The sequence below is a fragment of the Neofelis nebulosa genome, chromosome 6 (assembly GCF_028018385.1).
Source record: "Neofelis nebulosa isolate mNeoNeb1 chromosome 6, mNeoNeb1.pri, whole genome shotgun sequence".
NCBI classification, from domain to species: Eukaryota; Metazoa; Chordata; class Mammalia; order Carnivora; family Felidae; genus Neofelis; species Neofelis nebulosa.
Window position 1 is genome coordinate 65,261,866 of NC_080787.1, and position 1,153,433 is coordinate 66,415,298.

The window sequence follows — 1,153,433 nt, forward strand, 5'->3', positions numbered from 1 at the left end:
AAAAAAAAAACAAGAACCACTTTATGCTGTCTAAAAGAGACTCATTTCATCTTCAATGACACACACAGGCTCCAAGTAAAGAAATGGAAAAGTACACTCCATACAAATTGATATCAAAAGAGCAGGGGATACTATATTAATATCAGACAAGATAGACTGTAATCTAAAACTTGTAATGAGACAAAGAAGGTCATTATATAATGACAAAGAAGTCAGTTCATCAAAAGGATACAACAACTGTATATGCACCCTACATTGGAACACCTAAATATATTGAGCAAATATTAACAGGTCTGAAGGGAGTGATGGAAAACAGGATGCATCAGTAGGGGACTTCAGTATCCCACTTTCAACAATGTATAGATTGGACAGAAATAAAACATTGGACTTGAACTATAATTTAGGTCAAATGGGTTTAACAGAAATGTACAACACATGCCATCCAACAACAGCAGAATACATGATCCTTTGTGAACATGAAACATTCTCGAGGTTTGATCATATGTTAGGCCACAAAATAAGTGTTCTCAAATATCAAAGATTGAATCCTATAGCAGATATCTTTTTTTCTCTGATCACCATAATACAAAAGTAAATATCAATAGCAGGGGAAGGCTGGGAAATTCACAAATACATGAAATTAAGCAACACATTACTGAACAACCAAAGAATCAAGGAGATCAAAAGAGAAAGTTTTTAAAAATCTAGAAAGAGGAATGCCTGTGTGCCTCAGTTAAGTGTCCAACTCTTGATTTCAGCTCAGGTCATGATCTCGCCATTTGTGAGATAGAGCCCCATGTCAGCTACTGACAGCACAGAGGGGGTTCTCTCCTGCCCCCTCTCTCTCAAAATAAACATTTGAAAAAATCTAGAAAGAAAAAAGATGGACAACGTACCAAAATGCAGCAAGCAGTGCTGAGAGGGAAGTCTATAAAGGCCTCCACTAAGAAAGAAACATCTCAAATAACAACCAAATTTTACAACCCAAGGAATTAGAAAAACAAGACCAGGTTAAGCCCAAAGTTAGCAGAAGAGTTGAACAGACATTTCTCTAAAGAAGACAGACATACAAATGGCCAACAAGTACATTAAAAAAATACTCAACATTGCTAATCACTTTATTACTGTTAGCATAGCATTATCAAAAAGATAAGAGATAATAATTGCTGATGTGGAGAAAAAGGAATCCTTGTGCACTCCTAGTAGGAATGTAAATTGATACAGCCACTATGGAATACACTATAGAGATTCCTAAAAAAAATTTTTTTTTAAATAAAAAAAAACTAAAAATAGAACTACTATGATAAAACAACCCTACTTTTAGGTATATATCCAAAGAAGATAAAATGATTTCTTGAAGCCATCTGTGTATTCCCATATACATTGCCACATTATTCACCATAGTCAAGACGTGGAAATTAAAATAAAATAAATTAATTAAATTAAATTAAGCCACTAAAATAAAATATAAAATCATGAAAAATCTGGTTTAGTTGATTTGGTTCAAACAATTTTAAAGACTTTAAAAAAGTAATTAGAGCTTGAATTCCCCCACTAAAACATATCATGTAATTTTAAAATAAGATATGCAAGAACTATCAGCACTATTATTTAATAATATTACTTACATTCTCATCATATTCTACTATAATATTATGCATGCTTTTATATTAAGAGAGGAAAACTAAAATTTATCATTGTTGGTGGTCTACTCTAAACTATTCTTTTACAGTTCTTGCAACAGAGGTTAAAAAATCAATGCAACATGAAGAACTTAAACATTTGTCTCCTACTGGGCTGTGAAAGAAAGAGCTTTGCTATATGTTTATATTTATTTTTATCTCACCCTTTTGAAACCTCTGCTTTTATTTTATATTGTGAAACTTTTTAAAACAGAGTACATTGATGTAATTCATAAATATGCATACATTTAGAAAGATGAATACTGAAAAAAATTAACTGATAGGAATGCATGCTTTAAAAATTTAGAACTCTGGACTAAATAATTGTACATTTATTTCTAGAAAAAAAAATTTTTTTAAAGTGGATGGTTATGTTTTGTTCCCTCTTTATCTCAGTTTTATTGCCATTTTTCTCTAGCTCCCAGCTAAGGTTTATATTCTACACCACAGAGGACTGAGAAAATCTCTTTAGTGGAGAGACCGAGCATTACTTTATTGAGCTATGGTCTACAGTTCAAACGGACTCGTCAAACTTTCGACGTCCCAATCTATAGTTTTAGGATACTTTTTGTTTAGAGACTTCATCCATTTTAGATTAGAAACTAACCTGCATATCTATGTTTTGGTTCAATAACTTACTCTTTGTAGGAAGCAAAGCTGTTTTCAACAAGAGGAGATTCTGGAGAATCAACGCCTTCATCTTTGTTTCTCCAATTTATGAGGAGATATTCAGCAGGTATGTTTAGGGAGAAGGAGGTACAGTGGCATGGAGGCACTCCTATTTCCTCCTAAAATTTTTAAACAAAGAAGATCCACTTTTATTTAATATTAGGAACTCCATATAAGATTTTGTTTTTAAAAATGATGTCACCCTAAAAAATGATATAACACTTGCCCTAGTTTTATAAAATAGAACTTTACCTCAATAGGCAACTCTAACTTGACTCTATATATTTTTTTCTGTTTCATATAAGTAATAAATTTTCTAAATTTATATATTATTCTTCATTTTAACATTAAAATACTTTATTATACATTCTAAAAAGTGTATTCCCTGAGTTCAAAAATTGTTAATATGTACAAATCTAGCCCACATTTTGGATAGTTTATGTGGAACAAATCTAGCCAAATGTTTTACTTGTCTACAGTAAACCTAAACTATTTTCTTATATCCATGGCTGATAACCACAGAAGTAATAAATGCACATAATACATTTCTTCATACAAAAAAAATTAGTATATAATGCTAAATGTTTTTTGAGTGTCATAAATTTATTTTCAAAGTTCTCTAGAAAATGTTTTTTTTTTTTTTTCTTGAACATGATAGGTTTAAATTCAAGGCCAAACATATAGGGTAAATTCTAGAGACAAAAGACATACTTTTCAGTTTTTTTATATCATGAAAATATTAAAATATATCTAATTATCACACAAATTATCCACCTTCAGAAACTGTTTTCAATATTTCTTTTTTTTTAAGTGTGCAATAGCATTATGTTTTATTTTTTATTTTTTTTCAATATATGAAATTTATTGTGAAATTGGTTTCCATACAACACCCAGTGCTCATCCCAAAAGGTGCCCTCCTCAATACCCATCACCCACCCTCCCCTCCCTCCCACCCCCCATCAACCCTCAGTTTGTTCACAGTTTTTAACAGTCTCCTATGCTTTGGCTCTCTCCCACTCTGAACTGGAGAGTGTGATGCTAAGTGAAATAAGCCATACAGAGAAGGACAGATACCATATGGTTTCACTCTTATGTGGATCCTGAGAAACTTAACAGAAACCCATGGGGGAGGGGAAGGAAAAAAAAAAGATGTTTTCAATATTTCTATGTATTTTCTCTGCCTCTTCTTGCTGCTACTGAACATTGGCCACCTCTTCTAAGAGGGAAAACTACATAGCCTTGTGGGACTCCTCTTGTTATCCCCATTTTATACATTAGCAAACTCAGGAAACAAGAATGAGAAGAAGTTCACTAAGAATATAACAACCAGAAACTATAATAACTGATATGATGCAAATCCAGACTGTCCAGTTCAATGATAAAAATTTTCTATTATAGCAAAATGACTCCTATATTGGTAGTTCAATAAATTGTTTGTATTCATAAATATCTAGTAGGTATTTTCCTACCTTATACCTACAACTAAATAGTATTTTCAGACAGAAAATAATATTCAGTAAAAATATTACAATGTTTGAAAATATTAGTGGGGAAAAAAAGAAAATATTAGTGGGTGATATGTGTAATTCTGAAGTCTGAGTCACCAGAAAAGATAATAATATTTTATACAGTAAAGGTGTCAGGTTTCTGAAAAATTACACTGGACAATACCAGGCTTATGGATATATTCTACATTTCTCTATTCATTGTCTTTAAAAAATTATTCTATGAAATATATCATACCTACAAAGAATATACAAAATAAAGATATAATTAAAAGAATATCAAGTAAAAAAGACCCAGGCATCTATCATAGAGATTAAGAAATAAAACAATATCTATGAGATATAAATCTATAGATTTATGGATATCTGTAAATATCTATATTTATGTTCCATCCTATGAAAATTCTATTTCTCTCCACATAGTTGATTGTTATTCTAAAGATTCTTATTTCTTTGAATTTCTTTTAGGTTTGCCAACTATGTATGTACGCATAAATAATGGTTTTTATTTATGTATAACTTGGCACTTCTATAAACTGAATATTACTGTATATTTTTTCTAATTCCTTTATTAATTCAACATGACTTTTCTGAGATTAAGACATATTCATGTATTGCTGTACTTCACATTGTATTCTATTATGCCTTTATTTAATGTTCCCCTCCTAGTAGACATTTATATTGCTTTCATTATATTTGTGATTTAAAACAATGCATTATTTATGTTTCGTAATATATATTTTTCAGAAGTACACCAGGAGATATCTTTAGGTGTACTTTTGAAAAATGTATATCTTTATAAATATATATTGATTATATATCTTTACTTGATATTCTAGAATTTCTAGATGGTTGGTATGTACATCTCTAAATTTGTCAGTTTTCTAAAGGAATTGTGTCAGTTTATCCTCACATTAGTAGCAGTTGAGCATTCATGTTGTTCCAATATTCATTTAAATTTGGTAATATCAGACTTTTAAACTTTTGTTACTCTTGCAGGTTTATATATTATTATGACTTTAATTTGAATCTTCCTGACTATTAAAGATATTCAACAGCTTTTCATATATTCACGGGTCATTAATGTTTTATCTACTGTGAAATACCTACTTACATATGTTTTTTTCTTATTTTCCATTTGCTTCTTTATCCAATTCTTAATGATTGATTTTTAAAGAAATTCTTATAATATTTTAGATAATAAACTCTTACCAGACATAAGAGTTGAAAATATCTTCTCACAATCCTCTTATGGTACCCTTCAACAGAAATTCTTATTTCTTACGAACATGTTACTTTCTTTAGTTTTTTTTTTTTTCTTGAATTAAAGACTGTCCAGCTTATATGTTTGGTATAATAGTATGTGATATAAATCTTCATATCCCTCCAAGTGCTCCAGCTTTGTCTAAAAGTTTTTTCACCTCTCTCTTAAGTTACAAATTAATAAATGTATAAAGCAGATGCCATAGTAATATATTCCTGAGTCCTAATTATATTCCTAATTATATGCCTAATAAATAAATTTCTTACCCTCTTCTCACTAACCTCCTTCTCATAAACTACTCTCACCATTCTCCTTTTCTTCCTTGCTAATATCTTCATGGAATAGTTTATTCTCAGTTCCCTACCGGTCACCATGCTTTTTTTTTTTTTTAAGCTTATTTATTTTGGTGCGGGGAGGTCAGGGAAGGAGAGGGAGAGAATCCTAGGCAGGCTCTGCACCACCAGCACAGACCCTGATGTGGGGCTTGAACTCATGAACCATGAAATCATGACTTGAGCAGAAACCAGGAGTTGCATGCTCAATTGACTGAGCCACCCAGGTGCTCCACCATGCTTTCTTTAAAATCTGAAAGTTTGCTTCAGCTCTCAGTACTTGACTAGGTTTGTAAAACTCACTAATCAACTACTAGAATTTAACAAATATATTAGCCTTTTCTTGGAACCCCAACTTTTTCAGGCACTATTAAGACCTTCCTGCATGGAGGAATCACAGCTTAAGGTGTCCATGATGGGGAGTCTTTCTTCATTGTTCCTGTTTTATCTCTATGTCTTTAAAACTGTCCTGTACCTATATCTATGGTCCTTTTTCCTCTATTCAAATCTTAGATGTAGTTATTTTGCAGGGATCAGTCTTTGTCCTTTTTTTTCTCTCATTGAACATTGCAATTTCTTTGGAAGTTTTCTTTACTTATTTGATTTCATCTGTCAACTTTTGTGGTTAGAGCATATGGAGAAGCTCTTGGCACATACTAAGCCATAAAAAGTACTTAATAAATAAATGAATAAATATTGAATATATCTATCTCCAGCCCTGACTACCCTTTTTCACTAAAAGCAAACATTTCTATCTTCCCAGTTGAATTTCCAAAAAGATACTACACAAAACTATCAAACTAGTTAGTCAACAAACTGAATGTCATAACCCCCTACCTCCTTTTCTCATATCTTAGCTGCTATAACGACAATTATTATATTTGGTCACATGAAATCAGAACTTAGAAATCAGTACTAGAATACACTAGTACTCATGACAGCTATATATTAGGCTATTTTATATTAGAATTAAAATAAATTTATTTAATTCTCCAAAGAGCCCATTATTTAATTTCCTGAACTTCAAGAAAGCTGAAAAAGCAGCCAGCTTGAAAAGTTTTTGACATTCTTTATCAAGGATTAAACACTGGCCTATATGACTCTAGCATATAAATAATAACCATGAAATATTTACATGAATTTACAATTTAACCATTACATTATTTTAATACAATACACTTTATTGCACGTATTTTTTACTAAAAGACCAAAACAAGATATAAATATTTTCAACTTTGAGGAGTTGCAACACTTACTCTATATTTTAATAACAGAAAAACATTTTCAAAGTAACCATTTTAAGAGTTTTGTTACAATTTCTCAGTTATTGTAGATGTATTTTTCTAATAGTCTGGAATCAAGAAAAGAGTACTAAAGATAAGCACTTAGTAAATATGTTTATTGAATTGTCTCCTACAAGAAGTGTTCATTCACATTTTCTTTTTCTCTTTACTTACTAAGAAACAATATATATACAAGCAATTTTCATTAATATATAAAATTACCCCACACATTTAATTAAGATATTCTTTTTCAACAAAAATATTTTTGCAGAAACGAATTTCTTAACAATTATTTTTTGCAGAACTTGTTATTCATCAGCATGTGCAACAATTTATTTTAGAAGCATACTAGTTAGAATTTTTTATTTGGCCTAGAGACCTTCTCAAACATCTTTTATGTGATTAATTCCTATTAATGCAACAGCTCATTGGATTATCTCTCAGATCAAACATGTTCCTAAATGAAAATTGTTATAAGGTTTTTATTCATCATTTCCACATCATATGATTAACATCCTAAATTTGTTATTATCTCTAGTCTGAACCTTCTTTGATTTCTCAGCTTTGAGTGTACTGTATAGCACATAATATGTTCCCAATAAAATTGTAATAATTTAAACTGAAACCACTAAATCTGGCTTTTCTCTTTTCTATGTTTCTAACCTTTCTGGCACAACATTAACAAAATGAAAGACACAAACATACAATCATCTCTTAGATTCTGAAAAAGAATTGACAAAATTGAACACCTTTCATAATAAAAACTCTCAACAAAGTGACTAATATACCTAATAAAGGTCATATATGAAAAACCCACAGCTAATAAAAGTGAAAAACTGAACACTTTTCAGTATGTACACATTGCGACTTTTATTCAACATAATACTAGAAGTTTTAGCCAAAGCCATAAGGCAAAATAAATATAAAGAAAGAAAGAAAGAAAGCAGGGAGAGGAGCTCAGATAGCAGAGTAGTAGGATGACCCTAGGCTTGTCTCATCCCTTTGACACAGCTAGATAAATGTCAAATCATTTGAATACCCAATAAATCAACCTGAGGACTGACAGAACAAACTGCACAACTAGAGGGAGACAGGAGGCCGCATCATGGGAAGTAGGAGGTGTGGAAACGTGGTTTGCAGGAGGAACTGATTGTGGGTGCTTTGGAGGGGAGCAAGCTCTGGACATGGAGCACAGAGGGAATCACACAGGGAAAACACTTCCCTAATGCCACTGACTGGGAAAATGAGAGGGGCTGATTTCTGTGAGTTTTTATAACCAACAGAGCTCAAAAACTGGAGTTTTATAGGTCCACGGCATGGCCTTTATAGAGTCCTGAGGGCACTGGAGTGCTCCTGTAGAGAAGGTAGGCAGGTAACCTGAGGGCAGAAGGTGCCACCTGAGGAGCAGCTGAGAAGCGATGGGAGAGATCTTTTGGAGCACATCTAAAAGAGGTAGCATTGCCTTTCTGGGGACAAAGGAGCTTGCAGGCACCATTTTCCTCCCCAGCCCTTCAGCATAGGTGAAAAGACACCTGGGCACTGGCTTTTTGGTGCACTTTGCTCTAACACCCACACTCCGGCACTGTGGAGTGACTTCCCTTCTGGGTCAAACCTGCATCAATCCCAGTACAGCAAAACCTTTACCCAGAAGACCAGCGGGTCCTTGCCATACTAGGTCCCTAAAGTTTGGAGTTTTAAAACACAGCTGGCCTGGTTAGGTCAGAGCCTAAAATCCACTGTGCTCCTCCAGCAGGAAAGCAACCTGGACACAGTGTGAAAATCAACAATCTGAAAAAAACAAAAAAAAAACAAAAAAAACAAAAAAAACTAGAGTGTTCAAGGGAAATTGTTTGCTCTTCTGGGAGGTCTTCTCTGACAGTAGCAAGAAGGAAATCCCCTCTCCAGGGACAAAGGAGCTGTCTAGCACCATTTCCCTCCCCTGCCCTCAGCAGAAACTAACTTTAGTAAACATCACAGCACCAAGACTGGCTGCCTAATCTGCTTTCACAAAGCCCTGCCCCTTTGCTCTCAACTGGAACTGCTTTTCATCAGCAAGTGTGGTGGAGAACAAGTGCAGTGGTCCCCTCCCCCAGAAGACCAACACAAACTCCTGCACATACCATGTCTACTACCACAGAGATCTGCAAAGCTTCTGATTCAGTGGAAAAAGCATCAGACTCTTATCAAGCAGACCAGAGCACACCTAGTTAAAACTCACCACACTCTGGCCAAGGTCTCAACACTCCCCACTGCAGGCAAAGAGAAATTCTGCAGAGGACTGACCTGAGGGATAGAGCAGCATTAACACAGCAGCAGAGTCCATGCAGCACACACCGGAGACACTTCCAGAAGTGCCCGGCCTTGGACATTATATGTCCATCCATTACTCTTAGGAGCAGGAAACGTAACTAGCTTTCCTAACACACAGAAGAGACCTACACGAAATGCCAAGATGGAGGAATTCATCCCAAAAGAAAAAGACAAGAAAGGGTCATGGCCAGGGATCTAACCAAAACAGATATAAGTATTATGCCTGATCTAGAATTTAAAGCAACAATCATAAGGATACTAGCTGGGCTTGAGAAAAGCATAGATGACATCAGAGATACTCTTACTACAGGCAATAAAAGACTTGAAATCAATCAGACCAAAATAAAAGTGCAATAACTAAGATTCAAAACTGATTGACTGTAGTGACCACAAGAATGGAAGAATCAGAAGAACAAATATGGAATATAGACGATAGAATTATGGAAAGAAATGAAGCTGATCAAAAGAGGGAAAGAAAAATCTTGGATCGTGAAAGTAGACTTAGGGAACTCAGTGACTCCATAAAACATAATAACATTTGTATCAGAGGAATCCCAGAAGAGACCAAAAAGGGGGTGGAAGGTTTATTTGAGAACATTCTAGCTGAAATATTCCCTAATCTGGGAAGGAAATAGCCTTCCAAATCCAAGAGACAGAGAGAATTTGCATTAAAATCAGCAAAAACAGGCCAACACCAAGACACGCTGTATTTAAATTTGCAAAATAGAGTTAAAGAAAAAGTCTTAAAAGCAGCGAGACAAAAGAAGTCCCTAACTTACCAGGAAAGACAAATAAGGTTAGCAGAAAGTCTCTCCAGAAAGGAGTGGCATGATATAATCAATGTACAGAATGGGAAAAATCTGCAGCCAAAGAATACTCTATCCAACAAGGCTGTCATTCAGAACAGAAGGAGAGAAAAACAGTTTCTCAGACAAAAAAAAAACTAAAGAAGTTTGTGACCACTAAACCCACCCTGCAAGAAATATTAAAGGTGACTCTTTGGGAAAGAAAGACCAGAAGTGACAACAATGGGAAAAGAACACAGAAAAAATGACAAGTAATAAAATGGCACTAAATTCATGACTATCAGTAATTATTCTGAATGTGAATGGACTAAATGCTCTAATCAAAAGATATAGGGTGTCAGGATGGATTAAATAAAAACACCAATCTATATGCTGCCTACGAGAGGCTCATTTTAGGCCTAAAGACACCTGCAGATTGAAAGTGAGGAGACTGAGAAACATTTACCATGCAAATAGACATCAAAAGAAAGTGCAAGTAGCAATACTTATATCAGACAAGCTAGATTTTAACCAAAAACTGTCACAAAAGATGAAGACGGGTACTATGTCATAATAAAGAATTCTATCCAACAAGATCTAACAACTATAAATATTATGCCACCGAATTGGGAGCATCCAAATATATAAAATAATAACAAACATATAGAAACTCATTTATTATGATAAAATAATAGTAGGGGACCTTAGCACCACACTTTTTGCAATGGACAGATCATCTAAGCAGAAAATCAACAAGGAAACGGCTTTGAGCAACACACTGGACCAGATAGACTTAGGTATATTCAAGCATTTCATCCTAAGGCAGCAGAATACACATTCTATTCAAGTGCACGTGGGACATTTTCCAGAACATATCACATACTAGGTTGCAAATCAGGCCTCAACAAGTATAAAACGGTTGAGATAATACCATGAATATCTTTCTGACCACAACGTTATAAGACTTGAAGTCAATGACAAGAAAAAAAATTAGAAAGATCACAAATACATGGAGGTTAAAGAACATCCTATTAAAGAATGAATGAGGGGAGAGAGGGAAGATGGCGGCGTAGGAGGACGCTGGGCTCACCGCGCGTCCTGCTGATCACTTAGATTCCACCTACACCTGCCTAAATAACCCAGAAAACCGCCAGAGGATTAGCAGAACGGAGTCTCCGGAGCCAAGCGCAGACGAGAGGCCCACGGAAGAGGGTAGGAAGGGCGGCGAGGCGGTGCGCGCTCCACGGACTGGCGGGAGGGAGCCGGGGCGGAGGGGCGGCTTGCCGGCCAAGCAGAGCCCCCGAGTCGGGCTGGCAAAAGCGGAGGGGCCAGACGGACTGTGTTCTGACAGCAAGTGCGACTTAGCGTCTGGGAGGTCATAAGTTAACAGCTCTGCTCAGAAAGCGAGAAGGCTGGAGGACAAAGGGAGGGAGAGCTGCTGAGCACCCGGACAACAGAGCTCAGCTTGGCGGGGAACAAAGGCGCTCGCCAGCGCCATCTCCCCCGCCCATCCCCCAGCCAAAATCCCAAAGGGAACCAGTGCCTTCCAGGGAACTTGCTCACTCCGTGCAAACACCCAACTCTGTGCTTCTGCGGAGCCAAACCTCCGGCAGCTGATCTGACTCCCTCCCGCTGCCACAGGGCCCCTCCTGAAGTGGATCACCTAAGGAGAAGCGAGCTAAGCCTGCCCCTCCTGCCCCCGTGCACCTTGCCTACCCACCCCAGCTAATACGCCAGATCCCCAGCACCACAAGCCTGGCAGTGTGCAAGTAGCCCAGACGGGCCAAGCCACCCCACAGTGAATCCCGCCCCTAGGAGAGGGGAAGAGAAGGCACACACCAGTCTGACTGTGGCCCCAGCAGTGGGCTGGGGGCAGACATCAGGTCTGACTGCGGCCCCGCCCACCAACTCCAGTTATACACCACAGCACAGGGGAAGTGCCCTGCAGGTCCTCACCACTCCAGGGACTATCCAAAATGACCAAACGGAAGAATTCCCCTCAGAAGAATCTCCAGGAAATAACAACAGCTAATGAACTGATCAAAAAGGATTTAAATAATATAACAGAAAGTGAATTTAGAATAATAGTCATAAAATTAATCGCTGGGCTTGAAAACAGTATAGAGGACAGCAGAGAATCTCTTGCCACAGAGATCAAGGGACTAAGGAACAGTCACGAGGAGCTGAAAAGCGCTTTAAACGAAATGCAAAACAAAATGGAAACGACGACAGCTCAGATTGAAGAGGCAGAGGAGAGAATAGGTGAACTAGAAGATAAAGTTATGGAAAAAGAGGAAGCTGAGAGAAAGAGAGATAAAAAAATCCAGGAGTATGAGGGGAAAATTAGAGAACTAAATGAAACATTGAAAGGGAACAATATCTGTAATAGGAATTCCAGAAGAGGAAGAGAGAGAGAAAGGGGCTGAAGGGGTACTTGAACAAATCATAACTGAGAATTTCCCTGATCTGGGGAAGGAAAAAGGCATTGAAATCCAAGAAGCACAGAGAACTCCCTTCAGACGTAACTTGAATCGATCTTCTGCACGACATATCATAGTGAAACTGGCAAAATACAAGGATAAAGAGAAAATTCTGAAATCAGCAAGGGATAAACGTGCCCTCACATATAAAGGGAGACCTATAAGACTCGTGACTGATCTCTCTTTTGAAACTTGGCAGGCCAGAAAGGATTGGCACGATATTTTCAGTGTGCTAAACAGAAAAAATATGCAGCCGAGAATCCTTTATCCAGCAAGTCTGTCATTTAGAATAGAAGGAGAGATAAAGGTCTTCCCAAACAAACAAAAACTGAAGGAATTTGTCACCACTAAACCAGCCCTACAAGAGATCCTAAGGGGGATCCTGTGAGACAAAGTACCAGAGACATCACTACAAGCATAAAATATACAGACATCACAATGACTCTAAACCCATATCTTTCTATAATAACACTGAATGTAAATGGACTAAATGCTCCAACGAAAAGACATAGTGTATCAGAATGGATAAAAAAACAAGACCCATCTATTTGCTGTCTACAAGAGACTCATTTTAGATCTGAGGACACCTTTAGATTGAGAGTGAGGGGATGGAGAACTATTTGTCATGCTACTGGAAGCCAAAAGAAAGCTGGAGTAGCCATACTTATATCAGACAAACTAGACTTTAAATTAAAGGCTGTAACAAGAAATGAAGAAGGGCATTATATAATAATTACAGGGTCTATCCATCAGGAAGAGCTAACAATTATAAATGTCTATGCGCCAAATACGGGATCCCCCAAATATATAAAACAATTACTCACAAACATAAGCAACCTTATTGATAAGAATGTGGTAATTTCAGGGGACTTTAACACCCCACTTACAGAAATGGATAGATCATCTAGACACACGGTCAATAAAGAAACAAGGGCCCTGAATGATACATTGGATCAGATGGACTTGACAGATATATTTAGAACTCTGCATCCCAAAGCAACAGATTATACCTTCTTCTCGAGTGCACATGGAACATTCTCCAAGATAGATCATATACTGGGTCACAAAACAGCCCTTCATAAGTTTACAAGAATTGAAATTATACCATGCATACTTTCAGACCACAATGCTATGAAGCTTGAAATCAACCACAGGAAAAAGTCTGGAAAACCTCCAAAAGCATGGAGGTTATAAAACACCCTACTAACAAATGAGTGGGTCAACCAGGCAATTAGAGAAGAAATTAAAAAAATATATGGAAACAAACGAAAATGAAAATACAACAATCCAAACGCTTTGGGACACAGCGAAGGCAGTCCTGAGAGAAAAATACATTGCAATCCAGGCCTATCTCAAGAAACAAGAAAAATCCTAAATACAAAATCTAACAGCACACCTAAAGGAAATAGAAGCAGAACAGCAAAGGCAGCCTAAACCCAGCAGAAGAAGAGAAATAATAAAGATCAGAACAGAAATAAACAATATAGAATCTAAAAAAACTGTAGAGCAGATCAACGAAACCAAGAGTTGGTTTTTTGAAAAAATAAACAAAATTGACAAACCTCTAGCCAGGCTTCTCAAAAAGAAAAGGGAGATGACCCAAATAGATAAAATCATGAATGAAAATGGAATTATTACAACCAATCCCTCAGAGATACAAACAATTATCAGGGAGTACTATGAAAAATTATATGCCAACAAATTGGACAACCTGGAAGAAATGGACAAATTCCTAAACACCCACACTCTTCCAAAACTCAATCAGGAGGAAATAGAAAGCTTGAACAGACCCATAACCAGCGAAGAAATTGAATCGGTTATCAAAAATCTCCCAACAAATAAGAGTCCAGGACCAGATGGCTTCCCAGGGGAGTTCTACCAGATGTTTAAAGTAGAGATAATACCTATCCTTCTCAAGCTATTCCAAGAAATAGAAAGGGAAGGAAAACTTCCAGACTCATTCTATGAAGCCAGTATTACTTTGATTCCTAAACCAGACCGAGACCCAGTAAAAAAAGAGAACTACAGGCCAATATCCCTGATGAATATGGATGCAAAATTCTCAATAAGATACTAGCAAATCGAATTCAACGGCATATAAAAAGAATTATTCGCCATGATCAAGTGGGATTCATTCCTGGGATGCAGGGCTGGTTCAACATTTGCAAATCAATCAACGTGATACATCACATTACTAAAAAAAACGAGAAGAACCATATGATCCTGTCAATCGATGCAGAAAAGGCCTTTGACAAAATCCAGCACCCTTTCTTAGTAAAAACCCTTGAGAAAGTCGGGATAGAAGGAACATACTTAAAGATCATAAAAGCCATTTATGAAAAGCCCACAGCTAACATCATCCTCAATGGGGAAAAACTGAGAGCTTTTTCCCTGAGATCAGGAACACGACAGGGATGTCCACTCTCACCGCTGTTGTTTAACATAGTGCTGGAAGTTCTAGCATCAGCAATCAGACAACAAAAGGAAATCAAAGGCATCAAAATTGGCAAAGATGGAGTCAAGCTTTCGCTTTTTGCAGATGACATGATAGTATACATGGAAAATCCGATAGACTCCACCAAAAGTCTGCTAGAACTGATACATGAATTCAGCAAAGTCGCAGGATACAAAATCAATGTACAGAAATCAGTTGCATTCTTCTACACTAACAATGAAGCAACAAAAAGACAAATAAAGAAACTGATCCTATTCACAATTGCACCAAGAAGCATAAAATACCTATGAATAAATCTAACCAAAGATGTAAAAGATCTGTATGCTGAAAACTATAGAAAGCTTATGAAGGAAATTGAAGAAGATATAAAGAAATGGAAAGACATTCCCTGCTCATGGATTGGAAGAATAAATATTGTCAAAATGTCAATACTACCCAAAGCTATCTACACATTCAATGCAATCCCTATTAAAATTGCACCAGCATTCTTCTTGAAACTAGAACAAGCAATCCTAAAATTCGTATGGAACCACAAAAGGCCCTGAATAGCCAAAGTAATTTTGAAGAAGAAGACCAAAGCAGGAGGCATCACAATCCCAGAGTTTAGCCTCTACTACAAAGCTGTCATCATCAAGACAGCATGGTATTGGCACAAAAACAGACACATAGACCAATGGAATAGAATAGAAACCCCAGAACTAGACCCACAAACGTATGGCCAACTCATCTTTGACAAAGCAGGAAAGAACATCCAATGGAAAAAAGACAGTCTCTTTAACAAATGGTGCTGGGAGAACTGGACAGCAACATGCAGAAGGTTGAAACTAGACCACTTTCTCACACCATTCACAAAAATAAACTCAAAATGGAGAAAGGACCTGAATGTGAGACAGGAAACCATCAAAACCCTAGAGGAGAAAGCAGGAAAAGACCTCTCTGACCTCAGCCGTAGCAATCTCTTACTCGACACATCCCCAAAGGCAAGGGAATTAAAAGCAAAAGTGAATTACTGGGACCTTATGAAGATAAAAAGCTTCTGCACAGCAAAGGAAACAACCAACAAAACTAAAAGACAACCAACGGAATGGGAAAAGATATTTGCAAATGACATATCGGACAAAGGGCTAGTATCCAAAATCTATAAAGAGCTCACCAAACTCCACACCCGAAAAACAAATAACCCAGTGAAGAAATGGGCAGAAAACATGAATAGACACTTCTCTAAAGAAGACATCCAGATGGCCAACAGGCACATGAAAAGATGTTCAACGTCGCTCCTTATCAGGGAAATACAAATCAAAACCACACTCAGATATCACCTCACACCAGTCAGAGTGGCCAAAATGAACAAATCAGGAGACTATAGATGCTGGCGAGGATGTGGAGAGACGGGAACCCTCTTGCACTGTTGGTGGGAATGCAAATTGGTGCAGCCACTCTGGAAAGCAGTGTGGAGGTTCCTCAGAAAATTAAAAATAGACCTACCCTATGACCCAGCAATAGCACTGCTAGGAATTTACCCAAGGGATACAGGAGTACTGATGCATAGGGACACTTGTACCCCAATGTTTATAGCAGCACTCTCAACAATAGCCAAATTATGGAAAGAGCCTAAATGTCCATCAACGGATGAATGGATAAAGAAATTGTGGTTTATATACACAATGGAATACTACGTGGCAATGAGAAAGAATGAAATATGGCCTTTTGTAGCAACATGGATGGAACTGGAGAGTGTGATGCTAAGTGAAATAAGCCATACAGAGAAAGACAGATACCATATGGTTTCACTCTTATGTGGATCCTGAGAAACGTAACAGAAACCCATGGGGGAGGGGAAGAAAAAAAAAAAAAGAGGTTAGAGTGGGAGAGAGCCAAAGCATAAGAGACTGTTAAAAACTGAGAACAAACTGAGGGTTGATGGGGGGTGGGAGGGAGGAGAGGGTGGGTGATGGGTATTGAGGAGGGCACCTTTTGGGATGAGCACTGGGTGTTGTATGGAAACCAATTTGACAATAAATTTCATATATTAAAAAATAAAATAAAATAAAATAAAATAAAATAAAATAAAATAAAAATGGAAAAAAAAAATGAATGAGTCAACCAAGATATTAAAGAAGAAATCAAAATATACATGGAAACAAATGAAAACAAAAAATACAATGGTCCAAAACATTTAGAAAGCTTCAAATGTGGTCATAAGAGGGAAGTATATAACACTGCAGGCCTATATCAAGAAACAAAAAAAATCTCAAATACGTTGCATATTTGGGATAGAAAAAGAATAAAAAATGAAACCTAAACCCAGTGGAAGAAGGAGAATAATAAAGGTGAGAGAGCAAGGGTGCCTGGGTAGCTCAGTCAGTTAAGCACCTGACTCTTGATTCCGGCTCTGGTCATAATCTTGTGATCGTGAGATTGAGCCCCACATTGGGCTCTGCATTGAGCATGGAGCTTGCTTGGAATTCTCTCTCCCTCTGCCTCTTTCCTTCACTCGCTCTTGCACATTCTCTCTCTCTCTCTCTCTCAAAATAAATAAACATTTATTAAAAAAGATGAGAATATGGTGTAGAATAAAAAAACATAAAAAAATAGATCAATGAAACCATGAGTTGACTCTGAAAAATTAACATTAATTAATAATTATGATAAACCTATAGCCAGACTTATAAAAAAAGAAGAGAAAGGAACCAAATAGACAAAATCATGAATAAAAGAGGAGAGATCATAACCAACACCACAAAAATATAAACAATTATAAGAGAATATTATGAAAAATTATATGCCAACAAATTGAGCAATATGGAATAAATGGATAAATTCCTAGAAACATATAAACTACCAAAACTGAAACAGGAAGAAATAGAAAACTTGACCAGACACATAACAAGCAAAGAAATTGAATCAAAAATAAAAATTAAAAAATGTCCCAAAATACCAAAGTCCAGGGCCAGATGGCTTCTAGGGAATTCTGCCAAACATTTAAAGAAGAGTTAAAACCTATTCTTCTCAAGTTATTCCATAAAGTAGAAATGGAAGGAAACGTTCCAAACTCACTCTATGACGCTAGAATTACCCTGATACTAAAACCAAAGACTCCAACCAAAAAGAGAACTATGGGCCAATATCCCAGATAAACGTAGACGTGAAAATCCTCAACAAAATACATTCAAATTGATCCCACAGTACATTAAAAAAATGTTCACCACAATCAAGTTGGATTTATTCCTGGGTTGTAAGGGTGGTTCAATATTTGCAAATAAATCAACATGATATACTAAATTAAGAAAACAAAAGATAAGACTATATGATCATCTTAATAGATGCAGGAAAACATGTGACAAAGTACACCATTCATTCTTGATAAAAACTCTCAACAAAGTAGGGATAGAGGGAGCATACCTCACCATCATAAAGGCCATATATGAAAAAAACATAGCTAATATAATCCATAATGGGGGAAAACAGATCTTTTCTTCTATGGTCAGGAACAATACAGGGATTTCTACCCTCACCATTACTATTTAACACAGTACTAGAAGTCTTAGCCTCAGCTATCAGAAAACCAAAAGAAATAAGAGGAACTCAACTTGGCAAAGAAGAAGTCAAACTTTCACTATTTGCAGATGACATGATACTCTATGTAGAAAACCCAAAAGACTCCACCAAAAAATTGCCAGAACTAATACATGAATTTAGCAAAGCCACAGGATATAAAATCAAGGTACAGAAATCAGTTTCAATTGTATACACTGATAATGAAGCTGCAGAAAGAGAAATCAAGAAATCAATCCCATTTACAATTGCACCAAAAACCTTAAGATACCTAATAAACCTAACAAAAGAGGCAGAAAACCAATACTATCAAAGCTATAAAACACTAATGAAATTGAATACTACACAAAGAAATGGAAAGATATTTCACGTTCATATATTGGAAGAAATATTGTTAAAATATCTTTACTACCCAAAGCAATCTACACATTCAATGCAATTCCTATCAAAATACCACCAGCATTTTCCACAGAGTCAGAACAAAAAATTCTAACATTTATATGGAACCACACAAGACCCTGAATAACCAAAGAAATCTTTAAAAAGAAAAAAACTGGAGATACAACAGTTACAGACTTCAAGTTATATTACAAATTGTAGTAATCAAAACAGTATTGTAGTAACACAAAAATAGATACAATGATCAATGGAACACACTAGAAAACCCAGAAATAAATCCACAATTATATGGTCAATTAATCTTCAACAAAGGAGGAAAGAAGCCAATGAGAAAAAGTCTCTTCAACAAATAGTGTTGGGAAAATTGGACAACTACATGTAAAGAATGAAACAGAACCAGTTTCTTACACTATACACAAAAATAAATTCAAAATAGATTGCGGACTTAAATGTGAGACTTGAAACCATAAAAACATTAGAAGAAAGCAAAAGCAGTAATTTCTCTGACATTGGCCATCACACTATCTTTCTAGATATGTCTTCTGAATCAAGGAAAACACAAGCAAAAATAAACTATAGATGCTACATCCAAATAAAAATTTTCTGCACAGCAAAGAAAACAACCAACAAAACTAAAATACAACCTACTGAATGAGAGAAGATATTTCCAAATATTATGTCCAATAGAGGGTTAGTATCCAAAATACATAAAGAATTCATAAAACTCAACACCAAAAAAAAACCACTCCACAAATAATCCAATTTACAAACTAGCAGAAGACATGAACACACATTTCTCTAAAGACATACAGATAACCAACAAGCACATGAAAAGATGCTCAACTTCATAGATCATCAGGGAAATGCAAATCAAAACCACAATGAGCTATCACCTCACTTCAGAATGGCTAAACTCAAAAACACAAGAAATAACTAGTGTTGGAAGGATGTAAAGAAAAAAAAAAACTGTCTGCACTGTTTGTGGGAATGCAAACTGATGCAGACACTGTGGAAAACAGAATGGAGGTTTCTCAAAAAAATTAAAATAGAACTATCCTATTATCTAGTAGTCACATAGGGTACTTATCCAAAAAATACAAAAATGCTAATTTGAAAGGATACATGCAGTACTTTTTTTTTATTGTATAATTATTTACAAAGTCTAATTATGGAAGCAAGCTAAGTGTCCATCAATAGATGAATGGCTAAAGTAGAAGTGTTATATTTTTTCAGCCATAAATAAAGAATGCAATCTTTCCACTTGCAATAACATGGATGGATCTGGAGAGTGTGATGCTAAGTGAAATAAGCCAGAGAAAGACAAATACCATATGATTTCACTTATATGTGGAATTTAAGAAACAAAGCAGATTAACCAGGAAAATAAAAGAAAGAAAGAAAGAAAGCAAACCAAAAAGCAGACTCTTAACTGTAGAGAACAAACAGATGGTTGCCAGAGGGGAGGTGGGTGGAGGGATGGATGAAATAGGTGGTGGGGATTATGAGTACACTTATCTTGATGAGCACTGAGTGATGTACAGAATTTTTGAATCACGATATTGTACACCTAAAATATAACGTTATATGCTAACTACACTGGAATTCAAATTTTAAAAAATAAATAATAAAAAGATAGCACAGCATACTAGATTTTGTAGGATGCTGACAATAATATTAGGGTAATATTTATAATTTCTTCGTAAAAAACATATCTTAATTCAATTAGCTCAGTTTCTACCTTAAGAAACTTAAAAAACAAGAACAGGTAGTCAACTATACTAAACAGCAAAAATGATAATAATGATCAAAGAGAAAAAATTCTAAAAAATGGAAAATAATAGAAATAATATGGAAATCACAGTGTGCTCTTTTGTGGGAAGAACAAAAACTTAATGAACCTTGGTTCATATCTGAACCAAAAAATAAAGGATAAAACACAAATTATTTCAGGAATAGGAGAGGTGATATTACTACATATTCAATGGATAGTAAGTGGAAGGTAAGTACAACTATGCCTATGAAATTAAATCACACAGATGAATGAACAAATGTCTTATAACACAAACATTCAAAGCTCATTCTAGAAAGCTAAACAAAGAAATGACAAAACACTGCTGAAAAAAAATTAAAGATGACCTGAATAAAAATATACACCTCAATGATGGATTAGAAGACTTATTAATATTAAGATATAAATTCTTTCCAAATTTATCTATTGATTCAGTGCATTCCAGTGAAAATGCAAGTAAACTTATTGGTAAAATTTGATAACCTGTTTCTAAAATCCATATGAAATGAAAAGGATTTAGAATAGTCAAAAAAAATTTTGATAAAAAACAAAAAAGTTAAAGCACTAATAGTGATCAAGACAATGTATTACATTAAAAATGACAAATAAAACAATGAAATATATAATAGAGCCTAGAAAAAGACCTTCATATTTATACACAACTTATTTCTACAAAGATTCAGAGTGAATGGCTGTCTTTTCAACAAACTTTCCTGAAACAAATACCCAAATCCAAGAATGAATAAATAAATCACCAAATAGTAAAAATAACTCAAAATGGAGCATAGACCTAACTGTAAAACCTATAAAACTATAAAACTTTTAGAGGAAAACATAGGAGAAATTCTTTGCAAAATTGAGTAGGCAAAATTTTTTTAAATATTACACTGAAAACACCACAAAAGAACAAATTGGTAAATCTGAATTTCTCAAAATTAAAAATTTCTGTTCTTCAGAAGACTAATAAAAGAATGAAATGACGAGCCACATACTAAAAGAAAATATTTTAAAATCAGAAAAAGCACTCCCTGGAAAGTAGCTGGAGAGAAAGAGAAAGAGTGAAAACACTCACGAGGGAGTGAATAAGAAATCTGTTTCCGAAAACCACTGACGGGGGGAAAAATCCTAATACCATTAGGATTCTATAAACAGTGGAGTTCAGAGTCAGAAACTCCAGAGCTCAGTACCTGGCGCTGCAATGGTGAGGGAAAAGGGTAAATTCCCATGCAGGCAGCAGAGGCTGAGGGGTCCATGTGCCACATGGGGAGAAGTGGTTTCCCTGCTTGGAGAGCATTTGGTAGAGCCCATACAACCTCCCCACAGGTAAAAGTCCTAGCAGACCCTGGAGAACTGCCAAATTTGCTGGTATTGGGACAAAGAGGCCAGAGTGTGGTGAAACCTGGCACCAACTGTGTGTTGTGATTTGCCATAATCTCTGAACCTTGGCCGCTGCAGGATCCCATGATCGATTTCTGGGGCAAGCCAGTACCTGGCCACTGCTCAGTGAGTCCCTCGCCTTGAGAGTCAGCAGGGGTCCAAGCCACAGGCTTCTCTTAAGTCAGGGGTTTTGAAACACAGCCCCATCTGAGATAAAACTCTTGAGGGAGGTGCCACCTGGCAGGCTGATGGCTTGGACACAGACAGGGTAGAGGCAGGGAGTGGAATGAAACCTGAAACAAGGGATGGGTGTTTGATTGTGGGTTAGTAAGAGGGCAAAGTTCCTCTGCCAGAGAGCCTAGAAGGCTGGGTGAAGCCAGTTCTGCCTCTCCCACACACAATCATACATACCCATGAGCAGTGTGCCACCTATCCACCTCAGTAAGCTAAGCAGTGCCACCTAGTGGAGAACGGAGCCATCACACAAAGTCCTGCCCAACTGTACCCTCCAAGCACATCCCCTAGAAGACCAGCACAAGTCTCTCTGCCTGCTTAGTGTATGGACTATAGAGTGCTTCATAGTTTGAGTTCCAGGGGAACCTGGATATAAATTTACTTTGCTTCCATTCTGTTAGCTGGTTCATCTATTCGGTTTTTGTTTTTGTTTTTGTTTGTTTAAGTTTTTGTTTTTTGTTTTTGGCTTCTGTATTTGTTTGAATTGTTTTTTTTTTCTTTTTGTTTTCCTTCTTTCTTTTCTTTTTCTTGGATATAGAAAGAAAAAAATTATTTTACTTTTCTTTTTTTTAATTTAAAAAATTTACTATGTTTTTAATTAATTTGTAAAAATTTTTATTCTATTTCACTTTCTTCATTTTATTCTATTTTATTATATACTTTTTTTAATTTTTAAAATTTTTAGTACCTCTCTTTTCCTTCCCTTTTTGTTCTTTTCTTTCCCTGTTTTCTCTATTCTATCAAGTTGGTTTCAAGCAAGCATATCAAAAACACACCTAGGATCTAGCTTACTTTGATTTTGTTGTTTTTAATTCTTAATTTTTAATTTTTTCTTCCTCCAAAATTACAAAACAAAGGAATTTATACCAAATGAAAGAACAAGAAGATATGACAGCCGCAGGATTAATCAACACAGATATAACCATAGGACCCTCTCAATAGATGCAGAAAAAGCATTTGACAAAATACAGAATCTTTTCCTGATAAAAACCCTCAAGAAAGTAGAAATAAGGATCATACCTCAAGATCACAAAGGCCATATATGAAAGACTCACTGCTAATATCATCTTCAATGGAGAAAAATTCAGAGCTTTCCCTCTAAGGTCAGGAACACGATAATGATGTCCACTCTCACCACTGTTACTCAACATAGTGTTGGAAGTCCTAGCCTCCACAATCAGACAACACAAAGAAATAAAGGCATCCAAATCCGCAAGGAGGAAGTTAAACTTTCACTCTTCTCAGATGCCATAACACTCTATGTGGAAAACCCAAAAGACTCCACCAAAAAACTGCTAGAACTGATCAATGAATTCAGCAAAATCGCACAATATAAAATCAATGTACAGAAATTGGTTGCATTTCTATACACCAATAATGAAGCAACAGAAAGAGAAATCAAGGAACCAATCCAATTTACAATTTCACCAAAACCCATTAAATACCTAGAAATAAACCTAACCAAAGGGGTGAAAAATCTACACACTGAAAACTATAGAAAGCTTATGAAAGAAATTGAAGAATACACAAAAAAATGGAAAAATAGTCTGTGCTCATGGATTGGAAGAACAAATTTTGTTAAAATGTTGATACTACCAAAACAAATCTACATATTCAATGCAATCCGTATCAAAACGACATCAGCATTCTTTGCAGAGCTAAAACCAACAATCCTTAAATTTGTATGGAACCATAAAAGATGCTGAATAGCCAAAGCAATCCTGAGGAAGAAAACCAAAGCTGGAGGCATTACAATTCCAGACTTCAAGATGTATCATAAAGGGGTAATCACTAAGACAGTATGGTACTGGCACAAGAACAGATACATAGATCCATGGAACAGAATAGAGAACCCAGAAATGGAACCACAAACTTATAGCCAACTAACCTTTGGCAAAGAAGGAAAGAGTATCCAATGGAAAAAAGAAAGTCTCTTTAGCAAATGGTGCTGGGAGAAGTGGACAGAAACATACAGAAGAATGAACCTGGACCACTTTCTTACACCATACACAAAATAAACTCAAAATGGATGAAAGACCTAAATGTAAGATAGGAAGCCATCAAAATCCTAGAGGAGAAGACTGACAGCAACCTCTTTGACCTCAGCCACAGCAACTTGTTACTTGACATGTCTCCAGAAGCAAGGGAAACAAAAGCAAGAATAAACTATTGGGACCTCAGCAAGATAAACACCTTTCTGCACTGCAAAGGAAATAATCAACAAAACTAAAAGGCAAATGACAGAATATGAGAAGATATTTGCAAATGACATATTAAAGTGTTAGTATCCAAAATCTGTAAAGAACTTATTAAACTCGACACCCAAAAAACAAATAATCTAGTGAAGAAATGGGAAGAAGACATGAATAGACATTTTTCCAAAGAAGACATCCAGATGGCTAACAAACACATGAGAAAAACCTCAACTCACTCATTATCAGGGAAATACAAATCAAAAGCACAATAGGATACCACCTCACACCTGTCAGAATGGCTAACATTAACACAGGCAACCACAGATGTTGTTGAGGATGTGGAGAAAAAGGAACCCTTTTGCACTGCTGGTAGGAATACAAACTGGTGCAGCCACTCTGGAAAACAATATGAAGGTTCCTAAAAAATTAAAAAATAGAATTGCCTTATGACCTAGCAACTGCATGAATAGGATTTATCCAAAGGATACAGGTGTGCTATTTCAAAGGGCCACATGCACCCCAATGTTTATAGTAGCACTATCAACAATAGCCAAAGTATGAAAATAGCCCAAATGTCCATCAACTGATGAATGGATAAAGAAGATGTGGTATATGTATACAATGGAATATTACTCGGTAATCAAAAAAGGAAATCTTCCCATTGGCAACAACATGGATGGAACTAGAGTATATTATGCTAAGCAAAGTAAGTCAGTCACAGAAAGACGAATATCAAATGACTTCACTCATATTTGGAATACAAAACAGGGGCGCCTGGGTGGCGCAGTCGGTTAAGCGTCCGACTTCAGCCAGGTCACGATCTCACGGTCCGTGAGTTCGAGCCCCGCGTCAGGCTCTGGGCTGATGGCTCAGAGCCTGGAGCCTGTTTCCGATTCTGTGTCTCCCTCTCTCTCTGTCCCTCCCCGTTCATGCTCTGTCTCTCTCTGTCCCAAAAATAAATAAATGTTGAAAAAAAAAAAAATGGAATACAAAACAGATGAACATAAAGGGGGGGAAGCAAAAATAATATAAAAATAGGGAAGGGGACAAACCATAAGAGAACATAAGGGGACAAAACATAAGAGACTCTTTTTTTTTAAATTTTTTTAATGTTTATTTATTTTTGAGACAGAGAGAGACAGAGCATGAGCAGGGAAGGGGCAGAGAGAGAGGGAGACACAGAATCTGAAGCAGGCTCCAGGCTCTGAACTGTCAGCACAGAGCCCGACACGGTGCTTGAACTCACAAACTGTGAGATCATGACCTGAGCTGAAGTCAGACGCTTAACCGACTGAGCCACCCAGGCGCCCCCATAAGAGACTCTTAAATACAGAGAACAAACTGAGGGTTGCTGGAGGGGTTTGGGGTGGGGAGATAGGCTAAATGGGTGATGGGCATTAAGGAGGACACGTGTTGGGATGAGCACTGGGTATTTATTATGTGTAAGTGATGAATCACTAAATTCTATTCCTGAAATCATTATTATACTATATGTTAACTAACTTGGATGTAAATTAAAATAATAATAATAGTAAATTAAATATATATATATATATGTGTATATATATATATATATATATATAAAGTCACATAAAATAAAATACAGGGTATCAAATTGAAGTGAAAAAAAAAAGAACTGTCAAACTCAATAACAGGAAATCAACCCAATTTTTAAAATAGACAATATATTTAAACACTTTACCAAAGGTAAAGTTTATATACACACACACATATATATATATATGTAAACATATATATGTGTGTGTACATATGTATATATGAAGATGGCCAACTTAGTCATTAGAGAACTAAAAATTACAACCACGAGATACATACTTATTAGAATTGCTAAAATTAAAAAGACAGACCATACCAGTTTTCCAGTTTTGTTAAGAAGGTAAAAGAACTCAAATTCTCATACACTTTTGTGGGAATAAGTTATTACAACAAGTTTGGAAACAAATTTCCTTAAATGTTAAACATACATCTATTATATGATGCAACTATTATACTCCTAAGTATTTACCTAAGAGGAAAAAAACCTGTATGTCCATGCAAAGAGCCAAGCACAAGTGTTCATAAGATCTTCACAAAATGGCCAAAGCCAAAATTTCACTGCAAAATGGGCAGCTGCTTCTATTATTCTTCTCTTATCTGTCTTCCATCTACAATTACTTTTTACTCTTGAAAGTGATTCTAGATTCTAAAAAATGTAGGATATGTTATCATTTTACATCTATGCTTTCAAACGGTTACTACTCTACACTAATAGAGGTTGAATTTTATGTTCTTTTAATTTTTTATGACTGGAAAAAATATACTACATTAAGAAATTGCCTTCAGTTTTTCAAAATACAGTTCAAATATATTTATACATAACTCTTTTTCCATTTAACATTCCCTACTTAGTGCCCCTTTGTCTTCCCCCTCCAGTGTTTCCTGTCCTCCAGAAGGATATTAGTTTGTGAAGAGTGAGTAAAGAACTTTTTTTGTATTTATTACCAGTTGTTGAGTCCCATCTTTTTAGTGTAGTATAATTGCATATCATAGGGGGCATTACTTATTTTAAGGGGAAATGCTAAAATGGAGTGTGTCTGTGGCTGACAATGTAACAGAAATAACAGTGTGAATATTACCTTATAAGCAGTGCCTGCACTCAACTTTCAAGTGAACTGAAAGAAAAGAGTAAAGATCTATTTTATTAGCTTTGGCTTCTCCCAACAATTTTGTGTTTTATTTTATAAAATCATAATTTTAGCCAGTATGATGTCCACATTTTCGGGACCAAAGGGTTATTTTAAGGTTTCTAATATGCCTTGTTCTGATTTCTGCCAATTATGAGCCTTAAGAGTATTATTATGGAAAGGATAAAGAAAGCTGAGAAATGGGGATTGTGTAAAAATTCAGTGTAGTATTGTTTACCTCTATACTGAAATATATGCTTTTCAAAAATTATATGCACGTGTGCATTTACTTATTTTAAGTAAAAAACAAAGCATCTTAACATTTAAGTTAGTGAAAAGTTACTAGGGTGAATTTATAACTGATGCGGGACACTGTTGATAAGTTGAGAAAAATGTTTCCAATTTTTCCCTTTCTCTTTATTCTATTTATTTCTTTTAAATTTTTTTTTTTAACATTTTTTATTTATTTTTGGGACAGAGAGAGACAGAGCATGAACGGGGGAGGGGCAGAGAGAGAGGGAGACACAGAATCGGAAACAGGCTCCAGGCTCCGAGCCATCGGCCCAGAGCCTGACGCGGGGCTCGAACTCACGGACCGCGAGATCGTGACCTGGCTGAAGTCGGACGCTTAACCGACTGCGCCACCCAGGCGCCCCTATTCTATTTATTTCTGCCAAACACACACAAATTAGATCCCTAAATATATTTAGCAGATTTGTCTTTGATCATAAACTCTGAAAATCTATATAACTTTTCTCTTTGAATTAAAACTAAACTTTGATTGATTGAAGACAGCTAACTAGGTTCATTAGCATTTCAGACAAAGCAGTTTAAATGCCCCGGAAGTAATCTGTGTTATTCTAAATACTACCACTGAATGTTGCAAAATCACACGTGATCCCAGATTAAGGAATTGCTGTAAGAGTGCTGATTAAATGAGAATTTCAAAGAAGATTATCAAAAGCTTCCTCATTCCCATGTTTAATATTTTTAGGGAAGATATCAAATAGAAAACCAGGCTTATCAATTTTCATTTTTTATTATATGTTTTATACGCCATAAGAACTTAGGTCCATTATCATAAAATGCACTGATGTAACTTATACATTTTCTTCCCAAATTCTAATGACTGAAGTAGTCACTTTTTTGTTTTTACATTTTTCTCAGAATGAATAAAAGATAAAACAAATATAAAGAACATAAAAATTTCTCTGTAATTTATTGATAGTATAATATTATAGATTATCATCTATTAGCCACTTATTGGTCATTGATTCTGCAGCATGCAGTGGAAACATTTTTTCTAGTTAAGTTAAATGAAAATGAAGAGCTAAAAATAAAGCAAATACTTCACACGTAAGTCAAATTAACTTTAAATGACTTGAAGAAAATAAGCTAAACTAATTTAGTATCTGTTTCTTTCCAATATAGAATATGTATATTTCCTCCAATTCTCTTCGCTTGGGATTTAACAGACATATTTAATACATGGGGCTCTTATTAACAGAACACCATATTATGGCATTGGGAAAACCTGAATGTACACTTCCCATAATTTTTCTTTCAGTTGCGACTTAACTTCAGCGAGCTTCACTTTGCACGTGAGTCAAAACTGGTTCACATGCATTATCTCTGACAGATTTCTAATGATTTTGATATTGTCCAAAGTTTATTGGCCTATTATTTAGGAGGCTTGTGGTTAGTATCAGAAATACAAGCGGAATAATATAAGTCACAGAAGGGGAGGAGTTGTATAACTCATTCAGTTTAAAAAAAATGATCAGATAGCCACAGCTGAGGCTGAGGAAAACTGACTCAATTTATAAATCCTTCTAAGACTATCTTTTACTTCCCCGTATTTATCATTCCCTAAGCCTCATTCTCATTAAATACAAAGAGGCTTTATTCATCTAATAGGCATCAGACCTGTCAATAACTCCAACTTTTTAACAGTAGACCTTCACCAATCACAAAAGATTGTCATAAATTTGTTAGTAAGATAATTTATGCAGAATAATGTATCTCCCAGGTTCTTCATGTTGGAAGTTTTTATTGTAGGTGATGATTTCCAGAATTAGTTAATTTGATGCCCAAATCAAAGAGGCAGATTGTTTCCATCTTTATTATTTTCCACTTCAACCCTATTGGCTTGTCTACTCAGTCTGACATGAGCTTTTATTAGATGATGTCTCCTACAGCTCCAGGTATCCTTTCTTAGGCAGCAATATCTAAGGGAAAAGCCATTTCTTCTCATGTATTTCTTTTAATCCCAGAAACAAACCATTCCCAGAAACTTTCAGAGGCTTTCACATCAGGTTTAACTGGACAAAATTGAGTCCATATAACTTACCTACCAATGTGAGAAGGTGAAGTTTTGGGCACCAAGTTAACTAATTCTGGAAAAAAAATATGTGGTATACGCATAGAATGAAATATTGGCCATAGAAACAAATGAAATCTTGTCATTTATAACAGCACAGATGAACACAGAGGGTATTATGCTAAGTGAAATAAGTTAGAAAAAGACAAATACAATACAATTTCACTTATGAGGAATCTAAGAAACAAAACAAAAAAGCAGGATCAGATGCATAAATATTGAGAGCAAACTGGTGTTTGCTAGAGAGGAGGAGAATGAAGGGACAGGCAGAATGAGTGAAGGGGAGTGGGAGATATAGGTTTCCAGTTATGGAATTAATAAGTCATGGAGATAAAAATGTACAGCATAGGGGATATAGTCAATGGTATTGCAAAAGAAATTTATGGTGACAGTAGCTATACTTGTGGTTAGAATCATATAACATATAGAGTTGTTGAATCACTGTGTTGTACACCTGAAACTAATGTAACATTGTGTGTCAACTACACTTCAGTGAAAAAGAATATTTATAGCAGTTTTATTCTAATAGCCCAAATCAGAAACAACACTACACCCTATTAACATGTGAGTGGATGAACAATTTGTAGTATTTTTCAAATAGGACAAACTAATGTAATAAGCAACAACATGGATGAATCTCAAAAACATTAACCTGTGTGAAAGAAGCTAGATTCAAAAAGCACACCATGTTATTCTACTTATGGAAAATTCTAGGAAAGGCAAAAATTAATTTATAATGACAAAAGAGATCAGATTTGCTTGGGGCTGTGCATGAATTTAACCACAAAGGACTGGAAAGAACTTTGGGGGATAGTGGAAATATTTTATATTTTGACTGCACTGATGATGTATATATCTGTCAAAACCCATTGAAATACACACTTAAAATAGGCAAATTTATAATTTGTAATAAAGTTCATTTCCGAGAAACTTAATAAACTTAATAAAGTTCATTTCCAAGAAAAATCTATATACTTGTGCTGAAGTTCTATATAACTTTTCAGATGGTACTGTAAGTTGTTTCAATCTTATAACCCTTTGCTGAAGGCTACAATTACTCCAATGTATTGATATTTTCTTATCAAGTCTGAAGCTAGCTACTTCTTAGAGCTCAAGCCATGTGCTCAGTATCTGATTAAATTAAGTACTTTTCTCTTTTATAATAAGTGCTAAGTTTTCAGTCTAGCTAACGGGGTACTCACTGCCTTCCCAAAACCTGCATCATACAGATGCTTTCTCTCAGAAGCAAGTGACATAGACTTAACTGACATAGACTTAAATGAAATATTTTGGCTTAGGAGACATTAAGAAGTTTAAAAAATGGGGGCACCTATATGACTCAGTAGGTTAAGTGTCTGACTCAACTTCGGCTCAGGTTATGATCTCATGTTTCATGGGTTCGAGCCCCACATCAGACTCTGTGCTGATGGTGCAGAACCTCTTTGAAATTTTCTCTTCTTCTCCCCCCTTTTCTCTGCCACTCCTTTCCTGACTCTCTCACTTTCTCTGTCTCTCAAAATAAGTAAACATTAAAAAAAGAAGTTTAAAAAATAAAACCCTGTGATGGATAGAGACACAATAGGCACTCAGGAATGCCTAGAAGTTAGTGAAATTTACAGAGCTCCTTCATCAATGACTGTGTGTGTGTGTGTGTGAGCTGGAGTATTTTTTAGTTGTTGTTGTTGTTTTCTTTCCTGAACTTGAACACTGCAGACTGACTATCTCTGCTTTTTAAGACACATGGCTGCTGAATTTGTCAAAACAAATGGCAAATCTTATTGTCAGTGTTATTGAGAGTTAGTATTGATGCTCTCTTTGTAATAACACTCCAACGTTCATAAAGGTTAACTTGTTTCAAGTTAATTCTCTGCTTACTTGCTGATCTAAGTCCCTGGATCCATGGCAGAAAAACTACTGGCCTTGAAGAATAAAGGACCAGAACTTTACCAGCCCACAGAGGCCATCAAGTCTGTTTGAAGATGACTTGGCTTTCTAATTAGCCTAGCAAATTTTTTAGCAAAACATTTTTTTTTTCAGGTCACACAAATGATTTTACTCACCTTACTTTCTGTATTATAGACCTTGACCTCCTTTGTAGAAAGAACAGAGTACTCCTGCACATCACAAAACACAAACTGGACCCCCCTCATACAATCCCCAAGCACTGAGATAACATTTGTAGCTGGCATAAAATCAACAAATGTTGCACACCCTTTGCTGATTAACTTCACTAAGCCCCTTTAAAAATCCATAGGCCAGGCAGAAAACTCTTGAGTTGTTTTTTGGAAAAGAGATCATGTACTTCGCTGGCCTCCACAATAAAGCTCAAATTCCTTTCTAATCAAAACTGAGCTCTTGAGCATTGTCCTTTCTAGTGACAAGTGGCTGAACTTGGGGTTGGTAACATCTTCAGCCCTAATTGAAAAAATCTCAAGGAAGGACCTCTGTGGCCTAGCATAGTTCACATAACCACCTATGGTCCCATTTACTCTGGCCAGGGACCATGAGGTCTTGACTTACACGGTATCCCCAGTGATAGTTTTGAGGATACCAGGGTTGAAAAATTAAAAAGAGTATGCTACAAAAGAAGTAAAAACTACTGGGGAAACTTTTATATAGGCTCATGGCAATAAGTATATTGCCATATATTAATATTTATCCAAGTAAGTCTTTATTTATCGAAGTAAGACAAAAAAGATGGGCCCCTTATTCAATTTTGCCAAAATAATAGGAAAATATTTATAAACCTATGCTGAGAAAATTACAAGCATAACAATGAGATAATATTTAAATACATTTTACATATTTAATATAAAATTAATATTTCTAAGTAAAATTTTAAAATAAAAACATTCAGATTTTAATCATATTAGAAATGAAATAGTGAACAACATAAAATAAAACTAACAATCTGGGAAAGCTGTAGAGTAAGTAGAAGTATCTGAAGGAAATGTGCCAGTAGGAATATTGGATTGGGAAAAATCGAGAGAATTAGGATCCATTTTCAACTAAACCACTGGTTTACTTGTTTTTCCACACTTTCAATCTCTGGCAATGCTTCGTATTCCAAATTCTAAAGAACTTGGGAGTGCATAATCTTCAGGATCCCTATTATTGAGATGCTGTGGTTGTCCCCATGCCCCATGATACTTTCTTCACACAAGTAAGGTTACAAAATAGAATGTACTCAGAGTTATTTCCGAAGATTCCTACTAATGTGTTGAAACAGGTTAAAAACATAATATTTTGATTAGATATTCTCTTATAAACAGAAAGAGGCAAGATCAAATTTCTATTCTAAAATACTGTCCAAGGTCCACATTACTACAACTTACTTTTCCATATTCCCCACATCACTTACTGTGCTGAGTGATAGATAGATTTGGTCTATCACTATCATAGAGTATAATTCTACACAGTTTGAACAATCAAAAAATCCCTCATCAATAAACCTTTATTATTTTTTAATATTCCAGCAATATTTCAGATTGGTTAGATTAAAAGACTTGTATCACTTAACTAACTTCTGCATACCATTATTCTTTTATTAAGCAGTGAATATGAGAAACGTACCTTTATTGGAACTATAATAGCAATATGAGATGTTGAAAATTTTTGCTAAAAATTGGATATGTCATGATTTTAAACACTATACCTTTAGGCAAAAAAAATCCATTAGAGACATGTTTCTGTAAGTTTTGGGTTTTATTTTTCCCCAAGTATCTCTATGAAAACATAATACAGGGGTGCTTGGATGGCTCAGTCGGTTAAGCCTCTGACTCTTGATTTGGCTCAGGTCATGATCTCAGTTGTGAGATCAAGCCCCACATTGGGGTCTGCTTGGGCATGGACATGCAGCCTACTTAAGATGCTTTCTCTTTCCATCTCGCTCTGCCCCTCCAGCTCTCAACTCTCCCTCTCTCAAAGAAAGAAAGGAGAGAGAGAGAGAGAGAGAGAGAGAGAAAGAAAAAAGGAGGAAAGAAAGAAAACAAGAAAACATAACCCAAAGAAATTTAAAACAAGTGTGTTTTTTTAGCAGCAATGTGTTTTTGGTATGTTACATATTCATATCCTTTCTGGAATGTGCAAAGATGTAGTAAATATATGCTAACTATATACAAATCATATATTTTGGCATTTATGGAGAAGTTACTTATTTTCTAAACATATATGTACATTCAAAATATTTTCTGATTCTAATTTGAAGAATGGAAACCCCATAGTTTTAAATAAATGCATTATGAGCTTTATTTTAATTGTGCTTTTCAATCTTGATCATATACCAGCTAAAATAAAGCTTATGATTGTATTTTTAAAACACATTAAAGTATAAAGTACCTATCACTTTAAAATCTTCCATCAAATCCATGAATACAATTCTGATTTCATATATTTAATTCTACATTATATTTGGGTTAAACATAGAGAAAATTATCAACTTTAATATCCATTAATTTATTCTCCATCACCTAGAATTGGTTTTTGTCATTCAATCTTTACCCAATTATTTCAAACAGAATTCCCCTGAGTTAAGCATTTTTATAAAGAATCGTGATTTTTAAAATAACCAACATTAAAAATACGATTTGTTGACCCTAAATGAATCATTATAGTAGATATCAAATTTTCAATCTGCTTCCCCCAAATGTTTCCAGCATAACATAGCATTTTAAAAAAGATGTCAGAGGGGCACCTGGGTGGCTCAGTCAGTTGAGCGACCAACTTTGCTTCAGGTCATGATCTCATAGTTTGTGAGTTCGAGCCCCGCATTGGGCTCTGTGCTGACAGCTCAGAACCTGGAGCCTGCTTCTGATTCTGTGTCTCCGTCTCTCTCTGCCCCTCCCCCACTCATGCTCCGTCTCTCTCTGTCTCAGAAATAAACATTAAAAAAAAAGATGTCAGTGAAAAATCAATAGATCAAAAACTTTGTTTACAAGCAACTCCCCAGTAAGAAACTTATAATCAGGAAAACACAACAATCTTTAAATTAATGACTAAAGGCAGTATTTCTAACCTGTTACGTTGCTATTTGAGGGGCATATTCCTCCTACTGGTCTAAGTCAAAAAGTTTGCTCTCAGCTAATATGACTCATTTTCTCATAGTTGGAAGGAAACCTTTTAAATTGCAGGGCAATTTTCTTTGGTAGTTGGTATTTATGGTGTTTACGGATGATACTTCTTTTTTTTTACAGATGGTACTTTAACATTTAATTTTAAATGTTCTGATGACCCAGAAATTACTACTACCGATAAAAAGTAAAGCATAGGAGTGCCTGGGTGGCTCAGTCAGTTAAGCATCCGACTCTTGATTTCGGTTCAGATCATGATCTCACAAGCACAAGCATGCTTTTTCTCTCAAAATAAGTAAATCAACTTTAAAAAAAAGAAAACATACAGCATACAAAAGTTCATGTAAATAATTAGATGTTTGGATCAGTGTTCTATGAGACAGGGGTTTAGAAGATAGCACCCTAGTGATTAAGCATGAGTGTTGTAATCGGGGAAAATCCAGGACTCTTTGATCTTCCAATAACCAATAATTTGCATAGCAGTTTACAAAGCTAAATTGTGAAAATCTTTCTTTGAAGTTGGTAACCAAATACTTGAACAAAATTTTGTTTCCCTATTATATATAGTTTTACAAGTTAGCAGATTTGACTGTGTATTGTAAAATATATATACAGAAATATAGTGAATTAAAGAAATTTAATTCTGTCTTACATAAAGGAAAACTAGAAGGATGTAGTCCAAGGGAAACTCTGTTGAGTAATTATCTCTCTGCTCCATAGCCAAAGGCCCGACTTCCATTCTAAAGATCACTACACAATTCAAGATGAATTCTGAAGATCCAGTCATCAAGTAACAAGTCTACAGGCCAGAAGAAAGAAGTTACAGTGGAGATACTCCAAGTTGAGCTGTAGAACTTGGTTGAAACCAGCAAAATGTTTCCTATTAATGATAATATAATGACCTACAACATCCCCTAATACTACAGAATTGATGGTCATACATCTGAAGATTGATTTCTTTGCAATGATATAAAAATGACAATCTTTATGTATCGAATAATTGCAACACAACTTGACTCATTATCTTATGATATCTTGTATTAGAGACTAAAATCTAAAGTCTTTATTTCTTTCATAGCTAAATTGTTTTGGTTGTCTCCCAGGTCATTTGATAAAATGTTATCTTTACCATTATGAAACAAAATGTCTGTGGAATGACTATATCTTGGCTGCCATGTAATGAGCCATTTTGATCTGTAATTTCAAGACTTACCTCTTTACAAAAATTTTCATGTCTTATAAATTATAATATGTAGTTTATATTTTATGTTTACACATTTGATTTTGGTGGACTAAGATTATTAGTTTGGAACTTTCTTGGAACACTAAAATTAACTCAATCTCAGCAGTAGTGAATTCAGTTCAAATGAAGAGATTTTCATTGTCTACCTTATACTTTTTGTCACCTACAGCAAGTTTATTGTGCCTCCCAAGATAGGTAATGAGATTCTGACACTATTTCTTCTATTTACCTGACATGACACCATTATTATTAAAAGAAAGAATTTCTGAAATCTCCTTCTTTATTGTGCTTAAATTTTGTTCTATTTGCCCTCAGGTTGTCAGAAATACCTGGAACTTTTGGCCTTTAGATTCTTCATAATGTCTTTCATTTATGGTGAAATTATGAGAATCCTGTGTTTATATTTTTCTTTTCCTTTTTTTAAAATTTATTTTTGACAGAAAGAGTGGGGGGGAGGGGAAGAGAGAGAGGGAGACACAGAATCTGAAGAAGGTTCTGAGTTTTCAGGTCTCTGAGTTGTCAGCACAGAGGCCTGATGCAGGGCTCGAACTCATGAACCATGAGATCATGATCTGAGCTTAAGTTGGACACTTAACTGACTGATCCACCCAAGTGCCCTGCTATGTTTTATATTTTTAAATAATCTTTTCAGGTAGGTTTTCAAAATGACATCATTAAACACTTGTGCTTGAGTTTTACCTTGCTGGAAAAACCATATGATCCAGTAATTCTATAATAGTATTTCATGTAAAACAAGAAGGAATTTCTCAATTTTATTATCTGATGTTTATTGACAGAATGTGAAGAAGCTACTCTACTTCATTTTTAAATTATTTTCTCATGATATATGTGGATCTATTTCTGGATTCAATACTGTTCATTTGATTTATTTTTCTACTCTTATTCCAAAATCATACGTAAATTGACTATTACAGCTTTACAGTAAGTTTTAACAAGTAGCATATGCATCTCAAATTTGTTTTTATTTTTTCAAAATGGCTTTACTACACTAGATCCTTGCATTCTCATATACATTTTAGAATTATCAATTTCTGTCAAAAAATCTTGCTAGTATTAGTTTTATTTTAAATCCAGTATAGTTAACATAAAGTTTTATGTTAATGTTAACTATAGGTTTACAATATAGTGATTCGAAAATTCTGTACATCACTCAGTGATCATCATGATAAGAGTACTCTTAATCCCCTTCACCTATTTCACCCTTCCCCCCACCCCTCCACCCTCTGGTAACTATCAGTTTGTTCTTCAGAGTCGAGTCTGATTTTTTATTTGTATCTTTTTTTATTTGTTTGTTTTGCTTCTTAAATTCCATATATGAGTGAAATCATATGGCATTTTACACTGAATGACTTATTTCACTTAGCATTATACTCTCGATCCATCCATGTTGTTGTAAATGGCAAGATTTTATTCTTTTTTGTGGCTGAGTAATATTCCATTGCATATATATACTACAACTTTATCCATTCATCAGTTGGTGGACATTTGGGCTTCTTCCATAATTTGGCTATTATAAAAAATGCTGAAAAAAACATAAGGGTGCATATATCTTTTTGAATAATATTTTCATATTCTTTAGGTAAATATCCAATAGTGGAATTACTGGATTATATGGTAATTCTATTTTTAAGTTTTTAAGGAAACTTCATACTATTTTCCATAATTGCTGTACCAGTTTGCATTCCCACCAACTGTGCAAGAGGGTTTCTTCTCCAAATTCTCACCAACACTTGCTGTTTCTTGTGTTTTTGAGTTGGGCATTATGACAGGTATGAAATGATATCTCATTGTGGTTTTGTTTTGCCTTTCCCTGATAAACAATGATGTTGAGCATATTTTCATGTGTCTGTTGGCCATCTGTTTGTCTTCTTTGGAAAAATATCTGTTGATGTTTCCTGCTCATTTTTATTTAATTATCTTTTTTTTTTTTTGCCTATTTTTAAACTGGATTATTTGGTGTTTTTTGGTGTTGATTTGTATAACCTATACATTTTGGATAATAACTCTTTATTGGATATGTCATTTGCAAATATATTCTCTCCTTCAGTAGATTGTCTTTTAGTTTTGTTAATTTTGATCTCATCCCAATAGTTTGTTTTTGTTTTTTTCCCCCCAAGCCTGAGGAAATATATCTAGAAAAATGTTGCTATGACAAATGTCAGAGAAATTACTGCCTGTGCTCTTTTCTAGGATATTTATGTTTTCAGGTCTCACATTTGAGTCTCTAATCCTTTTTGAGTTTATTTTTGTGAATGGTGTAAGGAAGTGGTCCTGTCATTCCTTTGCATGTTGGTCTCCATTTTTCCAACATCATTTGTTGAACAGTCTTTCTCCCATTGCATATTTCTGCCTCTTTTATCAAAGATTAATTGACCATAAATCATGGGTTTATTTCTGGGTTCTATATTCTATTCCATTCATCTAATGTGTCTGTTTTTGTTCCAGTACCATACTGGTTTGATTAATGAAGCTTTGCAGTATCTCTTCCTATCTGGGATTATGATACCTCCAGTTTTGTTCTTCTTTTTCAAGACTGCCTTGGTTATTAGGAATCTTCCATGGTTCCATACAAATTTTAGGATTATTTGTTCCAGTTCTGTGAAAAGTGGTCTTGGTGTTTGGACAGAAACTGCATTAAATCTGTAGGTAATTTGGTTCATATAGACATTTTGACAATATTTGTACTTTCAACCCATGAGCATGGCGTATCTTTCCATTTGTTTGTGTCATCTTCAATTTAGTTCATCAATATTTTATACTTTTCAGAGCACAGGTTTTTCACCTTATCAGTTCAGTTTATTCCTAAGCATTTTATTATTTTTAATGCAATTATAGTTGGGATTGTTTTCTTAATTTCTATTTATGATGTTTTATTATTAGTATATAGAAATGCAATGAATTTCTGTACATTGATTTTGTATCCTGTAACTTTACTCAGTTCACTTAGCAGCAGTCTGTGGGTGGATTGAATTTAAGGTTTTTAATATACATATTGTGTCATCTGCAAATAGTGAAAGTTTAACTTCTTCCCTATGAATTTGGAAGTGTTTCAGTTCTTCTTATCTGATAGCTGTCGTGAGGACTTGCGCATTAATAAACGTGGTGTAAGTGGACATCCTTGTTTTCATCCTGATCCTAGAGGAAAATATCTCAGTTTTCCCCCATTGAGTATAATGTTAGCTATGGGTTTTTCATACATGGTCTTTACTATGTTAAGGTATGTTCCCTCTAAACATACTTTGTTGAGGGTTATTATCATGAATGGATGTTGTACTTTGTAAAATGCTTTTTCTGCATCCATTAAAATGATCATATGGTTTTTATCCTTTCTCTTACTGATGTGATATATTACAGTTGAATTGCAACTATGTTTTTTAAATGTTTATTCTTGAGAGAGAGAGAAAGAGAGAGAGAACAGGAGCAGAGGAAGGGAAGAGAGATAGGGAGACAGAATTCAGCAGGCTCCATGCTGTCAGCACAGAGCCCAACACAGGGCTTGAACTCATTAACTGTGAGATTATCACCTGAGCTGAAATTAAGAGTCTGATGCTTAACCCAGTTGCCCCTGAATTGTAAATATTAAATCACCCCTACAACTCAGGAATAAATCCCACTTGACTGTGGTAAATTATTTTTTTCAATATTGTTAAATATTGTTTATTATTGTTGGATTCGTTTTGCTAGTATTTTGTTGAGAATTTTTGCATCTACATTCATAAGAGATATTGTCCTCTACTATCTATCTATCTATCTATCTATCTATCTATTTATGTAGTATCTTTATTTGGTTTGGGTATCAGGGTAATGCTGGCCTCATAGAATGAATTTTGAAGCTTTCCTTCTTTCTCTAATATTTGGAATAGTTTGAGAAGAAAATGTATTAATTCTTTAAATGTTTGGAAGAATTTATTTGTAAAGCCATCTGGCCCTGGACTTTTATTTGTTGGGAGACTTGATTTGATTCAATTTCTTTGCTGGTAATCGGTATGTTCAAATCTTCCATTTCTTCCTGATCTAGTCTGAAAAGATTATTTGTTTCTTGGAATTTATCCAGATCTTCTAGGTGGTCCAATTTGTTGGCATATAATTTTTTTAATAATATCCCTCTCTCTCCCTCCCTCCTTTTTCTTTTTTTAAATGATTCTGGCTAAGTTGTATCTATTTTGTTGATCTTTTCAAAGAACCAGATTCTGGTGTCATCGATCTATTCTATTGTTTTTTCATTTCCTCTTTTATTTTTTTCTGTTGAAATCTTTATTCCCTTCCTTCTTCTTGTTTTGGGTTTTGTTTGTTTTTCTTTTTTCTAGCTCCCTTAGTTGTAAGGTTGGGTTTTTACCTGATATATTTCATGTTTCTTGAGATATGCCTGTATTGTTTTAAAATTCCCCCTTAAAACAACTTTTGCTGCATCCCAAAGGATATGGACTATTTTTTCATTTTCATTTGTTTCCATTTGTTTTTTATTTCTTCCTTGATTTCTTGATAGACCTATTCATTGTTTAGTAGAATGTTACTGAACTCACATGTATTTGTGTTCTTTCCAGATTTTTTTCTGTGTTGATTTTAGTTTCATAGTATTGTAGTCAGAAGAGATGCATGGTATAACTTCCATCTTTATGAAATTGTTGAGACTTGTTTTATGATGTTATATGTGATCTATTCTGGAGAATATTCCCTGTGCACTTGAAAAGAATATGTATTCTACTCTTTTAGGATGGCATTTTCTGGATATATCTGTTATATCCATCTGGTCCAGTGTGTAATTCATTGATATAAGTGGAGGCCTCCTATTATTGTACTCCTATCAATTACTTCCTTTATGTTTGTTATTAGCTGCTTTGTGTATTTAGGTGCTTTCATATTGGGTGCGTAAATATTTATAATTGTTATACCTTCTAGTTTAATTGCTCCCTTTATTATTATATGGTGTTCTTTGTCTCTTGTTACAGTTTTTGTTTTAAAGTCTATTTTGTCTAATGTAAGTACTGCTACCCGAGCTTTCTTTTCATTCCATTTGCATGATAAATGCTTTTCCATCCTTTCACTTTCAGTCTGCATGTTTCTTTAGGGCAGAAATGTGTCTTTTGTAGGCAGCATATAGATGAGTCTTGATTTTTTATCCATTCTATCACCAGACGTCTTGATTGATGTTTTGTTCATTTACATTCTAAGTATTTATTTATTGGTATGTCCATCCTTTTGCCATTTTGTTACTTTTTTGTGGTTTTTGGTAGTTCTCTTTTCCTTTCTGCTCTTGTTCCCTTTCTCCCCTATGTTTCAGGTTTATGATGTCATACTTGACATCTTTTTATTTTGTGAATCTCTTGACTAGTTTTTATAGATATACTTAATTTTACTGCTTTTGTGTCTCCTTTTCTGCTTATGGTCTTTCCTCTCCACTCAGAGTCCCCTTTACCATTTCTTGTAGAGCTCATTGAGTGTTCATGGATTCCTTTAAATTTATTTGTCTAGGAAACTATCTCTCCTTCTTATCTGAAGATAGCCTTGCTGGATAAGTTATTCACGGATGCTTTTTTTTTTTTCTTTCATCACTCTGAATATGTCATGCTAGTCTTTTCTAGACTGCAAAGTTTCCGCTGAAAAATCAGCCAATGGCTTTATGGGTTTCCCTTGCATATAACAGTTTTCTCTTGCTGCTTTTAAAATTCTGTCTTTATTTCTACCTTTACCCATTTAATTACTACATATTTTGGTGTGGACTTCCTTAGATTGATTTTGTGGTGACTCTCTGGGCCTCCTGGATCTATATTTCTGATTCCCTTTCTAGACTTTGTACAATTTTCAGCTATTATTTTACCAAATAAATCTTCTTCTGTCATTATGTCCTTCTATTCCCTGAGAAGCTTTTGTTGGTAGCCCTGCAATTAGACCAGATATCTGCCCCCAGCCCACTTCTGGGGCCACAGTTGGACTGGTGTGTGTGTTATCATTCCCTCTTCCTTAGGCAGGTGTCACTTTGGAGTAGTGGTGGACCCTGTCAGGGCTGCTTTCACACTAACTGGTTTGTGACACCACTTTGCCCAGGGCATATTGGAGGTGGCATGGCCACAGCAGAACACAGGGGCAGGGTCACAGTGTTAGCAAGATTTTTGTTGGTCTGCTTTGGGAGGGAACACAGAGGCCTGGCTGGAGGAGGTACAATGCAGGGGTGGGGTACGCTATTAGCAACTTAGGTAGAGAGTGTTGTTACTGTACTGGTTCCTGCAGGTGTCCCTGTGTCGGGGGTGGGGGGTGGGTGAACAGAGGAAGGAAATAGTGCCCAGCAGCTCCTTTGTTCTTGGAGAAGTTTCCCAAGGATCTCTCCCCATTCAGGGCAAGCTCTGAGATTAGTAAATGACTCTCCTTCCAGGCATTTTTCAAACTGCTACTTCTATGTTGTACCTCAGTAGGGTTGTTTGCTGTGCTGTCTCTTTAAGGACAGGGACTCCACCCTCCTGGCTATTCTAGACCAGATGCCTGCTGATTTCTTAAAAAATCCCAAGTGTTAAGCCCCACTAATTATTGGGCCCATCTGGTTTCCAAAGATAAATGTATTGATGTATTGGGATTCAACTTCTCTGTGCAGGTTCCTGTGCCTGCGGTGCCTGGGGTGTCTGGGGTGAGAGTCTGTTTCTTTCCCTTCTTTACACCTTCATAGTTCCTCCCTCCAGGATAGTCCCAAGGTTTGTTTAACTTTGGACCACATAGCCATCCTTCTTACCCTCTTTGATGTGGCCTCTTCTCTATATTTAGCTGTGTAGAGTCCGTTCGGCCAGCCTTTGGATAACTTTCTGGGTTATTTACACCAGTGTGGGTGTTATCTAGTTGTATCCATGGGATCAGGTGAAGCTTAGGGTCCTTCTACTCTGCCATCTCCCCTGAAACTCTCTTGCTGGTATTTTAAATGTGATAATTATGTTAAATCTATAGATCCTTTTAGATATAATTAAGATTGTAAACATTATTGACCATCCCAATCTATGAAATTGTATTGCAATTTTACTTGTTTATTACTAATGTAGAAATATGAATTTGACATTTATATTGAATATGCATTTTTAAATCATTAAATGAATTTATTAATTGTTTTTAAAAATATTTATGCATCTTTATATACATAAATCATGTTTCTGTGAATAAAAATGGTGTTAAGATTTCCTTTTCAAGGTTTATTCGTTTTATTTTATTATGTGTCTTTTTCTTGCCTTCTTGCACTATTGTACTAAGACCTGCAGTATAGTATGCAATAGAAAATATGAAAGTAAACATTGTTGCCTTAGTACGAATCTTGTGGGAAAGCAATCAATAGATCAGAATTAAGTATACTGTTACCTGTGGGAGTTTAGTGTGTCTTATCAGATTATAAAAATTCTTTTCTATATTTTTGAGATTATTTTTAAATCAATAATCATAGTTAAATTTTGTCAAATGTTTACTTCCTTGTCTATTGAGGTGGCAATATAGTTTTCCTCTTCATCATTTTAGTGAAGTAAATTATATTGTTTTATTATAGAAGGTTAGACTAACCACTCATTCTTGTGATAAACCACACACAAACACCATTTGTCTGCCATTATCATTCTTTTATAATCTTATAAGTTTGGAGTATCAATGTTAAACTTTTTTCATAAAATAGTCATAAAGTTTCTCTCTTCCTTTATTTTTTAAAGGATTGTTATTATATCATTATTTATCCTTTTGATGTTTGGAAAGATTTTTAAACGAAGCAATCTGTTGCTTGAGTTCTCTTTGTGGAAAGAAATTTTTTCTTTTAATTTTGAAATGATCACACATTCACAGAAAGTAGCAAAAATAGTAGGGGGGGTTCTCATATACTTTTTAATCTAATTTCCCCCAATGGATAGAATTTTCATAACTATAATGCAACATAAAAACCAGAAAATTGGAACAATGTGGATATATGGTTCTATGACATTTTATCATATCTGTGTATGTATATACATGTAATGACAATCCTATTTCATTATACAACATAGAAACCTATTTGATTACCACAAAGATCTCCCCCGTGCTACCCCTTTATTATTACACCTACCCAATTGCTCCCCACCACCATTAATAACCTCTGTAAACCACTAATCTTTCTTACAACTCTATAATTTTGTTATTTCAATAATATTATGTAAATAGAATCATATAGTATATGACGTTTTCAGATTGACTTTAATCAACATAATGCCTTTGAGATTATTGAAAATTATTGTATGGATCAGTAGTTTTTTTCTTTTTGTTATTGAGCAGTGTTTCATGCAAGGGAAACAAATAAAGTGACCCCATGATTACCCCAAATATTTTCCCAGGGTCGATTCAGGCTATACTGCTCAGAGTAGAAATCCAAAGACTGGAGTCTCACTGAATAGGGGAAATGATATTGGAGTTCAGAGAGGCTGAGGTGCGTAGAATTTGCAGCAAAGCACAAAATCAGCACAGAAGTCATGTCTAGTCTTTGGATGAGTGATGAATGTACATGCCTGATTTAACATTCTCTATGTGTGGAGAAATAAATAGGCCAAAAAATTCCAAGAGTTTACAAAATTCTAATTGTAGTTTGGTTCCCATTACATGGAATGTAGAGATATCACTATACAGGACATCGCATACAGTTCCAAAAGGGTTACACCTTAGTAAAGTAAAAAGGTAAAATTAGAGCCTGAACAATAGTAATATGAATTCAGATTAACAAACAAAACTAAAACTCAAGCTTTAAAAAGATGAAACTGATTCTCAAAAGCTGTCTTAAAAGTTAAGAGTTTTGGGGTGCCTGAGTGGCTCAGTCAGTTAAGCGTCCGACTTTGGCTCAGGTCATGATCTCGCAGTCCGTGAGTTCGAGCCCCATGTCAGGCTCTGTGCTGACAGCTCAGAGCCTGGAGCCTGTTTCAGATTCTGTGTCTCCCTCTCTCTGACCCTCCCCTGTTCATGCTCTGTCTCTCTCTGTCTCAAAAATAAATAAAGGTTAAAAAAAATTAAAAAACAAAAGTTAAGATTTTTGATTCTCAAAAAATTCAAATGTCCTTTTAAAAATACAAAAATAAACCTCTAGTTTTCATATGTAAAAAATTAATACAGAACTCAAATCATATATGAAAGAAACACTACAGCTCATATCGATAAAACATAAAGGACTGTAAGAGAATACTATGAACATACACAAATTTGAAAGACTAGAATAAAAAATTTCCTAGAAACATACAACCTATAAGGACTAAATTATAAAGAAATAAAAAATCTCAATGAACAAATTACTAGAAAGGGAGATTAAATCAGTATACAAAAGTCTCCCTACAAACGAAAGTCCAGAATCAGACAGATTCACCAGAAAATTCTAACAGCCACTTAGGAAAATTAATGCTAATCTTTATCAATCTCTTCTAAAAAGAAAAAGAGGAAACCCACTTCAAAAATTGTTTTAAGAGGCCAAAATTACCTTGATACCAAAACCAGACAAGGATATCACAAGAAAAGAAAATACAGGCCAATATCCCTAATGAACACAGAAGCAAAATATTCAACAAAATGTTAGCAAACCTTAAGATTCAAATCAATCTAAAAATTTAATGCAAAATACCAACAACATTTTTTATATAACTGCAACAATTAAAACTTCAAAAAAATTTTTAAATATTTATTTATTTTTGAGAGAGAGTGAGTGTGAATGGGGAAGTGTCATAGGGGGGCAAGACACAGCATCTGAAGAAACTCCAGGCTCTGAGCTGTCAACACAGAGCCTTATGGGGGGCTCGAACTCATGAACCATGAGATCATGACCTGAGCTTAAGTCAGACTGAGCCACCCAGGTGTCCCTATAACTAGAACAATTAAACCTAAAATTTGTATGAAACAACATGAGCAGGGGTGGCAATATTTATATCAGACAAAATAGACTTTAAAACAAAGATTGTAACAAGAGACAAAAAAAGGATGCTACATACGGATAAAGGGAATAATCCAAGAAGACATAACATTGCAAATATATATTCACCCCAAATGAGAACACCCAAATACATAAAGCAACTATTAACATACATTAAGAACAAAATTAGTAGTAATACAGTAAGAGTAGAGTAATTGAATACCTTACTTACATCAAGGGAAATATCATTGAAACAGAAAATTAAAAAGGTAACAGAGGCTTTGAATGGCACATTGGACCAGATGGATCTAATATATATATATATATATATATATATATATATATATATATATATTCAGAACATTCCATCTGAAAACAGTGGAATACACATTTTCAAGTGCACATGGAATGTTTTCCAGACTAGATCATATGTTAGGCTATAAATATTTTTTTAAAACAAAATTTAAAATTTGAAATCACACAAACAACTTTTCCAACCATGATGCTATGAAACTAGAAATCAACCACAAGAAAAAATATGAAAAGAACACAAATACATGAAAGTTCAGTAGCATGCTACTACATAATGAATAGGCCAACCAGGAAATCAAAGAAGAAATTAAAAAATACATGGAGACAAATGAAAATGAATACACTACAGTCCAAAATCTTTGGGATAGAAAAAGTTATTCTAAAAGAGAAGTTTATAGCAATACAGGCCTATTTAAAAAAGCAAGAGAATTCTCAAACAACCTAACCTTACCACTTAAGGAGCTAGAAAAAGGAGAACAAACAAAACCTGAGACCTTTTCCTCTAAGATCATGATGAAGATGGAGCTATCTTCTCTCACCATTTTTATTCAACACAGTATGGAAAGTCCTAGCCACAGCAAACACACAAGAAAATGAAATAAGAAGAAAATTAAGTAAAACACACAGAAAACACATAAGCATGTTGGTATGGGAGAAGTAAAACTTTCACTATTTGCAAACTAACATGATAGTGTCATGGACCCTAAAGACTCCACCAAAAAACACTAGAACTGATAAATTCAGTAAAGTCACAGGATACAAAATCAATATATAGAAATATATTGCATTTTTATACCTAAATAATGAAGTAGCTGAAGGAGAAATTAATAAGAAATCCTATTTATAAATGCACCAAAAATAATACAATACTTAGGTATAAACTCAACCAAGAAGATGAAAGACCTGTATTCCAAAAATGATAAAAATTGATTAAATAAATTGAAGACACTACAAGGAGATGGAAAGAAATTCAATGCTCATGACTGGGAGAACAAATATTATTAAAATATACTACCCAGAGTTCGTTAAGCTGCCGAACAGGATCCTGGCTGAGTAGCCTCCCAGAACCCAGCACCCTGCAGCCAGGCCAGCCCTCTCAATGGGCCTCTTGCCTTTCCCACTGCCTTTGGTGGCTACAAAGGCAATGCCCCATATGGTGGCAAGGGTGGTCTGCCAGAAGCTGGGGCAGGGACAACAATCTAAAAATCATCATTAGCTTCACACCCAGCATGGAGCCCAATGTGGAGCTTGAACTCATGACTATGAGATCAAGACCTGAGCTGATATGTTCTATGCTTAACCCACTGAGCTACCCAGGCATCCCAAGGGCCCTCTAAGACCCATGGGGACAACCTGGCGGACCATAGGTGCATGACTACCAACGAACTGGGAGAGATAAAATGGCTGCATTGACACAAAGGGGAGGGATCCCCTTCTGTGGATAGACACAGGGAAGAGAAAAAGAAGCTGGGGAAACATAGGACTCTATTTGGACAAGAGAAAAACCTAAGACCAGTACAGAGAAAGATCCAATCTCTAACTGTTGGGCTTTCTCCGGACTGGGGCCGGCTGCCTCGTTTGCACACCTGGAGAGGAGGGGAGCCGGCCCCCGCTTGGGAACTAGTTCAGAGGTATAGTCCACAGTGGGAGAAAGTGATTCTTTCCTTTGAGTGCTGTGGGAAAAAGTTATATAACCATTCAAAAGACAAAGACTGCCTGCTCCAGCCAGCCAGAGACCATATATGGGCAGCACCAAGGAGCACTTTCTCAGAACCCGAGCGCACTAAATGGGACCCTTTAAGACATCAGGGTTTATATCCCAGCCTAGCACCAAGGAGGCACGGGAGTCTGTGGATCATGAAAAACTGCCTCATTCACACCCTCAGCACTGAGGGAACACTGAAAGGACACTGCGAGGAATAGAGTGGTTTGAGACACCCAGTCCGTGAAGAAGAGAATGGGGTATCACCATTTTTCTCCCCATCACCAACAAGGTGGGGTCTCTGGGAACAGACAGCACCCCCACAGTGGAGGTGGGACCCACCTACACCAAACCACGCCTCTCAGTGGCTAGTAACTGTAACTGTATATCCGCCAGAGATTGACGCTGACCAACCAGACAGCCCCTTCTCCAGATCAGCGCTGTCATTGGTTCCAAGACACCTAGTGGTTTGCATTTTCTGATTTAATACATGGACAATTCTTATTATATATATTTTTTCTTCCTTTTCAACTTCTTATTTCTTCCCTCCTCTCGTCTGGTTATTCTGGTTGTTGGTTTGTTTAAGCAGACATATTTAATCTATTCTCTTTATACCTGTTCTATATCTCCTTCTTTATTTTCCTCACTCTATCTCTGGATTAAGACCTATAGTTTCTCTGCCTGGTCAATTTTCTTTTATTTTCTTTCCCCTGCCCTGTTGTTTTGTTGTAGCTGGTGTTTTTAGTGTTTTGTTTTTGTTTTTGTTTTTTTGTTTTTCTTTTCCAGGGCTACTTCAATGAACAAATCAAAGCATACCTGGTGGAGGGTCCAAAACATAACTAAAAGTAGGGAAATAAGCAACCAGAATCACAACAAGAGAGACCAAGTAACACACTCCAAAAAACACCTCTTGAAGGGCCAGGCCCTGGGAAGTGTATGACCCCTCTTTAATATAGTAGTGCTCACAGGTTCAGGACACATAACAAGCTATTAAAACACATACGGGACAGAAAACTAGCCAAAATGACGAAATGAAAGAATTCTCCTCAAAAGAAATTCCAGCTGTTACTTCCTCTGAAACTCCAGAGGAAGTAACAGCTAAAGAATTGATCAAAACAGACATAAACAATACAACTGAACAAGGATTTAAAATAAAAGTCATAAGATTAATCACTAGGTTTGAAAAAAGCAAAGAAGACAACAGAGAATCTATTGCTACAGAGATCAAGGAATGAAAAAAGTCATGAGTTAAAAACCGGCTGTGAGGAGGTTCAAATTAAACTAGAGGTGGTGACAGCAAGGATTGAAGAGGCGAGGGGAGAATAAGTGAAATAGAAGATAAAATTATGGAAAAAGATGAAGCTGAGAAAAAGAGAGATAAAAAAAAATTCTAGACCATGAGGGGGGAATTAGAGAACTAAGTGATTCAGTTGACAGAATAATATCTGTATTATAGGAGTTCCAGAAGAAGAGAGAGATAAAGGGGTGGAAGGTTTCTTGAACAATTCATAGCTGAGAACTTCCACAATCTAGGGAAGGAAACAGACATTGAAATCTAGGAGGCACAGAGAACTCCCTTAAGATGTAACTTGAATCAATCTTCTGCACGACATATCATAGTGAAACTGGCAAAATACAAACATAAAGAGACAATTCTGAAAGCAGCTAGGGACAAACGGGCCGTAACCTACAAGGGTCAACACATCATGGTGGTAGCAAACCTATCTACTGAAACTTGGCAAGCCAGAAGGGAGTGGCAGGAAATATTCAAAGTGCTGAATAGGAAAAATATGCAGCCAAGAATCCTTTATCCAGCAAGGCTGTCATTCAGAATTGAAGGAGCGATAAAGGTTTTCCCAGAAAAATAAAAACTGAAGGAATTCATCACCACTAAACCAGCCCTACAAGCGATCCTAAGGGGGACACTGCGAGCGGAATGTTGCAAAGACCACAAAGGACCAGAGACATCACTACAAGCATGAAACCTACAGATAACACAATGACTCTAAATCCATATCTTTCAATAATAACACTGAATGTAAATGGACTAAATGCTACAATCAAAACACACAGGGCATCAGAAAAGATAAAAAATAAAACCCATCAATTTGCTATCTACAGGAAACCCATTTTAGATCTGAAGACACCTTCAGATTGAAAATGAGGGGATGGAGAAACATCTGTCATGCTACTGGAAGTCAGTATCAGACTTGTATCTGACAAGTCTGCCATACTTGTATCAGACAAATGAGATTTTAAACTAAAGTCTGTAAAAGAGATGAAGAAGGGCATTATATCATAACTTACAGGGTCCATCCATCAAGAAGAGCTAACATTAATAAATGTTTATGCACCCAATTCAGAGAAACACAAATATACTAAACAATTAATCACCAACATAAGCAATCTTATTGGTAAGAAGGTGATAAATGCAGGGGACTTTAATACTCCACTTACAACAATGGACAAGTCATCAATACAGAAAATCAAAAAGAAACAATGGCCCTGAATGATATGCCGGACCAGATGGACTTGATAGATATATTCAGAACTTTTCATCCTAAAGCAACAGAATACACATTCTTCTCGAGTGCACATGGAACATTCTCTAAGATACATCACATACTGGGTCACAAAACAGCCCTCAATAAATATAAAATAATTAAGATCATACCATGCACATTTTCAGATCACAGTGCTTTGAAACTTTAAATCAACCACAGGAGAGAGTTCAGAAAACCTCCAAGAGCTGGAGGTTAAAGAACATCCTACTAAAGAATGAATGGGTCAACCAGGCAATTAAAGAAGAATTTAAAAAATATATGGAAACAAATGGAAATGAAAACACAACGATCAAAACACTTTTGGATGTAGCAAAGGCAGTTCTAAGAGGAAAATACATTGCAGTCTAGGTCTATCTGAAGAAACAAGAAAAATCCCAAATGCAAAATCTAACAAGCACACCTAAAGGAATTAGAAGCAGGGCAGAAAAGAAACCCCAACACTAGCAGAAGAAGAGAAATAATAAAGATCAGAGCAGAAACAACCAATATAGGATCCAAAAAAGAAAAACAGAACAGATCAATGAAACTAAGAGCTGATTTTTTTTGAAAAATAAACAAAATTGATAAACCCCTAGCCAGACTTCTCAAAAAGAAAAGAGGGCCCAAATACATAAAATCATGAATGAAATTGTACTTATCACAACCAATCCCTCAGAGATACAAACAATTATCAGAGAATACTATGAAATTATATGCCAAAAAACTGGACAACCTGGAAGAAATGGACAAATTCCTAGACACCCACACACTACAAAAATTCAAACAGGAAGAAATAGAAAATTTGAACAGACCCATAACCAGTGAAGAAATTGAATCAGTTATCAAAAATTTCCCAACAAATAAGAGTCCTGGGCCAGATGGCTACCCAGTTAATACCTATCCTTCTCAAGCTGTTCCAAAAATAGAAACTGAAGGAAAGCTTCTGAACTCATTCTAGGGAGCCAGCATTACCTTGATTCCCAAACCAGACAGAGACCTCACAGAAAAAAGAATTAGAGGGTAATGTCCCTGATTAACATGAATACAAGCATTCTCAACAAGATACCAGCAAACTGAATTCAACAGCATATTAAAAGAATTTTCCACCATTATCATGTGGGATTCATTCCTGGGCTGCAGGGCTGGCTCAATATTTGCAAATCAATCAATGTGACATATCACATTAATAAAAGAAAGGATAAGAACCATATGATCCTGTCAATAGATGTAGAAAAAGCATTTGACAAAATATATCATTGTTTCTTAACCAAAACCCTCAAGAAAGTCTGGATAGAAGAAACATACCTAAACATCATAAAAGCCATATATGAAAAGCCCACAGCTAATATTATCCTCAATGGGGAAAAACTGAGAGCTTTCCCCCTGAAATCAGGAACACGTCAGGGATGTCCACTCTCACCACTGTTGTTTAACATAGTATTGGAAGCCCTAGCATCAGCAATCAGACAACAAAATGAAATCAAAGGCATCAAAACTGGCAAAGAAGAAGTTAAGCTTTCACTTCTCACAGATGACATGATACTCTACATGGAAAACCCAAAAGACTCCACCAAAAGATGCTAGAACTGATACATGAATTCAGCAAAGTCACAGGATACAAAATCAATGTACAGAAATTGGTTCCATTTCTATATACCAATAATGAAGCAACAGAAAGAGAAATCAAGAAATTGATCCCATTGCACCCAGAACCATAAAATACCTGGGAATAAACCTAATCAAAGATGTAAAATATCTGTATGCTGAAACCTATAGAAAACTTACGAAGGAAATTGAAGAAGACACAAAGAAATGGAAAAACATTCCATGCTCATGGATTGGAAGAATAAATACTATTAAGATGTCAATACTACCCAATGCAATCTATACATGCAATGCAATCCCAATAAAAATTGCACCAGCATTCTTCTCAACACTAGAACAAACAATCTAAAATTCATATGGAACCACAAAAGACCCCAAATAGCCAAAGTAATATTGAAAAAGAAAACCAGAGCGGGAGACATCACAGTCTCAGACTTTAGCCTCTACTACAAAGCTGTAATCATCAAAACAGTATGGTATTGGCATAAAAACAGACACATAGACCAATCGAATAGAATAGAGAACCCAGAATTAGACCCACTAATGTATGGCCAACTAATCTTTGACAAAGCAGGAAAGAGCATCCAATGGAAAAGACAGTCTCTTTAGCAAATGGTGCTGAGAGAACTGGGCAGCAACATCCAGAAGAATGAAACTAGATCGCTTTCTTAAACCATACAAAAAATACTTAAAATGGATGAAAGACCTAAATTTGAGACCATCAAACCCTAGAGGAGAAAGCAGGCAAAAACTTCTTTGACCTCAGCCACAGCAATTTCTTGCTCAACACATCTACAAAAGCAAAGGAATTAAAAGCAAAAATGAGCTATTGGGACCTCATCAAGATAAGAAGCTTATGCACTGCAATGAAAGCAATCAACAAAATTAAAAGGCAACCAATGGAATGGGAAAGATATTTGCAAATGACATAACAGATAAAGGGTTAGTAACCAAAATCTATAAAGAACTTACCAAACTCAACACCCAAAAGCAAATAATCCAGTGAAGAAATGGGCAGAAGGCATGAATAGACACTTTCCAAAGAAGACATCCAGATGGCCAAGAGACACATGAAAAGATGCTCAATATCACTCATCATCAGGGAAATAAAAATCAAAGCCACACTGAGATATCACCTCACACTGGTCAGTGTGGCTAAAATTAACAACCCAGGAAACAATAGATGCTCATGAAGATGTGGAGAGATGGAAACCCTCATGCACTGTTGGTGGGAATGCAAACTGGTGCAGCCACTCTGGAAAACAGTGTGGAGGTTTCTCAAAAATTTAAAAAGTAGAACAACCCTATGACCCAGCAATAGCACTCCTGGGAATTTATTCAAAGGTTACAGGAGTGCTGATTCATAGGGGCACATGTACCCCAATATTTACAGCAGCACTTTCAACAATAACCAAATTATGGAAAGAGCCTAAATGTTCGTCAACTGATGAATGGAAAAAGAGGATGTGGTTTATATATACAATGGAATACTACCTGGCAATAAGAAAGAATGAAATCATGACATTTGCAACAGCATGGATGGAAGTGGAAGGTATTATGCTAAGTGAAATAAGTCAGAGAAAGAGATCATATGTTTTCACTCATATGTGGAACTTGAGAAACTTAACAGAAGACCTTGGGGGAAGGGAAAAAATGGTTAAAAACAGACAGGGTGAGAGGAAAACCATTAGAGAGTCTTAAATACAGATAACAGACTGAGGGTTGATGGGGGGATGGGAGAGAGGAGAAAATGGGTGATGAAAATTGAGGAGGGCACTTGTTGGGATGAGCACTGGATGTTGTATGTAAGTGATGAACCACAGGAGTCTACCCCCAGAACCAAGAGCACATTGTATGCACTATATGTTAGCCAATTTGACAATAAATTATATTTTAAAAAATAATAAAATAAATAAATAAATGAATAAAATAAAATAAAATAAAATATACAAAGTCATCTTCATATTTAGTGCAATCCCTATCAAAATACCAAGATCATTTCTACAGAATTAGTACAAATAATGCTAAAATTTGTGTGGAGCCACAAAAGACTGAATCACTACCTAATCTTGTAAAAGAAGAACAAAACTGGAGGTATCACAATCCCAGATTTCAACATATACCACGAAGCTATAGTAATGAAAACAGTGTGGTACTGGCCCAAAACCAACATGTAGATAAATTCAACAGAATTGAGAGACAAGAAATAAACCCATGATTTTATGGCCAAATAATCTATGACAAAGGAGGCAAGATTATGCAATGGGGAAAGACAGTATCTTTAAGAAATGATGTTGGGAATACTGGACAGCCATATTCAGAAGAATTAAACTGGACCACATTCTTGCATGATACACAAAAATAAACTCAAAATGGATTAAAGCCCTAAGTGGGATACCTGAAACCATAACATTTCTAGAAGAACACATGGGCAGTATTCTCTTTGACATCAGCCATAAAAACATTTTTCTAGATATGCCTCCTTTGGCAAGGAAAACAAAAGCAAAATTAAGTTATTGGGACTATAGCAAAATAAAAGCCTTTTGCATTATGAAGAAAACTATCAAAAAAAAAAAAAAACAAAAGACAACCTACCAAATGGGAGAAGATAATTGCAAATGATACATCTGGTAAGAGGTTAATATCCAAAATATATAAGAATTTATACAACTCAACACCCAAAAAACAAATACTCCAATTAAAAAATAGACATGGGACATGAATATTCTCCAAAGACAATTCTCCAAAGACATATAAATGGCCAACAGACACATGAAAAGACATATAAATGGCCAATACTCAATGTCACCATTTACCAGAGAAATGCAAACTAAACCTCAGTAATGTCACCTCACAGCCATCAGAATTGTTAAAATCAAAAAGACAACAAAATAAAAAGTGTTGGCATGGATGGTGAGGGGGAACCCTTGTGCACTATTGGTGGGAATGTAGGCTGATGTAAGCACTCTGGAAAACAGTATGGAGGCTCCCCCAAAAATTAAAAATAGAATTATCATATGACTCATCTATTCCACTATCAGTTATTTACACAAAGAAAACAAAAACACTAACTTGAAAAGATGCATCCACCCCTATATTTATTGAAGCATTAATTACAACAGACAAATTATGGAAGCAAACTAAGTGTCTATTGACAGATGAATAGAGAAAGAAGTGGTGGGTGTATGTACAATGGAGTATTAGTCATAAAAAAGAATAAAATCTTGATATTTGCAACAACATTGATAGAGTTAGAGTATATAGGCTGAATAAGTCTGACAGAGAAAAATGAATACCATGATTTTACTCTTTTGAGGAATTTAAGAAACAAAAAAAACTAACAAAGAAACAAAGACAAGCAAAAAACCAGACTCTTAATTATAGAGAACAAATTGGTGGTTGCTGATGGGAAGGTTTGAAGAGATGGGTGAAACAGGTGAAGAATACACTTATGATGATGAGCACTAAGTAATGCATAGAATTTCTGAATCATTTTATTGTGCACCTAAAAACTAATATAGCAATTTATGTTAATTATACTTCAATAAAGAAGTTAGCAAATAAAACTCAACAATACATTTAAAAAGGTCATACACAATGATCAAGTAAAAACTATTTCAGAGATATAGGAATGGTTCAACTTCCCAAAATCAATCAATGGGATACACCACATTAACAAAATGAAGGATAATAATCATATGGCCATCTCAATAGATACAGAAAAGTCATGGACAAAATTCAATATCCATTTATGATAGAAAGTGGTCCTAGGGGGAATATAATAATAATGACTATAATGACCATCTCACAGCTAACATCACACTCTAAGATTAAGAGAAGGCAAGGATGTATACTTCTGCCTCTTTATTCAACATAGCATTAGACACCCTAGCCAGAGCATTTAAGCAAGAAAAAAAAAAAAGACATCCTAATTGAAAAGGTAGAGGTAAAACCATCACTCTTTGCTAAACACGTTATACATCCAAAAACCCACAAGATTTCACTAAAAAAAAGTTAGAACTAGTAAATAAATTCATTAAATGCAGGATGCAAAATAAATATACAAAAATATGTTGTGTTTATGCACACCAATAATTATCTGTAAGAGATAATATGAAACAATTATACTTACAATTCCATCAAAAATAACAAAATGTCTAGGAATAAATTTAGCTAAGCAGATGAAAGACCTATATGCTAGAAATCATAAGACATTAGGGAAAGAAATGGAAGAAGACATGAATCAATAGAAAGATATTCCATACTCATGATTGAAATAATTACTATTGTTAAAATTTCCATATTATATATAAAATGTCCATATAATCTACAGATTCAATGCAGTCCCCATCAAAACACCATCAACATTTTTCATAGAAATAGCATCTGAAATTGTGAGGAACCACAAAATCCTCCAAATAGCAAAATAATTTTGAGAATAAAGACAAAGCAGGATGATCATGCTGCCAGATTTCAAACTATATTATAAAGCTGTAATAACCAAAAGAGTATGGTATTGGCATAAAAACAGATGCACAGATCAATAGAACAAAACAGAGACCCCAAATGATGCAAACATGTTTGATTAATGTGCAACAAAGTTGCCATTATACAGTATTTTACACCATACATAAAAATTCACTCAAAATGGATTAAAAACTTGAACATAAGACCTGAAACCATAAAACTCCAAGAATAAAACAGGTAATAAGCTACTTGACATCACTCTTGACGATGATTTTTTGGATCTGACATGTAAAGGAAAAACAACAATGGCAAAAATAAACAAGTGAGACTATATCAAAATAAAAAGTTTCTGCACAGAAGAGGAAACAAACAAATTAAAAGGCAATCCAATGAATGGGAGAAAATATTTGAAATCAGGTATTTTATAATGGTTAATATTCAAAAGATATAAAGAACTTATGCAACTCAACAGAAAAGAAATAATTCCATTAAAAATGGGTAGAATATTTGAAAGACAATTTTCCAAAGAAAACATATGGCAAACAGACATGTGAAAAGATATTTAAAGTCTCTAATCTGATCAGAGAAGTACAAATCAAAACTACAACAGGATATGACATCACACCTGTTAAAATGGCCTTATTAAAAAGACAACAAATAAGTGTTGGCCAAAAATGTGGAGAAAAGGGAGCACTTGTGCACTTTTGGTGGAAATGTAAATTAATGCAAGTCACTATGAAAAACAGAATGGAATTTCCAAAAATTTTAGAAATGGAACTACCATATGATCCAGCAATTCCATTTATGGGTGTTTGTTGGAAGAAAATGAAAACACTAACTCAAAAAGATGCACAACTCACATGTTAACTGCAACAATACTTACAATAGCCAAGATATGGAAACTATCTAAGTGTCCATCAATATATGAATGGGGGAAAAACGTTTTGCATGTGACACAACTTTTTTTGTATGTATACACACACACAGACACATGTATACACACACACACACACATAATAGAATATTATTTAACCATAAAAAATGAAATATTGCCATTTGTGACACCACAGTTGGAACTTGAGGACATTATGTTTAGTGAGATAAATCAGAAAAAGATAAATGCTCTAGGATTTCACTTCCATGTGTAATCTAGAAAATTAAAACCAGGCTCATAGATAGAATGAGCTTATTGGTGGTTGCTAGAGACAGGGGATGGGAGTGAGTAAAATGGGTAAAGGGTTTAAAAAGAAAAAAAAACTTCCAGGTATAAAATAAATTAAGTCATAAGGTTGTTATATACAGCACAATGTCTATAGTTAATAATACTGTATTGCATATTTGAAAATTGCTAGAAGAGTAAATCCTAAAAGTTCCAGTCACAAGAAAAAATAGTGTACCTCTGTATGGTGATGGATACTAACTAGACTTATTGTGGTGATCATATTACAATATATGCAAATATCAAATTATTATGATTTACATCTAAAACAATTATAATGCTATATGTGAATTATACCTCAATAAAATGTTAACAACAATGTCTGGTATCTAGCCAAAATGTAAGAAGCATAAAAAGTCAAGAAAATATGATTCATAACTACAGGAAAAACCTATCAATATTAGTAGAAACAAATTATAGAAATGATAAAATTAGCAGATAAGGAGTATAAGACCACTATTATAAACTTTATAAATATGCTCGAGGAGAAATGAACCTCAAAAAAAAATTAAAAATTATGAGAAAAGGGGTACCTGAGTGGCTCAGTCCATTAAGAATCTGACTCTTGATTTTGGCCCAGGTCATGATCTCATGGTAGGTAGGATTGAGCCCTGATCAGGGTCTGCATTGTGCAGTGCAGAGCCTGCTTGGGATTCTCTGTCTCCCTATCTCTCTGCCCCTCCCCGACTTGTTCTCAAAGAAATTTTTTTAAATGATTAGAAAACATTCTTAAAAATCAATATCAGACTTGGATTTACAGAACAGACATAGAAGAAAAGACCAGAGACCTTGAAGACATAGCAATGACTTAAAACATATAAAGGAAAGACAAAATTGATAGAATAAAGTAACAAATGAAGCAATATTAAGTGGTATAATATACATTTAATTGAAATATGAAAAAGAGGAGTGGGAGAAACAAAAACTTATAGAAACAATGGCAAATATTTTCCAAATTTGATAAAAATGATAAACTCACAGATCCAAGAAATTCTTATGTATTTAAACAGAAGAAATGTAAAGAAAAACACACTAAGACACACATAATAACCAAATTGTCAAAATTCAATAATAAAGATGAAAATCTCAAAAGAACCGTAGGAGAAAAAGATATATACAGAACAATAAAAAAAAAAAATGACAATAGATTCTCATCTAAAATTCTCCTGACCAAGACACAAGGGGAAAAAACCTATGGAGTGCGCACATCCATCCATAGTTAGCAAAAATTTGTTTCAAAAAGCTTAATAAAATCAAGATACTTTTCAGACCAGTAGAAACTCAAAGAATTCATCACTAGGAGGAATAAATTATAAAATATTTTAAAGAAAGTTATTTAGCTAGAGGAATAATTATACTAGGTAAAAATCAATTTATGCAAAAGATTACATACTGACCAAAAATAGTACTATCAGCAATTTTTTACTCAGCTAGTATATTTTAAAAATAAGCTTATATTTTAATAATAAGCTTAGCATAACATATAGAGTTGTCAAACCAGTATTTTGTACACCTGAAACTAAGGTAATATTCTTTATCAACTATATTTCAATTAAATACATAATAATCAATAGTGGAGATAAAATGGAATCTTAAACAAAACGAAATTTATCCAAACGAAGACAAGCAAAGAGAGAAGAGGAAACAAAATATAAAATACATAGCAAAATGTTGATTGAAATTAATCATAGTAGTTATATTAATGTAAATTGACTAAACATTACATTAACTGAAAGATATTATCAGGTAGGAAATCTACTTCAAATATAAAGAAACTTTAAAAATAAAAAAAATAATAAAAAGCATACAAAAACTAAACATAAGACAACCAGAATGACATCATTCATTTCAGAAATTTACTTTAAGAATATTAACAGTCATAAAGAGAAAGTTTCCATAATGATATAATGGTTGTTTTATAAAGAAGACATAATAATTATAAATATGAATGCATGTAATAACAGAGCTATAAAATGTATAAATTATAAATACTATATAACTGAAAGGGGAAATCCAGCAATGCAGAATCATAGTTGGAGGTTTTAATACTCCTCTCTCCATGAGGTAGAGAAAAAGTAGACTTAAAAAAAAATTAAGTAATGAGACCAAAAATTACTTAAAAACCTTATCAACTGACTTGACCTTAGTGACATTTATATAGTACATGTTCCTTTCTAGAGCACATATATTCAACAAGATAGACAGTATTATAATCCATAAAATGAGTCTTAATATATTTAAATGATTTAAATGATATAAAACACAGGTATACCTTGGGGGATATTATGGGTTTGATTCAGACCATCATAAACAAGCAAATATCTCAAAAAAGCAAGTCAAATGATTTTTCGTGTTTTCCCAATGAATATAAGAGCTATTTTTTACACTGTATTGCAGTTGAATAAGTGTGAAACTTTATTATGTCTGAAAATACAATGTACATACCTTAATTAAAAATTACTTTCTTGCTAAACAATGCTAACCATCATCTGTGCTTTTAGTGAGTCATAGTCTTCATACTGATGGAAGGTTTTGCCTCAATGTTGATGGCTGCTGGCTGATTAGAGTTGAGTTGCTCAAGTTGGGGTGGCTGTGACAATTTATTAAAATAAGACAACAATGTAGTTTGTTGAATTAATTAACTCTTCCTTTCATGAATGATTCTCTGTAGCATGCAATGCCAATTAATGGTGTTTTATCCATAGTAGAACTTCTCTAAATATTGGAGGCAATCCTCTCAAACCCTGCTTCTATTTTATCACCTAAGTTTATGCAATTTTCTAAATCTTTTATTGTCATTTCAACAATCTTCACAAAATCTTCACCGGGAACAGATTCCATCTCAAGAAACTGCTGTCTTTGCCCATCCATAAATAGGAACTCCTTGTTCATTCAAGTTTTATTATGACATTGCAGCAACTCAGTACCATTTTCAGGCTCCATGTCTATCTAATTCTAGTTCTCTTGATATTTATACAACACCTGAGTTACTTCAGTACTGAAGTATTAAATCCCTCACAGTCATCCATGAGGGTTGGAATCAACTTTTTCCAAATTCTTATTAATGTTTATATTTGGACTTCTCCCCATGAAAAACACATGTACTTTTTTTTTTTTGAGAGAGAGAGAGAGAGCACAAGCAGGAAAGAGACAGAGAGAGAAGGAGAGAAAGGATACCAAGCAGGCTCCATGCTGCCAGCGCAGAGCCCAACATGGGGCTCGAACCCACAAACCATGAGATCATGACCTGAACTGAAATCAAGAGTCAGATACTTAACCAAATGAGCCACCCAGGCACCCTAAGTCACACATGTTCTGAATGGTCTCTAGAATGGTGAATCCTTTCTACAAGTTTTCCAAAATGCTTTGCCCAGATCCATCAGAGGAATCATCTATGGCAGCTAGAGCCTTACAAAATGTGTTTCTTTTTTTTTTTTATTATTTTTTTTTACTGTTTATTTTTGAGACAGAGAGAGACAGAACATGAACAGGGGAGGTGCAGAGAGACAGGGAGACACAGAATCGGAAGCAGGCTCCAGGCTCTGAGCCATCAGCCCAGAGCCCGATGCGGGGCTCGAACTCACGGACTGCGAGATCGTGACCTGAGCTGAAGTCAGACGCTTAACCGACTGAGCCACCCAGGCGCCCCTAAATGTGTTTCTTAAATAATGACTTGAGAGTTGAAATTACCTCTTGATCCATGGCTGCAGAATGAATGTTGTGTTAGCAGGCATGAAAACAACATTCATCTCATTATATCTCTAACAGAGCTCTTGGGTACCAGGTTCATGGTCAGCGAACAATAGAATTTTGAAATAAATCTTTTTTTTCTGAGTAGTAGATCTCAATTGTGGGCTTAAAATATTCAGTAAACCATATTGTAAATGGATGTGCTGTCATCCAGCCTTTATAGTTCCGTTTATTGAGCACAGGCAGAGTAGATTTAGCATAATTCTTAAGAGCCCTACGACTTTCAGAATGGTAAATGATCAGTCTTCAACTTAAAGTCACCAGCCGCATTATCCTCTAACAAGAAAATCAGCCTGTCCCTTGAAGCTCTGAAGCCAGGCAGTGAATTTTCCTCCCTAGCTATGAAAGCCCTAGATGGCATCTCCTTCTAAGGAAAACTGTTTCATCTACATTGAAAATATGTTGTTTAGTGTAGCCATTTTCATTAATTATCTTAACTAGGTCTGGATAACTTACTGCAGCTTCTACATCCGTACTCGCTGCTTCACTTTGAACTTCTGTATTATGGAGATGGCTTTTTTTTCTTAAACTTCATGAACAAACCTCTGCCAGTTGCAAACATTTCTTCTACACCTACCTTACCTCTTTCAAGTTTTGCAGAACTGAAGACAGTTACGTTGTTATCTGGTTTAGACCATGGCTTAAGGGAGTTTTGTGGCTGGTTTGATCTTCTATCCAATCTTCTAAAAGTTTCTTCCTATCAATAATAAGACTATTTTGCTTTCTTGTCACTTATTTTTCACTGGAATAACACTTTTAATTTACTTCAAGAACTTCTTTGCATTTCCAATTTGGCTAACTGGTGCAAGAGGACTGGCTTTTGGATGACCTTCCTTACTAAGCTTAATTATTTCTAGCTTTGGTTTGAAGTGAGAGATGTGAGACTCATCTTTTCACTTGAACACTGAGAGTCCATTGTAGACTTATTAATGGGCGTAATTCCAATACTGATATGTATCATGGAATAGAGAGGCCCAAAGAGAAGAGAAATGGGGGAAAGGCTGGTCGGTGGAATATTCAGAACACACACATTTATCAACTAAGCTAACCGTCTCATATGGGTATAGTTGTGGGGCCTCAAAACACAATAATCACATCCAGGATCACCAATTGTAAGTAAGCATAATAAATATAATAATAATGAAAAGTAAACTATTGCATAATTTACCAAAATGTGATACAGAGACAAAAAGTGATCAACTACTTTTGGAAAAATGATGCTGATAGACTTGCTTGACACACAGTTGCCATAAACTTTCAATTTTTAAAAAATTAGTATCTTCAAAGCTCCAGAAAGTAAAATAGAATAAAATGAGGTAACCCGCATTAAAGTATAAATCAAAACCAGAAATATATATGGAAAATATGTATGGAAAACAAATATTTGGAATTTAAATAACATATCTCTAAATAATTTGTTTCCAAAAAAGTCTAAGGAAATTTAGAAGATATTTTGAAATAAGTTAAAATAAAGATAGAACATATCAAAAGGTGGGTGAATAAATAATCATGCTTAGAGAAATCTATACCAATTAATACTTATATTAAAAATCAAGAAAGCTAAAACTCAATGATCTCAATATCTACCTTGAAAAACTAGAAAAAGAAGAGCAATTATACAAAAAGTGAACAGATGGAAGGAAATAATAAAATAAGGAGCAGAAATTAGTGGAATAGAGAAAAATCAATGGAGAAAAATCAATGAAACTGAAAGCTATTTGTTTGAAAAGATTAGTAAAATTGATAAGCTTCTAGACAGTCTTATCAAACATACAAAAGTTTTCCCAGTAGTGTCACCTGAATGTAGTTAGTTGACTGAAGGTCATATATGTTATTTGATTTTACATAAATTGACAAGGTAACTTATTAAGTCCATCTTTCATCCAGCATATCACATTTTGTGAAGGAAATGTCAAGCACAGGTTTGAGGAGATATAAAATCCAGCAACAACCAAATAGTTGCGGAAATTGGTGGTTTCGAGCATTACAAACAACAGGTGTTGGGTGGAAATAGTTCTCCCTAGACGCATTCAAGCTGGCTGAGTTGCAGATGTATTAGACCTGCTGTATGACTACTGAGAGCATGAATAATACAAGTGCATGAAAACTGGGTGTTGTATGTAAGTGATGAATCACTGAACTCTACTCCTGAGACCAATATTGTACTGTATGTTAACTAATTAAATACATTTAAATAAAAAAAACAAGTGCATAAAAACTAGAAGAACAAATATGAGCCCCCAAATAAGAGAATTCAGAGTCTTCTGAATTCTTATTGCACACTATTTGATAGTCTTTTGTGGTAGTATTGCACTTACAGCACAATAGCTTGTATACATAACATCATCGTGAGGGGAGAACAATTATTTATTTTGTATTTCCCAGAGCATCCATATCTAACAAAGGTTTACAGTTTGTTACTAAAGATTTATTAAACAATGAATCATTATTAGAAGGAAAAAAAGAGAGGTAAGAAGAGAAATAACGAGAACAGGAGAAAGGGAAGGAAGAAAAAAATAGGATAATTTGACAGTTAGTTATCCTCAACAGAAAAGCTCAGGCAAAGCTGGATGATGTTTCTTTTGATTTGTCATTAAGGTCATAGAAGGAGTGAATGGAATGTTACAAGACTATGGTTCACAAATTGTACTGTGGAAAGCGTTGCTACTTAAAAACTGACCCTTGCAACATTGCCAGTTGACACCTGTGTGTTTTTGGAATATGATGAGATGAAGTTCAAAAAAGGAGAGTAAGCATGTAGGAATATTGATATTAATTGAGTAGGTTAATTTTATGTCTTTTGAATCTAATTCTAAAAACTTGGAACCAGGTTCCTGGGTGGCTCAGTCCGTTAAGCGTCCAACTTGATTCTAGCTGAAGTTAAGATCTCACGGTTATTGACATTGAGCCCCATGTGGAGCTCTGCACTGACAGTGCAGAGCCTACTTGGAATTTTTTCTTTCTCCCTCTCTCTCTGCCCCTCCCCCTGCTCTCTCTCTCTCTCTCTCTCTCTCTCTCTCTCTCTCTCTCAAAATAAACTTTTAAACAAATTCTGAACTCATATTTTGTATGTCTTTATTTATATTGTATTTTACGAAAGTATCAGTTTATACAAAATAGATTTTTTTCTTTTATTATAGAAATAATAGCCTCCCCAAAATATTTTGTCCTGTAAGTATTCCATGATAAAATGAGTTCAGGAAATATTTCGTTGTATTTTTCTTACATTTTTACAGGGCACTTTGAAAGGTTAAAACCTATAAAAAATAAAGCTGCCTCTTTAGTTTTGTCAACCCATTATTTTTTAAGCCTTTTTGAACTCAGAATTATTTTCATAATAGTACTATTGAGGTCCTGGGGAAAGAGGGCTTTGAGAAAGACACTGAGAATTATATGATATGAGAGCTATGAGGAAGTTTCCAAATTTGTGACATTTTAATGATCATGTCGAAATGTTAACTTCCAAATTTCTAACCACACTAAAAAAAGTTTCAGTTATTTATGAGAACTCAGTTGATGTGTAATTAACTGGTGATTTTATCAAATTTTCTATTGCCAGAAATCAAGCGATTCTCCTTTCAAACAATAAAGTTGCATATCATATATAGTTAAATTACATGTCATACATTTTGAATGACAAGTGTAAAGTGAAGTAATAGGTTTAAATAATAATCACCTTAAAAATTAAAAATTGAAAATGAAGTTGATGCCTGAATAGCACCAGAGTTTGGAGTGTCTAACACTAATTCATGTGTAACATTTGACTCCCCAAAAATTTAACTGCTAATAGCCTACTGTGGACTGGAATCCTTACCAATAACATAAACAGTCATTTTAACACGTCTTGTGTCTTACTTGTATTAAATACTATATTCTAACAATAAAGTAAGCTAGAGAAAAGTAAATGTTATTAGGAAAATCATAAAGAAGAGAAAATACATTTACAGTACTATACTGTATTTATTGAAAAAAATCCACATATATGTGGATCTGTGTAGTTCAAACCCATGTTGTTCAAGGATCAGCTATAGCTTATTGACTTTTTTTTTCTCTTTTTGAGAGAGAGAAAGAGAGAGACAGAGAGCAAGGGAGCATGAATAGGGGAGGGACAGAGAGAGAGGAGAGAGAGAGAATCTTACGCAGGCTCCATGCCTAGTGGGGAGCTTGATGTAGCGCTCAATCTCAGGAGATCATGACCTGAGCTGAAATCAAGAGTCAGACGCTTAACCAACTAAGCAATGCAGGTGCCCCAGTTATTGCTTCTTAAATAAATTTTTATCTGGATAATAAGTTTAAAATACAAACTTTCTAGTAATAATCTGTATTCTATCATTTATAATTTAAAATATAATTTTATTTATTCATATTTAAATATTTTATTATATTTCATATTTTAAAATAATTTTAAATAGTCATCACTCAGCTTTCATATGAAATATTTTTTTTAATTTCCTTTGAACAAACCATTTTAAGATCCTTAATACCTACGCTAGCAATAATTAACATCCCTGAGGATAGCATCTTTATTTATTTGATGATTTTTACCCTATATGTTCTGGACAGTTAATCACTAGAAAATCATTTCAATGCCCATTTTCTTTTTAGATCAAATATATATACAGTTAGAGAGGAATAAATTTAGTCAAAGGTATAACATAATCTTCCATAACTTCTGAAACATCCAAAATGTAGAACTATCAGAAATCTTTTTTACCCTCACAATTTTCTTTTCTTTCATGAGATAAACTTTAAAATAAGAGTTATAACGCCTGTTGGAAAATTGCCAAATACAATTAATTAGCAATGGTAGATGTCACATAATTGAAAACAATATTTTAATTTGACCCACTAACCAAACAAAAATCAGTTTCTTCCTCTCATTTTTTTATTTTATCCATAAGATTATTATCCTTTGTGGAGAGATTTTATTTCTTTTCATATTTGCTTGAATTTGGAAATGGCATTAGAAAAGAGAACTCACTCTCATCATAAAATGTGTTATGTTTATAAAATATTCTGTGGTCATTTATGAATTTTAAGATTCATTAAAGTCAGCTTAGGTTCCTGTATATATATTCCAATTTCAGATACAATGACTTATGCCTAAATGGATTAAGCAATCCTGGTAAAATTTTGAAATTTGCCCAAGGAAGGGAAAGATTTCAGAAACTTGGGAGTAAAAATAGCTTTAACATTATCAATTCAGTCTTTTGAAGAAGAAAAAGTAAAAATAAGAATTATTCTCCTTACTACCTTCTTTGGCCACCCTTGAAAGAGGATACTGACAAATAGGCAGATGTCTGTGTAATATCCAAGTGCAAGAACAAGAAAAAGCAGACACAATTGTTTTCAAATATTTGAAGTGTTAGATTTATCCTATATAGTTATAAATCTAAGACCAATGAATACATACTAAAGAATAGATCCCATGATTTTATTAAATACTGTCAAAGCTCTAATAAATTCTTGAGAATTGGAAGTCTTTTTCACATCATAATAGAAAATGTAATATCTAAGTAAATTGATACCTACAGTCAATCTGGCAACAAATAACTCAAATGTACATTTTGTGTTCTTAATTTATTAAAAGCAAAATTTTCTTACAAACCTATAGTAAAAAAAAAAAAGAATTTTTGTAACTACTTCCAGGTGTTTTTTTTTTAATTTTTTTTTTAACGTTTATTTATTTTTGAGAGAGAGAGAGAGAGAGACAGAGCATGAACGGGGGAGGGGCAGAGAGAGAGGGAGACACAGAATCGGAAGCAGGCTCCAGGCTCTGAGCCATCAGCCCAGAGCCCGACGCAGGGCTCGAACTCACGGACTCACAGACCGTGAAATCATGACCTGGGCTGAAGTCGGACGCTTAACCGACTGAGCCACCCAGGCGCCCCAACTACTTCCAGTTCTTAAGGAGCTGTTTATTTAAGTCATTATTCTTTGGCCTCTGGATTTGATAGAAGAGATGCTATCAGAGATTTGATATTCTGAAAGACTGATTGACTAAAATGTATACATTATTGCTTCATAATTGAAGGAAAGGTTTTTTTTTTTCCTTTTCCCTGGGATCCAAATTACCAAAAGGAGTGTTTTCCCCCACCTCTGCAGTAGAAACATAGTTTTGCCTGTGAGAAATACAAGATGTGGATACATTTTTTTTCTTTTTCAAATCTCAGAAAACAAATCCCATTTTATATAATTATGTCATGAGCCACAATTTGCATTAATATATATTTAGAAACTGTAGGCCATGATGACATGTGCAGAATTTGGACTCAGACTTAATCAAATCCTGGTTCCATGAGCCATTATTAAAAGTGTTAAAGTCATATACAATAATTATACATAGAAATTACAAAGTTCATACCAGTTACAGATATTTGACATCTTTATTGACAATCCTAATATGGAGATCAAGTAAGATAATGTATAACAAAACTGTACAAATCATAGTGTATTATATGAAGTTTTTTGTACTATTGTTTTGCCATTAATATTGCCAATATTTATCAATGTTGTGCTAAAGGCCTTATATGTGCTTATCATTTCAGCACCTTGTTATTTTACACAGAATTTCCATATTACGTGATATATATACATACATATGTAATCTTGTTATCTCTTATATAGAAGAATGCATTTGAGGATTGAGGGCCTGCTGCATTTTAATATTAATTATTTTGCTTTATTTGCATTTCCCATAGTTGTATACTGCTGGGCTTGAAATAGAGTTAATTCAATATTAGCTATTGTTTCAATAAAGAATTGTTTTAATAAAGAATATTTAATAAAGTATTGAGTATAAAGTATAAGTACGTAAGTATTGAGTATAATGTGACAACTATCAAGTTGATTAACACATCCATCACTTCAAATAGTTACCATGTGTGTGTTTACATGTGTGTGCTGAGAAAGATCTACTTTTAGCAAGTTTCCTGTATACAGTATTATTAACTATAATCGCCACTCTGCTCTAATAGAGTCCCAGAAGTTACTCATTTTACAGCTGAAATTTGTACCCTTTGGCAAACATATCCTCAACCCCAACTCTGGGCAACTACTATTCTATTATCTGATTCTATGAATTTACTTTTTTAGATTCTACATATAAATGACCATTTACATATGAGTATTTGTTTTTCTCTGTTTGGTATATTTCACTTAATATAATATCCTCTAGGTTCAATGGAAATGGCAGAATTTCCTTCCTTTTTAACACTGAATAATATTCCATCATATATGACATTGTCTTATCCATTCATTTATCAATGAACATTTAGGTTGTTTCCATATCTTGGCTACTGTGAATAATGCTGTAAGGTATATGGGAATACAGACTTTTTTGATACTGATTTCACTTTCTTTGTATATACCCGCAAGTGGGATTGTTGGAAATATATGGGAGTTTTATTTTTAATTTTTTGATGAATCTCCATACATTTCCATAATGGCTGTACCCATTTACATTTCCATCAATAGTGTACAAGAGTTTTCTTTTTCAGTGGAGAAGCTTTTTAGTTTAATGTGTTCCCACTTGTTTATTTTTATTTTTGTTGCTTTATGCTTTGGGTGTCAAATTCAATAACTGCCAAAACTAATGTCAAGGAGTTTTTCCCCTATGTTTTCTTCTAGAAGTTTTAGGGCTTCAGGTCTTACATTTAAGCCTTTAATACATTTTGAGTATGGTATAATCCATTTTTTGTATGGAATAAGGTATTTAATTTCATTCTCTGCACGTCGATATTCAGTTATCCTTGAACGATTTATTGAAGAGACTATCATTGCTTTATTGGGTGTTCTTAGCATCCTTTTCAAAGATTAACTGAATATGAATAGATTTATTTCTGGGTTCTTAATTCTGTTTCCCTGATCTCTATGTGTCTGTTTTTATGCCAGTACCATGCAGTTTTGACTACTATAGCTTTGTAATAGTTTGAAAATCAGGAAGTATGATGCCTCCAGTTTTTTTCATGTTTATCAAGATTGCTTTGGCTACTTGAGATTTTTTTGTGTGTGTGGTTCCATATTGATTTTAGGATTTTTTTCTATTTACATGAAAAATGCCATTTAAATTTTGATAGGGATTGCATTGAATGTGTATATTGCTTTGGGTCGTGTGAATATTTTACCAACACTAATACTTTGAATCCATGAACACAGAATATTTTCTCATTTGTTTGAGTCTTTCAACTCTTTCATCAATATTTAAAAATTTTCAGTGAAGAGATCTTTCACATTCTTGGTTAAATCTCTCCCTCAGTATTTTATTATTTTTAGTGCAATTGTAAAAGGGGTTATTTTCCTAATTTCTTTTTTAATTGTTCATTGTGTATAGAAATGCAACTGATTTTATATATTGATTTTATATCCTGAAACTTTGACAAATTTATTTTCATTTTGACCATTCTTTAGTGGTGCCTTTAGTGTTTTTTATATATAAGAACATATCATCTACAAAAGGAGACAAATTTAACTTCTTCCTTTCTAATTAGATACCTTTTATTTCTTTTCTTGCGAAATTTCTCTGGCTATGACTTCCAAACTTCTATTGAATAGAAATGGTGAAATTAGGCACCTTTGTCTTGTTCTTGATCTTACAGGAAAAACTTCCAGCTTTTTACCATTGATTATGATGTTAGCTGTGGGTTCATCATATATAGAATTTATTATGTTGAGGTACATCCCTTATATACTAATTTGTTTACAGTTTTTATCATGAGTGGATATTGATTTTTGTGAAATGTTTTTTTTCTGTATCTATTGAGATGACTATATGTTTTTATCCTTTACTCCGTTAATGTGGCACATCATGTTTATTGTTTTGGATATATTTAACCATCCTTGCATCCCAGGGATAAATCCTATTTGATCACTGTGTATGATTATTTTAATATGCTGTTGAATTTGGTTTAATATCATTTTGTTGAGAATTTTTTTATCTATGTTCACCAGTGATACTAGCCTGTAATGTCTTTTTTTTTTTTTTTTTTTTTTGCAATACCCTTCTCTGGCTTTCATATGAGGGTAATGCTGGCCTGATAAAATGAATTTTTGAGTATTTATACATCTTCAATTTTTTTGGAAAAGTTTGAAAAGTATAGACAAATTTTCTTTAAGTGATTAGGGGAACTCACTCAAGAAGGCAACTTGTTCTGGGTTTTTCTTTGTTGGGAGGTTTTTGATTACTGCTTCAATATTCTTACTCATTACTGGTCTGTTAAGGTTTTCTATTTCTTCATGATTCAGTTATAGAAGGTTGTAGGTTTCTGGGAATGCATCAATATCTTTTAGGTTTTCTAATTTGTTGGCATATAATTGTCATAGTAGTCTCTTATAATCCTTTGTATTTCTGTAGTTTCAGTTACAATATCTCCTCTCTCATTTATCATCCTGTCCTTTTATTTGTTGTAAGTCTTGCTAAAGATCTGTTGATATGTTTATGTTTTCAAGCAACCAACTCTTAATTTTGTTCATCTTTTCTACTGTCTTGCTAGTATCTATTTCATATATTTATGCTCTGATTTTTGCATTTCTTCCTTCTGCTAAGTTTGGGCTTAGTGTGTTATTCTTTTCTAGATCTTGGGATGAGTTAGTTTTTTTATTTGAGGTTTTTCATTTTTGTTAATATAGGCATTTATCACTATAAAGTTCCTTCATAATTCTGCTTTTTTCTGAATCATAAGATCTGGTGTTTGTATTTTTATTTTTGTTTACCTCAAAACTTTTTATTTCCCTTTGGATTTCTTCCTTGATACATTGGTTATTTAGAAGTGTGGTGTTCAATTTGCCCTTATTTGTGAATTTTCCTGTTACTGATTTATAGCTTTATACCATAGTGGACAGAGAAGATACTTGTATGATTTCCAACTTAAATTTGTTAAGACTTTTTCTATGGCCCAATATATAGTCTATCTTGCAGGATGTTTGGTATGTACTTGAGAAGAATGTGTAGTCCACTGTGTTGAATAGACTGTTCTGTATATGTCTGATAGGTCCATTTGGTCTGTAGGGTCATTGAAGTCCAATGTTTCCTTACTGATTTTCTGTTGGGAAGATCCAATCATTTATGAAAGTGGGATATTGAAGGTACCTCTTATTGTACTGCAATATATTTCTCTCTTTAGTTCTCATAATGGTTTAATATATTTAGGTGCTTTAATGGTGTATGCATCTATATTTATAATTGTTCTATCCCCTTGATAAATTAATCTATTTATCATTATATAGTTACCTTCTTTGTCTCATTAATTTTGACTGAACATCTATTTCATTTGATATAAGTGTAGCCACCCTTGCTCTCTTTTCATTACCATATTCATCCCTTGATTTTCAGCCTATACATGTTCTTAAAGTTTATATGAGTCTCTTGTATTGTTGTAACAAAAAGAAATTGTAACAAAAGAATATTGTTATATACTTTTTTTTTAATCCATTAATCCAATCTGTGGATTTTAATAGCCTGCATGTAACCAGATTTGCCAGTTAGGTGTGGCTCTCCCTAGGTCCCTAGAAGAGCTCAAAACTGGGGGAAAACTAGATAGGCAGCATTAATCCCAGACTGCAGTTTAGAGGGGCTGGAACCAAGTCACAGGGCTGCTTTATAATCTGCATTCAGACCCAAGCCAGCAGTCCTACCTCCAAAGGCTCAGATGAGTGTGTCTCCTTGTGAATTTCTGAGTAGGCAAGACCACTTCAGAACTACAACTGGGTGGGAATAGAGCTGAGTTACAGGCCCATTTCAGAATCTGCAATTGGATTGAACCAAGGTCAGAGGCTTGCCTCAGAGCTTGGATAGGTGTGTCTCCTGCCTGGACTTGGACTGGCAGAACCAGAAGTTAAGAAGGGTTGGAGCTGGGTAACAGGTCAGCTTAGGGTCCACAGCCAAGAACCAGATCTTGGCCTGTTACCCAGGGCATGGGTGGACGCTTCCTCAGTCCCTTGGTGAACGGCACCAGTGGCAGGACCAAAGCCAAATGGGGCTGTAGCCTAGTCCACAGAGTGACAGAGCTGTGTCTGTATCTGGGCCTACAGTCAGTGTGTCTGTCACCTGGGCACAGGTCTCCTTCCTCAAAATACTGCCACTTCACTGTTGTCACTGTCTCAAATGTTTTCTAAGTATTTGTCTTCAAGCTTATAATAAAAACTAGAAAAAGTTACAGTGTAATCTAAGCCAATACGTAATAAGTTCCAAATGTCTGCAGTTATAATTAATTAGGTTTTAGGGTTATTTTTTTTAATTTTTTAAATGTTTATTTATTTTTGAGACAGAGAGAGACAAACTGCGAGCTGGGAGGGGCAGAGAAAGAGGGAGACATGAATCTGAAGCAGGCTCCAGGCTGTGAGCTGTCAGCACAGAGCCCGATGTCAGTCTCAAACTCACAAACCACGAGATCATGACCTGAGCTGATGTTGGCTACTCAACTGACTGAACCATCCAGGTGCCCTAGTTTTAAGTAAGTAAAATATTCATGGACAAAATGGAACTTTACTCTCTGAATGAAATATTTAGTTTGTATAATGAAATTCCTTTTCTTTTTTATTTCTCATCTTATAGTCTCTTTAGATAACTAAAATTATGTCAGCAGCAGATATAAATTTTAGCCATAAAATCAGATTTTTTTTTGCAAAAGGTAAACAGATATTTCAAATTTGTGGCTTTAGCAGCCACACATAGCATTCAAAAAATCTGTGTTCTTTAGATGTGAACAGATTCAAGTAAGCATATGCTTCCCTGAATAGCCCTGCGAGGGAGTCTGGGTCTTCTACTAAAATGGGATTACCATTTGGAGCAGGTGAAGACTGCTATCATTTTAGGCTCCTTTCCTTTCCAGCACCTTTCAGTAATAAGAAATAGGTGAGACCAATATACCTTCCTTATATAAGCGTCTCAATTCTAATTTGAAGGTCCTTGACCAAGTAAGACAAACCATCTTAATATGTGCTCATTTCTTAGAGAACGTCCTTAATCTGCATTTTCAATGAAATGAAAACATCTAAAAAATAACCAGCCATCGAGGGAGGGGTCTAAGATGGTGGAGTAGGTAGACCCTGAACTTACCTCCTTCTATGGACATACCAAATCTGTGCCTACACACAGAGCAATTCCTCCTGAATTAGAACTGGGGGATGATTGAATGCCTTCTGTTTAACAAAGGATACGGGGACCACACAGAACAGCAGGAGAGATGGAGACACAGTAACAATAGAAACCCCAACCCAATGCTGCAAATGCAGTAGGGAGAGTTATCACTGAGTGTTATCTAGGCAGATTTGCCTGCCTTGAGGCACAGGAAAGGAAAAAAAAAAAGGAGCCAGAGTTTAAAAGGAAACTAAACTATAAGTGAACTAACCCTAAAGCATCCACCAAACAGTTTCATGTTTGACACCTGGAACTCTCTCCAAAGTCAAAAGTGTTGGTGAATATTATTGTTTACATCTCCACTATACCTTGATAGTACAGATGGAAGCAGGATCTTGTGCTCTAGCTGGTCTGTTGCCTCAGCAAGCCTTGGGTCCCTAGCCTACACTAGCTTCAGCTATCCACCCAAAGAAGCACATCTGTCCACACCCACCTTAGCTGGAGCCATCCCACCAGGCAGCCCAAATGTGGTGCACACAAGGACACACCAAAGCCTATGCCAACTACAAATCTAGCCATCTAACCAAGGTTGCTGAGGCCAAAAGCATCCATGACACCCCCGCTGTACCCACTTCTGCTCCAGCTGTCTTGCTAGGGAACTGCTGCACAGAGAGCCCCAGGAGCACCTGGCCAGGTCCTGCCACTCTACCATGGTGCTACCTGTGTGAAGTGCCCCAGAACCCTAATCCCATGTAAGCAAGCCTCAGATGGCCAACTAAATCTATCAGGCGTACACAGTCTACATAGGGGATATTCATACAAAATGCTACTCCTTCAAAACTAGGAGAATACTCATGGAAACAGACACAGAAATCAAACAAAGTGAGAAGACAAGAATATGCTCTAAATAAAAGAACAAAACAAACATCAGAAAAGGAACTAAATAACATGGAGATAAGCATTATACCTGATAAAGAGTTCAAAGTAATGTGAAAAAGATGCCCATTGGACTAGAAAGAAAAATGAATAAAATCAGTGAGGACTTCAACAAAGACACAGAAAGCATAAAAAAGAGCCAATCAGTTTTGAATAATACAATAGCTGGAAAGGAAGAATACACTACAGGGAATCAACAGCAGATTAGAGGATGTAGAAGGAAAGATAACCAATCTAGAAGATAGAGTAATGGAAATCACCTAACTGAACAGCAAAATAATAATAAAAATAATAATAATAATAATAAACAATTTTTTTTTAAATATGAAGATAGATTAAGGAACCACTGATAAATAAAGAATACTAACATTTGAACTGTGGGGGTCCCAGAAGGAAAAGAGATAAAGGGTAGAAAACTTATTTGAGGAAATAACAGCTGAAAACTTCCCTAGCCTTAGGAAAGAAGCAGACAACTGGGTCCAGGAATCACAGAGATACCCAAACAAGATAAATCCAAGGTCTACACAAAGACAAATAGTAATTAAAATGTCAAAATTAAAGGTAAAGGGAGAAATTCAAAAGTAGCAAGAGAAAAGCAACTAAATTGCAAGACCAGTAGCTGATTTTTCAGCAAATTTTTCAGGCCAGAAAGGAGTAAAATGATATATTCAAAGTATTAAAAAGAAAAAATTGCAACCAAGAATATTCTACCCAGCAAAGTCATCATGCAGAATTGAATGAGAGAGAGTTCACCTGACAAAATATAAAGCAGTTTATCACCCCTAAACTGGCCATATAAAAAATATAAAAGGGACTTACTGAAATAGAAAAATAAAAGGCCATACCAGAAGAAAATTATGAAAGAAAAATATTTCATGGGTAAAAGCAAACATATAGTAAAGGTAATATATCAATCACTTTAAAAGATAATATGAAGGTTAAAAGACAAAAGTAAAATAAAAATGTTAAAAATTAGAGAACTTACAAATAAAGAGACTAAAACACATTACATCATATATACATATACATATAACTTAGGCGGGGGAGTAAAAAGGTAGTGCTTTTAGAATGTATCTGAATTTAAGTGACTATCAACTTAATATAGACTCCTATATTCTTAGGATGTTTTATGTGAACCTCATGGCAACCACAAACCAAAGAGCTTTAATAGATACACACACAAAAAATAAATAAAGAGAAAAGAATCCAAGAATAACACTAAAGAAAATTATCAAACCACATAGGAATGGAACAAGAAAATAATAAACCAAGACAAACCACAGAAACAACCAGGAAACAACAAAATGGCAAGAAGTACATACCTATCAATAATTAGTTTAAATGTAAGTAGTCTATGTTCCAATCAAAAGACATAGGATGACTGAATGGATAAAAAGAAGACCCATCTTTACAACCTAACAGAGACCTAAGTTCAGACATAAAGATACATACAGATTAGAAAATGAAGTGATAAAAAATCATTCCATGCAAATAGAAATGGAAAATAAAAGCTGGCAAAGAATTACTTATGTCAAACAACATAGATGTTAAAACAAAGATTATAGTGAGAGCCAAAAAAGTGCACTATATAATGATCAAAGTATCAATTCAGTAAGAGGATAAAGCAATTTCAAATATCTATGAACCCAACAGGGCAGTACTTAGATATATAAAGCAAATATTAAGAAACATAAAGGGAGGGGCGCCTGGGTGGCGCAGTCGGTTAAGCGGCCGACTTCAGCCAGGTCACGATCTCGCGGTCCGTGAGTTCGAGCCCCGCGTCGGGCTCTGTGCTGACAGCTCGGAGCCTGGAGCCTGTTTCCAATTCTGTGTTTCCCTCTCTCTCTGCCCCTCCCCCGTTCATGCTCTGTCTCTCTCTGTCCCAAAAATAAATAAAAAACGTTGAAAAAAAAGAATTTAAAAAAAAAAAAAAAAAAAAGAAACATAAAGGGAGAAAATGACTTTGATACAATAATAGGGGATTTTAACACTCTATTTGTATCAATCAAATGATTCTCCAGACAAAAAATTCAATAAGGAAACATTGACCTTAAATGACACATTAAACCAGATGAACATAACAGATATATACAGAACTTTCCATGCAAAACAGAAGAACCCACATTCTTCTCAAGTACACATGGAACATTCTCTAGGATAGATCACATGTTAATTCACAAAACAAATCTCACCAAATTTAAGAAGACTGAAATCATACCAAGCATAATTCCTTACCACAACAAAGAGAGAAAGAAAGAAAGAAAGAAAGAAAGAAAGAAAGAAAGAAAGAAAACATACACAAATATGTGAGAAGTTAAACAATATGTTACTAAATGACTAAAGTGTCAATGAAGAAGGCAAAGAGGAAATCAAAATACTTGGAGAAATATGAAAGTGGAAAAACATTGGCTTAAAATTGGGAGGACACAGGAAAAAAAGTTCTAAGAGGGAAGTTTATAGTGATACACACCTACCTCAAGAGACAAAAAAAGTCAGATAAATAATCTAATTCTAAACCTAAAGGAAGTAGATAAGAACAATCAAAGCCCAAAGCTAATAGAGGAAGGATAATAGTAAAAGTCAGAGTGGAACTAAATGGAATAGAGAAAGAATAAGAGAAAAAAATTCAATGAAACCAAAAACTGCCACTCTGAAGAAAAACAAAATTGGTAAATCTTTACCTAGACTCATGAAGGGAAAAAATACACAAATAAATAAGGTCAGAAATAAAACAGAATAACTGACATCACAGAAATAGAAAGAATTATAAGAGTCTCACATGAATAATTATATGCCAACAAATTAGACAACCTAAAAGAATGGATAAACTCTTAAAACATAATTTTCCAAAAGTTAGTCAGGAAGAAAAAGAAAATTTGAATGGATGGGTTACTAGTAATTAAACTGAATTGACAATAAAAAAATTCCCAGCAATCAAAAGTCCAGGCCCACATGGCTTCACAGGTGAATTATACAAAACATTTAAGAAGAACAAGTATCTACCCTTCTCGAATTATTCTTATAATAAACGAGGAAGGAAAGCTTTCAAACTCATTCTACAAACCCAGTATTACCCTGTTACCAAAGTCAGACAAAGTCACTACAAAAAGAAAATTACCAGTCAATATCTCTACTGATTATAGACAGTGAAAATCCTCAACAAAATATTAGCAAACTAATTTAACAATATATTAAAATGTTCATTCATTATAATCAAGTGGGATTTATTCCAGGATGCAAGGATAGTTCAATAACCACAAATTAGTCAATGTGATAAGCCACATTGACAAAATGAATGTTAAAAACCATATGTTCATTTCAACAGATTCAGAAAAAGCATTTGACAAAATACAACATCTATTCATGATTTTAAAAATCTCAACAAGAAACAGACACCTTCTTGTACTGTTGGTGGGAATGCCAACTGGTGCAGCTGCTCTGGAAAACAGTGTGGAGTTTCCTCAAAAAATTAAGAATAGAATTACCCTATGACCAAGCAATACACTGCTAGGAATTTATCCAATGGATACAGGAGTGCTGATTCATAGGGGCATATGTACCCCAATGTTTATAACAGCACTATCAATAATAACCAAATTATGGAAAGCCCAAATGTCCATCAACTGATAAATGGAAAAAGAAGACATCGTTTATATATACAATGAAAAACTACTTGGCAATAAGAAAGAATGAAATCTTGCCATTTGCAACAACATGGATGGAACTGGAGCATATTATGCTAAGTGAAGTAAGTCAGTCAGAGAAAGACAGATTTCATATGTTTTCACTTACGGTGGGAACTAGAGAAACTTAACAGAAGACCATGGAGGAAGGGAAGGAGAAAAAATAGTTTCAAACAGAGAGGGAGACAAACCATAAGAAACTCTTAAATATAGAGAACAAACTGATGGTTAAAGCAAGGTGGGGGGAGGGGGGAAAAATGGGTGATGAGCATTGAGGAGGGCACTAGTTGGGATGAACATATGTTGTATGTAAGTGATGAATCACGGGAATCTACTCCTGAAGCCAAGAGCACACTGTATACACTGTATGTTAGCTAACTTAACAACAAATTATATAATAAATAAATAAATAAATAAATAAATAAATAAATAAAATAAAAAACAGAATATTGGAGTATGGGGAAAAATTAATAAAATATAATAAAATAAAATAAAATAAAAATCTCAAAGTGGATTTAGAGAAATCATACCTAAGAATAATAAAGGCCAAATATGAGAAACCCACAACTAATAGACTCAATAGTGAAAAACTGAAAGCTCCTCCTCTAAATTCAGGAGAAAGACAAGGATGTCCACTTGAGCCACTTTTATTCGACATAATTCCAGAAGTTCCAGCCTCAGCAATCAGACAAGAAATAAAAGGCATCCATATTGGTAAATAAGAAGTAAAACTGTCACTATTTGAAGGTTACATAATAAAAAACCTGTTAGAACTAATAAATGAGTTCAGTAAAGTTGGAGGATACAAAATTAACATACAGAAATCCATTGCATTTGTACATTAATAAAATAGCAGAAAAAGAAATTAAGAAAATCTCATTAACAATTGCATCAAAAGGAGGCATAAGTCTTATACTCTGAAACTGTTAAACTTTAAGAAATTGAAGATAACACAAACAAATGGAAAGATATACCATACTCATTGAAGAATATTGTTAAAATATGCATACTTTCCAAAACAATCTACAGATTCAGTGTAACCCTTATGAAAATACCAATGGCATTTTTCATAGAACTAGAACAAATAAGCCTAAAATTTGTATGGAACTACAAAAGACCCCAAATAGCCAAAGCAATCTTGAGAAAGAAAAAGAAAGGTGGAGGTATCACAATCCCCAATTTCAAATATATTACAAAGCTATAGCAATGAAAACTATATGGTACTGTTACAAAAATAGACTCATAGATAATTAGAACAGGATAGAGAGACAAGAAATAAACTTAAACACCTACATGGTTAATTAATCTATGACAAAGGAGGCAAGAATGTACAATAAGGAAAAGATAATCTCTTCAACAAACAGTGCTGGGAAAATTGGACAGTTACATGCATGAGAACAAAATTGGACCACTTTCTTATGTCATAGACAAAAATAAGTTTAAATTGGATTAAAGACCTAAGTTTGAGACCTGAAACCGTAAAATTCCTAGAAGAAAACATAGGCAGTAATCTCTTAGATACTAACTTTAGCAATACTTCTGGTATGTCTACTCAGGCAAAGCCAACAAAAGCAAAAATAAACAACTGGAACTATATCAGACTGAAAAGCTTTTGCATAGTAAAGAAAACCATCAACAAAACAAAAAGACAATCTGCTAAATGGGAGAAGATATTTGCAAATGATAACAGATAAAGAATTAATATCCAAAGTATATAAAGAACTCATACAACCTAACACTCAAAAAAACTCAAGTAATCTAATGAAAAATGGGCAGAGGACCTGAATAGATATTTTTCCAAAGAAGACATACAGATGACCAACAGACACATGAAAAGATGCTCAACATCGCTTATCAGTGGGGAAATGCAAATCAATACCATAGTGAAATATCACCTCACATCAGTTATAATGGCTAGTGTCAAAAGAAAAGAAATAACAAGAATTTAAAAAAAAAAAGAAATAAGATTTAGCGATGATGTGGAGAAAAGGGAACCTTCATATGCTGTTGGTAAAATGTAAATCGGTACAGCCACTATGGAAAAGAACATGAAAGCACCGCAAAGAATTAAAAATGGAAATACTATATTAATCGGTCATTTTACTGCTGGGTTCTTATCTGAAGAAAATAAAAAAAATAATTCTAAACTATATGTGGACCTCCTATGATTATTGCAACATAATTAACAATAGCCAAGATACATTGGTGACCTAAGTGTCTATTGATAGATGAATGGATAAGTCAGGATGTGTATGCATGATAAATTTTACTCAGCCACAAAGAAAAGAATGAACTTTTGCCATTTATGACAATATGGATGGACCTACAGATTATTATGCTAAGTGAAATAAGTCAGAGAAGGACAAATATCGCATGATTTAACTTACTTTTTGGATAAAAGCAACCAAACAGAAACAGACTAATAAATACAGAGATCAAAACTAGTAGTGGTGGTTGGGATCTGTGAAATAGATGAAGGGTATTAAGAGGTGCAAACTTTCAGTTATAAAATAAGTAAGTCATGCCAATGAATATATAGCATAGGAAACATAGTTAGTAATATGTTAATAAGAGTACAGAGTGACAGAGAGTAACTACACTTATCATGGTGAGCATGCCTAATGTGCAGAATTATCAAATCACTATCTTGTACTCCTGAAATAAACATTGTATATCAATGATACATCAATAAGATAAAAATTAAAAATCATGCAAACAGTATTTAAAAATAAAAAAAGAGCCACAGCTAAAATAAAAACTGGAATAGAACTCTGTACAGACAGAAAACATCTTAAATATCTGCTTATTCTTAGAACAAACTGTTCATTTTTTCTTAAGAGGGATGTTAGTAATGCAGATAACTAGCTAGATAAGTTATGGGTTGTCTGTAGCATTTGTCAGTGGCCCCTTTAATGGTCACTGTAGATGAATTCAGTCATATGGCTACAGAACACAACATTAATTTCTGCTGCCTTGAGGGTCAGCTTCAGATAAAGTTACAAAACTGGTAGTTTATCTTTAGCCCCTGTGCATGTAAGTGCCTCTTTTTTCCCTTCCGTTATTCTGGAAGATCTCCCTATTCCTTTCCTATGTACTCTTACACATAATTTTCAGTAACTACTAAAAAGTAAACAAAACAAATAATTTCTGCCAACGTAATCATCGATGAGGCTTATGTTCCTATCCCTTTCAAAGTGTATTTGTTTATTACTTGTAAAATGTAAGTAAAATACTTTTTAAGACTAAAGTCTATTTCTTTCAAATAAATATATTAATAACATTTTTATTATCAATTTCTGAGATTTGAGGAAACAGTTTTGGGCACAAAAACATTCTGAATATGCACAAAACCACACTCCATATTTCTTCTATTCATAAATCAAGGCCTAACTATAAGTTGCTCTCTATGTCTCCAAACAGACTATTTATAGTTTTAAAAAAATTCAAATTCAGAGGATATGGAATCCCCTAAATGGTAAACATCTTTTAAAATTGGTATCTTTGTGAACAAATTATTTTCCTTTGTAATTTATATTTCGTAATACACACCTCATACAACTGGAGGAGATTAGGGTGACTTACAGACTGAGCTAAATCCATGAGCTGACGTGAGAAAGGAACGATATCGGGAAATTGACATATGTTAGTGAAGTCCAAGAGGCATTTAGCTTTCAGAGCATTCTGGAAGTGGTTAGCAGAGACTGAGCATAGGACCATTGACTAGACAAAAAGCAGTCTCCTTCCTATCTCTGAAGTAGCTAGAGTACAAAGGAGGAACTTTGGCCTGAAGGGACAGAACTGAAATTAGCTGAGGGATAGAGTATGGGCTTGTTCATAAGAAATAAGGTAAGAGCCAAATACTAAGAACTTTGGTCAGAATCAATAGGTTCTAAATTTCCACTCCTGTCCATGATGTAATGCTGGGGAGCCAGATTTACGTTTCAGTCTTAAACAATAATATATAGGACGAATATAGGAAGCAACAGCTTTCAGATATTGGACAAGTAGCACAAGAAAATTGTCCCTGAGAGAAGCTGCAGGGCTTGATGTCTCATGATTCACTAATTTCTGTTCACTTATATGTGTGCTTTAATATATTTATGTTTTATGTTTAAAGTCTGTTGTTTGGTATAGTAATCTCTTTTGTGGTATTTTAGCTGCTGATAGTCCCACCCAGTATATTTTACATCTAATGCAGTGTACTGGGCATCTCTAGAAGTTTAATTTGAGCCTTTCTTCTATCTTTCATATATATTTGTCATGCTTAAGATTTATGCTTCCTTCTTGATATAAGGATATTCATACATATTTAACATCCATGTGTACTAATCCTATCAAGTGTGTTATTCTGGGTCTGTTTTTATTATATATCTTCCTCTTCGTTGTGTGTTATATTTTCCTCCTTTCTTGAACGTCTATAATTTTGTATTGCCTGTCAGACATCGCAATTATTATACTTCTGAGTGATAGACTATTTAATTTTGGAAAAAAATAAGTTGGAGGAGTTATAATAACTAATTTTAAGATAATATAAAAGTACAATACTCAACAGAATACAGTATTTGTTTAAAAATAGACATATAGAGGGGCTCCTGGGTGGCTCAGTAGGTTAAGCATCTGACTTCAGTTCAGGTCATGATCTTGTGGTTTGTGAGTTCAAGCCCATCATCAGGTTCTGTACTGACAGCTGAGAGCCTGAAGCCTGCTTCATGTTCTGTGTCTGCCTCTCTCTCTACTCCTCCCCGACTCGTGCTCTGTCACTCTCTCGCTCAAAAATAAATAAACCTCAAAAAAATAGACATACAGAAAAATGGGACAAGATCACAAGTCTGAAAATTGATACATAGACAACTGGTACAATAACTTTTTAAAGGTAACAAAGACAAATTTTAATAAATTATGTCCAAAAAGGACCATATTATAAGAAAAAGAGGGAAATTGGAAATCTAATGTTAAACAAAGAACCTCAGCTCTTTACTTACATATTGTGTAATAATTAACTTCTTATGTATCACAGACTTAATATAAGTGCTAAAACTATTAAACTTCTAAAAGAAAATATGAAAAAACTTGGTGATTTTAGGCAAACATTTCTTTTTTCTTAAATTTTTTAATGTTTATTCATTTTGAGAGAGAGAGAGAGAGAGAGAGAGAGAGAGAGAGAGAAACAGAGCATGAGTGGAGGACGGGCAGAGAGAGGGAGACACAGAATATAAAGCAGGCCCCAGCCTCTCTACTGTCAGCACAGAGCCTGACGCAGGCCCAAACTCATGAACCACAAGATCATGACCTGAGCTGAAGTTGGATGCTCAACCAACTGAGCCACCTAGGTGCCCCTAGGCAAAACATTTCTGATACAATAGCACATATATAAAGCGCAAAAGGAAATTTTATGAACTGATCTTGATCAAAATTAAAAATTTCTGCTCTTCAAATGCTAAGTTAATGAAAAATAAAAGTTAAAACATAAAATTAGACAAAATATTTTCAAGACATATCTGATAAACAACTTATATCCTGAATATAAAGAAGGCTTATAACTCAGTTATCAAATGACAGCCTAATTTCAAAATGAACAAAAGATTTGAAAAAAAAATTCCCAAAGATCTGAGGATGGCAAATATGCAAATGGAGAGAGCTACTCACCATTTGTCATTAGGGAAATACAAATAAAATGCAAATGAGGACTACAATGAAAAGCCACCGTATACCCACCAGAATGCATAAATTTCAAAGATTGACCATGCAAAGTGCTGACAAAGAGGTGGAGGAACTGAAACTGTCATAGAGGAAATATAATATGTTACAATCCCTTTGAAAAAATTTAATAGTTTCTTTAAACATTACCCATGAGGAAAAAAGTAACTGTGTAGTACAGGAACCTGACAAACACTGCCTCAGTCATTTGACCAAACTTAACATTATTAGTGCTAAAGTGAATTGAGAGCTGATATGAATATGATGAGAATGGACCTTTAGTGATGTGGTATTTTACCCAAGCCATAGCTCCTGTGTAATCACAAGCAAAACACTAGACAAATCCAAATTAAAAGACATTCTACAAAATACCTGACCAATAAGCCTCAAGACTGTGAAGAACATGAAAAACAAAAAGTCCAAAAAACTGTCACATTCTAGAAAAGATTAAGGAGAGTGATAACTAAATGTAATGTGGTAGCCTGGATAGAATTCTGGAACAGAATAAGACATTAGATAAAAACCAAGGAAATTAGAATAAAGCCTTTACTTTAGTAAATAACAACATATATTCCTTTTCATTCTTTGTGACAAGTGTACCATAGCTATGTATTACATGAGCAATAAAGAAAACTAAATGAAGTGCACACAGGAATCCTCTCTACTTCGTCATATTTTCCAGAAATCTAAACTATTCTAAAATAAAAACCATTAAATATAAAAGTTAGTATATGACCTAGCATATGACTCCTAGGTAGTTACCCAAGAGAAATAAAAGCATATATCTAAGGAATGCCATTAGGTGAATATTCATAGCATCCTTACTTCCAATAGGCAAAAATTGGAAACAAACCAAATATTAATTTAAAAATGAAATATAAAAATATTGTTTTATGTTTATATAATGGAATACTACTCAGTGATACAAAGGAATGAAACATTGATATACACAACATGAATCCAGATCTCCCAAAAAAGAACATGCATTGCATAATTCCATTTTTTAAAAATTCTGGAAAATTCAAAATAATCTATAATGACATCAAACTATTCAGTTTGAACAGGGCATGTCAGATACATTACACAAGGGAAACAACAAAACTTTTCAGGGTGATGCAAATGTTTATTGCCTTGATAGTGGTAATGTTTTCATTGATGTATAAATATGTCAAAACTCATCAAACTATATACAATATATGAGCAGATTATATTTCAATTATACCTCCATAAAGATATGAACAATAAAAGACACAGTAAGTGTTCTTTATTTTATCCAGGTCTTTTACACTCATTCTTTGGCCATTTGTGGCAGACTAATGACTCCCCAAATGATATTAAGTCCTGGAAATGTTAGTTTATTTGTAAAAGTGTCTTTGCAGATGTTAAGGTCTACTATCTTAAGATGGGAAGTTATCTTGTTTTATTATTTTGAGCCCTAAATACAATCATGTATACCCATCTGTAAGGGAGGCAGAGGGAGATTTGAGAGAGACAAAAAAAGGTGAGGCAATGTGACCATGGAGGCAGACATCTAAATGATGGAGCCTCAGGCAAAGCATGAGAAGCTGAAAGAAACAAGGAACAAAGCATCCACTAGCCTCCAGAGAGAAAGCTTGCTTTGATATAGATTCAGAAACTGATGTTGGAATTCTGGTATCCAGAACTGTGAGAGAATAATTTTCTGTTATTTAAAGCCATCAAGTTTGTGATAATATATTACAGCAGCCACAGGAAACACATATAGTAAAACATTTTCAAAGATTTCGATACGCTTTATGTTCAGGAATGTTTATTTGCTTCTGTTATTTTTTGTTGTCGGTTCTTTTTAAAAAGCCACCTTCCCAGCCTTCTCTTTTGAATTTAAACTTTCAAATTTAAACTATGAAGCCTACTGCCCCACAGTTTTCCCATCTCAGTTGATACCAAATCCGTCGATACAATTACTTATGCCAAAATTTTACCAGCATCCTACGCTCTTCTCTTCTCCTCACAACCAACACCCAGTGTGTAGTGGAATCTAATTAGCTCTACCTTCAAAGTATAACCACAATCCAACCATATATTACTATATCTACCACTACTATAGATAGAACTATATCTACCACTGTATCTACTGAAACTAATTCTGGTCTCAGTAGAATTAGTAAAATAACCTCCAGCTTTTCTTTCTTCTATCCTTACTCTTCTCTAGTAAGCCAGAAATAATTATTATCTTCTTAAAACATGAGCAAGATCAGGGGCACCTGGGTGGCTCAGTCAGTTAAACATCCAACTTCAGCTCAGGTCATGATCTCACAGTTTGTGGGTTCAAGCCCCACGTTGGGCTCTGTGCTGACAGCTCAGAGCCTGGAGCCTGCTTCAGATTCTGGGTCTCCCTCTCTCTCCGCCCCTTCCCCACTCATGCTCTGTCTCTCTCTGTGTCAAAAATAAATGAAGCATTAAAAAATAAAAAATACAAAACCATGAACAAGATCAAGTCAGTCATTTGCTTAAAATGTTTCTCAATTTCCCTTAAAGTAAAAGCAATGTCTTTAACATGGCTTACCTAGAAGGCCCTATTTGATCTGGCTTTCCTTTCTTTTTTCTAACCTCCTCCCTATTGTTCTTCCATCCCTCCTTTATTAAATCCCAGCCACAATGATCACCTAGCTGAACTAAAATACCCTGCTTGATGCTTTTGCTCTATTTTGTTGTTGTTGTTGTTTTTAAAATTTTTTTAATTTTTATTCATTTTTGAGAGACAGAGCATGAACAGGGGAGGGGCAGAGAGATACAGAATCCGAAGCAGGCTCAAGTCTCCAAGTTGTTGGGGAGACACAGAATCCAAAGCAGGCTTAAGGCTCCAGGCTGTCAGCACAGAGCCCAACACGGGGATAGAACCCACGATCCACGAGATCATGACCTGAGCCAAAGTTGGGTGCTTAACTGACTGAGCCATCCAGGCACTACTCTATTTGTTTTATCTGGAATGCTCTGGGCCTTCATGGAGTTCCAAGTTTGTGCTAAAGTTTCAAATTTACAATGCAGTCTATCCAGACCACTCTATTTAATAAAACAAACATCCCCACAGCTGCCATGCCTTATTCCCCTTACCTTACTCTTGTTCTTTTCCCATAACACTTAGAACCTTTTTATAAGTTTCCTAATTTTACTTATTCAGTACATGTATTGCTCATTCTCACTGATACTGGAAGGTAAGATCCTTGAATATAACATTTTTTGGTCTCTTTTTCACTGATGTATCTCAAGTGTGCAGAACAATGAATGCATCAGAATGGGCACTCAAATACTTAATGGATAACTTAACAAATATGTTAATTACCATTAAAGTTAAACTGGTTTGCTGTAATTTATTCTCCTTTGAATAAAGTATTATGACAAATGAAGGATCTGACAATATTTCTTGAGTGTGAATTTGTAAAAAATTAATTTTCCTATAGTTCTGGTCAATTTATATACAAATGAACTATCTTATTACTGAACACAATGCTATTTGTATGGATGTCATTTCAAATTATGTGAAAGAAGAAAAGATTTCGTTATTCTGTTGTTTGAATATTTGAACCCAAATTCTCTTCAAACTTTCTAAAATATGTCACATTAGCAAAATTGTTCATACTTTCAAGTCGAAGGACTAGAGCAGCAACTTGCTAAACAATAGTGTGAAGATGTGAAACAACCAATAAACTTCCAAAAAGTTTTTCTTCACTAAAGGAAATATCCTAAAATATTGGAAAACCTGCTGACCTCACTTTCTTACACTATTTACAAAAATGAATTCAAAGTGGATTAAGGACCCGAATGTGAGACCTGAAACCACAAAAATCCAGAAGAAAGCACAGAAAGTAAATAATTTCTCTGATACTGGCCATTGTAATATTTTTCTTGATGTGTCTTCTGAGGCAAGAGAAACAAAGGAAAAATAAACTATTGGGACTACATCAAAATTAAAAGTTACTGCACAGAAAAGCAAATAATCAACCAAAAAAAAGGCAACCGACAGAATGGCAGAAGATATTTACAAATGACACATCACATGGACATCTATAAAGAACTTGTAAAACTCAACACACAAAAACAAACCATTCAGTTAAGAAATGGGCAGAAGACATGAATAGACATTTTTCCAAAGAAGACACACAGATGACTAATGAACACATGAAAGATGCTCAACACCACTCATCATCAGGGAGATACAAATCAAAACCATGATGAGATGCCAACTCACACCTGTCAGAATGGCTAAAATTAACAATATAGGAAACAACAGATGTTGGCAAGGATGCTTACACTTTTGGTGGGAATAAAATCTGGTACAGGCACTCCAAAAAACAGTAAGGAGGTTACTCAAAAGGTAAAAATAGAACTACTCTAAACCAGCAATTACACTGCTAGGCATTTACCCAAAGGATACAAAAATATTGACTAAAAAGAATACAAGCACCCTGATATTTATAACAGCATTACCAACAATAGCCATATTATAAAAAGAGCCAAAACATCCATGGACTGATGAATGGATAAATAAGATGTGGTGTATATATCTACTATGGAATATTTTTCAGCCATCAAAAAGAACAAAATCTTGCCATTTGCAACAACATAGATCAAGCTAGACTGTATTATGATAAAATAAGTCAGAGAAAGACAAATACCTGATGGTTTCACTCATGTGGAATTTAAGAAACAAAACAGATGAACACAGGGGAGGGAAAAAAAAGAGAGGGAAGAAAACCATAAGAGACTTTTAACTATAGAGAATAAACTAAGGGTTCCTGGAGAGGAGATGGACATTAAGGAGGGCACTGGTTGTGATAAGCCGTGGGTGTTAACTGTAAGTGATGAATCACTAAATTCTACTCTTGAAACCAATATTACACTATATGTTAATTAACTAGGATTTAAATAAAAACGTAATATTTATATACATATATAAAGAACTTATATAAATAAACACCAAAAAAAATAATCCAATTAAAAAATGGGCAGAAGACATAAACATACATTTCTCTAAAGACAGATGGTCAATAACACATGGAAAGATTCTTAACAATACTAATCTTCACGGGAAAGCAAATTAAAAACACAATAAGCTATCACCTCACACCTGTCAGAATGGCTAAAATAAAAAACACAAGAAACGATAGGTGTTGGCACGATATGGAGAAAACGGAACTCTCGTGCACTGTTGGTGGGAATGCAAACTGGTGCAACCACTGTGGAAAACAAGTATAGAGTTTCCTCAAAAAGTTAAAAATAGAGGGGCACCTGGGTGGCTCAGTCAGTTAAGTGTTCGACTTCGGCTCAGGTCATGATCTCATGGTTTGTGAGTTGGAGCCCTGCATCAGGCTCTGTGCTGACAGCTCGGATTTTCTGTCTCCTTTGCCCTCTGCCCCTCCCCCATGCATTCTCTCTCTCTCTCTCTCTCTCTCTCTCTCTCTCTCTCTCAAAAATAAACATTTATTTTTTTTTATTTATTTATTTTTTTTTTTTTAATTTTTTTTTCAACTTTTTTTTTTTTTTTTTTTAATTTTTAGGACAGAGAGAGACAGAGCATGAACGGGGGAGGGGCAGAGAGAGAGGGAGACACAGAATCGGAAACAGGCTCCAGGCTCCGAGCCATCAGCCCAGAGCCTGACACGGGGCTCGAACTCACGGACCGTGAGATCGTGACCTGGCTGAAGTCGGACGCTTAACCGACTGCGCCACCCAGGCGCCAACATTTATTTTTTTAAAAAAGTTAAAAATAGAATTACCATTGCCCTACTGAGTATTTACCCAAAGAATACAAAAACACTAATTCAAAAAATATATGCAGCCCTATGTTTAGGCAGCATTAATTACAATAGCCAAATTCTGGAAGCATCCCAAGTATCCATCAATAGATAAATGGCTAAAGAAGATGTGATACACACACACACACACACACACACACACACTGAAACATTTCTTGGCCATAAAAAAATAATGAAATTTTGCCATTTGCAACAACATAGATGGATCTAGACAGTATAATGCTAAGTGAAAAAAGTTAATCATAGAAAGAAAAATACAATATGATTTAACTCATATGTGGCATTTAAAAAACAAATGAACAAAGAAGAAAAGAGACAAACCTACAACAGACTCTTAACTCTAGAGATCAAACTGACGGTTACCAGAGGGAGGTCAGTGGAGGAATGGATGAAGTAAGTGATGGAGATTAAGACTACACTTATGACGATGAGCACTGAGTAACCTATAGAATTGCTGAATCACTATATTGTACACCTGAAGCTAATATAACACTATAGGTTAACTATACTGGAATTAACATAAAATAAAAATTTTTAATTAAAAAAATAAAATAAAGGAAATCTGCTGACCTCTTAAACAATTGCATGACCACTTAGTTGACACAAATACAGACTGAAATTTAAACTCCCCCAGGGAGAACTATTGGAATTAAATAGCAAGTGTATTTTCATGACAGTGAGAAATTGCTCTCAACGTTCTGACAAGTATATTTGGAACAAAGACAGAAGAACACAGTACAGTGCACTTCAAAATTTTATAGTAATTCAATATGAAATTATTAGGCATTTATAAATATTATTCTGCTTGTGAACTAACAGACCTAATTAAAAGTTGTGGGATTGAATGACATGCTACTTTCCATTGAGTTTTTATATTTTAGGTTTTCATATACAATTCATAAGGTATGATTTTAAAATGTTTCAAAAAGGACTATGGAGGCATTATAATCCTTTATAAGTCAGGTTGCTATCACTGGAAATTCCAGGCTACAAAAGTTTCCTCAAGGTTTTGGACTGGAAATATAAATCATATTTTTACTTCCTTCTGTACTGCATAGTACCTATATGGAGCCAAATATATAGTTGATACTTAATAAATATTTATTAAATAATGAAAGAGTAATGATAGTTACCTTGACATATAACTGAATTTCTTAACCTTAATAATACCTTGCATGAATTCTTGAAAAATGAGATTTTTTTTCCAAATAGCTGCTTTTTAAGTGCCTATTGCTTTAGGGCAGTTCTACTTAAGCTACCATTCACATCAGCACACTGATTAATCCCATTAACACTCCATCTATCCTTTTGCTGAAATGGTATTTCTCTTTTATCAAACATATAAAGGCAATTACAGTAAATGGCTCTATCCATTTATATCAGTGATTTTACACATTGTTCAAACCGTATTAAATAAGGTGCCATCTCAATATTTAACATTTCAATAAATTTTAGGACAAATAGACTTACTGTAACTTGAAAGCAGAGGTGAAATCTCTTGATATTTAATCTTCAATGTCTTTTTCCTAAGAATGAGAGTTATAAAAAAAAATGATAAACATTGTTTAGTGCTGGATTGAGCCATATGCACCAAAACTTCATATTTTTCCTGGAATCTCAGAATAAAACCTTATTGGAAATCAAGCCATTGCATATGTAATTATTTCAGTTAACATGAGGTTTCTACTGGAGTAAGGTGGGCCATTACCAATATGACTGCTGTCTGCTATTGTTCTAAGGAGAAAAAAGACACAAAGACACATGCACAATGGAGACAACTATGTGAAGACAGAGGGAGTGTGGAGTGATGCATCTACAAGCCAAAAAAAGAGCAAGAATTGCCTGCAACTACCAGAAGGTAGGATGAGACAAGAAATCATCCTCCTCCAAAGCTTCAGAAAGTGACAGCACCTTCATTCTGGACTTTCAGCCTCCAGAACCAAGAGAATAAATTTCCTTTGTTCTAAACAAACCCAGTTTGTGGTACTTTGTTAGGGAAACCCCAGGAGACTAACACACTTAGTTTTTGCTTAATCAATTTATGTGCAATATAAAAATCTATAATTTACATGACCACCTCACCCCCTCCTACAACCCCCAAGTCAATGAGAAACTGGATGTTTTAACGCTCTCTATTTCAAGAAACATGGCATACATTTTGGAAATGTCTGTGACTACATTTCAGTGATTAGTCACTTCAAATCTGTGACACTAAGGAAATTTATTTTATTTAAGAAAACAGATAATCTTTAAATGTTTGTATAGAAATGCTTCCATATAAGAATATTCATATATATAAAACAATTCAAATTTTAATTAAAAAATATTTGAAAAACTTTTCCTTTTAGCATTTATTAGTCACAGAGACTGAGACACTCTGAAGGTAATGAATTGTCAATAAGTGGCTTAAAAATTGAAAATTCCAATTCTGGATTTAGGGTTTTAATGCAATATTTTACACAATAGGCTCTTATATTAAGAAGTGGGCATATATCTGTACACTATTTTCATAATTTTCCAATATTTATTTCATCCCTCCCCAAATAATGCAGTCATCTCACCTATAAGTCACTTTCCTCCCCTCAAAAACTATGTTTCAGCCTAGAAAGCTGGCTTTGAAAAAAATGGATAAAATATGTTGCCAGACATTATCCTAGTCATGGAAATGTCTTTTTTTAAATTTTTTTTTTAATTTTTTTTCAACGTTTTTTATTTATTTTTGGGACAGACAGAGACAGAGCATGAACGGGGGAGGGGCAGAGAGAGAGGGAGACACAGAATCGGAAACAGGCTCCAGGCTCTGAGCCATCAGCCCAGAGCCTGACGCGGGGCTCGAACTCACGGACCGCGAGATCGTGACCTGGCTGAAGTCGGACGCTTAACCGACTGCGCCACCCAGGCGCCCCATGGAAATGTCTTTTTTAATATACTCACTCCATAAAAAAAGAGAGAAAATGAATTCTACTTTAATAAGATAAACTCTGTGTGTGTGTGTGTGTGTGTGTGTGTGTGTGTGTGTGTGTGTGTGTTTAAGAAACACTGAACAAAAGAGTTTGCTCCCTGCTCTGAACAGAACAGAAATATTGATTTTCCATCACTCAACCCAGAAGATCCAACAGTGCTGGAGAATTTATAGGCTATAGAGGGGAAACTAGATGATTATAGCTATACTACAACTTGCATTGTGTTATTAACTAATAATTACTAATTTCTCAGTAATGTACAAATCTGGGGATCTGTACATTAAAACATCATCTATGTGTCCTTATGTTTATTTTTGTCCTATCAATACACATCTCTGCTACTTCTCCAAGTCTGGACAAAAGAGGCAGTACAATATGCTAAGAAATATGATGAGAGAGTGAATTAGTGAGGACTGGAACTAGAATCCCTGTGGGCTTAAAGACGAAAAACATCCAGGTTGTCATCTTATAGTCATTTTTCTTTTTTATATTATATCCATGGATAGTATTCATCCAATACTCCAAAAAGTTTAAAAAACTTTATTATAGTGTTTAAAAAACACTATAATACATTATTTCTGTTCACAATCTTATATCCTTAACTCATTTTTAAGCAATTTTAAATCAGGTTGAATAACAAGTCATACTTAGCTACATATTTGGTTGTTCGTATTTGGCACAATGACTTTAGACAAGTAGTGAGGAACTCAGAGTCACATAATTCATGCTTTTCTAGTTTATCTCTGATTGATTATGACTTGTACTTTTCTTGGATCTCTTTTAAAATAGCACTGAAATCAAACTAATGCTGTGTACAATTCCTTCCCTTAGGATACTATCTATAACCAGAACAAAAAAAGATTGAGCTGAATTATGATTTTATTTTAGGTACAAAATTGAAATTAGATATAAGTTAAGTAATATATGAGAAAGTGCTATGTGTAAAATTATAAAGTGGTATTTTAGAATTCCCCTAGAAAGCCATCCGGCCCTGGACTCTTGTTTGTTGGGAGAATTTTGATTACTAATTCAATTTCTTTACTGGTTATGGGTTTGTTCAAATTTTCTATTTCTTCATAAGGTGCTAACTGTAAAAGTTCATTTTAGTAATGATTTCAAATACAAAATATATTAAACCTGTAGTTAAAAAAATAGTCTTTGGAATGTGTTGGTTTATCAGCAATTTTCAGGATCTGATATTCATAACCATTAATTAATGAGTTTGTTGATATATGTTATAATTGTCAAATTAATAAAACCTTGTCTATTAAATATGTATGTGCTTTTCTAAACTTTATTTTAGTTGATGCAAAACACTTCATTGGATATACTCTCTTGGTAAAGCCTACTAGAATCTGAAGCAATTCTTTCTACAGAAATGTTTGCTTTTGTTTTTAATCTTGAACCAATACCTCTCCTGTACAATAGAGCTTAAGTCTCTACATATTAAGAAAATTTTACCGAGGAAATTTGGAAAGTGGTAATATAGTATTCTGTATTTTGATTCTGTTGCTATTAAACACATATTTGCTTTAACAGTGCCTTTCTTTTATGCTGGACGAATAGAATAAATATAGGTTGAAGTTTTTACCTAGTGAAAAGTCACATTTCTCCTAATACAATTGTCTCTATATAGTGCAAGTGTACCTCAGTCTAGGAGTCTTAAAACTCAGTGACTTGAGGGAGGGGCCAAGATGGCAGAGCAGCATGGAAGGTTTTTTTGCCTCTCTCTTTCCTGAAATGCAGCTAGATAACACCAAACCATCTTGCACACCTAGGAAACTTACCTTAGGATTAACACAATAATCTGCAAAACCTGAACCACAGAACTCGGCAGGTACGTGGCACGGAGAGGTGAATTGGGAGTGAGAAAAGCCGTGGAGAGAGAAAAGTGAGAGGGCGGAGAGCACAGGAAAAGCACTCCCCATTGAAAGCAGCTGAAGAGAAAGAGATAGAGTGGAAACAGATGCAAAGGGACTGAATGAAAAAGGGAGAAAGGAGAGGGTTTAAATTCCATTAAGATTCTAAATAACAGGGGAGCACAGCTCAGTACCTGGTGGTGCTCTGCTGGGAAGGGCGAATCTCTAGGAGCAGACAGCAAAGTCCGAAGTGTCCCCAGGCCACATGGGGAGTGGCAGTTACCCTTCGCCACAGGCAAAGGTCCCAGCAGACCCCCCGGAGAAGAGCCACTTTCACTGGTGTTGAAACAAGGACATTAAGGGTGAAGCCTCGTGCCAGATGTGTATCGTGATTTACCATAATCTCTGAAACAATGCTGCTACACGATCACACAACTTTTTAGGGGTGGGTTGGCACCCGACCTGCAGTCTCCGGGCATCCACAGCAGCAGAGTCACAGGAACATTCCTGGGGGCAGACAAGCACCCAGCCACTGCTCAGCGAGACCCTCCCCCAGGAGGGTCTGAGTGGGTCAAAGCTGCAGAGCCCTCAGAAGAGAGGGGTTTCGAAACACAACCCCATGTGAGATAAAACTGGGGCAGAAGGTACCACCTGGCAGGCTGATAGCTCGGTCAGGGACAGTTTGGTAGCAGGAAATGGACGGAAGTTGGAGACAAAGGAGGGGTGCTTGCTTGCCGGTCTTCAAGAGCACAGAGTTCTGATACCAGGGACGAGGTAGTTGGGTGACGCCATTTCACTTCCCCGGCCCAAGAGCATACGCACCCACACGCACCACAAAGGATGCACGGCAGTGAACTAAGCAACTCCATCTAGTGGAGAATAGAGCCATTACACCAAGCCCTGCACAGCTGAGCGGACTGCACTCTAGAGGAGCACCATCAGTCTCTCCACCTGCTTAGTTTACAAACTATAAAGTGCTTCACAGTTTGACTCCTAGGGGAAACTGGATGTAATTTCAATCATATTTCATTCTCTTCACTGGTCTGTCTAATCAACTTTTTTCTTTTTCTTTCCTTTTCTTATTCTTCAATACAGAAAGAGAAAAAATTATTTTTATTTTCTGTTTATATAAAAAAAGATTTTTCTTTAATTTTTTCTACTCTATTTTTTACTTTTTTGTAATTTTTTTCAATTTTACTTTACTTTCATCATTTCATTTCATCCTATTTTGTTGCATTCATTTTTTTAATTTGCAAACATTTTCCCTTACTTCCCCCCCTTTTTTTTCTTTTTGTTTCTTTCCCTTTTTTTCTCTATTCTGTCAAGCTTCTTTCAACAACCAGACCAAAACACACCTAGGATCTAGCATCCTTTACTTGATTTTTTGTGTTATCTTTAATTTTTAAATTTTTTTCTATTTTTTTTATTTTATTAAGTATATTTTTCCCTTCAAATGAAATGAAGGAATTCATCCTAAAAGAAAGAATAGGAAGAAATGACAGTCAGGGCTTACTCAACACAGACACAAGCAGGATATCTAGACAAGAATATAGAATCATGATAATAAAAATACTAGCTGGGTTGAGAAAAGCATAGAATCCTTTTCTGCAGAGTTAAAAGAAGAAAAATCTAGTCAGGACAAAATTAAAAATGCTATAACTGTGATGCAATCTTGAATGGATGCTATGGAGGTAAGGATGGATGTAGCAGAGCAGTAAAGCAGATATAGAGGACAAATTTATGGAGAATAATGAAGCAGGAAAAAAGAGGGAACCTAAGGCAAAAGAGCTTGATATAAGAATTAGAGAACTCAGTGACTCAGTAAAAGGGAATAACATCTGAATTATAGAGGTCCCAGAAAAGGAAGAGAGAACAAGGGGTAGAAGGGTTATGTGAGCAAATCATAGCTGAAAACTTACCTAACCTGGGGAAAGACACAGACATCAAAATTCAGAAAGCACAGAGAACCCCCATTAGATTCAACAAAAACAGACCATCAACAAGGTAAATATCATAGTCAAATCCACAAAAGACACAAGCCCACAAGGAAAGGATCGTGAAAGCAACCAAGGGAAAAAAAAAAGTCCTTAACCTACAAGGGAAGACAGATCAGGTTCGCAGCAGACGTGTCCACAGAAACTTGGCAGCCAGAAAGGAATGGCAGGATATATTCAATGTGCTACATCAGAAAAATATGCAGCTAAGAATTCTTTATCCAGCAAGGCTGTCATTCAAAATAAAAGGAGAGAGAAAAAGTTTCCCAAACAGAAATTAAAGGAGTTCATGACTACTAAACCAGCAATGCAAGAAATTTTAAGTGGGACTCTCTGAGAGGAGAAAAGATGAAACAAAACAAAAAGACCAAAAACAACAATGACTAGAAAGTACCAGAGAATGCCACCAGAAATTCCACCTCTACAGGCGACATAATGGCAATAAATTCATATCTTTCCGTGCTCACTCTAAATGTCAATGGACTAAATGCTCCAAATCAAAAGATGCAAATGTCATTTCAGATAAAGGGTTAATATCCAAGAACTATAAAGAACTTATCAAACTCAACACCCAAAAAACAAATAATCCCGTGAAGAAATGGGCAAAAGACATGAATAGACACTTCTTCAAAGAATACATCCAGATGGCTAACAGACACATGAGAAAATGCTCAACATCACCCATCATCTGGGAAATACAAATCAAAAGCACAATGAATTACCATCTCACACCAGTCAGAAGGGCTAAACTGAACAACTCAGGCAACAACAGATGTTGGCAAAGATGCAGAGAGAGAGGATCTCTTTTACACCACTGGTGGGAATGTAAACTGGTGCAGCCACTCTGAAAAACAGTGTGGAGTTCCTCAAAAAATTAAAAATAGAACTACCCTACAAGCCAGCAATGGCACTGCTAAGTATGTATCCAAGAAACACAAGTGTGCTGTGTTGAACAATCAAAAAAAAAATGAAATCTTGCCATTTGCAACTATGTGGATGGAACTAGAGGGTATTATGCTAAGTGAAATTAGTTAGAGAAAGACAAATATCACATGATTTCACTCTAAAGTGGAATTTAAGATCCAAACAGATGCACGTAATGGAAGAAAAGCAAAAATTATATAAAAACAAGGAGGGCAATAAAACATAAGAGACCCTTAAATACAATGAACAAACTGAGGGTTGCTGGAGAAGTGTTGGGTGGTGGTATTGGCCAAATGGGTGAGGTACATTAAGGAAGACACTTGTTTGGATGAGCAATAGGGTTATACATAGGGGACAAATCACTGGAATCTACTCCTGAAATCATTGCACTATATGCTAACTTGCATGTGAATTAAAAAATAAAAATAATAAATAAATAAATAAATAAATAATTGTTTTAAATCAGTGACATATATATTATATATAATATGACAATACATTTCTAACCATTTCCAGTTGTTCATAACTTTAGAATACAAAAGGATAGTGTATTATTGAAGAAATATCCAATTATGTTATAACTGGAAGTCCCAAACATATTATTTACTTATCCATGTGGTTTCTAAAAGATGTAAATATACTTTCAGTAGCCGTGGTCAGGACTAGAGTAACCATGAGAAGTTCTATTATTCCATTTTAAGTAAGGAATCTTCAAAGGATGTTTCAGGAGATAAACTTTATGTGTTTAAAATTTTAGCCTTTGATGGAGACTTGATCCCTGTCCTTGGAAAGGATAACACAGTATTTTGTAAAGTGTGCAGTAAAATTTCTCTCGATTTAACAGATCACTTTTTGCCTCAAACAGTCCACGAATTAACTCTTTTAGAATACTCATCATGTTTGTTTAGATAGAATCAAACTCAATAGATTATTTTTTGGCAATGGTAAACGTAAAGCAAGCAACTGTCATAAAATTAGAAACTTCCAGGCAATAGTTTTAAAATTTTGAGAAAAATATATTTATGCAAATTTGATTACTAAAGAACATGTTTTAAGTGCATATATATATATTTACTTCAAGACCATACAACTTAGGACTTAATTAGGACATAATTAGATTCAGTTTGTTTGCAGGTTTATTTGATAGAAAACTCAGTGTTATAAACTTTTTTTTAGTTTTCACAAACTAAGAGATTTGACTAGTAAGAAGTTGGGATTCCTTCAAGGAAAAAGTAGTGTCTAGAACAAGCCCATTTTTATACATTAGGTTCTAGCCATTAATCTCCTACAAAGCTGACTGTAGCAATTCTCATTAGATTTCCTCCCTTTCCCATGGACTTGATAATTTGCAAAGGTTAAATTGAATCACAATCCCTTGCCCATAGTTTCATCCAATCTACTCTTTTTCTGTCATAACAGTGCTTTTCCAACTAATTAGGTCATTACTCTGCTTCCTATTTTTAATTTGTGGATAATATTCTGCCTTTCCTTGGCAAGTTACACCTGTTTCCCATTATCAATGCCTTCTCTCCCTATACCTAGAGTAATATTACCTCCACTGGCTGACCCAGAATCCTCCATGGATTTCTTACCTGATGTCAACTCTATATTTAGACATGGAATTACTGTATACCTTTATACTTGCTCTTACTCTACATTTTAAATATCAGTGCTTATACCTCAGAACTCTAAAGTTGCTTTGCATTGGACCAATGACATCCCTACCGAATTTTCATTTACCAGGGCATGTCCAACATAGTGCTGACATAAGATCTGCAAGATCTTGAATGAGAGGCTATTCTTATGGCTGTCTATAAATTGATATTTCTTTAAATTTATCTGTCATTAACGTCGATCATAAACCAACTCTACCTATTGTATCAGGAACTTTGTCAGGAGAATGATTTTTTATTAATATTGTGTTCCCAGAAATGCCTACTACAGGGGTTATAAACATTCAAACCAGCAAAATATAGAAAGTGACTACTGTATGTTAGATGTCTTGGGAGCTGTCCTATGGAGTGAGACTACTGGGTGGATACAGGAGTCTATTAAATTGTTAAGGTTCTTAATCATATGACAATGTAACAATAAGCAATAGGGAACTACATAAATATTTTTAAAATATATGAATAATGTCACAGAGTTTATGATTTAGAAATTATCTGTGAAGAATGGATTGGAAATGGAAGAATGAAATAGAAGAGGCTCTTGGAGAAAAGGCTGGAAAACACCTAAGAAGGTTGACAATAATAGATGACCACTTTTATAGACCAAGACCAACAGACAGGGATTAACAGAAAATCATATAGGGATGACTATGTCATTAAATCACAGATTTGAGAAATCAACTTAATTTGGACTTCCTAAATATGTTTCCTAAGGCTACTGATTGTTTCCTTGCCTTAATTAGAATTAGTTTACAAAGAAGAATATGGCTGAATTTGCAGGTGGGAGGAGACAGTAACTCTAGTTCTAGCAAGAGAGGACTGGGAAGGGCAATGAACCAGGCAGAGGCTAACAAATTTTATCTTTAAATGCAGAAGAATATAAAAGGTGGAAAAGATGTAAGGGTGAGAAATTATGATGGAAACAGGCTATCATATAGTTGTTTTGATATTCTGTTGAATTTAAAATATTCTAAGACTTTCAGTTAAAGGGCTAGTGGAAAATTGACATCTTGAATATGGAACCTTGAATAAAAGTGTGGATTAGAGACAATGTGTCACTAAAACAACAGAGAATTTCAAGAAGAGAGAGGCACCATTATCTCTTGAGCTGGAAAGATTAAGTAAGATGAATACTGAAAATATGCCACTGATTTGGCAATTAGGAGGTCATTAGTGATCTTAAATGCTATTTCAATGATGTGCTAGGGTAGATAGTAGACTGCATTGAATAATGGTAAGTGATGAAGTGGATATAGTTGACTCATTCAAGTAGTTTGGCAATGAATACATAGAAAATAGTTTTATATCTGCTTCCCCAAAGAAATAAAGTTTGCAGATTTTTTAAACTGTCTTTTAAACTTAGGAAACTCAAGAAAGTTAATGTGCTAATATAAAAAGTAAGTGAAAGGCAGTTTATTTTCGGGGCGCCTGGGTGGCGCAGTCGGTTAAGCGTCCGACTTCAGCCAGGTCACGATCTCGCGGTCCGTGAGTTCGAGCCCCGCGTCAGGCTCTGGGCCGATGGCTCGGAGCCTGGAGCCTGTTTCCGATTCTGTGTCTCCCTCTCTCTCTGCCCCTCCCCCGTTCATGCTCTGTCTCTCTCTGTCCCAAAAATAAATAAAAAACGTTGGAAAAAGATTTAAAAAAAAAAAAAAAAAAAGAAAGGCAGTTTATTTTCACATTTAATGAGCTTGGAAGTTGCCCCTCTATAATAAGAAAAAGTAAAAAGCTGAACAGACAAAAATCAGCAACTCTTCTTGCAACAATAAGACAGGGAAGGACACAGGGCAAACCACTGAACCCCACAAAACTGGAGAGACAAGCAAATACAAGGAGTTGTGGCTTGCCAGAGCAGAGACTCATTAGACCACTGTGGAATTCAGTGGTATTGTAGGAAAACCTGAACTGTAATTGACAAAGTGCTGGAGATTCAGTATGGACAATGCTTGAGAGTTAAAAAAAAAAAAAAAAGCAAACAAGCAACAACAACAACAACAACAAAATTAGAGAATCCAGTCACATGGTTGCTCTATAATACTGAGATATACTTTCAGGAGGTCAACCAGATTCCTGCAGCATATGTTAGATTTAAAAAATTCCCTCGTTCTTCTAGCAGGAGGAGGGGGAAAGGAATCATTTTGAAATATGCCAGAGCACTCTGTTCTTGACAAACCTATCTCAATGGAAACTAGTTAACCACAGCCTAACCTGTTGGGGTATTATCAGAATCTAACTGACCTGTGGAAAGGAAATACCCAACTTCAGCCAGTTCTAGTCATCTCACTCACTTAAGTGGGAAGGAAAAAACTGAGAAACACTTGTGAAGTTTACAAACCAGAGGCATAGGACACTAAAAGACTGAAACCATAATAGAGAACTAAGGAATGCTTCACCTCTCTTCACATCTCACATCTACATTACTAGAGACCCACTTATAACAATTCCTTTCACCCACTAGATCATGTCTGGCTATCAAGAAAAAATGACAAGGCATACCAAAAGGCAAAAAAAAATTAAAAGACAGAACAATTATCAGAATGAGACATGGCAGGGATGCTGTGCTGGGTTTGATCCACAAACACTCGGGTGGCGGATGACCGATTACTCACAGAAAGGAGAGGGCAAGGGGGCCGAGTGGTGATGGCCCCGAGCAAAACTCATCTCCAGTTTTTATTGAGGATCTTATCAGTACATATCAAGGGGTGCAGAGGAAAGGAATGTGTGGTTTCAAATACAGGAACGAAGCACCCTCATAGATTATCAGGGGAACAATACAATCAGGGTAGTGATGCACAGGCATACATGACAGGGGCAGTGTATATGTCATAGGAAGGGGATTGTTTTACTACTTTAAATTAAGCATTTACATAGGGGGAAAACATGCTGATCCACAGGCAAGTTCAGGCTATCTTCAGTCTTGACATTTCAAAGGAGACCTGCTTTTCCTGATCTGTTTTGCTGCTTCTCAACCAAAACATTTCTTTCTTAAATCTCAGCCAGCCAAGCTCTAGGAGCTCCCACAATGTTGGAATTTAAAACCACTATGATTAATATGCTAAAGGCTCTAAAAGAGAAAGTAGTCAGCATGTAAGAACAGATTTACAATGTAAGCAGAGAGATGAAAATCCCAAAGGTGGAGGGGAGACTGTTGGAGAGAAAGAAAACACTATAACCTAACAAAAAAAAATGCCTTTGATAGATCCATTAGTAGACTAGACACACCTGAAGAAAGAATCTCTAAAGTAGAGAACAGATCATTAGAATCCTTGAAAATTAAAAATCAAAGAGAACAAAAATTAGAAAAAAAAAGAAGAAAAGAATATCCAGGGACTATGGGACAACTAATAAAGATGTAATATACATGGATTGAATGCCAAAGGAGAAGAGATAATGAAGCAATTATGACTGAGAATTTTCCCAAATGAACGTCCAACACCAAATCTCAGACTCAGGAATCTCAAAGAACACCAAGCAGGATAAATACAAAAACACTGTACTGAGGCATCTCATCTTTAAACTATATAAAATCAGAAATAAAGAAAATTCTTGAAAGAGGCCAGAGGGAAAAAAATACCTTACCTGTGTAGGAACAAAGATAAGAATTACACCTGACTTTTCCTCGGAAACCAAACAAGCAAGAAAAGAGTAAAGTGAAATATTTAAAGTCTTGAAAGAAAAAAATAAGAACACCAACCTAGTATTATGTCCCCTATAAAATTATACTTCAAAATGAAAGAGAAACAAAAACTTTCTCAAACAAAAATTGAGGGACTTTATTCCCAGTAGATCTGCCTTGCAAGAAACAGAAGTTCTTCAGAGAAATAATATATAATAATGATACAGATCAGAAACTTACATTTTAATAAAGAACATTGAAGAAGGAATAAGTAAAGGTAAATTAAAAACTTGTATTTTTCTTATTCATAATTGAACAAGAAAGTATTCAAAACAATAATAGCAACATTTTTATCAGGTATGCTTATGTATGTATCTTGTATATTTGTGTTTACTAACAGGCTCATGCATGTTGACACATAAGTGAAATGAATGATAGCAATTACACAAGAGATAGGAGACAGGAATTAGGATCATTTTGTTGTTATAAGAGACTCAAACTACACATGAAGTGGTACAATGTTATTTAAAAGGCGACTTGGATTAGTTGTAAATCTATACTGCAAATTCTAAGGCAACCACTAAAAAAACATCTAAGAAATACAAGAGGCAAAACCGATATGCTAAGAAACAAGAAACAATTGAATCATTTAAAACATTCAATTAAAACCATAAAAGGTAGAAAAAATAGCAGAAGACAAAAATAGTAACAAAGAACAAAAGCAACAAAAAGAATGCACTAATAAATATGGTACATATTAACCCAGCTATATCAGTAATCACGTTGAATGTCAGTGGTTTAAATGCACCAATTAAAAGACAGGGATAGAGTGGATCAGAAATACCCCAACTATATGTTATTTACAAAAAAAAATAATTTAAATATAAAAGCCCATATAGAGTAAAGTAAATAAATTGAGAAAAACATATCATGCTAACATTATTCAAAAGAAAACAGGAGTAGCTTTATTAATTTCAGACAGAGCAGACCTCAAAGCAAAGAAAGTTATCAGGGATAATGTAGGGCATTACAAAATGATAAAGACGTTAATTCTCCAAGAAGATATAATAATTTTTAACATGTAAACACTTAACAGCAGAGCATCAAATAATGTGACAAAAATACTGAAAGAACCACAAAGATAAATAGATGAATGAACAATCATAGATGGAGACTTCAACACCTCTCTATCAGAAATGGATAGATCCAGCAGGCAGAAAACCAGTAAGCACATAATTGGACTCAACATCACCATCAATTAACCGGATTGAATTGACATCTATAGACTATTTTATCCCAGAAAAGCAGAATACACATTCTTTTGAAGCTCTCATGAAATATTCAAAATAGACCACAGACTGAAATATTCCTTAACAAATTTAAAATAATATAAATCCCATAATGCCTGTTCTCAGACCACAATGGAATTACTAGAAATCAATAGCAGAATGTTAAATGGAAAATCTCCAAACACATAAGGATTAAACGGTATAATTCTAAAAACAAATGAATTGAAGAAGAAATCCCAAGTTAAATTTTAAAATGTTTTTAACTAAATGAAAATGAAAACAACTTATCAAAATGTGTGGAATGTAGTGAATACAGGACTTAGAGGAAAATGTATAGGATTGAATGCAAATATTAGAAGTGAACTTCTAAAATCAATATTTTACTTTTACACCTTAGGAAACTAGAAAATGAAAGGCAAAGAAACAATAAGAATTAAAGTAGAAATCAATGAAATTGAAAACAGGAAATCAATAGAGAGAAATCAACAAAACCAAGAGCTAGTTCTTTGAAAAGATCAATAAAATCAGTAAGCCTCTATCCAGGTTAAATAAGAAAGAAAAAAGAGAAAACACAAATTAGCAATATCAAAAATGAAAGAGAAAACAACTGAAAACTCCATGGAAATTAAAAGAACAGAAAAGGAATACTATGAACAACTCTATGCCCACAGATTTGATATCCTAAGTAAAACAGACCAATTTCTTGAAAAAACCAAAACTGCCAAAACTCAGAAAAGAATAGATGATCTTAATAGTCCTATATATGTTAAAGAATTTATTCAATAATTAAAACCCTTTTAAAAGAGAAAGTACCATCCACTGATGGGTTCACTAATTCTACCAAATATTTAAGAAAGAATTGTACCAATTCTCTACACAATCTTTTTTGAAGATAGAAACTGAGGGAATGCTTCCTAACCCAATTTTTGAGACCAGCATTACCTTCTATCAAAACTAGATAAAGATAAGAAAACTATATACCAGTATCTCACGATTATAGAAAAAAATATCAATAAAATATTAGCAAATCAAATCTCAGCAAGTATAAAAACAATTATGCACCATGGCCAAGTGGGACTTAGATACGCAAGACTGGTTTCACATGAGAAAGCAATTAATGTAACTCATAATATTAACAGACTAAAAAATAAAACTTATATGACTCTATCATTGGATGCAGGAAAGTCCTTTGACAATATCCATCACAGAGCTTTCATGACAAAAGCTCTCAGGATACTCAAAATAGAGGGGAACCTCCTTGAATTGATAAAGTGTATCTACAAAACCCTACAGCTAACATTATATTTAATGGTGAGAAAGTTGAAGATTTCCCAGTAAGATCAGGAACAAAACAAGAACATCCCCTCTCACCACTCCTTTTCAACGTCATACTGTAAGTCCTTGTTAATGCAATAAGACATTAAAAGGAATTAGAAAAGGAATTAAAAGGAATACAAAGTGGGAAAAAAGACATAAAGTTGTTTTTGTTCACAGAAGACGTGAACATCTACAGAAAAATCTAAAAGAAAAAAAACAGCTAAAACTGAGGAGACATTATAGCAACGTTTCAGGAAACAAGGTTAATATACAGGAGTTAACTGCTTTCCTATTTACCAGCAATTAATAAGTGAAATATGAAAATAAAAGCAAAATACAATTTACAATTGCATTGAAAAACCTGAAGTACTTAGGCATAAATCTACCAAGATATGTAGAGAGCTACGCAAAGAAAATTATGAAACTCTGGTGAATGAAATCAAAGAACTGAATAAATGGAGAGAAAAATCCATGTTTATCGATTGGAAGACCATATATTGTCAAGATATCAGTTCCTCCCAACTTAATCTATAGATTTAATGTAATCCCAATTAAATCACAGCAAGCCAGTTTGTGGTTTTAAGCAAACTGATCCAGAAGTTCATGATGAGAGGCAAAAGACCCAGAATAGCCAACACAATATTGAGGAAGCACGGAATTGGAAGACCGACACCACCTGACTTCAAGGTTTAGTATAAACTACAGCAATAGAGTTATTATGGTATTGGTGAAATACCATGTCAGTGGAATCCAGAAATGGACCTCGATAAGCATAGTCAACTGATCTTTGACAAGAAGCAGAAACAAAACAATAAAAATAGTCTCTTCTACAAATGGTGCTAGAACAACTGGACATCCACATGCAAGAAAATAAGTCTAAACATATATCTTTGACCCTTCAAAAAAATTATCTGTAAGTAGATCAGAGATATAGATGTAAAAGGCAAACTATAAAAATGCTAGAAAATAACAGGAGAAAGTGTAGATAATATTGGGTATGGTGATGCCTTTTTAGATATAATACTAAAGACACAACCCATGAAGAAACAATTAATAATATGGACTTGATTAATTGAAAACTTCTGCTCTGTGAATAATGACACCAAGATAATTAACAGACAAACCACATAGTGGAAGAAAATATTTCCAAAGACACATTTGATGAAAACTGTTATCCAAAAATACAAAGACCTTTTAAAGAACTCAATAATAAGAAAACAAATAACCCAAATACAAAATGAGCCAAATACCTTAGCAGATACCAAAAAAACATTTTTGGATGGCAAATAAGCATACACAAATTGTTCCACATAATATGTTTTTAGGGAAATAAAAATTAAAACAATGACATACCACTGTACATTTTAGTAGAATGGCAAAAATTCAGAACACTGACAATACCAAAACAGGAAGCAATTAAAATGTCCTCCAGCAGGTGAATGGATAAAGAAAATAACACATCCAGACAATGGAATATTAATAAGAACTAAAAAGAAATGAACTATCAAGTCATGAAAATACATGAAGGAAACTTCAATTTATATTACTAAGTGAAGGAAATCAAGATGACAATTCTATATACTGTATTTTAGCTATACAACTTTTTACACTAGGGAAACATGGAGACAGTAAAAAGATCAGTGGTTTCCTGAAGTTATGGGTGAGATAATAAATAAATAATAACAACAACAACAACAACAACAACAACAACAACAACAATAATAATAGGTGGAGTACAGAGGCTTGTTATATAGCAGAGAAAATACTCTATGATTCTATAATGGTGGATATATATCCTTACACATAGTCCAAATCCACAGAATATACAAACCTAGAATAAATCCTAGGGTAAACTATGGACTTGAGTCAGTGCAGGTTCCTGGTAAAAAATGTACCATTATGGTGAATGATGTTAATAATGTCTATGCAGGTATGGAGACAGGAAGTATATGGGACATCACTATACGTCCCTCTGAATTTTGTTGTAAGTCTACAATTGGTCTTAAAAAATAAAGGCTTATTTAGAAAAATAGTGAAAAAATGAGACTAAAGAAAATCAAAATATAATGGGCAAGGTTTAAAATGTAGGAGAGAAAAATCAAGAGTACAGAAGATACCTATACATTGTAGGTGGGGATACAAACTGGTACAATTTTTCAAAAAAGAAATTATCAATAAGAATCAGAAATACATTCTTAACCGATGTAGAAATCATGAAATTTATATTATACTATACTAAGTAAATTTTATGTTATAGGATTCTCTCATAAATATATAATCAGATATGATAAAAGAAATATATATATATATATAAACATATATGTATACTCATTTTGCAAATGTTGATAAATTGGTAACAATTTAAGAGTGTCATAATTAAATAAGTATATATGTAGTATATAAATATATATGGTGTAATAAGTATATATCAGAAAAAAGAAAAGATGGTGGTGCAGTAGAAGGTCTCTAGCCTCCCCTTGTCCTATGAATACAACTAGATAACTACCAAAATTATCCCAAATACCCCCAAAGTCTATGTGAAGACTTTCAGAACAAACTCCACAACTAAAGGTAGAGAAGAGGCCACATAGAAGAAGATAGGAAGTGCAGAGATGTGGTTTGAGAGAGAAATCGATCATGGCCACTGTGGTGGGAAGGGACTCATGGTCACAGAGACGTGCAGGAAACATACTAGCACACAGGGGATCACACAGGGAAGACATTCCCCATAGAAATTGGGTTGGAAAGCAAGAGTGGTTGAATTTCATGAGTTTTTGCAACCAGTGGGGCTTAAAGCCTGGAGTTCTAAAGGTTGCTGAGTGTGGCTCAGGAAGAGTCCAAAGGCATCGTGACTACTCTAGGAGGGAAGGTAGTGCAAACATGCCACAGGCATATAGTGTGGAAACAACAATATGAAAAGCACCTGAGGTAAAAAGTGGGAGGTTATTTTCTCATCTTGGAGCATGTCCTGGAGAGGCAGCATTCATGGAGAGACACCTCTAGGAACATAGAAATTGGCAGGTGCCATTTCCCTCCCCTGCCCCTCAGTGTAAACACAGGACCATCTGTGGGAAACAGTGCAGCACTGACACTCATTACCTAATTTGCTTACAGCAAGCCCTGTCCCCTCTTCCCAGTCACACTTGCCCCAGTCCCAGTGCAGTGCGCACCCTCCCACAGAAGATTGGCCCAAATCCCTACTCACACAACATCTCCAATCCAGGAGTTTAGTAGTAAGTTGCAGCGCCAATGGCAAGAAGCCTCATTTCACAAGCAGACCAGTGCACAGGTAGTTAAAACTCACCACATTCATGGGGCACCTGGTGGCTCAGTTGGTTAAGCGTCCAACTTTGGCTCAGGTCATGATCTCATGGATCGTGAGTTTGAGCCCCATGTTGGGCTCTGTGCTGACAGTACAGAGCCTGGAACCTGCTTTGAATTCGGTATCTCCAGCTTTCTCTGCCCCTCTCCTGCTTGTGCTCTCTCTCTCTCTCTCTCTCTCAAAAATAAGTAAACATTTTTAAAAAATTTTTAAAAACTCACCACATTCAGGCCAGGGACCAAACATTGCCCACAACTGGCAAAGAGAGTCTCAGCATACAAGTAACCTGAAAGGAAAAATGGCCAGGACCTAAATAGCAGAACAGCAGCAGGCCCTAGGGAAGAGGGACACTACACTGTAGGACTTCTGTTTCATAAGGCCATTACCCTCATGAACAGGAGAAATAGCTGACTTTCCTAACACACAGAAGCAGGCATAGAGACTTAGAAAAAATTAAAGACAAAGGAATTTTTCCCAGATAAAAGAATAGGACAAGGACAATGCCAGATATCTAAAGGAAACAAATATAAGTAAACTTCCTAACAGAGAATTTAAAGTAATGATCATAAAGATACTTGTTGGACTTGAAAAAAGAGTGAAAGACATGAGTGAGACAAATAACACAAAGATGAGGTATAAAATAGCATAGAAAAGGGCTCAATAAACAAACTAAGAAATACACTAAGTGAAATGATCTTTAGGCTGGAAGAAGCAGAATGAATTAATGACCTGAAAGACAGAGTAATGAAAAGATGGGGCACCTGGATAGCTCAGTTGGTTAAGTGTCCGACTTTGGCTCAGGTCATGATCTCACAGTTCTTGAGTTTGAGACCCTAATCAGACTCTGTGCTGACAGCTCAGAGCCTGGAGCCTGCTTGAATTCTGTGTGTGTGTGTCTCTCTCTCTGCCCCTTCCCTGCTCATGTTCTCTCTCTCTCTCTCAAAAATAAACAAACATTTAAAAAAATTTTAAAAACACAGTGATGGAAAGAAATAAAGCTAAACAAAAGAAAGAAAAAAGAACTATAAAAAAGGATTAGACTTAGAGAACTCAGTAACTTCATCAAACATGATAACATATATAATACAAGAGTTCCAAAAGAAAAAAAAAGAGAAAAAGGAAAGAAAATTTACTTGAGGAAAAAAATTGCAGCACTTCCCAAATCTAGAGAAGGAAACAAATATCCAGACAACTGCAAACAAAATCAACAAAAGCAGAGCCACACCTAGACATACAGTAATTAAAATGGCACAATATAATGGGGCGCCTGGGTGGCGCAGTCGGTTAAGCGTCTGACTTCAGCCAGGTCACGATCTCGCGGTCCGTGAGTTCGAGCCCCGCGTCAGGCTCTGGGCTGATGGCTCGGAGCCTGGAGCCTGTTTCCGATTCTGTGTCTCCCTCTCTCTCTGCCCCTCCCTCGTCCATGCTCTGTCTCTCTCTGTCCCAAAAATAAATTAAAAACGTTGAAAAAAAAATTAAAATAAAATAAAATAAAATAAAATGGCACAATATAACAATAAAGGAAAAAATTTTAAAGCAAAACCACAGAAGAAGACAGATACATAAAAGGGAAACCCCTTAAGGTTATCAGGGTACTTTTTAGCAGAAACTTTCCAAGCCAGAAAAGATGGGCATAACATATTCAAAGTGCTAAATGGGAAAAAATCTGCAGCCAAGAATAATCTATCCAGCAAGACTATCATTCAGAATAGAAGGAGAAATAAAGAGTGTCCCAGACAAAGAAAAACTAAAGGAGTTCATGACCAATAAACTAGCTCTGCAAGAAATACTAAAGGGCAATCTGTGTGCTAAGGAGAGACCAAAAGTGACAGTATGAAGGCAGAAAATGCAAAAACAGTAACAATGAGTAATTTTGGGAAAGTGTAAATCAAGTAACTCACAAAATAGAAGGACGTAAAATATGACACCATATATGTAATATGTGGGGAGGAGAGGAGTAAATAACGGATTCAAACTGAAATGAACAACAACTTAACATAGACTGCCATATACAGAAGATGGTACATACAAACTTAATGGTAGCCACAAATCAAAAAACACTAATAAATATGCAAACAATAAAGAGAAAGAAATCCAAATATATCAATTAAAAAAAAACCAGAAAAACATGAAAGAGTGAAAGACAAGAAAGGAGCAGCAAAAATCTTGAGAAACAACTACAAAACAGGTAATAAAATGGCAATATCTATCTATAATTACTTTGAATGTAAATGCACTAAACATTATAATCAAAAGACATATAGTGAAAGAATGAATAAAAAACAAGACCCATCTATACGCTGCCTACAAGAGACTCATTTTACATCTAAAGACACCTGCAGATTGAAAGTGAGGGAATGGTTAAGCATTTATCATGTAAATGGATGTCAAAAGAAAGCCAGAGTAGCAATACTTTCATTGGACAAAATAGACCTTAAAACAAAGACTGTAACAAGAGACAAAGAGGGATAGTATATAATAAAGGACAATCCAACAAGAAGATATAACCATAGCAAATATTTATGCACCCAACATGGTAGTACCCGAATACATAAAAGAGTTAATAACAAACATAAAGGAACTGATCAATAATAATACAATAATAGTAGGGGACGTCAACACCTTACTTACATCAAGAGACAGATCATCCAAACAGAAAAACAATAAGGACACTACGGCTTTGAATGACACACTGGACCAGATGGAGTTAACAGTTATATTCAGAACATTCTATCCTAAAACAGCAGAATATACATTCTTTTCAAGTGCACATGGGACATTCTGCAGAATAGATGACATATTAGACCTTAAAACGAGCCTCAACAATTTCAAAAATATTGAGACCATATACCATGCATCTTTTCTGACCACAACATTATGAAACTAGAAGTCAACCACCAGAAAAAGTCTGGAAACATCATAAATGCATATGAAAACGCAATGGCCCAAAACCTTTGGGATGCAGAGAAAGCAGTTCTAGGAGGGAAGTTTATACCAATTCAGGCCTACATCAAGAAGCAAGAAAAATCTCAAATAAGCAAACTAACTTTACACCTAAAGGAGCTAGAAAAATAACAACAAAACCTAAAATCAGCAGAGAAAGGAAATAATAAAGATTGGAGCAGAAAAAAAATGATATCAAAACTAAAAAAGACAGATCAATAAAACCAGATTATCAATGGAATAGATAGACTCTAGACAAACTTATGAAGTAAAAAAGAGAAATGACTCAAATAAAATTACAATTAACAAAAATAACAACCACCATCACAGAAATACAAACAATTATAAAAGCATACTGTGAAAAACTATATGCCAACAAATTGGACAGCCTAGAAGAAATAGAAAAATTCCTCAAAACATAACCAATGAAACTGAAACAGGAAGAAATAGAAAATGTGAAGAAACGGATTACCACCAAAGAAATTGAATCAGTAATTTAAAAACTCCTAACAAAGAAAAGTCTAGGGCCAGATGGCTTTATAGATGATTTCTACCAAACATTTAAGAAAGAGCTAATGCCTATTCTTCTCAAACTATTCCAAAAAGATAGAAAAGGAAAACCTCCAATTCATTCCATGAGGACAACATTATACAGACTCCAAAAACAGATAAAGACAGCACCAAAAAAGAAAACTACAGGCCAATATCTCTAATGAATATACATCCAAAAATTCTTAAAATATTAGCAAACTGAATCCAACAATGCATTAAAAAATCATTCACCATGATCAAGTCGACTTATTCCTGGATTGCAAGTGCAGTTCAATATTCACAAATCAATTAATGTGATATTTCTCTCACATCAGTAAGAGAAAGGATAAAACCATATGATAATTTCAATAGGTGCAGAAAAAGCATTAGACAAGGTACAACATTAATTCATGATTAAAATCCTCAACAAAGTAGGTTTATAGGTAACATATCTCAATGTAATAAAGTCCATTTATGAACAATACACAGCTAACATCATTCTCAATGGGGAAAAACTGAGACCTCTTCCCCTGAGGTCAGGAATAAGACAAGGATGCCACTCTCACCACTTTTATTCAAAATAGTACTGGAAGTCGTAGCCACAAGAGGCAGACAAGAAGTAATAAAAGGCATCCAAGTCAGTAAAGAAGAAGCAAAACTTTCAATATTTGCAGATGACATGATATAATATGTGGAAAACCCTAAAGACTCCACCCAGAAACTACTAGAATGTATAAATGAATTCAGTAAAGTCACAGAATACAAAATCAATATACAGAAATCTGTTGCATTCCTATATACTAATAATGAAGCAGAAGAAAAATAAATTAAGAAAACAATTCCATTTATAATTGCATCAAAAATAATAAAAGAATAAATCTAATCAAAGAGGTAGAAGACCTGTCCTCTGAAAACTTAAATGCTGATGAAAGAAATTAACGGTAACACAAAGAAATGGAAAGATATTCCTTGTTCATGGAATGGAAGAACAAATATTAAAATGTCTATAGTATCCAAAGCAATCTGTATATCCAATGCAACCCCTATCAAAACACAAGCAGCAGTTTTCACAGACCTAGAACAAATAATCCTAAAATTTGTATGGAAACACAAATGATCCTGAATAGCCATAGCACTCCTGTAAAAGAAGAACAAAACTGGAGGTATCACAATCCCAGATTTCAAGATACACTACACAACTGTAGTAATGAAAACAGCATGGTGCTGACACAAAAATAGACACATACACAATGGAACAGAATAAAGAGCACAGAAATAAAACATGGTTATATGGTCAATTAATATTCTAAGAAGGAGGCACAAATATGCAATGGGAAAAAGACCATCTCTTTGACAAATGGTGTTTGGAAAACTGGACAGCTACATGGAAAAGAAGCGTACTGGACGATTTTATTACCGCATTCACAAAATAAACTCAAAATGGATTAAAGACCTAAATGTGATACCTGAAACCATAAAAGCCCTAGAAGAAAGCACAGGCAGTAATTTCTGACATTAACCATAGCAACCCTTTTTAGACATGTCTTCTGAGGCAAGGAATACAAAAGTAAAAATAAACTATTGGGACTACATCATAATAAAAAGCTTCTGTGTAGCTAAGGGAAGAATCAACAAAACTAAAAGGCTACCTACTGAATGTGAGAAGATTTTTGAAAATAATATATCTGATAAAGGACAAGCATCCAAAAAATATAAAGAAGTTATGTAATTTATATAATCCCAAAACAAATAATCCAGTTTAAAAAAAAAGGCAGAAGACATGAACAGACTTCTCTAAAGAAAACCTACAGATGGCCAACAGATACATGAAAGTATGCTCAATGTCACAAACCATGAGGGTAATGCAAATCAAAACTGCAGTGATATATCACTTCATACCTCTTAGAATGACTAAAATCAAAAGCACAGTAAACAAGTTTTGGCAAGTATATGGATTAAAGGAATACTCGTGAATTGTTGGTGGTAATGGAAACTGGTGCAGCAACTGTGGAAAACAGTATTGAGGTTCCTCAGAAAATAATAAATAGAATTGACATATGATCCAATAATTCCACTATGGGGTATTCACCCAAAGAATATGGAAATACTAATTTGAAGATATATGTACCCCTGTGTTTACTGCAGCATTATTTACAATAATATGAAAGCAGCCCAAGCATCCATCAATAAATGGATAAAGAAATATATACATATAACTGAGCCATAATAAAACTGAAATCTTGCCATTTACAACAACATAAATGGATCTGGAGAGTTTAATGCTAAGTGAAATAAATCAGTCAGTGAAAGACAAATACCATATGATTTCACTCATATGTGGAATTTAAGAAACATAACACAGGAATGAAGAAAAAAGAGACAAACCAAAAAAAAACAGGCTCAAGTATAAAAGAACAAATTAATGGTTACCAGAGGGGAGGTGGGGGGGGTGAAATTGGCAAAGGGGATTAAGAGTACACTTGTCTTGAGCACTGAGTAATGCATAGAATTGCTGAATCACTGTATTATGTATCTGGAACTAACATACTACTGTACCTTAATTCTACTGGAATCAAAATATTTTTAAAATAAATATACAAAAAAAATCTATGCAAAAAATATACAAAAAATCTGGAAGTTTGGTATAATTTTAAAAACATAAATAAAAAGTAGAATATAAAATTCTAGAAGGCTATTTCTATAATTTTGTAAAAGGGAAATATTTAGAATAATTATAACCATGCAGATAATTTACAAATGCAAATATGACTGGAAAGCAACATATCAGAATTATTACACTGAATCAACCTGGGAGTAGTAAGTGAATAAAATGTGCATTTGATTTTGAAAGGATTACTTTGGATGTAGTATGGATAGAGCTTAAAAAGATATAACCACACACACAAATAGAATAGTTAAGAGGCTATTACACAAATATTGGAGGTTGCTAGGAATAGTATGCTGGTCGTGATAATGGAGAAAAGATCCTCAAAATATTTGAAAGTTAAATCAGTGGGATTTTAAGTGGGGGTGAGTGAGTTCAGGCTGTCAATTTCAACTCATAAGAATTTTTCTCCCTTGAATAACAAGAACATTGGAGCCAGTAGTGTCGCCCTGTGCCGCCCACCTTTTTTAACCCATGTGTCTTACTTAAGCACTCAGCATTGGTCAAAATGTTTGCCACGTTGTCCATGGTAGGACTTGAGGACAGCACCTCTTCAATATCTGCTTTTCTTCTCCATCAGTCTGACTGGCTTTTCTCTTGCTGAACTTATAAATATTGCAGTTTTTATTATCATAATGCTAAGCCTCCCTTTTTTTATGCAATACACTCTAATCAACAGCTTTAAAAGTTTTTGACTGTGGTTCAGTGTAAAAACTAAATTTTGCATTGTGACTTAGCATACATGTATGATTTATATTAAATTGAAACAAAAGTATTTTTGAAATGTTTACCTGAACTACGTGCAATGCTGATATTTTGCATTTTGTACTATTTTATTTCATTGTTTTCAAATGAAGTTTTGATTCCTCTAAATTTATTCATGGACCACAAAGAGGTCTTTGCCCATGATTTCATATTACTATTTGACATGTGCTTATCCACAACAATGACTTCAGTTTTATCTATTAGCTGATTAAACACATATGAATCTATTGTAAAAATCTCTTTTCAAAATACAAAATCATAAATTCTTTTTTTAACTCCCCTGGAACATTTTTAATTATCTTAAAACATACATTTCAAACTCAAAGTGACTGAAATTGAGCCTATGAAATTTCCCTTCAGATCTACTCCACCTCCAGAAATTCTTATCTATGAAAATGCAGTAACATATACACATTGTGCAAGCCAGGAACTGAGGTACATTCTTGTGGCATCTCTCTCACTCTTCTCTATATTTCAACCAATTTCCAGTCCCTGTCTATTCTATTTAATATTTCTGAAGTCATGTTCAAGAAGGATATCCACTGAGGATAACTTTAGCCCTATAAATTTTCTCTGAATTACTGCTATGATATCTTGTCTTCTTGATTAAACCAGAGCAATCTTTTTACCATACCACATCTAGACCCATTTTTTGAAACGTAAAATATTTTTGGTGTTTTTCCATTTTTATAAGTCTTAAATAGTTCCATATTCCTAGTAGAATTTCATTAAAATGGGGATAATACCCTTTGTGATCCTATATATATATATTTGTCTTTCCTGACACTTACACTTTGCCTTAAATTATTCTTCCATCCATGGCAGAATTCTAAAGATGTTAATGTCTCACTTAAAATGCTATGTCTTCCAATCCTCAAATAGTGATCCTTTAGATTTAGGGTAAAAGCAACTGGTTTTAAAAGACTTTCCCATTCCCTGTAGAGTGGGTGAGAGATCATTCTAAAAGTTGCCATCTTGCACTTATTTCTAACATAAAATTAATTATATAGAAAATTAATTGCTTGTTTAATCATCTCTTACTTAATACATAGGCCCACTGAAGCAAGGGATATTTCTTGTTCATCACTGAAACTTCAGTACATGGCAATGAATTGCTGACACAAAAAAGAAGAAAACAATCTTTAAAAGTTTGATGATTTAGGGGTGCCTGGGTGGCTCAGTTCATTGGGTGTCCAACTTGAGCTCAGGTCATGATCTCACAGAACATGAGTTTGAGCCCCACGTCAGGCTCCGTGCTGACAGTTCAGAGCCTGGAGTCTGCTTCAGACTCTGTGTCTCCTTCTCTTTCTGCCCCCCCCACCCCGGCCATACTCTGTCTCTCCGAAATATAAATAAACATTTAAAAAAAATTTAAGGTTTGATGATTGAATGAATTAACACATATTCAAATTTAAGATGCAGATGGAATCAGTGCCTACTTTTTTTCCCTACTTTTCATTAAAATACTCATGATGTATTGATTCAGTATGGCGTCTAATTGAAATATCATTTAGATGCCCACTTACACAATCAAAGGATGAAAAAACAGGGAAATATATGTACATTAAGTATGTATATATAGAGGTATATAGCTATACTCACACATATAATAAAATTGATCAGTTCATATAAGATACAGTGCAAATGAGATTGCATTTTAAAAAATAATAAGAACACCTGGGGTCAGCTCACAAAAGATTATGTACATGAAAATAAAGACAGAATTTACTATAATCGTAGAACATTACCCCATCTGAGAGGGCACATATTGGAGGGTGGGTCAAGCATCCATATTAAAGACATCATGTTCTTTCTTAATTTTGGTTATTGTGGTTTTCAGTTATAGAATTTCTATTTGGTTCTTATTATACTCTAATTATCTGCTGAAAATCTCAATGTTGCTTGTATTTCATTGTGCATATTAAGCACAATTATTTTAATGTCTTTCTGAAAACTTCATTATCTGGATCCCCTGTGGTTCTGTTTCAATTATCTATTGTTTGCTATGGTTTAGAATCACATTGCCTTATCTCTTGATGTGTCTGGTTAGTTTTGATTGAGTGGTGGCTATTGTACATAAAAATTGCAGAAATAATTTCAGGCCTTGGATAATGTTATTTTCTTTCACAGAGAACTTGCTTTGCATTTGCCACATGCCTGGGGAGAATCAATCTGAGGAAAATACAATCCAATTCAGGGATTCAGATGATCTTAAATTGAGATATAGTCTCTGTTAGATTATTTTTACTTCTGATTCATCCTTACTCGTAGGGTGCAACTTCTGTCTCCACTCACAGAAAGTATGTTCATTCACATATATCACTTGACAGGTCTTAAACTTTAATAACATCTGACCACTAGTAATTTGGGATTGTCAGAACTGTTCACCAAATTTTCAGATTGTCAGTACAGTCCCTTTCAAAATGGACAAACGTCTCCAGAGTAAAAGACCCAAATGATGTGTTCATGTCCCTGGGTCTCTAACATCTCCTAGATTTTGATCCAGTATTTCTTCACTATCTTGGTATCTTCCCATACTTTCAGGCAGCTATGACCATAGTCTAAGTCTTGGTTTAGATCTATATTTATGCCACTTTGTCACTTGTTCTGAGAAAATGAGTAGTCTACTTATTACAGTTAACCAATACTTGGAATACAGTTACCAATACAAGGTATTGTATATACCAATTGTATATACCAGTACAAGGTATTACAGTTAACCAATACAAGGAATAGTAATCCTTGATCTAAACTTAAGTAAAAATTTCCTATGGACATCCTCTAAGAATTGAGTTGACTCTACTTTCCTATAGAGCATCTTTACATTTGCTTTTACCAGACGCTTCTTGACTTGGGATATATTTTCATCTTAACTTCTCAGCTTGGGGCTTTCTGTCTCACTCAGATAAATTTGCAATCTAAACATATTTAAGATTTAGGCTCTTGGTTACAAATCCATAGGTAAAATATTTTTTTCTGACCTAGAGTCTAAACAGAAATATAGAAAAGTCTTACAGCTCTACCAGTGGTAAATTCCTACTGTTTTAAGGTTTTGGTTCCCTTCCATTACCTTCTATACAACCAAACAAGGTCTTGTTTTGTCTCTCAAAGATGTTATAAACCAAACTCCTTAGATATCAGACTGAAAACCCTCTGGAATGGCCTTAGGATCACTTTAGGTATTCAACCACTCATACTTTGATTTCACCTATTATTATTATTTGTTTTTAGACTCAGAGTTTTGTTTAGTTTCTGGGATGCTCAAGTGGTCACTTAAAAATACATGAGATAAATTTTATTCAGAGTCTATCTATATTTTGTAACAGCAGCCTTTTCATATTAATTTGTCTGATTCATTATTAGAACTAGAAGTCTATTAAAAATGTTTATGTATAGTACCAGTTTTAGTATAAAATAGAAGTCAACTGTTAATATGAATAGCCACAAAGAACCACAAGTTAAAAAAATCAAAATAGCACTGAAATATCAGAACATAAGACAACAGTCTTTCAATGAGAAATCATATTGAAAAGTTAATATTGATCAATGGAAGCTTTGACTGATCAACAATATTACCAGGGTCAAACATGAAACCTGTTATAATAGATTTACCCCAACTCTCTTAAGATTCACCACGATAAAATCTTACAGTTTATCAATTTAGAAACTTCATATTCATTCTTTTGTGGAAATTTCTGAGAGGAGTCCATTATTCTGCCCCCTAATCCCACACTGTTGCTGCTAGTTCTCACACTATCCAATTATCATAGGTACATTTATCCTTCCATCCATTTAGCAGGACATCTCCAGGGTTTTTACTAACCCATCACTAAGTAAGCCTATCAGACAAGTTCTCTTTTTCTTTAGTTTCTCAGAATAAAAAGGTGGTATTAGAAGTGAAGTCTGAGAGTGTCCTTGACACTGTCTACTTAAATTGTGGTGTTTTAATGCATTCTTCCTGATCAGAGAAGGACCAATTGCATTTTATTATACAGGAATACATTTTTCTCCACAGAGATAACCAGTCAATGGGAGCAGGAAAAAGTTTCTTCTTAGCCACTAAAGTTTTTTTTATGCAAATGCTGTAAGGTCATGAGAATTTGTTGTTGTTTGTGTATATACATCTAGGCAGTACAGTTGTAAACTACAAAGGATTCTGCCCATGCCTATCTAAGCATTAACATGAATGCAAAATAATTCATATCTCTCTCTTAGTAAACATCAATCTTATATAGAACCACTCTAATTTAAGATGAATAAATCATTACCAATAACAGAGAAAAAGAGAGAACATTCTGTAATATAATAATAAAAGGGAGAATTTCTTTAAAGATTGACAGACAAATTATACATTTTTAAGTTTTTTTCTAGGAAGCTAAATATTTGGAATGCATCTACTTTGTACAGCTATAATACAAATACAAGATGTAGCTGCTGTGAAACATGAGATTAAAGATTAGATTAAAAGACAATGGACTGAGTGACTCAGGGTACAGAAGTAAAAAAGGATTCCAATAAAGACAGAAAACAAAATAAAAAGTATCTAAAATATTAGAATAAAATTCCCCAGTAAGAGTCCCTAGAAAGGAGACTCAACATTGCAGAGAAATGAGTGACAAAGCTTCCTCAGAATCCAGAGAAAATGAAATATAGATGAAAGTAAAATAGATGATAAATAAGAAGGGCTGAGAATGGAGACCCAACCCATGATTTATAGGTACTGCTGGGGAAGATAGGCAAACAGAAGTAATGAGCATGAGTATAATCATTAAACACACACACACACACACACGCACACACACACACACACACACTGTTCCTGTGAAAGAAAATCTGTCTGCAGATCTTTTTGCTCTTAATATTATGAGAGAGAAACAAATTTAACCCATGATAGGTTTACATAAAAATAGAGATGTCTTAGGAGTGACTAATTGGATTAAGATTCCAACTCTTGATTTTGGCTCAGGTCATAATCTCATGGTTTTTGAGATCAAGACCCACACCAGGCTCTAAGCTGACAGAAGGAAGCCTGCTTGGTATTCTCTCCCTCTCTCTCTGCCCCTCACCCCACACTCTCTCAAAATAAATATATAAGCTTTAAATAAAATAAATAGAAATGCCATTAGCATATTTTTAAATAGAAAAAAGATCTCTGTATCATAGAAAATATGCATACTTAATTCATTGATAAAGAAAATTAAAATAGAATTTCAAACCTCAGCTAACATGTATATTATATGTCTCATTGTTTTCTAAGCACTTTGTAGTTATTGATTCTTATTAAGGTTACATACAAAGCTGACCCTTGAACAACATGGGTTTGAACTCCATGAGTCTATTTAAATGAGTATTTATTTTTTTATTCTAATTCAGTATACTTAATATACAGTGTTATATTAGTTTCAGGTGTGCAATATAGTAATTCAACAATTCTATGCCTTACTCAGTGCTCATCATGATAAATGTACTCTTAATCTCCCTTACCTATGTCACCCATTCCCCCCACCCACCTTTTCTCTGGTAACCACCAGTTTGTTCTTAAGAGTCTGTTTTTTTGGTCTGGGTCTTTTTTTGTTGTTTCTTTGTTTTATTTCTTAAAATCCACATATGAGTTAAATCATATGTTATCTGTATTTCTTGGACTAATTTTACTTAGCACTTAGCATTATACTCTCTAAATCCATCCATGCTGCTGTACATGGTAAGATTTATTCTTTTTTTATGGCTCAGTAATATTCCATTGTATATAAATATCACTTCTTATCTATTTATGCATCAGTGGATACTGGGGCTGCTTCCATAATTTGGCTACTTTAAATAATGCTGCAATAAACAAAGTGGTACATATATCCTTTTGAACTAGCATTTTGTATTATTTATGTAAATAGCCAGTGATTGAATACTGGATCATATAGTAGTTATATTTTAAATTTTTTGAGGAATGTCCATACTGTTTTTCACAGAGGTTGCACCAGTTTCCATTGCCACCAATAGTGCACAAGGGTTCCTTTTAATTCATATCCTCACCACACTTGTTTCTTTCTTTTTTTTTATTTTAGCCATTCTGATAGGTATGAGGTGATATCTCATTGTGGTTTTGATTGCATTTCCCTAATCATGAGTGATACTGAGCATCTTTTGATGTGTCTCTTGGCTATCTGTATGTCTTTTTTAGAGAAATGTCTGTTCATGCCTTCTGCCATTTTTAACTTGGATTATTTGATTTTTGTGGTATTGTAGAAGTTCTTTATATATTTTGGATGCTAACACTTTATTGGATATGTCACTTGCAAATATGTTCTCTCATTCAGTGGCTGTCTTTTAGTTTTATGATTCTTTCCTTTGCTATGCAGAAGTATTTTTTGTTATGATGTTGTCCCAATAGTTTATTTTGCTTTTGCTTCCTTTGCCTCAGAATACATATCTAACAACAGGTTGCTATGGTCAATGTCAGAGAAATTACTGCCTGTGTTTTCTTCTAGGGTTTTTATGTTTCAGGTCTCACATTTAGGTCTTTAATCCACTTGGAGTTTGTTTTTGTGAATGGTATCATAAAGTTGTCCAGTATGCTTCTTTTGCATGTAGCTGTCCAGATTTCCAAACACCACTTGTTGAAGAGATGGTCCTTTTCCCATTGCATATTCTTGCCTCTTTTGTTAAAGATTAAAATTGACCATACAATCATGGGTTTATTTTTGGGCTTTCTATTCTGTTCCATTAATCTGTGTGTGTATTTTGTACCAGTACCATGTTGTTCTCATTACTACAGCTTTGTAGTATTTGTTGAAATTGGGGATTGTGATACCTCCAGTTTTGTTCTTCTTTTTCAAGAGTGCTTTGGCTATTTGGGGTCTCTTGTGTTTCCATACAAATTTTAGGATTATTTTAGGATAATTTTAGGATTATTTTAGATCTGTGAAAAATGCTGTTGGCATTTTGATAGGGATTGCATTAAATCTGTAGATTACTTTGGGTAGGTGGACATTTTAACAATATTTGTTTTTCCAATCCATGAGCATGGAGTATCTTTCTATTTGTTTGTTTCATCTTCCATTTCTGTCATCAATGTTTTATAGTTTTCGGAATACAGGCCTTTAACCTGCTTGGTTAAGATTATTCTTGGAGCGCCTGGGTGGCTCAGTTGGTTGAGCATCCGACTTCAGCTCGGGTCATGATCTCACAGTCTGTGAGTTTGAGCCCCATGTCGGGCTCTGTGCTGACAGCTCAGAGCCTGGGGCCTGTTTCAGATTCTGTGTCTCCCTCTCTCTCTGACCCTCCCCCGTTCATGCTCTGTCTCTGTCTCAAAAATAAATAAAACGTTAAAAAATTTAAAAAAAAAGATTATTCTTGTGTATTTTATTATTTTTGGTGAAATTATAAATGGGATTTCTTTCTTAATTTCTCCTTCTGCTTCTTCATTATTAGTGTGTAGAAATTCAATGGAGTTCTCTATTGATTTTGTATCCTGAAACCTTACTGAATCCATTAATCAGTTCTACTAGTTTCTTGGTGGAATACTATTTTTATGGTTTTCTATATACACTATATATCATTTGAGAATAGTTAAAATTTTACTTCTTCCTTACCAATGCTTTTTCTTGGTTGTTTTTTTTTTTTCTTGTCAGATTGCCATGGCTATGACTTCCATTACCCTGTTGAACAAAAATGGTGAGAGTGGATATTCCTGTCTGCTCTTGATCTTGGAGGAAAAGCTCTCAATTTTTCCCCATTAAGAATAATGTTAGCTGTGGGTTTTTCACATATGGTCTTTATCACATTGAGATATGTTCCTTATAAATCTACTTTGTTGACAGTTTTTATTATGAATGAATGTTGTACTTTGTCAAATGCTTTTTCTGCATCTACTGAAATAATCACATAGTTTTTATCTTTCTCTTGTTGATGTGATATATCACATTGATAGATTTTTCAGTATTGAACCACTTGTGCATCCCAGTGAATTTTTTAAGAGAGAGAGCATGAGCAGGGGAGAGATGCAGAGGGAGGGGGAGAGAGAGAGAGAGAGAGAGAGAGAGAGAATCTCAAGCAGGGTCCATGGTTGGCGCAGAACCCAGTGCTGGGCTTAATCCAGCGGTTCTGGGAGCTGAAATCAAAAGTCTCATGGGCAATGAACTGAGCCACTCAGGTATCCCATGGTGAATATTTTTTTTAAGATAACCTCAGATTTGGTTTGCTACTATTTTGTTAAGGATTTTTGCATCTAAATTTAGGGATAGTGGCCTGTAGTTCTCTTGTTTGTAGTGTCTTTTTCTGGTTTTGGAATCAGAGTAATGCTGGCCTGATAGAGTAAATTTGGAAGCTTTCCTTCATCTTCTATTTTTTGGACTAGTTTGTGAAGAATAGGTTTTAAATGCTTATTTTTTAAAATGAAAGTATTGGAAATATTTGAAGTTTTGTAACAATGTAAAAAAACCTGACAGAGGTGCTAATAGACTAGAAATACTGAGAAATTTAAGAAAAAGGTATGTCATGAATATATATTGTACATAAATACTAGTCTATTTTATCATTTATTATCCTGAAACATACACAAATCCATTACAAAAAGTTAAAATATATCAAAACTTATGCACACAAACACAAACTGTACAGGCCACCACTTGCGGTCAAGAGAAATATAAACAAAGACGCAGTATTAAATAACTGCATAAAATTAACTGTAGTACATAGTGTACTACTATAATAATTCCATAGCTACATCTTGTTGCTATTATAGTAAGCTCAAGTGTTGCAAGTTTCTGCTTAAAACACCGTGTGATGCTAATCATTTCCATGTGAGCAGTTCATCTCCTCCACAAATTGCATATCACAGTAAAAAGTTATCTCTCCTGGTTCTTGTGTATTTTTCATCACGTTTAGTGCAATCCCTTAAACCTTGGAAAATACCATGAGACCCATACAAAGCATCACTAGTGATGTTGGAAGTGCTCCCACGAAATAGAGAAAAGTCATGTCACTACAAGAAAAAGCTGAATTGCTTCTTATGTACTGTAGACTGAAGTGTGTCACTGTGGTTGCCCATCATTTCAAGATAAATGAATCTAGCATAAGGACAACTGTATAAAACAAAAAGAAAATTTATGGAGCCATCATTGGAGCTACACCAGCAGGCCTGAAAACCATGCACTTTTTGCAAAATACATTTTTATGTCATATTTAAAAAAGCAGAGTTTATGTAAGCACAAGACTGTTATAAGAAAGACATACCTATAGATTCTAAATGATTCAAAAAAAAATAAAGAAAGCAAGATGAAGGTAAAAGATCTAAACTGGAGAACTGAATGCCAACAAAGGATGTTTTGATAATTTTAGAAAGAGGGTTGGCTTAAAAAAAAGTCAAAATAACAGAAGAAGCAACTTCTGCCCACCAAGAGGCAACAGATGTTAGTTCCCAGACACCATTAAGAAAATCATTGAGAAGAAAGGATATGTCTGCCTAAACAATTTTTAATGCAGATAAAAGTGCACTATTCTGGAAAGAAAATGCCACAAAGAACATTTATTAGTAAGAAAAAGCAGCAAGCACCAAGATTTAAGGCAGTAAGGGATAGGCTAACTCCACTGAAAAGTGCAAATGTGATGAAGTTTATGATTCGGACTGCCCTTATCTATAAAGTTGCTAACCTCCAGTCTTGAAAGGAAAAGATAAATACCACCTGCCAGTGTTTGGTTGTACAAGGCCTGAACAATAAAAACACTTTTTCTGAGTTGGTTCCATCAGTGCTTTGTCCTTGAAGTCAGGAAGTACTTTGTCATTAAGGGACTGTCTTTGGAACTTCTTTTGACATTGAGCAATGTCCCTGGCCACCCAGAACCCCATGAGTTTAATACCAAAGGCACCAACATGGCCTCCTTGCCAACAAACACAAGATCTCTAATTCAGTCTATAAACTAGGGAGTCATAAGGACTTTTTTTTTTTTTTTTTTAATTTTTTTTTTTAACGTTTATTTATTTTTGAGACACAGAGAGACAGAGCATGAACAGGGGAGGAGCAGAGAGAGAGGGAGACACAGAATCTGAAACAGGCTCCAGGCTCTGAGCTGTCAGCACAGAGCCTGACGCGGGGCTCGAACTCACGGACCATGAGATCATGACCTGAGCTGAAGTCGGACGCTTAACCGACGAGCCACCCAGGCGCCCCAAGGACTTTTAATGCTCATTAGACATGGTATTCTATGGAAAGGAAGATCAATGCTATGAAGGAACCCTGATGGAGAAAACATTGTGAAAGTCAGGAAAGATTATACCATCACAGATACCATCATTGTTATAGAAAAAGCCATAATAGCCATTACACCTAAAACAAGAAATTCCTACTGGAGAAAATCTGTGTCTAGATATTGTACATGATTTCACAGGATTTACAACAGAGTCAATCAGGGAAATCATGAAAGAGATTGTGTATATGTTAAAAAAAAAGTTAGGGGGTGAGGGTTTCAAGATATTGATCTTGAAGAAAGTCAAGAGCTAAAAGATACCATACCAGAGGAATTAACCGAAGACAACTTGCTGGAGTTGAGTGCTTTTGAGCCAATGCCAGATGATGGATGAAGAAGAAGACCTAGAAGTGGTGTCAGAAAACAAATTGATATTATTCAAGCAGAAGGTTCTGATTATTTAAGCCTTATGAGGTGAACCATTCTATGGGACAGACACTGAAACTAAAGCAAACAGCAGAAGAATTGGTATTGTACAGAAACATTTTAGAGAAATGAAAAAGCAAAAAAGCCAGATAGAAATTACAATGTTTCTTTTTTAGAAAGTTACACAGAGTGTGTCTTCCTTTCCTGCCTGCCCTTTCACCTCCTTTATGACTTCAGTCTCTGTGCTCCTGCCACCCCTGAGACAGCAAAACCAACCCCTCCTTTCCTTCCTCCTCAACCTATGAGGAGGTCAATGTGAAGATGCCAAGGATGAAGACCTTTATGGTGATCCACTTGCAAGTAATGAACAGTAAATTTCCTACGGATTCGTCATGTGGAATCATGGCAGAACTTCTATGGAAGTGGGTAGCCTATCCTTATGTAGGCATATTTAATATGAAAGTATAGTATTTTCATCTTACCATTTTATAACTTTGCTTTCAAAGAATTACCTTATACAGTTTGTCTGTCATGTAACTAGAGAATCTGCCTGACTCTCAACACAGTCAACTGATCTGTTTAATGTAATGACATTTCCAACACTGTATTATGAATATGACTAGTACTACATGCCATAAAACTTTTTTAACAATTCATGTATTAGGCTAGACTACCGTGATGCAAGAGTATTGATTACGCTAAGGTATAATAAAGCAATTATATTCCTGTTTCTTCATTATCAATGCATGAGTCATTATGCCTGAAAATAAATACGAATTTCTTTTTCACATTACATTTTCATTTTTGATGTCTATTTTTAGTAATACATATAACATCTACAGTGCTTTATATCCTATAACACAATAACACAATATTGATATAGGTACTGACAATGTATCTTATAACCAGATTATGTAAATTTAGTTTTGATCAATACAATACAGTATTGTAAGTGTATTTTCTCTTCCTTATGAGTTCTTAATATTTTATTTTCTCTAGATTGCTTTATTGTAAGAATACAGTATATAGTACATGTAACATACATAGTATGTATCAGTTGACTATGTTATTGGTAGGGCTTATCGTCAATGATAGCTATTAATAGTTAAGTTTTGGGGGAGTCAAAAGTTGTATGTGGATTTTACACTGTCCAAAATGTTTGCATTCTTATTCCCTGAAGTGTTCAAGAGTCAGCTATAATTTTATTTCTCACAAGAACCCTACAAAGTGGGTGTTATTATTCCCTTATTGTACAGAAATGGATTAACTAAGTATCCATTTTCACACAGCCAGGAAGCCAGAATTGGAAGTAAGCAAAATATTTCCAGAAACTGTGTACTTAACTACTGTTGTATATCATCTAAATATTTTAAATATGTTGAGATATATATAAAATAAATTTTAATGACAAGATATTAAAATGAATATGTTTGTTTAAAGAGTAAACATAAAAAAGATTTTAGTTTCCTAATAAGCAGACCCAGATTGAGATAAATATATAGGTAGATAAATATATATAATAGATAGATAGATAGATAGATAGATGATATAGACATAGATATAGATATAAATGATATAGATATAGGTATAGGTATAGGTATAGGTATAGATATAAAACTTCCTATTTATATTTTAGTAAGGTGTCTTATCTTCTAAAGCAAAAATATAACTCAGCATATGAAATTTATTGGCATATTAATAATGTATTCATTCTTCACACTGCTTTATAACTTATCTTTCAAAGAATTATTTTACCATACTTAATGTCTCTCATGTAATTGGAAAATCTGCATATCAGCCTACCATCACAGGTAAGTGATTTTTAATGTGATGATGTTACATTTTTAATGTTTATTTATTTTTGAGAGAGAGAGAGTGTGTGTGTGTGTATGGGGCAGGGGCAGAGAGAGAGGGAGACAGAGGATCTGAAGAGGGCTCTGTGCTAGGAGTGGAGAGCCCAACGCAGGGCTTCAACCCATGAACTGTGAGATCATGATCTGAGCAGAAATCAAGAGTCAGACGCTGAACCAACTGAGCCACCAAGGCGCCTCCTTTTAAAGTCTATAGTTATGACTTGTTTACATCTTGGTCACAACATGGAGAAAGCTAGCTTTTTAGTGGATGGAGTCAGAACTAGAAAATGAAGTGAAAGATGGAGAGCCCTGGAGTCCCAAGGCTGCTTTTGAAACAGTGGATTCTGTCATATCTGAAATCAGTTGCATCTTTGTACTTCCAAATTGATACATTTAAAATGTAACATAGTTGGGCACCTGAGTGGCTCAGTTGGTTAAGCATCTGACTTCAGCTCAGGTCATGATCTCACAGTCGTGGGATCAAGTAGGCTCTGCGCTGATAGCTGGAGCCTGCTTGAGATTCTCTCTCTCTCTCTCTCTCTCTCTCTCTCTCTCTCTCTCTCAATAAATATATAAACATTTTAAAAATATTAGTAATGAGTGGTTCACAGAGAAAGAAATGACTCTGACTGGCCCACCTACAGCTACAAATACTTTTCTGAACCAATCGCTATCCTGGTGTGTGGGAATCACAGAGCCACCCCTGTGGCAGCAAAGATAGACTATACAGTAAGCCCCACAAGTAAAGCAGGAAGCTTTCACAAAGGGAAGGAAAGAACAGCCAACAGGAACAGTAAAAGATGTCCACAACTGCTCATAAGTACCAAAATGGTATAAAAGTTTTTAAATAGAAATAATGAGGAAAACTCATGAAAAAATAAAGTAAAATTGGAATATTAACATGAAAAAGGAATTCAAATAAAAAGCACAAATGTAAGTAACATTTATTCTGATGAAGGTTAAATTTATAATGAAAACATAAACTGTATAAGCCTCAGTTAAATAATATAGCAAGAAATATAGACTGGACTATTAAAAAAATGGATAGAAATGCAATTAGAATGTAAAAACTAGGGGTGCCTGGGTAGCTCAGTCAGTTAAGTATCCAATTTTGTCTCAGGTCACAATTTCAAGGTTCTTGAGTTTGAGATCCATATCCGACTCTGTGCTGACAGTATGGAGCCTGTTTGGGATTCTCTATCTCTCTCCTTTTCTCTCTCCACCCCTCCCCCACGTGTGCACACTATCTCTCGGGGGCTCTCAAAATAAATAAATACTTAAAAAAATAAAAGAATGTAAAAACTAAAAACACAGTAATCACTTTATGGCACATCATGTACCAACATAAAGACCAGGAGGATTGTATAAAATAAACAATAAGGAAACATGCTAATATGTATTTTGAGCTTCTTTACCTAACATACAATATATGTTTTTAATTTTCCATAAGACATTTTTAGAAATTGGTCATAACCTGAAACACACAAAAGCAATCTCCAAATTTCCAAAACAAATTTTACTGGCTAGAATTACACATTAATGACAAATATTTACATTTGAAAAGTTTCAAACACTTGAAAATGTAAAAATCCTCCCAAATTAATTAGTGGGCAGAATAAGATACTAAGGTTACTTCTAACTCCTGGTTTCTAGGCTTTGATGGTTTGAAAAATAGTCGTATAGGTATATTAAGTGAATAAGGCACATTATTTTTAAATTAAGTGAAAGCATTGTTTATTCATGTTTAAAACTGATGGCCAAATCAGTAGATAAAAATGTTAAACAGTTGTTTTAAACTTAATCTACTCTAATGAACTTAATTGTGCATTTTAAAGCTCCAACTCATTTTATTCCATATCATGACTTCCAATATGTAAAATAACCTACTTCTTCATATTTAGCTCTTTCAAAAAAATTGATGTTCATTAAAAAGTATCATGTGTAATGAAAAGGTCAGTAAAGCTTGATTCAAAAGGTTGTATTCGTTAGGACTATATTCTAATTGAATTTTATGGTAACAACATAAAAATGGAAACATTTTTATCTTACCCTATTTCTAACTTTAACACACTTAAGTTAATCTTTACTCTTAGATACTGATACTATTTTTCTCTCAGATAGCTCTAACTTCCTAAATACACTTCATTTCCCAAATGAATTTGACAAACTCTGTAACTACTAGAGGGCAGTAAAGTCTTTTATATGCCCAGGAGATTACCAGTACAATTAGTCCCTTGGGAAACCACATGGGGTAAGTGTATGATGCAACTTGCAGCTTTATTTATGCTCAGTAGTAAAATCTATTCAAGGAATCAATTTGGTTCTAATATTTGCACTTTAAACAAAACCCAATCACTTGATCCATCCAATCAATAAACACTAATTAGCAAGCCAACCATTGTAATTAGGTTACAAATTATTTAAAGTAGTGTATTCCTTTTTAAGTATCAGATATTAACTCTCTTCCTGTGACACTCTACTCAAATTGTTTTAGGATTTTCTTTGAAATGGTCATTGGAAAGTAAACAATTGCCTCATTTAAGATGACATGACAAATATTTACTATAAAATTATGTATCTAGCAAACTTTTTAACATTTAATTACTCATGGGAGAGAAATACCAAAAATAGAATTTTGGTGCTCTGAGGAATATATATAAAAATGATTTAGTTGCCTAGCAACAACGCCCCCCCCAAAAAAAATAGAAGAGGAGAAACTTTGTATACTGTTTAGCTATTTTTTTTTTTAATGTTATTCCTGTCGTGCAGCGTATTAGATCAGCGTGCCTTGTGAACAGGATTTTAACAGTCAGGAGATGTGACTGTGTTTAAGATTCCTTTTTCCAGTCACTAGTTCATTGTCAGCGGCAGCTACAGAGCAGCTTTATGTGCATTCAGAGACCGCCAGGAAATTAGTTCTGCATGACTGAGTCAGCACTGTAGCTCAGAGAACGGAGATCACCCATTTCCTTAAGCAATTGTTTATTCCTTGTTGTGATAACAATATTAAATATTATAATTCCTGTGAAAAAATAGTTACTCCATTATAAATCATGTACAAACCAAGTCACCCCTAAAAAAGTGACCCACACTATAGACCTAAGGTTTAAACGTAATTTGCTAGGCTTTTCTTTGCTTTTTGTTGCATTCCAAAGTGCTTGATAGCTGTTGATAGCTTATTTAGTGTCTTCAAACCTTCTTCTAAACTACATGAGGCAATGAAGTAAAATGTCAGTGAAATAAATTCAGAGAAAATGAACATTTAGAACAAGCAGTAGCTAAAATTAAATTGATCTTTAAAATTAAGACAAATGTTTTTGTTTCTATGGTTTTCAAAGAAAAAAAAATAGCATGGCATTAAAATTTTCCTCTCTGTACTAATTAGTCAGTAGGCTATATCCCAGAGTAAGTTCACTTCTTCCACTGTGCTTCACTACTAGCCCATTCCTGTCTACATGTACCCTGCACATTCCCAAATCACTCATTTTTGTCCGCTCTGTAACAATGCAAGATAAAATATTCCTATACTTAGTCCTGTAGATTAGATCCTGTTTCCAGATGAAACTCCAATTTACGTATCTAAAGAATGCTTTTGCATATTCTTTCAGATTGAGAAGGATTCTTTTTCCCATTACCACACACTATACATGCAAATGAAAGCCTGCAAATAGTTTTAGGGCTTTTAAACTACATTTCTTAATCCCATATCAAAATATTATATATATATTAAATATATGTAATATGTATATACAATATATATTACATATAATACACATATAATATATAACATATAATATGTATATATGTGTAATTATATTCTACATAATATATATATATATATACATATATATATATAACCCCAAAATATTATACACTTCTGATTGTGCATGCACATGACTTTGAATTTGGATAAAATATCCTTGCTTGAACTCAAAGGTGTAGCTCATTTAGAATTTAAGGCCTAGGAGTTTTCTGGGGGGAATTTCTAGGTATTGTAAAGCAGGATTCCTATTTTAGCTTCCTCAGTGTACACTAAATATATATTTATGTTTCTTTTTAGAATTTCAACAAAATTATTAGCTGTCACTTTTCAGACCTAGGAAACTAGTCTGAAACTATAATCTAGAAAATGGCCAAGAAATTCAATTCAACAGAAACTTATTAAGCACTTACTCAATGGCTAGAACTTTGCAATGGTAAAAATACAGAAGTGCATGACACAGTTCTTATCCTGAACCTTGTTCCTTTAACAGCATGAAAGATACCAATTTTCCCATCTGTCATAATTTTTTAGTTGAAAAATATAAGAACATGTCAAGCAAAACCAATTTGAAAAATTTTGTAATAGCATGAAGAATAGAACAGACTTCTGCATAACCATATTTTTCAAATTGATCCAATTCTATCTTTTTTTATTTTTTTTTAGTCAAGTTCTATTTTATGATGGAACAACAGGTTCCTAAATCAAGGGAATCAAGAGATGTAATATATTGATTTTGCCTAGTCATGAGTACTCACAAGTAACGGGGAATATGGTTTACTGCAAACTGTTTGCTCTAATGTTACAAATAAAGTACTTTAAGAAATAAATTTTAAATAATATATGAGCCCAAGGAAGAGAGAAAAATCCTGGTAAGACCAGTTGTTTAATTTGAGCTTGATAAGTGACAAAGTTGCACGAAGCTACTGGGTAGCAATCACAAGACAAGTTGTAGCCAATACCCAACTAATGAACTGGAAGAGATTAGTGAGTAACAATCAAAATCAGAAAAGGAGATATGTTTATGTAATAAAGGAGTAAAATTCAGAGCCAATAGAGTTTTGCAATTTGTGCCACTTGCTAAAGAGCTGAGTCCTAATTTTTGGTTCATGCTCTGAGAGCATCTAAAGGATGCCCCCCTGAATATATCAGAAATGAAGTTAAATTTTGAACAACTAAAGGACATCACAATTCACTTAATAAAAAATATTACACTTTTTCAAAAATATTAGGGCCAGGCCACAAAAGAATGCAAAAAAAAAAATACCTGACAAGTCAAATTACCCAAGTCTGTAATGATAGTGTTGGGATGTGCAAAAAGAAATGATACCATCAAGCATATTCCACATTTTACCTAGAATACCTGCTTATACATATAAAGCCTGAATGTGAAGGTAGGAAGGGAATACTTCTGATATTCTTTAACTCCTAACACATGCACAGTGGTGATCTACAAATATCATTAGGGATGTCCTTAGTAGGTATGCAGGTCATGTCCTGCACGAGGACACTTGTCTGAGTGGGCTGAAATCCGCCTTTATTCTGCTCTTGAAGGTATAGGTCCTGGCACTGGGCTAGATCGGCCTGGAAAGAAAGGGTAACTTTTTTAGACCTATTTTGTTTCACTCTATGATCAGGGAGGATGGCAAAAGCCTGTGCTCACTCAAAAAATTTTTCTATTCACTTGTGTTTTCTTGACCCCTCCTGCCATTATGCAATAAACAGATATTAGCACATTGTACTAAGATAATTTTTTTGGTGTTTATTATAAGAAGAGGCATTGATACATAATCTGTCCTTTCATAACTTGTTCAATTTTATATTTTTTACACTGAAATTATTTTTAAAATTTTTTAAAGCAAAACCTCTGTTTAGGTAGCTCTAACATAATAATTTATACATAAAAATAATTGTTTTTTTCTAATAATAAAAAGTTGGTTCTACTTTATATCTTTAATAGATATGAAAATAAATACTTTTATTTTTACTTTGTTTTAAAGTTAATATTTTATTTGTTTAAAAAAAACTAGTCAAATTGTAAGAATGAGGATTTCCATATTAGCTACAAAGTTTTATTTTCTGGGGAAGACTTGCATAAGTCTTAGAAAAGGGAAAGAAAAATATCAATTAATGCATATGCAATGTAATGCAGTGTTATTTCATATCACCAACCAGTTGATGTACTGAATAGAGGCATTATGCTAAGAACTGCTCACAATTTCAACTTTAAAATGGCTCTAAGCTCATTAGAAACTGACAATCTGTTGTCATAAGTAATCTCTGCAAGGCAACTGTGTGACAAGACTTGCAAACATATTTACTTCCAAAAACATAATCCAAATTCTAAGATTTTAGAGCTCTGCCTGACAATGTAAAGATTCTAGGGATAATAAGATGGGAATTTTATTGAAAGAAAGGTAAAATAATGGGTCAGGGTGTCTGCAGCAAGTGGAGGTTGACTAAGAGTTGGATTATTAAAGAAATAAGAGACCATAAAAGATGGAAAAATAAAGAGAAATGGTATCTTCACCTACAGGAGTGGACCAAAAAAAAGCCCCCTTTTCTCAATTGAGTGCTATCTTAACTTAATTGTGTTTCATCTCTAGTCATTACTCTCCACCAGCATCTGTTACAAGAAAGCTCAGCAGATAATGATGACTTACAATTCTACCCTGATCTTTTGCTATGCTTTGGTTGTTAACAAAAATACAACCCATACTTAGGGACTCACTCATGTACCTCTTGTCTCTCTAGGAGTGAGAATTGTTAATAAGATAATCCCTTGTTAGGTGTTACTCCCTGATTCCTACCACAGTCATTCTAGTCTTCTGATGACTTCTTTTAGAGAATGGGATCAGGAAGTTCACAAAAGATAGTGAAAGCAATGAAAATTCAGTGACCAAGCTCAAATGTGCTAAGATCTCCAGGAAACTTACTATCTGTAGGAGCCTATGTTTTGGCCCAGAATCATTCCTATGGCCATTTGAGTTTATTACAATATTGCACAAAGCAACAACTGCTACATAGTAATGACACATGCATTTCATTTACAGCAAAGGGAACACATAACACCTTGGGATAACATACACAAATACAGCAAGTAGAAAATGAGCACAATATTGAAGTTATGAAAAAAGGAAGGATGCCTTCATCTCTGACTCCAAAAAAGAAAATAAGGAATATACTGATGTTACTATGCTTATTCATGAAAGAAAAAACTAAATGGACATTTGTCATTGAAGGTATGTTGGACGTGTTTGGAAGTATTGTTTGAATTTGGTCAAATAGAAATCAGTGGATTCAGTTATATAATTTGCATATCTGTAGGATTACACTTTTGGTAGATCAGCTATGTAATGGGGTGCTTCATGGATGGATATTTACTTCCTTGATTTATATTTGTAAAGATCTACTGTTATTCCAAATTAGAGATTTGGTTTTACAGATGTGTAATCGTGGAAGTCAATACAATAATATTAAACAAATGAAGCGAGACTTGCAATAGACCTTCAAGTGTATAAGATTCTTAAGTTTTTTGGTAACCATCTCCATTTTGAAAGACCATATCTCATATAGTTTGTTCATATTTTTTAGAACTAAAAATACTAACAGAATCATATATTACCCAGTTATTTTGCTGTCCATTAGGTTCCTAGATGTTCAAAATCAAAAATTTTTCTTCCCCTAGCAGATTCTTAATACTCCATCTGGAAATTCTTGTAAGTTTTCATCCACTATCTGACTGAACTGTGGAAATAATTCCTTGTTTTGTCTTTGGTAGGTGCAATAATGGACATGTGATAGACTCATAACCCTTGAAGGTAATGGTGTGAAACTGCTCCAAAACTGGCTAGAGAAATAAAGACCCCATTTCAGCTCTGATCTCTTGATGGTTGCAAATCATATACTTTCCCTATCAGAGTGAAACAGACCCACAAAGAATATTCCTTAGTTTTTACTCTAAGGAAAAATTTGAAATATATTTAAACAGTAACTTTCTAGCCAAATAAATATTTTTTGCATGCAAAACTGCTCAAATCTAAATAATGAGTGATCATGAACACATCAGAATTTTTATTCGAATCATAAACTTATAATAGCAATAGCTTACCTAACTCTCTCTCTCTCTCTTTCTCTCTCTCTCTAAATCTCACTAAGCACTATGCAATGTGTTTTACATATATTTCAAGGCCCTGCCAGACAAGCCAGCAAGGTTGGTGTCCCTATTGTATCTTTATTTTAGATACATATAAAATTACTATCTTGCTAAGTAGCTTGCTCAGATTCAGTCAGAGTATATGTATGCTCCATCTTGAGGAAACCTTATTTTTTGAATTGCATAGTGACTTCATATCATATTTTTGCCTTAGTTGAAATTTTATAGAGTTTAAAGTAAGTCTGATTGTTAGCATGGACTGATTCTTAGAAAAGAATAATAAATTGCTGTCATTCAATCACAAAATTCTTAGATATATGAACATTTGAATCATTTTTCCTTTGTGAGAGGTTAGTTGAAGAAAACTTATATGGCAGTGTATATATATATACATTTATATATATATTGGATATATATATGGATATATTATATCCAGTGTATGTTGTCTGCATATCCAGGGGAAATCTGATTTCTTTCTCACCCTAGCAATTATAACTTAATGTTTTATTTTCAAGTTATTATATCCAATAACTGCTACATTTCTTGTTTTCAAACAGCCACATTTCACTTTTAACTATTTGTTTTCTAAGGGCCATGCAGGAAGTTACAATATCTGTGATCTAACTACTTTTTCACTCTCTCATGAGATGGACTGAAGGAGCACATATACATCAAAAAACTGCCAACCAACAGAACATAAGAGATAGTATTTTTCTATATGCCAGAAAGATTTCAAGTGAGTGAAGATATTATAGTGCATCTCTATTTTCTTAGAGGCACTCTCATTTATCCTCATAACACTAACCTTTACAGAGTTAAAAATATGAAGGCATTGAAAAATTATTGGAATAAATGATAAAAAAGATGATTTAGAAAGCCCTTTGGAGAAACAAAATTTTATACTGTGCATAAGAAACAGAAATATGAATTGAAAAGTGGAGAGGGCCGTGAATAAGTCTACAGAAGAATAGGTGCACGAGACAAGATAAAAACTCTTGGAAGTGGATAAATTATTAGGAAGAGCTTTCATAGCACATCTCCAACTCCACATGAAGATCCAAAAAAGAAAAAGTGGAGAAAAAAAGTCATGAGATATTGTTGGGATACCTAAGGACCCTTTGTATGAAGCTTGTATTTTTCAGCTATTAATTTCAGCTCTGTCAGAATAAGCAACTCAAAATTTTGAATCAGAAACATTTAGGGAATAAATTATATAATAATAAACTGTTTCTATGTATAATGGTTAAAAGGGCCTGTTTTTGAGTGACACAAATATGGGTTTGAATCTTGGTAACACTCTTAAATTACTTAAGCCTTCTGAACCCAGTTTTCTTATCTTAACATGGAGGCAATAACATTTACCTCATGAATGATGTTACAGATTGAATAATTAACTAGAAAATGCCAAGGGAATTATAGCACAAAAGAATAATGAAGAGCAAAGCTAGCATCCCACACCATCTTGGCTCCATGTGGCACAGCCAATCCATCCTTTTTTCAATATTTTTCTCCCTTGTGAAGTCCTATGATAAGACATCAACTGTGATTCATGCTGCCTTCTCATGAGGACTTCATGGGCAACCAGTATCCATGAATATGCACAGACTGACTAAAAGTAGGTAGGGGAGAGGTTTTGGAGAGAATAAGTAGGCCTGATAGACCAGTCATTTGTAGCTATTTGGCACCCAGAGAAATCTACTAACATGACATGCAATGATGGCACAAGTAGGTGGCCAAAGGGAGTGAAGCAAAGGTGCCAGGCAAGAGTTTTGAGATACTGCTGAGTGGATAACTTGGTGAAAAGTTGAGGAGCTATGGTAGAAGTGAAGGCAGAACAGGAAGGATCGTCACAAGTAGTCTGAAATTTTAGAAATAAATCTAGGAATGAACATTTTATTTTTACGGTTAAATATATAGCAACACTGCAATTACAAAACTGTATGTAACACTACCCCCCTCCAAAAATGGATATTGTTTGTTGTGGGGATTTATTAGCAGAGACCATGGTGCTGGACAAATGTCCATCATTGCTCCCATTCCAAAAAAATGGAATATATTCATATATGAATTATTTCTACACTCAGAACAAGGTCATCCACGTCTATAGTTACAGACACTAGAGCATAAAAATGACAAGTTGGGCAGAAATGAAAAAATGTATATACAGGAGAATAAAAGTTAAATTATAATTTTAAAAGGGAGAGAAGTGAAAACAGAAATTCTGCATTAAAACTAAAGTGGTTATTTAAGAGACTTGAGTGACCCATCATTTCTATAATATTAATATAAAGATGAATTTTCATCTCAGCAACACAACTTGGAACTCTTTATCCTGCTTTAGACTATGCAAAATTATGAAGTGCACAAACCGACTTTTCACTCCCAACTTAGAGTCTTCACCTTCATCTGGGTAATCAGTGTTTTTACTTCCTACCAAAGTTTCTAAGCAGTATTGAAAACCATCTAAAATGTCACTTCTTATAAGCTTTAAATTAAGTAACAGAAATCAAAGTCTGTTTTAGGTCAAGTTCCCTAGAAGAGCCTGAAACAGAGATTTTTACACCTGTGATGTATAGAAGGCTTATTCTCAGAAGCAGTCGGTGAGAGAGTGAATGGTGCTGCATCAGGAAAGGGGAGACGTGAAGGAAGGATGTAGTTTCGGTGGAAGTCTAGCCTCAGTCTGATCCCATGGGAGCTCTAGAATATAAATTGCATTACTGAGTCTTTCCCATGAGGCAAGGGCTTTTGTAGCCTAGTGCCAGTCAGTCATTTTCTGGCCTCCCAGTGAGTGAGGCAGCTCCAAAAACTAAAGGGAATGCCCCAGGGAAGGCTGCTGAAAGTTAAACTCTGACCAAAGCCTGCAGCTGCATTAAAAAGGATCTGCAGGAATCTGGGTGAAAATCCAATAGTGTCAGCTAGAGCCATTACCAAAATAATCTTAAAAATTATCAAAAGTGATTCTTTTAAAATTAAAATGAAATAATTTTTGTGTGGCTTAGAAAGGGAGGGGCAATGGGTGAGGGGAAAGAAGCAGCTTTTCAGTGTCCTTAACGTTATTTTTCCAGGTTCTAACCTTGACTTCTCAATAGTATGACTTGACACTGTTTGATAAACATTTGGTAATCCAAGCAAAGACAAGGGGTCTATTCCTCAGATTTTCTGGCTTATCTGGCCCTTGTCTATGTGAATTATTTTTCAGGTTTCTGCATATAGACATAGATGTTATATCTTTTAATAATACATATTATTCTTGAATCTTCTAACTATCCTGAAGAATATGTGGGGCAAGTATTTATTATTATTTTACAAACACACAAACCAAGGTCTAGGAAAGCTATTGTGTAGTGGTATTCACACAAGTCCCACATGGAAATTCCAAAACCTGAAGCCAGATCCTTGCATCGTAATTAATTCAGTACTCTTCTTGCATTGCTACAACCTCCATTTCAAAGATGTTTCAACTTTCCAAACCAAGTATTTTTTAAGAAACTTCTGTTGTCTAAATATGTCAAAAACTGATTCTTTTAGCAGAGAGAGTTAAGATGGTGGAGTAGTAGGGGCACCCTGAGCTTGTCTTGTCCATTGAACATAACTACATAAGCATCAAATCATTTTGAACGCCTAGTAAATCCATCTGAGATTTCAGAGAACAATCTGCATAATTAGAGAGAGAGAATGCAACAGGTACAAGATGCAGAGATGAGAATTGGGGGAGAGAAACACCACAGGGCCACAGAGGGGAGCGAGACCTTTTCATGTAGAAAGGACAAAGAGAGAAAGAAAGAAGGAGAGAGAGGGTACTCACCGCGTTCCTGCAATAAAAGCACTACCCCAAAACCATTGACTGGAGAATCTAGAGAAACTATCACAAGTTTTTACAAACAGTGAAGCTCAAATTCTGAGGTTGTAGAAGTCCATGACATTCTCTGGAGTCAAGCCAGACAGGCAGTGGTGCTCCTGTGGAAAAGGAGGTTGCAGCTGACAGTGTGGTGTAGGGATCCCCTGGGTTGCACTTAGAACATCACCCTTCTTGTGGTACATTTGGAAGAAAGTATATTGCCTCTCCAAGGACAAAAGACCTGGTGGGGTCATTGAACAGCCCTTCAACAACAAGAGATGGAAGCGTGCCCAGAGGGCAGATAACCTGGTCTCAACTTTTCTCTGTGCCTCAACTTAAACTCCAAGTACCTTCAAGACCGTGCAACTGCTTTTCTGGGACAACATGGCACCAGACACAACACCACAAGCCTCTCTGGAGATGGGGAACAGGTTCACATTGTGCAGGGTCCTTTAAGATTTGGAGCTTTGAATCCCAGCTGTGCACCAGAGATACAACACAGGAGAACTGTGGTGTCAGGCAGGTTGAGGGGAGGAATCTGATGGAAGCCTGGGACACAAGAGGGGAGATTGTTTGCTTTTCTATGAGGGTTTTGCAAACAGCAGCAGTGCAAACTCCCCATCCCGGGGAGGAGAGAGTGGAGTGATGCCACCTTCCCCCACCCACCAGCACAGTAAGAGTTCAGTGAGCAACATAGCGCCCCAGTGAAGGCTCAAACAGCTTACACCAAACCACCTGCACCCTTCAGGGGCATCTTTACTAGGGAGGTTTGACTGTAAGCTAGCACAGAGGGTCTCTCCCAAAGGATCAGCACAGGCCCCCTGCATGCACCAGGTCCACTAATCCTAGAGTGGTCCAAAACATCAACTGCAGTTCTGGTAGAAATAGGCCCAGGCTTTCCTTTTTTTCCCCTTAGAATCAAGCTTATGGATTTTTTTCTTTGTTTTTTTTTCATTTTCTTTTCTGTTTTTTTAGATCCATCTTCTTTTTTTCTTTCTTTTTCTTTGGAATCAGGCTTTTACACTTTTTTGTTTGTCTGTTATGTTGTTTTGTTCCTTTTTCTCTTACTGGGATCAAGCTATTTTTTTAATCAGGCTTATTTTAACAAATGTATCAAAGCATACCTTGTTAAAAAGGTCAAACACTCCCCACTGCAAACAAGGAGAAACTCTGCAGAACACTGACCTGTGGAAAGAACAGCCAAAACCCAACAGCAGATTCACACAGCATACACCAAAAACACTTCTTGAAGTGCCAGGCCCTGCACAGTGTATCACCTCTTATTGTTTTTTCCTTTATAAGTTTTATGTATTTATTTGAGAAAGGAGGGAGGGGCAGAGAGAGACTTCCAAGAGACTTCCCAATGTGGGGAACTCATGAACCATGAGATCAAGACTTGAGCCAAAACCAAAAGTAAGTAAGTAAAACCAACCAGCTGAGCCACCTAGGCACTCCTGACTTCTTCTTAATTTAGCTATTATTCTCAGGAGCAAGAAACATGATAAGGCTTCATAAGATGCAAAAGACAGAAACCTAGACAAAATGATAAATGGAGGAATTCTCCCCAGAAGAATGATCAAAAAGAAATCACAGCCAGGGATGTACTCAAAAGACATATAAGCAATATATCAGTACAAGAATTTATAACTACAGTCATAAAAATACTACCCGAGCTTGAGTAAAGCATAAAAAACAACAGAGAAACCCTTGCTGCAGAGATAAAAGACCTAAAAATGAATTAGGCTAAAACAAAAAATTTTGTAACTGAGATGCAAAACTGACTGGATGTAATCACAATGAGGATGGAGGAGAGCAGAGGAATGAATAGGTGATATAGAAGATGAAATTATGGAAAATAATGAAATTGAAGAGTGAAAGAAAACTATTAGATCATGAATATACACTTGGGTAACTCAGTTATTCCATTAAGCGAAACAATATCCATATTATAGGAGTCCCAGAAGAAGAAAAGCAGGAAAAAGGTGCAGAAGGCTTATTTGAATAAATTATAGCTGAACATCCCTAATATGGGGAAGGAAACAGGCATTCAAGTCCAAAAGGCACAGAGAACTCACCTCAAAATCAACAAAAACAGGTCAACACCAAGACATGAGATGGTGAAACTGGGAAAATACAAGGATAGAGAGAATTCCAAAAGCACTAGGGACAAAAGTCCTTAACCTGCAAGGGTACACATATAGGTTTAGCAACAGACCTGTCCAAAGAAACTTGGTAGGCCAGAAGGGAGAGGCATGATATATTCAATGTGCTAAACGGGAAAAATATGCAGCCAAGAATCTTATATCCAACAAAGATGTCATACAGAATAAAAGGAGACAAAAAGAATTTTTAGTGAAAACTAAAAGGAGTTTGAAACCATCAAACAAGCCCTGCAAGAAATATTAAAGGGGGCTTTTACAGCAGGAAAGAGAGACCAAATGCAACAAATACTAGAAAGGAATACAGACAATCTGCAGGAACAGTGGCTTTACATGTAATACAATGGCATCAAATTCAGATCCCTCCCTAATCACTCTGAATGTAATTGGACTAAATGCTCCAATCAAAATACATAGGGAATCAGAATGGATATTAAAAAAAAAGGCAAGACCCATCTCTTGCCTACAGGAGACTCTTTTTAGACCTAAAGACGCCTGCAGATTGAAAATGATGAGATAGAGAAACATCTATCAGGTTCAGGGATTCCAGAAGAAAGCTGGAGTATCCATGCTTATGCCAGACAAACTAGCTTTTAAACCAAAGACTGTAACAAGACATGAAAAGGGCATTAAATTCCAATTAAGGGGTCTATACATCAAAAATATCTTGGGGTGCCTGGGTGGCTCAGTTGGTTGACCATTCAATTTTGGCTCAGGTCATGATCTTGCAGTCTCTGAGTTTGAGCCCCACATCCAGTTCTGTTCTGACAGCTCAGAGCCTGGAGCCTGCTTCAGATTCTGTGACTCCCCCTCTCTCTGCCCCTCCCCTGCCACTCTCTGTCTCTTTCTCCCTAAGAAATAAACATTATATATATATATATATATATATATATATATATATATGGCACCTGGGTGGCTCAGTCAGTTGAGCATCTTTCTCTTTCTCTCTAATAAATAGACATTGTATATATATATATATATATATACATATATATACATACATATATACGTATATATATGTATATATATATGTATACGTATATACATATATATAGATACATATATACATATATATAGATACATATATATGGGGCACCTGGGTGGCTCAGTCAGTTGAGCATCAGACTTCGGCTCAGGTCATGATCTCACAGTTCGTGAATTCCAGTCCCAGCTCTGTGCTGACAGCTCAGAGCCTGAAGCTGCTTTGGATTCTGTGTCTCCCTCTCTTCCTGCCCCTCCCCTTCTCTCTTCTCTCTCTCTCTCAAAAATAAATAAATGATAAAAAAAATTTAAAAAAGAAGATCTAACAACTATAAATATTTATGCCCCCAACTGGAGAGAGCACTTAAATATACACATCATTAAAAATAGAAAAAGAAACTCATTAGTAATAATACAATAATAGTAGAGGACTTTACCATCCCACTTACATCAATGGACAGATCATCTAGGCAGAAAATCAATAAGGAAGCAAGGCTTTGAAAGATACACTGGACAAGATGGATTTAAAAGATACCTTCAGGGGCGCCTGGGTGGCTCAGTCGGTTAAGCGGCCGACTTCGGCTCAGGTCATGATCTCGCGGTCAGTGAGTTCGAGCCCCGCGTCGGGCTCTGTGCTGACAGCTCAGAGCCTGGAGCCTGTTTCGGATTCTGTGTCTCCCTCTCTCTGACTCTCCCCCTTTCATGCTCTGTCTTTCTCTATCTCAAAAATAAATAAAAAAACGAAAAAAAAAAAAAGATACCTTCAGAACATCTCATCCTAAAGCAGCAGAATATACATTCTTCTCAAGTGCACATTGAACATTCTCCAAAATAGATCACATACTGGGTCACAAATCAGGCCTCAACAAGTACAAAAAGATTGAGATCATACAATGCATATTTTTGGACCACAACACTATGAAACTTGAAGTCAACTAATGGAAAAAAATTGGAAACACCAAAATCTAACCAAAAAGGAAAAGATCTATACCCTGAAATACATGGAAAATAAAGAACATCCCGTGAAAGAATGAATGGCTTAACCAGGAAATTAAAGAGGAAAGAAAAAAATTACATGGAAGCAAATGAAAATGAAAACAAGACAGTCTAAAACTTTTGGGGTGCAGCAACACCAGTCCTAATAAATAAGTATGTAGGAATACAGGTCCTCCTCAAGAAGCAAGAAAAGTCTCAAATACACAACCTAAGTTCACGCCGAAAGGATCTGGAAAATTAATAGCAAATAAAGCCTAAAGCCAGCTGAAAAAGGGAAATAATAAATATTAGAGAAGAAATAAATGATATATAATTAAAAAAAAACAGAACAACAGATCAATGATACTAGGAGCTCATTCTTTGAAAGAATGAATAAAATTGATAACCCCCTAGCCAGACTTATCAAAAAGGAAAGAGAGGATGCAAATAGATAAAACCATGAATGAAAGAGGAGAGATCTCAGCCAACTCCACAGAAATACAAAAAAATTATAATAGAATACTATGAAAAGTTATATGAAACAAATTGGGCAACCTGAAAGAAATGGATAAATTACTAGAAACATTCAACCTACCAAAACTGAAACCTGAAGAAATAGAAAATGTGAACTGATCCATAATCAACAAAAGTCTGGACAAAAGTCCAGAGCCAGATGGCTTCCCAGGGGAATTCTACCAAACATTTAAAGAAGAGTTAATACTTATACTTCTCAAACTGTTCCAAAAACTAGAAGTAGAAACAACTTCGAAACTCATTCCATGTGGCCAGCATTACCCTGATTCCAAAACCAGTCAAAGATCCCACCAAAAAGGGTAATTACAGACCAATATTCCTGATGAATATGGATGCAAAGACTCTCAACAAGATTCTAGCAAATCGGCTCCCACAGTACCTTAATAGAATTATTCACCACAATTAAGTGGGATTATTTCTAGGCTTCAGAGGTGGCTCAATATTTGCAAATCAATCAGTGTGATACATGACATAATGAAAGGAAGGTTAACCATAAGATCCTTTTAATAGATGCAAAAAAAAAACATTTTGACAACATATAGTATTCTGTCTTGATATAAACCTTCAAGAAAGTAGGGATAGAAGGAACATACCTCAATATCATAAAGGCCGTATATGAAAGACTCAACTAATATCATCCACAATGGGGAAAGTTGGAGAGCTTTTCCCCCAAGGTCAGGAAAATGACAAGGATGTCAACTCTAACCACTGTTGTTCAACATAGTACTGGAAGTCCTAGCCTCATAAATCAGAAAACAAAAAATAATAAATAAATAAATAAATAAATAAATAAATAAATAAATAAATAAGATAGATGATAGATAGATAGATAGATAGATAGATAGATAAAAGGCATCCAAATTGTCAAGAAGTCAAACCTTCACTATTTGCAGATGACATGATACTCCATGTAGAAAACCAGAAAGTCTCCACCAAAAAATTACAAAACCTGATACATTAATTTAACAAAGTCACAGAATATAAAATCAATGTACAGAAATCAGTTGCATTTCTATACACCAATACTAAAGCAGCAGAAAAAGAAATCAAGGAATTGGTCCCATTTACAATTCCACCAAAAACTATAAGATACCAAGAAATAAATCTAACCAAAAAGGAAAAGATCTATACTCTGAAAAGTATAGATCACTTATGAAAGAAATTGAAGAGGACACAAAGAAATGGAAAAACATTCCACGCTCATGAATTGGAAAAGCATATATTTTTAAAATGTTGATAGACCCAAAGCAAACTACACATTCAGTGCAATCCCTATCAAAATAGCACCACCATTTTTCACAGAGCCAGAACAAACAATCCTAAAATTTGTATGGAACCAGAAAAGACCCAGAATAGTCAAAGTAATGTTGAAAAGAAAACCAAAGCTAGAGGCATCACAATTCCCAACTTCAAACTGTATCCCAAAGCTGTAATCATCAGGAAAGTATGATGATGGCACAAAAACAGACACATAGATCAATGGAACAGAATAGAGACCCCAGAAATACACCCACAACTATATGGTCAACTCATCTTTAACAAAGTAGGAAAGAATATCCAAGGGAACAAAGACAGTCGCTTCAACAAATGGTGTCAGGAAAATTGGACAGAAGAATGAATCTGGAAGACTTTATTACACAATAACAAAAATAAATTCAAAAAGGATGAAGACCTAAATGTGAGATATGAAATTGTCAAAATCCTAGAGGAGAATACAGTCAACAACTTCTTTGACCCCAGCTAGATCAACTTCTTAACTGCATGTATTATCAGAGGTAAGGGAAGCAAAAGCAAAAATGAACTATTGGGACTTCATCACGATAAAAACCTCCTGCACAGCAAAAGAAATAATCAGCAAAACTAAAAGCAACCTATTTAATGGCAGAAGATATTTACAAGTGACATATTGTATGGATAAAAGGGCTAGTATCCAAAATCTATAAAGAACTTATTAAACTCACTCCCCAAAAATAAATAATCCACTTAAGAAATGGGCAGAAGAAATGAGTAGACATTTTTCAAAGAAGACATACAAATGGCTAACACACACATGAAAAATGCTCAACATTACTCATCATCAGGGAAATGGAAATCAAAACCATGATGAGATACCATATCACACCTATCAGAATGGCTAAAATTAACAAGTCAGGAATCAACAGATGTTGGTATGGATGCGGAGAAAGAGGAAAATTCTTACACTGTTAATGAGAATACAAACTGGTGCAAACACTCTGGAAAACAGTATGAGTTTCCTCAAAAAGTTAAAAATAGAACTACTCTATGAGTTAGCAATTGCACTACTAGGTATTTACCCAAAGGATATAAACATATTGATTCGAAGGGGCACATGCACACCGATGTTTATAGCAGTACTATCAACAACAAAAGCCAAACTATAGAAAGAGTCCAAATGCTCATCAACTGACGAATGGATAAATATATGGTAACAATATATACAATGGAATATTACTCAGCCATAAAAACAAGGAAATCTTGCCATTTGCAATGACATGGATGGAATTAGAGTGTGTTATGCTAAGTGAAATAAGTCAGAGAGACAAATATATTATTTTACTCATATGTGGAATGTTTTTTAAATTTTTAAGGTTTACTTATTTTCAGAGAGTGAAAGAGAGAGAGCACCAGCAGAGGAAGGGCAGAGAGAGAGGGAGACACAGAATCTGAAGCAGGCTCTAGGCTCCGAGCTGTCAGCGCAGAGCCCGAGGTAGGGCTCAAATTCATGAACCACGAGATCATGACCTGAGCTGAAGTTGCTTAACCAACTGAGCCACCCAGGCACCCTTCATATGTGGAATTTAAGAAACAAAGCAGATGAACACAGGGTAAGGGAAGGAAAAATAAAATAAGATAAAAGCTGACAGAGAGACAAACCATAAGGGACTCTTAACAATAGAAAATAAATCGAGGGTTGCTGGAGGGGAGTTGGTTGGGGCATGGGCTAAATGGGTGATGGGAATTAAGGAGGGCACTTGTTGTAATGAGCACTGGGTGTTATACGTAAGTAATGAATCACTAAATTCCATTCCTGAAATGAATTTTTAAAAATAATGATTGTTTTAAATAACACCTAGTTAACTCTAGATAGATAACTCTAGTGAAATAAAAAGACAAAGTACCTAGAATTAAATCAACATTTAAAATCTACATTTATTATTTGTTATCTACATGACCATTAGTTAATGCTCAGCTTTAGTTTTTTCCACTGAAAAATTAGAGGTAGAAATAACATATACACCCTAAGGTTGGTTGAAGTATATTGGCAAGAGATAAAATATTTGCATATTGTAAAATACTATAAAGTACTATCATTATCATCAACATTATATGGAAAAGACTAGATATTCTTGTCAGACACAGTTATTTCCAGATAACCATTACACCAAGCCTTTAGATCTTGCATTATTCAGAACATTTTAAGATTCAAGATAATAATACTCCAGATCTAGGTTTATCATCAGACAATGTCTTGTCCATCTTAATTATAGACAAACAGGACTCTTCTTTCTTCATCTGAGGCTTAAGGCCACTTTGATGCCACTCAACCCACTGAGACTCAAAGTATGTGCTGAACTTTCTTGATGAATTTTCCTTATTTATTTATTTATTTATTTATTTATTTATTTAATTTATGTAAGTGCATCATTTGCTGCCGAATGAGCATAGTTTGGTGGTGCCATTTAACTCCATTTTTTCTGAAGAAAATGTTCACATTCTGCTGTTTCATTTTTCCTGTGACCTCAATTAAAACTGAAAATAGAACTCATAACCATAGTTTTTGGTCATAAAGTATGGATATCTATAAGAATTTTTCTTCAAATCAAAGCAATAAATTTTGAGGTTTTTAAAATGCAAACACCACCATATTTGCAATGCAAGCCTAGTATTAAGTATTTTCCCCCATGATAGTGAGTTAGAGGTTTTAAAAACTAGATTAGATAGTGTGACACTTCTGCCCTTTTCTCTCCACCAGCAGCTCTAGAGATTAGTAAATAGTTATTCCAGCATTCTGAACTGTTTCTAATCATTATCACAAGCCATTATTGGCTCGAAAAATCCTTAGGTGTGGTAATATATTTAAAATACAGAAATATAGGGGTGCCTGGGTGGCAGTCAGTCAAGCAACCAACTCTTGATTTCAGCTCAGGTCATGATCTCATGGTTCGTGAGTTTGAGCCCCACACCGGGCTGTGCGCTGTCAGCACAGAGTCTGCTTCAGATCTTCTGTCTCCCTCTCTCTCTGCCCCTTCCCCACTGGCGCGCTCTCTCTCTCTCAAAAATAAACAAACATTAAAAGATAATAATATAATAGAATACAGAAATATATTTTGACAAATTGTCATATTCATAAAGTATTTGAATTCAAACACAGTGTTAAAAAGTAATCTAAAACAATCAATCTCAAATTATTTTAACCAAAATAAAATGTACGTTTTGGCTTAAAGAAAGTAACTAGAATAGTCAAATATCTGAATAGTAGAGGAAATATTTTACCCCCACATATATAAAAATAGCCATTTGAAATAGACATAATCTCTCTATTGTTTCCCTATTTGTCTGAAGTGGACTCAGCAGTGGGTGGCTGTGTAATAATGTAAATGACTAAAGATGGCTTAAGTGCCTGCCATCTTAAATGTTATGATTGATCATTCAAACTGCAGTGTAACACATAACTCAGCTTTAGTGAAACAGAGACACAGAGAGAGAGATGGAGAAACGGAGCAGGACACACACACACACACACACACACACACACAGAAGGAGATGTGCAGGCAGACACAGAGACATAGGCTCCCATGCACGTTCTCACACACATGGCAGAGAGAGACACAGAGAGAGAGAGAGAGGGAGACAGAGACTTTCAATGAGATCAAATAATCATTTTGTCATAATATTTTAGTCACTTAAATTTCTGCTGGAATAATTCTAAATATTGCAGCAAAGAGACTAATTCTGTGCAGGATAACTCTGTAAGAACTTTTAAATATTTCAAGTTGATGCTTAGAATCTAGCTTTTATCTGCCCTCCTCATCCATACTCGAGGAGATGATTTAAGAGTGCATTTATATTAGTTTGTTAAATCCTAAGAACAACACAAAGATATCCTAGTGATCTTAGAATCTCCTCTTCTGCTACTAGTTTTTCAGGCTTCCATGATTATCGTATCTTGAGGGGAAGAATATTACTTCCCCTATAGCCTAAACTAAGTCCTTTGTTTTAGTTTGAAATCAGCAAACACAAAACAAGAATTCTATATGAGATTAGGCTTATACTGGTATAGTAGCATTTTTTTAAGTACCATGTCAAACCATAAGACAAAAAATAGTACATTAGGTCAAGCAGGGAATTTTCCTCTCTATCCAATTATTTGCAGTGCAGACTCTTATCAACCTATAGTCACAGAATAGGGTAATTATTCTTTTTGTTTTTCTAACATGCGATGATCACACATTCAGGTGTATTTTGGACTTGCTAAAGTCCAAATTGACTCTTAATAAGGACAGTATACTAGAACAACTATTTAATGATGTAGTTGTTTCCATCATCAAGACATGCTATTAAACCTATAAAATCCCTAGTGGATATTTCTAATTGGTTTGCAGGTCTCAAACAAATACCATTGTATATTTTGATTATTTCCATAAATCAGTAGAAAGAAAAGTTTCAAATGAGGTGACAACTATTAACTCCTTTAGTTTCATGGAATAAAATAACCAAAACATTAATTCTTCTAAATTAAAAGCTAAATGAATATGAATATAATGGCATCACAGGTGGAATACCTAGACAGGAAGAGACAAGCTTCTTGGTACTCAGTTATTTTCTATGGGTCCAAGGAATTATCACTAACATTCCCCCATCCTAATCTCTTTCAATCAGTGTTTATCCAATAAAGGAAAATTTTCTTATCTATTAGTGGATATTGTATATTCTGGGAGGTAGTCCCCCCTTTACTTAGGCAATAATACTACTATTCATACAAATGGCACATGAAAGTTAAAAAGAATATTTTCACTACAGTGTGCTCAACATGGAGATACCACTCCATTTTGTTCAGACTTCTATTTGGAGAAATGCACTTTCATGTCAGTTATAAACCCATGCTTTATCTTCCAATGGGAGATCAAATCCCACACCCAGAAAGTGTATCTCAATTGACTTTGGGCAACGCATTTTCCACCATGAATTTTGGAGACTTATGTTACATTTGTAGTATTGTTTGTGTCTTTTTAAAACATAGATTATAAACATTTTGACAGATCATGGCTTCGTTTACAATTCTACCAAACAGAATAACTCAATTCCTCTTTTTTTAATTAATTCCTCATATTTAAGGCTCCATTCTGTTTTATAAAATCTATAAGATAATCACCTATTCAGAGTCATTTAAGGATTCCATTTATACCACATTTTGTTATTGAAACATCAAAGGAGTTATCTCTTACTTGGTGGTTCTTGATCAATCATTAAGTTTCAATGTATATCACACAGTTGATATAGGGGTTTATTATTTTCCCTTTTTATTTTTTTAAGTTTTTTTTTTTTGGAGAAAGAGAGAGAGGGAGTGGAAGAGAGAGACAGAAAAAAAGAGAGAATCTCACGCAGGCTCCACACTGTTAGCATAGAGCCCAACGCAGCACTTGAACCCACGAACCATGAGATCATGACCTGAGCTTAAATCAAGAGTTGGACACTTAACTGACTAAGCCACCCAACTGCCCCAATTTTCTCTTAATTTTTTAAAATTTATTTATTACATTCTATCCTTTGTTCTTCTTCAAATTCTCTGCATCGGCAAACATTTAATCTTATGTCTACATGTGGTTTTTCAAAACATGGATTATTGTTTTGTATGTTTGTATTTTTAATTTTCATAAGGACTAGTGTGTTGTATAGTTAATTCTCAGATTTTTCACGAAGCACTATGTTTTTAAGATTTTCCTATGTTCCCACATGGACTTCAAATCAGTTGCTTCTAACTGTAGTACAATATGGCATGCACATTTATTATTTATTCCTGTGTAATGGACATCCAAAATGCTTCCAACTTCTCACTTCTACAAATAACTTCCTGAAAGTAACAGACACATACATAATTCCCTATGGATCTGTATAAAAGTTAATCTGGGACTTATATTGAGGAAGGCAATCTACAGTTCCACCAGAGACACCTCACCATTCTCGAATCCAATACAATCACCAATTCTTTCCACTTTGGGTTAGGTTAAGAGAGGTATAGTGCAATCATAAGGTTTTTTAAAGTTTTTATTTAAATTCCAGTTAGTTAACATACAGTGTAATATTAGTTTCAGGTGTAAAATATAGTGATTCAACACTTCCATACAACACCCAGTGCTCATCACAAGTACCTTAATCTTCATCACTTATTAACCCCATCCCAAATTACTCAAATTACCATAAACTTGGCAGATTTGACAGCACAAATCTATTACTTTACCTTTCTGTAGGTCAGAACTCTGACAGATGTCTTACTGAGCTACAATCAAGTCATCATCAGGACTGCGAGCAGGGCTGAATTCCTTTTTAAAGGCTTTTGATAGGTATGTTTCCTTACCTTTTCTAGCTTCTAGAGGCTGCCTACATTCCTTGGTCCGTGGTCCCCCTTCCACTATTTTCAAAGCCCACAAAGGTGAATAGAGTTCTTGTCACATGCAATCACTCCAACCTCCTTCAGAGTCACATCTTCTCTGACTTGGCTGCCTCCTTCTTCCACTTTCAAGTACCCTTCTGCTGCATTGGGCAAATGTGATAATTGAAGCTAATCTTTCCATTGCAAATTCATCTGATGAGCATCCTTAATTCCACTGTAGCCTAAAATATTCATGGGGTCTGGGGATTAGGACATGGGCATCTTTAGGATGTCATTATTCTGACTATCATACCTGTTACATACCTGAAGCTGATATTTCACAGAGTTTATAGCATGTGCTGCAAAATATTGTTGATCCCCATCAATATTGATTAATTCAGCAAGTTTTATTTTAGACTATTACATGATGAGTACTTGATATGCAGCACAAAGCAAAATAAACATGTTATTTTCCCACCCTCTTGAACCTATTGCCTACAACAATTCTCTTCTAAAACAAAACAAAACAAAACAACAAAATTGTATAAATGATTAATTATTGACTGATTATTCTCTCTGGTATATATCTTTGTGTTTAACTTCAAAGAATGCCTGATATTAAGTCTATAATTGGTAAATAGTATTTAAAGCAAATCTTTTTTACTAAACTATATTTCTCCATTTAACTGAGAATACAAACTACGAATAATAAAAGTTTTTCTCTATGTCTCAACCAAGAAGATCAAAAGATACCTGATAGATCATAAATGGACACTATATTTTGTTAGAAATGCTACATCTCCTTGATCTCTCTGAATTCTCTTTTAGATTCTTAAACTTTAGCACTTCTTTTAGTAAATTGGAAATAAACTGTAAAATTTAGTACTTGGAAACAACCTGTAGTCTTGTTCTGAAATTTAAAGGTAGCATTTAATTTCATTCAACTATGAGTTTCCACAGAGATCCCTTTCCTCATCACAATACAAATAAATGACAAATTCTTTCAATGAAGCTTCTAAACTAAGAATTTGTTTTAATATATGTAGGCTATTAGACTAGGTAGTTAGGGGACAAAGATAAATATAACAAAAATAATTTAAATTGCTTCGAAATGAAAGGGTATGGGGCGCCTGGTGGCTCAATCGGTTAAGCCTCTGACTGTGGCTTAGGTCATGATCTCAGTTCATGAGTTCAAGCCCCACATTGGGCTTTGTGCTGAAAGCTCAGAGCCTGGAGCCTGCTTTGGATTCTGTGTCTCCCTCTCTCTCTACTTCTCCCTGACTCATGCTCTGTCTCTCAAAAACAAACATTAAAAAAATGTAAGGGTATATTATTAGGTAGCTATTATATATACAACCACGAAATCTCAATGACATACAAAAACAAGTATTTTATTTCTCATACATCTGGGGATCCATTTTAAGCTATGATTCCAGATGGGTTGGCTCCTCACAGTCTATCCATCTCTGGTCTACTTAATATGTTTTCAAGCAGAGGCCTGAAATGAAGGGATAGCAACTACCTAGGGGATGCTCTTCTCATGGCAATGACAGAAAAACAAGATGCAAGCCCCACTGTGTATGCACATTCCAAATTTTGCTTGCATCATGACTGCTATAATCCATTGGTCACAGCAAATCACATGGTCAAACCCAGAGTCAAGGGCTATATTCAACCTATCCTGGACCAAAAGGACTCATGGCCAAATCCAACATATGTTGAAACAGGACCACATTCCACCTAAAGGGGGAGGAGGAGAAAAGTAAATAGTGAAAAAAAAAAAACTATTAAAGATTTTGAAACAAATACTCAGAAACATCATTCTTACATGTTTTATTAGGCATAGGGAAATGAAAACATGTATTTATCCCTGGAAATATATAAGGTCTGTGACATCATTCTTTAACATAAGATAAGGAACTTCTTGATTATTCAGAATTCCTTGTTTAAATTTGTTTGATTGCCAAAACAAAATATCATAAACTGAAATTACTGGATTATATGATATATTTTTTTAATTCTTTGAGGAACATCTATATTGTCTTCCAGTGTCTGCACCACTTTGCATTCCCAGCAATTGGGCATGAGGGTTCCTCCGCATCATTGCCAACATTTGTTATTTTGAGTGTTTGTTTTTGTGTGTTTTTTCTCAAATCTTTATTTAAATTATAAGTAAAGTTAACATATAGTGTAATATTGTTTTCTGGAGTGGAATTTAGTGATTCATCTCTTACATATAATACCCTGTGCTCAACAGAACAAGTACCCTTCCTAATACCCTTTCACCCACTTGGCCCACCCCCCACCCACCTCCCTCCATCAACCCTCAGTTTGTTCTCTATTATAAAGAGTCTCTTAAGGTCTGTTTCCCTCTCTCTCTTTTTCCCCCCACCCCCCACCCACCTCCCTCCATCAACCCTCAGTTTGTTCTCTATTATAAAGAGTCTCTTAAGGTCTGTTTCCCTCTCTCTCTTTTTTCCCCCTTCCCATATGTTCATCTGTTTTCTTTCTTAAATTCCACATATGAATGAAATCATATGGTATTTGTCTTTCTCCTACTGACATCTTTCACTTAGCATAATACACTCTAGCTCCCACCATGTAGTTGCAAATGGCAAGATTTCATTCCTTTTGGTGGCTGAGTAATATTTCATCGTAAATATATACCACATCTTCTTTATCCATTAATCAGCCAATGGACATTTTGTCTCTTTCCATACTTCAGCTATTATTGAGATGCTGCTATCAACAGCAGGGTACATGTATCCCTTGAACTCTGTATTTTTGTATTCTTTGGGTAAATACCTAGTAGTGCAATTCCTGGTTCATAGGGTAGTTCTATTTTTAATTTTTTGAGGAACCTCATACTGTTTTCCAGAATGGCTGCACTAGTTTGCGTTCCCACCAAAAGTGTAAGAGGGTTCCTCTTTCTCTGCATCATCACCAACACCTGTTGTTTCTTGTGTTGTTAATTTTAGCCAGTCTGACAGCTGTGAGGTAGTATCTGATCATGGTTTTGATTTGTATTTCCCTGATGATGAGTAATGTTGAACATTTTTTTCATGTGTCTGTTAGCCATCTTGATGTCTTCTTTGGAAAAATGTCTACTCAAGTCTTCTGTCCATTCCTTTTTTTTAATGTTTATTTATTTTTGAGAGACAGAGAGACAAAGTGTGAGCATCGGAGGGGCAGAAAGAGAGGAAGACAAAGAATCCGAGGCAGGCTCCAGGCTCTGAGCTGTCAACATGGAGCCTGACACGAGGCTCAAACCCACAAAGAGCAAGATCATGACTTGAGGTGAAGTCGGACGCTTAACCGGCTGAGCCACCCAGGCGCCCCTATTCTGTCCATTTCTTAACTGGATTATTTATTTTTGAACTGTTGAGTGTGGTAAGTTCTTTATACATTTTGGATACTAGCCCTTTATCCATCCAATAGGTCATTTTCAAATATCTTCTGCCATACTTTATGTTGCCTTTTAGTTTTGCTGATTGTTTCCTTCACTCTGCAGAAGGTTTTTATCTTGATGAAGCTCCAATACTTCATTTTTGCTTTTTCTTCCCTTGCTTCTGGTGACATGTCTGGTAAGAAGTTGCTTTGGCCAAGATCAAAGAGATTGCTGCCTGTGTTCTCCTGCAGGAGAGTTCTTGAGAGTTTTTATCAAGAAAGGATGCTGTATGTTGTTAAATGATTTTTCTGTATCTGTTGAGAGAATCATATGGTTCTTATCCTTTCTTTATTAATGTGGTGTATCAGATTGATTGCTTTGCTAATATTGAACAAACCCTGCAGCCTAGGAGTAATCCCACTTGATTGTGGTCAATAATTCTTTTAATGTACTGTGGTATTCGATTTGCTAGTATCTTGTTCAGAATATTTGCATTCATGTTCATCAGGAATACTGGCCTGTAATTTTTTTTAGTGAGATCTTTGTTTGCTTTTGGAATCAAAGTAATACTGGACACATAGAATGAGTTTGGGAGTTTTCCTTCCATTTCCACTTTTTGAAACAGTTTGAGAAGTATAGGTATTAGCTCTTCTTTAAAAGTTTGGTAGAATTCCCCTGGGAAGGCATCTGACCATGGACTTTTGTTTTTTGGGAGATTTTTGATTACTGCTTCAATCTGTTTGCTGGTTATGGGTCTGTTTAAATTTTCTAATTCTTTCAGTTTTGGTAATTTATGTGTTTCTAGAAATTTTTCCATTTCTTCCAGATTGCCCCATTTGTTGAATATAATTTTTCATAATATTCTCTTATAATTGTATTTCTATGGTGTTGGTTGTTATGTCTCCTCTTTCATTCATGATTTTATTTATTTACTTGCTTTCTCTTTTCTTTTTGATACATCTGGCTAGGGGGTTGTCAATTTTATTAATGTTTTCAAAGAACCAGCTCCTAGTTTTGTTGATCTGTTCTGATTTTTTTGTTTCTATATTGTTTACTTATTCTCTAATCTTTCTTATTTCCCTTATTCTGCTGTCTTTAGGCTTTATTTGCTTTTCCTTTTCTAGCTCCTTTAGGTTTAAGGTTACATTGCAGATTTGAGACTTTTCTTGCTTCTTGAGGAAGACCTGTATTCTTGTATGCTTTCTTCTTAGGACTGGCTCTGCTGCATCTAAAGTTTTGGACTGTTATGTTTTCATTTTCATTTACTTACATGTACTTTCTTAGTTTTTCTTTAATTTCCTGGCTAAACCATTCATTCTTTAGTAGGATGTTCTTTAACCTCCATGTATTTGTGATCTTTCCAAAATTTTTCTTGTGGGTTGACTTCAAGTTTCATGGTGTTGTGGTCTGAAGATAGGCATGGTGTGGTCTCAATTTTTACGTACTTGCTGAGGGTGATTTGCAACCCAGTATGTGACCTAGTCTGGAGAATGTTCCATGTGCACTAAAGAAGAATGTTTAATTCTGCTGCTTTAGGATGAAATGTTCTGAATATATCTGTTAAGTCCATCTAGCCCAGTGTGTCATTCAAAGCCATCGTTTCCTGGTTGATTTTTTGCTTAGCTGATCTGTCCATTGATGTAAATGTGATGTTAAAGTCTTTGACTATTATTGTATTATTATCAGTGAGTTTCTTTCTGTTTGTTATTAATGATTTATATTTGGGTGCTTCCTTCCAGTTGGGGGCATAAATATTTACAATTGTTAGATCTTATTGATGGATAGACCACTTAATTTTAATTTAATGCCCTTTTTCATGTCCTGTCATAATCTTTGGTTTAAAATTCTAGTTTGTTTGCATAAGCATGGATACTCCGGCTTTCTTCTGGAATCCCTTTGCATGCTAGATGGTTCTCCACCCCCTCACTTTCAATCTGCAGGCGTCTTTAGGCCTATAATTAGTCTATCATAGACAGCATATTGATGGGTCTTTTTTTATCCATTCTGATACCTTTTGTCCTTTGATTGGAGTATTTAGTCGCTTTACATTCATAGTGATTATTGATAAATATGAATTTAATGCTTTTGTGTTGCCTATAGAGTTGGTATTTCTTGTGATTCTCTCTATTCTTTTCTAGTCTTTGTTGCTTTTGGTCCTTTTTTCCCCAAAGAGTCTCTTAGTATTTCATGTATGGAGGGTTTAGTGGTCATGAACCCCTTTAGTATTTGTTTGTCTGAGAAACGATTTCTCTTTTCATTCTGAATGACAGCATTTCTGGATAAAGTTTTCTTACCTGCATATTTTTTCCCATTCAGCACATTGAATATATAATGCCACTACCTCCTGGCTTGCCAACTTTCTGTGTACAGTTTTTCTGCATACCTGATGTCTTTTCTTTTAGGTTAAAGACTTTTCTCCCCAGCTGCTTTCATGATTCTTTCCTTGTCGTGTATTTTGTGATTTTGATGATGATATATTTTGTTGATGGCCAGCTTTTATTGAATTTAATGGGAATTCTCTTTGCTTCTTGGAATTTGACATCTGTTTCCTTCCCCAGATCAAATAAACTTTCCGCCCCTTTTTCTCTCTCTTCATCTTCTGGTACTCCTATGATATGAATGTTATTATGCTTTAAAGGGTCATTGAGTTCCCTATGTCTACATTTATGATCAATCAATACCTTTCACTCTTCTTTTCAGCTTCATTATTTTCCATAATTTTATCTTCTATATCACTGATTTGCTTCTCTGCTTCAAACATTCTCTTTGTCATGGCATCCATTTGGTTTAACATCTCGGTTATAGTTTTTTAATTTTAGCCTATTTTATAGTTCTCTTATCTCTACAATAAGGGATTCTTTAGTGTCTTCTATGTTTCTTTTTCAAGACCAGCTAGTATCCTTATAGTTGTTGTTTTAAATTCTAGTTCAGACATGTTACTTATATCTGTATTGATTAAATCCATGGCCATTACTTCTTTCTATTCTTTTATTCAGGGTGAATTCCTCCATTTTGTCATATTGTCAAGATCAAAATAAAAAGGAAACTACATCTTAGGTATGTTTTGGCCTGCTTTTTAAATGAAGCCATGTATATATAATAAAAAAAATTCCCTTTTCTGTATCATAAGAAGAAAAAAAAAAGAAAGCTAGATCCTATTTCCCCTAGCGCTGAAGCTTTGAAGTACTCTATGATTAGTAGACTTTGTGTGCATAAGGGGTTTGTACTGGTCTTCTTGGGGTGGGGCCTGTTGCACTGATTCTCAGGACTGACTTGCCTAATGGAGATGCACCTACAGGTCACAGGGCAGCATGACTTGGTATAAGTGGCTCTGGCCTCCACTGGTTGGCACTGTTTTGCTCAATAAAGTGTGTCAGTGCTGATGGGGAGGGCAAAAATGGCATCACCCCACTCTCTCTTTCCAGGATGTTGGAGTTCGTGCCCACCACTCTTCAGGAAGCCCTCACAGAAAAGCAAGCAATCACCTCTCCTGTGTGCCCAGCTTCCGCCATATCCTTGCCTTCATCCTGCTTACATCTGAGCTGTCTGCTTGCCAGGTGGCACAGCACTCTTGTGTTTTATCTCAGGCATGGGCTGGGTTTCAAAACTCCAAATTTTAGAGATCCACATGGCATGCTCCACACTGATCCTCTGGTAGAGGATCTCACTGTGCTGTGGCTGGAGCCATGTTGTCCCAGAAATTAGTTGTGTAATCATGCAGCAGTTCATAGTTTATGGTAAAGTGCAGCAGAAAGCCAGTACCAAGGTTCACTGCCCTCAGCAAGCATCCTCATTTCTATGTTAATGAATGGGGCAACTCAATGGTACCCACTGGGTCTTTTGCCCCCAGAGAAGCCACGCCACCTCTCCCCAATTCACTCTTAGAAGAACTGCTTCTCCCCATACAAGCCAGGGGATCTTCAGACCACACTGACAGCTCCCAGGTCTTCACCCTCTTTCCTCCCTGGAGCAACACTAAGCCTGCTAGGTGTGACCCTAGTGATGGGACACACCTCTGAAATGTCAGAGTCTGTGCTCTGCAGTTTATAAAAGCTTGCAGTATTCATTCCCTCTCCTTTACCTAGTCAATGGTTTGGGGGGAGAGTTTTTCTTGTACAATTTCCCATGTGCACTTTCACTCTCTCTCTCTTTCTTTCTCTCTTGCTCTTCTCTCTATGATCAGGGTTCCCTCCCCATTGCAGCACCCACAGGTTTTCTTATCCCAAATCAACTCTCAGCGGCTCCTACCTTCCATGATGTGGCAGTTTGTTCACCTGTAGTTGTGCATTTTTGCTAAGTTCTCAAATCGATTTCTTGGGTGTTCAGAGTGATTTGAAGTTTATCTAGCTGTGTTTGAGAGACAAGGCAAGCCTAGAGTCTCCCTATTCCTCCACCACCTTAAATCCTCCTCCCTTATGTTTTTTTTTTTAAATTTTACCCAAAGAAAACAAAACACTAATTTGAAAAGATATATGCACCCCTATATTTATTGAAGCATTATTTATAATAGCCAATATATGGAATCAACCCAAATGGCTATCCATAGATGAATGGATAAAGAAGATGTGATAAACAGGGACACCTGACTGGTTCAATCAGTAATGCATACCATTCTTGATTTCAGGGTTTTAAGTTCAAACCCCATGCTGGATGTAGAGATTACTTAAAAATAAAAATATTTGTAAAAAGGAAGATGTGGGGCATCTGTGTGGCTCACTCCGTTAAGCATCAGACTATTGGTTTTGGTTCAGATCATTATCTCACAGTTTGTGAGTTAGAGCCCCATATCAGGATCCATGCTGCCAGTGCGGAGCCTGCTTAAGATTTTCTCTCTCCCTCTTTCTCTGCCCCTCCTCCACTAACTCTCTCTGTCTCTCTCTCAAAATTAAATAAACTTAAAAAATTTTTAGAAAGGAAGTTGTGATATACAGATATAGATATATAATGGAATATTACTCAACCATTAAAAAGAATGAGATCTTGTCATTTGCAACATAGATGGACTTAGAGAATATAATGCCAAGTGCAATAAATCAGTCAGAGAAAGACAAACACTATATAATTTTACCCATATGCCGATTTTAAGACACAAAACAAATACAAAAGAAGAAGGAAGAAACTAAAAAATGGACTCTTAAAATCAGAGAACTGATGGTTGCAGAAAGAAGGTGAGTTAGGGGATGGGTGAAATAGATAAAGGGGATTTAGGGTACACTTGTATTGATCACTGAGTAATGTATAGAATTGCTGTATCATATTGTACATCTGAAACTAATATAACCCTGTGTGTTAATTATACTTCAATTAAAAAAAGAGTGAAAAATTACGTGTCATAAGCTGGGTTGCTTAAACAACAGAAATTTATTTTCTCACAGTTCTGCAGCCTGGAAGTCTGAGAACAGAGCCCAGAATGGCCAGGTTCTGGTGAGGGATCTCTCCCTGCTTTGCAGATGGCTATTTTCTTGCTGTGTCCTCACATGAAGGAGAAAACCAAGCTCTGGTTTCCTTCTCTCCTTATAAGGACACTAATTTGATTATGAGGAGCCCAAGGTCATTACTTCATCCAAATCTAGTTATTCTCAGGGTGCCTGGGTGGCTCAGTAGATTAAGTGTCTGACTTTGGCTCAGGTCATGATCTCATGGTTCGTGGGTTCGAGCCCCACATTGGGCTTTTTGCTGACAGCTCAGAGCCTGAAGCCTGCTTCCGACTCTGTGTCTCCCTCTCTCTCTGCTCCTCCCCCACTCATGCTCTGTCTGTCTGTCTGTCTCTCTCTCTCTCAAAAATAAACATTAAAAAATTTAACCTAGTTATTCTCAAAGGCTTCATTCCAAATACTGTCACATTGGGGTTAGGGATTCAAAATATAAATCTGGTGGAGGGGAATATAAATATGGTGGAGGGGACACAAACATTCAGTCTATAGCAATCCCTTAGAAAAATCTAGAGAAATAGGTATCCCCTGCTTTCCAAAAGTTAATATTAGGCCATTCCAGTGTTAAGAAAGATTTTCATTAGTTTTTTGCTAGCAAAAATAAATATGCAGAGGATTTTCACCTATATGAAAAAAAAGTTACCATACTGATGTAAGTCTTTTGTAAAAGCAAAATGTCATAATGGAGAAAACTGTACTTAAGAAAACTACATATGCCTTACTCCTTTGACCCAGCAATCCCACTTCTAACCATTTATCCATGGAAATATATCTCTACCTATGGTATGAAAAGTCACAACAGAAGATTATTTATTGTGGCATTATTTGTGTTACCAATATTGGAAATAATCTCAATGCCTACACATAGCTAATTAATTAAATAAACTGATATTCATGCAACCAGGTACTATGTAGGTAGATGTTTTAAAAAAGAATGAGTAATAGTCCATTGTATGTGTGTGTATATATCACATCTTTTTTAATCTATTTATAAAAAAGAAAGCAAGGACATGGATGGAGCTAGAAAGTATTATGCCAAGCAAAAGAAGTCAGTCAAAGAAAGACAAATATCGTATGATTTCACTCATATGTGAAATTTAAGAAACAAAACAGATAAGTATAGGGGGAAAGAGAGAAAAGAGAGGCAAACCAGAAAACAGACTCTTAACTCTAAAGAACAAACTGAGGGTTACAGGAAGTTGGGGGCAATGGGTTAAATGGGTGATGGGTATTAAGGAGGGCACTTACTGTGATGAGCACTGGGTTTTTTATGTAAGTAATGAATCACTAAATTCTACCCCTGAAGCTAACATTATCCTATATGTTAACTAACTGGAGTTTAAATAAAAACTTGAAAAAAGAAAACAAAGAATGAGCAAGAGCTCTATGAAGTGATGTAGAATGATATCCAGGATACATCACTAATTTTTTAAAAAAACCAAATTCAAAAAAGTTTACATGACATGTTACTTTTTTTTTTAACGTTTATTTATTTTTGAGACAGAGAGAGAGCGAGCATGAATGGGGGAGGGTCAGAGAGAGGGAGACACAGAATCTGAAACAGGCTCCAGGCTCTGAGCTGTCAGCACAGAGCCCGATGCGGGGCTCGAACTCACGGACCGCGAGATCATGACCTGAGCCGAAGTCTGACGCTTAACCGACCGAGCCACCCAGGCGCCCCGACATGTTACTTTTTGTGTAACAAAGAAAGAGAAATTAGATTATATGTGCACATTTGCTTAATTTTGAAAAAGGAAATACAGGAAGGATAAATCAGAAATTAGTGTAATTGGTTATGATGTAGGCAGTTTGTGAGAATGAAATGGGATGGGAAAAAGAATGAAATATCTTTGATTCATTCATTATATAGTGAATTTTTAACCATGTTGAAATTTTATATGTTAAAAACATTAAATCAACAAAGAATTTTGGTAAAAGGGTAAACATTTAAAATGTAATAGAAACAAAGCCAAATAAACCTAACTACATATAAATTGACATCATACATAGAAGTAACTTTGTACACAAGTACAGATTTTTTTCAATTTTCAATGGGGTTACATCCTGATAAACCCATTGTAAATTGAAGATTCATTTAGTATACCTAGCCTACTACTGCATATCACCGTTTAGCACAACCTACCTTAAATGTGCTCAGAACATTTACATTAGCCTACAGTTGGGAAAAGTAATCTAACACAAAACCTATTTTATAATAAAGTGTTGAATAATTAATGTAATTTATTGAGTGCTATAATGAAAGTGAAAAACAGAGGATTGTATGGACACAGAATGGTTCTAATTGTATTGGTTGTTTACCCTTATGGTCACATGCCTGACTGGGAGTTGTGGGTCACTGCTGCTGAACCCGATCATGAAAAATATCTCACTGTATGTTACTAACCTTGGAAGAGTTCAAAACTGAAAATTCAACATGAAGCTCCTATTGAATATATATTGTTTTTGCAGCATCATTATGTTGAAAACTTATAAGTTTAACCATCATAAGTCAGGTACCATCTGAAATGTGCACAAATACTTTTGGCCACATTTCTCTTACTATACAAGTTTAAGGAAACTAGTCTAAGGGCAAAATGAACTACAGAAATATTTGAACCATACTTAGTGAGTGGGCAGTTGTGTTTTAATTCTAAAACCACTTTGTAAAGAAACTAGAGTGAACGAATAAATATATAATATTGTTTAGAAAAAAATGTTCTCAATATGAAAGAAGAGATATATAAAAATGAAAAGTAGTAAGGAGAGAAAGAACACAGTAAATGGCCTTGGACTTGGAAATATCAACATGAATAATGACTTTGCCCACTCTGATCACTAAAATGGTATATAAGTAATGATATGTCAATAGCAATAAACACATTTAGTGCTCATATTTTGCTCACGAAATGCCTTTCACCAAAAAAAGGGGTGTAGGGACAGAGAAGAATTACTGGATCAATGGCAGATTTCAGGACTGGGTTGTGAAAACTGCAAGGTAAGGTAAGCCTGGAATAACTTGTTGCTATGAAAAGAGTAAGGAAGTACTCAAAACTTGAAGAGGATATATCACAAGATAGAAGCTAGTTTGGTAGTGTTTCTGTTTGGAATACTTTGAGCATCAAAAATAATAATGTCAGTAATGGAGTATCACACACCAAATGTGTGTGTGTGTGTGTGTGTGTGTGTGTGTGTGTGTGTGTGTTGAGTTTTCAGAGATACTCAAAAAATACAATGGAGGGGGTAAGAAGAAGCTGTTCTTTTTAAAAAATTTTTGTAAATGTTTATTTATTTTTGAAAGACAAAGAGACAGAGCATCAGTGTGGGAGAGGCAGAAAGAGAGGAAGACACAGAATCTGAAGCAGGCTCCAGGCTCCGAGCCATCAGCACAGAGCCCGATGTGGGGCTTGAACTCATGAACCATGAGATCATGACCTGAGCCAAAGTCAGATGCTTAACTGACTGAGCCACTCAGGTACCCTGAGAAGCTGTTTTTTACAGAAAAATGATGAAAATTGGAAGGAATGACAGATTAAAATAACCTTTAGAAACATTAAAATAATAAATGATATAGAAAGGAGTCACCAGTTGATACTAAAACCATTAGGTGAATGATTGTTGGGAAATAGGATATTCACATCATTTCAAAGATTTAATATTAATATATAACTTATTAATTAAAAAGAGAAAAGGATACCTTAGCAATGGAAAAATCTGTCAGACACCTCAATCAAGCCTTTGAAATTAAAACTTCCAATAATAAAACCTCCTGACCTTATGTGCCTCCTGCTGTGATCTACTGAAAAGAACACATTACCTATTTAATGTTATTTCCAGAGAATATTTAATCTGAATATCATAAGGTATTCATTAGACAAATTCATATTGAGAGACATTCTGTAAAACAGTTTGTCTGTTGTGTGTGTGTTTTTTTTAATACCAACATCATGAAAAGCACAAAAGGAAAGGAATGGCTCTTCTAGATAAAAAGAGATTTTACGACTAAACTCAGTGCTTTAAATTGCCTTAAATTCTGGATATTTTTTAATTATTAGAAATATGGAATTATTAAAAAATAGAATATATGTTAGATTTCTGTATCTCTCTGTTTAATATTTTCTTCTGACAATGAGGTGATATTATATGATTATATATTCCATCATTATTAAGCATTGTATATTACATATAATATAATATTTATAAATAACTGAAGTCTTAATAATGTCTGCATGTGATCAATAAAAGGCATTTATTTAGGGTCTATTATATACTAAGTCAATAATTGCCACAAGGGAATTTGGTGGCATGTGAAAACCTCTATGCTTGAAAGTTAAGAAATTAGCTCATCAGGAAACAACAGGTAATAATATAGATAATATTTTAAAATGTCAAAATCCATGGTACAAATCAGTGCTTCTTAAAAAACATTATATACCTGGGGTGCTTGGGTGGCTCAGTCGGTTAAGCGTCCGACTTCAGCCCAGGTCATGATCCTGTCATTTGTGGGTTCGAGCCCTGCATCAGGCTCTGTGCTGACAGCTTGGAACCTGGAGCCTGCTTCGGATTCTGTGTGTGTGTGTGTGTGTCTTTCTCTGTCCCTCCCCTGCTTGCACTCTCTCTGTCTCCAAAAAATAAATAAATATTAAAACAATTTTTATGTATCTATGAATCACCAAAAATCTTATTAAAAGGCAGCCTCCGATTAGTTAGGTCTAGAGTGGGATCTGAGGTCTCTAATAAACTCTGGTCTTTGGATCACAATTTAAGAAGTGAGTATACACTGTAAGAGCTATAGAAGACAGAAAGCATTAAGAATTAGAGAAAGTAAGAGAAATAAATTTTGATATCTTAACTCTTTATCAAGAAATGAAGGGTGAAGAGAAATAAAGTTGTTTATAATAGCACTGTTCATTTGTTCACTCCTTACCCTGGGTATTTTCTCAGCATCTAGCATATAAAAGACAGTGTGCAACAGTGAGGGCAGTGTTTGGATCATTTAACATACAGTTTCTTATATACAGGAGGAGCTCAGTGAATATATTTGCTAAACTCATTTTAATTTATGGCTAGAAAAGACCCTGAAAAAAGACTTATAGAGAGAAATTATCATGATCATGATGAAGTTGTGGGTTGGTAAAATAAGTAGTCCTGACTCAAGAGGCGCATAACTGTACCCGGATGATACAGTGAAGAAATATTATGGATCATCTTAAAAGACCAGCAAAAAAGGGTACATTTGATATAGTTAAAATTTCCTGAATAGGAAAATGACATTCTAAAACTAATGTTTTACAACAATTACTTTGACAACAAAAAGTACTCTTGATTGGAGAAGGGCAACGTGGAAGCCAGTTGAAAGCTGTTGCATAATCCGAAGCAATCATTTCTCCTTCTAATTTCTCAATCTTCTCCTGACTTCAATCATTTTCCTTGGCATTTTCTCTTTTGTCTATATCATAAGTTCCAGAAACAAAGTTATTCTAACTCCAGGACAGTAGGGCATTGGTAAATGTGAGAACCTGGTTATCTTTTAATTTCCCATGTCAAAGTTCTTATATTCGCAAGTGAGTTTTTTTAACCTTTAAGAAGATTTCTTTTCAAGTTGACTTTTAGAAAACTTTATCTAAGCTAAGGCACTATGTTAATCATTTTAATCTAGTTCTTTCTTGAATCATTGATAAACTTTAATTAGCTAGACAATTATCGATGTTAGCTTGCTAGGCACTAACATTTAAAAGTCTCTGTGTACTATATTTAAAACTATTAGTAAATATTCACATGCATATTGTGAATAATTTCTCTCTGTCCATGCCTTTCATTTTCATTTTCTTACTGCTATCTTTTGATAAATAAAATTTATCATTTTTTATGAATGATGATCCACTTTTCATCTATATCTAATAAACTTGAAATTTGCCTAGAAAAGTTTGGAAAATAAATGAAAAAGGTGAAATTTTAATTACCAGATAAAAACTATATTATAAAGTTAAACAATTTAAACATGTTGGTTTCTCCAAGAGATTCAAGAATATATAAATATTTAGAAATAGAAATGTAGCATTTTAGATATCTTTTCAGAATACACACACAGTCCTGGAAATAAGTAATAAGGAATATTAGTTATTTATTACTACATAGCAGATTATCACAAATTTCGCACTTTAAAAAACACAAATAAATTATTTCATAGTGTCTACGAGTGAAGAGGCTGGGTACGTGTTATTGGGTTCTGTGTTCAGGATTTCAAAAAAGCTAACTCAAACTGTAGCCTGCTGCATTAACTATCTTACTGTTAGTGGCCATCTTCTGAGTTCACTGGTTGTTGTAGAATTCAATGCCTTGCAGTTACTGGACTGAGGTTGTTCAGTTGTTGTTCCTGATATATTGGTCCTCTTCACAAGATGGCAAATTGTTAACTCAAGGACAATAGGATAATATTTCTCCTCTTTGAGTCTTTCTGCCTTCTTCTACTTCTCACCTCTGGACTTTTTCAAAGGGCTCACTTGAGTCACAAACATCCAGAATGATCTTTTTGATTAACTTAATTGATTAGGAACCCTAATTATGGCCACAAAATACCATCACCTGCTTATGACCTACCATAATCATTGGAGTACTTTCTCATCATATTCATAGAGGTCACTCACAATCAAGGGTTGGGATTGTATAGGACATGTATATGAGGAAGTTGTGTGGGGAGGAGGGGAAATCAAATAATTAAAGAGTTAGAAGAAAATAATGGTGAATATTTAGTCCACCTCATTCTGGGGGGAAAAAAAGGAAAAATCATTTAAAAAGAGGACAATATATTTGTTTACAAAATACTTCTTAATTATCTTAATTTAAATGATAAAAATATTTTTACATTTATCATCTAAATTGTTCATATGCAAATATCCCTAAGAAAAATAATTTCAATGGGAAAATGGAATGATTATATGTATAAGAATCTTAAAACATCAGACAAGCCCATATTCATATTGATTTAATTCTGCTATATTCTGTGTAAATACATGCTATCAATTAATATCCACAATGAGTTTGTGATGAGATAATATTATACCAGCTATGAATTGAATTGTGTCCCCTCCAAAAAGGTATGTTGGAGTTCTAACCCCCCAGTACTTCAGAATGTACACTTGTAAAAAAAATAAAAAATAAAAAAAATAAAAAAAAAAAAGAATGTACACTTGTTTGGAGATAGTGTTTTTATATAGTTAATCAAGCTAAAATTAAATCATTAGAGTGGGCCTTAATCCAATGTGACCAGTAGACTTATAAAAAGGGGAAATTTGACACAGATACACACACACACACACACACACACACACACACACACAGATGTGAATAGACACAGTGAAAACAACCATCTATAAACCAAAGAGAGAGGTTTCAAACAGATCCTTCCCTCTTGGCCCCTTGAAAGGAACCAATTCTGCTGGCATCTAGATTTCAAATTTCTAGCCTTCAAAACTATAAGAAGATAAACTTCTGTTTGTAAGCTAACCATTTGTAGTGTTTTGCCACAACACTCATAGCAACCTTTTATGCATAAAACAAAATGATTCCTTAGATCAATCAACTTGTCCAAGGGAATATATCCAATGATATCAGAGCTTGTTCTCAAACTCAGCTTTCTGTGATGAAGGCCATGTCCTCAACCATTCTACTACACTAAAGATATATAAAGAGTCAATGCATGAAAATAGTTCTACATAGAAATCAAAAGAAACAGTACTTAAATAAGCAATATATCTTGATGAGGGAACATAAGGCAGGCTGAAGTCAAAGTACAAGCTAGCACCCCTCCCAACTCCCAGGTGGGATATGTGTAATATTCCTCAGACACTCCTCACTACCCAAAAACAAGGGAAAAGAAAGAAACAAATGGTTAACTGATGGAGGTCACAGTCATGCAGGACATTAGTCTACATTGGTTTACAAATGTCTTGGTAAATTACAAGAAAAAGGCAATCTTATCAATAGCCTAATATCCCGAAACCTGTAGACTCAGTTTCCTGGAGCCTCAACATCACCCCTCCATAGTGATATGGGGAACAAAGGCAAGAAGAAAATGGCAGGTAAAATTAAATTTCCTTGTAACCTGCTGCCCATTGACAGCTACTTGAGACTGGCAGGAACTCCCTATTGTCTTACTCTTAATGCTTTGCTAGAGGGAAAAACAACATTAGCTTGACAATAGCTTGGACTCAAGTACCCTATTAGTCTTCTTTAGTATATGAAAATCTCTTTTCATTTATATGAAAATTTCCCCTTGAATTTACCTCTCCCAACTCCCAAGTCTATAACCATCTCTCCACAGGGTCCAGGGCAGCTCTTCCTGACCATGGGTCCTATCCCTGTGCTTTAATAAAATCACCTTTTTGCACCAAAGTATTCTTTCTTGGCCATTGGCTATGAACACCACCCCACCATCACCCCAGAACTTCATTATATCTTACTTGCTTATCAATACAAAAATATTTTTAATAATAAGTACTGCAGTGGGAGATGGTTTACTGAGTTTCTCACCCTTGCCTGTTGTTATTTGGTGTGTGAATTAACACAAACTCATTCATGACCTTTGATAACTTGGCAAAATAAATATACAGAAACTCTTAAAAATTGTTATCATTTTTACTAATAAATAATTTATCCACAATTTAATTAGAAATATTATCCACAATTTAATTAGAATTGCAGAAAGTTTGATCCTTACAATATGTCTTATAGTACAAAAATATTAGAAACATTCAAAATGATGAATAGGAGAATGTTTAAATAGCCTATAAATCTTTCATATGATGGATTTTACATAGTCATTAAAAGTAATGATGGAAAAAAGTGATGATTAATAAAATGTTTTTTAAACATTTTTAAAAGTTTTTGTTGAAAAGTTTCAAATATCATGGCAAAGATTGAGAAAGGGATATCAGCAAGAAGGCGGAATAAGAGTTTTCAATGGACATCCCACCACAACCAGGGCATCAATTTTAACAATCACCACAGATGATATATGGGAGTCCAGGAATCTAGCAAAGTAGTTCTAGCATATCATTAGAGCAAAATTTGAGAATTTATACATTGAATAGAGTAAGAATAGTTTCAGTTTACCCACATCATGTCATCCAAGGTAGCAGAGCTAAGTGCCAGGAGAGATTTTTCCCTGCCCATGATTTTTCTCATGGGTAAAAAATGAGACTGAGTGTATGGCCAGATTCCTCACCTGTGCAGGATGTTGCCCACAGGCCTACATATTCCTCACCCCACCCAGAATACTGAGATGACCTACAAAGATAAGTCTCATGGCTTCCATGCTTACACAACTCATCCACAATCTTCTACCCCATCATGGCCAGATCCCAGCATATACTTCTACAGACAGAAAGTATGAGCCCTTGCAGTCGACTATCAAGTAAACACAGAAAGCTTCCCAATTCTGTGGGATTGAGAAAAGATGCACAAACTTGAGGACTTCAAGGAACTCTCCTAGGGAGAACAAATGGAAGGTTTTCACATTCATTTGTTTAACAGGATTGAGGGAAAGCATACAATAGTAAAAATCACCCCCCCATACAAGAGGAAACAAGAAGTACAGAGAAAGCACAGCCATAGGAAATGCCTGAAAATGCCTAAGAATCCCTAACTAAACTAACTGGTGAAAATATTTCTCCCCTAAGCCAGTCAGTAAAATTTGAAGGAAATGAATGCTTCTTCAAATGCAAAGACAACAATGCAAAACTTCAACAAATATTAAAAACCAAGGAAATATAGTACCACCAAAGGAACAAAATAATTTTCAGGTAATTAACACACAAAAATTGGAGATCTACTAATTGCCTGACAAAGAATTCAAAATAATTGTTTTAGGGGCACCTGGGTAGCTCAGTCAGTTAAGTGTCTGACTTAAGCCCAGATCATGATCTCACAGTTCATGAGTTCAAGCCCCTCATCAGGCTTTGTTCTGACAGCTCAGAGCCGGGAGCCTACTTCAGATTCTGTGTCTCCCTCTCTCTCTGCCCCTCCCCCATTCGTGTTTTGTCTCTCTCTGTCTCTCAAAAATAAATAAAACTATTAATTTTTTTAAAAACTAAAATAATAGTTTTAAAGATCAGTGAGCTTCAAGAGGACAAAGGCAACTCAATAAATTTAGAAAAATAATACATAAACAATGAGTTTCAACAGAGAGATAGAAATCATAAAAAATAACCAAACAGAAATTCTAGAGCTAAAGAATATAGTGTAACTAATACAAAATGCAATAGATAATCGTAGAAAACTTTATCAGGCAGAAGAAAGAATATGTAGACTCAATGACAGATTATTTGAAATAATCCAATCAAAGGAGAAAAAAGTGAAGAACTACATGAGTTATGTGAACAAGCAAGAGAACAATATACACATTATGAGAGTCCCAGGAGGAGGAGAGAGAGAGAAAAGGGGGCAGAAAACTCATTTAAGAAAATGATGGCTGAGAAGACTCCTGGGGAAGAGGACAGAGTAGGAGGATCCTAAGCTCACTCATTCCATAGATACAACTAGATAATACCCACATCAGTATAAATAACCCAGAAAATGAAGATTGGCAGAACAGACTCTCCACAGCTAAATGTAGAGAAGAAGCCACATTGAATAGGGTAGGAAAGGTGACATACAGTTGGGAGTACAACAGACCTATGGACTATCCATGGGAGGGAGGAATGCCACAGGCACAGAGAGGACAGAGGAGCAGACACACCCAAGCCAGACACCACAGACAGAAGCGACCTGCACAGGGAAGATGAATCCCAACAATGTTTGGCTTTGAAAACCAGAACAGCCCAACAGCCAGCCCAACTTTAATAATCAGCAGTTCCATGGGGCACCTGGGTGGCTCAGTCGGTTGAGCGTCCGACTTCGACTCAGGTCATGATCTCACTGGGTTTGTGAGTTCGAGCCCCGCATCGGGCTCTGTGCTGACAGCTCAGAGCTGGAGCCTGTTTCAGATTCTGTGTCTCCTTCTCTCTCTGACCCTCCCCCCATTCATGCTCTGTCTCTCTCTGTCCCCAAAATAAATAAACTTTAAAAAAATAAAAATAAAAATCAGCAGTTCCAGCTCTGGGAGAGCCAGGAGATATTAGTCCCAGCCCTTAAAGAGACAGCTGTATCAGTCTCATTGAGAAACAGCATAGAAGCAGCAGATTGAAAAAACACCCAGGGTACACTAGAAAGACATTTATTTACTAATTTCAGAGCATATGCTAGAAAGGCAGGGATCTTTGAGAAACATCTCCAAGAACAAAAGAGTTGGTTTTGGCAGATACCATTTCCCTCCCACCCAGCCCCCAGCCTAGATACACAGACAACTTCTGGAACCAGCTCAGGACAACACTCTCCACCTAGCTAACTAACCATTTGTGCCACACCCTCATGCTTCTGCACATCAGCCCTGTACAACCCAGCAGGCCTCCCCAGGAGTTTTGGGCCAATGTAGCTCTCCTCCCAGTGACCTTCACAGATCAGGCTGGCACTGAGTGCCCACCCCTGCATTTTACTATGGATCCACTCCCCGCAAACCAACAGGCCTCTATAGGATTTTTCCAGACATCTTCAAGTCCTCTTCCATAGCAGACCAGCAGAGACCCTGCCAGCACTACACACCCTGCCCCTATATTCTCCTGCAGACCTGCCAACTCCAATAGGTTCTTGGAGTATTGGCTACATCCAAAGCTGTGCCACAAGGTTGGCAGCATACAAACAGCCCTGACAGGGGTCAACACCACTCCAAAGTGACCCCTTCCCTGCAGAGAAGATAACCACACTTACCAGTGCAATTGCTGCATCACCAATAGGCTGGGGTCAGACAACTGGTCTGACTGCAGGCCCTGCCCACCAAGGAAAGATGCTCAGGGGAGAACACAGGGAAAGTGCCCTGGAACTCAGGGCTACTGCATTTCTAGCAAATGCCCAGTCTGACTCAACTCAAGCCCAAGGAGGCCCAAGACAGGCCCACTAATACCACAGGGAACAAATCCTGCCCACAACAAGCAGATGGTCATTGCAGCTACTCGGGAAAACACAGGGAAAGTTTTCTGCCGTTTAGTGCTACTGCATTTCTGGCAAATACCTGGTCTGACTCAACTCAAGCCCAAGTTACCCTAGACTGACCAATTAACATCACAGGGAACAAATCCTACCACAAAAGGCAAAGAGAGCCATTGAAGATGACTGGACTGAGGGAAAAAGCAGGTCAGCCTATGGACCACACATAGGAGGCACCCCTGAAGGGCCAGGTTCTGATGACCAGGGTATGGTGTACTACAGGGCTCCTTTTGTCATATGACCACTACTTTTAAGTGCAGGAGATGTCTTTCCGACTACATAGAAAGAGACCTATAGAGTTAAACAAGATGAGACATAGAAATATGTCCCAAATGAAAGAATAACACAAAATCACAGCAAAGACATAAGTGAAATGGAGGTAAGTAATATGCCTGATAGAGAATTTAAAGTAATGGTGATAAAGACACTGGACTTGACAAAAGAGTGGAGGACATTAGTAATATCCTTAATAATAAAATAAAGAAGAACCAATCAGAGACGAAGAACACAATAAGTAAAAATATACTACATGGAATAAATAGTATACTGGACGAAGTAGAAGAAAAAAAATCAGTGACCTGGAGGATGAGCAATGGAAAGAAATCAATCTGAGGAGGTGAGAGAAAAAAAATATGCAAAATGTGACTCCACTTAGGGAAAGCAGCAACACCATGAAGTGTAATAACATTTACATTGTAGGGATCCCAGATGGAGAAGAAAGAGAAAAGGAGGCAGAAAATTTATTTGATGAAATAATAGCTGAAGACTTCCTGAATCTGGGGAAGGAAACAAAAATCCAGATCCAGGAGACAGAGATCCCCCAACAAAATCAAGCAGAGGAGGTTCACACCAAAACACCTAGTAATAAAGATGTGAAAAGTAGTGATAGTAACAGAATTTTAAAAGCAGCAAGAGAAAAGAAAGCAGTTACATATAAGGGAAATCTCATAAGGCTATGACCAGATTTTTCAGCAGAAATTTTGCAGGCCAGAAGGAAGTGGCATGATATATTCAATGTGATGAAAGAAAAAAAACATAGCAGCAAAGAATATCCTATCCAGCAAATACTCTATTGATTCAAACTAGAAGGAGAGATAAAGAGTTTCCCAGACAAACAAAAGTTAAAGGAATTCATGATCACTAAACTAGACCTACAGAAATGTTAAAGTGGACTACTTGAGTCGAAAGAGTTTAAACAATAGTAATGAAAGAAGGAGGCACAAAGTAGTACAAACACATATATCTGTAAAATCAGTCAAGGGACTCTCAAAATAAAAGAATGCAAAGTATGATACCATATACCTAAAACATGGAAAGGAGAGGAGTAAAAAACAGGTTCAAACTTAAGTGACCATCAACTTAATATAGATGCCTATATACAGAAGATGTTGTATACAAACCTAATTGTAGCCACAAATCAACAACCAATAATATATATGCAAATATAAAGAAAAAGGAGTCTAAATACGTCACTATAGAAAGCCAATTGTTGATAAGAAAGGAGAGAAACATAAAGATCAAAGAAAAACTACAAAAGAAACTATAAAACAAGTGACAAAATGACAATAAATTCATAACTATCAACAATTACTTTGCATGTAAATGGACTAAACATCCCAATCAAAACACATAGGGTGACAAAATGGACTTAAAAAAAGGCAAGACCCACCTATATGTTGCCTACAAGAGACTCATTTCAAACCTAAAGTCACATGAAGATTGAAAGTGAAGGAATGGAGAAGCATTTATTATGCAAATGTATGTAAAAAGAAATCTGGGGTAGCACCACTTATATTGGACAAAACAGACTTTAAGACAAAGACTTAACAACAGACAAGGAAGGATGTAATATAATCATAAAGAGGACAATCCAACAAGAAGATGCAACAATTGTAAAAACTTAAACACTCAACGTGGTGGCTTAAATACCTAAATACTTATAGGTGTTAGTAACAAACATAAAGAAAGTAATCAATGGTAATACAGTAATAGTAGAGGAATTTATCATCCCGCTTATATATCAACAGACAGATCATCCAAACAGAAAATCAATAAGGAAGTAGTGGCTTTGAATGACATATTGGATCAGATGGATTTAACAGATCTATTCAGAACATTCCATCCTAAAACAGCAGAATATACATTCTTTACAAGTGCACATGGAACATTGTCCACAAAAGATCACATGTTGGGCCACAAGTCTCAACAAGTCTCAACAAGTTCAAAAATAATGAAACCATCCTATGCATATTTTCTGACCACAGTGTTATGAAACTAGAAATCAATCACAAGAAAAAATCTGGAAACAGCACAAATACATGGAAGTTAGATAACATGCTACTAAACAATAAATGGGTCAATCACAAAAGAGGAAATCAAAAAAATACATGGAGATAGGGGCACCTATATGGCACAGCTGGTTAAGCGTCTGACTCTTGGTTTTGGCTCAGGTCATGATATCATGGTTCATGAGTTCAAGCCCTGCATCAGGCTCTGTGCTGACAGTGCAGAGCCTGCTTGTGATTCTCTCTCTTGTTCTCTCTCTCTCTCTCTCTCTCTCTCTCTCTGACCCTCCCTGGCTCTCTGTCTCAAAATAAAGAAATAAACTAATACATGGAGATAAATGAAAATGAACACACAATAGTCCAGTATTTTGGGGATGCAGAAAAAAGTGGTTCTAAGAGGAAAGTTTATAGCAATACAGCCTACATCAAGAAGCAAGAAAAATTTCAAATAAATAACCTAACCTTACACATAAAGAACTAGAAAAAAAAGAACAAACAAAGATCAATGAAACCAGGAGCTGGCTCATTGAAAAGATCAATAAAATTGATAAACCTTTAGCCAGACTTGTCAAAAAAAAAAAAAAAGCAAAAGGGTAAAATATACAAAAGCAGAAATGAAAGAAGAGAAAAAACAACTGACACAACAGAAATATAAAAGATTATAAGATAGTACTATGAAAAATTATATGCTAACAAATTGAACAACCTAGAAGAATTGGATAAATTACTAGAAACACAACCTTCCAAAACTGAACCAGGAAGAAATACAAAATGTGAACATTCTGTCCAATAAGGTTGCATCAGTAATCAAAAACCTCACAACAAAGAAAAGTCCAAGAGCAGATGGCTTCACAAGTAAATTCTAACAAACACTTAGAGAGGAATTAAAACATATTTTCAAACTATTCCAAAACAACAATATAAGAAGGAAAACTTCCAAATTTATTCTATGAGGGCTGCATTCCTTGATACTCAAACTGGATAATAACACTACAAAAAAAAGAGAGAGAGAGAAAAATGGGCCAATATCTCTCAAGAACATAGATGTAAAAATCCTCAAAAAAATATTAGCAAACCAAATCCAACATTACATTAAAAATCATCAAGGCACCTGTGTGGTTCAGTTAAGCATCTGACTCCGGCTCAGGTCATGATCCTGTGGTTTGTGGATTCGAGCCCCACATTGGTCTCTGTGCTGAAAGCTCAGAGCCTTGAGCCTGCTTCAGAATCTGTGTCTCCCTTGCTCTCTGCTCCTCCCCCACTAATGCTATGTCTCTCTCAAAAATAAACACTAAAAATTTTTTAAAAAATTCACCACAATAAAGTGAGATTTGCTCTTAAGATGCCAGCCAGGGTGGTTCAATATTTGTAAATCAATCACTGTGATAGTTCACATCAATAAGAAAAAGCATAAAAGGCATATGATAATTTCATAAGGTGCAGAAAAATCTTTTGATAAAGGACAACATTCGTTCATGATAAAAAAAAAACCCTCAACAAAGTAGGTTTACAAGGAACACACCTCAACATAATGAAGGCCATATATGAAAAAACCCACAGACAACATCATACTCAATGAGAAAAAATTGAGAGCTTTCCCTCTAAGATCAGGAACAGGACAAGGATGTCCACTCTTATGACTTTTATTCACCATAGTCCTAAGTCCTAGTCACAGAAATCAGACATAAAAAATGAATAAAAAGCATCCAAATGGGTAAAAGAAGAATAAAATTTCACTATTTGCAAATAACATGATACTATTTGTAGAAAACACTTAAACATTGCAAGAAAAAAACAACTGCTAGAGCTAATCAAATGAACTCTGTAATGTTGCAGGATACAAAAATCAATCTACAGAAATCTGTTGCATTTCTACACACTATTAATAAAGCATCAGGAGAAATTAAGAAAAGAATCTCATTTATAACTACACCAAAAATAATAAAATATCTAGGAATAAACTTAAGCAAGAAGGTGAAAGACTTCTTTCTAAAAACTATAAAGCATTGATAAAAGAAACTGAAGATTACAAAAACAAATAGAAAGACATTCCATGCTTATGGACTGGAAGAACCAAATGTCCATACTACCCAAAGCAATCTACAGATTTAATGCAATTTCTATCAAAATACCAACAGCATTTTTCACACAATTAGAATAAAAATCCTGACATTCAGGAGAGTTGAGTTAAGATGGCAGAGAGGCATGGAGACCTCGAGTTTGTCTAGTCCCTGAAACACAGCTAGATCAGCACCAAACAATTTTGAACACCTAGGAAACTGACCTGAGGATTAACACAACAATCTGCCATAACTTAACCCACAGAACTCAGCAGGTACATGGTGCAGAGAGGTGAACTGGGGGAGTGAAAAGTCACAGTAGGCAGGGAGCTGTTTTTGCAGAGAGAGGACAGAGAAAGAGAAAGGATGAGATTGCAGTGTAGTGGGATCATGCAAGAAAAGCACCCCTCCCCCACAAAGTAGCTAGAGAGAAAGAGAAAAAGTGAAAAAACTTGCAGGGGACAGAACAAGAAATCTGTTTCCTCAAACCACTGACTGGAAGAAAGGAGAGGGTTTCAATACCACCAAGATTCTATAAACAGTGGAGCGCACAGTCTGAAGTTTCAGAGCTCAGTGACTGGCGGTGCTCTGGTGAGGAAGTAGGGTGAATCCCCAGAGGCAGACAGCAGGGTCTCAGGGGTCCATGTGAAAAGGGGAGAAGTAGTTCCCCTTCTTGGAGTGCATTTGGTAGAGGTCATAGGCTTCCCCACAGGCAAAGGTCCCAGCGGACCCCAGAGAGCAGCCATATTTACTGTTATTGGGACGAAGATGCCAGAGAGTGGTGAAACCTGGATCTGCTTGTGTTGTGTGTTGTGGTTTGCCATAACCTTGGAACCTCTGCCACTATGTGATTGCATGAACATTTTCTGGGGCAAGCTGGCACCCAGCCATTTCTCTGTGAGACCCTTCCCCAGAGAGTCTGGGGTTGTGAAACACAATCCATCTGAGATAAAACTCTGGAGGGAGGTGCCACCTGGCAGGTGGACAGCTTGGACATGGACATGGTAGAGGTGGTGAGTGAATAGAGGCTGAGACAAAGGAGGAGTGCTTGATCGTGGGTTGGGGAGAGTGCAAGTTTCCTATGACAAAGACTCAGAAGCTAGGTGAAGTCATTTCCACCTCTCATGAGCACCACACTGATCCACCCCAGTAAGATAAGTAGTGTCACCTACTGGTGACAAGCCCTGCCCAACTGCACCCTACAAGCACATCCCCTATAAGACCAACACAAGTCACCCCACCTGCTTAGTGTCCAAGCTATAGAAAGCTTCACAGTTTCAGTTCAAGGGGAAGCTGGATATAACTTCATTCAGGTTTCATTGTTTGCTGGTTCACTTATTAGTTCAACTTCTTCACTTCTGTTTTTGTTTAAACTGTTTTTTTTTTCTTTCTTTCTTTTCTCCCTCATTCTTGGATACAGAAAGAGAAAAATTTGTTTTTATGTTTTTACTTTATTTTTTATTTTTAAAATTTTTAATTCTATTTAATTTTATTTATTTCATTTTATTCTATTTTATTACATGTATATTTTTTTAATTTTTAAATTTTTCTTACCTTTTTTTTCCCTTCCCCCCCTCCTTTTTCTCTGTCAAACTCCTTTCAACAAGCTGACCAAAACACACCTAGGATCTAGCTTCCTTTATTTGATTTTTTGTTTTGTTTTTAATTTTTTTAATTTTTATTCTTTACTTTATTATTTTTTCTGCCTACAAAATGAAAAATGAAGGAATTCACCCCAAAAGAAAAAAACAGGAAGAAGTGAAAGCCTGGGGCTTAATCAACACAGACATAAGCAAGGCGCCTGCACTAGCATTTAGAACCATGATAATAAGAATACTAACTGGGATTGTAAAAAGGATCAAGGAAATAAAATCTAGTCAGGATGAAATTAAAAATGCTATAACCTAAATGCAATGTTGAATGGATGCCATGACAGCAAGGATGGATGAAGCAGAAAAGCGAATCAGCAATTTAGAAGATAAAATTATGGAAAATAATGAAACAGAAAAAAAAGAGGAAAATAAAGGCAAAAGATCACGATACAAGACTTAGAGAACTAATTGACTTTTAAAAAGGAATAGCATATGAATCATAGGAGTCCCAGAAGATGAAAAAAGAGAAAAAGGGAAGAAGGTTTATGTGAGCAAATTATAGTGGAAAACTTTCCTAATCTGGGGAAGGACACAGACTTTCAAATCCAAGAAGCATAGAGAACTCCCATTATATTCAACAAAACTCAATTACCAACAGGCATATCATAGTCAAATTCACAAAATATGCAGACAAGGAAAGAATTACAAAAGCTTCAAGGAAAAAAATCCTTACCTATAAGGAAAGACAGACCAGGTTTGCAGCAGACCTATCCACAGAAAATTGGCAGGACAGAATGGAATGGCAGGATATATTCAACATGCTAAACGGGAAACATATGCCACAAAGAATTCTTTATCTAGCAAGGCTGTCATTTTAAAAAGAAGGAGAGTTAAAGTTTCCCAGACAAACAAAGACTAAAGGAATTCCTGACCACTAAACCAGCGCTACAAGAAATTTTAAGGGGGAATCCATTGAGTTGAGAAAAGACAAAGCAAAACGAAAAGACCTAATCAACAAAGACTACAAAAGACCAGAGAACATTATCAGAAACAGCAATGCAACAGGCAACACAATGGCACTAAATTCATATCTTTTAGTACTCACTCTAAATGTCAATGGACTAAATGCTCCAATCAAGAGACATAGGGTATTAGAATGGATAAGAAAACAAGACCCACCTATATGTTGCTTACAAGAGACTCATTTTAGACCTAAACACACCTGTACATTGAAAGTAAAGGGATGGAGAACAATCTGTGATGTTAATGGTCATCAAAAGAAAGTTGGTGTAGCCATACTTATATCACACAATCTATTTTTTAAAATAAAGACTGTAACAAGAGGAGCACATGAATGGTTCAGTCAGTTGAGCATCAGACTTCAGCTCAGGTCATGATCTCATGGTTCATGAGTTCCAGCCCCACATTGATCTCACTGCTTTCAGCCTGTCAGCACAGAGCCCACTTCAGATCCTCTCTCCCCCTCTCTCTGCCCTTCCCCTGCTTGTGCTCTCCCAAAAATAAATAAAAATTCAAAAAAGAAAAAAAGTACTGTAACAAGAGATGAAGAAGGGCATTCTATCATAATTAAGGGGTCTATCTACCAAGATCTAACAATTATAACTATAGATTATAACTACTGTTGTTAGATAACTAACAATTATAACTATTAGATTGATGAAAGATCTAAATGTAAGACAGGAAGCCATCCAAATCCTAGAGGATTGTATTGTATTATATTGTATTGTATTGTATTGTATTATAAAACAGACAACAACCTCTTTGACCTCAGCCACAGCAACTTCTTACTTGACATGTCTCTGGAGACAAGGGAAGCAAAAGCAAAAATGAACTACTGGGACCTCATCAAGATAAAAAGTTTCTGCACAGTGAAAGAACAATCAGCAAAACTAAAAGGCAACTGACAGAATGGGAGAAGATATTTGCAAATGACATATCAGATAAAGGGTTAGTATCCAAAATCTATAACGAACTTATCAAACTCAACACCCAAAAAACAAATAATCTAGTGAAGAAATGGGCAGAAGACATAAATACACACTTTCCCCAAGAAGATACCCAGAACGGACACATGAAAATGCTCAACCTCACTCATCATCAGGGAAATACAAATCAAAACCACAATGAGATACCACCTCACACCTGTCAGAATGACTAACATTAATAACTCAGGAAACGACAGATGTTGGCGAGGATATGAAGAAAGAGGATCTCTTTTGCACTGCTGGTGGGAATGCAAACTGGTGCAGCTATTCTGGAAAACCTATGGAGGTTTCTCAAAAAATTAAAAATTAAAAATTAAAATAGAACTACCCTACAACCACCAGTTGCACTACTAGGTATTTATCCAAAGGATACAGGAGTGCCGTTTTAAAGAAGCACATGTACCCCAATGTTTATAGCAGTGCTATTGGCAATAGCCAAACTATGGAAAGAGCCCAATGTCTACTGACTGATGAATGGAAAAATAAGTGGTAATATAGATATAAATATACATAATAAATATATATAGGTAAATGTATTTATATATATGTATATGTGTGTGTATATATACAGGAATATTACTCAGCCATCAAAAAGAATGAAATCTTACCATTTGCAACAACATGGATGGAACTAGAATGTATTATACTAAGCTAAATAAGTCAGCTAGAGAAAGGCAAATACCACATGATTTCATTCATGTAGAATTTAAGATACAAAACAGATGAACATAAAGGAAGGGAGAAGGAAGCAAAAATAATATAAAAACAGAGAGGGAGGCAAACCATATGAGAACAGAGAACAAACTGAGAGTTGCTGGCTGGTGTTGGGTGGGGGGATGGGCTAAAGGGGTGAGCAGCATTAAGGAGGACACTTGTTTGGATGAGCACACTTATATGTAAGTGATGAATTGACAAATTTTATTCTGAAATTATTATTACACTATATGTTAACTAACTTGGATTTTAACAAAAGCAAAGAAAGAAATAAAGAGGAAAAAGAAAAAACAAATAATCCTAATATTTGTATGGAATCACAAAAGACATCTGAATAGTCAAAGCAGTCTAGGAAAGGAAAAATGAAACTGGAGGTATCACAGTCCCAAATATCAAGATATACTACAAGCTGTAGCAATGAAAACAGTTATGGTACTGTCAGAAAAATAGACAGATCAATAGGACAGAATAGAGGCCAGAAATAAACTCACAATTATATGGTCAATTAATATTTGGAAAAGGGGGCAAGTATATGCAATGGGAAAGAGTCTCTTCAACAAATGGTTTTGGGAAAACTGAAAAAAAGAATAAAATCGGACCACTTTCTTACACCATACACAAAAATAAACTCAAAATTGATTGAGGATCTAAATATGAGACCTGAAACCATAAAAATCCTAGAGGAGAGCACAGGCAGTAATTTCTCTGTTATTGACCAAAGAAACATTTTTCTAGATATGTCCCCTGAGGCAAGAGAAATAAAAGCAGAAATTAATTATTGAGGCTACAGCCAAATAAAAAGCTTCTGCACGGAAAAAAACAACAAAAAACAAAAAAACCATCAACAAAACGAATAGACAACATACTCAATGGGATAAAATACTTGCAAATGGGATATCTGATAAAGAGTTGGTATGCAAAATATATAACAAATTTATACAACTCAACCCCCCCAAAAAAACCAAATAATTCAATTTAAAAATGAGCAGAAGACATGAACAGACATTTCTCAAAAGAAACATACAGATGGCCAGCACACACATGAAAAGATGTTCAACATCAACCAACACCTGGGAAATGAAAATCAAAATACAATGAGATATCACCTCACATCTGTCAGAATGGCTGAAATCAAAAATACAGTAAACAACAGGTATTGACGAGAATATGGAAAAAAAGAAACTCTTATGTACTATTTGTGGAAATGCAAACTGGTACAGGCACTGTGAAAAACAGTAGGGAATTTCCTTAAATACTAAATAGAGAATTACTATATGATGTAGTAATCCACTACTGGGTATTTATCCAAAGAGTATGAAAACATTAGTTCACAAAGATATGTGCACCCCTATGTTTATTGAAGCATTATTTACAATAGCCAAATTATGGAAGCAAACAATGTGTCTTTCTATAGGTGAATGGATAAAGAAATGGTATATATATATTCAATTGCCTCTTACTCAGCCATAAGAAAGAATATCCCAGACAAACAAAAGCCGAGGGGTTTGTCACCACTAGACCTACCTTACAAAGTTGCTAAAGGGAATTCTTCAAGGTGAAATAAAAGGGCACTAGTTTCATGAAAATGTGAAAACATAAAATTCACTAGTAAAAGTAAATGTATGTTGAAAATAGATCCCTCTAATGATGTAATGGTAGTATCTAAATTCTAAACTCTTGGCTAAAGGTTAAAAGGTAAAAGTATTACAAATAATTATAGTTACATTAATTTCTTAATTGATGCATAATATAAAACTGTAAATGTGACATCAACACCAAAATGGAATAGGGTAAGTAGAACAGTAGAGATTTTGTATACAATTAAAATGAAATAATTATCTTAAAATAAACTACTATAACTATAAGATGCTTTATGTAGGCCTCATTGTGACCACAAAGAAAAAGCTAATAGTAGATTTACAAGTAGAAAAAAGTCAACACACACTACTATAGAAAATTATCAAATCACAAAGAAAGGCAGCAAAAGAGGAAAAAAGAAACTAAAAAACAACTAGAAAACAATTAACAAGAGAGCAGTAGGAAGTCCTTATTTTTCAATAATGCTTTAAATTTAAATGCATTAAATTCTCCAAAAACAACAACAGCAACAACAGTGACTGGGGCATCTGAGTGGCTCAGTCAGTTGAGCATCTGGCTCTTGATTTCGGCTCAGGTCATGATCTCAGGGTCGTGGGACGGATCCCTGTGTGGGCTCCATGCTGAGTGTAGAGCCCACTTAGGATTCTCTATCTCCCTCTCCACCTCTCCCCCACTCAAATGTTCTCTCTCTCTTTCTAAAGAAAAAAGATTAAGTGACTGAATAACATGTAAAAAAATAAATAAATAAAAAACATGATCCAACAGTATGCTGCCTACAAGAAACTTATTTTAGCTTTAAGAACACACAAACTGAAAGTGAAGAGATGGAAAAAGATATTCCATGCAAATGGAAACCAAAAGAGGGCAGCTGTAAATACTTATATCAAACTGAATAAACTTTGAGTTTAAAGCTCTAACAAGACACACATAAGGTCATTATACAATAAAGGGTTTAATTCACCAAGAGGATATAACAATTATAAATATATGTGTACCCTACACTGCAACACTTAAATATATCAAAGATCATTAACATTTATGAAAGAAGAAATAGACAACAATGTAATCATAGTAGGGGACTTCAATACGCCATATTCAACAATTGATAGATAATCTAGACAGAAAATCAATTAGGAAACATTGGACTTGAATTATTCTTTTAAAAAAACTTTTTTACATTTATTTATTTTTGAGAGACAGAGTGAGACAGAGCATGAGTGGAGGAGGGTCAGAGAGAGAAGGAGACACAGAATCTGAAGCAGGCTTCAGGCTCTGAGCAAGCGTTCAGCACAGAGCCCAATGCGGGGCTCGAACCCACGAACAGTAAAATTATGACCTGAGTCAAAGTCAGACACTTAACCGACAGAGTCACCCAGGAGCCCTGGACCTGAATTATTATTTAGAACAAATGGACTTAACAGACAAATACAGAATATCGCATTCAACAACAGAAAAATACACATCTTTCTCAAGTGAACACAAAACATTCTCCAGGACAGACCATGTTAGGTCACAAAACAAATCTTAATAAATTTAAGAAGATTGAATTCAGATCTTGCATCTTTTCCAACCACACTGATATAAAACTAGGCATTTCTATACCTAATGATGATGTGTCAGAATGAGAAACTAAGAAAACGATCTCCTTTACAATAGCATTAAAAACAATAAAATACTGACTAATAAATTTGACCAATGAGCTGCAAGACCTGTACACTGAAAATTATAAAACATTAAGGAAGACAATTGAAGAAGACATTAATAAATTGAAAGATAGCCCATATTCATGTATTGAAAGAATTAAAATTGTTAAAATGTCTGTACTACCTAAAAGGATCTACAAATTCAATGTAATTCCTATGAAAATTCCAAAGATACATTTTTACAGAAATAGAAAAGGGAATCCTAAAATTCACATGCAACCAAATAGTCAAAAAAAATCTTGAGAAAGGATAAAGCTGGAGGCATCACACTTCTTGACTTCAAACTATATTATAAAGCTATAGTAATCAAAGCATTATGGTACTAGTATAAAAACAGAATGATATAGTCAAACTTAGCAAATGTTAAATTTTGCAACCCATTTCAGATTATTTTACAAAGAAATAAAATTTAACAGATGCAGTTTTAAAACACTTTTACCACTATCCTTTCTTCTTTACTCCTTATCCACGTTAACCCCTATCTTGAAACTTTTTTGTTTGTTTTCTTATGTGTTGTTTTTTCTTATTATTCTGTGATTACTATATGATTTTTAATTTTTTAAAGTTTACATAAATGGTTTCATACAGTAGCATTAGTTTTCCCTTGATTTAAAAAACCATGCTAAAAATGTTATATACGTGATGACACAATTGTGTATACGTACTTAAATGGACTTATGCACATCAACAATGTGGATAATTTTAAATACAAATTTTATTGTGTTATGAGTATTTTCTTCCTCAAGCTATTAACATTTTTAAAAAATGCTATATTCCTTATGAAATTATATATATATATAATTGCATATTTACATGTAATCTGTAGGTGTCTTTAAGTCTAAAATGAGTCTTGTAGCAGCATATTGATGAGTCTTGCTTTTTTATCCATTCTGACACCCTATGTCTTTTGATTAAAGCGTTTAGTCCATTTACATCCAAAGTAATTGTTGATAGATATGTATTTGTTGCCATTTTATTAGTTGTTGTTTCTGGAGATTTTCTCTGATCTTTTCTTGTCTCTGTCACTTTTGCTCTTTGCACTCAAAGAGTGCAAATAATTTCATATGCAAATAATGTGTATAATTTCATAAGAAGCATTCATAAATCAATGAAAATATATAAGCTGAGAGACTTATTCAACTATTAGTATTATGTAGGTGAGAGTGGGGTCTAAACTTTTAGTCTCTACAAAGTGTTTAATATATAAGCCAAAGTTATTTAAACATGTATGCAATCTGTATGGACATATGTTAGATCATAATTCATGTGAAGGAAAAATTAAAATAAAACACATTTGTCCACTAGAGATATAAAAAATTACAAAGAAAGAAAATATCAGCATAAATATAAAGAAGCAAAGGATGAACATAAAATAAAATTTATGTTCAGGAAAAAAATGACATTGAAATACCTGACCTTTGTTAACAAGGCAGTAAAATTCTTTGAAATTGTCAAGCCATGAACAGAGATTGGAATAATAAAATAAAATGTGCTTAATTATCATGGTATTTGTTAAAATGACATAGTGAGTCCTATGATAAAAACTCAGATGACTATTAGTAAAGTAAAACCTACAGCAATGACCAAGGACAGCTTCAAGAACTCAAGAAGTCCAGAAAGCAGCTATTAGAGCAGAGGACATGTCCTGGAAATCCTGGATATTTTTATTTGTTTCTTTGGAACCTCAATTTTGGTTCATATAGTTCCCACTGACTTTATATTTCATCAACAATCCCTCTCACCTAAACTTTCTTCTTTGTTCCTGAGTTTTGGCTTCCAAAACATTGCATATTTCTATGGCAAAAGTTGATCAACCTTGTACTGCTGCTTCTCAGGATTGATATACAGGCTATGAAACATAATGCCTCATGCTTTAATTTTACTTGTAGATTTCAGGTAATTAAGTAGTTGTACACTGAAAGGGCATCAATACAATCATATCAAATAAAAATAGACTGTAAGGGGGGCGCCTGGGTGGCTCAGTCGGTTAGGCGGCCGACTTTGGCTCAGGTCACGATCTCGCAGTCCGTGAGTTCGAGCCCCGCGTCGGGCTCTGTGCTGACAGCTCGGAGCCTGGAGCCTGTTTCAGATTCTGTGTCTCCCTCTCTCTGACCCTCCCCCGTTCATGTTCTGTCTCTCTCTGTCTCAAAAATAAATAAACGTTAAAAAAAAATTAAAAAAAAATAGACTGTAAGGCTTTTCAGCATTGGAACAGGTGTTTGCTGCTAATATTTATGTGATGATAAAGAGAAAATAACCCTGGACTTAGATTCAAAAGATTTCAATTTGCTTTTGAGTGATTCTATTTGTGCATTGGATTAGACATATTAATATGGAATATTAGTCAAACTTTCTGCATTTCAGTTTAGGTACTTATTTTAAAAAATTAATATTTACTTATTTTTGACAGAAAAAGAGAGAGAGTGGGGGAGAGACAGAGAGAGAGGGAGACACAGAATCTGAAGCAGGTTTCAGGCTCCAAGCTATAAGCACAGAGCCCAACATGCGGCTCCAACCAACTACAAGATCATGACCAGAGCTGCAAAGTCAAATGCTTAACCTACTAGACCAGTCAGGCGCCCCTCAGTTTAGACATTTGTAACAGGGTTGGACAAACTTCTCTAAAGAATCAGATAGTAAATATTTTAGGTTTTCTGAGTTATACTTCTCTTTCAGAACAAACACTTAACTCTGCCCTTGTACTCCAAAGAAGCCATAAATAATACATAAATGACTGACATGGCTATGATCCAATAAAATTTTATTTACACAAGCAAGTCGTTGGCCAGATTTAGCCCAGAGGCCATTGTTTGCCAAATCCAGACCTATGAAGCAGGCAGAATAACGCCAGTCCTAGCTCTTTCACAGGTTTGATATAAGTGATCAAATACACAACAGTGGACTCCTTTGTAAACTATAAATTGCTATTCTCTTGCATGATGTTATTATTGGTAATTTTTTATAAACTTAGAATTCATTCTGTGAGATACTTTTATGTTAAAATATAATATGATCTTTTAATACCACAGCAAATAATTTCATTCACATCCATGAACAATTTGATTATAAAATCTGCTCTATATTATTGAAATACAAAATCCTAGAATTTTAAATATGTCTTTATGTGTAAAATTTTGATTCTTCATCTATGAAAAGTGTATGGCATAAACACACTGCTATATTTTGATTAATGAACATATATGAAAATGTAGGATTAAATTATAAAGGCAAATAAAATTGATGATACCAAATTAAAAGTATATAACATGACACACTTTTTTATGGTGCTACCTTAAAAAGATAGAATATTTGGAACTGGATTTTCATCAAGAGTCCTAAGAGATGATGCTATACATTTAAATAGATTTTAATTCATTCTAAATTATAATTGAAATACAAAGCACATGAGATGACCACATTAAAGAGTCGTTGTTGAGCAAGACGGAGCTTGATGGCAGTTTTGCTGTCTGCTTGGGAATGCTGAGCAGAGACAATGGCACTTCTGCTAGGAAATCTGGAAGAGCACATTTTATGGACATCTCTGAGGAGCAATTAAATTAACTGAATTCAATTAAAAATTGGCTTGATATCAAGAGGATATGAACTTAGCCAGGAGAATAGAGATATGTAATAATTTTTTTTAACCCTAGACTTTGAGGTAGGAGGTAGAGCATTGCACTGATTCTTTCAGATGCTATCTAGAATGAGATTTTGTTGTTACTATGATTGCAAATCATGTTAATAAGCAAGGATCTTTAGGGATTATTTCCAGGTCACTATTTCAAAGGCTACACTAAGGAACTGAGTATGAACCTAGTCAAAGTATTTAGTTAGAAATCTCTTAGACACCAGTGAAATTATTCTGATTACTATTTGTTTGACAGAAGCTGGATATGTCTTAAATTACCTATGTGATATGTTGAAAACCACATATACTTTTGTAAGTCAATCATTTTGATCTAGTGTATTATCATGATTTATGTATTTTTTCTGCTTTACTGCTCCCTGTATTAGCCTCATCAAAGAGCGTGCGTGCGCGCGCGCGCGCGCGCGCGCGCACACACACACACACACACACACACACACACGAAACCATAATCTATGAAGACTTTGCCAAGAAGATTGTCATTCTATTATAAACATCTAAGTGAGTAGATTAAAAGGATTGCGGATTATCCATTTTTCTTAAATTGTTTAAACATTATTTTATTTTATTTTTTGAGAGACAGAGAGAGACAGAACGTTAGCAGGGGAGGGGCAGAGAAAGAGGGAGACACAGAATCCAAAGCAGGCTCCAGGCTCTGAGCAGTCAGCAGAGCCAGATGCTGGGCTCAAACCCACAAACGCAAGATGGTGAACTGAGCTGCAGGTGGACGCTTAACTGACTGAGCCACCCATGTGCCCAGGATTATCTATTTTTCTAATGCAAATTTTACTACTAAGTAATGGTTTGGACACCGAGGACTATCAAAGGGAGAGTATGTGTCTCTTCCTAGGCATTTTTATATTTATCTATTAAATACATGCTAATATTTGACTTTGATTTGTGGACTGAGTAGAAAGGCTTGCTTATAGTGTAGACAATAATAAACTATATGATTTAATATATGTTAAATATTATTAAAATAATATAGATGATAAATTATTATAATTAATTTCTGGATATATTAAATATATATTATGTATAGAAAAATGGTGTTGAGTTACCACTAAGACTGAAGCAACAAAATATATTTTTCACTACAGTTTGCCATGTGCTGTTTACTGTGCTAAACATTTTAGTTGCATTTTTTCACTTACCGCATCACAATAACTTTATGAAACAGGTATTATTACTATCTCCATATATTTGAGGAACTGGGGATAATAATCAGTACTTAACACTCCTTACTATTAATGAACAAGTCTATAAGGTGAACATTATTCTCCTCATTTTACTGATAAAAAAATAGATTCAGAAGTTAAGAAACTCAAATAGGTGGTAGTATTACAAATTAAACCCAGTATTCTTAATTCAGAATTAGCTCCCTTAGCCAATACAATATACAAAATATAATTATCAATATCAGTATCATAGTTAATAACGATTTAGCTATATAAGACTGAAATTATTTTTACAGCTGGTACTGGAACATTGCTTGGGAAGGAAATATCCTTTTTGGAAAAACACATTGGTGAGCTGCTTGGAGGTAAGATTTGAATACATGGGTATGGGGAAGTGATTGCAAACAAGATAATTTTTCAGTCATTGTTTCTGGAAAGGAGGAAAAAAAAGATGGAAGAGGAAGATGGCTATATAATTAAAAGGATTTTTTTAAATACAAATGTCTAATGTCAGATTATGTATTGCGTAGTTTGTAATATAATGACTCCACAGATGTGAAATTAGGGTTTTAAAGCATTCTTATTAAGACTTGGGAGACAGAAAAGACTTCCAATAACATCAGAATGATCTATCTATCTATCTATCTATCTATCTATCTATCTATCTATGTATCTACTCTACCTAATTTACTAAGCAGATTGCCTACATTGACTGGCTCATTTTCATTACTAGGGGGTGCATTCAAATATTTCCTTATCATATATAGGTTTTGAATTTTTAAAAATCTTATCTGGTAACAGTATCTCTCATATAATTTTACAACTGAACAGGTTGAGAAAAGATGGAAATGAAATACCTGTGTTAAAAAGAAAGTAAATTAAAATACTAAAACTGTCAAATATAAGATGTAGGAATTTGATTAAAATTTAGATTTGTTAAATCTAAAATCTTGTTCCATTCCATATTCCAAAGGACATGAGGAGAATATACAAAGAATTGAAACTTCTTTTGATACATTATACCAGATCTGATACACTTTGCAGGTCTCAACATCAATTTTCTTTACATAATGGGCGAGATAACCTGATTCTAAAAGTCTTATTGAATTTCAATGGAATTCTAAGATTTTGTGAACTCCATGGGTATTGATATGAGAATTTGATACCTTGGCTACACAGTGATTATTTCTGGAAGCTCAGAAGTGTAAGAAGAATTGCCTGACCATTTGTATAATGTTCTCTTCAAAAGTTTCCATGAGTCCTTTTCTTATTTTGCATTAAAGTAATTGATAAACTTAACAATTTTTTAAAAAATAGAAATATTAATTATTGTATCAGACTCTTATACCTAATAATTGCTTGGAAAGAGTAATGTAATTTAGTAGCACATAAGGACCACAAAACACCACTTAATACCTTTTAAAAGTGTCAATAACTAATAACAGCCAGAATTTAATATTAAATTAATATTATTATTTATTTAATTTATTAAATATAAACTCCTATGAATTGTTTTCAATGATTATTTCAATCTGTTTTTTACTGTAAACACATGGAAGAAATTTAATTTTCCAATTACTACAGTTTTATTATGGAAGCATTCAATTATACTACCAAAGGCATATTCTTTGAGTGTTTTTCAGGAGATTATGAGTAATTTGACATTAGCTAGAAATATTCATCTCAGAATAAAAATTTACATTCAAAGTTTCTTATAGCAAAGTTTTTAATCACATGGATTGAAAAACATAAAAATTAGTAACATATCTTGGATCCATTCTTGTGCAACCCTTGAAAATAAGATAATCATTAAATAATCAAAGATGAAAAATAAGTTTAAAGATTATAGTACCACTTTCTTAGATGCAGGAAAATTTAAACAGATATTTTGATAGTTTACTATTTCTTCCATTTTCACAGAAATAAGACTAAATTTAAATTTAAAATGCTAACATTGTTCCTGAAAATTTTGATTATATAAAAAAATTTGATTATATAAAATTATTCAACATAATTAGGAATATATCTGCATGGTGCATTATGTCACTAATAAATACATGCTATAGTCACAAATAAAATTTACAAATTTAGGTATATTTACTGCTTAAAAACATAATTCATACCTTATCATGTCAGTAATTTTTTGAAATGAATTTACATATGTTTAGAATGTACTGATAATCAGACTCCAAAGATTATGACCTAAATGTTACTATCTCTAGAAAACTGTTTAATATAAATATTTTTCTATAGAAAGTTTTTTGTTTGTATTTTTTGGCTCTTCATGGAAGGAAAAAAATATATAACCAAATAAGCTTAAATAATTATATCTTAGCAGTTAAACCATAACATAGTGTAGGTAGGTATATTAGCTCTTTTGAACTTTTCTCTGCAGACTGCTAGGAGTATTTGATCGGTCAAAACTTCCTTTGCCTTGACAGCAGGAAAGGCAAAACGGATTTGTACTCATCCTTATATCCCGAGTGCTTGGCTCATATTTATTACATAAATATGCTTGTAGAAGTGCCAAGAGTTACCATTCACCGAGGTCCTTCTCATTTTTTCCATCATATTTGGCACTTCTCATGTTATGCCTAATCTTCTGGACAATGATATAAAGTAAGTGGTATTGACTTAATAACTAATTTTTCAAAATATTAAGTCTGGGTGGCTCAGTCAGTTAAGCATCTGACTCTTGATTTTGGCTCAGGTCATGACCTCACTGTTCCTGGGTTTGAGCCCCACATCGGGCTCCGTTCTGTCAGTGCAGAGCCTGCTTGGGTTTCTCTCTCTTTCTCTCTCTCTCTGCCCCTCCTCTGCTCATATACATACTCTCTCTCAAAGTAAATAAACTTGAACATTTTTTAAAAAATAAAATACTGAGACTCAGATGTGAAGTGATTTGTCCATGTCTACCCAGTCATTAGGAGGCCAAGTCAGAATTCAAACTTTAGTCTGTCTCAAAATCTATGCTGCAGCACTAACACGTTTTGGTTATCTTTGTACTGTGGGCCATGATAACCTTTGAATTATTTACAATACTTCATATTTGCTGTTGGAACAAAGATACAACAAACATTCTTCTTAAATAGATGCATTAATAAATTTTACTGGTTCTATGAATAGCCCTCTTTTACTTCCACGAATTTCCTCCAAAATTTTAATCAATTAATTTCAAAGTGCACCCATCAAAACTGTCAGCAGTTAAAGATGTTCAATATCTCTAAGCCTAGATAAGACAGGTCACCAGCATTAGTTCACATTGTGTGAAAGTTGCCCACTCTCAGCAGCTATAATGCCAGTCCCAGTGCAGAAAGATAAATAATTATCAAGCAAGAGAAGATAATGCTATATATTTTGTGTTGATGCAATCTAATACAATAATAACATGTACTCTGGAGAATTAGATGAATAACTATGTCACTCAGGAATTAAGGTAAAAAATATCAAAATAAAAATCATTTTGGGAATGGTAAGCCTTGACCATAAAAACCTAGCTTCTTATCTCAGCTCTGCCATTGCCTAGCTAGGTAACATTGGATAATTCACTGTTGATGCCTGTGTCTCAGTTTCCTTATTTGTAAAATGAGGACCTTGAACTACACCATTCTCTTCCAAACTTGTCTGATCGTAACAATCACTTGTGGTCATGATTACAAATATAGGTTGGAAAGCCAAGAGAATCAGAATCATTGAGGAATGGTCTCAGGAGTGTGTGTTTTAATGAACACCACCGTTGCCAATGATGACGGGGCAAGTTTCAGAAAGGTAGGAGTGGAGTGTTTCTAGTGTTGCTTACAGTTACGAAGATCTGGAATTCTATTTTATAATTCTGGGACAAAGTCTTATGTGGAAAATGTAGAGTAAATAAACCAAATGATTTATAATTGCCAATATTTGTGCTTAATCTAGATTTTTTCCAGTTTATAAGTTACTTTCTTGAAGAAAATAAAATGTAGCTTCATTTATATTCTGTTGTTACTGGAGACTCTAAATGAGAACCCTGAGAAGAATGAAATTTTGAGTAAAAGAAAGTTGCATGTGTGAAGCATGAAATTTTTCATATGTTTAATGTCTTTGTTTATTCAGAAGGTAATCATTGTTCAGTAAGGATGCTTCATTTTTAGCTATGGGGAAACTGAATAAGCTGGTACGGATCTGCATTTTTATATCTTAATGGTAGATTAACATTAAGTTTTTACTAGTTCTCATTCAGTTTGATTCAAAAGAGGCACAGAGGGAAAAGATTAATATAACCATGTTGAAGCCCCTCCTGCTTCCTATAAATAAACTATTTTCTCTTTCCTATAAGGAAAATATGAAGATACATTTAGATAACTGATATCAAACTAGCAGTTTGTTTTTCTAAGTCACTCAATCATTTCTTTATAGTTGTAAGGATTCCAATGTCACCTAAGTATTGTGACTACAATCTGGATAGCATCAACTCCAAAGCAATACAGGGATGCAGAGAAATTGTTTCAGATGTTGACACCGAAAGAGTCAATTAAGGTTGTTAGGAGGCTTTAAAAAAAAAGAATATTGTGAGAATTGTTTACCAATTTTTCCCTTAGTAGAGCAACTAAGATCACGGAAAGACTGTCGATATGAAAATGGCAAATTTGCCAGAGATTTAACCTCCATAGCAAAATTAATAGATAACTTATTTTTTTAAATGGCTTCTATATAAATTGGAACTGTCAAATTCTTCATGATATTAAAAATCAGGATATATAAAGATAGTTTATCAAATTGCTTTCCAAACAACTTTGAAGGTTTTTTTATAGATCATCTTATCTTTAAGGAAATATATTTTTAAATTATTTAAAAAAATCACCCAAAATGGATAATCTACATAACTCCTGTTAATTAAGGCCAAAATTCTGAGAGACAGTCAGTTGGATCACTAGGAACCCTCAAATTTAGTTAAAATTTTGTAAGGACAAAGATTAAAAACAAAGATGCCCACATAAATAAAGATAAAACAAAAAGGTTTAAATATGTAATAATAACAGTAAGTGCAAAAAGAACTCTATGTTCATGGCACAGAGTGTTTAATGATAAAGAAGACAGAGGGAAAGCAACTTTATTCAGTTCCTATTTTGATTTCATCTTTTACCAAAAAAAGAATGATCCTTCACCTTGAAAGTATGGTCCAGTGATGTTTGAGAGAAATGATACTTGAGCATCCTATCAAGAAAATAGTAAAAGGAATCTTAGATACTTTATGTCAAATGTCCTGGTCTAGAAAAGTTGCATCAGAGTATATGTAAGGAAAGTATAAAAGTTCTTATGAGACCATTTTCAATGATTTTTGGAAAATCTTGGAAAGGAAGTGGGCACAGGGAAGACGCAGTACTAGATGGTAGATATTGACTTTATTTTAAAAGGGAGATAGAACTTATTTCTAGAAATCATAGTTTAATGAATTAAATACTGATCCCTGGAAAAATTATTGAAGAAATCATTTAATAGGTGGTTTGTGAATATATAAAAAACAAAATGGTCATAAATAGAACCAGCTTGGATATACTAAGCTCTGCTAGGGACATTACAAGAGAAGAATGTTATAGACATAATACATATGCTTCTTATTCCAAAATATTTGGCATAATCTGGCATATTCCTGTTAAGGGAGGATTAGCATAGGCTGCTACTCTTTCTCTCTCTGTCACTCTCTCTCACACACACAAATAAAAATTCAATTGTATGTACGTATAAATAAATAATAACTTACTAAATCCATCTAAGTACTGTGATTGACTGTCACTTCAGTATGAGCCAGCAGTATGCAGATTCACTAATAGATGCCCTTATCCAAATCCAGTCATTTTTCCTATATCTAACCACGGATGAATTTTATTGATTTTGCCTCTAAATGTCTTTTGGATACTCTTTTTCCATTTCCACTAATGCCATAATTCTCACTTACATAGCCTCCTAATTTGTTTCTTCACATCCATCTGACTGTCGTCAAATCATTCCTCATACCGAAGTGAGAATGAACTGTCGAAAATGTAAGTCTGAGTGGGGCGCCTTGGTGTCTCAGCTGGTTAAGCATCAGCTCAGGTTGTGGTCTCACAGTTTGTGGGCTGGAGACTCGCATATGGCTCTCTGTTGTCAGTGCAGATCCCATTTTGGATCCTCTGTTCCCCTCTCTCTGCACCTCCTCCACTTGTGCTCTCTCTCAAAAATAAACATTTAAAAAACCACATAAATCTTAGTGACTTACTTCTTTGTGTGCAATCCTTTAATCAATACTGCTATTGAGATAAAGATTCACTGATTTTCATCCTAATCTTTACCAACAAATTCATCAATTGCCACTGACCCTTTCGTTCTTTTCATTCCGCTCAGCTTTTCTTTCTTTTTCTAGAAGGTGTGCTGCTTCCTCCTGCCTCAGTATCTTTGCGTTCTCTATTCCCCTTGCCTAGAATGATTGCTAATCTCTTATTGTCCTGAAGATCTCTGCTCATATGTCACTTCTTAGGTAAATGTTCTCTGCCCTCTCACAGCAAGTTTCCTATCTCGCTTCTCCCACCACATACCTTCCGCACCTCTCATAACATCATATCTTTATCCTCTGAGACATCTGACACATTTGCAGTTATAATTAAGTAGTGGCTAGCTGTTAATTTAGCTATCACTACCAATAGAGGCAATCATCACAAGGGCGGGAATTATTCCTATTATTACTCTCTCAAATGTCTTATAATATGTCTTATACGGAGTATGTCCTTAGTAATTGTGTGTTAAATACATCAGTGATTAGTTCATTTCTGGGAGTTAAAAGCCTTTTGTTTTCATCCTTGTAACTACAGAGTTTGGCCAAGTAGATATTCAATGAATGTTTATTCATTTGAAGTGAACAAATAGATTTTTTTTTGGTATGTACACTGGAAAGTTAAAGTATAGAATACTTTCAACAATTAAGGCAACAAAGGACTGTGACAAACTGAGGCAAACTCAGTGGAAAACAGATATAAAGATTGGAGATTCTGGAGACCATGTCACATGAGAAATGTCTGAAGGAAATAAGGTGCTTGGTCCAGAAAAGAGAGGATTCCAGCTGGGTTGTGATATAAATATATGTTACACAGCTATTAAAATATATATGACACAAGTGGGCATAATTAATATTAAAATGTGGAATTTATCATGTTGCAAGTTTCAACCAACTCCTTCACTAAATATCTATTAAGCACTTCCAATGTGCCTTGCACGATTTAGGCAAGGTTATATAGTAATGAAGTTATAGACCAACGAGGAAAGCAAATAAAGAGCAATTAAAAATTAAAAATTAGCAAGTACTATAAAACAGACAAATAATTACCTTGAAAGAGAATATAAGAGAAATGGCCATAGATTGGTGGTTTAAAAAAGAAAGCTTCCTTAGAGAATTTTCAAAATGTAATCTGAGGAATGAGAAAAGGACAGCCAATAAAAATTATCCCAATAGCAGGAGAAGGGAAGTCTATTCCTTGCATAGGTTGGTTGCAAGGAAGGAAAAAAATTGCTGTCTTTCAGACACAGAAAGAAGATTAATGTAGCTTGAGCATCATAAGTAAGCAGAAGGGTGATTCAGGATGAAAGGGAAAAAGGAATCAGATGATGTAGGACATTGCAAGCCATGATTAAGGGATTGGATTTATTATATGTGCTGTGAGTAATAATCAGGGTTTCAAAAAATGAAACAAAAACATTTTCAAAATTTTTGAAAGGACACATTTTTTGCCTTGAGCAAAACTGATTGGAAGTAAATTAACAAAGAATATTTGATACCAGGTAGGAGGTTATTACATTGGGCTAGGCAAAACCCACAGATTTTAGAAAAGAAAGACTGTGATGAAAAAGAAAAGAATGTTTGATTTGAGATATATATGTTTGAGGTGTGTTATTGGTTTAATTGTGCCACCCCCCCAATTCATATGCTGGTTCTCTACCTTTAGTATATTAGAATGTGATTGTCTGTGGAGTTAAAGTCTTTAAAATTTTTTTTAATGTTTATTTATTTTTGAGACAGAGCATGAGCAGGGGAGGGTCACAGCATGAGCAGGGGAGAGTCAGAGAGAGAGGGAGACACAGAATCTGAAATAGGATCCAGGCTCTGAGCTGTCAGCACAGAGCCCGACACAGGGCTCGAACTCACAGACTGAAAGATCATGACCTCAGCCGAAGTCGGATGCTTAACCAACTGAGCCACAAAGGCGCCCCAGAGTTAAAGTCTTTAAAAAGGTAGTTAATTTAAAATGAGGCGTGGCCCCCAATCCAATCTGACTGATGATGTCCTTATTAAAAAAATGGAGATTGGGACATACAGAGACACCAGAGGTAGAACAGGCATAGTGGGACAACCATGAGAAAAAATAGCAAGAGTGTGGCCATCTGCACAGAGAGAATCAGTCATTCTGTCATGTTGATCTTAGGCGTGCAGTCTCCAGAACTGTGAGAAAATAAATGTCTGTTGTTTAAGCTGCCCAGGCTGTGATATTTTGTCATGGTGGCCCTAGCAAACGAATACAAAGTGGAACAGACAACACTTATGAAAGGATTGAATGTGGGAGTGATTAAAAAAAAAAATGAGGCAGCAAGCAAAATTCCCATGTTTGCAGTATAAATAACTGTGTGGAGAATGGTGCTATTTCCTGTGATGGGAAGACTAAGGAAGAATACATTTCTCTGGAATAGTCAGTTTTGTTTTGATTACTTAAAATCTGAGATGACTATGAGACATTTTTAGTAGAGATATCAATTAGACAATTGACTACACAAGAATCTAGAGGATCAAAAGAGATTTCCTAGCTAAATAAGTACATGTGTGTGTGCCTGTGTGTTTGTATGTAAGAATGCATGCACATATACATTCATTTTATTATTCATTTATATATTTATGTATTTATTTTTAATTTAACTCCAGTATAGCTAATATAGAGTTATATCGTTTCAGGTGTACAATATAGTGATTCAACAATTCTATGCATTACTCAGTGCTCATCATGGTAAGTGTACTCTTTAATCCCCTTCAGTGAATCCCCCTACCTATCTCCATTCTGGTAATTTGTTCTCCAGAGTTAAGAGTCTGTTTTTTGGTTTGTCTTTTTTTTTTCCTTTGTTCATTTGTATTGTTTCTTAAGTTCCATATATGAGTGAAATTATATGGTATTTGTCTTCCTCTGACTTATTTCACTTAGCATTATACTCTCTAGCGCCATTCATGTCATTGCAAATGGCAAGATCTCATTCCTTTTTATGGCTGAATAATATTCCATTTCCAAAGAAGACATAACAGATGGCCAACAGACACATGAAAAGGGGCTCAACATTACTCATCAGGAAAATGCAAATCAAAACTACAATGAGATATATCACCTCCCAACTGTCAGATTGGCTAAAATAAACACACACACACACACACACACACACACACACACACACACACACGAAACAACTAGTGTTGGCAAATATGTGGAGAAAACAAATCCTTCTGCACTGTTGGTAACAAAACCAACTAGTGCATCCACTGTGGAAAACACTATGGAGGATCTTCAAAAAATTAAAAATAGAATTACCATACGATCCAGTAAATACTACTGGGTATTTATCCAAAGAATATGAAAACACTAATTCAAAGAGATATAGTCATCCTTATGTTTATTTTACTGCAGCATTATTTACAATTGCAAAATTATGGAAGCAACCCAAGTGTTCATGGATAGATGAATGAATAAAGATGTGGTATATATATATATATAGATATATATATATATATCACCATGTATATATGTATATATACACCATGTATATATGTGGTATATATATACACACCACATATTATATATATATACCATATATATATATTATATATAATGTGTGTATAACATATACATTATATATATAATGGAATATTACTTACTCATATATACATTCTTCTAGTAACATATGGTATTAGAGGATGTATTAGATCACCAAAGGAGAGATGGGAGAGAAATTAGGGAATTAGATCTAACATTTATCTCTAAGTAACTGGCATTTCATATAGAAGAGAACCAGCAGGAGACTGGGAAGTCAGTGCTAGGAAGGTATGATAAAACAGAAATCAAGATGGAAAGAGTGGCTTTAAAAAATGTAAGGCATAACAAGCAAAATAGTGCTAAAAGTTGGAGTAAAATGAAAAAAAAATTATCTATCAACTTGGTAACATAAAGCCTTTAGTGACCTTGTTCAGAAACTTTTCAGTGGAACACTGAGGGTGGAAGCCAAATTAGAATGAATTGAGAAATGAGAAGGAAGTGAGGAAACAAAGTGAAGTGATAGGCTGCTTTTTGAAGATTAGTTATGAAGAGGAAATGACAAATAGGGAATGTTATTAAAATTGTTTTAGGATGGCCACAGTGCTTTAAAATACCTTTTAAATACCATATTGATAAAAATGATCCAGAAGAGAGGGAAAAATTTTCATTGTGCAAGAGAATCAATAGAAGTAAGACCTGAGATACTTATACATGGGGATGGCTTTTCAGATATGAGCAGTATCTCCTTAGAGGCTAGAAGAAAGGAGAAAATGGGAGAAGGCACAGGTTTAATGAATTTATTATGTAAGAAGAGGGAGTTCCCATATGATCACATCTGTTTTATCAATGAAGAATAAAGAAAGCTATCAGAATTGAAGAATTGGAGGAAAGCTTTAAATATCAAGTAAAAATTATAAAATATTCATAGGGTATAATAGGAGAGTGAGCTTATAATTGAAAGTTTTGAGTTACAGCCTGTGTGGTGAGACCATTTGAACCTGGTGATTATGAATGCATAGGGTGATTATGAATGCATCAGATTACCTAAGGGTGTGAATTTCTACACCACTGTTCTGTTTCATGGGTGCTGGCTCAGAGACAGTATGTGTGGTAATTCAGCCATGAAAATGTGAAGAGAAAGCTGAAGGTTATAAGTAAATTATTTTAATAATGGGCATGGAATCCATGGGGGTATGCATTAGTTATCTATTGTTGTATAACAAATTATCCCTAAACTTAGCAATGGGAAACGTAAACATTTGGTATCATATAGTTCCTATAGATCAGGAAGCCAGGAGCAGCTTAGCTGAGTGGTTCTCATTCAAGGTGTCTCCAAAGCTACTCCCAAGGTATTGGCCAGGAGATCTCAGACTTGACTGGCGAAACTTCTACTTCTGAGTTCACTCACATAGCTATTGTCAGGTCTTGGAAGATGTGCTTCTAATCAAACTCCCATGGGTTTGGTTGTCTCTGTAAGGCTGTCTCACAGCAGGACAAGTGGCATATCTCAGAGTGAGTGTTATTTGGAGAGTGAAAGATGGAGGACAGTCATTTCATACCCTACACTTGGTAGTGACATCCTATCACTGCTGCCTACTCCCTGGAAGCAAGTTTCTAAATCTAGCTCACACTCAAGGGGAGATGGTTATACAAAGGCATGAATGACAGGAAGTAGGGATCACTGGGGGACATGTGAGAGGCTGCCTGCTACAGGGTAAGAGGAGGGAAGAAAAGGTAGGAGAAGAAATTAGTTGGAATGGATTAAAGATCTGAATATTGTGGAAGACTTGGCTCCTTATGGTTATCAAGAAGGTGAGTTTACAAAAGTAGAAGATTGTAAGTACAAAATCGAAACAATACTGGAAGTGGAACAGTCATTATTTATGATCTCTTTAGTTGAAGACTAAAGGAAAATGTGGCTGAGTTGGTATAAAAGAAAATACAGAAACGGAACTGAAAAGACAGTGTGACATATAAGCCGTCTACATGGATGCTGAAAACATGAGAAGACTGGAAATTGGATGGAGAGGGAAGCTTAGCCAGCAGCTAAAGGACTGTATGAATAAAAAGTAAAATTTGAAGTCATTAAAAAGATAGCAAGGAGGAAGAGGTGAGGCTGCCAAAGGGAAATTACATAACCTCTAAGGGAAAAAAAAGGTATTAAAGTGAGATTAGAAGTAAATATTTGAACCCAGCAATGGAGATCAAGGACATTGATCCCATCTACCCATAATCCCTAGTTAATCAGTGTGGAAGAAGCATGCATGTAACTGGCTTCCTCTTGGCATGGTTGCAAGAGATGCCATGTCTTCACAAAAATAGTAGGTTTCAGTCACCAGAAGGTACAAAAAGAACATTCTGCATAAAGGTGTGTTGGAATAGAAGAGCAAGGAGATCTAGATGGCAAAGAGGGAGAATGTGGCAGAAAGAAAAAGAGTGGGTCAGAAGTGGTAAGGAACAGAGCTGGAGAGACACAAGAGTTCAGAAATAATAGGTAATCAACTGACCTTAATCTCTGGTGTTGATTAAGGTCAACAGATATGTTGGTACTCACAACTTTAGTTCTTGTCATCAGTTTTAGTAGGGTTGGAACGCAATCTGAGGAAAAAAAATGATCACAGTGAGGGAAGAATAAGAATGTAATGGGTTGTCTTTCCACTGGCAGATGACAGCAAGGAAGGAAGGGCAAAGCTGGTAAAACTATAGAGATTTTAAAAATTATGGTAGAGTAGAGCATTTCCAATATTTGGAACAATTTTGATTCTTCCTAGCCTAGGATTTTGTTGCATTTTTCTCTCATTGCTTCCATGTCTTGTGAGATACCTTGTTTTATTTAGAAAATATCAAGAAGAACCATAGAAACTACTTGGTCATGCTCTTCCTTTCCTATGAGGAAACTGAAGTCCAGAGAGTGCACAGCTTCTTGTCTATAACTGTCTATATAACCAGTGTCAGCTTCAGGGGTAAAAATGAAGAATCTTTATTTATGGTTCATTTGAAATCCTAAAAATTAAAGATAATAGCATAAACATAGCAACTTTATACAAAAAAGTAGATAAAAATAACTGACAAGGAAAGAATTTGGGGTAAATTCCTATTTAACTGCAAACATGTATTTTGAGCTTTTAAAGTCCCTATTCCAAGATACTTCTATAACACACAAATGTGACATTATGTGGTACCTACCCATGGGATTTCTTGAATCACAAATGAAGCCTTTGGAATCTATGGTCAAAAACTTTTTAACAATGTGAGTGTTTTACATTGTGTCATAGTAGAGGAAAAGAATGGTAAAAATGGAAACTTGATACAAATGAGTTCTTTGATAAAAAGTACTCTGGCTATGCCTGGCATGGGGCAAGTTTGGACTAACCAGCCCAGGATAACCATCAGTTCATGTATCCGTTTGCTCTACTATACCCTTCTACTTTTTAGTACTTTTGTTATGTATTTTCTATTTGGGGATGCCCAATTAGAAGGGGATGCCTTTTTTTTTTTTTTAGATAGAAAACCGAGAAGAATCAGCTTAGTTCCTGAGAAACTTCATTATTTAATAATAAGAATAAAGAAGAGGAGGAAGAGGAGGAGGAGAAAGAATGAGAAGTTCTTTCAGTTCATAGTAAATATGCTAATTTTAAGCATAAAGTAAGTACTTACCCATTTAATCATGTAATATTTTGATCATTTTATTAACACAAAATAAAGCACTAATTGATTAGAGTAAATAATAAGATAGTTAAGGTTCATATTTCTGAAGTTGTTACATTAATTTCCTTTTATTGTGAAATTAGTTGTCAAAAATCTGTGTGTGTGTGCATGTGTGTGTGTGTTGGAGACATTAAGTATTGAAAAGTTAGAGCATACTGAAAAAGAATAATCGATAAACTTATTTGTGCTTCTTAAAGCCTTACTGAAGAAAAGTTATAAAACTTAAAAGTGGTAATATAGTAATACCACAAGGAGCATGAGAGAAAGGCATGAAAGGGAAGAAAGCCCTTTCTAAAACTAGGTAAGCATATTCAAAACATATTCTTATCATTTCAGTCTGAGAATTGTGCAGGTGATACTGAAGTTTAAGAAAGGATCCTGGAGGATGGGATTCTTTTTTTTCAAAGGTAGAAGAACTAAACAGTAAAAAATAAAGGCAATAGAAGTAAAAGAGAGATAAATTATACTTAGAAATCTCATTTCCCTGAAGTGATCTTTAAAAACATATAAATAATAGAAAAGATAAATTTGAAAGACTTTACATGCCTGGGCCAATTTAAAATACAAGTTTATATTTTGATGTGTTAATACTGGCTTCTCAATTGTCCTTTTAAAAGTTGAGAAGGAAACTTAAGTGAAAATTAGTTTATACAATTAATCTGGTAGTTTTGGGGTGAGAACACTTCATACTAAAGAGAAATATAAAGGAGTATAGTGAAACCATCCTCCCAAATACATATATAATAATGGAAATATATGTGAACATATTATATATATGTGTATGTGCACACTTACATATAATACATGCTTATATATACACATGTACATGAAATATGTATGTTAAATATGGATCTGTGTTTGTATCCATACAGACATACACAGATACACACAGGGATTGGTGAGAAGCAAATGAAGGCTGATAATTACAATGTGAAATGGTGATTTTTTAAAATGCATTAAAGCATAAAACCAGACCAATCTCAATAGGGAGGAAAGGACACAGAGAGCCTAGTGTGTAAACTGCCGCTCTTTTCATTGTTGGGTCAATGTGCCAGCGGTGCTTTCACATGGAACATAGTGCAGACATGAATCAGGATGGCTCTTCCTTGGTCTGCCTTTGGAATTGTGCTGTTGTTAGGTCCATAGACCAGATTCTCCATATAGGGTTCTTTTTGTGATTTTTGATTATGACCCCCTGAGGAAGTCAGACCAGCCTGGGGTTACTGGAGATGGTGTCTTGCTTGGCATATTTATCATCCACAAATCATCTGCTATAAATATACCTCAGCGGGATCATCATCAGGCTGGCTCAGTAGCCTGCAATTTATGAAGGTTATGGGAAACAGTGTGAAGGGTGAAGTGCTTTATTAAGGGTGGCTTTCTCCCTGACCCAGTCCCGTGTTCTACTTGAATGCAAATGACCCTGGGAATGAGTGCTCCTTTCCCTTTAGGATTAAGTCTTTTAAAATTATCCCTTTCAGCTATTATTCTTATGTCACTATATCATGACTTCAAGATTTTCTAAGAAACATCAGAATCACAGTGTTCAAAGATAATGTGAGAAATTACTAGGTGCAAGATAGACACAGATCTAAAACTCACATTGTTTTCTTTTTATGTACAAATCATGCAAAACATTCTCCTTTTTTTCCCATTTTTTTAACATGTCATTAATCTCTATTTTTGCTTCTCATAAAATAACAGAACTGACCAAAATGTCTTGCAACTATCATAATTATAATCTCTATGGAATTTGGAAGAAAGGAAATGTAATTCTTTGTATTACTGAATGTTTGTTTTTAAAAGAAAACGTGTTTGCTTAAGACACAATGTTTAGGATTATGTCCTAGACACAAACCTTATTTTCCTTTCACCTTCCCTTAAATGAATAAAAAATATTGTAATGAACCAAAAATGACACAAAACCAAAATGCCACAAAGGCTGCTCTCTCAGCCAGTGAATGTTCCTGGAACATGGTTAAAGCTTGTTGGATGGGGAATGATTAACTGTTTCCCTTACAGGATGTTATTCTGAACACTTGTCCTAGAAGAGAAAGCCTTGAAGAGGGTCACCCTATTAATATGTATTAAGAAGTAAAGGGCCAATTTTAATATTTCAAGCAACTCCGGTGAATAAAAGATCATTGGCACCTTTCTATTTTCACTATAGTCCTATTTTAAAATAATGTTCTTGGCTCTCCATTTGCCCCAGGGGAGAGGAACAACAAGAGGAAGAAAAATGCAGAAAGAGTACAGAGAGAAGATGATGGAAATTTGTTTTATTCAACTTCACCTGCCGCTCAAGCCACTCACCCTCAGGAAGACTCCGACACTTCATAGGAATTACCCATTCTGGTCTCCCCCACCGAATCACCACACTATTTTGCCACTTGTTTTGCAAACCACCAACTGCGTTTACAAGTAGAAACATAATCAGTAGGCGAATGACCTTTTGCAGCATTGTATCTGAAGCTAGTTCATCAAACACTTGTCAGCCAACCGTCCAGCGGGCCAAATAAATAAAGGTGGGGAGTGGTGGAAATTTATCCTTTTTGTTGCTGCTAAATCGAGAATCCGGTAGCTTTTCCTCCCCCTTTCCCTCTTTTTTTTTTTTTCTTTTTTTTTTTCTACCACTGTCCACAAACCTGTTACTAGGGAAACTTAAAGAAGAATCAGATACATTAAGAAAACAAAAGTTTAGACCCCCCACAACCATGATCCCATTGCCATGCAGAAAGCAATGCAAGATGCCCAACCTCGGTCGCCGCACCGCGGTCCTGACAAAGCCTGTATCTAGCCAGAACAAACAAGATGTTAATTGCAGCCTCGCTGAGAAAAACTAGTATTGTTCCAGCCGGAGACACGCAGCATTTCGGGAACTGAGATGTGCCCCGTCCGCTGAGGACTGGATCAATTCATCTGAACCCCGGCGATGAAACGACAGCTCTTCGGCTGCGACAGGTCCGCGCTGAAAGAAAGACAGAGACGATCAAGTCCAGTATTTACTTCCCAACACTCAGAGTCGCCTTCCAATCCTCCGCAACCCCCTAGCTTCGCCTCCCAGTGAGTTTCCCTTACAGTTGGTCGCCGCCAGCCCCAGCGGTGGGAACTGAGGGCGCAAAAACCTCCCAGACGCAGAAAATACCGCTTTCGGGACGTGCTTGGTTTTGAGTAGCCGTGACGTGCAGGCTCACCGCGGCCCTGGCTGGAGCACCGCGGAGCCCCCCTCCCGCCCGCTTCTCTCCCGCCCTCCCGCCGGGCCTCCCTCCTTTCCCACCCCGCCGCTTCCCTCTTCTCTCACGCACACCCACCCGCGCCCCCGGGAGGCAAGAACTACGGGAAGGCACAGCGGCCGCGTAGCGCTCGTCGAGCCTCTGGCCGGCCGCCTGGCGCACCGTACCGGTGCCGGCGCCGGGCGCGGGGCGCTGGGCGCGCGGCGCCCGGAGACGCGCGCGCGCAAGAGCACGCGGGAGTCGGCGCGCACGCGCACCCCGGGGACGCGCACCCACTCCTTGGCGCGCGCCCCGGGGAGAGCGAGCGCCGCGCGCCGGCGCGCACACCCGAGACAGAGCTTTACTATCTCTCTCCCTCTCGCGCCCCTCCTCGCTGGGCATTCAAACAGCTTTCCGACATCACCAGCCAAGGATTTTTTTTCCCCCCTCTCCTTAGTCGCGGTCCGTCCATCAGTACCTGCGGGGGGAGGGGGAGGAGGAGGAGGGAGGAAAGCGGAAAGAGGAAAGAGCATAAGCTTGAGCCTTCCGATCCGACCACGAATACTCCTGTAATAAACCCACCGCCCCAACAAATCTGCCTTAGCAGCCGCTGCTGCCGCCGGTCACTTCTCGTCTCAGCGCTTTCTTTGCTTCTTGGCTCATCGGTTTGTTGGGGGTAGATTTGATAAAAACAAATCCTTGCTTTTAAGCCACTTGCATATTTTTGTTTCTTTAGAGTCTCTCTACGGGGGGCTCCCCCCTCCCTCGGTTGGAGGTTGGATTCAGTTGGCTACGGCGTCAGGCTCCGGGGTCCTGGGGGCTTTTTTTCTCCCACCCCTCCCCTCTTTGATTTTTCTCCCCCCATCTTTTGCTTCTCTTAAGTGTGCATTTAAAAAAAAAAAAATAAATCCTGATTTTTGAAGCTGAGCCGGGGAAAATGGGCAACGGTGATTGGGACCGAAGGGGAGTCTCTCCGTCACTGTTGCTGGGACGCGTGCCTGTGCTGGTGTCTTAGAGCAAGAGCCTCCCTGAGCTTTCGGAGTGGAAGGTAAGGAAGGGGGTCCAGGGGTCACCTTCCCTCTCCCAGGGGTCGCCACCGAGGAGCTTTCGTCTAGGTGTTTGCGGAGGGAGGACAAGGAAAGGAAAGGCTGTTGCTGGCAGATGGAGGGGCTACGACCAAACCCGACTGTCTGCATTTACTTAAACGCCGCAGTTGAAAAGTTAGAGAAGTCTGTTTTTCAAGAGATGTGCATGGTCGGAAGGAACAGGCAGGGAGACCTAGAAAATCTGACGGTTCTGTGTGATTGGGGTGATTTTATGAGGAGAAATTTTTAGGTTAGAAGGAAGTTAAGATAAGGGGAGGCAGTGGGTCTTCTATTGGGGAAAAAATTTAGTGGAGTGATGGCGCCGTCTATGTTCGGCTAAACTAAAGTGTCACCCAGAAAATCAGTTTGGAGAATAGCTAAACTAAATGCCGGTTTGCTTCTTAGCAGGACACAAATAAATAAATAAATACAGCATCCTTGAGATCTTGGTAGCCATCCCTTAGACACCGCCACCCCATTCTTTCTTTCTTAAAAAAGGGAAATACAATTGTTTGAACTGGCCCTGCAGTCGGGGACGGGGGTGGGGGGGCGGCAGAGTTCAGTGATTCATTTTTGATTCTTTAGTATAAAACAAGGCTCCGTACACCAAGGCTTAAGGATTAAAATAAAGAGCATTATATTGAGGGGGCTCTCTTGAGCAAGCTTGAAAGTGAAATCAGAGCTATTTCCTCACTCTTTCTAATCCTTGATGAGCACAGCAATGCAGACATGCACTGTCAAATAAATGGAAGCAAAAGTACTGGATTTCATTAGGAAAAGAAATACGACCTCTTTTTGAGTTACCGATTATAAAATGAAGCCCCTTTCATGGATGGAATTCCTAATTTAGACACTTATTGTCACATTGGCTCTCAACGCCTACACTCTATCCTGAAGAACACTGCGCAGACCTGCATTGCCTGCAAAGTGCAACAGCAAAAAAAAGAGGAAATTATTTCCAGAATTTCCTGCAACTTTCCCAATTTTTAACCTTTACATGCTCATTGGCTTTATTTTCTCAAAAAGAAAATGCATTATTCATTGAGCTATATGCTTGAAACGGAGAACACTGTTTTGATAGTCCCAGCAGTTCTGATGTTATTTTAAACTGCTGCTATATAGAGATTTAGAGTTGGGGCTGTTTTCTCCTATATCAAGACATAGAATTTGAATTATGATCTGGAAAATGCAGATCTATCTTCAGGGACTTCGGTCACTGGTATTTGTGTGCATGCGTTGGTGTGTGTTATGCAATGGGAAGGAAGAGGGTTTTATCCTTTGGTTCCGAGAGAACCCAGGCAAAGACACGAAAACTCTTAACTGTCTATATGTCTGTATGTCTGTCTCTGTTTACAGAACAGTGGAAGAGACTGCAGCCTAAAGACTTTTATAATTAACTTGGCATCACTTTTCTCAGCTCAAAGGCTAAACAAAAAAAAGCAGTGTCATTTATTCTAAGAAATAACTTCTTAAAGGTTAAAGCTGAAAAAAATTCAAGTTATTTTTGGATAACAACTTACAGAGGTAAATATAACCAGGATTACTTTATTATGCAAGGCCAGGTTAAAAAAACATAAAGAAAAGGAGCTTTGGAGCTGTTGTTGGAAAGGGAGCAATTCAGTAACTGAAATCTGCTAGGAAAGAAAATGCTAATGTCTTTTATCTACCATGTATAAATCTTAAATTGCAGTAACTAGAGTTAAATCTTAAATAACTCTAGATAAAATAGCCCTAATTAAAAAAAAAAAAATTAAAAGGCTGAAGCCAGCTGTGGTTCTGGGATTTTTCACCGACATCGCCTTTGGATACAGATACTAATACAGTGATCCACTTTATGTATCCCAAGAGGGCACGTCACATTGAAATGACTGTCTTAAATCTTGGTTCTCAGAGGTGATGTTGAACAACAAGTCTTCCCTATGTATCTACCCATCTATGCCCTTTCTCAGATAATGGGCTTAAAATTCTATTAATCCAAATGAATGTTGGTGTTTTTGCACAGGAATTCCCATCAGTTCACACGATGGTCCCTGCAAAGACAAGTATGGGTATTTGGGAGATGATGTTTCATCTGCAACAAATTATCATTTGTGCTTTTAAAATTGTGGCCATCCTTTATCAAAATTGCTTTTCATATTCAAGGTAAAAGAAGTAATGTGATGACAGCTGTTCCCAGATTATCAGATTAGATTGTGTGTGATGATGTTTTCTTCAGGCCGACTGAGGGAGAGAAAAGGTTGTATAGGTTGCTTAAAAAGATTTCAAAAATTAAAAACTTAGGTTATGATATTATTTAAAAGGTATGTTTTCCTCCTCTTTCAATAGAATCATAATGTACTGGGATGAAATCCTGGTAGATAAATTACAGCGTTCCTGTTAATAATCTATTAAATATTATTTTTAAAGTTAATGTAGAAAATTTGGTCATTGTGAATGACCACGTGAGGGCGCTGTTCACACAGCCACCGATGATTTCCTAGCATTATAAAATAACAAATTACCTGCCCTTCTTTTAAAAAGGGTTTTTTACTGAAATCTTGAAAACAGCTGGCTGTAATATTGGAAGGAGTTTCTTTCTTCAATGCGTGTAGACTCCTACTTGCATTTTACTTTCATTGCCATTTTTACAGGCCAAATGACATAGGATGAAGGCTGTTCGTAACCTGCTGATTTATATATTTTCCACCTATCTCCTGGTTATGTTTGGATTTAATGCTGCCCAAGACTTCTGGTGTTCAACTTTGGTGAAGGGAGTCATTTATGGATCGTATTCTGTAAGTGAAATGTTTCCCAAAAACTTTACAAACTGCACTTGGACGCTGGAAAATCCAGATCCAACCAAATATAGCATTTACCTGAAATTTTCCAAAAAGGACCTTAGCTGCTCTAACTTTTCCCTCTTGGCTTATCAGTTTGATCATTTTTCCCATGAAAAAATAAAGGATCTTTTAAGAAAGAATCATTCTATAATGCAACTCTGCGATTCCAAGAATGCTTTCGTTTTTCTACAATATGATAAAAATTTTATTCAGATACGTCGGGTGTTTCCAACTGATTTCCCAGGATTACAGAAAAAAGGGGAAGAAGATCAGAAATCTTTTTTTGAGTTTTTGGTATTGAACAAGGTGAGCCCAAGCCAGTTTGGTTGCCATGTATTATGCACTTGGTTGGAGAGCTGCTTAAAATCAGAAAATGGGAGAACAGAATCATGTGGGATCATGTATACAAAATGCACCTGCCCTCAGCATTTGGGAGAGTGGGGGATCGACGACCAGTCGCTGGTTTTGTTAAATAACGTGGTGTTACCCCTGAATGAGCAGACCGAGGGCTGCCTGACCCAGGAGCTGCAAACCACCCAGGTCTGCAATCTTACCAGGGAGGCCAAGCGACCGCCCAAAGAAGGTAAGTGCCCATCAGAGAGGGAGAGATGGGAGGGAGGGGCGTTTGGAGATGGCAGTAAGATGTGATGTTTCAACACACAGGCTTAATCATTGCTGTTTAACTCTATCATCTTTGGAGTCATTTGGTTTGTGATCTTCACTAATAAAGGTCTCTTAAGCTAATTTTGGGTTTCAACATTTTTGAGACAGGGTGGTGAGGATGGGATAGCTCTCATCAATATGCCCTGGTAGTGTGTCTGGAATATTCAGGAGGAAAGAGAGGCAAAAACGTGGGGCCAGTTAGCCTTGGAGGTTGTTGAGGGGGGAGGTTCTTTATTGGCTGCAGCCTCTTGGGGAGACCAAGATATATACAGTCGCGCTCTCTCACGCACACACCTGTGAAATGAATTTGTAGGATTTCTACCTTATGCTAGAGCCCTGCAAAAAAGTAACCTTCACTTCCTCTAGCCTTTGCCCTGTCTCACTGTCTCAAGCAGGACCCCTTTAGTTGTACTGCCCTAAGTTGGGGAAGCAGGACAAAATGGTGACACAAATTCAATAGCAAGTCTGTTTGGACCAAATGACTTTCTGACACCTGAAGACAAGGGTATCCCCCTCCCCCACAGGCCCGATATTAAAAAAAGAAAATGCATTGCACAATAAATCCTGTGTGCTTGCTCTTTCGTGGGTCAAGGAAACCCCACTGGAAGCGCAAACTCTGGGGTCTCCTGGCTGTGAAGTCACTTGGAGGCAAGGGTGAAGGGCAGAATTAAAACACATGCTGATCCTGTAAAACATGATAGCCCTCTTGTGTGATTTTTTTTTTTTTTCTCTTCTGGGTCCCCTCTTGGTATACATGAGGAGAGTGGGAGCGTGTCAGAGATGAGCTAGATGGAAAAAATAGTGCAACGGAAATGCAGAGGAAAAAGAGAAAGTACAGGAGTGATTTTCAGCTTTCACCCAATCCCCAGTGGGGGAGCTACCGGAGGATTTCAGATTGTGGATTATGTTTAATAACGCAAGAAAGCGGACATATTTTGAGAAAATGACTTTTCCTGTTTGGAAGGTTAACGGATGTGTTCCATTCGTTTGAGGACAGGCTGATACATATTCTCTCTCACTCTCTGATCCTGCAACTAGAGAGTGTGTTGATTTTTTATGCAGGAAATGTTTTCTGATCTCCACAAAGATCCCTGTCTGTGGAAAGGGACAGCCAAGCTCCAGTCCCTCTTTCCTCCCCCTCCCCCAACAGAAGTTGTCTTTGTGGCCAATATAAAATTGACACGTTGTTGGAGAATTTTCTTTAAGAGTAGCCAAGGCTTTGTAAGGGGGGAGGAGGGAGGGAAAGAGAGAGGGTTTAACTAGCTAAATGCAATTTCTCTGCTGAAAGCAATTTGGGGGCTGGGGATTTATGGAGGAGCAGTGGTACAAGAGGAAAAGATGTGTTAGAAAATAAATGCAGACTAATGGCAATGAGAGAGGGTTGAAAACCTTTTAAGATTTCTGCAGGTCAGTGTTTCACTAACAGCTGTGGCTGAAGAAAACAAAGTGGTTTTAAATTACAGGAGTTCTTTTCTCTAGTAAAAATCCCAGAGAAGCACTTGCAACTGCAGGGATGGTATTTAACACCATTTAAAACTAATTAGTGTCCCCTAGAATAAGAAGCTACAGTACACACACAAAATGTGATGCTACAAGCTGGCTAATAAGACACTTATCACCAGAAACTAGTATTTGTTTGTTTTATTGTTGTTTTAATATAATCCAGAGAATCTGATTTTTCAATGGTTAAATTCCTATCTTGAAACTGACTGCTGATGACAAATGGAAAGTGAAGCCAGTTTTGCAGGCTTTTTTTGGTTAATGTCAGCAAGTGACACAAAGTTGTGTGCACATTAAGCATGATTTTCAGAGATTTTGTTGGTCATGATCATGAGATATGAGTTGAGACAGTGCCGCGATTTATAGAAGTTGGACAAGATAGCCATTTGTTCTGTAAATGAGTAAGAATATGAGTGATTTTAGACATTCGATGTATAAATCATGTGGGAGCACATCTATTTCTTTGGGCTAATTAGCTGGCAAAATGAGAAAGGAATAGCTCCACAGACAAATAAGTGATTGTGTTAAAATTATCATGTTAATAAAACTGAACTAGCAAAAGTTTATATAATAGGGGGCGAATATATGCTGTATCAGTAAAATTGCACAGCCTGTATTCTCTTTATTCTAAATTTGTGTTCTTTAATTGTTTAGGTATTCTGAGTCAGAAAGGTAAGGATAAGTAATTCCTGATGACATAATTGTAGCTGATGCATTTATAAGTAATTCTTATAAAATATATACGGCACTCCTTACCTCATTCAAAGAAGACCTTTTTGGCTATGCTGTGTTGTAGGAAAGGAATGCGAAAATCTGCAGGAATGTGAAAATCTGCAGACTCTTAATTTAGTAAAATTTATACAAATTCTATTAAATCTTAAATATTTTATATAAATGATATATAAAATCTTAGAATTATTTAATATCATTTCAAATAAATTGCCACTTCATGATACTCACAAGGTTAGAGGTTAGCAATTACATATAGTTGTGCTACTCATGTCTAGTTTTATTACAAAATGTCTTTGCTTTACTTAGTAACATGTAATCCCAGCCTTCGAAATGAGGTTTTAAAAATTCTACTTACATTTTCTATTAATGTAGGATTTCTATTTTCTATAGAAAAGACTGTCCTGTAAGTCATCAAAGGAATAAATACAAAATTATTCTCTACAGTGTTTTACTTCTCTTTTATTCACTGTAATAAATACTGAAAACCTTGAGTAGAAATCTCTTCCACATTCATTGCATCATAGAAATGGCGCACATTGGACAGAAGAGTCTTTACATGCAGTAGATGCAGTTCTAGGTTGTTTAGTGTGGTGCTGATGGGGATGGTAAGGGTGTACCAAATGCTCAATGTTTTGAATGCATCCATTGAAATCACAAAATCATATCTAGTTAGTATTGAGGGAACTATAGGCTCACAGGACTGGAATGTTGATTTTGTTGACATTGGATTTCTACTAAAATGTTTGTTAATAATACACTCACGTACTGAAGAATTTCATAGCCAGAAAACAGCAAGAAGAAAACTATCTCTGTTTTTAGTGACACCAACAATTACAAATGTTATTGTGATTACATTATAGAAGTGAATAATTGGATTGATGCTTTATTAACGTGTTAAATATTAGTACATTTAGTCCTCTTTTAAGATCACGTTTGATATATTTGAGGGTGATAGGTGATTATAGAAACTTAGTTGCCATTCCCCAATTTTTATGTGAAAATTTGAAAACAAAGTAAATCAATAAAATGAAGCCTTTAAAAAATAATGATGTCTTTAGGCAATTTAAAAAAAAACTGTCTATATATAATGTATATAACCTTTTTAAAAGGAAACTCAAGTGACATTGCTGTTTACCTGGTTTTCAGATACTGGCATTTATTCATGAGGTCTTTACTATGTTTTATAGTATATATGTATATATACACACACACACACACACCCCATAGATGATTCTGGACCTCAGAGCTAAAATAGAAAATACATGTGATATAGGATACTACTTCATACTATGTCACTTAAAATAAGCAATTAAAACAGTTTTGGTGGAAAAATTCTCCACCAGCGTATCTAAATAACATAATAAGCCTTAATGGAACCTTTGTTTCCTACTTACATCAATGGTGCTACTTATGTGAAGGGAAGTTGGGATCCCTGTATAGATTCCAGGAAATCTGAACACACATACTCATTTGTCTCTCCACTCTGCTGTGCTAATCCTTGATATTCTGTCACTCAAGGGAAGTCTCACTATGTGACTGTGTAAAGTTTAGCCTGGGTTGTGTCTCTAGAGCAATTTGTGTCTCTAGCAGTCTAAGTGTTCTCGTTTCTTTCTACTTTTGCTCTTTTTGTCCTTATTACTGTTCAGCTACCTTTCACCTTCCTCTTTATTGTACTTGGATCTTACTTCCTTTTTAAATGACTGCCATGATCCCACACTCTGTCAGAATGTAAAAAGGCATATTGAGTCCATTGTTCCTTGAACACACAGAGCCTGAAAGTTTGCTCTGCCCCTTGGCTGTATCCCATCGTACTTTGCATGTGCTGTACTTCTGTTCTAGCATTTTTCATATTACAGTGTATTTTCCGCTTGTATTTCCATGTCCCACCACTAGATTTGGGAATGCTGCAAGCATAAAGACTGGGTCTTCAGTTGTCAATGACAGTCTTTTTTTTTTTTTTTTTTAAATTTTTATTTTTGAGAGAGAGAGAGAGAGAAAACAAGCAGGGAAGGGGTATAGAGAGAGGGAGACACAGAATCCTTGAGCTGTCAGCACAGACCCTGTTGCGGGGTTTGAACCCACGAACCGTGAGATCATGACCTGAGCTGAGTCGGATGCTTAACCGACTGCGCCACCAAGGTGCCCCTCTATGACAGTCTTAATAGAGCTTCAGTAAATATTGGTTGAAATGAATGTTAAAGGAACAGCAACAAAAAGATCTCAATAGGAAAGATAGTAATACTTTGATTACCATCAAAAGAATAAAAATACAGGGGCGCCTGAGTGGCGCAGTCGGTTAAGCGTCCGACTTCGGCCAGGTCACGATCTCGCGGTCCGTGAGTTCGAGCCCCGCGTCAGGCTCTGGGCTGATGGCTCGGAGCCTGGAGCCTGTTTCCGATTCTGTGTCTCCCTCTCTCTCTGCCCCTCCCCCATTCATGCTCTGTCTCTCTCTGTCCCAAAAATAAATAAAAAACGTTGAAAAAAAAATATAAAATAAAAAAAAAAGAATAAAAATACATTGTTTGGAGAAAGTGGCCACCTTTTGCTTTTTGTATGTTTAGGGGAAGATGGCTACCTTTTATATAATTTCCAATTCCATTAATGAATTATTTATATCAGCTTCTGATCTCAAAATATTATTTAATAACATTTTTAAAAACAACTAAAGAATGGAATCATTAAGAAATACTCTTAATTATATATATATGTGTAAATATATATTAAAAGATTCATGATCCATATAACTTTCTTTACATGACTATCTACAAAAGAAAATTGGCCAGTTTCTGTCTAACTGTCTTCATTTCTCTCTATGTTCTTTCTTCTGGCTCTTGCATTACTTCTACAGTAATGACATTTCCCAAATCCTTTCTTGCACAGTTTGAAGACAAACATGCAACATCTTTCCAAGAAAGATGAAAAGAGTATTTGCATGTCAAGTTTAGTGCTTCTGTTATTTACTCCTGTTTAATAATCTGTAAATGTAGTAATAGTAGAATACTACTAAAATTGTAGGCCTGATTAAGTAAAGTGCCATAATTCTTACTTCTGCCATTTTAGAATCTTGACAATTTAGGAAGTAGCTCATACATATAATTTTAATGAAAGAAAATTCCATTATATGGCAACATATTTTTTGTAGACAAATTCAAATATTAACATGAAAATTTGTGTCTGTACACATATGTCCCATTCATTCACACATTTGCCAAGATGTATGTTTCAGTGGGTTTTTATGATAGCTGTAGATAAATGTACTGTAGGTTAGTTTTCTTCCAAAATAGACAAGGGAATTTTACTTTACTTAGAGTTCAGCTTTATGCACTACTTTGACTTCATTTCCCAATAGAAGCAATTTTATTGTTAAACTGAATGCTTTTATAAAATATAGCATTGTTTAGAATCACTCTGGTATATATTATCTAAAGCCATCTGACCATTGGGTCTGAAATCATTGTTCATTCAAAACTAAATTTTTCTTACTTTCTCAAAATAACATTGCTGGGTTTTAAATTTTTTTTTAATGTCTATTTTTGAGAGAGAGACAGAGAACCAGCAGCAGAGGGGCAGAGAGAGAGGGAGACACAGATTCAGAAGCAGGCTCCAAGCTCTGAGCTGTCAGCACAGAGCCCCATGCGGGGCTCAAACCCATGAACTGTGAGATCATGACCTGAGCTGAAGTTGGGCTCTCAACCAACTGAGCCACCCAGGTGCCCTAATTAAAATCCTGAATTAGAGAGAGCTGAGTTTGAATCTTTTCTTCTACATTTTAACTGTATTGCTCTGTATTACTACTTTCCCCTTCTCAGATTAGGTTAGTCATGCTTATTTTTCAAGGTACAGGAGAACAGGAAATGACATCATGTATTGAATTTTAAAAACCTAATAAAATTAATGGCTTGGAATATTTTAGTTCCTGTCAGCCCTGTGGAGGTTTCTTCCCAAATCAATTAACTAATAAAAATCAGAGAGGTATGCAATTTTTCTAAGTATATCACTTCATTGAAATGAAGGGTATATTTTAGTGTAAGGTACACTTGAGACCCTAGAGTGACTCAGCTGCCTTGGAGCATCTGACAAGTGACTGAGCTTGACTCATCAATCTTCTGTAGTAGAGTGTTGAATTAAATGAGACTGCACATGTAAAAACACTTTAGTCCATTGCTCAAGTTACATTAGGCCCTCCATTCAGTTTTTGAATGTCTTTTTTATTCTTATCTTTTGGCTATAAATGATAGAGAATTGATAATAAATAATGAAACAGATTGCCATTTAATTATTTGAACTTGTTTAGGAATTTAGGGCATTTAACAAAGGATCATTAAGCATCTTGAATGTATGTCTATTTTGTATTAGTTACAGAAAAGGTAGCATCTCAGTACCTATGTGTTGATGGAGGCATGACTAATACATCAAATAGATCAAACTAGTGGTGTGTGAGTCATCCTAGGCCTAGGAAGATGTCCTTTGGATATCATTGCCGATAGTCTGCAAATCCATTTAAATTAAACAGTTTCATGATTATTTTGCTCTTTGCTGTGTTATGCAAAATTAAGTTCATGTTTTAAAATGTATGCTGAACAGAAATTATCTTGAAATATTAGTCCATATTAAACCATTTGGAAAAAAGTAGGACTATTTTGTATTTTTTTCCACTGGATTATGATCACATACCAGTAAATTCCAGGTTTTTCCCCCAAAGGCTTGTATACTGAGATATTGAAAAGAAAACAAAATTCTTTAGTACTTATTTAAAGATTCTGATATTTTCTTAAAGGAAAATTACAAAATGTCATCTATAAGACTTCATAAAATACTAAGTGCTCTGTGTTCAATTATCTTTCGTCTATCATTCAGGAATTTTGCTCACTTGCAGAGAATAACCTAGCTATCTATCTGCTAAAGGTTAGTAAGTAATGTATTTCTACTGTACACAGTATAATAAATAACATTCACGATGAATACATTAATATGGAGCTGTTTCTCTCAAAATTAATTAGGTAAATAGGAGTCTTTTCTGAAATCTGATGCTTACTGATAAAGCATTTTCTCCATAGCCACATCGGTCCCCATCACATAATCATTAATGCTTAGAACATGTTATAAAATATTAAGGTAAAATGGTTAGTGTTTGGTTTCTACCATGTTAAATGAAATAATTTACCTGGATATTATCAGATGATTTTTCCTAGATAATAAGTTTCTGGGGAGCGTTGTTTGGGAAAACAGAACAAATATATGCATGGAAAAGACATTAGAACACTGACAGAACCAGATTTTAATACAGTTGACCTTTGAATACCAAGGGATTTGAGGACACAGTTGAAAATCTGTGTATAACTTTTGACTCTCCCAAAACTTAGCTACTAATAGTCTGTTATTCACAGGAAGCCTTACCGATTACATAAACAGTTGTCTTACACATTGTGTGTGTGTGTGTGTGTGTGTGTGTGTGTGTGTATGTGTATGTATTGTGTGTATGTGTATATATATATGTGTGTGTGTGTGTGTGTGTGTGTATATATATACTATATTCTTAGATAAACAATTGATTAACATGTTTTGTTTATGTATATGTGTATATATATATACATATATATGTATATATATATACACATACTATATTCTGAAAGCAAGCTAGAAAAAAGAAAATGTTATTCAAGAAAATCATGAGAGAATACATTTATAATACTGTAATATATTTATATAAAAAATCTGTACATAAGTGGACTCGTACAATTCAAGCCCATGTTGTTCAAGGGTCGGCTGATTTAGAATGCAACTTAAATGTGCTTAAGCAGAATAAAAAGCATTAAAATAGTTGTGGAATCAACCAGAGAAGGCTACATTGATGAAATTACTTTTTAGCAATAAATATGTTAAGGTGATAGAAATATCACAGAAATATTATCTTGCCTGGGTAATTTATACTGGGTGGGTATTATAAAGTTTTTCTTTCATGATATTTCTGCTGTTCCTCCCTTTTAAGGTAATTTTTAAACTTCTGATAATTTTTAAACATTAATTTCTATGCTTGCATATCTAAACAATAATTTGTTCTCCAATAAACATTATTAAAGAGAAGCTTTACTTACATATCACTCCTCAGAAAATAAGTAAAGCATTATAATAAGCAATTTATAAATTTAAAGAAGATAGTAACATGTAACATTGAGAAAATGCTTTCCAGTTTGCCAAGCTCTGTTGCATATATTATTTTATTTGGGGAATAATTGTGTGAAGCACATATTCTTTGCCCCATTGATATGTGTTGGTATATAGAACACCTTAAAAACTGGTTTTTCATTCTCTAAAAATCTTAATACAAATTGGTTCAAATGAAAAACTAGAGAATTTATGAGCTATGGGTTTTCTCAGTGTTTCTGGAGTGCTTGAATGTGAATCACAAATTCTCAGATATATGAGGGACTTTAGGCATTATATAGTCCCAATCTTAACCTGATTAATGGATTCCCAATATGCAAACATATTATGGGAACATTATTTCAGCTGAACTTAAATCTTTTTGGAATTTACACTTAATACCATTTCTATAACATAACAGAGGCACAGTCACTTAGGACTGTTTGATAGTTCTGTTTGATATATATATAGATATCTATCTATATATCTATATATATCTATATATATATCTATATATCTTTTATCCAGCCAGGACAATAATCGGAGTATACTTTGCTATACTACTTAATACAGAGTAGTGTTTGCAAATTAAAGCTTTCATTCATTAGATTTTTGTTCTGTTTGGTATATATTATGTAAACAATGTGGTGTTGATCTCAAAAAATGATTTTCAGTATAAGCTCATTACGTTAAAGAGCAGTGTGTTTAAAGTTGAGTCTGTCTGGATTTACTAAGATGATTTAGCAATATCTATCTTGGATTTTCATTTCATTATCATTTTCTAGGGAAATCTCTGTTTTTTGTTTGTTTGTTATTAAGAAATAGCCTATCTTACATTTTTAGTTATTTATGCTACATTGAGAAATAGTGTTGAGGGTAGGAAAAGAGAGAGGGTAGCGTTCCCTCTTCCCGTTGAAAGTCACAGCTTCAGTCAGGTAGGCTTACCCTTTGAGCTCTGGCAGCCACTCTCTCTTCTCAGCTTTTTAGCCTGTGGTGTAGTAATGGCTCCCCGCTGTTTCTACCCCTGAGTGCTATACTCCCTCTCTCTCTGGTTTCTCCAAGCACTATCCATGCCTTACTGTCTTTGCAAATTATCTTAATTAAGGACACTATCTGTTTCTTACTGGAACTCTGACTAGTATAGGGGTGTATAATTTTAGTGGTGAAGTGATTTCTGATTTCTTAAAAAAATTTTTTTAATGTTTTTATTTTTGAAGGAGAGAGACACAGAGCATGAGCAGGGGAGGAGCAGAGAGAGAGGGAGACACAGAATTTGAAGCAGGCCCCAGGCTCTAAGCTGTCAGCACAGAGCCCGATGCAGGGCTCGAACTCACACACTGTGAGATCATGACCTGAGCTGAAGTCAGGCGCGACTGAGCCACCCAGGCACCCCAGTGATTTCTGATTTCTTATGAGATTGGTTAGAAACCAACATTTTAAGTTTCGATCCTTTATTTATTCACTTGTTAATTAACTAATTCAATCCTTTTATTGTGCTAAAGATCTTACATAATTATTAGCCTTTTTGTAGATTAGCTTATAGACCAGCCCAAGTAAACAGGGAAATAAATAATAAGAAGAATTTAAACAATTGAGGGGCTCCTGGGTAGCTCAGCCGGTTAAGCATCCAACTCTTGGTTTCAGCTCAGGTCATGATGTTGCAGTTCATGAGTTTGAGCTCCACATCAGGCTCTGTGCTAACAGAATGGACTCTGCTTGGGATTCTCTCTCTCCTCTCTCTGCCCCTCCCTGATCATACATACTCTCTCTCTCTCTCTCAAAATAAATACACTTAAAAGAATATAGGTATTAAAAAAAGAAGTGAGTTAATGAAAATTAAAATCAGTTGGCCATATTTTTTTTTAGCTTAGTTGAAATGGCATTTTTTACACTTAAATTTAGGCTCCATTGAATTTAGGCTCTTGAAATGTTTTTATATATTTACTTGTTGGTTTGTTGATTGCTTAGCTAATTCTTAAACTACATAATATATATACATTCATATACATCCTGTATGCATTTTCAGTGTTGATGTGACTTGAGAACATTTAAACTGGCCTGAGTATTCAAAAAAGTTTTGTGAATTGATAATTAAAAACAAGTAACTTCAGAGCTCCCATATAAAACTTAAAAAATACTGACAGATTAAGATTTTGCTCTAATTTTATATCATTATGATGTAAATGGAAGTGGAAATGATGGAAAATGTAAAATGAAAATAGAATTTCAGTTGCTAACTAATCCAAGTTTCATTTTGCCTATTGATTTCATTATCCCTCTCAAAGCAAACCAAGAAGAAAACACACAAAAAGCATTTTTTTTCTTTCTTTGTTTCATTACAAAAAATGGATTGAGGCAGCTAAGTTTGCCCTTGTAGTCTCATCTAAGAATTATAGTTTTTTACTTTTACTCTGTGTTAGTCTTTTTGTTGCCTTTCACGTCAAAGAAAGATCCCAAGAGGGGAAAAAAGAAGTAATTTCCAAAAATTATGTGCCAACAATTATGTTGAAACAGAGCTTTATGATTTTTCTGAATAAATAATACATAACGAATATTTATTGTATACTGGATGCTTTTGGAAATGTTTCTTCTTTTGTAGCTGTTCATAATAATTGTAATGTGAAAAAGGGCACCTTGGGAAGAGAAAAATCTGTTTACTTTATGTAATCTTTCTACATAAATCTGGCAAACTTTCAAAGATCTGCTTCTGCCCTGTAGTCTGAGAAATTTGAATTTACTTTGGCTTCTCAGAGAGGTCAGCTTTCTTTATAGATATGTCAGGCTGTGGTCAGCTCTCTTTGGCTGGCCTTGGTTTTTGTAACTTATAGGGCAAACAGTATGTATTTTTTAATACATGTGCCTGAGAAATTAATCAAGCACACTGACTTTTTTTTTTAATTTCTCAATAGGCTTTACTTTCAAATATGATGAAGTAAATAGCTGCGAAGCTTCATTGTCCATTTGCATAACAGAGAACATTTTAATCCTTTTCTGTAATATATTAAAAATTTTAAAATTTAAAACATTTTAAAAACCTATGGCTTTTTTCTGTTTTAGTGATTCCCTGGAATTTTCTGATGACCATATTTTGGTGTTCAACTGGTGATAAGGGCATAAATGAGTTCCAGTCATGATAAATATGTGTGCTTGCCTCTGGCCTCTGCATCAGGAGACCACAGAAACCACAGAAATGAAACAGAGAGAGTTTGGAAGCAGAATAGAAAGAAGTTGATCCACCAAGTAGTAAGAACTGATAAAGGTGAAAGAAACAAGTACATGTAGTCTGTGAATTAATACAACCTTTTTTTCCCCCCTAGAACTGGAACATTTTTTCTAAATAAAAGCCAATATATAAAAATGATTTAAAAAAATGGAGCTGTTTTGTTTGAAGTGGACAGGAGGCCTAGAACCCTGCCTAATCAGTCTCCTTTCTTTCTGTGTTGGCCCCAGAAGCAATTCTGCTTTAAAAACGCACTATAGGGGCGCCTGGGTGGCTCAGTCGGTTAAGCATCCTACTTCAGCTCAGGTCATGATCTCACGGTCTGTGAGTTCGAGCCCCGCGTCGGGCTCTGTGCTGACAGCTCGGAGCCTGGAGCCTGTTTCGGATTCTGTGTCTCTCTCTCTCTGACCCTCCCCTGTTCATGCTCTGTCTCTCTCTGTCTCAAAAATAAATAAACGTTAAAAAAAAAACATTTAAAAAAAACGCACTATAGAACTATAAATTTTAGAAGTCTCTATATAGAACCACATGTGAGGAATTAATGGTGGAAACTTTCTTCCTCCGAGAAACTAAAATTTTTAGTGTTTTGGTCACTAAGAATGTGTAAGAGCTATCATTTTTTTTTTACTGAATTTTGCTTAAAACAAAATTTATAATTTGTCTAGGATCCATATGTCTATGGCCCATTTATCTGTGCTTAATTTTTCTCTATCCCCTGCTGTTCCCTGTCAACCTGGTAAAGTTTGCCTGGGCCAAACCAAACCTCAGGCAGGCCCTCAGCCTATTCCCTCATGCCTTTTAGACATCTTTGATGCTTTGTGGGGAGTGTCTTATAAATGGACTCTGTTATTTTTCTGCCATGCCTCATCCAATCTGATGGTCATTTGCTCAATCTTCTGCCAGCTGTTAGTGTCTCTGCCTTTGCTTTGCAGAGACCTTGGTGTAATAAAGCCATGCTGTGTTTGACTAAAGGTGAGATTCCCCACCCTTTCTCTTCTTTCTGTCACACTCTTTGTATGATGCCTTTTTAGTGCCTATCATGTAAACATTCTTTTCAGAGTTTCTCTGGAATCAGTTAGTCCTGTGGCTCCAAGTAGGACCTCAGGATGAATGCCACAGTTCTTCATTTTTCCTTCTGGTCATCCAGATTCCAAACCTCTTCTATTGAAGGTTCCCAACCCTCCTGCAAATTTGCTTATTCCAATTATGCATGCCTCTTGCTCACATTCTAGTTTGCCTAGATAAAAATGAATATTATTTTAAAATTCTTTTGTATCTTTAACTTTAATTGATAAGTATTCAGAAGCCCCAATTTTAAATCTGTATCAGTGTAATACATTTGGTGCTATTCATTCTGACACTCTTATTGTTTTGTGAATCCCTAAATAGTTCAGTTGCAAACTCTAACTTCTTGGAATAAACTAAAGATACTGGGATAGTGAAAATTATTTTGAGTTCCTTTGATTGTTCACATATAATGGATATCCATAACTGAAAATAGCTTATATTAAAATCTTTTTTTAAAATTTCTTTTAATGTTTATTTATTTTTGAGGGAGTGAGAGAGAGAGTGCACACTAGCAGAGGAGGAGCAGACAGAGAGGGAGACACAGAATCTGAAGCAGGCTCCAGGCTCTGAGCTGTCAGCTTGGAGCCTGATGTGGGGCTTGAACTCACAAACTGTGAGATCATGACCTGAACTGAAGTCAGACACTTAACCGACTGAGCCACCCAGGTGCCCTGAAAACAGCTTATTAAAACAACCAGTTTATTAGCTTTGACATTCTATAGATATGAGTGGATAATTGAAATTTTATTAAGGCTCTTCATAATTCCAGCCTTCTACCGTCCTGGGCACATAAGGAATCATGTTCCTGGCCCACTTGTGGTTGGGTGGAAAAGGGCACAAAAGTCTCTTTACTTCTGGCATGGAGACCTGTACTTAGAGAGAAGAGGCACCCTTGTCATCATCCTGATTCCTTGAATGTCTAAAATGAGAGGAGGCCCCTGCCTTTGCCCTTGCTGATCTGTGATTGTCGTGAAGCACAAGCAAGGAAGAACTTTTTCTGTTATGAGACACTGGGAATTTGGGGTTTGTCTTTGTTACTACAGCCTAAGATAACATATATAACTGATGCAATGTCCAGTTAGAGAGGATAGGAGAGTAGTTGTGCTGATTGGTGTTGCTAAAAGGTAATTAGGCACATTGGTGACATATGTTGTAATTCAAATGTAATGACATGGTGGCCATGTCTGTCAGTGATATTTTGAGAGGAAAAACTCACCTGCATATTCCACAATGTACCCTGGGCAGCTGTATTTGAATTTATTGCTGGTAACAATATGGAATTCATTTTAGGTATTATTTATCAATATGTTACTGTTTTAGCCTAATTTAACCTAATTATGTGTTAGCCTAATTAAAATTAATACTAAAATATAACTCCAATAATTGTAAATTTATATTATAAGAGACCATTCTTTCAGTATTCATCTGAAAAGTTGTTAGGTTTGGGGCGCCTGGGTGGTTGAGTTGGTTGCTCAGTTGAGTTGGTTGGATTTTGGATCAGGTCATGCATGATCTCATGGTTCTTGATTCGAGCCCCACATTGGGCTCCATGCTGACAGTATGGAGTCTGCTTGGGATTCTCTCTCTATCCCTGTGTCCCTTCCCCACTCTCTCTCAAAATAAATAAACGTAAAAAAAAGTCATTTAGAAAAAAATTAAAAGTTCTTAGGTTTTTTTTTAATTTTCAAACATACACAGATTGAAGAGGGTATTGTGGTCTTTTGCTGAGTCATAATTATCATAGAACTAAGTAGAAAGAATTCATGTTAGCATGGTAGTTCTTGATGAAAAGTAAAACTTGTCCTGCTGTCTGCCCTTTCCTCCTTTCCTCCCTTCTTTTTCCCTTCCTCCGGGTTTTTCTCTTCCTCCTATGTTACTTTTATTTTTTCAGATACATAAACTATGATTTATATATGTTGATCTAGATTCGTCACTGCAATAATTTGCACAGACTCTGCTATCGATATATGTGTTGGTGTTTTCGGTAAAAACAAATATTTCTGTGGTAGTTGATAGGGAGCTTGTAATCACTTAGTAAGCACGGCTTCATTAATCTTAACAATTTTCTTGCGAGTTTAATTACGGAGCAATAATTAACCTTCCCTTTGGGTAGGTGGGTTTTGTCACATTGAGAAGTATCCTTACAGGAGACAGGAGAGGAAAAGTAGGCTGCTGTGAGTTCCTTAGTGGGGAGTGAAGAGTTCTTCCCAGTATTAGTGTGCACAGGCAAGTTTTGCTCTACTGCTCTGCTGTGCCTTACATTATTTTTCTGGCTTTTCCATTCTCAAGAAGTTTGGATTATGGTATGCTCATTAATTATAAGAGACGCACTTCAGGATTCAAAGAGGGGTATAGAAGCCATTGAGCAACTGAGAAATTAAAACAGAAGCAAAACAAAAGCTTTCTGTTTTCTTTTTTTCAATCATATATTATGCTGTGAAGAAAATCCAGGGATGAAGTGAATTGTCCATTCACTTCCCACGTCTACGTTGATATGTAGCACACACACATACATGTACTCACTTATACATGAATTTATGATATTAAGTGATCACATGGCATTAAATGATCACAAGCATTGTATATATTATATTTGAAAGGATAAACATTTTTCAGTAGTTTGAGAATATATTGCCCCTTCGGCTACATTTACTAACTAAATATGTACTGAATATAAATCTAGCTACATTGACTCATATGAAGATCAGTGGAATGATACGAAATAAAAATACCTTTTGCAGGGACACCTGGGTGGCTCAGTCGGTTAGGTGTCCAGACTCTTGATTTTGGTTCCGATCATGATCTCACAGTAAGATAGAGCCCTGCATCAGGCTCTGTGCTATTAGCACAGATTCTCTCTCTTCTTCCTGTCTCTGCCCTTTGCCCGCATGTACAAGTGCACACTCTGTCTCAAATAAACAAATAAACTTAAAAAATTTCTTAAAAAAATACCTTTGCAATGGAAGCTTTAAACTTTAATCTGTTCAAAAATCCAGTTGGAGTGTTTTTTTTTTTTTTTTTTTTTTAAATTTTTTTTAACGTTTATTTATTTTTGAGACAGAGAGAGAGACAGAGCATGAACGGGGGAGGGTCAGAGAGAGAGAGAGACACAGAATCTGAAACAGGCTCCAGGCTCTGAGCTGTCAGCACAGAGCCCGATGCGGGGCTCGAACTCACTGACCGTGAGATCATGACCCGAGCCGAAGTCGGCCGCTCAACCGACTGAGCCACCCAGGCGCCCCTGGAGTGTTTTTAATAAATACATTGAGAGCAGTATTCTGTGGATCTTGGATATCAGAAATTAAAGTTTTACTTAGGATTTAAGAGTAAATGATTTGCCAAGCAGGTTTATAAAGTTAAAAACAAATGTCAAATTCAAACGTAAATGATTTCCTTTTACATTTCTGAAAATTCACGTGCATCATGTTATAACAAATTAATATTCTTTTAAATTCTCTTTACTCAGTTTTTATTTTCTTCCTCTGTGACTTTGTTACCTGCTAGGTCCCGCCCATCCTACAACCATAAATTCAGTTTCAAATTTTAGGTATTTCCTCATAGAAGGTAGTTTCATAGTGGTTGGGTCAGACCTCCTGAGTTCAGATCCCATTTTCTCTGCTTTTGACTTTGTTGTCCTGAGAATATTACATACTTCTCTCACCCTCGGTTTCTTTGTCTGTGAAGAGATGATTATTATGGCGAGATGACTGAGCGCTTGAATGAGGTAATTAATGTAAAATACTGAGTGTGATATTTGGACTGTGTGGTAGTGACTCAGTAAATGTTAATTTGCATTAATTGGACAGTTTTGGAACCCTTTACTGCATTAGGTTTCTTTAATACAACAAATAAAAATTTGATTCATGATAAAAAGTAATCCATTTATTTCATTGACCTCAGAGAAATTAAAATGCCTTCTGGATCATTTAGTCTCTAGAAATGTACAGTGTCTTTAATCCTTTATTCCCTCTGAATACTCATGTTCCTGAGAAAAACAGTCTGAGTTAAGCTACCATGTCTGTTTTCCTTTACTCCTCATTTTAAAAATGAACCACTTTGTTCACAACATCATCACTTTTCCTTTTAACATGGACCGGTCAGTGATATTTACAGATTGTCTGACAAAGGGTAATTCCTCAACTGACTTTTTCCTAAAGACCCGATCCACATTAATCAGAAAGCAGTGTTGATTTTTGTCCTCCTAAGCAACTTTATCTTCTGGATATTTTCCTGAAAATATTTATATCCCTTTCGTCTAGTCCTTTCTCTATAATATTATGGTTTAAATGAATTTACATTTTATTGGTAAGTCAAGTTGAAGTCTATATTCTGATTTCTCTCTAAGGATTGATATACACATTAAAATGAAACAAAGTATAATTTGTCTTGGCCTGCAGCGAATCCCTTTTTCCTTCTAAGCAGTCTCAGATCTCCTGGAAAAATGCCTTACTTGTTGCTTGCTTTTTAAACATTTGTTTTAAGGCCCAATATAAGAACATATCAATGAAATAGAAATCCAGACTATATATTTCAAAGATCATACTTTTTTTTACTTCCAGTTTTATCAAACTTTTACTTTTGCCATTACAAATGAGAATTAACAATGTGACATTAGATTTTTTAGAGTTCTTTGTGTCTGACGAGCACTTAGATCAGAAGACTAACTGCCTTCTGGAGGAGATTTGCCATTACTGTCTGAGTAAACTTCAGACAAGTCATGTCACCTCTAGGGAGAGCTTCAGTTTTCTTGCATGTAAGAATGAAAATGGCTGTCTGAAACTCCCAGGATTGCATGGAGAGTAAAACTACTCTACATGAAGGCCATTTAGAAAAGGGGCAGCAGCCTCCAAAAATGTTGTTATTACTGTCAGCGGTAACTTGTAAAACTGATTAGGTCTATCAGTTTACTTCATTGACATGTACATATGTGAAATAATGGTCCTGTCCTATGATGATAAATATCACAAATTGTTGGATAGATTGTTGGGCTTGATATTTTTAGGTAAGATTGTGATATTCCATCCTTGGGAAAATGCTCTATTCCTTTGGTTTTTCTTTTTTCTTTTCTTTTTTCTTTTTTCTTTTGTTTTCTTTTCTTTTGTTTTCTTTTCTTTTGTTTTCTTTTCTTTTCTTTTCTTTTCTTTTCTTTTCTTTTCTTTTCTTTTCTTTTCTTTTCTTTTCTTTCTGTATCAGTGGAAGCAATAACAAGTTTCAGCTTCACCTTCAAACATTTCAGTTTGATTCCCTGCCCTGCATTCCGCTAGCTTTATGACCTTTGGCAGTTTGCTCATGTTTATGAACCACATTTTGTGCATCTGTAAAATAGACATCATCTCTATGCTATTTTTTTAAATGTAGTCTGTACAGAAAACAATATTAGGACTAAGGGGTGAATAGAGTGGGAGTGGTTATTCTCTTAATTCAGCTTAAGTAATTGAAAGCAGTAAGTTTTAGATTGCCCAAAGTAAATTAAAGTATGACTTCAGTTGTATTCAGCTCTAGCTTTCCTCATCTGTAAATGAAAGTTAGAAATACAGTGAATCATTTCATAGTAAGATTCCACTCTTATGTCAATCAGAGAAACAATCTGAAAATACACACATCTTTTCTTCCCTTCTGTTTCTTTGTAAAGTCAAGTGTTAGCATTAGAGGAGAATGAATACAGATAAACGCTGGCCAAAAAGAAACTGGGATAAATTATAATCTTACAGAACTACTTTATTTTCCTCTAGGGGGCAAAGGCTACATATAAATAAGGGTTTCTGTGCCATATCAAGTAGTGAAAAACTAAATGTATTAATCTTGAAGGAATACAAATTAGGTAAAATTTGCATCATGTAAAATATGGAAACATGTTAATAGAGCTTATTTATTTCATGGAGTGTTTTTGTATCTGTTCTAAAAGACTACAGATTGGAATTTATCCTTTATAGGTCATAGGTGGGTATGTTTCAGAGGACCAATGAATTCTAGCAGCCAGCCGTGCAATAGTTCTGATGGGATTACTCATCAGATTTAGTAGGTAAAATGCCTGCAGGTTACTTTCTACTTAGAATAATTCATCAATTTATGAAGAGTTTTGACAAAACTAACACTTGGTAAACACTTTTTAAAAACACTCAATGTTGTGCTTTTCACCAAATAGAGCAGAATTAATAGGTGGAACGATATTCAGATTTTTTAAGAGAAACTTTGCCTAATTTGACTTGTATCAGCCTAAATATTTATTTTGACTTACAGCTTTCTACAACTGGCATAGAACAATTTAACCCCTAATGTTATAAACTTTTCTGTTAACCTAATATTGGTGGGGAATGGCTACTTTAGAAATCCATTAATAGAAATTTACCACAGATGGTGGATATTGCTGTGAGCAATTGTATAAGGAAGTCACTTAGCAAGGGAGGCTGAGTGATAAGGCCCAGTATCACATTGACAAGGGGAAGAGCTGAATTTGAGTCCTCTTAATCCTAACACTATACCACCACTCTGTAAAGGTAAATTCAGTCTAATATTTTTCAGTAATTCAAATGGTGCTTAACTCATGCAATCCTTTGTAACTGCAAGATGGTTTAAAGGAGTGTAAAGGTTTATTTTAAACTCTCCAAAATACATTTCCTTATGTGTACTTAGTACTGTTAATGCTCCTTCCAACTCTTAGTCTTTTCCGAACTGTAGCCTGTGTGTATGTAGATCCTCACTAATAAAGGAGCTTTCTTCTTTAACCAAGTCCATTATTCAAGACCTCTTCAATCTAATCTTTCCCAGGGAATTTCCAAGTGATTAAAACAGGAATATTGATTTTGACCTGCTCTGAGACATACAATGCTTATAAAATACTTTTTACTCATAAATACACATTTTTTGAATCTTTATGTTTGCAATTAATGTAAATATTCATTTTGATTAGAATTTAGTCTGCTTTTAATATATTCTTGCATAAAAATATGAATTTCTTAGGTTTCAAGTGTATAGGTGGTAAAGACTGGTTTAATTACCTTGAACTTCACTTAGCACCACATTAACACAATGAGGTGCTTAATCTTTACTGTAATTACCATCATAGAAGATCAAAATAAAATTAGAATTACAATGATCTTTTCTTGTTTAAGTTAATGATTTTAAGTTGGTAAGATGCCATTTACATTAGATAAAAATAGTTTATAGTTACATTAAGCATCTCTAATACTGGAAAATACAGCATACTTATTAAAAGAAACAGAGGTGAAAAGTTCATTCCCTACTTCAGGGAATATTTTGTTTAATCTTTGTCTTTAAATTAATTTTGATAAGTTATTTTTGATTCTCGACTTTTATTTGCTTGGGCATTAAAATGAATACTGTTCTATTGGGAAAAAGTATAAATCCTGATCTGTTCTTACTAAATCATTCTTCGGAATTTTCTTACTTGTGATAACACTCAAATCCTGAATCAAATCAAGCTGATGCCAGCTTTTCTTTTTGAATGATAGGGATTCAATGTTTTGGAGATGTAAGGCTTTCTTGAGAGGAAGTAATCAAAACAAAATGCTTTTTCTTCATAAAAAGAACAGCTATTCCATTTATTCTAAGGAGGAATTCAGTGACGTTCTTTAGGTCAACGTCAGTCATAAGACAAAAAGAGGAAAAGATAACTGAAAAATAATTATCTGAAAAGGGGATGTATATTAGAAGATTTAGGATTTAGTTCCATTTTCTCTTCATTTATTTTACATATTCTTGAATTTCTTTCACACGTGTATGTGCTAGGAGAACATATTCTTCAATAAATAGAATTTTAGTTTGTGTTTCCTAATAATTCTTATATATATTATATTTTTATTACAACACAAATATATCTCATGCTCTGTCAGCCACTATAATTATTTTTACACTTTATAATTTTTAAAGGTATTGTATTTGAATTATTGCAGAATTTTTATACCATGCTAATTTTGTAGCAGAACTTTAGGTACACGATTGAAAATATTCTGGCATTTGCATAATTTAACAGATTAAGAAGAAGAATTTAGAAAAACATTACTGGGCAATTCACTTGTTTTGAACATCTGGTTAACAGCTGGAATAATGAAAGTTAACACAGCAGTAACCATCTTTTACGCTGATCCCCCATGCACACACAAACACTAGGAAGGATTAACTGCTATTAATTCTTGCTTTCTTTTGCTATAAGGATTTGCTTAAAAAAGGAAAAGAAGGTTTGAGAATTCTTAATTGTACAATAGCAGCTGGAATTTATATGCAAAATGTGAATAACACTGATTAAAATCACATTTCATTAATATTTCATTAATATAAATTGAAAAAGCAACCTACCTCTTGACAGTTGACACAGATATTTATTATAGAATTTCTTCGTAATTCATATAAACACATTTTAGGCAATAAATAGTATTACGATAAGAGTGTCATATTTATACAGTCTTAATGTTGACTTGATTAGTAGATAAAGACTGGGCACACACCTTTTAAGATGTTTAATGTATTTGTTAGATCAAAAATTTCGTTTATGCAGTATATAAGTATCTATAGTATATTTTAATACTGCAAGTTTTTACCTTTTTAAATGAACCCTTTTTTATGTACTAATTATTCTATTTCCATTTAGAATGTTGATAACTTTGGGATGCTTTCAGTTAAAAATGTTAAGTGAGCTTGCCTGCTCATAAAGCAGTGAAATAGTTAATTTTCTAATTTAACTTAAAAAATAAATAATCATTTTATTAGAAATAAGTGGAAAACATCAGAACTTGAGGTAGTGAATTATCCTTCCAAGTTCCTCAAAATCACTCAAATGGATACCCCTCCCTTTGAAATTTTACTCCCATATATCTAAATTTCTAGCCATATGTAAGGCATTGTTAATTAAGTGAAACAAAGGTAAAAATGAAATTTGTGTAAAGTAAAATGTAATGTCTCATCTCTAACTAAAAGCTTCAGTAGCATAGCAAGATATATTGTTTTATAGTTACTCTTACAGTAATTCTAGTTTTTAAGCCCTTGTCAAGGAATAGGATTGAGTTTACCATGTGCTTCTTCTCGTTAGCAAATAGTTAACTTAGTTTGTGGCATACAATGGTTGTAGAGGCAAATACATGATTTACAGGAGATAAGGTCAATAATTCGTTGAAAGCAAATCATGATTCTTGGTGTTTTCTATTTTTGACTGAGATTCTTTTGCAAAAGTTAAATCATATGAAGATGAAGTTTGTATATAACAGTTCACATATATGTAACTATTAGCATATACATAGTACCTCAGGGTTCTGTAGTATCCTAAGTTTAACTATTTTATATACCAAAATGTTTGCTTTAGAACTTTATTTTCCAAGAAGTGTCTTTAGGTATGGTATGGTATGACATGAGTTAGAAATGGTAAACAGGTTGCATACATTATGTTCTTGGCCTTGAAATTAGAATCTTGCAATAGAAATAATGAATATATTTGACATATACCCAAAGTGAGAAGAGTATTTAAGATTTTTCCAATTATTGGGAGAAGCAAAAACTATAGGTGGTCAAAAATAAAAGATCAATATGGCCATAGCCATTAGAATTTAGATGGGCTTTCAAAGATTGAGAATAAATTAATTTACGTGAAGGAAATAGCTCTAACAGAGGTTACAGAAGGAAATGTTTATGGACTCTTGTAGAGATTGGATTTATAAGAAGTATGGGTGCACAAGGACTTAGGTGGGACAGAGAGAGTTCTTTATTTAGGCTAGGCACTTTGGACTTTTATCTGAGGGCAGTGGGAAACTTTAGAAGGAATTTGATGATGGCATGGTGGAAGGCAGACAAGAAGTTATCAGGAAGGAGTAGAGGTTGAATGAAGTGTAAGCTAGTGGAACTAGCCTATCTGGGAAGGGATATAGGGCAATAGACATCTTGAGAGAACTAGTTTCGGGGCTTATGCTGTAATCTGGAGGTAATGTGGCTAAAACAGTAGTAATTGGAAAGCAATGATGAAAAGCATTGTGATCACTCCAAGATATTTAAAATAGCATGAGGTGATAAATTTTCAAATGAAGCACCACAAGGGAAAAAGAAAAGGTCTGAGTTAGGATGATTGTGGTTTGGGCCCAGGATAGGAATTTGCAAAGAGGAGCTGGTTCAAGTTGAGTCAAGTGTGGTTCAGAAAAGAGGAGTCTGAGGTTTTGGCAGAAAATTCAATTGGCAATGTCCTGTGAACAAGCAAACAAACCTTTTCATATTATAGCTCTGTCACCTAATAGCTATGGGACTTGCTACATAAATAATTAAATAAGTGTAAGGAGCTTAGAATAGTTCTTTTAATGTAATGAGTGCTTAATAATTTTGGAGAAAAAATAGTAAATAATTGGAGAAAGTAGCCCAAGTTCATTTTCAGAAGAATAATTTGTTCCATATGATGAAAAATGACAATAACCAAGGAGTGAGATTGAAATCCACAGGACAGGCCAAGATCATTGGGAGGCCTCAAGAGTACTCAGGTGGTGAGAGGTAACAACAGGATCCTGAGGCTTAAGTCTTTGGTGAGAATTTTAAAGCTGTTGTCATAGGACATATATCTTGGAAGTTGTATTTTTTTCCCAAAGCGTTGTAAAATCTAATGTTGGAAGTCAAAATAGTGCTGTGTAAGGCAGGAAAAAAGCCAAGAATAGTAAAAATATAAAACTGATTTGTATGTTTATTTAAAATTTTTTTTTTCCAACGTTTTTTTTTTAATTTATTTTTGGGACAGAGAGAGACAGAGCATGAACGGGGGTGGGGCAGAGAGAGAGGGAGACACAGAATCGGAAACAGGCTCCAGGCTCTGAGCCATCAGCCCAGAGTCTGACGCGGGGCTCGAACTCATGGACCGCGAGATCGTGACCCGGCTGAAGTCGGACGCTTAACCGACTGCGCCACCCAGTATGTTTATTTATATGTTTTTATATATGTTACATATAATGTTAGAATATAAAATTTACTCATTATAGAAAATTTATATCATAATGTATGTAAAGATACCATTTTTAGTCTTGTCAAAAATCTGTTACATATTTGCATTAATGTAAATGGAATTCAAAGGAATCATGAAAATAGTGCTTATTGTCTTTCTTTATTGACTCTTATTTCACCTATTAACTATAAGATCACTATTCTAGAACTAATCACTTGCAGGAAAAATTGAAAAGAGAAAAAATTAATCACTGAAATTTTGGGAATTGATATTATTTATATCATGAAAAAAGTTTCCTTTCTTTTCAGATATGATATAATCTTGTCTGTCAAATAGACAATATTCATTATATCCATTTCATCAGCTTTTAACAAGTTATACAAAACAATAAAAACTAAAATAGATAAAAATGTTTTAAACAACTTTTATTTTCTTTTAACTTGCCTCTGTTATCCCAATTTATTTTTCAAATTTTCATAAGTAGGAAGATTATTTAGCTTTTTAAAGGAATTTTGATGATTTTTTGTAAACAATAGATTATAGTTTGTGAATATCTACATAGAACTTTACCATTTCTCCATCAGTTTTATTTTGAAAAGGTGTTGGAACTCATATGTGGAATGTGAGAAATTTAACAGAAGACCATGGGGAAAGAGAAGGGGAAAAAAAATAGTTACACGCAGAGAGGGAGGCAAACCATGAGACTCTTAAATACAGAGAACAAACTGAGTGTTTGAGGGTATGTGGTGGGGGTGGGGAAAATGAGTGATGGGCATTGGGGATGGCACTTGTTGGATGGGTACTGGGTGTTGTATATAAGTGATGAATCATGGGACTCTACTCCTGAAGCCAAGAGCACACTGTATGTTAGCACACTGAACATACACTGTATGTTAGTTAATTTGACAATAAATTATACTTAAAAATACATAAATGAATACAAATTTAAAATTTAAAAAATAAAAATAAATGAAAAACTGCTGGAAGTAGATTTGGAATCAAATTTTGGGATCAAATTTCTTTCTTATTAGAATTTTAAAATGTATGCTTTACCAAAAATTTGCCTAATGAATTATGCAGAAACACAAATCACATTTTAGTATTTGAAAAAAAATGATATATTTATGAGCCACTTTAGTAATTTTTTAACTTGAGGTTGATAGGATTAAATTGCCATCTAAGCCCATGCAACCAGTTTTGTGCCTTTTAAGTTGCCTGTGTTTGCTCAGATTTGCCATTAATATCCATATATGTTCTGCTTGTAGAAGGAAGTGCTTGTAGGAATTCAGAGTTATGAAAGAAACGTTTTGGCTTTAAAGAAAATAGGATTCAGAATTGCCTACTTGAAATTTTTGCCATCGTTCTTTGTAAGTCATTAATGGCTTTGAATAGAAATACTTTTAAAATAGAAATTCTGCAGCTATCAATGAACAAATTGCCTTGATTTCAACATGAATTAAATATGAAGAGCTGAACAGAGTATTTGGCCCTCCACAATTTCTTCTTCATCTAGAAACTTCATTATCAAATATGTGAAAGCCAAAGATGATTAAAATATTTTAGTATACTACAGATGTGTTCCTTAGAGTTAACATTATCTATAAATTACAAGTAGCCTAACTAAAACATCCGCAGTGTGGCAGTTTCTGTGCAATTTAATTTTCAGTAAAAGCATTAGAGTCAATAGGAAAATCACCCAGTCAGCAAAAGGAACGTAGAAATTTCATTCATGGGATAAAAGGATTATTTTAAAATGGAGCACAATATGCTGAATTGTATTTGTCTTTGGTAATGATCACCATTGTTATTTGTCCTAACTTATTTCCCCTGTGCTCTATATTTATAAAATAGAATAATCACATTTTTTCATATTTTACAATATTTGTTACTGCATAAAGCTGATGGCTATCATTCTCAAAATGTGTATTTTTTGAGTAATATGAGAATGTTTGAGGTATGTTTGATATTTAGGACAAAATATCTATCCTAATTGGTTCCATGTTGTTCTGCCTAAATGAGAAAGCTGAGGACAAGAGGTTCAGTGTGTTGCTCAAGGACTCCCTGTAGCAGAATGGTGGTCTCCTCAGAGGCAGTTATCTCCAGAGCATGTGCCTTTCATCACTGCATTGCCTGCCTCCAAAGATTTGTTAAAAAACTGTGTAGAAGAGGGCATGTGAGAGAGTATTTTGGGGTGAAGACGGTGTGGTTGCTAGTGAATAAGTTGGAAGAGCTTCCTCACATTCCTACTATATCTCTTTAAAAATTCCTTTCTGGTCGTTGTCCGGGGGCACATCTCTTATTTTTTGGTGTTCACATGCCTAGTTGTGGATCAGATTAGATCCTTTAAGTCAAGGGATAACTTCCCTTCCACTTTCACCAGATAGGTATCACCTCTGCCCTCTCGACTGACCAGGATACTTTAGGGAACTCTATGTCCTGTGTGTGGGGTGAGGAATGAAATACCCCTTTCTACCAACACTTTTACATGGTATTCCTGAGTTCCCTGTAGTTGGTATTTAGAGGGTTATGGTGGTTTCATTTCATTGCTGAAAATGGAGAGTTAGTATTTCCCTTTATATTTGTTTGATTGTGCCCATTGGGTTTCAAGGATTGAGAAAGATTAAGAAAGATGCTGATCCTCTGCAGTCTTTAACTGCAGTCCAAAATATTGTTCTCAAAAGCACTTTCTCAAAAGCATATTGATATTATAAGACCTTAGTATAACTTACATACCTCTGAGGATAAAAACATAACAGTATCTATTGCACAGAGCTATGTTGAAGTTTAAGGAAGCAGACAAACATGTGCAAAGTGTTTAACCAAGTACCACATACCATAATAATGATCTGATAGTGTTTGGCTGTCATGAACATATTATCATCATATAGCTGGAGCTTTGGCCTGGGGTGGGTGGGCAAATATTAAGTATATTTTTTGTTTGGATTTCACCTTAAATTTTGAATGAATTCAAATTAAGAACTCTATAAATACTTTATTCTTAATGTAATACTTGGTGAAATAATTCCAGTAATTTATATTTAATATTTAAAGTGGAATTTACTATCAGAATATTCATGGAGTGAGCTTTGACATTATTATAAGCTACAGTAATATTGATATAAATTTATATCACAGAAGCATCAATATTTTAGTGTCTAATCTCTGTGTTCCAGAATTTAGCAAGGCAGCATGATTCTTAGAAGTTTAATGTCAAAAGATAAATAAACATATTCTTAGGTTTGATACAGTGTCATTTAATTACTTATGGATGTATCCCAGCCCAGCTGGAATATACTCAGAGGTTTTATTTACCCCTGACCTTAGATGAGATGCTTACTTTCTGTGAGTCTCATGTTTTGCGTTATTAAAATATCTCACAGATTAGTTCTAGAACCATAAGCGAGCAGATCTGGAGAAATGTTTTGATGTATCAGCATAGTGTTTAAAACATTTTTACTTTAAGTGCTTTCAGTCAGGGCATGCGGTCACCAGTTCTCTTCACATTTTGCCACTCAGTATTAGTTTAGAAGCAGCTGTTTCATACATTTATGTGAGGTGTGTGACCACCGAAGGAATTGGGATTTTTGACTTCTAGACTTATATCTCTTAAGTCTGTTCCAGGTTTAAAGTTTTTGTGTATCCATGAGACTGTTCCTCTTTAGTAGAGAGTTGAAAAACCACATGTCCTATCCATTATATTCTTCAGTGGATACCTGTAACTGTCTTATTCCCCTTGCAGGGAATGACTGTTTCTGTTTTGATCACAGGTCTCAGAGAATAAGATACTGTGTTTTTTTTTAAACACTTGATACTTTTCAGTGCATAAAGAAATCTCAAGAAAAAATATCTATTATTAATTCATTATTAAGAAAGTAGCAAATTTAGATTTTATTATATATTCTCAATTTTGTCATTTGCTATTTTCATTTTATTATATAATAAGCTGTTTTCATTTCCTCTTAGAATAATTTTTGAACACTTAACTTACTTTGAACTTGATAAACATGATTGAATGACTACTCCCCAAAAAAGTAATGATTGATGAATAAAAGATCTTGACATGAAAGTTACAGAATTTTAGTAGGCTAATGATCAAGATAATGAGGTAATTTAAAGGGAAGTGGCCTGGACTCTGAGAAAAAGATATTAGATCCAAGTTAATATTATTTTTACTGTTTTACAAATATCAAGTTGACTGACTACTGTCAACAGGTCTGCTTGGACCTTTTAGAGCTGTGGTTCAGTGGCTCTAATGGATTATTGTATTGTCATACTGCTTTATAACCAATGACAGGCCTTCGTATACAATTGGTCCTATTTTTTCTTTCCTCAGGGAGAAAAGTAATATAACTGATATATGAGGAGCAAACTTGGTCTCATTAGCTGAGAACAGCTTATAGTCTTAGAATGACTCATTACTTAAAAGGAGGGCTTTGAAGAAGCTTCAATGTGATTATCTGCTCCTAGTGCATTAATACTAAAAATTTACTACTATGAATTTTTAAGCAAAACACATCAAACTACATGGTGATTTCACATGCTTACAAAACTGGATTTACATGTGAAAATATGAATTCATAAGTCATTCTGTGCTTAAAGTCATCAGTGCTATATCCTCTGTTTAAACGAAGGATTATAACAGACTCATAAAATAAACTTTAGAAAACTTGTCAATATGAATTTATATCATAGAACCTTAGAGAGTCAGCCAAACAATTCTTAGAATTAATATGTGTTCCAGATAAATATTTAAATCAATATGATAAAAATTGTATTCACAATGGCTATAATAGCAAAATGTTATGACTATAGCTACAGGAAACCTTAGTAAAAGTTTTTTAGGAATATTTGAAAAAAAGTACAACACTTTGGTAAAGAATACAATTTTTTAATGTAGAGACATATTTTCTTAGAGGATATATGTATGAATTACAAATATGTCAGTTTTTCAAAGTCAAATTATCATTTCAGTGAATTTTTTAATGGAAAGTTTTGAAATTTTTATTCTAATAGTTTTTACACTAAGAGCTCTGAGGGGAACTCAATTATTAAGTAATTATAAAACTATAAGTAAAGGTATCAGTATTTACCCAAGAAATAACATAGCAGTGAGATTTAATTTAAAGCCCTAGGACCCTAGGATAAATTGGAAGTTAGTATTTGATAAGGCAAATATAATAAACAAATACAGATGGAATTAACTATTCAACCCATAGAATTGGAGGTCTGTTTAGAAAACTACAACTCAAGTTTAAATTTCTTCTTCTAAATCTTATGCTAAAAGGGAAAAATAAATGTCTGGATTGGTTAAATGCGTTGTTGTGTTAAATATGAATGTATAATTTTAAAATTTGGAGGAAAATATTGACATTTAAATAATTAAGTAATTTCAGGATATTTAGCCATAGGGAAAAAAATAGATGAAAATGCAAATGAAATACTACCAAAAAATAAAAAAAGGAAATGACAATACATATCAGAAAATGTTATAATTAAATTTAAAAGCCAAATTCCAAATGGGAAAAATATTTACAAAAAAACATTCTAATAGTAGATTGATGTCCTTACTGCATAAACAGCTTTTATAAATCAAATCTCTGCTTTTCACTGTGCTTGGAAAGCAATATTTTAAAATAATAATGATTTAACCACAAGAGAAGTAATGAAAGAATAAAGGATATGAATAGAAAGCAAATCAAAAAATAAATTGTGAATGACCACTATATTAGGATACTGAACATCATTGGTAATGAAATACAACTCAAACAACAGTTAGAATGCCTGATTACACTATCAGTTTTTTAATCTATCAAATCAGAAAAAATTTAAGAGGATAATTGTGATAACAAGAGTGAAATCATGGGTGCCTTTTGTTAGAATACAGTTGGTAAAAAAAAAAAACATGTAAAAAGAAATAATGCAATATATACATATACCAAGAGCTTTAAACCAATAATTCTGCATCCTGAGAATACAACTGAATTTTCAGAACAATCTTTATGTACTGTTTTTGCATAATTTTTATATGTGTCAGTGCTTGGGAAAATTCCATGTGCCTGATAAGAAGTAAATGATTAATTCAGTTATGATATGTTTTTATGAAATGAGTATTGAAATTCATGGTTTTGAATATTTAATGACAGAGATGACCATGATGTAATGTTAAGTTAAAAAAAATGTGAATATATAAGCCAGAATTTGGTTTTAAATTATGCATTTATCTGTAGACCATATGGAAGCACAGCTAAATGTTAATGGTGTTACCTCTAGTAGGACCGTGGGTTGGTTTCATTTGCTTCCTAATGTTGGTTTCTAATATTTTTTACAGTGAGTATAAGGAACATATAGGAAAGTACTATATAATCATATTAAAGCTTTCCAATCTCAGAAGATATTATTTATTGCTGAAATGTATTATAATAAAAATGCAAAGTCAAAGTTACAAACCACAGAAATCGTAGCCATTTAAGCGCGAAAGGCTTGATAGGATTAGGTTGTCACACATTTGAAGAGCACTGCAGAGCAGCCTTGCATGTAGCTGCTCTCCTTTGATGTCCGTACTGGGGCTGGCGTATCTAAGGTGGCTTTACTCACAACAGCTGGGTACCTTGGCTCTTCTCCACGTGACCTCAATCTCTGGTAAACTAGATTGGATTTCTTTGCAGAGTGGTGTCTCAGGAAGAGCAATAGCAGAAGCTGAAGGCTTCCTTGTGCCTACTATTCCAAACCGCATGTTATTATTTCTACTATATTTTCTTTGTCAAAATAAATAACAAGGCCAGCTGAGCTTCAAAAGGGTGGGGAAATAGACACTTGATGGGGAGAGCTGTAAGATATTGTTGCCATGTTTCAATCAACTATACTGTGTCATTGGCTTTGGCCAATGGGACATTGAGAAATGCTTGCAGTTAAAACTAGCCTCCTGGAAACTGAAAGTCCATAGGACAGAGGACCCAGCATTTTAGGTATCCCAGTTGTACCCAGCCATCCTTGCCATCCCAGCTATGTTCCCATATATGTGATCACCCAGCCTGAGCTGAAGATCAGAAGAATCACCTGGATAATCCACATAATCAGAAATTATAGTGGGTTTAAGTCACTAAGTACTGTGTAACATAAACTGATGATTCCCTTTGCTACAATTCAGAGAACAGGGAATTACCAGATCAGTATTGGCTCAAAACTGCAGCCACTGTAAGAGGCAAAAACTGAAGCCCTATCTTGTGACAACCATCATTAATGAACCAATGCCATGATAGACAAAATGCTTTCATGGGCATCCTTATGGCAAAGATCATCTCTCTTCCAAATCTTACAGGATGGTGTCTAACAAGTTGAAACTAAATTATATCAAGAACTCTACTTACAAGAAAGTCTGAGTACTCCCAAATCATTAGTACAGGAACTTATATTATGAAGGTATGTATTGTGATTTATAAGAAATATATATTTGGTCTTCTACATCATTCCTGGCACAGAGATTCAAAAGCCCTTGGGATTTCCTATACACTTATATCTTTTGTTGTTAATGAAGTGACTTTTGGAAAGCCTTTAGGTAACCCAAGGAGGGGGGCTGCTTGCCAGGTGAGCCAATTATGTGATTAGTGGGTTAAAACTTTAATTACACGCCCCCCTCCACAACCTCAGGGGAGCAGAGGAGGGCTGGAGGCAACGGCCAATGATTTAATCAGTCATGCCTGTATAATGAAGCCTTCCTAAAAGTCCAAAAGGACAGGATTCAGAGAGCTTTCAGGTTGATGAACATGTGGAGGTGTTGGTAGATTGGTGTGTCTGAAGAAGTTACAGAAATCCTGCTTCCCATAGTTTGTCCTATGCTTTTCTTCCATCTTGCTGTTCCTGAGTTATATCCTTTCATAATAAACCAGTAATCTAGTATGTGAAAAGTTTCTGAGTTCTGTGAGCTGCTCTAACAAATTATCAAAACTGAGATGGGGGTCTTGGGAACCTCTGATTTATAACCAGTTAGTCAGAAGTACAGATAGCAACCTGGGCTTGTGATTGGCATCTCAAATTTGTGTCTGGGGGCAGTCTTGTGGGACTGAACCCTTAACCTGTGGGATTTGATGCTGTCTCTGGGTTAACAGTGTTAGAATTGAGTCAAATTGTAAGACACCTAGCTGGTGTCCCAAGAATTGCTTGTTGGTATGGGGGAACCCCCCACCCCTCCCACTCCGTTGGAATTGGTACCAGAAGCTATTAGGTGTAATCTGCCATATCTACCACAGTATGCATATGTTCTTTTTTTCCTTTTGTAATTGTTTTCAATTTTATGAATTTTAAAACTATAATTTTCTATACAGTTTGATAAATATATCAACACTCATTATTGTTTTGATATAGAAAAGCATGTAATATGTCTTTATTTTGTTTTTAAAGTTTATTTATTTTGAGAGAGGGAAAGCGTGTGCGCACATGTGCATGAGCAGGGGAGGGGCAAAGAGAGAGGGAAAGACAGAATCCCAAGCAGGCTCGGAGCCATCAGCGCAGAGCCTGATGTGGGGCTTGAACCCACAAATCAAGATCATGACCTGAGCCAAGATCAAGAGTGGGACACTTACCCTACTGAGCCACCCACGTGCCCCTGTAATCTGTCTTTAAATTCATGATTGATTAACTCAAATACCAAACAACATTGTGCTTATTCTCTAGGGTCAAAGTTCCCTGAAATTTTCTTAAGTTTGAAATGCTGAGAAAGGCTCATTTTTACTCACTCTATCCCCGTTGTCTGCCTAGCTAACTATTGCCAGATTCCTTTATATACCTGAGGGCACACATGTAAGCTACTCCTTCTACTAGGATCTCTAGTCCCTTCTTCCTGCTTCCAAAGTATAATTAACTTATACTCATCCTCCAGTTCCCAGCCTAAATATCACTTTCTGAGGGAGACTTTCCTTTACTCTCTGAACTTTGTCTGGGTCTCCTGTTGTAGGGTTGCATAATACTGTATCTTTTTTCCCTATGATATGGTGGAAAAGGGAAGGTACATTAATTTTAGAAGAGAAATACCTACCAAAGGGGCTAGCACTAAGAAAATATTTAAGAAAATTTAGCTAAATGAATGGATAAGGCCTGTTTGTATTCTGAGGAGTTTGAACCTTCCTATCTGCCTTTGTCATTGAAAGACTCTGCTGCCTAGTGTACAAGGACATGGGGTTTCTGAGTTGAGCTTGCCTTGGAATGGGGTCATTGCCTGTGCTTTAGAGAATGTGATGGTTAATAGTATGTGTCAACTTGGCTAGCCATTGACAGCCAGTTTTTGGTCAAAACACCTGTCTTGATGTTGCTGTGAAGGTGCTTTTTTAGAGGTGATTAATATTGAAATCACAGATTACGTTCCATAATGTGATTGGGCCTCATCCCATCAGTTTAGGCTTCCGAGAGAAGTTTGAAGTCTCCTGAAGAAGGGATTCCGCCTCCAGATCATCTTCAGAATGGAGATGCAGCATCCATTCTTCCTGGTTGTCCAGCCACAGACATGCCCTGCACGTTTCACACTTGCCACCTCCACAGTCCCATGAATTGATTCCTTAAACTGCATCTCTCAGTGTCTCTTGCTCTCTTCTTCTGCACACACACCCATCCTACTAGTTCTGTTTTTCTGGAGAACCCTGGATAATACAGAGAGAGCAAGTAGAAAGAAGCAAGGGGACCCTTGCTTGGATTTCTACTTACTATTAGCTATTTTAATTCTCATAGAAACCTTGGGAAGTGAGTTTACTTATTACCATTTAACAGAAGAAAAACTCAGTCCCAAAGAAGGGAAGATGTGCAGCAGTATACAGCAAGAAGCCATCCTGAGAATGCAGCCGTATGTGTCCATCTTCAGACACTACTAATCTCAGATTATCTAGCTGCCTGCCCTCCCAGAGAGGAATTGACTATGGACCCTTGATTAACCAGAGAGGGCAGCTGACCTGAAAGAAGAGTGGCTCTGGAATAGAAGAGGGCAAAGGATAAACTCTTAAATGTTACTGGGACCCTAACGTGACTCATTTGGGTTTTACTAGCAGCCTTTTGCCTGTTACTGCCCTGGATTTCAGAGATGACAAAACATTTTCTATACCTTTATTATTTTTTTTCACCCATTGGTGAACCTGGGAAAGGTTTTTTTCTTTTTTCTTTTTTTCCCTTGCTTTCAAATTTATTGTCTCATTCCTCTGAAGCAGGTCCCACATCTGATATTTCAGCTGGCCTACAACAAATCTTTACACTTCAAATGGAGGGTGTTTAGGAGCTTTCTACCTCCTGTTCTACTCTGCCTTTAGTAGGAACAATTGCCTGAAGAGTTGCCAGCATCCAAGTAGCCTTGGGGAAGGAAATGTAAGATAACTGGACTCTTCATACTCTAAAATAAGGGACACACTTCAAAGCTCAAAGTTATTTCTAAACATCTCCATTATCTTGATGTTTCCTGGAAAGCATCTTCTATCTATTTTTGGAACCATTGACTATCATGACCATAAGACACCTACCAGAGGCAGAATCTCTTAGGATGTCTGGGGGTTGGCATCTTATTTATATATAGAAGGGAAGGGTTTTCTGATATGAATGTGCTTTCTTTGATTTTTGTTTGGAATTCTGTAAAATATTTCATTTCATTTCATTTCATTTCATTTCATTTCATTTCATTTCATTTCAGCATTGTTTAATATTTATTTTTGAGAGAGAGCAAGAGCAAGTGTGAGCAGGGGAGGAGGAGAAAGAGAGGGAGACACAGAATCTGAAGTAGGCCACAGGCTCAAAGCTGTCAGCACAGAGCCTGACATGGGGCTCAAACCCATGAACCGTGAGACCATGACCTGAGCCAAGGTCAGACGCTTAACCAATTGAGCCACCCAGACGCCCCATTCTGTCACAAAATTTAGATGAAAATATGCAGTAGGTGCAGAATAACATGATTATAAAAGCAGAATAATTTTAGAAGATGAGAGACATTGTAAGATTTAGTAGAAAGGACTGTTTTTTTTTTTCCCACCTGAAATAGAAATAAAAAAACAATGGCTATAAATTAAGAACTACCATTATACAAATATGTACAAATAAATACTTGGTGTCACAGAGGGGACTCAAGTAAAAATCTTATTTTTGTATTTTTGAGAAGCTTACCATCTATTAGGAATGAAAAAGCAAATACAAAGGACTAGCATTTAAATGCATCTTGAGAGAGCTATGATTGCAATGCAGCTCTTGGTTTATTGCACAAGGGGAAAAGTGCTTTCAAGGTTTGGTGGTGTGTGAAAGACCTTGAAGGACACCTGTGATTTCAGCGTATTTAATTAAGAGAAACTTCTGGGTGGTGGTACAGCTGTTCAAGGGAACAGAGGTACAAAGAACAGAAGGACGAAGAGAACTTCATTCATTGGCACCAGACATGAAAATAGTAGCTCAGGTGAGGAACCAATGCCAGAACTGGTGAAGTAAAAAAGGCAACATTAAAAGCCAAGTGTTTTTAGTTTCAAAAAACATATGCTTTACCAAAACTGTTGGTTAGAGCAGAGGAACATTCTCAGGGTTCATAGGATTATTTAGGTTTTGCCTGGGACAGAAAGTATGGGTCAAGAATAAGAAAGAAGGAAATTTAGTTTGAAATGAAGGTCTTGGACTCTGTGTAAGAAGATGTCCTCATTCTGGTTAATTTTGCAAATGTTAAAATTTAATATATATCTCAGACCTAACTTTAGTGCTGTTTAGTTGTAAGCAATTGATATTGTCAGGTAAAACTTCTGAACCCATGGTTAGGAGATGCTGGGGTAGCAAGAGTAACATAACCTCCATCCTCCTTAGTCTGGACCATTGACATTCCCTCTTCCAAGCTTACATCTTAAAGCTGGTAGTGACTTCAGAAAAGAAGAGGAAATAATAGATGTGAATAATTAATAAAATATTGTTATGAAATTTGAGTTCAGGCTTAAGACAAATAACCAAAATAAAGTATAATGAATGAAATAGGTACACAAAAGATTTAAGGTAAGAGAAAAGAAAAAGAAAAAGAAAATTTGTAATCGGACTTAGAATCTGAAATACAGTATTTAGAGGCTGCCTGGCTGGCTGAGTCTGTAGAGCATGGGACTCTTGTCTCAGGGTTGAGTTCAAGCCCCAGGTTGGGAATAGAGCTTACTAAAAAAAAAAAAAAAAAAAAAAAAAAAAAAATATATATATATATATATATATATATATATATATTTATAGGTCAAATATATATAATATATATAATATAATATATATATTATACACACACACACACACACACACACAGTATTGGGAGCTAAGAAATAAAAGTTAAAAATTAAAAAAAAAATCAAAGTGAAGTAAAAGGCCAAAACATGCATATAAGGTGGGGAGAGTGAAACAATGCATAGGAAAAGTTGAAAACCTAGCTGAAGTGAGATTAGGAACAGAAAGAAACATCAGGAGAAAAGGGATAGAGACAAAGAGAAACTCTGCAGAGATACCAGCGTGGTGGGCTTTCCAGACAGCAAATTCTCTGGTTTATTTTCTCCTAAAGGCACACCCGGACACCTTCCTTGTGGAAAGGCTCTTAGTGACCTAGCCCTTACCTTGTACCCATTTCTTTCCAGAGGAGGAACTTTAGGTGAGGTCTTCATCACTTTGTTACTTGAAACCTTCTGTAACCACCCAAACCCAAAATAAGTAGTATTTAAAGAACCTGTCGTTTTATAAGTCAGCGCTTCTCTTTGATGATTTTCTTTATTTTTCTGGATTCATCCTAATTTAAAACTTAATGTAAAGAATTGTAAAAAGGTGCATTCTCTTTGCCAACTCACCATTTTGTTTTCCACTGGCCAAAACATGTTTATTTTCTTTCTCCCATTTTAGCATTTGTATAAAAATACTTTGTACAGGGGCGCCTGGGTGGCTCAGTCGGTTGGGCTGCCGACTTCGGCTCAGGTCATGATCTCGCGGTCCGTGAGTTCGGGCCCCACGTCGGGCTCTGTGCTGACAGCTCAGAGCCTGGAGCCTGTTTCAGATTCTGTGTCTCCCTGTCTCTGACCCTCCCCTGTTCATGCTCTGTTTCTCTCTGTCTCAAAAATAAATAAACGTTAAAAAAAAATTAAAAAAAAATACTTTGTACATATTTATTCAGAATATTTTGACCTAAATAGTACACTCCTTTAAAATTATTTTCCAACATTTTGTTGTTTGTTCCCTAAATGAAAGTGTGCCATTTTTATGGATGGTGTTATTTTCTAGAATGCTAATGCTGTAATGAAACTGTAATAAAACTAACTCATAGCCAAAGAACTGCTGTTTAAGCACCTACCTATGTTGTGAATCTCTTTCAGGCTATATTATTATGCACTTGCTTTTGTTTTCTATTTCTGTAGTCTTCCATTCCCAGCTAGACCATAAAATCCCCCAGGACAGGGACAGTACCTTCCCACTTTTATGTCCTCCATAGCTCTTGGTATAGCGCTGAGTACAACGTGCTTTTTTTTTTTTTTTTTTTTTAATTTTTTTTTTTTCAACGTTTTTTATTTATTTTTGGGACAGAGAGAGACAGAGCATGAACGGGGGAGGGGCAGAGAGAGAGGGAGACACAGAATCGGAAACAGGCTCCAGGCTCCGAGCCATCAGCCCAGAGCCCGATGCGGGGCTCGAACTCACGGACCGCGAGATCGTGACCTGGCTGAAGTCGGACGCTTAACCGACTGCGCCACTCAGGCGCCCCTATTTTTTATTTTTATTTTTATTTTTTTTATTTTTTTAGGGACAGAGAGACACAGAGCATGAACGGGGGAGGGGCAGAGAGAGAGGGAGACACAGAATCGGAAATAGGCTCCAGGCTCTGAGCCATCAGCCCAGAGCCTGACGCGGGGCTCGAACTCACGGACCGCGAGATCGTGACCTGGCTGAAGTCGGACGCTTAACCGACTGCGCCACCCAGGCGCCACAACGTGCTTTTTAATGTGTGTGTGTTGAATTAATGATACAGTGCTTATGAGCTAATAACTTGAAACATGTGACATCTTTAAATTACTAACGATTTTGAGTTTAGTAAACCTGCACTTAAATCGAAATAGCTTCCTCAAAAGGACAAGTTTTTTCTAAATTCTGATAGTTCCTAATTCAGTTTGCGAAAGTGATGTAGTTACTCAGAAGCCAAGCATTTCAGAATATTGTTTATTCAAATTGCATTTTGCTGTTTAATTCTAGAAATCTTAAATAAGTCCTATTTAGGGCACATCTTTTCTTGCTGGCAAAGAGTATACATAAAGGGTATGTACACCATACGTTAAGTTTTGGCAAGAATGCTTACTTTATATTAGCAAAGCTCTGTTGTTTCTTTTATTCAGATATTTGTATTGCTTAAAAGCCTAACAACAAACCAAAGCAGTGTGTGTATTAATTACATGAAATTGAAAGTTTATTTTTTGATGATGCATACAGATTTGTTAAATAATAAAAGATGTGCTGTCCTCAGTGCGTTTCTCCTGGCTTTGATTCCGTACAAATCTTTAATAACTCTCAGTTTCCTTAAGAATTATTTTTTTTAAATTATTTTCTTCTTGTGTGTACAGGCTCTCAGAATCTTTTTCATGGGACACTGCTACTTTTTACTTTTTATGTCTTTTTCCTCAACTTGAATATTTCAAGGGAATTTATTGATATAAATGGTTACATAAGAAGATGTATCCAGGGACACCTGGGTGGCTCAGTGGGTTGAGCAACCGACTTCAGCTCAGATCATTATCTCGCGGTTCGTGGGTTTGAGCCCCACGTCGAGCTCTGTGATGACACCTCAGAGCCTGGAGCCTGCTTCCATTCTGTGTCTCCTTCTCTGTCTCCCCCTCCCCTACTTGTGCTCTGTCTCTTCTCTAAAATAAATAAACATTAAAAAATTTTTTTTTAAAGATGCATCCAAAGAGTTTTCCTTTTCCTTATTTACTTACATAACAAATAAAAGAAAATGTGATCATGAGGTATAATACTGAAAAAAATATTGATAATCTATCCATTAATAAAACAATCATAGAAAATGGCATCTTGTCTCCTTAGATCATGCTGAATCAAAAAAAGGACCAAAGTATCTTTGCTCCTGAATGATCTTTGCTTTTTATTTTCTTCACCAATTTCTTTCTTTTCTTTCTTTCTTTCTTTCTTTCTTTCTTTCTTTCTTTCTTTCTTTCTTTCTTTCTTTCTTTCTTTCTTTCTCTTTCTTTCTTTCTTTCTTTCTTTCTTTCTTTTCTTTCTTTCTTTCTTTCTTTCTCTCTTTTTTAACATTTATTCATTTTTGAGAGTGAGAGAGACAGAGCATGAGCAGGGGAGGGGCAGAGAGAGAGGGAGACAGAATCCAAAGCAGGCTCCAGGCTCTGAGCTGTCAGAACAGGGCCCGACGCGGGGCTCGAACTCATGGATTGCGAGATTATGACCCGAGCCAAAGTCAGATGCTCACCCGACTGAGCCACCCAGGCGCCCCTTTTCTTCACCAATTTCAAACATACTCTGTTATTTACATGTAGGTAGAAGTTTTAGAATACAGGCCAGGGCTCTGTCCATAGTGTATTTTGTTTGCCTGCCAGTGTTTCAAAAATCAAGTTAACTTCACATACAGCTCTGGATTATTAATTTTTCTGGAAAAAAAATCAAACGATTCAAAAACACTAGATCAGCATTCCCACAAGGCTTTGCCTAGAGCCTGGAGCCTGTATTCCCTTTAGAGGGGCCATATTCCCCTCCATTGCATAACAAGCCCACCACTGTCCGTAGTAGAACCTGTAGGCATGGCCACTCTGCATCCTCTGTGATCCCTGCCGTAGAACATATAAAAGTACATAGAAAAGTATATAGAAGGGGCGCCTGGGTGGCGCAGTCGGTTAAGCGTCCGACTTCAGCCAGGTCACGATCTCACGGTCCGTGAGTTCGAGCCCCGCGTCAGGCTCTGGGCTGATGGCTCAGAGCCTGGAGCCTGTTTCCGTTCTGTGTCTCCCTCTCTCTCTGTCCCTCCCCCGTTCATGCTCTGTCTCTCTCTGTCCCAAAAATAAATAAAAGTTGAAAAAAAAAATTTAAAAAAAAAGAAAAGTATATAGAATAAAGTATATAGAATATAGAAATATATAAATAATATAAAGTATATAGAATTCTATAAATAATATAAAGTATATAGACTTCTATAAATAATATAAAGTATATAGAATTCTATAAAGTATATAGAATAAAACTGTAGTTTAAAACAAGAAGGGTTGAATTCATTTGGACTATGAGTGTGCCTGTAGGAAGAGTAAGTGGAGTAAAAGAAAATCAGGGAATATATCCAGGGTCAGACCATTATTTTAAGAATTCTTGCCTGTTGGATCTAACAAGTTTTGATTCTATCCTTTGTATGAATATCTCATTATTATGATTTTTAATATGCAAGATTATTAGTATTGTAAAAATTTTAACACTCAATTCCAAAATTCAATTAAAATCTATAATTGGCAAATTAAAATGATAAGGTTAATAACAAAATCAAAGGAAAATTATAATAATAAAAACAATTTCAAAAGGATATTATTTCCAGTTTTCTGGTGACTTACTTGACAGGTGTTTTGGTGTTGGGCATACAAATGTAAGTAATAGCTTTTCTCAACTCCATTTCTTTTAAATTTATATCTCAGTGTAATTCATTATTTAGAGTTTTACATTTCTTATGAACCTTCCTTAAATATTTATCCTGGGATTCTTTAATTTTCAAATTGTAGAGGAGGCATTTGTATAAAATTAAATATTTGTTAGATTACTATAAAAATATTCAAGTCTAGACAAAAAAATCCCTGAGATTGATAGTAGAGTAGTTTGGGTAACATTTGCTGTTGAAACAAACTCCAGAGTTTTAGTGGCTGAACACATAAAATTTTATTTTTTGCTCATGTAACACTTCATGAAGGAGTTCTTGGTTTGTGGGTGTCTTTCCTTCAGGAGGTGATACTGGGATTCAGATTTCTTCCTTACGGCTCTGCATCCTCTAGGGATATGGTACTTCTTGCATCCAACCAGAGAAAGGGGAAAGCTTGCAGAGAAGGCACACCTGTGTCTTATGGACTAGAATTGCCACTTGTGCTCACATTGTTATTGGCAAAAATTAGTCAACCCTATCTTCCAGCATTAATGAATCCTTCCATTTGAAAGCTAAGTCTGTACTGATTACAGTGGCTCTGGTAATTAAGGAGTCAACATTTTCAGTAGAGAAACTAGTAAACAAACAAAAAAACCTTCAGGATACGTACAAAAGCCATCATCAAAACACTTAAAGAAATGCTATAACAATGAAAAATAATCTTGATAGGTATATTGTTGTCAAATAAGTATAGAAGAAGGAAAAAAGAATGAAACAAAGAGAAAAATCTTTTCATGTAGCTGCTGGCATTGGTATATTTTCTTTGTATACATATCTGTTCAGGTCCTTAGCACATTTTTTAATTTGGTTATTGATTGATTGCTATTGAATTGAGTTCCTTATATATTTTGGATATTGAGTCCTTATCAGATGCATAGTTTGCAAATATTTTCTCCCAAATTTTTTTTTTTTTGCTTGCCTTTTCACTCTGTTGATTGTTTCCTTTGGTGTGCTTATTAGTTTGAGTCAATCTCACTTGTCTGTTTTTGCTTTTGTTGCCTGTGCTTTGGGTGTCATATCTAAAATGGGCATTGCCCACACCAATGCTAAGAAGCTTTTCCCTCTTTTCTTCTATTGGTTTTCAGTTTCAGATCTTAACGTTTAAGCCTTTAATCCATTTTGAGTTGATTTTTTTATGTATGGTGTGAGATAAGGGTCCAGTTTCTTTTTTTTTTTTTTTTTTTTTTTTTGCATGTGGTTATCCGGTTTTCCCAACATTATTTATTGAAGGATCTATCCTTTTCCCATTGTTTATTCTTGGCACCCTTGTCAAGATCCATTGACTGTAGATGTGTGTTATTTTTTATTCTGGGCTCTCTCTTCTGTCCCATTGGTCAATATATCTGTCTTTATGCCAGTACCGTACTGGTTTCTTTACTATAACTTTGTAATGTATTTTGAAATCAGGAGTACAGTGCTTCCAGCTCTGTTCTTCCTTAACATTGTTTGGGCTATTCTGGATCTTTTGTGGCTCCATCTGAATTTTGACATTGTTTTTTTCTGTTTCTGTAAAGAATGCCATTGAGATTTTGACAGGGATTACGTTGAATATGTAGAGCACTGTATGTAGTATGGACATTTTAACAATATTCTTTCAATTCATGAGCATGGAATATCTTTGCATTTATTTATGTTTTTGTAAAATTTCCTTCATTAATGTTTTATAATTTTCAGTATATGAGTCATTCAGCTCTTTGGTTAAGTTTCTTCCTAAGTACTTTAAACTTTTTATTTGCTAATGTGATTGGAATTTTTTTCTCTTAATTTCCATTTCAGATACTTTGTTAGTGAGGATGTAGAGAAAAGGAAACCCTTGTACACTGTTGGTGGGAATGTAAATTGGTACAGCCATTATGGAAAACTACTTGGAAGTTCTTCAAAAAATAAATAAATAAAATAGAACTACCACATGATCCAACAATACCACTTGTGGGATTGTTGAAATTAGTATCTTTGAGATATCCATTGTTTCCGAAACAACCGAAATGTCTTTGGCAGATAAACGGATAAGAAAATGTGGACTATATACACAATGAATATTATTATGAGTACTATATATTCCTTCTTAAAAAAGAAGGAAATCTTGCCATTTGTGACAGCATGGGTGAACCTTGAGGACAGTATGTTAAATTAAATAAGCTAGACACAGAAAGACAAATACTATGTGATCTCACTTATGTGTGGGATCTGAAAAAGTGGAATTAATAAAAGCAGAGAGCAGAATGCTGGGAAGTGTGGGGAATGCTGGCAGTTGTTGCTTAAAGAGTACAAAGTTTCAGTTATATAGGATGAATAAGTTCTGGAGATTTAATGTACAGAATGGTAACTATAGTTAATATGGTATTATATACTTGAAATTTGCTATGAGATTGATCTTACATGGTCTCATTATACACAAAAATTATAACTATGTGAAGTGATGGATATCTTAATTAGCTTGATTGTGGTAGTCATTTCACAACATATACATATATATTAAATCATGACATTGTATGGTTTATATACAATCTTTATTTGTTGATTTTACCTCAATAAAGCTGGGGGAAAAAGGAAAAACAATAACCTAGAGAACAGAAAAAAAAAAGAAGGGGGAAAGGGAGAGGCAGTAAAAATAGGCTTATAGAAACTAAGCTAAAGGGGAGAACGGGAGAACAAAAGAGGCCAACAGTGGACAGGGTGCAGAAAGGAAGGTTTTGAAATATGTGTGGAGGGCAAGTGAAGCTATGTTCTTTGGTAGTGGGCTGTAAAGCATTCTGGACTCTTAGTGTATTTGAAATGTGGTAGAGGTGGTTAAGCCTCCTGAGAGTGCTTCAGCTGCTTTAATCCTAAACCCTTCAAGGCTCTACTCTGAATGGACTATCTAGAGCAACTCAACAGGGTAGAAATTAATCTCTAAGCCTAGGGATCAGGAACCAGAAGAACTAAATGAAATCATTTGCAATTGGACTCATGGTTAGGTCACTGATCCTCTGAAGTATACACTCATATACCTTTTAACAGGTGAATAACAACAGTGACAATAGCAACAGCATTATATATGTTACATATATATGTAATATATATATATATATATATATATATATATAATACATGTTATATAATTATAATTATATAATATATATACATGAATGACTTGGAAATTAAACCAAATGCTGCTAAATTTACTTCCTATTTCAAAATTGTGGGATTGTAGGGTTACTCTCAGGGACCTCAGACCTATTACACCGTAACTTACACAGAATGTAAGAGATCAGTTTATCAGTTATAATGGAAAATAGCATAGAGGTTAAGAGTGATTTCAACAGGATATTTTTAAGTCATCTAAAAAGGAAAGAGACCCAAGGCTATGAGATAAATGCTTCTGTTTTCTTATCAAATTTTGCAGCTCTTTTTGCTTACCTGTAATAATTGCAGTAAGTTGAATATCCTTTGAAATCTCTAAACTAGTCCATTGAAGAGTGCTATTTCTGTCTTTCCTATTTTCTTACTCTATTCAATTAAGGTTCAGTTCTCAAATTCTGTGACATTATTATTTTATCAGAAGTATATGTTATCTGGGTGATGGAGGTGGAAACATATTAGGACATTTTTACAACTACTGTTTTTTTTGTTTTGTTTTATGTTTTCTTTTTTCTAAGACAAAATCTCTTCAGTGAATTATGTCACTATTCTAAAACATTAAACATCCCAAATCTGTTGATATGCAATAAATTGAAATTAAAATATTTCTTTTAATGAGGTTGAATTTATAGTCATTCCACCCTTTTAACATTTGGATATTTAGATGGAGGAAATAAGTTTCTGATTAGGCTAAAGTGGTAGTCATAGTGGTTGGTACTAAAGATTCCTCAGTTTGTCAGAGGATATTTTCAAGCTGCTTTGAGCATTGATTTATTTAATTAAGAAAAATTCTCATCTTGGTGATCTGATTTTTGAGATATAGTAAAAACCTTAATGATAATAATCTCATGTAATTGGCAGACATTCTCTTCATAGTATCTGAAATCTCCTAATCACCCTACAGTTTGGGGGTAATGCTGTTTCCATAATTCTGAAGGAAAAACTGGGTCATTCCAGAATAAGTGACTTCCTTATCACTTAAGGAAGTGATCTGGAGGTGGATCTGGAGTTAGAACCAAGGATTGTCTGTACCTAGAACCTAAACTTTCCCAGTGATACCACTCTAATTCCTAGTCTCAAAACAATAGTCACATTGCAAATGAGTTCATTATTGGGTGGGTAAAATAGTGACATTAAGTAAAAAGGAAGTATCTATGATATATTTGGTATGCAAAATTCTAAAAACAAAGAAATGTGTTTCCAAAGAACTTTTTTGGAGAGAATAAGTTAAGTGCAATCTCTTGGCACATAAGTGAGAAAATTCCAATTTCTTGGAACATTTATATAGGTGGAAAAACACATTTCATGACTGCTACGTTTATAACCACAGAATTAAAGACTGTCAGAAAAGAAAACAACTCTGCATTTTCTCTATTATTATTTTTTAAATAAACTTCCACGTTGAGTTACTGTTCACTCTATTAGTCTGGGTTCTCCAGAGAAACAGAACCAATAGAATATATAATATAATATATGAATTTTATATAGAATAAGGAATTGGCTCGTGCAGTTCTGGAAGTTGAGAAGTCCAAGCATCTGGCGTCAGCAAGCAGGAGAGCAGATGGTGTAAGTTCCAGTTGGAGTCTGAGTCCAAGAGCAGGAGGGGAAAATGTCCAAGTTTAGAGACAGTAAGGCAGAGAGAACAAATTCTCTCTTGCTCTGCTGTTTTTTTGTTTTGTTTTGTTTTGTTTTTTTAATTTAGGCTTTCCATGGATTGGATGAAGCCCACTAACATTGGAGAAGGCAATCTGCTTCACTTGTTCTACTGATTCAAATGTTACTCTCATCCAGAAATACCTTCACAGACACACCCAGAGCAATGTTTAACTAAGTATCTGGGCACCCTGTGACCCAGTCAAATCGACACATAAAATTAACTATCAAAATTTCTAGAAAAATTTGCATCAGTACTTGTCTTTGAGTCATTGTTAACCTAATATGGTTATAGAAGTATATTAAACATTAAAATGTGTCATAACTATAATTAGCCATCTAGTTTTCAAAGCAAATAAAGGATGGATTGCTGTATATCTGTCACCACTTTTACTTAAAGAATGATTTTCTTTCTCAAAATTTATTATTTTTCTTTGTTTTTTTTTCTTTGTAAACTACAAATCCAAGATCAGAGAATTCATTATAGAAGTACACTAGATTCAGATTGGCCTTATAGCCAAGTAAATAATAGTAATTATAACACAACAATAACAACAGCAACAACAACAATAATCAGGCCATGATCAAACTAGGCACATATACTTTTGCTCCCCATAGGCTTCTTTCTTTTTTTTCCCCAAGTTTTTATTTAAATTCCAGTTATTTAAATACAGTGTGATATTAGTTTCAGGTGTAGATATGAGTTATTCATCATTTACATACAACACCCAGTACTCATCACAAGTGCCTTCCTTAACCCCATCACCCATTTAACCCTACATGCCCCAAACCCCCACCCCTCCAGCAACCCTCAATTTGTTCTCTGTAATTAAAAGTCTGTTTTCTGGTTTGACTCTCTGTCTCTCTTTTGTTCCCCCTATATTCATCTGACGAGTACCATATTTTTAAGCTGGTCCTAGGAAGCTATGTATTTACCCTGTCTAGTATTACAGCTGGATTGAAGTGTTGGTTCTAGGTGAGGAAGAAATAGGTGCTAGTAATATAAAGAGCTAGAGGAGGCTAGCAGGTCAAATACTAGGAGGTTACTGGTCAGTCAAGCAAGGGAAGTTGCATTGTTAGGGCTTACCATGAAACCAAGGATTTAGGGAAGAAATCACTGGACATTGTGGTTGGGGAACCGGTGGCAAATGGGTATCTTTCTGTTCAACACTTAACAGGTAAATCTGTTTCCTGAACCTATTATGGGTCACATATACCCTTACTGACCTTTTATCATCTTAACAAGAATCACTTGAAAGTGATTAATTCAAAAACTTTGAAGATAAAGAAGTACTTCAAGTGTGCCATTCATGAAGTCTGTTTTACTTGAAGTCATTTTATCTTATTTTGTTTCACCTGCAAGTCGGGAATATCCTTGAAGACAAAAGCTGTTATTATATAAATGATGACAATAATCAGGGTGGCTTGAAGATAGAAATTAAACTTAAGAAAATAAATTTAGAAAAATAAATTACTTTAATGTTTTATTTACATTGATAACTTTCTTTCAGCTGTGCAATGTACTACCTAATTGGCAGAAAAAAAAAGTTTAGAAACTCACTTCCTATGATGTATCAGAAGTATTAATGAGTTATTAGTAATAAACATTTATACAGTAAACAGTTATAAACAATAATAAACAATATAATAATACACAATTAGAATCTCTCAAGAAATTTATGTATGTGGCCTTAGTGACAGTGGACTTTTATCATAAAAAGCAAAGGAAGAAATCCTAACAAAATAGTTGCATATATTTGATCCCACAAATTAAAATTTTTGGAGTATACCAGTCACCTTAAGTGGAATAAATGACAGATGACACATAAGTAGTTGACTCAGTGGTTTCTAAAAATCAAATATGTGACATTAGAGAGAGAGACAGAGTTCGAGCAGGGGAGGGACAGAGAGAGAGAGGGAGAGGGAGACACAGAATCCAAAGAAGCAGTTTCCAGGTTCTGAGCTGTCAGCACAAGAGCCCGAAGCGAGGCTGGAACTCACTATCTGTGAAATCATGACCTGAGCTGAAGTCTGCTGCTTAATCGAGCCACCCAGCTACCCCATAAATATCTTTAAATAAAAATACCCAAAGCTGATTAGAATAAGTCCTAAGCTACACATTGCTGGAATCATGCAAATTACTTTACCTGTACATTTTTAAATGAGTTGGTTCACAGTTCTTCTCTCTGTAATTTATCTTAAAAAATAATCTGAGTTATTAATGTTTTTATGATGGTGGTATTTATAATATACTGCTTTGGAAACCAAGTTCCCAAACATTGGGCAATAATTAAATTATGGTATACCATAAGGCAATATACAGCCATAAAAAAGGTGATTTCAAAAACTTTTATTGACATGGTAGATTTGTTTGCATCATTGTTATTAAGTCTTAAAAAGCAGAATAACAGCGGACTCTGGGTGGCTCAATTGGTTGAGGTTCTGACTCTGATTTCGACTCAGGTCATAATCCCAGGGTCATTGGATCAAACCCCATGTAGGGCTCCATTCTGAACATTGAGCCTGCTTAAGATACTTTCTTTCTCTCCTTCTGATCCTCTCCCCTGCTTGCGCTCCCTCTCTGTTTCTAAAAATAGATAGATAAAATTTTTAAAGAATGAAAAGCAGAATAACAAAAATATATCTGTATTAGACCAACATAGTGATTACTTTAGACTGTATGAGTAATTTTTCTTTTACATGTTTTATGTTTATAAAGTTTTCTACAGTGACTCTGAATTACTTCATATTAAGTAAATGTTTGTAGTAAGGCTATTGAGAGGGTTACTGGATTCAAGATTAATTTTGCGGCCTGGCAGCTGGAGTTATATTTATATTCAGGGCTTTTGGTTTCCATTTAGAGTGAGATTTGGCACCAACTGAGGGTCATGAGCAGAGGAGTGATATTATCTATCCTATGTTTATAAACACTTTCCAGTATTTACCTTTAAGGTAATATTTTTCTGTTTGTGAAAACATTTGTCTTCTACAAGGCAGAGCTAATGCAATGACCTGTATGTAGTAGGCAGGTACAGAACTGGGTAAGGGTGCCAGGTGTACATGTAAGGGAATGCCTACACTGGTCAAGTGGTGAGGATACCAATACAGTGTTTGGAGGGGAAATCTGCTTCCCAGCTCTGAATGATTGCTGTTATTTGGAAATGGGACAAGCATTACCTGATCACACGTATTACCAAGAAAAGCTAAAAATTAGATTTTCAGATGAATTAAAAATTTTGCAACATGTGGCAATACAGATGTGGAATAAGTGCAGTTCTGGACTGTTAGTTTTCACTCTTTATCTTGTTATCATTCACAGTGTCTTGCAATTGTTTGTAATGTTACAGTATCATTTCTTGATAGCCCTCATGTCTGCTCTCCAGTTTTCTCTGTCACTCTGGCTTTAATCTACTTCCTTTATCTACCTGTCTTATTTATTGATATGGTTTGTTCCTGAGCCCCTACACAATGCCTTTCCTTACTGTTTGCTTCTTACTTTTAATTCCACTGCATTATTTGTTGCAGTTCACATTAAATCAGTTAAATAAAAAAGAAATTTCATTTTTTTACAATAATCTTGTTAGCTCAGAGGCAAGAAAAAAAAGGCGTAAAAAAGACGTATTTTTTAGACCCTCAACAACCCAAAATACAGAATATGGCCATTTCTTAAGATGTGATCTTATATTTCATAATAGGGTCATCGAAATCTGAATTGAGATGTCTGGCCTACTTTTAATTAGGCCCTTTCTTTTAATATAGCCTTTATTAAGAGGGACTTGATTTCCATTGGGAGAAAAATGAGAGTAATATGATATAAATTACAATAATGAGAGATTCTAATGTGAATATAGGGAAATTTTCCAGAAAAAAATTGAGGATGTGTTTACAATAGACAAGAGACCAGTTATACATAAATAGTTATTTTTTTGGAGTACAGCTGATGCCATATACCATATAGCCATATAGTTTTAATTTTAGGCTAATATTTATCATTAAAATCACCATAAAATTCTCTTTTTAATAATTGTTTTTTTTTAAATAGAAGACTATAATTTTAAAAATAAAGAGTATACTTCAAAAATATGGAAGTATGGAACGAAGGAATGTTGGACTTGGTTACCCAATCATAGGCTGGGATGACATGTTGGACAAATGGGATGAAAATATGTGAAGAAAGAGACCATGTTTTACTCTTTCACTCCACTTGAACACAAATGTTCACACCCATCAGTGAAAGACTAAACAGAAACTGACCTCGGATGAAAGACCTTCACATACTTGAATATTGAATGTCTCTGGTCTGAAAGTTGGATTTGTATTTTTGGGAATCCCATTAATTGAACACCCCTGCATAGGTAGGCAGTGTCCAGTCAACTTATTCAGTGCTTTACTTCTACAAAAGTTAAGGAGTAAACCTCCAGTATTAAGAATCCAAATACAAGGGTGAGAAGGGAACTCAGAGGAAGAATTTCAGAGACAAAAGAAAATGTCAAAACCGTAAATTATTATTTTGAAATTAATAAAATAATATATTGCATCTCTGAAACAAAATGAGAAATATAAAAAAAGTTCAAGAAACAAGAAATAACTCTTAGGAATTAAAAATATGAGAAGCAAATAAAATTTCAGTATATAAAGTAGAAATATGAAGGAAAAGGTGATAGAAAGTAGAAAAAGTATAAAGATAGACAGAAAAAATAATGAAAAATGCATAGAATCAATAAGATGTAATATCTGATAGCAGTTCCAAAAATAGAAAAGTAGCATGGTCAAAAAAAGTGAATAATTAATTTTTTTAGACATGAAGAGTAAAGGACATGGTATTCAGATTTGGTCTCAGTTTCCTGGCACACTAAATTTTGGGGGGTGTAGATGACAGGCATATCATTATTCACATTCCTGAACTTTGTGAATAAAGGAAAGATCTTAACAGTTCCCAGAAAAACAGGTAGCACATAGGCAAGTAGGGATACTAGGGACTTACGGCGTCATTTCATGAAGACATTGTAAGCTAGGTATAAAATAAATTCCTTAAAGTTTTCAGGTAATGATTTTTTGTTGAGAATTCTATACCTAGCCAAATAATAATCCAATATAAAAGTTGACTATAGACACCCTCAGTTCAAAACATTGCAAAAATTTGCCCCCCCCCCCAGTATTCTTTCTCACAAAGCATCTAAGTGGTATCAAGTGATGTGTAAACCATCACCAGAGGAAGATGTGAGATCCAGAAAACAGAGAATTCAGGGAGAGATAAAGAGACTTTCCAGACTAATGATAAAGGGTGGTGCTATATGGTAATCTGTATCACAAGCCTAGCAAGCAGCCAACCAAGAAAGAAACCCCTAGAAGGGATGGCTCCAAGAGAAAAAGAATACCTTAGATATTGGAACAAACCTAAACTGTACAGAATTCCAACTTGAAATTTTGAGACCTAGCTCAAATGTAATTTTCCTCAACTCAGAAACAAATTAATAAACCCTCATCTTTTGCGTGTATTTACTAATTCATTATAGTTGCCCCTATAACATTGGATGGCTTTAGGGTGCTTCTTTGTGTGCATACCTAATCCTCAGGATTCTAAGTCTCCAGAAATAGAAGTTCCATTTTATTTATCCTGACATCTGCAAGATATCTGGCCACTACTATATCTGGTATGATAGGTCTTAAAATTTGGCTACATGTTGGAGACCATGTATTTGGAAAGTCTTTGGCTGTAATTCCAACTTCAGAAAATGTTTTCCTGTGAAATATTTAAATAGAGCTCATTTTATATTCAGTAAACTAATTATAATAGCAAACTCTTTAATATAAGGCAGATTCTATCTTATGGTGGTGACTCAAAATTGAAAATGTTAATAGTTTTCAAGTAGCATATATGTAGTATATGTATATATAAGATATATATGTATAATATAGGTATGTGTATATGGATAAAACTTTCCAAAGAAAAACATGTGATGTAAAATTTAAATGTCTTTAATTAGTAGTCCATAAGTACTACTACTGATAGAATCTTATTTTTCTCTGAATCCAAGTTGATATTCAGGATCTTTTTCATGTATTTAGACTTATAGAAATTTTGCCATATGTATATGGCATGATATAATGCATATGTTACTGTGTATAAGCATATATGTAACCCCAAACTACTAAAAGTCATTGAATGTCCGTAATATTTCAGAAAGTATATACTTTTTTAAAATCATTTTTTAATTTTTAGAGATAGCTTTTTTTGGATGAAGTTATATCCTCCTGAGAACTGGAATCTTTTTAATGAAAGGATATATTACCTGTGGTTCTTATACAAACTACAAATAACTCCTGAAAATTGGGACTGAATAAATAAACAAACTTAGTGTGTGATAGATACAAATTGGATACTTGGAGAGTACAAGAATTGAGATGTAATTAAAGATACATTAAAAGTAGAAGAGGATAAATTTAAAGTTGTTACTCATATATAAGAATTGCTATGTACAAGGTGGAAATGTAACATTTCTGTGCCCCTAATTATAAGGATAAAGAACTTTTTAAAAAAATATTTTTTGTAAAACGATTATTGTGGAAGATTGTAGGAATTTTTCTTCTCTAGGTCTTTGAATATAACATATATTTTCAACCATGTATGTTTGTGAAAAGTTGTGCTTAAGCACACGTGAGCTAGATAAATTCTTGTCAAAGAAAGCAAACAATAATTATACGTTGTTTCTATATTGTTGATGAAAGTCTGCACATTATTACCCAGCATTCATTTATTGATTCATGAGTAATTAACACATACTGTATTGTGTAATTATTGTATACCACTTCCCATGAATCTTATTTTTCGGAGAAGATGTTGAGTACGTAACTTACACGAATCACTACACAAGGAGCAATTTCAATAAATTCTGGGAGGGAAGAAGAGAGTGTTGTGAAAATGCAAATGTACTTTAATTTGCTTGATTTTTGTGTAGAGAACACCTGGAAGTTCTCAAGCTCATTTTTTCCCTGTACTAGCATTTATAAAGTGGCTTTTTTGAGGTACATTGTTCATTAAGGTATACTTAAGTTCTAGTGTAAGAACAGTGTAAATTTTCACCATTCCTGCCAAATACATGCAGATAGAAATATATCCTTATCTCTATTTGGCCCTTGGGGAAATTGAGTCAAGGGGAGATTGAGTAACTTGTCAAGGAAAATTAAGTTGTGAAAGCTGGAGCTCTTAACATCTGGGCACTATTCACAGGACCAAGTTGCCAGGCTTGGTTTACACATAGAGAAAGAACCTAAGAAATCCAACTCGAACCTCATCATTTTGCAGATGATAAAATTTAGATCAATGAACTCTCCTAGTCTCAGAAAAGTACAGTAGCTGAACTAGTACACAGGTGACTTGATTCAAAACTTTATGTTGTCTTTACTCCCTGACCTTATGCTCTGATCCATAAGGTTAACTTTATTTTTTGTTTTTTTAAGATTTTATTTTTTAAGTAATCTCTATATCCAACATGGGGCTTGAATTTACAACCCTGAGATTAAAAGTTGCACGTTCCACTGACTGAGCCAGCGGTGCTCTAGTAAGGTTAACTTTAGCTTAAGTCTTAAGTTTTAAAAGTTTTACTTGCTCTTTAAGATATTCCATACTCTAAGAGGTTATGATTTTCTCTTGACTTACTTATGCTTAATTGGGTCCAATGCTTGATATTCACCAAAACATGAAAGATCTCAAAAAGGTAAAATCCCAAAAATATTCAGTCTGAGTCATGATTTGATCTTTCTCCTCAGGCTGGAATTTCTGTTGGAGAGAAAGAGAGCACACACAACCTCACCTTTTCCAATTTGTTCTTTCCAAAATGTCAAGATATTTCATACTCACTTAAGTTTATAGCTTATATTATCCATTCCACTGATTTTTATGCAATCACATGCTTCACGGTATGATTATAGCAATACATCTTAAGTTTCTGTCTTGATTTTCTATGAAGGGCCTATCCTAAATTTATGTCCCTAATGACTCCCAATAAAGACAATTATATGGTGGGTGTTTATATAGACAGGATGCACTGGATATATGCATTCTGTGTTTAACTTTTTAAAAAACTTTTTCTCTCCTAAGTATTATGTATCCATTCTTTAAAAATTTTAAAAACATAATTGTTATCACTCATCTGAGTTTTATATTACTTTTTTTTTAAGAGAGAGAAAAAAATAAAGCAAGCAGGGGAGGGTCAGAGAGAGAAGGAGAGAGAGAGTCTCAAGCAGGCTCCACGCTCAGCACAGAGCTCAGTGCAGGGCCCAATCTCACGACTATGAGATCATGACCTGAGTCCAGACCAAGAGTCGAATGCTGGATGCTTAACCAACTGAGCCACCCAGGCACCCCTACATTCTTTTATTAACATCCCGTCGTTAGTTGTGGGTTAGACACTAGTGCAAAGAAATATATACTACTTCCTCTTAACAAAAATATGTATTTGTTAATATTAGGGCTAATGTCAATCTAGTTGGCAATCTCTACCTGACCAATAGCAGGGAAAAACAACAAGGAAAAAAACAGGTTTTATGGGATCTGAAACCCTAATCAATTTTAAAGTCCCTTTTAAAAAGAAAGAATGCAAAAATATAGGTATAAATAGAATATTTAAGACAAGGAAACAAACTCATAAGAAGATGCAAATTTTAAAAACTGATAACTATCACAAACATTATGAAATATAAAACACTTTCTTAAAAATGTTAGTAATTAAATGACTGAGATAGCTCTTTAAAATTTTTTTTCCTAAAATTTTGACTGCATACTTTTTGTTTGTTTGTTTTTGGAGAGAGAGCATGAGTTGGGGAGAGAGGCAGAGGTAATGAGAGAGAGAATCCCAAGCAGACTCCATGCTCAGCACAGAGCCCAACATGGGGCTTGATCTCATGATTGGGAGATCATGACCTGAGCTGAAATTAAGAGTTGGATACTTAACTGGCTGAGCCACCCAGGCATTCCTGACTGCATACTTTTTAATCACTTCTTCATAAGACATCAATTTTATATTTTTTCCCCTAAGAAAGAAAGTTATTTCAGTCTTCTCTCTGGCATGTATTTTATTACTGATAGTTGAGATGACTACATACAACTTTGCACAAAAACATATTTGCTGTTTGTGGTACTTCTATAGGTTTTTGTGCTCTAAAAACTCATGTGTTCTGATATATTCTATTTCATACAATCCTAAACTGTAAGAGAGAGGAGAGAGAGTATGGTATGTTTATTAAATAAACACAGCAGAGAACTTCTGTTTTGACTAGGCATTGATGAGAACCAAATCTCCACTTTGAGTTTTATGTAGGCCTGATGAGTGGAATAATTTCCCACAGAACTCATTTCATGCTCTGTATGTAGTTTTTTCTCCTGTACATAGTTTTTTCTCCTCCCCTACCATATACTTCCACTGCTGGGCATGGTAGGAGATGTTCTTATTGTGATAAAACCTTCTTGTCACAAAGCTGTAAATTGATCAGTAGGAGGGCTCCAGGAATCCATTCTTACCTTGGGAAGGATAGCAATAATGGATTGATTATATATGGAAATGACTGTGCCTCCATAAACAGATACCACAAAACCCAAACTAAATGGATTTATAACTCACCTTTACCATATAGCCTGATCTCCGATTGCCCATAGCCATTGTGTTGACACACAACAGAGAGGACAATGTGATAAGAGATAAACTTGTCATGGAAAGAGACAATGGTCTTAATTGATTGCAATAGAAATATTTTATGTATGTAGATTTTACAAAAATATATTACCATATAAACAATTGCTTGGTTCTCTCACAGAGCCATACTAGATTCCAGAAAATGAGGGGCCCCTGAAGTTTAAGATTCTCTGAGTTCATTGCACTGAACCTCTGGCCTTAGAAAGCTTAGAATCAAATTTGCAATCTACCTTTATCAGTAGAAGGAACTGATTTGAATATATTTCTGAAATCTAATATTTTCTCTGGTATTTAATTCTTCCATTAATGATTTCCCATTGTCATGACTGTTGCTTATTTTATTTTGTCCCAATGTATATATATGTTTTTTTGTATTGGAGTCCCAGCAAACACCTTCCAAGTGTTTCCCTGAGGAAAGTTTAAGTAAGGGCTTATTTGCAGAAATGTGGGTCAAAGTTCAGGTAAGTCCCAGGGACTAGCAACAGTGGGAAGTTGTCTACTACCCCAAGGCTGACAGGGAAAATGGAGGAATTTGAACTTTGAAACCTGAAAGAGCAGTGGACTAAGCAAGCCCCCAGTCCCAACCACCTGAGGACTCCTGGAGGTGCCTCCCAACTGGTGGCTGCAAATAGGGAGCTAAACAGGAAGGGCAGCTGGGTGCTGTCGTTCACAGGAACAAAGCAGAGCAGATGATGCGTACAGAGGGGTAACAAACCAAGATGAACCAGCACATGTTCCATATACCCTTAAAATAATATTTGGAACTATGTAGATGACTATTTGATTACCTGGATACATGTTTGTATGAATTTCTAACATTATGAGAAATCTCCTTACCACTAATTAAAACTCCATAAAAAAGAAAGGAAAAGTGCTGTAGGGTTTTGTTTGGTTGGTTTTATTGCTTGTTCTGTTTTTTGATAATGGGGGCTAAAGGAAACAGAACCATTAGAGAAAGTCTATATAGTGCTGTAAAATCCTATAGTTATGTAGTACTTAGGGATTTATTGCTAAACGTGTTTGTGAAGAGTACATATTGTCAAAGGGGGCTGAGTTGTAGTTTAAGCACAAAACAAATTATCTTGCAAACAAAAGTTCAGAAGTTTCCTTGCCTCCAGTATTCACAGCCTGCCAACAGCATTTGCCTGCCTCCTCACCATGTTATTTTGCCATTCCTCATCATTATAGTTACAACCCCTTGTAACGATAGCCCCTGACTTCCCAGAATACTCCTTAGACTTCTTGGCATCGTTCCTGTCCAGTGTGTCCGTGGGAACAACGTATGAGGTTGTGACAATACAGACCTTCTCAGTGAGTGAGAGGTGGCCTTTCCCTTCTTCCCTGGAGTTCTTGGATGCTGCAATCTGAAATGAAGTATGTGATTAATGAGGCTACAAATGGTAGCCTTTACGTGTTACTGAGCTGATAGGAGTAACCGGCAGGACTGACTGGTATATGTGGGGGGGGGGGGGGGGGGGGAAGGTCTGCTGTCCTTAAAACTATGGGGAAATATCACCATGTCCCTTTGTTAGTTTCTGTGGTTTTGAGGCAGGAAAGCACAACTTAACATATGTTGAGGGGCTACCAATTTTCTCCCCTCAAAATTCAAATTGCAAAAAGAATAACTCCTTTCTGTGTGATATAATACTAGGTTTGTTCCTGTCAGGATGAATGTTTCTGCCCATTGGTATGCTCTCCATAAACAGGGTCAAATTCCTTTATATTTTACATTTCTAACCCTAGAATAATTCTAGTTTATCTATTTTCATGAGGTTATGGATAGAAGGTAGAATTTTGATTTAGAAAAGCTTGGCTTTGATTCACTTTACCAGTTCTGTGAAATTCAGCTTAACCTGGAAGTCTAACTTTCCTCATTCATAATATGAGGTGGAAAAACAGCTACCTCATATAAGGAATAAATACATGTATATGGGTTAAATTAATTATAACTTGGTATCTAGCATATGGTTGGCACCCCAAATGTTAACAGTTACCTTCTTTCATCTTTTCTCCATGCTTTATTATTTTATGTTTATTTTCTTATTTACTTTATACACAACCTACACTAGATTAGATTTTTCTGAAGGAAGGGAAGAAATTATTCAAAGAAATTTTTAAAAATGCAAATAATCTTATAAAATGACTAGGACATTTTCCAGACAACTAGTTACCTTATCCAACAATGCCATATAATTTTACACATTTTAAGGATTTCATAAATGTTTGCCAAAAATACTTTCACTGATTTTATTTCATTTGTTATTCAGACGTTAGGATAAAGTAGATTAAAATACATACAGGTTTACGTAGAATCACATGCCCATTTTAGTTCTTGGGGCATCAGTCAGGTATTTGAATATTAACAAAACTGAATGAGTTTTATAGAGTACATGACTTTTTTCCTTAATTAACTGCCTGAATTCTGGTAGACCTAGTGGTAGGTTTCTCATCATGTTTTCTTTCTTCTTTCTCAAAATAGCTGCTGAGTTGGTAAGAGTGCTAAGTCGCAGCTGCATGAACATACCAGAACCTTGAAACAAAGACCTGGCATTTGGTCGATTGATGGATGAGTGTGCAGTGTCTGAGTTTTATCCCTCTCAGGGAAATTCTAAAACTGATGTGACTGTGGCTAGCAACAACTTACACACACTGTTGGAAGCTTCTTTATTACCAAGTGTGTCAATTAGTGGACTCCCAGATTGAAGACATTTAAATGTATTTAAATTTATAATTTGTTATGCACCCACCTAAGTGCAAATTATTTTAAATGCATTGATTCTTTAATTGCCACTCTCTTATCCAACACTTTTAGGTACAATGGCAGTCATTGCAAAGACATTAATCTAATTTAATTCATATTTTCACATCATTAAAATAAAATTGTAGGTCTACATTTCAAAAGCAGATTATTTCAGTACATAACTAGTTACAATAGGTATTAATGTTGACAACTAAATAATAATAGTAAATACTTAAAGTGCCAATTTCTGTTCCTACTCTGCTTGAGAGTACTGTACTAAACCTTAATTTAAAGAACCATGATTTATAAATATCTAAATAAATTTAGCTTCCATTTAAAAATATACACATCTGGATTGCTTATAAATTTTATTCATTTTTTAAAAATTTTTTATGTTTATTTTTAAGAGTGAGAGAGACAGTGTGATCGGGGAGGGGCAGAGAGGGAGACACAGAATCCAAAGAAGGCTCCAAAGCTCCAAGATGTCAGCACAGAGCCGGATGCAGGGCTCGAACTCACGAAATGTGAGATCATGACCTGAGTCAAAGTTGGACATGCAACTAACTGAGCCACCCAGGCCCCCCATGGATTGCTTATAAATTTTAAATGCATTCTTTTCCTAACAGATACTGATGAATTCAATGAAAGAAGCTAGATCTTAATTCACAAGCGTATCTTTAGTGTATAGTGGATTGACAAAAGAATGACTCTATTTGCACAATTATACAACTGTGTATACACACATTCATATACACAACATCTATGATGAACTAATTTCAATATTTAGACCATATTATATGTATGAAAGAAAGAAGATTTAATATCTATTGCTAAAAATAATTTCAAATATATCCCTAGGAAATTTAAAGCAGGATACACATTTTCTAACATTTGAAGTAACTGCAAAATCTCTTGAAATCAGTTTTTAGAGTCCATTAACTTTGATGTCATTTAAAAGGCTGTTTACATATGGAATAACTACTTTGATTATTCTCTAGGAAGTTAATTTGGTGTTTAAAGCAATGAAATCTGCTTCTTCCACAAAAATTGTAAATGGAAAACAAAGAACAGTAGTATAGCAAGCCGAGATACTGAAAAAATAGATGTAACTCAAAGCACATGTGCTCCTGTTTCCCACTCTCTCTCCTTCCTTCCCTCCCTTTCTTTCTTTCTTTCTTTCTTTCTTTCTTTCTTTCTTTCTTTCTTTCTTTCCTGTTTTAAGAAGTGAGACAATACTTTTAAATACTGCCTATGTTACACCATTTCTGCATCTTGGTGAAAGAGAAAGAAAGAAAGAAAGAAAGAAAGAAAGAAAGAAAGAAAGAAAGAAAGAAAGAAAGAAAGAAAGAAAGAAAACAGAAAAGAAAAAGAAAAAGAAAAAGAAAAAGAAAAAAAGTAAAATATACCAGGGGTTACTTAAACCTGTACTCTAGCTACCCAAAAGCCCATGAAATACTCATTCACCAGCAGTGGTCCTTAACTAATAGTAAAATCAAACCAGCAAGGGAAGCCTTAGGGATATTTTGAAGTGGTTGTTTGAGACTAATATTGTCTGTTGGAGGTCGTTGAACATTTCATTGCTGTGTTGTGTTAGTACAGTTTTGAAATTGATAAAATTTTGAAACTCAATATCATTGTTTTAAAGTTTGCCTTTTGACTCTCCTACTTTGAGCTGTGGGAAAATGATTTTTCCTACTGCAAAGGGGGTTGTAAAGAGAAATTAAAGTGGTAGCTATTAGTGTAGAGAGAGTTGCCTCCTTAAAAATGCCCATAATGAAATAATGTTTTCAAAAGAGCTCTTAAAGTCACACACGTAAAAACATACACTGGAAAAAAAAAGTCACTGGGACTTCTATGACTATTCGGCTCTATAGAATCAACTTAAGGAAGCACAGAAGCTGAAAATAGACAGCATGCTCAATTTAAGGGTAACTGTGAGCTTAAGGAAAGAAATAATAGTGGGAAAATGCTTAAAGTCAAATTTTTCCTAATAAAAATCTCTACTCTGGCAAGTTCAATGGATGATACAGTTCATTGACCACATTTTTCCCAATATGTCCCTATAATTCCAGCTGCAGGTTTTAGGCTTATGAAAATTAATTGCACAACAAAGAGAGTGAATAAAATGAATTGTCAGACTTGGGATATGGCCATCTATTGAAACATACCCAAGTGTATCATGAATCTAGTGAAGAGAACATTGCATTGCCATATATTTTAGACATGGTTTTCCACATGTAAGAAATTTCAAATTATTGAAAATATATTAGTAGAATCTTCTATGTTATGTAACATACCAGTTAACTGGGACGTGGCATATCACTTTTCTCTGATTCCTTAGGAAGAATTTTAAAATTGCTTACAAGTAAGTAATGCATGTCTTATATTCTTAGTGTTTTTTTTCTCTCATGTGAACTGGTCTTTCATTTCCATGTATATTTATGGCTATGAATTACCAAAACATTTTTTTTCATCCTGAACTTATGATATCAGCAGGACTGGATGTTCTATACTAATTGACAAATTAGATGGATATTAATCACCAGGAACACATGGCATCTACCCCCAAATTTGGAAAGTACTCAAAAGTATCATTTGCAGATTTGGGATTGTCGACAAAATGGACAGTTTTTCTTTGCACAAGGCATGATGCCAGGGACTTGGTGAATTGACATATTGAACCCTATTTATAAGAAAGTATAAAGGATATGAATATCATTCCCTAACTTATGTGGTAGGGCATATATATCCATTTGGAATCATCATCCATTAGAATGGCAGAAACCTGACATCAGTGAATTTCTGATATGACCTTTCTCCCTCAGTTGCTTGAGATTTATCCAAGTTCAGGGGAAAATAATACCATAGCGTTGTCATGGAAGTGGGGAAGGGGAAAATACGTGTGGGAGAGCTAATTCATCTTGTTTTCAAGTTCTCTGCCTAGGCACGAAGGTGTCTGCTGAGATGTTCATCATCCCATATGGCCCTCAATTTTTTTTCCTATAGGTAACTTGAGAGGCATTCTCTTAAGGTCTCATGCTCTCTCCCTTTTCATGATTGACAATAATTTTGTTGTTTCCAGGCTACCTTGGGGGAAGGAAATAGGTACTTTGTGCTTTCCAAAATCCCAACACCTGCTCACTCCCCCTATTTCTGGATTCTATCTTGTAACCACTCTCTCCTTGCTTCCCAGGCCAGCGTTCCTGTCTCTGGAGAAACTTCAGTCTATTAAACTTCATTCTTCTAGGGGCACCTGGGTGGCTCCGTCAGTTAAGCATCTGACTTTGGCTCAGGTCATGAACTCGCCATTCTGGAGTTCAAGCCCACGTTGGGCTCTGTGCTGACAGCTCAGAACCTGGAGCCTGTTTCAGATTCTGTGTCTCCCTCTCTGCCCCTTCCCCACTTTCACTTTCTCTCTCTCTCGCTCTCTCTCTCTCTCTCTCTCAAAAATAAACATTTAAAAAAAATTAAAAAAAACAACAACTTCATTCTTCTAAACTGGGTTTATGTCCTGGACTCCTCTCTATATCCCTATGAGTTTAGGCTTTTAGAAACCAAAGTCAGGAATACTCCTTTTTTTCTGTGTTGGGCTATTTTATATCTCTTGTTATGAGGCAATAGACACAGTGTAGTCTACTCTCAGTGCTGTCCAATAAAACTTGTGATGAAGGAAATATTCTATATCTATGTTATTCAATATGGTAGCTATTAGCCACATGCACTTAGAATGTAGCTAGTGTGACTGAGAAACTGAAGTTTTATTTTTATTTAGTTTTAACTAATTTAAATTTAAGTTGCCCCATGTGGCTAATGGCTACTGTATTGGATAGCACGAGTAGCTGCTTGGAAGTAGAAAAATGACAAAGGGGAGAAATATGAGGCTTTTAAAAAATGACTATAGTTACAAAATATGAAGTCCTAAAATCATATCTGGGAAGTACCATATGACATGTTAAATTTGAATTTTATTCATTGTAACTGAGATTGCCTGCAAGAAAAAAAAGTTTTAACTTTCAGTGAAAGATTTCTTCTGGGTAAATTTTCAGTGTTTCATGAGAACTCTCACCTTCTCTTTCCAAGATGGCATCAGGATGTAAAAGAAAGCCCATGGATATGTCTTCTGGTAATGGGGAAGAGACTGCTTGATTGCACACCATTCTCTGGGTCTCTTTTGGTCTGCTAAAGACTGAGGTTTGTTTGGCAGTTATGATATTTTGGCAATGGCTTAACCCCTGTATTATAGTCCATGATAAGTAGGACTCCTGGTCTGTTCTTCATGACTCTTGCTGTGGGTGTCCTCTCCCATTTTGACCATAAGGTTGAGAAGATGGCTCTGTCATATAGTACAGATGAATATCTCTGAGAGTCCAGATAGTTTCTGCATAATTTATCAGTGCTTTGGATTCTATAGATGCAAAATAGCTGTCTATGCTATATAAAATGTAGTGGGGAGAAGGAGCCAAATGCTCAGATATTCTTGGATTCTCCATTTACACATCTGGAATTTCTGTTGTGGATTTTCTCAGCCCCTTGCTGTATTTAGCTGAGGCCCAAAGTGGTAGTTTCTTTTCAGATTCTGTTTATCTGAGTCTCCCCTACGTCCCCTCTGAAGGCTTTCCATTTGCCTTCCTTCCTGGGCAGAACTGCTCTCAAATCCTGTTATCAGTGGTTTACAGTAAGCTTTTATGATCCAAATTATCCAGTTTTACATTGAAATATTTAAAAGGAACTTTTAGAATTTCTCATATTCTCTTTAAGCAAAGCCTGGCTTTTATGATTATTGTGTCACTTTGGAATCAGTTGCCTATCTTTGAAGTTAAAAAGTAAATATTGATTTTTCCCTGCATTAAAAATACAAAGGATATATGCAATAATATTAATTATGCCGTCTATGAGTTTGAGGTTTTAAATTTTTCATACTTTGCCGTGCTCTTTAAAATTGGTATTTGTCACTTTTTTTATCCTAACAAAATAAAATCTAAATGGGGAAATTATGAATTTTCACACAACTCATTTAAAGTAAAATACAAATCACAACTGAATTAATGAAAGTGGATAAAGAAACTCTTGGATATGTTATATTGCTCTGGCAGAACAAAAACTCCTCATGAACTTCTTTTAAAGACATTTAAATTTATAAGATAACAAGAGTAAAATATTTCATATTATATGAAAAATTCTGATTATAAACATCTAGGTAATTTTTGCCCTAATGATGATGAGTAATTAATGAACAGTTTCCAATCTGACTCCAAATAGTTGAACATTGAATTGTTTTAGAGATCATAAAGTGGATAGGTCCCTTAGTCTAGAAAATTAGCCATTATTTGTATATTATAGAAGATCTATATGAAGCAAAGTTAGTCAAATTATAGTTAACATTGCTTGTAAAATTGCTCTAAGGATAGCCTGGAAAGCCCCAGATCCTTTTGATTAATCAAAGGGATCTTTCATTCTCCTGTTAAGTGATTCCATTGTGTAAATCTCTTGTAGTGTGGTTCTTCTTACTCTTGGATAATTATCACCTCTTCTCTTTAGTTGGATTACTTAGTAGCAGAAAAATAAAAAGACCTGAGGTGACCACAAAGAATACCATGAAGTTACTCTTTTAAGGAACTGATTGAGGGATGGATCAAACCTTGAGATCAAATGTTCAACCATGATTTTATGTTAAAAAAATACAGCATTAATATTTCTATCTCAAAATTAACACCAGTCTTTTTTGATGGGAGCATCATTATTGAGTTATACTGACAAAGGCAAATTTCGTAAAATCACTTCCATTTTAATTAACAAGTTTCTTCATGGTTCATTTTAGAATGGGCCTTTGAAAAAAGGATTCAGATATTTTTGAAGTTAGAAATTTTGGCATATGGTCTGCTTTTGATCATCTTTTATTGATACCCTTGTTTATCCTAATCTAAGTGGCAGCTGACTGACTTTTTCTTTTTAAGCATGTGAACTACCATTCAATTACATTATTTGTTCTTTTAAAAGCACACGAAATACCTTTCCATCCTGGTTTGCTTTGTTCTCTCGTGTATTTTTGTTTAGAAGGCTAAGTCCTTCATAATAACATTCTTTCATGTTGATTATATATATTGTTTCCTTAATCTTTTTTTTTTCTCTTTAGTTTTTTGAGCAGTTTTAGGTTTACAACAAAACTGAGAGGGAGGCACAGAGATTTCTTAACCCACTGCACCTATAGATGCATAGCCTCCCCCATTGTCAACATCCCCCACAAGACTGATGCATTTGTTATGATTAATGAGCCTATATTGACACATCATAATCACCCAATGTACTTCGTTTACATTGCAGTTCATTCTTGGTGCTGTACATTCTATGGGTTTAGACAAGTGTATGATGACATGTATCCATCATTATGGTATCATAGAGAATATTTTTACTGGCTTAAAAATCTTCTGCCTATCCCTTCCTTCCCCTACCAGTGCTGGCAACCACTGACCTTCCTTCATAGTTTGTTCCTTTGCCAGATGTTGTACAGTTAGAGTCATACAGTATGTAGCTTTGTCAGATTGGCATCTTTCACTTAATGCATTTAAGTTTTATCCATGTCTTTTCATGTCATCATAGCTCATTTCTTTTTAGTGCTGAATAATATTATATTACCTGGATGTACTACACTTTATTCACCCACTAAAGGATATCTTGGTTGCTTCCGAGTTTGGGCATTTATGAATAAAGCTGCTGTAAACATCTGTGTGCAGGTTTTTATGGGGACTTAAGTTTTTAACGTCTTTCAGTAAGTACCAAGGAATACAGTTGTTGGATTGTGTAGTAAGAGTATGTTTAGTTTCATAAGAAACTGCCAAATTGTGTTCTAAAGTTGCTGAGCCATTTTACATTCCTAGCAGCAATGAATCAAAATTCCTGTTGCATTACATCCTCATCAGTATTTGGTGTTGTGAGTGTTCTGGATTTTGGCCATTCTAGTAAGTGCATACTGGTTATTTTATTAACAATTTCAGTCATTCTAATAGAATGATTTAGAGTTTTGTTTCAGTGTAATGGTGTTCACTGTTAAGAAATTAAGGATTCCATCATCCCCTGTCTTTCTTGTCTTCTATTCAGTCAAAAATACTGTACAGCACTGTTACTCATTCTTTTTTTTTTTTAAATATTTATTTTTGAAGGAGAGAGAGACAGTGTGAGTGGGGGAGGGGCAGAAAGAGAGGGAGACACAGAATCCGAAGCAGGCTCCAGACCCTGAGCTGTCAGCACAGAGCCCGACGCGGGACTTGAACTCGCAAACCGCGAGATCATGACCTGAGCCGAAGTTGGACGCTCAACTGACTGTGTTACTCATTCTTGTAGTGGGCAATGCCATTGCTTGCCACCTGTCATTTAATCTTTAACATTTGGTAAGACAAACACCTTTCAGAATTTTCCATATTTCCCTAATTCCTAAACACATGACTAGTTCTTTCCTATTGAATATTTTCAAAGGCCATATAATTTGCAGTCAGAGAAACTTGAGGTTGAATTCTGGCTCCACCAATTAATATTCAAGTATTGTGCAGATTATTTATAATATGAACTTGAATTTATTTTTTCTTTATCTGTAAAATTGGATTAATAATATAATACCTATTCTTCAGGGTTATTACAAAGATCAAGTGCATATTTGGGATTATAGATAGACATGGGTATAGATATATATTGATATAGATTATTAAGCATAAAATAGTGTAGCTATTATAAAATATCATGATTGCAATTTGTGTTGGATTTGTAACTAACAAATGGATTAAAAATTACATTTTAATTTTACTTAATTGTCTTCTAATTTAGAACAGTTTTGAATTGAGTGCTTTTTATTTGACTGGTAGTGAGAAAAACTGGGAAAGGTCAGCAAAACAAAGAAAAGCAAGTCTTAGAGAAAGTTTAAATGAGGCAGTAATCATTTATGAATATGAAAAATTGTAACACAAAAAATAGAAACCAATGAAAAAACACCAAAAAGAGCTTAAATTGCACCATGAAGAACTGAAATGAGTTTTTCACAAGAAATAGAAAACTTCCATTCATAGATAAAATTGTTTATTAATTGCTCTATTTTGTTAGTTTATTTAATCATCTTAGCTCATTTGCTTCATTTATTTCATTCATTTTTTCAGTCTTCTCACTTATTTCATCTGACAGCATTGTTGTACCACATGGCAGACATAAATAATCATTCTTACCTTTCTGAGGAATAGTGATGGGCACAGGGGTATTAACAAAACTCTGGCAATAGAGAGAAATGGGATGAAAATACGTTTGAGAGAGGATGGTAGGAAAGAAAATAGGAGGGTTTGGGTAAGGTTCAGTAGATGTAATCTGCATTTATCATGTCCAGGTAAAACAAAGCAAGAAGGACACAGGTAAACGGCATAGGATCAAAGATGTTGTCTCAGACCTGTTGAGTCAGAATCTTGTGTAGATAGGTCTGAACACATGTATTATATATGCAAAGCTTTCTAGGGGATTCTGATGCTTATCTAGTGCTCTTTTTACTTCAACAAAAGAATCTCTAGCTTTTCAGTATTCTTTTTCTTCCCAGAAAAAAATTAATAAAGTAAATACAAAATAATTGTTTTAAAAAGAAGCATTTATTTATAATAAAACATTTCCTTACACACTACATGTTTTGGGCCACAAATCCTGAAAAGTTGAGTCTTATAACATGAAGAAACGTAAGTTTTCCCATATTTAAAAGCAACTGGGGAAGTTATTTGAATGAACGGTTTATAATTTGCAAATACTTCAGGCTAATAAATCTTTTTAGATGGTATATCTGCTTGTATAAATTACTGCTATATAGAGAAAAAAATAATGATACAAATGAGATAATTCTAAGAGTAAATCCAATCAATTTGTTTCTAGGAATTTTCAGAAATCAGTATGTCAAAAACTTTTATAAAACCAAATAGATATTCTTGAGATGTAATGATTCATTTTGAATACTGACATAAGGGAATGAACCTTCAGAGTTTGATAAGAGTTTCAATATTTGGGATAATTTTATTAGAAGCTGAAAATGTTGGGGCGCCTGGGTGGCTCAGTTAGTTGAGCCTCCGACTTCGGCTCAGGTCATGATCTCACGGTCTGTGGGTTCGAGCCCTGCGTCGGGCTCTGTGCTGACAGCTCAGAGCCTGGAGCCTGCTTCGGATTCTGTGTCTCCCTCTCTCTCTGACCCTCCCCCATTGATGCTCTGTCTCTCTCTGTCTCAAAAATAAATAAACATTAAACAAAAAATTAAAAAGAAAATGTATTGTCTGCAGTAACTGGTGGTGTTAAATCATATTTGTTTTTTTTTAATGTTTATTTATTTTTGAGAGATAGAGAGTACGAGCAGGGGAAGGGAACAGAGAGGGGGAGACACAGAATCTGAAGCAGGCTCTATGCTCTGAGCTGCCAGCATAGAATCCAATGTGGAGCTCGAACCCAAGAACTGCAAGATCATGGCCTAAGCCGAAGTTGGACATTCAACCGACTGAGCCACCCAGGCGCCCCAGATTACATTTGTTTCTAATCAGAAAATCTCTTAACATCCCAAAAGTTCCTTTCAATTAAATGGGCATCTTTCATTTGGAGACCCAAATCAGATCTGCTGGCATGGACACAATCACAAAAATAATACAAACCCCATAAATCAGCTTTAGACTGAAAAAGCCCATCAGCACCCAGAGCAGTTTTAGCAGGACAGTGTGACCAAGAGAATGCTTATTATGACCAGCGGTCCAGTGGCCTCCTACCCTGTGCCCAGCTTTACGCTGTCTTCCTAGATCTGGGACATGGAAAAATAGGACACACCTGAATCCCCCTCTGCAGAGGGAGGTGGAGTCAGCATTTCCAGCAGAGGGCAGTCTTCAGCACTTGCACATGTGAGGTGCCTCTTGTTTTTAAAGGCATCTCCACTCAACTCTGTGACTCACATTGTTCCTTTATCCCTTAATGGGAAAGATGTCCACTAGCCATTAATAGGAAATCTGTAAAATGCACAAATTCATACATACACAAACAAACCATGGATTAGAGGAGATGAAAAGGTAAAAGAAAGAGCAAATGAACATGGTATGATAACCATAATGTAGTCAGATATTTATATAAAGAACACAAAGGCCCATACAGCTGTGTGGGTCAGAGAGCGGGGACAAAGCATGGTCCTGAATGTGGGGTTTAATGTGGAGATGTAGCAAAAGTTCAAATACAAAATAATTGTGCTTAAGGCAAATTTTCAATAGGCCTTTCATAAATATTCCACCAAATAGTAAAACTTTGAATTGTGAGTAACTTGTTCTGTGAGTGTTCTGCAAGACTAGCAAACTGCAAGACTAATACATTTTAACCTGATAAACGAGCAATGTCTTGCAATGTGAGTAGTTTGTGATGCCGAATGTCGCATGATCACAACAGAGCCAATGGTTCTTGAAATTCTCTTTGGTATACAAATCCTTTGGATTACAAGCATGTTTCCAGAATGAATTAATGTTCACAAACCAAGGTTTTACTGTACTTCTTAAAGGCAAACAATACATGTTTTTTTTCCTCAACTAGATCTATTTTCAAAACACTTGTTTTTTCCTTACTGCAGTCAATATAAAAAGAGATTAAAAAGAAAGTGTGTGTTGAGTTGGATTCAATTTAGTGTTTCCCAATCATAGGAAAGTATAAAAGAGATTTGGTGTAATTTTTCTTCTGTAATTTCTGCCATTAAAACCAATGAATTACAGTCAGTGTTACTTTGTTTTTAATGTGTTTGTTTTTTTCCCCATCCAACAACATCTAAATAGTTTCAGTGTAAGAAAAACAAATAGAAAACCATTTTATAAATCAATTGTTGGGGCACCTGGGTGGCTCAGTCAGTTAAGCATCCGACTTCGGCTCAGGTCACGATCTCGCAGTCTGTGAGTTCGAGCCCCGCATCGGGCTCTGGGCTGATGGCTTGGAGCCTGGAGCCTGCTTCCGATTCTGTGTCTCCCTCTCTCTCTGCCCCTCCCCCGTTCATGCTCTGTCTCTCTCTGTCTCAAAAATAAATAAACGTTAAAAAAATTAAAAAAAAAAAAATCAATTGTTATCATGGAATTGGGGAACATTTGTATCTTTTCCTTCTTCAGAACTACAAGAAATAGTTCTAACATCTTTTAAATTTAGTCCAGGTATTCTATAGATCAGATCACAGAAAGGGTGTAGGTATCCTAATTGATATCTTCCATTATACTGAAGAAGCATGAAAAGCATTTCGAAATAATTGGAATAACCAATGGAATTTACCATTATGAAACTGTCATTTATTTTTGTCGGTAAGAGAATGGCCTCTGAGACAAATCTTACGGTGCTGAAAGGGGACAATATATTAAAAATAAGAAATCAGTTCTGCTACTTGAATATTTCACAGCCAATAACTGTAAGGTAATTTTAGATTAATGCTTTGGTCAAGGTTGACAAATAAACATGAATTTCTGTTAGTTCCCTCCAGCCTTTCGAACAACAGTCATCCATCTTCACTCAGAAGTTATTCCCTACCTGGCCCAAATGAGGACCCACAGTCATACTCAGTAAAGGGCTCCAGGCTGAATTGGCACGTGAGATGAAACCTATTCACCGTCCTCATATTAATATATATATGTGTATATATACATATATATACACACACACACACATATAATAAAATAGTTTAATCAGAGAAGAAAACCCTTTTGTATGCAAGGTGCTTGTGAATATGATTTTAGCTCTGGCTCATCTCAAATTAAGAGAATATCTCCTTGAAACTTATATTATTTAATGATCTCATTTTTACCACATGTTGGTTCAGAACCCTTGATTGACAGCTTGCAAAACAACAGGTTCATTTTTCTCCTGTGCTTTCAAAGCCATTTGAATTGGCTGTTCATTATCATTGCTCTGCCTCAAAAAAGGAAATCAGAAGTTTCCCAGATCAAATGCCACAGACACATAGCAACAGGACAATCCTCCTTTTTCACATTTATTCATTGTCCCAGTGTCTTTAAAGATAGAAATAGTGCTTGAGGTCTTTATTTTGTGTTAATTTTTTTCTGAACTACAGGAAGCAAAAGAGGCTAGGGAAAATTGATTTCTGGTTTGACAAGATTGATAGTCTTAGAGTCTGTAACATTTAATTTTGGATATAGTCTTTAAGTGAATTTATTCAATCCATCAAATTATATTTCAACTTCTTGATGATTTGAATGTTGATGAGGTAGTGTGCAGTCCCTCTGCTCCACAGAATAGAGCAGGAACAGCCCAGGAAGGGATCTGAGGCTAAGAAAGAAAACCAGTGAACTGCTTTCTGCCAGATGTTGGACTCTCTTAATATTACAATCTCATTAATAAGAATGAGAATAAGAATATATAAAGCTCATATAAAGCTGAGATAATCTATAATCAGCCAATATAAAAGAACCAATAAATATCTAATAGTAATATTTTGGTCTTTTGGAACCACTCAGAATGGTTTCTGTTTTCCTAATTGGACTCTGGCTGATGCACTTGATTGAATTATAAAACATGTGGGATTTACTTTTATTTTCTGGATACATTTATATGTGATTAGAACCTGCCATTTGTATCACTTTTGGCCGTTATTTCACAGAGTATTGAAAATAGACCTGTGATTTTGAAATATTTTAAACTTGGGCTCTTAGCAATATTATTGAACACGTTTTTTAAGTAGCCATGAGGTTTTTATTTTATTTATTTACTTAAAACATTTTTAACATGTTTGATTCATTTTTGAGAGACAGAGACAGAGCACAGGTGGGGGAGGGGCAGAGACACAGGGAGAGACAGAATTTGAAGCAGGCTTCAAGTTAAGAGCTGTCAGCACAGAGCCCAACGCAGGGCTCTAACTCAGGAACCATGAGATTATGACCTGAGCTTAAGTCAGATGCTTAACTGAATGAGCCAGCCACGTGCCCCAGTAGCCATAAGGTTTTTAAAAATAATCCAAAGAACTGAATAAATGCAGTAAACAGTTATATTTACAATTCAGTATTGTCAATTATTTTTAAATGCATCAAAAATAATTTGGATTGATGATTGGTTAGAAAGATTAATAATGGATAGATATTTAGAAGATAAGTATAGTAAAATATTAATAGTAGAATCAAGGTACTAGCTATGAAATTGTTTACTAGAAATTTCTTTCAGCTTCGCTGTAGGTTTGAAAATGTTCCAAATAAAATTTTGAAAAAATACACAATTTTATGGATTCTAAAACAATTTTTTTGACATTCAAAATGAATGATTCAGAGTTCTTAATATTTTTGCTCTTCCTGATTTGGTATAAATTAACAAGAAAACAAGCTTAAATACAATTTAAATAGTCTCTCCCATAAACTATCATTATTGTGTATCATCCAAAGACTATAACTTCAAAATTTTAGGAGCATCATCTTATAGTCATGAGGGCCAGAATCAGACATGAAACGTAAAAAAATATTATTATTATTCACTTTACTAATTTCCTAAAATAAATTATGATTATAATTAGGAACCTTTCCTATTGCAAAGATTTAATTGACATTTTAACAAAATGCCTAAAATATTAAATACAAGGAGCCTCATGCATTGAGATTAGTATATTGTTCTTGAAATACTCTATTAAAGGAGGCCTTTGCATGAAGCTTATAAGTAGAGTATCATCAATATATAAGTCCCTAATACCTGTTAATTATCTATTTGATCATTTATATTTTTCCATTGAGTAGCATTTCATTATTTTCGGTGTAAATTATTATAAAGCACTGTCTGCATTTACTTTTTTTAAGTTGGCATACAATTGACATATAACATTGTGTAAGTTTAAAGTGTGCAACGTATTGATTTGATCCATTTATATTGCAATATGGTTGCCATTGTAGGGTTAACTAATACTTCTTTGATGTCACGTGATTATCAACTCTTCTAGTGGTGGGAACTCTAAAGATATAGTCAGTTAGCAAGGTTAATGTTAATAATATATGTTATATATATATATAATGTTAATAATATATATATTATATATATATAACAGTTATATATATTCATCCATTCATATTCATCTATTGATAGATTCGTTTTTTTCCATCCATTGACTATCGTGAGTAGGATTTCATTTCCTCTGCATACCTGGAAGTGGGATTGCTGGATCATGTGGTATTTCTATTTCCAAAATCTATAAAGAACTCACCAAACTCCACACCCAAAAAACCAATAATCTAGTGAAGAAATGGTCAGAAGACATGAATATACACTTTTCCAAAGAAGACATCCAGATGGCCAACAGACACATGAAAAGATGTTCAACGTGACTCATCATCAGGGAAATACAAATCAAAACTACAATGAGATATCACCTCACACCAGTCAGAGTGGCTAAAATGAACAAATCGGGAGACTATAGGTGCTGGAGAGGATGTGGAGAAACGGGAACCCTCTTGCACTGCTGGTGTGAAGGCAAACTGGTGCAGCTGCTCTGGAAAATAGTATGGAGGTTCCTCAAAAAAAAAATTAAAAATTGCTCTATTTTTAATTTTTTTTTTGAGGAACCTCCACACTGTTCTCTATATGTAGGCATTTAATTTAAATGTATTCCAAGGTTTTTTTGTATAAGATATAAGAAAGAGATTGCCTGAAATATTGAGGTGAACATAGTATTATTGAAGCATCAGGGTTATTAACCTCATATATATCTTTGTTGTTGTAAAAGTTTTGCTCTGTTTTTAGATTTGGGGCATTTAGAGAATAATGCCAACCTGATTATCATTCTCAAGTGAGCTTTCAAGAGTTCATTAAAAGTGAGGAAGAGAACAGCATGCTCTAGGAAGCAGCTATTTTTAACAGCACCAAATTTGAATTCACCTACTTTAAAGCTTTTCATTGTTTTTACAAAATATTTCTATCAATAATTTTTAGATTACAAGTCTGGTGAGGTCATAGTTTGTAGTCTCATATCGCAATGATCTGACATTTTTGCCTCCTGACAGAATTAATGAAAAACAAATTATTTCACCTAAAGAGCAGTCTAAATAGAGAAGCTGAGTGTACAGGTTTGCTCTAAACAAACAAGCAAAACACCAAAGTGTTCAATTTATTTGGGAGCCCACAAGTATGTATACTTAATGCATTGAATTGATAAATGGCTGCCAAGTATTTTTGCCATTTGAAAATGTCACTTTATTAAAAGTGAAAGTTTAAAATTCCACTAAAAAATAAAATCCTATAACATAAGGTACAATCTGGTTTTAAATATAAGTGAAAAAAATTAGAAAAAGCCCACCAGGCCTTGAAAAATATTACATCTGCTTAGTTAATTTAGCTATATCATAAACTTAATATGTTTTTAAATGTATGTACAACTCTAAATATATTAGTATAAATTAAAGAAACACTGGAAAAATATTTTTACGACCAAAAATGCATTTAAGAATTCTTACTAGACAAAATAATGCTACATGTTGACCTATCCTGTCTGGAATAGTTTACAGATCTCTCGGCTATTGTTTACCTTATCTAGAATGTTTTTGGTCCAGCAACTCTTCACTCTTTGGTACCAGCTTAGCTGTACCACTTCCGTGTACGTGAAGACTGGCTTAGCTCTGTTCCCCCCACTCCAAGCACATTTCTCTTATAATACTAACTACAATGTTTACTTGTATATTTACTAGAATCCAGGATCAAATTGGACAGGGATTGATTTGTCTAATGCTCATTTATTGCTGTTTGCGGCCTCCCATTTTCAATGAATTGGCATAGGTGACTTATTCGCTGAAGCCCTCCTCTCTAAGGATCATTCTAACATAAACCAGCATTTCAGTGGTCTTGATAGGGAGCAGACTAATTTCAAGGACTCCTCTTCTTAATTTTTTCATAATGTGTGTGTTTATTTGAAGAATCATGATGGAATCAATCTAGGCTAATTATTCTAGATCTCTCTGTCAGCCAGATGGATATATTGAAGGTTTCCATTGAAGAACATTTAATGAAGGGGCTATTTAGAGGTGTGGGCAAAGGTTCTGACTACCAGCCTAAGGTTGGAAGCACTCAAGGACTAGCATTAAAGAAAAATAGCTGGATAGCAGTTGAAATGGTGAAATAAGTTTTTGAGGAGTAATTGCAATAAAGGAAGTAAGACCTCAGTATAGAACTGGGCTCCATTTAGAATGCAGCATGGAATTTGTAGCTAAGAAGCAAGGTGTGGCTGTCAGTGGATGGAAAATTACTGAGAGGGAGAAGGGATACTTAGCTAATCTGACTCAACAAGATTTTTGCTGAAGGTAGGCTAGGGTTATCAGATATCACCTGGGGCACCTGGCATGAGGAATTTGATCAGATATCAAGGTGATCAGGGTTGAGGGGTTCTCTGTAAACTGAGATGCAGGAAAATTGGCCAATGCAAAAATAGACACCAAAGTCCAGAGGCTAAGGCCTAGTTGAGAAGAGGGTTCAGAGGAGTCTGACTACAGTTTGATTAGGGAGACAATCTCTCACTAGCAACAGTGAAGCTGTTACTACCCCTAGACCCTAAGGAGCAAAAGGAAGGGACATTATAGGAACTAGGACTTACAAAGTGCAGCCATTACTAAAATTGTGACCCAGTAAGGAGGGAGCTGGACATAGGGAGGATTGGGTAGTGAAGATTAAATACCCCAATTGGTCAACTAACAGGAGATCGGTAAGCAAGGGAGTCCAAGTGTATAGGTTAATCTCTTGGACATAGAGCAAGACAGAGGAGGGTAAATGGAGACTGTGGGGATCAATGGAAAATAATCAGCACATGGCCTAACTGGCAGGTACCCTTAGACAAGTTATTCATTTTCTCTTAACTTTTCTCATAAATAAAATGAGGGTTGATGGGGGGTGGGGGGGAGGGGAGAGTGGGTGATGGGTATTGAGGAGGGCACCTTTTGGGATGAGCATTGGGTGTTGTATGGAAACCAATTTGACAATAAACTTCATATATTGAAAAAAAAATGTGAACACTAAAACCTAATTCCTAAGTGCTAGATTAAAAGAAAGAAAAGATGTAAGCCATATTACACTACATTAGTGTATTAGTCCCCATCATTTCCTTATTCCTGGTGTTTTGGGTATGGACCAAAACAATTACATCTCTCAGGTTCTAAACTTTGAGCTTTCTTCTGATTTGAGAGTTAATTATAAATGGAATATATCAAGAATTAGCTGAAGAAGTAAAAGATATGGCAATGTCGTTAAAATGAAAACATTTACCTTGGTGGATGTAAAATTTTGTTATACCTAGCCTACAAGGAAGAAAAGCTTGCAAGTAATAGAGGTGATTGTATGTGTACAGCAGATATGTATATCTCTATGTCTGTGTGGCAGAAGTGTTTGAATATATGCTGTGAGCAAGACTGGCTATGATAATATTTTGGCTCTGCTACTTACTGGCTTTATGACCTTGGGCAAATTACTTAGTATCTCTGTGCTTAATTTTCACATCTATGTAATGGGGATAACAATATTATTTGTTGTAGGATAATACGAGATATATTACTTAAGTCCTGAGAACGTGTAATAAGTGTTAATATTACAACAGGTAAATGTAATTTTTAATGCATATATAGTGTTATATCCACCCATAATTTCAATTGTATTTATAGTTGTTTTGAGCAAAGGATTTGCTTACAGTGACTATACCAGTGACAAAAAGCTTATCTGTTTGTTTCTGTATACCTTATTTGACCTGATCATCTATTAGATTTTATTATAACTGGTCTTGAAATAAAGCCCAAATAGAGTTCAAATCACATCTTCTTGAATTGATCATGTTCTGTAGATGTTTTCCTTCCTAGTACAATGTCTGCATTATATGTATATAGCTTAAGAAACTCTTTTAATTAAATGTTTTCTGTTAGAATGAGGTAAAATCATTTGTGTATCTGTGCATATGTGTGTATGTGTGTGTGTATTTGGAATAGAAAATATTTCAAATATATGTATAATTTATTATAACAAATCATACTCAGTGAAAACACAAATGAGTTTACTTTTACCCATGTATCAGTTGCTTCCAATTTGACTGTTCAATTAATATAATCCAATCAAATGAGCTAAAGATTAAAATATAATTTCATGTGTGAGCTCAATTGAGTAATTACACTTATAAATTATTAAGAAATAATCTTTGTTCTCATTCAAAATAAGTTCATCAGGTCATTATAATTATATTAACTAGTACAGTAAATGGAAGAATAAAATGAATTATTCTTAGGTGAATTATTTTTAGGAAGAACGCCAGCACTGTAAGACTATAAGAGACTAGTTACTCTGACCCTCCCACCCTCAGCCCCACCTTCACCCTGATTAGAGAATGGGCCTGCCCAGGGCTTGAGGAGGAATGGCCACAGGTAGGGCTGACACAGTGTAGGACAACCAGATTAAGTCAATTATGTGTGGAGATAACAGGAAAGTTAGAAAGCCTCAGGGGCAAAGAATCTGTGCAAGTGGAGAGGTGTGCAAAGATGCTGGAAAGTCAAGTCACACAGAGAAGCAGAGGCAAAGAACCAAAGCAGCCTTGGAGATTGAGCAAGGACCAAAGAGACAAAGAATATTTGGAGATTTTCTAGTTAGTTTGAGGCCAGTGGTACCTTCTCTACTGGAGATCCATGAGATTTTTATGCAAATCTTCAAGGCTGATTTATAAGTTTCCTGTCCTGAGGTACATTTCATTACCTGGCATCCTTACTCTAACAGAATTAAAGAGTAAGGGAGCCATCTCTCTGTTTCTTTCTCTGTCTCTGACAGAGAGACAGAGACAAAGAAATAAAATCCAAGCTAGATTATATTCATTTTTCTCCTTCTGATTATACAAGAAATTAAAACATTTTCATGGGCCCCTAAGTCATGTGCCTCCTGTGCCCAGTGGCAAAGTCCACCCTGACCTGAGCTGTCCAGTATATTCCTATCCCCTGTTCTCCTTTCCCTACCAAAGTAAATGACATTCTTTAAGAGATTTCTAAAGGGCTCAGTTCATGGACACATACAATCTATAAAATTAACAGAAGTTTGTATCATCTTACATTGTTGGGTCTTTAAAACACACAAACTAAAGATACTTCTAATTAAAGTGGTCTAGAATTTAAAAGATCTCAACCCTGACATCTGCTGAATATTAAAAAAAAATATTTTGAATTATTTCAAGAATGGCTAATTAAGAACAAGATAATGACTTGCTGTTGATATATATCAGATTTGAAGCTTCATTTGATTTAATTTTTTAAACAGTTTTGTCTTACAGAAAATTGACTATTTCATACTTGCAAATGATATCTTATGGACTTCTGAAAGTGAACCTTTTTTTTAGAGTTTGATTAATGTCAATTCCTATTTCCAATCTGTACCTAATGTCATTTTCCTGCTTACTAGCATTGAAATCAGAAAAAAAAAATCATTATAACTCACTGGTTGGCACATACACTGGGGTTCTGATGAAAGGAAATGCATTTCACATGCACACTCTTAGCAAGGATTTGTTTAAAATGTGGGTTGTTCTACTTTAAAGCTCAATGCTCTGGACATTTTGAACCTTTTGCTTCATTAACTGCATTCATTCTAAAATACCTTTCAATTTAAAACAGGAGATAATTGTAATACCTTGAAGCAAATGAGATGTTATTGCAATAATTAAATCCAAAATGAGATGCAGATACTTTAGACCTGCCGCTGTTTCAGCTAGTTAATAGCGAATAACATTTCCATTGGTCACACTGATTTCTTTCTTTTCCAGTTGAGATGTAGTACTGCATACTAATCACATTCTAATGTGTTTTACAAGAGGTAAAGTGTGTATTAGCTCTATCACACTATTTTAAGTTAATTTAACTTCACAAAAATTATAATAATTATATGACAAGATGCTCTCATCCCGTACAAATATGCATCACATTTAAGAAAATAATTTTACATAACAATAAGTTTCCTTGAAAACCAAGTGCATGTTTTTCCATTAACGAATCTTTGGTAGAATCAGGGGGCTTTTTATCAGTTCTCTCAAGCTTCAGAAACTTTCAGTGTTTAAGATATGCCTCAGCACTTCAGCTGGAGGTGCAGTGCTTGTTGACATGGTAGGACATGTGGATGGCTATGGAAGAGGAGAGAGCAGCTGTTTTCTTCAAATAGTGTGATTTGGGGGGTGGGGGAGGGAGAGGAATATCATTTCTGTCAAGGACACAACTATATTAAAATATTAAACTGGGATACATTATTTGTGTCAAACTACATACGCAAAGGGAAGTTTCTGTTTATAGAAATGACCTAAATATATGATATCTCTTAAAGAACTACTTCAGGTAGACGGATTTCTTTTCTGGTGAAGATTATTATGCTCTTTGGTATCAGAAAATGCAAATCACTGTTTTTCCTGTCCTTCATTTTTGTCCTTACTTATGCTGTTCCTTATTGCTTTTCTCTTTCTTTTGTCTTAAATTTTACTTTTAAATAATGATGATGATAATAATAATAATAATAACAACAACGTGTATTAACACATACTGAACACTCACTGAGTGCTGGACACTGTGCTTAATGCATTGAAAGATTACTGTACTTAATCCTCACAATAAACATATAAAATGGATGATCTTATCTATATTTTATAAACAAAAATAAAGGTGTAAGTAGTGTGTTTTAAAAAGTATTTTGAATATATCTTTTAATCTACGCTCTTACCAGAAGAACGAGGGAAGCCTGGAAGCCATTTTCTTCCCCTGATTTTCTTTGAATGTTGTTAAACGCTTCTATTCCAAAGCTGGTGCTGTGGGCTTCTGTTTTCTTGCCCTCTCGTTCGCCACGCTTGCCCCTGTACTGCCACATATTTTATTCTGGGTGGTTCTCAGTATTTTTTTCCTGCCTTTACTTTTGTATTGAGTTTGGCATTTTTCAATGACTAGTGCCTTATGTTATTTGGGTTTATCTGATCCCTCTCCTGGTTGCTGATGTGCTTTTGCTGAGTGTTTAAAGAAGAACCAGCTTCTGTTTCCTACATCTACACTACTTTTATAATATTTCTGTTTTAAGGGAGAACCTTCTCCCCTCCTGCCATAAGGAGCTTGAGTGGGTTGATGGAAAACAGTACTAGTACCAGACCCTGGCCCTGAAAGCGTGCATCTCTAGTGACCTTCCTCAAGGTAATTCCTTTGCAGAAATCACTCATGATTAAAGGGTCGATCTGGCTCCTACTCTTGTTTCAGAGCCTTAGACTTGGGGATAACTATTTGTCCAGCGTTTCTCATCATTTCCTTACGTTCAGCAGGGCTACATGAAAATTGAACTCCTAAACGTGTGCATGGGTAGTTTTACATCTTTCTGAGAGCTTGTATCCCACAACAATTTTTTTGCGGGGGGAGAACCCTTTCCTTCCTTCTCCCTTTCCATTTCTTGAACTAACTAAATAAAGGACTTTGGTGGGGGAAAGAAAACTATGCCATTTTCCCGTTCCCATTATCCCCTTTCACCCCTCAAACTGCTCTGACTTGAACCCCAGTAAATCTCCATATATGTCTCTGTATTCTTTGTTTTTCTACCCAGGTCAGTCTCTTCATCGTCATGCAATGAGGGCAATTGATGCTATCTTTGTCTTTCCAGATCCCAGATCCACAACTCAAGACCTTATTTTTTTCCTCCTGCTAAGTGTGACCTGCTTGTATTCCTCTCTCTCTCTCTCTCTCTCTCTCTCTCTCTCTCTCTCTCTCTCTCTCTCCTTTCCCCTTTAGAATGCTGTTTAACTATAATTTCTAATCCCTCTTTTACAATACAGCTTTTAAAAACAGCACATAAAATAATTTCTGATTTGTATGAGTTTTTATGGTTAGTTCATAGAAAGTAAACAGAATTTACAAAATTAGCAAATAATGACAATTATGGAAATGCCAGTCCTCTGAAGGTTTAATTCAAAATGAAATGGGAGCTAAATGTGCTTCTCATATTCCCTGAGAGTGCCTCTTGACTTTCTGCATGGTTGTTCCTCTGCCAGCCTCTGGTTTTTATCTGGGCCTTAACCAGCCCAGCAAAACAGTAAGATTTTTAGCTCCAGGAGTGGGGCTCCAGTAAGAGTGGGGTTGAGGTGGCTCCTGGGTCAGCTGTTAGCCCACCTTGGCCTGAGAGTGCTTGCTGGCCCACTTTTCATTCTCTGTAGCCACTCTAATTGATTAATACACACTCATGGCTTCAATCACCATCAATTTATATCTGCATAGTTACTCATCACATGACCTAAAGAAACATGTTTCTTGCCCCTAGTAGGTTAAACCTAATTAACATGAAAATGTTTTGTGAGCTAAGCACTGTGAAAATACCTTACCTACCTAGGATGAGGTAGGCTTTTAGGGAAACACAATTTGTTGGGAAGGCATAATTATAATTTGACTGTACCTTAAGGATTCTGTCTGTTCTTGGCTTGAAATATGCTTGGAAACAAAGACAAGTTGAGGGTGAGTATTCTTAAAAAGTAAGAATCAAAACTCGAAAAATAATGTTTGAGGCCCAAAATATTATTAATAAATTTATTGACTTCCAAAGTACACTAAAATTTTTATGAAACAGAAGTTGAGCAGAGGCTTAATTTATGTGTGGAACATCATTATTTTGCAACTTATCTGAGTTCAGCAGAGATAAAAATCCTTTAATAAATAAAGAGGCAGCAGTTTTTGGTGACTATGAATAAGAAGGCAAAAGGCATAGCTATATTAGCAATTTTGGTCTTGATTTACACCACAGGCATTTCAATAGCTACTATTTCAAATTCATTTTTATTTTTTTTTATTTTTGCATTTTAATAGCTTTGCTTCTAATACTAGAATGCAAATGTGAATTTCTGCCTGTGGCATGTTTTATTCCTACCTCATAAAAATCACTAGGAATCTACATTCTGATAATATACCCTACACTTTTCAGAAATAGGGTTTAGAAGGAATGTAGGGGTATAGGGAGAGGGTAAGAAAAGGAATCTTGGGAAAATGAGGGCAGAGATAGAGACAAAGAAATAAAAACATAGGAAGAAGGATTAGGAAAAAGGAGACCCAGAGAGAGACAAGAAAAAACATTTAAAACCATGAAAGAGAAGTTCAGTAAATTATGGATTTGGATATTTGAATGGATTTTGTTTTGTTTTCTCCCATTTACTTTGATAATAAACATTCTCAACTTCTATCACTACTATTTGGAATGCTCACTATGTAATTAAGAACACTTCTTTCTTCCATGGATGTAGCTTGCCAGCTCTAATTTTCAGACTTCAAAATTTTAATGTTTTTAAAACAAATCTGATTGAAAATGGATGATTTTGCTAATGAGCGAAATTCATTTTTGTATAAATTTATTTTGGAACTGTACAGATTTTGGTCAATTTATTACATGTTCTTAAATACCTCTTGACATTCAAACACTGGCAGAAAATCGTTTTTGTTTCGTTTTGTTTTTGATTTGGGATTATTAGGGCTTCCTTGTGCTAAAATAGTTGAAGGTTATACTTTGAATCAGCAGATATTTTATATTTCTAAGCCCTTTCTTTCAAATCAAACTTAGTTTATGGTCTATTTAGGGATACATATGATAGGAACAACAATAAAATGACACCTTGATAGAACAAAAAGGCTCAACAAAAAGGTAAACGGATTAGACACTTATCCGTAATTTTCAATTTTTGTGAGCAAATCATTCAAAGGATGTTGTTCTGAATCAGATAATCAGAGTGCCACCGTTTGCCTGCCTGGTCCCACTGTAAACACTGCCTAACTCATATTTGAAAGATTCCAATTTCCTTTTCACTTGTATCCAGGAGTTCATGTTTTTAAATGCCTAGGTATATTTTGTATGGTAATAAAATCATTCTAGAGCAATTTTGTCCAGTAGGCCTTGACCTCTGTTCTGTTTCTGCCTTTCAGTCTTTCTAACTGTCCATTGCTTTCGGAATCAAATAGAAATTTTTAGCCCCACCTTAATGTTTTCATTTGCTTTGCCAACTTTACTTCTACTTTCATTTCCCAGTGTGATTCTTTCATGTCTACCCTCTTGTTAACAGATTGCCTTCTTTTTACCCCTATGTGATAACTTCCCATCTAGTATCTTTTCTGCAGACTGAACACTCTTACTCTAAGAGTAAGGCAGCTCTTACTCAAAAGGCAGCTAGCTCCTCTTTTGGTTACTCACATAGCTTCTCTACTTTTTTTTTTTTTTTTCTTTTTTTCGAGAATGTGTAAGAGAGATGGGATAAGTAAAGTTCAGGCATGAAGTCCTTGAGGAGATGAGAGAGAATGGCATCTAGTTCACCAGGGAAAAGGTCAGGCCGCAGGGACATATCTTTCCATTTTTAAGTCCAAGTTAGAATTGAATTTTTATTTCTAGAAATTTGAAATATCTCTTACCCCAGGATGATTTATCTATGTCTATTTATATATATAGTTAATAATAAATACTGTGTAATCGTTATATATGGATTAGTAAGTTTATTATAAAATTTATATTATAATGATCACTTAATTAAAATAACATATTAATTATATGTATTATTATATATTATTACACATTTAAAATATAAATAGTGTATATTTTCACAGAAGTATCATTATGGAGTAATTTTTATTAATTAAAAGTGGTAAATATTTGCTAACTGATGTTTTAAAATAGTGTTTTCTTTGGCTACATACAATCTAGACACTATGTACATATGTTCTTATGTATAAAATGTAAACAGTTCCTTGGGAATTTCTGTAAAAAAATTGCTGCCTTGGTGGTTTTAATTTGTACTTCAGACACTAATTTCTAATATCTTTTGAATTAAAAAATTACGTTATTTTCAAAATTTATTGAACATTTATCACTGTAGTCTTTGGATAATCTAGGCAACATTTTTCATTTCAAAAGATAAGAACATATAAAAGAAAACCTGTCCACACAATTAAGAAGTTATTTAATTATGCAAAGGGTTTTTATGTCAAGAAATTATTGTACATATTATAGTTTTCATTCTCTTCAAGTCGTATGGCATTATTGACAGTGTTTACAAAAGTTTTATCACCGCATGGTGGTAATAGGATGGCTGGTGCACAGGTGTGCACTAACTACACTGAGGTTCAGTTGTTTATTTTACCTCATGGATAATATGGGAAAAAAATGATGAAAAATATTGGCAAAGTAGGAAAACACAGCTTGGTTGAATGTTCTGTGTACCACAATATTATTGGCATGTTGAAAAATTGTTTTGAAGGTGTGTCAATTTAAAATGTACATGTAATCAGGATGAAGGGGAGAATACTGAAAAGTTTATAAAAAGGCAAGCTTGTAAGGGTGTAAATATTATAGCTTGTTTAGGAATAACAAAGAATCATTCAAAGAGATGGGGAAATATGAAAATATTGTGGAGTTTTTTTTTTTTTTTTTTTTGAGTTGGAAATAGCTCCTAGTATGATGCAGTGAAGGTTTGAAATATATAGACTTTGGAACTAGATCTGAATTTTCTTTTTTCTAACACTCCCAGCTTTGTAATCTTTGGAAAGCAAATTCTCAGAAATTAAGTATTCTCATCTGTAAAATGAAGTTAACATGACCCATGTCACATTCTAGGTTTTAAGGAAAATCAAATGAGGTAATGCATACAAAGTATGTTAGCAATGCACACTCAGTAGTGGTTATCTTTACCATCATTATAGTTTTGCATTAAATCATTGTCTTTTGTTTATTACAAAATATAAAAGACTCTGAGCCGTTTCTTTCATGGCAAAGGGCAGGCACTAGAGAGAAACTATAGTCCGTTAAGAAAATAATTGCAGCGTACTTTAACATTAATAATGATTATAGTTCTATACATTGTTATTGCAGGAGAGACTCGAATGGATTACCAGGAGGTGTAATAGTTTCTATAAGCCTATAGTTGTAGTTCTCCAGATTCTTTAGCACACATGTGCTCTTTATTTTTATCTTGCTTCCATACCCCTTCTATGTAGGGGTTTATAAAGAACAAGTTTACTGATGTTTATCAAGCACCAATTGTCTGTGAGATCTTTTCACTTACTTTTTCTTGGTTACTTCTCACAATAATGTTTTTTAGTTGGCAATTTTAGATCCTTTTAAATAAATGGACTGCTGGGCTTGGAGAAGGTGGTGAGTTTCCCCCAGTCATAGGACTAATAAGTGGTGTACCTGTCCTGGAACTTATTCTCATTGCATAGCCCATTCTTCCACTAATCTTGCATGCTGTTTCAGAGATTACTTTTTATCCATCCTTCTAAATTTATAAAAGGAAGAGAAGAAATGACTTAGTAAGTATGTGGGTAGTTAGCGTACTTTGTTTCAAGCATTCCTCTTGGTGCTTTACATATATCATGTTAAACCTCACCAGGACAGCTCTCAACCTTTTGATGTATCCATGAGGACACTATTGGCTACAATTAGCAGAAAATTGTGTAATAAAAAATGGAAGCTTGTTTATATAACAGTATGTCCAAAAGTAAGAAGAGTGGCTATCAGGTTGACAACCTGTAGGATCACCTATTCTTTACAGCACGTTTTTGTTGAGGAGGACTGACAGTTTGGGATTTAGACCGTTATGAGTTCCAGCCAAGTGCCAACCTCCCAACAAGACTGGTATTATCGAGATTAAAAAAAATAATAATAAACTGAGGTTCAGCTAGGTCAAAAGAACTGTTCATGGTTACACAAATCATAATTGGTAATCTTGGCATCCAAATCCAGGTTTTTCTCATTTTCAAATCTGTGCTTTTTCTGGGGAATATATCACCATTCCTCCATTTGCTTTGGGAACACCTGCAGTTGATCTATCCATCTGCTTCCATTAATGTACAGAGTATATTTTTCACTTGCTCATTTTCTGTATATATATATATATATATATATATATATATATATATATATATGTATGTGTGTGTGTGTGTGTGTGTGTGTGTATACACACATACATGTCATTTTATGTGAAGATATATAAAATATTATATAGATATATTAGTATATATTGTTATAGGGAGAGTATGAATATAAATTATGTAGTATAATCTAGTTGACTAGATTTGAAATATTATTATCCTACCTGATCTGCTGCAACTTCTTAATATGTCCATGTTCATCATGAAAGAACCCTGAAGATAATAAAAATATGAAGTTGTGGGGGCGCCTGGGTGGCTCAGTCGGTTAAGCGTCCGACTTCGGCTCAGGTCACGATCTCGTGGTCCGTGGGTTCGAGCCCCGCGTCGAGCTCTGGGCTGATGGCTCAGAGCCTGGAGCCTGTTTCCGATTCTGTGTCTCCCTCTCTCTCTGCCCCTCCCTGATTCATGCTCTGTCTCTCTCTGTCTCAAAAATAAATAAACGTTAAAAAAAAAAAATGAAGTTGTGGAGCCAGTTATGCTGGTCCTATAATGCAAACTGTTTTTCTACATTTATTTTTCAATGGTAAAATTTTTATCACAGTTTAGTTTTGCTTTCTTTTCTAGAGGTACAGTGGAGCCAACTCATACCAGCTCACAGAGCTAGCATTTTTTTCCCCAAGTACACATTCAGTGACATCACATTGGTAGCTTGAAAATCACACATGGTAGGAGTATCTATACCACAGAAATTAGCAAATACTACATATTAGAGCTTCCTCTTTCCTTCCTTACCCATCTTCTATCTTCTGCTGGCCTAGGAGAACCAGTTGTTAAACTTTTTCAAACTCATCACTGCTTTTAACTCTTACACTAGGAAGTCTGCTGAAGTATTTGAGAGGTTTGTGAAGAGTGTATCTAAGCAAAATATTTTACCCTCCTGTTCCCTAGAGATAAGCTCTGACTTTTGCAAGTTATTTACTTTCTCTGAGCCTGTAAACTTAAGATTTAAATATTTTTCTTTATTGTAGGATTTATTAATTTTCTCATGCTCTTTATTTCCATGAGGAGACCTTGTGATAGAGCTGGCTTCATTTCTCTCTTAGGTGCTTATCTTTCTACATAGGATATTCAGCAGTTTTCAAGTTCTACCCAAGAATGTTTTGTTTGAAAAGGCCCTCTTTAAATAAAAAACTGCCACTATATTTTATAGCATATTTATAGATAAATTGCTTCAATTCGCCTTGAACAACCTTTCAATAAAGGACAATCTTAAAGGGAAATTTTTATTTCTGCCATATCAACAGTTTTAAATGTTAAGTATGCACAGCTCTTAAGAAAGTCCTTATAGCAATAGATCTGTACATAATTCACAGCTTTTTATATTAATTTGAAATTTGGAGTCCCTGTTATAGATGCTATTATTGCCAACTCACATTATACTCAATAAAAGCCTTCACATTAAAAAATGATATATTTTGGAATGCCACATCATAAAAAATTCTGGTCTACAAATATCTTAGATTTTCAAAATGATGAAAATAAAGGTTATTTTATGGAAAGTCTTTCTGAATCGGTAAGATAAATAATGAGTTTTAGTATAGATAGGTGAAGTGCAAAGTAATGCAGTTAGGAAAAAGTGATTCTCTTAGCATTCCACTTGGGTCTAAGAGAGGTCTTGTACTGGGAAAGGACTGAAAACATCCAGTTTTTTTTTTTTTGTTTGTTTTTGTCTTTTTAAGAGAAATTGATACATTTCTATTGATTAGAGAGGTCTTCACATCACTAGCCATATTTAATGAGGATATTAGAAGTAATCTAATTTTTTCTCATGATTTTGTGAATTAATAAAGTCAACATGTCTATCTGCCGTGTTATAGAAACTTCATTGCTATGTCTCAAGAAGAAGTATGGAGAAATTCCATTGGACAGATGATTTGATCAAGAAAATGTGAAGTGAGGGATGGATGTGAGTGAAAGTAATTGTAAGGAGTTATATATTTCATTCCATTCCAGAGGCCTGGAAAGAAGGAATAATTAAAGTATAAAAATTCATCAGTGGAATGGTGTGATGAACATTGGCTCATTCAGTGAATTGAAATAAGTTAGAATGAAGAGGAACTTCCTACAACCACTTGAATCTGTGAGCAGTAAACTTTGGGAAATTTTTACTTAAAGAGAGGATAAGGGCAGCAAACAGCACCAATAAAACTTCTAAGACAGTTCAGCCTGTTTTAAATGTTTAACTTGTTTTAAATGTTAATAGTGTCTAAAATGATTAAGGAAATGTATTTAGAGATAGTTGAACCATGTATGTCACTGGTTCTCAAGTGTTCATGTTCCTCAGAATCACAGCAACACTTGCTCAGAATGGATATTTCTAAGCAGCACCACAGATCTGAAATGGAATTTCTGGTGATTAGGACCCAGGAATCTAAATTTTAGCAGACACCAGATGATGCATCTGAGTATGGGCCACTTCAGGAAATCCTACCTTCCATTGGTGTTTGGAAAGTACATCCTAGTATAGTTTTTGAAAAAATGATTGTCTCCTGATAATATATGTTCTGGTGCCTCTGTCAGCTCCAGTTACAATGATTTACCACTGACTCACTGAACAAGTCCTATGCTGTTTAAGTCTTTTGCCTTTTCTCAAGTTGTTCCTTCTTGCAGACATTCCCTTCTCTCTGTATTTACTTATTAAGGTCATATTCATCTTTCAAGACCCCTTCACTTTACCTCCTCTGGGTAATTTTCCCCAGTTCACTCAGTCAAAATCTCTCTCTCAACCCTGTGTTTCCATAAGGCATTGAACATATTATTGCATTTATCATAGTATATCTTGCATTTACATAGAGTTCTTTACCTATCGTGTAAGTGCTTATCTATCAACTAGAGCAGAGGTTGGCAAATTATGGTCTGTGGACAAATTCAAGCCCACGGCCAGCCCACTGCCTATGTGGGAACATAGCCATGTTCATTCAGTTAAACATTGTTTAAGATGGCTTCTGTGCTATAACAGCTGAATTGAATGGTGGGAGCAGGGACAAATGGTTCTCAACACCTAAGATATTGACCATCTGGTTCTTTACAGTTTGCCAATCCCTGAATTAGAATGTGTGCTATATTAATATGTGCTAATTATGTATTAGCATTTAATAGAATACTTTGTGGGGATTTGGTATCCTGTAAGTTATATAAAATAATTGGTGAAATAATGAAGGAATAGTTGGGAAATATATGTTTAGTATGCTAATAAAGGTAATATAAATTCTTCCCCCATTCTTGCCTTTGAGTCCCTGGTTTGTTTTTTTTTTATGTTTATTTGTTTTTGAGAGAGACAGAGACAGAGTGCATGTGGGGAGGGGTGGAGAGAGACACACACACAGAATCCGAAGCAGGCTCCAGGCTCTGAGCTGTCAGCACAGAGCCTGACATGGGTCTCGAACTCATGAACCGCGAGATCATGACCTCAGCCGAAGTCAGACGCTTAACCCACTGAGCCACCCAGGCACCCCATGAGTCATGTTTTTGATATTATTCAGTTCTCCAGTAGAACTTCCTGAGATGATGGAAAGTGTTCTCCATCTAAGCTGTCTAGTGCAGTAATGGCCACTAGGCCACATGGGTGTTGAGCACTTGACATGTAACTTGTGTGACCAGATAAATGAATTTTAATTTAATTTGATTAATATAAAATTAAAGTATAATAACCAGTAGATACCATATTGGACAATTTAGATAGAGAAAAAATAGATTTATAAATTATTCCACCTAAAGACAAATAGCATGCAATGAGAGTGAGATGGGAGAAAGAGAAAAAAAATCATTTAATAAAATCTGGAAGAGCTCTGATGCCTCTGTTTTGTTAATAGTTATGCATTGGAAAGATATGTAATCCCTGGTCATATTTTGGCTAAGCACTCTAAGGTTTGAATATAAAAAATTAGAATTCAATTCCAAAAGTTAGACTAAAATCTTTATAGCTATAAGCTCTTCGGTTTCCAATTTTTTTCTCATGATCTTTCTGTATTTGCATTGATAAATTGGCATCAATTCAAAGAGTAAATTGTACCGATATACAAGTAAGTGAAAAATGAAAAATGTATAAATTCTACATGTGGGGTGATTTGCGTATGCTGACTTTGGGTATGGAGTAGCCCTAAGGGACAGACAGAAGGGAGGGAGAATCTGGCTTTGGACTTGGGATGCATTATCACTGGTAGTGAAGAAGTGGAGGACTTTGTGTTTCCCCAATTATTTGTATAGTTAACATTGCTCCACTTGTGAACTTTAATTAAGCTTCTTGTGCATATGCACATATTTGACAAGGATGTCACAGCTGTGGACAAGTGCAAATTCAAGGAATTGATTGTGAATTGGTGTGTTTAAGCCTATACACCTGCTTTGGGGCAGAGACAAGAGACTTATCTAGCATATGATGAAATAGAGTAGGGGGTGGTTGGGAAGTTGTTTCTGGTGTTACCTTGAAGAGTCTGAGAGCAATAAAACACTCATCGAATATTTTGTTTCACGGACTTCTTAGAATTGTCCTGTCAACCAGTGTAGACAAAGCCCAGATTAGCAAGATGATAAGTACCTTTTTCTTTGTGGTGGTCATTTTAGTGTCTTAAGTAGTTATTTTAATGTGGTGTTCAAGCTTTCTTAGAGTTTTCCGCTCTTTAAAATGGATGATACATCCACCTAAATTATCAAATTATCACCTCAATCTTAGTATATCTATAGCAATACATGTAATTTCTTTATTAAATATTATTTATGATATATGTAGAGAGAGGGATATTATACACACACATACATATATACATATATACGTATATATATGTATACACACACATACACACACACACACACACACACACACACACACACATATGTATACATAGATATCTTGTGTATATATTTAAAATAAAGTACTCTGGTCTCCTCTGAATTGCCTAAGCAGAACAGAGGAAGGAAAGAAGCTGTTTTTTTAATTAATTAATTAATTTATTTATTTTGGCAAAAAATATTTTAAGACCATATTTCCTGAAGAGATAGCAACCTCTAATATTAGGTGAATTCTTCCTCTTCCAATGCAAAGATCTTTAAATTGGGGAGGGGAGAAAAAGGACAACTGAATAAATTTTAGAAGTGTAGAGTATACATCTCTTTAACTTATGGTATTTAATTTGTTGATATAACTACACAGTAAAATTTTTTCAAATATTTTTCTTTGCTCCCATTTATGAAATTGCTTTCTTCATTCTTTGCATGTGCATTTGTACAGCTGTGACTACATCATCACCAGGGTTGTGTTTTTTTGAGTTATATAATGCAGGCTTACAATATTATCACTTCCTACCAAATTATTTGAACTGCAGCACTTTTTAAATCTGTGTGTGATTTTATTCTAAGCTCCGAGTATTCACTTCCATAAAGCAAGGATTTAAAACATTGAGCCTGAGGTTCATAGGTGCCACAAAACATTATTGCTATTTAAAAGGTGAGGTTATACTGCCTTGAATATGAATGAATTTGTGTTAAAATTTTTCCCTCTTTTTAAACAATCATCTATCAGATGACTTCTATATATCCCAAACCATCATTGCTTGAGGTAATTTCAGGCTGATGTATAGTCCCAAATAGCACTTTATTTTGAAAAATAAAATGATGAGATATTGCCCCTAATATGAGGCACTATGTGAGGGCTCAAATATAAATCAACTCTTTGTTTCCCAGGGGATACTTTTAGGGAGTGACCCCATCTTGTCTATCTACATTTAATTGTTAAATATGGTCTACATTAATTGTTAAATTGTTTAGACATGAGGCTAAGAAAGCAAACAAAAATGGCAAGGAAAGAATTTATAAGTCCCAGGGATAAAAATGTGTGCAACTAAAGGCTTCTGAAGGCATGGTGCTCTCTGGACGGCAACTCTGGGGCCTTCCAAGTCTCCCATATGGCAGCAGTCTTTTGGTGAATTTTTTCCTGTGGACACAGCTGTATTCAAATAACAATGTTTGTGGATATGAAACATTCTGTCATGTAATCAACTTATGTTGTTCTGATTTTATGCTCAGCTGGCAAACTTCTGATAATTCAGCTTCCCATGTAGTTTTCTTGTGAGAAGATAAAGTGAAGATTTGACTTGTGAAAAGATAACATGTTACATGGAGTAACATGGTAGAACCCGTATGGATGGTTAGACCCCATTTTTGCCTCCATGACTTTCCCTTTGTCTGTTTTTCCAAAGTTGAGCAGCATTCCATTAACAGGTGTTTTATTTTTTGAAGTTTATGTACCTTTCTTGAGAGAGAAAGAGAGCATGAGTGTGTGTGTGGGGGGGGGGGGGGCAGAGGGAGAGGGAGGGAGAGAAAATTCCAAACAGGTCCTGCAATGTCAGTGCAGAGCCCCACGTGGGGCTCGAATGCACAAACCATGAGATCATGCATGACCTGAGCTAAAATCAAGAGTTGGACTCTTAACCAACTGAGCCACTCAGGTACCCCTAACAGGTGCTTTCGGTCTTCAAATGTTAATATATTCAGTGAAGTTACAGCCAAGGTCTGCCAATCTCCTAAACATTTGAACCCATTAAGATGACTTTTTATGACTTCTATCTTATCTGTTAGTTGACAGTTTGACAGTTTAACTCTCCAGAGAGTAGTCTTATTTTCCGCTTGGACTAGGAGTTTGTAATCCCTGATGAGGAGTGATTGTAAATTGTGTTCTCTTTCACACACAAAAAAAAAAAAAAAAAAAATTGTGGAACTTACCTATAAGGAAGTCAGATGATGTTGCTATTGTTTAAGTTCACTCAGGAGCAGGGAGAGTGATCACATTCCATCAGTACTTATGAACTGGATATACCTTAGAACTAAGACATATATAATTGTAGGATTGCTGAGATAGACTACAACATATACTCTTAAATATTAACACTCATTTTTTAAAGAAACATTTATTAAATACCTACTATGTTCCAGTTGAGGTGTTATGTGATGAATATATAAATAAATAAAAACCAAGTTGCTCCCCATCTATAGCAGTGGTTCTCAACTAGAGATTATTTGGATATGTTTGGAGAGATGATTGGACATCAGATCTCAAAGAAGATACTGACTTCTAGTGTCATACCATTAAGGGATGTTGTTAAACATTCCACAATACACAGGACAGCCCTCCATATCAAAGAAATATCCAGTCTAGTTGTGCTGAGGTTGAGAAAACTTGACCTAGATGTTAAAACAAATGTAAATAATTTTTTTTTTTGTATGACATGATAGTGTTTCTAATAGAGGTAGATATGGCATATTAGGGGAGCAGCCATATTGGAAATGTTTTTATCCAATTGACATATTTTTAAAAAGTTTATTTATTTATTTTGAGAGGGAAAGAGACCTTGACAGTCAGGGGAGGGGCAGAGACAGAGGGAGAGGGAGAATCCCAAGCAGGCTCCACGCTGTCAGCCCACAGACCATGAGATCATGACCTAAGCTGAAATCAAGAGTCGGACGCTTAATTGACTGAGTCATCCAGGCACCCTCACTGATATTTTTCAATACATTGTTTATAACATACTGCTCCAGGAAATGTTGAAGTCTCTGCAAGTATTTTCAAAAATCATATAGATGTCATGTTATCACATTAAGAAGTCCAGATTCCATACACTGATTCCTTTTAGCTTTTATTGCAAAGATTCCAAATTCCTGACTAGAAACAGATTTTAACTGTAGCATAGAGAATATGAAATTAATTTAGAGGGTCACTGGACTTTTTTTGACTTTTGGGAATAATCAAAATATAGGTCAACTATAGGTTAGTTGTCTAAATCTCAATAGTTTATTGTCCTATTGTCTGAGGTATCTAACTTAATAAAGTCTTGCTTCTGGTAAAAATAAACTTTTCTACTTTCTGTATACTAGCAGCACCTTTTAAAATAATAATAAATCCACTCCACAAACAAAAAATCCCCACAAAATTGTATTTGAAGTAAGCAAAAATAGATAAGTACCATAAAATTTTAATCTGAAATTTGATTTTAATTTAATTTCAATCTGCCAAAATAAGATAATTGACTACTGAATTTGTTCATCCTCTAGATTTATGATCTTGGCATATCCAGGCTAATGCATGTAACAAATAAGCACACATAAATAAGAGTGGATTGTCTGTAAAAACTCATGTTGCTTGATGAATTCTGAGGAAGAGTCTTTCTCCTTCTTCTCTATTTCTTTAAGTTCTGTTGTTAGGAAAAAAAATCCCAGAGCCATTTACTTAATTTATCAAGAAAATTCCTTTTTTTTTCTTCATTTTTTTAAACATTCATTTTTAAGAATGAGAGAGAGCATTAATGGGGGAGGGGCAGAGAGAGTGGGAGACACAGAATGAGAAGCAGGCTCCAAGCTCTGAGCTGTTAGCAGAGTCCCAGTCCCACGTAGGGCTGAACTCATGGACTGTGAGATCATGACCTGACGCTTAACCGACTGAGCCACTCAGGTGCCCCAACGGTGTCATCAAGAAAATTCTTAAGCAGTTTGTTAGGCATGAGGAATAGAAACAAGAACAACAAAGTATATGTACACTTAACAGAAATATAATTACAAACAATATAACAAAAGCACCCATATAGCCACCATATATACCAGAATTTCCAATGATCTCTCTTTTTTTTAAGTTTATTCATTTATTATTTCTGAGAGAGAGAGAGAGAGAGAGAGAGAGAGCGAGAGCACACAAGCAGGGGAGGGGCAGAGAGAGAGGGAGACACAGAATCAGAAACAGGCTCTAGGCTCTGAGCCAACAGCACAGAGCCTGTCCTGGGGCTTATACCCACGAGCTATGAGATCATGACCTGAGCCAAAGTTGGATGCTCAACAGACTGAGCCATCCGGGTGCCCTTTTCCAATGTTGTCTTAATGCGTAATGATTTGACCTATAGTCTCCATGAATATATTTATATTTGTCAGACCTGTGGCTGTGCTACTGGGAGCCAGAGAATTGTGCTGTCAATCACCTTTAGGAGCAAAAGACATCTTCATAGATTAGGAAGGGGTTGGGATATTCTAGGCAGAAGAAATGAGACATTCAAGAGCACTGCAGTATGAATATGCATCACAGGTTTCACAGAAGAGTAAATCTGTGCCTCTGAGGCAAAGATTGGGTTTCACTTTAGAATTTAAAGGATGCTGTAGGATATATTGAAAATTTTAGTGCTTATTCCATATGCAATTTAGATTCCTAAGTTTTTAAAGAAATGGGAATGATGATCAGAGTTTTGCTTTAGAAAGACAATTCAGACAGAAGTTCATTTGATGGATTAGATAGAAGAAAAATAGAATGATGGAAATTAATTAGGGGGCTACTGTGGTATACTGTATGCCAAAGATCTGAACTAAGCCAGAAGGTGATATTACCCAGAAGGGTATGGTTTTCAACAGTGTTTACACCACAAATTGAATGGAATTGATGGCCAACTGGATGTCAGAAGTAAGAAAAAAACAAGAACATGAGAGTGGTGTGATGGTTCTAGCCTGGGTGACATGGAAAATGTAGACTACAAAATTATTTTGAGAGTAAGGATGGCTTTTAGTTGCCTGTGTCACATTTAGGGAGCAGGTGAGAAGACCAATCTGATTTTAGGGGAGAAAATAAATTAGGAGAGCAGGATTTAAGAATTATTAGCCACTACAGATGTTGGTTCCAATTCTGAGAGGGAGTGAGGCTGAATGAGCACAGGGCACAGAGTGAAAAAGGGGACAGTTGACAGAAGTTAAAGGGGACAGTTGAGGAAAGGAGCCAAGAGTCTGAAATTAATTAAGTTGATTAAAGAAATACAGATTCTGGGAAAGTGTTGTCATAATAGTCAAGAAGGAAACAGAGGAAGGCTGGAGGATTAACAGCAGTGTTAAAATTGGCAGAAGATCTAAGAAAGAAAGACTATGAAAGAATTCTGCCTATCCATTTGGCAACTAGGAAACTACGAATAATATCGACTATACATTTTTCTATAACATTTGTGGTTAAAAGCTAGAGTGTGGGGTTAGGGTAAATGCTGGAGGGTTGTTGTGTATTTGATTAGTTCTGGCAAAAATTATTTATCAAACATCGTATGCTATCAAACATTATATTTTCTTCCATGACTTTTTTTTATCATCTTAGAGAATTTGTTTACATCCAAAGGTATGTACACCCACATAAAAAAAAAAAAAAGAAGAAGAGGGATATGGAAAAGGGCTTTATCAATTATTTTACCTACCTATTCAATTTAGAGAAAAGAAAATTAGAATAAAAAAGGTTAAGTGTCTGGGGTGCCTGGGTGGCTCAGTGAGTTAAGCATCTGACTCTTGATCTCGGCTCGGGTCATGATCTCATAGTTTGTGAGATCAAGCCCCACATTGGACTCCACGATGACAGCGTGGAACCTGCTTAGGTTTCTCTCTCTCCCTCTCTCTCTCTCTCTCTGCCCCTCCCCAGCTCTCTCTGTCTCTCTCAAAATATAAATAAACTTAAAAAAAAAAAAAGTTGAGTCTCTTGCCCAATATGTGCACATAATCAGTTACAAACCTGAATCTGGGATTGCTCTGCTGATTCCTGGTCTGCTGAATTATCCATTACTCTGTGAACAGAAAGATAGAGGTCATTTCTGTGCAGAGAAAAACAAATGAGCTATGTCATTGAAGAAATGTTCTGCATGGTTTGCTGCCATCTGTCTTCAAGCTCGATCTGGACTCCCAGGAATTGAAACTGCTGAGCTGCATTTCCACGGACCATGTGACAGGGCGTGGAAAATCTTTTTTGTGTGTGGAGTTTGGTTATTTCCATATATGGAATATGGCAGATACAAAATGTGTAGGACAAGATTAAGACCTAGAGCTATGGAGTTTTTGAGGACTGACTTTGATTTCCTGTTATGTAAGATTCTGGACCTGTATGTCATCTTGTTAGACTTGCTGTGTTTTATGTGTGTTAAAACTCTGTTGGAGTAAAATGATAAACATTGATTTCAAAGGGAAAAATGATAAAGAATACAGAGCACTAGGAAGGAAGTCAGGTAACCTGGAATTTACGCCAAGTAGGATTGATACGTTGTGCCTCTGGATACTTCACACTTTCTGAGCCTCAGTTTTTTATTGGACTTGGTCAGGGTTTGAAATTGGAGGTCTTTTGGAGTCCCTTGAAGACTTGTTTGGTCAAGCCCCCATAGCTTTTGGAATTTTAATGTTCTCAACCAGAAATGCTTCTTCTATGATACCTTAAGTCCTCTTGTAATATGCCATGACCTCTGTAAGCATTTGGGTTTATGTCTAGGTCTCTTTCAGTTTGGCCATTCAGTGATTCTATAATAGAAAAATTCAGAGTTAGCAGCTTCGTGGAGCCAAGTTTTCAAAGTATTAATTTACTGTGTTGGACCTGTCAAAACAAATGTACTGAAGCTATATCTATACAACAGCAACAACAACAACAACAAAAAACAAATATAAACCTAGAACGGTTTTCCTGGCTTCTTATTTGTTGCTTATGATGACATACTTGCAAACTCCTGGAAAAAAAAAAAAGTAACCTTTAGGTTAAAGAAATGTGTATCATTGAATGTAATTAAGGTAATTCAAAGATTATCAGAGGAATTGCACTAAGATGTGATCAATAGGATGTTCTTTCTTAGTTGATTGTGTTTAAACAGCCTTTCCAAATTACTTTCAATACCCTTCTGTAAACTCTGCAGAAAAAGCAAAAGCAGTATACATGGAAATCTGTGGTGGTATACTGTAATTGAATTCACTCTTTCCAAAAGTCACCTTTTCGACTAAGGCACACTTTTCATTATGAGGAGTCACTACAATTCTATATTTTCTTTCACTGGGGCTTTCTCAATTTAATACTAAAGGGCTCATAATATTTGTTTTATATATGGAACATTGGGACTTTATATTCTATAGAGACATTCCTTGAAAATCCAAATGTCACATGAAAAACTAGAAAGTTGGTACTAGGAATTATTTGTGTGAATTCACTTACATGTACTTCATCCAGCCAGTTGACAACAGGTCTATCTGGGTGATAAAATGGTTGTCATCTCAGTCAGATGACAAACAGCAATTCTCTAGAATCCAACTGAACTCCTTCACCAAAGAGGACTGCTGAACTTTTAATAGTTTTTGAAAATGAAATAATCAGGCATTTGTTTGTCAGAAGCTTAATATAAATTTATTTTGTCTGATTTTATCTGGGCATTTTTATTGAATTTTACTTGATTTAATTTTTCTGACTCTTCTACGAGAATGGCTTTTTCCTTGTAAGTTTCACTCAAATTGACATTTTGATGGTTTAACACATTAATGAAATTCCTAGAAGATAGGCTATGTTCTTTGAAAAATAAAATATTGACAGAGAACACTAAAGGGACATTTTAAAGTACATTTTTATTTCCTTTGCAGCTTGATAACATATTTGCTGCTGCTTGGTAGTTCCCTAAGCCATACTTTCCACTACATGTCCAGATGATATTTGACAATGTTGCAGTACATCTTTCTGAATCTAGATTTATGTATGTAGATTGAGTTCTTGGCAATCTGTGAATACCACACAACCCTCATCTCCCAGTCTAGCAATATGGGACCAAAAAAAAAAAAAATCTTTTCTGAAACCATGAAGGGATCTTTTCCACAACCACTGAATCTTCCAGACCACACAGAGTCTAATTAGGTGCACGAAATATTTTATTTTACAAAAAAAAAAAAAATCCCAGATGTGTACATATAAATACTTTCATAGTATGTATGTGCCAGGCACTCTTCTAAATATATATTTATCTATATATAGATGCATCTATATATCTGTAACTATATCTATGTCTGCATATTTCATTTAATGTGTCTTAGGTAGCATCCCTATAATATAGGGACCATTGTTAGCCCTATTTTACAGATGAGGAAATTGAGGCACAAAGCCAGCAAGAGAAGGCAGAGCCAAGGCTTAACAAGATAGCTTGCCCCCACCCCCGCAAGTTGCTAAACCGCTAAACCTAATCTAACCAATAAATAGTGCCGTGTAGCTCTAACTTAAATGGGCAAAATAGTATGTAGGAGTGTATTTCTCAGCCAGACAGTATAATTATCAGAAGTTCTTACTCAAGCCACAATTCTGCAATGTATTATTTTTTCTCATTAAGAAGACATACATAAGCTCTTTCCCTTTCCATTAGTGAGCAACAGACTAAGCTAAGCCACTCTGATATAGGCAAGAAATTCAGAGAATGTAAGCAAGGAATCAAAACATTAAAGTAGTAAGTAAATTGAGAAAATTTTTTGCTTTGTAATCAAGTAAAAACAAAACAAAACAGGGTGGTACTGGTCTATCCACAGGAGTTCTTGTCCCTCTGCCTGGTTTCCCTGCTCTGAGCCCATGCTTTTAGATGGCAGAGCTGTTGTGAAAGCTCTTCTTATTAGCTTTGCTGGTGTCACGGATGCTAAGTCTAGATGTCAAGGCCTGGAGGAGAACTTTTGAATAAGTAATCAGGAAAATACAGAGTCCCCTTTGGAAAGTGTAACCCTGAACTTAAAATCCTTTCTAAATGCTCAGGTTGTCATAAAAAGTATTATCTAAGTGTCAAAATGTTTCTGTTATTAATTGTAAACATTATTTATCCTAATATTTTATTAACCGTGATTATACTAAGGAAGTGATATGCCATCTGATCTTGTGATTATACTAAGGAAGTGATATGCCATCTGATCTTTCATCCCAATAACAGAGATCAGAGTGCCCTGTCTCGTGTTGTAGAGCATGATGGAAACTGTGGATAGAAGGCCAGAGCAGGAGGAAACCAAACGACCAGTATGCAGCAGACTCTGGAAGGATTTCTCTGGCTCTTATAGATCTATAGCCTGAATTTTGTATGGGCTTTTTGTGCTCGAGGGCAGGCAGCTAAGGGCACTGAGCCAGGCTGGGGTCATGAAGAATCCCTGAGAATCTCTTTCCCATGCTAACTACTTACAGAATCAGAGCCAAAGTTTCAATTATTGTTGTGTGGTTGTTGCAATTACTGTTGCTATTATGGTGGCAGTTTTCAGAACAGTTAACATCAGTGCTGTGCTGAGGGAAGCACAGTCAGATAATGGCTTTTCTCCTTGCTTTATTGATTCTCCATTTACAAATACACATTTTTTCCCTATATTCTTACAGTATGGATCTACTTTTAGAAGCCAAAAATCTATTGTGCCAAGTTATAAACTGGTAAAGCACTGTTCTCAGCTCTGGGAATACAAAGATGAATAAGAAACTGCCTTTGCCTTAGAGTTTACAATCTAGTAGCAAAAGAATGTTTGAAAAATAAGGCAATTGGTATTTGAAAATAAGGCTGTGTTTTATTCCATTTGTTTATTTGTCTGTCTCTATGATTAAATAGTGAAATATGGGAAAATGGGCCAGTGTCCTATTCATCTTTATATGTCCAGTGCCTGCACATTTACAAGTCTTTCCAAAACTAAATCAGGTGAACATCTAAGTTCCTATGTTCAGTTAAATGTACAGTAAAATCATATTTAAATTTTTAGTGAATTGTTAGCCATAAGTAATCATGTGACCTCACACAAGTCTTTTTAGTTCTCTAAACTAGACCCATTCATCATAAGAGGCCAATGTACCGTACCATCATAAGACAGAAAATGAAGTTAATTCCTTAAAAGAGTTAACTTCCTCTTCATGTATAATATCTGCCGTGCTACACAGAATCTACACACCATTATGTCTCTTTCCTCTAGAAATTTACATTTTAAGATGGGATTATGACACCCAGCAAAGACCCAAATATAGATGATGGTTCAGGCACTGTAGACCTAGAAGAAAGAATTAGAAAATACAGACACATAAATATTAAATGATCCACATGGAAGAAATTCACATGCAATTGACTCTTAGCTATTAAAGGATTATGGATTATAAAGTTATCTTTTATTCTCCCCAGTTTACTTCTTGCTTTTGGCCACTATTTGGCTTACCATTGTAGCGGGTGAGCAGGAAACAAGGAGGTAAAACTCCAAAGTCAATTCCATATATTTCAACAGCTCAGTTATAAAGAGAAGTAGTAGCAGAAGATGCTAAAACTAATGGTTTAAATGAAACTTTTAAATTATATTCGCTTTCATTGATGTGTAAGCATTCTTGTTTTCAGTTAGTCATAAATCTGTAGGTAGCATTTACTCCAGATGTTAATCTACAGATTGAGACGGTGCACTGCTCTCTAGCACTGCTGCTTGCTTTGATATCATTCGTAGCCCTCCGGGTTATGTAGAACGAAGAAAAAAAAATCTTTATTCAGAAAAGCACGGAAAAACTTCTTTAGGGAGAAAACAAGAAGGAATTCATGATCTTTCTGAACTACAGCCAAATAACGAGTAAGTCAAATGTGTTGTTTCAGCAAGTTACTACAGGTCTATTATATGTTGTATTTTTCTTATCAAAAATAAATTTAACTGCATTGGGGTTTGATTTAAATTATTTCTTTTTAAAATATTTTTTAAAGTTTATTTATTTATTTTTGAGAGCGAGAAAGAGCACAAGTAGGGAAGGGGCAGAGAGAGAGAGAGGGAGACACAGGATCTAAAGTAGGCTCCCGGCTCTGAGCTGTCAGCACAGAGCCTGATGGGGGGCTCAAACTCACGAACTGTGAGATCATGACCTGAGCTGAAGTTAGGCACTTAACCAATTGAGCCACCCAAGTGCCCCTGATTTAAATTATTTCTACTTCAGTTTTTTACAGGAATATCAATGCTGCTTTGATGCAATACCATAAACCAAAATATAGCTATACTTCAGTGCATACCTTAAGCTCTCTTTCAAGATGTCAACATGAGTACTACAGACCAAGTCACACAAAAAAGCTATTGAAAAAAAAAGCTTAAAATATTAATCTATGACATTAGGATATCATCTACAATGCTGACACTTATATTAGAAAGCTCCAAGGTTAGAACATAAATGTTTTGAAAGACCCTATCTTTAAAATAAATACAGTTTGTACTTTCTAGTACAGCTTATAAATATACAAACTCATAATTTTATAGACATTTTAGATTACTGAGATTTTAGCTACAAACATAGTTTATAACATACACTGACATATGCCTAAGCCAAATTATTTTTAATTGCAGTAAAACAATGAATCACATTATCTTAATTACTTTTACGATGTAAAATTATATTTAATTTCAGGGATGAGGAAGAAATGAGATATATTTGGATATTACAAATTTATATACATGTGGATTAAATTATTGTTACGTATCAAAATTTATCACTGTTTATAAATTTAATGGGCTTAATTACATTAAATATTATTCCTTAACAATTTAAATACATGTATTTACATGTATGTGTGTGTAGATAGATAGATACCTACATACATACATCGATTCAATGTTTTCGGGTTGCTTTTCTAAGATTTTGTTGTTTAATGAAGTGAAAATACATGACTTGTACCTACATGGGTATATTTAGCTTATCTACTCATGAACATACTATATTGTTATAAATCAACTTAATTTTATCATTCCTTATAATAGTCAAATAATTGCTTATGATTGGTCATTTGAAAACAATTTGCTAGTCTTAGAATTTTGTTCAGTTCAATTATTTGAAACATTTTAATGTTAACTATTTTTGAAAGAAAGTTTTTTTCTAGTTATAAAAGCTATAACAACTCGGATTTCAGAAATGAATAAAGAAGGTAAAAGCCCATGCTCTCATATGCCCATTTATAAAATTGTGGTGTGGTACCAGAGAGATGATGAGTAACATGGGAACCAAGGAGAGGTCCGAAGAATTGGAAAGCAAGAAGTTCAGGATAACTTTGCAGAGTGGTCCACTGAGGAAGAGTAGGAAGCAGGTTGAAGGGCAGGAGATCTGTGTGGGGAAAGTGGACTGTGAGATTCCACTTTCACTGTATATCACATTTTTTGTGAAATCTGGGGCTCCCGCCCATAGATTTGGATTCACATGGTTTGTGGTGAGTCCTAGTGGGTATTACTTGAAAGCCCCAAGATATTTTTCATATGCATCAGGGCTAAGAAAAATCATTCATGGCTTTCAAATTTTGGAGAGCATCAAAATCATCTGCAAAGCTGGTTAAAACACAGATTACTGGACCTCACCCCAGAGTTTCTGATTCAGTCAGGCTGTGGCTGTACCTAGATTTCGCATTTCTCTTTTGTTTTTTAAGTTTATTTCTTTATTGAGACAGAGAAAGAGAGAGAGGGAGACGGAGACAGAGACAGAGATACAGAGACAGAGAGAGACAGACAGAGAGGAAGAGCATGAGTGAGGGAGTGGCAGAGAGGGAGAGACAATCCCAAGCAGGCTCCGCACCATTGACTCAGAGCCAGGGCAGGGCTCAAACCCATGAACCATGAGATCGTGACCTGAGCTGAGATCAAGAGTAGGACACTTAACCTACTGAACCACCCAAGTGCCCCAATTTTGCATTTCTGATATCATCTCAGGTTATGATGATGCTGTTGATCTGGGGACCCTACTCTGAGAATCACTACCCGCTGTCCCATGAGAATTTTGGTTTTAAGATGTAAGAGTGATGTTCAGTAATTAGGGTACTTTCTCAAATCCTTCATAAAAGAAGTTAGTATCATAAATAGATATATAAACACACACTTGAAAATAAAAAAAGTTTATAGAAATGTTTTTGTGCTACAAAGTAGTTAAGAGGAAGAGTGGGATCTGCAAAAGGAACTATTAATGATGCCATATATCAGAGAAATATAAAATATGTAGGGATATAAAAGATATCTCCTCCACCTCCTCAAGACAGAGTGATTTTGAGCATTTCACTTTTGATCATTCCTTTTCTATTTTCCCTTTTTGAGCACTGCAAACCTACAAATTCTCCTCTGTCAGTTCTTACTGTCTATTCTTAACTAGGCATTCACATTCAAAAATTCGCATTTTGACCCTTTATCTTGACTGGATGTTATCCATGCTGGGGATATCTTTTGGCAAAGGTACACTTGGTGGTATTTTAGCTCATCAAGAAGACCAAGGAATTCAAGGATATGGAGTTCTGTTGGGGCGCCTGGGTGGCGCAGTCGGTTAAGCGTCCGACTTCAGCCAGGTCACGATCTCACGGTCTGTGAGTTCGAGCCCCGCGTCAGGCTCTGGGCTGATGGCTCGGAGCCTGGAGCCTGCTTCCGATTCTGTGTCTCCCTCTCTCTCTGTCCCTCCCCCGTTCATGCTCTGTCTCTCTCTGTCCCAAAAATAAATAAACGTTGAAAAAAAAAAAATTTAAAAAAAAAAAAAAAAAAAAAAAAGGATATGGAGTTCTGTGGTTTTTGAAAACCCGAGGGACAGAGGATCAAAATACTGTGGTGAGTGATAGGAAATTATTCCTCTTACCATAGCAATGTGGGTTAAGTCTTGGGCATGAGTGGAATGAGAAAATAGAAGAAAACATTGAATGAAACTGTGAAAAGTTTCAAGTTCATGAAACTTTGAAAAGGCCATACATATTGGATATTAAAAATAAACTCAGGGTGATGTTAATGTAGAAGAAAAACATATTCTGTGAAAACATTGAGAAGTATCCTGAATACTGGAGGATGGTAATGCAAATGGGTAGAGGTGCATATAACCAGGTTACAGGAATGTTCAAGGCTTTAAAAGGGGGCCCCTAAGCCATCTAGCCAGATAGTGTGTCTGTCTTGCAGAGACAACGGTAAGAGTGAAGAGACTGGACTGCCATTTTAACAAGACATTTGAAAGAAGGTCAATTCTTAAATTTGAAAGAGTTTATAGGAATTTGGTATAGGAAAATCTGGGTTTTGGTTCTGAGTAGGTCTGTTTACGGAAATTTTGAGGGTCAGTTTATCTTGCCACCTGCGAGAGCTCCTACTTCTGCTAGGAAGTTCAGCACTTGAATGAGCAGAATGAAGTGATAAAAATACAGAGATCACACAAGGGCAATACTACTTGTGAAAATGACCAATACTGCTACAGAGATCCAAGAGAAATTTCAAAAATTGTGAGAGATTATATCACTGGCCATGTCACTCCTAATCCAATATCATTAGTTTCCCATTGCAAATAAAAAATAAAGATTAAAGAAGTAAATCTTCATAACTCCACCCTGATCTTCTTCAGCTCTTACCTCATTCGCCATTCTGTATCAAGCCATCTGGGACTCATTTCAGTTTCTAAAAATTTATCTTGACCTTTCCTTCCTCATGGTCTTTGTTGTCTGCACCTTTAATACTATCCACTTCACCTCTCTCTTGAACCCTCTTTAGCTAGGGCCACTGGTTACAAGCTCCATGAACACCTCCTTTATAACACTTCCCATACCTGTGATTATTTACTCAGTGTCTTTTCCCCTTCTAGCCTGCTGTCTCCAAGAAGCAGTTGAGTCTGTATTATTCACTGCTCTTTATGGCATGTCTATTACATACATAGCATGTGATAAAAAATATATTAGTTGAATGAATGATCAAGTTTGAGAATCAAATTTTAGAATTAAGGTGATTAATTAAAATATAGAAAATAGTTGAATCTCAGACACGTCTGACATGAAAAATAGGCTTACCCCAGTTTCTGAAAGCCTGTTGAGTGCTCAGAATTTATGACTTTTCTGTGATGGAGGATAAAATGATAACTTGATGGAATCTGAGGGGAATTAAACTGCATTACCTTTACGAGCTGTGTAAATATATATAGTAGAGAAAAAAAAAACAATAAAACATAGTGTTAGAAATTAGTGATAGAAAACATATCTATTACTTTTATTGAACAGATATTTGGAAAATACCAAGGAGGTTGTGATGATTTTACAGTATAATTGTTTCTCTATTAAAATACATTGGAAACTAAAGATTTGTCTAATGAAATTAATTACAAATTTTGGATCTTTGTACCATGCTCAGTATTGAGATTATAACAAAATCAGAAGGGGTAAATTTTACCTTCAAGCTTATTCCCTGGAAGTGTTCTAACCTGGAAACTAGGCCCTATCACTGTGCCTTTCATGAAACTGTTATTCAATGGACACTTACAGCATTAGACTGATTTAATTTATAGAGAAAAAGAACTAGAGATTGCATAAGCCCATATTAGGGCCAAATTCTTAAAACCTACTTTTTTCCCCCCAAATTTCTGTCTTAAAACAGATGAATGCTTCAGTTTTGGTGAAACATTTTGAGTGAAAGATTTGCAACCCACATAACAGAGCAACCACTCAATTCTCCTCTTCTCCCCAAAAGTATTTTATTACAGTTGTTCTCTCTGAATTTTTCATTTTGGGTAGAAAGATATGACTTTAAATAGCTTATCAATGTTTTATGGTGAAATAGACCCATTTAAATTTGAAATTATTATGGTAATAACAAGGATTAAGGATTACTAGAATCATTATTATCCTTTTTTTTTTTAAGTTTATTTGTTTTGAGAGACAGAAAGACAGAGAGAGTAAAGCACAAGTTGTGGAGGGGCAGAGACAGAATGAGAGGGAGAGAATCCTAAGCAGGCCCCATGCTCAGTCATGCTCAGCATGGAGCCCAATGTGGGGGTGAATTCACTGTGAGATTGTGACTTGAGCCGAGATCAAGAGTCAGATGCTTAACTGAGTGAGCCATCCAGGTGCCTCACATTATTCTTCTTCTTATCAGAGTAATAGGAAGTTGAAATATAATTTCTGAAAAACTTAACAATATAAATAAAGGTGAATATATCTATGAAAATAATATACGGAACTGTATTATTTTGAACCCCACTCATCTGCAGTTGCTGATATCAATTGGTAGCAAGGCTGTTGCCTCACAATTTGAGTGGCTCTACTAATTGGATCTTATTGAATGCATATATATTACTCTTCTGTGTAAATACTAATAAGATTAATTTAATACTGACCCTAAAATAAAGACCTCTGGATGGATAAATACCAGGGAGGGGCTGGGACAGGGAAGACTTGAAAAGTCCCTAAAATAAGACCAGGATGCTTTGTAGAGGGCCTGTGCACTTAGGTGACTAAGGAAGAATAAAGATTGAATTGTATAAAAATAAAAGGCTGGATATCAGGTAAATCATTTTAATTGCTTAGTTAATATTGCATCTTTGAATTCATTTACATTCCTAAGGGGAATGGTCAAATTTTTGAAAATTACTATTGTAGTCAATTTAATTAGTATTTTAATAGTAATAGTAATTGTCATTTTTTTAGTATTACTATTAAAGAAGTCCCAACACTCAGAGGCACCCATTGCTAATAGTTGCTATGTTTTCTGTCAGTCTGCCTCTTTCTTTTAAAAGCATTATTGTGTTATTCATGTTTTATTACTCCAGGCTTTTCAATAAGAATATTCTTGCTTAATACAATATAATAAGCATTTTTCCTATATAATAGGAAATATTACACATGATTAGATACATAGTAGTCTGTGAACAAATAATAATTTATTTAATATTTTTAAAAATTGGTCATTTTTTTTTAACACTTCATTGTAAATGTGATAATGAGTATCTTCATTCTTGAGTCTTTATGTGTGCCCGGATTATTATTGCTTATAACTGAAATTACTGTGTGAAGAGTTATGAATACTCTTGTAAGTGTATGAGTTGTAGCAAATAATTTTCCCTCCACCAGGAGCCAGCTCCTTATAGCCCTCAGAACATTGAATAGAGTATTTTGTAATATGTTATTTACTAGTGAAAAATTATAAAAATATTATTTTTCATTTATTTAATTAAAAGTGATGTAGCACATTTTCCACATATTTAAAATTAATTTATTGTTTCTCAGTGAGATTTCTGAGAACAGTTGGAGAACAACAGTGGAAGCTGGGAGACCACTTAGGAGGGGCACAGTTAGAAGGCTATTCCCATAACCCAGGATAAAAATGACAGTGTGCCTGAGCCGAATGAAGGTAGTAACTGTGGTAGTAGGGAGAAGGCCGTGGAGGTGGTGACAAGTTATTAGAATCTGGCTATGTTTTGAGGGAAGAGCCAACAGGATTTCATGAATGTTTAGACATGGAGTATGAAGGTTGGAGAGTATTCAACAAGGCTGATTCTGAGTTTTTGGCCTGAGCAGCTATAAGAATGGAGTTGCTATTTACTAAGATGAGACAGACCATGGGAGAAGCAGGTTTTTTTTTTAATGTTTATTTATTTTGAGAGAAAGAGACAGAGACAGAGACAGAGAGAAGAGGAGGGGCAGAGAGAGAGGAAGAATCCCAAGCAGTCTCCACACTCAGAGAGAACCCGACATGGGCTCGATCTCATGACCATGAGATCACAACTTAAGCTGATGTCAAGAGTCAGATGCTTAACCAACTGAGCCACCCAGGTGCCCCAAGTTTTGCAGAATTGATTTGATTAATTTGATTTGGCTTATAATAAACCTGAGATTTGTAGTTCACATTCAAATAAAGGCATCATAATATGCTAGTCTGGAGTTCAAGAGAGATCCAAGTTGAGACAAAAATATGGAAGTTATCAGTGGATACTTAAAAGTAATAAAATTGTATGATCTTACCAGAAAGGTTGTAGATAGAGATCTGAAAACTATAACCTGAAGAGGTCTGGTTACTCCAACATTAACCTTTTGAGACATGAAGAGGATACAGCAGACTGAATGGACTAATGGGCATGAGCAAATGTTTCAAATTCTGCTGTCAGGCAAGTAATGAGGACAGATCACTAACTGATGACTTAACAACATGGTGGTCACTGATGATCCTGCTGACAGGTCTTCACTTCTGTACAGTTTAAAAGGGCAGAAATCTGCATGACATAAATGGATTAGGTTTAAGGATGAAAAGGAAGAGAGTGATCGGAAGCAATAAATAAAGGCACCTCTTCCTAGGAACTTTATTGGAAAGCGGAGCAGACAAATGAATTGGTTATTGGCAGGGTATGTTTTATAGGTCAGGTGGTAGTTTTATTTGGATTTGTTTTTAAAATGAGAGAAAGTTTAACATGCTTTAATATGCTGATGATAATTAAACTGAATAGAGGAAAATTCCACGACATAAGGAGCCAAGAGGATAAAAGCTTGCCTTTATGTAGGTGAGAGAGGGATGGGTTCTGGTGCACAATTGGAGAACCTTTCTTCAGACAGAAGGGAGATGAAGGAAACCAGAGTCTTAGGTATGGATACAGATAGATGGTACATATGCAGATCAGAGCACTTGGAAAATCTTTTCTGCTTGCTTATATCTGGTAGTTATAAACGCAGCTGTGAGTGGGGGTGGGTGGTGTTGAAGATCAAGAAAGAAAGGAGAGATGGAATCGTTGGCCAGGAAAGTGAATTTTCCTTTCTTAACTCTGACTTAGTTTTTAAAAATCTATAGTACTGACATACAATTTACATAATGTTTACGTATTAAATACTAGGTTGATGATTAATAGACATTAAGCCATCCCATGTAGTTCACTGTAGTTTAAGCTATCAGTAGTCCTTTAATTTCATGATCTCACCTGGTTGGTTATAACTAACTTTCTTTGCTTTTGTTCAACTTTCTGTATTGCAAAAAAGATTGTAGCTTGTTAAGGAAGCTGTTCATTTGGAATTTTCAAGTAGAAAACAGTATTCATCCATACAGCCAAAGCCAATAGTAGATTAATGCCATTTATGGGCTTACTTTTTATTATTGTGCTTCACTTTATTGTGTTTTGCAAATATTGTGTGTTTTACAAACTGAAGGTCTGTGGCAACCCTGCATTAAGCAAATCTATCCGTGTCATTTTTCCAGCAGCGTCTGCTCACTTTGTGTCTCTCTATCACCTTTTGGTGATTCTCTCAATATTTCAAATTTTTTCATAAATATTATATTTGTTGTGATCTGTGATTTGTGATCTTTGATGTTACTATCGTAATTGTTTTGGGGCACCATGAACGGCAGCCATATGAGACGGCGAACTCACTTGATCAGTGTTCTGTGTGTTCTGACTGCTCCACTGTCTCTGTTCCTCATTTCTCCCTCTCTTATGGCCTCCCTGTTCCCTGACACAAAACAATACTGCAATTATGTCGATAACCTACAAAGGCCTCTAAATGTTCAAGTGAAAGGAAGAGTGCACATCTCTCATTTCAAATCAAAAGCTGGAAATGATTAAGCTCAGGTGTGTCGAAAGCTGAGCTAGCCTGAAAGCTAAGTATCCTGCATCAAACCTTAAGCCAAGTTGCGAATGCAAAAGAGGAGTTCTTGAGGGAAATGAGAAATGCTACTCCACTGAGCACAAGAATAATAAGGAAATGTAATAGATTTGTTGCTGATATGGAAAAAGTTTTAGTGGTCTGGATAGAAGATGAAACCAGCTACAACATTCCCTTAAGCCAAAGCCTAATATAGAGCAGAGCCCTAACTCTCTTTAATTCTGTGAAGTCTGAGAAAGGTGAGGCAGATTCGGAAGAAAACTGTGAAGCAAGCATAAGTTGGATCATGAAGTTTAAGGAAAGAAGCTGTCTCCATGACATCACAGTGTAAGATGATGCAGCAAGTGCTAATGTAGATGCTGCAGCAAGTTATCCAGAAGATCGCTGAACAACAGATTTTCAATGTAGACAAAATAGCCTCCTATTGTAAGAAGATGCCATCTACGACTTACATAGCTAGAAAGGAGAAGTCAGTGTCTGGCTTCAAAGCTTCAAATGACAAGCTGACTCTCCTGCTAGGGGCTAATGCAGCTGGTGAAGTTAAGTTGAAGCCCGTGTTCATTTGCCATTCTAAAAACTGTAGGGCCCTTAGGAGTTAGGCTAAATCTACTCTACTCAGGCTGTATAAATGGAATAACAATACCTGAGTGACAGCACCTATCTTTACAAACATAGTATACTAAATATTTTAAGCCAAATGTTGAGAACTACTGCTCAGAAAAAAAAAGGATTCCTTCCAAAGTATGACTGCACATAATAATGCATCTGGTCCCCCAAGGGCTCTGATGGAGATGTACAATGGAATTAATGTTTTCATGCCTGTTAACACAACAACCATTCTGCAGCCGTGGATCAAGGGGTGATTTTCCTTCAAGTCTAATTATTTAAGGTATATGTTTTGGAAGGCTTTAGCTGCCACAGATAGTGCTTCCTCTGACAGACCTGGGCAAAATCAATTGAAAATCTTCTGGAAAGGATTCAGCATTCTAGATGCCATTAAGAACATGAGTGTTTCATGGGAGGAGCTTCAAATATCAACGTGAGCAGGAGTTTAGAAGTTGATTCCAGCCTTCATGGATGACTTGAGGTGTTCCAGACGTCAGTGGAAGAAGTAAACACAGATGTGGAAATAGCAAGAGAACCAGAATTAGAAGCAGAGCCTGAAGACATGACTGAATGGCTGCAATCTCATGATCAATCTTGAACAGATGAGGAGTTGCTTCTCATGGATGAGCAAAGAAAGTGGTTTCTTGAGATGGAAGCTACTCCTGGAGAAGATGCTGAGAAGATTGTTGAAATGACAACAAAGGATTTAGAATATTGCATAAACTTAGTTGATAAAGCTGTGACAGTTTAGAGAATTGACTACAATTTGGAAAGAAGTTCTGTGGGTAAAATGCCATCAAATGGCATTGCATGCTACAGAGAAATGTTTGTAAAATGAAGAGTTAATTGACAAGGCTAACTTCAGTGTTGTCTTATTTTAAGAAATTGCTACAGCTCCCACCTTCATCAGTCAGTGGCCATCAACTTCCAGGCAACACCTCCCACCACCAAAAAAGATTATGAATCGCTGAAATTCATGATGGTTAACATTTTCTTAGCAATAAAAATTTTTGAAATTAAGAACATTGTTTTTTCAATGCTATTGCATACTTAACAGACTACGGTATAGTATAAACCTAACTTTTAGATGTACTGAGAAACGAAAAAATTTATTTGACTTACTTTATTGCAATATTTGCTTTATTTCAGCTTTATTCTGGAACCTAACCCACAATATCTGTGAGGTATGCCTGTATTCAAATGTAGTAGATCCACACAAAGCATTCAGGTACCTATATTTTATCAGTTACTGTGCATTGATTAGGCCAATATAATGTTTTATGCATGACTTGTTTTCTGTTAATCAATAAAGAATTCCTTTCAAAACAAATTTTAGTGAGTGAAAGTCTTTGCTACTTATAGTAATACATAGTGGTATGTGTTTGAGCCAGCTTTTCTTTTTTTAAAAAAAATTTGTTTTGCATTTATTTATTTTTGAGAGACAGAGATAGAGCACAAGTGGGAGAGGGGCAGAGAGAGAAGGAGGCACAGAATCCGAAGCAGGCTCTAGGCTCTGAGGTGTCAGCACAGAGCCCGACTCGGGGCTCGAACCCACAAACCGCGAGATCATGACCTGAGCCAAAGTCAGACGCTCAACCGACTAAGCCACCCAGGCACCCTGAGCCAGCTTTTCAAAGGGCTCTGGGTATACTAATTCATTAAGTGATTACTAGAAAATGAATAACAAAAAAACAAACAAAATAGATAAGTAAAACACCTTTTAGAAAAGTTTAACTTGTATTATTAACTTCAGGTGGGGATAGCAGAAGGGTGGGTTTAGAATTGGATACAGTGTTTTAAAAACATTCAGGTTGGCCAGTGAAAGTGTATCCTAAATTTCTTGGGAACCATGGCATTACATGAGCCACAGTATCAGTGGTAATTTTTACGTGTACTTTTTTTTTTTAAACGTGTAAGCAATAGTTGCAAAGTTATATTTTCACATATTATGTTGCTAGTAAGACATAATATTTACTTGTATCCATATGTTTTGGAAAACTGGCTTCATTGTATTCAGAAAGACATCAGTAATTTTTATAGAATTTAAATTGGAATACAATCTTTCTTTCATTTCTATTCCCATAAAAAGATTGAGTTTGTGGGAACTGAAACATAACCCGAGAGGCTGTTAGAAGCCAAGTAAATCCTTCATACAACCCCACCTGTGCTGTCGTGCAAATGATGATCTGCATCTTAGCTGAGGGAATTAGCAAATTGATCTGGATTATTACTATATGTGTGTGTGTGTGTGTGTGTGTGTGTATTTTGGTTTTCTCAGAAATACTGTTTTTAGCTACATCTGACAGATTATGAAACTGAGGCAGAAAAGACAAAATAACCTCCCCAACCTCCCCAAGCTGGTATAGTTGAAAGAGAACAGAGAAAAAGGGTAGTTCTTGTTTAATGGGTATAGATTTTCAGCAGGTGGTGTCACTCTTATTTGAACACAAGCAGCCTAGCTTTCTTTACCCCTAGGTCTTACTGGCTTTTCCATCCAAATACATGGAAAGGTAATCCAATATCACACTGGCTTATTGAGGGAGCATGTTGAATTCATGTTCTTAATTCCTTAGATCCTAAAAATGTTTATTTCTGATGAAATGTTCTTTTACATATTCTTTTCTATCTTCCATTTTTACACCCTTTTCCATATAATATTTTAGCTAAGTTGAAAATTCTCCAGTCATCATTTAGAAGTGATTATGTTCCATTAGTAAGAAGGGGAACATGAGAACATTCATAAAAATTTTGAACCCAGATTTCTTCGTCAAAAGTCCAATTTAAAAAGCTGATTATGCATGTATCTTACATGAAGAATTTAGCCTAAAAATGAAGAAAGCAACAAGCAATACTTCCTCTGAAATAAGAGTTGTAAGAGTCAGTGATGTCTTTTCACAGACTACCGTTGCCTTGCAACTGACTTGTGGAGAAATCCTGGGAAATAAATTGCTTGTGTGTATTTTTTCAGTCTTATCATAAATCATTGCTAATGAGGAGCTTCTTCATGATGTAAAATAGTTTAAATTCAGCATACATTGTAGATTTTCCAAATTCTAATTAAACATACTCTTTATGTACTATATAGCAACATCAATGTCTGAATGAAGATTCAAGGCTTTCCAATAACAGGTGATACACATTTGAAAATAAATCTGACTGTTTTCCTACTTTCCCTGGATTTTCTCTCTGACAAAGGAGAAAGAGAAAATAAAAACACCATCTCTACCGTTCATTCTCAGAAATATGGTTTTCTTTGAAAAATAAGTTGGTATAGTTGAAAGAGAGCAGAGAAAAAGGGTAGTTCTTGTTTAATGGGTATAGATTTTCAGAATTCAAAGATGAAATTGTTCTAGAGATGTTTCACACCAGTATGAATATATTCGATACTACTAACTGGACACTTGAAAATAGTTAAGACGGTAAATGTTACGTGTATCTTCACTACAATAAAAAGTATTTTAAACAGTCAGTATGTATCCATCCATCCTTCTACAGGATTTTTGTGCATCACATACATGTATATCAAATATATACATATATATCTCGTATATACATGTATATAATATATATACATATACCTGTCCATGTGTGTTTACAAATGGATTTAGAACATACCTATTAATAATATAAACCTGTTTTTTCCCCAGTGAGGTCTTATTATTTATTTTGTGTCCCTAGCTGGCCTTTTGCATTTCGCAATATAACACAGCTCTTCTATTCTTTTTTTTATAGTTTGTAGTACAGGTGATGTTGCTGATAATGTCACAGTTATTGACAGCACAGCATTGGTCAGTCACTGCCGTTCTTCTACTGATGGACCTTTTTATTATAAAAAGTGCTACAGTGAACAACTATACAAACTTTCTCACAGATACATTCCTGTAATTGGAATTCACAATCACAGATATGTATACTTATATTTTTCTGTGTCTTTTTTTAAAATTAGTCCTGCAAATTAACCTTCATAAAACTTGAGAATGTCCTTTCTGGTATTGCCTTGCCAGCACTGGATAATATCAATTTAATTTATCTAAAAAATTAACAATATGTGCTAATGTAATTTTAATGTGTTGTATTATTGTTTTAATTTACCTTTATTTGATTTCTAGTGAGATGATAATTTTTTCCTATGTTTATTAGTGATTTGTATTTTTTCTCGATACCTCTTGTTCATATCCCTAGATAACTGCTCCCTTTTTATTATGATTATTTATGTATTTTTATTTTTTAACTTTATTAATTTATATTGAGAGGAGGCAGGCAGAGAGAGAGAGAAAATCCCAATCAGACTCCGTGCTGTCAGTGCAGAGCGCAACGCGGTGTTGGATCCCACAGACCATGAGATCATGACCTGAATCAAAATCAAGAGTCAGATGTTCAACCTACTGAGCCATCCAGGCACCCCTGCCTCTTCTTATTGATTTATAAGAACCAATTTGACAATAAACTTTATATATTGAAAAAAAAAAACCCTTTCTGTAACTTTGTTAAGGAAGTATCTGACTATAGGAATGGTTATATTTTTTTAAAAAAATTTTTAATGATTACTTATTTTTGACAGAGAGAGAGAGAGAGAGAGAGAGCGAGCATGAGTGGGGGAGGGGCTGAGAGAGAGGGAGATAAGAATCTGAAGCAGGCTCCAGGCTCCAAGCTGTCAGCACAGAGCCCGAAGTGGGGCTCAAACTCACAGACCAGGAGATTACCACCTCAGCTGAAAGTTGGACACTCAACTGACTGAGCCACCCAGGTGCCCCTAGAAATGGTTATATTTTTTATACAATCAGGTAGATGAATAGATCTCAGTCCACAGTGCTTTGTGACATGAATGCTTTCTCGGCGGCCCTCTAGCACTCTTTTTGGTTGTAGAAGTATTCTTTTTCACTCTTCCTTTCTAGTAGAGCATTTTATTATTTATCCTTGGCTTTCTCTCTTTTATTTGTTCATCTTTACTTCTAAAGGTTTTTCCAGACTCTCCAAAAGCATTCATTTGATTTGTTTTGCAATTTTTTGACTCTCTAACCCTTTTAAGCTAACATTTACATTTTATTTAGTACTCGTTGAAGACAATTTGATTTTCATATACTTTAATATTTCACTCTATGTTCTTGGTCCCAGAGTCCATTTTTCCCCCTACTGTATTGTTGAATTTGCTGTTTTTGGGTTGTTGTGTCTTTTGGACAGAATATATCTGTCAAAAAAACAACAGGCTTAAAGTCATCTTATTGCTTCGTGACTCACTACCTTGTTAAGGCTGCATATACTAGTGATGGTTTACATGATAATAAATTAAATAAATGGTTTATGCACTGTGAATTAAATTATATACTCACATGTAATATGTAAATTTATTTATATATAAGTATATGTGTATATATATTTATATATATATATTTGAAAAATGCTTTGGGTATGAAAATAGTCTATCTGAATTAAGGCTCTGGTTGTGTGGACAGAAAAATAGGCTCATGTACATATGATGCTCAGCATTGCTTCTTAGAGAGCAATGAATCATCCGTACATGTATGGGGAGCAGCAAAAACAGTGAAATCACTCAAAGGCAAACATTTATATAACATTCATATTCATGGCAGAATTTGTGGTAATGGACCCATTGATTAAGAACTCCTTATTGTGGGAGATAACATTTTTAAAAAGAAGGGTTATTAAAACTGCCAGATTCCATTGCGTAATAAACAAGATTATTGTCAACAAACCCAGGGAAGCTGAAACAGAGCACTTTAAACCTAGACCTTTTTTTGGTATCACTTTCTGAATCTCTACCCTGTTGGGCTGTTGAAGTAACACTGGAGTAGCACACTTCTTAAGAATTCTAAACAAGGCTCAGGCTTAAGAGATTTTGGTCTTGGGGTCTAAAAACATAACTAAAGGACCTGGTACAGAAACCCTAAAGACTTCATTTTTCTGAACCATGTCAGCAGAATTGGGCTTTCTTGAGAGAAACCATTTTCTTTTCTTTTTTTTTTTTTTTTTAGTGTTTATTTATTTTTGAGAGAGACAGAGACAAAGCATGAGCAGGGGAGGGGCAGAAAGAGGGAGACAGAATCTGAAACGCTCCAGGCTCTGAGCTGTCAGCCCAGAGCCCAACGTGGGGCTCAAACTCACATACTGTGAGATATGACGTGAGCCTAAGTCAGATGCTCAACTGACTGAGCCACCCAAGGGCCTGGAGAAATCATTTTCAACAGGCACAGACCATAAGAAAAAGCTTGAAACTGATTGATAACTAACAGAATGATTGCTAGAAGACACCTTTCTGTCAGCACTGAGTACTTGCTGGATAAAAACATATATATATATTAAACAGAACATTTAAATCTAATCACTAATGAAATGTAAGTACTAAATAAAATAAAAGAATCATCATTATTTATTCCCCATGCTTGAGAATTCAGTCCTCCCCTTTATTTCTCTTCCAAATACTAATTTTAGTTTTTTTTTTTTAAGTGACTGTCATTGGATTAAACTTAAGCCTTTAGAAAATAGAAGCTTCTGCTACATGCTTTTCTTTAAACACAACCTCTAGTGAATTCAATCTTTTGACATTATTTGGCTTTCCAATCCAGTGAGAAATATTTATTTTAAATAAAGGAGGAAGTCTACTTACCCTTATGGAAAAAAAATCTTTGTAGTGGTCTGCAGTCAGATGGCATGCCTTTTAATCAATTTTTCTTTTTATCCATTAGAACCTATAGAATCCTTTCTCACGCAGCAGAGGGAATCTTCTAGAATTGACTCAGAATCTGAATATACCATTTCCATATACTTAGCATATCTCAGAAATGTACATAGAATCATTTCAATAAATTGCATTTGCAAATTTGGTATTCATCATGGAGTAGGGAAGAAGGTTGATATGAAAATGTGAAATGGGAGAACTTTATGGGAGGTTATGAAACCTAGAAATAGAATTATCTAGTTGAGTTTCTTGGCAACCGAGTGCCTGCAGCCTTTGTATTACCATTTGTCAAAATTTGTCACTAGCAACATTACTGTTTCATGGGTAATATTGCATGTAAATGAGTCCCATATTGTAATGTTGAATAGAAGTGGTTTCAAATAACTGCATTACAATTAAGTGTTATGTCAGCATGAATCTGTCCAGTGACACTGGTTGTTAGGAAAAAAGTGTTGTTACATTTCACAAGTCACCATGGGCTAATCACTGTGGTTACCTATTCGAACATTTTCATAGCAGCAATTGTGAAATAATTGCAAGATACCCAAAAAAAGGACTCTGGTACTTGGAGTCAAAAACTGAGACCACTGACAAATAAATTGGAATGGTGTGTTGGGCAGCATGTCTACACATCTGTAAGGATACTGGGAGACATATAGGACCCTATATATGACACCACAAGCTTCTGAAGCACAATCTGAATCAATAAAAACTTAGATTGTTTGTAATAACAGAGGAGATAACTATTGTAGTATACTTGAATTCTTGGATAATTGGTGACCCATGTACAACATCTGTATGCAAATCAGGATATTCAATTAATGACCATCTACCTAGTGTCCATGCTGGATAATTGAAAACAAATTCCATTAAAATTTCAGCATTAGAAATTAGAAAACTGTATTAGAAAACTGGGGTTATTAAAAGTCAGCAATCAACATTGCTGCCTTAAACATCAGTATCCACATATTTTATGGTTAAGAAAAAGTTTTGCTTTAAAAGGTAGCAATCTTTAGAATATTTTATACTTAAGTTAGTGTTAAAGCAAGGGTCTCTCATTAAACATTGCAATTTCTTGTAATCGCTGAATTGTTATAAAAGCTTTTGTAGGTTTCTGAACTACACAACACTGGGCACATGGTTTCAATCTATGTGACTAGGGGGTAGGATGGATTTGCGGAAGACGGTAAGTCAAAATGAATCATATGCATTATTGGCTTCATGAGAACAGTGTTTTTGTATTCCTATTCTTTTTTTAGTGTTTTTTTTACATTCATTTATTTTTGAGAGACAGAGACAGAGTGTGAGCAGGGGAGGGGCAGAGAGAGAGGGAGACACAGAATCAGAAGCAGGCTTCAGGCTCTGAGCTGTCAGCTCAGAGCCCAATGCAGGGATTGAACCCACGAACAATGGGATCATGACCTGAGCTGAAGTCAGATGCTTAACTGACTGAGCCACCCAGGTGCCCCATTTTTTTAAATGTTTTTTTTTTACATTTATTTATTTTTGAGAGAGAGAGACAGAGCGTGAGCCAGGGAGGGGCAGAGAGAAAGGGAAACACAGAATCGGATTGTATTCCTATTCTTTATAACCCATGAATAAATGAATCCATAAATTAGAATACATTAGCCCTTATTTTTCCACATTATCAAATGTAGTTTTTCTGTGTATTTGCACTGAAGCAAAATATTAACAAGAAATTGGTCAATTAGTTTTTAATTTTATCTTGCTTACAACTTGGTTCAAAACATTTTTTTCTTTCTGGCATTTATCAACAGTTTCTTTATTCTTCAAGCCTTCCATTCATCTCTGCCTTTTTAAAAAAAATTTTAATGTTTATTTATTTTTGAGAGAGAGAGAGAGAAAGAAAGAGAGCATGAGTGGGGAAGGAGCAGAGAGGGAGACAGAATCCAAAGCTGGCTCCAGGCTCTGAGCTGTCAGCACAGAGCCCGACGTGGGCCTCAAACTCACAAACTGTGAAATCATGACTTGAGCTGAAGTCAGATGCTTGACAGTCTGAGCCACCCAGGAGCCCCATCTCTGCCTTATTTTTAACCTCTTTTGCTGTGCGTTTTAAAACCTACCATTGACCAGCAGATGGAGTGGGGGTAGAGGCTGGGCTGAGGAGAGAGGTATGGGTTGGTGGAAGATGTGTGTAATATGGGTCAGAAAAGCAATACACTTTTAAAGCATTTAACTGAAATGTTGCAGCTATCAGACATCAGCCTTTAATACCCAAATTTAGCTACTTGTCTAAATTGCATATGCCTAACTGCAAGAAGTATGTACATTCCTTTTTCCATGTATTTTTGAGAGTCCCAAGGAGCTCTTAATTTTCTGACTCATCTGCCCTAAGTTGCTCAGACTGTTGTCCCACTTTGCTGAGGGTTGTTTCTTGTCCCTCAAGTGCAGCTTCCCTCCCCTAGTATGGCTCTTCTCCACTTGGACAAGTTGCTCTTCTAAGCCTGTCACTCAGAGCATAGCTAAATCCAAGATTGAGTATCTCCCAGTACTTACTGAAAATGCCAGACACAGGTAAGAATGACTACAACTCAGTTTTAGATGTAACTGCTCTCAGGCTCCATAAGACAAAATGTGGTCCCTTGTTGAGCAAAGGTCCCTTGCTTTGCCTTCAATCATGTTTCATAGGCCAATTTAACTCCCCTCAATAAGGCTGTCCTTAACCAGGTCACTCCCAAACAGTTTATGAGCACCTATCCCCACCCTATCCCACTGCCCTTAATATGCCAAAGCTTAGCAGAGGAAAGCAAGTTTGCACCTCATTTCCCTTTTGCCCAGTCACAGCCCAGCCCTCATATTCAAATAAAATGAAATAAAATAAAACGGCAGACTTGTAAGTTCATGGAGACAGGAAGAAACCTATCTAAAAATATATCATTATGCAAAATGGTTGTCTCCTAGGTATTATAACACATTTACATAACCAAAAAGCTTATTAAATTTTCTCCCATATCAAGGAAGCATTTTGCACTCAAATAATTCAAAATGCAACCTGTAGAGAAATAAGAAAAGCTGATGTTTTAAAAAGGAAAACAGAAATATATCCTATCTTTATTCCCTTATCTGTAGCCATTGTCAAAATTGGAGTCCATTCACGGCTAGAAAATCCCATTTCATATGTAGAGAGAACATAAATGGAAGAAGACATACCTCAATTACTTTAAGTATTAAGTACATATGATTATTTATAGAGGACAAACTTTGTGTGTGACACTATTGTAAATCCTCTGTCTACAATAACATAAAGTGCCCTGAGGATGTAATGTAGTAATATGAATGACTGGGTACTAATTATATATTTCCTGTAATTCTGTGTTAATTCAATTCAATTATCATTAGCTGACTATCCCACATTACCCTGTACCAGATACTGTTGAAAATACAGACATTTATAACAAAGGTTCTAGCTTTTCAGAAATCTATGATTTAATTTTAAGGGTAAAAATTTGTGCATGAAAATTTGAAGTGATAAAGCAAGTAATATATAAATAAATTGCAAGGCAATGCATTATAAGTATTATAAGAAATTAAAATTGGGATATGGAATCAGCTCACTAAGAGATTTTAAGAATTGGCATAACCCTAAAAAAGTAATAGCTTTTCAGTTATGGTAGAATATCCCTGAAATATGAAGGCATGAATTGGCAAGTCTCAGAAATATATAGACTAAATAAAGGAAATATGTGAAATGAGAATATGGACCCAGCTGATGGACACTCCTGAGTGTCAAACTGAGCTTTTTCAGTTAAGTTCAACAAGCAACATTTAAGTTCTTACTGCAGAGGGTGTAGGCACGTACATTACACGTTTGATTCTTTTGGGTTGATAAAGTCACATTTTAGTGAGTAAACCTGGTATAGACTTGCAAAATATTTTGATGACAGGAGAAGTTGGGAGCAAATTAACTTCAAGATTCAGGTAGGCCTTGGGCCATAAGAGAATGGAGTTGGCTTTGGAAATCTTTAAGGAGCTTCTGATGGAAAGTCAAGTAATTTTATTCAGTTTTAGCAGAGTTAGTGTTTGAAGTAGGAGACAAGAAACAGAGGTACCTGTGGAAGATGTGAACAGGGTGAGCCTGAATAGATGACAACACATCATCAGCATTTTCATCCGGAACAGTTACTATGGAAAAGGCACCACCTTAGGTGGTGAGGATTGAGTGAAGCATAATACACTATACATTAATTATGGGAGAACAGAATTTGTACACAAAAATGTCAATGACAGTGTAAGGCTAGTATAGTGAAAGTAAAGAAAAATCATTTTCCTAACCTGGTACATTTTAAAAATGGTATGCAATCGACAAAAATAAATAGCCTGGTGCTGGTTGGAGGGGCTCATGAATCCATGCAATGGCCTGAAAAATTTGGTTTGAGGTCTTGGAAGGGTACCAACTTGGAAAGTTTTGCTAGACTATTAGAGATGCAATTTTCAAAAAGCTCAAGGTCATTTTAAAGTGGGATTTAAAAATTAACTGGATGTTATATGTAAGCAATGAATCACTAAATTCTGCTCCTGAAACCAATATTACACTATATGTTAACTAACTAGAATTTAAATAAAAACTTGAAAAAAAAGAAATTAAATCACCTTAACTAGAAGGACTTTGGGAATCAGAAAGGCTATATTATTTGTTTGAGATAACAGCTGAAAATATGAAGTGAGTATAAATCCAGGGGAAATGTGAGTTCTATAAAAGAACAAGTCCCTGGGGGAAAATCTTAGTGTCATATTGTGGTTTGGGTCACTCATTTTGTTAGGAAGCAAGTTTAACTTTTCTCTGGAAGTCAAAGATTAAAGCAAAGGATAAAAAATTTATAAAGTGCTTTCAAGTACAATGTGTATTTGATCCTCTTGTTAATCATGAGGTATGCAGGATAGACAGTGTTATCCCCATGTTGGATTAGTAAAATTAGACTTGGTCTGATTGGTCATTGGTCTGTGAACACTTTCCCTCTCTGCCAGCCCTCTGGTTAGAGAAGGATCTTGAACACCAGGAAGTGAGAAGGGCAGGGAATTTGGATAAAGGTTATCATCAAATGTAATGTAGAGGCCTAAGGCCTTCCTCTCTCCCATTCACTCCCATCACAGGCTGCATTCATACTACTATACTACTCACAGCTTTGTGCCTGTGCTGTGGGCTCTGAAAGCAAGCACTGTGTTTTATTTGTATTCTTTCCTTCTCAGCAGTTAACATAACACCTGATAGAAGATCAGTAAATTTTTATTGCATCTCACTATCTGCGAAGTATTGTTCCAGGAGAATTGAGGAGTAAGAAGTGTATAAAATAGAAAATATGGTTCCTGAGCTCAGAAATCTCATAATCTAAATCTAGAGGAAAATCTCTTCATTTAATATTAGAATGCTTACATGTGGGGTGTTACTTGTGAGAGGAGAATAAGGAAGCTGAAGGAAATTTAAAAAACCACCATTTGAGAATTTGTAGATGTGAACATGGATGGTCTCATTGAGATGCAGAGCAGAAAATTGAGGACTGAGTCCTGAGCAGTATTCTTGACTGGAAGGGGTATGTGATCATGGAAGGAGACATGGGGTGACATCATGACAAGAGCAGCCAGCCAAACAGGCAGAGTATTGAAGGTATGGGAGAAAAACTAGACAAGTTGACTCTAATGGTGTCAAACAGAAAGAGAATCCTTGGAGCATGGGATATGTACATGTCTGCCTGTATGAGTTTGTGTGAGTGAGTGTGGCTGCATGTGTTTGTGGTTGAACAGATCTATAAACATTTTTGCATTTGACACAAATGAGTGGGAGCAGAAGCCAGTTTGTAGGCACTAAGGAGAGAAGAACTGAGAGTCTTGGAATGTCTACATAAATGAGTGGTAGGATCAAGTACATGTTGATGGTAGAGGATGATCTTTCATCCAGGTTATTTACAGATATGATTATCTTAAAAGATATAAAGGAAGGAGACAGACAAATAAGACAAAATATATGCTGCCGTTGATAAGGATAGGTTAAAGGCCACCTCAGGAGGAGGAGACATTGGCCAGGTGTCTAGGAAGTTTTGGCCTGGCTACGCAGAATGGGATGGCTCCATTTTTTGACATTTGAAAGAAGGATAAGAGAGAGGATAGGATAAGGATACAATAAAGAATGTATCTACTGATTGAAGTAGAGAGCAGCTCTAGGAAGGAGCTAATGATAGATTCGATGGTCTATCTGGATTTTTCTTGGAGAATTAGATGGTGGGGTTGCCTGCCAAAGATGAGGTGGATGTAGACCTGAAAGAAAGAAAGTTCAGTTGAGAAGAGCCATGCTGGGGGAGTTGATCATGAAAGATGAAAAAAAGATAATGGGAGTTTGAAGGGAGCAGAGATCAGCCCAGGGAAAATTGAACACTCAGTATTTGAAGGAAGGAGGGAAGAAAAACACAAGGGGGGAAAGATTCAAAATCTTTATGATAGAGAAGAGAAGAGCAGGAACTAAGTGCTTTGTTTGTTAGGCAGTGGAAAGGTTGCAGGCAGGGGAAATATTTTTCTGAAGAATTTACTCAGAACGTTTGCCTTATAACATTGCATCAAAGACTTTCTATTTTCTGATAAACAATGTTTTGTTGTTTTGTGTCAACCCTGAGAGGGAGACATGCTCCATTTATTTAGCTTTCCACTAAAATAAAATTCTTTTAAAAAATAAGCACTTTAAAGGAAGATGATTCTCAGGTAGAGGAAAACCCTTCTGCCTTTTTCCAAGTCCTTTTAGAAAGAGCTTTTAGAAAACATTGATATATGTGTTCTCTAAGTCTAGAGTTCCGATTAATGGGCATGTTGGCATGTTTCCGCTTCCTTCACCTGCTGGCTAACTCAGCTCTGGGAAATCTCTTCAGGTCAAATTAAGGGTAGAGGACAGAGTACTAATGCCCCAGGAGATGGCTGTATATAACTTCCATTTAAATGCCACCAATGAAAAAATTGCCTTGGTATAATTTAAAACATTTGGTTAAGGAGAGAGTTACTCTATAATTAAATAACACTGCTTCCTTCCTATCCACCCCATGGGTATGAGAGTTAAGAACTAAAACAATTTAATAAGATAATATTTCAAGTGCATACAGTACTTCCCTTTCCATATGCAGAGCACTTTAAATCCAAGGGGAATGGTGTGTGCAGAGCAATATAGAAAGCTAGGCTTGTGGAAGAAAGGGATTGCCTAAATAAATACACAAAGTAGCAAAAGCACAGTCTCCTTGTTTTCAAAATCTGTTTGACAGAATGGCCATGGCTTATTTTCCTGTAGTGCAGGTGCTCACTTTACTGCAGGCCATATTCAGTACCCCCCCCCCCCAAAAAAAAATCACTGAGGATATACACAGGCTTCCTGTGCTACACAGAGACCAGATGGGAGCTTGGGGTTGTTTTGTTTATCATATGGCCTCTAACGTTGGAGGAAGTTGCCTCAAGGAACAGAGATTGTTTAATTCCAAAACCCTTGGTTTTCTAATAGTTGCAAATATACTGTTTCTGCACAGAACACATTTTTACGTTCATGGAGTGATTAAAATTGTTTGGGTATAGTTTTTATCACAGTGTGATAATGGGCATTTAATTACATAACATGTGCCTTCCATTGGTGAAATACCATGGGGCATTCAGCCAAGTTCATGGGATTGTTACCAACTTCATTTCTCATGTCTATAGCTTGCCTTAATATCCCCAAATGGCTGTTGTGTAACTTCTGGTTCTTCTCACACCTTTACACTCTCTTCTTCACACTCCCAGGTTCCTACTGTCTGGGAAGTTAGAAACCATTTGTTGAGGACTACTTCAGCTTCTTTCCAGTTTGGCCATCTGTATAGTGTATATAGTCATCCCTCCCTTTCTTTGTTCTTTATCAAAGAAGTATGCAACCTCTTTCAGGCATAATCTCTTTTGACCAGGACCCTGCCCTGGCCTTAATAAGAGTCCTGTTTCTCCACCTGCCCAGATGGTGAGTATTTTCTCTCCTGATTTCCCCATTGCTGTGTTTGGTCCACCTCTCTCAACTTTATATGAACTCTTCATCTGCTTGCACTTTGAAAAAAAAGATTGACTTCATTCTTGGACATTGCCTTTTTCTAAGCAGAGCCTCTGAATTCAGTGCCTGAATCTTGGCAGTTCCCTTATCTCCACCCAATTGCTGTAACTAATTCTTAGTCTAATATTCATTCTCCGTTTATTTGAAAATAAAATGCCTTTAGTTTCTAAATCTGTGGCTTTGGCCAACTTAATTATCAGGGCTTTAATCACACACAGTTTCATTTCCCCAGTGCTGTGCCCCTTCATTTTCCCATATGCTCCTGAAATTTCCTTCTCACCTTACAGCTTTCTCTGCAAGCCCTGAAGATGCTTGAGACTCTCCTGTTGTAATAAGGAAAAGAGAAAAAAATAAAATAATCTTATTTTAATATTTTTCCTCCTTCAAAATTACACCCTGTCACTCCTTATCTCCCTAAAAACTCCTGGAGGCTTACCACCAATGTTTCAGTCCCTAGAAGTCCGCCTTTCATGGTTATTACTTAGGGACCATTGACATCATCAGTGACCTCTAAAGTGATTGATTTTAGCGTATGTTTTTAGTGTTTATACCCTTGTTACTTGATTCTACTTGAAGCTTTGACAGAAGCTGCTCATTATATCCTCTGATGTTTAGAATGTGTGCCCCTTTTCCATCACTAATGGGACTCACCCTGGGCACATGCACCTTGATATTTATAGTAGCATTATCAACAGCAGCCAAATTATGGAAAGAGCCTAAAGGTCCATGAACTGAGGAATGAATAAAGAAGACGTGGTATATATATACACAATGGAGTATTAGTCATGAAAAAGAATGAGATCTTGCCATTTGCAATGATGTGGATTTAGCTACAGTGTATTTATGCTAAGTGAGATAAGTCAGTCAGAGAAAGACAAATACCATATTATTTCACTCATATGTGGATTTAAGAAACAAAACAGATGAGCATAGGGGAAGGAAAAAAAGAGGCAGGCAAACCGTAAGAGATTCCTAACTATAGAGAACAAATTGGAAGTTGCAGGAGGGGAGGTGGGTGGGAGGATGGGGGTGATGAGTATTAAGGAGGGCACTTGTTGTGATGAGCACTGTTATATGTAAGTGATGAATCACTGAATTCTACTCCTGAAACCAATGTTACACTATATGTTAGCTAATTAGAATTTAAATAAAAACTTGAAACATAAAGAAAAAATATATATATACATTCTGGCCTCTGATACTGGGTGACCTTACGAGAACTATTTAATTCTTTCAATGCTCATTTATTCATCTGTGGGATAAATCTGTCCTCACAGATTTGCTATTAGCATTAGGGGTAAAGGAACCAAAAAAAAAAGGTTAGTGATAATATATTAAGTCTTAGCAAGTTAATGAACTCAGTAAGGAGTTACTGCTACACCAGTTCCTGACCACTAACTCCACTGTTACCATCACTGTCACCACCGTCATTGCCATCACCATCACTGTATAACAGTTATCATCACCATCATCATCATCACATTAATTATCAGCCATCAAGGTTCTCTTTTGTCAGGTTTTCACTCATTTATTCCTTTCTTGACACATCTGCTGCCATCATTAGTGACACAACAACTCTCATAGTGTTGAAAATAGCTTCATTGTATCACTTTCTTCCAATAGTAACCCATATCTTAGTACTGTGTCAATTCTTTCATCTGTGATTTGTTCTACCTTCTAAAATATTATCCTATACACCTCATGTGTAAGCCCAAAGGATTTCACATGCTTTCAGTTTTTTACACTTTAATTTTTGTTGTCCAGTCAGTACAAAATGTTATTTGCCTATGCTTCCTACACATGCACTCCAGCTGAATTACTGTCTCCTTCTTAAAACAGTTTTACAGCCCTCATTTAGGAATGAATAATTAAATATTCCTCCTGCTATGTTTATTCAGAACTTTTTACAGCTTTATGGCATATATGTTACTCTGCTTTGTAGTATAATGAGCTGTTTATGCATGTACTTGACCACCTTTCTCCCAGTCCTGAAAGCTGCTGAGGGAAACTGCATTGCTCCATTTAGTTTTGAATTACAGCCAGCTTTATCCCTCAAACAGGGTGATTTCTGAGACTGACAGTTTTACATATACCTGCCTGCAAATATTTTATGCACATGATTTCAAGGGTATTTAAATATAGGAAGTGTCCAGAATATGAAATTCTGGGCCATGGACTCTTGTGGGCTTGAAGAACCTGCAGGATTATCCCGTTAGAAGAGGCACCCATGATAAAATATCATAAAATAGGCAACCTGCCTTGACAATTTACTTACCTGCTGAGAAAATAATAGATACTGAATTATAGAAAATCTGGATAATTTAAACATATGTTATTTAATGGCTTGTGGCCTGCTTATTGTTATGTAGAGTGCATAGTTATTCACAGCCAATAAAAAAACTTTCATTTTTCTATACATTTGAGGAAAAATGAAAAGAAAATATAACTGTCAATCTAAAATATTTAAATTAATTTGCTATTCATTTGTGAGTAAATAAAATTTACATATTACTGTGATTTTTTTTGTTTTAGTTATTTTATTCACTTCTTGAAAGATAATGCACATATCCTTACCTAACAATCCTTACCTTTACCTTACATGTCCTAATTTTATATAAAATGGCTCTCATGAAATCTTTAGATCAAATTGATTCTTTTGTTCCCAAGATGTTTCTAAAAAAGTATTTCCTTAATGTTTTATTCCTTAAACACAATACAACTTAAATATAGAATGTTTCTTATATTAATGAAAATCCTCTCAATATGTAAAAAATAACTTTTCTTTCCAGAAAAATCAAAGAAATTAGGTCAACTGAGAGATGAAAAATGAGGGCTATCATTAAAGAAAATGAATGTTAATAGCACAAATTATTTCATTACATTATTATATGTTACAAAATTTAACCTAAAAAATCATAAATTTTTATTCATTAACTAAAATCATGTCTTAATTGTTTGAAATTATTTCTTTTTCTTCAGTTTGGGTACTATCCTATACCTTTGGTTTCATCTAGTCAAAGTGTTTTTATTGGAAAATTATATTTAATGACATAATTTGATAGCTAGGGCATTATTTTTTATTAAATCTTGATTAAAAGCAAAATATATGTTTTATTAGTGTACTAATAATTTTAATCTTGATTAAAAGCAATTCAGTGCATTTGAGCGTCATATGATGTATATGAATAGCATGTCATTATATAAGTCATTTATTGGTTGAAAATCAGCCAGTTCTTTATGTCATCAAAGTTGAAGGGAAACTTTGGTATTTGAGTTATCTCTGAGAATGGCAGTTACACACACACACACACACACACACACACACACACACGTACACATATCTCAAGGACATTTCTCCCCTAGGGGTGGTTGTCATATGCTTTACTAATGGAGATTAAATTCCTAGTAGTTAGTTTGGATAGGCCTTTTCCTAACAGAGAAGCTAAAATATATTAAAAGCTAATTAGGAATGTATCGGAGGCTAATTTTCCATGTTAATAAGCCTTATTAAAATAAGTAATTCAGAAAGTATCAAAAGATTGTTTTGGGCAGAACTAAATATAATGATGCTACCAAGTATTGTTTCCTAAAAATAAAGTAGAAGCTAGAAAAAGCAAGTCAAGGGAAAAACTCAAGTCCAGCTCATCTTACTTTTGTCAGAAGGAAAACAACAAACATAATGTCCACACAACTCTATTAAATAGTGGCTGCTGGCAAAGGATCTGTGAAGTAGCAGCTGTCCATGCAGGTGGACTGCATCCCTTTTAGAATTCTAGCTAGAAAAAATCATGCCATTTGCCAGGATAAATTTTCCCTCAGCAAAATGTAACTGGGTATGAATTCTAGCTAGATTCAATGTCCAATTACTGAGCCTACCACAGGACATTAGAATAGCAGCATGTCCAGTTCTCTGAATAAATGTGTCAGCTGCATCCAACGTGCAATTTAGATATATGGCATATAGTAGGAACCAAGAGGAAATATTCAAATACTATAATTTTTCTTTTTGCCAAACTTACTATTTCTAAAATATATTAGCATCCTTTTGAATATTGCCTTCTAGCTAAATAGCTTGGGTTATTTCCATGCTGGAAAAATAGAGTTGATTCCAAGGACACCCTTTCCTCCTGCCTCCTACAGTGGGTGTTCCACCACGCCTCCTTTGTGGTCCTATGGGACAGAGCAGCTGCTGCAGCAGCGAACAGCAGTATAGTTCCTGCACTCCCGGTTCAGCTCACGTGCCCTGTCAGGGCAGTGTAGCCTGTCCTCCCCATCTCCACTTGAGACATAGCAGGGAGAGGAGAAACCAGAGGCAGGCAGTGCCCTAAATATTCTCAGACAAGATGCTTTATTTACATATTTGTACAAGTTCCCTAAACCTTTTTCTTTGTTGGTTTCCCTCTTTTGACTCTGCACAGGTTTGCAGTTAGTAACTTCTTGTGGGCAGTCTCTGGCATGCCTAGTTAGTCCCTCAGACCTGAACACCCGCTGGTATTTCTTCCTATACATGCCTGTGTAGCAGAGGTTGTACTTTAGTATCCTTGGCAGCTGAGTTCTGTACCTGTGTGGTCTTTGCTTGGTTTTCTCCCACGATCCACATTCTAGAGAAGCCATTCATTTTCTGTCCTTCATATAGACTATAGTCGGTGCTGTACTGGCCTATTTTCTCATTGTTCTCTTGTTTAGGTTCTGTTAACTGTTTGAGGGGAGTGCAAACTTGTTTTTCCTCAGATTAAGTATTTTAAATCTGAAAATGCTAATGTATTTTACTTCCAGATTTTTTGCTCATCAGTGTACTTTTTTGTCTTCCAAAACCATTGAAAATGGAAAATATTCTTATGATGCCAATTAGATAATGCGTGTGTCAAGTTTGCATATATCAGGGAGGTATTGTACATGACCATTACATTGCCTGATATTTTTACATAAGAATGACAGATTTTCGGGGTGCCTGGGTGGCTCAGTCGGTTGAGCGACCGACTTCGGTTCAGGTCATGATCTCATGGTTTGTGAGTTTGAGCCCCGCGTCGGGCGCTGTGCTGCCAGCTCAGAGCCTGGAGCCTGCTTCTGATTCTGTGTCTCCCTCTCTCTCTGACCCTCCCCCACTCATGCTCTGTCTCTCTCTGCCTCAGAAATAAATAAACATTAAAAAATATTAAAAAAAAAAAGAATGACAGATTTTCATTGTTATTCATATAGTGACTTAAATCATGAAACCACTTAATTATTTAATTTAATTTAATTTAATTTAATTTAATTTAATTTTGAGAGAGGTGCAAGTGAATGGGGGAGGAGCAGGGAGAGAAGGAGAGAGAATCTTTTTTTTAAAAATTTTTTTTAATGTTTATTTATTTTTGAGAGAGACAGAGACGGAGTGTGAACAGGGGAGGGGCAGAGAGAGGGAGACACAGAATCCAAAACAGGCTCCAGGCTCTGAGCTGTCAGCACAGAGCCCAATGCGGGGCTCGAACTCACAAGCCATGAGATCATGACCTGAGCCAAAGTCGGACGCTTAACCGACTGAGCCACCCAGGTGCCCCAAGGGAGAGAGAGAATCTTAACCAGGGGCCATGACACTGAGAGGAGTTTCATGATATACATGCACACATGTGCTTATTTAAGTGTGAAATGCCATTTTAACTTTGTATTTTAATCATCCAAAAGAATAAACTACTCTCATTTTATTTATTTGATGTCCTGTTGGTAGACATTTATATTGCTCATTGATTTGTCCTTCTACAAATATGTTAGCATGAACATTTTTTAACCTCTCTTTTAACACATATTGAAGGATTTCTTCCTTCTAGTGAAATTACTGGATGCTATAGAATATACATTTTAAATATTAACTAGATGTTATTAGAAATGATATCAGATATTCATATATTGTTTTTGACTTTAATGAAAATGTATCTGAACATTGACTGTTAATCTCACTTTAGATTTGTTTGTTTTGGAAGAGGAGATACTTCTTTCTTCAGTTGAGGAAGATACTCTTTTTTAAAAAAATTTTTAAATGTTTATTTATTTTTGAGAGAAAGAGAGAGAGAGAGAGAGAGAGACAGAGCACGAGTAGGGGAGGGGCAGAGAGAGAGGGAGACACAGAATCTGAAGCAGGCTCCAGGCTCTGAGCCATCAGCACAGAGCCCGATGCGGGGCCCAAACTCACAAACCATGAGATCATGGCCAGAGCCGAAGTCAGAAGCCTAACCGACTGAGCCACCCAGGCACCGCAGAAGTTATTCTTTTTTAAAAAAAGTTAATATTTTTAGATATAAACAGGCATTGGCTTTATAAAATTTGTCACCCAATTGTCCTCTCATATGATTCTTACAATCAGTATTTAACACTAATGCAAAATCTTTTTTTCCACAAGATCTTCTAGTTCTATTGAACGAAGTTGTGGAGGAAGTAAAAGATAAAATGGTTTAAATGGGTGAAGGGCATTAAGGAGGGAACTTTTTGGGATGACCACTGGGTGTCATATGTAAGAAATGAATCACTGGGTATACTACTCCTGAAGCTAAGACTACACTGTATGTTAACAAACTTGAATTTAAATAAATAAAAATAAATAATTAATTAAAAAAATAAAAAAATAGAAATGCCATTTGACCCAGGAATTCTGCTGAATAGTTCAAAAAGATATATGTACATCCTATGTTTATTTCAGTGTTATTGACTATATAGCAAGCTATGGGAGCAACTCAAGTGCCCACTGATAGGTGAATAAAGATGTGGTATATGTTTATAATGGAATCTTACTAAGCCATAAAAAAGGAATGAATTGTGCCATCTGTGACCACAGGGATGGGCCTGGAGGATATAATGCTAAGTAAAATAAGTCAGACAAAGACAAGTTTCAATTCTATGTGAAACCTAAAGAACAAGACAAATGAGGAAACAAAACGGAAAGAGACTCAGAAGACAAAGAACAAATTGGTGGTTGTGGCGGATGGAGAGGGATGGGGATAGATTAAATAATGGAGGGGATTAAGAGGTACAGACTTCCAGTTATATAATTAATAAGTCATAGAATGAAAAGTATGTGTTGCATGGTGACAGATGGTAACTACAGTTAGCATGGTGAGCATTGTGCCATGTATAGAACTGTCAAATCACAATAATGTACACCTGAAACTAATATAGCATTGTATGTCAACTATACTTCAGTAATACAATTTTTTTTATTTAAAAAATTTTTTTTAATGTTTTATTTATTTTTAAGACAGAGGGAGACAGAGCATGAGTGGGGATGGGGCAGAGAGAGAGAGACACAGAATCTGAAGCAGACTCCAGGCTCTGAGCTGTCAGCACAGAGCCCAATGCGGGGCTCGCACTCACAAACTGTGAGATCATGACCTGGGCCGAAGTCAGATGCTCAACTAACTGAGTCACCCAGGCGCCCCAATAATACAATTAAAAAAAAAATCTGTTCTTTAAAATTTTGTTCCATTCTTTGCTTTAATAACATTATTCTTGTATCACCAAAATGTTCTTCCAGTAATTCCTCATTACATTTTGATTAGAATTGAATTCAGTGACTAATTTAGGTCAATTAACATCTAAATATTTCAGCATGTTACATTGCTTCATTTATTCATGTCTTTTTTTTTATGTCTTTCAATAAAAATGTGTAATTTCATTTGCAAAATGTTTCACATTTTGGTAAGCTTTATTCCAGTGTATTTTATAAAATTTTATTCCTCAGTTTTTCTTGCTAAAATTTATATTCAATTACTGCTGTTTAATAGAATGTTATTAAATTTAACATGCTGACCTTTTATCCAGCAACTTTTTGAACTCTCCTTATTCTAATAGTTCATCTATAGATTCTCTGGGTTCATATAATGATCATAAATACCTATATTCTGCAAAATCTGTTAATTTTGACTCTGCTTTATGAATCCCATACCCTTTCGTTACTTTTAAAACCTTTCTGCTCTGGGCCACCTAGCTGGCTCAATTGGTTAAGTGTCTGACTTTGGCTGAGTTCGAGCCCCACATTGGGCTCTGTGCTGATAGCTCAGAGCCTGGATCCTGCTTCTGATTCTGAGTCTCCATCTCTCTCTCTGCCCCTCTCCCCCTTCCTCTCTGTCTCTCTCTCAAAAATAAATAAATATTAAAAAAAAACTTAAAAACAAAAAACTTTCTGACCTAAGAGGGCTTCTAGCATAATGTTGAAAAGCAGAAGTAATAGTAGTTATTCATGCATTGGTTCTCATGGAATGCTTATAAATTTATACCATTAAAAGATGATATTTATTTTAGATTTGTCTGTTTTGGGAAGATGGAAAACTATTTTTAATAGATTAAAGAAGTTACTTTCTACTCTTTTTTTTTTATATTCTTTGTAATCATGAGTAGGCATTGAAGTTTATCAAGTATGTTTTTGCATCTACTGACATTGATCATATTTTCTGTCCTTTATGTGATGAAATTACATTGGTAGGTTTTCTAAATATGGACCGTCATTGCAAAAACCCTTCTTGTCTGTGATATATAAATATTTTAAATATACAACTAGAGCAGAAGGTTGGGTTAATTATGCTCCATAGTTCACAGTGTGTTATCATTACTGATCCCTGCAAGGTTCTTGTCTTTAATTCATTTTTATTTATAAGTTTGACAAGCTTATAATTTTATTTACATCGTATGCTTTGTATACTCCTAAGATCAAGGTTATACATGTTTCATAAAATTGGATACCTTTGGATTTTTTTCTATACTATTAGTGTATAAGGATTATCCATTTGTTGTAATTATGAAAAAAAAAAAAATCCCTGTCAATCCTTCTGGACTAGGTACTTGTTTTTATTCCTTGGTCAATTCTGATCATTTATATATTTTCTTATATGCTTACAAATTTCTTGAAAAGTATTGTTTCTTTTAGGTTTTCAAATCTAGTGGCATATTTTAAACACAACTTCTATATTTTATTTTATTTTATTTTATTTTATTTTATTTTATTAAGTTTATTTATTTTGAGAAAGAGAGTGAGAGTGCAAGCAGGGGAGAGGCAGAGAGGGAGAAAGAGAATCCCAAGCAGTGCTGACAGTGCTGAGTCCCATGTAGGGCTCAAACTCATGTACTGTGAGATCATGACCTGAGCTGAAACCAAGAGTCAGACACTTAACCACTTGAGACCCCCAAGCGCCCCACAACTTCTATATTTTAAAATCATGAATTTATATGTCATTATCTCTGTTTTACATTTTTATGTTACGTGAGCTTTTATTTTGTTTGTTCAGTCTTGCCAGATATTTTGGGGATTCTTTTTCAAAAAAAACAGGAAACTATTTTAATTGACCATATCAATCATGTTTTTTATTTGTTAGTTTCTGTCTCGTCTATTTACTTTTTTCTCTTCATTGTTTCGTCTACATTTCTTGTGTTTATTATGGTTTTCTTTTTTAGCTTATTCCATTGAAAGTTCAGATTATTTATTTTCAATTTTTCATGTTTTCTAATATTTTTTGAGGAACATTTTTTGGAGGTACTGGACTAGCTGCTTCCTACATAGTGTGAGCTTTTAAAAGGACCATCCACATACTAATCATTATTTTATAGAGACTATGCCAGTTTATAAATATAATAGCTCCACATATGAAACCACATGGTTTTTGATACCACATCATTTCTAGATCTGGAATTATAGATCTTATAAGAAATTTGCAGTGTAATGAACAAATATGTTATTATTACATTAATGTGACTGCCAAGTTTTCTTAGGTAAGGCTAGTTTGAACATAATATTATGTTTACTTGATTAATGTTTTCCTGATGGTTTTAAAAACTGTTTCTCTTACAGACTATTGTTAACAAGTACATGAAGTGATTCCAATCAGTAGTCATTACATTATTTAACGTTTCATGTCCCATTCCTCTTTACGTACTTCATAGTCACAAGTCGTACTTGAATGGTCTATTTTTTTTAATAATTATTTTTTTTTATTTTGGGGAGAGAGAGACAGAGAGAGGGAACATGTGGGGACATGTGGAGAGAGAGAGAGAATTATATATATACATATTATATATATATGTGTTTGTGTATATATATGTTTATTTAGAGAGAGAGAGAGAGCAGGGGAGGGGCAGAGAGAGGGGGAGAGAGAGTCTTAACCAGGCTCTTACACCCAGCATGGATCCTGGACTCAGAGCCCATCTCCCCACTGTGAGATCATGATCTGAGCTAAGATCAAGAGTCAGATGTTCAAACAACTAAGCCACCCAGGGGCCCCTTGAACAATCTTCAAAAGAGATGTATCTTTAAAAAAAAAAATGTTACAGCTTATTCATGATGCAAATATATCCTATCTGTTAATGATAAATATACAATTCAACTACTGATGTAGAATCAACTCAAAGACATCTGATTAAAGGAAAAAATAACCCATTTGTAATGCACTGGTTTATAACACATGGTTCCCAAGATAAACTGTATCAACACACTCTTCTTCAGGTTTCTCACATATATTTTGACTACACATGGTCATATTTCCTAATGCCAGGTGAAGTACATTCTCTCTGTATTATTTATTTTCTCTGTGACTCTAAACGGTCTTTAAAATAGAAACTTTTTTAAAGGCTTATTTTTAGCTCTTTAGGTGTATGTTTCTAGAAGCATCAGTTATTTGTTTTAGTATCTACGCATCATTGATGTAGAAATAATCAGAGTATGTCAGCCCATTTTTCACATTTTATGAATTAGACTAAATAACATTACAATACTGACTTAATTGCAGTTAAATCAGGAAGTTGCCACTAAAGAGATTTCATGGGCAAAGTTGTACACAATTGCTCCCTTTAAAATAATGGTGTAATATAACTTTTTGCAGAAAAACAAGTGGGTTTTTTTAATTAAAAATTTTAAACTTATATATTTATACTGACAAATTTATTATAAAAATAAATGGCTGTTTTATTTTATATGTGAAAATATTGTAGGTGTTGACAATAAAGAAAAAGAAATAAAATTGCAAAATTTTAGTAAATACAGCAGTTCCATCATGAAGCATATAACATTAAACAAAAGAAAAAGTATTAAAATGTTTTGCTTATTATATTTTAGGATTTCTACCTCACACTAAATTATTTTTCTAGAGATAACATTGAATTTATTCTAGAATATTTCAAATTAGTTTTACTTTATGTAAATATTCTTTATGTGAAAGAAGGTAAAGTAAAAACATGTGTTTTCATTGTCAACACTTAAAAAGCTTCATCTAATTAAACTAAAAACGAATATATAAAACACACATGCCAGTTTTTTGTCTCCATTCTAAATGAAAGCATTTGTATGTAAATACAGTAAAATAACATAATATGTTCCATAAATAAGCTTACAGAAGATATTTCAAGCCTATATTAAGAACTCTAGAAATAAAAGTTCATAATTCGTTTCTATTGGTAAAAATTTTAATCTAATATAATCACAGCATTATTGTTTTGGGGAATATTAAATATTCAAAATTAAGTTTCTTTAAATTTATTTTGCTGTATTTAGGAAATGAAACTGTGACAAAAATTTTGAAATTGTGTTTATTAAGAAGTTCAAGAGAATTGTAGCTATCAATTAGGTAAGAACTTATTTCTAAACTTTTTCTCCTCGTACTCAAGAGAGATGAAACTGAGAATGCACCATTGAAAGAATGCCCTAAATTTTTAATGATTTCCTATTGAAATTAACTGAAGCTCAATCATTAAAAACATGGCATGGCATCTCTTTATGCTTTCAATATTTTGAATTACTCTGGCTGTTGTTCATTTTCAACTGACAATCACTGTCTTTATCATCTAATAGAATGAGAAAAAGAAATCTGCATGCTTTGTTTTCTGCTGTTTTATACACAAACCTCAGTAATTGGATTCTGAGACTCCATGCTCATTTTTATCCCAGGGCTCTTATTGATAATTTGGCCAGTGAAACAGGCACTCTGGAAGGAATATATTAAGGGAACAACAACACTGTCTGATAAGTGTTTGCCAGAATCACTGATGTCGTAATTTTAGTAATGAACATCTCTGTCTTGAGGTATGAAGTTGAGAATATGTAGACCCTTTTCTCATCCATCCCTGTATGTATTATCTGTTGCCTTTTTGCCTCCTATTAACATCTGCAATGTATTGTGTGCCTAAACAAAAGGAAAAAATAACCAAAATGAACTAAAGTTTTTTCATAAAATAGTTGGTAGTCTTTGATATATTTTTACTTGATCCATAACCCTAACATCATACCCGCAAGCAATCTAGATGAAGTAATTAATTTTCTGCCCACATGGGAACTTGTTACCAAACTGGGCTGGTGGTTATTTGCAAGGAGGGCTTACGTTCTGTTCTTCCTGTCATGAAGATATACCTTCATTGTGTTTCTAAAAGAACACATAAAGGTTTGACCTCAATTTTGAGAATGTAATGTAACATTATTCTGTAGATCTCATTTTATTATAATTAGATGAGTGTCTATCAAATATTATCAACCTGTTAACTATAAATAAGAGGAAGCTGAAGTTCCAAGAAGCTGAGGTTAGAAGTAGGGCTAGTGCTGGAACCCATATGTTGTGATCCCTGAGAATGGGCATGGGGTAGTGGCTTCATGGGGAGAGCTGAGTTCTTCCTGTGGTCAGACACACCTGGCTTCAAATCCTTGATTCATTGCTTTGTGACATTGGGGAATTCATTCCTTCAGCAATTATTTGTGTAAGAGTTCCTTATTAGGCACTAAAAAGTTAGTTACTCCTTCTGAGCTCCCTGTTAGCATTCATCTAAATTTAGAGACGGGTTATGTACAGTGTGACTAGCCAACATGGATGGTCAGTAAATGCAATTTCTGTCTCTTGGTCCACAAACACTAAAGTTTCTTTTACATTGATCAAGTGAAGAGTACAGCCATTAGTGGATCATGGTGAATTATCTTAATGTTTCATTTATATTTTTATTATATAAACTTTTCCTTTGAAATGTTTCAGTTTTCATATATCAGATTTTGGTGACTTCAAACACAAAGTAATTGAGCACAGATTTTTTTTTCTTAAGGAGTTGAAAAGTGAGCAGTAATAAAAATCAAATATCCAGTATATGCACATATTTTAAAAAATTTTAATGTTCATTTATTTTTGAGAGAGAGAGAGTGAGGGAGGGGCAGAGAGAGGGGGAGACACAGAATCCAAAGCACGCTTCATCCAGGCTTTGAGCTGCAGCACAGAGCCCCAAATGGGGCTCAAATTCACAGACCGTGAGATCATGACCTGAGCTGAAGCTGGACACTGAACCGCCTGAGCCACCCAGGTGCCCCTATAATTTGATTTGATTCACCATTTTCTGAACATCTCTAATGTGTCAGAGACCACGCTGCATTCTAAAGGGGATATATAAAAGACATGTGACTATGCTTATATACAGATTACATTCTAATTGAAGATATTTAAATGTGCGTATCTGATTGTATTTTAAAGGCTAATGTGATAGCAGTTCTATTCATCCACTTCTCCAATAAATATTGTTTTGGTTCTTAATCTGAGTCTAGGTTCTGAGAATACAGCAGTAAATGAAACAAAGTCTCTCTACTCAGTGAGCTTACATTCTAACAAGGAAAGGCAGACAATAAATAAGCATGTTAATAATATCATTGTAGTTTCAGTTGCCCTGTAGAAAAATACAGCAGCATAAAGAGATTTAGAATGGCATGTCCTGGGCGTGCTAGGCTAGAAAGGATGGGCGAGGAAGGAGTTCTCTGATCACCTTGACTCCTATTGGCAAGGGATGTGAGAGATTGTAGCACAGAAAAGAATAAGTAGAATTTGAGGGAAAAGAGGTTATTTTCCAGGCACAGTTGATCAGACTGTATGGGTTTTGAGTTCTTGATAGAGGAGTGTGGCCTTCAAAGAGAGTGGGAAGCCCTTACCAGCTCTGTTTATTGCTTGTTTCTATTTATAAGCAGAGAACTACTGTGAGGAGAGTTGTACTTAGGGATGGAATATTGCTCCACGGGTACTTTGTGGGAGGAATTGGAATAGCAGAGAACCCAGCTCAGGTAAACCGGTTAAGAAGTAATAGCAACTCCCTAGGTAAGTGAGTAGTGAGGTTGTAATGGAGAAAACTGATGTGAATCATTGCAGAAGCAAAACTGAAAATGTTCACAGCCTAATGTGTGTGCAAGAGGAGGTAGATGGTAGGAATAAAGGCTGGGAGAACTGGAGTTTCTTCTGAAGTTTTGAACCAGGGTGAGTGAAGGCATGGTGAAGCCGTTAAGGGAGATACGGACGGTGGATAGAGGAGCATGTTTTGGGAGTTTTTAGATTTAGTGATTTTAGATTTGAGCTTTTGAGGTAATGATAGAGCTCTCTATTTGAGATATCCAGGAATCCTGTGCAACTATGGGCCAAATTTTAAAAGAAATTGTGAAATTCAAGTTGCAGATTTGGGAATGAAGATGTTCAGCATTAAAAAAAAAGCCTATCTGGAACATATGATCTTTAAAAATTCCAGGAATTATCATATTAGTAATCAGTTCTGAGAGATCTTTACGTCTGTCACTTGCATTAATGGGAAAAGTAAGATACTTAAACTGAATAAAAATAAAATACAAAAATAAAAATGCAGTTCAATAATGTTGGCAAAAATAGCTATATGCAACTTAGTAATTATAAACGCTATATAAGTAGTAGCTTATAGGATGTTAAAAGTTTTTCATTCATTGTCTCAATTTTTTTCTCAACAACAGTCTGTAGATTCAATATTACCATTATTCTTATGTAACAGAGAAGGAGGTTGAGGTTTAAAGACACGATGTAGATTTCCTAAAGTTACCCAGTTTGTATCTGGCAGAATCAGGACTCAAGTCTGGCTCCTCTTAATACTGTGTAGCATTGCCACTCCCACCACCAAAACGCAGATTCTGTCTTGTGCCTGTGCTGGACTCACAGAATTGATCACTGTTCTAAACACTCCCAGCTCAGAATCTAGAGACACAAGTGAAACTGATACCACCTCTTTGTACTGCTGTGCAGTTCATGAACCTTGACAAAACCCATTATTAGTGCACAGTGAGGTCATTTGTGTTCACTAATGCATCCCTTCATTCACCACACATTGACCTCTGCTGTGCTTTGGGCGCTGGATTAATTCTAGAGATCAAAAAATGAGAGAAAGTGAATCCTTTCCTCACTTGCTTGGCATTCAATGAAAGGTACAGTAAACAGGCAGGCAGCTGTGAATAGTTTGTGAAAACTTATGTTATGAGAAGTCTGTGGCACTAGGAGAACTCGGGAAGAGCATGTAGGTTCAGGGAAGACTAAAGTGATGTCTAAACTAAAACCAGAAGTGTGAGGTGGGATGAATTGGGTTCGCTGAAGAGGCAGCAAAGCATGAAGATCTAGATGTGAGGTAGAGGAGGAAAGAAAGGCTGTGGAAAGGCCTACTGAGAGATACATGTTTTGAAACTTAAATGGTAAGGGGGTGGTTCACATGTAAACTCCAAGAGGTATAGGGGGGAACACAATGGAAAGCCTTGATATCATCTAAACTGCACATAAAACCATAAAATTATATTCAGAGCGTTATCTTTAAAGAAGACAGAGTGATGCCTAATACATGTCATGTTTTTATCATTTTTTAAGTTTATAAACCTTATTACTAAGTTTTAATTTTTATGGACCTTGTGTGAACTAAGGATTTCCTGAATAAGCGAGGTAGCCCTGTGTTTCTTTATATGATAATCTGTTAAGTCACAGATTCCAAGAAAGGGGCAGAGAAGTAGTGTACAGAGTAGGGTAAGAGTTGGATTCAATAATTCTGATAAACTATTTCTGTGCACTTTGGAGCCTTCTTAGGTGGAATAATGCTGGGTTTCCACTTCGCCGCCTTTTCTCTTTGGGGGGTACAACATCTCTGAAGTTTTAGGTGAATTTATTTTAATATAGGTCTCCTCAGGATTGCTTCCAGGAATATATGAGTTTAGCTCTAACAACCCCCAAATTAAAGTCGATTAATCCCCCTCCCATTTTTTTATACTTATACACATTTTCAGATATTTTAATTACAGAGAAAGATTATGGGCACTGGGCATGCAGTGGCATGCAGCCTTTTTATGTTTATTACTATTTTTTACCGACACTTCTGTTCAGGAAAAGGTAGTGGTTCAGTAACATTTGTTTCTGAGAAACATTTCTCAAGATTGGAAATACAATAGGAGGCCTAGAAATTCATCCCAGCTGGCCCCCAAAATGTGTTATTTTGAAACAAGTAGAAATTACAATAGTAACATTTTATCAATGAGTCTATTTATCACAGCAGCAAACACCTTTCTTGCAAAAACCTGTTCAGGATTCAACAAACATATTCCAGACAAGAAGCAAAATCCTGCTCTATAAATGTGCCCTTATCCTGTAAGGTTTTAAGAGGAGGAGTTCTGGAAGAGAATAAGGCAAGAGGCATTTTCAGTTGTTTAAGAGAGTGAGCAAAAGACATAGGAGTTCTAGGAATGGGGAGAGGCTCATGATTACTGCCTTGCCTCTAATGTAGGAATAACAGGGGCGCCTGGGTGGCTCATTCGGTTAAGCATCTGACTTCGGCTCAGGTCATAATCTCACAGTTTGTGGATTTGAGCCCACATCACACTCTGTGCTGACAGTTCAGAACCTGGAGCCTGCTTCGGATTCTGTGTCTACCTCTTTCTCTGCCCAACCCCTCCCCCCTCCCCCCCCCCCCCCCCCCCCGCTTGTGCTTGCTCTCTCAAAAATAAACATTAAAAAAAAAAGGAATAAAGTAGGAATAAGAAACTTTCTTTGTGAGGATTAATTAAGTCACATAAACCCTTACTTACATATCTTTCACAGCTAATTGCTGGTGGCAGGGAGAGTGGGGGGGGGATGTGTTAGTTTCTTTTCCTGAACCCACTTCAACTCCAGCCTGCGTTTGTCAGTGGCTCCATCCAGATGACCTGGGGTGGGGCTGGGTGGGGCGGGCAGTGATCAGCAGGAGTCCAAATGAGTAAGGGACCAGGCAGGGGAAGCTAGTGCTGTCTTGCATTTCCTTGACTTGAGAGAACACTACCTGTTGCCCCAGGAGGCTGGAATGTGCTGCCTCTGTGCATCTGGTGACATTTATAGGCCCCAGGTCTCCCTGCAAGTCACTGAGATGGCTTTGGGGAGTGAAAGCCAGACAGTGTTTTCTTTTAGGGAGAAGACAGTAGGACTAAAATAGGAACTTCAGCTCCTTTGTGCAAATATCCAAAAGACAGCATCTAGCCAGGAAAAAATTGATGGCATACACTTTAACAGTAGCCCCCAAGTCTTATACTTACCCTTGATGTCCAAGGTTTAATGAATTAATGTTTATGAAACACTCAGAACAATGGCTGTCATAGAGTGGGAACTATGTAACTGTTTCAAATAAAATAAAAATAAGGAATACAAGGCTTCTTCAAGATTTCAACAATACATAAAAACAGTTATACTCCATTTTGTGCCTTATATCTTATCTTACGTGCCCTAGCGACAACCTTCTCCACTTCGGCCACCACCAGTTGGGACCTAACCATGAGAACCTTTCTCTCTTCTGTCCCACAGTTCATTTTGAATCCAGGCAACCTAGATGACAAAAGAGTTTTTCATTTACTTTTCATTTGTTTCTACTAAAGAAATACCTAGCTGATTTATTATAAAAACAGTTTATCCATAGAGTATTTATTGAATAATATATTGTTGTTTTGAGTGGTATTATAAGTAAAAATTTGGAAGTCGGTGTTGAATTGGGCTGCGTCACTCCAGCATGCTTTAATGTGGCCAAGTATTTTTCTTACGTGCATTAGTGTATACAGAGTGCATATTCAATGATGATCTGGAGATTGAAGCAAACACAGACTCATTGTTCTTCTGATAGCTTCTGTTTATACCACTCCCCCATTTAGTGGCCATTTCACTGCTTAATAGTACTTCAGTTTTGGTTGGATGCAAAAAAATTGGGGGGTAAGGGACTGAGACTTGACATTTTATTCCTGATCGGAAACTCTATTAAGAGCCTTAAGTGCCAAAAGTCATGCAAAGAAAAAATTGCTTGCAAAATTAAGTCAGTCATGCTCTTCTTAACCCTCAGCGATAGACAACTGAAGAAGGATTATATATAATGATCTTTAAAAGTGGGATATAGTTTCACCTGCCTGGAGTGGCTGAAAAATAGACCAGGAACTTGAAGACTGGGCATGGATGCAGTAGTTGACCTCTCTGGCTTCCTTTCAAGTCCCTTGATTCCATAATTTGAATGCATAATTTCACATGCATTTATTCAGAAATATGTGCACCCAGACTACTTTCTGCTAAATGCAGACTCCCACTCTTAAACATTGGAGAGAGAAGCCTGTTAACTGACATTTGCATAGGATGGCAACGTGTGGGAGAGAGAACTGCCAATCATTTCTGCCAACATCATTCTCAAGGGGAGTCTAAACGAAGCTAGCATGGTCCAATTAAAAGAAGCAATTATGAATAATGGAAAGTAAACAAATCTAAGAAAAATGATAGTGCCGGTTATAGTGGGTACTTACAATGAAAGGCTGTAGTCTTAAGTGTCACCTTTGTTTCTAAAACTATTAATCTACTTTGATTTTCTTGCAGGTTTTCATATGAAATAATAAAAAAGAAATTGTTAATCTTCGTTTAATAACTAAGTAAAATTCACAGTAGTGGAAAAATTAAAAACCTCTTTACAGAGCTTTAATTAGGTCAAATTTCTACTTGGCCTTTGGGTTAGGAAAAATATATAAAGTATTACATTGTGACCCGTTTAGCTGCTTGATTATAGAAAATATTGCAAAACAGACTAGTGGACCTACATAATTTTTCCTAAGGTTAAATATAATATGTGAAATCTGTTTTTGTGCTGTAATACAATCCAACTATTACAAAAAGTAGACTTCGATAAGCTGCATCTTTATGCCTTGCCGTATGTGCAGGGGAAATTGAACCTTGCATTGTAATGGCTTGTAAGTGTGTGTTCTTATCTCTGAAAGCATAGTGGTATTTTTACCACACAAACAAACTTTGTGTTAAATTAATTGACTCTCATTCACTTGCACAGTGATGCAATTAACAAATAGCTGCAGACATCAACATTTTGATTGCATTTCCGAAATACAAAAAAAAAAAAAAAAAAAAAAAAAAAAATATCCCTGCCTCCAAGTTCTGGCTGGAATGTAGAAATAATGTTTTTCCAAGTTATTTTCCTTTTCTGAATATCTCTATGGTTGGGTCGTGCAAGATAAATGTATGTTAGACAGCCAAAGTACAAACTCATAGTACCCCCCAGTGATAACCAGAATGATCAGTGATAAAAGGCACAGGAGCAAGGGGAAAATGTCTTTGGACACATGGAAAATGGTAGCAAGTGGCTGAAAAAGAAACTCAAGACTTTTTAATACTGGAAAATTGCTAATGGAACCAAAGGGAATAAGGAGCAGAATAAGGAATAGAGGTCAATTAATTGATCTCTTCAGGAGCTAAGAAAACCACTAAAGGTAAGAATGATATGCTAATATATATCTATGGAAGAGATTTTGAGCCATCTCTTAAAGGTGTTTACGGCTGACTCCCAGTGGAGTGGAGAGGAGGTGATGGTCCAGAACCCTCATGCAGAAATGTACACAGTCCGCTTGAAAAATTCTAAATCGAAAGCTGAAGCTAAATTTTGATTTAGCTGATGTCAGGAGCATGCTGAAAAATGCTCTCTTGATAAGCAAGGTAAAGCAAAATCATCCTGATCTAGTAAGCTAGCACATCCTTAAAGTGGTGAAGCAACAAAGCCTGTTGATGCCAGTTTCAGTAGTTACAAGGCTCCAAGTGTGAGTTTACCCATTCCTGTCTATGGAACTGGCCATTTAGCCCATCATGACCATCACATCAGGCATCCTGAAGTAGATGCTATTTCATTAGCATCACTTACTGCCAGCAAATGACATAGTCTTGGAGCAGAGCCGAGCTACTGGCATGAGAGTTGTGCTAGTGATTCTGGGCTGGATTTCCCCAGGGAATGTGTGAGAGCTACCTAGTCTAGTGTTTGGTGAGAGGTGCTATGAGAGACAGATGGAAAAGCTTCATATTCCACATGTTGTTGGGCAAAACTAGGTCGTCTTCAATCCATTTATTACTACAGAAAGACAATTCCTTGTAGCTTGTTCATGCATGTGCATGCATTCTAACTTAATTCCACCAGCAATGCCTCGTCATGCCCACTTTCCAAATGAAAAACTTGAGGCAATTTGCAGCTATGAAGCAGAGGTATATTTAGAATACTAACCACATGCAGATAGTGACTGTATCCACAGACTTGAACACGTTCTATGTTTTGTGGGTTTGTTTTCAACTCTTGCAGTGTCACGTAGCAGAGCTTAGGTTAGTCATCAAAATATTTTTAATTCAGGCAGTTTCAATTGTTTGCTTTTTTATTTTTGCAGAACAGTTGTGATGAGTTTGTACAAAACACCTACATTTCATTTCTTACTAACCCAACCTGCATATTTATCAGTTTTTCCCATTGCAGAAAATACCAGAATTACATACTTCTATATCCAAAATACTACCAACCACCTCCCCCCTTTTTTTTTCCGTCCTGATGCGGGACTGCCATCTGGTGGAACAGGAAGGCACTTCTGGTTTGGACCTAACCAAAATTGTATAATCATGGTTTCTCTTTTAGGTTTCCAACGATTCAGTATAGCAAATGGGAACCCTGATTCTGGTCTCAAATGGAAATAAGGTTACAGTGAAGAAAGGAGGCAATGATGATTATTACAGCAGCTGAAAGTCTCAGAGCTACACTGATTATAATGGGTAGTGAATTAGCAAGAAGAGATCACTCAATTTTATTAGTCAAGATTTAAAAAAAAATGTGTGTGTATTTACAAACAATGTATACATATACATGCATTTTAAATACATATACATCATGTGTACATGTATGTGTGTGTGTGTGTGTGCGTGTGTATGTGTGTCTATCAGACAAGGTAAGGAAAAAAATTGCAACAGTAACCAAGTGGCCCTAAAAGTTAGAACAGAGATGGTAGAGCCACCATTCTCCCCTTACATTCCCCAAAATATGTACACATCATGTTCATTCTCTAGAGCCCCTGACGGCCACACACTGCCGATGAGACACTGCCTGGGCAATATTGGGTCTCTGAAGATTTAGAAGATTCAGTGATTGCTGTGCTGCAGCTCTATTACTCTTAGGGATAATGTCTTCTTTGCAGAAGACTTACTCTGACCAACCATGAAATACTGCTGGAGGAAATATTTAGCGATATTTGACATACTGTTCTTGAAGTAAAATTAGTGTGAATTATCAGTGGGAATAAAGCAGAGTTGGTGCCCAGGTATTTTTCTGAATAATATGTCTACCTCTGTCTTCCTAGTTTTCAGGAAGAGGGCTTCTTATGTGCCAAAAACTGCCAAATTCATCTAAGCTAATCACAGACATTAAAAATAAGTTACTTTATTTTTTATATGAGGCACAGAGAGGCTAAGAACTTCCTCAGTCAGATAGCATTCATTTATGTCACAGATGGTGCTTTCCCCACAACTCTTTACATATGAAGGAGGAAATAAGAGGGAGAGTCTACTGACTTTTTACTTTCCCGACTTCTTATTCTGTGCCTGTGACAGAAGTAACATTTTTGAAGGAGATAAAGTCCCAGAGTAGACACTTTCCTAGCCTAGAGAGCAGGTGTCTTTTGAGTATGTTTGCTTCTTTGAAAAGAATGTCTTTGAAGTTGACAAATTCTGTTGTCTGAAAGAAAAGAATGTATGCATGTTTTTCATCTGGAGGAAAGTCGAAATGGTTGTGTGAGATTACATAACTAGACTCACTGTTAGAGCTGGGGTTGAGGTATCACCCTGAATAACTGCAGGGATCCCTAGACTCAGGGTGGAATCCATCCCTACAATATCTGCAGGTCCAATCTCAAACATCTACAGAATTAAGAATGGGACTATTCTCTTTGTCCAGATGTTTCTTCTGTTCATACTACTCAAACTATACACATAAACCTAGAGGTAAATATCATGAGGAACCGATCAGAGCCTCTTGTTTGACTGATAGGTATATGGTCTGTTTGTCATTTTGAAAAGTGAGCTGTGGAGGATTTAGTGACTTGTTGTCCTTGGATGTTCCTGGGGGATGACTGAACCTCAAGCAGAGGAGTTTAAATTACTTGAAACCCGTGGACAAGTGAAAGATGGATCAGAAAAGAGGATAGAACATCACCTGAATGATAAAAGGCATCAGAAGGAAAATATGACAACATATTCAATACATAATGGCTTGACAGTACATGTTTGTGGAGTGATTTAAAAAATGCATAAGTGTATTAGTTATATAGCAGAGTAAGAACTGCGTTTCTAATTTCATGCAAAAAGTTATTTTAAGGCTTCAAATTTTGCACTTCAACTTTTTAATGGATTTTTTTCTGCTGTATTATACATCCTCTTGACATTCTAAGCACAGTATTTTTTAAAATTATTTTGAAATAGTTTTGGATTCACAAGAAGTTGCAAAAATAGTACAGAAGAGTTCCTAGCTTCCCCCAATGGTAAAATCTTATATAACCAGAATACATTATCAAAACAAGGAAAGTGACTTGGTTCACTACTAACTACAGACCTTGTTTGGATTTCACCATTAAGCAGTTTCTTCCAAAATGGTATTTAACATGTCTTAGGTTTTACTTGCGGTATTGATTAATTATTTTATTGTGATTAATAATTTTGTCTTAATTATCTTATTAATTTATTTAATATCAGATAGCTGCTCTGTAATATGTATTCAGAACTCAAAAATTTACTTGAAAGTTGGAATTCTTAAGCAAAACCTTGCTATCTGCGTTTGTATTTTGCTTTTGTTTTTATTTGTGTTGTTCTCAAGTAAATGGGTAATATAACCTGCCATTGCATGAATTCTTGTGGAGTTTAATATGGTTGCTCATCTGCAAAGTTAAGACTTGCAGCAAAGTCTCAGGTAGCTGTCATCCAAGTGGTTCCTTGTCTGCAGTAAAATCATAATTTTCACTGTTTCTATCAGTATCTTCTGACTTATGAGCTTATAAATTTCAAACTCAGTTATCTTTTAGACTTTGTCCTTCTCTTTATTCAACCATGTAAGTTACAGGCATGGTGTCACTGGAAGACATCAGTATCGCTTAGAACATCACTATTATAGATCAGTGAAATTAAGTTGTTCCTTTTCAATTGAAAATATTAAGAGCAAAATGTTATATTTGTGCAACATTTTATAGTTTCAAAATACTGACATGTCCATTATTTTCTTTGATCCCATGCATCAACCCTATGAAATAGGCAGGACGAATGTTTTTTATCTCCTCTTAAACTTTGTGGGTCACGAGAACTAAAGATCAGATGCAAAAAGAGAGAGAGAGAGAGAGAGAGAGAGAGAGAGAGAGAGAGAGAAAATCCTGGATTTAGCCAGGAAGACGTATTTGTGCCAGATAAATCAATAGAGGGAATTTAATATGGTCATTAGGATTAGATAGAACAGCTGAATGAACAAGTAGAGGAAAGTGAAGCAATCCTAAGGTTAATAATCCCCACATGCTGTCTCCATGCCTAATGCTGGAGGGACAGAGAAGAGGCGCTGTTGCTGAATCCTAGGAAACAGTGGCACCTTGTTAGACCAGTGCCACCCATTGGCCAAACTTCGCTGGAAGCATAATGGCAAGGAAGCCAGGGAAACAGTTTTACACCCACAGGTGTTACAAGCAACAGAAGAGAGGTGTCAGGAATTTATATGAGAGCCAGTATATTAAATAGTGTTGTGCTGGGCATACTCATTTTTAATAGAAATACTACATGATGGCACGTTGCTGAGCACAAAGGATAAAGATGAAATGGACTGTATCTCTGCTGTGAAGAAATTTTCGGTTTTATAAGGGAAGACCTTCATGTAAACAATGACCACTATCATTGTTACTGCTGCTAACTCTCATATTTGCTACCATGTAACATTTTTTGAGTACTACTTCTATGCCAGGAACTCAATTATTTCAGAATAGGTTCTCATTTAACTCTTTGAATTCAGCTTATTATCACTCCCATTTTACAGATAATAAAATTGAGACTTTAAGAGGTCAAGGGTCACAAGGCTGAATAGCCAAGAGTCTGATACAGACTTTCCAACTCTAAAATCCATGCTCCTTCCCCTGCTCTATGTTGCTTCCTTAGGTGTAACAAGTGTTCAAAGTTCTAGGATTACTTCTATATCTAGGACATAGTGTAAGTACAAAAGAAGAAGTGACCAATTTGCCCAGGGGGCAGAGGAGACTTAGAAGAGACTGTACACTCAAACGAACTTGCGGTAAGAGTGAGGGTTCTTCAGGTGAATCAAAAGGCGATCACAGAGTAGAGCACAGCAGCAGTATCAATACTGTATAACGTTTTCTAAGAGTCTGGTAAATATGGCTACAGGCAGGTAATGTAGAACTATTAGTGCACAGTTTGAGAGGAGGAATTACGAAAAGAGAACAGTCAAGGGAAATAAGAATCATGGCAGGAGACATGTCATACTTTGGAGACACTTCATACAAAAGAAAGTGAGCAATTGTTGATGATTGTGTGGTGGGAGAGTCCTAGCCGGTTTTACTTTAGGAATACTACCCTGCCTGCAGAGTTAGATAGCTACTATGATATGTTTGCATAGCACACGGTCACTGTTTAGGACACTGAGTGAATAGTAGGAGGATGCCCTAAAAAAATGAACTTGAGTTGAAATGTTATCCTAATAAAGTAGAAGTGCCACCAGCTCCATCCAACCACTTAGCATTTTTTCTCAACTTCTCAATTATTGAAAATCGATGTTCTGGAAAGAGGTTGGTGATACCTGAGCGGACTCCAGCTATAAATGCTTCATTGGGCCCTTTATTAATTTACTTTAAAATTAAAGGTATCTGAATAAATGTAGTTACATAGCTTTACACTTCACCATAAAACTTTCCCATATATTTTCTCATATAATCCTCAAATCATTGTATGAGTCTAGTAGCATAGCTGCATGTGCTACAATTTGAAGATGATGGAAGTGAAGAACAGCAAGGTGAAACTTTTGCCACAGATCTACTAAATAGCAGAGCCAAGACCATCAACTGGCCTATTTGTTCAACCCAGTGTTACTTTTGCATATTTTCATGGTTTTCTTGGTAAGTCAAATTATCTCTTGTTACTCTGTCATAGTTATGCTATGTCTATATTTAAAGGAATTAAACTACCTTATAACACCCCCCCCAATTTTTCTGTATATTGTGTTTTCCTTTCATATCCACATACCATTTATTATTTCTCAGTAATAGACTTTGTGATGGATTTAATTTTTTTTCCACTGGCAATAGTCTACCTCTCAGAAATGTCACCTGTCAAGTATATCAATTCCTTCAGTAAACAGAAAGCTATTAAATACTTTTATATGAGCTTTAAACTTAGCTTCACCTGGTTTTCCATTATGTTGCAAGATGCTTTAGAGGTAGAAATGCACTTTTGGTCTGCTCACTAACAGGTGAAAAATTATTTTCCTGCCTTCTTCGATTTTACTTTCTTGTCGGCACTCACTTGAGTTATACATCATCTGCATTAAATGGGGCTAGCTTTGTCTCAACAGCGCAGAAAGAATTCTTAATATTGGAATAGTCCATGTCCTTTTCTTGTTCTCTTTTCCTTCACAGAGTTTAGTAGTGTTCATTTTATTCACTTGAATGTCAACATTCTCTAGGTTACTGTCATGTTTTGTAATTAAAGCAGTCTAGATGGATGGAGTTGAGTAGAGAAGTGGCTGAATTTAATTATGGTTAATAAGCATATGACAAGGGGATGAAATACCATCTGATTCTCATAGAGCTTCATCACCACTGTTTATTTAATAAAAAATTTAGTATTGAAGATGGGGGTGGGGGAGAGGGGAAAATGGGTGATGGGTACTGAGGAGGGCACTTGTTGGGATGAGCACTGGGTGTTGTGTGTAAGCGATGAACCACATGAATCTACCCCCAAAACCAAGAGTACACTGCAATGCACTGTATTTTAGCCAGTTTGATAATAAATTATATTAAAAAAAGAACTTATATTCGAAATTGCCTTGCACCTGATAAAAGAAAAAAACAGAAATCCTTAAATGACAATGTAGTTTCATTAGTATTATCTTCTAACTTGTCAATAGGCTTATTTCAGAGGAAACAGTTAAAATTGTCAGTATCATGATTCTAAAATGAATATTCATTTATGTCTTTCCACACTGTGGTCATGTGCATGTATATACAGTGATTCATGAATGTGCAGGTAATGAATAGAAAATGTTGCTTTAAAAAGAGTAAAGGGATTATGAATATATGTGTGTGTGTATGAAAAACAAATACATGCCATATTAGTATGATGAATATGGACAATACAAAATGTTAAAGAAGTTAGTTGATGATGATTTTTCTTTTTTTCCTCCTTTGGTTGCTTTAGTTTCTGTGGAAATTGACTGTTTCGGAAAATTCAGTTTCCTACTGGGAAAAATTGAATGCTGGGCAGTGTACAGACACTGCAGATTCTCAAGTTAGAAGATTTGAGCTTTGCATCTAGCTATGCGATTAGCTAGCTGGCTGGTTTTGAATAAGGAAACTATGCCTCATTGTCCACATGTGTGAGACTGTGATCATGTCTTCCCAATCTGAAGTGGTTTCTTGAAGATAAATTAAAATATAGCCCAAAAGAGGTTTCGATGAACAAGGTAAAAATATTATTCAAATATATGTTGGAAATGATTCTTTTATGTTTAAATCAGGTAAATTAGAAGTCAGTTAAATGTGACAATATACCTTTGTAGCCAAGCCAAGAATATTAAAATTATGTTCATGAACAAATTTGTGTGATGGTTTGGAAGGCCCAGAAGGACAAGTTCTAGGAATGAAATCAGAGTCCATACTCTGAAAGATCAAAGTGGGTTTGGACAAGTGGTCAACAAGAGCAGGATTAGTATAACCAGAGAAATAATCTTTGTAAAGAAAGAATTTGGTAAAAAGAGGAGTATTGCCTTCCTCCTTTTATCACCTCTAGGCCCTAGAATCTTGGCTAGAAGTGTTATATAAGGTGTTCCAGGGGCGCCTGGGTGGCTCAGTCGGTTAAGCGTCCAACTTCGGCTCGGGTCATGATCTCGTGTTTCATGAGTTCAAGCCCTGCATCGGGCTCTGTGCTGACAGCTCAAAGCCTGGAGCCTGCTTCGGATTCTGTGTCTCCCCCCTCTCTCTGTCCCTCCCCTGCGTGGGCTATGTCTCTCAAAAAAAGAATAAATGTTAAAAAAAATTTTTTTTAAAGTGTTCCTGAATCAGGTGTTTCTAAAGATTATTTTACAAAAAAATATTTTAAATGTCTGTGTAATGGTGAAAGTGATCGACTTCATTCCAGTCTCAGTAATTGATGCGGGAGTACAGCTTATTGTTTGTGAACCTGTGTGTGTCTTCCTCTCTGAGGAGGTAGCATAGAGTAACCTATGAGCAGGAGAGATGAATTCTGGTTCATTGAGTATCCTTACCAGTGACTAGCAGTGCTCCTGTCCTGAAAACTAGGATGCTCAGTCTCGTTTCAGGGCTCTTATTGCTAAGTTATGGGAGGTGTCTAGCTTCTTTTTAAGTGGTCTTTAAATTCTGACTAAGGCCTTGCTTTTCTTTCCCTGTGATCCAAAGTGACGGTTGCCCTGTGGTTCTACAGCCCTCCATCTCTGTGACCTGAATTGTGTCACGTCTGTGTCTGTGCTGTCCTGGCAGCTTTATTTGCTCTTCACAATCAACGTTTCCTCTCACTGTCAAGAGCCCTGGCATTTTAAACCCCTTTTGGCAGAAGCAGTTTAAGCTTGGAAACTGCACTGTAAATATATCTCTTGTTGGGCAGAAACAAGGATACTCTGATTATGCTATTTTCCATCAATAGTCACCAACAACCACTCCCCCTTACTCCCACCCCTTACCCTTGCAGTAGCTCAGATGCAGCACTCCTTGCTCTCTGCTCTCCTTTTATGCATCCATGGCATTTAGGAGGACAGGTCAGATTTCCAAATGGTCTACACGAAGCTCCAAGACCACCAGTGTGGGGAGGAGAGAAACAAAAGTGAAAATACCTCCCTGTATAGTCCATTATAAGGGTCCCCACAGGCTCTCAGCTGAGGTTACCGCTGTCATCCTGTTCTAGTGTACTTCTTCCTCTCATCCTCTCCCTCTGTTTAGGCCCAGGACACCTCCAAAAAAGCCCTTTTTCTGATCTTAAAATGTTAATACAGGAATTTCACATAGAATACTCTTACATTAATAACTAGGATACTTAGCACCCCAGATAGAAGTGTTTACATTTAGAAGCCTGAGAAAACACCTAGACTTACCTAACCATGTGTGTAAGACCTATATCACTGAAACGAGCCAACAAAATAATCCCTGCACAAATACAGTTCTTTACCTCCCCGAAGCACATTTCCAGCCATTTTAGATAGCTGCTTCTTTTCATTTATTCATTTCTGTTCCCTCATTTCTTGTTATCAAGCATCCAGGATTATTTCTGCTGTTTTTTTTCTATTTTCTTTAAAATATTTGGCTTTATGGTTCAGTTGAGGATCTTTAATAAGCCCAAGGCAAGACTTTATGGATACTTACTTGTAACTAAGTAGAGGGAGACAGCACAGGTGTTTGTGCAATGGGTCTTCTAGGCCTTTTTCATATCCTGGTAATATGCTGCTGAGGCACTCCACCCTTGTGGATTGATAGCTGGATTTTGATCTTTAAAATTTACTATATCTTTTGATTTGTTTGTGTGTGTGTCTGTGTGCACGCACGCATTATATACAATATCTATAGCCATGGATTATCCCTTTATCTGCATAGCACAGTATGAATTACTTTCTTACCTCTATGCATGCATTTGTTCTTAGGACATTCATAATTTTCTTCAAGGTTATACTCTGTCTTTTAAATTTTTAATTGGATAAAATTATCACCCTATTTACAAATTAGTTTATGTTAGGTACCATCTCATTCATCATTGACAATCCTTCCTATTTTAAATCTGGTAACTATGTACAGTTAGTGTTACTTAACCGCCCTACCATCCATGACAGAGTGAGCTTTTCCACTTCTGCTTTCTCAAGATGCATGTAAAGCTGTCTCATTAGGACTCTAAGTATTAAAAATTGCCTGTGCAATTTGGGACTTGTATGTGAGAAGCAGTATTTCAGCTTAAATATCTTGTTTCTTACTTTCTACAATATAACCAAACCAACATTGGGACTCCTAGATGGTAAAATTGCTTATGTATATTAGCAAATTTTATGTATCCTTTAAATTTGGAAATGACTCAAAGCTATAGCCAAAGCATATGTGGCTATCAAAATATAATCCCTTAAGGGAGAGCCATGTGACGTTAACTTATCTTAATATTTTGATAGTGTGTGTGCACGTGTCTGTGTTATTTCATACTAATCCATAAATATAGATTAATAAAATATTAGATTTATTAAAGCTGTGGAATCAGTTTGAAATGCAAGCCAATTCATTTTATTCTTCTATAAAACAAGATGCAATGCAGGGAAGAAATTTATGCTGCGGTAATAGCTGCAGCATATTGAGCTCATATCATGTATCACTTTATATGTTCATCTACTTAATATTCACAACAACCCTATAAAGCAAGCACTATTATTATTTTCGCTTTACATATAGGGTGAGGCCTGAAGAAATGAAGTAGTTTACTCAAGATGTGGCAATTAGCATGTCTACAACCTGGTGGTCTATTTTGGTGGCTTTATTTCCTTTGTAGTTTTGAAGGACATAAGTACTACAGTGATGCACCATATCCCTGTTAGGAATGCAACTTAGTAAGAGGCTGAACCAAGGATTGGAAGCTCTTCTCCAACCATTAATCCTCCCTGAGAGGTCTGTGTGCAGAAAGGATCACAAAGGTATTGGAGTTCCGTCGCTTAAATCCGGCTTGATCTTGTCCTCTATATGTCTGTTAACTGTGCTCAGATAATTTAAAAATTTTAATATTGGGCACTATTGGAGTCCTAAGATAGCAGAATATCATATTTCCTCCTTCAATTCACATGGATCAACATGACTGTTCATGATTTCCTAGGAAGTTCTATGAATTTTTTTTAATAAAATCTGTTATTCCTTTTTTTTTTATATTTATTTATTTTGAAAAAAAAGAGAGAGAGAGAGCAAGCAGGGGAGGGTTGGGGTAGGGAGAGAAAGGGAGAGGGAGAGACAGAGAGATAGAGAGAGAAAGAAACCTAAGCAGGCTCCTCACCGTCAGCACAGAGTCAGATGCGCCACTTAAACTAATGACCTGAGCCAAAAGTTAGACACTCAACCAACTTAGCCACCCAAGTGACCTTAAATTCTGTTATTCTTAATTATTTTTGCTAATTTTGAGAATATGTAATTTATTGACTAAAGCCATAGGTACATAAGTGGAGCCCAGTAATGAGAATTTTTGGTAATATGTTCATGAAAGTGAAAGTGAATGCACGTATAGTATTTAAAACTCCAGGCCCCCTGAACTGTCAGGTGTGTTCAGTGATATCATCTATTAGCTGTTCTTTCATGCATATGCCATTGGAAACTCGTCACTTTAACAATCACAGATCTTAAGTCCTGTAATCAGCCAATGGCACTTCAAAAGAAGGCAGATGAAAATAGGAAGTTAAAGTTATCTTTTATAAACTATGGGGAAATTATCATAGAGAGAAAAAAATATATCTTGAAATAAAGTATATAGTATAGAAAAGCACAGAGGTCCAAAACAAAGAAGATATTTTCTTTCCAAACAAAGATTGGTAAGACATGCAAGAAGATAAAAGTTGCTATGAAAAACAGGAGCAATTATATATGTCTTCTTAAAATAATCAGATGCAAAGATACAGTGATAAAAATGCAAATCATAAAATACTCTTAGCCAGCTAGAGGTCAAATCAATGTTTTTCCTCAAATCAAAACATCAGAATTTTTCCTCAGTCAAGTTTTAATTTTTAAAGGTTGAATATTTATGGGGAATCCAGAAGCTGAAATTATTACAAGTCCTTGGAAAAAGGTTAAGATTTAAGTATTAGGTAAACATGAAATGTTCATAAATGAACTTGAAGGTGTCCATGAACACCTTGAATTAAAATGCAAAACATTCTGAAGGGAAATTTTTCATCAAATTTCCAACAGAGTCCAAAAATTCTTAATAATTATTTTCCTAGAGCAGTATTTTTCTTTGTCTTTTCGTTTTTAAAAACCTATCCATGAACTAGACAGGCTCATAGGCTTTATACTTAATGTGTGTTAATGGCTTTATATAAAGTCATAGAATGTTAGATTCATAGAATTTCAGGCTCCGTCCTCATGAATCTCTTCTGGTTTTGCTGCCAAGTAAATGATAAGCCTGTGCTTAAGAATCACTGGTGTGAAAGTGTAAAAAGAAGCTTTGGAGCCAAGGAGATTTGAGTTCAAAGCTTCCTCTGCTACTTGGTCAGGTTTCATAAGCTTCTTGAATCTTATTGTTCTTCACTTGTAATAATGATAATTATATATCATAGGGTTGTAGTGGATTAAATGATGAAATATATATATATATATATATATATATATATATATATATATATATGATATACATGACATATACATGTGATATACCATTTGGCATCTAGGTAGAACTCCCTGTTAGTCCAAGATATTTTATTCTGTGTTTTACCACCTTTTAGAATATTCTTCTATATACTATATTATTGAATAGAATCTGTCTAGATATCATTTTCCCTCAGTTTTTTTGAAGGCTTGTATTAATACAAATCTAAACCCTATTTTGCCTGACAACACGTCCATTCTTTGTATTCTCATTATCTTTGCCATTCTTTTGAGAATTATTCATCTGTTTTATACCAGAGTGTCTATAGTCATTCTGCTGCTAGCCTTTCCAAGTGAATTCTGAGAATTTCCTATTTTGTCTGAAAGTTTTGGTTAAGCACTTGCTGAATGCAGATATTCTGGGAATATGTTTGGCCCATCTTTGAGGTTCACTGCTTAGGACTCAGGTTGTCTTGGTGACAGTTCTACTATTAGGACACAAATTCAGGAAACTGAAATGAAATATTTGCTTCTGTAACTTCTGATACAATCAGTCCAGGAATGCCTTTGCCCATTCATAACAATTTAAGCACAATTCTTTCTGTAAGTGAAATAAAATAGGGTGAGTTGCCAGAAACTAGGGTGAGATTTCTTAGGTACCTATTTGTAGGTAGCCTCTGTGGAGGAAAAATAGTGTAGAAGAAGAAGAAAAAAAAAATATGTAATACTGTATCTGTGCTATATATCCTGCTTTGTAAAATTAAGAGAAGAGAATCTCACAGGTGATGATAGAAGCTGTTTGAAAAATATTTCCAGAGACATAAAGAATATCTGTTTCCCTAATTTCCTTAGGGTTTGTTTGGGAGAAAACATTCTATGACTGGAATGTCTACTTCTCTTTATCTCAAGGCCTATCAGCTGAAGTAAGCCAGCATGTACAAATGAATGAGCCATGAAGATATCCCTTATATTTATCGTTTCTGTACTTATCTCTTCTACACCTCTGCATTAAGTGTCTAGTATCAGTCAAACATCATGATGGAAGCGTCTGGTACATAGAGGAGAAGAACCACATGACTCCTACTCTCTCACTGTCTAATAAGAGGAGACAGACATATGAACAAATAAGTTGTGGACAACAAATTGTGTGCAGAGATGTTCGGTGCTTCCTGAGGCTATAAGGGAAAGCTTTCTAGGAGTCTTATCAGGTGAAGAGCCGGGCCAGAGTAGGACATTTCAAGCACAAAAAGCTATACTTACAGAATTGAAGAGAGATACCTGCACACACTGACACCTATAAGCCATCAGGTCCCACTGGAGAGTAGGGCTCTTGGTCCTTAGAAGTCATTTCCCCATTTTACAGAAGTGAGAATGGAGGTTCAAAATAGTTAAGGGCTTGTCGTAGAGGCTCCTATTTAATAAACTAAAACACTGACCTGGGCTGAAGGCTTCCTGCTCCTGATCTACCAAATGCTTCTGCTTGCTTTGGCTATATAAAGACAAGGAATCCTTCCTTTCATCAAGACCTGCTCCTGAGATTTGTATTTGAGTTTTCCTTCATTCATTTATGCTTTCACCTCTGTTGGACAGTAAACATTAAACAGGGAAGCTGAGGGGCGCCTGGGTGGCTCAGTTGGTTAAGTGTCTGACCTTGGCTCAGGTCATGATCTTGTGGTTCATGAATTCGAGCCCTGTGTCGGGCTCTGTGCTGACAGTTCAGAGCCTGGAGCCTGCTTTGGATTCTGTGTCTCCCTCTCTCTGCTCCTCCCCACTCGTGCTCTGTCTCCCTCTCTTTCAAGAATAAACATCAAATTATTTTTAAAACAGGGAAACTGAAATCAATGTAATATATTTGCTTCCTTAGTAAATCATATAAAATCATTTCAGGTTGACTGGTTCTAACTAGTCACCAATGAATATACCTATGTGCCTTTTCTATTCTTACCATGCTTTCCTTTTTCCTACTTGTACTTTCTTATCGTGATGTTCCCATTGTTCTGATTTCTAGTGTGAAGCAATTCTCTACAAGATGCACTTTAAAGTTAAAGAACATCTTCCTGTTATGCCCTCCTCAGTGACAGACTTACTTTGCAAGTCAAGGGATGGGAGGTTTAAATAAAATTTAAAATAAACTCGTTAAAATGGATGGTTTATTGAAAAACAACTATACATAAGTTTATGGAAGTGTATTTTCGAGTTCAGCAAATATTCATGTATTCACAAGCCTTCTGTGCTTCAAGTCTGTTCTAGGTCTTCATCTAGAGGATTAGAAGATGAATAAAACATTGTGCTCACCTCTATAGGGTTCTCAGATTAGTAGGGGAGGCAAACATTTAAGGTAATGATTCGAACACCGAATACGGAATGCAATCATGGAAGCACATTTAAAATACAGAGATGGAACTGAAGAAAGAGCAACTCTGTCTAGAGACTAAGGATAAGTTTCCTGGAGAAACAAACCTCAAAATTGTATTTTAAAAGCTGCAGGGAGTTTTCTAGGAGGAACAAGATAGTGGGAATGGGATATTCAAAGTAGAAAGAATATTCTGTGCAAAGACGTTGATGGGTGAAAGCTTTAGACACCCACCTGATTGCTTAGATGTCCCTCTGGGCTGCGGGAAGGCTACAGAGGGGTTAGAGCTATGAAGATAATTGAACAGACTCACATAATAGAAAAAAATGAATACTTTTTCATTTTAAAGAATATAGTGATGGTATAAAAGGAGGGGAAAGGAGTGCAAATTTAGGAAGGAAGACTAGTGAGGAAATTGTTACAGAATCCAAAAATAGGTGATAAAATATTAAAAGAAACACACAAACTTAGTGCCATAGAGAATAGAGGAGAAAATTATTTAGGAGGGGGAATCTTACTAGAAACTAGTGGCTCATTGGATTTGAGTAGTGAGGAAGACAGGCCAAAATTACTTGTAGGTTTTGTGCCTTTGAGGAAGAATAAGAAGTGGTACCACCTACCAAGACAGGGAATGTACTATTGTACAGAAATACAATATAATATAATAAATATAATAAATATGATATGATATGAGACAATACAATATAATGTAATATTCAATTCCAGGTAGTCATAACATTTATAGAGAAAACTAAAGCAGAGAAGCAAATAAAGGGAGGTCTTACATTGAAAATGCTATTTTAGATAAGATATCACCTCTGAGAAGGTGACATTTAATTGGAGAAATGAATGAAGCAGATACCTGCACAAAGATCTAGAAGAAGAACATTTTAAGCAGAGTGAACATTGACTACAAACACTGTGAAATAGAAATGGTTTTGGCATGGAATGGAGAGAGTCAAAGTGGGGAAGTGGGGTCAGAAATGAGTTTCAGAGAGATAGGAAGTGACCTTGCAGTAGAGAAGAGTTTGGATTTTCGCCATTTGAAATGGAAATCCTGAAGAGTTTGACCATCAGAGTGACAAGCTCTGATTTGTATCTTTAAAAGGTCATCCTGGCTGCTGGGCATAGAGAATTAAATGCAAGAGGCAAGAGTAGATACAGAGAGACTAGTGAAAAAGGTACATCAGCACTGTAGGAGGGATATCATGGTGTCTTGGACTAGGGGGATGGTGAGAAATTGAGAAGTGTGTATTTTGATACATGGATATACGGATGGATTCAATTCAATGTGTGGAAAAAGAAGATCAAGGAGGAATACTAGATTTTTGGCCTGAGCCGTTAAGGTGTGGGAAGAGCAAAGTTGTGGGGGAATATGGAGGAGGGAAAATTGAGTTCGTTTTTGGATATGTTTAGCTTGTGATGCCTTTTGGACATTTGGTTGGGTGGGTGGTTGCATATCTTCCTGTGGAGTTAGGAAAGAGTTCCAACTGGAGATAACATGGGAATCCTCAGCATACCTGCCTTTGAGATCACCTAGATTAGAGGAGGACAGAGGATGGAAATGGGCAGAAAAGCATGAGCCTGGAGGCATACTACATAATCAGGATCAGGAGGACACTAGCAAGGGGAGTGTGAAGAAACAGGGAGAGATTTGGGGAATCTTAGCCATGAATTTCAGTGATAAACATTTTAGCAGGAAGAGTGTATGGACCAACAATGTCAATTGCTATTGACATGTCAGAGAAGTTAAACACTGTTAATGCAGAGTTTTAAAAACTAACATGATGCTTCCATATTTTATTAAAGATTTTGTTTTTAATTTTTAGAGAGAGAAAGTGCAACCAGGGGACAAGGGCAGAAGGAGAAGGAGAGAGAATACTAGGCAGGCTCCATGCTCAGCGCAGAGTCTGATGTAGAGCTCAATCCCATGACTCTGGGATCATGACCTGAAACAAAATCAAGAGAGAGGCTCAACTGACTGAGCCACCCAGGTGCCCCGTCAGGGTTCCATCTTTGTACTAGCTCAAAAATTATGAGTTAAGACTAGCTTATATGAAATTATTGTACAAAAGGAAGAATATCATTACAGGTGCAAATAGCTGTCATGGGAGCATAAGAAGTATGTCTAAATGGAAGAAGGGAGAGGGAAGAATGAGCAGCTGACTTTAGAGCCAGACGTGCCTTTGGCCAAGTAGGATTGTTTATATCCCACAAACTGTTTAATATAAATACTTTATTCTGAGACGGAAGCAAAAAGGATTGTGTGCTGCAGATGAGATCATAACCAAATTTAATTTCAGTTTTCTCTAGCTCCATTGGTCCATGTTTATAGACATAATTAATATATATATAGCATTAATTTAATTATTTTTCTTGCTTGTTGCCCATGTGTATAATGGAAAAAACTTAGTCTGCTCCTCTGCCCTGTGTTATTTCCAGGAATTCCCAGGGCCTGGGTTCATCGAATGTTCTGTTCTTAACAGAAATGTTTCTCTCCCCTGCTTAGTGTCATGCTTTATTCTTAGAGGCTGTAAGCATCACTCTCCTTCAGTTTGGGATTTCAAACAGATTTCAAAATCAGAAGAAAGAGAGTCTTTATCCTATCCCTTCCATTTTTGGCCTCCCCAATAATTATTAACCAAGAGCACAGTGTTCACCCTTTCTTTGTTAAGCCAAAGAAGGATACTCACATGGAATACATAAATCCGCTCCTCTCCAGTCTGTCCCATTAGGTTGACAAATATGTCCAGACATGTCTGAACCACAGCAGAGGACACAGCCTATGATTAAGTTGGACCTTTGACACATAGATTATGGGATTTACCAGAGATTGAAAGCACACAATAATGAAACAGATTTTAAAAAATGAAGAGTATTTTAGAGCCTCAGGCAAGGAAAGGAGATAATCCAACTCCTTTATTTCTTCCACTCGAAGAAATTGAAATCAAATAAATTTAACCGATACATCTGAGGACACAAAGCTCAATTTTGTAGAACTCAGACATGTACCCAAGTCTCCAAATCTCGAACTATTTCTCTTTCCAATAAAGTAAGACACACACACACACACACACACACACACACACACACATACAGAAATGCCATGGTAACTGAATATTGAATACGGTTTAAGTCCATTGAGTAGTTAGATTAATTTTACTATACTCTTGGAAACAAGAGGACTATTTGAGATGGGAAGCAAACATGGCAATGTGTGGATGTGTCATATTATGGATGCAGACAGAAAAGTAGGACGCTTGGTTAATTTCTCTTTGTGTTACAAATTGCAAATTGTATTCACTTGTAATGTGGTAGTTTTGACCACATATGCTTAGAGGATGGGGAACTCAGTAAATGTTGACAAGGAATGTAACATCTTAATATTCAATTTCTGAATGTTCATGAATCTTGTGGAGAAAATCATAGTATAACAAAAAAGCTCATAGTGATGTGTATTTACTGAAACAACTGGTCACCTGAAATGAAAATCTCTAATTGAACTAATTATTTGATTAATGAACCAACTTACTCAGTTAAACCTATGGTTTGTGTAAAGTATGTTAGTTTTCAGAATTGGTGTTAATGGATGAGAATTAGATTTTCTAGGTAGATGGTTACATAAATACAGTCTCCATCAATCCAGTCTGGGTTTCACATTCCTACCACAGACTTTACCTTTTAAAATCTTCTGTTTAATTCAATCCCTTTATTAAAAGCCTTTTCCTTTATTTTCCAAAGAATGAATTTCAAGCTTCTTTATGTGGCAGTCAGGGTCCTCTCCATCTACCTCAATTTTGTCTCTCTAGTGCTGTCTCTTATTCTCTTTTCTAGCCATAATCTTTTCCCCTTCTTTTTAATATTCTATCATATACCTTTTATTGGACAACCGTCCCCAAATTATTTTGCCCATAAATATGACAGACTTAATCACCTCTAGGCCTTTATGTTTATCTCCCTTATTGAAATGCCCTTGTCATCTTTCTTTACTCATTGAAATCCTATGACTTCTTCAAAGACACAGATCAAATGTCAAGTTACCTGAGAATCCAGCAACTACGTATTGACTCCAATAGAGCTCATGGTCTCTGTATTCATAGGACCTTCCAGGGTACTCAAGTGTCCCTTTTCCTATCCAGAATGCTATAGTTCGTTCATTCCCCAAAGCAGCCAATTCAAATCTCACTACTTTTTTCAACCCTTAAATGCTACTACTGTACTGCTCACTCAACTAACTCAATGAAACCAGTCGCTGGGTGTGAACTCTACCAGATTATATCCTTCAACCTCCAAATATATCCATGTCCTCACTTCTCTCTCTCCCAAAAAGCAGTGTCACCTTCCAAATCTTACACCTGTGTTCTCAGTTGCTTTCCTTTCCTCACCTGGGATTTTGCCATATTTCTCTCTGGTACCTTTGATATCCTCTTTTCCACTGTCTCCTTCCTGTCATCTTACCCTTCGATTGTTTTGCTCTTGTTCATTTTAAACAACAGTGTTTTTCAATATTTCTGCCTCTCTTTCAAACAATTGCCACATGGCTCATTGTTTGTTTTTTATTTGATGAGCAAATGTATGAAAATGTTAATTGATACACATGAATTTACTTTTGTTTATTCTTCAATTCCATGCATTCAAGTTTTAACTTCCATTGCACTACTGAGATGGTTCTGAAGTCCAAATAAATGTTCTTCATCTCCATTCTCAGTTTCTTCACTGTTCTCCAGTACCACTGAGTACTTGTTCTTTCGTGAAATATGACGTTTGGATTTAAGGGTATGGGTCTTCCAGTAATCTCTATTTTTTTTTTTTACTTTTTTTCCTTGTCTGTTAGGAGCTCAAGTTCTATTTGGACAGATCATACCCTTCATGAAATCACGTCAGTGGCTTTCCATTACATGCATAACAAACTTCATGGCCTGTCCCAGTCTTCATACAATATAACTTTAATATAACTTTTTTAGCAGAGACACCAGAAGGCCTCCAAAATATCACACACATTCATACCTTCAGGCCTTGGATTATGCTGTTGCTTTCTGTCTAGAATGCTGTTCACACTTTTCAACTTGAGAAAGTCATGCATATCTTGGAAATCATCTCCCAAATGTCATTCCTACTGTGTCACTTGCTTCCTCTGATTATTACATGGAAAATTAGTAACTGCCTCTGTGTTGCCTTTAGGACTATTTATGTGCATTAAAGTTTTTCAGTAATAGTACATCATATATTGAAAGTATTTTGAAAACTTTTTTTCTGTTTTCCATTACACTATTTCCTCAATTAGGTTAGGGTCTACATTAATCTTTGCGCTCACCGTGCTTAGCACAGTGTAAGTGATCACTAAGTATTGATATATCTGATGATAGTCTTTCCTTCATCAAAGCTGTTGGTGAGGGAAATTCTATAATATTCCTTCATATGACATTCATATAGAAGCAATTAATGAAAGAAATTGAATTAAAAATAGTTTCTCTGCAATTTAAATGGTGATTTGCAGTAATTAGGGGAAATTATTATCATAATTATTACAACAAAATTAAATTTTTTAAATCAATATTTTAAAGTACAGTATTTCTCAATGTTTATTTTGCATGTTAGATCATTCCCAATTCAATTAGTACTAACTGTAACTCTTGTTTTTTCATCTTTAATAATTTTTAATCTTTGACTTTTCTCTGATTTCTCATTCTGTTTTAGTGGGTAGACCATGATTCTGAAAAAGTGCCATCTTAAAATGAGTCTATACTCTGAATGCACACTCTACAAAATAGAATGTGAACATTTTGTAAATTCTTCATCTCCCCAAAACATTGATCACTTATTTAATAGCTTGTTTCTTTTCTCAGTCTATTTTACTTTATTTATGTTATTGAACTCCATCCTGTTAACGAATGTAATTGAATGGTTAAGAAAGCCTCATATGGGCGCTGGAGGGAGGCCGAGGTGGCTGATGAGATCACCAAGGCTCACGTCACCTGGCCTGATGGCGACATGATCTTCTGGAAAGATCATTCACAAGGAAATCCCAGGCAAAATCATTTTTGAAGATGACCAGTGTCTTGCTTTCCATGACATTTCCCCTCAAGCACCAACACATTTTCTGGTGATACCCAAGAAACATATATCCCAGATTTCTGTAGCAGATGATGATGATGAAAGTCTTCTTGGACATTTAATGATTGTTGGCAAAAAATGTGCTGCTGATCTGGGCCTAAAGAAGGGTTATCGAATGGTGATGAATGAAGGTTCAGAAGGGGGACAGTCTGTCTATCATGTTCATCTCCATGTTCTTGGAGGTCTGCAGATGAATTGGCCTCCTGGTTAAGCATGTTTTAGGGATAATTTTCCCTTCTCTAGGCAATGATCAATATTTGCAAGTTCCAATATGTTGAATAGTATATTTGTTTTTACCTGTGTATTGTGAGATTGAGGGAATAATTTTAAAAGCCCATACATAATAAAAGATAATGTTGCATGGTTAAAAAAGAAAGAAAGAGAAAGAAAGAAAGAAAGAAAGAAAGAAAGAAAGAAAGAAAGAAAGAAAGAAAGAAAGAAAGAAAACCTCATATGGAGCAAATTCCATCTTATTTTGCACTAACCCATGAAAGAGCTTCCCCTTCCACAAGGATATTCTGGAATTCTCATTCACTGAAGGCCTTGAGACCAGAAATAAAAGTTCATATTATCTGTGGCCATTGAACTACCAGGGGGTGGGGGGAGGGGTGGGGGGAGGGGGTGTTTGGAGCCCATCTTCACCAACCAGATCATACTGTTCAGTTGGCAGGGACTGTCTTATGTGACTGAATAAGGAACTTCTGTGCCAGATCTTACCACAGTGCCTGTATATCACAGATGTTTGTAAATGAAGGAATGATGCCCATGGTGTTTATTTTCCACACTTAAACTCATATTTCCTGTGTAGTTTTAGGATTCTTTTCTCTTTTCTCTCTCTCTCTCCCTCTCTTTTTTTTTTAAGTTTATTTATTTATTTTGAGAGAGAAAGAGAGCATAAGCAGGGAGGGGAAGAAAGACGGGTCAGGGAGAGAGCCAAGCAGGCTCTGCACTGTCAGCATGGATCCCAACACGGGGCTTGAACTCACAAACTATGAGATCGTGACCTGAGCCGAAGTCAAGAGTGGGATGCTAGGGGCGCCTGGGTGGCTCAGTCGGTTAAGCGTCCGACTTCAGCTCAGGTCACGATCTCACAGTCCGTGAGTTCGAGCCCCGCGTCGGGCTCTGGGCTGACAGCTCAGAGCCTGGAGCCTGCTTCCGATTCTGTGTCTCCCTCTTTCTCTGCCCCTCCCCCGTTCATGCTCTGTCTCTCTCTGTCTCAAAAATAAATAAACGTTAAAAAAAAATTAAAAAAAAAAAAAAAGAGTGGGATGCTTAACCTACTGAGCCACCCAGGTGTCCCATGTAGGTTTAGGATTCTAAGAGTGTTTGCAAATTCCATATTTATGATTGATACATTTAAGGTATTAAGGTTTAGATTAATTACTTTTTAATTCCTGGAATTTGCTTTTTTCCTTTTAAAAATATACAGACATCATGCCATTGTCTATAAGCAAATATAAATAAAACATCCAGCTGATTACACTTGTTAACTTTTAATCTAAAAAGTTAGGCTCATGTAGTCACAGCCCACATTCTACTTTTATAGTCAGTCAGGAACTTACCCATTTACCAGATGTTCAGAAATAAATAACTACTGAATGTGTGAACTCCAGGACAGGCTTTTCATATTTATAGATTATGATTTTGGATGTACACACCTGAGCTCATACTTTTTTTTCAAACAACTTTATAATAGTATTAACATTTAAAATGTTAAAAAAAAACCCTCATAATTCTAGAATCTAGTACTTTTGGCATCAGTGTTCTATGTTCCATTCCAGATAACTTTTATAACACAAAGTTGGAATCTTAGCAGATATACAATTTTGTGTATTCACATATTGCCAAACAGAATTGTTTATGTTGCTAAAATATTTAAACTTTTTATTTTAATTGCAATTATTATAGTCTAGAGATTTGTTATTCTAACATTTACACAATACTGTCATTATTGTTTACTTACAAAATACTCATGTTTATTGTAGAGATATAAATCAACAAGCAGCCTGAAGTAAAAAAGGAAAAGTACTTACAATTCCATTTCCCAGAGACAATAACTGTTACTACATTAGAATATATCTTGAAAATTTTAAATATCTAGCTGTCTTCCTTTCTAACTATTTATACAAACATGTGCGTGTAAATCTGTTATGTGTATTTTTTAAATATGGACATATAATACAAAATAAGAATATAAAAATTATAATCAGAAATTTTATAATAGTACATTTTGACCAATCTTCACATCTGTAAGTCAGAGTTATCTACATAATATTTCCTCTTTGGAATATATAATAGTTTTAAAGTAGTCCTCTGTTATTGCACTTTTATAATATATTTAATTCGTTGCATAATATGGTGACCATCTATATCATTATGCAGTTGTCTTTGTAATTACTCAGAATAAACTTTTAAAACGATGTTAAACGTATGCTTATTTTTAATGCTTTGATATTTGACAGGAAACATCAAGAAAGGTTTATACAGAGTTCTATTCTAACATCAATGATGTAACACAAGTTAGCCTTTTTGACCATTTTTTAAAATAAAACACCATTTCAGGTGTTTAATTTAGTGATTCAACACTTACATACAACAGCCAGTGCTCATCACAAGTGCCCTCCTTAATACCCATCACCCATTTAACCCATCCCCCACCCAACTCCCCTCTGGTAATCATCAGTTTTTTCCCTGTACTTAAAGAATCTGTTTCTTGGTTTGCCTCTTTCTTTTTTCCCCTATGTTCATCTGTTTTGTTTCTTAAATTCCATACATGAGTGAAATCATATAGCATTTGTCTTTGTATGACTTATTTGGTTTAACATAGTGCCCTCTAGATTCATCCATGTCATTGAAAATGGCAAGATTACATTCTTTACTATGACTGAGTAATATTGTATATTATAGATATAGATATTGATATAGATGATATAGATATAGATATATGCATGCCACATCTTCTTTATCCATTCATCAGTTGATGGACATTTGGTCTCTTCGTATAATTTGGCTATTGTAGATAATGGGATGCTATAAACATTGGGATGCATGTGCCCCTTCTAATTAATATTTTTGTATCCTTTGGGTAAATACCTAGTAGTGCATTTGCTGGGTCATAGGGTAGTTCTGTTTTAACTTTTTGAGGAACCTCAATACTGTTTTCCAGGGTGACTGCTCCAGTTTGCATTCCCACCAACAGTGCAAGAGAGTTCCCCTTTCTCCACATGCTCACCAACACCTCTTGTTTCTTGTGTTGTTGATTTTAGCATTTTGACAGGTATGAGATGATATATCAATAGAAAAACTCTTTAGCTTGAGTTGCTGAATTTGCTTAAACATGTTATAAAATACATCAAATAAAACTTACTTTTGGGTATAAACAATGAGATAATGGTTACATTGAAAATGTTTCTTTCATATCACATTGAAATAGTTATAAACTTGCCTTAGCCTGACGTCAGTGATATATTCTGTTTGTCACTTGATCATAAATTTCAAAATAAAAATAGAGACAGTGTGATAATAATGCACAGGCAGCAGCATCCCCATTACCAGTATCTCATAGACAGAGTTTTTCAGATTACAGCATTTAAAAATGTTTATGTAGATTTCACTTAAGTTCAGAAATCTGTGAAACAAGAAAATCAACTAGAGGTTTTTTTGTTTTGTTCTGTTTTTGTTTTTGTTTTATTCTGGGAGATACTCTGCCACTCTGTAACTGGAAACACTGAAATAGCTCAGTGGTTAAACTTGTCCTTAGCTAATAGTTCAGTTTCGTGGACTGAGAGCCATGAAAACATTTATTAAGTATGCTACTTCCATTTGCTTTTCCTTGACTTCAGTATCTAGTCACAATAACTTTTTTGTGCTTTTAAGAAAGCTCTAAAATATTTGTAAAATTAGTTCAATAAGAGTATTTCAAGGTCAGATGGATCTAATTTCCTTTTTATCCCTGCAAAAATAGAGCCAGATAAAATTAAATCAGGCTCCGTGGATTCCAGTATGGTAGTTTCTGACCTGACATTTAGTGGTGTCAAAAGGGAGAAGTGCCTGTTTTGGTGATATTATTCATCACCTTGTCAGCTGGATACAAAGTAAGGGATTTGGCTTCTAGTTCAGATAATGTCATTGGAACAGTTCTCTCGGTCCCACAGGCTTGTTACCCATATACTCTGGTGAGAGAAGAATACCACACATTTCAAGACCTTTCATTTGCTACTCCTAACTAGCATATACATTTAAGATTTTTTCAACGCTAGTTCATTTTCAGTACGATGCAGGTTGTATCTTTTTTATTCTCCAAATAGTCCTTATTTTGCATATAAGTACTAAATGCTACGAATGGATAAAATGGAATATCAAGTTAGACTTCAGCTGTAATAATTATATGTGTTATAGTATCTCTCAGCATGCATTAATATCCAAGAGATACTATACAAGATAACTCATATAAAGTACATGCCATATTTATTCAATGGAGAATATCATCTGGAAGGAAGAGGAGAAAGGGAAGGATGTAAAAGAGATGAGAAGGAGACAAAGGAGAGAAAAAATATGAATGTTTAATGAATAAAAGAAGTTCCTCACATAGGTAGCTGTTATCAGAGAATTAACTACAGCAGCATTTTTCCATGTGTGATGCAAAGACAACCTGGAATAAGTAACATTGTGTGCTTGCTAAAAGTTGAACTTCCCCTATGTTAGTCCATGTCTGCTAAGTCAGATTCTCTTGAGATGAGGCTCAAGGATCTGTATTTTTCATGAGCACCAGAAATGATCTTGTACCAATGATGTTTGAAATCTATTGAATTAAACTGTAAAGTTAATTGAAAATTCTGACCTGTGGCCTGATTGAAAAAATTGTATTGGCTTAGAAAACCTATTAATATATTATGGCTTGTCATTAAGCATTAAGAAGAGTATAGAACACAGAACACTCTAAGAAAATAAACTTTTTATGGGGAACACACTGGAAAGCAGAAGTTCCTAAGGATTTATTCACCCTGTTCTGTTCACTACTTTTGGAAAGTACATCCTTAAAACGCCAGCAACATAATTTTAGGATATGATGAATTTTTACTTACAGAGTGATTTTATTTCAAGAGAATCTACATGATGAGTGTAATTAATGTTTAAGTAACACAGTAATTAAGCTGTATACGTATAGCCTCTCTCTGAATTACTGAAACATAAAAATTATTTTAAGAATTTGAATACCAACACTGTTTGCATGCCAACATATTTGCTATAAATCTTTTGATGTTAAAACATATTTTGTTCAGGCAAATATTGTAAATACAATCCGAATAATAGATGATGGTGCTTGATCATTGTTAATAGTGATTTTCCTTAAATTAAAAAATACTTTTGGGGTCATATTTTAATTATGACTTCTGAGAGTATAATCCTATTTCTCTATTTATATAATTTAAATAAATTTTCTTACTTAAGGAAAGAAATTAACATAAAAAAGCAAGAGATGAATTCCCAGTCTCAAAGGTCAAATGCTAATTTTGGATATTCTTCATTTAAAAAAAATATTACCAATATCAGTGTTGAAAATATTGATTATTAATGAAAAAACACATTTCCTATGGACCTCTTTTTGACAAGTACATTTTAATCTGTGTTAAAAACATATTAATCTCTGCCTCTTTTTCCCTCTAATGTTTGAAGTTGAATTGCAACACGAGGATATTATGCAAATCAAGACAATTCTTTTCAAAGCTTTGAAAATTTAATGTCAAAAAATACATATTTTAGCATATATTATTTAGTGAAAAGTTCATTTTTATTTTTTCTGCAAAAGTGCTCTAAGCTTTGGAGTAAGAGAATTTCGTGGGTCCCTGGTTATACCATATGTTTTAGAAGTTAGCTTCCTCATGGGTATCCAAGGATGTTAATATTTGACTGTTTTCTAGCATTGAATCAATTTCATTTTCATTCTGTTATTATAGTTATTATCTTATTTAGGAGCATAAATTGAAAATCATTCCAAAGATCAATGATCGACAACCATCTTACTTAAGCTGTGTTGGGAAACTGATTCCTGTGAGGAGTAAGACTGAAGTCTGGAAAAATCAGTTGATTTTCTCAGACACTTTGATTCAGAGAAAATCAAATGATTTTTCTAGACTTCAGCTTTCTCCTTTGAGAAGAAGTGGTCCAAATGGGGTAGATGATTTTGAATGTTTTTACAGATGGCACAACATACACAAGGTGATAAGACAAAAATGTGTGGTGATGAGATAGACAATGATTAGATCACAATGAAATTAGGTGAATGGATATTAAGAAAGGATAATTAAGTAAATATTATGAAAAAGTCTAAATATGAAACATGCTTAGGACAGAAACAAAATAGGTAGAGTGATAACAATAAAAAAACAAAGGAATTATGAAAGTATCTTTAAAAGTATAAGGAAATAACGTCTCAGTCAGTTGTGTCCAACTCTTGATTTTGGCTCAGGTCATGATCCCAGGGTCATGGGACCAAGCCCCATGTTGGGCTCCAACGCCCATGTTGGGCTCTGTGCTGAGCGTGAAACCTACTTAGGATTCTCTCTCTCTCTCTCTCTCTCTCTCTCCCCCCCGCCCCTCTTCCCCACTTGTGCTCGCTCTCTCAAAAAAATAAAAAGTATAAGGAAATAGACACTGGTAAAAGGATCAGGTAAAAAAGAAAGAATAGTAGTACTTTCCACTAAACTTGTATATGAGTAGTTAGAAAGCACATTAATAAAATGATATTTTAAAATGTGATTTTTTAGCACATCTGCTTTAGGAATTTTAAGTATGTTTTGAAAATTGTTTAACAAAAATAACAATGTGACTTCATTTTGTAGTTTTTTACCCTTTTCTTTTTATGAGGACTATTTTAAATATAAAGATATCTTCCAAATTGATAAAAAACAAGTATCTCCATTTAACCTCACATGGCCAATAGATATATAATGCATGAATATACTACTCTACCTTAATATCAACTTGAAAGTTATATCTACTTCCGTTCTTTTGAACTGTGCTCTTTTATTTATATAATAGCAATTTGGGATAATTTTAATTCTAGCCTCTTGCATTTTCTGTGTATTGGAAACCTGTTGAGTTTTTTACATTTGTATGTGAACAGACAAACTACCTAAGTTCATATATGGCATAAATATATATGAAATGGACCTGACTAGGGTTTGTATTTCCTGTTTATCATTATTATTGTTGTTATCATTATTGTTAGCGTTGGACTTTTCAGCATGCCACATCAGTTCATTTTTTTAAACAGTTGCTTATGGAGCATCAGAATGGACAAGGCACTTTCCTGTATGCTATGGCATAAATGTGATATAATGTAGATATAGAGAGAGATAGAGGATGGTAGATAAATAGACACATAAAAAACTGATATAGGGGCCCCTGGGTGGCTCAGTCGGTTAAGCGTCTGACTTCGGCTCAGGTCATGATCTCGCGGTCCGTGGGTTCGAGACCCGCGTCGGGCTCTGTGTTGACAGCTCAAAGCCTGGAGCCTGTTTCAGATTCTGTGTCTCCCTCTTTCTCTGACCCTCCCCAGTTCATGCTCTCTCTCTCTGTCTCAAAAATAAAATAAATGTTAAAAAAAATTTAAAAAATAAACTGATATAATATTAATTATATAAATGTTATTTGAGTCATTGAGCCAGTGAATATGAATTTAGTTAGCAAGAGATAATATTTAGTTGTAGTAGATAAAGATTATAATGGGGAAGTTAGAATTGTTTCGCTAGTGCTTTTATGGATTGTAAGATTTGAACATGTGCCAAGAGGTGCAGAGGGAAAGGCATGAATGAAAGTATGAGTTTACAATGTGCAAAGTATTTTGGGGGGACACTGAATAAATTAGTAGACTAACCTAGATATTGCAGAAACCTTATATGAGTAGTGGTGTATACTACCATATAATTGGTTGGGACCCAATTATTAAGATTCTTAAATACCAGACAGGTAGACTTTGAAATTTTTCCTGTGGGTAGCAGAAAGCATACAGATAATAGAAACATTTACATTATTAAATATGCTTGAGAGTAGCATCTGCCTTAATTCTTATTTCTGATTTAACTGTTAAAATAGAACATGTACTTTGTAAACATGTGTATCAGACAGTTTAAATACTTTTGTATATTAGATTATTTTATTAATTTCCAATGGGAGTAAAAGAATTTCAAGTACTTTGATAGTACTTTATAGATAATAGTAGCACTGTCATAGTTCTTTTTCCTTTGTGTCTTGCCTAATGTGACCAGTTCCTTTGGGAATGATTATACACATCAGTGTGGCCTGTATAATACATTAAGGCTTATCCTCATTGCAGTCATTTATTAGGTGCTTAATTGTGAATGTTGCTCCCACCAGGCGATGTACGAAGATTGCTACATAGGGGTTCTTTAAGAATTGAGTCCAAGGAATCTAATTGCTCTTAGCATCCTCAATATAGAACACCACTTTTGTATTCACTGGGCTAAATTGTGCTTGGTGTAGTGTCAGCTAAATATACTAAATAGTCACAGTTATACATAGGCTTCCAAACATAACAGATACTCAACCTGATAATACCATGTAATAGCAGGGATGTAAACTCACATTAGCTTAGAGCATGCAGGAACCAGACAGTGAAAAGAATTTGACTTGCCATGAATAATGGAATGTTTTATTTTTTTCACAACTGTTATCCTGTCCTTCAGGCCCTTTGGCTCAGATGCTTTGAGTGTTCAATACAGAGTTTTAGTTAGAACTTAAATTTCAGTTCTTAATCTTTTCCCCTGTTTATGGTGTTCACAAACTAAATACTGAATCTAGACACATGGGCCTTATTTAGTTGTAAATCTTTATATCAGGTAATTATAGCATTGGTCTAATTAGCCAGTAGGCTAAATTTGTCAAAGTAAACTGAACTTGCCTAAAATTTATGAAAGAAGTAAAAGAGAATTCTGTGTAATTTTATTGATATAGGAGATCCTTCTTATCAACTTCCCAAAGAGAATATTTAGTTTCTTAGTATTTTATTAATTCAGAAATACTCTTAGTACTGAACATTTATCTTTCAAGATACCTACATATGACTAATTTGATTATCAAGAATACATATATATATGTGTGTATATAGTCCCTGTTTGAGATAGTAGGTCCATGAAAACTCTTGAATTGTGAAATTCAGCCAAAGAGGAAAACACTCATAGGCCTTAAACACATTTTGTGTATATAATTGCAAAAAATAGACATAGGTTAAAGATATACAACCAAGAATATTCCACAAAATATTTGCATTGCTTTACATATTTCCTAAAATGATGTAATAATTTGGTTGATATATGTTATGCTATATTCTTTCAAAAATATAATGCACAATATTTGTCATACTCAAATTGATATATTCATTCACCACACTCTTAAAATCATTTTATATACTGTGTTTTAGAACAGTATATAAAATACTGTGTTTTAGAACAGAATTAAGCTTTTCAGCTGTAAAATGTTATCCTCCTCAGAATAAAGAACTTCTAAAATCTTTTGTAGTTTCTCTGAAATAATAATGGCCCACCATGTCATGATTTTAGGCTATAAAAGTGCTTTGGAACAAAATATTTTAAAACTAGGATATGGTAACAGGAGAAAATTACCTTTTGACATTATAGTTTATCTAATACAATTAAGTCTTTAAAATAGGATCCATTCATGTTTTTCAGCTTCCTTTTCTATTTATTGGAGCATGTCTGCTTTGGTTTTAATCTGATTGTGATAAAACTATTCTGAAAGAAAATATTTGATAGTATAGGCAGATATAGGGAGGAAGCCTTCCAGCATCTTTTCTTCTGTTTTTAGCTCTGAAAGGTCTCAAAGAAATCAAACAAGGATCCATGCTTGGACAAAGTGAATAAAATCAGAGATCAAATAAAATTACAGACAGTGAACAAAAGCTTCCACTTGAAAGTACAAAACATTAGTTGGTATTATATAAGGGGAAAATAATGTTATTTCATTGATTTTAAATTTGGAAACTAAATTAAATTGACTTTGAATAACTAATTTAGGTACTCTTTAATATCCCAAGATGTGTTAAATCTGAAATAAACCTAGAAATATTTAGTTTAGAACAAATAGCCAGTGATTATTGAAATAAAAGTTATGATTATTTATTATCATGAAAACTATTAAGAATCTGTATTGTTATGACACTGTTAAAGGAAGAGTTATTAGAAAACATAACAGTATTAATATCTAATTATATAAAATTGATTTGTAATTAGCTCTACAGGAGTGCAAAAATAATACCTGCTGTATTAATGACAACCAGATTAAAGAGGAAAGCTTTTTTCTCCTTGCTCTAATTAGTTTGGTTTGCGCATTCTTATTTATGAAATAAGTGTATTATTTATTTTCCTCTAAATGTTTATGGCTCTCAAGCTACCTTTTCTACTTCATGAAAGGTTCAGTTGTGTTGTCATTACTTTGCCTTAAAATTATTAATGTAATCACACAAAGGGTATGGCAAATGAGAGAAAGAAAGGGGGAAAAAAAAACCAGACCCAACCCTAAACCAGTGTGTGAATTATTTGTAAATGTTGTTTGGTGCTCCCTTTCTTTTTCCCTTTAATTGTGTACCTCAGTCCCCTTCCAGTGTTTTGAGCCTTCAGGGTGACTGGCTGTATTAGCACCCTCACCTCCACTGCACCCAGCCCTCTCTCCTCAGCCCAGACCTGAGCTTTCACTTATCATGACTCCAGTACCTCACCTAAACTCAGCTCTGTTGAATCCATTCCATATGTCTTTCTAAATTTCCTGTTGGCAGCTCACTATTCTGATGTGAAACTGCTAAATGCCATCCTCTCAAATATTATTTGGGAAGTACGTAGAGGAAATTTCCTAACCCAAAGAGACTTGTTAAGATAAGCCTTGGCTTTAATCTTCTCAACACCCAAGATCTTCTAAAATACGTATTTGGATTCCATATCTTCCTTCCCTGCTAGACTAAAATTTCTGAGTGTAGAACATCTGTTTTATTCACCTTTGTGTTCCTTCGAGGCTGATCCAGTAACATTGCCATGTGCTTGGCCACTGTTGGTATTTTATAAATATTTGTTGAATAAAAGAGTGGAAGAAAAACTCAGTAGCTAGTATTAGTATCTCAGTATTTCAGTAACTTGATACAAAGTTTATTCAGTTATTACTGAATTATTATTATTATTAAGTTATTATTCAGTTATTAATAAACACAGTTTATTCAGCTGTGAGGTATTTAATGGTCAAAAGGTACTTTTTCCATTTGTCCTTCTATGTGTGAAATATGTGACTTTGTATTTCACATTCCTTCCTTATAAGGCATTAGTTTTATTATCCTAGCTAGCTCCCCATCCTCCCCACATCTGAATACTCTTTTCCAGCTGGTACTCCTGTACAGTATAAAAAGTATGTTGTAGAACTGCTTCTAGAATGCTTGAAGAGTACTTGTAAGTTAAAGCATTACAAACATTGTGTTTAAATAATACATAGTGACATGCCCAGCAACATCCAAAATACTTCTGTAAAATGGGCCTTCTAATAATCCTTAAGATAGTTATAAGTTTTAGTAAAAATGTTTGTATGGTAACTGGGATAGTGCCAGCTTCCATGGTAGGCCCTAAATAAATTGTAGCTATGCTTATATTTCATGCTGATTTTCAAGAGAAATGCATTTGTGAGTAGCAGAGAGGCAATTAAAAAGAATGATTATGATACATGTAGGAAAGTTATATGGGAGAACTTTGAGAAAAAAATAATGTGGTTTCACAATTTTTGTTGCCATGTGCCTGTTCATTACTGTAAAATAACTGTTGTGCTGGTAGTTTAAATGTTTAGTGTCATGATATGTCTCTTTGGCTGGAGTTAAGGAGGTTAGAAAAGAAAATGAGTCACGGAATTATTCTCTCCCTCTCTCTTTTTCTTTTCTAAAGCAGCCAAACTGAGGGAATAAAATAGCTTTTTGCAGCTGGGACCAATTCCTTCTCCTTTTCTATGTTACGTGAGAGAGAAGTTCACAGACCAGAGACTTCAGAGGAGAAAAAAATGCAGAGTAAACGCATGGCCCTCAGCCTTCTCCATATGCGCACTCTTTGCAATCTGGGTGGAAACAAGCACCGACTCGTTTAGATGCAGTTTAGGAATTAGAGGCAGTTTATTGGCTCATACCTGTAGTGTCACCACACCTTCATGTAGAACCTGAAGCCCCGTGCCCCTTCCTTTAATGAGGATTGAAGGAGCCTGGACTGGGACTGAACATCCAGCGGTATGAATGGCCCACAGCAGATCCTCAAGTCCCTCCTGACTCCTCTTTCCTTTCCCAAAGCCCTGCCCAAGCCGTTGTGCTGTGTGAAAGCGCTGATGGAGAACTTCAATGACGTGCAACACAAGAGAGGAATATTTTAACTTAGACTCATTGGCACAACTAGTGTGAAAGCTTTACTGGAAAAGATGAAAAGGTTGAAGTCTTGGCTATGTCCCACCAGCTATGTAAATCTCGGTCCCTCAAAACTTTTTTGAATCTCATTTTTCTCCCATAGAAATATAGATTTAATTATTTGTCACTTGCGGCTCTAATTATCTGCTGTTCCATAATGAACTATCAAGTCTTCTTATCCTCAGGCAGATAGACCCAAGAAATGTTATGATATTTTGCTAATACAAAAAATTGAAGTACAGAAAATTCAAGGACAAGAAAGCCTCTCCATTCTTTATTTAATCTTCAAACTTTCTCTTTCAAATTCTTAAAGAAAACCAACTCTCTGAGGACAGATACATTTCAAAGAAATCTACAGTGTTTCTATGAAAGATTGATAAGTACATGTTTCAGTATATAAAACATTTGAACTTAGAAGGAACAGTGCTCATGGCAGATGCTTCTTTATTGAGAAATTTCACAGCTGTCATCTGTTGTAGCAATGATGATTGAATGAGTGGAATATTGTTTATTCCACTAAGGAAATTATCCAGCCTTCAGTATATAAAGACTTCTTTCATTTTTCTCACCTTATATCTGAAAGCAATGGAACACACCCATCTTTACTTGTAACCAGCTGCTTTTTACTGGTGAGATGTGCTCTCCCTGACACTCACGCACCCCCTTATAAATCCGGCTTTCACCCGTTTCCCTCCATTAAACTACTCATCCCCATTGCAACGACCATCTAACTGCCTGACCATTTTTCACCTCTCTTCTCCCCAATCTCTGTACTATATGGTGCTTTCTCTGCCCTTCTTCCGCTCTACATGCTTCTTTGAACTCCTTTGCACCGTCTTGCACGTACCCTCCATTCTTTGCCTTCCTGATTCGCCTGCTTTCTTGTGTATACAACCCGATTGCACCCTCAGAAGATGGCTCTTTATATTAACTCTCCTTGGTGTATTCATTCACTCTCATAAATTGAATTTAGTTAGCACCTCTAGGGCCGTGACTCCCAAATCTCTACACGTAGTGCTGACATCGTCCATATATTTCCAGCTGCTGTTAGCTATTTCTGCCTGGAGGTACCACTGGGCCCCTCAAAGTCTCAAGTCCCAAGGCAAAACTCACTGTTTGCCCATGGAGATTTATTTCTTCTTTCTTTTTCTGTTAATAGATATCGGCTTTGAAATTATAAAGCAAAATTTTACTTTCTCATTCCCTTTTGCTTCTTGTTTGTTTTGTGCTATAGAATTTTCCTTCATGAGGGCATCTTTTGGGATGAGCACTGGGTGTTGTATGGAAACCAATTTGACAATAAATTTCATATATTAAAAAAAAGAAAAAAAATTTTCCTTCATGACTTTTTTTCAAAGTCACTATGTTCTTTTTTCCCTACTGTCACCATCCAACTTTTATTACCTTTATGTTAGCCTGAGCTATTGGAATACTCTTAACAGTTGGCTCTGCCTCATATCTTTTCTTATCCCAATCCATCTACATCTCTTCTAGGATAGAGTTATTAAATATTCATATTGATTGTGTAATTTTTCTTCAAAATACTTTCCTTTGCCTTCTGCATTCACCTAGCATTCAAGGCCTTACACAGAAAAGCTGATCTAACTAACTCCCAGCATTCACCCTTCTGTTAATTTAATTTAACCCAATCAATTGTAGCACGACTATACACCTCTCTATACCTTGCTCATGTTTTTCTTTATGAATCTCTTCCTTCATTCCCATTACAATAGTTTATTAAAATAATTCTCTCCCTTTTTTCCTTCATTCCCCATTCGTCCCTTCCCTCCTCCCTTCCTTCCTTTCCTTTTTTTCTCCTCTCTATTTTTTAAATTCATTTGCTTATCCTTTTATTTCCTCATATGTATACCTATTTGACGAAAAAAGATTGAGCACTTATTTCATTGTGTGCCTGGCATAATTTTGGATGTAGAGAATAGAATGTTAGAATAAAACAAAGACCATACATGCCCTGTTATCTCTTACAGTTGAGACAAAGACGTAGATGATGACCAAATAGTCACCTCCATTGTGGTCAGTACTGAGAAAATGCAGTACAGTAGAATGTGGAGCTGTCCTTTAGAGGCTGCTCTCTTGTTCCAGTTTCCCATCAAATGTCACCTTCTTCAGGAATCCCTTTCCAATTACTTGGCCAGGATATAAATTTTTTTTTATGCCCATAAGAGCACAAACTTCATTAAGACAAGGATTTTTTTTTTTCATTTTTGGTTTAGTTTTTATATTCTAAGCACCTTAAGAAGAAGCAATAGTGAATGCTTTATAAATATTAATCAAATGAATAGATGATTGAAGCTTTTAGTTCTTTGTTTTTACCTTGTCTTAGGGCACTTATATTACCATGCTTGATGCAACATTTATTTGTACATTGATTTTTATCCTCCTTTTGTCTATAAGCACCCAAAAGTCAGGGACATATTTTACTTATTTTTCTAATCTGGTGGTAGCTATCCCAATGTACAATACTCTGAAGTGTTTATTGAATTGACTAAACACTATTCATTCAAAACTATCTTAATTAGGTGTCCCTGGGTGGTCAGTCAGTTAAGCATCTGACTTTGGCTAGATTGTGGTCTTATGGTTTGTGAGTTCCGAGCTGTGCATCAGGCTCTCTGCTGTCAGTGCAGAGCCTGTTTTGGATCATCTGTCCCCCTTTTTCTCTCTGCCCCTCCCTTACTCATTCTCTCTCTCTCTCTCTCTCTCTCTCTCTCTCAAAAATAAACATTAAAAAACGATCTTAATTATTTTTTTTATTATTTAGATACAAATATTAGTCAAATAATCTTGCCATGTATTGATAGTGGTCTCATTTTGCCATCTGATAACATATTTTTCAGTGGGATGACTTAATGGCCTGACCCATTTATTCATTTCTAAAAATTATACATGTTGAGTGAAATGGACCATGTGTATAATCTGCATCTTATGTTTTAAAAATATTTACAAAATCCAGCATAGCTTCATATAAACTGAAAGGGCTAGGAAAATAATTACTAATATTAATAAACTCAAATGACAGCAAAACCTCATCATTTTATTTCAACTTTTGTTGCATGAGTGAAGTTATTTATAAATTCCTGGCATTTATTAAGAAACAAAAGAATTTAGTTCCATGATGCAATTGGATATTTGAAAAAGCTGCAGATAATGCCAATACTATGTATGCATCTGACCCTGTTCTTGAGACAGATATTAATCCATTTAATATTTTACAACAACCATCGGAAACGGCACTGTTACTCTTCGCGTTTATAGATGGAGAACCTGGAGCACCCAAGAGTTTATGTAAATTGTCTAACATCAGAGAGCTAGTGAATTCAGGAATTCTGATTCCAAATTCTGTGCCCTGAAGACTGTTGCTGATATACTAGCTCTCCTAGATATGTATGTGCCTGTGACATGAGAAAAAGGAATGCTGACGGCATTTAGAAAATAAAGAGAAGAGAAACTAGTCTCAAGTATGTTCCTAAATATGTTAAATGCAACTTACTAGACAGCTTCTTATGTAACCAATCCCATCATCCCCAAAATGATAAATAATGAAATTAAGAAGAAGGCATAAAAAGAGGAAATTAAGGGAGAAATGAAATAATTATTTATAACTCGATACACACAATTTTAGAATTATCTGAACACAATGATCAAAAGCAGCCTGGTGAGATCTTTTTGATATTAGAGAATGTAGCTCCTTTTTGACTGTTTCCTTCTTTTCTCATATTTTGTTCCATTTGAAATACCCATTATTTAATATATTTGAGATGCATTGTCCTAATAAGAGTAGTTTAAAAGCTTTCTCCAAATAGAGTTATTGTGTCATTTGAAGGCTGATATTCCTATTGTTTTTCTTATAAAAATTCAAAAGCTGCCATTCAGGGTCCATCTGATGTCTATTTGAACCACCAGATCTCATCCTGAAGAAATAATTCATCATGCAGACTTAAAAAAAATGTTTCTTGCATAAAGTTTCAGTTTTAGAGCCTTGGACTATACCTTAAGAAACTCTATAGTGATCTTCAGACGTAAGAATTGTCATCCAACCATTTTATGAGACATTTCATTTTAGACTCTGGTTAAATGGGTCTCTGGTGATTATAGTTAGTGACTGTTGGAAGAGGCTATGCCGCCACTAAGTTAGGAGTATTTGGAAGTATCGCTTCCTTTTATATCCTACAAGAAAGCTTTAGGCACAAAGATAATTGCTACTGTCCAGTAATTTATAGCAACTGAAGAGATCCTCCACAGCAGCAAAGGCAGGCAAGTTTTGTTTATTCACATGGTGGAGTATTATGTAGCCAGTAAAAGGCGCTATCATGTTAGTTGAGAGGCTGACAACACAAAATTCTAGAGTCAATAAGATCATGATTCTGAAAAGTTGTGCACAGGAAGAAAATAGAGCAAATCAAGTATGGATACTTTGTATGTTTAGTTTTTTTTTTTTTTTTTTTTTTGAGAAATTGTTGCTTTATAATAAAAAAAATGGATTTACTTCAAAATGTTATAGCAAGTTCTCCCATCTTACTCTTTACTAGTTTACAGGTTAGATATAGAGAAAGATAAGTAGATACCAATATTCTATGATTTATTTAATAGTGGAAATACTTATTACAGTAATGCAGAAGAAAATATATTTTCCTTTCTGTGCTCTTGTCCTTGTTTTTTTTTTTCTTGAGACACTTATAATAAATAATGATGAGCATTTTTTTCCTGTCACGGAAATGTCTAGTTGTACATGGGAAGATTTTCTTACTACTACTCATATTTTGGTTAGTCTTGATACAAAACTGTCCGTGCGTGGTATGGTCTGTTAGATGATGCACATAGAAGTCTGGAAGATATTTGGAATATGTGAGTCATGTTATGATATAGGAAATAGAATTTAGTTGCTTTACGAAACTAAGTAATCCTTACCTCTTGCATAACAATCTTTCTCACACTTAGAAGTTTCTTCAGTGAGTTCTGTTAGTGGTAAGCTCTCTTAGGTTTCAAATAAAAATGTTAGTAATTTCTTCATTCCTGTATGATCATTTACTTAAATATTCGATTCTATGTTATTTTTCCCTTAAAACTAAATATTTTTACTCCATGACCCTCTGAGTTCTGTTGTTTCTGTGTTGTCTAACAGTTATTCCTTTATAGTATTTTTTTCTGACAGCTTTTAATATTCTTCAAATTGTCCTGGTGTGAAGTTTTACTGCTGGGTGCCTAGCTGTGGAATCTATGTATTTGTCTGACTATGGTAGGTTATGCCTACTACATCTGAGATCTTTCATCAGTTATGAGAAATTTGTATCCATTTTTACCTTGAGCATGCCCGGTCCTGCATTGTATCATTTTTCCCACTGTGAAATCTCCTGTTAGAACTAGGTGGAACTTATATATTCTCCACATCTCTTACACTTTCTTTTGTATTTCCATTTCTTTATATTTCTGTGAAGAATTTTGAGCTATTCTTCAGTTCTATCTTCTAAGTCATTTACTTTCATATTGTGATTAATCTATCATTTTATACCGTCTTTTGCATCTTTATTTTCAATGACTATATTTTTTTCTTTCTATAACTTTCTTTAAAATCACCTTTATGGGGCACCTGGTGGCTCGGTTGGTTGAGTGTTCTACTTCAGCTCGGGTCATGAGTTTGAGACCCACATCAGACTCTGCAGTGACAGACAGCTCAGAGCCTGGGGCCTCCCTCTCTCTCTGCTCCTCCCCCACTCTCTCTCTCTCTCTCCCCCCATCTGTCAAAAATGAATAAACATTAAAATAAGTAAACAAATCACCTTTATTGAGTATAATTTACATAAAATAAACTTTACTAATTTAAAGTGTACAGTTCACTAGATTTTGATATGTATATACAGTCATGCAAACACTACTCTCATGGAGAACATTTCTGTCAGTTCTTTTTGCTTTACTGTCCAGTATTTCTCATCTTTTTTGATAGGATATTATTGCTTTCACATATGTTTGTTCATTATTTTTATCTTTAGCTTTTTAAATGTGTTTATCTTATGATACGCATCCAGTTAGTTTTATAATGTGAACCTCTTGTGGTCTAATTATGATTTAATTTTTGGTTTGGTTTGTTTTTGATAAATTATGCCTATGGTAGTTTTGCTTCTTGTGTGCTTGATAAATGTGCACCGTGAGTGCATATTTTTGCACATTTTCATCTGATGATGAAATGACCTTTATTGTATGTTCTTTAAGGGAAGATTTGCATTTGCTTTTCCTAGATGTTCCACAGGTATCCAAGACTACTTAAAAGTTTTGTTGTGTAGCATTTCACATTTAAACAGAATTTTCCTACATGTAAGGGAATACATACATATATACCTAATATGTTATATGCAAATAAAACATGATAATGAAATTAATACATTTATTCTGTCCCCATAGATAAGAAACAGAACTTCATATTAACACTTCTTACAATTATTTCTTAGGACCTAACTATCTGTTCTGGTCAGTTTTTTTTCCTGATTTTTGTGCCAGCAAAATTTTCTTATGAGGAAACTATTCATTTATATATTCAGCACATAGCTACTGGATGCCCATTATGTGCCAGATACAATCCTAAGTACTAGGAACACAGAACTGGCAAACCAGAGAAAATCCTCTGCCCTTGAAGAGTTCACATTCTAGTGGAAACAGGACAATAGTTTAAAAGAGTAACTAACACATAGTAATTCTGATTGTGATAAATGCTTTGGAGGGAAAAAACAATTAGGGAAAGAGTGTAGATAGTGTTAGTGAGGGCAAGAATCATACTTTGAAAAAGGGAATCAAGGAAGGCCTCTCTGTGAAGAAAAACCTGAAGTTGAGGAAGTGAGTAGTGAAGTTATATGGAAGAATAGTCGAGGTAGAGGGAACAGTAAAAACAAAAGCCCTGAAGTGGAAGGATATGCACAAGGAAAGCAAGAGAGTCAATGTGGCTGGAACCAAGCAATTATGGAGACACAGGTGAACTCAGAGCTGTAACAGCAGCCAGACCGTGCAGACACTGGAAGAAATTTGGCTACAGTTAAAAATGGAACTGGGAGCTTTCGGAGTGCTTTGAGAAGATAAGTGATGTCATCTGATTTGTTTTTAAAGGGATCTACCTGGTTGCTGTTTTGAGATATACTGGAATTGCTCAAAGATAAAGCAGGAAGAACTTCCAGGAGGCTATTGTAGTTACCCAGATGACAGTGGTGGTGGTTTGATCAGAAGTGACATAAGTGGAGGTGGTGATATGTAGACAGATTCTAGATATCTATTTAAGGTACAACCAATAGGATTTGTTGATGGACTGGTTGTGGGCTGTGAAAGAGAAGAGCCAAGAATGTTTTTGGTCTGAACAATTGCAAGGATGGATTTACCTACCATTAGCTACCATAGGGAAGATAATAGGATAAGCAGAATTTGGAGAGGAAGGTCAGTTTTAGAGATGTTAGGATGGAGATGCCTATAAGACATCCTAGTGGAAATTTCAGATAGAGCAGTAGCTCAGGAGAGAGGTCAGGACTGGAGCTATATATTTAGGTGGCATCAATATATAGATTCTGTGTAAAGCTCTGACATTGGATGAGCTCCTTAATGTGGTATGGCTATAAAAGTATGGCTATGTTTGATTCTGAGAGATGAAGAGAAACCAGAAAAGTGGATTGAAATTGAGCAGACAGTTGAGCAGGAAAACCAGGTAAGTGTAGTATCCTAGAAGTGAGTACAGCGATGGAGTGATCAAGAGTACTAAGTGATGTGGACAGTATCACACCGAGGACTGTAAGTTAACCATAGGATTTGTCATTTGGTGGACAAGTTTGAGGCTAATTGGAGTGAATTCAAGAGAGAATGAGAAGAAAGAGAAGTGATTCCTTTTTTTTTTAGCAAAACAAGAAAATGGGGCCATAGCTAGAAAGAAAAGTTGGGATAGAAGAGGGTATTTTTTAGACGGTGAAAATAATAGCATGTTTGTAGAGGGGAAAAATGCTGATACAGGAAAGAAAAGGGAAACTCCTGGGGCTTTGCTCTGAAATGGATGTGAAGGCATGGATCTAATGCAGCATAAGTGGAGTTGCTGGCCTTTGCTAAGTGCCCAGAGTCACTTGGGTTTAAAAAGGATGTTTGTTTTAAGCTGTTTCGTGGGTGGGTTTTCTTTTCTTATATAGTCTACAAGATTGTCAGAAAAGTCCATATATTTTTACAAATGTAATGCATCCTCTTTGTCAGTGTAGCAAAAGTGCCCCACGTGGTCCAGCCACAATGGCCTTTCGTTTCTGAAAGTACCATGCTTCCCTTTACCCTTTGCACGTGTCGTTACACTTGCCTTCAAGGGCACCCACTCTGTGGTTTCATTCACACCTTCAAAGCACTTTGCACAGATATAACTTCGTCACTTTTTACCATTAGGATTTAATCAGTCTTTACCATTAGGCTTTAATGATGTGAGCCTGGGTCCGTATCTCTTAAATATAGAGAGTACACAAGATACTGTGTAGCCAACAATGACATTCATCATTTATGGATTGACAAGCATATTATGAAATAAATATATTTTATTCCAAAAATGTACTCAATTTATAATTATATGATACAAAGTAAATAATTCAGGTGCTTTTGTTATTCAGTTTGTCTGCCTAGGTGGTATATAGATTAAGTAGATAACTGTAATTAGTCTCTGCTGTCTAGATAATATAGTTTAGTGAGAAAAATGTAATCCCCCTAAAGCAGCAAGTAGTTTACATTGGAAGAAGATATTCTAGCACTATGTTCAAAAGAAAAGAATGATTCATACAGAAAATGGTATTTAGCCATCCAAAACTAAGCTTAAATTTAACAACTTTTAATTGTGCTTCTGCAATTTAGAGACAGCACTACCTCCAATGTGTATAATATTTACTCACTAAAATAAAATGTTCACTGGTCTCTAGAAACAAGTTTTTAGCAGGGCATGTTGATGTTGAGTTTGAAGTTTGGGCAGAACTATGGCAGCAAAGGGTTTGGAAATCAAATTTAAACAAAATAAAACTGAATCAGTGGCTCCATGTAGATTCAAATGCATATACAATCAAGAAAATGAGGTTTAAATATGTGTAGCTAAAATATTTTATTGGCACTCAAAAATCAAAAGACTTTCAATAATAATTAAAACCTAGTAGCATAAACTATTGCATCAAATGAGGAAACAAATAAAATGAGTGTTTGGTCCTAACTCTTGCAACTTCTGTGATTAGCAAAGTTTGGGAAATACAGACCTCGATTCTGAAATGAAGGAGGGATACTGCAGACCACATCGTTTTACATGTGCCCACTGGATGACGAGATTACAAGAGAGCAATGGAAATTGCAAGTATGGAGTTCTACAGAAAGACATTGCCTACTATTACCCTATAATTTTTAAAGTTTCCATCAATAAATGTGCAGCCTCAAGGTCCATATTATCCCTTTTGTTGATGTCCCAAGTAGCTCATAGTTCAGGAAGAACAGACAAGGTTTTATGGACCTTTCAAATAACTGTTACAAGGTCATTGCTGCCGTACCAAAATAAAATTTAGTCCTAACAGTTTCTGTCATAAAATGAGTGGAGAATTTTATGATACAAAGTCAAGGGAATGAAGGAATTAAGGTGGGATGATGAATTGTATAAAGATGCTTGGATCTTTAATGTAATACTCTATGTTATTTTAGCATTAATAGAAGCAAGAAAAGAAAACATATATTCTGCAACTTGGAACAATATAGAATTAATTCAGTATTTTAGAAATAATTTATGTTTTTTTTCAAAGATGTGGTAATTTTGGCAAGTTGAGTGTTGTGGTGCATTAGGCGCCAGATTTAATTCTTTGACTTATTTTGGCTCAAAGTGAAGAGCATCAATATTCCAAAATCACCTTGCTTATTTGTCACATCTTGTTGGAAGTTAATAAACTGCAAGTATGAGAAAATATCAATTATTTAGTGTGACCTTAATAGAGCTGTATTAATATCAAATATCCTATTTTTGATGAATATAAAACAGGAAAAACTTTTATTGACAAATATATTTAGTAACTTCAGGTACTCCTTTCTTAGGATCTGCATTTGAATTGAAGGGTAATCAAAAGAGCTTACTCAAAAGTCAGATGATTCAAGTTAATTGTTATTAATTTTCTATATTCATATTTAAATGACTGTCACATAACAGAAGTCCTATTTTGCACGTTGTTTAAAATATGAAATACTGTTCTGAATGGAAATTTACTACTGTTAGAAGATGAAATGAGGTCATCTCATATGAGATCGAACATAATGAGAAGAATGAGTATTTGAAAAAGCTACCTCTGCTTTTCAGACCTATGGAGTTTAAAAAATTATCAGTGAGTAGAATTATACCTTGTTTAAGAGAAGGAAGAAACAGCTAAGATCTTACTATCACAGCAGATGTAATAAGAGCTCTCTAAACTCCCACCTTCAAACAAAATAGTGGTAGATAAGGCTTGTTTTAAAGAAAATCTTGATTTCTTGTGAATCATAAGTATTTCCATAATCAGAGCCAGCTAACAGTATCTATTAACAAGTGTTATTTTTGACATTTTCAGATGTATGATGGTATAGCAACTGAAAATACCTTGCTCTTTACTGTCGCATGGACCAAAAAAAAAAAAGCTAGATAAAAATGAAAAAAAAAAATCAAAGTAAGCAAAGATTCATATTCAGAATTGGAATTTATAATGCAAACCAGCTTTTCCTCTAATCTAATCTTTCGGTTCAAGCTACAAATTCGTTGTCTAAAGGAACTTCTGGCATACTTCTCTTGGGTACATGTTATTTGCTTTAACAGATGTAGCATTAATGTCTTTCAGTTTAAATGAAAACAACCAGTATGTTAAAATTTAGAAAAGTGAGTTCCCTTCCTGAATTTATCTTAATTTCATTGACAATTCTTGTGCCCAGGTGGCCAGAAATTCGTATGTAAAAATGCCACAGAACTGAAAATGTCAGTTTGGGCAGAATGACTTTCCTTGACAGGAAAGGCATATTAGAGAGGGGCACTTTTGAAAACGTTGTAAAGACACAGTAGGAACAATGGTGATGAACTAGGTATGAATATGAACAGGACAATGGAATACTACTTGGCAATGAGAAAGAATGAAATATGGCCTTTTGTAGCAACGTAGATGGAACTGGAGAGTGTTATGCTAAGTGAAATAAGTCATACAGAGAAAGACAGATACCATATGTTTTCACTCTTATGTGGATCCTGAGAAACTTAACAGAAGACCATGGGGGAGGGGAAGGGGAAAAAAAAAAGTTAGAGAGGGAGGGAGGCAAACCATAAGAGACTCTTAAAAACTGATAATAGGGGATCCTGGGTGGCTCAGTCGGCTAAGCGTCCGACTTCAGCTCAGGTCATGATCTCGTGGTTTGTGAGTTCGAGCCCCGCCTCGGGCTCTGCGCTGACAGCTCAGAGCCTGGAGCCTGCTTCATATTCTGTGTCTCCCTCTCTTTCTGCCCCTCCCCTGCTCATTCTCTGACTCTATCTTTCAATAATAAACGTTAAAAAAATTACAAACTGAGAATAAACTGAGGGTTGATGGGGGGGTGGGAGGGAGAGGAAAGTGAGTGATGGGCATTGAGGAAGGCACCTGTTGGGATGAGCACTGGGTGTTGTATGGAAACCAGTTTGAAAATAAATTTCATATTAAAAAAATGAAAATAGGTAAAATTAAGGAAAAAAAAGGACAAAGATACCAAAGATGACCACAAGGTTTCTTTCTCATTTACTCAATGGAAAAATGATGAATGTTAAAGAAGACAGAAGGAAAGACTGGTTTTTAAAATGTTTGAATATGCTGAATTTGAAGCATTCCAGACTTTTATGGAATATTTAAGTGCAAGGTTATTCAGCAGTTGAAAAAAATGAGTATAGAACTCAAGAGGGAAAACTGGGGTGTGTTTATTAGATTACTGAAAACTGATTTTCTGTCTATGGGATATGCAGGTCTATCTTCTTAAGGTTTCAGAGTCATTGAATACAGATAGTATTGAATAGAGCAGTGGATGAGAGATCTCAGGCAGAGCCTGTGAGCTGAGGCAAGAAGACAGTCAAATGTGAAACACTGAGAAAAACATTGGCTGAGAAAGTCATCCAAGAGCTAAGAAGAGAATACGGAGAAAAAGGTAGACTTGAAAGTCAAGGGGGAAATCATTTTAAGAAGAAATAAATAGTCAAAAGGATCAGCTTGTTCAGGAAACCAAATGAAATGAAAAATAGGTTGTGCCCTAAGGTTTGGGGAAATTAGTTATCTTAATTATATCCTAAATTACATTTTCTCACCTCAAATGGAATGCCTATCCACCCATCGTTAGAGTGCCAAACTCTCAGACCACACATAAATTTTAACTTCCACCCTATTTAACTCTTTTGACTCACCCCACAGTGTTCTGAGCCCGAATGCACTTTCGAGACTTACAGAGTCAATGATGACATTGCTCACAGGATTATTGGCAATAATTAAGTATGAACTTAGCAGCTACCTATTTTTTCAAAGTTCCAATATTAAGGAATTTAAATCAGAATATTTCATTTTAATTGCCTATATATTAAAACATATATATATTTGTATCCAAAGTATACAGAATCTACTAGGATTGAACAAAATTAACATTAAAATCCCTAAGATTATTTGACTTAAATAAAATTGTTAAAACCAAAATATTCTGAAAATATTTTATTTTTTATTTTTTTATCAAGTATAATCAATATACTGTGTTATATTAGTTTCAGGTGTACAATATAATTATTCAACAATTCTATACTTCTCTCAGTGCTCATCAAGATAAATGTGCTCTTAATACCATTTTTCTGTTTCACTCATTCCCTGCACTTCCCCTCTGACAACCACCAGTTTGTTCTCTATATTTGAGAGTAAGTTTTTTTGTCTCTTTTTTTCTTTGTTCATTTCTTTCGTTTCTTAAATTCCACATGAGTGAAATGATATGATATTTGTCTTTCTCTGATTTATTTCAGTAGGCATTATATACCTTAGGTCCATCCATGTTGCAGGAGGCAAGATTTCATTCTTTTTTTATGCCTAATTAATATTCCATTGTATGAATACAGTATATTTTCTTTTTTCCGCTCATCTATTGATGGGACACTTGGGTTGCTTCCATATTTTGGTCATTGTAAATAGTGTTGCAATAGACATAGAGGTGCATATATCTTTTCAAATTAGTATTTTCATTTTCTTCTTTTTCAAATACCCAGTAGTGGAATTACTGTATCATATGGTAATTCCATTTTAATTTTTTTGAGAACCTCATAATGTTCTCCACAGTGGCTGCACCAGTTTCATTCCCACCTACAATGCACAAAGATTCTTTTTTCTCCACATCCTCCTCAACACTTACTTCTTATGTTTTTTTTTTTTTTATTTTAGACATCCTGACAGGTGTAAAGTAATATCTCATCGTGTATTTAATTTGCATTTCTCTGATGATTAGTGATGTTAGGTATATTTTCATGTGTCTGTTGGCCATCAGTATGTCTTCTTTGGAAAAATGTATATTCAGATCATCTGTAATTTTTAATCAGATTATTTGGGTTTTTGGTATTGAATTCTATCAGTCCTTTATTTATTTTGGATATTAACCCCTTATTGGATATATCATTTGTGGATATGTTCTCCCATTTATTAATTTGCCTTTTCGTTTTGTTGATGGTTTCTTTTGCTGTGCAAAAGCTTTTTATTTGGTATAGTCCCAATAGGTTCATTTTGATTTTGTTTCCCTTGCCTGAGGAGACATATCTAAAGAAATGTTTCTAGGGCCAATGTCAAAGAAATTACTGCCTATGTTTTCTTCTAGGAATTTTATGGTTTCAGGACTCACATTTAGGGCTTTAATCCATTTTGAGTTTATTTTTGTGTATGATGTAAGAAAGTGGTCCAGTTTCATTCTTTTGCACATAGTTGTCCAGTTTCCCAACAATAGTTATTGAAGAGACTGTGTTTTTCCATTGTGTATTCTTGTCTATTTTTTCATAGGTTAATTGACCATGAAAATGTGGGTTTATTTCTGGACTCTATTCTGTTCTATTGATCTGTGTGTCTGTTTTTGTGTCAGTACCATACTGTTTTGATTACTACAGCTTTTGGTATCTCTTGAAATATGAGATTGTGACACCTCTGGTTTTGTTTGTTATTTTTTTTAAGACTGCTTTGGCTATTCAGTGTATTTTGTGACTCCATACAAATTTTAGGATAATTTTTTCTAGTTCTGTGAAAAATGCTGTTGGTATTTTGATAGGGATGCGTTCAATCTGTAGTGTGGTTATTTCAAACAATATTTGTTTTTCCAAACCATGATGATGGGATATGTTCCCATTTGTTTGTGTTGTTTTCAAGTTCTTTTTTTTTAAATTTTTTTTATGATTTATTTATTTTTGAGAGAGAGACAGTGTGGGCAGGGAAGGGACAGAGAGAGAGGGAGACACAGAATCCAAAGACAGGCTCCAGGCTCTGAGCTAGCTGTCAGCACAAAGCCCAATGCGGGACTCAAACCCACAAACTGTGAGATCATGACATGAGCCAAAGTCAGACACTTAACTGGCGCCCCATGCCTTCAAGTTCTTTCAACAATTTATAGTTTTCAGAATACAAATCTTTCACCTCCTTGGTTAAGTTTATTCCCCTTTTTGGTGCAATTGTAAATGAGAGTTTTCTTCATTTCTCTTCTACTTCATTATTAGTGTACAAAAACACAACTGATTTATATATATTAATTTTCTATTCTGTGACCTTACTGAATTTATTTATCAGTTCTAATAGTTTTGTGATGGAGCCTTTATTTCTATATATGGTATCATGCCATTTGCAAATAGTGAATTTACTTCTTCCTTACTGACTTGGATGCCTTTTATTTATTTTTTCTTGTCTGATTGCTGTGGCTAGGACTTGGAGCCAGTACTATGTTGAACAAAAGTGATGAGAGTGGACATCCTTGTCTTGTTCCTCATCTTAGAGTAAAAGCTTTCAGTTTTTTATCATTGAGTATGATGTCATCTGTGGGTTTTTCATTTATGGCTTTTATTATGTTGATGTATGTTCTCTCTAAGCCTACTTTGAGGGTTTTTTTTTATTATTAAGAATGGATATTATACTTTGTCCAATGCTTTTTCTACATCTATTGGTAATGATCATATGGTTTTATTCTGTCTCTTGTTAATGTGATGTATCACATTGATTGATCTGTGACTGTTAAAGCACCTTACATCCTTGGAACAATCCCACTTGCTTGTGGTGAATGATTTTTTTAATGTATTGTTGGATTCAGTTTACTAATATTTTGTTAAGAAATTTTGCATCTATGTTCATCAGAGATATTGGCCAGTAATTATCTTTTTCTGTAGTATCTTTTCCTGGTTTGGTTATCAGGGTAATGCTGGCCTCATAGAATGGATTTGGAAGATTTCATTCTTCTTCTATGTATTTTTTTTTGGAATAATTTGAGAAGCATAGTTATTAACTCTTCTTTAAATTGGTAGAATTCGCTCATGAAGCCATCTGATCCTGGACTTTTCTTTGTTGGGAGCTTTTTGATTACTGATTCATTTTCATTTTGGGTAATCTGTCTGTTCAAATTTTCCATTTCTTCCTGCTTTAGTTTCGGTAGGTTATATGTTTCTAGGAACTTATCCATCTTTTCTAAGGGGTCCAATTTGTTGGCATATAATTTTTCAGAATACTATCTTACAATTATTTGTATTTCTGTGGTGTTGATTGTTATTTTCCTCCATTTCTGATACTACTTGTTTGAGTCCTCTCTTTTCTATTTTTAATGAGTTTGGCTAACAGTTTCTCAATTCTGCTCTTTTCAAAGAGTCAGCTCCTAATTTCCTTGATTTATTCTATTATTTTTTTTGTCTCTGTTTCATTTATTTCTGCTCTAATCTTTATGATTTCCTTCCTTCTAATGGCTTTGGGCTTTATTTGTTCTTTAGCTCTTTTAGGTGTAAAACTAGACTTTTTATTTGAAGTATTTTCTGCTTCTTGAAAAGCTATAATCTTCCCTCTTAGAACCACTTTTGCTGCATACTAAAGACTTTGGACTGGTTTGTTCTTATTTTCATTTGTCTCCATGTATTTTTTGATTTCCCCTTGGATTTCTTGGTTGACCCATTCATTGTGTAGTAGCATGTTCTTTAACCTCCATGTATTTGTGTTCCTTTCAGATTTTTTCTTGTAATTGATTTCTAGTTTTATACCATTGTGTTTGGAAAATATGCATGATATGATTTCAGTCTTTTTGAATTTATTGAAACTTGTTTTGTAACTAAATATGTGGTCAATTCTGGAGACTATTCCATGTGCATTTGGAAAGATTGTGTATTCCATTGCTTTAGATGGAATATTCTGAATATATCTGTTAGATCTTTTGATTAGAGCAATTCATCCATTTGCATTCAAAGTAGTTATTGATGGCTATGTATTTATTGCCATTTTGTTACTTTGTTTCACAGTTGTTTTTGTAGTTCTTCTCTGTCACTTTCTTCTCTTGCTCTTTTTTTTCCTTATGGTATGTTGGCTGTTTTTAGTGGTATGCTTGTATTTCTTTCTCTTTATTTTTTGTACATACATTACAGGTTTTTGATTTGTGGTTACGATTAGGCTCACATATAATATCTTATGCATATAGCTGTCTAAATTAAGTTGATGATTGCTTAAATTTGAACCCACTATAAAAGCACTAAATTTTGACTGTCCCCCATGTTTTATGTGCATGCTGTCATATTCTAAATCCTTTTATTTTGTGAATCCCTTCACTGATTTTTATATAATTGATTTTACTGTTTTGTGCTTTAACCTCCATAGTGGTTTAATACTTGATTAATCTATTACTTTTATTATGTTTATTTTTACTTGTGAAATTTTTTCCTTTCCTAATTTCTCACTCCTGATTATGGCCTTTTCACACAAATAATTTCCTTGTAAGGCTGGTTTAGTGGAGATTAATTCCATTAACTTTTGTTTAGGAAACTCTTTATATCTCCTTCTATCCTACATGATAGCCTTGCTGGATAGAATATTCTTGGTTGCAGGAGTTTTCCTTTCAGAATTTGAAATATATCATGTCACTGCCTTCTGGCCTGCAAAATTTCTGCTGAAAAATCAGCTGATAGCCTTATGGATTTCTCTTGTGTATAATTGTTTTGTTTCTCCTTCCTGCTTTTAAAATTCTCTCTTTATCACTACTTTTTGTAATTTTAAATATTAGGTGTCTTGATGTGAACCTTCCTGGGTTGATTTTGTTGGGGGCTTTCTGTGCCTTTTGGATCTGAACGTCTGTTTCCTTCCCCAGGTTAGGGAAGTTTTCAGCTATTATTTCTTCAAACAAATTTTCTGCCCCATTTTGTCTCTCTTCTTCTGGGATCTTTATAATGTGAGTGATATTAACTTTATGATTTCACTGAGTTGCTTTATCCATTACTGTTTTCCAGCTCACTGATCTGTTCTTCTGCAAATCCCTGATCTAGTTTTGATTCTCTCTAGTATATTTTTAATTTCTGTTACTGAGTTCTTCATGTCTGATTCATTCTTTTTTTTATATTTTCCATCTCTTTATGGTGTTACTTTGGATCCTTTATCAGGCATATTGTTTATCTCCATTTCATTTAGCTCTTTTGCTGTGGTTTTGTCCTGTTCTTTCATTTGGGACATATTTCTCTGTCCCTCATTTAATCTCTCTGTATTTGTTTCTATATTTTAGAAAGTCAGTTATGTCTCCTGATCTTGAAAATAGTGGCCTTATAAAGAAGTTATCCTGTGGTGCCCTGTAGCACAACACCCTCTGTTCACTAGAATCTAATGCTTCATCGGTATTTCCTATGTGGATGTGTGCCTTATTGTTGTAGCTTAGCCTCATTTGCCTTCAATTCAGTTGGCTGCAATGACCCATTCTGCCTGTTATCAGCTGGGTTTAGTACCTGAGCTGGTAAGGAGCCAGTGTGGGGCTGCTGTGGGCTTGTATTTGAATGGTATTAGTAGTCAGTCCAGATGCCTGCCCTTATCCTGTTAACTGGGCTGCTGGGGCTGCAGTTGAATTGGTGTGTGTGGTTATTTTCCCCTCTTCCCAGTGCAGATATCACTTTGGTGTGGTGCCAGCCCCTGCTGGGACTGCTTGCAGGATAAGACCAAGCAGGAGCCAGTTTAGAAGGACTCTGGCCATGGGGGGCATGTTGAGTGGGGTGGATCCATAGGAGAACACAAATGTGGGGTGCACCATGTTAGCAAGGTACCTGGAGAGTGTTCGTGTTCCTTCCCCCAAGTGTTAGCTATCTAGGCTCTGCAGGGGAGTGAGAAATGGCACCAGCCAGCTCTTTTGTTCTTAGAGAAGTTTCCTAAAGCTCTCTGCCTCTTCAACACATGCTCTGAATTAGTAAATAAATCTCCTTCATGTATATCCCAGGCACTTTTCAAACTGCTGCTCCAGCGCTGTATCTCGGGGGGGTTGCTTGCTCTGCTGTCTCTTTGAAGGTGGGGAGTCAGTTTCCTATGGCCCTCCTAGCCCTTCCAGCTCTCCCAGAGGTAAGTCTGCTGATTTTTTAAAGTACCTGGAGCTAAGCCCCATTAGTTGTAAAAATGCACAAAGTGAAGTCCCACTGATTTTCAAAGCCAAATGTTATGGAGACTTGTCTTGCCAGGGCATGTCCCCCGTGTCTGGGATGCCTGGTGTGAGTTCTGCTTCCCTCCCTTCTGTGTGTTTGTGGTGTCCCTCTCAGTTGTTGGTAGTCTTGCTGGGAGCTTGGTTTCTGACTGCATCTCTTCCCCTCCTCCCCTTTGAATGTGGCCTCCTGTCTTGATTAACTGTGGAATGCCTGTTGTGTCAGTCTTTCGAGCATGTTCTGGGTTGGATGCACTAATGTGACTGTTATCTAGGTGTGTCTGTGGGAGCAGGTGAGCTTAGGATTCTCCTACTCTGTCATCTTCACCAGCAGTCCTAGAAAGTATTTTAAAATAATAATGAAACACTTAAATCTAGCTAAATTACTAAAATAACTATTTACGTGATTAAAGTATAATGCCGATTATGTTTGCATTTATTCTAAGGTCTATATCATTATAGTCTCAGTAAAGACATTTATCTTTTTTTAACTTTGTTTTATAATTGTTTTATTAGCCATTTTACCTCTTCAGCTAAACTCTTATTTTACCTGGTGAGAGAACTCATGTCTGACTCATTCCTGAGTTTCTCATATTGCTTTGCTTCCAGACCTAAGTCCAAAATTGAGATGCAGTAAATATTTTCTCAATGTATCATATCAACACAAATGATATACCACATATCTGGTTTGATGAGATTAATTTGGGGTACTGCCTCAATAACAGCTAACACTGTATTTTACAGTTCTTCAAATTATTTTGTTTAATCTAATTTTCTCATGTCTTTGGCTGATTATTAGATTGGTTAGAGTAACGTGATTTACTAAGGGTTTGAATTTTGTGTGGGAATTTTAGCTGTCTTTCTCAGAGCCACAAATTCACTCTTAGCCTCGGACACATTTGCAACTATACAATATTGGTTTAAAATGAAGGAGCAGTAGGTAGACCGAAGTGGGAAAATCATTTCAAATCCATTTATATCCCTGGAAAATGAGAACAAAGTACATAATCTATTCTGTCTGGATCAGTAAGACGTTTATTCTTAAGGGAAAGCACATTTTCTTTGTCCTGCCCTGAGATCTAAATCCGCTGTATTGATGACCTCCAATATTGACCTGTTAGGTTCTGCCCACCAGTGTACCTTCCTATGTGCTTTTACGAGCAGAGTGCTCAGAAATATAATCAGCCCACACGTAAGGAATATAAGCCTGCCTCAGGAGGACTTTTAACAGACATGTTTATTTCTAAAGCTTATGATTTTAAACCAAAATAGCCATTCTTATTCTCTATAGGAAAGAGCATATGTAGGCAATTTAAAAATCTAACATACCCTACTGTGTCTTTTCTTAAATATTTATTTATTTTGAGAGAGAGAAAGCACAAGCAGGGGCAGGGCAGAAAGAGAGAGAGGGAGAAAGAGAATCCCTGGCAGGCTCCATGCTCAGCATGAATGGAGCCCATGAAAGGCCTTGATCCCATGACTGTGAGATCATGACCTGAGCCAACATCAAGAGTGGATGTTTAACTGACTGAACCACCCAGGAGCCCAATTTCCTACTGTTTCTTGATTCAGTTTTATATTTGTAGCTATTTATGTTGAATTATTTTGAGAAAATTATTTTATAAATGGAACAAATTACTAGATAGGATGCAATTTTTTTCATTAAAAATGAATTTAAAACAAACTAAACAATTAGTGAATATGAGAGAGCAGAGATTGAAAATATTATAGTTATTTACTTTATACTGTAACTCGTACTATAAAGACCTTTCAGTGTCAAAGGAGCACAGTGTATCAGTCATTCAGTTCATGGCTTTGGTCAAGTCTAAACTCAAAATCTAATTGTTGAAATAAAGTGCTATTACACTGTTTGTATTTTAAAGTAGTTAAAAGAAAAAAAGTCTCATCATTTTAATGAGGTAAGTATTCTTATGTTTTAGGATAAAAAGGTATTAAAATTCAGTATTCTCATTACTTTCCTATTTTCCTGAGATCGGTGTGTAAATTAGCTAAATATTATTCAACTTACTAAAACAATAGAAATTCATTAATATTACTGCAAATTTATTTAAAATAGATAACTTTTCTCAACATTTAGTCTTCTAAAAGCAGTTTAGAATTTACAAATGATTTAACTCCAGAATTACTGGGAAAAAATTCGTATTCACTGTCTCCCAAAATTAAGGAAAGTATTTTTCTGGAATTAGAAAATATAATAAAAGAAAATGTCAATTTGTTTGCTAGGATAACCAAACCACGTCTTTCCCTTTATACAAGAAGGTGAGCTTCATGCAGACAAGGATTTTGTTTGCTTCGATCCCTGCAATATCCTCAGCACCTATAGCAGTGCTTATATATACAAGTAATTGATATGAATTCTTAAATGAATTAAACGTGAATCTGATAGTCAGGCGACCAACTCCTATTTAGAAATCAACATAATTGTGCTATGAAAAGAAAAAAAAAGTAAAGTCAGACTACAGAGTAAACTGGTATCATTTTGCACAACTCTGGTCAATATTCTACTCTATACAATACCCAAAGCCATGTGCCATTACAAGAGTATCATGAGGTACTGTTCTGCTCTCTCTAATTCTTAATATATAGACATCAAAATTTGGACCAAATGAAAGTATGTGTGGATGAGCCCAAAGCTAGTGTAAAACCATCATAGATAGATAGATAGATAGATAGATAGATAGATAGATGTATAAATATACGTATATATGACTAGTTGAACTGAATTCAGAGTTTTAGAACAAAGCAACTTCAAACAAACAAACAAACAAACTACTTAGTATGGAAAACTAGGAATCTGGAAGATGGCAGCCAACTTGAAATTCTCCAGGAGAAAACTTCAACCCAATATTTCAGCAGTCATTTATATCCTGAGTTAGGTTTTCTGAATTTATTCATGGGTGTTCCATCTGTTTAGTGTGGAGAGAGCCTAGAAAAACAGGTTTATAGGTGTCCTCTAACTCCAATCTGGTGAGTCTCTAAAGCAAGAAAGTACTATGCCCGAATTCACCAGGGTATGTGAAATACTGTTTATAAAATAAAGTTCAAGATTTTATTTTGAAGAATCTGGGTCAGACCTCTAGCCTTTAAGTTTTGGACAGATCAGGCATAATTATGTTTTCTCAAACTAAAAATTACTACTGAGTTAAACTGAAAATATATGAGTTGAGAAAACCAAAATCTGGGTCATCTAATAATTATTGAACTTATTTATTTATATAATGTCAACCCTTAAAATATTTGACATGCCCTATTAGAGAATTGTAAGAGATTATAATTAATAACATTTAAAATACAATTCAAAACAATTAAAATCACTGTCAACTCCTAAAAGAAAATATAGGCAGTAATCTCTTGGACATTGGACTTGGCAGTATTTTCTGTATATGTCTCCTCAGAAACAGGAAACAAAATCAAAAATAAACTATTGGGATCACACCAAAATAAAGCACTTTTGCATAGCAAAGGAAACCATCAACAAAATGAAAAGGCAGCCTACTAAATGGAAAAAGATATTTGCAAATGAAAAATCTGAGAAGGGACTAATATCCAAAATATATAAAAATTTCTCCAACTCAACACCAAAAACCAAAATAATCTGATTAAAAAATGGGCAGAGGACCTGAATAGACATTTTTTCCAAAGAAGACATACAGATAGAAGACAGATGAAAATAATGCTCAATGTTACTAATCATCAGGGAATGCAAATCAAAACTACAATGAGATACCACCTCACACCTGTCAGAATGACTAGTATCAAAAAGACAAGAAATACAGGTGTTGACCAGGATATAGAGAAAAGGGAACCCTTGTACATAGTTTCTGGGAATGTAAACTGGTGCAACTATGATGGGAAACAGTATGGATGTTCCTGAAAAAATTAGAACAGAAATACTATATGATCCAGCAATTTCACGTGTGGTTATTTACCCAAAGAAAACAAAACACTAATTTGAGAGAAAGAAAGAAAGAAAGAAAGAAAGAAAGAAAGAAAGAAAGAAAGAAAGAAAGAAAGAAAGAAAGAAAGAAAGAAAGAGGAAGGAAGGAAGGAAGGAAGGAAGGAAGGAAGGAAGGAAGGAAGGAAGGAAGGAAGGAGGGAAGGAAGGAAGAAAAGATATATACCGCTATGCTTATTGCAGCATTATTTGTTATAGCTGAGATATGGAAACAACCTAAATGTATGTGTGTGTGTATATAGTGGAATTTTCATCAGCCATAAAAAAGGAATGAGGGTACCTGGGTGTCTCAGTCAGTTCAGTGTTTGACTCTTGAATTTGATTTTGGTTCAGGTCATGATCCCAGGGTCATGGGATAGAGCCCCATGTCAGGCTCTGTGCTGAGTGTGGAACCTGCTTAAGATTCTCTCTCTTCTTCTGCACCTCTCCCCTGCTCATGCTCTCTCTCTCTCTCTTTCTTAAAAAATTTTTTTAAAATTTTAAAAAAAGGAGTAAGGTCTTGCCATTTGTGACAACATGGATGGACCTAGAGGGTATTCTCTAAGAATATGGAGAAAGACAAGTACCATATGATTTCATTTATATGTGGAATGTGAAAAAATAAAGTAAGCAAACAAACAAAAGCAGAAACAAACTCATAAACACAGAGAACAAACTGGTGGTTCCCTAATATTGTAATAACAAGATGGTAACTATACTTGTCTTGGTGAGCATTACATAATGTATATAATTGTCTAATTATTATGTTCTACACCTGAAATAAATATAATACTGTATGTCAACTATACTTCAATAATAAAATTAAAAAAAATTGTCAACATCAGAACACTAAACTCTGACCTTATACAGTCGGACTTCAAGATAAGGTGTTTGTTTTAGTCTGCTAAATTAAAAAGATGTTATTATTTTTTAAATTTTATTTATTTATTTATTTATTTATTTATTTATTTTGAGAGAGAGAGTGTGCAAGAGCACACGAGCAGGGGAGGGGCAGAAGGAGAAGGAGAAAGAGAGAATCCCAAGCAGGTTCCACTGACTCGGGGCTCAAACTTACGAACCACGAGATCATGATCTCAAACTAGTAGATAGATGCCTAACCTGCTGACCCATCCAGGCACCCCAGGAAATATTATTTTAAACACTTTCCATGTATCTACCTACTGCTTTCTGATGCATAGACCTTGCCAGGCAGCACAGAGAGACCAACAATTTGGTCACCATGGACTGATGCAATTTTCCTGATTTAGCTTGAATTTATAACACTGGCACATTTGAAGAGGTTGATCTTCTGTAATTAGAAATGGCCATTCTTTCTGTAGAGTTTATATTTAGGTGAAATGTATGCAAATGATGTGTGGTGCATCCTTGCTCTTATTTTTATAAGCAAGTGTGTATTATGTTTCTTTTTCAGTTATCTAAAAAAATAACTATCCTAAATGTAAGTGAAAATAGTCTAGATGAATTATTAAGGAACCAAACTACATCCCAAACCCATATGAATGTGACGAATGATCCTATTATCTTTTTTTTTTCTTTGTCATTTTTACTCTGGCTTTTCCAGCTCAAATTGCATCTCTTGTTCATGCATTAGAGAAGTCACAACGTATATAATGTCTTAGATTTCAAGGAGTCTGTTTATAGTTTCTTGTCTGTTTTACAACATGAGTTTTCTACTATAGATTTTTTATCTGCCTTTATTTTTCATGTCATTCTCTCTCTCCTTTTTTTTGTGCCTTTTAAAATTATTTTTGGTTTTGGTTTTGGTTAAAATCAGTTTTCTTCCTGAGTACTGTTCATCATTCAGTGGAGGTTATCTTTTTCCGGGCCAGCAATTTTGTAAGTACAACATGGGGAGATGAGCTGGTAAGGTATTAGTTTATTGCTGCTGTGACTGGACCTTCTTAGGCCTCCACCCTGCAAGGAGACCACCTCTTCTCTTGGCTAACAGCTTCCCGGGCTAGCAGTGAATCATGCATTGCATTTCACCATTCCTGGGCATTGCATGTTACTTTTCTCTAATGCACAGCTCACATGTTCTCCAAACACAAAGGTGACATGCTGAATGGCTAAGTTGTATCTGAGAGCCTGTGAATGTATGTTTTCTCATCTGGCTCCACCCTCTTTGCAGCCCTTTGATGAGACACTCACCTGCCCAAACACCTGGATCTTGTCTTTCCAGACAAGGGACACTGGCTGGGCACAGAAGGTTATATGCTGCCTGAGAGCTGCAGTGCAATGGGTTCACTTTTTTTTTCTTTTCTGGACCAGATCCAATTTTCACTCCTTTTGGCAGCCTGTCTTCCTAGATCATGGGTCAGGATTGTGGCCATTTTCTAGTTTTCACCCAAGATGTGTTTTTCTTTCCTGTTTTTGCATTTGGTTGATTTCAGAAGGAAGAATCAGGCTGGGACAGCCTAACTTCAGTATCTTAAACTGGAAGTTTCAGCATTTAAACATGGTCAGTGTCCTTTGAAATTCTGATGAGCTTCTTGCTGCAGGTACTGATGTTTAATCTACCATGGAAGAAATGATTTGTTCCAGTTTGTTGTGAACAACAATGCATAATTTCTTACCTTAACTTCAGGTACCTTACTTTAAGAGTAAAATGTCTGTGAAAGAAGATGTGTGGAGTGAGGGTAAAAGAAGTCATATGTGAAAATATGGTGCACGTGAGTTCAGACATCATTTTCATTTGATTGTGAATTCAGATTATCAAAAGTCCATACATCTTCAAAAAAGTAACCTCCCTTTTGAGGATCCTAATTTAAAGGAATTGAAAAACTGTTTAGCTTTACCTTTCTGCAATTCTCCACTCACCCATCAAACTACACTGACCTTCCCCACCAGCTCTTTCCTACTCAAAAACCTTTGTGGAAAGAAATGCATTATTTCATAGAATCATAATCCATTTACCACAAAACCCAGGAAGTGGATGAAAAATGAAACAACTGAAGAGCTTTTCTCTGTTTGTAACTAACTTGCCTACTGTCTTCCTGGGGTGCAGGAATTGATTTAAGAATTTTGATTCTTAGGACCAGTCTTTTTGATGCTTGCTACACCATGAGACAGGTGTGAATATAAGAATAATAAAGACGGTAGTAATTCATACTATGACAATAACCACAAATATGTGTAAAAGTCAATAATAGTTGATATATTTTGCATTAAAATGAACTTTTACACAATAAATTTATTTTGCAATTGGCATTAACTAGAAATATGATATTTGTCCAGCTATTCAAATATTCTTACAAAAATATGGTGAAATTAATCTGTAATTTGTGTGGCATAAGGTAGATAAATGCAGGAATTTCTGTAAGGTGCATGTCCTTTGAAGAAAAAAGGGTTGTCAGTAAAAAGTGTTGTTTGCTCTTTTTGAAGATTTCACATATGATGGAGACATATCACTCAGGGATGGTTTATGGCCCTAGCCTGCAAAATAGATATGGGCTTAAAGATAGCCTTTCCAAGATGGGATTATAGTCTTCTCATTTGAAAAATTGGTTTGATGACCCAGGGGTCTATTGCATGGCTTGTGAAGGTCTGGTTTCCCTCTGAGTGGACTTATCATTTAGAGAGCTACCTATGTACTTGGACTCCCACTTACTCTCTTCAAAGAGAATGCTGCTGTCTGAGGATTTAACCAGATTTTAAAGCTGTTTGTAGTAGCAACTACAGAACGGTATCTCAGACTGAGCTGTAGGAGAGCAAATCAAAATTAACTTCCATGGCTCTTCTGATAATCATTGCCTTGACTCTGGATCTTAAAATTTCAACATGTAAGTTTTACTTTCATGTGACAAAAAATAATCAGAGGGAAAAAGCAGTATTCAGGAAAAAAAAAAAAAAAAAAAAAAAAAAAAACATAAGGGAAATACCAGCCTGGAAAATGATAGGTAAGGAATGCCAGAAACTCTACAGTAGTTTCCCGGATGCCAGAATCTGGCTTTAGAAACCCATCAGGAGATGTTTGCAGTCAAGGGCTTTGCAGAACCTTCATGCATTATTAGGGCTCATTTCCCAAAGTCTCCTTAAAACCGAAGAATTAACATTGGCTCTGTCCACGACAGTTTTCCTTTCAGAACAGATCAGAAGGACTCCCCAAACTGACTAGATGTGCTGCTCTAACTCTGGTTCCCCTCCCCTGTGGCTCATGTGTTAACCACAACATTTGCAGAAATATAACTCTTGGGAGCAATGCAGCAATTTGCCTCATTTTCTTTTGTCCCTTTTAACAACAAACAATAACAAAACCAACAAATTTCCCTTCCTGAGATGAACTGGCTTTACTTCATTTCTCCTTTTCTTTCCTTATTCCACAATTACCCCCTTTGCAAAATATTACCAATTTAGATTGGATGTAACAGTAAGTAATAATATATGTCTTTTATTTGGTAAATAGTTTCATTAGTAAAATTAAAATTACTGTGGCATAACCAAATGAGATAATGGAAAGAACATCAGTGTAAGTAGGACTCAGGATCCTAAGTTCAGAGTTCTAGATCCCCATCTGCTTTATGAGAGTGGCTTTACTTCTCCATGCCTGGTATGCTGATTTGCAAAGTGGATATGCTGTCTCAGCCTATACAAAGGGATGTTTTGCAGATTATCTCCTCTCTCTGTGTGTTTATTTTTTCACGCTGCTTTATTCCAAAATCTGTTTGAAGTACAATACAGAGGTATGTAAAATATGAACAAATAGGTAAAACAAAATTAAGTCAAGGCATAGAGTAGACCGTGAGGCTAAATTGACTCTCAGTTCCTAGAAATCAAAGAAACACTGAAATGGGTACAGGATATGAAATTCTGTCTCTCCACCTTGCTGTGACTAGTCATGAACAGAGTTGTTCAAATGTGAAATTTGGTCTTCATTCGCGTGCTACTATAAATATGCAAGTACCTCTTCTATCATCTTCTCAGCCATTTCAACACCATCTAGCTTCTCACAAAGTCAGGCTGAGTTATATTATTCTGCTGTCCTACTCTAGTGGCATAGCACATTTTAGTCAAAGTTTATCTGAAACCATGAACTACGGAATGTACAGCTTCTTATATGATGGCTTGATTATGTAGAATGTTAAAAGTCAGCACCATTGTAAAAGGTCAAGTTTACCATTTCAATGTGAACAGTCCTTATTGTCCTGGAAACATTTGCTCTGTCATTCTTTCAAGTACCTAGGAATAAGACTTCTTGATGAACTAACTTTAGATAGATGCTACCTTCTAGGGGGATAGTTCCAATGTCCTCTTGGTGGTTTGGACTTTATTTATAGCCTTATAATCCTACTCCCCACTGACCACTGTTAATGCATATGAAACGAAAAGGTATAACTAAAGTATAAAAGCCGTGTTAAAAGGAACTAGGAGAGGGTTACATTTGTAAAAGAAAAGAAGAAAAACAGGAAAAAAAATGTTAAGAACTTGAAGTATACAACTGAGAAATTAAGTCCAAAAAAGATATCAACATAAAATAGTTTTTAAAAATCTGAGAGTTTTAAATGAGGAAGAGTGAAAATTTATTAAACATATTGTAAAATTAAGTAACAAATCACTGAATAAAAATGAAAAAAAGTTTATAAATTGAAGGGATTAGAACATTTAAAACATAAAGAATTATGGAGCAATAACTATTATAAACAACAAAAATAAAAAGAGCCATAAAGAGAGGTGTTAAAAAACAAAATTAAACTGAATAAACTTGAAAGATCATATTAACTTTATTCAATGATTCATGAACTGGAAAGGCAGCATCTCGTCTAGCGGGTAGAAAGGAGCTCCACAGAGCTGTGCATGGTAGGAAATTTAATTGGCAGAAGGGGGCAGGGAGCCTCTCTGGTGGATTACCCCACCAGTGCTGACCAGGAAACTCCAGACTTCTGGTTTAAGATTATATTCTTGGGAGAGGTTGAAACTGCATTTAGGTTAGGTATTAAGTCTTGATTTGCTGATACGGAGTTTAGCACAAGTGACTCAATTTTGGGCCTATTATCTCTCTCGCTTTCTTTTTTCTTTTTCTTTTTTTTTTTTTTTAACAGAGGTAAGAATAAAAGCATAAATCTTCTATGTTAGATATTCAGTCCAAAGCTCTATTCACTTTACCTTGCACTATGGTAAATACTATATAAATAAAAGACAATTTATTATTCCTATTAACAACAGCAGCGATATAAACTTCTAAAAAGCAGAGGCAGGGGCGTCTTGGTGGCTCAGTCAGTTAAGTGTCCTACACTTGATTTTTGCTGAGGTCATGATCTCACAGATTATGATTGAGCCCCACAATGAGCTCTGTGCTGACAGCATGGAGCCTGCTTGGAATTCTGTCTCCCTCTCTTTCTGCCCCTCCCTCACCTCTCTCTCTCTCAAAAATAAATATTTGAAAAAAATAATAAAAAAGAAGTAATAAGAAGAGGGAAAAATGCTAATCTTCACTCTTAAGAAATACTAACTAGGAAGACAGGTAGAAACTCCAAGTTTTAAATACTTTCATTTAAATTTGGCTTTACCTATGAATATGTTGACTCTTGTGAGTAAAATAGTATTTTTATAAACTATTATTTACATGAACAAAGAGTGACAATTGTTTTGCATTGATCTAAGAAATTAACTGCCAAATATTTGTATTTTTAAAGGGTCTTTTCTTTCTCTGCCTCATGACATTTTTCCACCATGTTTTATATAATTTTACTAAAATATGTTTTTTTTTATATTTTACTAAATCTCAATGTCAAAATCAATAGGGAAAAGAGAAATTCTGTAATGTAAGCCATATTCTTATTTGTTTTGCCAAAATTGGTTTTGCCTTCAAAGTTGTTATTCTCTCAATGATCAATCCTCTCGACATTTAATAAAACTTAACCATTTCACATATACTAACATTTAACCCATTTCCCGAGTTGATAATATCAATCAGTGACCTGTCTGTTGACTTTTTTTTTTGACTTGTTTTATTTTTTATTTTTTAAATATACATCCAAATTAGTTAGCATATAGTGCAACAATGATTTCAGGAGTAGATTCCTTAGTGCTCCTTACCCATTTAGCCCATCCCCCCTCCCACAACCCCTTCCGTAACCCTCAGTTTGTTCTCCATATTTATGAGTCTCTTCTGTTTTGTCCCCCTCCCTGTTTTTATATTATTTTTATGTGTATTCATTTTTTTCAAATTCTCAAATGATTTCCTTCCACCCTCCCTTTTTTCTTCTCTAATCTGTCAAACCACTTTCAACACCCAGACCATTGACTTTTGAACACAGACAGCTCAATTCCTAACCCAATTTTTGATGTTTCTTCCTAGTGAAGAAAAAGGCCAAATCTGAACTTTACTAGAGGAAGACAGATTGCTCTCCAGGGTTGCTTGCTTATTTATTTATTTATTTATTTATTTATTTATTTGAAATGTTAATGCTCACTCAGATTGTGGTGAGTGAAACATTTGAGTTGTTTATGAGGAAGGTTTTTAAAATAATTAATGTTTGTTTTGATCTTTGTGTGAGAAGTTCTTGAATCATGGAAAAGAGCTACTAGAAAACATCACTGTAGTTAAATTAAATCTTTCCAAGTGGGAATATTTTATATTTTATTAGCATCATTTCTAAATCTGTGTCTGGGGATTTTGCAGGAGAATCCAAAGAATGACCAGAATCAGTGACTGACATCTAAATTAAAAAGGTTGAATCAAAATTAAAATGATCTTTTAGTTAAGAAAGGAAATATCAAGGGATGAATAACTAAACTGTATACGCATATGTGTTAAACATACAAATTATCCAAATCAAACCTGTGAATAATCTTCAATTAGGACTCAGCTCTTGAAAATTAGAATATTAAGCTTTTTGTACACATTTGCTTCCAGTTTCAAAGAAGAAATATTTCATTGTTTTTAGCAAAATTAATTATATGATTAAATGAATACAAGTAATACTGAAAATTAAAGATGAAAAATTGAACTCTAAGAATATAAAATGACCATTTTTACTGTTAGCTGAACACTATCCCATATGTCTCTTATGCACCAGTTCCCTTCTGTCTGTGCAGAAACACCTAAAACTGTGGACATATGGGTGGGTAGATGGACAGATAAATACATGGAAATAATGTATAATATGAGAATCATAGTATAGATGCATTTCTAAATTAAAAACTCAAGTTAGGTTTTATTTAAATTTCATCAAAGAAAAATAAATGCCATGAAAATGAAAAAAATTGCACCAAGTAAATGATTCTTCAATGCAATATAATACTTCGTAAATATGCCTCTAAGGTTAAGGGTTGGGGGAGTGGACAAGGGAAGAAAGGAGAAAAAAGGCAAAAGAGAAAAGGACAGGCCAGGATAGAGAAAAAATGTAAATTTTTTTTAAGATAGAGTCATTTTTCAAAACCACCCATTTCAATTCTAACTCCATTGACTCCCTCTTGAAAAAGATGAATATATTAACACTCTCATATCTTTTCATTTTAGTAAGGCACATTATTATTCTTCCCTTGCCCATGTTTATGACATCTATATTCTGTTCTGTAACCTCAGATCCCATGGTATTTCATTAACAGTTCTGTAAGTAACTAGTTTTAGTGTGCCTCTCCAGTTCCTTTAGCAGGGATTCTCAATTCCTGCGTTTATTTTCATTTCTCTCTTAATTGGATGAATTAATCATTTACTTGTTGCCATTTGTTTGTTTCTTTTTTATTTTCTCAAGAAGGGCTTCTGGGCATTGCAATATCTTAACTTGTTCCTGTTTGAGAATACCTGCCTATTGCCTTTATACATTAACGACATCTTGACTGATTATGGAGCTCTTGGGCTATACTATTGTTATCCTAGAACATTGGGGTTTATTAATTATAAAAAGGACTGAATGTTGGAAATTTCTGCTCCTAGCCTAATGTTTTCCATCCTATTAAGTGGTTTTTTTTTGAGGGGAAGGATAAAGGGGTCTGGAGAGTTCAGTAGGTTGACTAGACCATGTCCTGGCTTTGACTGTTCTGTAGTAAATTTATTTGAAACACACTGTATCTTCAATGTTTAGATTCAGCGTATTTTTTTAAGTGAGGGAATTATAGATTCAAATGCATCTTCCCTTACGTTTGTTGAGCCCTGTACTTCACAGACATAACTTATTTTTATGCTGGATTCCTTTCATCTTGTTTCTATATTTTGTTCCAATCATTTTAGTCCCTTATATTAAAAAAAAAAAAAACTTTCACTATATAAACCTCAGTGTTTCCTGTCTCCTTATTTGATTTTTAGTCAATTTTTTTTCCTGCTGTTTCTTAATTATGTACTGTTTTGACCCTATTTCTTTCTTTCCTTCCTTGCGTCCTTCTCAGTATAGTTAACACACAATGTTACATTAATTTCAGATACACAACATTGTGATTTGACAATTCTATACATTATGCTGTGTTCATCACAATTGTAGCTACCAACTCTCGCTGTACAGTAGTATTACAACATCACTGACTACATTGCCAGTGTTGTGCCTTTTATTTCTGTGACTTATTCATTCTGTAACTGGAAGCCTGTATCTCCTACTCCCTTTCACCCATTTTGCCCATATCCCCATGCCTTTTCCTCTGGTAACCGTCAGTTTGTTCTATGTACTTATGTCTGATTCTACTTTCTAACACTCTGTTTTTTCATTTGTTTCTTTATATTACTCATGAGTGAAATCATACGGTATTTGTCCTTCTCAGTCTAACTTAATTCACTTAGCACAATACTAGGACAACGAAGAATACCTAACTGGGTTATCATTCAGCTTTGGAAAGAGATAAAGAGTCCCCTAGACAAACAAAAGTTAGAGTTAGACAAACAAAAAACCGTGAAACCAGCCTTAACAAGAAATGATAAAAGGATTTCTTCGAGTGGAAAAGAAATGGCCCATAATTAGATGTAAGAAAATTACAAATAAAGAGATGTAAAATATGACAACATATACATAAAACACTGAGAAGGGAGTAAAAAATAAAAAGAAAGTTTTTTTAATAATGTGTTTGAACTTAAATGACCATCAACTTAATATGTACTATTATAAACTCAGTTTCTATTCTTACGCCTGTGATAGCCATTTCAATCTCATGTATTTGTTTCTTCTCATCTTTGAGCTAATTTTTGCAGAATGCACATTCTCAATTTTATTTTATATATCATGAAATAATTGTGAAGAATTCTACTTTGTTCCACAAGTTACTTTTCTTCTACATTAAATATTTGGTCTTTCTTTCTTTACTTACATTGGCAATTCCAAAGAGATGTTCTATCTGCTCTGAGAAAATATAGTTGACATATATATAAAGAGTAAATATATAGTTTACTCTCTTCCCACTGTCTCTGAAACCAGTTAGTTGTTCTCTAAAAGCTGCAGATTGAGGGCTGTGCATTTGGTTTTCTATACATTTTATCTATAGCATGAGGTAATGGCAGAACGAGTAGAAGGAAAAGGCTAGGCTGAGGTGGCACAGAGTCATTGTTAGTTGTTTTTTTGTTTTTTTCCATCTGAAATTTTGTCACATGCTCATTTCTGGATTCACTCCTTTTAACTTTAGGGTTGGGGGTATGTATGATTTCTGAAGAGGTAACCATGGAACTTTGAATCAGCCCTCCAATTTATTTCATATCTCCAGAATCTTCATTTTTGCTCTTTTTACTAATATGGATGCCCATTCAGTTTCTTCTACACATATTAAACAGCATTAGTGAGGATAATCAAGATTTGTGATTCTGCAGGGTAGACTGTGGAGGCAAAATTAGATGCCAGTAGTACTGATCTCAACAATACCACCCCCGGGAGCATGTGCCTGGTCAATGGTTTGTCTGTTTGTCTGTCTCTCCCCCTCCTCTTTCCCTCTTTGTTCCCCTACTTCTTTCTTTTTCTAAGTCTGCCTCTGAGCATCCCTCTCTCCCTGTCTTGCTCGCTAGTTTTTGAAAATTATTGTATTATGTTAGCTTATTTCCTTGTCTGTATACCATTGGTAATTTTTTATATGACTATTTGTTGTTCATTTTATTAGGTATCAATGGAGAAAATTCTTATAGTATAAAGATATTTTAGCCATCTTAATCCAGAAGTCCTTATTTAGCATCTAAAGTTCTGCAAATACATTGTCAAATGATTTTTCAAACACCATCTATAATCTTCAAAGATCGTTTTATTTCTGAGAAAATTATGGTACACGAACTGTGGCATTTTTAAAATATCTTGCATTAAGAAAAACAATTGTCATTAATGACAAAATTTATCATAATGTACTGGCATGGTCCTTAAGTATAACCCTGCTTTTATTCCCCTGATGATTTCAGGTAGGTAAATGACTTTTGAAGAGTTTCAGCATGATAAATAGAAGTTGCATTAAACATATGATTTTCATGGAGACATTTTATTCTCTTTTTCTGATATTGTTGACTGATCCATAAATGCATTAGCTATAAATTTAAATTGTGCAATGAGTCAAGTTTTCTTATATGAGCAAGGTACAAACACATGTTCAAAATCTGTTTAAAAATTATTCATTTCAACATTGATTATTATAACCTAATGTAGTAAGTTTTTAAGTCCTTACACTTTAATCCAGTGGTTACTGTGTGACTTCCTAAATTGACAGTTTATATTTCTTTAAAAAAAATAATAAGAGATTAAAAATAATATATCAAATGCCAGGTACTTATAGAGAGGTTCTAATCATAAGGGCCCAGATTTATGTAGTTATTTTGTTGTACTCTTGAACTCTTATTAAAAATTTCATATTTGTACTTTACGTCTCTTAGTTTTAATTATTAAGGGCTCCACAGATGAAAGCATTTTTGTAAAGAGGTTCCAGAGTCTTTAAGTAGCTAAATTAGATACATTAAATACATTAAGTGAAACTAATATAGGAAAATAAAAGAAATAAGGTAATAGATCTGTGATTAAAATGCCCAAATTATCTATATGATTAGTAGAAAACTGAATTAGTATGTACCTAATAACTTGCATATCTTTAAAGACTAGAGAGAAACACTTTAGTTATTGTCAAAAAGTTAATAAAGGCCAGGATTTCTTTCAGAGGTAAATAAGTGCCTTTTGGCTTCATTAAACATTTGATATAAAAGAGATCCACCTTTCAGGATCCCAACCAATATCATCAGTCACACCTTTTTAGTGGTGTCCTTCTAACAACGACAACAAAAAATTCTACATAAGCAAGATTTCTTGTGTGTTTTTTTTTTTCAGTTTTAAGCATACATGTTTCTTTCTATAAAATCACGTAGCTTCCAATGCTGTGCACTGTAACAATGCAGGCTGTCAAAGACTGGAGAACTAATTTAGCTGGAGATGAATTAATGCCATCCTCATCTCACATTAATTTTGTTAGAATTGTGTCTCAAGTAGAAAATCTTGGCTCTGAGGCTGGAATAATGAGTTACTTCTTTAGGCTCAATGGACTCAAATGCCAGGAATGGAAACCACGTCACCTTTGTGACTGGAATACTCCATGATGAGCTATGTGTATTGCTCAGCCAGCAGAAATATGTTCAATGCAGAGTTGATCAATTGGGCCAAATCTGTTATTTAAATTCATCCGTGTAATAATGTATAGTTTGTATTTGTATTGTATACATTCGGTGGCCCAGATACTTTCTTTTTCTGATGGAACAGTTATTCATTAGTGTATATAATTTATTTTTACCCATGGGTAAACTCTTAATCTTTTATGCAATCCTGACAAGCCAAAGCGGAACAAATTATGACATATTATTGTACAACAGTATCTGACAGAAATTGCCCAGAGTAAATATAAAGAAAAATTCATTGGGGAGAAAAACAATTAGCTTATGTTATAATTGAGTGGAGATTTCCTAATCTGTATTGTTTCCAAAAGATTTTAAAGCCTGATATTTAATAACCATATTCTGTAATAAATGAACATTTTCGTTCTTTTTTTTGGCAAAACATTTAACGGTGTCTTCCATTCTGTAGTGATTGTTATCTTTCTAAGTTAAAAAAAAAACCAGTTTGTTATTAGAGAAAATATGAAATCTAAAATGCTCCTAGACAGAGAAAAGACATGTGGACAATGGGGAGAACAACTAAAATCTTAAATATCTCTGTTAATATTTTGAGTAAAAAACATAATTATTAAGGACTTGCTTTGTGAAGCATAGCTCTGTAAGGCGTGCAACACCCCTTATCTGCTCCGCCTGGGAATATTCTCAGCATTTGTCACCTTGAGATCTATCTGTTTCAAATATCTTCATTGAACACTAACTGAAGAGGTTCTTCTCATGTGGACTTGCAAAACACAGCCTAAATGATGTGAGAATGACTGAAATCACACATGGAATATAATGTTTACGATTTATTAGATACTTCGCTGAAACATGAATAAGAATAAGATAGATAACAAGTATTATGACTCTGATGTTTCCTTCCAATCTCAGAACCACAGAAGTGCAGAAATCCTTAACCACATGTGTGCAAAGGGAATTTTCTTCAAGCATGTATTCTGCAGACTTCTTATTATTCATCCTAGTTCTTAATTCTGCACCATCTGCTCATTTCTGGCTGTTTGTTTTGTAGTGATCTATATGAGAATGGCTACTTCCTCCTATCAAAACATATTCTAAAGGTTTTCTGTCTTTGCTTAATCAAAGGTTCTGTGTGCACAGACTTTGTCTACCGTCCCCCTGTAGCAGTTACTGTTTCCTTTTCTTGTGCAATCTCTGCAGATCTCTGGCCTTGGCTGCTAGTTTTCTGGAAATAGGTTTTCTCTATTTAGTTTACATCTTTGCAAGTTCAAGAGCTCAGCCTTTCGAGTTGCGCTGGGTGATACAAATCGGTGATCAGCCTGTATGACATTGTCCTTGTCCTGGCAAAGGGTTTGGCTATGGAGAAATGATCTGCCTGTGCCAGCATTTTCAGATTTAGAGACTGAACTGCCAGATCTTTTCCACTGGATATTAAACTTTATTCTCTTCAACTCGGAGGCTTAGGCACACTCATTTCTGTGTTTTTGTTGCTTTGCCTTTCTGATTTGAATTTGACCCAGTTTCTGCCCTCCTTTGCACCCCTCCCCTCCCGCCCTAGCTGCAGAGCTCAAGGTCTCTCTTAGCTGTGTCTTCATCTCTCCTTCAGAGCAGGACTGTTCATGAAGAATATCCCAACTCTTGCTGGACCCTGCTCCTACACATAGCTTCTCCCTTCTCATTTTCTCTGCCTAAGGAGCTAAACCTAGGGAGGACAGCTTTGGTCAAGAAGGAAACTGCTTCCAAACTTATTTTGACATAAAAGAACATCCTCTGTGCCTCAAGTCTTTTGCTGTGCACTGCTGTTATTAAATATAACCTTAGTAGAATTTTAAGTGTTCTGTTTTAACTCTTTAATGCTTGCCTCTAACTAGACATAAACTTTGAATATTTTTTGAATATACTGCCAAAGTTATTATGGACTAAACTTTTTAAAGACAAACACTCGAATTTTAAATATTTATAAATAGCAAGCTTAGTTTTAATTTGTAGTGTCTCCAAATAGTTCTATGTCCATTGTTGGTATGAGAGTCTACCACAATATGAAATTTGTTATCCATACAATTAATTTTAATACTTTAGGTAAAACAAAACAAAACTAACAGCATTTGTAATTACTAGTTAAACATCTTGATATTATTCATGAATTCTTAAATGTATCATGCTAAAAGTATACCTTTTTTCCTCAGATATTATAGATCGCTTTTCTACATGAGATGTCAGACATTCTGTTTTTCAGTATGTACCATTATTAAACAAAATAATTCTGTAGGAGTGTGTTAGATGATTACAAACCCTACTCTGCAAAATGCAATAGAAAATAACATTTTAATTCATAGGCTTCATTGTATTGCCAAATACTGAGTGTACTGAATTAGTAACAATTCCACAGTGTTTATGCAATTGAGTAACATAGCCATTTAGAGCCCTACCTTCATAGTAGAATGAGAAACCTTTAAGTTGCCATGAGAAATAAAGTTGGCTTCTTTAAAAAACTTTTTAATGTTTATTTATTTTTGAGAGAGTGATGAGCATGAGAGGGGAAGGAGCAGAGAGAGAGTGAGACACAGAATCCAAAGCAAGCTCCAGCCTCTGAGCTGTCAGGACAGAGCCTGATGAGGGGCTTGAACCCACCAACCAGGGGCTTGAACCCACCAACCGTGAGATCATGACCTGAGCCATAGTCAGACGCTTAAGTGACTGAGCCACCCAGGTGCCCCAGAAATAAAGTTTTTAAAGATTAAAACAAAACAAAACAAAACCCTGTAGCTATTATTGACAAAATGAAAGGTGAAGATATTGGCATTTATTGAGTAGCTAATATGGGCCAATTATTCTCAAACTTTGGACTCAGAACTACTCTGCATGTTTAAATATTACTAAGGATCCCCCCAATTTTTTGTTTATGTTGGTTATATTCACTAATTAAAATAAAACTGAGAACATAAAAAAATACATATTAATCCATTTAACAATAAAGATGCTAAATTTATGACATTTTAAGCAATAAAATCTTTTATGAAAAAGAACTGTACTTTCCAAAAAACACCAAAAAATTATGGGACGAGTGGCATTGTTTTGTTTTGTTTTGTAAATATCTTTAATGTCTGGGGTATATGGAAGATAGTTGGATATCCACATGTTTGCATTCAGTATGTATGCAATTTTTACTAAGACTATGATGATACATGCTATATATGTAATATCTAGTCTATGTATAGTCTTGTGTATATTACACATAGTCTTATAAGTCTTTGAAGAGACTATGTATGTGTCGATATGTTATTTTGACTATATAGAAGAAGAAAATCAAGCCTAACAGGTAGTTCAAAAAGAAAGGAGTCTTTTAATCCCCTTTTCAATAACTGTAGGGATTATTTCATACTCCCTTAAAATTCAGTGTTGCACAGCTATTATATCAAAATCCATTAGTCTGTTTTGCACTTCAGATGGATCTTTTACCTGTGCATGATTTTGACTTCATGGACCCCTGAAAATGTCTTGGATGTCCCAGGGAATTCCTGGAATTTGAGAACCACTGTGCTAGTCCTTGTTTTTGCAAAAGAAAAACGCGATATTAAATAAATCCTATTATCCTCTGTTTGCAGATTATGAATCTCACTCGAGTACCGTGAATACCTGGACTTTATATTTCAGTTGTCTTGGGTTTGCAACCCAATTCCACCACTTAGAAGCTGTCTAAAATATTCCGTGTACTCCTGAGGATACCCAGCCATGCAAATATACAAATATGTAGTGTTTCCTTTTCAAAGAGATCATATCAAAAAATCAACTCCCCTCTGTTTCCTTATTAGCAAGTTACTCTATTTTTATTGAACACCATCTTAGGTGGTAATTAACTCAGGATAATTTTTAGACATATGGACTCATGAATACAAAATTTTTTAATTTAACTCCAGATTATGCCATTTTCTATCAGTGTGACTTTCAGATTCCTCATGTACTTTATAAAGTTGCGAGAGTTAAATAAGGTAATATGTATTAAGTACTTAGAACAATGTCTGGCATATTATAAAGCTAGACTACTCTGTGCTAATTTTTTAAACTATTATTCGCATTATCATAATCTACCCTGTAGTCGTTGGCCACTCTTGCTTTCTCAGAAGTGAGTCAAGCACTGTCCTGCCCAGGTTCCCAACCCCAGAGAATTTATTTTGAGCTTTCTAATTTATCCTGTGGCCTACCCTGCACACCCACCATTAGGTTTGAGGAGAAGGGTAAGGGACTCTCACCCCAGAAATACTTTTTCTTGGAGGAATGGGGACCCACTAGGACACCTTCCAGATAAATGTCTTCACAAACCTCCGCTTCACATTCTAGCCATCTTAAATATCCTTGATTAATCCAAAAGTTAGGACATTGGTTTTCAACCATTTCTTGGGGATATGTCTAAAATCTATCTTGGGGCTATGTCTCTTACTTATTTTGGTGTCTGCTCTCTATCCTATAGACATCATGAACGAAATAAAAACAGGAAGTGTCCCATACTAATATTCCATTACACAAATAATAATAATGCAAGAAAAAGGAGAAAGGAATGAAGATACTTTGTGCTTACTGTACATCAAGCAGCGTTAACTATTTACAAACATCTTCACAGGGAATCTGTGAAAAAGATACTATCCCGTTTTACAGAAGTGCAGTTAAGGCACCAAAGCTCAGAGAGACTGAGTAACTTATTGCAAATCACAAAAAGTATCAGAATGTGACAGTGTCTGCCAAGCTACCTTAGCTAAGTTTGCCTGCTTTTATGTATTAAATTTCCCTTCCCTCGCTTTCTTTACCTTTGTTCTGACTCTTAGTTTTATAGGTTGATATGTATAAAACATTGTTCATGAAACAGCAGTCCCTGTCCTCATCCCCTTTCCATTAAGGCTATCACTAATGCTTTTTTGGATGATTCATATACCATTTACTTTCATGTCTTTACATGACGTGATTGTATTACTTCCCCTTGAAACGAAACGATTCTTAGAAATGATTTGTTAACTTTCTACTCCAGAAGATCGGGGCTGGCACCACTTCTTTCCCTGACCCTAATACACACATGCATCCTTCCAATCTTCTTTACTAGGACTGGGCCGTACTTTTGGTGTAGATACCCAGAATTTACATTATTATGACTATGTAAATGCTGTTCACATTTATGATTAGTTTTACTTTTATATACTACTTTTTTGGTTTCCTTGTAGATTAATGATTATTATATTTTCAGCCCCTTCATTTTGTACATACTTACCACCATTTCAATCCCCAAATGTTTACCAGTTATCCAAATTGTCCTACAAGACATTCTATAAGAGGTGTGCAAATTAAGGAATGGTTCTCTTTCATTAATTTTCACATTCTATTTCCCACCTATTTGGATTTTCAGAGACAGTTTAAGTGATAATAAATCCAAATTCATCACTGTCGATGAAAGAAATGATCAGATATATTCATTTAAGAAAAATGTTAATAAAAATTCTCATTCTAAGTATCAGAAGTTAGTTGTTATTAAATTTATTATAACAAATATATATATAATATAATATAATATAATATAATATAATATAATATAATAAAAAATTATATTTATAAAGTAATATACTCTATAATGTTTCTCATTGCATCTTGACTAGAGCAAGTTTGAGATAATCTGGAATATTTTAGCAAGTAAGACAAATCATAATTTCAGGGTACAATGAATACATCTATTAAAATGACTATGAATCCTAGTCACTGATACTCTGTAAAATTTATAGTACTCTTAAGTGAAATACACCCAATTTACATTCTCACCCATTAAAAAAATTTTATCTCCAAATACATAGAAATTGTTTATTGGCGAATGCACTTAAGAATATAAAATTAAACTCTCAACTATCTAGCTGATCTACAGAATGGATTCTCTGGATACCTGAGTTTTCCAAATACCTGGTTATTATTGCCTGTAAGCATAGAAATTAGCTTAAGTCATCCACACCAAAACTGCATCACATTCAACCCTTTCTTCCTTAAAAGATCACAACCTGTTTGAAAGCTCATAGTGAACTTTAGTTACTATTCCAGTGGTACTTGTAGGGTAAAATGATGAGTGAATGGCATGTGCCTTATACTGAATCTTTCTAGATCTTTATGCTGTTTGTATTGTCTCTTTTTCTTAGAGCCCCTTTCAAGTAACCAAAGCTCATCATAATTGTGTTTTCCTTTATCATCTCTTCTACTTTCTTATATTGGTTACTACTTTTTGACTGTGGGCTTTATACCATATAATGAAAATTATTTATTTAGGGTAAACATTGATATGTAGATATGAAACATTTTTCATATTTGTGTGAACAAAGTGCACCAAACTTAGTGCATAAAGTTATAGTATTTATTTAGGCTGCCCGGAAATATTATATATATTATATTATACATATAATATATATACTTTAAAGTTTATTTTATTTATTTTGAGAGAGAGAGCATGCACTTGCACATGCATGGGAGGGGAAGAAGGGACAGAGAGAGAGAGGGAGAGAGCGAATCCCAAGCAGGCTCTGAGCTGTCAGCACACAAAGCTTGACATCGTGACCTGAGCGGAAATCAAGAGTTGGACACTTGACTGACTAAGCCACCCAGGCACCCCTATATTTATTACTTAATTCCTAGATATAACTGTATCTATGTAGAATTAAGCTTGCCGTACAAGTGATGTAATAGCAACTGCTAGTTGCTGATTGTCCCCTATATATTCTCTCCCACAATAACAAAACTTTCACTCTCAGTTGGGGCCATGGAAGCCAGGAAGAAGCAGCTATGTGACTTAGTTCTGGGCGATGAGATGGAGCGAAAGTGTGCTATTTTTAGCATGCAGCCTTAAAAGAAGTAGTGTGGCTTTTCTCCTCCTCTCTCCATGTCGCTGCTCGGCACTCAGAACTCCTTCTTAGACTGGGGGAAGAGTAAGAGTCACACTGGAGAGATGGTAGAGCAGAGAGCTGACAATGAAGCCACTGAACTAAGAGCAAAATAAACTACTTCTCTTTGGTTCAGCCACTGTTATTTGGAGTCTATGTTATGTTTCTGCTCATTAATCCTAATTAGCATTAGTGAATAGCTAATTGTGTGCAGACAGCATCTTCTCTACTCAGGGTCCTGGCCAGTTCGTTTGTTTTGTGAGCCTTCGGTTTCAGTTAAAACCTTGGTACTTTTTATTTAAATCCCATGTACTCAGGCCCTGAGGTTTGAAACGTTAGTTTTCTGAAGATAGTTGATTGTCTTGAGGTTATTAATTTGAAAGGCAATAAAAAAGCAAGCAGTCCCTGAATGCGGTGTTGATTAACGTAGGACTTGTACTCTCAGTCTTTGTACGCTCTGACTCCAACTGAAACATGAAACAGTATATCCTAAATTCTCTTTATTTTGGCCTATTAAAGAATTTGAAAGAATGATGAACTGGATTGTCTTCTATTCTGGTGACTAAATCTTGGTCTGCAAAGTTAATTGTACCTCTGGTTTCATCTACCTTTTCTCCAAATGTACACTCAAAAAATAAAATAAAAACGGGGCACCTGGGTGGCTCAGTCGGTTAAGCGTCCGACTTTGGCTCAGGTCATGATCTCACTGTTTGTGAGTTCGAGCCCCACATTGGGCTCTGTGCTTACAGCTCAGAGACTGGAGCCTGCTTCAGATTCTGTGTCTCCTCTTCTCTCTGCCCCTTCCCTGCTCATGCTCTGTCTCTGTCTCTCAATAATAAATAAATCTTAAAAATTAAAAAAAAATAAAATAAAAACACTAGCACTAACCTCAGTCTTGGTGTAGCCCCACCTTATTGAGGAGTTTAACTCAGCAAGAGGTTTAAATATAAAATAGCTTTTTTTCCCTTTAATCTTTCAATTGTCTTCAGACCCTTTCCTATCCTGTAACAGTGTTTTGAGTACGTTGCTCAGTTTTTCTGTGAATTTTTATTATTAAAATCCCAGTTCAGAGGTGCCTTAGCTCAGTCAGTTAAGCATCTGACTCTTGATTTTGGCTCAAATCATGATCTCGCAGTTTGTGCGATTGAGCCCCATGTTGGGCTCTGAGCTGACAGTGTGGAGCCTGATTGGGATTCTCTCTCTTCCATTCTCTCCCTCTGCTCCTCCCCTTCTCATGCTCTCTCTTTTTCTGTCTTTCTCAAAATAAGTAACGTGAAGAAAAAATTTAAAAACCCAATTCAGGTAAAAATTTTATTTCAAATCTAATCAAACTGTTATTTTCTCCTGTTTCCCAAGCACAAACTTGACCATAATGGGGACCACAGATCATTTTATACATAATAATACAGCTTTTAAATCAAAACACAAAATTGGCTTCAGTAATTATATAGTAGTTTCACAACACACATTTAAAATGAACATTTATTTCCCTTGATCCCCAAATGCCTATTTTTAAGAAAGTATAAAATGCTGCTATTTTTAGGATTTATTTTGGAAAATCTAGTTAAGGGAATTGTCATAACCTCGATAACTATCATTATCTTTCTCTGAGATGTTTTGAATAAATATTATGATACACATTTGTGCACTATTTCTGTATAGGCATATGCCAGATGTGTGATGACATGTAGCCTTGCAGTACAATAATACAAACTCCTGAAAGGGTACTAACTGGGAAGTATTTTACATACTGAATATATAAGCCTGGAGACAAGACTTGCATGTGTGTGTGTGTGTGTGTGTGTGTGTGTGCGCGCGCGCGCGCGCGTGTATGATGAAACTTCATCTCAGTATCTCATTTAGCTGCAAAATTTGATGCTTTGGTTTTGCTGATGCCCTCTCAATGCACAATGAATACTTTCCAGAAGATCTCAATGAAACTAATGAGTTTAACCTCAAAGATTTTATCCTTCTCAGCAGTCAACTGGAAGCTAAAGTACATCAGAGAGAAACTAATTACAAGATGCTTGCATTTCAATTATTCTGCATTTATCATTGCAATTACTAATTCTGTTTATCTTTCACTTGCTAAATATGGGAAATGAAAAACAAAGACCCGCAAATTCATAATCCCTTCAGAAATGTAAATAGTTGATATACACAGTTCTTTGTATATTTATCATTTTAACTATGGCTAAAACTATAGTTAAAATTACTTAGATTTTCTGCATTAAGAATTCAAGGGATATCTTTAGTGGTTTTCAGTGTGCCGAATGTGTGGTTCAAATTTAGAGTGACAATTATATCTATAAAAGCTTAAATTTTCTAGACTAGAAAAGCTGGGAGAGAAACCATACAAGAAAATCAAAGATCAATTTGTGATTTTTGATGCAAAGAATAAAAACTGCCAGTAAAATCTAGTCAACAGTATTTGTATAGTCAATCAGAACATTCAATTCACAAATATGACATAAAAGCAAAAGTAATATAAAGAAAATGAGAAAACAGGGGTGCCTGGGTGGCTCAGTTTGTTGGGCGTCTGGCTTCAGCTCAGGTCATGGTCTCATGGTCTGTGGGTTCGAGCCCCATGTGGAGCTCTGTGCTAACAGCTCAGAGCCTGGACCCCGTTTGGGATTCTGTGTCTCCTTCTTTCTTTGTTCCTCCCCTGCTTGCACTCTGTCTCTCTCATTTTCTCTCAAAAATAAAGATAAAAAAAAAAGAAAATGAGAAAACAATTCATGTTTCAATTTATTTAGAGTTCTGAAATCACTCTTCCACATGGAAAATCATAAATCCAACTTTATGTAAGGGATATATACATGCATAGCTTTATTTTTGGGACAGAGAGAGACAGAGCATGAACGGGGGAGGGACAGAGAGAGAGGGAGACACAGAATCGGAAACAGGCTCCAGGCTCCGAGCCATCAGCCCAGAGCCCGACGCGGGGCTCGAACTCACGGACCGCGAGATCGTGACCTGGCTGAAGTCGGACGCTTAACCGACTGCGCCACCCAGGCGCCCCAACATGCATAGCTTTAAATAAAAGGCAGAATTCTTGTGCTGTGGAAGGCAAACCCATCTCCTTAATATGGTTAGCCACATGGTTTTCAATGTATGTCCTGGGTTTAAAACCAGTGGCATCATTTCCTTAAGTTTACCCTGAGGAATGGGTGTTAAATATATGGCCACTTGTTTTTTTATAGATGAGATTTAGAGCATTGGCTCTGGAAGAAGTCGTAGAGCTCATCTGGTTGAGGAGTGGCTCATAGGAAGCAATCAACCACAGTTGTACTTGGCCTATTTAGCATTTAAAACATTTGAAAATTTCATGGAGAAATCTTGATTCTCAGCTTGCTTTGAAAATACATTGGGCTTGTCTAGCCATCAAGTGAAGCTGAGTTAACAACTAGTCTCTTTAGAAGAAGCACATTTCCTCCAGGTTGCCTCAGATTCCATCATCCCTGTTGTCTTACCAATGGTATGCTCCACTATTTAGTACCTGTGTGACCTCCAAAGACATTTGAGTTTTCAACCCCTGATCTAGCCCATCCTTCACAGGTAAAAACATTGATCTCATTGATCTCCTGAGTTTTCTGAACAATAAAATGCAATGAGTAAGATTGGCATCTCTAGAATTAGTCTGCATGGGTTCAAATCCTAACTCAGCAAGTTATCAGGTCTGTGACTTTGAGCAAGTTATTGAACATTTCTGGGCCTTAGTTTCCTCATATCTAAAGTGGGGGGGTGGGGGGAGGGAATAGTACCTGCCTCATTGTATTTTGTGAGGCTAGATCTAGTCATTATAGTAAATATATGTGGTTTTCTTACAATGGGGCCTAACAAATTTTATACTCTAAGTGTTTGATATTGTTATTAAACCACTCTGTCAAAGTCAAGTCCCAGAGTAGCCTGCTCAGAATATAAATCCATGTGTGGCCAGACACCCAATTCAGGCACTGCTCATATAGCCCTATCCATTTAATTTTTACTTTTTGTCCATCCTATCCCACCTCTTACTATTCGAGGGAATGTTTAGGCAGCATTGGTGTTTGAGATATTCCACTACGATCTTGAATATGAGAAAAGTACTAATGTTGGTGGAAAAGCCAGTCCCAACATACGAAAGATAAAGAACAAAAGTGATCAAGAAGAATTAAGTATTGATTAATTAAGACATTTATGACTTCTACCTTCTGTTGTCAGTTTCAAGGAGGAGGAAGAATTTCCTTTTATCTCATTTTTATTTAATAAGTGCATAATTTATGTTAATAGTTTGAAAAGCCAGAAACAGATCACTCACTGGCTAGGGAAATGGGATGGAGTGGGAAGATTTACATCTCTTCTCTTTCAAAATACTCTTTAACTTGGTTAGATGAATTTAAATTGTCTTTTTTAGAATTGTATTGATTGCATTGGTGGAAAAAAGGTCTTTTTATTTTTCTGACTGTGCATACAATCATTTTCACACTGAATAAAGAATAACTACATGTAATTTTGAACAGATATTTATAGTGTAACATAAGTATTTTTTCTTGTTGAAAGAGTTGTTTGTGGCAGAGTTTTAAAACATGCGGTCCCAAGTGTCCTTTTCCTCTATTGTGTATTTGGGGTTGACTTGACTTCTGAACATCAGTGTGGAGGTTCTGTTCCTCTATAAGAAAGCTGTTCACATGCATTGGTGTATTCTCTGGCAAAATAGCTTAGAAGTCCTTCATGTAAAGGGAAAATTTTTGTATTCAAAAGATATATATTGGACGTACGTCATACTCATCAACATGTGGGACCTCCATTACCCTCCAGTCAAATTGAATTAGTTTTATTACCCTAGAATCAAGAGAGAACATTTTTTAATATTTCATTGGAGTTATGGCTATTCCTTCTTTCCATTGGATCTCTTTCTTAATAAGATCATCTCTGCTGCTTAAACTTGTGCTAAGGTTTTATAGATTAGTAAATTTATAATCTACAGATTAAATTATTTTCACTGATTATAAGTGATTTTTACGATTTTAATTAAATTTTATAAATTATTTTTTTCTTGCTATAGTTTTCATATAAGTAAAATGTGTAAATACCCATATGTGTAAGGCTCTGACATTTGAATAGTGGTTAGAAAGCTTACTGTATTTCAGTTAAAGCAATATTTGCAATATTTGTAAGTCAATGATTTTTGTCAAGTTGCAGAAAATAAGAACCTCTTTGAAGATAAGTCTGTGCCAGCCTTAGGTAGCATTTGTTTGCCTGTGGAAGTACTTTGTAATGACTTAGCCACCTGTTATTTATTTTATATATTTCAATAGCTTGGTTGTTACTGATAGGATAAAAAGAAAGAAAGTATGGGGAAAGTGAAGATAATTGTTAGGAATATATGATTTGAACAGAAGAAACACTTATGAAAATGATTTTTAGCAGGAAATATATGAAAAGAAAAAAGGTAATAGAAGAGCAATTAATTGGTTGGATAGAGTATCTGATTTTATATTTTTAAAACTTCATTTGTATTTAATTCCTTTAAGTTATAGCATTATTATACTCCCCAGATTAGGCTTTGCTAGTGCTTGGTGTATGGTACATAATGTACCAAAAAGATTGATCAAATGCCTTTAGGAATGAGTACTTGAGTAATCTTGTGATTTATTTTACCTTATCATTTCAATTAAGAGTATAATTCTTGAAATATCATGCCCATAAAATCCATAGCACAAGCTAGTTTTATGGTTTATGTGGCTATATTTGCTCTTAAGTATAACCCAAAATACGACTTGAAATGGACTTTTTAGTGTTTAGCTTCTCTGAACAGGAAAGACATGGTGGTTTTCTGTTGATAACCTATTTGGAGACCATTTGACAAGTTCTAGGGTATCAGAATTTTCACATATTGTTGTTTGAGCAAGCTCAAACATTCTAGAATCTTTATATGTGTGTATATGTGTGTGTTATTATATATATATATATATATGTATATACGTGTATATATATATATATGTATATATATATATATAATATATGTGTGATTTTTCATATATATATATACATAATATATTATAATTACACACACAGGTGTCCCCTGCTATTTGAAAGCAGTTTTTTTCTATGCAATGTTTCATGAGCCAAAATAAAGTGAAGAAGCAATTAACATTAATTTATATGGAAAAATATTTGAATGTTCCCAGACCCCCAAAATAACCTCTCTCAGTCTTTTCTGATACCTCAGGACATATATTGGTTTTGGATGCACACAATAAATGGAGATTCAGCACACGGCTGCTTGATGCTGAGATGCTGAGTGTACTTCCTGTGGAAGGAGCTTGGCGGGGCCACTCTTGCTGCTCTGGGTGCACGCTGCCTCTAGAATGGCTCACTGCAAAACAAGCACTGAATGTTAATTTTGATTTTCACCTTTTTTGTAAAAGTGAAAATCTTCTTTGGATTTCCTTCAGTTAGGAAAACAGGTACTAATGTAGGTCTTTTGTAAAAGTAAAAGGATGTAATGTGAACTTTCAAAAAGCAGGGGATAGCTATATACATAGCTCTGTGTGTGTGTACACACACACACACACGCGCGTGACATGCACACACACATACACATCTAAATAAAGGGGTTTGGAACAACATGCATTGAATATTTGGGTGTTTAGACTCATAAATGCATTTACAAAATGGCTACACACTGATCCTTCTCCAATTTCCACAAACTCAAGACCATGTGTGTTCCTCTATGTCCTTAGCTACTGGAAAGATGCTGACTTTTGGAAAATATCACTACTGAAAAATCAAAAGAACTGAAATAGCAATTTATAAATTAAAAGTTTGCAATTACTAAAATTCTGACAAATCCTTCAACATGTCTTAAAATATATAGTATTAATATGTGGTGTGATAAATGGATTAGCTTTGTATAATCTGAATCAGTCTCAGCAAAGAAAATGATGAAAATCATTTCTTTTTTTGTATTTATTTATTTATTTATTTATTTATTTAAATCCAAATTTATATTTTTTTCAGGAATAGAATTTAGTGATTCATCACTTACATATAACATCCAGTGTTCATCCCAACCAATATCCTCCTTAAGGCCCCTCACCCCTTTAGACCTCCCCCCCACCCAACATCCTGCCAGCAACCCTCAGTTTGTTCTCTATATTTAAGAGTCTCTTATGGTTTGTCTCCTTCTCTGTTTTTATATTATTTTTGCTTCCATTCCCTTATGTTCATCTATTTTGTATCTTAAATTCCACATGTGAGTGAAATCATATGATATTTGTCTTTCTCTAACTTATTTCGCTTAGCATAAAACACTCTAGTTCCATCCACATTGCTGCAAAGGCAAGATTTCACTCCTTTTGATCACCAAGTAATATTCCATTAAATATATATGCTTGTCATCTTTATCCATTCGTCAGTTGATGGACATTTGGGGGTTTTTCCATACTTTGGCTACAGTTGATAGTGCTGCTATAAATATTGGGATGAATGTGCCCCTTCAAATCAGCATTTTTGTATTTTTTGGATAAATACCTAGTAGTGCAATTGCTGGGTCATAGAGTAGTTCTATTTTTAATTTTTTGAGGAAATTCTATACTGTTTTCCAGAGTAGCTGTACTAGTTTGCACTTCCGCCAGCAGTGCAAAAGGGATCCTCTTTCTGTTTCCTCACCAACATCTGTTGTTGCCTGAGTTGTTAATTTTAGCCATTCTGACAGGTGTGAGGTAGTATATCATAGTGGTTTTGATTTGTATTTCCCTGATGATGAGTGATGTTGGGCATTTTTTCATGTGTCTATTTGCCATCTAGTTGTCTTCTTTGGACAAGTGTCTATTCATGTCTTCTGTCCATTTCTGAACTGAATTGTTTTCTGGGTGTTGAGTTTGATAAATTCTTTAAGGATTTTGGATACTAACCCTTTATCTGATATGTCATTTGCAAGAATCTTCTCCCATTCTGTCAGTTGCCTTTTAGTTTTGCTGATTGTTTCCCTCCCTGTGCAGAAGCTTTTTATCTTGATGAGGTCCCAATAGTTCATTTTTGCTTTTGTTTCCCTTACCTCCAGAGACATGTCAGGTAAGAATTTGCTGCAGCCAAGGTCAAAATGGTTGTTGCCTAGGGGTGTCTAGTTGGCTCAGTCAATTGGGTGTGCAACTTCGGCTCAGGTCATGATCTCGTGGCTCGTGAATTCGGCCCTCTGTCGGACTCTGTGCTGACAGCTCAGAGTCTGGAGCCTGCTTTGGATTCTGTGTCTCCCTCTCTCTCTCTGCCCTTCCCCAACTCATGCTGTATCTTTCTCTCCTTCAAAATAAATAAACATTAAGAAAAAATTTTAAAAAGGGGCACCTGGGTTGCTCAGTCAGCTAAGCATCCGACTTCGGCTCAGGTCATGATCTCACAGTTCATGGGTTCAAGCCCACATCGGGCTCTGTGCTGACAGCTCAGAGCCTGGAGCCTGCTTCAGATTCTATGTCTTCCTCTCTCTCTGTCTGCCTCTCCTCTACTCATGCTCTGTCTCTCTCTCTCTCTCTCTCTCTCTCTGCCTCAAAATTAAATAAACATTTTTTAAAAAATTTTTAAGAAAAAAAAAAAGGTTGTTGCCTATTTTCTCCTCTAAGATTTTGATGACTTCCATCTTATGTTTAGGTCTTTCATCCATTTTGAGTTTATTTTTGTGAATGGTTTAAGAAAGTGGTCCAGATTCACTTTTCTGCATGTCACTGTCCAGTTTTCCCAGCACCATTTGCTGAAGGGACTGTCTTTTTTCCATTGGATATTCTTCCCTGCTTTGTCAAAGATTAGTTGGCCATATATTTGTGGGTCCATTTCTGGATTCTCCATTCTGTTCCATGGATCTAAGGTCTGTTCTTGTGCCAGAACCATACTCTCTTGATGATTACACCTTTGTAATACATCTTGAAGTCTGGGATTGTTATGCCTCCAGTTTTGGTTTTCTTTTTCAGGTTTGCTTTGGCTATTTGGGGTCTTTTCTGGTTCCATACAAATTTAAGAATTGTTTATTCTAGCTCTGTGAAGAATGCTGGTGTTATTTTGATAGGGATTATCAAATAATCCCTATAGGGTGTTATTTTGATAGGCACTGAATAAGATTTCTTTGGGTCATATCAACATTTTAACAATATTTGTCTTCCAATCCATGAGTATGGAATGTTTTTCCATATTGTTTTTTGTATTGTTTTCAATTTCTTTCATAAGCTTTCTATAGTTTTCAGCTTATAGATTTTTCACCTCTTTGGTTAGGCTTATTCTTGGGTATTTTATGGTTTTTGGTACACTTGCAAGTGGGATTGATTCTTTGATTTCTCTTTCTGCTACTCCATTATTGGTGTTTAGAAATGAAACCAGTTTCTATACATTGATTTTATATTCTGCGACTTTACTGAATTCATCTATTAGTTCTAGCAGGTTTTTGGTGTAGTCTTTTGGCTTTTCCATATAGAGTATCATGTCTGAGAAGAGTGAAAGTTTGACTCCCTCTTTGCTGATTTGCATGGCTTTTATTTCTTTGTGTGGTCTGATTTCTGAGGCTAGGACTTCTGCACTTTGTTGAGTAACAGTGGTGATAGTGGACATCCTTGTCATTTTCCTGACCTTAAGGGGGAAAGCTCTTAGTTTTTCCCCATTGAGGATGATATTAGCAGTGGGTCTTTCGTATATGACTTCTATGATCTTGAGGTATGATCTTTCTATCTGTACTTGTCAAGAAAGGATGTTGTATTTTGTCAAATGCTTTCTCCGTATCTATTGAGAGGCTCGTGTTGTTCTTATCCTTTCTTTTATTTATTTTTTTTTTAATTTTTTTTTCAACGTTTTTTATTTATTTATTTTTTTGGGACAGAGAGAGACAGAGCATGAACGGGGGAGGGGCAGAGAGAGAGAGGGAGACACACAGAATCGGAAACAGGCTCCAGGCTCCGAGCCATCAGCCCAGAGCCTGACGCGGGGCTCGAACTCACGGACCGCGAGATCGTGACCTGGCTGAAGTCGGACGCTTAACCGACTGCGCCACCCAGGCGCCCCTTCCTTTCTTTTATTAATGTAATGTATCACATTGATTTGTGGATATTGAACCAGTCCTGCATCCCAGGAATAAATGCCACTTGATCGTGGTGAATAATTCTTTTATGTATTGTTGGATCCGGATTTAGTATCTTGTTGAGAATTTTCGCATCCATGTTCCTCAGGGAAATTAGTCTATAGTTCTCCTTTTTAGTGGGGTGTTGTTCCGGTTTTGGAATCAATGTAATGCTAGCTTTACAGTGAGTTTGGAAGTTTTCCTTCTGTTTCAATTTTTTGAACAGCTCAAAAGAATAGGTGTTACTCTTCTTTAAATGTTTGGTAGAATTCCCCTGTTTTCAGGAATCTGGCCCTAGACTCTTGTTTCCTGGGAGATTTTGATTACTGACTCAATTTCTTTACTGGTTATGGGTGTGTTCAAATTTTCAATTTTTCCTGTTTCAGTGTTGGTAGTTTATATGTTTCTAGGAATTTGTCCATTTCTTCCAGATTGCCCAATTTATTGGCATATAATTACCAATTATAATATTCTCTTATTATTGTTTGTATTTCTGCTGTGTGGGTTGTGATCTCTCCTCTTTCATTCTTGATTTTATTTATTTGGGTCCTTTCCTTTTCTTTTTGATCAATCTGGCCAGGGGTTTATAATTTTGTTAATTCTTTCAAAGAACCAGCTGCTGGTTTCATTGATATATTCTACTGTTTTTTTGTTTTTTTGGTTTTGTTTTTTTATATCATTGATTTCTGCTCTTTTATTATTTCCCTTCTTTTACTGGTTTTGGGCTTTATCTGCTATCCTTTTTTCCAGGTTTTTTTTTTTATGTTTATTTATTATTTTTGACAGAGACAAAGCATGAGTGGGGGAGGGGCAGAGAGAGAGGGAGACACAGAATCCGAAGCAGGCTCCAGGCTCTGAGCTGTCAGCACAGAGCCCAACGTGGGGCTTGAACTCACAAATTGTGAGATCATGACCTGAGCCAAAGTGGGTCGCTCAACCGACTGAGCCACCCAGGCGCCCCCCCCCCCTTTTTTTAATGTTTATTTATTATTTTCCAGATCTTTTAGGTGTAAGGTTAGCTTGTGTATTTGAGACATTTCTTTCTTCTTAGGAAGGCCTGAATTGCTATCTACTTCCCTCTTATGACTGTATTTGCTGCATCCCAGAGGTTTTGGGTTGTTGTGTTTTCATTTTCATTGGCCTGCATATACTTTTTAATTGCCTCTTTAATTTCTCGGTCAACCCATTATTTCCTTAGTAGGATGTTCTTTAATCTCCAAGTATTCATGGTCTTTCCAAATTTTTTTCTTGTGTTTGATTTAGAGTTTCAAAGCATTATAATCTGAAAATACACAAGGTATGATCTCAATCTTTTTTGTACTTGTTGAGGGATGATCTGTGACCCAGTGTGTGATATATTCTGGAGAATGTTCCAGGTCTGTTTGAAACGAATATGTATTCTGCTGCTTTAGGATGAAATATTCTGAATATATCAGCTGAGCCCATCTGGTCCAGTGTGTCATTCAAAGCCATTGTTTCCTGATTGATTTTCTGCTTACATGATCTGTCCATTGCTGTGAGTGGGTGTTGAAGTCCCCTTCTCTTATGGTATTATTAGCAACAAGTTTCTTTATGTTTGTGATTAATTGATGTGTATATTTGGGTCCTCCCCAATGTAGGTTTGGAGCATAAATATTGACAATTGTTAATCTTCTTGGTGTTTATACCCCTTAATTATGATATAACGTCTTCTTCATCTCTTGTTACAGTCTTTATTTTAAAATCTAATTTGTGGGGCGCCTGGGTGGCTCAGTCGGTTAAGTGTCCGACTTCAGCTCAGGTCACGATCTCACGGTCCATGAGTTTGAGCCCCGTGTTGGGCTCTGGCTCAGAGCCTGGAGCCTGCTTCTGATTCTGTGTCTCCCTCTCTCTCTGCCCCTCCCCTGTTCATGCTCTGTCTCTCTCTGTCTCAAAAATAAATAAACGTTAAAAAAAATAATTAAAAAAAAATAAAATCTAATTTGTCTGCTCTAAGTATGGCTACACCAGCTTTCTTTCGATGACCATTAGCATAATAGATGATTCTCCATCCCCTTACTTTCAATCTACAGGTGTCTTTAGGTCTAAAATGAATGTCTTGTAAGCAGCATATATAGGGATCTTGTTTTCTTATCCATTCTGATACCGTGTGTCTCTTGATTGGAGCATTTAGTCCATTGACACTTAGAGGGAATACTGAAAGATATGAATTTAGTGCCATTGTGTTGCCTATTGAGTTGCTATTTCTGATAATGCTCTCTGGTTTTTTCTAGTCTTTGTTGCTTTTGGTCTTTTTTGTTTTGCTTTGTCTTGTCTCCACTCACAAACTCCTTTAGTTTTTGTTTGGGAAGTTCTTCATCTTTCCTTCAGTTTTGAATGACAGCCTTGCTGGATAAAGAATTCTTAGCTGCATATTTTTCCCACTTAGCACGTTGAATATATCCTGCCACTCCTTTCTGGCCCGCAGAGTTTCTGTGGATAGGTCTGCTGTGAACCTGATCTGTCATCCCTAATAGGTGAAGGACTTTTTTCCCTTGCTATTTTCATAATTCTTTCCTTGTCTGTGTATTTTGTGAATTTGACTATGATATACCCTGGTGATGGTCAGTTTTTGTTTAATCTAATGGGAGTTCTCCGTGCTTCTTTGAGTTTGATGTCTGTGTCCTTCCCCAGATTAAGAAAGTCTTCTACTATAATTTGCTCACATAAACCTTCTGCCCTTTTTTCTCTCTCTTCATCTTCTGGGACTCCTATGATTCAGATGTTATTCCTTTTTTGATAATTCACTGAGTTCTCTATGTCATTTATTGTGCTCTTTTGCCTTTGTTTCTCTTTTTTTCTCTGCTTCATTAGTCTCCACAATTTTGTCATCTAAATCACTGATTTTCTCTCCTTCACCATCCTTGCCCTCATGGCATCTATTTGAGATTGCATCTTGGATACAGCATTTTTAATTTCATCTTGACTGGATTTTATTTCTTTTATCTCTGCAGAAAGGGATTCTATGCCTTTTTCAACCCCAGCTAGTATTCCTATTATCGTGGTTCTACATTCTAGTTCAGGCATCTTGCTTATATCTGTGTTAAGCCCCAGATTGTCACTTCTTCCTGTTTTTTCTTTTGGAGTGAATTCTTCATTTTGCATTTTTTAGGCAGAAAAAATAATAAAGTAAAGAATAAAAATAAAAATAAAAACAAAACAAAAAATAAAATAAAGGAATATAGATCCTAGATGTGTTTTGGTTGCCTTTTGAAAGAAGCTTGATAGAATGAGAAAAGGGGGAAATAAAAATAGTTAAGAAAAAAAAAATTAAAAAATTTATATAATAAAATAAAATGAAATAGAATTTAAAAAATTTAAATACAAAAATAAAAATAAAATTTTCTTTTTCTGTATCCAAAAATGAAGAAAAGGAAAAAAGAAAAAAGAAACAATTTATGAAAAACAGAAACAAATAAAATGAACAAATAAATGAACCAGCAAGCAGAATGAAACCGAATGAAGTTACACCCGTTTTCCCCCAGATACGAAACTATGAAGTCTCCTATAGTCCATACCCTAGGTAGGTGGAGTGACTTGTACTGGTTTTCTAGGGGATGTGCTTGGAGGGTGCAGGTAGGCAGGACTTGGTGTAACGGCTCCATTTCCACTAGGTGGTGCTGCTTAGCTTACTGGGGTGGATCAGTGTGGTGCCTGTGCAGGAGAGAGGTGGAAATGGCTTCACCCAGCTCCCTAGTTTCTGGCACAAGAATTTTGCATTCTCACCAACCTATGATCAAGCACCCATTCTTTGCCTCAGGCCTCCATCAATTCCCCATCTCTACCCTGTCTGTGTCCAAGCTGTCTGCCTGCCAGGTGGCACCTCCTTCCAAGATGGGGTTGTGTTCCAAAGCCCCATGCTTCAGAGACTCCTGTGGCTTAGACCCACTCTGACTCTGTGGGAGAGGGTCTCACTGAGCAATGGCCAGGTGCCAACCTCCTCCAGAGAATGTTCATGTGATCACAGCGGCAGAGGTTCAGAGATTATGGAAAACCACAACACACAGCTGGCACCAGGTTTCATCTCACTCTGGCATCTTTGAAAGTACCAGCAAATGTGGCTGCTCTCAGGGATCTGCTGGGGAGGCTGTATGGGCTCTACTGAATGCTCTCCAAGCAGGGGAACTTCTTCTCCCTGTGTTGCACACGGATCCCTCAGACCCCACTGCCTGCTTCTGGGATTCATCCTGCTCCTGCTTCCTCTCCAGAGCACCACCAGGCTACAAGCTTCGAAACTTCAGACTTTGTGCTCCACTGTTTATAGAATCCTGGTGATATTTAAATCCTCTCCTTTCTTCCCATCAGTGGTTTTGAGGAACAGATTTCTTGTTCAGTCCCCCACTCGTGTTTTCACTCTTTCTCTCCCTTTCTCTCCAGCTACTATTGGGGGGTAGCTTTTCTTGCATGATCCTGGTACGCTGCACTCTTCCTCTTTCCCTTTTTCTGCCCTCTCTCCACACAAAAGGCTTCCTACCTTCCATGGTTTCTCACTCCCCCATTTCACCTCTCTGTACCACATTCCTGCTGAGTTCTGTGGCTTAAGCTACGCAGATTGTTGTGTTAATCCTCAGATCAATTTCCTAGGAATTCAAAATAGTTTGGTGCTGATTGGCTGCCTTTTGGGGATGAGATAAGCTCAGGGTCTCCATGTTGTTCTGCCATCTTATTTTAAACTTTTTTTTTTTTAACATTTATTCATTTTTGAGAGACAGAGAGGGACAGACTGTGAGTGGGGGAGGGACAAAGAGAGAGAGAGGGAGACAGAGAATCCGAAGCAGGCTCCAGGCTCTGAGCTGTCAGCACACAGCCCAACGCAGGGCTCAAACCCACGAACTGAGATCATGACCTGAGGTGAAGTCGGATGTCTAACCGACCAAGTCACCCAGGCACCCCTGCTCTGCCATCTAACTCCTCCCTAATGAAAATCATTTCTAAACAGTAGGTGAACATATTCTGATTTTAGGTTTGGCTACTTTCTATAAGATTGTCGTTTGGTTTACAGCCTTGTTTCATGTATTTCATGCCTTCAGTTGTTATTTTTAATAATGTAAAAGTTGTAATGCGTAAGATTCAACCTTAAACTATTGACTATGAATTTCAACAGTGAAAAGTATAAGATACCATTACAACATCTAAGGTTCATCACCAAGAAGCAATATTAATAAAATATTCACTCTTGGGGAGGGGAATGAGAAGAAAGAAATTTTAATAACTTCACTGTACTAGGAATTTGTATTAAATATTCAAAAAGCTGATATTACATTTCTCTAAAGGTAATTCGATATGTTTTGAAGGACATTTTTATTTTATATCTTAGCATATATTCTTTCTTTATTTTAAATTAGTTAACATAACTCAGAAAATTCCAAATATTAAATGAAAACCCTAAAATTATATTGGTTGTTAAATAGCATAATTAAATGATTTAATATTAAACATCTCTGGATGTTAATATTCCACACAGTACACGGTATGTACTGACTCTGCAATTTGACTTTTAGCTTTGCTGGTTACGTATATTTCTTGTGTCATGTGACATAGTTAATAGTGTTAGGATTTTCCAATATGATGGGATAATATTCCCTATAATAAATGCTATTATTAAAAGTGTGTTTTTGGCAAGCATAAAAATGTATGATTTCACATAAATACTACTGTAACTGTTTTTTTTAAAACATAACCTTCTGGGAAATAGCATGTTATGCTCTCATGATTTATTATTCCATTTCCAGATAACACCTCAAGTTTCTAGGCTTAACTCTTATGACTATAAATTCTACAAAAGTATGAATTATGAACTATAGACTCTTCAATATACTTTTTAAAATTGCTACCTCAAGGAGCATTTAGTCTGGATAACACCCTGCCTGGCCTCTTAGAAAGCTAATAATAAATAAAATTTTCTGTTTCCTGAATTAGCTTTATAGGAATCAATATGTTAAGCTTCATCTTTAGGCAAACTTGAAAATGATTTTTGTATACTTTAAACAAAAGCCATATAATTTTAGGAAGATTGAGTAGGCCAATATTAATATTTTAGTAACTCAAATGGATAGCACCAGGTCCTAGCAGAATTCCATATATGAAATTCAAATAAATTAATTATTTAAATAACTAATTATTAACATTGGATGACTGTGTATTAAATAACTATTAGGGAATTTCATGGAATTTGCTACTAAAATGTTCAATCAATTAGTCTATATATGAATGTGTCCTTATAACTTTGTGGTCATGATTCACATAATACACTTTTTTGGTGTTTACTCTTCAGAAATTTGAATTTAAAGAGTCGTAAGCAAAGTATGATTATGGCTGAACAATGTACAGTGTGGAGAACAAGTGTAAGCTAAAAGCAGGCTTGATCCCATTATGCCTAATATTGCCAGCGCAAAGCCATATATTAGGATAAATGCTCCTGATGCACATGGTAGGCATTTTCTGTTCCTTTAGACCCTTGATGACAACTCACTTCAAGAATCGGTGGGAGTAGACATGAAGTATGTTCTTTTATTCTTTCTTTTTTCTCCAAGATGAAACTGTAAAGAGGACATCGGGTCTTAGCTCTCTTTCTTCTTGATACTTACTTCAATCAGCAATTTGCTGGGGATAAATGGGAAGCTTGAAAGTGAGCTATTGCACAGAAAGCAGGTAGTTCCCCCAAGCTGATAACATGGTCAAAGGATCACAAAGAGCAAAAAATGTACATGCAAACCACACTGAGATATCACCTTACACCAATCAGAGTGTAAAATGAACAAATCATGAGACTATAGATGCTGGAGAGGACATGGAGAAACGGGAACCCTCTTGCACTGTTGGTGGGAATGCAAACTGGTGCAGCCACTCTGGAAAACAGTGTGGAGGTTCCTCAAAAAATTAAAAATAGACCTACCCTATGACCCAGCAATAGCACTGCTAGAAATTTACCCAAAGGATACAGGAGTACTGATGCATAGGGGCACTTGTACCCCAATGTTTATAGCAGCACTTTCAACAATAGCCAAATTATGAAAAGAGCCTAACTGTCCATCAACTGTTGAATGGGTAAAGAAGTTGTGGTTTATATATGCAATGGAATACTACTTGGCAATGAGAAAGAATGAAATATGGCCTTTTGTAGCAACGTGGATGGAACTGGAGAGTGTTATGCTAAGTGAAATAAGTCATACAAAGACAGACAGATACCATATGCTTTCACTCTTATGTGGATCCTGAGAAACTTAACAGAAGACCATGGGGGAGGGGAAGGGAAAAAAAAAAAGTTAGGGAGAGAGGCAAACCATAAGAGACTCTTAAAAACTGAGAACAAACTGAGGGTTGATGGAGGTGGGAGGGAGGGGCAAGTGGGTGATGGGCATTGAGGAGGGCATCTGTTGTGATGAGCACTGGGTGTTGTATGGAAACCAATTTGACAATAAATTTCATAGTAACAACAAAAAAAAGAAATGTAAGAAATAGCTTGATTCAATTAATCCTCTTCCTGACATATGCCTGTCATTTATTGAGATTTTATTTTGTTTCAATTGTGCTGCCACAGCGTTTCTATGAGGATACAGGTATTATTAGTGCCATTTTAAGGATTAAGAAAATTGAGTGTCTTACCTGACATATACAAAAAGGTGGGATTTGAGTCCATGCCTACTGGACTCTAAAGTATTGAGTATTTTAGATATTAACAATGTTGATCTTGTTTTAATCACATTAAAAAATAAACACAAACAAATGACTTCATTTCAAGTAAATGGTTTGGTGTTAAGAAGTGAACATTTTCCTTTAGACATTTATTATACAAGCAGTTTTAAGTTTTTCGTGTTTTTTTAATTCATGGAAAGAATGAGAAAATGCAAGCTTGTTAATGCGTACCAACGTAACCAACAAAATTACAAATCTATAACCTGTATGTTGAAATTAACTTGCTAATGTTTCCTAACCAATTCTGAAGCATAAACTAGAATGAAGTTCAGTCCACGTTATCTTGGATACAAACTTTAAAATTTTTATATTTGAAATATTTCCATTCATACCTAATTTCATAAACAACTATATACTCTTAATTTTTAAATGTAAAAAATTCATTTATTCATTCAATAAATAAATATGTATTGAATGCACCTAGGCGTTGAGCTTAGAGGTTGAATGAACCAAGGGTACCTGGGTGGCTCAGTCTGTTAAAACTCTGACTTCACCTTAGGGCATGATGTCACAGTTTGTGGGTTCAAGCCCCATGATTGGCTCTGCTCTGACAACTCAGAGCCTGGAGTGTACCTCAGATTCAGTGTCTCCCTCTGTCTCTGCCCCTCCCCTACTTGCACTCTGTCTCTGTCTCTCTCTCTCATAAATAAATTAATTAATTAATTAATTAAAAAATTAAAAAAAAAAGAAGTTAAATGCACCAGATAGTCTCTGCCTTCAAGGAACTTCCTGTCTGGTGATTACCATACACATTCACAAGATAAATTACAGCTAGACAGGTATCAAACTGATGGGGCACCTGGGTGGCTCAGTTGGTTAAGCATCCTACAGTTGATTTTGGCTCTGGTGATGACCTCATGCTCCAAGACCGAGTCAGGCTCTTCACTGTGCATGAAGCCTGCTTAAGATTCTCTCTCGTTCCTTCTCTCTACCCCTTCCCCCTAAAAAAAAAAAAAAAAAAAAAGATATCAAACTGAAAGGTGACCTGCTATTTTGTAAGGGGCTCCCAACATAAACTCTCTTCGTGGGCTCTGCAGAACCTTCTTTGTGAGTTCTGAAACTGAACTGTAGGATCAGTCTGCCAGTAGATGATCAGGCTTTGATAAACATACCCATCTTAACTAAACTTACAAGAAAAGGATATAAAAATTAAAGCTGTATTTTATCGATTTCTGGAAGGTAATGACTTCGTAGGAAGTTCTTGGGACTTGAAATTTTTCCTAGAAGTTTTAGTAAATATATAATCATAGCGAAGGGATTTAGATGATATCAACAGATGGATAACTAAATTCTCTCCCCGGTAATTAGCTCCAGTCTCTTCCTAGAATACTTATCAGTTGGCCAAAATACTTACATTTTCCAAATATTGTTACTCTTCATAGACAGTGATGAATAGACACTGAAAAATGTTTATTGCGAACTTTTTTCGCTTTTGCATTTAATGTAATTTAATTGGAAGTTTATATATTTAATTTTTTCCAGTTTATTGAGATATAATTGGCATATAGAATTGTGTAAGTTTAAGAATACTGTATTATATTGTGCATTCTTCTTATGGGTTACTAAAAGCACCATTACACAAACATTGAGTAAGTTAAAGTTACATTTCAGTATTGTCTTTTTCTGGATATACTCAAATCATCTCAATTAGACCTGTCTTTAGCAGAATATTTGCAGACTGAGTGTATTCACTGTTTCTGCACGTGGCTAAGTTTGCTTTTTATTGATGGTTTTAACTAATTTGCATGAATGGCTTTTACTGACCTTTTCTCAAAATTGGAACTATCAGTTTGTATCCAGCCCATAATGAATTGACAAAAATGGATCCCATGTGACCATATCTTAATCTGAAATGTTTAATCAGCAAAAATATTTCAAATCTTTTAATTTTTCACTGGCCTATAAAACATATTTTTTAAATTTGTATCAGTCATAGTAGTGTTAGTATTATGTTTGTACATATTTAAGTCATTCTTCATTTACTTTCCTTTGCTAAGGTCACAGATAAAATATTATTAATAATTTAATAGTTGACATTTACCCTCAGGAAAATTCATATAGGTAGTTGTATATGTAAATTAATATTTGGATATGATGAGAAAATTGGATTTTTGTGTATCTTCAGGTACTGTCTCTTTTTTCTAGACATTATTAGTCTGTATCCAACTTTAACCTTTAGATGGCAGCATTTGAGAACAGTTATATATAGAAAGTGACCACCATTTAGAAAAAAACGTGAAGAATAATAATACGTATGTTCAAAAGAAACAGTTTAGTATTTATCATACTTTTTACTTAGATTTAAAACAATCCCCTATCAAGCCATAGCACAGTGTAATAATTTGGTACATTAAAAAGTACCTACCTATAAAAACCCCATCATGTTTTTCACTGGTGTTTATTCACTGCTTATGCTTTATTAAAGGCAGAGGTACTTGCAAATGGATATTCCCAAGAGGACTTCTTCCTCAGAATATCCCCAGTTTTAATGAATCTTGGCTAATTAATCATATCTGAAAATCCCTTCTGAAGTTATTGAAGATAAAAAAGACATTTTCCTGCTTGCAATTCATTCATTTAAAAATATTTTACAATGGTGTATATAGTAAGCAATAAAAGGGGAAAATACAGTTTAAAACTAATTTATACCAAGGATTCTGGTAAATAATACATCTTAGTTACTAACTAAAAGAATCATTGCAAAAGGAAAATTTTGTTGCATAATTGACAACTCAGTTGATCTGATCTATAATTCTAATCCCTGTTTTCTTTTTCAAAAATTTAGGTCAAGTAATTTTATTTTGTTCAAGCACATCAAGATTAGGTCATTCATGACAAATGTCACTAAGAGATAAAATATTGACTAGAATCTATGGTATTTAGTTGAATTTTTGTATTTAATTTTTATAGAGAATCTTGTCAGCTTTCTCACAATGACTATAATTCTTTTTGGTATATAAATTTTTACTGTATTAAAACGCAAAATTTATTTGACTTTCCTCTATTTAGGTTTTGATATATTCAAGAAAACCTTTCAGGGTAACTTTTTTTTAAGTTCATTTGTATTTATTTTGAGACAGTGATAGAGAGCGAGCAGGGGAGGGGCAGAGCGAGAGGGAGACAGAATCCCAAGTAGGCTCCGCACTATCAGTGCAGGGCCAATGTGGGGCTGGAACTCACAAACCCTGAGATTGTGACCTGAACCAAAATCAAGACTCAAATGCTTAACCCACTAAGCCACCCAGGTGCCCCTTAGGATAACTTTTTATATAATAATTCTTTTTCCTTTCATCTTTGTGTTTTATTAGAAAATGATCTAATATTTTTATCCTGACTTAATTTCAGAAGATTTTATTAAAAGATTATTTCATTATTATACGGATATAAAATTTCATTAAAAGCCAAGTTTATATATAGCTGATCCAGAAGATTAAATAATATCTATGTTTATTTTGTCTGTCTAAAAAAGTAAATAATTTTGTGGAGGGTAAAGCGTTTGTAGTGATGTACATTGATTGCTGGCAGCATTATAGAAAAAATTCTCCGCCTAGTAATTATCTAAAAAATTATAGACATAATCCAAGTTATAGAAAATGCTTCATGTTTTTAGTGTTCACTTCTGTACTACTTATATTAATCAAAATTTGGATGGTACCTAAAGATACAAATACGGGAGAATGGATAATCTGTTAATTTGTATCATGAGATGTATGCAGTCTTGAGGATGCAGAATATGAAAGTATATGTACTTCTTGACTACTTCAGCTTTTATAGATATTCTTTCATTTACATGAGTTACTCAAAATGGTTTAAACAAGAGAAAGGATTTATTCCCTCAATTAACTGAAATTTCCTGGGGCTTGAATGACAGTATCCAGGGGCTCAAACAGTAAGATCAGAAATCTGACTTTTCATCTCTCCCCTTTGTTTTCCTTTCAGCTGGCTTCATTCTCAGTAAATCTCTTCCAGCAAAGGTGTCCACTACTCCTGACAGGCATCCTTGGCAGTAAAAGCGTATATGTGTGTCTTTCCAGTGATCTTAGTGAAAGTTCCAGGGAGGGCTTCATTGTCTCAACCTGAGTTACATTTTCATCTCTGAGATTATCATCATGAAGAAGTATGCTCTGATTGGATGTGCCGTTTCCCAGATCTCCTTTAAGAGGAGAACAGAGTTGGGCGCCTGGTGGTTCAGTTGATTACGCCTGGGGCTTTTGACTTTGGCACAGGTCATTTTCTCAGAGTTTGTGAGTTCAAGTCCTGCATCTGGCTCTGCACTGACAGTGTGGAGCCTTCTTGAGATTCTCTTTCTCTCCCTCACTTTTCCCCTCCCCTGCTTGTGCTCTCATTCTCTCTCAAAATAAATCAAGTCTTAAAAAGAGAGAGAGAGAGAGACAGAGAGAGAGAGAACAGGATTAGCATTAGCTTCATCCAAACTACATGAACTAAAGAGCAGGAGTAAATGTGGTTCTTCAGAGGGAAAATGAGAATCTTTACTAGAAGTTACTAGATGTGTATGTTAGCATTGGGGGGGGGGAGGAGGGAGGGAATATATATATATATTAATATGCAAGAGAACCAAAATAATAGATATCTACCACAGGACCTATAAAAATTAAAAGAGACTATTTTATACCTTGAGAGAGAGAAAAAAATAGAAGCAGCGAAAGAGAGAGGAGAGTGACAGAAGTAAAAAAAAGGTGGGTGGAGTAACTGTTCTTGAATCTCACTGGTATCACACAGTACATAATCAGATATTGATGACTAAAGCCAGTGACAGAAGCAAGCCAATTAACTGAAATCAAACATAAAGTACAATGCAAATTTTTGCATATAACATTATATTAATAAAAATTCTAAAGTTGTTATTCTGCTATCTTTGAAAGTTTTATAATGAAACCTTTGTAACATTTATCAACTGTATCTGTTGGTGTAATAAAAGACATAGCGGAACCACAAAAGGCCCCGAATAGCCAAAGTAATTTTGAAGAAGACTAAAGCAGGAGGCATCACAATCCCAGACTTTAGCCTCTACTACAAAGCTGTCATCATCAAGACAGCATGGTATTGGCACAAAAACAGACACATAGACCAATGGAATCGAATAGAAACCCCAGAACTAGACCCACAAACGTATGGCCAACTCATCTTTGACAAAGCAGGAAAGAACATCCAATGGAAAAAAGACAGTCTCTTTAACAAATGGTGCTGGGAGAACTGGACAGCAACATGCAGAAGGTTGAAACTAGACCACTTTCTCACACCATTCACAAAAATAAACTCAAAATGGATAAAGGACCTGAATGTGAGACAGGAAACCATCAAAACCCTAGAGGAGAAAGCAGGAAAAGACCTCTCTGACCTCAGCCGTAGCAATCTCTTACTCGACACATCCCCAAAGGCAAGGGAATTAAAAGCAAAAGTGAATTACTGGGACCTTATGAAGATAAAAAGCTTCTGCACAGCAAAGGAAACAACCAACAAAACTAAAAGGCAACCAACGGAATGGGAAAAGATATTTGCAAATGACATATCGGACAAAGGGCTAGTATCCAAAATCTATAAAGAGCTCATCAAACTCCACACCCGAAAAACAAATAACCCAGTGAAGAAATGGGCAGAAAACATGAATAGACACTTCTCTAAAGAAGACATCCGGATGGCCAACAGGCACATGAAAAGATGCTCAACGTCGCTCCTCATCAGGGAAATACAAATCAAAACCACACTCAGATATCACCTCACGCCAGTCAGAGTGGCCAAAATGAACAAATCAGGAGACTATAGATGCTGGCGAGGATGTGGAGAAACGGGAACCCTCTTGCACTGTTGGTGGGAATGCAAACTGGTGCAGCCACTCTGGAAAACAGTGTGGGGGTTCCTCAAAAAATTAAAAATAGACCTACCCTATGACCCAGCAATAGCACTGCTAGGAATTTACCCAAGGGATACAGGAGTACTGATGCATAGGGGCACTTGTACCCCAATGTTTATAGCAGCACTCTCAACAATAGCCAAATTATGGAAAGAGCCTAAATGTCCATCAATTGATGAATGGATAAAGAAATCGTGGTTTATATACACAATGGAGTACTACGTGGCAATGAGAAAGAATGAAATATGACCCTTGGTAGCAACATGGATGGAACTGGAGAGTGTGATGCTAAGTGAAATAAGCCATACAGAGAAAGACAGATACCATATGGTTTCACTCTTATGTGGATCCTGAGAAACTTAACAGAAACCCATGGGGGAGGGGAAGGAAAAAAAAAAGAGGTTAGAGAGGGAGAGAGCCAAAGCATAAGAGACTCTTAAAAACTGAGAGCAAACTGAGGGTTGATGGGTGGTGGGAGGGAGGGGAGAGTGGCTGATGGGTATTGAGGAGGGCACCTTTTGGGATGAGCACTGGGTGTTGTATGGAAACCGATTTGACAATAAACTTCATATACTGAAAAAATAAATTAATGAAAAATAAAAGGCATAGCTCAGATTATTTTTTTAAATATAGGTTATATAAGAATTCTATGCAAATATAATTGCTATAAAGGGAAATGATGGCAGAATCAAATAACATCTAAATTAGGGTAATTTAAAGTAGAATATTTAAATTTGCTCTGGATCTACTTTAATTGTAATTGCTATAGAGCCACAATGTTTGCTATAAAACTGTTTCCTATTCAGCAAGATGAGGATACAATAATACACTCCTTTTTTAAAGATTGAGATGTGATTTCAGAACAGAAACTCACACACTGAGCGTTTTCACTTAATGGTTATGATGTAAATAAAACTTCTGTGAGAAAGACTATTGAAGTTAGTAGAGCTACCTTCTAAGAATTTAAATGACAAAAAACTAAATGTTATATATATTATGTATATATATGTATACATGTATATGTATACATGTATAATACATGTATACATGTATTATATATATGTACATATATATAACATTTAGTTGTCATTATATATGTATATATGTATACATATATATATATATATATATATATATATATATATATATATAAAATAACAGAATAATATTAGGATTCAGTACTTTTTTTTCTTTTCCCTTTTTAACTTTACATCCCATGACTTGTTTATTTTATAACCAGAAGTTTGTACCTCTTAATCCCCTTCACCTATTTCACCCATTCTCCCATCCTTCTCTCTTCAGGCAACCACCAGTTTGTTCTCTGGATTTATGAGTCTGTTTGGTTTGCTTTGTTAATTGGTCTGTTTGTTTTTTAGATGTAATATATAAGTGAAATAATACGGTATTTGTCTTTGTCTGCCTGATTTATTTCACTTAACATAATATGCTCTAGATCCACCCATGTTGTCTCAAAGAGCAAGATCTTTTCCTTTTTTGTGGCTGAGTAATATTCCATTGTGTGTATACACCACATCTTTATCCGTTCACCTATCAATGTACACTAGGTTGCTTTTATATCTTGGCTATTGTAAGTAAGGCTGCAGTGAACGTAAGGATCCATATATCTTTTTGAAATAGTGGTTTTATTTTCTTTGGATAAATATCCAGAGGTGGAATTGCTAGATCATACAGCAGTTCTATTTTATAATGTTTTGAGAAAACTACATACTGTTTTCCATAGTGGCTACACCAATTTACATTCCCGCCAACAGTGTACAAGTGTTCTTTTTTTTCTATATCCTTGCCAATACTTGTTATTTCTAGCATTTTTGATACTAATCATTCTGACTGGTATGAGGTGATTCATCATTGTGGTTTTGATATGCACTTCTCTGATGATTAATGATGTTGAGCATCTTTTCATGTGTCTGTTGGCCATCTGTATGTCTTCTTTGGAAGAATATTTGTTCAGGTCTTATGCCCATATTTTAATCAGAATGTCTTTTGGGTATGGAGTTATATAAGTTTTTTTATATACTTTGGATATTAGCCCTTTATTGGATATGTCATTTGCAAATATTTTCTCCCGTTCAGTAGTTTGCCTTTTCATTTTGTTGATAGTTTTCTTTGCTGTGGCAAAGCTCTTTAGTTTGATGTAGTTTCATTTGTTTATTTTTGTTTTTTGTTGCCCTTACCTGAGCACACAGAGCCGAAAAAATATTGCTAAGGCTGATATCCAAAAATTTACTGTCTATGCTTTCTTTTAGGAGTTTCATGGTTTCAGATCTTACATTTAGGTCTTTAATCCATTTTGAGTTTGTTTTTGTATTTATTTTTTTTAAGAAAGTGGTCTAGCTTCATTCTCTGACATGTAGCTGTCCAGTTTTTCTAGCACCATTTATTGAAAAGATTATCTTTTCCTCACTCTATATTCTTGTCTCCTTTGTCATAGATTAATTGATCATTTAAGTGTGTGCTTATTTCTGGCCCCTCTATTTTGTTCCATTGATTTATGTGTCTGTTTTGTGCTAATACAGTACTATTTTGATTACTATAGCTTTGTAGTGTAGTTTGAAATCAGAGTGTCTGATACCTTCAGTTTTGTTCTTTCTGAAGATTGCTTTGGCTATTTGAGGTCCTTTGTGGTTCCATAACAATTTTAGGATACTTGGCACCTGGGTGGCTCAGTCAGTTAAGTATTTGAGTTAAGCTTAGGTCATGATTTCACAGTTCATGACTTTGAGCCCTGTGTCAGACTCTGTGCTGACAGCTCAGAGCCTGGAGCTCCCCTCCAGATTCTGTGTCTCCTTCTCTCTGTGCCCCTCACCCGCTCACACTCTGTTCTCTCTCTCCCTCTCTCTCAAAAATAAATAAACATTAAAAAAAATTAAAAATTAGGATTCTTTGTTCTAGTTATGTAAAAAATGCCATTGGTATTTTGATAAGGATTGCATTGGATCTGTAGATTGCTTTGGGTAGTATGGATATTTTAACAATATTAATTCTTTCCATTCATAAATATGGTATATCTTTCCATTTATTATGTTGTCTTCAATTTCTTTTATCAGTATCTTATATTTTTCATGGTCCAGGTCTTTCACTTCCTTGGTTAAGTTTGTTCCTGGGTATCTTATTCTTTTTAGTACAGTTGTAAATGGGATTGTTTTCTGAATTTCTCTTTATGGTAGTTTGTTATTGATGTATAGAAACACAGCAGTTTTCTGTGTATTAATTTTGTATCCTGCAACTTTAATGAATTTATTTATTAGTTTTAATAGAATTTTTTGGTGGAGTCCATAGGGTTTTCTTTATTTAACATCATGTCATCTATATATAGTGACAGTTTTACTTCTTCCTTACCAATATGGATATCTTTTATTTCTTTTTCTTGTCTGATTCCTGTGGCTAGAACTTCCAGTATTATGTTGAATAAAAGTGGTGAGAGTAGACATCTGAATCTTGTTCTTGAACTTAGCAGCAAAACTTTCAGCTTTTCACCTTTGAGTATGATGTGAACTGCAGGTTTGACATATATCCTCTTTACTATGTTGAAGTATGTTCCCTTTATACCCACTTTGTTGAGAGTTTTTATCATAAATGAATGTTTAATTTTTTCAAATGCTTTTCCTGTACTTTTTAGATGATTTTTATCCTTCATTTTATTAAGGTAGTGTATCACATTGATTAACTCAGCATATTCTTTAAAATATAAACCTATAAGGACTTTTTTAAACACATCTAAATTAAAACCCTTAGCTTTCATCTTATAATTGACTCATTTAGAATAAAATCAACATTAAACGGTGACAGATGGGGTGGAGGAGTTGGGAGGAGGAGAAGGAGGGAGGGGGAGAGAGAGAATGTCATGGAAACACAACTAGGTGGATGTTCCTCTTTCTCAATGACCTTGTCATTCAATACTTGCTTCTTTGTGATTATATTTCTTTTTCTATGTCTAAGAGTCTACTATATACAAATTTAAAATCGTCTCATATGAAAACATTTGGTTTTCTGTAGTATCTTTTGTATATAGGTACTGAAAATATCAGCAGAATGAGATAATTAATCAACATTTCAATATGCATGTTTTCTGAGTTCAATCTGTGATTAGACCTTGTCACAAATTTTAGCTCATGCATTATCTAGGTCATTTGGGGGCATCAGTTGATCTTTGTGTTCAATAAACTTTGGGACAAATGAACCAAAGCAGACATGGAGGCTTTTCATACTCTTTCCAAGGGCATTTTGTACTCAAAGAATGTGTATATGGCAGCCTAACACATTGTTAATTACAAACCAATTTCAATAAAATGAAACTGTATGTGTTGTAACACCTTTATAATAGTAACTAGGTATGATCAGACTGCTGAAATCTGTATAAATCAGGGAGATTTCTAAATCAGGGGACATTGTTATATTATTAGAATGTTAGGTATGCCAAAGATGCTGACTTTTGACTTCCAGATTAGCACAGTCACTGCCTAGGGATGAGGGGATGGTATGGTGGGGTACTAGCTGATAGCTCAATATCATGTGATGTTAAGTATCAGCTTCCTCATCTGATAATAACTCCTACAGTTAATGTGAAGCATGGCAATAAGTTGTAGTGTCAGAGAGAGTTTGCATCATCTGTTCCACGTGAATAGTGTTCTGTTTTCTATACAATTACATAATGTTATCACTTTAACAAAGGACATGCAAGTCAAAATGTTACCTAAAGTGTAAAAATTCTTACGCAGCGAAAGCTTCTGTTGCATTAAAATATATTTTTTGCTGCCTCATTGTCCTAAGCATCTTTTTCCACTCCATCTAATAACACTTATATTTCAAGCTTGCCAGGTATACTGTGAATACTGAGGAAACCATAAAGTTCTTCTAATTCACACTACAGTATAAATAATTACCAAGTGAGTTCTTCTCCAAAGGGTTTGTACTTCATAAGGAATAATTTTAAAGGAGGCACCAGAGAGAACTTTGCAGTTCAAATGCAGGGTGAGACATTTTTTAATGGAGAACCAACAGGAAAAAGAAAATCAAATCATACCCCAAAACAAATTAATATAGTTTATTCATATGCTTATTCATTCTATAAATATGGGCTGCCTATAATATTCTAGGCACTGTTGTTGATGCTTTATTTTTTATCATAAAAATATAGTTCTTACCTTAAAAAAAGACTAAGGATTATAAAGCTAACACTGTATTAGTTTTGTGAGACATTAAAAAATGAGAAAAACAAAAAGATATCTTTCGTGGTTTTTAATTTTTTTTTTCCTAATTGGACTTTTATTTACTGGAAACTATGAGCAGAAGTAATTTTTCTTTTTTCACTGGGGAAGTGCCACATACTAGGAGGGCTAATAGGATGCCACTCTATTGCAAGGTGACTCGTTCTGGGGCAAAGAGCTTAGTAATATGACAGCCCGATTTTTGAACTAACATTCTTTCTAAAATCATTTAAAAGAAATACTAAAAAGTATAGGTTCAATATTTTTACATAGTTGTGGTCAAATCCACAATTTGGGGCTGATATGTTACAAATCCTGCTTCTTTGCATCTTTCTCCATGTTGCAGGGTAATGTCTCTCGAAAGCCAATGTATTTGTTATGTGCCTCCTCTACTTGTCAGCCTTCAATATCTGCCTCTTGTTCTCAGGACAGACTTACTGATGTGTGCTGCCGCTCTCTTTATAATTTCATCCAGGGCTGTTCCTCCAGCCTCATCAGAGATCTTTTCCTCTCTATTCTTATATCCTGTTATTTTACATTTTTTTAATGTAACAAAGCATGGGATCTTTTTTAATTAGGCACCACGCCTTTACCTGCTGACATTCTTCTCATTTAGCAGGGCTCACTTTGTCTTAATGTCTTCCTTCAAAAGGCTTTCCTGACTCTGTAATCATTCACCACCCCCCCACAACATCTCTTGGCACCCTCTTTTCAAGTATCAGAGCACCTAGCACACATTATTACGGTTACTTTATTACTTACTGTCAAGCATTTAACTCCATGAGGGCGAGGACTGTATTTGCTTTGTCTAGTGCTTAGCACAATGCTGGCCCATAGTAGATGTTCAGTTATTTTATGTCGAATGTGTGAAATATGTTCAATCTGCTATATACAGTTGACTCTTGAGCAATTGGGTTTTGAAGTGTGTGGGTCCACTTATACATGGATCTTTAAAAAATAATTCATGCAGTTCTATAACTGTATTTTCTAAATAATATTTTCTTTTCTCTACCTTATTATAAGAATACAGTATGTAACACACATGTGTTAATTGACTATGTTATCAGTAAGGCTTCTGGTCAACATCAGGCTTCTGGCATTTCACTTTTTGGGGAGTCAAAAAGTAATATATGAATAAACAATTTTTAAAGTTATACATGGATTTTCATGTGCAGGGGAGGGGGGGCAAGTGCTCCTAACCACCTACATTGTTCCAGGGTCAACTGTATTTCCTGAGTGAGCATTGGTGTATAAGGCACTATTCTGTGCAACATGAATATGACTAAGACATATTCTTTCTCTTCATGTAGCATTCCATTTAGTATGTGTAGGCACATGGGGATAAGTCATAACACAAATCCTATTATAAGGGAATATTGAAGGAGCCAAAGAGAGTCCATCATAAGTGATTATGGGGATTTAGTCTCAGGGATCAGAGGTCATGGAATCTCCTGGAGAGCAGAGTTCATTGTGGAACATTTTGATTAGTGTTTTGGAAGGTAAACTCTTTCTTTGAATAGGTAGCTTTTAATTAGCTTTTTGGATAAATGAATAAAACATGGCTTTGTTTCCTTTATGCTTGTGTTTTAGTATAAAATGGAAAAAAAACGATTATCATATTCATAGGTTCATACTGAGTTCAACAAAATATTTGATGTATATTTAAGTATTATTGTAATTATGGTTTTTATTTTGTCAGGCAAGTTACATCCAGATTTTGTGTATGCAGGTCTGTGATTATAATAATCCATTTCTAACTGCTTGTGTGAAATCTATAACTCCTTTTTTGTACATTTTTGTATCCTCCTAGGTGTTGATAAACTATATTCATTAGCAATATTCAATGTTGTTTTAAGGTTATTTGACTTTGACTTAGAAATGTTACATTCCCATTCATTTCATGAATATTCCTCTAATGCTTTTTCTAAACCTGGAACATATATGGATCTTATTTCAACAGAAAATTATGGATATTATCAATAATTGCTCTATTACCACAAGGAAAAAATATATATTTAGACTGTAGAGTCTCAAGGTATTTCAAAAGATCTTTTGAAGCAGTGATTCAATATTGGTAATATATGTATTTTGCATACAAATAATAGTTATTATACTTTCATGTATAACATTTAAGCCACAGGATCTGAAGTTCTCATTTCCTGTTGGGAGTTTTCCATGTAAATGTAGTTCTTTAATCTGAAAAGCTATAAATTTCCATTTTATTACATTAAGCATACAGTGGAATGATAATGTTTCGGTGTGATTTTTAAAAAAAGGTCTTAAAAGAAGGCTATGCTTCCTTCACATTGCATCATCTTCTTCTATTCTGTGATAATAGCCTATATAATTGTCTCCCTAACTTGAAATTTACTCTGTGGATGGGATCACTCTCTTTCTTTTTAGTGGCCCATAGACTCCTCCCTTAGCCAGTGACAAAACCTCGCCTATAATAGTTTATACTTCTTCCTTGCTCTTACTATAAATAATTTTATACACCTAAAAAAGCTTTGTGGAATAATGTGATACTAAAGAGGCTCCTAACATTTATTTCCCTGGAAGATCAATTCTGTAAGTACACAGTCCCATCTGCTGCCACTTCTATTACAAGTTTTGTAAGTCAGATGTGAGGAACCAGCTTGCAGACCAAGAAAATGTTCATGATGGCAAGTTTGTCCTTCTAAGGTGCTCTGTGAAGCTGCTCATATAGAAAGGCACATCAGAAGAATTAATTTTAAGTATTTTATTATCCTTACTTCTTAATTGACCATATTATAATTTTTATTTTTCTTATCTTTCTTTTAGGTAAATGATTAAAAGAAAGATCAATCCTCTTCTTTTCAAAGTACTAAAATGAAAAAAAGAAATTAGCTATTTAAATGTATTTTTCTAACCTACTTACTAAGCTGATTTTGTGAAGAACCATCATATTATACCGATGGAAATACTGGGGCAAGATAGCTTTAAAACTATAGACATTTATTTAATTAAAATGAGACTTAGTGAGACTTGATCTCAAACAAGAAGTCAGGCATATTGCCTAGATTGGTGTTCTGTCAATGAATATTTGTTTAATCATATATTATGAATAAAAATGGAAGAATTCAAAAAGAATTTGACTGGAATGCGAAGTGCTCAATTTTAGTCCCTGCCTCTGTCTCTCACTACAGGAGGAACCCAGGCTCCCCCTCCACCTATAAAATGAGATCACTGCTTTGGTTTCCAGCATTTCCAAAGTTCATCTAAATTTAAAATAGATTTCATTTTTGGAATCAATGTGAACTTTTCTATATTATTTCATTTATTCAACTTATTCAAATACCTTCTAAGTACTTTCTTTATGCCAGGCACCTTGCTAGGCACAGAGATGGAACAGTTCCTGTGCTGTGGGGCTCAGGGTCTAAGAGGAGACAAACATTACATAATCACACAAATAAGTAGCCAAGTAGAAATTGTGATAAGTGCTGCAAAGACATTGTGGAGGGTGTCAGGGGAGACAATAATAGAATAAACCTAAGTGAGATTGTGAGTTGGGACTCATCTCTCTGAGAGCCAGAGCTTGAAGCCTAAGCCTGAAGAGTGAGGAAGCTGTAGCCAGGTAAAGAGTGTAGCGGAACCCAGTGTTCTAGGTGGAAGAAAGAGTTCATAGAAAAGCCCTGAGGTGTGAAATCGCCCACGGGTCCAGTACTTGGTCTGAGATGAAGTTGGAGAGAGGGCAGAATGTACATCGTGGGAAGCCTGAGGCAAGCATGGGGCTTTCTTCTTAAATATGATAAATATCTGAGAGTGACAGAGATTGAGAGAGAGGGGTAGGTGTGGAAGAAAGGTGTGTGCAATGCAACAAAGATAAGATTCTAGATGGGCAGGAGGTTTGGCTTTTTTCCCCCTTTGTTTATTTTATAAAGATTTGGCTCTTTTCAAAAGTCTGGGTTCTCAAAGAAATAATTTCAGGCAAGAGTACACATGAAATTTAAGCATCTGAAAATGTTACTTAAAAGGTTTCATGTACCTCCTAGGAGTACTCATACCCCAGCTTAAAAATTACTGATATAAAACACGATGCCTGATTTCAGAGAGTTTGTATTCCAATTGGATAGAAAAGATATGAACATATGAAAAGTTAATTAATCATAAAAGATTTAAATAACAGTTTAGGACAATAATAGAGGACCTATATAATAAGCAAAGCATGTAAAATTTCATAATCAATTAAGTAAACACTGACTTGTAGAAGCCCGTGATGCTCATGGAATTCTTTGGTGATCTTGAAAAACTGACAGAATTTGAATGATTTGAAAGGAGGGTTTATGACATCTCAGGACTAACAGTAGTGGAGTTTATAGAAAGGAAAAAGTGGGGTGATGTATTTGCCATTTGGTGGAATAATCAGAAGTCAGACAATTTGACTGTAAAGAATATGGGATGCCAGCTTTCAGAATTTGTACTTTATTAGAGAAGCCATAAGACCCACTGTAGACTTTGGAGTAGGGAAAGCTAGAATCAAAATGACATATAGAAAATATCTACAGAGAGCCTTAGCAAAGAGATTGGAAAGAAGAAATGGTCATCAAATTTAGAAGTCTAAAGTCAGAATCCTGTCCTAAGTCAATAAAGGGCTGGAGTGATGGAGTGATGGATGTGAAAATAGGGAGGGAGAAGTATTTTTGAGAGATCAAATGAAAGTTCAAAAAAAAAAAGGAAGAAAAGACAAGACAAGACTGGTTATGAAACTATAGGAAAAGCAAGGAGTCCTAGAAAGTAGAAATTTGCGTTTATAAATTTAAAGAATAGTTTCTATGACTATTTAATCAACTAGAATGTTTGAGGAACTATATTTCATTAAATTAATAACAACATTTTCTGGTAAAATGTACAGCTTACACACCAACTGGAAATACTGCCTGTTCTTAGCCTACATTTCACTTGCTTGTTGTGATGGTAGATGAGAGCATCTGTATCTCTACTGTTGTCAAATCCTGATATTTTCACCTGATAGTATACCACACTGGTGTTTACCTTATTTGACATTATTTACTCACCCCTCTCACTATCTCATAAACTGGGAAATACAATAATCATTACTTGTTGGCCATACTTCATTAATGTGACTCCCCACGTAGTTGTCTTCCAATAGATGCAGTTTGGGCAATGATGACCATGTGTAACTGTTTCTATAACTTCTCTCTGCCCAGAAAGTAAACGTGTAACACTTATTAGAAATATGGACTATCTCACATATATTCTCTCCATTCTCTTTTTTCAGTAATAGCTTTCAAAAATCATAGTTTGATCTAACCAAAATTCATTTCCAAGCAAGGAATTATAGTTTAATAAACTGCCTACATTCAAAATATCTTGTTTATTATCAGAAAATTTTCAAAGTGCTTTGTAAAATAAATAGTTTAATAAAATTAATCCAAATTAAGAAAACCGATGAGGCACCAGGGTGGCTCAAAGTTCAAGTTGGTTGAGCATCCAACTTTGGCTCAGGTCATGATCTCACGGTTTGTGAGTTCGAGCCCCTCATTGGGCTCGCTGCTGTTCAGTGCAGAGCCTGCTTCAGATCGTCTGTGCGCCTCTCTCTCTGCCCCTCCCTGACTCATGTTTGCTCTCTCAAAAATAAATAAAACATTAAAAACAATCTTTAAAAAAAATAAAACTTAACAAAAAATATTAGAATTAAAATCAACCATAATCATACCATCCAGAGATAACTACTGTTAATATGTTAGCATATATTTCCCCCAGCTTATTTCTTCTGCATATACCTAAAATATAACTTTTGTTAAAGAAATGTGATTCATATTTTATATAATGAAAATATCATTCTATATATACTGTTGTATGATATGCTTTTCTCAATTCATAATTAGTTTTAATGTCTTTTCAATGAATGACTGTAATCAACATTATCCCTATAAGCTCTTTGAAATTTCATTTCAGTAACTTTCTTGTTTTGTATGTTTAGATGGTTTTCAGTGTTTTCTGCTATAAATATAGTTGTAAAAATTTGCATTGTCACATATTTAGAGATACAGGATATTTTATTATAAAACTGTTTTAATGTATATACACACATATACATATACATATGCATCTATATACGTGTTTGTGCATATTCACACACTTGTCTGATTATTTCTTTAGTGATATTATTTCTAAAAGTGAAATTTTGGGGCCTAAATCTGTGCAGTTTTAAGACTTGCCACACATAATTTCAAACTGTCTTATTTCCCCAAGAGAATATGCAAATATCCATTTCCTCAACAATAAATCAATAATCAATCTACTAGAGAGAACATATATATTTTAGTGTTTTAATTTCCATTTGGAGAGTGAACTATAGGTGAACATTGTAGTCTTGTATTATTGCTCATTTATATTTTTTTCTGTTTGACCTGCCTCTTCATATTCTTTGCCCATTTTCCAGAAGTGTTCAAATCAATTTCTTAAATATTCTTTTATGATCATCAACCAACACAACCAGTTTTAAATGATTATTAAAATAATTAGATTTATTATATCTGTCCTTACATAGCAAAATAATTTTCTGTGCCATGGCAAAAAAACAAGATAGTAAACAGCTGATATTGTTCAACATTAATAATTTAATGCTAGTTTTTATAGTAATTTAGTGCTATTTTACTAAATTCTTTATTCAATATCTGTTTGAATTAAAATTATTAAAGTAGTGACATTTACTAACATTATCTTATATGAGTTATTTTTATTTTATGAGAACTATCTTCATAAAAACACCTAAATATATCAAAAGGCTATATCTTATAAAAGTTAAAAAGTTGAGTGGGAGCCCTACACCACCATTGAGGGTGAACCATATAATCACCAATATATGAACAGGCAGCATATTGCAGAAAATTTCAAAGTTCATTTGCATGAATAATCATAAAAATTAAAATCTCCATTCATACATCTGATAGGCAAAAGGGGGTGAGTTTTTACACTTTTCATATTGATACTTTTTCCCCAGTGTTGTGTTTACTGCTTGCCAAAACAGTGACTTTCAGTTTCTGACAGAAACTCTTAATTAAAGAGTAAGAAAATTTAGTCTTCTCATAACTAGAGTTTAGGTGGAAATTTAGGGATATAGGAACAAGTTGAGATTCACTGTGGAAGATCAGGTTATGATGGTGTTCATGGATCAGTCAGGTGAGAGCAAGGCAGACAGGGAAGGGTAAGAAGAAAATACTGCAAAGCATACATAACCACATTTCTCAAGTATTCACAGGAAATCAATGACAAAAGTACCTTATTAATGCAGCTTAATAATCCTTTATGTATTAATAAGTAGAGATGTGGTAATAGTATGAAATGATTTATTCCACAATTAACAATTTGTTTATGAACATAAATCTTCTATATGATTATGGAAGAGGTAGACCTCATCAGTCTTTGTGCATTTGATCACACAGACTTGAATTGTCAAATATGATAAATTATTTTGGTCTCATTATTTATTTAATTGATGCTTATTTGTCAGGTGTGAGACACATTTTGAGAATTGAATACACGACAAAGAACAAAGTTCCTGCCCTCCCCTTACATTATAATTTGGAAATTGATAACAACCAGTTATAGAATGTAATAAGGGTTAATAATATTAACCCATTAATTAATTCTTATTATTCTATGGATGGTCAGTGATGATTACTTTGAGGGAATGGTGTTTGAGGGAAAGTCCTGGGAGAATTCTAGAGGTACCTGGAGGAAAGAGCATTTAAAGCTGAAGGAACAGCAAATGGGGTGGCCCTCAGACAAGCATATGCTTGGATTTTAGCATGTTCAAATATTATTTGGAAACTTTATATTACTTCCTCATTTTCTTATTGAATTAATGTTTCTAGGATTGTATTATGTAATTGTAGCTGTAGGTGAATTAATAGTAACATCAAATACATTAATTGGTCCAAATGGATAGAAAATAGGAAATTTAAAAATTATGTTCATTAAGGGATTTGCTTTTAGACACATTGAGTTTTTAATTTTATTTTTAATGTTAGAAATGACTCACAAATAAAGATTGATTAATGCAGATGTCAGAGGAAAGACCCAATTAGGATAGGTATAATATTTGGACAAAAATATAATTTGTTAGTATATAAATTTTAGCAAAGGTATTTTATTGGTGCAACTAATAACCTGTAATCACTAAATGCATTAACATCGTTCTGCTTATCCAAATATTGAAGCTGAGATCCTATTTCAGTTCAGCATCTTGACCTCCTTGATTTAAGTTATAACTAAATGTAAATAAATAAATAAATAAATAAAAATAAGCAGTAGCATCTTAGAACAATAACTCTTCTAAAAGTTATATCCACATCTGGTTCTGGGATTTTTATTGATGGCTAATCAAGCTGAGATTATGAGATTATTAGGTGCCCATTACAGGGGGCACCTAATAAAACCAGTTATATGATATCTACATTTTAGACTCTATACTGTTTGTTTCTTCAGACTGAGATCAAATAATTATTTCTGACATGTAAGTGAATAACAATGGCCATGGAACATGGAGCTTGTCAATAGCACTTGCAGATTAATCCAAAATTATGGGATATAATTTCCATATTCCTTTGTCTTTACATATATTTTTGTATATATAGTTATGTATGAACAGTATTAAATTTATATATAGATATGCATAGTAATAAGTATTGTTGGGAAACTCAATAGATGACCTTCAACTAATTATGAATTTTGAAATATTTCAAGTGGTTTCTACAAATGTATATGCAAATAAAATACTTCAATAATATTTTCTGTACAATTTATGATTTAAATGAAATCATTTTTTTTCTTGAAATTCCTTCATTCAATAAAATCCTAAGGAAACAGTAATGCAATTAGTTAATCAAGATGTCAGCTTATCTGTTCTTCATTGTGTTGCCACCCATCAAGAGAACTGTGCTAAGAATCCAAGAGCAAATCATGACTTTTACATTCTCAGGCATTCATCTTGGACTAAACTGAGAATTGAAATCTTGGCAGAGGTTGACTTACAGGTAGGTACAATCACTTGAAAATTTCACACATGATGTTCAATTTATCCTTAGCAAATACTTTTGCCCTGACGAAACAGAACATTTTATGCTTCTTTTTACAGGTAAGAACAATCCAACTGAGTGACTCAAAAGTGACTGAAGACTTCAATTCTCACTCCCAAACTTTTTTAAAGGAACATCGTTATACTAGAAAAATCTTTACAAAGACATTTGACTTATTTTGATACCTAGATAAATCAAGGCAGGATATTTTTTTACAGCCACAATAAAATCTGTAATGAATTGAGGGATGTTGTATATTCCATTTAATTCACTTAAATAACTATACTAGGTTGCTGCCTGGGAGATAAATATTTATAGGCTATTCTTAAATCTAATAACAACTTCAGAGAGCAAAAAGCATTTATGATGGATCTTAAATAAGGAAAGTTTAGACAATCACAAATGGGGTGAGGTGAGGGTGAAATACATAGGACAGGTTTCTGGAACAGCAAACAAGCTATGAAAAAAAACAAAAACTGTAGAATTAGAAACCCAACATTATTTTTTATGGCAGTACTGGGAAAACAGTATGTTTCTTTGAGCAACATGTATCTTTGAAGAGCTTGGTTAAAACTTTAGTTTAAGATTAATCTACCAATGCTGATTTGGAATGAAATTTATCAGGAAAATTATAACTATAGCCTAGGCAAGAATCAATTAAGAAATATTGGAATTAAAAGCATATAAGAGGCATTATGAAAGTAGATTATTTATGATTTAGAACTTAGTAAACACCTTCCTGAATGGGAAAGAAGGAGTACAGATGACTTGAAGTTGGTGGCTAAGAGATTAGTAGCACCACAATGAAAAAATAGGATGAGTTAATGGTCTCAGGGAAAAAACAGTACATTTGTGAACATGGTGAAATTAAGTTGTTCTGTGAAGTTGAAGGCTGCCAGAAAGCTGTGTCTTGAACAGAAGAAGATGAAAAGGGAAGAGCTGATGAGGAAGGAGGCATAGAAGAAATCATAGAAATGGAAGAGTCAGGAATATGAAAAATGACAATGAGGAAGCCAAGAGTAAACTTAGGTGGAGGAGCTGAAGTACAGAGACCATGAAGATATGGATGATGTTCCAGAGCAGAAAACCTGAGAAAATGTCCCTGTACTAATGAAAGTGTTCTCTCTCTGTGCTGTCCAATATGATGACCAGCAAGCACATATGATTATTGAGGAGCCTAATCTTGCTTAATTTTAATAAACTTAAATTTGTATAGTCATATGTGGCTGGTGGCTACTGAATGGATAAGTACCATTATAGAGACTTAAAACATTTGTCTTGCTACAGTCACTTTTCCACTCAGCCACCAAGTGACATTCCTGAAATATAAATTAGAACATGTCCTTCCCCTGCTTAAAATTCTCCAGTGGCCCTTCAGTGTCTGGGAGTAACATCCAAACTACTGAATCATGGCTGAAGAAGGTGTCTCCAATTTCACTGTCCCTGACCAAAGCCCTAGCCACAACAGCCAAGTTCCCCAAATAGGCTGATGATTTTCCAGGTCAAGGCCTTTGTCCTTGTTTCTCCAATGCTTCATGCTATTTCCTTCTGCTTTTTACAGTACCCACTTCCTTTTGGTCTTTCACGTCTCCATTCAACTGTCATTCCTCAGAGAGGTCTTCCTTGAGCTCCTTATCTACGTTAGCCAGATTGCCCCTATTATTTTCCAACCTAACACTCAATTTACTCTTTTTATGCCACTGATCATAATTTGTACTCATTTATTTATTTGTTCCCTCAGCCTCCCTGCTGGATTGTAAATTTCCGAAGGGCAGGGATCATGTGTCTTATAGTTCCTAAACCTATCAGAGTACCTAGCATATAGTATGTGTGCAGTAATTATTGGTTGAGTATTGATAAAATATCAAAACAAAACAAAGACTGCCTGATGATGAAAGAATATGTGATTACTAAACAGAAGTTTCCATAAATAATTTTTTGTTGTTAAATGAATACATTTCAGTGAATACTCAGCAAAGTTTACACAGATGGGTAAAATATATACCTTGAAAAGTCCACTTAAGCAGAAGAAATTAAACTAATATCAGTTGAAAAATACAATTTGGAGAGTATTTAATGGGGAAGGAATTTGCATAACTTTTAAAGCCTCAAGTCTAGAATTCCTAGCCTCTCTAGTTCTTTTTTTTTCCAATATATGAAATTTATTGTCAAATTGGTTTCCATACAACACCCAGTGCTCATCCCAAAAGGTGCCCTCCTCAATACCCATCACCACCCTCTCCTCCCTCCCACCCCCCATCAATCCTCAGTTTGTTCTCAGTTTAGCCTCTCTAGTTCTACCCAGCTTCTTCCTACCCTAGGGGAAGATTGTGTTTCTTAGCTACTCCTCTAATGCCTGCTTCTGATTTATCCTTTGAACTTTTATGACCCTTGAAAGCACCGGAAACTTTTTGTTCAGGGTATTTTCTGGAGTTTCTAATAATAATGGAAGGTTGACACTACTGTTATTAACTATGTAGAAAACAAAATAAAATAAAACCTGTGATTCTCAAACTGGCAGTTTATTAAAGAAAAAGAAAGGATCTGTTATTGCTTGAAAATTCTTGAGAAATAAGGACAATTCATCACCCAGGAAAACAGTTGTGTACTTTCATTGTATGAGTGAAATAAAGCAGCTGGCCTGTTGAACTGCTTCCATTAGTTAAGTAACCAGGAAATAATACTTTCAATAAAATTTTATTTCACTAGGAATGAAACTGATGGTGCAACATTTTTAGATTTTTAAAATAAAAGACCTATGTCTAAGCTATGTCTTTTAAAAGTTAAACCTAAAAAGAATTACATATACAAAAATCAGTATTTTTCCTTAGATTTAAAATGAGGGCTCCTGTCTATTGACAATGAAAAACCGAAACCCTATCTCCAGGGCAACCAGGCGATTGTTTTTTCAGTGTTATGCTTCCATTCGACTGTTATCAATGTCTTAAAAATAAAAATTGAAAAAAGGAGAAAGAAAAGAAAAGAAAAAGGAAAGTGAAGAAAGGAAGAAAGAACATAGTATAAATAAATAGCTTGTATGAAATGGGCAACTTTTTACCTCCAAAGTATGAGTTGAATAAATGCTTAATCTATCCAAATATAAGTTAAAAATTAAATTCCATGTATTTAATTTTTTTATGCTAATGTATAGTCTTTATGAATATTAAGGGTTTGGGAAATAAAGATGGGTTCTAAGAATAGATTCTAACTTTAACTTTATTCGAATACTTTTAGATCTTCCTTCATCTGAGACTTAGTCCCATATCCAAATGGGTGACTACAGGAATCAGTTAGAAAAGCATTAAATTTATTAAATGGGTACAGATAATATAAGTATAGATAACATATGTATTTTAATGGTATTTTAATAATATAAAATTAAGCTTTGATTATTAAAACAAATAGTCCTTAAAGTTGTCCCCAAATTGTAGATAATCTTATGAATAATTGTATAAAATATCTTTTCTTTTGAAATATTTTTTCTAATTCCTTCATCTTCTTATTGAGTTAATACAGTCACCCCTTGACCCTTTACTTCACAGGCTGTGTCTTTTAAATTAGATAATCATAAAACTTCCCCACATGGAAATACTGAACTTTCTGGCTAAAGTCCCAAATTAAAGAGTGAAAGGAAAATGGGTCTTTGTTTTAGCAATATTAATGATAACGTGGGGCATAAAAATGGGACATTTTGTTTGAGCTATGGAAGGTTTTCCTGATATAAACGTGGTATTTCCAGAATGTCTATTCTGGGAAAGGATTCTCATATTATGTGAATTACAAAGTTCATATCATTAATATGTTGCTAAACTATGCTTCCTAAGGTAGAGAATTTGAGAAAATTAAAAGCAGAAGACTCTCAAATGGTGAAAATTACAGCATGAGTCCTCAAAAGACTATGTGTTTCCTTTATTTGCTTCCCTTGCCCAAAGGGAGATGTTAGAAAGTAGATAATTACCTTGTGAACTCATGTTGTATACACAGACGGATTGGTTAGTATGAAAAGAAATTGCATTAATGGCCTGTGAAATGCAGATGAAGTAATTATTTAGATAGCTCCGTCAAAACACTAACTCATTCTGATCTCAAAAATTTAAATGAGTCGAAGGAACATGTGGTGTGCCCCAGTAATTTTGACATAAACATTTCACTTCAAATCATAAGAGTTAAGATACAAGCTTAATTTGTTACTTCAAATAACTATTAATCCACTTGCTATGTGAATTAACATATTTTTTATGTCAGTATTCCTTGCGTGTAATCAGACAAAATTCCGTTTATCATTTGGTAATCCCTAACCAACTTTATGTTATGAAAAGCATCACTTTTGGAAAAAACAAAACAAAAACCTCATTGATGTCAAAATCAAGTTCTCCTAGCTAAAAGGAGTTAGTGGAAAAAATAATTGGAGTGGTATTATATATATGTGTGTGTATATATGTATATATATATGTATATGAAAAAATAATTGGGGTAGTATTATATATGCGTTGTGTGTGTGTGTGTGTGTATATATATATATGATATAAAGAGAGTAATAATTTATACAAACAAAATACATGATTATTTTTATTAAAAGAAATTGTGAACCTGAGGGCAAAAGGAAAAACTATATATACACATTATATGTGTATATATATACACATATATATACATTATATGTGTATATATATACATATATATACATTTAAACATAGGAAACAAAAATTCTGGAAGGCTTTCTCTTCTGCAACAGATCATAGTCATTAGTATGATCCTTCCCCAAATACTACTCTACTTTGGCATTCCCTTTTTCCAGAGTTCGGAAAATATTCTATTGACTTCACAATCTGCTGAATCTGATAAGTCTGATTATTTTCTAAGTTCAATGTTGTGCAGACTACATTTCCGGAAGTGTTGAAACAAGTCACACTGTCTTGAAATACAATGTCTTGTACATTTGCATTTTCCTTTGTGTACATTTTGCAAGTCTTGTGGAATGTGTACTCACTGTGCAGAATTTTGCAAATTTTTTTGATGCTTAAGAAGATATAATTCTGAGTATGGGGTTCTAGAATGCAACCAAGAGGGTAAAATTGAACAAATTGGCCTGTGCACCACTCTACAGATCTGTTGTGTATTCTGTCGGAGGGGAGGTTGTATGCTCTTACTTAAGAAGAATAAACTGATTCTCCCTCACGTGAAAATATTTCATATTTTAAAACATGGTCATAAAGAATATCTCTGTCTTGAAATTTGATATTGATAAAAGATTAATATATTTACACTGTACATCTGTTATTCAGATTAATGCTTCCTAGTGTTTTCTGGTGATTAAAGCCACCAAAAAATTTGTTAAAAATACAAAAAACATCACGACCCACAGCAGATCAATGAAATCTAAATGCCTAGGGGTGGGGGGACCTGAGAATTTAAGTGATACCATTTTTCTGTTGAATGGTCATTAATTTATATATATGTGTGTGTATATATATGTGTGTATATATATATATATGTATACACACACACACACACACACACATATATATATGTATGTATATATATATTTAAGTGTTTATTTTTGAGACAGAGAGAGATAGAGCATGAATGGGGGAGGGTCAGAGAGAGAGGGAGACACAGAATCCGAAACAGGCTCCAGGCTCTAAGCTGTCAGCACAGAGCCTGATATGGGGCTAAAACTCATGAACCAGGAGTCAAAAGTCGGACACTTAACTGACTGAGCCACCCAGACAACCCCTCAATTTATATATTTTTGAAGAAACAGTTTATGTTAGTAACAGATCTCATCTGCACTAGTAGACAAGAAAAGGATATAAAGAATCAGAGTAATAATTTATACAAACAAAATACATGATTATTAGTTATTAAAAGAAATTATGGACCTGAGGGCAAGAGGCAAAACAAATAGCGATGTTATATCTTTTTGTGGACAACAATTCCATATGAAGAACTTAAAGTTCTGATATAAGGACAATAGTCAAAAACAAAGTTAGTACAATATTTTTGTGGATTTAAAAGATTAATGGAACTGGAAGCTTCTTTTAAGAGGAACATATACAATTAATGATGAACAGGTGAAGGGTAGATATTCAAGTACAAGTAATGCTTGAAAGTTATACTTCTCTTATAACATGTTCACCTGACAGCTAATAATCACATACAGTTCTGAAAAAATGAATAAAAGAATTGGAGAGTTTATAATAGTTTCTGAATGTCCTCTATGTCCTGATACATACTATGCAGAGGGAAGACCAGATGAAAAATTCCAAATTACCTTGGGACAGAGAGTGCCATGAAAGGATGTGATAATTTCTGTTTTCCCTGATTATCCTACAGTTGTTCTTAGCTAGTAAAAAAAAAAAAAAAAAAAAGAGAGAGAGAGAGACAGAGAGACAGAAATAACTATTTTTTAATGAAAATTTTAAAGTAATGTAGTAAGCAGAAAATATTGAGAAGAATTTTGCTTTAGCCAAGAACCAGTTCTTCTCTTTTTAATTGACTATAACTTCTCCAAACTATTACCTTACTGCCTTAATTAATCATACTTGCAAAGATAAAATCTCATAAGTGTGTGAGTTTCATAGACACAACCCTGCTTCTTGCATAGCAAACACAAGGTATGTGGAAAAGGAGAAATTCATTTAAGAGGAATCAGGATGGAGATGGGGATTTAAGAATTTTAAAGGGAAGTGATATTTAAAATTGTCACTTCATCCAATTTTATCATCAAACAAAAAAATTCCTGTCTTTTGGCTAGGCACCTTGGTTCTTGTCACCCTCAATAACATTCTTGCTAAGGAAACTGGTTTCTAACACTTGATTTAGGGAATCAGAACCTATAGCTTTAAACAAACAAAGCAAAACACTAATTCTGTTATCTGAAAATCAGTAAATCTCTTGGTCTCCTGGCCACACCCAACAACCACTCCAGGAAGCTCTTTTATGTTACAAGATCAGCCTTAGATTTTTCCCCCCAGTTTTATTGAAGTATTAGACTTTAATCTTAGCCCTGCTTTACCTATACTAAGACACCTTTAGCCATAAGCCAACCAATTGATCTAAATTGGTGTGTGGAGCTAGTGGGAGGGTGGTTATATCCTGGGAAAAGGATTGCAGAAAGAAGAGATGGAGATAATTTTATTGTGAAACAACACTTCAGATTTAATAGGTCTACTGCAAGAAATGTAAAGAAATACATTGTAGCAAAACTGCAGAGTATTTGCTTTCAGACAGAAGTTATTTCTGGCACTGTTTTAAAAGTGGAAATAGAGCATGACTCCTCACCTCTTAGATGCAGACTGTACATAATGAGTTCCTGCCAAAGAATACACCATGGACAGGGGAAAGCATAACCTTACTGTGGAGAAACCAGTGAAACACTACCTCAGACAGGTGATCAAGGTCAACAACAACAAGTTGGTAACATCTATCCTTGATATGATGTGATGAGAAAGGCTTTTTACCTCTGTGACCTTCCTCCTCAAATTCCACAACTCCAGTCTGATAATAAAGAAAATAGCAGGTAAACTCCAACTGAGGGACATTCTACAAAAGACCTAACCACTACTCTTGACAACTGTTAATCTCATCAAAAAAGGAAATTCTTACAAACTATTACAGCCAAGAGGAGGCTTAGGAGACATGGTGACTAAATCTAAGGTGGTATCCTGGCTGGGATTCTAGAACAGAAAAAGACATTAAAATCTAAGGAAATCTGAAAGATATGGACTTTGGCTACTAATAATGTAACAGCATTGGTTCATTAGTGGTGACAAATGTAGCATAGTAAATTGAAAAAAAAAATAGGTTTTTCATTTTAATTCCAGTATAGTTAGCATTCAGTGGTATATACATTGTTTTATACAATGTTATATTTGTACAATATAATGATACAACAATTCTATAATTACTCAGTGCTTATCATAGTAAGTGTATTCTTTAATCCCCATCACCTATTTCACCTATCCCTTTAACCACCTCTCCTCTGGTAACCATCAGTTTGTTCTCAGATTCTGTTTCTGGTTTCTCTCTCTCTCTCTCTCTCTCTCTCTCTCTCTCTCTCTCTCTCTCTTCTTTGTTTTGTTACTTAAATTCCCACATGAGTGAAATCATATGGTATTTGTCTTTCTTTGACGGACTTATTTCGCTTAGCATCATACTCTCAAGCTCCATCCATGTTGTTGCAAATGAAGGATTTCATTCTTTTTTATGGCTGAATAATATTCCATATATCCATCACTCCTTTATCCATTCATCTATTGATGGACCCTTGGGCTGCTTCCATAATTTGGCTATTGTAAATAATGCTGCAATAGACACAGGGACACATATGTACTTTCAAATCAGTGTTTTTATATTCTTTGGGTAAATACCCAGTAGTGTGATTACTGGATAATAGGATAGTTCTATTTTTAGTATTTTGAGGAACCTCCATACCGTTTTCCACAGTGACTGCAACAGTTTGCATTCCTGTCAGCAGTATACGAGGGTTCCTTTTTCTCTACATCTTTGCCAACACTTGTTGTTTCTTGTGTTTTTGATTTTAGCCATTTTGACAGTTGTGAGGTGATATCTCATTGTAGCTTTGATTTGTATTTCCCTGATGATAAGTGTTGTTAAACATCTTTTCATGTGTCTGTTGGCCATCTGTATGTCTTCTTTGGAGAAATGTCTGTTCATGTCTTCTGCCCATTTTTAATTGGATTATTTGTTTTTTAGGTGTTGAGTTGTATACGTTCTTTATATATTTTGGATACTGACCCTTTATCAGCTATGTCATTTGCAAATATCTTCTCCTATTCAGTAAGTTGTCTTTCAGTTTTGTTGTTGTTTCCTTTGCTGTGCAGAAGCTGTTTATCTTGATGTAGTCCATATAGTTTATTTTTGCTTTTGTTTCTCTTGCCTCAAGAGATGTATCTAGAAAAATGTTGCTACAGCCAATTTCGAAAAATTACTGACTGTGTTCTCTTCCAGGATTTTTATGCTTTCAGGTCTCACATTTAGGTCTTTAATACATTTTGAGATTATTTTTGTGTATGGTGTATGAAATTGTCCAGCTTAGGAAACTGAGTGTGGGATATGTGGAAACTCTAAGTGCTAATTGTCCAACTTTTCTGTAAATCCAAGACTAAAATAAAAAGTTTATTTTTTAAAAACTAGTGCACACCTACCTACAACTTGATATTAAAAACTTTTTGAAAAAGAATTGTGACAGATGAAACTATTCCTTAGTTAAAGCTTCTGCCATTCTTATATAATTATGATGATATTTATATACCAAACTGTAGGCTAAATTGAATACAAGTTTAAATATAAAAAAATAAATATAGCAATAATAAGACTAAATATGACTCAGCTAAGTATTTTTCTAAGGTTTAATGTGTCAGAAAGAAAACATATTTATAAATTTTAGTATATAAATGTCTTTTAAACCTTTGCCTAAACAATGGGAAACATTATATAACACAATTAAAACTTAAAAAAAAAGTATATATCTATATATATAGATATATATATATATAGATATATATATAGATATAGATATAGATATATATAGATATATATATAGATATAGATATATATATATATATAGATATATATATATAAAGAAGTCCAATGAAATAATATTTTAAATGTTTTTAAATGTTTATTTATATTTGAGAAAGATAGGGAGGGGCAGAGAGAGACTGAGACAGAATCTGAAGCAGGCTCCTGGCTCTGAGCTGTCAGCACAGAGCCCGTAATGGGGCTTGAACCTCCAGCCATGAGATCATGACCTGAGCTGATGTCAGATGCTTAACTGACTGAGCCACCCAGGAGCCCTGAATTAATATTTTAAAATCAAGAGTTCAACAGATAACTAAGAATAACATATATATATATATATATACATATATATATATGTGTATATATATATATATATATGTATATATATATATACATATATATGTGTGTGTGTGTGTGTATGTTATATATGAAATATATATATTTCATGTGTTATATATATGATATATATATCATGTGTTTTATGTATATATATATATATATATAAATTTAAAAATGTATATAATTAATAAGATGGCAGTGAAGTGAATGTACTCACATATTATTGGTACCAGTGAAAAAATTAAATAGCAGTGTGAAAATAATAACTAAAAGTCATAATAATAATAATAATTTTTATCTTATTATCCAGTTTTTGAGAATTGTCTTAAGTGTATTTCTTATCCCTACATAACCAGAAGTGCAGGTTTACAGAGTTTCATTGCTTGTGTCTAAATGTTTGGCTAGATTGTCAGGGACTTGGGAAAGACATGATGGGAAAATTGGTCAAAAGTGGGTCTGCATAAGACATATTTGAATAGACTTCTCCAGATAGGCAACTAGTTTGAAGATACAGTAAAACCTTGGATCATGAGTAACTTGTTCTGTGAGTGTTATGCAAGATAAGCAAACATTTCTAATACATTTTAAGTTGATAAGAGAGTGATGTCTTGCAGTACGAATAGTACCTGATGCCGGACTTGTGTCACATGATCACAAATGAGTCAGTGTTCTTGAAATTCACTTTGATATACAAGTGCTTTGGATTACAAGCATGTTTCTGGAATGAATTATGCTTGCAAACCAAGGTTTTACTGTATTTGTGTCTCATTTGAATACTCACTAAAGGGTGACTTCAACAGTGAAGGATTTTAATAAACAAGATAGGATGACTCATTCTGTGGGATTCAGTCAGTTTCTTTCCCCCACCAGCCACTCCTATCATTGCCTAATGGGCTCATGAACAAAGTGACCATGGTGACAAGGATAGAGGTTATGCATGGGCTCAGTAAATGGACTTCTAACTCATAGACAACAATCTGGCTACTTCCAATGCTGAATGTCCAGTCTACTAGCAATAGAGCCTAACACTGTGTCTATGATGTGCCATTATTCTCTAAGAGATTGAACCAATTGGACTACTTCCATTATGGAAAGGACAGTACTTATTCTAACTAAAATAGATACTTATTCTGGATATGAATTTCCCTTCCTTCCCTACAATGGTTCTGCCAAAACTATCATCTGTGGGTTTATACAATGTCTAATCCACTATAAAGAACATCACTTCTAACATAGGAATTTATTCCCCAGTAAATAGAGTATGTTGTTTTTACCATGCTCATGGAATTATTAGTCTATGCATCCTACATGCCCCAAGTCTGTATTAGTTATCTATTTCTGGATAACAAATTACCCTAAAACTTAGCAGCTTAAAATAACAAACATTTTTTTTTTAATTTTTTTAATCTTTATTTTTGAGAGAGATGGAGACAGAGTGCAAGCCGGGGAGGAAGAGTGAGAGAGGGAGATACAGAATACAAAGCAAGCTCCAGGCTCTGAGCTATCAGCATAGAGCCTGATGTGGGGCTCAAACTTAAGAACCATGAGATCATGACATGGGTTGAAGTGAGATACTTACCTGACTGAGCCACCCAGGCTCAAATAACAAACATTTATTATGTCACTGTTTCTGGTGGTCAGAACGGGCCTCTCCATAGACCCTCAGGAAATGGTGGCTGGCTTCCTCCAGAGCAAGTGATCCATGAGAATGTGAGTGCACACTCAGTAGAAGAATCCATAGCCTTTTTCTATCCCAGTCTTGGAAGTGACATCCCTCTACATCTACCATAGTCTATTTGGAGGCATAAATCCAAGGGACTACACAGGGGTGTGAATGCCATGAGGTGGAGGTTATTGAGAGTCATTTTAGGTACTGTTTGACACTCCAAGTAAATAAAAATTTGTTAAAACTGTAGATCTCATGTTTAGATCTCATGTTAAATGTTCATGTTACAATAAAGATTTTGAAAAGAGAGAAATATATTTTAAAAATATTCTTTTTATCATGACTTATAATACTGCTGTGAAATTTTAACAACTTAAATGCCAAGCAATTGAGCAACAAATTAATACATTAAAGTACAAGTTTAAAAAAAAAACATACTTAAATAATCATGTACACTGCATAGTATAATGGAAGACTTATAAAATGATCTTAAACAGAAAATCAGAAAACAAAATTATCCAAATATATGTAAGGACAAAGCTTGCAAAGGAAGTCACAAAAGCAAAACAAGGGACGCTTGACTGGCTCAGTAGGTAGAGCAAGATATTCTTAATCTCACTGTCATGAGTTCAAACCCCACATTGGGCATAGAGCCTACATAAAAAAAAAAAGTCAAAACAATATGTCAAGTTAGATTAGTAATATTATGGTTAAGGGTTAAGGGTTTTGTTTTTCAAAAAATGGTTAATATTGTTAAAGATATTTTACATATTTTAAATGAGAGAAATTGTACTATATTGGTAATGTTTGTGTTAATTTTTTTACTTTTTATCTGTAAGAAACATTATTTATAATATATAAATTCATGTTAGGAAGTGTTTTAAAATATGCATGACTCAGTATGGATGACTCACTGCAAATCTTTTATCATTCATGGCATTAGGTTTCTAGTAACATCATTCTGGTGTGTATAGAATCCACAGTTTTGTACCATGTGTTTTCTTATCTATATTCTGACACCAGCCTACACATAATTAGGCATTATTCATACTGCCAGCTCTTATTCAAAATGGCAGGTACAGCCATACATATTTTATTATTTTATCCACTGAAGACCATGTCTATTATCCCACCAAAAAATGTACTAACAGAAAGTGGGTTTGTTCCTTGCCACCTTTCGAGGACACTAAACCAAACCATCTGTAGTAATGTTTTTTTTTTTCTGCTTGGGAAATGATTGTTAACATATGGCAGTGTCAAATGACTTTAATTTATCTTTCATTAAGCAAGAAACAGCATGTCATCTCTTCAGTAGCCTGGAGATTGTTTGCCTTTTTCATTATGAATCACTAATCAAAAGTATTGCCCACTACTTTTCCCCATATGATACCAGAAATTTTCAGAAATTCAGACTCGAAAGAAATAGCCACATCATTCCCAAAGCCAGGGGAGTGTTGTGCAGGTGAAGAGTGAATTTTCACAGTGGTCTCTTACTATGAGAATCCCTCTGTTGGTCACAGTTCCCTAATATTCATCCTTTAAATAATCAGCTTACTGTAGGTGCTAGCAAAACCACAGCCACCTCGTTTACAACTGCCTGTAAGAGACAGAGTCTTCTATGATATTTACTTAGACTTAGAAGGATTAGGACCTTTCTGAATTTTCCTGTACTTGACTGATTTTTTTTTTTTTGTAATCCATTGACTTTTACAAAAACTGTTCAGTGCCAATTTTTAAATTTTTATTAACCTAGATGATACATGAATACACCCACGTTCATTGTAAAAACCCCAAAAGAGTACAAGAGTACATACTTTTCTACTTCCCCCATCATGCTCTCCTACAAAGAGATAGCTGATGTTAACAGTTGGTTGATATGATTCTTCTGAGACATTTCTCTGTGTGTGCATCCACACAGACCTACAGACACAAACACACCCACCCCCACATCCCCCCCACACACACACTTTTAAATGAAGATCTGAATAACTGGAATCCGCTGTAAGTTATCTGACACTTTATTCACGTGACAGTGTGCCTTCGAGTTCCTTCCAAGCCAATAAATACTGCTGAACATAAATCTGCTTCTTACTTTATTTCTTGCAAAATATTGTGTATTTTGTCTGTATCCTAGTTTATTTAGTTCTTGCTTATTGATAAACATTTAAGGTGTTTCCTTGGAAATACTTTCAACCATGGACATCCAGAGACCCTCTGTTTTGACATCCTGTTTTTCACATCTCTCCCTGTTTAAAATACTGAAACTAATCCCCAATGTCATTCCTTCTCCAAACACCTAACCTAATGAACTTTTATTGTGATTTCTATCACTTCAGCAGTGTTAGGACTATTATGAATGTCAATCTTTCTTCCCTCTCAATTTAAAGTGAGACATGTTTATAAAACTGATGATGTTACATGGGAACTGAATTTTACTCCATTTATAAAGATGGATAGGACCACTGTTTTTAGACCACCAATATGAGACACCTCATATTAATGCCATCATAATGAAGAAAATGAATGTTTAGGTCATTGAGACTGTCTCTCATATTTTATATTATCTGGCCAATGTGTAGTGTCATTATGCAAGAATTATATCTATTAATAGTCCCAAATAGGTCCAAAATATTGTTGTGGTTTATTAGAACTCTATTCCTAAAGATAAAAAAACCAAACATTTAGGATACATATACAAGTGTTTTGTAGTTAGTCTTTGGATTTACTTTGTTAATGCTACTCTTATCCTTTCTCCAGCTCATGTGAACTCCACAAAGCCTGTTCTGAGATTGTAGCTTTAAGAGTAATTAATAAGTTAACCCTGTTCCTCACTATATGACATCTCTCCATTTCCTGTCCATAAGAATTGAGCAAAAACACTCTGTATTGTAGACTAAAACTATAAGGCTACTTGTGAATAGATGTATTTTGCAGCAAAATAGGCTGTGATCTCTTTTAATCACAATGGCATTGAGAACTCTAGCAGGCTTCCCTTTCTGCTTGGTTGGCCAAGCAGACAATTACAGGTGTCCCACTTCAGAGACTACCTGCTGCAGGCTGGTCCATGACCTCCATCTTCAACCTCATCATTCCACAGCGCTGAGCAGAAATCGTGATCACCCCCATGTCTCCTTGCTTCACAGCAGTTCTTTGATTGTCTTCAAACTGTAAATGAGTTTTGCAAATTAGGTTAAAAAGTTTCCCAAATATTCAAACTCTAGTCTCCCCTCTGGCTATTGTCCCAATTTACTCCTTTCTTTTCAGCTACAGAATGAATGAACTTGACCACGGTCTCCTTAAATACATGAATTTAGTTTCCCTCCCTATATTTTAGAGAAACTGCTAAACACCATTTTTTTAAAATGCCCCCTTCCTGATTTTTAGAAATATTACATAATCATTGTAGGTAACCTACAAAAGACAATGAATTATAAAGACACACAAAAATTATCTATAATCTCACAAAAATAAATACTGTGGGCCTGTTTTTTTCTTTTTAGTTTTTTCTTCTTTTATTGTGCTTCTAAATGTAGCAAGAATATTTGCCTTTGCCATTAAGATTTCTTTGAAAATGGTTTTCAAGTGTTGCATTAATTTCATTAGTTACTAGTTCTTTAATTTTTAATTGTTATTACAGGTGACTCTGTAATAAACATTTGGTCATACATGTTTGATCACGTCTCTACTATTTTTAATCAGATATATTCAGGAAAGAATTGCCAAGTCAAAGGATATTGACAATTGTAAAGTTCCTAGTAAAAGTTGCCAAAATGCTAAAAGCAAAGTTTTGAGATAGTTTAGATTCCAATAGCATTCTTTGAGCGCTCATTTCATTATGCTCTCAAAAGTATTGTCTAACTTTTAACTCTTGCTAATCTAGATTAAAATAATTATTCTCATTGTAGTTCATCTCATTTGGGTTGCTAGTGGAATGAGTCTGCTTACTAGTTATCATTTTTTTTGGTCTGTTAATTGTGTGCACAGGTAACATTGCCATAAATATCTTCTGTTCTTTTTCAATCTTAGATTATATTTATGATGTTTGTGATACGCGAAATCTTGTACTACATACAGTACATCTCTCACAGTAAAGCCTATCACATCTGTGTGAATATTTGCCTGTGTTATCACCATCTCTTTCTCTCCATCTCTTTTTCCTTCCTCTTTCCTTCACTCCGTTCGTCCTCTTCCTGCCACTTCACTGTGAGACATTAGGCAAGTTTTTCATCTTTCTAAACTTCAAAGGAACATAAAAAGTAAACAAAGGATAATTAAGTAAATAAGATAATAATTTGAAGCACTAGGCACAGTGTCTGACATATTCAATAATTCTGATTAAGATTTGTAGTTTTGCTTCAAATGGCTTTTGAATATTTAGTGTTAAATTAATTGTTTCACACTTTGTTTTTAGTATGCTTTTAAAAATTATAATTTACTGTTGATGTCACAAACCATTAATGTAAGTACTTTTTATCACATATTCAGGCATAATGAACTCTTATTAATTCCACCAGTTATAAAATTGGTCTTTCTAGCTAAATAATTCTGTTGTCTACAAATACGGACAATTTGTTTCTTTTCCCATTATCGTCTGTTGTATAAATGCTTTGGGTCTAACTGTATTGAATCTACTTCCAAACCAGTATGAAATAATTATTGTTTTTATGAGCATCCTTGTTTTGTACTTTTACTTATGAGGATGTCTGTAGAGTTTCATTACCAAGTATGATAAGACTATTGATTGAGACTTGTTTTTCCTAATTATATTAAGGATTACTAGTTTTAAAATAATTTTAATTAGGAAAAGTTGGCAAATTTAATGCTTCTCCTGTTCTATTAAAATGTATTTTTCTCAAAAACTTCCTGATATTAATACATATTTAACTCCTCAAATACCCTACTTAGTTGTGAGAGATACTTTTTTCCTTTCATGCACTAATTTTTATTTAGGATTGTCATATTGTTAGTATTTTATTTAGGATTGTCATATAAATTGTTTTGCTTCATGGTTTTTAATTGTAACCATTTTTGTCATTATTTTGCTATCCCTCGGTTTTCCCAATTTTATAAAACAAATTAGATAGATTTTCATCATTTTCAAGTCCTAGAACATTTTGTATGTATCAGAAAATAAGTTAGTTATAAAAGTTTAAGAGTAAACCTCACCCCAATGTATATGAATATGGTCCTTATTTGCATATTGTTCTTAAACAACTTTTTTGTGTTCTTGGTCTATTGGACAACCAAATTTCTCCTGCTTCTTAAATTATTATTTTTTTCTGAAAATTATTAATTTCAAATAAATCCTAATAATATTTGTAAATAAAATACTATTCTCTTTAATATTAAATCAATGAATTATGTAGTTATTTATTGTCCTTTGAATTTTACATGTATTTTTATTTCCTCATTGGGTTTGGTAGAGTCTCAAACAGACACATGTATTGGATTTACCAATCAATGATCAATTCTAAGCCTTTTCTGTTTCTAATCAATTTACTTTATTTTTATCTTTTTGGAAATTATTTGTTTCTTGTGGGTCAGCAATGACTACCTAATCTCCAAATCTCCTGACCTGAATCCCCAAAAGCATTCCCTCTATTCATTGAATGTTTTCAGCTGGATTTCTCTGATGAAACACTCTCCCGAAATACTCCTAGTTTTTCTGGCTACTTTGTTTCTCTTCATCTTACTTCAAAGTTCTGCTTTCCTCTTCCCACCCCAATTTGTGGGCTTTCTCCAAAAGCAGCTCATGGTCCTCATTTACCTTGTAAACCTCACCTAAATTCCTATCACAGCAAAAAGTCGGTAAAACTGTGTCCTCATATCCACTTTCTCAGCCTGTCTGCTAACATTTCCATTAAGAAGTTTCACTCTCACCTTCAACTCAAAACAGAGCCATAAACTTTTCATAAGTAATTCCATTTGTGACTTGTTGATTGATGACAGAGTGTAACATTTCTGTTGCTTCGAAATCTCTTTATCTTTAAATCCTGAAGGTTTCCAAATCCTTATCCCCTTTCCTTAGCTGAAGATACTAATCCACTCCTGTATTTGCAGTTGACATGGGCTCATAAAAGCATTTCCCACTGCTGCTCTCTCCTCTTTATCTGACAGCACCTGAACTAACAAGCAAGCCTGGTGATTTAAATGAATGTCCGATCAGGAAATGTTTTATTTTCCCCTAAATTTACCAGTGATTCCCTAAGAACCTCCTCTTTTTCTTCTTTTGGAAAAAAAAATTGTCAATATTCTTACCTTGGGATGACTCTCAATGGTCAAAGTTGCCTTTCTGTCGCTAGGAGACATTGGAGTTTTAAATTCAGTAAATTTGCCCTCAACAGTGAAATCTTTGCACTAGTTAACTCGTGGCACAAGTTCTCAAGGGGGCATCATAACATATTATGACATATGCCACTCCCCTCAAATGAGTCTAAAACAGAAAACACTGGTAGTAAGAATTTTTTGGTAGTGGAGTAAGGATACACATATTTTTTTCTGTAATGAGCTTGAATTACTTTTATATGGGTGAAGGATACCCTACCTTTGTGCATTTACTTTTAGTATTGTAAAAGAGAGAACATTGGCTTTGAACACAGACATACCTAATTTTCAATTTCAGCTTTTTTATTTCTAGTGTAACTGTATATTTTTACATTATCCTTCATTTCCTCACCTATCCATAGGATGATGAAGTAAGAATTTTTATTTCACACATAAATAAATGAGGTAGTGAATTTCTTCTACCAAAGGGTAGTGACACGGTAGGTGCTGAAGAAATGTTGGTATCCTCACTTAAGCACAAAAGAAAGGATTTATTGACATACATGAGATTCTGAGTTGAAGTTCATAAGATCACTTTATGTTAATTCTGTTAATGTATTTGTTCATATCACTTACTGGCTGGTCTCAGGGTGGGATTTAAATGCTTTTCCACGTAATCTTCTGCTTAAAGCCTGGAGATTGTTTTTTATAGAATCAGTGTGAGATTTGGAAGGCAAAACCTGGGGTCAAGAGACAGCAAACCTGTCTTTGTTTAGATGTCTAAGTCACTAAATATAGTGAGACACTGTGGATGCTAACATAGGATCTCTCCATCCATAAGGGAGGCTGCAAGAGGAGGAGATTTAAAACTTAAAATTTCATTCATTAGAGTTATCAAAACTGATTCAGCAATGTCAAAAAAAGTTATGAGAGAACTGATGGAGCATTTCTACTTAATCTGGACATTTAACTTCACTAATTTCAATGGTGTTTGCAAAAAAGGAAAGGTTTATGGCTAGTAATTACTTTTTTAGCTGGTGATCTCTTTTCATTTGCAAATTATTTCTGGGAAAGTTTGAACGTTGGCTTTTTGGAAGATGACTTTATTTGCTACACAAAGGTCATTCTTAAATGTCAAACATCATTTGGTAGTTGTTCGTGTTTCATTTTTTAATGTTTGCAAGGATATTTTTTCCAGGCTTGTTTTTGAGGTCAACCTAGTGTTTTGAGGTAGTGGGAAATTCTGGTTCTCTGAAATCATAGGGTTTGAGGAAAACATAGAGCACTGTTACACAGACAAATTAAATTCTTGTGTGATTCAGTTGTGACCTTTATGAGTAATTAACAGATTGCTTGTCTGGTAAAGTAGTTCAGTTCTTTCTCAGCCATTTACTGAGAAGAATTGAGTACTGTTGTGAGAATTTTATCCTTTTATTAGAATTAGACTCAGAAAACCTTTACAGTCTATAGAGGACATGAAAATTCATGCCTTTTCAGTTTCAGTAACTTAAGGATTGAATATATAAATTTCTCTTAAGGATTGAATATATAAATGTCCTCCAGAGTGAATCTAATGTGGCCTGGTACTCACACTTTTAAATCCTTCATTCAAAATATAAATGCATCTTCTTATTTATGCTCAATAAAGGAAATTTTAGTAGAAGCAAAATTAAAAAGACATCTGTTGCCGAGGGTGAAAACATCAGGGAAGAAGCAGTATGATACATTACTCACCATTAACGTATTTCCATTATATCCAACCTCATTTAACGACACTGTAAGATTTTGCTCTTTTTTAGAGCATCTTAATATCAATTTGCATTGTGAGGCTCTTAATTTAGGATATTTTTCTTCCCATGGAGTATCAAGGAAAACCTACAAAGCAGTTGGAAGGGACTCACAGCTGAGATTATAAAAACTCTGAGCATGTGTTAGTCTGATTCTATATTCTACCATGGTTAACACCATAAAACCACATATTCCAATTTAGGGAAGTAAACCATGCAAAGTGCAAGGAGATAAAATTAATTTTAAAGTTGAAAAAGATTCTCGTGGTCCTATTAACTATATGGCCTTACATGTGAGAAAATGGTTTAAGCAACAATTAGATGTGATTTTTTTGAGTCCCAGACCCAACACATCTTAGATGTAAAATGATGGACAAATGCCACAACCTCTTAAAACCTCATACTTTGTGTATCCAAAATGGGTCTAATAATAGAACCTAACTCATAAGAAAGATAGCACCTAATTATAGTGTCTAACTCATTGGAAAGAATTTTAGCAACATGACAGAATGAGCTGATATGAATGGATCTCAGATCTGCTAAAAACTCATGAAAAGTCTGGATAAAATGTCAAGACAGAAAAATAAACCAAACTAAAAGAAAGAGAAATGTATAGGTGTCCATAAAAGACACCTGCAATGATAAAAGATAAAAGACAAAATATTAAGGGTGAGCTGTGGGATGTTAAGTATTTTGCACAGTTATGAGTTCTAAATGGCTAAGAATTAGGATTTCAGTGCTACTTCATAGAGAGGAGAGTGTCCTTGGCCTGTGTAGGTTTGGGGAACTAAATCAATCCAACTACACAAAGCCCGGAGCCTCAAAGACTACCCTTTGTTTAAAAGGAGTTGTAGGGAAATTTCTCTCAATGGCTCTGGGAAGCAGTGGAAAGGAAGCTTGCCTTCATTCAGAAGGTAAAAATGAATCCTCCCCACCACCCCCCCCCCCAAAACAGAAACAAATACTAGCATATACCACGTGAGGGTAAGGTATGAATTTATACATTTATATATTTTTGATGTAGCAACCAAAAACCCAGAAAATTACTGCTATGGAAGGGCATTTTTACACTGAGGCCTGATAGCAGTTTCACAGCGGGGAAAGTACTATGCAAGATGAACCCTCCATAGAAATAAGATGAAATAAAATAAAACAAAATGAACTATCGGAGAAAACAAAGACTATGGAAGAGAATCTGTGTACACAACACAAGGAGCATACTAAGAGCTAGGGAAAAAAATAATCTTTAAGTAAATCGTAAAAGATATGTTTAAAGTGATTTTTAAAAAGAATAGAAATAATAAATAATAATAAAGAGTAAAGAAAAATAAAGAAAATAAATATAGAACATCATGGAAGAAAATAAATTTGGAAAAACTAGAATTATCAAAAATAAAACTCAGTCACTAAAATTAAAAATTCATTAGATTGCTTAGGGACTAACTTGGGCATGATCGAGGAAAATGCTTGTGAATTGAAAGATAAATCTGAGGAATGCAATGAATAAGATTAAGAACATGATGTCATTTAATAAAAATAATGTCTCCCCTTTCTCTCTTTCTCTTTTTCCTCTTTCTCCGTTCCAAAACATTTTTCAGTCACTTAACAAGGTACAATATACAGTGATGGGCAAGACAGACAAGATTGCTGTTCTTTTTTTTTTTTTTATTTTTTTTTAACATTTATTTATTTTTGAGACAGAGAGAGAGCATGAACAGGGGAGGGTCAGAGAAAGAGGGATACACAGAATCTGAAACAGGCTCCAGGCTCTGAGCTGTCAGAACAGAGCCCGACGCGGGGCTTGAACCCACGGACTGCGAGATCATGACCTGAGCCAAAGTCGGACGCTTAACCTAAGTCTGAGCCACCCAAGCGCCCCAGGACTGCTGTTCTTATGAAGGTCACATTTTAGTGGGTTTATGGATACTGTTATTAAACAAATAACAACAACAAAAATAAAACTGATATTGATATATCCTGTGCAGAGAATTAAAATCAGGCCTTAGAAAATAACTATATACATACTTTGTATGTGGTGCCTCTTGAAGAAAGTAAAAGTTTAGCTTAGATAAAGATGACAAGAATAAGTCAGCCATGCAAATATCAGAAGAGTTTCCCAGGTAAAGAAATCAATTAACGCAAAGAAAAAATGAGCCATGTGTTTTTAAGAAACTAAAAGAAGGCCAGTTTGGCTAGCATATAGTGAGTAATGGGGAGAAGGATATGAGATGATGCTGGAGATGTAGGCTGTGACCAGTTGTACAGGGCTTTTCAAGAGCAAGGATAAAGAATATGAATTTCATTCTAAGAATTGGGGACACATAAAAGGACTTTAAGAAGAGGATTTACGTGATGTGTTTTACCTTTTAAAGGATCTATCTGCTATGTGGAGAATGGATTGTAAGCAGGGGAAATGATGGGAGGGGTGGAGGGGTAGACACGTAGGAGACTCTGCAATGATCCAAGTGCCAGAGGTAGTGGGGTTTGGAGGAGAGTGGTGGGATAGAGAGAGAAAGACATTGACATATTTGGAACATGCTGTGGATGGAGATATGACAGGAGTTGAAAATTGAGAGAATATGGGATTCAGGGAAAGAGAAGTATCATAGACTCTAGGGTTCAGGGATAGATCCATGTACGAATTATCTCTACAATATTCATTAGTCACACAGCCACTGCTTAAGCATTTCCTGCAATCCAAAGTCTGGTATTTTGTATGGCTACTCATTCTTTTTATGCATCCCAACTTGCTAGAAGGTCCTTCCTATGGATTTGAGTTCTTAATAAGCAACATAGTAATTTATTTATTATTCTTCTGCCACATGACAAATTTCCAAATAATCAAAGAAAAGTACCATTTCTTCTTTTATCCAAGCTAAATATTCTCAGGCTTTTTTTTTTTATTTAATAAGATCTATTTGTATGGCACTTATAACACTTGTAAGTCTATACTGAAGTTTGATTGTTTTAAGTTTTCCATAGCGTTCCTATTAGATCTGATTCTCTGAAGTGCCTTATCATTGGGCCCTCAAAATTTTATTTCCGAAATAAGCCTGACACTAAACTATAATTTTTGAGATCATTCACCTTCTTTTTTTTAACTTTTTTTTTTTTTATTTTTGAGACAGAGAGAGACAAAGCATGAACGGGGGAGGGTCAGAGAGAGGGAGACACAGAATCTGAAACAGGCTCCAGGCTCTGAGCCGTCAGCATAGAGCCCGACGCGGGGCTCGAACTCACGGACCGCGAGATCATGACCTGAGCCAAAGTCGGCCGCCCAAACGACTGAGCCACCCAGGCGCCCCAAGATCATTCACCTTCTGAGAACCCTTCTTTCCACATATTTTACTTTACCAGTGTTCCTCTTTTTATTTTTTATTATTATTTTTAATGTTTATTTATTTTTGAGAGACAGAGAAAGAGAGAGAGGCAGAATGTGAGCAGGGGCGGGGGAAGGGCAAAGAGAGAGGAAGACAGAATCCAAAGCAGGCTCCAGACCCTGAGGTTTCAGCACAGAGCCGCACGTGGGGCTCGAACTCACCAGCCATGAGATGATAACCTGAGCTGAAGTTGGATGCTTAACCAACTGAGCCACCCAGGCTCCCCAGTATCCCTCCTTTTAGAATAATGACAGCCACAGCTAAGTGCTAAGTAGCCCAAAAGTTCTGAATTCCATGCTTTAAAAAACGCAACCAAAGCTTAAATTGGGATTTGTCACAACTGTTTTACCACGTTGACTCATCAAACTTCATAGTCATCAAAAAACCCGTATATCCATTTAAAATAAATTGTTAAGTCAGGTGTATCCCAGCTGGGAACATACACTCTGATACAAACTTCTGACAAAGGAATAATATATAGAATACATAGATTTAAAGAGAGATTATAATTAACTGGAAAATAGCAGCTAAAACATTAAAAAATAAATAAAAACTGCAATGCAAAAGAGACCTCATTTTCCCTACAGAGAAGCAAAATCTTAATTGTTTCTCCCACGTAAGTCTTGGTGGGAAAATTCAGTAGAACTGGGTAATCAGAGCTAGTGTTACCTGGGAACATTGTGATGAAGGAGGAGGAAAACCCCCACATGGAAATAGGGAAGGATTTAGCATGTGAGAGATGCCATCCTTAACCTCGTTTGCCTATTCTTGGCCACTTGGCCACCAGCCCCATAGAAACCTAGTCCTATGATAATGAGTAAACAACTTTAGATCCCTTGCTAAATTATGTTAGGATTAACATATGGTGCAAACATACAAACTCAGCAGAAGGACTATGTTTAATTGACATTACCAATATGAGCTTCCCAGAGACCAGTTTAAGAATGTCAACTCATAATCCTGGAGTTGTCATCAACATGCTCCCGAACTCTCCAGCCTTCTAACAACTCTCTTTAATATAAATTTTAAACAAGCCCTTGGCTTGTTCTGCCACATAATTTAGAACTAGAAATTTAATATCTCCCTAATATTCTTGGGATTCTTTGAGGGATGGATTATGTGTATTTCTGATATATTTTCCTATCCACTCTTATGTTTATTTTAGCTGTATTATCAACCATTGCTTTGTAGTTTGGTTCTGGGACCATTATTTCTATTCTGTCCCTTGCAAATCTCAACATGAAATTAATCTTCTTTTTCCTTCACCATCTTCTTTGAAATATCTCTAACACAGGTTAAGTAAGCTTTTAATAAAAGCTGGCTCGAGTGGAGAGGGAGTGTATTTTACCCCAGCTTAGTACATACATTAAACCTTAATATCACTGCTATTAAAACTGCTGCTGATAGTCCTTCCTTAAGGGATTTCTGATTTCTCCTCTGGTCTCTTCCACACTTATGGATGGTTCTCTTTATTCCTCTCCCAAGATTTGTTAATTTCAACTCCCCTCCTTTTTCTTTGGTCCCCAGTAAGCCTCACCTTTTGTACTTGGCAGCTTCAGTAAATTTCAAATTATTACTTTCTTGTTATGTTATTCAACTTTCCAGCTCTGGCCCTGGGGCCTATTTTTACATTACCAAACTGGCCTATCAAGATATTTTGATAAGCTGAAGACAGTTTTCTGCATTATTTCTGGTCAGCTTTTAGTTTTATTTTGCTATTTATTTATTCATGAACTATTTATTTGAGCACTGTATTGTTTATTAAAGATAAATTTGAAATGCATAGCTAGGAGCAGCTCTCATAAGGGAAATGATTAGCTTATTTTCATAAATGCTAACTTTGCCAGCAAAGTATCTAGGTGATGTAGTATACATGGCCTGGAAGATGTAGATCAGCCCATGGGAGTAGTTGTTTGCCTAAAAGTGATACTTTAGTCTAGGAAAGGTTGGAACTTCTAAGGGAAAGAATATTGAGGCAGGAGCTGTGGGAAAATTCACATTAGGGAATGAAGCGTAACTAAGGTAACGAAGGAGGCAGAAAAGCAGTCAGGAGGAGGAAGAAGTTCAAATTGTCAGCTTTGAAAGCCAAGGGAGGTGAGCATTTTAAGAAAAGTTGTGGGATACGGGAGGGTGGGAGGGTGTCAAATGCTGAAGGAATCAAGATGAATGTGACAGTTTTTAAGAGGCAGCTGACTTTCAAGAGAGCAGTTTCATTCAAGGAAGGAGGTTGAAGTCAGATTGCCTGACATAGTTGGGTGAGTGGGAAGTGAGGAATTAGAGGGGACTCTTTGGAAAGGTTTCTATAAGTAGGAAAGAGAAGTGGTCAGAGAATGAAATATGTTGTGCACTTCCTCTTTAAAATCAGGGGTTCATGGGTACCTGGGTGGCTCAGTTGGTTAAGTGTCTGACTTCAACTCAGGTCCTGATCTCACGGTTCGTGAGTTCGAGCCCCCCATTGGGCTCTGTGCTGACAGCTCCAGAGCCTGGAGCCTGCTTTGGATTCTGTGTCTCCCTCTCTCTGTGTGTTCCTCCCCTGCTTGTGCTCGCTCTCTCTCTCTCTCTCTCTCTCTCAAAAATAAAAAAAAGATTTAAAAAATAAAATAAAATCAGGGGCTCAATTTTCCCAGAGAAAGTTCTCAGTGAATATGTAGGGGATTGAGATGGAAGCATAGTGTAGCTTGCATAGCTCCCATAATCCAAAACGAACATGGAAGAAAACCAAGAAGAGGGAATGTTGGCTCAGGAGAAAACACTCCTTCAGGACACTTAGCTAAAGTACCAGTCCTTGCATTGAAAGCAAACATGGAGTACCAAGCAAACTGAATGGAAAAGACCAATGTCTAGACATACACTGGTAAAATTTCAGAACTCTGAGGATAAAAATAAAAAATACTGGAACAGCTTCCAGAAAGAAAAGCAGATTCTCTTACCAAAAGACATCTTAGAGGCAATACCGGATCCCAGGATTCAGTGTGAAAGGTATCTTCAAAGTTTAGTGAGAAAAAAAAACAAAACAAAACAAAAAAAAAACCTTCTTGACCTTAAATTTCTAGGCCAAGCAAAACCAAAATTCAAGTGTGAGGGCAAGATAAATCAATTTTAGATACTTCTTTGTTATAGGATATACTGGAACAAAATTAAAAACCAAATTCATATATTGAAGCCTTAACCCCTAATGTAATGGTGTTTGGAGACAGGGCCTTTGGGAGATTTTTAGGTTTAGATGAGGCCTTGAGGGTGGGGCCTTCATGATGACATTATTGCCTTTGTAAGAAGAGACACCAGAGAGCTCATTTTTCCCCCCACAATGTGAGGTTCCTATCTATAAGCCAGGAAGGTTCCTATCTATAAGCCAGGAAGAATCCCTGTGAGTCTAGCCATGCTGGCACATTGACCTTGGAGCTCAACTTCTAGAACTGTGAAAAATGAATTTATCTTGTTTAAAAAAAATTAAGTCAAAGAAAGGAGATCTACAAACAAAATTAATGATTCAGTCTAAATTATTGAAGCACAGTGCATAAATATAGCAGTTGGGAAATAAATGACATATGAGTATCAAAGAAGAGGACAACGGACAGCACACCCAAATTCTTGTCTTTGTTTGGGAAAGAATACAGATACTGATTCACTAAAGATATTGATATATTTGGAAATATTTTTATGTACATGTGACAAAATTTATATAGAATGCTTGAATAATTGAAGTAAGGTATCTATCTAGAGGGGAAAAACATTTCTATTGATCCAAAAATATTAGGAAAGCAGAAAAATGAAAAAATAAGGTACTTGCTTAAGAGAAACTCTAATATAGACAGAATAAATAATTTTAAAATTTTAATAAATTTAACAATAAATGTCAGTGGGTTTAATTTTCTATTAAAAGGAAGAGGCTCAGATGGGATTTTTTTAAATTCAACTATATATGTTATGTACAATATACACACTTAAAACCCATTAGAATGTAATAAGTGCCTATTTAATGTTTGTTGAATTACCTGAATTCATTTATTCCCAAATACCTTTGGAAACATATAATCTTAAAAAAATGCCTTTCCAGTATAGATGTATATGCTTAAATAAATATTAGGCAAGCTGGGACCTCATATACAAAGTAACCTCAGTTTAGTGCTCAGACATGGATTCAGTTAACTGTTCAACATTGCTTGACTTAAGAAAATATTTAGAAGCAACTACCACTCTGTCTTACGTAGACTCCAGTGTACAGGCCCATTAATTAACCTTTGGTCAGGTCCTCTAGACCTCTTTGTCTGCTGAGAGATAATCCATATGTTCATGGGCCAACTTCTGACCTGAGAAAAAAACCATAATTTTAGAGCTTAAAAAGACCTTAGAAATCATGTTCCTAGAATCCCCTTTTGCAAGAAGAGCAAAGAGGCCAAGAAAACTTAAGGTTTGAAGCTCTGAAATAAGAGGTGCACATGTTGGTTGCCCATTTATTGCCTACCCTCTATGTTCAGCTTTAGCCTACATTTTAGTTAAAATGGTCTTAATTGTTTTTAGGTATGTGAGCCACTGCTTTGAAAAGGCTAAACACTAGTTTTCTCTGTAGAGTGCCATTTGGGTTTCAGTAGTAATAATAACTTATGGAAACAAGTTTGAATATATGTTCATTAATTTTAAAGATAATTAATATCCTAGGAAAATGTTAAAAATATTTTCTATGTATCTTTTTGCCTGAGAAATAAGCTAAAATATTAAGGGAGTAGTTAAGATGGAATTATAGTTATTTTTAGAAAATATTATAAACACTATATACATGTCTTAGTAGAATCATTTTCATTATGAAAGTTAGTTTTGATGTTTCTTTCAGAAGATATGTATACGATACTGCTCTAAACTAAAAAGTTCTATAATAACTGTAGACATATATCAGTAGGTAAATTGTAAAACATGACCAGAGGCATTTATTGTGATATTTATAGATTCTCAAAAAAAATTCTGTATGAACATAATAGATAAGCAAAATAGTATAAAAGACGAACGTGCTGGGGCGCTTGGGTGGCTCAGTCAGGTGGGTGTCTCACTTCAGCTCAGGTCATAATCTCACTATTCATGGGTTCAAGCCCCACACCAGGCTCTGTGCTGACAGCTCAGAGCCTGGAGCCTGCTTCGGATTCTGTGTCTCCCTCTCTCTCTGCCCCTCCCCCACTCTCTCTCTGTCTCTCTCTCTCTCTCTGTCTCTCTCTCAAAAATAAATAAAATAAACATCAAAAGAAAAAAAGACAAAAGTACTTCTCTTTTATCTCCAGGTAAACCTTTAGTAAACCTTGAGACCTTGCAACTCAGTTGAATATAAATGTGATAAGGATTTGTCAGAATTATCCGGATGCCAGTGCCTTATGAAAAAAATCAGGCATTTCAGAGATTACCCATTGTTCATGTGTTGAAATGTTTTGGCCAAGCAACCACTTATCTAACCTTTTAATTTCCATTTTGGTATAGAATGCACTCATTATTTTTGTGGACTATCTTTTTAAATTATTTCTTTTGGTAAATATGCATACAGTGATATTGCTTTAAGTTAAATTTTTTCTGTACTATACTGTGATAGTAAATGAGAATGAGCTTAGGCAAGTTGAAAAGTACCATATGAATATGAGCTTTAATTTAAAAACTATAGAGGAATCATTTTTTAAAAAAATCAAAATAAATACATGATAGAGCATATGTAATATAATATGCATAATATAATATATACAAAGGTTAACATCCATCAAAAATACCACGCTAAAAAGTATCACCTTTTTAAAGCATATACTTCCTTATTAAACACTTTTCCTGTAAACTTTTGAGGCACTGAAAATTGCTCTAGTTACCAATAATTTGAACTCAGTGGCCCAGAGATGTACTCAGCTTGCAGTAAGTTGGGACTGGTCAGGGTTCTGTGTATGGTTCTGATTCTTTATCTAGTGGGAGTACCCCCAGCCACCTTCTCACCCAAGCTTACGAGCTGCCAGTGAGCTATCCCTCAAACACCCACCCCCACCAACCCAATCACAAATAGTCTTAAATGAACAATCACAATAGCTTCCTAATATACTGCCCTATTTTGTTTCCCCATAGTCTGCTCTCCGTTCTTCAGTTAATCTCTCTAAAGTTCAAATCACACCATAATTCCTTGATCATTGTTTCTTAGTCCCCTTCAAAGGTTTCACATTTAATAAGATAGAGATACATTCCAGGGTTCTTAGGCATAAGAGAGGTTTCTGATTCCCTCCCCACCAATCCTTTCAGGAACATCTCTTACCCCTCCTCGTCATACTTTATCTACTGTTAATAATGACAACTTGTGGTACTAAACCCTGAATATCCCACTGCCTCAATTCCATATCCCCTGCCACACATTTCTTAAGTTCTTAGATCACTATTGGAGCCTATCATTTTCCCTTCAAAAGAATCTGGCCTCTCATCACTAGATGACTGATTCATTTTTGTCCTGCCAGGGAAGCCTGAAAGAAAAGTCTTCTGTCATTTCCGAAGCAGCAACCCCCTCCATTTGGAAATTCCTATGGAATCTACTTTGCCCACAGGGATCACTCTGCAAGTCAGAAAGTTGGACAGAAACACAACCAAGCCCTGTTCTTGTTAGGAAAATATAGGATATCCAGGGAAGATTTAGTTTACTTTTTTTTAAGACTTTTTAAGATCTTAGGGGCCTGCTTTAGCAATAGAATTGTTCAGAGCCTATAGTGTAAGAGTTTTAGTCGTCTTCCAGAAATGCTAAAGCTTACAGTAAAGCGTCTTACTTTGCCCTGATGTGCTAGTGTGCTAAATTAAATTCGGACATAGGTCAACAAGACACCCAGCTACTAGTTTACTCTTAGAAGTCGAATTGCATTCATCATTTATGTGCTTCTGCATTTATGTTCCTCATTACCAACAACAAAAAAAACATTTTTCAAACAAACCATTATGTCTAGTTTATAAAAAGTCAATAGTTATCTCAAAAAGAGATGAAGTCATAAAATGCAATTGGCTAATGTATAAGAAATATTAACAAATAATTCCTACATGATTACACACATTGATGATTTCTAACATGGAATGGTGTATCCAATTTACTAACCTTTTGCCGAAGGATGACAGAAGAAGAATAAAAATAATGATTTAAGGGTTTTCACCCTAAATGTTCTGGAATTATTCTAAATAAGATGTTTTATTGTATACTTTTCAGATACATATTTGAGGACATCTTAAAAAATCCATCATTAAATGTAAATATTTCAAAGTTTCTACTTTGAATAAAAATCAATTAAAGTGTAACATCATTGTTAAAGAATATGTGCACTAAATATACTTGATAATTGCTTCTACAAAAGATTTTATGTTTCATAACTTAATAACTTAATTGAAAACTGAAAACTCCTGAACATTTAAAATTTCTCTATAAACGTACTACCAGTATACCTTTTGACCAATTTTCTGTTTTGGCACAAAAGTACCCATCTCCTTAACAAAGTCATGTCCAACTATCTAATAAAATTAATTCCTGTAGGGGTATTTTGAAAAGCAAGATTCTACTTTGTTATTATAAGAAATAGTGTCTTGGTCCCTATAACCAGGTATCTAACTATGGCAATGGAACCAAGTAATAATTTGGTTATTATTATTAAAGGAAATTATTAATATATTACTATTATTAATAAATTATATATATAATTTATATATATAAATAATATAATTAATATTAATATATAAAATATATTAAAGAAAAGAATTTCAATTATCCTCTTAAATTTTCAAGATGTAGTTCTCTGATTTCTAATATTTCTTAATGTCTTAATTTACTTTATTTTAAATACATCTTAATATTAATTATTAATTTTCTCAAAAATTATTTTAAATAGTTCCTGATATTTGTTTTTTAATCCAACTCTTATTCTTAAGTTCTTTGGAAGTTGTCTTCTATCCACATTGCTATTCCATGTTTGATTCTGGGGGAAAATAAATTTAGTAAAATTATAATAGTATTTTTAACCGGTGACATTCAGAATGTCAACTAATGATGTCTAATTTTAAAATTCCTTGTTTCTAACAGTTCATCCCAGTTCTAGAAACGTCTTTGATACTGTAGACTTTTCCCCAACGTTTCTATCTTTCATAAAGCACCTGACTGTATAGGCACTCAAATGGTTGAGTGAGAAAATACAATATTTAAGTCTGATCAAAAGTTAAAAAAACATTTTTTTGAAAACCTCAGAAAACAGAATGATATCCTAATGACTGATAATCTGAGCTGCTCTTCACTATCTGAATACCTCCCAGCTATAATATGCATAAAGAATGTGCATGCAAAATAGTTGTACTGACTCTATTTCCAGTAAGTATGGAAATGAATGAACACATTTAATAATGTGTTTCTGAAAACATATGAACTAAGAATGCATTAAATAGAATTATCTTATTTCACAAAATGTCTGTTGCTTCTTAACAGAATTTGTCTATACCACCATAATCCAGTCAGATGATAGAATCTTTATTCTGCCAACAAGTTATACATTTAATATCCTTACTTGTTATGATGACAAATGAAATGTCACCTCAAATGTCCAGTTGCATGGCTTAAAAGATGTATTTTCTCTTTTGAAACATGTTAGCAAGTCATTCTAGTTAAGAGTGATATATTATTTAGGAAGTTAATCTAATAAGTGGGTTTTGAGTGGAGCTTACTATTTTGATTAAAATAAATAATTTTACATATTTGAAAGGTTCGAGCCATGTTTAGTGGATTTCCTTGGGCTATGAGCTTCAGAATATTAGAGACTTGCCTTTGTAGCTTTAGTGCCTAACATGTAAGTAATTAAAAAATGGTTATTAATAAAAATTAACCATTGTTTTTAAGGCATTAAGTTTTGTTTTAAGTCAGTGAGATTTAAGTTTCTTTTTAAAACAGTAACATTGCAATTATTTAAATAAGAACCTGAATGTATTTATGGATAATATTCCTTGCTGACAAAAGAAATACTGAACTTCATGATCATACATAACTAATTTGCAAGTACTTCATGAAGAATTTTACTTTTTTTCCCATCGGACTGTTCACCAAGCAGGTTAAATAAAGGATTCCAGACATCTAGAAACTTGCATTTTAAAGACACAACTCTTGGGGCGCCTGGGTGGCTCAGTCGGTTAAATGCCGACTTCAGCTCAGGTCACGATCTCGCGGTCCCTGAGTTCAAGCCCCACTTCGGGCTCTGGGCTGATGGCTCAGAGCCTGGAGCCTGCTTCGGATTCTGTGTCTCCCTCTCTCTCTGCCCCTCCCCCATTCATGCTCTGTCTCTCTCTGTCTCAAAAATAAATAAACGTTAAAAAAAATCAAAAAAAAAATAAAGACACAACTCTTCATATGAAATGTATTTATAAGATAAATAATGAACTCCAGCTATGTGTAAATCAGGAGGTGATTTTAAAACTCATAAGTCATTTTTCCTTCTCACAGGTTTATAATCTAGTAGGAAGAATTCAATATGAAAATTAAGATGAAAGTCCATTATTGATACAAAATAAAATAGAAGTTTAAAAGACAGAGGCCACTTATTAGTTGATTAAGAAATAGTTCATGGAGGTAGCTTTGGAGTTGGTCTTGGTGAAGGGTTTTACCTCAGGCATGGACAGAAGGACAGATATTTCATATGGAGGAAGATGATAGAAATGATGCAGTGGTTTGACGATTTACATGACAAAAAAATGGTGCAGTTTGATCATAGAATGTAAGTAAGAGATAACTTTGAGAGTTTGTTGAGAAGCAGTGATGGCCTGGGCTAGGGTGGTTTCTGTAGAAATTCTAAGAAAAGTTAGCTAGCAAGTGAAGTTACTATTTATATTGCAAAATAGATTGCAGTGATAACTTATCAGCTAATCTAACTCTCTGCTTGCCTGCACACTGACAAACACATGATAAAATAGCAAATGGTGTGTGTTTTCACTTCTTGATGACTTCAACTTCACATTGTTATAATCCTTGATTTCCAGGAAAAAAAACTTCACAACTGACAATTGACTATCAAGAGGCAGTTTTCAAATCTATTTGCTTCTTCATGATCTACTTATATATTTCTGGATGGGAAAAGAGAAGACATAAAACTATTCTTAACGAATTTTCAAAACTGTTCTTTCATGTAGCTTTGAGTATATCTTACTTTCAGACACTCCTGCTTTTTATCAAGAAGCACATTGAAAGATTGTATGAGAAAATGTGCCTAAATATGAAAGTCATCTCCAGTCATTTGAGTTTTATACATGCATACAGTTATTTACCTACCACTTCATTAATACCATCAATATAAAGATATAGGAAATAACCCTGTATTTTCATAAACCATATACCATATATACATACACAATATTATGCTGTACATTACTTCATTTGATTTCATAACTTGCTTTCCATCGCTTATACAAAGCAAATCATCTTTTTATTTGGTTATGCTATTTTCCTTGTGTAACTAATGTAGTATGTTATCTTTGCCAACTCAGAATCATATGAGTATAAATCAATAACCCATGAAGAACTTTTATTATTCAGAGAGCCTAATATGATAAAGGTTTACCTCAACCCACATTCACCACATAAGAAAATAATAGCAAAATTAATAGCCTAATTTTTTTCTAAGTGTGAATGATCCAACTGGCCTTTATTTTCACTAGAAGTGAAGAAGGTAAAATCATCACAAAAGAGAACACGAATGTTTTGAAAATATCCCTTTGTGAGATATGAATGGACCCATAACATTTGTTGTTAAATCTTACCATTGACAACAACCCTAAAATAAAGATTTCTTTGGCACATAAACATTGGCAAAAGAAATTCACTTGGTTAGATAATAGTTTAAGTGATTCACATACGAATTCAGATTCTTTTAGGTCTGAAACAAGAGGTCTAGAACATTCAAAAAATACCACCATAGTGTTGTTTTTCCACCTGAGAAAAAGAAATAAATTGTGAGTATGTCTTCTATCTTATAGGGAATTTAGTTATATCAAGCCCTCATATTAGTTTCCACTTTTTAGAAGTTATTTTTCAGATAAATTATATTGACAGAAATAATAAAAATTTTCAATTGAAACTTTTAGGTACAGAAAAATATATAGTCACGTTCATAGATGATTGAATAATTTCTTTTCAAATACTGTGGTCCATTATTAAGTATCCCAATGTTAAGTATCAGCACTAATGCTCACACAACAGTAATTATTGATGATGAGTAGAATTGAGCAAGAGTGACGACAGTGAAGAATACTGAAATTTAATTTGTGTTATACTCATGTTTGAGATATTTAATTCACATTCCAGCTAATAATATGAGATAGTTCACATAAATGCGAACACCTCTTTTTAAAGATGAGTACTTGTGTTCAAAGTCCAGAAAGAATTAAAAATTTAATATGACACTTTAAAAATTATTTCAGCAGTGTCCACCAACATAACTAAGAACTGCAGATTTCAAGATTATAGTCCCTGTAACACATAAACTATTTTTTTCTCAGAAAATAGAGTGTAGGCTCTTCTCATGCTGCCAGAGTTGAAGAATTTCTTCTACTAGAACAGGTAATAAAGTTACTTATTAACAGAAGTTGTTTTAAAAAAAAGAATAAGTTGTAGTTATGAAAAATTTCTTTTCTATCCTTTGCCCAGTGCCAAAACTACCTTAGTGTGACAATTAGAGCCTGCAGCTTATTTATGCATACATAAACTCTGACTTAAATGTTCTAAGTGTAGACACACACACACACACACACACACACAGAAGGTAAAATATACTGTTAATAAAAATTACTACTGAATTTCCTTTGCTGTTTCAGACTCAGAAAATTTTCAATTACATATAATACTTTAAAATACTGGGTAGTACATAAGAGTCCAGATACAAACTTTCTAAGTAGTCAGTTTCCCAAATCATTAAAGACATGTGATTAGATATGTCTTATTAGCATAATGAAACATAGCTGAGGTAGCACATCCTGCATAAATGAATGCAATGAAAGGATGTTGGCAGCAATGGAAAATAATGATGGATTTTACAAGATTAAGCCAACTGACATTTTATGAAAATTTCCATTTCCTGCCTTGGATTTTATCTAAACTGACAAAAACAAACACACATTTAGATTTCTCAGATTTCTCATGGGATGTACTCTTGGGTAGAATATCGGGAAAGAATTTCTGACAAATTAATCTGTCAAGTGCCATACTTTAATAATTATGTGGGGATTTGCCGGGATGGACAAAAACATGTGCTAGTCTTTTCTCTTCCCATAAAATTTAAAAAGTTAATAGAATTAGTGCTTACACAATACAGTGTTCAATTATACAAAGTGAGTTGTAATATTTTAGCAGAAGATTAAAGATTGATAGGAGAAGGTAAAATTAAACATTCCCAAATTTTGACATTGGTTCTGGCACTATCATTAGAACATATTTTACTCAATCATCTTTGTCATGTATTAAAGTTCTGGTCTTAAGGGCCCAACAATTGTCTTAATGTAACAGAAACACCATGATTGCCTGCCCCTCACCCTTCAGGAATCCCCTTCCCCTACACACTTCTCTAAGCCAGAATCAACAACTCTTCCATAAATTAGGCATTTGTTTCATTAAAATTATTTTACAATAACTGTACTAGAAGCATGGAACTCTTGCAGAATTCCAAGCATATGAATTTTTCAAAAATATATTATGGAGTCTATCTTTTGTTCAACTTATTTTTTCTTTCCCCATTGTCACTGACTTAGGGCCAGATTTTTTTTTTTTTTTTTTTTTTTTTTTTTTTGCTTTTCCTAGGAGGTACAACATTAAAGGATTAAATCACAGAAACCTGGAGTCATCCATTTCTTTTAAACATAACTTTTAAAAGAAAAAACACTGTCTTACATGTGGTTAGAAAAGGGATGAACAACTATTTGGGGCAGGGCAGGAGAGAATGAGAATTACTTCAACCACCACATATCCATGAGCTTTTAAGGACACCAAGGCCAACCTCATCTTTGGAAAAACACTATATTAAGTGAATGCTTACCTTAGGAAAGCTAGGTTAAGGATTATTTATTCCTCAAGAAAAGTGCTGAAAAACTTGTGGGGTGATTACTATTCAGCAAAGCAGCAGCTGTTATACAGTCAGGATTCTGTCTTTGAAAAACAACAGTTAACACTGTGGTTGTATTTTTTTCCGATGTATTGCTTGAAAACATGATCAGAAAAGAGTACACTATTTGTTAATTAAGCTGACTTAAAACCTGATGTGTCATTCTATTGACTGTTATTATTGTTTCTTGAAAACTTGTTCTTGTTTATAGATTTTTTTTTACTTGAGTTTAGAAATATTCCAAGTAGATCAGCCTAGCAAATTTAGAATTGTAAATTTAATCAGTAACTTCTAGGTATGTGTAGGAACATATTGCATGAGACAGTAATGTAATTTGTGAGAAATGTCTACACACAAGCTTTCATATACCTTTATTCTGTCTTTAGAATTTGGAATGATGGGAGATCATACAATTAAAAGTCAGCGACCTCGATCTGTTCATGAAAAAAGGGTCCCTCAGGAACAAGCTGATGCTGCTAAATTTATGGCACAAACTGGTAATACGTTAGTTACATTTTTCTATTTATTGTTGTTAATTTAATGAAACCACTGCATGTTTTCATAATCTTTTGCTGCACATTTGTCAGTTTTTGGAGCTGATATTTTTTTGAGCCATTTTTTTTTTGTCACCAGTTAAAGTCCATAAATGAAGTAGCTGTGAGTTGAAAAGTGCACAAAAATATGTGTAAGATTTATTTTGCTTTTAGTATGGGACATTTAGGATTTACATGTTATTATTTACCTATGTTAATTAACTACTTAAATGTACCATTAAACTTTTAAAGAACTCAACAAAGTTATTTCATCAATAATTGATTGTTATAGGACTTTTCAGAATTAGAATTTAAATAGGAGTTTAAATGATGAAATTTAATTTAACAATAAGATGTTGGATTTTTAAATGCCATACTTCATATAAATATTAATTATTAAAATGTATGGAAATTAGAAAATTTTTTCAGATTTTTTTTATTTGAAAAGAAGGTTTTGTTATAGAAGCTAAATAATAAAAAGTTGACAATCTTTATTAGTAAGCCATAATATACTCCAAATAATTAAATATCAACAAAGATCACTTTCCGGTTTGTAAAATTTTTAATTCTAAACTCATTAGATTTTTTGCAAATACCTCCCTAAAAAAAAGAAAAACAAATGCATTCATATGTTGGTTCATCATAATAAATGGGCTATAATTCCTTCTGTTTACATTGCATGTAGTACATTCTTAGATGAAAATGTATTTAAAATGTGTTATAAACATTTTCAGCTGTCACTTTTATTTCAGGAAATTGCAAACTAACAATCTTATCTATGTCTTTATATAAAGTTTTATTCATTCCAATCTGGATCATCTGTTTTACCATTAATACAGAAGTTTCAAGTACTCGATCAGCTTTTTGACATGATATTGATTTTGATGAAATTCTCCTGAAGAATGAATATTTCCTTTAGTTTATATTTTCTTAAGATATTTATTCTGAACACTAGATTTGAATCTACAACTTAAAAATGCAAATATTCTTAATGGATTGTGCTCTTTGGTAATTGGTGAGTAATTGGAGAGTTTAACACCTTATTACAAGTAGGTCAAAGAATTCTTTAGAACAAGAAGAGTGTTTACAATAAATTCTACATTAAGGACATATTTTTAGCTTTTTAAATATACACGTTGAGCTAGATCCTGAAATGAACAAAACTTGCTTATCTGGATTGCTTTTGGTGCAGCTTCTTATTTAACAAAAGGTGACATATGTTTACTATTTGCTTGTACAGGTCCGAAAGTGCATTGCCAGGGTCAGGTAAATTTTCAAATTATTAAATGTATTTTTCTCCCTTACATGGAGCAAAATAGTCTCAGTCACTGACCAGAGATTAGGGAATATTTGACTTTACATAGAGGCATAGAACATGATCTAACTACTCAGCCTCCTTCAGATGCCATCTCACCTGGGGCATTGCTGCAAAATTAAAGACTTTCTCCTTTTCTGCAAAAGAGGCCGCAGTCATTGGCTTCCTGAAATTACTTAAAAGTGGGGTCATTTGGAAGTGAAATGGAGAGCCATAGTTTTAAATTTCCTGTAATGTAGTAAAATTTGCTAATGCATAAATATTATGCAGTTTGGCCAGGGCATTTTATATAAATTCAGTTTTTGGATTTGCCTATGACATCAACCAAGAAAATTCAGTTTTCGACCAAAACCTTTTTTACAAATTCAAATCACAAGGAACATTATGTTTACTTAGTCAGAAATTACTAAATTCTGTTTTCATTTACTGGTTCTTTTACAAGCATTGTTTTGTATCTAAAACATATTAACACATGATTTGGTAAAGTAGATGAAACACTTATTAAATAGATCCACAAGGAGCATTAAAACCATTTCCTTATATTGTTAACGATGATTCAGAAAAGGCAATGAACTCCAAAATTAAAGTTCTGAAAATATTGATTGTTCTTAAATATTTATTGTTTTATTTTAAACCAGAAATAGTATAGGTAAATATAAATACACATATAATACTTATTTTAAATTGAAATTACTACAATACTGGTAGAAGACTGGAAAACTGCATTATTTTAAATGGTTTTTAAAATATGTAATTTGATATGAAGCAATTATAAAGTTAAGAGAGGAGCTGTTTATTTTCCTGAGATATTTTCTAAGTTATACTTCCTTTAGGTGTTAAGGTAGTTAGTCTGAATAAATACAAGTGTCACACAATCAAATCTCACAAAAACTAAGTTTTTTCTATAAAACTTTTCTATTTGTCTTTCAAACCAGGAGATTTGTGTTACATATAAACAATCATAGACATTTGCTAACATTAATGTGAGAATGAAGAAAAATGCAATAGAGGTAAAACTGAATGATGAAAGACAATATAATATGTATTTTATATTAGTCATGAGAGAAAACAAAGCAAAACCTATAAGCCTTTAGAATTAAGAATTCTTTCTCAAAATGAATAACCTGGCTTCTTCAACCAGTATGATCAGTATACCCTGTATCTGAAAAGCTTGCTCTCTATAAAGTAATAACATGAATGGAAATCGTTTTTAAAGGGGTAACGTTTGGGAAAATAGCATTACTGATCAAGATAACTTGATCATTTTGGTCAGTCCAATAATTGAGATAGACTAGTTTAAATATAAATGAACAATGCTCAAATAGCCTAGGACACAATTTATGTGTATCGCAATATATATTTCATTTCAAGGGAAATGAAATGAAGTGATAAGATACAGATATTTAATACAGACATCTAAATTAAATTCCAATAAGATAGCTTATGACAATTTAATTTTACTTACTGATGCTTTTTAACAGCATAGTCATCCAATGATCTTATAAACATGTTTATAAAAGTGGTCCTGTATTCCAGTGGTGGAGATAACGTATATTAGAAATATATATTATAGCATGTTATTTAAAAGAGAAGTATAACATTAAAAATGTTTCTAGTATGATTTTAACATACTAGAAAATTTTATATTAATATTTTGTTTATAATTTGAAATGCACTCTTATACATTATCTCATTTAAACCTCACAAATACATTTTGAGGTAGATGTACTACTCATTTTATTGAGAGGTTCAGAGAAATAAAGTGACTTTCTCAAGGTCACAGAGCTAATATTCAATAGCTTTCCATCAAACAGACCTTCTGACTTTAATTACAGTGCTTTCCCAGTCCCCTTTTATATTTTGTGTCAGGATAAAGAGCCTTAATAGTGCCTTAGATACTGAAGCGTTCTACATGGTGTTTAATGTGCCTTCTCTGCTACAAGGAACCAGATTAGTTTGTGCTATCTCCAAAGATACACATATTAAAAATAGTATACTTTGTATTATACTTTACTATTTTAATGTCATTGAGTTTAAAAGTGTATATATACGCATACCTTTCTTTTAAGTATATGAGCTATTTCTTACAGGGATCCAATATGCCTCATTAGAACAGGCTTCACACTTTCTGTAGTAAAGAAGTGGCAGCATGGAAATCATATCTATTTAGTGGAAATGTCACTTGAAACTATACCATTTGAGATATAATGAGGTCATTTTGGTAGGTAGGCTGGTAATTCAGTGGCAAAATTTGATTCATAATTTGAAAGCCAATATAGACTTTATTCATTTATTTATTTTGTTTTTGGTCAACAAAATGAATCATCAGTTTGAGTGAGTGAAGAAGGCCAGTTCTTAGCACTGATTATCAATTTCTTATGATCTACACATCACTGCTTAGCCTGTTCAACATCATTATAGTATACATTCAGAAGGAACCTCGATTTTTAAATATTTGTACAGAAATACATTTAAAAGTAGATCTTGATCCTGATTCATTGTTCAATTTAATAAAAAACATTTTTAATGCCATAATAACAATGCAAGGGTAAGAGAAGGACTGCTTTTGTGGAAAAATATAACTAATTTTATTCATAACCTTTATCATTTTATTTATAGAATTCACTGTTCAAGGTTTCCTAGCTTTTAATTAATAACATACAACCATAATATTTATACTTCACTTACTGTCATCACAACACATATTGAATTATCAAAAGAAAAAGCTTTGCATTATGTTTTTCCTAACTTTACATTAAAAAGTTTCATTGCTAAATATATATGTTCATATATACATATATGTGTGGATATTTTTTAACTATTGCCATATTGTTGGGGTCTAGAATAATGATTTTTTATCTTCAGACTATTCTTTAATGTAAAAGAATATTATGAGGCATGTCTTTAAATATTATTCAAATGGTCATCCAATAACATTTTTAAGAAGTAGTTACAATATAAACTGGTGATGGCAAAAAAGACTAAAATAATCAAGGGTAATTAATCTACAGAGTATTTTCAGGACAAACACTGATCCAACACCCAAAATAAGTCCTATTTAATGTAATATGTCATCCCAGTTAACCACTGTCTGTGCCCTTACTATATATATCTAGTCATAAATGCATTAAAATCTATGCCTCTGGGTGCATAATGCAGATCAATGTAAGAACAAATCTTCATAATAGTGCTACCCCAAGTGTGGTTGGTGGACCTGTGTTTATCTGCGAACTAGTTTTTATGGGCCTCTGTGGAAATAAGAAGCATATACCAGGATGTAAATTCAACTACATTATCAAACACACGTTTAATTTCAGCTGACTTTTTTGTTTGTTTGTTTGGAAAAAAAGAAATTCTCAGTGAAGAAATCAGCAAGTTGAGTTACATTCTGGTTCAGCCTCCTTCTGTCCTGAAGTACCAGTCTATGGACCCGCTGTCTTGAGTAGCACTGCAAGTAATTTCTAAATCATTTACTAACCCTTCAAAAAAAAATAATAAAGATGGACAAATAGATTATCATATTCTATTTTTTAATTATATTCCAAAGGCAAATTCTAAACAGAACTTATAAAGTATAAATTGTTCCTTTGTTTATGTAATAAGTGATACAAAGTGTTCAGAAACACTTCAACCATAAACCTTTCCCACAACTAAATAATTAAATAGTTCCCACTAGCAGGTAAATGCCCCAATTTCGTATTTGGGGAAAAGCAACTGCAAGTTTTCAAATCAGTATTAAGGATCTATCCTGAACATGATATCAGAATAGAATCAAAAGCCCACTGTGATGGACTTAGAAATTCTTGACTTTAAGTCCTTTAGGACATGACTTTAGATAATAATGCAAACTAGACATAATTTTAGTGTGATGCTTACTCTAAGAAAAGTAATTAATTCGGACACTCCTTGGCTTTTTAGGGCCCTATGTTGAATAAATTAATATAAATCCCAGAGAAATTTTCCTTCATTTTGAGTAAAACTCACTCTTCTGCTCTAGATCATGAGGAAAATTGCAAGCAGAAGGCTTTTAAACAAATTATCACAAGATAAATAGCTGTCACAGGATGAAAAAAGTAAGAATAGCACTGGGAATAAATTATAAATAAGTGTCAGTGTTTAACACAATAAAAATTAGATACGCCCAGACTCCCAGGGCCCCACCTCATCCAGCATTAGAAAGACTATGCAATAAAAGATTAGGTAAGAATACATCAATATATTGTGGCTCACCCAAGCCAGAGTAAGTTTAGCAATACATTTTGCTCCCTCTCCCATCCAAAGTACAAAGCTTTAGATTGGCCTGAAGAGAATTGCTTCAGCAACCATTCTTGTTGTAAAATGCTGACTGGTCCCTTCATAGTGTCCACGGCACAGTGTCTTTGTGAAGAGTAGCTTTGCTAAAAAGGTAGTAGCAAACTTGGACCTTGCATCAGTGTAATATGTATCTCTCTTTAAATTTATTTTGCTCTGAAATGTTTTCTTGTACCTTTTGATGTAATGTCATATTTTTACATTTAAATTATTCTTTCATGTCATAGTATCAGTTTGGTATGATGCTTAGTGAATGAATATTCAAAACGGTATTTCATGTTTACTTGTTGTCTTGCACACAGGTGAATCTGGTGTGGAAGAGTGGTCCCAGTGGAGCACATGCTCAGTTACTTGTGGTCAAGGGTCGCAGGTGCGAACCAGAACTTGTGTATCACCTTACGGGACACACTGCAGCGGCCCATTAAGAGAATCAAGGGTTTGCAATAACACTGCCCTCTGTCCAGGTAGTGTTAGCAGCAACTACAACTGTGGATGTTATTGAATTGTGTCATTTGGAAAGATTTGTTATTTTCGTATGAACCGGGTATAGGCATTTTAATTAGAGTGGATAAGTTTAATTCTTATTCAACTGTGAAATTTTGTTATGTAAGTGATTATTCCTGCTTTCAGAGCAGTCAGAAAATTGCATAAGTGACTCCCCTACCCACTGCAGCTAGAAGCTTGAAATTTATCTCTCTGCTTCTAATAATATTTTAAGATTGCAATATCTTTCCTTATTTTAGGTGGTCAAAATGTCCAATTGAATGTTTGAGGAAAGTGTGACTTACAGGCATACTGGAAATGTGATCTGTACCCATTACTAAAGGCAGTGGTTGATATAGTCTTTAAAGCTGGCAGTTGTTTTCCTATCGCTTATCTGACCCTATCAGAGAACATAGTTCCCCTGACCAAAGGAATTCCTGCTCATTTCTTTCACTCGGTTGTCCTCATCAGAGCCATCCACTACATTGTAAACTTTAAAGTCATTAATGGAGGAAAAAATCTTTAATGCTAAATGGTGCACAGCATGGTAGCTTACCCACGTAGGGTGAGATTTTCCATGTTACATCAACATTTTGTTCTCATTTGAGGCCTACATGCATATCACAGGCATTTTGCCTTCTCAAATTACTGGCTTTCATCTAAAAATAAGTACTAAAAGGAATTTGGGCTTTCTTTCAAGAAGTCCAAAGCACATGATACTGTGAATCTCCAGGTTTATATTTTTGCTCAAGTATTTGGTGGAGGGGTGATAAAACCATCAACCACTGCAGTTGACCCTAGACTTGCATTCACAGCCTTTCCATAGGCCCCCAAAGGGGCTGGGCATAAAGAAAGGGACTGGCTCTGCAGCAGCTGTTCAGCTGTAAAAATTTTCTGATGAATTCCGTTTCCAGAGATGGCTGATTTTGCAGTTGCTAAAGGCAAGAGTAGAGAGTGGGTGGCATGGGGGAAGGGCAGAGATAATCCTAATTTCCCAGCTGAATAAGCAAGGGCAACCCATTAAAAGACAGTCTGGAGGAGTTATTGTTTAATGGGTACAGGGTTTTGATTTGCAAACTGAGTAAGTTCTGACGATCTGTTTTACAACAATGGGGATATATTTAACAGCACTGAATTGTACACTTAAAAATAGTTTGGATGATAAATTTTCTGTTATGTATTTTTTTATCACAATAAAAGGAAAGACAATCTGGAAGAAACAAAAGGGAAAAGCAGTGGTGGGCAGAATGTGGAGGAGAGGGCACACTGAGTTGGGAAATCCTCTATAATGAAATTAGGAGATTCAAAGCAGCAGATGAAGGTCGAAGTTAAAGCTAAACAGGGCAGAGAACTATGAGGAAGAGAAGACTGAATTAGCAGGAAACAGCAATAACTCCCACTGAAAACAAGAGAAATCAATGAGAGTCAGTGGGAATTAAACTAGATGAGAAGGAACATCAACTGAAAAGAAAATTCAGAGGGGAAAAATGCTTACGGAGGTCACAGAAGATGTCAATGACAGAAGATGACAAAAACAGGCTAGTGAGCAAACAAAGACTCTAGGTCTGTTAGTCAAGAGAAGGAAAATCTCCAAGAGCTGGAGGTTTTAGGAATTACAAAATTTCTAAATTTTATACATAAAATGACCTCATGAGTAAATGTTTGTGGATTTTCAGCTGGGTGTGGGTAGAGTATATTGTCTCACACTTAAAGCCCACCCCTACTTACAGTATTTATGTTAAGGGTTCTAGGATCAAGTTTCCTTTCCTGAGCAATGAGAAAATTGTCAATAGAGAATTAAGCTGTGCTTGATATATACATTTATCTTGTCAGCATCCCTTGGAAAAGTGAAGTTCCCTTCAGTATGCAAGGATGGAGTCTAATGGCAAATGGATGCCCGAGTGGAAGTCTGAGAGGGTGCTAAAGTGTTCTCCACAATTCTCCATTCAGTGCTTACTCTCCAGCCACTCATTATGCAATTCATATGGTTGACATATGGAAACCTCCATCCTTCTGCCAGACACTGCTGATTAATTCCTTTGCTGGGCAAGGAGAGCATCTGTAGTGGGATCAGAGTGCTCTTCCTTTCACTCTGTGTCTGATGTTTATAGAACACTGAATAATATTCTGATTATAATGTATTTCCTCAATTTCTTAAACCTCCTACCATTATTCCTACTGAAGAAATACATACTAATTATTAGTTCCCCTCTTCACCTTCATATACTATAGGTTTGTCTTTCTAAATTTGGTTAAATAGGACTGATGATAAGAAATAATGTATCATGTAACCATTGTTTTAGTTCAGATGTCAAATTTAAGAGAATGGAGAGTTTTGTTGATTTCTTTTTACTTTTCTAAAACTGAACAATAATTTAGCAACTTCATTATTTTAAAAATGTAGAATAAGTATTTCACTATAGGAAATTGGAATATCTTTTAGATGGTTACTGTATTTGTTATGAAATATTTTGTGTTAAATATTTTGTTCAGTTACTTGACATGCTGCTAAATATGTACCTTTTTTTACATAATATATCTTGAAAACAGTAACCAAAAGTAAATTTATAAACTAAAATAGCACATAACCAGTGTAAATATCTTTGTAAAATAATGCCCTAAATTTCCAAGAAGAAGATTAGCTCAGAAATCAAAAACCCAGTTGTCACACTGTGGATATTCAAGTGTGTTTGGCATTTAATTAATGAAAATGACACAAGGATGAAATGAATGTCAAAGCCACTTTCCATAAAATATATTTAATAATAGAATTTGAGCTCATATTTATTTGTACTACTAAAGCCTAATCAATAGTGTTATAAATTAGTTGCCTTTCACACATATTATTCTAATTTCAAAAGGGTTTTCTTAATTAAATTACATAATGTGTTACTTCTAATATGGATACTAAGACATTCAGCTTTTTGCAAATTATTGCTTTGACATCATAGTCTCTTCAAAAATTCTTTTTACTCAGAGCAGAAAATGATGTAGGTAAACAGATAGTAAATTGAGAAAGTAGAGAGCTACATTGAATTGTGAATTCACTGTCCTGGTTTCTGACTTATAGTTTTATGATCTCTTCCAGGGTTTCTCAACCTCGGTACTATTGACATTTTGACATGGATAAATCTTTGTTGTGGGAGGCTGTCCTGAGCATTCCTGGATGCCAGTAGCATCCCTCCTTGCCCTGAGCTGTGACAATCAAAAATTTCTCTGGACATTGCCAAATGTCCTCTGGGGGGCAAAACTGCCTCTGGTTGAGAACCACTTGGTCTACTCTCTATGTTTTCTAATCCTTTAGAAGTTTATTTGGGCTAAGGAATGGTTCTGATTATTTTGTTTTTTTGTAAATGTCACAGTATCCACATCTATATATTTCTTAAGAAAAAAAGGAGTTTTATTATACATCCCAATGTAAATTATAAGGTAATTCATACACTTATTTCAAAATCTAGTAGTAATATAATTTGTATATGGTATATTCCTCATTTCATCTTTAGATGATACAGCATAGGCATGTGATAATATAGCTAATGTCTAAGTAAAGAAGAAAACTCTAAAAATGGATTAATTTGACTTAATTTTCTTGGTTTTATGAGGCACATTTTTCAAATGGACTAGATTATTTACAGATTTTCATTCTTTACTGAAAGGTAAAAGAATCTATATAACAATTTGCCACTAAAATAAAAATACCTTTATTCTTTAACATAAATTTTATAAATAGCATCTATAAAATCATAATATATCTGTTATAATTTCCTAATTCAATAATATCTAAAATTATTAATAATTTTGTTTCCCCTTCAAATGAAAAAAAATATTTTTTGATTTTTTAAAATGATGAAGGAGTCATGAAATTTCACCATGGGACAATAAAGAGTGTTAAAAAGTAGGGAGTGACATACTATTCAAAGGATTCCAGCTTTATGATTTAATCAAGATTAATTAACATTTCTTTGAGATTAATAGAGAAAAATCTGCCAATTTAGCAGCTTTTTTTTTCAGGGTTTGTTCAATGAATACAGAGAAGTATGATTTGATTGAGGAGAAAATTAACAGAACTATCAATATAAATACAATATAGTCTTTTAACACTATATAGACAATAGAGGAAGAGAAGGTTGTTTTTAAATGGTGAAATATTGCTAATTAAAAATAAATGCAAAAATTAATTAAAGATAGGGTTTATATGGCAAAATACATTTGTATGCAATATTTAAAAAATATTTTGCTATCATTGATCATATATACCTATATATAAATATATGGATATGTGTATTTTTTTCTTGGAGTTAAATACAAACTCATTATTTATTCTTATACCAATGGATACATAGTAGCTTTCGTTTTCCAAACTTAAATGAGAAAGTTTTCCAGCAACTTTCACAGAAACTTGAAGAATTTTTCAGAGAGTATTACTCAAATTTGGGTGCTTCAGTGTTTGAATATATTTTCACAACCAGTTAGGGCGACTCAATAGCATAGATAGAAGAGAATGGGTGCCTCATAATTAAAGTGTCATATATGTGTTTTTAAAGTAACAACTTGGTCAACATATACATGCAAAAGATTCCAGATATGCTATATTTACTCGCATAACACCTCTGACACTTTATATGGATTCTGCTTACCCCTACCAATGTTGAGAAGAAAGTGAACATCTTTTTATCATCCATTATAAATTTCTATTCCCCTTCCTTATTCTAGTGGGTGTCATACCAAACATCTATGCTCATGAGTTTCTAAGAGCATGGTAGGACCAACCTCAAGACAGGAGCTTTTGAACCAAAGAGCACATTTTGCCCAGCTTCTTTTTATTTGTATTATCCACAGAGTGTTTATTTATATTACCTTACTATTCCTTACTATCCCAAATATTAAAAATTGAGAGGAGATTGGTTATTTGACTGTGGCAAAGAAAGGATCTAAACTTTGAACTCTAATGGACTTTATGCAAAAGGCGTCAATATTTGTTCACAGTGACTGTTATGGAGAAGCACAAATTATGTTAATATTTATGATTAGTTTGAATTCATTGTAATGGCATAGTTGAAGTATTGGTACTTGTATTAGATACTTGTATTTTCTAAATGTGACGTTAAAAAGCTATTTAAAATATGTACCATTAATTTCTTATATTTTCATTTTTTGACACCATCAAGGTCATTAATACTGAAATTTTATAATTGTTGGAAGAATTAAGTTGGCCCTTACATATTTAAATGCAAACTTAACTCTAGAAGATCATATCTGTTATAAGAAATTTAGTTTTCTATACTACCTTATAAGTTTATATTACATTTATTTAAAAATAATTCATGACTATTCTACCATGAAGGAGAGGGGTGCATTTCCATTAAAAAAGAAAATATTTAAAGTTTATGACATAAATAACTGTTCAAGTACAGAAAAATGCATACAATTTTGCATTTTTTAATGAATTTTTGAATTACCCTTTGCATTTATTTTGGCAAATAAGAATGTTAACTCAGCTGAACTTTTAAAATATTTTCATACTTGTCTACTAGATGATTTTTTTCTTAATAATTAAGAAAAAAATCATTATGACTTTATCTCTTTGCTTTTGTTGTTGAAGCTTCTTTGCTTTATTACAGTACATGGAGTTTGGGAGGAGTGGTCACCATGGAGTTTATGTTCATTTACATGTGGTCGAGGCCAAAGAACAAGAACAAGGTCGTGCACACCTCCTCAGTATGGAGGAAGGCCGTGTGAAGGACCTGAAACACATCATAAGCCTTGTAATATTGCTCTGTGCCCAGGTGAGCATATTCTGCATTTAGTGAACTTTGTATTTGTGTATTTTGTATATGGGCCCTGGTATACATATGAAATATTAAAAGTACAACCTTTATTCAGTCACATTGGAAAATGTGTCCTTTGGTTACCGTCTCTTGTTTAAAACTGGGTACTTTCACAGATACAATATGGTTTCACTCTTATGTGGATCCTGAGAAACGTAACAGAAACCCATGGGGGAGGGGAAGGGAAAAAAAAAAAAAAAAAAAGAGGTTAGAGTGGGAGAGAGCCAAAGCATAAGAGACTGTTAAAAACTGAGAACAAACTGAGGGTTGATGGGGGGTGGGAGGGAGGGCAGGGTGGGTGATGGGTATTTAGGAGGGCACCTTTTGGGATGAGCACTGGGTGTTGTATGGAAACCAATTTGACAGTAAATTTCATATATTAAAAAATAAATAAATAAATAAATAAATAAATAAATAAAAAATAAAAAAAAAATAAATTAAAAAAAAAATAAAATAAAAAATAAAAATAAAAATAAAAAAAAAATAAATAAATAAAACTGGGTACTTTCCTTGATTCTATCATATGCAATGGTTTATAATATTTCCTCGACTGAGTACCAAAGCTCACTTTTCTTAGGTTTCTATAGATATGTATATTAATTTTTTCCACTAAGATTTTATCTGTACTTGGTTTCCCCCCTGGAAAAATTATAAGGAGTCCCAAAGACTTGAGATTGGCTATTGCCTTGATACTATAACTGGAGAGACTGTTTTAGAGGCATTCCTTCTGATGTTATTGTCTCACACTCATTCAATTAAGGAGTAGGGGCGCACCACTGATATGTATAGAAATGATAGATACTTGCTAGGAAATCAGACTTTATAGATTCACTGCTGGATGCATAAGATGGTTAGCTCATAAATGACATATAACTTCATGTGATTATGAAGACTACATAGTCTGTTCATACAGTATATTTCTTATCTTAAATTTTTCTTTAGTTTAAAATATTCCAATGCTATTTTACCTGAATTTGATAATTGCACCCATTATTACAGAGAGAAGTCTTTATAATTCTGTTATATATTTATTATCTGTTATGTAACTACAAAATAAAAAAAAAGACTGGTCTTCGGTTCAAGGAGCTTGCAACTTATGACAGAAAATACACACAAAGAAATGATAGGATCTCCCAGGACTAGCCAAGGCATATCTTACAGAGATAGACATGAGTAGCAAGTGGCAAAGGCTAAGAAGAATGGCAAAGACCAATATAAATATTCATCTTTTCTTTGGGAGACTTCTTCATTGGGCCATTCGGCATGTGAGCAACATAGCTGGGATCCCGTTAATGTGCTCCAAACATATTATCTATCTTACATTCAGTCCCATTTGTACTTTCAGTTCCCCAAGGTATTATCCTATGTCATGAAGCAATGATTTAGTTCCTCTGGAAATTTTAAGTATCTAAAACATCTTGAACTGTGAAAAGCCACCCAAAATATAGATATGCAAGTCATTTAACAAGCTTCTTGTTCCCTTTGACTTCAGAGAAGACGTCTAGATTCCTATATCACAATATACATTTAAAGATATAGTCATTATATTTACTCCTAGAATTTTATGAATTCTGTGAATTAATATAACTTATATAATTCAATATTCATGTAATTATGAATATCAGGGAGTCAAAATTATGATTCCTTATCTGCAAATCACCCCCAGAAAAAATACTTATGAAATGTTATGTTCTGTTATTTCTGTGTCTCTATAAACATACAGACAAGCATATGGACACATACAAATATATTTATGTACTGTTTTTTTCCTGAAGATTTGGGCCAGCTTATACAAATTTTAGGTATTTTTTTTTAACTGCTAAGCTATGACATTTACAGAAAGTCAATTATAGTTCATTGTTATTTGTCCATGGAATATGAAAAAATAGGTAATGTGGGGAAATGAAAAATAATAGTTAACTATAGATTCTTTTTTAATATATTAGTTTTTATTACATCTTTTACCTCAGCTAATCCCAGAGGTATAAAGAAAAAAGACACTGAGCAGTTAAAATGTTATTAACTATGTTTCTTGTAGTCTACTTTCCATGAGCTTTTCTAGGAGTAAAATGTTTGGGGGTCAGTAAATAGGGATGCTAAGTTGTGAGAATTCAGATAAGAAAACTCATATTATTCTAAGTTGATACAGTTGTTGCTTCATCACTGAAGTAGTAAACAAGTGTTTTCAAGCTAGTTGTGTTTTAGCAGCATCACTCTGTCATTGGAATCACTTTAGGGCCATTAAAATTAGGTCTTTCTTTTGTGAAGGTCTTTAAATTTTGGAAGGTATGTTTGCATTATTTGTAAATCTGGCGTAGCTCATATTCTCTTATACGTGAGCATTATGGATCCATATTGGGTACTTAATGAATTTATTATGTGTTGTTTCTGATTCCTATTATTTCCATTCTTAAACTCAGTTATATCTTAAAAGATGTAAAACTCATACCATGTTGTATCCCAGTTTCCCTACTATTTCAAAGGGAATTCTAATGGCTATTATTTAAAAAAAAGATTTTATACTTTACTGAACATTTTGACATTATGTCTTTGAAATATGTAAGATTTATTTGGTGCAAAAATTTGGAATTCTCCTTAGAACTGTCTTATAGCTAAACTCAGGTGCCTTCATTATATATAAAAGCATCATCATGTGTCAACAAGATGCAAGACACTATTGAGAAGAAGAATCTCAAGAAATTTGCAATCTCTTCAGAGGATACAGACATAAGCATTTGAAAGTTGAATGCAGTTCTGAAAAACACATATAAATACTCAACCTCAATGAAAGGTGATAATTTGAGAACTCAGTGATTTCAAACTATATTTCTAGTAGCCATCCAACCTGAGATCCTAGAGACACCATCTTAAGGTATAAGGCTGTGATAGGTCGTGTATCAGTAATGAAGAAAGTGAGCCAAGACCGACCCTTGGTTCCCTTGGCTAGGCCAATTGTCAGGTGAAGAGCAGAAGAGAACAGAAGAAACAATTGAAACAACAAATTGGGTCTCCACTCACCACCTTTCCAAGATCTGACCATGTGTCTTAGGGTAATGGGCAGTGATATTTTAGTGTTGGATCATGTCATATCAGCATTCCAGCATCATGTTTTTAAGAAATACATATAACCACTATAATGAAGTGGATACTATGATGTGTGTTGTTCACATCAAATAATGAATTATGTTTTACTTTGCAAATTTTTTTATATCAGCTTGAAAGGGGATGATATCCTATTTTCACCAGGTACTTTCCTTAGTCAATGTCCACCTTTCTCTCACTTCTTTTGAGGTGAGGGAAAGCTGTCTGCCTGGAATTCATATAGGGAGAGAAGAAAGAAAGGAAAAGGTAGATATGATATATCCTAGTGTGAGTTATCAGTTACTAATTTGTGTACCATGTCTAAGAACAGATACTGGTGGTGGAGGGAGGTGGGCAAGAGGCATAGAGCAACAAAAGGGATTCACTATGACTCATTCATTGGCTATAAAATAATGTGACCCCTTTTCCCTCCTTTTCTCATCTATTCTAATAATTAAGTGTGATCTATGGAAGGGTGTGTGTATGTATGTGTATGTCTGTCTTTTGGTCTATTTTTCTTATCTCATAAAACTTAGAACTTCTGGCAATCTAACCCATGTTTTTTTTTCTCTTTTCTCTAAATTTTCATTGCAATCCCTAATTGAGCATCAAATTCAGTATAGTACTAATTAGTGTATACAAGGAAATTTGTTTTCATTGCCTATTTATCTCTTTGTGCAACTTTGTACCAGCCATATCTAATACATTTCTATTGAATGGATTTTCTTGATATAGACATATCCAAATTTTTAGTTCTCATCCCCCTTAAAAATTATATGACATCTTCTGGGTCTATTTAATAATACATAGATGTAGTGTAGTGGAACTTGGACTTTCACAAAAGAACACATATTTAAATTTAGGTATCACCTTTTAATATCTGTGTTACTCCCCCAATTATTAGTCTCTTCTTCTATAAGACAGGAACAATAGTATACCCACTTCACAGGACTGTGAGAGGACCTTGTGTGATGCTGTAAAGGAACCAACTTGGTAGACAGCAGATGGTGTACAAGTATCAGTTATTATTCTGTCAGTGCCCTATATATAGTCAAAGTCCATTTGTATGACACTTGTACTTGAACAAGTTTAATTTGTTACTCTTGGCACTGAGGAAAAATTAATATAGGGAACTGTGGACATCTCAGGAGGAGTTAGAAAGACTTACTAAGAGTTTGGGCTTGTTTGGGATGATTTCAAGGAAGGTGTTAGGAAGTGGGACTTTGCTCTGGATTTAAGACTGTCAGGAATGGGGGAGAATTCTATTATTAGGTACCTTAATAAATAATCCAGGAGGAAGGAAAACTTGCTGTAATTGGTGAAGAAGTGGTAGTCAGTCATATTAGCTGAGAGAAGAGAATGTCTAGAACTTTGTGGGTTGCACTGTGACCATGTTTCATTTTATCTCACTTTATCACAGTCTCAGAATGACCTTGTCTACTGTTAATGTTCTTTGTTCTGGTTTTAGATTCACAGACTTGCTATGAGCACCAAGAAAGCTGCTAACAGCACTGAGTCTAGCTGTAAGTGTCAGACCAGTTCCTGGATATCACCTTGATGGTGATTCCTCCTCTAGTGTGATTTAATCACTTTACATGCTTCTGTTTTTAATGTTTTTGATTTTTTATTATTATTCAAGTGGAGAAAGATAAGTGTTAGATTTGATGGAATGTTCACCTTTCTTAGGTAGGCTCTCCACTAAAATTATATAGATGTATGTACCCAAAATAAAATTAGAACCTTCTCCAAAGTTAAGTTTTTTATGGAAAAATAAAATCTTAAATTCTTAGTCCAAAGCCTCAAGGTTAATAGTGATTTTCTGTATACTATGTTACTTTGGAGTAATAGTTAAAATATTTCCCTATGTCAGTAGTTGAAGATGTCAAGTTTGGTCTTCTTTGTTTCAGTTGTGACAATTCTCATTCTGATATAATTTGTATAGTAAAGTGCAAATAATAAAGAGAATAGGGATAAGTAATAATTGAGAGATAGATTGAAGACTAAAAGAAATGAAAGAATTATTGACAAATTAGTTTTCATTTATAGGCTGAAATATATATAAGTACATATGAATTAAATGATTCAGTGGCAACCACAGTGGTCTGGAATTCATAAGACATGGATTAAGATTCAGTCCCAATCTTTAATTATAAGTATTTACTTAAGCAATGTATTCATCTTCTCTGTCTCTCAATTTTCTCATTTGTAAAATGGAGCCAGCATTCATTATTCTGCTATATTAGAGGATTGTTAAATGATTAAAATTAGGTGACAGAATCTTGAAAAGTATAAAACAATATAAAGTGGAGGATATTTATCATGATTTTTATGATAATATTACTTTAAAAGTAAAGGATTTAGAAGAAATGGGTGAAATAAATTCAGAACATTATGATAGTTTTTGTTTCTTATGGACAGCCTTAATCATAGACTCAAAGAGATTTATAAAGGAGGACTTTACATTTTCCCTTCTACCCTTCAAGGTTTTTCAGCTGTTTTAAGAATTAAAAACTCAAAGTTTTATTACATGTACACAGAGGCCCAATAATGAAATCGAGTCCTAAAGAAATGACCAGGGCAGGAAGTTTCTATACTTCTTAGACAGAGACAATAAATCTGTGAGGAATTGACAGGACAAAGAAAATTTAAGTTTGGGAGCTTCAGTCAATAAGGAATTCTAAATAGAATTTGGGCTGGGGTAGTAAATTAGAAAAAAGTAACAAAGAATTATTTATCTAGCCTTCTAGGCTCTAAACTCCCTATTTCAGGTAGTAAGGAATGTCTCTTTACCTTCTAGTATAGAGAGGATACCTCTCACATGGGAGATTTACTTTATGCTTTCTGGAGACAAGAGGAGGGGCATAGTATTCTTTTTTTAACTAACTTTTATTTAAAATAATCAACATACCAAAGTGGCATATTTTGGGGTGACCTGACCTTGGCCCATACAGATTACTTCTGCCTGGTTTGTACTAGGGAGAAGTACATGTATAAGGGCTCAAGCCAGTCTGTGGGGCTGGGGCTGTGTCACACTGGTTGGTCAGTCCTGCATTTAAGAAATGCATTCCTGTGAATCCAGAATCTCCCAGAGAGATCCTGTCAGGTTGTATTTTTCATATATATTCATAGTCTTTTGCAAACCGTAAGAAGAATGAAAGAATCACCCAAGGATAAGTCCTCAGGAACACAGCTAGACCCAAGTATGTCTGTTATCTAGAGCAAGAGGCTTCAGTATCCTGTTGACCTAAAGTTTGATTCCTCAGCATCTATGAGAGGGTCATCTGCCCACAGTCCCTCTGCAGGGAATCCTTTCAGTGAGGGCAATCAGTGGGAAGATGCTAAACATTTGCCTGACCTTGGTTCAAAAGTCCCTGGTTGTCTCTGCATGAGAATGTTATAATTTGTAGTTCAAATGCTATCTCATTAACCTGTTTTTTAATTAATTTACATTTTTGTCTTCTTAACCTTCTAGTCTGTTGTATGGCTGTTGTATTCATTTTGTGTCATTTCAAATTTTTAGCATTACTCTAGTGATCTTTCAGTATTAGCTTATGAGACTGTTAAAAATTGTGTCTTTATTAATCCTGGCTTGCCTTCTTTTGTTATTTAATTTTTTTTCTCATGTAAACTTTCTCTTAACTTACTTCCCAACTATTTGTTTATTCTTGTTGACCTTACCATGATAACTTGCTTCTATTTTTAATTTTAGTTTTTTAAATGATACTTCATTTTTTTTCCCTTTTTGTGATTTATTTGAAAATAGCAAATGGGAACCAAGTTTATGCTCTCTAGCATATGCCCAAAGCAAGAGGTTGGCTTGTGACATTTCAGCCTTATACACTCTAGGGGTCTTTCCAGTTCCCTAGGTAACTCCCAACTCAATAAAAATTGGAGGTTTCCAAATTTACCATTACTAAATCTTATACCACAAGATAGAATTCTTCTCCCCAAATATAGATAGCTTCATTAATCAGCAATAATCAACCCCAAACAGTTGCCAAAATGATAGTTGTATTATCCAAAATAGTCATGACTTTATCTTGTGGTTATTGTTCTCCAACCTATTGTAATTGTCAACAGTTATTGGTAAGGATGTGAAAATATAGTGAAACACGGTATTTTCATTAAAATGTATCACAGAATTTAATTTGGCCTCTGTATGTGGGAGACAGGATTTTCTTCCAGGTGAACACAATAGCAACTCTCTATATATGGCAGGAGGAAGTTCATATAACAAAGTAAACCCCAGGAATCTAGCAATTTAGAGTTTGCAATTTTAATTATTCTGGGTCCAGAAAATCTAGTAATGTATCACATTGCTGAAGCGAAACTTTAACTGTCCCCAGGGTGACATTGTTGTATAAGGAAGCACACTGCATGATGGTAAGACAGGCTGATCTCTCAGCACTCTCCCAGCTTCAAAATACAGCCTTATTATTCTCTATTCTTAGTCACCTTTGTAGGATAGCTCATAAAATAATAGGCAATTGGAGTTTCTAAATTGAAAAATAACACTACAAAAAAAAATGCAACTGCAAATGCTTATGATGGAAATGAAGAGAAATGGAAAAAGCCTAAGAAGGTGTTCTTAACTGAGCTACATATTATAGAAGAAATTATGTAATTTAATGCAATATTTACCAAACAGTGTTCCAAAAAAAGAAAAGAGAGGAGGGATGATTACATTTCAAGTACTTTTGGGAGGCCTAATTTTAAACAGGGTTAATGTGATATAAGGACCCCCTGCATTATGACTATAATGGTATCACAAATTCAACATATTCAAAATAGACATTTTGATATCAGGGCTATATACCCCTGATGTGTTTGAATCCTAGTCTAATACAGTTCAGCATGAGGGTCCACCATTTACCTGTTTCAGTAAGCCAGAAATCTGAAAGTCGACCAGGATTCTCTGTTTTACTATGCTCCCCTGCCAACCTATCAGCTGTACATCTAGACAGCACCACAAGTTCATCCACTTCTTTCTGTCTCGACTGATGGCACTATAATCTAAGCTACTGTCACCTCTGTCTGGGCTACAGCATAGTCCCCTACTATCTCACAAGACTGAAGCTTGCCCTGTACAATCCATTATCATCACAAGTCCAAAATTAAATATTAAAGTATAAATTACATCACATCACTTCTCAACTTTCAAATCCTCTCATGGCTTCTGATATGACCTGGTCACAAGGACTGGAGGGCCCCGTGGATTTGGCTTCTGCACACTGTCGAGCCCATCTCCTGCCACTCCCCCCCCCCTTTTTGTGATCCCCAGAAGCCCCTGCCTTTTCTCTTTCCTGGAATACACAAAATTTTCTTGGCCTCAGGACTTTGTACCTGTGTAAAGATTTTCACAGATCTTCACATTTCCGGCTCCTGTTAATGACTCAGGACTCCGCTCTAATATGTGGGTTTTTGTTTTGTTTTGTTTTGTTTTTCTGAGAGGCATGGCTGAGCATACCCTAACACGTTGTCCTCTTTCATCACATTGTCTTTATGACACTTCTGGCTGAAACTCTCTTGTTCATTTTTTTATTTACTTGTTTATCATCTGTCTTCACTCCCCTCTCAGACTATATGTTCCGTGAGAAGACAGCTTGGTGGGTCTTTATCACTACAGTTTTCCCAGAGTCTAGCAGTGTCACAGTGTACTTTCTTTGTTCCTTTACCTATGAGTGAATTAGAGGACTCCAGGAAGAGGTTTGGAGTGTTTACATTTTCTCTAATTATTGAGACCTCTTTTCTGACCGAATAAGATGTTAATCATCGTTCAGTAGGAACACAATTTTAGAAAGAAACTTTGAAGTATTTTCAGGTTTGTGGATTTGCAGTGCTTCTGGAGTGTATCTCTTAAAAATACTGGAAGTCTGTGGTATACAGGGGCAGGTGGGTGGTGGGGAAAAGGGCTGGTTTCCTCTGCTGCCTCCATACTCACCCAAGTGGAAAGGAAACCTGAATGTAGGGATGAAAGATTCCCAGTAAAGCATCCGATAAAAACAAAAAAGGCAGCCACTTCATTTCTTGTAGTACTTAGATAAGTGGTTATAAAAATAAATATAAAATAGATCATATGGTGAATGGTTTTTATTTTTAAAAATCTTGACATTTATACCTAAAATATAATACATATGTCCTTCTTAGAAATGGCTAAATGTCAGGGTGCCTGGGTGGCTCAGTCGGCTAAGCGTCCGACTTCGGCTCAGGTCATGATCTCGTGGTCCGTGAGTTTGAGCCCTGCGTCGGGCTCTGTGCTGACAGCTCAGAGCCTGGAGCCTGTTTCAGATTCTGTGTCTTCCTCTCTCTGACCCTCCCCTGTTCATGCTCTGTCTCTCTCTGTCTCAAAAAAAAATAAATAAATAAATGTAAAAAAAAAGTAAAAAAAAAAAAAAAAAAGAAATGGCTAAATGTCTAACACAAAACTCTTAATTTCCACCTCTCAAATCCTCAACTTTTTCCCAATTTGGTAAAATAACTCTACCATTTCCTGAAAGGTCTTGAGTCTGATGTCCCTAAAAAGAACACAATTAAATGATTTTTTTTTAATTTAAGGGTATCAAACTGAAAAAAAAATTTAAATAAAACAATGTCCCACACTTGGCACTAAAAGAAATTCTTTCATGTGTATGTCTGTTGTCTAATGCTTTAAATTAAATTGATGTATCTGTCTGGTTCTAACTTGTCAATTTTCCATTTTCCCAATAAATTTGACTTAACTTTCCAAAGGAATATTGGGTTTTCCTCTTTTTTCTCAGTCACTTTGTCAAATCAGGTCTTTCATAATGGTGCAGATAATGTTCAGTAAAAGGAACTAGTTTTCAGTGTGAAAACATCCACTTGATATGACTTCAGTTTCATTGCTTTCTTTTCTGTAACTAACTTTATGAGCAAAACTGTACCTATCTAAAATATATGTTTTGTTGATGTGTTTGGTTGTGTTGAACCTCAAAAAGTCCCTCAGAAGTTTAATGTTAACCCATTCTTGAACTTCAACCAAAACAGAATGTGTACATTGGCAGAAAGGACTGAATGACTAATACTACAAATGTATGAATTTAAAATGTTTTTATTTACTTACTTACTTACTTACTTTATTTATTTATTTATTTATTTATTTATTTATTTATTTATTTACTAATGGTGGTGCAAAGTCTTCTTTTAGGAAAACCCTACTGAGCAAAACACTTCACAAATATTCTCATTTTTCCTAATGTCAGCAAGGTCTTTTCTTATTCCTCACCGATAGTACAACACCCTGCCAAATTATCTTCTCTCTGATTTCCACCTTTGATTTGCTCATACCTGACTCCACATCTTCTTAGCTGGAAAGACTTATCCTCTCTTCTTTGCCAGTGAGTCTGTAACTGTTACATTCATTTAAAAAATAAAGATAACTACAAGTTTACCTCAAACCAGAATTCTCAAGGACATCACATACTCCTTTATTCTAGTCACTCAGCTTTCAGTCAGGTTGAAATCCTCTAATTTGTCTTTGTTTATGTGTTGCTTTCTGAATATTGTCACAAATTTGAATACCTGTACATTCTTTTCCCAAAAGATGATAAGGTGCAGATACAAATCTTATTTTTGTAAACTCTTCTAGGAATGCCTGGTATAGTGAGAGCTCATAATGCAAGCTCAAGAGATACTATCTTTGAAAAGCAAACTTCTGAAGTGAGAAATGCACTCATCTTTAAAGCCAAAATAGAGAGGAAATGGGTAATTTATAACATTCCATTGATTCACTAGCCTTTTCTTTTTTTGTCTGGCAAATGGACTACATAGCCAGTAGGATTGTATCAGATACTTTTAATGAAGTGAAAGGCTAAAATTACATGAATGGGATGATTAAATTGGTATTTCATGATTTTTAATCTCACAAGGGGTTTATTAAGTACAGGTAGATACCTATTAAATAATCTTCTTTTTTAATAGCTACCTGCAAGGCCTGAAATTAGGTTGACAATACTTACTCATATTCTGCCAGTCTTTTTTGTTTGTTTGGATGGGTGGATGAGTTTTCACCGCAGTATTATCTTATGTTGGAATTCTGGATTTATGGTGAATTCTCTCTCACTGCAATGAAACTAAGAACCATGGAATGATATGGAGAAAAAAGCAGACAGTCATATACCAGTGCATTTATAATACTTATATTCTAGTTTATGCATTCTAAATTGGATAAATATTTTTGCCTGATTCCTTTGCTCACTTGTATTTTATGGTCTATAGGATTATGCCTTTGTGGGTGCTGTCTCCTTTGTCTGAATTATCCAGATCTCACCATATCAATCTAACATAATTATCCCTAAGTAGATGTGATAATTTACTTTATGTGCCATGTTAAGATGTTACTGCTTTTAACCTTTTATTTATGTATTCGTGTGCATAATGTGATTCTTCTACTAAATTACAAATTTTTTGAGGGTAGGATTCCTATTCTTTTATTTCCCTATTTCTCGTAACATCTGTCATGTTATTTCTCATTCTTCAAGGCTTGCCTGAAACTTCACTTTGTCAAAGAAGACTCCTCAGGCCCTGCAAACTCTTACAGTGTCTTGAAATTATCCTTTGAGACAATGCTATAAATAAATTAATTAATTTATTTAGCTTTTAGTTAGTTGTTTCATTCCTTCTTTAAAACATGAGCTCTATGAGTTATTGGTCAGGATTTATTTTATTCACTGTTCTGTGTACTCATCTCCTAGCTCGAGATCTCTCATTGTTGAGTAATCAATAAATATTTTTGAAGCAATAGTGGCTCAAAAGAGAAACTGGATACATAAAAGGAAATAGAAATGAGAAAGTAAGGTAATAATAGTTTAGGGGGGTAATAATAAAATCTAATGCCAATGTGACTTTCCATTGTATTCACTTAGAGTTTCCTGGTTGAGATTCATCTCCAAGGTTAATTTTAATTTATACTTTCTGGACAGCTCTCTCTATTGGACCATCTCCTTACACTCTCTTTCTGCTTTGGCAGTTGATGGGCAGTGGCAAGAGTGGAGTTCATGGAGTCAGTGCTCAGTGACATGCTCGAATGGGACCCAGCAGAGAAGCCGGCAGTGTACTGCAGCAGCTCATGGGGGCTCTGAATGCAGAGGGCCATGGGCAGAAAGCAGAGAGTGCTATAACCCTGAGTGTACAGGTGAGGCCTGATCACTACATTTAAAGAATGTCTGCCATTTATAAAATGTGGCAGGACCGTGCCAGACAATCATGGGACAATTAGATGATTATGTATTTCTGGTAAATGATGCCACTTGTACCAGAGCTAATTCTACTGTATGCCATACTCATAAAGCAACAAAATTCTGGAGATTCCTAGATTAAATACAAATTAAGTTGATGAAGTTTATCACTGAACTTGTCCTTTTTACAAGTTTCAATGCCCATTTGAAGATTCTGACAAATTTATATAAACTTATGTTAATCACAGTGCTCTATATTTGACTAGCAAGCCAAATATTTGAATACAGCTTGTTTGTTGTGGTAGCTTAATAAAAAATGAACAGACAGTAATGGTCCTCAGATTTCAAAATTCTTAAAACAGTTTCAGTAGGCTACTGCCATTGACCATGACGCATTTCTTTCAGCCAATGGTCAGTGGAATCAGTGGGGTCATTGGAGCGGATGTTCCAAGTCCTGTGATGGCGGCTGGGAAAGGCGAATAAGGACCTGTCAGGGTGCAGCAATAACAGGACAGCAATGTGAAGGAACAGGTGAAGAAGTGAGAAGATGCAGTGAGCAACGATGTCCTGGTGAGAATGAGCTGAGTTTATCCCAATGGAAATATTTTGTTACCTTAAAAAAAAAAAGGATTAAAAATATTGTCATTAAGGGCAATAATTGCTCAATTGAAGGATTGCTAATGATAAGTGGCAATTTACTTGTTTCTGTAATGTATGTATGAGGTTTCCTCTGTTTATGTGTCATAGACTGTTGCCTCCATGAGTTTTTTAATTATTTGCTGTAATATCACGTTGAAAAATGTGATTATACAAAGGAAGCCCAATTGAACAATAACATGGCTAGATAGGATTTAAATTAGTTTGGGGTACTATATTTTTCACTATGTTCTTGAAGTATTTGTTGACTGAGAACACAAAACCAGTTGCCTTAGATTATTTATGATAGAAGTAGAAAGACATAAGTGTTAGATAGCTGAGTGAGAAAATAAAGAGATGATGTTTGAAATTCAGAAACTTTTAAATTTCTCTGTTAATCCATCCCCATGTAGGACTTCGGGCATCCCCATTAACTTGCCCTGGTTGTCCCATTTTCTGCTAGGAGGAATGCATTTTAAAATGAAAACATAAGGTCTTAATTAGTGGTGAAAGAATGGAAATGTTACTGTATTAAAGGATTTTACATATAAGGATAGAAAAAAATGAAAAGTCAACAATTGCCCAGATTACTGATCATATATTTTAATAGACTATTTTACAACAAAGACTCCTTCTTAATTGTTCATACATTACATAAAATATTATTGACATACTGAGGACTCAATAAATAATTGAAAATTAGGATTTTAGAATGATACCATAGACAAAATTACTGTAAACATACTAAAAAGATGATAGGATGAAATTTTTAAGTTTCATAGCTCTATATAAAGGAAGTGCTGAAAACTTAAAAGAATTTGAAGACCCTATTAGAGGCACTTACTGCTAGTAATGCCTTGTGGGCAAGCTAGCTTATCTCTCTGGCTATCTAGTTCCAATAGGTGTGGAGAGTACAGCTGTTTAAGGTTCCTTTTCAGTTCAGAAAGCAATGGATTTCCAAATGTGACTGCATCAGTTTGGGGAAAAAACAAACAAACAAGGCATTCTAAGAGATATTCATGAGTCAAAGCTTTGTTTTTCTCCATAGTTAGAATTCTAAAGACTTCTCACAGTTCAACACTAATACCAATAGAAACTGGGCTCTAAGAGTAACAGTATGTCAGTAGGATTTTTTTAGAGCTTAGAAAAGATCTAAAATTATCTTCGTTAATTCTTAAGACCACCTGAATTCAGAGTGATAAGTGATAACCAGCAAGTAGAATTTTATTGAGGATACCTACACAAGATTAGTAATGTGAAATTCCACCTGTGCTCCATAAGAATTAAGAAACATTAAACAAAACACTTATTTGCCCAAAAAGAAATTTCATTAGAACAGTAAGACATGATTAAATAAGACCCTTTTAATATTTGAAGTTATCGAAACTATTGTGAATATGTTAAGGACCTTAACCGGCCATTTAAAACTGTCTTTCACCTGCATATGTACAGTTAAAAATGATGTTGCTGCAATCACATTTACAAAGATTGCCACCTGCTGTTTGAAAAACATTTTACATATCTATTTACAAAAAAGATAGTATACCTTATACACTAGGTTTGTCTGCTGGCTTCATGATTTAAGGCAGGTTGAAAAATTATTGTATAAAATTATAGTATTTTGTATTTTATATATATGTGTGTATATGTGCACACACACATGTATATGGTATTAACCTTAGCATTTTCATTTTACTCTTTTCAGTAATGTAATTTGAAATCTCTTGAAATTCCCTCCAAGTGTATAAATAATGTTTTCTTAAAGAAATTTTTTTTTAATGTTTATTTGTTTTTGAGGGCAGAGAGGGGCAGAGAGAGAGAATATGCTGTTAGTGCAAAGTCTGACCTGTGGCTCAAACCCATGAACCGTGAGATCGTGAAGTGAGCCGAGATCCCAGGTCAACTGACTGAGCCACCTAAGTGCCGCAATAATGTTTTCTAATTAAAATGAAGTATTGAAATCAGCTAACTAATTCACAAATTAGTGGTTGTACAGGAGTAAAATAAATGAATATATGAGCCAGGCTTTTGAAAATATCTTAAACTGGTACCTTTATACAAATCAGAGTTATGCCTCAAAAATTATATATGACTATTAATTTCAAATATACCTCTGCATCTGTATAGAGTGTTTTTATCAAAATAAAGGAAGATTTCCTTTCTGAAAGGTTCCTTTCAGAACCCTTTGTCTGTTCTACGTGCAATCCCCTTATTCCCACATTATTTTGTCAAGAGAGCAGGATTGTAAATAAATAACTAAGTTTTCCATAGTGGATTTGATTTCTATATTGGCATTCCAACTCTGCACAATTGCTTCCCTATGGTCAATATGCATTATTTTTGTGTCCAGCATACTGGACTCTAAGAGTAATGATCTGTTAGCAGGGATTTTTAGAGCTTAAAAAAGATCTAAAGTTAGTTTTGTTAATTCTTGAGACCATATGAATTCAAAATGATAAGAAACACTCCTGATTTCCACCATTATATTGCTCCAAAATTAAATATTAACAATATAAATTGAGAAAACTTTCATATTTTCTCAAGTTACTAAGGCATTTTTTTTTCTTTTTGTCAATGACAAAGCCTTAACAAATGTTTCTTGTAAAACAATGTGTTTTTTCCTACTATTATTTTTCCTACTGTTTATCTTTAATTTTTCTTCAGATTGCTGGAAATTACTAGTATTTATTTTTATGCTTCAGTTAATTTGGATGCAAAACAAATTAATCAAGTTTGCCAAGAGACCCTCTGTTGTCAGGAAGTAGAAGTATAATGTACGCACATCTTTGTCTGGATAATTAATGAAAATAATGATTAATCATCTGGATTTAATCAAAAGCTGTTATGATGTCTACTAAAAATGGAAAATGAAAAATATTTTCCCAAAGAGAATACGATTTTTTTTACTAGTAAATACATAAAATACATGTATTAAAAAGAGCATCACGGGGCACCTGGGTGGCTCAGTAGGTTAAGCATCCGACTTTGGCTTAGGTCATGATCTCATGGTTTGTGAGCTTGAGCCCCATGTCAGGCTCTGTGCTGACAGCTCAGAACCTGTAACCTGCTTTGGATTCTGTGTCTCCTTCTCTCTCTGCCCCTTCCTGTCTCTCTCTCTCTTTCTCTCGCTCTCTCTCAAAAAAAAATTAAAAAAAATTAAAAAGAGCATCATTACCAAAAATAAGATAATGTTTTTTGTCTTCATAAGGAAAGAGACTTAGAGGGATGAAAAAATTACATATGTATATTTTAAATACTGTTAGCTGCGGAATAGAGTAGCTACAGAGTGACAATTAAGTTGGTTAATTTTTAAATTGGTCCAATTCACCAACTAGTGATTTCATTGATCTTAATCTCATTGTACATCCCCAGACTTTGAGGATTAAAACAGTTGAAAGGTAATAGCTTCTCTGATTTTTTATTGCTACAATATGAAAATTATTTTTAGCTTTTGTGTTTTTCCCCAATATTTCCGATATTTCTGGTTAATATCATTCCGAAGGCAGATGTTACTGATGTTACTGGTGGATTGGCCTATGTAAACTTTCAGGCTTCCTGGGGACCTCCTTGCTCCGTTCCCAGGGGAGGGGATGGCTATTTCTAGGTCCAGTTCTTAGATCTATTATTCTTTAGTCATTAAGGGTAATGCTAGTTGGGATCTACCATTCACAGGTAGAAGTTATACTTAATTTGTATAAATTTAATAAATTTATTTATTAACTTAATATATAAATATTAATTAAAATTAAAATTTAATAAATAAATATTAATTAATATAAAATAATTAATTTATTAAATTAATAATTTAATAAAATGCTCTTTTTTGGAGTTACCAGTGTTTTGTCTGCGAGTGATGAGTGAAGCCCATAGGTTGAATGTGCTGAGAAAAACTTGGGAAATATGTACACAGTACATTTATGTACTGTGGTCTAATAACTTAGATCAGAGATGTAGCAATTATTGTGATATTTAACTCTAAGTATTCATACCAAAGGAAGTCAACAGTAATGTTCGTAATCCCAAACTTGTATTGAACATTGTAATGCATTCGTATTAGAATTTATGCCCCCGCCTGGGTGGCTCAGTCCTTTGAGCATCCGACTTCGGCTAAGGTCATGATCTCGCAGTCTGTGAGTTGGAGCCTTGCGTTGGGCTCTGTGCTGACAGCTCAGAGCCTGGAGCCTGCTTTGGATTCTGTGTCTCCCTCTCTCTCTGCCCCTCCCCCGCTCATGCTCTGTCTCTCTCTCTCTCTCTCTCTCTGTCAAAAATAAATAAACATTAAAAAAAATTATGCCCTGTAATACCGTAACTATAAGCCCCCTCCCCACTTAGGAGAAATGCCATTCTGCAAACGACTGTTCCTTATCTTTGTTACATTGCTGTCCAATGGGATTATGTCTTCTCTAGAGACAAGAGAGACTTTCATTTGCTTTCTAAGTGATTTTCTTTTAATTCAGCTTTGGTGGAAAAAGGAATCACAAAGTTTGCTTACTCTAAGCTTCCTGACTTCTTTGAGTGCCTCTCCTCATTATCCAATCTTGTGTTTTCAAATTTTAGCAGATCTAAGTATCATCCAGAGAGCTTGTTAAAACACAGATTCCTGGGTTCCTGGGTGACTCAGTCAGTTAAGCAGCTGACTTTGGCTCAGGTCATGATCTCGCAGTTTCTGGGTTCAAGCCCCACATTGAGCTCTGTGCTGACAGCTCAGAGCCTGAAGCCTGCTTCAGATTCTTTGTCTCCTTCTCTTTATGCCCCTCCCCAATTCGTCTGTCTCTGTCTCTGTCTCAAAAATAAATAAACATTAAAAAGATAATATTAAAAACAAAACACAGTTTCCTAAGCCAAACTCCCAGAGAATCAGATTCAGTAGGTATAATATCGGCCTGTGAATCTGCATTTCTAACAAACTCTCAAGTGATATCGATGATACTGCAGATTACCCTTTGCAGATTACCCAAACACTGCCTGTAGCAAAAATAAGTGAATAAATAAAAATAAATAAATAAATAAATAAATATTAGATGATAAAATTACCATAAAGTGGAAAACAGTCCTCTGCCTCAGCTACACTGGTCAAAATTGAGATATCTCTTGAACAAGACTATAGAATTTTATTTTGTTTATATCACTTCCTAAATGATGAGGGGATGGTTCCTGTAATCAATTAATACAGGCAATCCATTTCAAATCTCCCTAGCCAACTCATTCTTCAACCAAAATAAGATCTCTTTATAGTTGTCACTTAAAAAATAGGGCTATTAACTAATCACTGTGGACAAAAAAGGATGATTTAGTCATTTTTTGACTTTCAGTTTTCCAATTGCTATTGTTCCTGTTTCATGGAGAGCAGAAGAAACAACTTGATATAAAGTTGTTTGAACACATTTGCTATAAAGCAGTGCACTTCCAGGACACAGATCTGTAATGCTGCCATCCCAGCAGCTCTCTTCCTGTGCAGAAGTTCATTTTCTTTAATGTTTTTATTTTTTTTTTTACATTTATTTATTTTTGAGAAACAGAATGAGACAAAGCGTGAGCGGGGGAGGGGCAGAGAGAGAAGGAGACACAGAATCTGAAGCAGGTTCCAGGCTCTGAGCAAGCCGTCAGCACAGAGCCTGATGCGGGGCTCGAACCCACAAACTGTGAGATCATGACCTGAGCCGAAGTCGGATGCTCAACCGACTGAGCCACCCAGGTGCCCCAGGAGTTCATTTTCACTGCCTCTTATCCTTCAAGGTTATTAGCTACTACATAATATATGCACAGGTATATAGTATGTGGGGTGGGGGACAAGTATCAGAGAGCAGGACGAGGTCTTGGCTCACATTGACTTATTCTTTACTCAGTTCCAGTTTGGAGGAGTGTTGAATCAATCACTATCACCACATTTATCTCTGTTAGCGACAAGTTTAACAAGTTAGCCTTCTACATTGTGTGGACCACCGCATTTTTAAAGCTAAACGTAATCATGATTAGAAACCCAAATATGTGAGGTAAAATTTACATTTCTAAAGAGAAAAAATATATACTTCTCTGTATTGAAATATTCACATACGAATTGGCACCTACTCTCCCTTTTCATTCCAAACCACAAGGGTAATCACTAACAGTGTATTTAACACTATTTAACACCCCTACTCCATTAGAATTTTTATTATTTTCTACCAAATGCTATGTGTATATCCTATAAGGAATTATATTAATACCTGTTCAGTTTCCAACATTTAAGGCAAATGTCTGCACAGAAGATTTTTGGACACAGCAATGTTGCACCCAAGTGTTCTCTTACCTAAAAAAAAACCACTGAGTTCAGTGTTGACAGTAGGTGGCACTAAGTATTGACTTCTTTCATCTCAGTGTTCTATTTGTTCTTGCCAAGTCACCTCAGATACATTCTAAAAAGCAGGGAAATAAATTAGAACTTGAAGATACTCCATAGGCGAGAGAGATCACCTATTGCTTAATAAATATCTAAGAAAGTATCCAATCCTCCTGAAAAACATGGGTTTTATTACCTACTCCAGTCTGCAGTTCTGCAACAAATCAGCTAAATTTTATAGGCAGAATTAAAAAAGAACCACTGGGGTCTAAAATAATCAATGTGTATACCAGATAGTACCATGTATCCATTATTCAAACCTGTTGCTATGGAGAAAATTATTGTCATAATCTGTCTTATCAGGTTGCTCATCAGATGAGACTTTGGGGAAACTCTCATAGCTTCTGTCACGGTAGAAACCTAAAAAGCAATTTACTGTAATCCTATATTCTCCTACGTTGTCCAATTTAGGACTATCTGGCAATATGTTGATCATTCTCAAACTGAAACAGAAATTTTAAGCAACACTTTTTACTATGTTTTTGTTTCTTCCTTTCATCCCACATTGTTTTTATAGTAAAAATAAATGTATATTAGGAACCACTTAATTATTTGTAGATTAATAAAATTCAAGCAATTAGTAAAACTGCTCTTTGGGTTCAATGTTTACTAAGACACTGAACCTTAATTAGTCTTTGACATTTCTCATCCACTCCTTATATGTCCTGATTTGGGAATGACCCTACGATCGATCATCGATCGTGCTCCTGGTGCTCTTTGGTTGCTCTCTCTCTTCAGCTATCACTTGTGAGAAGCACCCACAAATTTGCATCTCTATGCCTAATTTATTGCAAATACCTGACAGACCTTTCCAATTGGGGTATCAAATCATTCTCCGTGTCAGCAGGAGAACGTTTTTGTCTGACCACCAAATCCTTCTTGTCATCTGAAGTACTTTTTTGTAAGTTTATTTATTTATTTTGAGAGTGATGGGGGAGGGGCAGAGAGAGAAGGGGAGAGAATACCAAGCAGGCTCCACACTGAGAGTGAGGAGCCTGCTGCGGGGCTCAAACCCATGAATCACGAGATCATGACCTGCACTGAAATCAAGAGTCAGATGCTAAAGCAACTGAGCCACCCAGGCACCCCTCATCTAAAGTAATTTCTAATTCTTACCTTTCCTAGTGATGGATTCCATCTCCATCAAATCTTTCCTCATTGGGCCTGCTTTCTGTTTCCCTGGACACTGCCTACTAGTAGGAAGGAGCATTGTGGATAAAGTGCCCCGGCAGGGGAGTCAAAGTCTGGCTTTGGGCCTCAGTGTCCTCATATGTAAAATGGGGCTAATGATATGTGTCTCAGGGGATTGTGTCAAGTATGAAATGATACAATGCTATAGGTAATTAGAATTATTAAATAGCATTCCAGGCCCTCTTTTTCCATTACCCATATTACTACAACAATCACCTTTTCTAAACTCTTCCACACAAGTTCATCTGATTATTCTCCCCTTTTCCTGACCTTAGTCATGTGACTCACTTGCTAAAAAAAAAAAAAAAAAAAAAAGCTGTGGCTACTCATTACTTGCCCAGTTCAGTGCTTATTGGAATCCCTGGTAATATAGTATCTCAGTAATATAGTATCCCAGGTAATATAGTATCTGCAGCTAATAAAGTTAGAATAAAGCTAACTTTATTAGCTTTCCAAGGTCATCACCATCTACTCATTTATAGGTTGTAACATATACATAACATAACAGATCTAGTACCTGGTTCCTGGGTGTGGGGACACATATTCTCTCCTTACTCTTACTTATTCACCTGGGCTCCTATAGGGTCCCTGTTCCCCTCCTTCTTTACCTGCTGTTACTCCATGGGAATATCTTGGGCGTCCAATCCATCAAAAGTTGTCTACTTCTTTAATCATTCTTATTTCTTCTACAATTGTATGAGTGCTTTCTTCTTTGAATCTCTATAGACTTGCTTTGTGCTTCCCTTACTATATATTATTATTATATTGTATTATTATATATGTTATTATATCTCTTAGCTAGAATTCCAGATCATTTACAAATGAATTATTTATATTATCTATATCTATAGAATTATCTGTTTTCAGATTCCCAAATCCCCTCCTCTGCTTTGAACCTAGTTGAATGTAGGCCATTAAACATATGCTCCTTTGAAGTTTTCATTCCATATCATAAACATTGTTACTGAACTATTTGTATAAAGTAAAATATGCAATTCAAAATACAACAATTTGTATAAAAGCATGTGAATAGAAAATTCAAAATGACTATGATCATAACGCCTTACCTTTTATAATCATTTTTTACTCTTTCAAAATTCTGTTAGTTTACCTAAGTAGAATTTGAATAGTAGAGTTTGTGGCATGAGACTTCCTTCTTTAGAAATAAATCATTGAGATGTTAGAATTAAGAAAAATATGTGTATTTGTAGCAAGTTATTCAATTTCTCCCAATCTCAGCCCTGCTAATACTTTTAGGTCAGAGCTCCTCAAGGCAGTCCCATAGCCACCTGTCAGGCTAGGATTGGTCCCAGATATACTCAAATAGGGATTCCTAAGGCCTCGGGGCAGCTGACAGGAGGAGGCTGTGGCGGGCAGTCTCTAGCCTAGCCTAGAGTAGCCTTGCCCATTACCCTAGTGTGCCTCCAAATGTTTTCATTTTCTACATGTGCAACGACCAGGAAAAAGCTATGAAGCACCGTTATCAACAGTTCCTAAGATCATATAAAAAGGCAAGTAAATGCAATTCTCTAGCTGGAAACATGGAGCATACCCCAATATAAAACTTTGTCTCACTTAAAGCTAGTAAATAGTTACTTAGAATTAATCCTTTCTATTAAAGTTAGCTATCTTCTTATTATTAATATTAATCTTGTTAACAGGTTCACACTAGAGTGACCTTGTCCACTAGGTTGAAATAGAGTACTAAAACTAAGTTAATCAGATTTTTTCCTAGGTATGTATGTATAAACACTATCTAGTCCTTGAACAGGCAGTGCAACACGCACTGTCTGCTCATGAATTTAAAGCTTGCGCTTTGCTGGGACGCCTGACAAACTCTTGATCTCAGGTTGTAAGTTTGAGCTGAACGCTGGGTTTAGAGATTACTTAAAAGTAAAATCTTTAAAATAATAAATAAAGTGTGCAGTTTGCTACCTTCAAGATTTAGAGATACACTTTTTTCAAAATATTTAAATACCTTGTTTACCACTACAACAGATGCTTGGAGACAGTGTAAGATTCCCAGAGAATGGACTGAGAGACTTGTTTGATTGACATAGGTCTACCTACCACCTCCTTGCCTAGTGATTTCTCTATGCCTTGGTTTCCTCGCATTTAAAAAGAGAGTAATAAGTTTATCTAACTCATTCTTATGATGAGAATGAAATGAATTAAAAATGTAATGCACTTAGAAGAGTGCCTAAGTCACAATGATAAGTACATATTGCTGTTGTAATTGTATGTTCTTTCAACTCGACACTGATAAAAACCATTTCTGTGTGAGGAATGCTATTACAAAACACATTTGATAAACACCTTTCTTTTTCCCTCAGACCTTAGCAGCACCATGAATTCTTCACTTGAGTGGGTTCCCTTGCTGAAATGAGAGCTGTAAACTGTGTGAGCACAGGGACCGGATCTATCTCATTCACCTCTGCATCCCCAGCATGGGGAATTCCCAAAACATAAGAATTAACGAATTGCCAGCAAGTGAAATTTGAAATTGGGGTCATGTGTAGTACATGTTTTTTCTTTTTCTTTTCTTTCTTTCTTTTTTTCCCCCTGCATGCCAACTCTACAGTGTAGAATCAATTTCTCTTTAATGCTTAAATTCTAGCATAGGGGTGAAAACTAATTTTCCACATCAAATTGATTTAAGCCCTGTATAATTTTGCTATTTTTAAGAGACAGAAAATCAGTTTGAATAGACAGATTAACAGCTAATCACTAGGTAATTGCTACCTTGTTTTAAGACAGCATGCTAACTACATACTTGTGACTTCAAGTACAGTTGTATCTTACAAATGGGTTTGTATGTCATAGCAGGCGGTGGGATCTTTCAGCTGATGAACAGAGTTGCTGTTCCGTTTTGCTAAGGCATAAAAAACAAGAATCCTTCATATGGCCCTACAATAATGTTTTTATTTTGAGCACAGAGAGTTATGTGTACTAATTATGTATTTTCTTTTCTAAAAAACATGTTTATTTATTTATTTTGAAACACACACACAGAGAGAGAGAGAGAGAGAGAGAGAGCAGGGGAGGGGCAGAGAGAGAGGGAGAAAATCCCACGCAGGCTCAGCACTTGCAGGCTTGATCCCATGAACCGCAAGATCATGACCTGAGCCGAAATCAAGAGTCAGATGCTTAAGCTTAACCAGCCGAGTCACCCAGGTACCCGTATGTATAATTCACAAAATATGCATAGGTAGCATTAAACAGGAAAACAAAACTTAACACAAATCTCTCTCTTTCGCTTATGTTTTTCTCCTGAACTTTGGTTTCATACACCAGATGCCTTTGTGACAATATCAAATGTGCTCAGATATCTCAAAGTCAGAACTGTTTTCAGCATCTTCTCTCCCAAGCCCTGTCTTCCTCGTGTGCTCTAACTGACGCTGTAGCACAGCAGGTACTCTTCCTGGAGACCTGAGTTTCATCTTTCATTTCTCTTACTTCCTCGCCTCCTGCACCCAGCCACGTTGCTGAGACCATCCTACATCTTAGATAGATTTTTGAATCCACCTACTTCCAGTTGCCATTTCCTGTGATGCCACACCGCTTCCCTGGTTATTGCGTTTAGGTTGTCACAGGCCCTCCTGCCTTCAGTCTCACCTTCCTTCAGTCCATTCCCCAAACTGCATGTATAGCATTCAGAACACAATAACAAACTTGCCTTGCCCTTAAGTTCAAACTCCTAGTTTATCTTATTATTTATCACCCCTCTCCCTCTAGTAATTACTCACTTCTACTCATCCCCAACTTTATACTCTAGCCATTCTGAAATGCTGGATACAACAAGGTTCTCCTTGCCCCCTGGGTCTTCCGACCTGTGGTTCCCAAGGCACACTTTTCCTTTCCTCATTGGCCAACTCTTACTTATCCTTTACACTTCAACTTGGACATCACTTCTGGAAGTCTTCCACTGACATACTCTCCCCCATAGTACTCCTAGAGGAGCCAGAACTTCTCAGATCATAGTGGACATCCTGCTGTGTTATAATTTCTCCACTTATTATCTCCCTCACCATCTTGGGAGTTGAGAGACCCTGACTATTCTTGTTCATTCTTTTTATGTGCGGTATTTTACAAGGGGATTGGGACATTATGAGTGTTCAGTAAATATCTGTAGAATTAATGAATTCCATAATGGGCACTGAGGAGAGTTCAGAAATTTTCCTACTACTGGGGGCTTCATAAACCTAAGATGGAAGAAAATTAATTTTTGTTAATACCTAGGCTGTTTTGCTCTTGGTATGACCATAAATACACCTATTTTCTGAACTAAACTTTTTAAAGATGCCATCTTCCAAGAATGCCAAATCACCTTTGAGAAAATATTTAAAGCAGGGGCACCTGGGAGACTCAGTCAGTTAAGCATCTGACTTCAGCTCAGATCATGATCTCACGGTTTGTGTGTTCAAGCCCTGCATCAGGCTGTGCGTTGACAGCGGAGAGCCTAGAGCCTGCTTCAGATTCTGTCTCCCTCTCTCTCTGCGTCTCCCCCATTCAAACTCTGTCTCTGTCACTCAAATATAAATATTTTTAAAAAATTTAAAAAGAGGGGCGCCTGGGTGGCTCAGTGGTTAAGCGTCCAACTTTGGCTCAGGTCATGATCTCACAGTTTTGTGGGTTCGAGCCCCGTGTTGGGCTCTGTGCTGACAGCTCAGAGGCTGGAGCTTGCTTCGGAATCTGTGCCTCCCTCTCTCTCTGCCCCTCCCCTGCTCATGCTCTGTCTCTCTGTCTCAAAAATAAATAAAACATTAATTTTTTTAATTAAAAAAGAATATTTACAGCAGATGTGGGATTTGACACTACTACTAAAAGGCTGAAAATCCTGCAAATTTGCAAATCTGTCATCTTCCTTTCTAATTATTTGTGTACTGTGTTTCCATCTACAAGGAGCACGGTGTATCCAAGGCTTTATAAATTTATGGTGGAGAAAAGCAAAGTTTGTTGACCTTTCTAGGTTTAAAAATAACTGTCATTTTATTTGTTTGTTTGTTTTGTTTTTTTTTTTTTGGTTTGGTTGAAGTAGACCATACCGATTGTCTTAAGTAAATGAGTATTAGTAATTGAGGGCTGTGGTTGAAAAAAAAGTTAATCAGCCTCTTTCTGAACTAGTTAGGATATATACAGAACACACTGGGGGATTCTGGACTGGGTCCGAGGACTCTTACCAAGTCAGACACAGCCTTATAAAGTCAACTTTTGTCAATACCCAGCACCCTGGAAACCCAGTTTGGCTAATTTTTAGGAAAACTGTATAGCTAACTCCCTCTCTTACTTTTCCTAAATGAACATTCCTACCTACTGCTGGTCTACTTATACACACACACACACACACACACACACACACACTGTCCTTAGTAATTTGTAGAATCATCCTCGTTTTCTGTCATCTTAACTACTGAGGTATGGAAACAACAGATCTTTTGAAAGTATTTGGTAATTTTGGCTTAAAATATATGTGTGTGTTCATAGGTATCTACCTATCATTTGTGAGATTTGTAAGTACTCTGTGCCCTAGAAATGAAACAAAACAGAAAAATTATTGTCTTCATGATGTACACACTCTAGCAGGAGAAGGCAATAAATAAATAAACAAGCAAACAAAATAATAATAATAACACTGTAAAATAAGAAAGCTAGGGGAAAAAACATAGAAGTTATAAGGAACAAGCCTTTGGGGGAAGAGTAAAACAAAGGAATGTTTAAGAGTGTTTGAGAGGAGTCAGGAAATCCCGGAGAAGGTAAGATTTCAGTAAAGGTTAAAAGCAGTGAAGACACAAACCATGCAGACATTTGGGGAGCAGAGGTAGGGATATCTAGAAAGAAAGGGCAAGTGTACAAGGTCTGAGGTAGGAGCCTTCCTGGAGTACTGGAGAAGGAAGCATCCAAGGGGTCAGTGTAGCTGAGGGGGGTGGGGGGCTGAAGGTGGAGAGGGTGTGAGCTGAGGTAAGAGGCTAGATTGAAGAGCCTTGTAGCTGAGGCTTGTTTTATCACTAAACGTCGTATTTCCTGGGAGAGAAGAAATTTTATTTTTCCCAAGTATTATACCTTTAAAAAAAAAATGAATCGCTGACCCATATTCCCCAGCTGACAGTTACTACTTCTGCCCACCTTAATTTTGAACCTCTTCGGTTTCAGCTGCGAGTCCAGTAAACATTTCACCCTATTGGCCCACCCCTGCCATCTAGTGGTTAACGCTTGCAATTACCAGAGTTTCTGACCACACAGAAGACCGTGGGGGAAGGGCTAAGGGAAGGAGGCTAATTTTTGGCAGAATAACAATAGAAAAGAAACAATAGAAAAGAAAAACTTTCTGAAACCACAACAGGGGGATGAAGAAGTCTAGGGTGCAGATTGCTTCTTCATTGGTTTGTGTCAAGATTAAATCAGAAAGAAAGCCTGAATGCTATCGCACCCCATTTTATGAAATGTATTTCAAATTTCATCAATGGAACTAAAGAAAATTGGAGTTCAAAACATTGAAAAACAGAAAAAAAATACAAGTGAAGTGAAAATGAAAGGTTACAAATGAAGAGTTAATGAGAAAGATAATGAACAGAAGTTGGGTGTATAGATGGAACAAAAACTGGTAATTAATGTAATGGTATTATTAGATTAGTTACTGCTATATCTTTATTAAAAATAGACTAGTTGTTTTACACAGAATTCAGTTATGTAATAAACTATGCATGATGTAGTTTCTCAGTTTTAACATTTATTATGATTTTCCTCTTTTTCATATTTCTGTAGTAGTTTTGGTTGACATTTACAGAACCACAGGAGAATGTGACCTGGTGTAGAATATTTGGAAGATGACAGTTAATTCTGTGTGGCTGATGCATAGGAGAATAAATATGAACGATAACTGAAATGCTAACTTAGAGCTTGCTAGAAGGGTTGTTTTGTTTTTTTTTGTTTTTGTTTTTGTTTTTTTTTTAATCACAGAAAGCATAGTTATCTTTATCCTGTCAGTACTGGAGAACCATGGAAAGGTTTTAAGCAGCAAGTTATGGGATTAAGCTTCATTTTGGAGATTACTTTGTTAATGTGGCATGAAAATTGGATTAAAGGTAGAAGATACTAGGGAATAAATAGTTCCACTTAATATCCAGTTCTTTAGCTCAGAAAGCAGACATCATCCTTAACTCCTTAGTCCCTCATTCCCCCATCATTTTGTATACTACTTTCTAAATTTATCTTGTGTCCACCTTTTCTTCATCTTTAGTCCAAACATCCTACCTAAAGCTACCATCACTTCAATGCTGAAGCACTGCATTAGCCTCTTCAGTTGTCTTGTCCCACCTACTGCTCTCCCATCTCTTTTACCCAGGGAAAGCAAACTGATCTTCTTAAAATTAAAAATTGAATCATGATCTTTTGTTAAACCCTTCTGTGGCTGCCTGTGAGACCCTGCAGGCACCAATGTTAGCCTGTCCACCAGCCTGTCACTCCACACTCCTGAAATTGTTCCCTCCAGCTCCACTGGAGGCAGGGGGGCTGAGGCTAGCCTGGCCCTTTCCTAGGATCCAAGAACAGGATTTGCCGGAGTCGGGCTTGGGAGTGGTGGTGATGAATACAGGTGGAGTCACCATAAATCAAAAACATAAAATAATACTTTTTTTTAAATGTCACAAAAACAGGGTATAACTCAGGTGGAAATAGGGACAGCCCCCTATAAGGGCTCCCTCCTCCAATACTGCAAGAATAGAAGTAACAGAAAAATAAATTAAGGGAAGCAGCCATTACCCCCAGCCACGCACATGCAACCACCCACTTCCACACTGATCACGGAGGTTAGCAAGCTGGGAACCACTTTGTCCATTTTGTCCAATCCCCACCCCAGGAAGAGCAGAAAGTTTCTGGCCCTGCTACCCCAGATAAAGAAAGCATTGTTTCAAGATCAAAAAGTCTCAAATTGTATTCTTCCCCACTAATAATTATAATGTATCCTAATAAATTCATAAATTCTGAAGTAGAATCGGGATCAGTAGATTATGATTAGCATGGATTAAATAGTATATTGTCCTCAAAGGAAGACATTTCTCCCAGGAAGTGGCACTCATGAATATATTAGGTACTTATTATTTTTGGTCCTTATTTATTTAGTAAAGGTATGTATATAATCATATATTGATTCATTTATTTATTCAATTTGGAGCAACTTCTGTGTGCCAAATTATTAGGTACAAGATACAGAGATGAGAAGACAACAAGATCCCAGGAAAACAGTGAACACAAATATGTGAAAATAGAATATAAACGGCAGTGCTGTGTGAAAAGCACAATAGTAGGTGTGTCTAGAGAAAGGACTAGTATGTTCTTTTTAGGAGCACGGTGTGAGGTTTAATACAAAACACAGTACAGATAGACTTCACAAATCCTTTAGCTTTCTATTAAATTATTTCTGGTATACATCTGTTATTCTTGAAATACCTTTTGAGTTTCTCATCTCAGTGATTCAATTGAGTTTTTGAAAATTATAAGGCCAAAAGATCAAGTCAGTTTATTTTTACATGATATAGTATGATTGACATTATTGCCCTTGTATGAAGAATAAAAAGTTATATATTTTTGCCCTGTATGTTTATTTCCTCTTAACACTTAGAGTTAGTAATTCTAATATGGCTTTCAGTTTATTGGAAATCATTTTATTTCACAACATTTCAAAACATCATGAATATTGGAAAGATTTTTGATTTATGTGTTTGAATTGAATGTAATGTTCAATTTATAAGCAAATTCAAACGACTTTTTAAAAAGTCTGAACAGTAAGCACCTTCAAAAGAAAGCACATTTTTGTGAAGATTTTGTAGAAAATGAAATGAAACCTGGTGTTTTTTTTTCTTTATGAAGACACTGCTAACATTTCAGTAAATGATATACTTTAAGGAAAATGAAAGAACTCTGCAGATAGAGAGATGCATTTGAGGACTGTTTATTGCCAATATTTAGAAAAATAAACACTGCTGGCATTCAGTTCCGTCTGTTTTAAATTGCAGCACCTTATGAAATATGCCCAGAGGATTACCTGATGTCGATGGTGTGGAAAAGGACCCCGGCAGGCGACTTGGCATTCAATCAGTGCCCACTGAATGCCACAGGTAAAGTACGAATGACCCACCCAAATCCAAACGATGATTGCCCTCTAAGAACAGCATGCTATGTTTGCGTATGAAGTCATGCTTTTGTCCTATATCCATAAATAAATCTGTGCAATAAGCAATGAGACAATCTTCATAAAGTGCTTCGTAAATGGAGCCAATGAAGAGACCTAGAAATTATTGCTGGTGCAATGGTTTCTCAGTGGCATTAACATGCACTTTAAAGATAATCAACGTAACATTTTCATTTGCATGTTTTCTAAGCAAGAAAACGTACAAACCCAATTCTTCAGCCTGCCTCCCAATTATGTGATGCCTTCTAGCATCTCTGTTATAAAGCTTCTCTCTGTTCTTTGTGACACACAGGCACCACTAGCAGACGCTGCTCTCTCAGTCTTCATGGAGTGGCCTTCTGGGAACAGCCGAGCTTTGCAAGATGCATATCCAATGAGTACAGACACTTGCAGCATTCAGTAGGTGCAAAGCCAGCTTTCGTACTTGCTCTGTTTATTTTTTCCTAATGATCACTGTGTGAGAATTTAACCTTCTGCTTTATAATCAAATCAGCCAAAATCTCTGAAAAAATGCCTGAAGGAAAAAGTGATGTGACAGAAAGCTCATTTTTATAAGTCACTGCTAAACTGTTTTGTTCCTAGGGCTTGGGTTTTTGGGGATCCTGCTATTTACATGAAGGAATTCCTTGTCTAATGGGGACAAGGCCTGAACAAAATTCGTTATTCAGTTTTACCTGGAAGAATTAAACTGTATGTTAAAATTAGCACAGGTCTGTGTTAAATCATATCTAAGACATTGCAAAATACTGTTTATTTCTAAATTATATTTCTTAGTAGTCGGAAAATGATAAGCTGTTCATTTAGGTATCAAATTTCTCACTGCATTTTGACAGTAAGACATTGAAAAAATGATAGTGTTACTGCACCAGAGAAAATTAATTACTTGCAAAAGATTAAGTGGACCAAATTTTTCAAAAATTGCCCCTCTGTTCCCACACATCACTGAATTTCTCACAAACTATGATGTATGAATATTTTGAGCACAGTTAAATTTTGCTTGGTGTTTTAGAAGTGCAAGTCATTGTCATTATTGGAGACTGTTGTCATTTCATCCTGACAATCAAGAGGAACTCTATCAATGAATAAACATTGTGGAGTTTAGAACAAATATGATCATGAGCCAGCTGGAAAGTTAGACATTGACAGGGATGATATTTAGTTAAGAACTTTCAAGTTTTGTTGTGCTTATGTTTTCTTTCATTTTTTTTTTTTTACTGTCACTCAAAACAATGCATAATTCTTTTTAAAAAAATCTAAAGAAGATTCTTGCTTGTGGGTGGAAATTCGGTTCATGCAATAATAACTCCTATTGATGAAGTAAATGTGTTTAGTTCTCAAAAAAACAAAAAAAAAGTCACATTAAAAAAATCTGAAAATGAAATACTAATATGTTTACTTACCAAATCGGTAGTAGTAATTGAATTGATGATTATTTACCATTTAGAGCCTTATTCCTGTTATCTGTTTATCTATGTATCTATTCCTGTCATATCTATAGCTATAGATATAGATAGGAGAGTTACATACAAGTACTGACATACATGTCAATATATGCTGGTTACATACAAATACCTAGATTTAAAAACATATATTTCAGTTAAGCTCATGATCTCACAGTTTGTGGGACTGAACCTCACATCCGACTCTGTGCTGACAGTGCAGACCCTATCTGGGATTCTCTCTTTCCCGCTCTCTCTGCCCACTACCCCCTTCCCTGCTTACTCTCTCTCTCTCTCTCTCTCTCAAAAATAAATAAGTAAACATTAAAAAAAAGATTAACCAAAAATTTCCTTATGAATTTAATTTTAATGAATTTTATTTTTCCCTAATTTTAGACATTTAATTTTGTTTACTTAATAATATCCACATTCAATTCTTGTTAATCCATAGTAATGAATGGGAGTAATTGCAGGGATTAAATAAATCATAAGTCAATCCTTATGAATTTGTTAATAAGTAATATCACTTTTTTACAGAAAATTTTTACTTCCTAAATTCAGTGTTTTGTATACTAATATTTAATGAGTTTGCATTTCATCTGATAATGGAGAGAAACAGAAACACTGTGTGAAATACAAGAATTGATCTTGAACTGTGAATTCCATAGAAATCATTCAGTCAATAATTTCACAACCAGTTGTATATGCCTTGGTTGACTTGCATACATAAATCAGATGCGTGATATTATAGATTAAAAAGCAATCTCAGTGTACTCAGCTCCTACAAAGTACCAGACACTCAGCCTGGACACTTTGATAAACCAACTCCAGTGCTCACAAGAATCTGCAAGGTGAATATCCCTGCCTCGGTTTGCATACAAAGTACTGAAAATCTACAAGGAACAATCCAGTTTTACGAGGCAAAGAGTGAAAGTTGTGTCCAGCTACAGTTGTTCCAAAGCTTAACCTCTTTTCTGGAGGCCATGCCACCTCCTGAGCTTTTGATTTGAAATCATCTGCCCTTAGATTCTGGCACTGAAGACATAATTTTTGGGTGGTGTGTTTTTGGAAAAGTCATGTAATCTCAAATCTTGGCTTTGCAAAAAGAAGTTGGTAGCCTCATTTTAACATCTCTGGAAGTTTCAAGGGAGAGCAGAAGACATACTATACATATTAAATCTTATGAATTGTAAAAGAACTTTGTAACCATGAGGTATTAATATCTACATGTACAGAATATACATTGAGTTAAAATATTATCTCAATAAGAGTAAAATTTTAAGGGGCACCTGGGTTAAGTGTCTGAGTTAGGCTCAGGTCATGATCTCACAATCTGTGAGTTCAAGCCCGGCATCGGGCTCTGTGCTAACAGCTCAGAGCCTGGAGCCTGCTTCAGATTCTGTGTCTCCCTCTCTCTGTCCCTCTCCTGCTCACACTCTGTCTCTCAAACATAAAGAACATTAAAAAAAAATTTGTTTAAAAAAAAAGTAAAATTTTAGAACTCAACCTATTATTAATGTGAACTACACATGTGGAAAAATAATACAGATGGAGGAATAGATAGGTAGATAGATTAATAGAGGGATGGGAGTATAAAATTGATGTCACATGGATTTTTGCACATGAATTATGTTTATATACCTATACAAAAATATACACACACTTACACATGCATATATATACACACATCTAGTATTTGCCTACGGATCATGATCTTTTCCTTTACATGTTTAGGGAAGTATAGGACCAATCTGTGCCTTAAATAATGCTTCCCTAACCCATCAAATTCATCATGTGTACTCTAAAAAGTCAATTGGAGGTGGAAACGAAACCAACTTCCCTTCATACTCTTATTCCTATTGCTTCCCGTGCTTTGTCTGAGTAGCAAAGCTAGATAGTGCTTGTGATATAGAACAGTTTTGATTTCCCACAGATTCTAAAATCACTTTGAAGACTCTGCATCTTCTCCTTTAGTAGAATTTATTATTTCACAATGTAATTGTTCTATTTTCTTTGAAGGATTTCATTCTTTGCCCCCTCTATAATCGGAAAGCTCATTAAAATGTTAATTGTTACCTACTATGGAGAACTATTTTAAATAGGTAGATCTCTGTTTTCCAACTCTTTTACATATGGATTACAATACACGTACATACCCACATAGATTACAATATTTTAAATACCCATTTTGCAAAATTACAGTGATAAACCAAGTTTGTAATGACTTTTTATCATTAATAAACATTAGATGAGTTTTTTCTATGAACTCTCATAAGCCAGTGGAGGTAGACAGAATGGGTTGGTTAAACAGTTTGATATATAAAATCACTAATCCATCACGTTGAACATTTAGTTTGAACTCTTTGAGGACAGAGGCCATGTGAGTTTTTTTTTTATCCTTATTTCTCTAGTGACTAACACAGTACTAAGCATATACTAGCATATACTAAGCATATATTAGATATTCCATAGACACTTATAAAGAATGTCTCTGCCACTTTTCTAATCAGTGGGAGCATACTGGCAGCTGGAGGGTTCTCAGGTGATACACCAGGCTTAATGTTCATGAATTTTAACCACATGAAATTAATAAGTATTATCCCTCACGTGCAATTTTCCTAGCCTCAAAATATCTAGAAATGTGGAGTGATCGATGACATTATTTTATGAAATTATTTGGCCATTGCAGAATTTCAATAAGCTAATAGTCATGAATTTGTTTGAAACCTTATAAGCTCTAAAATTAAACATGATCCAACTGTTATTTATTAAAAATACAAACCACAAACAAATGCACACAATTTTTAAAAATTGAGGAGAGAAGAATAAAGTGTAGTAGGATTCTTGAAATTTTGATATTTTCTCACTTGTTAATATTTCCATTCATATTCTGGGATATTTTCTGAATTTTGTACCAAACAAAGTAGAAATAATTTTACAACCTGTTGAGAAATGGGCACAGGAGTCAGGCAAATTGAGAAAACATTTTCTTGTTACTCATAAAGCTCTTTCAAGAAGAAGGATGAATATTGTGGGCAAAGAGGGCCAGCCTCTCCCTGTATGAAATAGATCACCCTGTATCTAGTACATCTGGGCAATCACAGACAACTTCTTCCTACCTCAGTCATCTCTCTTTTTTTAATTCTCTCCCTCCCTCTGTCTCTTTTACACACATACAAATACATGCTCACACAGGCACGCGCGCACACACACACTCCTATGCTTGAAGTGACAGAACTAGTAGGATATATACTCTCTGCATGTAGAGAGTTCTAAAGCAAAAGTTGAACCACGCATACCAATGCCTTTTCTTAAATTCAGCCAGTATATGTCATTACTCTTTCCCTGGAGAGGAGTGAGTGATGGGATTGAAAAAGATCAAAGATAGATATTACTCTAATAGAAGTCCTTCATATAGACATATGTAGAATTGGGTATAAATGTTACCTTTTAAGTCATTGTACCTTAACACCTCTGTTTCTATTTTTCAAACCTTCATTTAACACACAAATAGGAGTACCTGGGTGGCTCAGCCTGTTAAGCATCTGACTTCAGCTCAAGTCATGATTTCACAGTTTGGGAGTTCAAGCCCCACATCGGGCTCTGTGCTGACAGCTCAGAGCCAGGAGCCTGCTTTGGATTCTGTGTTTCCCTCTCTCTCTCTGCTCCTCTCCTGCTCTCTCTCTCTGTCTCTCTTTATCAAAAATTAATAAACATTAAAAAATTTGGAAAAAAACAAATATGGAAGTAAGATTAATAATCTAAGTCATTGAAAAGTTGACTGTGGAAAGGGCTGTCAGGGAGTTTGAATCCTGATATTAAGACTTTGTTTCTCCTGGTTTTTTTTTTTCTTTTTTTTTTATTTATTTTTGGGACAGAGAGAGACAGAGCATGAACGGGGGAGGGGCAGAGAGAGAGGGAGACACAGAATCGGAAACAGGCTCCAGGCTCTGAGCTGTCAGCACAGAGCCCAACGCGGGGCTCGAACTCACGGACCGCGAAATTGTGACCTGGCTGAAGTCGGACGCTTAACCGACTGCGCCACCCAGGCGCCCCTGTTTCTCCTGTTTTTGTCTACTTTTATGGGTGGTGTATTAAGACAGAGAGATAAAAATAGACATATCTTTCTTTAGGGGAAACTTGAGGGGAAAGGGTAGAGTCAGAGAGGGAAAGAGACCAAGAGGGACAAAGACAGAGAGAACTCAAGATCTGAGTTCAACCTCGTAATTTTGCAGTATTTAACAGGTGGTCCTGAATAAAATTATGAGTTCACTGAGTGTTCAGCAAATGGTAATAATTCACATTTATTGAATGCTATCTACCCTAAAGGATCTGATGGGGGAAAAAATAGAAATAATATGTTAACTAAATATTGATGTTCTAAGAAATTCATATCTCAAAGTTGACAGTATATTTCAAGGAGAAGATAATGAATATCTTAGACTTTACATCCCATATGGCATCTAACTATTCAACTCTGACGATTAACACAAGAACAGTCATAGACAGTAAGTAAACATAACAATGTTCCAGTAAAACTTTATATGAAACTGGGCAGTGGGCTGGATTTGGCCCACAGGCGAGAATTCACTAACTTCTGGATTAGAATATATATTTTTTAAATTGTCTTTGTTTGTTTCTTTGTTTTGTCTTGTTTTTTAATATTTCAAGTCTTTTAGAATTTTCCTTTTTTCCTCCTCTGTTGTCTTAAACACTTTAACCACAGTCATTTTAATTTACTTATCAGTGAAATCTAATATTTGGAGAATCTGTGAATGGACTTATTTTATCAGTCACATCATCTGGCATATCTACTAATTTTTTGTTACATATCAGACATTGTGTAAAACACATATAGGGGCTTTAGACAGTGTTGATGTCCACCAAAAAGCATTCCCCCTTTTCTGTTAATTCAAATACAGTGAGGAGCTGATAATTCAGTGCAATCAAGATTTGAGCTGGGTTAAGGATGATTTGCTGTTTTAGTAAAACTATCTCTGCTTAGTCCTCCTTCCTCCACTGTGTGTCTTAAAGGCTTTGGATAAAGATCCTATTTTGCCTATCCCATCAACCCTTAGAAACTGTAGAAGATTCAGTTCTTTCCTTCAAAGGTACCAGCTCAGTGTTCCAGATTTCTGTCCAAGCAACTTCAAATTTGTTTCTAAATACATACTTACAAGGATGAAGAAAATTTCACTCTGCATTTTAGAAGTTTTCATCTTAATTTCTCAGCTTCCTACATATTTCAAAACTTCAGCCAATGTCTCATGAAGAAAGATTCTAGTAAGGCTTTTAGGGACCATCAGTTTTCCAGTACACTTCTCTAGCCCTGAGCAACTGAAAAACATTAGTTTCTCTTTCGTCACTAGAAGTTTTCTTCCAGGATTATACCTGCCCTTCACTTCTTGCCTGCCCCCCTTCAAATGACTAAAATTGTTGGGTACCATAGAAAGGATCTCCTTTTTCTGGAAATTTAGTTATTTTATCCATAGCTCTCTGATGCTCTAAAGAGTATGATTTTTGTAATTTGTGTGGATTTTTCTAGTTTTAGTGGCAAAAGCATTAGCTTTAGAGGAATTACTATACTAAACAAATACATTTCAATTGTATTATAAAAAAGTCTTAAATACATATAACAGTGTTTCCTAGGGAAATTTAAAGGTGTCTATTATACAGGTATATAATGAAATACTTCTCAAATTACACTTTACTTCATTTTTTTAAAACTCACAATATATTACTGATTATAACTATAAAAGCCAAGGAGGCTTTTAAGATTCTCCCAGATTATGGATTTAGTGTGACTTGGAGAAGAAATGTTAGGGTCAGTTTTAGCCATGGAAATTCACTGACTTGAAACTTCGTCATAGGATGATTTAATAGAATGTACTTTATATAGAATTAAGCTACTGTCAAATGAAAAAATCTTATAAAGGAAAGTGTACTCCATTATTCAGTCATTCATCTATCAATTCAACTACCCATTAACTTACCCTACAAATATCTTCTGACCTTTAACTATATGCAACAGAGTGCAGGGACCTGAGGATACATCTTGAATGTGACACACACAAATACAAGTAAAGTAGACAGGAAAAGATATAAGATAATTACAAATTGTGATATGTTGAAGGAAGTTAACAAAGTACCAACATAGGAAATAAAGTTTGGGGACTGCTTTAGATAAAAAAGTCAGAGAGGTCTCCATGAGGAAATGATTTTAATAGCTTTAAATAGCTGTGGCCTGAAAAATGAGATGAATCTAGGCATTAAAGACTTGAGAGAATGAGTGTCCCAGAGAATAAGAGTACACTCCATTTGAGGCACTAGCATCTGGAAAAACTTTGAAGTCTTTAAGGAAGTGAAAGATGATCTAGTGGGCAGAGGTAGTGAGCAATAACAGAATGTCATGAGATAAAGTTGGAGAAGTCGATAGGGAAAAAATAATTCTGTGCCTTAAAGACCTTTGCTTGGAGTTTGGCTTTTATTCTAAATGCAATGGGAAGCCATTGACAGTAAGGAGTGATGTGATTCAATATAATTGAAGAGTGTTATATGGTGTTCTATGGAGAACAGACTATTGGGTAGCAGGATTGGAAGCTGTCAAGCCCGCTGTAGTAATCCAGATGAGAGATGATGTCATCCTTCATTAAGGCTGAATGAGCAGATTTGGGTGATGGTAGTAAAGTCATTTTCTGAAATGAGGAAGGCAGGACAATAGAGAGTAGTTTGAGGCAGGTGTGTTTAGGGGTAGCCAAAGGTTGTCTTGTACTAAGGTTTGAAATAAAGAACTTAGAGTACAGCTAGCTAGTCAGTTTAGTTGTGATGTTTCTTCAACACAGTTGAGCTACTTGGATGCAGGTGCAGAGAAGGCATTTGGTAGAGCCAAAATGTTTTCTGAAGACCAAAAGTATCAGCAGCACCTGGGCACTTGTTAGAAGTGTAGAATCTCAAACCCCATTCCAGACCAAGTTAATCAGAATCTGCATTTTGAAAAGTTCCCTCTGTGATTCATATGTGCATCAAAGTTTAAGGAGCACAGTGGCAGAAGAATGCAAAGAAGTAAAATGGAAAATGATGTAAAAAATGTAAAATGTAAAGAAAGTAATGTTTTGGTGGGTGACTGCAAAGAAATTAAATGATTGCTAGCCAGTTCCATAGCATCACAAGGCATAACCATATCAGGTGATACCTAATTTTCCTTTTCTGGGCACATGGGAGGATTGTGTTACTTCACCCCTTGAACTTAGGTGTGAACTGTGACTAGAATACATCAGTTGGTTGTGTATGGAAGTGGTCTTTGTCATGTCAGGCCTGAGAATGTCATTGCCAATGCAAAATCTTTCAAACTCCACCACCCCAAGTCCCTCAATGACTATGATGAATACAGCCTTCCTGGTTCCTGTGTTGCGTATGTGGTGTGAGTGAGAAATAATTTTTTGCTGTTTTTAGGCACTAATATTTTAAAGTTGTTTGTTATCACAGCATAACATATCCCATTCTGACTGATGCAATATTACAAGGATTAGGAGATTTAAGTGATGGAAATATAATTGAAAAAGCCATAGAGAAATATTAGGTTAGGTAATGCTCTGTCTCTCATTGAGGAGGTTCCTGAAAAATTTCGGTCCCAGTCTGTTGATTATTATCTGCTTTGAATTCGTAGAACATGCTCTATCTAGTTCTGTCCCCTAGCTCAGAATATTAATAAGAATTTCTAGATTTGTTGTTAAGAAATCCAATCTACCCATGTCTCTTGCTCAGGAACTGTACTTTTGACTAAGTCTAGCCAAAAACTCTGCAATTAAAGCTAATTCTAGTTTTGTTTTGTTTTTACTGTTAGGTAAATTTACTATGCTCTCATTCTTATTTTAGAAATTTACAAGTTAGCATAGTGTATACCTAACTCACTTTTCTTCATCAGTTTTCTTCATGATTTAGTTTATTCTAATAACACTAAATTGGAATTCTGAAATTCATGGCATCCTGTCTCTCATTTCAGGAATTCCTAAGGCAAGAAATTGGGATACCAAATACCCTTTGGCCAAAGTATTTTCATCCCAGCTTCTGTGCAACACATACACACACACACACACACACACACACACACACACGTATTATGTAATTATATATTATATATTTAGTTACATATAATTATGTAATTATATATTATAATTTAGGCAGGAGGCTTCTTTTCAAATTTGAACTCCTAGCCATAGGACAACTCTGGCTTGTGTTTTTATATTAAGCTTTTTATATTAAGTCTAGGGAAAATTAAGAACCATTGGTATAGTAGAACAATGTGCTTTCTTTTCCGTACAGGATGATCTCTTTTTCATGAGATAGATCTATAAATAATTTAATATCATCATCTAATGAATGACTTTGGTCTTAGAAAATGATAGTTATGAACTGAAACAAAGACATATATTTAGATTACTGTTTTATGAAAAGAAGTTTCTCATATAATTATCTTTTAATTGAAGCCACTTAGAGCTGTGAGAACCTTTAATGTAACTTACAGATGGACTGTAGGAGTTGATGCTGAAAATAATATATAAATATATGATGTTTAAAGTGTGTCATTTGCACAAAGTGACTACGATAAATCTTTTTTTAAGATTCACACAATAGAGACAACTGTGGCTGGCAGTAGGAGGCATAAAGTGAAAAGAATAAGGTTATTTCAGAAACACACCTACTCTTTAAAACATGACCCTCACGATATCTGTCTATATAAAGAACAAGAACTATAAAAAGCAATTATTTTTGGACTTCAGTGTTTTTTTTTTTCCTTTCACTGTCGATCTTGTCAACAGTATTAAATGTGAATGACACAGAAACTTTTAAGACTTGCCCTTTGGAGCAAAGATCCTCATAGAGTGCTGCAGTGTGAGCAGAGTAAATTACTAATAATTATAATTTTAAAGGAAATATTAAAATTATAAACCTTTCTGAACTACTTCAGTGACAAAATTAAGAGAATTAGAAAATATAGGCCAAGGGAAATAGAATCCTTGACTTATCCATGGTGGACTTTTTCCCTCCACTTGTATAGCACTACTTACAAAACCTTTTATAGATATTGGTAAATGACTTTAGGAACATTTACACATTACATTCCAAAATAATGACCACTACTCAAATAACTGGCAGTACCTCAACAGTCTGGCAAGTTGCTTCAAGTCTCTTCCTTCTCATATTCTTTTTCATGTGAAAAAGATTTAGTGTCTCCTTAAACATGGTTGAGAATGATTTTTAAATATTTAAGCATTTTGACAGTTTCTAACAAAAGCACATATAAAACCTGAGTTAAGCATGTAGTAGTTAAGAGTAGGAACTCTGAAATCTACTTCCTGAGCTTAAATCTCAGTACAATTCAAGAGCCAAACAATCCTGGGGATGCAGTTCACTACGCTAAGTCAATAGTCTTTTATCCGTAAAATTTGAATAATTATGGCACTCCAACATTTTAAAACTCAAAGGAGGTAATTCATGCAAAAACACTTTGTCCCATGCTTGCCATATAATAGGCTTTCAATAAATGCTTTATCACTGTTGCAATTGTTGTTATTCTGTTTTAAAAGGTAGTAGTTATATATCTATAACTATAGATATTTAAAACTTCTGAAATCTTTTGCCTATTTATATTAATTGGATATCTTTTAAAAGATAATTATGTCAGGAAATGTAGAAGTTCCCCATTATTACATATTCCATTGTATTGAATAATCAGAACTGCCATGTTTTTACCTTGTCAACTAATGAAGTTGATAGTTAAAAAAGGGAAAATCCTCCTGTAATTTCAATTTAATTTAGCACGCCCTTTGAGAAGTTACCTTTGTGTGCCAGGCAATAAGCAAGAAATTACAGGGGACACATAGATGAATAAGAAACTGCAAGCCCTTTAGGTGTTTATGGTCTGGTATAATAGATAAGAACACAAACACTATAATATTATATGATAGAGCAAGATTACTTCTATGAGGCTTGAAAGCAGAGATCATATCATGATTGCAGTTATCTGAAAAGAATTCAGGAAGGAGAAAGGAAAAATAACAATTTTACAAAAGGATTTGGGGAGAACATTTGAAGTTATAGAAGAGCCTGAGTCAGGGAGCAAAGGCAGGATCCATCGACTTTCTTTTAGAAATGGTGAGTAGTTCAGTCTCATTAGTGTTAGGAACCTGCAGCACTAGTGGAACAGTAGGAAGACCAAACTAACACTTCATAGATCGTACTGAGTTCTGTGTAAACTATAAGCAAGAATGTATTTGCAAATATTGCATTGTATCTGGGCTCAAAAGAAAGATGGGGAAATCCTTAGATACCAGAAGTATAGAAAAGAAAAGTCAAACTAGAGCTCTACAGGAGAGTTGATGATTCAGTGACCTATAAGTATTTCAGATTATATGTGAGATTATTATATGGGAGGCTAAGATTCTAAAGCCCTCTTGCAGATACTGATACAACACCCTGCACACAAGCAGTGATGCTATACCTATCCCCTTGCAGTGACCTGGAACTATTTTGACTGTGCTGGCCTCACAGACTAGAAAAACTATAGGTCTAGGATGTGTCTAAGAAATATTTAGTTTATACAAGGTTTTAGAAGTAAGAGGAAACAAATCACTTTTCATAAACTGAAATTTCTAGTCTGAGCTATAAACAGAAGGAATTAATATGAAAATTAGCGTAAAATGGTTCAGCATCATTGAATTGCCTCAGACCACCACCCTAAAAGAAACATACTCAAAACTAGTTTGTAACAACTCTTTCACAAACAAGCAACTTGGGCTCCCAAACAATAAATGCATCTCACTGAATATGAGTTGACAATAATGAGAAATATCCCTGGGAGAATCAGCAAATCAGGACCATTAGCAATGAAAGTAAAGAAGTAAAAATAGTAGAAAATATAGAAGAACAGGTAACTTTGTTTAAACTAATTTAAGAGATTAAAAAAGGAACAGAAAACACAGTTAAGGAATGGAAGAAAATGAAAAAGATTAAATAGAACTTCTATAAGTGGAAAATATTGTCATTAAAATTACAGAAGAGACTAAATAGCCAACTAGACACAATTGAAGAAAGAATTAGTAATCTGGAATTTAGACCCAGAAAAAGGTCACTCAGAAGCCAAAACAGATAAATGAAAAATATAAAAGAGAACTTAGAAAAATAAATAATAGAATGAGAAAGTTTAGTGTGCACTTAATAGAAATGTATATAATGTAATAGAAATGAATTCCAGAATGAAAACACAAAAAGTTATGGGAGAGGCGGCATTCTATGAGTTAGCTTATAAAATTTTTTTTAAAGTTGAAGGCTGATAAGATACTCAGATTGAAAAAAGTCATGAATAAATAAAAGCAAATCCAAATAAATATAATCTGCATTATACTAAGACAAAAAGAAAAAATTTAAAGCTACCACACACACAAAAATAGTGGTAATTTACAAAAGATCAGCACACAAAAATAGTGGTAATTTACAAAAGATCAGCTATTTAAATGCCAAGAGACTTTGCACTTGCAACAAATAGGGCACTAAAATCACATTATGAAAATGCTATGGGGAAAATAAAAACATCCTTATCTAAAAGATCTATTGAAAGTGAATATAACTTTAAAAAAAGTAAGACTAAGATTGAGTTACCATTCACAGAACCCTACCAAAATACTCACGTAAAGATTAGAAAACAAGGAAAATACACTCTGAAGAGGCTAATTCAAGAAACAATGGTTAAGAAGCAATTGTGAATAAATAGACTGGTTAAAAAGTATTACTAGTTTAAAAAATCATTAATAATAATAATAATAATAAATAGTAATTTGAAGAATCCAAAAGCAAAGTGGATTAAATTACTAAACATCAATAGAAATGAAATAATTAAGACTGAAAAAATCACTAACAATAGAAATAATGGGAGAATAGTGTTGGGATGGATACAATAAGATAAAGAGATAAAATATTAGAATTATAGGTTAGGGTTTGGATGGCCTTGCAAGTCGAACAATGTTGAATGTATTTGATTTTGTTTGTGTTTTGAGCAGAGAAGTGACATGTTCAAGATGAGAAAGTAGGATAGGTTAGCATGGGGAGACTGAGTGATATAAGTTGGGAGACTATTGTAATGAGTGTGATGGGAAGTACTGAAGATCTGGACCAGCATGAATCTCTTGCCTATAGGTAAAAAGGATGGATATGAGGGACGCCTGGATGGCTCAGTTGGTTAAGCTTCCAACTTTGTCTGGGGTCACGATCTCCTGGTTCATGAGTTGGAGCCCCACGTCAGGCTCTGTGCTGACAGTTCAGAGTCTGGAGCCTGCTTCGGGTTCTTTGTCTCCCTCTCTCTCTCTCTCTGCCCCTCCCCTGTTCATACTCTGTCTCTCTCTGTCTCAAAAATAAACACTAAAATTTTTTTTTTAAAAAAGGATGGATATGAGAAACAATACATAGCTAGTATTTAGAGGACTTAGAAATTGAAGATGGGAAGATAAGAAGGGATAGCAGTCCCTGACTATCTACTTTTATACTCTATCTTTGTATTAATCCATCATAACAACCATGTAATGACATTTGCTTCTTTTCACAGACAAATCCAATAATCCTCAGGAAGTGACAAATAATTTGTTCACTGACCTATGTAGTAAATAGTAGAACCACAATTTAAATCCAGGTTTTATGACTCCAGCTATTCTTTAAACTTAATATACTAGTAAGATTTCCAGAGACAATGCTTAGTAGGTAATTGTTGAGTTTAACGTGTAACTCAAAGAGTTGTGCGTTTCAAGTCAGATTTGATACTTCTGATTTTGATTTTGAAGAGAAACACAAAGAAGACGTTAACTGAAAGGAAAGTAGCAGTATTTAAATAAGGTATGCTATGTCAGGCTATATTTTTGAGAGATGAAAAGATTGAGGAGGATGGGATGGAATCCAGAATCATAGAGATAACCTTAGTGTTCAGTCATAAAATCATAGAGATAAAAACAAAAGAGGAGGTGGAGTGCAAATAAAGGACAATTTTAAATACAGAACAAGTAAGGTGAGCAAACCCAATCTGAACTCTAATGCTTCATGATCCAGGAAAGAGAAAAACAGTCCAGCAGATAAACATGGATTGGTTAATCTAGAAATAGATAGCAAAAGAGGCGGCAGAAGGTAAGGAGAGACACTTCCACAGTACACTTGTATTGTGAAAGGAAGATCAAGCACTTGGAATTGTTTTTCAACTAAATATGTTCTGAATGGAAACCTGCCTTATCTGAACATTCTTTATACCCTTTATAAATGCTACCAACAGTCTACACTCACGTATACAAACATTACAAGGTATTATGTGCTGGGTGCTTTTCACTGACAATGCCAGGAAGGATACTAATTAGTGCCAATTGTGAGAGCTGGTGGTATGATTTGGGCACCTGTCTGCAAAGAGCTGGACTGAGAACAATTCATTCTACATAAGCCTGCTAAGCAGCTGTCAGATGGCAATGACGTTAATTTACTACCGACTTTTGCTGCATTTGATGCTGACCCAGACATGAAAGACTGCCTTCCCTATCTCTGATTAGTTGAACCACCCATTACCTTCTGTACTATTTTTATTGCAAATAGAATACATGTCTAAACATTGTATTCCTAAAATTTAAGTCAGTGTTGTGATTTTTTTGTTTGAATGGAAGAATATGTTAGATCTGTACCAGTAAAATCTCTCACAGACATAGGTCGGGGTTGCCAAAATAAGAGACACAGAGCTGATCTGAAGTAGTTAGATGATGTTTACCTTGGCAACCGTTGCTACATTCTATTCCTAATGTAGAACATTCAAGTCCTCTGCAGCTTTGAGTATCACAGCTGTGATTTGCACTGCCAGCACAAAACTGAAGACTGAGTTTTATGACTCTTTTTTTTTTTTTTTTAGGTAGACCCTATTAATTTCATTTCTCTTCACAATTTTCCTCACACTCTACCTATTTAACAGGACACTTTTCAGGCCAGAAACTGCACTGTTTCTTTAAGTCAAAAAATTTATTTATTTCATGCTATTTGATACCAATGTTTTCTATGTTTTCAGTGTTTTCCATGTTGATAAACAAACTAGGACAGCTTTCAAGTGTGCCTAACTTAATCCTCTGATCTAACAGAAACGTAAAAGGAAATTAACTTATTCATTCATTCCTTTAATTCATTTGCTCAATATACTGAGTTAAGTCCTCTAGGTGCAGGAAATATAACACTAAAAAAATAGACAACACCTCTTTCTTCATAAGGCTTATATTCTAATGGAAAAGGCAGGAAAACAAATAAGCCAAGAGATAGATGTACAATGGCTGGTAAGCTTGAGCACAGTGAAGAAGGGTAAGTTGGCTGAGAATGAGAGGGAAACTATTTTACATGGAAAGTCAGGTAAAACTTCTCTGAGGAAATGACAACAAACAAACACCACGCGTGCACACACGCACGCGCACACACACACACACACACACGCTCAAAACATATGTGGTTCTCTGTGGGGAGACTATTCCAGGCCAAAGGTAGAGCAAGTTCAAAGGCCCTGAGGCAGACATTTACTTAATATTGTTGAGGAAACTGAAAAATACCAGTGATTAGAGCACAGTGAAGAAGGGGAAAATGTTGAAAGCCTCCAGGGCTTTCACATAGGGCACACAGACTGATGAAACAAGCTTTCCTGTTTGAAGTAACTCGTGCTATCTTAGGCTTGTGTGGGTTCATTTGAAGTTAGTAAATAAATAAATAAATAAATAAAAAGAAATTTTAACTCTTAGATATATTTTTCAAATCTTAAAAGAGACATGGTAAACTGAGTCTTTATTGAGTTAAATTACATAAATAATAAGTTGAAATGTTTAAATAAAAATCTAGGCAGCTCTGGTTCCAAAGCCCCTTCCAGTATATTACAACCCGAAGGTACAGTTAGGACATCATAACTGAATGCACTCTTAACAAACTTTCACTGTAATATATTCTAAGACTGTAAATAAGGCAGGGAACCTACCCTCAAGGTCCAGAAAGACTAGTGAGGCAGAAAGACATATAGGCAACTTATTATAATTCAGTGTGATACGAGCGATATATGTGTAAGATAAGAGAGCACAGAGAATGCTGTGCCTCTGTTTAGAAATTTAGAAGAGCCAGTAATAAATCTTAGTGGTGTATAAACATAGGTTAGAGTAAGGGAGGAGAGTGGAATATCCATTCCAAAAATAGGAAGTATGAAACACATGACCTGGACAGAAAATTGCAAATAGTTATCAATGACAGGACTGGAGTTCAACCTGGTGGTACACATCTTCTTGACAAGCCAGCTGCCTTCTACTCTGAGGGTCAGTGGCCCACGCTGTGTCTGTACCATGGTTAAATATGTTAATGTCACTCCACAGCAAGGCACTTGGAGATTTAAGAGGTATGCAAGGGCTAGATCACTGGTTGATGGCTGCCACTGAGGGAAGATGGGGAGAGTAATGAAAGATTAAAAGAGGAAGAAATAAAATGCCTAAATATGTTTTTTAGCATAACACAGCGTAAATAGAGTATGTCTCTGGAGATATTTATTTTATCAAAATACTTTTAGACAAAGTTTTAGAGCCTAAAGAAAAGGTTCTGAAGTGTCAAGATGATTTGTTACATACTTTTTTTTAGAAAATTCATAACTTTTGGATTAGTTCAGATTGATTGCATACTTTAAAAGATTTGTTGGCATATATCTTAATGGGAAATTGATAATTATAGTTATTATGTATTAACCTTTCTATTTCAATACTTTCTGGTGTGTTCTTTATTATTTCATACCCTTTTGATAATTTAATTTTATCACAAATGTAGCAATAGGATGATAAAGATTGACCTTTTTATAAACAAGTAAAAGTATAATAGATCATTGCTATCTCTTTACCCTTTCTTACTTTGCCATTTTTCGACATTGTAAGATGCTATTCTTCCCTTGAACTGTGAGATAAACAAATATGAAAATTGGTGGCATATTTCCCTAGCCATCAATTTAAGCCTTGCCTCTTACTAGTTCATTCTGCTGCTGAAGATCCAGCTGAGAGATTTTTTTTTGGTTGTTTTATTATTATCTATTTATTTAGATTTTTATTCTGAAGGAGAGAGAGAGTGCAAGCAGGGGAGGGGTAGAGAGAGAGAGGGAAGGAAAAAGAATCCCAAGCAGGATCAGCACTGTCAGCACAGAGGCTGATGTGGAGCTCATTCCCACAAACTGTGACATCATGGCCTGAGCTGATATCAAGAGTTGGACCCTTAACTGACTGAGCCACCCAGATGGCCCTGTTTATTTATTTTAAAAATAAAGCTAAAGTAATCTAGCTTCCATCCATGTCACTGAACATCTCTAAAGTTTAGAGACAACTTCTTAAGCTAAAATGTCCTCATTGAAACTTTTTTTAGTTTCATTTAGCATTATTTCATTCAGCATTATACTCTCTAGATCCATCCAGGTTGTTGCTAATGGCAAGATTTCATTCTTCTTTATGACTGACTAATAGTCCATTGTATAAATATACCACATCCTCTTGATCTGTTCATCTATCAGTGGACGTGGGATGCTTCCATAATTTAGCTATTGAAAATAATGTTGCAATAAACATAGAGATGCATATATCTTTTTGAATAATAGTGTTTTCATATTCTTTGGGTAAATCCCCAGTAGTGGAACTACTGATAATAGGGTATTTCTATTTTAATTTTTTTGAGCACACTCCACACTATTGTCCACAGTGGCTGCAGCAGTTTGCATTCCCACCAACAGTGCACCAGTGTTCTTCTTTCTCCACATCCTCACCAGTACTTGTTTCTTGTATTTTTGATTTTAGCCATTCTGACAGCGTGAGGTGATATCTCATTGTGGTTTTGATTTGCATTTCCCTGATGATTAGTGATGTTGGTATCTTTTCATGGTATGTTGGCCATATATATGTAAGTCTTGAATGTCTGCTCATGCCTTCAGCCCATTTTTAATTGGGTTGTTAGTGGTTTTTTTGTTGTTTAGTTGCTTAAATTCTTTCATCCTTTATCAGATATGTCATTTGCAAATATCTTCTCCCATTCACTAGATTGTATATTCATTAGTATTAATTAGTACATTATTAGTTTGTTTCCTTTGCTGTGCAGAAGTTGTTGGGGGTTGTTTGTTTGTTTGTTTGTTTGTTTGTTTTTTGGTATAGTCCCCATAGTTTATTTTTGCTTTTGTTTCCCTTGCTTCAAGAAACATATGTAGAAAAAAGTTGCTACATCTGATGTCAGAGAAATTCCTGCCTTTGAACTCTTCTATGATCTTTATGGTTTCAGGTATCACATTTAGGTCTTTAATGCATTTTGAGTTTATTTTTGTTTATGGTATAAGAAAGTATCCCCATTGCATTCTTTTGCATGTAGCTGTCCAGTTTTCCCAGCACCATTTTTGAAGAGGCTGTCTTTTCCTCATTGCATATTCTTGCCTCTTTTGTCAAAGAGTAGTCATGGGTTTATTCTGGGCTCTCTATTCTATTCCATTGATCTATGTGTCTGTTTTTGTTCCAGTACCATACTGTTTTGATTACTAAAGTTTTGTACTATATCTTGAAATCTGGGAACGTGATACCTCCGATTTTGTTCTTCTGTTTCAAGATTGCTTTGGCTATTTGTGGTTACATAAAAAGTTTAGGATTATTTGTTCTAGTCTCTGAAAAAAATCATGTTGGTATGTTAATAGGGATTGCATTAAATGTGTAGATTGCTTGGGTAATATAGACATTTTAACAATATTGGTTCTTCCAGTCCGTGAGTATGGAATATCTTTCCATTTGTTTTATAGTTTTCAGAGGATAGGTTTTTTTACCTCCTTGGTGAAGTTTATTCCTAGGTATTTTATTAATTTTGGTGCAATTGTAAATGGGATTGTTTCTTAGGTTCTCTTTCTGCCCCTTCATTATTAGTGTATAGAAATGTAGTGCATTTCTGTATATTCATTATGTATCCTGTGACCTCACTGAATTCAGTTCTAGTAGTTTTTGTTGGAGTCTTTAGGGTTTTCTATATGTAGTATCATGTCATCTGCAAACAGTGAAAGTTTTACCTCTTTCTTACCAATTTGTATGCCTTTTATTTCTTTTTTCTTGTCTGATTGCTGTGATTAGGACTTCCAGTATTATGTTGAATAAAAGTGGTGAGAGTGAATATCTTTGTCTTGTTCCTAACCTTAGAGGAAAAGCTCTAAATTATTTACCATTAAGTATAGTGTTAGCTGTGGGTTTCTCATATATGGCCTTTATTATTTTGAGGTATGTCCCCTTAAACATACGTAGTTGTGGGTTTTTATCATGAATGAATGTTGTACTTTGTTAAAAGCTATTTCTGCATCCATTGAGATGATCATACTTTTTTTTTCCTTTATTTTATTGATGTGATTTATCAATATCAATCAATGTGATGTTGATTGATTTGTGAATACTAAGCCACGTGTGCATCCCTGGACTAAATCCCACTTGATCCCACTTGAACCACTTGAATTATTCTTTTTAATGTATTGTTGTATTTGGCCAGTTAATGTTTTGTTGAGAATTTTTGCATCTATGTCCATCAGAGATAATGACCCATAGTTCTCTTTTTTTGCGGTGTCTTTATTTGGTTTCAGTATTAGACTAATTCCAGCCTCATAGAATGAATTTGGAAGCTTTCCTACCTCTTCCATTGTTTTGGAATAGTTTGAAAACAATAGGTATTAACTCTTCTTTAAATATTTGATAGCATTCACCTGTAAAGTCATCTGGTTCAGAACTTCTGTTTGTTTGAGTTGCATTGCTGGTAATTGCTCTGTTCAAATTTTCTATTTCTTCTTGATTCAGTTTTAGGAGTTTATATGTTTCTATGAATTTATCTATTTCTTCTAGGTTGTCCGATTTGTTGACATATAATTTCTGTAATATTCTCTTATAATCCTTTGTGTTTCTATGATGTCAGTTTTTATTTCTCCTCTTTCATTTCTGATTTTATTAAGTTCTCTCTTTTTTTTTAATGAGTATGCTGAAAAGTTTATCAATTTTGTTGATCTTTCCAAGAACAAGCTCCTAGTTTCATTGATTTGTTCTATTTTTTTCCTTTTTTAAGTTTCTAGTTTGTTTATTTCCACTCTAATCTTTATTATTTCCTTCTTTCTTCTGGTTTGGGGTTTTGTTTGTTCTTTTTTTATTTCAAGATTCATTAGGTGTAAAGTTAGATTGTTTAATTGAGCTTTTTTCTTGCTTCTTGAGGCCTGTATTGCTTTAAACTTTCCTCCTAGAACTGATTTTGGACCATTTTGTTTTCATTTTCATTTGTCTCCATCTTTTTTTTTCCTCCTCTTTGGTTTCTTGGTTGGCCCATTCATTGTTTAGTAGCATGTTATTTAACCTGTATTTGTGTGTCTCCAGATTTTTCTTGTGGTTGATTCCTATTTCTATAGCATTGTGATCAGAAAAGATGCATGGTATGACTTTGATCTTTTTTAATTTGTTGAGACTTGTTTTGTGACCTAATAGGTAATCTCTTTTGGAATGTTCCATGTGCATGTGAAAGACTGTATATTCTGCTGTTTTAGGATGGAATGTTCTGAATATATCTGTTAGGTCAATCAGGTCCAGTGTATCATTACAAGCCACTGTTTCCTTGTTGATCTTCTGCTTGGATAATCTGTCCATTGATGCAAGAGGATATTAAAGTCCCCTACTTTTATTGTATTATTATCAATTATTTCCTTTATATGTTTTTAGCTGCTTTATGTATTTTGGTGCTTCTATGTGGAGTACAATATTTACAATTATTATATATATATTCTTGTTGAACTATCCCCTTTATCATTATATAGTGTTCTTCTTTGTCTCTTGTTATAGTCTTTGTTTAAAGTCTATTTTCTCTGACATAAATATTGCTACCCTGGCTTTCTTTTCAATGCCGTTTGCATAAAAAATGTTTTTCAATTGTTTCACATTCAATCTGCATGTGTCTTTATGTCTGAAATTAGCCTCTTATTGGAAGCATATATATGGACCTTGCTTTTTTTATCCATTCCATCACCCTGTGTCTTTTGATTGGAGCATTTAGTCCATTTTCATTCAAAGTGATTATTGACAGGTGTGTACTTACTGCCATTTTGTTACTTGCTTTATAGTTGTTTATGTAGTTCTTTTCTGTTCTCTCTAGCTCCTTTCTCTTAGAGTTAGATAGCTTTCTCTAGCGATATACTTGGATTCCTTTCTTTTTTACATATTTATTACTGGTTTTTGATTTGTGGTTACCATTAGGTTTGTATATAGCATCTTCTACACATAGCAGTTTCTGTTAAGTGAACTTAAGTTAACTTAAATTTGAACTAATTCTTTACTCCTCTTCCTCTGTTTTATGTGCATGATATCATACTTTACATCCTTTTATTTTGTGAATCCCTTGAGTTATTTTTATAGATATATTTATTTTGGCTGCTTTTATATTTCCTACTTTTCTTACTGCTCCTTATGGTCTTTTATTTCCACTCAAAGTCCCCTTTAACATTTCATGTTGTTTTGGTTGCATGGTCACGAATACCTTTAACTTCTGTTTGTCTGGAAAACTTTTTACCTCTCCTTCTATTCTGATTGACAGGTTTGATGGATGGCATATTCTTGGCTGCTGTTTTGTTTTGTTTTGTTTGTTTTTTGGGGTTTTTTTCTTCAGCACCTTGGTATATCATGCATTCCCTTCTGGCCTACAAACTTTCTGCTGAAAAGTCAGCGTATAACCTTATGTTGTTTCCCTTGTATGTAACTTTTCGTTTCTCTTGCTGCTTTTAAAATTCTCTCTTTATCACTACTTTTTGCCATTTTAATTACTATGTGTCTTGGTGTGGACCTCCATGAGTTGATTTTGTTGGGGAGTCTCTGTACCCTGTGGATCTAGATTTTGGTTACCTTCCCCAGATTTGGGAAGTTTTCAGCTATTATTTTTTCAAATAAATATTCTGCCTCCATTTTCTCTCTGTTTTCCTTCTGGGATCCCTATAATGTGAATGTTATTATGCTTGATGATGTGACTGAGTTCCCTAAGTTTATTTTCATTTTTTTTCTCTTTCCTATTCAGTCTTTCTCCTCCAGGTCACTAATCCATTCTTCTGCTTCCTCTAGTCTACTATTTATTCCATCTTTTGTATTTTTTATTTCATTACTGAGTTCTTCATCTCTGATTGGTTCTTTTTTTATGTTTTCTGTTTCTTTGTTAAAGATCTCAATGAGATTCTCCACTCTTTTCTCAAGTCCCATGAGTAACTTTATGACCATTACTTTAAATTGTCTATCAGCATATTACTTATCTCCATTTCATTTAGGTCTCTTGCTATGATTCTGTCCTGTTTTTTCTTTTGAGACATATTTCTCTATCTCTTCATTTTCTCTAACTCTCTGTGTCTCTTTCTATGTACTGGGAAAGTTAACTACTTCTGTTCTTTGAAAGTAGTGGCCTATGTAGAAGAGGTCATATTACAAGGTCCCCTGTTCACCAGAACTTGGTGCTTCAGGTGTATCTCCTATGTGTGTTGTGTGCATCCTACTGTTGTAGTTGAGCCACTTTTGCCTCAGTCCCATAGTGTGTAATGGCTCTCTTGCCTGTTGTGGGCAGGGTTTGATCCCTGTGTTGTTAGTTGGCCACTCTGGGACTGCCTTGGGCTTAAGTTGATTCAGGCCAGGCATTTGCCAGAGATGCAGTAGTACGAAAATAAAGGAGAATGTAGGAGGAGGCATGTGGTGCCAGCAAGGTTCAAATAGGAGGGAACCTACAGCTGCTGGGGACCAAGGCAGGCTGGGTTCGAGGGGGTACATGTGCAGAAGTGCACAGGTGGAATGCCTGGTCTCAGGAAGGTTTGTGTGGTTCTGCTATGGGAGGAGAGCTGGACTGGAGTCCTGGCTAGAGGTAGAGTGTCTGCAAGAGAATGCATTGGCATGGTGCACTGTTAGCAAGTTGGGCAGTGAGTGTTGTTGGCCTGGAGCTGTTTCCTAAAGGTGGCTGTATACTTATGCTGGAAGGCATGGGAGGAAAATGGAGCATTCCAGCTCTTTGTTCCTGGAGAAGTCTACCAATTATCTCTACCCCTCCAGCACAAGTTCTGAGATTAGTATACAAATTTTCCTCCCGTAAACCCCAGGTGTTTTTCAGACTGCTGCTTCTCTGCTGTATCTCTGTGGGGCTGTTTGTTGTGTTGTCTCTTTAAGGGAAGGAATTCAGTTTCCTCTCACTCTTCTGGCTCTCCTACTTATTTACAGTTCCAAGTTTTAAGCACTGCTGATTGTAAGAACTCACGAAATTCAATATTTGGCCTTCTGGTTTTCAAAGCCAAATGTTATGGGGATTTATCTTCCCTGTGCATGCTCCCTGGTATGACAGTCTCTTCTCCCTCTTCTTCAACTGCAGCTCCTTTCCTCCCATGTACAGTCCTGTGTCTCGATCTTTCCCATCCTCTTTGATGTAGCCTCTTCTCTACATTTAGCTGTGGAAAGTTTGTTCTGCCAGTGTTTGGGTCATTTTCTGGGTTATTTACACTGATGTGGGTGTTAGCTAGTTGTATCCAAATGACGAGGTGAACTTAGGGCCTTCCTACTCCACCATCTTACCTGGAAGTTTGAAAAATGGATGTTTTGAAATGTTTATGATCTCCTGTCTTTGATCACACCTTGCTGAACTATCTCACTTGTTTATCACATGCAAAAGTATCTTTTATTTTTACTTCTGTTAAAAACTCAATTTAATACAGACTTTCCCCAATGCATTCTAATGTGTGTTCTGAGTACTAGAAAAGGCAAGTCTGTCACGCCTGCCAAAGTGTATACATTTGTCAGGTTTTTTCATGCCAGATACTTATCCATCTGAGTGTGGGATACACAAAATTTACAGTGTTGAAATCCTCCCAACTATTGCAATGCTATTTTAAAGTTGACTCTGCAATTTTAAATAAATTTGTCTGGTGAAAATACGTAAATTAATAGTAATGAAGATTCTGATGTTCATTCTGTTCTTTTGACCATCACAGATCAAAGAACACCTTGCTAAGGGGCAAAGAATGCTGGCAGGTGATGGAATGTCCCAGGTGACCAAGACACTGTTGGATTTAACTCAGAGGAAAAATTTCTATGCAGGCGATCTTCTGATGTCTGTGGAAATTCTCAGAAATGTGACAGACACATTTAAAAGGGCAAGTTACATCCCTGCATCTGATGGAGTCCAGGTAAGAGAGACAATCCCCTGAAGGAAAAGACTAGTGAAGATGGTCTCAGGTTTTGGCCCTGAGAAGCCAGTGCTGCAGCTACTTTGGAGACATTCTGGCCTGCAGGGAGAGAGTGCTCACTGCTGCAGGAGACATATTCAGGTTGTGCTTAGTGTGAGCTCTGGAAATGACCTCAATTCCCTTAGCCGTTGTATACCTCAGTGTCCTCAACCATAAAATGCACATAATACACCTCAAGGAGATACTGAATGAGAATGTGTGTAAAGTGGTTTGAGCCCTAAGATAAAAGGCACTATAGCAAATCCAAGGTTGTATCATGGATATTTTATTCCCACATTTAATATCACCATCTTGCCATAGGAGACTATTAAAAATACATTAAGCGTAATGAAAGCACACTAACTATAACATGCAAAGAAGACACAGTTCAAGTTTTGTTTGGGATTTTGCTATTAGAAGGGGAAGGCCATATTTAATTTTGTGGAACCATGGCCTGAAAATCTCAAGCAAACAGAGAATTGTTCTGGATAGGAAAATAAAAAATTCAATAACTCCTCACAGCATGTTTTTCTTGTCATGGAAGACTTCTAGAGCAACATCGTTTATTTCCATAATAAAGTTTAAGTACTCACCCAATTTCAGTACTGCCTTTGCCATTAAAACAAAGCTCGTTGAATGGCAAACAAAGCACATTTAATGCAGCTCCTGTTTGCATTTCAGATTAACTCTTTTTGTGCTATAGGCTAAAATATACTCCTGCCAAGAATGCTGAGTTGATTTCTGCATTTCCAGCATAATGTTCTTCCTGTATCTCCGCATAAAGTTCATTAAAAGAAAAGTTTGGCAAAACTCCCGGATTAGGTAGTTTTCTTTCAGCCTACTCTTCATTTGGGAGTTTTATTTGCATTTCACTTGGGGAATGCAGAGTGTGTTTTTTGTTTTGTTTTGTTGGTTGGTTTTGTTTTGCTTTGTTTTGTTTTAATCAGCTATTTAGGGAAAGAGGAAAAGAAGAGTTTTTGAAATCATGGAATCGTTATAAATGATATTGATGCCCTGATTTGTATAGAGGTACATGTTTTACTTAAATTATATGCATATATTGCTGAAAGTAACTGCCATGAGAATTATTGGTGCTTCGTTTTATATTATATCACCAGTGTCCAGGAATACAGTTTTAATTGTAAAAATATGTGGGATGGAAGATTACCGTCCATCATTTGAGCATTTCAAGCACTTCTTTTTTAATAAAGAATGAAACAGTTTTCCAATTTTACAAAATTAATAAAGTAAGCCAAGTAGATCTTTTCCCTGTAGTTCTGAAATACTTCTATCCATTAGAGTTTACATTAAAAAATGTCTGAAGACCTTGACGCAAAATAGAAGTTGTAATTTCAAAAAACTTCAGACACTTATGTTCATAATTGAAACATCAGGCAAATGCTGAACCAAATAATCTCTAGGGCCTCCTTTAACCTTCAAAGAGTATAGGGCTTTAAGATTTTTTTAGATGCTGAAACTGAAGGAATTAAGATTACCACGTTATATTGGGAACATATTTTGATTGAGCTACTCATTAGACTGCATTGACTCAATGAACAATGAGTTTAACCAGAAGCTTAGTCATGGACATTAGCTGGCTTGACTTAAATAGAGCAGTTTGGCTGATTATTTTGTTGTCATTTTGGCATAGCCAGAAATAAGTCCCTCCATTTCCATCCCACGCTCTCATTAATCCTCGACATTACACAAAATTCTCAGCACATTGGTGTCCTAGTCATCCCTTCACAAACAGGAACTGCATTTTTCTATTTCATTGTCTTTACTTGTGTCTTTTCAGACCCCTGGAATGCCCTCCTCTTCTGGAATTCCTTCTTCTTCCATCTCTGTCTGCCAAAATCCTAGCCCAGATCTAGCAAGTCTTTCTGCATGCCACACCCTCAAGCCACAAACTCCATCTGAAAATGATCTTTCTCTTTTCTGAAATCTCAGACAGCTTTGCACCTCTTTTATTCTACTTTTCACCATTTTGTAGAAATCCTTTATACATACTTATTGTCTTTGTTTGATTATAATCTCTGGTTTATAGCCTTACTCAACATCACCTGTACCTTACTTTAAACTTCAGTCTCTGAAACAGCCCTTCTGTTTCCAAGGGCTCTGGGCATTTCTGATTGGGTGCACCTCAGATTAATATGGCAAAACTAAACTTATCTTGAGTTGCAAGTGTTCTTGCATATTCTACTTTTCTTTGTAGACTTAGCAGTCTTTACACTGGAAATGAAATGTTATCTTGACTTTTCCTTCTTTTCCTTTTTTATAGGTGTGCCTACACAGTGTCTCTTCTAACCATTCCTTTCTCTCTTTTCCCACTTCTGTTATCCTAATTTAGCCATTAATTATCTCAGCCTGTGTTATTTCCATGGTGTTTTTCCTTTCATTCTCCCTCAGATCTTTAACTACATCTCTGTTCATCTTGTATGTAACAGTCCTATTGGTTATCCTAAGACAGCTCTGATTATGTCACTCCTTAGATCAGAAACTTTCATCAGACCTCAAAGGCCTCCTGAATGACAACCCAAAGTCTTTATGTTGTCTTCCTGTACAATCCACAGTATGTTAGTTACCTACATTTATAGCCAAATGCATAGTTTACTCTTCCTCTTCACAGACTTGTGCCAAATGAACCACTTCCCGCTTCTTTAATGCACTGTATGTTCTTAGCCCTTGATCTTTGCCTCTTCTGGGCTTTCAGACTGGATTGGTCTGTCCCAGTTATCTAAAGTAATTTTTTGGTACTCTGGGCCTCTGAATTCTCATAGCACTTTCTCTCCTGCATCTCTTTATATCTAATATTATTAGAACTCACTACTCACTACTAAATCTTGAAAAAGACATTTTCCTGATCCATCTTTGGATCTCAGCTGAGCTCCAGAACACCCCCCTCCTCAAACAAGATTTCACATAGAATCTTAACAATGAAATTAGTACTTACATTGGTAATACATGTTTTTTCTGATCTTTTTTTAAACTGCGAAGTGAGCAAAGACCAAAGAAAGATTAACCAAAACTATTTAAAGAAAATACATTCTTTTCAATGTAGTTATGAGCAAGACATTTTAGTTAAAATGCCTAGTAATGCTGGATTCACCACAAGATTGATTTGATGCATTGATGAGCATGAGATAGAGTAGCTACAACCTGTTAGAGTTGGGGAAACAGCAAAGTGTGTTTGTATGTTTTGGAATTATAAAGCATGGTAGTAGTTTCATTTTTGGACACTGGTAGAAAAAGATATTCCAAAAGTCTTTTCCCTCCAGACGTTCTTTTCCGAACCCTGGTGCTTTGCCATATCTCTGTCTCACTATGTTCATCCTCTATGTAGTTTATCCTTCCTGCTTCCAATTCTGATTCAAGTTTCTTCCAGATCCAGCTCAAAACTCCCTTCTACTCAAAAGTCTTCTCATCAAATCCCAAGCATAATTCAAATTTTTCCTAATTGTTTGGCCTCTTGAAACCTTGTAAATATCTCTGCTTATAGTATATCTCTCACATAACATTGTAACAGCTCTCATAATATTCTATTTATTTGTTTCCAGTGCTTTTTTTCAGCAGTGGAGTTTAAGCTTGTTGAAAGACTATTATGTCTGGAAGCATAGTAGAGGTTCCAATATTTGTTGAAGGAATTAATAAGGAAATAACATAATAATATTAGGGAAATTTACATTGTTCACACACACAGACACACACACACACAGACACACACGCATACAACTCAGAACATCCAATTTAGAGAGAGAAAGAAAAAGAGTGGAAAGCATGTCCATTAACTTATTTTTTAGCCCCTGGGAAAATTTGTAGTGAGTCTCATTCTATCAGTAGAGGATTGAGTTTGCAATGCACACACTGGAACTTTAAGGCTTGGCAGAATTAAATCAGTCATATACAAGTTAAAATTCCAGCTTGTCTAATAACTATCTTGGTGTCTTCAAACACATAACTTAATATTTCTCTACCTCATTTATTCATATCAAAATAAGAGATAAAGAAGAAATAGTAGTATGGTCTAATCTCATTATTCATGGCAGTTATGTAAAGTTGCAGAAAACACTGAATTAATGAATAATGAACGATTTACTCCTATGGAAAATACAGGATGAAATTCTTTTGAGAATCTGTTTATACCATTTTCACCAACCAGTTAATGCGTGACCTTGTTTTATGTGTGTTACTGTTAAAAGACATCATTTTTTAAATGCTTGTTTATTTTTGAGAGAGAGGGAGATAGAGAGAAACAGAGAGAGAGGGGGAGAGGTAGAGGTGGGGGGAGAGAGGAGGATCTGAAGCAGGCTCTGAGCTGACAGCAGAGACCCCAATATGGGGCTCAAACTCCTGAACTGCCAAGCTCATGATGACCTGAGCCAAAGTCAAATGCTTAACTGAACCGCCCAGACACCCTAAAAGACATAATTTTTAATTATTAACCATTAACATTGAACTCACAGCTAAGAAACTGTAACTCATGCCAGAAAAAGTTTTCCTAATACATACATTTTCTCTCTAAGACACATGATGGTCTTCTTGAGTTTAGGAATACTAGATAGTCCTTCAGCACTGTGCTGGGGAACATTTCAAACCATGAAATCGCCAACAAAAAGCATTAAAAACAATGAAACAAACAAACAAAACCAACCTGGGCATTAAATTGGCCATAAAAAGGAACTTGTTTATAGTATATGGACTGAAACAAAAAGTCAGAGCATTGCTATGTTTGACCTCAGCTGGTTACATGTGCATTGGGTGACCCAAATTTTTCCCACTCTGTACATGTCTGTGAATGACCATAAAAGAACTATGAGTTTTGATTTTGGGGTTACGAATAAATTTTAGCAAGTAGTTGATTTGCAAATATGGAATCCATGAAAAAAGAAGATTGACAGTAACTGTTTTCCAGGGTTGTTGTGAAGCTTATCAATAATACAGGTTAAATACATAATAATCCGTGCAAAAAAATATTTGTATATTTTCTGGCAGATTACATAGGTACTCCATAATTCCATTATTTCTAGTATTATAACTCTTAATATAAAAGTAAAAGATGTTCTTGTTCTCAAGCCACTTACAATATCATGGAATGGGGAAAAAAAACCTTATGAATGAGAGTAGCCTATAGTGATGAAGAAGAGAGATGTAAGTATAGTATGTTTCATTTCTAGAAGTTCTAGAAACATAGAGATCTGGAGTGCAGCAGTAAGAAGATAATTTGTGGGAGATTTAGGACTTGAAATAGAATTGGAGAAATAAGCTTAGCACAGAGACAGTCATCAAACTGTGTAAACAAAGGCATAGAAACGGCATGAGTGTGGCACGTTCAAAAGGTCAAGGTTTCTAGAAAACAGGTTGTATGTTGGAAAATGCAGATCATAAGGACAGAAGAGTCAAGGCCAGAGAAGGGTTTGGACTTGATTCTTTATAAGTGATATTTTTGGAAAGATGATCTGGCAGAGGTAGATAAGGTAAATTAGTGAACAGAGGAAGATTGGGGGAAAGAACCCCATGGAGAGGCTACAGCAGTGATCTAGAGGTGAGAAAAGAAGAAAACGTGCTTTAATGACAGTGGGTCAGAAAAGGATGAGTAATCTTTTAATGGAAAGATAGGGAGGCCCTTGAGATAATTTATATTTGGGGAATAAAGAAGGAAAATGTTGGAAAGAATGGAGGCATCCACAAAAACTCATCATGTGTTGTGTCCTTCAAACTCACTGAAAGCATGGACTGATCTCTATCCAGGCATCTGTTTCCTAACAAAACTTCTGTTGATCTAAATCAGTGTTTTGCAAATTCTTTTGACTGTGACCCACCGTAGGATATACAGTTCATTTCCATATATAATTGAAAACCGGAGTTTTACAAAATAATATTTACCTATAGTGTGTGTGATGCACTCAGGAATTTTCTGTTCTTTTTTCTTTTTTGTTATGAAAAGTTGGTCACAACCCTCTATCAGGTCACCACTTAATGTCTGAAAGTCACTTGTTTATCTAACACATCTCCTAGGCTTCAGAAATGTATTTCCCAAACATTGAGATGAAACAGAGAGCTCAAACCTCAGCTTCCAGTCTCTTTCTTAAATGCAAACCATATTCTAAATACAATTTTCAGAGTTAAGTGACCAAGGAATTAAATGGAAAGTAGAGTTAGTGATTTCAGATTAGTCAAACATCTTCTCTTCTAAAACTCTTGATGAGCAAACATGTATGCTACACTGTGGACCTGCTTCATGCTGCCCATCAACAGTGGCAGGTCACCCAGTGAGATCTTGGGCATTGCTTCTCCCATGGTTTCAGTGTGAGACACTTTTACCTTTTGCATACAAAAGACTAGATTGATAAATGTGGAAGCAACTATTACTATGATAATATAATACTATCATGTACTGATAAGCCTCATCTGTGCAAATAATCAAATTCTTTTGACTAAATAATATCCAGCAAGGACTCTTAGGGTTGAAATCATGACACAGCTTTAGCATTCAAGGCACAACCTGGTGCCTTGAAATCCTTTGCTCAAAGAACTCTGTGCAATCATAAATATTAATAGTTTCCTTGAACATAAGTAGGGGAGTTAGGGAAGGCATTAGAGTGTGATGATTAAGAGTGCCTGCCCTGGAGGCAGAATCCTGGACCTCAGGTGACAGCTATGACACTTACAAGCTATAGGATGCTAGACAAGTTATTTGACCTCTCTATGACTTAATTTTCTCTTCCATCATATGGGGTAATATCACCTACCTCATATCATATGGGGTAATATCACCTACCTCATAGTTAAATTATATATGTAAAATTTACATAGTACATGGCACATAGTAAAAGCTCAAGGAATGTAGCTACCTTTATTATCTGAGAAGGTGAAATTCTGATGGAGCAAAAACCTGAAGTATCTCTGCATCACAGGTATGGGTTGCCAGTACACATGTGTACTTTGGTCTCTCTCTTGCAAAGAAAGGAAGGTCAGATGTTTCTCGTGGCACCACCTAGGAAGTATGGGTACTTTTTAATCACTTATCACAGAGGAGAAGGGCAGAGAATGTGTCAAGGAAAATAGGAGTCAGAAAAGAAGCATCAGTCCTTAAAGTCGACATTGCAAGGCCATTTGAAAGATAGAGAGCAGGTGGATGTAGAAAGTGGCTTTCATCAATAACCAGGATTTCTAGCTCAGTGGGAACCAAGTTGTGAACAGGACCACAACTGCCAGCTGACAATCACTCCAAGTCATAAACGGCTACTATTTTCAATGCTTAACAGCCTGAGAGGATTTCCTATGGTGCGTGGCAAAGGGAGCCCTGTAGAACTAACAGCTCTTTCTAGGTAGTATTTAAACCCTGCCCTTATTATAAAGGTGAAAATAAGAAATTCAACACCAAATAATTTCCTTAAATGGGTGAGATATTAAGCAACAACTCTTGCTTCACAAGTCAACGTGATTAAATCCCACCAAGAACAAACTTTAGAAGGTGGCTGCTGGCTGAGGGAAACTCACCATCTCCACAGGAGAGTGCAAAGTCTGTGCAAAAATCAGGTGGGAAGAGGAAGGGGGGCAAAGAAGTTTCCAGAGTATATGTAGTACTGCCTACCAATTAGTAAATGCCATGTAATGAAATAAATGATTCCAGTTGGGTTTCAAAAACGCAATAAAACATCTGATAAATAGTTTTATCCCATCAGAATTTCTCATTATTTCCCTTGCAGTTAAGAAAATACTGAGATTTGCATTAGCACAAGGTATAGGCATTTTCCTATTGTGATTCCTTTTATTACCAAAGATTTTTCTTTTAAAAAATTATTGGGGAACATATTAGTTTGCTAGGGCTGCCATAACAAATACCACAGACTGGGGGACTTAAGTAATAGAACTTTATTTTCTTACAGTTTGTAGATTGGAAATCCAAGATCAAGCGGTTGGCATGTTTGGTTTCTCCTGAGGCCTGTCTCCTCAACTTGCATATTGCTGCCTTCTCACTGTGACCTCACAGAGCCTTTTCCTCTGTGTGTGCAGGCTAATATCTCTGTGTGTCCTGATTTCCTCTTCTTATAAGGACTTTCATCAGATTGGATTAAGGTCCACCCTAACAGCCTCATTATAACTTAATTACCTCTTGAAATGTTCTGTCTCTAAATATAGAGACATTCTGAGACACTGCCAGGGGTTAGAGCTTCAACATACAGATCTGGGGTGGACATGATCAGCCCATAACAGGGAATCTTGACAGACTCTGAGAATTTCCCTTTAGCAGAGGCATGTGCCAGGATCTTACACCGGGACAGAACCTACTGTGGCGGCCACCTATAGAGTTGCCAGGGATAAACTCAGGATATGTGCATGCATCTTACACACACTGGTCCTTTGATGTATCAGCCGGGCCTGCCCAAATTTGGGCTTCTTAAGAAGCAGCCCCTGTCTGGATCTGAGGATGATTTCACCACAGAGTTATATTTGTATAATTTTGGCTGCTCTACCAGACTACCGCTGGTTAATAATACTTAGCATATTTTATCATATTTGTATCACTAACTTTTTCACCTTTCCTATTTATAAAGGTTATTTATTTATTTGGTGGGGGGTAGTGGCAGAGAGAGAGAGAGAGACAGGAAGAGAGAGGAGAGAGAAGAGAGAGAGAACCTGACAGCACAGAGCCCAATACAGGGCTCCATCCCAGGAACCGCAAGATCATGACCTGAGGTGAAACCACGAGTCATATGCTTAACCAACTGAGGCACCCAGGAGCCCCTCACCTTTCCTTTTTAAACAAGGATCATAGACTAGTGCCAATCTCATGCCTGAAAGCACTGAAATTTAGATGGATTCTTTCCCCTTAGCCTCCCCCATCCACTGCACCTCAAAGCATCCCCTCCCTTCTACCTCTTGCTAGAGCACTTGATCCTAAACTTGGCCCAGAAAGACTGGTAGCATTGCGTAAAAAATTGCCCATCCAAGCTATTCGGAAACTCCACAGGCCAAACTGTTTTACATCATGGCAGAGCAACGAGATTAGTGTGAAAGACAGCCAGTGTTCCTGGAACAATGTTCTGATGTAGTTTTCAAAATGAGTCAGAGTTTCTGTGAGATTTGTGACTTAAAGAAGAAAAAAAAAAAAAAAAGAAAACAACAAAGGCATTTTTTAAGATTTTGGCTTTTTTTTCCCCCTGAAACTCGTGAACATTAAGGGATATTTGCTTCAGGAACCTGCTGTTATATTCCTCTGGATCTGGCAGATTGCAGTGGTCATGCTGGGAGAGTCCAGCTCTGCTGGCAGGAGGAACCTTCTGATCACAGCTTGCCAAGTCAGGTCACCCAGACTGCTGTAGATCCCACGACTGACCTGTTGACCTTGACACCCTAATCCTTTTGTGCCCCGTTCATCCCCTGGCTTTCCAGTGGCTTAGTTTCTTATCTCATATTCCCTATATATTTTGGTCCCAGAAACTACCAGAGGGCATCCTGGTTAGAATCTCCTGCCTTCCTGAAACCTTGATAGTTTCTCATTGCCAGTGGCCAGTTGATGTGCTGCTTAGGTAAATATTCTAGATAAAAGATTTAAACCACAGTATCATGACTCTTTAGTTGTGTTATTTTATTAGTTGTGTTATTTTGTCTGTTTACCTATTATAAAAAATAGTTAATATTCTCTTTAAGGGTTGTTTAGTTTTTTAAAAAAATACATTATGACAAACTGAAGATTATTTGTATAATGATGTTACTCAGTTTCATTTCTGTATGCTTTTTTGAATAGAAGACTAAGAAGTAGAGTCACAGCCAGATCAGAGAAAGTTGGACACGTTATCCACGCCTTCACCTATAATCTGGGTGTGTTCATGGTTTTGTATATCCCACATGCATATGTCATTGGCTACGTGCATAGAGGCTGAAAAAATACATGAGATGTACTGTGCTACACCTTGAACCCTCTTTGGGTTTTTACCCTTATTAAATGTTTCATCTGTCTTCTCTAGATTAATCTCCCCAGTAGAGTATCTTCTTTCTGAATTTATTTGATTCTGTCATCTTTTACTCTTGCTTCTCTTCCTACCTCCTTATCTCTCATCCTTCTTACTTAATTCCTCTTCCTTTCTAGTCTGTCACCAGTGTTTTAACCTTGACTTCTTCCCCTTCCACTCTATTCCTAGTTATCTTTTCTTATTTTTTTTTATTTCCAAAAGCCTCCAGTTTTCAACTAAGACTAATGATTCACAAATGTTTACCTTTTAAGTTTCCAACTTGTAGTTAAAACAGCCTGCTGGTCCTCTTCTCGTAGATATATTATAGACTCTTCATACCCGCACTGAACAAAATGAAGCTGACTGTCTTCTTTTGCAACACTGCCATTTCTTCTTTGGTATTTAGCGTGGCTAACTGCATCATCATTCTAAATTGCCTGAGCTGGGAGCCAAAGACTGATCTTTGATACTGTACTTTCCCTCTTGTGCTATCTGTCACCATGTAATATTGCTTCCCTAACCCAAGCTACCATCATCTCTGCCTCAATAAGCAAGACAGACTACTTTTTGACCTCCTTATTTTCCTTCTCACTCTTCGGCACTTTGTTTTCCACTCAGCAGCCAAAGTCACATTTTTTTTTTTATTTCTCATGAAACTCATGTCATATAACTAGAGCCTGGAATCAGGGTCCCACTTTATCAGACCTTTTGCCTATCTTTTCCATTCTGTGTTAATATTCTCCCTCCTACACCCCACCCAACACCCCCCCCCCCCGTTTAAGACTACTACAGTTTGTAATGGCTTTTTGTTTATTAAAACTTACCTGGACTGCCCCCTGTACCCAGGGAAGCTGTACTTTCTCTTCCCATTTTTTCTTGGGACTCTCTTCCTCAGGTCTTCCCATGGTGACCTCCTTCTTAACATTCTGTTGTTCTCTGCTTAAATGTCACCTCATTAGAAAGGTGTTTCCTGCTGAACATTCAACCCAAAGCAGCCTTGCATAAACATGCACACACCCCTCCCCCGCCCAGGCACTCTCTATTCCCATAAACCATTTTATTTTTATATCACCACCTGAAATCATCTTGTTTATTTATTTATTTATTGGCTTCCACTACCCACTACAGTGTAAGCTCCATGAGAGTAGGAGCCTTCATATGCCTTGCTTACTGTGGTATTCTCAGCACTTAGAAAACAGCCAGGTATATAGTAGGTGTTCAATAAAAAAATAAGTAGATGCATTCATGTTTCTCAAGTATTTTCCATGTCTTCCCTCACTGTTCCTTTCTCATATCTACTTTAGATCTTCATGATTGCTCTTTTGGGCTTCGAAAAAGCTACCTGCTGAAGTTCCTTTCCCTAATCTTCTTCCTTGCAAAGCCCCCTGTCCTTTGCTGCCTGGGTTATATTTTTATAACTCTTTATGCCGTTCTTTTGCTGAACAAAGCAGCACTTTTATGACCAAATGTATTCTTCCAGGGGTGGGATAGTAGCAGCTGTAGCAGGAGGGAGGGTTTGCTCTGTTTACCAAAGAGTGAGATGTATTTTTGGAAGGGCAGGCTTCTTCATTGGTTGTTGCTGAATTTAAACCTGAGGACCAGGGTCAAATATCGACAGCTGCTTCCTCTCCATTAATTAGGCCCCACAACTTCTAAAAAGTATATATCTGTGCTTATGATGGTCCCATGACTTCAGTATGCATTTTAAATGGGAAGAGTTTGATCCCATATTTATTCAAGATAACCAGTTTTTTTATCTGTAAAAATAAGTGTCATATCTCCTTCCCTGGACATGGTGAGGATGCTCCTTGCATCGATTTATGACAGAGGAGGGTGATGAAATGGAAAGGAGGCAGAAAATTAGGTAGGGACCATTTATGTTGGTTTTTTTTTTTTAATTCTTTCAATGCCTAGCCCATTGTCTTATACACAGTAGGCACACAGTCAACCAATTTGAAATATTTGAGTATTAACATTTTTTATGCTTATGCTGTGCACTGGGGCATAAGAGTGAACAAAATAGAAATAATCCCAACTGTATTATAGGCTGGTAGAGGAAAAAGCTCTCAAGTGATCATCATGCAAGTACATCATAATTAAAAAAATGGTGATATACTTGAAAACAAAACTACAAGTGCAACTATAAGTCAGCATATTTGTGGGTGGGTGCTATACAACCAGATGACTACCTGCATTACTATCCTCTCTTTTATGGTAAGGCGAAGTGCAGTTGTTCACCATTGTGTCAATGCATAGCAGTTTTGCTGAGTCACTCATGCATGGATGTAGAAGTGGAGAGGAGCCAGAGTCTCATACAAATTCACCCCGTATTGAGGGAAACCTACTGTCAGGACACAGAACAAGAGCCCCTTAGATAACCATTCCTTTTACATCATACTTTTATGGTTGATTTCTTTTATGAACTGGTTGTTTCTTTTGTCCATGGATTTTTTGCCAAGTTTGAATGATGAAGATATTCGTAAATGAAAAATAAAAATGTTCACTGATTAAAATCAGGAAAAAAAGATGCAGATCTTGTAGTGTAGTGGTAGTGGTGGAGATCTGATAGGCCCTCTTATACGAATGCAGAAGTGAAGGACAAGAAAGAGTTATTCAAGTGAAGAACAGGAAATAGAGCAGGCAAAGAAAGGGAACAGCATTATATAGGTCCAGAGGCTAAACAGAAAAGAGTTTGGGATACATGAAGAAGTCTGATGAACCTAGAATATAGAGTCTGTGAGGCAGGATAGCTTAAGGTAGAGTTAGAGCCATTAGAAGAGACTAGATCATACATGTCTTTGCAGCTCTCCAGATTAGGGAATCAATGGCCTATCCTGTTCTGTGCATCCTTATCCTAATGTCTTGTCCCTGCCTCCTTGTTTAGCCTGTAAACCTTTTTATGGTCCTCCTATGTTTCTAGTCAGGACCATTGTGATTTCTTAAAACTTTCAGTTCTACATTATTAAATATATTCCTTAGGGCTTGTATTTGTCTCTCAGTGCCCAAGCATTTTGCTGATGGGTTAGGAGGAGGAGAACACATTTCCTGGAGCTCAGATATCTCAGATCACTAGCTTAATCTATAATTCTGTTCCCACATGGAATTCAGCAAAACTTAAATGCTCAGATGTGCTTCAGTTTATTTATAAAAAATTTTATATGGTACGTGAGAAATTTGTCAAGCAGAAGCCAATAAGATGTAAAACAAATAATTATTTACCACTTTCCATAAAATAGAGTAACCTTTTAGTCTCATAGGCCAAATCTAGGACTTGCACTTTGATTTTTTTTTTAATTTTAATTTTTTTTAATGTTTATTTTTGACAGAGAGAGACAGAGCATGAGCAGGGGAGGGGCAGAGAGAGAGGGAGACACAGAATCTGAAGCAGGCTCCAGGCTCTGAGCTGTCAGCACAGAGCTGTACATGGGGCTCGAACCCACAGACTGGGTGAGATCATGACCTCAGCTGAAGTCGGACGCTCAACTGACTGAGCCACCCTGGTGCCCCTAGGACTTGCACTTTGAATGTGGCAGAAGCATTTATGGCTTCTCTTTATAACGGACATTTACTGCACTGATTTTCGTAATACATCCTGCAAGGAATATGTGAAAAGTTATGTCCCCTGACCTTTGTGCCCAACAAACATTTGCACAATGCCTCTCACACAGTAGGTGTCCAATAATAACAATACTGACACCCCCACCGCCCCCGCCAGCAGAGCAGAGCATATCTCTTAGGAAGGAGAGTTTTCTCCAGAACAAACGATAGGCCCTGAAGTTAGGGATGAATAATCTCTGTGTTCTATATACTGCTTGGAGAGAAAGAGGCTATAAAAAAGAGAAGAGAGCGCCAGTGGTTGTGAAAGTCTATAGCAGCATTATAGGTGCATATTCACCATAATGTGGCCATAAATCCAAATCATGCCACCGGTCATAAAAAAGATAACATGAAGGGAATAAAATCATAAAGGCACCATATATTGAGCACTTACCATGTGTCAGATACTGTGCTAAGAATTAGCTCTAAGCTTCACAATGGCTCTGGCAGGCAGCTATTATCCTCTCTATCTTATGTGTAAGGGAAAGAAAGCATAGATGGGCCACATGAGCCTACAACCACACAGTTAATAAATGTTGGGAAAGTTTTAAACCTGGTCTGCCCAGTTCACACTCCAAACTTCGATTCGACCAAGGACACTTAATTTTTCAGAACAGTCTAGGCCATAGAGATCAGGGCTGATAAAAACAAAACAAAACAAAACACAAACCTACTGTTAGATGCCAACTCAGGAGCTCACGTAATGGCCTGACCTGTATATCCCCAAAAAAGAGAGAGATTACCAGAATTAGCAGATTTCCTAAAGAACTCGAGTGACTAGTGCATCTGCTGCCATGGAAGTTGCTTCATACTTTTTTCAAAAATTCAATCAAGTGGCCTAAAATGTTATGAAGCCCCTTTTCAAAAAATACTGTTATGTTTGATTCTGCTGTGTTCTATCAGTCTGATCTTTGAGCAAATGTCAAAGTGAATTGGTAGATTAGAGCAGGGTCAGTTCAAAGGAATGATGCCCGAGCCTTGTTAGGGAAGCTGACATGTAGTGGCTGTGTGACTTCATTATTTCCTTTAAGCTAGGACTTTATTAAATACCTGCCAAGGACAAGGCATTGTATGTGTTAAGGACACACTGGCATGTAAGAAAGACAATCTGCCTGTAAGCGCCCTCCTCTCCCTCCTTGGATTTTCAGGCTTAGCTCACTGTGCCCTGCCTGGTCTCACAAGGGATCATTTCCAGTCCAATTGACTGGGAGATAGAAGGAGAACTTCATTCTGTACTACTTTTCCCCCCTGATTTAGCAAAGTCTAATTTATTGCCTTGGAAGGTGATACAAAAACATTTCTTATACTCTATGTTTGTTTAGTTGAATGTATATTTTAGTAATTTGTGTTTTTTATATATGCCCTTTGGCAATTTAGGAAAAAAGATTGAACTCTAAGTTCATTACTTTGATCCAGGAATCGTGTGTGCTCACTGGCTATCATGTACAGCCCAGAGTCACTGACCCACTATCAGTAAAACATGCTTTGTGAAATGTTTTCTCAGAAATGGAGATGCATTTGCACAAATTGCTTCCCGTCCTTTTGGTGTCTCTTGTTAGCAGCAGCATGCATTTGTGTGAAAGCTGGCAGGGGTCAGGACACAGACTGTGGTCATGGACCTCAGCACAGCTAACTGGCATGTACAGGGATGAAATCTGCAACTTTTGCCTCATTAGCACCATGTCCCCTACTGAGTTAACCAGCCATAGGCAATTGGAGAACTCGGAAGGTTAATTCTTTCTGCCCATAGGTAGAGTTACAGCTCAATGAACTAAGCCCTTAAAATGTTATCACTCCAACCAGGAAATTTTAAGTGGAAAAAATGGCTGGTAGTACAAAAAGGTTAAACGAATTGAAAACAGGTCTAAAGCAGACTTGCAGTTTTCTCAAGAGTTGCATAAAATATTCTGTAACTTTTGCAGAGGTTATGACTTGAAACATGTTTCAAGCATGTGATTACCAGGAACTATTAAAATAATTAGCACAAATAAGACATTTAAATATAGATACTCACAGCTTCAAAACACAAGAGAAGAGGAAATGAAGCAGCTTTGTTTTTCTTACAAAAACACCCAGGTGACTTTATTTGTAATTTGAATAAATACCTCTTTATTCAAATAGAGAGGAAGGCTGCTAAGGCTAAAAAAAAATGTCGATTATTTCCCCCTCAAGGGAGTCCTGCCCTGAGCTGATGTATCAGTATGAGGCAGTGCTCCTGCTAAATTACATACAAAGCAGGCAGAAGAGATGGGCTCTGAAGACACAGCCAAGGGTGTGTAGCTTAAGATAAATGTCATGGTTTCACTTTGCACTTCTAAGGTTCCTGTGACCCCAAGTCACTATTCGTTTTCAACAGGCGCTCTGGTCTTCCTCTCCTGGCTCCTGTGTTCAGAAGACACAGTGCATGTGGGAGGACAGGGAGGTCTCTCTCTGCGAGAGATCCCTCATGTGTGAAATGGGCACTAATATCGATGAACTGAACAGAGCCCTGGTCTCTGCCCTTATTTAGGAGAGAAATAAAAAGTGAGTGCCCAATGTCCTCTCTGCACAGAAAGGGAAAACCACAAACTCACTGGGGGTACAGCTAGACAAGGGAAAGCCAGTAGGTCTTCAGCAGTTAGGCCAGAAAGGTGATGGCAAGAATTTGGCGCTTGAATAGGAACGTGCTATGGTGTCTTCCAATTCTTCCATTTTGGCTTGCTGGCAAAAGGTAGCATAAAGAATAATTATTTGAAATAGCTAGGATTTCTTGAGCACTTACTGTGTGCTATCTGCTAGGTACTTGGAAAAGTCCATGTGATCTTTGCAATACGTAGTGATAAAAGCCAAAGAAAAATAGCCCGGAAGGGCAAGGCCGGATCCAAATGAGGAAGCCTGTCACACACTTCAGCCCTGCCCACAGTCTGTGTCTTCACTACAGTGTTCTTCAAAACAGCAGTGGAACTAGCAATCATGGTTCACAGTTAACTGGATAACTTGTAACTAGACACACACAGGGATTTTCACTGCCGAAGGAAGAAAACTTACTTGTGAGGAATAATTATCTGATGGTATGACAGAATACAATATAAAGACTGTAATGGAAGAAATAATTATAGGTAAACATAAGTAATTTACCTATTCTGTTGTCTTCTGAGGTATATATGCGAAGTTACATAGAAATCCCAGAAGTATGGTGCTGAGAAACGGCCCTCCGAGCTCTTCTAGAATATGTTAGGGTCATAAAACAATACAGCAAAGTGTGTACATCCTTACCACATAATCAGTTCGAATGGTTGTTTTTGAAAAGTGTATTCTCTCATGTAACATTAAATCCTTTATCTAATTTAATTTGCAGAACTTCTTTCAAATAGTTAGCAACCTTCTAGATGAAGAAAACAAGGAAAAATGGGAGGATGCACAACAGGTAAGATTGGAGCTGTTTCAAAACCTAAAACAGAGTTGGCTAAAGAAAGCTTTAAAAATATGTGAAGAGGGCCGCCTGGGTGGCTCAGTTGTTGGGCGATCAACTTTGGCTCAGGTCATGATCTCACAGTTTGTGAGTTCGAGCCCCGCGTGAGACTCTGTGCTGACAGCTCTGTGCTGACAGCTCAGCCTACTTCACCTTCTGTGTCTCTGCTCTCTCTACCCCTCCCTTGCTCACGCTCTGAGTCTCTCTGTCTCTCAATAATAAATAAACTTTAAAATTTTGTTTTAATATGTGAAGAAATTAATAGTTTTCTGTTCCCAGAACATAAAAGGAGACTTTGATTAGACACTTAGAAGTCATCCTAGGTTGCGTTATACTAATTTTAGAGAAAATCAGTGATCTCTTCTATCCTAACAATTAATGGAATGAGTATTATGAATGTGAAAACACTGGACAGGTTTGAGTAATTTGTAACATTGAGGCATCAGTACATAATAACTATATGCCTTACCAACCATAGTCCGTCCTATCTACAGACTATGGGAGAAAGAGCAAATCCAAAAGCACATATTACAAACCAAACTGGGGGGTATTGACAAGGAAAATCATTTACATTTACTATAGCACTATGTAGAGTCTGGATCAGACATGCAGATGTGCATTTGGATTCAAAGCCAAGAGTTGTAAAAATGAGTTATCATAAGAGAATTTGTATTCTGCTTTTTTTCTCTTTCTGCCATGCATGATCAGTGTAGCAAGTGACCCTATTGATTTAATTAGTGTTTTAAAATGCCTTTCAAAGCCATTTGTGCTATACTGATTTATGTGTGGTTAATAACACTTTTTTTCTAAATTACAAAAATAAGTGGGTTAGAGGTTAAGAAAGGGAAAATAAACATGTTTTTAAAAATACTGTGGAGATTTAATTTGACTATTTGAATTCTTTAAGTTTTCTGATTGACTTTTGTTAACTCCAAGAGAACAATGTGATCTTGAAAATAAGAATATTTACTGAGATTCAAGTGAGCCATCTATCCCTTTCTCCCCTTATAATCATCTTCTGGGCCTTCAGGAGCAAAGCATGCCCTTTATTCCTGTATGATAGGGACTCTAAAAATAGTCCAGTGTGGGTCTAGCTCATTATCAGGTACAAATTCTGTGCTTCTGGCCATAGGAAAAAAAAAAAGATCACTCCTTAGTTTAAGACCCTGAATTTATCTTTTTCTGCTAGTTTGAATTATATATTTGTCCTTGGCTTTCTTCTAGAGGAGAGCCTCATTCACTCACTGTAAGGAAATAGTGTCTTTCCCTAGAATACAGCTGCAGAGACTAAGCACATCCTTCCAGAATGCTGGAGACTATTAATTATGGCTATATTTAGAACAAATATATAATACCCTTTTAAAAACAAGACTGCAATTCATTGGATCACATTATTTATTGTGAGGTCCCGACTTGAACAAATAATGAATGGTAGCACAACTTCTCTTCAATGGAAAATCCTGAATCCGTAATCCATCTATTTACTTGTGATTTTGAGTTAGCTATGTCCTTATTTTTAAATTCTTCAGTAGTGATACTCTTTAATGACTTTTTAAAGGTAACTATTTGAAGCTTAAAAAAAAACAACTATTTTGTAGCTTTTACTAAAAGGTATTCCTTCAAATGCAGCCACGTGGGAAATGAGACTCCAGGTTGGTGGCACAAAGGTTGGACTCCATTTGTCACACATAGTTCATCTCAAATTTACCTGGTAATTGAGGTGACCACTTGCTAGTCAACTGGCTTTATCCAAAGAAAGAAAAAATAAACTTTTTCTATCTTCATGAAGGTAGTTTTACAACTTAGAGCAAGGTGCCTGCTGAAGTTACATTTACATAGAAACTGAGACAGAGGCCCTGTCCTATTTGTTATCACCTCTGTCTCTCTCTGAAAGACATCCCTGGGTCTTTAAGCTGGTAAGAGTCTATTTAGCTTTTTAAAAACATTTAAATACATTTCAAAGAGACAGAGAAAGAATTTATCAATTATTAGTTTTCAAAAGCAAATGCTTTAAGAAAGCGAATGAAAGATGTGGGGCTGGGAGAGGGAGTCTCTCATTTTCAGCAGGGAGAATTAAGCTTCTTATTTTAAATTTGTGTTTACCCTTACATGACACACAATCATATACACCTACACAAAAATAGTAGAAAAAATATAGTAGTAGCAGAAAGCTTGGAGCTGATGGAAATTTCATGCAGATTTTTGGAATGATGATGATGAACTCTTAGAATTCATATTTAATGATTGGAAACTAGTAAGAAAGAACATCTCTCCCCAAATGTTTCCAATATTAAAAAATTTACAAGTATCGGGGCGCCTGGGTGGCTCAGTCGGTTAAGCGTCCGACTTCGGCTCAGGTCACGATCTCATAGTCTGTGAGTTCGAGCCCTGCGTCGGGCTCTGGGCTGATGGCTCAGAGCCTGGAGCCTACTTCCGATTCTGTGTCTCCCTCTCTCTCTGCCCCTCCCCCATTCATGCTCTGTCTCTCTCTGTCTCAAAAATAAATAAAAACGTTAAAAAAATTTAAAAAAAAATTTACAAGTATCTATACCACAGATTTCTAAGTGTCATAGCCATTGTTTTTGTCTTTAAATATATGTGGGTGACTATACTATGCACCCTCAGTATCTGCATTTTAGCTGGGCACAGTCGACTTTACACACCACACCTGCTATTCGCCCTGCCCAATGTGTCTTCCTCCTACTCTGGTCCCCTTCTAGCTCTGACTGTATGTTTCTCTGCTAATCAGACTGTCTCTTACCCTTCTGCACTAGGCTTTGCAAAGATAAAGCCACTACAACTCTAATCCACTTAATTTTTTCATGCTTAGAAGTGGCAGTGGTACTGAATGGCTAAAAGAAATGAACCTAACTTCAAAAGACTTTTCTGCTCTAATGTGGTTATATAATGCAGGCTGACTTTATACGCATTAGGGGTTACGCATACTAACAGTCATATGACCTTTTTTTAAATGGCCTTCACTTCCTACACATTATGAACTATTTCCAGAATCAGATTGTTTAGGAGAAAAACTCCTCTGTTTGCAATGCGTGAGGTGGCATGGTGTTGGGTTTGCTTTGTATATATGCAAGGGAAGCACCAACACTATCACTATTATCATGATCCTGAAATTATTGCTAACATTGCTATTCATATCATGGCTATTACAGCTATGGAAGTGAATGCCCCTCCCAAGACTGAATGAACATAATAGTTTGTAAATATCTTCACGATGACAATAATAATTGTGTTTTCTTCCAATGTCCATCATATAGATGCTAAGTAAAAAAAGGCAAAAAGCCTCAAGATTTCAGTGTTTGTTCTATGTCATAATTAGGTGAGGAAAAGATCCCATCAAAAGTAAGGGCAGACAATTTCCAAGTATACAATCTGTTAGATATTTTTAGTTTCCTTAGACTTATGGGAGATTAATCACTGCATCATATCACCATCGAAGCTCTTGCCGTGTGACACCTGGTATCATTCTCAGCCCGTGGTTCAAAAACACAACTGTTGCCAGGTGCAGAATTTTCTTCAAGTAAAACAGAGTTCATTTATGACCTCATTATGTAGTTTTTGTTATTCCTGTTACATATTCTACTATATAGACTTTTTATTCCTTCTAACCCTTGCTTATTTTTGTAGATTTATCCTGGCTCTATAGAATTAATGCAGGTGATAGAAGATTTTATACACATTGTTGGAATGGGGATGATGGACTTTCAGAATTCATACTTAATGACTGGAAATGTAGGTAAGAAATAAGATTGTTTCTCAAAATCTTACTGAAATAAAAAAAAAATTGCAAGTATCTGAGCCATACATTTCTAAGTGTAATATCCATTGCTCATATCTTCAGGTATATGTAAGTAATGTGTTATGGATACTTGGTGTATGATTTTTAGATAGACCCAACTGCATATACATTATACACAGACAGACACACATTTGCATGGGTTCATATATAGCGTTTACCTTGTGTTTATCTGTACATGTATACATAAAGGAGATTATGTGTCCTTTTCTTCCATTTGCCAAATATTCATTGCTATCCAACCTAATGTTGAAAATACATAATACATATTGTGTGTTTTGTTAAAAAAGTGAGTCTTCCTAATCTTCATACGTTGTTGATGAGGATGCCAGGTTACTTTTTAGCTAGCTTTCCCAATGAAGTAGTGAATCATCATGGGTTGTGGAATACCTGTAAGGATCAAGGTCATGGTGCTGTTGGTGCTGCTGCAGTTTTCCTGAGTAACTTCTAGGACACAGTGGATCTCTCAGGTCCCTCTGTAGTGGATTCTGTGATGCCAGAGAAGTGAAGACATATTTCTTCCTTTAATTGCTTTTAAATTGTCTCTAATAGGGAAGAATTACACAGAGAAGCAAAACCTGCACACACTTTCATAGTGTAACAATTACTTTGAGCCAACAGCAGTTATGTTAACCAAATGGCAGATTACTCTCTATAGTGAAAAAACAAAAAAACGGCAAGAGCAAAAAAACAGTATTCTTAAATATTGTACACATTGAGTTGATATAGATTTACAGTTTTCTCATTTCTTTAAAGCTTCCTTTCATAATATTGCTGTGATTCAGACTTTCTGTCATTTGTCATGCTTTAGTAGTCTTCACATAAAGACCACTGAGATGTAGATAATTATGTGTTTAAATAAACATATCTTACCTCAGATTCTTATTCATGGTATATTTAATTTTTAGTTTCTGGATCAGGAAGATACCTAACTTGGTAGAGGGATTAACTAGAGGAGTACAACTAGTACAGGTCACACAAACACACACATGTATATAAGATATATGTATCATTCATATATATATATATGAATTAGGATTTTGCTGGTTTACTTTACACTTGATTTCTTCTGAAGGTACTTTAGCCCTATAGGGACTTGTATGATCCTAAGATATTTTCCATCAGGATAACCTCAAATTGTAGTGGATAATAGCTAATTACTGGTAATATTATTTAGTTGAGGAAGGCCTATGCAATTCCTTAAAGGAGCCACTTCCATGCCAATATACCATCTTCATGCAGTGTAAGGCCTTACGGTTAGATTATGTCTTAATACGCTTTCTGAGTCAGTTTGAGGGCCCAGATTTATCATCTGAGTAGGGGTTTAGCAGCTTGTGCTGGCTCAGAAATGGAGTGAACTGTCCCTTGCTCTAAGCAATGAGTGATGAGAAGAAAAAGGGACCAAAAATAGTATGTTTGTTGTAGGATAAATTCAGAAATCGGAAAAAGTCCAAATTAAACGTCTATTCCAAAAGCAGCTGAACAAAGAGAGGAAAGATCAACCCTGTAGGAAAAGGGATAGTGTATCAGGCTCTGGGTTTTTGGGCACATAGAAGGAAGAACTTGAGAGATTCTGGAGATGCTGGTCATTCAAGGTGGAGCCATTCTCCAAAGAGATTCCTGACTTCTGTGGCAAGGGGGACCCGTGAAGTCTGCTCTGGCAAATTAGCCCATTCCCAAAGTCATTTACAAGAAAAACTAAGGGGAAAACACACGGAGGTATTGTTTCTTAATTCTTTTTTTGTAAATGTTAACATCTAATTCTTAAAGGCATTGCTAGTTAAAAGTATCAGATTGAAACATGGCATTTGTTCAGTTTGGAAAAACCTATAATAGAAGCAATGCCAATCTCAGAGTCTAGTAAACTTAAATTCAGAGTTAAAGGACACTGAATAACAGAATGAAATTCTTTATAGTACTAGTATAATTGACTATGGAAATTCAATGATTTATGAACACTTATTACTCTTTTAAAAAAATTTTTTAATGTTTATCCATCTTTGAGAGAGAGGGAGAGACAGAGCATGAGCAGGGGAGGGGCGGAGAGAGGGAGACACAGAATTCAAAGCAGGCTCTAGGCTCTGAACTGTCAGCACAGAGCCCGACACGGGACTCAAACTCAGGAACCACTAGATCATGACCCTCAGGTCATGACCCGAAGCCAGATGCTCAGCCAACTGAGCCACCTAGGCGCCCCTAACATTTATTGCTCTTTACCTGTCTTTTGACTTACCAAAATCACATATTTGAAAACTTTGTGTATTATTTTTTGCATTAAGATTCTGTTATATAGGTTTGGCTACTTCCTTTACCATCACTAAACTTTAAGAAGTGTCTTAAGCATAGTAACCCAAAGCAATTAAGTACTGCAAATAAAGCCAGTATTGTCTTATACTGTCTTTAATCTTGTATAAGAACAGTATGATTTGGCCTTCTGGTCATTCATGTGGAATTAGTTATATTTTTTTAAAAAGGTTATATTCTGTATAACATTATTATACTAGCTAAAAGAGATTTTATTTATTATTGATTTCCTCCCAATACTAGCCCAGAGACTGTCTTATTGTAGTTTGATGACTAGAAGGTTATTCTCAATAATATTTTGGAATTTTTCCAAAGTGTATGCATATATTAGTCAGGTTCTCCAGAAAAACAGAGCCCCTAAGATATAAATAGGTATACAGAAAGAGATTTATTTTGGGGATATTGGCTTATACAATTATGGAGGCTGAGAAGACCCACCACCTGTTGTCTGAAAGCTGGAGGCCAGGAAAGCTGATTAGGTAGTTCCAGTCCAAACCTGAAAGTCCAAGAACCAGGAGCACCAATGTGCCAGGGCAGGAGAAGATGGATGCCTCTCCTCAAGCAAAGAGCATTCATCCTTTGCCTTTTTTGTTCTATTCAGCTCTCAGTGGATCACATGATGCCTGCCTGCATTGGTGAGGCAGATCTTCTTTACTCAGTCTACTGATTCAAATGCTAATCTCTTCCAGTAATACCCTCATAGATACACCCTGAAATAATGTTCTGCCAGTTATCTGGGCATCCGTTAGCCCAGTCATATTAATACATAAAATGAACCATCATAATCCACAAGTATCAAATTGGATAATATAGATAATAGTTACTTATTCTACATGTTCTTCATGTTATCCAATTTGATGCTAATATATATAAAATATGATGACACTGTTCTGTCTGACATATCCAATGATTTGGAGAAGGACACACATAGAGAATAATTTACAGTAGCAAAGTGTGAAATGTATGAGTTGTCATTCATTTGTCTTACATCCTAAGTCCAAATATTAATTACCCAACATGGAGCTCATTATACTGAGCATACACACACGTACACACACATTCAATGCACATACATGCTCTTGTGTGTGCACATATAAACGCACATGTACCCACAGCTTGTGAGTAATAAATAGAGAATAGGTAACTAAGAAAGGTTGCTTATTCCTTAGGGTCATTTTCTTCAGGGTATGTGGGATTAGGACTACTTAAAGAACCATAAGAGATCATCATATCTTTTAAAGAGATTAATTTTTTTTCCATAAAGCCCACATACATAGCCACCTCACTTTTCTGGGATATAGATACGTTCCTGAGAGAGACAGAGTTGAAAAGCCAAAAATAAATATCATAAAGACCATACAGTGTAATAAGAGTGTCTCAGAACCTTGCTGATAGCCTATTGTATTTAAACTTTGAACATAGTTTCAGAATTCTGTTTTCTGGTTCCCAGGTTAGGTAAAATGAGTTGGAAGCAGAGACAGTGCTATTAGAGGCACATACGTAGTAAATATAAAAGCTGAAAGGCTGAAATAGTAAAGACAAAGCTGTACTGAAAGAATATAGCAGAGTATGGAACCTGTCATATAGGAACAAACTCTTTCCTCACCTTTGAGAACATTAGTTTGAAAACTTAGTGTAATAATTTAAGTCTAGAATCATGGCCTTTATTCATCAAGATAAAAGTGCCTATAATCTGGTTAAGATAGAAAATGGGTGACATTTCTTGGAAAGATTTTCTTCAAAATTAGTTCTAATGAAAAATTTTGAAGTTTCTTTTTCCTGAAAAATGTCCCTATCTATATCAGTTGTTGATAAATGAAATGCTATTATATGGTAAAAATCCATGAACATTTTGGTATAAATGCATGCATGTTTATTTTTGGAGGGAGCAGGTCCATAGCTTTGATCAGTTTATCAAAAGACTTATCATCTTAAAAGTTTAATACAAAGCTTGAAAAATATATTCTATGAACAAAGATGTTAAACAAGCTAATATACTTATAAAATAATTGAGCTTAAATAGAATATTTATTTGTCATATTCACATATGAATGTGACATTCAAAATAGACATGATAATTATAGTAAGTGAAAGTTAATGAACACTTACTAGTAGCTTATATAATTATATAATGAATATATGAATGAATAAATATGAAAAATCGATATGGTGCACAGATATTCCAATTAGCAATAGGTCTTTTGTTGCAAAACTGTATTCTAAATGGTCTAAATATGCTGTATAGGTATAGGTTTTTGTTTCACTAAAAGACAAGTTGTCTACGTATTTTTAAAAATATGATTGTTGTCAATTAGATCAGAGGGCCTATATCTTAATATTATCCAATAGGAGTTAAAGTTAGTTTTCTTCAACAAAAATATTCTTTGAAGAGTTGTTTAAACATACTTTTTGTTTTTCCTCTGTAAATATTTTCTCTTCAATCCCTTGCAGCTCAGTGTTTCCCTTATCACTTCCCTGAAACTCCTTTTCAGAAAAGCTTTCTGGAAACTCCCAATCGCCAAATTAAATCTCCTCCCATATTTCAACCTTCATCTCCTCCGTGCCTTGCTAACCACTCTTTCTTGAAACTGTTCATTCTTTTACCATTTTTATGTTTGTTACAGCATAAAATAGAATCAAAGGGTAGCAATCAGACTCATGATTCAGAAATATTTAGATTTTTTGGAGGCAGTAACATAAAACAAAGAAGGTGAAGCACTGAAAGGGGGGGGGGAAAGTACATAATTTGAGGGCTAGCTGTTTGCTGTTCCAAAGGCAGAATAGAATGTGTGAGATATGGGGTGCCTGGGTGGCTCAGTAGGTTAGAATCTGACTCTTGATTTCAGTTCAGTTCATGATCTCACATAATTAGAGCCATGGGGCATGTGCATGGATTTCCATCGTTCTGAAAACTTGTCTAAACCTTTAGCAAAGTATTTTATAGGTTTATTATTATTATTATTATTATTATTATTATTATCATTATGCTTTTAGCCATCAATTTTCCACAATAACTTCAGGTAGCATTTATATTTACTTTATGTATTGGTAAGAATAAACTATTCTTTAGAAGCTAATTGTTTTAGTTTTGGACTTAGAACTTGAACTGTATAGGGGCACCTGGGGTGGCTCAGTTGGTTAAGCATCCGACTTCAGCTCAGGTCATGATCTTGCAGTTCACGAGTTCAAGCAGCTCGTAGGGCTCTGTGCTGACAGCTCAGAGCCTGGAGCCTGCTTTGGATTCTGTGTCTCTGTCTCTCTCTGCCTCTTGCCTGCTCATTCTCTCTCTCTCTCTCTCTCTCTCTCTCTCTCTCTCTCTCTCTCTCAAAAATAAATAAGCATTTAGAAAAATTAAAAAAGAAAGAACTTGAATTGTACTCATCAAATTGAATTCAAGGAAGGTCAGTGATGTGTTACATAGTGCTAGCCCACTGATTCTATTCGTTAAAATCAAAAGAAAATTACCTCTTAGTATAAGCAAAACCTTTCCTGTTTATAAATTACTAATATTCTGGCCTACAAAGGGATTGCAGCCTCATTGTGGACATAAAAGAATTACATAAATAAATAAAATACACTTTGGTATGCGTCATACAAAACAAATGCACAGAGATCCCTTATAAGAGATGCTGTTCTCTTTTAAGGATCTAGAAAACTCAGAGAAGGAAGCATTTAGTGTAGATTTTGAAGAATGACTGGATTGTTGAGAGTTCAACATGAAAAGAGTGAGTGGCAAGGAGATGCTTCCATTCCAGAACAGTCTTTTAGCAAAAATAGTATAGAGTTGTCAGATTTGAGATTGTACTTAGCAGATAAGTGGTTTATGTTGATAAAAACACATATGCATAGAAGTAAAGAAAAATGAAATAAAATTGGAGAAGCATGTGGAGACATGGTGTAGGATAGTTCTAAATTCTAAAGACAACAGGGAGCTAACCAAAGCTTGAACTGATGAGAACTGTGCTTGGTAAGACATTATGTTAGAGCAGAAATAGGATTATTTTTTGACTGAGAAAAACTTTAAACATGAAAATTGGAATGCCTTTTACAATCCATGCAAGACATAATGAAGACTTGAGTTAGTAGTAGTGAGAATAGAAACCAAATCATGGTTATGAATTGAGACTCTGAGGTACAAATGATAATATTTCATACCTTAAGGTCTCAGAAAGAAAGGAGTAATTGAGATTATATTTATCCAACAGATATTTGAGTGTCTTTCACATATTAATGTATAGATGCAGGTGTAACCCTCAAGTGAAAAAATGAAATGTGGCCTTGGGCTTTAGTAGAGAAGTCAAATTTATGGTATGCATGTGAAAATAAACTGCATAAAAGTAACAGCTGAAGCCATAAAACTTTCTTTCAACTATCAAGACAGTAGTAAGAAAGGAAAGATATAAGGTGATGCCTTTATTAAAAACAAAAAACTTATAACTACATGTGTTTCCATGTAGTTACATGTGGATACTGAAAAATTTATTACGAGATATCAATTATGTACACCTGAAGCTACTACAATGTTTTATGTCAATTATATATCAATTAAAGTTCCCTGTATATGGCTATGGAGTGCCCCCTAGGATAAATTATTACCTGAAAAAACAAGTATTTACAGTAGTAAACCAGATTAAGAAATATATTTTGTGTTCAAATAAAATTTAGATGTTATACTAGAAGGTTGATGTAAGTTATAGAACAAAAATAAATGCTGAGGGGAAAAAAACATAATCATAGCAGGTGTCAGAGTAAGAATAGTCAGAGGTAGTAGGTACAAAGAGTCCCAGATGGGGCAGAATAAAATCAGTGACCTGTAATTAGTAGAAGAGAGAATATTTCAAAATGAACTCCAGTTAGTATCAATTGCTAATCAAGATCAGAGTATTAAGGATTAAGAAAAAGCTCATGTGATCGCTGATGATATAACTTAAAAGTTTTCCAGGTAAAGTGCAGACACAATGAACAGGCTCTAAATTTCTGAACTCTTTAGCTGCTTTCAATGGATTACAACCTTGGCATTTTGATACAATTATCTCCAAGGATTTACTTGGCATAGATGAATGTTGAGACACCCACTAACTACTGTCTCACAACTGTTCCTTAGGAACTATTCAAAGTTGACAGTATTAGATAAAAAGGGAGTATTTTTAGGCTAATAATATTTCAGAATAAAGAATGTTCTAATTATTAGCTGTAAGGAATTTCAAAAGTTGCCCCTATATACAAACCCTAAGAGATATGAGTCTGGAGAGTATAGTTTCAGTTCTTTCCCAGTAATCCAGTAAGGCCAGTGTCTTGAAAACATTAAAGTTAAGACATTTTTCTTTGCCAAGCTAAATATCACTGTCTATTCTTGGTTTAGAAACATGAAATACTGGGCTTTTCAGAATGAACATTCATACTTGATATTTTCTGAAATTGAATCCAAATTCAATCTGAAGAGTGGCATAATACAATTGTGACATCTCTTTTCTCTCTGCAATGCTGTCTCATCAACATCACATCTATGTTATTTCTTACACTCACTGGTAAATTTAATCATTTCTTTGGTAGAATATCTTATATTCGGTTGAAAAACCAACCTTCAATCTGACGATGAATTACAAAATAAAGTGGCTTTCCATTTCTAGCCTTATTTTTCTTGCCATTACTGCTTGGGTTTGTGGTTCATACACCTCCATTGCTTGTTTAACTTTCTTTCTTTAAAAATCAGACATTTGCAGTCAGTTGACACCCAGCCTGAGGAATACACAATTCACCATCTTTTTTTGCTTGTTATCTGTAGCACCTGATGTTGGTTCAGTCTGCTAGACTTGAGTCTGAAAGCGTCAGATTCTACCTCGCCTTCTTTCTGGCTTTTTATCGCTCTTTCTTGCTAGACACGTGAAGCAAGTAGTGTGTCTTTATGTAGATCACAAAGGAAAAACTAAAAATACGTGGCTTTTTTTTTCACCTCTTTTTGGCTTTTCTTTTTAAAATGGTACTAGCATACTGGCTCCCTTGAGAAAATAAATAGTTCAAACACTGTTTTTGAACTATGACTTGGAATGATATGCAGCACTATGTGTTCTTTAATTACTTCTCATTTAATAGAAATTATCTGAGAGTATTTCCTATGATCTGTTTATTCCAAATGGCTGGGAATGGAAGCGCTGGGGAGGTTATTGAGACAGGCCATATCAGACCCCTCTAGTATCAAGCGGGACATACTGCTTAAGGGCTCCTTTCCACCCAACTGAGAACTCTATTTTAGGTGCTTCCTAGTGTCATTATAATAGACCGCTAATGATTCACAGATTTATTTGGCTTAAGGGGTCCTAGACATCTATTCAACCAATACATGCCATGTTCTGTTCTATGTTCTGAGAATTTCTCATGGAGCAAATCGGACAACACTCTTGCTCTCATGAAACTTATGTTTCATAGCAGAGACAGATGTCAGACAAGTACCATCTAACATGCCCAGTGGTTATAAGTGATATGAAAAGAAATACAGTAATCCATTATGGTAAAGGGATAGAGCATGAAGAGAAGAGAGTCATTTTAGGCAGGATGCTCAGAGAAGACCTCTAATCAAAGTAGCGATATTTGAATATAGACCTGAATGCCTTGAGAGCATGAAACACGGTGATATGTGGGGTCAAAACATTTCAAGCAGAACAAGTACAAGGTATTCATGTATCCATGTGCCTGATATGTTAGAGGCACTAAAGGAGCTGGTGGTGGAGTGGCTGAGTGGGGTGCGGGAGAGGAAATGAAGTCAGGAAAGGAGTGGAGAGCCAGCTTGTGGAAGGCATATGAATATAGGTCTTAATGAGATGAAAAACCATTGAAAGATGTGGACAGAAACATGACCTGATCATTCTAACTATGGAGTGGAAACACACAGACAGGGGTGCCTGAGTGGCTTAGTCAGTTGAGCATCTGACTCTTGATTTCAGCTCAGGTCATGATCTCAAGGTTCATGGAATCAATCCCTGTGTTGAGTTCTGTGCTGACAGTGCAGAGCCTGCTAGGGATTCTCTCCCTTCCTCTCTCTCTCTCTCTCTCTGTCCCTCCTCTCTCTCTCTCTCTCTCAAAATAATAATAATAATAATAATAATAATAATAATAATAAAACAAACTAACAGACCATAGTAGGGTAGGACTGGATATAAAGAGGCTTTTATTGGGCATTTATTGCAGTGGGCCAGATAAGAGAGCTCAGTGGCTTAGACCGGATGCTAGTGGAAATAGTGACAAGAGATCAGATGCTGGAGGTATTTTAAAGCCTGATCTTACAGAATGTACTAATGGTTAGAAACAGGATGTGAAAGGAGGAGAGGGTTCAAGAAAATGTCTCCACTACATTTCCAAGAACTCAACTACAAAAATAAAACAGATTTATGTTTAAATCTGTATCCTATAAAGAAAAGTCAAAACCTACTCTGGCAACCATTTAAATGTCTCCAAAGTTTAGAGACATTTAAGCTTGTCTTGGTTTATTTATTTTTTCTCTTCTTATTCTTTTTAAAATTTTTATTAGGATGTAATTGACATATAACATTGTATTAACTTCAGTGTACACACTAGTGATTTGATAATTGTATATGTTATGAGATGAAAACACAATAAGTCTAGTTAATATTTATCAGCACACTTAGGTACAAATTTTTTCTTGGAACGAGAACTTTTAAGATCTACTCTTAGCAACTTTCAAATATATAATACACTATTGTTAACTATAGTCACGACACTGTTTACGTTTTATATATTCTTGTTTTTGAGTCCGACACATATCCTTGCTCCTGGAGTTTAAGAAATTTTACCCTGTGAAGCTATCAGTCTTCTGTCCTCATACTACCCCTTGAATCCCTGGACAGAAGCTAGAATGAAATTGTTCCTTAAAGTGTCTTTTTAAAGCTATAACTCAGATTGAGCTGCCAGTTATCAAATGAAATAAATTCTACTCTCCCTATCATTTTTGTGTTTCTTCTTCTCTCTATAAAGTCATGAAAGCTCAAGAATGGAAGAATGTTTAGGGGTCAACCAAGTCCAGCCATAAACTTGTCAGCTCCATTCTACATAAAGTATTGTTCAAGGTTTGTTTTTTTTCTTTTTTTTTTAGTAAAAGTGTTTTTTAATAAAAAATAAAGTATCCAGGTGAAAATGTCTCCGAAAAGCACCTTTGTCTCTACAACTTAAAAAAACGTTATTTTCAGTAGTGCTAGTACCTTGGTTACAACCCTGGACTGTGACATAGAAAATAGACATATCATGGTGTTGCACGTTATCAGTAGGCCTGTGTTCTTTTAGAACATAACTGGAGTGAATATCTTTACATAATATTTTAGGCTTATCTAATCTGTTTTATACAGCCTACTTAAGGACACAATTATTGATGTAGTCATTAAATAATGATTATTGTCCTTAAAAATCTTGAACTTAGAAAGCATTGTTAATAGCCATTATTTTTCATTTCCAGTAACCCAGATGCCCTAAACTTTCTCCCCATTATTCCTGTATTATGCCAGCTCCTAAGCCTCATTCTAACTACTGCTCTGCTGTGAATTTCTCATTTCGTGTCCAGATCTTTATCAGCTTTTGCTTCTTATCCCAGTTTAAATACAGTTGAGAAAGAATAGGGTCTACATGTTGTTACTTTAGAAAGCCTTTTTTCTTACTTTCTTACATATATATTACTTGAATATATATTCTAATTAAAATTCCCGAGTATCAGACAGTGGCTGTTATTCTAAGGAACTTTTTACAGAAGTACCATTTGAGTACAATATGTACAAAAATGTCTTTGTTTTATCTCCTTTTATTCCTCAGGCTTTCCAAAAAAAATATTTGGTAAGGTATCCCTTGCATTAATTATATAGCACTTCCCAAATTAATGCTTTCACAAATATTCATGGTACTATTTACTCCTAACAACCTTGCTGCCACAATGCTAAGGGCACCCACACAATTTTTCCTACATCAGTGCTTTCCATTCAGAGTCAGTGCATTTTTATCCCTTTGCATCTTTGTAATTGAAAGTTAAAGATTCGTTTCATTATCTTGCTCAGCCAACCACACTCTAACCTACTTCTTTATATAAAGAACTTCACTGTAGTTTTGGTATGACTCTGGGGAAATCTTACTCGTGTATTCTGTATTTTTATGTCAAGGTAAAACGACTCCTGACCTTTATTATCTTTTGTAGTGATATTTTTCATATATATCTACTTTATTAGGAATTTAAAAATTGTTTTCTGGCTAATTACACATTTTTAAAGGATATATGATTATACCTTAAATGAATCTTTTATGACATTTCTAAGCCAGTGAAAAATTTTTGAACCTGTTACTCATTCAGTCTCCATTCTTTCAGTAACTGTCTAGTGAGAATGTCTAGATAAAGACCAACTCTTTGGCTCTAAGGCATATCATTTCTTTTGGATTTTATATTTACTGGGAAAATCCTCATGATCTGAGGAAAACTAATAAGGTCACATGAATTTCAGATGGAAATATACAACATAGAATGCACAGTACTTCTCAGCAGTACTAGTAGATGAATAGGAAACGGAGATGAAATATTGACTCCTCCCTACCTATGTATACCTATGAGAAAGAGTTCAAAGCCTCAAGGATGAAATACACGTAACACAGATGGTGAAGATACATACTTTTATGATAAATCTTGGTATATTATTGGCCATGGTTTGTGAAAGCTGTCCTGAATGGAGATACACAATTTCAAAATTTAAGACTTCTGGTGAGAATATAGATTGAGAATTCATGGGTTTCTCACAGGTTGACACATAAACCTAACCACAAACATTTTGGGTTTGAGTTTTCTTTAATTATTCCCTATAAAGAACATGAGTTTTTGCAAAGAAGTTGTTTGTGGATTCTGTGTCCTAGGGAAGCTATGAAGAGGAGTTTTGTGTAAAGGAATCAGTGCCTTGCCTCAGTTCAAGAGACCCAGAAAAAAACTCCAACTAGGGAAAGGCTTTTAGAGATGGAATTAACACAAGGGCCACATGGCTCCCTAGCTCCCTGAAGAATGCTGTATGTAAAACATGTTGGAATGATAAATCTTCACAGTGTGACTGCATTCTTCTGTTGGAAGTTAATTCCTTCAGAATCTGGTAGGCACTTACAGGCCAGAATAGAAACATAAAATTTAAAGCCAACTAAAATCAAACCTTGAATGTTATAATACCTCTAGTCTCCATTGCTTTATGCAATAAGGATTTGATATTGCTAAAATTAGCATACTGATGCCTTCTTTCTGGTTTTGCTATTCAACTGAATTAGGAGGATGTGGCTGCGAATTTGTGTGAGTACAAAAAACAATTCCATTTTAACTGTCACTATGGCAATAACTGCTTTTCTCTATGGCAATAGTAGTCTGCCTCTGTAACAATAACTAGTGAAGAGAAAAGAGGCACCAATTCCCTTTTAACAAGTTTTATTTTTTTTCTACTCTTATGGTTTCACTTTTTCAAAAGTCTTATTTTATTTGGTTATACCAGGAATTCTGTGCTAAATTATTCCCCTTCTCCATTGCTTCTTTTGCTAAAGAGTAAACTTATTTAAGTTCTCATCTGAATCTGACACCTGAAAAATATGACTCATGTTAAACACTGGTGACTTGATGTCAATGCTAACAGGGATCCAATTTTGTATCTAGGAAAATATACTGGCTTTGGAGCTAGATTTGGCTGCAAACCTTGACTAAACCACAACAAATGGACCTTCTGCAAGTTATTTCATCTCTGAATCCCTCAGTAGGCTCCTTTCTAAAGTGTAGATAATAATATCTTCCCTAAAGTGTTATTGTAAATATTAAACATAACATATATTTAGCACCTGGCATGTACTAGGCCCTTGATAATTGGTAGTGAACAAATACAGGGCGAAATATGGGTTCTGCACCTTACTGGGTGTGTGGGCATGTCCCTCCACCTCCAGTAGCCACAGACTGTCCCTCTAGGGAACTGCTGAAGTTCTTACCTACATTTAATACCCTGTGTTTCTGTTTGTTTTTTCTAATCTCACTAGTATTTCACAAAGCAGACCAGGATCCCAGACTTCTAGGCAGATAATATAATTAAACCTAAAAATATATTTGTGCTTTGCCTATTTTAAAATGAGTTTCTTACCCAATTGTCTTTGTAGTGTGATGATTCTAAAGACCCAAAAAACATTTCAATAGTATTTGCACTTCTCTATCTTAAGAAGCTACTCTTCTCTTCCTTGTTCTTATTAGTCATTAGTCAGATCCAGTTAACACACAGGAATCTTTTCTGCTTTACTTTTATAATTTCTTCTCCTTAACATGTAATACATCACCTGTAGTCTACAAAACTGCATCAATTATCCCTATAGATGCGTCAAATAATTCTGTAGCAGAATTATATACTCTGAATTTACAAGTGAATTATTCTCTTTGTCATTAGAATACTGGCTTCTGAACAGTAAAAACTATTTTTCTGCTTTTCTTACCTACTTAAATATTTCATATGAAGAGTTTTAACTTTAGAAATAGAACTACTTATGTGGCTAGTTCAATGTGTTTTCTTCAATATGATCTTCTGATTTGGTTTGTGGCATGTGAATTTGAGAGAGCAGGTGTGAGTGGGTGTGGTTGTGTGTGTATATTCTAAAATATTTGTCAGTGTTCAAATCTGAAATGCAGTTGTTTTAGACACTATTAAAATTTATACTCTGGGCTTAGGGGAAAAGTAGTATTGTTGTTTGTTTTGTTTTGTTTTGTTTTGCTTTGCTTTAAGTTAGATCAAAGTATGAAGATGCCTTTTAATAGAAGTTAAACTAAATTGAGTACCCAATAGTAACAAGCTTTAAAGAATATATAACTATATACAGGATAATATTCTATTTAAGGTTTAGCTAATAACTACAAAATAGAATGTTATAGTTGTAGGGACTAAATAATTCATAAGGGAATGGTTTATATTGGATAATTGGTATATATCCATATATACATTCTGAAATCAAAGCCTGATACATTGAAATAGAGCTCTAAAATGCAGTAGGAATATAGAGGGATATTAATTTAGACAAAGATGCTAAAACATTTTCTTTGCCACTACAAAATGTTTTAATAATTAACTTCAACACCCACTTGGGCTACTTTATTACTTTTTGGAATATGAACTTTCCTCTTTTTGAAGAATCTGTCTTTGTTATTTGGTAGCATTAATCATTACCTCTCTTTTTTCTAGATAGTCTCCTTTTACTTTCCCCAAACTCTTTGCCCAATTAATTAACTTTGCCTAACTCCTTCCTTTTTAAAATTTTTTTCTAAAATATAATAATATTCTTACTAATTAAGGTAACCTCTAATGTCTTTAAAATTATTCTAAAAATCCATAATATTTTGAAAATATCATAGCATATTAGAAATATGGAATATAATTATTTACTTTTTAAATTTCTTAAAAGTAAATATATTGTGTAGTATAATTTCAACCACATAGATGAAAGAAAATTGTAACTGGTATGCCTTTTTAAACTACATGTAAGTTATAGTGAAATAGAGCACTAGTTTAATCCCAGAGTGTGTATTTTTATGTGTTTGTGCATGCACGTGTATGGAGAGGAGGTGTAAATTATTGTTTAGGGATTTTTTTGTTTTGTTTGTTTGTTTGTTGGTTTTAAGATCCAAAGACCAAAAATGTTTTCTGAACTTACAGGAAAGAAATGATGTTTACAAATATAGAGCTCATGTAAGACCTTTTTTCCACCAGTCATTCTTTAGTTTGTTTAGTTTAGATTGTGAACTCATGAATCTTTACTATCATGCCATTAGGACTAAAGAACATTTTTGCAACATAATGATCCAAAACTAGTCTGCAAAATGGGATTGACTGTACTTAGTTCAGAGTGTGTCAAGGGGCCAAGTGAGGTAACACACTATTGCTGGCACTTCACTGCTCAGTAGATGGTCTCTTGTTACTGCTATTTGTTCCTCCTTTTTCTTCAAAAAATTAAATTTGGTTAGGCACACATGTCTAACCTGAGTTCTTATTTTGAAAAAGGCATAAGGCTCATGGTTTCCTTTTGGTAAGATGAAGTGGCCAAAATTCTACAAACAACTTGAAATCACCTCTTTGTTCTTATATTATTTTAGAGTCATGTGCTAAACCTTGCCCAGTACCCCCTCCCCAGTTAAAAATAGTCTTTTGTTCTTCATTTCTTCTTTCATTATATCAAATCAATAGTTATTAAGTGCCTGCCAAATACCGGTTATCCTCTGGGCACAAAAAGATGAGCCAAATATATCTGGTCTTTGTCCTTATGGAGGTTACATTCTAGTAGGGAAGATATTAAGTTTTTTTTTTAATTGTATTTTTTAAAATTTATATCCAAATTAGTTAGCATATAGTGCAACAATGATTTCAGGAGTGGACTCCTTAGTGCCGCTTACCCATTTAGCCTATCCCCCCTCCCACAGCCCCTCCAGTAACCCTCTGTTTGTTCTCCATATTTATGAGTCTCTTCTGTTTTGTCCCCCTCCCTGTTTTTATATTATTTTTGTTTCCCTTCCCTTATGTTCATCTATTTGGTCTCTTAAAGTCCTCATATGAGTGAAGTCAGAGATATTAGGTTTTTAAATATAAAACTTATTAGATAAATGGGGCATCTGGATGGCTCAGTCAGTTAAGCATCTGACTCTTCATTCAGCTCAGGTCATGATCTCATGGTTCAGGAGTTTGAGCCCCTCATCAGGCTCTGTCTGGCAGTGCAGAGCCTGCTTGAGATTCTCTCTCCCTCTTTCTCTGTCCCTCCCTGCTCTCTCTGTCTCTCAAAATAAATAAATAAGTTTATTTTTTTTAATCTTATTAGATGAATGAAGATATAATTTACATTATTATATAAGGAAAAATGGAAAAGAAAAACTTTTAAAACCAAAATGCATATAGATAAATAAATAAATTCATAGATGTATTTAAGTTGTGGTAAATGATATGAATAGAGACTAACCAAGATTTCCAACTTAGATATGGGGGTAGTAGTTGCTCAGTGCTAGAAAGTTCTTTTTGGCATTCAGCCAAGACTTGATGTTGAATAACAATTAACCAAGGGAGGGGTTGGTATGAAATGAAAGAATGCAACTGTGATTGGAGAGTAGTTGTAAATGGGACAAGTCATGCAATAACATTGAAGAGAAAGTCAAATACCAGGTCATGGAGACCCTGGAGAGATTTTGTATTTTATACAAGTGTAATGGGAACTCCCTGGGGAGTAAAATGATTCAACTCTGCTTCAGAAATACTCTCACTGCAGTGTGTAAAGTGGCACAAGAATGAGCAGTGAATATAGTGACTTTTTTTAATTTAAAGACTTGATGGATTATTGTGTAGCAGTCAAAGTAAAGATAGTTGAGATAAAAAGACAACTTTAAGATGTGTTTTGGAAGAGAAACAGCAAGCACAATGATGAAGGAGATTCTGGGGATGAAAATATGAACATGTCAAGGATAACTTCCCATTTTCTATCTTGGGGAAAGGGTGGGATGGAGGTCCCCTTTATAGATATGGGGAAGACTACATACTGAAAGCATATTTATATGCTGGCTGAGTAGAAATCAAGAGTTAAGCTTCAGATATGCTACATTTAAGATTCCTGAAGACAGTGAATTGAGTAGTTCAGTAGACAGGTTTGGAGTTCAGAGGAAACATTCTTATTACCCATTTGGCTCATATTTAAGATATTTATGTGAAATAAATGTCTTATTATAATCTCTTGTAATCTCTTGTCTCCCTTGTAATCTCTTTCTGTGTCAGGATTTTGTCTTTTCTTAATTTTGGATCTTCCACCATATTTTACCCAAGGCAGAGAATGGTTGAGATAAAGGATAAAAGGGAATTGGCATATATTGTGTCTTACTATGTACAGGGAATGAACCAACTGCCTTCAACTAATCCTCATGAAAGGCTACTGATTTTTACAGATGGTCAAACTGAAGAGCAATTAAATATCATGCCAAAGATCACAAAGTAATTGGAAAACTAGATCTTTTTTTTTTTGTCTCCAGGGCACAAAAGTGATCACATTGTACCCTATTTCCTTGTATTGAGTCTTTGGTAGACCTTATTCATTAAAAATAAAATTAAATTCATTAAAAATAAAAAAAAATATGTGAGGACTTGTGTCAGACCTACTGTATGTTAGGATCCTATGATACAATGATAAATAGAGAAAATACCTTTTCTTTTTGAGCTTATAATCTAATATAAAAAAACAGACAATAAACAAGTCTACATGATCTAGACAATTTTTAACTGTGAGCAGGGCCATACAGAAAATAAACAGGATGATATAATAGCAATGGCAGGGAAGGGGTGGTGGTGAATTTCTTTAGCTAGGGCAGTTAAAACAGACCAAGTTAGCAGAGACTCAAGGATAAGAATAGAAAATAATGTTCTCGTTAGAAAGGAAAAGCCCTGTGGTGGAAAAGAAAAGACCTGTACCACTTGATCTGGGTCAGTAAACAAGCAGCCATGTATAATGTGACTGCAGAGAGAGAAGCCAACCCATGCAGGGCCTTGTAGGCCATTGTATAAGATTTAGATTTTATTCCAAGAACACTGGCAAGCCATTGAATTATTTCAAGGAAGGGAACAACATGATCTGATTTATATTTTTTAAAAGATAACTCTGGTTTCTGAGAGAATAAATTCAGGGAAAAAGAATAGAACCAAGAAGGCCAGTTAGGCAACTCTTGAATTCATTTGGGTTAGAGATTCTGGTGGTTTCTAGAGGGTATTGGAATGAAGATGGAGGGAAGGGTAGGGTTTTAAGACATGTTCTAGCTCTAGAAATAATACTGAGAGCATGTGTTAATGGATGTCATAGGAGGCAAAGGAAAACCATAAGTAAAGATGACCTTTAGGTTTTTGGTTTAAACATTTGAATAAATGGTGGCACCTTCTATTAAGGTGAGTGACACTGGGGAAGACAGTGGTTTGGTGGTAGGAAATCAAAATTGGGCAAGAGTTCTGCCCAATAAACATTTGTTGAATTAAAAAAAAATACAATACTGATCACAGAAGACAATTAAACATGATTAAACATCATGTTTTCTTGCATGACCATTCATTTATGAATTGTGTATGGCTGCTTTCATATAATACCAGCAGAATTGGGTAATTGCCTAATGGCCCACAAATCTGAAAAAATTACTGTTGAGCCTTTTATAGAAAAAGTTTACCAATCTCTACAATAGATCATGTCCTGAAACTAATCTTAGAGTATTGTTTCCATTTTTTTTTTAAAACCAAACCAATGGCAGAGAGAGGGGGAGAGAGAGAATCCCCAGAAGGCTCCATGCTCTATGCTGAGCCTGATGAGGGGCTTGATATCTCAACCAGAAGATCATGACTTGAGCAGGAATCAATAATAGGGCGCTTAACTGACTGAGCCACCCAGGCACCCCATAATTTTTTATGTCTTTCTATGTTTATTTCTCTTTACCCCCTAAAGTGAGCCTTTCCTAAACTACATTTCTCAGCTTTTTTTCCTGTTATCTTCTTAATATCTGCATAACTCACCATTTCACTTCTTGTGGATGTTGGCAAAAATGCCAGTTTACCAAAGAAGCTTTCCTTATTTAGTAAACCTTCTCAACCTCACTCATTATCTATCATATCATTTATCATTACTGACATTCTGGCTAGTTATATTTGTTCCTTGTCTTTCTCCACCCTCCCCCCACACCAATCCCAGATATCATGCCAGTCCCATGAGGGCAAAGACTTTGACTTTTTTGTTCACGGGTTTATTTTCAGTGCCCATAACTGTGCCTGGCATGTAATAGGTGCTCAATTAATATTTGCTGAATAAATGAATCTGCTCATTATATTCTCTCTTTAGGAGGACTTATCCATGTCCACATTGTCAATTATAATTTCTAATTAGAAGGCATCTAATTATATCTTCAAATTCTAAATTTGATCATGCTCTAGATCCCTTAGCCTACAATATCTTATTTTGCTTTTTCTCCTATTTCTCTGCCTAAACCTTTCTGTCCTATTAGAAATGTTATTATATCTCTAGGACATAATAAGTTTCCTTGCTTCATGCCTTTAAAGCCTCACGTCACTCCTCCTACCCAGATGCTACTGTTCTGATATGTATGAAACATTACACACCTTTTTCAGGCTCTAGATTCGCAGAGCATGGGCAGTTTCCTCTTCCTTTTGCCATACTTAACTGTCAAACCACAGCCCAGACCGTACCTCTTCAACGAAGCTTTCTTTAGCCACGCGTGTTCCATCTCATCCTTTATTTCTTTTATGCCACCTCTCTCAATCTAGCATCATCTGAATTGTTTGTTCCCTTACTAATTGCATGTATTCCCCACTGTGAGCTCTTTAAAAGCAAAGACTTTGTGTCTCCTGTTCACTTGCTAAATACTCAGTATCAAAATAGTGCTTAGAATATTCTCAGGGCTCAATAGAGATTTGTTGGGTGAATGAATTTCCAGAATGAATTTCTCGGTCTACAATGATCTCTTTTCCCTTTTCACCTCCTGGCACTGTCTGTTGCTATTACTTTTCTGGGAATGGATAAGTCACTATCTTGGGACGTCCTTGAATTGTTGGCTTTAGTTGTTTGCTGCCTGCATTGGTGCCTAATTCCTAGTAGGTCCTTGGCTTAATTCTTCACTAGTAATACTGAAAGTCCCTTAAATATCAAAACTTTCTTTCTTATTATACACACACATGCATATGTGTGTATATAAAGAGAAAGAAGTTAATAATGTTGCATGTACAAAATCTCTCTCTCTCTCTCTCTCTCTCTCTCTCTTTGTCTCAATACTGAGTTGATTATCATCTGATGATCCTTCTTCTGAAGGAATTCTGTTCTTAATTTAACTGGTTGGGAGAAGAGGGAAAACTGCTTTCCTAAAAAATTTTCTATATTGATTTGTTTTTACTATTCAGGTATACATACAAGAATGATTAACCATATCACATTTTATTTTTCATTCGTGTTAGGAGTAAAATCATGAACTACTTGTGTAGAGAAGATGAACATTTTTTTTAAATGACTGTTTCTGTAAGACTGTAAAACACTCATTCATACTCTTTTTGAAAACTAAAAGAAAAATGGTGGAATCAACTCAAATATCCCCACTATATTCAGTGTAGTACTGAAAGAAAAGGTGGGAAGAACATGTAATAGATAACAGAATAAGTACAGAAACTCATGTGTTTTTTAGAATGTGTTTCTCTTTAAAGGTAAATTGTAATATTTAAAAATAGCTCTTCAGCATATGTCCAGAACAGATGTAGGCATACTTTTTCCACAAAGGGCCAAACAGTAAATATTTTAGGATTGTGGACGATACAGTGTTCAGTGCAGCTATTCAACCCTGCCATTGTTGCATGGAAGCAACCCTGGACTGTAAGTACATGAATGGCTATGGCTGTATTCCAAGACTTCATTTGTGGACACTGAAATTTGAATTTCATATAATTTTCACATGCCAAGAAATATTATTATTCTTTTGAATTTTTTCAATTATTTAAAAATGTGAAAACCATTTTTAGCTTGCAAACCATGCAAAAAATAGCTAATAGGACAGATTTGGCCTGTGGGCTATAATTTGCCAATTCCTGGTTGAGACGATTTAGCTTTAATGAGAGTCACATGTAGGCTATGGATGTACCATGTGCATAGGCATGATTACATGTTGGGGAGGTAGGGGTGACCTGAGAGCAAGCCACGGGAGTCCTCCATGGAGAGCACTAAAATCTGGCAAAAGTACTGTAAGCAGGAATAAGAATGTGCCCTGCTGTGCAGAGTCTCCCAGGCTTGGATACAAAGCAGCCAATGGATAAAAAGCAGAGTCTGAAGCTAATGATTCACAAGTAATTTACAAGTTTTTTTTAATTTTGATGCTGGAAAGGAATATGCAAAATGGTTAAGTATTTAAAGTTTCATTATACATAGTAAGTCATTAAAAAGTAACAAGTTGAAAACAGTGTGCTCAATATGCCATATAGGTCCTTTTTTGACTGCCTGTCTAGTTTGTCTACTTTTAAAAAAAAATCAGAGGATCCTACTTTTTCTCTTAAAAAGAAAAATCTGTAAATTCCTAAAGAGAAGAGTATTTCTCATCTAAATCTCTGTGTGCTGGTCCTGGGACTTGGGGATGCTTCACTCTAGTGGTGATGGTGGGATAGAACTGATAGGTGCTGTCAGAGCACTGGGTCCTTTCAGATGCCCCTGCCTAGTGGTTCCATTTCCTGGGAAGTCATGGCTGCACGCTACTTTCTAACAAACCTGTTCTTTCTCTTGGGCTCTCAGCATTCCAATCTTGGCATTTTGGGAAAAGAGACAGAGTAAATGGGGGAGACGGGGTAATGAGAAAAACAACCAAAACTGGCCGTGTGATTGTCTGTTTCCTGTAAACCACTCACAGGAATGTGATTTTTCATGGAGATGTTAGAACGTAAAGATATGCTGGACAAATTAAAGTACGTGTCTGTTTGCCCTTTTGATAATCACCATTCTTCAGTAGTATCTAATTTTGATCTCTTGCTGGACAAGTGAGAATAGCTTCATTTCCTCTCATTGAATTATTATGTCTGTCTTTTATATTTAGTGCAAAAATATTACAGTAAGACAAAGTAAATTTGCTGCTGATTTGTTAGGTAAGATCAAACTGCACCACACAGTGCAAAATCATATATTTCTGAGTAGGCAAACTGAGAATTGAATCACAATGTTACCACTTTAACAGAGTCTACTTCCTCATTTGTAAATGAATGTAGGGATAATAACAATGAGGATACTGATAATAATGACACCTCCTAGGGTTGCTTTAAATATTAAATAAGGGTTGTTTTAACTATTAAATAAGATATCACGTGTAAAGCACTTGCCTAAGTGCTGTGCTAAGAACAGTGCCTAGCACAGAGAAGATATTTGATACATACTTGTTGAATAGATTAAGGAATGTCTAACAAATGCCAAGGTCATGGCAACTATTCAATAAATGTCAGCTGTCCTTCCTTTCCCTCCCAAATGCCCTCAGTATTTTATAAAGCACTCAGCATTTCTATATAAATATAAAAACCATGACTTTTTAAGCTGCTAAATGCCAACAGATAACACTACATGTAGGCTTTGCTCAGCCCCTCTGTGCTTGCATTAGGTACACAAACAAAACTAATTGCTGCTTTCTAACACACTGATGCAGTGCATACTTCCTTCCCTGCCATATTTTTCGTATGGGATATCAAAACTGTGGAGTGACTATCTAGTAATATTGAGTGATGTTTTCCACAAGCAAATCCATTTTTATAACTAGCCAATTTCCTCATATTGATGAGTCAAGACCCAATTTGTAAGTTGTTCCCTCTGAATCAACATGAAAAATGATGCAAACTTTAAATATTTTGGAAACGTCAATATCCCTTTTAAGGCATCTCTTAAACTTCTTTTTCTGTATCCATCTACACTTTTGCTTATGATAGGTTCCCTTGTTTGGGAGTTTCCGCTACTCATTTATACGATGTGAATTGCTGCACTAAGTTAGGTCACTGCATAAGGGTAGTGCTTTTGAAGTTCTCTTTGCAGACTGTGGCCTTGGCTGCAATGGCAATACTGAATCTGTCACCTAGGATGCAGTAGGTTTCTTTTCCAACTGAGATTTTTAACCTGGCTGACTTTGTGTGGCCAAATAACCAGAGAACCCAACCTCTTCCCTCTGGAAGATTCTATTGGAAAAGGAAAGGGAGAGGGACAGAAGGATGGAGACAGAGATAGAGATGGAGGGAGACAAGGAGAGAGACATAGAGGTGGGGAGAGAGAGAAGGAGAAGAAGCAGCAGGAGGGAGGAGGAGGGCAGGAGAAGGAGAGAGGGAGGGAAGGAAGGAAAGAGAATGAGTAAGAAGGTACCTTAGCTCCCTAGGTGACACATTTAAGTACTAAAGGATGAGCTCTATTTTAAGTATAATCCCTACCTTTGGTTAAATGCAATCCCTACCTTTGGATAACCAACATAAACTTTTAAATACATAATCTTATGCCAAAGTCACTGAAGCACAATCAAAAAAGAATGTCTTTTGGGCACTTGGGTGGCTCGGTCAGTTAAACCTCTGACTTCGGCTCAGGTCATGATCTCACGGTTCGTGAGTTCGAGCCCCACATCGGGCTCTGTGATGACAGCTCGGAGCCTGAAGCCTGCTTTGGATTCTGTGTGTGTGTCTCTCTTTCTTTGCCCCTCCCATGCTTATGCTCTGTTTCTCTGTCTCTCAATAATAAATAAATGTTTAAAAATTTTAAAAAATAATAGCTAACACTTACACAGCATTACCCACATACTGTTCTAGGCATCTGACTTACCTCTTGACACATAGTAAGTTTCATCTTCCAGCATCTCAGTGAGGTGGATAATATTATTCCCATATTACAGAAGAAAAAATTGAGGAACAAAGAAGTTAGGCAATGCCCAGTGTTGCACAATTTATAAGATGGACATGAAATTTGTCTTCTAAAAGGAGCCTTTTGGGAGTGGTAGGGTATGCTTTCCATAATTACACAAAATGGCAAAGAGAAACTGGGACTGGCCCAGAAAAACAAACAAACAAACAAACAAACAAACAAGATATTATACTCTACAATATTAGGATTTGAATCCCAGGCCAGATTCAGAGTCCAGACTTAAGCCATCTGGAAAACTGTGGTTTTTCCCTGTTAGCTCTCATTTGCCCATTTTCTCATCCCTTCAGCATTCATCGGTGTACTTTGGCTCTCTAGTCTTTTCCTTTTACGTGCCTCCATTCTTGTCCATGATGCAACTGCTGCATCATATTAACTAACCCGAGCTTTTGTATGTGGGCCATTCACATTACCTGACATGCCATTACATGACAGAGTTGCCATTCTCCAGAACCTCAATTAGGGCAAAGTGCTAAAACCTCGTGATTTTCCTCAGGGACAAGGTTCAAAGCTCCACCCTGCTTTGATGAACCAAAAGCAAAACAAAAACAAACAAAAAAACCGACCTTGTGCTTTTAGAGTCTGCAAGGATTCCTTATGCTTTCTTATGAGGAGGAATTTTATGCTGCATATCCAAACTCAAAATGAAAGTTTTAAAATTGGAAAATGAAAGTGCAGCTGGTTTTGCTGCAAGGTTTATCAGTGATGAGTCACCTATTTTTATTGCATAAGAAATCAAATCTAGTGTTGTAATGAAAACACGATACAGTGAATTTAGGATAATTCTTGGAGCATTCGAGATGTGCCTATTTGTTCAGGGACACTGTGTCCTTTGTGATTTCTTCTAAGCACTTTAATCTTCTGTAAGAAAGGCGTTTTCTCAGTTTTTGAGGAAAGATGCTCTATTATCTAACCACCCACAATGACTGGTTTTAATGCAGCAATTACTGCAGAAACAGAGTGTAGACTATGCACTTATGCTTTGCATTTATGTTCCTTTGTCAGCACTGGACACGTATTTGTATAAACTTGGCATAGTTTAAAGCATTCACTTTTAATCCTACCTCTTTGGTATTCACTTAACATCTGGGCTTTCCAGTTCCCTAAAGACTACATCTGAGTTTTACCTAAAGGTTTTGGACACTCAAACTCAGTGAAGGAGGGAAGAGATTGAGGATTGGATTGGTCCAAGTGTCTGGTACAGGGACTGAAAGAAGGAGGAAATAAAAGTCATCTTTGAACTATTTTTGCTATATGGAAATGGGTTTTCTTGTTAATCATGTCAGGATCATGAAGAATCACAGTATCACCTAAAGCATCTTCCTAGGTAGCTTTAAGGTAAAGATGTAATATTATAAATATTTTGTATTTTAAAGAACATGTATACACTGATAATTTGAAGACTAACATTTGAATCTCATCAGCCTATGAAGTCATATCCTTTTTTATAATGCATTTATTGAAAATATCATCTTACTTTAAGAATTACATTTCTACTAAAATCAATGAATAAGTGTTTGTTTTCATGTACTCCCTATGCTCAAGACTGCAATTTAGAGGACTTCTTGCACAAATTAAATGCTGATCCTAATTGATTTTTATATTTGTTTAATCTAGACTGTGTTCAAAAGTACAATATAACCTATATAGTCATAATTCAATAGCCAGTGTACCATTGATTGAAGAATGAGTGCATTTCATAATATGAGATGCATGCACGTTTAATTCTATCATTTTTGTATATTTAAGGACATGCCATTAGTCTAGAGCTTATTCAGGATAAAGTGATAGAGTTGGTAAAGAATGTGCTTCCTCCATTTGTTACTGCTTCTTTTTGGTCATTTGTTTTTTGTTTTCTATCCAAGGAATATAGTAACAGAGGAATTATTAGACTTCAGGGTTCAACAATTTATCTCTTATTTATTTTCCCTTATAACAGAAACCAATTGTGTGACAGTCAGAAACATCTTCATTTCTTTTCATCAATTTTTAGAGCAAAGAGGTGAAATAAATTTCCTCTAAATATCAAGAAAACCAAAGTGAGAGCCAAGGAATTTGGAAGTAAATGAATTTAATTTTGCAGATTAAATAAAACTTATAGGACCCTCAAGAAAGAATGTGCTACCAGTTTGCTGACCTGTCCATCTAATTGCAGTGGAGGATTTGGACCTTTTAGGACATGTGAACTGGGTTATTTATGGACAACAAAGACTATATTGTTTGAAAAATTAAAGAAAGCAGAATAATTATAGCTGTTATTCAAAACCAGCATGTAACATCCATAACTAATTTATGTGTTACCCAGCACCCTCTTTCTTTCAACATTTAGTAGCAAAATCCTTTTTTAAGCTTATTATGTCAAATTACAGGCCAAATGAAATTTCATCCTATGCTGATAATGGATGTCTATAATAGCCGAAAGAGCTTTAGTAAAGTACGATAATACATAACCATTTCAATTTGGAACTAAGCCAGTGTTGCAATATATTTATACAACTAATATTGTTAAATTTCTAATTTTCATTCTCTCGATTTGAATTACAAGTTTCTTCAGAATGAAATCCACTTATGAGGAGCTGAATGGTTTCTTACTTTAGCTTACTATTGTAATGGCTGCTATAGTTTTTTTCATTATCTATTTATATCCTCCATGAGATACCTGAAACTTTCATGTAGAACAAGTATGAACCTCTGTAAAAGTTGTACAAATTACATTTCTTAATTGAAAATGTATATAATTAATAAGTACTTAAGTATTTATAATTTTATTATGTATGTATATATGTGTGCATATATAATTGTTAGATATAATAAAAAAATTCAGGCATTACCAAACATATCATTCATGACTTTTTTCAATATATATTAAAATACTTATTGCAAGTAAAGACACAATTCTACACTCCAAGTATCCATTTATTACTTTCAATTATGGAGGGGGCTGTTTTAAAAAGTTTGTGTTATTAATCTACTTGATAAATATTTTTGCATATTACACTGTCTCTGTGGTTATAGCATTACTGGTGCTTTATTAGTTGGATTATGACAGTTCTGTCTTCAAGAGTAATATGCCTTTGTTTTCCATGCCTTCATGGTACCCCATTTAATCCATGAAAAATTTCTTTCAAAGATGACATTCACATGTAAATGCAGAAAATTTGTTCCGAGAACAAAGTTCAGATATAAACACAAATTTCAGTCTATGAATCAAATGTGTTAATCAAAATGCTTAGCAAAAAACACAGTATGAACATATAACCATTAGAATGGAAGTCAACTCTGAACAACCGCGTGGCAGTACATGCTGCTCTCAGAATACACCCCATTGACCATGTGTATGATTCCTGGGGAAAGCAATAGAAATCTAAATTGATAAGTAAAAGAATTGGCAACCTTAATGATTATTGTCTAATATTAGGAAATAAGTCTGTTTTGTAGCTCTAATAAATATAATTTGGCTCAAAACTTTTTGAATATATTGCAAGGTGTAATTTGATCAATTTTGATTCCACTGAAAGATCTTAGTTAACATTATTACTTCTTTTCTAATAGTGGCTAGCATTCAGAAGCTTCCTGCAGCATCTGTTCTAACAGACATCAACTTCCCAATGAAAGGACGAAAAGGAATGGTTGACTGGGCAAGAAACTCAGAAGATAGGGTAGTCATTCCAAAAAGCATTTTTACTCCTGTATCATCAAAAGGTAAATATGTGACATAATTTGAGCTTTGAACAAAACATTTCTAATAAGGTTATTTAATAGTACACTAGATACAAATCTGCTTATGTTAAACAACTTAGTCTGCAATCATGAGTCTAATTTTGTAAATACAGAAGACTTACACATAGTCTTTAAATCTGAATTTACTGGTGGAAAGGACCTATTAAAATGGAAAAATGCAAATTATAGATCTGCCCTTGACATAATTAAGTCTCAGTAATGTCAGTTTTATCCCAATGTAAAGCATGTGGCATAATATTTTAATTTGAGGTATGGAAACATACCACTTTCTACAGTCATTTTTAATTTTGCTTTGGTTTGTAGTTATTATTTTGGTATGTAAAGGCAAATTTAAGAAAAAATTAAGTTTTAAGAACATCTCCAGAAGCCTCTAAAATTAATGGCTACTTTCAACAGTGACGTTGTAGTCTTGATTTTTACCTTGGAGATTTTGACCATGTATCTTAAACTCCAAAAGAAAGTTGTCTCTGAAGCTCCTTAGCTGCACCTACAGCTGCCTCTGGTCTCAGCCTGGTGAAGAAAGGTTACTTCATAAGACACAAAGCCACTGAAAACACATCTTTTAGAGCTACCATTAATATGTATGGTGTGTGGGCTTATCTGCACCATGCATGGTTAAAAAATCATTTCTTCTACTCGGCTTTGCATCAGCAAGTACTGCAATCCCCTTGTAATGAGCAGATTAAAGTTTTATAAGACAGTATTTTTCTTGTTTCACTAATATTTTTAATTTCATTCTTTCTAGAATTAGATGAATCATCGGTATTTGTTCTTGGAGCAGTCCTATACAAAAATTTAGATCTAATTTTGCCCACTTTGAGGTAAGCTACGAAGTAATAAGCTGTTATAATCTTTGTAAATTATTCCAAAAATGTGATTATAGCCCATTCTATGAAAGTAGTCAAACAAGCTTTGTTAATACAAAGAGCCTTTTCTTAAATTAAATAGAAAATACCAATTTAATGAACAGCTTATTAGCATATTATGCACTTCAAAACAACTAGAAAAGACAATTTTGGTCTCTGATTATAGCCCTGCAATTCTTTTATAACTAATCATGACTTGCCTTAAGACTGAGGGAAAAAAATAAGAAAAAGAAAAAATTGAAGTCTCTGTAATAGAATGGGTCGTTTTAAAATTAATCTGTCTTCTCTCTTTATTTGCACTTAATGGTACTGTTCATCAGCATTACATGAAATTAAAGGAGTGCCATGATGACTGGGAATGCATGCTTTGTTCTTCATTTGCACAAGATCTCAATTTGCTTCTAAATAAATATTCAATTATAGCTACATTAAGAAAAAATGCTGTTGTTCAATTAGAGAACTATTTTTGGAAGAAATCCATTGATTTCTTTCCTCCCAGACACTAAAGGAAACAATTACACATAGCAATTCTACCAACATTAATTTATTTGCTCTATTGTCTTAACTACTTTACCTGATCTCACAGAAAACATCATTCACACCTACTTGGGTAGTGATGCTATCACTCAGGATGACCCATTTCTTTCATTTCACCCCATCTCCTTCAGGAGGTCTGAGACCAATCCTTTGTTTTTTTGTTTTTTTTGTTTTGTTTTGTTTTTTGGTTTTTTGGGGGTTTTTTTTGTTTTTTTTTAGTTAGCACAACAGTGAGTTGTGAGCTCTTACTCACACCCTCATGAATAAAGCTTCCACTTTTTAGGGAAGAAAGACTGAATGATCTGTACAGTTATACCTGGGGCATAACAAATAGCATTGTAAATAAACACAATTAGAGTTCAGTCCAACAGAAAAAAGCCTTGCAAGGAAGCAACTAAGTTTTCTGCAGCGGCAGTGACTAATTATGATTCTTTGGGAGAAATCTTTCCATGTGCAGCAAATTATTAGTATATTACTTGGTGAGTCATGGAGTGACCCTCTAGATGCAATGCAGGTTCACATTCAACCAGAAAGACAACTATGGGAAGTGTAGTTTTAACTCCTTTTTCTTTGGATGGAATTTGGGCATTCTGAATTTGAATCAGTCCGTATTTGCTTTTGTTCTACCAATAACAGATTTCAAAACAAGTAAGTTTTCTCTCAACTTTTCCACTGGTTTGATTAAAACACATTGGTATGCAGGATTACAGATAAAATGGATTTCTGGTTACATTGCCTCTAATTCTGTGTATTTTGTTCATTTGAAAAGAAATGTGGTAAAGTTAAACGTACCCAGATACTCAAAGTTAGACCCTCATTTCCATAAGGAGTTCATTTGTATGAAGCTAATCTTTCAACAACTCTAGACTAGACACTGACTTGGAATCAGATGACTTGGGTTTTAAATTTAATTTCACATAACAAGAAATTTTTAAACTTGCCCCAGTCACTCAGCAAGTGCCTTCCTTTAGTTCAGCTGTAAAATAGAAGCACCTTAATAAATAAATAAACAAATAATAAATAAATAAATAAATAAATAAATAAACAAACAAACAAACAAAATATAAGCAGTGTGATGTGCAATATCCACCCTTTTCGCTGCTGAGTGATATAGTGAATGCAAGTAAAATATTCAACATAAAATGCTTTAGATAGTGAATTACTTTTTTTCCTACAGAACTAACAAAGTTAGATTGTGTTATGATTAATCATGTTTTGTATAATACCATGGAACTCACTCACTTAAATAAAGCCAGGTTATTCCATATTTCTTAAATTTATGGTCAAGGGAATTGAAATTTTATTTAGGGTAGACTACTGGGTATTTTAATGAGTGATTTAATGGATAAAGCAGGGAATTGTCCAGAGCAGTGACTCCTGTAATACCATCTGTGAAGCAAACGGATTTAGATTAATTTGGGGGCAAATCATTGAACTTTTAATATGTAAATTGTGAAGTTGAACTCAAAGGTTCTTTCTGACTTCAAAATTTCCTTGTCTTTATTGTAGTAAAATTGTAGAATTGTGCAGTTCTGATATATTCTTTAAAGTCCTCAACAACCTTTATATAAGAACTCTGAATATGTATACCTATTCAGAGTTTCTATGTATAAAGTAATTAGGTAAATGACCAAAGGAAAACAATATTCACATTTAGATTCATTGACAAGAAATAATGATAATGGAACATGCAGGATTAAATGTTTGTTTAAGTACTATTTGAAGGTGAAACATTAGCATTTACTTCTCCTTTTCTTTTATTTTGTACAGTAAAATGTAACCATGAAGCATTCTCAGGCATGCTTTTTTTCCTTTCAAAAAACTATTTCAGAAAGTTGAGTTAGTAACTGTACAATTATAGATCTGCTAAGTAAGAATAAGCCTTTTAAACGACAAGAGTTATGTCTTTGTTTCAAGCCACTGAACAAACATTTACTAAGCTGCAACCCAGCTAACCTTACTGGTCTGAATTCTTTTACATCTGCTTTACTGTTGAAACTCCAGAACAATGCTTAGTAAGTAACAAAGGTCCCAGAAATGTTTACTGGAATAATTAATTGTCTTATCTGATAGAATATTCTACATAAGCCATTTTTAAAATAATTAGATACATAGACATTTATGGTATATACCGTACAACTATTTTAGGAGCAGAGGAATAAAATATATATATCTTGTTGTTTTACTGTATAAATTGTACTATGTGAATTGAACCCAATAGGAAAGGGAATATTTTATTTATTTATTTTTTGTTAAAGCTTATTTATTTTTGAAAGAGAGAGAAAGAGAGAGAATGAGTGGGGGAGGGGCAGAGAGAGAGAATCCCAAATAGGCTCCACACTCCACACTGAGCCTGACATGGGGCTCAATCCCACCACTGTGAGATCGTGCCCTGAGCTGAAGTCAAGACTCTAACACTTAACCTACTAAGCCACCCAGATGCCGCAGGAAAGGAAATGTCTTCCTATTCATCATGAAAAAAATACTCAAATTTGCTCTTTATGTTTAGTCATCATTTACCAAATTTTCATGACACATTTTCCTGAGTGATCATTTTACTAATTATCTGTTGAAACTTTAAAAACCGCATTTCCTATACACAGAATAATGTTAGGCTTGCTGTTAAGTTTCCAGAAATTTTATATCTTGATATAATCATTTTCAAAACAATACTTTGCATAATTTCTCTCATGGGGACTAGGAAGGAGAACTTGATGTAATGTTTTGAATAGATATGATTTAGAAATTTTCCTTCACACACAGGCAGAAATAACTTTGCATCTTGACTCTTTTATTTAGAGATTTATTTTCTTCTCTTGCCCTAATATGCATTCAACTATTCTTCAAGCTATAATTTTTATTTTGCTGTTGGATTGTCTTCCTTTTACAATTAAGTAGATTCAGATTGTCCCTTCAACTGAAAGAATGTGCTCTACTCAAGTCCAAGCTAAATATGTGCTATTCTCAGCCTTCTACTTTTTATCCCTCTTTAGAATAGTTTTCTATGGTTAAAAAAGCATAGAACCAGGATAGTAGTGCTACAAGGCCCTTTAACGGTTCGTACCATCTAGAATTTCAATTCTACACATGAGAAGCTAAGGTCCTTATTAGTTCAGTGACCTGTCCAAGATTATATGCCCAGTAGGTGACTGACTTCACGTCTTCTCTACCCAAACCAGGACTCTTACACTGTCTTGCTGCTTCTATGATGCTTGTATTGATTCATTTGAGCAGTACAAACTGTGTACCTCTATGTTAGTGTGAATACATATTGCTGTTCTGCAGAAAATCTTGTAAAGTCAAGGAGGAGGTGACCATGTATGAACAGACTCAAGGATACTTGAGAGTCAACTTGGTCACTCCGAACCAAGCTACTGACACCAAGGCGAGAGCCTGTTACTCTTCCCAGCCCCTCATGACCATTTTGGGGCCTGATAGATGAAAGCTGGCCAGCAGAGGACAGATGGTCTTTTGGGAGAGGCAAGGCCACCCACACACATGCCTCATTCCCTGTGTGTGGAAACTAAAAACCACTCACAGCCTGGCAAGTTCCCAAGCTGCTGGTGAGGATTTTTAACTGAAACAACCTTTTAGTGGGATGATTTGGCAATCTCAAGAGGCTTTAAAGATGCATTGTCATTGAAGCAGCCACATCTAGGAATTTATGTTACTGAAATTATTTCAAGGAAGAAAAAGTGTATCCAATCATATATTCAAGCTAGAGTTTAAGAAACAGTTGTAAATAATCCATTTTCTGATTCATTTAATAGTCAGGTTCTGGTTTTATAGGAATTCACAATACTTTTTAATGTAGGAGTAATATGTAGTTTTCCTGTAGGACATGTGAAAAATATAGCCTGTTTAAAAAGAAGAGCTTTTTAATGTAGCTATTAATATTCACGACATTGTAAAGGATCTAATTAAAATTATATGCAAATTCCACTATAGTTTAAAATGCCAGGGAAAATAAAGATGAACCAAAAGCAACAATGTTCTCATAAGCCAGTAGTGATTTGAAAATTATCTTTCAAAAAGGAAAAAAAAATATTTTTCAATAATGCAAAATCACATGAATGTGATGTCAAGTGCACCAGCCTGATAAAGATAAATGATGCTGAATTTTTTTCATATTTAGAAAATGGAACTCATTTGAGTTCATATATCATAGGAATTAAAAGCAAATGGGAAAAGCAATTGAACTAAATTATATTAGAAATAATCAAAACATGAAAAACATAATTACTTTTAAACCAATACATCCTGAAGGCAATCAACCTGAAATTGTTGAGTTCTCTTAAGAGCACCTGTTCTTCAGTTTCAGGACCTAAACTTTTAATCTTGCTTCTTCATTCTGAGTTTGCAATGACATATTGTAGTTTTGTGATATCCTGTATCGTTTTATAATATCCTATTGTGAAAACACTAGAAATTAAAATCATCTATGGAAGTAACAAATTTGCATGACTAATATTAATGAATATTATTATGCATTCAGTATATGATTTACAAAACTCTGAATTTAATTTGGACACACCTTTTGAAAGTGAATTTAAATCCCTGATCACTTAGCTTCTTTGTAGTTTTAGGTGTTACATCCCTTAGTAAACCTACTTTGAAATTGTAATTAGTTTTAAAGCTCTAAGTTAGCTGAATCCTACTTTTTAGCAGCCATCAGATGATTTTAGTTTGAAAAGCAAATATATTTAGCTTAATGATTTCAATGAAGTCCTTAGTTCCTACAATATGTGAAATCATCTACTTTGGTTTGGTTTTATTTAAATTGAGGGGCTTTTTGAAATAATTATGAAAACTCTCACTTTAGAAGCTATATGAATTATAATTCTAAAAATGGAAAAAGACTACAGTAATTTTAATATTTTTATTAAACCATTAAAATATTTTCACTGTACCTTATCTGATTACACTTTATTTGCACAATTACTTTCACAGTTCCCTCCACTGATGTTTTTTTGTAATACTGCATTGCATTTTTTCATGTGATAAAAAACAGATAACATGAAATTTACCATTTTAACCATTTCTAAATACACAGTAGTATTAACTATATGCACCTTATTGTGCAACAAATCTCTAGAACTTTTTCATCTTGCAAAATGGAAACTGTATATCTTTGAACAACAACATCCTTTTCTTTTCACCTCCTCCCAGCCTCTCAAAACTTTCTGTTTCTAAACCTTTGACTACTTTAGCTTCCTCATATAAATGGAATCATGCATTACTTTTTTTTTTTTTTTTTTTGTGACTGACTTATTTCACTTAGCATGATGTTTTCAAAGTTCATCTTTTTTGGAGCATACAACAGAACTTCCTTCTTTTTTAAGGTTGGATGATCTACTGTCTGTATATACCATATTTTATCTATGATCTATCAGTAGGTATTTATGATGCATCTGCCTCTTGGCTATAATGAATAGTGCTTCAATAAACATGGGTATGCAAATATCTCTTTAAGATTCTGTTTTCGTTTTTTTTGGATGTATATCCAGAAATGAGATTTCTGCATCATATGCTAATTATGTTTTTGATTTTTTGAAGAATCTCTATACTGTTTTCCAAAGCAACGTTCCCACCAGTAGTGCACAAGGTTTTCAATACCTTTACAACCTTGCCAACACTTGCTATTTTCTGGGTTTTTTATTGTTTTGTTTTGGTTTGTTTGTTTGTTTGGATAGTAGCCATCCTAACAGATATAAAATGATATCTCATGGTGGTTTTGATTTGCATTTCCCTGATGATTAGTGATGTTAAACATCTTTTCATATACTTACTGGCCATCTCTATATCTTTGGAGAGATATCTATTTAAGTCTTTTGTCCATTTTTTAATCCTATTGTTTGTTTTCGTTGTTGAGTTTTAGGATTTCTTTATATATTCTCAGTATTAATCCTTTGACAGATATATGGCTTATAAATATTCTTTCTTATCCCACAGATTACCTTTTCACTCTGTTGATTGTTTGCTGCATAGAAATGTTTAAGTTTGATGTAATACCATTTGTCTAGTTTAGCTTTTGCTACCTATACTTTCGGTGTCATATCAAAGAAATCTTTGCCAGATTCAGTGTCATGAAGATTTTCCCCTATGTTTTTTCTAGGAGTTTTGTAGCTTCAGGTCTTACGTTTAGATCTTTAATCTATTTTGAGTCAATTTTGTTTATACGGTGCAATGTAAGAGTCCAACTTCATTCTTTTACATGTGGATATCAAGTTTTCCCAGCCACATTTGTTGAAGAGATTATCTTTTCCCCATTGTGTAATCTTGGCACCATTATCAAAGATAATTTGAGCCTATATGAGAGGGTTTATATCTGGGATCCCTATTCAATTCAGTGGTCTATGTGTCTATCATTTGTCTTTATTCCAGTACCGTACTATTTTGGCTTGCTGTAGCTTTGTAATATGTTTTCAAATCAGGAAATACGAAGCCCCTTGCTATGTTTTACTTTCTAAAGATTGTTTTGACTATTCAGGGTTTTTTGAGAATCCATATGAATTTTAGGATTTTTTTTTCTATTTCTTTTTTTAAAAAGTGTCATTGGGATTTTTCATAGTAATTGCAGTGATCTGTACATTGCTTTAGGTAGTACAGACATTTTAACAATATTAAGTGTTCCAATTTGTGAACATGGATTGTCTTCCCATATTTGTGTGTCTTCTTTGACTTTTCTCAGTAAGTTTTTTGTTTTTGTTCTTGTTCTTGTTCTTGTTCTTGTTCTTGTTCTTGTTCTTGTTCTTGTTTTTGTTTTGTTTTGTTTTGTTTTGTTTTGTTTTGTTTTGTTTTGTTTTGTTTTTGGCTTTCAGTGTAGAAGTCTTTCACTTCTGGGGCACCTGGGTAGCTCAGTGGATTAAGCGTCTGACTTCGGCTCAGGTCATGATGTCATGTTTGGTGGGTTCAAACCTCATGTCAGGCACTGAGCTGTCAGCACAGAGCCTGAAGCCTGCTTTGAATTCTGTGTCTCCCTCTCTCTCTAACCCTCCCCCACACATGCTCTGTCTCTCTCTCTCTTCCTCTCAAAAATAACTAAATATCATAAGAAATTGTTTTTAAAACAAAGACTTTCACTTCCTTGATTAAGTTAATTCCTAAGTATTTTATTCTTTTTGATTCTATTATAAGTGGATTTGTCTTATTAGTTTACTTTTTAGATTATTTGTTACTGTGTATAAATGCAACTGATTTTTGAGTGTTATTGTTGTATTCTGTACCTTTGCTAAATTTGTGTATTAGTTCTGACAGGTCTTTTTGTGGAATCTTTAGGGTTTTCTACATATAGGATCATTTCACGTATGAACAGAGATAATTTTGCTTCTTTCTTTCCATTTGATGGCCTTATATTTCTCTTTCTTTCCTAACTGCTTTCATTAGGAATTCAATACTATGTTGAATAGAAGTGGCAATAGAGGGCATCCTTGCCGTGTTCCTGATCTAACGGTGAAAACTTTCAGTTTTTCACTATTGAGTATAATGTTAGCTGTGGGATTTTCATATACGGCCTTTATTATGTTGAGATACATTCCTTCTATGCCTAATTTGTTGAGAGCTTTCATCCTGAAAGAGTGAATTTTTTTCAAATGCTGTTTCTGCATCGAGATAATCATGTTGTTTTTGTCCTTTGTTTTGTTCATGTGTTATATCACCTCGATTTTCATATGTTGACCATCCTTGCATCCCAAAATAATTCCCACTTGATCATGTTGTATGATCTTTTTAATGTGTTGTTGAATTTGGTCTGCTGGTATTTTAGTTAGATTTTTTTTTTTTGGCATGACTATTCATGAGGAATGTTGGCCTGTAGTTTTGATTTCTTACAGTATCTTTTTCTGATATTGATAGGAAGGTGTCACAAAATGAGTTTGGAAGTATTTCCTCCTCTTCAGTGTTTCAGAAAGTTTGAGAAGAATTGATGTTAATTCTTCTTTATGTGTTTGGTGGAATTCTTCAGTGAAGCCATTTATTCTTGAGCTTTTCTTTGTTGGGAGGTTTTTGATTACAGAATCAATCTCTACTAGTTATAGGATAGGTCTGTTTCAATTTTTAAAATTTCTTCATGAATCAGTCTTGGTAGGTTGTATATATATATATATAGGAATTTATCCATTTCTTCTAAGCTATCCAGTTTATTGGCATGTAATTGTTTTAGTATTCTCCTGTAATCCTTTTTTATTTCTGTGGTATCAATTGTACTGTCTCCTCTCTTCACTTCTGGTTTTGTTATTTAAGTTTTCTCTTTTTTATTAGTTTAGTTGAGAATTTGTCAATTTTGTTGATTTTTTGCAAATAACTAACTCTTAGTTTGGTTGGTATTTTCTATTGTTTTTCTATTCTCTATATTTCATTTGTTTCTGTTTTAATCTTAATTATTCACCTCTTTCTGCTAACTTTGGTTTTAGTTTATTGTTGGTTTTTATTTCCTAGTTCTGTGAGTTTTAAAATTAGGTTGTTGATTTGAAAACTTTCTTCTTTTTATTTTCATTTTTTAAGTTTATTTATTTATTTTGAGAGACAGCAAGTGTGAGTGGAGGGAGGCACAGAGAGAGAGGAAGAGAGAGAGTCTCAAGCAGGCTCTGCAGTGTCAGCGCATAGCCAATTTTGGGTCTGGAACTCACCAACTGAGATCATGACGTGAGCCCAAATCAAGAGCCAAATGCTTATCCAATTGAGCCACTCAGGAATCCCATTTCGCTTCTTTTTAAATGGAGACATTTACCCATATATTTTTCTGTCTTGGTAGGGCTTTTGCTGCATCTCATTAGTTTGGGTATATTGTGTTTTCATTTTCATTTGTCTCAAGATATTTTTAATTTCCCTGTGACCTATCATTTGGTCCAGTGATTGTTCAGGTGTGTTTTACTTAATTCCACATATTTGTGAATTTTCCAGTTTTTCTTTTGCCTTTGATTTCTAGTTTCATTCCACTGTGGTCAGAAAAGATACTTAGTATGATTTGAGTTGTTTTACATTTCTTAAGACTCTTTTTGTGGCAGCTGTGATTTATCCTAGAGAATCTCTATATACACTTGAAAAAAATGTATTTCTGCTGTTGTTGGAGAGGGAATTCTTTATATGGCTGTTAGGTACAGAAGTCTATAGTGTTCAAATCTTCTGTTTCTTATTGAAACACTATCTGGTTGATTTATCCATTATTAAAGTCAGGCATTGAATTGAAATCTGTTATTGTGTAACTGTCTGTTTTTCCTTTCCATTCTGTCAATATTTGCTTCATATATTTGGGTGCTCTGCTGTTAGGTACGTATATGTTTATAATTATTATATCTTCCTGGTGAATTGGTCCAGTTATTATTATATAATGTTCTTCTTTGTCTCTTATTATAGTGTTGAACTTAAAGTCTATTTTGTCCAATACAAATATGGCTGTCTCTGCTTTTGGTTACCATGTATGTGACCATCATTTTCCATCTTTCACTTTCAGCCTGTGTATGTCCTTATACCTAAAGTGAGTCTCTTGTAAACAGCTGTGTTCCATTTTATACTCATGTTTTTACTCTCTTTAAGATATGGTTCATATACATGAAGCCCCTTAAGCCTTTGTAATAACTATGAAAAATAACTTGAGTCTCCTTTGAATGAATAACTCTATACATTTTTTAATGTTTTAGATACCAACTAGCACAAACCTCAAAAATAGAAAAGAACTTTATTACTTTAGTCATGAAATCCATTTGGCTGTAAGATCTGCTTTCCTAGCAGTGAATACAAATGTGTACCAGCCAGGAAGCATTAGTAGATCACAAAGCCTGACATGGTACATAAAGAGCCAACTATTCACTTATGCAAATTAGAATAAATTGATGGAATAAATTAAAGATAATTTCATACACTATACACTTTTTAAAGAGGGAGCCATTGCATAATGTAAATTTGCCTCTTTTTCCTTCATTATGCATTTTAATGCCATGGTATTGGCATTATGTTTTAATCCAAGTTGGCCAAAAGTTTGATATTTTTGTTTACTATGTGTTTATTTAATATGATATTCCAATCTGTGTTAGCACTAAAATGTGCAAAGCATAAATGCAAATGAGGATATATGATGGCTAGATACAAATCTTGCCCTCATTGAACTTATAAGGAGACATACATACCATTAATTGATGTTGTGGTAGTGATAGTTACATGTTAGTAGGGCAAGGTGGGGGAGGGTACTCACATAAATGTGGTAAGAACATCCATCTGCATAATTATATTGGCATGCATCCATTCCCAATTGGATTCTAAATCACACACACACACACACACACACACACACACACACATACACACACACTTAAGAAAAGTCATAAGGCAGGGGCGCCTGGGTGGCTCAGTCGGTTGAGCGACCGACTTCGGCTCAGGTCATGATCTCGCGGTCCGTGAGTTCGAGCCCCGCGTCGGGCTCTCAGAGCCTGGAGCCTGTTTCGGATTCTGTGTCTCCCTCTCTCTCTCTGCCCCTCCCCCGTTCATGCTCTGTCTCTCTCTGTCCCAAAAATAAATAAAAAAAAAAAAAAAACGTTGGAAAAAAAAAAAAAAGAAAAGTCATAAGGCAGACTCTGTCCTCTGGGAGTCACCTCGTCCACCAGGCCAGTTGAGAAGCTGATAAACCTGACACAAAGTAACATGTAACATACTCTACAAAAGGCTGCTTATCTTACCTACTTTGCTTTCCATACCCCAGTTTCCCAGGGCCAAAATTCCCACATGCCCAAACACAGAAAGAGAACTTCATAAATATCTTGACAAAATTATAAATTCCTATTTAGAATACCCACATCTGAATTTTCCAGTAGACTATCCACTTATGCAACTTTTAAAATAATACAAAATATCTGTATGCTATCAACTTTAACTAACATTTATTAATTAAAATTAGCAGCTGAGTGGGGCGCCTGGGTGGCGCAGTCGGTTAAGCGTCCGACTTCAGCCAGGTCACGATCTCGCGGTCCGTGAGTTCGAGCCCCGCGTCAGGCTCTGGGCTGATGGCTCGGAGCCTGGAGCCTGTTTCCGATTCTGTGTTTCCCTCTCTCTCTGCCCCTCCCCCGTTCATGCTCTGTCTCTCTCTGTCCAAAAATAAATAAAAAACGTTGAAAAAAAATTAAAAAAAGTAAATAAATAAAATTAGCAGCTGAGTTAAATTAACATTGGTTTTATTTATAGCAGAGAAATAGGATTATAAATAGAACCAGTGTCACTTCATAGCTTTGTTAATTCAACCTATTCTCATCTGATCCCCCAAACACTTTTACTCACGGAGAAACAGGGAACAATAAGTTTGTAAAGGGAACTTGGCATTTAGAGCTTACTTTCATATCACTCCCAGTGCAACTTACCTTCAATTAGTATTCAGTGAAATAAAGGACGGTTAACCAGCCCTCTCTGTTTGCAACTACCTTCCCCTAAGAAATATAAAGACACATTTATACTGTGTTGTTTCTTACTATTTACTGTTAGGCTGGATACCATGAAGCTTCCTGAGTGTTTAAGAATTTGCTACCTGGGGGCTCCTGGGTGGCTCTGTAGGTTGGGGATCCCAGTTTGGTTCAGGTCATGATCTCGCAGCTCATGGATTTGAGCCCCGCTTTGCGCTCTCTGCTGTCAGCATGGAGCCCACTTCAGATCCTCTGGCCCCCTCTCTCCACCCCTCCCCTACTCATGTGCTTGCTCGCTCTCTCTCAAAAAAAAAAAAAATCAAGACATTTAAAACTTTGAAAAGAAAGAATTTATTTGACATTACTACATACATTAAAGATGGATTTAAAAATGTTATCCAACTCGGGGTGCCTGGGTGGCTCAGTCAGTTAAGCTTCTAACTTCAGCTCAGGTCATGAGGTCATGATCTCACGGTTTGTGAGTTCGAGCACTGCATGGGGCTGTGTGCTGACAGCTCAGAGCCTGGAGCCTGCTTCACATTCTGTGTTTCCCTCTCTGTCTCTGCCCTTCCCCCACTCATGCTCTGTCTCTCAAAAATAAATAAACATTAAATTTTTTTAAATGTTATCCAACTCAAAATATACTTATAGTTACTCTACTACTAAATATAGTAAACTCCACACAATGACATATTAGCATTCTTTTCTGGTGAAATATCATGGAAAAGACCATTCCGTTAGAGAAGACATTTTCACGAATAATGTGAGGTTCAACATTTTTGTACAATATTACAATTATATGATTTTGATGATACAGTCATTTTGGAAAATAGTGTAGCAATAACACAAAATTAAACATGCTTTTGCCACATGATCAAGCAATTCCACTCTTAGGTATTTACCTGAGATATATGAAAATAGATTTCTATGCAGAAAGTATGTATGCCAACTATTCATAATAGCCAAATATGAATAGTACTATTCATAGATGCTAAAAATTAGAAGTAACCCACAGGTTGCTTACTTTTATTGATGAATAGATCACAAACTGTTATATCCATATCATGGAATAGTACTCTGCCATAAAGAGAAACGAAATGGATGAATCTCAGAAACATAATGCTAAGTGAATTAACTCAAACACAATAGTCGAAGTACCGTATGATTCTATTTAAGTGAAATTCTAGAAAAGACATGATTATAGTGACAGCATATTCATGGTTGCCTGGAGCCTTGGGGGCAGGAAGGGATAAGATGCAAAGAGGCTCACGGAAGCCATTCAGGGTGAGGAATCAGTGGTGATGCTTGCATAGTAGTATACAATTACTAAAAGAGAAGGGGTGCCTGGGTGGCTCAGTTGGTTAAACAAGTACTAACAAGCATTAAACTGCCCCCTTAAAATTGGTGAATTTTATTATCTGCAAATAATGCCTTAAACAAGAAAGAAGAAGGAATAATATTAAATGAATTCATCTTACATACGTGTTACGAATTCCACAGAATAGTGCATTTTCTATGAAAGAACATGCTCTGTAGTTTATTTCAAATCAAAAAGAAGGGATGGAAAGAAATATATATATATAGCTAAAAGTACAATAAAACTTTAAATCTGTAACAGGTAGTGTGTGGCATTTTATACATGTTGTATAAAAACTTGTATGTACAAGAAAGAGTTGGCTCATGGTTATGGATAATTTTTGTAGGTTGCAAATATGTTTAAAACTCCTTTGTTAGTGAACTGTAATTGTTAAGGTATTTCAAAAGGTGAATATATTCCTTACTTTGAGCATATTGAGCTAAAGAAGTGTCCTGTAAGTCTCTATTGCTGAAATGAATGATGGTCAATGATTAGCAACAGCATTTATTTATATTTAAACTCTACTTGCTCTCATGCTAAACCACGTTCTAATCATTCATCGTAATGAATTTTGAGATAGTCCAAAAAACGCTAAGATAGCACTTTACAAGAAGAATATTTGGTCTCCCGGAGAACAAAACCGTTAAGTCCACCTGAGATAAATGGATTATATTCATTTAAAGATTGCCTGAAGGTTTGAATTCACAATCCATCTCTCTTGCAGGTGAATCAGATTTAAGTAATCGAAAGCTTGTAAGTGCTGTTGCTTTTTCATCTTTCCTGCATCTAAAATGGTAACAGTCAGCAATAGCTTTTTCCCCTCATAGTTTCCTAGTTCCAGGTAGGGTTTGTTTATAACAAAAAATGAACTGTAGCTTTCCATAAGTAGTATTTAGTATCACACTTTAAATCTGTTTGCCCATTGTTTCTCTGTTCTCCTTAGGATGCATTAGGATATATTTCCTTACTTAACATGCATCCAAACATGTATGGAGCAGTGAGAGTTCACATTTGTTATTGATCCATTCTCCTTTTAATCACAATTACTCTGTTTCAGAAACTACACTGTCGTTAATTCCAAAATCATCGTGGTCACAATAAGGCCTGAACCCAAAACAACTGATTCATTCCTGGAGATAGAACTAGCTCATTTGGCTAATGTAAGTATTATCCATGTGACATCGACTTGCTTATAGAACTTACCTTTATTTATTTTTTTTTTAATTTTTTTTTTAACGTTTTTTATTTATTTTTGGGACAGAGAGAGACAGAGCATGAACGGGGGAGGGGCAGAGAGAGAGGGAGACACAGAATCGGAAACAGGCTCCAGGCTCCGAGCCATCAGCCCAGAGCCTGACGCGGGGCTCGAACTCACGGACCGCGAGATCGTGACCTGGCTGAAGTCGGACGCTTAACCGACTGTGCCACCCAGGCGCCCCTAGAACTTACCTTTAAAGATAAGTTAGCAGTCACACACTTGATAATATCAGAACACATTTTCTGGACTTTTTAGAGTTGTAAATGGAGTAATTTGTTATGAAGATTATATTATATAGAAACAAAATGTCAGATTATCCTATGCTTTTGTCCATAATAAAACTCTCTTCAGTTTATCCATGATACCAATTATTAAATTGTTTATCCACGTACACATCTTTTTTGGGCTTTGAGCTAATCAGCAGAGGAGACCCAATGAATAAGAACCTGTCTCACCTGTGGTGGGGAAGACTGCCATGTAACTACATAGGTTTAAGATGCATGCAGTAATTGAAGTTATAAACATAATACAAAGAGGAGTGATTAACTTCAGGTACCCTAGAGCAGGAGAATGGGTGGGATGGCATTTAAAAGTGCTAGGTCAAAGAACAGAGTAGGCTTCTTATAACTAGTTGGGTGCTTCAGTAATCTAAATCTAAACCTCCCATTCCAGAATGACAAGAACCCTTTCCTGAATCTAACTGCAACTGAAATTCTTTTCATCTTTTTTCAGTCCTCCTGTAGAAATTTAAAATATCTACTGATCCTTTATACATTCACTTTACATGCTTAAATCATTGATGAGTGGAGACAAGGAAGGTGATTCCTACTAAGGTTCTCCTAATTATGCTTTTATACTTCCTGTATTAAAGTGAGCCACTCTCTTACGTTCTGTGTACACAGGTTTGGTTTTTCGTTTTTTGTTTTTGTTCTTTTGTTTTTTTGGGGTTGTTTTTTTTTTTTTTTTTGGTTTAATTCCTTGCAAAGTTCCTGGGAAGTTGACCTTTACATACAAATAACAGAAACACAAAGTGTCATTTTTCCCAAATCTAGAAATTTAATGAATGACATAATGGAATTTATATTCACATCAATTGGTTTACAAAACTTATGTATTGTCTCCTGTTTTATAACTTCTTGTTTCCAAAAAGAAAATCAATCTTGGTTTTATAAAAAATGACAATTATCTTCCCTGTAAACCACTTTTTACTAACATGCTTCAGGCTTCCTAGATTGTTTAGCGAAAATCTCAAATCTCTTAGCAATAGCTCTTAAACATCACAACTAATACTTAAACTATTGGATCTTCTACTTTTGCCAAAATATGACCATACTGGTTCTATTTAATTTCAAGAATGTGTTTTATTTCTATAAAATCTACCTTTGTACACCTAAGAATAATCTTACCTCTACCTAATCTCATCACTGCATTGAAAACTTGCAATTACTTTAAATATTGCTTTTGAATAAGGATTTTATTTTTTGTAGGTTCAAAATTTGTTGAAAAACTATTTACTTAGGTGTTTGCTTTTATTGTTTATTAGGGTAATGTCTATCCAGTTATAAACATTGGTGAAAAAATAGTAAGAGATCCTAGTTCCCTGAATTGCTTACTAAAAAAGCAGTACAATGTCTGAGTATATATCATGTTTCTTGTGGAGAAAACACTTATGTAAATGAACTTTTACAATACTTTCCTAAATAAAGTCATTATTGAGAATTTTAAAAATACATTAATTAAATGACTTTTTTTCATAAATTGAAGAAAGAGTAACCTCAAAAATAGCATTGATGAAACAGTCTCACTATTTCAATTCAGTAAAACTATTTGAAATGAACAGATTTAAGCTTTGAGTCAAACTTCTCTCCTGGGGGTTTGTCAGCTGATTTACAAAGGAGATAAACCATGTACAGAAAATAACTTTGTACATATGAAAACCCAAGTATATAGTCAATATACTTTATTAAGCACCAGCTAGACACTGGGGTGACAATGAAAGTCAGGATATAAGAATGGTGAAATAATTATCACAAGTCACTTAGAACTAAATCTGTCTTTCATAATTTTGAGTGAATGAGTTGACCAGATTTTCAAAACAATACAGTCTCCACTCTAGAAGATCTCCATTTAAGGGAATATAGACAAATCTTTTGAAAAGGGGGACTGAGAGAAGATGAGACAAAGAAGAAAAGCTTACACTGGAGAAGAAAATGGCACCAAGTATTCTAACTCACTTCTATTATCCCCTTGCTTGCAGTGCCCACCTGTCTTCAGAGGCCACCCCAATTAACCACCACACAATGAAGCCTCTCTGGATGGCTGGATTCCTCACTTCTTCCCTTTATTTTATAAATACCTTTCACACTTTGTCCATACAATATATACAGTCCTTCATACTCTCCTGGTTTGAATTTCTAATGCTTATTGTATTAATCTTACCATCCAAATTAGAGTTTGTAAAGTACCGTTCATTGAGGGAAAGAATATATAACAGATTTGTTGAGTATCTTAGTATTTATTACCAGTCTTATATACTTTATATACTGATTTTAGTTTGTTTCCATTGAAGAGATAATCAAAGAGCCTATACTGAAATGTAATAGTCTTCACTAATGTGAATACATCATAAACATGAAAATAGAAATTAATTAGAAAAGCTGAAATTTTAATATAACTCTACATAGATGTAGATTATCATTGTTACTGCCTTCAAAATTGAACTATTTTAGATATATTTTTAATATCAAGTCTACTTTCATTTATTTACTTCTATCAAAAGTATGTGCTATACTTTCCTGAGCTCAGAAAACAGTAATGACTTGCAAAGTATATCTGTTTCATATACCATGTAGAAGAAAAATGAAGAATGGGAATTAACAGTTATAGTGAGCCTAGGGAAAAGCCTGTTAACATTTTCCAAACTAAATGTATTCTTTTAAAAAGCTTTTTAACAAATAGCGTTTAAAGTATGTTAAATATAATAAGGCCCTTGGGAACTGTAGGAATAGAATATGGAATCTTGAAATTCCAAATTGTATTTAGCAAAGCCAATTGCAGTTTTATCCAGCTCATAAATCATTAATGACTAAAGATGCTATTCTTAGTTCAGTTTTGGGGAGCCTATGGCTTTATTGTGATGACCTATAGAGTCAGAGTTTATGGTCCTTCGTGTTTAGGTATAGCAATCACTTGCTTTTGAAAAATATCAAAGTTGCTTTCCCAGAAAAAGAATTTTATTTTTAGTGTTACTTAAGGTTTCTTCAGGATGACATTTATGCTCATTAATATTATTAGATTATCTGATATATAAGGAAAGTTACTAATTTTATTGAAAATAATTATTGAGACCTGAACGAATATAATAGAATGACCCTAAATGCGAGTGCACACGTATACACACACACATGTACAGACACCCACTGTTTGGATGCCTTGGATCTGACAGATCTAAGCTGCTATGACTTTCTAAGGTGGATAGCATCTCCACCTTTAAAGATGAGTTAGAAGAGTAAGTAAGTGCATACATTTTAGTTATCTCATGCTCTATCAACTTTGCTACTCTGAAAATGAATTCTTTTTCCAAATGATAAGAGTTTTAGGTTGTTCCATTTTGGAGAGGCAGTTTGGGCTATGCTTGCCTGCAGTCTCTGTGGTCTTGCCTTTCTTTTTATTTCTTCCTCTGAGTAAAAACTTTAATGATCTAGTTAGCATGATACCGCTGTCTTTCAGGACTGAGAAAAATCCATGAGGTTTATTTGTAGTTCTCAAATTGGTCATATTCACAAAAGAATCTCATGGGAATTTGGGCTTGTGGGTTTTGTTTTCTTTGCCATATTTGCTTGCATACTAATAGGATCAGCTAACAAATTAAGGAGTTTGTTTTATGTGTATAAACTAAAGTTAATCATGAGCCATGACCTTTGTAAATCATAGCTGCAAACACAATGGAAGACTATAATGAATATGTTTGTTACCATTAGATAAGCATGAGAAACAATGAGAAGAAATTTGAAACACTCATCAGTGGGTATTTTTGAAAATATCAAAGGCTGATAAAAACCTAAGGAATTAAAAATCACTTGACAAAGCTTAAGGAAGTCCAGTCTATAAATCTATAATTTCTGCAAAGGGGTGTTTGTATGCCTTTATGTTTTGAATCACTTTTCTACCCTACCTTTTGTCCATTTGAAAGAGATTTCTGATTTTTTTTCTGCTTAAAGCTCTGGGTAATTTTTATGGAAGAGTCTTGAAATGCTGACTAGACAGACAGATTGATGGCTCTGTCACCATCTGAAATTGAGATAGAATTTGTTCCCTAGCTACAGTTAGTATGGTGTTTTGTTTTGGTTTTTTTTGGTGTGTGTGTGTGTGTGTGTGTGTGTGTGTTTTCTTGATTATATCCTAAATTCCTCAGTTTGAGTAAGCACCCTTCCCACTTACATTTCAAATTCAGTTTATTTTGATTAATAATACATAGTCAACATTTTTCAAAAAGATTTTAGAATAATTCTGCTATTTTTGGAGCAGTGGTGAGCAAATCTTTTTAGTTAGGAGTCAGGTAGCAAATATTTTAGACATGTGAGCTATAATGACCTCTGTCCCATTTACTTAGTTCTGCTGTTGGAACATGAAAGGAGCCAGACAATATCTAAACAAATGAGTGTGGCTCTGCAATGAAATTTTATTTACAAAAATAGGTGGCAGGCCAGATTTGGATTCTGGGCTATAGAGTTAGTCAATCCCTATATAGTAAACAGAATCATGCCCCCACCCAAAATGCCCATGTCCTAACCTCCAGAACCAGTTATGTTACATGTCAAAAGGGACTTTGCATATGTGAATAAAGGTAAGGACATTGAGATGGGGAAATTATCTTGGATTATCTGGGTAGGTCTAATTTATCACATGAACCATTAAAAGTGGTTTTCCCTGTGGCTATGGTCAGAAATGCAGCATACTAAAAACTCAACTACCATTACTGACTTTGACAATGAATGAAAAGGGCCTCAAGCCAATGGGCACAGGCAGCCTGTAAAAGCTGAAAACAACCTCTGGTTGCTAACCAGGAAGGAAATGTAGACCTCAGCCTTTCAACTGCAAGGAACTAATTCTACTGAAACCTGAATGAACCTGAGCATGGATTTATCCTTAGATCCTCCAGGAAGTAGTGATATCATGCCAATACTTTGATCTCAGCCTTGAGAATCTCTTGAGTAGAGACCCAGCTGAGCTCATCAGACTTCTGACCTATAGAAACTGTGAGATAATGAATTTATGTTATTCCATGCTGCGGTTTATGGTAATTTGTTACAATAGCAATAGAAAACTAATATCCCTGCATTGGAACATTGCAAAATTAATTTTAGATTATGAAGAAAATGTATATGTAAACATTAAGAGTGCCATTTTGAATCAGATATAATGCAATACTGATGATACATTATTCAATAAGAATTAATTAGCAACCAGAGATTAAATTTTGTCCTGCTGATTATTATTCCAGCACCTTAGCAACCTGATGAAAGGAATCACCAGACAGTGAGAATGGCCACTGTAAAGTGGTGGTGGGATATTAGAGAAAATCGGAGGATGCCACGAGCAGCACCACCTAGGCCCCACCACAGAAAGGGCCTTGTGGAACCAAGCGCTGGATGTCAGGGGCAACTCTGGCATTTGCAGATATGTTGTGCTTTTGAAGCAATTTAGCAAAACTTCTCTGCTGGCAGCTGATAGACTGGAGTAGCGCAGACACTTCTGGTGCCTTTGCCTCTGCTACAATCCCATAGAAGTGTTTTTTTTTTTGTTTTTTTTTTAAATTTTTTTTTCAACGTTTTTTATTTATTTTTGGGACAGAGAGAGACAGAGCATGAACGGGGGAGGGGCAGAGAGAGAGGGAGACACAGAATCGGAAACAGGCTCCAGGCTCCGAGCCATCAGCCCAGAGCCTGACGCGGGGCTCGAACTCACGGACCGCGAGATCGTGACCTGGCTGAAGTCAGATGCTTAACCGACTGCGCCATCCAGGCGCCCCCCCATAGAAGTTTTATTAAGATATCCTCTTGGCTATAAAAGGAAAAGACTTAAGCTGTATGTTTTACCTGTATGAAATCTAGTTATTTAACTATTTTTATTAAAGTTATTTGCCACTCCAACTCATAAGAAATACTTGGAGAGTTTCTGCTCCTAGGAAACCCATGTGTTTGTTGAGAGGTGCACCAGGCTCCTGCGCAGCCATTGTTGGAAATGATATAATCATGTGATCATACAAGGGTAAGACACTCTAAGACATCTACATGAAGGCAATGATTTTCTCTGAAGAATACACATAAAAATAATCCCTGATAGCGATTCTACTTTTTACTGTTTTCCATATGTCAAATAGGCAGTATTCATTGGGAAATAATGTACATTCAGGTTAGTGATACATCTCAGAAATTAGGGAAGCAAGCTGTTATCACATCCACAAAAATAGTGTCATCTGGTTAATGTGGGCTAGTGAGTAACCATATAGCAGAAGCTGAATTAAATATATGCTATTTCTTTATGTTCCAATTAAATAGCTGCCAACTCCTCAAGAAAAGCTATGCAACATGGATGTGACTCATCCTGATAAAACAATATTCTGCATTTCTCACTTCAGTGGTCTTTATATCAGTCTCCCTTAGCTACAGCCAGCTCCTTCTTTTCCATATTGACTTGTCCTCAATGTGTTGCTTTCTGTAGAACCCTCATAAATCTATTCAAAAATTCCTTTATCTCCATGATTGTATTAAGTAAGAACACAGTATTGCATTTGTAATGATGCTCTTTAGACTTCAGGTATATGTCAGCTACCCTTTCAAAAAAAAAAAAAAAAAAGGAAAAAAAGAAGAAGAAGAAAAAAGTGTTAGACCCAATTTAGTTCTTTTTAAGTATCCTTAAAAAATATGGAAATATGGAATAGTACTTACCATAACCTTGAAAAAAAGATTTGGAGAACATTCAACAGATTACCTTCTGCAGTTCAGTTTCATACAGTTTTCAATATCATATCCTTGTATCATATCCTTGGGTGGTATATTACACTTTTAGGTACTATGAAGCTGTTTATATGTTAAAAGAAATACTCTCACTGATCAGCTTTTAGGGGCATTTCATAGATTTGACTATGGAAATATTACATACACTAAGATCTTACCCGCTCCCTTCCACCATGCATTCCTTAGACTTTATTTAATGTGTCTTTTCTCAAATAGTAGTAGAATTATACACAGATTATAAATGAGTCTTTTGTGGGTCAAGTCAATCATATTAGAAATGTTCTTAAGGAGTTCCCAAAATCTTTTTGTGCAGTGATATATAATAGCTACAATTATGCTTTAGTGGGGAAAGAAAGGGAAGATAAGCTTAGCAAAACCCAGGTCTTTTTAATGCAATGCCTTTATGTCCAAAATATTGAAAATTAAAGAGAGACAGTGTAGTGTCCTCTGAACAGTCTTTCTCCCATCTACATTCAAGAAGTCAATGTGCAATGCTCTAGAAGATGTGACAGAGACAGTCATTCTGGAACATCTGAGTCAGAAAATTGGAAATGCTGAGATAGTTATGATGAAGTCACTGCCCTTCTTCATGCCCTTAATGCTTCGTCTGTTCACTTGCTTTGCTTCAATAGACAAAAGGATATATTTTTAAATATATTTTTAAGTTTAAATATTTTAACAGGAGTATGAAAAGTACCAGAAAGTTAAGACGTTTCTAGATATGGAAGTTGCTATGACATATGAGCACTAAGCATTTGAAAGTTTAAAAAAAAGGGTAAATAAACCATATGATTTCTGTTGTGTGCATCTTGAGCAGTACTTCTTCAAATTTGATGTGGATAGAAACTATGGTGGGTGGAGGCAGTAATAATTACAGTGCATATTCCTAGGTATAGCCCCAATCTCAGAACTTGTGGAGACAACTAATCTACATTTTAAATAATACCCCAGTTGATTCTGGAGTAGGTCTGGAGAAAACACTTGGCAAACACTAAGATAGCAAGAGTGTAATAAACATAGTGTGTGAATTGAATTTATTCAGAACTTAAATTAGGAAAAATTAGAGAAACTTGGTTTTCATTCATTTTTATTGTGACTTTTATCTTTTCTGTGATCAACTTCCTTCAGATCTCTGCTCAGATATCATCTTATTGGTGAAGGCTTCCCAATATATAAAATTGCAACTCATTCACTTTCCAGACTTCCCTGTCATTGTGATTTACTTTCTCATCATAGCACAGATTACCATCTAGCATTTTATGCATTTATGTGTTTATTTGTCTCTCTCCCTGCCCCTTTCACTATAGTTAAGTCTGTGAGGCAAGAAATTTGCTCAATGCTGTATCCTCAGTACCTGGAATGTAATAGGGGTTTACTAAGTGACTTTTACATGAATGACTAAATGAAGTTTACCATAGTAAGAGTAATTTACCACAGTGAGATGTATTTAAAGTGTTCTGTAGGGAAAGAAAAAGACTTGAAATAGAGTTTTGAAAGAAGAAAAGGAATTATTTTATGAATGTCATTCATGAATCACTGAGGTGTACATCTAGAAAGGATGTTCAAATCCCTTATTATAGAAAATTTAAAAAAGAAAGTTATGCAGCCAAAGGAAAAGAGAGAACCACCCATAGAAATAAATTAACAAAGCCAGTGCTATATTATACTGTTAAATGGGTATATTGGTTTCGTTGATGTGGAAAAAGGGAGAGAGGTAAAAGTAAAAGCAAAAAAAAAAAAAAAGGCAAAGACTATTAAAGACACTTGAAAGTAGTATGTAGAGTACCTATGGTAATTAGGAAATTTGAGTCATGGTACATTTTTAAAATGCTTAAATGTAGGTGAGTAGAAATATTTAACTTCAGTTTAACTATTCTATTTTGACTGGGATCAAGAGAGACAGTTTTTTTTTCTGTTGCTATCTGTTTCTTTATTTGTTTGCTTGCTTGTTTTACCAAAAATGTGGTTTTCAAGAAGATAGTATATTTCCAAAAGTTTTCAAAAACGTGAAGTTTTAATATTTTAAGTGTCAATGATATTAACAGTTTTGAAAATGAATTTTCTTACGTACATTTATCTCATATGCCTGGGAATTTTTTTTGTTTCCTTAGCTTAGTGCATTTCTTAAATCTACGTCCATCGGCTAGTGTATAGCTCAACTCTTTTCCCCTTGTTTCTGTCATCACATTTGTTACTCTCTGTTGGGCTCACCATTTCCTGTTATTGACTTCCTGTAAACTCCTCATAACAGATCTTGTAGCAGAGTACCTTTGAGAAAAGTATCTAAAAATTATAACAAATATTTTATAAGTGATTTCTCAGCAGAACTTTTTAGCCAGTTTTTTTTTTCATGTTTAGTATTCATTTGTCATTGATATTTGCCTTATGTTTCCCATCACACATTCTTTTTCCTTTAAGCAACTGGTCTATCCAGATACTAAGATTCCTCTGATTTGTTTGTTCTGCTTATTTTTCTAAACTTCAAATGTTTAAATAATTGACCGCAGCTCACAGACCTCCATATTGGTAACTGCACTAGAACTCACAGAGGGCAGTGTCTGTCTGTCGTGTAGGTTCCAGAATGTAGAGTGAAGCACAAGAGTGAGTAGTGCATTTTGGAACCTTTAATAATCCTCACGTGGATGCTTTTTAAATTTTCACAAGGACAAAAAGAAAGAGCAATATGAGATAAGATCCAAGAGATGAGAGGTGAAGAAGGTAGAGGATAAAATGAAGGGTTAACAATGGCATGGATTAAGAGTAGAACAAACATTTCTCACCTTTACATTTTTATCTGAAAGTAGAAATAAGTTTCTTTAGGAGAGTAAAAAAGAAAGAGATATTCAAACAATTATATTCATATTATATTTCTTTCCTAATATTATTTTTCTTTTGTTGTAAACTATTAGGAACACTAAATATGAAATATTAATCCTATAATCAGTATCCTGTAATGGTTTAACTTTATCTAACCCATATATTACTAAAAGAAGTGAACTAGATTTAGAAGAACCATTATCTGTGGTTCTTCTAAAGACCATTATCTCTGGTTCTTCAAAAGGTGAATGTATCACCTTTCTATAATAATTTCTATATTAATTAAACATATACTCATATCCTTCATTGTAATATTTCAAAGATAATTTGTTTTCTATAAAGTGCTCTGAGTTCTTTGAACAAATCCCAGATAAATACACCATAACTTTATGATACAACATTGTAGCTATGCTAAGGATTTCTTAGAAAGTCACAAATTGAATGAAAATTTAAGCTAAAATCAGATAGTATCTCATAAGACCAAGGAAGAAAACAATTTTAAAAATAAAGGAAAAATAAAGGAAGAACAAGAAAAAGAAAACAATTCAAAACACCACTCCCTTCTGTGACCCTCCCCAGATCTATGCCTCCTGTAGACTCACATTAAAGATACACTTAGTCCATGAAACTTGATCTAACACAAGCCATGATGCCCCTCATTTGTCCCTTAAACAGTATATTATGACTAGTAACACTTATAAAAACATATCTATTTATGGTTATATAAACATTCCACATGTGTGTTTCTCATCAACTTCTATAAGACTGTAACTTTTTTCAGGGAAGGAAGTGTTTTTGTTCTAACAGCATAGTTTATAGGTATGAACATTTGATAAGAAGTAAGATACCTTGGCTAATGTGGCCTTTGAGGAATTTTTGGAGAATGGTAATGGTGCTAAAATATTGGAGTTAGTCAAATGTTATAATTAAAAGAAAAAATAAAATTGGGGTGGATTACAAAAATTTTAGAATCACCATTTTAAATGTTTATTTCTAGTGAAATTCTAGAATGGACCCAGAAAACAGCACTTAGAAAGGGAACGTTTCACAAAGAGCCTGCCTAGACTTTTGAAGACAGTGATTATCTACATGTAAGACAAGACTGAGGGCTGGGAGCTGGCTGTCATGGGGGAGAATGTCCACCTGTGGAATGGAGCCAGTAGCGTGTTTCAGGACTGTAACTTTTATCTGCCTTGGCCTAGTCATCATTTTTATTAAAGACTTGGTTGGATGAGGTCATAGATACCATGTTTGTCTCTTAATCCTCTAATGATTAAAAGTTTTGAAGCAATAGTGAATGTGTGGGATGTCAAAATCAGGATTCAGAATGTCTCTCCTAAGAGACTTCAATGTATATGTAATCAAGCTGAGGGAGAGACTACAAATATATCTGATGTAGTCTTAGTCTGCATTATTAAGAATGTGGCACCTAAAGGAGGATGGAAAGAGCACCACTTTGTTCTATACAGGTAGGTTCTATACATGGATAGTTGCCCTAAATGCGCTTTAAACGTGTGCTCCAACATATGAGTGATGTGGGGAATGAGAGAACTTGAAATCCACGGAGTATGTTTAATACAGAAGACTCTTCAGGGATATAATAGCATTTGTAGCTATCTAAAGATATCATGTAAAGGAATAATTATTAGGCTAGTTTCAAAAGGGCAAAATAAAGCCCAATGAATCTGACAAACAGAAGGAAAACATTTCAACAGTTAGTACTCTTCAAAACAGAAAGCACTACCCAAGGTAATCCAGTGCGGAGAATATTCTTTGTATCATCCTGAAGGTCATGGTAGCCACTCATACATATATAAATATTGAACCAATAAAAATTTGACATTTTTTTACATAGTTTCATTAGACGCGATCTATACAAAAGTGATCTGTGGATTAAGAAGATATTGCAAAACACGACATATAAATTTGTCAAATGCCTATGTTGTACACCCAAAACCAATGTAACCTTGTCTGTGAACTATTAAAAAAAAAAGAAACACTTTGCCATGGTCTAGATTTGGTCATGTCTGCATTTTTTCTGGATTTCAAAAGAATGAGATGGTCTTTAAGAGATAAGAATAGCTCTACTGAGACTTTACCACTTTTACATCTTAAATTAGGCTTATAGGAAGGAAATGATTAAACTTTATTTCTTTCCAAATTCGAAAGAACATCCCATTTTATGCTTCCATCTCCATCTCACTCAATAGGTATAATTATTATAATTAAGGAGACATGCAAAGGGACTATTAAATAGTGGATCTGGTTTAGTTCATGCTAATTGTGAACTACACCCCAAGAGGGCAACTATGAATGACTTGGTAGGGGAAAGGGGGTGTGGGGCAGAGAAGTTTGCATATCAAATACAAATTTGTACCTAAAATCTCTTTTAATGGCACTCACATTCTTTGTACTTTAAGGGAAAACCAACTCAAAGAATGCTGTGAGGTGAGGAGCATCAATTTTTATTTCATTCATCGTCATCATTATTGAATAAAATGTTCCTTTTTAAAAAAGTACAGCCATACCTAATAAACCCATTTTTAGGGGAAAAAAAGCTATTGCAAGCCAACACACTCTCCAGAAATGGACAATTAATGTTACTATCTCTTGCCCCTAGGAAGGTGACCAACTAGAGAGTAATGAGGATGTCAGTGGTGTTTTGTACATGTGCATAATACAGAATGTTTCACCATGATTTAAATTGTGTAGATACTTTGGTCTTCCTAAAGGAAATAATCCAGGAATTAATATTTTACAGGTAAAAGGATGAAATAGAAATCATTGAAATATAGACCTTGAGCTATATGAGAGCTTCACTTTCAATTTTCAAAATAACTAAACATAGGTTATGACATTTGTGGTAAATGTATTGTCTTCATGAAGAGAATTTCATAAAATGCATCACCAAGTCTATGAGAAAAAGCATACAAATTTTTTACGCAAGGAAAAAAATGGAGGTGGAATCTTGAGAGTTTCATACTGCAAGATAAGAAACCCACCATTCTGTTTGCATTTCACATAAAACTTACATTTTTGTTGTGTGTATTCATGATACATTTATTCTTTTTCTGCTTATTTTTAGGGTACTTTGAATCCCTATTGTGTATTGTGGGATGACTCAAAAACGTAAGTGACAGATGTTTTCTTATATTACTTTGGATTATATATTCAAAGCACATTAAGTTATTTCAGTTGCCTGCTAGTCAACAGGAAAATGATAAGTTAGTGGGATGTGTGTTACACTCAGAAAACATTTTGCTTTTTGAATCTGCAGGACAAGATGATGAATGTGTTTGTGTGTGATGATGCCATCAGATTATGTCCCAAGATAGGATTGCATTACCTAATATGTAAGACACATTGCTATGCAAATCCCATGAGGATTTTTTAGAAGCTCTAATATTTTAAAGTCGTAGGAGCTCAAATAATATTTCAACATTTTGCCCTAGTACTCCAGCTTAGCATTGCACACTAAAATAGCAATCTCTATGATCATTAGACCACTATATTATTTGCATGACCTTGAATCTATTATCAGAGTAATGTAATATTTATATGGCCCTTCCAGATTATTTTATTGTAAAAACATTGAGTGACATTTAATTGTCTTATTCACCTATTTAATGAATTCATGAAGACAAAAGAAAACAATTGTAATAAATGAGGATTAATAATTCTCCAATGATTCCTTTCTGTAAGTAATTGCAATATATCTGGTCAAAATCATCTTAATCTCATCAGTAATTCTATAAGATTTTAAGGAAGGACTCAAAGAGCAGAAATGTCCTGATTAAGTTTTAATTAGACTCTTACGTTTTAAATATTTATGTACATTTATTTCCAGATTATACAATGTTTTGTTTTGTTTTGTTTTGTTTTGTTTTGTTTTGCATGAAGGGGAGATAAATATCAATTAATCCCATAGAGCTAATAGCTCTATGTTGATGCTGTTAGATAGGGCACCACATTGTTGAGTACTAGGTATTCTAAGATTTTTCCCAGTGTTCTTCACCCCATATCTGATCTACATCTGAGGTTTTATTATTTTACTTGCCTCTCACAAGTTACTGGAGGGTCTAGGAGAAGGGCATGATTAGAATTTCTAGGTAAAGAGCAAACCTACTGAAAATGTGGTTATTTTTAGGGAATGGATGCAATTTAAATTACAGTATTTATGTGGATAATTAATAAGTGACATTGGGCATATTATTTGCTATAAATTCTGATATTCTAGGGATCCTCTTCTCGCAAGAACCCTAGTGCCATAAAAAGAACCCAACTTGCCCTGGTGATAACATCAGGTGGATGTCCTCACTGATGTCATAATTTTTTTCTTTTTGAAATCCAATACAGAAGTCCATGGTAGGAAAATTCTTGCAAGATTTGCTCTTTACCAATAGCCAGAAAAGACTCTAGTAGTATATTCTAAGGCACTGTTTAGTATGTTGTATAGCCAAAGAAAGAATGAAACACCACAAAAATCTAATCAAATGGTTTCTACTTAAGAAAAATGTACCATCTTAAACTCCAGTTTATAGCTACTTGCATATCTTCATGAATAATAACCAACCTGGATTTAGTTTTATTATCTTTTTAGTGGGTAGAACATGCTTCAGTGTCAATCCAAAAAGGGGAAGTGTTAGTTATTCTGAAAGACCTTTGGGACTGTTCAATGAATACTATGAGAAGAAACAGCATTCTCCTATTGTGTGACTCTTTTGGTTTTCTTTCACAGAATGTCTAAGGTTTTAAGTTTAATTTATAAATATATTAGTGTTTGAGGTCAGCATTAGTCTTAGGAATCAATCACACTCTTTCTCCAGCATCTGCTAAAACATGACTCTTACCTGTCATGCAAAAAAACAAACAAACAAAAACATATTTTAGCCTTACAAAATTCAACTGTTAAGTTGTCCTTGAAGAAAACTATCCAGTCAGAGGTGTGGTTAGCTGCCTTTCAAAGTAGATTATCTGAAGGGATCAGTGCAGTTCATGTTTCTTTGATGTACTTGAAAAGTAATCAAAACTGACAGAACTTCTGTCCCATCACCCTCTTACCAGAGTATTTTATCATTAAATTGTTTTTCTGGGTGAGTTTTAAACAATGAAGGTTAAGACAACTGTATTTATTTTCTTCACAGCTGATTTATTTTTATCATGTTCATATATATACACAATAGTTTTACCAATGTAATGATTTCAAATCTAAGTATAAGTGCTCTAAGTATAGTTATATAAGTATAGCTACTACGTTTTACATAGAAATGAGTTGACTTAAATGATTTTTTCAAGATTGTAGTAATAAAGTTGAAATTAGAAGTTGTCTTTTGGGGCTCCTGAGTGGCTCAGTCGGTTGAGCATCCAACTTTTGATCATGGCTCAGGTCTTAATCTCAGGGGCTTAAACTCAGGGTTGTGAGTTCAGGCCCCATCATAGGACTCTGTGCTGGGTGTGAAGCCTACTTTAAAAAAATTGTCTTTTAATTTTGATTTATGTTATCAGATTGTCTTACCTTTTTCATTAAGGTATAATTGATATATAACATTATATTTGTCTCAGGTATACCTAATGATTTGATATTTGTTTGTATTACAAAATGATCACAAGTCCAGTTAATAACCATAACCACATATAGTTGTATTTTTTTTCTTGTGATGAGAATTTTAATGATTTATTCTCTTAGCAACATTCAAATATGCAACACCATCTATAGTCACCATGCTGTACATTTTATCGCTGTGACTTGTTTATTGTATAACTAGAAGTTTCTACCTTTTGACCCCCTTCAGTCATTTTGCCCACCCTTTATCCCCCTCCCCTCTTGCCTTACTTTTAATTTTTTAAATTATTTTTTAAATTTTTTTAATGTTTATTTATTCTTGAGGGAGAGAGAGACAGAGTGTGAGTGGAGGAGGGGCAGAGAGAGAGGGAGACACAGAACCCAAAGCAGGCTTCAGGCTCTGAGCTGTCAGCACAGAGCCCAACACGGGGCTCGAACTCATGAGCCATGAGATCATGACCGGAGCTGAAGTCAGATGCCTGACTGAGCCACCCAGGCACCCCTTAAATTAATTTTTAATTGCAAAATTAATGCCTGAGTATCTTTTAGGTATAAAACTTTAAAACATAATTGCTTAGGCAGAAGTCCCAATTAATCATCTTAATCAACTTGGGGTCTGTATCTACCCATCTCCCCAAGGTCACTTTTATTTATATTTTGTTATGTATAATTCCAGGTATCCACTTATGCTTTGACATATGTATGCAGCCATAGAAATTAATACGATTTTTACATAAATATTATCACACAGTATGTAACACTGGCATCCTCAATTTTTAAATCCACAATACGTTGTGGAAATTTTAAAACTTTACTACATATGTTACACTTCTTGTACGTGCTGCATTGTATAAATATATCATAATTGATCTATTATCCCTAATATTGATGGCATTGAGGTGATTTTAAATTTATTTTGTTAAATGAACTGTGCTTCTGTGTATCTCCTTGTACATCCCTTCTTGAAGTTGTTTCTGACCATCCAGTCCAGAGTGTTGCACTGTTCTTCTCTTTATAGCACCCTATTTTGTATTCATCACAGCATACATTCCTACTTTAGTATTTATTTTATTTCTCTTTGTCTGTCTCCCTGACCAGAAAGTAAGTGCCATGAGAGAGATACTTTTTCTTATTCACTACTGCATCCTTAATGCCTAGGACATCTGCACGTAGCATATATTCAACAAGTTCTTCAATTGATTAGTTTTGTACAAGAATAAATGTTCAAATATTTCTCAGCTACGGTTTCTCTTTGAGAATTATTTCCATGTATGTTCCATCTTATTAGTGACATACAGCTCTAGCAATTATTAAACCTAATATTGGAAGTTTCAAGGGAGAATACTTCAGCTTGGTACAATACTGAGGTCTGTTATAAACAATCCATTTTGTTTCTCATGATAATCTGTTACCCTGATAATCCCAAGCAAAGATATTTTTATTTTAGTCTGATTGGTCACAATAGTTTTAGACAATTTTAAAATATATTTTTATCTTGCTTTGGATAACTAATTAACAGGATGCAGAAAATGTTTCATTATGGATGACCCATAAAATAAATTGAAAGTACTTTCTCACTTCAGAAATAGGCTTTTTTGGTTAGAAGTGTTTCTTTTTAAATGTTTAAATGTTTTCTTTTAATATAGCTTATAAAGCTATACTTAGGGCAATAATTTGCACATCCTTTGGGATACTCTAAATTTGGATTTTGAGTGTTAGATCATGTGTGGTGACTACATTCCCTAGAAAAACCCTAATCCTTTCTTTTAATTAACCTGTGGACTTTCTCTATGGTTCTTAGTAGCACCATCTGATGCTATCAGGTCTGTCTGTGAAAGATCAAGTTTGTTTTCAGAAAATGTTTCTAGAATGTCAATTGCATAAATTTTAATTATAATTTCTTAACTATTGCTAAGCAGTTTTATCAATCCATTTATAACTTTTATGCCTACTTTGTGATTGAAAACAAATCATATATATATATGACATATATATATGATTTAATTTTTAAGTAATCTCATATATATATATATACATATATACATATATGTATATATATATACATGATTTTATTTTTAAGCCCCACATGGGGCTTGAACCTATAACCCTGCCATCAAGAGTTGCATGCTCTACTGACTGAGCCAGCCAGGTGCCCCAAAAACAAAAACTTTTAATGGTCTTTCCTACATTTCAAATTGATTTATTACAGTTGGGAGTAGCAGTAGTCACATTTTGATTGAGACTGATACTGGCTTGTTTTATCTCAAAGTTAAGTAATTGAATTGAAGTGATTCCTCTCCTTTGCTTCTATTATCCTTATTTCTTCATACCCAGAATTTTTTCCTCTCTTTTGTCATTTATATTGGAAGTCACCATTTCATCTACCTGGCAATATGATTCCTAAAAAAAAATAAAACAAACACTCTGGCCTCATGCCATCACTCTAGAGGGGTTGCCATCATTTTCCTTGCTCTTCAGGGAACTGACAAATTCATGCCATTATGGAGACATGATGTTATAACTTTAGGGACATACACTTTAAGAAAGATCTGTTAGCTTTGAGGTATTCAAAACAATTATACAGAGCATTACTATAATTGGGTAACCAAGCTTTCCCCTCCAAGTGATAACCAAATCATAAAGCTCTTTTATAAGACTCTATTCACACTGCGTTAGACTTGGCAAATTGATATGGAGAGAACTTAGTATTTTCATGATTATTATAAAGGAGTGAAAAAGAGCAAGGGAGAGATCTTGTTGGAGGCTTAATTTATATAATAGTTAAGAAACAAAACAGAAAAAGAACAGCTATGTAAATCAGTAATATGATTTTATTTTTAAGTAATCTCTACACCCAACATGGGGCTCAAACCTACAACCCTGCCATCAAGAGTCTCATGCAAGAGTAATATGATGGTCCTATTGTTTTAGGGGACATATAGAAGTATCCTTTACACACCTACAGTTACCTAACTGAAGTCTTTTCTTGAACAGCAATGAAAAAAGGAACTCTGTATTTAAAATATTCAGCATACATATAGCCATGATTCCAGTAGATCTGTTTTTAGAATTTCTTAGTAATTCAATTAACCAGACATAGGATTTTAAAACTATTTAACTTCAAGAAATGTTATTAATTTAATTGCATAGATTGGTCTGCTTAAAACTTGTTAGACTGCAAGTACATCATGGTAGTCAATACTCTGGAAATAAATTACATGATTATATTACAAACATATGGTGTTCAGTCTTCCCAATTAACATTATTATGTGTAACTCCTTGTATACCAATATATGTCCTAGGTATCAGTATGTTCATTTTTACTGGATAGTCTCTAAGGTTGTGTTTGCTCTTCTGTAGTGAATGGTAAGAAATAATTATTTCTGATTGGCATTTAGTATAGTTTTATCTCAGTTGGTATATTCAGAGCCCAAATGGACCCAAGGCAGATGCAATTGAGTTAAATTTTTGGTGTTTGTATCTAAGATGTCAAGATTCCATGGAATTTCCCATTATTCATTCAGGTTCAATGATCAATTCTCATAGTATAAAACTATGTTATTATGCTTTATTTCCTTTCATTATACTCACACTAACAGAAATGAGAACATTAGACTTTCACATTATCAAAATACTGGTTCTTGTAAATTAAAATTTACCTAGTCTCCAGTAATTTAAATAGGCATACCCAAATTTATAATAGTTATTTGTTTTCAGTTTTATAACTGATAAAATTTTGCTTTTGTTTGCAAAACAACCATGTTCTTTTAAAAGTACTACAAAAAGCAATTAAAAAACCTAATCATTTGAGGAAATAGCAATACAATAAAGAGTCATTGGTAGGAAACTACAGGGAGTTTTCTTTACTTTTTTTTTCTGTCTTAGATTGTACATTACTTTTTGAAAATTTCTTATATCTGCAATTGTGTGTTTCCTTATAAATCCATTATAATTCAGAATGACCTTGTTTCAGCTTACTTCAGAATTTTTTTTCTTTTTCATCCTTTAAAATGTTTTAAATTTTTCTTTGGATGTTTTGAATTCCATCACAGATTTTATGGTATTGAATTTAGTTTCCTTAAGGTATAATTTTGGCTTTGTTAGTGGATAAATTATCCCTTTTTAACTTATATATTCTATATATGTACCTCTAATATTATTACCAACTCATTATGTCCATGAGTGTGGGCAATAAAGTTCAAGAAACATTGCATTATGCCTTCATCAATATTCTGAGAGCTGATATTGGGAGTAAAATGGAACCACATGTTTTTTATATCCATGTTTTGATCCTCTAAAGTATGAGTTAGAAAACTAATAGCCTCTAGGCTAGGACAAAGGCAGACTGATATCTGTTTCTGTAAATAAAGTTTTATTGGAACACGTCTCACCTATTTGTTTACAAATTGTGGCTGCTTTTATCCTACAACCATTTGTGTTGAATCATTGTAGCAGAAACCATATGGCCCGCAAATTTTAAAATATTTACTGTCTGTTTCTTAAAAAAATTTGTTAACACCTACCCAAAACAATGTTTTCCAGCATTTTCCATGTCTTGGCATACATAGAAAATAATTTTAAAGCACATAGGGGTAAATGAATGAAAAATCTTTGCAAGCAGAAACAAAGTAAGCTGCCCAAGAGTAGAGAGGATCAATAACTATTAGTTAAGAAAAATTCTCAATCATAATTTTTTCAAATATAGACTCACCTATACAACCTGTCTCACCTTCATGCAGAACTCTGAAGAATGTTGTTTCCTATTCACCTGGTATCATGAACTCTCTTCCAGATTTTCTGCTTTTTTTCTTCCCTCTCAGTGATATATTTTGGTTAACCTAACCTTCAATTCAGTATTTCTCTCTTCACTTTTTTTTTCTAACTATTTAATTATTTGTAGAGTTTTTATTTAAGTTGTCTTTTTTTTCATTTCTAGAGTTTTCATTTGAGAATTAAAAAAAATCTACTAGATTGCTTTGTAGAGTTTCATATTTATGCAGGTGTTTTATTTATTTTAACTTAGTAAGCACAATTGTTTTATAATCTATGATTGATAATTCCTATGTTTGAAATTTTTGTGGGTCTGTTTTTGCTCCTTTTTTTCCCTCTGAATTCTCACTCATAGTACCTTGTATCCTAGTTTGCTAGGTTATGTCATGCTTATTGTCCTTAAAATATTATTCGTGAGGATTCTTTGATGCCTAGGATAAAGATATGTTCTTCCAAAGACAATTTGTATTTGCCTCTTCAGACCACCTGGCGATACTACCCCCGCACCAAAGACCCTTAAACTAAATTCAGTCTAGAGGTTACCTGGATTGCCCAGGTGATGTTTTCCCAAACTGCAAATCCACATTAGGGCTGAGGCACTGTCACATTTTTTTTTTTTATTTTAGTATTTCTAGCAGTATTCAAATGGGAGAACTACACTGGAAAAAAAAAGCTTATTGCTAAAAATAGGAAATCTAAAGCAACATCTTCTCACACCTGTTATACCTGAACACCTCACCATTTCTCATAGCGTATCTGTTGAGAAGCATTGCTCTACTGTACTTTTTATCTATGCCTTTGATAACTCTTATGTTTTCTGCCTTATATTATAGCAATTTGATATTCCTTTTTAGATTTAAATGCCTTGGTAACTGAAGTATGTCACATTTATCTTTGTAATTTCTGCTATGCTTAGCAAAGAAATTTGCAAATAGTTAGAGCTCTGTAAATTCATTAATTCACATAACACATATTTCTTGAGAACCTAGTATTTGTTCTTCTATTCGAAGTACCTGGCACATATATTAGTGAACAGACAAAAATACCTGATTTATGGAATTTAGATGTAGAAGGAGTGCAGGGAGGGTCATAAGAACATAAATATAATAGGTAAATAAATTATATAGTGTATTAAAAAGTAAAAATTCATGGCAGGGTGGTTGATGAAGATAGAATAGAGAATGCCATTTAATTCAGCTGATTTATTTGTATTCCTTTGGTTCCTTATCACAAGATAAGATCCCATTCATTTATACAATATTTACTTAACAAGTCCCCAAAATGTGCAAGGTATCAGTCACTTCAGTATCCATCTCCATTTTCTCATGTTTGACCAAGTGCTTTCCTATGCTACCTTACTGTTACATTTGATGAGAAGTTCTCTTCCCATTACAGCTAGCTTTCCTGAAGTGTTTCATCCTCCATATTCATCTATATTCTGACTGTGGCCTAAATGTCTGTCTGTCTGGCCCCACAGTAGTTACTATGTCAACTATCCAATTAAATTGTATAATGCCTGAGAAATGGTAGACATAAACTATGAAAGTTAAATATTTTCTGAAACTGAAACAGCTAAAAATTCTAGCCTAAAGATGTTCATATTATATAAAAAGAAAAGGGGTTTTAAATCAAAAAGCCATGTCTGTTGATTAAAAAGAAAAAAAAACCTAAAGGGGCAGTCTATTCATTAATATTGATTTTCTACATGGTATTAGAATTCAGAAATGAAAACTTCTTGACCTTATTCATAGATATTTCTAAATCTAAAATTTTACCAATGATATTTAAGCTTCCAATTTTTAAATTTTTTAATGTTTATTTACTTTTGAGAGAGAGACAGAGTGTGAGCAGGGGAGGAGCAGAGAGAGAGGGAGACACAGAATCTGAAGCAGGCCCCAGGCTCTGAGCTAGCAGCACAGAGCCTGATGTGAGGCTTGAACCCACAAACTGCGAGGTCATGACTTGAGCTGAAGTTGGACGCTCAACCAGTGAGCCACCCAGGCACCCCAAGCTTCCAATTTTGTATAGATAATTATTTACAAGGTGAATAATAATCTGGAAAGTCCACAGTTTTTGAAAGGATAATATTGTTCAATATTTCTCTTCATAGTTCAATGAAAATACTACAAGAACTAAGAGTTTTCAGTTTGTCAGTAAGGTTGTCTGCTTATATGAAACTGAAAATTAGCTTCAACTTTTTAATCAGTAATACAGAAAGAAAATGTGATAATAAAAGTAATTCCAACATATCCAATTACTCTAAAATCTATATATCTTAAAGTCAAAATGGGCATAATATTGCATGTGATGGGCATAAAGATCAACAGAAAAAAACAGCTCTAACAAACTTGGCCTAGTGACTAAAACATGGCAGATGTTTTACAAAATATCTTCCCCTGCCTGAATAATGGCTTTGTGTATCTGGAAAAGTAATTTATTTTGTATTAAAATATTTTAATACATATAAATGTATTATTCTTTGTGACAGTAAAACATCATCATAGATTAATTAGCACTAATTTTTCCATCTAAACACATTAAATAATGGTGCTTCCTGCTATCAATGGTATCTTAAAATCTGTGATGCACAGGTACTATTATCCTGGATATTTGGCATTCTTTAATTCTCAAAGAAAATTTGGTGGAAAAGTAATTTTTTAAGGTTTAAAATACCTGAGGAAGGATTATTAGTATACAAAGAAAAAAAAATAACCTGGACAAAGAATGGCCAAAAGATGCTGACCAAGAAACTCCTATGTGCCACAGGAAGCTCTCATCAGGATTTTTGCACAATCTGCACCTTGCCCCACAGACCCTTCTTCTACCCCCTCATCCTCTAAAGGCATTGAGGTTAGTTTTCAAAGTATTTACTTAAACTAAATGTTTTAAAAATCAATAAAATCAAAACTGGGAATTCATCCAACATTTCTCACCATATTTATACTGTTCTTAGGGGCCCTGGGATGATCCAAGAGACCTTTTTGCCAGGATTTTTAAAATTATATTGTTAAAATATTAATGGGTATGGTATTAATAGGAGCAACCTGGAGCTGACTGGTAAGGATATGCCCTTGTTGCACCTCTCTTAATTTGCTAATGTCTGTAGTTCTATTTCAGAAAAGCTCCAGGTTTGAATTGCTGAAGATACATATTAGATAATTTTAGAGCTATACTTTTTCAGTTCTTTGAATGACTCAGGCTAAAAACTTCCTCTACTTATATATACTATAAACAACAGACTGGAAAATTTCCTTAATATGTAATTGGCTGTTTCATCCTCTTATTTTATGCCTCAGAACTGTCCACTTATACCATAGTTAATAACTAGTTTACAGCTTTGGTGTTAGAAACATTCAGTAATTAAAGGTAGCAAATGTTGGCTCTCCTTAGACACTGTTAACCAAGCAATTCACTCTATATTTGTAAATATCTCTTAAACTCTTAATAATATTATTTTACATATTATTTAAAATATAGATTTCAGTGAGCGTTAGTAAACTTGAGGACAATGTGAAAAACTTATTTTAAGGTTTAGTAATAAACACATAGGCTATAGATTTAACTGTGGAGGCCATTGAGGAAAAGCAATAGGATAAAAATGGATATAGTAGTAGTAGTAATAATTCTGATAAAAAAACTAAACCTACTCTTTAATCATTGTATTAGTTTGATATAATGGATATATACCATTTTACTTGAGAAGTATAAATCAAGTAGCAACTATAACAACCATATCTTACAAATTATATTTGGAGTCAAACTGAGTTCTTATTGCAGATGACGTTATTTTGCAAAGATTGAAAACAAGAGAAGTCATTTTAAAATACGTATAAATGTGGTTTATAAAGAAGTAAGTTGGAAATCTGCACTTAAAAAGATCAATATCTTCAGTATAAAACTAAAGCACTGTATTGCCAATACATAACATACAAAAAATTGTCTAGCTATTCTCTTCTGCTTTCTACAAGCAGCACTTTTAGTATGTACCGGTATGATTATGTGACTGCTTTTCTAATGCTATTTTAGAACTGGGCTTTGGTAAGCATTGGGCAAGTTTATTTGCCCTGAATTTTTGCCAGCATCATAAGCTGATGGAGAAGGGGAAGAGGGAAATGGGAGTAGCACTGAAGACACTCTTCCAATAGAGCCTATTTGAAATCAATGGTTTGTAATCATCCCAAGTATCACAGTGGCAGCTACCCAGGAATGGGCTATGTGTGGATGTCTATGTGCTTGAAATATACACTCAACTAAATAAAGTCTGAAATTTTATTAATCCAAGATCCCTCTCCAGCCCAAAAGGACTGCTTGGGTCTGCAAGGAGTACTTTCCACACAACCCGAGCTATTGTATTAGAAACATAATTGTAACAATGTGCCACGGCATCTCAGAACTCAGTCCGACAAAAGTACTGCTCACCAAATCTACAACCACTCAGCTTCTTTTTGGAATCATACACATATATGGATCCTTTACAGCTTATAACCTAAGCCTAGACTAAAACTGAAGCCAGAGAGCAGACCTAGACCCCATCTGTATCTGCTACATACAAAGGGAATCTCATTTATTTTCTTTAATTTTTGTCACCTTCAAGTCTCAGGACAAGATAGCTGAGACTTAGAAGATAGAAAGTGTAACATTCCTGTCCCAAACTCACTGCCCTCCACCTCTCTTACATTAGAAGCATGCGGAAGATAGGACATCTGGTTATCCAAACAGCTTTGCATATTGAACTGATGCTGGGAAATCAAAAGAAATTATGCAAAAGGTATAGAAAGAGAAAACTGGAAAATACCCTAGAGACACTAGCCTGTGCTGCAGCTAAAAGAAATACAACACCTTTGTTTGGAATGACCTCAGGCCATCCATGAGTCTATGTCACAGATGAGCAGCAATCCTTTGAATAATCACTGGAACTAAAAGACATGTATGCCTCAGCTCAATGTAGGTCCTATGTTGATAGGTTTTCTCAGCCTGATCTGAGTATAGATCACAAGTGGCTGAAATGTAAGATTCCCTTCAAAAAATAAGGACAGGAAAGTATATCTTCTGCAGTTTCAGGCAAAACTTAATAGATTGTGTTGGATGTCACTGGTTTTCTCAGGGAGGCTCTCCTCATCCCTGGATTTCTGTGAATCCTTTTGCTGTCTGACTCCATTTCTGCTTTCCCAGCACCTAGCACAGTTCCTGGAACAGTGTAGGTATTTAAAAATATTTACTGAATTAAAATTGAAAGCAGTGTTCTATTTTACAGTAAATTTATACAGGTCCTTGTCTATATAGATACGTCACACAAAAACAGTAAGTTTCGTGGACATATATAAAAAATAAATTACTGTTTCAGAGTTAATAGGTCATTTGGTGCAATGTAAACCATACAGCAATCTTAGGTGTTCCTGAAAGTTAAAATGTTCTTGTTCTTTTTCCCTTCAAGAGAAAAGTAAGTTCTTTTTGCCACAGAAAATATAAAATGATTCAGTGTTCATGGGAGGAATTCATAATTCAGGCTCTTATTTTCACACTGCCTTTCAAAACACCTACGCCACCCAGAATAATAATGTGCTAAGCTGCATTGGCTGCAGAGTATTTTAATAAAAGAAGGAAATTATTTTCATAATTACTGATAAGTTCTTAATTTGTTCTGCTAAAGGGTAAATCAACCACAGTTGGTGAAAGAAGCAATTCTTGTATGTTGATATTACAGGTTTAGAAAAGGAGGCTTACAGTTGTCTTGAAATGCTAAGGAGTGATAATTTCATTTTGAGGAGATAAAGGGTTAATTAGTGGAAATTCTTTGAAGTACTGAAGAGCAAGTATTGTATTGCTTTCTGATATTTAAAGCTCTCAGTAAAGTCATTTACATAGTTCTGCTATTATTGAAAGTAGACAATAGTATTTTTTTTTATTAAATAGTGTTGTAGGATGTCAGCGGGACAGGAATCAGTTCAAACTGTAATTAAACTTGTCAAAAACTATTAACACAAGATATTTATTGAGACTTACTCTGAACATAGTTATAATCATTAACTTTATAAAGGTGTACTTTTTTTCTGATATATGTCAATTAGATAGTCAATAATTATATATTAAAGGCGTATGTGTTGAATGAATGAAAAAATAAGTGAACATTTACATCATTTCTTCTTCAGAGCTATTCTCCCCCTTGTAGTATACCTGGAATCATGAGGAACTCTTCTGAGCCTCTATTGTTAGGGTTAGGCAAATTAATGATTTACTGACACCTTATTTATGCAGCATTATTAGAGAGTGAGTGTTCCTGGTAAAGGAATTTACAGTTAAGTGAGGAACCAGTTTCCAATCCTACTCGTTTAATCAAAATCCTCCTTAGATGTACTGTACCTCCTACATCTGCCTCATGGCTATGGTCCAGGCTGAGATAGTGTTGCTGCCCTAGTGCACTCTCTCTCCCCCAAGTGGTAGCGTCTCTCAACCTTGGCACTATACAATGTTTAGCAGCATCACTGGCCTCCACCCACTAGTCACCAATGGCACTCCACTCCCCCTTAGCTGTGGTGAGTAAAAATGTCTCCAGATATTGCCATATGTCCCCAAGGATGAGGAGGGCAAAATCATTCCTGGGTAAGAACCACTAATATAGAGCTACTTACCAAAAAATGCAGATTTTCACTCCAATTTCAATCTACCGAATCACAAACTCTGGGGTCTATGTAAGAACACTGTTTTTTAGCAGATTAAACTTCCTAAGTGGGTCTAACAGACAGTAAGTTTGAGAACCATTATTCAGGTGCTCTCACTACATTTCATTTTCTAGACTTCTGTTACCTAGGTGCAAACCCAAATACCCAAATTGAGTCTATAGACTTCATTCTACATATACTTCTGAACCCTTGTTAGATCTCTCCTCCAGGTAAGTTTATGGACTATGAAATCATGAATATCCTCAGTACTTCTGGGTCCTTGGCTTTGTTGGCCCTGTTAGGAAGCCTTGTCACCATGAAATTTGACTGTAATGTGTCCTATACTTATCAAAGTGACAGGGGATATCCTGGACAAACTATTCTTTGGCCAGAAGTATACTGCAACCATGTCTTCCAATACTTATGAATTTCTTAGACTAATCAAATAAAATGGTAACCATGGTGGATGGGACATAACATTCATTCAGTCAGTCATTCACTCATTCACTACATGATTCAGTTATTTATTTCATACATTCATGCATTCATTTATTCAGGAACTATTCATTGGGTACCTACCACATGTCAAGTACTTATTAAGTACCGGAGGATACAAATAGTGAGCAAGACTGGCAGTCTTTAGGGGAAAATGTTAGAGATGTAACCACAAAGTCAAATAAAGCCTGATAACCACTTGAGGATTAAAACAGTGCTGTTCATTAGCAGAGGGCTATAACTGAGCTAGCTAGGGGAGGTTAATTAGCAACTTATCTATGCAGCAAAAGAAATAGTACCCTAATTTTCTGGAAAAGATAATTTAGTACCTAATGTTTGGTTTGGTCACAATTAATACCGTAGGGGAAATTAGCTTAACAGTACTATAAACATGTTCTATATATTCTTATATACTAGGGAGAAGAAATTTTTATGAAATTTAATTAAGTTAACATAATAGTTTAATTTTAGACATAAAAGGATGTTAAAAAATAGCCTTTCAGGGGCGTCTGGGTGGCTCAGTCCATTAAGCATCTGACTTAGTGAAGGTCATGATCTCACAGTTCATGGGCTCAAGCCCTACATCAGGCTCTGTGCTGACAGCTCAGAGCCTGGAGCCTGGTTCGAATTATATGTCTCCTGCTCTCTCTGTCCCTCCCCTGCTCACTCTCTGTCTCTCTCTCAAAATAAATAAACATTAAAAAATATTTAAAAATTTTTAGTTGCCTTTCATATCTTCCATTAATTTTAAATAAGAAATCATTGTGTTAAAAGTTTAGAGTATTTTTGGAGATTTTTGGACAGGTCTAGAAAAATGTGAAAAAGAAATAACTTTTACTCATGGTTAAGTTTCTGTCTGGAGCCAATTTCCCTCCAAGCAGACTGTGGGCATGGCCCAGGATTCCTCTTTAGCTTCTCTCAGGACTTCAAAGTACTAGCAGTTACACCCTCTCCTCCTGTTTCTTTATTTTTGCCCTCCCCACAGGCTTTTTCTCCTTGGCTGGTAAGATCCTCAAGGCCCATTCACCTTAAAAATGAATTCCTATATATATTCTGTAACTATCCTTACAGACTTGAATTTTATGTCCTATTCTGTCTTTTGTCAAGATTGATGACTTGTCTTAATGAGCTCCAGAAACATCCAGCACCTTTTTATTGGTTCCAATGTTTATTCTGGAAAGAAAGAGAAACATTAGAGCTGACCCAATATCTTATATGCTTCTTGAATGGTTTATTTGAAGTAACATTTCTAATGAACTTCTCATGGGGTTGCTTCTTTTACCAACTGGATTATAAATGCCTGAGGGGTAGAGTGTCAATTATATTTACCTCTGCATCCACCTCTAACCCCATGCCAAACTCATATACATTTTTGTTCACAGTAAATGATCAAAAAATACCTTGGAAATTTGATTTGTTGATGATGCTGATAACCAACATGTATGAAATAAGTTTGGTGTGCAAGTCACTGTTTTGGGCACTGAGAAGCTACAAATTAATAAACACAGACCCATCCCTCGAGAACTTACAATCGGTAAAAACAGAGAAGTGAACATGTGGGTACAGTTGATAAGCAAATGAGTGCATATAAAACAGAACCTGTTGGACTAGGGGATCCAGGGATGATCTCTCAGATGAGATGGTGCCTGGGTTGATTCCTGAAGGTATTAGCCCATTAAATAGACAGGGGAATGTTGGTAGGGGATTGGGGATCAGGGGAAAGAAGTTTCCAAAACAGAGTAAGCAGTGTGTTATGACAGTAGGAAGGTGTTAGAGTGACTACTTTGCTGAGAACTGCTTGTACCCTAAGCTCAGGTTGGGCACCCCAGGAATGAAAGGTAGTCAGGGCCAGAGAGGGAAGAGCTATGTTTGCCTTGCTAGGGAATTTGGACTTTTCTTAAAAGATATGGAAAGCCACAAAAATTGTTTAAACCAGAGAAATGTACAAGGAAACACATTTTTAAATAATTTAGATAGTAATGGAGAAAAGACACTGAACGAGAGGGGTTCCGACTGCAGGCAGGAGGCTTCTCCAGAGGCTTCTACAGGAATCCAGGTCAGTGAGTCAGCAGTTTGGACAGTGGAAATGGGATGAAGAGATGTGGACAGATTTGTGAGGTGTCTGTGAGCTAAAACCAACAGAGTTTGGCCAGTTGGTCAACTTGATGTAGGGCAGAGAGAGGGAGAAGTGTCAAGAATGACTCACAGGTAGGCCCAGGCAGAGGGTCTATGCAATGCCCTATCTATGTGGACTCTTCCTCTATTTTGGAAGGAAATTTTGATGATTCTCTCATGCTCTGACCTAATAATTGTTGAAATGATTAAAGATGGTAATTCTTCTCAATACTATCCATTTATTAGTTGTTACTGCTTACTAACAAAGGTGCTGGTAGTGATGTTTATTAAGCCAAACTACTTTCTGATTGAGCACAAACAGTAGACTGATTAATATTTAGCATTTGGATACATACATCCAAATTAAATTGGCACCCAGAGAGCAAAGATTGAATTATTCAGATGATATTGAAATTTATATGTCATTCTGGGTTTGTTAACTGTGGTTATCAGATGTTTGCTCTCATTATTCCATCAAATACATTTTCTTTCTCATGTATCATTCAAATATTCACGGTTGATTATCTGTATAGAACACAAAATTAAAGTTTTTTAAATTGATTGGTTTATATAAAATAAAAAATCTAAATCTCTAACCAGATATTGTGGCTTAAGGGCCATATTTGGATACCTTCCCATTAACTGAGTAACCAGCAATGCCTAGATCGATCCTATCTAAGGTGAAAAACTTATTTAGAGCATTTTAAGATGCAAGTCTCAGCACACTTTTAAGAGGGCTTAAAATAATGCAGATCACAAGCTACCTCTGACTGAAGCAACATGAAGAAAACCAAAGCTGTGGACCTATTAGAAGGCATCAGTGTGCCGTTTGTGTTTAAAGACTTTGTTAAGCACCAGCATGCTTCATAACTCTCTCCCTCTTGGGTGTGATTCCTTTGTTCTAAATAGCTCAAGTCAGAATTAATAAACCCAGTATGTTTGAATGGCCTTATGATTTTCTGAAGGCTCCTTTTTTCACATATGGCACCTACTATGTCAGCAGGCTGTTCTAACATTCAAGAAGAATCTGGATTAAATAACAATAAGTAGAAGAGCCGTCGATTTACTGGATTGGTTTTGCAATTCCTAATTGTTTTAAAATAGCAATAAGGGGGCACCTGGGTAGCTCAGTCAATTAAGTGTCTGACTCTGGCTCATGTCATGATCTCACAGTTCATGGGTTTGAGCCCCACATCGCGCTCTGTGCTGACAGCTCGGAGCCTGGAGCCTACTTCGGATTAAGTGTCTCCCTCTCTCTCTCTCCCCACTCTTGCTTGTGTTCTCTCTCTCTCTCTCTCTTTCTCTCTCAAAAATAAATAAATACACATTTTAAAAATTAAAAATAAATTAAAAAATAAACTAGCAATAAGAATGCGAAAATTTGATCATGGGAGGCTTTCAACGGAGAAGAGTTAAGGATTTTGTCAAGGAGCCTGCCCAGTTGGACAGGACCTCAGAAAGCATGGTTAACAGCAGCTTATACATTGAGAAGGGATAGTAAATTTGTTCAAAGACACATGAAAACCAACATAGTTAGTGAAATAATGGTAATTAGGATAGTAAGGCAAGGAAGACTGGTTAGTGAATAATTTTAAAGCCCAGGCTAAGAAAATTCGGTTTAGCGTAAGATTTTTCAGTTTGCCTACGTGTTTTAATAGCTTGGTCTGTCTGGAAGAAGTGCAGTGCTTTGGGATTTTTTTTTTTTTTTTTTACTTTTTAGTCTATGAGTTCTGGACATATGAAAGACATTTATTTACATCACAAAGCAATCACGAAGTGGTTCCCGGAACTAGGCAAACTGAGACTCTTGTTGCAATTTATTGCTTCAATATCACAGAATGGTATTTCAAACACACACACACACACACACACACACACACACACACGGGCTTGTTTGTAGTGTTATATTGCATATTGTTTTTTTCCTTTCTATATGTCCTATATCACACTAGTTTTGATTATTTCTTTGTTAATATTGCATACACACAGGGTAGATATAAATAATGAACAATAATCTAATATAAAGATCAGGGCACCTAGAACATCTGTAAAGACAAAAGAACACAAACTAAAATCAGCATTGTATTCATTGTTCTCCCTCAGATTTTTCTGTGACTCACATTGCATTTTTTAGCGGAGCTTTCCATTTCTTTCTAGAACATTTTAAATATCCAGTTGAAGTGTTTCTAACATGACAAAGTCCAGAAGTCCCTTTAGGACATGAATGAATATTTTAAGTTTCCAAATTTTTCACTATGAGCTGTTATAGTCAAAAGTATAAAATTCACTTTACCATTTTTATGTGATGATGCCTTACATCAGGATGTAAAACCAACCCAAGTCTCAAAGCTATGACAGCTTGCTTCAATTAAAGACAATTGTATTTTGCTCAAGAAAGAGGATTTCTTCCCTTTTCTTTTCCATCATCTGTTAAATGCATCATTTATTATATGCATCTGTTATGCACATCCAGATTTTCCCTGAAAGTAAGGGAAGTATTAGCAATTATGTTAATTGTTTGATGCTGCTAAATAAAATACTTATAAATAAAAAAACCCTCTGAATATTAGCTCTCGAACTGCCTTATTTTAAAAAATACATAAGCTGTTAGCTTTTCGAACTTAAAATCTGATATTTTTCTAAGCCCAAGCCATATAATTTTGCTTTGGCTTAACTTTGTTCTTAACTTTCTTCTTTCTAAAAATCAGCTTAGGTCATTTCTGTGCATGACCCCGCACTCAGCGGCTATCGGGTTTTAAAAGTCATTGGCACACCCTGCTCAAATACATTAAATCTCAGCTTCACCACGAAGCCGGCAATATCTTTCTGACCTCCATAAGTGCCTCATTTAATCTCAGGGAACAGTTCAGGCACACAGAGGTTTTCTTCTCCTGTGTTTTAACCACGCTACACAGTACATTTCAAATGGAATGTTTAGTGAATCTCAAGGTCTCTCAGGAATCCAAATGGAATTTGCATTGAATCTGAAAGAAAGTGAAATCACATTCTCTCTGTGAGTTAGCTATTTGAATTCCTGCTGTATATAAATATTAGAAGCTGACCCAGGTGTTCCCTAATGTTAGAGTTAAAGAGGACACTAAGAAAGCGATTTCACTTTAAAAGCTATAACTGGCAATGAGAGTTAAACATTACATTCTGTTTCATTTTATCTTTGGGAATGTTTAATAATTTTTAAAGATAGGTCATGTTGATGCCACTTACTACATTATGAGATTAGAGTATCTGTGATTCAGCTTAAACTATACACGATGATGACCAGCTTAATAATACAGATGAATCTGTGGATTTAAACATTCCAAATGAGGGGCGCCTGGGTGGCTCAGTTGGTTAAGTGTCTGACTTTGGTTCAGGTCATGATCTCACCATTCGTGAGTTCCAGCCCCGCATTGGGCCCTGTGCTGAAAGCTCAGAGCCTGGAGCCTGCTTAGAATTCTGTCTCCCTCTCTCTCTGCTCCTCCCCTGCTCATTCTCTCTCTCTCTCTCTCTCTCTCTCTCTCTCTCTCTCTCTCTCTCTTTCTCTCTCCTTCACAAATAAATAAAAACATTAAAAAAAATTAAACATTCCAAATGAATGACAATATTTACTAAATGAACAGCTTTAAGCTAGATGACTTCACTTAAAGAAAGTACTTTTTAAAAATAATTACTAGATCATGGATGAATTAATTAAACTTTTGCTGAGACTACATTGTATTTGGGGGGGGATCTCAAACTGTTAAATGAGAAACATTGCCTGCATCAATGTAGTATATCTGACCAATCACATCTGTGGGCTTAAGACAATTTTTCTCAATAGATTTGACTTTTTCTCTACATTAGCAAGAACAACTCTAAGTTCCAAAGCCATCTCTAACATCACCACATGCTTTTCTTCAGGCTTCATATTGGAGCCGTTTCATTGCAAAATGATGATTTTTTTATATATACTGTAAGCTGCTGCAGATGTTGGAAAAATCTGGATATACCAAGCACTTTGGAGATTCCCTAAAATTATTTTAATATTCAAATATATTCACCATAGCTAAAAAATAATAGTCTTTCCTCAAAATACCCTAGGAAATAGATAAAAATTTTTAATTTTTATGAGTTATTTTAAATGAAATAGTTGCCATAATCCATATAAAAAAGGTAAAAGTATAATTATTATAGCATTAAAACCAGATATTCTGTGGCCTCATTTATACAGTTGGATTTAGATCATTTAGGTAAAATGGGTTATTTTCTTGAGTTACCCAGTGACTGATTTCTATCTTAAGTAAACTGCCCCAACTTTATCAGTTATTTATCTTACTTCACATGCACACACACACACACACACACACACACACACTCACATAAAACTTTCAAGTAGGAGCATAGACTACGTGGGTTTTGCTACTTTGAGTACAAGCATCACAGCTAAAACCAACCACCTAATGCAAGTATTATTAACTTTGGTCTCCATGAGGACAGCAAAAGAAGTTTTTGAGAATGAATGAAGCCACACTAGGAGATATATACTCATAATTACTATGTATTAACTTGGGATATTATGGGCTACCAACAAATGGTTATCAACTTCTTATTTTACTAGAAAAAATCCAAATAAAATGGTACATTAGCATCATAAGGACACTTTTCACATAGTAACTTTTAAGAATGCAATTAAAAAATTATAAAGTACATTTACTTATGATGAAAAGTCACTAAGTTGTGTTTATTTTTCTCATTATATTTCATCTCAGTGAAAACTTCATCAGTGCCAATGCTCTAAGAACTAGTGTTTGGAAATCTTTTAATTAACTTAAATATCTACATCTGTAAAAATATGGTGTGTGCAGCTTTGATATCAATATCAGGTTCCTGCAACTGGTTCACAACTGAGGGTGACTTTGCATCTCAGAGGACATCGAGCATTTTCTGCAGATATTTTTGGTTGTCACGACAGGGCTGTGGGTGCCACTGGCCTCTGGTGGGTAGAGGACAGGAATGCTACTAAACAACGTACAATTCACAGGACAGTCCTCCACAACAAGAATTATCCAGTCTAAAACGTCAGTAGTGACGAGATTGTGAACCCTTTGTAAAGTTTAACCCCTTTAAGGAACTGGTGAAACCATGTAGTCAAATTGCCTAAGAGTAAAGTTTCTCTTCTGATTGAGCCTAACTTCCTCTGCTTTCGGAGTCTATTAAAACCTATGCCTGGTGCTGATTTCCTTACATATGGCAATTTTGTTTATAAGGACTCCTACCATGCTATTATTAGCAGAAAGTCCCTCTTTTTTGCTAATGAATTAGTGCAGAGTTCCTTTTAAATAAAACTTTCATTCATAGTATCCTAGGGAGGCTTTGCTTCTTTCCAGTATGTTCCACAAAAGGATGGCCTTCCTATGTGATACTTGTTACTTCTAGGTCTTTATTCATTAATTCTACCCAAAATATATACACCCTGCATACATTTGTGTTTACCAAATGGGAGTCTGAGGTGAAAATTCATTGCATTCATTCCTGCGAGGCAGAAATGTGGTCTCCATCACCAGTACAATGCAATTCTGTACATGGGTGACATGACCCCAAAGCTGATTCTGCTTAACCATTCCTTGCCTGGTATCACATAAGCTGGACTAAGCAAATCAGGCTTAATGAGATCACTTGTAGGGATTTACATGTGGAAAATGCAATATTTTTAACTTGTTTTCTTATGGAAATATTTGTGACTTTTGCATAAATATCCATAAATATCCACAAGGTAGGAAACAGTGGAGTAATTCCAAATGTAGAAAATACTCTTAAAGTCAATTTTGTAAACCTTATTATTAGATGTAGACATAGCAGTCATTTCCACCTGAGCAAACTAAGTAATTGTATTTCCCATGAAAAACAACTCCTACTCGTCTCCCTCCAGATATTATTTTAACTTTTATTAAAGATGCCCATTTGCAGAGAAATATGTGTAAATGTGTTTGCCTCTGTTGGGGTGCAGAGTTCCCCATAAATCATTCTGTGTACGTCTATAATTGTTAAATATATCTCAGATATTAACTTTTAATCTTCCTTACTTCTTGGTTTCAGTTGCTTTTGTCCTTTACATTCTGTGAAACACACATATTATTCACGATTTACCTGGAGGGTTGTAACTGGATGCAGAACAACTGAAAAATAAAAACCAAAAAAAACATTTGTTCCAATCCATAAATGTTCACTGAGAATATAGTGTCTTCAAAATAACACCCAAAAAGTTATTTATGCTCTGAGGCGCGGATAACCTTCAACAAACACTGTGTATTTTATGCTTCTGTTTATTCTGTTGTACAATTGAGAGGTACATCCAATTTAGTGCAGTGTATACCGGGTTCTTTATACCCAGAGCAATAACCAGAGAGACAGCGGTATTCACAGCTATGAATTTCAGCATCTAGCATAAAAGATGAAAACCGCATGCTTCTCTAGACTTTTTTCTTAGATCCCTAATAAAAGTTGCTTTTGTTTTAGGAGATAGAAAGAATGAAAGGTAAAATCTAAATTCCCCCATTTTTTGGGGCGCCTGGGTGGCGCAGTCGGTTAAGCGTCCGACTTCAGCCAGGTCACGATCTCACGGTCCGTGAGTTCGAGCCCCGCGTCAGGCTCTGGGCTGATGGCTCGGAGCCTGGAGCCTGTTTCCGATTCTGTGTCTCCCTCTCTCTCTGCCCCTCCCCCGTTCATGCTCTGTCTCTCTCTGTCCCAAAAATAAAAAAATAAAAAACGTTGAAAAAAAAAAAAAATTTAAAAAAAAAATAAAAAATAAAAAAATAAATCCCCCCATTTTTTAATTAATAACCAAGAAGTACTTACTCAAATAGAACAGTTGACTTTCTCCTGTATTAAATGCTTGAGACTGTATACACCAATGGGAACATAGCAGACCTATCTTCAGTCATTTACTGGCTTCTAATTTCAAATAAGGTAAGGCCCTGATACTGTTCCAGTTGCTAGAACTTCTTCAAAAGATACCTTAAAAATCTGTATAATAATTCCAGAAAGATAATAACTGTTAAATGTTTGGCCTATAAAGGCCTTTAACTTCAAGTTCCTTCCTAGAAAAAGTATAGATTTAATGAAAGCAAGAAAAGAAAAAAAAAAAAAGGAAAGAGAGAAGAAAGGAAGGAGGCATTGTGGAGACCACTGATAAATGCTGTTACGATCCAGGAAACAGGAGACAGAGCATTTCCTAAATTTCAAAATAAGTTTTCATTTCCTGTATTGTGTCCAGATTAAGGGCAGCTTGGATCTGAAACCACTTTTTAGTGGTTTCCATGATGTCTAACTCCCCTCAAGTAAGCTAAAAATGCTTGCAGTGAAAAACTGCCTAAATTAATAGTTTAATTTAAGTAATTAATAATTTAATTACTGCGGGGTAATGCATATGGCATGTATGGATTGTTGCCCTTTAAAGCTGTGTATTACATGGATTTTTGCCTAAAATTTTTCTTGAAACAATTTTATCTCTTTGTTCTGACTTTGAAGGATTTGGTGAGAACTGAAGATCTTTAGGGCTATAAATGTGAATGTCAGATACAGGCAGTATCATGTATATGCACCACAGAACAGTGGGAAGAAGAAGAAAACATAGGACTGAGTTGACTAGGCCCTGAATTATTTGGTTTTCATTTGCCATTTATATCTTTCTTATAAAAGTAGACTGTAAAAGAAATAGATTTTAACTTGTATTTACCATACTATACAGAAAAATTTATATGACACTTCCTATGTGCAGGGTACAAATCAATATATAAACACACTGAATCTCAAAAAACCCTATAAGACAGTATCATACCCATCTTACACAATAGAAAATGAAGTGCAAAGAAGTAAAAAAAAAAAACTTGTCCAATATCACTAAGCTAGTGAGGGTACAATGGGATTTGAACCTAGACAGACTACTACAGCCTGAATACTCTATTGCCTCCTAATATAATATATTAAGAATCTGTATTTTTAAAATATTTAAATACAAAATTTGCATAATCAGTCAGTTTGAAGCCTTCACATTAGAATGATTTTAATTTGCTATGGTGAACTAGGTAAAGTGATACCAAATAACAGAGAAAAATGAAATTTTTATCGAGGGTTAAATAAGTCAGTATGGTGAGAATAAGCCTGCAAAGATGTTTCAAATATATGTATTTTTGTTCATGTTTAATGTTTTTAATGTGCATATGAAACTCCTTTCAAGAAGCACCAACTTATTTCTGTAATGTGTTTTAGCTTTTAAGACGCAGCCATCTAAATGCATGGTGTTAGGGATGAGCGATGTCTGGCCTTGTGACTGAGGCCTCTGTCCCTGGGCTAACAGGGAGCCGAGGCATTTATGTCACCATGAGTATAAGGTGATGTTGAGGCATGGATCAGTGAACAGCAGGGCCACAGAGGCATACCAGTGGAACCCAAATGGAAAATAGAGCTTCAGTAATTCTGTACTGATTACTTGGTAGAAAAGAGTATACCTGGTGCCACATCTGATTTATGGAACAGATTGGACTTGTAATGAGAGTCCAGATATAACTGACCTCTTTCAAAGGAAGTTGTAACCTTTTATATATATATATATATATATATATATATATATATATATATATACACTTCATGTGTGGGCTCATGAATAAATTATCATGGATGTTTTTCGTTTTATTCTGGAGCTCATTCTTATGTTGAGATTTATTCAAACAGGTCCATAAGAATAGACAACCACAGAATCCAAAGTGTAGTTCATTTCATTCTTTTACTGTTATTTTCCTACTGAATTTTTTCTGTTAAAAAGAAAAAAAAGGCATTGTGTTATATTGTGTATTTGTTCTCATGACAAGAGTTCCAACAGGAAAAATATGCTTTGAATGAACTCATTTCCATGGTATTCTCAAAATGAAAATTTCAAACTGCTCAGATGTTGTCCTCAAAAAACTAACAAATAAAAAAATCTGCTGACCTCTGTAAGGAATAGGGCATAACCTGTGTTGGGCCACGTGCATATGAAATTAAACTATATTGAACTTTAGAGTCCAAATGTTTCTGGTATGCTGAAAGTCTGTTTCATTCAGCCAAAAGAAATGGGTCATAACTATTAAATTGTTACAGTATTTTCTGGAATGAAATTTAGAAATTTATCATACCAGTATATCAAGAGAAGCTAATTTTCGTTGAGCAAAGTAGGTACTGAAAAAACTATTTTATGTAACTCCATTTAGATGACTACATTAAACAAGTTATTTTTATAGATTCGATCACACACGTCATAACTAGAGTGTACCAATTGTCAAGCAAGTGAAATGTCCTTGTCTTCTGTCTCCATAACCATATTTTCTTAATCTGTTGGTTAAAGGGAAAAAAAAGCCTCATTGAGCAATAAACCTTTGGATATTTTTTAATTGTGACTAATCTATGGCTTTCATCCAGTTTTTAAAAACCTTTGATCATCTCTTAAAATGGCCCACACGGTTTAAACCATCTTTCCTTATAGTTACCTTATCGTTAGTTCTATCCTGTAGTGAGCTGTATAAGTAGTGAGGAAGGGTGATTGCATGGCTCCTTTTTGATCTGTACTCAGAAAAGCTCTCTTTGTTATCTATATACCCAAGCGAGCTGGCACAGAATATTCCTATAAAGTAGCATACATTAAGGCAGAAGCATTTGTGTTAAAAATTATCAGGTGGTGACAGTGGGAGAATTTATAGACAAACTAATTAACAATCTCAAGGCTTTCATGGGTGCTGACATTAATATTTAAATTATACATGAATATGCCAGGCACTGAATAATAATATGTTATGAAGTTGGAATTTTTGTTTGTATCCTAGATTCCCTGAAACTTCATATTTTAATTTGTTAAAGGTTCAGGACAGAGCATAAATTCCGCTTGTTAAATTTTAGTTTGGGATTTTTTGTTTGTTTAATTCAATTTCTTACAGGCTTTTGATGAAAAAAATATATATACACATAATAAAATTATTGTGTGAAAAATGTCTGCCCTTTTCTTTAGTATGATAAAGAAAAAACGTGAAAAATACTAGCCAACCACATTTGTGTTAAAGAACCAAAGAATAATGCTCAAAACATATTTTCAGTAAAAAACCTAGTTGCTCAGTAATCTAATATTTCATTGTTTTATCTTCCCATTTTTCTGGTAATTCACTTTTGTGGAAATTTCCAGGAAAAACTCATATTTAAACAAGTCATTTGTGGCCTGCAAAAAAGAAATTTAAACAAATACGTGCATTCTCTTACTATTTCATTGTCTACTAATTTCATCTAGAAGATATTTTTCTTTTGTTAATACCTTCATATTGGGAGACTCCAAATAAAAATCAACATATGAGTTTTTTATAGTTCTGATAACATTTGGAAAATGAACTTGCTCTAATGTTGTGGTTTATACAAAATGACTTAAGAATTGATCCTCAAGTAAGTGAAGTAGAAAGTCAATACTAATGGTAGTAGTAAGTGATATAGGAATGGATATATGGTGGATATAATTTGTGCACCACCAACTCTGGATTGCAAGAAATGTCCCATCATTTGTTTTTCTCAAAATTAAATGTCACCCGATTCCAGACTGAATCCCCTGGATTCCCTCTGAGTCCCCTGGAAAATCAGTCTACCATTATTATACTACTCTTCTCTTTCTCCCAGCCTGCCCTCCTGTTGATCTGAGTCTCTAAAGGTCTCAGGGATCTACTGAGGACACATGGGGACTTCTACTGGTATTGACTTCACTTTGGCTACCAGAGATAAGTAGCAGTGCCTCTACTACTTCTTTTGCCTTCTGGGCATGGACATCCTTCCAGTGCTTGATTTGGACACACCGACATACCATGCAGCCCTTTCCCTGACTTCTTGCCCTCTTCTAGCAGTGTTGTGAGCCAGTACGCCTCAAGCCTATGAAACCCTCTGCCTCCTTCTTATTCTTGAGGAATCTCTCTTACTGTATAGTCCAGGCTCAGTGTCATCACTTTCTCTTATCCCTGCCCTCATTCCCAGACTCATTTTACTAGACCTACTATTCTTTCTCAGTGAGTTTAGACTTTTATAAAAGAAAAATTATTTAATATGCAAAATAACCCTTATGGTAGAGGTATTTTATGGGTGAGAAAACTGAAGATGGGAGAACAAGACAGGTTGAGTAACATGTCCAAGACCACCCAGCTGGTTGGTGGCAGAACTATGATTTGGACACAGTCCAGCACTAGGGAGATCTGGTGACCTTGTTGAATGGAGAAAGAAAAAATACAAGAACAAGAAATAAATCAACATCTCAGCAAATTATTGTGTTTTATCAGGATTCCTCAACCTCAACACTAGTGACACTTTGGGTTGGATAATTCTTTTTTGTGCAAGACTCTTCTATGGCACTGTAGGATGTTTATCAACATTGTTAGACTATACCCACTAAACGCCAGTAACACCTTAATCATGACAATAAAAAGGATCTCTAGTCACTGCCAAATGTTCCGTGGGAGGCAAAATCACCCTCAATTGAGAACCACTGCTCTAGATGTATGCATATACAATTAATTATGACATCAATATACACTTCCATGTGTTGACTATGGGTCAATTTAGTATAATATCCTTTTAATCTCTAATTGCAAGCCTATCATGATAAGGTGTTGTTAGGGTAAAACAGGTCACCCCAGGATACTAGTTTGTTGTTGTAAGACTGTGAATTTCCATCTTCTAGGTCTCAGATCTGCAAATCTATTCCATGCCACAGCTACTAAATAATCTAAGGTTGGCTTTATCCTTCATGAGCCTCACAACCTGTGCTGGTTTTCCTTGCAACATTGTAGATTGGTTTGCAGAAAATTATGTACCTCATATACTTTTTATTTCCTGACTAAAAAGTTGATTTTTCCTAGTTGCTAGATATACTATAGAATCAATTAATAAATACAGAATGAGGGGTGCCTGGGTGGCTCAGTCAGTTAGGCATCCGGCTCTTGATTTCAGCTCAGGTCACGATCTTGTGGCTTGGTTCGGTTCGTAGGATCGAGCTTAGCATGGGACTCTGCACTGACAGTGAGAAGCCTGCTTGGGATTCTCTTTCCCTCTCTCTCTCTGCCTTTTCCCCACTCATGGGCGCACTCTCCCTCCCTCTCTTTCAACATAAATAAATACGCTTAAAATAAACAAACAAACAGAAATAAGTGACCTTCATCTAGAAAGTATGGAAATAGTCATATTAAAAAAGTAAACACAGATTATCATGATCCTATTAAGAAATGTACTTTTCCAAAAGCTTTTTTTTTTCTTGATCAGATTACCTAAACCAAAGACATCTGCAAAAGTTCAATATTGTGTCAAAAAACAATAATGACCTAAGAATATGACTTTTAAAGAATGGTCAAAGTTGATAATTTGTTACTTTTTAAACATTTTTAAACATTTTTTACATTTCACATTTTTACATTTTTTTAAGTTTATTTACTTAGAGCATGCTGCAGGCACAAGAGTGGGGGAGGGGCAGAGAGAGAGAGAGAGAGAGAGAGAGAGAGAGAGAGAGGACCCCAAGCAGGCTCCACACTGCCCCATTGCAGGGCTCAAACCCACAAACTGTGAGATCATGACCTGAGCCGAAATCATTTAACTGGACGCTTAACTGACTGAGCCACCCAGGTGCCCTGTCACCTTTTTACATATTTTACACTATTTTACCACTATTGCTATTACTTGACTGAGGTATCCCTGTCCAGCCATGCACTTCCAAACATGGTTGTAAAGAAGTGTAAATGACATTTGACGAATGGTGGCGCGTAGCCTGACAGGCCTACATTGAAGTTGTAGTTCTGCCACATACTACTTTTATCGGGTCTTATTTTTTTTTTTGTCCTAACCAGCACTAAAAAGGTGAGAAAATGTGTTCGTTGTTCCTCCTTTCCCCCAAGAGAACACATATCACCTTTTGAAGAGTATCCAAGTGAGTAAAAGTTTTTGTTCCCCAGTCAACTTATTTCAGTTATCCTCACTGGTCAGAGCCATTTGTTTGCCAGGAGAATTCAATGGATTCAGCAGTTTTCCAGAGGCTTTAGTAGTATTCTATATTGTAAAGTGAGAAAAGACACTTTCCTTGAGGGACTTATATTGTAAAGGGCTGTGCTTCTGGGATAGCATTCATCATGAGTTGTTCATTCCTGCCTGCACTATTTGGTTGTGTAGAGATGACCAGTGTTCTAGTGGCCATGTGAAAGACAAACCAGATGTCTAAATAACTGAAGGCAGATCACCTCAGGACTTAAATATGCTTAGAGTCTTCCACTAGGGGAGCATCACAATGTAGCTGTGGATTCTGCACAAATTCAGTATGGAAAACTCCCTATCAGAAAAAAACAAAATGGAAGTAATTTTGTTCCAGTCACATTAGCTCACTTGAACAAAGTCCAGCCCACTTCTCTAGGCTTTCAAAATTTGTATCACTTCATCAAGGATCTTCACACCACTATTATACATAAATCTGTTCAATAATTATCCTCATCAAAGAATTTCTAAATAAATCTCTGATGTTCTTTCTAAATAGCAAAACAATGGAGGCTATGACTAATCTTGGTTAACCTTCTGTAAGAAAATTACATGGTGTGTGTAAGTGTGCTTTTCTTATTGATTAGACTTTTTTAAAGAGCAAAACCTTAAATACATTCCTGCCATATAAGCCACAGATTCTAAAATCCAGGTTTCCTAAAATCGATATTTCTTTTTTAGTACAATTGAATGTATATATAAAGATCAGTTTCAAACATACATTGCTGTAAGAAAGTCATTTGTTTAATAACTACTTATTGTTTTTAATATGTGCCATTTTACAAGGCTTTGGGAATAAAAGGTTTTTGTTTCTTATACTCCCTCTTAGATTGCAGCTTTCTCATTGTGAGAAATCAACCAAGAGTAGGTGGATTATTAACAGTCACAAAATACACTAATATTTATTGTTTTTTTTTTAATATCACTGAGCTAAAAAGTGACAGCCAAGGAAGAAAGAGCTATCTCAATTAGTAAGTTGGAGTAAGTTGGGTAAGGATTGGCAATTCTAGCTTCAGGTCACCTTATTTTGCCACTTCTCTGGTAGAATTTTAGTTAAATAAGAGAAATGATGATTATTGCACATACTGCACTTGTCACATGGCATCTATTGAGTAGAATGTCCATTCCTAATATTCATCTTCACCATCATCTTGAGTCCTCAATCTATATATCTTCCCATCCTTTTTAGAGTCTTCCCCCCATCTCTCCGGCACTCTTTTCCTGACTTGTTCACTTTTTTCTGCGTTGCTAGACAATTCAAAGTTGGAAGGTTCTGATGCTGCTGCTCTCACAGAGGTCTGTGCAGGAGGGTTCCTAAATAAGAAGTTGCTAATCAATCTCTAGATGGCAAGGAATGGATAAAGGACTGTCCCCAACAATGTCAAAAAGTCTCCACTGAAAGAATGTACCATGGATATAGTTGGTTTTCCTGCTGACAACAGTACCATGGATACACTTGGGGAAAGTTCCAAATCCAGTCATTTCTTTTTATAATCTTTGGTAAATTCCCTCCTGTAAAAGATGGTTGCTAGTGAAAAATTAACTCCTTTTAGGAGGGACTATAAATGTTAACCTTGGCCAAGAGACTTCTTCTTAACACTGCAATCTCTCCACTCCTTGAGATTAAGTACAGAAAAATGGCTATTTACCTAAGCTACTAGATCAACATGGTCTAGGCAAGTGTATGGTATTTAAAATCAAATGAACTTGAGTTCTAACATCAGTTTCATCTGTAACTGGTAAGCTTCTTGTTTTCTTGAATTTTATCTCTGAAATTAGGATAATAATGACTCTACAGTGGATTTGGGGGAGATATAATTCAAGTATCATATGCAGACAGCTAACCACTTCAAGCTTACAGTGTCGAGATGAGAAAGACATACACTAAACAAGTTGTGTGTGTGTGTGTGTGTGTGTGTGTGTGTGTGTGTGTGTGTGATGTCAAATATTGTGGTAAGGGCTAGGATAGTAAATAACAAGATGCTATAAGAAAGAAGAGTGGCGTAGAGGTCAAAATTAGTTTGGCAAATCCAAGAAGGCCTTTTTAAGGAAATAAAATCAAACTGAGGTCTGAATGACAGATAAGAATCATCCTGGAAGAAACTTGGAGGAATCCTGGAAGCCCTTCAGACAGGTGCCCTCAAGGGTTTGAAATGCTGGTGGTGTGGTAGGGATGGGGGATGATGGGAAATAAATTGTGCCTCATTTTAAGACCAATTATATAACTTATATTTTGAGCTGGGAAACCCAATGAAGAGTAAATGTGGTGGGGAGGGGACTTTACTGATTATTACGGAGGAAGAGTAAGCAAAACAGGGACTGTCTTGGGCACACAGGACTGCTCGGGTACCTTACTGTTTGGCCATGTCAGAGAGCTTGGATTTTGTTCCAGTGCAATGGAGGCCACTGGTGGCATTCAGTTTGAGGGTGACATTTTCTGATTTATATTTTAATATAAACAACCCACTGTAGTGGCCCCTAAGACCACTGCGATTGTAATATTTCTCTTAGTATAAATAAAACAAAGTCAGTTTGATGACATATTTTAGCTAAGGCTGGATTTCTTTTGAAATTATATATCATTAATGAAATAAATGGGGAAGAGGAAGTGTCTCTTGTACATTGAAGAAGGATGTAGAAATTCTTTTACTGTTGTTTAGTATTTGAATATGCTTCCAAAATCAGTAGCAGTGAGTTATAAAGCCAATACTGTCTGCCAGCTTTATCCATCTTGGCCCCTCATTTTCCTTGTTCCTTTATACCTCAATATGTGGTTGTACTAGGCCTCATGTAACTCAACAAAAGTAAATAATAATAATAAGTAATATTGATTATTAGAATTCATGCTATGAGCCTCACATTCACTGTCTTATTTAATTCTCAAATTAGGTAGGTACTGTTTGCCGCATTTTATAGGTGAGAAAATAGAGCTTTATAGGGGTTAGGTGACTTGTCCAACTTACATAAGTAGCAAGTGAAGAGTTGAAATTCATCCCCGGTTATCTGATAGCAGAATCCCTGTTCCAACTCTACACTGGGGGTAGGCAGGTCAGTGACTATTCAGAACTCTGTTTTGGTGATTCAGTGGGGGGTGAAAGGGATAAGATTAACTACCATTTTCTGGACTTAGTGTAGCAAGTCTAGTTTCTAAGGCCAATTGATGTGCAAACAGTGTTATGAGAGCTTTTGCTACCCTAAGGTGTCGTTGTCACTATTGTTAATAGCCAATAGCCATAATATTTTCAAAATAGAAATGACTCAGCAATACCAGGAGTGCCTTCTTTTTTTCTTTAACCAGATGAATCATTGCTATATTTTTGAATCTGTAGTACAAAGCCTGGAATGTTCCCACACTTAATATAAGATTAAAATATTCCATGTATTGAGTTAAAGATGGAAGAAGGCCATATTTTGGACATAATATCCCTAACAGTAGTGGGTAATTATGATTGCCTAGTCACTCTTACTTTGCTGAAAAAAGAATTTAAAACAGGTATCATCATTTAGATATGAAATTGCTGTAGAAAAACAGATCTTGCTATAAAGTTATAAGTCTCTTGTGTAGATGAAATCTCATTGATTGTTGTAAAATTTATTTTGATAATGACTATGTAATCAAGTCTTTAACATTTCTCCTGAAACCTGTGTCATCCTTTTCTTTTCCCTTTTTCTGATTAAAATGGTAGCAGATAAGAAATTATTTTTAAAATTAACAATAATTTTAAGAACCCACTTATTTTGTATAATAACACAAAGCCCATCAAAAATGATAAAGTATAAACAATTAGTACATAATTTCTAGACTGTTAATAGTACCAAGGGTATATAAAGGAAGCAAGAAAATTAACAACCTTCGGAATATTGATATTTGTTATCTTCGGTTTACATATGGTGAACATTTTGAAATCTCATTCTTCAGATTCTCAGTGGAATATGCATGATTAGACTTCCTATTTGTGGAAATGTTCAACTACACAAAAGTAGAACACATGTAGGAAAAGTTTTTTGAAAAAATAAAACATATATTTATCATTATTCAGAATATCAAGTTGATTTTTTTTCTAATTTAGTTTTTAATGAGACAATGATATGGTATAAAGATGTTTTTTTTAATGAATATATAGGATGCTCCTCACATAGAAACGTTATGAGAATCATATCTTGTTTAAGCACATCAGAATCATTTAGGGATCTTAGAATAGACGGAGGTTGAAATATATTAAGTGGTGTTTTGCTGCCCTGCATATATTTCCATGCCTCCTGGGAAGAATCACACAGCTGTCCTTAGGAAAACTCATTCTTCCATATAAAGCCATGTGTTTTGTGTAAATTTGACCTCATTCCTACCAAAGCAGTGGGATATGTTGACTGGACTAAATCATGGCTACTGAATAGGTTTGGGGTAGACATATAATCTAAGGCTGTCCAATAAAACCACACTACATGGCTTTTCCTAGAACAACAAATCTCCCTTTTTTTGTGGCTTGAATAAAATAATACATAGCCCTAGTCTCTGCCTGTAGCCATCTTATAACCTTGGGGAGCTAGCATTAATATAAAACTATCATGTAGGGAACCAACATGGAAAACAGGAAAAATAAAAGCATATCCTTGGTGTTGTGGAGCTTCTGACTCAAGTCACATCCTAACTTAGCACTAACGCAACATGTTTGTCTAATTGTTTAGTCAGTTTAAGTTGAGTTTTCAGTGACATGAAAGCAAGGAAATTGTAATTGTTGCAATAAACTCCTTTTTAATGAAAAATGTCATTTCAGTTCAGACTTGTGAAAAGCAGAAGAAACAAAACAATTTAGCACTTATGAATCATTGGGTTCAAAAGTCCTTCTATGGTGATATTAATAGAAAGTATGAAAGAATTATTTTCCAGTTGAGTGGCATATTTGGTATGTTGAGGTATGGGTCATTTTCAGTAGACATGAAGTCATCAGTTATAGTTCTAATGGTTTGGAATCCTTTCCTGGGCAGAAATTATGCAGTCATTTGGGGCCAAGAATCTCTTGATTGCAAATGGAATCTGTGATATTTAGGGAATACGGTAAGCCACTATAACAAACAGACCTAAAAATCCAGGGTTCAAACAAGGAAGAAGTTTCTTTTTATCGTAATAGTTCATGGGTGGGCGGACAGACCAAGAAAGGTAGGTGGTCATCTGAGTACCTCCTGACCCATTTGGCTGATGGTACTATTTTATGATCCTTTGCTTTCATCTGTGGATCAAAGGCAGATGATCCACCAGTAACTTTTTCCCAGACAGCAAAAATGGGAAAATAGTTGGAGAGTAAACATTTTCCATTATAAAATGTGATTTGGTGTGTGTTCATATTGCTTCCACTCAAATCCCATGGACCAAAACTTAGTCAAAACCACATATCCTACAAGGTTTCAATAAAAGTGGGAGAAATGTAGTCTCTAAAACTCTTTAGGATGCTATAGAGATAAGAGCGTTGGGGAAAATTTAAGCATGCACTACAAGCATATTTCTCCATGTTCTCCTTATACATATACGTATCTATATACCCATATCTACATGTACATTATACTATGTATGTTTTACACATAACATACACATGCACACATGCGCATATGCATCCCTTCCAGTTATTCTCCAGAGAAATACTATTTCTAATTCTTATGTGACTTTACGAATTATAGAAATTCAAGTTTAAAAAACAGTTATAATTAGTAACCACAATAGAATGCTTAATTTCAGTTCCTTTATAATTGTAAGTAAATTAAGTGAGAAAGTAAATTTTCATTTCAATAGATTGTAAATATTTATATGAAATGACTAAATATATTAACATCTTACCTAAATTCAGAAATTTATATAATTTGTTACATTTTCCTGGCATGAAAATATGAGGGATAAACTTATGTGATTGAGACGATTAGTCAATTATTTTGCCTCTGGGAAGTGATTTATTCAAATAAATATGCTGTGAACAGCAGTGGGCATTATTTTTATCCTTATGACGTTTCCTAATAATGTTTTTTGCAGTATCAAATAATTGAATGACTATTACTTTAGTTCTGATTTAGACATTAATCATATCACCTGAATCAACCTGTGTGGTGAGTTTATACAGCCTGAGGGCTCTCTTTCAAGTGCATATTAAAACAGATTTGCATGACTTGATCTCTTGTCTCCCAGTGTAATACTAGTGTACAAGCTGTGTAGAATATCATCTGGGGAGGAAGATTGGAGTGTCACCATAGCATTTCAGCATGGCCACTACTCCCTGAGTAATCACCGTGTCCTAACCTAACTGCTTCACTTCTGATCCTTAGAACAGTGGTTAGGTAAGTGCTATTATCACCGTTTTACAGATAGGAAGCCTGCAATACAGAGAGGCCTTTTTTTTTTTTATCTCTATTGAGGAAATAAGTACAGGTCCTGATGGAGTGGTAAGGAGAGGATTGACTGGGAGGAGCTGTGAGGAGCTGCTCAGGAAAAGGCAGAATTGGGTCCTAGGCACTGCTGCTGAGACAGCTCCTGGCAGTTCCCAGAGGAAGCCTGATCTCGTGGGATCTCGGGAATTCTACAGGAATAGCAGGGGAGTCCTGGGATGAGAAACACCTGGGTTTCCCAGGTGCCAGAGATTTCTCCACCCACATTCTCATCCTTCATAAGGAGTCTGCCTCATGCCATCTAGCTAGCAAAACCCAGTCATCAAGAATGAAGTTTGGGAATTCAGGTAAGAGTTGATGTTTCAGTCTTTTTTTTTTCCCTTAGCAACTTTCAAATGTGCAATTACCAAATAGAGTCACTATGTTCTACATTACATCCCATGACTTATTTTACAATTGGAAGTTTGTACATTTTGACCCCCTTCACCCATTTAGCCCACCCCTCATCCCCACCTATAGCAACCACCAGTCTGTTGTCCGTATCTGTGAGTTCATTTTTGTTTGTTTTAGATTCCTAAGTTAGATCATTTGGTATTTGTCTTCCTCTGACTTATTTCACTTAAAATAATGCCTTACAAGTTCTTTGTATGTTTGTGAATGGCAAGATTTCATTCTTTTATGGCTAAAAAAAAACCATTCCATTGTGTGTGGTGGGTGGGGATATCTTCTTTATCCATTCATCCATTGATGGACACTTAGGTTGTTTCCATATGTTGGCTATTGTGAATAATACTGCAGTTAATGTGGGGGAATATATATCTTTTTGAGTTAGTACTTTGATTTTCTTCAGATAATTATCCAAATTGGAACTGCTGGATCATGTGGTAGTTGTGTTTTTCAGTTTTGAGGGGAGCCTCCACTGTGTTCTATAGTGGTTGTACCAATTTATGTTCCCACCGACAATGCCCAAAAGTTGCCTTTTTCTCCACACTTTACCAACACTTTTTATTTCTTGTCTTTTTTTTCTCATTCTAGTAGGTGTGAGGTGATATCTCATTGTGGTTTTGATTTGCATGTGGTTTTGATTTGCATGTGGTTTTGATTTGCATGTGGTTTTGATTTGCATGTGGTTTTGATTTGCATGTGGTTTTGATTTGCATGTGGTTTTGATTTGCATTTCCCTGATGACTAATGGTTATGAGTATCGTTTCATGTACCTGTTGGCCATCTGTATATCTTCTTTGCTTCAGATCCTCTGTGCATTTTTTATTTTTTTTTATTTTTTCTCTCTGCAATTTTTAAAATAAGATTTGTGTGTGTGTTATTGAGTTGTATGCTTTCTTTATATATTTTGCATATTAACTCCTTATCAGATATTTGATTTGCAAATATTTTTCACACATTCCATATATTGCCTATCCATTTTGTTGAAGGTTCCCTTTACTGTACTGCAACTTTTTAGTTTGGTGTAGTCCCACTTGTTTAGTTTGCTTCTGTTTTCTTTGCTTTTAGTATCAGATCCAAAAATCATTGCCGAGACCTATGTCAAGGAGCTTAATGACTGTGTTTTCTCCTAGGAGTTTTATGGTTTCAGATCTTATATTCAAGTCTTTTTAACCCATTTTGAGTTTATTTTTTGTTTATGGTAAGGTAATGGTCCAGTTTCATTCTTTTCCATGTGGTTGTCCAGTTTTCCCAATGCCATTCATTGAACAGACTGTCTTCCCCATCATGTATCCTTAGCTCCTTTGTTGTAAATTAATTAACCATATATGTGTGGATTTATTTCTGGCCTCTCTATTCTATTCCATTAAGTATACATTCCATATGTATCTGTTTTTATGCCAACACCATATTCTTTTGAATTTGGGTAAGGGGGTAGTTCTCAGTATCCAGGTTAAGAGTTAGTTTGCAATTTTGAGTCCAAAATCCATATAGCAGGCCATCAGGTTGGACTCTTGGCCAGGATTTCTGTGTTTCAATCTTGAAGCAGAATTCCTTGTTCACCAGGAAACCTCAGCTTTCTTTCTTAAGGCCTTTAGCCTAATGAATGAGGACCACCCACATTATGGAGGGCAACCTGCTTAAAGACAGCTGGTGGTAATATTAATCAAATCTACAAAACACTCTCACAGCAACATCTAGACTAGTAATTGACCAAACAACTGGGGACCATAGCCTAGCTGGGCTGACACATAAAATTAGCCGTCATGGTTAGTTTTAAAATAACCCCTCACACACACCTACTTTCACCCCTATATCTACTTTTAGGCATTAGGGACACAAAACTAAAACTAAATTAGAGAAACTGCATTTAGGCTTCCTGCATTTGGATAGAACTATTGGGCCTGAAAGTTATTGGGCACAACAGTTATTTTTGAAGATCCAGATGAGCCTCAAAGTTGCAATAAATAAAATTTTCTTTGGCCATACCCATGTAAGCCTTAGGAGGGATCAGGAAAATAAGGGATTGTGGATGCTTATTTTCACTGATTACAGTGAAAACTGAAGACAATTTCTTGCCTTAAGGAGGTAGTAAGAAGGTGGAGTTTCTGAAAGCTATAGTATTAAACAAGGGTTGTGACTTGTTTTAAGGTTAAAACACTGCTAGAGTGAGATGAAGGTGTATGATTTTCAGAAGAAAACTTTCATTAACAAAAGAACTGTCCTTGGCAGGTGGCTTGTTGCCTGGGGCAGAGCTTTGTGAAAGCATATTACAGCAGTAGGCGTGCTGAGCTTACTAATGTGCCTCCCTTTTATGCATCCTTCATTAGTGCCGGTCAGGGGGCACCAAACAATGCAAGAGGGGCCATTGACTGGTGGGCCTTGTGCAGCCTCTTTCTAGTTGCCCCTTCCTTCCAGTTGAGCCATGCTGACTTCAGAAGTCAAAACAGTGGGGATACTTGCAAATATTTTTGTTTCTCTACTCCAACTATTTTTTTTATTATGAAAACAATATGTATTTCCCAAATAAAATGTGGAAAAATGTAGAGACAAAAAGTATGTATAATCCTGCCATTTATGCTTGTGCACATTCTTAAACCTTTTAATTTAGCATGAATGTTAATGTGGAACTGGCTATGGGTATAGGTAGAATATAGTTATAAAAAAGGGTTTATGCTTACATTCTGTTTCATTTTTTGTATCATTAACAGAGCTCCGTGTCAATAGATTTATTTCCCCAAATGTTAGTGGGGCTGCCCAGAATCCCATTATATTTATATTTTCTACTAATGTTGAAGTATGTAATCCCCTGATAAAGTATAAAGTATGTTATTCCACTGGAACACAAAATCCAGAGGGTTTTGTAGTTCTCAGGCTACCAGACATATATTTTTCCCTGTCTTTAAGCAGGAGGAAATACAAAAAGATATACTGGTACATTCTAAATCATCACCCTCTAATAAGTAGTATCACAGCCATATTACAGTAAGCCAAACTCTTGCAGGCAATAGGTAATAACTTCAGGAGTAAACATTAGTTTAAAATTTAATTATCTCAACAAGTTCAGAAATAAGAGTGAATCATGGACAGCTTATTTTTAAAATTTTTCATCTTGAGCTTTAAGGTAGCAGGCTCCAAACCCAAGACAAATTTTCAGTGCCTTCTAACTATTGTCTTATCTTTTTGTGTCTGAGTATGATGTGTTTTATTGAATTAGATTAAAAATTTTGTTTGGGAGTTTATTATGCAGTGGTCTCCAAGGAGCATACTTTCTCTTCACTACTGCCTCTTTTAGGTATTGTTGATACCCACAGTGCAAAGTTGTCTCATTCATTTCTAGAATGACTATCTTAAAATGTGGAGGTACATGCAACAATATTGTCTGATTGCAACATTTTCCTTCTGTAGTTTTCTGACCCTTCTACCAATTTCACAACCAAAACAACAACAGTGTAATTACCAATTTTAGGCCCAGATCTATGTGATATAGCAAGAATTACTTTGAACAGGTAGGCAGGGGCCCCTGAAGTCTAGCTATGGCTCTATCATCAATTGAATTGAGAAAGTAGCTGGCTCCCACTTTATCATCTGTAAAATGAGAAGGTTGAATACAATGAGCCCTGAGATCCTTCCAGAAATGGTATAATTCTATACGTACTATACTATTCGTACACCCCTGTGGAGATCAGAAGCTTCTTTTAACTTGTGCATTGATGACTGAGTACCAGGTTTAGGATTCTGTACTGGTCAGACTCAAATGGCTGAAAAACAATTCATTAATACATGGTATTAAGTGGCTTTATTGAATTGACTGAGCTGATGTCTAGAAGGGACCCCGAAGCCTCAACCCAGAATGTGGCCAGCACCTAGTTAAGAGATGTTTCTGCTGTAATCCAGAAGCTGCATAGGAGAGAGAATGTTTTAGGACACCCATCTGCACAGCTTGGCCCCCTGCTGCATTTCTTATTTACCTCAGTTCTGAAATCAGTCCTCAGTTAAGTGCATGTAATTGAAACCTGAATTGCATTCCGAACCCTAGCTGCAAGGGCCTCCAGAACTGGTCATATTTTAGTTTTCCAGCCTCTGCAGTAGAGGGCATCACATTACAGTGAAGACTGGAATAGATGTTGAAAAGAGTCAGATCGTCGTACCAGATGTCAGGTATCTGATTGGTACCAGAGATCCACAGGCCACTGTTTTATCAAAAGAGTATGCCTTTATGTCTCAGTAATATACTTATTTTAAATGGGAATATGTTACTGTATAAAGTTTTGAAAGTGATTATTTAATAACTAATAACCAAATGGGTCTATCCATAATTAAATTGCTTTTTTGGTAATAGTATTCTAAATATCATGATTTTTTTCCTTCAAGTGAAGAGTATATGATAAATATGCCCTAAAAGAATATAATAGGCATTAAGTTATAATTTTGGTCATATTTTATTCTATTCAGAAAGAATTAGAGCTGCTATTGTAATGGATACATACTGGTATTTTGCATTGCAGATTTCTCAAAGCTGACATTTGTTATTAATAGGGGTTTGAGTCCACATGCCTTTCTGCCAGTTAATCACTGCCATAAAAATTTCTGATTTACATAGAAGTCAGCAATTATTGATAACAGTATTTTCTGTATCTATCTGAGCTTAAAAGTTGTTTCAGAGAGAATATATAAAATCAGATCTTTAGCATGGATTTATCAGACTGATGAAACGCTAGTCATTCATTTATTCATTCAGCAAATATTTATCTGTGCCTACTGTGTGTGAGGCAATAGTAGGGATTTGGAATACATCAGTAAGCAAAACAGACAAAGATTCCTGTCCACTTGGAACATATAATTCTAAAATGTGTAGACAGACAATAAACAAGAAACATAAGCAAATTATAGAAGTTAATAAATGCTACAAAGAAACACACAGAAAGTAGAATAAGGTGAGATGGCTGGGGATTGTGATGAGATATGGTCAGCATAGCCCTCATTGAGATGGAGAAAATGAGAAAGTTTATTCATGTGATTACCTGGAAAAAGAATTTCAGCCTGAAGGGAGAGCTGGGGTAAAAGGCATGAAGTATGAGAGTGCCAGTCTTTCCGAAAGGAAAAACAAGGAGGATAGTGTGCCTAAAGTGCAGTGAGGGAGAAGACTTGACAGGAGCTAAGCTTGGAGAGCTCCATGTTCTATAGGGCCTTATACTATTATAAGGACTTGGGATATGGCTCTGAGGACATGATTCATTTCAGGCTTTTGAGCAGAAGAGTGATATAATCTTACATTTTAAAATGTGGTAGCTACTGTGTTCACAACAGGCTGTGGTTCAGGAAGGGTATGAGCAGGGAGGTCAAATGAGAGTTTATTGCAGTGATCTGGGTGAGAGGTGATGGTGTCTGTATCAGGATGGTACCAGTAGAGGTTGTAAGAAGTGGTCAGATTCTGGATACGGTTTGAAAGATTAGATTTAGAGTATATAGGAAATGACTTCAAGACTGACTTCGAAGACTTTGGTGTGAGCCATGGAATAATGGAGTTGCCATTAAATGGAGAAAACCACACATGAATCAGATTTGTGGGATAGAAACAGGAGTTCCGAGTCATTTTGTTAAAGGTTAGGAGATACGTATTTGTATACTGCAGTGTTTCTCAAAGTATGGTTCCTGAACTAGATCATCAGCATCACCTGGGAACATGTTAAAAATGCAGACTCTTGAGCCCCATCCTAGACCTTCTCAATAAGCAGTCTGTCCTTTAGCCATTCTTCCAGGTGATTTTAATGCATGCCCAAGTTTGAGAAACATTGTATATTGTCTCCAAGAGACCAGAACCAGGGATCACTTTTTCAGAATGGAAACAATGGGTTTTGAAGTTAGAAGACCTGGATTAAATCCTGACTGACTTGGGCAAGGTGGTCCTTCTACCTGAGCCTTAACTTCTGTACCTTTAAAAGGTAGATAAGGATATGTGGGTCACCAAATTGATATGAGGAACGAGATAAAATAATGTAGGTTACTAACCTTATACAAATAAAGCACCTTGCAAGTACTGAGGATGGGAGACAGAAGGCTGGAGATGAGGGGCAGAGCGGTGTCATTGAATTTGCCTGTTTTTTTTTTTCCTAATAGCTTCTTGCTTTCAAGAAGAAATAATAATTACAGTTGATCTTCTGTAAGAGTATCTTCCAGAGTTTTTCTTGAAATTCTGCTAGATGTTTAAAACACAGGTAATAAAGATGACTACTCGGCAAGTAGATTGATGATGCTACTTGTGTGATTCAGGAGGCAGAATGGCTGAATTTAATAATTTAGTTACCCTACTTGAGTATAGAAATGAGAAGTGTATATTTTTTTTTACTAAAAAAGAGAAAAAAAACTTTTTCCATATGCATTTTCTTCTCTAAGTGTATGCATTTATCATTTTACATCTGTTTATATTTGGCTTGCAATCTTTAGGTTTGTTTTTCTACTTTTCTACAAAGTAGGGTATGAGGTTTATGAATTTTACAAAAGTCTGCAGATAATTTAAAAATAAAAGGTATAGTCTTGGAACCACTTTTCCAGGAAAACTCATTATTCTTTCATTTGTTACAAGTAAAGATACTTAAGCTATTTGCTAATACCAAGTCTATGTGGTGGGAAAGCAAAGTTTTAAGGTTTAAAGGACTTGTTACATGACATGAATTTTTACATTTGAGGTCACTGACATTTTGGGTTTTTGTTTGTTTGGTTTTTTATTAAAACATTTCAAACATGTTGGAAACCAGCTTATTTCTGTCATATTGATTTTCAGACAAAAGTGCCACCTACTAGTTACACTTAACGACTTTTCTGGGTTTCTGATTGAGGAGCTATTATGGTGTACATAGAAATGAAGAATAAATTTTCAGAATAGGGACTAAACCTCACTGGTCTGAGAAATTACAAATTAACTACCATTATGTATTTTCATACATTGAATAGAGAGTGAAGGTAATATATACAGGATTAAATAATAGAGTTTTAAAAACTTTCTTTTATGTAAGTACAACTTCAGTCAATCCTCGTATGCCTGTTTAGGAAAATTTTACTTTGTGTCTCTGAATTTTTCTAATAATAATATTGCAGATTGTCCAGCATTCATTCAGCAAGTATATGTTGAGCATCTCCTATGTTCCTGGCACTGTTCTGGATGCTTGTGATAGTAAACTTAACAGACACATCCACACCCTCCTGTAAATGATACTCCAGTGGACGGAGGCAGATAATAAGATCAACAAATTATTAGAATATGCTACATATGCTATATAATAAATAATATGGAGAAAGAGGAAATGGGAAAAGGATATTAATGATGGGGAGGTGAGTGAAAGGCAATTTTACATAGAGTGCCTAGGGAAGGAATCACTGAGAAGGCAACATTTGAGTCTCGACGTCATGGGTGTGAGAGAGTAAGCCATGTAGATATTTGGGGAAGAGAGTTGTGAGAAGACGGACTGCAAAGGTCCAGAGTTGGAGCAGGTACAGGAGCAACAAGGTGGCCAATGTTACCAGAGTGGGGTGACAGTGAGACTTAAGCAATGAAATGAGAACAACAAGATATAAAAATAGAGAACCTTGTGGGCCTCTGTAAAGGCTGAATTACTTGGAGTGAAATAGAAACCCCTGGAGAGTTCTAGCACAAGGGCATACATGATTTGGCTTCCATCCAAAGGTCTCTTCCTTTTGCATTTTAACTTGATTGAGAAATTACCTAGAAATAAACTTCTAGGATTAAATCATCTCTCCTATAAACTTTGGAGTCACCATTGAACCCAACCATGCAGGATTGCATGCGACTGATTTTTGCTCTTTTCTAGATGATAATTTCAAACCTCTATAATGTTGAGCTTTTCTCACGGTCTTTATGTTATACATAGTTTGTGTCCAGGGAGTAGTTTTATCTCCTTTTTCCAAAGTTGGTCTCATGTAGCTAAAGATTCTGTTCTTCCTGCAACTCAATGAAAATTTCTTCTATTCCTTTGATTATTTCCTCTTCTTTACTATCTATTTTTTTGTAACAGTCCTGTAAGATGGATGATGGACTTTCTGGATCTCCCCATGTCTCATAACTTTTCTTTCTATAATTTTTACATACTATTGACTGCAGAGTTAGAATTGTGTAATTGCTCCTTGCTTGTTCTGTGACCTTGGGCCTGTTCCTCCATTTCCAGGTTGTCTGTGATTCTTCGTCTATAAAATGAGGATAGTAGTAATAACACCTACATTATAGAAATGTTGTGTGGTGTTAATGACTTCATATGGGCTGATAAATTTTAGCTATTTATCTTGCAGGTTGCTAATTTAGTATTCAGGATCTTCATTCTATTATTTAGCAATTCCTACGATTTCTTTTTTAATTTAAGGCAATTATAACTTCAGTTTCCAAGGATGTTTTCTTTTTGACTCATTCTTTCTACATAGCAGCCTATTCTTTTTCTCATGTATGCAGTGTGCTATCAAGTCTCCCTGAGGAAGACAATGAGAAAAAAAGTGTTAAGTTATTTTCTTCTCCAAATTATTGCCATTTCCTCTAGAGTCTGTCATTCTATTTCCTGATATATTTTTTTTTCTTTTTTCTGTTGGTTTTCTTCAAATGCCTTGGGAAGTTCAGTTGCCAGTCCATATTAATGGATGAAAGATGTGGGATTTTTGTCTTGTCTTTGTACATAGATAGCTGACAGGGAGGAATCCTATCTATAATGGAAGTCTTTTTCTCCTCCAGCACCCACCTTTGGGTGGAAAGGCTCACTGTAGGGTCTGCATCACCAGGAGATGGTGGAGATAGACAGGCTTCTTAGGATTCACAGGCAGACCAGACAATTGCCAACTTAATGCCCCTATTGGAAGGTGCTATCTTTCCTTGTGCATGTGCTTCTTCCATTTAATTTATGGAAGTCCAGACTCCCAGTTAGCCTCCACTCTAAGTCTTTCTTTAGCTTTAAAACCATACTAAGAACTCTCTCCAAACAGATCAGTTACTTCTTTGGAGACTTCTTAACTCGATTGCTTTGTATGTACCTACAGAGGAAGAGGGGAGCTAATTAGTCAACAACTGTTTGTTTCATTTCTTCAAGACTCAAAGTTCTCTAGTGCTTCTTGAAAACCTCAATGCTTACCTCTCTGTTGAAAGCAGTTTTGTTGGCTCTGGTTTCTCTTTTAGTCTAATTCCATCTGCATCCATATTCTCAAAATTTCTACTTTCCCCTTGGGTCTTGTCTCAAGAATACAGTTTATGTCCTTTCAGTGAATTGGGTAAGCAGCAAAGAGAGGAAGAAGCTTGTACTCTGCCCACTTGACCTGTGGGCCAGGTCAGATCCACATCTTTTAATTTGTACTCCCTGTGATTTTTGCCTCAGCAACTGATTCTGAATATGGGGTAGAAGTCTAAGGCCTAACATAATAGTTTGCCACAAAAAAAGAGGTGTGTATCATCAAGAACTTCCCTTCCTCCTTTTCCCTTAGAGTGTGACCCTTTCAACTGTAAAATGAGTATGCTGGATTACTGGAGAGGGATCTCCAAGCAGAGAACAATAGAGTTTAAGCCCTTCCACTCTTAAATCAAAGAATCCAGACTTTATTCTTCCCAGGTTGAATATGAGATGTAATAGATGTCCTGGAGTTTGCTGCCAGGAAGATAGAAGTCTTTAGGGAAACGAGATTGAGATGGAGTCTGAAGACAAGAACAAAAGTGAGCCACATTAGTCTTCCCCGTTCCACCCATGGGTATATGTATTGGACATGTCTTCCCAGCACATTTCAAGATTTCAACTAGCAAGGAGAATTAGCTTCCAGTTCACTGGCTAAAAGTTACCTTGCTGTTGGACCTTTTAATCCACTCCCATAATATCATGAAAGGACTGTAGTGAGATTAAAGAGTGGGAAAATAAAGTAGAAAATGTCAAAAATTCCCCTTCCCACAGTTTCCTGAAAAGTCAAAAGGAAGATTATGGGAATTATGTATTTTTTTTTCTTGCTGTTTCTTCCTGTGTGGTAGGAATTCTGTAATTTTTTTATTGGCCTAGAGATGACCAATGACTGAGGATGTTATCGTGGACTTCCTAAATATAATCATCTAAGACCTAAATATAGTTATCACGTGGACTGATCAAGTCACCTATGATATCCCCCAAACCATCTGCCCAATACTTCTAAAAACTGAAAGGAAAGTTGGAAACTGAGATGCCTCTTCCATTCTCAATCCTAAAACCTGAAGCCCAGAAGTGATATTAATACACTCATTACAAGCCCACCAAGACACATCTTATTACTTCTATTTAGACTTCCAAACCAGGTCTTAACATATTTTAGGTCATCAGTAGTAATAATTGATTCAGCACTAGGGGAAAAGGGTAACGCAGCATTTATGGGATACTTTCCTGCTTAACATCCTCATATTAATTACTGTTTGCATATGGGTTGACTTACGAATTTGAAGCAAATCAAACTTTCTTTTTTTTGCTTTTGTATTTGAATATTTGTCATCAAAGATGGTATTCCTAAGTTGTAATTTCCAAACTGGATTTTTTTTTTTTGCCATCTGTTGTATGAAAAACCATATACAGCACCCTATGTAAATGTTTTTGGTTCAAAATTACATGGTTCTTTCTGTCATGACAGTTCCTGAGCTGTGTTTTCTCTTTTTATTTGTCTATTTCTGATCTCTGACTTCTGTTAAAATTGGTCCTGTACAGGTCAGTGTGACCCATAAACTACACAAAATTGTTTTTTGAGGTTTGAAGCCTTAAGATTAGATACTGTCTAAATTTGCCATAAAGATTGGCCTTGTGCTTTTTGTTCCACACATAGTAATTACTGCCTTCATAATCATATTCAAGTCTTGATAGGCTATGTTGCTTTAAAAATACCAAGAGAAAAAAACTCTAACCACCTGGTGTTTTCTTTTTTTTTTTTTTTTTCTTTTTGGAAATTAAACTGATACCTACTCCCAAGGGAGACTTCCATAATTTTTATTTTCTTTCTAGCCTACAAGAAATGACTGCTGTTGTAAATTTATGTTGCTTATGTGGTTCCTGGTTTCTTCTATTTGAACATAAGTATGACTAGCATCATCCATATTAGAAAACTGTCTCCAAAATCTTAAAATATATGCAGACAGTCAATGTGACACTTTCTTCAACCATCAAGTGAGGGTGATTGATGGTTTGTTTATTTCTAGGTTTGAAACCATAAACTTGGCTTATAATCCAGTTTCTACCCAATCACTCGGTAATTTGGGACCTATCATAGCCTTTTTGTGTCTGTCTTTCCTCTGTTATAAAAACGAGATTATAATATCAACCACTCAAAATATATTAAGTACAATGTACAAAATACAGCTGGATCATAGTAGTATTCAGAAAACTTAACCTTCCTTCTTATCTTTGTCCTGCAGAAATCCAGTTTTATTCCAGAATGGATCAATTTCTTATTTAGACCTCTTTTTCCAAACCTCTTATTCAAACCTTTCTTCCAAAAACTCTTGACACTGAGAACACTTAGAATCAGCTTTTCCCAACTTCTAAATGTTAAACTTTTGTCACTTGTGTTTTCCAGTGCCTGGGAATTTGTGTGACACAGGGCCCACAGAGCAAAGTTAGAGCCAAGATATTAGTGTCCCTTCTGGTGTGGCATTTGGTTCCAGAGGCCTTTGAATGTCTCCTTCATACAAACCCACTAAAGAAATAACAGAGCTGTCTCCCTATAGAGAAAGGAAATCAAATGCTAAGAATCAGCATAATGTGTTCGCATAAGGACAGAGTCTCCATTTAAAAAAAAAAAATGTAGTTATCTACATTTTCTCACTGGAAAGAGTTAAGCTATACCAACTGTATGAAAGGTACAAGCTGATTGTGAACTGTGTACACTTACTATTGGTATTTAAGACCCCTTTACTTACACTCACTATAACCTGTTCATAAGAAAAAGTATCTAAGAGCTATCCCTTTATTTGAAAGTCAAATGTATTTCTGTAAATTTACCACATCAATTTTACTTAAAGACTTAATTCCCCAAAGCCAAAATGACAAAATCCACAGCTTAGAGTCATTTATTAAAATTTGAAGCCTCCGTTTAAACGAAGACAGCTGTTAGGGGATCCTGTGGTCCGTGATTCGAAGACAATTATTTATTCTGCCGTAATATTGATCATTTAAAAGTTTCCTTCTTTGCCTTTAATATATAGTAACTGTAATCATTGAATGCTTTCTGAAGTCTTTTTCTGCCATTTCACAAATCACATAGTAGATATAAACCTACTCCAACCCCAAAGGAAAAACAGGAGGGGTAGAAGCTCCAAGGATCATTGATCTAGGCTTGAAGCCAAGCAATCTATTTTTAGTACTTTCTCAACAAGCCACACAATAAAAATGTAAATGCAATGGTGCTACTTTCTTCTCACACCGTTTTTCAATGTGTAAGTTTGACATTGTTTAAATTGTTGATTTTCATACTATCTTCAGGGAATTTGTTACTCCAGTTTTGGGACCTTCCTGTACCCATTAAACATTAATCATAATTTTTGTTTCTTACAGGTTTACAATACCTGACCTTTATATATAAAAAAAAAAAAAAATCTCAGGATCAACCTGAAAATGTCTTCCTTTTCTAGTTGCTGAATTTGTACTCAGTCAACTGGGTCTCATCTAAATCTTTTATTGAGATATAATCCACATGTAACATTGTGTAAGTTTAAATTGTGCAGCCTGTTGATTTGCTACACTTACATACATTACGTACTCTTACATTTGCTACACTTACCTCTTAGCTTTAGCTAACAACTCCATTGTGTCCCATAATTACCATTTATTTTCTGTAGTAAGAACATTTAAGATCTAGTCTCTTAGCAACTTTTAAGTATGTAATAGAGTATCATTATCTATAATAATGTGTATAGAGCCCCCATGCTATTCATAACCTAACTGGAAGTTTGTTCTCTTTGACCAATATTATCTAATTTCCCCCATCTTCCAGCCCTGGTAACCATGATTCTACTGTTTCTTTAACTTTGGCTTTTTTTTTTACATTCCAATATAAGCACTAATATATTGTATTTGTTTTTTGCTTTCTGACTTATTTCACTTAGCATTATGTACAAAAGGACCACCCATGTCGTCACAAGTAACGATTTTGTTCCTTCTCATGACTGAATAATATTCTGATATACAAATATGTTTCGTTGCACTTCACAGACATTGTATTTTGTACAAATTTAAGGTTTGTGGCAACTCTGCATGGAACAAGTTTATAAATGCCATTTTTCCAATAGCATTTACTCACTTTGTGTTTCTGTGTCACATTTTTGGTAATGCTTATGATATTTCAAGCTTAATTGTTATTTTGTTATGGTGATTTGTGATCAGTGATTATGATTTGCTGAAAGCTCAAGTGATGGTAGGATTTTTTTAGCAATAAAGTATTTTTTAATTAAGAACACTGGAGATTTTTAGACACTGTTGCACTTTTTTAGGTATAATGCTATAATATGAACATAAATTTTTTATGTACTGGGAAACCAAAAAATTAATTAAACTCACTTTATTGCAATATTTGCTTTATAGAAATGGCTGGGAACATTTAGAAGTATGCTGGTATACTATATCTTCTTTATCCATTCTTCCATTGACACTCGGGTTGTTTCCATACCTTGGTTATTGTGAATAATGCTACAATGAATGTGGAGACCAGCTTATGAATTATTTTCCCATGTAGCACTCATTTTAGTCAGCCTCATCTTAGGTCAGTGATTGACCCTGCTGAAACACCACTGGATGATAAATTCCCTGTGAACATGGAGCTATATTTGAATCATGTGTGTATTTAGAGACTAACCCGGTGCCTTGAACATATAATAATAGCACATAAAATGCTGACTGTATGTCATACTCTGCTCTAGACTCTTTACATATATTAATTTATTTCATCTTTACAACTTAAGAGTATTACTATTATCGTCATTTTATAGTTGAGTTAATCTGAAATTAAGCTGAAATGCAGAGGTGCTCTGGCCAAACCCACACAACTAGTATGTGAGGTAGCAAAGATCTGAGCCCAGGCAGCTCTTAAATCCTAATTTCTACTGTCTACTAGTGGAGGATAGGAATTTAGCTCCTGTGGAACCTAGTAGAACTTATAAAAACTGTAGATGATACAGATGGGGTGAGAAAAGAAGGGTGAAAGACAAAATGATAGAATAAAGAAGTTGGAGAGTAGCACTGAGGAAATAGGGAATAAGAAACAATGAAGAAGAAAATTAGCCCAAATGAAGGAATTCATGGAGAAAAGAATTAAAAGAGCCTGCTTAGGAAAAGAAAACGGGGGGGGGCGGGGGGGGGGATGGCAGGACATTGAAAGAAGAGGGTATAAAATAGGAAAAGTCTGAGAAAACATTATCAGTGGGCTGGAAAGAGTATCACAAATTGGAAATGTAAAATTAAAAAAGTTTTATTCTTAAATAGTTATGTACTTGCTCTTAATGCTTCCCAGATTATACTCACTGGAATCTCTCAGCCTCTCGATCTTGGTCCCATGTGAATCTATAGCAGATCCAGCTCAGGTCAAATCCTAGGACAATCCTTTCACTGAACTGCAGCTGTCGATGGTCTTTTACTATTCATGGAGTCTTTACATTTGACAGAATCAAAAAAAGAGAAATTTATACTAAGAATTTTTGATGGCACAGAAATACATGATTAGTCCTCATCTTAAATGCCTTTTCCATGTTCTGTCTTGTTATGTTTTCCCTTCCCAGTAAATAATCTGTAATTGTTTTTAATTTTTTTTTTTAACATTTGTTTGTTATTGAGAGACAGAGACAGAACGTGAGTAGGAGAGGGGCAGAGAGAGAGTGGGAGACACAGAATCCGAAGCAGGCTCCAGGCTCTGAGCTGTCAGCACAGAGCCCAACGTGGGGCTCCAACTCCCAAACTGCGAGATCATGACCTGAGCCAAAGTCGGTCGCCTAACCAACTGAGCCACTCGGGCGCCCCTCTTCTATAACATTTTTAACCAGTTTTTGTAGAGATTGGTTGGTCAGAAAGATGGCGGGAAAGAGTTATCATTCTTTTTTTTTAAGTTTATTTATTTATTTATTGAAAGAGAGAGTGGGAGAGGGGCAGAGAGAGAGGGAGAGAGAATCCCAAGCAGACTCCATGCTGACAGAACAGAGCCCGAGGTAGGACTCCATCTCATGAACAGTGAGATCATGACCTGAGCTGAAACCAAGAGTCAGATGCTTAACTGACTGAGTCACCCAGGCGCCCCCTTAGTTTTCATTATTTTTGTGCATTGCCTTGACCAACTAACAAGCCCAGTTCACAACTTCATATGATTTATAAATCATATTTGTAAAATATTTTTTTCTTAGATGCCCCATATCACTCATTAACTCTAATATCCTTCCAAGGGAAGAGAAGGTGCTATTATGAATTCCATACATTTGCAAGTGTCCCACCACCCCAGATTCCTTTTTCTTCCTTTGTCTTTCTTTTGGAATATGTGAGGCTTTGCAATTCCCATTCCTCCCTTCTCTGGTTTCAGAAGTTCTTTTAATGATTACCTATTATTTTTAAATTGTAAGCTTGATTTAACAGAGTCTAATGTGGATCTGGGTATCAGCTTTTTTTCCTGAACAATACACAGATTTGAAACACTTTAACTCTTGTCATTATGTACTCTTGCCTTATCCATTACTGTTTCCAAAACCTTTAGATCTACCTTGAGTTTATACTTCCCAAATTTATTCATTGTTATCTCAGTTTCAAATATCTGTGCTTGTTAAATTTTATCTCCATATGATTAGCAAATTCTTTGCCCATGATTTCTTTCTATATTCCACTATTTCCTACTGTATCATTTTGCCTCTGCCTGAGAATTTAATAGTTCTTCCACCCAGCAAATCCTACTAGAAACCCTTCTAAGTCTGTTTCTGTTCTTATTCATTATGCAATATTAAATGATCTGGAACATAGACTTTTTTTTTTTTTTTGCTTATTTCCTCCCAGTTTTTAATTATACTTTTTTTTTACAAAAAGTGTCCAGATGAGAATTAAGAACCATTAAACAGAAAGATGTTCTGAAAAGAAGCCATGAATTTCAAGTGTTGAAAGATAGCCTCTAATTATTTCAAGATTAAAACCTAATATAAATTAGCTCAAAATTGGAAAAAGTGAATGTTTAACTCAGAAGCCTTTCAGTATAAGACATTTAATTAGAAATCATGGAATTGTCATGGAGGTCAAATAGTAGAGTACTGTGAGCTAATATTGGAAATTATCTTTAAAACAGAGGAAGGAGATGACACTGAAAATTCTCATTATGTCTAGCACTGAACGATGTTGGGGGAAGTAGTTTTAAGTTTGAATACAAGTCCATAGTGGATAATTACAACATGTATACATGTTGTCTTCACAGTTGAAGCACAGGATTCAAATGGGACCATTTGCAATTGTCACTCGTGCATGTGCGCTAAATACCCAAACACTTTCCCTGTATACAATTCCCCCCCAGTGTCCCCTCTTTTGCTGTCACCACTTGTGCTCTCTACTCTTCTCTATCAGTTCAACTAATCTTCACTGCAGACTCAGTGAAGAGTAGGGTCAAGTCCCATTTTTCTCCTGAAAACTTTTCTTCTTCAGCATCACTTCCTATACCTTTAGAGCACTGAGTATTTACTTTGGCCACCATATATTACATTGTTGTCAGATAACTGACATACTGGAGACGAGGGATCATGCCTTTTGCTTCTCTGTAACCACACGGCACTTGGCATGTCATGTTACACATGTGATCCTTAATTACATTTTTTCCGACAGTAGTAAAAACTAGTCAGCTCAGAAGAAGGTATACAGGAGGATACTAGTAAATCAAAAAGATCATTTCTGTCTCCAGGAGACTAATAAAGTAAGTTCTTGAGTTGAGGAGACTTACATACATATATACCCAAAATAAATTGAGAGTAATTTGAAGACCATACATGAGCCCATGGGCAATAAGGAAATACAAGCTAGGTTTGAACACTGGAAGAACAACCTCTCCATAGAATACATTTAGTCAGAAAAGCCTGACTACTTAGGTTTTAATGTGTATATTTTCTAAATGTAAACTTCACCTTTGCATACAAGCAATCCCTGTTGATAGTGTTATTTTTTTGTTTTATGGAAAGCTCCTCTTTTTTTCATAGTATTTTCTGAGGAGCATAAATTTCAATATATTGAGAAATTCATTTAAGAGGCACATTGAAATACTCCCTACGACACGAGGGACCATTTACCACATAGATGTTGAAATAAGCTTTTTGAATTCCAAATAAGTAACAGAGCTGCTTATGCTAAGCAGTGACCTTTGTTGTCCATTATAGACTTCTTATCTTCTGTTTGCTTCCAGAAGTAGCCTAACAGATGCAAGTACTATTCAGCAAAAATCACAAGTATATTTTATTTGGTAACAATTTGAATGCATTATATCAAGCCTCTTTAAGTAGAGAGTTTTCAGATTTTCACCTAGTGACATTGATTTCAATAGGGTGCATAAAAATGTCCTCTATAAGCTAATGCCAACAAAAATGTAGTTATCTTTTTTTAAATGTTAATTCAACAGAATAAAGTAGTCATATTAAGAAGGAGAAAGGCTATACATGAATGAATTTTTACACATAAATTTTGTGAGTACAGAAAAACATGGCATTTATACTTTCTATGTCATTGTTTTAAGAAATTCTTGCTTAAAAAAGCCAGCAAGTTAAAGTACATAATTACTAGAAATTTGCAATCTCTTGTGTCTAAATGATACCAAAGGACCAATTTTGACTCTGACTTGGAAAATTCCACAACTCGTGTTCTTGACTTACGATTATCAAAAGTCTGCCAGAGGATAAAAAGGTTCATAATAAACAGGAAAAGACACTACAGGGACAATTAGGAGAAGAAGAAAAAATGCCAAATGTTGAATTTGGAAAAGCCATAACAGGTTAGTCTGTGGCAATAAACTGAACGTAAAACAGAAAATGTTCTTTCTACAAGAGATTTCCTTTGTAATTGAAGTGAAATACAAGGAAAAGTACCAACTTTGATTTAGTCTTACTGAGGAAGGAGGAAAATTATGAGAAGCAAAATTAAATAATAGTTTGTGATAGTTCCTTCGTAGCATATTTTTTAATCAAAGGAAATAGTTTCAGAAACATGCCCTTAGTTAGCATGAATATACATATACATGTACAAGTATGTATACATATTTAAATTGGTGTAGAAATATATATACATGTGTCTATGTGTATACAAATTATGTACATATATGTATATATATACATATATATACATACGTATATATACGTGTGTGTGTGTATATAATATATATAGTTAAATAAGGGACAAACTTAGATTATTAAAAATTATTAGAACATAAAGGCACCTGGGAGGCTCAGTTGGTTAAGTGTCTGACTTCAGCTCAGGTCATGATCTCATGGCTCATGAATTGGAGCCCCGTGTTGGGCTCTGTGCTGACAGCTCAGAGCCTGGATCCTGCTTCAGATTCTGTGTCTCCCTCTCTTTCTGTCCCTCCCCCACTTGCATTCTGTCTGTCTCTCTGTCTCAAAAAATAAATAAACATTTAAAAACACTGTCTTTAAATATTATAACATAGGTAATGTCATCCTGAGTAAAACATTGGGTTTTTTTTTCCTTCCCATATTCTATAATACAAGTATCATAAAATAATTTCTAGGAAAAAAAATAACAATCTATGATAACCTCAAAAAAATTTGGAATATATAGCTAACATCTATTTTTCTCTATGAATGTATCATGTACAGATAAGTCCTTTTTTATGTGTTACTCAGCCCATACTAAATGCTACCAAGGCTTTTTGCTATAGAATTATACATCCTACTATATTGAAGAGTAATTATTTTGATTTATTATTTGAAATTCTTATCTACTTCTATAGGTCTATAAATCTGGAATTCCACAAACGAATACATTTTCTTCTAAAAATTCCCTTCATGATTGTATTCCTTTTGGTTATTTTCTACCTACTATCATTTTATTCCCCATCTTCAAAGTGAAGAATTTTTTTTTCTTCTGTCTTTAACCTGTTTTCTTTGATCATTTTAGTTCCTCTTGGAAATGTCTTCATTTCCCTTAGCCAGACTACATTAGAACCCAGAACTTCAAGTAACAGCCTATTTTGTTTTTATATATAGTTATGGAAGAATATTCCTCTACGTTGAAAAATGTTCTTTGTGGCACTTTATTGTTGCATAAATACATAATCTACTATGACTAGGTAATATCTTCTTTTGGGCCAATGATTTCATTGAGTAAAAAGCAGATTTAAATCCCTCACTGTTGGTGTCCTTTTAAAAAAATTTTTTTTTCCAATAAAAATGTTTCCTTTCCCTACACCACCATGTAGTAGTGTTTCTTTTTCATAAGGTTTTTCTGAGCCTCAAACGTGAAATAAAAATAGATAGGCCAGTGTGCTCCCTTACACTCCTCCATTCCGTGAGTGTCAGGTGCGGAACGCAGAAGTTCATAAATGCCTGCACTCTCCCCTTGTCACTATACAGACTTGTTTTTTTCTCTCCAACAACTATGTTAGCCTTTGCCCAATAGATTATATTCAGTGATTTTTTTCTTAATCTTTTGCTAAAGAGCTTACCAATTCATAATATATTAAAATTGACCTATGAAAATACATTTCCTATGGGGATTCTAAATGAACTAGCCTATATTATAAATTAAAAACAAATCTCCATGGCTTAAAAGAGCATTTTCTCAAATTATAGTACTCACTATATTATAGTATGCTAGTGTCTATCAGAAATAGTTCCTTAGGGGTGCCTGGGTGGTTCAGTCAGTTAAGTGTCTGACTCTTGATTTCAGCTTAGGTCCTGATCTACTGGTTTGTAAGATTGAGCCCCGCATCCAGCTCCACGCTGTCAACACAAAGACTTCTTGGGATTCTCTCTCTCCCTCTCTGTCTCTGCCCCTACCTTGCTCATGTGTGCTCTCTTCTCTCTCTCTCTCTTTCTCTCTCTCTCTCTTTCTCTCTCTCTTTCTCTCTCTCTTTCTCTCTCTCTTTCTCTCTCTCTTTCTCTCTCTCTTTCTCTCTCTCTTTCTCTCTCTCTTTCTCTCTCTCTTTCTCTCTCTCTTTCTCTCTCTCTTTCTCTCTCTCTCTCTTTCTCTCTCTTTCTCTCTCTTTCTCTCTCTTTCTCTCTCTTTCTCTCTCTTTCTCTCTCTTTCTTTCTCTCTCTCTCTCTCTATCTCAAATAAACTTAAAAAAACATAGTTCCTTAACAATGGCTCAAACACAATAGCGATCTTTCCCTTCCTCATGCTGACAGAACATGAGATAGATGATATAGCTAGGGAGGCTGGCAAGATGGCCTTCTCCAAGCTGTCATTCAGCAATCCACCTGATGGACATGTTTCTATCCTCAACATGTATTCAGAGGTTGCTTTGGGGTCAAGTCTATTCCATAGAACAGAAAGTAGAGAATAACATGGAAGAATAATTATGGGAGGTTTTAATGACCCAGGCCTAGAAATGACCCCTATTACTTCTATGTACATCCTGTTGATTAAAAGTATATCCTACCTAATTAAAAACAAATACATAATTAGCATACCTCACTACAAGGAAGAAGCCTGGAATATATGGTGTGCTGTGTTCCCAGGAAGAAGAAGGAAGAAGCTTTTAGGAGACTAGCTGGCTGTCACTATCACATCTACTTTACTCAGCAATATATCTTAGAACCTGGAAAGCTGTTGTAGAAGACAGTAGCTACCAGCAGTTTGTAGTTAACTATTTCAGGATGTTTAGTGTGCCTGAAGTATATTCAGGAGCCAATTTCCAGAGTCATTTTGAGGCTCAAACATAGCTATATAATAGTTCTGACCTGATACTACCATTCTATCATTACAGGTTACTGATAAACTTACTCAGTGGCAGCCAATGTTCCAGTGTTCACAAAATAAATGTGTCAAAATTAGAGTGAGATTTAAAACAAAACTTAATGACCCCAAACCTCCATATACTCATTAACATGTTATTCGATTCTTTCCTAAGTTCTTTTGTTGGAGAAAGGAGACTGACCCAGTGATACTATTTGATGGTTAAAATGAGTTATCAGATACAATGAATTATCTTTTTATTGGAGGTTGCTAGTTTTTCTTCCTTGAATTCCAAGTTAATGTTATTTACAATATTAACTCTATAAAGTGATAAGTTAATGAATTATAGTAAGGAATAAGAATATTCCATTGTAAAGTTGCCATTAAGACTAAAAGGGGAGGGGCACCTGTGTGACTCAATCAGTTGAGCGTCTCACTCTTGATTGGCTGAGGTCATGATCTCATGGTTCCTGAGATTGAGCCCCATGCAGTATAGAGCCCACTTGGAATTCTCTGTCTGTCTCTCTCACTCTCCCTGCCCTACTTGTGCTCTCAAACAAAAAATAAACAGTAAAAAAATACTAAAAGGGGAGAACTTCACATCATAATTTAAATAACTAAGGAAAGCAAAGGTTATAAGAAGAAAAATGTTTGTGTGAGAAACATTACTTTATGCCTATCAAGACTCCAGAGGAAAACAGAATTTTACTTTAAAATTAACTAGTGCATGGCCTTATTCAGAATAAGCAGATCTTGATTTGTGAGTTTCCTTGAAGCCAAAGAATTTCTGTTTGAAACTGACCAATGGCTGTTTGAGAACAGCTGAAAAATGGCTGGACATGAGACAACTGGCAGCCATGTCTGTTGGGCGGGGGAGAAAGCAGTGCCTAGCCAAGTCTTATCACTCAACATGTAGTGACCCAGCTGTTGTGGAATGGTTTAACCCTCTTTTCATGCTTTTTCACCTCACCCTTTCCCAGCACCAGATACCTGGTGACACTGGATAGTCCTGGGCTTCCCTACGGTATAGTGCTTTACAGGACATGCCCTTCTAGCCTGGGACCATACAGCTCACGTTTACTCAGCCATTCACCTCCTGTGCTTGTCAGCCCTCATCTAGCCTGGCAACAGCCTTACAATGAATTGTTCCTACAGGCAATCAAATGCCAATAAATGCCTGTGTGACTCAGCAATATTTGGATGGGTTCTTTAGTTCCCTATTAGTCTAAAAAGGAACTGCTGCTATAGGAATTTCAGGTATTCTGCATTCAGACATTATTGTGGGTGTATCTTCATTGTCCCTGAAATTATGACCTGTATCTGTTGGATAAGGTTGCATTTTATGTGACAAACCGGTTTTGTTTGTACAATACTATAAATTTCATTAAATGCAGTGAAATTATCTACATAAAATATGTAGAAATATGTAGAGAAAGAGATAACAATAGCTAACATTTTTTTTTACTATTATGTGCCATTCACTTATGTTACGTGAACTAATCCTCCCCAAAATTGTTTCTGGATTTTTATTCTTGTTTTACAAATGAGGAGGTAAGTTTAAGTTATATTCGTTGAACAAGCTCACCAGAGACCATGCAGGTCTGTCTGGGGCCAGTGCTCAGGGTGTTTAGTAACAACAAGTTTATCTTGACTTCAAATATATGTTTTTCACCTTGAGTCTCAATATGAAGTGAACCCACTGGAAAAAATTATGTTTTGAAGGAAATTCAGAGATCACTTTATCTAAAGCAATTATTATACTGAGATCCATAGAAATAAAATGCCCCCATTTCAAAGCAGCTTAATTGTTGAGCACCACAGCACAGACTAGACCTGAAGTCAATATCCATGTCTCTATCACATGTTGCCTCCTGCAACCATAGCCTAGATGATTCATTGAATGTGCCATTTTAGAAACTGATCTCTGTCAAAACTTGTCAAAAGCTTTTAGCAACTTGGCATCTTGGATGCAAGCATAGCATCTTGGAAAATGTATAAAGACTCTAAACTTAATAGCAACATACTAGTTGGCAATATTATATCATTTAGTTTGTGCTCAGAATTCAAGAGTCTCTAGTGCCTGATATATAAGATTAGAGTGGAACAATTCATGAAAATTGTAGTTGGACTCAGCCTTTCAAGAAGAGCACAGAGGAAAAACAAACAAAGTGCAATCTTATTTGATCACATCCCAGATTAGAACATGCACATACTCCCACACAGGGACCCACTGAGAGAGAAACTCTCAACAGAGGCCCCCGCAGACATGAGGAGACATTCACACCGAGAAACAAAATTGCTGCTCATCTGCCTTTGTTGTCAAGAGCCAGACAAATAACCAGCTTTACTCCAACTCCAAAGTAATCAGTGGGTTGCCTATGAGTATTAATAGGATGCTGCTGACCCACTATGAATATGGCCTATTCTCTGAGCAATCCTTTTTTCTGTCTGTAGTGATTGACTTGTGCAAGTCTGTCCTTCTGGTCAAGGGCATGCATTTTCAAGACAACTGGTCAGGGTTTGGGATATATTTGCAGCTGTGATAGGGCCAAGGTACAAGCCCACAAAGGGAAGAACTCCTCCAATTTAATTACCTTGAGGCCTTAACCAACTGAGCTAAATGGCCACAGAGCACTTTCCTATGAAGTCCTGCCTATCTATGCATATACACTCCTATCCAACTGTAGACAAATACATTTTGCATATGCAAATCACAGAGGACCATTGTATGTCCCCTAAACCAATTTTTGAGACCACTTTAAGTTAACCCCCAAAGAAAAAATGTGGGCACAGATCAATTTAACCACTTGAAATCTTTGTGAAACATGTTCCGTTTAAAGATATCCAATAAATGAAATACTTGGCAAAAGCAAGATCAAAGTGTAATGTTAGAGAATTCTATTTTCCCCCAACACTTTTGTTAATTCGATTGTTCAGCTTAGGGTCACTGATCTGAAACTCATCAATACCAATCTCCAGTCTCCTTGAAGCTAAGACACATTTCTTCCTGAACCTGTGAAGCTTTGAGACTGCTTCTGTTATTGAGTTAGGATTTAGCTTCGCGCTCCAACCCTGCTTCTTACTAACTACACATGCGAAAATCCTAATTGCTCTGTGCTTTGATTGCCCCATTTTAAAATGGAGTACTTAACGCTTGTTCATTACTCAGGTACCCCAATTTCTCAATTTCTAAAATTTTACAAAATACTTTTCCCTTCCTATGCTGTCAGTCAGCAAAGTTTCCTCCAGACTATTCACCCAGGGTAAAAACCCACCTCTGTATATTACCTTCAAGATTCTACATGAATTTCTTCCTTCCTGTTACCTTCTCCAATTGGATTTCCTCCTGCTCTCCCCTTTGTTCTCCATTTCACTCTGCTCTTCGCTTTGCTTCACATCAGCCACCCTCAGAATAGTCTTTGCACTTCCTAGAATGCTTTTTCTCTGGAGATATGGGAGATTTGCTTTCTCATTTCTGTTTACTCAAGTATCCCCTCCTCAATGAGGAATTCTCTGGCCACTCTAATGACGCGTCAACCCCCTGCCCCCACACTGCTCTTCCTGTCTCCCTTCCCCCACTTTATTCTCCTCAGCATTTACTGGCCAAATACTGTATTATTTTACCTATTCATCCTGCTTATTACTTGTTCCTGCTCCTATGCAAGCCCCATTGAGGGAGAGATTTCTTTTATATTCTTTTATATTACACCTAAACAGTGCCTCGTACAGAGTAGATGCTCACTGTTTGAATGAATGAATGAATGAATGAGTGAAACTAATCTTTTTCTTAAAATCCTGCCTAGGGACTCCTGTCCATATATTTCTAATACCGTGAGTGGTTTGGTTAGTTGGTTTATATTATCTGAAAAGGCCCAACCAAATATCACTAATACATTTTAATTCTGTTTTTTAAAGCCGGTATTTTGGGGTGACAAAAAAATAATCTTTATTTCTTTTCGAGCTCTGACTCTGACTTTGTCAAAAATACATACATTACTCCATACTTATCCCTCAAAATGGATATCTGAGAAGTAGCCACTGTTTCTTGTAGCTTCCACAGCATCCAAAGACATATCTTGAAAAGATCGTGTTTAAATTCCAGTCCCAAATGTGACTCTCCTTAATGCAAATTGAGTGTGAATTTATTAGAAACCATTAAGGGGATAAATGTTCCCCTATTATGTAAATCTGTATCTTTAATCTGAAATGTGGAAAGCGAATTGCTTTCCAGAATATCTAATCTGTGATTCTGTAATTAGATGAGCAGGTGGTTAATTACAGGTGCTGTTAGTGACTTGCCCCTCATCACAAGAACACAAATAGCTAATTCTATGTGTCCCAAGTCACTCATAGGGGCAGTTGTGTTGGCTTCACAGGTTTTAAATCCACAAGTGTGTTAAGTGCCTGAATTCATAAGCAGAACTGGGTATGTGTTTTTGTTTTGTAAATTATCAAAGTTAACCCTTCAGAACTGACACACATTTAAGAACTTGTTTAGTGACACATTTATATTGATTTTTATATAGTATTTTCAACAGTATTTGGTCATCTAAGAAGCTAGTGGAGCAAGTAGAGAAATTGTGTTCATCTACATTTTTTAAATAACTCTACTGTAATAGTATGTGAAGTCCTTAACCAATAACACATATGGGTAGAAATGAATTCTGTATAAAGTATCCTCTCAGATATTAAAAAAAAACTGTCTCTATAATGTAGGAAACCGAAGACAACCACGTAAAGAGTTGGATTTTCAGTTCTAAAGTCTGTTAAAAAGCAGAAAATATTTATAGAAGACCGAAGAAGCATATAGCATGGAGACAGATTGACTCGTGGCAGGACACAAAGGAGAACATTTATAAAGTTGTCCTGAAAGATTCACCCTTCCCCTATTTCTGAACACATGACTTTGAGATCCAGGAATTATATCACAGTCTTTTTCAATCTTGATAATTCTGAAGACCTAAAGACTCACAAACAGATGGAATAACAAGTTGGGGCAGGGAGGAGCCGGGGAGCCCAGGAAGCACTGTAGAAGAATAGGTTGAAAAAGTAAATGGAGAGAACAACAAAGGATGACAGAATTTGACACCTTGATTTCCATAATGTTGTAATTGTTTTTGACAGAAATGGGATGCTCTTTTTCAAAACAGTATAACACTATAGCTTCAACCTAAAGAAGAGTTAGTCAAGCTTAATGTCATGGCTATATAAAAATGTGGGAAATTTCAAATGAAATGCATCAGATAAAGATCATTGAGGTATCACAGACTCCCCACCCCCCCCAAAAGTTTAACAGTGGATTTGTTAAGAATAACTTAAATTACATTAGAGACAATAGTGGAAGTAGGTCTTACATAATTTTAATAAAACAAAATGAGCTGTAATGAGGTAATAATGAACCTGATTCCTGGAGCCACATATCAGAACTGATCTCTGGTGATTTTTATAGTCACCTTTTGTACATGCACTTGCTTTGCCCGCAGTTCTTTGCTTATTCATTGTCTCCATAGTAGATCAATGTCAGGGTTTAAGGACAGCCCCTACTTTTCATGTGATGATGAGAGACGTGCATTTTTAATGTAAAACTGCAGTAAAAGATGTGAATTGACTCTTTGGATCTGGAATCTACCTTCCTTTTTTCCACCAGAATATTTTTTCTTTTGATGGTTCTCCAACACCTCATTAGATAAAGGGCAAGCTCCTCAACGTGACTGATGAGGCCCTCCATGATCCAGCCCCATCTCCCATTGTTCTGTTTTCTCCTGCACTTGTCTTGTCATGTCAAGTAGTCATCCATTTGTACTTTTCCCCACTCACCACACTATTCACACCTTACTTCATGCTGCTCCATCTGCCTAGAGTTCTCTTCATACACTTCATCTCTGCCTGGCCAGTTAAGGCCACACTTCAGGCCCACTTTCTGTTTTCCCAAAGCACCCTTCGCTTACCACTTAACACAGTACATAGCACATGGTTGTGAGCTTCTGTTAGTGTCTGTCTCCAGGTCTACAGGTTGCAGGTCTACAGGTTGAAGTCTTGCCCCTTCAACTGAATTTCCTCATTGCCTAGACATAATCTAGCTCACATTACATGCTCATTACATGTTGAGCTGAGCCAAATAGTACTAGTATCTGCCACAATATAGCCATCTATCCCTCCATCTATTTATTCACACCACAGGTATTGGATTTCATTGTGTTTACCAAGGCCGCTACTACCTACTAAGATCACATATATTCTTTATAAGTAAAAAAATGATCAGCTTAAAATCTTAAAATTGCAGTAGCTTTGACAGGTGAAAAGTGATAAAAAGAACAAGAACATTGAAAATACATTCTTTCATGCATCTGATTATTTAAGTAGCCCTGAAACTCTCAATCGCCTTTACAACTGCAGGTTTCCCTCTCTATCGGAAAGTCTGCTTTACACCACTGCACTTTCCTGAAAGACCTACAATAGTAATTACTTTTGTTGACTGAAGGAAATCCGAAAAGGATTTTTACTTTTATAAAATGATAGCTGCTTCTTTGATTTCCACCATTCAGCTTACAAAGGCTTCATAGGAATGCTCTACTTTTGGATAGTGGTTGGGGTGTGGTGTAGAAACTATATTCTAAAATCTAAGACCTGACTTAAGTTGGATTTGAGACCTAATTTTAATTAACACTGTCAAGATAACCAGCTTCCTTCCAGGAGGCCTGAGTTCACAAGTGAGAGCAGACACGAGGTTTCCTCAAGTCATTGAGGAATTAGCACAGCAAAGTGGTAAAAGATGCCCAATCTGAAACCAAATGGCCTGATTTTCATATCCCACCTAGCACTTTATTAGCAATGTAACTAGAGGCCAAGTGCCTAATTTCACTGAACCTCTGTTTCCTCATCTGTAAGCAGAGATGATAATAATCACCCACTTCCTAGAGTTGGTGTGATAATTGCGTGACTTAGTATTCATAAAGTATTAAGAACAACATTTGATAAGTATTATAAAATGGCTGTTAAAAATATAAAAGAGTAGGCCACTTGAGCAAGGAAATGTCAAATATTCCAAGCACCAAATAACAAAGACCAGGGGTAGAGGCATGGGCATAGTTCTGTGGGGAGCTTTTGTGTTCCGGTAGAGAACTTGAGGGAGGGCCTTGCAGTAGGGGGATGATGGATAATATACATTGCTTAAAGAAAATACTTGTAGGGGTGATATTTCTTTTCTTTTTTTTAATCTTTTTAATCTTTTATTTTTGAGAGACACACACACACACACACACACACACACACACAGTGTGAGCGGGGGAGGGACAGAGAGAGAGGGAGACACAGAATTCGAAGCAGGCTTTAAGCTCTGAGCTGTCAGCACAGAGCCTGATGCAGGCTCAAACTCAAGAACCATGAGATCATGACCTGAGGTGAAGTTGGGTACTTGACTGACTGAGCCACCCGGGTGCCCCGAAGGTGTGCTATTTCTGAGAGCATCCATAATTTTCCTCCCAAACAGCAATATCCTTTCTTTTTTTTTCTTTTTTTTTTTTTGGTTGAGCTCATATCTCCCAACAAAAAATCAAATGTTACACATATTCTTTCCCAGACTTCACTTCTGGGCTTGACCATCTGATTCTGGCTAAGTACCAGAGGGCAACATGTGTGTGTATAACAGAGGATGAGGAAGGGCAAGCTTCTGGTAACAAATGACCTCTTTTATTAAATTAAAAAAAATTATCCCAAAAAGATTCCATTTCCCTCTCCATGATTTTAGGTATTTCCATGATGTTTGTAATGATGACAATCAACTTGTGATAATGAGGAAAAGTCGAAGTGTATTACAGAAAGCCTAGAACTCTGTAGTTATTGAGCTACTAAATTCCTGAACCACAGAACTACCTATATCTGGAGTTATTTTTAAGTGCAATTTGTTAATAAATTCTTCTTGTGTAGGCCTGTTTGGACTGCTGTTTTGTTACTTGGGGTAGAATCATCCTGTCTGATGCACTTTCCAAAATCATTCACTTTCCAACAAATAGTAATTAATTTCTTTAATGCCATCTCTTGCTTAATCTTAGTATTCAGATAGAATATATATGGATCAAAATAACATTTATGATGCTTTTCTTATTATTTCCTTCCATGATTCCTCCCTACTGTATTGTAAACAATTTGAGGTCAGGGATTTATTTTTTTGCCTGTTCCCCACCCTTCCACAACAGTGATAAAGTTCCTTGGGCACCAAATGAAGCCAACTAATGTTTATTGAATTGTATTGAATAGCTTTGGATAATTGAATCTTCCTTCCCCCATCTCTTATAGCTCTAATTTCATATAATCTAAGGTGATTACACTTAGAATGAAAAATATATATTACATTATTAATTTTCTCACCCTCAGCTAAAGTTCAAAGAAAGCAATACAAAAAAAAAAAAAGAAAAGAAAAAGCTTGAGCAATCTCAGAATTAATGCAAATAGATAAGTATTGCTCTAATTGAAAGACAATCTGGCTAAGAATTATGCTTCACTCAAATTAAATGTAGCCTCATAGAAATCGAAAAAGAAACATAAAATTTATTTTGAATATGTATTATTGATAAATTTTTTTTAATGACCCTGCTCAGGGGAGGATATTATGGGGGAATGAATGGCCCTTCTCATAAGTCTTTCAGCATTGCTGAAGTGTTGTGATAGCTTTCTCTGAAAACTGCTTGAAGACATTATTTTTTTCATTTGCTTCCATTCAGCTTTTTCTCATCTACTTCAAAGTGAACATGAGAGCACTTTCCAGAGTGGGCTAGTCTTCTCCCAACTCCAAAGTAAAGAATACAGTAATGTGGACTATAATTTCATTTGATTATCACAATTTTTCAATCTTTTTGATCTAAATAAGATAGAATCGAACTTCCAGTTCTAGTTGGGTTTTTTTTTTTTTTTTTTACATCATTATTCTATCTTCTCTCCCTTCTCTCGGGTTCCAAACCCCCTCCTCTCTGCTAGGTCTTGTAAAATTATTCTCAGATTTACTCAGGTGCAGAACATGGAGAGAGTAGGTCTATAGTCTAATGTCTGAAATTTCAAGATGTCCTTTGGATTCCTGTGTAGAATTTGCAATGCAGACACACGTAAGTAACTGGACCTCAGCTCCCTCTAATGCATCTCCTTTCATTGCTTCTGAAATTCCTTCCATACGCTGGCCTAGCATCTTTACCCACTTTTAAGTTTTATGTCCTAATACATCTTTGATGATTAAATAGAATTTAGAGATTCCAGACTGAAATGAATGGCCTTCCCTTATATTCCATCAGCATTTTTAACCATGGTCATCATATTATGTATGGGCTATAATTGTTTGATTTTTTTTTTCTTATTTTCCTACTTCAAGTCTTTTTTTTTTTTCAAAAAAAAATTTGTAATGTTTATTTTTGAGAGAGAGAGAGAGAGAGAGAGAGAGAGAGAGAGAGAGAGTAAGCATCTAGTGCCAACTGCTCCTCTGAATTTCTGTGTATCCGATTTCCACTTGGACATCTCCATTTAGATAACTAATACACTTCACAGCCTTAACACTCCAACCCCAAATTCTTGAACTTTCTTCCCAAACCTTCATTTTACACATTCTTTATCTCAGTAAAAGACAACTCCATCCTTTTAGTTTCTCAAACCAAAAAAAGTTGACTCTTTTTCTTCCACACTCCATATCAGATACTTTAATAAAGACTGTCAGCTCTGTCTTTAAAATGTATCCAGAATTTAATCATTTCTTAGCACTTCCATTGTTATTATCATGGCCCAAGCTTCCATGATTACTGGTCTAGACCTTAGGTTATTGAAATAGACCAGTTAAAGTAGTTAGAAACCTGTCTCCTTCTACCCTTGCCGGTACAGTCTAATTCTCCACACATCAGCCAAAGTGATCTGCTAAACTACAAATTAAGCCATGACATTCTTTGTATTCAACATCTTTCAGGGATTTCCCATCCCATGCAGAGCAAACTCCAAATTCTTGACAATGGATTATAAGGCTATTCTTGATATCTCTGTTCCTTTCTCTCTATGGCTTCATCTCCTGCTACCTGTTCTTTAACTCAATCCAATACAGCTGCACTGGTCTCCTTAGTGTTTCCCAACATGACAGACACTTTCCCACCTCAGGACCTTTGCACTTGCTTTTATCTAGTTGTGGTATTCTACCACAAACTGCCTTCTTGGTCTACATCAGGAATTTGTTCCAATGTTATCCTTTAGCATGAGACTCTCTATTATATTTCATATCAGAACACACCTCTTCCACGACTACCAGATTTTCTATACACGTTCTGTGTTATTATATATTATTTCCTCATTATCATCTAGAATAATTATTTGTTTTCAAGTGTTTCTTTTTATGCTGTCTCCCCTAACCCCCAAATAGAATATAAGCTCCAAAGCAATAATTTTTGTCTGCTGGTTTGTTTATTTTTTCTTCCAGTGCTAAATTTATACTATCTGGAATGTTTTAAAGCATATAACAGGCTTTCAATAAACATGAAGAATGAGCATGTATATTTTCCAGAGAGTCAGGGACAATTTCATAAAGGCAGTTACCTCTGAACTTAGTTTGATGGAAGAGGCCTTGAGATTTGAGAGGGCAGACAGAGTTCAAGAGCTGCAGTCTGTATATACTGGAAAGTACTGTGACCCGTTGGCTCAATGTGCAAACTCTGCAGTCAGACTCATGCCAAATCTTGATTCTAACAGTTCTCCATGTGATTTCAGGCAAGTTACTTTATCTTTCTGAAACTTGTTTTTCTTAGTTTTAAAATAAGGATGATAATACTATAGATTTCATAGGGTTTAGGTAGCAAGTTTTCATGTGATATTATACAGATAGTGGCTTGATATGCTGTGTACCCTCAACAAGTGATAGCTATCATTACTGTCCTGATTATCATAAATGAGATAATATATGAAGTGAGCATAGTTTTCAGTAGCTAATAAGCCAGTCGGTGGCTTCTAAAACCTTTTCAGCTGTAACGGCTGCTGCTGAAATTGGTTGGAATGGAAAATTCTTAGGGATCAGTGACTCAAGATGAGGGAACAGAGGTTTATTTTAAAAAAAAAGTTATATAATGGGCCTTGTAGGCTTAACTAAGTGCTTTAGAAATTCTTCTATAAGATAATGATTCTCAAATTTGAACATGCATCAGCATCATCTGAAGATTTGTTAAAACCCTGATTGCTGGGCCCTACCCCCAAAGTTTCTGGTTCACTAGGTCTGGAGTAAATCCTCATAATTGGCATTCTTAACAAGTTCCCAGGATATTCATTATCTATAGCTGCATAGCAATCCCAAAACTAACTGGCTTAAAACAACATTTATTTATTTTTTAAAAATGTTTATTTATTTTAGAGAGAGAGAGAGAGAGAGAGAAACAGAGCACTAGTAGGGGAAGGTCAGAGAGAGAGAGAGAGAGGGAGGCACAGAATCCAAAGCAGGTTTCAGGCTCCAAGCTGTCAGCACAGAGCCGGACATGGGGCTCAAATTCACAGGCCATGAGATCATGACATGAGGTGAAGTTGGACACTTGACCAACTGAGCCACCCAGGCACCCCTAAACAGCATTTATTTTAAAACAGTTTTTGTGGGTCAAGAATCCAGGTGAAGATTGCAGTCAGGCCTTTGGTCTCATTTGAGAGCTTAACTGAAGGAGGATCTGCTCTAAGATTACTCATAAGGTTATTAGAAAGATTGTATTACTCAGGCTGTTAGACTAAGGGCCTCAGTTCCTTGCTGGCTTTTAGATGAAGACCTCCCTCAGTCTTTTGCTATGTAGACACTTCACAGGGGAACTCACAATATGGCAGCTGGCTTCCCTCAGAGATAGCAAGCAAGAGAGAGCCCTCAAGATAAAAGGCACAGTCTCTTTGTAACCTAAGTTTGGAAGTGACATCCCATTATATCTGCCATATTCTGTTTGGTAGAAGTGAGTCACTAAATCCAGCCCACACTCACCAGAAGAGAACTACGCATGGGTGTCAATTCTAGGAGACAGGAATCAGTGGTGGCTAAGGTGATATGATGCCGCTGGTTTGGGGACTATAATTAGAGAACCATTCCCTTAAAGAACGTTAAGCCAGTGAGTGCCATGAATGGATCCAACTGGAGAGGTGCTGGAAATGGAGGTGAGACTACTTAGGAAGCTATTCCAGTAATCTACGTAACCCAAACGTTTAGATAATTAATATTTTTGTATGTTTTGAAAATCAATAGTCTTAGTTAATCAATATATTTAACAATCATACCTCCAAATTTTGGTCTAAACTTCCTCCATAAATGAAATATTTGAAAATAGCTGTCAAGGTTTATAAAAAGATCTGGGTGGAGTTAAATTCCATTAAGGGCTTCACTACAATCTTGTCCTTTTATTTGCCTTTGAGCATATATTTAAATCAAGAGCAGCTTCGGCCTAGACCATTAGGAAAGGTACTTTGGGCTTGGCCACTAATACATCCCGAGATGAAGGCAATTGATGGTTCTAGATATAGAAGTATGGACATTCAAACAAACCTCTCTCTCTCTCTCTCTCTCTCTCTCTCTCTACCCCCTCATTCTCTCTGAAAGCTTAGACTACACTGCAAATTAATAATAAATACAATCAAGGACATAACTGTTAAAATTGCTAGGAAAATCTACATAAAAATGGGCCAGCATTCCATAAAATGAAGAGAAAATTAACTTAAAAGTAGAAGTAAATGGTTTTAAAAGTGTGGGAAATTGTACAGCATGAGTAAACTTGAATGTTATTTTTAGAATTCTTTTTGCATAGGAATACATGATGCTGTAATTATATTTTTTTTCTAAAGCTTGACAGTCTGGTTGAGACTGTGCACCAAGAAGCTGTCTGGTTCACTGGGGCACGCAGCCTGCTTGACCCCATCAGCCATTCCCACCCGGATTCTGGGAATGGGTGACATCCAGTTTCAAAAGCAGATTTTGTATTCTTTTGCCATGGCAGCAGAGGGCAGTTTAGCCTCTCTGGCTAGGGATTCTGTTCCTTTAGCCTGCTTTTTTTTTTTTTTTTTTTTTCCTTTAGCCTGCTTTTATGTCTGAAGTCAATTCACTTGCTCCAGCCTGCTCTCAACTTCCTGGTTACTGATTTTGGCTGACATTTAGTTCAACATGTTATCAATTCTCTTAATCATTTCAAAAAGAGAGAAGGGAGCAAAGATGTCCTAACCATTACCCAGCACATCAGCCCAAGATTGCTTTAGGTCATTCATTCCACAGACAGGGGCTCAATTATAAATAAGTGTTTTCCTTTACACAACTTTAGCCATAGCAATAGTAATAGAAAAGTCAGTTCATGTATCTATACATATATCAGAGACCTGGTTCTTTATTTTAATCAAACAATTTTTTTCTATCTCTACTGCAATCAGGTGCCTCCCCACCCAACCCATATTACCATGAGATAAATAATAAATGCTCAGCAAGGTACAAGTGGACTGGATTTTGAAGAAGCTAAATATTACTTGGAAAATTAGCAAGTAAAACCATGCAAACTATATGAGAAAACTTAAAAGGCAGAGACAAGTTGCATTTTTAGTTTGGCCTTACAAATGCTAATCAGTTCAGTTAGGGAATCATAACAAACTGCTCTGGAGTGACCCAAAGTCCATTTCAAATAGGACGGGCAGGCAGATATCTGTCACCAAAATCACCTGAGGATAGAGGAAGGAGCTTGTTGAATTGTATTATGTAACCTTTTCATTAAATTAGTAAGAATATTGCTGTATTTGAGTAAGAAAAGAAGTACGTAAGCTGAAAAATATTACATTATTTGAACTGTTTCTAGTGTCAACCATGACTTTCTCCTAAAGTCTAGGTCAGTATTTCTAACTCCCTGTTGAGACAACTTCCAGGTATGAGCCTGTTCCTTCTTCATTATTCCCTGCCTCTTAAAGGCAAAATTTTCCATGTTGTTATGACATCTTTGAAGGTAGAGATAATGTCTAATTCAGCTTTGTATCTTCAGTATTTTTCTCTAAAGTATAAAGGAGGCAGGGAGATATATCTAGCAATTAAAATGATTCCCTGAAGAAATAAATTTATTATTTTATAATTGTTTTGTAAACTTTAAGTTAGCATAAGATTTGTCTCACAAAGCAGGATCTTGTCCTTAAAAGATAAAAAGACCAGCATTAGCACCATCTTGGAAGCCTATATAGATATGTTTATTATCAGGACAGATAATCACTCAGAATAAGTCATGAGGCCAGGATAAATTAAAATATTTATTCTATTTGATAGGCATTAATCGAGTACTTCTTGTGGGCAAGTTACTATTAGAAGATAGATGAATAAAACATAGTTCTTGAACTCTGGAAATTTCTTTTTAAAGGGAGGCCTAGCACTAATCACAACTATAATTAGATAATTTTCCATTGTCTGTTTCCTCTATTCCTTTCAAAGCTCTGTAAGGGCTAGGATTTTCTATTTCTGGTAGCTAGCACAGTTCCTGGCACATATTGGACATGGCACAAATCCTCATAGAAAGAACTAGTCATTTTAATACTGAGTAGAGGGTGGTCATCCTTTCCTCTCTACACCCCTGTCCCTCCTCCTTCAAGGGAGACCATCAACAGACTCTTCAGGTATCACTCCAGATCTCTCCCAGGCAGCCATCTTCCACACTGGCACTAGAGGGACCTTTCCAAAACCAAGCCTGATTGTGCTTAAAATCCTTATTGTCCTCTCCAACCAGTAACTGGTTCTTCACTTCGGGGATAGAGAGCCTTTTAAAACTGATAAAAGCCGTGGAACATTTTCCCACTTAAAATGCATTTAGAAAATCAAGGGACACCTGGGTGGCTCAGTTGGTTAAGTATCCACCTTCCGCCGAGGTCATGGTCTCACGACTGGTGGGTTTGAGCCCTGCATCAGACTCCACGCTGATAGCTCAGAACCTGGAGCCTGCTTTGGATCCTATGTATCCTTCTCTCTCTGGCCCTCCCCCACTCATGCTCTGCCTCTCTCTGTCTCTGTCTCTCTCTCTCCTTCTCCCTCTCTCCCCACCCCTCAAAAGTAAACATTAAAAAAAAATTTTAATGCATTTACAAAATCTTGCACTTAATTTCTAGATGTTTATAGTCTTCCTGAAGCCCATTTCCTAAGCCCAACAGAGCTCTAAGAACTATAATTTAAGAATCCCAGGATACAATACAAACTGTTTATTAGGACACAAGATCTCTGTCATCTCTGTGTCCTCTTCCGGCACTGCACTCTCCCCAACATCCATACCCCCAAGCTATCCCTACACACCAGCTGTACCAGTTTGGTCTACTTCCCCAAATACACCATGTTCTTCTGGACTCCATGTATCTTCCTGGAGTTGGTGTTCTCATCTCATAACCCCATCCCTTGTCTGCTTAGTGAATCTTATCCTTCAAACACCAACTCATATTCTACTTCTTCCAGAAACCTCTTCCAACATTAATAAAAGGCATCTTTTATTTCTTTGGGCTGCCTCTAGTCTTTTTTGTATACTTACAGGGTTGCTAATCTAACTAACTCTAGAAATAGTACTACTACTAATAATGGCTAGTAGTCTGAGCTTACAATTACATGAGGCACTGTTCTCACCACTTATATGTATAACATAATTTAAATCTCACAAAAATTCTATGAAGTAAGTGTTATTTTTATCTATATTTTATAGTCAAAAAAGCCAAGGTACAAAGAGGCTAAGTTTAATTCATTGAGTCAAGAAACTCATCTTAAACATGCTTATTAAAATGTGTTGTAGTAAAATGCAGTATTAAAAATATCAGCAAATTGCTGAAACAATACTTATAATAGCTGCCATTTGCTGACAGAGGAGTACTCTCACTGTGTACTTGGAATTTTGCCTTACATTATCACTAATACTCACCATACTTTGGCAAAACAGGTATTAGTTTGCACTTTTAACAACAGAGGAATACACCCTCTATTTAATCCCTTGACAGGTTGCTTTGTATGTAATCTGAAAACACAGGAGGGAAGCCATGGGAAGACTTCTTGGAGGGGCCAGTCTATGGGTGAAGATACTAAAAACTGAGTTTGGGCAGGTTCTGTAGCCTGGAGAAAGTGTGCAATGCATTGTAGGCATGTCAAATAGAGGACATCACTTAGTCTTTCAGAAACCCCCACAATGAGGACCATGGTATAGTCACATAATCTCACCCTATAGATCACATGGTCTCACTCTGAGTTTTATAGATTTGCAAACTTGAAAAATTAGTGCTTATGGGGGTCATTAATTTTTAGAAGATTGATTCGATTTAAACATAATCACTAGAAACCAATGTATAAAAAATAAAATGCTTTAGTAATTCACAATCCATTCACTGATGAGTACATCCATTCCTTGTTGTCCTATCTGTGTGAGAAGTTACATCATAATTAAAAATATTGCCAGGAACACAGAGATCAGAACTGTGGGAGTTGGTGAGACTTAATTTTCCAAAAAATACTGAGTATTTCTATATGCCACTCATGCGCTGAGGGACATAACAGTGATCAAAAAAGACCAAGGTTCCATGCTCACAGATATTAACTACTAGTGTTACATCATTAGGTTCTGTAATCCTATCCTTCCATCTGCATTCTAGGGGCAACCCCATTACGTGCTAATAGTGATTACAAGAACTCTCTTTTGAGCAGGACAGACAACTCCCAATGTTTGCTCCCTGACTGTTCCTTCCCTATTGATCCTCTGTCATTGATAATAAATCTATTTTAGATTTAAGAAATTTTTTCTTGAGTGATGTTCATTCTAATGATTAGATTATTTTCAAGTCTTGGTCTGATGACCTCCCATCCCTGGGAGAAGACTGCATATTTTCTCTGTTCTGGTGCATGTTGACTTGGTTGAACTCTGAGAACAGGAGGCCTTCCTTCTCTCTTCCCAAGTTTTTGACACTTCATTGCTGGGTTTCTGCATCACCTATAGATATCAGGTTGTGTAGAAGTATGCTTCTGTACTTGCAAATTGGCAAATACATACTTGTCTATAGAGAAAATTGGTTGAAAATGTAGCTTGGAGCCAAATCAGGAGGATTTTGAGGAGAAAGAACTTTATTCTTTATTTGGTAGAAATTCATCTCAGGTTTTAAAACAAGAAGTTATATAATCAGGGGTGCCTGGGTGGCTCAGTCGGTTAAGCGGTCAACTTCGGCTCAGGTCATGATCTCGCAGTCCCTGAGTTTGAGCCCCACATCAGGCTCTGTGCTGACAGCTCGGGGCCTGGAGCCTGTTTCAGATACTGTGTCTTCTTCTCTCTGACCCTCCCCCATTCATGCTCTGTCTCTCTCTGTCTCAAAAATAAATAAAAGTTAAAAAAAATTAAAAAAAAAAAAAGAAGTGATATAATCAGATATGTGTTTTTAGAAGGTAGAAACTTCTGGACAAAAATTCAGACCAGCAAAAAACTTTCTTTTGTAAAGCTGACCATAATTTCAATTTTATGCCTCCATTCTTCTAGTTTATACAATTTAATCCCATTTGGTTTAGGATCTTCCACTGCTTCTCCGTATATATCCTTGCCAAACATCTAAATTCAGTTGATTTGGCTTTTCCTGGGATTTTTTTTCTCACACCAATTCTAAATAACATTTCCCTGGCTAGAAGGATAATACATTTTCCCAGATATGTTTGCGAATATAAGAACAGAAGGAACATGTGCCATATTCCCTGAAGAGGGTCCAAAACAAAAACCAACCCCAGAATTTTCTGCTTTTCAGTAGGGTACAGAAACTGCACCATGGAAATGGCTGGTCAGCCTGTATGAGAGCTGGACAAAGGGCCTAAGTCACTCTCATTGAGTTCTTAGTTGCTGGTATAAGGGGCAGGGGTTTCTAGCATTAAGGGGGCTAATGTTCTTATGCAACCTCAGTAAGTTTCTCACAGCAATAGAATTTTTCCTGTGTGCCCAAAAGAAATGGAGAAGCAGCTGAGAGAGAGTTAGATAAATCTAAAGAGTGGCCTTGCAGTTTGGAGTGAGAGACAATGCATGATCTGCTCATACTGAGAGATTAAGTCACTGGATCCTGGATGAAGAATTAAGATTCATATTAGAAATTAAATTTTAGAAAATTAAAGAAATTTACACATCTTTTATACCTAACTACTTGGTCTGAAATTCTGTCCAGCTACATAGTTTCGAATCTAAAAATTGAGTCTGTGACTATCAAGGAAATTTGCTTAATTAATAGAAGATTATAGAAGGCTACCAAGTAGGTGAGAAAGGGAAAATGCTGAGTTCAATTTCATCAGTTAAAAAGCAGCTTTAGGCTAATACAACTGTGGTTACCTGAATAATTAAACATGGAATTAAAGGCAGAGTTCTGGGGTGCTTGGGTAGCTCAGTCTGTTGAGCGTCAACTTCGGCTCAGGTCACGATCTCACTGCTCATGAGTTCAAGCCCTGCATCGGGCTCTGTGCTGACAGCTCACAGCCTGTAGCCTGCTTCAGATTCTGTGTCTCCCTCTCTCTGCCCCTCCCCTGCTTATGTTCTTGCGCTCGCTCTCACTCTATCTCTTTCTCTCAAATATAAAATAAAACATAAAATTAAAAAAAAAAAAAAACAGAGTTCTGGCATGAGAAAACAAAATCTATGGAGGAGCAACAAAGTTAATTGACTAGTTAATGTAGGAGTATACTAATTACACAAATACTATCGGAGTACCCAAGTTATGATGTTGTTGGAGAACCAAAAGTTAAAATAAGGAGAATATTCTTCAACTGAGTAATATTCTATAAAACTAATCCCTTAACCAATTAAAACACTCTATACACAATTCACAGTAGCATTTTTCCCCACCAGTCCAAAGCATTTTATTAGTCCCTAACTGATTGTGACTCATAAAATATCCAACTTAGAATTCAATTGCAAACTGAAATTTCAAATTTTACAAGGTCCAATCTCATGAAGTATCTGTAAGTAATGGAGCATTACACACATTATACCAGAATTATTGACAGAATGCCATTTGTCCTATCTTAATTTTTTGTTGGAAAATCCGCATTTAATTCAGTCCACAATTGTTATGAGTTGATGCACAGTTGAATTATAAACTAAATTTATTAAAAACAAAATAAACATATTATAAACTTTTGTTTTTACTTTAAAGAAAACATCTCAGTTGAATATGTTATTATTTTGTAATAATGGAAATTATTGGAAATAATTAATTGGAAATAATTAATGGAAATTTGGAAATGTGATATGTTTTAAAGGGATTCACTTTTACTTTCAACTGACTTTTTCTAATAATGTAATGAGTATCTGCTGTACTAAATAGAGCAGATGGAAGTGCGTACAGGCAAAAAGATAGTTCCTCTGTCGCCATCCTGTCTAGAGGACAAATATACTTTAAAAGGGAATAAGTAGTGATGGTAGAGAATACAAGATTGGATTGATGGATGGATTGAAAAACAAATGTCCACTTACAATAAATTCTCATTTACAGTTTTACAAATGACTTTTGAAAATGCAACTTATTTGAAAATATGTGGCCCACACATGGCAAGTATGAGCATGCATTCTATGCTCAAAATAAAGTTAGAGTTTGCTTATCTAGCCTTTTTTTCTTTGCCTGCTTCTCTTATTTAAATTTATGTTGCACAATGCTGTAAGCTATCTCAGAAAAGTAAGTATTAAGTGTGGTCTAAATTAAATACAATAGGTATTGAGGATCTCTTGAGAGGTCTTCAAGTTGAATGTGCTGAAGATGATAGTTTTGACTGTAAATATAAACAAGATCTTCTAGGGAAAAACTAAACAAGGGTAGTATTCTGTAACTATTAGTTTCCAATTTAAGAGCTTGGGAAGATTCAATCTAGTCTAATGCAGTGGCTTATGAACTTTTTCCTGGGAACTGTGTCCTGGTTAGATGTTAGTTTAAACCTGACTTTGAATCAGATTATCATGCTTAGCTTCTGCTAGGTCTTAGCACACTTAGGGTCCTTGGCTAGCTAAGTGCAGAAAAACTTAGAATTGGGTAAAAGGCTCTCTGGTGTGCTTTTGAAACCTAATAATTCTACCAGGAGGTCAACTGAAGAAGATCATTCAGGCTTCAGGAAGCACTGCAATTTCTTTTTTTTTTTTTTTTTTTTTTTTTTTTTTAATGTTTTTTATTTATTTTTGGGACAGACAGAGACAGAGCATGAACGGGGGAGGGGCAGAGAGAGAGGGAGACACAGAATCGGAAACAGGCTCCAGGCTCCGAGCCATCAGCCCAGAGCCTGACGCGGGGCTCGAACTCACGGACCGCGAGATCGTGACCTGGCTGAAGTCGGACGCTTAACCGACTGCGCCACCCAGGCGCCCCTGCAATTTCTAAGTACCATTAATGAGGGAGGAAGTTGACCTTAAGGAGAAACTATGGATGGATTTTCTTTACCTCTGTTCTCAGGGGACCCCAGAATGCTGAAATGTCATGAACATTTTACTACTGTTTTAGACCAGATTGCTTTGAGAGACTCAAAAGTAATTTTCCAAGTTTTTGTGGTGAGGTCAAGTCTAAGATGTTTTCCTTTGAACCATTTTCAGTTCAAGTGTATGTGGGTGGGGAGGGGAAAACAACAACAACAACATTTTTTTAAAAAGTCCCTGGATCTAGATTCTGTGAATGATGTGGGTTCTCAACTGCATACTTTTAGCTTTCATAGGAAGTGTTCTTTTTCTTTATGCTACACAATTGGTATTTCATCACTTTCAAAAGACCTCTGGGCTCTTGCTTTTTCTGCAGCACTCTCTCTAATTCCTCAACCTTTCTTCCAGAATAGGCCTATCTGTCCCTTTTGTTTCTCACAGCAGCACCATTTATTCTCTCATCCACAGATATTTTGTTAAACTCCTATCACAGCCAAGGGATTAAGGGAAGATACAAAGATTCAGAAGCAAAACCTCTGCCCGGAAAAGAAAACATGAAGTCTATAGAGGTGCTAAAACATATAAACAGTTCACTGTAATATAAAGCAAAGGGTGTTCTCTGCCATAAATCAGGAAGAGTTGTATGGTAGTCAGAGAAGGGGAAGATGTGACTTCCAATTAGGAATCATGGTAAGGCTAAGTGGCTCCTGGTAGATTTTCCAGTTTTCTTGCAGGTCTCCTGTATCCAACCTGTATGTGGAACATGGACTGTTACATCTTGCTTCTGTCAAGAACTATGAAGAATCTGAGATTTTCCCCCTACTTGCAGTCTATTAAGTTAGCCTGCTCGTTTCATGGTTGCTGGTAGACAGCATGAGACTCCTGGAACAGAGCCAGAGGACAGTTTATTATTCAATGCAAAAACAGGAGCCAGATCATGAGCATTTTTCTGTGCCAGCTCCTCAAGCTCCATTTCACACAGGTTAACAAAAAGAGAGCAGGACAATACCAGTACTAACGGTGGGTTGCGAATGAACGCTGAGCTTAGGAAACTTTAATCTTTTATAATGAATGAGGGGAACTCCTCTCCCTTGCTCCAAAGGAGTATATTATCTGTATCTTGGCACAGATTCCAGAAAAAAATGTCAATCAGTGACTTGGCTCCCAAGACGTGGAAAAATGTGACAGACCTGTGAATAATTATCCCCAACAACTTCCAGATTCTTCTTTCTGCTTAGAATGCCATCTTTTTAAGCTTTGTTTTATTAACAATCTATCTACAAAGGCCATTTAAAACAATTTGCCTTGGAATGTAGCCAGAAAGTCTCCCTTTTTTGAATGTCCATAGCACTGTTTGTGTATCTCTTCTATTTATCTTATTCCATTTTTAAACATTTTTTTAATGTTTATTTATTTTTGACAGAGAGAGAGAGACAGAGCATGAGCGGGGGAGGGGCAGAGAGAGAGGGAGACACAGAATCCGAAGCAGGCTCCAGGCTCTGAGCCGTCAGCACAGAGCCCAATGCGTGGCTCGAACCCACGGACTGCGAGATCATGACCTGAGCTGAAGTCAGACGCTCAACTGACTGAGCCACCCAGGCGCCCCTCCATTTTTAACTATAATACTTTAGTCACTATGTTTTCTATAATCAAAAACATTCATAATTTCTTGGTTTTTAGGGATAATCTTACTTGGCATTGTGTTTCCATTACTATCTGGAGAATATATACAATAAATAATTAAACTCTATATCATCTAGTGATTCAATTAGAGGACTTCCATGGAAGTTGTTCATCACAGAAACTGGCTCATGAGATTTCCTAACCTCAGTAATTTTGGCTTAGGAATATGAAAAGAATCGAGTATTTGGCAGCAAGCAAGGACTGAAAATGGAAAGCTCTACACAGACACACATGAAGCAGGAGGGATCTTAAAGTGACATGTGTAGAACAGAGTTATAAGTAATTCAGAATCATGAGTAACCATAAGCCCTGACATAGAGAAAAGTTGCAGAGTAATGTTTAAAGAAGAAGCTAATAGTGGGAAGATAAGCATAGGATTGCATACAGAAGCAGAAATCTACCTAAGGAATCCTAAGCTAAGATCCTACTGCTGAGGAACCTCGCTGCCTTGGAATCAGAACCATTGACCTTTGAGTTATCATTTCAGTAATGCTCTTAGTTCCTCACTATTTGGTTCCTCCCACTTGACCTGGGACTCTTGGCCATGAGTCATTATCCCCTTATTCTTTCAAAACCACCATTATGCCCCCAATTATTTCAGACAAGCAGAGTGAGTCACTGTCCCTTTCAATCGAAAATACCTAGCAGGGGTGCCTGGGTTGTTCAGTGGGTTTAGCATCCTACTCTTGATTTTGGCTCAGGTCATGATCTCACAGTTCAGGAGATTGAGCCCTCCATTGGGCTCTGTGCTGACAGTGTGGAGCCTGCTTGGGATTCTCTTTCTCCCTTTCTCTCTGCCCTCCCAAACCCACTTGCTTTCTCTCTGCCCCTCCCCAACTTGCACGTATATGTGTGTGTGTGTGTGTGTGTGTGTGTGTGTGTGCACGCACACTCTCTAAATAAACTTTAAATTAAAAAAAAAAAAAAATAGAAAGAGTCTAGCAAAGAAATGAATTGTATAGAACAAACCAGTAGTGTTCTTTTGGTGAATGTTTAACAACAGACTCTTAGGAAGAAAGAGGCCTAATCGGCAGCATTTGCCAGTTTTGATGGCATAAATTACTCCTACCATGACTTATTTCACACTATCAACATGTTTCAGGAAATGCAGAATTGGGAAATATGTGACCGATTCTGAGACTGTATAAACTGACTCCAGCCCAACACTGGATTAAAAATTAAACTTAAGCATGCAGATCTTGTTTTTTTTTAATCTTTCCTTATAAAAGTCAGTAACAATTTCTGAGCTATTACTTTAAAATTCTGATATTACTGGGGGTGCCCATCCAGCTCAGTCAGCAAATCCTGCAACTCTTGATCTCGGGGTCATGAGTTTGAGCCCCATGTTGGTCTTAGAGTTTATTTTTTAAAAATCTTATATTTCTGTTACATGATTGTTACCCCCCCTCCCATCCCATTATGTTATGCCTGTTAAGTTATAGGACATTTTAACTTCCTTGTATCTTTTGAAGGATATATATTATTTTTTGTTTATATTTTCCTCTCACCACCTGCACTATATTTTTGCCACAGTTTTGGTTTTGAAATCACTTAGTGCATTTTGAATTGTTACATTATAAAAACTGCTTGACTTACTTTCAAATTGAAAGACTTCAAATGAAATGGGAAAACCTCTAAGTACTTCAGAGACTTAAAACTGTCCTGCACTATATGTGGTGATTTGAAATTATTGTGGTACTTTCCTTTTGGTTATAAGTACTTCTCTTTGTAAGTAGTAGGAACTCTGAACTTACAAAGTAGAAAATAATTTAAAATTATTGGAGTGCTTCAGGTTTTTAGGAGACCTTCATTCTTTCAAATTGGAATTCCAATTTGTGAAGTGCTTCAGTAATTTTAAATTGCTGAATACTGTAGAACCAAGATTCTGGTACAGAGCTCCTTACCAAAGTACTTATAATACATTAAAAATCATTCAGCAAATTCTAAGAGGACACAGCCAGATTACTAATCTATTTTTTCCCTCCATCTACAATTAAGACTTTAAATGATATATGTGAAAAATAAAAGTAGATCCATATTTTAATCATAACTATCAACTCCTAGCTTTACGTTTTGATTCCTCTATGATGAAGATTTTGTATGAGACTTTCTGAAACACTATGGACTTGAAAAGATGTGAATGAAGATAACTTTCATAGGTCTGAATAAGCTTGCTTTTATGGAAAACACTCTAATATTATTTCTTGTGCCTTATGGATCTGAACAACACAAATTGTGACCTTAATATTCTGTGTATTATGGTAACAGTCACTATGAAATTAATTAGCACAGCAGTCTTATTCCAGTTGAAATGAAAATAAATTTACAAAAACTAGTGTACTAACCCCAGAGAATGTTAATATGTAGGCAAAATAGTAAACCTCTTTTTTTAATCTTCATAAATCAAATAACAAGTGAGGCTGGTGGCCATGACATTTTATGTTCATCCATAAAAAAATGGATTCAACAATTTCAAAGTACTACCACCTCCTTATAGCCTTAGCAAATCATGACTGAAGGCAGTGACTCTTGTAGGTCTATCCATTACAAAGAAACGGGTCCCTGTCCGTTGGCTTCTAACGCCATTTCCATCACTTGGCACATAGGTTTCTCAAGTACTATAAGAAAAAAATGAATGCAACAGTTTGCCTTTTCTCCTGTGACTTGGAAAAAAATGTAGATGTAAATTTTCTTCCCTCCAGACTAAATAAAAAACAGCTATCACCACCAATAGCTACTATGACCATCAGCAAAGATTGTAACAAAAAAAAAAAAAAAGACAGAATCATCACTGATCCATGTATGTACATTAGTTGTACATAGAGTTTTGTAACTTTCTGTCACATATAGAATTTGCTATCCTAAGATATGTATGAACTCCGAAAGTAGCATTATTTCTATTTTTGAAGTTATAAACTGGTTTGGCATTATCACCTTACCAGAAGAATATGACCTTTTAAAATATTTTATCTTATGTTGATTTCTTTTAAAAAAAAAGTGCACACAGATCTATGAAAAGGATAAAAGATACTTTCATATGAACCCTCCTAATAGAAGGGAAAATGTTCTGAAAAAGTTCCTCATTATCCTAAATTCACTGTTTTCATGGAACATGTTTGTTTGGGTGGAAATTATATGTCCTAAGACTTACTTGACAGTTACTTGAGAAGTCATCTTTTAAAATGTCTGATTTAAAATGTTCTCTGTATGACGGTGTTTGTTTTAATTAAAGCACAAGAAGCCACCCAGGCACATACAGGGAATTAGACTTATTGAAGAGTTAATATCCTTAAGTTATTTTATTTTTTAATAGTACTTAAATTATTTTATGACCTAAAATGGGATGAGCCAGTTACTGGAAATACTTTAACATATGGAAAGTTACACATACAGAAGAACACAGGCAGTAAGTGTGCCTTTACTTGTAATGCCATTTAGGAAGCTAGGTTTATGAAATTCAAAAACCTACAATTGTACTAATATATATATATATGTATATATATATATATATATATATATATATATATATATATATATATATATTATATACATAAGTAGACATATGTATACAATATATATATTATATACATATATATGTATATTATACTCTAACTCTAATATTGATAAAGTGCAGGTGGCCTATCCAGAACAGGGAAATAGAGCATGAAAACTCGTCTTAATAGATTTACAGACTTTTATTCGCTGATATAGTAAAAGGTTTGACTGTAGCTCCTTTAGCCACAGGACTGCTAGCAGAGTGTATAAGCCCTTCCACATCTTTCATGAACTAAAACTACTCTCTAACCAAAGCACCAGATTAGACCAGATCCAGGAACATTTTCAGCACAGAACATGGCATATTGGTGCAAGTACCAGGGTATTCTTTCTTAGAATTTCTGCTTTCGTTTTATCTGTCACTATTCACACTGTATGCTCTCTGAATAGCAAAATGCTTTCTGAACTTTTAAAGGACCTCACTCATTTTTATCACTTCTTTTACAAGGAGCATATGTTGATCTCATTTCAGGAGGCTCTATTTAGGTTTCTATTCATGTAATTGAAGGAAATAAAATATGTGTATGTGCCTTATCTCTCAAAGGCAGAGCCTACTTATCATTGCCTTTTAAGTTGCAAAGAATTCAAGATGACTTCTGTGTGCTCTGAGAAGCAATTAGCATATTGTGGATTCCCAAATGTTAAATGACAGCCTTATACAAGAATCTGGCATCTGATGCATTGTGAATTTATATTTCCAATAAAATATCCGTGTGTTAAGAAGTCTCTTTTTAAGTAGCAAACACATCAAGTCAGAGTAGGGCAAAAGGACCAAAGTGATGAAACTGAGCAAAAGAAGGGAAATCAGAATTCTAGATTTTAAAATACGCATGGTAACTGTGTGTGTGTGTGTGTGTGTGAGTGAGTGTGTGAGTGTGTGTGTGAGTGTGTGTGTGAGTGTGTGAGTGTGTGTGTGAGTGTGTGTGTGTGTGTGTGTGTACGTTTTTTAAAAAACCATGCTGTGCTATGACAAATTGCTTTGGCTTCTAATTCCATGTATACTGATAGCAAGATTTTTTAAAGAAGGTATGAAGCTGAATTGATTTGTCAATGTCCAGGTTCAGCTATGAGATAACAATAATTATGATGGTAAAAGTGATATGTGAAATGTGATTTTTTTTTTCCCTGAAATTATAAGGGAGGAATCAAAAACAACACTTATTTCTTCACAGTATTTGTACTGCTTTGTGTTTTGCAATGTATGTGCCTATATGAGGAGCAGGGGATGGGATAGGGAATAAGATTAAGAGAAAATGAAATAATTTTTGCTTTTAAAAATTTTCTAGGTCATTTAAATAACAATTTTAAAACTGAAAAAAAGGTAGCATATTTACTCATGTTAGATCTGAAGCCCTATAGGTCAGAAGATTTTTACCTGATATGAGACTTAGGGCAATAAACAGAATAATAAATTTCTCTGAGAAGGCCTGGTGATCCACTAAAATTATAAGAGAACATCTGTATCATGATGGTTTCTGACAGAACTAATGGACAATAACCTGTATTAGATCAGGTCTTTATTGAATGATATTTTTATCTTTAAAGGGAAATTATGTAATTCGGGTAACATTCAAACTCAGGCAGTAATGTACCATCAATAATAATTTCGTGTAGCACTATTCATGTTATGACTTACATCCCCTTTGAAGTTGCTACCTGATCAGTTTTGTTTCCTGGAGCTTAGCCAATTTAAAAGCAGAATGGAAATTAGTTACTTTAGTTTCAACAAAAATCAAAGAAGGACGTTGTCTAGGTAGATGTTCTACATACAGGGACTTTCAAAAGCCCGCCTTTCTATGAAGCTTCCACAGCTTCTGACAAAGCTGGCTCTTGAAAAGAGATTGCAGGCACAGTGGATATGAAAGGGAGTAGCCGCTAGAGATACTGAATGAGCCAGCATTGGCTGGTCACCAAGTTCTTCTTGCCCAGAGAGTCCTGAAATCAGCAAAAGTAAAAGAACCCAGAGGCTGTCAACGTCCCTTTAATTTGGGGTCATTTGGAAAGTGAATTCTTTTATGGCTTGTCCAAGTGATGAGTAAATTGCTGGTAAACTAAAGATACTGGTTCTTTGCAGAAATCATGTTGAGATGTGATTTCTTTTGTAAGAGGACTCTTTCTCAAGTATCTACTCAGATAGCCAATAATGGGATCAATATCACCTTGATCTAGATGTGGTTAGAGAACGGCATGAGATTATCATTTTAATAAAACTACAAGGTTGTTTTCTAGGGTTTTTTGTTTGTTGGTTTTTAATTTTTACCCTCATAGAAAAAGGAATATTCTCCATGAAATGCCTTTTATTCTGAGAATTATTAGCCAAGAAATATTTGAAGGGCAGTTTTGCTGTGTCTCCCTCCTGGAGCCTCTTTTTACTGGGTATATGATTCATGACTTTTCACAACAGATACATTTTTTGGACATTGTGTGTCCATGGTTTTAATATTTAAAAACATAAAACTCATTTTAAATATCTGGGTGTCTGAGTTTAATCATTTTCTAATTTGTTTTTGTTTAATTACAACAGACACATGTGTTTTGGATGTGCATGTCTGGATAAATCATCTGTCTCCATTTATCTTTATTGGACTGCACAAATAATTGAAATTGAGTTACAAATGCCTCTTCATATGTAGTAAAATTAAGTGTATATAGTAAGATAAAATAAAGATACTACCTCAAATGCTCTCTGGTATATAAAGATACTACCAAATGCTCTGGTATTACACTTAAAATGTTGATTTTTAAACTTAATAGAACAAGAAGTATTTTCATGTTCTTCCTGCACATAGTCACTTTGTGAAATGATATCCATTAAAAGTAGCATCATTTCTTCTGGAACAGTAGGGGCACCTGGGTGGCTCAGTTGGTTAAGCGTCCAACTTTGGCTCAGGTGATGATGTCAGGGTTTGTGAGTTTGAGCCCTGAGTCAGGCTCCGTGCTGACAGCTTAGATTCTAGGTCTCCCTCTCTCTGCCCCTCTCCTGCTTATTCATGCTCTCTCTCTCTCTCTCTCTCTCTCTCTCTCTCTCTCTCTCTCTCTCTTCCAAAAATTTTAAAAATATATATTTTAAAAAAACATTGGAAAGTAGAAGAAATACTACAGTTAACAGTTTGGGAATAACACATGAATGTCAGAAACTGCCAAATTTATCAGTAACCTATCTTCTCTAGTGGAGTCAGAATTGAGATGGGTGTGGTTCATCAGTATTTTCCCCCTTACTTCTGGGTCAGTTCCTTTGGGAACTATTCACCTAAGAAATGATTATCAGTTTAAGAATATTCTGATGTTTGCATTTACACCAGCACTTTCTGTGCTTAGAGTTCCTACTATTGTTTGTCCACAGTGGTGCTGTTTCATTTTAAAGACTTTGCATCAGCAGTGAAAGATTTCAGAATTTACTATTGACTCAGCACAAGAAAAGGCATAAACATCTTTTATTGCTTTATTAGGAATATTATTAATGTGACTGCAACCAGAGTTAACACATATTAATATCCACATTCATTTTTGTGGAAAAGAATTCTGTCTGGTAAAAATACCATTTAGTTCAATGACTCTCCTCAGGGAATCTCTCAGAATTATAAATAGGCACATCTATTATAATTTAAGCCAATTTCTGCTAAAGTGAGTCAGCAGTTGACTTTAGATTGTTCATCAATAAAAGTCTAGTCTCTTTACTTTGTAAGTTACATACAGCCTATTGCATCTTATTTACTAATAGCATCTAATCTTACTTTAGGAAAGAGAGGTCCCTTGCAGAATATAACCACAATAATATCTTAAATTTGTATGATGCTATAGCGTTGATAAAATGCTTTTATATACTGAATTCCATCTGATTCTGTCAACAAATATTGCTTCCTTCTTGGAAGTGAAATAGCCTCCAAATATGAAGAATCTTAGTTGAGATTATACAGTTAGTGGTCGTGAATCTGAGACTGGAAGCCCTGGCTCCTTACTCAGAGGTCAATGTCTTTTCGACACCACCTTGCTGCAACAACATGCACTCATAGGAACTCATAAGAAACTCTGGGAGAGCAGCAACGTGCACTCATAGGAACTGTGAGTGGCTATGTCTTTACACCTAGAGGAGGGAATTTAAAAACTAGGTTGAGGGAGTAGTGAGGGAAGGACAACTTGGCAGGCAAGATCCTGAGGTGATCTAACAGTCCTTAGCTTCAGTCTTGTGGATTTTGGCTTATCAGTTCTCTGTCATTGACAGTATAAAATGGTTCTAAAACTTGGAGTCTTTCAGTGGTTTATTTCTGAATTGCTTTGTGTGTGTGGTACTGCTCTCTTCTTATGATATCTTGGTTCTATTTTGAAAAACTTACCTTTATTTTACTTCAGTCTTCTATTAAACAAATTTTGGAGGGCTGACTATGTTCCACATTAAAGTAGGTAGGAGGGATCCAACAATGAACAAGACAAACCCATTCCCAGCCCACTAGAGCTTTTATCTACATATATTTATCAGCGTTTTTCACTGCCGCCTACATTTTGCTACAAACTCAGTTAATTTGGGGAGGAAACATATACTTGGTTATTATTTTCCTAAAACTTATATGGGAAAATTGATATTGATGGGCATTCTTTTTCTTATGCTTCAATATGGTGAGTTCAAACCATCAAGTTACCTTAAACTAGATTGCTTTTTGCTTTTAAATCAAAGCTTAAATTTACTTCCTGAGATTCTTGTGTAAAGTACTCTGCCAGTTTTTCCCCAAGCTGCCTGCCCCTATCTTCCACATTCATCCCACCCAATCCACGGCCAATTTCACCCTCCAGATCCTGTCATTGTCTTCCTCTGACTCAGCATTCTGTCTTCGGGTGGCTCCCCTCTTCTCAGAGATTAGGCTGGCAGGCTGTGAGGTAACCTCATAGCTATGTTGCAGGTACGTGCTGCCATAAAACACCTGAAACAAAAACTATGTTTTGTGATTTTTGGGGGCCTTGTCTGCATTTGTTGCCTTGATGAGAAAGAATTTTAGGAAAAGAAATACGTCCATTAGTGGGTACAGGTGTGCTTCATTCAGTGTCTACTTTTTCTCAGGCCTCTCTTCTCAGCTCAGTCTTCTACACAATCAGGAAAGGGGGAGAGAGAGAGAGAGAGGGTGAGAGAGAGACAGACAGACAGAGAGACAGAGAGACAGAGAGGCTGAGGATGAAGAGAAATCAATTTAGTTCACCTTTCCTGACTGTGACACCATATTAGAAGAGCACACTGCAGAGGCAGCATCATGCAGTAGTAAGAACACAGCGTGTGTAGTTAAAACACCTGAGCTCTGCCAATGAGTAGGTGTGTGACCTTTGCAAAGCCACTTCAGCCTCTGAATCTTTCTTTTCTCACCTCCAAAGGAAAATAATAACCTACTTTGAATATGTCATAGGATTGTTCTATGAATTAGCAGACAAAAAGTGCTATGTGAACTCTGAAGTAGGGCATAAATTAAGATGACATTATTTTAGGACTTGAACCATGGGAAGCCCATGTCAAGTCTTAGAGGGGGAAAAAATAGAGCCAGCAAAAGAGATAAAGTTCTAGTTTATCCCATTCCCTGATCCATTGTACTCCTTTTCCTTTCTCCAGGTACCATTTTATCCCTTGTCTGTCTTCCCCATCCACTATATTCATTTTACTTTTCCTAATATTTCCTTCTCCCTTTCTCATCCTCATCACTTCTCTCTGTAAACCTGTAAGCTAGTGAGTTCCATTTTGGAATTTCTCTTTCTTATTTTTCCATTTACCTCAGGAGTTGCCATAAACTTCTAAAACAAAATAAATTTGGATTCATTTTAATTTTTTTTTAATGTAAGTTGTATGACAGATGGTGAAGGAAGTGGAAAGGAAGCTTACTCAAAATCAAAGAGCAGTGGGATATAGCATCTCCAAATAGATGGAAACTGAGAGTGTATGCAGTTTTACTTAACCGTGCCTTATGCAGCAGTTAGTACAGTGTTCTGTCCCCCACAGGGAACTCTTCTATGTTGGGTAATGATGATCCTGGCTGGGCTATACCATTGCTGAGAAGGCTTTTTTCTTTGGGGCTGGATGCTAAAACTTGATCCTCTTCAGGTTTTCCAGAAGATCGGCAGAATTTTTTGATGCCTCTCTGGTTCCTTCTTGATAAGGGCATAGTTTGGCAGCTCAAGGGAAATTGGTGAATTAGTGCTGAGTTCCAGTCTCTGTTGCCAAAAACAGTTTTTGATTGTATGAGAATAAACCTGGATGTGAGATGTATTGGCTTTTAGACCCAGTTCTGCTGTTTATGAGTCAGGTGATCGTGATTGAATCACTTAACCTCTTAACCTTGTTAGAGAGATTTTGGTGCTCAAAAATAGAGGTTTATACGACTAAAGCCTATAGTGCCTGATGTTTGAGTGGAGCTTCTGGGTCTACACTGCCTGGGTTTGAGACTACCTCTATGCTTATCGACTGTTTGGCCTTGGGCATTTAGTATCTCTCAGCTCATTTCGTAACAAAGTATAGTAATAGTACAAGGTTATGAGATTTTAATGTGCTAATACATGTAAAGTGCTGAGAGCAGTGTCTGGCAGTTGGCGTGTACTCAGTAAATTTTAGCTGCTAATGTTTTCCATTTACTATGTGGACAAATGGCTGGATTTCATAGTCAAAAATAGGGGTGTGTTTACAGTTGGCAAACAAATTGGGCCCACTGTGTTTGAGCAGTAGTTGAACTAGAGAGACAGATACCCCAAATAAATGTCTTAGAAGGTAAGGGACAGGCCTTCCCATGTGTACCTACTTTTCACTGGATCCTTGTTGGAAAGATTGGACTTGAATCCTTTCAGCACTCAGAGTTTCATGAATGGAAATATTTCAGAGCTGCACAAATGGCAGAAACTGTTCTCCGAAGTATGAGAGACTGGCTGGATCTTTCTTCATAGAGCATGAAACAATTGAAAGGTCTGATTTTACCCATTATTCTCTTACTGTTTTTCCCACACCTTCTCCTTGCCTCCTGTTAGGAAGGTCAGGTTTTTATTTTAGTTTTAAATTTGAAGAAACCAGTACACAAAGAGGTTTTATACATACAGGGCCAGAAAAGACTAGGCTGACCAGAGTACTAGCTGTCTTCAGTCCCTTTCTCTCTCCCCTGGCCTACACTGTCTTTCTAAACATCAATTGAAATAAACTCATTTTTAAATTTATGCTTCACCAAAGCATAAATATGTCACAAGGTCTTATTTATCTTTTGAAATTTGGAGTTTAATAAACAACTATTGATTTCAAAGGAAAATGAATATTCTATTAGCAAAAGTTGTATACTGCCCAGGGAATCTCAAATTACTTCTAAACAGAAGTCTCCACTCATTGTATGATGTGTATAATATATTACACAAGTGCATAACCTCATAAACTTTTGCATAGCAAAAATCATTTCCCTTGCCAATTTTACGTGAATTAAAGCTCAAACTAGAGTTCCATGTAATAATAGATCCATCACGTTGGTCTTCATAAAATGACAGGTCAACCTTATTGCATTAGCTTGTTAGGGCTGTAGCAACAAAATACCACAGGTGGGTTGGCTTAAACAACAGACAGTTATTTTCTCACAGTTCTGGAGGCTGGAAGTCCAAGATCAGGTGTAAACAGATTTGGTTTCTCCGGAGGCCTCTCTCCCTTGGCTAGTAAACAGCCGCCTTCTCCCTGTGTCCTCACCTGGCCTTTTCTGTGTGCAAGCCCACATCCAGTATCTCTTCCTCTTCTTATAATGATGCCAGTCCTATTGGATTATGACCACACCCTAAGGGCCTGATTTTAACTTAATCAACTCTTTATTTATTTATTTAAAAAAATTTTTTTAACATTTGTTTATTTTTGAGAGAGAGAGAGAGAGAGACAGAGTACAAAGAGGAGAGGGAGACACAGAATCCGAAGCAGGCTCCAGGCTCTGAGATGTTAGCATAGAGCTGGCCGTGAGGCTTGAACTCACAAATTGCGAGATCATGACCTGAGCCAGTCAGTCACTTAACCGACTGAGCCACCCGGGTGCCCCTTAATCACCTCTTTTAAAGGCTTTCTCTTCAAGTAGGGTCATATTCTGAGACACTAGGGTTTGCAACCTCAACATATGAATTTGGAAGGTCAAGAATAAGTCCGTAACATTTACATAATGGAAGAGCAGAGCAAAAAAGGTCTTTGCTGTTAATTTGCTTTGTTTTTCATTTAAAAAGAGACTTTAAAAAAATTTTAATTAAAATAAAAATGTAAAAAATAAAGACAATTGGATTTATTGTGGTGATCATTTCACAATATATACATACAAATATCAAATTATTACATTGTGCATCCAAAACTAAGATGTTATATGTCAGTTATACCTCAATAAAAAATTAGTTAAAGTAAGTTGTGTTTAGTGGCTCCTGGGTGGCTCAGTGAGTTAAGCGTCAGACTCTTGATGCTTAACTCAAGGTCGCTCAGCTCAGGTCATGATCTTGTAGGTCCTGAGTTTGAGCCCCGCACTGGGCTCCGCGCTCATGGTGTGGAACCTGCTTGGGATTCTGCCTCTCCTCCTCTCTACCCCTCCCCTGCTTGTGCTCTTTTCCTCTTTCTCAAAATAAATAAATAAACATAATTTTTTTTTAAAGTGTGGTTACAGAAGGTCGGCATACTATTTTATATGTCTAGATATATCCCTAGAAGAAAAAGCAAGTAATGTGCATAAGAATAAGAGCTTCTCTACTGAATAGTAAAACATAATATAAAGGGATCGATTATTTAATTCTTAAACAATCATTATGCACCAAGCTCTGTTCTAAGTACTTCACAAATGTGAGCACATGTAATCTCCAGTACATCCATATGCTGTTACATTCAACTTACCCCTCTAATCCAGTCTCTGATCTTATCACTGTCTGGCTCAAAACTGTTCAATAACAACTTTCTATACACAATAAAATCCAATGCTTTTATCTTGGCACAGAAGAAACACCCTTCAGTGTCTGCATACCAGGCATGGGGAATTCTTTGCCACAAGCTAAATTCTCTCCTTCATTTTTGCCCTTACACAGGCTATCCATTCTGCCTTTTGCTATTTAAAAAAGAGGGAGAGTAGGAGAGACAATTCCTTGGTTTATCTATCGCAAAATGTTGTTTGCCATCCAACAAAAGGCAGTGAGGCATAGTGGAAGAGGCACAGCCTTTTGGATCAGACAGATCTGAAGTTGGATGCATTATTGCCAGTTAGTTACTTTTACCTCTCAGAGCTCCAGTATCTCCTTACAACATGGAAGCAATACCACCACCCTGTCAGGTGATTGTGAGAATTAGACATAATTGCACTTTGCACTCTGCCAACCATATCTATACATGTATATGTGGTGTCTAATAGTGCTTATCATTATATTATTAATCATAATACTACATACACTGCTGTTCCTTGAGGGTAAGACAGATTAAAGGTAAAAATTCTGGCAGATGTTTGTCTACGTTGAACTTTGATTGTTCAACTTAATATTCCATTTTCATATTCAGTAGTGTTAATATTCAGATAGTTTACTTGCCATTTTCTCAGATCAAAATATTTTAGCATTTTTATTTTTTTAATGTATGTATTTTACACATGGTAATTGTTTCTAATGTTGCATATATGTACATTATATTCAGTAAGTAGATTTATGTTTGGTCTAAATTTGAAAGCAAAGTGCCTATTTTTTAAACCACTCTGTTGAGGTATTATACCACTGGATGTATTTGGAGATTAGTATAAACTTACTATCACCACAATCTATGCCATAATCATATCTGTCACCTGCAAAATTTCCTCCCACCCCTATTTATTATGTTTTGTGTATGATAAGAATACTTAACATAGATCTACCTTACTTCTTTATTTTCAACATTTATTTACTTTTCAAAGAGAGAGGGAGGGAGGGAGGGAGGGAGAGACCAGTGGGGAGGGGAGGAGAGGGACACAGAGGATCCGAAGCAGGCTCCACACTGTCAACTCAGTCTGATGCCAAGTTCTAACTCATGAAATCAAGAGTTGGTGGCTTAACCTACTGAGCAACCCAGGTGCCCCTAGATCTACCTTCTTATGACCATTATTCTAAAGATTATTTTTTTTTACACTGTTGGATTTTTCAGTTACCCACTTACACACTTAGTAAAACTCTAATAAAATATTGACTCATTTCAGGATTTCAAAATAAGAAAATGTACACAAACACATATAAATCCTTGAGCATGCTACTTCATGGAAAAATGAATAAATAGAGCATATCAGATATGTTCATATTTATTCTTGATATGCTTATATCAGAGATAAGTTAAGTCTGCACTGACTATTAAAACTTTATATTTCTACTCACCTGTTCTAAATATGGGACTCCTGGTCCCTTCTGTCATCTAACTTTTCACAACTGAGGCACAGAAAAACTGGAGCCAGGTGTATATTAAGCCCTCCTATTACAAATACTATTGAGTATAGTTTTATTGATATGGGTATGATGTCAACCAAAGGTGAGAGGCTAGGCAATTTAAAGGCCAGGGTGGAAATAATCCAAAATTAAAAAAGAGTTAATGAAGTACTTTGAAAAAGATTTAATGTCAAGTGCATAAAGCTTCCCCCCTTTCATACACATACATCCATCCCATCTTCCTTTATTTGATTCAAACTTACTTCCTTTGGGGCTCCTGGTTGGCTCAGTCCCTTTAGCATCTGACCCTTGATTTCAGGCTTGTGAGTTCAAGCCCCCCATCGGGCTCTGTACTGACAGTGTGGACCTGCTTGGGATTCTCTTTCCTTCTCTCTCTGCCTCTATCCTGTTCTTGCTCATGTGTTTTCTCTCTCTCTCTCTCTCTCTCTCTCTCTCTCTCTCTCTCAGAATAAATAAATAAACTTAAAAAAAACTTACTTCCTTTGATTCTCTAGCACCCTTGCCCCTCCCTAGTCATTGCTTTGTTTTTTCATACCATTTGGCTCTTTTGTGTTATATGAATAATTGTAAGTTCATCAGGTAGATAGTATTTTCTGTTTCTGTGCTTCTGAACCTCTTAACAGTGGTATTCACTTTACTAACTCATTGCCATCTGACATAATAAATATTATTTTTATATCCATCTTTCCCATCAGAATATAAACTCTGTGAGAGGAAGACTTTGTCAGTTTTGTTTATAATTATATCCCAGAATCTAGCTCTCCTAGGAAAAAAACTAAATTCTCAACCACTTGCAACAAGACAAGTATCATTCAGGGCACTGGAAATAGAGATGAATGAGTCTGACAAAGCCCTGCTCTCATGAGTTTATATTCTAGAGTACAAAAATGGGAATGAACACACACAATGGCATCAGTTAGGATAAGTGGTAGAAAGGAAAACAGTATGAAAAGATGGAGAATAGGGTAATGGTGGAATGGCGTTTTAGATAAAGTGATGAGGAAGGATTCTGGACTTTGAAAGGAATGACTTTGAACAGGTAGCTGAATGAACTGAGCATCTGAGGACTGGGGAGGTCAAGGCATTCTGCAAAGGTAGAAATAGCTACAAACGCTCTGAAGCAGGAATAAATTTGGCATTTTTAACAGAAAAAAGGGAAATAATGGAGCACAGAGGAAAGTTGTATCAGGTAAGTCTGGGGTGATTAACATGGGCCAAGTCCTGTAGGGCCTTACAGTCATCTGGAAGGTGTTTGGATTTTATTTTGCGTATGCTGTGAATCCACTGAATTAATGTCTAAATGAGTAAGTGAGTCAGTGATACCCAAATATTCTGTAATCCAAGTACACTTACTTATGATCAATTAACTGATTATTTGGTATAATATCATTTTATACATACTAATCACACCATCTAGCAAGATCCAAAAGACATCTGGTCATATGAATCTAGATCGATATGAATCCAGCTCAAGGGCTGGGCTCATTGGAGCAAATGCTGATGACCGTAGAGCAACAGAATGTGTGACCAAATACAGATCCATTACTTGGTGCCACCAAAGCAGACCAAGGGTACAAGTGGAGGTCAAGCTGAAATGTGCTGATAGATGATGCCCTTCCCAACAGCTATGTGTATGTCAGTAAATATCTCTAGAGGGGATGGACTTACTCACTTCGAAAACTTTATTTCCCTCACTTTTCTTTTTCATTGCTCAGCACATCTCTGCCAACACTCCTACAGGTGCCACATTACTATTCGAGTAGAAAAGCTTTCTCAATAGACCAGTGGCTTTCCCTATATTTTAGCTGAAAGGGACTATGCACAGAGGTTAACCACACAGGCTCTCGAATTAGACTGGTTTTTTTGTGTGTCTGTTTTGTTTTGTTGTTGTTTTTTAAAGCCAGCTGGGTGATCTTGGGCAAGTTAAATTGCCATGGTATGGTTTCCACGTTGGTAAGATGGAGACAATAATAATAATCTCCATAACATTATCGTGAGAAGTAAATGAGATAATTCACTTAAAGCACTAAATAGAGTTCCTAGTATGTGATAATTGTTCAAGAAACATTAACTTCTCTTATTATAACCTAGGAAAAGATAGAATTTTCCCTGACATTCAGCCTTACCAAGATTACTTCAAGTTTCTAAAAGCTAAGTTTGGATTAGCCTCTTTTCAAGAGAAGAAAGGCACATCCTGTTCTAACTTGCAGTGGTTCAGGACAAAACATTACTGTGAGAGAAGCCATGAACATTCTTAGAAACAGTACACATGACTTGGAGGTGAGGTGGAATTAGAGATCATGAGGGCTAAACCCAAAATGCCTGGCCTTTGTTCCTAGCTCAGCTCCATACTTTACAGATGATCTTGTGAAGGTTTTTTGAGCTCTGTATTCTTTATGGTCTTGGCTGCAATATGAGGGTAATAATAGTATCTCTCTTGCATTGCAAGATTTTTATATGAATTAAAAGTGATCATGTACAGGGGCGCCTGGGTGGCTCAGTCGGTTGAGCATCCGACTTCGGCTCAGGTCACGATCTCGCGGTCCGTGAGTTCGAGCCCCGCGTCAGGCCCTGGGCTGATGGCTCAGAGCCTGGAGCCTGCTTCCGATTCTGTGTCTTCCTCTCTCTCTGACCCTCCCCCATTCATGCTCTGTCTCTCTCTGTCTCAAAAATAAATAAATGTTAAAAAAAAAAAAGTGATCATGTACATAAATGTCTTTTGAAATCTATGTAATCCTTACTAAATGTTAGGGTTTTTTTGTATATTACAGTTCTTGAGCTCTCAATGTGGATCAAAACAGTGTTTCTTGAGATGAAAGGCACACAGGTCTGGCACTTATTTCCTAAAGCAGAAGTGAAATATTGTTTTATGTTTAGATTGCTACACCTTGGTGTCAGCGGCTTTCTGGTTTAGGTATACTTTTTTTTTAAGCAGAAATGAATTTTTAATTAGAAAAATAGAGAAAACTCTATTGGATCTGGTACTCTCATGTTCAAGGTATTGGTTTATAACATGAAGTTTAAAGAAACCAAGAGGGAGAAACCAAAAGGTAAGAATGGTACTTGCATTTCATAAAAACAAGCAATTTTGGAAATAGCTTGAAGAAAATCTCTAGATACCCTATCCTTGACATTAGTTTGGCAAGCATATAGCACAGATGTGGCAGAGAGAACATTACGGCTAATTTTATAACATCAATCTGTTGTCATCAGTATACAAATGAAATTAAACCCACATTGACAGATCAAATTACTAAAAAGAGCGATGTGTGAATTAGAAAGGAGCAAAGACCTGAGCACACAAGCCCTGATGACACCTGAGACTAAATGTTGAGTATCAAGGTCTAAGCCACCAACAGGGTGTTGTCTATATGCAACATGCAGTTTTTATTCGACTGAAGATTGTGACCAAAGTTAGAATGTTTCTGTTCAAAACAGACATCTAAGCATCTGTAGAAAAGCAAGTGGCCTTTATGACCCGAGGAAAGCAGCTGGTGAGATCTGTGAAGCCTCTGCAAGTTTCTGTAGCTGCAGTTCCTTGGAGACCTGCATGGCTTTAACAAGTGACACATCACCACTTGCTGTAGACTAAAACAGAAATCTGCAAGCAGGTGGTTTTTGGAAAACTAGAAGAAGCCAACTCCTAGATCCCCAAAGTGGAATTTTAAAAGCAGTCGGAAATAAAAGAAGAAATGGAAGAGAAGTTTTTTCTAAGCCAACGCTGGGATCCATTGTGCAGTTTCAAAAGGGAAGTTAGAGCATGTTTTGCTGTAACTATTGATGCACTAAAGACATACAAAAAAGCAAAAAACAAAAAAACCAAAACACATTGATTTAAATAACATAAGATGACAAATACGCTTCACAGAACATGTGATTCCATAGCTTTAACATAGAAATCACCACTCATGTTCCATTCTGTCTGTCCTCCTAGGACCTTATTCCATAAAATACTTTCTATTTCTCTATTTCTTCAGGCACTTCCATCCAGATTCTTTCCCTCTGAAGAAATGAACAACCAATAATACCATCATTATTTCTCCCTCATCTTAAAATATTTTTCTGGTTCCCTTGAACTAACACTTCATTTCTTAAAATGTTTTACTAAAATATCTTCACAGGATGGTTTACACTTGCTGCCTCCTCATGCTTCCCACCCTGGCTGAATCTGGCTTCTTCCTCTGGCTCCTCAGAGTCTCCAGGACCTTGTCTCAGATGTTTGTTTCTCGACCTCTCTCTGTAACATTTGGCACTATTGAGTACTTACTCTGTTTTGAAATTCTCTACCATTTTTTCCAACCTCCTCTTCTGTGTATATTTTTCTTGCCTCGTTCTTCTTATTTTCTCTGACTCCTCCATCCTTCTCATTTTATCTTATTTCTCCTTTTTTGTGTGTGTCCTAACTTCTAAAAATGATCAATTCCCTAAAGTTATTTCTTTGGCCTCCTTCTCTTCTATACAGTTATCCTTTATTGACTTAAAATATCAGGAGTAGATACTTTGATCTGCCTTACATGCCTGTGTTCTTAACCTCATCATTGTCAGCATTGCCACTCTCTTGTCCATTCCAGAATTATAACTACACAGTACCATTCACATGAGGTCCATCTTACCTTGTGTCTCTCCTTCTGCAAGACTTTTTGTATACTAGAGTTCCCACCTGGACCCTACTCTTTCCTGAACAGACCACTTCAGCCACCTTCAGAATATTCCTGCCACTCTTCAACCCAACCTGTCATTTCAGCAAACACCAGTGTCTTTTATTATCTACCCTTTGGGATTTGAAATTACACAAATAAGGTGTCCAGAAATATGGCATCACCATCCTAGTTCTGTCCTACAGCTCTTTGTCTTCTGAATTATGTTCAAAGTGTACCAGTGGCATATGATTCCTCCTTGCCAGCTTGCTTTGCAAGTGTGATTTGTAGTCCTTTATGAGTGTTCTTCTATGTATCAGAAGTTGAACTTGGATTTGTCTTGAGGATATATTGCTTCTATTCACAGATGTCTAATCTAGTGAGGCTGTGTTTTAGTTATAAATATTCTAATGTTGATAGGCAAGTTGTCTTATGAAAGTAATGTTTTAGGTTCCCATTTCACTTTTTAATATTAAGAATAATTCTGAGGTTGAGCTAATGTCTAGTTGAAACTTTCTGTGATATCTATGACAGATTCCAAAAACCTCTCTACTTTTCCATATGCTTGAAAGTATCCTTCTATATACCCAAAATAATACAGTGAAGTTTCCTAATGTGGTTTTCAGGTAATGTTTAGAACCAAGTTAGTCTCCAACTAGTATTTGAAGGTTGAGTGTATAGGTAGCTGAATTTTTATAAACCCCATCTCTTTCAACCACTGAATTAAGAAATGCTGGGTATGAGAACAGAGGGCATTTGAGAAATCTGATTCTTTCTTGGCAGCCACCAGAAATAAGAACCTACTTGCTTCAGCTTCATTGGTTAAAAAAGTGAGAAAGTCCACAGAAGTCTGAAGAGTTGCCAGAAGAAAGCCTTTTCTCTGGCAGAACATGTAAAATGGGATCAAATGTTTTAACAGGATGTTGGAGTTACATGACCTTCAATGGTAATAGCCAAGTAATAAATTAGTCTTCCCAGCTGCTAGCACATAATCATAATAGCAAATATTATGTGAAAATTAACACCATGACAGAGAGTAATCATGGTAACATAACATATTGATCACAACTGCTAAAGGAGATAGTACAGGTGCCTGAAAAACCTCAGGTAATAATAAAAACATTTAATAAAAAAACTACTTGTAAAATTAGCACAGCATTATGCAAAGAGGTTGTGAAAACAGTTTAAGTTCACACCTTAATCCTAGAAAGTACAAAGTCATTATCTGGTACATCAGCTTGTTATTGCCATAGGTTTATTGTCATTATTTTCGAGCAACTACACTTTGTTATCTACATCATTCATTAGCAAAAGAGGCATTATCAGGATCTTGGCTTTAGGGTCAAAAAATGGCAGAGCGCTTTTTCTTGTCCTCTTTCTGTTTCTTTTAATTTTCTTTCCTCATCCTTTTCTTTTACTCACAGGTAATTATACTAAGATTGCATACCTGTTAAGAATTATTGGAGCTAGTAGAAGTCAGGTCATTGTCCTTTAAAATCTCTCAATGTTGTCCCATCATCTACAGTATAAAGACCATTCTTGAAAATGTGTCCCTTATATTCCTTCAGTAACTGGCCCCTGGCCATCTCTCCAGCCACAATGTTTCCTACTTCCCACCTTATCCATTATTCTCTGCAACACCTATCTACCCTCATCTCTCATTACGTCTTTCTTCTAACCTAACATTTTGATATGGGCATGTGTAAGTCACACAAACTGAGTATCCTATGCCATCCTGAAGACCTGGAAATCCCTTTTAGTGGGGTGCATCATTTGCAATGTCATGGTTTAATTTTCTTCAATTCACTGCCAAAATTTTGTCTGTAAATAATTCAGTGATCTCTTTAAGTAGAGAGGCCAAGATAGTTGCCACTAGTTTTATATATATTTCACCTCTAATTTTTCATGTAAAAAGTTTCTCAGTTGTCCTTATAATAGTTAACTGTCCTGATAAGAGAAGCAAATTTGCCATGTATTTCTTTAACTTTCTCAAGACTGTACCCTGTACACATTCAGTTTTCAATAAATGGTATTGACCCAACTGGCTGGATGACCAGTGGTGTGCTAAGAATAAGCACTAACCTTTATTTTGGATTCATTAACTTAAACTTGAGATTCACCCTGGCTTTCAAGCCTAAACATTCTGTGTGAACTAGAAATGCCCAGAGCCCTCAAAATGATTTTCCCTCCCCGTGAGGCAAAAGTGTTTCATTAGACATTATATTTTTTTTAGTTGACACTTAGATCATAATTTTTTTTTCTGCAACAATAATGAAAATGATTAAATTCTTATTTACAAAAAAAAAAAACACCAAACAAATCCAAAGTATGTAAAGACCTGAAAAAAACCATTCATACAAAATTGAGGCGTATGGATAGCTATGAGATAGCTGAATGTCTTATGTGTTCCTTGCTCTTGAATTCAGTTTTCTAAGGATGATGAAGATCTGGGTTCATAAAATTCATCTGTTTGGCTGTTTTTTTTTTTTCCCTATCCCTAGTTCTTTATTTATTTTTCTTTATTTTTTTTAGCAAAGCAACTCAGTAATCACAAGACTCCATTTTAAGTTGCCACAATTAGTTTTTTCTCCTTGAGCAGGTCCTTTAACCTTTCTGATCCCTAGTTTCCAGGATGGTAAAATTGTGAAATTTTATAAATTATCACCAATTTCTTTTATAGCTCTGATACTAATGGACAAAAAACACCTGAAAGTAGATAGTAGGTTTTGTGCACTTAACAGAGTTTTCAATTTCTAAAAATTATGGTGTACTTATTAATATGTTCCTAATGTAATATTCAGTAAAATCTAGTGTAATAAAGCTAGGTTCACTACATATTAAGTTAACATTTTTTCATATTACATACTGTTAAATTTTTTTTCATTTAAAACATGGCCCAAGCAAATGCTAAATAATTTGTAAAATTCTTAACATATAGCAAACCCAGACAGAAATAAGCCTCTTTAAATCAGGATCATGTAGGTGGAATGAAATATTGCTTAGCGCTCTTACCATCAAAATATTGACTCAAATGAGTAGCTAATGTCCACTCAATACGAGAATTAAATAGGAATTTAATTCCTATCATCTGGGGCCCTTGTTGTTGCCTCATTTATCTACCTGCTAAGATGTTAGGAGAATTTCACAGCTTGCTAGGAAGAAGAGACTCTTCCTACCTAGGTTCTTATGTAATTTTTTTTTTAACGTTTATTTATTTTTGAGACAGAGACAGCACGTGAACAGGGGAGGGGCAGAGAGAGAGGGAGACAGAGAATCCGAAACAGGCTCCAGGCTCTAGGCTCTGAGCTGTCAGCACAGAGCCAGATGCGGGGCTCGAACTCACAGACCGCGAGATCATGACCTGAGCCGAAGTCAGACACTTAACCGACCGAGCCACCCAGGCGCCCCTAGGTTCTTATGTAAAATAAATCTTCTCAATAATGCTGGTCCCATGTATTTGAGACTGACACTCCCACCATTATTCTTCCCTTTTTCAGTAAAAAAGAACCCCTTTCATTTTTGGCTGGAACATAATCTTCTGGTTTATAAACAAACTAAAATCCCTACATATCCCAGCCTTCCTTTCGGCTAAATCTGGCCAAGCTCTAGTCAGTGAGACCCAAACAGAAATACGCTGACTTTCAGGAAGTATCCTTAAGGAAAGGAAGAAAGTTCTCTTTCTATTTATTTCTTCATACTGGCTGGAATGGAGGTGATCTGCCAGAAGCTGGATAAATTTGTGATGACATTGGTGCTTGAACTACAGGTCACATGATAAAACAATAAAAGAGAAGGAACCTGGGTCCCTGACACAATTGAGGATCATACCAGTACTGGGACACCTTATTTCAGATCTTATGTGAAAGAGAATATTGTCTGGAGTTTTCTGCCAAGCCTAGTCCTGTAAATCCATAATATTTTCTTTTAATCCATCTAGTGTCAGGTGCTGCATAGTATTGTACTTGCATTATATAATTTATAACAACTCTGTCAGGTAGGCTATCATAAAATACATAAAAACTGAACTAAAAGAGGCCAGCTTGCCCAAGTAGAAACCCCAGCCTTCTGTCACTGCCCATACCCTTGCCTTCCTCTGCTTTATATTATATTAGATATTTACTGGTTTATATTATCTGCTTCCCACCCAAATGGATAAGCAGGAATGTGGTTTTGTTCACAGAAACCTCAGCTGGGTCTGGAACAATATTTGTTGAGTACATGAGTAGATGGCTCAAAACCTATATCTTACACACCAAGTTATATTGCTCTCCACTTTCATGACTAATTCTTTGTGGGTTACAACTAGGCTACGTGTATTTTACATATTAGAAATGACATAATCTGGAGAAATATATGCAGAAAAGCAAAGAAACTCAAGGATATATTTTATTTAGTGGAACGATTTTTATTCTTAAATATAAAAGGAAGCTTAATATTTTCTGGTCTCTATAAATCCTCATGTAGGAGTATAATTAATTTCCAGGATTGACATAGAGAATTTGCAAGAAATCAAATAAGATTGCAGTAATCACACTTAAAACAGTAAAGCATCTGAAAAAGCATCAAAACTCATTCTACTTGTTGCTGATAACTCATTTGCCTGGGAAATGTGCTTGGTGATGGCCTTTTCCAATATTGCCCTCTAATTAGCTCTGCTGAATTGGTGAAAACATAAATCACATGCAGCTACATTTGAAAAATTAAAGTGAGTGCAAGAGTTTATTTAGCCTGAAGTGGGAGAAGCCCAAGACTTTATATTTAAGAGTAATTGAGACCACACTAGTTTGAGTTTCCATTTTATGTGGAGTACTGAATTTTTCAAAAAATGACCTAACAAGAAAGCTAATTTACAGCATTCTCAAAATGAATTTAAGGCTAAAGGTGATTATCTATTGTATATTTTTCATAAAAATTTTATTTTAGAAAGAAAAAAACACTCCCCAGTAGAAACTGAAATATGCCCTTTTATTCCTCCAGACTAATGAACATTCTCAAAATTGAACTCCTTGACTGTACTGTTCCTTCCTTGATTTGGTGGGCAGAATATTTGAAATATTTAATTGGCTATTTATTCCTATTTCAAATCCCATTGCATACAATGAAACTATTGGTTTGATAAGAAAACTTAATGTGTTAGAAAAGAAGAATGGGCAATGTTTGATTAAAGGTCTTTGTGTGTAACCTTTATCAGCAAGTCTGAACCAGTTTTCCATCATGCTGATTTTAGAACTTTCTAGTTGATCTGTGGGCCTGAGCTGCCTCTTTGCAGCAGTAGATAGGTGGTGGGAGGTAGCAGACATTATTTTAGTTTTAAATTTATAAAGCAGTGAGAGGGAAATATGATACCATCTTGTATAACAAAGCTGATGCATAGCTTGACAAAAGTGTTTCTGTAATATGATCAAATAATGTTTCTGTTTAACCCACTAATCTAATGAGATACCCGAGTGGGTAAAAGCTGTAGATAAGGTCTTCATTTCACAGAGAAGTCACTTTGTTTTGTGATAAATGCAAATACTTAGCAAAAAATTAAAGTGCGTGCACATGAACAAATTTGGCTATTTGTTAATGTCTTACTCTCCCATTCCCCCTCAAAAAGCTTTCAGGTGGACATAATCTTCTTCCCTATAGATTTATTAATTCTAGGAATGAGAAAAGTCCAACAAATAGGAGAGTTAATTTGCTGTTAACTTTTACACAGCATTTACCTCATAGGTATCATGTCCTGGTTCCCAGGGAGCTTTGTTCCAAAATCATAAATGTGAATGAGAGATAGGTGTGTGTTGCTTCAACAAACATTGTCTGACAATTATGAAATAGTTGTGCATGATTTAGGATTATTGCTGTGTTTTGTTTTTAGAAATTAACATTTATCATATATTGGCTTTTGGATAAGGAAATCCTCACGCAGAACCTTTTGTGGCCACACAGCATAGTCCCTTAGTTTTAATAACTTTTTTGGAACTTTTTTCATAATTGTCATGGGGCTTAATTTCGATTCCATCCATAGCAAAAATGCAGGACATTATAACATGTACTTTGCTTGATACACTCCTGGCTTTTCATTCCTGCCTCACTTTTTCATATTTATGTTTGCTTAATATTATTTTATTTCTTATTATATACATTTAAACATTACCTTAAATCTTTCTATAACCATAAAAGTAAATCAAGATTGCATAGACAGATGGATCAATAAATAGATCAATAGGAGAGAATATAATACAGCCTTGATTCTTTTAAAATTTTTGAAGTTTGTAGTCCATTTGCTCAATATTTACCACCCTATATGTTTAAAACTATTGTGGTTCCAAGTAGAATACTATAGTCGCTGATACTGAGGACCTGAAAATTGAGTAGGGGTGAAAGAGACCCCTGTAATCAACCACTGTACAATATGCTATTTGCTCTAAATAAATATAAAGAATGCTGTCAGAACACAAAAAGCTGGAACACCCAGCAGCCTGGAGGCATGATACTATCAGGGAAGGTTTCGAGGAGGACATGGTAGTTGACCCGAACTAGTGAAGAAAGAACATCCCATGCAGCAGGGCAAAAGAAGGAGGAGGGACATTAGCCAAGGCACAGAGACATGAGTATGCATGATGAATTTAAAAATCTTCAATTCTCCTTTTGTCCCAGTTGTCAATGGAGAATGGTATTGCACTGGCATGTCAGCCTAATAATAAAAGACCATATATGGGACCTGATAGAGGGTCTCAGGAGCCCCTGAATATTGCAGTCTTTGCTGCTTGACTAGGGTACAGAATAAAGCATCCTCTATCCCTGATGATTCAGATCTATTTTATTTGACTGGTGGTCAGAAGACTGCCTTTATATTGTTGCACCAAACATTATATTCAAGAGTTCAAGTATATTTGTGGAAAGAAATTCTGGCAAAGGCCAACCTAAAAAGTGCCTAAAATAACAACCAGACTGGTGATGTTAGCTGTACAGACCTGATTCCCCAAATCTGCTAAGGTTTAAAATTAAGATGAACACTCTCCAGTGGAACCATAGGGAGGTGACTTTCAAGTATACTGGTGTCTAGAAGGAAATAAGTTTTCTATCCCTATAAGAGGTCCCTCAGCGTATCATCCATGTCTTAATTTCTTAAAAAAAAGTGCATATCCTCAGAAGAAAATACATCTCCTCAAAAGATACTTCTTAATTACAAATGGGAAAAGTGGGGAAATCTACCAGATGCAGTTTAACTGAGTGATGAGTCAATATTACCAGGAATAAGAGCTAAGCATATCCTTTATCTCCTAATACAATATGCCAAGAAAGGCAAAGAAAGAGAACTGTCCCACAGTGAAGATGGAGGGAACATGACAACTCCATCCTTTGCAGGATTCTGGATGGGATGCTGGATCACAAAAGGGACATTAGAGGTACAATTGGTGAATCTTGAATAAGGTTTATAGATTATTTAATAGTATATGCTAATGGTAATTATACTGTAGTTATGTCAGATTACCATGGTGGAGACAGCTGGGTAAGGATATACAGGAATTCTGTGTACTATTTTTGCAACATTTTTATGTCTAAAATTATTTCAAAATGTTAAGAAAGAGAACATATAAATTATGATTCTTCCCATTTCCATTTCTTCTTAGTCTTATTCTTTAAAAAAAGCTAACAAAATGAACATAAACATAAATATAAACCTGTTTAATTCAACCTTTCATCTTTCAAAATGTTTATTGCTTTCAAAAGTTATTTTCTTTTCAAGAATATATTAACCGAACTCAAGCTTTTTTGCTTAAAGAGTGTAAGACCAACAAGACCACTAATGTAGCCTATCCCCACAATTCTCATGAGAGACATTTTATAGACTTCAGTGGGAGAGGGAAATTTCCAGAATTAGTAGTGGTCTTGTCTATCCTCTCATAGTAATGTTCTTAGGGCTGATTTAAAGACCTCCTCCCACCATTAAAACAAAATTTCTCTCATTTCTTGTTCGAGGGGGAGGAGTATGTCTTTCACACAATGAAATATACTTCTTAGGTCCTGATAATCCTTAAGCAGAACGTTGCTAGCCCTTTAATTCCTTACAGTTGACCTAGATTGTTACAATGAATTCAAATCTCCTGAATTGATTTAGCTGCCTTGGCTAGTTTTGCGAATGCAAATTTTCAAAATTTCTACTGGCATAGGAAACTATAATCTAAATAAATGTGTATTCCCCCCACTTCATATTTTTAGGCTGCTTCTAAATACTGACCTCACTTAAATATTTATAAAGGTTTCAGCATCCGAGAATCTTTTTCATCTCCCCAAAAATCTAGTAAATGTCTGACAATAGTAGGCACTTTATTAACAGGATGGATGGAAGGCCCTAAGCTAAAGAATTTGCTTGATTGAGAGGCTCTAATGGGTCTAAACAGAACTGCTTTCCATCTCCAAAGACTGCTGCCTGGGGTCATTTACATTTGAATACCTAGAGTTAGTGAGAAAATTTGCTTAAGACTGACTCAAGATCAAGGTTCCTATTGAGAAGCTAAGTAATTTGAAGGGCTTTTAACACCTTGTTAAAGGTAGAGTCACAAATAGGGGCTTGCTGGGATTATCAGTGGGTGTTCCCTGTGCTGTCCACCCAGACAAAGGAAAGCACAAATGTAAGTAAGGCTGAGCCAACTCCATGCAGTTAATATGGTAAGACTGAATAATAGTCCAGAACCATGGAGTCTACTGTGGGAGACCAGAGGAAGGAGAGAACATTTGAATTTAGAACCCCCTGAGCAAGGCCATTGCAAGTATGTGTGAAATGAAGCCCCATGGCTATCAGTTCTGCAGAAACAGAAATGTAGCCTAGAGAAACCTAGAAAAGTCCTGTGAAGTCCCAAGACTGTGTCTGCTTGAAAAGAATAACTAGAAACACCCCACCTATTTGCTGTAGAGCAACACTGATCAGAACCTGATGGTCTTCAGTGGATGGTATTGGCTGTCAATCAGCAGAGGAACTGGATGCCTGTGGGTTTCGAGCTGAAGAGGGCACAGAACCACCAGCCTTACTTCCACCTGTAGCCTATCTTGTCCTGAAACCATGAAGTTGCAGTTAAAACTTAAAATGCAACTGATTGAATTTAAATATCAAGTTTGGTTTTGGGGCACCTGGGTGACTGAAATGTCCGACTTTGGCTCAGGTCATGATCTCGCAGTTCATGGGTTCAAGCCCCGCGTCGTGGGGCTCTGTGCTGACAGCTCAGAGCCTGGAGCCTGCTTCACATTCTGTGTCTGCCTCTCTCTGCCCCTCCCCCACTCGGGCTCTGTCTATCTCAAAAATGAAGCATTAAAAAAAGTTTTTTTAAAAGATCAAGTTCATTTTAGTCAATGATTTATCAATCAGGCAGCATCCCATTTAGCAAATAGATAGGAGCTCTGGGAATGATACAATCTGGAAGACATCTGTAGACAGAAAATAGGGAGGGACAAGGAAAGTGTGGATTGTATCAGGAAGGTCACCATCCTTCAGGGAACAAACAGGGTCTTATCAAGTGTATTACATCACTAATGCTGACCAGGAAATTCCAGACTGACTGGTTAAGATTATATTCCTGGAGGAGATTAAATTTGCAATTAGGTTAGATATTAAGTCTCCTTTGGTGATGTGGCCTTAGCACAAGTTATTCCACTATGGACCTGTTATCTCTTTTTTAGCAGGGCTTATTGAGGAAAAAGGAAAAAGACACTCAGAGGGGCATGATTCTAATTCCCAGAACACTAGGGGTACTTAAATAACCTTGCCTCCTTTTAGCTGTTCTGTTTTCAGTCTGGTTGAATAACTTTGAAAAGAGTATACCTTCAGCTTCTCTGAGTCTTGGGTGAGTGGTGTAAATGCCTCCTCAAGAAGGGGTCTCACTAAAGATTCCTGGGAAGACAGCAGCAGTGTGGTCCTTATTAGCACTGAGGAGCCCTCTGGAGGCATGGCAGTAGTCACTGAGAAGGGAGAGGGCTTATTAGTACTGCACTGAAGTCCAGGTCTGAGATCAGGACTGGCCTCTTTACCTTAAGTCTCTAAAAACCATCTGCACAATGATTGCAATTAAACTTGTGTGTGTGTGTGTGGGGGGGGGGGTTGATTTTTATGAAGCAATAGGCACCACAGAGAAAACTGGCAAAACCTGGCCTTGAGCATCTGTTTTTCCTGTCCCTTATTCCTGAGTGTTGCAGTCATAAATTTTCTATAGTTGAGTAACATGGTTGATAAGGAACGCTGTGTGATACAGCAGGAATGCGGTGTTTTGTTCAAGGTGGCCTGGCTACAGGGGAAAGGAAGCAGTATGTCACCCACTGTCCCATGGGCTATGGCATATCTCAGCTCTGGTCCCACAGGGCCTTCGATTTAGCTGAACGATGCAGCAGGAGATGGATGATTTGATGTTAGCATATTTTCTCCTTTGTGCTGCTAAGATGATTAAAGACCCCTATTTGGTTCTCTTCACAGCCCCCTTGGCTGCCAAGTGGAAGAGTTCTCTGTCCTTGAGTCCTTCCTAAGGTGTATCTAAGAGTAAGATTTGAATATGCAGAATTGAGAGTAATGTGGCCATAGCCTCCCCCTACCTCTATCCCTCTGAAGCCAGCTAGATATTTAACAAAAAAAAAAAAAAAAAAAAAAAATGAAAAGAATATGATGTTGGTGATGGGGAATTTGCTTCATAGTATCGGACTCTTACATAGGGACACAAGACCCTCTAATATCCATATTTTTGGGTGTGTTTAACATTAATGTATTTGGGTGGGCACATAAAAACCTCATCTCCAATTGATAAAAAGATCAAGGCCTTTTAAGTCTTACATTGTAAAACAAAACAGTCATTGCTCTATTGATATGAAAACTTTGGTCCAAAGTGGCTCATAAGTACTTGTAGTTGAATTTTTGAACGCCTTAATGCCATTACTGAGTCTGGTACCAAAAGAAGCTATTTATATTTTTAAAACAGCCCAGTCTTAGAATCCATTAGTGACATTTTCCCCATTTCTGTCAGGATTCTATATAAACTGCAGCCCTGGCCAGTCCCAGTGGAGATGTATAAACAGGAATCACTTCAGTCTATACTTTGACTCTCTGGAAAGAAAGTAGAAAAAAAGAGCAACTGAGTAACAGTGAATGATAGTCTTTTCTGTCCTGTCACATAAGATTTGAAAGAAAACATAATAAGAATATGAATAAATGAATTACTGTAAGGATAATCTGTACTCAGAACTTAAACGAAATTGTACACAACTACTGGAATATAGACAGGGGACTCCAAAAGCAAGTTCTTCCTCTTCTTCCTCTCTTTTTGTGCTGGACTTTCCTATAAAGGCAATACATTCTTTATGTAGAATCTATTGCCTTTATAGGAGTCTTTGTTTGGCAAGCCTGGTAGTAAAAGGAGCCTAAGGAAGTGAAGAGAGCTCAGAAGGGGGAAAGAAGTAGCACTCACTAACTAGGAGAAGTTGTAGCCACTGAGAATTTGTGGGGTCACTCACAATGGATTTTCTGAACATCTACTTATTTCTTCAGTATTTTCCCAAAGCAGCACTTAGTTCATGAAATATCCTCACTCTCACTTGGAGGTGCCATGGATTTCTATCAGCATTTGTCTCACCCATTCAAAGGTCCAGAAGCCACGTTGGTAATATAAAACTACTGCCCCAGAATGTAGTTAAGATACTTCCCAGAACTGTTGTTGAACCTGTTTGTCCCTGGGAATGGCCACAGTTAAATGCTAGAACACTCAAGATACACTTAATGGCCTGAACCAGAGAGGTATAAACATACCTAATTTGTTTCTTTGTGTTAAAATTGCAAAGTTGGAAATTGTGCAAAATAAGTTTTATGTACCACTCTGAGAATAACCAGTCTTCATACCAGTCTTCTCAAATTTATCCTCAATAAGAAGACTTCTTATTTCCTGGGGATTTTCTATGTATTCTAGATAGTTGGCTACGAAACTGGGTTATTTATACTGTGGAACATTATGTTGATGTCTGCTTCTCTTTAGAGAACTTGGAGTCCTCTTCTCTACATGAAATTTACTTCAGTAGCAGATAACGTGTAACAACTATTCATAAAATTTATCTACCAAATATTGCAGACATATCTATGTTTTCACTTTTTTATATATATGCTTGACTATGGTTAAGAGAGAAACATGATAACTGAAGGATACAGTGAACACAACTACAGTCTGCAATCTTTGCTAAAAGATTATGTAACGCATAGGTAAATGTGTATGATGTCCTTGGTTTTTACGACTGAATCAGTAAGCAAAATTTAAAGTGGTGGTTGAACTACTTCACTATCTATGTGGATTGTTAATGTTCACATCTGTAAAGAGAACTTGAGCTATGCTGTCTTGTCACCAAGAAATAAATGTCAAAATTCCCAGAGATTCTGCAGCCTTTACCTAATAAGAATAATATAACATATTATGCTATACATATAATGTACATTATAGTAATGGGTCTGAAGCCGTCAGAAATGAGATATGAAGATGGGAGAAGCAGCCAGGGTTTTATATTAGTGATGCTATATTAATTATGACAGAGAAGGTTTTTCTATTATAAGCTTCATTTTTAAGATGCTTGAAACTTTCCCACAGGAATTTCTCTCATGACAGGTTTTTTTTTCTTTTTCTTTCTCTCTCTCTCTCTCTCTCTCTCTCTCTCTCTCCTTTTTTTTTTTTTTTTGTCCTACTAATGAAAATAAGGAGATTGGTTTTTAATGTTTTTGAAAGATTTTATCTGGGAATAAAAGTGTTTTTCTATCCATTAGAACAGTTTTAAGGTACTTTACTTTCTGAATCCTCAAAACAAATAGCTTTTTAATGACCTTCAAACTTGTCTCCAATGAAGAAGTTTAGTGCCTTTGGTGTATTAGGCAGTTTGATTTGCAAATAATTAAATTACAAGCATTACCCAATGCTTCCTCTGCAAATTATTATGTCCCCAAATAGCAGTTAGCCCACTGCACCTTACAAATGAGGGGAACTTGCAATTAGTCAGTCAGTTACTGAAAATTAGCCATTCCTAGAATGTAAGTGCTGTGGGTACAGTTTTGTATGTGCTGAAAAAGAAACTAGAGCTGAAAATTAGTTGTTGGGCACTGACATGACACAGTCAAATATAAGTGAGCTCTGCTAACAAAGGAGTGAGCAGTATCAAGCTAAAATAGTGGCCTATATGATCTACTTTTTGTTTAAAATCTCACTAAGACAGAATCACCTCATTCTCTGAGCTCAACAGATTGAGATCCACTCAGGAGACACAAGGTTGAGATCCGAAACTGGAAAGGCCTTTGCTGCTCATTAAAATGTTAATTATGCCGTGGAGGGTTCAATGCTGTCCTTCAACCATGAATTTTCACTGCTTGCCTTATTAATGTAGAAAGTAACCATAGTTCCAGAGGAGCAGCGGCATGATAGGAAGATAGAATGCACATTTATTTAAATGTACAGCAACACGTTATTTCTTTACATGCCAGACTTTTGAGAAATGGACTCATGTACTTCTTCCCTTTTGTCACCACAGCACTAGCCACACCCCTACAGTTTCTAATTGTGTTCGACGTTTCTGGGATTTTCTTAATTGGGATGGAAATGGACAAGCTTATGTTTGTCTCCACGATCTGAGGGCAGAGACTATAAATTCATAGAATATATTCTGCCCTTTCAAATTTTTTCATGAGAATTTAAAAATCAAGCATTAAGCATCATTAAGCATTGCACTTTAAAAAGTCATGTTACATAATTCACTTATAGACATTCCTGCTTCTTTATTACCCTTTTTGCATGTGCTACCGTTGAGGATTTAAGCACGGGCTATCCTTGCTTTTCCATTGCTACTCTGAGATCAAATCGCCATGTAGTCAAGAGTGTACAGCTTGGCAAATCAGTGGTATGAGATGTTCAGGAGTCTTAGAACGATGCTTTCTCTGTGAACCTGTGTCAGCTGTAGCACCCACTCTACCCTCACTTACCTAACATCTTTTTGCTGTGTGGGGAGTGGGTAACTTATGCCATGCGACAAAAGAGATCTGTCTTCAAGATCCCTAAAAGCCAGAAGTTTGTAGAAATCACTACATTTTTCTAATTTCGTATATTATTACTCTTGACCTATACTTATCAGAGCATTTATTATAAATAGTCCTAATATCCAAAGAAAGTACTTTGAATGGAAGGTTTTCACTGATAATTTCATGGTAATGGCAGCGTTTGGGAGATAGAAAGATTACATCCTTTGCATTTCATGTCAGAATATGACATGGATTCCTTCCCTGGTAATAGATACTTTTCTTCTTCATATTTCACTAGCCTACCAGTGATGTAAAATTTGATTTAGCTGTTGGCCATGTGGTTATATGATCCCAAAGGTTTAGTAATCTGGGGTTCTGTTTCTAGTTCTTAAAATCCTTATAGTAACAACAAAAAAGTTCATGGTGAAAATCAATTCATACTATCTCTTTCTTCTTCATAGAGGACGTTAGTTACTTTGTTAGTTTTAACTTTGGTTCTTCTAAACATGGACTTTGGCATTCCCCTCTTAAACCTGGAAATGTTATGATGCCACCATAAGAGATAATGTTTCGTGGATAATCTTGTTCATGTTACTTGACTCTTCTGACATGGTCTCTTGTTAATAAAATGGTATATGTGATCATCACAATATATTGCGTTTATTTAGGAATGTTAACTTTAGATATACGATTTTCATTCCCATTAACAATGCCTAGTCCATATAACCACTAAATAAATAGTTGTATAAGATACCATTATCTTCAGTTTCATCAACACAGTATCTCTATAAGATAGGTAGAACATGCACCTGTCAAATTTTATAAATGAGGACACTGAGTGCCAGAGTAGGTTAGGATTTCTCCCAGATAATAGTATTCTGCTGTGGTGCAGCTGAAACCAGAAGCCAAGTTTCCCAGTGCCATATCTGTGACTTAAAAAAACAACAACAAAAACAGAAACTATCTGTAGGATAAAGATACTTGTTTTCCCATAGATTCTATAGATAATGTTTAAAGGGGAGCAAAATTGGCAAACTCTTTTGAAACTAGTCACAAGCAAATTCAAGGTATAATTTTAATTAGAAGGGGAAAAAAACCTGATGGAAAGTTATTCTAATATTTACTGAAGCCATTACTATGAATTTGATGTAGTGCGTATACTTATCTGTGTCATCACATAGGTACAAAATGTTTGCAGCATGGCTTTTACTGAATGAGCTTTTTCACTTTAAACACCATAATGCTGGGATATTGATTAGTTTTTAAAGAATTCGATAGTTGCAAATGAATGATATTGTAACAGTGCAAAGTTACTTGAATAAATATAAGACTATGAACCACCTGGTTTTGAACAGATTATTTTCTTAGTTTATATTTTAATTGAATCCAGCTTTTCACATACAGGCCACTTTATTTCATTTCTGTTTGTATATGGTAATACTTTGTTCTACCACTCCAATCATTTCCATATCCTTTCTACTTATAACCATGTTCCCAAATTGCACATAATATACTGAGGGAGTGAGCAGAGAAACATTGCCCTAATACTCCAGATTCCCTTTGTCAGAGTTCTAAGAATATTATGTCATCCAAATAGTCATTTAAACCATATAAATCTCCAACGATCCCTGATTTTTGCATTTTCTATGTAAGCAATGATGAATCATATTTTTGGTTGTATGATTAACTCAAGATTTAAAATTTCTATTTTTTGAAACTAATAAATCTGACATCAAAATCGCATATTCCCAGCTTTATCCCAGAAACAAAGCATCAGGATTTTGAGTGAATTAAACTTCACCTTCTAATTGATGTCTTAGTTTCACATCTCAGTAGTAGTAAGTTGTTGAGATCTATCCTTCTTTTGGGTTAACATTACAGACATATGCTCAAATTTTTAACTTAGAAAACAGCTAACCTGTGACCCAGTGCCAGAAGTATGACTAGATCACTTTACAGCCAAGCCACATCATAATTATAATTTCAAATGGAATGGGGGAAAAAAGTTGTATAATACAAATAGCTGCCTAAGACGCTTACTCAGTAATTCTGCTGTTGAATGTTTTTGTGCCAGAGTTTTAGCCGACAGAAAATTTTTGTGAATCATTGGTGTACCTTTTAGAGTGTTTTAGGAAATGCTTTTGACAAATAATGTTTTAAGCAGTATAGTGATTTGATTTAGAGGTATTAAGAACTATGGGAGAATTCACAACTCTAATAATTCCTTCCCAAGGTATTGTCAGGGAGGAAGACTTTCCTCTGCCCTTCAGAGTCTTTTAGTTGGACTAAGAATCAAATTGACATGAGACAGATTAGCAGGAGAAAATCAAATGTAATTTCTTCTGTACGGGAAATCCACACAGAATTCCAAAGGCAGTCAGGCAAAATGAGGTATATGTGTAATCCTGAACCTAGGAGAAAGGGGGTAGGAGTCTGTGTTCTTCAAAGGGAAAGAACACACTTCACAGGAAGATGTAAAAGAGTAAATGCAAACAAATGTTTGCTGGGCTAAGCAGAAACAATGGGACATAGACGACTTTGAGATTTTAATTCTCAAAATACTGTCACCTTTTCTGAGCACTGTCCCTGCGTGTTCTTAACTCTGGTTGTGTACTCTCTTTGTATCTACCCCTCACTGAGAAAACAGAGGAAGGGGAATCTGCTTTTAAGTCTTGCAGACTTGGGTTCAATTCCTGGTACAGCCCTTTACCAGCTGGGCAGCCTTACTATAGCCATAATTTCTTGGCTTCATTTATTTCTTTTAAACATATAACAATAAAGCCAAAGACAGGCAGTCCAGGGCTTGTATGGTTATTATACAGATTGAGGTATCTAGGCAACTTCCAACTCTAGGCTCTTATATCTCTAGGATCTTCATGATTCTAGATGGATGCATTGGGTCCATTTGTCTCAATATTCCTATCTGGGAAAATAACAACAATAACTACCTTGACATTTAGATTTAGGATTAAAAAATATATAAAGTATCTACCATAGGACCTATCAATGAGTTATACACTCTATAAATGTTAGCTGTTATTTTCATTACCATGATTATTATATTTGCCTATTGACTAATGATGGCAGCTAGCATATTTTAACCTTTAATTATTAATAAATCATGGTGAGGATATTTATACATATTTATAACCCAGTAGATTGGCCTTCTTAGTGTTATTTCTTCCCATACTTTTTTTCTACTCTTACTGTTTCCAGTTTTAAAAACAACAACAGGGACACCTTGGTGGTTCAGTCAAACATCTGACTTTAGCTCAGGTCATGATCTTGTGGTTCCTGAGATCAAGCCCCATGTCGGGCTCTGTGCTGACAGCTCAGAGCCTGGAGCCTGCTTCAGATTCTGTCTCCCTCTCTCTCTGCCCCTCCCCCACTCACACTCTGTTTCTCTCTCTCTCTCTCAAAAATAAACATTGAAAAAAATTAAAGACAACAACAAAAAAGATAATAGTTTTCCCATTTTATCAGTTTTGTTTTTGTTTTTGTTGTGCTATTGAGTTTTTTTTTTTTTTTTTTTTTTTTTTTTTTTTTTTTTTTATTTTTGGGACAGAGAGAGACAGAACATGAACGGGGGAGGGGCAGAGAGAGAGGGAGACACAGAATCGGAAACAGGCTCCAGGCTCCGAGCCATCAGCCCAGAGCCTGACGCGGGGCTCGAACTCACGGACCGCGAGATCGTGACCTGGCTGAAGTCGGACGCTTAACCGACTGCGCCACCCAGGCGCCCCTGTTGTGCTATTGAGTTTTAAGAGCTCCTTATGTATTTTGTATTTTAACCTCTTATCAGATCAATGGTTAGCAAATATTTTCTCCCATTCCATAGGTTGCCTTTTCACTCTGATATTTGTTTCCTTTACTGTGCAGAAGGCTTTTAGTTTGATATAATCCACTTGTCTACTTTTGCTTTTGTTGCTTTTGGGAATGTACTTTGGGAATGATCATTGCCAGCGGCAAGGGGGTGGGGTGGGGAGGAAATGGAGAGTTTCTATTTAACAGGTGTTAAATTTCAGTTATGCAAGGTGAATAAGTTCTAGAAATCTGATGTACAACATAGGTTGTATGGTGCATTTAAAAAATTAAGAAGATAGGGCACCTGTGTGGCTCAGTCAGTTAAGCATCCACCTCTTGGTTTCAGCTCAGGTCATGATCTCTGGGTTCATGAGTTTGAGCCCCACATCAAGTTCTATGCTGAAAGTGTAGACCCTGCTTGGGATTCTCTCTCTTCCTCTCCCTGCCCCTCCCCTGCTTGTGTTGCCTCTATCTCTCTCAAAATAAATACAATTTTTAAAAAACTTTAAAAAATTAAGTAGATCTCATTTTAAGTATTCTTACTACAATTTGAAAAGTAAGTAAGAAAGTAAAATAAAAACTAATACTGGCAATAGAGCTGGTGCTACCATTCTTGTAAATGATGTTCAGTGACCCCTAAAGGGCAACATGTTCATGGTTTTAATGTGTATTTTATGACAAAGAGGCACTACACCTGCAAGATAATTTCCATTGAAGCCCTCAAGCTCCAAAAGACAAAGTGCAAATCTAATATATCCACAAAATAACCTAGCTTAGCATCTGCATCATATTAGATACTGAATAAATATTTGTTAAATAAACAAATGAATTAATGATGTAGGAAAGTCCAGCTTTCTATATCAGGTCAAAATCAATACCAGGTATTTACTCAACAAATATTTACTGAGCATCTATTATGTGTCAGCCACTCTTTTAAGATCTGGGAATTCTGAAATTAATTAACATAACAATATCCCTGTTCTCAAGAAGCTTACATTCCAGTAAGAAAAGACAGGTCAAAAACAAATGAGTCAAAAAATACATACATAATACATTAGATGTGATAAGTGCTGTGGGCACCAACAGATCAAGGTAAAGACAAAGGGCATATGGAAAAATATTGAATAATGTATCAATTATTATATAGCAAACCTCCTCAAATCTCAGTGCTTAAAACAGCAACCTTTTAGTTGCTCATAATTATATGACTCAGCTTCTTACGTTGAGTTCAACTGGTTGGTTCTTCTGCTATCATGGGGGGTGGCCCAGGTGAGCTTCGCTGAGTATGAGAGACAGCACCAACTACCAGACATGTGAGTGAGACTATATTAGATCAGCCAACCACAGGCTGAACCGACAAAACTGCAGTTTCATGAATGACACCAGATAAAACCATCAGAAGGATTGTCTCATCATGAGACTGCAGTTCTCTCTGGGAGTTCAGCCTGTGGTTGACTGGTCCAATATAGTCTCACTCACATGTCTGGTAGTTGGTGCTGTCTCTCATACTCAGCGAAGCTCACCTGGGCTATCCCTCATGATAGCAGAATTTCAAAATGATGAGAGTAGAAACTATGAGATCTCTTGAGTCCTAAGCTCAGAAGTCACAAATCATTTCTAGTGCATTCTTCTGGTTAAATCAAGTCACAGGGCTTACCAAGATTAAAGGAAGAGGAAATAGACTGTACCTTTTGATGGAAAGAGTTATATAGAACTCATGGCCATTTTTAACCTATAGATAGGGAGTTACTATCTTATAGTGGAAAGTCAGTAATGACGTCTCTGGTGGGATGACATAGTGCAGAGACCTACATGATATGAGGGAGTAAGCAATGTAACATTCTTGAGGAGTGCATTCTGGGCCAAGGGAATTCCCATCAAAAAATGCCAAGGTGGGACAACAAGAAGCTCAGTGTGCTTAGAAGTGATGGGCAGAGGCAAGTGTGTTATGAGATGAAGGTAGAGAAGCAATGACAGACCATATAGTATAGGTCCTTATAAGCCATTGTAAGGTGTTTGTCTTTTAGTCCAATTGAGATCAGAAGAACCACTGACAGAGTTTTGAACAGAGTGACATGAGTTGACAAATGTTTCAAAAGGATCTCTCCAGCTGCCATGTTGAAATTGAACTTCAGGTTATGTGGCAAAAATGGGAACAAGGAACCCAGTGATGGGATTTACCCAGGCAAGAGACAATGGTAGCTTAGAATAAAAGGGTAGAACTGATAGCATTTTCTAGAATAAGTTGTAATAAGGCAGAAAACATATACTGGATTGTGTGCCGTCAATCCCATCCAGATTGTCAGCTTCTCTAAGAAAGAAATTGTATTAATTTTTTAATGTGTCTTTAGCATTTCAAAAGCACATTAAATACTTATTGACTGATTAGTGAAGACTCCAGTCTTGCTGCTGGATTGAAAATAATCACTACATCATGCTGAATCTTTCAGAGTTCATCATCAAATGATGTTTGAAGACCAAAAACAAATAGATGGGCCTGTTAAGATCCATTGATACTCTTCAGATTACATTTCTACTATATGCTGAAGAACAGCAAATGAATTAGAACTGAAACGATTTGTCTGGATCCAGCAGTAATAGTCATTTCTTGAATGCAAATAATCATTAAATTAACTAAACAAACATCATTTAGTCCCTACTAAGTGAAAAGCAGTATGGCAGAGATTCAAAGGCAAACAAGATACAATTCTCAAAAACACTAATATTCTAGTATGGCATAAAGAGTATTAATTTTATAATTGAAGAAAGTGAGGTAAATTTATCACCTAATATTCTGGTGTTGGATAGAAAGCATTAGTAGACACACAGGATTGTGGGGAGGATCTAAATATAGAGTATTCCTGGAACTACTTCATTTCTCTATAACAAATTAGAAATCTAGTATTTTGGTAGAGGCATTACTATTGATTCCAGGCCCAGTATGATGGATGATAAGTGCTCTTTTTGGTGGTAGCAAAGTACCTGCTTCTAAATTTCATCCTAGTGAATGAAGTATATATGCTTTATGTGGGTGTTAATCTTTATTTATTGTGATACACACAAACACACACACACTAGTATATAATATTATATACAGACACCATTATGATTGACATAAAATAATTTTGAATAACAATTGAATCACAATACAGAGAATATTTTTAGAAGGAAAAAGAACTTACAACTGTTACCCATTATTGTGTTCTCAGAATTTGCAATTTAATTTTTTTAATGTTTATTTTAGAGAGAGAGAGAGACACAGAGAGAGAGAGAGAGAGAGCAAACAAGGGAGGGGCAGAGAAAGAGAGGGAGATACAGAATCCGAAACAGGGTCCAGGCTCTGGGATGTCAGCGCAGAGCCGGACGTGGGGCTTGAACCCACAAACTGTGAGATCATGACCTGAGCTGAAGTCGGATGCTTAACCAACTGAGCCACCCAGGCGCCCCTCAGAATTTGCAACTTAACTTTTACTGTATCACCCAAACAGTAAATGATCTCACTAAAGAGATATTAGAAGTTTCACATAATGAAAAATTGGTATAAAATCAATGTTTTTCTTTAATGTATCATAGGATATATTACTTAAATATAGGTTATAGACCATAGAGTATGACAATCTATCTACCTTTTGCTAACTTTCTCCATTGATAACTCAGTTTGTTAAAACTGTGACAGTAGTGCAACAATGCTTGCAAGTGTAAATATGCATGACATTCTTATAACTTCATAGGACATGTTACATTCTGTTCTAAAACAGATTGCAATTAAAATTTAGCATTGAAAACCTCTAGTATGGAAGTGAGAAACCCAACTTTGCCTCTCAGTCTGACTTAAAACAAGTTTCCTAAATTCACTGTACTTTACTTGTCTTATCTATAAAACTAAGTGGTTGGGATAGATCAGTGATTCTCAACCCTGGGTGCACACTTGAATCATCTGGGGAGCATCAGAAAAGTAATAATGCCCGGGGTCCACCCTAGGGCTTAATTTTTAAAGGACTCCAGATTAATGGAATCAAGTGTAGAAAACCAATGGGCTAGATGGTCATTAAGGTTACTTCTGCCAAAACTTTCTAATTTTATATTCATTGTGTTTTGACATAGTAACAATTGCTAGAGATAATATTTTCAGTTTTTGTATGGCCTAAAAAGTAGAAATTACCCTCAAATACTGTTTCAATACAAAATTGAGAATATGTTCTCATTTGTACTTCAAAATTTTCTGTTCTATGGGAGTAATTTACACCAAGAGCCATATATACATCATTTATTTGGGTGTAACATATACATTAAAATAGTACAGGGGCACCTGGGTGGCTCAGTCAGTTAACCATCCCACTCTTGATATCAGCTCAGGTCATGATCTCACAGTTCATGAGAATGAGCCCCATGTCAGGGCACTTTCAGTGTAGAGCCTGCTTGGATTCTCTCTCTCTCTCTCTCTCTCTCTCCCCTTCTCTCTCTTTCCTCCCCCTCTTCTCTCTCTCTCTCTCTCTTTCTCTCTCTGTGTGTGTGTGTGTGTCTCTCTCTGTGCTCTCTTTCTCTCCAAATAATTTTTAAAAACAAATAAAAAATTAAAAAAATACAGATTCAACTAATTTTTAGATATTAATGACCATTATGATGGGAAACAATTGCTTTCTTTCAGTACACATTCATTGTAAAAATAGTATACTCAGAGGTTGTGTGTAGATTTTTTTTGAATTGTCGTTGTATCTATGTTGATTTTGGAGAAATGGAGTATTAATATCCTAAAAGATAATAAATCACCTAAAGTGTATAACTTATTCATAATAAATACTTTATGCATTGATTTATTATGAAACAGAATAGACAGTTTTATAAAAGAATGATTCAAGTGAAACGCCTGGTTGTATTGATATGTTAAAAGGTAAAAGTTTCATTTCGTGAAATGTGTCACTAAGTTTTTTCTATCAGGTTTTACTAAGCAACTTTGTCACAGGGAACAGATAATTTTTTCTGTAATCTTAAGTACTAATGAATAGCCACATGTTATATTGTTTAAAACTCCCATGAAATCAAGAACCCAATGATATACTCAGATCCAAAAAGAAACCAGACAGATTGTTAGGAAATTTGGGAAAGATCTCAAATAAATATTAAGCTAGAAAGTAATGGATTTTGTGTCTCATATTTTCACAGAATTCTGTGCTTGTGGGTATGTACGTTTGAATACTTTGTCCAGGCAGACTCTTCTTTTAGCCAGCCTAATAATAGGAAGAAGGAGAAGAGGTACAGATGACAGCTAACAGCTAACATGGGTGAATGTAGGTGTAACCAACAAAGAATGTGCTGGCTGTATGGAATTTCTGCAGGCCTAGTTATTTTTGAAAGCTATTTGAAATAAGTTTTAATGCCCAGAAAAGACATTGTTAAAAGGAAATATTTGATTTTCAGTATAATATGTATATCTGTATCATAATTCTATGTTCACTTCTGACATCATCAGTCTGTTTTCCTTATTATATCTTTACTGTTCGTACATATTTTGTTGTATTTGTTTGCCTTATTGATGGAAACCTGGAGTTAATAACTAAACAATTCACAGATAACCCATTAATCATAACATGCAAAACTATGACATTGGAAGGATAATATGACTGCTGGAATAGTCCACATGTTTGAAAATCTTGTTCTTTGCAGACTGGGGAAGTATTTTGCTTCACAGTAGCTCTACCAAATATCAGTTTGCTTTACAAGGTCTCCCTGAAATCAATCAGACACATGTACCATGCTTTCAAAGAATTTTGTATAGTAGGAATAAGCTATGAAATGTTTGAAAATACAAATGACACATACTATAGGTTTTGTAATAATAATGACATGTATGCTTGTATTTAAAAACTAATTTATAAGAGTTTATATGGTTTTAAAATATCAAGAGGTTTTATGAAATAATATAAAGTATAGTATGAGAATGGCATCATGTTTTTTTGCTCAGCTTCTACCAAATGTAGAAGTTGGGTAATTGCCTCTGACCTTTCAATATCTTCTCCACTACTCATCTCCAAATCCTGATGTTCTCCTATCAGATACATTATTTTGTATTTTCTACCTTGTTTTAAACCAGGAAGTGCACATTATACTATACTCAGTCACTCATATTATTATTAGTTTAATCACATAAAGTCAACAAAGGGAAAATAATTACAAAGGAATGTAGGGACATAGGCTAGGTAGTAGCCTCAGGAAGGTGCACATGAAGAGGGGATCCATGAGATTTGAAGCATTTCATGCTTGGGGTGGAGTGAGACTGGTGTCACTTACTTTCCAATTTTGCCTGAGGCTGGGCTAGGTCAGCAATGCAATCATTGTACAAACAAAACAGACTAAATTGACCTACTTTTCTTAAGATGTCATATAAAATGTACATGATCTTCAGAGTCTAGCAGCGTTGTATTGAACATAGACTTTATATCTGACAGCCAAAGTTTAGTGATGCTAATATTTTCTTGAGTAAACAAACTTTCATTACCTGGATATAAATATATAACTGTCTCATATGAGGTCTTATTTACAGTAAAGTTTTTCCTTATTAAGACTTTGTTTTATTTGTCATAGCTACATAATGTGAAAAGTTTAAGTACTAGACTCCATCTTGAAAGCACAGATATAGCATTAAAGTAGAGCTGCCATCCAGGCTGAATAATGCAGAGGTTATGTTTTAAAACACATCAGATTCCCTTAACTATATCTTTCTTCTTTAAACTTTAATCAACTAAGATAAATGTTTTTCATTTAGCCTTAACTGTTGTCTCAAGAAGATAGAAGACAGATAGTTAATGAAATAAATTGAAGTGCTGCTATGGTTAGGAAGAACTGAAATTTAATTCTGTTGCAGTTGGTTGAAGGTATAAGTGATATATATTTTTAAATTTGTCATGGCTGCATGATATCATGAGAAAGAAAAGAGACCTCCTAATTTTGAATTGGTAATACTTAAAATTCTTTGGCTGAACTTAGGTAAATATTTTATGTAGTCCTCCTCAAATGCAGTGTATTCCTTCTTAAAAGAATTCGTAATTAAGAGTATTTTGAGTCATGAATATTAATGATACAAAAATCACAAATACTAGAAACATTGCTTCTAGATACCAAAAAGCATAGTGTGAATTATATTCTGTAGCTCATCTTGGAGGTTCAACTGTCAGAGAAAAGCCTCTCTCATTGAAATCTCTCAGAAATATACTGCATACATATTTAACCCAATAGCTTTAGGCATTCAAGGATAGAGTAGGTGAAATCAAAAGTATCCTATCGAAATTATGTGTTATTTCTTCAAATTTTAGAGTAGTTTTTAACACAGATAATAACGTGGTTTGAAATTAAAACACACACATACACAGGTTTGCTAGTTAGAGAGTTTCCATACCTGGGGGAGGGGAGGTGAAAATTGGTGCATTCAGTATATAACACGTGTAATGGTAATAAAGTTGATTGGTCGAACTCTCTAGCTTTTTTTTTTCTTTTTCTTTTCTTCCTCTTCCTGTAGAGTAGCTCAGTTGGGGGTGGAAGGGTTCTCCCCCCATCTTATCCCCCTACTAAGAAAGCGTAGGTTGATACCATTTTTATTGTTCTGCTGGGGTGGGAAATAAACCATATGCTTTAGAATTTTGAATGACTAGACCAAAGGCAAAATTGAAGCAGGCCCTCTTTCCCCCTTCCTACCGGACTTTGGGGTATGGTTATTCTTCCAAATGTTTTAGCAGACTTGGTGTTAGCTTAGTGTTTCTACTCCAGGGCAGAGAGGCAGGTCAGGGGAAGAAATGTCAAGGGTTTCAGAGGCATGTTGGGCTGAATGAAGTGTGGAGTGGGAAGCTTATGTCTGAAACCTACCCCTCCCCTGGATACCAGGCAAAGGCAATGAGAGTCGTAACCAGCTGATGCCGCTGCTGCTGCTTCCCGTTTCCAGGGTGAAATTTTCACAGCAGCTAATTCTAAAGGGAGGAAAAATCCCTAACCAGCAAAGGAAAAGATCCTATCACTCAACCCAAGCTATATAACCTTTTAGGCAGGCTTTTCAGAGAAATCCGCATTTTAAAATCCAGCGTTCACGATCCAAAAATACGGACGAGAATCAGAGCTGGTATGAAAATCTGAAAAGCCTCTTTACACTCTGAGTGCTTGAAACGATCCGATGAGCATAGGAAGTGGCTGCCAACGCTCTGGCGGCTGCTCGTGCTGCCACCGCCGCTGCTGTTCCTCGCAGAGGGCTGGACAGAGCTAGTCCCGGTTTCAGCACCTCCGGCGCTGGACAGCTCTTCTGCACGCTCCTGCTTGCTTTTTCCAAACACTCTCGCTTTGCATTACTGGAGATGCATCTAAATTACGTTCTGTTCAACAACAAGTAGATTTTTTTTTTTTTTCCTGACGGGAATTACAGTAGACGATTCTCTCAATTAAACTGCATTTTCTTCTTTACGGATTTGGCCGTCAGGCGTATTTATCCCGATCTCCCCCCCACCCCCCCTTTGCAGGAACGAGTCTTTGGGAACGTGGTCCACCCAGGGATGTAAAACTGTGCTTACCGATGCATCCCATACGAAATGCTTATGTGATCGTCTCTCTACCTTCGCCATTTTGGCTCAGCAACCTAGAGAAATAGTAAGTAACAAAGGGAAAACAAGGCTCTAATGCAAAGGCAGGGACATTGTGGCGAGGGTTTCTCCAGGGAACTGCATTTTAAAAGGGGAAATGGAAAATGTTGCAGGGTGGCAAAATTGGGTTCGTCTCCTCCTTAGCTTCAGTAGCTTGGTAAAATGAATTCTAGTTGGTGTGTTATAACTAAATACTACTCAATTTTATGTCTTCTAACTTGAAATTTCTGCAGTATAGTTTTGAGGATGTACTCCATCATATTACTGATATGCTGCAAACTTTCAAATAAAAATAATTGCCAACTTAACCTTTATTTTGGAACTGAAAAGCTGGTCTGGGGAATTTGTGAGAATACTGTTGGTAATAGAATGAAGACCCCAGACACTATAAGCCAAAGATATTGCATATCTGCATTGGGTATTTTCAGTACAGGTTTTCTGGGGGTGTCCTTGGATATTTATTTTTAAAAAAACAAATGAAGTTTTCATGAAAGCACAGACTGCCTGAAACTGTAAAATCATTCCTTAAAAGTGTATAGGCTTGTAAAAAACTAGTTTCTGAAATAGACAGCCGCATAAACTATCTAAAAGAAAAAAAATATCCTCATAAAATGCAGTTTGAAGATTATTTCAAAAATTGAAATATTGAAAATAATTATTTAGATGAATGTGGCTTTCTGTCTAAATTTGGCCTAAATATGCCTCACTCTTCTTACTTATTTTGATGACAGAAATACATAATATAATTTAATGTGCATACCTAAGGTTTGGAATACACTTGATCTTAAAGTGTATTTCTTCAAACTTCCAGTATTAAAAATAAGAAAAACAATAGATTTCATTAGTTAGTATCATGTTAGTGTCTAAAGAAAGAAACCTCTCAAATCAGTGACTGCTTATAATCTTTATATATGTTTCAAAATATATAAGGCTTATTTGTCAAGGTCATGTATTTCAGGGACTGATACTGGCATTATGAAAATCATCTCTGCATATTTCGTTAAAAATATAGAAAAAAACCCACAAAATATGTTTTAAGTTCCTGATTTTGAAATCTGATTTTCTTCTATATCCTTAGAGGCCAAGCAAGTGAAATTAAATAAGAGAATACTTGACTTAGAACAAAGTTGTCAAAAGTCAGAAAGTTTGAACAATTTTCAATATCTAGGCACCAGATTGGGGAAGCAATGAGTTATAAATGAGAAGATCAAAGTAAATTTTACCCAAAAACATACTGTGAAATAACTGAACTATAGTTGTTGAATAAAAATGAATGCTGCTTCAAATTTCAGCTAGAGAAAATTTAACATGTGAATATTCACCATAGTTTTAGTTTTAGTAATTTGTTGTAGAAAACCATAGTGGGTAGTATGCCATAATCAAGCATTTAAAACTCTCAGGCCTTTATTACTTCACAGTGGGAGAGAGGGGGGAGCTAGAATTAGTCATTTTAGAGGTTGAGAATATATGAACTGAGTGGTTACTGGGTAATTATCTGGTAACTATAACAACTCTATTGGCTGTTTTTGAGTAGGATAGGGTAGTTTTGCTGAGTTTAGAAGTTATTTCAATTTATGAAAACGTTATCTCTCCTTTTTTTGTTTCTTTTGTTTAATTTACAGATCATGGAATCCTCTGGTACACCTTCAGTTACCCTAATAGTAGGCAGTGGCCTTTCTTGCTTGGCCTTGATCACCCTCGCAGTTGTCTATGCAGCATTATGGAGGTATGTAATCAATTAATGCACTTGCACTGGAATGCTCTGTTACTCAGATTAAACCTGGCAATATGATCATCATTATGTCTCCTTTTTAATTTACTGAAAGAAGTATTTTTAGAGCAGAGTTATTGCAGTGATTGAGCCATAATAAATGAGCTTAATAATAAATAAATAAATAAATAAATAAATAATAAAAATAATAATAATAAAAGTTCTTACTAAATTTCTTGTCTGTTTTTGCCTATGATGAGAAAATAAACAGAACAGACACACTTTCCTTCCCAATTCAAGTGATGGTAGCTTTCAACAAGTTGCTTATCCTCAAACATGGTATCCGTAATACTCCAAGTTTAGTCTATGTTTGTTTCTATTTATCTCAATTGCCATTGAGCTTTAGAGTTTAATTGGTACAGCCAAAGTAATATCTCTGTTATATAAATATGTTCTCCAAATTCTTAAGTTTTAAGTTTTAAACTTAAGAATTTAAGCACATGCTTTCATTATATCCCAGACAATGAGTAAATCTTCTGTATTACACAAATACCACAATGCTATAGGAAAGACTTGTGGTTGAATGTTTCCAAAAAGTCATATTTTGGCAAACTGATTACAAGTGAAAAATACATAAACAAGGGCATGTAATTGAAAAACTTTGTTCTACAGTATTTGAAATTGCATCTGCTTGATAGTGCATGGAAACTTAGTATTTCTTGAAGATGTGTTCTATTAATAAAAATTAGACCTGTGTATTTTAGACATTATATTATATCTGTTCACATATTGGTAAACAGTACCTAACCAAATGGCCAAACTTCCAAATGGATTTAAAAATATTAAGTGTGAGACATTTTTATATCCACCTTAATTATTTAAAAATGTCCCCAAATTGGTTGTTATATTAGTAACTAGATAACTGTATATTATTTCCTGAAAACTTGTAATATTAAAATTGCACAAGTAGCTAGTCCTTGTGGTTTACTGTTACTTAAGAACAATTCAGTTGAAAAAGTAATTATAATTTAATAAAGAAATATCATTTCATTCAACATCCTTTCAAAAAACTAATTGTCCATCATATTTTATATTCTTTTGAGGATAAGAATTAATTTTCCAGGATATTAAATTGTCAGAGATACTAAAATTTTCATGCTTCAAGCAAAATATGTACACATTCTTGCTCCATTGACATAGGTACATAATAGAGGTTCTGCCTTCCTGTGGAGGAGTTATCTGGTAGTAAAACACTGACAGAGTGAGACTATCTGATAAAATATGGCCAGTCCCATGAAATGGCCTAGGCACGGCGTTGTAGACAATAGAACCCAGGCTTCATTGGTCAGTCAAGCAGACATTGCCCTGGTAAAACAAGAACAAAATGCACAAAGGCTGGGAAAAAGACACCTTTGTCTTCCACAATTACCTAAATGGCACTTTTCAGAAAATGAGGCAGTGTTTAAGGGCCAGGACGTTAGGTAATCACAACTGCATCATAATTCATACTCACTGAAATATTTAGAACTAAGTTCCATTTCTCAATACTTAGGGTTCAGTCACCAATTCCACCTTCTTTTCTCCTCTCAATACTTATAGTAAAACTAGCAAAACCACTGCCAGTATAAATGATATATAAGGAAATACAGGATTAATTAGTCCGTAATAAAGTTTTCTTTAATCCAGAAAATCCAGAGAAATCACCTATGAGTTTTCTAAGAATTACTCAAACACCTGAAAGGATCTATTAAAACTTGATGTGAAATTGAGAAATTTAGAAGACAGTACTAAGAAACAACATAAATTTTGATTCCTAAAAATTTAGTTGCTAATCAACTCATTCTCTACAAATAGAATGATTGAAATAATATTAATAGATTTATAGAAGTTTCAAGATTCATAAATTATTGAGTGAATCTTGTAGCGTGACAAATTTAATGAATTTTATAAACATTAAATTTACCTTACATTACTGGATGGTATTACTGTATGGTAATACTCATGTTTTTTTTTCTAATTAAAAAGTATAAATTTTTAAATTTTCCAATGATTTGCAAGATGTATGAACATCAGAATTATTTTATATATATGATAGTATTTTGAAAATTGGTATCCCTTATAGTTCATTAAAGATGTTCATCAAAAAGTTAATACACTAAGTTATGTTCTCTTCATTTACAAATATGTTCTGTAGAGTTATATTATTACATCTAAGAACACTTGAGCATATCTTTTTAATCTGTGTATTGAAATGATGCATTTACAAATTTTGTTTAAAACCCCAAATATGTTTATAAAAAGTTTTGGAAGTTGAGACATTTTATAGAAATTTTTAAAGCAATAATGTGACTCAATATTGATGAATAACAGAAACATCTGAAGTCTCTTCACGGTGGTCAGTCTGGGTCTTTTATCACCATGATTTTCCCATTTACACAGCAAATGATATCACTGAAACCCTTTTAATAATGTCATCTGTGTGCTTATGTTGTCATGAAAGCCATTTACATATAAAGGGTCAATTTTTTGCAGCCCTTAAACTTTATGTGTTATATCTCCCACTCACGAAAGAAGAAACAACTTAATATTTGATGATGTCTTTAGCTTCCCAGTGTGTGGTTTATTATATTTTTAGATAGTGATGATGCAGGGACAAGGTTAAGCAACTCTTGAGGACATTTTGTATTGAGAATTGTCCTAGGTTATTCCTATTTGGGTTCGTTTTATGAAGAAAGGAAATTTTTTCATACTGAAAAATTGCTTTTTGTATTTTATTGTTACTTCGGTTTTCGTTTTGCTTTCTCTTCTGAAATATATGATGGAATGTGAGGCTTCTGCCTAAATATTCCTCAAAGACAGAGATAGAGAAGGAACTTTGACAGATTTTACTTTCCAAAGAGAGCCTCCAGATCTCTGGCACCCCCATCTGACACTGCACAGGAAAGCCCTAGCCTGCTGTGGAGAGTGATTCCATGTTCTAATACAAATTGAACAGTCTCAAACACACAGCAAGTACAAGTATGTCTTTTTGTTACTGTCACTCAGTAATTTACCGTAAGGTACAGTAGAGCAAAATAACTGTTACCCTTTCAGGGTAAGCAGCTGGTAGAACATTTGATTCTGATCCGTTTTCTCTATGGCTTACATTCTTGGTGCATGTAAAAATTATGTAACAGACTTTGTATAAACATTCCTTCATAAGGGTAAAACATGGCAGACACCAAGTAATTTTCCAGCCTGGTGGTGAATTATCATTTGTGGATTGGACTAGTTTTTGGAGATGAAGATTAAGTTTTTTGGTTTTTTTGCTTTGTTTTACTTTGTTTTGGTTTGGTTTTGGTTTTGGTTTTGTTTTTGGTTTGCTTTTGGAACAATTAAGAAAAATATAAAGAGTAGAAGATGACATAAAAATATTTGAGTGTATGAAATGGTAGATGAGTGTTCATGGTTTCATGAAAGTAATGGCTGCTTTCTAGAAACAAAGGAATACTTGAGAATCTATGTGGAATTTTTTTTCCTTTTGGTTTTCAGATTTTCTATTGATTTTATATGATAATAAGCATATTATATATACATATAAATAATGGTAATTATAGTAATTGATATATTTCCAAGAAATTTTATATTTTTAGTAAAAAATTATATTGATAACAGATGTACAACTTAGACTCTGTTAGAAATGCCATGTTGTCTACATTAATGTCTAAAGAAAAAAAATTATTCTAAAGGACTCTAGGACATGCCATGTCACTATAAAATTGGGTTTCTAAGAATACTCTTTATTAAAAAAAGTTTTTCATATATTTTATTCTATGAAGGATATATTTTAGTGTTTTTTTTCTGGATGAATTTCACCAATTTGCATAATTCATAATTCTTCATGTTCTGAATTTTAAAGTTGAACACTCTCTCTCTTTCTGGCTAGGTACATACGCTCTGAGAGGTCTATAATTCTAATTAACTTCTGCCTGTCTATCATCTCATCCAACATCCTCATACTGGTTGGACAGACTCAGACACATAATAAGGTATGACTGGTAATTATTCTGATTCTATATGTGTGTTTATGTTTTGACATAAAGTTGATTATTGAAAATCTAAACATTCTAGATAAAATGGAGAACTTCTGATAAAAATTATTTTTAAAAACAAAATTATTTCATTGCTTACTAAATAAAAGTATTGCCTAATCTAGACTAGAAATACATTCCCTTGGCTTAATTTCCTGGGGATTGAGAGGCTGTTTATAATAGTAAAAATATGTTTGTTAAGTATTATATCAAAGCTCTGTGAGTTCAAAGCCTTGGAACATCAAAAGCACAAATTTTGATTCATTATCCTAATTGCAAATAGAATTGCCCCTGTTTTGGTCTACTTTATTAACACACTGATTCCTAAAAGCCAACTATAAAATGCTTACAAGTATAACGTAGAACATGAACATCTACCCAAAAATTATCTATTGCAATAATTGAAGACAATATTAGCTAAAAACACTAGATTTTATGCTTTTCAAAAAGCTTTACTTAACCAAAAAGCACTGATACTTTAGGTGTTCAGTTACTTTAGGTGAACAGTTCTTTAGGTGAACAGTTACTTTCAGCAGAATGTGAAAGTATAGGTCCTATTTACAAGAACTGACTTGAATTGAATGATCATGTTTTTTTCCAGACATGACTGTCAGCTCTCTTTACTAAACTACTCTGAATGCATTGCAAGAAACCCATACTAGCAATCTTTAATTTACCCCAATCTCAAAGGAATTCTGGTAAACATTGCTTTGATAATATTTGTTGATTAATCCAGGCCTGTTGTTTTTTTCAGCTTTTTTTATTGTCAAGTGCTAAAGCCAGTTATCGAACTTTTTTAGAAGCTATAATTAAAAAAAAAAAATCTAATACACTTTTCAGCATGTCTTTTTTGATAGATCAGATATTTGTAGGAGAGGTATCAATGTCAAGAACTATAGACGGTCTGTTTTGCTAATCTCCGCTCCTAAAACTGCTGATTCCCACCAAAGAATCCAAAGAATCTGATTTTGGATCTGGGTAGGTAGGGCCTAGGAAGTTCTTTAGGTGATTCTGATAGGATTTCTTCTTGAACCATATTGGTCTAGGCCAGGGGGAGAACCCAAGGGGGAATCACTAACCCTGAAGGACAAAACAAAAACAGTTAACAACCCAATAAAGGGCCCTGTGGAAGTGAAAAAGTACTTTCATGTACTTGAATATTTAGTTTTTCTCCTATTTAGGACTATAACATGAATTCAAACAAACAAACAAACATATATATGAATATGAAAAGGGAAAACAAGAAGAAAGGATAAAGACCAAAGTTGAGGAACATGCCAGACGGAATTAGGAGAAGAGAAAGAAATGTACAAAATAGCCAACATCGGAGAAAGTGGGTGTAAACACTGGTACAAGCTGGAAAGGAGAGAAAAGTAAAGGGAAGTAAGGAGAGATGGAGAAAAGATGGAACTGTAAACCCTAAAGAATTACTAAATTACTCATCTCACCCTTACCTTTTTGACTGTTTACCTGGGCGGGGCTTCAGATCCCTTAGAAATGCTCATTTACTTGTCAATACGTCTTTACAATTCTTTGTCCTTAAGACTCGAGGTAGAAAAGCAGAGCTTTTCCTCTGACATAGGAATTATTTATTGGGTTGGGAATCAGAAAAAATCAAGCTTGTGGTAGCTAAAGCCCATAGTTTGAAGTTTTTGGTTTTGTTTTGTTTTGTTTTCACCCAAGCCCCGCTTTGCTCTATCATTGTTTACCCTCTTAACACTCATTAGAATTTGGAAAACTACCGGATCTTCAATACAAAATGTGCTTTTAAAACTGTTTCGTGCTGTATGGCAAAGTTTTTACAAGTGCTGAGCCCAATGTTTAAATGGTAGACTTTTTCGCAAGGTTTACTACATATTACAGTGATGATTGTCTAAATCATTCCTATCCAAAAGTAATATAATGTAAGCCACAAATGCAAGTTATGTATATAATTATAATATTAGCCAGCTTAAAAAAGCAACAAGAATTACTTTTAATAATTAATTTTAATAATATATTTAACTTAGTATATCCAACAGATGGCCATTTCAACATACAATTAACATTTTTGGGTCTTAATACAATATTTTGTAATAATTTTTAAGTCTTCAGAATCTGATGTGTATTTTATACTTATAATACATCTCAGTTCAGACTAGCTGCATTTCAAGTACTCAGCAGCTATATGCAGCCAGTGACTACCATATTATGTAGGTCTAAATGGTAATAATATTCAGAAACTAGTCTAGAAATTACATGATTCTTGCCCATTTTGCCTTTCCCAGCTTTTCGGTGTCCTTGTTTTTTGATAGAGATGTCTTTTTGATATTTACAAATATTAGGAACATCAAAGGCAGGATAAGACAAGTCTAGTTTTACTTTTCATTTCTGATTATAAAGAATGGCTGGTATGGGCTTAAAAAAAAAAATAGTCGCCTCAGGTAATTAACTGCAGAGTAGATTCCATGTGGTTTTGGGATCATGGTAGTTTTGTTCCAGATAGCCTAATTTTTGCTGCCACAGTTACACTTGTGGGGAGAAGGGTTTGGTAGGTGGTAGTAATGGTGAAGAAAATGAGAAAGTACTGGTTTTCTCTTATGCTATGTTAACTTTGCTTTACTGCCCTCTGAGTAGATGATTCTGCAAGCCTAGAACAATTCACTAATGCATTGTGACTAGAAGGGAAAAATGTAAACAATGGGATTTTGTTTTCAGCCATTCTTAATAATACCAAGTTTCTGGGGAAAATAATATATTTTATCATGTGCTAATTAAATTGATCCTACTTCATTGATCCTATTACATTTTTAAAAAGTAATATATTGATCAGTGGCTACAGCATTTTATTTAGGTTGTGTGTAGGACCCCATTGCTGCTATGGGCATTTTGTAATTGATCAGGTTCCTATCTTTGACTTCCTTGGTCAGTTTTGATTGATGCTTTAATATTCTTCATTTGGAAAAATGGAAACACGTGAGAGTTTCTTGATGAACAAGTTATTTCGTGCTGCCTCTGAGAGTTGTCATGGCCAGTTTGTGTGAAAACTGCCATTTGGTGCTGATCCAGAATAGTTTTGCAGTGTCATACTGGGGTCTTTCTCTGAACTGCTTGTTGAAATATGATAGACTCAGTTGTGTCACTACTGAGTATTTCTTTTGAGTTGGGATAGAAACAAACTGAAATAATTCATTATTTAAAGTATGATGTATTCAAATCTTTAAGCTATGGAGTCAATTATTACAAGCAAAGTAAGGAATCAAATGTAATTTCTTATATCTCTTAAAATACATTTATACAATTTAGTGATAACTCACTTCATTATAGTTCATTATATTTCACTTTCTCATAAAGGGTCATTGCCTTCTAATAGCTTTGTGTAATTTCAACCAGGATGTTCATGTATCACTGAAATGTTATTGTTTGTGAAGAATTTCCTTGGTACCCTAAAGTAGGCAATTTTTTTTGAACCATGTAGACTCTTTTTGGTCCTACTGTTTTGCAGAAAACAAAGATTATTTTGGAAACATATATTCAGAATATGGTTTTCTTAATCACAAAATATATCCCTGCTTCTTTCTAAAAGACTTTGAAATGATGTATGATATTAAAGACTTCATGGAATTCTTTTTAAAAAGTGATAAAAGCCAAATTTAGCAAAACTTTTTTTTTCTTGGTTAGACAACAGTAGCCATCCAAGAACTTTAAAATGCTAAGAGATAGCTTCTTTCCCACAACCTCACTACCAGGTTATACTGAAAGCAAGTCAAGTCCAGATTCTATCAAATAGTTAGATATTTTTTAGATAATTGTTTTAGCAAATCAGGAACAAACCTGTTCTATAAGCTCAGTGAAAATCCTAGGGCCTTGTTGTTTTAGGTACTTGGACCACACTTTGTGTGCAGCATTCACTTGAGGTAGACATAGCAACAGTCTAGAAGCAGTCTTCTGTGCTCTTGAGTCAGCATCATTGAATCAGAAATCCTCCTAATCCAATGTCTGGACACAGAATGATTGGGGATAAAACTGTGGGCCCCATCTCTAAAATATGCTGGATATAGGCCTCCATGAAATCTTTCATATAGTCACATCAAGAGTAAGAAGTGTTTGTTTAACCATGTTAGCTAATCCACATATTCTCAAGCCTTTATTTTCATCAGAGGGAGCCAATGAATACACCCACTGTAGTGATTAACCACACACTAGTTTATCAATAAAGACGAGCCTTTTATATTCAGGTTGATGAGTCAAGTATTGATTATGGGCAAATCTACCTAGATCAGAAGGACTTGGAGTTGCCATCTCTGGAGTATGGCCGTTTTGAATGTAATGCCAGCTGACCACTCTGTTGTATGCATTTCTGGACAGCTCCTAGAATTAAAGGTTGCACTAATTGGCACATATATAGCATCATACTGAGAATACCAAAGTGTTATAAAATAAATTACAGGCATCCTAAAAAGACATCCTAAAAGATAAGTATTTTGAAAAATTGTAGTCAATTGTGAGAAGGCAAAGTTAGACACTAACTTTAGTCTTAAGAGACCTAGCAGAAGTTCTCATTGATCTATCAAGGGAAGCTTCCCAAATTATTTCATAGGTGTAAACATTTCCTTAGCATTATTCAGGAGAAATTCATCTCCTGTTTCTTTATATACGGACCATTGAATTATGTAATGGGCTTTGTCTTTTAATTCAGTCTTGCATAAAATACCAAAATTCTCTGTGTTGGAGCACTCTTTAAAAGAGTCACATACTCGGGGCGCCTGGGTGGCGCAGTCGGTTGGGCGTCCGACTTCAGCCAGGTCACGATCTCGCGGTCCGTGAGTTCGAGCCCCGCGTCAGGCTCCGGGCTGATGGCTCGGAGCCTGGAGCCTGTCTTCGATTCTGTGTCTCCCTCTCTCTCTGCCCCTCCCCCATTCATGCTCTGTCTCTCTCTGTCCCAAAAATAAATAAAAAACGTTGAAAAAAAAATTAAAAAAAAAAATAAAATAAAATAAAAAAATAAATAAAAATAAAAGAGTCACATACTCTAAGAAGTTTTATTTCTTCATCTTGTGCTTATTTACCTTTTATAAAATGTTGCTTTTGTTCTGTAGTTTGTATAGAGATAATTAGTAAAGATATAGACCAAACTAGAAGGCAGTGGTCATTCTAATGGAAGATGTTTTTGTGTTGTAAGGATTATGTTACTTTTAGAAATAAAATATTTAAAAGAAAAGGAAATAAATCTTGAATTTGAATACCTGTAATTGGGTGAAGCATCCTCTAATGCACCTATTTCTTCCATGACTTTCTTCTGCTAGAGATCCAGATTCTTCCCCCATTTACTTACATGTCTGGCCTCTGAATGTGTATGTGTTCAATTTCTGAGAAGAAATATTGAATATATGTCTTGAGTCACCCATTCTGTCCCTCCTGGGACCTTCTGAAATGGTCTGCCTATCTTCTTGAGACTCAGTGCTCTATCTGCTTCCCTGGAGATCTGCATCTCTCAGGTGGTGATAGTTGAACAGGCATTTTAAGCCAGATGGGTCTAAGCATACTAAGCCTGCCACTTCCCAGTTATATGATCTTGAGTATCATATTCAGCCTCTCTATACCTTAGCTTCATGTTAATGCCTCCCTTATAGAGGCGTCATCAAGGTTTTATGAGGGTAGTACCCATGAAGCACTCTAAAAGCACTCCTTAAACAGTAGCTGCAATTATGGTGATGATGATCATGATGATTCTCAGATGTACATCTGATTTAGTGTTCTCTTCAGAGCTTCAGACTTTCTCTTGTCCAATTCTGCTCACCACTAAATTCACCGTTTGTGTCCCTGCCCCACAACCCAACACATTATATATAAATTGAACGTATTTTCTGTAGGCTCCAACCCAGTTACATATACTGGGACTCTGAGAGTTAGCCTTAATGTCTCCTCCTCCCTCATCCAATAAGTCTCCCCCTTGTGCCAGTTGCACCCTTCACATGCTTCTCAAGGCCAGCTTTCTGCCTTTGTCAGGTGGTAGTCATCTTCACTGGTCTACCACTTCCAGCATTGTTAACCACACTCTCTACCTTGTAGCCCAAGTGATAGAGCTAAAATTCAAATCTGACCACCACTTCACTTCTCTGTGCATTTATTGCTATCTCATCTCTTTACAGAAGTTATTTTCAAACTGTTCAGACATAAGCAGTGACAAATGTTTTATTTATCTACGCAGGTTTCTATTCACTAATTTTCTTACATTAGTATACTGGAGCTCAGAAAAAAATTTTGCTGAGAAAGAGTTCTGTAGCTTATAAAACTTGAAAAACCTTAAACATGACCTATGGTGACCTCTCCATTCTTGTTCTGTTCTGCTGACTTTAATCATACCAGCAACATCAAACTGCTTAAGATTTGTCAAAATTATTTATCAAAATTAGGATTTCTTGTTCCTTGCTTACTCTTCAGCCTGGAGCATCGTTACTCTCCTCCACCCACCTGATTTTCCAAATGTCTTTATCTGGCTCATTCTCTGATACAGCCCAATCCTTACCTGCTGCTGTAGGAAGCCCTTCCCTATCTTCCACTCTTAGGTACACCAGCTCTGGGGCTCCATGATTTCCAGTGCATACTCACAATCTTGTATTATATTACCTGTTTCTGGCCAGACTATACTCTTTTTAGGGCAGGGCTAGGTTACATTTATTCTTAAATTTATTGCCAACATGTTGTCTGAGTACATTAAGCATGTAATATTTATTGGATGAATGAATAAATACATTTATTTGAATCCATCATTTGGGCCTATACCTCTGAAGCTAGTAACTGTAGTTAGTTTTATAAGGATTAGGGTTTCCCACTCTACACAGAATCTAAGCCAATATGGTGACAAGTAGTATTTTCCTAGGGCCTTTTCTAAGCTCTAAGTGATTGATGGCATATTTGAAGGTGATCTGGTTCCTGGGTTTTAGTGAAAGAGACTCTGAAACCTAGCAACTGTGCAACTTCTCACTTGATAAGTTGTGTAAAATAATGTTCATAATCTTCAAAAGAAATGTGCTTATTCATAATTCCTCTCATAGAACTCATTTCCTGCCAATAATGTCCCAAATGCATGTTTATTATGTCTCAAATGTGTGTGTGATCCTAATGGCTGAAGCTAAAGCTTCCTATTTAGATTTATTAAAATCTAATTTATTGACTTGCTATGATGTTTGTAAAAGGATTTGAATGTAATAAGCTTATGTGTGATTCATTTGAGTCCATTTTGAGGTATCTTACTAGCTCTGACAAGGTTCTTCTGGATGCCTGAAAATCTTTATCTAACCAGAGAACAGAATGGTTGGATAATTTCCTGGTTTTTCCCAAGCTCCTAGCGATGAAGGATTATTTTGTTCACAATGTGACAATGCGCTTTAACCTTCTTATCGCCTGATTATACATTTCTAGTTTTGTATGCTAGGAGTCAAAGATCACGTTATCAAAGTCAATTTCAAAATAGGGCAAAAGATCAATATGAAGGATCAGTTTGAAACAAGCAAAGAATATGAAAGTGAAACTATTTGACAAGAGGAGTTCCTCAAATGGTTTGAGATATCAGGAGCCAGATAACCATGAGGACCAGTTTATACATTCACTGTGTGTTCTTAGGTCAAACTCCAAAGCTGGGCAAAAGTCCCAGAGTGAGCATCAATTCAGCAGAGAGAAGTAGATCATAAGTCTCAGGCTTGAATGCTGGTAGTTGCTTTGGAGATGCCAGGCGTAAATTGATTACCTTCTGTTCATTCATCCTCAAGCAGCAGAACTCTCCTCCAGGCAATGTAAAGAGACTCCTTGATGTGACGGATTCCTAGTCTCCATCCTTGCCACCCCCACTTTAGACTTGGTCTTCATGATTTCTCAGTTGGACTACTATAACATTCTTCTGACATAGGGCTGCTCATTTAGCTTTTATTTGTGGTAGCTCATCCTTCATATTACTGTGAAAAATAAATTTAAATAAAAAGTAAATGCCCTGGGGCACCTGGGTGGCGCAGTCGGTTAAGTGTCCGACTTCAGCCAGGTCACGATCTCGCGGTCCGTGAGTTCGAGCCCCGCGTCGGGCTCTGGGCTGACAGCTCAGAGCCTGGAGCCTGTTTCCGATTCTGTGTCTCCCTCTCTCTCTGCCCCTCCCCCGTTCATGCTCTGTCTCTCTCTGTCCCAAAAATAAATAAAAAACGTTGAAAAAAATTAAAAAAAAAAAAAAAGTAAATGCCCAATTATGCCATTCCCAGCTTTGAACTCTACGGTGGGTCTGTAGGACTCATGAGATTTAACTGCATTTTTTAATTGTTTTAATGTTTATTTTTAAGACAGAGAGAGTGTGTGTGTGTGTGTGTGTGTGTGTGTGTGTGTGTGAGTGGGGGAGGGGCAGAGAGAGAGGGAGATGCAGAATCTGAAACGGGCTCCAGGCTTTGAGCTGTCCGCACAGATCCTGATGCAGGGCTTGAACCCACGAACTGTGAGATCATGACCTGAGCCAAAGTCGGATGCTTAACTGACTGAGCCACCCAGGCAACCCTGATTAACTGCATTTTCTGAACATCAGCCACATTCAGAGATATCTCTAGTACATAAACTAACTTCTGGGAAATAAAAGGGCATTCCTTTTGAGTAGATGAGTTATGAACATACCTTTCTCTTTCCAGGCTAAGATAGCTTCTATCAGAGATTTTTGGTCTCCCATTTCTGCTCTCTCCTGGGGGAAAGGAAGTTGTCTCTGTGCTTTCCAGGGTATCCCATGTCCACTGGAGCCACTCTTGCCCTGTGCTTCTGTACTTACTTTTACGTTGCCTAATAAACTCCTACCACCTTTTAGGTGTTGGCTTTTATGAGTCATCTTAGTGAAGTCCATCAGCACTCCTTTCTGCTTCCATAAAACATGGTATATACCTCTGTTGTGAGCACCAATCACATTATGCTTACTATTAATTTTCTGATCAACTTTGCCCACTGTACTGTGATTCTCAAGGGTGGTATTTTTCTCTTGTTTGTAGGTCTTAAAACCACTAATACTAGTACTTGCTTTATACATGCTATAGATTTAATAAATGTTGAATGAATGAATGAGTGAGTGAATGAATGAATGAATGAAGCAAGCTCTGGCTGTTAGATGAGGCTCTGTTATATTATCAAGGAGTATAGCCACTTCTACATTAGGACTCTATTTGAAATGATTGCAACCTAGGTCAATTTTTGTGTGTGTTAATGTTGTTTTATGATGAGAGAAAGCAGTTGAGCAGAAGACTAAAGACTATAGAACACTTTTAAGACCTTCCTTTGATGAGAGATGATTGAGTTGAATCAGATTTTATCTTTATGCAGGAATATCTGAAAGAGAATTTGAGAAGTTAAGTTATTCTCAAAGAGTCTTACAAAAAGTTTGAAGATTATCTGTTTTTCTCCCCTAGAATCAAACCTCACCCTCCCTCTTAGTACATAATATGATCTGGTCAGAAGTTTGGCTAATGTCAACAGGGGAACCATATTGTATAATTAGAGCTGATAATGTTTATAAAATCTGAATACACTGTAAAGTATTGAAGTGCTTAAAAAACCCACATAAAATGAATTATTTTAAATTATATTCTCACAGAAGTCAAAGGCCCTTGAGATAAGATTATAATAGAGTTTTCACTGACCCATTATACTAACTTTGAGGCTATATGTCTCTAGGGTAAATATGGGATGAAGAGAGGAAGATTGAGGTTATCACTAAAGATCATTGACCAAGGCAAAATTTGTCTCAGTGTGAGATTGGAACAGAGTAAAGAGTACAGGAAAGAACTCCTTTCACAAATACTTCAGAATCTAGTTCAGGGGCTGGCAAGATTGGGGGCAAAGGCCCACATAGTGAAGATTTTAGGCTTTGTGGGTTCTACCGTCTCTGTCACAAGTACTTAATTCTGCTGTTGTAGCTCAAAAGCCATCCTAAACATAAAAAAATGAATGTGGTTGGATTTAAATAGAAGAAGTATAATATAAGGTAAGGCCAGGCCATTTTTAGGCTGATGCTTTTATGTAAAAATGACCTTCAGTTCTGAAGTGTCTACTCAAGGTTTAGTCTGTGTAGCCTGCAGGACTGGAACAGGGGAACTTTGGCAGTTTCTGAAAAGGCTTCTGCAGAGATAAAAAGGAATGAAAAGTACTTTGAATTCTTTCGAGCAAGAACTAAACACAGAATTTCTTCACATATGGTGACTATTAGTTACCAGTATATAAAAATTAAAATAAAATGAATGAAATCAGTCTCGACCAAGCAGGACATTTTATGAAGTGAAGAAGCTAAAAGCAAGTAACAGATGCCCAATGCAGGAGACAACAAAGCTGGCTCTCTTTGTAGAAGAAAAATTTCTTAAAGTTCAGCCATAAATGTTAAAACCCCTATTAAAGAAAGTCTCTCATCTGACAGTCTTGGGCAGAAAAGTAACACCTGACACAGAAAATAGGGATGGCAGAGTCCAGCTAATTCTTCATTAAGGTCACCCATAGACAGAACAGAGTCACACACACACACACACACACACACACACACACACACACACGTGTGTGTGTGTGTGTGTGTGTATATATACATATATATATATATGTATATATATATATAAATTTTTAAACTCTCAGCCTCTGTTTCTCACTCTATCCTAAAAACTAGATTTATTATGTATATTATATCATAAGCATTGCTATAGTAAACTTTGGAACTAAAGCACAAACACTTATGCCTATTACCAGAAAAACATAAGCATGTTTGAAGATGTAACTCTGGTTTTCACTTCTTTTGTGATGTTAGTCAGTTAATTCTAAACTTTAAGCCTTGAAAAAAGAACTAGGCATATAACTGAGTTGAGTCTAGGTCTTAACCATGAAATTTAAGATGTATGAAATTCAAAGTGAGTAAATTAAGGCAACCCTAGGTTGCTAGTGTACTGAACCAAAGATTAAGATTTCAGTTGTAATGTAAAGAAGAAATGATTAACTGTAACAGGAGAAATACAATGATAAATCTTAATTCATGAATATTCATGATGAGAGCTTGTGTTTGTGTTTTGTGTTAAACTACTATACACATAGTTTTTATATATCCCTATAGATGTGTCTTTGGTAGATGATAACATTATATGTACATGATTAGGACTACAAGGGATTTTGAATGAATCTTCTCTGTGTCTATTTTACATTCTTATTGTTAATTAAATTTTATTTGTATTTCAAAGTGTTTTTCCTAATGGACAGGAATGCTATATATTGCTTTTATAAAATATGAATTAATTCTAATTTTCTGATTTTTTCCTCCTATATTTATTCTTGTTTCTTTCTGTTAGAAATAACATCCCCTATTTCATTTGAGAAGCTTTTGTTACATATTTTCCTAGCTTTCAAAATAAAGTTACAAAGTGAATCGTCTATACCTAAGAAAGGACACCCTTCATAGAAATGGAATAGGTAATCTGTTATCTACTACTATATAACAAATCACCTCAAACTTAGTGACTTAAAAATAAATATTTATAATCCTATTGTCTATGAGTCAGGAATTTGGGAGTGATCTCCCTGGGCAGTTCTCTCTCAGCATCTCTCAGGAGGCTGCAGTCCAGAGGTCATATCACCGTCATCTGAAGACTTGATTTGATTGGGGCTGGAGGATCTGTGTTAGGTGGCTCATCCTTCCAGGTGTAATGGGAGCTTCACTTATTCTAAACAAGGATTTTTAAGCTTTACCATTTACTGGCTGTGTACCGTTTGTGAAGTTACTTAACCATTCTCTACACACCAGCTTAGTGATCTTTTTAAATTGTAAATCAGATCATGACACTTGTCTGCTTAAAACCCTTCAGTTAAAGTAAGTGAAGCTTCTCATATAATTGGAATGAAATCCAAAACCCATAACATGGCCCACAAGCTTCTAAATGGCCTGGCCTCTAAGTACTTCTCCTACCTCGTCACCTCATATTCATTACTTTTCCTATTGCTGTATTCATGTCATGCTGGCCTTCCACTAGAACTGTACAAGTACCTGATAAGCCATCAGCCAGGGGACCATATGTCTGGTTTGTGCCTCTTGTCCTGGTGCAGTTATTAGCAAGGCCACTGACAAAAATATCCCACCAATTATATGCTTTACCTAGCATACGATGTTTCCCCTGCCTTAAGACTCTCAGATATTCCTCCCTCTGCCACAGTTAGTCTTCTTTCATTCTTCTTAAGTTAGCCTAGTTAACTTACACACGTCCTTTTCAGAGACGACTTCACTGAAAGCCTGTTCCCCCCAAATCAAAACACTATAAAAGTTTTTTTCATTATTCTTTCTCAAGGAACCCAGTATTTTCTTTCTAACCATTGCTTTAATTTGTCATCTTTTTTTTTATTCAAGTTCAGAAGGGAAGGAATATTTTCTACTTGATATATATTACATACCTAGTGCCTAGCACAGTGCCTGGCATGCAGCAAGCACTCATTAATATTTTTCAATGAATGAAGGAAATGTCTAACTTTCTTTTGTGATTGTTCTTTTCTAATGTAGCAGTGGGGAGGTGATGTTATGAGGATCAAGTAAAATTCCACCTAGAGCATGGTAAACTGGCACACAATAAACTTTTAATTGAGGTAAAATTTACATACAGTGAAATGCACAGTGAATCATGTGACAAGTTTGACCAACACATACCTATGTAGCCAATACCAGAGCCAAAATACAGATTACCATCACCCTAGAAAGTTATCTCTGCCCTCTCCCAGGCAACCCCTGCCCCCCATTGGCAATCATTGCTCTGATTTCTGTCCTCATACATCAGTTTTTGCCTGTTTAGGGATTTCATATGAATGGAATAATAGGAATACCTTTTGCTCTGACTTTTTTCATTCAGTGTATTTTCATTCAGCAATTATATTGTGTATATTCGTAGTTAATTCTGTTACATCGTCAAGTATTATTCCATTGTATGGATATACCACACTTTGTTGATCCATCTTCCGAGTGGTAGATCTTTGGATTGCTTTCAGTTTTTTTGTTGTTATGAATAAAGCTGCTTTCAACGTTGGGGTGTTTGGGTGGCTCAGTCAGTTAAGTGTCTGACTTTGGCTTAGGTCATGATCTTGTGGTTTGTGGGTTAGAGCCCATGTCAGGTTCTGTGCTGACAGCATAGAGCCTGGAGCCTGCTTCAGATTCTGTGTCTCCTTCTCTCTCTGCCCCTCCCCTGCTCATGCTCTGTGTTTCTCTGTCTCTCAAAAATAAATAAATGTAAAAAAAAAGTTTAAACTTCGTATATAAGTTTTTGTATGATCATACATTTTTACTTCTCTTGGATAAATACCTAGGAGTAGAATTGCTGGGTTAAAGGCAAGTTAGAGTATTTTTAACTTTGAAAAAAAAAAAAAAAACTAAACAGATTTCCAAAATTATTGTACTGTCTTATACACTAACCAGCAATCTTTGTGATAGTTCAGTGTCCCATATCCTTGCCAACATTTTAATTTACATTTTCCTAATAGCTAATAAGGCTTTGCATCTTTTCATGTGCTTATTGGCCATTTTATGTTCATTGTTGGGAAGTCTAAGTTCAAGTCTTTCCTCCCTTAATAAATAGGGTTGTTTGTCTTTATTACTGCTTTGTAAGGGGTTTTAAAAATGCATTCTGGATATAAATCTTTTGTTACATGTATTGTTTTTCATATATATGACATATAAACCTACAATATAATTTTCTCTCCATCTGTGGCTTAACTTTGCATTTTATTAATGGCATCTTTTGCTGAGTAGAAGCTTTTAATTTTGTGAAGCCTATTTTATCATATTTTTTCTTTTATTTGTGTTTTTGTGAGAAGAGACTCACAAAAGGTCTCTAGAAGAGACCTTTGCTTACTCTGTAAAGTCATGAAGATATTCTATATTATTTTTGCTTTCTCTGTAAGGTCATGAAGATATTTTATATCATCTTTTATATAGATCTTTGATATATTAGTTATTTTTGTGTATGACATAGGGATTTGGGTTCATTTTATTCCATATGGATATCTAATTGTTGTGGCACCATTTGTTTGAAAGACTTGTTTCCCCCATCAAATTGCTTTAGTACCTTTGAAAAAAATTATGTCTAGAAATCAGAAAATTTTAATTTTCTAACTTCATTCTTCTTTTTCAAGATTTTTTTTTTGTCTTCTCTAGATCCTTTTGTCGAGATCCTTTTGTCTAGAACTTTTATCTGCTTTCAATAACTGTTAGTGGCAGTGGGTATGGTTTGGCTTCATGAAAAAAAAAACATAAAAATTTTATGACCAATTGGATAAGGTTACCGAGAAAGAAGGGGACATTACTAATTTCAGTGTTCCTTTGGGCTATGACATAATGCTCATGTTTTAAGTTGAAGAAAAACTGGAAGAGAATCAGGAGTCCATGGGGTAATCTATATCCTTCTCTAAGGAAAATATTCTAATCCAAGCAATTTTTTCCTTCCCCTTTGTTGTCCTTCAATCATTCACTCTTTTGGGGCTTTTTACTTGATTACTTCCAAAAGATATTTTCTTAAAAAGTAGAACTTTTTTAATGCTATATATATACCTATCAAAACATATATAATTGCAGACTAAATGGATTTTCTTTATATTTCTTGAGTTTGTTAATAAACAGATGAGAGAAAAATTGTGTCTAAGATCAAAAGTTCATGGCCCACATTCTCCTCAGGCATGTAGACATGTCTCTTTATGTCTTTTATGACTAGGTACACACAATAAAAGTATTTGCAGAGAGTTAGAAAGTAAGCAGCTATATCCCCTCACCAGGAAATCAGATATTGGTGGCACATTTCTTACATGGGAGCAAAGTATTTCCGGAAATAAGGGGGGGGGAGGTGGGAAAGAACACGAGGAACAGAATTTATGTCAAGCAAACCACCACTGACTTCACTTCCAGTGAATGAGAACAAGTTTAAAGCCCATCAATGAATATTCTGTCTAGAAGCCACTTATGTTTTAAATTTCACTGACAAGGTTTAAATATATATATATATATATATATATATATATATATATATATATATACACACACACACACACACACACACACACACATGCACCATATTCTTGTCTGGCTTCCTTTAAATTGTCCAACATCCAAATATCTGAAAATAGCCACTCTTTTGCCTATTAATGCAAACATTATGAATATTGCTATTCAGAAGGTAAAGTAAGACATTTACTCATGTGCTGTTAAATAGACCCTGGTCCTTTTTACTAAAAAAGTAATAGCATGGGAGGGTTATTTTTTTTTTCAAATACCAGGAATGACCCTGTTGTATATAAATTGTGTTTTAATATTAAAAAGCTTTTCTATTTTACCCCAGGAGGCTATTTCAGTGATATAGAAACATGAGTATGAAGCATAACTATTTCCATTACTATCTTTTTTTTTCTTTTAGTTTCTATCCTGTCAAGAAAAAGAGATTCATTTATTGATCATTAAATCATAAAGTTATAAATCTTATAGTTATTTCCAGGACTTACTTTGTTGAGTGTCTTTCCTTATTCAACAAGGACTGATTTTTTTCTTTTTCTGAAATGTGTTTGTATTCTATCCTCTATTATTTGCATCCCTGCAAATCCTGCATCCATCAGTCCTCTCATTTGGCTTCATTAACTATTGGTTGTAAATAAAAAGTGCCATCTGAAGTAAACAAAATACTGTTTACCCATTTCCAATGCTAGGAAGCGGTGGTAAGCTCAATTGAAAACAAATGGCAAAAATGCAATACACAGATGGAGTAAAAGTTCATTATTTTCCATTTGTCTGCTGATCGTGTTCAAGATTTAGTTGACTGGTCTACATTAGGGCCTCAAAAGGAGATGGTGTGGATTTTGTGAGAGAGGTGCATTTTCTGTATACATTCTCCCCTGGATACCGACTCGTAATTTTTTTGGTGATAATAGAGCTTAGCTATACACATCAAGGGAAAACTAGATTGTTCAGAGTATCATGTAGGGTAGCTCATCACAGTATCTTTAATGCTTGTTGGCAGACCTATCTATTTGTAGAGATGTGGTTGTAATTCTATAGTGGAGATACTAGAATATCAACTTCCCCAGTCTCATGGCCAGCTATGAAGAGGATCCTTGTTAAGCTTCCAAAGCCCATTTGCTGGAAAAGAGGGGAATTTGAACAAAATCTCTGTAGCTAGCAATATAAAGAATATGCTTAAGCTCCACTTTTCGGAAATGGAATTGTATTCACAGAGAAGTATTTTTAAAAGAGATAATGTTTCTGCTTGTAGGGAGAATCCTAAGATCAGTAAAGGAATTCTTGGGGATGAAAGGAAAGCTAGCAGTTTTCATGGTTAAGAATAATGTTGATGGAAGGGAGCTGATTTTCTTACTTTTAAAAATCCCATCCTGCCATGATTATTTCTTTCTCTTTGGAACTTGAAGGGGGACATGAGTAATATGGAATATTGGTGTCTTTTTTGTAAATTACTGGTAAAAGGAGTAATTGGCAGCATAAGAAATGTCTGCATATTTAATCCACATGTATATAGAAGTGAAAAACAGTTGGAGATAGTGCTGAATATGAAAATATTAAATTTAATGCGTTTAACAAAGAGAAAATTACCAAATCATTAAAGAAGTGAACTACCTTTATATGTCAAAATGTTAGCCCCCACAACCACTTTTTCTTTCCCCTTTTTTTTTCAAGAGCCAGTGGGACCAGGAACGCAAATACTGCCAAGTCTTAACCCCTCTCTACTCTTTTGACCTCTGTGTTTTTTTCTTTCATTTTTCTTTTAATTTTTTTAATGTTTGTTTATTTTTGGAGAGAGAAAGATAGAATGTGAGTGGGGGAGGTACAGAGAGAGAAGGAGACACAGAATACCAAGCAGGCTCTGAGCTGTCAGCACAGAGTCCAACGCGGTGCTCGAATTCACGAACCATGAGATCATGACCTGAGCCAGATGCCCCTCCACAACCATTTTTCTAAAGACTAAATGGTGTATAGTCCAGGGCCCAGAGTAGGAATTATAAATTGTTATAATAGGGTAAACACTTAAAACAAGATGACTTATGAGGTGCATGGGTGGCTCAGTTGGTCAAGCATCTCACTTCAGCTCAGGTCATGATCTCACGGTTTGTGGGTTTGACCTCCGCATCAGGCTGTGTGCTGACCACTTAAAGCCTGGAGCCTGCTTCAGATGTTGTGTCTCCTTCTCTCTTTGCCCCTCCCTAGCTTGTGTTCTGTCTCTCAAATATTAATAAATGTTAAAAAAAAAAAAAAGATGACTTATAAAGGAAAGTATATTAAGAACAAAAGTGCATATATTGGGAAACTATACTAAGACAATAGTGGTTCTCAACCAGGGTGAAGGAGACAGGCTGTAAATAGAGCCCCATGGAGAGTTTTCAATCTGCATTCCCCACACCCCCTCCAAATTCCATGCCCTCGGAAATTGCATGACTAGATTGAAAATACTCCACAAGTGATTCTGATAGGTATCCTGGTTCAGAATCACTGATATTGGAGCTTGCAATAGAAAATGGAAAGGTGAAGAAATAGAAGGCTGAAGTGTGACAGTCAGTACTTCTCCTGTGTTAGTCTATTCCATGTAATCTTCTACTTACCTCAGCTTTACTGTATGTCAAATAAGGATAAGAATATACCACAGCAATGTTAGGAAGATTAATATGAAACTCTTTGACCTTCCTGGAGAAAAGCACAAGATATTAAGAGAAAGAAATCCAGCAAAGCCAAAAATATCATATCATTTCAAATTTGCCTAATAAGAAAATGACTCAGTACAGTGTAAATTAATGTAAGTTCTTAGCTCCAAGCAGATGAGATTCAAAAAGAGCTGGGCCTACACGGGGAATAATTTTAAGTAATAGATAACTTACAAGTCTTCGATAACTAGCCTTGTTGTAGCCAATTTGTCAGCCCTCTGATGCACGTCTTTAATGGTTTCTCCTGCGCCTGCGTTCAAGAACATCTGGTTAGATTTAACCTTGTAAAGTTTAAAAAAGAACACATTCATTGTTTTTCCCCCTACTTGTCTATTTGCAACAGTACCATAGAGTATTATCCAGCAAATATTATATATACACATATTATATTAATGGAATCGGATTTAAAGAGGCCCTGAGTATAGTGAGAATAAAAGTAAATAATGGAATTCTTTCAGCTGGGTTACTGTTTTCCTTGTAGGTTACAATAAACGATCGAACAAAATTATTATTAGAAACTGGAGAAAAGGTTAACTAGAAGCCAAAAAATATTGTTTAACTCAAATTCACATGACTAAACATCATCTCTTCCATAGGGATGCCTTGTATAAAGTCTTTTTACTTCATACACAAAACTGTATGTATGTACGTGTGTGTTTTAATGTGTATGATGTGGTTTGTGCTCAGTTACAGATTTTTTTATAATTCTCCTGTGATGGGCTAGAAGATGTGAGAGTGGGACATACTGAGAGTCAAACTGAATTTTTTTTTAAATGTATCCTGTCTTGTTAACGCACAGTAGACCAGATAGCTTCTGAGAAAAATATTTTGTCTGTTTTTGTACAGTGAAGCTATATACTCCCATACATCTCACCAGGCTCTCGTATTCCTATCTTCCTGAAATCAGTAATTCATACACACATAAATCATAGTCCCTGCATTACAAGTGCATTTACCTTGGGAGGAGAGCAGCATTCTTCAGTGGGAACAGAAATAAATCCATTAACTTTGTCTCAGTATTAGAATTTCCTTCTGGATACTATTTCAGAGTCAACCTGGCTTAGCACAAACATTCCCTGTCTCAAACCCTAACCCTGTCACTAAACTGAAGAAGATCTTGGGTAAGCCATTAGCCTTTTCAGCATCAATTTCTTAGCATCAAAATGCAAATATATGTAAATATGTTTGGTGGAAGTTTGATGGCTAAGGTGTAACAAGGGAAGTGTTGGACTCTACTGGGAGGGCTTAAAGGAAAACCTTTAATTTCATTATACCTTTGAGTCTAGGATTCTGTTCTAGAGCAAAAAAAAAAATAGATTTTCATTCCTTGTCCAGTATTTTTATTGTGATTTCCTTAAATTCCATCTTAGACTGGCATTTGTTTTATTCATATATTCAAATTTTCCTGAGCCCTGTATTAAAATGTAGACATTAAAAATAGCTATTGTGTTTTCTCCCTATAATTTAGTGATGATACATCAGCATATCAAAGATGTGAATTATTTTGTTTATTATACATCTGAACCAGTCTAAACTGTATTTAGGAACAGTATCTTTCGGAAAATGGACCAAATCTGCCCTGAGTCTCTCACACAAAAATCCTTCCTAATGGTAATTGTCAGTAAATACAGTGAACAACAAAATTGTGTCTAAAGTCATAGCAGTTTATTTGCTTTTTGGTGATTTTACCATCATCTCCACATTCTTTTACAACAGGCTTTTGTATTTGAATAATTATATGCAGTTGCACTACTGAATAGAAAATTGTCACCAGAAAAAAAACACTTTACAAGGAAAATGGTAGCAGCAAGGCTAATCTATAGCTGTGGCCTCTCTTAATGAGTGTTGCTGGGAAACTTTTCAGAACCCTGCAGGGAAATGCATGTTTTTGTAAGAAAAAGGTCTCAAGCTGTTAGAACTGATAGACTTTCAGAAATGCCTTAAATTCAGCTTGTAATAGATTTGTAGGTTTTATGAGCGGAATGAAAAAACTTCTTTAAGGTGTTCACTTGGAATCAAAGTTGTTCTAGAATAAAAACTATTAATGTAGAGAACTGAAAATAAGTTTGACCCTAAAATACAGATTGAATGGTTGCAGAATATAATAGATCATTATATAAATAAGCTAATTTCTATATGTTTATTACATCTATTAGAAAATTGTAGAGCTTAGTAAAATCATTCAAGTGTCTTATTCAAGAACCGTTTTTATTCTTTGATCCAAGTGTCATGTAGAATAAAAAAGCTCTGAATAAGCATATATATACGTATATATACACATATATATACACACACATACACACATATATATATATATGGATTCATGTTTCATGGGATGGAATTATCTTTCAAGCTTCTATATACAGTAGCGTCTAATATTGAATCATTCATGGTAACTCTTTGGTTTAGGCTAGGTAACATTTCTTTCAACCAACCAAACTGAAAATTATTAATGAAGGCCAAAGCATTTTTATACTTTTGAGTAAAGGAAAATTCAACAGTATATACCCGAATATGACCAGAATTGGAAGAACCTAAGGCTAGCTGAGAATTCCATATGTACATTAGTATTTATTTTTTTAATGTTGGAATAAGTGTAGTATGTAGCCTGTTATATGAAACAGTGTAGGTCAATTTAGAGGGTCCATCTTTATTAACAGGTTATAAGCATTTATAGTCAGTGTCAGCATGCCTTGCCTGTAATGCATTCTATATCTCCTAGGAATACATGGATAATGGGGGAGTTTCTTTTTTGGGGGGAAAAGTAGTATAATATACCACAAAAGACCAAGACTAATCAACTCTTTCTGGTCATTAACTCAATATACTTTGGATAAGATCCAAGACACAATGGCCTCTATCAAATGTTGGCTTCTGCTATGGAAGACAATACTTCTTTAGAGATACCACTGTGGTTCACAGAGATCCTACCTTAAAGAAACAAGGATAATTTTATTTGCCTGTTTATTCTTGACTCTTCATTTTATTTTATTTTTAAAATAAACAATATAAATTTTGGCAAGTTAGAAACTAGAAGTCCTTCTGTATAAAATATAGGCAGACTTGAAAGTATGTGAGAGACCAGTACTTTTGAGGAGTTTTTATTTTTTCTTTACCCATGTTCCCCTTGATCCTATTAATATCAGTCCTTAACTGACACAAATGGCTTTGTTAGTGGGTGGCTAGAACCATGGGGATGATACATTATTTTCAGTTACTTTTAATTGTGTTTCAAAAGAATCTACCATTTATTGGCAGTTCCTCAATTTTTCTTATCAACTTCCTATGAAAATTCTAACAGTGGAGTTTTGTTTAATTCTTATTATTTTTTAAGAGAGAGAGAGAGAGACAGAAAGAGAGAGACAGAGCGTGAGTAGGGAAAGGGCAGAGAGAGAGGGAGATACAGAATCCGAGGCAGGCTCCAGGCTCTGAGCTGTCAGCCCAGAGCCTGATGCAGGACTTGAACTCACAGCCATGAGATCATGACCTGAACCAAAGTTGAACACTTAACCATCCCCTCCAACAATGGAGTTTTAAATGTAATATTGTATCAGACTTCACACATAGTGTTTTCTGAATACAGATGTCCAGTTTCTCTAGAAGGGAGTCATTTTGGATTTGGTCAACTGGGAAAGTTTCAGGAAGTATTATGAATCTATTTATTGAAAAATAAAGGCTAAAGTTAGGGTTAATTGTCTCATTTATTGTTAGTAAAAAAAAATAGCTCTCAGGAAACCACAAACATCACTCTACTGACTTTCTTCAGTTCACGGACTGTCAGGCAAGGAAATGAAGCAACTCTCTTTACATACTAACGTGTGCAGAACCATGGCTGACATCAGTGAATGTTCTTTATGCAAGCACTGATGCCCACAGGGAATACAAATCCCCATTCTCCATCATCTGCTATATTTAAGACATATAATTGGTTATGCTTCAGAAAAATCTCTCAAGTTTTTCTTTGAAAGATCATGATGGTGAGAAGAGAGATTTATGCATATGATGGCACCTAAATGACTATTGCATTTGACACAAGGAAGTTGGATGACTTATAACTGGTGTCACTGTTTCTCTTAAGCAGCATTCACATTTTCTAACAGCACAGTGTTGGACGGTACCCTCTGGAAGCAGCTACAATCTAGCAGTGACACACGGGTCATATTTGCCTCATGTGTAAGACTGTGTGTGATAACTCTGTGTTTTTTAGAAATTGAAGTGAAATTTTGGAGCACCTGGGTAGTTCAGTTGGTTAAGTGTCTGACTTTGGCTCAGGTCATGATCTCAAGATTCCTGGGTCTGAGCCCTGTGTCAGGCTCTGTGCTGACAGCTCAGAGCCTGGAGGCTACTTTGGATTCTGTGTCTCCCTCTCTCTGCCCCTCCCCTGCTCATATTTTCTCTTTCTTTCTCTCTCTCTCTCTCTCTCTCTCTCTCTCTCTCTCTCTCTCTCTCACACACACACACACACACACACACACACACATTAAAAAAGAAATTGAAGCTAAAATTTTAAACAGCTAACCTCAAATTTTCAAGCCTGTTTTTAAACGTGGGGAGATCAGTTGTCTTTTTTTTTTTTTATTAATTGGAGGAGGCTTCTAAGTAAGTGAAATTTCAGGTGGATTAAATGCTAAGGGAGATGGATGTGATGTCCTGTAGGAATTCACATAACGTCTTAGTGATTAAATTCATTCAAGACCCTTTACAAATGGAAAATGCAGGAAACTGAGACATACGTAGTCCATCAAAGGAAAGAATTGGCAACAGAAGCAGAAGAAAAACTCAGCTTGGCTGGTTATTTGATGCCCAGGTGGACTTTATTTAGATATCTTCTGTGTTAATGAAATATTCCTCCTCCCCCCCTTTCTGCGCGTGCATGCGCGCGCGCACACACACACACACACACACACACACACCTCTCTTGGCATGCAGTTTCAGCTCCAGAGTCAAAACTGTAAAAGCCTGCAAGAACAATATCCTTGGACACAGAACTACACTCCTCTATGGAGATGGGGACATATATTACAATCCTTATTCACTGCTTTTCCCCCCTTTTTTTTAACCAAATCAAAGACAAACACTGTGGGAAAACTATATCCAATTAAGATTTCTTGAAAAAGCCAATTTACAAAGTGAGGAGGAATCTCTCTAGGGAAATTTATTTTACTCGAAGTACAAAAGTTAAATACAAATACGGTATCTGTGATCTATAGGCTAAGGAGATTTACACCTAGAAACCAACCATGGCTATTTCAAGCCCAGTAGGGCTTTGCTTTCATGTGCTAAAAACTCTCAGTGTGATGAGTCTTAACTTGAACTGCCAGTCTTAAAGATCTATTCTTTCTTCTGGCTTTATTACTGTATCTTCTTAACTATATCTTTCATCCTTTTTGTTTTCTGTGTGTCTTTGTTCTAAGACCATCTTTCTCCCTAGACAAGCAAGTTCTTCTTTTTCTCCCTTTTCTTTTGGATTGATGCAATAACTTGAGTATTTTGCTACAAAAGTCACATCAGTGCTGCCTGCACTGTCTCACTATCCTGCTTGAACTCCTACTTGCATTACCACCCTGGGTCTTCTCACAAATGTGCCTAGTGATGGCACTCATCCAGACTCACACTGCACATACTCCCCAAGCTATCCTGCAGGACACAACATAACAGCAGTGAATTCCTAGGAAAATATTTACATGGTTTTTTTTTTTATGTATACTTTTGAGAAGCGGGAGGGAAAGAGAGAGAGACAGAGACAGAGACAGAAACAGAATCCAAAGCAGGTTTCAGAGTCTGAGATGTCAGCACAGAGACTGACACAGTGCTCGAACTCCTGGACTGTGAGATCAATACCTGAGTGGAAGTTGGACTCTTAATCTACTGACCTACCCAGGAGCCCCAGAAATATCTACTTGTTTCTAAACTAGCTGTCCTATAGTATTCTCATGGTCTTGTTCATTTTTTGTATTGATGCATTAAATTTCTGGAAAGCCTGGATTATTGTTCAAGAAACACATTCCTGTTGGTTTATCTCCTAGTAAGATCACTATCTAAAATATAATTAGTCTTTTTACTGCCTCACTTTCTCCCTCTTTTTTTTCTATCTCTTACTGAAGTCCAGGTAATAGCCTTTCAGCAGGAACAAATAAACTGGAACATTGATTGCCTTATACAGTGGTTCTCAACCTGGCTGCTCATCAGAATCACCCAGAAAGTTTTTAGAGCTGGGAGTCCTGGGACTTAAACTGTGAAATCAACTCAATTTAGAACCTCTGAGGGTTGAGCTCAGGAAACTAGAGTTGTAAACAAAGTATCACAAGTGATGCACAGCCAGGATTCAGTCACATAGTTTATAATAGAGCGTGTAAGGTGACGGGTGATTGATAAGGTGGAGCTGTTGTTGTCCATAGAGCAAATATAAATATCTCTATGTAGTGTCTCCCCACCTCCACGAGAAAACTTTTCATGAGTGTGTGGCCAAAATTTCTTTCACATTTGATTCTTACAACAGCCTTATGGACCTTATTATTATCCCCCATTTTCCAGCTGGAGAAACTGCCTAACATTATATGCCTTTCTTAAAAAGTACATCTCTTGGGGTAAACGGGTGGCTCAGTTGGTTAAGCGTCCGACTTCAGCTCAGGTCATGATCTCGCGGTCTTTGAGTTCAAGCCCCGCGTTGGGCTCTGTGCTGATAGCTCAGAGCCTGGAGCCTGCTTCGGATTCTGTCTCCCTCTCTCCCTGCCCCTCCCCTGCTTGTTCATTCTCTCAATCTCTCTCTCTCTCTCTCTCTCTCTACCCCTCTGTGTGTCTCTAAAAATAAACATTTTAAAAAAGAATATCTCTAAATTTGATTAAAATTTAACTTTATTATGAAAATATCTCTAAATGAAACTAATTTAGATGAAAATTATTAAATTACATTCCAAAAATGAAATAATTTTGATCCAACTTTTTAAAAATTCCAAAATACTACTTCTGTATTTGAATACCTCAAAACCTTGAGGTTATTAATTTTTGAAATAGAAATTGTTCCTGAAAAAAAAAAATGCTCCCAGCCATTTTCCCCAAATGCGTTTCTTCATATGTCCTGAAGCACATTTCAATTAGCTTAACCCAAATCTATGATAGACTGAGGTAAGTGAATTGCCCTCTTTTTTTGAAAAACCAGCTCATCTACAAAAGACAAATGACTCCTTCAAGGCAAATGTAGTTTGTTTTTCTCAGTCCTTGCTCTTTTCCATGGTCCATTATTGACATTCTTTTTGTGGAGCGGAGTTGAGGGGGGTCTCAATCATAACTTGGGCTCCCCTTATTTACTTTCTTAATAACTGAAAAAAAAATACAGAAATATTTAAAATTATTTGAATCCTTTCAGAAATTATATTAAGATAAAGGACAGTTTTCAGAAGCTTTCTTTTAGATTTTGAGTAAAGGACAGTGTTTTCATGTCAATAGGGTTTGTTAAAATTTTTCTGCTTGATAATTTCAAAAAGGAGGAAAAAAGAAAAGGAAAATATGGTTCAGGGCTACTGACATGAAATGTTACTGAATAGTTGAAGGTAATAATTAGATACTTGTGTATGTATTTTCAAAGGACTTTGTAGGGTGTTAATTGTCTCTTGTCAACAGTAATGGGTAAAAAACAAAATCTGAACGTGTTTGTATGTTTGCTTGGTTTTTAATTCAAGGATATCTATTTTAGTTTTTTAGTATTTATGTATACTTTGAGATAGCAACGGGAGCAGCCCAAAGTCTCTGGAAGCATTAGTTAGATGTAGATAGAAAGTGTTCCCTTGAGGCCCAGTGCACATTACTTTCTCTAGAGATGTTGGCACAAAAGGCTAATCTCTGTCTACCAAAGATTTATGATGACAGATAGAACATAGGAGTCATTTGTGTTTGTCTGGGTATTAATCTGTTCACCAGTTCAATGTTACATTTTAGCAATATAACCAATAATAATCTTTTCCTATTAGACTATTTTAAAAAGCCACATTATATATAATATATATAATTTGATATAGCAATATACTTTTATGTAGAAGCTACTTGAAGCTTAAAAAGTATTACTATAATAAAATAAGCATTATCTAAAACTGAATTGAAAATTGATTGTAGTTCCATTTAATTTTCAATGAGATTTAAATTAAGCAATGTGCAACTAGGTTTGAGACTCCTGTTATCCTGGCATAAGTGTGTGATGTTGACTGGCCACTGGGCAGTAAATCCATTGGTGATGTTGTCATCATTCACTTTGACAGCTATAAAATCTTAAGTGAGCCCTGAAAATCATGGCATGAGGGTAATAACTGTTTTAAATGTTTATTATTTTTGAGAGAGAAAGAGAGAGTGAGTGTCCCAAGCAGGCTTCACGCCATCAGTGCAGAGCTGGTAGTGGAACTCGAACTCACAAACCGTGGGTTCATAACCTGAGCCGAAATCAAGAGTGAGACGCTTAACTGACTGAGCCACCCAGGCGCCCCAATGTTACTTTTGTATGATGGCTCATTTATCAATAAATAAATTCTGATTTGTTATAGTTGTGTTTCTGATTTATATTAAAATGCTCATGAATGTAGAATACATATATTTGCAAACCAGAAAGCATACTCAACTCAAAGATATTTTTATTCACAATTTGTAAAATACGATGATTTGAAGATTTTTTTTACTAACTTTAAAAAAGCACTTAGAATGCTTTTTACAATTATATGTGTGTATTACTTTCTACTTCATAATTTTATTAAATGTAATAATCAGACAGGGGCACTTGAGTGGCTCAATCAGTTAAGCATCCGACTTCAGCTCAGGTCATGATCTCACAGTTCATGAGTTCAAGCCCCACTTCAGGCTCTGTGCTGACAGCTCAAAGCCTAGAGCCTGCTTCAGATTCTGTTCTCCCTCTCTCTCTGCCTCTCCCCCGCTCACACTCTGTCTCACTCTCTCTCAAAAATAAACAGTAAAAAAAATTTTTTTTTAAGTTTAAAAACAATAGTAATCAGACAATAAGGATTTGAACAGTATACTGATTATACTTGGATATGTAACTGCAGAGATTTGTCATATAATTTTTCTGATATTTTTATAATGTACAGTTATAATTTTAATAAATGTTTATAATGTGCAATTATAGACATAATTTCCAACTTCGTAATAGAATTATATAAAAACTAAGGAGGAGCACCTGGGTGGCTCTGTCGGTTAAGTGTCTGATTTCGACTCAGTTCATTTCAACAGTCCGTGTCGGTTCTGTGCTGACAGCTCAGGGCCTGAAGCCTGCTTTGGATTCTCTCTCTCTCACTCTCTGTCTCTCTCTCTCTCTGAAAAATAAGTAAAACATTAATAAAAAAATTTTTAAAGCTAAGGAATGATTATATCTTATTTTCTTGAGCAGTATTATTGAACTGAGTACTCTCAAAGAGACTAGTTCTTTTGGATACGTAGGAAGTCCGTTCCAATGTATTACATTAAACAGTTATGACATTATATCCAGTTGAATTTATTACTGTTCCTATTAAACTTCTGTCTAAGCAATCACCATTTTGACAAGATGACCCCACTAACATTTTAAGGTAGCCGGAGGAGCTGATTTGCTTTCAGCCTTCCAAGGTACTATGGGTGTCCACACACAGAAGTATTGACACATCCTGTCTTGTGGGCCTTTGCCCTTTATTCCTCAGGCTTCCAGACCCCTTGTTCTCAGCTTGGGAGCATTTCTGTGGGTAGAAACTTCATATTGATTTTCTGAGCAATCAATAGAGTAATTTAACTCTGCTCGTCTGTCATATTAGATTCCTCTGTTCATTAGAGAAAAGCCTCATTTCACCTCACCTTTAGCAGTACTTTCCCTGTGTCACCCACTCCTAAAATGGGCTAGCAAGGACTGAGGGCAAGCTAGTTAATAGAACACTTTACAGGGAGTGGAAAGGCTGACATGATGCTCTGGGCCTTGAAGCTCTCTGGGCCTTGATGTTGTCCTTGTTAAAGTAAGATGAACAAGGTGATCAAGGTCAACCTTTCTGGTTCAGATATTTCAAATGCACAGTTTAGACTGATGCTCCCATTGCTTGAAATCATTATCATACATATTTTCATGATACCCAATGTTTGTTGAGCATTTACTTTCTGCAACACGTTATACCAAGTGTGTTATATAAACCATCATCCTTATTCCACAAACAACTCATTAAAATAGGGTTGTTTATTTCCCCCACTTTAGAAATAAGGAGGCTGAAACCTCCATATGTTAAATATCGTGCCCAAGGTCGTACAGCTGGTATAAGGCAGAACCAAGTATTGAACTTAGGTTTGTCTAATTCTAGTAATAATACTCTTAACTATGGCAGAATAAAGAATATAGAGGTTTTTACTAAAATGTAAAGAAAATGATGTATTAAAAATTGTCTTTGTTGAATAAAGGTATTCCTTGAGATTTCATTTGAAGAGGATAAAAATATTAAAAAGCTCCGTCATTTAAAAATGTTCTAGTGTAAAAAAATTACTTTCAAGTGATAAGTTTTCCTGTCATTTGAACTAAGCTGATATGCACATTTTGACAAAGTAGTTTATGCTTATAATTGTGCATTCAAAATTATAATTCAGTTGGTTCTCGTAATCAGAATTTGAATTGCATAAACGTGTATCTATCAAATTTTTGTATTTCTTTAGATAGCATCAGCCTCGATATTTTTAAGAGTCAATATGAGCACTAAATTATTTACATTCCAAACCGAATCAAGGAATATCATGACTGGTGTGCTCACAGAAATAATCATTTTGTAGTATCATATGGTTTTAAAGGTAAGGACTCAGAAGTAGGTCAAGGAGTAAAATTTATTACTCTAATGTCATTTTTTAGCATACTAAAAATGTCTTGGTACTTTCGACTTATTAAATAGGATTGCCTATAGACCTTCCTTTTGAATTTTAGAAACAAATGTTGTGGAAGCTACGTTATACTTCGCTGTCCTATAGACTTCTTTTACCAAATATGAGGAGCATTTGTAGTCCTAATGCACTAGTAAAGACTGTAAAATTAAAGATTTGAGGGCACATTTGTTAATTAAGATCATTTGCTATAAAACAAAGATATAAAGTAGAATGTTTCTCATCTTTATACCTTGGCTCATTAATGTGGCATGCATGGGGATGGCAGTTTTTGGAGTTTGTCATGGGTTTGTTACACTTAATGATCATGGTTCTTCCATTATGGCTGACATTTTCATGTTAGACTTCCAGCGGTGAACTCTTGTCGGATATGGGTTTTAGATCACTCGGCTTTCCATGATTAGAGCTTTTGGTACATAATGTCAAGTACATTCATCAGTTAAATGAATTAATTGTAAATGAGCATACTGTTGTTAACACAGCAAAAGAAGAAAGGCTGTCACAGAGAGAAGCCTTGGGATTTGGAATACTTCCTCTGCTCTTTGTAAACATCCGCTCTTGCTTGGCCGGTGTCCCTTGAGTAAACTTTAGAGGGTTTGGTTTCCAGAAGTAGGCTTTTGGGCATGACTAAAATGAAATGAAAAATATTTTTAGCACTAAGATGTATCACTCTGTAAGGCTTCAATACTAAGAAAAGAAAATAAGGTTATATATTATTTTGAAAGAATCTTTAAGAATAATAAAATTATTCTCTTAAGAACAGATTATACATGTAATGCTGAAGAGGAAATTAAAGCATGTAGAGATTGAGTTGATCCAACTCGAATCTATTTGTTGACTTAATTGACTCAATCAAATTTTAGTAACAATTTAAGCTGTAAGCTGTAATCATAAATCACCAGGGAAAAAGGGGCTAGGATCTCAAATTCTCCTCATGCCTCACTGGTTAGTAATGGCACCTTCCTCACATTCACTTGATACTGTACACAGATTAAGTCAGTGATGTGTATAAACTTAAGTTGATTTTCTATATATCTTTATTTTTGTTTTTATACTGTTTCTATAGCATATATGACAAGTAATATTTTGCCATAGAAAAATTTACGTGAGATAGACATTTTTCAGGCGATTCAGTAAAAGGTAACATGATAATTTTCTCTTCATTGACCTTAGATCAGATTACAGTATTCTCCTTCAAATAATCAGTTATCATGAAGATACATAATTTGCATTAAGTTAGGGAAGCTACACATTGGTGTCATTAATGAACGAATTTTCCAGTGTTCTAGGGAAAACTAACTAGAACAGCATCCTTTACCCATAGGTGGGATCAAATGTCAGAATATTTAAATATGAAATAAAACTGAATAATAAGGAAAGGGGATGACAGTTAAGATGGTGGTTTGACGTCGCTCCTCATCAGGGAAATACAAATCAAAACCACACTCAGATACCACCTCACGCCAGTCAGAGTGGCCAAAATGAAGAAATCAGGAGACTATAGATGCTGGCGAGGATGTGGAGAGACGGGAACCCTCTTGCACTGTTGGTGGGAATGCAAATTGGTGCAGCCGCTCTGGAAAGCAGTGTGGAGGTTCCTCAGAAAATTAAAAATAGACCTACCCTATGACCCAGCAATAGCACTGCTAGGAATTTATCCAAGGGATACAGGAGTACTGATGCATAGGGGCACTTGTACCCCAATGTTTATAGCAGCACTCTCAACAATAGCCAAATTATGGAAAGAGCCTAAATGTCCATCAACTGATGAATGGATAAAGAAATTGTGGTTTATATACACAATGGAATACTACGTGGCAATGAGAAAAAATGAAATATGGCCTTTTGTAGCAACGTGGATGGAACTGGAGAGTGTGATGCTAAGTGAAATAAGCCATACAGAGAAAGACAGATACCATATGGTTTCACTCTTATGTGGATCCTGAGAAACGTAACAGAAACCCATGGGGGAGGGGAAGGGAAAAAAAAAAAAAAAAGAGGTTAGAGTGGGAGAGAGCCAAAGCATAAGAGACTGTTAAAAACTGAGAACAAACTGAGGGTTGATGGGGGGTGGGAGGGAGGGCAGGGTGGGTGATGGGTATTGAGGAGGGCACCTTTTGGGATGAGCACTGGGCGTTGTATGGAAACCAATTTGACAGTAAATTTCATATATTAAAAAATAAATAAATAAATAAATAAATAAATAAATAAATAAATAAATAAAAAAGATGGTGGTTTGATTTGGGTTACCACAAGTTGACAGAGTCTAGGAGATTGGTTGGCAGAAGACCAGATAGCTATATACGAATATTTTCAAGGTTCTATCTTTGGTGTTGGGTGGTTGAGCGATGGTACCTTACAATATTAATACATCATGAATAAATGGATCAGTGAATGAAAACAGAAAGCCATGTGTAGGTATATCACTGATGAGAGTTTCATAGACCAGTGATTAAGATTATTCCAATATTTGTACACTGGAGGTCCAAAAACAAAAACTTTTTTAAATGCGCTCACCCAGATTCATTTTCTGTTTACAGTATTTTGGATACTGTGTAAATCAACAAAAATGCATCAAACTTCTTTTAATTATGTAGCACCTTATTCTGAATTTTAATGTTCTCTTTAAAGCCAAAATGCTATGTAAAATATATCTAACTTGTTTCAAGTCAGAAATGTAGAGATTTCTCCCTCTCTTCCCCACCCCTCTCTCGTTGCCTCTCCCTCTCTCCCCCTCTCCCCTGACTGTCTCTCTGCCCACTTACTCTAGGGCTCCTCAGCTCTGTCACTTACACTTGAAAGCTCATGCAGACACAAACACACATCCTTCCAATAACAGGATGAAATATTATAACTCCGATTTCAGGCTAACCAGGAAGACTTTTTGTTTCAGCTTTGTTATGTGGTTTTTGTGTTCTTAAATACAAGTTCATTCTTGGGGTGCCTGGGTGGCTCAGTTGGTTACGCATCCAACTTCAGCTCAGGTCATCATCTCCTAGTTCATGGGTTTGAGCCCCGTTTTGGGCCCTGTGCTGACAGCTCAGAGCCTGGAGCCTGCTTCTGACTCTGTGTCTCCCTCTCTGTCTGCCCCTCCACCACTCACGTTCTGTGTCCTTTTCTCTCTCAAAAATAAATAAAACATTAAAAAATAGGAGTTCATTCTTGACTTAGTAAGGATGGCATATTAGGAACATCTGGATCTTTCCTAGCTCATTAACAAAATTGCAGTGTACAAGGCATCAATTCTTAGTGTTGCATATACCACCACACATCTGTACTTACTCAAAAGTAAAAGGTAGCTCACATACAAAAAAATTCCAAGTAAATTAAGAATAAAAGTAATTAAGAATATAAAAGAAATTTTTAAAATGATGTAAAACAAAAAAACAGGTATACACATGCATGTGCATGCACACACACACACACACACACACAGCCTGGCCAGTGGATAGGTGTAAGAAAATATGTTCAAAAAAAAAAAACCCGTGTTCAAAATAGTTGTAAGAATTCCCATCTGGATTTGAAATATGTTCTGAGGTTTGTTGTTGTAGCTCTCTTTTATTTCAGGTGCTAGGGGCACAGGGACAAATGGGTTTCAGTCCCTGCCCTGGAGGCAACAGGCAGGCCAGCAGATAATTAGGACACAGTGTGGTTATTGTTTAGCTCAAGAGACAAGGCAGGAAGGAATGCTGCACAACAAAGGTGAGAATTCAAAGGGGAAATTAGGGAAAGCTCCACAGAGAGCATGGAATTGGAAAGAGAGTTGATCTACAGATAGGAAATCATTTTATTTCCATGCCAACAAGAGATACAGAATGAGTGGACAGGGACTAGCATGACAGTGTGATTACGACACTGAGCATACCTCGAAAGGAAGGAGGGAAGCTGGAAGTGGACTGAGATGGGCCTCAAGTGGCAGGGTAGTGATGTTGGAAGAGAACAGCACTCACACGAAGTTGGCTGCAATGTGCAGGATGAAGTAGAATGAAGGTAGACTAGAAACAGGGAAGCAAAGTGCAAATCTGTCACAGGCAGGTAAGAGATGAGCCTACAAGTAGAGCAGCCGTAAAGGCATTGAGGACCTTAGGGGACAGAGGAAGAGAAAAGATTTGACATGAGACCAGCACTCTCACCTGTTTTTCTGCATCTAATAAGAAGATCTGGGCCCCCAATAAATAATTTTTAAGTCATTCCATATGCCTGATATTTCCCCTCTGTGCTAGAGTCTTGATAACTATTTGCTTTATTACCATTTTTAAAATAATTATTCTCCATAAAAATTTACTTTGTGAGTGGTAATCAAGTTGGCCTCTGCTAATTGAAGTTCACATTTGCATATGGGAATGTATGCAAATCTAGTTATCATATTCAGTTTTCTTAAAAAGACAAATAGGCTACTGTGAAGAGTGGTTTTATTGACTACATACAGCATGACTTTTTTTTTTTGAAAAGTAAATGCATACAATCTAGAAAAAGGAGGACTTAGTTCCATGTGGTCTATATTATAACTTGGAAATCCTTCATGTTGGCTGTTTGTAGAACTCAAGAATTTAAAAATAGGACAGGTGTGTAGGAGATAGAATCAAACAGAGGATGGGCTTAGGAATTATAAGAATTAAAAGAATCCTCCCCTTGGTTTTGGTTATTTTCTTTATAGCTCCATTTTTGGAATGTTTACATGCTGAATACTTAAAAATAATGTGGCAGCTTTCAACTTTCTTTGTGTGACTCTATAAAACCACTAATGCTGAGGAAAAACCAACAAGGCAGCCTTGAGTAATTGTGGAATGCTCATACAGATTTCCAATGCAATGTGTTTCTGCAGGTGATGGAGGGGAGGGCCTGTAGTCTATTGAAATTTATCTCTTTATCGTACAAACTATGATTATGGAAGAGAATGTGTTACTGGATAGATTCTTATTAGTCACCAGCCACCTAAAATAGATAATGCATTAAATTGAAATAGAAAAGACAGCCTGGAAACTAAGCTGTATGTGTTGGAATTGGCGTGGAGGTGTGGTAGTGGTAGATGTCTTCAGGAGGTGGGGTAAAAATGTAAATAGAGACATCCTGGGTCAACAAATCTCTATTTAAGCCTATGAGGAGCTGAAATGGACATTTTGAGCAAAACAAGTTCAAGATGAAAAGATTATCCATACACTGAAGTGTTTGCAGTTCCAAGTTGCATTTTAAAATGTCTGAGAAGAAAAAAACAAAAATCAGTGTTGGCTCTGCTGATACACAAACCTTTCACCTCTGGGTAAACTCTTAGGTTCTAAGCCAAACCAATTTTGTGAGTTTTACCCTTCAATTCCCAGGTCACACACAGCTAAACATTTTTACCTGACTTGCAGTGTTCATGCCAAGAAACAAAGAACTGTAGAGCTCATTAGAGAAGCAGTGTGCAGCCGTGTGGGAAATCGCATGTGCTGAGAAAGGGGTTGCCTGTCATGTTGGTAGTTGTGGGTTTTTTTTTTTTTTATTCTAGCCAAAATAGAGAGTTAAATCCGGTTGGACAGATGAGGCTGTGCTCTGAAAGAAGTCAATCTGGCAACAAAAGGTGCTCAAAATCCTTCTTATGTCTTGTCTTTGAATTTGCTACTTACTGAAGGAGGGTCTGCACAGAGCAGGGATAAAACATCAACACAATCCTTGGCCAAGAACAGAAACCAAGTCATAGAAATATACCAATGTACTGGTCATGCTCCTCATCCCATCCTATTTGCATTTAGCATTGTTCATTTGGTGGACTAAACAATTAGCTATTACCTAGTCCCCATTGGTTTAGAGAAGATTTGTTTTTCTTGACCAGAAAAGATAGAGGAAAAAAATTTCAAGTAAACAGTTTGGGATATCAGGGATTTAAAAAGAGGGAGCTTCACAGTTCTACAGTGCAGGCTTGGAGTGCCAAGAGTGTTGAGATCTAATGTTACCTCTTCTAGAATCCCACACACCACTACGCTGAATATGGTGAATTCCTTATGCACAATCTCAAAATTGCTTCAGAACTTCAGTTGTCATTACTCTATGGTTTCCTTTTCCATCTTTATTTCAACTGAAATTCTTTAGGAAAGAATGCTTATGAGTCTGACTTAGGTTTTCTAAAAATGGAAAGAAAAATAGGAAGGGAGGGAAAAAGGGAGGAAGAAATATTAGTGTTTAGTAATTATAATAACTTGTTGGCCTAGAAATCCCAACTATAGTCTCTATGTAAGGCTTTTTGTTTTCTTTCTTTTTACATGGGGAGGGAAGATAATAACTGAGATGATGTTATGTATGATCCAGATACCATGTGAAACATATTAAAATCTTTTCCTATAAAATACATGAAACAATCCATTCATGCATTACTTTTTAAAAAAAAAATTTAATGTTTATTTTTGAGAGAGACAGAGTGCAAACAGGGGAAGGGCACAGAGAGAGGGAGACACAGAATCTGAAGCTGACTCCAGGCTCTGAGCTGTCAGCACGACTTGGGGCTCAAAATCATGAACTCTGAGGTCACAGAGTCGTGAGATCACAAACCTGAGTGGAAGTCGGACGCTTACTGAGCCAACCAGGTATGCCCCCCACCATTACTTTTTGATATATTTTGGTTAAAGAAGACCCTTAAAATAAAAATCATGTATTAAATGATGCTCAGGGCTAGATGTAATTCTATAAAATTCATAGACCTACAGATATTTTCTCAGTACATGTGATTATATGACAATACTTATGTTGATATCTAAGTATTCAGAGGTTAATGGAATAATTTCTTTTGAGTTTCAAGGGCCAATACTTTCTTGAGGAAAGGAGAATCATTCGGGGTGCCTCGGTGGCTCATCAGTTGAGCATCCAACTCTTAATTTCAGCTCAGGTCACGATCTCACAGTCTGTGAGTTTGAGCCTTTACATTGGGCTCCGTGCTGACAGTTCCGAGCCTGCTTGGGATTCCCTCTCTGTCAATATAAATAAATAAACTGAAAAGGAAAAAAAAAGGAGAAGGCTTCAAAAAATAAGAAAGCAACATATTCAAATATATATGCTGTAAGGTTCTCTTCAGTGTCATTTCACCGAATCCAAGAAAGCCCTAGCCATTCTTCCTTTTCACTTTAATCGCAGCATCCCTGTGGTAATTAAGTGTTAATTGTGGTTCTTTGCATGATGTTAAATGTTATTAAGTAACAAAATTTTACTTCTTTCAAATTTGGCATAAACACTGGGCTGGCTTTCCCTTAAGGTAAAAAATATCGACAGGATTATAAAAAAAAAAAAATATATATATATATATATATATATATATATATAAAATAATAACTTACAGTCAGGATTCTCCTGGATTTCTATAGCATCTGGTATTTACCCTATTTCTATGAAATATCTTCATTTATGCTTAGGGAAAGGGAATGGACATCATTAAGAAGAGGAAAATTAGAACCATTTTAATTATGGTCACAAAATGACACTAAATATCAAGATATTAACAAAGAGGCAAATGGAAGAGAAGAAATTAAAATAAGCAGTCTTATGAATTCAGACTGCGGTCAGGGGACACTGAAATGAGTTTTAAAAAAGAAGCAAATAAACCACCTCTCAAGCATAAGTCATTCCAAATCAGAATCAAACTAAAATAAAAAGTACCCCAGGGCAGATGAGGAAAAAGGAAGTCCCTCTATGAGAAAAATGGTCAAGTAAATTCCTGTCAAACTTTGTTTCCTCAATAAACATATATAATGTTATGTGAAGCACCTCTAGTTTTACTCTGTCTTCTTCTGGGGCCCAGGAGGGGCATCCCAAAATCTTTTCATCAGCCACCAGAGGAGGATCTAGGGAGAAAGAATTACTTCTGAGAAGGAGTAAATTGACAAAATGCAGATGGTGTGAATTAGCTTCTCCCACTGCTTTCCCCTCGTAGCTTGTCAGCCTTAGGACCTTGCAGCCTCACGGAGACTACTTATTTGTAGGGTACTTGAGGAACACAGAAATATTACTACAGTCTTAAACCCCTACTCACCTAAAAATGGATTTTTGGAACACTGTTCTACACCAGTCACTGATTCTTTCGTGAGTAGAGTGGCGCATTATCCTCCGTTTTATAAGATCCAGCATAAACACATCTAATACAGTGGTAAAAATAAGGGACCAGATTGTGTAATCATAGGGCTTGCGCAGCTCAAGAAGGAGCTGTGGGTTTTAGAGTAAGCATTGCTGAAGGACTTCAAAGGGTTTTGCAGCTGTCCCTTCATAAATTTGCCACAATGTCAGGTTCAGGTAGCATCATTAGCAGCATTTTAGACTTGTGATCTGCTAATGATTTCCATAGAGCAAAAGCTCTCCTCACTCCCAATTATCATCATCATTGCCATCACCATCATCAAGAAATGGAAGAAATCATGGTTAAGAACACGGGCCCAGGAGTATGGCTTCCTGGCTTACACCACTTGCTCTGAGTCCTTGGGAAAGTTATTTTGTCACTCTGGCTTTAGTTTCAGAATCTGTAAAATGGAGGCAATAATAGTAATCCCTTCATAGCATTGTTGTAAGTAATAGAGAAAATACAAGTGAAGTGCTTAGAACAGTATCTGCCACACGGCAAGAATTTGGTGGATGTTAATTATTACTGTTGTTGCCATTTAATTATTGCATGATATACCAAGAATAATGTTCTACCCTTGGAAAGAATTGTGCTACGTTTTGCATACAAGGTGTCTATTTTTTTTAATTGTTTTAAATTTGAGTATAGTTGACACCAGGGTGTCTCATTTCTTAATGATGCTTTACGAACACATCTTTGAGGGGAAAGAAGATGTCTCTTCAAAGAATAGGGTTTTGAGATACAAAACTCATAACCACATTCACAGAATTCCAATGTTAATGTTCTATAGTGACAGAGTGGGGGTAAAAAATGGCTGGCTGGTCTTCCATATAGTGTGGCATCCTGGGAAAAACAATTCAATCTATACAGTAAAAGTATGTATACATTATGATTGGTTGTTTTATGAGAAATCAAGAAAGTCTTTACTATAACTTTTTCCTTGTTTCACCAAGGCACTTAAAAAATAATCATCATATGTTTTTATTTAGTGAACCCTGATAAATTCTTGATGATACATTGCAGTAGTATATTAGTGATGAATTCATTTGGTATAACAATTGAGATATTAGAATTCCCCTGTTGTCTCATGAATGTTTTCTATTCATTGTTTGATACCTTGTATCTCTCTTCACCTTGCCCAATATGTTTTTTGCCAAAGAACACTGACAGCTAATTATAAGCAAGAAGTCAACAAATTCTATATTAACCCTCCTGCATCTGTGGCTCTTTTGTATTTACAGGTTTACAAAAAATTAGTAAACATTTATTCATTGCTGTAAGAAACAAATCAGTGTCCTGGTGAAAATCATGGGCTCCACATTCAACTTCTTATGTCTTTCCTTTCCCACTCTGATTTGGCCTCAGTTTCCTCTTCTATCAAATGGGAGTAGCAATACTGTCTGTCTTAGAGGGTTATTTGAGGATTAAAGATGATAGGAAAGATAAAAAATATAGCAGTCCCTGGCATAGAGAAAAGTGCTCACTATATTTAAACTATCATTACTATCACATTTAGATATGATTCAGAGATAAAGAACTTCATGGAATTCTTGGAAAAGAAAAAGAAGGATTTTTTAATGTTCCAATCTTCACAGTCCTATAGCAAGAATTCTATTCCAAAGATTCATGTATTACTCCCCTTCCTTTTTCCCTCCGTATCTCACTTTGCAGTGTAAAAAATATGTATATGTAAAAATACATTATATATAATGTAGATATTATAGCATTTATTTATCTAGCTGTTTGTTAAATGTTTTCTTGCCTACATTTAAAAATTGACTGGGGGCACCTGGGTGACTCAGTCGGTTAAGTGTCCGACTTCAGCTCAGGTCGTGATCTCAAAGTTAATGAGTTCAAGCCCTGTGTTGGGCTCTGTACTGACAGCTCAGAGCCTGGAGCCTGCTTCAGATTCTGTGTCTCCCTCTTTCTCTCCCCCTCCCCTGCTCATGCTCATGCTCTGTCTCTGTCTCTCTCAAAAATAAATATTATGAAAAAAAAACTTAAAAGTTGACTCTGATTCTGACCTTATCATGTAATAAATACTTTTGTATATCCCAGAAAGACTTAATATTGAAATTTTTGAGAAATATATTTCATCCTGGCCTTACCAATTTCAAAGTTAAAACCATAAACAATTCAATTAAAATATGGACCTTTTCTGGCCAAATAGTAAAATCTTGATGTCTTTCCAGCCCTTTTAAGAAGAGATGTTAACTTATTCCTGTTGGTTCACAAACTGGCCCCGTACACAAAGGACAAGGAGAAAACAAAGAAAGAGGTGGATTACTCCAGACTGGTACATGGCAGGTTTAGTAAGTGAGGAAAGTTACTTGCAAGGCTTGTTTTGTGGCCACAAGACAAGTAGATCCCCTCACATACCTGCCAGAATCTTAAAAGTTTATATAGCAGCCTTAACTGGGTTCAGTCATGCATACCTTCCATATGGTCTCAATACCACATTTCTATTTCAAGACTGTTTCCTAGGGCATCTTCTGGGAGCAGGGAAGGCAAATGGAGCCCACATTCCAGCAACAGGGGAGGGAGAGAGGAGCTTCTGATTGCTGGAGTCCAGCTTACTGGCCAACTGCAGTCATGGCCTCTCGATGACCTACCCCAACATTTTCTTTTTCATAACTTGCTATTACAATCTTTTATGTCCCCTTTTTTTTTTGCAATGTGGGTCATTGCACCTTTTTTTTCTTTTTTTTACTAGCATAAAGGTGGCTCCTTTGGTGGTCATCTGGCTACATTGAAGGCAGATACCAAAGCAACAGTACAGGTACATGCAAGAGAAAACACAGATTAAAGCAATGATTCCCAAAACGAGTAACAATTCTTTTCGCTAAGAGCCCCATGATCCAAACCATTGATTTACTAAGTTTCCTAAGCTGGGAGTCAGATCACTTAGGGCATTTACTTGTGTCCTTATATGATTTAATAAAGATGATACGTTAACAGATGACACAGATGACTTCTTGAGAGGCAGTGACAATTTCTAAGGCCATTTTACTTTGAAAGGCAGCTATACTCCTTAGAATATTTCAGGCCTCAGTAAAAACAGGCTTTGCTGGCTATTGTTTAAGACTTGTTTGGTGGGTTTAGTGAGGGCTTCTATGTGTGTTCTAACATCCTCCAGGCCATGGAGGGAACAAAGACTGTGCCCCCAAATCATACCAGTAGAATTTGACAGCTTTAGGAATTTGACCTGATTGTGCATGCCATACGTGTTTACCAGGGGAGGCAGCACTGTCAGGAGCGAGAAGATGGATTCACAGTAGAATATGGCAGACCAGAATTCCCACCTTTTCTTTTTCAGTGGTGTGTGTTCCATTCCAGGTGCTGTGTATTTCAGTAGATCTGACTTGCAGGAGGACAACAAGATCCTAGTGGGGAATGAGCAGATCCCCTTCACTCAGGGGTGTGAAATAACTCATCCACCCTGGTGGGACATCTCATTGCAAATGCCAGTAGGTAGTGCCTTTCATAGGTGTGATGGGGCTTGGTGGTCTCAACAGCACAGCATGTTAATCCACGTTGAAGGTCAAGGCAATGGCTATTTCCCTCGACTTCTTTACCTTTATGGCATTGGGTGCCTCGGCTGGGGTCTCCAGTGTAGCATATAGGGCAATAGGACTTGCTGGCTGATCATTCAAATGTAAGAAATCCTGGGGCAGTACGTTAGTCCACCCAGCCAAGTAGTTTTACCTGTTAGTAATTTAATCTGCTGTTTTAATATTCGGTTTTCTTTTTTTCTTTTTTTTTTTTTTTACCAACCCTGTTTGTGGGTTATAGGGGAGATGGAACCTCCATTTAATGTCATGTGGTTTTGTTTTGTTTTGTCCAGTCTTGCATATCATGACTTTTGAAACATGACCTTTGATCACTGTGTACTTGATAAGGGTATTTATACATGGTACTCAGGTTCTTTAGTTTCTTAATGGTTGCAGCCTGCTTTGTATGGTGACAGGGGAAATGCTGGGTTATGCCAGACAGTGTTCACTCAAACTAGGGTGTATTTAGACCCTCACTAACAGGGAAGGGGCCGGTATAATCCATTTGCCAATCCTTTACCAGTTGAAAACTTTGGCAAGTGGCTCCAAAGTCCTTTGGCAGTTGCCTTGGACATAGTTTAGAATGCACAGGACACACTGGTACTGCATTAACCAAGTCACTAAATTTAAAGGACAGTTTGGCATCATTGGCAATATGCCATCTCATCCAGGGGCAACAGTGGCCACTCTTCATAAGCACCCAATCTGTAATATAGGCACACCCAATCAAAGGAGATTTTTTGGTTTCCCAGTGCATATAAAAGTTATGTTTACACTATAGCGTAGTCTATTAAGTGTACAATAGCATTATGTCTAAAAAACAATGTACATACCTTAATTAAAAAATATCTTATTGCCAAAGGAAAAAAAGGTAACCATTCTTCTGAGCCTTCAGTGGGTTGTAATCTTTTTGCTGGTGGAGGTTCTTGTATCAATGTTGATGGCTGCTAACTGATCAGGGTGGTGGTTGCTGTGGCAATTTCTTAAAATAAGACAGTTTCTTGCATCGACTGACCCATCTTTCATGAATGATTTTTCTGTAGCATGTGATGCTGTTTGATAGCATTTCATCTATAATAGACCTTCTTTCAAAATTGGAGTCAGTCCTCTCAAACCCTGCTACTGCTTTATCAACAAAGTTTATGTAGCATTCTAAATCCCTTGTCATTTCAACTGTCTTCACAGCATCTTCATCAGGAATAGATTCCATGTCAAGAATCCACTTTCTTTGTACATCCATAAGAAGTAACTCCTCATCTGTTCAAGTTTGATCATGGGACTGCAGCCATTCAGGCCATCTTCAGGCTCCACTTGTAGTTCTCTTGCTGTTTCCACCACATCTGCAGTTATTTCCTACACGGAAGTCTTGAACCTTCAATTTGTAAAAAACCAATCAATCAAACAAAAAAACAAAAAAAACACAGTATCTATGAAGTGCAATAAAACAAGGTCTGACTATATCTACTGAAGGGCCAGTCTCTTGCGAAGGCTTGTACCCAGACTAGTGCAGCAGCTTCCTGATGACCAGGGGGTGCCAGTTCCTCATAAGCAGGGATGTGGAAAGCCATGAGGACTGCCTCAGGCTCTTGCAAGCAAATATTCCCCATAGATATTGAGCCTACCCCTTGACTCTGCCCAAGCTATAGGTTAATTCCTGTAGAATGACCCAACTTTCAGTGTAAAGGATTACCCTGAGCCAGCCAAACTGGTCAGGATCCAGCCCATTGGCTGCTGCAGTTTGTTCCTTCCTGAGGAGCTCTGTCTGGAGGAGTTCTGTGTAACAGTTGGGAACTGTTGCTCTGTGAGGGTATGTGGGTTTCTCTGTGAAGGCTCTGAGGTTTCTGCCCCCTTCCAGAACTAGGACCAAAATCCTAGTGGTACTTTCTTGTTCTCTTCTTTATCATAGTTCTGGACCCGTATTTTCTGGAGTCACAGACACATCTACCTGAAATGGTAGCCCTGCTTAAGAGATGCCCAGAGTTTTATATGCATTTCCAGTATTTTTGCCTTCTCAAAGGTGGCTTGCTATTCTGATTCCCTGTCCCACATGTGCCCTTTTTTAAAAAAACTTTTTTAATGTTTATTTATTTTGAGAGAGAGAGTGCAGGGGAGGGGCAGAGAGAGAGAGAGAGAGAGAGAGAGAGAGACACATAATCTGAAGTAGGCTCCAGGCTCTGAGCTGTCAGCACAGAGCCTGACATGGGGCTCGAACCCATGAACTCTGAGATCATGACCTGAGCCGAAGTTGGATGCTTAACTGACTGAGACACCCAGGCGCCCCGTCCACATGTGCCCTTTCTTTACCAGGCAGAGTGAGGATGGAGGTATTGTGCCAGGTAAGGAATAAAAGTCCTCCCAAACACCAAATACCTACAAAGGGTGTTTCTCTTGCATATTTTAAGGGTTGAGTAGGCTTGGATCTTGTTAACCACAGTATCAAGATAACACATGCCTTACCTGATCAAATGACTTCCCCAAACTTTATGGTGGTGCCTGAACCTTCAATTTTCTGTGCATCCACTGCCCATAGTATCCCTCACAGATATTCCAGCAAAGCCTGCAGAGTGTCCTGCAGCAGAGGCAAGTCTTCACATGTTAACGTTGTATCATCAATGCAGTGAGCCTATTTTACTGAGGGGAGGAGAACAGGGACAAGTCTTGGGTTATCATCTCGTGTAATTAATTCTGATTCAGGTCAGTGGTATAATCTTAGTTAGCAGACACCTGTACTTGCCAGTACTGTCCATGAATCTTGAAGATGAAGCACCTTTATAGGAACACTTTTGCAAAAGGATCAGAGTAAAACAATAACTGTCTGATAAGAGGTCATTATAGTGCAAGTGATAAGGGAATTTAGTCATTTCTGTGCCGTGCATTTTAAAATGTATCAGGACATGTCAGATTCTTAGATTCCGATAAATAGCCCATAAAAAAGATTTAGAGTGTCACTTCTTACTTGATGTTTCCAGTGAAACTTAACATATACAAAAAACTACATAATTGTTAAAAAAAAAAAACTCAGCTCTTTTAATAGAAAAGACTTGGTTTTCTTAAGTAATCAAAAACTTGATAGAGGTAGAACACAGAATTGTTTTCCAGGCAGATTAAAGGTAAAGAAAAACCTTTGGTTACTATTTTTTAATAAGAGAAGACCAATAATGTAAAAACAAAAACAAAAACTTTGTCCTTTTTTTTTTTTAAGTTTATTTACTTATTTTGAGAGACACAGAGACTGCGAATGGGGGAGGGAGGGAGGGAGGGAGGAAGAGAGAGAGAGAGAGAGAGAGAGAGAGAGAGAGAGAGAGAGAGAGAATCCCAAGCAGGCTACACATTGTCAGTTCAGAGCCCTATGCAGGGCTTGAACTCACAAACAGCAAGATCATGACCTGAGCCAAATCCAAGAGTCAAATGCTTAACTGACTGAGCACCCAGGCACCCCTAAGAAAACTCAGTCCTCTTCACTGAAATAAAACCAAATTCTAATTTTGTACTACTATACCTTTGATATTAAAATTATTTTTTTAACTTAAATAAATCCATTTTAATCTTAGCTTAACTACATATAAATTCTCATTATTACTTTTTCACAAACTTACAATTTTCTGTATCCATTCAGCTTTTGTTCTCTCTCTCTCTCTTTTTTAATCCTGGAGCAGTCTTTTTCAACTCTGCCTCAGGCGTGATCTCAAAGTTGGTGAGTTCAGCGCTGCATCAGGCTCTGTGCTGACAGCTCAGAGCCTGGAACCTGCTTCAGATTCTGTGTCTCCCTCTCTCTGCCCCTCCCCCACTCACACTCTGTTTCTCTCTCTCTCTCTCTCTCTCTCTCTCTCTCTCTCTCTCTCTCTCTTTCTCTCAAAAATGAATATACTTAAAAAAAATTTTTAATGAAACATGTCCTTCGTATATTTCCTTATTGCCCTGCACCCCCCAAAAACATTATTTTCCTTAACTACTCTTTGTATACAGTCACTTTCTTTCATCCTTATTATTTCTAGCAGTTTTGTAAAAATAAAACAAAAACAAAAACCCTTCTACAAATCAATTTTCACAATACTCTCTGGAGGTGGAAATCACATGCACAGAACGTATTCATAAACATATATAAACACACTGACAGACACAGACCCATAGCTTTTTTTGGAAAACTGTAGCCCTTAATGAGTAACCTTGTAGAGGCCGTGGACTGGATTTGGGGTTAAGAGAGCTTTCTCTAGCAGTCTGTATTTCCCCCTCCTTCTTTTTCCTTCAGTTCGTGTGGGCAGTGTTTGGATTATCTCCTAGTGTGCTTAGATTTTAAAAACGTGATAAGATTTATAACTTCAAGGGGAGGAGAAAGAAGTTAAGTTTTCTCCTAGGGATTTCAGGGTGTATTTTTCTATTATCAGAAGTTTAGGATAATTATTATATCAAGTTTTCCTTTGTTTTAGGGTTGGACAGCATGGGGCACTCTGTCCATTTCCTCATCAAATCACCATAACACTATCCTCTTCATTCTCATCATTTTTTTTTTCAGGAATTTCACCTTTTATTGTCCAATCAGGCTGTCACAAGCATTTGGACCATAATCTGAGACAACTTGGTCTTTCCTGAGTTTGCCAAATGACATGCTAAGGTCTCTAATTTCTTATCTTGCTCTCCCTCCTTGTCTGCTATCCCTGAAGCCAGCACAGTAGTGGACATTTTTGTCTCAGCTCTTCTTCCAGCTTTCTAACTTGAGCTTCAGCCTAGAGTTGGGCATCTGTGTCCAGTCTAACTGCCCACAGCACAGGCCAGCCCACTGCGGCAACAGTGCATTTCTCTTCTTTGCTGCAATACACAATGCAAAGTTCCTCAAACAAGCACATTAGCCCAGCCTTTGTTTTCGGGGCATCCTCATATTTTACATGGCAGTCCAGAAGCATCTGACATATGCTCCCTCCCCCCACATAGAGGTCCATGGCCAACGTGGGATTTCCCTCATGGATGCTTCTTTCCCAGCATTCATTTCTTCCATCCCTTGGCTGGTTCGACAGCAGTTCATTCCCATACTGGCCCCATAAACAGAGGGCAAGGAGAGATGGAAGGGAGATACAGACCAATTCACATTGCTAGGTGGCAAGTTTAATGAGCAAGGGAACTTATGAAGCTTGTTTTGGGCAGCTGCAAGACATGTAGATCTCTGCATCTGCCCATCTTCACTGCATTTAGTCATGTATACTGTCCAGATGTCTCAGCACGACATTTCTATCTCTTGAGTCAGTGTGAGAACAGGGAAGACAGGTGGAGCACCCAACCTAAGGACAGGAGAAGAAGTGAGAAGCCCCTGATTGCTAGGGTCAGTTCACAGGTCACCTGGTGGTCATGTCCTTTTGATGACCCTCGCAACATTTCCTTTGCCTAGAAATCAAGGAAGGAGCAAATGGGAAGATAGGAAAGTCCTGTTCTTGTGCATTAAACTGAAACCATTTTTGCATTTCATCTTTTTATACTAGGCAGCCACTCTACACACCCCCCCCCCCTTGTATCTTGTCTTTCCAACAAAACCTCCAAGGAGAAAAAAAAAAACTATATTAGCAAAAAGCATCTTACTGCTTTCCGCTGCTGTAGTTATAGGCTTCCCACAGCTGTGGGGCATCTGTGCTCCTGGTTTCTGGATGGGCTCCACAGTGATCATCAGGAGATACATTCGACAGAGGAGAGCTGACTCCTGTTAGGAGCCAGGAAGAAGGCAAAACAGTGGGACTTTAAAAAAATCTATGTTCCTGGTTTTCACTTTTGCTCTCTCTTCTGCCGTATGCAGAAAAATATTCTTCATTATAACGGAAGAGCAGGGCCAGTTCGCCTGTGGATCTCACTGGACAAAGCCACAAAATATTTCCTATTGTGGTTAACAATTCTTGAAGCTTTCCCTGATCTCACCAGGTAGCATTGCCCCACCTCCCATTTGTATCTCCACCCCAGTTTGGAACCGGTGTCAGTGTTGTGTATTTATCTCTAGGCTGTGTCTTCCTGTTATGACTACAATCAAAGACCCTGGCCTCCGCCTGCGGACTTTGAATCCTGGCTCCATCACTTCTTAGCTATGTGACATTGGGCATGTGTTTTAACCTCTCTGTGTCCCAGTTACCTTACATATATAATAAGAAAAATAATACCTTCCTCACATTAATGTTGCGAAGATTAAATGAGTTAATATGTGTAAAGCACTTGAAGAGTGCCTGGTATGCATTAAGTGCCAACCAAAGCTTTGCTTCACTTTCTTGGGGGCAGAAAACCGGTTTTAACCAATGCCTCCAATCCCAAGAAGCAGGTTTAATGACTGGCACATAATGAGTATCTAATCTAGTTCTCAAAGACTAAGGTATCCATTGGCTCCAAGGGACAAACACATGAGGCAGGTTTCAATGGCAAAAGAAAATTGTATATTCCTCTAACTACAAAAAACACAAAATGTATAAGAAACATAATAGAAAAAGGAAAAACAAAAAACAAAAAACAAAAAACCCAAGTTCTCTGTAACAGGAAACAGAATCTCAGTGGGATCTCCTTTCTATCAAACTAAAATGTCCTAGTAACCAGTTTTTCAGAATCCCCTCCTGAAAATCCAGCAGCAGGCCAATTAATTAGTATGAAAGCTTAGTCAAAAGGACAATGCTACCTGGAGAACCAAGCAATTCAGTCAGCCTCGCAGCATTTAATTAAGCCACAGACCAAGGAACAACTTTGTTTGGTAATTTAGAGCATACATTTCCACTGGAGCGTGTTTTCTGATTCAGGTCTTCTATATGGCTGTTTTTCTGCTGGTCAGATGTGTTCTGAAACAGAGGCAAATACAGCATGCTCTGCCCACACAGTGGGTCCAACAGGGATATACTACCAGGCTCTTGCACATATTTATTAGGGAGTTTGAGCCTATTTTCAGTCACAAATAGTGATTCATAGAACATTAGCACTTTTACTCACTTTCCAGGAAACATTCAGTAGAATAAATGGGAAGCTAGAGGAAGGATCCCTTGGGTAATGTGAGAGAGCCTTACCCAATTTGGCAGCCAGTAGGACTGTTTTGCTGCTTGTGGAATCCTCGCATAGAAGAGCTGCACCCTAGGGTGGCCCCAGTTGCTGGCTCAGTAGGTTAAGTGTCAGACTCCTGATTTTGGCTCAGGTCAAGATCTCACGGTTCCTGAGTTCGAGCCCTATGTGGGTCTCCACACTGACAATGTGGAGCCTGCTTGGGATTCTGGCTCCCTCTCTCTCTGCTCCTCCCCCATTCATTCTCTCTCTCTTTCTCTCATACATACATACATACACTTTAAAAAAAAAAAGAGCTGCACTTAGTATAGAGCAGATGCCCTTCTTTGCCAACCCTAGAGGCCTGACACCCGTGGATGGGGAGGGTCCGTGCCCCTGCAGAGGGCTTTCTGCGCCTGCCTGCGTACCTCAGCCTGTAACCAGGTGCCGCTAGATAGGAATCCCACACGGTGCTGCCAGAACTAGTCTGGATCAGAGCACAGCCAGTCCTGCCAAGGTCCAGAAGGAGTAGATAAGTGGGGCCATTGAGAAGGGCTCATTTTCAAAGGATCCACTTTTAAGCAAATACAAAAGCCTTACTCTGTGTTGGGTACCAAGTGAACTACACAATGGATAGCTATAACAAAGAATGAAATTTATTAAATTTGGTGCAGCATATCCAATCCCTGGAGGAAGAGGTAAATTCCCTGGTGACAGGCTAAACTAGCTTCCTTAAGAATTTATTGGCATCCCAATTCAGATGTGTCCAGGGGAGGGGGAAAGAGTAAAGCGTCAGTAGGGGGATCTCCCATAGTCCGCTGACTAGCGTGCAAGGCTCACAAAGAGAAAAGTGTGGCTCACATTGTGCTTCCGCCAAAAGGTTCTCCCTATGTACCGGGAGCTTAAGTTGGAAATTGGTCCTTTCTCAATCCCCCAAAGAGTGTTGCTTCTACCTCCTACCCAGTTTTCTCAAGAGAAAGAGTGCCAAATGATTTTCATTTGGCAAAGGAAATGAAAATCAGGATGGGAACATCTGATTTAAAAAGTGGCTTACATGGAAACCCACCCACTGTTTTGAGAAGCCATAAGATGCTCAATATTTATTCCCAGAACCAAATGATGAGAGGGGCTTTGTGAGACTAAAAGGATAATAGATGCCAAAATAAAAGAGCAATAAAAAACGTCCCAACCAGTATATAGCCACAAGTTCACTAAACTTAAAGAGAGAGAGGGAGAGAGACTTAATGCCATGAAAAGTCTAAATTACTTTTGTAAAAAGCAAATTGAAATGCACTTAGGCCCCCATGTAAGTAATATAATTTGCGGAATTTGATTTTTTTTTAATCTCAATTTCAAAAAGCACTTAAAAAGCATCAGTCAGAATTATGGTAGAGTTTGTTGCTTGGCGTTTTATTTTGTTTTTTGTTTTTTTTTCTCATAGAGGACTGATGGGAGGGTGGAAAATATGAAAAATCATTAATAATGGGATTGTTGAGGTTTAAACTGACTAATATTTATTGGGTGAACATAAGCTACGTAGAACTAAATCTGATTCTGTGGGATAGGAGCTTAGCAAGTAAGTTATTTATATTAATATTTTTCAATCACTATGTTAGGTACTAGGTAAGAGAGAGAAAAATGGGAATAGAAAAATCTCTGTCCTTATTTAGCTTAAAATACAGAAGTGAAGTCATTTTAGCATTCAAAGCACTATACGATACAGGAGAGCTAATAAGTTCAGGTAAAATTCTGTGAGAGCACAGGGAGGGATATAAGTGCAGATCAGGTGTGTCTGAACAAAGGGTAGAAAAATAATAGAGATGGACTAATGGAGGAAGCAAACATGCACAAGAAAAAAAACAAGGCAAGAGCAGAAGGATTGTTAGCAGTCCAGTGGCTGCTCCAAAGACAGGATGTCAGAAGTAGGATGGAGGGAGATGAGCTGGGAAAATAAATGGAATTTTAGGAAATTGCTAGGGGTACTGGGAGATATAGTAGAAGATACTTGTTTTTCTTTTGTTTTGTAATAGGGTAGGGACACAATTAGAAAATGCTTTGAGCAAGAGATTAGATTGTAATGAAAATCAAGTAAGACTAATGTATCAGTGATACCCCAGACAACAGCTAAGCCCAAGGGCCTAGAGCAATTTCATGCTTCACCCTTTTTCTCAGGGGTGGGAGAGGGAGCAGCCTGCCATCCTTCTGGTTGTATAACAGTCGCCATGTTTTTTGGAGAGGACATCATGCTCCTGGTCACGTGGGAGGCTTTGCTTCTTCTTCCCCCTAGGGAAGACCTCCCAGAGAAGCTGGGCATTGTTTTGAAGCTATATTCAAATCATGGCCGTGTGAACTTGGGCAAGTTACCTGACTTCTTTATACCTCAGTTTTCTTGTGAAGAAAGGTTAGCATGTTGTTTGGCATATGGTGAAAAGGCAATAGCTAGTAGCTATGATTACAGATAGGAATTAGAGCATGGTAAATTCACTCTGGGTCCATGATTTTTTTTTTCAGTAAACCAATGTGTATTGTACTTCATTTGATATACAAACAAAGATATTCACAGATATTCTAAGGAAGTCTCACCACAAGTAGGTAAGGCATTCACATTTTAAACGTTGGCTTAGACCAACTAAGCATGTTCAGTCAGGGTGGCATCACCTACAAGACTGAGCTTTGCACATATCCCCCCGTTAAAATGCAGCAACATGAGATACTTACTCTAGTCTGTAAGCCTTTCCCTGGGAAAAACAAAAACAAACAAACAAACAAATACAACAAAACAAAACCAAAAAACAGCAATGATTCATGAGCTGCTGGCTTATTCCACAAAAGGGGGTGTGGAATGATGCCTATTTCTTTTACCCAAAATTACTTTTGCTATTGTTATATGTAGGTGTTGAAGAAGCTCTGATCCCATTGTTCTTAAGATTTGTATTTGGGGGCACCTTGGTGGCTCAGGTCACGATCCCACGGTTTGTGGGTTTGAGCCTTGTGTTGGGCTCTATGCTGACAGCTGAGAGCCTGGAGCCTGCTTCATATTCTGTGTTCCCCCTCTCTCTCTGCCCCTCCCCCACTCATGCTCTGTCAAAAATAAAAAAGTAAACATTAAAAAAAAACACCTTTAGATTTATATTTGGAGGCTTGTCAGAAGCAAAGCAAAACTAAGCATCTATCACCATGCATCTTACCTGGCATTGCTGGCCTGCAGCTGAATCCCGAGATTTTCTCAGTTGTCCCCCATCCTCCTGCCTACCTTTCATCACTTCTCTCTGGCACACTGCCTTTATGCGTATACTTTGCACGTAGTCATCCCATTTTTTCCCCTCCATTTGTAGTCCAGCTCTCCTCTGGACTCTACCGGGCAATGAAAATAATTGATCCCTGTTGTGTTCTTGGTAAAGGTCAGAGAATAGAATTATATCAGCTGACTTGACCTGCTTGACTGTGAGCCTCATAATTCCCACACTGGCAAGTTGAGAGGGGTGTGAACTGTCAGAATTAAGACTGTAAGCTTGGCCAGGCACTCAACAAAGACCCAATAGGCATCACATAAAATTGGGCATGAAGCCCTGGTTATTGCTTTTCGACATCTGGCCCCTTCTCTGAATCTTTCTGAAAGGAATATAATTGCAAATTGAAGCAGGACTTTTTTTTTCTATTGACATTGTATATATTGCTCTCAACAATAACTTGGGTTTATTTAGATTTATATGAACATTGCCACTTGACCTGACAGTTGACTAAAGGAGCTTCCTGAAATGTCTAGTCACACGTATATAACCAGCTATTTATGTTTCTGATTTATCTTCTTTGTTAAAAATATAGAGAGAACTAAAAAAGAAAAGTTCATTATAATAGCTTATAGTAGGTACAGAAGACCAGCAAGGAGGATTGAGAACTGTAAGAAAAACACAAAGAAAAGAAAGGTTAAGATTTAACAAATGAAGTTGGCAAGAAATTGCCGAGAAATAGCATTAAGAATACAGTTATTGATTAAAAAAAAAATGATGGGGCGCCTGGGTGGCTCAGTTGGTTGAGTGTCTGACTTCGTCTCAGGTCATGATATCACAGTTCCTGACTTCAAGCCCTGCGTCGGGCTCTGTGCTGGCAGCTCAGAGACTGGAGCCTACTTTGGATTCTGTGTCTCATCCTGCTTGTGCTTTGTCTTTCTCTGTCTCTCAAAAATAAATAAATGTAAAAAAAAAATAATGAAAAAATGATTAAAGTTGACAATTTAAAAAAAAACACAAAACACCTTTGGGGAATAGTAAGATGCCCAAAGAAAGCTTTAGAATTTATGAGTTCTTACTTTGTGTTTGTCTGCTCAAGAGGCATAAATGTATAAATAATCCAGTGGGATTGAGATAGTGGTACTAGTTCCCAGTATTAAGAAGTCTGGAGAAGAAATTCTGCCGAAGAAAACAGACATGACTTTGCTCCTATACAGAGTGGTTAGGAATGAAAACATAAACCAGCCTTTGAGCCTGACTCTTGATAAGTTCATTTGTAGTCCAGTCCCCTGTCTCTCCAAAGCTGCCTTCCTGCAGCAGCCTCACAGTTGCCTCTTCTTGCAAGCCATCCTCCACCCTATTCACAGTCTTCTTAAAATAGTACTTTCTTGTAATGGTGCCCTCCTCAATAATTTTACTTGTACTTCGAGATTCTGCATAACGTCTCGACACCTTACTCCTGTCTGGCTTTAGCTCAGACTCTTGCCCACTGACCTATTTGAGTCTGGCTTCTCTTTTTTCTTACCTGTTACCTCCAGGTACACCAACATAGGTCTCTACCTAGGTTTAGGTAAAAGAAGATACTTAATTAAATGCTTCCTCAATTAAAGGAAGCAAAGGAATCGTTCCTCTGCCTCCCTATATGGCTTCTGCCCAGTGTGGTATCTCACTTCTGAAATTTGGGCCCACCTGGAACCTTGGCCCACTCTTGTTCCACTCCTGCTTCTAAAAAACCAGGCTGTTAAAAACAAAAACAAAAGCAAATAAGGATAAATAAATAAGAAATGATTTGCCTAGGGAAAGGCTGGTATTGGCTAACTTTTCTTGACAGTCTTCGTCCTTAATCACTTTTTTTTTTCTTGTTCTAGACACCTTTTAGAAATATTGCCTTCATTTCTAAATCTTGTGTTTTCCCATGTCTCTTTCACATTTGTTTACTCTTTCTCCCTCGTATGATTTGCCCCTTCCTCCCCTTCTCTTAATCCTTTTCTTTAATGTCCTCCTCTAGAGGCTCCTCTGGAGCCTCTTGCTTCCTGTTTGCAAGTGCTCATTCTGACAGCATTGCAGGAGCTCCGAGTTGCAGAGGAAATGCTATTTACCTGTCCCTTTTTAATTGTCTTATCACCAACAGCTGGGAGTGCCAGACATCCCAGGTGCAGCGAGATCAGGCTGTCAAATGAGGCTAGAATGGGCAGCAAGTCCACAGATCTGAAGGAAGCCCTGCCAAACAGATGACTGTGGGTCCAAATAGAGAATGCAGCTGTTGCCATCACAAATATTAGACCAGGGAGAAGCTGTATTGAAGTGTTTTACAAACCAGAAACCTGCATAAATACTATGTGTAAAAAGCTCCCAGGTTTAAATCCACAGTGAAACCCATCTAGCTCTTGGTTTGGGAACAGCCTTTTGTAAGGAAAGAGACTCAAACTTCTAGCCTTAAAAAGGAACAGGTGGTAGAGGGCACCCAGGTGGCTCAGTTGGTTGAGGTCATGATCACACAGTTCATGAGTTCAAGCCCCACGTAGGGCTCTCTTCTGTCAGCATGAGCCCGCTTCAGATCCTGTTTCCCCTTTCTGTACCTCCCCCACTCATGCCCTCTCTCTCAAAAATAAATAAACATTAAAAAAAAGAAAAGAAAAGAAACAGGAGGTAGAATCAAGTTTTTGTAAAAATCTTCACATTCTTTCAAGGAATTAAATTACTACATCATACCTGTGCTATTAAAGATGTGGCATGTTTGTGACCAACCACCTCTCTAATGAGATTAATGTTAGCATGACAACATACTGCTGGTTTTCTTTAACCTAATATTTCCCAAGCCCATGTAAGGCACAGAGTTCTTTTTTTTTTTAGTATGAAATTTATTGTCGAATTGGTTTCCATGCAGCACCCAGTGCTCATCCCAACAGGTGCCCTTCTCAATGCCCATCACCCACTTTCCCCTCCCTCTCACCCCCCATCAACCCTCAGTTTATCCTCAGTTTTTAAGAGTCTTTTATGGCTTGCCTCCCTCCCTGTCTAACTTTTTTTTCCTTCCCCTCCCCCACAGTCTTCTGTTAAGTTTCTCAGGATCCACATTAAGAGTGAAAACATATGGTATCTGTCTTTCTCTGTATGACTTATTTCACTTAGCATAACACTCTCCAGTTCCATCCACATTGCTACAAAAGGTGATATTTCATTCTTTCTCTGCCAAGTAGTATTCCATTGTGTATGTAAACCACAATTTCTTTATCCATTCATCAGTTGATGGACATTTAGGCTCTTTCCATAATTTGGCTATTGTTGAAAGTGGTGCTATAAACATTGGGGTACAAGTGCTCCTATGCATCAGTACTCCTATATCCCTTGGGTAAATTCCTAGCAGTGCTATTGCTGGGTCATAGGGTAGATCTATTTTTAATTTTTTGAGGAACCTCCACACTGTTTTCCAGAGCGGCTGCACCAGTTTTCATTCCCACCAACAGTGCAAGAGGGTTCCCGTTTCTCCACATCCTCTCCAGCATCTATAGTCTCATGATTTGTTCATTTTAGCCACTCTGATTGGTGTGAGGTGGTATCTCAGTGTGTTTTAGATTTGTATTTTCCTGATGAGGAGTGACATTGAGCATCTTTTCATGTGCCTGTTGGCCATCTGGATGTCTCCTTTAGAGAAGTGTCTATTCATGTTTTCTGCCCATTTCTTCACTGGATTCTTTGTTTTTCGGGTGTAGAGTTTGGGAAGTTCTTTATAGATTTTGGATACTAGCCCTTTGTCTGATATGTCATTTGCAAATATCTTTTCCCATTCCATTGGTTGCCTTTTAGGTTTGTTGATTGTTTCCTTTGCAGTGCAGAAGCTTTTTATCTTGATGAAGTCCCAATTGCTCATTTTTGCTTTTAATTCCCTTGCCTTTGGAGATATGTCAAGTAAGAAATTGCTGTGGCTGAGGTCAGAGAGGTTTTTTTTCCTGCTTTCTTGTCTAGGGTTTTGATGGTTTCCTGTCTCACATTCAGGTCCTTTATCCATTTTGAGTTAATTTTTGTGAATGGTGTAAGAAAGTGGTCTAGTTTCATTCTTCTGCATGTTGCTGTCCAGTTCTCCCAGCACCATTTGTTAAAGAGACTGTCCTTTTTCCACTGGATATTCTTTCCTGCTTTGTCAAAGATTGGTTGGCTATACTTTTGTGGGTCCAGTTCTGGAGTCTCTGTTCTATTCCATTGGTCTGTGTGTCTGTTATTGTGCCAATACGATGCTGTCTGGATGATTACAGCTTTGTAGTAGAGACTAAAGTCTGGGATTGTGATGGTAAGGCATAGAGTTCTACAGGGTATGTTGAACCGTTTCCTACTGAACAGCCATTTCAAGGCTTGCAACATTAGATACCCTATATTCACAAGATAGAATATTTTATGCCTATATTTTGTTCAGAATAGATGAACATAAGTTATTCTAAAGAAAAACTGAAGGTACCTTGAAGGTGATAGTTTTTTGAGTATGTGTGTGTGCAATGTATATAGTGTCCATGTGTCCATGTTTTACCTCTCCCCTTCAAGGTTATGCTGCCTGTTTTTTAATTTCTGAGGGTACTTTGTGCCTGTATTAACATTTACCCTCAGAGTAGAGAATGACAACTAAGTGAGAAGAGGTGGCCAAACCCCTTCAGTGCCCAAATGAATTAAGGTTTCCTCTGGGTTGAGGGAATGATGGGAAAGCTTTTAACATGTGGATTCTGGTTTAAAAATAAAATAAATTATGTCAGCATTCAACACCATTTCTCATGGAAGAAACTATTGTAGTAAGGAAAGGAAAACAGAGCCTGTTATGTAGCAAGCATTAGGCCAGGTACCTTCACAAATGTTGATATATTGAAACTTCACAACAACCCAGGGACAGTGTAATTGTCCCCGTTTTTTTGTTTGTTTGTTTGTTTGTTTGTTTGTTTGTTTTTTTCAGTTTTGAGAAAACTGAGGCTCATGAAGGCCTAGTGATAGAGGTAATATAAATATACGGTAAAGTCAAGATTTAAGCCCAGCTGCCCTGGACTCCAAACCCAATACTCTGTTTCATTATACACACCTCTTTGAATACAAACTAACATCAGTTTCTTCTCTAATAAACCAAATCCTTCTTATGGACAAAAGTGATTTGTATGATTGCCTAAATTTCTATTTGAATCTTTTTTATAATTGAGAAATTCCAGTTAATATATGTTACCTCCAGGAGTTTCAGTGTGGTAATTCTTGTTTTCTACTGTTCAGAGAAGGTAACTTTAAAACCTGGTGGAACTTTCAGGAACTTGCTTTAAGAAGGGGGGAGAGGTAGGGATTTGAATGCTCTGTGTGGTCTGTTATTTGGGTGGCTGAAACACTGTAGCAATAAAACTTGGTTTCTGACAATACTTTTTTTTTTTTAATTTTTTTAATGTTTATTTTATTTTTGAGAGAGAGAAAGAGAGAGAGGGAGAGAGACAGAATGTCAGCAGGGGAAGGGCAGAGAGAGAGGGAGACAGAATCCGAAGCAGGCTCCAGGCTCTGAGCTGTCAGCACAGAGCCCGACATGGGGCTCGAACTCAGGAACCATGAGATCATGACCTGAGCAGAAGTCGGATGCTTAACCGACTGAGCCACCCAGGCACCCCCAATGACAATACTTTTTATATTGCAATTGAAACTGTTTTCTTTCTTTCAAGTTCATTGCTTAGCCTTCCCTAGCAACTGAAATGAATATTCACTCAGATGTTTTTACATTGTTACATCTTGATAGATTGGTTTAAGGTTCAACAATCCAATGGCAATTGCTGCAGATATGTCTTCCCCAAGAGAGTCATTAGCTTTAAACACTGGTATACTTTCTGGATAAGTGTTTGGTTTTAGCTCTCCCAGTGTAGTTGTTTATTTCTTTGTTTTTAATTAAAGACCTTACCTTCAGGTCTAGTGCACAATTTCTGCTGATAATAATGGCACCTCTATATGTGGAATGGTAAAAAGATAATTTCTGTCAAGTTTTCTTTTTTTAGAGAGGCAGACTCTTTATGTTTATTTACTTTGAGAGAGAGAGAGAGGGAGAGCACATGAGCAGGGGAGGAGCAGAGAGAGAGAGGGAGACAGAGCATCTCAAATGGGCTCTGTGGTGACAGCAGAGAACCAGATGTAGGGCTTGAACTCAGGAACTGTGAGATCATGACCTAAGTCTAAGTTGGATGCCTAAGTGACTGAGCCACCCAGGTGTCCCTGTCAAGTTTTCCTCATATGTCAAAGTAGCATTATTGTTACAGAGTCAACTGTCATTCAAAGGAAGAGTCCCTGTTTGTATTTCAGACTTCCTTCTTTATGACATTCTCTATATATTCACAACCTCTACCCCTCAAAGTGAAATGTTTCCATCTTATGTTTATTTCCCCTTTTTGTGGTCTATTTGCAACCCCTCGGCCTTTAAATAAAAGGATAGAAGAGGCAGTTAGCTAATGAAATACTAAAATAACTGGAGAGGTGTGCCCGGTTGACTCAGTCAGTAGAGCATGTGACTCTTGATCTTGGGGTTGTGAGTTCAAGCCCCATGTTGGGCATAGAGTTTACTTAAAAAACAAAACAACACAAAACAAAACAACAACAAAAAAAAAAACACTGGAGAGGAGGGCCCCCCGGCTTAGAGGCTGCATGCACTCCAAGACAACAGGGTGATTCTCTTTGCAGCCACATCTCTTTCATGTCCAGCCCACTCAATTATATGGCCCTGTTTTCTGCCTCAGTGACACTTGCATGCATGTGGCACCAAAGAGAGCTTCAGCTAGGTTGTGCAGCTATGACAGACCAGGCCTTGTGGCATTTGATTGGTGACAAATGAAGGTGTGCTTTTCTGTCCCCATAAACATCCTCGCCAGGCATTCACCTCAGCTACAAACAGGAGCATGAGCTTTCTGAGCCGGGAGAGCAGTTTCTCTGGCTCCCAGGTGTGCCTTTCCATCGTGTCCATCACTGGCCAATTGCACCGAGTCCTCTGCCTCTTGTTTGCCGACATGTCACCGTGGGCAGCTGCGGTGAAATATGACTATGCATGGCACAGCCATTCAGGAATCACCTTTTTGTCCTTGGGGTGCATGCAGCCCCTAAGCTGTGAGGAAAGATGCCCATTAAAAAAACAACAACTAAGAAACCTTAGATTTTCTTAGTTTACTTTCATCCGTGACCGATGCGTACATACTTCAGGACCACAATGGTGGCAGGTCTGGCCAAGAGTAAATTATGTCAGTTCCAGTTGCTAAACTCAGAGAATTAATTGTGCTGAATATGATTGGGGTGAAAGGAGAGTGGTAGTGAAAGGTTGAGTCATCCTCATTATTAGTGTAAGTGAGTGATTATAGACCCTTCCCCAGGAGAAAAATCAGACCGTAACTGGCCCCTGAAATATAAAGTAGAATCCTGAAGCAGCCTGGCACAAGATCTGTGCTTTGTAGCTAAAAATAGCAAGGTTAATTACAGACGGGAGTGACAGCAACAGGAAGCAGCCATCGCAACCAGCAGAAGTTGCTGCAGCCTTAGTCCTGAAGTCATTAGTAACAAGAGCTGATGGTGGAGTTGTCAAAACATTAACCCTTGAGGGCTGGAGGTAGGGGAGGATGAGAGGGAAGACAGAGACACACACAGGCACCACTGGAACCGAAGGTCCCTTGTGGTTTCACTTCAAGTTCTCCTTGTACTGCAGTACTGAAGGCTAACTGCTTATTTACCTGAGTCAGATTCTAAGTCTTTAATTATATTTGTCGACATAAGACTAAGGCTGCTTACATTCAAAATGTGTGATATTCAAACATACTTATGCAGTTCTATCTCATTGTTATTCTTTGGCAAGCCTTAAATGCTATAATAAAAGCAGAGTCTTTATTTCAAACAAATAAGTAAATGAATGTCATAGTAAAAATCTAAAACCCTAGATAATGAATTTTCTAGCCATAAGAGCCTACATTATAGAACAGTGCCTCAGGAAAAATCTTATGAATCTACTTAAGAAAATACTAATATTTTTTTTAAATATGTTAAAGTTTAAGCTAATATGAAAATATCTAAAACAAGAACATAAGATTGACCTTTACTTAAAAGAAGTTTTCTAAACGTCTAGTATTTTTTTCTTATGATGAGTCTAACCCAAAGTTTATTATCTTTACCAGAAGGATATCTGATATTCCATTTTTGTTCAGCTTTTGATTTTAGTCATATCTGATCATATAGACAGAAAAATATTGGCAAAAGCATTAAGATGAGCAGTGAGGAATAAAATATTTAACACTGGAAATGGGTTTCTAAAGGAGGCTTTGTCATCCTCTTCTTAATGTTTCTTGCATTAATTTTTGTAAGAATGTCTTCATATGCTTTTCTGGAAAATAGAAATGAGGGCTATTTGAGCCCTGTGGTTTTGTGCCCTCCTTCAGATAAGCCTCAGCATTTCATCAATGCTTACCTGTTATTACTGTGATTATTATCGTCATGGTTATTATTAAGCACTACTTGAAGCCTCTGGTTGATGACAGACATGTGCGAGAGTATTTGCACCTGTGAATTATAACTTGTAACTAAATAGATTGATACTATTTTCCCTATTTGCAATAAGTGAGAACCAGGCTACAGGAGCATTAATATTTCACTGAAAGATTTATAATAACCATTAATGAACAGCATAACTAGGATTCCAGTGTAGAAATCCAGGATTTCCCCCAAATTCCCTGCTGCTTCTTATTTAAGTTTTTCTTAATTACTATTATGAATCCCAACTTCCTTAATACCATTAACATTAAGTAATTGCGTTTTCAAGATTCAGAATGGAGTTACCCATAACAATATTTTCTGTGTTCCTTGACCTGAAGCGCAGTTTACAGAAGCTGTCCTACTTTGTATATATTGTGGCTTCCTTGGATGAGTAAGCCTATAGTGCAGCCCCTAACCTCATGGCAAACATTTTCTAGAGATAGTGGGATGATTAGTCATTGTTGAGTATGGTGAGAGGGTGCAAATTATCCCCCAGATCACCCCAGTTCTTTGTCCCTTATTTAGAAAGCAATTAACAAATAAGACAAAGATAGGCACTGTATGTATTCTTTTCTCTCAGAGTTTCTAAACCAGGTACAGCAGTCCCCTCCCCCATCCTTGAGGGGCACATTCCAAGACCCCCAGTGGATGCCTGAAACTGTGGCAAGTGAAACCACAGATAGGGGAGGACTACTGTAATTCACAACAGAATGCATTAGTTTATTTATTTGTTTTGCGTGACATCCTTCATCTGTCTGCTCGTATTTCTCTTCCTGGCCCCTTTCACTGCTCTGCTCTGTTCCAATTCCTAGGGAATTATATATGTCTCACTCCATTGCCTTCAGGTTTCTGGACTGGCTCTGCCAGTGGGGTGCTGTGGAGGAGGACTAGAGAGAGGAGGTGGTGAGAAGTCAGAGTGCCTCTCTACTGACAGTAACTACGCCTCTTTGTGATTCTGGCTCCTGTTCGACTGTCCCATGACCAACTCACCAGCTCCCCACAATGAGTCCAGCCCCCACTGGAAAATCTAACAGTTGGGCTTTGTCCAGCCTGTCCCATTTGTAGGATCCAGGGTGAGGGTACAAAATGAGGCCCACATATCTATGTCCAATATTTAAAAGTTCTACATCAGGGGCACCTGGGTAGCTCAGTCGGTTAGGTGTTGACTCTTGATTTTGGCTCAGGTCATGATCTCACGGGTTCATGAGTTTGAGCCCCATATCAGGCTCTGTGCTGACAGGGTGGAGCCTGCTTTAGATTCTCTTTCTCTCCCTCTCTCCCTCTCTTTCTCTCTCTCTCCACCCCTTTCCCCACCTGTGTGAGCACTTCTGCTCTCTTGTGTGCTCTCTCTCTCTCAAAATAAATAAACTTTAATAACAAATATATATATATATATATAATATAATAAAATTATATTTGACTACAGATGGTTAAAGTATTTTCCGTTTTGGCAAATATACCTTCATAATGACAAATTAAAAGAAAAAAATCACTTGTTTGGGAATCCACAGGATAGATTCCCATACTCTCTTACTCATTCCACACCCAAAGCTTGGCTACTCATCTAGCTATCAGTCCTTTCTCTTCCCACTGACTAGGTGCTATGAGAATCCTATGAGTCCAGCCAGTCTAGACCAAGAATTCTCTGCCCAGGGTGTCCTCAATCCCACAGCCTCCTTGGTGTTGAATCTTCAAGTTCCTCAAAGGAAACTGAAGTTAGAAGGCCGTGTTCACATTTAGAACTCTCAGACTCTCTAGCCTCAGGCTTGTGGCCCACCCCACTTTTCTTTCTTGACTTCTTTCCATACTGTAAGGAGCTGAGTGCATTTGCTTGGACGCTCTAGGCCACACCTAAGCTTTAACTGCCACTACCACCTGCCACTTCTTGAAGATAACTGCTTCATTTTGGCCTCCTCTTGGCTCTAGAGATCTGTGTTGCCCTCAAGAGGATAGACCTAGGGGAAAGGTCCATTTAGGCCCTGCGGATAGACTTCTTCCACTTGGGTAGGGAAAGCCAAGGACTTTTATACCCAGAGTGTAGTCTGGAAGGAGTCAGGCATGGAGTCTGGGTATATATGTCCTCTTGACTCAGAGGTTTATTTTCCCTGGAAGGAAAGTTCCTCCCAGCTAGGAAGGAACAAGGTGGAGCCCTCTAAAGTGGAGAACCCAGAGCAGGGTTTCATCTTGTCTGGGTCTCAGGTTACCACCAAGTTTGAAGCCCCCCGAAGATGGTGGTGATGGCATCTTCCTATTATTGCTAATCTCTGGGTCACATTTCTTTCCCCTCAGCTCTTCTCTCCCTTATTTAACCAATTCTGTGTTAAATTTACTCTTCTTGAAATACCTGAAAAGTTTCTGTTTTCCTGGCTGTACCCTGATTGACATAGCTCGTTTAAAATCGTTTCTAAAAGCATTGGATTGCAGTGCACAATTGGTCATTCTATGTATTCATCTGAACTAAAGAGAATAAGCCATTTCAAAGATAGATTCAGAGGTATAAAATGTTTTCTGAAAATCTAAATCTTTTTCTAACACATGCACATTTCAGAAGTCATATTTCAAAAGGCATTGTATATTTAGCTGTACCTAAATTTGCATGTGGAGTTACAAGGTAAATAGGACAGATGGAGAAAAATAGAAGTGGAATATTTCAACACGCCAAACAGAGGGACAGGAGTGATAGTGATTTGAGTAAATGCTGTCTCTTACCTAATATAGAGCCTTTGATGGCAAGCTGCAGCCTTTGGATTCTCTACAATCCGCTTCGACACTTCCCACATTGAATCTTTTTCACGTGTCATTCTACTAGGGCAGTGCAGTGCTAGCTCTTAAAATAAGACTTACACATATGGTACTTATATAATGAAGATAAAACCTGTGCAGTGGGACTGGAAATGTTCACATTTGGTCTCTTGATAATGCTTCAGGAGAGATACTGCCTGGGTTACATAATGATTCAGTTCCTACGTTAGTCGTTTTCTTATTCCTGGAAGGCACAAGAATTTGACATATATCTGACTTCTGATCTTTGCCCCCTTCCTTTTTCAAATTTTTTTTTATTAACAAATAAGATTTTTTATTAACAAACATTGTTTTATTATATTTTTATTTTGGTGCTAAAACTTAACAGGCTCCATTCTGTAACACCTTGTCCAATTCATCACTGAAAATATAATTGCTGAGAAAGATCAAGAATCTGTTTGGTAATATTCTGTCACTCCTGGCTTCTGAGCTTTTGCTTGTAACTCTCTGCAGCAGACCTACTTTGACTGACCCTGCAGGCAGTGCCAAGATTTGGCAATAGAGGGGAAGAAGGAAAGTAATCAACTTTACTGCCTGATGTTACTAAAAACTGCAGCCAATTTTCAATTATCTATGTCAGTAGATGCAAGGATCTTTGAAATCAAGATCCAATCTATAAATAACAAAGCAACAACAGAAACAAAACAATGGAGCTTCATTTGATCAATGGTTGCAGTCTTCTCCTGTGTTTGTCAGCCAGGATTTCTGCCTATCATTGTATTGGCTTCCAATTGAGAAGCAGATTAAGCCTTAGGTCAGAATTGTGGCTACTGGGGCTGGATTAAAGAACTTCATTTTTAGGTAAATGAGCATCCTACTTCCCTGCCCCCTTCCCTAACCCTCAAACTGAGCTTCCTTTCTGGAACAATGCAGGAAGAGCAGCTGGAGAACCTGAGGCTACTCGCCAGAGGACCCAATCTAGTGCATTGATGAGAGAGTGGGCAGTGTTCCAAAGGCTGAGAAAAAGGTCATACTACCCGGAACAATAGTGTTTCGCTCCTTTAACTACCCAATAGAGAGAGGCAAGAGTGAGGGTGACTGCAGGTGTCCCTGTGGTAACTCTGCCATCCAGGAGAAGATGCTTTCTCACACAAACACCCATGTGGGGAACACAGTAGCCCCTACCACTTGCACCTGAACTATTAGAGATGTGCAGTATTCCACCTTTTTAAAAAATATATTTTAAATGTTTTATTTTTGAGAAAGAGAGAGCACAAGGGAAGGAGGGGCAGAGAGAGAGGGGGACAGAGGATCTAAAGTGTGCTCCATGCTGCTGACAACAGAGAGCCTGATGTGGGGCTTGAATTCACAACCATGAGATCATGACCTGAGCCGAGGTTGGTGGACACTCAGCCAACTGAGCCATCGAGGTGCCCCCACCTTTCTTTTTGGCAGTAGCTACCATTCTTAATGGAATTGAAGGAAGAAAGTCAGTAATCTGCAAACTGTATAATCAACCACAGTGCCACAAAGGGTTTATTGTTTAAATTCATTGCCTTCAATTGTTTGTTCTGTTCCAAATGTTGGCATAGTCTCCTCATTCACATTTGGGGCCAGACTAGAATGTGTCTATGATTCAGAAAATCTTGTTGACATCTTGGGGGAAAATCTGAGAATAGATTTCCTACCTGATTTACTAGTAGCATCCTATGTACATATGTAAAACGGTTTATAATGTTTTATAGCTAGCCTGAGCAGTCGTGTTACCCTCACCACTTCTGTGGGCATTTAAGCCAAACAACAAATTGTACTTTGTTGGTGACTCCCACCACATATGGAACCTTTTGTCATAATATCCATACGAACTCAATTGACGGATGGCCAAAGGAAGATAGTTATTATTGTTAACAGCGGTAGTAAGTACAATCAACAGAATTGCACTAAAAATTTCAAGGAATTAAATAGATGCATGAAGGTTAATCATGGTAAGTTAACAGTATGGATGGTTATTTTCTATAATAACAAGTTACAAACAAGAGACTCTGCAGTGTTTCCAGTCTCATCATGATTTGTTCACTTAGGTTATCTTTGCTTGCTTATCCCACTTTTCCCATCTCCCAAGTGCACATTTTGGGACATGGCAATATTTATCAAGAGTTAATATGAATCTATGTCTTCCTTAAAAATAGAGCCCCACACATGTCAGATAATTATGAGATGGAGTATCTTTCAGCTCAAGTAACGTTCCAGTGCGGGAGGCAATGAAAACGTATTATCTGAAAATTACTCCATACAAAGAAAATAGTCATGTTCTCACTTGAGTTCTTCAGAAACAGATGGCCACTCTCTTAGTAATAAAAATAATTCTCCCAACTTACCAAGCTTTTATTTCAAAATATATTCACTTGAATTATGTCATGTTATCCTCATACCATTCCTGTGAGGGAGATAGCGACCAAGACATGATGCATTATGGAGACCTCAGCAGAAAAGTCTGAACCCAGCCTCTGAACTTGTCCTCATCTTCAAGGGAATCTCAAGGCTCATAATGCTAGGATTACGATTGATCCACTTATAGACATTGTGCTTTCTGAAAATCTGCTACCGCCTTTTTCAAAGATTAAGGATATCAACAGGGTAAAATCAGTTTGGCTATATCATAGGCTTCTATTGTAGTCTTGCCACATTGAAGCAGCATTTAGCCTGACTCCTATCTTTCTCAGACTTTCACTCAGGAATAAATGCAGCATAACTGATGGACAACTGCATCAATGGCATCAGCAGTGGAAACTCCAAGACTTTGGTCTGCAACCGTTGGTGCTCTGGATTTTGCTGTGGTGTTGGTAGTGGAGGTCACAGTTGTTTCAAATGGAGATTGTCAGTGTATCAAGTCCAAAGAACCAATACATGCCAACTCAAGAAATACTAGGGAAATCCCAGTCTGTAATTACTTCCTGCTTTGCATGAATTCTATTACAGACCACTTACTTACAAAAGCTTAAGGAAACTTGTACCTCAAGAAAAGCTACCTAAAGTACTCTCATTTCCTATCATTAAGATCTGAAGAGGAGGAGATAGCTCTGAACTTTTCTCCCTCAGCAGTCAGGTTACTAAAGCTGGTATGAAGGGAGGGAGAATGTTGGTTTTCAGGGGCTTAAATGAGAGAACAAAAGATTCCCCAAGAATGGTTCACGAATTGTACAAGATGAACTCAGAAAGAAAGGCATCGGTTGGTAATGAGGAGTACCTTAAAATAGGATAAACAACCAAGCAAATGAACACTAAAAAGGTACTATTTTGGGTTGTACTCCAAATATAAATTTTAGTTTTGTTTTGATGTATGATTTTAGTGAGGAAAAGATATTCAAAATCAAATTCTGTCAAATTTCTTTTTTTTACATGTATCATTTGTGTTGTTAATTTTTTCCTTTACATTAAAAGAGTAGAAAGAACTTGGCCTTGCTGAGAAAAAAAAATAGTTTGAATTCCTATTCTTCCTTTTACTGAGTATATTTACTTTTGTTACTTGGCTTCTTGGAGTTTCTGTGTCCTCACACCATTCAGTAGTTATTGTGAGAGTCAGATAGGATCACACATGTAGGTACTTAGTGGCACTAAGCTTCCTCCTCTTGTAAAAGAAAATTTGTACTGCACACTTGTTAAAGAACACTTTTTTTTTAACTTGAGGGAGGGAGGGAGGGAGGGGGGAGAGAGAAAGAGCGAGAGCAAGAAAGTGTGAGCCAGGGAGAAAGGCAAAGGGAGAGAGAGAGAGGATCTCAAGCAGGCTCCTTGCTCAGTGAGGAGCCCAGCGCCTCAATCCCATGACCCTGGGATCATGACCTGAACCAAAATCAAGAGTTGGACACTCAACCTACTGAGTCACCCAAGCACCGTGATGGACTTTTTATTGCAATGAGGAGAAAGACAATTGCAATAGGGCAAAGCGATTGAACTCAACTCTGCCAAAACAAAAAGAGGGAGAATTATTTAAGCTGTAGGGTCAGGTAATGGAAAGTACTGGAGGGTGATGGAGGAAGGTTGGTCAATGTGATTAGGCTTACCCAAATTCAGTTCCTACCCTCTTACAGAGACTGGAAGACAGGGGAACCATTATCTTGATGATTACATTTCAAAGAGATGGTTTCCACGTTCTTAAGAAAGATGTTCCTGAACTCTAGAAGGTTTACATCTCAAAGTGGCCAAGAAAAGGTTTATAATTCCAAGTTTTCCAAAGAGAACACTCTAAGGAAAGGGAGGTGGGCCTGTAGGTAGAAAGAAGGCCGTGTGAAGTTTAGGTAGGTCACCTTTCTTACTAGTTACATCCTGCCATTTGTAACACTCAACATGTTCCTTCTTACAAAGTTGTGGCCTGTATTCAGTCCCCCTCATACCATCTGATACCTTTGGAGTTCATCTCGTCTCAAGCTCTGTGTTTTGTGCTCATTTTCACCCTAAGTCTTCTCTCCTACACAACAATAGACGTTATTTTTTTGAATTTCATGTAATGCTAACCTATTTCTGAAGCACCTTTTGTTTAATGAGAAGCCTGGGAAAAAAGGTTTATATATATATTTTTTTTTTAATTTTTTTTAAGTGTTTATTTACTTTTGAGAGAGAGAGGGAGGGAGGGAGAGAGCAGAGGAGAGGCAGAGAGAGAGAGGGAGACACAGAATCTGAAGCAGGCTCCAGGCTCTGAGCTGTCAGCACAGAGCCCAACGCAGGGCTTGAACTCACAAACCACGAGATCATGACCTGAGCTGAAGTCAGACACTTAACCAACCGAGCCACGCAGGTGGCTTTTATATTTTAAGAGTTTAGGGTTTGGTTTAGTCCTAAAATAGAACCCTATCATCAGCTTAATAATAATGGTCTCCCATGAATTACAATTCCCCTCTCAAAGGTACTTTCCTTGACCTCAGAGTGTTTTCCCTGCTCTGCAAATGCTCTCACAACTGTGCCTCTGCTATGGGCCCACCTTACACTTTTATCTGCTTTTGACTTTTCTTTCTGTTTTGTTCTTCTTTTAATAATATTCTAAGCAAAAAATTTCCCCCAAATCATAAGTTAAAGAAAACAAACAAATGAGGCTCATGCTTATTTTCTAGTTTCCAAGTTGAGCCAAAATTTTAACACCCTTGGTTTATAACTGAATAGCGAACCAAGTTGAACATTTTAAACCTTGGGTTGTTGATGTTGTAGGTTTTCTCCCTAAAAAATTACAGCTTTTGAATAATTAAATCATTATGGAAAAATCCCATTTATTTTCTCCAGATGTCAAATCACAATGGAAAAATAACATGCACAAACCCTGAACGTATTAAAGAAGTTCAGACCCTAATTCAAGGACTTCAAAGACTTGTTAAAAAAAAAAAAGAGAGAAAGACTTTAAAAGAAGAAGTTAAAATGTTCTCTTCTCTCCTGAATAATATGTTGCTTAGACTCTTTTCCTATTAGCAGTGGGAGTATGGTAAAAATAGCTACTGGATGTTAATAACAACGAAACTAGATATCTTAGATGCTGCAACTTTTTGTCATCTTTATGTTTGAACTATATTGATTTGGAATCTTAGGTACATTAAACTCAAGTAAAAGTTACCTTTTGCTGTTTTGGTAGTTACATTTTGTCAGTCTTTCTATGTCAAAGGTATGTGTCCGGTTGTTTTTTGTGTTTCATTTTTGCCATACTGAATGCAGCAGTTAACTATATAGAAGTTGGTAATGAATTATATTCTTAATTCCCACTGATTCCTCCTGCCTTCAGAAGCATAAAATTTCTTTATTTTTCTCAGTTTATCTGCCTCTAGATAGGGCAGTTATTTCTATGAAAATTTTCAATTTTGAAGGTATGTACTAGTCTTTCTATTTCTTTTAATTTTTTAGAAATTTTATTTGAGACAGAGAGAATGAGAGAGGAGCAGAGAGAAAGAGAGAGAATCTCAAGTGGGTTCCATGCTCAGTGCAGAGCCCAATGAGGGAGTTGATCCCATGACCCTGGGATCATGACCTGAGCTGAATTCAAGAACGGGATGCTCAACCAACTGAGCCACCCAGGTGCCCCAGTCTTTCTATTTTTAAAAATGGTTTGCAAATGAAGGATTCTAGCTAATAGCATCTTTTAGTCTCCAAATCTGTTATGGATCATGTGTAATTTGTAGTTTTCAAATATTTAAAAGGGAGTATGGAATCCTATAGGAATATGGACTGAGGATTTCAGTGAGTCTGACTTTGAATCCCAGCATAGCTCATTACATTTTTTGGGATTTTAATCTTGTGGCTTTATCTACTGGAGCTTCATTTTCCTTATCTGTATATGGTAACAATAATAACAAATGGTAATACTTTCTAAAAGCACCTTTGTAAAGGTGGAGTAATGTAGCTAACCACTTAGTGTAGTACCTGGCACATGGTAGCTACTCAAATCAAAAGAAAAAAATAAAATAAAATAAAATAAAATAAAATAAAATAAAATAAAATAAAACAAGTTTTAATGTTCCTCAAAAATACAATTTTCCTAAATTATATTTATCCTGAATATATTTGATCCTAAGACAAAGGAACATCATTTAATCCTTCTCTGATTACTAATCACAAGATGTTCAAATTGTGACAGAGTTCCACAAGCCATTATTACAGTGATTGTTATTTTCACAAAGTTTACTTTTCAGGTTAATAGAGATTGATAAAACATGAGTTCTGATGGAACTGACAAGAATTGTGAGATTGTCTTTCATTTATAGTAAGTTGCTGCCCTTCTTCTATGAACAAAATGCTTCTAACTCACTTTAATTGTTTTTTTAGGACTAAGGTCAGATTAATATCTTTCTGCACAGAAGTTCCTTCACAATTATTCCGGGGCCAATTAAGATTAGTGCGTCAGAGGGGAGCTTGGGTGGCTCATTGGTTAGGCGTCCGACTTCGTTACAAGTCATGATTTCTTTGTTCGTGGGTTTGAGCTCTGCATCAGGCTCAGTGCTGACAGCTTAGAGCCTGCATCCTGCTTTGGACCTTTTGTCTCCCTCTCTCTCTGCCCCTCCCCAACTTGTGCTCTGTCTCTCTCTCTCAAAATAAATAAACATTAAAGAAGTTTTAAAAAATGATTAGTATGTCAGAATTTTGATGGGAAGGATGGGACAGGACAAACAGTGAAACCAACATAGGCACCAGACCCATGGCCATGGTCATATTTATCGAGTTCTAACTAAATAGGCCACTCAGCCTTAGGCTCATATAAATAATCAACATGGGGCTATTTCTTTGACCACAGAGCTCTCTTCTACTCTTCAAGCCCTTGTATCTTTTATCATTGTAGTCTTTTATCATTGATTCTAAATATATGTTCATGTTAGGGTGAGGATTAGTAAATTACTGTGCATTTTCTTTTATACCATAGAAAGTCAGTGTTTGTCAATGAATCATCTAGAACTATGATAATACTATTTATATAAGCCTGATGGTGTCTTGATATATTATCCAATGCATAATTTCTTTTTAAAAGCAAGGTCAGTAATATTTATCTTTTGTTTGTCCTTTATCTAAAGTCTCTAGTCTCTATCATGTATAGAATATAACATGTTGCCTCTTTTTACTCATGGAAAAAATAAGAACATCATTTCACTTATGGATTCATTGATAACCCATATGCTAGACAAAGTAACATATAGAGGTGAACTGGAAATAGACCTTCTTTAGGAAGCTTACATTCAAGGAGATAAGCCAGGCATATCAATAACCATAAATATAACAGTGCAAAGACAGAAGGTGCTCATTCATCCAGTATAATTCACTCACTCATTCACTCATTAATTCAGCAACTGCGTGTTTCTATTTTTTAACACAGGTCAGGCTCAGTACTCAAATTTGGGGTTATAATACTGGCAACCACAAAATTAGAGCAAATAGAAACTCTCTCCTTGATACTTTAATCCTAATGGATATGTGGTGGGGGGGGACTGTAGAGACAGACAATTAAGCTATGATAATTAAGTGTGAAACGAGCTGATGGTGCTTATCCAGGAGGATAGGGACCAGTGGAATATATGAGGGTATATCACAGACTTTGGAGGTCAAACAAGATTTCCCAGAGATTACAGCTTCTTACAATAGCCCCTATCACACTACACTGCAGTTTGTGGTTTACATGACTGAAACCTTCTCCTTCTTCTCACTCTTTATTTCTTTCCCAAGACACTGTATTAGTTATATTTGTAAAAATAGCCTTTTTTGTCACCAACAACTTTCTTGCTTTCCCAACTATGCTTATACCCTCGTTTCAAAGTTCAGTATGAATTACAGCTACATTGAATTCTCAGTAATGACTCCTTTTTATTTACTTTGTACTTGATTCTAAAAATTTATCTTAATGTCATTATCCTTTATAAAGTTATGATATTAAAAACTGGCCCTATTGCAACTGATTTTAAAACATAGCTAAATTTCCTATGGATTTCAGAATCACACTTGTGCCAAGTGCTACAATTTAAACAAAGCTAAAAGACGTCTCCATTCTTGAGTGATCCACATTAAAAATAAGTCAAGTTTAAAAAAAAGTGAGGTATCAAAATTTCTGGGTTTTTAATAATTTGGATATTGATATATTTCGAGTCCCGACAACATCCTATTTAAGAGTTAAGTGGATGTTACGTCATAACCGTATCTTCTAAGTTGTTCTTTTAAACCTTTCCCAGACACTTTTGGAAGTTGACCTACTTCTGCCTTTATTTAGTGAAACAGGTAGAGATATTTTTCCTCATGAGCCTCTCTATTTCTGGGTTCAAGAACTGTACTAAAAGATGCCAGAAGGATCACATACTTAATTGTTCTAATTCATTACAGGCCAAGTGAACATCCTAGCAGAATAACTTGGGGTGAGGGGTGGATGTGGTCTTGCTGATGAAGGAATAATTGGGGTGTGTGGCTGGCACTCTTGACACTCTTTTTTTTTGCCACAAAGTTCTCAACCCCAAATAAGGTTGTGAGGTGGTCCGATCCATGTTACGAATTAAATTTTAAACTCAACTGTAAATTCTGATGGATATATCACACTTAAGACAATATGAAGCCCAGGATGGGGCGCCTGGGTGGCTCAGTTGGTTAAGCGTCGGAATCTTCATTTCAGCTCAGGTCATGATCTCATGGTTGTGAGATCAAGCTCCACATCAGGCTCTGTGCTGGGTGTGGAGGGAGACTGCTTGGGATTCTCTGTCTCTCACTCCCTCTGCCTCTCTCTCTCACACAAATAAAATAAAATGTAATTTAAAAAAATATGAAGCCCAGGAACCTGGGCCTGCACCAGCTACAAAGGCAGGAAGGAGCAAGGTGAGAATTTTGTTTAATGAGAAGTTTTTTAGATGTCTAGGATCTGTTCCAGTATAATAATTTTAGATGATATTGGTCATTTCCAACTCAGATCCACTAAGACCATTTGGTGTGAAGGAAACTAAATGAGAAATGGAATAAATCAAAAGACATGACTTTGGGTTCTTGCTGTGCTCCTGCTGTGTGACCTTGGGAAAGTCTGAATTTCACTGGGCATGTTTTGTTCATGCATAAAATAAAAAATATAGTAATTATACCTACTTTTCCTGTTATGTATAAAGATCAAGTGAGATAGCAAGTATTAAAGTTCTATGTAAAACTTACCATACTTCACAGATACCATTTATTGCTAAGTGAAGGGGGTTTAGTGGAGTTGAGGATTATATGGTTCAGAGACTATTAAATGAAGTGTGAATATTTGGACTCATTTCAGAGCTTGGAAAATAAGTATAATTTATTCCAGTTGGTTCACAGGTCACATTTATTTAAACACAGTATATAATATTTTGTCAAAAGAGAGCATAATAATATATCTGTCTTTTATGTATTGATACCAAATGTAACATTTAGGCTTAATTTTGGCTCTGAACTATGGAAAAAAAACAATATTTTAATTTTTTAATGCTTATTTGTCTTGAGAGAGAGAGAGAGAGAGAGAGAGACAGAGTGTGAGCAAGGGAGGGAAAGAGCGGGGGGGGGGGGGGGACACAGAAACACAGAATCTGAAGCAGGCTCCAGGCTCTGAGCTGTCTGCACAGAGCCTGACATGGGGCTCGAACCCACGAAGCACAAGATCATGACCTAAGACAAAGTCAGACACTCAACCAACTGAGCCAACCAGGTGCCCCAACAAGATTTTAAAAATGGTAAAATCTTATTTCTTGCTCACCTAAGTGTAGGCAGCTCCCTGGTCATTAGGGACCCTGACTTTTTTTCTGCTGAACTAAACTTGCAGTTTCCACCTCATGTCTGAGATGGCTGTTCCAGCTCCAGCCATCATGTAAACGTTCCATCTCATAACAAACAGGAAAAAGGGAAACATGAAAAAGACACTTTTCAAAGTTTTCCATACTATTCTTGTTAATCTTCTCTTGGTAATAATTTAATCATATGACCTTAAAAGAAAGGATGGGAAATTCAGTTTTTATTCTGGGTCCCCACGTGCCCAGATATTACTTTTTTTTTAAGGTTGTGTTCTGTGGGCAAGGAGCGAGCGAGTATTGAGCAATCTAGGCGTCTCTACAGCAATGATGAAGAATTTCTCATACTTAATTACATGAAGCAATAGCATGTATATTCAGATCAAAACCTCCTTTGAAATTATTACTAACAGAGCTATTTTCTTAATTTTTTCATCCAACAAATATTTACAGGATAAAATTTGCATGCTAGGTATTCCACTAGACTTAAAAAAGGAAAACAAACCTGACCCTAACCAACTTTAATCTATGAAATAAGCATAAGAGTAGGAATTTCCAACAGATAATAGGATAATATAAGAGAAAGTGATTTTGAATTCATGGAGGAAAAAAAAGATGTATTATTCTGAGATACAATCATTATGTGCTATAGTCATGCATTAAATGGGATCCTAGAAACCTGAAAGAATGTGTACTCCTCTCAAAGTGCTTCATTTACTACAAGAGAGTATTTCATGCATTGAGAGGCTGTAATTGAGAACTGAACATGAATCATAATCTGATTCCTTTTACAAATATACATTTGGCATATTCATATTGAACTGAATGATATAAATAAGTAGGTGCTTGGAAAAGACGGATATTATTTATATAATATTAGCTTGATTTGAAATGATTCAGTTGTTTATAAAGTACTGTATTTGGTTCATTTGAATCAAGTCAATTCTTAACAAAGCTCTCTTCCTTGCGGAATCCTGGCATTAAGACACTGTGGTCAAAGTAGGAGGACAGGTTGCTGGATGTAATTGGATTCTCTTTCTTCTCTTTTTCTTGCTCCAATACTAACTTTGACTACTGCCACGCCTCTCCTCAGAAGGCAAAAATGTATGGAGAAAAATAGAAAGAGGCAAGGTTGGAGGTGGGGTGAGAGGAACAGTTTTCACCCTCTTAAAATGAGGAGAATGAAATTATAGCTCTCTAGAGAAGCCTGGGAACACATTTCAACTTCTTCTCCACCCCTCCTCACCCTCTCCCCGTCAACCTTGGGCCTGGATCTTTCTTTCTCTCTCTACACTACTGTTATGCTTGTGGGTAAGAATGGAGGGAGTTTCTCAGCTCATCCACATTACTTTAAACTGTATAATTTAAAGTCATGATATAAGAATAGAAGACTATACTTAAAATATTTGGTAAAATCTATTTTGGACATAATGGTCTTTGGGATTTTGCTTCTATTTTCCTCTTGACACTTTTTTCTGTTTTGGTTGTAATAAAAATTTTACGTATGATAAGAGGAAATGGTATAAAGCATGACATGTTGTACTAAACCAAAGGAGCTTAATAATAAAGCTTGGGATCAACCAAGAAACCATGTGATCCAGCTGTCACCGTTTCTTTTTTTTTTTTTTTTTTTTTTTCAACGTTTTTTATTTTTTATTTTTGGGACAGAGAGAGACAGAGCATGAACGGGGGAGGGGCAGAGAGAAAGGGAGACACAGAATCGGAAACAGGCTCCAGGCTCCGAGCCATCAGCCCAGAGCCTGACGCGGGGCTCGAACTCACGGACCGCGAGATCGTGACCTGGCTGAAGTTGGACGCTTAACCGACTGCGCCACCCAGGCGCCCCCAGCTGTCACCGTTTCTAAACAAAGTTTGAGGTCTCAATTAGACTCTGGATTTAAAAGTGAATTATACTAATAAAATTTAGTTCTATTTTATATTGATAAAATAAATTTCAGGAATCTTTTATTAAAAATAAAGTCAGAGTTTAAAATATCCTTATCTTCTTGACTTTACTCATTCCAGTAATCCATTTTAAACACATTCATATGTCATAATTGCTTACAAATGTGTTTTTGTGCTTATATAATTTTTATGTTTTTGTGTAAAATGTTTAAAATTTGATTCATACAGGAATTTTTCATACACTGGGTACTCAGTAAATATTTTGACCCTAAATTCCTCAGTGGCAATACCTGTTAAGACATGGTAAAGAAAAAAGATCACGTTGCATTTGACTGGACTAAGCTGTTCTTTTCCAATAAATGTTTTCCAAAAAGGTATTTATAGGAATTGCTTGTAAAAGTAATGATACTAGAAATAGTTTGTTTTGCCATCTGTCATTTTTGTCCAATCTGGATTATAGTGTTCTCACCACAGTCATCTGTCCCACCTGCTGAGAAACTGAGCATCTAGCCTGGCAGGGTTCTAAACTTTCAAAGGTAATTGTTTATTAAAAGGTAGGTAGCAGTTTGAGACACTTCTTCAGTCTTGCTTCAGAATAAGGGATTTGCTACAATGTGATTTCAGCATTTCCCAACCAATGGACTGAAATCTTGATTTGTTTTTGGAGTAGCTTCCATTGTTTCCATAGAGTGGGTTTGTCTTCTTAGGCAGAGTGTGTCATGAGTAGTCAAAGGGGGAAGAAAATAGAACCATATACTAGATATCCATTACAACAAGAACCCAGAGAAAACCCCTCACAGAAAAATAGCAAAACCAGTACTTCTTTATTTTTTTCATGGGACTAGAATTTGTGATTTCCGAGGTGGATGGAGGTTTGTACTATAGGTCTCTGGTTTTGAGCTGTTAGTATGCATGATTACTCAGCTCAATGGACCCTTCAGTGCTGCCTGGAAATTCCATGTTACCAGGTTTTCCAATTCTCAACAAAAAGAATTTCCTGTGTGTTTAAATGTACCCAAACCACTGATTGCCCTCCAACATTTTTAACTTTAACAATGGACTCAACTCCTATTCCAAAGAGAATTTGGTAGCCATCATGTTACCTTCCCACCACAAAGTATGCTACCTTATCTACATTTTCACCTAATATTTGTTACTTCCTACATGTGTTAAGTCAAGAGAGGACTTTCTTCTTATCAAAGGCCAGTTCTTCTCATGTGCTTCAGGTTTTATTTTTATCAGATATCTTCTGTACTTGATGCAATTGGTTCTCTCTCCTGATTCATACTTTCTTTACTTGACTCTTAACATTTAAACATACTTTAGTATTTCTCATTGTAAAAGTAAATCTTGTACCCATATCCTTTTGTAATGATTATAAAAATACTTATGACTATGACTCATATTTATTATTTGTATATGCCAGATATATTCTAAGATCTTTCTTTCATTGTAGAGGGGAGATAGTGGTAACATCTTGCCATACTTAGCTCAGGAGCTTCACTTGATTCTTGCCAAAGGAGGTAGGACCAATAGAAGGGTGGTCTCTTCACAGAAATCTCCCTCTGTCACTAATAGCTCATGACGGAGTGAGTGAAGGCCCCATCTAGGGCCAAGAAAATAGAGAGGTCGGTGGAGTCAATACACAAAATGAGAAGCTAGCTTAAGAGAGAAGGTGAAAAGTTCATTTAAATGTGCTGGGTTTGAAATATCTGGGGTTGCGTGGCTCAGAGATAAGCAATTAGGGATTTGAAAGGTAAGCACAAATGGAACTATTCAATCTCAGGATTTACATTTTTGTTTTGGAGTAGAAGTTCTTTGAGATCCTAAATTATCATGTCCAGCATCCTGTAACTCTGGCCCAGTGATCACATCTAGCACAATTCAACTGTTGTGGTTGTTCAACATTAGGTATTTCTCCTCAGGTATCTGGAGAAATCCAGAGGATAGGATCAGATGATAATCTGCCTTCTACCAGAATAACATCAAGGCCAGCATTACTCTGTTTTTGCTCCGTTCCACCCCCTGCACTGTTCATCGGTAGCTATTTGATTCTTTTTCCATAGCAGATTCTATAAAGAAGTCTACCAGTTCTAATGACATTCTAAATTAAAATATGAATGCATAGCAGAGGGCTCCATTTTCATTGCTCTTTCCAGAATTTTAGGAACTAGCTAAGACTAGATAAGTTACTATAATGGGTTGAAAATTTGCATAAATAGTCATTATTGTTTAATACTTTTTAGAGCCTAGTGAGAATTAATCGCTTTACATTTATTATATGTAATTTTAAGGTAATCCTATGTAGTACTTTCATTCTTATCGGACAGATGAAAGGCTTCAAGGCTGTGAGAAGTAAATAATTTGTGTAAGGTCACACATTTGGTAACTTCCATTGCAAGGAGTCAGTCTGTGATGGTTCAAATTGCTGACTGTGAATCCTGACTGCACATTAGAATCACCTGGAGAGCTTTAGCAATTCTAATGCTCAAACTCCACCCTAGACTGATGAACAGATCAGATCTTAGGGGAGAACTCTAATAGATACACATTTTTTAGAGCTCCCCAGGTGATACCACTGTGCAACCATGGTTGAGAAATACTAGCCTGCTTCTAAAGTCTAGGACCTTTTCATAATATGCTGCCTCTGAATCAAAAACTGTTTTCATTTCATTGAAATAATCTTGTGACACCAAGTCTAACTGTTGATTAAACTTGATAAATAGAATAATCAAATGTCTTCTTGATATTAAAGCATTAACTTCCCTTTGCCTTTCAATTCCTCAAAGAAATATTTTGTCTAGAAACCCCAGCAACAGAGCTACAGAGTTTTGTTTGTTCTGCGTCATACAAGTTTAAGGCAACTTAATGTTTCCATTGCTATTCTTCCTTTCTGAGTGACTATATATGGTGCTTAATTACACCAGAGGATATAAGTCCACTGACACTTGATTTTCTCTTCAGTTATAGAACACAGTGTAAATCAGTTCCTAGAGGTATCTTAAAGCTTATAATACATTTTAGAGTTTCTAAATTATTAGTAAAGCTTTAGTTGAACTCTTGGCCTTATTTAGCAAGTGCCTTAATTATATTTCATTTTGAATAAAATTGTTATTTTCTAAGCCTGGAGATAACAGTGTATAATGAAGCATCTGCTGTGTACGATGTACAAATGTTTGGATTCCCAAAGGACACATTTCAAAGACTCAGATTTTCCTGTTATGTGTGACAAACTTTCCAAGGTCTTCAAAATATGAACATGTTTTCTGCAAGATACATATTTTTGACATCTGTGAAACAGATTTTTATCTCTATTGACTTCTATCTAGCATTTCTTTCTTTTTAATAGTACTAGCAAATAAGGATTGTTATTGTTTGAGGTACTCCCATTTAGCAACTATTTGTGTTTCTTCATTTATTAACTATTTCATATCATACATGACTTTATATTAGCAATTCTGTTTTTCAATTTTTTTTTAAAAAAAAGAAAGGTGGCTCAGAGAGATAATAATGTTTCCTTATCATAGTTTTGTGCCACAGTTTTTGAGCAAATATTGCAACTTTTTAATGAAAAACCAAGAGTTTTCAAGATTAAACTAAAGCCTATCATATTTCTTCTATCTATATTTTGCATTATATCCAAGAGGAAAAATTTACAGGCTAAATATCGGGGTCTACGAGAGATATTTGTCAGTTGTCTACAAATGACATTGCTGTTGATCTAGCATGTCACAGCAGCTAGGGGATGAAGGGGGTTGAATGAAGTGACATTAGCAGAAAGCTCTGATTAAAGTCTTAATATAATAAAACCTTTAATTTAATTTTATGAAATGATGGAGCTTATGGTCACAATGCACACTGGTTTTAACGATCCATCTCATTGGGATTGAGGTGTTCTATCCACATAACCTCAAAGTACACTTGCACATGTGTTGATGGAATCCATGTAACCAAAACTATGCTTTTAAATGGTACATTCTTCTGTTGGTGGTGATTTGGGAAAAAAAAAAGACTAATAATTTAATATGGTTTTTGTTTCTATATAATAACATCTATTTATTACCATCTATATATGGCTATTTCAAAAAGATTTGCACTGGCTTGAAATTATACTATATATATAGTATATAGTATAGTATAACCATATAAATATAAACATCAGCAAAATCAGGGCCGTTCACAGCAAAGAACAACATGTTGTAATGGAAAGAGGGCATGCTGCTTCATTTGCTTCCTGTGTATCTTCAGTTAAGTTATTTAATCTCTCTGAGCTTCTTTTCCTAATTTATAAAATATTTACCTTGAAGCACTGTTGCAAAATTGATGTTTAAGGCAGAGTAGTAACTTGATAAGTTAGTTTTTTTGTCTTCCTTTAAAACATAATCTCAAACATTTTCAGTTATGTTTGTTTTGCCAAATAAAAATCAACCCATGTATTTGACTAAGCTTTTAATTATGACCTTATTATTAACAGTATTTTTTATTGAGTGCTTACTAGATGTGAAGTTATATGTGATCTTTGTGCAAGCAATTTTTACCTGTTACCTTACTTCACTCTTACAGTAATTTTATTTTAAGCCTATAAAAACCACTTTTTTTGAAAAATGTGAATAGGCAGTTATTAGTGCAGCCTTTAAAAAACTGTCTTTGAGGGGCGCCTGGGTGGCTCAGTCGGTTAAGCGTCCGACTTCAGCTCAGTCACGATCTCGCGGTCCGTGAGTTTGAGCCCTGCGTCGAGCTCTGGGCTGATGGCTCAGAGCCTGGAGCCTGCTTCCGATTCTGTGTCTCCCTCTCTCTCTGCCCCTCCCCTGTTCATGCTCTGTCTCTCTCTGTCTCAAAACTAAATAAACGTTAAAAAAAATTTTTAAAAACTGTCTTTGAAATCACTGTGGTGATACACCAGAGTTTCTTCCCATGGCATCATTCACATGTAAGGAGTTACAGGTACATCTCAGATTTTTATTCTTTGGATATTGTACATGTTTTATTCAATATAAATAGCAAGGCATATGTATTTATAATTTACTTTTTCCAGTTTTATTAATAAATAACATACATCACTGTATAAATTTAAGCCATTCAGCATAATTGGTTTACATATTTTGTGAAGTGGATTACAACAGGTTCAGCCAACATCCATCTGCTCATATAGATACAATAAAAAGAAAAGAAAGGAAACAAGAAAAAATATTTCTCTTTATGATGAGAACTCAAGATTTACTCTCAACTTTCACATATGTCATACAGTAGTGTTCACTATAGTCATCATTTTGTCTGGTTATTTATTCTAGACAAATTAGTGTGTGAGTGGAGAAAATTATCTAAATAATTCAAATAAGAATTGCTTCATATGGAAGAATGATTTGTTTGTCTAAGATTGTTAAATGTTGCAGTAATTTTGGTAATTCTTGATTTCTCCATAAATACTGTAATTAAAGTATGCAGATATTGATACTGTTTGAGAGTTTCTAAATATTCTCCTTAAGTGCTTCATCTCAAAATTCTGTTTTCCATATTTCTAGTAAAAGCAAGCTTTTCTGCATTTTATATTCCATGGAATTTTTTAATATATATCTCATCAAAAGCATTTTCTCTTTTGTTTTTTGAAATATTTACATAATTGTTGCCTACGATTGGTTATTTTTAAATACTAACGCTCTGATTTATTTGAAGGTTGGGAATAAGGTAAACATAGTATTTTGTTCTTAGAATCCTTGAAAGTCTGCCAAATGAAAAGAATAGTTATATTTTACACTTTAAAAGGTTCATCCCAGTAATAATGTAATAATATTTTTGTAGTTGGACTTAAGGAATCATTAAGATTTGAAATAAATTAGTAAAACAGATGTCTTTGATAAACTAAATAAGAAGTAGGAAACATAGATAAGCAAACTTAGAAGTAAAAAATAGTATTAAAATTTATGAGAACATTATATACAACTATATAGTAAGACATTGGAAAATATAAATGAAATGGGTAATTTTCTGGGAAAATATAAGTTGCCAGAATTAATTCTAGAAGACATGAATAGCTCAGTTAGACTTTTAATTAGATAGTATTCATGATATTGTAGAATTTTAGAGCTAGGGAAATCTTTAAATATCATAGAGGAAAAATCTCATAACATATGTGAGAATGTTAAGGTCCAAAGTATTTGGGGCAAACTAAGAAACTTCTATTTATTAGACTTGGAAATTAGAAAGCCATGGGTGATTCCTGTAAGAAAGAAATTTAGGGGAGATGCTAGATAGACAAAAAATATGTACGTTGGTAGTAAAGAAGTTGATGGTTAGCTTAGCCCTTCAAGAAATTTGACCATGATTGGAAAGAAAAAGAACAACCCAATGAGAACCAGTGTGAATAAACCAATAAAAGAAGGCTGATTGGTTGGTTGGGTGCGTGAGTGGATAAAGATAGATTTCAACAGATTTGTAGGCTAAGAGATTATGTATATAGGAACATGGGAACTAACTAAAGGAGGAGAGTATACAGTTGACCAAATACAGGATCAAGAGTGTTTGCTATGTATCAAGCTTATATGTATAATGACCTTTAATCTTTACAACAGCCTTATGAGGTAGATGCTATTATTATGCTCATTTTTATAATGAGGAGAGAGAGGCAAGGAGATTTTAAGTAACAAACAGTAAATGCAGCCGTGAGGGTATGAACCCACAGTGTGACTCCGGGGACCTGTCTCGGTTCTCTTATACCATCTCCTGGAAGGGGAGGGTTCTACTTTGGAAAGGAGAAAGGAATAGATGAAATTAAGGGAGAAATTTCAAAGTAAGGAGCACAGGGAATATGAAGATCTCAACAACATGGGTAGCCTGTACCTCATCAGTAATGTTGAAGGCAAGGTTATCTGATTTTAGACTAAGGAGGAAAATGAGGGGATAAAAATGATTTTGAAGATTAGACTATGGGTGTGCAAAAAATATTGTTAGAAAGCAGAGTGAGGTGGTTAAGGAAGTACACAAGACCTGGAGGTGGAAACCATGTTTTAACTCCTCCTCCTCACTGATCAATAATGAGAGATTGGACAAGTTACTTAGTCTCTCCAAACCTTCATGTGCAAAACAGGGATAGTAATCATCTGACTACATATTATTCTGTTTTATATCATTAGGAAAACCCTCTATGCTTCTTTCTTAATTTTAGACTTTTTGGACTATTTCTTTGTATTTGGTTTTTCTCTATGACTTAGAGTTGACTTATTTTGATAAATAAATAAATAAATAAATAAATAAAATTAAGATCTGATGGGAACTGCATTTTGGGAAAGAATAACATTTATATGACATTGAGTCTCCAATTCATGTCCATAATATATTTTCCATTTACTTATGTCTTGTTTTGTATCTTTAATTAAATGTTATAATTACCTACATGAAGCTCTTGCACATATTTGTTAAATGTTTTTGAGTTGTTTTATAGTTTATATTGTCATTACAAATAGGACCTATTCTTTTATCTGATAATCTTTCCCTAGTGATTTTGTTTTATAGGTGCAATTTCTTTTCTCAGTTTCTGAAGAACTTAGACTTCTTTGAAATTTTTATTTTTCTGTTACCTCTATTGTCTCTCCTTAGTACCCTATTTTTTCTTTTCTTGACCTTTTTTTTTTTCCATGTTGGAAGATTTTCTCAATTATCTGTGTGTTCATATATAAAAGCAAGGCCCTAAAAAGTGACTTGAAGTTCTATATAGACAGATGGACTTATTGAAAGGTAGATTTCACCCTGATAAAAGGAAGGAAGGAAGGAAGGAAGGAAGGAAGGAAGGAAGGAAGGAAGGAAGGAAGGAAGGAAGGAAGGAAGGAAGGAAGGAAGGAAAGTTGGGAGGGAGGAAAGAAGGAAAGAAAGGAGAAAGAAACTTAGATTTCACAGTGTGCTCCTCTTGGATGAGCCAGCAATGAAGATTCCTCCCCCTCTCTGGGGGTGAATGTTAATCTCTGACTTGGCATTCTGGGAGCAGAAGTAAGGGAAAAATGAGAGGAGAGTGCTTACTGTTTAATATTTACACTTGTATCTGCCTTGTACACCTACCTGTTAATGAGACTGATGCTTATGTTCTGAACCCAACACATTCAATTTTCCAGAGACTTAACCTCCCTGTGACAGTGCTGGACTGCATTAAGTTGGGGAGGAAACACAGAATTTCAGCTATTTTGTATATAGATTTTTCAACCAACCTCTCTCTTTTTCAGCCCCATGCAAACCTGGGTCCTCCTTCTGTTTCCAAATATTATAACCTTTTGAAGGCCTGCAGAGTGAATTGGGCCCATTACTATCAATATTTCCTTCACCACCTCCCACACTCTGTAAGCACTTAGGCTACAACATTCTCTGCCACTGTAAGTCAGTTATGCCATCTTCCCTCAACATCTGAATTTGCGAACATCTTGAATTCACTGTTGTCTAGTGTGTATTCTTTATCCTGTGGCTTAAACACGTGGTCATTCTAGCATGGTTTGAGAGGGAGGAGAGGTAAAGCTGTCATAATTAATTAGAATTTTGTATTACATTTTCCAATGGATATTGTTAATGTATAGAAAAATTAATTTTGTATATTGATCTCAGTGTACAGGAAATGTAATTATTCTATATTTACCTTGTATCTAGCTACTTTTTTGGTTCTTCTTATTATTTCTAATAGTTTAAAAATAGATCCTCTTGGGTTTCCTAATAAGGAGATATATTTCTTTTTATTTTTTTAGTTTTCACTTAAATTCCAGTTAACATACAAGGAGTATTAGTTTCAGGTGTACAGCTTAGTGATTCAACACTTACATACAACACCCAGTGCTCATCACAAGTGCATTACTTAATTCCTATCACCTATTTAACCCATCTCCCCACCCACTTCCCCTCTGGTAACCATCACCTTGTTCTCTATAGCTTAGAGTCTGTTTTTTGGTTTGCGTTTCTCTCTTTTTTCCCCTAAGATCATTTGTTTTGTTTCTTAAATTCCAGATATGAGTGAAATCATATGGGATTTGGCTTTCTTTGACTGATTTATTTCACTTAGTATATTACTCTCTAGCTCCATCCATATCTTTGCAAATGCCAAGATTTCGTTCTTCTTTATGGCTAATATTCCATTATGTGTCTAATGTATATATACCACATCTTCTTTATCCATTCATTAGTAAATGGATATTTGGCTGTTCCCATAATTTGGCTATTATAGATAATGCTACTATAAACATCAGGGTGCATGTATTCCTTTGAATAAGTATTTTTGTTTTCAGTAAGGAGATATATTTCTACAATGATGACAGTATTGTCTTTTCCTTTCCTATTGCTTTTTCTTGTATTGTTTTGGTGAGGACCATCTGTGCAACTTAGAATAGTAGAGGTCATGGTGGACCTACTTTTTTTTATTCATAATTGATGGGGATTCTTCTAATATTTCACTGTTAAATATGGTTTTTGTCATAAATTTTGGAGAGATAATCTTTATTAAGAATGTTCTCTATTCATAATTTGCAATAAAGATTTTTTAATGACAGTTGGGTTTTGAATTTTAACAAGTTCTCTCCCATATTTTGATATGATCACATTTTTTTCTTTAATCTGCTAATATAATAAATACATTATATGGAGGTCACTTTTAATGTAAAATCATTCTGCATTACTGGACATACTCTTACTTGATAATGATTTATTACGCTTTTACTATACTTCTGGGTTTGATCTTTTACTTAATACTTCCTCATTTATGTAGATAAATTAAAGTGGCTTACAGTTTTCTTGTTCTTTTTGGTGTCAGTGTTATGCTAACCTTATAAAATGAGTCAATCTTTTAGTATTTTTCTTTTTCCTGGAAATGTCTTATTAACTGGTGATTATATATTCCTTAAGATTGGGAGAATTTGCTTGTAAATCTTTCTGAAGTTTTTGTCATTTTTGGAGGATTATTTCCTTTATTACCTTTTAATTTTATCCAAAATTATTTTTTATCTCTCATGCCAATTTTGATTGTTTTTCTAGAAGAATGTCCGTTTTATGTAGGTTTCAATTTCATGTGTACATAGTACATACTATTCTTCTATGATACTTTTAATAACTTTTTTGATTTCTAATGTTATTTGTCTCCTCTCCATCTTTTAAAAAGGTCACAATTGCCAAAGGTTTACCTATTTTATTGGCCTTTTAAATTATCCTCCGTTTTATTAACTTCAGGTTATTTAGGTTAGGTTAACTTTATTGTATGTTTTATTTACACTTTATTTCTGGTTTTGTCTGTATTACATTTCTTCTGATTTCTTTAAGTAGCCTATTAATTTTCATTTTCTATTATTTTTCTATGTAAGGCTTTAATAATCCTGAGTACTATCATAGCAAAATTTCACAAATTTTGATGTAAATATATATTGCCTAGTTTTTCAGTTCTAAATAGTTTATAATTTATATTTTAATTTCTCTTTAATTCATGAACTATTTAAAAGCTTTTACCCCAAGAGGTACAGGATTATAATTTTTAGTTTTTGATTTATAATTTTATCATATTGCTGTTTGCAAAAAGTGCCCTGCAATAAACTTCCTCAAATTTATTTTATTTTACTTTCTTAGGAGTAGTTAACTTCTGTATTTTGTATGTTAAAGAGCTGCACATGCTCTGTTTCTTACATATAGTAATTAATCAAAGAAAGATTAATCACTTTTATTGTTATTATAATATTCCATGTTATTTTCTCCACTTTTCCTGTGACTCTGTGTATCTGTATATAACTGTCACTATTTATTCATTTATTTATTTATTTATTTATTTATTTATTTATTTATTTAAATTCCAGTTAGTTAACATACAGTGTAATAGTTTCAGGTGTAGAATTTAGTGATTCATTGCTTCCATACAACACCCAGGGCTTATCACAACAGTGCCCTCCTTAATCCTCATCACCTGTTTAGCCCATCATCCCACCTCCCACCTGGTAACTATCAGTTTGTTCTCTAGAGTTAAGAGTCTATTTCTTGGTTTGCCTCTCTTCCTCCACCACCAAGTTTGTTCTGTTTCTTAAATTCCACATATTTGTGAAATCACATGGTATTTGTCTTTCTCTGACTGACTTATTTCGATTAGCATAATACTCTCTAGTTCCATCCATGTCCTTGAAAATGGCAAGATTTCATTCTTTTTTATGGCTGGATACTATTCCACGGGGTGTGTGTGTGTGTGTGTGTGTGTACCCCACATCTTTCCATTAATCATATGATGGGCATTTGGGATCCAGGAATTGTGCTACAAGGCTTTTACCCAAATGATACAAAAATACTAATTTGAAGGGATACATGCACCCTGATATTTATAACAGCATTAATCAACAATAGCCAAATTATGGAAAGAGCCCAAATTTCCTGTGACTTTATGAAAGCTGTATGTTGTCTTTCATTATAAACCTAGTTTCACAGTTTTTCTTGTAGTTTTCTCTGTTTTTGTTTCACACACTTTGAAAAATTCTTATTAGTTTCACAGAGATGTGTTCTTTGGAAACTTCTTTATCACCTACTCCTTTTATCAGCATGAAAAGTCCTTCATCTCTTTTAATGCTTTTTTTCAATATTAACATTGTGACATCTGATTTTTGCATATTAGCATTTGCTTAATATAGCTCTTTTTATCTCTTTATTCCCAGTCTTCCTGTGTCATCAGGTTTGAGCTATGTCTCTTGTAAATAAATTACTAGATTTTGATTTTTTTTTATCCAATATGAAAGTTCTTAACTTTTGGGTGCCTGGGTATATCAGTCAGTTCAGTGTTTGAGTCTTGATTTTGGCTCAGGTCATGATCCCAGGATTGTGGGATTGAACCCTACATCGGGCTCTGTGCTGGGTGTGGAGCCTGCTTAAGATTCTCTCTCCCTGCCCCTGCCCCTCTACCCTACTCAAACGTTCTCCTTCTGAAATAAAATTTTTAAAAAAGTCCATAACTTTTAGCTAATGAATTTAAAACCTTCCCATTTCTATAATTTCATATATGTTTGCAACTATTTTTGTTATTTTTTTTATTTATCATATTTTCTAGTTTGTTTTTGTTCTTTTTCCTGCCTTTTATTAGGCTGATAATTTTTTTCTTCTATTTTTCCTCTACTATTTTATAAATATATTATTTGTTTGTACCTCTTTGTGGTTACCTTAACATTGTTAACATACATGTTCAAGCGTATTTTTCTTACATCTCAAGTCAATTAGTATCTCTAATATTCCTGAGAACAAAAAAAGGCTTAGCATACTTTCATTTTCCCCCAATTCCTTGCAACTTTTATTTCTCTCACCTTTTAACCCACCCTCATTACTATCATTTTGAATTTTATATACACGTGGCCATATTTTTAAAATTAAAATATATTTAAGCTTTTAAATAAACATTTTTTTTAGACTTAATGTATTTCATCACTCTCTTTGCTGCCCATTACTTCTTTTATCCTATTCCCTCTTCCTGGATTCTTCTTATTATTGGCTTATGTTGTCTACCAGTTCTCTCAGAGAGAATCCTGAAGTAGTAAACTTCAAGGTTCCTTTAATTATAAAAATATATTTATTTCTGCCTCTCACTTGAATAATAGTTTTGCTGGGTGTAGAAATCTATCTTCAAAGTTATTTTCCCTTATAATGCTGAAGGTATTATTCTACTTGTCTTCTTGTATCCTGGGTTGTTCACAAGGAGTCTGATGCCAACTTGATTATTTCTTTGTAAGTAATTTTTCTTTTGACTCTGACACCTTTTTAAGATTTTCTCTTTATCGTTGATCTTCACAAATTTCATCACACTGTAACTAGGGGTGTGTGTGTGTGTGTTTTATCTTCAATTTATCCTTTAGACCAGAGGATCTTTGAAGTTCTGAGAAGTTTTTCCATAATATTTCTTTAAATGCTGCCTTTCCTTGAAATTTTCTCTATTTTTTCCTTCTGAACGTAGTTTCAAACAGATGTTAGAACTGTGTGTCATCTGTGTATCTTACTCCCCTATTTCCATGTCTTCATCTCTGCTCCTTATGTGTAGCTTTGAGCTGGGGTATCCTTCTGTCTGCCATCATCTGCTCGTTTTTTAGATATTTCTCACAATCTCTACTCTACCACAGTTTATACTTCTTTTCTTTAATTTTATGAAATCTTTTCTATTATCCCTGAGGATTTGGGGTGAATAATATACATGAGGGTGACAGGTATGAACGGTGCTCAGTTTGCCAATTTAAATACCTTTTCAAGTTTTGTAATATTTGTCAACCACACTCAGCACATGTAAAGGACCAAATTGAGATTCGGCAAGGCAGGTGTAGCAGAAGAATTGGATGATGAACTTGAGGTGCTAGTGAGTCTCAGGTTTGGAATGGCAAGCTGTCAAGACTGACTTATTGTGTGAGTCAAAAGTAGACACACAGGTGAATAAGGAGAGGCTGTAAGAATAGAGGTCATGACAGTGAGTCCAGTAGTAGGAAAATTGAACAGATGACAATATATAAATCTGCTTATAGAAAAATAGAACCAGAGTGAGATTTCTAAATGTAAAAGTCTCTAGTACTGAGGGAATCCAAGAGATGGTCACTGTGGGATATAGGTTATGTGGAAAAAGGAAATCAAGGAATCCTGAACCCTGAATATTAGAAAGGCTACTCATGTGGAAACTGAGATGACACATGTGGAAAATAGTTTATTTGAAAATTGCTATTATAAAAGTTGTATCTTAAAAAGACAGCTTATCGAATCTATCAGAAAAATCATGTGTGTCTCATGTGCAATGTCTGAGTTTATAGTAATTCTTCATATGATGAAGAAAAATTAGCTCTCTCTTTATTTTCAGGAACATAGATTTTGTTGTACTCTTCAAATAAGATTAGTTTTGTGACTTTAGACCACTTTTTCCATATATATACATTCTTTGGGTTGAGACAGCTTTCCTTCATAGAACAGTTTCTAGACATATATGAATATTCATCTCATTATAGTAGAATGCGATTGCTAATAAAAATGGGTCTTAGTTCTCCAGTTACTACACATTTTCCACGCACACTGTGGCCATATTCTTGTCTAGAGAGACATGAATTATTGAGATAAATGTCAGTAGCCCCAAATTGCATCCATTTCAATTTGTATTAGAATTAAAGTGTGTAACAGAGAGTCCCAAAGCAACAAACATAATATAGAAAGAGCAAATTAAAAGTCTCTGTATTGACACAGTGAGCATTTTATTATTTCTTATAAAATCTCAGTGCATCTAGTACTTAGCATTTAATATTGCAATATTTTTACATTGTTTTATACAACCTTATATTGATAGTTTAAAATGGGGAAGGAATAATTTTGCTAGCACATAAATTGAGATGGGACCAACTGGTGGAAGGAAATGACAGGTGAATTAGAAAGTGTAACTATGGGTATTAAATGGAAGAGTTATCTTTGAAATTCAGATTGGGATTAGGAACCGTAGATCAGGAGTGAACAAAAGTAGTCAGCCTGCAGATATTTAAATCCTTACCTGGAAGAAAAGTCTCAATGTCTCAAGTATAGAAGGAATCACAGTTGGTTCAAGTGACTACATTATGCCTGAAATAGGAGTAAAGGTATGAGGAAAGGGTTCTAGAAATCCATGACTTTATCATACTGAGAATTGTCATCTTTGTGAGGATAAACATAAGTAACCTAGGATTTTTAAGTGCTACATGAAATAAGGAATCACATGCTGAAAACCAACTGGTAACACTTTAGTACTGTTTTTAAAATAATGATGACTATGGTCATAATCAGTTGATGACTTGCTATATGCCTAGCATGGTGCTACTCAGCTTCTGTACATTATCTCTCAACATTTAAAACAACCTGGAGAGATAAGCATGGTGAAGTTCTTTTTATAGGATTAAAAGAACTGAAAAGATGAATTAACATCTGGTGAATTTCAAGAGAATAAACAAATAATAGGAATAATTTGGGCCAAAAATTTAAAAGACATTTGGCTTTAACAGTGTATTGGGTGGAGGTGGGAAGATGAGAGTTGTATTTTTATTTCTCTGTTAATGAGGTTTTTTTATGATTGTTTTTCTAGTTCTGTGTTTTGCTCTTTTCAGTTTTGGGGAATAGCAAGACAGACTGACAGAGGAAGTTTAGTTAGTTACTAAATTTAGTTTAGTTACTGATTCTGATTTATGAAGACTTGCATTTTAACAAGATTTACACAAAGACATTATACTAGTAGTGAAATAAGGAGCAGCTTCTACCAAAATTCAGCTGCTCACCTTCGCAGATGAGTCACGAGTAACTAATGGTTGGCACATTCAGAATGATTAACTTGTGTAAAGTGAAATATCTATGAAATCATGGCTGTGTACTGCCAGTGACTCGATTAACTTTTCAAAATGATTTGATTACATACAACACATTGTAATGCAATAATAAAGAACAATGTATTAAGTACTTAAAAATACTTATGTTATTTTTGCACTAGGCTATTAGCCAAATCTCATTTTATACTTTTCTACCTTGAATATCACACTTGTATAAAAGCAATTTTTCCTTTTGGATGGCTGTTGGGTTGTAATCTTAACATCAACCCAGATAAAATAACAGAGAATTATCAGATAAAATGGAAGGATCAAGAATGTAGCCAAAAGAGTTATGCAAGATGTCTGCAACTTAAATTAAACCGAATGGGACCATTCCCATAATTACATTTCAAGAAAAAAAAATTCCAAGTAAAGTAGTAATTGTAATCTCCCTTGGGTTTTAATTTACATTCAGGCTTCTCCTCATAAAAAATTGAACATGCAAATGGAATTAGGACATATCTTTTTTTCTATCATACATATCATATGCAGCATAAAGACTGCAGGGTTTCTAATTTCTGTAAATAATTACTCTGTCACACAGGAGAGGTAGATATTTGAAATAAAAGCAACGAGTTGAAGATGAACAGTCCTCTGGAGGACACAAGATTACCCCCCACCCCCCCATCCCCCCCCCCCACTATATTCAGTGTGAGTCTTTTCTGTTTCCACAGAGCATCTGTACAACCACCACTGCATTTTTGCACTTTTTCTTCCTGGCTTCGTTCTGTTGGGTTTTAACTGAGGCGTGGCAGTCCTATATGGCTGTGACTGGAAAAATTAGGACCCGGCTTATAAGGAAACGTTTTTTGTGCCTTGGATGGGGTAAGCATATTAATATGCCCTTTCATGCTCTTGTTGTTAAAATGACTTTGAACACATATAATGAAGCAATAGAGTGTGATTATCCCCAAGCTACTTTTTTTTGTCCAATTTGATAAATGGAAGTGGAAATACATGAAGCTGGTTATTTTTGAACATTCTTTGGGCATTTGGAACTTTAAGAAGGAGTAAATATTGGATGACCACATAGCCATTCAGTTAAGCAGTGATGTAAGAAGAAGCCTAGGATAGCTACAGGCAGTACAGCAAAGTGTTCTCTGCTAATACATTCTGAAAATGCAAAATGTCTTACAGTGTTCAGGGCTCAAAACAGGTGCTAGTCACATATTCCCCACAAGAAAACTTTGAGAAGTCCATTCCAAGAGAGCTCAAAACAATTAAGGACTACAGCTGTCCATCACAGGAAGAAAGTCCACTTAGAGAGTGAATGAAACCTTGTGACTAGTGTGTGGGATCCTCAAAGGAAAAACAGAATTGTTGACAGACTGAGAATTAATTCGTTGTTTGCTTTTCTTTATTAGGAAAAGTTTCTGTCAAATTGCCTTACAAAATGGGCATCTTGAAGATCTGTGCATTTCATAAGGCCCATTCTAATGTTTAATTAGAATTAATTAGTTTCATTAGAATTAATTAGTTACTTTAAAGAAAGTAGTTTCAGAAAACCTCAGGATTTTGTCATTTTTGCCTTTGAGTTCTGAAATACTTGAACTAAAAAAAATGGGGAATTTTGGACAAAATATACAACAGATACCTAATAGACCAGAAGACTGGAGAATAGGATGCTTGATGGAGGCTGATAAATTACAAATAAGTGGACTTATTACAATAACAGAATAATTCATACTGGAAAAAGTAGGATTAATATATTAGGGCTCTTTACACAGGCAAATGGGAGAATGTATTCTACTTGCACTTTCATAAAACTTTTGTCTGAATTTCATGACAAAGACCTTCTAAAGTTAAATTGGTACTGAATCAGGGGACACTTTTGTCATGAATCAGTGCCATAGATCCAAGAAATATAGAATGCAGGTAAGTGACTTTACCTAAGTATAAAAAGTGGCAGTTTTCAAGAATGGTAACTACCTCATTTTGTGTCATTACTAAAGATCTTGAGGAGAGGGCTCACAGCTGGTTGCTAAGTTTACAGATAATGTTAAACTACTCTGAATAGCAAAAAAGCTAAGGCAATGGTGCTAGACTATCAAGAATTCTGGGAGGTGGCAGATTAGTGGCATGTGAATTTCTGTACAGCAAAATGCAATGTAATAAATTTGGGGAAATAATTACCCTAAATTGTACAGGTTGAAGACTATTAATGCTTTAGCTATGACCCAGAAGAGAATTTTTTTCTAATGAACTTGATGTAGTCAGTCAACAAGTCAACTATATATATCCGTGTGTGTGTGTGTGTGTGTGTGTGTGTGTGTGTGTGTGTATGTGTATGTGTACGGGGTGGGGGAGGCCCATATTTGTTTAAAAATATGATGTGTCCCTCTGAGATGCCCTTCATATTTTTTGTCATTAAACCTCATGAAGGAATGTGGTGTTACTTGAAAAGACTCACAGAAGAGAATAGCAGGAAGGAGGGGAAATGATAGGAAGAAAGAAGGTAGGTGGAGGGGACTCAAGAAGGTGATTAGATGATGGATTTTCAACCTGAAAAGGCAAACATCACCTTCCTGAAAAGAAGACATGACCACAATTTTTGTAAAATAATTAAACAGCATGGATTAGACTGAGCTCTGTTCACCAAAACACAGGGGCATTCCTTTGAACTTGAGTAAGGAGAGCATGATTCAGACAAACATAAACTAAAAGCTGTTAGGTCAGAATTGGCACAGGTATGCGGGCAATTGAATTCCAAAATGGACTGAGCAATGTGTGGAGTGATACCTACCGAGAAGTGCATGAAGCGAAACTGGCATATATTTTCTGACCTTCATTCAGGATTGCTAAAAGGATTATGACCAAGAAGCCCCAAAATTAATTCCTTAGGGCCCTTAATTTGGCCCTACACTCTTGTTATTATAAGTAAATCATAAAGAAAGAATTACATGAATGCTTTACTTTTTTCTGTCTTATAATAAGTACAACTTGATATGAATCAATATGGGGCCACCTGAAATGTTCCACTTCTGTGATATTCTATCACAGCAGAACATCCATTTTTTGCCTTTCTGATTTTATAACTATAAATTTCCTTTATAACAGTGTAAACCCCTAGGGAAAAAATAACTTAAAAGATATACTAAATCTCTGTTATTAGTTTCCTTTAAACCCATGTCAAATGTGGTGGTAACCTAGCAACATTAGAGAAGTGCACTGAGTTAAAAACCCAGCTGTCGCTCTCATATTTTTGTACTTGAAAGAAATTTTGTAATGGAAACATACTTTATGAAGGAATTCATCCAAATGTAGTTGCTTCGATGTAAGCATTTTGAGTCTGTCCTAGCTTTTCTTGAGCCAGAGTGCACAGTGGTTACAGCTGAACGTGAAGTCTGACCATGTTTTTCTTGCAGGTTTACCAGCATTAGTAGTGGCCACATCAGTAGGCTTCACAAGGACGAAAGGATATGGCACTGATCACTAGTAAGTCCATCCACAGTGATAAATCATGTTTATAATTAAGTAAATCATCATCTATGCTCCATTAGTCTTGGTTGGCACTGCTGATGGCTTGCATTTTGTCACTGAGTCATTAACAATGGTAGAAATCACATTAGTGAGGAATGATATAAGGTAGCTGAAATGCGCAGAGGTTAGGAAGTAAATGGTGAAGCCCTGTTCAGAATCCTTGTTTCAATTTCACATTTCTTCATAAGGACAATGAATTTGATTTTTAAAATATTTCAATATTTACTTTGTGTGTTTAATCTCAAATGCATTTGTTTAGATCTGGATAAATCTTGATGTTTACCTTTTAGAATATGATCCTGATGTGAGCTTCTAATTTCACTGATGATAATGCATATTAGTATCAACCAAGTTGTGAAAGATCAGCTCAAGTTTTGTTGCCGCATTAGGGTAATACTGAAACTTAAGGATCAGGGGGATCAGTAAATTACACATCAGAAAATGCCTAGGCTGTGGGAGAAATAAGAGGGAAGAAAGAGGGTGGGGTATCAGCCCATCCTTATCACAGCTGTAACACTGATAAATTCAAGAGAGATTTTATAAATAAAGTTTATATTGAAATATTTAAAATTTAAAACAATGCACTTTCATATTTTATTTCATCTGCTCTCTCAAGGTGAGGAGGCAGTTGAGAAGTGGAGAAAAAGATGGGCGCATCTTCTTACAAGTATAAATTTTTAAAGTGAGATTTTCTGTTTGTCTTCAGGTTTGAGATGGGAATTAGTGCTAATTAGCCCTTCTAGTGGGCCCATCCAAATGGAGACTGTGAGAAAAGACATCATTTCACCTGCCCAACAAAAGGACATTTCCAAAGAATTTAAAGAACTCATGTCATTAGAGCACTTGTTTTTCTTCTGCCACCTATGTTATAAACACACAAACAAGCAAAACTCCCTGATAGCGTATGTTGTAGTGTAGTGCTTACTACAGCACTATTACCTTTAAGCCATTACCTTTTACAGGAGTATGACTTTCAGTATAAATCCAGTATTTGAAAGGCACTGTATTGGAGATATAGCAAGAGGTAGGAATTATGGATGATATGGTTCCAACTTTCAAAGAGTTTTGTGATTGAAACCGAGCACAATATAATGAGTAATATGTCAGTTTAAAGATTAACTCACAAAAATACAGTAGAAAATCAGTGGCAGTCTCAGAGACACCAAACTACAGTGTTCTATCAGACTACAGGCTTTTCACCCAGGTGTTTTATTTTAAAATGTAGATATTAAATTATCACCCCCAAAGTAGGAAAGTAGAATTTTATCTGTTCACTGTTATGGCAAGGAGAAGTAACTAAATGCAGACTTCGAATACTCACATACACACACATTTGTTTTAGGTATATATCGATACATGCATTGCTGTGTGTGTGTGTGTGTGTGTGTGTGTGTGTGTGTGTGTGTATAACTACTAGATTAAAATTTTTAATTAAGATAAAATTTATGCAGAGCAGCATTCACACTGTTAAGTGTGTAGTTCTGTGAGTTTTAACAAATGCCTAAGTCAGGTAACCACCACCACAACCAATATAGAAAAAGTGTATCCTTAGAAGCAATATACAACAGTTATTGTTAATTGTTGTTAATTTTGGAGCCAGCATGATGATTCTGTGGACCTAGAACTAATATTGACAGGGTCAAATGTCAAAAGCAGATGCAAGAAGTAGTAAGTGTGACTCATTGCATCAGCAGAGATAAAACATCTCCTGGTGTTTTCCTACATTCCTTATATTTCCTTATATTCCTGGACCATGCACATGCAGATGGGCCACCTTGCAAAGCCTCCAGTGCCAAGCCCCATGCCTTCTTCATGCCTCTCTACTGTGAGAGAATAAATGTTCTTACCTAAATGGGTTACCATGTCAATATCAGTACAAACCTGCATCTCCTGGTGAATTTAGTAATTGAAATAAACACAGCCACACTTATTTTTATTCAAAAGCTTATCTTTACTGAATTTTGTTAGTAGTCTGGGGCAAAAGTAAAATCAGAACAAAACACAAGCACACAAAATATAGATTATTTGTTCCTTTCAGTGATGGCTTTTAAACCAATTTCTCCCAATATCTCAATGGCCTCAAGGAAGAACACATAAATGGCATACGCAAGACTCTAAAAGCATGCTGTTCTTGCTTGAAAGAGCATTTGAAAATTTTCATAATGGATACAGAGCACCATTTTACAAAACTTATTTGATAGTCACCTTTGTACTAAAAGTCAATATAAAAATCTCACTGGAAGAGTAATTTGTCTAAAATGTTTTAACTGCCTGAAAGTAAGGCCTTATAATAAAAGTTTCTTTTCTGCGAAAGGTGTATAGTGTTTCTCACGCATCAAATGCTCTCATTTTTGCTTTTTCCACCTCTTCCATGCATTTCTGCTTAATTACAAACCTTCAAAATGGGCCCAAATTTGAACGCTAAGTAATTTGTATCACACTTCAATGGTTTAGCACTTATCACTAATTTCTGTTAGTTTTTATCTGATGTTGTTTTTAGCTGCTGGCTCTCTCTTGAAGGAGGACTACTCTACGCTTTTGTTGGACCTGCAGCTGCTGTTGTCCTGGTAAAACATCAAAATCTACTCATTCTGTTTTCTTATCAAAGACTACTTGGCTTCAATTACAGTGACAATTTTTGTGTTCACTGTAAAGAAACTTTAACGTAGAATGTGTTATAACTTCATTATTAATTACTACTTAAATTTGAATACCAGCTGCTCTTTAGTCCTTTAGTACTCTAAAATACTCTTACTTTGAAGACTGAAGAATATTGAACATGCGAGTGTGGGATTTCTCTTACAGTAATTTCACATTTATGAAGAAGTTTGAGTAAGTTTCAACCGATTCTTCATTGTTACTGTACACAATCAATTATCATTTCACTTTGCACCGTTCTGTGCGATCTCCATCGTTGTTAAGATCGCTTAATCTTAGTAACTGCTGCTGCTACCAAATGTCAATAAGAAAACTTATGTCCATGTGTCCGAGTTTCCTAACCTCAGTGCACAGATTTTGGATAACATACTTCTTTGTTGTGGGGCTGTCCTGTATATTTCAGGGTGTTTAACAGCATCCCTGGCCTCTACCTACTAGATAGATACCAGTAGTATCCTCTGGTTGGCAAAAATCAAAATTGTCTCCAGACATTTCCCAATATTCCCTGTGGGCAAAAATCATCCCCGAGTTGAGAACCCCTGCCGTATTTTGTGCATAAGGATTTAATTTTTTTTCTTTTTAGAATCACTAAATAATTCCTTTACATATTTAATTATGAGAACATGGAATTTGCTACCAATTTACCTTTTGTTCTCTCACTTTGATATTCTAGATGACAATACAAATCTTTCTTGTCTAATAAATCTTTAAATGAAAATGTAAGGGGGAAAATGGTCTGAAATACAAAGATCCACATCACTGTGCAATTAGAGTTCTAATTGGAGAACCACCCTTTGGTTTCTTGAACAATTTATTGCATATATGGAAGCTAGCAATATCTTTATTAATAACTCTATATGATTTTTTCTTTCTTTAACATTTGCTCTCCATCCTCTAAACTATAGCAGGGAGCAGAAACTGTCCATGATTCACAAGATAAAATCTAGGCATCAGTCTTAGAGAAGAGCATAGGGAGATGGAAGCTATTAGGCACATTTTTGTCTGCTGCATCGAATTCTTATTTAATCAATTGAATTATTTCCCTAAGGTACCAAGTTAATATACATATAACCCTAAAATGGAGAAACAAAGAGTATATGTATAATTGAAAAACCAAAGTATGGTCTTTGGAGTAGTGATGGATTCCCTCATGATTAAATTGTAGATTAATAGGATCCATGGAATACACTTTTTTCTCCTAGTTCATATAATGAGAAATGTGAAGATGAGTAAGTCTTTCTCTTGATTAAATGGTATCTTGTCAGAAAGCTATGAAGAGTGACACTTCCTAATAAGTCCCTACCTATCAGTTGCTTTGGATCTTCCTTATACCAGCAGTTAAACAGATTTCAGCTTTATATTTCATCTGGCCAATGTTCTGGGAAAAAGGAATTTTTCTTTTTTCTTAACCAGTCATCCTGTTTAATTTAAAACAGACTTTTGTGAACCACTAGTTTCAATGTAAAGGTTTCATCATTTGCACTGGGGGACGCACCAAGATTCCATTGATCATGGAGGGTAAGGGGCAGGAAGGCAAAAAGAAAATATTTTTCCTTGATTATCTTGGTCTCAGCATTGGACTGGATTCCTTTGTCAGGAAGTGCTGGTAGGTTAGAGAACTGTGGGCGCTCATCATAAATAAGTTGCTACAAATAGACCACAGCCATCTCTACAGCTTTTTACAATTTTACTTGAGAGAGAAAAATATGTGTGATTTCATTTCAGATGTATTATGCGCAAAGATCTTTTAAGTGAGGGTAAGAGAGTCTTAGAAAATGCTGAGAAGTGTTCAATAGAGCACATTTTAAGAGTTGATGTTAGTATCCATCTCCTAAAGGATGCTGGTGAGTTGAATAGGCTTTCTCTTTTGTCTAGAAAAGCATGGTACATCAAAATGCTCCCCCAACCCATAGGAGAGATAGCTACACAGTATGAGGAATTTAGACATTCTTTTCTCACTTCTGGGGACAATGACAAATTCTTAGCACCTTTGGCTGCCAGGGCTCAATCTAGTCTCACACTGTGAGACTGAAAATCTTTTGACTCTCATAGGGTAAAACTCATTTAGACAATTGATTTTAATCAGGGGTGACTTAGAATGCCAGACTCACATATTATGGCACTGTTTAAAAGGTAGACAATTGAATGTTAATCTCCTCAGTGTTAACTGCAAAGCATGGAAATTTAATGTACTTAATGTACTTTAAAACTTTAAAGTTAACACACCATTGTTAAATTGTTCTCCTTTATGCACTTATAAAATATTTGACAAGTGCTTTCTATCACTACTGTTGTAAGTTTATAATTCTGAAATGGTTATAAATTAATCAAAGAGGGTTTTCAGGAGAAACAGGGACCTAATTTCCTTCAATATCATTGAAAGGTCAACCTTTGTTTCTGTTTGACAGGTCAACATGGTGATTGGCATTTTGGTATTTAATAAACTTGTTTCCAGAGATGGGATCCTAGATAAAAAGCTCAAACACAGAGCCGGGTAAGCTGCAATTGGTGGATTTTGTAGGTTCCTTACCAGTGAATCCCATACTCCAATTCCAGATCATCATTGACTGCATTTTAACTGTGCCTTGAATTTTGTTCCTGATGAACCGATGTGTCTGGTAGAGTCTGCCATTCAGATTTTTTTTTTCAATGTGCTATTCTTAAGTAATGCAATTAATATCGAAAAATAATTTTAAGACCATTAAAAAGTCTGGGTTTGTTTGTGTGTATTGCTCGTTTGTAAGATAAGAAGATTAGATGTTAAGGCTGGAGTGAAAATACTTGTTCTTTGTTTGTTTCAAGTTTTATTTAAATTCCAATTAGCTAATCTATAGTGTAATATTGGTTTCAGGAGTACAATTTAGTGATTCATCACTTACATACAACAGAGTGATCATCATAATAAGTGCCCTCCTTAATGCCCATCACCCATTTGGCCCATCCCCTGCTGACCTCCATTAAACCTCAGTTTGTTTTCTATAGCTAATAGTCTCTTATGGTTTGTCTCCCTCCTTCTCTTTTTTCTTCCTTCCCCTATGTTCATCTGTTTTGTTTCTTAAATTCCATATATGAGTGAAATCATATGGTACTTGTCTTTCCCTGACTTGCCTCACTTAGCTTAATTCTCTATAGCTCCATCCATGTTGTTGAAATGGCAAGACCATTCTTTTTTATGGCTGAGTAATATTCCACTGTGTGTGTGTGTGTGTGTGTGTGTGTGTGTGTGTGTGTGTATACCACATCTTCTTTATTCATTCATCAATTGATAGACATTTGGGCTCTTTCCATAATTTGGCTATTGTTGATAATGCTGCTATAAACATTGGGGTATAAAAATACTTCTCCTTAGTTGAACATTTTCAAAGTCCCCCTAGTTTGCATCACAATGGACAGGAGGGTAGATCAAACATAATGTTGATATGTGACACAATGGAATCGAGACAAACAATTCCTACTAGGGCAAAAATACTAGATTCTCTTTGATTAATTGTATATATCAGAAAATTTCTTCACATGAAACAATCACTAATGAAACAGTATTCTTGTCATATATTTTCATTTTTTATGATGTTTTGACTATAAATTGCTAGGAAGAGTTATTTTTAATTTTCATTTGCACATTTTAACCACTTATAAAATTTAGGAAAGCATCTCCTTTAATTTTACTGTTACTATGATACCACCACATTTAATGACTAATAACATTCCATAAGCAGATTGATATACCAGCCTTTTAAGGTTACATAGTCACCTCATCTTACAAATTTGTAGAAATCTAAAGGAAATCTTAATGCTTTTGAATTTTCTTGTGTATATTTTCTTATAAAAAGTTTATAGCTTTCTCCTTTCTATTTAGCTGTACTTTCATTCAAAACTTACCCTACAATTGTTATTTCTTTACTAATTTATAGTACTATTTAATAGTCATAGTATTTGATCACTGACCAGTGAGAATTTTAAGTCCTTTATGTTTTTATAATCTATGCAATGACTTCTAAGATAACCAAGGTATGTTTTCCCCTGGTAAAAGACTAGGTTTAATGCTTATATAAAATATAAATATAAATATAAATATAAATATAAATATAAATATAAAAATTTGATACCATTAATATCAAACATTAGAACTGCAGTGATGTAACAAAACATCACTGGAGGTTCCCTTCAAAGAGGGGCCAACACGTCAGAGGAGTCTCCATAGACTTTTCACTTCAGATGAGTCTCTATAGTATCTTTAACCAGGTAAACCTGAACCTGCACAGACACTGCTTTCTGTACCACTTGAACTTGAAGCTTTCACACTATTATTCTGCCATGTATGGTTGGACTTGGAGCAATAGCTTCAGTATTTCTGCCCAGATTAATTATATAAGAATAAATTGACCATACTGAGTATGGTGTATGGAAACTCACTTCTGCCACTAGTGGCATGCACACACGTGTATTATTAATTGGAGGCGTGGGGGTTAGTGGTTAGGAGAAAGCTTTGAGGTAAAAAAATGTTTTTAAATAAAGCCATGCTCAGTATCTAGCTCTGTAGTTTACTAGTGGTGTGTGTCTTTCGGCATGTTATTTCATTTTTCTGGGGTTCGGTCTTCATACCTGTAAAATGGGGATAATCATTTTTGCTTCATAATAGAGTAATGTGTATAAAGGATTCATTAGAGTAGCAAATAGCAAGTACTCATTCAACCAATTGTGGCTATTTTTATGATGAGTTAAATGAAGAAAAAACCCTGATTTCTATCAATCAAGCATCTATGATTCCACCACTGATGACCTTGAGGTCAAAAAAAAGAGATGAGATCATCAGAATGAGTATAAAGCTAAGGATTTATTACATTTGCAGTTAGTATTTTTTTTCTCATTTAATCATTTTATATGTAATATCCAGTTTGATTCACATAGCTCTTTGTAAGAGAAAACATATGTTTAAGAGAAATGACAGCTTTGTCATGTTATGAATTTAGAAATTATCCACTTTAATCTACACATTAATTTTAAAACGTCTATTTATAAAAATAGTATTAGAAGTTACATCTGTTTTACTGGCAAAATGGAGCCAGTGTTTTTCTGGTTCAAAGGCCACTATTGAAGAAATAAAAATGTTAATATGTGTATAAAAAAGCAGAATGTTGATTACTGTTCAAAGCAGAAAAGAATTATCAACAAGTTAATAACTCTAGGTGTTAAGAAAGTCTTTCTATAATATAAAATGCAATTTATGCCAAAGTATGTATAGATTAAAATTTGCTATTTCAAAATGTTATTGAAGGAAATTTTTTAGAAAATATAAGTGATAAGCAGCATCCGGGTGGCTCAGTGGGTTTAGAGTCTGACTTGGCTCAGGTCACGATCTCACAGTTCGAGATTTTGAGCCCCTCATTGGGCTCTGTGCTAACAGCTCCAAGCCTGGAGCTGGAGCCTGCTTTAGATTCTGGGCCTCCCTCTCTCTCTGCCCCTCCCCTGCTCTTACTCTGTCTCTCTTTCTCTCAAAAATAAATAAACATTAAAAAATACTTTAAAAATATATGTATATATGTGTTTGAAGCTACTTTCACTTCACAGAGAATCAGTGAAGGCAATCATAAAGACTTCAGTGAACAATCAATAATCAGAATTAACTATGGAAACATTGAGCAGGAAGTTAATTAACTTAACAGTTGATGCCCCTAATTGTAAATATTGACCATTTCAGATTGAAAAAATATATATATCATGTTTATGACTTGATATGTTTATGAAACATTGTTTATTATTTAGACTCAAATATGTTCCTCTTCCCATTTTTTCTTTGTTTCCTCCATTGTATAATTAATTATTATAAACTAACCAAGCATAGTTTATGCTCAATAACTATTTATAAAGGAATGAGTGAATGAATATTTAAAAATACAGTGTCTTGACAAGTTTATTAATACCCAAATTATATTAAGTTTTTCTAACATGTAAAATATAGTTACCCAAAAGGGATTGATTGTAATTAACACATCCTATATAAAAAAAAATTGGAAATAATGAAAAGACAAAATGGCATGTGTCTTCTTAGAACATCTCAAGCAAAATATTTCACTTTTTTTTCCTTTTTCTTCAATGGGACTTTCTTATCTACTGTTTTAAACTGGTTTTATCTCATCTACATAAGTTAAGGAAACTATCAGGATCTTGTACAAGTATCATGAGATTTTTCCAAAGGGAAAGGGTAATATTTTCTTTTCGGGTAGTTTACATGGTATCAACAATAAACCAATCGGACAATTTTTTTTTTTCTAAGCAAAAGAAAAACAAAATTGGGAAGGGAAACTTGTAGACCTCAAGACCCTGCACGAGTAGACAGCATAATCTGGGTGAAATGACTGTGTTGCTGCCCTGGTGAATATGGTAACATTTGAACTTATGGGAAAATTCAATTTTTTTAACCGTTGACACTTTTTATTTTATACATGTATAATTTCCCCTGTAACAAAGAAACAAGATTTTATTTCCATTGCAGCAACCCTGTTCTGCATTTAGACTATGTGTTCTTCATACTGTATTAATTTCTGTAGTGGTCATACAAACTAGGGGAAAATATTCTGTCTCCTTGGATAACGTATCTTTCCTCTGCTCCATATACATCTAATAGTCAAATTCCAAAAGTGCCCAACCAGTTATCATCAAGTGTAGCTTTCAACAGTTAGTCCTGACTGAAGGAAGTATGTATAGCCTTTTAGTCACAATCAATCTCAACTAAAGAGAAATAAGCATTTCAAATACTGACTTCAGATTTATTTTCAGGAAAGTCCATACTTAGAACAAATTAGTTTTTCTCAAAGCTAAAATATTCGTACCATATAGTAAAATTAATTTTTAGTCACCTTTGGCTTTTCAATCTTGTTTTAGAGCCTAGAGACAAAGAGTCCTTAAACTGAGAAAGCCACATTTGTATTTAAAGCACAGATACCCAATAGCATATCTTCTCTGATAAAGGAAACAATAAATAAGTCATGTCTTTTTAATATTAATCTGATGGAACTTAACAAGATTGAAGACACTCAAATATATAGTTGCAATTATGTGAATTCCTGCTTTTCATCAGAATAATCTATGGAGCTTTAAAAAACACAAATGCCTTCACCCTATTAAATTGGAGTCTTTGGGGTCTATCTATCTATCTAGATATATATCTATCTCTATCTATCTATATAGACGGATAGATAGAGATAGAGATAGATATATAGATATCTCTATAGATATATATTTATCTGATGATCTATATATAGATATGTAGATATCTATCTATAGATAGATATATAGATAGATAGATATATCTGATGTGCAGCTACTGTGGAGAATACTGGTATAGGTACTCCTTTGGGAGAAGTTTCAAACACATTAGCATGCCTGTTGAGGCACTCATGATCCAAACTGAATAGACTATTGCTTACTTATTGTGAAAAGTTTGGGCACATGTGCCAGTACATAAGTCTTGGGTTGAATCAGTAAAATGAATAATTTAGTATCATAATTTCCCACCCTCACATCTAACTCTAAAAGCTTTGATTTTTCTCATGAGGTCTACTGATCAATCTACTTAATAGCTTTCAGATTTATTATCTCATCCAAGCACTGTTCACAAATGAGTGCACTTTTTAAAACAAACCAGACATTCTGAATTATGACCATCTTAAGATGTTTCTCTGTACTGCCACTTTTATTAACACATGCCCACTAAATATTATTTTGGAAAAACCTACTAGGAAAACATTTTATTTTATTTTATTATTTTATTTTATTTTTATTTATTTTTATGGTTCTCATGTACTTTAATTATAAATATTATAGGTCACCTATGGTTTGCTGTAGGTATATTTTATTTTATTTTTTCTCAAATTGGCTTCTATACAACACCCAGTGCTCATCTCAACAAGTGCTGTCCTCAATGCCTGTCACTCATTTTCCCCTCTTCCCCAGTCCCCATTCACCCTCAGTTTGTTTTCTGTATTTAAGAGTCTCTTGTGGTTTGCCTCCCTCCGTCTTTGTTTGTAACTATTTTTCTCCCTTCCCTTCCCCCATGGACTTCTGTTAAGTTTCTCAAGATCCACATATGTGTGAAAACATGTGATATCTGTCCTTCTCTGACTGACTTATTTCACTCAGCATAATACCTTCCAGTTCCAGCCACGTTGCTGCAAATGAAATGATTTCATTCTTTTTCATTGCCAAGTAGTATTGCATTGTATATATAAACCACATCTTGTTTATCCATTCATCATACCAAATAGCATATCTTCTCTGATAAAGGAAACAATAAACAAGTCATGTCTTTTCAATATTAATCTGATGGAACTTAACAAGATTGAAGACACTCAAATATATAGTTAGGGCAATTATGTGAATTAGTGAAAAAAGTTGATGGAGTTTAACCTCTTTCCATAATTTGTCTATTGTTGAAAGTGCTGCTATAAACATTAGGGTACATGTGCCCCTATGCATCAGCACTGCTGTATCGCTTGGGTAAATTCCCAGTAGTGCTATTGTTGGGTCATAGGGTAGTTCTAGTTTTAATTTTTTGAGGAACCTTCACACTAGGAAAACATATATTTTAAACATTAACTGCACAAGAGAATTGACGAGAGAAGTATACCATGGAAAATTATTTCAAGATGTTTTGATTTTGAATCAAGTAATTTCTTTTTGGTTTTTCATAAGAAAGTTATATTTTAATAAATTAGTAATTTTCAAGGGATTATTTTCTAAAGTAAAATGTGTGTAAAGTTTTTTTGTATAGCATGACTTTGCTTCTATGATATAGTAGATTGAATCTGAATAATTTGTATCTGAATTTACATCCGAATTTGTATCTGAAAAATCCTCCAGACTAGAATAGACCATTTAAATGCTGTTAGGTTGGAGTCTATGAAAAAATGTTCAGAAAGAATATTTTGAACTTAATGTTAAAGTGTTTTATTAAAGCATTCAACTGTCACCCCTCTTATTATAAACTAATATTTCATCAAATTTCATCAGCTCCTATATTCAGATCATCCTAAAATATAGATAATACATTGATGGCTGTGAGAAATTTCAAAATAATGAATTTGTTGAGATGAAGGCTACATCTTCCACAAATGATTAAAGACCTAAAATATATATCTTCCTATATCGGGCTTCTGAGATACATGTTTACATTTCAGAAGGTTTTAGTTGGTATGATGTCCCTTCTGCAAATGACAATGAAAATCTTTGAAGCTAGGAGTCCTAAGGCGTCTGATAATTAGAGGTCTGAATAAAGGGTTTTCACCGTATGTCTACACAAACACATGTGTATGTTTAACTCAGTGTATTGGGCAGTTTTGATCTGTAGATACAAGGGCCATTTATGGTATAATTGATGGGTATATGCTTTGCATGCAACAAAGGCCCATCTTACTGAAAGGTATAATGTTACAAAAATAATGTGTGGTGTTAATTGCGTCTTTAAAACAACCTAGAGCATTCATCTTTGATAAGTAAACTTTTCTGCATGAAATCGTATTAAAAGCTAACTTGCAGCAGCAACGTTTTTTTTGGTGACAATTCAATATTTTGTTCTTTTTGTGGGTGTTCTGTTTGTTTGCAGTCAGATGAGTGAGCCTCATAGCGGTTTGACGCTCAAATGTGCCAAGTGTGGAGTAGTTTCAACAACAGCTTTGTCAGCCACCACCGCCAGTAATGCCATGTTAGTCCCAATCATTTACATCTTCTTGTTACAAATCTTTTACAGTGCATGTGAGAAAATGCTATTGTGGAAAAAAAAATCATGTTTGCTAATATTGGAGCTAAGATGATACTTAAATATTTATAATTGGCAACTGCTTTTAAAACTGTTGTGGGATTGTCTATTAAAAAATAAATAAAACTATCCAATGTTATCTGCTTTATGGTTTCCAAGTTAATGGTCTTGGTGCCACATACAAGAATGCTTTGGTGAACAGGGGTTTGGTTACTGCCTGGGGCGTGACACGCAGCTACGTAATGTTGCTTTCTCTGTCTCTCGACAGGGCGTCCCTCTGGAGTTCCTGTGTGGTGTTGCCCCTTCTGGCTCTGACATGGATGTCTGCGGTTCTGGCCATGACAGACAAACGCTCCATATTGTTTCAGATACTTTTTGCCGTGTTTGATTCATTGCAAGGTTTTGTGATAGTCATGGTCCACTGCATTCTTCGGAGAGAGGTAAGAAAGAGAATTCCTCTGGCAGAGAGGCAGGATGGTTAGACGATTAATTTCGTTGTTAACAAATATGATCTTTTATTTTAATATCTTCAGATTAAAATCATTTCCCCTAAAGACAGTCATTTGAAAGTTAAAACTAAAGGGAAGCTCTAAGGCAAAGTTCAAGCGGGCTCCTTGGACTCTGAAAGTGACAGTTAAAACAGATAGGACCGTGCAAGAGAAGACGCTGCTGCCCGGGTGCCAAGAATCAGGGAGAGTAGATTCAGGAGAGGTCATAGGCGGAGACGAGTCTGTTAGAGACACTGGTGGATAAGACGCGGTGGGGTGGCATATTTTTAAGAGGCATAGTTCATAAACATAATACAGTGATATTTCCTACACCCACTCCCAAACCCATGTTTCTTTCTATACAGCCTATCCCCATTCCTTCATACTCTACTAATTTCATTTTAGATAGAAAATGTTGAAGATTAATGGGCAGTTCTTGTGTCTCTATACTAAATTCAGTTAAGGTTGCTAAAGATGAATGATTTTGAGATGGATATTTATTCTCAGAAAATACCAAAAATGTGCCCAGTCGAGAAGGGATAGGCAGTAATTGTCCTCAGGAACTCTAGATCTATAATCACAGCCTTTCTCCAGGTCATGGTTGAGGTTTATTGTCAGCAGTGAAGAAAACCAGTCCTGCTTCATGAGTTGAGATGCCAACCTGCACCAAATCCACTGAGAGCAGTGATAGATGTCAGACATGATTTGTGTAGGGAGAAAATATTGTTTTCCAACCAGTGCAAAAATTATGCTGAGTGCTTGAAAGCACTGACACAGTATTTATAAGGTTTATGAGTCATTTTAGTGTTTACTCTGGGGATGGTGGCGACTAAAACACAATGACACAGTGCCATGTGAGTAATTTTGAGAAAATGGTCCACACTGTCATTTTGCATTATCCAGCTTGTTTGAGAACTTTTTTATGATGTACACATTGCAAAAATACTCATGTGCATATGAATACATGCCACATGGTTTTTACAGTGATGTGTAAGGTAACCAAAGGTTTTTACCTGATTAACCAGATGGGGAGAACAATATTTCTGAGCTACTTCGGTGAAGTACAGATGTCAGCAATAAACCCATACATGTGTATTCTAAGAACATTATAGGGTGAAGAGTGACTTCACATTGTAAAGGGGGCAGTATATCATCATTTAAAAAATCTGATTTAGCAGGGTGCCGGGGTGGCTCAGTCAGTTAAGCATCCAACTTTGGCTCAGCTCATGATCTCACCGTTCATGAGTTCAAGCCCCACAACGGGCTCTGTGCTTACAGCTCAGAGCCTGGAGCCTGCTTCAGATTCTGGGTATCCCTCTCTCTCTGCCCCTTCTCCATTCACTCTCTCTCTCTCTCCTTCAAAAATAAAAATTAAAAAAATAAATAAAATGTGATTTAGCTTACAGTTGCCAAGCCTTATAATTCCTTCATCACTAATGTCTACCTGGAATATCAAGATTAAAAATCTTTCAAGTATTCAATTCTTTATAGACCAAAATTAAGTAAAAGTTAAAAAGAAATTGTATAATTTAGGGCTATGCTATTCTTGAACTATAGCTATCTTGTGGGTCTTCTGTGTTAATATTATCTATAATATGTTTATGTAACAAAATTTGTTCTAAGTGAATGGATGCATGATGCCTTTTTGATTGACAATTAAGACTGAACATTTGTGGGCTTTAAGCAAGATACATAATATATCCACACACAGTTTTCAGAAGATGTTAACACTTGAGGTGTTGAAGAGGAGAAAAGTGTCCCATCTCTAAGTAAGCCTCTCTTTTTCTTCAGAAATAAGCTTTTCAGATAGCCCTAGGCTACGATAAAAATATTCAGGTTTTAAAGTGACATATCTTGATGGCTTATTATCAGATTTTTGCTCCTTACATGAAGAAAAATATTTTATTTGGCACAAAAATTTATTTCCATCAGAACTTTTTTCATACTTGCTAATTGAACTAATAAATGTCAAAAAGATTATTTATGGGGAATTAAATCAAATCATATAAGTGCTTCTGTTAAAATAGATGTCTGTAAATATATGTTTTCTGTTTTAGCGGGGAGTAAAAATATGAATATTGGCCCTATTATTATTGCATTTTCAATAATTCGGATTGAATAATTTTATAGCTGATAAATTAATAGCAGAGTCTCAAAACTCTTCATTCTAACACTGAAACGAACAATGACATATCCATTATTTTTTCATTGACCCTTAAGATTACCCTGTAACAGTGCTATAAGAACACAGAGCAGATTTCCGTTATAGGGCAAGTCTTTTTCAGAATTTCTCAAAGGAAATTTTTACGGAAAAACCAAAAGAACCTTGTTTAAGTGGGCTTTGCAAATCCCAAAGACCACATCATTGGAGGCCTCATGGGGTTCAGAGAAACTCTTTTTGACCTTCTAACTTCATATTGCCTAACACCAGCAACAGGTGTGTGTCCTACCACCTGTGAATGCACCACACTAACATTGGCCACGGTCTAAGAGAATAGGAGCATCTTCCCATATCCTCATGTCTCCTGTGAACAGAAGTGCCATAGAAATACACTGGAGCAAATGGACTAGCTACCTACCTGTAAAATACTGGGTAATGACTCCTATCAACTACTTGATTATCCCATAGGAGATTTTAGAAATATGATTTTTACCTCCACTGCTTTTTTCCACTTCAAACTATTTTTCACAATAATCCAAGACAATTTGTATGGGTTTTATTTATTAAAAATGTATAAGCAATATAAGAAATATTTCCTTTGATTTAGAGGGAGACTGGATACAGGTATACTTATTTTTATTTCTATGTATTTTTGACACGCAGTAACATAATTTGGTCATTTGTAGTCTTTATTGATTCTTCCAATATGAATTCAAAAGTCTTTTCCCATATTTACTTTTGCAATCTTCCTGTGAAGGAGGTGGGTGTACGCAGTGGAGGAATATAGCCTTGCAGTTTAAGAAGGAGAAAAGAAACGAAACCATATAACTGGCATTTTAAATGTGATGTATATGGGGCTTGATTTATTCTAAATGTGCCTTTGCTTTTAGTGGATCCAATTTTAAAACCAAATCATTTCAAGTCAGAAGGGAAGGGAGAAATGCTCACTTTGGTGCTGTCAATTATATTCCACATTAAAAAAAAAAAAAAAAAGCAAATTGATTATTTGCATAACAATTTGTTGTGACCTTCAGAGTTGACATCTTAATATGTAAATTTTGTAAAATTTGTATTCCTGAAAATACAGTTTCTTTTTCTGGAGCAACTTTCTCTATTGAATTGCTTTAGTAGATGCCTCTGACAAACGAGAAAACAAAAAGGGGGAATAAAAGAAAAAACATTAAACCAAATGATTTATCACACATTACTTTCAGCAACAAAAACTAGGTCTTGGAAGCTAGTATGTATAATACCTCATAAGACAGAATCTAATAGAATAAATATAGTTGCTTCCTTCATTTATTCGTCATTTCATGATTGGAATTCATTTGCATTAAGCACATAACGACATCTACTATTTACTATTCTCCACATTGCTATGGAAATTCAAACCACACAAGTTATGAAACCTTTGAAATAGTTACTGTTGCTAGGAAACCACTTTCTTAGTGCCTGCACATTCTTCTCATCTCTCCTGTCTCTGGCTGTGCCTGGCTCTAAGACAATCTTACAGCTTAATGTCAGAGGGGGAAAATAACAAGATTTTGATACAAAATAAGCTACAATAAAACCCTTTCACTAAATGGAAGGAAAAAGGCAAGTACTTAAATAGATAATTTTGTTGTATCAGTATGTGAGGGTCCCGTGGCTGCTCTGTAGTGGAAGGAGAAGGGCCAAGCTCCTCTTTTCTCTTCCCCCAGCACTGGCAGGAGGTCTAGGCTGAACCAGATGAGGTCCCAGAATCTTCATCCAACCCACAAAGTGATTTTGTAATAAAATGCTTAAAATAAACATGAACAGCTTTTTCTTTCCTTTTTTTCCCTCATTCTCTCTTTCTCTCATTCCCCTCTACCTTTTTTTTTTCTTCCATTTCCAGTTGGTCTATTTCCATAAAGGATACAGATAAACAAAATGATTTACAATCACATGGCAGTGAATATATGAAACAGACAAGCATCCTTACCTATCTTACCTAAAACCAATATTCTCTCAAACCATTAAAAAAATAAATGAAGCCAATAGTGGTGAAATAACTAGATAGCAATTTGAAAAGCAGTCGTATTGCATATAATATAGTTCAGATGGAGAGTTGCATGAATCTCCAAGCCTGACCATATACAGGGAAATTAGGTGTGACTCCTTATTATAGAAACGTGTATCTGTGCACTCCCTTACTGAAAGGCAGCAAGAGTTTCAGTTAGTCTTTGGAGATGAGGGAGTGGGTGATAGGAGACTTCAAAACATAATGGGGTCCTGAGAGGGAAAATGGGGTTAGAGGATTAAGGGAGTGAAAATTTCAAGTAAGGGAAGATGGAGAGAGATTACTAGGCATGTGGTTTCCATGGAATGCACCTATGGTGAATATAGAGTGGTCTTCTCTGGGACCATCTGGGGTACATGGAGGAATAAAGCAAGTGATGTGTTCCTAGACACTTGAGTGATTTAAAAAAAAAATTGGTTGTAACTGTAACACCAAGAGAAAGGCAATACTTACATTTGAGGGCATAGCATTGATTAAGTGATATTTTAGAGCTTTCCCATGGGGGTGTTCAGTGGCCATGGTAAGAAGCCACTGTGTGTCATGTCATGAAGAAGCTCAGTAGATTTTATAAAGTTAGTGAGTGGTCCAGGATGGGAGGGTCAGGGTACTACTGATCCTAAGATTTTCAGCTTGCTCAGAAGGACAAAGATTTAACAAGGAAGTACGTTGCTAAGAGCCTTGTCTTTGTCACGCTGAATTGAAAGTTCAGGAAGAAAAACATTTAAAGATTATTTTGTTTTGTTTTCTGGGAATAGGAGATTAGCTCATGGTACTGCAATAAAACTGGATTTTATCAGGGGCACCTGGTGGCTCAGTCGGTGAAGCGGCCGACTTCGGCTCAGGTCACGATTTTATGGTCCGTGAGTTTGAGCCCCACGTCAGGATCTGTGCTGACAGCTCAGAGCCTGGAGCCTGCTTCAGATTCTGTATCTCCATCTCTCTGCCCCTCCCCTGCTGGCGTGCTCGCTCTCTCTCTCTCTCAAAAATAAATGTTAAAAAAAATTAAAAAACAAAACAAAACTGAATTTTATCAGAACAGAGAATAGAAAGCACAAAGACTGCCTTTAAATAGGAACATGGATGGGACATAAACAAGGAGGATAAGCTTATATTACTGTAGACTTATTTCCAGAAATCAGCTCATTCCACCTCTTAAGCAAGGGAATATATAAATCCTACCTCTCCTTCCAGAGTAGGCTTTCCTGACTTGAGCATACTTGCAATTATATTATGAATATTTACATCAGTCTGAATCTGCACTTTTGGTTCTCCAAGCCCATGCAGAGATCTAGGAGTTTAACAAGAGCACAAAATCAGATGAGTAAAATGGCATCAGTGAACAAATTGAAACACAGAGTTCATGGCAGAGATTGCCAAACTCAGGCATGTCTGCTAGGCGGTACCCAACCATGTCTTGCTTTACCTAAAATTCTTCTGAGTATCTGGCCAAGTGGATAGGCAAATCCCACTTCCCACTCCTGCCACTTCCCTGGGGTTCCACTCTGCAACATTGTTAAACTGGTGGCAGGAAGTCAAGTATGTCTGGAATAGAGGCTTGAAATAAATGGAAGTGTGGAGGTCATGAATTAGGATTTTAGGTCCTGCCTCAAAGTGGATGGCAAAAGGCTCAGATGAAGTATCTTCTGTGAAGGTAGGGGTGTTGGATCTGACACACAGCTTCCTCCCCCCTTTTCTCATTCACATGCCAAAGAAATGCTGTTCCGTTTTTCAGATCACATATGTGACTTGCCCTCTAGGGAAGCTTGTGCTGTGCCCAAAACTGATACCAAAAAAGCTAAAAATCTAGTTTTGAGAGTAAGTGATCCTTTAGCTGTTAAAAGATTACAGTAGAAAGTCATCAGGACTGAAATTTAGGACTGAAGTCCCTATTTTCCTTCTATGTATAGCAAACAACAAACCATTTTTTATTCCCTTTGTTCTCAGAGAAGTCAGGTAATACTTTCATAACGTGAAGTCATTCGTGTTGCTTATGGCAGTTGCGTAATACACATGAAATTGAGAAGAACCTTATTGGTTAATTTAATGATTAAATTACATGGAATTTAATATGATTAAAAAGAGCTGAGTCATTTGTTTAATATGAATCAATAATAAACATCAGATTCAGAAAAAAAATACAGAGTACATAAAAAACTCCCTCCTCCCCTAAGCTACCACACTCAAATAATTATAAAAATGTAACTCAATTTCTTTTCTTGTCTTAAAATGATCTCCGGAGAAGGAAATGAGGAATAACTGGAGGTAAAACTGTCTTCTTAAAAGGTAGAGATTTGGGGTCTGAGCTGCTTGGTAACTAAATACAGATCCCATTTCAAACAGAGCAGCTCTTTCCTGCGTGGCTTCTCTGAATTGCAACGCTGCCAGACACCGCTCGGTGCTCTTCCCCAGCAATCTCTAAATCTGGCACCAGCTTTCACAGTGACACTCTGCCAACTGCCTTCAGAGTGAGGACCAACCGAGAGGCTCTCAGCTTGCTGCTCCTGAGAGGAAGCAGATCCCTCTCCTGTGGGGGACGAGGGAAGTGAGACACACCCCTGCACACTTCTTTGAATTCATGTCTCACCCAGGAATGCATCCACAATAAATGGGCGTATAGCTTTGCAGGAGTTTTTAGAGCAGCCCCCAGCTGGAACCAGCCGGGACAACTCTGGTGGTGCCCCTGGTAGATACTTTCAGAAGACAGCCTCCATAGCATATTCTTTTTACCTCATCTTGTTTTTGAAGATGTTTCTTGGTATGCTTTTTTCATTCCACAACATGACATCAGATTTCCTTAAAGTGCCCTATATATTCCAAGGCTATTTACATACCTGTTCTTTGCTACTCCCCCAATACTTTTTAACCCTCTGTCTGGTTGTCACTTATGGCGAAAGACCCATTGCAGAGTATTATAAAGAGAGGACATTTTAGAGACTAGATTTTAATTGTGCCAGAATAAGGCAAGTGTCTAATTACTCATGGCAAGTTTACTTAAAAATTGTATTTACTTGTCTTATGTAAGTTTAAAAAATGATAACATTGCAAGATGTGAGAGTTACATAAAAATTTTTAATTAAATTGTTACCTAAAATAAGTGCCTTGTTCCCTACGAAAAGTAATAAGTTAGGTGAAAGAGCTTAAATAATAAATCTATGAATCTTCTAACAATTTTTTTTCTTCAGTCTTAATCACAAGCCAAGAAACACCAAGACTGTTATTGTCCAGCACTGTAAATATGACAGTTGGCACAGAAGAGTTCAATATCAGGATGGAATAGGCTGATAGAGATTCTGTCTTTGTTTTTTGTGCTTCCTTCTTATCTAGAATTAATACTATTTCTTGTGGTCTTGCTTTTTAAACAATTCCAGTTGTTCCCCAACAGTTCAATCCACATTGATTCACCAAAGATAAAAGTCATTTTGTTTACTTGATGGAAAATTCAATTAATTATCAAAACGTTTCCAAATAGCTGTAGATGCATTTCCCAGCTACTGTCTTGCCTAAAACACCCTTTTCTGTGACATGGAATATGCATTATGAAATCTAGCCTAATCATTCTTCCCTGACAGTGTTGGACAAATATTTAAGGCTAATTCATCTAGATCGCCTGAATGCACTTTTAAAATTTTGTAAAAATCGAACAGAGCATTTGGAATCGAGGTGAATTTCTCCTGCAGAGCTTTCTGAATTAGAAGTAACTGAAGCCCTAAAAGTGTCAGAGAGTCTAGCACTTAAATTACAGCATTTAGGGGCGCCTGGGTGGCGCAGTCGGTTAAGCGTCCGACTTCAGCCAGGTCACGATCTCGCGGTCCGTGAGTTCGAGCCCCGCGTCAGGCTCTGGGCTGATGGCTCGGAGCCTGGAGCCTGTTTCCGGTTCTGTGTCTCCCTCTCTCTCTGCCCCTCCCCCGTTCATGCTATGTCTCTCTCTGTCCCAAAAATAAATAAAAAACGTTGAAAAAAAAAAAATTAAAAAAAAAAAAAATTACAGCATTTATATGATCACTAAAATGACTTTGAATTTACTGGAGAATTTTTATGTTTTTCTGTTTTATATTTCTTCTGAATAGCATTGACTGATTCACAAAGCTGACATCATTCTCCAGAGTAGAAATGCCCTTAATCCATTGTCATATTTGGGAACTGGGGAATTTAAAGTATTGATTTTGTATGTGTATGTTATGAAAAAGAGTAAGATTTCTTCTGTATCTCCTTCACACGATCAGATAGTGGATTTTGAAGAGAAACTTACAGAAGTTGCTTTTCCATATTTCATTGTCAGACAAAAATAGCCTTGGCAGCTACACTCTGAAGGTCTGAAAATAGAGAGTGTTTAGTGGGTACCAGTTCAATTACTGTTGGTGTTACCAAGTGCCACTCTCATATGTTATATATGCCAGTATTTAGAAATAGATTTGAAAAAAAATCTTCATGTGACAAGCTCCTGGAAGGCAATATTTTGAACATATTACTTATCTACCTTTATAAATTGTGTTTCTTTAACAGTTGCCTTTGGCACAAACAGAAAATTAGCGTGTACCTATTTTTCTGACAAATATACTTTCTTAGTGTTTTCTCCCAATGCAGATTTCTGTGTAGCAAACAGTGATCGTCTGGCAAACACTAGACACATTACCAATTTTTTTATTATTAGTGTGTCACTCTAGGACCTACAGATATTACTTCTTAATCTAAAAAGGAGGAGCCTGGAAGCATTTGCATCCAAAGAATCTAACTTTGTCCATGTCATGTCTCTTTCAAGGGAGAAGCTGTATGATTTAGTTCTCAATATTTATCCAATTCTTCAGGAAAAGATGATGAGAGTAGATTTCACTGAGCTTGTGCTTATACCAATGTGTTTTAAAGACCAAAGAAGAAATTATCTTGCTCAATTATATCAGGGAACTTCTCATCCTTTTTTCCCAGTAAATCTCAGATTAAAAGATAATAGAATCATAGGATAGAAAAGAGGTCAGAGAGCACTGAGTTCATCCTCCACTCCCTAAATTCATGGCAAGAGTGATCACATCACCAGGATTAGAACCTAAGGTGGAAAAAAAGAAATAGACAAGGTCTCATCATACATACTGGTTGGCCAGGAGTCTGCAGTGGTGACTAAACCTTATGTCACTTTCCAAATCTTTCAGTAATGACAATCTTTTCAGTTGCTGAAAATAACTTAATAGGCTCAGTTTTCTTCTGGCCAACATGTATACTATGCACATCTCACAGTAAAACAGTGACAGGATATTTTATGCCAGTGCTTCTCAAAAGTAAAGATCATTCATTATGTGTTCACTTTTGTCGTCTGTGTGATGGCGCTACTGTCACACAGGGGATATGTGACATCATCTCTGCTTTGTTTTTTAATCCAACAAAACAGATTAGAATAAACTAGAGGGAGAATATCAATACTGTGAAGCCAAAACAACAAAATATGAACAAAATGACCTTGCCATTGACTTGGATAAGAAGCAACTGCGATAATGTCTATCAATAGCTTGTTAGGAGCCTAATGAGCCACAGGAAGTGGAAAAAAGACCTGTTGATGCAAAGGCATCATATGATCAGAATAACTCTCAATTGATTTGTGTGTTTCTTATTCATCCATTCATGTTTGCTCCTTTAATAAAGGATTTAATGTTCACATTTCCTTGTGGTATGTGTTTCTTGATTCAGAATCCAATTGTGAATGGGTGTTAAGGAAATTTGGCTTTGCTAAGTGATCTTCTTCTTCTTCTTCTTCTTCTTCTTAAACAACCAGAGACAAGGTGTTTTTGTTATCTTTCTGTTTCATTGTGTTTTCTTTTTACACCAGGGCACATAGTACTTGAAGGGAGATAAGAAATCATTTCCCCAGTAGGATCCCTTACATGAGACATAATGGGAAAATCCCAAATCAATTCCAGTTGAAGATCATTGAGTAATCTCATTTTCACAATGTTTAAAGCTATTATGAAGATTATGCCACACCAAATAGTAAATCCCCCTTGAAAGACACACACATTGTTTGTAACAGTGAAAATAAAATCTGCCCGCTGGCAAGAATTGCTGTTCAGCCAGACACAGCCATTGTGATAACTGAGGACTTCCCAGCGCTTCCCTCTATAGATTATGGCAAGTGATCAATTTCCTTAGCATAAAGTCCAGGTATACCAGTATACATTTTAAGAAGTAAACAAAAATGGGTATTAGATCATAAAACAATGATAACTGCTTTCTCAGTTGATTGCCAATATGGACAGTATCTTGTCATTACCAAGAGAGAAGGAAATTGATGTTTCTCCCTCACCCCCACAGGTTCAGGATGCATTTAGATGCCGATTGAGAAACTGTCAGGATCCAATCAATGCTGATTCTTCAAGTTCTTTTCCTAATGGGCATGCTCAAATAATGGTGAGCTTTTATTTTTCTTCTGATGGTTGATTAAGTCATGATTTGTGAAGGGCATAAACAAATTTTGAGTGACTTTGGCTTTAGTTCATGAACAGACTGAGAGACACCAGATAACCATTCTCTCTGGATTGCTTAGGAGGAGAGGATCTGTTATTGGCCCCTTGGTGTCTTGAGTATAGGGTCTCCATGCAACATCAGAGTACTCTCATCCGTGCACAAAATTAGGGATAACAGTTTGTCCACAAGAATATGTTTGTTTACAGATCAGAATACTGTGGACCTTCACTTCTGGTCTTAAAGCACTGGTTCTCGACCTTGTTTGTGTATTAGAATCCACACTCCAGATCAATGAAATCAGAATCTCTGGAGTGGGACCTACATATCAGTGGTTCCAATATGCAGCCTAAGGGTCGGCTTTAGCTCAAGCGGTTACTTCGCATGTGGTTACCAATATGCAGCCTAAGATTAGAACCACTGCCCTCAAATAGAAGAGGGTAGCCACAATTCCACTAAAAGGGCTGTCATTATACTGGGCTCCAACTATTGAGATTAAGGGGTACTTTAAGCGTCGGCACTTTGGTATCTTTTAGAAATAAGATTTAAACTATGATTTGTTAAAATCAGGGATCAGAGATTTCTTTTACAATATATTTAATTTATTATGAATGTTTTGGGATTAGGCAACATAAAATAGTGTAAGCTATATACTAGTAGCTAAGACTTGAGAAGGAATAATCAATTCTGTGTTAAAAACAAATATTGAAATTTCTAATTTAAAATATTAAAAAATTCTAAATAATATCATCCAGCATATGACCAGAAGAGCTTGATTAAGATGGGCTAATTTAATTTTACCATTTAAAAAAAGTACATGAGTTATTTAAAATAAAAGTTTTAGGAAAATACGGAGATGAAACTGAACCCTAGCAGGTTGTAGACCAGCTTAGTATTGTTTAATCTTCCATTTTAATTCCTAAACCTAAAAGTCTTTTGTCAATTTGAATGAAAATGGATCATGAGAAGAGCCTAGTTTGACTACCAAGGTTTGACAAAGCTGTACTATAAGATACTATATTATAAACAATATATTCAAAGTGAATACTTTGAGAATACAAAAAGACATGTATTTAAGTATGTTTGTAATAGGGCGATTCTTTTTTATTGTGGTTTAAGGAATTGCCTTGAAATTCTATCCTTTTGTATATGGTGTCAGTCTCCTGACTGAAGATGACAGTGGGTATTGTATTGCTTTATTAAAATTGTATGCCATTTTTCCACTGCTTTTATTCAGCATTCGGTCTCTAGGAAGTAGTCTTGAACACAATTTGATTATTCCTTGAGAATTTTTTTTGCACAAAATAATAATCTAGTGCTGCCTAGTCAGATATCTGTAAACTTCAGTTAATCTAGTTAGTAAAAGTCGCTTGAGGTCTTCATCAAATGATGATTCTATACCTTATTATTTCTTGTTACAGACAGACTTTGAAAAGGATGTAGACATTGCTTGTCGATCAGGTAAGAATATTTGGATTTTGAAAATATCATTAGGGATGTTAAATCATTTTTATGATTTTTATTTTAAAGAAAATGCTGCAGTTTACATACCACATATTACTGCGGATGAATAGAGAATCTTCCAAAGGGAAACATTTCAGTAGCAGAATGTGGTGGAGAGGGAGGGGTGGGGGGTGAAGGGCGAATGAGGATTGAGAAACTAAGAATTAGGAAGCACAGCAACAGGAGAAAAGCATTGACTTAGAGACCTAACACTTCCATTCCACTGCTTACTGGTTGTCAGGTGTAAGGCCAGGTTAGCCTCTTTGTGCCTCAGTTCTACCATCTGTGAAATATGGGTTGTTGCAAGGATCAAATACATTGTGTGTGTTTGTGTGGATCATACTGCTGCTATTGTTATATTCTTAGCAAGGCCCAGAAGAAACCATGCAGCAGTCTCTGCCTTAGAGCGCTAGGGTCCGTCCCATGGACATGGTCTCTGATGGCTATCCTCAGCCTGTGGCTAAACCCTCACCAGGAGTAGATGATTCAAGAGTTTCAAAGGAAACTACTTGTTTAATTTTTTGGATAATTCCAGTTGTTGCAAAAGTTTCTTTATATTGGGATATATAACATACCTTATTTTATCTTGTATTCATTGACTTTAGTGCTACTCTCTAGAATAAGACTGGATATCTACTTCATCTAAATATCTGGATGTTTAAAAGCAAATACTATTTAGTCCAATCCAAGTCCTTTTTCTCCAGACTAAACAAACCATGTTTCCTCATTCATTCCTCATAGCATTCCTCACCGGCAAGCATGGTCCCCCACATAGCCTCCAATTTGTCAATAATTTTTAAATTATGGTGCCCAAATGTACACATTTGTTCAACATTTCTCATAGTTGGCTCTTTGCTTATATTAATGTTATCTACATTTGCATATTATTTCATAGCAACTGGTATATTACTACTGTCAACTTGTCATGTAAACCTCAAAGACTTTTTATAGTAGTTGTCACAACTTTACCAGTATAGGATTATATAGAGGCTCTGGGTTTTTTTCCCTTGAAGAAAAATCTGGCCTTGCATTTATCTCTGTTTGCTAGTTTCAGGTTAGTGTTCTATCCATTTGAAATTTTTTGGCCATTGAAAGTTTGATAAGAATATTTTCTGAACATTTATTCAAACTGTCAATAAAAAAGTGGGATGGGAGAAGAGTATAGATCCCTGCTGTGTTCAGTAGGGCACTTCCCACCTACCCCACACTGACTCCCTTTAAGTATATTTTTCAGACTCAACTGATAAACATTAAACATCTATGCAGGCTCAGAGATTACAGAGTTGTTATAATCACAAGAATATGAGAGACTAAGTTCATACTCTCATTTCTTTTTTTAAATGCTTATTTAGCTATTTATGAGAGGCAGGGGATGGGCAGAGAGAGAAGGAGAGAGAATCCCAAGCAGGCTCTGCACTGTCAGCACAGAGCTAGACATGGGGCTCAAACTCATGAACCATGAGACCATGACCTAAGCCAAAATCAAGAATCAGATGCCTAACCAGCTGAGCCACCCAGGTTCCCCCATATTCTCAGTTCTGAATTTACTGAAAGTACTCACTGTAGAATATGGTACCAGCAGAGCAGAATAACTGTCATAACTTGGGAGCACATAGTGGGCCTGGGGATAGGGTATTAGGAATCATTCTTTCTTGTTTAATATCCAACAAAATATTGCTAAGAAACAATCTTACTGGTGTTTGGATTTCTAAGTCTACCATTTCTGTTTTTGGAAAATTGATAAAACATTCTCCTTTGTTCCATCCGCCTCCGTAATTTCTCAAAGATCACTAGCCATGGTGCCAGGTTCCACATCTGTGTTCCAAGATGGGACATGATCTGCCTGGGGTCCAGAAGCCCGAGTTTATTTAAAATAACTAAGTATTCATTGGATTCCTATTTTCCTACCTTTAGTTTAGTTTTCTTTCAGTCTCTTTTGGTGTACTCTTCACAGTTCTCCTTGACAGAGAATCAAAATAGGAACAATTAGTTTTGCCCAGACCAGCAGTGTTAGCATCATCTGGGAACTTGTTAGAATTGCAGACTTTAGGCGCTACCCCAGACCTACTGGGTGCTGGGGTACAGTAATCAGTGTTCTCACAAGCCATCCAGGTATTCTGATGTATGTTGAAGTTGCAAAACCACCGTGTTAGACCATCCTCTCCAAGCTGTGATCTCATTCATCAGTATTCATCCTGCTCTTTTGTTAAATGACCCCTTAGCCCCAGACTTCATTGCATTCTGGGATTTAGTATTCCTACCATTATTTTATTGGAAAATATTTTTGTAACGTTTTCATTTTTTGTCTGGGCCCTTTTTAACTGAGCTCATCGGGAACTTTCCTCTGAGTTTTTCTAGAGGTTTGTGTTCGTGTACAAATAGATTTAATTTTAAAGTTTCAATTCATGGACTCTGAGTAATCTTTCTCTAAGTTATGTTGAAATTCACTTTCCCAAAAGGTAGAATATATATCTGATAATGCAAAATATTTAGGTGCTTTTTGTTTTGTTGTGCTGTGTTTGGGTTTTGCCTTTCACAACTTAGTTAATTTCTCGTCAAAGTCCTATCCCTTCAACATCATGTCTGTATGTGTAGGTGGTATGCATTTGTTTATGTTTATCCAAAATTTGGATATCTATTTTAAGTAAGTCTAAGAGGAAGACCTATCTTTCATATCGAGTAGACACTATTTCATAAGAAGACTTATCTTTCCCCAAATATTTAAGATATATAATTTTTCAGTAAAGATAGCTGTGTCATTTGATAAAAATGTTGTGAGTAGAACTACAAATGGTATTAACTGATACAAAACTAAATGTAGCTTGTACAAATACAGATCATAAAATCAGTATTCAGTACCAAAGTTGCACTTATAGTTTACAATATGTTCATAAAAGTATAAAATTATCTGTATGTCCTTAATGTCAAAAGACATGTGCCTGTAACTGCCTTTAAATTGTATTTCTATAAATTTTGGATTAATTTTTACATATAGTTAAGATTAAAAATTTAGAGATTTTTTAAAAGTATTTTATTTAGAATGTCATTAACTCTATTAATTTAACATAATTTGCCCATTAATGTTTTTATGCAAATTGTTCCTAGCAACCACAGTTTATCACTGATCTATTAAGAGGTTTAGAAATAACTTTTTAAAACTAAATGATTCTACCTTTTTATATAATAAATACAAAAAGTTACATCCAAATTGTGGATTAATAAAAAATATATAGGGGCGCCTGGGTGGCTCGATCAGTTGAGCGTCTGACTTCGGCTCAGGTCATGATCTCCCTGTTCATGAGTTCGAGCCTCGCATCGGGCTCAGTGCTGACAGCACAGAGCCGGGAGCCTGCTTCAAATTCTGTGTCTCCCTCTCTGTCTGCTCCTCCCCCGCTCATGCTCTGTTTCTCTCTCTCTCTCTCTCTCTCTCTCCTTCAAAAAAAAAAACATTAAAAAAATATATAGATGTAAGTTTAACTTGATTTTTAGTGTCTGAAACAGAGACCTAATACAATAATTATATACAGTATCTCAAAAGATAAAAGAGATTACATGAATGATGCTTTTTTTTGAATGATGCATATTTTGCAGTAATTTTGAAGGCTTCTTTATAGTGGGGAAAGACATTCATGATCTGTTTTTCAACCTCTGCTTTAATGCATAATTATGATGCTATTTGAAAATTGGATAACAAAGGGTAAAATTCAGTATATCTGAAACTTTTCATGAGGAAACAATAAACCAAATATTTTATAGTTATCTATGCCTAATGACCTTTTCATTGACAATTGCTCTGCTTTGTACATAGAACAGCGTTTGTGTTCTGTGTGCTTTCAATGCCAAAATTACCAAGAATATTTTTTTAGAATTCCATTCTTTCCTACCTCAAAACTGACAGTTGTTTACAACTAAGCGTGCTTCAAGTCATTCTGCTACTATTACTCATAATATATGACTTTCTTCTTATATAGAAACAAAAGAAAAAAACTAAAATATATTTCAGTCAGAAATTCTGAACCTTTTGTTGGTTTATTTTGGCTTGGTTTGGTTTCATTTTTCCCCTCTCTTAGTACAAGTTAGCATGCATTTTTAATTTTTCTAAGTCATTATTTTTCAAGCTTAAAATTGAATAGAGTTGTCAGAGACTCATACAGTGTTTCCTGCTTAAAGTCAGTGGCAATTTTAATACCCCCTCAAGGGCATTCGAGCATATGGATTGATCTTGTAAAGGAATTCTTTTTTTCCCACATGGAACTGAAGATGATAAATACTTTTGAACTCTGTATCTACCTTGACCATATGGACTTCATAGATAAATGCTCATTAATTTTCAACATGCATAATTTTAGAGGAATTTTTGATGCAGGATGAAATTCTCATTGATTACCTCTCTCGAGAAGTATTTTAATGAATAGAACTTGCAGAATTCTTTAGGGGAAAAGCCTTGAGAAAAAGTCAAATTTATGTGAACATATCCATAATTTCATAAAACTCTTTGCAGTAGATTGATGGAGAAACTTCCATGGTAATCTGCCTTTTCCCTGAAAAGCTATGCAGAGTTGTGTAAGAATAGGGTACTGAGATTTTTGAAAGTCCATTAATCAACTTTCCGATGTGTTTTAGTTATGGACTACCTATCAGAATCAATGAAGAGTGATTGAGTAATCTGGACCATCTACAAACAATAGATACACAGTTTTTTAAATATTGTTTTTTCGTTTACTAAGGAAATTATTTAGTAGAGAGATAGCAAAATACAGCAGTTAAAAAATAAAAACACATTGTCTTTTCTGAATTTTTATATCCTAACTTATAGTTCTTCACAAGGATATTGGTCCTTGCCGAGCAGCAACAATAACAGGAACACTCTCTAGGATTTCTCTAAATGATGATGAAGAAGAAAAGGGAACAAACCCTGAAGGGCTAAGCTATTCAACACTGCCTGGAAACGTCATTTCCAAAGTCATTATCCAGCAACCCACGGGTATGCACATGCCCATGAGTATGAATGAGCTGGGCAATCAGTGTTTGAAAAAAGAGAACAGTGAATTGCGAAGAACTGTGTACTTATGTACGGATGACAATTTGAGAGGAGCTGAAATGGATATAGTCCATCCTCAAGAAAGAATGATGGAAAGTGACTATATTGTGATGCCCAGAAGTTCTGTAAATACCCAGCCATCAATGAAAGAGGAAAGCAAAATGAATATTGGTATGGAAACCTTGCCACATGAAAGGTTATTGCACTACAAAGTGAATCCTGAATTCAACATGAATCCCCCTGTAATGGACCAGTTCAATATGAACTTAGATCAACACCTTGCACCCCAGGAACATATGCAGAATTTGCCCTTTGAGCCTCGCACAGCTGTGAAGAATTTCATGGCCTCTGAGTTGGATGATAATGCAGGACTATCAAGAAGTGAAACTGGGTCAACGATATCAATGAGTTCATTAGAGGTAAGCAACAGAATAAACCTTTCCTTGATATTTTAAACAGTTGATATTTGATAAATTGATTCATGTGACACTGGATTGAGTCACATGAAAAGAGTCACATTACCTCTTACAGTTATGTATCACACAAATATTTTAGGCATGTTGGGATTAAGATTCTAGATATTTTTTTTTCCAGTAGTACATCAGAATGCCCTTTCTCAAGATCACGTTTTAAAAAAGGAGTCCTCTAGGGGCACCTGGGTGGCTCACTTGGTTAAGCGTCCAACTTCAGCTCAGGTCATGATCTCACGGTTTGTGAGTTCGAGCCCCGTGTTGGGCTCTGGGCTGACAGCTTGGAGCCTGGAGCCTGCTTCAGATTCTGTGTCTCCTTCTTTCTTTGCCCCTCCCCAACTTGTGCTCTGTCTCTCTATGTCTCTCAAAAAATAAATAAATGTAAGAAAAAATTTTTAAGAGGAGTCCTCTATAATTAAAAGGATAACTATCAGTCATAATTCTTTCAGAATGGGAACCAAGTAGAGCACTCAATAGAAAAAATAGAAGATCCTCCTGATGTTTGTCAGGTACTGGAGATCCTTCTGGTGGTTGAAGTAGTTCCTGGATGGCATTACAAACTCAAACCAAAATCTGGGTTTTCTGTATAAGAGCATCCATTAGAAATACCAAAATTGGCATGTTTCTGTGGGGTCTTCCATTACACTAATTATAAACTCTATTATTATGTTAGGTCAATATCTTTCAGAGTAAATGTTGTGATCTTAGCTCCTGCATAATGATGACCACTAAAACTTTTCATCTTAAATTGTGAACTCTCAGGAGGGATGTACATTGATCAGGTTAAGAGTCAGGACTCTCAGGTCCAACCACATGGCTTTTATAAAAAAAGCATATTCCCCTCAGCTTCTTTTTTGCTCATAAAGTGAAGTACAGAGTAGTCAACTGTTAGCAGTATCATTCATAATTTATTTCAGTTAATCAAGTAAGACCTAAGGAATGTGTCTTGCTTTTTTGTGACATGCATCATATCACTGTTTTATAAGTGACTTTTATATCTTGTATCTTGAAATTTTGCTGTAAACTACATGTATTCTATTACATATGTTCAGTATACAATGCTGATCTATTACATATGTTCAACATATAATGCAATACATGCATTCTTTTGTATGTCTTGCCAATTGTTTTAATATTCTAGATCATTTCATAAGACACTAGTTAGAGAAAGATACTAGAACTGGTTGCTTCCCCTTTCCATCAGATATATGATGATCACTGTATGTTCTAGTGTTCAAAAGTGCCCAGAGACAATTATACATCCCTACTCCTCACAAAGCCATTCCTTCTACTACATCAACATGAAGAGAGATCCTGTAAGGCTAGAGTAACTTGGTGAGTGGTATGATTTTGAGATTTTTTTTCCCCAACTGGACCAAGGAACTTCTAGACTAAAATGGGAAAGTGAATGGGATCAGAATAAATCCCTAGATTCTAGATCAACCTTAAATACAATGGGGTTTCTGAGAAGAACCATCCCTTAGAACCAAAAGAATAGGGACAGTGAGGCCAAATTAAATCTAGAGTGGCAGGAGCTCCCACTAGACAAAAGTGTTCCATCTTTCTCAATTAACAGAATAGCTACTATTTCTCTGTGTCTAACTGGTATCCCAGAGACTAGCATTACTACAGTAATGACTACATAAGCACAAGCTACATAATGTTTATATAAAATCACAAAAGTTTCAAAACGATTTTCTGTGAGTGTGCATATAATAATATAACATCCTAAGTAATCATAATTCTGATGTACTACTTGAAAATCATAATGATCGTATGGAGTCTTCTATATGGAATGGCTCTTTAAATTGTGCTACAGGGGTTAGAATGGAATTATATTAAAATATTTTGCTTATTATAAAAATGCTTTACATCTAAAGCCTAAAAACCCTTCCAGGTTTGAGATTGTACAGGTTGTGTGTGCTTGAACAATAGACTGAATTTCCAAGTGCTGCTTTGTTCGGTTTGTAATTTTTCCAAATCTCCATATCCTTATTACTAACTATAAGCATCATATATAACTGCGATTCAGCCAAAAGATCTACATTTAAATGACTTAGAGATCACAAGGCTTGCATCTTGAAAAGGAAGAAAATGCAGGATTCAGAATGAAAATTCAGGTCCTCATTTTCATTCTTTAAGAGAATTTAATAGTAATTGCTTATGGGTGACCATTTTAGGAGACAGCTGAAAGAGAATATATAGATGTGGGAATGAATAATAAAAATTAGCATTTATATAGCATCTTTCATTAGTAGATCCTCAAATCACCTTAAAAACATGAATTAATTAATCTTCACAACACCTCTGTGCAATGGATAAGTTGTTATAATCCTTGAAGTAAAGTCATTTATTCAAGGTTACAGAGCAAGTGCATAGCACATCTAGGAAAAGAATCTTTCTGTCCTGATCAATTTTATGCTGTCTAAAAGAGACAGTAATGTGTCTGGACATTAGCAGGAGAGCAACTTTAAAGTTAGTTTTAACCCTTGACAGACACATGGTCTTATGGTGAATAAAGACATGAAATGGATAAAGTATAGGTATACAGAACTAGCAAATTTTGGAGACAGGACTGTGGGCCATGCAGATAAAGTCAGTGGTGCTTTCCTTATTAGCAGAGTGATGCAATGTCAGGTCGAGTTATCAGTTCTGCTGGACTGTATCTGTAGGGACAACTAGTGGGGGAGATGATGTCCTGACATTAGAGAAAAAGCCAAAAGGTGACTGGAGTATCTACATAAAGAGGGGGTCAATAGTTCAACTTGAGTCGTCTCCCCCTCTGCGTGAGAAGGAAGATGGCAGCCACAGGAACATCCAGCTTGGGAAGCTGGATCAGGAGAAGATGGCCAGGTGCATCAGGATCCTTCCAAGGATATAATAAAAATGATGTTCATATTAATTCGGGAAGTTTCTTCCAGAGGGGTGGGTATTCACAAATTGCCATGGTGAGAAGTGGGGTGGAGTGGGAAAAAGAGAAGGTAAAAGCTGTCAGTTGTAGCACAGGATGTGATATTCATAAGAAAAACAGAAGGCAAAGGAAAAACAAGATTTGAAGGAGAGGAAAAGAAAGCCAAGGAGTGGGTGTGTGTGTGTGTGTGTGTGTGTGTGGAAATGTTTACTCAAATAAGCAGGAGGCAACAAAGAAAGAGGGAGGCTCCCCAACCCTGAAGGCAGTGCTAGCAGAAAAGGTTCCAGCCTCCAGGGGACTTTGTTTAGCTAACCCCCAATTATTTATTGGGTATAAAAAAAATTGATAAATGCATGAACTTTCCTTTACTAGTGCCTAGTATTACCTTCTTTTTCTTTCAATGTGTGGTCTTCCATCTTCTAAACTATATAAGCAATTCTGAACATTTTAGTTTCTAAAAGATTTAGTTTCCACAATGATGGGGTAATTGCAATTTTCTTACGGTAGAAATCCTCACAATGGCTCCAGACCTCCATGTCCTCAAAGTGCTTTAAGGTTAAGAAGAATAAAATTGTCATTAGCACTTAAGTCATTCACCTTCAATAACTGAGAAAACAATGTGTTGATATTTGGTGTGTACATAAAGCAAATAACCACTAGGTGCTATGGAGCAGGTGGGGGGAAAATGGAGGTATCCTAGTTCTCAAGCCATTTTGAGGACTATGAAACATAGTTTAAATTTTGGATTGCAGTTCTATTTTTTTTGTTTTGTTTTGAAAAAAATCTAGAGATACCATTGTAAGAATACAGGTCAGTATTTGCTTTGAATCTTTGGAACAGGGGTATTTATTCCACAGCCTATAGCTGTTAGATTTAAAACGGAAACATTTCCTCACTCAAAAAATTTCCCAGTTTCTAAGCATGTCCTGGGCTTATTTGGCACATGGTCCCCTGCATCACTAAGAGTTGATGCCGATTCCTGTGCCTCTGGCTGACAGAGAAGATTGGCCACTAAGAAGCACTGGGGAGAGATTGGAGGTGGGCAGAAGAGAGAAATCCAGTATATTTCTCCCTCACTTTTTCTGCTTTAAGCAGCACCTTGTGTCTATTTAGCTGCTATTCCCTAAGGCTTCCAGCTTCTTCCAGGTGCCTCAGCCCCCGGCTTAGGTCACAAGGTCATCTCCCTTTGTCCAGCCTGAGGGGATAGTCTCTTCTGCTAATCTCTGGGTTACTTCATGATCCTGTATGTGGCTTCTCAGCTCCACCATCACTTGAATTCTTATGGAACAATTTGCTCAGATGTAAATACATTAAGTGGTCCCTCTCATTCTCCTGACAGACTTTGCCTTGGTTTTTCTTATTCATGAAGAAACTTTTAATGACTAATCAGAGTTAGGTAGTAGATTATGAAATGGTTTTATCAAAAGTAGAAAGTTTGCTACTCGAACTTTTCTGACCACGTTGGTGTGAACTTAACTATATATCTGAAAATCCCTCTCAATTTATAAATGGGTACGAAGGGACACCATTCTAGGCTAAATTTTTATACTCCAGTTTTCCTCTGGACATGAATTGTAGAGCTTTCACTATAATGGTTTTTAAAGGTAAAACATTTTAGCTATAATGTCACATTACAGTTGCCTCCCTTAGAGCTACTGTGTGGATCAAATTAGATAATGGATGTGAAAAACCTTTGAAAATTGTAAGCACTTCAGATGTAAGGTTGTGTTATTATTATATCATTACCATTATATCTTGAATTTCTGTGAAGAAGCTTGAATGCTGTGCTAAATCGATATTTAGGATTTTACAAAATATTATGGCCTTACTTGGGAGCTGGGAGACTGTCACTAGCAGAAACCATTATAAAACTGACCATTGTGCAAAAGCTACGTTTTCTTTTTTACATTTTTTTCTCACATAGCTGTGGTGAAAGGGTGCCTCGCCCTTCTTTAGTGTTTTGTTTTTGCTCCTCTATTAGGGAATTTTGTTTATGCACACATACAAACAAAACTGGCTGAAATATGTCATTTTTCGATATTTATTATCCTCAAGGTTTTTTTTCACAGATGTTTTCAATGGATTTGGTATCGAAGCTTTCTCCTTGAATGTGTCCATTGCTCGCTCTGCAATAAAAGTTTTAATGGCAGTCGTATTGCCATTTATTAGTCAGTGCAATTTATCCCTTGCAGTGAATTTTCTAGTGTCTTGTCCAGTTTAATTTGAAGTGACACAAACAATGAATTATTCCCTTTGAGAAATTATTCATCATTCTAGAGGATTTAGATATGAAGAGATGCCTTAATGCATATACTTGCTAAGTATTCCTCTGTGTAGCCTCATACTCTTGTGCATTTTCTTACTCTTAAATCATCCTGAAATTTTTTCCCTTCTATTAGTGATAAGCCTGCATTCCCCTAAATTGTCTTGATCCTTTTGGCTGTCAATTAATCCATTCATAATGGTTTTCTTTGTGTAGTCTGCCTGCTTATCTAAATTCTCCCAAAGAATGAGAAAAACAACAACAAAACAAAAATAAGAAACAAATCCAATTATTTTGGACTTGTTTAGCTCCCATAGTGTACCTCCTTCAATTATTCATCCATAATTTTGTGAATTATTGTGCCAGGCCCTTTTGTAGATGCTGCGGACATAAAAGTGATCAAGGCAGATGTGGTAAATTTCCCTGTGGTAAATATACCCTATGGAATAGATAGATAACTAACTGTTAATAAATGGATACTCTAAAAGAGTGTGCTGGGCTGGGGAAGAACCATGGAATGTGAGGGAGAGACTTCTTTTGATAAAGTGGCCTGAGCTTTCTGAAGGGTTATGTAGGGTGAAGCTAAGAAGGAGCGTGGCCTATGTGGATCTGGAGGGTGAGGAGATGTTTCAGGCAAAACAAGCTGCATTGCAGGGGTCCTGAGATAGGAAAGAGCTTGGGATACTTTCACAGGATTAGAAGACCTGCAGAACAAGGGGTGAGCTCCATAAAATGTCGCTGGCATAGGAAAAAGAAACCAGATTTTGCAGAGCCTTGTATAAACAATGGAAGCAAGCAAAAACTGTTGAGTGAAAGATTGTCATGATCGTTTCCCCATCCATCCATCCATCCCTTTGATGATTTGGGAAAGAGAATTAGGATCCAGTAATATTAGGAGAGGGAGTACAGCAGAAAGCCTGAGGACAGTTAGGGAGGTACTGAAGTTACCCAGACAGGAGAAGAGAATGTCTTTGACTATACAGGTGAAAGTGAAGATGGAGAAGAGTAAGTAGATCGAGAGAATTCAGAGGTGGAATAGATAGCACTTGCTGGTGGATGTGATGTGCAGGATGAGAGATGTGGGGAACAAAGCATGACTCCTAAGTCTCTGACTTGACCAGCTAGATAGCTGACATTTTCTGTGATTGGACAGACATGAAGAGGAAAGGGGTGTTTGGAACTTAAAGGATGGAATTTGCCAGCATGGAATGAATGCTACTATCGAGGAGAGAAGATGAGAAAAAAGAGACCTCAGGAACTCAACACTTAGAAGGCAGGGTGATAAGGAAGAGCCAGCAAAGAACACTTGAGAATGAGCCACAGCAAACAAGGCGAGGGAAGGTGGGGGGTAGGGGTGGGGGGGAGGAAAAGCTAAAATGATGTGTTTTAATGAGGAAATGATTAAATTTCAAAAGCTTCTGAGAGTCCAGCAAGATAAGGACAGAAGGTTGACCTTGGAAATTGACCAGATGGAGCTCATCAGAGACCTTGACAAGAAGAATTTTAATGGAGTGTTGAGGACAGAATACAAGTTAGGATGAGTTCTAAGTGGAAAATTAGGAAAAGGAAACCACATAGAAGAATTGAAGAGATTTTTTTTATCACCTACTGTGACAAAAAGGATTATTTGTATCAAGTTATTTGAGAAGTTGGGGATCTAGAGACAGAGGGATTTATATCTTCATAAAATATTTTAATACCAACCTGGCTTATTTTTTTTTTTAGCATTTATTTATTTTTGAGAGAGAGAGAGAAAGACAGAATGTGAGCAGGAGAGGGGCAGAGAGAGAGGAAGACACAGAATCTGAAGCAGGCTCCAGTCTCTGAGCTGTCAGCACAGAGCCTGATGCAGGGCTCGAACTCACAAACCATGAGATCATGACTTGAGCCCAAGTCAGATGCTTAAGTGACTGAGCCGCTCAGGCGCCCCTTCCCTGGCTTATTTTAAACTTATATGTACCAATTCTGCAGTTGTCAACTTAATCAGAAAAAAATTATCATGACCTGATCACTTTTATTGATTCTCATTTTTTAAAAATATAACCACTCTTTGTAACCACTTTCATACCTTACAATAACTTCCCAGCAAGCTCAGAGGGACATTTGAATAAACATGTGGAGAGACGGGAACCCTCTTGCACTGTTGGTGGGAATGCAAATTGGTGCAGCCGCTCTGGAAAGCAGTGTGGAGGTTCCTCAGAAAATTAAAAATAGACCTACCCTATGACCCAGCAATAGCACTGCTAGGAATTTATCCAAGGGATACAGGAGTACTGATGCATAGAGGCACTTGTACCCCAATGTTTATAGCAGCACTCTCAACAATAGCCAAATTATGGAAAGAGCCTAAATGTCCATCCACTGATGAATGGATAAAGAAATTGTGGTTTATATACACAATGGAATACTACATGGCAATGAGAAAAAATGAAATATGGCCTTTTGTAGCAACGTGGATGGAACTGGAGAGTGTGATGCTAAGTGAAATAAGCCATACAGAGAAAGACAGATACCATATGGTTTCACTCTTATGTGGATCCTGAGAAACTTAACAGAAACCCATGGGGAGGGGCAGGGAAAAAAAAAAAAAAAAGAGGTTAGAGTGGGAGAGAGCCAAAGCATAAGAGACTGTTAAAAACTGAGAACAAACTGAGGGTTGATGGGGGGTGGGAGGGAGGGCAGGGTGGGTGATGGGTATTGAGGAGGGCACCTTTTGGGATGAGCACTGGGTGTTGTATGGAAACCAATTTGACAGTAAATTTCATATATTAAAAAATAAATAAATAAATAAAAATAATAAAAGCAAAAAAAAAAAAAAATGAATAAACATGTAAGTCCGTCACAGTTTCTACAAACCAGTGCTTTGAAATACTTTCCAATATACTGCCTGTATACCAAGGGTAACAGAATTCAACACTCTGGTTCTTACATTATACCACAATTTCTCAGTACCAGATACCTCAAAATAAACTGGATTTTGCATTGGGAGACACATCATGGAAGTGGAGGTTGGCTACTGTTTGTGACTGTATCATTGGTCATGAAGTATTACAATGGTCTTTAAGTTACTGTAATCATCACAAATTATAATGCCATTAGCTCTTTTCTCAAATAAGTATCATATTGATGCTTTTTCTCTTTTAAAATATAATTGACAAAAGTTACTCTGCTTGACCTTACTTTATGGCTGGAAAGCATCTCTGTCCCACTGCTGTCAGCCTTGGATTGACTGGGTCCTCAAATGTTATTCTTGCTGAATTCTAGTAACAATCAGCAAACTATATCAGGCATCCTGGCTATAAAATATTACCACCCTTACCACTGAACAAGTAGTGAGAGACAGTGGACAAAATGCAGGGTTTGGAGTCAGAAGACCTGAGTGTGAATCCCAGCTCATTTGCTTACTACCCAGGTGAAGTGAGCAAGTCATTTTAACTACTCTGGGACTCAGTTTTCCTAATTCATAGAATAGATATAAAAAAATAATACTTTCCTGACCATCCCACAGGGCAGTTACCATGTTCAAATGTGAAAGCACTTTATAAACTATAAAAGGTTGGAACACTTGGTCAGTTTGTGGGGATATGAATTAGATGTCACAAATTTTAACTTCCCTTGGGCTCTGAAAATCTACCACATTTTTCCCATTCTCTAATTTTTAAGTCTTCACTGCTCACCCCCCACCCCCACCATCTTTAGGCTCTTTTGATTAAAATCTGCTTCATTTATTTTTTAGCCTAATCCTTTGAGGCTGCTAGTTCTGCTCTACCTTTATGTTAGAATTTAATTTTAATAAAATTAGAAGAGAGAGAAATCTATTCGTAGGAATATATCCATTTTCTTTTTTCATATTTCATGTCAACATAGGTGCATAGGTGACATCTGTCGGAAGCAGAATCTATTTCTGGTGGTCTTCTAGGTTCCCGTCTTTTGTTCTTGTTCCTAAAATATGTGACATGTGTCCATCAGCATGTCCGGTCCTTAGGCTACACAGCTTTGCATTCAGCAACAACACAACATACTGCTGTTGCAACCTTTGGCAAAGGGACAACGCCAGCAGTAGAAAGGCCTCTTCTTATTCTGCTAGCTAGCTGAAACTTCTCATAAGATCTAATTTCCAAATGGAACTCAAAGCTCATGACAAATGTTCTAGCTGCTTAAAACTGTTTCCATGCTTGCATGTTGCTGCATGAATGAAAGAATCTTGCTTAACATATACTTACAAAAACGTCCTGCAGAGTCACAGTGCCAAGAAGGCGAAGCATTCAAGAGCAGAATGGAAACACTGACATGTAGAATAGATATTGCAGCAAAGTGCAACGCGCTACGTTGGAGCCTGATTTTTTTTACAACACAGATAACAATAGTGGTGGGAGATGGCAAAGGAGGCCTGGGTTAAATGCCTTCCTACACACTTTTCTCCTTGCAGTGTGTCACCAGGGCTAGGCCACAGTGACACTAGAGACAAGAACTGAAGTGACATACATCAACGTGCAGCCTTCATTTAATAAAGCAGTGTCTTCAGGGGTACCTAGGTGGCTCAGGTAATGATCTCATGGTTCGTGGGTTGGAGCCCCTCATCGGGCTCTGTGCTGATAGCTCAGAGCCTGGAGCCTGCTTCAGTTCCTGTGCCTCCCTCTCTCTCTGCCCCACCCCCAGTCACACTCTGTCGCTGTCTCTCAAAAATGAACAAACATTAAAAAAATTTTAATAAAGCAATCCTCTTCTCAATGCTCTCTTTGATCATACTTGAAGACTGGATTCCACGATCCAGCTCCACTCTAATCAAATAATTTCAAAGTTTTTCAACTTTTTAACAAAATCTTTCTTTTAGTATATCTTTTTGTCTAGTGAAGCATGCTTTGGGGAGGTGGTTATATAGGGAGGTTCTGGTTCTATGTTACATTGTAACTCTAGCTGTGGAAATGTGGGCATATTTGTCAATAAACTACATTAGTGCCTGTCTCTACTATTTAGCAGTTACAAGAATCTCTCAACTATATGGTTAGGGTTCCCTGTTAGGTTATTGAACTTAAGATAGGTATTGGGATAGCAGAAGAGAAAAATATAAAAGACATTTGCCTAAAGGTTTACATATTCAACTGCTTATTGTTTTTAATATTTATTTTTTTGTCCCCAGTTCATCAAAAAAAAAAAATTCATAGTACAAACAAAACTCTGGAGTGTATGGGTGGCTTGGTCAGTTAAGCATCTGACTCTTGGTTTCAGTTCACATAATCACACGGTTCGTGAGTTTGAGCCCCACACTGGGCTCCGTGCTGGCAGTGTGGAGCCTGCTTGGGATTCTCTTCTCCCTTTCCCTCTGCCCCTCCCCCCTCACTCTTGTCTCAAAATAAATAAACTTAAAAAAAAAAAAAACCTCATATTGGAAACTTGTTCTCTAAATATTTTGAGGACCCTTTCTATATTTACCAGATATCTCCTTCTATACTAAATCCCTCTTGGCACATGCTAAGCATACCTTCCTTACACTAATATTCATAGAATCACATTAATTTCATTTAAGTAATGTTTCCTGATTTTATCAGGCCTACTGTCTTATTTTATTAATACATATTGATCTATAACTAGATTCAGGAACTGTTTGACAGAGTCAGAGGCATAGAGGAACACTGAGATAATGAACATCTACACTTGTATATCACTGGGGTGTGGACTATTTTTTTTTTTTTTTTACTAAATTATAATAAATACGTCAGTTCCTAAGAACTAGCAGTTAGGACTTTCTTATCATGGAGAACCATCAAATACCAAAAAAATTGTGGGTGAGACATACAGAACTTTGGGAGTCAGAAGGCCAGAGAGAGTTTGATAGAAATGAAGACTGAGATAGGCTGGTGGGAAGTCTTGAGAGATGTATATGATGTTTTCCTATATAGCTTTTACTCCTTTGTGTCTCTAAAATAAAAATTATAGTTTTGCTGTTACAGACCTCAAGTCTGCTTTAAGATTGAAAATTTTGTGAGAATTCACATTTTAAAAAATTCTCCTTGCTGAAAAAGTTAAGAGATCAGGATGAGAAATATTCTGTATTTTTATATTCTTCAATTTTAATGGAAGTTCAAAGTAAAAATGAAATCATATTGATGAAAGAATTTGAAATCATAAAAATTCCCACATTCTTATGTGAAGGAAATACTTGTAATACAAAGGTTACAATATATTTTATTGAAAATAATAATTTTCATCTTATTTGAATGACTAAACATAACTTTATGTTGGTTTTTCTTCTTTTTAAAAAATCTGACAGAGAAGAAAATCACGATATTCAGACCTTGACTTTGAGGTAAGTTTCTACGGATTTTTAAATAATTTTAATTGCTTTGATTCAAAATTGACATACAACTCAACATATTGTTCTGCACTCTATAGGGGCTCTACTCTTTAAAAATTAAATGAGAAGTCAAACATTTTTAATTAAAATCCATATTGTAAAACTAGTAGAAAAAAATTTTAACTTCTAATTGCCTTAGATGTATGCTAAACTGAGATTTTCCAGACATGGAATCCATTTTATAAATACTAAGATAAATGGGCAATTTATGGAGAGGATTTAATTAGATCAATTCAGTTTGTTGTGAGGTAAGAATGTTGGTTTCTTCGTTTTTCATATTTACAACAGTTACATTGGTTTCACCTCAGTGACTACCTGAAGAGAGCCTGTTAGAATGCTTTGGCTGGTTAGCTAGGCTTTCTCTGGGACTTGCCTTGTGTACTGATTCCTCTTATTCAGGTTCTCTGCGCTACATTCCAGATTCTTTTTTTCAATAGCAAGTGTTGGTTCAGTGTGCTCCTATGTTCAGTAAATGCCTTTTTGCAGATATAAACAAGATGAAGATGTTCATTTTCCAATTTGCATTGAATTTATATTGATGTTGTAATATCGATGCTAGAAATTACCGAAATCATACCATTTGAGCAGCTTATGCTAAGCACAAAATTAATGATGTTTGAGCGTCACATAAAAGGCACTTATGCATCTTGATAATTAGATATGATTCATAGCCTGCTGACATAATTGGATATAATACATTATAAATTTCCCCAGCATATTTGTACTGTGTTGATGCTTACATAGAACTCGATACTCTTAGCTGGTATTCCTAAAATTATGGAAACCTCTCGGAATATGGGGACTCCTAAATCATTTTGTTGATGGAGATGAATGTTGTAGCTCAGCAATAATAAATCAGGTATCAAAAGTGAGACTTAGCAGTTTGTATTTACTACAATGGTAAACAGGCTCTGGTTTTACCTTGAATAGAGTCCTTACAGAATTGGTCTTTTTTAGGAAATTTTTAGAGTTCAAGAAACAAAGTGATAACCTGGCTTCAATGACTATATGCCAAATTTCCTACTGATGTGTCTCAGTTGTAGCAGCCTGGCATGGGATAATAAACGTCATTATATCTTGTTTCAGGCTACAAAGAAAAAAACATTCAGCAATCTTCAGTTTTAGATTTCTTACTGCCTTTTAAGGGACATATTTTTCCCCTTTTTCTTTAGTTAACCCAAAATTGAAGATCATTGTGTATATATTTTTTGTCCTTAAAGCACGAAGTTATGTTAGTACAAAGGAAAGGAGATGGAAATTAACCCACAAGGCATCAGTGACAAAATATAGTAAAAAACTAGATCTACAATTAGGCCTCAGTGCAACCAACCAAAGCTATGTAATCACAAGCTCTGAAAAGAAATCTAATCATATTGTGTCACTTGGAGCATTAGAAAACCTATTCCTTTTTCATAGATTCTCTGTGGCAACTGGTAGACGATTCCTTAAGCTGATGCTTTTTTCCTGCTGCTTAGTATCTCAATGTATAGCCATGGTATTATCAAAACATTTGCTGAAAATGGAAGGATGTTGCAACACAACAACCCTAGATAGTTAGCTCTTCAATTGCTGTAGTTATTGCATGATTGTGAGAAGTGTAAAATTTGAGGGTGGGGTGGGGGCATTTTGAGATAGTACATTTTCTTTGCAAACCTTTTAGTGCCACTCCCCTTAGTCTATGTGCAATTACAGTTATGTGGCAGTTATCTCAGAAATGGTGTTCAGAAAAATTACTCCTGGATTTAAATGCTGATATATTTTAGTATGATATATTTGTACTTTGTGGATGGTCCTAGATGAAGAACCTCACTTGCCTCCCTCCCTTTTAATTCAGGCTTGATAAATTTTGTTTATATCAAACTACTTGATAGTCCCCCAACTCCCACCCCATAAGCCTTCCCTTCCCACACAGTGGCCAACTTAGGCATTTTTGTCACTGGCAAGCAGATTTGCCTCCTAGGCTCCTGAAAATATCTTCCCTTTAGGCCTCATACACTCCGCAGAGTCTATACACAATAACAATATTCTCTTAACTCATAAATCATTGCCTGGTAAATGTTATACCTGGAGAAAAGCCCTTTCATGTTGCCAGTCTCCAAGACAACACTGTATTTTTTTTAATAAATAGAGCAAAGTGTTGACTAGCCAAAATGGTTTAACATCCATTCTTACTTTCAGGAAAGGATACAGAGAATACTGTAGTGATACTCCTTTGTTCTGTGACCAAACCCCTTATTGGATTTGCATTCCCAGCTCCAAGCAGAGATCTGGTATATAGTGTCAAACTTAAAAATTAAACAACAAAGGTTATCAAGCAGCACGCAAGTTTATTTGGGAATTGCAATTCAGGACATGCAAGCCTGGAGAGGAGAAAAGAAGTTGGGAGGTACTGTTTTGAACAACAGTTCACTAGAGGAAAATAAGAGAGTTCCAAGGGGTGGCACCTTCACACTGGCTGCAGGAAAGGACAGCTTGCTGCTGCTGGGCCCAGGGGAAATATTCCTTCTGTCGAAACACACAAGTTGTAACTACTGGTAGTATATGAGAGAGCTCCCCACTCAGGAATTCCAACCCCATTCCTTTGTTTATTTTCATATCTCTCCCTTTGGCCAAGATCTTAGCCTTAAAAAAAAAATTGTTCTAAATTCCAGAGTTTGCTCCCCTTAGCAATGGCCTGGGAGATATAGGTGGAGGTTTTATTTTTCCAGGCCAATGCCAGGGGAAAAAGAAAGACTATGTTTAAAGTATGAAGTCTTGATCCAGGGTCTTGAGTGGAAGCAGTCTGCTTTGATGTCAGCTGCTTCTCTTGCAAATCTCCAGGGTTTGTACAGGACAAGATGTTTAGCTGTGTATGTATACCCCATTATTGAGCCCCTGAAGTCTGGCTATCATTTGGGTAATGAGGAGGACCTAGGATAGTTCCTTTCAAGGAGGATAAAGGGCAGTCTTTGTTCTTATTCATTCCAAATCAGAAGCATGGGAAAAAAAAATCAGACATGTTAGAGTCATAGCCAGATATTTGAGAAAACCAGAACTTAGCATCTAGAACAGTTTATTAACAGGATTAGAATCTAATATAGACAAAAGTGCAAACATAATTTTTCTTTCTATACTTACCCTTTTTTTTTCTTACCAAAGATAATCACAGCAAAACTAATTTGTTTGCATTACATTTGGCTTATTTCTACAAGCGTAGCAAGAATAGTGATTGACCCTATAAGATCTTTTTAAGACTGCTTTGCTAGAACCTTGTAAGCAAGGTGCCAGGGTGATTTTTCTGAGGAGCTTTATTGGCTCCATAAAGTCAGCCTTTGTTTCTTAAAAACTGTCCTGTCAAATCTGAGACTATGCACATCTCTCTCAAAATAATACAATCAGAGCCTTGGTAAAATAGCCAATATTTCCAATTGTTATTACAAGGAGAACAGATTCTCATTGAATTTATGCAAATAACTAACTGCATTGCCATGTGATCCAAATTCTGAAGGGACCAGGTAGGGAGAAAAAGTAGATACATCTTTGTTTACCAAGTTATATTTTATCAAATTGCTCTATTTCATAGGTAATTTTAAAAAGAAGAAGGTGTCCTTTTAATGTTGGAAACAAAACAGTAAAGGACCAACCATGTGTCAAAACTAGAAGTCATAAAAATTATAATCATCTCCTCAGTTCATTCTCTCATGTTGTTATTGTTCCGCTTGAATCCAGTTTTTTCATTAGTTCTGGAAATTTGTACCCAGTTCAATTTTATGATCTCAAAGTTATCAGAAACCTGCACTTTTTTTGAGCTCTGAGTCTCTTTGAAGATAAATCACTTCTGTAGGTTCACTTTTGTAAAAGCATTAGAGTAAAACTGTAACTCCCTGAAAATGACAAAAGACTTAAAATGCCCATTATTAAAGATCTGATGCAAGTTCATTATAATGGAATTGACGAGAAAATTTGGTTTTCTGTATAAGATTTTAAGATAATAACTGGAATTATGACTGATAACATTATACTAAGATACCAGATTTTCAGAAATTTCGTATAATTTCTATAATACTTACATTAATCACATTCACCTGCATCACATGACCTAAGATGGTTTATCATCACTTATTTTAAAATGTTTCTCATGTAATTTAATATACCAAATAAGCCTAATCGGTTTAACTTCTCTCTTTTTATAAGGAGAAAGAACAAATGTATTGAGATCTGTGTTAGGGAACTCTTAGAAAACTCAAAGTTAGTTCGAGGTCAAAAAGACTATTTAGAATTGGATTTTGGGAAGTTTGTCAAAAATATCAAAAGGTTTTAAAACACTTGGTTAAATAGGATCATAAGTCTATGAAACAATACTTATCCGTTTAACCATGGTAACAAGGGAAGATGTTAAAAGGCAAATATAGAAAGTCACATTGTTCTGAGTAAAAACTTACATACTCAAAGACTTGATGAAGACAGCAAATACATAAAATTATTTTAATGAAACAATCCTTTTTTTTTAAAAGCCAGATTACTTTAAAAAAATTTTTTTTAACGTTTATTTATTTTTGAGACAGAGAGAGACAGAGCATGAACGGGGGAGGGTCAGAGAGAGGGAGACACAGAATCTGAAACAGGCTCCAGGCTCTGAGCTGTCAGCACAGAGCCCGACACGGGGCTTGAACTCACAGACCGCGAGATCATGACCTGAGCCGAAGTTGGACGCTCAACCGACTGAGCCACCCAGGTACCCCTAAAAGCCAGATTACTTTAAAGATAAAGGAAACCTTTTTACAATCTGTTATTAAAAGCAGACCAGTATTCAAAGAAAAATTTGTCCTTTTATCAAAGAAAAATTAAGGTTTAATTTTACATAAATACCCTATTAATATTAAAGCTTGTTTTTGAAACCCTTATAAAAAATTTTATCTAGCTTGATCATACATAAAATTTTTTCCCAAGATTTCATTTTTATAGACCTTCTACAACTTTCTATGTCCATCTTAGTCTGTCCTTTCTATTTCCCTCAACAAAAATGTATCTCCACCTCATACTTTTTCTTTTTTTCCTCATACCTTTCTAACCAAAAAACATACCCTCCTTTCTTTGTATACAGAGTTGTTTCCCTTATTATTTCTAGTAGCTTTAATTACATATGTTAACTAGAATTGTTAACACTTAGAAACCTTAACTAGAATCCTTAACCCTTAGAAACCTTATTTTTTAGTGAAAACTAAGCAAGCAAGCAATTATGAACTTTTACATTAGCATGTAGGTTGGTGGTTTCATGAATACAACTCAAAATTTCTAGAAACATATGCTTCTTCATAGTATAACTTTTCAGTGTGGCACAAAGCATGTTCATTTATAGACCCAAATATCTTTTTGTCTCTCTGTAAAAAGAAACCAAAATTGGATAAACCTATGTTCAGTAATTTTTCCATTTTCTATCTTATTTAGAAATAATGGCAGTATTCAATGAGTATCTATCATTTATTTTAACTTTAGCAAAACTAAAGTTTCAGGTGACCAAAATGTATTAGGGAAACTAAAAAGTTTACTTAAAACCTTTTTATCCTACTTAAATTTACTTTACTTGTTCTTAACAATTATGTTTAGATTACCCAAAAAACTTAATGAGACATTAGACGACTAGCCATCAGCCTAAGCTATTTTCTTGCTCACAAATTTTGTAAAAGAAATAACATGAACTTACTGTACTTTTAGTAAACCTAGGTAGAGCAAAAGTTTTATATTTAATGGTGAGAACTCCAAGGACACACATTTTAATTGAACCAACAAGCTAAAAATAGCTTTTATACCCAATATTTTTACAAATCATGTGAACCTGAAAAACATTTGGGTTGGTGTCTATTTATTTCTGAGAAATAGGTACATACACAGGTATGTACATAATAATAAATAATAATACGTACACATGTATTTCTGAGAAATAGGTACATACATAGACATTCATAAACACATAGATAAATGCAAAAAGAGACCTTAGAAGATACTTTAAGGTGTTTTTGTTTTTTTTAATTCACTAATCTCAGAAGGTAATCCATTTATAAACAATTTTAAGGATTCTCCCTGGGTTAAGTAAATTCTTTAATTATGACCCATAGTTTGGTAGATAAGGAAGTAGGAGGTATAGAGGATGTGGGAGTGGTACGGGAAGGAAAGAGGAAGCTGGTACTAGATAGAGACAAGGAGGACAGAGAAGGGAAAAGGTGACCTCAGAAGCCCTTGTCTCTACTTTGAATTGTTTGTTTCTCTTGGTTAACTTAGAAATCTTATTTTGCAAAGAGGTGATTTTAGACTCTTGGATATGTTTGGAAAACTCCACACACCAATTAAAATAGGCATCCTATTTAGTCTGTTTAATTTTAGAGCTGTCGTCTTCTAATCTGGTTGTGGAAAAACAAGTTTGGTGAGGTCAACAGTTCTCCACAGCGGCCACTGGAGTTCTAAATTATCTTTGGTTAAGTTGGTCCATTTGGTTAAGAATGTACATGAGGAACAGCCATAGTTTTGAACACAAAACTGGCCAGGGTCCCAGAAAGAGGACCCTCTGGAAAGTATTTAGATTCCATACTTTAAAACCAGAGGTTCAGCAAAAAAATGGGTAGCCACTAAAAGGCTGATACCTTCAAGAATAAAATCATAGAGCTCAACCAAAAGAAGGCTTGTCTCTGACAAGAGGCCTACCAAAACAAAAGGAAAAAGATGACTCAGAGAGAGTGCAAGAGGCTGAAGTGGGTACCATACACCATGCCTGGCGTTGTTAGTTCCTCAGGGGTTCATCTTCTTCAGATTCCACTTCTGACACCATGTAATGTCAACCTTAAAAATCAAACAACAAAGGTTACTGAGCAGCAAATGAGTTTATTTGGGAATAGCAAAGGAATTGCAATTTGGGACGTGCAAACTATGGTGAACAATAAGCAAGTCTAGATAACAGAGTGGGAGAGCATCTTTTTATGGAGGAAAAAGAGTTTGAAGTGGTGGCAGCTTCTCATTGACTGCAGGTCTGGGCAGCTTGCTGTTGCCAGGCTGAGAGGAAATCTTTCTTCTTTCTGCTGGGTATGCAGACTGTGATGAGTCGTGGTGCATGAGAACTCTCCCTTCATGGATTCCTCACTCCATTTTGAATGAGGATTCCTTTATTCATTTTCACAGTAGTAGATATTCAATAAATTACTATGGAAAGAATGATATAAAATTGAAATTAGTCTAGTTTTCTTTAATAAAAAGTTATCAAACTCTATATCTGATTTGGAGCAGAGACCAGTATAGAAAATGGACTATGGAGTAAACAAAGACAGCCATACTGGACTTCAAGGATATTTACATGATATACAATTCAAGGAGATGAATGGTAGTTGGCTAAAGGCTAAAGTATGGAATGCTCAAGAAACCAGAAGCATATTATAATTCACTGAAACATGAGGTCTATGGATAAAAAGAGAAAGTAATTAAGAAACCATATAGTAAAGAGCTTGCACCCAAAGCGAAGAATTTTTATCTAATTTATTACTAAAAGCTGCTAAAGTGTTCTGTTCTATTGTGTTCTGTTTATTTTTTAGTGAGGAATGACTTGCCCTGATCTGGAATTCAGAAAGATGACTATGGCAGTAATAGGAAGGACAGCGTGGAGTAGGGTGAATGGAGAAGTTGAGATACAAATTATGAAGTGACCAGTCCAGGCAAGAAAAATGAGGTGGTAGTAAAAGAAAGGAATGAGGGGACATGGTAGAGTCCAGATCTGGGGAATTTGGTTCTTAACTGAAAATAGGGGATCAGAAAAAAGAGGACCCTGCAGGTCTGAGCCTGAGTTTCCAGTAGTAACATTGACAGGTCTAGGAAAAGCAAGCAGACATCTAGTTAAGCCAAGTTGCATTCTAATACCTTGGGGATTAAGGTGCCTAATAAGATGGTAAATCAGAAATATCAGGCAGGTAGTTTAAATTGTCTGTCTTGAGTTGAGGGCAAATCTCAAGGAATGATTAGGAATGCAGTTACAAATATCTCAACTGCAATAGACAATATTATCCTTTCCATGTTACATATAAAATGGATGGAGAGGTATTTATTTTTATCTTCCCTTCTAAAAACATGAGGATCAACCTTGACACATTCTTCCATGGAAACATGTAGCCTCTTAAAAACACCTTAGAATGTTCCTTTGAATTTCCTAATGAACTCCACACATCCAGTAAACCTATGCTTCTCAAACTGGGGAGAAGTCATGGTGAGCAGAGAGCACAAGAAGGCATCAGTCCAGGATAATCATGGCCCATCGTTGTGGGGACTTGAATTTTTAGATTTTGGGGAACATAAGTAAGATAAAATATTTTATATTAATTTTATATTGTTAACACAACTAAGCTATGGCACAGAAGATAAAAATTATATTATGTTCTAAATATAAAGCATTTCAATTTCCTTTGTCACTGATCCCCTGCAGTAAGTGCACTCTGTTAGGCAATCAGTACACTTTGAGAGGAAATGTTTGAGCAACCCAGTCCTTTGCTACATCCATATTTTCTATAATACTAAAATAAACTGTTGCAAATATCTGCAGCCAAGTATACCCTTGAGTGACAGTGACAAAATAAAAAATGATATAGACCTTACTCAGTTCTTTTTTAGATCCCTTGTCTAATTTAAGTCCTGAATATTTATTTATTCAAAGAGAAACATGCTTGAAACATAACTAGATGCTAGTAATGTCAAGCAGTCCATGGGGCTCCAGGTTCTGTCTTAGGGATACTCTGGGGCTCTGGCCAGAGAAAGGTATGTAAATCATTCCCTTTTCACAACACAACTTCAAGAATCAAGATTAATTCCTGCAGTGTATGTTGCTTCCTTAACATTAGTTTTCATTTACTTCAGACTGTATTCAACAGCCCACTCTGTATTGAGGACTCCTATGCAATGCAAAAAAGAAGAAAAATAACCATAGGAGTATACTAGTAAATATGGACAATGACAGTATAGGTGTCTATATTCCTAAGGCTAGAAAAGGTAATTTAGGCAAAGTAGTGTCTAAATTCTGTAGCACATGATTTCCAGGCCCCTTACTCTAAAGTTTATAGTTGAGAGATTCTCCAACTTTTTCTAACAATCTGTTTCTAAAATTCTACATATAGGAATGCCTATCTTATCTGTAGTTTAGACTTAGTGATTCACACTTCTGAATTTGGAAAAGAAAACCTCCAAGTAGTTTGTTTCAAACCCACCTGCAGGCCCTTTATTTCCATTTGTATGGAAAATAAGAGATCACAACCGCATCAGAATGAGCAGGCAGGGTTTCCATCAGGGCCAATGAAAGAAGTCTTCTCTTCAGCAGGGAGACCTCAACTGGAGGGAGAGAAGGCAAGATTTATGATAGATAGCCTTCTATGTTACAAGCACCTTCCCTGGCCTGTATACCTATGCCATCACAGTAATTTCATTTATCCTGTGGACATTTCTTGAGCACCTACTAAATATCAAACACTGTGTTAGGTGTCAGGGATACAAAGATAAATGTCCACAAGGTGTTCAGAGACAAGATATGGAGATCAGCCCTTTAAAACATAGTTGCAGTACTTTACGGGACAGTTGCAGGGTGATCAATATCCAGTTTATGGACTTACTACAGAAAGCACCGAACCTACCCTTGTTTGTTTCACCTGCTTTTCCATCTGAATAGGGCATAATCACAAATTTGAGTAATCTAAAGGAGGGTGCTCCCTGAATATGGAATGTTTCTAAACAGCACACAAAAAGAATTTACTTTGGATTCAAAATGCGTTCCAGCTGTCTCACCACTGATGCAAGCTTGTGAGCTTTACTTAGCCTACCTGAACTTCAGTCTCCTCCTAATCAACAAAGGGTGATAATGACTACTACCTTCCTGGTTATTGTGAGGATTGAGAAAGGTAATAATGGCTACCAGTTCTTACATGGCTCTAACCTGTGTCCTCCAGTGATAAATGATTTATATCCCTTTTTAACTCTTCAGAACAACCCTATAAGGTTATTCTGACTACTAAAACTGGAGCTACAAGGAGATGGCATTTTGTGCCTCAGACCACACAATTTGAAAGTGATAGAACTGAGATCTAAATTCAAGTGTGTCCAGGCCCAGAGCTGTTAGATTTGACATGTCCCAAGTATTTATTCTAGAAGAGAGCCTGAGATAGGGTAGAGGTTCAAAACATACAGGTTTGTTCACACCCTGATTTTTTTGTCTAATGTCTACAATTTCATGAAAGCACTTTACAACCTATCACTTTTTCTTTTATATAAGCAATTAAGGCAGCCTCCCTTGAGTTACCAAGACATAAAATAAAAGATAAGAGTTTTATGAAATAAGCTATTTCAGGAGATACTTTTGTGCAGTTAGGTTGCTGGTCCTCTCAGGATGGGGGTTCATACACAGCTTCAAAACACGTCATAATAACCCGAGTGCGAGAGAGCGTTACCTAGCATTTCTCTTTACTGCAAAAGATACCTATGTTATTTGGCAGGTATTATAACTAAAGCAACCTGAATTTTATACATAGTGTCAATTAGAATATGTTTTTTTATTTGAAAAGAAAATCTACATGAGGTGTAGTTTTATCATCTTCACAAGGTTTTTAGAAAATTGAGTTTTTCACAGAAATCAATTTCTTTGGGACACAAGATGTGTTTGGGTCACAAAAGAACAAAAAAAGTGAACAGATAGACACTTAAGGTGAGTAAAATCCAAAAGTAGCCATTAAAATGGACCAGTAGGATTTACTGTATAGAAACTTCAAATTAGGTGGTTAAGACCATCAAAGGCATGTGTGCTGCAGATAAATAATTATTCAGACAAATAAATAAGGGGAAACCGTTATTATTTATGGAAATTAAAACCACAGCATGTTTTTATCCCAAAACATTGCTGGGTTGGAAACTCTCCAATATTCACTGTGATACTGGCTTTCATATCAATGGAAGCTTCCCCACTACAAAAGCTGAAAGGTGTACTTAAGTGAGTGAACAAGAAGGAATCATGCATGGAAATCAAACTGAGCCCATGACAGATATGTAAGCTCTTGATTGGCAGCTCTTATGTGGTACTTCTGTCAGAACCATCAGGCCATCATTGGTATGGTGATTTCTGGCTGTGCCAAGGTGACAATTTCAAATTAGAATGACTATCTGGCATGAGGATGTATTTGCAATTAATGTATCTAGGTAGGAAGGGGCCCAGATTTCAGCATCCAAATTTTTCTTTCCATCATTCTATGTAGAACATTGCAAATGTTTCTTGGTTATATAAAACTTGAGTCCACCATATATATTTGTGAGTATGTTCTAGCAACATAGCTCCTCAAAATAAAATCCGCTCAGTTCAGAATCAGCTGTGGCCTATTCAGTCAATAGGATTATAAAAAGTCCTATCAATTAACATATCCTAATTGCTGTGGGATATATTTAACACTTTGCTTCATTAAACATGCTTTATCCAATAGAAATACTTGGTTGCGAGAGACATAGAGCGACTTAGACTAACAAAAGAGAGCTTTGTTGGAAGGATATGGATGAACTGACTTAGCCAGCAGACATTAGGGACCTCCACTGACATTTCCACCACCATGACAAAGCATAACTCCCTGGTGCAAAGTTGGGTCCTCTCATGATGAAAGGTAAATGGAGACTGCACAGACAAAATCATCATAGGCCCACCTTAAAATGAGGAAGCTGTGCCAATAACATCAATTATCTTACAAGAAAATGTGTTTCTCGTCTTTGGAAAACAATCTCACTGAGGAAAGGGCATAGTATTAAAAATTATACTAGAAATTCTATGAATTTTATAAAATGGAAGAGAGAACAAACAAGATGCAAGAATAACTGATTTGAGAATTTTCAACTTAAAAAAGAGTATGTAAAAATTTGGGAATCTGCCTCCCTTGCATTTATTTTAGCGAATTCCCCTATCACTTACTCTCATAGCCACACCATTTGTTTTACTTATCTCAGTTCTAAAATAACATGTATTTGAGTTCTTATGTGATTAATGCCTATGTCCTCCATTACATACCTCAAGCTGTAAGAGGGGAGAGACTGTACCGGATTTTGCGCACCATTGTTACTTCAGCATCTAGCACAATCTGTGGTGCTCATGAATATGTATTAACTGACAGAACAAAGTATCTTTAGAGAAATGTCAGTAGCGTGACTTTAGTCCTACTGCACCCTAGCAGAAAATAGCTACATGGTAAGATTCATTATTATGAGAAACACTATTTGTAGTGTTAGAGCCACAGTTAATATTCTGATGACTATAGTTTTGTTTTAAAGGTATTCCTTGTAACACAAATCAGCATTTTAATCAGTGTCTTAGGCCCTGGTACTGCAAGGGAATATTTGAGTCCCCAGGGATAGAATGTATTTCATTATGTTTGCCAGTTTACGTGGTCCTCAAAATCCCTCCACTGAATTGCTTACGCAAATCCTCCCTCTCATAAATCTCCATCAGCCATTGCTAGTCAAATTATGTTTGCCTGGTGTTTCTCTGTAAATCCTGCAAATCTGTTTCCTGTACTCTCCCCAAAACTGATGGGAAGTTAATCACTCTGTAATTGCTTGCTGTGTTTCATGTCCTCATCATGAGTAATGTTGCCATGTTCTCATCCTCAACCACCTGATTTGTCAACAGCCAACTCCTAGAACTAAGAGGAGCAACGATGAAAATAATTCGGTTAGAGCAAGACTTAAAATGTCGGAATTCTCTCATAAAAGTAGGCTAATGAAAAATAGAACAAATTAGCTAAACAAAGTATTGCCTAACACAGATTCATTAAATATAGGAAATTAAATTTGGCATAACAAAATAAGACTTTTTCAAGTATGTTAAAGATTTAATTTGCATTTCTCTTTTGCCTTTTTTTTTTCTCAAGGAGGTAGTGTTCTCTACAAGTGTCTTTTTAGAAGAAAACCAGGCATTATAGATCTTCCCCCAAAGATACATTTCTTTTCCTTTTGAAAATATTTGGTAATTAAAACAATAAACCACATGTTCAAATCATAGCTGAAGCATGAATATCATACACCTCCAAAACCCATATGAGCAAATGGTGAGTTATGAAGCACATGCTTTACAATACTATAAAACCTTACACAAACATGGAGTCACAATCTTGGAAAATCACTGAAATATTGATTTTTAACTTTTAAAACCAAAATTGAAGAAGGTATTTTCTCCCTTAAAATAACACTTGTAAATACAGGGGATTTATTATCTCCTCTGTAAGCTGCGCTGTAATAGAGAAAGATTCAGTGCATGATACTTACCCTGAGGTCATTTTTATTTAGGACTGTATTTGTTGAGTTACGATGAAGTTGGGAGACAAGGATGTAACCAGGGATGAAGAGTATTAAGATATTTGTATCAGTGATTTGAGAAGCTCATCAGCTACACAATTTATGCTCTGAGTCCTTTCATTAAAATTCCGTACCATCTTGTGAACAAATATATGAAACCTATGGGTCAGATTTTCCTTCTGCAAAGCTCAATCATTATTCAAGGAAAGTGTAAGATTTTAGGTTTCACATATATTTCAGACACTTTAGTGCTTTGAGTCAGCCTTAAAAGGCAGTGCCTGGGAGTTTGCTCCCCCTTTAGTACAGCCGGCTAGGATTTTAGTGTTTATGGAAATAAAACATAAAAAAAGTAATATTTCCCATGACAAACATTGAGAGACTTGGGTGCTTTACAAGTCCAAATTTTTAAACATTTTTTTATATTATAATTTTTTGTAAAACAGCTTTAACTTTGAGTGATGAAAATCTTACAGAGGAATGACTGCTACATTTTTAATGCACCCACAAGAGAAAACTATGTTTTGGTAATCTTGTAAGTGGAAATAAAGCCAATTCTTCATGTTTAAGAAGTGCTGAGTAGGAAACAAGGATTGGCTGCAACTCATTTGCATTTTTGGTGTCTTTGGGGACTTCCTGGTTCCTGCCAAACTTGATTTTCCTTATTAGTTAAGGTGAACATCTTAAAGCTCGTTTTAAAATGTATAAATCAAATTAGAAATGAGAATGATTCTGTTCTCTTTTGCAGAAGGTCATGCATACAAGGAAGAGGCATATGGAACTCTTTCAGGAGCTGAATCAGAAATTTCAAACTTTGGACAGATTTCGGGATATACCAAATACAAGCAGTATGGTGAGTACACTTTGCCTCATCAGTGCCCGGCACCACACTGATGATGTGGCATGCCAGCTATTATCCTTGCCCTCCAGGAGCTTTTAATTGTCTTGTGAACCCAAAAGTGGCATACACAGGAAAAAAAAAAAATAATGCTCCGAACTGTATTTTGTATTTACTAAGAAACGAATTAGGAATGATACTCTTTAAACATTTTATTCATATTTTAAACATTTTCATTTATAAGCCTTAATTGGAAATAGTTATACATCAAAAATGTGTTAGGTTCACCTGGTGCTTTTTTTCATCATTAAAAGTCAGTTAATTCATATACTCAAATAGTTTTTCCATTTTCATTTGAATGTCTGGCATTTTAAGGTCATAAAATGTGTGTGTATACACACATAAAATGTGTATATATATTCATATATATACATATATATGAATATACACTCTGTTACCTGAAACAAAGTATTAGGGTTTGTCTCCAGGAGATTCACTTGTTTTATGACAAGAATTTTGAGAAACACATCAACATTGGAGACTTTGTTGATTGAACCATTTTCTTCTCATTCATCTGCACTACTACAATCTGAGTATTAGGAATTCATCAAATGGTATTTTGCAGTTACCATGTGCGTGGCACAGTGATAGCTCCAGAGAAGGCTATGTAATTATTTGTGAGAGCACTGGATGGGGAGTCCAGAAATCAGTATACCAGTCAAAAGCTCAACCAAGAACTATCTGATCTTGAGCAAGTGACCCAGCTCAATTTTTCCTACATTGAACATAGAAATAAATAATTAATTAATGCCTTCTTTGGTTCTCATAACACTTTCCAAAGCAGCTAGGTTAAGAAGCTGAGAATCAGCTCTACCTGACTGCCATCTGACTCCACTGTTCCTCACTCCAAAAATAATGCTTTTGCTCTGCCTTACACCTTTGCAGCCGTCCCCCTCCTCCCAATATATATATGGTGTATATAAATAACTCTAAGAGACATGGTGTTTGATCACCTTCTAACTCTAGTGAGTCTTCTATATGTGTGTTATGAATCTAAGTCCTAGCTTCCTGATTAGTAACATCAGCTTATGAGAACAAGAATTTACATACTTTTATTTTTCTTGTATTCCTCTCAGTACTGGTACAATGCTGGTCATGGTAATTTATCAGTACATAGCTGCTCTTAATTTATTGAATGTTTCTGATAGTTCCATCTGTGTTTGTTAAATGAAGATTATAAGAAATACAATAGACCTTAACTCTTAATTAGTCTGTAAATAATTCACATTTATATCAACCTATTTTTCCTCCATACAGTAAGAACCATGCATTATTTGTTATCATCAACACAATCCTGGGCATATAGAAGACACCTATATGTAATGAGTGGTTCTTTCTTATCTACTCTTCCAAATATTGGGCCGTCAATTTTTAGTTTGCCAGGCAAATGAGAATTGCACCCTTGAGATTAGACTTAAACACATTAGCTACTCATTTTGGAATATTGAAAGCTAACATTGAAATAAATTGAAGAAACGTCATTTGTTTAAAAAAAAGGAGAGGGTTATGTTTACAAATCTGAAGGCCTTATGCAACAGCTACAGCTGGCTGACTGCTATAATATGATTGTAATTTCTCCTAGTTGTATGGTCTGGGTATTAAATCATTAATGGCACAAATATCTGTATCTCAGTTTCCTGACAACCAAAATAGCCTACTAATTACACTACATCCCTGCAGCAGCACGCCTTTTCTAGAAAAGATTTATAAATATTTATCATTTGGGAGGTTAGGAGTGGGAAGGATAGAGTTGTCATTGCTGCTTGACTATTGTCCTAAATATGAGAACAGAAGAAAAAAAGAGTTCCTTATTCAGTTTTGATTAATAATGAACATGTGAGTGAGTTCATTATCCTTAATTCAGTCATAATTCGTGTGGCACATTGCTAATGAAAAATTGCATAATTGGATACAGAAAGACATTTTCAAAACAAAAAATCTCAAAGTCTTTTCCTTTTTTTTTTTTTTCTGGCTACTAACTCACAACACCTGCCTAGCACTGCAAATGATGGTAATTATGTAGAATTTGGGGAATCAAAGGGAACCCAAAAGACCATTTAGTCCATTTCCCTGCTTCCAGGCAGGACAACATCTAAATCACACTACAAACAAAAGGCAGTGTTAAAAGAATTCTCTTATTTTGAGTGTGTCTCACAAACTGTTCACCAGCAAGATCTCTTTCCCCCAAGGAACTTCTCCAAATTCTTGCTTTTTTAAAATATAGAATAAATATATTCTCTTTCCCTTGTCCCCAGAATTGGTAGGTTGGAAGAAGGAAGGAAAGAAAGAAGAGAGAAAGGGAAGGAGGAAAAGAGAAATGGACGGATGAAGGAAGGGAGGGACTTGCCCAGAAGTGACAGCTAGTCTGCTCCTGGACCCATGAACTATGGAAAATTCTCAGGTGGCCCTGATGTGGTCCAGCTGGCCCTGAATTCTCATATTCAGCTAACATTCCATTTCTGTGTATACAGCCAAAGACCAAAATTAGCATTGTTGGAAGCTTCATGTATGTTGGCTTATATTGAGTTTATAATTTTTTTATTGGGGGACAATTAACAGCATTAGTTTCAGGCATACAACATAATGGTTTGATATTTGTATATATGCAAAATGGTCACACAGTTGATCTACTTTCCTCCTATCAGCATAGAAAGGTATGAAGTATACAATATTGTTGACTATTGTCACCATTCTGTATATTACATCTCCATGACTTATTTATCTTAGAAGTGTGTACCTTTTGACCTCCTTTTCCCATTTCAACTTTCTCCCAAACCCCCTCCCCACTGGTAACCAAGCTATTCTTTTAATTTATTAGTTTTGTTTTATTTCTTCATTTTTTTATTGTACATATAGGCAAAATCATATGGTATTTGTCTGACTTATTGCATAACTATAATGACCTCTAGTCTATACATGTTGTCACAAAAGGCAAAATTTCATTCTCTATGAGTAGTATTTCACTGTGTGTGTGTTTATATGTATGTGTGTGTATATATATACATCTTCTTTATCCATTTGTCCATAAATTGTACACTTGGGATGTTTTCCATATCTTGGCTATGTAAATAATGTTGCAATGAACATAAGGGTGCAAAATGTCTTTTCAAATCAGTATTCTCATTTTCTTCAGATAAAGACCCAGAAGTGGAATTGCTGGATCATATGATGGTTCTATTTTTAGTTTAGGATCCTCCACAGTGTTTTCCATAGTGGCTATACCAATTGACATTGCCACCAACAGTGCACAAGCTTTCCTTTTTCTCCACATTCTTGCCAACATTTTATATTTCTTGTCTTTTTGATAATAGCCATTTTCACAAGCATGAGATACCTCATTGTGGTTTTGGTTTGCATTTCCCTGCTGATTAGTGATGTTGAGCACCTCACCTATTATTCATCTGTATATTCTTTAGAAAAACATGTATTCAGAATCTATGCCCATTTTTTTGTTGTTGTTATTCAGTGTATGAGTCCTTTATATATTTTGGATGTTAATACCTCATCATATGTATTATTTGCAAATATCTTCTCCCATTCAGTTAATTTTTTATTTAGTTGATGGTTTCCTTTGCTGTGCAGAACCTTTTTATTTTGATGTAGTACCATTTGTTTATTTTTTCCACTTCGTACCATTGCCTTTAGAGTCAGATCCAAAAAAAAAAAAAAAAAATGTTGCAAGACCTGTGTCAAAGAGCTTTCTGCCAATGTTTTTGTCTTGGGGTTTTATACTTTTTAATGTTATTTTCCAAGTTTTTAATTCATCTTGAGTTAATTTTTGTATATGGTAGAAGACAGTAGTCCAATTTACTTATTTCACGTGTCTCTGTCCAGTTCTTTCAGGAGACTGTCCTTCCCCCCATTGTCTATTCCTGCCTCTTTTGTTGTAAATTAATTGAACATATAGGCATGGGTTTATTTCAGAGCTCTTTATTCTGTTCCATTAATCTCTATCTGTTTTTATGCCAATACTATACTGTTTTGCTTACTATAGCTTTGCTATATAGTTTGAAATCAGGGAGCATGAGGGCTCTAGCTTTGTTCTTTTTACTCCAGATTGCTTTAGCTATTTAGGATCTTTTGTAGTTCCATATAAATTTTAGAATTGTTCTATTTCTGTGAAAAATGTCATTGCTCTTTTGTTAGGGATTATATCAAATCTATAGATTGTTTTGGGTAATATGACATTTGCACAATATTAATTCTTCCAGTCCATGAGCATGGCATATCTTTCCATTTATTTGCGTCTTCTACAATATCTCTCATCAATTTCTTATAGTTTTCACTTTGTAAGTCTTTTACCTCTTACCCCTATTTATTCCTAGATACTTTATTCTTTTTGGTGGAGTTGTAAATTGAATTGTTTTCTTGATTTCTCTAATAGTTTGTTGCTAGAGTACAAGAACACAAAAAATTTTTGTGTATTGATTTTGTATCCTGCCACTTTACTGAATTTGTTGGTTGTAAGTTTTTTGGTGGATTCTTTATGGGGTTTTTTTGTTTCGTTTCGATTTTATTTTATTTTTTTTAGAAAGAGGGCACTAGTAGGGAAGGGGCAGAGAGAGAGGGAGACAGAGGATCCCAAGTATGCTCAGCACAGAGTGCAGTGAGCCTGATACAGGGCTGGAACTCAAAAACTGTGAGATCATGACCTGAGTCAAAGTCAGGCGCTCAACTGACTGAGCCACCCAGGCACCTCTTTACAGTTTTTTCCTCATAATTTTATGTGTTTTTTCCAATGTGGATGTTATTTATTTCCTTTTCTTACCTAATTGCTTCAGCTAGGACTTCTAATAGTGTATTGAATAAAAGTGGCAAGAGTGGGCATCTTTGTCTTGTTCTTGATCTTAGAGGAAAAGCTGTTAGCTTTTCACCACCAAGTGTAATGTTGGCTGTGGGTTTGACATATATAGCCTTTATTATGTTGTGGTACATTCATTCTATAACCACTTTGTTAAGAGTTTTTATTATGAAATGATGTTGAATTTTTTTAGATGTTTTTTTCTGCATCTATTGAAGTGATTATATAATTTTTATCCTTCATTTCATTAATGTGGTATATAACATTGTTTGATTTGCATACATTGAACCATCTGTGTCTCTGGAATAAAGCACACTTGATCATGGTATATGAATGATCTTTTTAATGTATCGCTGAAAATTCATATCGCTAATATTTTGTTGAGGGTTTTTACATCTGTGTTCATCAGGGATAATAGCCTGTAATTTCCTTTTATGTGGCATCCTTTTCTAGTTTTGGTATCAGGGTAATACTGGCCTCATGAGTTTGGAAGTGCTCCTTATTTTTCAATTTTTTGGAAGAGTTTGAGAAGGATTGGTATTAAATCTTCTTTGATTACTTGATAGAATTTACCAGTAAAGCCATCTGGTCCTGGACTTTTGTTTGTTGGGAGGTTTTGATTACTGATTCAATCTCCTTGCTAGTAATCAGTCTATTCATTTTCTATTTCTTCATGATTCAGTCTTGGAAAATTGTCTGTTTCTAGGAATTTTTTCATTTATTTTAGGCTGTCCAATTTTGTTACATTTGTTATGTCCAATTTGGCATATAATTGTTCATAGTAATCTCTTATGATCTTTTTTTTATATTAGTTATAACATCTCCTTTTTTATTTCTGATTTTATTTATTTGAACCCTTTCTCTTTTTTTTCTTAGAACAAGCTCTTTGTTTCATCGGTTTTACTATTGTCTTTTTTAATCTCTATTTCATTTATTTACACTCTGATCTTTATTTCCTTCTTTCTGCTAACTTTGGGCTTTGTTCTTTTTCTAATTCCTTAAGGTATAAAGTTAGAATGTTTGAGATATTTCTTGTTTCTTGAGGTAGGTCTGTATCCCTGTGAACTTCACTCTTAGAACTGCATTTACTGTATCACATAAATTATGTTTTATTTTAATTTTTGTCTCAAGGTATTTTATTTCTTTGATGTTATTTTTGTGACTGATTTTCTGTTTCATACAACTGTGTTCTAAAAAGATGATTTCAGTATTCTTAAATTTATTGAGACTTGTTTTGTGGCCTAACAAATAACCTATCCTGGAGAATGTTCCATGAGCACTTGAGAAGAATGGGTATTCTGCATGTATCTATTAAATCCATCTTTAATGGGTCATTTGAGGCTGATGTTTGACTTTCTTTCTGCATGATCTATCATTAATATAAGTGAGGTGTTATAGTCCCCTAGTATAATTGTATCATTATCAATTTCTCCCTTTAGGTCTGTGGTAATATATGCTTTATTTATTTACATGCTTCTAGGTTGGGTGCATAGATACAAATTTATATCTTCTTTTGGATTGACCCCTTTATCATTATGTAATGCCCATTGTGTTTTATTAGTCTTTGTTTTAAAGTTGATTTTGTCTGACTTAAGTATAGCTACCGCAGTTTTTTCGTGGTTTCCATTTGTGTGAAACTTTTTTCATCCCTTCACTTTTAGCCTGTGTGTCCTTAAAACAGAGGTGAATCTCTTATAGGCAGCATAAATGTGTCTTGTTTTTTTTATCCATTCAGCCACTCTGTCTTTTGGTGGAAGAATTTAGTCTATTTACATTTAAAGTCATTACAGATAGGTATGTACTTAATTGCCACTTTTATAATTTGTTTTCTGCCTGTTTTTATAGTTCTTCTCTGTTCCCTTTGTCTTCTCTTGCTCCCTTCCCTTGTGGTTTGATGCTTGTCTTTAATTTTACATATCTACTATAGCTTTTAGCTTTGTTGTTACCATGAGACTTACATGTATCAGCCTATATATGTGCCAGTCTACATTAATAGCAAGTTAAGTTTGCACACATTCTAAAATTCTACATTTTAACTGCCTCCACCCCGACATTTGATGTTTTTGATGTTACATTTCACATTTGTGTGTGTATGTATTCCATAACTAATTGCTGTAGTCATTATTTTTACTATTTTTGTTTTCTTGGTTGGGATTTTTGCTTTCAGCACTTTGAAATGTTGTTTCACTTGATGTTGTCCTATAGGTCCCTTAAGCTATCTTCACTTTTTGATATTTTATGTGTGGTTCTCTGTTTGGTTGAGTTCTGCTGCTGGATACAGTAGCTCTTCACAACTAAAGCAGCATGTGCCTCAGACCTAAAGGACACAAATGTGTCCACACATTTGTGAACAATGGCAAGAACCACAGTACAGTTGGGAATACCATGGGAGGCCAGAGGAGATGAATAAGAAAGCCAACCTTATTATTACCCAGTAATAGAACCTCTCAGAAATTCAATCAGTCATATATTGGCAATAATACAGTGAAATTAGAGTCTAGACATTGTGACAAAGTCTTAAACTCATCATTTTAGTTCATGGATCCATGGTGCTTGATCTTCAAAATATAAATGGAAAATCGCATCTGTTCCAAACATAATGAAATCCCTGTTTTCAAAGCAAATGAGCAAATACCTTGATACCTTGAATTTTTTTAGGACTGAACTAATTGAACTTTGTCAAACTAAGGACTCCCAGAAAGCTCCTTTAAGACACAGCCTTTGTCTAAGATGGATAAATCCTTGCTGTGGCTTGATTCAGCAGAATTCACATCAGTGAACCTTTCAATCAGTGATTGATTATTCAGGTCACTGTAGTGCCCTGAAATGTTCAACCATTCCCTATTGCCTACAAAGTAAATTCCAAATTGAGTGCCCTGGAATACATTGTCCCTTATGATCTGGCTTTCAGTTCACCTTCTACCTAGTTATTCTGTTCTTTTTCATTCCAACTAAAATAAATTGTTCTCAGAGTGGTCCTATTTGCATGTTCTCTGGATTTTTACTTCTCAGTATGCATGCCTGTTCAGCCACCCAACCTCCAATCACACGTCTTTATGACCAAGCTCATCCTTCTATGACAATTCTAATGTCACTTTTCTCAGAAAGGTTTATATGCTTTCCATAAAAGGAAGCCTTATCTCCACCCTTATCTGCCCTCCTTCCACACTTTTCCTAGATTATAGACACAGATATAACTATATATTTTATACCTTCATTTAACTATAAACACCTTATGGTAAGTATTATTATATATAGTAACCATTTATTAAATACTGGGTGTTATGCTAGGCCCCTTAACTTTTTTGTTTTTGCAACCCCACTATATAGGTAATCTGCACATGTTGCCAATTCCTTTGGCCCACAATACAAAGTATATCTCTGTTCTGCCAACGTTAAAGTTGAGGTTCATGGAAACCAAGTCAATTACTCAGAATTACCTTCATATGAAACAGAACAACTGGAATTTGGATCTGCGCGTGTCAGGCTTTAAATCTTATGCTTCCTAGTGAACCATGTTGGTTTTCCATCTTTATTCTCCCTAGTGTCTAATATGATGCCCAGCACAGAGCAGCTGATAAATATTAGTTGAAGGGAGCAAGGAAGGAGGGGGAAGGGAAGAGTTACAAGACTATACAGTTCATAATACTTTAGGATAATAGACTAAATCAGAATTAATCCCGTGCACATATCCTAAAGGTTAAAATTTTATCATGTCTTAACAAGTAGCTATTTTCTTGTATGTCCTCATGATTAAGGCTAATAAGTGTTAAAAACTATCTAATGTATTGAAGGGTATAATTTAATTTCTAGTTATGATAAATATTTCTATAGTTTGTCTCTTCTGTTGATCTATACTTGAGAATGATTTTTAATATAGTCAGGGGAACCCAGATAATCATTCCAGTACCTGTTTTATGTTCCCCCTGCTAATTAATAACAGTCAGTTGAAGGCTAGAATTTAGGGTAGAAGGGGGAGGAATAAAGGACACATTCAACAATTATAGCTGGTTAAGTGTTGTAGTCTAACTTGGTCTAAAGAGAATTCAGTCATGATTTCCTTCTTGTTCTTTGATGTTATTCAGCTTAGTCTATCACATTCAAATTCCCTCATTTTACAGAAATATTTAAATAACACTATGTAAAATAAGTTCACTGCTAAATCTTAGCAAAATATCAGGCTATAGAAACTTTGAATAATGTCTATTCATATTTATTGAGCCCCTACAACATGGAAGGTCTGAGTGGAGTCATAATTAAGCAGATCTTAAATCTTAGGTAGTAAGAGGGTGTGTACTATGAAACATAATGAAGGCTGGCCTGTGGACATTATTTAAAACCCCTTACATTGCTGGATATATTTTCCAAAAATCTGTGCTCTTTGAAGGGAAGAATGATTTTTGCTAAATTAGTGTGCTACCCAAATATATAGAAAGTTGTGGGGAACTTACAGCAGGGAAGAAAATAGATTACACAAGGGACACAGTAGCATTTTAATATTCTAAAAAAGGATAATTTCTTGAATTTGGATCTGTATGTAACTAAGCAAAGTTAATGAAATTTAGTTATGGCCAGTTTGGGTACTGTTTTTCATATTACATAATATGCCCCATTACATATCCTCAAATTTTGTTTATCTCACCAAAGCTTCAGCCAAAATACTTAATTTTTCTACATCTAAATGTTTATTTATTTTGAGATAAAGAGGAAGAGAGAGAATCCCAAGCAGGCTCCGTGCTGATAGCACAGAGCCTTATATGGGGCCTGATCCCATGAACCGTGAGATCATGACCTGAGCCAAAATCAAAAGTTGGACGCTAAACCAACTGAGCCACCCAGGCACCCCAAATTTTCTACATTTAGTCTTAACACTAACGCTCCTTCCTACCTGAGTATAGAGCTATACTGACATCTCACAAGACACTCAAAACAAAACATCATCTACTTTGCCTTCCAAAAATTATTCCATTCCTTTGATTAGTGGAAAATTTTAGAATAACATAAAGAAGGTGTTCATCAGTTTGTTCAGTGAAAGAAAACTAAAATCAAAACCATTTCCTGCAGCTGGCCACAATTTCAAATCATCTCTGAATCATACAAACTGGATTAAGGTCACAAGCATGCTGTCTTCCTGGGAACTTCAACAAGTGGCAATCCTTGTCATCAGATAAATGACTTTCCTCTCCTCTCTTGTCAACAGGAAAACCCAGCACCAAACAAGAATCCATGGGACACTTTCAAAAACCCCAGTGAATACCAACATTATACCACAATCAATGTCTTAGATACAGAGGCAAAGGACGCTTTGGAACTGAGGCCAGCAGAGTGGGAGAAGTGTCTGAATTTGCCTCTGGACGTGCAGGAGGGTGACTTTCAAACAGAAGTTTAACAAAGTCAAAATGGACTGAGGTGGACATAAAAAAATTTATTGCACTGACACTTAAGACTTGGGAAGCCTGACATTTCTATCTGGACAGTGTGACTATGCTGTGTCAGGACCTTCATGTGCCAAGTGTCAGTGGTGTTTGCGTATGGGAACTTCTCACTAGTGAGGCTAGTGGAGAGAGGACCAGGTGTACAGTTCTGACCATCCTGTGTTGTAAGTACCCGTGGAATGGATTTGTAAGGTAATCTTTATAGATAAACCTCAAGCAACGATTCATGTTGTGACCGCTTCATATGGTTTAGTTTTCAAAAAACTTCACCATGAAGCACAATGTATATATTTATGCAGTTTTTAAAGTTTATAACAGTCTGTTTGGCCATTACTACACTTTTTACTTTATAATATAAAAGCAAAGTTTTTGTCATTAAATGAATGTTTGTTGAGCTACATTCTTCATTGCTTTAAATGCAATAAAGTAATAATCTCACTTTTATATGAATAATATATTTCACATCTTTATTATTGCAGTTTTCTCTAGAAAGCTCTGAGTAGCTTTCTCTGCTGCAACTGTGTATAAAATATTTAAAATGTTGTATGGTGTAAATAAACTTTTGTCTACATATCAGTTTTTTAGTGCATTTTATTTTGGATTTGTTGAACAGAAATTTACATATTTATAAATTTTTTTTTCAATACAGATACTGAAAATGTATTCACAGTTTTAATAGCATTCCGTTATTACTCCTTTGAGGCTAATGATTTCTCAAATGTAATAGTAGGTTTGTATAGTGCTTCTGTATTTTCTACTCAAACATCCTTTGGAACAATGTACCATGTAAATGGGGCTTGTCAGAAATCTGCCATCATACTCTTACCTAAATATTATGTTTTTTTCTATATTTTTGTGGCAAAAAGACAACTACTGGTAGGACACAGTACGTTGCCATACAAAACATAATACAGGGAAAATGTTTATTAGAAGTAAGAAGTCCATTGCATGTTTCACAAAAGAAACTACTTGTACTATAGTTCTTCATAGCATACACAAAAAATGAACTTATTCAGGACTTTTAAAAAATCTTATCTGTATATTCTCTAGTGGAAGGAAAAGGGGTGTGGATGTGTTTGGTAGACGCTTTATCTCTGGTTTGAAAAGTGGGAAGTCTGAGGTGAGCTGACTACAAAAGGGCCCCCAGTGTCCTCTGTTGTGGAAAGCCACACCGGTGATGTCTCCTGCTTTCTTAAAGTCTCATGAAAGGAAACATGGCACAAAGGATTTCAGCAATTTTGCCATCCTTTTAACGGATGATGAGATTGTGACTTCCAGGCTGAGGAACTATAGGGAGTGGAAAGGAGATCGGGGTCTTCAAACTTCCGAGAATGTTTATTTAGATTAGTTTGTCGTTAAACCTAAGCTGCATGGTCTTCTGTGGTCTGTCAGAAACCCAAGTGAGCTGGCTCCGGCTACCCATGACCTGGGGGACCCGGCCCTGAAGGCCATGAGTCCAGGCAGAGACAAAGGTGCTTCAACACTCAAGTGCACCACTAAGCTAGAGCCTTAAAAATGCCCAGCTCAGGCTGAACTCCTGTCAGATACTTATAATGTTCTCAATGTAAAGATGTTAAAAATATATTTTTAACCATATTTTAAAAAATAAAAGCAACATCAGAATATAACATAACTAAGGAGTGATTTTTCTATAGAATAAACTTCATGCCAATTATAATGTAATTGTAATATTAAATGCTTATTAAATTTATAAGATGACTTTCTGGTGATAGAAATATTTAGTCAATTTCTCATTCTCTTCCTATATCCATGTGTCTATAAATACACACATATATATACATATATGTATATGTACAGACCTATGTGTAGGTGTAAATATACATATGTGTACTCAGGCTTAGCTCCATCTCAGTGACCCACTGAGCGAATGAAAACCATGTAGGCAGTTTCCCATTTCAAACTGTAAGATCTTGATTGGAAAAAACCCTTAATAAGCATATATTTGAAAACATAAATTCTGTGTTTAAAAAACAAATTCAATATATTAGACTAATATTTCTTGTAAAGCTACAACAGTCACTGCCATAAAATGAAATCTTATATTTTTTTCACTTCTATTTTTCTCCAGTTCTAGTAACTCAATATTACTGTATGAAAATTAACCAGAAATTGCATACTTGAAAATGTTAGGGTAACTTATTTGTTACTCTAAGAGGGATGCCAAGTTGTAGTGGTGCTTTTTGTTTGTTTTTTAATCTAGAAGGGAAAAAGTACAGGCAGGTCAATAAGTATCAAGTAATCTTAATTTTAAGGAAGCTCTCTTTTGAGTCTACTCCTTCTAAGTTTCCACTGCACACGCACATCCGCGTCCTCTGCCAAAACTGCCTCGCAGCTGTCCCCTTAGACAGCCCTGGGCCATTCCCTCTGAGTCCTGAGCCCACTGTACTCTTGACCTGCCAAGATCTTTGGGCCCTTGGAGAGGTAGCCCTTCCCCTGCCCCCACATCCACATTTTTTCTATGCTTCAAGGTACACCTCATATTTCATCTTCGTGAAAGTTCTCATGATTCTCCAAGCTAAAAATAATTTCTCCTGTTAACTCTTATGGCAATGCTTCTGTACCTCTCTTAGAACTTTTAAAGAAACTTCTACCTTGTTATTTAAACACATTTCTGATATCCTCTGGTGGACTGTAAGTGCCTAGAGGGCAGGATTCATGTCTGATCCATTTTTGTATCTCTTAAGGGACCTAGCACAATAATGTTCACACAATAAATGTCTGTTGAATTGTTGGCGGAGTTTATTTTAGCATTGCTTCCAGTCATGCATTCACAGCAAGTTGCTCATCCAAAAGTGTTTACTGAATAACTATGACGTGTTTGCCTCTATGCTAGATGGAAGAATATAGGGCCTCTGTTTTAGGTAGCTCACAATCTACTAAAGATGGAAAATATAAATGTGAAAGTAAAAATATTTCAATATTAAAAGCTCTTATTACCCTATACTGTCTTTTTGCCCTTAAGATTGTCACATGAAGATGGAATTAATTATTCTATAGAAACAGACTCAGAAGAGGTTAAGCAACATAAGATCACCATAAGTAAATGACACACATAGTGTTAGAGCCCACATCCTCTTTCTTCTACTCTGGGGTCATTCTCATGGTACCATGAAGTTTCTACTGTTCCTCCTAGATTATTAAGTCCCCAAATCAAATCACCAAAAATTCCATGGAGATGTTCTTCAGGCTGGTAGTAGAGGCATAAACAGAAAACATGCATCATCAGCTGCCATGGGGGTGGTGAGGCCAGTAGCTAATTGTAGCAGAAAAGCATGGCTAAGTAAAATAGCAGGCGATCTTAAATAGATTTGGTTCTATAGTCCATTGTGTGGTTCTATTGCACCCACTTTACCTTGCAAATCCTCTTCAAATGTAGTTGTTGTTTCACTAGTTTGGTGATTACTTGCACACATGCAACAGGAGACAGAAGAGAGAGGCCAACCTGAACTTTCAGGCTGGCTTTAGACAACTCTCTAAAAACATACAGTCACAATTTTAAAAAGTTGAAGTCAATAAACCACTGCTTCAGAAAATTTAGATTGTAAATTTTAAATCATTCTCAGCTTCTTGGAAAATGTTACAAGTTTTAGTTTTTTCAAGTTACCTATGTCAAAATCAATTAAATTCTATAAATTAATGTTACTTCACTGAAGAACATGAAAACAAATATATCTTCAGCATGTCAGTCTGCACAAAATTTTCTAGGATGACAAAATCATCTTCCCCTAAACACTTCTGTAGTTAAATCCATAACTGGGCTGGCAACAACAGAACTGAGAATCACAGAATGTAGAGATAGAAGAAGTTTGGTTAGTCAGTGAAATGGCAATTATATTCAGGTGTCAAGAAGCAAATTCAGACTTAGGTAAGGAGAAATTTCATTTGTAAAGACTATTGCAATAAGGAGAACACTCCAACTGTAAAATCTAGGAGCATCTCAGATGCCAGGCAGAAAGGACTCTTCTTTTACAGGGAAGAGTCAACAAGACTAGAAAGAACCAGATGTGGAAGAAGGGTGAGCAGATGGTGTGATCAGGTAGTTGAACAAGAAGTGTCTTTCTCTGTGGCCAGCCGACTCTGGGAGAGATTGTCAGGGGGGATTGTTCCACCTTCCAGTGCTTGGCTAGTCTTCCAGTACTTATTTAAACTCAAGGATGGGCCAGAGTTTAGGGGCCTGTGGAAAGCAAGACACCTAACTGAAGTTTGGTCAAGTTAAGTTAGCAAGTAGTTTGTTCAGACTGGTCAGTGGGAACAAATGATTGCCCTAGTAATTTCTGAGACAACGAATAGGAATTTGGAGGGTCTGTTTCTGACTTTGTCACAAGTATACAGGGGATTCATCTGAGAGTCTTATTGAGTGACAGAAGGGTGGATCTTTGCAGTAAGTTGTTTCATAGAACATGAAAGGCTACGGGGACTTCCTGACTATTGCTGTTTTCCAAGCGCATAGGGCTTAGGTAAAGTTCAACACTGTCATAGGGGAAGAAACTAAGCCCACTGGAATGAAAAGACTTCTTCAAAAATTAATGTTCAGCTAGTAGTGATTAATAAAGGATTTTCTCATATTAGACAATAGCTATGGCTCTTTAAACAAAAATAATTCCAAAGTCAAAATGGTAAATATTACCAACTAGGGAAGAACACCTAATTTTCTTTAATCTCAGTTTACCAACAATTTCTTGATTTGGACTCCTGCTTGTACATTTATACCCCATGACTTTCTAGTCTGAGAGGCCAGTGGTCTAGAGCGAAGCAGCCTGTCTAAAGTTTAGTTAAGCTAAGGGGAATATTTAGGCCTTCTTGATCATAGGTAAACTAACAGATCAACACCTGAAAACCAGCTAAATTGATAAGACTCATCTATGAGTTTCATCCACTAAAGTCACCTCAAAACACCTAGCCAGATACATCTAGCATTTCTTAGTGTTACATAAAGACAAGCAATTCATGGTGGAAATGATTCTTCTGATAGCAACCACCTATGTAAAAGGCCTTAAAGCCTTTTGAGGGGTATCTGTGAGTACAACTTACTCCTCACCAAAACCATGAAACTCCAGTAAGAGGGGCCAGCTTGCTTTTAATAAGCAATTTTCTTTTTCTATTTTTTAAAAATATTTATTTATTTTTGTGAAAGCACAAGTAGAAGAGGGACAAAGAGGGGGACAGAGGATCTGAAGCAGGATCCAGGCTGACAATCTGACAGCAGCATGCCCTATGTGAGGCTTGAACTCACAAACTACAAGATCATGACCTGACTCAAAATCAGATGCTCAACCTACTGAGCTACCCAGGTGCCCCTTAATAAGTAATTTTCAACCAAAGAGAAGAGTCACAAAGATCGGAATTGAAGGTCAGCATTCCAATCCTATTCTTCTAACTAGTTCAGAGTTTTGTCAACTTTCCAGATGAATGTCTAGCATTATCTAGTACCTCTTTTTCTCTCAAATCTAGAACTGCATTTCTAAAATTCCTAGTGCATTTTATAGAGATTGGAAGATAATTTTATGTGTAAGTATGCTGTGCTTTATCCTGAAGTAGATTCAAGGTGTTTATAAAATATATACGGTATTTAATCAACAGATACTTATTTAGAACCGGTTGCTATCTACATACTGTATTAGGAAGTGGTGATTCAACAGTGAACAAAATGTGGTCCCTATTTCAAGGGACTTAGCATCTCGGGGGACACACATACCAACAAATAGAATAACAATAACTTGATGTATTTATAATGAAGAAGAGCACGTAATGGGAACATTTGGAAAAGACACTGATTATATATATAAATAATATGAGCAAAGACAATCAAAGTGACACAGAGACTAATTTAGTACCTCAAATGTATGCCTCAAGGTCCTAGACTGCTGTCTGGAGCTGTGCCAAGTGATGGCTCTGAGCTACCCGGTGACTAATGTACACATGGAAACCTCAGTTAGTTATGTAGTTCACAGTGTTCCTAAGATAAAAACCCACATTTTCCCTACAGAAGCAGAAGACCAACCAAGAAGTGCCTCTCATAAAACATGCTGAATTACATATTAAATTCTTTATCAATAACCTCTTTATAAATCCTCTGAGCTCTATAAAGGTGATTCTTATGTTCTTTCCTAAAGGGAAATGCGATGGTTAATTTTTGTCTCAACTTGACTAGACCACAGTATCTAGATATTGGTCAAACACCAATCTAGGTGTCACTGTGAAGTATTTTTCAAGTGAGATTAACATTTAACTAGACAGACTTTGAGTAAAGCAGATTACCCTCCATAATGTGGGTGAGCCTCACAAAATCAGTTAATGGTCTTAAGAGAAAAAGACTGAGGTCCCCCAAGTAAAAAGAAATTCTTCCCCCAAACAGTCTTCAGACTAGGGCTGCAATATCAACTCTTCCATGGGTCTCCAGCTGCCAGCCTGCCTTCCAGATTTAGACTTGCCAGGCCCACAAGTAATGACTCAATTTCTTCAAATAAATCTATCTTCACATACACACACACATACATACACACATCCTATTGGTTCTGCTTCTTTGGAGAATCCTAATACAAGTAGATACTTAACGCCCAAATACAATCACTGAAAACAATTTTTCACAGAGTGAAAAAACTGTGCTACAAGTACAAAGTTATCCCATGATATGGATGAATAAAAAAGAGAACATTCTACTTCAAGAAATTACCCATAAATATAATTTCTCAAAACAGAGGTTTGGGTAATACTTTTAAGCTTTCTTAGTGCTTATGAAACTTTACAACTATTTATAAATATCCACTTAAGCCAACAAATTAACCTTTAAAGCAAGTTCTGTCATTATTTCCATTTTACAAATAAAGAAACTGAGGTCCATAATTTTGCCAATATCACAAATGGCAAAGCCATGATTCATCCTCACAGTTTAGCCCCAGAGTTGAAGCTCCAAATAATTCTGCTGAAAATTGAATCACTTTTCGGCAGCATGAAGTTCAAGGTGAAACTTGCTGGCAAGTATTTGGGATAAATTAAGGGCAGAATTAAGGGTAGGATGAAGGAGATATGGATGGATATCCAGAAGACCACTCCCCCTGACACAAAATAGTACAAGGAAGAACCACCAAGAACTTCCTCAAAACACAGATTTAGGTTTGGTTCAACACAAGGGCATATGAGAGACTGAGATCCCAAAGTTCTACATCATAGAACATCAAAATAATAACTTATGCTTAGAGAATATTGTCATCAGATTATTGAACCACATTATGTTCATTAATTTTTTTTTTTTTTTTTAGTTTTGTATGTATGGAAAATCTAACTTGGAAGTGATTTAATTTTCAGTGAATCTTGTAGGATAAACTACAATTGAAATATAACCCAAGGTAACAAATTAGTATTACTCAATTATATATTTACTAAAAATTGTAATTAGGGCTTTGAAATTGTGCATTTAAAGTCATGCTTGCAGATACTGATCACACCAGAGGGTGAGAGATCACTTACGGCCATATTATCTCATGAGCATAAAGTCATATTCAGAGTGGGTACTACAGGAGATTATTTATATCTTTCTGTTCTATAAGTTGGCGAAGAGGGATGGTAAGATAGTTCATCAAGAAGTACTCTCAAGTCATTAATGTGAAGAAGGAGCTAGGACACAGCCTGGTTTTTTTCCCCACTGTAAATTCTCTGACCCTTGGAAAGTCAATTACCACAAACTGGTCTCAAGATAAAATTAAGACATATGTTATGTATAAACATCATCATCCAGGGTATCATAAAGGTAAAAACAAAACAAAAAAAAAACTACAGATAGCCTTAGGATTTATGTTTTTATCTCCTCATACAGTTCCCATCAAAGTAAAACAGAGCATAATAATCATCAAAGGAAGATTAGCTGTATCCAAAGCTTACTAGAATTCTCTCAAATATTGGCCCAAAAGACCAGACTTGTGATTTTTCCCTGTAGCAAACTGTCTTAAATTTTGGACAAAATTTCTAGCAATTAATATTTCTAATTTTGAGAGGACTAGCATGTTGTTCTTAAAAAATTTATGCCAATAACTTTCTTCAGCATTAACCCAGGGCAGGCTTAATAATTGTAATGATACAAATATCAAATTGGCCAGAAATGTTTACAGATATAGTTTCATATCATTACAGATTTATAATCCATAGTTGTCATTTGAATTATATAAGCAAATTAATTTGAATGGCTTTAGATATATTTCAGTACAAGCTCTGACCATGTAATATCTTTAATATCTCATGTCTGAGCCTGAGTGGTAGGTGGTGGGGATTGTCCAGGGCTTTTTTGTGGTAGCTCCTCACCAATTTTCCCTTTCATGGGAATAGAGGGAAATTGAACACTGGAAGAAAGTGGTGAGAACTTTTGCTGCCTAAACTTCCCAGTGACCCATGGATCAGAAAAGCGGAATCAAGAATGGAGCAAATTTGGGGCACCTAGGTGGCTCAGTCAGTCACATTTCGTCTCAGGTCATGATCTCACAGTTTGTGAGATCAAGCCTCACAGTTTGTGAGATCAAGCCCCGCATTGGGCTCTGCACTGACAGTGTGGAGCCTATTTGGGATTCTCTCTCTCCCTTTCTCTCTGCTCCTTTCTATGCTCCTGTTCTTTCTTTCTCTCTCAAAATAAATAAATAAACATAAAAAAAAGTGGAGCAAATTCATGGCAGAGCCTCCTTCTTCTTCAGAGTCCAGTCATCTCATCACTTCAGATGACAGATTCAGCTGCCACCTTTTCCAAAAATCACTCCGGTCAAATGACCTCCACCAGGAACAAACCTCCACCATGAAGCTGTTCCACTGAGGACTTTTCTTTACTCTGTGTCATGATTTTGGAATGTAGCCAGCTTTCTGGCAACTATCCATTTCCTTTTCACTTCCAGAGTTCCTTAGATCCAAACTCCAGACAGATAAGCCACATCAAATGGCCCGTTTGATGGGAGACTTTGGATAGAACACTTTATTTGCACAATTTCATTTTTGGTCATTCATCAGATAGGTGATAACTGGACCCACTTTTCCTCATGGAGAGGTACAAGGCTAAAGCATGCCATTTGCCATGCTTTATATTGAAACTCTCCAGTTAACTATCAGCCCTGCACTTTTACCACTCTGAGTCCTCATTTACTGGGAAGCTCATTTGTCAGACTACCTTAGAGAAGGAAACACGAGAGGGTGCATATGAAACTATACCAAGGCTGATTGACTTAGGTGGAGTGGTGCTTGGGATGGGACACCAGCTGCAGGGTGGGTCAAGTACTTTTCTTTTGCCACAGAAAGGCACAGAGGAAGAGTCAAAAACAATCTCTATCACTGCCAAGTTTGGCAACAAACTAGAGGGCACTTCGTAGGAATTCATTCTATGGACTCCTAAACAGGGACCAGGCATTTATCATCAGCACAGTTTGACTGAGTAGATCGTTTATTTAATGGAAAACTTTATTAGGCTTTTAAAAATACTTGAATTGTGATTAGGGGTGTGGTCTTTTTTCTTAATCTTTTTTTATGAAGGTGTCAAAAGAGAATCATACCCTAGAGATTGTTTTTTATATATTTTTAAAAATAATAATTCTCTAAGTGCTTTTGTGGAATAGCCAAGAAGTTGTTAATAACCACATTGCATTCAGATTTCTGAAGAGCCCAAGCAGAGACCCTCTGCCTATATGTTTACCCAATATGTTTTCTGGGACATCTCAGAGCTGAGGTTGCACATCTTTTCTGTTAACATCGACATTATGACAACCATGTGTTTATATAGCCGGATGCTAGCCCTTGTCCACAATTTCAAATGCTTCACTTCACCACAGCTGTGCAGAGACCTCCCCGACCCTCTTTTAATTAGTATAATTAACTTCCAAAGTTATAATTCTAGCATGGTAGATATTTTTCAGAATTTATCATTTTGACACTCAAAAAGAAAATTCTTTGAAAATTATTTTATTGTGAGAAGAAATCTTGCTTCCTTTATGCATCTAAGGAAAGCTAGTAGGCATTGACAGGCATCTGCCTAGTCCTACATCATTTTCCTGCAAAACTGTGTATGCTCATCTACCCTCTGGTCAAGCAAGGTCTGCCCCAGAAACAGTTGCTATGTTGAGGGTGAAGGAGGCTGAGCAATCCATTCTACTTCCTACTCACAACCACATATACACAAATTAAAATCATTTAGAAATGATTCCCTTTCTCCTGTCAGGTTATACTTACATAAGCCTTACATAAGTTTCAAATTTCTACATATCAAAGTTTTTCAGCTGTTGAAAAAAATTATAAAAGTGGAAAAGAAGCATTCAAAAATATAGAGAATGAATATCCATTTACTACTCTGCATGATAATCACTGTTTTTCAGCAATAAATGGATTAAAAACATGACCATTTATTTTTAGCAGCTGGTGGATGGGGGTGAAAGAGAAAGAGAGACAGAGGGAGGGAAGAAGGAGGGAGTATGAGAATGAGAACTGACAGCTAAACTGGGAGAAATATAAAAGGCATATGTAAAAGCACGTTGGGGACAAGGAAACAAATGTGTGCTTCTCTGCTAGCCAAAAGCATGTAAGACTCATGGGGATTACAAAGCATCTAGTCCTTGGGTAAAACACTGTGCAAAAAGACAGGCCAAGAAGCATTTTAAGTACACTGAATGGCCAAGCATGGTAGGCATTGTAAGGGAAAGAAAAGTAGATAGGTAATGGAGGTGCAAATGAGATATGGAGAGACCAACAGGGTTATTCAGCTATAGAGTACTTTGTAAAAACTGGTTTCCAGGAGGTTTCCAGCTGTGTTCCAGTTGCTGCCATGAACAATGAATAAAGCTTAATTTCTTTTCCAATACAGATTTTTTACCTATCTGTCTGGGGAAAATTGGATCTCTAGTAAATGGTTTAAATCATGAGGGAAATATATTTAGGGTACCACAGAAATATTGTATCTAGATAAACTAATGCTGTTTTTTAATCTGCTTGAAGTCCATTTTTATATTTTGCCAAAGGACTGATAAATGATTAAGATTCTTTATCTTCCAGAGTTCATTCAGCTTCAGCTATTGACTGGTGGTAAAAACAAATGCCAACTATTCTCAGATGCCCAAAGGAACAAACGTTCTGATTACTTATGGTTAAGAGACGAAAATCTGTTGGATAAGAAAATGTGGCAGAGGAGAAGAAAGTAAGAATAGGGAAAGCCGGGGGGGGGGGGGGGGGAGGGGATTTGTTCATGGACATAATTATTTTTCTAGGTGTGTAGGAAGTGGGACAGCAAATTAGGACTGCTAATAACTTTACTAACTGAAGGAGAGAGTGTTGAATATGATGTCTTGAGGTCTACTCTAACTTAAAGAGTCTGTGATTCCAATGTAAGATTTTGACCCAGAAAATTTAGAATACTGGGATTAGTCATATTAGCAAAATATATGAAGATAATATTGGGAAAATATATGTCAGTGAAGAAGCCATGTGATTCTGTATTCCGTGGCAGAATTCCCTAGAACATGAATCCTTCTTCATGGATGCTACCTTATTACTAAAGTGATATAAAAGTGTTCCATGCTTTTGTGTGAAGGGAGAAATTCATGGCTTGTTTTACTGTTTGATTAATAAGGCCTTTGAAAATTGACAACATTTTTTGCTTTTACAACATTTTAGCAAATTGGTTTTGTTAAATTTATTTGATTATAGTTGACATACAATGTTATATTAGCTTCAGGTACACAACTTTGTGATTAGACAAGTTTATACACCATGCTATATTCACCACAAGTATAGCTACCATCTGTCCCATTATATACACCACATCAACAAAACAAAAGGCAAAAATCATATGATAATCTCAGTAGATGTATAAAAGTCATTTGACAGGATTCAACATCTACTCATGATAACAACTCTTAAAGTGGGGATAGAGGAAACATACCTCAACATAATAAAGGCCATATGAAAAACCAACAGCTAACCTTATAATGGTGACAAACAGAGCTTTTCTTCTAAGATCAAGAACAAGACAAAGGTATCTACTCTCATCACATTTATTCAACAGAGTACTGGATGTCCTAGCCACAGGATTCAAAACAAGAAAAAGAAATAAGAGGCATCTGTAATGGTAAAAAAGGGGTTAAACTGTCACTATTTGTAGACAATGTGATACCATACATAGAAAATCCTAAAGACTCCACTAAAAAACTACCAGAAGTAACTAAAAAATGAACTAAGTAAAGTTGTAGGATACAAAGTTAGTGCCCAGAAATCAGTAACATTTCTATACACTAATAATGAATTAGCAAAAACAGAAATTAAGAAAATGATCCCATTTATAATTGCACCAAAAAGAATGAAATACCTAGGAATAAACTTAACCAAAGAAGTGAAGGACCTATACTCTGAAAATTATAAAACACTGATAAAAGAAACTGAAGGTGACACATATAGAAAAATATTCTTTGCTCATGGATTGAAGAATTAATATTGTTAAGATGTCCATATCACCCAAAGAAATCTACAGATTCAATGCAATCTCTATCAAAATACCAACATTTTTTCACAAAACTAGAATAATGCTGAACCCACAGAAAAACCTGAATAGCCAAGCAATCCTGAGAAAGAAGAATAAAGCTGAAGGTATCACAATACCAGATTTCAAGATATACTGCAAAGTTGTAGTAATAAAAACAGTATGGTACAGGCACAAAAACGGACACATAGATCCATGGAACAAAATAGAAAGCCCAGAAATAAACCCATGATTATACAGTCAATTAATCTATGACAAAGAAGACAAATTTTTGTTTCTATTGAAAGAAAAGAAAAGAAAAGAAAAGAAAAGAAAAGAAAAGAAAAGAAAAGAAAAGAAAAGAAAAGAAAAGAAAAAAAGGAAAGTTAAGTTAGCACTTTCTGTCATCATTGCACACCACATCACAGAAAACAGGATGGAGTCCATTGATGTTTTGGGAACAAAACCTAGTTACATAATGTGATAGGAAATGCCATATGAAAATGCTTTCTTTCTCCAGGGAGTGTACAGTAAGATTCACCTGGCCCAGTATAAATACCCACCAGCAACAATAATTTACTCTTTTTTTTTCTGAGAATAAAGAAATCTTTTTCTTTTCTCACTAGGATAACAAAAGCTATTAAGAACTAAGTTATTAAAAAACAGATTATCAGCTCAGAGACTCATTTCCTGATATAATCAGTAAAACTAAAAGAGTATTTTGGGATGTCAATGAGGAAGTGAAATATATCACTAATATTAGTTAATAACAAGGTACACAAATCCTTACAAGGTGGAGTCACTGATTTACTCTGCCTTATTTATAAAAGTTCTCTTCTCCATTTGATTCCAAGCTGAATCTGGCTTCTCAAATAAGGTTTTCTAACTTAAAGTAATAGTGTTCAGTAAATGGTCAGCTCCTGGGGAATTGAGCCCTGCCTAACCTGACTTTCTCCTCTCCAGACCTTTGACTCAGTAGGGTCATAGCAGCAATCTCCAAACCTTTCCTGATCCTGAGTGTGAGCCTTACTTTGCCTACCACACCATGTCAAGAGCACTCTAGAAAAGCATCTCCAGTGCAATGATTAACCCCAGGTTCCCCCCACAGAATGGAACATTTGCAAACTATGCAGCAATTCCCTGTTTTGTTGACCTCAGAGTTTGATCTATTATTTCTAAAAGAAACACAAGGATCACTTAGTCCTTAGAAAAAGAACATTGTACAAAAAGAAAAATCTGCCAATGTTTATTTGAAAATACATCTATAAGCAGGTGTACTGGACCTTGAACTGCTACAGAAATGTGGAAAATTCCCTTCAGTTCTTTATTGTCTCAATGAAGGCTGGTGATTACATTTATAAACATTATCGGGGCGCCTGGGTGGCGCAGTCGGTTAAGCGTCCGACTTCAGCCAGGTCACGATCTCGCGGTCCGTGAGTTCGAGCCCCGCGTCAGGCTCTGGGCTGATGGCTCGGAGCCTGGAGCCTGTTTCAGATTCTGTGTCTCCCTCTCTCTCTGCCCCTCCCCCGTTCATGCTTTGTCTCTCTCTGTCCCAAAAATAAATAAAAAACGTTGAAAAAAAAAAATTTTAAACATTATCTAACTAGGTAATGATAATTATTAAGATAGCTTCAATCTCACTCCTTCCATGTAAAAAACATGCCACTTTACCTGCAGTCTAGACCTTTCTGGAACACTTCAAAAGATTTTCAGGTAATGGATTTTTTAAACCATAAGTGAATGTTTTAAGTTTACATAAAGGATGGGTATTTGAATGATTTAAATTGTTAAGATAGAACAGGGCTTGTTGTATTCAGATACTCTGCCTAATGTCACTGTCAACAGCACTGAGTATGTGAGAATACATAACCATTATCACAAAGCAATTTAGTTCTCTGACAAAACATTTAAGGAATATTTGCCCTTTATAAAATGTGGTCTTCATCTGGCAAGTTGCTTTTCATCAAATGATTGAAGTTAGAGCTTCATAGATACTGTTTGACCACAATTTTATGACCAGTGTGGGCCCAAATTTAATTCTCCAATTTCCAAAAGAAAACCAATATGTTAATTAAATACTCAAAATGCTAGCTTCACGGGGCGCCTGGGTGGCGCAGTTGGTTGAGCGTCCGACTTCAGCCAGGTCACGATCTCGTGGTCTGTGAGTTCGAGCCCCGCGTCAGGCTCTGGGCTGATGGCTCGGAGCCTGGAGCCTGTTTCCGATTCTGTGTCTCCCTCTCTCTCTGCCCCTCCCCCGTTCATGCTCTGTCTCTCTCTGTCCCAAAAAAAAATAAAAAATAAAAAAAAATGCTAGCTTCACAACTTATTTTAGAACAAAACTTTCCCTGGCATACACCCAAGTTCCCCTTATCATCACTCAAGTATTTAAAAAAATAAGAAAGAAAACATGCTGACAAGAAAATTATTTCTGAATTATCATGTACTACAGAAAGATATTTTTAAAAAAACAATTAAAGGATAATTAAAGGTTAAAAAACATTCTGGCAAATTTGTTGACTTCCTGCTTTGCTTTAGTTTTGGAGTCAACACACACCTGTCCTAGGTATTTGATCCATATGAAGCCGTATAGAATGCTTGGAGCTGTGGTTGCCAAAAGTGATGGGGACTTTGCTCAATTCACAAACTATTTTCAGGTTTCTTAGCAATCAAAAAGTTCTTCTTATGGCTAAAGAACCTTAAAGTACTCTTTCTTTTGTGTATCATCAAGAGAGCCAACATGTCTTATACAAAGTTCTTAGGGGGTAGAAACAAGGGCTGCAGGGCTATGAAGAGGGAACAGCCATCCCTACGTATCCTGCAGCTCAGTGGGTCCCAAATTTCTCTTGTGCTCAAGGCTTCTATACATTCTTTTTTTTTTAATGTTTATTTATTTTTGAGAGAGACAGAGACAGAGCATGAGCAGGGGAGGGGCAGAGAGAGAGGGAGACACAGAATCCAAAGCAGGCTCCAGGTTCTGAGCCATCAGCACAGACCCTGATGCGGGGCTCGAACCCACGAGCTGTGAGATCATGACCTGAGCTGAAATTGGATGCTTAACCAACTAAGCCAGCCAGACACCCCAAGATTTCTATACATTCTTAAAAGTTATTGACTACCCCCAAATTTTCTTTATAAAAATATTTAAAATATACAAATATGGAAATGTAAGGTCCTCATTTTAAATTTTATTCATTTATTTTAAAATGGCAAGATGGGGCGCCTGGGTGGCGCAGTCGGTTAAGCGTCCGACTTCAGCCAGGTCACGATCTCGCGGTCCGTGAGTTCGAGCCCCGCGTCAGGCTCTGGGCTGATGGCTCAGAGCCTGGAGCCTGTTTCCTATTCTGTGTCTCCCTCTCTCTCTGCCCCTCCCCCGTTCATGCTCTGTCTCTCTCTGTCCCAAAAATAAATAAAAAACGTTGAAAAAAAAAAAATAAATAAAATAAAATGGCAAGATAACACCCACAACCTATTAACATAAATAATATATTTTAGGAATAAATCTATTTTTTAAAACCAAATAAATTTTAGTGAGAAGAATAGCACTTTTATATTTTTTACAGATTTCTTGAATGCATGGCTGAATAGAAGTTGGATTCTCATATCTGTTTCTGTATTTAATGTACAGTGGGATGTTGTTTGGGTTGAAAATATGAAGAAAACCAAGTTCCACACACATATGTGATTGGAAAAGGGAGTAGTCTTTTGATAATTTTTTTTAGATAGTTCGGGTAGTCTTTGATACTACCAAAAGGCAGCAACTGGATTATCTTAAAAGTTAGTTGCTGGGGTGCCTGGGTGGCTCAGTGAGTTAAGGGTCCAACTTTTGATTTCAACTCAGGTCATGATCTCATCATTCATGTGATAGATCTCCTCATTGAGCTCTGTGCTGACAGCATGGAGCCTGCTTGGAATTCTTTTTCTCCCTCTCTCTCTGCCCCTCCCCCACTCACACACACTCTCTTCTCTCTTAAAATAAGTATTTTTTTTAAAAAAAAAGGTTAGTTGCAATGTCAAATTTGAAACCATATTAATAAATTTTTCATATTCTTTTACATTAAAATATATTGATCTATCCTATACTTTGAACGGATCTTGTACTCTACATAATTTTGTAACATCCCACTTTGATCATTTGGAAAATATTGGTTGAGTTATGCAAATCTTCTAAATGTTAAAACACTTTATTTATAAAATTTCAAAAAAACACATTCATGCATCTCAATCTCATCAGAAAAGTCTTTAAGTGTTGGGAAGCTATGAAGCTCATGGTGGCAGGCACAAGTCTTCCAAAATTCTAATTTCATTTAAAAACTCAAATGTTATCATTGGCAGCACCTACTGTCAGTTGGTTTCCTTGAAGTGACCGACTCACTTTGTTCAGTTTCAAGAAAGTTTCTCCTAAATGCCCAAGGGGACTGCATATTTATAATTTATTCTTTCAAGTAAATATATTGCTCCATGAAATACGTAGCTCATTCATTTATAACTCTATTGCAAAGTGGCTTTTCCTGAGACAACCATCATGTTTCAGTAGATAGCAGAGGCACTTTACCTGTATTTCCTATTTCATCACATACAGTACTAAAAATGACTTGTACTCAAGGGTTGAGATTTAATACAATTAAAAATTTTTACTGATTCATTAATGCTCTTCTTATGTGAAACTGGATTTGTGCTGTGCTTTGTTTTTGTTTTTGTTGTTTTTCTACTGAGAATGCTTTGTGGCTAAGAATAACACAGTGACTTTTAGTAAAAGTTTGATGTCACTGCTTTTATTTGCACTAAAAATCACCAGAAGTTTTACCACTATTTTTAAAACACCATTTTACAAACAAGAAACAAGAAAAAGAAATAAGAGGCATCTGTAATGGTCAAAAGACTTTAAACTGTCACTATTTGCAGACAATGTGATACTCCACATAGAAAATCCTAAAGACTCCATTAAAAAACTACTAGAAGTAATAAATGAACTAAGTTAAGTTGCAGGATACTACAAAGTTGTAGTAACTTTTCTATACACCATTTTACAATACCATTAATGTGCAAATATCAAGTGTCTTGGTATTATTGTGAAAGCGGTTTTGAATTGGTGGACCTAAGGACCCTCAGGGTCCAGACACCACACATTGAGAACCATGGAGGTAGCAAAACCTCCCCAGAAATCAAAAGAGAAAGAGAAAGTATACTATACATATCAACTGTGACTAGTATTTACATGGTTATAATAATGGAGTCATTGATTTTGATATAAATAAAATTACAATGTAACTATATTAGGAAAAGGAGGGGGTGTGATGTGTGTTGATGGTGGGTAAGGTGAGGTGAAAGAGTTAAACCAGGTCATTGAAAATGGGAAGAAATTATCTCTTAAAAACAAAAAATCAAGGGTGCTGGGTGACTCAGTCACTTAAGCGTCCAACTCGATTTCAGCTCAGGTCATAATTTCAGTTTGTGAAACCCCACATGGGGCTCTGGGCTGACAGTGTGGAGCCTGCTTGGGATTCATTCTCTCTCTCTCTCTCTCTCTCTCTCTCTCTCTCTCTCTCTCTCTCTCTCTCTCTCTCTCTCTCTCTCTCTCCTTCCCCCCCCCCCCCGCTGCATGCCCACACTCTCTCTTTCTTAAACAAATATTCTAAAAAAGTATTATAATACTAGTATTTTACAAAATATGCTTAAGAGAAACTGCTACAAAAGTTCTAAGTTGTAAGTTGTTCTGACCCACAGTGTTCTACATGGTTTACTCCTTCCTTAACTACCTATTCTCATCTCTTCCTCTACTTTTGCTGACACTGTTTCCGCTATACCAGCTTCCTAGGTTTCCTAGTGCACACCGGTCATTGCTGCCTACTTCTTTGTTCTGTGATCTCTGGTCTGCCTAGACCACAATCTGCCCAGATATCTGCACACCTTAATGTCTCATTCTCTCAGGTCTTTCTCAATGAAGCCCATTTTAGAATTTTGTCTGCAACTCCTTCCCATGCTCAGGATTCCCTTTCCTGTACTCTATTTTCTCCCCCACAGTCCCTACCACATCTAACATACTAAATAATATACTTATTTATGATATGATTTTTTTTGTCTGTGCCTCTCCAGTCTGATAGAAGTCTATGTGGATGGGGATGTTGGTCTATTTTATTCACTAATGTATCCCAAGCATCTAGAGCAGTGTGTGGCATATAAAGTTGCTTAATACATATGGGCTGAATATATGCTTGAATGAAGAATAGGAAATAGGCATAACAGGTAAGAGTCTGCTATTTCTCATAGGAAGCCTTACAGAATCATTTCACTTTTCAACTTGTGTACATATAACTTTAATAAACATAAAATACGGACCCAGAATAGCCAAAGCAATCTTGAGAAAGAACAACAAAGCTGGAGGCATCACACCCCCAGATGTCAAACTATACTATAAAGCTATAGTAATCAAAACAGTATCATACTGGCACAAAAATAGACACATACATCAAAAGAACAGAATAGAGAGCTGAAAAATAAACCTATATTTATATGGCCAATTAATCTATGACAAAGAAGGGAAGAATATACAATGGAGAAGAGACAGTTCCTTTAATAAATGGTGCTGGGAAAACTGGAGAGCTACATGCAAAAGAATGAAACCTGGCCATTTTCTCATATCATACACATCTACTTGACCAAGTGTTCTTGTTCAGGAAAAATCCTACGCAAACCATCTTAAGCAGTTCTGATAGCTGAGTCCTAGGGGAAGTCAGTGATAACAGGACCCATTCTTCTCACCCTCCTTAGGCCCTGAGAATGTGTTTCCAGCAGCTCCTGGCCCAGTAAGATCCTAGCTCCCTCCTAGAATAAAGCTTTAAAAAATGGAGGGCAAAGAAAGGCAAAATGACCAGTCTCAGACCCATACTTGTTTTAATAGAGGGAGACAGATACTAAAAATGTCATACTTTGAAGGTGACAAAGTAAAGATCAATACCAAGGGGAGACAATGGCACAGAAAGTGAAGACTAGTGATGAAAACAAGTGTAAATATCTAGTGGCGGGTGCTTTCCTGTTTTAATATAAGGGAAAGGCTTTGAGAATAGGGAGCAAAACGGGAAACAAAGGACACAGAGAAGGCACAAAAAAACTTCACAGTTTGGCTTAGAGTCAGCTCTGTTACCATCAACTGCATGTGGACAAGTAAAATCTGCAGCCAATATGCTGTTGCCCACAGATACACACAAAGCCCAGTCCAAATACATCTGCCAATGCTGCCTCACCAGGTTTAGGAGATTTGCTTTAACCTCACCCATGCCCTAAAGGACTTAACCTTAAAGTTGACTGACTGACCCATTCAGTCAACAAATAGTCATTGTCTCCTGTGTGCCCAGAACTTCTCTGAGAGGTAGAGACACAATGGTGAAAACATATATGTCCCCAGACCTTGTGGAGCTTTCAGTCTTGTGGTGAAGACTGCTGTTAATCAGAAATTCCTAAAATAAAAAGTGCTATGAAGAAAAGAAGTGCTAGTACACAGTGCCATGAGAGCACAGAAGAGGAGGTTCTGACCCGGTTGCAAACTTCAAGAGCACATCTGTAAATAGTAATAATTGAGCATCAATATTCTGAGGAGGCATTACATGTTACATGGGTGAAAAACAGAAGGTGGGGAGATCAGCATGTGCCAAGTCCTTCTGGTGAAAGGGTAAGACAGAGAATGAAGTGTTCAAATAAGCCATGTGTTGAAGAATGCACAAGGGTTTGAGGCTTAGCAATGGCAACACCAAATGGAGCATTGTAGATTTTTCTATGGAATTCTTTAGCCCAAGAAAAAATGAGGAACTCTGAAGTATTTTAAACAAGGGCATGATGTGTTCTGATCTACCTTTTGAAAACAGTACTCTGGACAGAACTGGAGAGTGAATTGGGGTGGTGGGGATAGTTGGGAAAGACAAATTAGGATATGGCAAAGTAGGTGAAAGGTGACAGTCATCTGAGATAAGATGGTGGCCAAAAAGAGGGAGAGAAGTGATTGGATTTAATTTTTACTTAGTAAAATCAGAAGAACTTAGATTAGGTTGGGTATCTGGAGGGAGGAAAAGAAAGGTATCAAAAATGGTCACTGATGTCTAGATTCTGCAACCAGATGGATAGTAGTGACAATCTCTGAACACACAATACCTGAAGAAAGTCTTAGGGTGGATAAAAGAAGGAGAGGCTAGAGTCTATGAATTTCATTTGGGGCTTATTAAATTCAAAATGGCTTCAGGATATTCAACAGAAGGTGTCATAGGGAGATGAGTAGTCAGTCTACAAATGAGAAGAGTTATCTGCACTGGGGAAATACATGTGTGAACAATCTGCCCATAGGTATCAACTGAACTTATAGAGTAGACGTCACCTTCAAGAGAGCAGAGTCAGGAGATAAGACCTACCAACTGTGACCTCTAACATAATAATAAAGGGGCAGAGGAAGGGGAGCCCTAATAGTGTTAGAGGCAAAACAACCAAAAAGGAAGGAGAAAGAGTGTGGTGCTGGGCAGGGCCATCCCACCCTGCATATCTTTTCCATGTAGGAACGAGGGTTCATGGGAGACACAGGAGAACCCACAAGTGTGATTTTGAAAGTTGCTCTTCTCTCATGACTTGTTCTCTAGTGTTTACCAAATCCTAACAGGAATTATTTCCTCTCAAAGACCACAGATCATCAACAACTTAATATAAAAATCAAGAGACTCTTGCTCACTTCCAATATCCCTGACTCACGAAAGACTGACTGAATAGTGTTGAGGAAATCAGAGACTGACCTATCCAAGAACATCCTGTGATGAGCTAAGAAGTAGTTATGAAGCTGGGCAGCTTATGGAAAAAAGTATGATTGTTTAAAAAAAATTACCCTCAAGTTCAGGAGAGCAAGGCTGCTTAAAATCAATCCTGAATAAATAGCATCCCTTATAAGTAGAATATGAATTCAGGAAAGACAATATGGCAAAGATAGCTGGTTTTCCCTGCCAGAAATCTATTTTTCTTCTCTTTCTTAAACAAAGCCTAGATTTTTAATTGATCATAGTGTTATCCTGTTAAAGGACTACAATTTCCCAGCCGCTCTTGCAGCTGTGTGTGGCTATGTGATGTACATAGAAGTACTGTATTTTACGGGACTTCTAAAAGCTCTGTTTAAAAGGAAAGATTGCCCTACCTACTCCATCCTTCTGGCTGTAATGGAAATATGAAGGCTGTAACTGAAAACCATCATGGGCTGTAAAAACAAACACTAAACACAAAGGAGAAGCAAGAGAGAAGGTAGATGGGTCCCTGATGATACTTGAACCACAATAAGAGTCCTTGCCTGCCACTAAGCTCCTTTCCCTTGTGAGAAATATGAATGTCTTGATGGGTTAAGCATTGTTTTGGTGGGCTTCTAGTATAGGCAACTGGACCTAGTCCTAACAGCCTAAAGTGATGACCTGAGAAAAAGGTAAAATCTATATGAGACTTTAAAGGTGAGGAGAGGTGACAGAAATCAGTAGGTTAGCAGAATAATGTTTTAAAAGAACATTAAACAGATTCAAAGAAAGACTCCATTCTCTGTCAAATTAATCAGCTTTGGCGTGTGAAATTTAATATAGGTAGATCAAAGGACGTCTATGTTACATGTCCTTTAAAATTTGTTTTTCATAGTTTTTGAACTTATTTTCCCATAACATTTCCTGTTCCACAGCATAGAGTTGAGATTGCTTCTAAGATTAATAAAAAAAAATCTGAATTTAAATTTCACAAGAGGGGCAAGGAGGTGATGATAGAGCACCCAGCCCTTTAAGTGGACACAAGCCTCAGGGAACAGATGAATGGTATGTAGAAATGCTGAAGAACAAGCAGCAGTGAACTCAGAGCCTCTCCGTGTATTCACTGAGGGATAACAGAGCCTGGGAAATGTGCCAGGGGTGAGATGGGCAAACATCCCAGGAATTCCAAAAACTATAGATCAGTGAGCTTAACATCAGTCTCCAGCGGAAGTCTAGAATAGATTATTAAATGAATGGCCTATGAGCATTTTGGGAAAAAAGGAGTAGAATTGATAATCTCAACTACCAGAGTAAAATTTCCTTCTAACTCTCGTCTGCCAGTTCTTCTCTTCCTTAGGTATTGTTGTTTCCCAGGAGACCATCGTCAAGTCTCTGCTGGCTCCACATCTGTCTATCTGCAGGATAGCTCATATACATTCATGGCTCTAACTACAACTATTCATGGGGAGCCAACAAGTCAGTGAAACCCCAGAAGTAGAAGAGGTTGTGAAGCATTTTAATACAATTACATAGGAAGCATTATAGTGTGTAAATAGCAGGCCAGTGGGGGTAACTGTTTCTCATTTGGACACAACAGGGAAGTTAATCTGCCTGTGGAAAAAAAGAAGGAATACTTTCTTAATTCTCTACTCACTATTTCTCAACTCTTCTTTCTTCCTCCCCTTGGAATGGAATACAGAGAACACAAGGATAAAACAAAGAAGAGATAGTTAAGTTGAAGGCGCAGGGAGCAGACCAGTTACACAGGAAAAGAAGAAATTTCAGGATTAATAACTGAGAGCATATATTGAGTATAAAGCATGAAATAAGGAACCTCTGAGCATCATCATAATGGTTGTGTGCTAAATGTGAAGTGTGAGTGATTACAGATGAATTTCTTGGTGGCACTTTCTGGTATGGTACAAAAACAGCAAGTAACATAGAATAAGACAAGAGAACCTGGAAGAAAATAATTTTTACCACCTCTCACTAAAGATTTTTACCATTTCATACTGTAAAAGATCCAGTCTTGGATGTGACTGAGTGTCGCTACTTATTATTTAGCGACTTCCCATGACTCAATTGAACTTAACTGTATTCATTTCTAATTTTCTAGTGTAAATTCTTTTATTTTCAACTCATTCTTCTATTGTCTTCTTAAAATCCTGAAGAAGGACCGCCTGTTGGTGTTGTTATAGGTGAAGACATCTGGATAATGTAGACCCCTCCTGATAAGTGTAGTTAAGATTCTGTTGCCAAGAGTTAGCAAGTCAGGTAAATAGCACGGGTTCCAGAACTTTGCCTTTACAATAATCAATCTACATGCCTCAGAGTTACCAGAATCCCTCTCTGCCCATGTACCCTTCCTCCTTTCCATCAGCCAACAAAGTCCTGTTGATATTACCTCCAAAATTCTCCTGTATCAGTCAATTCTATTACTTCTTTCCTCTCTGCCACCTCCCTAGTTCAGTCTCCTATCCATTCTTGTCTGCCGTTATCTTTCTAAAACAAAAATCTAATCATTTCACAGACATACTTTAGAAAACCTTGTATGGTTCCAATATGCCAACTGGATGAAGGCCAGCTCTTTAATAAAGCTTTCAAAGCCCTTAAGAACTGAGATCTACTTTTCTAGCTGCATTATCTCCAACCTTCTCACTTCCTCTTTCTCTTCCTCCCTTCCTCTTTTCACACACACACACACACACACACACACACACACACGTCTATATTCTAATCACCACAGGGGCACCTGGGTGGCTCAATGGGTTGAGCGTCCGACTTCAGCTCACGTCATGATCCCACGTCTGTGGGTTCAAGCCCCGCGTTGGGCTCTGTGTTGACAGCTCAGAGCCTGGAGCCTGCTTTCGATTCTGTGTCTCCCTCTCTCTCTGACCCTCCCCCATTCATGCTCTGTCTCTCTCTGTCTCAAAAATAAATAAACATTAAAACAAATTAATCACCAAAGGCTAAGTTTTCAAAATATAAACAAAAAACCTTTACCCCCTCAGAGCCATATCACAATCACAAGGCTTTCCCTCTGGGGCTGGAATTACTGTATTACTGTTTTCATAAACACCACCAACACCAATTATAATGCTACTGATTCTCAGGCCCAGCTCAAATATGACTACCTGTGACAAGTCTTCCCTAATTCTTGAAGGCCAAAATTGGTACTTGTCTCCTTTGGGTTTCCATAACAATTTGACTGCAATGCTGGCTCATTTTTTCTTTTTTCTTTTTTTTTTTATTTTCAGGGCCTTCAATGTACCAGGACTGTTCAGAGCCCAGGAGATTCAGAACTGGAAGAAATAATACAGGTCCAAGGCCAGGCCATTTGGTAAGGGTATTAATGGTTGGACAGAACACTCCAGGAGTATCTCTCAGAAGACGAGGAGTAGCATGGGGTAAGGGAGGGGTATGGAGGTGGGATGGTGGGAGAAAGAGAGAAAGCATTTCCACTGGCTTGGTTCTTTGGCCTTTGTTCATCATATTCAATATTTCATCAGTGGCTTTGACAAAGAGAAGGCACATCAAATAGCTCAGCAGATGACACAATACAGGGCGAATGCTTAAGATAATAAAACACAGAATGTGAATAAAATATGCAGCAGGCGATTTCCAAGCTAACCCAATGGAATACACAGGGATAATTTGAAGGTATGCACTTTATGTTCAAAACACTGCACAAGAACAAGTGTTATAGGAAGAGAGGGGGCTGATTAAATAGTGACTCATGTCAACTGGGTTTACTTGAATAAAATATCCAGTATTTACTGACCATAGATTTTGTTCCAAGTATAGTGATAAATACTTTATTTGCAGTGTCATTTTTTTAGTTCACAGCAACACTATTATCATCCTCATTTTACAGATTAGGAAACTGAGGCCCAGAGTAGTTAGTTTAAGTCCATATAGATAGAAATGATGGACCAGATTTGAAACCAAGCCATCTGACTTTGAGGCTTCACAATCACTAGGCAAGGCTATTTAGCATGAGCAATGCTAAGCCAGTTTTAGGATATGACTAATGTATTTTTTTATTTTTTTAATGTTTATTTATTTTGGAGAGACAGAGACAGAGTGTGAGTGGGGGAGGGGCAGAGAGAGAGAGAGAGACAGACAGTCAGAATCTGAAGCAGGCTCCAAGCTCTGAGCTGTGAGCACAGAGCCCGATGCAGGGCTCAAACTCATGAGATCATGAGCCTGAGATCATGACCTGAGCTTAAGTCCAACCCTTAACTGACTGACCCATCCACCCAGCCAGGTGCCCCAGGATATGACTAATTTAAATAGCAAATACAATACTGGGTTGTAGTAACAGGAATATATTGTCCATATCAGAGGAGGTAATTTTCAACTGTAGCCAATTGCTCAGTAATCAACCTAAGCATGGAATGCTGAATTTACTTTTGGAACTACATTTTGAAAAGAACATGGGCAAACAGAAAGCACTCAGGGGAAGACAGGAACATAGAGGTCCTGACATTTAGATATTTGACTTAAAGTCTGAAGCTCTGTAGATAGCCTAGAAAAAATAAAACTCATAAGACATATATTAGTTTTCTACAGCTGTTTAAAAAGAACCAATCACACAAAAAGGGATTATATTTATTTTGCATTGCTATAAGAGGAAAAAATGAGGACCAAAGAAGAAGCATCTTTTGACTCAGTATAATGAAACACAATTATAGTATTTAGAGTTGTGAGCAAATAGTTCTCTTCACAAACAAGGAAGCTCCCTATGGTAGAAGTATCCAAAGGGAATCTAGTTGAGACAGGCAAGATAATATAGACAGCTTCTGTATCATGTGGGAAGGTTAAAGCAAATCACCTCTAAATTCCAGTCTACTCTACCTACTCTAAGGTTTGCTTTTCTCAAGCCTAATTTGAAAGCACTATAATTAAATAGAATGATGCATATCAGGATTTTATATAGGGCTGGCAACAAGCAGATACTCAACAGTTATGCCTTCAGTGGTATAGTTGTAGATACTGATGTTCAGAGACTTTCTATGGTCAACATGATGTGTTGATCTGTTTCTGTAAATAAGAATGTGGTTATTTTAAGAAATAGTCTCAAAATTCTTTGATATTCCTCTGGTTGAGAGGTGGGGTCTCTGTCCCTACCCCCGGAAATTGTACAGGCTTGTGCATACTTCAATCAATACTGTACAGCAGGGGTGAAGCTATGCAACATCTGAGGCAGGGTATTACAAAGTAATGTAAGTTTTTGCTTGTTTTCTAGGATGCTTGTGCTTAGAGCCCTGAGCCGTCACATCAGTTGGACCAAGCTGAAGCCACCATGTTGTGAGAAAACCAAGCCACGTGGAGAGGCCGTATTGTCACCGCACTGATTGCTAATTTTGGTCTTTGAGTCACCCAGCCAGGACATGTGAGTGAAGGGAACTCCAGATGAGTCAGTGCCTGGCTATCGAATAATCTCCAACCTGAGTTCTCCCAGCTGAGGTTCTAGACATCATGGAACAGAGCCAAGCCATCACCGTTATGTCCTATCCAATTTCCTGAGCTGCAGAATCTCTGACCATAATTAAATTATGGTGGTTTCATAATAATAACCAAGACAGGGTAACATTTCACATATAAACAAAATTTCTAATCTATGTGGGGGAAAAATCAGTTACTACAGTAGAGTGTGCATGAAAGAAAGGTCATAGCTACTTGTAGTCCAGAGACACTGATAGAATAGGAGCAAGTATTCTACAATGACATTTGGTTAATACACACCTTTTTATGCTCAAGAAAATATACCTTAAGGTAGTCCCTAGTAGGAGGACTGTACCGGGATATTTAAAACGACATTATTCTGGGGTTCCTGGGTGGCTCAGTCAGTTAAGTGTCTGCCTTTGGCTCAGGTCATGATCTCACAATAGTGAGTTTGAGCCCCACATCAGGCTGTATGCTGACAGCTCAGGGCCTGGAGCCTGTTCGGATTCTGTGTCTCCATCTCTCTCTGCCCCTCCCCCACATGCTCCTGTGTGTGTGTGTGTGTGTGTGTGTGTGTGTGTGTGTGTGTGCGCGCGCTCTCTCTCTCTCTCTCTCAAAAATAAACATTTAAAAAATAAATAAGTAAAACAACATTATCCATTTATTCATTTGACATTGATTGACCTTGTGATTTTATCCAGGGAAACCTGGATATTGCAAGAAATGAATGTGAGTTAGTTTGTGTAGTAAGCCCCTATCCTATATTAAAACTGCCCAAAGCTATTCCTAAAACCAGGAACAGACATTAGGATATTCTTTTATTCTCTCTTATAGAGTTTCAACTACATAATAACTTTGAGTGCTTTTGGAAAATATACATTATGTGCAATTCTTAAAAAGACATGTGAATAGTTTGCAATTTCTAATTAGCTTTTACCTTTTTATATCTAGGTATAATATTATTATCCTCTTGTTAAATAAGATATATGGTGCCACAATACAGGCAGGGCTTGCTTTCTTTATATCAACAAGTTAAAGCAAAAATGTGATTGTAGAGAAAAAAAAAGCCAGGCCCCTCAATGCTGCTGGCTCTTGTGGGCCAAGGCATGAAACATAATGTAACCAAAGATGAAAAGTCCCCTCTGGTCTCCTGTCCTGTGGACAGTCTGTCTCTAACAAGAAACCATCGATTGCCTTTTATGCATATCTGGTGGTGAATGGTAGGAATTGATAGAACACCAAAAACAAGTGTTTATGGAACACCTACTGTGTGCCATCACGTGGTAGGTACTATGGTGGTTATGAAAGTCTAGGACTCAGGATCTTTCAGAAATGGGTTGGGCACAAAACACAATTACAGAATCCTGATAGACATACTCATTTATTTCATTCTTATGAAGCATATTCTAAGTTAGAAGCTCCAGGGATAAAAAGAATAAGACAAAGCCCCTACCCATAAGAGGCTTGCATTATAGTCTAAGAGACAGATGTATTGTCACATAAAGCATCACATTATAACAAGGCAAGTGCTCTAGCAGAGAAATGAACCAACCATCATGGGACAGTGAGAACACAGGACAGCTTTGCTGAGAAGGTGAAAGAGCACCTACAGAGAAATCTTGAATGAGTTTTTCAGGTAGATTAGATAGAAGGGGAAAGGACACAAACATATAAGCCAGGGGTCTGGGGGTTTCTGTGGTAGAAGAGAGAAGGTTATGTCAAGCAAACTCTAGCAGTACTGTAGGAAAAAAAAATTAAGAGGCAAAGTTCAGTCCTGCTCTTTTTCCTCTGTAGGAGTATAAGAAATGGAAAGGTCAATGGATATAGAAAAAGGCCTCATAGACTAGGTGGAACCTAACCTACACCTTTTTAAAGTGAGTAAGTTTGATGGGTTGATAAAAAATGGAGACAGTCATTCCAGGAAGGAAAATGATAAGAATAAAAGCAGAGACGAGAAGGAGGTGGCCCATACTTAGAAGAGTAGAAGTCAGGAGGCTTGCTTGGACTATACAGAAGAACACAAGAAATCGCACAGAAGTGGGAGCAAAATGGGCTATTTAGTGAGCTGGTCACAGAGTGGCAACCTCACTGTCAATTATAAACTAGTAAAATAGCCAACATCAATATTTCAAAGATAGTTTAGACAATACAAAATACCCTTACTTCACTTTCTTTTCTTCATTTTTGGGGGAAAAAGGGATATATATTTTTCTTAATGGAGGAGGAGAAAATACAGCTGCTTAATATCTACCAATCACTATGTCAAGACATATTACCAAGTATTATCTCATTTAATTCTCAAAGCAGTCCAACAGTGTTGTTATTAGAATCCCCATATTAATGATCTGGCATCTGAGGAAACCCAGAGGTTAACCAATCAGTCACAAGGTCAAGATATTAGACCAAATCTGTCTGGCTTCAAAACCTGCATTTTAAGAAAGAGGATGAGGTGAAGGCTGAGAACAACAGATGAGATACCAGTATCCAGCCTCCATGATTTAGTCAAGTTTTAGACCAATGTGCCTTAGATCATGACTATTTTAAAGTTCAACTTGTTAATATTAAACACAAATGAAACAAACCATGCACAAACATTATATTCTCTTCAGTCTCCTGGTGCCGCTATTAAGATGAGCTGTACTGGTCAGCCCTATGGTGCAGGATAAGAAGAAAGGACAAACCCAGGATGATAAGGGCTCATTTGAGTTCATCTCTGAACTCAATAAGCTTCCTGACTTGAGACACTTAGTGTTACTTTGTGTAGGCAATTGTCAGAGGGTTTGCCTTAGGATGAAGATACCTAAAATGATCAAATCTGAGATGACTGAGGCAAAAATAGACAAACCAGAACAAAACAGACCATCCGAATAGGAGACCAGATGGCTGAATGGGGTCCTTTTCTCAAGGGTGACATGCTTATTCGGTACTGTTACTGTGCAAGTTCATAAGTAACTCACACATTCCCCCTTAACCCTTCTACAGGTTGTGTGCCATATTTACTTAGGAGGCTCCATAGTTGAACCTTCCTTTCAGAAATATTTGGTAAACAGAAGCCAGATCCATTTGCTATAATTAAAAACCAAACTGATTATATTTGAACCATCTCCTTTTTGACCTAGTTCAGGAAACCATTCATAAAATCTGTATATTCTCTTAAACCATCAACTTCCTGGCAACTAAGTCAGTCATCACTTTTCTTTAGTAAATATCTCAGCTGTTTCCATGGAAGTTGTTATGTGGAAGCCATCATCATCCAAGGCAGACACACACTGTCCTCCCAAATTGAATATTTATTCTATGGATTCTTGCATAAATATTCTTTGTATAAGAGATGACACAAGTTCTGTAACTCCACTTTATTAATATTTGTTTCATTATTTTACTGGAGGATGAAATAGACTTAAAAGAGGATAATTATATTACTGGCTTTGGGGCTCCAAAGAGAGGAAGAAAGATCAGTATTACATTTGCTACTTCCTAATCCCCTAACTCTTCTCACAACTTCAAAAGATAATTGCCTGTAATTCAGAAAGTTCATATGTTAATTTAGTTAAGACCCTAGAAACACACATAAGACCCAAGGAAGACCTAGGGACACCATCTATAATCTTTTCCTTAACAGGATTATTAAAGACAAGATGATTCTGAAGATGCTGTGCTAAAATGATAGGATTTTTTTTTCAGTTTGCATGTCTGCACAAAGCAGAAATAAAATATTTGATAGTATTGGTACTAAGCAATATGTGTTTTAGCATTTTTTTTATTAGAGGAGTAATACATGCTTGTGATTTTTTTAGAAGACCCAAGAGTTTATGGTAAACAGGAAAATATTCCTCCCTACCCTATCTTCCAATGTACTCTAAGCATTTTCTCCAGAAATAACTTCTATAAAAGCAGTTTACACACACACACACACACACACACACACACACATTACATACATATTTATCTACTCTGGGGTTTTCTTTATATTATCTTCTTTAAATTTTGTCTGCATAATAATATATCGGATATATTTCGAACAAAAATTTGCATCCACATTATTTATAATGATTCCCCAGCACTCCATTTTATAGCCATACGATAATTTTATCACTAGTATCCTATTAATGGACATTTAAGTTACCAGGTTTTTGCTCTTATAGTCAATATTGCATTGAGAGTCCTTAACCCTACATGTTTCATATGTCAGGAGCCTATTCTAAGATAAATTCCTACTAGTGGAATTTCTGTCAGAAGGTATACATATTTTTAAACTATGTTAACTAGGTATGTGCTGTATATCCATGAGGATAAAAAATTTCTAGATGAAATTTATAGAAAAATATGAATTTATTTTTATTTGAAATGAGAAGTTATAATTGATGATTTTCCTCCAAAATATGACAGATCTGTAAATGAACTCTTTCTTTTCCTTTGAAACAAGAGGTCAATTCCTGGCTTCCACATTTCACAAAAGGATGTCCTGGCAACAATAGGACTTTGAATTTCTTCTAAAAAGATACATTTCGAACAGTGTTTCATGTTTACATATTTCACAAACTCCATAAAATAAATAGTATCTGTGACACAGTGTAGAAAAGAATCCTTCATAGGAATTAATTATTTGGACCATAAGAAAAAATAAAATCTTGTCCCCCATGGAGGAAAACTTGAACTGTTGAATCAGACTATTGGGGCTGCTTGGCAGTTTGAGCACAACACATAACAAGTACGACTGCACATAAAACAGTACAGAAACATGGAGCTCCACCTGCTCAAATATTCAAAAGTCATTTCATGGTTGTTATATGCTAAGACAAATTTTCTCGGACATGCCTAGTCATGCGTGCCTTAGACATGCCTCTCAGCCAAAATAAACTGCAATTCAATATAAATTGGAAAGCCAAAACCCGCAGTAGGTCCATTTTCTATCTTGTTCTTTTCCACTCATTTTTCTACTTCCTTCATTCTCTAGATTCGCTCTCTCAACATAGGCATTTTCCTAAGAAAGATTTCTAACTATCTTATATATATTATATATGTATTTGTTCTTTAAATGTTACTAGTAATCATCCTCCCTAGCCGGGGCGGGGGGGGGGGGGGGGGGGGAGGGGGAGGGGGAGGGGGTGTTGTCTCACGGTCAGAATTGCTAAACAGGACGGTACCGACAGCGTGTGATGGCTCCCTTGTCAATCTCAGTGGGCATGAGCAGTCGCTGGAGCTTGCAGTATCAGTTGCTAGGCAACCTGTTCATCTGCTGAGCCTGATATTTCAATTCGGCAGCGGTAAACGTCTGTATGTTATGGCCTTTCCAAACTACCTTCATTACATAATATCTACCATTATAATAAAGGGGCTCCAAATGTTGAGGGGTGTGAGGGTAGCAAGGAAAATCAGTGCAGCTGTGGCACTGAGATAATGTCAAACTAGACTTTCTGCATATAAAAAGTATAAAATGATGACAGGTTTAACACTCAGTCCTTCCTGGCAGAGCACTGAAAAAGCATCCTGCTGGGCTATTTACTTGATGGTATCGAATCAAATCTTGTTATCATTCTAGAAAAGTTTCTAACTGCCATTATAATGAAGGTAAAGCAGCAATGGCCTAGAGAAATAAGAATATTAATGTTCTGTATATAATAGATGAGGCTAGTCTATCTAGCCAAGTATTTGTCCAAAGGACAATTCTTGGGAACTGACTTTCATGGAACTACACTTACATCTGAAAAGCAGCAGTTATGTAAGTATTTCAGGTTGCCAATCTTGCTAAAACATTTTCCTAAGTAAATGTCTGAGTTTCTAGTAAACTCATTAGAAATGATTTCAAATAGCCATTCTCTACCCTTGAGTTTATTTTAGAATAATTATTGTAATAAGATGGATCAAAGCACAGTTTTGTTCACTCATCCACTGTGTTGAAGTTCTCCCTAATTATAAAACAGAAGTATACTAATTAAAATATGGGTTTGGTAATCAAAACACCCAAGTAATACCATCTTTTTTTTTTTTTTTTTTTTTCAACGTTTTTTAATTCATTTTTGGGACAGAGAGAGACAGAGCATGAACGGGGGAGGGGCAGAGAGAGAGGGAGACACAGAATCGGAAACAGGCTCCAGGCTCCGAGCCATCAGCCCAGAGCCTGACGCGGGGCTCGAACTCACGGACCGCGAGATCGTGACCTGGCTGAAGTCGGACGCTTAACCGACTGCGCCACCCAGGCGCCCCCCATCTTTTAAAAAAAATTTAAATTTTTATTTATTTTCGAGAGAGAGAGACAGAGCAAGAGTGGGAGAGGGGCAGAGAGAGACACACACACAGAATCGGAAGCAGGCGCCAGGCTCTGAGCTATCAGCACAGAGCCTGACGTGGGGCTTGAACTCATGACCACAAGATCAGGGGCTGGAACTCACAACCACGAGATCATGACCTGAGCCGAAGTCAGATACTTAATGACTGACCCACCCAGGCACCCCTGCCCCCAAGTAACACCCTCTAAAAGAAGAGAGAAAGTTATTTTTCTCTCACATAACAGTTTGGCATAAAAGTCCAGAGCTGATACAGTTGTTTCTGCTGTTTCTATCGCCACCTTCAACTTGTAGTTTCTATCTCATGGTCTAAAATGCATTCTAGCCAATTAAAAGGCTAAAAAGAAAGTGCACAAAAACTCCTTCCCTTCGAGGGAACAACTGATAATTGCACTTACTGCCTCTGCCTGCATTCCCGGGGACAGAACCTGGTCACACCTAACTTCAAGGGAGACTGGAGAATGTGGTTATTAATTGAGAAGACAGGTGTCTATCCAGCTAAAACTCAGGGTAGCTATTATAAAGGGAAAGCAGAAGTATGGATATTCAGGGACAACTAACTGTCCTTGCTATTAAAAAAAAAAAAAAAAGGCAATCCTCAGCAATGTTGTACGGAGGACTAATAGAATTATCTTAAACTGTAAAAAAAAAACAAACCAAAATATTTGTATGTTATAATAATATCCCAGGAATGGAAGTAGACAAAGAAAATAACTAAAAACAAAACAAAACAGAACAAAAAACAACTCAGTTTACTCCTTAACTCACCTCTTTCACGGCTGGAAGAGAATGGGCCCGGGGATCAAAATGCAATTCACAGATGACAGATATGTCAATTCTCTTGATTTTAATGATGGTTTTCACCTGTGAATACCAAGGGGGTTCACAATGAGCCTCCCTGAAATGTATCACTTTGGCATGTGGTTTATTTTGAGCTGAAGAAGGCAAGTAAGGCCCAAAACACTCAGGAAGAGCTTTTTATCTCCCCCCTAAACTGCCTCAAAGAATTTAGATAGAGGGCCTGGTCCAGAAAAAAGCTACCACCAGAGTAGCTATAACTACACAGAATACAGGCTGGGTGTGGTAAGTTGGGGGAGCTTGTGGGGCCTGTTCAAATTCCTCTCTGCATCTTATTGTCTCCCTGAGGCATGACAAACATTTGTTTCCCAAACATCTCCTCTTTTCATCTTTCTGTGAATTGTCTTCCTTTCTTTGAAGCCCACGCCCGCCACCCCCTAACCCCCACCAACCTCAACTCCTTCATAAGCTTCAACTCTCTATTTTTGAGCTTCTCATGTCTTTGTGTATAAACGATATTAAATTTTATTTTCTCCTATTAATGTCAACTTACTTAACTACCAGCCAAAAAAACCTAGAAGGGTAAAGGAAATTTTTTTCCTCTCCTATAATACATATATCAAAACTTAACCTATTGTACACTTTAAATATGTGAAGTTTGGGGTGCCTGGGTGGCTCAGTCAGTTAAGCGTCTGACTTCAGTTCAGGTCATGATTTCCCAGTTTGTGAGTTCAAGCCCCGCGTTGGGTTCTGTGCTGACAGTGTGGAGCCTGCTTGGGATTCTCTCTTTCCCTCTCTCTTTGCCCTGTCCCACTTGTGCCCTCTCTCCCTCTCTCCCTCCCTCCCTCTCTCTCTCTCTTTATCTGTCTGTCTCTCTCTCTCAAAATAAGTAAACTTTAAAAATTTTTATTAAAAAATATGTGCAGTTTGTTGTATGCCAATTTTGCTAGAATAAAGTTGTTTTTTATAAAAAGAGCATAAGGGGTGCCTGGGTGGCTCAGTCAGTTGAGCGTCTGACTTTGGCTCAGGTCATGATCTCATGGTTCATGAGTTCAAGCCCTGCATCAAGCTCTCCGCTGACAGCTCAGAGCCTGGTGCCTATTTTGGATTCTGTGTCTCCCTCTCTCTCTCCAACCCTCCTCCGCTCATGCTCTGTCTCTGTCTCTCTCTCAAAAATAAACACTAAACATTTTTTTTAAATAGCATAAAATGTGAACAAAAACACATTTAAATAAATGTCATACCTTTCCTTTGGAAAATAGGTGCCAAGAAGGTTAAACTTAAGGAATTCAAGGTGATGTTTTTGTCAGTATAACTCTCCAGTGAAACAGAAAAACTCCAAATGTGACCCTTTGCTAATACAAAGTATATGGGGAAAAACAGGATAGCGTTAATTGGAAATGGATTACAGAGAACACTTGAGCAAAAGTAGATTTGTTCAGCAATTTGATGTATACATATGTTCATGAGCTCTCCTGAGTCCTTAACATGAGAGACCACCACACTCAGATCAGGGTCATGGTAACTGTGATAAAGTATAAGAAGAACAGTTTCTGAAGAAAAAAAAAAAAGCCAGGAGAATATGCTTTCTTTTGGAGCAAGAGTCAGAACCCCCAGGCAGCAGACAATTGGGAAAAGAAAAAAAAAAACAGAGTGAAGCAAATGTGCCTTATTTTTCTATGAAGACAAATAGTAGAAGGGAAGAGAGCAAGGGGACTAACACCTTCCTGTTTGTGGCAACTCACATTGACAAGACATGTGCGTAAAGGGTTGCAAACTTACAGATCCCTTTGTCTGTCATCTACACTTGCCTAATCTCAGTCATTCTTAGTCTCATCTTTATGTCTCATATTCACTGATCCATTAAAAAATTTGAGTACTGACTTTGTATGTACTACTTTGCTAAGTGGTGGGGATGGAGGGATGGATAGATAGATAAATTCAACCCTAACAAAGAACTCACAATATAGAAAAGAAATAAGCAGAAATAAAATCTCTGCAGCACAGCTTAACCATTGATGTCTGAATTTTGCTATGCTGTTGCAAAAATATAAATACTACATATTTTAAGCAAGCCCAGAAGAAATAAGTAGCAGAAAAGTGGCAGAAGACTGCTTTCTGTCCTAGAACCAGAATTCCTTTCTTTTGCACATCATCAGGAGTTATTTTTCACCTGTATTTTAGAATATCAAACTGGGCGGGCTTGGCCTCTGCATATCCTTGGCATCTTCTCTTGCCATGATATGATAATATATAAATAGAAGAAGACAGATTGAAGAGTAGAGAGGCATGCATAAATTTCAAAAGTAAAATAAAAGCTAAAACCTTTATATTAGAGCCAGAAGAATAGTGAGATTTCATGTTAAGGAATGATCTGTAGCGAGTGCTTTATTTTACATTTCACATTACTGTTTTTCATGTTGTGTTATCTTTCATCTTACATTAATAAACAGATCTGAAATATGATTTACTATTTTAGATGACTTGCCCATAATAGCACCACACCGTTTCAAATAGAACTCTATGTTTTTTGTTTGTTAGTTTGTTTTTCAGAAGAGCTAAGAAATTTGTCCTCAGAGATGAGCTCAGGGTTGACATTCTTTGCTTCCTAGTTGGGTGACACATTTTAGATGCGTTACATTTGGATGGAAGATGAACATGTGGGCCTATAAAATGTAGTAGAGGCAGGCTGAATACACACAGAATGTCTAAATGGCAATGGTGACAATGCCAGGTGAAAGCAGTCTTACATCATTCCAGTCAATATATAACAAGCCCAGGATTTCATAATGTTAATTAGCTAAATTAATTTATGCAGACAGAAAGGGTGATTCATAATTTTAATTTTGCATACCTTCTTATCCTTGGTACATTTTCCATGTCATCCAAAATTCCCTATACTCTCTACAAACCATCATCGACCTAGTGCTTTCAACATCTTTGTAACCTGTTGGTTGACCTTTTTATTTTCATTTTAATATTTCCATTGAATCAACAGTACATATTTAGAATAGTTTGGCTTTGCAGAGCATTCACCGTAGGACGGAGGAAATTTTTACACCCTAACAGCATTTTCCTGATTAAGTAAGGCAACTGAATTATAAAGTAGTAACTGTGCTTCTGGAAGCAGACAGGAAAATCTGATGTTCACTGGTACTACCTATGCTCTGTCCTTCATAACCAGAAACCTAACTGGAATGCCAACTTTCTCTAAATTATCAGTGCTGCCGTGGAAAATTTGAGTGCTCAAGGAGTAAACACATTTTTCAAAGGCAAAAACAAGTCTTCATCCCATCTATCAAAACCTCATCTTCACTACTGATACTGAGTTTTCAAAGAAGTTAAATATAAAGAAAAACTAATAACCTAAGACTTCAATGCAGCACTGATACCTCCACTTACAAGTTTTCTAAGAATTGATGATGACCATCTTAATTTGAAACAAGAAGTAAATCTTTTCCCTCCCTTTGATCCATGGGTGCTATCCCAAAAAACAGCTGTGGATTCGAAAATGAAAAAATAATGCCTACGGTTGCTATTTTGCAAATTCTATAATCTTGAATATGTTACATATTGATTACTGTGGAGTCTTTCTTCACAAAGCTGCAGGTTTTCGAGTGTTGTGGAACCAAGCGAAACGTTACTGTGGGCCCCTGTGGGCACACTGGAGGCATCCACTGAGGGCGACACCCTGTTCCTCTAATTCAGGTTCTGCCCCTGGGGAGCTAATCTCAGCCTGGGGTGGTTATTACAGTTAAAAGTTTATTTGCATGGGGACTTGCAAAGGAAGTCTTTCAAGTCAAAAGATAAACTAAAATGATAGCTTAGGATTTATGTTTTAGGAATGTTTGCTAGATATACCTCAATTAAATTACAGAGATCTTGCTTCATATCCAAAGTATAGAAGAAAACATATTAACTGAAATTACGTATGCCCATGAGAAAACAGTGTGGTCAAATAATTTCTAAAAGCATAGATCATATTTTGGCAAATTCTGTGTTTTTTTTTTTAGTTTTATTTTTAATGTTTATTTATTTTTGAGAGAAAGAGAGAGAACAGGAGGGTGAGGGCAGAAAGAGAGGGAGACACAGAATCTGAGAGAGAGGAAGACACAGAATCTGAAGCAGGCTCCAGGCTTGTAACTGTCAGCACAGAGCGAGCCCATGAACCACGAGATCATGACCTGAGCTGAAGTCGGACACTTAACCAACTGAGTCACCCAGGTGCCCCAACAAATTCTGTGTTTCAATGTTGCTAACATCCTGCACAGTATCGAGTCACATAAATTACTGAACATTGTTTATTGCTTATAACTTATAACTTCTGTGTCATAAGCTTCAAGGCATTGGGACTTCAATAGAGAACAAAACAGATATGGTCTTCCAGACAATTCTGGAAGTGGTACAAAGACTAGTGGGAAGACTAGTGGGAAGGAGCATAAAATTCCAAAGGAAAAGTGCCAGAAAGAGGCCTGAAGAAACGGGGCCAGAAGGAAATGTAGGTTAATTCATCAAATGAAATGACCCCCAGATTACCCCCAGGCACTATAATATTCTCGCTAAATCTTCACCACCCTGTTCCTGACCCCAATTTTCACATATATAGGAGTTTTAAGTTGCACAACAGATGTTTCTTAAAGCACACACACAATGTGTCTCACTCAACAGCAATACCATTGGAGCATAGTCCAGTTAAATAATAATAAATAACAACAATACATCCAGAGTCCTTAATCTACTGTAGCAACATTTGTCAAGCAAAATGATTGCATGTTTTACTGTCTGGTCTAGTAAAAGTGTCACTTTCATGAAGCATTACATATTATATCATAAAGATTAGAAATTGAAAGGCCTTTATAAGTCATGTCATCTTACCTCACTCAAATGGGGTGGCGGCCCTAGGAATTTTTCAGTTTTTGCTAAGCTACCAAGCAGGAGCGCAGTAGAGAGCTTGCACACAATTCACTCTTAGCTTATAGGTCCCAAGAACCAAAAATTCAAAAACTCCCTTTATCCTTGTTTTAAGTTGATAAAGATTGGTCATTAGGGGGAAAGAATATCTCCTTCCTTATGGAATGGGGGATGAAGGCATCAAAATACCCAGGGTTCCCTGTTGCCAATTTTGTCTAGCTCTGCAAACAGGGGAAGTTAAAGTTGTAATCTCCCGTGTATCCCCAGAGTCAACTAGCTTTTTCTGAAGCCCAAGAGTCTTGCCAGGGGAACAGGGTGGCTGTTTAAAGACAGCCCAGCCCAGCCCAGCCAAATGGCTACCATCAGCAGAGTGAACATACAAGAATAAGGGATCAGGAGAAGGTTGGCAAGTTAGTCCAGCACAAGAGCTGACTTTATGCTTGTTGTCCTAGCATAATTATTACTAGTGTCTCCTCTCACTTTGCAAGGATTCCTACATTGGAAAATAAATTACATAGGTCCCTTATAACTAGAAGACAGAAAGCTGGTGACCTCACCCATATCACCAGGCCTTGATACATCCGCAAAATGGGTATTCAGTTATAACAGCATATCCAAGGGTCTTGCTTCTGCTGGAACATTTAAGTGAAGCCTGCTTTTGTATTTCCATTGTGGGCAATACAGATTTCTTGTGCAATAGAGAGATGGTGGTCATTTTCTTTTTTTTTTTAATTTGTTTTTAATGTTTATTTATTTTTGAGAGACAGAGAGAGAGAGAGAGAGCACACACAAGCAGGGGAAGGGCAGAGAGAAAGGGAGACACAGAATCCAGAGCAGGCTCCAGGCTCTGAACTGTCAGCACAGAGCCCAATGCAGGGCTCGAACTCACAAACCATGAGATCATGACCTGAGCCGAAGTCGGACGCTTAACCGACTGAGCCACCCAGGTACCCCAGTGGTCATTTTCATAAGAACCATTTGCTAGCATGAAGACCAGCCATATCTTCAATTTTCAGTGTATTGCTGTCTACTAGAGAATGTAAGCTCTTTGAGGGCAGATGCCTTGGATGTTCTGTTTGTCATACCTAAAATAACCCATGGCATAGGACAGGTGCTCAATAAATACTTCCTAAATGAATAATTCAAGAAATCAACAGTGTCTTTCAGGACTCCTTAGCAGACCACATTACATGGAAATATCAAAAGAAACTACATTTCTTTACATGGTTATCGCTCTTTCATTCTAACACCCAATTGACCATGTTGCCATTTTAACTTCAAGAAATCAAAAATCCTTTCTTCTGGTCCTTTTTTTCTGAGTCTCTGGTAGGGCTTTGTCTAGAAACCATGAAACTTCAAAGAGCTAATTCATTACAACAATAACATTATTGTAAAGAGAAGTTGCAAAGAGAAGTTGCCTAGAACTAAATGTGAAAACCATAGCTTGCCCTTCCCCTGTAGTTTAGCCATTTGTTAGAACTAACAAAAATCTTTTTCTAGATGGGCAAGAAATAAGGTAACAAAACAAAACATGTTAGTGATGCTCATTTATTTTTATTTACAAAGATTCAGGTTTATTATCTCCGAAAATTGCAGAGCTGTGACCTTCAATACTAAATGTATTTTACTTTAGAAAAAATGGAAATTCAAATCAGAACATAGTTTATTTAGCTAGATGTTGGTGTCTTCTTTTCCTTTTCAAAGTTTATGTGCCATTCATTTTTCCACTGTGTTCATCCCATACAATTCCTCTAAGGATGGTGCTTTTCAACAAAAGGCATTTTTCACTCAGAATGTTTTTTCCAGAATTAAAAAAAATGTCTGGAGGATCATAGAAAGACCTAGTATAGGTCTTAACTACACATAACAATGAATATTTACAAAAACTATAGATCATGGTCAAGGTCAGCAGAGTCTGTCTTTTAAACACACCCCTCCTCTACAATTCTCCTGCCAGAAACACAATGTACCTTCTTTTGTAGCATTCTGGCCCCCAAAGACTGGGATGGACACCAGCAGAGGAAAGAGAATATCAGTTTAGAATAGTTTCCCTGTGACAGAAAGCCAGCTGGAACTAAGAAAATCAGATAAACTAATAAATTCTCAGAATCTAAGGAACAGCCGAACTGTTCCTGGCAAACTCTGGCAAAGGCAGATACATGGGGCCTCAGGAACACTTGAGATGAGACTCTCAATGGAGACCTAAGGACACTGACTCCGTATCTAACCCTGCTTTTATAAAACTTGTTGGCTTCGTTCTCCCTCCTCACTACCAAGGGGTTTTCTCCACGTGGAAAGGAAACATGACATTGTTGTCGGGGAAATGGATTACTCTGACTGCATGCACATTATTTACATACACATACAACCAACCCTCTGATTGGGTATTTCGATAAATCTTATCTATAAGGATGGCAGACCAGAGGGAGAATATAGCTGTAGTTGTCAAAGAAATAGTAGTCACTCATAGGAGAGAAGGGGGGGGGGGGTGTTTGCTGTTTTGTAGGTTTGCACAGTGACCTTTTTTCCCCCTTATCAAGGTTTTAGAGTAACTTTGTCTGATATTGAGGTTCTTTGAGATGGTTTATGTCCAGAAATAGAACAACAGGGTCCAGTTGTGAGAGTCAGACTAGTGTGCAATAAGCAAGGCCTAGCTGTGAATGTTTTTGGATATCAGAGGCTACTCTTTTGTTTTTTGGGTTTTTTTTTTTGTTTTTTGTTTTCTCAAGGCTTTGATAACCAGGCAATCAGCAGAGATTTTGACAGTCACTAATGGTTGGGAAATAGCTAGACCACAGAGGACAGAGTTTTGCATAACTAATGAGTAAATGGCATATATAAACTTACGAAAAATTGGCCTTCAAGGGAAAGATTGGCCTTGAAGGAAAAAGAGAAAACTAATGGCTTGAAAATATCCAGAGGCAGATGGATAGGAGACAGTGGAATAGGATTTAATAAACACAGAAAGTACCCAAGGGAGTGAGAGGATATGAAATAAAGAATTCACTCCTTATTCTAGAATGGACATGAAGAATATGATGAATAAAAGCTGAAATTTTGAAATAAAAAAGAAAGTTTTAAAATAGCTTGTTTGGTAGTTCTCAACATTATATGACACTCTGCTTGATAATGGTTATCTATCCATAGGTATAAGATTAAAACATAATGTTGATATTCTAATAATTCAATATTTAGACAAGATTGATTCCTTTTACTGCTTCTTCTAAAATGGTATCTGAAGTATTACATTTTAGGAAGAAAATTTATTTCTTCTTTGTCCCATTGTGCCAAAAATCCTACTATGCTACTATTTCAATGCTTTAATCAATAAAATTTTCATCTGATTTTATAGATTTAATGAGATTCAGAGAATCTCAAATTCCAAGTACTCAAATTCCAAATAATTTCATATTAATCCTTTGTATAAGCTTATAAGTGTTGTTCAGTGTCCTCAAACATGAGCTATGAGCTAGAAAAGAAACAGAAACAGATGAAGATTATAACATGACTTGACACAGATCCACTTAATTGCCATTAAGTCAGATTTCCTATATTCTTTATCAAATTACCACCACATTTGTGCTAACATGAGATAGGAGATGTTAAATCAAGCAGATTTTCTGCTTTGCTAGTGGCTACAGATATAGATCAGATTTGACATCACATACACTTTAAGTTAATTTGACCAGATTATAGATGTTGTATAGTAATGGACATTATTCAAATCTAAAAATCTAGTGTTTATTACTGAGAATTCAGCCCAGTAGAGATTTTAAAACTTGCTTGACTCCATTAATTCTAAGCTTTAATTCCTGTCTTGCTTTTTAAATCTCTAAACTCTCCTGGGTAGAAATGGAGCCTTTAAAATTTGAACAGAATGTTGAGATTTGAAAGGTAAGGTCTAAATTTCCTCAACCCAAAGAGTTTTATTAATTCAAGCTTTGAAAACCTCAAACCTACCTAATATCAAAGAACAAATTAGTCTTCTTATAATTTTAACTGTGGCATCTTCTATTTATGTCTCATGATGGAGTTGATCATTAAATAAAGCAATAATGACCAATTACTATGGGGAAAAGAAAAAACATTTTGATTTCTGAAAATATATTAAAAAATCAGTTATAATTTCATACTGCTCTCAACAGGAATCTAAAAAAATCCCAAATGAAAATGTAGTATGACTAATATTTCCTAGAGTAGACTGTAAGACCTCACTTGAAGACCATGGATTTGATAAGGTTTGCTTTATTTCACAGAGATCCCAGGACACAACCAAATCAAAGGATTAAGATATCTCTTATTCTGACTTAGCCTCTAAATAAAACTAGTTTTACCACACTGCCAACATCTAAGACAATCTCACAAATTTAAAGCTGTTGTGACCTTTCCTAGCAGTTTTCTTCCTTAAAATTCTTACTTTTAGTTCAATGTTAATTTAAGCTAACCAGATTAAATGTACTGGAGTCTGAGAAGGCTAATTTTAATTAACTAATCCAAGGAAAGGAACTATAGCTGTGCGGAGATTTCTGCATGGCTCATGTGGGTCATTGTCTCAGTACACAACAGCGTGAGATGTACGAATAACTGTCTTGCTTTCAGAGCAATGGTTTAAAAAATCACTGACATTAGTTGAATAGAATATTGCCTTGAAGGGCACAGATGTATCAAGAAAAAAAGAAAAGGACAAAAACAAAAACAAAAAATCCCACAAATTAGAATTTAGGTAAGGAGAGATGGTATTTGAAAGGATTATTTCAAGAGGGGAAAAGAGACTGTTGCAATAGGAAGGGCACTCTAACTCTAAGATGGGAAGCCTCTCAAAGTTTTACACAGGGGACTTTTCTTTTATAGGAGGAATAAATACGATTAGATAGAGCCTGACATAGGGAAGAGGGGGAAAGGAGAGTGGGGGGGGAGGAGAGGGATGGGGGTGCGGTGATAGAACAGTAGATTAGAGAACTTTTACCCTGAGGTGAGCCTATTCTTAGGAGAAGCAGTTTGCGGATTCAGGTTAAGGGTGGGCCAAAGTTCAAGCTTCTCAGGGAAGGAGAGAAGTTTAACTAAACTTTGATCAAATCAGATGAATGGGTGTTTTGTTCCGATTGATTAGTGGAGACAAAACAGTTCAGCTAATCATTTATGAGGCAAAGACTGGGAATTTAGAGGGTCTTTATCTGGCCTTGTCAGAGGTAAACAAAGGAGGTATTCCTGAGTCTTAATCTAACTCATAGAGGGAACGGTGATACTTTCCATTAGCAGTTTTCCCAAACTAAAAAGGGTGGGGCATTTCTTAACCATAGTTACTTTCCATAATCCCGGGGTTTGGGTAAAATTCAAAATTGTTGGTATACAGATAATCAGGGTTGGGTTTTTTGTGTGTTTGTTTTTATCGAAATTTTTTTTTAATTTTTTTAATCTTTATTCACTTTTGAGAGACAGAGCATGAGCGGGGAGGGGCATAGAGAAAGGGGGGACACAGAATCTGAAGCAGGCTCCAGGCTCTGAGCTGTAAGCACAGAGCCCAAGGCGGGGCTGGAAGCCACAAACCGTGAGATCCTGACCTGAGCCGAAGTGGGACGCTCAATCGACTGAGCCAGCCAGGAGCCCCTTGAATTTTTCTTCATTGTATGTGAGGCAACAAAAATTTCACAGAAGCTTCTCTTACTCGGTGATGGGCAGAATTCTAAGCTGGCTCCCAAAATTCCTGATTCTTGTACGTACTTTGTATAATACACCCCTCTACCATGAGCATGAGCACGACTATTAATAGAATGGGATATCATACCCTGATGATGTTAAGTTATATTCGAAAGAGATTTTACAGATGTAATTAAGGTCTATAATCAGCCTCTTCTCTTCAGCAGAAAGAATGCAGATAACCTTTCCATCAAACATATTTTAACATAAATCTGTCCACTAAAGAGATCCCTATCCATTTGCCTACTCTCCAAGGACTAGGCAGCACAACATAGGTACTCAGTTAGTGCTATAAGATATCCAATTGCAACTAGAAAATTGAAAACAAAATAAACTTGCTTTACCCAGCATTGAAGAGTCCCACCTTGAATTGTCATTGGGCCACATGTACTGTTGAACTTCATTTACAAAATGAGTGAGATACGTTTAAGTTCTTGAGCATGGAGTTACCAAAAATGGGACATAAAGGGAGCTAGCTGGGTAGGGCACAGCTGGTTGAGTGTAGGTTCTTCAAAACCTTCTTCTCAGGCTGTGTGTCTCTAGGCAAGTTCTGAATTTCTCTGTGCTTCCCATTCTCCATTTGCAAAGTAGGAACAATGATACTATACTCTCATGAGGTTATAAGAATAAATGAGATATTGTATTTCAAGGTATACTACAAAGCTATAGTAATCAATACAGTATAGTCCTGATACAAAAATAGCCACATAGATCAATAGAATAGGATGGAAAGACCAGAAATAAACCCGTGGTCAATTAATCTATGACAAAGGAGGCAAGAATATACAAATGAGGGAAAGACAATCTCTTTAATAAATGGTGCTGGGAAAACTGGATAGCCACATACAAGAGAGTGAAACTCAACCACTTTCTCACACCATACACAAAATAAACTCAAAATAGATTAAAGATAGGAGGTCTGAAACCATAAAAGTCCTAGGACAAGACCTGAGCAGGAACTCTTGGACACTGCATTTAGCAGGATTTTAAGGGATCACTCTCCTCAGACAAGGGAAACAATAACAAAAAGAAACAATTGGGAGTATGCCAAAATAAAAAGCTTATGCACAGCAAAGGAAACAAGCAACAAAACAAAAAGGCAACCTACTGAATGGGTAAAAATATTTGTAAATGATCTATCTAATAAGGGGTTAATATCCAAAATATATAAAGAACTGATACAACTCGACACCAAAATAACCCAAAAAATCTGTTAAAAAAATGGGCAGAGAACCTGGGTAGACATTTTTGCGAAGTCATACAGATGGCCAATAGACAAATGAAAATGTGTTCAACATCACTCATCATCAGGGAAATGCAAGTCAAAACCACAATGAGACATCCTCTCATACTTGACAGCGTGGCTAATATCAAAAAGAAAAGAAATAACAAGTGTTGGTGAGGATGCGAAGAAAATAGAACCCTTGCACACCATTAGTGGGAATGTAAATTGTGCAGCCACTATGGAAAATAGTATGGAGTTTCCTCAAAAAGTTAAAAATGGAAATACCCTCCAAGATTTCCACTACTGGGTATTTAGAAAAACAAAAACGCTAATTTGAAAAGATATGTGCACCCCTATGTTCACTACAGCATCATTTACAATAGCCAAGGTATGGAAGCAACCTAAGTGCCTATCAATAGATGGAGGGATAAGGACGATGTGGTGTATAACAGACAAAAGGATATTTACTTAGCCATAAAGAGAATGAGATCTTGCCATTAGCAGCAACATGGAGGGACCTGGAGGCTTTATTCTAAGTGAAATAAGTTAGACAGTGAAAAACAAATACCATATGATTTCACATATATGTGGAATCTAAAATAACAACAGCAATAGCAAACAAGCCACCACCAACAACAATAACAAATGGACAAACAAAACCAGAAACAGACTCATATATCCAGAGAGCAAACTGGTGGCTGCCAGAAGGGAGGGGTCAGGAGATGGATGAAATAGGTGAAGGGGAATAAGTATAAACTTTCAGTTATAAAATAAATAAGCCATAGAGATGAAAAATATAGCCAATAGTACCATATTATCATCATATGGTGACATATGTTAATTACATTTATTGTGGTGAGCATTGCACAATGGAAAGCATTGTCTAATCACTATGTTGTACATCTGAAACAAATACACTATTTTAGGTCAACTATACTTCAATAAAATTTTTAAAAAATAAAAAATAATTTTAAAAAGTGAGAAATTGCTTTGTGCTTTCTATTAAATTTTCTGCCTTGACTTGAAAGTGTCCTTTGTTTAAAATTTCTGAAGTCTTGTTACTGTTTTTGCTGGTGGTGGTCTTGGTTGTTTTGATTGGTTACTTTTGGAGTTTTGTTTTTTAATTCCAGTAGAGTTGTAAAGAAAAAAGATTCACTTTTTCTTTACATTGACTTCCAAAATGGAAAGGGCACCCTTTGTTTAGAGGCAATAATGAGACAACCAAAGAATTTCCCAGGTTGCTGAGGAGACTTACATTCTGAGGTAAAAAACAGAACAAGTCTTACACCAGAACAGACTAGATTTGGGTAGATTTGAGTATCTTGGCTGTTAAGGCAAAGTAGACATAATTGCTCTTATAACTGCAATTTTGATTGACTTGAGTACAAAATAAAATTTGAAGAAAAGTTATCCCATCAAGACCAGAAAAATATTTACCCTTAACTTCTATTCTTTGCCAATAATGCTATTCTTTTTCCTGGAGGAGGGGGGGAGGTTAAAGAGTAACCTAGGGAAGCCTTTTCAAGTGAATTTGTGGTTCTGACTTGGTTTTCATTGGCTATATTAGCTTTGCTGTTCAATTTAAAAAGTTACCTGTGCATTCAGTCTTCAAATGCACATAGGAGCAATTGTATCAATGTTAAATAATAGAAAAATGTTTGTATTTGAGCTTTGGTGTTAAATTATAGCTACCACCAGCTGGTCCTTGCTTTGCCATCAAAAGCCTAGGAAACACTGCTTACTTATTTAATCAGAAAACAAAAAAAATTTAGTGCAAAAGAGAGTTTGGAGATTAAAAATGGCCAGTACCACATATGTTCTTTGGATATCCAGATGTGTGAGGGAAAAACACAACAGAGGGACAAAGGAGGAGGAGAAAAGAAGCAAGGACCTATTCCTTTGGAATTTTTCTGTTTTAGCTATGTAGCACCCTTGCTCCTCCTAATCAGAACACTTTTTCGGGGCTTAACCTGAGAGAGTATTCTTAAATCATAATCTCCATTTGCACTTAGGACATCTATGCTTATGTACTACATCTGATTAAAAAAAGGGAGTCCAATGTTACTTCATAAGCAATGGAAATATTTATGGGCTTTGTTGTCAAAGCCTATTTGCATGTCTGTGTGACAATAAGCATGATATTCTGGCCACAAAGGCTCCAATCCCAGGCATTTCATTCCAGCGTTCTCTTGACACAGATGAGATATGGGTGTAGGCATGGAAAATAATTTACTGGGGATGACAAAATCCTGATCACAGCTTATAAAGTCCAGGTTTATTGTCTATGCAGGGAACTTTGGTTATTATTATTTTGCAATTTTAGAGTACTTTATAATTGAATTTCAGATTAAAATCCTTGTGGAAATGATTCATCATCTTACTGAACAAAATTTCTGTTTTGTTTTTCTTTTCTTTCTTACAGTTTTTCAGTTTTCACCTACCTATATTTTATTACATTACCCATTGCTATAAAGTAATGCTCCCAGTTCATTTTTCAGCTGTTTCATTAACTTGATATTTACTCCTTATTCAGATTCCCTAATAAAAATGCTAATTATGATCATATCTAATAGTGACTGCTGAGGCACCCCACCAGCTCCTTCCTACCTCCAACTGGACCTACTCACATTTATCATCAGGGTTTGATTTGTCAGCCAGATTGCAATATTCCCAACTGCTCTTCTTCAAGCCTGCTAAACCCAGTTTGGGAAATAAATCCAATTCACAAGATACTCTATCAATTATTCTAGCAAACCTCAAAAGCAGAGCCACATTCTGCTTATTTACTAATGCAATACCATTGGGAAAGAATAAAAACTGAAGATTAAATCAAATTTATTCCTACCTAATTGTTCTCATAATCACTTTACTTATTGCTCTTATATGTACACATTTTTCTATGATCATCTCTCCTCATATGGAAGTTTACATGCTTCCATATCTTTCATAAGCTGCCATTAGCAATTCTGTGCTGCACAGAATTCTTGCCTTTCATAATCTCTAGTCCTGGAGATTCACAAATATGTGTTAAAACAAGGATCTGATCCAATGACACTATTTTAATATTCTTGATCATTTTATTATTTTTCTAAAAGCTGTTTTGACAAATTCTTACATATTCTAAAATATAAAAAAATGTTTTTGTTAACTGATTTAATGAGCATAACCCACTTTTTAAAAGTCTTCATGTTCACTACACAATCTTTGCCTTATTAGAAACTTTTTTTCTTTCAAATTTTATGTTAGTCATCCAGAGATTATGCTATTCATTTCTTTTTTTAAAATGTGTTCTATTTTTCTGGATATTTAGACCTCTGGAAAAGAACTCATTGTGCCACAAAGGAAATAAAACCATGGGAAAATTTTAATGTAATTGGCTTAAATAATGAGGGGCCCTTGTGGAATATTTTTGCCTTGTTGAAATTGGAGTGTGTCTACTTTTCTTATGATGTTCAGAACCACTCCACCAACTTTTCCAACTTTCCTTATCTCCCTCTGATACCCAGAGGCAAACAATTCTTTTCTAACCCTACAATTGTGCCAAGAGACTCACTTTGAATGTCAGTTTTGGTCCACATCAGCTGTATGTATCGTCTCTATTAATACAACTGTGTCTTTTGGATTGTAGTATCATAAAAAATGATTTGTTGTTTCACCCACATTTACACATAAAGTAGTTTGGATGAGTTTTGATGCCAAAAGTTGAGAAGCTCTGGTTTCCCCCACAGAACTTTGTCTCCTCTTATCTACATTTTGAGGACATAATTCTAATCTAGTACCAACCATTCTCACTTTGCAAGAATTCTAGTTAGCACAGCTCAGTTAAATAATGCCTTTATTATCTAAATAAATATTTAACTGTGCTGTTGAAATTTCAGTTACCATGTTATAACAACTGTGAGCACAAACAAAGGTAAATAACAGATGTGCTTCATGATCAGTGGCCAATCACATCACTTCTTTCAAAGTCTGTTGGTGATATCCCCATGCAGTTCACTCATAAAAAAGCACCTGCTTGTTTATCCCCCTTGTTTCCCAGTTTTAAATCTATGTGACTTATTACAAAAGTGGATAATCAAAGAGGTAAATGGCCCATATAAAGGAAAGTGCAGCAAAGAAAACAAAGTAACACCGGGAAAGAGATTTGAATGGAACTCAAATGGAGTCTTGGCTGACTGTGGGGAGGTTGACACTTATCACCATTGGTGAGGCTTCAAAGTAGCCAGAGGACACAGGGAAGGTGAAGTGGAAGCTGTTGACATACATGAGGAAAGTAGTTGTGAGAAAAAGGACAATCGTGTGCCAGAGGAAGTGACTCTGGCAAAAACTTCCTTCTAAAGGAATTCTTGGAGGTATTTCACAACATTCAAAGAGCCAAGGATAAAATATTGAAAGCTGATCCAAACTCAGAAAGGAGTATGACAACTGGCCAACACATGAGAGGATGCTCAATTTGTATTATAATTTATATGACAACAAGAAGGCAATCACTGCTTAAACTACCCTTGATAATTTTTTTACAAATAAATGAAACACTTTAATTATTGTTTCCAATATTTTAAATAGCACCATTAAATAGGAGTTTTAATATTTAAAGGCATTTTCCTATATACTTAAAACAATAAAAGAGCTTTTTAATGGTTTGGCAACAATTTCTAGTGGTCACAGATCATAAATGTTTTCATTTATTAGTAAGATCACAATGCATGGTTTCAGCTTACACAACCATTCAGTGTTCCTACACTACTGTGCAAAGACTACCTGTAACAACAACAACAACAAAAAATTTAATACAAATTGCTAAAAGGGGACTGTGGTTTCCTTCTAGAGGTTTATTTCCAAACCTGGGAGAGAGGAAAGAAGTTTACTCATTCACTGGGCTTTGATTACACTATAACAACTCAACTTTAATATTTCAGTCTCCTAGAGCATATTCCCAGTTTAATTCTCCACATTTTCCCCCAGAAGCTTAATCTAAATGCTGCGCAGGTTCTGATTTTCTTCCTTCCTGTACACAACTCAAGTAGCTTACACTTCTGGTAACAAAGTTGTGTATTGTTCTCACATGAGTGCAGATGTCTACATCACCCAGGAAACCAAAGATGCGATTCTAAAAGGAGCTCTCCAGGGCGTACAATTGACTGAGTTGCATTGGATGCCGATGCTAAATTGCACTGAGAAGTCTATGTACACATGTTTGAGTCCAATCATGGCTGTGGAAAGACTAGAAGAGCTTTAGCCAACTTGAGGGTAAAAAGAGCTCACAGGGAGCTGGTGGAATATTTTTCTCAAATTTGCAGATTGTCTAAATTAAACTTGCCAAAGTATGAACACAGATTGTCTCTTGTTTATTCAGACTCATAATGGCCCCAAAGAGCAAGTGATTGCCAAAGGGACAGAGTGACAAGAACAGAACATGAAGTTCCTATCCTACGATACTTTTTATTCCAAAGGATGTTATTTGGACTCTCAGATACATTTGCTCCTACTGTCAACATTATACATGGTGGACATGCCAGCACACAGAAACCTATTTAGCCCAAAGTGCAACTCAACTGTGGGGCTAATTGTTACATTGGTATTTTGCTAAAGGGTATTTATTTATTTAACATGCTTATGACAGGGAATATACCCAGAACATAGGAACAGTATATAAAATCTACAGAAACTAACTTTAACTTGCATCATTTTGATTAGGGAACCCAAGATAAACAATTTAAAAATATCATTTATAATTCCATCACCCATTTATAACTGTTTACTATTTTGATGCATATTATCTGAGATTTGCTTCTGTTCAAACACACAGGCATATGAATACGTGTAATGCCATTTTTTAGCAAAAGCATAATACCACTATGCATTTCAAACCTGCTTTCCTTCACTTAACATATTGCAGATATCTTAGCAAGAAATATATATCTAGAATGTAATTGTTAATGGCTTTACTCATTAAATAAGTATAACTTGATGGATGTCTTTATTTTGGGCAATTAGATTGCTTCTTTTTGCATTATAAATATACATATATGTGTATTATTGAATATCTGTCTTCACATACTTGTTTCCTTTGGATAAATTTTTACAATGAAAATGTTAAGTCAAAGAGAATACCATATTTAGTGATTTTTATACATAATGTCACAAAATGCCTTCTAGAAAAGTTGTATTAGCTCGCATCCGAGCCACAGAGTATATTTGCTCAGTTGCCCACATTGCTGTCAACCTATTTTGTAAACTATATAAACTTGCCATTCTGATAAGCAAAAAATGTCATCTCCTTTGTTTTCAGTTGCATCTCTTCCTCCTTCTGAGACTGAATATTTTCTACATTTCTTCACCAAATGTATTTCATCATTTACAAGGGTTTTTCTTTTTTTACTTTTGCCAAGTTTTCTATTAGAACTTTGATTCTATTAATTGGTAAATTTAGATTAAAAATGGTAACACATATGTTAAAGATCCTTTTCTTGTTTGTATTTTAATTTGGGGGATATTCATTTTACAATAAAACTATCTTGAGGTGGAGGCCATCCTCAATATGGCACCAATGTACAAACTATATTTTAAAAAGAGAAAAATATGTAAACTATTGGTACTATATCAAAGTAAAAAGCTTCTGCCCAGCAAAGGAAATAATCAACAAAACTAAAAGACACTCTATGAAATGGAAGAAGATATTTGCAAATGATATATGTGATAAAGAATTAGTATCCAAAATATATAAAGAACTTATAAAACTCAATACCCAAAAATGAATAATACAATTTAAAATGGCAGAAGACATGGACAATTTCCCAAAGAAGATATACAGATGGCCAACAGATATACGAAAAGATGCTCAACATAATTTATCATTAGGGAAATGTGAATCAAAACCACAATGAGATATCACCTCACACCTATAAGAATGGCTAAAATAGGGGCGCCTGGGTGGCGCAGTCGGTTAAGCGTCCGACTTCAGCCAGGTCACGATCTCACGGTCCGTGAGTTCGAGCCCCGCGTCAGGCTCTGGGCTGATGGCTCGGAGCCTGGAGCCTGTTTCCGATTCTGTGTCTCCCTCTCTCTCTGCCCCTCCCCCGTTCATGCTCTGTCTCTCTCTGTCCCAAAATAAATTAAAAATGTTGAAAAAAAAAAAAAAAGAATGGCTAAAATAAAAAACACAAGACACAACCGGTATTGGGAGATGTGGAGGAAAAGGAACCCTCATGCACTCTTAGTGGGAATGCAAACTGGTGCAGTCAATGTGGAAAACAGTATGGAGGATTTTCAAAAAGTTGAAAATAGTTTCAAAAAAAGAACTACCCCACAATCCAAAAATTGTATCACTGGGTATTTACCCAAAGAATATAAAAACACTAACTCAAAGGGATATATGCATCACTATGTTTATAGCAACATTATTTACAAGAACCAAATTATGGAAGCAGCCCAAGTATCTAGTGTCCATAGACTGCTGAGTGGATAAAGTTGATGTGGTATGTGTGTGTGTATGTGTGTGTGTGTGTGTGTGTGTGTGTGTGTGTGTACGTGCAATGGAATAGTATTCAGCTATAAAAAAAAAGAATGAAATCTTGTCATTTGCAACATGGTCAGAGCTAAAGAGTTATAATGCTAAGTGAAATAAGTCAGAGAAAGACAAATAACATGATTTCACTCATTTGTGTAATTTAAGAAAAAAACAAATGAGCAAAATAGGGAAAGGAGAGAGAGGGAGAAGGAGAGGAACCAAGAAACAGAATCTTAATTATAGAGAACTGATGGTAACCAGAGGGAAGAGTGGGGGATGGGTGAAATAGGTGAGAGGGATTAAGGAGTGCACTTGTGATGAGCACTGGGTGATGTACGGAACTGTTGAATCACTATATTGTACACCTGAAACTAATGTAATGCTATGTTAACTAACTGGGATTAAAATAAAAACTTCAAAAAAAGAAAACTTTTATGAAATGAAAAATAATGGAAATATTACTTATATTTAAAAATATGTTATGGCTTCACTTTAAATACTTTAATATTTTGATATAAAAATTACACATTTTTTACACATAAATCATATTGCCTGCAAAGTGTCAGGGGAAGTCTAATTTTTTTCCCTTCTCAAACAGTTGTTCCTATACTGTTTATTAATAACATACAGTTAAGTTGTTTCAGATATTTTTTAGGTCTAGGATTGTCACAAATTTTTTAGACTTTCTCTATTTTTCTTTTTTGAGAGAGAAAGAGGGCACAAGTGAGTGAGAGTTAGAGAGACGAAGAGGGAGACAGAGAAAGAGAGAGAGAGAGAAAAACAGGGCTCACCTGAAGGGGGGCTCATCAGAAGTGGGACTTGAACTCACAAACCATGAGATCATGACCTGAGCCAAAGTGAGGTGCTTAAAGACTGAGCCACACAGGCACCTTGAAAATTTTTTATTTTCTTCCTACTATTTCCATCTTTTCCTGTAGATTCCTTAAGATATTAGCCATAGCTATTTTAATTTATTTTTAGGTTTATTTATTTATTTTGAGAGAGGGAGAGAGAGAATCCCAAGCAGTCTCCATGCTCAGTGCAGAGCCCAACATAGAGCTTGATCTCACAAACCATGAGAACATGACCTGAGCCAAGATCAAGAGTCAGACGCTTAACCCACTGAGCCACCCAGGCACTCAACCATAGTTATGTTAAAATCAGTGTCAGCTAATTTCATCATCTAAATGATCTCTTCTGGGGTCACCTGGGTGGCTTAGTCAGTTAAGCACCTGACTTCGGCTCAGGTCATGATCTCACGGTCTGTGGGTTCGAGCCCCGCATCAGGCTCTGTGCTGACAGCTCAGAGCCTGGAGCCTGCTTCAGATTCTGTGTCTCCCTCTCTTTCTGCCCCTCCCCTGCTCACACTCTGTCTGTCTCTCAAAAACAAATAAATGTAAAAAAAAACCCAAAAACTAAAAAATAAACTGTTCTGTCTCTATTAATTGTATTTTTCTCTTGACTGTGAATTATTCTGTTTCTTCATATGCATAGATTTATTCTATTATATACTAAACATTGCAAATGATACACTGTAGAACTTTTTAGCCACTGCTACCTTGAGTGGCTTTTTAAGCCACTGCTTTTTAAGTCACAGCTACCTCCTGCGCCATTGAATGCAACTGCATATAGTACAACTTACTACAGTATGTTTGTTTGGCTTCGTTTAAAGAAGTTATTCCATTCTTTTGATCTATTCTTCCCCCACTCAGATTCCAGTACAAAACTCTGTTATTTTCCTTTGAAGAGTATTGAGTTTTGTTCCAACAAACAATTAAATTAGTGGAGGATCATTTCGAGGGTGTGGAGGTGTGGTTTCAGGCTTTGTGAAAGCAGGTGCATTTCACTTTGCCCTTACATTTGAGACATGGTTCTTACTCTTAAGCTATGACCCTCCAGGTTCCATGGGCAGTCTGAGGTCTTTTCCAAACACCATTAAATCAGTAGGAATCAAACTGCAAACTCTATCTTCCCAGCATCCAGGTAGCTGCTAAAAATCTCTATGCAGCTTTTCTCTGGAGCAGGTAGGGAAAGATAGGGCCAAGTGGTGGTAGGGCCTGAGATGGGTAGAGTCTTGTTCCACACACGTGCAGTCCAAGAATCAGCCAAGGATTTGATTTCATACACATAGTTTAGGGTTCCCTCTTGTGTCTCCTTTATGGGATTTCCTCTAATTTTTAATAAAAATTCTTCTTTGAGTAATAATTTCAGGAGAGACGGGACACCAGGGTGCCTCAGTCAGTTAAGCATCTGACTTTGGCTCAGGTCATGATCCTGTGGTTCATGAGTTTGAGCCCTGTGATGGGCTCTGTGCTGACAGCTCAGAGCCCGGATCCTGCTTCAGATTCTGTGTCTCCCCCTCTCTCTACCCCTCCCCTGCTCATGCACTGTCTCTCTCTGTCTCTCCGTTGACAGAGATAAGTGTTATAAATAAATAAGCGTTAAAAAACTTAAAAATAATTTCCGGAGAGGTAAGCAGATAAAATGCTGTGACCTGCTCATCTGCAGATGTCTTTCTTTTTTTTTTTTTTTTAATTTTTTTTTAACGTTTATTTATTTTTGAGACAGAGAGAGACAGAGCATGAATGGGGGAGGGGCAGAGAGAGAGGGAGACACAGAATCCGAAGCAGGCTCCAGGCTCTGAGCCATCAGCCCAGAGCCCGACGCGGGGCTTGAACTCACGGACCACGAGATCGTGACCTGAGTTGAAGTCTGACGCTTAACCGACTGAGCCACCCAGGCGCCCTGCAGATGTCTTTCTTATCCCTCCAATGAACAACAGCTTTCCAGGGACTATAGTCTTCCTACCAACTGTGTTGACATTTCTTCCTCATCTTCTGGTATTTAGTTTTGCAGAAGTAGGACAACTAATTTTTGACTTTTATAAGGTTTTCTGATGGATATTTATTTAGTTTTTAAATTTTTTTAATGTTTATTTTTGAGAGAGAGAGAGAGACAGAGAGACAGAGACAGAGCGTCAGCGGGTTAGGGGCAGAGAGAGAGGGAGACACAGAATCCAAAGTAGGCTCCAAGTGGCGAGGTGTCAGCACAGAGCCCAATGCAGGGCTCAAACTCACGAATCATGAGATCACGACCTGAGCCAAAGTCCAACGTTCAACCAACTGAGCCACCCAGTTGCCCCTCTGATCGGATATTTAAGGAGTTCCCCTTTATTTTTGAAATTTAATTTACAGAATATATTATTTTTTATTAATTTTGCTTGGTATTTTATGGACCTATTTATTATAAAGATAAGTCTTTTTTAAGCTTTCAGAAATAATGTGTGTATTTGTTTTTAAATTTTCTTTTGAAGTTAGTTTTTTATTTTTTCATTTGTGGCAGTGTTTCCCAAAATTCCCATATCGTTAAAATCACTTAGTGTTCTTATTTTGAAAAATAGATACACCAAAGTACAAATCCCAACATAGTGGACTAGCATCTTTGAGGAAGGGGCACAGGAAGCAGAAATTTTACAGAAGTGTTCAGAAAGCTGTTACATTCAAGAACACTTGGGAAACATTTTTAAACATTTCTTTTTTTAATGTTTATTCATTTTTAATAATAATTTCAGGATTAGAATTTAGTGATTCATCACCTACACATACCACCCAGTGCTTATCCCAACAAAGTGTCCTCCTTAATGCTCCTTGCCCATTTAGCCCATCCCCCCCACCCAACACCCAGCCAGCAACCCTGTTTGTTTTCTGTATTTAAGAATCTTTCATGATTTTTCTCCCTCTCTGTTTTCATATTACTTTTGCTTTGCCAAATATGATTTTCTAAATCTATTGTCCATGCTGTTTATATCCTATTCATTTACTTTCTTTCCCCTGTGTTATCTGATAGAAAAACAACTCAAGAAACTGGATCCTGCCCCAGTTTTCTGTGGTATCTAATGTAGTCCAATGACTCAATTGTTTTTTTCAAATTCAGTAATCATGAGTTACCAGAAATAAAGCTTTCCTAGTTTCCAATTCTATTTACATAAATGCAAGATCACCTTGAATCTTGTTGAGTGGACACATTTGATTTTTCTTAATTATCATTTTTCTTGAATAAGTCAGTTCCATAGGGACCATTTTGTCTGATTTGTCTTTTCCCTTTGAACTACTAAATCATCCCATGTACACATTGATTTTGTTATATTTACAAATCCAGAGAGATGGACTTCTCCACTGTTAGAGAGGATATATTTGTGACTTTACGCAAACCAAAGAGGAAAAGAGAAACATTGACACTTTCTATAATTTGCCTGTGTACTATGGTGATTATTCAATGAAAAAACTAGCAAGTACACTTAACACTGACTTGTAATGGCTCTTCCTTTGAGGAGAAGGGCTGAATCCCCAGATAGCTTAGAGATGGCCTACAAATATTATCAAGAAAATATCCTTTATTGGGGATGGAAGGAAACAGAAGGACCAAAACGTCTCAATTTACACCTTCTGATTCATTTTAATTTTTGAAACATATGAAAGTACTGTTCATTCAAAAAAATGAATGAAGCTAAGGTAAAATCATATGCAAAATTTAAAGATAGAAGGTAGAAGGTAGAAGCAGTGAGGACAGCCTCACCAAAAGTGTTTTTTTTAAATAATGAAAATTCTTTAGCAATGGAACTGAGTGATCACTCAATTCTAGTTTGTTTAGGATTCTTAACCACAAATCAGCTTTTAAATAAGAGTCTCTGAAAATTTCTTTGGAATCTTCTCTAATATGTTAGCGCTTTATTAAAGTAACTATGCCAATTCATACTTACACTGGTCTATTAAGAAGCCATTTAGGTTTCAGAAAAGCAACAAGTTTCGGCAAAGGATAGATAATCAGAGATCTTGATCAATACACTTAGAACAAGTATACCAATTTCTAGTCCCATGTTTCCTAAAGAAAGACCTTTAATATATATATATATTTTATTATCACCCATGCCAAGTTTCACACATCATGATGGAATTTTCAAGTAGTCATATATATTCTTAAAAAACAACCTTCCCCAGATGGTAGAGTGAAATACTGCTACATAAAGTCCCATCTTGCTTCTAAACTGTATAAATTAAAGGAATATTGATCTTAAAATACTAGTACAGTAAATAATTGGAGCTTTAGCTTGCACTACCACAGGCATTGTTAGAAGTTTTGTCTTCATAATGCTTCTCCCAAGCAAGCATTTAAATAGTCAAGCCATTAGCTCTTTATAAAGATCAACTTTGTCAACTTATTGACAGATTTCCTCAAGCACACATCTCTTTCTTAAGTCTGATTACTTGCTGTGGCATAGTGAGGACAAAATGCACCATATTATCTGAACACTCATTTAAAGTAGCTATAAACACCTGCCTACAAGATGAATTCAGGTGCAAAGTGGGAGCAATCTTCTTACCATCTCTTAGCACACTAGTCTGAAGTCAAAAACTGAGTGTTCATTGGAGAAACGGCAGGGCATGAATTCACTGATATTAACTGCCCTGATACCAACACCACCAACATTTTTCCTCTTTGACAAATTGAAAACAGTCTTCATTTTATAGCAGACTGCTTAAGAAGATGATATTTTAAGCAAAAAAAGTTACAACATGGGCATTAGAATTCTGCATGAGAAAAAGTGATAGCTACTCTTATGAAAATGTTTACAGATTTAAGTTGAAATCACTTATTAGTGAAAATAATAGGAATCTATTGATGAATATAAGGTGTGAGCATTATTTCACATTAACTGGCATGAAGAAAAAAATAGTTCTTTTGGTGATGGAAGCTTTCTTGAACCTTCTTTTTAATTTTGCTGTTTGTTTGTTTGTTTGTTTGTTTGTTTAGAAAAGGTATTGGACTGGAAATGAGACCAAACAAGTTGCCCTGCAGGGTGTCTGGCACATAGCAAGTCAGTAAATGTTCATTTAATCAAAAATCAGAATTGAGTTCCGAATCTATCACTTACCACTTTGTGATCTTGGATATTCTGCTTCTCTATCAAGAGCTTTCTCATCTAATATAACAGTATATTCCTACAGAATAATATGTTACAGCATACATAAACATTTGAATTGTTTGAATTACTATCTGCTTCACTTAGAAATTACTGTCTTCTTTTGATATCAGAACCATGCTGGAACAAGCCCAATATTCAACTATTTGCTTTAATTTACATGCTTGTGTGGACAAAACATTAACATAATTGATAGGAATCCACCATTTGGCATTATATAGATGGACTAAAAACAAGCTGAATTCTGCAATTTTCTATTTATTCCAGTGATCTCAAGCTCTAGCAACAAAGCATTTCCACATGTCAATTCAGCCTGCCTTGTACTTGAGCAGAATATTAGAAGTAGAATGGGGGCTTATTTTTCTTCTAGGATATAGCTCTCCCTGGGGTGGGTTCTCTGCATCCCATACACACAAAGTTGAGCCTCTCTTCTTTATCCAGTGCTCCCTCATTGTTTGCCTTGTTTTTCTGAGTATTTTCCAGATCCCATCCACTGTTGCAATCAGTACCTACCCTGAGCCCTAGTTTTCTTGATTGGTGTTCTGATGTCCTGCCTAGTTCTTACTAGTATCCTCCTAGCAAAATTCAGACTCAATTCTCTCTACTCACTTCCCCCTACTCTATATCCAGTCTTGCAAAGGCACTGGCTGGAGACTTGATTTAGCCTGAACCAACCTTCTGAGACATATATCATCATCACCTGCCTATTAATTGATCCAATAATTCTTCCAAACTCACTTTCAGCTGTTGGTCTTAGGTCCTATCTCACTGTAAAATTGAAACAATTAGAAGAGCACTTCCAGATCCCAACCTGCATCTATAACCTATATGCTCTGCCTTCTTTCTTATTACTAGAGATGAACTATGCCTATATCCGTCTAAAACCAAGCCATCCACATGAATACTGGATTCCATCTCTTCTTTACTACTCAAGGACATCTCTCTAGCAATTCTCTTCTGTCTCTATTACATTAAGACATCTTATCTGCTAGTATATTAATATATAAATGCCTGGTTATTTCTCCTATCTCTACAAAAAAAGGTTTCTTTTACTGCTGCCAGGAAGCACTATATCGCTTTGTCTTCCTAGAGCAAACTTCCTTAAAAGTATTGTCTACACTGTCTCCATTTGCCTTCTTCCCATTCTTTCTTAAACTATTAAATGTATCTTTGATGCTCAACTTCACCAAAACTATTCTTGTCTACGTCACATATAACATCCACACTGCCAATTATTTCTCAGTCCTCATCCTCCTTTGCCTATGGATGGCATTTTATAGGGGTGAGCTCTCTCCTCCTTGATACACTTGGCAACTCTACTCTTTCAGTGTAAGAGTCATCCTTCATCTGGGCTGAGAAAAATCCAGGAAATCCCTTGACACTCCTTCAAAATATATACAGGATCTGAAAACACCTACCACCACCATTGCTAATACCCAGCTGGAGCCATCATCATCTTCTAACTGGTCTTCCTGTTTCCAACCTTGCCACATTACAACCTCTTTTCAATCTATCAGCTAAAGCAATCTCTTTAAAATGCAAGTCATTTACATTTACAGGTCTCTCGTTCAAAATCTTCCAATGGCTTCCAGGCTCATTCAAATAAAACCAAAGTATCTAAAATCACTTACAAGGACCTACATGATATGATCGCCAATCCACTCCCCTCATTTGTTCTGCTCGAGGACACAGGCCTTGTTGTTTTCTCAAACATACGGCCAGAAGAACCCCTCTGCCTTTAAGGTACTGTCCCCCTCTTACTGCTCATTAATGTCTCCAAGTTTTCGGTGGGTGTATCTGCTTGGAGGAACCTAAAGATGTAGAGAACCCCAGCTGCAAGGGAGTATCAAAGTGTAATTTGTACCAGACTATTTCTGTAATATAAGAAGGCCATATAGAAGAGGGAGGAAATGCTGCTGAGTAGGCCAATCTAGTTTAAATGTCACAGCAATGAATAATTAGAATCTAGTGGGGAGAAAAGGTACTGGAAATCATAATTGACTTTGCATCAATGAACAAAAACAAAGAGGCTGTCTTTGTATATGAAATCAACAAAATAGCATACTTAACCTTGAAAACAATAGTATTAATTATACATGATAATTTGAATAATATAACAGACATATCTTATGTAAACTATACAGCAGAATGTCAGATTTAATAGGTCCTCCATAAATACATACATGGTCTCATTGTCACCATTTACAGAAGTGATATATAAAATTTCCATTTCAAAATCTGACAGAATTTTAAGAACCTTCTCCAGTGCAATTTTTAAATAAATGTGTTTACTTCTGGTATGAAACAGAGAGATTCATAATGACTGGCTCAATACCACAGGCACAACAGTAGATAAATTCCAAGAACTTGGTATCTCTATTTATAAGAACAGTTTGATTCTGCTTTAAGTAAGACACTGTGGTTATTTGAAATAAAACACCAGAAGAGCATATAAATGAAAGTGGGCAACACATATGAGTCACTTCCTCATGGCAAGTTTTATAGTTCAACAATTCTGAAATCCAACAGTAACATCGAAGTCCTGACTTGGTATTACTTTCTGCTATTGCTGCATTTCTTCCACACCACCACTCCAGGCCTTTCAGATTCTATTCAATCACTAACGAAACTGCCAACCCAGCTCAAAAATGCTTAACCACTGGATTATTTCCAGGATTTTTGCGGCACTTTTCTTGGAAATAGGTTTGCTACTGTATTCAATTTCTACACCTTCCAGACCATCATCATTCACAACGCTCTACTTCAGATTTCAAATATTCTTTTTCCTGGGACTATCCACTGTTTCCTGTGGGATAGGATGGCAGCTCCTTTTGCTGTACTTTCTTACTAAATGCTCTAAGTTTACTAAATGTTGTAAGTTTTATAGCTTCCTAAACATAGTTAATCGAATGAGTACATATTGGTATTGAGAATGGGGTAATGAAGAAGATTGCTTTGATGGCTTCACTGAAGAAGATAGCATGCAAATAGCATGAATTCTTCATCTCAAGATTGACTTCAGTCTAACTACTAATGCTCCAAGGAGCTTTCGCTACATTTTTACCTTGTGATAGTAGTGGCTGCTTGTTTTTTTTTTTTATTTTTTAAATATGAAATTTATTGTCAAATTGGTTTCCATACAACATCCAGTGCTCATCCCAAAAGATGCCCTCTTCAATGCCCATCACCTCCCCTCCCCTCCCTCCCACCCCCCATCAACCCTCAGTTTGTTCTCAGTTTTTAACAGTCTCTTATGCTTTGGCTCTCTCCCACTCTAACCTCTTTTTTTTTTTTCCTTCCCCTCCCCCATGGTCTTCTGTTAAGTTTCTCAGGATCCACATAAGAGTGAAAACATATGGTATCTGTCTTTCTCTGTATGACTTATTTCACTTAGCATAACACTCTCCAGTTCCATCCACGTTGCTACAAAAAGCCATATTTCATTCTTTCTCATTAAGTGGCTGCTTGTTGTTAAAGAAAGTGACAAATACTATGCTTTTACTAAATGAGGAGAATATTTTTTATAATAAGAGATGCAAATAGTAATAATTTTTGTCATAAATTATGAATATATAAAACATAACACTGCACCTTAATGTCTTAGCGCTAATTAGCAGTACAGCATCTAGGAGATGGAGGAACCCCAGTTGGGACATCAGTCTTTGCCTGAATGTAACTTACAATTTATTGTGGGAGACAAACTGTAATCAAATAATAACACAAATGAATACAAGGTACTTCAAAGTAACATGCTTATAATTGGGGGCTTTCACTGAGTAAGATTAGTGAGGGAAATTTCAAGTAAAATTTGATCTTGGATACAAAAAAAACAGTTGGAATTAATCAGGTATAAAGGGAAGGTAAGAGGAGTCTCGGCAGAAGATAAAGCAAATGAAAATCTGTTGGTGTGGGAAGAGCATAGCAATTACTAGACACCGAGAAAAGGCCAGTGTGGATGTAGAGAAAGGGGGCACAGGTGAAGGGGCCAGACTATGCAATGGCTTATTAAAGAGATTGGTTTTTATCCTAAGAAAAACTGGGAGATTGTTTGAAGATTTGTATGTAGTTGGGTGACAGTTGCATTAAAAAGCAAACATGATGGCTGTAGCAAGGGGAAATAAAGTTCAGAAAGGCACGGAGAAAAATTCAAACATAAACACTGCTGTTAATACTGAAATTTAAATAGGGAGAAGATGTGGACAAAATAAGACATTTAATACTTTCTAAACTATGCTTCATGAAATGCAAATGCAAAATGTCCTCAGGTTAAGGGGTCCAATAACTTTGGGAAATGTTGATTATTCCCTCTCTTGGAGATCTGCAGAAAAAGTAACTTATTGAAGGCTAATGCTGTGAAATAATACAGCTAGAAAACAAAGCGTATTTAACTTTGTGGAACCCATAATAGCTTAACTGTATCTAATCTTAAAACTTACTGCACACATACTACCGATATAGACTATCTCCTTAAAAGGCACAGGACTAGATTTTAGTAGATGGCTCTAAATTTTCACATTGCTATTATAGAGAAATATTTTCCCCTTAACTTTTTAAGAATATTAGAGAAGAACAAGAATTTAAATTATTAGACTATTGCAACTACAGAAACATGAAATAATTCTGGAAGTATTAAAAATAGTGAACAGGTTTAAAATTTAAAAAAAAAAAAAAAAAAAAAAAAAAAGGGGCGCCTGGGTGGCGCAGTCGGTTAAGCGTCCGACTTCAGCCAGGTCACGATCTCGCGGTCCGTGAGTTCGAGCCCCGCGTCGGGCTCTGGGCTGATGGCTCGGAGCCTGGAGCCTGTTTCTGATTCTGTGTCTCCCTCTGTCTCTGCCCCTCCCCCGTTCATGCTCTGTCTCTCTCTGTCCCAAAAATAAATTAAAAACGTTGAAAAAAAAATTAAAAAAAAAAAAATAGTGAACAGGTTTACACTTAAGGAGCTATTGTGGGGGGAAAAAGTAATTTAAAATATACACATTTTAAAATGATAAAAATTATTAGATACCTCTAAAATATATTAAATGGAAGTTTGAGCAGTAGTGAGGCTCCAAGCTGTCCTTGATGATCCATGCCTCCTACTATTTATACCCTTGTTTAGTACTGTCCCATGCTGAATCATGGTACTGTTGACCAATTAAATATAGCATGAGTAACTGAATTTTAAGGCTAGGTTATAAAAAAAAAAAGACTATAAGTCCCACTTTGGGTGTTTGGGTTCTTGGATTGCTCATTCTGTGTGAAGTCAGCCACTATGCCATTAGGATGTTCAAACTACCCATTGAAGAGACACCAGTGGAAGGAGCTGAGGTCTCTGAGACCAATAGCCACCATTAAATCACCAGCCAGCTTACAGTTGGAGTGAGCCACCTTACAGCAGATCCTCCAGCTTAAGTCATGTTTTGAGATGACCATAGCTGTTGGAGAGACCCTAAGGGAGAACTTCCTGGTTGAGTCCTTAGTAAATCCCTGGCTTAAGACACAATGAAAGATAATACAAGATTGTGATTTTAAACCACTAAATTTGGGGGCATTTGAAAAAAGCAATAGGCAACTGACATATAGAGTTCTTTTAGAAAATGTGCTGAATGATAATTTGTCAAGCACTGTACATTGCCAATTTAGCATTAAAGTTTGTAAAGGCATTTTATTTGCCTTCCAAATTAGGTTATACTATGCTCTTCAGAAAGACACTCCAAGGATATCACCTGCTAATCTGCAGGGAGAAAAAAATTAAGATTTTGTGATATAACATCCCAGATACTAATGTATAACCCTTCTTTAGTGAAGGCAAATTATTACAGAAGTAGGTCTTTAAGACTATCAAATACTGAATAGGCCAAGCCTTCTCTGGTGATGAATATGACATAAAGGCTTTGAAAACTGTGTTAGCCACTGTGAATGAAGTGAAAAATTTCACAAGGTGAAGAGAATGAATCTCACACTTTGCAAGGTCTTTCCCTTAATAGCATCCACCAAATTCTTTCCACTCCTATTTTCTATATAGACTACTCAATTAGGGATAATAGGGGCCTGAGAAAGAATATAATTCATTTCCACAATCCTAACACTTCACTTTATCTCAACCTCGTTCCTCACTGTTCACCTTATGTTTCTAACAGAGAAAAAAGGATCTTGGATTTTTTTCTTTCTCTTTCTTCCCCACTCCCAACCATTTGAGTAGGTCTTATTTGAGTAAGAGCATTGCTCCAAATCAGAGACACTTGGAGGAAAATGTGAAAGAGCTACGGACAATCTATAAGTAAAATGAACCATTGGATAAGTAAGATTTGACTACTTAACTTTTCGATATATTCAGTTTTACTTATTTTAAAAATAGCCCAGAAACAGACCCACACAGATATAGTCAAATGATCTTTGACAGAAAAGTAAAGGCAACTCAATGGAGAAGGGAGAGTCTTTTCAACAAACGATGCTGGAATAACTAGACACCATATTGAAAAAAAGAAGAACAGTTTAGACACAGTCTTTATACCTTTCACAAGAATCATATCAAAAGGGATTATAGACCTAAACGTAAAGTGCAAAATCCTAAAACATCTAGAAGAAAACATAGGAGAAATTCTAGGTGTTCTTAGGCTTGGTAAGATACTTTTAGATGCATATCTAAAAGCATATCCATGAAAGAAAATTGTTGCCTTTCATTAAAATTAAAAATGTCTGCTCTGAGAAAGACACTACTAAGAGAATGAAGACAAGCCCTAGACCGGGTGATAATGTAGGCAAAATATGTATCTGATAAAACACTTGTATTCAAAACATACAAAGACTCAACACTTAACAAGAATACAGGAAACCCAATCAGAAAATGGGCAAGAGATCTGGACACCTCACTATGGAGAATATACAGATAACAAATAAGCACATGCAAATACACTTAACATCACTTGTTATTTGAGAATTGCAAATTATACAACAATGACTATATCACGACATACTTATTAGAATGGCTAATCCAAAAACCTGACAGTAACAAATACATAGTTACATATTTATTCTTATTTTTTTCTTTTCAAATTTTATTTAAATTCTAATTATTTAAAATGCAGTGTAATATTGGTTTGAGGAGCAGAATTCACTGATTCATTACTTACATACAACACCCAATGCTCAATGCCCTCCTTAATACCCATCACCCATCTGGCCCATCCCCCACCCACTTCCCTCCATCAACCCTCAGTTTGTTCTCTACTGTTAAGAGTCTCTTATGGTTTGTTTCCTTCTCCTTTTCTCCCCTCCCATAAGTTCATCTGTTTTATTTCTTAAATTACACATGAATGAAATCATATGGTATTTGCTTTGTTCAAAGAAGTGAAACATTTAGAAGGAGCTGAAGTGGAAGCTTGGTCATAAAGTCCATTTTTCTCTAAAACTAAAAAAAATTCCTTGTATCTAAGGAACAAAAGCAGATATGGAATGTACTTGGTTATAGTGCTGGGTAGAACACACACACACACACACACACACACACACACACACTTTCTGTTTATCTGATGTGGAAAGTAGAGATTGGACAATATATTTTGAAGCAAAAGTAGCAAATAGATACTGCTGAACCACAAAAAAACAAACATTCTCAGATCTTCTAATGCCAAAACTGTCAGAAGGCTACAGGGCTAACCCTTCAGAACATAAGATGTGACAATAAAAATTATGTGGTTGTGTGAAATGGTCAAATTAGCATAAAATCATTTATGGTTCTCCTCTTCCTTCCCTTCTAAGGCATCATCTTCACTCAGGTTTCCCTGGGTCCTTTATTTCCTAAATTAGGACTAATGGATGAAGAAAATTGGAATGTCAGTAGGCCACTTTAGATTTTAAAAAGACATGGAAAACTAGACGATAAAATTAAGAATTTCTATTCATCAAAAAATACTAACAAGAATACAAAGGCAGCACATGGAGTGGGAAAAGATATTCATTATAGTATATCTTAAAAATTCTATCCTCATGCTCATTTCGGTCACACACTAAAATTGGAACAATACAGAGAAGATTAGCATGACCCCTGTGCAAGGATGACACACAAATTCATAAAGCATTCCATATTTTTGAAAGTTTCTAAGGGAGTAAATCTTAAAAGTTCTCATCACAAGAAAAAATTAAATTCTGTAACTATGCGTGGTGATGAATGTTTAAAAAAACTATCATTAATATATAAAAACCTTTATAGATCAATAGGAAAAGAACACACAAATCCAGTACAAAATGGGCAAAAATTGCTGAACAAATACTTTACAAAAGAGGATATCCAAAAAAACCAATGAAGATATGAGTTCAACTTCATCAATCATCACAGAAAGGTAAGTTAAAACCACAAAGAGATATCACTACACACCTATCATAATCAAGAAAAGGAAAACAGGGGCACCTGGGTGGCTCAGTTGGTTAAGTGCCTCACTTCAGCTCAGGTCAAGATCTCACAGTGGGCAGGTTAAAGCCCCACATCAGGCTCTGCGCTGAGAGCTCAGAGATGAGCCTGCTTCGGTTTCTGTGTCTCCCTCTCTCTCTACCCCTCCCCTGCTTGTGCTCTGTGTCTCTCTCTCTCTCTCAACAATAAGTAAACATTAAAAAAAAGAAAAGGAAAACAATGGGAAATAGGTGTTAGTGAGGATGTAGAGCAATCATAATGCTCATATACTACTGTTAGAAGATTAGTACAACCACTTTGTAAAACTGGCAGTATCTGTTAAAGCTGCCTATGCTGAGAGCAAGGAGTTAAAACAACTGAGTTTTCATGCAATCACTACACCAAGAAAACATCCTTGAGAGAAGGGCTCCTGGGTCATCCAGTCTAATCTTCTTCATAAATGGACTTATAGATAAATAGACTAATGATATTTGCTAGGAAGAAGTGACCTTATCTCTGAAATGCCCTTGTCAGGAAGTCCTGGTTAAGGATTACCTATAGAAAAAGAACCCAGGGCATCTAAGAAATGACCCTCTGGAGAATTTCACCTAAGCTACACAGCTCTCTGACTTCACAATTTAAATGCTTCTGCTGTGTGAAGTGACTTTGCCGATGTAACATAGAGATCTTATCTATTATTTTGAGCCACATGTTGGACAAACAAAGACAGGTCCTGAGAAACTACCCTTGTTGTCCTAAACCTCTCTCTGCTCTCTCTGAAATTGTCAATTGCCTTCAAATTGAAATTATTTAATAAAGTTTGCTAAGGGATAAGATCTCTGTAATTCATGTGGGCCTGATTTGATAATTCCATCCTGTGTATTAGTTTATACGATTAGACCAAATAATCCCACTCATGGGTGAATGTCAAACAGAAATCATTCCTGTGTTCAGCTAAGAATAAGAACTGTTATATTCATTACAGCACTATTTTTAATGGCTACAAACTGGAAAATATCTAAATGCTCATAAAGAAGAATTGACAAATTGTGGTATTTTCACACAATGGAATTCTATTCAGCAATTTAGCACTTCAACTACATGAATTAGTTTGGATGCAACTCAGAAACATAATGTTGCTTGAATTAATCCATACTAAAGGGTATGGTATGTTTCTAAAAGAACAAAAACAGGCAAAATTAATCTAAACTTTAAAAAGTCAGGTAATATTATTGTTGGGGGCAGGTAATACCAAAGGAGAGCAAGAGGGGACTTCTGTTTCTTGATCTAGGTGTTGGTAAGTTAAGTTTGTAACAACTTATTGAGCTATACCCTTATGATATGTGAACTAGAGAATACAGGACTCACTGGTGGGAGGAATGCCCATAAATGGGTCTTTGAGAGATAAGATAGATAAGAAAAGTTTTTAGGAAGTTTCACTGGATATTGATCATAGATTTGTGCCGTTCCTCCCTCTTCAAGAAACTTCTGAAGAGATTCATACAACTTTCGATAGTTTTTAAAGCCAAATTATTATTCTATTCAGTATGACAAAATGTGGAGATGAGTGATGACATGGGTACAACAGCATAGAATTATCACTGAAAAGTAAAAAAAAAAAAAAAAAAAACTGAAAAACAGATATAAGTGAAAAACACTTTAGATATAGCAGGTCACCTAATTGTTGATATTTGCAATCTTTGGTATTTTGGTTTTAAGAAAATATCCTTGGATAGTTTTAATAAAAGTTAATACTGTCATATTTCATTCCGTATTGTTAGCAGAATACTCAACTTTAATTTTTAGTGTCTCCTAAGAATCTTCAAACATAACTCATACACTAATAATTCCAAATATATATTCCTACTTTCTGTAATAATGACAATGGTGATGATGATGGTAATAATCGTAGCAACAAATATGCCTTAAACCCTAATCTATGAGATATGTGGCTAAACCCTCTAATACAAGGGTTCTTAATTCAGAGTTCAATAAAATTTAGGAATTCATAAATTTGAATGGGAATTACATATTTATTTTCACTAAATTTTAACTGAAATTTAGCAATTCTTTCAATAGAAATTTAGCATTTCCTTCAGTGTAAATCACAGTGTAAATTTCATCATACATTACGCCTACAACTGATATCTTGAAATAATGGTTTATGCTCATCACTGTATTGAAATTGTGAGTTATTATGCTCATCATGAGATCTTGTTTTTAATGTGTAAAGAATTACATATATTATTATATCATATGATCTTTAATAATTGGATAACTATTTCAAAATGATTGGCTGGTTTTTAATTTTTTTTTAAACGTTTATTCATTTTTGAGACAGAGAGAGACAGAGCATGAACGGGGGAGGGTCAGAGAGAGGGAGACACAGAATCTGAAACAGGCTCCAGGCTCTGAGCTGTCAGCACAGAGCCCGATGCGGGGCTTGAACTCGGGGACAGCAAGATCGTGACCTGAGCCGAAGTCGGCCGCTCAACCGATGGAGCCACCCAGGCGCCCCATGATTGGCTGGTTTCTACTATAATTCTGTATATCTTTTTTTTTTTGATTGGATAAAAATGTTATTTTCAATTGCACCAATGGGGTCCATAGCAATAAACAGTTAAGAACCCTTAAAATATCTCACTTAATTCATACTACCTTATGTTATTAGTATTTTCATACTCATGTTAGAGTTAAAGGAAATGAAGCAGGGAAAGTTGAAGGATGTTCCCAAGTTCACAAGATCTGAAAATCCCAGGGCTAGAATTAAAACCCAGATCATCTGGTTTCAGAGACTGTCCTTTCAACCACTGGCCTATGTAGCCTGTTAGAAATTTAAATTCTAGCATAGTGGCTTTCTAACTGTTGTCTACAGAGGTTGTTTGTATATGCCTTGGAGTATGTCATGAGAAGCAGGAGAGGCCAAACCTCAGGCAGAGTAGCCCTTTGTTGGTAACTTAGTGTTCAACTTAAAATTTTGTACTTAAGCAATTATTAGCATACATAAGGGAAAAATCAGTAGCAATGCAAATATAGGAGGGGACTTTAACACTCCATTTTCATCAATGGATAGATCATTCAGACAGAAAATCAATAAGGCAACAGTGGCTTTGAACGATATGTTGGACCAGATGGATCTAACATATATTCATAGAATATTCTACCCCAAAACAGTAGAATACATACTTTTTCAATATGTATTGAAAACATCGAATATTATCCAGAAGAGGTCACATGTTCAGCCACAAAACAAGTCTCAAAAATTCAAAAAGATTGAAATCACGTAATGCACCTTTTCCAAACACAATGGTGTGAAACTACCAATCAATCACAAGAAAAAATCTGGAAACAACACCATTACATGGAGGTATATAACATGTTACTAAACAATAAATGGGTAAGCCAAGAAATCAAAGAGGAAATTTAAAAAATACATGAAAAAAAATGAAAATGAAAACACAATGGTCCAAAATCTTTGGGATGCATCAGGCTGTTTGAAATGGGAAGTTTACAGTAATACAGATCTACCCCAAGAAGCAAGAATAATCTCATATAAACAACCTAATATTACAGCAAAATGAACTAGAAAAAGAAGAACAAACAAAACCACAAACCAGTAGATGAAGTAATAAAGATTAGAGCACAAATAAATAAAATAGAGACTAAAAAAGCCAATAGAACACATCAATGAAACCCAGAGCTTGTTCTTTGAAAATATCAACAAAGTTAATAAACCTTTGGCCAGACTCATCTAAAAAAGAGAGAGAGAGAGAGGAGGAGAAATGATTCAAATAAATAAAATTATAAATGAAAAAGGAGAAATAACAATGACACCACAGAAATACAAAGGATAATAAGAAAATATAATAAAAAATTATATGCTAACAAATTAGGCAACCAAGAAGAAATGGATAAATTCCTAGAAACATATAGCCTACCAAAACTAAGGCAAAAAGAAATAGGAAATTTAAACAGACCAATTACTAGCAATGGAATTGAATCAGTAATCAAAAAATTCCCCAAAAAACCCCACAAAAGTCCAGGGCCAGACAGTTTCATAGGTGAATGTTACCACACATATAAAGAAGAGTTAATGCCTGTTCTTCTCAAACTATTCCAAAAACAGAAGAGGACAGAAAGCTTCCAAATCCATTATACAAGGCCAGCAATACCCTGACACCAAAACAAGACAAACACATTACAAAAAAAGAAAACTACAGTCCAATATTTCTCATGAACATAGATGCAAAATTCCTCAACAAAATATGAGCAAACTGAATCCAACAATACATTAAAAAAAAGCATTCACCATGATGGAATGTTGGGACTTATTCTAGGGATGTAAGGGGGTTCAATATTTCAAATCAAACAACATGATACATCACATTAACTAGACAAAGGATAAAAACCAATGAGTAGTTCAGTAGATGCAGACAAATCATTTGACAAAGTAAAACATCTATTCAGGATAAAAAAAACTCTCTCGACAAGTAGTATTAGAGGGAACATACTTCAACATAATAAAGACCATCTATGAAAAACCCACCTAACATCATCCTCAGTGGTGAAAAACTGACAACTTTTCCCCTAAGATCACAAACAAGACAAAGATGTCCAATCTCACAGCTTTTATTAGAAGTCCTAGCCACAGCAGCCAGACAAGAAAAAAGAAATAAAATGCATCCAAATTGGTAAGGAGGAAGTAAAACTTTCACTACTTACACATGACATGATACTATATACAGAAAACAATAAAGACCCCACCAAAAACTACTAGAACTGATAAATGAATTCAGTAAGGTCAAAGGATACAAAATTAATCTGTTGTATTTCTATACACTAATATACAGCAATTTGTTGCATTTCTATACACTAATAATGAAGTAAGCAGAAAGGGAAACTAAGAAGACAATCCCAATGACAACTACACCAACAAGAATAAAATACCTAGGAATAAATTGAACCAAGGAGGTGAAAGACCTGTACTCTGAAAACTTTAAAACATTAATAAAACAGTTGGAGATGACACAAACAAATGGAAAGATATCTGATGCCCATGGATCAGAAGAACGAATGTTGTTATAATATCCATACTACCAAAAGCAATCTACAGGTTTAATGCAATCTCTATCAAAATACCAACACCAACTTTCATAGATCTAGAACAAATAATCCTAAAATTTGTATGGAACCACAAAAGACCCTGAATAGCCAAATAATCCTGAAAAAGAAGAATATAACTGAAAGTAACACAATCCCAGATTTCCAGATACACCACAGAGCTGTAGTAACCAAAACAGTATAGTACCGGCACGAGGTAGACACAGAGATCAGTGGAACAGAATAGACAGCGCAGAAACAAACCCACAATTATATGGTCAAACTAACCTTTGATGAGTGAATCAAGAATATGCAATGGGGATAAGACAGTCTCTTCAACAAATAGTTTTGGGAAAATTGGACAGCTACATGCAAAAGAATGAATCTGGACCACTTTCTTACACCATACACAAAAATAAATGCCAAATGGATTAAAATCCTAAATGTGAGACCTAAAATCATAAAAATCCTAGAAGAGAGCACAGACAGTAACTTCTCCGACACTGGATGTGGCAACAACATTGTTCTAGATATGTTTCCTTTAACAAGGGAAACAAAAGCAAAAATAAACTATTGGAACTACTTCAAAATAAAAAGTTTCTGCACAGCAAAGGAAACCATCAACAAAACTAAAAGACAACCTACAGAATGGGAGAAGATATTTGCAAATGAAATATCCAATAAAGGATTAATATCCTAAATATATAAAGAATATGCAAAACTCAACACCTCAAAAATGAATAATCCAACTGAAGAATGGGCAGAAGTCATGAATGGACACTTTTCCAGAGAAGACACACAGATGGTTGACAGATACATGAAAGGTGCTCAACGTCACTCATAATCAGGGAAATACAAATCAAAACCACAATCACCTCACACCTGTCAAAATGGCTAAAATCAAAAGCACAAGAAACAAAAGGGTTGATGAGGACTGGGGGGAAACAAAAGGAACCCTTCTATACTCTTGGTGGAAATACAAACTGGTACAGCTACTGTGGAAAGCATTGTAGAGTTCTTCAAATACTTAAAAATCAAATTACCACATGATTCAGTAATTCTACTAGAGTATTTACCCAAATAAAATCAAAATACTTATTTGAAAAGATATATGTCCCCTTATGTTTATTGCAGCATTATTTACAATAGGCAAATTATAGAAGCAGCCAAGCACCCCTTGATAGATGAATGGATAAGGAAGATGTGACATATGTACACAACAAAATATTACTGAGCCATAAAAAAGAATGAAATCTTGCCATTTGCAACAACGTGGATGGATCCAGAGGACATAATGATAAGTGAAATAAGTCAGAGAAGCACAAATACCATATGATTTCACTCATATGTGGAATTGAAGAAAGAAAACAAATGAACAAAGACCGGAAACTAGTATAATACCGCAACTGTATAACTGTATAACTTTCAACTCTGCTGTGAACCAAAACTGTTCTGAGAAAAATAAAGTTTTAAAAAATAAAACACAAAATAAAATAGAATTTTTCTTTTGAAACATATCTTTTAATACCAAAAACATTCTAAATTGTTGCCTTAAAATAACATAAAATACACAAACCAAACTTTTAAAAATCAGTTATCACAGAGATATTTTTATTACCAGACAATTCAGTCAGCATCTCAGTCTCAATCTAAGAACCAACTAGGTTTTTCAAATCTGATGGACTATCTTCAGTCTTGACTCTTCAAAGTCAACTACAGAACAGAAAGATTCCCAGTACTTGCCAAGATTGCACCCACCCCATCCTACCCTCAGGTCATGACCTTACATTAATCCATAATTTTTAAAAGACTTTCGATGAGCTGGTGGTCTTGGCTATGCTGAAAATATCTGATAACTTACTGAGTGCTAGACTTGAATGTAGTATATGTTTAATACGCAGTCACTCCACCTCATTTTTATCTTATTTTCATTATTAAATTAAGTTGCCTGGCTTGATGATTTTGTCTAAGATTTCTGTGAGTCTCATGGAACAATTTCAAGATTATACATTAGGCAGAGTTTTAGCTTCAAGAAATATACACACAAAAAAAGCATTGGATTTTTCCTTTCAGGGATATTATTTAGGTTCAGAAGGAGTAGAGGTGGGTTAGGAAAGAAGCCTTTTTAAGATTCATTCCTTTTGTGATGGGTCAAAAGGATGTATAGAGACTAAGTCAGAACTGAGAAAAGCAGTTCATCCTGTCCTGTTTCTGCCATTAAATGTATCAGAGTGACCAAAAAGATGTCATTCAGCACTATTAACTTCGCCAGGAAGTATTAAATAGATCTTTGAATGTCATATCTCAGTACACCGGGATATAAAGAAATGAATGAAACATAACTTAGGAAACAGATGCTGCTGGGTGAGTGAGAGAATATGATAAAATCAGAGGAAGACAGAATCACAGTCGTGGACCACATTTGCCCCAAAATCTCATGAGTAAAATAGAGCATCTCTGATACTGGATTTCTTACAGTTGCAACAAGTAGAAAAGCTTTTTTTAAATCTCTGCCTCACCAGAGGCTTACATTTCAGATGAAGATCTCATTACCTTGTAATCTATCCTCTCCACCCCTATTCCCTACAAAACAACACCAAGAGAATATAAATGATCTACATGTAGTACTGTGCACTTTATTTGGCACTTTAAGCACAGATTAATCTTCATAAACCACACAGATGGTTATTACATAAACAAAAACAGTATATGCAGATTTGATTACCCTTGCCTCCACTTTCTTTTATTGATTACCTCTGATCAATTATTACCAACCTTAAATGGATAAACTGTTCTCTATGTGCCACATAAAAATATCAGATAAATATCAAAGAAGAGACACAATTTAAGCAAACATCCGAGTCACAGAGAAAAGTCCAATAAGTGTTATAGGCATGAGTGATGGACACAGGGGAAAGGCAGGGCCGGGGGCAGAATTGCAGTAATGAGACAGGGAAGCAAAAACCAAGCTGCTAAAGGGAACATGGTACAGCAGTTCATGACTCAAAAGAATAATACCTCAGGCGTCCCTGTAACATAATCAACATCCTGACCTCCTTATGATCTATCTAACCATCTCAACATCAAAAATTTTCCAGCTGTATCTTTCCACTTTCATCTTTCACCAGCATGTTCTCAACCCCAAATTGTCACAGAAGGAAATACACAAAACCTCTTTCTTGAAATGAAACCTCTTTATTTGTTGTGATAACTCCAGAGCCGAAAATAGTGCCAGGCACACAGTGCCTGTGTTGATGAGGCACACAGTGCCTCAATATCTGTGTTGAATGAATGATTTATGACTCACTCAAGCATCCATATAGTATGCGCATCCCACAGTCAATCATATGCAAATCTACTTTAAATGGAGATATGAATAGGGTAGCTTATGTGGATGACAATGTTAACAATACCTTTCATGGAGGGACTTACAATCTAGATGGAGGGAAGTATATTCCTATAACAAGATAAACCATGCAACTCAGCATGTGATATCTGTTGTAATAAATAGTATGCCCTTTATATATTTATAGGAGAAACCCATCACAAATAGACACATCTAGGGAGGAAATCTTTATGAAAAGAATAATAATAGCAATAGTTATTCAGTTTTTAAGCAAGCACTTAACGTATATTATCTAATTCAAAACATTTTTAACTACCTTATGGAGTATGTATTCTTAGTATGTCCATTACACTGATGAGAAAGTTAGGGGTCAGGTAAGTGAAGGAGATTTCCTCATGTCACATAGCTGGCAAATGTGGACCTGCCCCTGGAGCCCATGCTTTTAATGACTATGCTGTACATAAAGGAGTATAGACATATTTTTATTATTATTAATAATGATGATACGTTCTAATATATATTGAGTGCTTCCCCATGTGTAAGGTCCTGCACTTAATGCTTTACATAGATTATTTAATCCACACAATTTTACAAGACAGGCTCAATCATGATTTCCACTTACTAGAGGAAGCAACTGAGAGTTAGAAAAGTTTAGTAATCTGCCCAAGTTTCATAGGCAGTGATGAAACCAGGTACTAGGTGAGCCAGACTACCTCGAGAGCCTACACACCTAACCACTATACAATAGAGACCAGTCTTTTGTGGTAGGCAGCTTTAGAGATTAAACTGTGAAGGGGCAAAGAATATAGTACTATGTGAGCAGTTAAACCAAATGTATTTTCTATCCCTTTAAAGAAATGTGACCTCTCTGAAACTTCTGTTTGAATGGATTCTGTCCCCTGAAATTGAAAGAAAATGATTTTCAGCTGTTCAACAGAGATCTATTTGATATGGATTAATTATGGTAAAGAGATTGTCACTGTATATAGGTCTGAAATCTGGTCCAGGGCAGTAAGCACAAGTTTCTTCATAGAGTAATTGTAAGGTACATGTCAGCTAAAGAAATAAATGTTCCTCTCATGACATGTACAAGCATAGTCATATCAAAAATAAGATATTACAGTGAGGAGACCAAATTGCACTGTCTGATCAGCATAGAAAGTGCATTAAAAGGTTTTTCTCTTGTGTAGTATGTCTTTTACCATTGATAAAATCACTAACTGACAAAGCCTCTCTCCCTCGTTTGCCTCATCTGTCAATGAAGATAATAATACCTATGCCTCAGAGTTGATGCTAGGATTTAAATGAGATAATATTTCTTAGGTGCTTCATATAGTACCTGGCACAGAGCAAACACCTGTAAATGGTATGTACCAATATGCATAATTGATATTATTATAATCCAGCACAATCATTAGTGATAATAATCCTATCATCAATTATCATGCACATCACAAAAACAAGAGGTCCTACCATTTGAGGGAAGAAAGGCAGAAGAAAATGATTCCAATGGAATAGAGGGAATCACAGGCAGTATAAAGAGGTAAGAGAATAAAGGAATTTAATTCAGAAGAAAAGAAACAATCACCAGTTAAAAACAGTGTGAGATTTGGCCCATGGAAGGTAAATATGCACCTTGTGAAAGATTATTAGGATACAATATTTAAGGGAATATTCAGACACCAGCTGCGGATTCTTACTGCCACTCATGCAAGGAAGAACTAAATCATGATGGTGGGGAAGGATGTGCTGGTGTAGGGACAAGAGGTAAATGTACTTTATGCTCAATATTGCTGTTAATTTAAAACTACTAAAAAATACAGAGTCCAGATATTCAGATGTTATGCAAACCTTATTGGAGGATATACTTTTTTTTTTTTTTTAGCAGAGATGGTCAGGATTTTCTAAAAAAGATCAGGTGGAGAAACAAACAGCATTTAAAATCTTAGTATGTTCTTCCTCCTACCCACTACATATTCTAAAAAGTAATTTGTGATTTTGTATGATCTTAATCTATCTGTTTATTTAATGGAATCTTATGCCTTTTAGATTTTGCAAGTGTTCTTTTGAAGTCTATTCTTATAGGTCTTCCCATCTAATTTGGAAGTTTTCAGACACTGATGCCTCAATATCTCAACACATCAATAAAGGATTACATATTATACCAAAGTAGCTGCAACTCTCAGTTTCTCCCATTAATTACTTGGTTTTATATGTACAGTGACCTGAGCTACAAGAAAAGTCTCTCCCAGATGCCTCTATCCATGTTATGAGGATGAACCCAAACTGTCCCAGAGATTTTGACAAAATTCATAAAGCCCATATTTTGATTTTTCAGCCTCATCTTTCAAGATTGATGCGAAAGCAAAGAATTCTTGGTTCCTCCAGATAATAATATTGTATCTATCTCCTCTGAGAATCAGTAGCAATGGTTTAAGATAAGGGCTCCATAAGTCTTGTCAAACTCTCTAAGACAGTTTGGGTCCATTTCAATAATGAGGGAATGAGAAAATCTTGGAAGGAATGTAGAACATAGGTCTCCAGTCTTCAAAGACCTGACTAGCAAACAACAGTTGGGGGCACAAATAAAGCTTTTCAAGTCTACTTGATGCAGAAAAAGCACTTGGAAAAGTAAACACCCATTCACAATAAACACCTTCAAGAAGGTAGGTTTACAGGGAACATATCCTAATAAAGGTGATATATGAGGGGACCTGGGTGGCTGAGTTGGTTAAGCAACCGACTCTTGATTTCCACTCAGGTCATGTTATCAATCGTGAGACTAAACCCCACGTTGGGCTCTGCACTAGGCATGGAGCCTGCTTAAGATACTCTCTCCTTCAGCCCCTCCCCCCACTCACAGTGTCTCTCTCTTTCTCTCTCTCTTTCTCAAAAAAAAAAAAAAAATGATCACCTAACATCATCCTTGATGGTGAAAAACTGAGTTTTTACCCTAGGGCCAGGAATAAGACAAGGATGTCCATTCTCACAACTTTTATTCAACATAATACTAGAAGTCCTAGCCACAGCAGCCAGACAAGAAGAAAAAAAAAAAGACATCCAAATTGGTAAGGAGGAAGTAAAACTTTCACTACTTACACATGACACGATACTATATACAGAAAACACTAAAGATCCCACCAAAAACTACTAGAACTGATAAATGAATTCAGTAAGGTCAAAGGATACAAAATTAATATACAGCAATTTGTTGCATTTCTATACACTAATAATGAAGTAAGCAGAAAGGGAAACTAAGAAGACAATCCCAATGACAACTACACCAACAAGAATAAAATACCTAGGAATAAACTGAACCAAGGAGGTGAAAGACCTGTACTCTGAAAACTTTAAACATTAATTAAACAGTTGGAGATGACACAAACAAATGGAAAGATATCTGATGCCCATGGGTCAGAAGAACGAATGTTGTTATAATATCCATACTACCAAAAGCAATCTACAGGTTTAATGCAATCTCTATCAAAATACCAACACCAACTTTCATAGATCTAGAATAATCCTAAAATTTGTATGGAACCACAAAATACCCTGAGTAGCCAAACAATCTTGAAAAAGAAGAATATAACTGAAAGTAACACAATCCCAGATTTCCAGATACACCACAGAGCTGTAGTAACCAAAACAGTATAGTACCGGCACGAGGTAGACACAGAGATCAGTGGAACAGAATAGACAGTGCAGAAACAAACCCACAATTATATGGTCAAACTAACCTTTGACAAGTGAATCAAGAATATGCAATGGGGTTAAGACAGTCTCTTCAACAAATAGTTTTGGGAAAATTAGACAGCTACATGCAACACCACTCATCATCAGAGAAATGCAATCAAACCGCAATGAGATATCACCTCACACCTGTATGAATGGCTAAAATAAAAAAAAAAAACACAAGAGTTTTTGAAGATGTGGAGAAAAAGGAATCTTGTGCACTGTTGGTAGAAATGCAACTGATGCAGCCTCTGTATAAAACAGTATAGAGGTTCCTGAAAAACTTAAAAATAGAATTGCTATATGATCTAGTAATCCACTAGTGTGTATTTAGCCAAATGATATGAAAACAATATTTTGAAAAGATATATGCACTCCTATGTTTATTGCAGTATTCTTTACAATAGCCTAATTATGGATTCAACCCAAGTGTCCATTAACAGATGAATGGGTAAAGAAGATGTGGGGTGTGTGTGTGCACGCAATGGATATTCCTCAGCAATAAAAAATAATGAAATCTTGCCATTTTCAACACCATGGATGGCTGTAGAGAGTAGAATGCTAAAGTGAAATAAGTCAGTCAAAGAAAGGCAAATACTGTATGATTTCACTCATATGAGGAATTTAAGAAACAAAACAAATGATCAAGATAATAGGAGACACAAAAAACAGACTCAACTATAGGGAGATGAGTGGGAGATGGGTAAAATAGGTGATGGGGATTAAGGAATGCACTTATCATGATAACCACTGAGTAATACATAGAATTGTTGAATCACTATATTGTATACCTGGAACTAATACAATATTGAATGCTAGCTATACTGGAATTTTAAAAAATTCAGGTGAAAATTCAGCAGATTAAAAAAAATAATTAAGATAAAGTCCTAATAATAACTTCAAATAATCAATTGCTTGGATGCAGAATGGAAAAGGAATGGTTTGATAGCAGCTGATATGAAAAAGCTCTATGATGTTGGCACAATCACACTAGGATCTCACAAGAATAGCACAACCACCACAAATCTGATGCAAGCATATTATAGAAATATTATATATTAATAAGGAAAGACCAAACAGCCTCATTATTTTTTTATGCTAGGCAGATACTAAAGAGTCAGATTCAATTCTAGTTTACCCCACTTGAATGGCTTGGCTATTCATATTGGCTACTATACCAGAATAGTAGGCTGGACAACCCAAGGAAAATGCTGAAGAAAGGAGATCTGTTTAAACTTGGATAATACTCAGGTGAGTAAAGAGCATATGCAATGCATTTTACTTGTTGAATAACAGTTATATGAAGTTAGGAGTTGAAGCTTTCTTCAGGAAAAAAGTAGAATCAATGGATGAAAATTAGGTTAGTAGTTATGTTCAATGATTAGGCTGCCTCAAGATATAGTCTCACTGAGTATATGCAGCAGCTTTAGGGACTATAGATTATTTTGTGGGGTTTCTTTTCAAGTTTTTTTTTACTGTCTTCCTGAAAGGTTATTTATCCCTGCCCTTTGCAGTGCAGTTTCTCCCTACATGGTTCCCTGATTCATGTTGCGTTTGGCCATGTGAAGGGCTTTGGTCAGTGATCTTGAGGAAGTAGGATGCACACCAGTATTTCTCAAATTTTAATGTGTCTATGAATTACTTGAAGATCTTGTTAAAATAAAGGTTCATATATAGTATGTGTAGTGGGGCCCTGAGATACTTTATTTTTAATAAAGTCCCCAAGTGCTGTTGAAATTGCTGTTCATCAGACTAAACCTTGAGTAGCAAGGTTTTATGAAGCATCTGAGCTCTAAGAGGCTTTCTGAGTTTCCTTCATCTCTTTTTCTTTTTCTTTTTGCCACAAAACCAGCATGTCCTAAATTTGGGCTACTCCTGAATCCTTGGTCCTGGAATGACATATGCAGCAGAGTCACAGCCACCAAAATTTAAATAAATATGAAATATATATTTGGGGATAATTTGTTACTATAGAGAGGCTAAGATTCATTTGTGAGTGATTGCTTTGAGGGCATTCTCAAGAAGGGAATAAATCTGGACCTAATTAATTCCATGTGTCTTTACAAAAATAGATTTTAGGGTCATGTTTGTGCCCACCATCCCTAGACTATAGTCTGAACAGGTTCATGTGCACCAATAATCAGCAAATTAGTAAAATGCTGAGGTTGGATGACACATCTACTACTGTCTTCAATCTCATCTCCAGGTGACAAATCTGCACATGTGAAGGCCTCTTAGCCTTCTGGTCAAAAGTGAGAAGTTATCCATCCTGTGGCAAAAGCCATTAAACATTCATTGTCACAGGGGTCTAGATTTTACAGAAGCAACATAGGTATCAGGTTGAGATGGTGACTATGGGACTTTACTGGTGCTGAGAGTCTTAGAAGTTATTGTGTTGAGTAAACAAGAAAACTGGCTGAACAAGAGGAAACTACACTTTCCTCGAGGAAGCCTGAAAGGAAAACTCCCCTCATTCAGCTCTTCTAAACCAGCTGACAGACACACTCATGAGATTATAACTTTGGCAGCACAGAGGAAGAAGTGTTGCCAATTTCATAGTCAAACCATCGAATTATTGTTGTTTTATCTTAATTAAACTTATTATTATAATACTGCACTAAGTGCAGCTATCCTGTCTCTCTAATATTACCAGGAGTGCTAGACAAGGCAACATGATAGCCCAGCAATATTCCATGAAATTAATTATGTAGGGAAATATGCTATATTGTACTCTAATATAGATGCTTTTCTTGAACTTACTCTTTGGATTTTATGGTTAGTTTTTAAAATGGTTGAGGCAATAGTAATACCTTTTTAAGAAAACAAATCCCTGAATGAAGTCTCCAAATGGAACCTACTGATTCAATGTTTAATAATATTAATAATGAAATCACCTGATTCATGAACTTTAGTAAGTGATCACCATTTATCACAGCCTTGTAAAATATCTTCAATTTTATTTATTTTGAGAGAGAGACATAACATGTGCATGAATGCACACATGTGGGGAAGGAAGAGAGAGAGGGAGACGCAATATCAAGCAGACCCCTTGCCATCAATGCAGAGCCCATCATGGGGCTTGAACTCATGAACCATGATAAAATGACCTGAATCAAGATCAAGGGTTGGGCATTCAACCGACTGAACCACCCAGGCGCCCTGCCTTGTGAAATATCTTATTGCTAAACAAAAACTTATTGTTAACATTTCTCTTGTTCTATTTTACCAACTCTAGAATTTTGCAACATATTAATTACATATATGGCTAAGTAGCAATAGTGCTGAATGATTATGACCCATGCATGTATCATAGAACCTGAAAAAAAACACCTTTTCAACCTGAAATATAACAATATACATTTTTAAATGCTCTAGAAGAGCATATCCTACAAGTGTGTATGTAAATTGATAAATTTTCTCATTAAGACAGGTTTTCGCTTTACCATGAACATAACTTTGTGCATGCTGGTAATGAGCAATTCATTTACATCAGTAGTGGCATTACCTGTTTTATCATCCAAATGAATTTCACATTTCTAGAGCAAGTTTCTCTCCCAAAGCTAAAGATGTTTCCCATGCATCATGTCATAAATGGAGAAAGACTATGAGGTACTTAGCAGTAACCATCATCATCAAACTACACTCAGGAAAATCAAAGCTAGAGGTAGGTACAGGTGGTTAAGCTAGATGAACACCACTATGACTGACGAAGTGCTTTATTATGAAATTAATGTTACAGTTAGTTCTAAGCTTCATTTGTCTTTTTATTTCTTTGTGGGTTTTTTTGTTTGCTTGTTTGACTTGGTGTTTCTTTAATTAGAACTTCCAGTCTTAGTTGTACAATATCTTCTCAAGGGAATATGAAGGAGAATCCTAGATTTCCTGTACATCCTAGATAATGACTCACCATTTGACTTTGAACTAAGGTTCATGACAACAAAATTCTCTTCTTGGTCAAGACTACTGCTCCATAGGAAAAAAATATTTATTTACTTCTCTAGAGAGCTACAAATTTTACTTAATGCTTCTAAAGAGCTTTTGACCTCCTTGAGCATTTACTAGCCTTTGTATAATGACGTCTATTTTTGGTTTGGTCATATTTTTAAAATTACTTTCCTGGCAGTGTTACAATAAGATGTTAGGCAAGTTAAAATTAAAAGACGGCTCGATTTAATGTTAGACTACATTACATTACACATAAGAAATGGATGCCCTGTAACCTTCAACAAAGATATAACAGAAACCTAAGAACTCCAACAACTTGAAAAAGTACTATGACTGTCTCCTTGGCGTTTCTATAAAGCGTTGCTCTCTGTGACCTGGATTTTATCATTACCAAAACAACAAATGCATTCCAATATATTTTTAAATGTAGATGCTGTGACTGTTAAATAAAATCTGTCATGATTTTTACTCTTCAATTCAAATATTACTGCTTCCCCATAAGAAGGTAAGAATAGGGAACAATTTCTTACCCTCCAGTCTATGATATGGGCATGTTTATGAAGCTAATGCCTCAAAATTTAAACCCATCATTTTAAAGGGTTGGTTTCTCTGATATTCTGCCTACCTTAGCTTTTTTCACCACAAAGTCAATATCTGCCTCAAGTAATTTTCTCTTTTATAGCTAGACTTCTATCTATCTTTTTAATGTTTTGTTTTCCTAAACAGTTTTTCCCTTATCTCCTCCTAAACATTATGGAGAACAACTACAAACTGATATCACAAATGAGAGCCACAGCTGTAATTCTAAATATAGGTATTTATATAAATGATATAAAAATCAATAGAAAACAATTCTGTTGCCTATTTCAACTAGATCATATCTGCAATTTACTAGTCTCAATCTGCAAGTTATGTATGCTCAGGGTTTTCATTATGCTTTCTTTGAAGTTATGTTTAATTATGAAATATATTAACTATACAGAAAAGACAGAAGATCATAAGAGAGATAATATTATGTATTCACTTCCTGAAGCCAGAAAATATTAACATTCTACCATAATTTACCAATTTGATTTTATCATTTCCCCTGAGAGGTAGCCACCATTTTGACATTGTTATTATAGCCTTTCCACCCACATTTTCACATACATACAATGTCCATAAACACTATAGAGCAGAGGTTGGCAAACTACAGTCTGTGTACCAAATCTAGACATGGCCTATTCTACATGGCCCAAGGGTTAGAATAGTTTTTGTATCTTAAAGGTTTGGAGAAAAAAGAGGCATATATGCAATGGGGACTACATATGGCCTATAAAGCCTAAAATATTTATTGTTTGGCCCTTTACAGAAAAGTTTACTAATCCTTCATATATAGGATGCTTTGTGTGTATTAAAAATTTATATAAATAATATCGTATTAAATAAGTCTTTTGCAACTTCCTTTTTTTAAAGTCACCATTGTTTTTGAAAATTATCAATGTGGATACCTATAGATAGAATTCATCCTCTTACATTGCTGCGTAGTTAAAATACCACTAAAATCACTACAATTTATTTTATAATACCCCTACTGATAGGCATTTATGTTGTGCCCAATTTGGGATCATTAAAAATATGTATGAAATAGATCTCAGCATACACGTCTCCTCATACACATGTGCAGTGCAAGATCTCCTCCACTGTATGTACTTAGAAGTAGAATTACATGCTATAAGGTATGCACATCTTCAGCTTTGCTCAAGAACAGATTTGTTATTCAAAATAGTTTTGCTGATTACTTTCTCACCAGCAATGTATGATAGTTCTCATTTCCCCACATCCTTGACAATATTTGGTATTATCATACCTGTTTGTTTTGTCAGTAGTATCTCCTTGTTATTTTACATGCATTTTCCTGATTACCAGTGTACCAGTAATAATTTACTGACTCTTATCTCAAAATCCACCCTTTAGTGTCCTGCTCTGTGATACTAAAGATGTACCCTATAAATATTTGTCCTTTTACATTAGGTTCTGTCAGTAGAGGTCACTGGGTGGAGTGTTAAGCCATACTGAGAGGGAAGGGCATCCCTTCCTCAATACAGTGTGCTTTTCCTGTTCAGTACAGCAGCTGGCAAATTAACATGCCTGAGACCTAGTAGCATACACTCACCTCAGTGGCCTCCATGGTCTGACTTCAGCTGACCCATGCCCTCTGGCAAGCTTCTCAGCCACCTGCCTGGTTGCTCAAATGAATCAGTTCCAAGTCCACGTCTTCTGGTAAGTTTTTTCCCATTGGCAGCTTAAGGAGAGAAGGAAGGCAGAGTATTTTCAGTACTTAATTCCTTTCCCATTTATTCTCTCTCAGCTTAGAGATAATCACTGCTTTCTGCCTTGGCAACTTCTGTACCACTAGAGTTCTTTTTAGTTTCTTTTATAGTTAACCATTCTTTACTAGTTTATTTTTTATGTTAAAATTTCTCTCTTCAAAACTGTTATGATTCATGTTTCCTGAATAGATCCCAACTGGTGAATGGATCCCTAACTGGTGAGGTTGAACATATTTTTGTGTGTTTATTAGCCATTCAACTTTCTGCTCTTAATCATAGGTAGGTAGGGAAGTAGGTAGCGAGAGATACCCACACACAAAGAGAAAGAGGTTGAGAAAGACAGAGAGAGAGAGATGTGCTTCTTTCCTTGGGAGGGGTAGGTATTATTTATGTGTTTTGGATATCAATCCTTTGTCAGATCTATGGTTTGCAAGTATTTTTTCCAAATCTGTGATTTATCTTCATATTCAATGATATCTTTAAAAAAATTCTTTAATGTTTCTTTATTTTTGAGAGAGAGAGAGAGAGAGAGAGAGACAGAGCGTGAGCAGGGGAGAGGCAGAGAGAGAGGGAGACACAGCATCCAAAGCAGGCTCCAGGCTCTGAGCTGTCAGCAGAGAGCCTGATTCAGGGCTAGAACTCAAGAACTGCTAGATCATGACCTGAGCGGAAGTGTATGGTTAACCTACTGAGTTAGGCGTCCCTCAATGGTATCTTTTAACCTAGAGAAATTGATCAGTATTTTCATTCATGGTTTGTGCATTTTGTTTCTTATTTAAGAAACTTCATTATGCTGATATCATAAAGATTGGTTCCTATTTTTCTCATGGAAATTGTAGAATTTTGCTTTTTTATATTTATATCTTTAATATACCTGAGATTTTTGTGTAAATAAAGTACAGGTTGAGAGTATTATTTTCCTTTTTTCCATATAATGATTTTTGTCTCAGCACCATAATTTGAATAGTTATCCTTTCTCCACTAATTTCTAGTGCAAACTCATCCTTTAGTAAGTTATTACAAAAATAGGTCTAATCTTAGATTTCTAAATTCTGTTTAGTTTGGTCTGTTTATCTAATCTGGTACTGATATCTACTGTTTTAATTATGATGACTTTATAGGTTTTGAAATCTGGTAGGATGAATAAACATTCTTCTATCTCCTCTTCTTCATTTCTTTTAAAATTGTCTTGGCTATTCTTTGCCTTTCACTCCCCCATCCAAATGTAGAATAACTTTATCGGGTTCTAAGAAAGTACTTCTAAGATTTATTAGAATGGAATTGAACTGATTAATTAAATTAGGCAAAATAGAAACAGTTACAATGTTGAGTCTTTCCACATACAACATGTAGTTGTTTTCTCCATTTATTTAGATCTATCTTCAGTAAAGATTTAAAATTATCTCCAAAATAGACCTGGATGACTTTGTTATATTTATTGCTAGATACTGTGAAAGTAATTAAACAAGGAGGCCACTATACTGGGGTGATTCTAATGCTTTGGTAGCCTACATAATAACCAAAACCTAAGCCAGAGAGAATGAAACTTAAACTTAACCAAATAAGTCTTTCCCAAATAAGAGCACTGCTTAAGTTACAGCCAATCAAATAATTTCCTTGCTTGGCTTCTGTATCATCTATGTAAAATATAAACTCTCCCCTCACTCCTGTTGGTGGAGCTCCCCTAACCACTTCTGGTTGGGCAATTCCAATCCAAATATGCTCAAATAAACTTTTGAAAAAGTTAATGTGCCTCAGTTTATTTAAAAAATTTTTTAATTTATGTATTTTGAGAGAGAGAGGGAGAAAGCAAGCAGGGGAGGAGCAGAGGAAGAGGGAAAGAGAGAATCCCAAGCAGGCTCCACACTATCATCGCAGAGCCCAAGGGAGGGCTCCATCTCACAAATCGTGAGATTATGACCTGAGCCGAAACCAAGACTCGGCCGCTTAACTGACTGAGCCACCCAGGTGCCCCAACTTCAGTTTATCTTTTAAAATACCAGGGGCGCCTGGGTGGCTTGGTCGGTTAAGCGTCCAACTTCGGCTCAGGTCATGATCTCACGGTCCATGAGTTCGAGCCCGGCGTCGGGGTCTGTGCTGACAGCTCAGAGCCTGGAGCCCGTTTCAGATTCTGTGTCTCCCCCTCTCTCTCTGCCCCTCCCCTGTTCATGCTCTGTCTCTCTCTGTCTCAAAAATAAATAAACGTTAAAAAAATTTTTTTAAATACCATATATGTTTTTTGCTATATTGAATAAGCTTTAAAAATGACATATCCTAATTGTTTTTCCCCACTTAATTTTTCTGTAATGATTTTTGCAATCAGCAAACTTGATCTCATATCTCAGTTCTAATAATTTGTAGCTGTTCTTAGATTTTCTCTGCAGTTAATCACATCATCTGTGACATTTTGCTTTACATTTTGTTTCACATGGAAGAGTGGAACATTCCTAAAAATTAAAGTATTAATCATCAAGATGGAATTCACTTTAAGAAAATATTCATGTTAGTTTAATGTCTCTAAAAAGAAAAGTTTCCTCCAAAAACGAAGTTTAGCAGCATTGAGAGCCCTCGTGTGGAAGCAAGTCAAGTAAATCCTCACTTACATTTTTTTTCTTAAACCAGATCAGTGCAGATATCAGCTGATTTAATCACCCTTGTTAACTTTTAGTTAGGCTGCCAATTTCTGAAGCTTAATTTACCTGTGTTTTAAAAGAGTAGCAAGTTTCTGTGGCATTAGCTATGTATCCTTAATCAAACTTACAGAAAGAAAATACTTTCTTTTCCTTTACTTATCAGTCTCTATTAATTTACATCTAATGACAAGTAAATAAAGATTTCATAGAAGACCATCTAGACCAAAACAAAAAACAAAAAACAAAAACAAAAGAATAGAAAGGATCAATAAACACATAAAAATTGGCTTCACTAGTAATAAAAAATGGAAATTGAAATATTGTTTTTTCTCATGTAAAATAGTTATAAGTGTTGGTGTTGGTTTGTTTTTTGAAGCAGTAAGGAGACTAAAGAGGATTTTTTATATTGTTTGGGTTTGAGGGAAAGGGAACTCTCAGATTTCCCTTTTGAGGTGTTAGTTGGTGAGCAAGTGAGCAATATTTACAAAAAGTCTTTAATTTATGAATATCATTTGATTCCCTCTATACCTTTATTTTAAAGAAAGAACCAGATCTGTGGTAAACATGGAGATAAAAAGATGTTGGTTGTGGTGTTATATTTATAATGACAAAAATAACATATCTAACAAGAAGCAATTTGTTACATTGTGATACATTCATATAACAAAATACTGTCTAACCATTTAAAATCATACCATAAAAGACTATTTTATGAACTAGAAATAATTTTCCTAAAATGTCACTAAAGTTTAAAAAATTACTTGCATAATATAATCTTAATTTGAATCAAGCTGTATATCCATAAGAATAAGCTTTATATGTATATAAATTTAATCTTCACAACAATTCTATGAAAAATGCCATTAGTATCATCATTTTAGAGATGAAGAAGCCAAAAAAGATGGATATTAGTAATTTGCTCAATATTAGCATATGGCAAAGCTGGACACACACATGTGCGCGATCATACACACACACGTGTATGTCAGAAAATAACAGATCTCTACCCAGTAAGAGTATGGATCATTTTTGTTCTATTTTGCATGTTTTGTATTCTCTAAATTTCCCCCAAATGAGCTGTTATTAATAAATCTAATAAATGATATAACTATAAAGGTGAATATTAATGTTTATTGTGAGAGCTGAAGAAAACATATGCACTTAGTCATACATAATGCAAAGTCATATTAATGTTTCTCATATATATTTTTTGTACCAAGTTCCGGAAACTTAGCCCAGCCTCTGTGCTGATTTATATTTTACTATGAATATTGTTTCTGTGAAAACAAAAACAAAAAATAGTAAACCATTTCAATGCAGTAGCTTTATTCTCACTGTCAGTTACATTTAATGTTGGGGGAGGGGGATTTCCCACCCCTCACACCCTTGGAAATAACTGATGTCAGGCTATAGCTCTGCCTGCGTTCTCATTACCCTTAGCCAGAAAGCAATAGATTCTGTAAGGAAAAATATTGCCCCATTAAACAAAGTGTCATCATTGAAGAGCAATCATTCTTTTTTATTTTTCCTGTGAGGTTATCTTAATAACTCACTCATAACAGTTATCTCCCAGGAAACATCTAGTTCATAGAGTACGACTGTTAAACAATATGAGTCTGGTCCAAATAGCCCAGGATGAATGTTTCCAACCATGAAGGGTCTGTATTTATTAAACATCTGTATGATGCAAAGGCCACTGAAAGCTACTGCCTACCATCGGTGAAAAACAAATTTATTCTTGCTTTTTCAGTGCTTTTAACTCCTCCATATGCAACTTGTCACATTAGAAGTGATCTCTGATCACACCAAAGGAAACCAAGTAAAACCTAATTGGCAAACCCAAACTTGATTTGTGAGACTGAAAATTTGCAGGAAATAATGCGTAACTGGCATTTTAGACAACCATTATTTTAATATCCCTGGACTCTAATTCTCTAATGAGGTGAGGGAATCTATTATATTGCCTTTCCTCCAACATGGAATTGGCAGGAGAATTTCTGAAGAGTTCATGAAATCTTTGCAAAACATAGATAGATACTTGTTGTTACAGAGACTCCACACTCACACACATGCATATGTGCATATCTAATGCAACACTAACTCAAGTGATCAGGGCCCAAGAGTACACTGTTGGTCTTACATTTATTGCTTTCTCCTTAATTAGCATTTATTACAATATATATTAGACGTATTGACAGAATTACCACTGAGGTGAAATATCAATGTGTATCATTCAGTGTAGAACAAAAAAAAAAAAATGCTTTTGGAAACATTTCCCCAAACTTGGTACTTCAGAAACCTTGAGCATGGGGCTCCGTGCACAAAGTTTGAAATAATTCATACTGGAGACCAACACTCCTAAACTTACTGTACTTTATTTTTTCAGTCCAAGTCTAGTTTTTCATTGATAAACCATTTTTCAAGAAAAGATGGAAGGTCATGCAAAGGAAAATAAATATCTAGTTGTTTACCAATCACCTGATTTAGGGTGGCTATTTATATTTTCCAAAGGAAAGTTTCATTTCCCTTTCTTGCAGATGTTAGGATTAAGATTTGCTTTAGTTATCACAGTATAGTCATCATCTATTGTTGTGTAACTAATCACCCCAAAATATAGTGGCTTAAAACAACAAAATGTTATTATCTCACAGTTTCTGTAGATCAGGAAAACAGATGTAGTTTAGTTGTGTCTCCTACTTCAGGGTCTCTCACAGGCTGCAAAATCAGGGTGCTGGCTCACTGAGGGCAAGAATCCACTTCCACGCTTATTTTTATGGTTGATTGTAGGAATTAATTCCTGTGAGTTGTTGGACTGTGGGCCTTCCTAGCTAGCTGTTGGCCAGAGGCCACCCTTGGTTTTGTTCCACATGAGGCTCTTCCACATGATAGCTTACTTCATCAAAGTAAGAAAGCCAAGAATGCAAGAGAGAATCTTCTAGCCAAGGAGAACACCCTACCAAGGTGAGAGTCAGAGTCTTCGGTAACTCAATTGTGAGAGTGACATCCCATCACTTTTAATACACTGTCTTAGAAACAAGTTACTGGGTCCAGCACAGACTTGAGAAGAGGGGATTACACAAAGGCATGAATACTATCTTAGAAGTCAATCCCCCACATGCAATTATTAATTGTGAGTTAAAACAGGTTCAGACTGAGAAGTATTACAAACCAAATCCTTATTTATTTTATGTCTATATTTAAAGTAATTTTCATCTGAAGTTAACGATTCCAAGATATCAAACACACACACACACACACACACACACAGAGAGAGAGAGAGAGAGAGAGAGAGAGACAGAGACAGAGACAGGAGAAAGAGAAAGAGATTAGCTTGGAATTTAGAGTTCCAAGATAAAATCACAATAAAGCATAGAATTTCTTAAAAATATCTTTAAGTGATGCTTAGAAAGAGAAAAAAGCCACCTGACTTTGATAACTGCTTCTCTCTGCCCAACTAGGCAGCTTCATCAAATGGCTCAGGGGGCATAGTCACACTGGGATTCATCTCCACCACTGCTGGATCATTACTGCTTCCCCAATTCTGTGCTTCGATTTAAGAGGATAGGAGACAACTCCATGAAAGGGGTGAGGTGTGAGAGAGTGTGTGGGTTAGTCTTTTTGCAGCCAATCCTGGAGAGCTTTTGTCTTTTCTCCCTGTGGGAGGAACAGGCTCCTTGTTTATTTGTTTTTCAGTCTGTTGCTTATAGTCAAAATCTGATAACCTTTCTTTCACAGATATGGATCCAAATATTCTCAATCAAGAGTGTGGGGTTGATTTGGTTTTGCTTTGGAAATCCAAAGCACATTAAAGAGGTTTTTTTTTTGATAATTGTGTCTGCTTTGAATTCAAAAAAATCCATTTTGGACTTTAAATTACTTTTTTTGTTTTGGTATCTATGGGCCCTTACTTGTAGCAAAGGTCACTCAATAGGCAAGGACATAAGAAAAAAATAGGGTCAGAGAATTTTTTAGTTATTAATTCAAAATAATAATTTAATAAATAGATCTAGGTTTGAGATATAAGATCATTTTTTAACTCCCCAAATGATTCCAAATCACAGTCATATTTGAGACCCCTGATTTTCAGCATCTATTTTATGGCTATTATAGTGAGTAGCCATTTGAGTTCAAATAAGTGCCACTACCTAAGTAACACTGGGCAGGTCATTGCTTTAAATCTTAGTTTTCTCATCTATAAGATGAGAATATTTTATGTAAGTTCTATGTTTATTATTAGGAATGAATAAAATAATAAATATAAAAATCTTACCTCAGTCACTGGAACATTGTAAACAGATAGTAAAGATGGAGTTTGCAAATAATTATAACCATATATTAGAACATAATAGAGCAACTGGGTGGCTCAGTTGCACTTCTGGCTTCTGCTCAGGTCATTATTTCATGGCTCGTGAGGTCCAGCCCTGCATTGGGCTCTATGCTGACAGCTCAGAGCCTGGAAACCAGCTTATGATTCTGTGTCTCCTTCTCTCTCTGCTCCTCTCCCACTCATAATCTCTCTCTCTCTCAAATAAATAAACATTAAAAAAAGAGAACATAATATAAATTAATTATTTGTCACTGGTGATTCTACTTAAGGTACATAATATATCCCTGACAATCCTTCAGGATTATTTTGAGCATATATTCTTGGATTATTTGAGGCTCTATGTTACAGGCCTATTGAAATTATTTAAGTACAGGTGACCTTTAAACAATGTAAAGGTTAGGAGCACCAACCTCCCTACACAGATAAAAATCTGCATATGAGTTTTGATTCTACAAAATCTTAACTATTAATAGCCTACTGTTGACCAAAAGCATTACGAACAACATAAATTGTCAATTAACATATATTTTGTATATTATATATATTATATACTCTATTCTTACAGTGAAGTAATCTAGAGAAAAGAGAAAAACATTATTAAGAAAATCATAAGAGAAAATATATTTACAGTACTACACTGTATTTATTGAAAGAAATCCACATAGAAGTATGCCAACACTATTCAAAACCATGTTGTTCAAGGATCAACTGTACTACATAAATAAAAAAACATATTTTTCTTTTATTCATTCATCCATTTAAGCACTGTTCTGGGCACTGGGGATACAGCAGTGAGCAAGACATACAAGGCCCCTGACCCTAGAGAGTTTGTACTCTGGAGAGACAGAAAATAAACAAAAAAGCATTTATAATGTGATGCCAGTTAGTGGTTATTTTTATGAAAAAGTAAAGCTGGGAGGAGAGTAAGACAACTGTAAATTTGAGGGGTGCAGTATTTAGTGTACTTAAATGAGGAAGAAAGTTCTCTCAGTAAAGGTAATAGTTGAGCAGATATCTAAGGAAATAAGAGAGTAAATGATGGAAAATTCTGGGGGGAAAAAAGTATCCCAAATAAGGGCACACAGGAGAAATGGCCCTGAGGAACACTGTGAACATATTCAAAGAGCAACAGGGAGACAATGTAGGCTACAGTTGCACCAAGCAAAAGCAGAAGATGGTGAATGGTGAGGCCAGAGAGTGAGCAGGGACCAGGAATCTTACAAGATTGGTACTTGGGTCTTGTTTCTTTCACTTAGCACAATGTTTTCAAAGTTCATCCATAATGCAACATAAATCAGAATTCTGATGTACATTTTTAAAAAGCCCATTCTTGTTACTATGGTATAAACCCATAATAAGGGTGCAAAGGGGGAAACAGAACAAAGAGAGAGAATGCTGTACCCTGATGAGAGATAATAGAGGCTTCATCCAGGATGATAGCTGAGAAGGGACCAGATTCATGATTAATCTATCTAGATTGATCTAGAAAGATTTACCTATGTGTTTGTATATATAGAGAGATATGTATTTCTACTATGTGTAAATGTGGGTGTGTGACTTGAGTAGCCAACCATGGTACATCTGGGCCAGGCTGTTGGCAAAGCTAGGATTGATTTTCAGTGATATTCTACTTCGGCTGCTGTCCCAGCTTCCAGCTCTCAAACTTCACATACCTTCAAGCATTGGCCAGAGTCCATGAAACAAGTTGTAATGATAATTTTAAAATGCTGTCAGTGACAGCATTTACCTTGGGAAAATGTGGAACCTCCCTAGATGACTGACAGTATTCAATTGGATGTTTAATTCAGGTTTGTTTAAAACATCAGTCTCGGGGGCGCCTGGGTGGCTCAGTCGGTTAAGCGGCCGACTTCGGCTCAGGTCATGATCTCGCGGTCCGTGAGTTCGAGCCCCGCGTCGGGCTCTGTGCTGACAGCTCAGAGCCTGGAGCCTGTTTCAGATTCTGTGTCTCCCTCTCTCTGACCCTCCCCCATTCATGCTCTGTCTCTCTCTGTCTCAAAAATAAATAAACGTTAAAAAAATTTAAAAAAAACAAAAAACAAAAAACATCAGTCTCGGGAGGAGCCAAGATAGCAGAATAGCATGGAAGTTTTTTTGTGTCTCATGTCCATGAAATACAGCCAGATCAACACTAAACCATCCTGCACACCTAGAAAACTGATCTGAGGATTAACACAACAATCTGCACAATCTGAACCACAGAACTCAGCAGGTACATGGCATGGAGAGGTGAACTGGGGGAGAGAGAAGCCACAGAGGGCAGGGAGCTGTTTTTGCTTGTGGAGAGAGGATGGAGATAGAGGGGGTAGGGTGAGAATACAGGAAAAGCAGCTGGAGAAAAAGTGGAAAAGTGGAAACAGCCACAGGGACTGAACTAAAAAGGGAGAAAGGAGAGGGTTTAAATTCCATTAAGACTCTATAAACAGGGGGAGTTCAGAGCCTGAAACTCTGCAGCTTGATACCTGGTGGTGCTCTGGTGAGAAGGGCGAATCCCCAGGAACTGAATGAAGTCCAAGGGTCTTCAGGCCACAAGGGGAGAGGCAGTTCCCCTGCTGGGAGGACATCTGGTAGAGGCAGTGTGACCCACCCCCCATAGGCAAAAGCCCCAGGGGACCCAGGAGAACAACCACATTTGCTGCTGCTGGAAAAATTTCCTTGGGGGTGGAGCCTGGTGCCAGATGTGTGTTGTGATTTTCCATAATCCCTGAAACACTGCTGTTTTCTCTGGGGTGGACTGGTGAGTTCAAGTTTCACATGAATTTCTCTGGGGCAGACTGGCACCCAGCCATAGTCTCTGGGCATCAGCAGCAGCACGGTCTTGCGAGCATTCCTGGGTATGGCTGGCAATCAGCCATTGCTCAGTGAGACCCTCCCGCTGAGGGGCAGAACAGGTCAAAGCTGCAGTCCCTCAGAAATAAGGGGTCAGGAAACACAGCCGCATCTGAGATAGAAATCAGGAAGGATGTGCTGCCTGGGACTTGGTCACAGACAGTATAAAAGCCGGGAGTGGATGGAAGCCAAAGACAAAAGACAGGTGCATGATTGCTAATAGGGAAGAACAGAGTTCTGATACTAGAGACTAGGTAGCTGGGTATATGCCATTTTCACCCCTCCCACGCATGCACATACACACCTACAAGCGCCACAACAATCCACCCCAGTGAGCTAAGCAGCTCCATCTAGTGGAGATTGGAACGGTTACACTAAGCCCCTCCAGCTGGGCCAGACTCACTCTTCAGATCACAAATGTCCCTGCCTGCTTAGATTACGGACTATAGAGCAATCCATAGTTTGACTCCTAGGGGAAAAAGAAATAATTTCAATCGTATTTCAGTCTGTTCACTGGTAAATCTATTCAATTTTCGTTTTTTTTTCTATTTTTTGTTTCTTTTCTTTTTCTTGAATACAGAAAGAAAAAACATTTTTATTTTCAATTTTTATTAAAAATATTTCTCTTTAATTTTTTCTACTGTATTGTTTACTTTTGTGTAATTTTTTTTTCAAATTCTATTTTACTTCCATCATTTCATCTTATTCTATTTCAGTGTATTCATTTTTTCAAATTTTCAAATGATTTCTTTTTTTCCTTTCTTTCCCTTTTTTCTCTAATCTATCAAGTCGCTTTCAACACCCACCAAAGCACACCTAGGATCTAGCATCATTTATATGATTTGTGTGTGTGTGTGTGTGTGTGTGTGTTGTTTTTAATTTCTTAATTTTAATTTTTTAATTTTAATATTTTTACTTTTATTTTTTTTACCTCATTAATCCATTTTCTCCCTTCAAAATGATGAAACGAAGGAATTCACCCCAAAAGAAAGAGCAAGAAGAAACGACAGCCAGGGTCTTAACCAACACCGATACAGGCAAAATGTCTGAACAAGAATTTAGAATCATGATAATAAGAATACTAGCTGGAGTCAAAGACAGATTAGAATCCCTTTCTGCCAAGATAAAAGAAGTAAAAAATAGCCAGAATGAAATTTAAAATGCTATAACTAAGCTGCAATCACGGATGGATGCAGCAGCGGCAAGGATGGATGAGGCAGAACAGAGAATCAGCAATATAGAGGACAAACTTATAGAGAAAAATCAAACAGAAAAAAAGAGGGAGACTAAGGCAAAAGAGCATGATTTAAGAATTAGAGAAATCAGTGACTCGTTAAAAAGGAGCAACATCAGAATCATAGAGGTCCCAGAAGAGGAAGAGAGAGAAAAAGGGGTAGAAGTGTTATGTGAGCAACTCATAACAGAAAACTTTCCTAACCTAGGGAAAGACACAGACATCAAACTCCAGGAAGCACAGAGGACTCCCACTAGATTCAATAAAAACCAACAATCAACAAGGCATATCATAGTCAGATTCACAAAATACTCAGGCAAGGAAAGAATCATGAAAGTGGCAAGGGGAAAAAAGTCCTTATCCTACAAGGGAAGACAAATCAGGTTTGCAGCAGACCTATCCACAGAAACTTGGCAGTCAGAAGGAGTGGCAGTAATATTCTATGTACTGAACCAGAAAAATATGCAGTCAAGAATTTTTCATCCAGCAAGGCTGTGATCAAAATAGAAGGAGAGATTAAAATTTTCCCAAACAAAAATTAAAGGATTTCATGACCACTAAACCAGCCCTGCAAGAAATTTTAAGGGGGACTCTGTGAGGGGAGAAAAGATGAAAAAATACATACATACATACATACATACATACATACATACATACATACCAAAAGCAACAAAGACTAGAAAGGACCAGGGGCGCCTGGGTGGCTCAGTCAGTTAAGCGGCCGACTTCGGCTCAGGTCATGATCTCACGGTCCGCGAGTTCGAGCCCCGCGTCGGGCTCTGTGCTGACAGCTCAGAGCCTGGAGCCCGTTTCAGATTCTGTGTCTCCCTCTCTCTCTGCCCCTCCCCTGTTCATGCTCTGTCTCTCTCTGTCTCAAAAATAAATAAATATTTAAAAAAAAAAAAAAGACTAGAAAGGACCAGAGAACACACCAGAAACTCCAACTCTATAAGAAACATAATGACAATAAATTCATATCTTTCAGTACTCACTCTAAATGTCAATGCACTCAATGCTCCAATCAAAAGACATAAGGTAACAGAATGGGTAAGAAAACAAGATCCATCTATATGCTGTTTACAAGACACCTTCATATTTAAAGTGAGGAGATGGAGAACCATCTATCATGCTAACGGTCAACAAAGAAAGCTGGAATAGCCATACTCATATCAGACAATCTAGACTTTAAAATAAAGACTGTAACAAGAGATGAAGAAGGGCATTATATCATAATTAAGGAGTCTATCCACCAACAAGACATAACAATTATAAACATTTATGCTCCAAATGTGAGAGCACCCAAATATATGTCAATTAATCAAAAACATAAATAAACTCATTGATAATAATACTGTAATAGTAGGGGACTTCAACACCCCACTTACAACAATGGACAGATCATCTAATCAGAAAATCAATGAGGAAAAAATGGCTTTGTATGACACACTGGACCAGATGGACTTAACTGATATATTCAGAACATTTCATCCTAAAGCAGAGGAATATACATTCTTCTCCAGTGCACATGGAACCTTCTCCAGAATAGACCACATACTGGGACACATCAGCCCTCAACAAGTACAAAAAGATCAAGATCATACCGTGAATATTTTCAGATCATGCTATGTAACTTGAAATCAACCACAAGAAAAAATTTGGAAAGGTAACAAATACTTGGAGACTGAAGAACACCCTACTAAAGAATGAACGGGCTAACCAAGAAGTTAAAGAGGAAATTAAAAAGTATATGGAAGCCAATAAAAATGATAACACCACAACCCAAAACCTCTGGGATGTAGCAAAGGCAGTCATAAGAGGAAAGTATATAGCAATCCAGGCCTTCCTGAAGAAGGAAGAAAGGTCTCAGATACACAACCTAACCTTACACTTTAAAGAGCTGGAAAAAGAACAGCAAATAAAACCCCCAAACAGCAGAAGACAGGAAATAATAAAGATTAGAGCAGAAACTAATGCTATCGAAACCAAAAATACAGATCAATGAAACCAGAAGTTGGTTCTTTGAAAGAATTAACAAAATGGATAAACCATTAGCCAGTTTGATCAAAAAGAAAAAGGAAAGGACCCAAATAAATTAAATCAAGAATGAAAGAGGAGAGGTCACAACCAACACAGCAGAAATAAAAACAGTAATAAGAGAATACTATCAGCAATTATACACCAATAAAATGGGCAATCTGGAAGAAACAGACAAATTCCTAGAAACATATAAACTACCAAAACTGAAACAGAAAGAAATAGAAAACTTGAACAGACCTATAACCAGTACAGAAATCAAATGAATAATCAAAAATCTCCCAAAAAACAAGAGTCCAGGGTCAATGGCTTTCCAGGGGAATTCTACCAAACATTTAAGGAAGAGTTAACACCTGTTCTCTTGAAGCTGTTCCAAAAAAATAGAAATGGAAGGAAAACTTCCAAACTCTATGAAGCCAGTGTTACCTTGATTCCAAAGCCAGACAAAGACCCCACTACAAAGGAGAACTGTAGACAAATTTGCCTGATGAACATGGATGCAAAAATCCTCAACAAGTCAACTGGATCCAACAATACATTAAAAAAGTTATTCATCATGACCTAGTGGGATTTATACCTGGGATGCAGGGCTGGTTCAATATCCGCAAAACAATCAGTGTGATTCATCACATCAATAAAAGAAAGGACAAGAACCATATGATCCTCTCAATAGATGCAGAGAAAGCATTTGACAAAATATAGCATCCTTTCTTGATCAAAACCCTCAAGAAAGTAGGGATAGAAGGAGCATACCTCAAGATCATAAAAGCCATATATGAACCACCCAACGCTAATATCATCCTCAATGGGGAAAAACTGACAAATTTCCCCCTAAGGTCAGGAACAAGACAGGGATGTCCACTCTCGCCACTGTTATTCAACATAATATTGGAAGTCTTAGGCTCAGCCATCAGACAACACAAAGAAATAAATAAAGGCATCCAAATCATCCAAGAGGAGATCAAACTTTCACCCTTCGCAGATGACATGATATTTTATATGGAAAACCCAAAAGATTCCACCAAAATACTGCTAGAACTGATCCATGAATTCAGCAAAGTTGCAGGATATAAAATCAGTGCACAGAAGTTGGTTGTGTTCCTACGTACCAACAATGAAGCAACATAAAGAGAAATCAAGAAAGTGATCCCATTTACAATTACACCAAAACCATAAAATACCTAGGAATAAATCTAACCAAAGAGGTGAAAAATCTATAGACTGAAAACTATAGAAAGCTTTTGAAAGAAATTGAAAAAGTCACAAAAAAATGGAAAAATATTCCTTGCTCCTGGATAGGAAGAACAAATATTGCTAAAATGTTGGCACTACCCAAAGTAATCTACATATTCAATGCAATCCCTATAAATATAACACCAGCATTCTTCACAGAGCTAGAACAAATAAACCTATAATTGGAAAACGGAGCCAGAAAAGACCCTGAATAGCCAAAATGATCGTGAAAAAGAAAACCAAAGCAGGAGGTATCACAATCCTAGACTTCAAGCTGAACTACAAAGCTGTAATCACCAAGACAGTATGGTTCTTAGCACAAAAACAGACACTGAGATCAATGGAACAGAATAGAGAACCCAGAAATGGACCCACAAACATATGACCAACTAGTCTTTGACAAAGCAGGAAAGAGTATCCAATGGAATAAAGACAGTCTCTTCAGCAAGTGGTGCTGGGAAAAACAGACAGAAACATGCAGAAGAACGAACCTGGACCACTTTCTTACACCATACACAAAAATAAATTCAAAATTGATGAAAGACCTAAATGTAAGACAGGAAGCCATTAAACTCCTTGAGGAGAAAGCAGGCAAAACCTCTTTGATCTTGGCTGCAGCAACTTCTTACTCAACACGTCTCCAGAGGCAAGGGAAACAAAAGCAAAAATGAACTATTGGGACCTCATCAAAATAAAAATCTTCTGCAGCGCAAAGGAAACAATTGGCAAAACTAAAAGGCAACCTACAGAATGGGAGAAGATATTTGCAAATGACATATCAGATAAAGGGTTAGTATCTAAAATCTATAAAGAACTTCTCAAACTCAACACCCAAAAAACAAATATTCCAGTGAAGAAATGGGAAAAAGACATGAATAGACACTTCTCCAAAGAAGACATCCAGATGGCCAACCAACACATGAAAAAATGCACAACATCATTCATCATCAAGGAAATAAAAATCAAAACCATAATGAGATACCATTTCACACCTATCAGAATGGCTAACATTAACAACTCAGGCAACAACAGATGTTGGTGAGGATGGGGAGAAAGAGGATCTCTTTTGCACTGCTGGTGGGAATGCATGCTGGTGCAACCACTCTAGACAATAGTGTGGAGGTTCCTCAAAAAATTAAAAATAGAACTACCTTACGACCCAGCAATTACACTATGTATTTATCCAAGGGATATAGGCATGCTGTTTCAAAGGGGCACATGCATCCCAATGTTTATAGCAGCACTATCAACAATAGCCAAAGTATGGAAAGAGGCCAAATGTCCATTGACAGATGAATGGATAAAGAAGAAGATGTATATATATACAATGGAGTATTACTCAGCAATCAAAAAGAATGAAATCTTGCCATTTGCAACTATATGGGTGGAAATAGAGGGTATTATGCTAAGTGAAATTAGTCAGAGAAAGACAAGTATCATATGACTTAACTCATGAGGACTTTAAGACATATAACAGATGAACATAAGGGAAGGGAAGCAAAAAATAATATAAAAACAGGGAGGGGGACAAAACATAAGAGGCTCTTAAATATGGAGAACAAACAGAGGGTTACTAGATGGATTATGGGAGGGGGGATGGGCTAAATGGGTAAAGGGCATTAGGAAATCTACTCCTGAAATCATTGTTGCACTATTTGCTAACTAAGTTGGATATAAATTAAAAAATCAAAATAAAATTTTTTAATTGTGGAAAACAAAAACAAAACAACAAAACAAAACATCAGTCTCATCTCTTTATTTAGACAGAATTTATGGCACAAACCCTTCTCTGCTCACCTCTCAATGAGTATTTCTTGATTACCAAAGTTAAAAATTATGAGACATGGGGCACCTGGGTGGCTCAGTCGGTTGAGCGTCCGACTTGGGCTCAGGTCATGATCTCGCGGTTCATGAGTTTGAGCCCCGCGTTGGGCTGTGTGTGGACAGCTTGGAGCCTGGAGCCCACTTAGGATTCTGTGTCTCCCTCTCTTTCTCTGCCCCTCCCCAGCTTGCACTCTGCCTCTCCCTCTCTCAAAAATAAATACACATTAAAAAAAATTATAAGACATGGTATAGTTCTTTACCTTTAATCTAGCTTGGGGTCTAAGATATACACACATAAGGTAATGAGAAAATAAGATAAATTTAAAACTAAATCTGGAACATAGAATTATAAGTCAGCAGATTCTCTATTAAAATGTTAAAATACCAGTGTGTTACAATCAGTTGTTAATGTCATTTAAAGCTATCTCCATTGTGACATATTGTATTTTCCAAAGATGCCTGTAACAATACCTCCTATCTCACATCCTGTTCTAGAATGCTGCCACACACTAACAAGAAATAGCATTTATGTTCCTTACTCTTAAACCTGGGTAAGTTTTTGAGACTGCCTAACCAACAGACTAGGGAAGATCAATATTAAGTGACTTCTGAGGCAAGGGCATAAAAATGCCATGTGCTTTTTGCCTTGTTTTCTTGGGATACTTGCTTTTGGAAACCAGTTATCACCTGTGTGAAAGCCCAGGCAGCTCAGGGAGAGGCTCACATGGAAAGGACTAACACCTTTGTCTCCATGCTCTGGCTGAGCTAGCAGCCAGCATCAATTTGCCAGCCATGTGTGGAAGCCATCTAGGAAGCAGACCTTCCAGACCCCCATTGAATCACCCTCTTCTGTCACCAAGTGAGCTCATTCCACTAAGCCATGCCCAAATTGCAGATATGTGAGCAAAATTAAATAATTGTTTTAAGCCATTAAATTTTGGCTGGCTTGTTTCTCAGCAATAGATAAATTAAATACCTCCTAACACCAAACCTCACTTTCACTGGTATTCAGTTAGGCTTTCTTAAACAGGAAGAAAGGGATGGGGTTACAGTAAAACTCTGGAAAATGAACATATGCCACTATCTGTTTTAATTAAGCCCAACTGCACAAAGAAATTATTACCAGTGTGTCAATAGCTACTCAATGCATTTAAATAATTTTATAAAGACTATGCAACAAAATGAGTCTGTAGATCCAGAAAACACTCCTATATAGTTTTGCCAAGATCTGTGTATGCCCAGTGGGCATAGGTCTTGAATGTTAACAACATCCATCTTGGTGAACACATGGAATAGATTTTTTTTATGCTATAAGTTTAAAGTAGGGGAAAATTAATCAGAGTTGGGGTAGTCGGGAGAACATCCTCAAGGATGTGAAACTTGGACTGCATGTTGAAGGAAGGGTTGTTTCATTTGAAGAGTCGAGGTGGAGTATACCAAGTGTGGGAAATACTATGTACACACAGATGCCACATAGTGGGATACAGGTTCAAGGTCTTTTCTAGACCAACTCATCTAGAAGAGAGAAGAAACCTTAAGAGGGAGTAAATGAAGAGAGGAAGCCAGATTGCTTACAAAGGCTAAAATGTAAAATCCTTTAACTCAGGTTTTAGATCAGAATGGCAATTTTAGTAATTGCTGTCAATTTGCCTGTTGTATTTATATGCATTAATTAGGAATCCAAATAAATCTCTTTATTCATGGATTTTCCTTCTTTGCCTCCGAGATGTACAAAGGCACACTTCTTCTTAAAAAGAAGTTAACTATTTTTCTCAAACAACCCCTCAAAATTTAAAAAGCATATATTAGTTTTGTTTATGTCTCTAAAGTGAATTCAATATTTCTGTAATAGGAAGAGTCTAATGGTTTAAATCGAGTTCTCAGTCATCTCAGTCTTTCCTGTTAATCCTAATAACTTAATTAAGAAGTACTGACAGCCATATGCATCAGCTGCTAGGCAGTTTCCAAACTGCAGGAGGATAGCCCCAGTTTTGGTCACACCCAGCTGACTTCTGTCCCCCCATCTCAATTCAGAATCCTATACCAAGTGTCCAGTTAGACCTTCCCATGCTTTAGCATTTACACATTCATTCATTTTTGCACTAATATGTTCTAGGCACTCTTCCAGTTAGTAATGTCTGTGATGAAGTCTCTGAAACAATGATTTGTTAATCCCTGGGAACAGATATCAATTTTCAAGGTCCTAGAGGTAATGTGATAAGTAGTTCCCCTCTTGCTGTTCAAATTCTGAACCCAATAAGATCAATATGTTATAGGTCAAAATATTACCCAAATATATCTCAATTGAAGGAAGTAGTTGATGTCTGTAGACCATGAATTTCTTAATACTGAACTCCAGAAATCAACACATGTACCTAGTGTTGGACCAGAGTTTTGCTTAATACGTGGTGTATCACATCCCCAAATTTGGCAGAGCCTCTCTAGAGGAACAGAATGGAGTGTAGCAGAATGGAGTGTAGCAAAGGGAACAGAAGGGGTAGAGCTAAACATGCCCAGTTTCTCTCTCCAGACTCCCAAACCAGGTAATAGTATTGAGAGGTCTGAAGTCATATTGCTAGAGAATTGCTTGCACATAGAACAGGAGTAGGCAAATTATGGCTCATGGGGACCAATCTTGGGCCATCACGTGTTTTTGTAGAGCCTAAAAGCTAAAACTAGCTTTTACATTTTTAATGGTTAAAAATATCAAAGAAGAAAAATAATTTGGGATACATAAACATTATATGAAGTTTAAATTTCAGTGTCTGTAAATAAAATTTTATTACAATACAGCCAAGCCCATTTGCTTACATATTGTCTATGGCTGCTGTCACACTACAGGGGCAGAATGGAGTCATTGTGACAGGGACTGTATGGGACATACAGCTTAAAATATTTTGCTGTTTGGCTTTTTGCATAAAAAGTTTGCTGATCCCTGACATAAAAGGAAAAAGCTGGGTTGGGGAAGAAAAATCTCCTTGGGATTTTTACTAGAGATGGAATCTCCTTCTATGTGTCTATCTTTGTTTGATATGAGACCAACATTCCCTCAGTCACCCTGGTCAAAACCTGGCAGGCATTTTATGACTAACGTTAAGCCCCTTATCTAATTAATCATCATCTGTTTTCTGTTTATTTTTCTTTTAAAATGCCTTTAAAATTTTTCCTGTTTATTGCCCTAGCTTCACCATTTCACATCAGAATCCCTACAAAACTTTTCCAACTAGACATCTTAATTCCATCTCCATTGTCTTTTAGAATTGAAAGTAACTTTAGAGAGTTTCTGTTCAATCCTCTCATTATCAAAATGAGGGAATTGTTACTCTGTGAGGCAAAAAAAGTTCTCAAATTTGCAAATCTAATTTGTCATTGGCTAGGATTGGACCCAAGATCTCCCAAATAGTAGCTCAGTGGTCCTTCTGCCATGGCATGCTCTTTCCTCACATTGCCCTTCACATGAAATTTTCAGACTCTTATTGATAAAAATCACATTTGTAATCTAGGCCAGGAATCAGAAAACTACAGTACATGGCCACATTTTACTCTCAATCTGCTTTGTGTCAATCAGGACTTATTAGAACACATCCATCATCCTTATTATCTATGGCTGCTTTTGTACCACTGCCTACATCAGAGTTAAATAGTTATGCCAAAGACTATATGGCTCAAAAAGCCTAAAATATTTATTATGTACTCCTTCACAGAAAAAAATTTTGCAGAGCCCTGATCTAGACTCAAAGTGTTCTACCTTTTTCCTCATCACTTACTGTGGCACTGATGGTTCTTCCCCATCGCCATTCTTACTTTCTCTAGCAATAAAACCACTCTTTTTTTTTTCAGGTGAACACATGACCTGTGTGTTTAGCCTGAAGTGAACACTACATGTCTTAGCTTCCCCTGAATGTTGGTGTAAGCAAAGGAATCCATGAGAATCCATTGGACTTGTGTATGCAACTTCCAGGAAGCAATCCTTAAAGGAAAGAAGTACCTTTAAAGGAAGGAACATGCCCTTCTCTTCCCTTTGCCTCCTCCTTTCTAACTAGAATGATGCCAGGAAAACTGGGAAAGCCAACATGTGCTATAAGATGATTTTGGACATGGAGTTCATATATAGCGGACCAACACAATGGAAAGATACTGGGTTCTTGACATCAAAGTGTTTCCACTATCCTTAGACCACATACCTCTGGATTTTTACATGAATGAGAAACACAGTTCTATGTCAGACAAGATCCTCCATTAATTAGGATTTGTCTGTCACTTGTGATTCATCCTAGGTGATGTGCTTTCCAATAGGAATTTTTTTTCAGAGAAGCTAGTACCTTTATAACTTGCTGAATTGGCTATGATTATTCCCACACCTCCATTCTTTTGCTAATGCTGCTAGCTCATGCTGGACTGCCCACTCTCTCCTCCTCCATTGACCACATTTTACAAATTATTCAAGGCAATTAAAGTTCTATCCATATCCTGAGGCATGCTTTTTTTCACGACTTAAAATTAAGTGCAATATATTCAAACAACTAAGATTGTATATACTGTATTACATTCTTTGAATCATGTGTTTTGAACCATTATGCTAAAGGAGAGTGTAGACTTTTAAAGGATTAGGATTATTTAGTTTTACTTTTATTTCCAGGTTTCTCACACTGTATACAACCACAAAATACCTGATGGATTTATTTGAATAAATTTGGGCAAAAGTGAGCCACACTTACTCATGAGATCATAGGTTCTCATCCTTTAAACTCAGAATGTCTTCTGATACCTGAATCATAATATGTAAGCCCAGCCAAAGAAAGATCTGTCCCAGGGCAAGTCAAACAAAACTGCATATGATGGGCATTTAGACAAAGAGTTATGTGCTACCTAAGAAAGCCATCATGAGACAATGCACATTACCATTATGTATGATAAATTGGACAGATATGCTGTGCTCTCACTGAAATAAATGGGTCTAATTCCACTTTTAGTTTTTGCTTTTATTATTTATTAGATGCTTTGAGGCCCCAGAAGTTATACTATCATACCTTCTGCCTAAGTAATAGCACCTTAGACATATATATTTAAACTAAGAAACAAAAAGTTTATCAGATAATGTTTATACTTGTCCCAGTTCACGAAGCAAACAGAAACGTACTAGCTTGTCAAGGACTCCAATGTCAGAACTCAAATGTTACCTGAACCAACATCCAGGCAGTGTGCTCCCTATGGAACTGCAGACAGTAGACTAAATCTTTAACCACAAGGTATGGGGCCATTTATGTCAACCCAGCCCACAGTTCTTAAACGGGGATATGTTGTCTGTCTGTTCACATTAGAGTACAGCAGAGCTCTTAGAACATTCTTACAAATGAATTGATTCCAGTGTCAGCCAAAAGCCTACCTACAGATAAGAATCATGAGCGGCTGAAAGGAAAATTGAATGAGAACTTCATTTTTTGAGTGCATGAAAGTTGCTGGCTCCCAATTCTTTGCACTTAGCATTTGAGGTAGCTCTCTGGCCAAACTCCCCTGGGGAAGCAGACAGTTGCCTATCAACAGAGGGGAGTGAGATAATGGAAGAGGCAGAAACTTGTCAGACGGCATGGGAACAGAGTGTCTCTCAAATCTTTTGTTTGTTTTTGTTAAAGTGTTCCTATCCATCTCCCCAAAGACTCACTCTTCCAATTTTGCTGAACACTTTGTTCATCTTCTTGATTTCTTTGTCAGTTGTTGTTACTTTTTTGAAGTGCTTGTCAGAAATTTTCTTTTTCTTCAGAAGAATATGTCATTAAGTTATAACTGTTTGCATGGCTACCATCAGCTTTAGTTTGAGGCAGAAATCTTACTTTTTCCCCCCTTTCAGGCCCTCAGCCAAGCTCAGCCTGCCTTGAGGAAAGCCACAGCTTCCAGATGCTTCATTCTTAGACCTCAACCCTAAGTTAACTATGAAAATAGGAACAAAATGCACTGACTTTTATTTTAACATGACCACCCTTCTTAGGTGTACTTAGATATCCTCTACATTTCTGCCCCATCTGCTCCAAGATACTTTATTACAGTCCATTTTCCCTTATTTCTTCTCCCTGTCTTCTTCAGAGCCTACTCCAATCAGTGAAATTTATCTTAGTCACTGTAAACACTCTTCTCTCCTTCATGAGCCCTCCCTTAACTGATTATGTTGGGGAAACAGAATTAAAAACAAAATCTTCTCCCAACACAGAAATCCTCTCCACAAAGGTAGTAGAGAGAGAAAACACTTTTATTATTGGCTAAATATAAAATTAGCATGTGATGTGCATCACAAGCAGTCTGCTGGGGGGAGGGGATTGCAAAGACAAAACAAAATCTCACCCTTTCATAAAGCTAAGCAGACATAACCCATTCTGTGTATGTTTTCAAGATAAATAACTAGTCGTTAAATAAGAGGACTTGATAGCACTATTTATCACACCCAGTTTCTCCTAACTTTACCTGATAGTTGGAGAGACCATCCGAGTTAGGTAATTGGCTTTAACCAGAGAAAAAACAAGCCTTTCATATTTTTATGACAGGAAGCCGTTTTGTAACTTGGAGCAAGGCACCCACCAAAGTTAGGCTTTGACCTCCCACGGAAACCGAGAGACAGGGGTGCTATTTCCCTTGATGTTTACATTTCAAAGAACTGACTCCTGGGTCCTTGAGAAAAACATCCCTACAAATGGCCTATGCAGTTTTCAAAAGGATTTATAAAATTTTAAAGAGAGGAGAAAGAACATACAATTATGAGTTTTTTAAAGTAAATGCTCTAAGGAAAGGGATGGGGATCTTCCCTTATTTTCTACAGGGAGAATCAGGCCTCTTATTTTTAATTTGTGTTTGTCCTTGCAATTATACTTTAGCTTTAATTTCCTTGTTCTACCTACTGTAATCATGTGAAATGAAGAAGGAGAGGTTTGGAGGCCACTTATGGGAAAGCTCAAAACAGGAGGTTGTAGAAAGAAATACGGGAGAAAGGAAGCACAAACCTTGCTCTGAGGTAGGCAAACAATATGATTTTTGAACGCAGTTCAGAAACATTCATTGACCGTCACTCAGAGGTGAAATGTTTGGTGGGATTCCTGAACCCCAGCCCAGACATTCACATTCAGTAAGTTTTAGGAACTTAGTTGAGGTTCAGAACATATAATTAAAAAGAAACTTTCCCAAATGATTTTGAGTGCAGCCAGATTTAGGAACCATGGATTTGAGGCATGACAGTGTGGGTGTCTCTCTCATTTTCCAAGTCAGTCCTTCAGAGTTTGCCCTAAGATCTTGGAGAAAAGGAGATAGAAATAAATAAAACACATAATACAAGTGGTTTATTAACAAATAAATAATAAGAGGCCACCCCATTTGAAATTTTTTCTTAATGGAAATAAAAACTCTTCTCCTGCCATAGAAAAGAGCTGATTTTTTTAGATTGCACATGTGATATCATACAGCATTTGTAGAGATGGAGAGTAGAATGGTGGTTACCAGGGGATGGGAGTGCGGGAGTAGGCAGAATTTGGGAGATGTTGTTCAAAAGATACAAACTTGTAGTTAGAGGATGAATAAGTTCCAAGGATCTGATGCTTGGCACTGATTATAGTTAACTGCACTGTGTCATACACTTCAAAGTTGCTAAGAAACTAGATCTCAAATGTTCTCACCACAGAAAAGAAATGACAATTGTGGGACATGATGGAGGTTTGGGCTAAATGCTATGGTGGCAATCATATTGCAATACACAAATGTATTAAATCAACACATTATATACCTTAAACTTACACAGTTATATGTCAGTTCTATGTCAATAATAATATAATAATAATAATAATAATAATAATAATAATAAAAGAAAGAGCTGATGATGCACATCGTTCTTCCTTTCCTCCTACCTATGTTATGGGGTTTGAGAGTTGGACCCAGGCAGGGCCTGGGTTTCAGGGGAGGCAAGCAGAGATATGAACCACAGGAGTCTGTAAGAATCACAAGGAGACGATGAGAAAGATTTGAGTGGGAAGGGGACATCCAGGGATCTCTAGGTAAAGACTCAAGTTAGCCTGCCATTATCCTTAACCTCATCCTCTTCATTGTCTTCTTCCATATTCTTAGGTTTATAGATGAAAAGCCAAAGATGAGCACACCATTTCTGCTGACAGGTGACTGACAGCAATAATTAAGCACAAAGTTTGGTTGACGGTTGGGTTTTCTGAATAGCATTTGTACCCTTGGGGATGATAAAATATGAATTTCTCAGCACCTGCAGATAAACTGGAAAGCCTACAAAAGATGTTTCCAAGATTTGCTGGTAGGGAGGCAGCACTGTTCAGAAGCAGTGTTCTGTCTAAAGAACAGATGGTCTAAAAGTAGTCAGTCTTGAGCACAATGGGGATGGGTGGAGAGATGGGAGGGTAAGATAAAACTACATGGGGATATTTTTATAAAGCAGTATGATTTGATAAATAGCAAAGGGGGAAATCAAAGAGATGTGATGTCTAGTCTAATAAAAGGATTTAAGATGCAAGATGGCCTGGGATCAGAGATAAAATAAAACATAAATGCTTTTGGAGCAGACTACAGGTAAAATGAATCTTTAATAACCCTACATACCAAGTAGAAATATATCCAAAACTGTAAAATTGGACTAAATACCAGCTCATATCACTTTAGCAATGAAAATGAAAGGAATGATAGTAACTCCTATTCTCAAACGAAATTCAGCCTCACCTGATAATTACTAGGATACTCAGTTTCTCAAATAATGGCATCACATTGAGTAAATGGACTACTGAAAATGTGCTTGTGAAGAACGTTGTAAGAAAAAAATGTCACTTGTTGAGTACCTATTGTGTGCCAAGCAGGATACAAAGTATCTCACATACATTATCTAAGAAATGCTCAAAGTAGTCCTAAGAATTAGGTATTACTTGGGATGCCTGAGTGGCTCAGTCAGTTAAGCAACTGACTCTTGATTTCAGCTCAGGTCATGATCTCACAGTTCATGAGTTCCAACCCTGCATCAGGCTCACACACTGACAGTGCAGATCCTGCTTTGGATTCTTTCTCTCCCTCTCTGCCTCTCCCCCACTTGCTTGTACATGTGCACTCTCTCTCTCAAAATAAATAAACTTAAAAAGAAAGAATTAGGTATTGCTTATATTTTATTTACATGGAGACTGAGTTTCTGAGAAATAAATTGCCCAAATTACACAACTAGGGAATGGTGGAAACAATCCAAACTGAGACTGCTGAACACAAAGCCCTTCACATTTTTACTCTGGTTGTGAGTATAGACTCTGTGGATTGTTTCCTATAGGCTTATACCTATAACTCAACTGAAAAAAGTCATTAGACAGGGGTTCCTGGGTGGCTCAGTCCGTTAGGCTTCCGACTTCAGCTCAGGTCATGATCTCATGGTTTGTGAGTTCGAGCCCCACGTCTGGCTCTGTGCTGATAGCTCAGAGTCTGGAGCCTGTTTCAGATTCTGTGCCTCCCCCTTTCTCTTCCCCTCCCCCACTCATGCTCTCTCTCCATTTCTCAAAAATGAATACATGTTAAAAAAAAAAAAGAGTCATGATACAGAGGAACTCTCTGGTTAGTCCTTTTTTCATTCAACATGCAATCGCTGGATGAATTTAATCAACAAATTAACTGCAAAAGGGCAATCTCTCATTCTAATTTCCAACTTTTTACTCACTCAACAGTCTCCAAGCTTTTTCTATAATGTTTTCCAATCAGTACAAAATTTTGATCATATACTACCAATATATGTATAATTATTTATAATTTTACTAATATATTAACATATTGCATACTTTATAATACTTATTCAAAGAGAGAATAATTTTAAATGAGAATAAACAAATATTTTCAATATAATATTTCCAATACCTTTAAGTTTATTTATGAACATTGCCCAAAAATGTTGAGTGCAATGTGATTGAATCCTCTGCTCTAATTTTGAAAATCTTAATATTTTGTTATACATTAATTAGATTCTAGGTCAGTTTCTAAGTTAAGTTTATTTTGATATTTATGTGAGACATTGTCATTTGGTCACGGCAGTCTTTGAAAGCAAATACTCAACTAGTAAATATGAATTTTCCCTGATTTTAATCAATTGTCCTTGAAAATTCACCAGACAGTGTTGCTTGTTTTTATTTTTAACAAGTGGATTCAAATAAACAATAAATATAGAACATTTTAAAAGAGTGTAGAGAATTCTGTCTCTAAGTTTCTTAAATGTACGTGTGCACGCACACACGTTTGTGTGTGTCTATATACAACCTTTTATCAATGGCACACTTCTTGCTGAAATGATTAAAAGATTTCCAAATACCCATTTTCAATATATTCTTTCTGTAATACAAAAGGCAGTTATTTTCTCACTCAATATAAAACTTGGGTGTGAATAATTGTGAATGCATTTGGCGGATCCTGTCAAATCTGAGCAGATGATCATTACTTTTAACATGGAATATGGCTGACATAGAGAAGTGCCAGCTCTAACACTTTTATTGTGCTGTATATGCACTTACAATATTGACATAATTTTTAAAAATTTAAGTTTATTTATTTTGATAGACAGAACAAGCACTTGTGGTGGGAGGGGCAGAGAGAGAGAAAAAAAGAGAGAGGGAGGGAGAAAGAGAATCCCAAGCAGGTTCCACACTGTCAGCACTGATGGAAGGCTCAAACTCACGGACTGAGATCATGACCTGAGCCAAAGTCAGATGCTTGACTTGACTGAGCTACCCAGGTGCCCCAGTATGAATATAATTTTTAAACTACAATTCCCATATTGGTATTTAAGCCTCTTTCCCATTTCCTAAAGTATATTTAGATAAAGCAATAATAAATTCTGTTAGTAATGTCACTGTGTGGCAGGGCCCTGATTAGACACGTGAGGATTTCACCATCTACTCACCCTCAGTGCAGAACTAAACTCTTTGTGCAGGAAACATCACTTACGGTGCATAATAAATCCTGGTACAGAACCCAGAGCCACAGCCAGTGTATATCTTAAAGGTGACACTTATTAAAGCTTAATTCCTTTCTTTAAAAATTAAAAATAAATACAAATGGAAGTTTTCATATTTTCTTCATATACCACAGTGAGTGCCCACAGCCCTCTCTGGAGACTGCTATAGTGGACAGCTCTAGATGCCTTGCCAAACCCCAAAACAACTTATATAAAACAGAATTCCTCTCCCTTATTTTCTGCTAAAACCCAAAATGGATCCCTTTCCTGTGTTCCAACCATTAAATATTAAAAGAAAAATGTCAGCAATCAAGAAACATCTGTTAAGTATTTACTAGGTGCCAGGCAAGGCAATGTAAATTAATACTAAAATATTGATATCCTTAATCTCTATAAACTGATATCCTTATCTCTACTTCTATAAACTGATAAGGTGACAATTTCCTATGAATGTATCAAAAATATTTGATTTGATTAGTAATCAAATTAGCAAAACTCTGTGAAAAAAGAGAGACCACTTTTTCTTAAGGAACTTATATACATTAAATGGACATACATTGTATTAGTGACAAAGGGAATGTCCTTGTTGGAAGACCATTTGACCAAATTTACTAAGAATTTTAGAAATGTTTATGCCACTTGAAACTATGATTAACAATGTAATTTCCATATATTTATTATAAAGAAAAAATCATAGGAATGCCTGGGTGGCTCATTCGGTTGAGCACCTGATTTCAGCTCAAGTCATGACCTCAGAGTTCATGCTTTCAAACTCCACATCTGGCTTTGCACTGACAGCACAGAGCCTGCTTCAGATTCTCTGTTTCTTTCTCTCTCTGCCCGTTCCCTGCTCATGCTCTCTCTCTCTCTCTCTCTCTCTGTCTCAAAAATAAACATTAAAAAAGATTTTAAAGAAATAATCACAGATATATAGAAAGATTGATTAAAAATTTTTAAGAGGGGTGCCTGGGTGGCTCAGTCGGTTGAGGGTCTAATTTCGGCTCAGGTCATGATCTTGCAGTCTGTGAGTTTCAGCCCTACGTCGGGCTCTATGCTGACAGCTCAGAGCCTGGAGCCTGCTTTGGATTCTGTGACTCCCTCTCTCTCTGCACCTCCCTGACTCTCACTCCGTGTCTCTCTCTCTCTCCCTCTCTCTGCCCCTCCTCCACTCATACTCTGTCTCTCTGCCAAAAATAAATAAACATTAAATTTTTTTTTTAATTTAAGAAATTTGTGAAGTTGGAGACAATTTGAATATCCACCAATTCGAGATTAGGTAAATCAATTGCAGTGGATTCAAAAACTAGACAACTATGTGATTATTAAAATCAGATTCTGGAAGAATATTTAATGATATGTGGAAATGTTCATGATATAGTTGTGAATGTAAAAAAGGCAGGTATAAAAGAGTATAAAGATCTCAATTTTGTAAAAACAAACTAAAAAATAAGAATGGAAGGAAAAACATTTTTAACAATGCATGTATCTAGGTAAAGGGGTTACAACTGGTTACTACTTATTTTTTTTCAATATATGAAATTTATTGTCACATTGGTTTCCATACAACACCCAGTGCTCATCCCAAAAGGTGCCCTCCTCAATACCCATCACCCACCCTGCCCTCCCTCCCACCCCCCATCAACCCTCAGTTTGTTCTCAGTTTCAAGAGTCTCTTATGCTTCGGCTGTCTCCCACTCTAACCACTTTTTTTCCTTCCCCTCTCCCATAGGTTTCTGTTAAGTTTCTCAGGATCCACATAAGAGTGAAACCATATTGTATCTGTCTTTCTCTGTATGGCTTATTTCACTTAGCATCACACTCTCCAGTGCCATCCACGTTGCTACAAAGGGCCATATTTCTTTCTTTCTCATTGCCCTGTAGTACTCCACTGTGTATATAAACCACAATTTCTTTATCCATTTATCAGTTGATGGACATTTAGGCTCTTTCCATAATTTGGCTATTGTTGAGAGTGCTGCTATAAACATTGGGGTACAAGTGCCCCTATGCATCATTACTCCTGTATCCCTTGGATAAATTCCTAGCAGTGCTATTGCTGGGTCATAGGGTAGGTCTATTTTTAATTTTCTGAGGAACTTCCACACTGCTTTCCAGAGTGGCTGCACCAGTTTGCATTCCCACCAACAGTGCAAGAGGGTTCCTGTTTCTCCACATCCTCTCCAGCATCTATAGTCTCCTGATTTCTTCATTTTGGCCACTCTGACTGGCGTGAGGTGGTATCTGAGTGTGGTTTTGATTTGTATTTCCCTGATGAGGAGCGACGTTGAACATCTTTTCATGTGCCTGTTGGCCATCTAGATGTCTTCTTTAGAGAAGTGTCTATTCATGTTTTCTGCCCGTTTCTTCACTGGGTTATTTGTTTTTCGGGTGTGGAGTTTGATGAGCTCTTTATAGATTTTGGATACTAGCCCTTTGTCCGATGTGTCATTTGCAAATATCTTTTCCCATTCCGTTGGTTGCCTTTTAGTTTTGTTGGTTGTTTCCTTTGCTGTGCAGAAGCTTTTTATCTTCATAAGATCCCAGTAGTTCATTTTTGCTTTTAATTCCCTTGCCTTTGGGGATGTGCCGAGTAAGAGATTGCTACAGCTGAGGTCAGAGAGGTCTTTTCTTGCTTTCTCCTCTAAGGTTTTGATGGTTTCCTGTCTCAAATTCGGTCCTTTATCCATTTTGAGTTTATTTTTATGAATGGTGTGAGAAAGTGGTCTAGTTTCAACCTTCTGCATGTTGCTGTCCAGTTCTCCCAACACCATTTGTTAAAGAGACTGTCTTTTTTCCATTGGATGTTCTTTCCTGCTTTGTCAAAGATGAGTTGGCCATACGTTTGTGGGTCTAGTTCTGGGGTTTCTATTCGATTCCATTGGTCTATGTGTCTGTTTTTGTGCCAATACCATGCTGTCTTGATGATTACAGCTTTGTAGTAGAGGCTAAAGTCTGGGATTGTGATGCCTCCTGCTTTGGTCTTCTTCTTCAAAATTACTTTGGCTATTCGGGGCCTTTTGTGGTTCCATATGAATTTCAGGATGGCTTGTTTTAGTTTCAAGAAGAATGCTGGTGCAATTTTGATTGGGATTGCATTGAATGTGTAGATAGCTTTGGGTAGTATTGACATTTTGACAATATTTATTCTTCCAATCCATAAGCAGGGAATGTCTTTCCATTTCTTTATATCTTCTTCAATTACCTTCATAAGCTTTCTATAGTTTTCAGCATACAGATCTTTTACATCTTTGGTTAGATTTATTCCTAGGTACTTTATGCTTCTTGGTGCAATTGTGAATGGGATCAGTTTCTTTATTTGTCTTTCTGTTGCTTCATTGTTAGTGTATAAGAATGCAACTGATTTCTGTACATTGATTTTGTATCCTGCAACTTTGCTGAATTCATGTATCAGTTCTAGCAGACTTTTGGTGGAGTCTATTGGATTTTCCATGTATAATATCATGTCATCTGCAAAAAGTGAAAGTTTGACTTCATCTTTGCCAATTGTGATGCCTTTGATTTCCTTTTGTTGTCTGATTGCTGATGCTAGAACTTCCAGCACTATATTAAACAACAGCGGTGAGAGTGGGCATCCCTGTCGTGTTCCTGATCTCAGGGAAAAAAGCTCTGAGTTTTTCCCCGTTGAGGATGATGTTAGCTGTGGGCTTTTCATAAATGGCTTTTATGATCTTTAAGTATGTTCCTTCTATCCCGACTTTCTCAAGGGTTTTTATTAAGAAAGGGTGCTGGATTTTGTCAAAGGCCTTTTCCGCATCTACTGACAGGATCATATGGTTCTTCTCTCTTTTTTTTGTTAATGTGATGTATCACGTTGATTGATTTGCGAATGTTGAACCAGCCCTGCATCCCAGGAATGAATCCCACTTGATCATGGTGAATAATTCTTTTTATATGCTGTTGAATTCGATTTGCTAGTATCTTATTGAGAACTTTTGCATCCGTATTCATCAGAGATATTGGCCTGTAGTTCTCTTTTTTTAGTGGGTCTCTGTCTGGTTTAGGAATCAAAGTAATACTGGCTTCATAGAATGAGTCTGGAAGTTTTCCTTCCCTTTCTATTTCTTGGAATAGCTTGAGAAGGATAGGTATTATCTCTGCTTTAAACGTCTGGTAGAATTCCCCTGGGAAGCCATCTGGTCCTGGACTCTTATTTGTTGGGAGATTTTTGATAACCGATTCAATTTCTTCGCTGGTTATGGGTCTGTTCAAGCTTTCTATTTCCTCCTGATTGAGTTTTGGAAGAGTGTGGGTGTTTAGGAATTTGTCCATTTCTTCCAGGTTGTCCAATTTGTTGGCATATAATTTTTCATAGTATTCCCTGATAATTGTTTGTATCTCTGAGGGATTGGTTGTAATAATTCCATTTTCATTCATGATTTTATCTATTTGGGTCATCTCCCTTTTCTTTTTGAGAAGCCTGGCTAGAGGTTTGTCAATTTTGTTTATTTTTTCAAAAAACCAAGTCTTGGTTTCGTTGATCTGCTCTACTGTTTTTTTAGATTCTATATTGTTTATTTCTGCTCTGATCTTTATTATTTCTCTTCTTCTGCTGGGTTTAGGCTGCCTTTGCTGTTCTGCTTCTATTTCCTTTAGGTGTGCTGTTAGATTTTGTATTTGGGATTTTTCTTGTTTCTTGAGATAGGCCTGGATTGCAATGTATTTTCCTCTCAGGACTGCCTTCGCTGCATCCCAAAGCGTTTGGATTGTTGTATTTTCATTTTCATTTGTTTCCATATATTTTTTAATTTCTTCTCTAATTGCCTGGTTGATCCACTCATTCGTGAGTAGGGTGTTCTTTAACCTCCATGCTTTTGGAGGTTTTCCAGACTTTTTCCTGTGGTTGATTTCAAGCTTCATAGCATTGTGGTCTGAAAGTATGCATGGTATAATTTCAATTCTTGTAAACTTATGAAGGGCTGTTTTGTCACCCAGTATATGATCTATCTTGGAGAATGTTCCATGTGCACTCGAGAAGAAAGTATATTCTGTTGCTTTGGGATGCAGAGTTCTACATATATCTGTCAAGTCCATCTGATCCAATGTATCATTCAGGGCCCTTGTTTCTTTATTGACTGTGTGTCTAGATGATCTATCCATTTCTGTAAGTGGGGTGTTAAAGTCCCCTGCAATGACCACATTCTTATCAATAAGGTTGCTTATGTTTATGAGTAACTGTTTTATATATCTGGGGGCTCCGGTATTTGGCACATAGACATTTATAATTGTTAGCTCTTCCTGATGGATAGACCCTGTAATTATTATATAATGCCCTTCTTCATCTCTTGTTACAGCCTTTAATTTAAAGTCTAGTTTGTCTGATATAAGTATGGCTACTCCAGCTTTCTTTTGGCTTCCAGTAGCATGATAAATAGTTCTCCATCCCCTCACTCTCAATCTAAAGGTGTCCTCAGATCTCAAATGAGTCTCTTGTAGACAGCAAATAGATGGGTCTTGTTTTTTTTATCCATTCTGATACCCTATGTCTTTTGGTTGGCGCATTTAATCCTTTTACATTCAGTGTTATTATAGAAAGATATGGGTTTAGAGTCATTGTGATGTCTGTATGTTTTATGCTTGTAGTGATGTCTCTGGTACTTTGTCTCACAGGATCCCCCTTAGGATCTCTTGTAGGGCTGGTTTCGTGGTGACAAATTCCTTCAGTTTTTGTTTGTTTGGGAAGACCTTTATCTCTCCTTCTATTCTAAATGACAGACTTGCTGGATAAAGGATTCTCGGCTGCATATTTTTTCTGTTTAGCACACTGAAGATATCGTGCCAAGCCTTTCTGGCCTGCCAAGTTTCAAAGGAGAGATCAGTCACGAGTCTTATAGGTGTCCCTTTATATGTGAGGGCACGTTTATCCCTTGCTGCTTTCAGAATTTTCTCTTTATCCTTGTATTTTGCCAGTTTCACTATGATATGTCGTGCAGAAGATCGATTCAAGTTACGTCTGAAGGGAGTTCTCTGTGCCTCTTGGATTTCAATGCCTTTTTCCTTCCCCAGTTCAGGGAAGTTCTCAGCTATAATATCTTCAAGTACCCCTTCAGCACCTTTCCCTCTCTCTTCCTCCTCTGGGATACCAATTATGCGTATATTATTTCTTTTTCGTGTATCACTTAGTTCTCTAATTTTCCCCTCATACTCCTGGATTTTTTTATCTCTCTTTCTTTCAGCTTCCTCTTTCTCCATAACTTTATCTTCTAGTTCACCTATTCTCTCCTCTGCCTCTTCAATCCGAGCCGTCGTGGTTTCCATTTTGTTTTGCATTTCGTTTAAAGCGTTTTTCAGCTCCTCGTGACTGTTCCTTAGTCCCTTGATCTCTGTAGCAAGAGATTCTCTGCTGTCCTGTATACTGTTTTCAAGCCCAGCGATTAATTTTATGACTATTATTCTAAATTCACTTTCTGATATATTATTTAAATCCTTTTTGATCAGTTCATTAGCTGTTGTTATTTCCTGGAGATTCTTCTGAGGGGAATTCTTCCGTTTGGTCATTTTGGATAGTTCCTGGAGTGGTGCGGAACTGCAGGGCACTTCCCCTGTGCTATCCTGAATAACTCGCGTTGGTGGGTGGGGCCACAGTCAGACCTGATGTCTGCCCCCAGCCCACCGCTGGGGCCACAGTCAGACTGGTGTGTGCCTTCTCTTTCCCTCTCCTAGGGGCGGGATTCACTGTGGGGTGGCGTGGCCCATCTGGGCTACTTGCACACTGCCAGGCTTGTGCTGCTGGGGATCTGGCATGTTAGCTGGGGTGGATAGGCAAGGTGCATGGGGGCAGGAGGGTCAGGCTCAGCTCACTTCTCCTTTTGTGAACCGCTTCAGGAGGGGCCCTGTGGCAGCGGGAAGGAGTCAGACCCGCCTCCGGAGGGGTGGCTCCACAGAAGCACAGCATTGGGTGTTTGCGCAGTGCAAGTAAGTTCCCTGGCAGGAACTGGTTCCCTTTGGGATTTTGGCTGGGGGATGGGCGAAGGAGATGGTGCTGGCGAGCACCTTTGTTCCCCGCCAAGCTGCACTCTGTCGTCTGGGGCTCAACAACTCTCCCTCCCGTTGTCTTCCAGCCCTCCCGCTCTCTGAGCAGAGCTGTTAACTTATAACCTTCCAGATGTTAAGTCCCACTTGCTGTCCGATCATACTCCATCCGGCCCCTCCACTTTTGCAAGCCGGACTCGGGGGCTCTGCTTGGCCAGCGGGCTGCCCCTCTGCCCCGGCTCCCTCCCACCAGTCCGTGGAGCACGCACGGCCTCTCCGCCCTTCCTACCCTCTTCTGTGGGCCTCTCTTCTGTGCTGGGCTCCGGATACTCCATTCTGCTAGTCTTCTGGTGGTTTTCTGGGTTATTTAGGCAGGTGTAGGTGGAATCTAAGTGATCAGCAGGACGCATGGTGAGCCCAGCGTCCTCCTATGCCGCCATCTTCTCCAGGTCTGTCTCAGAGGTGGCCACCGCTCTAGACTACTTAATTTTTTATACTCTTTTATATTTAAAAAATGCCCATACAGCATAGAATGTGTATATATATACACATATATATGTGTATGTGTGCCTATGTGTACACATCTATTCACAGTAGGCATTTTAAAAATATGAAATGTATTTGAATTTTCTATGATACACAGCCCCAAAAAATCTTGTATATACGTGTATTATGAAACAAGATTTGGCTGTGTATCATAGATAATCCAAATAGGTGGCCTAAGGAAGACAAATTGTTATTTCTCTCACTTAACAGAGGTCTAGAGGAAGGGTGTCTAGAATTAGTCTGGCAGCTCCAGAGTTATCAACGACCTAGCCTCCTCATACCTTCCACTCTACCAGTAGAACATAGCTTCCTTTCTAAGGTAACTTTATAGCCAATTTTATCTGCATTCCAGGAAGGAAAAAGAAGGAAAAAGCATAGATAAAAGGCACATGTTCTACCAATTCAGGCCACTTTGAGGAGTCTGCCTAAGAAGCCATACTCAAAAACTTTGATGGCCGCCATTATCTGCAACCTGGAAACAGGGGATGCTACCTGCTGCTTGGAGTAAATTCCAGGTTTGTTTCTAAGGAAGTAGAAAAGAATGACATTGAGTAGGCAATTAGCAGGCTCTGCTACACTTAGAGTAATAAAACTGCCTTAATTTTTTTTTATGTTTATTTTTAAGTGAGACAGAACTTGAGTGGAGGAGGGGCAGAGAGAGATAGGGAGACATAGAATCTGAAGCAGGCTCCAGGCTCTGAGCTGTCAGTACAGAGCCTGACGTGGGTCTCCAACTTGTGAACCACAAGAACATGATGTGAACCTAAGTCAGACACTTAACCAACTGAGCCACCCAAAAGTCCCTTCTGGTTGTAATTTTTTTTTTTTAAAGAATGGTGGTGGCAGAGCAAGAAAAAAGAATCTATATAAGAGGAAAAGAATGGAAGAGAAAATAGGAGATGAAAATTAAAAAATTAAGAATCACAGATATCAAAGAAGATTGTTCTGGTGCCTATAAGGGGAAAAGTGCTCAATGAAGGATTCAACTATCAGCAATTTAAAGTTTTAAATATTTCTTGTACCACTTTCTAAAAATAAACTCAAGGGAAAATGAATTGAAAAAGAGAAAGAAAAATATGATGGACTATAATCCTGATATGCCATTCACTCTTCTTTATCTCTTTCCAGGAATCCTAGGAGTTAAAGTGAATCTTTGGAACACAGTAGATACTGGCAATTAGAGTCTGATTCTTCTGCTTCTCTCTGTGTAAGACAGGGAAGGCTAGAATTTCTACAATGTATCTCAAATAGATCAGTGCTATCTGTTCTCTTACTCCATGGTGTCAATATCTCAATATAATACTTGCCATTAAATAAAAGTCTGTTTTCATGTGGATTTGCTACATAAATATGAATACTAATAATACTTAAATATATATTCAATATTAAAAGATATGTATTTTAAATATATATAAATATATAATGCTTTCTAGACATTATAAGCCATTTTTCACAATAAATCTCATGGGTATATTATGCAATTATCAAGGCAAAAGAACCTGAAATTCATTTTGAAGTTAAACTCTGTATCATGCATATGATTTTAGAAAACTTGGAGCACAGGGAGCAACAAAAAGCCTTAAAGCTAAATAAACACAAAGGATTATCCTATCTTGTCCAGTTATATAGCTAAAGAAGTCACAAGAAAACACAAGAACTTCCCATGTAAATTGTAAATTAGCTAATTATAAGACTTTAGCATTTCAGAATAAACATGGTGCTCAAAAAATCCAAAGATAATTTGATGCCTAGTTTTAAATGAAACTACAATGTTTATTCTAAAGAAAAAAATTAGAAGATGCTTAAAATCAGGGCTCCTGGTTGGCTTAGTCAGTTAAAGCATCCAACTCTGGATTTTGGCTCAGGTCACGATCTCTCAATTCATGAGGTTGAATCCCACATTGGGCTCTGCACTGATGGAACAGAGCCTGCTTGGGATTTTCTCTCTCCTTCTCTCTCTGCCTCCCCTCTGCTCTTTCTTTTTCTCTCTCTCAAATATGAAGGAAGGAAGGAAGGAAGGAAGGAAGGAAGGAAGGAAGGAAGGAAGGAAGGAAGGAAGGAAGATGCTCAAAATTAAAGCATGCAGGTCTTCTGTCTCTTCAGAACCAAAGCTGAATTTATTATCATGACATTACTTTCCATGCCATCCCAATGATTGGGTTTTTTTCCTTTCCTTTTTTTATTTGAGAAGTCCAAGATTATGTATGTATTTGCAGAAAGACTATTTTGCAAAGGAAACATAGGAATAAAATATATCTATGAATAACTACTGACATATTCCATGATCAAGAGGATCTCTATGCTGTTCCCTTAAAAGTTACAGCTCCTTCCTGTTCTAAGCTGTCAGATCTATTGTCAGAAACCCATCCCTACCAAACACAGAACTATCTTTATTTAATTTCCCCACTTAATGTCAGTAGTAAATTTGATTAAGGCAAGATAATACCATTTTCAAAGAACAGTTAGAAGATCATTGAAAAGCTACTAAATTATGCCATGGAATCTTTAATTTATTATTGCTTTATATTCTACTGACTCATTTATCCGTGGCACCAAAATGCTCCTAAATTCTGAATAATTCTCACCTGATTGTTTAGAATCATGCAATCAATCAGCATTTATCAGAAGCCTTTAGGCATATTGTGCAAGAGTGGGTTTCTACCAAGATATTTGTCTATAAATATAGTTCCTGACCTTTGGAAACTTCCTTTGTAAAAATAAGAGTTTGTTAAAATTTTTTAAAAATTTTAATAGCTGGGGCGCCTGGGTGGCTCAGTCGGTTAAGCGGCCGACTTCGGCTCAGGTCACGATCTCGCGGTCCGTGAGTTCGAGCCCCGCGTCGGGCTCTGTGCTGACCGCTCAGAGCCTGGAGCCTGTTTCAGATTCTGTGTCTCCCTCTCTCTCTGCCCCTCCCCCGTTCATGCTCTGTCTCTCTCTGTCTCAAAAATAAATATTGAAAAAAATTAAAAAAAAAAAATTTTAATAGCTGCCTATTGTGTATTATTCCTTGTCATGCATCATACTAAATGTGTCACAACAACCCAGCCAAGTAGGCATAATTACTATCCTCATTCTGTAAAGGAAGAAACTGAGGCCCAGAGAAGTAATGGGCCCAAGATAACAAAACTAATAGTGATAACAATTTCAAACATGACTCTAAAAACAGCACTGCCCCGGGCATACAATGGAGCATATAGGGCCAAACCACCTAAATTATGCATCAACATAACACAACTATGGTACATTTAAGACATGATGTTTATATAAATTTGCAGCATAAATATGAATATGCTTTAGAGATATATACAAAAAGAAAAACCAAAAACCTTTAAACTGAAATAAGTCCACATTGTTTAACTTCATTGAATCAAAAGCAGTGTGTTTTTAGGGGTAATTGAATAATATGGGGAGTGATGATAGAAGCAGTTCCTTGATTGTCAACTCTCTTGCTCTGAAACCCAAGTCTCAAATCTAAAATACAAGACCTTTCCCTCCCAAAAGATGCAACTAGGCATGTAGAGTTTTCCAACCTAAATTTCCCTCCCAAAATTTGTAAAAATTAAAAGTAATCCTCTTTCTTTACTATGATACAGCTAGATATGACAATACCAACTATTAATGCAAGAAGGCCTTTGCTTCCTCCAGTCACCTAATACTAGACTAACTTTCCTAAACCTAGAAATGAAATCCCTTAGGAATATATTCCTTGCCTAGCTAACTCTTGTCTCCTGGGTATCACTAAGTGAATCCTGGCTGTCTCTACTGAATGTACCACAGTCTGCCTTATTGAGTAGTTAGCATTAATCATAGAATAAATGTCAAGGAAGACATGTAAGAGCATAGTTGTCAGCTGTCATGGGATTGACTATATTCTCCTGGATCTTAGAGCAGCTTTACCCAACATAACAATGTTCAGGATACAAAATATAGCAACTAAACTATACTCTATACTTTAAAACCATAAAATTCATCACTAATATAAAAAATTCATCTAACTTAAATATTATCCATAAATTGTCTCCAAAACAATTTCCAACATAAAAACAAAGGGCAAAATATAGTCTGCAGTCTGAATTTATGGTTTGTTCATACCATAAGACAGAAATGTACCCTGACAAGTTCTTTGAATTGTCAGTTTATGATACTGCTGAGCCTTTCAAGTGATTTATCTTCTGGGTATAAGGCCAATATTTGCATTTTGACTCATTTTTATAGCCACATAACTGGATTGTCATGATCCAGAATCCAGCATACTGGTATAATAATAAACTCTTGCAATCTTGTAAACATTTTATTTCTGTTCCTTCAGAACAACTAAAGGGTGTTAATTCTACAACCTTCCTTTGTACAGTTCAGGTCACACATACTGCATTAGAATACCAAAGTAAATGAAATATTTTGGAGTTTAGGAATCAGAGGTATCAAAATACTGTATTGACTAGGTTTATTGGCTTTGTTCATTATATTATTTATTTTTCTGGGTAAGGATTAATATTTATGTTTAAACAAGCACAATTAAAAAACCAACTTGTAACTGTCAGCTTGAACCAAAAGATTATGATTTAAGATGAAAAGAAGCTAATTTCATAATTTTTGATTTAACTATTTCTACTTCAAAATATTTAATGGCTATTGTTTCACTAGTTTGCAACACGGCCAATGCCTGGATATTTTTAGAGTTATTGTATGCAAAAGTATGTGCACTTTATAGCTTCTTTTGATGTTATAATCATTGTATTTTATGATAATATATAGAAAGGATTTTAATATGAATATAAATTCACTTATCTTAGATTTAATGAAGCTCAGCTTTCTAATCTATATTTACTAATTCTTTCACTAGAATCTTTTTTTTAAGTTTATTTATTTATTTTGAGAGAGAGAGAGAGAGAGAGAGAGAGAGAGAGAATGGGAAAGGGGCAGATAGAGAGGGAGGAAGAGAGAATCCCAAGCAGGCTCCATACTGTCTGCACAGAGCTCCATGCAGGGCCGTAACTCACAAACCATGAGATCATGACTTGAGCCAAAATCAAGAGTCAGACACTTAACCAACTGAGCTACCCAGGCACCCCTCACTGATTCTAAATTCTTCAACAACATGGGAATTGAAATAGTTTCTTTAATCTGCCTAATGGTTTATGGAGGACACTTAGTGGGATAAAGGAAAAAGGCATAGGTTTTAGATTTAAATAGACCTTGAGGAAAGGAAGGAGGAAAGAAGGAAGGAAGAAAGGAAGGGGAGGAGGGAGGGAGGAAGACATACATAGAATATTTTGTCACTATTCTATGGATTCTATTCCTTCTTATATCTCTTTGATAAATCTTTGATTTATCCTTTTGATTTTAAACATAGTTATTTTAACATTATTTTATAATGCTGTTATTTCCTGTTCTTTGGGAAAAAATTCTTCCTCTCTTGGTGGTGGATTTTTGTTGTGTGCTTTTGGGATTTTGCATGTGAGCTCCTCTTTAAACATATGCACATTCCTGAGTATAGAGAATTCCTAATGACCAGTTTTATTCTGTTTTAAAATTGATGTAAAACAAAAAAACATAGAGAAAGATTCAGAATGTTTCCAGCATCCTTGTGGCCCTATCAGCCAATACCCCCTGAGCTATATAGTATACCCATATACTAGTTAATTACCTTGATATAGTTAAATAGTATGTTAGTATGTTTCCAATTTTGTTCTTCTTTGGAAAGATTGCCTTTCCTATTCTAGGTCCTTTGAATTTCCACCTAAATTTTAGAATCAGCTTGTCAATTTCCACTAAAAAATTGTTAGGATTGTGATTGTGATTGAATTGAATATACAAATAAATATATGGAGAATTAGCTCTTTACCAATATTAAAGTTTTAATTCATGAGCATGGTAAATCATTCCATTTATTTGGCTTTCCTTAATTTCTATCAGCCATACTCTGTAGTGTTTCATGCACTTACACTACATTTATTTTTATCTATATAATTTTTAGTATAATTGTAAATAATACTGCTTTTAATTGAATTTTTAACTGTTTCTTATAAATACAAATATGCTTATGGTGGTATATTGACCTTATATCCAGCAACCTACTAACTTCATTGTTTCTAATATTTGCAGTTTTTAAAAGATTTTCTGTGAATATAATGTCAATGTGAATAATGTGACAGTTTTATTTCTACCTTTCTAGTCATTATACCTTTTTTTTCTTAATTTAGTGAACTTCTGATATAAATTTTAAGTAGAAGTGGTGAGAGGAACATTTTTGTCTTATTCCCAACTTCAGGGGAAAGAATTCAATATTTCACCATTAAGTATGTTGCTTACTTTAGGTTTTTACAGATAGCCTTTATAAAATTCAAAAAGTTGTCCTTTATTCCTAGTTTTCTAAGAATTTTTATTATAGTCATTTATTGAACTTTAGGAAAAATTTGTTGTATCTATTGAGATGATATTATTTTTATCCTTTAATCTATTAATGTGGTCAATTCTACTTACTGGTTTTTAAAAAAAAACTATTAAATTAGACTTGCATTCCTGGAATAAATCTGTAGGGTAAAATTTAAAATTAGCTGTGATCATGCTTCTATGGAATTCCGTATTTCCAGACAGTTTTTTACATTACTATCTCAGCTTGAGGTTATGGTACTGTGATAGTCCAAATGAGAAGCTATGTATAGTAATCTAGGATTCTTCCATAGGTAGATTAGTGAGTAATGTAATGGGTTTATATTATTCTGATTATGACTTACTTCTCTAAACAGAGGTAAGGAGCTTAATTTAAAAAAAAGAAAGCAAATAAAAAAGTAGCCAAAATACATTTATATGTCCTTAAAATTTGTGGATTTTTACACAGTAGTGTTCCTTAGGCTTTGACTTAGTCTGATGACATTGATAAATAAGTAAATGAATAAAGTTAGGAAAAGAGTTATAGGCAGGAGTAATGAAAGAGTATAGGCAGGGAACAAGGAGTAATGAAAGCAGATCAAGGCAGGAGTACAGCTGTCTGTGGCCCTCTTGTGGAGAGATCAGGAGACAAACCTTCCATAGCTTCTGGGAATGGGCCTCACATTATTGTGTAGTACAACAGTGAATGTTTGTAATGATGATCCTAAATCACCTACAAAACATTAAGTTATATTTAGTTTGTTCTAATTAAGAAGATGAAAGTATTTTTTTCAAAATATTTTATGTAAAATGGTTGACACTCCGAGTCTGATAAAGAGGCAAACCTATAGTTATATATAAAATTATATATATAATATGTAAAGTTATATGTAGCTGTGTACAATATATAAAGTTATAAATGTCTATATATATTATATATATAAGTATTATATATAGTTTTATAGTTGTACAGACAAGTTCAGCTATCTAGGATTCAGTCTCTCGGTCTTCTTATAACTGAAGTCAGACTTTCCTATGACCATGAACTCATTCTTTGACACTGTTTTTGTTTTGGTTTTTGTCACTCTTTTTTTTAAAAACAGCAAATGCAATGCACTCACACTCGTTAAGAACTTTCACCTAGCAAACAATTTCGATGATGGTTTAATTAAACAACAGCTGTCATAATGGCAGTGATTTACCTGTTCTTCCATTTTTGCATCCATAAAATAATTTCCTTTCACCCAAGATGTACTGAGGAGTAATTAGTGTTTTTAAAAACAATTCGAAGGTATAAAAGTTTACTCCAAAATGCCAATCGTGATTATTATTATAATAGCCAAAAGGCAAGAAGAATGATGCAATGATTCTAATTGGTGACTTAATATAGATGTCTTCAACCGTTTGTAAAAGGGATAAAAAAAAAATCTTTTGGGTCCAACTGCAGAAGCAAAGGCAGCAAATGCAAAACTGATAAAGGCTAAAGTTTTGCATTAGAGAATCCTACTTAGATTCTCTCACCTTTTGCGTGGCAGAACATAACCTTCAAAACCCATTAAGCCAGCTGTCTTCAAATATATCCTGAAATTTCCACAAAACTCTGTTTAAGTAAAATTAAGCTAGGTACTAAAGCCTACTCTAGAGTAAAATCTAGAATTTACATGACTTGAGCTATCAAAGATGGCAAATTTAACTTCATGGGAAATATATTTGCTTTTGTATCCTGGATACCTCACATCCACAGAATAGATATATGCGATGCTATGTATGTCCATATAAATAAGTCACATAACAAGTATATGTTAATAACTTCCAAATGTACATCTATAATTCAGACATCTCTTCTGAACTCCAGACTCATGTGTTAATTTGTATCTCCAATTTGATGTGAGAATAGGCATCTCAAACTTCATGTATTTATAGAATAGTGCCTCTAATTCTCAGACCCCCAACTTCTTTCCCATGTGTCCTCCACATCCCCATAGATGCTATCAGCATTCACCTAGTTGTTCAAACCTGAGGATTGTTTTTGATTCCTCCTTCTTTGTCATCTCTCATATCTAATTTACCTGCAAGCTCTATCAACTCAAATACAAAAATATCTTGATTCCATTCACTTCTCTTCATCTCAGCTGACACTGCTATAATGAAATCTACCATCACCTCTTGCCTAAATTATTATATCTTATCTGTGTATAATCCTGTCTACTTTGCTCCATCCATTTTCAATACAATCATCAAAACAATCTTATAAAAATGTACATCTCACCACATCACAGTTCTGTTAAAAACTCTCCAATGACTTCCTCTTTCACATAGAATAAGATAAAATAATTTCATATGGCCTACAAGATTGCATGCTCTGGCCCTGTCCCATGGCTCACTGCTCTTCTCTTTGCACCTCACATCCCAGCCACATGGGCCCTCTGTAACTTCTCAAACACACTAAACTCTTTCCTCCCTTAAGATCATTACAAAGGCTTTTTCTACTTGGAATGCTCTTTACCCCGATTGCCAGCTTCTCTGATTTCATGTCTAATCTCAAATATCACTTCCTCAGGGAAACCTCTGTTAACATTATGCTCTCTAAACTGGTTTTCTCACTCCCCTCTCCATTTCCTGAGTCTCTCTTACTGTACACTATGATCTCCTCTTCGTAGAGAATTGTTCTATCTCCAGAATGGTTTGTGAAGTCTTTACTTGTTTGCTTTTTTTTTTTTCTTTTTTAATCCTCTCCAAACTACAAGCTCCATAAGAACTGGAACCATCACTATTTTGTTGACCATTGTAAATACCACAAGTGGTTCATTTTTAAAATGGACTAATCTCTGGTGGTCAAAATCATGGAGAGCAAGCAAGTGTTGGAATGCTGAAGAAGGTGTGTTTATGGAAAGTGGAGATTCTTCAGTTAAACTTGCTTCTCATTGCACTTAGTTCAGAGACCTGTTCCTGGGGAAATGAACAGTGGGAAGCTAGACAGGGCTGCTGGAATGCTTTCTAATCAGGTTGAATGTTCACCATATGTGAAGTCTTCTCTTTACTATCTGTGTTGTATCTCTTCTCAATTAGCAAAAAGCTAGTTCTTTTTCCTTTACTGCTGCAAAAATTATCTTCCTCCTCAAAGGATTTCAGTGGTGCTCTATCTTGCCTTGCCAAAGAGTCTGGGTGTCCACATCACTATCCCCAGACCGCCTACCTATATCACCTCCATCACATTCCCCACCTGTTACCAGCATATTAATCAAGAAATACCACTCATTTTCCCTTCTGTCTCTCTCCTTCTATAGATGCTTTATAGGACAGTTTATGCTATTTCAAAAACCTAGAACAAGCTCCCATCTGCCATCTGTTAAACCATCATTTCTCCTTCATTAAAAATCTTTCTTAAACACAAGTTCATTTCACAAAATTAAGAGTCTAGAAAGAAGTGTCTCACATTCACATGTATGTGTCTGGCAATGTACTTCATGTCTACCTTGGTTTTCTTAATAAGAAAAAAGAAGATAAAAAATAAATTTTAAAATAGGAAAGCAGACTTCTAGCATTCATATATTTTAAATACATGTGACCATATTTATTCAGACACATATTCTATTTGTGACATGCTGCAATGTTGCAAAATGACAGGCACCAGAACTGTGCTTCCCTTCGACACACTGCTTATCATACTGGGGAGACACAGTTAAACACACGTGTTATCATAACTGTGCTAATGTACAAATTATAGATAAATACATATAAAGTTTCAGAAAGGTTTCAGATTTTTTAAAAATACAACCACTATGTCAAGTAATATCAAGTTGGCCAATTAAAAGCTCGCCTATGCCTAAAGTATTAAACAGTTCATGTTCTTGATGAGGCTGTCTTTACCAAGGTAGGATAAAGAAATTTGACTCCCAGTGGGGGTACAATATGAGTGTTGGGCTGGAAAAACGGATGACTTCACCATGTATCCTCAATTTTTTGAGCCTTAAACCAAACACTACCTAATTCTGGAAATCACTGGCTAGAAGCAGGACCACATCTTAAAAAGTGGGTATTGATATGAGTTCTGGGTTCTTTAAGAATTCAATACTTGGAGGAGTTGGCCAGATGAGAGACGGCAGTAATTCCCTTGTACTTATATAGGCTTAATGTTGATCTCCTTATTTTAAAAGCAATTTGAGGAATTTGAAAAAGACCCTGGGAAAGGCATGCCAAAATTATGGTGATAATATTAAAATTATGCCAAAATTAGGATGATAATATAGCCTATGAAGAAACAATAAAGTATTTGGGTGTTTTTAATTTGCAGAAATGAAGGTAATGGGATGATGACTACTTAAAAAAGCAGCTAATTTTTACATAAAGGGTATTTCCTAGCTTTTTCCCTAGTATAAGGGCTTTATTATGTGGGAAAATGGCTTTAAATTGTTACTGAGATTTATACTAGGAAAAGAGAGTTCTGTTTGATAGACATTAGTCTATCAGTCGGTTAAGCATCAGACTCTTGATTTCAGCTGAGGTCATGATCTCACAGTTCATTAGATAGAAACCCTCATGGAATTCTCTCTTTCCCTCTCTCTCTGCTACTCCCCCACTTGCACACACACAATCTCTCTCAAAATAAACATTAAAAAAATAATAGCAATTGTGTATCAATAGTATTTAAAATACTATTTTAAGGCAGTAAATTTTACTATTAGAAATCTCTATGATGTAATGAGAAAGCAAGATGTGAAACCGAGGCAATAAAAAAGTAAGCAACTTTTCTGTGATTATAGGTTAATTTAAAAAAGCACATCTCTTCCTCATTCTTCTCTCCTCCATAATTCTGAAGGTCAATGCTGACACAATACACATTCCAGGAGTGAGGAGGTAGGAGCAAGTATCACTAAATTTAAACTCTGGGAAAGTTTAAAAATGGAGAACTTCATAAATTGAACATGTCACAAATATTGTATGCTGAAGAATTGGCATTAATTAGACACAGAGTTATCCTCATTTCCAATTTGTAGTACCATTCAAGAGTGATGGGATCACCCCTATGTCATGGGTTTAAATTCTACTATCCTCTGTCTGGTTCTGACATTTTCCTTCCCCATAAAGTGCATGATGGCTCAGTTCCAATCTGACCTTAATCTTTCCAAAAATGGCACACCCAAAATAATATCTGCATTAGCAACAGGAAGTCCTGAGCTTGACCTTTACCTATCACAGGAAGGAGATCGTGTTATAATAGTGCTCTTTGCAAAACCATTGCACTTGATAAACTTTTCATTCACAAAAAAAATGTTACTTCAGGCTAAGTCATTAAGAATTATAAAGAGCTCATAAAATCTAAATAAAGACTGTCAGCAAGTAAACATGTGCAATTATGCCACATTACCAAAAATTTCACCCTATTTGTGGCAGATATTTTACAATTATAATCAGGATGGGTAAAATAAATACAAATGCATTTATCTAGTTAAGTTTTTCAATTTTTCTGATCTTCAGTTTTTCCTTTTGGGAATTTATGTTACAGCTTATTTCTGAGAACTTTCCAATTAAAAAATTTAAGAAGGCTCAATTCAGTGAGTTCCTTTTGATTCACATGAGTCCACAGAGCATAAAATGCCTTCTCTGTTAGTACTCCTTTAACTGTTCTTTCTGATTGCTTTTAGCCAGAAAAGTTTATTCAGGAAACTTATCTGTAATACAAACATTGAAACAACCCAAACAACACAATCCACAAACATGCCCTGTCACCATTACTACCTCTCAAAATCAAGGTGCTCATCCTGGAGAAAGAAGAGGGGAGAGAAAAATATGAAGCAAAAGAAGATTATCCCTATTTGACTCAAGATTCCTAACAATGTTTGGAAGAGTAAGAGGATGACTGAGAAGGGAAATGTTGAAAATATAGTTATACACATTATATATGACATATCTGAAATTTAAAAAAAGAAAAAAATATTTGATTATCTACAAATTTTTAGACATCTGATTTTGTTAAAAAATACAAATAATTGATGGAATCTAGTTGCTTTTTAAACTTTTTTAACGTTTATTTATTTTTGAGAGAGAGAGCGTGAGTGGGAGAAGGGCAGAGAAAGAGGGAGACATGGAAGTTGAAGCAGGCTCCAGGCTCTGGGTGTCAGCACAGACACATGACATGGGGCTCAAACTCACAGACCATGAGATCATGACCTGAGCGGAAGTCAGATGCTTAACCAACTGGGCCACCCAGGTGCCCCTCACGTTTCCTTTTAAATGAAACTATGAAGTCAGTGGCTAAAAGGTAACCTCAGATTTTGCTAACTTACCTCAAGTTTTTTGCAAAAATTGGACATACTTTTCTTTTATAACAATTTCAAAATTGCAATTTAAAAGATAAAGCTTGACTAATCACCTAGATTGCCAGAGAGTTAAAATATCCTAAGGATGGCTACTGTTTGTGTGTGTGTGTGTGTGTGTGTGTGTGTGTGTGTGTGTGTATGCAAGGATATGAGAAAAGGGAAACTGTACACACTATTAACGGGAATGTAAATTGGTGCAGCCATTATGGAAAACAATACAGAGGTTTGTTAAACAAACTAAAAATAGAACTACCATATGATACAGCATTGCCTTTTCTGGTACATACCCAAAGTAAATGAAACCAGTATCTAAAAGAGACATTTGTGCTCTCATTTTATTTTCAGTATTATTCATAATAGCCAAGATATAGGAACAATCTAAGTGCCCATAAGCTGATGAATGGATAAAGAAATTATGGTTTATATGTACAAAATAGAATATTATTCAGCTTTTAAAAGGGATATACTGCCATTGCAACAACATGGATAAACCTGGAGGACATTATGCTAAGTGAAATGAATCATACAGAAAGAAAAAAACTTGCATTGTCTCACTTGTATACGGTATCTTAAAAAGTTGAATACATAAAAGCAGAGAGTGGAACAGTGGTTACCAGGGCAGGGAGGTTAGGGAAATGGGGAAATGTTGGTCAAAGTGTACAAGGTTGGAAATTTGCCAACAGGATAGATTTCAGGTGCTTTTACCACAAACACAAAAAATTTAACTATGTAAGGAGAAGATATGTTAGGTAGCTTGATTATAATAATTTCATTATGCATATAAAATCATTGTGTGTACAGCTTATATACAATTTTTATTTTTTATTTTTATTCAAGTATAATTAACATACAGTGTTATAAGAGTTTCAGGTGTACAATATAATGATTCAACAATTCTATACATTACTCAGTGCTCATGGAGGTTAAGTGTAGTCTTTATTCCATTCAACTGTTTCATGAATCCCTCCACATACCTCCCCTTTGGCAAAGACCAGTATATTCTCTACATTTAAGAGTCTGGCTTTTTGTTTGTCTTTTTCTTTATTCCTTTATTTCTTAAATTTCACATATGAGTGAAATCATATGGTATTTGTCTTTCTCTGACTTAGGTCCATCCATGTTGTTGCAAAAGGTAAGATTTCTTTCTCTTTTATGGCTGAGTAATATTCCATTGTAGGTGTTATGTGTATATATAATTATTGTTATAATACAATTATAATTATATTTAATTAACTATAACAATTATATTACATATATATCTTCTTAATCCATTCAACCCTTGATGGATACTTGGTTTGCTTCTGTACCTTAACTATTGTAAATAACGCTTGGCTATTAACAAATAATGTAAACATATGGATGTGTATATCTCTTTGAGTTAGTTTTGTCATTTTCTTTGGGTAAAACACAGTTAGTGGAATTACAAAATCATATAGTAATTCTATTTTAAATATTTTGAGGAACTGTCTGTTTTCCACAATAGCTGTACCAGCTTGCATTTCCACCTAACAGTGCGCAAGCGATCCTTTGTCTCCACATCCTTGTCAGTACTTGTTATTTCTTGACTTTTTATTTTTTAGCTATTCTGACAGGTGTGAGGTGATATCTCATTGTGGTTTTGATCTGCATTTCTCTGGTAATTAGTGATATTAGGCATCTTTTCATGTGTCTGTTGGCCATCTGTATATTTTCTTTGGAAAAATGTCTATTCCTGTCCTCTGCCTATTTTTAATTGGACTATTTGTTTTCTGGTTGAGTTGTATAAGTTCTTTATATATTTCAGATATTAAACCCTTATTGAATACATCATTTGCAAATTTCTTCTTCCTTTCAATATGCTGTCTTTTTGTTTTGTTCATTGTTTTCTTTGCTGTGCAAAAGTTTCTCATTTTTGGTATAGTCCCAATGGTTACATTTTCCTTTTGTTTCCCTTGCCAAAGGAAACATCTATAGAAAAATGTTTCTATGGTTGTGTCAAAGACATCACTGCCTTTGTTTTCTTCTAGAAATTTATGGTTTCAGGTCTCAAATTTAGATCTTTATCCATTTTGAGTTTATTTTTTGTGTATGGTATAAGAAATTGGTCCAGTTTTCCCAAACCATTTGTTGAAGATATTATCTTTTTCCCATTGGATATTTTTGCCTCCTTTGCTATAGATTAATTGACCATAAAAGTGCAAGTTTATTTCTGGGCTCTCTATTCTGTTCCATTAGTTTATATATCTATTTGTGTGTCAGTACCATACTGTTTTGATTACTATAGCTGTGTAACATATCTTGAAATCTTGGATTGTAATACTTCTGGCTTTATTCTTTGCTTTTCCTAGTCAGGTTCTTATGTAGTTCCATACAAATTTTAGGATTATTTGTTCTAGGTATGATAAAAAAAATACTGTTGATATTTTGTTAAGGATTGCATTAAATCTGTAGTTTGCTTTGGGTAGTATGGACATTTTTTTAAACAGTATTTGCTCTCCCCATCCATGAGCATGGAATATCTTTCCATTTGTTTTTGTCTTCTTCAATTTTTTTCGTCATCGTCTTATACTTTTTGGAGTACAGGTCTTTTACCTCCTTGGTTAAGTTTATTCCTAGGTATTTTATTATTTTTTGTGCAATTGTAAATAGGATCATTCTCTTAATTTTTTTCTTTTCTTACTTCATTACTAGTGTAGAGACATGAAACAGACCTCTTTTTTTAAGATTTTATTTTTAAGTAATCTCTACACTCAACAAGAGCTCAAACTCACAACCCTGAGGTCAAGAGTCACGTGCTCTACCAACTGAGCAGCCAGGCACCCTGCAACAGACTTCTGTATATTAATTTTGTATCCTGCAACTTTAGTGAATTCACTTATCAATTTTAGTATTTTGGTGGAGTCTTTAGAGTTTTCTATTATATAATACTATGTCATGTGTAAATAGTGACAGTTTTACTTCTTTCTTACCAATTTGGATGGCTCCTACTTCTTTTTCTTGTCTGATTGCTGTGGCTAGGGTTTCCAGTATTATGCTGTTCAAAAGAGACGAGAGTGGATGTCCTTATCTTGTTCCTGAGCTTAGAGGAAAAGCCCTCAGTTTTTCATCACTGAATCTGATGTTAGCCATGGTATTTTTATATATGGTTTTACTATGTTAAAATATATTCCCTCTAAATCTATTTTGTCTAGAATTTTTATCATGAATGGTTGTTGTACCTGTCCAATGCTTTTTATGCATCTATTAAAATCCTATGGTTTTTACCCTTTCTCCTGTTAATGCGATATTATGTTGATTGATTTGTGAATATTGAACCAACATCTCTGGAATAATTCCCATTTGATCATGGTGAATGATTTTTTTAATGTATTGTTGAATTTGGTTTGCTAATATTTTATTGAGGGCTTTTGCATATATGTTCATCAGAGATATTGGCTTATAGTTTTCTTTTTTGTTGTGTCCTTATCTGGTTTTGGTATCATATGGGTAAATCTGGCCTCATAGAATGAATTTGGAAGCTTTCCTTCTTTTGTTTTCTGGAATAGTTTGAGAAGAATAGGTATTAACTGTTCTTTAAATGTTTGGTAGCATCCACTTGTGAAGCAATCTGGTCCTGGACTTTTGTTTGTTGGGAGTTTTTAGATTATTGATTAAATTTCATTGCTAGTAATTAAGCTGTTCAAATTTTCTATTTCTTCTTGATTTAGTTTTGGAAGGTTATATGTTTCTAGAAATGTATGTATTTCATCTAGGTTATCTAATTTTTTGGCATATAATTTATAATACTCTTATAATCCTTTGTATTTCTGTAGTGTTATTATTACTCCTCTCACATTTCTAATTTTATTCATTTCAATCTTCCCTCCCTCCCTCTCTTTTGTTTTTAATGAGTCTGACTAAAGGTCAGTTTTATTGGTCCTTTCCAAAAACCAGCTCCTGGTTTTATTGATCTGTTCTATAGGATTTTTTTTGTCCCTATTTCATTTATTTCTGCTCTAATCTGTATTATTTCCTTTGGGCTTGGAATTATTTTTCTACTTGGCTTTGGGCTTTCTTTGTTCTTTTTTTCCCTGGATCCTGTAGGTGTAAGTTTAGGTTGTGCATTTGAGATGTTTCTTAGACTACTGTGCTTTTGTTTTCATTTATCTCCATGTATTTTTGGATTTCCTCTTTGATTTCTTGACTGACTGGTTCATGTTTTTTAGCATGTTATTTAACCTCCATGTATTGGTGTTCTTTCCAGGTTTTTTCTTGTGGTTGATTGCTATACTAGTTTCACGCTATTGTTGTCAGAAAAGATGTATATAATTTCATCTTTTTGAATTTGAGACTTGTTTTGTGGCCTAACATATGCTCTCTTCTGGAGAATGTTCCAGGTGCACTTGAAAAGAAGTGTTCTGGTCTTTTGGGATGGAATGTTCTGAATACATCTGTTAGATCCTTCTGATCCAATGTTTCCTTGTTGATTTTCTGTTTGGACGATCTATTCATTGATGTAAGTGGGGAGTTAAAATCCCCTACTGTTGTTGCATAACTATTAATTTCTTCCTTATGTTTGTTAGTACTTGCTTTAGATATATGGGTGCTTTCATGTTGGGTGTATAAATATTTACAATTGTTATATCTTTTTGCTGGATTGCTCCCTTTATGATTATGTAATGTCCTTCTTTGTCTCTTGTTATAATCTTTGTTTTCATGTCTATTTTATACAATATACATATTGCTACTCCAGCTTTCTTCTCACTTTCTTTTTCAGGATAAAGGTTTTTCATTTCTTCACTTCCAATCTGCATGGGTCTTTAGGTCTGAAAGGAGTTTCTTATAGACAGCATATAGATGAGTCTTGTTTTGTTTTTTCATTTTTTTTGTTTTATTCCATATAGTCATCCTATATCTTTTAATTTAGTCCATTTACATTCAAAGTAATTATTGATAGGTATGTACTTATTGCTATTTTGTTACTTATTTTACAGTGGCTTTTTGTTTCTGTTTTTTTTGGGGGGGGGGGTTGTTTGTTTTGTAGTTTTCTGTTCCTTTCCACTCTTGCTCTCTTCCCATGTGATTTGATGGCTCTCTTAATGATATCCTTGGATTTTGTTACACTTTGTTTTTTAACAGCTATTACAGGGTTTTGATTTGTGGTTACCATTAAGTTTATAAATAATATCCCATGCATATAGCAGCCTGTATTAAGTTGATGGTCACTTAAGTTTGAACCCATTCTCAAAGCACTAAAATTTTACCCTCCCCTCCACCTTTTATGTATATGATATATACTTTATATGCTTTCATTTCTGAATCCCTTGATTGACTTTTACAGATACAAATAACTTTAATGTTTTTGTTCTTAACCTATGTACTAGTTTTATAAGTGATTAATCTACTTTTATTATGTTTATATATACCTGTGAATTTTTTTTCCTTACCTAATTTTCTTATTCCTGATTATTACCTTTTCTTTCGACTCAGAGAATTCCCTTTAATGTTTCTTTTAAGGCTGACCTAATGGTGATAAATTCCTTTAACTTCCACTTGTCTGGGAAACTCTTTATCTCTTCTTTTATCCTGAAAAGATATCCTTTATATCTTGCTGGATATAGTATTCTTGGTTGCAGGTTTTTTCCTTTCTACAATTTTTATTTTAAAAAATATGAATAAATAATAAGTAAAGTATTCTTAAAATATAAAAGAATACTCTAATATTCACTTCTAATTTATGAATATCAACATTCAAATACTCCCACATAATTTACTTTTAAAACAAAGTTTAGGCAGATTATTTTGAATCATCAATTTTCATAAAGGAGAACTATGAACATCTAAAATTAGTGGTGTAAACAAGTTAGGGACAAAGAGGAAACGGACTATATATAGAGATAAGACTCCATATTATTTAGAATTCTTGGTGGCAAATGACAGAAGCCATCAAAATAGCCAGAGCACCAAAGACATATTTGGCACAAATAACTAAGAAATCCTTGACCCATGTCAGGCATGATAGGATTCAAGTACAATATTGTCACATATCTATTTCTACCCTCTGATTTCCCCCACTTATGCTTTATTCCTGGAAGATTCAATCATATGGTAGTAAAGGTGATCCCCAGAAGCTCTAGTATTAGAGCTAAGAAGCCCAGAAAAAAGAAATAGCAATACTCTTTCTGCTGGGATCCATGTAACTCCATACCAATGCTGTGTCCATCCTTGAGCCAATCACTTTGCCCAGAATTATGAGATACACTGACTGATTAGCCTGGGGCTGAATGTTCCTTCTATTTCAATGAAGATGAGGCTGGTGTTGAACTCTCACCATAATGACAAGGATTTAAGAATTAGTAGCTCTTAAAAGGAACAGATATAGAATAGACCATTTCTTTCCCTTCATCCCTAATACCTTCAACACACACACAAATAGTATGCTACAGATTCAAAGTACATTTCATTCTTCTACTTGCCTGTTTTTATCCTGAATCTCTCTTTCCCTCCCTCTCTCCCTTTCTTCCTTCCTTTTGTTCCTCTTCCTTCTCTCTTCAAAATAATGCATGTATACATATTAAAAGGCAAATACTACTGTGAGGTTATAACAAAAAACATCAGTGTTTGTCCTATCCTTCCTCACCAAATATTTCCACCACCAAAAGATAGTAATTTTAATATTTTCTATTAAATATTTTCTTTTATTCTATTTAGTATATAATTTTTGAGAATATATCAATTGGGACCCTACTCAGATGTACATCTGTAAGTCTTTTATGCCACCAAACATACATTTTACTTACCCATTCTCACAATACAGTTATACATTTTTAAGTCAATATTTTTAACAAAACTGTGATTATATATAAATTGTTATACCTAACCTATATAGTGTGCTATGCTTATATTTCCTTTTTTTGTAACATTTACTTTCCATTTACTTTTTCCTAGTGTTTGTACTTATGTGGGTTTTTGTTCTTGTTACTGATGCTTATTTGTTTTCTTGCTTAGTTTTTTGTATCCATCATAATTTATTTAAAAATTCTCCTAAAAAAACTCTCCAATTCATCTCAGTGTAAATACACCAGGTATTTTCTACTAATTCATTCTGATCTTTAGAGGGGAATTACTTCAGGTAGTCCCTTACCTTCCTGCTGTCATCTAGACTTGTCCAGCCTTGCTGTCCAACTGAAGTCCTGGCACCTACCTTCTTTATGCTTGGTATTTCCTTTGCCTATTAGGCAAAGTTAGGATCCTAGTTAGGATCCTATGTTCTCTGGATCTCATATCTTTCTGTTTTATTATTTACTCTCTCATTTGGGTTGAGCACTTCCTCCAGTACTCTCCCAAGAAAATATATAGACGATAACTATTTTGAGACCCTGCATATATAAAAACATTTTTCTCTGTCTGTACTCACATTGGACTGATGGTTTGTGAAGCAGAAAGTTGTACTGGCAGTCAGAAAGTTGTATTGTCAAGAAGTTGTATTGGCAGGCCTTGGAAACACTCAAATATTATTTGTTGCTGATCTCTTCTGTTTCATTTATTTTTATTTCCCTGCCTAGAGCCTTTATCTATTAAATTCTAGACCTCCTGGATGGATCCTCTGATTTTTAAAAATATGTTCTCTTCTATTTTCCACTGCTTTTGTTCCTACTTTCAGAAAAAGGTCTTCAATGTTCTACATATATTAATTTTGTTATATTGCTGCTACCATATTTTTGACCTCTCTTATTCCATTTGTCCCTTTTTTTACAGTTACCTTTTTCTTCTTTAAGCAACTCTTCTATGATCCTTCTGTGGATAGTACAGAACTTGTTTATGTATCCATCTGTCCTGCATTGTTTCTGGAGTTTATTTCACAAGTTCTGTTTTTCTGATTGTTTTCTCTTGGTCTCTGCCTGTCATGTAAGAGACTTTTCTCAAATGTCTTGATGACCCTTTATTTTTCTTTAACTTACAGAGTGAGGAATTAAGGGGCTAATTTGAATCTCTTAGACTTATTTACCATTAATTTCACTATAATCAGATATGAATTTAGCCATTTCATTGAGGGAAGCCCAATTATAAGAAACTGTAGATATTTTCTCTTGGGATAAAGAGATTCCAAAGAGAACTTTACAATCTCTTCCCTGGAGGAAGATGGATACAGAGACCCTGGTTTGTGGGAGTTGAAGATGGAAAGAATTTTGGTGGGAATGGGATTATCTTATCATTCAACACATACACTTTCACTTACTCTTCAAGTTTTTAGTACAGTTACTCATCTCTCCCATCAGATGTGCTTTCTGTCCTTTAATCCAGAGCCTCTCTGGGTCACCTGCTTAGAGAATAAGCCTTCTGTTTTTATCTGGGATGCTGCATACTTGTGTGAGGTGGCAGAGGTAACCTGAGGAGTATAATGGCTCTTAGTACAAATTTTCAACAATATTTCCTGTTTTCGACTCCACTCTTCACCCCAACCTTCATATGTATGTGGGGTCTTCAGTTGTTAAGAACGAGGAAAGGTCTGGGATAATAGTAATGCCTTTGTTACATGTTTTTATTATTTAAGAAAAGAATTGTTTACCAAATTGCTCTCCCCAGTATATCAGTTTGCTAGGGCTGCTGTAAAAACATACCATGAGCTGTGTGGCTTAAACAACAGATAATTGTTGCTTCAAAAGTTTTAGAATCTAGAAGTTTAAAATTGAAGTTTCAGCAGAGCTGGTTCCTTCTGAGGGTTGTAAGGAGGATCTCCCCCATGCCTCTCTCCTAGCTTCTGGTGACTTGCTGGCCATCTTTGGGTATCTGCTGGGAGGTTTTTTGTCTTTGTTTTTGGCTTGTAGATGCATTACCTCATCTCTCCCTTTAACTTCACATTGTGTTCTCCCTGTGTCTCTATCTCTGTGTCCAAATTTCTCGCATATAAGAACACTGTCCTATTGGATTAGGACTCTCTCTAATGATCTTAACTTGATTACGGCAAAGACCTTATTTCCAAATAAGGTCACATTCTGAAGTACTAGGGGTTATGATGTTAACATATAAACTGGAGGGTTGGAGGGGAGAGGAGACACAATTCAATCCATAACACCCATTATGATATCATGAGGAGAAAGAAGAAAGTCTGATGATCTTGATAAGGAATGGGGAGTAGACTAGGCCTAGAAGCTTCCTGTGAAATTTGGTTTAACTAAAGCACTTCAGTGAGAGAATCCAGCTCCCTAGGCCACAGAAGGTAGAAGCTTCATCAGGAATAAGGAGGTGAATAACCAAGAAATTGGAAAGGCTGATGTCTATTTCTAAATATGATGGGCTTTTATATGGGTGGACCTACTGTTATGTATAATTTACCTCTTATTTCTGATTCAACTGTTTTATTATTTCTTTTTTCCACAATTGGCTAAATCACATTGTCCTCTCCCCTGAAAGAAGCAGTCGAATTCTGTTTCTCACTGAGTGGAGAAAAAACAAAGACTCAAATGTTACTTAGTCCCTTCAACTACCTCCCGACTCCAGGGATAATAAGCAGTGTTCTTCAGCAAAGGAGTTATCGCACCTACTAAATTCCTAGTCCTAGACCTGTATCAGAGTAGAAGCATCGATTTCACCTTACAATTGTCATCCTATTCTTCCCTAAAGCAATCATTAGACTTAACAATTACCTTCCTTGGATGGACAGGCAATAGTTTGTTATCATCCTGGTCCCAGTACAGAATCTATATTAACAGTAATAACCTACCTAGAACATTAGATTCTTCGTCACATCCAACTCTTAACTTCTTCCCTGTGTATTAAAGGGGCTCCATTATCTCTAACCTATATTTGAAATTTCCTTCCATAAGAATTCTGGTATTCATCCAAATAGTTCAACACTATATGCCTTTTTAAGTGTGGTAGTTAATAGTACATATGGGCAAACAAAAAAATGCAAATAGTAATGGCAATAGTTTAAGATCATAGTTAAGTTAGTACTTGGAGATTAAATAAGTGAATTTTCAGGGAAGTAGTGAAGATGATTACCTGTGACTACTGATAAGGAATAAACTGAGTAAAAAAAGTAGCTGCACTTAATAGTAAGAGCTGAGAATTCCTTTAAGCCACATTATTCAAATTCATTTTATTTATGTTATGCCTTTCACTCCCACTCTAGATATCTTTTTTCCCTTTTTCAAACTCACAAATCTTAATCTATGAATCAACCATCTACTCCCCTGAGAAAAATAAAGCTATCCAACATGTCTTCTCTTTTCCCATTCCTTTGACCCTGAAACAGAAGTGGCATAGTGTGGTGATCTGGCTAGCTGGGAGGACTAAGGTCCAAGTCTTGAAACTTCATTTGCAAACAAGCACATTGGTTTTAATTATATCATATTGTTTTGGATTGATAAACACAAAATATCCTAAAGGTCATTAATTCACATTTTAAATAATATTAAGGCAAGTAAGTCCTCATTTTAAGATGATGATGATGATTGTGGTAAGTTCTGGAGGTATGTGAACAGGGCTAAAATGACTCTAATCCACCACTGACATTATCCTAATATTTCTGTAGTTTCCTCCTTTTTCATATTTATTTCTCTCTGCCAAAGAACTATGTCCTGTCTCCTTTTCAAAGTTGTGCTCTTAACATCCTAACCTATTTCTACCAACACTTTAACTCATGATTAACTCCTCTTTCATAGTTTAAATATATACCTTTATATACATTCTACCACTTCCTCTGGAAAATCTACAAATAATAGTCCTTTTTTTTTTTGGATATAACCAACATATTAGTTTCAGGTGTACCTATGACTTGGTATTAGAATAAATTGCAAAATTATCACCACAATAAATCTAGTTAATATTCATCACCATAGTTACAGGTTTTTTTCTTGTGAGAACTTTTAAGACCTACTCTCTTAACAACTTTCAAATATACAAGACAGTATTATTAACTATAGTCACCAGGCTGTTTCTTACCTTTCTACGTTTCTATAAGGTCAAAGGCAGTTAGTGGAGTTGTCTGAGGGAGACTGAGAGACCAGGGTTCCATCTAATCTCCACCCATCACCACTATCCACAACGGAAGGGCTTTGACACATCTTGTATTTGAGGTTTCTAGTACAATTTTTCTGGAGAGAAATGCTCATTGCCAGAAAGAGTATTTAAGAAATCCCTGGCTTACAAATATGCTTATATTTTCCATATACCATACATTCTTCCCTATTTAACAAGATTTCCCCCATTAAGAACCAACCTTTAGCTTGCTTTCACCTCCAAATGATCTATAGCCATTATTGATCACTCTCTATTACTCTTCTTACTACCTTTTATTTTTCTTCTCTCTTCATCCTTTGTCTTCCTCTTGTTTTTCCTCCTCCTCTTCCTTTCTTTTTTTTAAACATTTTTTTTGTCTATTTCCTCCCACAAGAATATAAGCTCCATGAGTACAAGGATTTTGCTGTTTTTCTCACTACATATTACCTCATACCTAGAACAATAATTGGCAAAAAGTCAATACATACTTGCTGAAAATGACAAAATATTAGAAAAAAACAGAAAATGTAAATAAACAAAAAGAAAATAAATTTATTTTGTAAGATCACAAATATTCTCACTATCCAAAGCTGATAGTTACTAACATTTTAGTGGGATCCCTTTCTTTGCAGATATATACCATATATTCTTCCAGAATCTCTACATCCTTTTGAGAAGACAGAAATATAAATTGTAATACAAAACGCTAAGTACTATGACTGAACCAAATGCTATGAAGCAGAAAAGGTAATTAGTTCTGCCTGGGAGTTAAGGAGCACAACAAAAGCTGAACTTAAAATATGAGTAGAACTTGCCAAATTTCCATGGGAAATTTTAAAGAAAACCCCAAACTCCTATTACCACACTATATAATTATTTTATTCTTATTACAATAGATAATACTAATTAGTTTACGGCCATTGTTCCAAAACAGGGCACATCAAAGATTACTGTGCCCTTTTCTTTTTTCCTGTGAGATGTTTGCATGTTTGCACTAGGAAGGAAGACTAGTACATTCAAATTTCCCTAAGTTTCCATATTCCAGGTTCTTGAGAGCTAATCTCCCTCTATTGATTAGTTAAGGCATTTTTTAAAAATTTTACTTTCTGGGGGCGCCTGGGTGGCTCAATCAGTTAAATGTCTGACTGCGGCTCAGGTCATGATCTCACAGTTCATGAGTTCAAGCCCTGCATCGGGCTCTGTGCTGACAGCTTAGACCCGGGAGCCTGCTTCAAATTCTGTGTCTCCCTTTCTCTCTGCTCCTCTCCCACTCATGCTCTGTCTTTCTCTCCTTCAAAAATAAATAAAAACATTAAAAAATAAATAAATAAAAATAAAAATTTTACTTTCTGGTAAGAATTATCCCTCCAGGAGGATGTAAATAATTCCATCAGCTGCCAAAACTTCTGCCTTTTTAGCCCCTAAAAATAGAAAAGTAGGATACCTCTCCAGTTCCTGGAATTGAGAATTTGTAATTCTCTGCTACACTATATACACTGTATCCCATAACCCAAACATAAGCAAAACCAGATCTAGACCTAGGATTGTTCAGTTTCTTCCCCTCAGGGGAAGACCAAGAACATGGGAGTAATAGCAAAGTAATGTTTGGGAAACTATTTAATGAGAAATAAATGAACATTACAACTTTTTGACCAATTTCTGATCTTGAAGACATGAAATTATCATGCTGTTGAGATGAATCAAGATTATGTATGATCTGGACCACAGAGTAATGTCATCTCAAATTTTGAGTAGATTCAAAGACAAGTAATAATGTTGAGCAGGAAAGTCCAGGTAGAGCAAACGGATGGTCACTCAAGGCATACCCTGGGTTTTGAACAAATATAGATGGAAATAGGGATAATGGGCTTGCTTTAATACTGTGAAGACAGGCTGAAAATAATTTTACACAGCAAATATATGTAAATTAATGATTTTGGGAAAAACTTCTAGCTGAACTTCTAGACAGTGTGTTGGCAGTCGATAAAATACATTGATTTTTGTTAATTAAGATGTATATATTATAATAAAAAATTATTATTGTGATTGAAGGGTCAAATTTCTTTGAAAAGGGCCAGATAGTAAATATTTAAGACTTTGAGAGCCATATGGTCTCTTTTGCAACTATTGAATTGGGCAGTTGTAAGATGAAAGCAGCCATAGACTACACATAAATCTAATAAAACTTTAGGGAATTTGAATTTTATATAATTTTACATGTCACAAAATATTTTTCCCCCAAACATTTAAAATGTTGGGGTGACTGGGTGGCTGTTGGTTGAGCGTCCAACTTCAGCTCAGGTCATGATCTCAGTCCATGAGTTCAAGCCCTGCATCAGGCTCTGTGCTGACAGCTCAGAGCTTGGAGCCTGCTTCGGATTCTGTGTCTCCCTCTCTCTCTGTCCCTCCCCTGCTCATGCTCTGTCTCTCTCTGTCTCAAAAATAAGTTAAAAAAAAACATTTTAAAAATTTAAAAAATATTCTTGATGGAAAATTTGTCATTTGGCTGTTTGGGGAATCCTGATGTGGGTGACAAGAGGTAAGGCTACTTTGACAATATCCTTTCTGCTTTATTCTCAACTCCTTTCCTTTGGCCTTAAAAACGTTTTTTTCCTACCTATGGAACAAATATAAATGGAAAGCTTAGAAAATACAGGAAAATATAACTTATATGATACATCTGGCTGCTTAGCACTGTATGATTCAAAGGAGCTCTTTTGTAAAAACTAAGAGGGAAGGTTTTTTTTTAAACTATAATTAATAAAAGGTAAATCCTCAATCATGATGTCTTTTAGACAACTGTGACGTATCATCAGTTATCTCTTTAAAGGAATTCCGTCAATATATATTTTTTTCAAATTCTGGTGATTTTTTAGATTTTATTCCCTGTCAGTATGTAGTCCTTACCACAATATCACTCAAACAGCAGACTACAAATGGGGTCAGATGAATATATTCTATTTTAGTGCAGCATGAAGAGGCAGAGATGTCCCAGTTTAGTCAATCCCATTTTGGGTTTTGCAGGTCACACACCAGCCTTTCAGTTCATGAAGTTTCTCTCTATTTCTGGAATAAAAGCATCCCTTGCCTTTAGAGCACTTCAACCATGTCAACTCAGAGAGGAGAGAGCTGATGGGACTGAGTTCTCAGCTGGATGTTGTGAGCAGGATGGCAAGAAACTGACAAGCTTAAGGATTCAAATGAAATAGCCCAATTAAGTAAGGCACAGCTGAAATGTGAAGACCAGTACCACTAGCAATATAGATGCAAAAAAAAAAAAAAAAAAAAAAGCATAACTGTGACCAATGTTACACAAGAAAGTGCATGGGGAAGGTATTTCAAATAAGGGGATTTCTAACTCTAATAGGAGGTTATAGACAACAGGATACAGATGAGAGATAATAGAACCCTGCAATAGACATAATGCACTTCACTAATGAGATAGAGCACTGCAGTATTTAGGCCCACAGAACCTCTAAAGGGAATAAGAGGGAAGGAACAGCTTCTTTATAAGATTTTCTGATCATCTCAGAACAATATGATCATACTCTTTCAGTGTACTTCAACTACCCACAGTGTCTCTTTCTGTCTCTATGTCTCTCCCTCTGTCTCTTCCTCTCTCTGCTTTTCAGAAGCAACTGTTTGTCCTTTTAAATTAGAAAAAGTGAGTGAACAAGCCCAACTTAATAATACAGAGACCAGGGGCGCCTGGGTGGCTCGGTCAGTTAAACGTCCGACTTCGGCTCAGGTCACGATCTCGCGGTCTGTGAGTTCGAGCCCCGCGTCGGGCTCTGGGCTGATGGCTCAGAGCCTGGAGCCTGTTTCCGATTCTGTGTCTCCCTCTCTCTCTCTGCCCCTCCTCCATTCATGCTCTGTCTCTCTCTGTCTCAAAAATAAATAAAACGTTAAAAAAAAAAAATTATAATACAGAGACCAGAGTGTGATAAATGACTCACAGAAAAATCCAGAAAGGCAGGGGTATTGAGCAAAGCCAGGAGTACCTGAAATATATAAATGAGTAAGGAATCCTATAAATCTGAACTCACAAAACTATAGCCAAGGGCTGCATTCAGTGTGCAGATATTTTGTCTATGGCCTGCATTTTGTTGACTTACACAATATTTAAAATTTACTTAAGTTAGTTACCAGTATTAACAAATCTGGAGATTTTTCATAAAAATACAATGTTCTGATTCACTTGGGGCTCTTCAGATCTAATCCTAGCTCTTCTAGCTGAATGATCTTAGGCAAGCTACCCTCTGTCTAAATAATCTTGTCTATAAAATGGAGGTGGAACCACAACTCACTTTACTGAGTTTTGGTGAGTATTAGGTGACAATGCCCTGAAAGTACTTGGAACACACCTGGCACCGTGTGACTATATAATACCTATTAGATATTAGTATTAATAGTACTTGCTACTGTATTTGACAAACTCACCCTTGAAACCTTGAGGCAGCATCAAAAAGAACACAAGAAAAGGCATCAAGGCATATTTTTGTGAAACATAAACAATTGAGTTATACAGACTTCTAACATGATTATTTAAGAGAGCACTGAATGTGCTCAATGACATGAAAAATCCACATCAAAGTATCTTCCGGTTACAAAATTCTATGTAAATTGAAGTAATTGAACACAAGGCAGCAGAAATTTCCTCTTGTAAGTAACTTAAGATGCATACTTCAAAATATGGCTGTCTTATTTAGGTGAGGATTTTTTGTGTGGTTTGGTTTTGTTTTTGAGAGAGCAGTAGCAAAGGAGTGTCAGTGAGGGAGGGAGAAAGAGAATCTCAAGCAGGCTCCACACCCAGCACAAAGCCCAAGACAGGGCTCAATCTTGATCTCACCACCATGAGATCATGACCTCAGCTGAAATCAAGAGTCAGAGGCTTGGGGCGCCTGGGTGGCGCAGTCGGTTAAGCATCCGACTTCAGCTCAGGTCACGATCTCACGGTCTGTGAGTTCGAGCCCCACGTCAGGCTCTGGGCTGATGGCTCAGAGCCTGGAGCCTGCTTCCAATTCTGTGTCTCCCTCTCTCTCTGCCCCTCCCCCGTTCATGCTCTGTCTCAAAAATAAAAACGTTAAAAAAAAAAAAAAAAAAAAAAAGAGTCAGAGGCTTAACCAACTGAGCCACCCAGGTGCCCCATAAGTGAGTTCTGAAAGTAAATCATCTAAAGCAACATTACAGAGGCAAAAAGTCTTTTTCCCTCGAAACGAGTTTAGAAGGATAACTTCCAAACCTTACATAAAACTTCTAACAGACTTTTAAAAAATAAATTTCAAGGGGCGCCTGGGTGGCTCAGTCAGTTAAGTGTTCAAGCCCCGCGTCGGGCTCTGTGCTCACAGCTCAGAGCCTGGAGTCTGCTTTGGATTCTGTGTCTCCCTCTCTCTCTGCCCCTCCACCACTCACGTTCTGTCTCTGTCTGTCTGTCTCTCTCACACATGTGCTTAAAAATAAACATTAAAAATTTTTAAAAATAAATTTCAAAACAATATGCCACCATAAATTAATATTCTTTTTAGTCATATTTTTATCTCAAATCTAAAGGGAAATAATATATACTTATATAGGCATTTATTTACATTTATGTACACATTTATATTTATATAGGCATTTAAATGTAAGAAAGCAAAATAGAAAAATGATATGTAAAAACCAAGTATAAGTAGGTGATGTACATATATTTTAAAATCTAGAACTTTTAGATTGTTGAATATTCATTATTCTAGATAACAGTTAAAGGATTAATAACCTTAATACAGTTGACTTTTGAAAATGCAAGGCTTAGGACACTGACCTTCCACATAGTCAAAAATCCACATATAACTTTTGACTCACCCAAAATTTACCTACTAATAGCCTATTGTTGACTGAAAACCCTACTGGTAATATAGTTGTTTTAACACAAATTTTGTATGTTATCATGTGTATTATGTAATGTATTCTTATAACAAACCAGTTACAGAAAAGAAAATGTTAAGAAAATTATAAGGAAGAGAAAATACATTTACAGTACTGTACTGTATTTATTGAAAGAAATCCATGTGTAAGTGGACCCATGCAGCTCCATCCAGTTGTTCGAGGGCCAACTGTATGTAATGAGCATTTATAAATCCATAACAAAAGTCAAACATCATAAAATAAATAATTTAAGTACATACTCATTTTCTAAAAAAAATACAATAAGCAAAAACATTTTTGTCTCACTAGCAACTAAATAAATTATACCACTAATGAGATTATTATTCCACCTGCAAATTAGAAGAGTTTTTTTTTTTTAATTCAACAAGGGGTCTAGGAAAGGGACTCTCATCTATTATTCCCAATTTCTTCAAATTATGGATGATACTATATGAATAGGTGTCAAAGGCCTTAAGAATATGTCTATTCCTTGATCCAAAATTCTGCTTCTAGTAATTTGCCCAAAGAAAAGAAGTTATCAAGTGGGACAAAATGGAAATTTTATCTCATGGCCATATTTTGGACACTACAACAGCAAGCAGCCTCATGTACACAGGACACTAAACTTATTCTCATGACAGATATATGCAATAATGATTACCTTCCTCTGACTCCATTACTTTAACCTTCTGGTGGCATGCTTTCAAACCTTTTAAATTGGGTTGGATCACTATCACAGCTTGAACATATTATTCCTAACACTTCATTTTCTTGAGTTCATTCCTAAATAGCACACAGAACATCCAGAAAACAACAGATGTGACCTACTACCAAGCTCATGATTCAAAAGAAAAGTCAAAAGACAATAACAAAATCCAGAGGTCACAGAAAAAAAAATATTAACCACATAGCAACTTTAAATGTCTGCATCACACAAAAAATTAATAAACTACTGAAGAGACAAATGAAAGATTGGGAAAATATATTTGTCACATATATGTCTAAAACCAAATATTCTTAATATTCAAAAAGATCTTACAGATCCATATAAAAGATCAAATCTCCAATAAAAAATGGGCAAAAGACATTCACTGACTAGATACCACTCTCTAGATACCGATGTGTATCTCTATAAGATATATAATACAGTCAGAGTATGTCACTATCAAAAGCAAAACTGAAGAAAACACTGTTTGATACATGTAATTGATGAATTGGTAGTTTCTCCAAGTTGTTTCAAAATATGGTCATTATACCTAGTCAATTCAAGGACATATCCTTACCACTATTCAATTAAAAATAAATATAAATTTTAAATCTTTTCTGAAGAAATCAACCTTAACCATAGGTAAGCAAATGCAAATTAAAATTGTGAGACACTGCTGTCCACACTAGCAAAGACCAAGCTTCATAGACTTTTGTGTTAACAATAGTGCATTGACACAGCACTGATGCTGTACAAGTTAATACCTTATCTGGGGAGGTCAAGTCAAAAGATTTATTACTATTTATTATGAACACATGCTTTTATTCAGCAATTCCACCTCTGGGAATTGATCAACAAATATATGTATACATGTACATGAAGATGCAATAATTCATTGCAACGTTGTACTAGCAAAAGACTAGAAACAATATAAATATTCATTAGCAACAGACTCTTTCAATAAATAATACATCTATACAATGGTAGATTATGAATTATTTAAAAATAAAAGGTAAGTGTATGCTCATATAGAATGATCTCAATTGTTACCGTGACAGCAGGCGACATGATTAGAACCTGAGGTGATCAGAAGAAAAGCTGACCCGACTAAGGCAATGTGACTAGAAGCCGACCTGGCTAAGAAGACCACCTAACTCAAGGACTGCAGAACGCGGCATTAGAGCTAGAGGTCTAAGAATGAAAATAGTGCACATGACTACAAATTCTCCTGATGAGGTAAGAGAAAAGTGAAACTGTATTAGGATTCGCTGCCACCGAACTTTTGAGAGCATCATTATGGGTGACTCTCTATTCCTAGAACAGAAACAGTACATTCATATAGCAATCTTTAAATTATTAATGATTATCCAGCAATACTGCCCTTGATTTCCAGAGCAAGGAACCTTTGACCTGGACATTTGGGAATGAATAGGTAAAACACTAAAGGCACGCCATACAGAAGGCACCAATGTTCTGCCTGAGGTTATACTTACACAGTCTATTGTCCGTTAGGCCATTCCCTTCCCACACCCCCCCAGCCCCCAATGCAGATGATGTTTATAAAGATATAGACCCAGCCAAAGTAATCAAAAAACTTTCCAAGGAACCTATGCCTCCTTATTGTCAGTCAGCCCCTTCGGCACCCCTACATCCAGAGAACAGACTGGCCCCTTTGTGACTGGGAAAAATCTAATATTTTAAAGGAACAAAAGATTCCCTCCAAAGACATCCTTACCCCATGCAACAACCTATTAAGAATGCCCTGCGGTGTTTATAGACACCTCAGGGAAAACTCACAATGCTTCTTGCCTTTGGAAAATTGGGAACATATATTGTATAATGGACTGGCTCTACCCAACATTTAGAACTGCCAGCCATATTATTAGCTATAGAAACCTTTTCCCAATCCTTAAACATGGTCTCCTAGATGCCAAGGAGCAAAGATCACCCACTTTAGAATTCCCCACCAGGTAAAAATTAACCATGGGGAACAAATGGTCTTAGGTGGTCCCAAACATAAGTTTGTTGGCTTGAAATAGACCCATTTATCAAAGGTCAAATAAGCTCATGTTATGACTTAAAGTAATGGTTAACTCTGTCTCTTAGTTTACATGAGTAATTGTTAAGATAGCTTTCAAAGGCTTTAGCAACCTAAAAAGCTTTGCTTGCATGATAAATTGAGATTGAATTCATCGGACATCTAGCCTTTTCTAAATGGGATGGGATGCTACTACATTGATTACTAAACAAGGCTTATCTGCTTTTGGCTTCTTAGTGCAGAGAAACTAAGAATATTTGGGTCTGATGTTTTGTTTTGTTTTGTTTTGTTAACAAATTTCCCGTGATTTAAATTGTAAATGAAGTCTTTTTGACCAATTAGGCTTCGTTGGTATGTTATATTACTCTGGAAGCATTGTCAAATATATAATAAGCCTTCGGTTACATTTGAGTAAATGCTTTAACTATTCTAGGGATTATATGCAAATCCTAGTTTTAATATTTTTTGGTATAAGGTCATCTATCACCTGAAATTCTGATTATTGAAGTGTTATATGCCACAGAAATAAGTGAATTTCCTTGTCAATTAGATCTTTTAATCATGAGTCATTTTGTCATAGTTTTGTGACTCTTCTTAGGCTGCTATGACTTCCAGTACACAAATGATTTTCTACTCATGGAGGCTCCGTTTCCCCTGAATTGTATTTCCCTTTTATAACTCCCCTATACCTTCCCCATATACTGAGCACTGTTGACCCATAGGTAGGGACATCTCTATGCCCCTATTGAGCAGAAAGAAGTTCCAGAAGAGAAGATGCTCCACCCTCAACAACCTTAAAGATTTTAGGGGCCAAAATTGTTCAGGGGGGAATGATACGGGAAATAAAGACAGAAGGAAATGGCAGATAAAATTAAATTTCCTTATAAACCACAAGGCCAAGCAATTGTAGAATGAGGCCATAATAAACTTAAAAATATGTTTAAAAAAGGGAGGGGGATTACCCATGGTTGTGTACAATCTCAACTTCTCCTTGATCGTGCTATGATCACTTTTAAATTTTTAAATCTTGACCCTCAAGGACTAATAACAGCTGAGGTACATTCTTCTAAATGTAGAAGATTCAAACTTCTCACCTGGGATCGAGGATATGTTGTGTTCTTTCAGATTCCCGACCTCTGTGGATTCCCTCTTGGTTGGTGAAGCTGTGTCATGGCATGGTGGAGACCCCCTGAAACTCTTCCAATCAACCAGGACTTCCAGAGAATGACTCTGAATGAGTGACCACCACTCCCATTTTTCAAGATGGTAGAAGCCTCTTCATTGACTCCTTATCCTGAAGCCACTCCACAAACAATCCCCCTCCAAACTACCTGACAGCAAAAGAAGAATCAGAAGCTCATCATGATGGTCCTCACATGTAAACTTTAAGAAGACGAAGAAAAACAAAAAAGGGGGAACTGTAGAGAAATAGGATCTACTATCTAAATGGATTAGAAAAAAGCTTAGGGTGGAAAGCTGCCACCACAGGGCAAAAACACCCAAGGTTAGCTGGGAGATGTTGTAATGGGATCATGAGTAACTTGTTATATCACCTGCAGGAAATTACTTTCCATCTGGCACCAATGTACCTTGATCACAAACTCCACTTGCCCCCCAGACCCTTTGCTTCTTACACACACATTGATTACTGTCTGATTGTTTTCTCCACATTCATGTTCACGTGTGTAAGATCTTGTTTTCTTCATGTTCACCACGTGGGTAATATCTTGTGAGCTCAATAAATACAGAGATGAAATGCCTGTTTTGGGGCTCTTGTCTCCTCCCAGATGTTACCCTCTTTCATATTCAATTCTGTGTTCACTCTTGCTGGACAAGACAGAACTCCAGACTCCTGGTCTGTGACACTCAATGATCTACTATTATTATTTTAAAAAGAAGTACAGAAACATGTACACAGTTTGCTTCCATTTGTTGTGTAAAGCACATGTGCTTTGCTTTTATCTGCGTTAACTGTCTCTAGAAGGATTTACAAGAAACTTGTGCTACTGATAGCAATAGCTAAGTTTTACAGATCACTTATAATGGTGCAGGCGTTGTTCTAAATGGTTTACTTCTATTATTTGATCATCAAAACAATTCTAGATGTTAGATAAAATTTTTATCCCCATTTTCAAGATGAGGAAACTGAGGCACAGAGAGGTTAAGTAATTTGCCTAAGGTCACATAGCTAACAGCTGCAAGCTGTGATTTGAACCCATATAGTCTGTCTCCAGCACAGGATTTTTAACTACTAAGTAATTTGCCCCTGGGGAAGAAAACATAGGGGTCAAGGTTAAGAGGAATGCTTTCTACTCTATTTATTGTCCATTGTTTTACCATGTGTATGTACTATTTTTCAAAACATAAAAATAAAAATTATTCAAAATATTACACAAATTCTAAAGCATATCTGAAAACAACTGCAAAATTTTAATGTGTAATGAAGGAGAGCTGGCCCCACCAGATGGTAATGCCTGCTATAAGCATAGAAAAAGTTAGACAGTGAAGAACTGACAGGAGAATTAACAGAAAGATCATTGTAACAGAGAATCATTATAACAGAGTCTAGGGGCGCCTGGGTGGCGCAGTCGGTTGAGCGTCCGACTTCAGCCAGGTCACGATCTCGCGGTCCGTGAGTTCGAGCCCCGCGTCAGGCTCTGGGCTGACGGCTGGGAGCCTGGGGCCTGTTTCCGATTCTGTGTCTCCCTCTCTCTCTGCCCCTCCCCCGTTCATGCTCTGTCTCTGTCCCAAAAATAAATAAAAAACGTTGAAAAAAAAATAACAGAGTCTAGACGTCAATCCTAAAAAAATTAGGATGTAATATTTTTAAAAACATGAAAAAGTGGAAGGATTATTCAATTAATATCACTGGATAAATTGACAAATTATTTGGAGGAATGTTCATGTATGATGTCATCTGACATAATATACTAAATATATTACAAATGAATTGAAGAAATAAATGTAAAACTGAAGCATAAAAATCAAGAAATATATATATTTATACATATGTATATATACCTGCTCCCTGGATAAGGAAGGACTTTCTTAACATGATGTATAATGGAGGAAATAATCTGGAGAGGATAATGCAATTTTGTCAACACCAAAATTCTAAAACTGAACATTTAAAATGTCATCAACAGAATACAAGTCTATGAATTAGGAGTCATTGTTCACAACAAATAAAACAAATTATTAGCATTATATACAAAACACAGTTACAAGTCAATAAGTAAAACATGAAGACATTTGAACCAAAAAAATAAACCAGTAAAATAAATGAACTGACCACAGAAGAAAAATACAAATTATGCATAACTCATTTAATTCTATTGTTGTGGATATAATTATTTTCCCCATTTCATAGATTAAAAAACTGACCCTCAGAGATTAAGTACTTGCCCAAAGTCACACAGACAATAAATCTTGAGCTGAGATCTGAACTTATTTTGCTCCAAAGCCCATGCTTTTAATCCTGAGGCTACACTCTCTAGATACTAATGTGTACGTATCTCTATATAGATATATAATACAGCAGTAAGAGTATGTCACTATCAAAAGCAAAACTGAAGAAAACACTCTTTCATCCATGTAACTGATTAACTGGTAGTTTCTCTAAGTTGTTTCAAAATACAATCATTATATCTAGTCAACTCAAGGACATATCCTTACCACTTTTCCTAATGAAATAGTCCAGTGGTATCCATGTGAGAGTTCGTGTTTGGGGAGTACAAATGGAAAAACAAGTGTAGATGTCTCAATGAGAAAGGACTAACTGAGCTTCTGGTTGAATATTGCTCTGTCTATATAGAAGTTTTTCAGGAAGGCCAATAATTTGAGTACCAATAATTACTTTAAGAATTTTGAACCTGCAGAAGCATCACCAGACATGTATTATCACCAAAAAGAAACTGAAATTTTAATAATCTTTGCAATATCTAATTTGAATTGTTCACTTATTTGCATTATTTAAAATAATTTTATGACTAGATAAAACCTGAGGGTGTTTCTGTATAAAAGTTAATATCTATATTCTGAGTTAAATCAGCTTTGTCAAATTTTGGCCCGAAGTGCTAGTATTGCTGAAGTCAACCAACTGCTAGATAAAAAAAGATAATGTCAGCTTTAGTAGCTGAGGTTATCATTGAAGCCTCTACAAATCCTTGCCAAATCCAAGATCTATTTAAGTTTAAGATATCTATGACTCAGCAAATGGCCTCTCTCATGTTTCCTGCTTCATCTTTTTCAGAGTCACCAGTTTCCTTCAGCCTGGAATTCTCATCTGCTCTATGCCTCCTATTGCTTTCTTCTATAGCTTCACTCCATGGTGGTATATATTTATATATCTATATTCTCTCTCTCTCTCTCTCTCTCTCTCTCTCTCTCTCTCTCTCTCTCTCCCCCCCCCCCTCTCTAAATACATATATATGACTATAATGTCTGTCAAAATTGATAGGCAGTGTTGGGAGGATTAACCATAATTACTCCAGAATCCATCATGATCACTATCTATTTGAAAGAGAGAGAGAGAGAGAAACTGTGAGGGGCTGAACTATTTAACTCTATCCGCTATAACGCTATAACTCAGGTACATTTATTGGTGGATGAATGCATAAGTGGTAAGGATAGAGAAGAGGAGGGTAGTAAGTGCCAAATTTCATCTTCAACAGTAAGTATTGCTGCCAACTGGCATGACTTCAAATATACCCTCACCCAACAGATGGCATGAAAGTTGTATCAGTGGAAAATATGACACCTTTTAATATGCACACAATGAATTAGATGAACTTAGAAGTTTAAGCAAGTTTTATCTCACAATTATACCTCCAGTAATAAAACTCTGCAGAACATAGAGCATTATTAAAGCGCCCACTTAGCTAGTATGTTTCAAGAGCTTTATATCAAGGTCTTGAAATATGCTATGAATATGACAGTATATATTTTTGAAGATCAAACATACTAATATCATCAAAGCAATAACTTAAACAGAAAATACAGAGCCATGTTGGATTTATTTTATCCTGGTTCTAGAAAAATTCAAAGAAAATGGAAAAATAAAAGTTATGGAGAGCATAGACATTTTAATTCTTAAACCAATGCACTGATATGAATCCTATTAAAAGTTATCTAATTATATTATTTTGTCCTGGGTTCTCTAAATGATTATGGTCCAAGTGCTGTTCTTGTTGTTATAGGTTACATTGCCTTTTAAAAAATCAGTTTATTGTATCAGACCTTTTTATCCATTTCATAAATATAAAACACAATTTTTATTCATCATGTGTTTGCAGCAACGCCTTGATAAGAAGTGGACATTAGCAAGGGTTTAATCTTACCAAATGACATCCTGGGTGGCACGAAATGGTCAATTTCAGAAGTGCCAATGAGTTATGACAGCACTTGAGTCCTTGTCACTGGGGAATTTTTATTTGCGCACATTTGGTGTTATGTTTTAAATGCCTACCATTTGTAGAAACACAAGTGGTCATACTCTATGCAAAATAATAACACAGATGTTGCTGTTCACTTACAATATGCCAAAACACACTTGGTCCAAGGAACAAGGGCCAAATTTCACCCTGGAAAGTCACAAGCTGCAAGGTCCCTAGTATTTCAGGATTCATCAAGGCTAATTACTTACCTCAATTCTACATTCTACCAAATGGAAAGTTTTAGGGGTCTATAATTTTCATTATATTAAGGCTTGGATAAAAAGAGCAAAATGAGTTTAAAACCAAAAAGGCAGGATAAAAATCAGCATGTAAAAAGGTGTTTTTCATTTTAAATATACTGATTTTTTAAAATACAAAATTCAAAATGTCCTAAAGGTAATAGAAAAAAAAACGCCCCTGTTCCCCTTTTGCTTTTGCCATTAGTTTCTTGTGGCTTTTTCCACAGTTATTTCTATGCCTAAGCAAATGAATATGTAATTTTCTCTTTTTTTAACCTAATAGAGCTTACTATATGGATTTTTCTACGCTTTGCTTTTTTCACTAAACTTTTTTCACAAATTGCTTTGTGTCAGTACTTGAAGAAAATTTTCTTTTATCACTGCATAATAGTCAATTGTATAGACATCCAATTAATTATTAAAATTCCCTGATTATGAATATTTAGATAGTTTACTATATTGTATCATTACAAAGAAAGTGATATATACAATACTTCTAGCTTAAGACTCTGCTTAGACCCCACTCCTTATAAGTGTTTAACATATGGATTGAAATATTAGCACATACTGTCATACTTGAAACCATTTCATCTGGTAGCTATATCCTTTATACCCTTTCAAACTTCAACTATCAAATATAACAGTAGTCTTCAATGAACATTAATTAAGAGTGATGTGACATATTAAATGTTATTAAAATTTGAAATGGCAACACCAATAATCAGAACATTGTTTATTGGAGGATCTGTTTGATCCTAACTGGTGAAACTAACTTGGCTTTCTTTGTATTTCCTTGGGGGGAGGGGGCAGGTGGAGAAGAAAGGGAGTAAACTACATTGATTTTGAATTTGTAACACCAAGTTATGATTGACTTTCCCCCATTTCAGAACTCTTTAGCATCAATATTAGCTGGATTAAGATTTAACTCTTCTACCTGATTCTACAGAGACTTTTTGCAAGCTACTACGGTTCAACTTTGGTTCACTTAGGTGGTGAAATAATTCATAATATTGAGAGGTTATTAAACTATCTAAGGGACAAGACCTGGAAAACAGAAACTAGTGCAACTCCAAGAGGGTGAGAAAGCAAAAGAATATCAACAAAGGGGCACCTGGCTCAGTTGGTTAAGTATCTATCAGATACTCATGTCATGAAATCATGGATTGTGAGTTCGAACCCTGGATCAGGTGAGCACAAGACCCACTTTGGGTGAGCTCAAGCCTCGCTTCTCTCTCTGCACCTTGCTCACTCGCACTCCCTCTCTCACAAATTAAGTAAGTAAGTAAGTAATAAATTCTGGTAAAAAAAAATCAGTGAAACACTGTTGTCACTGCTCCTGAAGACTCCCACACTCCCACAGCAACCACCAGTGAATCCTCATCATCCCTCAGCAGCATTTTCCAGTCTTTCTTATCTGAGTCCCACACTAAGGTATATATTTGTATTTTATTCCAGTATACCCATACACATATAACTTAAACCAGTTTCATTAAAACAGGACTTGCCCCACTGTGCAATGCATTCTAATGTCATATATTCTCCTCTACTTCATTTTTTTAATGTTGTTGCAACCTGCCAAATTGATTTCAAGACCTACTAATAGATAAAGACCTCCAGTTTGAAAAACACTGCTTTAGAGAGAGCAATTTAGACAAGTGTTACTATTGATAAGTGAAGTGAACAAATTGTGGAGGAGGTGAAGAGTAAAGAAAATAGAAGACCATTCTGTGTTTGGAAGGGGACAGGGTAGAAAGAATGGCAAATGAAGCTTGCACACAATCCTTTACCAGCAGGATGAAACAAGCATGACCCTAATTTAATACTATACCAAAGATCAACCCACACACATTACCTCTTATTAGCACCAAAGCAGTACAAATCATGGCTTTTCTGACAGGAAGGAAGGAAGGAAGGAAGGAAGGAAGGAAGGAAGGAAGGAAGGAAGGAAGGAAGGAAGGAAGGAAGGAAGGAAGGGTGGGCAATGCTTTACATGCTATTTTTTCATAGAATCTAGCAGCTCAGATTCAATATATCTTCTCTGAAAAAACCTTCAGTTACTTCAGAGGTAATACTTGCCTTCCTTATGCCCTTTTCAGCTTCACTTTACAAGCCTCTTTCCCCCACCATTACTTAGGTTGGAGTCTGGTTGTCTGACATGAGCTGTCAATGTATGAAGAGTCATAAAATTAAAAAGAGTAATCTTGTAGGATCCAGCTGCTTCCATACACATTGATCTGAATCCTAGACTAAATTCTTGTCATACTGCCTGCCATGACATAAATCTAAACTCAACATTGAAGTTATGGGTTGAGGCCCATGATGTACCCAACCTTGGGCTCAATTTGGTGATCTGTCTGTAGATAGATGACATTTTCCTCAGTCTCTCCTCTTATTCTCATCAAGTGGTAACTACCTCTTTTCTGGGAACATTCAGCTTTCCTGAAAGGTTTTAGCCTTGGCATTTATTCCACTACAGTTCTAAAGTTAGTAGAGAAATAGAAATATTTCATTTCCTTGATTATGCCTCTACTCTTTCAAATTACTCCCAGGAAATGTCATTGCCAGAAGAAATATCTTGGAGACTGTGACTGAATTAAAATTGTTCAGAAGAGTGGCCTGTCTTAATGAAATTATCCAGGACACCTACATTGGCTGGTGAGTCCTCTTAGCTAAAGGAAAGCATTTCCTCACTGGCTTTCCTGCTCAGAGGATAACAGAACCCTTCCTGGCTGTCTGGGTGCCCTCAATAGTCCAGGGGAGGCCAGCTGGAATATCTAAGCTAATTACCATGCTCTATATGGCAGGTGTTGCTCACTATGATTTCTTCAGCTTTTTAGCAAAGTCCCCGTGTTCTACATCTAATTTTAGTCACATTTGTAATAATGGAATGAAAAATAAGTGACTTCTTGAACTTCTGTTACATGTCAGTCAGGGAGAACAAATATAGTTCACTCTGACAGTTACTAAGTTGGAGCTAAAGAATTTCTCAGCAGTTCAGGGGTGTGAATTTGCACATTCTTTAAGCTGGTTGTTTCCTGGGTGCTCTGCCTCTGCAGACAAAATGTGAAACACAGTTTGGAAGCATATTTGGCATTTATAGGTGACAATCAGATTCTTGTAAGTCTAATTATAGCATAAAGGATTATCAGCAAAAGGCTGGATTCCTAAATGTAATGGGTGTTGAGGCTGTGTCATCACCATGAAACTTCCCTCTCACTTTACCTCAGTCCCAACCCAATACACCTGGACCTCACGATGATGGCTGGAGGGACAGTATGTTACAAAACACAAAAATTATCAGACTTTGGGATCAAAAAGAAAACATGGTACATACAAAAAGTGTATGTTCCTGAAAAACCCAAAGTAAATAGATGCAAATTGCTTCTAAATATTACCTCTGATTCTTCTTTAAGCCCATAATAAAATATGAAACCTATTGTTTCTTGATTTGATCTTGTTTGCCTAACATTCTTTTATGTCTGTCATCACAGTCTGATTTCACTAAATATCTGTTCTTCTATTTTACTTTGCCAAATTATTTTGAATGAAATAATTTAATAGGCATTTAAAAAAATAATATCTCATAATGAATGTTCCACTTCACGTCTGGGAATATCTATTTTATAAAGATGATTTCAAGTTATTTCTATTGCACTGGTTTAATGATCAATGTTCACGTGTATCTGAGATATGACACTTGTATGGCCACAAAAATGTAGAGTCAACATTTGTCTCATGTAATCAAAATTCAGTTTAATTTTTGTGTTGTCACCTCTATTTATCACTCTCTCTCTTTATGCCTAGTAAGTTAAATGCATGATTTTCTATGTTTAAAGACTTTGAGATGCAAAATAAGCTCCATCTAGTTTTTGTCCCCAAAACGCATTGGAACTAATCCTATTCTTTATACCTTTATTTATCTCAGTCCAAGACTTCTAGGTTACCTTTAATAGCCTGTAATAATCCTACACATGTCTGTAGGCCCCCAATAATACCCAATCTCCTACCCCTCCAAGACCTTCTAAGCAATGGCACTCGGACCTCTGTAACATGCCACTTAGCGTCAGCAAAATACCCTTTATCCTCCAACTCATAACAGCATTTACTTCACTCTTTGCTGAAACTGAAATCTGGCACCACCCTGAGAACTACACATGTAGTCTGCTTAAGTGGTGGATTTTTTTCACCAATGCTGCACATTCTTCATAATCTGGAAGGACAGTCAGTGTTCTCTTTGTTTTAGCTATTAGGGTATTGGGTATTAAGGCTTTAACATATGAATTTGGAGAGGGATACAAGTCAGTTCATAACAGTGGTCAGATTTAACATCACCAGTAATGGAACCAATTGACAGCTTATGCCCTTTGATGTGTGCACTAGAAAGGCATAATATCACTTATGTAGCATTTTTACCCAAAGTGCTAAGCAAATTAATCATGTAGAATCAATCAGATAAATGAAAATGAAGAAGACTCTAAAACAACTGGCTGGCACTACTCAAAAGTGTCCAGATCACAAAATACAAAGAAAGGCTGAAAATGCTTTTGAAATGAAGGGAACACTTCCATTTTAAAGGACACTAAACCAACATAACAACTAGTTGCAATGTAAGAATCTCAGTAGCTAATCCCCAAAGGCAAGGGAATTAAAAGCAAAAGTGAATTACTGGGACCTTATGAAGATAAAAAGCTTCTGCACAGCAAAGGAAACAACCAACAAAACTAAAAGGCAACCAACAGAATGGGAAAAGATATTTGCAAATGACACATCGGACAAAGGGCTAGTATCCAAAATCTATAAAGAGCTCATCAAACTCCACACCCGAAAAACAAATAACCCAGTGAAGAAATGGGCAGAAAACATGAATAGACACTTCTCTAAAGAAGACATCCGGATGGCCAACAGGCACATGAAAAGATGTTCAACGTCGCTCCTCATCAGGGAAATACAAATCAAAACCACACTCAGATACCACCTCACGCCAGTCAGAGTGGCCAAAATGAAGAAATCAGGAGACTATAGATGCTGGAGAGGATGTGGAGAGACGGGAACCCTCTTGCACTGTTGGTGGGAATGCAAATTGGTGCAGCCGCTCTGGAAAGCAGTGTGGAGGTTCCTCAGAAAATTAAAAATAGACCTACCCTATGACCCAGCAATAGCACTGCTAGGAATTTATCCAAGGGATACAGGAGTACTGATGCATAGGGGCACTTGTACCCCAATGTTTATAGCAGCACTCTCAACAATAGCCAAATTATGGAAAGAGCATAAATGTCCATCCACTGATGAATGGATAAAGAAATTGTGGTTTATATACACAATGGAATACTACGTGGCAATGAGAAAGAATGAAATATGGCCTTTTGTAGCAACGTGGATGGAACTGGAGAGTGTGATGCTAAGTGAAATAAGCCATACAGAGAAAGACAGATACCATATGGTTTCACTCTTATGTGGATCCTGAGAAACGTAACAGAAACCCATGGGGGAGGGGAAGGGAAAAAAAAAAAAAAGAGGTTAGAGTGGGAGAGAGCCAAAGCATAAGAGACTGTTAAAAACTGAGAACAAACTGAGGGTTGATGGGGGGTGGGAGGGAGGGCAGGGTGGGTGATGGGTATTGAGGAGGGCACCTTTTGGGATGAGCACTGGGCGTTGTATGGAAACCAATTTGACAGTAAATTTCATATATTAAAAAATAAATAAATAAATAAATAAATAAATAAATAAATAAAAGAATCTCAGTAGCTAAAGGGACATTGCTGGAACCATTAGCAAAGTTTAAATACAGACTGCCTTACATAATAGCATGATATTGGGATGCCTAGGTGGCTCAGTCAGTTAAGCATCCAACTCTTGATTTTGGTTTGGGTCATGATCTCATGGTTCGTGAGTTTGAGCCCCAAATCAGGATCTGCACTTACACTGTGGGAACCTGCTTGGGATTCTCTCTCTCTCCCTCTCTCTCTGCCGCTCCCCCACTTGCTATCTCTCTCTCATTCTCTCTCTCTCTCTCTCTCTCTCTGTGTCTCTCTCTCAAAATAAATAAACTTAAAAAAAAATAATATCACACATGGGGTGCCTGGGTGGCTCAATTTGTTAAGCATCTGACTTTGGCTCAGGTCATGATCTCACAGCTTGTGAGTTTGAGTTCCACATCAGGCTCTGTGCTGACAGCTCAGAGCCTGAAGCCTGCTTCGGATTCTCTCTCTCTCTGTCTCTCTGCCCCCCCCCCCCCCAGCTCGTGCTCTCTCTCTCTCTCTCTCAAAAATAAATAAACATAAAAAAGTAACATCATACAATGCTGTGACAATGTCACCTTTCTTGAATTTTATAATTATATAATGGTTATTTAAGACAATGCCCTGTATTTATGAACAGATGCTGAAGCTGTTGGGAATGAAGGATCATGACATCTGCAATTTACTCTCTAGTTATTCATCAAAGAATAATAATATACAGAAAGATAAGGCAAATCTGATAAAAATGTTAACAATTAATAAATCTAAGCGTACTGTTCTTGCAACTTTCCTGTCAATTGAAAGTAAAAGTTTTAAAAAAGAAGACACCCCAAAATATGGAAGTAAATAATGCAGAGAGCTTCACTGCCTCACAAAATCTCATTAGAAGTGATTTTCAAACAGTAGAAATCCCTAGGACAGAGATCAGCAGAAGTAACAAGACTTGGGAAATAGAGAAGCAGATGGATGCCTAGTAATCGACTTAACAGATCCAAAAAACTGAATCTTGAGCCAGTGGTAGGTATAGCTAGCTAGTTTACACTACAGAATCCCCCAAAAGGCTCAGCCATTGGCAGTAGCAGCTACCTCTGAATATGAGACTGAACAAAAGTAATGCCTGTGAGACTATTTAAGAAGCAAATCTGCAGTTCTCTTCCCCAATTATAGCCCCCTAACAGCTTCTCTCCCACCCAGCACCAGACTAAACTTTTTTCCCCTGGAGAGTATAAAGCAGAAGGTGTCTGAAATGGAAGATTCCAGGCACTTTGAGAGCAGGAAGATATTACAAAAACAAGAAAGAGATTAAGAAAAAGTTTACATGCACACAAGTCCTTTCTTCTTCAAGCCGTGTACCCAGGACAGTTCATCACATTCTGGCTCAGCAAACTTTTTGAATTCACTCAAAACTTTAAAAAAATTTTGAAAGAAATCACTAACCAGAGAAAAACAATTTAAAATAATTACTGGCAACCCTAAAAGTTACTAGATCCACATAATTTATTAGTAAGTTTTGTTAAACTTTAAAGTGACTGTCATGCTACATAAACTGTTCTAGAATGTTTAAAAAAGGAATAAAGGCCTTGAATAGAAATTTGTCCAAAGAAAATATGCAAATGGCCAAGAGGTAGGTAAAAAATGCTCAACTTTAACAAGCATCAGGGAAATGCAAATCAAAACCACAATATTACCTCACAGCTGTTAGGATGACTATTATTTTTAAAGATAACACATGTTTGGGAGAATGTGGAGGACCCTTATACACTGTTGGTAGGAAAGTAAACTGTTGGTGGGGAAAAAAAACAGTATGGCGTTTCCTCAAAAGCTAAAAAAAAATAGAACTACCATATGATATGGCAATCCCTCTTCTGAGTATCAAAAAGAATTGAAATCAGGATCTTGAATAGATATTTGTATCCTATGCTTATTTCAGCATTATACATAATGGCTAACATATGGATATAACCTAAATATCATGTCTATTGACAAATGAATGGATGAAAAAGTGGGATATATATACACACAATGGAATATTATTTAACCTTAAAAGAGAAGGAAATCCTGCCATATGCTACAAGATGGATGAAACTTGGCATTAATGCTAAATGAAATGATCCAATCACAGAGGGACAAATGCTACACAATTCCACTTATATGAGGTAACTAAAATAATCAAACTCATAGAAGCAGAGAGTCCAATGGTAGTTGCCAAGCACTGGAAGGAGGAAGAAATTGGGGTTGCTTTTCAACAAGTATAAAGTTTCAGTTATGCAAAATGAATATGTTCTAGAGATCCACTGTACAACATCATACCTATAGTTACTAACATTGTATTGTACACTTACTTAAAAGTTTGTTAAGAGGTAGGGGCGCCTGGGTGGCTCAGTTGGTTGAGCGTCTGATTTCGGCTGAGGTCAGGTCTCAGTTCACGAGTTTGAGCCCAGCATCAGGCTCTGTGCTGCCAGAGAAGAGCCTGGAGACTGCTTCAGATTCTGTGTCTCCCTCTCTCTCTGCCCCTGCCCCACTCGTGCTCTGTCTCTCTCTCTCAAGAATAAATAATAAGCATTAAAAAAATTTTTTTTAAGTTTGTTAAGAGGTTAGATCTAGTGTTAAATGCTCTTACCACCACAACCACAAAACTCATGAAGTCACCTGAATTTATTTTACCACACTGGTATAAACTAAATAACAACCCTTTAAAAAGGTAAAAATAAAGGGGTGCCTGGGTAGCTCAGTTGGTTGAGCGACTGACTCTTGATTTCGGCTCAGGTCATGATCTCGCAGTTTGTGGGATCGAGCCCCATGTCCAGTTCTCCACTGACAGTGCTGAGCCTCCTTGAGATTCTATCTCTCCCTCTCTCTCTGCCCCTCTCCCCCTCAAAATAAATACACTTAAAAAATAAAACTAAAACCATAGTCCATTATCACCATCAATATAGTTGTGAAAGTAAATAAGTTCTATTAAATAAAATATACCACAATATCAAAATGATACCCTATAGCAAGCAGGGCTTATATCATGAAAGCAAAGATGGTTTAAGAGTAGAGACTTAAAATAAACCCTGTTAACAGGTCAAAAAGAAAAGCTCAAACTAACAAATTGGGTTGACATGTCTAAAGTCATTTGTTAATCTTCAAGAAATACTTCTGATTTTCAAGCAACTGATTCCCCTAATAAAATAGTAACAGCAGAATACCTCCTTAACATGATAGAGAAAACATATTGTACCTCAGAAGCAATCCTCATATATAACTAAGAAACATGTGCAGAGTTACTTTAAAGTGAGGAACAATACACAGATAAGAAATATAGAGCTACTGCTATTGCTTGACACTGTCTGGAACTTCTGACTGACTCAATAAAAAAATTAGGTCAGAAATTTAATAAATTGAAAGATTGTCCACTTAGAAAACCCAAGTGAATTAAGTGAGGAATAAAATACATGAATGTGGGCTGTTAAAAAAATTAACAGTTGGGGCGCCTGGGTGGCTCAGTCGGTTAAGCGTCCGACTTCAACTCAGGTCACGATCTCGCGGTCCGTGAGTTCGAGCCCCACGTCGGGCTATGGGCTGACGGCTCAGAGCCTGGAGCCTGCTTCTGATTCTGTGTCTCCCTCTCTCTCTGCCCCTCCCCCGTTCATGCTCTGTCTCTCTCTGTCTCAAAATAAATAAACGTTAAAAAAAATTTAAAAAAAATAACAGTCTTTTTAAATGCCAAGAATATTCATTTAGAAAATATAATAGATGAAACTTTATTAGCACAAGAAAATTTGGTATATGTAGGAATAAATGAAAATATAGGATCTATATTGTATAAACAACTAAATATTTCTCAGAAATATAAAAAGAACCTGACTAAATGAAGAAACTTAATATGGCAGATATTACAATCTCTCCCAAATTAACGTGTTGTGCTCATGAATTTCAAGTTAACCTCTGGTAATTAAAAAAAATAACAACTGAAAAAGTGATTCTAAAGTTCATTCAGCTAAAAGAATAAACTGAAGAGGAAAAAAAATATATGAAAGTAATGAGGACATTTTTTTCATCCATTAAAACTGAGTATAAATTTACTAGATAACATGAGGACAGACAGAATGAGTGAACTATCACAGAACTCAGAAGCAGACAATAATGTAACTCAGAATTCAGCATAAGATAATGGTGGGATTGTGAATCAGTAACAAAAGAACATTGTCTCAAGAAGGATGCTGGAACTATCAGCAATAGCCAAAGTATGGAAAGAGCCCAAATGTCCATCAATGGATGAATGGATAAAGAAGATGGGGTATATATGTACCAATGCTGGAATAATTGCCTGATATCTAGATATTTAAAACTAGTTCCTCACTTTACAGCCTCACTGAAAATATAGTCTAGGTAAGTTAAAGAATTAACAGTAATAAGTGAATAAAAATAAAGAAATAAACTTAAAAAAAGAAGTAGATGGAAATAAGTATGAATATGCACAAAGCACAAAGGAAAATAGTTTCCTAGTAGAACTTCACGGAAGGAAGGAATGCTAAACGAAAAATTGGTATATTTCATTAAAAAATAATTAAAACCTTTTATATATCAAGACCCATTATAAATAACATAAAAGATACATGACCCAAAGGTAAATACACTTATCAAGAAATATAGAAATGTCATTAATCTATGGAGAACTCACAAAACAAAATGGCACATGAATAAATAAGGAGTAGCATGTTAGAAAAGAGAAAATACACACAAAAGAAGAAGGCAAATGTCCAATAAACATAAGAAATTTTCTCTTCTACATTGAAATGCTAATTTAGTCTACCAAGTTTATGAATATCTGTATATATACACCCATCCACCTATTTATAGCCAAGAATGGCAGGAACGCAAGGAAACTTCCACTTTTATAGTCTACTGTTTAGAGTGGGGATTGTAAATCTTTTTTTGTAAAAGGCAGGATGGTAATTATTTCCAGCTTTGTGAGTCATAGGGTCTCTATCATAACTACTCAACTCTACTACTATAGCACAAATGCAACCATAGACAAATGCACATGGATGTGTTCCAATAAAACTTTATTTGAAAATACAGGAAATGGGCCTGATCCCTATTGAAAACCTTAAAAAATATGCATATCATTTCGTCAAGCAATTTGATTCTAGAAATTTATTTTATACAAGCCATTGTGCTTATGAGTATTGATACTCATCATATAATTTATTTAATGTCTAACCATAAGGTTTTAAATAAACAAATTATGCTTTACAATGGATAACTATGTCATATCCCAAAATTATGTCCTAGAAAAATACTAATGATATCAGAAAGTATCTACAACCAATTTTTTTAAAAGCTGGTTTCCACAGAGTATATACAATATAATTCTATGTCTTCATACACACATACATACACACACACACACACACACACACACACACACACATTGTAGAGATTAAAGAACAGAATTGCAAATCACACTACCTGAATTAAAATGCAGTGCCACTCTGAAAAACAGTATGAAGATTCTTCAAAAAGTTAAAAATAGAATTGCTCTATGATCCAGCAATTACACTAAGTTTACCCAAAGAATACAAAAACGCTAATTCAAAGGGATACATGCACCCTGATGTGTATAGCAGCATTATCTACAATAGCCAAATCACGGTAACAGCCCATGTCTGTCAATTGATGAATGGATAAGGAAATGGAATATTACTCAGCCACAAAAAAGAATTAAATCTTGCCATTTGCAACAACATGGATGGAGCTAGAAAGTATTATGTTAAGTGAAGTCAGTCAGAGAAAGAAATACCATACGATCTCACTCATACATGAAATTCAAGAAACAAACCAAATGAGCAAAGGGGAAAGAAAAGACAGGCAAACCAACATAGAGAACAAACTGATGGAGTAACAAATAAGGCGTAACATGTTAGGGGCAGGGGATGGGTTAAATAGGTGATGAAGATTAAGGAGGGCACTTGTGATGAGCACAAGGTGATGTATGGAAGTGTTGAATCACTATATTGTACACCTGAAACTAATATTACACTGCATGTTAATTAACTGGAATTTAAATAAAAACTTTTTAAAAATTCAGGTAGCACAACCTCCTGCATGAATTTTGTCAAATAATTTAACTTCTCTAAGCCTCAATTTCCTCATCCATGATATGGAAAGAGGAATTATACTTAATTCATGAGGTGTCATAAGAATTAGAGATAATACACTGAATACTTTGAATAACTCAAAAATTTTTATATATATCTGACTTTCATACAATGTGCATATTATTTTGTAATTATATGAAAATGTTAGAATTTTTCATTTGAGAATTTCATAAGGCACTTTCAATATAGTAAAGTAATATTGTCTATTAAATAAATATCATTTTCAAGAATTCATTCAATTCTAAGGAGCATTGAGCAGGTCCAAAAAGCAAAATTTAGATCTGATTTTAAAGAAGCAATTTCACAGACTACTGATACCCTTTTCCTTTAGAGGAAGAAATTTAGAGATGTTTTTATCTCAGGTGAGACAGATGTAGATCTTAGGCTAGTAGCATATTGTCTCATTTGTAACTAGCAGTCAGAGTAACCTGGCCTAAGGCAGGGACATGAAATGTTCACCCAGCTTCAAGAGCTTGTGCCCTGGCAAGAAATGCATCTGAAAGCAAATCCGTGTGACCCTTGCTTTTTCTTTGAATAAACCAGTAGACAGAAGCAGTTTCTCTAGGATTCAAGTCCAGAAATGTTCTCCCTGCACGACAGACTCTTTGTTTGTCTCTGACTATACTTTTATTTAAAACCAAGCAATCTATCTCCTCTTTCTGGGATATCTGAACAATTAATAAAATCCAAGGGAGTTACCTAAAGTTACAGTAAATAGTTCCCAAATCCCCTTCACTGGATAGCCTTTCTTATCTTCTCTTCCTTCTCTCTTGTTCTCTATCTATCTCTCATTTTTAAAAATTTTTTTTAACTCTGTGCTGTCAGTGCACAGCCTAATGTGGGACTTGATCTCATGAACTGTGAGATCATGACCTGACCCAAAATCAAGAGGCAGATGCTCAACTGACTGAGCCACCCAGGTGTCCTTCAACTGTTCTTTAATCTTTGGAAGATTAAATGTTGATTCTGATATGTTTCATTCCATGTCTTGCTCCCTTTACTCCCTCTACTCCAGAACACTGGCTTTCTTTCAACTCTATAAACACTCCAAACTTCCTTTCAATCATTCCTTCCTGTCATGGAATCCCAAAACCTGAATTTGCTACAAAAACAGTGCATGCATGTGACAGATTCTGCAGTCAACACATCTGCATGAAACTTTGATTTCTATATTAGTTTAAAAAGGAAGATAAGAGGGCGCCTGGGTGGCGCAGTCGGTTAAGCGTCCGACTTCAGCCAGGTCACGATCTCGCGGTCCGTGAGTTCGAGCCCCGCGTCAGGCTCTGGGCTGATGGCTCGGAGCCTGGAGCCTGTTTCCGATTCTGTGTCTCCCACTCTCTCTGCCCCTCCCCCGTTCATGCTCTGTCTCTCTCTGTCCCAAAAATAAATAAAAAAAAAAATGTTGAAAAAAAAAAATTAAAAAAAATAAAATAAAATAAAAAGGAAGATAAGAGAATTTAGGGCCTGTGCTTAGCTGGGGTGGGTGGAGTGAAAAGGGGCATGGTGTGGGGGCAGTCACAGCAATTGTTCCATGGTTCTACAGTCAGTAGCAATGACAGGTTTTTGACCCAGCAGTAACAGCTTTCTCTCCAAGCCAGTTCTGTGGGATTGTTTTGGAGGTGTCTCTAGGAACCCTAGCTTCTAGTCTGTTTTTCCAGCTCTTCCTGTGATTCTTCTAGCCATCTAAGCCTTCCTACTTACAATAATTGGAGTGGATGCTTGATGGTCTTCAACAAAGATTCCTTCTAGGATTCACTTTACAAGGCTTTGTTGGCATTTCTTGGACACTATTCACAAGAGATTTGGAAAACATTGAGATGTTTTAAAAGACTATATCAAGTCAGGCAGAAGGAATAAGAATGGGCAGAAAAGGCCATTACAAAATTCTAGTGACCCATCATATTATGATGTGTCAATGTACTTTCATCAACTGTAACAAATGTACAATTCTGGTAACAGATGTTGATAATGGGGGAAGCTATACATTTTGGGGAGTAGGGAACATGTAAGAGTCCTCTGTACTTTCAGTTTTGCTGTGAACCTAAAACTGCTCTAAAAAGGTCTTTTAAAAAATTCCAGTGACATGCCACGATCCTGTCATTTTTCCAATATTGGTGCTCACTGCCAAATCAGAGTATATTGGACTCGTTTCTAAAGATATAAACATGAATAAAAATGACCTCTGTAATTATAGGCCATAAACACAAAAAGACAATACAAAAATCTTAAGGATAATTATACATCACATGGATTATTCCATTTCATGTTCAACTAACCTTATAAGGTGAATACTGTTACTTCCATGTTACAGATGAAGCTTACAGAGATTGAGGGACTTGCCAGCAATCACTGTGTTAACAAGTGGCCACAATGGGGTTTAAATCCAAATTTGACCATCACCTAGGCTCCTAGACACTACACAGTAGCAAATCATGTAGAAGTTCACTTATTCAATAAATAGTTACTGACTCTGTCAGGCCTTATGCTAGGAATTTCAATAATAGTTTAACTCACAAAAAAATAGGAAGTCAGAGAAATAAAGGCATGACCAGTGACTAGAGGCAGAAGCGAGACCTTGATGTGAAGACAGGCACAAGTCAATGTTCCGTACATACACAAGGGATTAAATGGAGTCAAATATGCTCATCAAGTGACTCTAAGCTCCAAACATTCTCTTTGGAGTTGAGGAGAGATAAAAGATCCAATCCTGCCAGTGCCTGTATGTCAGTCACTTGCTGCAGCCTCAGTACCAAACCTCCAATGTATTTGTGTGAGGAAGGGAGAAAGCAATTTCTGAGCTAATCCCATGTGATAAATTTATAGTAGTGGAATGAATAAATTCTGATGCAGGGGGCATCAGAAAGGGGTAGTGAGAAGTCAGAAACATTTCAAAGAAAAAATAACAGAGACTTAAAGAATGAGTAAGATTTTATGTGTTTTTTAAGATCAATCTGCCCTAGTTGTCCTACTTGAATTTCTCATAAAACACTGTATTTTAGGAGTTTCTTGAGGCTCTGAATCTATGGATACAATGTGAGGGTGAATATTGCTAGATAAATCTTTTTTTAATTTTTTTAATGTTTATTTATTTTTGAGAGAGAGAAACAGAGTGTAAGCTGGGGAAGGGGCAGAGAGAGGGAGACACAGAATCCAGAGCAAGCTCCAGGCTCTGAGCTGTCAGCACAGAGCCTGACATGGGGCTCAGACTCCCGAGCTGTAAGATGATGACCTGAGAGAAGTCAGAAACTTAACCAACTGAGCCACCTAGGTGCTCCACTAGATAAATCTTTGAAAACTGGAAATTGTCATGTATATCTTTCCCAGTTTGCTTTGGTCTTTACATAAAGTACTTGTTACATATGTCCTCCTTCTATGGAATTTCAAAGTATTTTTGTGTGTGTACATATATACATGTATAAGCATACACATGAGTATATATATACAAACATTTTAGTATACATATAAGCATGTGTATGCACTTACATACATATTTACATATTTACGTATATATATATACACACACATACATACATACAATTATTCCGACGTCTGCATTTTTGCAAAATGTCATATAGCATTGATAATACCATACTAGTATTAAATGTAGAAGCCCGTAATAGTGAAATTGCCCTGCCTAAGTCAGCTTCCAGGCTTAGTTCCTTTGATGCAGGCATTGCCCTTGTTATACCTATACTTTCTAGCTTCCATGCCCTGCTCACTTTCCTCTCTTTTCAACCAAATCTTGATAGAAAGTGATTCCAATAAGTTGGGACTTGGAAGGCACAGTAACGGATGAGTTTTCACACACACATACAGAAATAATCTTCAGATCTCCTTGGGAAAATCCATATTGGACATATTTTTCAAAGAACTTAAAGAACTTCCACAACTACTATTGCAACCTAGAGAAGAATACAGTGGCAGCCCATCCACTCCAAGTTCATAGATGAAGAACCAGGCAGAGGAGAGTACCAACAATGGCTCAAAATCATGTACAATGTGAAGAAACTGAACGTAGGACCCATGGTTCCCAAATCTGAGATATCCCCTTTTCTATCTGTTATCAAACAGTAACTCTTAGGGTTGCTAAATACATAGATAAGAAAATCATTCTGTTGCTAAATTCATGCTTTACTTGACAGTCAAATGTTAAAAATGCTTGACTTTTTTTTGCTGTTGATACAAGAAGTTATTATAACTAGTAAAAGCTTAGCCCCAGCTACATTATTTGTTCTAAACTTTTATATTGATATAAAGGACCAGTGAGTTGGTTTTGTTAACATCAGAAAACCCATTGCCTTGCTTGCTCTTGAAAATATGGTAATTTTTTGGAAATATTTTTTGCAGCCTTATGTAATGTTTTTTTATGACAAGCAATAAAATATTCCTTAGACATTTGGCCCATCTCACATTGAGTCATATGCTTATCCTATGTTCTGTCACTTGATGTTCTTCCATGTGAAGCATCAGGTTATCTAATGAATATATGATTGCATAGACAGACTTGATCGGGAAAAAGTGCAAAGATGATATCAGAATATCAGGCTGCAGAAAACCTTGGTAGTGTCGGAAAAAGTTTGCCAAAAAGGTCAAAATTATAGCAAGGTTGACACAAGCATGTATGACAGGTTACCCTTGCCACTCTTAAGCTACAATGAGGGCTGATTTGGGAATGGTTCCCATATATTCTAGTATATTAGTTTGCAAAACAAAACAAAATACCACATAATTAAATACCACAAACTGGGCAGCTTACACAACAGAAATTTATAGTCTCACGGTCCTAGAGGCTTGAAGTCTAAGATCAATGTGTTGGCAGCACTGGTTCCTTCTAAGGGCAGTAAGGAAAGGACGTGTTCCAGGCCTCTCTTTTGTCAATGCTTGGCATTCCTTGGCTTCTGCTGCATCATTCTGAAATCTGCCTTCATTTCCACATGTATTTTTCCCATGTGTGTGTATCAGTCTCTAAATTTTCCCTTGTTATAAGGATACCAGTAACATTGGGCCAGGAGGTCCACTCCTACCCATTTTAATTAATTAGATTCAAAATGACCCTATTTCAAATAAGGTCACATTCTGAGGTAATAGGGATTAGGGATTTAACATTAATTTTTGAGGAACGCATTTCAGCCTATAATAGCTAGGAATGGAACTCATGCTTCAAATAAAATGCCCAGTAGACAGGACTTAGCTGCTAGCTGAGTTTTTTCCCAAACCTACAAAGGACGCAGGGACCTTTGATCTAGTGCCAGGGGATCAATTAGAGTCATACAAAGAAAAAAAATGCTTTGAGGCCATAATAAATGTGTGCCCCTGGTCGTTTTAGGTAGATGAAGTAGCATGTAGACAGTTTGGCAGATAATATCACCACCATTGGAAGTATACAAACACATGACCTCTTAAACTGGTTCAGACGTCTTTTATTTATAAGACAGAGCAATGTTATTGTTACTTAGGGAGTAGTAAAAGTCTCTTGATAAGATATGAAGAAACTATTTAGAATCCCCTAGAGCCATGTGCCCTTTGACAATTATGAATGGAGATTGTGCCACTCTCTCATCTTGGTGTCAGGAAAAGGGCCACATGAATGGGGGCAAGCATGTGGTAAATAAAAATAACATAAATTCTCCTTTGAATTTCATAGGCCTTAAATGTACAAATATAGGTTTTCTGTTGCTGTATAACAACTTATCATATATTTAGCAGTTTAAAACAATACTCATTTATCATCTTAGAGGTCTGTAGGTCAAAAGCCCAACACAGTGTGGCTGGATTCTCTGCCCAGGATCTCGCCAGGCTAAAACCAAGGCATCATTCAGGGCTGTAGTTTTCATCTGAGGCTCAGGGTTCTATTCCAAGCTCACTGGTTGTTGGCAGAATTCCTCACAGGCTTCCCACATGGCTTCCTCCATCTTGAGGCAGCAACAGTATATTGAGTCACCAATGCTTTGAATCTCTCTCTCTCTCTCTCTCTCTCTCTCTCTTTTTAATATTTTAAGAGAAAGTGAAAGCATGAGCATGGGAGAGGGACAGAGAGGTGAAGGGAGGAAGAGAGGGAGAGAAAATTGGAAGCAGGCTCCACACTCAGGCTGATACAGGGCTCGATCCAAGGACCCTGGGATCATGACCTGACCCGAAATCAAGACTAGGTTGCTCAAATGACTGAGTCACCCAGATGCCTCTGGGAAGCTGTTATTCTTTCTCCACTCCCCAAAACATAGTCTTACTATACAAAACAACATTCTTTGATGTTTTCTTAATAACTACTGAGATCTCTATGGCATGTCTCTTAGCTAAAAACATTGAGCACTTTGCTGGTATTATTACCACTTATAACTGTTATGTATGTTTCTACTGCTTAAAAATATTTAAGGGCACTTCTGAATCATAAATTTACAATGTATCAGATTTTAAATGTGTATATAAAATCATCAATTGAATATAGGAGACCATGTGCATTGCAGGCAAATTACCGTTAATATTCTTAACTCAGAATTAAGCCAAAAATCATGATTTTCTTTGTCATGATTCTTTTTTTAAAACCACCTGAATTAGGTATGATTTACATTTAAAAAGCTGTACGTTTAATGTATATAATTTGATGAGTTTGATTCATTTAAAATGTTTTGTGTACTTCCTGAGTTTATAGTCCTGTGACTCTTAGAAAAAAATGCATTTTTCACTTGTGTTTTCATGGAAGTTTCCAACACTGTTTTATTGTTATGGATTTTTGGATTATGAGATTTTTTCCCCCTCCAAAATGTACTGGAAAGAGTATTAGGCTTGCAAAGTTTGTAACCATCATGATATGGACATATTTGGGTGAGAATCCTCAATAAATGTTAAAAACTAAAATAAATAAATAAAAGATTCTCTCTCCCTCCTCTGCCCCTTACCTACTTTCCCCCTCCCTGCTCCTGTAGTGCACTCACACTCTGCACTCTGTCTCTCTCAAAAAAAAAAAAAAAAAAAAAGCGAAGTAAGTCCCTTCACAGCAATAATACTAATACTAATAATACTAATACTAATACTAATACTAATACTAATACTAATACTAATACTACCTTCATTAGTGCTTGACCAGCTAGGGAATGGAAATGATGGGAACATGTTTGGAATTCTGTCTCCCACAATATCAAAAAGTCTCAAACCAAAGGCATTAATATGTAGTGAAGTGATACTCAAATTTGTCTTAAGCAACTATGGAGAGGGGATGAAGCATATTTGTCAAAAAAATTTTTAAAGGAATGAAACAACTGCTAAGAATCTTGAATTTTTTTTTTGCCTTAATTCTGGTTTTAAAAATAAAACCTTGAGTGTTGGACTGAAGGTTAGCCAAGAAGAGAGTTTAGGTATGGAAATTCTTCACACATAGTGATGATGTTGGAGTAGGTAATTCAATCTCTGAGCTCATTTCCCTCATCAGATAAAAAGTGAATAATATTAATACTTTATTAATATTATACTATATAGTATAATATTATCACTGCTGTGAGAATCAAATTAAATAATTTCTAGAAAGTTTTTTTAAACTGTAAAGTCTAAAGTAAATGTGAATTAAGAATATCACAGAAAGTTTTTGCTTACTTCAGAAAGAACCAGAATTTCCAACTATTCCTTCCCTTAAATTAAATATTCATCCTAAAGAGTAAGTGAAATCTGACAACCAAGAAATCCAAACTTCAGTAGAAACTTGCCTAACATTCATGCTAGGCGATATTTCGGTGAATGCATAAATGTGTGTGTGTGTGTGTGTGTGTGTGTGTGTGTGTGTGTGTGTGTTGAGAAGACACACCATGCTAAAATAGCACTATACTAATTCAATGGACAACACTATAAGGCTAGGAAACATTCTGATGAAAGAAATTCAACATTAAGTCCTTAAAGAAAAATCTAAAGTCTCTTCTAGAACCAAGCAACTAGAGGTAAAGCCCTAGCAAAGGAAAGAAGAAGAAAGCATTTTCAATATTCAAGAAAACCATTCAGTGTCATGTTGTGCCTAGAAAACCTGTACAGTCCTGTCTGAATGGTTTAGGTGAACTTCATTTGATAAGAAACAGATGTATAAATCATCACACAAAAAAAAGTGTTCAGAAACTAGCTGCTACATTCCCACTACACCTCTGGTCACCTGTCTCATGGCACATTATCACTAACATTTATTTCTGCCCGAGATGATCGAATCCTAAGAATTTTTTTAAAAATATTTTTTAATGTTTATTTATTTTTGAGACAGAGAGAGACAGAGCATGAACAGGGGAGGGTCAGAGAGAGAAGGAGGCACAGAATCTGAAACAGGCTCCAGGCTCTGAGCTGTCAGCACAGAGCCCGACGCGGGGCTCGAACTCACGGAGTGTGAGATCATGACCTGAGCTGAAGTCGGCCGCTTAACCGACTGAGCCACCCAGGCGCCCCAGAATGTTTTTATTTATGCACTTAACCAGCTCTTATATAACGTATTATAGGCAAGACACTGTTCTAAATTTCTTATTAACTCATAATGATAACTCATCTTGATAACCACCCTATAAAGTTGAAACTATTGTTATTATACTCACTCATAAAAAAGCCAAAATATAGTAATTTGTTCAAAATATTCTTATTCTTACAAAAAAAGGAGTATTTTTTCCCAAATGACTACCTCTCTTCTATCACTTCTACAATTTATAAGAAAAGATTTTAAATACAATTGCTGAAGACTTTACCCTAGTAAAAATGACAAAACATAGAGTAAACTCAGTAAAATTTTTGAAGTGAACAGGTTAGCCACATACAAAATGCATCATGATTAGAGATGACATTGAGATTTTCTAAACAGTGTCAGTTTTAATAAAGGAATGCTCCCTTCCCACACACAAAGGCACCAACTTGTCTTTTTTTGATTTACTATGTGTCTTGAGCAGTGTAGCACTTTTCTAGAGCTTAAAGGTGCATCCGGTTCAAAAATATTTTGATTTTATTCTTACTACTTTCTAATAAACATGATGAAAATCTGCCATTTCCTATTCAAAGCAGGAAAGATATGCTCTTGGTTATTTTCTTATCATCTTATTTTTCCAGCAAAATTTTCTAAAATTTCTCCCCATTTATTATGTTGTTTCCAGGTTTAATAATCAGAAAAAAAAATTCCAAAGTCAGAGATTATTCTGCTTTACTCTCACCTTGGTAAATACACAATTAACCCAACTGTGACACGGTCTGGAAAGAGTATGTCTTAGCTCAGACTGAATAACAAAATGTCATAAAATAGGTGGCATATCAACAACAGAAATATCTTTCTCACTGCTCTGGAGGCTGGAAATCTGAGATCATGGCAGTGCCAGCACAGTTTGCTTCTCGTGAGGACCCTCTTGCAGGTTGCAGACTGCTGACTTCTTGTTGTATCCTCACATCACAGAGAGTAAAGCAGAAGATACAAACTGTCTCTCTAATGCTAATCCCATCCTAATGTAATCCCATTCATGAGGGCTCCATGTTTAAGACCTCATTTTTTTTTTTAACGTTTATTTATTTTTGAGAGAGAGAGACAGAGCATGAATGGGGGAGGGACAGAGAGAGAGGGAGACACAGAATTTGAAGCAGGCTCCAGGCTCTGAGCCATCAGCCCAGAGCCCGACGCGGGGCTTGAACTCAAGGACTGCGAGATAGTGACCTGAACTGAAGTCGGACGCTTAACTGACTGAGCCACCCAGGCGCCCCAAGACCTCATTTAATACTAATCACCTCCCAAAGGCCCCACCTCCTAACACCATCATGTTAGGGTTTGGTTTTCAACATATAAAATTTGAGGAAACACACATGTTCAGTGCATAACACTGAGTTTATTCTGAAAACTCATAGGTATAAGTAACAGAGAAAGCAGACAGCCCAGAGCAGGATGGATACCTCTTACTTAAACAGAATGGTAGTTTTGAGAAGAGGCTTTGTAAATTTGAATTTCGTTTTGCAATTTGGTATTTCAAGTTCCAGATTTGTACCAGATGCTTGAAATTCACATTACATTGTCATCAACGTCAATCAGTAGGTAAAATTTTATTGTAGGCGAGAGCATAAGACGTTTGAGATCAAATCTCCTTCTTTGAGAAGTTAACCTACCTGGTACTAAACTAGATAAATTTTCTTTATGAGTTCAGGGAAAAGACCATTCACTGACAGCTAAGCTGTGAAAAAAACTATGAACATTTTATGAATTTGCCTCTCACACAATTTGAGATATGAGGTTTGTATTTGAGGTTGTTCTTAATGACAATATTTGACAAGCAACTGCCATTATGGTCCTAAGACAATTGGCTTTAAGTTCTGCCACTTCAGGACCAGCCTCAGAACTGTGCATGACAAGGGCCCACATGAAGAGAGAGAATTCATTCATTGGTCCCATGCCAACCCACCTCCAAGGTTTCTGATAATGCATGCAGAGCATCTTATAAACATAAACCACCATCTGAGTATAAGGTTATAGACCTCTAGAAATAATATTGACAGCTAATGTTGATTTCATGCTTACTATGTTCCAGACATGCTAATAAGCATTTTACAACTATTATTTATTATCTTTGTTTTTTAAATGAGGAGATTGAACCCTGAGAAGTTCATCTGTTCAGGGTCACAATGCTAGTAAGTCAGCGATGGAAACCTGGCAGTCTAATTCAGGAGTCCATATTCTTAACACAATTGTGAATCAAAATTCTCTTATTTAGATAATGAGACTCCTTCCTCTTAAAATGTACACCCAAACTTCCTGCATGCTATTTATAACAGTCCTTAAAAAACAACACATTCCTGAATATTTACATTTGTTATATATTACTGCTTAGTGCATTATCTCAAATTTGTCAGCTTAAAGCAATAAGCACACATTACCACACAGTTTCTGGGGATCAGGAATTCAAGATGAGGGGTCTGGCTCATGGACTCTCATGTTGCTCTCCAACAGTCATCTGACCATTTGATAGAAGCCAAGGACCTGCTTTAAGATGCTTCACTCACATGACTGTGGGCCTCCATTTGTTGTCACACATACCTCTTCATAAAACTACTTGAGTGTTCTCATGATATGATAGCCGGCTTCTCCCAGAACAAGTGATCCAAAAAGGAGAGCAAGGCAGAAACCATGTGTGTTTTGTAACCTAGCCTTAGAGGTCACATAACATGCTTTTGCTGTAGCCAGTCATTACAAATAAGTCACTAAGTCCAACCCAAACCCAAAGGGAAGAGAATTAGGTTCCACCCTTTGAAGGGAATGTCAAAGAATTTTGGACATATTTTAAGCCCACCACTTACATCTATCTCACTGTAAATTAAATAACTCTGGCTCTTTGTCATCTTTTCTTCCTTCTATCTTGACTCCATTGTAATATGCCAAAAATACTGAGCTAACCACTCATCTGAACACTCCTTCAACCTGTCCCATTCATACCTACTGGGAGGGCTTCTATCAGAAGAAACACAAAAGCAGTCATGTACCTAAGCCCTTCCCTGCAACCATATGATACCCTGAATATCCTGTTTCTATCACATTTACAAAATTGACAAATAAGCAAAGTTTATTTCAAATTGTGATCATCTGCAATTTTTCCTGGGTCACAGAATCCTCCTTCTACCTGCCCTGGCCTGGGATTCCTGAACTCAGTTATCCTGGTAAATCACATATCCTCTAGTGCCATCTCCTCAGAACCTCACTTTAAGCTGACACTGAGTAGACTTATGCAATCTAAGCCTGAGTTTCTCAGCTTTGGCACTATTGACATTTGGGGATAGATAATTCTTTGTTGTGAAAGCTATCTTGTGCATTATAGGATGTTTAGCAGCCTTCTTGGTCTCTATCTGTGCAGTAGCACATCCCATTTGCAGTAAACAAAAATGTCTCCAGACATTGCCAAATATGTGTTGTGGGCAGGGGGGTGGGGGTGGGGGTACAAAATTGCCCCTGATTGAGAGCCACTAATATAAGCTATTAGTGGCTGAGAAAAATATGTGATTATATAACCATCACATAAAACATATGCAGAGATGCCCCATGCTTCATCTATAGAAAACAATCCAAGATATTTGGAGTAAAATAAAGCAAGGATTTCAGTACAACACAATTATTTAAATTAGGTAGTGTCTCTCTAGCTGTCACTTGGCTTTCATTCTACCAGCTGATTTCTGGAAGAGAGAAGAAGCTCTATATAACAGGTATGACGTGTTATCTCAAAGTTACAAATACTAGAAGAATCTGGAACAAGATGGAGGGAAACAAAAATGAGACGAAGTAGTATGAGAATAAGGGTGGTAGTAAAAATAAACTCATTATTTCCATTTTAAGATCATTTTAGGATATCTATTAGATTTTAGCCTTATTTTTTAAGTTAACCTTTACTGAGTAGCAAGCACGAACAAGTCACTTCACTAAACATTTTGCTCAAAATATTAACTAATTTAATTTTTTAACAACTCTATGCAGTAGATAATATTATTTTCTTTTGACACATGAAAAAGCTGAGGCAGAGATATTATCTTGCTTAATAGCTAGTTTTAAAAAATGCTTCCAAATCTTTCTCCCACTCCATGCTCCCTTAGGGTTCTGTTTTTGTTCTAACAGCACTTTTCACTTTTCTCTACAGTGAATCACACTAAGCACTGAAAACTTAGAAAAAAGAATTACTGAAATTCACAAGTACACCTAGCTCTCCATTATCTGGAGGGAAATAGTAAACCTAGAATTGGTAGGAAGAGAAAAGTAACCTGACTAGAGATGCCAGTGTTAGTGTGAATAGGAAAGTGGACTTGTCCTCAAGGAGGTTGGAGAGAAATAGGCTGAGCCAAAGCTGACAGGAGATCAAGACTGAAGGGTGATACAGGGGAAGGCAAAGTAAAAGAATGTATTTTTGCAAGGCAGAGGACAGATACACTTAAAACACAACTCAGATTTTAGTGGAAAATTGACACATGACCTTGAATTTATCCAAGGAAACTGATATCAACATTAGAATGCAGCTTTAAAAATGTAATCCACTGGATGAGACCATGAATAATTGTTGAGTACCCACTTTGTGTGTCCAGTCATACCCTGTGTATTACCTCCCTCACTTCCCCTTCTCAGAAACCATCAATAGCTTTCCACTGCCTTCTTTGGCTGGTGATAAAAATCGTCTATAATCTGACCCTATTCTACCTCCTCAGCCCATTTTCCCTGAAATGCCTTTCCCACCTCTAGTTTCTTCTACTTACACATCAGTTTCTTCTACTTAAAATGCCCTTTCCCCAGGGCTCAAATTAAATGTCTCCTCCTACATGACTCATATCTTTTTTAAAAAATTTTTTAACTGTTTTTATTCATTTTTGAGACAGAGCAGGGGAGGGGTAGAGAGAGAGGGAGACACAAAAGCAGGCTCCAGGCTCTGAGCTGTCAGCACAGAGTCCAACACGAGGCTTGAACTCACGGACTGTGAGATCATGACCTGAGCCCAAGTTGGACAGTTAACCAACCGAGCCACCCAGGCACCCCAGTACATGACTCATATCTAATTAACTCCAGTTGGAAGTACCCCCTCACCTTGGTATCTACAGCATCCCATCTCTACAACTTTGAGGAAAGTTTTGAATTTGCCCTGTATTATAATAAGCTATGTATCTGTCTATCCAGTCACCAAACAGATAACCTCTTTGTTTATTTACTTTTGAGAGAGAGAGAAGGGGGCAGAGAGGTAGGGAGAAAGCCAAGCAGGTTCCACATCATCAGCTCAGAGCCCCATGTGGGCTCAATCTCATAAACCATGAGATCATGACCTGAGCCAATACCAACAGTTGGACGCTTGAGCTGACTGAGCCACCCAGGTGTCCCTAAACAGAACCTCTTAAGGGGAAGGAACAAATGTGATTCATTTTTGTCTACAAACTTTGAAAATTGTAGTGCTCAATAAATATTTGATGAGTTAAATTGAAATTTGAGTGTTTGACATCTTCATTTTTAAAGATTAAGTAAAACCTAAGCCAGCAGAAAAATGTCCACGTTCTGATATATGCTGCCAATGTCTTAATAACCTTGGAATCTGCAGAACATTTTTTTTCATTTCTGAAGTGCTTTATAAATAACCACTAGTTAACCTTCCAGTAGCCCTGGCGTTGTTTTATCAAGTAATAGGGTGATGATGCCATACCCCTTAGGATAACACTAGGGAAACTTTCCATGAAGGGATGAAGTTGGATGCTTTTCAGAGTACAGGGAAGCAAGAAACCAACAAATTCCAAATACAGTAGCCTGCCAATCACCACAGAGGGGCTAAGCAAAGATTTTATTTTCTGTTTCTTTTGTTTCTTTCTTACTGTAGATCACACTACAGTCCTACATCCAGGTGCTTATTTATATTAACTGTATAAAATAACCCAAGTTCTATCTAGTCTAAAAATCTATTTTTACATGAATTAAGTCCCAAATCCCAAGGAATAAATTATTGTGTATGGTTGTGTTGGAGAGAGAGACAAACAGAGTAAAATAACTTTGTTAAATTCATTCAAGAGTGTAATATCATAGACATAGCCAATTTGATTTTTTTATTAATGCTTATTTATTTATTTTGAGAGAGAGTGTGCATGCATGCATGCACGCAAGGGAGGGACAGAGAGAGAGAGAGAGAGAGGGAGAATCCCAAGCAGGATTCACTCTGTCAGGTGCAGGGTCCATCTCTGGGCTTGATCTCACAAGCCATGAGATCATGACCTGAGCTGAAATCAAGAGTCAGATGCTTAACTGACTGAGCCACCCAGGCACCACAGACATAGCCAATTTGAAGCCAAACCATTATGTAAACATCTAGATAAAAATCAGACATTTAAAAAAAAGATTCTTCTTTTTAATACAAGGAGAAATTCTTGTTCTCTCTATAATAACCATTAATTCACAAAACAATTAGATTCCACATAATTTTTAAGGAGCACATCTACTAAGAATACATGTGTACACAGTAAGAATAAACTAGAATACATGTGTACACAGATTTTCAGAGTTTGCCTACCTGAACAGAATCCTTCATATATTCACAGTGTGTTCCAGGATCTGTGTTTTGGCATCATCCACAGCTCCAGCTGAACTTTTTCCCAGGGAGCCTCCACTCCCATGCCTCTGGTCATGTGTTAACAAGAGTGGTCCTCTTTTGGCAGAAGGGTTTAAAGACTACCTGTTGCATGAAGCCTTCTCCAGTCTTCTCTCCATCAGAATTACTTGCTCACTCCCCTAGGGTATCATAAAATCATGTTTAGTAGAATTTCTTTTAATATATTAGCCAAACATTTGCTATATGTTAAGCACCATACTTCAATTAAACCTCTGCAATACTCTGCATTCTATTATAGTTGAATGTGTACAATAGTGTTTCTAAGAAATTGTAGGCATTTTCACCTGATAGAACTGATATTATCAACAACACATTGTTTGAGGAACTTCGTGTATACTAAAGCATTTATTATTTATATTGCATAATACTTGAACGCATTTCCAGTAGAGACAATGTTAAACCCAGTAGATATTCCCAGGTCAGGACATAAAGGTATATTAAGTTGGTCAAGATGGAGGCAATCAAGCTTTACCTTCAAAATTTCTTGTGAGTGTCTAAAATTATTTTTAAATGGGGCGCCTGGGTGGCACAGTCGGTTAAGCGTCCGACTTCAGCCAGGTCACGATCTTGCGGTCCGTGAGTTCAAGCCCCGCGTCAGGCTCTGGGCTGATGGCTCGGAGCCTGGAGCCTGTTTCCGATTCTGTGTCTCCCTCTCTCTCTGCCCCTCCCCCGTTCATGCTCTGTCTCTCTCTGTCCCAAAAATAAATAAAAAACGTTGAAAAAAAAATTTTTTTTTAAATTAAAAAAAATAAATAAATAAAATTATTTTTAAAGAATGTCTGAATTTGGTGATAAATACATCAGTCTTATAAGAAAATTATGCAAATAAGTTTGTATAGTGATATCTAAATTCATGCATAGCTTAAAAAATTAGAAGCAACTTAAGATTTCCAACAATAGAAAGTTATTTATTAAATGTAACAATAAATTATGTTTTGTTCATATACTAGAACACTAAAAAGCCATTAAAAACTGTTGTAAAAATTAGCATATTGTGAAAAAATATCTATAACATATTATTAAGTGAAAAAATATGAGATCTTTATAAATTTGTCTCTCACCCTAATATATCTGAGGTCATTTTATGACAATATTTCACAGGAAACCCTCACTATATTCTTAATTTGTTCTACATACTGAGATCTCAAGACCAACCTCAGGGTATGTGTGTGTGTGTGTGTGTGTGTGTGTGTGTATTTATTTGTGTGTGTGAAGAGCCCACATGAAAATAGCTTTTTAATGCTTGATAGGAGAAATGATTCATTAAACCATTACAAACCAGGCTTAATATAAAAAGTGTTTTTTAAACTTAAATCAAGAAGTTAAATTGAGAAGGAAAAGGAGAAGAAAGAGAAGAAGGAAAAGAATGGGAAGAAGGGGAAGAGGAGGAAGAGAAAAAAGAGGAAGAAGGGGAAGAAGAAGGGGAAAAAGAAGAAGAAGAAGAAGAAGAAGAAGAAGAAGAAGAAAAAGGAAAGTAAAGAAAAAAAGAAAGAAGAAAGAAAGAAAGAAAGAAAGAAAGAAAGATCCAAGAAAGTAGAAGGGAGGACTTCAAAAAGAAGAAAGCAGAAATAAGTAAAAGATAAAACAAAAACTGAGGACTTTTAAAAACCAAAAACTGATTTTTTGAAAAGCTAATCAAATCAATAAATCCCTGGCAAAAAGTGATCAAGACAAAAAAGAAAGAAGAAATAAATTGCCAATTTTAGGAATTAAAAGAAGGACTTCACTAGAGATATTGTAGATACTAAAAAGATAGATTAAATACACAAATTTCTTTAAGAATCCAATTAACCGAGGCGCCTGGGTGGCTCAGTCGGTTGGGCGGCCGACTTCGGCTCAGGTCACGATCTCGCGGTCCGTGAGTTCGAGCCCCGCGTCGGGCTCTGTGCTGACAGCTCGGAGCCTGGAGCCTGTTTCAGATTCTGTGTCTCCCTCTCTCTGACCCTCCCCCATTCATGCTCTGTCTCTCTCTGTCTCAAAAATAAATAAATGTTAAAAAAAAAAAAGAATCCAATTAACCAAAACTGACACAAAAAACATAAAACTTAAATGCATCTATTTCTTTTTTTTTTTAATTTCCTTTTTTTAAATTTTTTTTAACGTTTATTCATTTTTGAGACAGAGAGAGACAGAGCATGAATGGGGGAAGGTCAGAGAGAGAGGGAGACACAGAATCTGAAACAGGCTCCAGGCTCTGAGCTGTCAGCACAGAGCCCAACGTGGGGCTTGAACTCACGGACCGCGAGATCATGACCTGAGCCGAAGTCGGACGTGCACCGACTGAGCCACCCAGGTGCCCCCATCTATTTCTATTAAAGGACTGTATTCTATCATTTAAAACATTTCACAAAGAAAACTCCTGGACCAAATGACTTCATTAGTGAATTCCCTCAAATATATAAAGCTTATGCAAACTCTTCCAGGATTTTAAAAATCAAGTGCACTTCCTATGATGCCAGCATAACTTTGATATCAATACTTGGCAAAAATATTACAAGAAAAGAAAGTTCATTAAATTTTCTCTCACAGCAGGAGTACCTGGGTGGCTCAGTCAGTTAAGCATCTGACTTCAGCTCAGGTCATGATCTCACAGTCTGTGAGTTTGAGCTCTGTGCTGACAGCTCAGAGCCTGGAGCCTGCTTCAGATTCTGTGTCTCTATCTGCCTCACCCTTGCTCATACTCTCTCTCTCTCTTTCTCTCTCTAAAAAATAAATAAACATTAAAAAATTTAAAAACATTTCTCTCACAACATAGATGTGAAACACCTACAAAACACTGATAAATCAAATCTAATAATATATATAAATATCATGATCAAGTTGTATTTATTCTATGAATGTAAATTTTTTTAAATATGTAAATTAACTAGTGTAATTAACCACATTAACAAAGTAAGGAGAAAAACATATGGATCATATTGACAGGAAAAAAATGATAGAAATTTATAACTCATTCTTCATATATATTTTATATATTTATATATAATTTTATTAAGTTAGGAATAAAAAGGAATTTCTTAGTATGATATGGTTAACTTTTTAATCTTAAAAAAGACTATCGAGTAAATGTCCTACCTAAAGTTAAAAGACTGTAAACTTTATCCTCTGATGTTGGGAATAAAATAAAGATGTCTACTACTATGACTTTATTCAACAATTTAATAGAAGTCCTTATCATTGCTCTAAGACAAGAATAACAAAGAAAAGTTATAAAGACTAGAAAGGAAGAACTACAACTGTCATTACTAACAGATGATATAATAGTAAACATAGAAAATTTTAAAAGATCTATGATAAACTACGAGACTTAATAAGTTAAATGAATAAGATAAAAATTGTTATTCTATGCAATAGACAAAACACAATTAGAAAATGAACTTAAAAAAAACTAATTTATAATTACTTCAAAAACATAAACTACCTAGGATTTAATTTGAGAGATACATAAAAGCATTAGAGGAAAAAAAAAACTAAAAACAAATTTTAAAAGAACAAAATAAATGGAGTGATATACCACTAAAGGATTGGAACATTCAATATTTTTTAAGACAGCAATTTTCTTCAAATTGCTCTATAGATTCAATGCAATCTCATTCAAATTTCAGCAGGAGTTTTTATGAAAAGTGACAACTGATTCTAAATTTTTATGGGAATTCAAAGTGGCAAAGATAAGAGAAAACAATCTTGAGGAAAAATAAAATTAAAGAACTTCTACTACTAAATATTTAGACATTACACTACCAAATATTAAGACATTATAAAGCTACATCAATTAAACAATGTGAGTGATATAATGATAAATAAATAGACTGTTGGAACAAAATACAGAGTCCTGAAACAATGTAAAAAGTCATTACCTAAAGTTCAGTGAAAATGAACTGCAATAGAGTAGGAAAAAGAAGACCATTATTTTCAATAAATGGTACTAAAACAATTGAAAATCCACATGGGAAAAATAAATAAATCCTAACTCCACCTCCACTACACACAAATGGATCATAGATCATAGAAAGATAAAACAATAAAGCTGTTAGGTAAAAATATAGAAAAGGGCTTTACAACCTTGGAAGGCAAAGACTGCTTAAGTAAGAAGAAAAATGCAATAACCAAAAAAGGTAAAAGACAGTAATTCAGATTTCATTAAAAAACACATCGATTCATCAAAAGACATTTTTTAAGAGTATTAAAAACCAAGCCACAGCTCCAACAAGTAAAGAACTTGGAAGTCATCATGTCCATCCTTAGACCAATAAACAAATGTGAACAAACTTGCTTTAAACCCTTTGGAGAAATGGGATTGCAGGGAAAACCACCACTCCAAAATCTGGGGAAACAGGCACATGCAGAGTAATATAGCAATTAATGAGTTTACCTAGAGCAGACGTCACCAAGGTCACAAAATTGTAGGAGCATTTAAATGGTAATTTGGACAAACTGATGTAGAGTATGACAAAACAATCTAACTGTATTCCACATTTATGAAAAAACCTGAAGGAGATGGGTGCTCAACTAAGTAACTCTGGAATCAGTGAAGTCTTCAAGACCAAAGGCAAAAAAAAAAAACAAAAAAACCTGCATTCTATTTGATAAAGTTGTATCCCTTAGGTATATTGGGTTAAGAATTCTAGAACCACCATACATATGTACTAGAATTGAACAATTAAGTAAATGGGTGGTATATGGTGAGAGCTAGGTTTTTCAGAATAGAAGGTTATTTATAAGCAAGCAAAAGAGGATAGAGGTCCATGTGCTATGGACTAGACTGTGCATATGAATTCATTTAGCAGAGTATAAACTCCTAAGTGTGAACTCATTTAGCTAACATAGATACAAATGCTTACGTGTAGAAACATGTATAGATATATGTGCATGCACAGGTTAGTATATACATATACAGTGCCTTGCTCTATCTGCTAAGAGGGCCTGGAAGCAATGGCACACCAGTAGTGATGAACCCACTGAGTGCCCAGTTCTTGGTTTCTTTATCATTCTGATAAAAGGAATCAGGGGTCCTTGAAGAAACGGCTGATTCAAGGACTGCAACAGGAATTACATAAGACTAGAGCATCTTTGTAGTGCCAGAAAATAAGAAAGTGTTAAAAAAAAGTCTACTATATTGGGGTGCATCAAAGGGACATAGAAGCCACTGAAAGAGCTCCCAACAGGCAAAGGTGGAATACTTTGAGAAACAAAATAGTATTGGATTATAATTCAAAGTGTAAAATAGATATTTTTGAGTTCATATTGATTTAAATTGAATAAATTAATAAATGGGGGAGAAGAGATAAATCCTCCATGTAGAAGACTTCCAAATAATTTATATAAATATTCAGCCATCAAGGATGGGGAGCATAACAGTGTAACTCCCCACTCCTGAAGTGTGGACTGAGGATAGAGACTTCCTTCTAAAGAGTTCACCATAGGAGGAGCCAGGATGGCAGAACAGCATGGAAGGTTTTTTTGCATCTCTTGTCCCTGAAATGCAGCCAGATCAACACTAAACCATGCACACCTAGAAACTGATTTGAGGATTAACACAACAATCTGCTCTACCTGAACCACAGAACTTGGCAGCTACGCAGTTCAGAGTGGTGAACTGGGGGAAAGAAGCTGCAGAGGGCAGGGAGCTATTTTTGCAGAGGGAGGATGGAGATGGGAGGAGAGTATGGGAAAAGCACCCACCCTCAAAAAAAAAAAAAAGCAGCTTGAAAGTGGAAAAGTGGAAAAAGCCACAGGGACTGAACACAAAAGGGAAAAAAGAGAAAGGAGAGCGTTTAAATTACATTAAGACTCTATAAAAAGGGGGAGCACAGAGTCTGAAACTCCACAGCTTGATACCTGGTGGTGCTCTGGTAGGAAGGGTGAATCCCCAGGAGCAGAGTAAGGTCTTGGGGCCCTCAGGCCACACGGGGAGAAGTGGTTCCCCTGCTGGGAGGACATTTGGTAGGGGTTGTACAGCCACCCCACAGGCAAAGTTCCCAGTGGACCATGGAGAACAACCACAATAGCTGGTGCTGGAACAAGGACATTAAGGGTGAGGCCTGATGCCAGATGTGTGTTGTGATTTTCCTATAAAGCCTGAAACGCTGCTGCTACAAGATCGCACAAACTTTTTCTGGGACAGGCTGGCACCCAGCCACAGTCTTTGTAGTGCAGTAGACCACAGTATTGTGGTCTCGTGAATGTTCCTGGGGGTGGGCCGGCATCTTGGTGGGCCAGCACCTGGCCATTGCTCAGCAAGAGTCTCCCCCAGAAGATCTGAGTGGGTTAAAGATGCAGCCTCTCATAAGTGAGGGGCTGGGAAACACAGCCTCATCTGAGATAAAACTCAGGAGGGAGGTGCCGTCTAGTAGCTTGATGGCTTGGTCACAGTGCAGAAGCAGGGATTGGACAGAAGTTAGAGACAAAGGATGGGTGCTTGATTGCCAGTCATGGAGAACACAGAGTTCCAATACTTAGAGACTGGGTAGCTAGATGACATCATTTTCATCCCTCCCACGTATGCGCATATACACCTACAAGCACCACAACAATCCACTCCAGTAAGCTAAGCAGTGCCATCTAGTGGAGAATGGAGCAATTACATTAAAACCTGCCCAGCTGGGCCAACAGCACTTTTGACAAACACAAGTCTCTCCACCTGCTTAGTTTATGGACTATAAAGTGCTTCATAGCTTGACTTCTACAGGAAACTAGATGTGATTTCAATCGTACTTCACTCTGTTTGCTAGTCCTTTTATTCAATTTTTTTCTTTTTATTTTCTTTTCTTATTCTTGAATAAAGAGAAAAAAATCAACTTTTATTTTCCATTTTTATTAAAAATATTTTTCTTTAATTTTTTATCTATTATATGTTTTACTTTTTTGTAAATTTTTTAAATTCTATTTTACTTTCATCATTTAATTTTATTCTATTTTATTGTATTCTTTTTTCAAATTTTCAAACATTTTCCTTTTTTTCGTTTTTTGTTTTTTTCTTTTCTTTTTTCTTTTGTTTCTTTTCTTATCCTTCCCTTTTTTTCTCTAATCTGTTAAGCTTCTTTCAACAACCAGACCAAAACACACCTAGGATGTAGCATCCTTTATTTGATTTCTTTGTGTTGTTTTTAATTTTTTATTTTTTTCACTTTATTAATTCATTTCTTCCTCCAAAATGACAAAATGAAGGAATTCACCCAAAAGTAAAGAACAGGAAGAAATGACAGCTAGGGACTTAATCAACACAGTTACAAGCAAGATGTCTGGACCAGAATTTAGATCACGGCAATAAGAATACTAGCTGGGGTTGAAAGAAGCATAGAATCTCCTTCTGTGGAAATAAAAGAAAATCTAGTCAGGACGAAATTTAAAAAGTGGTATAACTAAGATACAATCTCAAATGGATTCTATGACTGCAAGGATGGATGAAGCAGAGCAGAGAATCAGCAATATAGATGACAAACTTATGGAGAGTAATGAAGCGGGAAAAAAGAGGGAAACTAAGGCAAAGGAACACAATATAAGTATTAAAAATCTCAGTGACTCATTAAAAAGGAATAACATCGAATTATAGGGGTCCCAGAAGATGACGAGAGAGAAATAGGGGTAGAAGGGTTATGTGAGCAAATCATAGCAGAAAATTTTCCTAACCTGGGGAAAGACACAGACATCAAAATCCAGGAAGCACAGAGGACTCCCATTAGATTCAACAAAACATGACCATCAACAAGGCATATCATAGACAAATTCACAAAATACTCAGGCAAGGAAAGAATCATGAAAGTAGCAAGGGGGTAAAAAGTCTTTAACCTACAACGGAAGACAGATCACGTTTACAGCAGACCTATCAACAGAAACTTGGCAGCCAGAAAGGAGTGGCAGGATATATTCTATGTGTTGAATCAGAAAAATATGCAGCCAAGAATTCTTTATCAACAAGGTTTCATTAAAAATAGGAGAGAAAAATTTTCCCAGACAAACAAAAACTAAAGGAGTTTGTGACCACTAAACCAGCCCTGCAATAAATTTTAAAGGGGACTCTGAGGGGAGAAAAGACCAAAAAAAAAAAAAAAAAAAAAGCAACAAAGACTAGAAAGGACAAGAGAACACCACTAGAAACTCCAACTCTGCAAGCAGCATAATGGTAATAAATTCGTATCTTTCAGTACTCACTCTAAACATCAAGGGACTCAATGCTCCAATCAAAAGACATAGGGTAACAGAATGGATAAGAAAACAAGATCTATCTATATGCTGTTTACAAGAGACCCATTTTAGACCCAAAGACACCTTCAGATTGATAGATGATTCTCCATCCCCTTACTATCATGCTAACAGTCGCCAAAAGAAAGCTGGAGTAGCCATACTCATATGAGACAATCTAGACTTTAAAATAAAGACTGTAACAAGAGATGAAGAAGGGCATTATGCCATAACTAAGGGGTCTATCCACCAAGAAGATCTAACAGTTGTAAACATTTATGCTTCAAAGGTGGAAGCACCCAAATACATAAATCAATTAATCACAAACAGAAAGAAATTCATTGATAATAATACCATAATAGTAGGGGACTTCAACACCCCACTTACAACAATGGACAGATCATATAATCAGAAAATCAATGAGGAAACAATGGCTTTGTATGACACACTGGACTAGATGGACTTAACTGATATATTCAGAACATTTCATCCTAAAGCAGCAGAATACATATTCATCTCAACTGTACATGGAACATTCTGCAGAATAGATCACACACTAGGACACAAATCAGCCCTCAACAAGTACAAAAAGATTGAGATCATACTGTGAATATTTTCAGACCACAACCCTATGAAACTCAAAATCCACCACAAGAAAACATTTGGAAAGATAGCAAATACTTGGAGACTAAAGAACATCCTACTAAAGAATGAATGAGCTAACCAAGAAGTTAAGGAGGAAATTAAAAAGTACATAGTGCCAATGAAAATGATAACACCACAGCCCAAAACCTCTGGGATGCAGCAAAGGTGGTCATAAGAGGGAAGTATATAGCAATCCAGGCCTTCCTAAAGAAGGAAGAAAGGCCTCAAAAACACAACCTGACCTTACTCCTTAAAGAACTGGAAAAAGAACAGGAAATAAAACCAAAAACCAGAGGAGAAAGATTAGAGCAGAAATCAATGCTGTCGAAACCAAAAAATAAAAATAAAATAAAACAAAGCAAAACAAAAACAGTAGAACAGATCAGTGAAACCAAGAGTTGGTTCTTTGAAAGAATTAGGAAAATTGATAAACCTCTAGCCAGTTTGATCAAAAAGAAAAAGGAAAGAACCCAAACAAATGAAACCAAGAATGAAAGAGGAGAGATCACAAACAACACTACAGAAATACAAACAATAATAACAGAATATTATGAGCAATTATATGCCAATAAATGGGCAATCTGGAAGATATTGACAAATTCCTAGAAACATAAACTACCAAAACTGAAACAAGAAGAAATAGAAAATTTGAACAGACCCATAACTAGTAAAGAAATAGAATTAGTAATCAAAAATCTCCCAAAAACAGAAGTCTAGGGCCAATGGCCTTCCAGGGGAATTCTACCAAACATTTAAAGAAGGATTAACACCTATACTCTTGAAACTGTTCCAAAAAATAGAAATGGAAGGAAAACTTCCAAACTCATTCTATGAAGCCAGCACTACATTGATTCCAAAACCAGACAAGGACCCCACTAAAAAGGAGAGTTACAGACCAATTTCCCTGATGAACATGGATGCAAAAATCTTCAACAAGATACTAGCCAATGATATCCAACAATATATTAAAAGAATTATTCACCATGACCAAGTGGGATTTATACACGGGATGCAGGGCTGGTTCAATAAGTGCAAAATAATCAATGTGATACATCATATCAATAAAAGAAAGGATGAGAACCACACAATCCTCTCAATAGATGCAAGAAAGCATTTGACAAAATACAGTATCCTTTCTTGATCAAAATCCTCAGGAATGGAGGAATAGAAGGATCATGCCTCAACATCATAAAAGCCGTATATGAAAGACCCACTACTAACATCATCCTCAGTGGGAAAAAACAGAGCTTTCCCCGTAAGGTCAGGAACATGACAGGGATATCCACTCTTACCACTAATATTCAACATAATACTGGAAGTCCTAGCCTCAGCAATCAGACAACACAAAGGAATAAAAGGCACTCCAATTTGCAAAGATTAAGTCAAACTTGCACTCTTCACAGATGACATGATACTCTATATGGAAAACCCAAAAGATTCCACCAAAAAACGCTAGAACTGATCCATGAATTCAGCAAAGTCACAGGATATAAAACCAATGCACAGAAATCAGTTACATTCCTATACACCAATAATGAAGGAACAGAAAGAGAAATTAAGGATTTGAACCCATTTACAATAGCACCAAAACCCAAAAAGTACCTAGGAATAAATCTAACCAAAGAGGTGAAAAATGTGTACACTGAAAACCATACAAAGCCAATGAAAGAAATTGAAGAGGACACATGAAAAAAATGGAAAAATATTCCATGCCCATGGATTGGAAGAACAAATATTGTTAAGACGTTGAGACCCAAAGCAATCTACATATTCAAAGCAATCTCTATCAAAATAACACCAGCAATCTTCACAGAGCTAAAATAAATAATCCTAAGATTTGTATGGAACAAGAAAAGACTCCAAAAAGCCAAAGCAATCCTGAAAAAGAAAACCAAAGCTGGAAGCATCACAATTCCGGACTTCAAGTTGTATTACAAAGCTGTATTCAAGGCAGTATGGTACTGGCACAGAAACAGACACTCAGATCAATGGAACAGAATAGAGAACCCAGAAATGGACCCACAGACTTTGGGCAACTAATCTTTGACAAAGCAGGAAAGAATACCCATGGAATACAGGCAGTCTCTTCAGCAAATGGTGCTGGGAAAACTGGACAGCTGACTGCTGTGACATGCAGAAAAATTAACCTGGACCACTTTCTTACACCATACACAAAAATAAACTCAAAATGGATGAAAGACCTACATGTAAGCCAGGAAGCCATCAAAATCCTAGAGTTGAAAGCAGGCAAAAATCTCTTTGACCTCAGCTGCAGCAATTTTTTACTCAACATGTCTCTGGAGACAAGGAAAACAAAAGCAAAAATGAACTATGGGGACCGCATCAAAATAAAAATTTCTGTGCAGCGAAAGAAACAATCACCAAAATTAAAAGGCACCAACAGAATGGGAGAAGATATTTACAAATGACATATCAGATAAAGGATTAGTATCCGAAATCTTTAAAGGACTGATCAAACTCAACACCCCCAAAAAACAAATAATCCAGTGACGAAATGGGCAAAAGACATGAGTAGACACTTCTCCAAAGACATCCAGATGACTAACAGACCCATGAAAAAATGCTCAACATCACTCATCATCAGGGAAATATAAATTAAAACCACAATGAGATACCACTTCATATCAGTCAGAATGGCTAGCATTAACAACTCAGGCAACAGCAGATGTTGTTGATGTGGAGAAAGAGGATCTCTTTTGCACTGCTGATGGGAATGCAAACTGGTGCAGCCAGTCTGGAAACCAGTATAAAGGTTCCTCAAAAAATTAAAAATAGAACTACCCTACAACCCAGGAATTGCACTATTAGGTATTTATCCAAGGGATACAGGTGTGCTGTTTCAAAGGGGCACATGCACCCCAATGTTTATAATAGCAGCACTACTGACAATAGCCAAAGCATGGAAAGAGCCCAAATGTCCATCAATGGATGAATGGATAAAGAAGATGTGATATATATGTATACAATGGAATATTACTTGGCAATCAAAAAGAATGAAATCTTGCCATTTGCAACTACATGGATGGAACTAGAGGGTATTATGCTAAGTGAAATTAGCCAGAAAAAGACAAACATCATATGACTTCACTCATATGAGGAATTTAAGATACAAAGCAGATGAACATTAAGAGAAGGGAAGAAAAAATAATATAAAAACAAGGAAAGGGACATAAAAGACTCTAAATACAGAGAACAAACTGAGGGTTTCTGGAGGGATTGTGGGTGGGCGGATGGGCTAAATGAATAAGGGGCACTATAAAGGAAACTAGTTGGGATGAGTATTGGGTGTTATAAATAGGGAGTGAATCACTGGAATCTATTCCTGAAATCATTATAGCACTATATGATAACTTGTATGTAAATAAATAAATAAATAAGAATCTCTGGCAATAAAGTCAGAGAAGTGTCATTTAGGGGAGGAGGTAGATGACTTTAGAGAAATGGCAGAGGCTTCTCAGATTACAGCAATATTCTTTGTTTGGATATGACTACATGTGTAAATTCACCCCAGAAAAATCAATGGAGCCTTATATATTAGATTTGTGTATTTTACTGCATGCATGTCATACTTCAATAAAATAATTAACAGAAGGAACTACACTGAGGAAGATCTCAGCATGGTGGAGAAGTAGGGGGATCCATATGTCCTGCGTCTCTCAAACAAAGAAGTGTAGAAGCCAAAGGACTTTGAACACCAGAGCCTGGGATGAAAAGAGACTGAATCTACTAGGAAGAAAATGGGAAAGCTGGAAAAAAGATAGGTGGGTAACTGCGAACTGAGGGAAATAAAAAAAAAGCCATATGGGCACAGAGGGGAGGGACCCCCTTCTGCAGAGATACAAAGGGAAGAGAAAGGGTCGCTAGGGAAGTGTAGAACCATATCTGGACAGGAGAAAGACCTTGGACTGAGACTGAGAGGGATCCTATCTCTAACTGTGGGGCTTTCTTCGGACTGGGGCTGGCTCCCTGTTCATGCACCTGGGGAGGGGAGCCAGCCCTGGGTGCGGTGGTAGGTCAGAGGCTCAGTCCGCAGCTGGAGAAAGTGGTTCCCTCCCTGGAGGGCTGCATGATAGCACAGAACTTGCTTGCATCTGCCACCCCTGGGAGCAGTGGCTGGGCGGAGGGCACAATCTGCAGGAGAAAAAGGCTGCCGTCTCCCTGGAGTGCTGTGGGAAAAGACAAAGCCTGCCTGTGACCGCCACCATGGGGGCTCACGGGGAGGGCAGCAGCACTCAGTCCATAATAAGTCGCAATAGGAGAAGTCAGTCCTCGCTGAAGTGCAGCGGCACAGACAAAGCCATCCTGGACCACACATCACTGCACTGAGAGGCGCTTCCCCAGCACCAGAGCGCATGGAGCAGGACTTTGAATCCTAACTAAGCACAGGGTCAGGGGAATTGGTGGAGCGAGAAGGACCACCCCTGTCTGCACCCGCTGCATAGTGAGGAAGACTCAAACGGAGTCCACCGGGTCCAGCTCTGTGGAAAAGAGACTGGGAGATCACCATTCCCCCCACCCCCACCCCCACCACCAAGGCGGGATCACTCCTGGGGCCCATAGTGGAGGTGGGTCCAGAAAATGCCAAACCACGCCCCTTGTACTGGATAACCGCATATCCACTGGAGTGGCACAAACGTTGCAGACAGCTACTACCTACAAGCAATGCACCATTGCCTGGATTAACTCTAGGTCTATTCTGGATATATAGATATATTCTCCCCCCACCCATTTCTCCTCCTTATCTCTTCCCTTCTCTAGGCTGGTTACTCTGGTTATTGGTCGGTCTAAACAGGAATATTTAATCCATTGTCTTGATACATGTTCTACACCTCCTTCTTCACACTCCTTTCTCCCTCTGTGGAATAATCAAGCCGTATAGTTTCTCTGTCTAGGTAACTTAATCTTTGTTTTGTTTTCCCCACCTCCTTCTTTATTTTCCTTTCTCTCTCTCTAGATTAAGCCTCTTAGTCTCTCTGCCTTATCAACATTTATCCATCCCCCTGCCCCCACTCCTGTCATTTCTCTCTTTGTATATGCTCTTCCATCAGCACTGCCTCTATCTTCTTCTTTACTTATAATCAGCGTTTTGGGGTTTTTTGTTTTTAGTCTTTAGGTTTTGTTTTTGTTTGTTTGTATTATTTACTTGTGTGTTTGTATGATTTTATCTCCTGTTTGTCTATCTGTTTTCCTTTACAAGGTTACTCCAAGGAACAAATCGAAGCACATGTGGTGCAGGGTACAAAATATTACTACGAGTAAGGTAATAAAATAACCAAAGTCACAACAACAGAAAGCAAGTAACAACCCCTGAAAAAACACCTCCTGAAAGGCCAGGCCCTGGACAGTGTATGACCCTCCTTTAATATAGCTGTGCTCACAGGTGCAGAGCACACAACAAGCTTTTAAAATGCATAAGGGTCAGAAAGCTAGCCAAAATGACAAAATGGAAGAATTCCCCTAAAAAAAAACTCCAGGAAGTAGTGACAACTAAAGAATTGATCAAAACTGATTTAAGCAATATAATGGAACAAGAATTTAGAATAATAGTCATAAAATTAATCACTGGGCTTGAAAAAAGCATAGAGGACAGCAGAGAATCTATTGCTACAGAGATCAAGGGACTAAAAAATAGTCATGAGGAACTAAAAATGCTACAAATGAGGTGCAAAATAAAATGTAGGCAGCCATAGCACAGATTGAAGACGCAGAGGAGAGAATACGTGAATTAGAAGATAAAATTATGGAAAAATAGGAGGCTGAGAAAAAGAGAGATAAAAAATCCAGGAGTAAGAGGGGAGAATTAGAGAACTAAGTGATGCAATCAAACGGAACAATATCTGTATCATAGGAATTCCAGAAAAAGAAGAGAGAGAGAAAGGGGCTGAAGGTGTACTTGAACAAATCATAGCTGAGAACTTCCTTGATCTAGGGAAGGAAATAGGCATTTAAATACAAGAGGCATAGAGAACTCCCTTCAGATGTAATGTGAATCAATCTTCCGCATGACATATCATAGTGAAACTGGCAAAATACAAGGATAAAGAGAGAATTCTGAAAGTAGCTAGGGATAAATGGGCCCTAACATACAAAAGTAGACACATAATGGTAATAGCAGACGTATCTACTGAAACTTGGCAGGCCAGAAAGGAGTGGCAGGAAATCTTCAATGTGATGAACAGAGAAAAATATGCAGCTAAGAACCCTTTATTCAGCAAGTCTGTCATTCAGAATAGAAGGAGAGATAAAGGTTTTCCCAAACAATCAAAAACTGAAGGAATTCATCACCACTAAACGACCCCTACAAGAGATCCTCAGGGGGATTCTGTGAGTGAAATGTTGCAAGGACCACAAAGTACCAGAGACATCACTACAAGCATGACACCTACAGACATCACAATGACTCTAAACCCGTATCTTTCTATAATAACACTGAATGTAAATGGATTAAATGCTTCAACCAAAAGCACAAGGTATCAGAATGGATTAAAAAACAAGACCCATCTATTGGCTGTCTACAAGAGACTCATTTTAGACCTGAGGACATCTTCAGATTGAAAGTGAGGGGAAGGAGAACTGTCTATCATGCTACTGGAAGTCAAAAGAAAGCTGGAGTAGCCATACTTATATCAAGGCAAACTAGACTTTAAATTAAAGGCTGTAACAAGAGATGAAGAAGGGCATTATATCATAATTACAGGGTCTATCCACCAGGAAGAGCTTACAATTATAAATATCTATGTGCCAAATATGGGAGCCCCCAAATATATAAAACAATCACAAACATAATAAACCTTATTGATAAGAATGTGGCAATTGCAGGGGACTTTAATACTCCACTTATAACAATGGATAGAAAATCTAGACAGAGAATAAATAAAGAAACAAGGGCCCTGAATGATATATTGGATCAGATGGACTTGACAGATATATTTAGAACTCTGCATCCCAAAGCAACAGAATATATTTTCTTCTTGAGTGCACATGGAACATTCTCCAAGATAGATCACATACTGGGTCACAAAACAGCCCTTCATAAGTATAAAAGAATTGAGGTCATACCATGCACACTTTCAGACCACAATGCTATGAAACTTGAAATCAACCACAGAAAAAGTCTGGAAAACATCCAAAACCATGGAGGTTAAAGAACACCCTACTGAAGAGTGAAGGGGTCAACCAGGCAAGTAGAGAAGAAATTTAAAAATAATGGAAACAAATGAAAATGAAAATTCAACAATCCAAATGCTTTCAGATGCAGTGAAGGCAGTCCTGAGAGGAAAACACATTGCCATCAAAGCCTATCTCAAGAAACAAGAAAAATCACAAATACAAAATCTAACAGCACACCTAAAGGAAATAGAAGCAGAACAGCAAAGACACCACAAACCCAGCAGAAGAAGAGAAATAATAAATATCAGAGCAGAAATAAACAATATAGAATCTAAAAAGACAGTAGAGCAGATCAATGAAACCAAGAGTTGGTTTTTTGAAAAAATAAACAAAATTGATAAACTTCTAGCCAGGCGTCTCAAAAAGAAAAGGAAGATGACCCAAATAGATAAAATCATGAGTGAAAACGGAATTATTACAACCAATCCCTCAGAGATACAACCAATTATCAGGGAATACTATGAAAGATTATATGCCAACAAACTGGACAACCTGGAAGAAATGGGCAAATTCCTAAGCACCCACACACTTCCAAAACCCAAACAGGAAGAAATAGAAAATTTGAACAAACTTATAACCAGTGAAGAAATTGAATCAGTTATCAAAAATCTCCCAACAAATAAGAGTCCAGGACCAGATGGCTTTCCTGGGGAATTCTACCAGACATTTAAAGCAGAGATAATACCTATCCTTCTCAAGCTGTTCCAAAAAGTAGAAAGGGAAGAAGAACTTCCAGACTCATTCTATGAAGCCAGCATTACTTTGATTCCTAAACCAGACAGACACCCAGCAAAAAAAGAGAACCACAGGCCAGTATCCCTGATGAATATGGATGCAAAAATTCTCAACAAGATACTAGCAAATCAAACTCAACAGCATGTAAAAAGAATTATTCACCATGATCAAGTGGGATTCATTCCTGGGATGCAGGGCTAGTTCAGTATTTGCAAATCAAGAAATGTGATACATCACATTAATAAAAGAAAAGATAAGAACCATATGATCCTGTCAATCGATGCAGAAAAGGCCTTTGACAAAATTCAGCATCTTTCTTAATAAAAACCCTCGAGAAAGTTGGGACAGAAGGAACATACTTGAAGATCATAAAAGCCATTTATGAAAAGCCCACAGCTAATATCATCCTCAATGGGGAAAAACTGAGGGCTTTCCCCCTGAGATCAGGAACACGACAGGGATGTCCACTCTCACAGCTGTCGTTTAACATAGTGTTGGAAGTTCTTGCATCAGCAATCAGACAACAAAAGGAAATCAAATGATTCTAAATTGGCAAAGATGAAGCCAAGCTTTCACTTTTTGCACAAGACATGATATTATACATGGAAAACCCAAAAGACTCCACCAAAAGTCTAGTAGTACTGATACATGAATTCAGCAAAGTCGCAGGATACAAACTTAATGTACAGAATTCAGTTGCATTCTTATACACTAACAATGAAGCAACAGAAAGACAAATAAAAAACTGATCCCATTCTCAATTGCACCAAAAATCATAAAATACGCAGGAATAAACCGAACCAAAGGTGTAAAAGATGTATGCTGAAAACTATAGAAAGCTTAAGAAGGAAATTGAAGAAGACACAAAGAAATGTAAAAACATTCCATGCTCATGGATTGGAAGAATAAATATTGTTAAAATGTCAATACTACCGAAAGCTATCTACACATTCAGTGCAATCCCAATCAAAATTGCACCAGCATTCTTCTCAAAGACAGAACAAGCAATCCTAAAATTTGTACGGAACCACAAAAGACCCCAAATAGCCAAAGTAATATTGAAGAAGACCAAAGCAGGAGGCATCACAATCCCAGACTTTAGCCTCTACTACAAAGCTGTCATCATCAAGACAGCATATTATTGGCACAAAAACAGACACATAGACCAATGGAATAGAACAGAGACTCCAGAATTGGACCCACAAAAGTATGGCCAACTTTGACAAGCAGGAAAGAATATCCAATGGAAAAAAGACAGTCTCTTTAACAAATGGTGCTGGGAGAACTGGACAGCAACATGCAGAAGAATGAAACTAGACCACTTCTTACACTATTCACAAAAATAAACTCAAAATGGATAAAGGACCTGAATTTGAGACAGGAAACCATCAAAACCCTAGAGGAGAAAGCAGGAAAAGACCTCTCTGACCTCAGCCACAGCAATTTCTTACTTGACACATCTCCAAAGGCGAGGGAATTAAAAGCAAAAATGAACTATTGGGAACTCATGAAGATTAAAACTTCTGCACTGCAAAGGAAACAATCAACAAAACTATAGGCAACTGACAGAATGGGAAAAGATATTTGCAAATGACATATCGGATAAAGGGCTAGTATCCAAAATCTATAAAGAACTCGCCAAACTCCACACCCGAAAAACAAATAATCCAGTGAAGAAATGGGCAGAAGACATGCATAGACACTTCTCTAAAGAAGACATCCAGATGGCCAACAGGCACATGAAAAGATGTTCAACGTCACTACTCATCAGGGAAATACAAGTCAAAACCACACTGAGATATCACCTCATGCCACCAGAGTGGCTAAAATGAACAAATCAGGGGACATTAGATGCCGGAGAGGATGTGGAGAAATGGGAACTCTCTTGCACTGTTGGTGGGAATGCAAACTGGTGCAGCTGCTCTGGACAACAGTGTGGAGGTTCCTCAAAAACTTAAAAATAGATCTACCCTATGACCCAGCAATAGCACTGCTAGGAATTTACCCAAGGGATACAGGAGTGCTGATGCATAGGGGCACTTGTACCCCAATGTTTATAGCAGCACTCTCAACAATAGCCAAATTATGGAAAGAGCTTAAATGCCCATTAACTGATGAATGGATAAAGAATTTGTGGTTTATATATACAATGGAACACTACTTGGCAATGAGAAAGAACGAAATATGGCCTGTTGTAGCAACGTGGATGGAACTGGGGAGTTATGCTAAGTGAAATAAGTCATACAGAGAAATACAGATACCATATGTTTTCACTCTTATATGGATTCTGAGAAACTTAACAGAAGACCATGGGGGAGGGTAAGAGGGAAAAAAAGTTACAGAGAGGGAAGGAAGCAAACCATAAGAAACTCTTAAAAACTGAGAATAAACTAGGGGTTGATGGGGAGTGGAAGGGAGGGGAAAGTGGGCGATGGACATTGGGGAGGGCACCTGTTGGGATGAGCACTGGGTGTGTATGGAAACCAATTTGACAATAAATTTCATCTTAAAAAAAAAAGAAGGAACTACACGGAGATTTCATTTTTTACCATCAGTTTGTCAAAAATTCAAAAGTTTGACAAGGTACTCTGTTGGTGACACTATGAAGAAAGGGGCCCTCATCGTTGTGTTTATGGGAATGCTACATGTCACAACCCCTACAGAGAATTTGACACTGTTATGAGCTGAATTGTGTCCTCTCAAAATTTATATACTGAAGCCCTAACCCCCAGTACTTTAGAATGTGATTATATTTGAAGATAAAAGACCTTTAAGTGGGTGGTTAAGTTAAATGAGGCCATTAGGGTAGGGCCAGATCCAAAGTGGACACAAATATGCAGGTACACAAAGAAGATACCAGGTCTGGACACAGCTTGAAGGTGTCCATTTGCAAGCCAGGGGAAATGTCTCATGAGAAACAAACCTGTTGATACCTTGATGTCGGACTTCCGGCCTCCAGAACTGTGAGAAAGTAAATTTCTATTGTTTAAGCAACCCAATCTGTGGTATATTTTAAGCCCCGGCAAACTAATACACTATTAAAATTATAAGTGTGTTCTAAAAGTCTTGGAGCAGCTTTAAGCTTTATTAACTTCAGAACTATAAATGCTGTAGGTTACACAAAATAATTTGATCATATGGTATTTTTATCTTTAAATTTTTTTTAATGTTTATTTTGTGTGTGTGTGAGAGAGAGAGAGAGAGAGAGAGAGAGAGAGAGCAAGCAGGGAAGGGGCAGAAAGAGGGAGACACAGAATCCGAAACAGGCTCCACGCGCTGAGCTGTCAGCACAGAGCCCGACGCGGGGCTCGAACCCACGAACCGCGAGATCATGACCTGAGCTGAAGTCGGACACTTAACCGACTGAGCCACCCAGGCGCCCCTATCTTTAAATTTTTGAGGAACATCCAAGCTATTTTCCAGTGGCTGCATCAGTTTACACTTACACCAATAGTGCACGAACATTCCTTTGACTCCACATCCTCCCCAACACTTTTTCTCATCCTTTTGATTCTAGCCATTCTGACAGGTGTAAGGTGACATTGTGGTTTTGATTTGCATTTCCCTGATGATGAGTGATGATGAGCATCTTTTCATGTGTCTGTTGGCCATCTGTATGTCTTCTGTGGAAAAATGTGTATTCAGGTCTTCTGTCCATTTTTTAGTTGGGTTATTTTTGCATGTGTTCAGTTATATATGTTCTTTATATAGTTTGGATATTGATCCTTTATCAGATATATCATTTGTAAATACTTTATCCTACTCAGTAGTTCACCTTTTCATTTTGTTGATGAGTTTCTTTTTCTAAAAAAGATTTTATTTTTGTGTTGTCCCAATAATTTATTTTCCTTTTGTTTCCCTTGTCTTAGGAGACATACCTAGAAAAAACTAAAAAAATTCCTTGCAATGCTAAGGAAATTACTGCTTATGTTCTCTTCTAGAAGTTTTATGGTTTTAGGTCTCACATTCAGATCTTTAATCCATTTTGAGTTAATTTTTGTGTATGGTATAAGTGGTCTAGTTTCATTCTTAATTTAAAAATAGAATGATCCCATAATTTCACTACTGGGTATCTACCCAAAGAAAACAAAAACACTAATTCAAAAAGATATATGCACTCTTATGTTCATTGTAGCATTACTTACAATAGCCAAAATATGGAAGCTACCCAAGTGTCCATCAATAGATAAATGGCTAAAGAAGATTTGTATATACATATATATATTATGAGATCTGGTCATTTGTGACATGGATGGGCCTAGAGGGTATAAATCTAAATGAAATCAGACAAAGACAAATACCATATGATTTCACTCATGTGAAATCTAAAACACAAAACGAATGCATAAACAAACAAAATGCAGCATCAGATCTATAAATACAGAAAACTGATGGTGCCAAAGGGAAGGAGGATGGGGGTGGGGGGAAATGAGCACAATGGATGAAAGGAAGCTGAAGATACTGACTTCCAGTTATGGAGTTATAAGTCACAGGAATAAGTGGTACAGCATAAGAAATACAGTCAATGTTATTGTAATAGGGTTTTATGGTGATAGATAGTAACTACACTTGTGAGCATAGCATAACATATAAAGATGTTGAGTCACAACACTGTAGACCTGAAACTAATGTAACATTGTGTGTCAACTATACTCAAATTTTTAAGAAAGAAAAAATAATTTGTTTACTTACATTTCTTATGTACCTCTTTACTGTTCTGAATTTTAAATAGTAATTATTGTTTACTTTTTAGGCTCTCTGAAAATTCAAACACTAATTAAAAATTAAAATTAAGTGTGCCTGGGTGGCTTAGTTGGTTGAGTGTCCAACATAGGCTCAGGTCATGATCTCACAGTTTGTGGGTTTGAGCCCTGCATCAGGCTCTCTGCTGTCAGTACAGAGTGGCTTTAGATCTTCTGTTCCCCTCTTGCTGCACCTCCCCTGCTCCTGCTCGCTCTCTCTCAAAAACAAACATTAAAAAAAATGTTTAATTAAAATTAAAACTATTTTTCCAAACTCACAGAATATGTACCTAAAACTTAAACAATTGAATTGTCAAGTGATATGTTTTTATGTGTTTAATATCTATACTTCTGACATTGTTTGTACATGTTTTTACCCTTTGATCCAGCAATCCCACCTCCCTCTATTCTAAATTTAGACTGGCAAAATATGAAAAGGTAAATCCAAGGAGCTTTGTATTTTAGTACTATTTGTATGGAGGAAATAGGAGTAGAACCTGGACATTTAAAAATTTATCTTGTGTATATTTTATTTGAAGCTATGTAAATATTTTATGTATTTAAAAGTTAATGGGGCACCTAGGTGGCTCAGTTGGTTAAGTGCCCAACTAAGACCTGACTCTTGACTTCAGCTCAGGTCATGATCTTACGGTTGGTGAGATCCAGCTCCATGTCAGGCTCTGCACTAACAGCATGGAGACTGCTTGGGATTCTCTCTCTCTGCCCCTCCCGCCCCCTCTCAAAATAAATAAACTTGAAATAAAAAAATTAATATTAAACTTTAAAAGAGTAATCCCTAAAAATTGAAAGTAACATAAAAAATATACTGTGTATCCAGCTAATGTAGTAATCATACAAAGTGGTGCTAATCCCAATAACTTCAAAGCATAATAACATGACTGTATATCCTTGTATACCCTTAAGAAAAAAATGCAAACAAAAGTGTAAATGTTATAATAATCATATTAATAATTTTCAGTGGTAGTACTGGTATTTTTATTCTGCATGTTATTTTCTTGTGTTGGATAAAGAAATGAAATGGATGATTATGTTGGTGTCAACGAGAACTGGGATATGATGCATGAGATAAAGGAAATAATGTAACATCAACAAAGTTAAGTAAAAACCCTGCTGTTCTGAATTTTATTTAGAAATATCTAAATCGGGCGCCTGGGTGGCTCAGTCGGTTAAGCATCCGACTTCGGCTCAGGTCATGATCTCACGGTCAGTGAGTTCGAGCCCCGCGTTGGGCTCTGGGCTGACAGCCCAGAGCCTGGAGCCTGCTTCAGATTCTGTGTCTCCCTCTCTCTCTGCCCCTCCCCCATTCATGCTCTGTCTCTCTCTGTCTCAAAAATAAATAAACATTAAAAAAATTAAAAAAAATATTCAGTTTCTTTAAAATCAGTGTTCTCCTCCAGTAATACACCCACCTCATGTGCAAGTATCATCTGGCCCTCCTTGTGGAAAATGGGGTTTGAGATACTGATGCAAAAATGCTTATACTCTGGCTATTTTCGCTGAGTTAAATAAAAAAAAGTTAAATCTTTGATCCAGGAGGGGCACCTGGGTGGCTCAGTTGGTTAGGCGACTGACTTCAGCTCAGTCACAACTGAGTCTCAGTCACAGCTCAGTCACAACTCACAGTTAGTGAGTTCGAGACCCAAGTCAGACTATGTGCTGACAGCTTAGAGCCTGGAGCCTACTTCAGATTCTGTGTCTCCCCTCTCTCTACCCCTCCCCTGCTCACGCTCTGTCTCTCCATCTCTCAATAATAAATAAATGTTAAAAAAAAATTTTTTTAATCTTTGATCCAGGAGTCTGGTCTTCTACCAATATTGATGAAATATGGAAGGGGGAATTTATTAGCTTACAAGTGGATAAAATCAAATTCTTCATAGTTCTTAAAAATTTCTAGAAGCAGGATCCTGTCTAGAACGAATAGAATAACTAACTCTATCACCCAGATTATTGTCTCTAAACACCTTTTCCCATTGAAAGAAACCAGGGCTCCTGGGAGAAATGATTTATTCCAGTTCTGGGACAAAAAATGTATTATAATAATTCTGGAACATCTTGGTATCCCAGAAAACAAAGAAAATGAAGCCACCATGATTAGAACCATGTCAAAAGGACTCAGGAATCAATATAAATAAGCTCCCACAATTTGAGCATCAGAAAGGATACTGACTGAAATATATTAAAACATGTGAAGCATGTTTAAGTCCATAACAATAAATTTTTAAAAATCTCATTGATCACCTTTGAAGTATTCTAAGAAACCAAAACATAATTTTGGAAACTGGTAGATAAAATAATCCAGCATTTTTCTGCTTTCCCTACATGCACTATACTTGAGTGGAAGCAAACAGTTAATGAAGGGAAGTTTCTCTTTATGTAGCTAATCCAACTATTAAATGGATTTTCATGTCATCATTTTACAGTGATCATGACAAAACACATAAATAGTCAAATTTTATGTACCTCTTGATGGAAGTACCTAGCACCACCTATGAAGTAATTTTACCATAATAACTAAGCATAACTCTGATGAAGCCTCTAGCTCTAACTACCAATTTACAGGAAATAAGTGCAGAAGTACATGTAAATGATAATACAGGAACACAATTCACAAATTTTACAGGTCAAATATCCAATTTAATAGCAACAAAAAAATCAACATGGAAAAAAATAAGGATGGACACCTACCAATGAAATGAGACTGTCTTGATGCCAATTCAAACAAACTGCAAAAACAAAATTAATGTTTACAAAATAATAGGGAAATAGTACCACTGGATATTTGATATTAAAGAATTATTATTTATTTGGGGGAAAGTATGAAGATAACAGAGTATCTATATTTTAAAAGGAAAGTAAGTCCTTGCCTTTCAAATATAATCTGAAATTATGTACAGGTGAAAGATGATATCTGGGGTTTATTTTAAAATAATCCCACAGGGAGAGATGAAATAGATCAAACATGGTGATGATGTGCTGTGAGTGCCTGAGAATTTGTTATAATAACAAATTCTACTTTTGTGATTGTTTGGTATTTTCGATACTCGAGTTTTTAAAAACAGAATAAGCTTTTCATCATCACTATGATGAGGAAATAACCAACAGAAAAGAATTCCTAAGGGGAAATCCATGCTGAAGTATGGATTTCTCAATTGAGTGTTCAACTCTGCCATCTACCACAAACAAAACTTGCCCATCTTTAGGTGATGGTACACTGAAATGAATTAGTCTCTAAGAGTTTGCTTGCAGCATTTAAACTGCTTATGGGAAATACTGCTCTGGCATAATTCACTTTACAATTACCCAGGAGCACTTCATAGGCCAAGCTAGTCTAAAGTCATTGGAAGAAGTTATCCAAGGAATTAATTGCCATCCAATTTATTATGTCTTCATATCATCTAAGCTGCTGAAGAAACTGGTTACCTGGAAAATTATGTATTTTTGGAATGCTTGTCAAATTTAATTTAGGTTGAGTTGTAAAGCAGAATTAACAAGCATTTTCCTATTCCTTGTGCCTAAAGAGCCACAGGTGTGTCGTCTACAAGGACAGCTGATTGTAATAAGTTGGAGTAATCCTACTCTGTTGCTGTGCAGTCACGGCTACCAGAATTTAACATCTCAAAGGACATAACTGCAGAAATCTCCACTGAATTTAGAACCTGTCAACAGCTAATTGTCTGGTAGCAGCCCTGGTTTTCTCATATCATGGCGATTGATTTGAGATCTGGACTGGTGCTTGATGTGTTACATCAAAGGCATATGCATTCTTAAAAGCAAGACCTGTATTAATACAAAATCAAAGTCCCTTCCGTTGGCTTTCTTTACCAATTTAGAAGGAATTAGTTTGGCTGTCCTGACACTAAGACAGTGATCTCAGGAGGCTCAAAGGGTGCCTTTATGTTTTATTTCAAAATATAAACATTGATAATCAAATACCACCTTCTGATTTCCCATTAATTTGTCTCATTTAAGTTTTGCCCTCCCAATAGTTGCCAGACTTAAGAAATAAAAATATAAGACACTAAGTTAAATTTGAACTTCAGATAAACAGTGAATTTTTAGTATAACTATGTCCCATGAATATTTAATATTTAAGGATGTTTCATGCAATATTTGGAACACACTTATACTAAAAAAGAATTTCTTGTTCATCTGATATTCAAGTTTGTGTGGGTGTTTTGTATTTTACCTGGCAATCCTACACCTCCCCATCATCAGCATTAGAGATAAAGCTTCTGAAATTTACAAAGGAGATGAGCCTTTTTACATCTATTCTGACTGAATGGATAACTGCATAGTCTGGTGTGATGTCTTTAAGGGGACCATTGTTCAGAGACAGCCAGCTACATACATCCTTTCAAATTCAATCTCAGGAACAAATTCTCACCTGAGAAACAAAATCTTTAGAGTAGTTTAGTTAGTTTTACAGATAGATTCACTTGGAAAGAGAATTAAAATTCCATTCACTGTTGACTAACTTGGCATCCTATGCAAAATATGTTCTGACTTCTCTGTAACTTGGGGGCAACCACCATCTTGCTGAAGAAATCAATTCTTTACTAAAGAATTGCTTCTCAAACTTTAAGAGTATGCAAACCACTTGGGGATCTTGTTAAAATCCTGATTCTTATTCAATAGGAATGAATTCTACATTTCTTTTTTTTAATTAAAAAAAAAAGTTTTTTTAATGTTTATTTATTTTTGAGAGAGACAGAGACAGAATGCAAGTGGGTTGGGTCACAGAGAGAGGGAGGCACAGAAACCGAAGCAGGCTCCAGGCTCCAAACTGTCAGCACAGAGCCTGACACGGGGCTTGAACTCACAAGCTGTGAGATCATGACCTGAGCCAAAGTTGGATGCTCAACCAACTGAGCTACCCAGGCACCCCTGAATTCTGCATTTCTAACAAAATTCCAATGCTGTGGATCCACATACTGCAATTTGAAAAGCAAGGGACTAGAGTAAAGAAGTCTACATAAGAGCTACTGTGAAAAGTTTTTTTTTTACCAAGAGAAGCTGCTAAATGTCAAGAACTCAAGTCCCAAGAAGGCCTTGAGAATCAAGGTAAGTGAATTATGCTTAAACCTGGGAATATAGCCAAAATTTGATTAAATAATTATTGATAATGTACTGAAGCCATCTCTAACTGTATATAACCCTTACCTGAGATAAGTAATAGAAATTAGTAATTGAAACCTGAACCAGAGAACTAATATTTATGAAAAATATTTTGAAAGATAAGCAGTCCATAAATATCTAGATCAGGAGTTCTTACCTTAAGATGCATGGAATTTAACTGATCCAGAAATATATTTGGGAGGAGCTCAGGAACCTCCTGACATTTAATACAAAATTGGGTGTCAATGCTGCAGGGTTAATATTTAAAATATTTAATCACCAGTATGGCTCAGGCATCATCAATAGGAATGTATGCTTGACCAGTCCAAATAGCTGCCAGCCAGTATACAATCATCCCAAGTGAATAACAACTCTGTTTATATATTTTTCTATAAATAGTTCTATAACTTTCATCGGGCTTTCAAAGTAGTTAGTGATCCAGAAAAGATCCTAAACCATAGCTGCCAGTGGATTGTATCAGATGACAGAAAGCAATACATATCAGTTAACTGGATATATTAAGTGACTGATGAATGTTAGCGTGTGGTTATTAGTATAATTCCTAAAACTTGCTTTCACAGAGTTAGATTTTAGAGTTGAATTATCAGCTTTTACTGAGAATTGACATACGAGTTTCATAAAGTCAGTTACTAAATTTTCCTAAAACCTATATCTACTACACCTCATGTCTGGCTTACATGAAACAGTTGTAAATCAATTCACTCAAAGTCAATTCTAATTGCAAGTTTACTGTTTTTAAAACTGTTTAGTTTCCATTGAGCAGTATTTGTTTTGTTTTTATAACATCATTATGAAGAATATTCATCCTAACTCCCATTGTTGTAAAAGGTTTGAGGGCCAGAGGAATGACCCTCAAGTTCAAGGCACTTATCCAGAGCATGCCTCAAATGAATGTGTATCACTGGTCTTTCACTCAGTTTTTCTTACTCCCATATTTTCTGTCCCTTATCCTCACAATTCAGCTCTGAGTCTTGTTAGATCTGTACCAGGGCTTCAGTGGGTTCCAGACCCAGACTGCTCCTTCTTCTTTTGTTAAATTTTTATTCAAATTCCAGTTAGTTAACATACAGTGTAATATTAGGTTCAGGTGTACAATTTAGGGATTCAACACTTCTATATAACACCTGGTGCATATCACAAATGCACTCCTTAACATACATCTGATCATGTTTAAAAAAACTTCATGTAGACTGGACTTCTACTTCTGAGAAGATGGAGTAAAAAACTTTTCCCTATTGCCCTTCTAAGTACAACTAAAGCCCCTGTATGTTATATATAAAACAAACATAAGAAGATTGAAAGGTGGAGAGAAGAAGGGAAACTGGTTAGGAAATTTGACTTGAGAAATAACACACTGGTAAGTTCCCTGTTATTTTCTTTTACCAAATACACCCCAGATTAGGAGAAGCCAGTAACACAGAAATGCCAACAGGAAACAAAAACAAAAACAACCCTCCAACAAAAGTAAAATTTTTTACTACTATCCAGCAGAAATGAGGTGCCCCTTTCCCTCCCTCCTGGAGTATTGTCAGAGGAGGCCTAGGGGAGAGTCAGGACTTTCAATGTTGTCCAAAATAACACAACCATCTTAAACATGGTGTCACTGGGAAACATGTAGAAAGCTTAAACTCTTACCCTTGACCAACTGTAATGAGGTATCAACAGAGGTTGAGTAGGATACCTGGACTTGTAATTCCATTTGGTGACCACCTCCTGCCCCACTTCCCCTAGTTTCAGAGAAAATCAGCTAAAATAAAATTGATTTATAACTTAATATGAAAATGTCCAGGCTTCAACTTCAAACAAAACAAAACAAAACGCAAAACCAGGAGACCTCAAACTGAATGAAAAAAGATAATAGATGCCAATACCAAGATGACAGAGATGATAGAATAATCTGATAAAAGTTTTAAACAGCTAAGATAAAAATGCCTGAGCAAGCAATTACAAACACACTCGAAAAAAAAAAAAAAAAAAAGGAAAAGGTCTTAACAAAGAAATAGAAGACATACAGAAAATCCAAATGGAAAATTTCAAACTGAAAAATACAATAACTAAAACTGAAAGTTCAGAGCTTAAACTCAACAACAGAAAGGAAGAGATAATAGGAAGAATCAGTGAATTGGAAGATAGAGTAATAGAAATTACACAATCTAAACAACAGAGAGAAGACAAACTGGGAAAAAAAGAAAAAAGATTCTCAGGGACTTGTGGGACTATAATGAAAGATCTAAGTTCTTGGAATCCTGGAAAGAGTAAGGGAACAAAGTGGGGCTGAAACATACACAAAGAAATAATGACTGAAAACCTTTTAAAGTTGGCAAAAGACATAAACCTACAGATTCAAGAAGCTGATCAAATCGTGAATAGGATAAATCCAAAGTAAACTACACCAAAACACATCAAAATTAAACTTCCGAACATAAAGAAAAAAAAAATCTTGAAAGCAGAAAAGTAATACCTTATGTATTGGGAGAAAAATTCAAATTAATGGCAGATTTCTCATTAGAAACCACGAAGACCAGCAAGCCACAATATATTTCAAGTACTAAAAAAAAGAAATTACAACTCAGAATTCTGTACCAGTGAAAATGTTAGCCAGTTAAAAATTGACTCATAAGTTCTTCCCTGGCCTAAACAAACTTACTAAATGATAGAGGAATATATCTCTGTTAACACAGTTCCCAGCACATAACAGGGCATATCTATAAATCTGATGCTGAATTAGCATTCTAAGGTCATTATTACTTTTTATCATTTTATCTTTAAAATGATTTCACTAAGCTATGTACCTTCATTAATATATTGGCAACATATATATACTTTGCTAGAGGTAGAGTAACATTGTATAGATTAAAATCTCCTAGAGATACATGGTTGTGGTTTGTTACAAAGGTAAATATTTGGAAAGCATTGCTGCTCATAATTAAACAGAATGCCTGACCCTCTTAGCAAAGAATACAATCAAGTTTCTGTTAGTATAACAGGTTTAGGCCTTTGATTCTGTAACACTTTAATGACCAGAAGTTGGAACCAAAATATCAGCATGAGCTATGAAATTAAAATGATCAAAAGACAGAGATGGCAATCTATACAGCTTAAATGTTGTCCAGATTTTATTCAACCTTTAAGAAGTACTCTAGCTGCAGAAATATGACAACTCCAACCTGTAGACCTATACTTTTGGGATATAGTCAGGGTTTCCCTTGTGCAAAATTAAATGGGTGACGTTAAACTGACTAGCTGTTTACCCAACCCATTTTTCTTCCTAGGTACTTTAGCTAGACTACATTTTCCAGACTCCCTTGCCTTCAGGCACACCACCGCATGACTGAGTTCTAGCCAATGTAATGTGAAATGAAGAGATGTTTGGCATTCTAGACCTGGACCATTTCACACTTGATCCTCTCTCTAGGTTCTTGTCCTCTCCTCTGGCTTGATGTAGAGTAGCTTAGAAGCCACACATTAAAGATGGTAAGAACAAAAAATAGAAGGAATCTGGATTCCTGAAGCATAGTTTGGAAAAATAGCTGCTTGCCAATCAGAAACACTTGTTTGGGCTTCCTGTGAGCAAGAAATAAATTTCTTTTAGATTAAACAACTGAAATTTGTAGGTTTATCTGTTATAGCTGCTATTACTATGCTAACTAATGCAGTGGATTTTATCTTCCACACCTGTCTCCTGAAATCCCATTCCCCATCCATTTACCACTTTTTTCATGATTTCCCTCTACAGTTCTCTCCTTCATCCTTTTATTCCCACATTTCACCACAAAGTCTCCAGCTCCTAGGCCTAGAACAAGCTTGAGAACAATGCCCATTCAGTCCCTGAATAGAGCTCTCCTTTCCAACATTGCACATGAGGCACCATTAGAAGAGGATTGAGTCCTTGCTGAAGGAAAATTTAAACCTCGCCTGAGCTCCTGGGAACAGAAAGTAGAGCAGAAATGGGAAGGGTGGTGACCCAGGCTCCCATATGCTCACTGAGGGCTGGAGGCCAATCTGCAAACATTTGAGGCTGCAGGATAAATACTGTAGGGAGAGTTTTGCCAAATCATCCATGCAAGGAAAAACCTAATGCCTGTAGCTCATGTCAGGTCTGCTTCTTAAGACAAGGTTTTGTTCTTATCTGTGCCCAGGGCTTATGACTGCTACAATTTCCTTGTCCTTTTCTTTCTAGGAAACACCCTGCCCACCTCTTGTTTGAGAACCTATGAAAAGAAAAACACAAAACCAACCAACAAACAAACAACACACCTTTCTCCTACTGGGTAGGAGACTGGGTAACCCAGTCAACCTTTAAATTAAAAAGCCACAAGTTTCCAATAGTTTGCCTCTGACTATTCTGCATGCAGCCTGACTCCCTGCTGATAAGGAGTGATTCAGAAACTCTATCTTAAGAAAGAGGGGTCTGGAACAAAAAGAAGCAGGGGATACAGAGAAAGCACAGTGAACCATGAAAAGCAGTTAGGATGGAAAAAAAAAGAAGAAAGACGTAGACTTACTTATGTCACTTGTGGAGACACAAGGACAAGAAACCAGCTTTGACTGTTTTTAGTTATTTGTCTATAGATCGCAAGTATCAGGCTGAATGCAGTTTTTCAGTAACAGTTTTGAGGGAAAATGTGATGTGTATTTTTATGAAGAGTAGCTGATACATAGTAGGTGCTCAATAAATTACAAATGAGGGAATATCAAAAAGGAACCAGGGTAATTTTTAATAAACAAAAAATGAAAGATGGCTACTGCTTATATGACTTCAAGACATTCTTTAAATTCTTGAAAGAGTGATGCCAATAATATCTTTTTATATAAAGAAATCTCATTAGGCCATGTTCAATATGGGCAAATTTATTTTAATACCAGTTAGTTCATAAATCAGAGATTGGACTGGTGTAGAAGGTGATTCAAAATTCATAATTAAAGCAGATCTGGCCAGTTATCACGTAGACTGAATAATCTTCCTTTCCTCATGTAGCTAAAATAAAATCCTTTTGGTCTATTTCTCTAATTTTTCTTTGGTGCTTTGATTGGAACCTCTTAGTATGTCTTCTGCTCTTCTGCCTTGCTACAGTTTCTTACCTGGCCTCAACCCTTGGAATATAAACCAATCTCCGTCTGAAATAATAAAGAAGGAATACAGCTTTGCTCAGTCAAGGGGTAGAGGAGACTTACACTTAAAGAAATAGCACAATATTCCAGTACATGTTCAATATTTTAGCACCAGAATTAGTACTGCAGACCAATGGCACATCTAGGCAAAACCCAAAGCAGATGGCTGCTGCCTTATGCACCCACCAAAAAGGAGCACTGAAATACGAATATTGAACTATGAACCACCCTGATACTAGTGCTACATTAATGATAACTGAATAGCTGTGTGACCCTGGGCGAGTTAGCTCTCTGCACCTCAATTCCTCATTTATAAAATGAGGAGTTTTGCTAGACTTAAAGTGACCCCCGTGAAGAGT

The 1,153,433-nt window shown here is 35.8% G+C and overlaps 1 protein-coding gene, 3 long non-coding RNA genes and 2 pseudogenes across 9 annotated transcripts; 3 read left to right on the plus strand and 3 right to left on the minus strand.

Annotated features, from left to right (window-relative positions):
- Window positions 1–201,473: 201,473 nt before the first annotated feature.
- LOC131514409 (uncharacterized) lies at window positions 201,474–206,342 on the minus strand. 2 transcript variants are annotated; one of them, XR_009263060.1, is made up of 3 exons: window positions 206,187–206,317; window positions 205,632–205,843; window positions 201,474–201,765 (listed from the first exon to the last, which is right to left on the minus strand). It is a non-coding gene; the product is annotated as an uncharacterized LOC131514409 (long non-coding RNA). The 2 variants fall into 2 exon arrangements; XR_009263059.1 differs by lacking the exon at window positions 201,474–201,765 and having other exon boundaries at window positions 205,135–205,843; window positions 206,187–206,342.
- A 133-nt stretch (window positions 206,343–206,475) lies between these two features.
- Window positions 206,476–936,396, plus strand: ADGRB3 (adhesion G protein-coupled receptor B3). 5 transcript variants are annotated; one of them, XM_058734363.1, is made up of 32 exons: window positions 206,476–207,135; window positions 208,529–208,696; window positions 209,803–210,574; window positions 503,435–503,545; window positions 509,510–509,671; window positions 515,312–515,476; window positions 527,586–527,750; window positions 528,199–528,363; window positions 545,011–545,112; window positions 545,479–545,585; window positions 569,676–569,870; window positions 586,800–586,868; window positions 590,559–590,667; window positions 618,040–618,189; window positions 618,974–619,049; window positions 633,430–633,532; window positions 646,552–646,595; window positions 770,779–770,905; window positions 772,521–772,624; window positions 776,535–776,637; window positions 866,475–866,625; window positions 869,166–869,235; window positions 871,781–871,847; window positions 874,347–874,432; window positions 881,540–881,638; window positions 881,961–882,132; window positions 892,680–892,775; window positions 894,251–894,290; window positions 899,149–899,792; window positions 911,289–911,324; window positions 925,435–925,539; window positions 935,586–936,396. In XM_058734363.1, exons 3-32 carry the CDS (start codon window positions 209,818–209,820, stop codon window positions 935,772–935,774), a joined length of 4,569 nt encoding a protein of 1,522 aa, XP_058590346.1. In that variant the 5' UTR covers window positions 206,476–207,135; window positions 208,529–208,696; window positions 209,803–209,817; the 3' UTR covers window positions 935,775–936,396. The 5 variants fall into 5 exon arrangements, with proteins under 5 accessions (XP_058590346.1, XP_058590345.1, XP_058590347.1 ...); XM_058734362.1 differs by lacking the exon at window positions 208,529–208,696; XM_058734364.1 differs by lacking the exons at window positions 208,529–208,696; window positions 911,289–911,324.
- Window positions 374,304–374,903, plus strand: LOC131514408 (adenosine 5'-monophosphoramidase HINT1-like; annotated as a pseudogene).
- On the minus strand, window positions 481,454–484,886 carry LOC131514411 (uncharacterized). The gene is made up of 2 exons (XR_009263062.1): window positions 484,773–484,886; window positions 481,454–481,679 (listed from the first exon to the last, which is right to left on the minus strand). It is a non-coding gene; the product is annotated as an uncharacterized LOC131514411 (long non-coding RNA).
- Window positions 918,212–920,701, minus strand: LOC131514410 (uncharacterized). The gene is made up of 2 exons (XR_009263061.1): window positions 920,585–920,701; window positions 918,212–918,542 (listed from the first exon to the last, which is right to left on the minus strand). It is a non-coding gene; the product is annotated as an uncharacterized LOC131514410 (long non-coding RNA).
- A 66,487-nt stretch (window positions 936,397–1,002,883) lies between the features above and the next one.
- On the plus strand, window positions 1,002,884–1,002,984 carry LOC131515536 (U6 spliceosomal RNA; annotated as a pseudogene).
- The last annotated feature ends 150,449 nt before the right edge of the window (window positions 1,002,985–1,153,433 follow it).

Coding starts and splice junctions, on each gene's coding strand:
- ADGRB3 (XM_058734363.1), top strand. CDS start 209,818: ATGAAGGCTGTTCGTAACCTGCTGATTTATATATTTTCCACCTATCTC. Junction 503,546..509,509: donor TAAATTTATGGCACAAACTG/GTAATACGTTAG, acceptor TCTTGCACACAG/GTGAATCTGGTGTGGAAGAG. Junction 633,533..646,551: donor AACTAGCTCATTTGGCTAAT/GTAAGTATTATC, acceptor GCTTATTTTTAG/GGTACTTTGAATCCCTATTG.